This window comes from Rhinolophus ferrumequinum, chromosome 9 (genome assembly GCF_004115265.2).
Source record: "Rhinolophus ferrumequinum isolate MPI-CBG mRhiFer1 chromosome 9, mRhiFer1_v1.p, whole genome shotgun sequence".
In the NCBI taxonomy this organism is placed as follows: Eukaryota; Metazoa; Chordata; class Mammalia; order Chiroptera; family Rhinolophidae; genus Rhinolophus; species Rhinolophus ferrumequinum.
The window spans coordinates 52,429,946-53,583,378 of NC_046292.1; the positions used below are offsets into that span (position 1 = coordinate 52,429,946).

General features: G+C 34.7%; 1 protein-coding gene across 1 annotated transcript; it reads right to left on the bottom strand.

Moving 5' to 3' along the window:
- Positions 1-94,684: 94,684 nt before the first annotated feature.
- On the bottom strand, positions 94,685-926,408 carry NEGR1 (neuronal growth regulator 1). Its single transcript, XM_033115332.1, has 7 exons — positions 926,031-926,408; positions 580,556-580,788; positions 443,190-443,315; positions 371,187-371,318; positions 284,402-284,522; positions 267,004-267,155; positions 94,685-97,676 (listed from the first exon to the last, which is right to left on the bottom strand). The coding sequence occupies exons 1-7, from the start codon at positions 926,204-926,206 to the stop codon at positions 97,552-97,554; spliced, it is 1,065 nt and encodes a 354-aa protein (XP_032971223.1). The 5' UTR covers positions 926,207-926,408; the 3' UTR covers positions 94,685-97,551.
- Positions 926,409-1,153,433: the final 227,025 nt, after the last annotated feature.

Here is a 1,153,433-nt window from a genome sequence, read left to right on the forward strand (position 1 = left end):
TGATTTTCATATGGCTCACGTGTTTTACTTTTTGAAAAGATACTTAGCCAGTGTCAAAAATACTTGGGATGTAGAGTCAGGAATGGTTTGATTTAGTCAGCTCCAAAAGCCCCCAATTCCCAGGAGACAAGATAGATGAATAAATCACCTGAGTACTATACTAAAACATCTAGACAGGCCAAAAGATCTATTACCCAGAAAACCAGCATGTGTTGGATTAGAGGGAATGGTGAGAAAGAGGGGATTATAGATTCTCAGCTAAAATAGTAAATTTTATAAAATTCATATAAGCTTTCATGAGAATGATTGATGTTTCCACTAGTTTTCTTATTGTTGTTTACAAGTAACAAAAATTCCCTCAAGCTAGTGAGACAAAGTAGTTTATTGTGATATTAAGTTTTGGTTGTTCTTCTTTAACTTACTTTTTATTCTCATTTCAAATAGGTAGCCAGGATCTTCATATTTCATATTTTCAGGGTCATTTGCAGGAACTAACTTAGAATCTGTTTGAAGGCAACATCTCTTCCTATCTCTTGTGAAAGCCTGAACTCCTTGAAGAGATCATGAAGAGGAAGAGAGAGAAAGGAATGTCTTTAAGGCAATTTAGAAGGGAGAGGGTTAAGTGTAAGGGCTAGCAAGAGCTGTTTTTCTTTCTCAATATAGTGAGAGCTGTGGGTCCTACCGGATTTGCTCAATGCTGATGACAGCAACATGAGAAGGGGCAAAACAGAGGGGATAGAATTGTGGTCACTCAGGGAGCCTAGGCACAAAGTCCTCCAGCTTCATTGAAGTTTCACACACTGTAAAGTGAGCATGAAAGCAGCTGAGCCTCCAAATCCCAAGAGACCCTAAGGACTGAGATAATATGTGTCTCAGAAGTAACTCCTGATGACAATAACCAATTATGGAAGGAGCTTTCCTGAGCCATTGATGTTGCCCAAGACCCTAGAACCTTTACCTAATACTTTGGGTGGGTGTGACAGTGGGAACAATAATGAATGAGATAGAATTCCAGCTCGTATAGTATGATAAGGGCTGGGAGATGGATTTATGTGGACTTAAAGAAATCAAATGTGATATTTCTCGTAATTTACTAAGATGTAGACTCACTATACTTTTGCAGAAATGGAAACAAAATGATCATAAAAATACAGTGGTAAATGTAGCCCTTGCTCACATCTCCAGATCTACCATATCTATCTATGTAATCCCTCCTTCCTTCCTTGCTGTACTCCAGCCAGGCTGATTAGTCCCCACCCAGCTGTGCCCCTTTCCACCTGAGGATCTTTGTGCTTCAAGTTCCTGATACCTGAAAAATGCTCTCCAAGTATTTGCATGACTGGCTTCTCCCCACTTTCATACCTTATCTTAACTGCCATTTCCTAGAAGAGATTTACCTGATCACTTTAATACAAGGAGCCTTCTCTCACACCCACATCTATGGCAAAGCACTTGCTCTCGATTACCTGCCTTCTGTTCCTTCTTAGGAGTCAGCATAAACCAGGTAGATAGACAGATAATACATTCGTTTCGTAGGGTTGGCATACCAAATACCGCAGACTGAGTAGCTTAAACAGCAGAAATTTATTTTCTCACAGCTCTGGAGGCTAGAAGTCCAAAATCAAGGTGCTAGGAGGTTTAGTTTCTTCTGGGGCTTCTCTTTTTGGCTTGCAGATGGCTGCCTTCTCACTATATCTTCACTTGTTTTTTTTTTTTTGTTGTTGTTGTTGTTTTGTTTCCCATGTGGGTCTGTGTTCTAATTTCCTCACATAAGTCATATTGGGTTAGTCATAGTGGCCCACCCATAGAACCTCATATTACCTTAATTTCTTCTTTAAAGGCCTTCAAATACAGACACATTATAAGGTGTGGCGGTTAGGACTTCAACATATGGTTTTTGAGGGGATACAATTCAGCCGTTAATGAATAGATAGATAGATAGATAGATAGATAGATAGATAGATAGATAGATAGATAGATAGATAGAAGATGGCTGTATGGAACCTCACTAATTTATTCTGCTGGTCTGGCTGTGGGCCTAATGGAAGCAGTCTGGGGTTCTCTTATTTGCCCTAAGCCTTACTCTCCTACCTTCAAAGATATCTAACATTTCTAATTCCTAAACTGTGTGGGGCTAGTGGCGTGAATCAGTTTGCTTCTTTTGATTTCCTATACCCACCTTCACTTTTTGCCTCTAGCAGTCACTTAACAAACAATGGAAAACTCAAATCATATTCAGTTACTAGCCATCTAGCTGTGTCTAATCTTCTGAAATATTGTTGCCATTTCTCATTGGCTATTGTTTTTTTCTCTTATTCATTTTATCACTTTGATTTTATTCTTTTTTTTCAATCATTTTAGTAGGATTTCATGATGGTGTGGAGATAAATGTACAGATTCCATGTTTCACGGTTAACTTAAAGTCTGTTATGTTAATTTAAGCTTTGTTTAATTTGATTTTAAGTTCCTAAACCCTGGAGAATTCCTTATTCTTAATTGTGCAAACGTTCTATTCTTAATGCATTGATATATATATTTTTAGAAATAATTATATAAGAAGGGATATTATTTAGGAAATTATAACTACTGTATCTAACATTGGCTCTAATGACTATGGATCTGGTGAAATATTTATGTATAAACCTGGATCAATACATAATAAAATAATATGACATTACAGAATAATATTTCGATCATTAAAAAAGATATTTAGCACAATGTAACTTTCATTTTCAGTTCTCTTTACTTGCCTAAACTCTACATTTATCCAACCAAATTATCAGCTTGCTGTTCTTCAAGTATGCCCCACACATTTCAGCCTTTGTGCTTTTGTTTTTTGTATTTTCTCCTCTTAGAATGATTTATTCTCACTTGTTATAATCCTTTTCACTTTTCAAAGCCCAGGTCAAAAGCCACCTTTCCCGAGGCCCTTACCTAGATGTTCTGTCTCTCCTTTGAACTTATTATTTGTACTTCTCTTCTGGTCCTTCTGGTCCTTTCTTGACTCTAGTCAAATTGTGAGTGAACTTGGTTTATCTTTCTTACTAGACTATAAGAGTCTAGAAAACAGGAAGTTCTAGTCAGTTTTCCATGAGTGCCTTTACAATTATTAAGATCTCAATAAAATCTGTTGATTTGAATTCAACTCCCAAGCCACAGTAACTTTTAGTTGATAAGTACTGTGAAATATAAACTTATTTAAATACTAATCTCTACAAAATAGAAAGCTATCTGTTGTTAATACTATTATGCATTCCCTTGTCAAATTAAACCCCAAACCAAAACATTGTAAATACAAAATCATACTTAATTTTCATATTACATAGGTAATTTGGGTAGTTTTTCTTTTTTCTTTTCTTTTTCTTTAAATTAGGACAGTGTCTTAAAAACTGATTCCATAGACTCATAAAGAAGGGTTTTAGAACAAATTTAATAAAGGTTTAAAGAATTGTAAGTCTGATAAGTGCACAAGAGCCAAGGAGTATCTTTGGTTATTATTAGAATAACAGAAAATGAAGAAGACATCTGTTTAAAAGATATTCCTGCTCATGCAAAATTCGGAGCAGAAATCAGTAGTTTAAGAGGGGAAGAGAGCAGAACTAAGCAGATGATACATGCAGCAGTTTTTCCCCAAGAGGTTTTTGAGTATAAAGAAGTGGCACTACCAGTGTACTAAAAGCTCTTCAGGGAATCATGACGCTTCCGTGCATTGATCTGTGCCCCAGAATTGAATATTCAGAGGAGTGAGGATAGGGCGGCCTCAATAATTTGAAAAGAGTGACTTCCTTGAAAGCCACACACATTTCAATATAATAAATAGTATAATTTTCCAACATTGTACAGCATTACTGAGTGATAGCTAGTGATTTCTTCATTTTATTTTTTCCATGGCTATGTCATCAGGGATAAAAATACAGCAAATTTTCTTTTTCTGCATACTGTATACTTGACCAAGCAGTAGCATCTCACAAGAAAATGAAAATATAAGAGGACACAGGACTAGGCATTTAAAAAAAGTTAAACAAAAAAGTAGCTAACAGGCCAGTACTTTGTTATAGCTAGTAATAAATATCTGCTAAATAAGTGAGTAATAGGTTAATGGCTCAAATCTCGTCAATGATGACTAAGAAATAATTGATAATTCCGTGTTTCCCCGAAAATAAGACCTAGCTGGACAATCAGCTGTAATGCGTCTTTGGAGCAAAAATTAATATAGGACCAGGTCTTATTTTACTGTAAGACCCAGTTTTATATACTATACTATACTATACTATACTATACTACAATATAATTATAATATAATACCAGGTCTTATATTAATTTTTGCTCCAAAAGATGCATTAGAGCTGATTATCTGGGTAGGTCTTATTTTCGGGGAAACACGGTTATAAGCTGATATGAAAGAAGTAACAAGAACTAATCAAAATATCTTTTTCTATATTGTGATAGTTAGCAAATCATACTCCCCACATAAATCCACAACATGTTAGAACAGGTAATAACATCAAATAACTCATAGTTCCACATTCTGCATAGAGGAGCCTAGTACATAGATTGGTGAAGTCTTTTGTCCAGCACCCAAAGCTAATTAATGGAAAAGCCAGGACTAGAATTTCAACCTCCTCCTTTTTTTTTGGTTTACTTATCATGCTTTTTCTATTCACAATATTGCTCAAAACAAGCTAGGATTATTGAGCAATAGTTGCAACAGCTATCGTGATAATTTATCCAAATAGGGCTTTGAGGCCTTCATTTTTTCTTTTTTAATCAGAACAATTTATATAATTGTTCACTTTGTGTGTAGCGGTGTGTATTTATCTCCAGCTATTAATAGAAGAAATAAGTCATAACCATAAGTATTCATTCATTCACTTGACTAACATTTACTGTGCTATATTATGTGTTCGTTTTGGCAAAATCTCTTGTTTCAGTTCATTGACAATATCCTTAACAATGACGGGTTTTTGATACAAACAGCTGCATCCACATGGTTTAAGGGGAAATAAATAGGCTTTATAAAGCACATGGCCCTGTTTTACTTAAGGTCCTTTTCATTTCGCATCCAACCTGTTTGCTTCTATGGCTATAAACAATTCTTTTCATCTCAGGCAGCCATTTATAAAGCAATGGCCTTAATTCCAGAACTATCGAGAATATGGATGAATCATTGCACATTCAGTCCTTTAACTGCTAAGTATATAGCAGTCATATTATTATGGACAGGGCTACAGGGAAACAGATGAGATTTTCTGTTTTTTAAGGAATATTGTACTAAATACAATGTTATATAAAAGTAAAGAAATCTTAATAGCTATTTAACTTTCTTCCTGGAACTTGGTTGCTGAGTGGTAGTAAAGATCTTTTTGGGGGCATTTGTAGTGGATTTCTTTTTAGAACTTTCATGATTATTAGGCAAAAGCATGTCATGAGAATAGTAAAGCCATGTCTTTGGCTTTCTGAGCAGGTCTCTGTAAGCAATTTAATATGGTTCACTGAGAAAGAATATGGTGGTAGCTATAGCTAGTCCATGTTAAGCCTAAACAAACTGCAGTAGAAATTGAAATGGTTGTTCCTGGCTCAATTCATGCCACTGGATTAAACTGAAATATTACCCAAGTCATGTAGGGATATTGAAGAGAGTTGTAATTCTGTTGGTTTCAACTAGGTACTGCCAGCAGTAACTGCCATATGAAAAACAGTGAAAATATATTTCTTGAAGAATTATTAGTAAAAGGTGAAACTCCAACAAGGAATGCAATTTAAAACAGTAATAAAATAAAGAATAAAAAATTATGTGTTATCTAGAAGAGTAAAGTTATGGAAAGCTGTCATCAGTGAAATTACCCTCCTCATAGAATTACAGAATTGTTTAGATTTCTTTCACTGCTTCTGTTGAATAAGTTACATTGTTTCCAGAGATCCACACACATTGTATTATTTATTTCCATAAGTGGTAAAATTTCAACATCATAAATAACTTTTGCCACAGCTTGTGTGGTTTTATTTAGTGTGTACATATTAATGCCTTACATTACATTCCTATAGCACATTCAATGAGCATACTAATAAAATCGCAGCCACTTCAATGACCTTGAGACTGAACCCCAGTCCTTCACCTACAGAATTTTAAAAATACACACATAGAAAAGGCACAGGGAAGATGCAGAAGTAATTGTGGATTCAAAGCATATGTTTATCTCTGGGAGTATTTGATCCCCAAATGTTGTTAATATTTAAATATACATTTTCTGAAAGCAGCCATTCTCTAATAATGAGAATGCTTGCAACCAACCTAAAATTTTGCAGGTGCCAATCTTTCAGTTAGACCCCTTAACTGTGCTGGTATCTATAACAGTAATTGTCATTTTGACAATCCCTTTAATCACCAAACACTTTGCAAATATTAACCAGCAAATTTCACATAACTCCTTTGAGATGTAGTTATCTTCCTTCTTAGAGAAGGAACAACTAAGCATAAGTGACTTGTCCTATAACTACAAAAGAGAGTGATGGACGGGATTGGGATTAAAATTCTGGGACAAACAACTGCTAGAATCAACAATTTTGTATCAGCAAAGCCATTTTTGGATTTTGATTCCCTAATGAAGAGTAGAGTACAGAGACGTGAAGATATTAAAGACTATTTAGTTAAGTCTGTTTATACTTTGCTTCTGCCATGTAGGTTTATGTTTTCCTAATTCCTAAGAGTGAGATTACAATGAAGAGTAATGAATCTAACTAAAACTCCAAGGTAATGATAAACTTTCCTTTTTATATATTTATATTATTACAATCTGGAGTAATCCCAAAACTCACTACTATTCAACCCTCAGAAAATACTTGAAAAGAATCTCTTTTCTGAGACCATAACTATTGAGGACATTTCCAGGGAAGGGCAATATAGATTTTGTGGTTATCAAATGAAATATGAAAAAATGAAAAACAGAAAATATGTTAATTAGGACAACAATGTAGGAAGAAGACAGAAAAAAAAGAGAGAAAGACATGACTAACATTCTGGGCAATTATTAGTGTGCTCTATTTCCTAGAAAATTCTAAACCATAAGCTCACTGAATATTTTAGAACTACAAGGATAGGGAGAGAGGTTATGTTTTAGAATTTCCTTGACTCTAACATCACATTTTTTCACATTTTAACATCACTAAAATTGAGATATATCTTATAATCAATATATATTATTATTGCTGTTGGCTAATATTTCTAAATTTCCAATAGATATGTCTCTGGGATTCATAAATAAAAAATCAGAATTTCTGGGATTTTTTTTTAGGAATTCCCTTAATTATGTTATTCTGCATTTTTCATAACACATTATATATGTGTTTTAAATAATAGTGCATGACCATAATAATAAACAGTGAATCATTTTTCTGTAACAGAATTATACTGAGAGTTGCAGCGATTTCCTATTTAAAAACAATAGGAAAATTGCATGGTTTATTGACATCATGAATCAATATATTGTAATGACCCATAAATCTTTACCTGATATAAACATTTAATAATAGGACACACTTATGAAACTAAATAAATATCATTTAAAATATAGAAAGATTAAACAAGTGACATTTTAAAACACAAAGCATTAACTGCCCCCATCTAATAATCTTGATCTTTGTTTTGTGACAAATATGCCAGATGCAAAAAAATTTCTTTCATTTTGCATTGATGTTAATTTGCTTGAATTAAGATATGTCCAAAGCAACCTCAGATTTGTCAAGTTTGTTGTTAAGGTACATGTTGCTTCATATAAACTCTTTAAAAACAAAGTGAAAAGTTTTTTTCAGCTGCCCTTGATTCTGATGTTGAAATTAATATTGTTTTTGCTGTTTCTTATTTTAGATCACTTTTTAATTTCATATCATAGTGCTCTGCAACAATGTTCACATCTTCTTTCTGTTGCATTTCTTTTGTTAAAGTATTTACATAAAGTCTACCTATAGCAAATATCCAAACACTACACAATGCCAGTGAATATTAATGGGTAGTATTAGAATAACATAACATTATTCTCCTCACAAGGTGAACAGTACTATACAGATTTACATGTCAAAATCACTGATTTAACAACCAAAATTTTGTTAATTTTCGGAACACCACTCATAGGATTTATCTGAAAATCCTTTGCTTATAAACTTCTTAATAATTACTTTTTTTCACTGTTAGCTGCAGTAAGGGCCACAGACTCACATATAACATGTCAACAACTACAAGGATTTGATTAGTTATGGTTCTCCACTGATTGTTAAACTTTAATTTTCACAGAAGCAATATAATACTTTCCCTATTTTTTTCTATTGATTTTCCACAAAATTTTGGATTAAAGAGACATAAATTTCCTAAGGAATTTCCACAAGGAAATGCTACTGTCAGTCAGACGGCATTGATGACATGGCTGTGGCCAGTATATTTGTAAACATCAAAAGAACCAGCATCAGAACTTACAGAATGAGTGCCATCGGTTTAGGAGAAAATTCCAGAGAAAATAGTAGAACACTCTTTTAATCCTTACTCTAAGCTAAATAGTTGTGAGGAAAGGGTAGAGGAGGAGATGTATAAGAAATGTTTAACAACGTTCCCGAAGTTTCACAAGCAAGGAAGTTCCACATAATTGCAAGGCCTGCTTAGAAGTCCAGCACTAAATAAATAAAAGCTTTAGTTCTCTTAGCATTTTTTTTCTTTGAACTGCTGCACCAACAATAATTTTGATGGAACACAAAATATTATAGTGTAGGAATAAATGGCCATCAAATGACACTGAGTCTGAAGAGTTGGAGTCTAAAAGTGAAAATCTTTTAGAAGGACTTGAACCAATTTTTCGTAGTTTGCTTAAATTTTCCTTTTTTATATAGCTGTGTGATAAATTATAAAAAGTTATGTATACTGAAGTCTAAGAGCTCTTTCCATAACTATTAAATAGAATTTCAAAGTGACAAGAAAGTATTTTTTTCATGGTTTAACTGGTAGTGTTTTTTTATTGGTATATAAAATATTACATCTGATATTCAATGATACCTCAGATTTGATAAAATACCGTAGATGCAGGAACTGGGACTGAGAAATGAGGTGACTCCCCAAACATACTTGATATGTTGATAAACGTGAATACATGATCTAAAACTGTATACGTACATTTTAAAATTAATTCTAGTGTTTTTGAGGTCTACCTATATTTATACACATAGATTAAGTACATTAATTTAACTCTGGAATAGTATTACATCCCATGAACGTCCTACAATTTACCAACTCCTATGCTTAGGAGCTTTTCCGATGTATATCATGAACAATAATAAGCATCTATATTAGTGAAGGAACATTAGCAACTCTGACTACAAATCTCCAAATATATCATGACTCAAACATGATAGAGAACTTTATTCCTATATCACATAAAGGCCAAAATTCATGTTCTTGATTGGTGGAGGCTTTCCTCCATGTAGGATGGCCCAGGTACCATCATGTTAAGACTACTATTTTCATCATATGGCTCTCAAAGTCTCTGCTTGTTTGCTTCAAGCCAGCAGAAGAGGAAAGCACATGGGGATTATGTGTGGCTGCTTTTTTTTTTTTTTTTTTTTTTTTTTTTTTTATGAGGCAGGACTGAATGTGCTGCACATTAGTTTCCCTGACCTGTTATTCACTAGAGTTTAGTTGCAGGGGGACATCTAATGGTAAGGAGGTGAGAACATTTAGTCTAAGCATATGCCCAGGAAAAGGAGGAAATATGTTTAGCGAACTGCCAGTCAGTCTCTGCCACAATATCCTTATACGTGTCTCCTCACGGCCACTTATGAGGGTCTATCTAGGGCACATCCCACCGTGTGGAACGGTGGGGTCTTAGTGAATAGACTTGCAATTTGATTAGACATCAGTCACTGTATAAGTGCTTTGCTATTCTCACATCCCTGCCAGCTCTTGAGAGTATCAGCTTTTTAAATTTTGCCAATTTGATAACTATGAAAGAATATGTAACTATGGCTTTAATTTGAATTTCTCTTGATTTTAATAGGAATGTCAAGGAACTTTTCATGATTATTGGTGACTCAAGCATTCTTCTATAATTCCCTGTTTTGATCTTTCGATCACTCTTTTCCTGTTTTCTTTCACTTTTGAGTATTATTTGTTCTTTATATATTCTAGATAATAATCCATTGATGGTAATTTGCATTGCAAACATATTCTCCCAGTTGCAGCTTATATTTGTATTTTGTTTATGTCTCTTAATATACAGAAATTAATTTTAATGTATTTAAATTTATCTTTTCCTCTATCTTTTGTGCTTGTTTGTGTCTTGTTTAAAAAACTCTCTTCTGATATCAAGAACATATTTGCCTACAAGTTGTTTTAAATGTTGAAAGCTTTGCTTTCTTTATATTTAGCTTTTAAATCAACACAAAATTTATTTTTAGAGAAGTACAAGATAGTTGCCTAACTTTCTTCCATATGTATAGCCAGTTGTCTCAGCACCACTTCTTGAATTACCCTTTCTTTCTCAACTCATTAGCAATTTGTATTTTTATAACATATGAATTCCCATATATACCAGAGTCTGTTTCTAAGTTCTGTTCCATTGAACCTACTATGTAGCCTTTCATATTTTTCACAGAATCATATACTGATGTACATGCATCCTTAAAATGGAGTTTTCGTTACTTTTTAATAAGAATGAGAAAATGATATAGATACTTTACTTTGTCTTCTTTTACCTCCACAATCCTTTTGTGGACATTTCTCCAAGTCACACTAATTAATTCTCTTTGATGGCTACATAATAGTTCCTGGTATTAATAGAGTATATTAAACTATGGACATATTGATGGGAATTCACTTTATTTCAAAATGTTTGATCTCTGAAAATAATGATGAATTAAACATTCTTGTATATATAGACTAAGATCTGCATTCCCTACCACCCAAGTGAAGGAGCATTTCTGCATTATATGGTAGCTGAATGGAAAATTTTAGGAGATTTTTACAGATTGTTCTCCAGAAAAACTGTTACACCTCACATTTCTACCAACTACACATAAGAGTAGCCTTTTCTCCCTTCTCCTTATTATGCCCAGCAATGGGTATCATTGTTCTTTTGAATGTGTGGCAGTCAGGCACATGTAAATTCTTATTATGCTTTGCATTTCCCTGAATAATAATGAATTTGAGTACCTTGTCATGTATTTAACTATTTGTAATTGTGTATTCTTACTAATTGTCAAATTGCCTTTTGTATTTTTGTCATTTCTTGTCATTTTGAAGCAGTTCCTTTTATAGTACAGATATTTTCCTTTTCCCTCATCATCCACATTATGATTTTTCTAAATATAACAATTCTTTTGACTTTGTTTGAAGTATTTTTTCAACAATAATTTTAATTTTAATATAGTGAAATAAGTTTTCCAAAATAATTTAAATTTGAATATAGTCAAATCTTTTTTTCTGACTAAGACAGTTACTTCATTCAAAATTATATGTTACTTCATACCTTCTAGGGTGACTATAATTTAAAAAAAAAGTGTTGGTGAGGATGTGGAGAAATTGGAACACTTATACATTGCTAGTGAAAATATAAAATGGTGCAGCCACTATGGAAAATAGTTTGGTGGATCTTCTAAAGGTTGAACATAACATTACCATATGACCCAGAAATTCTACTCCTAGGCATACACTCAAAAGAATTGAAAACAGTGGCTCAAACAAATCCTTATATGCCAATGTTCATTGCAGCATTATTCCCAATACCAAAAGGTGGAAACAACCCAAGTGTCTATCAACAGATATATGGATAAACAAAATGTGACAGCCTTTAAAAGGAATGAAGTTCTGATATGTGCTACAGCATGGATGAACCTTAAAAACATGATGCTAAATGAAATAAGCCAGAAACAAAATGGACATATATGATATGATTCCACTTATATGAAGTATCAAGAATAGATAAGCAAATTCATAGAGTCAGAAACTAGAGGTTACCAGGGTTGGGGGCAGGGAGTAATGGGAATTTATTGCTTAAGAGGTAAAGAGTTTCGGGTAATAAAAATTTTGCAAAAATGATGATGATTTTACATTATAAATAAGACCAATGCCACTGAATTATGCACTTAAGAAAGGTTAAAATGGCACATTTTATGTTATATATTCTTTTACCATAACAAAAAGACTTAAAAATTATATGTGTTATTTCCAAGATTTCCTTATATTTGTTTCTATGTTTTTAACATTTAAATCTTTAATACATTTTGGCTTTTTTTACTTAAGTTTTATATGTTATATGTGTTGACAGGGGATCAACTGCATTTTTTTCCTCGTATAATACTGGGGGTGCCAAAAAATGTACACAAGTGGACACTTTGGTCAACGTTGCTCAAGCAGTAGTTCCCGGTAATCAGAAGTGTCTGGACGCTGATGGTAACCACTTTGAGCACCTCTTGTTATTGCAGAAGTCAAACGTGACTTGTATTCATCTTTTGTTATTGGTGTATATTGAATATTACAATTTTAATAGTTTTTTCCTTTCTTAAAATGTACATACATATTTTTGGCACCCTCTGTATAAGTGCTGCTCTCATTTACTAAACAATCCTTCATTTTTCTACTGAATAGAACTAGTCCTCCACACCTCCCTTTCTTCCTCCTGTCCTTTCCCTCTTTCTTCTTCTTCTTCTTTTTTTTTTTTTTTTTTTGGTCTTATTATATTCCCTAGAAGTCATAAGGGTAAGTTCTATACACTCTTCCCTAATTTTAATTAAAACAACCTTGATGTTTTGTTATTTAGGGAAAGAGTGTTATTGATTTTTTCGTTTATGTTTCACCAAGCATTTTTTATTAGATATTTTTTCTGAATTTTATCAAATATCTTTCAAACATCTACGGACATATTTGTGGTAAATTGACTGGTCCCCAATTTTAGATTTCTCCCTGAATCCATATCCATGCCACTGTCTCAGCATGAGTGGAGTATTTTTCCTTCCCAATTGACTTTGGGCTTTGCTATGTGACTTGTTTTGCTCAGCGATATATAAGTGAAAGTCTCAGTGTGTCATCTGTAGGCCTAAGAAGTCTTGTGGGTTTTCATCTGCCTTTTTGTGCCCTGTAATCACCATGAGAAGAGCTTCTTTAGTTTCATCTAGAAGGTACACGTGGGGAGCAGAGCTACCATAGACACTGTATTTACTAGCAGAACTTCCCAGCTCTGCCCCGTCAAGATCAGCCGAACCACTCCAGGAGAACTGCTGATCCATGAGAAGAAATGATTGCTCTTTTAAGGCACTGAGTTTTTTAAAAAATGTGCTTTTAATGTGGTGATAGTTAACTGATACTAACAGTATAAAATACTGGTGAAGCACTAGCTAAATCTGTCACTTCCTATAACTTAGAAGATAGATAAAATACCTCATGTAGTTGTAAACCTGGGAAAGATGGTGTCCAAGCAGATTCTTCAGAGTGTAGGATGGTTGTTTTTAACTGCATTTGATAAATTCCATACATGAAAGAAATGAGCTCAGATAAGAAGTAGATAGTTTGCAAGGAGAATTTAGAGGGAATGTAGCTTGCAGAGATGGAGAATTAAAAATGGTTTCTTATGTCTAGTTTCTGGAATCAGTAAAAGACTGAGTTCAAAGGCAAAGATTAAATCAAACGCATGAACATTATGTAGAACCTGATGACAATAGGCCAAACTAAGGAAGCAGAGTCAAAACCTTTGTTAAGACCTCTGAGATGGTTTTGAGACAGCATAAACTTGTAGTGCCATAGAAGCCTGGTGGCCCAAATTAAATAAGAGAGAAGCATGTCTAAAAATGAATTTTAAGGGAGGCTTTTGACAAATGGAGTTGACTTGCATCAAATATATATGTAATCAATAAAGTTTTGAAGAAAGAACCAATTGGAGCTGAAAGAAACTGAGACTGTTGGAGATTTGAAAAGGACTTTGGGCCCTCAAATTTCTACAAGCAGGAATCAGGATGAGAAAACTGCTCAATAGTCAAAAACAGATGGAAGGAGAACTGACTCTGGGTAGTGAACAAATAATGCAACATATAGATGGTGTATTACAGAACTGTACACTTGAAACCTATATAATTTTACTAACCAATGTCACCTCAATAAATTTAATAATAATAAAAATGTCTAATAAGTAACCTCTATGTATGTACTTAAGAAAAGAGAATTAATAAAATTTAGGAGACCCGAGCCAAAATAAAATGGTCACTTGATGTCTTCATATAATGTGCACTATTTGACTTCATAGGTAAATACATATTTAGAATAAAAAAATTTAGAAAACCCATAAAAAGCCAGCATGTTTTCCAAAGCCTTCATCAGAAATGGATAATGAGGTTGACAGACAGAGAAGTAGCTCACAGAAGATGGAACCAAAGTCTGTGGATAATAATGGATTTGGGATGTACTCCCAAGTATTGGAATCAGGACCTGATCAACAAGTATTTCCTATCCCAAAGTAGGCAGCATTTAGTCAGTCGGATTTTCAGAATTGCTCATTGGAACAATGGCTACTCTTATTAGCCTTTCCTTTTTCCAACATTTGTATATTGGGTGCATTTGGTGGGGAGTGGCTGAGGAGGAGAAGGGGTAACCTATGTTTTTAAATCACAGGTTTCTGGATTAAGAGAAACTACATTTGCACCTGATAGAGATCATAAGATCCTCAACTTCAAGCTTGATGCCATGATCGGATTAGACTTTTTGGAGTCCTAGGTTGAGTGCTTATGGGACTTTGAATTATTGGCCTTGATTCTTCATTCCTTGTAGCTTCCACAACCTTGCCATGCTTCATTAAGGGTAGAGTATATTTTCTTACTCTGACTTTAGCCTTGTGGCATTTCCTTTTGATCGTCATCTTGCATCTTTGCTTTTACCATGAGGAGAACTTCCCCAGGTGGCTTCTTCCCCTTCCACTGGGGCCCTAGAATGAATACATGTGCAGGAGAACTACTCTAGACAATCAACAGGTCTTCATGAAGGTGGCAGAGCTGCCCGTCTGTGTCCATCCTAGATCAGCAGAGCTACCTCAGTCAGTCTGCAGATCCACAAGAATAAGCAGTTTTTGTTTTAAGGCAGTGGCTGGAAAATTTTTTCTTTAAAGGGACAGACATAAATATTTTAGACTTTGTGGGCCATGTGATTTAGTTATCTATAGTGCAAAAGCAGCCATAGACAATTCATAAACAAATGAGCATGGCTGTGTTCCAGTAACACTATTTATGGGTACTGAAACGTGAAATTCATATAATTTTCATATGCACAAGGTATTATTCTTATTTTGGTTTTTCCCAACTATTCAAAAATATAAACAACATTCTTAACTCATTGGTGGTTTAAAAAAAAAAATGTGGCAGGTTGGATTTGGCTCCTGGGCCAAAATCAGTTTGCTGACCCCTGCTTTCAGGTACTGAATTTTGGTAGTCTTGCTTGAAATTTTCTTCACTATCACAAAGTGGATAATCTATAGCCCGTCACAGCAAATATTCCTAAAAATCCTTTATTGAGACCTCCCCTTTGAAAAATTGCTACTTTTTATGGTAGCTGTTCAAACTTCATCTTCCCTTTCTACTCTTTTCTCTCTTTCTGCCAGATCCTAGACCTTTTTTATTCCCACCAATGAACCTCCAAGTTATTTGCTATGTAAAACTATTTACTCCTTTATCATTTTTTTCTTCCATTTTTATTTTATCCTTCATCTCTGATAAGCAGAAACCAAATGCTTTCCTTGGATCCAGCCCTCTTAGAAGGTTAGGTACATGGACAATATGCATATTTATCATTTACCCAGGCACACATAATTTACTCATACCAATAATGTTACCACTCGATGCTATAAGCAAATCCTTAAGAGCAATATTGTGGATTAAAACAAAACTTGTCTTAACATGACTATGTCACACAGCTAGGAATAAACAGAAGGTGGACTGAGTCCCTGCTATCATGGAGGCAAAAAGAAATGACCCACTCACTGATGAATCCTAGTTAAATGCAACCAGAAACCCAGACGTTTTTTAAAGTGTGATTCAGCACTGCAAGTATTTTCAACTCCATTTCAGTAGATACTGACATTTAAATTGGGAGTTCGCTGTGACAACTTCAGCCAAGCCCTGTTAGGCTACACACATCTGCACTTGTTCCGACAAATGTACTCACCAGACTCTGTAACTCCCTGACCAGGATGGAACTGGTTGTTGTTGATCAGGGACAGTTTATCACACATCCCTTGATACCTGGAGCTACTTGAGGTGCTTGTGGTATTGCAGACCATGGAATATGCTTCTAGTCTAAAATTTAAATGTGACGAAGAAGGATGAAATCATGGCTTTCCCTTCACTATTTTCTTTTCCTCCTAACTTCCCTTATAATATTTTAACCTGAAATTATTTTTTTTTTTAGAATATTTCCTAGGACAAAGATATGGATCAGGACATCAACCTCACCATGGTCAAGTCTGATGAATTTCGACTAAAACTACAGAGGGAGAGAGAAGAAAGGAAAGAAGGAGAAATCAGAAAGAGAGGGGAGGAAGAGGCAATAAAGCCTGGGAGAGAGCAACATAGATTGGCGGTGGGGGGAGGGGAGGGAAGGGGAAAGAGTAAGGAGGAAAATATGGGGAGCAAGAAACGACAGTGTAGAACTTACATTAAAGAATAAGGGTTAATTCCTCCTGCAATCTCCTGGATATAGAGGAAAGAAAGAGCTGTCTCAGACACTCCTGGCAGAAAAAAGAATTAAAAAATTTAAAACTGCTGTAAGTGCTATTTTATTGGCATCGTAGCTGTTTCAATGTTAATAGCACTTTTGAATTTTAACTACAGATGTTTTGTCCCTAGTTCAAAAACTTTGGAAAAGGGGTACATTTTTAAAAGTTCAAACAGGAAAACACCTGAGATTGGGGTCAAAATTTTGAGGGCGGGATAGCAGAATGATGTCATCGTACCTGCCAGCGCTCATCACTTGATCTGCGCAGATGCTGTTCAGAGAAAACGCCCAATGCCACTTTTGGGTGTTGTATTGGCAAGCTGTGCCACCCAGCTCACTCTTTAAGGAAGGATCTTTTGCCCCAGCTTCTGGAAGAGCAGTCAGCAGACAGCCTCCAGCATTCAGCTGCTTCAGGTCTGCCTCAGCTGCAGAGAATCATTTCAGCCAAGGTCATGCCCTTCCCAAGGCAGCCTCCATCTAGTGATTAAGTGAGGATGTGGAGGTCCAGCCATTTTTGGCCTATAGCAGAAGAACTCTGATGGATGGATGCTCCAGAGCTTATGGGGGCGTTGTCTGAGCCTTTGTCAGGCCTGTATCACTTTCCATTTCTCCCTCTGCCTAATCCTATTTCCTCCCCCTGCCTTCCACAGTGTTAATCTCTAATCAATATCCTGTCCCCACACTCCATCTGTCTCAGTGTCTGCTTCCAAAGAACCCAGACTGCAACAGTTGGTTCTGGGAGTGAATGTTATAATTGATTTGTGAAGCCTGCTGTGGGCCAGGATAAGAACACTTTTTGCCAGACCTTTACTGTTCTTGTTCTTTAAGCCTCAAGCCATCAAGGACAAGATAATCAGTAACTTTCTGAGTCTGTGAGTTAACATCACAGGGAAGATTGGAATCTTATGGGGAAAACACCAGAAAGATTCAGTAAAACGCTTATTGATATTAGCTCCAAACCATGTAGAATCTAGTCATACATACAAACAATTAGCAATTTAATAGCTACTACCTAGAACTCCTTCAAGGGGCTGTGGAAGCCTAGAAAACAAAGAGAAAACTGCCGAGAAAAGTTAGGAAGAAAAAAATGACAGTTTCCTATCATAAAAAGAATGTGGCAGAGCTTCTCAGGTGTCACAGGTGGAATGTACACCGGCAGTGAGTCGGGGGGGAGGGGGCATGACGTGCTTGGTGGTTTAGCATGATGTAGTGTAGGGTGGGGAAGCTGGGTGAGGGGCCCCGGTGGGGAGGCAGATTATGAGACTAGAGCATCTGGTTGTTGCCAAGAGGATTTTTTTTTTTCCTTGCTCAAGAATTTGGACTTTATCCAGCAGCCAGTGGGCACTTTTGGAGGGAAACTGTGATTATGTTATGTGTGTGTTAATGTCTTGAACAGATGTTAGGTTTTTCTTGTGTTGCTCTGGATTCTAATGTTGTTGTCCTTTGGATTAGTTTAAACCTCTGTGGGCCCTTTATCCCCTAAAGAGGGCGAGTGTTTCAGGGATCACCAACTAAAGATGAGTAAAATATGACCTGTGAGTCAGATTTCTGAATTAACTTCCTTTTTGTTATCCCAGAGCCTTAGGGAAATGTGTGTAATAAAGTGTGTCTGGGCTGGACTGGAGGTATCTCCTTGGTGTGCCAGCAAGTGGAATTAGGAAACACCCTGCTGGAAATCCTCCAACTGCTCTGGGCAGGCTGTTTCCTTAACTGGGATAGGATGCTTAGGGACACAAACAGATGGCCAGCCACATTCCCTGATTTGTCTGGGTCTTAGAAGTCCCATGAGAAAGTCCATAAACTCATTCACAATTAGAGTTCATTACAGATACAGCTGATAGACCCAGTGAGGGGGTGGGAGTTCAGGATGGTGGGAAGGAGAGGGGGACGCATAGAGTCTTGGGAAGTGTGAATGCAGGAGAATCACCAGGACCCTTGCCAGAAACAACTCATAAGTGTAAGGTGAGGGGTAGGCTCAGCAACAAGCCTAAAAGTCGCAAACAGCAGTCATTCTGCTACAACAAGTAATTGTACTTGAAACTGTTCTCACATCTGCCTCCCTCCAGAAACATATGCTCCCCGGGAAGGAGGAAGGTAGGTATTAAGATTGATAGGATTATTGCACAAGTACTTCTGCCGTAAAACCTCATTAAAAAAAAAAAAAAAAAAGCTGGATTAGAGAAGGGGTAGATAACACTCCCAGGTAAAGAGGCAAGTATAGTCCAGAGACTGGGAGGCCCGGGTGGAGGCACTCACTGGCATCATCAGAGAGAACATGAGGTTCTAATCTGTGATAGAAACTTGACAGCGAAGAGTGAGGGAAATGTAGGCGGTAACGTTAATCGGACACTGCAGCATTAAATGTGAGGCGGAGGATCTAACAATGTGTCTGTGACGATTTAGGTAGACAACGATATGACAATTTAGTGAGGGATGCAGGTAAAAGGACCAAAATGAGGAAAAATGAGAAAAAGACTGAGTTTGACTTAGGGAAAGTTTTCATATGTTGGAGCATGTGGCTTGATTGTCTGGTATAGGCTTGGGTTACTAATATATCAGGCAGCTGAGTAACTTGGATTAGGAACTCTTAAGAGATGACAGATGAATTAATATTGCAGATGGCTAAGAATAGAAGCCCAGAAAATATCATATTTAAGGAACAATCACAGTCAGTGGGATGAAAAGGATGCAGAGACTGTACAGCAAAAAAAAATAGGGAAAAATGGGAAGCCTCAGGAATGAGTATTTTGTGGAACTTTTGGGGATTATTGCTATCGTGGAGATACACCACATCGGAAAGAAGTTATAGTAAGGGTGAGGTCAGCACTGTGAGATCAGGTGTTTATTCGGTACGACCAAAAGAAGATGTGCCCCGTGAAACTATTGATCTATGCTAAGGGTCTGCTCTCAGGGACACGGACCAAAGTGAAAGTCCAACCCTAAGAAGCAAATGCAATTATTAACAAAGGGACGGGATACAATCAGTGCCACTCAGTCACCTACGCCATTGTTTACCCTTCTCCATTCCCCATACGTGGCTCACAACCATGCCCGAGGGAGCTGCCTCAGAATCTCGAGGGTGTAGACTTGACACTGGGCAGGTTTGTGTAGTTTGACAAAACATTTCCCAGGAGATTTTATCATGTGTTCCCATGGTTGAGAAACTCCTACTTTAGACCTGCAATTCAACCATTTCTACAGTACCAGGTTTAAGAAATGTAACAGTCGGGGAACCCAGGTGGCCGCCTAGTACAGATTGTAGTGTCTAGGCAAGAACTACTTTGAAAGGGTCCTTGGTGCTCTATCCACCCAGTACTATTGAGGAAGGGCTGTACAGCTGTTGGATATACGGCTTTTCTAAGAATTTTCTTTGATTCAAGTGTATTTCCCATTGAAGAGAAGAATCAGCTACCTCTCCTTTGTTACCCTTTCCAAACCCTGTGATGGATGTGCCATGCTTCAGGGGTATACTTGGAAGTTTCAGGTCCGGCTGCGTTCTTTCCACACCCACTATTCTCCTTTTCTGGGTGTGCTCCAGGAACTCTAGTCACTCCACGAGAAATGCCAAAACCAGGTGTAGCACTGAACAATCACATTGTGCCTCTCTCCAAAGAAGGGTAGATTTCATTTTCCTCAGAATTAAGGAAATAAACCAATGTTATATTTTTCCTGTTTTATCACACTCATGATAAGGAGGAAAACAGGATTTACTGAAGAGGAATATGCAAATATTTGTTGTTCTAATGTGGGAAACTAAGTTAAACTAGCAGAAGCCATTTTGGCTCATGTAGCCTCTGAATAATGTTCACTTGTCTTGTAAATGATGTTTAGCTGAGATCTGGTTTTCAAACTTCACAAAAAATTAATATTTTCCGATTTAAAAAAAATATGGCTTTGTTTTCAAACATAAATGAGACATTTAAATCTATTAATAACTAAAAATGTAAATATTATTAGCATAAGTTGAGCAAAACTGAAACTCTCTTATAAAAAATGCTGCTTAACGATGCAAGAAAGCTGCCTGATAAAAATCAATCAAAATAAGTCCAGAAGTGTTTCTTCTTCTTGAGAAAAAATAATGTAATTGGTAATTACAAAGCCGGAATAGAAGAGAATAGCTGCTCTAAATAGTTGATTAAGGTTCAATGAGTGTCTCTATAGTGTTTTGAAAAAAGTGACTATTTCTAGGTGAAGGAGACCTTCTGAAAATAAATGGAATTAGGTAAAGACGTTTTCTTATTTATATCGGTGGGAGGAATCTCATCCTCTCAACCACTCACATAGCAAATTAGTTTTATTAAAAAACTGAACTAAATTCATTATTTGTGAAGGTTTCATATTTCATGTAATTGTTTTCTTTCCCAAAGATCATATTTTTCTAGCTCATTAATTGAAGGGACAATGAAATGAATACTTAGAAATTCTGATATAATATCTTACGATATTTTAAGGCACAACAGTCTGTTTGCTTTCCTGATATTTCTTTTAATTCATTTATTCAAATATTTCTACAAATATTTACTGAGCACTCAGTGTTCTAGGCACTATGTTCAGAAATCTTGGCAAAAAAAAAATACAAAACCCAAATTTAATTTTGCTTTATGCAGAGTTAAGAGTGAAAACATTTTTTCCTCTCATAATCATGCCAGGCAATAACTTCCTTTTATCTCTTTTCATGCTGAATATTTTTTTTTTGGCACAAACATATTTTCACTTTTGACAAAAAAATAAGTTTAATTCTCACCACTGACAACAAATCTAAAGGCAGCTTTTAAAGTTCTTGTCTTAAGTTTGATTATCATTTGCTTTGCCTTGCAGGGTGCTCTGCACTATTCGGGGATTTCTTATCTTCCTTTTTTCTCACTGCCCTTTACACTATTCCTACTGCTCTGCTTCCTAAGACCTTTGCTAAGAATTTATCTGGCAAAATGCAAGCAAACAACCTTACTGGCAAACATATACAGGGTCTAGTTAAATAGGTTAATTTAAATAGTCTATTTTATTTAGAAATTTACAGCAGCTATGGCAGAGTTCATCTTAACCATGGAGGCCACTACGTGTCTATTTCAGTTTTATTTAAACTGAGAGAAAAACTACATTTAGACCAACCACATTTAGAAGGCACATCAAGCAACCAAAACCAAAAAAACCACCCAAACAATTTAAGGGCGTCTGGAGACCCAAATGGAGATGGTGTCATAGCTGATGAGTGGAAAAGAGCCTGAAGAGGGAGTGAGTTGAAGAAGATAGCAAGTCCCTTCTTTTAATCAGAGTTTGCAGATCAGTAGTAAGAAAGTGTTTATAATTCCTGAATATGTAGACAACTGAGTGAGGCTGAAATTTTATATGAATGGAGGTATGTGGGGATGTGCACTTCCTGTGGTCTTTGTAGTGAACTATTGACTTCCACTTCCTTATATCCATGACCTCCCACCCTCCCTTCTTTCCTTCCTTTCTTTTTCTCATTTACTGACAAAACAATATTATTCCTACCTTATGAAGATGAAATCTCTGTAGAGCTCTCTCAATGTCTTAGACGGATGTTAATAACCTTACCTTCAAAAAAGTCAGAATGAGTTTTAATGGTTACGTGCATGAGTTTTGAATCAGATGGACCTAGGTTTAAGATTCTGTTCTATCACTTGCTGTTTGACCTTTAGTAATATACTTACCCTCTCTAAATCTCAGTTCCCTCCTCTGTAACATACAGATAATAATAGTATTTTACTTACAAGTTTGTTCTAAGAATTAAATAATAAAAAACAGCATTGAACAAGTTTTAAGACTTAGATAAATATGTTTTAAACATCTTTGAATGAAGAGCTGTGACACATGGTACATGAGTATTTAAAGAAGTACCTTGGAAATAGAGGCCAGGCCTATGTAGAAGGCTTTCTTTTGCCATTTACTGTTTGTACTGTGTTATGACTTATTCATCACTGTATTCTCACTATCAAGCTCTATTGTCAAAAAAACGGTGGACATTCAGTGTTTGCTCAATAAATGAGTAAATAAATATATGAATGATCTAGAAGACCAAATGAATTTCATCTTCTGTGCCAAGTCTTATCAGTAGGGTTCAGAAAGAATTATTAGGTTACATGTGTGCTTGGCTGCATCAATCAATCAACCATGTATGTCTAGCCAGGTCATGGGCACAAGGAGGCAGCGTGAGTGCTACCGATGCATGGACCCAGGCCTCAGCCCTTAATCTAGTCAAGGGAAGAAATCAGAAGTTGGAATCAAGGTGACAGTATTTTCTTCTGTGTCCCCTTGCTCTTAATTAGAAGAGACAAGGAATCTTACCACGTTCACCTTGGAAGGACTGGAATCAGAGAAAGTTGTGTTGCTCACAAGCTAAAGCCCAATTATGCAAACCACAAGCAGGACTTCTCTCATTATTTCTTTTATCCTCAGAGAAAGAGATCTTCCGTTCATTTAACTCTTCCCATTATTTTTTAGCTTCCATTTCAGATCAGATACTAGAGCATCTTGCATTGAATTTGTTATTTGACAGATTTTACTTGATTAAGCTGGATCAGATTTACCAGTAGAGATTTTTAAAAATAACAATGGAGACTCTATCACAGAATCTTGGACTCACAATTTTCAGTATGGCGCCAGGTATTTGTCTTTTTGGAAAGTCCACAGCTAATTCTAAAGCATAGCTTGAGTTGAGAATTATTAATATACAAAATACTTATTCACTTTATTTGAATTATGGTTTCAGATATTCTTCCTTATTGATCCTTAGTTTCCTTATCTTTTATAATAACACTCTAAAGTGACTGTGATAATCAGTGATAATAACAAATATCAATTATTAATATTTGTGCTCCTAAAGATATTTTGTAAGGAAACTATTCTAAATCTGAAGAGATCTGAAAGATTTGTTGAAAAATATGTTATCATAAGTATTAACAGTCTTCTAAATTTATAAAATGCTACTGGTTTACCCTGAGTGATCATGGAACTATATACTCTAACTTACTGGACTAGCCAGAAAATAAATTTTGATATAATTCTCATTGCTGAAAATATTCCTAAAATCTGGTAGTCTTTTGTCTTTTCTGCCTTAAAGAAAATCTCGTATAGTGCATGTAATTAAATCAATTTTGATAATTCCAGTCCAACAGGGTTATTATTAAGAACCAAAAGTTTTTCACTGTATAGCAATATAAGTGTTGCTTATTGAAGAAGACCAGGATGAAGTATTCAGACACTCAGGATCTCTGGGAGATTCTTTTACTGCGTTTTGTTTGGTTCTTGTTTTCAATCACGGTTAAATCCATTCCTGGTTTCCTCAGTCACCTTGAGGATGTAATACTGTGGAAGAGTCCTGTGCAATAACAGTTGATATCAGCCCTAGAGAACTCCCTCCTCAACTGGGAGCTTTTAAATTCTTTTCTCAGCCAAAAAGTGAAATGTAGCACTTTGAGCTACATTCTAGGGAGAGCAGGAGTAGGGAGACTGAATGTCCTGCTATTCTAAGCTGAGGGCTTTCAACACTACGGGGAGGCCATTATCTATATTTCCAACAGAAAAACAGTGGCCCACTCCCTTTGAATAATACTTGCTTTGCCAACTTCTCATAAAGATAAGTTGACCCCTCACAGGACTCACATCTCTCACAACTTTGTTCCTCCACAGACCATAGCATAGTACCTGATGTAGGAGCTCAATGAATAGATGTTGAACAAATATACGTTGAAAGTAAACCCAGCTACATAGGTGATATATATAGATATACATATATACACACACATATATATGTAAGTATGTATATATGTGTGTATATATGTGTGTGTATATATATACATATATACATACATACATATATATAAAGTGAATGCTCATCATGTTATTTTCATAAATGGTGTAGACTAGTAATGGAAATACTCCATCCCAAATCTTCCAAGTGAATTTAGCAGAAAGAGAATTACTGATAATATCTTATGTTTCAACACTGTTGGATAACACTACTTGGTTTCTAAACTTTTAAGACATATGATGACTATTTCAATGATATTTAAAGTCAAACAAATATGTGAGTCCTATTATAATTTTTTTGAAAAGTGAAAGGTATTCTAAGTAGTGAAGTTCTTTCTTTTCGTAGAATGCTGTCTGTATTAGGCTCAATGGGAAAGAAGGGGAAATTGGGTTGATTCTTTATTTTTAGGCTCTGTCAGATGATTGTAATTCATTATTTACTAGGTTACCTGAGGGTGTACTTCATCAACTTTGACACATTTAGCATGCAGCTGCTTTGTGTCTCCTGAGATCCAGGCTTTCTCAGCCTACCACTCCTCCTGAAATCTCCCCACCTCCTCCCAAAGAAGTAGTATGTCAATATTATGCTTTTATTGATAGCCTCACAATTCGCATTCCACTTCTTTCCCTAAACTTTTTTCATTATGTGATTATATCTGCTGGCTTAGCCCTTCCATGCTAGCCATTTGTTTTGACTCCAAGCATCTGGCCTTTAAAACTATAATGCATCTTACTGGCTTATTGAATAAGAGATATATGGCTGTGTTTGTAATCAGGCATGACTGTGATTACACACTAAGTCTTACTGAACTACTTCAGCTTCTTCAATACTATGTTAATTCTCATAATGGCCTGCCAGATTTCCTAGTTGTTATGTGATTATTAATCTTATACTGCATTAAAAAAATAAGGCTTGATATTAGTCCTAAGACTAAAGACTTTGACACCCCCTCAAAGTACTATATAACATACTATTCAGACCATCAAGTGCATAGACAAAGTATAGTGATGAAGTGATAATCCTTATAAACAAAGAAACAATAGATGTAAAATGTCTAGTTTTCGGGAAGATTTGATTCTGCCTCATATCATATTTTCATCCACAAACTAAAGATTACTGGCTTAGAAAACATTCTTTTAAAATATGACTTCACTATTTACAAGATAATTGTAGATAAAGAGAAGGCAATTATTTTCAGTTAACCTAGAGGACATGCTTTAAATGTGGTCAATGAGTAGGAAATGGACAATATTTGATAATTATTAATGTACATGTTTAAATGTTATTTTATCTAGGTATTAGCGACAATTTTTCAGATGATTAAAAATCTAGGGAAAAGTTCTACTTCAAAGATAGGACTGTAATTTATAACTTCGATATTTTAAAAACATTGACTGTGAAGTGTTCATCAAAAATGGTAGCATATGGAGAGATTAGTACCAGGCTATATACATTTATAATATAGGAGGAAATAGGTAGGCTCAACTTTAAGAAATGTTTTAGAAGTGCTGGAAATCAAAGTGAGAGCACTAAAGGTTAATCAGCTATTAGTAGGGTATGATCCTCCAATTATTACTTTAGTACCTTAAAATAGTACATGGTAGCATTTGTCACAAATGTATAGTAAAGGTTTATGTGCCCATCTTCCCCCAATAAACTGTGAGATCACCCTGTGGATTGGACTACAGTAATCATTGTTGTATCTGCAGCAACTAACTCAGTGCCTGTCTAGCGTAGGGCAAGTTTGCATTGATTTTTTAAAAAATTAATTATTAAGAATTTAATGAATTAAATAACTACCATAACTAAAATCGTAATGATAAAAATAAATTTGTATCTATGTTAAGACAGAACTAAAATTAAGAAGTAAAAAATAATCTGTGTACCATATTTAACATTTGACAGACTCTTTTAAATTATGGATTCAATTTTAGTGTAGAATTTATAAGAATAATATTGAGAAACTTGATAGGTTAGAAAGAAGACAACATACCTGTTTGCGAAGTTGTATTTTGATCAAGTCCTCCAAAAGATTAAGCAAATTCCCATGGAATTTTAGTATAGGGATTTATAAAAGAGCAAGGTTCTTAATCCGAAGGTTTCAAATATTTGTTCAAGTTGTCTTTAAGATTAAATTTTCAGTAGATTTTAAAATAATGATACTACTTTCTATATTAGCTAAGATGAGATTAGGCTGCCAGTAGCAAAAACCTGACCTGCCTGTTACCCTGACCCCAAAAGTGGCTTAACTAAGATAGACATTTTTTTTTTTCATATAAACAAGTGTATGGTTAGTTAGTCCAAAGCTTAGCTACACTTTCAAAAGCAACACAGTTTCTTTCTCTCTTGTTGTTTTACCATCTTTAGCATATGGATTATGATTTAAAGTGGCTGATCAAATCAGTCATTATATTTCCATTCCAGGAAATAGGAAGAAAAAAATCAAGAAAAGCCCATTCTTTTCCTTTCAGGAGACATCTTGGAATTTCCACACAGAAGTTCTGCATGTATTTCATTGTCTGTGTTCTCTTTCTGTTAAAAAGGAAGCTCAGCTACATATTGAAAGGAAGCCAACAGTTCTTGTGACATGATAACAAAAGGAAACGAAACAAAAATATTTTCATGGTAAAAAAACAAACAAAAAAACAAACAAACAAAAGAAACAAAAGACATAGAAAGCAATAGTGTAGAAAGATGTAGGTGCAAAATTGAAAGTTCCCTGGCCCTTGACTTTAATGGAATCTTTGTCATTGTAGTTTGCTTAAACTTTTTTGAACATCTCATCATAAGTGTTCTCACTATTATCCTCATTTTTCAAAAGAAGAGAAGAACAAACCTATATTTTGTAGTTTTTCTTTCAGCCAGGGTACAGGTATGTGACTTAGGCTACCCCTATTGAAAGCCTCTGTGTGAAGCTTCTTTGATTTAGAACTGAGTTCTGTGGAGAAAGAGGTGGGGTTAGAGCACCCATTTGCTGGAGCAGATTGTGGCATGGTTCTGTCTTCATGGCTTTGGAGTCAGTGGCTGTGGGGGCAACTTCCTGATTCAGTGCTCCCTGACTGTGGTACTGCAAAATCCATGTTAGTGTACTTTACGTGTGTTTCTGGCAGTGTGATTCTGGAGCTGGCAGCCTAGGGGGAAACTTCTTGATTCGGCAGATCCATGGTTGTGGCAGAGGCAGCAGCTCCATTAGTTGGTCAGTCCTGTGGTGTGAGTCTGGGAGTCTTTTTCTGGATCCTCAGCTCAGGGGCTCTATCTCTAGCTTCTGCAAAGATTCTTTCAGTTTAAGAAATTAAGCTTTCCTAGAGAGTTGAAGTCCCTGTGCAGCCTTTCCTGATCAGAATCGCCTCTATCTTCTTTACGACCTACTTCCTCCCCGCACCAAGATAATCACTATCCTGAATTTGGTATTTATCATACCATGCATTTACATTTTCTAATTTATGTATATCTTCTTAAATATATAATATAGTACATATATAATATTGGCTTACATGGATTTACTTATATATGAATGACATCATTTTTCAAGTATTCTGTAGTTTTATCCACCTAATATGTTCAGGAGATTCATTCATATTGATTCATGTAACTTTGGTTCATTCATTTGCACTATTGCATAGCATTATATAAATTCAGCACAATACATTATCTACCTACTGTTCATGGAAAATTAGTTTTTGCTATTATAAATAAACCTGCTGAGAACTCACTTTTAAAATATACCTGTCCACTTGTATACACAAGCAAGAGTTTATTTAAGGTGTGTACCTAAATTATTATAAAAATAAATTATAACAAATAAAATATATTTATGTTATATAATATATTACATATACTATATAAATGTAAATAAAAATAAATATTATTCTTATCTTTTTACATATCCTGGGCCTCCAGTATAACATTAAGTAGAAGTTTTGATGTTTATATCACAGTTGGACAAGAACTGGCTTTGTATGTACACCAAACTCACCTGTGGTCATGACTGGAAAATCCTACTTGTAATCTGTTTACACAATTGCTTAATGTATTTTAAAGTGTGATATTTTAAACCAATGCAGCTATATTTTTTGTGTGTAAAAGTTAATTTTTAAAAAATCACAGATATTTATACTTTGAATAGTTGCCATTTTTGCAGTTATATAACTTTACATTTACAAAATATACTTTTCTCATAATAAATGTAATTTTACTATATTTTATATCATATGTCTCTGAGATGAAAAATGTTTTACAATTTGTAATAGAGTCCTCTACTATACCTACTGGAAGTATTACATAGATGAGGAAATCAGTATTATTTCATTAGTTTGCAAATGTTATTTGCTTCTAAAAATACTTTATGTTTTATAATAAACTATATGTTGCTTAAAGTTTGGGCTTGTCAAATTGTTCATGGTTTACACTACTCCCTTTTAAGTTTTAAACATCGCTTTGAAAATATGGCACGCTGACCCTCTTTGTATCTAGAGATGCAATTAAAAATAATGGCCTAAATATTCAAGTAGTAGAGAATGTTGGCAATATGACACGTAGGCTATTCATTTGACCTTTTGTGGCTTGCAGGCGCGCAGTTTGTTTTTAAATGGATGGCACGTTAAAGATGTGTAGTCATGTCATTTTTTTCCCTGACAATTAGTAAGATGTAGAAGGAGAAAACTTCCATGAGGAGAGATTCCACCTAGGCTACTACCCACAGATCAATAACATAATGTAAATATACTCTGACCCTATCTCTAGGGATTGGAGAGAGATCAGCTTTGTATAAATAGGCTTTGTATTTGATGAGTAGACAATAAATGAAGAAAAAAGTGTGCTGTCATCCTTCACGGAGTGTTTCTGGTATTTGGAAATGATGTACAGATAAAATCAATTAAAAGACAGTTATTTTAGTTAAGTATCCCATAATCTGTAACTCTAGAAAAGATTCTGATTTTAAACATCCTTTGGTCTTAACTTAAAAGTCAGGGAAGTCTTCTCTGACCATTCATATTAAGTGCCCTATTTGTTATTCTCATAATATTTTTTTTCTTTTGTAGAGTTTACTAAATTTTTAATTGAAAAGAAGTATGATTTTTTTGTTTTAATTTCTGATGATCTGGATAATTTTTAGTTCTATGAGAGCAGAAACATCCATCTTTTTCACTAATGTAATCTAAGACACTAGCATAGTTGTTACTTAAGAAATATAATGAATTAATGAATATATGATGAAGAAATAACCACTGTTATTTCTTAAGAAATAAATATTACCTAATTGCATTTAATTGCAACACCATTTTTTTTAGGCTAATATAGGCACAAAAGGAATTTCTTGGATAGATATCGGGCACCTCATATAATCAAAGGAAATTCTGAGGCAACCACCAGAGAAGTGTTAGGAGTCTAGGATGTGAAAACCAATGAACAGCCTTCAAAAGGTACTGCTGCCAAAATGAACTGAACATTTTTAGTTTTTATGTCACTTTGAATAAAATTAAAATTCCACAGAGAATAGGAAAAAATTTCTTTCTTTTAGAAATTCAAAGAATCAAAGAGAAATTCAATCTCTCTCTCTCTCTTTCTCTCTCTGTCTCTCTCTCTTTGTCTCTCTTCCTTTTTATCTTTTATATTTACTCACATTCTTATGATTTCCCTGCTTTCTATTTCTTCTTTTAGATTTGAGTTACTGTCTGCTGAAATTTCCTTTCAGCCTGAAGGACTTTCTTAGTTTTGTTTTAGATGAGTTTTGTCAGTAACAATTCTCTCAGTTTTCTTTATATGGGAATATTTTGTTTATATGGAAATATTTAAGGTTCATTTTGTTGTAATAGCTTTGCTAGATCTAGATTCTTGATTGGCTGTTTTTTACCCCCAGTAATTAAAATGTACATTCCACTGCCTTCTAGTCTCCATTGTTTCTGAGGGAGAATGAGCCTTTAATTATGTTGTTTTTCTTTTGTATATGAGCTGTTTTTCTCTTTCTGCTTCCAAGATTTTTTCTTCGTCTTCATTTTTGAGAAGTTTGACTATATGTGTCTACGTGTATATCTCATTGTGTTTATTAAACTTGGGATTCACTTGGAATTCACCGTACTTCTGGAACTACGTGATAATAACAAGATTGAATAATACAATGTTAATACACAAAAGTCATTCACTGTCTTACAGACCAGCAATGAACAAGTGGAATTTGAAATTGAAAACACAATAACACTTACATTACCACCCCCCAAAATAAAACAGGTATAAACTTACCAAAATATGTATAAGATCTATATGCAGAAAACTATAAAACTCTGATAAAATAAACCAAAGAAGAAATAAATAAATGGAGAGAGGTTCCGTCTTTATGGATAGCAAGTCTCAATATTGTCAAGAAATCAGTTCTTCCTGACTTGATCTAGACCTTTAACACAATCTCAATAAAATCCAGCAGGTTATTTTGTGGCTATATATATATATATATATATATATATATATATATATATATATATATATATATATATATTTTAAAGTTTATATGGAGAAGCAAATTGCCCAGAATAGCCAACATAATATTGAAGGAGAAGAAAAAACTTGGAGAATTGACAGTATCCAATTCTAAGACTAAAAAAAAAACTCTATCACCATTCACTACTCATCAACATTTCTGACATCACATGTTTGGGGGTCTGACCAACTAAGCAATTCTTCAATTCTTTGTAGACACCAACTGAGTTTCCTACAATTAAATTCAATTCTGACACTATCAACCTGGAATAAGCGTCCTATCGCATGATTTAAGAGCTCAGACCCATGGTACTGTATCTTCCTTCCAACATCAGTTCCCAACTATAGTGCAGGTTATCACCTATGCTTCTAACTGACCAGCTATAAATCAGAGGTTCCCATGACTCCCTCTTCAGGTTTGATAATTTGCTGGAATGGCTCATGGAACTCAGGAAAATTTGACTTACTAGATTGATGGTTTATTACAAAAGGATACAGCTCAGAACAGCTTGATGGAGAAAATGTACAGGGCAAGGTATGTGGGAAGGGGCACACAGCTTTGATGCCCTCTTCATGCATACTACCCTTACAGCACCTCCACATGTTCCACAACCTGGAAGCTCTCTGAACTCTGTACTTTAGGGATTTTTATGGAGGCTTCATTACATAGGCATGATTGGTTATTTCACTGGCTGTTGGTGCTTGGTTCAACCTCCAGCCCCTATTTCTTTAAAGGAGGTTGGGAGTTGGGGTTGAAAGTTCCAACCCTCTACTCACATGGTTTGCTCCTCTAAGAAAGCAGCCTCCCTTCATCCTTAGTGGCTTTCCCAAAGTCATCTTATTAACATAAACTCAGGTATGATTGAAAGGGACTTCTTATGAACAAGAAAACACTCCTTCCACCTTTATTGCTCTTATCACTTAGGAAATTCCAAGGACTTTAGGAGCTCTGGGATGAAGCTCCAAATATGAACGAGGATGAAGACCAAATAAGCATTTCTTATTATAAATCACAACATCACAAAGATTTACTATAAAACTACAGTTATCATGACAGTGTAGTATTGGTGAAAGAATAGATACATTAATGGAACAGAATAGGGAACCAAGAAATAGACCCACATAAATATAACCAATTGATTTTTTGACAAAGGAACAAAGATAATACATTGGAGAAAAGATATTCTTTTCAACAAACAGTGCTGGAGCAACTGGACATCACATACAAAAAATGAATCTAGACCCATTTCACAGAATTTAACTAAAGATTGAGCATAGACCTAAATTGTAAAACAGAAAACTATAAAACTCCTAGATGATAATATAGGAGAAAATCTAGATGACATTGGCAAGGTGATGACTTTTTAGACATAACACAGAAGGCATAATCCATGAAAGAGATAATTGATAATCTGAACTTCATTATATTAAAAACTTGTGTTTTGCAAAAGACACTGTCAATAAAATGAGAAGGCAAGCCACAGACTAGGAGAAAATATTTGTAAAAACGTATCTGATAAAGGACCCTTATTCAAAATGTGGTGATGGAAAGAGAGCTGACTCTGGGTGGTGAACACACAATGTGATAAATAGATGATGTATTACAGAATGGTACACATGAAAACCTATGTAACTTTACTAACTATTGTCACCCCAACAAATTTTAATTAAAACAAACAATCAAAACACCAAATATACAGAGAATTAAAACTCAACAATAGGAAAATGAACAACCTGATTAAAAATGGGCAGAAAACCTAAACAGACACCTCACCAAAAAGATATACAAATGGCAAAGAAGCGTATAAAAAAATACTCCACATCACATGTCAAAAGGGAAATGCAAATTAAAGCAACAATGAAATACTATTACATGCCTATTAGAATGGCTCTAATCCAGAACACTGATAACGTCAAATGCTAGTGGAGATCTTGTATTTACCAAAGGAGTTGAAAATTTTTGCCCACACAAAACCCTGTATGCAGATGTTTATAGCAGCTTTATTCATAATGGCCCCAAACAGCAGCAACTTCTTCTATTCTATTGTTCTTCCCTGAGAGTGCCCAGGATTTGATCTTTGTTCAGATGCCATTCTCTTAATTTTAGTGCTGTTTGCCATCTGAAGACACTGTAAAATTTCAAAACTACTAAGTTTTGGGTACTTTTTGTTTAACAATTCTTTTTTCTGTCACATTTTACTACAAAAAACTTGAAGAAATCAGGTAGCATCTTCAGCATTCTACCTTGAAATCATTTTTAGCTAGATCACCTGGCAAATCAGATACATTTTTTACTTTCTACGTTAGCACAGGCAACAGCATTGCTAAACTTTCTACCACTGCATACAGGAAATCCTATCCTCTGATTTCCAATCAAAATTTTCTTACTATCCTCTAAGCTCTCCCTACAATCCCCTGAAAGCCATCATACTTCCACAAACAACGTCTTCAAGACACTGCACTTTTACTAAAACTCCCCTTAAAGTCCCCCAGCTTCCACTCCCTTCCCAAGAACCACAATCAGTATTTGTTATTTAGTGCTGCATAACAACTTGTTCCATAGCTTAAAAACAACACAAAACATGCTGACATTGTTGCATTTTTTCAGTCAACATGTACATTGAGATCCACATTGGATTCCTGAGATATTGTTTTCTGTCCTATAGCTGAAAGATAATATTTAAATAGCCTCTGAGGCAGCTGGATTAACTTTAGTCACAGAGATACGTGTACAATGGATTATTTTTAGATCTGTTTTGTCCAGCTGCATTCATGGGAAGCAAGTCGGAGAAATGTGCAAAGTACAATGTGTGAGTTTTTTAAAAAACACAGGAGCTATAGAGAAATGAGACATTATTCATCATTGCAATTCATAACTGCAAATGGACTTTTTTTAAACTGGTGAGTTGTCTATTCTGTTAACATGGGAATTAAGTGATTTGTTGATGGAGCGTTATATTTGCTGGACAGCTGAAAGGAAAGTAAAATTATTTTATAAGAAATATTCTGCTGTTTACTAAAAGAAATCACAGGAGTTCGACACAGCTTTTGAAATTTTCAATTTGGGTGTGATAGATGAGGGTAAAGATGGGACAGGTGGAAGATGGGGTCCCGTAGAAATTGCTTGAGATTTTTAGTAATATAAATGATGTACAACTAATCTAATTTAATTAAATTTAGAGTCATAACAGACCCCTTTGAAGAGCTAGTGAAGTGCTTTTCTTTTATGCATCTCCTTTCTGCTGAAATGCAGTACATTGAAATGAATAAGAACAATAGACAGATAGTTTCAACTAATCTCATCTGCAGCTCCATCTGATCGAATGAGAAGATTTTAATTAAAGCTGGACTTTGTTCAAAAAGAGGAACTATTGTAACAAACCATAATTAAATTGATTTTTTCCATAGTGCATAGGTCATGCATTTTTAAAATTATATTTGGTTCTCCTAGTGCCTTTAATATTTCTGTTTGTATATTCATAACAAATTATGAATTTTCTATAATGGGTATTATTCATTCACCTCAGTGATGATCTGTCTAGTGATATTCCATCTTTAAAAACTTTTGGAGGGCTGGCCTGGTGGCTCAGGCGGTTAGAGCTCCATGCTCCTAACTCCAAAGGCTGCCGGTTCGATTCCCACATGGGCCAGTGGGCTGTCAACCACAAGGTTGCCAATTCGATTCCTCAATTCCCGCAAGGGATGGTGGGCTGTGCCCCCTGCAACTAGCAACGGCAACTGGACCTGGAGCTGAGCTGCACCCTCCACAACTAAGACTGAAAGGACAACAACTTGAAGCTGAATGGCACCCTCCACAACTAAGATTGAAAGGACAACAACTTGACTTGGAAAAAAAAAAAAGTCCTGGAAGTACACACTGTTCCCCAATAAAGTCCTGTTCCCTTCCCCAATAAAATCTTTAAAAAAAAAAAAAAAAAAGAAAAGCTTTTGGAGAGCTTTCCTTCCCTAATTATTCTTAATTTTAGTCATACCAATAAATAAAAAAACATTTCTTGCAAAAATTATCTTATACAATTTCACACATAGATGTAAAACAAATATCAGTGCATTATGTTTCTGTTTTCTTCTATCAAAGTTAAAAATAATTATTAATATAAAGTATTAGCCTAATTTACTTGAGCATGTACAGTACACACACACACACACATACACAATATAATATATGCTGTAATTACAGTGCTTGAGGGTCTGAAGTATAAAGAGGAAGATATCTGATATATATGCATTCATTGCATGTGTTTATGACTAAGATGTCCTAGCAAATTCTTAGAGAATAACAATGCAATTGGTTCAAACAATGATGACTGCTACTTAAAACAGTTTTTTCCAAAGACATATAAACGTGTCTGAGTGTGTGTGTGTGTGTGTGTACTGAGAGTGCCAAAAAATATATATATATGCATTTTAAGAGATGCTAACACTTTGGTCAATGTTGCTCAAGCAGTAGTTCACTGTAATCAGAAGTGTCTGGACACTGATGGTAACCACTTTGAGCACCTTTTGTAATTGCAGACTTGTATTTATCTTTTGTTATCGGTATATATCGAGTATTACAATTTTTAATGCAGTTTTCCTTTCTTAAAATGTGTATACATTTTAAGGGGGCACACTCTCTCTATATATACGACATAATAATAGCTCCTACTGGTGGAAGTGACAGTGTTTTCCATATTTCTTGGCTAGGTAGGGAGTCAGTACTCCATGGTCTCACAACAAAAATTGCCAGTTGCTTCCCCTTTTCTTTTTTCTTTTCCCATGCTCTTTTTAAAAGCCTCGAACCCCAAAACTTTTTATGATACTTTTTATTTCAAGAACTCTGAATTTTTAATTATTTAAATTAAATATTGAGTCGATAAAATAATATTCATAAATTACCTGTATAAAAAACACTATATAAGTACCCATCACATAGTTTTCAGGAAAAAAAAAAGCCATTTATTTGGCAATTTCCTGTATGCCTTTTCAAATCCTAATCTTTGTCCTCCACTATCATTTTGAATTTTGCATTTGCAATTCCATTCCTCTCCTTTAGCTTTACTATATATTTGTATCCTTATACAATATACAATAGTGTTTATTTTGCATGTCTTTTATATTATAACACATTTATATTCTCCAATTATTAGTTTATAAGTTTTTATCATGGAGAAATAATTTATCAATATTGGAGAATACACAATGTTTTTATTCTTGCTTCAAATAATATAAGGGCCAGGAACAGTTTTGGTTTGAATAAATTTAACTTATTTTTTCATTACTTTTTTAATTTTTTAATTTTTTTAAAAATTAGATAACGTTGTAGTCACCTCTTAGTGATGGGACAGGTGCTCCCACTCATCATTTGTTTTAAATACCATCACTGATAACATTGCACACACACCAAGAGGGTGTGGAACAGGTAATTCTTTATTTAATGGGGCTTGTGGAGAGAATCGGGCAGGATCCCAAGCTGGTTCCAAATGTTTTGAGAGAGCAGGAAGGGAAACTGGGTTTGGGTCGGGGTAAGTGTTTCTGTATGCTGGCCCAGGTTTTGTGATTTGAACTGTTTGTCAGTGCCAAAGGAGGGAACAAGTGGGCTTTCTTGTCAGCTTGGTATGGGGAAAAAGGAGAAAGGAGACTGTGGGGCTTGAAAGCTGTCAGCAGTCAACATCAAAAATGGCGTAAGTGGCAGTAGTTTGCAATAGTTTCCAGCAGAATCTGCCTAGTTGACCCTTCTCTTACTTTAATAAATCTTCCTTCTATATTAAAAAAAAAAATGGAGTAAGGCTCTATTACAATTTATCTCTGATATTTGACTGATGATTAAAATGTGCCATGTTTCATTTAATTGAATTTGATCTTATTTAAGTAAAATATTGTGGTGTTTTATGAAGTCTATAGACTGAAACTGGTAAGGATGTTGAAAGTTCTATTGAATATCTGGTTCAAGAGCCCAGAATTGTATATTTTGAGAAGTAAAATGAGTGCCTTGGTCACTACCAATAATATCTGGAACTCTGAAGGGGAGAAAAGTGTCTTAATGAGGCCTCGTACTGTGTCTTTAACATGTTCAGGGACATGTGTGGCCTTCATTTCCATTTTGGGTATCTGTGAGGCAAGAGATAACATAGATTTCTTTATTCCAAAGGGAAAATTTGGGGTAAGGAATTGTTGCTGCCATTAGACTAGACCAGAGCCAAGAGTCAGTAAAAATGGACAATGAGGCTGATCATTGGCCAGGGTATCCTGTATCAAAATGGCTGATACAGGATGATTTTGCTGACTGTTGGGATCTATTTTGATCTGGAACATGCAGTTCAAGGATGAAAAGCAGCAACTCTTCAGTGACCTTCATCTCATGTAATAGTAGCTTTGCCATTCTTATATGAACTCCCTTCGATATTCCCTCAGTTGATATCAAGGGGCTCCTCAGGAAGCTAAGGGGTACAGAAGAGAGTCACCTCCTTTATCATTGCAGCATTTGGCAAATGAATGAGGACAGGACAATACCCATCTCTTCCCAGCCCCATCTCTTATAGGGTGGAGAGCCCAAGTGTGAGTCCAGGTGACCATGCTGAGCTCACAGGGTGCTGCTTTCATCACCCAAGGCATAATGGGCAACTGGGTATGGACGGTCATAAACTCAGGGCCTGTACAGCCTCGGTTTTAAAGAAAGCTCAGTGTACAGCTAGCAATTACCACTCGACTGGTTAATATCATGTGGGGTCAAGGAGGGCGATTTATTGCACCAGAGGCCCATAGGAAACTTATGGCCATTACAGGTGGACCAAGGACTCCGGGAGGAATGACAGGAGGTAGCAAAAGGCCCTAGAGTGAAAAAGTCTTTAGCCTATACTAATGGAAGTGCCTGTTGTATTGCAATTTGGACAGATTCTGGAACCTTTGGTTATAGGAGGTTCCATTCAGAGTGGACTGATTTGTGTGTAACAGCATAAATGGGCTTAAGTAAGATTTGTAAAGGAGGAATACGTTGTCTACAGACCTCAACACCTAAGAGATCTTGGGCTTGTTTTGGCTATTCCAGTCAGAAGCTCTCCCTTCTCTAGTCCCACACCCGTGCCACATGACCTGCTCAGCTCAGGAGGCACACGTCTGCAGCTGTCCACACTCCCTGTATGCTAGTGGGTAACCCGTGAGCCTGGGCTCCCTGTGCAGCAAGGTACTGCTCATAGAGGATGTGGACTTACTCTGAGGAGTAATGGTCTGAGACCATACCCATGTGAATGAGCTGCAGCAGTGTCTGCGCCAGCTGGGGCCTAGACGTGCTTGGCGTCCTGTGCAACCAATTGGAACATCAAGAGAACATCAAAAAGGAAGAGATCCTGAATTTCCAACCAGGGACATCGAGCCCAATATTGTATCCCCGCTGTCCTAAGCTCCCAGCTGTGCTGAGGGAACCCCTCCTACCCCTGGGGCTTCATAGCCCTCTGGGGGTGGGGGATGTTTCTTCTAAATCTGCATGAAGGAATGCCTGATATCCAGGTACATTCCCCGAGCTGTGCATTGGTCCTGTCCATCCCAGCCTCCCCTCTCTCAAGATAAGACTCCTCACTAACATAGTACCTAGTGTCAGCAAAAAGAAAAAAACAAAAAAATCTTAGCCTTTTTTAACATGATGGGTGCTGAGAGGGTCAATAGCTGTTTGTTGATAATGTCAGGGATTGAGGAACTCTCAGCTTATCAATGATTTTCAGGAATTTAACTGAAGTGGTGGGACCTTATACTATGTGTGGGACAGTGGCCCATTTCCTTTTCAGGAACCCTTTTTTTTCGTATTGGTATGTCCTGAAGGAATGTACCAAATGACTTTCATTGGAGAAGGATGTCATCAGTGTGATGTTATACTTGTGCTCCTAGAGAAATTTGGATGCATTCAGTTAAGATTGTGCCTGCAAAGACTGTATGATCTCTGGGATGTTGAGGTAGCCTACGGGTAGCCAGGTAAGCTTGTATTATTGTGTCCCTTGGAAGATGAAGGCAAACTGTATCTGAAAGGCTATTGAAACAGACGTTGGACATATCAGTCAAATCTATGACTACAGAGTATTTACCAGTTGATGGTTGGATGGAGTCAGTAATTTTTATAATATTGGGTAAGGGGGCCTTAATTGATGTGACTATAGCATTAACATGGCAGTAATCCACTAGGAAGCATCATTCATTCTTTTCAGGTTTACAAGGTGGTCAAATTGAGCTGTTAATTAGAGAAGCAGTGGAGGTGATCTCTCCTTCTCTAAACAGGTTTCAATCCTTGAAGGTTCTATTTTAATTTACAGACATGTGTCATTTTATTGCTCTTCACTTTATTGTGCTTCCCAGATATTGTCTTTTTTACATTGAAGGTTAGATACTCTGCCAGCAAAAATATTACGACTTGCTAAAGGCTCAGGTTATAGTTATCATTTTTTAGAAATAAAGTATTTTTTAATTAAGGTATGTACATTGTTTTTTTAGACATAATACTATTGCATACTGCATAGACTCCAGTATAGTGTAAACATAACTTTTATGTGCACTGGGAAACCAAAAAATTTGTGTGACTCACTTTATTGCAATGTTTGCTTTATTTTTGTGGTCTGGAACCAAATCTGCAATATCTTTGTGGTATGCCTATATTTTGGGCTGTACGAACTATTTTATCTGGGGAAAGTCCACAGAGTTTCATTTTATCAAGACAATTATAAATGCCAAAGACTTAATTTAATTTCAATGTATTGCTCATTGGTCAAAACAGCCATGACCACTATGGGATATTTTAGAAAATTGGGCACCATGACTAGGGAATTTAGGCAAGACAATAACAGTTCCAAAGACTAAGGTAAGGCCTACCTGTTTATCCTCTGTTTTTGTTCAGTAACAACCCTGACGTTATAAGGGTACCTTGTTTAAATTCATTGGGATCTCCAGGAATAATTATAATTGCAGCCCCCATAATGATTAAGGTCACGAGGTTTGCCAATTGGCACATTTAGCAGATGTTAAAATTAATTTAGAACCTGTTGTACAGAGGCAAAATGCCAATCAGCACCTTTTATACTTTTGTTGTATAAATAATTTTAGTACATTTTAGGTTTTGAACTGGGTCAAATATTGGACTTCTGTTTCCATTTTTTGTTTGTTTGTTTCCTCCCCCTATGTTCAGGTATTTGTTTTTTGTCTTTTGGTAGTTACTATCAGGTTGACGCAAAAGTGATTGCAGTTTTTGCAACCTGTTAAACCTCACTTACTTTTGCACCAACCTAATAGATATATTTCATCAGGGGAGGGTATCCTCTCTACCCTGCTCAGATGTATAAGTCTCTCCTAGAGTTGTTAGGGTTAGGGGCCTTCTCCAGTGTTAAGTCAGTGACTGTGCCACTGGGATAGCACAGGTGTGTTTCTTATAACCCCGAGGACCAGGATTTTTGTTTTGACAGAAACATAGCTAACAGCAGCAACAATGGCATTTTGTAGGGTCCTAGTGAACCATTTGCTTTTAGTAGTTTGACCTCAGCATGCCACACTGTAATTTCTCTTCCTCCACATGAGCAATCAACCAATGGGCCCACATACCATGTTCTCCCAAAAATAAGACCTAGTCGGACCGTCAGCTCTAATGCATCTTTTGCAGCAAAAATTAATATAAGACCCGGTTTTATTTTACTATAATATAAGACCAGGTCTTTAATATAATATAATATATAATATAATATAAAATACATAACATAATATATAATATATAACATATAATATATAATATAAAACATAATATAATATAAAATATAACATAAAATATAACATAACATAATATAATACCTTGTGTAGGGATGGAGTCTCAGAGAGCAGTTTCCAGGCTCTTGACCTCATGTGGGAAGGTGCTGGCTCAGGTAGATGTGCCCATCAGCTGTAGCCAGTTAGCCATTAGTCACTAATGTAACTGCTATGTATACTAGCAAACGCGGATTGTGACTAGCAAGTGCTGTTAGCAAGCTGATTGTGGATTGCGGATGGTGGTGATTCTATTTCCTCTGTCTTGTCTGGCCGATAGCGAGACTGGGGTGCAGGAAGACCCCTCATTGGGGTACTGGTAGATGTTTCCTTTTGTGTGTTGACCAGCTGCCATAGAGAACAAAGTGGTATGACTCTCCTATCTATGGCTCTGTTGTTATTCCTTTTTGGACTTACCGTATCCTGCGTTCTTGTGTGGGGAGTGGGAGCTGAGACCCTGAATTACACCGGGTTTATATAAGACCAGATCTTATATTAATTTTTGCTCCAAAAATTTTTTGCTCCATCGGCATTAGAGCTGATGGTCTGGCTAGGTCTAATTGCCATGCAGGGTGCCATGCGGGGACTCAGCTCCCACTCCCCGTATAGGAACGCAGGATATGGTGAGGCCAAAAAGGAACACCAACGGAGCCATACATAGGGGAGTCATACCACTATATTCTCGCTGGCGGCTGGGTTGGAGACAGGAAGGAGGAACCACATGATCCGCAATCCGCCCTCCGCTTCTCTGCCAACCCACCTCACTTGCTAACTGCAATCTGCGCTTGCTAGCTTAGCCATGGCAGTTATATCAGTGGCTAATGGCTGACCAGTGACAGCTGATGGCTAACTAGTCATAGCTGATGGCCACCTACTACCCAAGCCAGCACCTTTCCAGGTGAGGCCGAGAGCCTGGAAACTGCTCTCCTAACTCTGTCCCCACACTAATTTTCGGGGAAACAGAGTATTGCACGAAATATTAGTCTTTCCCCTGAAAACACTATAGAATGGGACCAATGCCTTGTTGAGACACAAACTCAGTGGTCAAAGGGAAGTATTGTTCCCATAACCCTAGTGTTAGTCATGGCTTTTGCTGGAATCAAGACACATGTTGACCTTAAAAAGACAAAAAGCCTGTTATTTTACCAGCAAAATGGGTTTATTTAGGAATAGAGGAATTGCAATTCAAGACAAATAAGCTATGGCAAACCATAGGCAAGTCCAAACAACAGAAGAGAGGGATTTGGTTTTATGGGAAAAAAGATTAACTTGGAAGGAGTTGTTTCAAAGAGTTGCAGGTGGTAACGGCCTCTCATTGGCTGAGTGTGGTAGTTTCTCATTGATTGGGCTGTAATTACAAGCCTGAACCTGAAGGCAACCAGCTAAAGAGGTTCATGTGATAACTGACAAAAGTGGAGGTGTTTCGCTGGGCAAGGAGAAATTCGTCCTTCCTCCTTCTGTGATATGTCCTCCTCTCTGGGGACTGGGTGGCAGTGTGTGAGAGCTCCCCCTTCAGGCTTCCCAACTCCATTTTAAATGTGGTTTATTTATTTTACCACATCAATCTGAGACACACAAGCCCTGGTGGAGATATGCTACCCAGGCCATATTTAGGAGGGTCCCAAATCCATAGTCCTGTCCCTAAACACTAATTATCAAAAACTTTCAACTTAGGTTGACGTTATAAACTAAAAGTTGTGTCTCCTCAAAATCCATATTTAAACTCGGGTAGGGGTTCCCATGAGGCTAGAGCTTGCATGGTTTGAACTTTTTGCTGATGCTAAAAGAGAGCAGCTGGGCTTTCTTATCAGCTCATACAGATGCAGGACTAGAGTCTAACCACTATGCTGCACACTTGAAACTAATATAATATTGAATGTCAACTGTAATTGAAAAAACAAAATAACAAAATTGGAGTTAGACTCTTTAAAACAGTCGCTTTGACCATCTAATTATCACTTCTTTAGACTAATCTGTCTTTTTCTCCCTAGCTTTTTTCTCTCCAGGTTTGAGTCTGTTTTTATTTCTCTTGCTTGGAATTCATAGAGCTTCTCGGATCTGTATATTTGATATTGCATCAGTTCATGAACATTCTCAGTCATTATCTCTTCAAAAATTGCCGCTACCTCACTTCCCCTTCTCTTCATTCTGAAACTGAGATTTGTCATGTATTAGACTCTTCATGTCTTCTAACCTCTCTTTCACATTTTTAATTGTGTTACCCATGCATTGCCCGTACTATCTTATGATGTCTATTCAAACTCAATAATCTATTCTTCAGTTATATCTACTTTCCTATAAGCATATTGATTGATTTTTTAAATTGTAATAAATATAGTTTTTATTTGTAGAAGTTTTAATTATTACTTTTAATATAATTAGTCATATTTTAAAGTTTGATTGTCATCTTTACATTTCAATTCCTTTCATTTATTCAGTTTGATAATTATAGTATCAAAACTCTTTCTGCGTGTGACTTTGCCATCTGCCTCTCACTCTTAGTAATTTGTTTTCCTTTCATATTGGACTGTGAAGTTATATTTTTTAGTTTATCTGTAAAAATCCTTTGCATTTTAGGAGGAAGATGGGTTTCTCTAGAGTGTATTTGCTTCTTCCTGGAACCTAGGGCACCAATCTAGGGTTATTACATTTAATTCTTCACATGAAGTTTTTTGGGCCACCCATATCATATTTTATTCCAAAGACACTTCCAGGAATTGTTTTCTGGTTAGGAATTTTTGAGGAAGATATTTTCTCATGTGTCTTCAGCATCAAAATTCAAGATGAGCAATTTTCCTTGTAGTATTCTTGAGGAAGGGTTGGTTTAATTTAATTCACTTTTACAATGAGGTTGTGGACCCATAGGCTTTGTATACTGTCCTCAATGCCCCTTGTGGCCTTAAAAGTTAAAGTTAAAGTTAAATTTTACCTTGTTCATCAAATGACTTCAAGACAAAAGCCAAATAAAGTTCTCAGCAACTTATCTTAGATCCTTCCTTCACTTAATTTTTGATCTGATTATACTTAATGTTATTTTAAATTTATTAATGCATTTAAGCAAATTTATTTTAAAAATGCAGATGTTTGGTTGTTTTCACTAGGATTATCAGTCACTATGCTTAGTTTACTCTTTAATTTTATAGCATCATTATTTACAGTTCTCATAAACAACAAGAAGCTTTTTTGAGTGAGTGAGATTTTTAAGACCCTAGCTATGTAAATTTGGATCTTCTCTTTATTAAAGAACTATTTCTTAGACAAGAAAAGACGTAAGTGTCTGGATAAATGATTCTTACATATTACGCATACAGTAATTCGTTTTGCTATTTTTTAAAAATTCACTTTACCTGTTGATTTTAGACATATTCGCTTGGATTAAAAAGTGACAATTGTTTCTTTAAAAATGAAGTGCTCTTCACTTGCAATATTTCTTAATTACGAAATTGTTTTTGTTTGAGATATAAATGGAATAATTTTTCTTATCACAGAGTGATGCAGAAGTTGAATCTCATAGATTCTATGTGAATGTAAAAAAAATAGTTCATGTGTGGTAAGCTATTTTATTGAGAAAGAGCAATGACTATGCTCTCTCCCCTTTATTTATATCTTTTGTGTTGCACTGGGTCTTATCAAAGTTTTGGTCAATGAAACACTAGGAAAAATGATTCAAGCAGAGTTGACACATACTTCCACACTGAGGCTTATCTTCTCAGAATTCGCCCTCTTGGAACTCAGGAGCCATGTTATAAGTTAGTCCAACTCTCCTGCTGGAGAGAAGCCATGTGGAGAGGATGCAAAATCACATGGAGAGCTAGCCACAGTGAGGACAACTGAGGCCCCCACGCTAGAGTACATTCCAAGGCCCAGATATGTGAGAGAGGCCTTCTTGGACCTTCCAGCTCAGGCTATCTGTTTTTTTTCTTTTCAAGTCAGAGTTAACAATTTTTTAAATTTATGTACAATTGAGATAACTATTATAGCTCAGCCGATCTTGATGAGTAGGTCTCATAGTAATGCCAGTGAACGCTATGTGGAGCAGAAAAAGCCCAGTCAGCTTCATAAACCTGTAAAGAAATATACCCCTATTGTTTTAAGGCACTAAGTTTTGAAATGGTTTATTATACAGCAACAGATAAGAAACATCATGTCAGATTTGGTACATTTTGCTTTCTGACATAAAATTATTACACTAAAAGCCAAAATAAATATGCATCCCCCTCCTTTTACATTATGCTATTTATATGCCAAGTACTTTAAAATCTTTATTAAAGTACACATTTGAGGCCTTTTACACACCATCCCTCTTTCACAGGATCTTGCAGATATCTTATTTGTAATGAAATCATTTGGCAGAACTCAAATAATTCTTTCTATTATTATTTTGATCTATTTTAAGTAAAATGTTATGCAAATATTTGCTTTAACTGCTAAGCGCTGTCACTAAAAGATTTATATTCTATACTGATTAATAATTCCAGGCTGTGTTTCATGCCCTTTAATGAAATTTTGACCTTATTTGTTCTTTAAAAAATCTCTGCTCTCAAAAGCTGTAATTCTGTTGAATGATTTCTCAAATGCTTGAGGAGTCGTACTGTGTAATATTGGCTATTCTTCACAGTGTGCTACATTATATTGCACGTGTGTTACTACTGAGTGATTTTATTTTGTAGACTTGTAGTACCATCGTGTAATTAAATTATAAACTCATGTGGTGGAAAGGTCGGACACTTTAAATATACAAAAGCAAGTGCTAGAAATGCTAGGTGTGTTTAGAATTCTCCTTTTTTGCACACTGAAATCAGCATAAGGGAATGAAAAAAAATCATACATGTTTCAATTGAGATGTCTAGTCTTTGGAACAAGGTTTTGCAGCATCCTGTTACCATAAAGGAATCTTACAGAAAGGAATCTTACAGAAATTCTTTCAAAAATATGCCTCAATTTTCTTATAATACTCATGGAAGAAACACATTCCTGTTAGGCATTTTCAATCTAGTCAGGAACAAGACTGATCATTCTAGCAATTTTCTTCTTAGCAATGTTCCCTGTAAATACAACTTGATTTTTGCTTTGTGGTTATGTTCACAGTAGAAGTATACTATGCCTTTCTGATGACCAGAAATCTGTAGCTGACTTACCCTTTGTATTTTAGTTTTTTTTTTAAGTGGACACAATGATTTCTAACTGTTTCTAAAAGTGTTTCTTTAAAATTCAAGGGATCATGTTTACATATACGAACTATATTTATTCCATCTTACTGTTGTACCATAGAGATTCCAGAAAAATCAAGGCTTAACCAATCTTGGGCAGTACTGTTATTGATGGATGATGGGGATATTAATATAAACGGTTTTGGGAAAAAAATTCCAGTTATGCTTTGAGAGCTTTCTGAATTAAATTTAAATTAGCCAAATGCTAGTATGATAAGACAGTTATATCATTCCTACCACAATACCTTTTAACAATATAGAAGAGTACCTAGATGCTGTTTATCCATTTATTTACAATGTGAGAAGAATTATCTTAGAGTAGGTGTGTATCTTAAGATTCCAATGCTTCCCTTGATAATTGACATCTTCTACCCTAGTTCTTTGTAACTAATGAGTCCATGAAGAGGCTTCCTGATGTTAAATTATATATCTACTCATATATGTATTCATCTGGGAAGAATTTTAAAAACTTTCATTAGATTTTCAAAGATTCATAACTGCAAAAATATTATGAACTTTATTATCCATCTCAGCCTTTCCAACCTGGATGTGAGTACTTTCTCTGATGAAGAATATGCAATTTCTTTAAATTCTAATTGTGAGTTTAAATATATTTCTATATTGTTTTCTTTTACTCACTGTTCCTAGTTCTATTCTTTAGTGTAAATGAGAAAAATCAATTATAGTATTCCAGTCCTTCAAATAATTGAAAATAACTATTTTCTCCTTACTTGTACTTCTTAGAAAATTTTTTCATAATTTATAAATAATGAAAACAGTGGCATTAAGCTGTTCATAACATCCCTTTACGTTTTTAACATCTGTACGATTTTTAGTGATGTCCTTTTTTGTTTTTGCTGTTCTAATGTTGGTTACTTACGTCTTCTCTTTCTCTTAATAATTCTCACCAAGGTTTTATCAATTTTATTAGTCTTTTCAACAAATCAACGTTGATCTTTTTTACTGTGTGTTTATTTTTGTTCTATTAATTTCTGTTGTCTGTATTTTATTTTTCTGTTTTCTTTATGTTTAATTTGCTCTTATTTTTCAAGCTTTTTGAGAGAGAAACTAAAGTCATTGATTTTTTGCCCTTGAAAAATTCATCTTAAGGCTATAAATTTTCCTTTAAGCATAGTTTAGCAGCATACAAGCTTTGATATGTCATATTTTCATTATTATTAATCATCATACTCTATGCCTTCAGTGCATATGAAGTTCAAAAACAGACACAAATAAATATGTTACCACGGTCAGGATGACTGCTTACCTTTAGGAAGGGCGGAATGATAGTGATGCGGAGTGATCTGTGAGGGGTTCCTGGGGTTCTAATGGGCTGTCTGTTCCTTGTCCTGACATAATTTTATACACATTTTGTAACAATTATTTGGATAAAAATGTTCTTAAAGTGTTAAAAATAAAATAATTACCAGGAATACATTTTTTTTGATAGAATTTAAAACACATTTTGAAAAGATTAGCTTTCTTTAGAGAAGCAACTGCTATGTAAACATATAATCTTAAAAGTATTAAATTCAACACAAATAAAAAATTAAAGTTTTCTAATTTTGATAACTATCCCATTCAAAAGATCAAAATATATTTAACTTTAATGCTTATTCAAGTAGTTTATTTTTCCACTCAAAGGATATATCAAGTTTTTCATTTTGAATGGTTTCATTTGATTACTTTTCAGATTAAGAAATACTAGAAAGCCAAGTAATTAAGCTTGACATGTTTAAATAAAACAAAAGTTCATAATTAAGAATTCTTGAAATTGTCGTAATTGTAATTATTCTGGCATTCAGAATATTAATTAAAAAAAGAGATTGTTAGTTGCAGAAATATATGAATACCACATTATCATTGGTTCAGTGCATTTTCTCTCTTTTAGTTAGAGTTAGGGCTTAGAAATATGTGGTTGAACTTGGTCTTCCTAGTTGTCACGTTTCATTGAAAATCTGATTTAAAGGATCATTTTATACTCAAAGAAACTCGAATGAAAGAGGTTTTGCTTGTCTGTTTTGTAAGTGACAAAAGATCATTTTAACTTCAGCTTTGTTTTCTGACAAAATTCTGCTCTAATGTTAATCACAATCTCCAGATTTTATTTATGCTCTCCACACCTTCCCCCAGCAAAGTTCTATTTATACCTCTAGCCTTTTCCTTGAAGTCTCACTTCCTCGTCTAACCCCCACCTCTGGGGTACAGGGCACAATAACCTCCCTGTGTGTGTACATTCCCCTGGCAACCTTCACTTTATAATGTGCTTCTCACTGTACTCCTTTGGTCATTGTGGACTGTCTTCCTAGACTTGAAACTTCACAAGGACCGAGACCATGGCTGTGTTGTTCACCAGTGCATATTTCACACTTAGCAGAGTATGTAGCTCATAGTAAATGTCTATCAATATTTGTGGAATGGCTGGATTAAATGTAGCTGTTCTAAGTAAAATGGGATGGTCATAAATGCTTTGTTTTCTGATTCTTGAAGGCCTGTCAAATTTTCATTCTTCTGGAAAATCTGAGAGAATATGGGATTGATTTTTATTTATTATTTATCTATTTATTTATTTTTAAAATTTTTTTGATATGGAAAAGGCTTGATATAACTGTCATAGATTCAAACCTTTTGGGAGACATGAAGATATACAAGCGTTCTCACTGCATTTCTAATTCCTCTAAGATAGTGAAAACTGGGGCAAAAAACTACCTTTTACAACCTTGATTCATAGAGGGTGAGAGGTTGGGAAAGCAAAAAAGGAAAAGATAACTAAGAGCAAAGATCTTTGCTCACCTGTGTGAAAACTCGGAGAGGAGAATCCTAAACTTTTCCAAGTAGCCCAGTGTGTTTCTCTTATAAGATTAAGGTCATAATTTTATTGGAGGTATTTGCAACCTGGCTCAACACAATCATTCCCTCTACACAATTTACTTTTGAGCTACAATGATAAATCTGATAGCTTGCTTAATATATAAAACAAAGAGGATACAGATGAATGCTAAACATAATTCAGAAAATTCCAGCCTGTATTATTTTAAAACTATGTTAGAAATGTAAAACCAATATATTACGATAGTAGGTATATATACTCATTATTTTTGTAATTCTAAGAAATGTGAAACTACAATTATTCTTGTTTTGATATATCTTCTTGGACACAAGTTTCCCCCCAAATAGAAATGTATTTGTGAACTGCGAAGCAGATGGCTTGAACTAATGTTTTTTTCCCAGTGTATCATTGTTTATGTGAAAATCCAAACCACACCAGTTTTACCATTTAATGATTAAGAATATTTTACAAACTACTTTATTTAAATGATTGTTTAAAATTATATTTCACTTATAAGATTATCTGTGGGTGATTGGTAATACAAGGAGGTATTTTAGATTTAAACCATTAATAATTTAATATCAGCAAAGCCTTGATTTATATGCAATGATGGATGGAAATTTTGGCAGAGATGTTACAGAAAAGAAGTTATAAAAATTATAACATGTTTCTTTTTAGAATAGACATAGTACTTATATTTGAATGTCAATATCTATCTAGTTATGACCTTCCAAAAATAATTAGAATATATCCCAGGAAATACCTGAATAATTACCAATATCTTTACAAAATTTACGGATAATTAATTTTTTAAAAAATTTACTTATAAATGTTGAAATTGTAGAGACGTAATCTGCAGAACACTCGATTGATATGTAATGACATTGTCTGTCCTTTGCTTTTGTTATTAAGTTTTGGTTTATTTTTAATAGATAGTTAAAATGTCTCTTGTATTTGAGCATACAGAGAACACAAGGATGTCTTTTCCTCCCTGGGTCATCATTCTAAATACATGTGAGAAGCAGGAAGGAAAAGGTGAATATATCAACTAAAGAGCATATAGGATGTGTGCAAAGTGTTGACAGAAAATCTTATCAAAATTATGTTTTCTATAAAATTGAAATCAAGATCATTACATGTATAATTCTTTCAAAATTCTTCATACAACATTTTATAATTTAGCACTTAGAAGAATGTTGATTCCAATTTCTGCACTATTGAAATATATTAAGTATTTCTGAGAGACACACAAAATCTTTCCCTTTGTATTATATTTTTATGGAATTTTGTGGGACAGATATTTTCATTCTGTAACTGGCTAAGTGTGAAGAGCTTTGTTTGTATAATGAACACTAATTTTTGTAGAAAGAAAAAAATTACCTTGGTAATTTGCCATGATAACGTAGCATAATTAGACATGCCCAATTTGACTTCAGAAAAGGTTATATTTCGAGAGGTATAAAAATAGTGAGAATGATAAAGTCTGTCTTCCGATAATAATCTTGATTCCAACCATCTAACATCAACAGAATGCTACCCTAGAATATTTCCTATATGAAAAGGAAGTATCATTCACAATTATGGTAGGGTGGCTTTCCATATCCTTAAGCTTAAGGACTTTCAACATCTTTTTTCATTCTTTCTGTGAATCTGGAAGGCTGACAGAAGTTGCTCGAAGGTTGTCTTTAAACAAATTTCTGAATAATGCCAGAAAATATGTTACTTTATGTTCTTGCCAATCTTTTACTCTAAATTTTTATTTACGTATTAAAAATTATATCCAAAACCTGCTTTAGAAGCTATAGCTAAAAATGAAAAAAAAACAGCTAAAATATTATTTTAATGAGCTATTTAGAAAATTATCCTTCACATAGGATTAGTCGCTACATACCCATCACCCAGCTTTGGCAATTTTGCCAATTTTGTTTTTTTTATTCCTCCACTTTCTTTTCTAAACTAAAACATTTTAAAGAAAAATCTCAAAAGACATTATGCTATTTTATCTGTAAACAGTTCAGTGTGCATATTAAGTTAATAAAGACTTTTATTTTTAACATGGCTACCAATTTTCATACTTTACACAATTAAAACATAATTATTTTCTCAATTCTGAAAAACATCAAATCTTCTGAAAAGTTGTAAGAATAGTGCAATGAACACCTGCTTATCCTTCCTTCACTTAGATTTAGCAGTTGTTAAAATTTGGCCATGTTCTCTTTTTTCTGTCTTGCTCAGGTAAGCTTGTTCTCTCAATCTCTCTCTGTCTCTCTCTCTGTCTCTCTCTCTCCCCTTTGTGAGAGCATTTGAAAGTTTGTAGCAGACATCAAGATACTTCATCTCTGAATTCTTCAGCCTGTATCTCCTAAGAGCCAGACATTCTCCCACATAATTACAATACAATGACAACACAGAGCGAATTTAACATTAATACAATTGGCTAATATTCAATGTATATTCAGAATCTTTCAATTGTCCAAAGACTGTGTTTATAGTTGTTTATTTTATTCTCAATCTAGCTACCAATCAAGGATCATCCTTTACTCTTAGCCTGTTTTAATCTAGAACATTCCCCAAGCCTTTTCTTTCTTTTTCGTTTTTTTGTCTTTTATGATTTATGACAAAAGTTTTAAAATAGTCCAGAATAGTTGTTTTGCAAAATGACCTTTAATTTGCATTTGTCTAATTGTTACCTCATGACTAGATTTCAAATAAGATTTTATTTATTTATTTCCTTTTTGGCAGGAATATTATATGGATGCAATAATCAAAAGATACATGATGTAAGTTTATTCCATGATGTAAGTTTATTCCATACAAACTCACACACCAATAGAGGCCAGGCTGGTGGATGACTGTATGAAGCTGACTAGGCTGAGATGGAGAATTCATACCTTACCTGAAGAGCTTAAGCAGCAGCTCCCTGGCTTCAGTTGGTTGTCACAAAGGGGAAAATGGGAGTGTATGCTGCCAGAGAACTAAAAATCTGGTTTGTACAAGAAATCTCCTGATCTGTAAATATTAGTATGTATTCTAAACTTCAAAGCACTCTATAGTTCAGCACTGTTCAAGCCAAATAGAATGTATTTGGATGGCCAGACTACTTGTCAACTGCCAGTTGTGAATTCTATTATAACCCTTCTAATGTCCACAGATATCCAGACTCCTGATCTTCTTCCTTTGGAGGTACTGTAATTTAACCATCACCTTCTGAAATATAATTCATGGAGTAGAAACTAGTCATGTTATGAGGCTAAGATTCATAAAGCTGTCACTCCCATTACTTCAACCTAGATACTACTCTCTTTTTCTATTTTATCATTACCTAATTTCAGTGTGGTCTACTAGAATATCCAGATCTTTTTCACATAACCTGCTATGAAGCCATGTAGTGCTTCTGCACTTGATTTTCCTCGCATTAGTCTAACACTGAATCAGTTTTTAAAATTTACCTATTCTTTCTTATTTCAAAATTGTTGCATGGCAGTTGCATAATTTCCTTTAAGTAAATATATTTACCTTTGAAGAAATAAGAGTTTATAATGGGTAAAATCTAAACGATTTAATTTTTCTGTGTGTAAATTAAAAAGGTTGGGTGATTCACAGAATTATGACAAAGGTGTTTGTTACATAAATGTAGCATTGAGAAGAAGCAATGTTTTTCTTTTTCAGCTCTTTAAGGATGTGAAATAAACATTTCTGTAAGATAGAAACATGTTGTTTAATTTTGTATTTGGCAGGATAGACTGAATCTCAGTCTGATTATCTGATATAAACTATTGCAATATCCATTAAAAAGTCATTCTGCTAATGGCAACAAATGTGCAAATGTTACTTCCTTTATAAACGATGAAATACTACTATAATAGTGGTTATTATCTCATTAGCTAAGATAGCAAGCAGTTTTTGTTTTGTATTTTAAAAAAAATGTTTCTAATTTAAGATCATTCTCCCCTGGATACCAGAGGAAATTCTAAAAATGAGTGGTTTTATTTTTTTATATAGTTACAATTGATCAATTTAAGGTCTTCAATATAAGGTAGAATTAATGAAAAATACCAACATGCATTTAAATATCAAAACACAATTGACACCAAAACCAATTTTTAGATTTCTTTCTGTAGGGATTACTCTTTAGTAACAACTACATTAAAAAAAGAAACGAAAAATAAAAGAAGAAGCTCAAGTCTTACATTCTTATTTCATGTTGCAAAGTTCAAATATATTTCTAATTTCGTATTATTACACATTTGTTCATATCTATTATTGCAAAGGAAAATCATAACATTATTTCACATTCTTTCTCTTCCCATATCTTCTCTTAGAGTTCTCTGATGTTTGATATTAGGATGTTAAAGGATGAAAATTATTATTTGGATTAATGAAATGTGTGGTAATGAAATTGAACAATTGAAACTCTATTTAGGTTCTGAAATTAAAATTTTACTCCCATTTGTAACACAACCAGAAACACAATGAAAAGAAAAAATACTCTGAAAGCAGCATAACCATCAGCTCTAAAAATGTTCACTCGAAGAAGAAAAAGTGGCAAAAATGTTGACTGCTATTTTACTTTTGTCTTAAATGTTCTACATTTTTCATGAAAATAATTGTATGATGATGAAGACATTTTTATGCAAATCTAAATTTTATGTCAATTAGCCGTCAAGTTCATAAAAGAAGATTGTGGGTTTTAAAATTATGTATATAATTTTATAATTGACGTGGTATTTATTCCTATCACCTATTCATTATGTTAGTTTGTTTTGTTGTTAAGTGCTAATAGAAAAGTGCTCACAGAATGGACTTCGTTAGTGTATGACCAGAATGGGGTCTGCGTGTGTGTATTGCCAGGAAGCTTCTTACACAGTATTTATCGTCAGTAATTTTGCCCAAATAGGTTAAAGTATTTTGTTGATGATTAGAAGTGAAAACTGTTAAAGGCATAATGAAGCCAAATGCCAACTCCAAGTAATATCGTGCAGTGCATTTGAAAATCTTGATTTCTAAAGGTTAATTTTAAGACAAAAATCATTCAATGGTTTCATTTAAAATTAAAACCACAGGGAGTAGGTTGTCCACTCCTCAACTCAGTCAAAGAAATTTTTTTCTGAACAACAGTTTAATGACTTCTTGGTGGAGGGAGTATAAAAACCAGAGTATGTTGGTCATTGCAACACATTGGGCTGTGTTATTATTATGAAATGACTAAAAAGTTCAGAATGTTTCCATTTACTTTCAACCAGCAGCATTTGTGCAAACTGGTAAATTTCCACAAGTCTCCAAACATAATGACCCAGAACTTGGGGAGCTCTGAAATTTGGGCACTGGCTGAGTTTGCCTCCAAATAGAGGAGGAAAAAAATGATAAGCCTCCACCAAGTTCACTAGTTGGATGCTACTCAACTGCGTGGGCTACAGACCCGTCCACAGTAAGAGAAGAACAGAAGTTAAGTGTGGGTGTTCAGCACTGTGACATCGCTGCTATTTCTAAGCACGTGATCAGTGGGCTCGTTTGTTAAATCTAATCATAAAGTAGTTGTTTTCTGTATTCCTTGCTTCATACATTCACTTCATTTTTGTAAGTTATTTTGATTGCATTTCACATAGTAGTGATGTGCAATAGATTGGAAATTAAACAAAATGATTCTTCACCACCGTTTGAGAAGGACTGATCTAAATGTCAACCCTTGGGGCCATGATTTGTCTGTTGCCCTCTATTCAGAATCCACCATGGAAGTGTCACGGGTGACACTGCCCGGCTGACTGGATGCCTGGTTTCACAAATACCAACACTCTGTAAAAATGCTAGTTACTAGTTTTTCAATTCACCCTTTCTTCCCATATTAATTAAGGTGGATTGTTGTCATGTAGGGTGTCTGGAGGGGTCTCAGCTCCTGCTCCCCACATAAGAACGCAGGATATGGTGAGGTCAAAAAGGAACATCCACGGAGCCATAGATAGGGGAGTCATACCACTATATTCTCGCTGGCGGCTGGGTTGGAGATACAGGGAGCAAACATCCGCCAGTATCCCAACAAGGGGTCTTCCTGTACCCCAATCTCTCTGGCAGCTGGGCAAGACACACAAAGCTGGAACCACATGATCTGCAGCCTGCCGTCTGTTTCTCTGCCTGCCAACCAACCAACCAACCAACCAACAAACCAGTGCAGCCATGGCAGTTATATCAGTGGCTAAGGGCTAACTGGTTACAGCTGATGGCCATCTGCTACCTGAGCCAGCACCTTTCCACGTGAGGCTGAGAGCCTGGAAACTGCTCTCTGGGACTCTGTCCCCACAATTATTTTAGGGATGATGATGGAAAGTGCCCAGTGGAATCTGGAACAATATTGATCTAGGTTCATTTGTGTCTGCATTCCTCATTGCTAAAGTTCAGCTTTCTTATCTCTGTAATGTCAGTAGTCTCCCTTGCAGGGTTGCGTCAGTATCAAGGGAGGTAAGGCATGCAGAATACCTGGAACGTAGTAGGTGCTCAACAAGAGGAGAAAGGTTGGCCTTTTACCTTCCTTTCCCTTCTGAACACATACAAAGTTTACTAAATGCATGGCTAAAACTGGCTCAGGTAATCCTGATCAACAGTTTTGACAAATGTGTATTGATCTCCTAATAACAATTTTTTGGGGGGAGTCCTATATTTTCTTGCATTTATAAAACCTTTTATGAGCGCAGATTGATATGAATATACAATCAAAGGAAAGATAGAAATCTGTTGACTTTTTTTGTCTACCTGCTGATCCCTACAGGAAAGCTGTGACAATGGACAAGGGGATAATATCGTAAGTCATTATTATTATCTCTATCAATGAAATGATTTATACCGATCATGGGGCAAGCTGTGTGCTAATAATGAAGTCATTCTGTACAATTTGTAAAAGGCACATATGGTGATATACCACTTCCTACTGTTGTACATCTATTTATAACTCAATTATCTGGCATTATTGTTAAAGGGGTTGTTTTGAGACTGAACAGTAACTGAGCTAAGCTGATGGCAAAACGCTATCTGTAAAAATGCTTTTAGCTTATTCTGTTATGTCTCTCATTGCAACTCAGGGCCCAAATCTCTATGATTTGAACAAGTACTTTGTGGTTTGGTTTATAGAGTAAATACAGTATTTACTTTCATTTTCTACTTGCATGTAGAAAAGTTTTTATATCTGATGCTATTAGTAACATGATTGCATTGTTAGCTCCAGTCAAGCAATAAATTAGGCTCATTTGAGAACATTTCTTGTCTGCTGCTAAGATACTGTTCTGAAACTGTCATGATGATGGGTAATGACCACAAAAGTGCTAATGTCTTTGGCAATGAACCTCACTTACTTCCTCAGTGACTCACTGGAAAACTAGGTAGTCATGTTTTCAATTTCTTTTCCTTACATTCCCTTTAGTTTGATCACTATAATAAATACTAGTTTTCGTTTAATCTATTGAGTGTGTGTGTGCTTGTGTGTGTGTGCATGTGTGAAATGTAATTAGGCTGCATACTTTTAAAAAGTAATTTAATAATAGTTACTTTGAGAGTTAGAGAATAGATTTTGATTTTTCCCTAATTTGGCTTTGTTTATAGCTATTTGATGTCCTATCAAATTATTTGGCTTTAAAGCAAAACAATGAACAAGACAGTGTTTGAATGATGTGGGAATGCATTGGATAAATATTTCTTCAAAGACTATTTTGGCAGACTAAAAATGAATCAAACTAATCATTGGGGTGCTACACTCATTGTGCTGTTAGGAAATTACTCCTCCTCATCATGTATTGTGTTGTTTTGGCTTCCACATAAGTTGACTTGAGAGGATGCAACCAATTTTGTTATAAAAGGACACAGCACTAAAGAAACTACCCTTTAAGCAGAAAAGAAGAATGCCTTAGTCGGTACTATGGTAACAAGATGAGCTAAAGAATGACAAAATCACCATTCTTTAAATTAGAATTCATCTAATAACTTTGTGTTGTGGAAGTGTTTAATATATGAAGTAAACGAACTCTAAAATCCTCCAAGTTTATGTAGGATCCCCTAAGAAAGAAGAGTGTTTCATAAGGGACAATGACGATGATCTGTACCCATTATTAAAATGAATAAGCAAATTAGTTAAAATTTGTTAGGCATTTATATATATATATATATATATATATATATATATATATATATATATTAGGCATTTATATATATATAAATATTTATATAAATATAAATATATATATATAATTTATTTAAACTATTTCCTGCCACAAGCAAAGGAATGGTCATCATTTGATCCAAATAAAGGACACTTAAGGTCCCATGCACTTTTTTGGTCTATGTGCAGAGCGATGGTCCAAACCAGTGCTGTGACCTTCAGTGCCTTGGTAATAGTCCAGGTTCCGTTGAGCCATCTTCTTAGCCAATTGGAAGCCGAGTCACATGAAGGTTATGGAATAGAGTCTGGCTATCCTGTTCCCAGGGAAAGGGCTTTGGCCTGATGTGGAAATGGGAGTAGATAATGAACTTGGGTCTCATGTTCTCCTTCCTGACTTCAGGAAGGTGTTTAGCATGCTCATTTCCACCAGGGGGCGCGTGACCAAGTAGGTGAGACCCTTCCACCTGCAAGCTAAAGCCTTCTCACCCTGGGTACCAATCAACACAGGTCGGCCCATCTGTGGCCTGGTTCAAACTAGAAACCCAGAAACCCAGGCCTGCTGCGGCCAGTTTCAACCTGGACAGCCACAGTGTTGCTTAAGGCATTTTTTTTTTTTTTTACTAATACATTTTATTATTTTTTTTTCGATCAGTTATAGATTCACAACAAAATTGAGCTGAACGTGCAGAGTTCCTATAAACCCCATCTCTCCCTGGCCTCCCCACAACCTCTCCCATTATCAATCCTGTACCACAGTGGTACGTTTATTATAATCAATCAACCTACATCGATACATCATTATCACCCAATGTTCAGAGTTTACATTAAGGTGTTGTACAGTCTATAGATTTGGACAAATGTATAATGACATGTATTCACTACTGCAGTCACATATAGAATAGTTTCACTGCCCTAAAGATCTGTGCTCTGCTGTCATGCAGGGCGGCCTGCGGGGTCTCAGCTCCCCCTCCCCACATAAGAATGCAGGATATGGTGAGGCTAAAAAGGAACATCCACGGAACCATAGATAGGGGAGTCATACCACTATATTCTCGGTGGTGGCTGGGTTGGAGACACAGGAAGCTGGAGCCACACTATCCGCAACCTGCCATCCACTTCTTTGCAATCCGCAACCCGCACTCCGCCGTGCTAACTGCAATCCGCGCTTACCAGTCCCCATCTTCTTGCTAGCCCCCATTTTCTGCTAGCGTAGCCACAGCAGTTATATTAGTGGCCAATGGCTCACTGGTTACAGCTGACGGCCAACTAGCCACAGCTGATGGCCATCCAATCACAGTTGATGGCCATTTACTACCCGATTGAGCACCTTTCCATGTGAGGGCGAGAGCCTGGAAACTGCACTCCTGGCTCTGTCCCCACATCTGCCTATTCACTTTTCCTTCCCCCAACCCTTGGCAACCACTGACCCTTATACTGTCTCCATAGTTTTGCCTTTTCCAGAATGTCATATAGTTGTAATGTACGTAGTATGTGGCCTTTTCAGATTGGCTTCTTTCACTTAGTAAGATGCATTTAGGTTTCTATGTCTTTTCATGGCTCAATAGCTTATTTCTTTTTAGTGCTGAATAATATTCTATTGTCTGCATGTAACACAGTTTATTATCCAATCACCTACTGAAGGACATCTTGATTGCTTCCAAGTTTTACCAAAAATGAATATAGCTGCCATAAACATTCGTGTGCAGGTTTTGTATGATCATAAGTTTTCAATTCCTATGAATTAATACGAGGAAGCACAACTGCTAGATTGTATGTTGAAAGTATATTTAATTTTGTGTTGAAACTGCTAAACTGTCTTCCAAAGTGGCCGTACCATTCTGCATTCCCCTATTATTGAATGAGAGTTCCTGTTGCTCCACATTCTTGCTAGCAGTTGCTTTTGTCAATGTTTCAGATCTTATTGTTTTAATACTTAAGGCATTTTTAAAGGTTGATAATCTTCTCATAGGTTAACACTCTCATAGGAGAATGAGCATCTGCCAAAGGATTCCTATGTCTAAAAAAAAAAGCTTTTTATCACAGTAAGTTTTAATTATTTTAAAGGAAATTGCTCTTCCTATAGAGTGGTTGGAAAAACTGCTAGAAGAAAAGGAGACAAAAAATTCTAACGACTTATTATTATCAACCTAATTCCTTTTCAAATATGCTGTCTTAGAAAAAGATGCACTTTTGCCTTTCATTTATCTGGTTGTGCCCATTGGTTGCCTAAATATATTTGCCAAAAAGCACCGTAGACAATGACTATGCAGAGTATAAACCCATAGAAGGTTTAAGGCTAAACTTTATGGTAATACTTCTAGTTTATATTAAGCTATGTGTCATTTTTGTTTGTTTATTTGTTTGTTTTTGGTCTTAAGATGATTACAACTTTTTTGAGATGACAGTTTAGCAATGGAACTTCACAAATGGTAATGAACTAACTAGACTATTTATGAACATGGCATGCATGAAAGTTACTATAACATTTCTACGGGTCTAATTTTAAAAGTACTACACATGAAGACTAAACTATATGAACTGTACTAACCCTATATTGTCATTTTTTTTTTGCCTCAGCGTCTTATTGAACAAACTTGCCATGGGGAATCAAAATATCATTGCTATATTAAGGTACCTGAGGTAAATTGAAATTTAGCACAGGAATGAAAAAAATAAGATAGCTTCTTAATCAAGCAACACAGAATAATTAATTGTCTAGTCCTTTGGCTAGGAACAAAGCAAGGGAACTAGCATTCTGGACTTATTTGTCATTTGAGAAAAAGGTTCATACTGGGTTAACAAAATGCAATTGCATTGTGTAGCTATAAAATTATTTCAACAGGACCATTAATTGCCCTCATGATATCACAAGTAAAGTTTACTGCTAGCAACAGCTTATTTTGTAATTATCACATGGGAACATTTTTCCTAAACTCTAATTTCAATAGATATTGGTTTAATTTATCAGAATTTCCCATTATTGTGTTTCTAAGTAAGGCATTAAGTGATTACTCAAACACAATGGTGTCTGAGTTCTTATGTATTACAAACTGAGTGAGAAGACAGAAACAAAATTATATCTCATTCTAGTAAAAATGACAGCTACATTTTTTTCTCTAATAGCATCCTACAGGAGGCCCAAACTGATTTGCACTCTGCTCTCTATTTGTATAGTTAATTAATCCAAAAGAAGCATTTATTAACGTGAATTTTATAGTCTGCTTAACTTTAATTTTAAAAATTCCCTTCTTAAGATTGCACATTATTTAGCAGACAAAAGCAAAAGAAGTTGATGTAGGAATCTAAAATATACTTAATAAGGACATGTATTCTTAGCTGTGAAAACCCACAGTTTCTCTCTCTCTCTCTCTCTCTCTCTCTCTCTCTCTCTCTCTCTCTGTCTCTCTCTCTCCCTATTTCTCTCCCTTTCTCTATATATAGCTAAATAAGAGACAAGGCAGTAGAAAGGGAATGAAATTTGGTGTTGTATTAGTTTCCTATTGTGGCAGTATCACCACAAGTGTAACAACTTAACACAAATTTATTTTCTTACAGTTCTGTAGTTCAGAAGTCCAAAATGGGTTTCACTGGGCTAAACTCAAGATGGTGGCAAGCCTGCCTTTTTTTCTGGAGGCTGTAGGGAAAAAGCAATTTTACTGACTTTTTTTTAATAGTATTAAAATGAGACCACAAAAAGGAGTGAACTGTTTGAATGATATCTTAATGCAATATCATGCCTTACAATTATACTTCTAAAGGTCATGATTAGATAAGAGTTAATGTGATTCAGAGGTTAGACATTTGTACTATCGTTTCAAATTTAGAATCTTTTTAGATCTGATCCCTTAATAAAGCTTGAAATATAGGTTCTCCCATCTCAAGTTATTGATACTAGATAGAAACTCAATGACCCTACTGAACCATATTCTTCCTGCAACCTGAAATCTTGTAAATGAAAGTTCCTTGTTGCTTGCATTTTCTATAGATATTGACTTGAAAAGTCACATATAATGAGAGCATTGCTGAAGTAGTAACCCTGTCATTTTCATAAAGTTTCGGCCAATAGTTTCCTGATATCAGCAATGGAGTTGACAGACAGAGGAACAAGTGACTCTCCTGAAGTCCTCTGACCTCAATAGAGTGTGAAAGAAATGAATGCATTCTTCAAGAGAGATGGTTGGTTGAAGCAGCTGATGTTTACAATTTGCCTGACATCTCTCAATAATAGGAAATTACATGGATTCAATACCTACATGAAATTAACTGTTGTCTGTTTGTCAAATATAGTAAATATGATGAGTTATGTCTAAGCGACAATTCATACATTGATTTGACACAGATGGTTCATGCTCTGGTATATTTTAGTGAATCTTGTCAGTCACTCTAATGTCCTAGAACTTTTAAGATTTGCAAACATGTCATTTAAAAAATAAATTGCAGAAAGGTAGTATAGAGTGATGGTTAAAAGAATTAACTCTGGAATCAAGATCATCTTGTTAAACTTAATCCCACCCACCACTCATAGATAGGTTATTTCACCTATCTGTGCTTTGGATTCCCTATTTGCAAAATAGGCAAAATAATAGTCTCTATGTTGTAGACTTACTGTGAGGAATATATGAGAATTAAGTGTGAAATATGTAGCAAGTAGCCTACACTTGCTAAATATTCAAAACTATTAACTGCTATTATTCTATATAAGTTGACCTTATTGTAGATGCTTTAAATTAAAATTACATGATATATAAATTCATGCTCAAGAAAAAAATATGTAAAATTTTCTTGCAATTAAAGAAGTCCACAAAAAACGAAGTAGATTTTATTTACTTGTTTTAAACTTTTAGCCTTAAAGCTTCAAGAAGGAAAAAAAAAAAGTCATGATTTTGTTAATTGGAAATCTTACGTAAATACTCAAAAGAGTCAGCAAAGAGACTTAAGATGTTCTAAAATTGTACTAACTAAATATGTGCATTATAGACTTTGAAAATTTCATTTTATTAAACTTGGAGTTTTATGTTGAATTTCATTTTCATTTTTATAGAGTAAAAAATTTGAAAGATATTTGCTCATATAGATTGACTTCAAGTAGTTCCGTGAGTATATTCTTTTCGATGCCAGGCATAAATATTTTTAACCCCTAACACTGCATCCAAGTAAGCTTCACCAAGACTAGTTTCTAGTGTGAACACTTTCCCAAGTGCATGTTCTCTGCCAATTCATCACGTTAGGAAGTTAGTGAAAGGAAACATTTGTTAGTAGGGATTAGACATCAATATCTGGGTACTTCAGCAGAATGTACTAAAAGATTTGAAGTGGAGAAAATGGTCATTGTAGTGTGACTTATTCTCAGCTATGGAATGAGTGGCTTGGATACTATCTTTGTGCCCTGTACATTGTCTCCATGTCTTTCTGATTAGGCTGTAAATCTCACTCTCTCATTTACTACTAATACTGATCTTTCTTTTTGTGTGTGTGAGTTTATGTTTTTTTCTGTCTTCTCATAATATGATAATTCTATAAAGACAAACGTGATTAATTCCATTGTTGTTAAAGAATTTTTCCCTTTAAACCTAGGGTAAATTTGTAGTCAGGAAAAGATAATGTCATAGAGCTAATGGAATATAGTTTGTACAGGGAGCTCTGGTTTTTGGCCCTCTTGGTATATGACGGCCTAATTATGCTGGGTTCCTCACACTCTGCTCCTCGTATGATAAGTAGCAATGGAGCCTGATGTTTAGATGAAGAAAAAAAATAAATGAAATAAAGAAGGTGGGAGAGAAGCTATGACAGAAATTTTTTCTTATTATTGGTAAACCACTTTACAGAGATATACTTGTCTAAACACCAGAGAGAAAGGGTAAATGATGGAGTTATCATGATACCTCATGGGGTTTCCTATGAGTTTTTACTGTAGGTTGCAAGACCGCATAGCATGCTTTTCCTTAAAGCATGGCTATTATTCTTGTCTTCACGGGGTACAAAATGTTGCTTTTATCTGCTGTGGTACATCTTAACCTTTGAACTAGAAGAAGAAAATATGTTCTTCGAATTGTGCATCCTCCTGGTGAAATTGTGGCTGTAAACCTGAAGTTTATGTTGTCATTATTGGTCATTTTTAGTGACAAATGAAACCTGTCTACGGACAATTCAGTAGTGCTCTGGATCTAACCAGCAAATGTGATTGCAGAATACTGAGACTGGAAGAAATATCTTGTACATTATGTTGATTATTGTAAAATCAGAGTTGGATTAATTATGTAGTCTTGGGCTTAATTTATTCTTGATGTGTGAGACTTCCAAAAAGGCTTGCTTTCTGTTATTTATCCCTAATGTATCTAGTAGTCCATTTAACTCATGAAAAAGAAAATTCAGCCCAAATTTCTGTTGTGCTTATCTCACCATGTCAAGTTTCACCTTATCTGCAGTCATGTTTTTAGATATTAATCAGGAATCCTTGACCTGTGTCAGCACATGGTATTTCATGAATAATATTATATCAACATAAAAGTAGAAGGCTTGCTCAATTTATATTTTATTTCTCCTTGTGCTTCTGAATTCTGAATACCCCTCTCAGCTCATCACAGACACACTTAATTATTGTCTGTTGTATGCACTTTCCTCAAACTGTGCGTCCTCTCTTTGCTGAATATTTCTCTTCATTTATTCAATTATGCCTTTAAATGTACACTATATAAGTCAGATAACAAATAGCACTTGCATTTTATAATGCTAATTTATTGACATTTATAAATAAAATGATTTTATTATAATGTACTTCTGATATAAAGCTGGGTACGTTGCATGCTTTTTTGTTGTTTTTTTTTTTGTTTCAATACACTTTCACCATAACTAGGGTGACCATATTTATCGTCCACAACAGAACACTTTGAGATTAGAAGGGGGAGCTATTAATAATTATGCCAGGTCAATAGATGGAAACTGGCCCTGTCCTAGGAAAATTATATTCCAGGGACCAAATCCAGGCCACCACTTGCTTTTGAATGGCCCATAGACTGAGAATGATTTTTACATTTTTTAATGGTTAGAAAAAATCAAGAGAAGAATAATATCTCATGACATGTGAAAAATATATAAAATAATTTGTGTCCATAAATAAAGTTTTATTGGAACACAGTCACGTCAAATCATTTATAAATGGTCTATGGCTACTTTCATACTGCAGTTGCAGCGTTGAATAGTTGCAACTTACCACTCACCATATTACCTAGAATATTTACAGTTTGAATTTACTTAGGAACTGGAGTTCGGTTTTTTCTTTGAGTTATTAAAGCTTGGATTCTATCGTTCATTTAATTTTATCCTCATTGAGAAAAAGGATATTGACTCCTGATGTGGAGTATCCTAACCATAGCCCAATTTAGATCACTCATTTCTATAGGACAGGATCCTTCTTTTCTAACAGTGTCCATGAAATGGCATATCTACAAATAATACTTATATGTATTATTACATATATTATAATGCTGATGTTGATGGTATTGTTTCTGGTGCTGATTTACCCCTTCTGTAGTTTCCTATTGACTAAACTCTTCCAGGTCACTTTTTTGACCCCATCACAAAGTCTGCTCGAAGCTCTTTAGTCCTGCAACAATACACTTCTGCATGTCATTATTCAAATTATTAATTTTGATGTGAATTAAAAATAGGTTTTTCTTCAAGAACCAGACTGCTTCCATTTTCTCTGACACACAAAAAAATTATTAAGTGACCTTGAAAGCAGTTTTGGGTTTTTGTCTGAATTCTTTTAAAAGTGTGGGGTAGAGTAATATTTTAAAGTAACCTCATTCTGTCTCTTTGGTATTGAATCAAAAGGAGTTACAGGAATTCAACCTCATTGTCCAGTAGGCCAGATACATTTCTCCTCTAAAGTGAATCATTTATTTGTTGGCTAATTAACAAGCCATGTGCTCTCATAAAAGTTGGCACAACTGGTGCATTTGCCACATGGTTGTCTATGAAGTTTACTTGAACTGTGTGGTCTTGAGACTCCTCACCACCTTTCAGATTAGATTGGCTGTGTCAGGCACATGTGGACTATTCTAAAGAATCACACATGCACACACACACACACACACACACACACACACACACACACAATCAAGTAGATCTAGAAGTTAAGTTAATTGGAAGTTAAATTACCAGTAGAATAACAACAGACATATTGTCCTTGTACCTTTTGTTTACCGATTAGATGCACAAATGTTGACTTTTGTGAAATGTTCAAATGGCATCTAGTGTGAACTGGAAGCCAGTTAGGAATGAGGTCTGAATTAGTATTCTCCTGGCACCAAAAATGTGCCATTCATCTCTTTTCTTTTGTAACACTAATTACATGTAATAATTCTAGGTTTTAGTTTTAGAAAGAACCCTTCCTGTATAGGGTACTGTAAAACTATTCAGTTCATATGTCAACCCTAATTAAAACCTATCTCAGAATTCATTAAAATCTCGATCAACTATTTAACATCCCTTACAGCAGTGCACCTTTAGATGAAAAACACTGCACCCTCCATTTCTTCTCTTTTCAGTTTTTGTTGTCTAATTAATAGAAACCATTAATTTGGAGGGATGAATTAAAAATGGAATGAATAGTATAGGCTTTGTGTAATTCTCTAAAGGTTTTCTATGCCATAATCAAGGTGAAGAAAAAAATGCTTATTGTAAATGTCCTAAGCTGACGGAACTATATATTTAGAATCATTAAGTCTGTGGTAACTAGTGAAAATAAAATGTATAATGAGGATAAAATTAAATGAATGATAGAATCCAAGCTTTAATGACTCAAAGAAAAAAACCTAACTCCAGTTCCTAAGTCCATGCTAGTCAAAAGGAAATACAACTCTTCACTTTTTATTTCAACATTTTTAACAAGGAAAATCACTGAATTCAGATGCTTTAAGATTTTTACCCAATTTGTACTGTAGTGATGGACATTTGTTGAAGAAATAATTCTAGTAGACATTGTTAATATATATGATAGACAATGTTGAGTCTTTTTTGAGAAAAATCTCAAATGAAAATGTGATTGGCTCAATAACTGAGAAAGAAAATATATGCTTTCCAAGAGGGCACAAGTGTGAGAAGTATGGTGTGTTCACATTAATACCACAGTGGTTTTCCTTGCATTCCAGAAGAAAACGTTAAGAAGATATTCCCAAACAAAAGCCTGATTACTAGGTATGTCTTAGTCCATTCAGGCAAATTACCATAGCCTTGGTGTCTTAAACATACAAACAAAAACACATCTTTCGCAGTTATGGGAGGCTAATATCAAAGTGCTGATAGATTCAGTGTCAGGGGAACAGCTTCTTAATTCATAAACGTCAGGCTTCTTGCTGTGTCCTCATGTGTTGGAAGGGGTGAGAGAGTTCTCTGTGGTCTCTTTTAAGGAACACTAATCTCATTCATGAGCTAATCACCTCCCAAAGGCCTTACCTCCTATACTATCACATTGGGGAATAGGATTTCCACAAATGAATTTGGGGGTGGGCGGGAGGGCAAACTTTCATTCCATAACAATGATAACCCTGAGGGTAATTCACAATGAAACCATTGCTGTAGCTTTGCACAGGACATCTATTAGAGATTAAAACTAATAAAGACTTTAAAATAATAATTACAGGTTAAAACTAGAGGTAATGGTTTAAGTGATCCTTTTAAGAGCTATGGACAAATATTACTACTTGTCAATTTGTCCTGGGAAACCTCCAGCAAATAATTGTAGAGATATTTCGGCTAGTAATATTTTAGTTGCTGCCCTGGTTCTACCTTTAGCCATAAGGAATAAACTATTTGTATGTGGAATCTGTCAGGAAGCTCACATTTTGACCCTTGTCCTGAATCATCCTTTCAGCTGAAGTACTACTAGGAACTTTTTCCCTTTAATGGGAAAAACTATCTTAGAACTTGATGCAGTGGACACCAACACCCTGCAGCCTATGTCCACATCCAAAGATTGCTCCTGGGACTTCTGCATGAAAAAGTTCCACACACGAGTCATTCAGACATGAATTAAAAATTAACTGAATGGTTTTGTACTTTCGCCAAAGAAACACTTATATTGTCTTAGGAAACATGTTTCTTCTAATGCTTAAACACCTCATTAAGGACACATAGTTCATCTCAGTGATATTATGAATTATTAGTTAATTTCTTAGACATTTATAAGAATGTATCCATATCCTCTTCTACTTCTCTAAGTCTTGAACATTTACCAAGATCGGTATCCTGTGTTTCCCTGAAAATAAGACCGGGTCTTATATTAATTTTTGCTCCAAAAGACACCATTAGAGATTATGTTCAGGGGATGTAATCCTGAAAAATCCTGCTAGGGCTTATTTTCCAGTTAGGTCTTATTTTGGGGGATACATGGTAGGTATATAACAGTGAAAACTGCCTTTCATGAACTAAGAGTGTAGTGGAGAATATAGATTAGAACCATGCGCAAAGGACATGATTCTAAACCCAGGCCAAAAAAAACGATAGGCCTGAATGAGTTTTTTATTTTTTTTTTAAATTATACTATTTGTTTCTTATGTTTCACCTTTGGAAATCAAGCTTTAATATTAGAGCAAGAGTTCTCAGAAAATGGAATTCTCATAAGCATTATATATTTCACAGAAATTCTGAAACTTTTTTGTCATTGTCACCTTCTTTATCATGAAACCAGAAAACAGACAAACAAACAAACAAAAAATCCACTCTCCAAATAGTAATAATCCTTCAAACTTAATAGTTTTGGCAGAGATTGGTTGGTGGCTAATCAAACTGTTTTTTCTTTCTGCTAGTCTATAGCTAGATTTCATTTTGAAGCCTTTCTTGAAGTTGGATGGGGCTACATGACTGATGCCTGGCTCACTGGCCCATAGACTGTGAATGGAAGTGATATATCCACTTCTAGGCCTGGCTCAAGAAATCAAAGTGAATGGAGAAACTACAGAAATGTATGAGGTGAAAAGGATGGAAACATGGCTGTTACTACACTTCTAAAAATAGGAAAACTTGAAAAAGCTTTGCAGAATCCTGTGGCCTATGACAAAGATCAGATCAAATGTGTGGCATTCTTACTGAAGCAGGAATCAAGCTTCCAAAGCCTCTACAGCCCCGAAGCAGGGCTTGACCTCCCACACCAACTTGAGGTGTGGTGATAGTGATTATGCCAGGAGTTTCTATAGGGTGAAGGAAGGGGCGAGGGAGAAAAATGGATGAAGGAGTTGTTCCCAGAAATTAAACTCAGAGTCTAATCAAGAAATATCACTCTCCTCATGTATAGGGGCCCTTTAAAATGTCTGCTTTTATAGGATTTCATAAATACTTACCCCAATCACTTTTTAAAATATTTTGAATGGAAGCTTTTATTGTGGTTATTTTATCTTTTGACTTCTTTTGTAAATAGAGTATGTGTATGGTTTTGGAGTATGGAATGGAAATACGCTGATTTGGATTCACAGGGGTTATAATTTCCAAAGGAGCCACATTTGGATTTAATGGAGAGTTTTGCATTACCAGAAGATACTGGACCTATAGCTGGATGCAATGACTGGACAGGACTTTAGGGAAGTGGAAGAATGAGTTCTATATGTGGGAACAAAAGGAAAATGGCTATTTTGTGACTACAAGAGGAGACTGTAGCAGGAACTGAATAAATTTAACAAAATCCATATCCCCTTTCTCTTTAGTACACATTTTCTGCCCTTCTTTGACATGGGTTGGCTGAAAGTCTGAGTGCAGGCTGATGGAATGTAAATATGATATATGCCATGTCTAAGTCTAGCCAATACAAACTTCCCACATGTTCTTCTGCCTTGCAGTTAGATGTTGAATGCCTGAGCTGACTGTAGAAACCGTATTTTGAAGATGACAGAGGCTTCATCAGCCTGGGTCCTTGAATATCTGTATGGAGGAAAGTACACCTCCCCTCACCACACTGGTATTTGGCTATTGCATAAATGAGAAATAAATTTTCATTGAGATAAGCCACTGAGATTTCAGCATTTATCTGTTATATAAGTTAGGGTACTTAAAACCATACTAGTCAAAATATACAACTTTTAAAAGTCCCACTGAAAATAATATTTTTTAAAGATTAAGTAATCTAGCATTGATATTGCTGATTTTAATTGAAATTTTGTTTGAAATGGTAAAATTTTGGATTATGTTATCGTCTCAACAACTAAAGAACCATTCTGTTTTCAATAACATCTCTCCTATTGGCATGGAAAGCCAAGAGAGTTAATTTTTATTTCTAAATGCCAATGAAAACATTTTGTATGAATTTCTGGAAGGAAATAGAACACAAAGATGCAAAAATCACAGTATTACATACAAAGTCGACCATTTGTATATTAGTAAATTCTTCAGTAGTGCGAATAATCCCAATTAGAAATATCAAGACAAATAAAACGAGTCTTTGACCAGGGTTAAAAGTGGGTAAGTGTTTAGGGAAATTAGAAGAGAAATTGGGAAACACATTTCTTCATTGGAAGAATGCTGGTATCCCGTGAAGGTTTAGTTTCAGAACTGCCAGCACCTCAACTTTGCAGCTGGAACTCTAGCCTGGGAAGAAATCAGTGGAGACTTTGGGACAAGGATCTGTGCTTTGATGTATTACTCCCTTCCTCCTCCCAGTTGAAAGGGCCTCTGATTTGGCAAGATATATACATATTCACACTTCTTTTCAGTAAATTCCTTAGGTGAGTAACACTCAGTACTGGTGCTGATTTGTATAATCCTGAATCCCTATGTTGTTGTTATTTATTTATTTAACAAGTATTTATTGAGCATCTATGAGGTCAGACAATTAAGTTCTCAAACTCATCAAGAAAATGTGCTACATACCTCATTGCTAAATATCACTACAGTCACCTTTGAAGTACTCTCCTTGGGAAGCTATGCACCAATGCCAGCGCCTAGTCCACCCTTCAAAGCAATTTTGGAACTCTTTTTCTGGAATGGCCATTAGAACTGTCATCATATTATGCTTGATGTCCAAATGTCTTCCTTTCAATATTTCCTTTGTTTTTGGGTAAAGAAAGAAGTCATTGGGGGCCAGATTAGGTGAGTAAGGAGGGTGTTCCAATACAGTTCTTTGTTTACTGGCTAAAAACTCCCTCACAGATAGTGCCGTGTGAGCTGGTGCATTGTCATGTTGCAAGAGCCATGAATTGTTGGTGAAAAGGTCAGGTTGTTTTTGTCTAACTTTGTCATGCAGCCTTTTCAGCACTTCCAAATAGTCAACTTGGTTAACTGTTTGTCCAGTTGGTACACATGCATAATGAATAATCCCTCTGATATCAAAAAAGGTTAGCAACATTGTTGCAACAAGTTCAAAAACTTAATTGTAAGACCTCGTATATGTGTCAGACACTGCTTCTAAATATTAGAGATACAATAGTGAACAAAATATAAAATAAAATCTCTGCCATCATGCAGCATACTCTGATGGGAAACACAGAAAATATAAAAGATAAATAGCTAAATTACTTAGTGTTACAGTGTTAGTTACAATTGCTAAAGAGAAAAGGAGGAGGAGGAAGAAGAAGAAGAAAAAGAAAAAGAGAGAGAGAAGAAGAAGAAAAAGAAGACGAAATAGAAGAAGAAGGAGAAGAAGGAGGAGGAGAAGAAGAAGAAGGAGAAGAAGAAAAAGAAAGGACATACATATTTGGGATAGAAATTACTATTTTAAAAGGAGTAAGATTTCAATGAAAAGTTGAAATTTGAGGAAAGACCTAAAAGAAGGTATGGACCTATCCACACTAATATGCAGGGAAGTTCATATCAAGAAGAAGGAAGAGAAGTGTGAATACCTGAATTGGAGCACACCTGGCATGTGTGAGAAACAGTAAGGAGCTTCATGAAACTGGAGATAAATGAATGGAGGAAGTGTTGAAGGGGTGATGACATAGAGATAATGAAATATTGGATCACATAGGAATCTGTAATTCATAGAAAATATTTTGGTTTCACTCAGAGTGACATGAAGAAATCTGAAAGGGTTTTTAGAAGATCTGATGGGATCACTATGGCTACAATGTTGAAAATAAAGTGAAGAAGCCTCACCTAAAATCAGGGTGACCAGTTAGAAGGTTATTACACAAATCCAGGCAAGAGATGATATGGCTCAGACCAGGACAGTGAAGGTGATGAGAAGTCATCACATTTTAGCTGTATTTTGAAGCGAGGGTTGACAGGACTTAATGATGGACCAGATGCAGAGTGTGAGAGAAAGAGAAGAATCAAAAGTGACTCCAAATTTAGGGGTCTGAACAATTCAAGAATGGAACTACCATTTCCTGAGATGGGAATAACAGCAGGCGGAGCTATTTTAGAGGACAATATGAGGAGATCAGATTTAACATGTATACATGTGGGATGTGTTCTAGACATTCCAAGTGGAGCTACTGAGTATGTAGTTCAGTATCTCAGTCTTGAGTTGGGCTGGTGATATGAGCATGGAACAGCATGTAGATGGCGCTTAAAGCTGAGGGATTGAATGGTATAATTGAGGGATTGAGTGTAGCAGGAAAAGAGAAGCAATTTGAGGACTGCCCTCTCACATTTAAGTATTTGGAAGAAAAGGAGAAATCATCAAACTAATCTGAAAATGAGGAGCCAGAAAAATAGAAAAATGAGACAAACATAGTTTAATTGAAATCAAATATTGAAAGTGTTTCAAGGAGGAGCAGGTAATCTATTAACCAGGTCGAGAAAATGAGGATTGAGAAATTACACTTAGATTTAGCAATGTGGAGATTATTGATGACATGGAGTTTTACTAAAGTGTGGTGACAGAAGCTTTATTGGAGTGGATTCAATAGGGATGGGAAGAAAGATATAGTTGGAGACAGTGAGTATTAACTTTGCAGTTGATGGCTACAAGTGATAATCTTTTGGCCATACATTAAAATGAATTTCACTATGTTGACAAACATGGCTCCAAAGGAGGATGCAAGCTCATCTTTATTAAATGTTTATTGCAATTTTCAATCAGCATGAAACTGTCATATTGAAAGATCAAGCTGCAATGTTACCTCTCCCATGAAGTCTTTTCTGCCTTCTTCATTCAGTTTACTGTTGTGTTTTCTGTGCATCCCAAACACTTTATAAATACGTTTGCAATATTTGCACTGTAATATTGTGTTGCAACATTTGAGTAATTTGTTTATCATTTATTAGATTTCCAACTCTATCATTACTTTGTGAGTCCTTCATCCTTATATAACAACAGTGTTTTGGTAAACATATGCACTCAATAAATGTGTGGTGAATGAATGGATGGATGAATGAATGAATGAATATCACATTTTAAGTCAGTCTAAATGATATAGGGAAATGAAAAAAAGGAAATTAATTGAGTGGTAAGGATCACAGGTAAATATAGGGTCTTCCTTCACTTTTCCCAAGATTTAAAGCCTGGTAGGTTAAGGAAATTAGTGGCACCTATTTTTTTGAAGGTAGTTATGCATTGTCTTATTTATTATGAAATAAAGGACTTAGAAAATAATTAGTCATGAATGTGCCACCCAGCTAATTATGCTTTTATTTATATATATATACACACATATATATGTATATATATATGTGTATATGTATATATGTATATATATACATATATATATACATATATATATATAATTTTTTTTTTACTGGTCAACAAACTTTATTGAGCACTTACTAGGTATTGGGTGTTTTCATTTATTGATCATATATTAATCCTCACAGCAATCTTTTGAAGAAGGTTTTATATCATTTACACATGAGGAAAAAGACAGAGACTTGTCGAAGGTCACACAGTTACTGAGTACTAAAGCTAAGATTCAAAGCCCACAGAAAGCCACCAGGGAGACCCAAACTGCTCTGGGTCCTATCCTAGACTTCCCACCACCCCTCCACTGGCCCCGCCCTCATTCTCTCTTCATTCATTCCTTCAGTCAGTCAAAGACAATTATTGAGCATCTAATAGGTGCAAAGTTCTTGAAGACAGGGGAGAAAGGATGAATCATGAATGACTTTGTCACCAAAGATTCTTATAGCCTAATAGGAGAGTATAGTACATAAATAACCACAATGCAGGGTAAAAAGTAAGAAATATAGGTAAAGTGCTAGGTCAAGTTTAAGGGAAGAAAAAATTACTTTAATTTAGGAAAATCTTTGTGGAGGAAGGGGCACTGAAATAGGCATGGAGGCTATCACAGCAGAAATGCTTTTATATTTTTTAATTTTTTCAGATTGCCAATTTTTAACTCTTCTTATTATTAATATTATTCAAATTATTGATTTAATATCTCCATAGATGTTCCATAGATGCACGCAACATGGGGACCCTGATTCTGAGGTCTGATTTTGGGACTTACTTGTGGGGCTGGAGAAGGAAGGTCGACTTCGAGTCAGAAAACAAAAAGGTTTCAAAGAGCTTTCATGGCGCAAGGCCCGGGAGAGGTCGCAACAACTACTGGAAGAAAGTAGGGTGACTCCTGGAGAATTTAACCAACGTAAACAGGGAATCTTTCTATGTGCAAGGGTGTGAATGTGTGAGTGTGTGTTTATAGCTCCACGGCCTTGGCTACGGAGCTTGTGTGGGCCCTAATCTGTGGTTCCGTGGTCTAAGTCATAAAGCAAACGGTGACTTAGCGCCTGACAGCATTAACCGGGCCTGGGGTTTATATGGATGCACCTTAAGCCAAGACAGATCTGAAAGTTCCACAAGGGACGTGGCCAGACGGGCATCTGAATCCATTCAGAGTGAAAGTTTTTCTCTCTATCCTTTTCTTTGTATATAATGGGGAATGTTAATAGCCAATATAGGCTTTATAGTTGTTTGTTCAAGCACCTTCTTGAGGCTGGAGGAGCTCGAGTGTCAGATCAGAAATTAGAGGAGCTCCTCCAAGTAATTGAAACTCATTGTCCTTGGTTCCCAAATTTAGGGACGTTAGATTGAAAAACGTGGGGAAAAGTTGGTACAGAACTCCGCAAATTATATCATATAGGAGTTTCTCCCCTAGTAACCATTTGGGATATGTGGAGATTAATCCGGTCAGTTTTAAAACCTTTACAAACTGATGAGAAGGATAAAGGAAAAAAAAGAAAGTATGGAAATCTGAGGAAAAGGAGAAGGGTCTCTGGAAGCTCCCACAGTATATACCCCATTGGAGCCCTTAGCTCCTTCCCCTGATCTGCCGCCGCTGCAGGCTTTTACAGCTGATGAATGGGATTCACCTGCATAGCAGGAATAGAAAAAAGCCCATCCTTTTCTTTCCGCCGGGCGCACACCTCCCCGTCCTTCGGGAGGCTCTCCCACAGTTGTCTCTGCTGTGGAAAAGAGTATAAAACAGATAAGACTGGAAGGGGACATCGAGGCGTTTGCCTTTACTGTTGGACTTCTCCTTGGTCATTCTAGTGTAATATCCAAAGGAGTCACAGTTCATACAGGTATTATTGATTCTGACTGTAAAGGAAAAATTCAAATTATAATGTCCTCATCTGTTCCCTGGACAGCTAAAAAGGGAGAACGGATTGCACAATAACTTTGGCTCCCATGTATTCTCTCAGGAAAGTGGGGAACTCAAGAAAGAAAAACTGGAGGTTTTAAAAACACAGGACAGACAGAAATTTTTCTAGCAGAAAGTGTCTGCATTCTTCCCTGCCTCGGGCCAGAGGGACAAAAAAGATTTTTACAGCCCTATGTTGCAGACATTCCAGTTAATTTGTGGGGTTGAGACCTACTTACACAATGGAAAACAAAAATTTAGATACTGCCTGGACAATACAGTCCTCAGAGTCAACAAATTATGAGTCAAATGGGATATCAACCAAGAGAAGGTTTAGGAAGATTTAATCAGGGAATTACTCAACCTATACAGCCCTCGTCTCAACAAAGACATAAGGGACTAGGATTTAAATCAGAAAATCAGGAGCCTTTTATGTAGGCCACTGTTGAACAGCTACAGACTCCGGTAGCCTTAAAATGGATAAACAATAAGTCTCTATGGATAGAACAGTGTCCCCTCTCTAAAGAAAAATTAGAGGCATTAACAGAATTAATACAAACTCAGAACAAGACCATATAGAATTTTCTACTAGCCCTTGGAATTCTCCTGTATTTGTTATTAAGAAAAAATCAGGAAAATGGCGAATGCTCACAGATCTATGAGCTATCAATGCTATAATTGAGCCCATGGGTGCTTTACAGCCGAGGCTCCCACAACCTTCAATGATTCCAAAGAAGTGGCCTTTGAGAGTTATAGATTTACAGGATTGTTTCTATACAATCCCTCTATATCCTCAACATTGTCCTCGATTTGCATTTTCTATTCCTTCAATTAATAATAAGGAACCTATGAAGAGATTTCAATGGAAAGTCCTCCCACAAGGAATGCTTAACAGCCCTACAATTTGTCAGCTTTTTGTAGCCAAAACATTACAACTTATAAGAACCAATTTCTCAGATTGTTGTATTATTAATTTATTTAGTCTTTTGTGGGGCTCTCCTCAACTGGATAGCCCTTGCACCCTAACTCCTCAGGCCAACAAAGAGTTAGAATTAGTTGAAAAGAAAATTCAGGATGCTCAAGTTCAACATATTGATCCTTCTTTGCCTTTACAAATGCTAATTTTCCCTACTCCACATTCACCTACAGTGGTAATTGTTCAACAAAATGGCCTGGTGGAGTGGCTTTTTCTGCCTAACAACTTTACTAAGTCACTTTCCAGTTATGTAGAGTTAATCTCAGAACTCATATCACAAACTAGCACCAGGTGCTTCATTTGAATTGACAGGAACCAAGTAAAATAGTGGTTCTCTTTAAAAAACAACAGATAACACATTTAGACATTCATTCTGATTCTTGGCAAATTGCTGTTAGTGACTTTTTTCGAGTAATTGACAATAATTATCCAAAAAATAAGTTATTTCAGTTTCTCCTAAAAACTAATTAGATTTTACCTAAAAAACACAGGCTCCTATTCCTCATGGCTTTACAGTTTTTACAGGTAGATTTAATAATGGTAAAGCAGTAATTGTATCAAAACAGACAATGACCCTACATGTACTAGTGCCAAGTTTACAAAATTCTGTGCTGAATGGCACATTACTCATACCACTGGTATTCCTTACAACCCACAGGGTCAAGCCATTATTGAACTTGCTAATGCCACGTTGAAAAAACAATTACCAAAAAAGGGGGAGAAAAAGGGGACCCCCTCACAGATACAATTGGCAAGAGCCATGTTTACTTTAAATTTTTTGAATTCTGGCTCAGATACCAATGCTCACCTTGGATGCACTGCAGCTGAGAGACATTTCAATAGTCTCCAAAGTCCAAAACCTTTGGAAAATGTGCCTATTTGGTGGAAGGACATTCAAACTAATCAATAGCATCTAGGAACTTTATTAACCTGGGGACAAGGCTTTGCTTGTATATCTCCAGGCCCTGAAGAAAAACCTCTGTGGATACCTGGTCAGTGTGTCAAACCATACAATGAGCGACAGCCCACGGAAGAGAAGACACCTATAGATACCTGTCCATGCCCCTAGGGTGTGGGGAGGCTTTCACTCCTCCAAGGAGAGGAGACGTTTCCACAGCTGTGGAAGAACTCTCTCATTTGAATCCACTCACTTGGGTAAAAACCCTAGGTGGAGGATTTGCTGGTGCTATTGCTATTCTTTTTATTGTTTTATGTTTATTTTGTTTAGTCCTAAGGTGTGGACAACAGCCCTCTGATGAGCCATAAGTAAAAGAAAAATCTACAGGGTCTGTGTTTCTCATACTTCAAAAACAAAAAGGGGGAGATGTTGCCACCCAACAGCCTACCTGTCTGTCTCCTCGTACCTGCCCCTAAAGAAAGGAGAGTCTGTGAGACGGATCCTTTCAGGGACTTTGCTTCACCTTTGTGTCTGCACCTTATGTCTCCCCGTTTGGCACCAGAAAGAGGCTGGTCAGCCAATGGTGAGTAAGATTCCCCACGGTGGGGGTGGGCGGCCAGGACAACTGAAGCCAGGTGCAGTCGAGTGAGGACCAACAGGAGAACCCACCGGGTTCACAGAGGTGGGCACAGCCCCCCACCTTCCCCCGGCTAAGGAGAGCCTCTGCCTCTGTGGCTGCATTCCTTCCCACAACTTACAAGGGAAGAGATTCAATGATGTGTGTCCATCTATTCATATGCATAAAGGTTTTGTCCCTTGGGGAAGTACAGACATCCTGAGACTTAGGGTTCAGCTGCCTGCAAGCAAGGGCGATTGGCTTGAATCAGTTTCCTATTATAATGTATAGGATTCACAGATCTTGAGATTGACAAGTTTTATGCTCACCTAATTAATAAAAGCTAATGCATAGGCCCGATTCGGGGCCCAGTCCCTGAGGCTGGGGTCCCTTGGCCCCACTTGCACTCTATTCATGGCTACTGTCTTTTCTTAACCCTGAGCCGCCCTCCTTGCTCCCCACAACCCTCATCGCGCGGGACGCGACACATAGAGAACAGAATTTAGGTAAAATTTTCTTTCTGGGACAGAAATCTGGAATTTGGTTCAAAAAATTTTTGAAAATGTCCATGTCATCAGAGCTTATCAGTGCTCAGACTAACATTATTATAACTTCAATTAAAAGAGAGACGGTTAATCTGATTTGGATTTCGAGGCTGTTCTGTGAAGCTGTTTTCCCAACGTTGATTAGTTTTGATATAAATTTTTAATATGACTCTTTTACAGGTTGCTCACACATGATCCTGTTTGAGGCATTGAATTAGACCACAAGAAAAATGCCTATTAAGGTAAAATATTAAGTGTGTATAGAAAATATTTTATGCTACTCTACATCTTAAACAAATACTGTCCTCAAAGCAAAACTACTCCGAAGAAACCCCTTACTTGAACTATGCACTAAGTGTATAGGTTTAAAATAGTATGCTAATTCTATTATAAATAACATTAGACAAATATTTTGAATGGGGAAACTTTTTCTTTGTTTTGATTGATGTTTTTAAAAAGAAAACTTAGCAAAGAAATTGCTTGCTCATTTTTTTCCCTACTAGGAAATGTCCATCTTGAGGAAGGAAAAGTTATGTTCTAGGTATGAATGTATGTACATCTGTATCTATCTATCTATCTATCTATCTATCTATCTATCATCTATCTATCTAAATCTTTCTCCCCAAATTTTAGTCCTTATAAAATATTAAAACCAGAATTTATATAAATTCCACTATCCTTTTTAAGACTACATCAAATGAAATATAAAATTCTGATGATTTTTTTCAATCTTCATTTTAATGAGCAGCTGAAGAATTTTGGTGTAGAGGACATTAAATATGCAGTAAAATTGAATTTTTTTTTCTCAAATTACAGTTAAATTAGAGAATCTTTAATAAATTAGCATGACAGCAAATGTATAATAGCTTTCTATGTATAGTTTTTTTGCAAACTCACTCGCTTGTCGGTATGTGTAATCAACAATTTTCATATTTTGGCTAACTAGTATATGAACACCCCAACTCTTTGGAGATGTCTCCTATGAATGGATTTTAGTGGAAGAAAGGGCCTCATCTCCTGATTCTAAAACTCAGGTAGGGTAGATATTTCCTGCATCTGGCAGCTTAGTTCTTGCGTATATAAAGTTAGGTTTGGACTACTGTTCAGGACTTTGGATCTTGGGGAAGTGAAGCTGACATGAGAACAGTTAGATTATTATTCAGGGAAGCAGTAGTACAGCTGAGATTCCAGCGGTGACAGGTATTCTTACCTGGGGCACGACCTTAGCTTTGTGTTTGGCTGCATCTTGGCTGTGTTTTTGGTGGCATTTTCTGTCTTGGTGTCATCCTGTTCTCCAGAATTTCCATCATTTTGAGAGCTACCCAAAGTTCTTCCAATGAATTCCTTTTCTGCTCAAGTTAGCCAGTCTGTTTCTGTTGTTTGCAACCAAGACTGAGAGAGTATGACATGTGAATATACTGATATCACAGATTTATGAAACACTGATACCCCTTAAAATAAAGTTTGATTTTTATTTGCTTTTGAAAAACATTTCTCAATTTTTCTGGAAGACTGAAATTAAAAGAGTTAAATTCTCAAGGTTTTGGGAAATTTTTTTACCCAAACATCATCAAAAGCTTATACCTGACAATTACAGATCTGACTCTATTTCACTGTGCATATCTATAAAGTGGTGACCTATTCAAATTCAGATCTTATTTTCTTAAGAATTTGAGCATCTGCTTAGGAGAATTCATTGTTAACTATCAAAGTCACAAAGAATGGAAGTTTTCTCTATTTCATTATGTTGTGTGATGAAATGGAATATTATCATATTTTTTTGAGGAAAGGATATGCTACACTGCTATCAAAATCTAATTTTAGATGAACAATAATTAAACTTTTAAATAAACAAGAGGAATAACAATTCGGAAAATACAGAATAGCAACCTTTATTCACATCACTTTATTTACTAATTATAAATGTGGAAATGGAAGTCACATTGCCAAAAGACATTATTTTTCATGATAGATCCAGGCAGCAGGACACACACACACACACACGAAGTCTTTTTTTGATAATGTTCCCTACTATTTTTCCAGGGGAAAATATGCATACATTTTTAATCTCTCTCTCTCTCCATTTCACCCTCCCTTTCTCCCTCCTTCCCTCTCCTCCTGCCCTTCTCTCCCTTCTTCTCCCTCTCCTCTCTCTTTTTTAGATTTAAGGTGAAGTTGGCTTCCTAGAGAAAGGATTAGAGAAACAGATGCCTTTTTCTCCAGTTCAATGATAGCCTTCTAAACATCCAGATTAACTCTATCAGACAACTCCTTTTAGATGGCTCTTCAAAGATTACCTAATTACTCTTTTCCTGTTTGAGTGAATGCATGAATAAGATGGATGTCATGTGAACATTTTAAGTTAACTGACAAAAGTTAAGTTAAATGTCTGTTCGTTAAACTAAATTTAATTTTTAAATTAAAATGATACCAGCCTGAAATGTACATACTTCAACCTTAAAATTAAGCTCATGATATAAATTCTTGTTTTATTTGATAAAAGACATACACATATGTCATATATTAAACCATAAAACCTTTGTTAATATATTATTAAAACTGGATTATGAGAGAATAGGAATTTCTGAATACACATACTAGTTTATAAATTGGAAATATACATTTCCAGGAAAAATATTATTCCTCTTAGGCATGGCCAGAGAAATGAGTCATGGGAGACCCAAATTGGTCTATTAGAATTTATTTGGCGTGTTTGTGCTGCGGGAGGTCAGGCTAGAAAAGACCATAACCCCCTGAGCAAAAAGGGGTATGGAGTTTTATAGGGGGAGGTTAATGAGGCTGTGCCCCCTTCAACGCTTCAGGGGGTTTTCATTGCATTGTCGCTTGCAACGAAGGGTTTTGGGGCATGACCAAGCCCTCTAGCTCCACATTCAGCCCCCAGACTGCCATCTGGACTGCCCAGTTTTGCTGATCATAAGCCCCTAGGAGACAGACACAAGCCAGCAGGTACAAAGTACCAAGCAAAACAAGATAGCTTTTAGGATAAGATGGTTTCTACATTCCAGGTGACTTCTCAAGGACTAAGGCAAATACAAGCTGGCAGGTACAAGGGACAAAGCAAGACAAGGTGGCTTTTAAGATTAAGAAGGTTTCTGTTCCTGGACTAAAAGTGGCCTAACAAATCGCCCCTCTGGGTTTGGTAACTATTCTTAGGAAAAGAGGCGATGGTCAGTCTTCTGTAACTGCTTCCTGCTGAGCGGGGGCATAGATCAGGGTCCCTAATTAGAGTTTTGGGTGAGGGGACTGTAGCTGTGCTCTTAGAGCATGGTGAGAGCTATTCGCCTGCCGGTAACTTCAGCTATGGTTTTCTGTGTAAAGTTAATGAGCAGGCGGAGCAAGAAGGGGCCAAAAAGTAAGAGGAGAAATAAGATAATTAAGGAGCCTATGAGTGGGAGTAACCAAGAGAGGCTCGGGAGCCAGGAGGTCAAGGAACTAGTCACCCCCTGACTGTTGTATTTGTGCAGCCATTCAGCCCGTTCATTAATCTTTTTGATACTGGTTTCAGCTTGTCCTGAATTATTAATATAGGTACAGCAGGTCTTGTTAATGACCACACAAACACTCCTTTGGTCTGCTAGGAAGTAGTCTAGAGGAAGGCAGTTGTCAAAGACAACATTGGCTAGTGAATCTAACTAACGACCTGGAGAGTCCTGCCAGGGCATCTGCTGTTTCCCGGGAAGTGTCTTCTATGGACTGAGTGAACTCCGTTCCAGTGTGTTCATGATAGGCAAAACCTCCCCAATGGGTGGCTGCAGCGCTGCTACCACGAGTCCTAAACCCGTCTTCTGTCTACGTGGAGGTGGGCTCTGGGTGAGGTTTAGAATGGTAAGACCCTGTGGGACCAAGGTGCCTAGGGTGTAGTGTCCCTCATATAGGGAATTATTAAGATAGGAGTGGGCTATGGCCTCAAGGGGTTCCTGCTGGGTGGTGAGCCAGTTGTTAGGGTCCCGCACAGCCACATCAGGCCCGGTGGGGCGGGGGTGAGAGTGTTATTGGTAGCATTGTATTGGCTAAGGAGGATAAAGGATGAAGGCGAGATACAAGATTTGAAAGGACTTAGGTTGGCAAGCTTGGATGTGTAGGGGGAAGCTGGAGGTGGGTTAAACCTGGGTAAGGTCCCCTGAAGGGATTTGTCCAGTTTCCGTGGTCTGCAGCTGGTCAAGTTGGCTTGGTCCAAGGTTGTCATGGTCTCAGGACAACAATGGGTGTCATTAAAGGTGCAGGGTTGACTGAAGATAGGTTGGCAGAGGAGGTGAGACCAACTGAGAGGCTTTAGGATGTCTCCAGTTAAGTCAGCTGAGCTGCCCTGGGTTAAGGCACCCAAGGCCTGGACAGGGTCGATGTTGAATGTATGGATGTTATTAAAGCAGAGAGTGTAGCCTAAGTTTGCGTTACAGGTGAGAGAGGTTTTGGAGAAGTTGAAAGTCACATATTGTAAGGAAGTTAGACGGAAGCAGAGGGGTGGGTTACCTTCCCAACAAATATTCAAGGAAAAGGGAGGCCTCTTGTCCTGGAGGGAGGAGTTCAGCATTTGGATTAGAGAGTGGTTAGTAATTGGATAAGCCTTAACATGGGTATTGTATATAGAAGGTGTCTCGGGTTGGTATGGCAGACCCAGCATCTAGTTAAATTTTCACGTGCAGCTAAAATGCGAGACGCACTAATTAAAGAATTGTCTTCGCAGTCCCCATGTCCAGGGGAGGGGAGATAGCAGAGAAAGGTGAGATAAAGGAGTAAACCTAGGGAAGATAAGGGAGGGTGATTGATGGTACATTTTGACAGGCCGGAATAAAGGATTTGGGGATTATAGAGAGAGTTCCAAGTAGTCCTGAAGCTCAGTTGGTGTATAGTCCATAAAATCCCCCCGTAACAGTTTGTTGAAGGCCAATTCCCAGATCATTTTTTCTACCTGGATGTCAGTTAAGTCCCTTAAACTATCCTGGGGCATTTAAGTCAGATCCTTTAAGATGATATTGTAAACTTGCCCAGTGCGTACCTGTGAGGTCTTACTACTCATGTGGTCTGTTGCTTACGTACTGCCACCTTCCAGTCCCCTGTCCGAGTGCAGGTATAAATGTCTGCTGGGGTGTTTGGCTGGGGTCCCTCTGGCTGGTCCAGCTTCTGATGTTTTTGTTGGTCTATGTCCGGGGTTCCTGTCTCCGGGGACTTTCTGAGCCTAAATAGGTAAATCCAAGAAGATATCTCTAAGAGTTTGGCTGCTGTGGGCGTTGTTAGGATGACTTGATAGAGTCCTTCCCATTTGGGAAGGAGGGAACAGACTTGGTCTGGGAGCGCCTTCAAGAGGACCCAATATCCCGGTTCTAGAGGAGTTGCTGGAATTTCAATTCCAGCCTGAGGTTTGGGGAGGAAGGTGTCAGCATGGTAGTGGAGGAGATGCCGGGTGAGAGAAAGGGGAGGGAGATAATTACCAAGGAGAAGTGAAGAGGAAGGGGGTATGTTGCCAAAGAGGAAAGGACAAGCATACATGAGTTCAAACTGGCTGAGGAAAGCTGGAGCGCGGTGGGGGCGCAGCGTGCAGGCAGGAAAGGGCAATAGGGAGGAGGGAAATCCAGTCCTGCTGGAGTTCTAAGGACAGCTTGGTGAATTGAGTTTTGAGGGTAAGGTGAGCCTTTCTACCTTTCCAGAAGATTGGGGATGATATGGGATATGCAGTCACCATTGAATACCAGAGAGGTGGCAACTTGTTGGGTGATTTGGGAAATAAAACTAGGACCATTGTCACTCTGAATGGTTGACGGGAGGCCAAACGGGGGATAATGTGGTGGAGAAGGGCATGTGCGACTGGGGAGGATTTTTCAGACGTGGCGGGGAAGGCTTCTAGCCATCCGGAGAAAGCATCCAGGAAGGTGAGGAGATAGCGGTGTCAGCGGATATGTGGCATATGAGTGAAATCAATTTGCCAATCTTGGCCAGGGATGTGGCTGCGGTCCTCATGGGATGGAAAGGATGGGGGTGCTGAATGGCCCCCTCAGGGTTGGAGAGGCAGCAAGTAGAGCAAGCCTGGGTGATGTTGGCTAAAAGAGAGGAAAGACATGGGTGAGTGCTAAAGGGACATAAAGAAAGTGGATAGGAGTCTATGTCCAATGTGAAGAGAGTTGTGGAAAGCCATAAGGATGTCTAAATTGGGCAGGATTAGTTTGCTGGTGGAGGTTGTTGCCTTACAGCTGCCAAACCGTTTGTTCCCCTGTGCTCTTCCCAGGATTTCACAAGGGAGTGCTTCAGCAAACTGAGGCTTGATGGAAAGATATCAATAAAGCTCCCTTGAGGGGATGTCTCAGCAAACTGAGACCTGATGGAATAATATTGGTCCCTCCCCTTTAATGGATCTCCTGGAGTTATGCGTGTGTGTGAAAACACAGTACATGTTGGAGCATAATGAGGCCTTGGCAAAGATAGCCAGCAGGCACATAATTCAGAGATCTTGAGATTAACAAGCGTTACTTCCTCATTTGTTAACCAATAAAAGCTATGCATTGGCCTGAGTCGGGGCTCAGTCCTTGAGGCTTGAGTCCCTTGGCCCTGCTTGCACTCTATTCTTGGCTACAGTCTTTCTTAACCCTGCGCCTCCCTTCTCGATTCTCACAGCTCTTGTCGTGCAGGACACGACAGCGGTAAGCCAGGGGCCCTCCCAAATGGCTCCCTGACTGGTAAGAGAAGTAATTTCATTGGGAATGTAGGTGGGCTGAAGTTCAGGGATGGCAAGGAGTTAAGGAATGGGCTCTCGAGAGCCGAGGAGGGTGGCCCGGTGTGCCTCCCTATCAGCCTTGTTGTTACCAATGGTAACAAGGCCAGAGCCCCTTTGGTGGCTTTGGGGCATGACCTAACAGGGAGTTGGGGAGCCTCAATAAGCTTGAGGATAAAGGGGCCATGAGCTACAGGAGAACCTTGGGAGGTAAGGAAGCCGTGTTCTGCCCAGATTGCAGCATGGGAATGGATAATATAAAAGGCATATTTGGAGTCTGTACAAATGTTGACAGAACATCCTTTGGCGAGGGTTAGGGCGCGGGTAAGGGCAATAAGTTCAGCCTCCTGAGCAGAAGTGTTGGAAGGGAGAGGGGAAGAGTCTCTGAGTTCATAGGCAGAGGTAACAGCATAGCCTGCATAGCGCTCTCCGTTACGAATGTAACTGGACCCGTCAACAAACCAGGTGTAAGTCCAGATGAGGAAGGGGGTTGAAGGAAGGTCAACGCGAAGAAGTTTGGAAGATTCGAGTCCCTCAATACAGGAATGAGACACAGAGGTGGAAGTAGGAAGTGTGGAGGGATTGAGGGCAGGGGACTGAAGAAGAATAATATGGGGAGAGGTCAGAAGAAGTTGATAATGAGTAAGGCGAGAAGAGCTAACAAAGAAAGGGACCTTATTATTAAGAAGATTAAGGACTGAATGGGGTGAGAAAACATTGATAGGTTGAGAGCAAATAATTTTGAAAGCCTCTAAAGTGAGGAAAGCAGAGGCGGCAGGGGCACTGAAGCAGGGGGGGCAGTCCTGGGCAGTGGGGTCTAGTTGTTTGGATAGGTAAGCGACAGCTTTGAGATTGGGGCCTGATTTCTGACCCAAGAGGCCTAGAGCAAGCCCCCGAGATTCACGGGTGTATAGGAAGAAAGGCTTAGTCCTGACAGTTAAAGCAAGGGTGGGGGTGGAAATGAGAGCCACCTGGAGTTGAGAAAAAGCAGAGGTGTTCTCTGCAGTAGGCAGGAGGGGGCCAGTGGTGAGCTGGTAAAACGGTTTGGCAATGAGACCAAAATTGTGGATCCAGATGTGAAAGTATTCAAGCAAGCCAAGGAAAGAGAGAAGATCGTGGTTAGAGGAGGGAAGGGAATAGACTGAATGAGGATTTAGCATTCTGTAGTGATTTCCCGGTGACCTGGGGAAAGGCAAAATCCTAGGTGGGTGAAGGTTGGGGTGGAGAATTGGGCCTTATGGAGGGAGACGGGATAATCTAGGGAAGCCAGATAATTAAAGAGCAAGTGGAAATGGGAAGTGGAGATATTAGGTGTAGGGCTACAAAGGAGGAGATCATCAACTTATTGGAGAATCATAGAACCAGGAAGGGAAAGGGAGGGTAGGTCTTGGGCTACGGTGTCATGCGGGATGTCATGCGGGGTCTCTGGTCCCGCTCCCCCATATAAGAATGCAGGATATGGTGAGGCCAAAAAGGAACACAAATGGAGCCATAGATAGGGGAGTCATACCACTATAGCCTCGCTGGTGTCTGGGTTGGAGACACAGGAAGCAGGAGCCACACTATCTGCAACCTGCTGTCCACCTCTCTGCCAACCAACCTCACTTGCTAGCTGGAATCCACTGTGCTAACTGCAATCTGCTCTTGCTAACTCAGCCACCATCTTCTTGCTAGCCCCCATTTGCTGCTAGCGTAGCCACGGCAGTTATATTAGTGGCCAATAGCTCAGTGGTTACAGCTGACAGCCTACTAGCCACAGCTGATGGCCATCCAATCACAGTTGATGGCCATTTACTATCTAAGCCAGCACCTTTCCACGTGAGGCTGAGAGCCTGGAAACTGCACTCCTGGCTCTGTCCCCACATACGGCCTGGCCCAAAAGATGGGTGTTATCCCTAAGGCTCTGAGGGAGGACTGTCCAGTTAATTGTTGAGAAAGTTGGTATCAGGATCAGTCCAGGTAAAGGCGAACAGGTCCTGGGAATCGGGGTGTAGAGGAATAGAAAAGGAAGCATCCTGAAGATCAAGGACAGTAAAATATTGAGTGTCAGGAGGTATGAGGGATAAAAGGGTCTACGGATTGGGAACTACAGGGTGGAGGGGAATAACTGCCTAGTTGGTAATTCGAAGGTCTTGAATGAAGCCGTATGTCCCATCTAGCTTCTTGACAGGAAGAATGGGAGTATTGTAAGGGGAAGAAGAGAGGTGCAGACTCTTTGCCTGGAGGAACTTAGAAATTAGAGGTTTGAGTCCAGGGAGGACTTATGAGGAATAGGATATTGAGCTTTAATGGAGAAGTGAGTGGGCTCGCTGAGTGAGATGATAAGAGGTGAGTGGTGACTGGCGATAACGGGTCGGGAGGTACCCTGTACTGAGGGGTCAACATCAGGTGGGTTGGAAGGGGAGGAGGGGTGGGTTCCGGGGGTGACTTTGCTAATAAATCGAGAAAAGTGGTCGTGGAAGAAAGATAGAGTAACAGTGCATTGCAATTTGGAGAGGATGTCCCTCCCTAAAATAGGAGTGAGACAACGAGGTAGCACTAGGAAGGAATGAATAAAAGGGTGTCCCTCTAGGGAACATAAAAGGGAGGAGGTAGCCATGGAGTGAGAAGATATCCCATCGACCCCTACAATGGAGATGAGAGGAGAGAGCTTGCCCGAAAAATCGGGGAGTGTCGAGTAAGTGGCCCCCGTGTCCTTCAGAAGGAAAGAAATGGCCTTACCAGCAGCTAGGAGTTACCTGAGGTTCTGTTATATGTATGATGGAGGTGGAGGCCTGTGACAGGACCAGGCCCCTTCAATCTTGACCAGTGCCGAGGATCCCCAGGAGGGAAAAATTATTCCCATATGCTGGTGCCGTGGCGGGGGTGTGGTGTTTGGCCGGCCAGGAAGTGGATGTTCCTGAGCCTTGAGGGGTCAAGGACAATGCGATTTCCAGTGTCCACTACGGCCACATAGGGGGCAAGGCTTAGGAGGAGGACTTGGGTTAGGGCAAGAGCGGCTCCTGTGTCCCAGGAGTTCACATTTAAAGCAGGCAGCTGGTTGATTAGGCTGCACAGAGCATTGGGGTCCCGGTTCTTTCCTTTGTGGCCAGCCCGGCCTAATGGCCAGGGAAAATGCTGCAGCAACCATCTGTAAGGCCTGAGTATGGGCCTGTCTACTCTCCTCATCTTGACTGTTACAGACCTTAAAGGCCAGTTCAAAACGATCTGCTTGTGGGGTATGAGGACCTTTCTCTAGTTTCTAAAGCTTCCTGCGAACATCAGGGGCCGACTGGGAGATGGAATGCATGGCTAAGACAGATCTGCCATGCGGAGAGTCAGGATTAATATTAGTGTAGTTTGTAGGGCCTCTGAAAGGCGGGAGAGAAAAACAGCTGGGTTCTCATGGCGGTCCTGGTAGATTTCCCTAACTTTTTCATAATTGGCAGCTTTCTGAATGGCTGCCTTCGTGTCCTGAAGGAGACAATTACTCATATGGTCTCTCTTTAGGCAGTCGGAATTGGGGTGGGGGTGAGTCTGGTAATTCCAGTTAGGACCCTGGGTAGGAACGGCCACCTACCTCCCCAGAGGGATAGGTGCTATTATTTTGCCGATGCATGGAGTCAGCTATTTTCCTAGCTTTTTGAATGATACGATCCTATTCATCAGAGTTAGTACACATGGAGAGAATAATATAGATGTCCTTCCAAGTAAGGTCATAGCTAAGGGTGAGGTATTTGAACTCTTTAATAAAGCGGGAGGGATCAGAAGAAAAGGAGCCTAGCTTAGATTCAGTCTGACTCAGGTCCATCATCGAGAAAGGGACGTGGACTCTAACGGGGCCTTCAGTGCCTGCCACTTCCCTGAGAGGCATCTCGGTGGCTGGGGGTGCATAAGGCTGTCCAGATCGGGTGTGAGGAGGGGAAGAAAGGTTGGGAGCAAGCGGGGCAGTAGTGGAGGAAGCGGGAATATCGGCTTTGAGGAAGAAGAGGAAGTATGTATCCGGTGGTGACGCACAGGCAGCGGGTGGATATGGTGGGGGGCTTTAAATTAGTGGAGGTCGGGAAGGAAAATAAAAATCAGGGGGGTCAAAAGGATCCAGATCAGGGTTAGGGGGTAAGGACTCTGGAGCAGGGGGAGAAGAAGAGGCTGAAGCTAAACCCAAGAGGCATAATTCACCCTTAGGTAGGAAATGGGACAAGTCCCCATGCAGCTCATAGAAAGCCAGGAGGTAGGGAACCTCACTCCATTTACCCTGCTGGCGGAGGAGGTTGTCTAAATCTTGGAGAACATCAAGGTCAAGAGTTCTGGTAGGTGGCCAGGATTGCCATTATAAAGCTTACATTGTGGCCAGGCCACAGTTGAAAAGGAAATAAGGCTTTTAGCCTTTAAAACGGGGGAAATTCCTCTCAATGCGGCCCAAAGGATCCCCAAAGGGGATCAAAAGGATCAAAAGGATCCCCAAAGGGGAGTCTCTGGAGTAAGAGGAGGAGCCAGAGCCCATAGTAATGAAGGAAGAGAATAGGGGACAAAAGGAGGTAAATGTAGACCTTCTTAAATCACCTGGAGGACAAAGGAAAAGGGCAGGGTGTCCAGCAGTTGGTTTCCTGAGGTCTGGCGGAGGGGAAGAGTGCAGACTGGGGCAGGTGTCCCTGCCAACGGCTGACCCACGGGCCTGGCCTCGGGACACGGTCAGGCCTAGTGCCAGGTCTTGTATTGGATGGCAAATCTGACGGAGTCAGAGGGTGGAAGAGGGAAGACTTACCTAAGTCCTCCGCTGAAGGGTAAACGAAGGTGGCTCCTGTACAGGCCACAAAATTGTTAGGCATGTTTGGAGGAATGAGTCTCGGGAGGCCAAAATTGGTCTATTAGAGTTTATTTGGTGTGTTTGTTTGAGCAGTGGGAGGTCAGGCTAGAAAAGACCATAACCCCTCTGAGCAAAACGGGGTATGGAGTTTTATAGGAGGGGGTAAAGAGGCTGTTCCCCCTTCAATGCTTCAGGGGGTTTTTGTTGCATTGTCTCTGGCAACAAAGGGTTTCGGGGCATGACCAAGCCCTGCAATTCCACATCCTGGCCCCCAGGCTCACTGATCATAAGCCCCTAGGAGACAGACACAAGCCAGCAGGTACAAAGTACAAAGCAACACAGGTGGCTTTTAGGATAAGATGGTTTCTACATTCCAGGCGGCTTCTCCAGGCAAATACAAGCCGGCAGGTACAAGGTACAAAGCAAGACAAGATGGCTTTTAAGGTAAGGTTTCTGCTCCTGGCCTAAATATGGCCTAACAATTCAAAAAAAAAAAAAAAAAAAAAGACAGTCTTTCTCCTTGTCAACATTTAAAGTTATTAGACAGTAAAACTTTCAAAAGCATAAACTAGTTATCTATCAACAGGAAACATATCTTTCCAGAAATAAATTTCCTTCCAAATTAAAAAAGAAAATCTGTTTTTCTCTGTGTCAGCATTTAAAGCAGGTGCCTTCTTCTGATTAATTAAACACAATATGTTACTTATGCTAAAATCTTAGCAAATGAAACAAACAGAAAACTGTGGGCTGCACTGTTGTCATTATTTCTTCTCTTCTTTCTTCTTCTTCTTTTTCTTTTTTCTTTTTAATTATCCAGAACACTGCACGGCTGGCTTTCAAGCTTATTTTCCAGATCACTGATAGCAGTGCGATTTTGTGTTTGCGTGTGTATGTGTTTTGTTTTGAAAGATATCAGCTTGAAGCAGTTTCGCATTTCTAGCAAAAATTTCTTAAGGAGTATGTCAAAAATGAGCAATTGACGACATTTTTGCCAGGTCACTCACTTGTCAAATGCTTGGTAGGAAGATGTCAAATTTCAAGGCAACTATAGACCACGCTTATGAACCTACTTAGAAAACTATGTAAGTATTCTGTGGATCATAATATATGCTTTAGAACCATCAATACACCATTGTTCTTTATTATTCACATATTATTGTCTCCAAAGACTATTTTATAAGTCCTTTTTCTACACAATGGTCCCCAAATTTTCTCAGGAAATTCCATATGCTTGGAATACTTCTTTAAACCCAATTCAAAACTGCAGGAGGTAGAAGTCTGGTGTGGTTTAGTGTAGAGTTAACTTCTTTTAATATAAAAAGGTCAACATTAATGAAGAAACTAGCAAATTCAAAGTTTCACTGAGAACCATCCCAATCCTTTTAGCAATTCACTTGAAATGGAGGAAAACCACCCCCTTTAACATTTTAAAACTTTGAAAGTCTAATGAACCATGTTACCTCCTGTAGTTTCTACCAAACCAAAATCTGTGCAAGAACTGGGCTTATTAGCATTAAGTGGAAGCAGACCATTCAACTCTTGCAATAGTTTCTTGCAATGTTTTCACCATTATCCTTATATCTGGTTGATGAAATATTGCTTTCTGAACTGTTTTTCATATTTCTTGCTGTTGATGTAAAATTCCATAAATGAAATGTCCCTCTTTCCAAATGACAAAAAGACTTGCTTTTAACAAGTGTCCAAAATGTATTCATTTTTTCCCCAGCAAGGTATGCTCTTGAAGCAAGGTGGCTCTTGTTATGTTTTAATTGTTTACTTCATTTTCTATATGCCCCAAACTATTGGATAATAGTTTACGAAATAAGGAAGATAATTAGTAATTAGAATATACAAAATGAAGAATAATTAGATATATAACTTGGTGTGCTTTTTTTTTCTGAGTCATTACAATAGAGGTTACTACGTTATCAAAATATTAACAATCTCAATTACTTTTAAGATTTTTACATCTCATTTTTAGGAAAAAAAAATTCGTTTGCAGTTAAAACCCCATACATTATTTAGACCACACCCTTCCAGGTTACCTGCTTCTAATTCTATGAGGACCTTTCATTGCATTTGAGTTATTTTACAAGTTGTAGGTAAGTGATAAGAAGGTAGACTATATCTTGTGTATAGACATGTAAATAAATTCTATTGGCTAAAGATTCAACTGAATTATTTTCCTTATTCTGGAAGAAGCCAGTTTTGCTTCTATTAACATTAATTTCAATATTCTGAATCTGTAAAAGTGTCTGTTCTTTGTATTGTCCTTTTATCTGGTTGTAACATCTTACTCCGTCCTTCATTAATGAATTAATGTGCTCATTTTATATGTGTTTGAAAGTCATGCTTTTCATTTTTTTCTAACTAAAGAATTATGTCCACAGGATATGCATTATATTTATATTTTGACAACAAAATACAAATGCATTTCTTAGGTTGCATATAGTTTAATTTCCAAAATTAGAATCTCCCTCTTGTTCTACTGCCCCAGCACAAGCAGATGTGCACATAATTAGTATTTTGATATAAATTGTCTCAAACAACATCACTCAAGATTAAAATCAGTATTCTATTGTGACTTTTAAAAAAATATGTGTATATATTCTGATTTCCATTTCCCTAAGAATTCTGTTGATTACAGATGCCCAGGAAATAGTCTTAGCGGATTATCCAAAAGTTGGCAGGTTTTTTGAAAATTGTTATATAAAAAAAGATACATATGCTTATGACAAGATCCTCCAGTTGGTGTGATTGGTCTAATATTACAAGGGCCGTGTGTCTAAAGACAATTTCATTGTATGTTCCATACCCCCCAAATTTTAGATAAGATATATAATGTGATTTGCCTTTAAACCACATACCCTCTGGAGACACTGGAAAACAAAGAGATGACATTAAAGAAAAAAAAAAATATAGGTATAAACAAATTTACTTACATATAAATATACATATTTATACTTGTGAAGCTAGAGATATCATCACATTCTTTCCATTTTCCTAAGAAGGCAAATGGAAATAGACACACATTGGGAGTATTTTACGAGTACATTGCACATTTGGCTCAAATCTGCCACTTAGTATAGTCTTCAGTGAGTGACTTAAAATTTCTGAATCTCGTTTTCATCATCAATATGTGACAACAGTAACGTTTTAAAGTACTTTGAAAGTCAAAGTAGCAATGTCTGCTAAAGTGCTTTGGCATTGTAGCCAAATGCAAGGTTGAGATAGTTGTGACCCTTCAGGACGAATTCTAGCTGCCACATCTGTCTCTGAGGTAAAACATGCTTCTTAGATTGAAGGCCTTGTGAGATATGCGCTAGCCTTAGTATGACTGTGGGCAATACTTGTAGGGAGAAGACTGAAAAGTGTTCCTCCTTTCTTCTTCTCCATGAAGACCGGAAATTATTTATTTGAGCTATTTGTCAATTTGTTCTCTTTCTCTAGAGATGTGAATTCCTGTGTAATTTCAGTAAGTTTGGAATTATTTAAAAAAATGCATACGAATGTGAAAGCATACAAGGTCTGACAATAAAGTTCGCAAACTTGTTGCAACCTTTTTTGATATCAGAGGGATTATTCATTATGAATTTGTACCAACTGGACAGTTAATCAAGTTTACTATTCGGAAGTGCTGAAAAGGCTGCATGAAAAGTTAGACAACCTGAATTTTTTGCCAACAATTCATGGCTCTTGCGTCACGACAATGCACCAGCTCACATGACACTGTATGTGAGGGAGTTTTTAGCCAGTAAACAAATAACTGTATTGGAACACCGTCCCTACTCACCTGATCTGGCCCCCAATGACTTCTTTCTTTACCTGAAGATAAAGGAAATATTGAAAGGAAGACATTTTGATGACATTCAGGACATCAACGGTAATACGATGACAACTCTGATGGCCATTCCAGAAAAAGAGTTCCAGAATTGCTTTGAAGGGTGGACTAGGCGCTGGCATCGGTGCATAGCTTCCCAAGGGGAGTACTTTGACAGTGACTGTAGTGATATTCAGCAAAGAGGTATGCAGGTTTATTAATGTGTTTTCAGTTCTTTTGGGGGGGAGGGGTTTGGTAGATATGGTTTTCCTAGAATAGCAATACACCCATATTTCAAAATAGTTTAGTACACCAAGCATGGATTTTTTTTTTCATGGTTTGCTCTTTTATTTAGATACTACATTTTTTCTTTTTGTTTGGTTGATCATCATAGATGGACATATTTGGAGAAGAGACCCTAAATCATTCATTTGGGATGGATCTTATTTGCATATTATAGCAGTCACCAACCAAGGGTTGTCAGACAAATCATGTTTTGTTTGGAAAGCAAAGTTTTTAAGAATATTGTATCTGAATGCCTTGAGGTGGAATATATGCTCCCTTTTTATACTCAGCTGTCTTATGAAATTATGCTATCTGCCTGACTCCTATAAGCATTTGAGTTTTCAGATGCTTAGCCTGTAAAGCTAACAGGATTTTATCATTAGTCTCTGTTGCTAACTCTGCTGCATTTTAACAGGTGAAAGTTCTAAAATGATACTAAAATCTTTCCAGAAAACTTCTTTAGACTAGATGCAGTTCAGCTTGTCAAACCTGTTGTAAATCAACAGCGGAGAGAAATGCTACAACATGGAGCTCTTTGACTCTATAGCATCCCATATTTTCACCCAGTATTGCTTTGGAGTACCTGCAAGATGTGAGTGTGGTGCAGTGGATGAAGCAGAAAATAAAGAAGGGAATAGCAGAAATATGTTTAAACTATTATTTCTGTCTTTTTTCTCTTAAACTAACGAGTTTTAAAATGAATCAAATACATATTTTAATTGATAAACTGACTTTATATTCACCTATTGGAAACAGTACAACATATTTTACATCAGATTATGAAATATGGATGTTTTACTAAAAGACAGGAAGAGCTTTTTTCCAGTCTTTAAAGTAAATACATATTCAAAGGATCTTAAGGCATACCATTTATTCATATTCATATCTATTGAAATACTGTACATCCACATACTTCAATAAATAGTTAAAAACCTGACCTCTTTTTAAATCATTTCTGAATTTCAAAAACAATTTTTATTGAAAAGATTAAATAGGTACTTTTGGCTGTGTCACAAAGCTAAGTACAATAGATGTATTAACAATTATTCAATAAATTTGATCAATATAGATGATTGGCTTTGATAAATTTCTCAGACTTTTCTGAGTTCACACATTGGGGTATTTATATGTATGTATATATTTTGTCCTGAATTATCTGGGTAATTTCCTCAGTTCTCCAATCTACTTTCTAGATACAGCTTAAATGTTATGATGAAGCATTAATTTTTCAGTTAAGTTTTAAACCCCCCAAATTAGCTTGAAGTTTGACATTCGCACTGTGAAATCTTTTAGAGTCCCCCAAAATACACAATACCATAATTTGGGCTGTGTTTTCCATTATATAATTGCTGCATAATAGGAATTTAATGGTGTAACAGGACTTACATTTTAAATGGGATCATTGTAAAATATAATTACACCACTTGAAGTTAAACCAAGAATGCAAATGAATTAAGTCTATAACCCTAATATTCTGGTTCTTCCTCCCTCTCTCCCATCTTTCCTTCCTTCCTTCCTTCCTTCCTTCCTTCCTTCCTTCCTTCCTTCCTTCCTTCCTTCCTTCCTTCCTTCCTTCCCTACTTCTTTTCTTCCTCCCTCCCTCCCTTCTTTCTTTCCTCCTTTTTTTCCTCTCTCTTTACTTCCTTCACTTTTCTGTCTTTTTTTTTTTCTTTCCTCTCTCCATTCTCAGTTGCTTTTTGTTTTTCTTACTTCTTTCTTTGACAAAATATTCAGGGGAACAAAAGGAATCCCACAAATGTAACTTGTGGAAATATAATGCTGAAATGAATAGCTAGAAAAAATTATTATAGATCAAAAGGTAAATCAATTTCATAAAACTGCTATTCTGAAATTGCAACAATCTTGTACAGTCAGGACTGATAAAATGGAGTAATCAGATGTTTCATATGTCCATAAATGTAAAATCATCTACTTGAACATTATATGCAATACATTCACACAAAAAAGCAAATACTGTAGCCTTATTTGAACAATATTGAACTCATAAATACTCATGATTTCACTCTGTCCAGGGGCCTAAGGACTAGGAATGCTGCTGTGATACAGAAAAACATAGTGAATACCTCCTCTATTTAAAAATGTCACTCAAGAAAGTCTCTTCTAACATAAAGGCAAATACATATAGCTACTGAGCTATGACTGTACTTCTGTCACATTCTATGGTAATAACACCAGACTCCACAAATTCGGAATCATGACAACACTTTGAACTAATTATTTGGTTCATCCATAGTTTATATCTCGATTTACCTCACATTTACCCTACAAACCTTACAAAGAGGAGGTATTTTTAACTCTAGGAAAGCGGTCACTGTATAATATGCATTCTTGATCTGTTTCTTTTTCCCAAACATTGGTACTGATGGTTAACACTTTTGTGGTAGCACCACTATTTCTAGTAAGTAGATTATTATGGAGTGTGCCACTTTAAAGCTGCAATACAAAAAAATGTTCTGTAATTTACTCACCAGTTCCACATAGAGTATTTTTAAGAAGCAAATCAATAATAAAGTTAAAATGCCATATGTATTTTTAAAAAAACATTTTAAATGTCAGTTGAAGTAATGTAATAAATTATTACATGAGGAAATTTAATAGCATTATGCCATATTATTGCCATTTTATGGAAACATTGTATATTTATGCCTCCTCATTTAGGATTCATTTTTCTAATTAGATTTATGGTGTATTTTGGGACTAAATTTTACTTGGAAAAATCATGATTTTCAAGTTATCTCTTTCAGGGCAAAATATTAGTTATCTTAAATATGTACAACTTCTGTGAAATTTCTTGCATCTAACTTTATTAGTGGGTGTTTTTTGTTGTTTTTATGATTTGCAAAAGGTGACTGTCTATTTGCAGAAGTCTCTCTAGGTGTAGTGAAATTGGTAACTTCATCAAGTTTGTAAAATGGCTTTCAAGAGTATGGTCTTTAGTAAAAGTAAAACCATCAAACTATTTTTGTTATGTAATGCTTCTTAAAGTAACAGCATTTTCCTTCAAAAATGTAGTTTTGATTTTTTATAATAGAAATAATTTAATATTCATGATAATTTTATAATTAATATATCTTAAGATATTCTCATCACTTGTCTTCATTTGTCTACATATGTCATGTAAGAAAAAATAAAGCATGGTCATTTTTTTTCTTTTTGGCCTTACTTGTTTGAGCTGACATGGCTATAGAGAAATATTTTACTATAGAATTAGTTATTTCAGAGATTGATCTGCTCCATACCAGCATGGAATATTTGTTATAATATAGTTTGATTTTTTTTTTATATAACATGCTTTCCAAACTATCAACTGGGTGATGTTTCCAGATAAAAAATATGCAAAATGCTCTTCTCCAGAGGAACACCTTATCTTACCAACTTACCTGCCACAGAACCAAATTAATTTTGAGTGCTTACCAACTGATATAGTGTTAGGTGATTGAACTTTGTATATCCTTTCTGAAAAACCATCTTTAAAATTTTGGCTTGGAACAGTGAGAGGAAAAGATGTTGGATTGCTAGGCAATCCCTTTGATCGACTGTCTTTATAAAGGGAATTATTTCCCAAAGTTTTTCTAACGTTTAGCTACAAATAAAGACATATGGTAAATTTACCTGTTGTTTTCCTTCACAAATCTGAGTTATTGTGGGGCAAAATTCTCAAACCTCATTGATAATGAAGGAATAAGTTTTTACAGTCCAACAGCTTATTCCTTCTTTAGAGATAGGATATAGTTTAACTTTATCACTGTGGTTTCTTTTTTGTTGTTGTTGTTTTGCTTTCAATTGTAGGATTTGGTAAAATGTTTTTGGAGACGAAGAGAAAAGTATTATTTTATGAAGGCACACCCATGCTGAACTTACAGGAAACAGAAGCAGAGCTGCACAGCCAGTTATATTACAAGGCTCATTCCTGAAACCTGAATATCATGCGAGCAGAAAAATCTAGATATGTGTTATATTTTGAAGAGATGATCTGAAGGCAATGTTATTTGCTTTTTTATCAAAAAAGAAAAAAATGCATCTTTTAAAATGTGGATTGATTCTTATTGAAACAGGGAAATGAATGCCTGTATTGCAGCCTTAAAGAATCACATATTCACTGCAATATTCGTTTTTGTAAACTACAGCCTGCAACCTAGCAGACCATGACTGAATGCTTTTGAAAAGTTGTAGATTACAAACATGAAATCACAATTAATATCCTCTAAAAGTAATTTCAGAGCCTTCACATCTTAAAAAAAGGACAATGTGTACTGCTTCACAAGGTAATGTAGCTAATCAAAAAAAGAGTAGAATTAAAGTATTTACATAATGAGCAATTCTACAGAAGACGATCATCCCCGTGTAAGCACTGCTGATTATATCCCACGCTGCTTTTAACAAACTGTACCAGATTGGATCCAGCCATCAGCACTTTCAGAGAATCCTTAAAAGCCTTTTATGGGTCTTTAAATTTATTGTAGAATGGCATTCTTCAGGTAGAATATGCTGGTGAAAGAGGACAGTGTCAACACAAGGTACCAGCAGGAGAAAAGAACGTCGGCGCTCCCGGTAATTCCATACTGGGCTGTACTTGGAGCTGGAAAGAAATGGAAAAGACAAAATCAAAATCTAATTTGTCTTCCAGGATCTTCCCACTAATCAAAAGGCAGCTGAGTATATTGGAGCAATGTGTGGCCTATTTGACTAACCTTTCTGAGCTTCCCTTTTTTTTTTCCCCCGGAGGGTAAAATAGAGATATGAATAATATAATCCACTTGGCAGGTTTGTAGTGAGAATTGGAGATGAAGCACATATAGCACACTGCACTGGGCCAGACACATACTAAGCACTGAATATACAGAAGCTAACGTGATTATTCTTCCTATATGCATTATAAAGATTTGTCTTAGTGGACAATATTCATTCAGGAATAATTTTTTTTAATTATGTTTGTTCAGATGTAATTGACATACAACATTGTGTAAGTTTAAGGTGTACAACGGTGTTGATTTGATACATTTATATATTGCAATACTACCTCCATAGCTAACACCTCTATCACATCATATAATTCTCAGTTCTTTCCTGTAGGGGGCACCATTAAGATCCTGTCTCTTTGCCACTTGGAAGGTTATAATACAGTATTGTTTATAATCACCATGCTGTGCTTTAGTTCTCCAGGACTTATTTGTCTACTGGTTCCAAGTTTGTACACTTAAACAACATACCCCAATTCCCCCACTTCTCAGCCTCTGGTAACCATTCTACTCTCCATTTTTACGAGTTCAGCTTTTTTAGATTCCACATATAAGTGACATGCATATATTTGTGAATCGTTTTTATTGGCCAAATACTGTACTACATGCTGGAAAAACAAACAAGAGATTCTCTCTTCCAACTTTTTTGTTTGTTTGTTTGTTTGTTTGTTTGTTTCGGAGGTGAGGCAAGATGTTCAAACAATGTAATACAATCCTAGGAATGGTAGAGTTGCATGTGCACACGGCAATGACACAGAAAATTGTGTATTTAAATCTGCCCAGGCAAAGGAGGAATGGTTTAACACAGAATTTTACCAAAGGGTAAAAAAGTTTTTACCAAAGGGTAAAAAAAGTTTACCAAAAGGTAAAAAGCAAAAAATCATTTGGCTAGAAGAAATAACATATTCATGAGGAAAGGATAGAGCACAGCATATATTCTAGGGTCTAAAAGTAGACTAATCTTGTTGGACCATGAAGTTTGAGGCCTAAAGTGGAGGGAATTGAAACTGGAACTCTAGGCAGATAGAATGATCTCAATAATAGTAGTAGTAATAATAATAATAATAATAATAATAATAATAATAATAATAATAAAAAAAAAGCTTAGCTTTTTATACCGAAGGAGATTTTGAAGAATTTAGAGCTTTGGAATTGTATGATTACATTAACATGGTAGAAAGATCACGGTTTTATACATGAGAAGCTCATGTGGTACTTGACTAACTGTTGTGTTGAATTTTCACTGAGGGATTTCACTTAGAGACTCACAAAGCTTGGGATTTGTGGGGGTATGCTGAATGAATTCCTCTTCATTTCACAAGAGGACAGTTACCTCTTTGAATGTGAATTATATTGCGTTCCAGAAAGTGAATGTCGCAGACATGCTCAGCCTTGCTTGAGATTGATTCTCATTTACCATAATAATTATAATAGTAATAAAAAAAACCCTCCTTCACCATACTTTTAACTACTTTTAATGAAACCTGGATTTCAAGCACTGTTTTCTAATACAAAGTGAATAACGTAATAAAAAATATATACTATTTTACCCCCAAATCCATAACTCAAATCCAGGAGCAGTTTTAATTACTGAATTTGAATTACCAGCAGGTAGTTTTTAATGGAACTTTCACCAATGTCTATATTTCCACATTACAAGAAGAATTAATTGCATTGTTTATACCTCTAAGAAATTAGAAGGGGTGAAAGATGCATTGGCCCCTGCCAGTGGGAAGTTTCCTTGACAGTTCAATTGTTGGTTCCAGGTAAGTGAGATTCAGGGACTGAGACAACTACTGTTTAGTAAACACAGAGCAAGATCAACTATTTCATGCTTTTTTTTGGCATCGCAAATGAGTTCTAAAAAATGAGAAGATTATGAAGAAAATAAGTCTATTGTTGAACAGATAACTTTTCAAGTTTTGATAGCTAAGAAGTCTAATTTAAAACCCTAAAACTCCTTAAATTTGCTCTTGTTCAAGACCTAGAAAGTAGTCTTTTTTAAAATATAAATAAATATTTAATTGGTCTGTTGTCTTCTCAATGACAGCTATTTCAGAGTTATTTTTGCTGTTGTTTTTTAAGGATCTTGAGTGCAATAAAAACAGTATAATAAACAAAGCATATAAAACGATTTCATAAATAAGAAATAAATCTTAAAAGCCAAGCATCCAAAGAAAGATAACATTTTATTATCTTGACTAATTAAATAGTACGTTAAGTGGGTAGAGTATAAAGGACGCTCAAAACTCCATATCCATAAAATGCGTTTTGCAGGCAAACTTTATTGAATCCCCTCTCTTTCAACAAGCTGAGCAGATGATACTGGTGTGTCCTTAGGCCACCATGTATATTCCTTTTATATAACTAGAATACTGAATTGCAAATAGTTGTATAAATATCTATTTATCTCACCAGACTGTAAACTCTCTGAATCCTGTTTTATTTATCTTGATGTTTCCAGACACAAAGTCTGGTACATAGTCAATGCTCAAGAAATGTCTGTTGAATGAACAATTCAATTAAATAAATGAATAAGTTAGAGTTAAAAGAATATTTTTTTCTCTTATAAATTAGAATTTCTTCTGAATCAAGCCACTTGCCTATAGGCTACAGTATTTACAGTATACCACTTATTCAGCAAATAGGTACTGAACTAGGTACCAGGCTCTATACTAAGAACTGGGAATATAATAACTAATAAGATAGTTATGATCCTTTTGTTACTTAATTCCATATATCACCATGTACACTCCTTTATATCATATATTTTCAATGCCATCTTTCCCCCCAATATGTCTTTTTATCTTTTACTCAGTGTCCTATTATCTTAGACATGGCAAAGATATATCAATAATGTACTTAAAAATTAAATACTACTTTGCAATTAAATGAGTATATAGATTTTTCCACAGATGTCTCAAATTAATATACTTGTTAGTTTTGTGACTGCAAAACTTCTATTAGTTCTAAAATAAAGTGGGGGACTGTTGCTGCATTGTTAATTCTGCAATTAGTATAACAATGGTACTGTAGAATAGCCACTGAATTAGCAGCCCACAATACAAACAGTAAAGTTAGTAAAGTGAATATGAGGTCAGATATCTAATGTCAAGTTATATATCACAATTCATACTCCTTAAGTATATATTGAATGTCTTTTATATGCTGGGAATTGAACACAGTAAAGATGAATAAAAATCAATTCTTCTCTCTTTCACTCTTTTTTTTCTTTTAAATCCCTATGGCTAGAGTTTAATTTATTTTTATTTTTATTTATTTATTTGTTTGTTTATTTTAGGAGGATGCAACTCCCAGTGGCCCATGCAGGGATCGAACCGGCAACTGTGGTGTTATCAGCACCACGCTCTAACCAACTGAGATAACCAGGCACCCCTCAATTCTTCTCTTAGGAAAGTGTCATTCTAGATGGAGGTATAAATAAAAAGGCAAATATAGAACATTAGGATATATATGGTGACAAGGAGTCACCCTAGGTAAGTAGTCCAGGCAGCAGGTACAAACACAATTATTTCAAAATGCAATGATATACACACATTAGTATACATATATATATATATATATATATGCATATATATATACATATATACACACATATATATGTGTGTGTGAGTGTATATATATATATATATATATATATATATATCACTTTTTAAAAATGGTTGCATGGTGGTCCATTGTCTTGGGTTAGCCTGTTATTATATAACTTTAGTCCCATCGACATATTTATTATGTGTTGTTTTGTGACTTGTTAATTGAATGATTTAAAGCACAAGGCTAAAGTTAAGAGTCTCAGTACTATTTGGAACAATTATATTTGCATAGCATGTTAAAGCCCAATCAGCTGTTTAAGAAATTACAGAAAATCTTAAGAAATTATAGAATGTAACAGTTAGAAATTATAGAAAATAGCTATTAAAAATCAGCTTCAAAACTCAGATTAAGTTTCATCTCCTTTAAAAGAGAAAACTCTTTATAAAATTCCACAGGCCAAATTAATTTAGCACCATGTTTGATATATTTGCATATTTATCACATCATATTTACATGTCTATCTTTCCCTATTTGACTAAGAATGTCTTCAAGCCAAGTTTTATTATATGTATCTTTATTGTTGGTACAGAACAGAGTGTGGTACTAAATAAATGTTCAATAATATTTATTAAATGAATTGATAAGGTTCATATCCATTTCCCATACAGTCACCATAAACACCTAAGGGGACACAATATCTTGACTTCTTTTTTCAGGAAAATACTGTCTTTCATCATTCACATTTTATCTTCTAAGACCTATACAGAGTCAGAATACCTCCCTTCAGCTTTTGAGCAAAAGGTAGGTCATGAGGCAGATTATATACGGGACAGGCATGAATCAAACTTTGTAGCATCACCCTCTTGCATCAAAAGACAGGGAGTGTAGATGAACACATGGCCTCCAGATTTAGTCCTGAATTTCCCAGGAGACATCCAGCTGTGCCTCTGGGATGGTCAGATCTGTTTTACGTTCTCTGCCATGTTTTAGTTGCCTGTGAATATCATAGTGCTACTCATCCTCAGTAAAATTAAGAGGGCTAGGACATGTGGTCAGAGGTGTAGTTGGGCTACAGTGAGGGTTTCAGCTTCATTTTGAGTGATATGGGAAGCCATTGGAGAGGAAGCTAGCTGACATTTTTATATGATTGCTTGGCTATTCTGCGGACAATAGATTGTACTACTGGAGGCCAGAGTACAAACCCTTGTTAACCTAAAACCTTCAGGGGTCTTCACTGCCTACAGAGGAAACCAAAAATCTGTAGCTCAGCACTCAGGACCTCTGTTATCTGGTTCTTGTCGACTCATCCAGACTCACACACTCAGCTCCAGCCATATGAGCTAATTTCTAAACATATAGGGTATTTTCCTTACTCCTTGTCGTTTGCACATTCTATATCCTTAAGCATAAATGACCTTCCTTTCTATCCCTCTTTTCCATCAATCAAAGTGTTACTCTTCCTTAAAGATCTAGCGTACCACCTCCTCCATGAGGTAGCCCCCGATCTTTCTAATAGGAAGTGTTAGTCTTCTGCTTATTCCTGATTTCAGAAATAAGTCTTTTTTAACTTATAATAAATTGTATATATCTTTCTCCTCCACTGGACTATAAGCATATGGAAGTCATGGAATATTCCTCCTCATAATGTGCATCTGTATCCTATATCAAACGCGTTCCACAGATGTTTGTTGAAGATAGAAAATATTTCCAAATATGTAGTTGTCTAATTCAAGACAACTTTGATAAAATACCCTATTTTAATATTTGCTCCTATGACTTCTTGCTCTTAAGACAAAGAATTAGTTTTGAGGAGAAGAATGAAGAAAGAAGAGGAAGTTTAAATTTAGATGAACAGGAGAATGAAAAGGGTAGTAAAGGAGGAAGAAACAAAAGGGTAAAGATTTAAAACAGAGAGAGAAAGAGAGAGAGGAGAGGAGAGGAGGAGAGGGGAGAGGAGAGGAGAGAGGACCCAACTTTTGAGCAATGTTAGATGATTTCATATTCACCATTTTATGGAAAAGGAATAGAAAGAAGGAATGAAATGGGGTATGTCAGGGACGATATTTTAAAACAAACAACAGAAAAGGCTGCTTGCTATTCTTTCCATTTTCTTAGTAAAGTTAAGGCTTTCTAGTTTTTAAATATAATGTACATAATATATGGACTGTAGATCCAGATAATATTGACTCAAGGTCCAGCTCCACCTCCTTCTAACTGGACTCACCTAGGTGTGTTTCCTAACTGTGCTGAGTTCAGTATCTTCATCTGCAAACAAGGACTGGTAGTATCTTGGGGCGGCTGGATGGCTCATTTGGTTAGAGCACAAGCTCTTAACAACAAGGTTGCTGGTTCAATTCCCACATGAGATGGTGGGCTGCGCACCCGCAACTAAAGATTGAAAACGGCGACCAGACTTGGAGCTGAGCTACGCCCTCCACAACTAGACTAAAGGTCAACAACTTGACTTAGAACTGAAGGGCCCTGGAAAAACATACTGTTCCCCAATATAAAAATAATAATAAAAAAAAAGAATAAAAAAAGAACTGGTGGTATCTCAAAATTTATCATGAAGGTTAAATGTGTTGATACATTAAAGCATCCAGTACAGCAGCTAACACAGGATCAATACTCCCTCAGGTATGATCGAAACACTCCTTATTTACTCATTCATTTAGCAAATTCAGTGGGTGCTATGTGCTAGGCATTCTCTGAGCAAAATAGAAATGGCCCCTGTCCCCATAGAGCGTTCTCTTCTCCATGGAACACACACATTTTATTTCATTCTTAATCTACACTTGGTTAAATCAATGCTTCTCTGGTTGTATGAAGCTATCCTCCATGTTATCTTACAAAAATATTGATTCTCTTTAGTATCTTGGCTTCTTTTATTTAATGCCATTTACTGCTAGATAATTGGCCAGTCCCCTCTGATGTGCAGACTCCTTGAAGGCAGGGGGAATGACTCCTTCCTTTTTTCATTTTCCCTCTCTTTTACCCCAAGGAGAACAGTGTGGTGCATGGCCTCTGGAGAATGGTTTCAGGCTGATCTGGTGTCAAGTTTGGTTCTGGTGGGGCTCTCAGGTGCGGAGCAAAAGGGCTTGGACTAGGTGTGAAGTCCAGGCCTTTGGGATTTCTTCCAGTTGTCAACAGGAAGATCCAATCTGGGCTTCAACACATATCTTACATCTTGTCTAATTATGATTATCCCTCCCAATTACTTACAGCTGCTGCATATTATTTTCAGTCTTGGCAGTTTTCCCTTGTATTGCTCCAGTTTTTATTTTTAGGCAAAAGCAAATGTAACTGTGAAATATTTAGTTTTGGTATAATACCAATTACTTGCCTAGGCAATTTCCTTAAATTACTCAAGTTTTAACTGAACTAGCTTTGATTCATATTTTTAAGCTGCTTGCAGCAATCTTAGGTAGAGTTCTTTTAGCTACATTAACTCTGCTTCCATACAGAAAAGCTGCACTCACATTTTACTGAGGAAGTGTATACCTTAATGGAAAGTGGATGATTTACACCTAAATTGGAATTCATATAAAAGAGAGTGATTAATGTGGATTCAAAATAGAGTGCACATTAGTTTACTGAGAAATTATGCATTGATTCAATCCAAAAGATAGTGGAACTCTGTTTTATTACACACTGCGGTAGGAGTTTGCTCAAAAGATATTGTAGTCGTCTCTTTAGCAATATCTACCCCTTAACACCATGAGTATGTGGACGATATATCCAGAGGCTCAGGACCACCCCCACCCCCCGACTTTTTGTATCACTTAATTCTGCTTAAACACTGGGTGGAGATTAGGGGAGGAAAGAACATTAGCATGGGATATGCTTTGCAACTGGATGCACAACTTTTGATTATGGTGTCTCTGGAAGGATCAGGCAAGTCTCAACACAGATGACATCATCTCATTATCCATTTCTGCACTATTTCTTGATCAATCAAATGGCCCAGGCCCTCAGATGGGAGGCGGTATGTGAAAGATACAGCACAGATATGCCATGTCTTCTCATGTACACCTCACATCTGTGCCATAGAGACTTCCAGGGAAAAGGTCTTTGTTTGTGAGGATGGTACATGCTCTTGTACTTAGACCCTCAAGATCTTCTTTCCCTAGGTTTTGTGGTTGAGGAATTCCTGAGTCGCACAGTTGTCATTTGGTGGGGCTACCAATGAATACATTTTCAGATGATTTTTTACAAAACACACCTTTATTGTGCTATAACACTGTTTTCTCAAATACAGAGAGAAACTTTGAATGGTCCACTTTTCAAACAGCTCTCAGTCTGGTAGAGGAAGGCTTCATTTATGAGCCCCTACCAGGAATTCAAAGTAAGAATTGTATAAATGGCTTTGAATTCCTGTCAGTCATCCTTCTTTTTTATTGTCTTTAGAAGGCATCAGGCTAACAAGTGCACATTGGTGCACTTTTTCAAATTAGTGGCCGAAGGTTATAAAAAAATTTTTTATTTAGATACTTACGCTAACATTTTAGATTTTTACTTTTTCATTTGGTCAAAAACCAAATGCCTGTCTCCAAGAAGTTCCAATACCTTTTACAGACCAAGCATTCACCAGCATAAAAATACACTTTTCACAGAAAGTATCTCCCTTTAGTTTTAGAAACAATGAGGAGAAAGGCTGGAGAAATCATCCCATTCTTTTCTCTTTCTGACTCATGGAATTTGCCTGCTACCTTGTTGTAGCAACTGCTAAGCTATTTCTCTGCAGACCACTGTCCTTGAATCCTTTCCCGCTTGCTGAATAACCATTTTGCCAAAGTTCATGGTACACGATCCTATTTACTCACCATGAACTACATTAGGGATTTTAAACATATGTTTGTCTCTGTTATTACCCATATTCAGAAATCTGCCTATTTATAGATAAATACTTTTATCTGCAAATAGCCAGATGCAATTCTCCAAGACTATTACCTCTAATTTGAGCTAAGGAAAATAAGTGTGCAGTCACCCACATAGAAACAAATTCTGCTACTTTTTTTTCCCCCTTGTCCTTCATAGTCATTGAAAAAGTTTCAAAGCCTGAATTGTTCATCAGTATCTTCTAAGTGTCATGGATTTTTTTGTTGTTGTTGTTTACTCCATTTTTACCAAATCAGAAGTGATGTACATGAATCTATAGCAGCTCTTCAAAAGAAGTGTGTTGCCAATAGATGTAATTTTATATAACTCTCAATGGTTTCTGGAACTTGGGCAACATCCAGTTCTTCATTCCGGGTTGGTTTGCAAATGGGTTTCCATATAGGTGTCATTATGTAATTTGGAGTATGCGTGTGCCTGTGTGTGGGAGTGTGTATGTGTGTTTTAAAAGCTGGCTTTGTTGGATGAAATATATACATAAACGTACAATACAAATTGCTTTGACATAGATTTTAATTTGGGCCTTTAAGGCATCACCTAGCTGAAGAAAAGAGTGTTTCACAGACATAAAAATAGAAACTCAGCTGTGTTCTTAAGGTCACAACAGTCACTGCTGTCAGCGCTATCGTCCATGTGACATTGCTAGTGTGGTAAAAAAAAAAAAAAGTGGGAGAAATTGCAAATCAGTAAACATTTTGCAAGATGAAGGAGTTTTTAAGATTTTATATGTGTGGCTATGTGGGTGTGAACTTATTTAAGTTTTTATGTTAGGGTTTAAATTGGGAGATCTAATGATCAAATTGTCTGTTTATTAAATTTTATTCTTTACCCTTTTTGTGTTAGGAAGGTCATACTACACTAGCTTTTTTTCTGTTATTCTGCAACATTGTTCCTTTAGTGTTAAGAATCAAGAATTTCATAGGGTTTGATTATCTCTTCCACTTTTTTGGACTATTCCATTTACCTTTCAATTTTTTTCCTTAGCTTTTCAAATGCAATAAGGGCTAGTGATTATCTGGCCTGTAATTCTGATTCACTTAAATTGTTTCACTTGTTATACTCCAGATTGATCTTCAGTCATTCTCAATGATTCGCTAATCATTTTCATTATATTTTGGCTATTTAAAAAACCTTAATAAAATCCCAATGACCTTGTATGGAATTCAAGACCCTCTGTAAACTTTCCCAACACTACCTTTCCAGCCTCCTCGCTGACTGCCCTCTGACAGGTTTTGTCATACAGGGTGTCATGCGGGGTTTCTGGTCCCGCTCCCCACAAAAGAACACAATGGTGAGGCCAAAAAGGAACACCCACGGAGCCATAGATAGGAGAGTCATACTACTATATTCTCACTGGCAGCTGGGTTGGAGACACAGGAAGCAGGAGCCACAGGATCCGCAATCCACCCTCCGCTTCTCTGCCAACCCACCTCTCTTGCTAATTGCAATTCGCCTCTCTGCAATCCGTAATCTGCCTCTCTGCAATCCGCAATTCACAATCCACAACCCACGCTTGCCAGCCACCATTCGCTGCTAGCATAGCCATGGCAGTTATATTAGTAGCCAATGGCTCACTGGTTACAGCTGACAGCCAGCTAGCCACAGCTGGTGGCCATCCGATCACAGTTGATGGCCATTTACTACCCGAGCCAGCACCTTTCCATGTGAGGCTGAGAGCCTGGAAACTGCACACCTGGCTCTGTCCCCACAGGGTCTGTACTGTCACAGGACACAGGAAGTCTCTCCATTCTCAGGACATGCTCGGGCATGCGCTGCATTTGTGAACTTGCTCATACTCTGCTTTCTTCCAAGATGGGCTTCTGCATCCCTACATGTTGCAATAGAACCCATCTTTCAATGCTTACTCAATTGCAAACTGCTCACAAAGTTAGAACCTGTTAGAACTCTAACAGGTCACATTCTAATTGGGGCACATTCTAATGCAACCCTTCCGTTTTATAGATGAGGAGATGAGGCTGGTGGAGATTGTATGATGTGCTTAAGTTGGAGGCAAAACTAAGACTAGAACTGGACTCTGCTGACTCTTTGTGCTTCCATTGCTATTGTAGCTTCCCTGACCTGCTACCTAACTCTAGTTGGAATTAATCTGCCATTTCCTCTTCCCTCTATGTTATCACTCTCATGTTCTTCTCCTTCAGTAGAGTCTACATTTTTTGAAAACACGGATCTTATTTAATTTAATTTTGTATCACAGCCTTTGATCAAGTGATTGGCACTGTCAAAATATTTATTATAGAGAACTGTAGATAAATTGTTTTAATTTCTACAGTTTAATTAGGTTTTACTATCAAGCTCAAGAAAAAGAAAGACATACTCTAGGGAGGTAATATCAATCAAAAATTCAGGAGTTGGAAACATTGACTACCATTGTAGAGGAAGATTAGTTGTATTTTACTGAAAAGAAGAGTCTTAAAACATTCTTACCTGTCTGAAGACATTATACCATAAACATACAATTATACACGCACACACATACACATACACACACTCTGTCTGAGAGAACTCTTGAAAAATCACTCTTTTCTGTGACTTCTGTTTGAATGTGTTAGGTACAGAGAGAGACTGTATTTGTGTCAAGCACATTACGTACTAACCTAGCACCTCTAAGCCTCAGTTTTCTCAGCTGGGGATAAAAGGATCTTTCTCACAGTGTTGCTGTGATAAGTACATGAGCTAAGTAAGCTAAGTAAGTAAGCTTAGCACAGTGCTCATTTAAGTGTTCATTAAATGGTAGCTTTCAAGATGTATTAGTATTTATATAAGATGACCAGTTGCTGGGATGCAGTTCTGTGTGCCTCAAAATCCTATCAATTTGAAACAATAACAACCACACCAACAATATGCTCCTTCTAAAGCACAGCTCTAAAAATGCAGATCAGAAAATTCATTCATTAAACAAAGAACGCTTAAGTACCTACAAATACTTACTAAGCACCTTACTATATGCTCTATATACTGTTCCGTGTGCTGGGATACAGTCTCCATATACCATTCCTCTAAGTAGATCACAAACTTTGAACAAACCACACCTGTTAACCCCCTGGGTTGCAATCCATGTCTCTTCTACTTGGAATCACCTCCTGTTTTCTCCCAAATTTCCAGTCTCCGTATGGCATACTTTTACTTCTCCTTAAGGACCTAGTTCAAGGGTTATCTCTGCGATAACTTACCTAACCCCTTAACCATTACTTGTTCCCTCCCTTGAGGTCCCATTGCAATTCAAACTCCTCCCTCATAGCCTTGGTCATTAACTTCCTCCTCCCTTAGACTGTGAGTTCCTAAAGGGCTGAGGCCTTGATTTTTTCATCTTTCTTTCCTTTTTCTCTTCCCCAGTGGCTAGCACAGTGACTGTACATAATAAGGCCTTAATAATTGCTCTGTTTACCTCCACATAAGACACATTTGCCAAATATATTTGTTTCACAGACCTTTTGTGTCTTGCTTTACATCCTCTTATTACCTGACTTTGCTGCTATGACAACCAGCTCTTTGCAGGTCAAACAATTCTGAGATATATTCCACGTGGCTCCCCAGGGGGTCCCCAGGAGGATGGGGCCCAGTGACCCACAGCAGGGATGAGCTCAGTAACATGTTCTTGGACTGGCTTTCCCTCCTTCTCTGTTTGACTTGTTCCAATCTCCTGCCAGAATTCCTTAAAATTCCTTTCCTAAATAATCACCTACAAGCGAGCTGCGCATTTTGAGAGGACCCAGACTGAGGCAATGCTCTTGTATGAAGAAGAAAGCAATAGGTTATAAGTACTGTGTTTAGTGCAACTTCATATTGCCTCACAGTGCATGGTGCTTTGCACATTGTAGAAGTGTAATACCTTAATTTTGGGTAAAGTGACAGTAAACAATTATCCTATCTCTTTGCCTCCCCTCTTCTTGGCTCATGATAATTCACTCACATTGCTTTTAGGAGGTCTGCATTAATTATATTGTTAGCAGGCACATACCCTTAATGTAAAAGGGGTCTTGAAATCTTAATTAAATCTGATTTTTTTTTTCCTCATAGATTTTATCCCAGGAATATTACACACTGTTTTACACTATCATCGTTTTGGTTTCTGCTATACCAGCAACATTGCCTTATGAAAGTTCTGTCTCCTGTTGTATTTCTTAAATATTTAAAAGCATTCCTGGTTCTTATAATTTTATTGTGGTTTCAACTATAAAATACTCTTCTCTCTACAACCTTGAAATGTTCTTTTCTCAAGGCTCCAGCTGGCCTGACATTTTTTTGCCTTGGGGGATCCAACTTGTAAAATGGAAGAATGGGAAGTACAATTACTATTAAAGGAAATTGGGCATATGCACACAAAAATCAGATGTTATGGAATTCTAGTCAAAGACGATCCAGCAAAGGATGAAAAGAAAGAAAAAAAAACGGTCCATAAATTTGCTGAGCGATTCTAGCACTACACACATTATGCAATCTGGATTCATAGTGATTTTTCAAGATGTTTAGTAACTTTCATCCCCCAAAATAGTGATGATATGATGTTCATTTCTCTGGACACTAGTCAAGACATTTAAAAAAGAGGGGTGGGAAGTTTTCAAACTAGTACCTCAGAAAACCTCATCTCTGACTCATTTATATAGATATTGCAAACTTAGTCACTTACATTATTGTTTGAAAGAGTTTTTGTACTCTCACTGAAATACAGCATCCTGGAACTGCATCAATAAGTTTTTCAGTCTATCCGCTGATGAAACGATATCCACAGTTTCTTTTATCAAAAATCATTAGGAGAAGCCTTGCCAGTTCATAAGACGACGTCTTTCATTTATTAAGGGATGCTTCTACTTTATCAGTGTTTTTAATTATCCTTAACCAAAATACAGGTGACCCTTGAACACTATGGGTTTCAACTGTGTGGATCCACATATATGCGGATGTTTTTTCAATAAATACTGTAAATGTATTTCCTCTTCCTTACAATTTTCTTAATGTTTTTTTCTCTAGCTTACTTTATTATAAGAATACTGTATACAAGTCCCTGCCTTAGACCTTTGTCATCTTCCTTCATCTGAACCATTACATAGTCCCCAATGGCCCTGCCCCATGGCTGCTTGATTTTTCTAAACTACAGTAGAAATCATAATAATTCATTTTAGCTTGGCAGTTAACAAATCGCCTTCATATACATTATTGCATTTAAGTATTACAGCAAGAAGACATTGTTATTCTTAACTTACAACAGGCATTTGAGGTCTCAGAAAATTATTTTGATTAGGCATCCTCCAAAAGTCACCGTGCTGGTGTTTGAACTTGGGGACTCTAAAGTGTATGCTGATGACATTAACCACACTACCAAACATGCATCAGTCTTTGGCTTTGAGACCTTCAATGCCTCACCACTACCTACAAGAGAAATTCCAGACCTTTCAGCAGGTTGAAAAAGTCTCACTACAATTGTGCCATAAATTAAGCTGTGATAGTTAACAGTAATAGTTAATTTGGTAGTTAATAGTCCAGCTCTGGAGTTAGAACCCATGTTCCAGTGTAAAACCTTAGATATGTTACATAACCACTCTCAACCTCAGTTTCTTATTGCGCTCTCTCAGGCCAACAAGAGTTTATCCCACAAGGTTTTGGTGGGGCTTAAGTAAGATGGTGTATGTGAAGTGCTTCACATACTGCTTGTCCCATCGAAAGTGCTTGATGCATGTTGGCTGTGGGTACAGGTTTACCAGCCTCATCCTGCACTATTTGCTTTCTATCTTCCATCCTTCACACAGCCCACACTCTCTGTTACCTCCCCTATGAAGCCTCACAAAGCCCAGTTGACGACTCCCCTCACCACTTTGTGTATGTCTCTATAGTTAGATACTTGGTTGGGTAATACAGTCCTTAAGACCAGTGGTAGAATGTCCCCTGGGACTGCTCACTAGGTCTTGGAGAAAGTCCCCACTGTAACACAATGCTCTTTCCACCAGCTCTCCCAGGTCTCCTGCTTTAGGTTTCTCTTTCCCTTGCCCCCACTCTTTCCCAACCTTTGCTGTGTCTGATGTCAAATTTGTCCTTGAGGCTTGTCCTTGCTTCAACTTTCCAGCCCTGCTGCTCAACTGCAAAAGTTTGATGGCTACCTGACCTCAGCTCCATGCCAGCTGAGGTGTAAACAAAATAAAACAAAACAAACAAAAGAAACAAACAAAAAGAATACAGTATATAGTACATATGACATGTAAAATATGTGTTAATCAACTGTTTATATTATCAGTAAGACATCTGGTCAACAATAGACTATTACTAGTTAAGTTTTGGGGGAGTCACAAGTTATACACACATTTTCAACTGTGTGGGGGGAGTGGCACCCTTAACCCCAACATTTGTCAAGGGTCAACTGTATGTACATTTAAACCTCAAACTGGAAAATTAATCTTAGACTTAGATAAGTCAGAAAATGAGTAACTTAGGAATAGCTGACTTTTATAACCGTAATCACATTATTTATTCAACAAATGCTTACTGAGCACCCAGTATGTGTTAGGCATTATGGTCAGTGCTGAATATACAAAGATAAACAAGACCTAATCCTTGGCTTTGAGGAACTTACAGTCAAGTAGAAATAAAACGTGTACTTCAGAAGAAAGGGATGATTTTCACCAAATCATATATTAGAATTCAGGGTTAAAAGAAACTTTGAGACACTCTATTGCCCTTTGTCACAGTATAATCAAATCAGAAATCTAGTGAGAGAAAGACATTTTAAGGTTATGCCATTTTAAAGCCAGAGGGACTGAAGCCTGGAGAAGGAAGAGCTATGCAGAGAATTGATGCAAGTCTCTAGGCTTTGAGTTTTGTGCCTTTCCCGCACATTGCACTGCCCTCATTAATTTATTTAATATATTGTGTCAGGTTTTTACAACTCTCACTGCTAATTAATATTGAATGTGGCAAATACATTCTTAAAGTGTTTCTAAATAAAATATGATAAAAATAATTCCATAATCTAGTAAATTATCCAACAGTTACGCATCACTTTAATTAGTTGTTTCAACCAATAAAATGGCAAATGAGTTCCATATAAATGCTAGAAGTAATAGCTATGTTTGAAATATCAAATGTTTGAAATAATTTCTAAGATCTATAATAATAATCTATAATAATTATTATATATAACTAAGATTATAAATAACTAAGATCTATAGTCAATGTATGCTTTATTTACTCTCTCATAATGCATTCAACTTGGACTTTTTTAATGCATCAAGCACATGAACCTCATAATATTTCTTGATCAAATAGTAGTGATATACAAATAACTGTCATACTAGAAGTCTACTATGAATGGTTAGTTTATTTGTACAAAGGAGAATGAGAATCTTGCCTAGAATCAAACGAATAGTCACCTATAAAATGCTGCATATATGTCTAGACTATGTCTTGATTCATCAGTTTCTCAAAGGTACACATGAAATCAGAAAATTAGCATTCAGAATATCTCTGCATTAAATGTGTTTGTTTTTTTTTTCAAGTCAAGAACGAGCTCCAGTTTATTATTCAACACTTGAAAACCTGAAACATGGCAAAGGTATTAAGGGAACCATAGATCCCTAGAGAACAAAGCCTAGTTTAAAACAAAAAAAAGTGTCAATTTGGCTTGCGTTAACAGTTCTTACCTTTTTGGTACACCAATTTCTAAGTCAATGCTAATGAAATCAGACTTCAGAAGAAAATTTAAATACATTCTAACGTACATTTTCTATTTCACACAAAATTTAATTATAATCACAATTAATAAGAAAATTTAGTATCATTCTAATGGTCAAAAAAGATTTCTAAAATTCCCTGTAATTTATGTGCAAGATATAAGGAAAGCAACCATAATGTCATTTTCTTTCTTGTGTATTCTTAGAGACATTTCTAATTATAAAAAGGTTTGGGTTATATAATTGCACTTGGATGCAAGTTTAAAATCTTAAAATTAGAAAAGACAGATGATTATTTCCTACCTTCACCAAAAAGGGAAAAAATATTAAATTTTAATATCACATTGTTACACTTGTTTCCCCTGAAGAGAAAAAATATAAAAAGGATGCAGTAAGCATTGTGCATATTTCTATTAATCTTACTAGAATCTCATCTGATATTAAACTATTTCTTGTCTATGCTATTTAAAATATTCTTCTGATATTCTTCACATATGAACAAGATGATCCTTTTCTATGTTTAAGCATTATGGCAGGTACCAGATTATAATAACTAATAGAGCAGCTTTATCCACACATCTGAATTTGGATCATGAAACTCACCAATAGTATAAATAGAATTTTTCATTAAGGAGCATTCCTGTTTATTACAGAGCAATAATAATAATTTTTTTTTTTTTTAGATTTCAATTTAACATTGAAAATAAATCCCAATTCCCCCATCTCTTTGATGCAGCTGGCTGCACTATGCATAATGTCTGCTATACAATGGCAGTGTCTATTGTTACAGAACTGGCTTATTTGTGTATTGAAAGCTTCATTCAAATTTGTCTGGTTCAGTATGTTCAATGAAACACACAAATTGACTAGTTCAATATTCCCCAAATTGTCATAATGGTTTTTGTGTGAGTGTTTTTCTTCTTTAAGATAGCTATAATGTCATTTTTATTTCGTTAAGAAACAAGGTGACAATTCCTGTGAAATCTTACAGTCCAGTGCTACCGTTAGGGTCCTAGGTCAAGTTCAAAGTCACTTTTGGGACTATGAAAACCTCCTCAGACTAAATCTGGGCTTAGGAGCCATAGAAAAGTAACCCATGGACAGCCTTATTTTACTGTTTGCTGACAATGAAATGAAATATGATGTGGGCATATTATGAAACAGATTTTGTAAGTGACAGGGAGTGGTTGCAAAGAAGCAAAGTGAGTGTTGACAAAGACATAGAACTTAAACAATGTTGGGGAAGGAGTGGTCTAGGGAGACTCCATGACTGAAAGTATCAGCAGATACACAAGCATGCTCGTTTTGGAGCCTTGCAAATACGTCTCTTCATATTGGACATGTTGAGTCCTTTCCTATTCCTAGGTATGTTTACTGAACTAAATGAGTCTAGTACTTTCAATTATCTTTTTAATATCCATCCCAAAATGCATTTTACACCATTGAATTGCATTTGGGTTTGTTAAGTTACAGAAAAGGAACCTTCAGTTAGTAAATACGGTTTCATCTCCAGATCACCAATTCATGAGAATAGATTCAAAAAGGTATTTTAAAATAAAACCACAAAACCCTGGAAAAAAATTGAATGTCACTATTTCTTAGGTGCCAATTAGAGACAAATTTAATTGCATATTGTTCATTTGAAGAGACCACCTTTTCATCACTCCACTGGTAGGTAGAGATCAGAGGTTGTTTTTAAGCTGGTAAGACATAAAACTGGCAAAACTAGACTCTTCTACTTGACATAGATAACTTACCATTTTAATTCCTGAGGAGACACATTTCCAGTGTTTAATGCAGAGTAAAATAACAATCATATTATATTTATCAAACATCTGGACAAAGATGTAAAGGACTGCCCAGAGTGTTATCATTATTTTTTTTAAATCTTCACTTCATTTAATTCTTTGATTACAACATTATGACTTACCCCCCTTTTATTGCAAAGTTGATTGCTTTTAGAAAATTTTTAGTGTAAAGAATTAAGACCTTGAACACAATATTGAAGTATGAGGCTAGATTTTCTATCTGTAGGATGGGGTTATTTATAAACAAGGGTTATTGTGAGCATTGAAGGAGATAATGTTTGTTACTATGCTTTATAATGTATAAATGTTTATAAAAGCAATTTGGTTCCAGGGCATAATTCTCAGGTGCTGACAATTGGGTCTTTAAAGAAAAAAAAAAGAAAAACACAACCTTTTAAATTTGTTAAACAAAGAATAACATGTCTTCAGGAGATCAATCAACTCACTCATGGCCGTAAGTGTAATGAACAAAAATCAACTTATTCAGGTAAAATCAAACTCTATTCACCTAGAGGCTCAGTTTTATCTATTAGCAATTGGTATGGTGAGGTATCTGACTTCTAAAAGTGTGTCTTTTGTTATTTATTTGTTCATGCATTTGTGGATTCATTTAAGAAGTATTTATTTAGTATCTGAGTGTTACAGGTAACCCCCTATCTCCCAAGATTCCCATTTCCTGGTTGATCAATCACACACTAACTTAGGTACTGCTGTGAAAGCATTTTGCAGATGTAATTAAAGTCCAAAATCAGTTGACCTTAAAATATGGGATGATCTGTGTGAGCCTAATCTAGTCTCCTGAGCCCTTTGAAAGTAGGCATTTTTCCCCATTGGTGGCAGAACAGGAAAGCAGAGACTAAAACCCAGAGGGAGATTCGACTTGCTTGAGGACAGAGAAGCTTTGTGTTAAGGAATGCAAGTGACCTTTAGAAACAGCATCAGTCTGACAGCCAGCAAGGAAATGGGGACCTCAGCCCCACAAACAAAGGAACTAGAGCCTGACAACAACATGAATGAACTTGAAAGTAGATTCGTCCCCAGAGCCTGTAGATGCCTTGATTTTAGCCTTGCGAGATCATACACTGAGAACCCAGTTGATCCATATTTTACTGCAGACCTACAGAACTGTGAGCTAATAATTCATTTGTTTTAAACCACTACATTCACATTCATGGTCCTTGTTTCATAGCAAGAGAAAATGAACGCAATCAATGATCTCTTTTTATACTGGGACACATCCCATAAATGGTTGAAAGCAATGCAAGGGTTAAAGAGACAAAAGTTAGAAATGGAAAACCAAAGGACACCACGAGGTGGAATGACTGAATATCAAAATGAGCAGCACATACAAGAAGTGCTCTCAGTTTCAAGAAGGCTGTTTCACAGCGGGCTGGGACTGTTTTGAGTTTTTCTTGGGTGTGTGGCATAAAGCACCGGAATGTTTGTCAAGATAGAATTTCTCTTATAACTTCAAATAAATCTCCTTTTGAAGCTATTGGTCTATCCTTAATTTAAGTTTTTGTTTGGATGACATTCTATAATCCTATGCGATATCTGTTCTCTGTGTTTTCTACAAACCTCTCCTCAGCTATGCAAACAATAAAAACAATGGTTCCAATCAGACTCCAGAGGGGTCAGTACTATCGTTCCACTGAGTTGAGAGGAAATAATTGTGAGCCACATACAAATCCAAGATTACTCCAATTCCACACTGGACCCTACAGGAGATATTACGTACATCTATGTAATCTCTCTCCAGAGTACTACAAGGGAGCTCTACCAGAAGCAATGTGTGCACTCTCCTCACACTTTTACAATGTAAAATGGCTAAATCTGAACACTTAGCAACGACGAACTCATCTTAGTAAGCACATAACCATGCTCATTTTCTAACTTCTTTGTGGTCAAATCACGAATACAGATATAAAAAATAGGCACCACAGCAAATTTGGACAAATATAATTTAGAGGCAGTGACAGAAATCTTAATCAAGCATAATGCTAACAAAACATAAAGCAAAAATCAGGACAAAAACCATCAGTCCTCAGAGACTCATGATTGCACAAGAGGGTCTGCCTCTGCAGTCCTTCGGTTTAGAGAGATGTCCTCTTTTTCTAGCAATCACACTCCTACAGCTAAAAGATGTTTGGACTATAACACGCATTATTCACAGTAGCTAGTAAAGCTGCAAGAACACATGAGTGAATGAATGAATGAATGAATGAAATGTGTAGAAGATAAACAGTAAACCCCTGCACTCATCTTATTTCCCCAAGGTTGTAATCTAATTGTGTTTCCAATGGGGAAAAAGGCACACACACTCTTCCCTTAAAAATGCCTTTTTTAATATACAAAAAGTAAAACCAAAATACTTTTGACTTGTGCAACTTCTCCATTTAAGCTGCTATTTGCTACTTACCATGCATGAATAGAAGAATGGATGGAATGAACAAACCATAGATTTTTGTTGTTCCTGCCATGTAAAGTTACAGCAAATAAATTGCAGAGAGAGAAGAACAAATGTAGAAACAACCTAAATCTTTTTATGTAGATGAGGTGAAAAAGCAGTCTCCTTTAGAATTGCTTCTTTAGATTGTAATGGCAATTTATGTTGAAAGTCACTATGACAAATCAGCTCATAATTTATTTTAAGAAGTCAGACTAGCAAGATCAAGTGTACTGTAGGTGGTATTTCATCTTATCGTATTAAAACAGTCTTTCCAAATGTAAAAGATAATCTCAGCTGCTGTGTTCTGTAAGCAAGCAGAAAATTATGTAAATCTGATTTCCTTACTATGCGTTTGCTATCTCTTTAAAGCTTACTAAATCGTATCCAGATTTGTAAACACAAAAAAGCACTGGATGCAGGATATATTTGCTTTTCAAACACTCAGAATGAAAAAAAAAAAAAAGGTATTTTGCAGGGTGTAATTGAAATTTTCCTATGTGTTTTCAAAAGCGAACAAATCAATGGTTGTGTGAAATAATAAAAAAAAATACAAAACATCACCTCTTAAGTTATTATGGGCTTAATTGCTTCCTCATAATGGAGTGTGACAATGTGATTGCAATAAGAATAGCACCTGCTTTGAAAATCACACATCAAAGTGAGGAGCAGGAAGCCTACAGGGCAGCCATGTTGAAGTTCTTCATCTATTTCTTAGGTTACACTGCTTCTTAGCCCCTCTCCTTTAGGCGTATTTAGGTTCATTGCCTGAATAACTGGTGTTTGCTTTGTAAGCTCCCCTAAAAATATCTGCACCTGTATGCCCAGTTTTGAGACTTAAAAGGCATGGTGGCACATGCAAGTAGTTGGGTATTTATTTGAGCCCAAACCCAGACACTGTCTTCCTTATGGTCACAAACCCTCCTGCATGGCCCACACTACAATCTGCTTTGCCTGCGTGAGAGAAGAAAAACTCTGTGAGCCAGATCACAAGAGCTCCTCAAGTCAATCGTCATGCTGATAGGATGGGCTGTTCTCATGCTATCTTTGCTCTGAAAAGAAACCCCTTTGATGTTAAGGATAATTAGTTAAGTTCATTCCTATCATGGATTTACATTTATTTATGTTAACATAGCTTAATCGTTTTGTACGTGTCTAATCTTAGAGAGTTCTTTCACCAATAATTTCTTATTTTGTATTTGAGCAAGAGAGGAAATCCTTTACTTTTTCTATAAAGAGTTGACCAAAGGAAATTAATCAATAGGCTAAAAGATATTTAAATTACTAGCTATGGTTTAGTTAACAGAAATGTATAGTATTTCATGTACCTTTTTAAAATGAGAATAACAAAAACAAGTCTATTTCCAGTACCTGGCATATAGTAGGTTTAAGTGTTTGCTGAATAAAAGAGTTGTATTCAATAAATTCAGTAAGCAATAAAATATAAATTTTGGTTCTATGTTAAGGAATTGTGTCAACTGTAAAATAAGTCAATACACCACACTAACATTCTAGAATTTTAAGTGATAGACTGAGACAATGACATAAGGAGAGCAATGCTGCACGTCAGTACGGTATGAACCATACAAAAAGAGTATCTAAAAAAAAGAGTAGGAAAAACAATGAGAGATGTGCTGAGAGGGAATTCTGCAGCCATTTATAAGAACACACAGACTGACAACATACACACACATACACTCGTCATACATACCAATGTTTCAGAGACACCCAAGACACTTACGGAAAGGGCAAAGGGAGAGTGAGAATGATAATTATTGGTGGGCAGGGGTCAGCCCGAGAATATGTGCTTCTAGGATAATGCTCCAAAAGACTGCTAGCGCCCTCTTGTATTTTCACAGCTGAAAATATGAATGGCAATGTCCGCTCTTGGTGCTTGTCCTTCTGGCTTGATGACATTAAGCTGAGGTGCATAATGAGTCTGTGGGCTGAATGTTTTCACACCTGCTGTAAAGGCAGTCTGTGTTAAGTCCCATCCTAAATAGCACTAGTGTAATAATATTGTTCACCCCAAAGCTTCACAAAAATAAAAACGACTTGTCTTTTTTATCTATAAAACAGCTATAGTGTTAAGGCATTAAAGATAAGCCTTAATAATTTCATATGCTGGTGATAGAATGCCAATGTGCTATCAGTGAAATACATAGCTAAAGGAGAAGAAATAATTTGCATGTTTGCTGACTTCTGGGACTTAGAACAAAATAATTAAAATAACTGATTCTTATACAGACCTACTAATTTTAAGTAGTATTCTAAAAACTTTGCATATATGAGTTTATTTACTCCTTACAACAGTCTATATTATTTTCCCCATTTTACAGATGGGGAATACTGATACATGCAAGTGCTGGAGATCTGTTTTAATCCAGTCTATGTATTTATAAGATCTTTGTTCTTAACCACTTTACTATGCTGCTCCTCAGAGATAAGCAAAACATGTAAAGTTTAAAAATATTTTAGAATAAGATCTGCAATTAAAAACAAACAACCAAACAAACAAAACTACTTTTGGAATTTCCCAAATAAAGAAAAAGAAAAGGGTACTTCGAAGAATCTTTATCACCTATAGTTCATTTGACAGATAAAGACTTTTTAATACTTCTCTTTCACAAACAAACCAGTATGAAGTAAGGAGAAACCTTGGCATAATCAACACATACTTTTTTGGTTCTATGATTAGGAGGTAACATCTGGGTAATTTCAGAATTTTTTTCATAAACTATATTGACTAGACCTGCTGATATTGGCAAGCATAGCCATGTTATTTTCAATGAACTTAGATTCAGTGAACAATCCATTTCTAAAGAAGGAATAAACTATGACCCAGTGTTTAAATTAATTATTTTACAAGTCAGGAATATACATTGCTCGGTACCATAGCAATTTTTATTATTTTTAAGGTAAAATTAAAACAAAAAAAGTGTGAAAGATTAAGCAAAGTGTAAATTGCATTTCATTTTTAATTCAAATGCTCAGTGCATTGCACAATAAAATCTTACTGACGAAAAACTGGCTGAGTAAAACTTCCTTTTGTTAATAGCCTGAGCCAAATCACCCGAAGCCAGTGGCCTCTGAGGCAGTCTGAACAGAGAGCCATGCGTCAGAGGCTTTCTCCATCTGTTAGATCCACTGTACGGTGCATACCATTTTGTTGTCACCCTTGGAGCTCTCTAGCCAGTCCTAGACTCATCCATACCTCATTATTCTGCAGCCAGACAAATGGTGGCAATTATAACATCATAGTAGGGAATGGCATAATATATTGTATGGTTGAGAAGGCCCTTCCATTTTAAAAATACTGCTTTGTGGTACTTAAAACTTTCCCTGAATAGTCTTCAAATGGAAACTTTGTATCTGCTTTCTGTTCAAAGTGATTCTGTAAGAGACACCTTTAAAAGAAGTATTTTGTTTTCAAGTGAAGATACATCTTGTGGGTTACCTGTGCTAATTTATGAAGGATTCATTGGTGCGAGGTGGAGATAATTTACTTTTATTATTCAACAAAGGGTGTTGAGTGCCTACTATACGTTCAGGGCTCTTGGCCAGACCTGGTCTCTTCTCTCAGCATGCTAATTACCTGGTAGGGCAGGTAAAACAAACACCCAAGAAAATGTTACACAAATGCCAAGTCCTGCCTACCTACCCTTGCAAAGGCCACTGTTTACGGCCTAGTAATGCAGTATCGAAAGGAGATAATGTCCTTTTAAAACACTTGGGCAACTCATCTCTGAACTTCTGTGTTTTGGCACCTATTGGCCAACGTAGGCCAGGGTAGCTCCTGACTCCTAGTTGGAAGATGTTCTCTCTGCTGTTAGCTCTCTGGTCTGCTATGGACCTCAGCTCCTTTCCTGACCTGTTTCTCCTGGGTTTTGCCTTAATATACCCTTTCTCTGCAGCATTCTGCTCTGTTGTCTTGGAGCTCAACTAGGGACCTAGGAGTTATAACGTGCCTTTTTCCTTGTTTTTATTTAAACTTAAAGTTTGTTTTAGATTTTTAAAGATGCACTTGATTTTTTTTTTGTAGTTAAAGCAGTCATACTGTATTTTCACTCTAAAATTCTTAGATTGTCCAGATGTGCCAAAGTCCTTATAGCATGGAGTTGCTTATAAAGCACTTAAATTTTAGCTCGGTAATACAGAAAGTGCATAATTCATACATATTACTAAATTTTTAGAAGTGGTTTGTCTTATAGCTTTTTTATAGCTGTGGCTCTCCACATAAGAATAAAGATAGGAGCAATTATTTTTTGTGTTCAGGCAATAAATACATATTCCCTGGCATTGTTCAGATGTATTCAAAACCCACAAATACTGATTTGAAAGCAAAAAAGTGTATCTGAAAACGTGATGCAACTATAAATCATGAATTCAGTTTATTTAATATTAAAATACACAAAAAGTACAGTTTGGATGAAGCAAAAAGTGGTTATAAGCTTCCAATTTTGTAGTGAAACATGCAATAATGGAAGAAGAGGAGATGAAAGATGTCTATGCAGGACCCTATTGAAGAATGTTCATGATCCAGTCTCCTCAGTGTTTCTAATATTTCATCCAGTGACTATAAAATGTCAGTTCTAAAACCAGGTTTATAGTTAGCTTGTCTGATTAGAAAACTCCATTATCTTTTAAATCTTCCCAACTCTTCTTCAAGTCAAAATCTAATCAGGCATTGTTTTTCCCTAACTAAATTCTTCTAGTATTCCACTCATGTTATCCGGTATCAGAAATAATTTAGGACAAAGGGTTAATTTGTAGCCCTAAAAGCAGAGTTAATTCTTTTGAATCATACTCAGAAAACAGAAAAACAAAACAAAAAGTCTACAGAAATTCCATCCTTCTATATTGGAGATATTTTATCAGAAGTGATGAGGATCAATATTTCTTTCCTTTCATTCATTTACCCATTTGTCCAATTATTCATCCATCCATTTATCCATTCATTAAACAGACATTTATTAAACACCTACCATTATCCAGGTACTACTTATGCACAAGGGATACAACAGTAAACAAACAAGTTTCTTACTATCAAGGAACTTATATAATATTTGGGCAGGGAAAAGGAGACATATCAAGCAATCAATAAATCCTGAGGTGATGGTGAGTGTTAAGAAGATAAAATAGGATAGAAAGGGAATAAAAGGTGAATAGAAGGGTTGGGAGTTTTTTCATGTATGGTCAGGAATTTGGAGACTTTTGACTAGAGATTTGAAAAAAAGTAACAAACTGTAAAATATTTGAGAGAAAATTGTATGAAGCAGAGGGACTGATTAGCTCTAAGGCTCCAGGGAAAAAGCAGGCTTGGTGTGTTTAAAAACAGAAATAAAACGAGAATAGCTGGAATACAGTGGAAGAGTCTACTGAGCAAGTGCTCATAAGAAAGGAGGTTATATGACTGGGGACAGTATCACACAGGGGACTTTGGATTTTATTTTTAGTGAGACAGGAAACTATTGGATGGTTTGAGCAGAGGAATGACAAATTTTAAATATAACACTCAGGCTATTTGTGGTAGAGAGTAGATTAAGATGAGGCAATGTGGGAAGCTCGGGAGACAAATTAGGTGTCCATAGGAATAGTCCAAGTGAGACATATGTTTTAGCAGTTGCTTTTAAGGAATCTTCAAAGTAGACACCAATCACTGTGTCCCACACTGCCCCAAAACTTCCCTGGGTAATAAAGAAGTATGACTCCTGGAGTCCCATGTGTATGTGAAACAGAGAGATTGCCATTCTCTGCAAGCTTAAAGGTTTGTTGTTGCAGATAATAAACATGGTGGTTCTCTATATTCCAAAACAATTTAAATATAAGCAAACAGAAACAATTGAAAATATATTTGACTAAAAACATATTGACTAAAAAAATATATTTTTAGTCAAATATATTTTTTAAAAAACTGAAGTCGTATTGAGGTTTTTGAATCAGTAGTGAGCCAATGTTAGAAATAAGACCTGTTTGAAAGTGTACCTTTATATATTCTCAACTGTATGTTCACTCTAGAGCTTCAAATGCAAGCCGTAATAGTAGTCCCACAAACATTGTAGATACATGATATTGTAAATATACGGATCAGAAAAATAAAGTAGTTTTTAAAGAATATACAGCATCTTTACTTGCATAAAGATAATCAGTAAAAATCATAAATCCTTATGATTCCATTTATATGAAATGTCCAGAATAGGCAAATGCACATAGACAGAAAGATTAGTGGTTGCTTAGGGCTGAGAAGGATGGGAAGTTTGGGTGGGTGATAGCTAGAGGGTACAGGGTTTCTTTTATAGGTGATAAAAATAAAAGGGTTCTAAAATTGATTGTGGTGATGGCTGCAAACTCTGAATATACTGAAAACCACTGAACTGTATACACTTTCAATGGGTGAATTGTATGGTATGCAGATTATATCTTAATAAAGCTGTTACCCAAGAAATGATGATGAAACTGATGGATAAAGTCTTACCCATATAAAGCAATTGCCACATAAATTCATGATTTTGTTTTTTTTTTAAAGCTAACACATCAGTGAGTCAAGAAATTAAAGTGCTTCTGCACTACATTTCCTATAAGAATGTTTATAAACTTTCTGTCCACTTTGCATTTATGAATGGCTATGTTCATCTATGCATTTTATATTCTCTATTTAGGAAAATTGGGGAAGCAGGGAGGTCAGATTGAGCATGAACTCTTTGGAAAGAAAAAGTATCAATAATCATTAATTACCATTTACCATTAATCAACTGCTCCATAGAAATTAAGTGCCTGAATTTGTGTTTGTCTAAGATATGTCTAGATTTGTTTGAAACATCCTTAATGCTCATGGAAAATCTCAGGCAAAGAGAATTCTCCAATCAGGCATGGAGAAAAGGAAGTATGCTTTTCTTTAAGCCAAAGGAAGGAGAGCTATAGTGAACATGTTCTTCTTAAAGCAACACTATCTTTCAGAGGCTTCTTAAGAATTCTCATTAGCAAAATCGTTTGCCTAGAGACGCTTTTTCACAGGGGCTGCATGCCATGATGGACATGGCTCTTACATTTACTTGTATTAGCAATAACTGCCAACCTGTGGTTCAAACCAGCAACCTACCAAATTACAATGCTCCTTGAGAGTTTCAGTGGTAATAAGATCAATCCATGTAAACTATTTGGATAGGTTTGAGGATGCATAAATATTCTTTATGAGCCCTTAGTCAAAGATTGCTGAGGTTGGTGGTGTACAAATGACAAAATTACAGGTGTTTTGATTTTTGAGTTTATGCTTGAATTTTGCATCGACAATTAATGGATCTTATGCAGAGGTACTTAGAACAGCTTCTTGTAAAACTATTTATCTGTACTTTTACCCAAACTCCTAGACTATTTCTCTATTGTGAAACATTTCTATCAACTCATAAGGATACTTCAAATGTGATGAATCCTAGCACCTTTTTTTTGTGATGTTGAAAAATTACTTTGCATAATAATAAACTCTCTAAACAAACATAATTGCCTTCTCATCTCACAAGGAAGAACCACTTCTACGGCAATAAAGACAAAGGGTTTTTTTCTTTTTGTTTTGTTTTGCCTTAGGTTGAAAAGTACCTAGACACAATAGCATTTTGTACTGGTTTGGAGCACCAGAAAAAAGATGACCCTCTGGATTAGGGTGCTGTGATACATTGGTCTCAATTCAAGCTCATAATTCTGGCTGTCAAAGGAACCTAGATCTCTCACACAGACTACCAAAAGGAAAATGGGGCCAGGTGCTCTTGAGAGAGGTATTTAGAACAGCTTCGCGTAGAGCTATCTATCTGTACTTTTACCCCAACTCCTAGAATATTTGCCTATTGTGAAGCATTTCTATCAGCTTGAGAGAGCACCTGGCTCCATTTGGTGCTGTTATGGTCAGAGCCTGAATATACTAACCTGGGAGATTGACAAGTATCCCTGGACAGTGACAAGTAGTGGAAACCTGTCTGTTCTCGTGGCTCACAGGAAGAACAGGTTGCAGGGGTCAGGAACACACGTGGAGAGGTGCTTACTCATGTGTCTGGCTTGAGGATATTTCTTTTTGTCCTGCCCTGACCAACCACAGATATTCACTGTCTTTAGTCTAAAATTGTCACTAAGATCAAGGTTTCCCTACAGACTTTTCCAAATGAACAAATCCCCAAATCCCATTGTCTTGAATCTTTACTTATGATTCCATTTTCTACCACTGTTGTTATTCTTCTCCAAACTACTCTAATTAATCATGTCTTTCAAGCACTATACAGCAAGTCCCCACTTATCGTCATCAAGGTTCTTGGAACTGCAACTTGAAGCAAAACGATGTATAAGGAAACCAATTTTACCATAGGCTAATTGAGAATTGAGATGAACAAGACGGAAGTTCCTATGGCATAGTTCTGGTCACAAAACATCACCAAACTTCTAAATAACAACCCCAAAACACTTTGAATACTAAACATTGAAATAAATGTGAGCTATATATACATTGAAGAAAGATTAATAAGAACAAGTCAGAGAATTCTTTCCCAGCTCACTTATTGCAATTGAGGGTCATGGTTGGCTGGAACCTGTCCTGGCTGCTCAGGGTAGAAGGTGGGAATCAACCCTGGACAGAACGCCCTTCCCTCTCAGGACACACCCACATCCACACCCAAAACTCACTCGGACCGGGACAATTTAGACCTGTCTATTCACCTACTGTGCACATATTTGGTATGTGGGCGAAAATGGAGTATCTGGAGAAAACACACTCAGACATGGGAAGAACATGCAAACTCCACACAGACAGTGGCCCTGGCTGTGAATTGATTTTGTTTTTCTCATCAGCATTATCAATGATAGTTATTAGAGGAACTGCTGTACAGGGCTGTAATCAATTCTGAGTAGGGTTTTATGTATGAGAAGATCAACTCATTTTACAGAAGCAAAAATGGAGAAAGATGAGTGAGAAGCATAAATGTTCAGATAAGAGCAAAAGTGTAAAGTCTGACTACAATTTATTGGTTGGGTTTCTAGGGTTTGAAAGGAATTTCACCAGATTGTCTTTCCTTCAACGAATTTTAAAATATACGGAGTACTTCCATCTAAGACTGATGTCATATGCATACTTACCATGGCTCATAAAAGGTCCTAAACAGAACTTTGGCTGAGATATTCTTATTTTTCCTTTTGTAGACTTCCTTAGCACTTCTCTTCATTGCTTAAGGAAATTAGCGCTTCCTACAATGTTTTACTGTTATTTGATTAGCCATTTCTGTTCCTTGGTTTGTAAGCCTATCGAGAATAGATGCCATGTGTCATTCATCACTAACATCTACAGTGCGTACCACCATGTCATGTCCTCATAAGTACTAAATATTTTTGAGTGAAAAAAAGTATCTTCATCCAAAATATACTGAACCTCATCCTACAAATAAATCAATAACATATTTGTCAGTTCATGAACATAACAGCTAACGGTTTACTATGAAGTGAGAAATACTGAATTATCAGTAAATTCTCATGAGTATTGATCTAATTTACTTGTCCCAGTGTATTCATTGACAACAACCAAAGCCTGTGAGAGAGCAATAAAGTAGTTGCTATTTAATGAATATGATTTTATTTTGATTACAGATCTGTCTCCAAATTATAATTTCTATTCATTTTCAGCACACAAATGTGTAGTTGATCTCTGATATATGAAAAAAAAAGTCCTACAATAATCCATATGTTGAGTTCACTTCTCATTACTTTAAATGCAGTTGTATAAGACTCATGGATAAGGATTTTATTCAGCAAAGGATACCACTGAATCCTATAGACCCTTGCCATTTCGGTGTGGTTTAAGCACCAATAACATCAATATCAGCTGGAGCTTGTTACAAACATAGACTATCAGGCCTTACCCCAGACTACCGACTCAGGATGTGCATTTTAACAAGATCCCCAAGTGATTCAAATGCACGTTAAAGTTTGAGAAGCACTACATTAGGTCTTTATTTCTGTCAAGGAAATTAGAAATGTCATATTTATAGGACTGAAAGAATAAAGTTTTGTGTCTGTTTTTGATTGGTCCTACGACCTTAATCAGCTTAGTTGATGCAGGTGAGCAGCTTAGTAAGGTATTGAATATTAATGTTTCCGTGTGATCAGAATCATGGAAACATATCAGTCACCTATATTTTGAAACAGGATAAAGCAGTCAGTTAAAAGGCAGCATTTATAAAGCGCTCACTGTGTGCAGAAATTTAGGTGAGGCTTTCCAAGTCACTACAAATGAATATATTTCTTGGAAGACATACTTGTTTCAAGATACCTACAGCTCAATGTAGGAGACGTATGTCCAAAAACATTGTTATACAAATTAGGCCAGAATATACTTCTCCCAGGAAAAATGCATGGCCGCATCTGGGACTGTGGTCAACCGCATGACCGATGTGCTCTCTGATCAACCATCACTCAGAAGAAAAGTGAAGATATCAACTACTTCAAAGTCCATGTGGCTGGGTACAGAAAAGGTCAGGAATCAGAAAAACACAAAACCACATAAATTTGCACATCACCTGGTGTGGTAGGTGGTGTTGTTGACCCAGTCCTTTAGCCCTCCCTGTATCCATGCCCTCTGCCAGGTACTTTTCAAGGCCCCCCCACTGTAAGTTGTGTATGCCTTCCTACCTCATGACTTTGATTGAGCCATGAGACTTGCTTTGGCCAATAACATGAGATAGAAATGACACTGTGCCAGTTCTGGCCCTGGGCATCGAATGAACTTGGTGAACTATAAGGAGCAAGAATGCATGACGTGAAGCTGGGCAGGTGAGCAGAGGTCAGAGCATTCAGAGTCCTCTGGACAACAGTAGCAGAAGCAGATTTTATGTTTAGTAATCACGGGTTTTCAAGCAATCCCATTCTGCTCTGTATCGTAGCTATCTGAATACGTGTTATCACCTGTTCCAGATTTTTATCTCCTCGACAATGAGAATCTATATTATCTATCATTGAATACGTCCGTGTAAGCACATGGTGAGTGCTTTGTAAATATGTCAAGTGGTAATTGAAATGGTTATATGTGTTATATATGTTACCAGGATTACCACGTGGAGAAACATTTATAAAAAAGACAATCCAATCAGATGGGGAAAATCCTGCCCTTGTCTTTTGTACTTTTTGGTCCTTGAAGACAGAAATCTAAATTATCCAACACTGAATACTCTCCAGGTTTAGCACAAGGTTGACACTTGGTAAATATGTCAAGTGGTAACTAAAATAGATACATGTCATTTGTAAGTCAGTATTTTTTTTAAAATTGCTGATGATTACATCCTATAAAAAAACTAAATCACAAAAAGAAGAGGGGTTTATTTACCATATTAGGAAACACATTTCCATGATTTACCTTGAATAAAATATCAGCCCTATATAAATAAATTAGCAAATAGTAACTCCACATGCTACATGAACATTCAAGTAGGGAGCATTTGAAAACATTTTAAAGTTTACTACTTCAAAACTGGATACTGCATGTTTCTTCTTTATCTTCAATAAGCAACACAGAAACAATTTGCTGTTATTAAATAATTAGACCTTTTAATGTCATATGTCACAACCTTTTAAGATGGCAGGGGCAGTAGGTCAGGGTAAAGGGAATTAGTCATAGTTGGAAAAGCTTAAGACAAAAAACTGGGACAGTTTGAGACAACACTAGGAATCATCTCCTGGGCCTTGTTTTGATAGAAGGTCATGGCTGACTCTGACCTTTTGTCACAAACAGTTGAGGGTTATTGTACATAATCATCTTCCTAGATGTTAAAGGGCTTTTAACAGGGACAACCCAATGTTCCTTTACCCCATGTATTCAGCACCCTGCTGTGTTCAGATTAATCTGTTATCTGTACAGTCAAAGGCTCAGACAGCTGGTGGAGAGAGGGCAGCACTGATGACCTGCCGCTGAGAAGATACGTGTTTGCCTGAACCTCCTGGTGGATCGTGGACCAGGGTGCAGAAAGCTGACAGTTTCACCTACTGTGTCCTTCCTCCTCTTCAGCTATGGGAATCTTAGACATTTATTTATGCATTAAATGTTTATTGGGTATTTATTCACCCTGAAAGTCCTTTACAATTCTCTCCTCAACCAGGTAGCCTTAGACCACTCGAGATCTCAATGATCCATTCCTCCCACAACTGTTCCAGCATTTACTTCCTGTATTACTTATTTGGCACCTAAAAAGACATTGCCTTGGAATGCCTTTCATCTTAAATTTATAGTAAAAGCTTTCATTAGGTCCAGTTTTATGAGTGATATGCTATCTCCCCACCTAAAGTGTGCTGAGGGGCAGAGACAGTTTCTTGTACATCTAAGTTCTGTTTCCACAGAACTTAGGGCAGAATAGCATCAATGCATGTTTGTTGGTCAAATGCATGCATGAATGAATCAGTGACTTTTCAGCATCATTCATTAATTTTTCTCATTAAATTATACAATGCCTGTTCTTGTGAAGCTCACATTCTAATTGGAAAAAAGATCACATCCTTGTTTTTTTCTCTTTGTGTGTTTGATTTTTTACCAGTTGGATACATTTCACCCAATGCTAACAGTTTTTTTACAATTTGTGAGAAACATACATTAATTTTTTTCTAAGAGTCTTAAATAATGTTTACTTGATGCTTATAGTTTATGGAAGATGGCCATCTATAGCCAACTCTTGATTAACTGATGTACAGATTTTCTAGATTTTTCGTTAGCACCTTCAAATGTGTGAGAGGATAAAAATTGGAATTTCAGTTTTGTTGTAAAAAAATTGTTGTTGTAAATTGACAGGTTAGAAGCCTCCCCCTATTGATTTATGTGACTCTTAAACATCACCTGTGAACATCATTTATGCATTCGGTTCTTAAATCAATAATTGTCAGTAATGGAGAACTGTGTTCTATATTTACAGAATCTCACCAGCAGGTGTGGAGTAATGTCTTGTTCTTTTTTTCTTGAATCATTATTAAGTTTTAATTATAGGAACCCCAGTTCCCCAAACCTAAAGTTTTAAACTTTTTTTTACATGTCTTGAAGATGTGGAAATTGCTATAATCAGAGAATGTAAGGACAAATGAACTATTATTTCCAGTCCCCCTCCCTTTAAAGGTTATGCTGTATAGTCTATTTAATAAATTTAACTATTCAACTCTGCCATTTGAACACAAATACATTCATGGTCAATACACAATCAATGGACGTGACTAAGTTCCAACAAAAATTTATTTATAAACACTGAAATTTTAATCTTATTTAATTTTCAAGTATCATGGGACTTTTGAGTTTTAAACATCATTTGGAAACCTGCAAAACATTTTTAGCTGAAGGGCCATACAAAAATAGGAGGGGGGTAGCCTGGCCGTCTGTTTTTTCACTTACATGTTGTCTGTAACTACTTTTGTGCTACTACTGCAGAGTTATGACCGTGCAGCAGAGGTGAATACTTATGAGAGAGACCATAGGACCCACAAAAACAAAACTATGTACTATCTGGACCTTCCAAAAATAATTTGCCAATTCTTGGTTTAGATAGTAATAAATATATTTCCATCACAAAGCAGTGAGTATTCAAATGACATGCAGTACAAAGTATAACATAAGACACAATTTTTGCCCCCAAAGCAAGAAAGATCCTAACACAATAATAGTCATGAACTCAAAATAGTGTATTTTGAGCAGCTGCTACATGAAGAGCACAGTTCTAGGCGTCAATTACCACAGTCTAGGCATATAAATGGACATGAGCTCTGCCCTCATGGAGTTTACTTTTTGAATGAGAGCCACATAATAACATAAACATGCACACACACAATGCATAAATCTAATGTACAGTCAAAATGACTCTCACAAGTACTTCTGGCTTCTGAGTAAATTTTGGAAATGACAGCAGCCATACCAGCAATCTCCTTTTCGGGTGGTCCAGGCTTAATGCTACCAGCTGCCCATTTAAACTTTAGTTGGGGTTAATGACGTATCATGAGGAAAAGCTTAAACCTTGACTTCTCAGAAACGGCAATAAATCAAGGAGAAAATACAAGCTCAAGGTTCAGACAGAGCCTCAATGTATTTTTTAAAAGAAGCTTAGGCTATCAAAACTGTCTGAAAGCAAGGACTATAGATAATGGAACAAGGTAATTAGAGAAATTTGGAATTCTCTGTGGAGCCCTAGAAATAAATATCTCTAAATATTGTTACAGTTGAAGTTAGGTGAGGATTTATGGCCATAGAGGCGCAGGTTTATGGACTATAAAAAACGACTTAGAAATAATGACTGGATAGGGTAAGTGATCTCCTTGAATTCTGACACACAGACTCCTGAGTGTTCTGACTGCAGTCAGTTCTCAAAGCAAGAAATTTCAATCTCAACTGTGGACACCTGAGAAGAATTCGATTTATGATACTAGGAAAATAGGACTTAGGAAATAGGCATGGCTTTAAATAAAAATAGAAAGTCTCAATATGCTTGTTCTTATGTTTCAACAAGTAGTTGGCTTCCTGATGAGAATCTGCATCGGAGAAGTCCAATGATCAAGTCCGATGTTGTTGTCATGGTTATATGACCTACTGAATATTCCCAGGGACATTTAGTAAATGCTCTATGCTATATGATTCTCTGGTCCTAAACCTTTGTCACTGAATTTCCTAGCTTTCTGTTAAAAAGAAAAGAAAAAGGAGGGGAAGAGCCCATATCATGTCTTTATTTTCAAGTTTTCCATCAGATTTTTACATTACTTATTAGATTATCCTTTTGTAAGGAATTATCAAAATAGCACTAAAATAAACACTACCATTGGTTTTTCAAAATAGCCCAAACAACTTAGAATATAAAATTTAAATCACATTGCTGTAAAGAGTTATAAGTACGGAGGACTTTATGTGGCCTTTAGAGCATCTACGACCCCATTAGAAAATATTTTCCTTCTTACTAGAAGCCAAGCTGCCTCATTTGAGATGAACTCATTGGAAATCATTTCACAGAAAACCGTGAGGAAGAGGAAATAGGAGACATTTCAAATCAGTTGTATACCAAATAGATTTCTGTTTAGGTTGTTCTGAGACAATCATCTCAAAAAACAAAGCTGGGGAGGTTTCGTGTTGTTTTGAGAAGGGGGAAAAGCTATATTTTCTTAAATGTCATCAAATAGTGAATTGTTTCATAAAATCAGCAGGCAAGCCTCTGCAATGTGCTCATTATTTTGAGACGGTAGGATGAATTATTTTTGACAAGATTGACTTTTAAAGATTGTACACAGTACTATTGAGAAGCAGAAATAATTCAAAACTGACATGTTATACATGGATTATGTCCCTATGACCAATTTAAGGGACTACAGATTTACTAGTTGGCATGTCTGGGTTTTAATTAAAGATGACAGTTTTAGGCTGTTTATTCATCATAGAAGCTTGTTACTCATATTACTTTTATTTTGTTTTTGAATGTAAACTTTTAATTGAAATACAGAAATGTACATAAATTGTAACTGAATAGCCTGATGAATTTTAACAAAGGAAATATATCCATGCAACCAGCATCCAGATCAAAAAGCACCCCTGAAGCCACTGTAACTATCCCAATTCTTAGTAACTATTCCAATCCCTAGTAATTACTAGTGAGGCTGCTAATTGTGACAATGTTTTAACTTTAAATAAACTGAATCAATATATACTCAATATATACTCTTTTATGTTTAGCTTATTTTCACTCAATATGATGTTTGCAAAATTAATTCATGATATTGTGTGTAACTGTAGTTCATTCATTTTCATTTCCATTTCTGTATAAGATTCTACTGTAGAAATATAACATAAAACTTATTTATTCTATGGACGAACATTTGGGTGTTTTTTACATTTGGGCCATTATGAATAAGACTACTCTGCACATTTTTGTGTATAACTTCTGGTGAACATATGCCCTCATTTCTATAGGTATAGCTCGGAGTGGAACTGCTAGGTCATAGAGTAGGAATATGTCAGCTTAAGTTGATATTGTCTAACAGTTTTTCCAAATGGCTGTGCCAATGTACACTCTTATCCAAGTGTTTAAGAGTCCTATACTTTGTCTTTGTTATTTTAGCCATTCTGTGGGTCTGGAAAGGTTTCAAATTGTGGTTTTAATTTTTATTGCCTGATGACTACTGACATCAAGTGCCTTTTGATGCATTTATTGACTATTTGGATATGTTCTCTGTGAAGTACCTATTCACAGTTTTTACCCATTTTCTTACTGCATGGTCAGCTTCAATCTTATTGTTTATAGGAATTTTTTATATATTTGAGAGATGAGTCCTTTGTTGGATATACGAGTATGTATTACAAATATCTTCTCCAAAACTGTGGATTGCCTTTTTACTTTTTATTATGTCTTGTGCCATATTATTGAATAGAGACATTGTTGCTTTTTAACACTATCTTTAGTTATTTATTATTTTTTTACTTACCCATCATAGTAAAACACATTGTGTATCTGAGACTTTTGAAACCCCAAATAAACGGATCTATTTAATCAGCATCTTCAAGCTTGGCTCATATTCGCAAATTTCATTTAGAAATTTTGGCCCAAAGGTATAATTAAAAAATCAGGCTATATGATATGTGTTCTACCTTTTTAATCATCAAATTAATTTGGTCCTAGTGTTTCAATTTGTAATTAATTATTTAAATTCATGTATTTAAAATATGTCTTTTCCAATTTTGAAATAAATGCTCAAAAGACTTGATCATTGAAAATAAAAATAATTATTAATATATTTTACTGACTTTATGCATATATGTGTTTCATACTCAGTATTTCTATGCCACAACCTCTTCATTCACTACATGTGACTCCTTGGAGCCTGTTTTAGTTTGCATTACCCTCTTGACTAATATCCTTGCAGAGTCTGCTCCACCTCCATCTAATCTACCCTCTTCCCTGCTACGTAAGGTATCTTTACAATGTGAGGTATCTTTACATAGACACAGATCAATTCCCAGGTCAAAACATTCCAACTTGGAGTAAAATTCAACTCCTTGGTCCAGCATAAGAGGCCATGAACAATATGTTTGCTGCTTTCCCTCCAATCCCCTGGCATTACTTGCTATTCCTTGAACAGCCAGAAGGTAACACCCTTGGACATTTAGAATGACATTTTTTTTTTTTTTTATGCCAGCTCAATTCTGATTCTTTAAAATCTTGGTTTAATCACCTATGAAAAGGCCTTCTCTGGTCTTCCTAAACACAGTTAATTCCACCATCTGTGCTCCCAAAATGTTTGAGCAAAATCCATACTTATCTCCTTGTTTATTCATTTTTTCTCCCTAGGAGACTGTGAAGCTTCAGGCAGAGATTCATCATATCTTATTCATTTTTGTGTCCACAGGGCCTAGAATGGGCCCAACAAAGTGGTTGGTATAAGTTTATTGAGTGAAGAAATGAACGAACCATTATTTTTTCTGTAAGGTTTTTTCCTTTCCAAAAATACTTCAAAAATATCAGTAAAATTTGATCACAGAAATTATGTCTCCTACCATAAGGGATGATTAAAAATAAAGCATAAAAGCATATATTTGCATGGGGCCTGCATGAGGAAATTCTGCAATAAACTTGCATCTTTTTAATACTTTCAGAGGGCTGAACAAGAACCCTATGGAAAGAAAAATATGACCCACAGAAAGAACAGTATAAACTTTGTTCTGTTGTCCACCTGGCCCTGTTTACTGGTCATTGAAAGGTTATTTAGAAATGTTAGTATTTGGTGCCTTTAGTCATTGTTGAAAGATACAGTGTTGAAAGGATAGAAGTGAGGCTTAACAGCGCTTAGAAGAAAGAGATGGCTTACAGTGCCTGCTGAGAAAAAAAATGTCATTATTCTTTGTACCCTGTCAGATAAGAGAAGTCCTTGGTAAGAAGAGGCTGAGAGAGATTAAAGATGATGATGTAACATTCCAGAAGCAGAAAACTCTGAAAGTAGGTGGTAGGGTAAGATCTCCCAATGGATGGAGGGCAGGCTTACAACAAACACAGCCTGACAAAAACATAAAGAAGGTTAAGGTGCTCCCCAGCTTAGATGTAATTTATACAATTGGCTCCAACTGTACTGTAGTAAGCATTGTAAGTTACATCACGAAGAGCTTTCTGAAATCTTCAATTACAGTGAAAACTGCACAATAAAAGGGCATAGGATAAAAATCTCATTACTTTTGATTTTTTTCCCCTTTCAAGAGGCTAATAATATGTTTTGATGCTATGTCTTTGTCAAATTTATTTGAGTTTTAAATGAGTAATGTGAGACTGTCACAGAGAGAGTCTGAAAGCGTAATGCTGTCGTACCTAGTCCTTGACTACTCACATGGAGGAATCATGCCGTAATCCACACTACCGACGAGATATAGACAGTATAGATACTTCACAGTCAGTGGATCCCTCACCTCTAACCTGATCATAGCAGAATTCATATTGCCTATTGCAATATCAAGGCTGGGAGAGATATAAGAAAGAGTTAATGAAAAAATTCAATCATCCGTATGCAAATTTCATTGTTTTACAGTATAAGCTAGCCTGATTAGAAACTAATAACATCAATTAGTTTGACACTATTTGCATTGGCTAAAACTATATTCAATGGTACCTACATTTAAAGTTTTGCATATTTTCAACAATTACTTTTATGGGAAAAATAAAACAAAAGTGAATTAAAGGCTGTTATTTGAATAGAAGGGTCACCTTACTGATGTTCAAATCTGAGCATTAAAAATCACCTTTGAATTTGTTTAAGCTTGTGGGTATATTAATTCTAAGACAAGTTCTGTGAACCATTATGCAATGACAGATGAAAAGAACTATAATTCAATTTTACTGATTGAATTTAAGAGCTAAATTTTAAGTTCAACTTAATTATGTGCTAGCACCATTTGAGTGGCAACTTCAAAATAACACAATCCATGTATATTACATCACTTAATTCTTAAATGAGGTTTTCGGCAAGCTTTATCCCCCTCCCCCCATTTTGTAGATTGTACAACTGAGGCTCAGGGAGATTCCCTGATGTGCTCAATATTAGACAACCATTAAATGGACTCAGGACTCAGCCCCCTGTCTCAGAATGCCAAATCCTGAACCACATTGTTGAATACAGTCATCTCAGCCTGGACTGTCTTTTTTTCGTCTTTGTATTTTTATTGATTAATATCAGCCTGGAATATGATGTTTTAAAAAATTAAAAATATTTTTATATTTTCTGTGTATTTTCAAAATATTAAGGACTTATTAGAATTTTACATATATTATTTTTAACCAGCAAGACATCTTTCTGTCATTAGTTCAGTGCACAGAAAAATCTGTGGCACATCAAAGTAGGATGTGACGTATCATTTAAATTGTAAATACTGTACATCACTAAAACATGAGAGACATTTTCTGAGGAGGGACTATTAATATATAATGCTAAGGGTGAATGTAGTGTCAGTAGTGGTTAGCTTTGGGTGCTGAAAATATGGGAGACCTTTTTCTTTTACGTTTCCACGCTTTCCAGATAATCTGTAAAGACTATGCAATACTTACAGCACTGAGAAATATGTTTTAAAAGAAAATGTTTGGCCTCCTCATAGTCTTCAATGTTTTTTAAATCTTTGATCCAGTCTAACGTCTAGTGTATTTGAATCAAAAGAACAGTCCAATTCTTACCTCCTCTCTTCCAGACCAGGAATTACTTGTTATTTCTAATCAATGACACCAGTTGGCATTTGGAAGCTGCTCCTTCCAACCTTAGAGTACTTCAGAGTTCCCTCAGGTAGCTCAGAGATGCTTATTCAAGATAGGAACTTTAAATAGCAGAATTTCTTGAACTGTTCTAGAACTGTTGTAACAGAAATCTGAGTTTCTTTTCTTTACCCTGTTCTACGGTGAAGAAAAAAAAACACACACACAAAACTGATCTCAGGAAAGAACCAGTGGAAACAGGAGGCACCCAGTAGGTGCTACTGATTTCATAGTAGGTGGTATCACTACTCATTCTATAGCCTGCCTATTGATCTTTAGGCCAATGCTATGCATACAGAAAAGTCCAGAGCTCTATCTTTGTCCTTGAGGAGACTGCGTGAGAACTATGCCTCTAGGTTGATAAAAGCCAAGTATTTAAAGTTCCTTTGAAAATGATTATTTTGAAATTGACTATGCCCATTAAAAATATTCAACAATCCTATTCTATGTTCTAGTACATAATCCGGGAAAAAAAAATGAGTGCCAAGTGTGATTTTATTTTTGAACACGTAATCTTCAGTACACTGAATTCTTTCAAGACAAGGTCCATATCTTACATATCTTCACACCTATACCCTATCCTTCAGCATCAGGAGGGGCTGAAAATTGTCAGCTGAATTAGATAAATAAATTCCATTGAACATCATGAGGTAGTCTCTCATGTTACACTGAAAATAGTTGTAATTTTACTATGGGGACAACAGTAGTTCCTGATAATTGATAAATTGTGCCAAGTTATAAACTACACCCGATAAACATACACACACTCACACACATAGACTCACAATTAGCTCAACCTCCCTTTATTTTATTTTATTCTTTTAAGTTTCTGTTTGGATGGCTAATTCTCATACAGTTATATTTTCCTAGTACAGAAATGCAAAGATAATCCTCAATGATATCACTGTACATAAAACTCCACAAAATGTCTTATTTTGTTTTGTTTTGTTTTTTACTTTAATAAGCTTTCTTTTGAAAGTACAATGCATATTGCTACAAGGTTGGTAAATCATTTCTGCCTTTTATAACTAAAGTGTTGAAATTTCTCACTTAATATTCCACATACAGCAGGGGTTTCCATGGGGGCAAGATAACAGGATTGTTTCTAGACATGCTCAGAATAGGAGAAAATAGGAGCGGTACTTTGTGAAGACATGATTTATTGGGGGAAATGTGGACTTGAGTAGTCATTAAATCCATGTCCCTCTCACAAAGCCAAATAGGGATGGTTTATACTATTTCTTAGTGATTTTGAAGTCTATCTTGACTGGCACCCCCCCCATGCCTTTTTCTTGGCCATCCATTTACGTGAACACTCCCTACTATCTATCAAATTATGACGTTTCAGAGAAACGAAAGTAGTCATTAGTGAGGAAAAGTTGGAGCCTATTCACTTAAAACAACTAAGAAAAATGAGTAAAAATCAGAAGGAATACACAACAGATAACAGTGCTAGCTCCAACAATGTCACTTGTTCTAACAACCTTTATAAAAATACCGATAGCAGATTTATTTCCGGAGCATAAACACTGGAAGAGTCCTTTGACTTCCAAGTGGAGGAAATAATTCGTCAGTCATGAATATATAAGTTTTATTTTTATAACCGAAAGTATTTCACCACTTCCAGAAGTATTTATGAGGCAAATTACGGGAATAGTACAGAATTAAATTTGGTTTTATGTAGCATCTTTCATACTCCAAGTATCTCAATAGCTTTTTTAAAGTACAGAAATGTAGTGACAATTGGAAACTGAAGAAGCCATTATGCATTGAAGGGCAGAGGATATAGGCTTGGGTTCAGAGATGTCCTTTATGGATTCAGGGAACAGGATATTCTCCCTCTCATCTTTTACAAGTTCTATGTCATCTTTATGTTACCTGCAACTAAGGACATGGAGTAGGGTCTTACCTTAGTGCAACAGCTCCTATAATCATGTAGTAACCTGTCCCTGGGTTGCAGGGATAAGGTTGTAATAGTAGATAAGCTTTGGTTATAGGATTTGAAGTCCTCAAATCTCTGGTTCTGTAATGAGTGAGTCATCATACTTGATATAGAATATTCAGTATAAAAGGCCATTCAATGTCCAGGATATAAATAAACTGGCATTTAATTTCAAGGGAAGACAAAAGGAACTGGACCAAGTTTTATGCCAAGATGGTCAAGAAATGGAAAACCTGGAGCTAAATCAGCTTATCAGATGGACTTACAATTTTTACCAGCCTGGAGAAAGATCTGAGTTTTCAATAAAATGTGGAGAAAGGAAGTACAAACAAGTGCTATCGCCCTTTGTGATATTTTATACGGCAGAACTGTTTGTAACTGGAACGTAATGCTCATGTCAGAGAGACATTCCCAGGGAAATGTAAAGCTAATAAGGATCAGCATGAAATCTGGAATGGTTCTGAGCAGATTGTTCACTGACGGGGAACAGTACTAAACGGAGAAAGCCCCACACTCAGCAGTCGAAAGGTTAGAAATCAGAGTTGTACACAAAAGAAATAACCTCTGCCCTTTACTCTAAACTAAGTTGCAGTTATGCTGCAAATGTTAGTCTCTCATTTCCCCAAGAAAACTGGTGGCTGACAGCCCCAGTTTTCACTTACTTTTATTCTCTTCAGCCCTAATTCATGAGCTTGCTTTCTTATTTTTGAACTGACATCTCATTCTGTAGGCTTGATTTCTCCATTTCTCAAGAATATCCATAGTCTTAATTTATTCTGCACCTCCCTTAGCAGCCACTCTGCACCCATCAGCATCAAGTGACAATTTAAATTACTCATATTTTTCACCAACTTTAAAAGCATTTCCTGTGTATTTTGTGTTTAAGAAATTCTTTCCTTTAGAGCTAGCTTATAATGTCTATTGTCATTAATGCTGGATCCAACTTTCTTTTTTTCTGTTTGATTCGGCTCTTTGTCTCATAATGGATGGGAAGAGTCTTAGATATCTATAATATCTTCCATGTAGATATTTTTCAAACCCATTACCTCCACTCTCTGACATTTTCTTATCTTCTAACACCCAATCACATCACTTCTTTGAAACACTTTTTAATTTATTTGGGGGACATGCATCCTTTATAATTTATCCAAATATCTAGCTTTCATTGGGGAATTTCTTTTATTTACCTTCCACTTCTACAATATGAATTCTGAAACCTTGAGTTGGGTAGAAAATCTCAAGAGGAATATGGGAAACCAGAAAGAGTATAACATTTGTAACCAGAAGACCTAGCTTCAGATTTTGGTTCTGCCACTTACCATGGCACTCCTTTCTATTGTTTTATCTAGAAAATTAAGAACGGATAATATCTGCCCTACCTATGCCACAGAGTGAATTGGGGAATCAACTGTGATAGCAAATGAAAGAGGCTTTGTAAACTCCTGTGGTAGACATAGGATGTTTTATCTTACTCAGTATTCTTTCTTAGGACACCATCCTTTCCCTCTCACAATTTGAGGTTTGGGTGGGAATGGCTCAAGCCTCCTTCAGCCCTACCTTAGGGGTAAGCATACTATCCAAGTTTGGCCAGTCAGATCCCATGTCAATTGCTTTAGGATGCAAGTGAGCCAATGTGACTGTCTGCAGGAACTTACATATCGAATAACAGTTGGGAGTGATTTATTCTGCCCAATGATGGCATTCTGAAGAAGCTATCCATTATGTAAATTCCAAGAGCTGGTTTTTGTCTTTTTGCAAAGATAAGTTTTTCAATACTTCCTACAATTCCAGGATAAACCCAGTATTCAACCCAAAGTATCAACAGTGCTAAGGTTGAGAAATCTTGCTCCAGAAACTAGTATAGTGTTTGGCAAATAATACATTCATTCTGTCATTCCTAACTCTCTTCAATAAGTATTAACTGAATGACTAAATGACTGACAGATTGAATGTAGGTGATCAGATGGAAGTCTTTAGTAGAGGGGAGGACCTGACTACTTGGTCATTTTTGTTCCGGGTCTTATATTAACTTTTGCTCCAAAAGATGCATTAGAGCTGATGGTCTGGTTAGATTTTATTTTTGGGGTAACAGGGTCATAGATAAGTAGAGAGCATTTTGTCAGTGTAATGAGCCATGCACAGGTCTGCTCATGCTATAAGGGCCTTGATTACTTTGGAAGGCAGTAAAGGTGCCTTAATCATTTTTTCATCCTCACAGTGGCTGGTTCATGGCAAGATATCTGTAGTATAGTTCTGATTTGTAGAAAGTTCCTAGGCTGCTATTACAGAAAACTGTAGAAAGTTGAGAGGTAAAGGGAATTCTGAGAATCCTACAGATTTCTTATAAGACACAGGAATAACTACAAAGAGCATCAGTGAAGATGTCATGACAATTTTACCATATACCTCTGACAGATAAATCTCATTCTTTCCTTTTCCTACATCTCTCTTTCTATGCGTACTTTTCCCAAATTTTTGAAATGTTTTATTTTGGCATGTTAGCAATTTGACTGCACCTCGCTGAAATAGAATAGATTATCAACTTGTCCCAATGTACCTAGAAATTTATAAGTTTTATTATTCTTTTTTTTTGTTTTTGTTTATTAGGTCATTTCTTTCTTTCTTTTTATTAGTTTCAGGTATACAAAACAATGTAGTGATTAGACATTTATATACCTCTCAAAGTGATAACCCCAAGAAACCTATACCCATCTGACACTGTACATAGTCGGGACTTTATTAGTTTTAGCCCTGAAGTTGTCTGTCCTGGGAAGCTCCTCAAACCTACGCAAACCAGGATGGTTGGCCAACCCATCTTGCTTCCCTGATTGGTTTCTACTGGAAGCACTATTACATTCTTCTGGTTTCTAAGAGTCATCACATCTCCTCCTTCCTTCTCTCTCTTTACATTCAGTCACTAGGCCCTGGACGTCTTCCTTTACAAGGCCTCACATCTACCTTTTTCTCTCCTTCCACCCTAATGGTCTAAGACCTCCTCAATTCTCCCCTCTATGTGGACACCAGAAGAACATTTGTAATGGACCACCTCATCACATCACTCCTTAGCTTAGGGGCTTTCCGTGATACTTCACAGCCTATAAGATAAAGCTAACATCCAAAGATCAGGCCAGCTTACTTCAATTTCTAGTGTTTTCTTTTAGTTCTTTCTTATGTGAACTCTGCAACACAAACAGATCTGCTCGTGACACCCAAATCCACTTTAAATTTTTTCAGTCATTCGCCACATGTATATAGGCCCTTTATGATGCAGGGAAAATAGGAAACAAGGGAGAAATGGGGAAAATAGGAAACAAGGGAGAGACGGTCTCTGCCCTTATACATATTGTTGTCCACCAAGTTTTTCTTATGGCAGATTTAGGGAGGAAACAAACACTGTATAGATACATACTTAAACCTGACTTCACATGTATTATTTCCTTCAGTTCTCACAACAACTACGTGAGACAAGACCTCTTATTATTTTTCCTATGTTATAAGAAAGGTAACCAAGGCTCCGAGAAGCTACATTACTGCCCCAAATCATACAAATGCACAAATGTTTTATCCTAGATCTATTTAAGTAAAAGCTCACTCATGTCCTTTTCCTTATAACGCATGGCTCCTCTGAGGAACTTATTTATTCATTCCTAGATCATGTGAGACTCTTGGCTAATGCAAATAAGTCCAACGGATCCATCAAGGTGCAGCTTAATACCTGACTGCTCTACAAAGTCGTCCCTTATTGTCATCATAGTCTCTAAACTCTCATTATCTGCAGCAGTCCTTTGTCATTAGATTAAACATTGTCTTCTCTTAGTGGATTGTGTATTTGTGTCTGGTAAACTCAGATAGATTGTGAGCCATTTGATGATAGACTGAGTTGTATATTTTACAATAGTCTCTATAATGCCCACCACAGTACAGTAGTGCTTACACATAGCAGGTGCTTATTCCATATTTCTTTCTTTATTTATTTTTAATTAAAGTTTATTGGGGTGACAAATGTTAGTAAAGTTACATAGGTTTGATGTATTCTGTAATACATCATCTATATATCATGTTATGTGTTCACCACCTAGAGTCAGTTCTCTTTCCATCACCATATATTTGATCCCTTTTACCCTCATCTATCAACCCCCAGGCCCCCTTACCCTCTGGTAACCACTAAACTATTGAATTTTTGTGTCTTCATTTGTTTGTCTTGTTCCTTTGTTGTTTTCAGTTTTATATACCACATCTCAGTGAAATCATGTGGTTCTCGACTTCTTCTGATTTATTTCACTTAGCATAATAATCTCAAGATCCATCCATGTTGTCGCAAATGGCACTAATGTTGATTGTCAAATTGCATTTCTGTGTTCTTCATTTTTTAATGCAGATTGTCTCTTTGCTGCTCAATGCTGACGTGGCCTTCACAGTAGTAGGCCATAAGCATCTTGAACGTTATCTTTATTGACTTTTGTGCACCCAGTTCCTATCATGGGGTCTGGTGCACATGACACACAACAAATATTTCCGAAGTGAATGAATGACTAAATTAGGGGCTCTGACTTCCTCATGGTAACAAGGGATACGTTTTCTAGGTCTGTCTCCAAATGGTAATCAAACACGTCTTTTACATAGAATTATGTTGGATGCAGAACGTGGTCATTTGTTACCTAAACGATTTTAATTTTTTCTTTAACATCTCTCATGCCTCCGTATTTCCCAGTTGCCATCAGTTTCATATGTCTCTGACAAAGTTATCTCCCCTCTGCCTCTTTGATCATGTCACCTCATTCCTCAAAACCCTCCCTGATACACAAAACAAAACAAACTTATAGACTGCAAGCTTCAAGTTCTTTATCATACCTGGCTATTTTTTTTTCCTTGTCTTGTTTATCTCTTTTCATTGCTTTAAACATCTTCTTTCTTTAAGTAAAAATCAAATTCTCCCCCTTCTGTCTTTTAGTCAATATTTTGAAAAATACTGTTTCAACTTGGGGACACCTTTTTTTTTTTTCCAATTACAGCTATTCTTAACTTTAAAAGATCAGCTCTAAGATTTTCTCTTCCATAAAGTCTTCTCTGACCCTCCTCTAAGAAATGAACAAACAAACAAACAAACAAAAAACCTTACAAAGTCTACCTATAGGTACCAAGTTTATCTCTCAAATGGTTCATTAATCTGAGATTAGAGTGCGGAATGCTCAGATCTCAATTTTATTTTTTTCTCTAACATGAGGCTGCACGATTAAATTTTGTACCTCTAAATATGTCACTTCCCCACTCAATACACTTCAAAGACTTTCTGTTGCCCATCAAATTGCGCTTGCACTTAAAGTAGCTGTTGATTGATTTAAAGTTCTAATTTGCTCTGTATTTTACCTATTATCCCAGTATCCTGGCAAACCTTCTTTGTACCACACCTAAGCTTTCTTACCTCCATTGCTTTGCTCTCAATAAATCCTCCTGCCTGGCATGCTCCTTTTACTCCTCCATTGGCCTCTCCAAATTCTGCCAATCTACTTACACACAGGCTATTATGGGGCTTCCTCTGACTGCCTCCAGCCAGAATCCTCACCTGAGCACTCATGATTTCTTTGCACAATTGATCTCGTTCTGCATTGTATATGAATTACTTAGGCGTGTGTCTTTTCCTACCTGCTCCCATGCCTAGAATTTGCTTACTCTCCTCTTCATGTAGTAATTTCTTCAACTTTTGGATATCAGCCCAGTCATCATTCCCTCGGAATCCTTCTAAGAATCACGGGAACAGGTCAAATATCAGTATTATTGTCATTCATAGCACTATGTACTTGTTCATGGCACTTGTCACAGTGGCAATTTACTTTCAGTTGTATCATTATTTCAATAACCTCTGCCTCTCTCTCTAGATTTTTTAGTGACATAAAAGCAAGTCATCACATCTCCTTTGTGCCGTGACTGTGTACATTCCTAACTAGGCACACTATTTGGATTATAGCAGGTACTTAATATTACTTGAATAAGTGAATGAATGACACATATATTTTATTTCAGGCTGGGAATGATGTTTCCTAGAACGGATCACATATTGAAGTGATTTGTCAATTGTTCGATACCAGCAGTACTTCTGAGTTGCAGAGTATCACTGAATGGGCCAATACAGGCTCTGAGGTAGATTGCTTCAGTTCTCCCAAAGACTTGTGGGACCATAGGCAACAGGGCCTAAGCTAGGCTGGGGCAAGCAAGGCCCCAGGGCTGAGGTATAAAATTTAAGTATGTTCTTAGAGCTCAGAGAGTGAATACCACCCTAAACTTTGCATTCTGGGTGTCTCACTTCCTTCACACTGATGGTTTCTAAGCCCTGATGGACATTTTTCTTAACTTCTGTCAGCCCTGGTCTTCTCAATTATAAAATGAGGATTAAAAAAAAAATTGCATCTACCATGTAAGGATTGTTTTTAATATTATATGAGATAATATGATAGTGTACCTGGTGTATAGGAGTTCACAATAGGTATTAGCTTTATTACCCATTGTCACCAAGTCCAGAGTAAAGGCCTTAAAGCAATGGGACCAAGGTAGGTTTGGATGGCATGACAAAGCAGGGAAAATTTTGAAGTTATCTGGAAAAAAGTGAGAAAGCACTCCCAATAGTTTAAAGAAATATATAGACGCCAGTTATAAGAGAAAGAGGGGTAGAATAATGCCAGAAACAAACTCAATGGCTTACTTTGCAATTTGCCTAGGCCTGGACAATTTTATACTAACAGTAAAAACAAGTATTGGGGTTTTTGTTTTGGCTTAATTCCAGTTGTATAATTTTTAAAAACTTATCCCACAATTATTGCCAAATATTTTTTTTTTCTTTTTGGGTTTTTTTTGAGGCTGATTATTGTCTGAACCTGAAGTAAATTTATCTTGTCTTTCTTACAGATGATGAACTTTCTAGTTGGTGCTTACTTGTCTTCTTTATAATTGAAAAACGTCTGCTTATGCAATCAATGGATGTTCATGCAATGTTACCTATTTACAATATCAAGTGTAAGACTCCTTAGTGAATAAAAAACGTAACTGTCCATTGCTGTTCTCAAAAACAAACAAAAAAAACAGCTGTTCTAAGTTTTGGGCTAAATTAACAAAAATAAAATAAAAACATTTTTTTGCTAATGTATCATGTAACAAAGTACTTTCCCACCAAAATCATAAATTATCTTAATGTGTATACTTTTTAAAATAATACAGATTACTTCTAAATGGTTGTCTTTAAGATTTGCATAATTAGCTAAACTACACTAACATCTTGAAATTGGTCATGATTGCCAAATCTGAAGGTCTTACTTCCATTTTTATTGAAGAAGAAGTTTGAATTAATTTCTTTTCTTATAAAGCTTGAATATATAATCAATTTCTAATCTGAATAAGCAAACTGGCCCAGAAAAGTTTGCAAATTACTCGAATAAGTGCTCTTGGAAGTTTCCTCAGAAGGCTGAAGAAATGTTGATAAAGGGACACACACACACTGTTTGCTTATGTCTAATCTTCTCATCTCACTTACATAAATGTCACAAATGAATCTCAGACACATGTCCAATGTCAAATTTCCATAAGATGGTCCCAGGAAGCGGCATTCTCCATTTAAAGACTGATTAGAGAAGATGGCCTTTTCAGCTTGAAAGAAGCTGATTATCTGGGAATGGGGGTCAGGGAAGGCATAAATGTATGGACAGAGCTTTGAAGGAGGGTGTGCATTCAGAAATACACTCAGGGAAGATATTGTTGAGAAAATAGAGTCAATGGCAGTGTGGACGGAAAAGAGGCCACATATTAAACCTGACAAGCTCAGGAGACTGAAAATAACCACATAAGATGGCGTGAGCATAAAAAATGTCATAACTAAGTGAGCTGTGGCGGGAAGTCGCATCTTTAGTTTCCTTCATAAAGTTAATCTATGCCTTTCAGGGGGCCTGTCTATTGTATTTTTACACCTAAGATAACATCCTTGGAATGCCAGTAATCCCTTTTTCTGTACCCCAGCAGGAAAGTACAGAATCCCTCATTATTATTCTTGTCCCTCGATTAACATCTCTATGAAAACTAGTAACTATGTGAAAGAAGCACCTGTCTCTCCAATGTACTTTTATCCAATCCCAGAGACTTCCCCCGCTTTGCTTTCTACCACCTGCTTAATCTATCACCAATGGATTTCATGTAACCTTCTTCCTTTGATTTTATGTATAAAATAAGCTGCAAACCGCCATTTTGCAGAGCATTTTCTCAATCCGTTGAGACTTTGCTTCCCGGCAATTGCTGTCAGTTTGGCTCAAATAAACTCGTATAAGCTTTCTCTTAGGCTGGATGTTTTTCGTCGACAGCAGTTTCTCTCTGAATGCCAGGTGTTAAGCATTGTTATAGAAGCTTAACTACTCTTATTTAATCTTCATAGTTTCTTTAGCTTGTGAGGAAATGGAATCTCAAAGAGGTCAAATAACAGCCCAAGTGGCCACAGTGGCAGAACAGATGGCAGAATGCGATTCAAACCCCGGTCTGTCTCATTCCTGAGTTCATGATTTTAACCACCAAATCATACAAGGGATTGCCTACATTAACCTATTAACCTTTATCCTTTTAAAACCAGGTGTGATAGAACAGTTAGCATTACGGAGTAGTAGATAATTGCATACAAAACCTTTATATAAAAGCCACTTATCGGTAAAATCAATGATGTAATCTAATGCACTATAGGGAAAAACACTCAGTCGCATCAGTCTGAGAGTCATAATTGTACCTTAAGTAGGAATGGCCTCAATTTGTAAGGGATGCCTTTTATCCTTCTTTCAGGATAGGACAAGTCTTTTAAGATCAAGTAAAGATATAACAGCTGGTATTTGGAAAATTCAACAGACCCTTTTATATGAAGAACAGTTTCATGACAGTTAAGAGAGCAGAGGAAATCCAAAGAGGAAAATCAAGCCCTAATAGGTGCTATCAAGGTAGTTACCTTTTGTAGTGCAAAGCAGGCCTTAGAAGTCAGGGCCTGCCCTGCCCGGCTAGTGACTAAGCACCGGGCCAATCACAGAAGACATTTCAAATGACTTTGCTGTGGGAGTGTCATGAGAGAGACTTTTGTATTAAAAGCCAGAGATTACACTAGAAATGCAGTTAGAGGAGATGTTCAGCAGTGATGAAACCAAAAATCACAACAATTCTTTTATAAGAGAATATAAGGAGAATTTATATTTTCTTTTTTTGGGGGGCGGGGGTGATTACAGCTTATTGAAAAACAGTCAATCAATTAATTAACGAGCAAGTTTTGGTACCACATTTCATTTATCATTGTGGTTCTCAAAAGGAATCATTCATTCATGATGGCAAAGTTGAGAAGACTTATAAAAATGTGTGTGTGTGTGTGTGTGTGTGTGTGTACTACATATGTGTGTGCATGCTTATAGTCACATTAGATAATACGTAAGTATAAGAGGAAATCAAGGGGAAAGTGGTGGTAAGAAAAAGGAGATGAAGCTGTGAGCATGCAGTAAGGACTTGTGCAGTTCATTCATTCTTTTACTGGAGCAATCAATTACTTAACAAATATTTACTTAGTGCCCCTTATGTACCTGACACTTCTCTAGACACTGGGGAGTTTGCAAGGAACAAAGATCAAAATGTCTGCCCTCTTTTAAATTACAATGAAGGCTGGATGCGTGTGGGAAGGAAAGGAAAACTTAATACCTCAGTAAATTACGTACATTGTATATAAAAAAAAAGTGACAAATGCTATGGAACAAAATTAAGCAGTGAAAAGGAGACTGGGTAACGTTGGGAAATGGGTATAACATTTCAAAGAGAGTAGTATTTGAGTCATTAGGGAGATTCACTATAATCTTGTTCATCTCCTCCCAGGAACATGATAGGACTATACTTCTTAATCTTGTTGAATTTTGGCATAGTCATGTGACTCACTTAGTCTAATGAAATATGTACAGAAGTTATGTGGGTCACATTTGAACAACAATCTTTAAGAGCAGTTCATCATTCTCCAAGCTTTCTTTCTCCTACTATGGCAATCACTTATTAGATGGTAGAGGTTCGAGTGTGTGGGGTGGGGGTGGGAAGGTGAGACGCAGGAAGCAGTGCCCTCTGCTGACCTTGACGGCCATAAAACGTGAGCAGGAAACGGACTTGATCATGGCTTGTTATTGCACTCTTACCACCCATCCTGAGAAATATAGATGGTCAGAATCAAATTTAAATAGTTGCTAAAACCACGCTGCCAATTTGTTTCTCAGGCTACCAGCAGACAATGTTAAAGAACGGGATCCTTTATAGCAGGGGGTTCACTAAACTACAGGCCAAATCTGACCCACAACCTATTTGGCTGGTCTGTGAATTAAGGATAATTTTTACATTTTTAAGTGATTAAAAAAAGAAAAAGATAAATCCTACTTTGTGAACAATGAAAATTCTATAGAATCCAAGTTTTAGTGGCTATAAATAAAATTTCATTGGAACATAGCCACCCCATTCATAATGTATTGTTTATGGCTGCTTTCCTGCTTCAACAGCAGAGTTGAGTAGTTGAGATGAGATTGCAAAGTCTACAAAAAAAGCAGGCCCTTTAGAGAGAAAAAATGTTGCTAACCCCTATGTTATAGCAATCCCATGAATCATATCATTGCTCAGAAAATGTAGAGTAACTCTTCCTGGGCATGAGACCTGTAGTATATAAAACTTTTCCCAAAGATCCTCTAATGGAGGAACTTGGGAAATAGAGTGAACAAATTCACTAGGAGAGTTTCTTACCTGCATTTTTTATTGTGGCATATTAAAAGTGAATTCATAGTTTATGGAAAGCATTGGCCCAAAACGATGCAACTACATGTTTTTATACAAGGCTCTGAGCTTGAGTCTTACCTTAACCCTCAAGGAATTTATAATCTAATTAGAGAGAAAAGGCCCCAAAGAATACTAAAAATAAATAGAGGGAGCTTATGCTAGATGAATTGTATAGCCAGGAATCCAAAGGAGAATTGATCACTCAGAAGTGGGGCATGTCTTCATGGAGGAGGTCAGAGTTAGACTCATCAGTTTCCTGAGCTGCTGCTGTAACTTTTAAACCCCAGTAGGATTTCAAGGCATCTGCAAGGGCTCCGTGTAGTTAATAAAAGTAGATTAAAGTCAAGTTTTCATTCTCTGTCAACACCTTGCTTATCTAGTTTCTTCATTAGAGAAATAGAGCAAAACAAAATAAAGCAGAATCTCACATCCAAGTTTACCCAGTATTGTATCAAGTCAGGGTTGCAACACTATGACATCAGTAGGCTTCCTATTACTAGTACCACAGATTGCTCTGATTTTGTTTAAGTGTGCCTCACCATGATTAAGGAATATGGCAAATCTGTGGGAATGGGAAAGACTCAATGGCTTTTAGTCATTGCTAGCAATGTGGTTTAGTTTAAAAAGGAAAGCAAAACAAACTAAACATAAAGATAACTAAAGAGCATGCACCAAAAGACAATTTTAAGGAAAAGATAAAGAAAAGGCAATGAATGATATCTAATCAATTTATGGTGGTCCCTCAGTATCTGTGGGGCTTTGGTTCTAGGATACCACCCCCACCCCCATGTGAATACCAAAATCCGTGGATGCTCATTTCCCTTATATAAAATGGCATAGTATTTGCATATAACTTACACACATCTTCCAGTATACTGTAAATCACTTCTAGATTACTTATAAGACCTAATGCAATATAAATGCTACGTAATAGTTGTCACACTGTATTGTTTAGGGAATAATGACAGGAAAGAGAAGTCTACATGTTCAGGACAAACGTAACCATTGTAGACCTAAGTACATAGTACTTAGCAACAATGTAACATTTTCTTCTGAATGTTTTTGAGCTTCAGTTTGTTGAATATGTGGATGCAAACCTGTAGATATGGAGGGCTGACTGTTTGACTATCCTCATTAGTTCCTTTCCCATTTTAATTTAACTTTGCCAAATTAGCTAAAGCAATATTTAAAACAAAAAGTATGTTAAAAATGAAAAAAAAAACCGATTGAGTCTTTATTATAGAGTACCATATCCTCCCAAGGATGCAGCTGTATTGCAGACTTAAGTCCATACAAAACCTAGATGTATATAAATTAAAGAACTTTCTCCACAGAAAAAGAAGCCAATTTGTCTGGAAAAATATGCTTTCCACTATTAAATAAAAACAGTACCTCAATTGTGTGTACCATATTTTGCTGTGTATAATGTGCACCCATGTTTTTGGCCCAAATGTTCAGGGAAAAACTTTTGTTTTAATTTTTTAATTCAAATTTTTATTTATTTGCATTTAGGTACTCATTTTTCTGTATTATAAATGAATTTTAGCATTTATTTCTTAACATATTATGGTACAAAAAATTTTATGTAACATATAATTACAGAACACAAGAACAGATACAAGGTACAAGAAATTTTATGTACCAGTAACAAATTAACGATATTTACATATCATAGAAGGCCAAGAACTCTTCGTTGCTGCAAGTTTGTTGTAAGTTCAACAAAACCAATTACCATATTCCAGGGTATCATTTTGCATACGGATATTGTTATTGATTTCTAGAGTTATACTTTTAACTCAAAAGCATAAATAAAAGAATTAAAAACATTTATATAGATACAGAATTAGTACTACTCAAGTATAATGCGCATCCTTATTTTTCCCTCACAAATTTGGGCCAAAAAGTGCACATTATGCATGGCATATTGGTGGCTAGACAGAGCAATTCACCCTGGGAACTTGTTGAGAGAAGTCTACAAGATGGAGTCTAAGGTAATAACAAACTGGAACTTTGTCTCTAATGGTTAAAACACCAACAAAGGCAGTGGTATACAGTTCTGCAGGACAGAATGGAGCTTAGCTGTATATTCATTCTTAAGAAATTCCAAATCAATTATCTTCAGGAAAGGATTAAGTTTTCAAATCATGGAACAGCACTTTAGATCCTTCCTTCATTGGGAAAAGATCGTTTTGAAGATGCTTTGATGCTGTTTCAGATCTTAGAATTTGTACCACTTATTTCATTAAAAATCTCAAATTCCTGCACCTCCAAAAAAGTGACTGCAATTATAGTATAAATAATGGGGGGGAAATTAGAGTTTTGATGAGAACAATAGCAATAAAAACAGTAAAGTCAAGTATTTAATTGAGTTTTACTTTGTGGCAGCCACTGAAATAGATGCTGAGGATACAATGAACAGGACAGTTTCTGCCCTCATGGAGCTTGCAGTTCTTCCTCAGTAGTTGCCAACAAAATTCCTAAGTTATCTGCTTAATTATTTCCGGAGTGGAGTGGTGCTGCAACCTGCTGATAGCCGGTCCCCTGTCTTTGTGATCACTCTTAAGATGGTTATGATTTGGGTACTGGATCTACCCCTAGTCTGTTGTAAATTATTTTACCAACAGGTACATGTGCTGATATGAAGAAAAAGAGTGAATATCTTTTCTGAAGACAGTGATGAGACTAGGGTTACAACCTATTTAAACTTGTGCATTTATGAACCCACTTATATACAGAACTCCACTTTGTAGACCTTTCTTACCCATTTTATTACTAGTTTCTTCAAGTCTACCTTTCTTACTAAGGTGGGTACCAGGAAGAGAAAGCTGCCTTAGTGGATAAGTGAACTGGAGTCACACAATAAATAGACACTTAATGGGGACACATTGGAGGCCTCTGATCAGATTAATGTCACGATTATAGTTATACTTTAGGAAGATTAAACTAGCTCAGGATATAGAATGGACAGGAATAGAAAAAGAGAAGACTATTAGTTGAGAAATTATCTTAGTTCACATGACAAATAATAGGTCATTGAATTAGAGTACATAGAGAGGGTGCCCAAAATATGTACATACACATTTAACGAAAGGAAAACACTATATTAAAATTGTAACGCTCAATCTATACCGATAACAAAAGATGAATACAAGTCATGTGTATACACTTTTTTGGGGCACCCCCAATATATATACAGGATATTGAGGTAAAATTTTTATTATGACCAACTTTCATTAAATTGATATTAGAGATGAGGATTTTATGTGTTGTCCGATGGTCAACAGCAAAATCTTTGGAGATTGACAGACCCAAGTTATACTCCTAACTCTTCCATTTTCTAGCTGTACGATGACTGAAACTCTGAATCGCAACCTCTGCATCTGTAAAATGGGGATCATAAGATGCACATAACAGGGGCATTGAAAAGACGTATGATCATTTGTGTGAAACAGTTAATGGTGCCTGGTATACAGCATGTAGGCACAGAATGAGAACCCTTAGACGAAGAAGTAATAGCAGCAGTCATAGCAATACTACTACTAAAGTGCTATGTCCCCACATATAATCAATCAATGTTCAGGACTTGAAGTATATGTTCACTATTGTCAATCCATTCATGCAACAGATATTGACTGATCACTTACTTTCTGACAGGCGTTCCCTGCTCTGGGTCCTGGGGTTGCATTTCCTTAACAAAATAACCCCAAATTTCTGCCCTCTTGGAGTTTACATTCTCGTAGGAGCAGACAGATTATAAATGATAAGCATAACTAATAGTTAAATTATAAATAGCATGTGATAGATACTATGAAAAATATAGAGCATGGTCAGGGAGATGGAGTGTCCTGGGAAGTTCAGCCAATACACATGTGTGTGTGGTCAGAGTTGACTACATTGAGAAAGATTTGAAAGGAAAGCGGGGGAGTCATGAGTCATGTGATATGTGGGGAAAGAATGCTGCAAGCAGAAGGAATATAAACGTCCTGAGGGGGGGCATGCCCAGTGTCCAGTGAGGACAGCAGGGAGGCTCACGTACATGGAGAGGAGAGAGCAGGGGAAAGGGCTGGGAGATAACGTGGAGATAACAGCATGGGTGGGAACCCACAGGAGTCCAGGGACCACATTTCCACCATTGCTGATCTAGCTTTCAGACTGGAGGAGAGGAGAGTCTGGACCCAGTTCTGCGGAGTGGTATAAAGATTCAGATGGCCTTTGACACAAGATTTTCCAACTGCAGTACAAATTGTAGGTTGCCCTTGAGCCAGCTATTACATCTGGAAAGCTCTTTTTCACAATTGTCATGAGTTTTGTTTTATCATACATATCATAGCCAGAAGATTTCATCCCTGTCCATGGTCAGTTTATGTAGTAATGCTAAAAACATGTATTCATAAAATATACCATATGAAATTAATAAATGAAAGGAAAATAAGATTAAATTGGCCTATGTCTTCTCAGAAGTCATGTATTTTGGCACAAAGCTTGAGGTTGAATTAGTCAGTAGGTTAAAGTTAGGACTAGAATTATATGAAGGGGTCCTGACGCTGTGTTGGTGTTTAAGGTGTGAGAGAAGCCTGTCTGAGGTCTAGTAGTTTGTTAAAGGGAGTGTCTGTTGTAAACACAGAAAACAAGGTATTAAATGAATGCCCAGAGAATTATAGAATCTGCATTGCACTTGTTATCTGTCATATGTGCTTGTATTTCAGAGTCAAATTTCAATAATGCTTTAGTAACGATATGCAAAGGACTCCGTTTTTCACTGTCATACTTTAGAAAGTAAGAGGTTTTTAATATGAGAGGAAATTTTAACTAGTGAACTAATTACTTTGACTTGATAGAATTTTTCTCATTTGCATTTTTGACAATTATCTATGACTACTATAGATAATTAGGGGTTGTGTATTTTCAGAATACTGTAAACAGCATTACAAACATTAGCTGAACCATTAATTTCAACAGAGATGAAACCGTTTATACTTCTGACCTTTTACAAATATTCTCCTATTTGAAAAAAATTTGCTTGCCAAAATTATAGCTATCTTTCCAATTTATATCTGGCATTGTAAATGAGCTCTCGACTTACATATGACACTTTTAAATCTAAGTATTTTGTGGTTACCATTGATAATTGTCCTCATAAATCAAGCTTCGGTGGCTTTGTATAATTTACATGAAATCATATAGCACATTGTAAATAATAAATTGTTATTATCTTTTAGTGAAAATTCCGTGCTTTTCAGCATGCTTAATTATCATTCCTTTGAGCATATCTAAGGGTAAAAATCTTAAGGTTCTTGTCCCACAGACAAGAAAACAAAATAGATTTCACATGATGACAACTTAAAATGATCTAGCAGTATCATGTGTCTTTTTCTTATAATCAAATTGATGATTTTGGGGGAAAGAAATACAGTGGAGCTATGTCTAAGTCTGACTATTAATGAATTTTCTTATCCATAAATGAATCTTCCACATCTGATGAATCTATCAATGTTAAAACTCTTATTACTAAAACTGAGCAAACACATTTCCTAAGACCTTATCAACCTTGACATGGAACAGATGAGCAAAAACCTGAGTTGAATTGATGAAAAGTATCCCAAGTCATTAACTACTAATGATGGAGCTTGTAAAGTACAGCATCTCTGGAGAAAGGAACTGACTTGCCTTATATGCATCATATTTTTTATCTGCATTTCAATAGGCTTAAATATGTACTTCATTACAGGGCACAACTAAAATAGAAGGGCACCTGCTAAGTCAGAGCCATAAAACAGATCTACAGCCTGCTGGCATGTGAAATTTCTCTAATTTATATATTTTATGAAACTACCCTCACATTATGTGGTTGGCAGCATAAATAATAAAGCATGTTACTTAAGCAATTTTACATTTACTGTACTAGTAAGTAAATGCAATGGCCACCCTTATTCTCAAACAATAAAAACTACCCAGCCTTTTCATGAAAGATGATTGCAATTTCCATTGGCCTGTATATGCAATAAAAAGCCATAACTCATCAAAATTTTAGCTATTTTCTCTTAAGATAGAAGAGCATTTTGCTTGAATATTGAACGTGATATTAAATATTCATGAAATTGAACAGAGTTTAAGTACTAAGTAAAACTCAAATTCTTTTCCACTAGATTGAAATTCTTTTGAACTAGGTAAAAACTGCCACTAACCTGCAGAGGTGTTCAAAAACACCGTAAAGCAATTGGACAATACGTTAAAATTGCTATGGTTATTTGGAATTGATTTTTCTGAAAAGCCTGTTCCTCCTCTGAAATTGATTCATGATAACAGCCTCCATTTGGGTCAAACAGTATTTAACCGCTTGTAAATTTTAATTAAATGATTTGTCACTTTGAACACATAGTTTGTCATCTTGCAACTAAACGATGTGTCTTTATCAGAAAATGACTCAAGGGGAAGGCATTCATCTAATTTGTCACTTGGACACCCATTAAGATAATTTGGCTGCTGCATAGGGATAAAGTTGAAGATTTGTAAAATAGAGTGCACAACTTTTAGTAAGCAGGATCACATTGTAAACTATTTAAAAACGTAATTTGCTCTATGATTAAACTCTGATAAGTACTTTACTTCTGGTCATTGTTCATTAGCAGATGTGTAACTTTCTGAGAAGAGAAAATTCTCCAGTTGAATTTAGTATCTACATGAAAATACGGGGCTACACATGAAAAGCTATGAGCTGAATTCGAATTGTCTGAGGGGTGGGGAAACCCGTTCAGCAGAAGCACTTACATCACTGTAGACCCAGCTGAGGCCTTGTCTACAGCCTGGGTAATATGATCAGAGAGAGCTGGCACAGAGGGAAAGAGACACATGACTAATTGTTGGGGAAATAGCAGAGATCATGAAAACATTCTCTACAGAAGGTTATGTCTGGCCAAAAGGAAAGTATTAAATATATTAATTTTAATGTCCAAGAATTATTAAAAAGTTAGCATATGTATGCTTCAGTGCTCAAGTTGAACAGGCTCAAGACAATAATCACTGCGTATCCAGTGTAGTTGGTTCTTTTCTACATGGGTAGAGTGGTGACATTACCTAACAAGGAACAGATATGTTAGCCAAAATTACAAAATGTGTTCCTACGTAAATTTATCTTGAAACTGAAAGGTAAAGTCCTTTTAGTCATTTTACTTTCAGAAAGTCCTGAAGGGCTTACTGATACCACACGCTTCGGTGAAATAAAGGGAATTGAACCTTACCTGGAATATCTTTTTCCAACTGAAGTCTAAGTCCTTTGAAGTCAGGGACCAAGCATCAGACGTCAATATTCCCCTTCAGGGTCTATACGCTCGTAGTGCATCCACATCATCTGGGAGTTTTTTAAAAATTCTGATGCCCAGACCACTATTTTCATATATGCAGTCTCAATTGTTCTGGAGTAGGGCTCAAGCACTGGTATTTTTACATCTGATCTGCAGCCAGGGTTAAGAAGCGCAGAGCCGAGATAGGCAGTGCTTAAATCATGTGCAACAAGTGGGGCACTCTTCATAAAAGACGTGAGAAAGTCCTGTTTCTGTTAGGATTAGCGATTCCATAGTCATTCAGATTGAAACTTTAGCACTATCTTGAATTTCTATTATTTCCTAACATCGTTTAATCTTCCCTCATCCCACCACTACCAACCTACTCAGTGTTTCTTCTTCTGTGAGTTCCTTTTTTTTTTTTTTCCTGTCTTCTCATTTTGTTTCATATATTCAGGCACATTTACTAATTGCTGTTGCAAAACCATTTCCCAGCGAATGCTATTTTCTGTCTCTGACATATCTTTTCATTCTGTTAATGAATGCTAGAAAAATCTTTGTGAAATACAACTCTCATTAAGTTATTCCTCTGCTCAGAAGCCTCCAATGGCTTTGAGAACTGAAACCCTCTATTCCTACCTAGTTCATTACCAGTTACAATGTGACATTACTATTCCATTGTCTTTATTTTCAAAGGAATTTCTTTCCCAATAAATAAATGAAATTGTTCATTTATAGGAACGGAGAGACCCATCAACTCTTCAATAAAGAACATCAATAGTTTACACTCTTAAGACTTTTTTAACCCCTCACCTCAAAATCCTCTCCTTGCTATGTCCACAAATTCTAAACTGTTGCATTGTGATCCTTATTCAATCATAATCAAGTCCCACTGTTACCGTAGGCAGAAAGAAAAGGGCAGTGGGGAGATAGGGAGAGGAAGGGAAAGAGGAAGTGCAGGAAAACAAAGGGGGGAGGAGATGAGATCATCTTTAAGAAAAAGTACAGCAACTAGACAGACTAGAACTAGATTTTGGTGGCCGAGAGCAGATCCAGGACACCATCTTGTCCCTCAAAGTGAACTTCAGCTAATTATAATGGATTATAATATTATTAGCATTGTGGTTAAGGAAAATCTCCAGCCCCCCCCCCCCCCCCCCCCCCGTGATGCCATAACAGTTCCGACAAGAGCCAAATAATGACAAAAATCCCTCCTCCTGATGGGAAGGAGAAGTCAGCAAAGACCAGCCTAGGAATGCCTATAACACCAACCCTAACTCTCGAATATTTTGCACCCTCATTTTAGAAGTAATAAATTCCAAAGCCTCTTTGTTCTTCAGGGGAGTTGTTCTTCTCCAACCCCGCTCTCCCTTCTTGAGAGTGTGCTGACTTCTCTAATAAATTTACCTCCTGCTTGGCTTACTTGATACATCTTTGAATTCTTTCCTGTGATGGTACCAAGAACCCGTTTTCCGTCAACGCCATGTTGAAAGACCTACCTTAAATTAAACATTTTCAATGAAATCTAACCTTGTCTTCTCCCTCTGGGACACTACCAAATTTCTCAAGGTCATTTTCTCAGTTACCTTCCTTGAATAACAAACTCAGCACTGTCTTATCAACATGTTGTGTTAGTGACGTTTGGGAATCCAGTATTCTACACTTTCTCGATCCCAGCAGAACAATGTCCCAGCATTCCTTTTCAGCCTGGCATTCCAAACCTTCCAGAAGCAGAACCCCAGAAATCTTTCTTACCTTATCCCTTACTAGTCTCCTTTACCTACTCTATGTTCCAGATCACCTGGGAAAACTATTCTCCGCAGACACCATAACCCTTCATATCACACTCTGTTCCATCATATTGAAATCTCCTTTCAGTTTAGTTTTCACTTGAACTAACACTTGTGGGAAATACAACACAATTAAACAATTGGGATTAGATGATCTTTACGGTCCTGTTGAATCTTTTTACTTTAAGACCTATCCTTGATTCTCTGCCAGCAGGGATATAAAGAATGAGAGATAGAGGGATATTGGCTAAAAGAATGGAATAGTGATTAATGATATGGCTATGACAAATTCACCTGACTGGCTATTATTTTTCCTAATTTAGAGATACTTACAAACTTGACTTTCACTTTACCTTCCTCTACAGTTTGTTGATATTAACCAAAATGTAGCCTTAGTGAAGCCTTAGTATATGAAATTTTTGATTCTTCACCCTCCAAGATCATGATTGTGGTGTAAAAAATGAAATTGAACTGGTTTAGTGAGATGCGTGCCTCACAAAATCATATTGAATCTTTCTTGGTATTCTAAGATCTTTTAGGGACTTGAAAATTAGATGCACCTTGATTAATCAGTAGCTCCATTATCTTCCCAGGCAGTAGAACCAAACTGACTGAGCTGTAGAAGTTCTGTTGGTCTCTATTTGTTTAGAAAGAGAATCACATCGGAAACCTTTCCTTAGACTGTATGAGAGTTGGTGGTGGAAAACAGCTATTTTTGTTTTACTCTAAGTCATGAAAAGATATTCTCTAAGTGAGAATCCAGACATTTGGGAAGTGAGTATTAATAGATATGCATTCAGAAAAAAAATTATAAAGCAAAAACAGCTAGTAATAAAATAAAAAGTATAAATATGGAAAATATATTAGATGTTGTATAAAAGACTAAAGATATGGTAAACTCTACTTTGGGACATTGGAACAGAGGAAAAAGTGAACCATAAAAGAAATTTTGGTTCACAGCCAGAATGATAAAATGATTTTCAAATATGTATACATAAATATATGCATAGGTAAGAAAAACAGAAGATGGATTGAAAGACGCCAACAATTGTCTGAAATGAATTTCTGCAGCAGAAAATAGGGAATCAATACTTAATAAAAAAGCAGATGAGACTTTTCCAGAATTAAATAAACATACGAGTACTAAGATTGAAAGTGCTCATTAAATACCAAGAAGATAAATGAAATTAAATGCATACTCAGACACATTACAACATTATAATGAACCCGCAAAGGACAATAATACAGAAAATATCCTAAAAGTTACCAGAAATAGAAGATAGAATATCTATAAAGGAACAACAATTAGACTGACAGAAAATTTCTCATTAGAGTGGATGTCAGATGATGAATGACAGCCTCAAAGTACTATGGGGGAGAAAAAAGTCAAAAGAAAAAACACAAAAAACCAAAAAAAACCCCGAAAACCCTGTCAACCCAGAATTAGACATCCTATAGAACAGCTGGGAGACAAAGTATTAACATTGGGCCTGCAACTCCCTCATTCTCTACTGGGGACCTGGTTGGGGGTTCAGGGGTTAGTGAATGACCTTCAGCTTACTTCCTTATAAAATACCAATGACCTTGAACAGACATCTTTGCAGTATGATAATGGTATTTAATACAGATAGGGAGTCTTTATCTAGAAAATGTTTCGCGTAGGATATACTTGGTGTAACTAGATTGCTTCTTGTAAATGAACCTGGATTTTATGCATTTATGGGACATGGCTTGCTGGAGAATGGGGAGTAATCGTCTAGGTATTCCCCATTCTCTATAATTATCAGAGCATAAAATGAAAGAGTTCCAAATCCTTAATGGCTTCTTTTGTGAAAAATTTAACATATATTGCTCAACACTATTCTGTTTATCTGAAATGAAAACACATCTTAACATAGGGAAAAGAAACTTTTTGGACGCTGCATATGTTGGTTTGGAGTTCTTGCAGGAAATTAACATTTTGCCTGAGACTACTGCTTGCCTGTGTCCTTTGAATCATTAATCAAGTTCGGTGCTGGGAAGATCTGTAATGTGCAGGAATGTTCTTTGACAATGCAATCCTTTGGGTTAATACAGCTATCATTCAAAAATCCTGAACAAATTTTCAAGCATACTTAGAGTAATAAAGCTTGCCACTCACAGACTTGAACTGGAAGAACTAAAAAATTGTACTTTAACAAAAATAAAAGTTAACCTAGAGGGAAAGAGGATACAAAAGAAGCAATGGTGAATACGGAAAGTTTTATATTTTGGTAAAGTTAATCAACTATTGAAGATAGAAAGAAAACAAGAAAACCAGTAACTGTGTACAGTCATGCACTGCTTAATGGTGGGGATATGTTCTGAGAAATGCATTGTTAGGTAATTTTGTCATTGTGTGAACTTCATGGAGTTCACTTACACAAATATAGATGGTATAGCCTACCACACACCTAGGTTATATGGTATACCACCATCGTATATGCAGTTCATCGCTGACTGAAATGTTGTTATGTGGTGCACGCGTGTGTGTGTGTGTGTGAGTGTGAGATTTTATATAATTTTTCCTTAAATCAATCTGATCTGTCTAGAGAAAATATGAGCTACTTGGTTGATATAATTGAATGGAAGAAAAGAAAAGGAAAGGAAAAGAAAGGAAAGGAAAGGGAACAACACACTGGTTTTTAATAGCTTTAATAGATTGTAGAGTCAATTCTTGATTCACATCTCTTTCCTACCATTCAACTCTCATTTTTGACAATACAAATCAAAATAAAATAAAACTAAATAAACAATGTATGGCCACTCATATTTTATCAGGTGTGTAGTAAGGAATTTAACCTAGTCCAAAGAGAGGTCTGTTCTTTGCTCCTGGCTTCTGGGAAGTAACCTCTAAGACCCTGAAATGTTATGCTTGATAGGAAGGTCTTTGTTTGCCTGGGGAACTTGGGCCAGCCAGATAGTAATAATGCAGCCTGGAGACTTTCAGCCATATCAACAATGTGATTTAGGGTGGGAGCTTTGGGTCACATGGTATCAACTCTATCTTCTGAAGGGCTTGAAACTGATATCCATCATGTGGGCAGTCAACTGTAAACATATTTCATATATCAATGCCAGAACAATAAGTCTTGACTCTATGGGGAGAGGACAACGGAAACTTCACGTTTGAAACTTTTCCTGGACTCTTCCCATGTTCTTCCCTTGGTTAATTCTAATGTGTGTCCTTTAGCTGTAATGAACAGTAATTATGAGAACTGTAGCTTTCAGTGAGTATTGTGAATCTTTCTAGTGACTTATATAAAACTGAGGGTGGTTATGGGCATCCACCCAACTAACGCTAGGTTTAATGCAAGCTCATGAGTGCCATTATAAGTTTATTTCCTTCACCATGGCTTGTCAATAATAAGCAAGCATTGTTGAGTATCAACTTGATATGTAAACCAAGAAGAACATTGTCTATGAATCAATTTTAATTCTAAACAAGGCTATTGGTAACATTCCTTATATTAAAAATTGCTTAATGTGTGCAGTTTTAAAGTGTTAAAAACAATAACAACCAGGCAGCTTTGCTTAATGTTGATAATATGAAGTAACTGGCAGACATTTCAAAGACTGCTTTTGTGTATGTTTGAGCAGCAAATTTTGTTGACTTTCACTGGGAACCCATCTTTAGGGTAGAAAATTTGGCAGATGCTTTTGTTCAGCAGGTTTCTTGACAACTGTGTAAGAAGAGCTATTTTTCGCCTTTCTCAGGGACTGGTCAAAGGCTGAGACAGCCTTTGGTGACATTGCGTTAATTGTCTCCCTTGAGGCTGCCAGAGTGCTGAAGGCAAGTTAGCATTCCTGACTTTTGCTTCCTCTCGAGTCCATGCTTCTTGCCTCTAATAGCACTGTTTATGCCTGCAGCATGGCTGGCTGCCACCCTCCCTGCTTTGCTAGGACTTCTTTCACCTTTTACTTATTCTTGCCTACTGAATTTAGGGGGGACAGTGTCTGGTTACGTTAGTCTAGTTAGCAGCTGATGACGGGCACAGGGGTGGTTTTAAGAAGTAGTAGCAAAGTTAGTAGGAGGTGAAGCTCTTCTTTGAAACTCCATGACCCTTCCGCTGGAGGCATTTTGTTCTCTTCATAGATTATGGTGCTTTGTTATATTTATTTTCAGTGTATATTTGGAGTTTTGATCTTAGATGTGTCATAGGGATTGAGGAGATATCCCAAGAGTCAGATAAGGATATTTCTCTCTTTGAAATTATTTTTGTTTGTTTTGATACACGAGGTTGTTCTGATACACTAGGTTAAAAATCAAAACCTTTAGGTAGCCCGAGGGCATGAGGAATAAGAATAATAAAAAAATCATACTAATTGTGTACTTGTCTTGCATCATTTTATCAGTGTTTTCAAATAAGCCAAAGACTATCGCTGTTGAACTGGGGTGTTTTTTCACACGTTGCTCACAAGACAAATGTACGTTCCTTCATTTTCTAGGAACTGACTCTCTCTCATATTATTGATTTCTATTGCTATTAAAAGACACAATCACTGTGGCAAGCTCAAGATGTCCGTGTGTGTGCACATGTGTAAATGGTAAAAAAATACTCTGACCATTCTAAAGAAAGTACAGGCTGAGCATGTGATTTCCCCTGACTAAAACCTTTCAAATTCCCTAATAGCAAGGGAAAAATCTCAAATGACTTGGTATGATATTTGAAGCATTTCATTATCTGGCCCATAGTCCCTTTTCCAGCTTCATGAACAATAGTTCACAGTTACAATAATCATTTGTGAATACAACACTCCTCACTCTCATACAAAACATTTTTAGTAGTAAATAAGCTGAGCCTCTGAAAATAGTGATTTTTATTGACTTCCCAATGTCTATCTGCTTCTCCTTTGCCCACAGTCACTTGATATTTAGTTGGAACCTTCACCATTCTACTAGTCTCAGTTTGAGTGGGATTAATCCTCCACTTAATATATCAGCATATCCTATTCCTCTGGACATAGTAAATAGTTAATGAACCAAATTTGGCCACAGAGTGAAATTAAGTCCCAGACTATATGTAGGAATTACCAGAAGAAATCAATTTTTAACCTCCCCTGCTCCCCCACGGTATGGTATTGTGTGAGAATGAGAGGTCTGGAACTTTTGTATCATTTTTTTTTACTACAGAGAGAGAAATAGAGCTGTTGGGTGCTAGTGGAGGCACCAAAAGATGAAGCTGCTATCATGGATGATGAATAGATGGACAAAGAGGAAAAATAACTTTCAGTGACAGTCTATGAACATCTAGAACAGACCTTACCTGAAGCCTAAATATGTTTTTTTCCCCTAGCTTTGAGATATACTTGACACATAACATTGTGTAAGTTTAAGGTGTACAATATATTGATTTAATATACTTATCTGTTGAAAAATGTTTGCCACCATAGATTAAGCATTACTGTACACCAGTACCTATTATATTTTTAGTTACGTGAACCACTGTATTCCTCTTGTTAAGCCTTTTTTAACTTTTTGTCTGACACTTTAAAATATAGCCAATTCAGTCTTACAAACTACTACTTAAAACATATAAAAATCTAAGTATGCAAGTTTCTTTATTGATAAAATATTTTCCATGTGGCCTAGGCAGAAATGATCATTTTACTTTACTAATATAAAAATAATATAGATCAAGAAATCTGACTGGACTTTATGAGTTACCAAATCTTCACTTTATTTATCCCCGATTCTGATTAGCGGTGCTGGTTGGTTGAATGATTTTTCACTGTGCTTCTTCAGTTGGCCTGGATTTGCTTCCTACTGTCTTATTCTTGCCTGCTCTTCACCTCACCTGCTGCATCTATCTTATGCACGTATGCACTACAACAATACCCTGACATGGGATGGAAAAACCTATCAGAAAGCTGGCATCCCGTTTTAGCTGGTTGGATGTAATCCAAATAAATTTAGTATCCAGTAGAATCAATCAGTTGACAAAAGTCATTATAAAAGTATGTCTCGCTTGTTTTCTGTTCCAGACAGGCTAAATATTTAATAGGAATCCAGGTGTTATTTATTCATTTTTATTAGGTCCTTCTGACACCCAATCTTACATTGTAATGGGCAATTAAGGTAAATATATGCTTATGGATAAACATTGCTTCTGGGAAACTATTTTCACACCAATCCTAGTCCAATTGAGTTATGGCTTAAATATCTCTTGCTTAAAATCTTTATTTATAGGTAATAGATATACTTTAAACTATTTGCATTCTCTTATTCATGAGAAAATCAGAGACTCTGATTGGTGGGTAATCTATTTTCCCTGCCATTATGCAATTAATATTGTCATTGATTTTGTTTTCTACAATGGGTTGTTGCTTATTAAAGATTCTTGGTAGTTCTGTGATTCCCTGTGTGTAGATAAATTAGAACTACACAATTGTTCACTATGCTTTGAATATCTGTACTTCTTTTCCATGGTTTATCTAAGTTTTACTTGGTTATGAAACTTTCTAGGATGGCTCACAATATTTTCAGGCTTTAAAATAGTGAAAATAAGATAATTAGAATGGCCTGAAAACAATAAAATTGATAGACTATATTTCAGTCAACCCATATAATTACAGTGGCCATATTCCCCTAACTCCATTACTACTACTATTACTAGCCAGTATCTACTGAGTGTTTACTATGTACCAGACATTGTTCTAAATTCTTTACAGGGGATAATTCATTTCAGCATCAAAGCAACTCTATTTTTGGCAATATTATTTCCCCCATTTTACAGATGAAGAAACTGGGGCCAGAGAGGTTAAGTAACTTGCTTAAGGTTTTAGGATAATAAGTAACTGATAAGTAAAACTGCAAATCTCTATCCCCCTTACTTAGTTCTACTACTTTCTCTGTCTCTTTTTCTCTCTCTCTTTCTCTCTCTCTCTCTTTCTCTTTCTCCCCCTCGCTCCCTCCCTCTCTCTTTCTTAGATAACATTTATCATCTCCTAATATACTATATAATTTACTTATTAGGTTGGTGCAAAAGTAATTGTGATTTTTGAAATTATTTTTAACCTTTTAAACCACAATTACTTTTTCACCAACCTAATATTTATGATGTTTATTATTTGTTTTTCCTGGTTGGAAGAGGTGCTCCATGAGGGCCTGGATCTTCGTTTATTGCTGTACCCCACGCCTGGATTAGTGATGGCACACAGTGGGTAGGCAGTACATATTTGCTGAATGAATGAATAAATGAATGAAGTTGCAGCACCAGCATTCAACAGGGGATGTCTGGCTTCAGAGTTCTTGCTTTTATCCACATTATCCTGCCTCAGAACCAACTGGCAACAAGTGGAACTATACCCTACGGAAAAATGAGATATTTAAAATAATAACTTATGAATCATGCCCACACCAGGAACTGTACTTAGTACCTTTTTTTAAATAAATAAATTTTATTGGGGAATATTGGGGGACAGTGTGTTTCTCTGGGGGCCATTAGCTCCAAGTAATTGTCCTTCAATCTAATTGTGGAGGACACAGCTCAACTCCAAGTCCAGTTGCCATTTTCAATCTAGTTGCAGGGGGCGCAGCCCACCATCCCATGTAAGAATTGAACTGGCAACCTTGTTCTTACCAATTGAGCCATCTGGCCACCCCTGTACTTAGTATCTTATATCCCTAATCTCTACTTCTCTCCAAGAGCCCTAAAGGTAAGAATACTTATTCCTAGTTTAGAATTCATGAAATAGGGGCTCCGAGAAGTCAAAAAACTTACTTAAAAAATTATATGACTAGTAAAGATTGAAGCCTGAGTCTGGTTTGCTCTTCTTACACCCTGATCTTAGGTTTCTTCTATTAAACTCTATTTCTTTTATTTTATGTAATCACAGTAGCTAATGCTTATTAACAGATAAGCATCATTATAACTGTGTTGCCTGCTCATTTCATGTAATACATTCTATTTCATAACTCCACGAAGCAGGCACTATTATTAAGCCTTTACCCAGGCAAGGAAATGGATGCAGCACTTGCTAGAGGTCAGTGGGAAAGGCACTTCAGAGAACCCAAACCCAGGCCTTCCTGTACCTCCCGTGTTGCCTCCCTCTGCAAGTCCCAGCTACAGCCTAGCACAGTGGGTGCTCAACCCATGCTCACCCCATTGAAGGAAGCGAACAACAACAACAAAACATCAAAAAAACAACAACAAAAAACAAATGTAATTGAAAGTAATTAACAAATAGGTGAAGGAATAAAAAAAAAAGTCAGCTTCTAAAGACAAATACTTTTGAGAACTGAAATTTTTTCCCCCTGTTTACTATCACCATCCTTCGTGCACGACTTTTTGCAATTTCAAACATTTGGATAATTGCAACCCTTTTCTTGGTTTTGTCCACATATATTGAACACACAGGTGAGTCACTTTGCTTCACTTTTCTCTTTCCAAAATGGCAAAATTGGTAAAAATGAACTGTATCTAGTGAATGTCAAGGTAAAACAAAACTTTTGAGTTGATTGGTGTTTCTTGAAGCATTGTTTATATGAATAGTCTAAGATATTTCTACCCATGAAGACTTGAGAAACTATTATTCACTCTAAGTTCTTTTAAAATAAAGTCGCTGTGTAAATTTTATTGGTAAGAGATGATATAGGAATCTTAGGCACTGATTTTTCGATCCTCTTTTTCCTGTTTCCCCCTCCATTAAGTATTTATTTGAGAGCCTGCTTTTTAAGTATGAGCTTTTATTTGAATTGTTTGCCTCTTATTCATTTGTTTGCCTGGTGAAGAAATGCTTTTTAGTCACTTTGTAGGTAAAATTACATTCATGCCTTTGGTTTAAAATTTATTAATTTGTCTTTTCTTTCTTTCTTTTTTTTTTCCCCTCTGAGCTTTGCTTTTCTGATTCTCCCTGTACCTTTGGTTTCTGGACACTAGCCTAATCTTGAAAACCAGAAGCCCAATTTCTGTAGCGAATTACAAATCATTGGGCTTCAGGGCTAATGTACCATCACTAGATCTTCCGATATTGATGAAACACTGAATCAGGAGCAATGAAGATTAAACTCCTGCTTATTTTTTAAAGGGCCATTAACTCTTTTTACTGATACCTCTATACACTAAGTAGCCAAAAGACAAAAACAAAACCCACACTACAAACAGCTGTTCATCTTTGTTGTTGCCAAAGCAGAGACACATTAATATTAAACACCTAGTTTTGGAAACAATAGCATAAAGGTATTTTGGGCTGAGTCAGAGAAACCTCTTGCATATATAGGATGTTTTTTTTTTTTTAACCTGAGAGGAAAAGAACACCTGCCACAGCTCATCTTTCTAAACAAAACAGAATGAACTGTTAGGTGGTGGGAAACAGTAAAGAAATATATTTACCTAATTCACAAAATCTTTTCATATTTAAATATCTTTGTACATATACTTATCAAGAGAGCAATTGGAAAGCAATCACTATTTTAAACAAACTCCAGTATCAAAAGATATGACTAAGACATTTTTGTTCTTCCTTTGCATTTTAAATTCTCATTCCTTAAGTTTTTCATAGGAATTTGTACCAGTAGAGGATTTTTGTGGCTTGTTATCAGGATTATCTCAATACCTACTTCACATCTGTACTTCCCTGAGTCCTTGTGGGCATAACTTATTTATGCATTGAGTCATGTAGACACTAATTCAACAAATGCTTGACAGATAACTATATACCATCTCCAGTAGGTGCTGGAGATAAAGTCGTGAATAAAACACTGCCCTGATGACATTTACTTTCCAGTAGAGGAGGGGAAAGACAATTTAAAAATATAAAAATTGTTTAGTATAAATGAGATAAATGAATGAAGAAAGAGAAATTGAGAATGGTTGGATGGGGTGCTATTAGAAAGAGGGTGGCCACGGTATGCCACACCGAGGTGACATCTGAGCAAAGACTTGAAAAAGTCATTGGAAGGACATATGGATATCCGGAAAAAGTGTATTCCAGGTAGAGGAACAGCCAGTGTAATGACCATGAGACAGAATCCATCTGTCATGGCATGTTTTAAGAACAGCACAGAGGTCAGTTTGATTTCGCCCGATTGACCAAAGGAGAGAGAATTAGGAAATGAAATCAGAATAATGGCATAGTGCCAGACGATGTAGGTTTATGCAGTCTGTTATAAGGTCCTGGGCTGTTACTCCAAGTGAAAGGGGAACCTATGGAGAGTTTTGAGGAAAGAAATGAGATATGACCTAAGTTTTAAAAGTTGGGGATACACTGCAGGGGAGCAAGAGTAGTAGCATGAGATCCATTTAGAAGAATTTGCAATAATTCACGATAGAGATGATGGTATCAGCACTATATCTGAATTTCCAGAGAGGACTGGACTCCAGTGAGGCATTTGTATGTGTACATGCATGCAGAGCTATACATAGATACATACAAATGTATCAAACACTTAAGGTGAGCGTGGCTCAGAGATTTTATCTTCAGTGCCAACTCTCCTCTATTGGTAGTCACTGCCAGGTGGGCTGTGATGAGAAAGCGTCTAAGGACATGTTTGGGCTCAGAGGGGAAGAGTCCCATAATTGTGAGAGGTGACATGGCAGCATGATGTCAATCAAGTATGTTCAATCTCTATTCAAAGGCACTGTCACGGGTGGATTTTAAAGAGCTAAGACTTTCTTTCTTTGGCTTAAAATACATAAAATAAATGAACACGCCTAGCATTTGACAGTAATTTCAATAATCGCAGTATCGAAAGAGGCTTTTAAAATGGCACTTTTATTAAGAATTCCCTTTACCTAGATTTCTATTCCTTAGCACTAATGAGCAACAATGCATAAGTTATTTTCTACACACTTTGGTATAGAAAAACAACTGGTGTGTTCTTGCAGAGTATAAACTTGAAAACTGTCTGGTTTTAGGCAAACTGATCGTCTATTACCATGTTGTCCTTAATATGACCATGGACTTTGAGCCTTGACTGAAAACTAGCTTTTTTGATATCAGCCTTCTAGTCTATTTCAGCTTTTCAAATGGGTTTTACGTATACCAATTTTCATGGCAATTTGAGCATTCTTAAAGTGACTACATTTGGGCACATGGGTACAATACATGCTAGATATGAGAATGTTTAGATGGGGTGCAATTAGAAAGAGGGTGTCCAGGGGACGACTGGGATACCTCTCGTACTATTGGCATACCATTCCCCTTCACCTAATGTTATATTTTTCATCTTCAGGGCCAGCTAATTTCATTTATTGCTACTGCCTGTGACCCTTAAAGAATACTTCTGAATCTCCATACACATGTGTGTAAAATAAAGCCTTGAAATGATTTCTTCAAAATAGCAATCATTTGCATTTAGCAGGCAGTGCAAATTTATCTTTCTGTATAATGTTGCTACTTCTTAAAAAGGCAATATCATAAATGAGATTATCCCTTCAGAAAGCAATCCCAGACAAAAATAAATCAAGATATGGAAACTTTACAAATGGCTTTTAATATATTGAATATTACCAGAAAGGGTACAAGGCTCAAATATTCTAAGACAACTATTTATTGTGGAATTCTCAATGTAGGTTTTCCTTTAAAAATATATTATCAGCCTCTACCAATAGTATTAATAATCTTCCACCTTTTCATAGCTGAGAAAATAGACATAAGCTCATACAAATTGAAGTCTTCTAGCCCAACTTCCCCTTTCTAGGGACGGAGCAACGGAGGTCCAGAGAGCGAGCAACAAAGGCAAGAAACTACTTAACTTAACCCACTAAGAACTCTTTTCATGACACTACACTGACTTGATCCAAACTTTCCTTATATGAAACTCCGGCTCCAACTTCCATGTAATCAAATAGAACACAACAAACTTTTAATATTTTGGAGTTGATAACTCGTCTATAATATTTTTTGGCTCATGGAAATATTTACAGAGTTTTCTCTAATAGCAGACAAAAAATTTACAAATTAAATAACTGTCACCAAGAGGGAGGTTATCCCAATGAGGTGAGGAACAGGATTCTGACCTTGGCAATTTTGGTCTTTGTTTAGGTAGTAGATAATTGTGAGAGTAGATGGAGAAAAGAGAATAGGCAAAGCAGGAGGTGTGGGTGGGAGGAGATGGAGAGAGACAAAAAGGCAAATTCACTCTATCTCTTCTCCTCCCTTCTGGCTATATCCTTTACCACATAATTTTCATGATGAAAGAAAAGAAGACAAAAATCAACGCATCTCTTTAGGCTTGAATAGAATATGAAATGATTGGGAGGGATCTTTATAATTACCCAGTGATGCTTCAACTATCTTGAGCGCACTCCCAAACAAAGTGACATTCAGACTCCAACGCAGTGTAATAATAGACACAAAATAAGTCTCTTGCCCCTTTAGTCTCTGGAACCTTTCTATTGCTCGTTCAGCTTCCACAGTTAGAAGTTGATTTTTAATAAAATGTTTTTCTGAGGCTATGTTGTATGAGTCCCACGCTGATATTTCAGCTTCTTTTTTCCCCTCCTGAATTCAAACCAAGTTAAGAGTTAGAGATAAAACCATGTATGCTAATTTATGTAACGTATTTAGCACCGCTCCTGGCAACAGGAACAAGTCAAAAAATGCCATTAATAATAATAATTAAAAATACTTTAAATGATATTTTAAAATACTAAACAATGCTATTGTTTTTCTTTCTGTTAGCATGCAAAATCATAGAGTCTCTAACATCTTTAGTTATTTTCACCCACAATGTTCTGCACAATAACCTTGAGACATCAGTCAGATGAAGGATGGTGTCTACTTGATTGTCCAAAACAGCAAGGTGATACAGTAGTTGGAAGGTTCTTGACCGCTTCTACTCCTCATAGAGACAGAAAAAACTCAGAGGAAGAGACAGAATACATAGATGATTTTTGTACTTCTAAGTTGTTTAAAAATGAAAGATCTATCCTAAAATCGGCTCATCTTTCCTATATAAGACCACACCACAATTTTAGGAGGTAATCCTGAGTAATCACTGTGAGAGGCCAGCAGAGCAGAATCAGGACTATTCTTGATGGAATAGTCCTACCTCCTAATGCTTTGTCTAATGCCACAATAACATCTGAAGATTCAGTCTGCTCTCCTGCTAATGAGAGACCACTTTCTTTCCTCTTTTCCTCACTGCTGCCTCCCAGGCAGGTGATTTTAGTATAATATCTATAACTACTCAGGAGCGCTTTCCTGAAATGTGCTTTGTTCTCTGAACCTTTTTAGTTGTAGTCCCTCTGATTATGTTGATCCTAGAGTTTCATGCCTTTTACCCATTGTTATTCTAAATTCCACAAGTCACTAATTCGCTCATAAGCCAGGTCTTTCAAATCCCTTTGAGTTTGCACACTTTGTTCCACACTATTTGCCCTCATTTTTGTAACATTAGCCAAATTGACTAATGTGAAAACTGCCAGGATGGTTCAAAATAAAAATGAAGCTAGCTGAGAAGTAAATAACACTGATTTATAAATGACAAAGTTTTGCTCAAAAAACTTTGCTTATCGTGGTTTTTGATGCCATAGCATCTAGTAACACACACACACACACACACACACACACTTTGTTAAAAATGAGCAAAAATTGCCTTTTGTAAACAAATGTATTGCTCCTTGAACTTTAAGAAACATTTATTTGCTCATTAATTTTCTCTACAATGTAATATATTTGCAGCAACTGATTCTATATTCTTTCTATCTGATATACACATTTTCTAAAACATGTTAATGATGTGGTAGTTAGAAGAGATTTGTTTACTTGGCATTTTCCCCAATATACTTCTCTCATGGGTCTTCTTGTATAGCAGACTTTCGAAAGCTAAAAATGACATTCCCTGACTCCCTTGGAGTTAGGTTTCCAGATGCGATTTAACTTTCACAAATCAGATATATATACTCAAGATGCAAATTCAGAACTTAGTTTAACAGACAGGGAGGCAGTGGTATGTGGGTCCCTTTTGCTCCTCTGAAACTTATAGGAATGGTGCGGCTCTTAAGTTCATGTGCTGCCTACTCCTTTCTGATCTCAAGATTCTAAGTAAGGCAGAGTTTTTCCAGAGGCAATAGTTTTTGTGATAGATTCCCTGAATTCTGCATTGGCTAATGTGGTAGTCTCCTTGGTGGGAAGAAATGCGATATTGTTCTGGAGCCAATCATGGGGACTAGCCTACAACCTGTTATTGCAGGCCTCTCAAACAATTTTGTCAGCATAATTGCCTGTGAAAACTCACTGTCTGCTTATGATTATATAGTGACCTTTGCAACTGAACTCTCACTGATTCAAGTCTGAGGTCCTGAAACTAGGGTTTGAGGTGGTGAACGTTTCTGAATCTTCTCCAAAGTCACCATTCCATTTCTCAGCATCCATTCACTCTTCCTCAAAGAGTGCAATAGTTTTCTACCTATGTTGTCATTCAGTAACTCACAGAAGATTCTTTATCCAATTTTTAGCTAAATTCACCAAATACCTTTGCCACTTTTGCCACCATGTACCATGAACTACTTGTATTCTTTTAAATATGAACAGATTTCCCTTGACTTCAGACATAAACCATTCAGATAACCCATCCCAGATTCCTGTCTTTGCATATCTGTTGCCTCCAACTACTAATGCACCAGAAAGATCATTAAAGATGCAATAAAATTGGAGTTTTCTTCCCCTTTCCTTTCACAGAGATGGTGTGGTATAATGAAAAGATTGTAAATTTTGGAAACAAATAAATTTAGACTTGAAAACTGACTCTACCATTTTACTCATTATTGGTATGACTTTGGAATAATTATCTAACCTTTTTTGAGTCTGTTTCCGGAGATTCAAATACCTTACAGAGTTGTAAAGATTAAACGAGAAAATATAATCACATGATTATAGCCTATGTTTTTCCTATTGGAGAAGTACTTCTTCCCCATTGTATGAGGAAGTAGTAAAGATAAACAGATTCTACAATACACGCTGAAGGAAGCAAGTCTTTCCTTTGTCTGTATCAGGCCACATAGAAAACAGAAACAATGACCTCAATTTAGTGAATTGGGAGCTCTTTCCTGAAATGTGAAATCTTCCAGGAGTTTATTCATTAAAGATACTCGGCAGTGGCAGTTGAGTCCTGTCCAGTTTCATGCTGAACATTCAGTTTTCTAATTCTTGTCCCTCGGGCATCCATTGCTGTCTGTCCATTCTCAGCCCTATATTCCCAGTCCCTTGTTGATGTTATTAGCTCCTAACATGTCTTTCCAATAAATTACTTTTTATTTAAATTGTTCATCGTTGATTCCTGTTGTTTCCTATAAAGAACACTGATTGGTAGAGCATTAATTTTTCTACTCCAGAAAAGAGGAAACTAAGCCACAGAAAGGTTGTGTTACTAATCCAAGGTCACATAGCTACTAAGTAGGAAAGCTCTGATTTGATTTAGACTACAAAACCTCACCCAGTAATAGCTGTTTTTCTGCTTAAACAGACCTGTCTCACTAAACCGAAATTTGTTTGACTGGTCTTATTTCCCTGGTGTATACCCCGGAAGCTTCCATTCAAGCCAAAATGAGTTACTTTAAAACAGGAAGGGCAGAAAACAAAAGCCCGTACAGTTACAAAGGAGCAGGATTTGCTACATTGCTTTCAATTCATCACACCTTGGCACTAAGTGGGATAAAACTGAAATGATTGCACTTACTGGAGAGAAAAAAATAGCCCCCAAAATGAAGAAATAACCTTATGTTAATCCACAAAATGAATTGAATCACATTATCACTTAGGTACTAATCAATACAACCCACTTAAAATTTAAATGTATGACTCATAGTTTGAATAGATTCATGCTATGTATTGTTCTTTACATTATAAAATAATCTTAGGACTGTCAATGTGATGTCTATAGCAGACACACATTACTTTTTCTTAAAGAAATGGGTGTTATTTTCTAAACTATTCTTTTGTGGACTGTGTTCTTTTTGTTTACACCAAGATTGTATGAAATCAGCGAAAGGTGACAATAATTATTTTTGTTTCAATTTTGAAATACACATTTAGAACTAATATACAGTTTACCCACCTAACTAATATGAAATTGCATTATTCTTATGCAAATAATGTTTATGACAATAGGATACAATATTCATGGCCAAAGACATTTAAAACAAAACAAAACATGTAAGACATACAGTGTGACCCAAATGAACATTGTTTCTCCAACTTTCCATTGATATGTTTTTTGTTCTAACACAACATATATAGATAGATAATGTAGCAAATATTTTCTTCCTTGCTGGCAGAGTCCAGTGACTCTGGGGTAAATCCCCATTAGCCTAAACCAGTCTAGGTAAGGTCATTTCCCTGGCCTGTGATTGCATTAAGGAGAGACACATGAATCCATCTTGGCAATGACTGAGTCACACATCTTAGCAACAACATGTATGTGAAGGGAACACTACTGTGGGATTCTGGGGGATGTTTTCACACTGATAAAAAGAAACACAGAAGAGGAAATAGCTCCTTTTCTTCCTTAGGACACTGATGTGTCTGCATGGAAAGCCTGGAACTGCAGAAGTCAAGTTGTGATCTTAAGAGCCATTAGCAGAACACAGAACCGAGTGAATGGAAAGAGCAGAGTCCTTGAGTCACTGAATTAACTAACTCTGGAGTTGCTTCCTTGTTATGTGAAATAATAATGTCTCCTTATTGTTTAAGCAGCTTTTACTAGGGATTTTCTATTCTGTGCAGCCCAAAGCATCTTAATTGATACACAAAGCAAGTATTTCACAGAAGATCTTAGCACCATGACTGGCCCACAGTGAGTGTTCAAGTAGTATTTATTAAATTACTAATGAATGTAAGGAGGGTAACATGACCTGGGACTTACAGATGAGGAAACATTAAGAAATCCATATTTATTTCGGCTAAGGATGATAATGGAGGGTGATTACAAGGAAACAATGGACATAATGCAAGAGATATAACGAGGGAAAACAGGAAATGGCATATTTTAGAACCTCTAGTGACCACCTCAGGGCTTGAGCCTTTTTTCTTGAAATGAAATCATAAACTCACAGCAGAGTGTTTTTTTGTGTGTGTGTTTTTTTCTCTCCTTTCATCCTAGTGTGAGTATCATTCAACCCTGTCATGGCCAAGACAGGCCCCTCCACATTTAGAGCCTATAGGCACCACACTAGCAAACATTCTCTCATTCCCAAAGGGATATATTTTCAAAATGGAAAACACAGCAGCCACCAAATGTGTAAAATACAAAACAAAACAGAAGAATGTGCTTATTGACTTTTCCATCTATCAGCAAGCTAGGAGAGAGAAACATGTCTTTTGAAGGCTCGTTTAATTGGGCAAGGAGAAAACTGAAATGCAAGGAGGAGTCAAAGATGAGAGAGAAAGGTAGAGAACGCACTGAGGAGAGTATCACACACAGGGAGAGTGTGAGGTCTACGTCTGTAAGTGTCCCTTAGGCAAGGATACATTTTCCTCCTATTGAGAGGTTCTAAACCATTTACAATAGTGTCAGTACCTCTCGACAATTACCAGTTAAACCTTAATTGAAAAAAACAACAACATAAAGGCTTTTTCACCATCCTCATTACTAAGACCTCACAGTTATCCAGGCCTTTGATCTAGAAGTTCTAGCCTTCAAGTATCCATAACAATGTACTCCTACCACCCTGACACTGGTCTTTCTTCCCTGTCTCCAACTACAAGGCCTGGAGTTCAGCAATTTTTCCCCTTCCTTCTCCAAGCAGTCAGTATCCCCTTTTCTATTGTTTCTCTATGTTGACTTAGAGTTTTTCTGTTTATGGGTTTCTCTCAGAAATGTATCGAAGTAATTTAATACAAAAATACTTACTGGAAATATGCAAGACACACAACTGGTTTGGTAAAAATAAAGGGATGCATAAAACTTGGACTCTGTGCTCAAGAATCTCAGAATCAAGTTTAGGAGACAGATACTTAAATAGCCCTAATATAAAACATACTGTGATAATAAATGTCATCACAAAAGATCTTTAAGCATTGAAAATAGAAGTAACTGGCTTCCTACTGGAGTCTAAACATAAACTGTTTCCTGCGTACTGCCTCTTAAGCCTCTCCCTTCATTTCAAATTCACCATGTTTAAGGAAAAAATTTACCATCTTTCCTCCAGAAATTGTTCTCCATTGTAATGACGTTTCTACTAGCAGTTTCACAGTTAGCCTAGTCACTCATGCTTGAAAGATGGGTATTCTTTGCATTTTCCTTAGATTCATGCTCCCCATCTAGCCATTCACCAAGTTCTGTTCATTTTTCTTTGAAATGTCTCCTTTATCCCATTCTATGGTCATTACCACCTCCCTAGCCCAAAATTGGATCACTTTATACCTATATTCCTACAATTTCCTAGCAGATATCTATGGATCCAGGATTTCCCTCACCTAAATCTTCCTGTGTATTTCAAAGAACCAAAGAATTGTAAAATAGGAAGAGACATTGCCCTCCAGAGTAAAAATCTCTACAAATTAATAAATAAGAGTAGCTATCTACTACCTGAATACTTACTGATGGAAACACAATTCCTCAAAAATGTTCTCAATTTATAGATTATTTTAATTGATAAAAAGTTCCTCATATTGTTCATTCTATACCTTTTTTTGCTCCTTTTTCTCCATTGAATCCTAGTTTTGCTTACCTGACATATGAAATTCCATAAAGCCTTTGGAGAAAGCTATTTTGTCTCCCTAAGCCATATTTTCTTTTTTTTTTTTTTTTAAATTGGCTAAACACACACTACTCCCATAATTGGGCCTGATACAAATTTTAGGCCTCACCATTTTGATTGCCCTCATGTTGGTACTTTACGATTATCAGCGTTATTTGAAATGTGGTGTCCAGAAATAAAGAGAATACTTTGGAATTTCTCTACATAGAATTTTCATCATTCTACTCATCTCACAAAGTCAAGAATCTTAAATATTCCTTATTCTTGTTGCTCCAAAGCACAATTCCTGAATGAACGTCTTCTTATTTACCTCAGCTTCCTAAAGTGTCTCCTACTTTAGCTTGACTGGATGCTTCACTTTGGCATTCCCTTTCATTCATTCACTTATATTTCTAAGTTTTTCTTTATGTTTACCTTTTTGCCTGAAATGACTTGTTTCCTATTGATCATCTGTCTATCTATCTATCTATCTATCTATCTATCTATCTATCTATCTATCATCTATCATCTATCTATCTTCCTATCTTGACTATATAGTAAGGAATCTGGCCTTGCCAAAAGAAAAGTCTGGACTTTGTCCTAGACTTCTGGAGAAGATCTCTAGGCCCTTGGAATGTCTTGCCTGATAGGAATACCTTTGTTTGCCTGGGGGTTTGGCCACTACCGGACAGTCAGTCTATAATGTGATATATAACAAGGACTTGGAGGCCATCCTGTATCAGTTCTGAGCTCTGTAAGAACAGGTAGCCTGACCTTGGTGAGAGACTGGAGACTAAAAGGCAGCCAGACAGGCAGTATGTGATTGAACCCTAATTGAAAACTGGACACCAAAGGCTCCATCCAGTGAGCTGCCCTGGTAGGCAGGGCTGTGTGTATCACCATACATTGCGGCCAGGAGGAGGTAACACGTCCATGACTGTGCAGGGAGAGGACAGCCAGAAGCTGTGCATTTGGGTCCCTCCCAGACCCTGCCCTACGCATTTCTTCCTTTGGCTAAATTCCTTTTTCTGTAATAACCCTAAACACAATGGCTTTCAAGAAGTTCTTGAGTCCTTCCAGTAAATTATCAAACCTGAGGATGATTGTGGAGATCCCTGAATTCGTAATCAGCTGGTTTGAAATGAAGATGGCCCTGGGAAACCCACAAAATTACAGCTTATATCTGAAGTGAAGGCAGCATTGTAGGGACTGCTCCCTCAAACTGTACAGTTGGTTAAATTCATTGCATAGACCCACTTCCTTCTTGAAGCATCCTCTGAGGACTATCTCCCTCACGGATATCATCTTTTAAATATCTGTAGTATTTATATTGAGTATCACAATATCTGTCACAAACACATATCATTGTAGGTAGATTATTCAGCAGACATTATGATTAGGACCAGCAAAGGTTGGGACTTTGGTAACCACAGAAATTTAGTACTCTGGTAACTTCTGAGATCAGGAAGAAGTAATAAAAGGGGAGAAAAGACTGTATAATACCATGAAAAAAATGGAAGAGAGGATGATAGTAATATTGGCAAGAAGACATTAAGTACTGGTATTTTCCTAAGGAACCACTGTATTAAAGAAATAGTTCAACAATTCTATCAACGTTTATTGAGTATATACCAGGCATTGAAAATGTTGCCATCAACTCTCCAGGAATGAATTCTTGATGAAGGTACCTGATAACTGTTACAACTATTTTCTTTTTTTTTTTTTTTTGTACAAAAATGTATTTTAGAGGCTTCAGGCTGTGAGAATCCGTCACTGCTTTTCCGACATCTTAAATTTCAGTTGAGTTAGGCTGTTTACATGCTCACTGCCTATGACTTGTAGTGTACCTCTTAATTACAACTTTTTTCTACTTCCTTTCATATAAAAGTTGCCAATGGTCCGTGTGGGGCTCCTGCCCAGTTTAACAGAAAGGGGTAATTTTAAGTAATGTAAGATACTCTAAAATAGACAGAAGGAGTAGTCATGAGCAGTACACAAGTAGATCTCATAAGTAAATATGCAGATGGAAACAAGGCCTGAGAAACCAGAAGGAACAGAGGAAATGAAGGTCCACAAGCAGGCCCATGTTGGCATCTGCGGTTAGTTTGGTGAAGATACCCATGGAAACTTAGAAAACTCCTGAAATTAGAAACGGTGATGGATTAATATTTGGTTTGAGGACAGCAGCAGTGGTAGAAGAGGGGATGGAAAGAATGAAGGTACCCATTGGCCACGAGTTGGATATCCTTTTCTAGTATAATACATCTTGCTTTCCTGGTCTTATTTTTCCTTCTCTTAGAACTGCAAAGGAACCAGGATTTATGTTTTCCTTGGGCTGGGATTATGATAGACTATTTTTTCCCCCCCAAAGTAATGCGTTTCAGAGAGAAAAATATTTCAAATAGGCATCCTGGAGGGTGCTGAAGGACCTTAAATTGGGACAATTTTCTAAAAACAGACTATTTGATTATCCGTGTTCTGTTCAAATAACACTATAGATTCTGGCTGAGGTAAGGACATGTACAATAGATTGGTAACAAGGCACGAATTCATTATTTACCTACTAGAGTAGTATGAGAATGGAATAAATGTGTAAATCACTACTTTATAAGCAGTGCCCAGATTCCAGTAGGCCCCTTCATAGATAGTTAAATCACCTGTAACTTTGCTGACATCCGTTCTCAATACTGGAGAATTGATCAATCAAAATAATGCATTAGATTCTGATGTGCTTAATCTGGTTGCTGTTTGAAAATTAACTTTTATGAATAAGATAAGCAAAACACAGTGTGTCCAGTTTTCATAATACTATCTGACTCCAATGTACTGGAAACAATTGGGAGAAGAGCTTATTAACATTGAAATTTCCAATAAGAAACGCATGTTTATTTGAAGTGATACTAGCTAATACTTCACATACTGGGCTGGTAAGGGCTGATCAATTGACAGACGATGCTGTTCTAAGTAAAGAGACACTTCTTTCTGATTGAAAGAGATGCATTTATTCAGCAAATAACATATGTCTTTACGATTTTCTGTGTTCAAATAGTCTTCTGAAATAATACCATATGTGTATGTGTATTATAAATATATATGGAAATATCAGGGTTTACACTAAGAATTGTTTGAAATATGTACTTTTCTTTGAACAAATATATGTACTCTTATTCCATAGCTAAAAACAATTCCAAATATGCTTTCCTCAAGACAATTTGAGAACCTTTTTGAAACTGAGGGTTTTCAATCTCTTTTATGAGATCAGATGAATAAATTACTTTCAAGGTAGCTGATTCCCCAGGGAAGAATTGGTTTGTTGTTTCTCAAAATTGCAGTTGTTTAAGAACTTATTTTTTTCAATATATGATTTCTACTTCTTTAAGAAGATAAGTAGGAAGAATGAAGAAAAAACATGTAATTATAAAATATACAGATGTAAATACATGCAGCATAGTGAAAGATGAAGATATATAGACTCATCAAAAAATCTCAGGTAACTAAAACGCAATGCTAATGTTTTCTATGATTAGAACATCTTTTTTCACGTGTTATTGTCTGTTTCATTCAGGATAAGATATTAAATTATATACTTTCTATGTTTCAGTCAGGATAGGATGCTAAATGAGATGAGAAGTCATCTCATACCTTTTTCCACTATAGAAACAAATGTATGTTGAATTAAAACTTATGAGCTAATAACCCACGTGGTCCCTAGTACAGTACTGAAAACTCAACATGAGTTCATTAATAATTATTGAAATAGATTTTGTTTCTGTAAGTCTGGACCTTGGCCTGTAAAAAAAATATACAAACAGAAAAACATAAACCATTCTAACAGCTGAGAGGTAGTGGTCATGTAGTATCCCCTTTTATTGGAATTGTTTAGCAATTCTCTGTATATATTAAGATAAATTTTGTCACATTCAAAATCATAACATCGTAAAACATGTCTTTATCTCTCTCAAGCACTTCCTTCTGGGTTAGGAAGTATCCCGCAGGAAGATAGTGTGATGGACTAGTTGTCTTCCCAAGGTCTATTAATCTAAGAAGTGAAAATTAATACCCTTTCATCAGACAAGACTGGTATCCAATTATCGGTAGAGCAGATGTTGTGCTTTTCTGCTGGGCATAAAGAAAAGGGATGTGCATATCATACTTCAAGAGGTGTACCAATATAAGTAGGACATTCTCACTCTGACTTACTACCACTCTGAAGATAAATTGCTCGATTGTACAGCAACCTCCTGCAATTCCTCCAAAAAGAAGAAATGAAAAGCACAGCTATGAAAGGTCCAGCTTGGCTCTCTTCATCAGTAAATTATGGGAATGTAACTCATACAGCTGCCTAGAGTACCTCCTGTCTGCCAGATCCCCTTGCTTCCATTTCTTCTGCCTACTGGGTATAGCCAGTCATTTTCAAAAGCTAATTTGCAATTGATTATGCAATCTGCCAAACCCAATCAATGTGCATACTCACGACCACTCGTAAGATTATTTGCCTTAATCATAGGAGACCTCTAGGTCATTATTTCACCATAGGAAATATATTCAGTGGAGACAGTCGTGGAGGTGCCCAATACCGAGCTGCCTGCCAGGTCTCTTGGCTTCCATTATTTTTCATCTCTCGGATGCAGTCCATTCTATACAAAGTCACTTCAAAGGCAAATCCATTTCCTATCAGTGAGAAAAACCTCTGCTGACTACTGACTTCTGAAGCAGCAGAAAAATACAAAGACCTTGAGGGCACTTCAGAATTCATGCTTTTTTTGTTTTCTCTTTTAAAAAAATTAGCAATGTTAGGTTTCAGCAAGAGTTTATTCTTTTCCATGTAGCAAAATAAACTTTCAGTGTCTAACAGAATGATCTTCTAAAAATCAGACCTCTTGTTGAGATTTATTGGGCTTGTGATACCTCTCTATATGTATAAATCACTGTTTGAAACTTTTATATTCAAAACATTTCTTTTTAAAAATGGGCTAGATCATCATATTTCAACAATGCACAGGGAACGTGACTTATAGAACTTGCGAGTATACAACCACTTAGAGCAGAGAAGGCAAAGATATGCCATGTGTTTTGTTATCATCTCTCTGATATATATTCTGTTATATATATTATAAACAGAATACATATATTCTGTTTTATGCTGGGCATTATTATGGGCACTCAGGATGCAACAGAAAACAAAAAAGGCAATGTTGCTGTCCTCATGTTGCTTATATTCTAGTGGGGATAGAAACATTAGTAGCTTTATTACAGGATCATTTCTTCCTGAGCCCTGACACAGCCATGACATCCTTCTCAGTCTTCGCTCTGGATAGCCACTATCAGTCAGTAAGAGTAAGCATGTAGAACAAGACCTATTTGTCATCTGATCTAGTGCAGTCTGTCAGTGACAGAGATCTACCTCAGCCAAAACAAAGTCCACACTACATTATGTTGAAATATCTGAATCCAAATATTTTAGCCATAATAATTGCCAGATCAATGTATGACTACCATTAACAATTTAAGCTACACCTCTTCTCAACACTGAGTCTCATTGAACTGCCAAAAAAAAAAAAAAGTGATTTTTGTCTATTGAATGAAACTTCAATTTTAGAAACACATCTTAAAAGGCTTATTTGTTATCCGAGACATTTTTATAAACCAGAAAAATCAAACATACTACCAAAAAAATCAGTTTTTTCATGGTTCGTTTTCTGTAAATATAAATATATTTCAAGAAAATGATCTGCAGTTAAATTTTCTTTAACTCACCACATGTGGCTGAAATTGTGTTGGATATATTATTGTCAATGACATCACAGTTTGAGCAAGTTCTAGCCTCAGTTATCAGGGTCAGGTCAGACCGAGAGTGCCTAAAACCATGTATGGCTAAATTAATGATTTGTAGGATTAATCTCAATGAGGAAATGATACTAAGAATCACTTCCTTAATTTTATCCTACTTTGAACTCTCCACAATGACTCTAGTTTTATTTATTTTTTTAAATCTGATTTCTAAAGTGAAAACTCAGTATTTGACATGGGTAGTGTCTTGCTTTTAGAATTGGTCCATTTCTTCAACATCTGTTCCTGAAAGAGGTCCCACCTTCTTTCTCTGTGTAAATCTTTTTGAACTCCAAAGAGCAGATGAAGTACCACCTTGTCCTCAAAGTTTTCCCTTATCATTTAATACAACGGCAATAGACTCTTCTCTAAGATCTATCAGAATTTAATGTTTGTAGAATAATAGCACATTTAAATGTACTGATTTGAAGTATTATGTTGTAACTTTCTTATGTGGTCTTTTAAAATTGTCATAGATTTTGTTCTCCATAATAGAATAGGCATTAGTATCCAAATGGTGCCAAAGAATGAATACTAAATTTTCTGTGTATTTATTATTAGCCCACATATTTATTTATTATGTTTACTCTATACACATATGTACAAGCATGTACACACAGACACACACACACACACACACACACACACACACTTCTATTTGGGACCTAATAAGTTGACAGCTGATAAAGACATAATTTTTAATCATTTAACATATATACATAACTGATTTATATTCCTAAGAAAACAATGGAATATTTGTTTAAATTCTTTAAATTTAATATAGCATCTGTGACTCATTAATGATGATTCAAAGAATAAAATAAACTTTAACTTTACTATAAAGTAAATATTTTCAACACAATTTAAAAAGTAATTTGGGGTCTAAAGTACCCCATAGACTCTAATACTGCTGAATGTCTCAATCATCAGTTTTCTGTGTTGTAAAATGAATTTGCCCTAAGTTGAGAAATACTAAACATAGGCTGTATCATCTGACTCTGCTTCTAAGAGCTGTGTGACTCTAAGAAGTCAACTAGTCTTTACAAATCTTAGTTTATCTATTTATAAAATGAAGACTAATTGATCTCTATGTGTCCTTTACAAGTAAAAAACCAACATTATGTGTTGATACAAGTATGTGCACTCCTTGGTGACATGACAAAGAATGCCAAAATATACCTGAGAGTAAAAAGACAATGTTTATAAAAAATATAAATAGTAAGAAATTTCACAAAGCATAAGTACAGATGAGAAGGACAAAAATATATGAGTCATTTATAAATCTGTCCTCAAAAGAGTTTATTACAGTTAATGTAAATCACACTAAATTTCTTTTTGTTAAAATAAACAATATTAATTATTCCTTTATGTATTCAAAAGTTAGATATTGATCATCATCTTGCCATGTGTGTAGACTTTTATTGACTTCTTCCACTTTCAGAAGGCAAAATACATTGACACAATCAAGGATGAAATAAAAATGATTCTATTTAAACTTTATGTTTATTGTAAATTTGAATATATAATTAGGTATGCCTTGTAGTTATTCAGTCAGATGGCCAAATCTTTTGGAAAGGAAGATACACTCAGACAGGAAGGTTGGTACACTGAGTGTGCTCATAATTTTTTCAGGCTCTGAAATGTCTCCTAAGGGATAATTTAGTCAGTAAAACTCTCATAGCCTGAAACAATATTAAAATGCTCCCCAAGTCTAAGGCCAAATTCTGGGAGTGGCTTGATGACTTTGCAGATCCAGGTTACAAAGTTTTGGAGTGTGACTGGGGAAGCCCCAGCAAAATGAAAACAGAGCATTTTGTCTGCTTTTCAGGCATCTTAACTACAATTGACACCAAGTTCAGCATAATATGCTCTGCAAAGCTAGATGTTGAATTCCGTGCTTAAGAGAGTTCAAGAAATCCTGAATTAAAGTTTACCAGGTTTCTTTATTTCAGGGTTTCTCAGAATCTCTAGTGTGTTTAATGTATAACTTGAATCTTCAAGACAATGATATAATATGCAGAGTCTCCAAATCTATTTGACCAACAAAACCATTTTGTCTTAAAATATGCCCTAAGACTAGTATTTGTGGTCAAATATATGAATTCCCCTCTGTCTCAAAATCCTTTATTTCACTATTACACATCATATGTATTATATTTAATTTTTCATCAGAGACTCAACTAAACAAAGTGAAAAAAGTTTAGCTTCCAAGAGCCCAGAGACGATCACAAAGTTGAAGCATTATTTTTACTTATTGATTCTGTGTAGATCAATGCCAGGATGTCGTAAAATAAATCATGTGATAGGAAATGCTTTTCTGATTGTGTGGAGATAAGCTGAATCAAAAAAACATATGCTCTTATGTTAATATTCTTACCGCCACACTGTCAGCATCTGTATTTGCATTGAGATGATTGGGTGAAAACACACAGAACCAATATTAAATATAACTGATGTGAATATCTTATAATGCAAACGTATAATAAGGGATATCCAAACTTAAATTGGCCAAATTCTACATTAGGGATTTACAAAAATAAGCCCTCAAATAATGCATCTAATTTAGGGTTCATATTATAACATCTACAGTATAATAATATTCTGCCACATAGGTGGATTTATTGGAAATGTGTTAAAAGTTAGAATTACTGGAATTTCAGATGAAAGTAAATGACAAACCATGATGAATGAGGAACTTCATAACAGTTTGCTTCATTAAAGTACCATTATTGTTTTTTATCCTAAAACCAAAACTGGTATTTTCTTCTCAAAATAAAAATATTTCTTCCTTTTTGTAGAATCTAGTGTTATATTTCTAAAATAACTATCAATTACATTAAAATAAATCTTTTCTAATATGAAATGTTTCCTGTTGGGATTATTACATGTAAAAATAGTTCTCCCCCTCCATTTACTTATAAAGTCTACAATATGCAAGGACTAAATATCAACTGTTCATAAAAACTATGTATGATATTCCTAAACTAAGTAGTACTTAGAAGGAAATAAATAGTAATAAAATTTTAAGATTTTGTAAATAAAATAAGCTATAGGAATAAAGTGCAATAGAAACTGTGATTAGTTTTGTTATATATATAACACGGACAAGAAATATCACATACACAAGTACACTGATAAATATGACATATTAAATAATTTCTCCTGATAGAAGAGCTATAGAGATACAATTATACATATGACTTAGAAAGGCTAAATTCAGACGAATTGTGTTGAAATCAGTTTCATTATTTTATAAGTAGACTTTGTATAATAGCTCAAAAAGTTAAAGTCTGGGGCATGTGTGTGTGTGTGTGTGTGTGTGTGTGTGTGTGTGTGTGTATTAAATGCCCCACACTAGGAATATTTAGTAGACTAGGTTGCTGAATATAATTTACCATCTATTTTCTGTCTGATACAGAAATTTCTCCCCACCCCCATGTCTCAAGAAAGTGAGCTATGAGGAAAAGCACACAGAGTTGAATTCATTTTGGCAAATCTGCCATTATTTAGGGGTCTGGCTCTTAGTTTTGTGAGACCAGAATCCTATTTTTTCTATGTTCTTTAGTTAATAAAATCAAGTGAGTTGCTCTTGCTACGTAAATTCAGAGGAAGCTGAAGAAAATACGTCAATTCCTAAATGTATAATAAAAACTGATTGATCAGCATCTTTTTCCTGAAGGCAAGCCAACATTAGCACTGATACCTTCCTTTATTTAGCACAATAGAGTTTAGAGATATTTCCTTAAAATATTTCAAAGCCCTAATAAGTATATGTTTTTACCTTCATTTTACAGAAGAAACTGAGGGTCAGGGAAATTAAATAGTCTGTTTAAGATCACAGATTACAAAGTCAGATTCAAACTGAAGTCTCAGGCAACTTATTTTGACATAGTGTTTCCAAACTGAGACACGTATGCATTCCTTTTAAAGAAATAATATGTTCTTGTGATCTGAGACTATGTGCATGGACCTGGTCTTTTTAAAACTTATTATTCACTGCATAGTGGAATGTCTTTCTTTCTTTCTTTCTTCTTAATATCTGGCAAAATGATTCTTTAAGGATTATCATAAAAAATGAAATTAAAATTCTTATAGAATTTGTGAGCCCTTATGGGTGAACATCTCAGCTGAGAAACTAGATTAATTTTTAAGATCACAGGATTTAGAGTCAGATAAACCCTGACTGTAAGGGTGCACTCACTTATTAGCTCTCTTGGCTTCAGTTTCTTCTGCAAATTGGGATGAAAATATCTACTCTTAGGGTTGTCATGCAGGTTAACTGAGATAATGTATTTAAAACTATTTAACCCAGTGTCTCCTACAGAGTAATTGCTTGATAAATGGTAATGTCTGTGATTTGGATTTCCATCCCTGAGCTGTCCACTAAGACCTACTGACATCCTTCCCAGTTATTATAATGTTGCTCATTAAGCCCGGAATCAGATTCAGCCCCAAGCATCCACCGTTCCATGCTGGGCAGATACAGTTGCATTTGTCTGCCAGAGAAATCTTTCCTGCACAGGGCTTAGAGGGACAATAAATGGTTTTGTCTCGATGATTCCCTTGGTAGACTACAAATTCATACCCTACATTCTGTTAACATCTGTAAACTGTGCCCAAGCTAGTCAAAGGCCTAGAATCCTTTTTTGTTTGTTTATTTAAGGTAATGTTTAAGCTTTAGCTCTTTCCTCTTGGAAAGCAGACTTATTTTCAAGTTCTTGAAGTAGCATTTCATTTTGGTTCCTATGAACTACCTACTATGAAAAATATCTCGCACGAAAAATATGTAAAATCATCTAATCCATAGCTCTTCTCTAGTGCCATGGGCGTGGCTAGGACAGGGAAAAGCATCAGAGGAGAGAAGATGGGGAAAAAAATGGGTAGGGGATTTCAAATCTGCCTTTAGAAGGTACAAGATACGCTTCTTTTGTCACTAGAAGCTTTCAGTCACTCCATTCAGTGTACAGCTTTGAAGAGTTCATAGATCTGTGGTTAGATGAGCCCACTGGAAATTTTTGCATGTGCACAAGACCCATAGTTTTTGCAACTTGCCAGGGTGAGGGACAAGTTAGCTGTGATTGGCCTTTCTTGAGATTTTTAATTAGAAGCCTAACAATACAGGGAATTTGTAGGGTCATTTTCTCTCACTTGAGGTTAGTCCCAGGGCCTCTGACCTGGGGCAGAGATTTGCCCGAATCGAATCTTTCTCATTCTAAACTCCTGGATTCAGTGCAGACATTTCAGAATAAACTATATTCACAAAAGTGCTATGTACCCATGTTACTGGGAAACAGTCAATTTAACTAAGCTCATAAAGAACACCACAGCAATTTCACAGCTGATTTAGACCCATAGACCTTTTATAGACCCTTTTCATAGGACAGCCATAGAATTTAAGAGTTGTAAGCAAACTTCAAGATCATGTAGCCCAATCACTCCATTTTTATAGTCTATATTCCCAGGACAATGAGAGCTCCTTGGGGACGGGGCCACATCTTATTCATCCGTGTTCATGTATAAATTGAGACATGCCTGAAACCCCAAACTAGTCGTTGACTTGATTTTAGTCATTTTGAATAATATGTCCTAGTCATTGTACCATATTACCTAAGTAGATTATCCTATAACACCCAAACAAATGAAATATTAAAGGCAAATAGATGGTGTGCCATAGCACACATCAACAACCAGGCAATGGGATTGAATTTTTCGTTTTTTAATTGGCAGTGATATCTTACTATTAAGACTATAGGAGAAACCCTTGCTTAGGGGGTTAGTGCAAATCACACTCTGATGAATATTACTGTAAGAGGAAAGAAGATGTTACAAACTTCCAACACAAGTCAGTATATGGAAAGGACACTTGGGAGTATTCAGTAGAGAATACAGCACCGATGCGCCACCTAGTGACTGCATTCTTGCGGCTGTGAAAAATACAGATTTGTTAGCATGGAGAATGAGATTTGTATGTATTTCAGGTAATCTTTAAATACATTATAATACAAAATGTCTATTCATAATTTGCTCTGCTCTGTCAAATTCAGAAGATAAACCGAGTTGTGCTCTGCAAGCCTTTAAAAGCCACAAATGCAATCCAGTGTAAGATGTTTATCAAAGTGCTTTGCTCTTTATGGGTGCATGAAGCCTCCGTTCTAAATAAATCCAATAAAAAGAATTTCTAACATACGATGTAATAAAAAGGACAGAACACATTCCTGTCTCCTCTATTATATTTTATGGCTATCTCCAAAGATTATTTTTTTATTTAGCACAATCTATACCACATAATAGATGCTTGAGAAAGGACGTTCAGTGAGTGAAGGTATTTATGAATGGATAACTACACGAATCCTTGAACTTAAGGAATTCCAAGAGAGGTGACATTACTTTGAAATGTGGGCAGGTCTAATTTGTCCTCATTATCTAGACGCCCAGTAGTTGGACAACCATTTGGGTATTTGGGTACAATATCATTTTGAAATCTGAGACAAATCCTGAAATCAAGGGACTCTGGTGATCCACGTTGAGGAGAGTGATAAAAAAAGAGGTAAAACCAGAAAGGGCCAAAAAAGTGCTATGCATGAAATAAATATGAGAATTGGTAAGATGTGACAGCAGACATCACTTCTAATAGGATATACTTATTCATGGTGTGGACCTAGTCAAGTTGTGATTTTCAATCGTTAAATGTATATATAAGATACCTTCCCCTGCCCCAACCCAGCAATGCTTTTTATACCTAACCTAATTCATATGCTTACATGTGTGGTTTCCTAACAATTATAATGCCCTGCTGAATTGAATAGTGCTACTCTAATACAGTAAAAAGCAATAAATAAATGTGATGGGCAGTTCATGAATTGAAAAGATTTTGATTGCTGGGCTACATGATCAGAAGCTGAAGGTCCACATGCCCATGAATCAATAAATGGCTTTTGAAGACCACTAATATAATCTCTTCAAAATCTCTAAAACACAAGATGTGATATTAAAGGATGGCATTTTGTTTGTATATATATATATGTATATATATATATACATATACATACACACACATATATATTTATACATATATATATATACACACACACACACACACAAATATATATATAGTTACAATGTTTAGATGGGCAAAAGACAGTTGGTGCATGTAAGGAAAAAGACTAGTTGTATATTATTATTAGGAAAAAAATGCCCAGACAGGAATCTCCCAATCTATAATGGCTCAGATTTGTGATCATTATCAAGGAGCTAATCAGCAGATGAATTTGGGCTGTTCGGTTGTTGTAACCATGGGATGAGAATATAAGTAACATGATACAGGAAAACCTCTTACAAAGAAAGTATTTGCTGCGTTTGTGGGTCCTTCCTTGGGTGTTGCCACAGAGCAGCCTACCCGTCTGTCTCCTTGTACCTGCCCCTAAAGAAAGGAGAGTCTGTGAGACGGATCCTTTCAGGGACTTTGCTTCACCTTTGTGCTTGCACCTTATGTCTCCCTGTTTGGCCCCAGAAAGATGGCTGGTCAGCCAATGACGAGTAAGATTCCCCACGGGGGGTAGGGGGGCGGGAGGGGACAACTCAAGCCAGGTGCAGTCCAGTGGGGACCAACAGAATCCAAGGGGTTCATAGAGGTGGGCACAGCCCCCCACCTTCCCCCGGCTAAGGAGAGCCTCTGCCTCTGTGGCTGCATTCCTTCCCACAACCTGCAAGGGAAGAGATTCAATGATGTGCTCTCCATCTATTCATATGCATAAAGGTTTTGTCCCTTGGGAAAGTACAAACATCCTGAGACAGTTCCCCTGCTTGCAGGCAAGGGTGATTGGCTTGAGTCCGTTTCCTATTATAATGTATAGGATTCACAGATCTTGAGATTGACAAACTTTATCCTCACCTAACTAATAAAAGCTAATGCTAGGCCTGATTCAGGGGCCCAGTTCTTGAGGCTGGAGTCCCTTGGCCCCGATTGCACTCTATTCATGGCTACTGTCTTTACTTAACCCTGCGCTGCCCTCTTCACTCCCCACAACCCTTGTAGCACTGGACGCGACACTTGGGTAAGTTATTAAACCTCTCTGAACATCAAATTCCTTACCTGTAAAATGTTGATACAAATAATTCATATATCCCAATATTATTTTGAGAAGTAGATGTTTACTGAAAATAACTTTTAAAACTGTAATTCACTTTGAAATATGAGTTATGTATATCACCATCTTCAAACAAAGCACAAAACAGACTTGTCTACTTGTACTTGGGAAGTCTCTATGTATTCTCTGTAAGGTAAACATGGGAGAAAGATGCAAAGTTGGCTACTACAGCTGACCAGATGATCAGGCAGAGGGCTAGGATCTGTATTTCTGGATTTAGTGATTTATATGGCAACAGAAGGTCTCTTCTGCCTGTTTCATCAGTGTGCATGGTTAACTTTGAAATTTGCACCATTAGAAATAAATTGTTTAGAGCTAAATAGGTAGCTGCTTTTAAAACACAAATACCCCTAACAAGGTGCATAATTGAGGTTATTTGTCATTAAGACTATCACAAGAGCATATACTGGATTAGTGATTGAACTGCTAATAACAACAGGCTAAAATTTGTTCATTTCAGACTGTAGGCATCGTCCTCTATTTCTAGTACAGTGAGAAGTTCTGGCTGGGAAGACTGACTGAGAATATGGATGTTCTACTGGAGGCAAGGGCAGTAAAGGTGTTGGGACGGTTTTTTCCTACGAGCACAGCCTTGGGAGTTTTCCCCGTCTCCCTCCCTCCTCCGATATTTTATCGGAGCAGTTTCCTGCAAGCACAGCAGTTAGAGGCTTTCCCGTCAAAACAGTACTGAGCAATCACAGTTGTTAGGGACGGACCACCCCGGCACCCCGGCCAGATTTAACCAATCCCTAGCGCTGCAATAGCAATGGCGCAAATCCCCCCAAACCCGGAGGCCTAACCCTATAAAACAAAGCGCCCGACCCCAGTAAGTGCTCAGTCTTTGGGAACAATCCTGCTGAGCCTGACAGCGTAATAAAGCTGTGTTCTCCCTGATCTCTGCGTGCCGCTTGAGTCTCTCGGTCCTCGCCACTTTTCCGCAACAAAGGGAAAACTGTTCTCCAAAGGTGGTTGAGAAAAAGCAGAAATTAGAGATCTCCTAAGTGCAAAATCTCCATTAAAACACATCTTTTCCTTTTTAGTTTGCTTTTAGTATTTCAAAATTAAAGCCCACTTAAAATATATACATTGCTACTTAGAAGAACTACAAACAAGTTATTTGCTAGTTGGCTTTTACCGAATCCTGCGTCTAAGAACAAAGGAACTGTTTCCTACATGTATTATTGAAAGACTAATCACTTAATTACACCAAATGTCATTAACTCCAATTGTTTCAAGATTTACTAACATTTCTGATTCTTTCCTGTATAGATTCTTTTTGTAATTGACCAGGAGGCCAGTTGAGATTTATCTCTTACATTAAGATCTTTTAGTTGTGTGTGTGCGTGTGTGTATGTGTGTGTGTGTGTTTGTGTAACATCGGCTGATTTGTTTTATAAACTATTGTAATATTGTTGGTAATAATGTGGCCTGGCCAATATGATCTTTTTAATAGATATTTTTACCTCTTCTATGATTAAATAGGTGATTATAAATATTTAACATAAAATTCAATGCTAAAATAGCCTGTATTTTCAGAAACTCATTACCTGAATATATGAAAAATCCAAGGAGACTTGGATTCTGAGGGGAAATATTAGATGTAGAGAAAAGGAATTATTTGATCACCTGATGTGTAGACAGAATAATGGCCTCCCAAAGATGTCCACCTACTAATTCCTGGAACCTGTGAATTTACTAGCTTAAATAGCAAAAGGGAATTAAGGTAGCAGATGGAATTATATGGTTGCTAATCAATGGATATTAAATTAGGGAAATTATCCACTATTACCTGAGTGGGTCCAATTTAATCACAAGGGTCCTAGATGTGAAAGAGGGAGGCAAAAGAGGCAGTGTCATAGTGATATAATATGAGGAAGACTTGAATGCCCATTGCTGGCTTTGAAGATGGAAGAAGAACACAAAGAAATGTGGGCAACCTCTAGAAACTGAAAAAGTAGAGAAAATAGATGTCCCCCTAGAGCCTTCAGAAAAGAATGCAGTGCTGCTGTTGCCTTGATTTTAGACAGTGAGATTTATTTTGGACTTCCGGTCTTCAGAACTATAAGATAATACATTTGTGTTGTTTTAAGGCCCTATGGTTGTGATAATTTGTAACAGCACAGATAATTTGTAATAAGAAACTCATGTACCTAGGAAATCATTCATTCAACAAATTTTTTGCAAGACTGCCACATTCATCTAATCAGGGTTAAGGCAGTAGAGTTGCCTTTTGTTAACTTCTATTTTCTTTTTTTCCCACTGTTCAACCAGGAATGACTAGATGATTTAGAAACTTTCCATTTCTCATGAAGATTTTGGTAGAAAATTCTATGTTCCACCAGCCTTGAGTTCCCTCTTTTTCAGTAGGTATGTTATGGGAATTCTCCCCAAATGTAAATCTGGGCTCTATGTTGGAATTGGAATAATGTTTGCTTATTATTTCTTTTATAATATAAAATACAAAAGTATGCATATCAAGTCTTCTACTTTTTTATCCCCCTGACATACTCCTCACATTGATTCCCTCATTCATTTATGCATTCATGTAATGAGTTTGGGTATTCCAATCACTCTTTCAGACACTGTAGATAGAAAGATCAAAAAAATCGAAAAGAACAAATAAAAAACTTTGCCTCCTTCCGTGAAGGATCTTGCAATCTAGAGGTTTGACAGACTTATACCTCCAAATATAACATAAGATGCTAAGTACTTTGATGATTGTGAGATAACACCATAATTTCTTATATAGTACAATGTACTGGTAGGTACCTGGTAAATATTATTAGTAACTAACATTCATAACTCCATTTTATTTTATGTATATAGAGTAGTGGTAATCATTAGTAATCTTAATACTTCTGCTATGTAGTAATCATTTTTTATCTTTATTAAATTTATTGGGGTGACATTGGTTAGTAAAATTATATAGGTTTCAAGTGTACATTTCTATAATAATCATCTATAAATTGCATGTGTGTTCTCCACCTAGAGTCAGTTCTCCTTCTATTACCATATACTTACCCCCCTTTACCCTTTTCTACCACCCTGAAATAAGTCAGATAGAGAAAGTCAAGAACCATATGACTTCACTCATGTGGGATATAAAACTGAAAGTAACAAACAAATAAACAAACAAAAACGTATATCAATCATTTGATTTAACATATTAAAAGCTTGTTACTAGTGTGCCTGTATTTGACCTTGAGGTATCAATCCCTATATTTGATGATGCTTTACTCTGAGCTCAGTGTAACTCAAAGGACCAGTAGCCTAAAGTGATATTTTGATACAGAGCTGAAGATATCTCAAAGAAGAAAGGTTGACTAAAGAGTGAAAGCAGAAAATAGAAAGTACCCTACTTATTTAAACTTTTTAAAACAGAGCATCATATTCTAAATTGCATCATAGATTTTCTGCTATATTTTAATCTAGAAATTCACCAACTAATTATGGATAATTATAATTAATATCTGAATTCATTATATTCAGGCATATTATTAGAATTTGAAATATATTCTGAGCTGTCTTAAATGCCGTACACTCTAACAATCAGAGAATAATGGAAGCTTGATTGTTTCAAATTAGAACAAAAACCATACACCTTAAAATAAATTTTTGAACTAATAGTACAAGTTTGATACTTATTTTTCAGGAACTCATCACCACCTTTTAGAGAGATGTTTGTACTCAGGTAATCATTGTCCTAAGAGATGGGAACAAACTTGTAGCTAGGGCGTATGCTTTCATAGACTTTGCTTGGTGCCTCCTCACCTCCATTCTTACGTTTCAACTTTCATAGAGATATATTTGCAAAACACACAGTAATATTATTCCCCTGTTTAAAATAAAACAAAACATCAGTCGATTCCCCAAGAACAGGATGAAGTCTAAACCATTTGGCATGACATTTGAAGTATTTTCCCTATCTTGGTTGGTGTCCGAACCGTCTACAGAGAGGTAGGAATCATCCTTGTTTAACATTTTCCTTGTCCTCCAAATCTAATCAATAACAAAGCTCTAATAAACATTCCTGTTGAATGATTTTTGATTGGTCCCATCTGGGGCTTTCATCATCTCTTCCCTGATATTATGCAATAAGCTATTCTGATGCCAGTCTTGATCATATTAGTTAACCTTCACCCAGACCCTTGGAGTTACACAGGAAGCCTAAAAATCAGCCTATGTCTAAGGTTAAATAGACCAAGTTTCAAAGCAGTGTACACAACAAACCTCATGACCTTGTATTGCTCACTTCTCTAGGGCCACTGCACTCTGCGCTCAATTTATACTCCAGAAAGTCTTTGGAATTTCTCCCAAACACAGTGCTGTTTTATGCCTCTGTTCCTTTGCCCGTGCTGAGCTTTCTGTCTAGAATGGCTTTCCTCCTTTTGCTCTGTGTTTAAACTCAAAATGCAGAAATCAACTCCTCCAGAAAGCCTTCTCTGACATTCCTCAGGTGGGTCCCGAGTTCTCAGAGTGCGTTACAAATAGCTCTATTAGAGCACATACTGCATTATATTAGTTTCTTCTGTTTCCATGTCTCTCGTCCACTGGGATTTGAGAATCTTGAAAGACAAGCTATAGGTCAATCACTTTGCATCTCTAATACATAGTGCAGGGCCTGATACATTCAGATGCTCAATAAGCATCTTGCAGTTCTTGAGAATTGACAAACACTTCACAAGCTGATGTACATTTTAAACTTCTACCAGTTTTCTCACTGTTCTTATGCTTTAGTCCTATGGACCATATATAAATTTGTCATCCATTCATCCACTCATCCACCCAACCATTCATCCATCTATCTATCCATCCGTGGGTAGTCAGGTATATGCCTTTGATCTAGGCATTGAGAGTTTTTATTTTTTTATTTAGTAAACAAATGGGTGAATTACCCAGCCTTATCTTATTATCGTGTAATTACTTGATTTTTGACGGAGTATTTTCACCCCTTTCTATTTGTGAATGAGTTTTACTGAGGTACAGTACTGTTTGTTATTTATGAGTTTCTTCTTATGTTCTAGCTCTGTGGACTATATATGGGTTTCTAAACCTTCCTTCCTTCCCTCCTTCCTTCCTTCCTTCTTCTTTCCTTCCTTCCTTCCTTCTCTCCCTCCCTTCCTCCCTCCCTCCCTCCCTCCCTCCCTCCTTCCTTCCTTCCTTCTTATTTCTTGAGGAAAGACAACCCCTTGACAAGTGGACATTTTAGTTTTATAGCATAGAACTTGATGATGCAATTAAAAGATTGGTTTAATATCATTTTTCAATTACCACAAGAAATGCTAGCATAAAAAGTATTTTCAGTAACCTTTAATATATATAGACTAATGCAAGAGAGTGAGTTTTGGTTCAATTGGTAGTAAATTTGTGTTTTTACTTTATTATCTTCTTTTTAGATGAGTTTTAAAAAATGATGAAAGATATGACCTAATGTAACCCAAAAGGTGTTTTGTAGTTAGTTATCTGGAAGCCTTCTAATTTTTGTATTTAAGCTTTGGTTCAAATGCTTTAAATCAGGGGTGTCCAAACTTTTTTCAACGTTTTTCACCAAGGGCCATATTCAGTAAAATACACAAACAGCCGGGCCACTCACTCGAGGTGAAGTATGTATTGCCTCACCTGATTTATTTAAGTAAACTAAATATATTTTTGGAATTTGCTGCGGGCCAATAAAAAATGGATTGCGGGCCGCATTTGGCCTGCGGGCCGCAGTTTGGACACTCCTGTTTTAAATAGTTCAGTGTTTTTGTTGAAGCCATCTGGCATATGTGGAAGACCTGCTAAGTACCAGACACATAGATAATACAGACACAGAAAGCAAATCAGACTTTACCATCAGTTTTCTGAACTTTCTACCTCTTTGACTTTTTAAGCATTTCATTTGCTTGTTATGGTACCCATATTTTTTGCCAACTATGCCTAATCTATGAAGATCCTGTTTGTATATGTAAAGATTTCCTGCAGGCAAAATTGTCCGCTTCCTTCTCTAGACAGAAATTATAGAATATATTATCTTGAATAATGGTTAGAGACACATATGCCTGTCTCCTTAATAGATTAAAAACCCCTTTAACCTTATGTTTCCAGCACTCAAGTGTCTGATATAGTTGTTACTCAACAAATGTTTGCTAAATGATGAACAATATCCTTCAGAGGAAGATAGGAAATGGGTAAGTTGAATAGTCATTTTCCTTTTAAAAAAGCCCAGGAAGCCAATAAAGTGAAAAATTATTTGCAAAGTAGATGAATCAAGGATTATGCAAGTTAAAGTGGGATTTCTGTATATAATGTGGTGTCTTCTGGTGAGTTTAAATAATCTGGTTTAAACACATTGTATTCTGTTTTTTCAAAAACAATTCTTGTTGTTTAAGTGAGGTACACATAGTTGATGGTCAAGTATGTACTGGGCATTTTAATTTTGGTTTTGCCGTATACTTATTGAATGACCTGGGGTAAAATTGTTTTGTCTCTTAACTCAGCTTTAAAATAAAACTAGCCTTGTTGCATGGACTTAAACACAATCTTAAAACACTGAAAAATACAATGTGCTTAACAAGAGCCATTTTAAAATGACATTTTCCAAGTAAAGCTTAAGGCTCTGAAATGACTTTTTTGTTTGTTTCTAAATATGGAAAAAAAAACATATTTTTCAAGCACTTTTCCTTTTGTCTAAAGATTTATAAATAAGCCATTTTTACTATATATAACAATGCCATGCAGTTAAAATTTAAATTATTTACAAAATAACAATTTTTAATATAGTACTAAAGAATACTTCTGAGAACAAAGTAAGGGAAAATGTTAGGTGAGGCATCTGTAACGAATTAACAAACCCCAATTTTTAATCTTTTGCTTATAGAATAAAAATACATTGGCTAAATTAATGTTAATTAATTTTTTTTGAGTCTACATGAAGTCAAGTGAATGGTGGTTTGACCGGACTTTCACTTTCTTAGTTATCACTTTAATGCTATGTAGATAGTTATAAGGTAGGAATATAAAACCAGAATTAGAGCATCACTGTGAATTGGATTCTACACTAGGAATTTCAGCCTTGACTTGTTCGGCTCAAGGTCATAGCAGAGAGTACTCTTGTAATATGCTAATACAGAAATGCTGCTCTTGCCAAACAATAGATAATTTTTTAAAAAATTAAATTTATTGGGGTGACATTGGTTAATAACATTATATAAATTTCAAGTGTACAATTCTGTAATACATCATCTATATGTCACATTGTGTGTTCACCACCCCAGAGTCAGTTCTCCTTCCATTACCATATATTTGACCCCCTTTACCTTCTTCAATCTCCCCGATCCTTTTACCCCTCTGGTAACCATCATACAAAGTCTGTCTATGAGTTTGTTTGTTTTGTTTATTTGTTTGTTGCTTTCTCTTTTATATCCCACAGATGAGTGAAATCATATGGTCTTTGTCCTTTTCCGTCTGCTTTCTTCACTTAGCATTATACTTTTAAGATACAAGTTTATCCTTTTCAAGGTAGACAGACTTCAGCCTTAACCTCCTGTTCTCCTTTAATGGATAAAAGTCAAATATTAATATTAAAATATACTTCAAAAGTGATTACGAAAACGTAATTAAAAAATTAAATGGAAATGGTTAAGTTGCTTTCATAAGATGCTGTTGTTATTAGCCTAATGGTAGGCATTTTAAGACCGTTACCCAGAATAGCATAGGATCTAGAATGGCGATTGCAATAAAAAGCAGTCTAAATTTTCAAATTCACTGCATATCTCATTCATTCATTGTGAAAAATGCCCCATACTTTTCAAACTTTGAGACTCTGAGAATGATCAAAATAAAGAGTTTTCTTTTGTTCTTATTACTTACTATATTTCATGGCCTTTTCTTGAATAATGATTTTAATAATTCAATTTTCATTCCCTTCAATTGAAACAGATTCTGACTTGTCAAGAATATATAAAAATATAAGTTATGATTTCAGGACCTTCATTTCTTTAGAACTTGTGAACATGAATGATATAAATCCACTTCAATATATTTTCAATGTGTCCAATATTTTCATAACTATATCCACTTTATCTCTGCTTTAACTCTCTGGCAATATTACAAAAATATGATCTGTCTTGAGTTATTTTATATTCTCTTTTTCCACTTATGTAAAAGCAGTAAATGGACTAGTTTAAAAATCTGATATTTCTTATCCCCTGAATACTTCCGTGAGAATTTTCATTTACTATTTTTATTTGGATAACATGTTTTTAAAGCTTTGTTTTAAATGACTGGGGCTTTTAACAGTTTGGCTTTATTCATAGGGTCAATTTTTTCCCCACCTGCCTTTAATGATCTTTTGCTTAGAGTTATACAGAGGATGCCAAAAAATGTATACACATTTTAAGAAAGGAAAAAACTGTCTTAAAATTGTAATATTCAATATATACCGATAACAAAAGATGAATACATGTCATGTATATGCATTTTTTGGGCACCGCTGGTATATTGCCAAATTCTTCTCTTTCGTATCTTGCACAGCAGACTGCACATACTTTTCAAAGCTTTTGTTTGTCATTTATACCACTCTTTAAATCCTGCTATAATCACATGCTCTTCAAATCCCTGATGAACCAAATCGATCTCTGGAGACCTTTAACAAATTCACAATTAATGAAGGATGAGTTTCATTGAAAGCTGTGTTTGTTTTTCCATCCTTCAATTCAACATATATTTATTAACCTTTCTACAATAATCTTTTTAAAAAAACTTACATTGCCTCCTTCAGTAATTTAAGATGGTAGTGCTGGAATTCAATTTTAAACTATTTTTTCATGTGTTCATTGTTTTGAAACATTGAATCCTAGCAATAAATTGACCAATTTAGGGTCAATGGCTGTTCGACCATTTGAATGCCTGTTGCTTTAGGTATTCTATAGGCGGTGGCAATAATTATAAGGTCTCAAAGTACTCGAGAAATTATACAGTCCAATTTATATGTAGTCCAATATATCTATACATATAAATGTTATATATATACATCTACACTTCATATACATATACGCTATATTTGTATATTTTTCTCAAAATTGAACCCACAATTCTATCATGCTTCCTATGTACTAGGCACTTTTATAGGTGCTTTAGCAAAATTGACCTACTCAATTTTCATAATAGCTCTATCTGGTAGGTACTATTATTACCTACCCTTATCCCATTTTACAAGTGAAGAATCTGAAGCAGAGAGAGGTTAAGTAACTTGATTACGTTTAGACAGCTAAATGGTAGCAGAGCTAAGACTCAAACATAGGCAGTTCATTCCAAAGTCCATGTTCTTAAACCTTATGCTATGCCTTGTTTGAAGAAATATGAATCTTTAGAGACAAGAGCAGTTTCTTTGTTTGTGAATTTCTTTTTGTAAGAGTCCCTACCATTGAAAGTACTTTTGATACAGAGAGCTTACTGAAAAAGTCCTTTTATACTTATCTTCGATGAAACTTTCTCCAAAAACACAAAATCAGCAAATACTATGTTACTGATTGCCTCCAAACACCACTCCTTAAAATATTTTGCATTCCAATTTTCTTTATTTGAATAAATAAGGAAGATGATCTATCCTTTTGATTTATGAGGGCTTCCTTCAATAATTAGGGCAATGACGTAAGAAGGAAAGTAAATATCTAATCTTCAATCCACAAAGTGACATAGCAATGTAGAAATACTTAATATCCTCTTTAAAATTGATGGAGAAAAAGAGATCAAAATTTTACTAGCTAGATTAATAACTCAAAGATCTCACATGAACCTGAGGTTACATAGCAATCAAACTTAGTGAGTCTTTTTATAAGTTAAGAGAAAAATCAGATTCAAATAACTAATAGTTCTAAATATATTAACATAGCACTCAAACTTGGGAAGCTATGAACCCTACCTGTAAAACAGAAAAATGTTATTAATTATATAACATAAACCTTGTATGCATCAACTATAAAATTTAAAATAGAGTACTCAAATATACTTCAGTTTGAGAGGTTATGAAAATGTATTCTATAATTTGACCAGAAAGTGTTATATTATGAGATCCTTTAAATACATAATCATAGACTTGCTCAAACTTGTTTCACTTAGGGGGCGGGGGTAATTCAAAATCATCTAAAGTAATTTTAAGCATTTTTGGTTGATTACAATTTGAGATAGAATTTTTTTTTTTCATTTCTAAAACATTTAGTTTCTCAGATCAGCAAATCCTGTTTTAGATTAAAATTTAGAGCCATTTCTGGAATAAGAGGAGAAACAACTATTTAACCAACTTATACCTCTTTATGGGTCGGCAGCATCAACAAATCCTTTAACTCAGCAGTTACAAGAAATCCCTATGAACTTTTCAGAGCTAAATAACTTTAGCAGTTCCACTTTCTTCTTTAAATAGCCAGCAGCCAACATTCAAAATGAACTGCTAAATTCCTATATAACAAGATAAAGGTTGTTTCTAATATCAATAGCTTTTATCTCAATTTCATGTCACCCAGAAATGTTCACAGTTGAAAACGACGCTTAAAAACACACTTATAGCAATGGCTTATCTTTTCAGAGTATTTGTGGTTGAATTAGGAACAATCTGAAAATAAAACACAACAACTGAAATAAGTCCTTGACTTGTCTGTTTCAAGAGACCAAAATCTCCCACTATATTATTCCAAGAGTGGAAGTATAGGTTTTACTCCAGCTATTGTTCCCTTTAGAAACACTAAATGCTGTTCTGTTTTGTAATGATTTTATAGTAATGAAATACCAAACCAAAGTAAATACTTTTTTAATAGCTACTCAGGAATCCTTGTAAACTCTCTACAGATCTGTTTGCCAAGATATTGCAGAAGCTAATCACCTTGCAACTCCTACACAATGTGATACAGATTTACTGCATAAGCCCTAAAGAATGAAATAAAAGATATTAGCCTCAATCAGGGTCAGATCAGAAAATTCAAAGGGAGGGCAAATCACAGATAGACAAGGACAAGTAACAGACATGAGAGCAGTGCCACAAGCCTGTGGCCCATATTCAACTCAGTTTATGTCTATGACAATGAAGAGGTCTTATTTAATGGAGAAAGTACCCAGACATACTTTGTGAATGTATGTGGATACTGACCTGGACGTGTGACAGGACTAGAGGTAGTAGGCTCAATAATTTCTACAAAAAGGGAAAAGGAAAGAAAAGAAAAACATTTTGTGTATTAATCATACATAAAAGACAAACACTCATGAGACAATCAACAATCATGCAACATATACACACAGGTGGTCTTTTATTTGAAGGCTTCCTTGACCTTGGAAACCACTGAACAAAAGCCAACCTCTGAGGTTTACACGATACCCCATCCCTGCCTTTGATATTAAGTCATCTTTCATTCTGAGTCCTTTCCACATTCTAACCTAGAGCATCACGCTGTGCTGTGCTAGGATTAAGGACTGACACAGCGTACTCAAGCAACAGTTTTCAAAGCTTTCTTTTAGAAAGACTAAAACCTATATGGAGAATGCCTTCTCCTGATGCCAGTCCCTGTAAAGTCATTTAATTAGTTATTTCTTAATATATAGTAAAACAAAAAAATGGGTAACGTTCAAATAAAGTCAAAATGTCTTTTTTAAGATAAATCTCATAGTTTATAAGCATATAGACAGAATTTGGCCACTTAAAGGACTAGTTATGTCTGCCTTCATGTCTCTATATTAAAAGTAAATACATACACACACACACACACACACACACACGTACATATTTTGAATTACCTTAAAATTTGTAGGACTACAAGGCACTGCTGTCTGTTGTCTAGGCATAACTAAAGGATAACTACTGTGTTTCCCCGAAAACAAGACCTAGCTAGACCATCAGCTCTAATGAGTCTTTTGAAGCAAAAATTAATATAAGACCCAGTCTTATTTTACTATAACATAAGACCAGGTCTTTTATTTATTTTTGCTACAAAAGACACATTAGAACTGATGGTCCAGCTAGGTCTTATTTACAGGGAAACAGGGTATGTCATTGGTGTATCAATATAATTTTCCACCAAGTATCTAACAAATAGTAAACTCTATGGCATTTTTAATCATGGATGTACTTTTATTTAAGATTTTCATTTTTAACCTATCTTTTAATAGCATTGCTTCTTTTCAAGTGTTAAATAGTGGTGATCATAAAAATAATAGTAATAGAAAGATTAAACACCATCACTGGCAATCCTAAAAGATTCATAAACGATTTTTATTGAAGGAGAACATAAATATCAGGAAAACATGACATCTTTTAGGCAATGTAGTTTCCTGACGGACTTATTTCAGTACTAATTACACACAGTAATTAGTAGTACTAATTGCTACTCTCTTTTAACCTAGTTAATAAGCATGTCCTATAATAGTAAAAACAAAACAAAACAACAACAAAAGAAACCAGTCTAGATTGACTTTTAGAACCAAACATGGTGAGTGTGGCTATTAGAGGTAAAAGCTCAGACCCTCATGAAAAATCTTACCTCTGAGCAAGATTTGCCTCCTTTCTCAGTTATGTTCCCACGACCTACAAGAGATGTTATAGAACCAAGAAAAAAAATTGTTTTGTTTTAAATTTGCTAACTTATTCAGGGCCCTTGCTGCCTTTCACTGATTCTTCCACTGATAGGGCAATGACAATTACCAATTCCATTCAATAGTGTACTCACTCCTTACTTGTAGTCGAGTTCAGCTACAGGTTTGGATAATAAAACCCTAGTTTAACAAGAGTTATAAAATGGAGTTGCAAAAAAATAAAATAAATTAAAAAAACGTTTCTGGAGATCAATTTTTTGAGGGACTAAAGTCTGTATGTGTCCCAGTTTTGGACGGTGATTCCCTGGGTCATTTCTTGACTGTTCTGGGCTAATGGATCATGTAAGAGATTCAAGACAGCTGACTAGGATCATGGCTTAGGTTACAATAGATCTGGGAAGGGGGAATACGACTTTTGAAGGGAGACATTGTCAAATGGTCAAATAATTAGTCAGATAACCAACTACAATTAAAAATTCAAAAGTCTGGTCATCCATCTGGCAGTGTGATTTGATGTCATTGAGAACTGACAATTACTTAGGTAACTCTGCATTAGATTACTTAAAAATGTGGGACGTTTTTCCTATTTTTCTTTCCCAAGGACAGTTATATATAAATTCACAATTAATATTTCAATTTCTTCTATGTGTTAAGTAATATTCTAGGTGGTGGGGTTATAGCAGCTAATAAAACAGTAAAAAAAATGCCTGGTCTCATGGAGCCTATAGATTGTATAATGTAGGGCTTTAACATATTAGAGCATTTAATTCTTATGCTAAAATTCCATGATTTATAAAAAATCATAAACACTGCTCTAATTTAAAAACTGCACTTTTGATAGGGTGGCATAAACCCTCAAATATTTTTATGCTTTATGCTTTTAAATTAAAAAAAATCTTCAAAAATAATAAAAAAGTGTTAAACTTAGTTTAATGCTATATAGCAAATCCCATTAACATACAATAACAGTGTGTAGTCAAATGACAGGATTTTATAATTTAAAAGAGAAATGAAAGCATAAAATGGTTTGAAAGATTGACGCTTAATCAGTATCTTTATTCATGGGAAAACTAAATTCAGTAGGACAATGGACAGAGATTTTTATGTTCAGTAATTTGGACTTTTAAACTTTAATTTCTTCAACTCTGGCTTCCATTGTTTTGAATTTCTAATGCTGATTTGAGCGTTCATTTAAAAGACGGTGTGGCATACAATGGCAACTTCATCTCAATGAGAGGATGGTACAGACAGCTATCCTTTTGAACCAAGCTCTTCATTGTGCTTGCTTACGTAAACCTAAACAGCTTATGTAAAGCCACATTGTTTCATAGAAAAGGCTTTTAAATGAATACAAAAATTTAGGGCATGAAAAATTATGTTGCATGCAGGATCCACTCCATAATTTAGTTTTAATTTCATAGTCAATACATAATTTAGTTTCATCGTCAATCCAAGACACTTCTCATATAAGCCAAGATACAATAGAATCCCTAGGGAGGTAATTTTATGTAAAATACGAACTGGAACCAGAAAAGTTGGTTGAATTTATAATTCAGATTATAAAATCTAGGGATCACATATAGGAATGGATGGGCATGAAACAGAAGAGAAACCAGACGAAGCAAGGTCAAAGGGCCAAGGTTGGGAAAACTGGTGCTGAGGGTTGTGGATAAGAGTCAGCTACGTTTCTAGATGTGAGACAGTTTGGTGAGTTAGAAAGGACCTAGATAAAACAGGGACTAACTCTCAAACCTGACATTATTCAGCGGCACGATGGTGAGCAAGTTGACGAACCTCTCTAACCCCACAGTGTCCTTAGCGGTGGGATGTAGATAGTAGCTCCTTTGTAGGGTTGTTGGTAGGATTAAAGATACTTTATTTAAACAGTCAAATGAGAATGAGTAGCAGTATTAGTTTTTGTGATAGAATTGAAAGGAAAAATTAATATCCAAATCAATGAAGACAGTGTTAGCATTTGGGGAGGTTTAACTTTACTAAGTAGAAGGAAAGATGGAGAACAGCATGAGCAGTTGAAATTTTATAAATAACAAAAATTCAATTAAAAAGGTTAAAAATTATGCTTTTGGGGAATTATTAGGTTGGTGCAAAAGTAATTGCAGTTGAAAAGTTTAAAAATAATTGCAAAAACTGTAATTACTTTTACACCAACCTAATATTTGGGAGTCAGGTTGGCTCTTAGAAGATAACTATAGAATCCAGGGCATTGAACAGTTTTGATTTAGGTAAGAGTTGAAATGTATAGATCAAGATCTTACAATTTTTGTGAAAGAGAAATGCACTTTAATTTTAATATGGGGTTTTGGTGCCAAATTGTAGGCATATATTATTAAGATACACTGGGGTATTTTAAAATAATTTCCCTCTTATATCTCCAAATAAATTATAATGATCCCACTAACTCAACATAGACAAAATCTTTTTATAAAATAATGATATTTTATTACTTAGAAAATACAGTCTGGGTAATGGTTGAAGCTGGCTAGGTCCAATAAATCTGCTATAGATTTCCTTATAGTCTTCAGATATTGATTCAATTTTTCAGGAACTACTTTTTGAACAGCTGTTATAACAACAGTAATTATTATTATTATATTAATAATAATTACTGACATTTATTGAACTTGAACTATGTGCCAGGCACAGTTACATATATTAACTCATTTTCTTCTCCCAACAACTCTGTGAGGTACTATTTTTAATATCCTCTTTACAGGGTAGACAATGAAGCACAGAGAGATTAACTACCTTACTCATGTTCACACAGCTAATAAGGAATAGAAATGGGAGAGATGCTATGCTAGGATGTCTTCGCATTTTTACTTTCTCACCTTCCAGAAGAAATACTGTGCTCACTTTCATTATAATTACTTAAATGGGACATTCTTATACAAGGGATCTTACAATTCTTCACTACTATTAGCTTTCCCAATAATAGGGCTAATTTTTCCATTAGACGTAGCTAATAAGTGAGTGGCTTCTATCACCAACAATGGAAGAGAGGCAAATTCAATGTTAATTGTGAGGCTTCTATAATAGAGGCTGCTGCATAGAGAAAAGGGTTTCTAACACATGATTTTCAAATCTTGTTCTCATATTCCAAGCCAAGGCTAAATATAGTTGTTTGCTTCTGTGTAAGCCTTGATGCCATAGAGGGAGAATTCTCCAAATAGCTCAGAGTACATTATCATAACTAGAATACACAATCAAATAAGAATCTTGAACTTGTAAACTCCCATTCTGTTAACACAGTAGTTTGACCAGATATTGCTTAGCTTTCAAAAACATTGGTTGTTTTTATGTGGATCAGATTGGAGCGGTTGTTTCATCGTCTTAGTAATCAACTTATAAACAGTGAAATATTCTTCAGGAGGTGCCAAGTGGGCTCTCCTGATGAACAACAGTAAATGTTCTCCGTGAGACTTTCTCATGTGTCTCATTATGTGGAGAATCAGAGTGAGCACTCCAGGGCTAACGGCAGAATATATCATTGTGGACAATTGTATTACTGTAGGGAATGGCCTCAGCAAAGAGATGGTTTTAATTGTACATAAAGCGGAGGTGAAGAGAAGTTCACCAAGACAGACATTTTCAACAGTTATTTGGAAAAATGAGGTGTCGTGAAAAACAAGATTTTACTTTGTTAGTAAATGTGATTTTGGCCATAACAGGAGGAAGTGCTATTAAAACAAGGTATTGAGGAAACAGTGTATTATCGGAAGAAGCCATTTGTAATGACCCTTTCTATAGACTTCATTAGCTATTGTTTTAATTTTTTTTTTTTACTCTGTATATACAAAATAGTGTTAGAATTGTCTAGTATCAAACCCCTTCACTTCTATGCATTTTGGAAGTTCCTATTTGGTTTCTAGGTTGTTATTTTATCTTTATGTTATTACACAGCTGTGATGTGTGTGAGTTATGTTTTAGACTGTTGAGAGATAACATGATTGTGTGTTGAGACACAGCAGAAATTAATGCTTTTGGTTGCCATGGTTTCACCTGAAAGCGCTGACTCCTAATCATTGTGGAGTGGAAGTGGTGTCATTTTCACAATAGAATGAAGAGGATGTTGTCCTGAAAAGACTACGGTTAGTGCTGATGGAAGCCACAGAAGACAGATGCTGAGCTAGGTCGGACACAGAAGGCAGAAAAGGCAACCCTTCCTTTTACCTTTATGGGGAGGCTTATAAAGTGTATGTCAGGTCTCTTAGGGCACTGGAATACCAGAGACTTTGTGCAGTGAGGACAATTTAGATATCACACTTTTGCCTCGAGAGAAGACACACAGGATCCGTGAACATTCACGGGGTTGTAGCTGACATCAGTGCCCACACGGTATCACTGTTTAACACAGATAGCTCTGCCCTGGCAATCAGAAGATTTAGGTTCCATCCCATCTGCTAACCTTAGGTGTGTGATTCTAACCCACGCTCACTTTTCTGATATATAATTAAGAAGTTATAGTAGTTGGCGTACATACTTCACTGTATTATTTTTGTTTCCACATGGTTGTTGTTTAAAAGATGATTTCACACAGTGGTTAATCATAGTTGTTCTGCAGGACACCTACCTAAGAGTCAACCCTGGGTCCAATACTTGGAAGCTACTCACCCTCTCTACGTTTATACATTTAATAAAATGAAGATAATGATAATATCTACATTCAACATTATAGCAAGGGCAAAAGCGATAATGCATACAAATTACTTCACACCATGACTGCTTGGAAAATAATTAATCATGGCTCTATAAAAGTTACCTTATTTTTAATTGAAATTACGATAAATGACCTTTACAACCATTTTAGCACTATCAACACTTTGTTATTATAAGTGACTATCTATCACATAATTCACCCTTAAAAGTAAATATTTTTTCCCTCAAGAAAACCATTTATAGTAACAAAAAAAAAGAATTGCAAATATATTTCCAAAAGGTTCTAAAAGAAAGGCTACCTGTCAACATTAGCTGCACTCAACCACCTACAATTCACTGTAACTTTACAAACGCACAAGATTATTCTGCATTTATTTTGAAGAAACAGCTTTTGTGCCTAGTGGAAGAAAGGTGCTACATGTAGCTATTGTTTGCAGATGTTTGAGTGTGTATGTATATGTGATAGGGTAAAGGAGGATTTGCAGAGGCATAAGAATTAGAGTGTTGCATTAAGTATTTCTACATGTGTGTGTGTACCTCCAGGATCCATATGAAGACAAAGCCCTATGTCAAAACCAAATAAAAAGCATGTCTGTTAGCATCCTGGTTAATATCCCGAGGTATCATAAATGTTTCTGTACTTAATCTTTGTCAATACTACTTCTCTGAGTATAAAATATCCTCTCAGTAGACCCCAAATAAGTCCTGAGTGAGGAAAACAGTTTCTGTAGGAACAAAGGAGCATTCATAATACATGGTACATTTCTACAGTTGATAATATTAATAAAATGACTCTCTAAACTGATAGCATTTACAGTTGCTCCAATATATTTCTGTACTGGATGAGATTTTGAGAGAACAATTTTGGAAGAATTTTGGTCCATGCTATGGAATACTGTGGATTGAAATGTTTGTCTGTTGTCCCAGACTTCTAAGTAAACTACCAGCTTTCAGTAAATATAAGCAGCAACTTAAAAAGCCATTGAAGAACTTTAGATTTTAGTGAATATTTCATATGGCATTCTGATGCCGGATTGTGTGACTTTTATCACTATATAGATAATCTCTGGAAAGGATCTGATGAGAGTGTGGTGTTATTTCTGAAACATACCTCCCAATACCACAGAAGAATAAATGTTTCAGCTTTTAGCAAACTCACTTGGTTTGTTCTCTAATGCAAATTAGAATAGAAATCAAAGTTAAGGGGATGTAGTTAAAGATAAAACAAGGATCCAAAAGAGGAGTATTAACCACTGATATATTTATAAACGTCCATTATATTGATATCATGTAAGGAAAAGCAGGGCCCAGGCACCTGGTAATTAAGACTATTTATTGTCTGAAATGTACAAAATCCTAATTACTTCCAATGACTGAATTGCAAGCTGTGAGCCCTTTCCAACTCTTCCCTGCATATGACAGAGGAGTGGCTTTTTGTGACTGCCTCAGGATTTTTTTGGCACAGGGATCCTCAAGGAATTGGCAAATGGCCAGAAGGTTTGCAATACCCATTTCACTGAATTAGCACATTACTTATCTGTTTGATACATTGAATCTAAAAGGTAGTTTGATGAGTTCAGATCCACACTATTACTATGACTTAGTCATGAGAGGTATACCTTTAATATGGTTGGAGTCATACAGAAATGGATTCAAATTTCTGCCATATACTAGCAGATCGTAGGTAAGATGGGTTTTTCAAGATGAATAACCAAGATGAGACACCTAACACAGTGACTGGCATAGAGGAGGAAGATACCAGTTTTTGTATCCTTCCTTTCTGATAAAGATCCAAAATCTCTGGTATCACAGAAAAATGTTCTCAATCTCTAATTATTCCTCAGCCTTATTTGGGCAATATATTTATAAACACGGAGCAATAAAGAAAACTAAAAACTAGTAATAAAAAGGCAGCTTGAGGATGGTGACAAATGTCCCTTGAATATTGCCTTCACTGAAGATATGTTAAATGAGTCCATCTCTTGGCCAAAGTGAAGTGGCCTCCAATGACAAACTCTTTGACAAGGAACGTGCTATGGGATATCTGTGATAGGCACTGAAGTGGGTTGCACTCAGGTGCAGCTTCTGTGAGTCAGGTGAGTACGGACAGGTTCAATACAGAACCAGTAGAAATATATAGGCTTGCAGAATGTGTTTCCACAGTCGTCCCCATGCTCTGTTTGAAGCCATGTGGCAATGATTCAGCTTTCTGGGATACCGGTACTAGAGACTAGAAAACCAGCGACTATTGGTTATACCATTGGTTCCGCTAAGAAAAAAAATATCAAAGAGCAGGGAAAAGCCTTGAGAGATGACTACACAGAGGATTTCCTAGAGAGGTGCTGCCTGATCATTGCCACATGGACAAACCAGATTATTTTGGATTTATTAATTTCTTTTTCAACATACCCTTTGAGTGTTTTCTATTCTCCTGACATTATGGTAGGTGTGTGGATAAGATGGTGAATAGGACAAATTCCCTTCTCTTTAAGATACATTGTATTGGCAATAAATAAAATAACATAATTACAGAATTTATACAGTAGTAAGAACTGTGGAAAACATATACAGGGTTCTTCAGGAGCATGTGGCAGGCGAATCCATCATGTAACTATGACACGTGGTTAGGGAAACCCTCTCTGAGATCTGATACACTAACCTTGAGCTTCCATATTTGAATTGTGTGCTTTCTTCAGGCTGGTGACAGACAACAACAGAAACAGATGTCAGATGGGTTCATTGCTGATGTGAGCCTGCTGACATCAACTTTAGCTACTGCTTAGTCTGCACCGGACAGTGCTCTTGAGAATACGAGATGTTGAGAGGGGATGACATGATGTGCTCTCTGAATAGCAAAGTATTGAGTAAATAATCCCAGTTATAAGCAGAGGATACAGCCTGAAGAAATCTGAGAGGCTATCCTGATCCCACCAGCTCATCTAAAAGATGAGAAAAATGAGTCCCAGACAGATACAGTGATGTGCCCAAATCATACAGCCAGTAAATTACAGAGATGGAATTGGAAGCTCAGTCTTTTCACTCCCAATCCAGGGACAATGAAGAAGAGAAACTTTTGCAATGCTCTATCCAACATTAGTCTAAAAATGGCAAATCAAAGAGAGCCAAGTCGTCCTAGTAATGTGCCAGAATAGATGGTATCATAATTTCACTCCTGTCATAACATTTAGTCCTCATAGCTATATAAGGCAAGGAGAGCAAGCGACTGAAGATCAAGGATTCCACAAGCAATCTTACATGGTATCAAATTCTGACCCAACCAATTCTGAAGAACATTCAACTTTGGAAAATTTTTTTACTTTGTCTACAATTGACTTGAAAAAGTGCAAATGTGTATATGGGTATATAATAGACTATAAGGTGAGTGTAATAGAGTGTAACATGAGAATGCAATGTTACACACACACATACATACATGTATATATAGATATACATATTACATGATATGAACATACATACATACATATCATGATAAAATTTTTGTTTAATTATTTCCTATCTTTATCACTAGAGTAAGAGCATCACAAAGACAAGGACTTTGTTTTGCTACTGTTTTCTCAATGTCTAGAACACTGCCTGGCACATAGTAGATACTCAATAAATATTTACTAGATGAATGCATGAGCATGTGTACAATTGCACGCACACCCACACGGGGTCTGATAAGTTCACGAACTTGTTGAAACAATATTGTTAACCTTTTTTGATATCAGAAGGATTATTCATTATGAATTTCTACCAACTAGACAAACAGTTCACCAAGTTTACTATTTGGAAGTGCTGAAAAGGCTGTGTGAAAAAGTTAGACAACCTGAACTTTTCACCAACAATCCATGGCTCTTGCATCACGACAATACACCAGCTTACATGGCACTGTCTGTGAGGGAGTTTTTAGCCAGTAAACGAAGAACTGTATTGGAACACCCTCCCTACTCACCTGATCTGGCCCCCAGTGACTTCTTTCTTTACCAGAAGATTAAAGGATGTATTGAAAGGATATATATGTATTTGATGAAATTCAGGACATCCAAGGTAATACGATGACAACTCTGATGGCCATTCCAGAAAGAGTTCCAAAATTGCCTTGAAGGGTGGACTAGGTGCTGGTGTTGGTTCATAGCTTCCCAAGAGGAGTACTTTGAAGGTGACTAATGATATTCAGCAATGAGGTATGGAGCACTTTTTCTAGGAGGAGCTCACTAACTTAATTGCCTGACCTTGTATATGGGTGCATCTGCCCATGTGTAAAAATTGTAATGTGGATATGTGTTCATACATATATGTCATGCATATGTGACAATTCCACAAAATCTGCTGAAACAGGAGAATTCATGGAGAGTAGTGACTCACAGACTCCAACCAAATATCTTAAGGTTGCAGTTTAAATAGGTTGCTAAAAAGAGTTCTATTACTGAGTTCAAATGGAAGTTTCAGCTTTGCGTGCATATGAAAGATTTTCATCTTAATTAGGCAGATTGAAGCAGTCACTATTACGTAAACTGAAACAGTACAGTCTGACCAAGAAACTTGCAGCCCTGACCATATAATAATTTTTCGATATTTTGTTTATGTGCTTGCTATTTAATTCCAAATGTTTCATTACCACAAATAAAGAAAAGACAGGTAATGCAGGGGGGCATAATGAATTGGATTTACATGTGTCCTAATAGCACAATCTACTGTACATACATAAAAGAAATACATAGGACTTCAGTCAAGTTTAGTTTTAGAGAACAAACTGTTTGCAAGCTCACTGCATATTGATATCACTTGATCTGTATCTTCCAGCAGACGTGATTAATACCAAGACCTTTAACAGACGCAGAAACAATTTAAGTTTACAAACTTGAGCAGAATATCAATTATGACTGATTTTTACCCCAAATTACATATTTCAGAGAAGCAAGTCATTTTCAGGCACACAGAATTAAACTCTTGGGAAATCAATTCAGGGAATAGGATCAGTTGGTTAAGATGGGTAGACTCCTTAGCCATTAAATTCATATTAGGTTTTAGGCCTTACATGAAGTCAAAGCAGTTTGTTTAGCAATATTTGTTTGTTTGAGTTCTTTCGTTCACCACAGCTGTATTTGAGGAAGATGCACTCATTGAGGCAATTGTCAGAAAACAGCCTTATCTATGAACATAGTCATTCTCCCTTATCCCCAGAGGATATATTCCGAGACCCCCAGTGGATACCTGAAACTGGAAATAGTACCCAACTCTCTCTCTATATTATATTTTTTCCTATACATACACATATACATACCTTTTCACTGAAAGAAAGCACGTTATGGCTTCTCTTTGGCATATCCAAATTGCCGGCATTACCACTCTTGTGCTTTGGGGCCATTATTAAGTAAAATAATGGTTACGTGAACACTACTGGCACTGCGCTACAACAACACTCGATCTGATAATCAAGGTGGCTACTGAGTGACTAAAGGGTGAGCAGGGAGCATATATACAGCATGGAGACACTGGACAAAGGGATGCTTCACATCCTGGGCAGGTGTGAGATTTGATCACACTGTTCAGAATGTTGCATAACTGAAAACATATGAATCATTTCTGGAATTTTCCATTTAATATTTTCAGACCCCAGTTGACTGCAGATCGCTGAAACCACAGAAAGAGAAACCACAGATTAGGGAGGACTGCTGTATATTGCTTTGCAAAATTTGGAAACTTCCCAACCATCCTTTAAAGTTTAGGCCCTCTTTTCTCTTCCTGCTCACTAAATGTTTCTACCATTTGCTGAAATAGCATATTTTAAGTGACTTATTTGTTTAATGTTCACTCATCTCAATCACTTAAATTGTGTATTTTTGACATGTTAACATTAGTTTTGCATCACAAGTGCCTAGAGGTAATGGATAAGAAGACAAAAAAAGTCCATGCTAGGAGCCAGAAAACTTGAGTCCAGGTAGTGTCATTTACTGGTCTAGTAATTTTGGACTAAATCATAAATGCTTTGAGCCCTGCGTCACTTAGAAACATGGGGAAAGTAAAATCTACCTCTTTTTTCACACAGTGGTAACATTGGGTAAATTAAATACTTTTGCTAGTCTTCAGTTTACCCAGATGTAGAATGGGGAAAATAATAACTTGCCTCATAAGGGGATTGTGAAAATTAAATAATTTCTGTAAAGATTTTAGCATAGTGCCTGGGACATAATAGAAACTTAAAAAATTAGTTGATTTATAACATAATATAAATAAACTATATACATATTATACATTAATCGTTACAGTTATTATCTTCTGTCTAATGACAGCCCAGGATAGAATATCGTTGGGAGGTGGATGGGAAGCAGTCTGAGTAGCTCTGGTTGGAATCAATGAGTTAGGTTATTATTCCATTGAGATTCAATTTACTTTATAGGAACACAGCAGGATATAGTGGAAAGAAGGGAGAATTGGGACTTTATCCTGGCTCTGTGATTAACTCTACAGCCCTGGGCAACTTATCTAACCTCTCTAGGGCTGTTTCCTCAGTCAAAAAGTGAAGCAGAAAGCCAAGAGAGAAAATAACATATCAGTTGCCGCCATGCTAGTTGGAATCAGAACAAAGATCAGAGTTCAGGTTTTCTGACTGACAGGTCAGGTCTCCTGCTTTAGCAGCTGATTAGCTGCTGGCTCCATCTGAAGCACTTTGTTCATTAGTTCATGCTACAAACATTATTATTATGTGTCAAGAACTATGTTAGATGCCAGAGATACAACCGTGCAGGAAGAGACAGTATCTCTGCCCAGTGAAGACTGATCTAGTAGGGAGGAGAGTACGTGTAGGGTATAGGCTCCCAGGTTGAATGTAGAGAACCTCAGCTGAGCTCAAAACCACAGATCAGAACCTGTTTCTCTGCCTTTCACCTGTCCAACAGAAGAAACCAGGGGTGCTTTATACTCATCAGGTAGAGGCATACTACACATGCTCCTCATTTCTTAGGAGTTTTGCTTTCAGTTTTGCTGGCTTCCAAGGCAACCACCAAACAAGTTTTATGGGGGAAAGAAAAAAGAAGAAGAAAGAAAATGTCTCCTGAACTATCCTAGCTTGAAGGTGATTACAGTCCTTTGGAAGCCAGTGCCCTGTGTTGATGTCAGTGTTTCATATATCTTTTTTATATCCCAAATTTGTGGATAGTCTACTGTCTTCCATATCTTCTTTCCTCTTTGCTTCTTTCTGTCTCTTTCTCTCTCTTGACATATTCTTGCCTTAACTTTCTTCCTTCATCTTTTAAATGGTATGTGGGCTGTGGCACTTCTATACATGATTCATTTTGCGACAAGTCTCCCAGTATTTCCATTTCCTATGGATTTGATGAGCAACACAGAGCAGGTAGCCCTGGCAGCTCCCTCTACAGGAAGAATCAGACTTCTTGGGGGAAACTCAGGTTGTGTGTGAAGTGGCCCATAAGACACAACTTGAGCAGTGACAAGGATGGACCCTGTCTCTACGAGTTCTCCCCAGTATATATTTCTATATTTTGGATGCTAATTAGCTCTGTGATTTTGGCATCAGTTGCTTCCTTCCTCCCTATAAAATTAGCAATGTGAATATATAATATTCATAATGTAATCCAACTTGAAAATCTTATGATTTTTGTAGATCAAATGGTTATATCTGTGAAGAGAAATCTGGGTCTGATAAGCATACATGAGGTACACTATCAAAAGGAAAAGTAATCTTTTATGTAAGATTAAAAACAAAACAAACAAACAAACAAACAAACACAACAGCTGTTCAGTTACCAGTGTCTCTACCAAATTACTTAACCAGGGTTTGATTATAGTTAGTGTAAAGATGAACTGACCAAACTTTTCTTTAATTCAAATAAGGAATGCCCACGGCAAACACAATTTTGAAAAATGCCCATTCATTAAATCAACGATAAAATGAAAGTTTGACAGTGAAAAATAAAATCGCTTGGTTTACCTGTTTAATTAATTTATTCAGAAGTTGATTGAATGCCTACTGTGTGCCAAGTACTGTACTATGTGCTAAAGGTCCAAAGATAAATAAGACAACACTCATTTTCGGGGCGAGGGGCAAAATAATTAAAACAAATAATTATATCACATAACATAAAACATAAGTTCCTATAAAATAATAAAGAAGGCAAATATGTTTTTAAAGGTGGCATTTTTGTAGCATATATGTATTGAGTACATGCTGGGCAATGTTCTAAAAGTTTTACCTATATTAACCCTTTTAATCATCACAACAATCCAGGGAGTGGGTACTATTATTATCCCCATTATTACAGGGGAGAAAGCTACACATAAATTGAGTCATCTGTCCAAGGTGACACAGATAGTAAGGGGCTTAGCCAGAATTCAAGTCCAGAGTGTCTGGACTCACTGGAGTCTGTGTGTTTAATACTTAAGCCTTAGAAGGTATTATAGTTCTTAGCAGGTATTCCATAAAGAGTGGCCCTCAGTATAACCAGGTGGAAGAAGGGATAGCCTAGGGGTTTAAAGAAGAAGTATGAGTTAAGACCTGTATTAACAATTATTAGTTTTCTATATAAGGGAATGCTCAATTGGTTAATGTCTCTGTAAATCATTTCTAGCTACTGGCTAATCAGGTCACAAAGTTAGATGGAAGAGAATGAAGGGAAAAACTAGTGGGAAGCTGGCAAGTTGGTTTGAAACCCTAATCACTGTTAAAGTTGCTTTTATTTTATTTTTAAAACAAATTTTCTGACTCTTATGGCTAATAACTATATCTACCAAAACTTCCTTGCATTCCGTAATTCTTGGATGTTTTTTACGTTTTCATATAGCTAAAGAGGTGGAAAAATCCTTTATGCATAGCTCTCCTATTCTTCTCTTCTAAGTCTCTTTGAATCCTCATTTCACTGCTAATTCAAAGCAATAGTCCCTTCCCTTGTTGTCTGATACTGTCCATCTAATTTGTTCATTTGTAAAGAGACAGAGACAACAGATTGGAAAGTATTTGTTTGGGGATAATTAATTAAAAATAAGAGCACATGTATTTTGCAATTCAGCAAAGTCACTGGAGTGGAAAGAGGATAGGTTGTGCCTGCCCCTCACAGTCTATTCTTGTGTCTTTCCTATTTGGGAAGAGGTCTTCTAACAACTGGACTCACAGCTCTGCACCTTTAATATCTCTTGGAGAAGACTAAAAACAAGAATGGTCTACCACAGAAAGAAAATATAAAGTGAAAGATACTTAGAGATGTACAAAAATTTACCTGAGAGATTAAAAAACAGGACATTCTTCCATATCAGTGTGGTCCCAAACTTAAGTGATAATTGCATACATATCTTATGAAAATTGCCCCAGCAGAAGAAAAGAGAGGATCACAGAAGAGCACTGCTTTGTCTGTTCTGCAACAGCCATTACATTCATGGTAGCCAGCCTTCAAGATGACTTCCTGTGATCCCGGCTTTCTGGTATTCACATCACTGTAGCAAAGTTGGTATGTTTGACCAATAGCATCTGGCAGAAGTGTTGGTGTGTCACTCTGCCCTAGACTAAAAGAGCCAATGCAGCTTTTGTCTTCAGTACTTCACCCACTGCCCACCCCCTTTGATTAGTACTAACTTGGGAAAAGGCAGGTTATGAGCAGCTCTGTGGAAGAGTCCAGATCGAAGTGACTGAGATCTCCTGCCAGCAACCACTCTGAGTGATCTTGGAAGCACATCCTCTAGACTCATCACACCTCAGATGACTGACTATAGCTTCAGCTGTCGCTTTGACTGTAGCCTCATGAGAGACCCTGAGCTAGAACCACCTAGCTAAAGCACTCTGGGAATCCTGACCTACAGACACTGAGATAATAAATGTTTATTGTGTTAAGCTAATATGTTTGGGATAATTTATTACGTGGCAAAAAAACAAACAAACAAAAAAACAAACAAAAAAACCCAGACCAGTCCCACCACCTCTATTCTTGACAAGGAGCTGATTCTGCAGTCACCATGAACCCTTCCAGAGGAAGCGGCTTTTCTGGGCAGCAACATTTCTGCTGCTTTGGGCATAATACTTCTTTGAGATACCTTCACACTCAGAGAGGTAAACTCCATGCTGCCATTAAATGCAAGGGAATGTAACAATGGATTTCATAGGGCTTCAGACCTCAAGGCTAAAACTGTGCCCTCCAAATTTCTCAACTTTCAAAAAAGAGGAGACAAGATACTTTCAGGCATTGGGCTCCAGTCTGGATTTGACTTCAGCTTCTTGTCGCTCTTTCAAAGACATCTTATATTCTTGGATATTCTTGACGTTTGAATCATGTGTCAAGATGTTGTTGATTCTCGTGATGGCAACATTTCATCTCATATGCATAGCAGATTGTTAAAACATGCCGAGGCTGTGGCACTCCTTTCCATTCTGCTGTTCCCAATTTTATTGTCACTTCAGAAATAAACTACAACATCTAAAGGAGCACTGAGAAGGCGGCTTTAAGAGCCCTGGGGTAGAGCTAAAAGCAGCTCCCTTGATTTTATGTTTGAGCCATCTGGTGCTTACATCAGCTACCACTTGTTTTCAAATATATATTATTTGCGACTTTGTAGAGCTGAATAACATGAGCCCCTTTGGTACAGCAAATATTGTCAACGTACAATGATTTAAATAAAAGAAGGAGCTAGTCATTTCAGATAAGTCTGTGTGGGGAAAGGTTGGTAGCTTCCCTGTACTGAGAATAGGAAAGTTCTCATACTGAAAAAAAAAAAGAAAAAGAAAAATAATAGTCTAAAACTTCAACCTCATGGACACCAAGAAAATAAACATTTTCAAGGAAACCATCTGTGTCTAGAGCAAAGGCTAGCATTTATCGAGTATTTAGTATATCCCAGGATTGTGCTAAGCACGTCAAATGCTTTATCTAATCCAGAATAAATTAGAAAATGCTACAGTAATAAGGAACCTTAAAATCTCAAGGAATCTGCATAACAAATATTTATTTATTGCCTTGTTCCATGCATATGTATATATCCCACAAAGAGTAGGTTAATTGTCTTGTTACTGTGCAATCTGGAAAGAATAAAAGTTCTTGGTCAGCTTGAGAGAGAAAGACACAATGTTACACAAGGGCTCTTGTGCACTTTGGTATAGAAGCCCCACATACCATGGCTTCTCAAAATCTGAATGACTAGAACAAGTCACATGATCTTGCCTAAAATCTCCCTATAGGCCTGGAAGGAGAGAAAAACCCGATCTAGGGTCTCCTACTAGAAGTGTCTAAAATACTTTCTTTAAACAGACATACTTTAATCGTGCAAACTATAACACAGAGAGGTAAAATGATTTTTTTAAGGCTATTGATCTGATTAGTGGTGGAATTGGGTAAATTTAAATGTGGGTCTGTTAAAACCCACAGCTCATGATTTTCAGCAGTACATATGGAGGAGAGGATTCCTGGCCTACAGCAGCCCTGACTAGAGGGAGATGGAGGGTTACTAAATGTCTATTCTACTTGCATAACATTCTTTCCCATGTTTATTCCATATCCCCGAAGTGAGTGAGGGCAGGGACCACGTCAGCATTTGACAACCATTGAAAGTTCAAGTTCTTAGTATAGTGCCAGGCACATAGCAAGTGTTCAGGAAATTTTGGATGAAATCTGTGAGTGTATGCCTAATCTGAAGAGCACACTCAGTGCTGATTTAGGAAGAATAAGAAAGTTTCCACAGATCCATACTTCCTTCCTCATTAATATAGTAAAACAGTAAACTTAAACTATATTATAAATTGCTCACTCCTCTGTGAATGTAGCAGCACTGTGGGACAATCATTTTTACTGTCGAAGGCCAAATGGTGGAGCAGTCAGTTCATCTTTGCATTACGTGGGCTTCTCCTTCCTCTGCCACACAACACGTGCTGTCTGGAGCTCCCAAGTTCAGTACATATTAACTTCTCCATTTATGATCATTTTCATTGTCCCTCTCATTGTCAGATTACTTTCGAAGCCCTTCAAAGATTTTTTTTCACTCACATTAATCAATAAATGGCCTAACATTTTAAAGTTGAAACTATCTGGACCATGCTGTGCTATTCCTTAAGAGCTCCTTCCTCTCCTAGCCATTCCCTAGAAGCACAGTTGCTTTAAGGGACCATTCTAGGCTCTAACTCACACTTGCTCCTGTTAGGATCCTGAAGCTGACTTTTTCCTATCGACATAGTATCTCTATTGCTGTGCTCACGACTTTTCTTGAATTCAGCCCTTCAGGTAGGAACACTTTGACCACAGATATAGGACATCCATACTCTTGTCCAAGCCTGAGACACTTGGCTCACAGATTCTTATTCCTGTCTGTATAATATCCAGTATTCATGGTCAACCACTGCTCTAACTCCTGAGACCACAGCCTAAACTAGTGTCTAAGAGATGCCCCCTACCACCCACTTTCTGCTCCTTATCAAAATCAGTTGGTAGGAGAAATTGGACCATTCTTTTCCATGGTATAGAAAAATCTTCTTGTAGTATTTAGGGCAACTGTCAGCTTGTGGGAAGGGATTTAGGGAATTTTGTTCCCTTTCTAGTACCCTGAAATATACCACCTAGGCAAGCTATGAAATCAGCCCTACCTATGTGCTCACTGTTTTAAGTGTATAATACATCTCTCTGTGTATAACTTAGAACCCCTACATCATGGGCATTATGTTGTCACAGAGAACAGCATTATAAAACGAATTTACTAGACCATAGTGTGGTACTCTACATTTTATGCCCTTAAGAATAATTTTTATAGATATTGTTTATAAATACTTAATTAAATGATACTGCATACTCCATCAGGATTGCCAATGGAATTTCTTCTACTTTAACGTAAAAGTGCAAGCATTGCTCTTTTACAATATGCAAATATTACTCTTTCACAGTGATCTTTACTTCCTCAAAAATATAAGCATTGAAAGTTTCTGAAAATAGATCACAGACAATCGTGAAGGAAAAATCAATCATAATTTAATTTAATTGAGGGGATTTCCATCACACTGTCTCCTGTTTGAAAATAAATGAGAAAGAGAAATTGACAAATACATTGCCTGGACCACTCAGATAGTTGGTCCAAAGGCATATTCAGACAGTCTTATATAGGTATATGGACACACATATAGATGTTTATAGTATATGAATATGTATATTCATTGTAATATACGAAAGAAAGACTAGAAATCAAGACCTGAGGTCTTGCTCTTTCCTGCACTTCTTCATGTTTAAGATCTTAGGCAAATAACTTAACTTAGTTGAGCCAGCTGTAGAATGAAAAATTTACATCAGGGCAAAGAACATGTATGTTAGTTTCCCCTCTCCCACACATCGCCGACAACGCCAACTGATCAGGGCATTCATTCCAGCTGGCCAGGATGGCAGTCTCAAAGCCTTTTTAGTACTAGGCTTCAGGCAGCTCCTCCAATTGATCTGATTTTACACCTGATATATAATGTCCATTGCTCATCCCAGGCAGACGACTTTACATGTTTCTTTTGTAATCCCATTAAAAAACATTTACTTTCTTTCATATTGAAATTCTACATTTTAAGATAACTAAGAAAATGGACAGAGAAATAGAAGTCGCCTTCCAATGTAAGCAATTTAAGAAGGGGAAACAACCCTGTACTGGATGACGTTGATGTTTTATTATTAAAGATATAGTCCTGTGTTTATGTGGACTGATAGCAATAAAGTCAGTTTACAATTAAAAAAAAAAAGAATTTTGAGTCCGGTGATAACTCATTCATAGTCACATGGATAATAGCAAAACAAGTGCTAAAAGTATAAACATTTCTGTATTTTTAATTAGAGATAGTCTTTCCTTCTCCTTCTTCTTCAAATACATTGTGCATAAATAGGCAAAAATACATTTTACTTTGCAGCATATTCTCAGGAGAATTTAGCAACTGAAACTCCCCAATTCCTTGACAACACAAAAAATTGCCATTGTCAGAAAAGGATGTTTCTTTGCATTTGACCTAAATATAGGGACATGCACCAATATTTCCATTCTTAACTTTTTGCAACACAGATTTTATTTATTTATATTCTGTGTCTTTCCATAACAGAATTGAGTCAGCTTATAAAAAATGACATATACTTATGATGTAATTTCCTGCTTCTTTGTTTTCCCCTAATATTAAAAATTCTACTGAGTACATACTTTCTAAAAATAAGATTATATTTTTAACTACATTCCTTCCCATAAGATATGTTTTTTAACAGCTTACACCATGGTATCGTATATTCTATATTACCCTCTTTTTGAGTGACCCGTCTCACATCTAAATTTTCTTCTGTCTTTAAATAATGAGGCTATTTCAAGCATTTCAGAATGAGTAATTAATTGCCTGGCCTGGAATCCGTTCGGTATCAAAGTATTAATGCCTGAATTAATTTTCAACTTATAACTGTTTTCATTTATACCTACTTTCTTCGTAGTTATTTAAGGCAATTTCATCTTCCCCATCTGTAGCTTATATATTAATGTATTTCATTTTAATGAACACTGTTTAAGCCACAGAAGTAGGCCAGACGCTATCAGAATGTGTCACAAGTGGAGAAATCTGACTCAAGAGATTAATCTTTCAGATGAACAGGTTTAAAGGAATGCTACAATGGAGGTATTTTTAAGTCATAGCTGAGACGTAAGTCATCTGAAGTATATTACTATGACAGATTCTATCCATTTCTAGGAACTGAACTTAGACGAGGATTCACATCGATTTGTGCATAGTTTTTTAAAATTTTACCTGAGACTATGACTGTACACACAAAGCAATCTGAAAAAAATAAATAGCTGGTAACTTTCAAAATAATTTGTTATTTGAACTCAAATTTGAGTGTGTCCAAGTGTCTTTATTTTTTTCTTTTTTACACATTATCTCTGGCTTCTTTTTTTTTTTTAATTTATTGGGGTGACAATTGTTAGTAAAATTACTTAGATTTCAGGTGTACAATTCTGTATTACATCATCTATAAATCCCATTGTGTGTTCACCACCCAGAGTCAGTTCTCCTTCATCACCATATATTTGATCCCCTTTCAAGTGTCTTTATACTATTAACATACTCCTAACAATTACATTTAATTAGGTACAAAATTCCTTTCCTTCTTTAACATATTTCCTTTTGTTAGTATCAAATATCTTCATCATAAAACATTTAAAAAGTAAGATATAGTAGTAAATCGGGCTTGGAAAAAAAGAACTTTATATTGTAATAACCAAGTCAGCATTCTAAATGAAAATTCATTGCTTTAATGAATACTTTTGAGAATAAAAATAATTTTGTTGTTTGGCTTTCATCTTTATGCCTTTCAGACATATTAGATGCTAGAGTAGGCAAATAAAAATGATTTATTATTATCTAAATAAGCTTACTTAACTTTTGAGCCCTAAAAATGTTTCTTTTTTAGACTATTGATTTTTTCCCCTATTATTGAAAAACAGAGCATTAATCAAATGTAAATGAGACAGGTGTCAATCAGGTGCTAATTACAGATCATGTTACATTGCTAATTAGACAATAGTGTATTGCTAATTAGAGACAATATTTTTAAAGACTGGAATACTAATATAAAAATCAAACAGTTGCATTGTTTTCTAAGTACTTCAGTTAGTAGAGATATTGAGATTTCTCAGCCTCCTGCATCCTATTATTGCCCTCAAAGTATAACACAGGGTATTAAATCTCTATTCTGGGATAGGGCTTCTTCTTGGACCCCACTCTCCTCCATTTCCTGGTAAAAGGATTTGGACAATCTAGAAGAAAAGCATGAGGCCTACTTTACCATTTCTCTTAATTAGAGAATAGATTTTGAGTATGGAGCTCCTGGATTTTTTTCTTCTCTGAATTTCACCAATAAGGTTGCCAGAATCAAAGGGTTTGTTAGAAGGTTGAAATTAAAGCAGTTCAAACATTTAAAGGGGGCGGTTCAGAGCACCAAAGTCCTAGGAAACCTACAACATGAAACTCACGATCTTTTCCTTATCTCCAGTGAAAGACACCAAGGAGTACCCCAAAGTACTCAGTTTTGTTTTTTCCATCTCTCTTGAAAGTACAGTTTAAAAGGGATCCATTTTTCCTCCAAAAACTGAGGAGCAGCATTTGGAATTCAGTTTGAGACATAATGTTTCTAGCCTTTTGAGTAATGAATTGAGACGCTCTAGATGGATATCTAGATGGATATTACATATATTTTATATCATACCCCGTTTAAACAGCTGGTCATTTTCAAATATCTCTATATTTCTTGCATGATGACTCTGACTGACTGGTGGTAGATGTTTGGGGGCTACAATTGGCTAAGTAGCAAAAAGGACGAAGGCTGATTAACAATGTCTATCAGGGGAGAGGGGAGGGAAGAAGATGCTCAAATGCCTGTCGCCCTCCCAGGCTTAGAGAGAGAGAAGTTCCTTTTGGGATCTTGTTTCATGATATTATTTGCTATATAAAGATGACATTTTTAAGAATGCTTACTATTTGCAAAAGATATATACGTAAAGATGACTTGTATGTGTTTTCTGCTCACAGGAAGGAGAAAATGAACATATAGAGTATAACAGTATACTAGGCAGTGTCCAGGAGTGAGAGTTTGATAAAAGTACGGCTGAGTACGCACAGAACAGAGGACTAACCAGTCTCAATGTTCGAAGTTTAATGTTGTGCCAAATTCTATTCCTTTTGAAGGTAACTTAAGAAAACAAAGTCAACAAACATTTACTCAAAGAAAATAAACATTCTCAAGTAAGACTATATGCACTCTCTCTTTGAATGGATGGAAGTCACTTTCTGATACTCCCATGTTGTTTTCTATAATCCTGAGTTGAGAATATCTTCAAACCTAGTAATATATAGGTTTGAGGGAAAGATCCTTGAGGAATTCTTTCAGATTTTTGTTGGGTTTCTATCTGATAATCTTCTTATCAGCCTATAGACTTAGTAAAATATATTTTCTATGATATTATATAATCCAAGAAAAAATGATTGCAGATCATCTCATACTTGATATGACTAGATCATAAAGGATGGTAGAAAGTTCCGAACTTGACATACCTAATAAGAGAAAACTATTTAATGTACTACAGCATATTACTTACTAGACCTCTTCTCTTTACATGAAAACAAATGTTTTTAGATAAATTCTGATAGGCCAGATTCATCAAACTTCAATGCACAACAGCTGTCTTCTACGTTGCATTGAAACGTAGGGTTTCCCTGTTGGATTTTAGCATTTGAAGCATAGAACTCACATTTCCATGTAAAATGTCTGAAAATCTTTCTGCATAATATGTCTGAGGCAATCTGCTCATTATTTAGTCAAGAGATTGACCAGATAGAAAGTCAGAAGTGTTTGCTAAAGGATAGAGTTACACATGGCTCTATTAGTTAATGGGAAAGAACTTCTTGACTGTCTGAAGAATTAATGCAATGTGGCCATTATGTCAAATTGGATGGTATGGTTTACTTAGCAATTCTAGAAGCATTTACTATGATAATATATAAACCCTGGTGCACACGTTATCTTGGATATACATAAAATTCTAAGAAAAGTCATCAATGTGCAACAATTTATCATTCCATCCTTTCAGTGACAATGTTTTAAAATGAATTTTTTCCATTTCCTAATTACGTACACAAGTGAATACACACAAACACACTCACACAACACTCAGGAAAAATGAAACACAAAGAAAGAGAGTCATATTCCCAAAATGCAAATGTGAAGGGGAGAGGTATATATATTCTGTTTTGAAGGTAGACATAAATGCTCAATTAATCTATTTCTCATGTCTTTTTTATGGCTACATATGGTGACAAATCTTCCTAATAAGAAGGGTCACAGAACAACAGATGTGTAAAATAGTAAAATGAAAACACCTCAACAGATGTATGAGTTTTATTTTGCATGAAATGAATAGGAATGTGGAGAGCACGTTTTGCAAAGCGTGCAAAGTCCTTAAATTTGGAAGGCTATGAATCAGAGTGGTTTTAAAAGCATTCTATGAATTGATTTGAAGAATTCAGGAAAGACATTTTCCACTGCATATACCCAAATACTGTGAAAGCTGATCGCTTGTAGTTAATTAGTTTTTTGAGGTAGATATAGTTTATCTCCCACATTTGTTTTTGGAAAACACAAATACCTCTGAGAGGACACATTGAGAAATATTGTGATGGAAGGAGAATTGACTTTGGGTGGTGAGCACATGATACAATATATAGATGATGTATAATAGAATTGTACACTTGAAACTATATAATTTCACTAACCAATGTCACTCCAACAAATTTAATAAAAAAGAAAACAGAGATAACCACCTTGAGGACTGCACAAAAAAACTGGGAGAGATCATGGAAAGATAGGAAAGAAAAGAGTTTTAAATCCTGAGTCAGTATATGAGAGCTTGGAATTGCTGATCTTTGAGTATGGTGAAGTCTGAAAAATTTGGCAGTATTTCAGACAAGTATCAGCTGGAGGTGGTATGAGAGAGGGAGAATGTCAATTCAAAATGCTTTGACAGTTACATCAAATATTTGCAGGAAATAAACCAAAATGAGGGAGAAAGCAAATATTGATAAACTATTTCCAGTTTTTCTAATTGATTAATTCCATTAGACTAAATGAAGTTGCTCATCATACTACAAATCTTTGACATAATTTTTTCTTTCACTTTTTGTTTTGAAGTAATTTTAGACTCACAGAGAGGACTGTCAATAGATAGAATGGAGAGTAAATAGATAGAACCTTTTTCAAAGGTTAAAAATTTATGTAGCCATGAGATAATTACCAAATATCAGTTATCGATAATCGATATAATTATCAGTACCAAGAAATTTACATTGGTACAATATCATTAACTAAACTATAGATTTTATTCAGATTTCCCCTGGTTTTCCACTAATGTGCTTTTTCTATTCCAGGATCCAATCTAGGAAACCACGATTCACTTAGTTCTTATGTCTCTTTAAGTCTCCTTCTAAAGATAGTCTATGATATTTCTCTGGTGTCTTTCATTACCTTGACACTTTAAAGAATACTGGTTGGTATTCTATACAATGCCCTCCAATTTGGATTTCTGTGATGTTTTCTCAAGATTAGACTAAACATATATTTGGATGAAGAATACCACAGAACTGATGTGCCCTTCTCTTCCTACCATATCAGGGGTACGTTATAGCAATAGGTCTTACTACTGGTGATCGTTTGGTTACAATAGTTTCTGTTAAGTTTTTTCACTGTGAAGTTACAATTTTTCCTTTTTTGTACTGTTTATTAGTAATGAGTCACTAATTCCATGTTATCAGTGAGTCACTAAGTCTAGTTTATAATGAAGGAGAGAGGAATTAACTTCTATGTCTAGAGAGTGGAGTATCAAAGAATTTGTGGATGTAAGTTAAAATCACCACAGTAACTAATACATGTTTTTGAGGATACTTTGAAGATACGCAAATATCTTGTTTCTAGTTAAAATTTTTAATATACATCTTATACATTTAATATACATTTAATATCTTACCTACCTCAATTATTACTATGGTGTCCTGATGGTGCCTTTCTATATCGCTCATTCCTACATTTATGAATTAGAATTTTTCATAAGAAAGGATTTCACTTCCTTCCTTGTATATGTATTAAATCACTTATTTATATCAGTAAGGACTCATGGATATTTATTTTATTCTTTGAGTTATAATCCAATACTATAGATATTTATTTTGTAGCTCGAATTGGTCCAGTTTTGGTCATTTCAAGCTTTTCAGGGTAGTTCCTCTGTCCTTTTGGTATGGCCCGCAACCAATTTTTTTTTTTTTTTTTAACCACTTGCTTACATCTTGGCACCACATGGTATTCCAAGCTCACCTTGTATTTCCCCTGCTCAGTCCAGGCTAAATAGTTAATAAATAGCAAATGTAAGACTTCAACCCAGATCTTAGTTTTCACATTTCTTACTCTTCTCATTATCTATGTTAAATCCCTTCATTGCTATTAGGGAGGTGGGGGAGTAATAAAATCAACATTCATTATATACAGTGTTAACGTATGGCAGCCATTGTATACTTTTTCATCATATAGCTTAACTAATTTACTGTCATTCTTTCAATTCCATAAGTAAAGATTACCAATGAGTACACTAGGACTCTGATAGGCAAAATAAGTTCCCCAAAGTCACCCATCAGTTTTCAATACCAAATTGTTTGAGCGCAAATTCCATCTTCTGGAATTTTGTTAAGGTGATTAGAATTACCCCTAGCTCTAAAACACAAGATTTTGTGTCTCATAAAGGTGAACATTTTGGCTTTCATGAAGGACCAGCCAAGACTCTACTAGCTACTACATGAAAAAGGATTTGATACTATGTAAAAGAGTAAGCTCAATATCCATTCTCTTTTCTGAAGTAGAAAAGATTCTCCTGACTTTTTCCTCCTAGCCTTCTGAAGGCTGGGCCTAACGGAACAATTCTATGGAGATGGAAGGAGGATTGACTCTGGGTGGTGAACACACAGTGTGATGCATAGATGATGTAATACAGAATTGTACACTTGAAACCTATGTAACTTCACTAAACATTGTCATCCCAATAAACTTTAATAAAGAAAATAATAATAATGGAGCTTTTATGAGCTAGATAGAACTGGTTTTGAATCAGGTCCCACTATGCACTAGCTATATGGAGCCGGGCAAGTTATTTAATGTCTTGAGACTCTGTAAAATTGGAAAACTATCTCACAAGGTTGTAATAAGGACTAAATAATATGCTGTATATAAAGGCCTTAGCACACCCTTCCAGTGATCAGGAGATCAGGCCTTAGGTCAGGCAACTCTCAATCTCATTGAGCCATTTAAACAGCCCCACCTTCATTTTAGCCAATAGTGACCGAGGGAATTTAAAGAGTTTACCAGGAACATAATTAAAGGAAGCCTCTAATAAAGATAAATGGTTCTATTAATTTTGATTCAGCATTTATATTCCCAATGTTTTCATAGCCAGTCTAATTATATGTCCTGGTTTGTCTGGGACAATCCTTACATAATTTTTAATAGGGCCCTCTTTTACTCTCAAAAGTTTCTGTTTGTACGTTTGGATGATAAACTATATGATCACACTACTTGAAAGTTTGTTTTTATTCCCCCTGCACTTACTAGTTCTGTTGTCTTTTACTCCTTAGAGAGAAAACAGAAGAGACACTGAACTGGATAACATTATGTGCTCACTTGAATTTATAAAATACCAACTTTAAGCCAAATTTGAATGGGTAATCCTAAATATTTTGTATAATGAAAATAAAACAGCTCGAAAACTAAGAATTATATGAAATAGAAGTGTGTAGGTCCCAAATTTTTAATATTATTGTTTCTCCATACACTTTGGTGTCCAAATAGCTAAAGGCGACTGTGAATCCTGAATGCACAGACACTCAAGGTCCTGTGTGGCCAATCATGTTGAGTTCTAAAATTTTCAGAGTTGAACAGATGGCTTAGGTGTTGTCACTTTGGTATCTGCTCTGCCTACATCAAAAAGAGAAAGAAAGTGACAAAGTATTTTTTTTAGCTCTTTCTTTCATGAATATGCATAACTGCAACATTCATGAATCACTAAGATGTAAAAGACTGTTAAATTGCACTTTTGCTAGAATTAAAAAAAAAACATATGATTAACCATAGTTTTGACTCTGAGTAATTACACGTCCTTATTTACAGGTTTTTTATTTTATTTTATTAATCTGCTCCTCTGCTGCGTTGTGGGCTGAAGTGAAATAGAAGAACAAAGATACACTAATGATGAATTATTAAAGTTCTTTTTATTTCCCTGTGGCTAAAAAGCTTTCTAGTTTCAATGTAGGTACCAAAAAGTTTGATTCAGATTATCATATTGATTATTTGGGTAAACAATGATTTTTAAAAAATCATGATTATGAGAGAATGAAAAGAGTAAAATTTCTCAATACAACTTACTCTGTTTTGTTACTTTTGTTGTTATCTTGACACCCATTTGAAAGCATGTATTTTCCATAGATCCTAGAGAGATCTTATTTTCTTTTGCAATATTTTAAAGAACTCATATAACTCAATAACAAAAAAACAAACAATCCAATTAAAAAATGGTCAGAGGACCTGAACAGACATTTCTCCCAAGAAGACAAACAAATGGCCAACAGATATATGAAAAGATTCTCAACTTCACTAGCTATTAGGGAGATGCAAATCAAAACCAAAATGAGATACCAACTCATACCTGTTAAAATGGCTATTATCAACAAAATAAGTCATAAGTGTTGGAGAGGTATGAAGAAAAACACACCCTCATAAAATGCTGGTGGAAATATAAATTGGTACAACCACTATGGAAAACAGTATGGAGATTCCTCAAAAAATTAAGAATAGAATTACCATACGACCCAGCAATTCCTCTTCTGGGTGTCTACCCAAAAAATCTGAAAACATTTATCTGTAAAGATATATGCACCCCTATGTTCATTCCAGCGTTATTCATGGAGGCCAAAACATGAAAACAACCAAACTGTCCTTCAGTAGATGATTGGATAAAGAAGTTGTGGTATACATACACAATGGAATATTACTTGACCATAAGAAAAGATGAAATATTGCCATTTGTGACAACATGGATGGGTCTTGAGATTATCATGCTAAGCAAAATAAATCAGAAAAAGTCGAGAACTATATAACTTTACTCATCATTCGGATAGAAAACTGAAAGAAACAACTGAACAAGACAAACAAACAAAAACTCACAGACAACAGTTTAGTGGTTATCAGAGAGTAAGGGGGGAGGAAGGTGGTAAAAGAGGGTAAAGGGGGTCAAATATATGGTGATGGAAGGAGAACTGACTCTGGGTGGTGAACACACACAATGCAATATATAGATGATGTGTTACAGAACTGTACACTCAAAACCTATATAATTTTACTAAGAAATGTCATCCCAATTAATTTAATAAAAATTTTTAAAAATGTAAATCAATTATATGTCCATTATGTCTCGATAAACTTGGAAAAAATATTAGATATAAGTCTTCAGGTTTACCTTGGTATCTTTCCTGGTTCTAGAACGAGGTGAGCAAATATATTGATGTGCTTACCCTTGCTCCCATCACACACCTGCAAATATTAATAATCTGTTTTTTCCCCCACATAGCTCAAAGTCATCTTCATCCCAGCATTTAGGCAGGTGCTTCTAAATAAGCAGCACTAGAATCCAGATGAAATCTATGTCACTTCCCTATTATAGATTTATTAAGGCACAAGGCATAATGTGACATTTGAATTCTCACTTACCTCTAAAATCTGCTGTAGAAAATCATAGAATATTTAGCTTATTTTTATTCCACCGTTGAGGGGCTTCATTATCCTTTCCTTATTTGTATAGGTACAACAGCACAAATTATTTGTATAGATATAACAGTACTGACTTGGTCATTTTTTGCTAGGTTATGCTGTGGTACCAGTCTTAAAAATTCAGTGACCTCAACAACAAAATTATTTCTCACCCACATAACTTGTTTACTGTAGGTGAACTGCAATTCCCTTCTCCATGTATCTTCCTTCTAGGGCCAAGTTCAAGGTATATCTCTTACCTGGCTCATGCCCTTATATGGTAGAGGGAAGGTCAGGCAGAACAAGTAATAGTTCTTGAGGCTTCTGTTCAGATGTGGTCTACATCACTTCTGCTATCATTGGCCGAAGCAAGTCACAGAGTCGCTGATGTCCATGGGAGGGAGGCCCTGCACATCATTTAGAAATTGGTAGAGATGTATACTCCTCTCACAGAGGAGGAAGTGAATATTTGTGAAAAATAATAGACTCCCCACAGGCATATCTTTCCTTGTTTGGTTGTTTGTTTTCTAGAGAACTGTTGCTCCATGCAACATATTGGAACAGAAAGAGATAAGACTACTTGCTATTTAAGTGCAGCAAGAGATTTCAGATTTCCTGCTGACTCCGGGAGACACCTAATCTCCTGGAAAGACATATGTATAGCTTTTGCTTAGGAGCTAGCACATGAATGGCCAGTGCATGATCCCAAGATACGGTTGAGTTTTTCCCCTCATTGTTTTTATGCTGCTTTGCACCTGGGCTCTATAAGAGAAAGCCTACAGAACATTTTGGTAGAATAAAGTCCTAAATACTCACATAGTTTTAATTACAGACCACACTTAAATGGATAATTTAAAATATGTTCCAATCATACAGAGGGAGAATAAATTATCTCCTATTATTTATGGAAAGAATTAGAAGGACAAGTAAATTGTTGCTTAGCCTTTTGCTATCACTTTGAGAAGTAAAAAGTGTACCCAAAATGGTAAAACCATAAACCTGGAGGAATGTAGGCAGAAGATTTATTGATTTTTGTGTTACATTTTCTTAACAGAGGTAGGTCTGAAAGAAGCGAAGGAATAGAATTTTACTAGAAACACCGCCTTTCTGGTATAAAGGAGGTTGACAACTTTAATCAATAATTGTTAGCATTTGAGAACTGGCAGTGGTGGCTTAAAGAAAGAAAGAATCGCAATGCTGAGTGAAATTTTGGGGGACTTGTCCCAGCAGGTTGACATAAGATGACTTGAAAATGATACACTGTTGGTGTCCTTTGTCTTCACTATAGGTGACAGATGATTTTGATACAGAACAGGCATACTGATCAGAGAAAAACAAAACAAAGCAAAACCAACTTTCCAATCTATCATTTTAAAGTAAATATGTACTTACACTTGGAGAGGGAAAGATGAAGGGTAAAGGTACGACGTTTATGAAATACCTGTTCTCTTGCTTCTCAAAGCTTTAGTATTACCTAGGAGCTTGTTAGAAATGCAGAGTCTTTGGCCCCAACTCAGACCTACTGAATCAGAATCTTCATTTTAACAAGGTTCTCAGGTGCTGTGCGTGAACTTTAACGTTTGAGAAACACTGCTCTAGGATGAGCAGCTCTTTGTTAAGAAGCATGTGTATCACCTTACACAATCATCACCGCACAGCCATAACTTTGCTCTCCAAAATGTAAGAATTAAGGACCTTGTAGCAGGTTTCATAAATTCAGCAAGATCATATACATAGTAACCAGATAATCCACTAGTTTTTATTTCCCCCATTCTGCCATAGTCTCTTACTTTTATATTTTTTGCCCTGAACACAGAAAAAGAAAATAAATAAAAGTTCTGTTTCTTTAGCACCTCGATTTTCTACAATTCAAAACCAAGAGCCTCCTCTAGTCATATTTTTCTCTCTTATCTCCTTCCCCTCTCTTAGTACTTACAAACACCAAGATTACCATAGGCACAAAAAACAAAACAAAACAAACCCTCAATAATCAAAATTCTCTTCAGTAGTTCAAAGAAATAAGAAAAACATATATCAATAAGTGTGTTTTATCATTTCAGGATACCAATAGTTTTCATAAAATTGCCAAGGCAACAAGTAATATGTCACTATGATAGACTATTTATAACTATATCCCAAAAGGGAAAAAGTGGAACTCACCGATCATATAATTATTGACTCCAAGCTAGAAAGGGATTTAGAGATAATCTTATCCCATGTCTTGAGACTTTAGGTGACTTCCCAAGCTTATCTATTGCAGTGTGTTCCAATTCCCAGTTTAGGGTTCATTTATTTCTATTACATACCACACTATCTCTAAAGGGAAGCTCAGATTACCTGTCAATTAGAAATCATCAGGGAAGCCAAAACATTTTGCATGGTATTCTCAGGTGAAGAATCCGTACTGAGATCCTCTCCTCCCCAGCCAATGACCCATTTATTGAGAGGTAACCAGGTAGCATACAATGGAGTAAAGAAAACACAAGCTTCCACTGCTTCTAGCCTTTCTGTGAATTCTATCCCAGGGTTGGATCAGATTCCCACTGAAATCCTATTTGACTTAATCTTTGGCTTGGGGTTACCAGAGAATTAAGGCACATGTGAAAGAAAAGAAAAGGAAAAAAAAATTAATAAACAGCTGGAGTTTGTGTGCTTATGCATGCTTCTATGAATACATACACAATAGTTTAAGCCTGACTGAGGTTTTTCTGATTCCTGTCATTTCTTGTACACAGACTTCATTCATGTCAGTTCATAGCAGTTTTCAGTAATGTGCTATTTGCTTAGCAGGGAAAATAAGTGCCTCTCCCTATGATTGCCGACATTGTACTGGTCTCTGTGCAGAGTATATTTCTTCATCAAGAACTCGAGCCCTCTCAATAGGATAGAGCAACAAGTATTGGCATGCAGACAGGAGCACGCAGAGAATGCCAGCTGACTGTTCAGTTCTTTCACCAGGAACATAGAGACACAGAAGAAAGAAACAGCACATAAGCTTGAGATAAGGAAAGGGATGTGTGCTCAATATGATGATGTGGAAGTAGGAGATACTAAAAAAGAGAGACAGACAAATAAAGAAACAAAAAATCATAGACATAGACAATAGTTTAGTGGTTACTAGAGGGTAAGGGGGGGATAGTTGAAGAGGGTAAAAGGGGTCAAATATATGGTGATGGAAGGAGAACTGACTCTGGGTGATGAACACACAATATGATATATAGATGATGTGATACAGAATTGTACACTTGAGACCTACGTAACTTTACCAACCATTGTCATCCCAATAAACTTTAATTAAAAAAAAAAAGAAGTGGTCACCCTAATAAGACAAGTGTCCCTCGGATACCCTATAAAATCTTGCCAGCATTATTGATTATATCCCCAAACTGTCTTTCGTGTCCCCGTGGCAGTCTTGTGGTTACCGACTGTGCTTTCTAATCCCCTCAGCTTCTCCCTCATCCCCACCCCCTCCCACCTAGGAACCCTCAGTTTTTCCTCTTCAGTTTTTCCTCTATGTCTCTGAGACTTTTTCTGATTAGTTTGTTCATTTATTCTATTCTTTAGATTCCACATATAAGTGAGATCATATGGTATTTGTCTTTCTCTGTCTGACTTATTTCACTTAACATAATGTTCTCTAGGTCCATCCATGTCGTTGCTAATGGTAAGATTTCATTCTTCTTTATGGCTGCGTAATGCTCCATTGTATAAAAGTACCAGTTTCTTAATCCAGTCGTCTACTGACAGGCATTTCGGTTGTTTCCATGTCCTGGCTATTGTGAATAGCGGTGCCTGACCACTGCAGTGTACACCTGAAGCTGAAGCTGTATGTCAACTATAATTATATATATAAAGTCACAGGATGTGGAGTACAGCATGAGGAATAGAGTCAGTGGACCTGTAACAGCTGTACACAATGTCAGAGGGGTAGTAGATTAGGGGAAGGGGGTTATCACTTTGTGAGGGATAGAAATGTATAACTATTACATTGTTTTGTACACTTGAAAGTAAAAATTAAAAAATAAAAAGAAAGAAAGAAAAAGAGAGACTACTGATGTGGGCAGCGAGGGAGAGGATTAGGCCAGAGAAGATAATGTTCTTAGGAACACTACAGGTAGGAGTGTCCTTTTTAACAGATTTACACAATTTTTTTTAATTTTCTAATTTTTTTATTCTGCATATTTTGATAATAACTCCCTGCTCATCTGTGTCTACATTTAAGTTAAATCATATATATATATATAAATCATATATATAAATCAATATATATGTCATGATTTATGCCATATATATACATAAAAATCATATATATATAGAAATCAATATATATACATAAAAATCATATATATATATAAATATACATAAAAATCATATATATAAATATATATATATATATATATATATATATATGCCATGATTTAACACAAAGTCTGGCACACAGGGAAGACTACTGAAGACAGAGACAGAGATGGGAGTTATGCTGTGCCTCCAGCCAAAGAAAACCAGGGACGGTCGGCAAGCACCAGAAGCTAAGCACCAGAAGCTAAGAGTGAGTTACAGAACACAGTCTTCCCCCAGAGCCTCCAGAAAGAACCAACTCTACCAACATCTTGATTTTGGACTTCTGGCCTCCAGAACTTGAGAGAATAAATTTTTGTTGTTGCCAACCAGTCTTTGGTAATTTGTTATGACAGCCCTATGAAACTAATACAGAGATTTAGGTGAATGGATTTCAAATAACATCTTGAATTTTTCAAAGTGTTTGAATTTTCAATAGGTTATTTTATCTCTAGAAAAATGTGTCAATCAGGTAGGACATAGTATAAACTATTTTATAGTATTTTCTGTATTTTCTAGATAGGACACTGAAATACAGACAAGGCAGCAATTAGTAAAATTCTTAGGCAACTTGTTAAAAAAGCATTCATTTAACATTACTCTCCATCAGGTAATTTGCTATGGTGGTTTTTGTGCATCCTCTCATTTATTCCTAGAAACAGCACTGTCTGTGAGATGGGTTTTATATCCTCCAGATTAAGTAACATGTTAGTAACAGAGTTGGATTTGAATTTAGGTGTCTCTAGTCTAACTACGTAAGTCCATGCTTTGTCAGGGCTCAGCAAACTTTGTCTGTAAAATGCCAGATAGTAAATATTTTTTGGCTAAGCGGGCCAAAGGATCTCCTTAACAATTTCTCAATTCTGGTCGTAAAAGCCACAGACAACACATAAGCAAATGGGCAAGGTTGTGTGCTAACAAAACTTTATTTATTGATATAGAAATGTGAATTTCATATGATTTTCACTATCGTGATTTATTATTCTGTTGACTTCTCAAATCATTTTTAGTTTGCGGGCCATACAAAAATGAGTAGTGACTGGATTTGGAAACAAATATTTGGTTTCAATTGTGTTTTTTTTTTCTTTGCCGCATTTCAAAAATTCAAAAAATTTAAGTAGGGCAGCTCTCAAAAGTGTCCCCTCTTCTCCACACTAATGTTAGAGTCAGGTTTAATTGGCCAGTGAGGTGTTCTGTGAAAGAAAAGTGAGTAAAGTGTTTGCATAGGAGCATAAAGCCAGTGTGGTGGAGGCCAGAATGAGGAAACATCTGATCATATTGAAGAGAAACGAGGGAGAATGTTACAGCTAAGGCCTCTGTTACCCAGGTCCGAACCCAGAGGGAGTTGTCAAATAATAGCCATGGGGGATGGAGAGGAAGTGGCTTAGGAAATGTCAGGTGAGTGGACCCTGAGGAGACAACAGTAAAGGATAATTTTAGAGGGACAAGGAGCCAACTTGGAGCTGCCATTTTACCAGTGGAGAGCCCTTTCTTCAAAATACCTGCCAGCCAGGCATAAGCCAGTTGATCCCCAGTTCTGCACAAAGGAGGGAGCTCCAAAATTGTCTTTGCTAAGACTCATCAATTGACTGCACTGATGATTGATCCTAGATGGAACAAAGGATGTCTATGTCCCTTCTCGACTCCTTTCACCCAGGTAGACACCACATCACCAAACTGACAGGCCATCTGCTAAGATCATAGGAGGCCACAGCCTCAGGCCTGTGGCATAAGAGGCCACAACAACTACTTATGATGTAATGGGAGGCGGAATGTCTCTGAGTTGAGGAAATGTTACGTGATGCCTTTTGGTAATATTCTAAATCTGTGGTTTAGCACTCACCACTCTCTCCTTTTAATCACATTTAAAAATTTAAATGTAAGATAATTAATCTACTATCACTTAAGACCTTTTTAATTGACACTGATGCAGAAGTAGAGAATAAAGTATGGAATCAAAGGATTAAGCATTAAGCATCTAGAAGTGTTCTGATTCCTTGAGGACAATTTGAAACTAAACAGAGCAAAGAAGATGTCTCAATTTTTTATTTAGAGAAATGCGTTATTTTCTTTGCTTTTTGTTGTGTTTTCCCCTTCTCCTCCCCATTTCCATCATATTCCAAAACTATAAACTTGAGATAAAATTTATTAAATGTTACAGAGTTTGGTGCAGTTTCAAAATAGTATTTTTTAATATAGATTCTGCTCTGAATATAGTTGCTGAGTATTAGAAAAATGACTTGAGGGAAGATTGTTCTAAAAATAATATTTTGCATCAAGAGACAGAAATAACAGAATTGATTAGCATTTGCTATTACTGATACTTTAATTTTTTGAATAGTTACTTATGTTTCCTAGTATTAACTGTTTACATGCAGCTGCTTTTCTGCTGTCTTGATACCTAGAATAAAACTCAGGTAATCTGTGAATTGCTCTACTATTGCTTGATGTCCACATAATTGAGACAGGTAGGAATGCACAGTTTCCTGTGTGATTCATTCTAGATTTCATATTATAATTGATTTATTATTGTTCAGCTCACACCAAAGTATATCAGCATATGCAATATATAAGCTCAAAGATTCATAAAATGATAGTATTTCTGTTCCTCCCATTCAGTCACACTGAGTATCAAGAGAGAAAGCACTTTTGTTTGTTATCAGTTGAATTACTGATTTCCACGATTGTTTTATTTTATTAACCTGTTTATGAAGTGGGCAGATTAGAGGTCTTTTCAAGCTTCCTTGACAGGGAATATGTATTCTATACCTGAAAGCCTAGGACCTCAGAGTATGTTGAGCTTTTGTGAAGAATTACTTCTGCCAATTGTTTAGCCCCCATACCACTGATTCTATTCTTTTACTCCTGAGAGATAATCTAGAGACCTAGGAAGAAAACTTGGAAAACCAGGAATAGGGCTAGGCTTCCAGGGGACCCTGAGGAATTTAGAGGTTATATCCCAGATGGGCAAACTCAGAAATAAGAAATTTGTTAATAGCCAGTCAAATGTTTATTGAAGTTGCTGTGTGATAAGTTCTGTTCGGGGAATTGGTTTTCCAGTGATAAATAAAAACATGTAAGTTGGGGATATGACTAAACACTCCAAAATAAAAATATAAGAATGTTTATATATATACTCATATAGATTTATGATACTATGTATACATTGTATGTGCTATATGTCTACATATGTGTATATGACTATATGTATATATTTAGGATATATTATGAAATTATAAGAATTTTATGTATTTCATATGTGTATATACATATACCATGTTTCACTGAAAATAAGAACTAGCCAGACAATCAGCTCTAATGTGTCTTTTGGAGAAAAAATTAATATAAGACCCGGTCTTATTTTAGTAAAATAAGTAGTAAAATAAGTAAAATAAGACCGGGTCTTATATAATAAAATATAAGATCACGTATAATGTAATGTAATGTAATATAATATAATATAATATAATATAATATAATATAATATAATACAATACTGGGTCTTATACTAATTTTTACTCCAAAAGATGCATTAGAGTTGATTGTCTGGCTAGGTCTTATTTTTGAGGAAACACAAAATAAGACCTGGTCTTATATTAAGCTGTGCTCCAAAAGACGCATTAGGGCTTATGTTCAGGGGATGTCATCCTGAAAAATCATGGTAGGGCTTATTTTTCGCTTAGGTCTTATTTTGGGGAAAACACGGTATATGTACATATGTGTGCATGTATATATATATACACAAACATATATAAAGTTTCTTTGGGGCAAGGATCTTTTGTTATCTGTTGGTAGGAATAGTATATGAATTTTAGAATCTTAGATAAATCAATCAATCACTTCACATAAGAAAGGCATTAAGAAAAAAATTAATAATCTGGCAGTGGAAGGAGGAATTGAGAAGAAGGAAAGGAAAAAGAAAGAAAGCGAGTCAGCATAGCTGGAGTTTGGAAGAGAGATGGAAAAAAAACTATATTCAGGCAGTTAAGATGAGGTTTAGTGTTTTTCAGAGAAAAATAAAGGGATATATTATTACTGTTGTTGAAATATTTGGAGACTCATTCGCATTCTTAAGCAAAATTTCAGTATTGGTCTAGATTATTGTTTTAAAATTTTAAAGTCACATTTATGTATTTATTTTTAAAACAAACTAATCCATTTTTATTGGGGTTACAAATGGTTCTTGCCCTTACTAAGTGGAGAGTAGAGATACTCAGTATCTGGTGCTTGGGTTTTATTTGGGTTACTTCAAGGGAGAGCTCCAGTGTGTCTCCTTAGCACAAGGAGACAGAGAGCATCATTATATGTGAAGTCATCGAGGGATTCTCTTCCCCATTGAGCTATAAACTGGTCACTTGAATTTTGTTGTAGGTGACCCTCAAAACAGTTCAGACAATGTGGCTCACCAATTGGGTCATTCCATCTTCCTAGTTCTTATTTAAGCTCTATTTCTTTCCCAGTGGTGATAATTATAGCATGACAAGTACTAAATTTTACAAACAAGGCTCTAACTTCATAATAACCGCTAAATATTTCTGTGACTTTGGACTACTTACTCAATCTTTCGATGACTCAGTTTCCTGAAAAAAATGGACAACACCAAGGTTGTATGCAAAATAAATTGGAGAACCAAATAAAGTGTACTTAAGGACTTAGCATCAATTGGACAATGCTATCTGTTATTTTTCAATCTGTTGACACACTTAGGAATTTTCCAAGGGGAGCTCATGTTTTAAAAGGATTCTGGGAAGGGATAAGTGAGAAATTTTTTATGTCTTTTACAACAAGAAGCTGTTTCTAATTTGTTATTATAGGCTTGGATTAAATTATATATATATATATATATATATATATATATATATATATATATATATATATACTTTTCTTTGACAAGTTACATTTGTACCCCAATGCTACAGAATTTTATACTTACCATTCTTCCCTAAGACTATATAGCTCATTGGGGGTCTGACTACATATATTTTTTTTCCTACTAGCTCTGGTACATTAACCTGAGTAATATACCAGGTCCGTATGGCTTTACAAGTGCTAAAATTACCTACATTTATAAACTGGAAAGTGACACATGACTACTAAGCAATAGTTAAATGTACCTTTTAGGAAAAAGATACAGTATGAAATCTTTGTATTATAAATACTTTCTTACTTGTAAATGCATACCTCCAGTCAAATTATTTTATGTTGCACAGTAAAATTTTTCCTTAATAGTACTTATAAGCTTTGTTTATATGGCTACTTGTATTATTGTTATCATTATTATTATTATTACTTTTAAAAAGAAAATGTTCTGAAATATTATTGAATGAATCTAGCCACCTCTTTCTATTTAATACATGGCAGCATAACAATCAAATTTTATAGAACAAATTATTGTAGTCCCCAGAGACTGGTTTTCAGAAAACCAGCTGAATGGTTTATAAGTTTTAACCAAATTGAAAGGCTGGAGAGTTAATAGAGGATTTTTTTTTTTTTTTTTTTTTTTTGTAGCTGATGGCTTAGTCCAAAACTTTTTCAATTGGTTGTTGTTGTGTTTGTATAGTATTGGTTGGTTGGCTGGTTGGTTGGTTTTACATTCATGGATAAAGGCATTTTGCTGATGTCTATCTTTGATTCTAGGTAATTGAATTTTATGTTAGCTAATTGTGAAATTAAACTGATGATGTGTTAAGAAGTAAAAAGTTTTCAGAAAACTAACAGATACATTAATGAATGAAGAGCTCATATACCATCTGAAAATTCGTATTAGAAAGTGGGACAGATTTTAGCCCAAAATATCATTTTATTATTACTTTTTTCTTAGTCATAACTATATTTTGGAACCGACTTATCAAAAGTTTTCTAAGAGTCAAAACGGAGGAGCCCCACATGTTTAGTTGCCTGCCTCACAAAGCATATTTTGGAAATATATCACATTATTTAATCAATAAAGGACTATTCTCTTAATTCCCTGGAACACAAAAACATCTAATCATAGTCTGAGTCAGCATCATGAATTTACCATTTTAAAAAGTAAACAGTAATTTTCTGTATGATTGACCAAATAAATTTTGCCATCAAACAAAATAATTGGCCCAAATATGCAAAACTAATAATAACAAAACAAGAAAAACATTTTAAAATCTGAAATGTGAGATGATTATATACTAAGCTGATATCCTCAAAATATACTTTTTGGAACATGCATTTTTCAAGAGTCATGGGTATAAAACTGGCACAAACTAATATGCCTTGCCTACATCAAAGATATTTCTCATACAATATCCAGTATAAGCCTGGAGTGGGGCAGGGGCGAGAGGCAATTCCTTGCACTATAAATTTATACTTTGTTTAGGCCATATTTTGAGATTTAATTTTTCAAATTAACTCTGGGAACGAACCTTTCTTTCTTATATTACAACACTGATGATTTCTGGGTTTAAGTAGGCTTTATTTAGCTCTGTTGCAAGTTTGTTCATTAGCGTAAAACTCCAGCCAGCCATCTAAGTATTTGTGACCTCTCTGATCTCCTTCATTCCTTCTTCCTTTTTTTTTTATTAAAGTTTATTGGGGTGACAATGGTTAGTAAAGTTACATAGGTTTCAGGTGTACAGTTCTGTAATACATAATCTATATATCACATTGTATGTTCACCACCCAGAGTTAGTTCTCCTTCCTCCACCATATATTTGATACCTTTTACCTCTGGTAACCATTAAATTATTATCTGTGTCTATGAGTTCTTGTTTCTTTATTCGTTTGTCTTGTTCCTTTGTTGTTTTAAGTTTCATATCCCACATGTCAGTGAAATCATATCGTTCTCAACTTTTTTCTGTCTGACTTATTTCGATAGATGATTGGATAAAGAAGATGTGGTATAATATACACAATGGAATACTATTCTGCCATAAGAAAAGATGAAATAGTGCCATTTGCGACATCATGGATGGAACTTGAGATTATTATGCTAAGCGAAATAAGTCATTCCTTATTCTTAATTGCAACTATTGAAAGTGCCCATTAGGCTTGCAGCATACAGCAAATCTAAACAAAGGGAGAAAGCAGGCTGTTGAGATTCTGGGAAATTCTAATTGCTCCTAGGGAAGAGGACAAATAAACAACTGAAATGCAAGGCTCTGTTCAGACCAAGACCACTTCATCACCGTCGCCGTTTCAAAGGCTTCTTTGAGTTTGAGCATAAGCTCATAAACATACTTATTTTCAGTATTTGAACAGGTGATAATATGCTCAACACCAGTATTCTGCACATTAACATCTTTATCACTATGGAGAAAAGCAAAGCACCTGGGGCTCTTAATTGCCAAGCATTTTATCTCACTACAAACGCTTGCTTAAGTATTGATTTCCAACTATAGAGGCCAGACATGTTTGCTTGAGTTCCAGAGTTTAAATAGCAGAACTTATGAGTATATATGTTCATTTCAATACATCTCGATGTATTCAAGTTTATTTTGCAAATGTATCAGTGTATTAACCTACTTGAGGTTGGAGTCATTACTATGGAAACAACACTAGTTAATAAATGCCTGACCACAAGTATCATTGTGCTAGATACTAACAAACACATCAACACGACACCTTGGCTTTTGGTTTGTTGCACCCTCAGAGGGACCCCCAAAGGAGTAATCCATGAACACTTGAAAAAGGATGGCCATTTAGATAGCTTTGCTAATATCATCGTAAAGGCAATTTTTAGTTCCTGAGATGACTGACAACGGAAACATTCCTGGAGGATGCCAGGGTTCAAGGAAAGCTCCAGAGGCCAAGTTCTTGTAGGGAGTGCATAGGGTTTTGAGGAGAATCCTCATTTGCTGGAGGTCTTCCCCTCCCACATATGAAGTCACATGGTGACACTGTCTCTGGTTTAAGAACACTGTGTGTTTATTTAATATGGGTATGGATTATTGTGTGCTAAGAATATAAATAGTCAGAGATTGAAATTAGGAAGTTTGTTGAACTAGACAGATATATAAGAACTAAAATATGAGTTTATCTTTGTATGCCACCTAAGAGAGCTATAAAGAGAGCTCTATCTAGAAATAAATAATGATCTCTATTAAAGTGAGACCTGAATAGGCCATGATTACATGAGCAGATAGAACCATTATGTGGAGAGAAATGAGTTCAGACATTTGGGGATTTCATGCTGCACATCTTCCTGATAGCAATTTGAAAAGTTAAAAGATTTGGTTGACACCTCTCTAGCTCTCTGCTCACCAGCCAGTGACATTCAGAGCTGTGAGTTGCATTGTGGAAACCAGCAAGCTTGCCAGACCAACTCGTTTTTTATCTGTCTTTTTGCCACTGCCCTAAGCGTCACCACCTCTCCTGGGTAAAGGTTAAGAGCTACAGGAGAGATCAAAATATCCATCTGGGGGCGTGAGCCTACTTTTCACTTTTTGTTTCTTCCTGACCAAGTTCAAGATAAAATGGCCATTTACTATAAAGATCAGAGGAATCAACTTAGTTTATTGGAATTATTTTTATTCATTATTTTTATTAAACAAATATGTTTATTTAATCCTACTCTATTTCATGAGTGAGGGGAAAAATTTCACAGACATGGAGTGAACTGCTCAAAGTCACAGGTCAGGGAAATGGCTAAACTAGGAAAAGAAGCAACTTCTTCTGAGTCTGAGGCCATATTTCTGATTTAAACTTTAAGAGTTGACTTTAAGCAGTGGACCCAACTAAAAACAAAATACATTTTCTAGCCTTATTTACAGATAGAGTAGTTATGTGACCCATTTCAGGCAAAGAAGGGGTCACTGGAAAAGTTCCTTAAGATAGCAGATTCAGCCATCCTATGCCCTTCCCTTCTTCTTACTTGAACATGGTTGTGAAGTTGGAGTACAATCTGTCATCTCGTGCAAGTGAGACAACAAGAACAAGCCAAACGAGGTTGAAAGGATAGACTGGTTCCTGTTAACACTGGTGCCAATAAAATGGCACCAATTTTCCTATCTTTAGACTTTTAGTTGCACAAGGAAAACAAAACCACTGATTTTTTAAAGACACTACTTACCGGACATCTTTTACTTGCAATGGAAATTAACCCCTAACTGATATACATAACGATATGTAAACGTACACGTGTTCATGTAAGAACATACTAATTAAAATCTGAGTCTAACGTATAATAAACATTATGAATGAAGGTTATCTTAAATTAGAACTCTGAATATAATTGTGCAAACTACATCTAACAGAGTTGGCATAGTCCATTGTATAATTAATTCTATCCTTGAGGCTGTGTTTGTAGGGGGTATCTGGTCACATGGCTTCAGATCTGGGCTTTGTCACTAACTCTCAGAGGTATGTTGGACTAGTTACTGGGCCTCAGTTTCCCTGCCCCAAATATTAAGGGTTAGATAAGATGACCTTCGGAGGACTCGTATAGCCTTTAGACCTAAGATTTAACAACTAGATCTTTTCCCTTCCCCTTATCTCAAACAATTTGTGATTCCACTTTTAGTATATCATAGACTACATAGACTGTTGTGAACCTGTCTGGGACACAATCTCTTTTACCTTGGGGGTTTAAACATACCATTTCATCTGCCTGAAGTGCTCTAGCCTCTCCTTTTCGCTTGGTTAACATTCACTCATAGTTCAGGTCTCAGACCAGATATCAATTTCTTCAGAAAGTCACGCCTAACCCTTGAGTATTATATTTGCCTGGTGACGTGTTTATATCTACTACAGACTATACATGTCTTGAGGATTGGGCTATGCCTTCCTTATTGCCATCATGTTCCCAGCAACAGATATGGATCCTGGCATAGAGTTCATATTCAGTAATGAAAAGGTGAATGTGTTCATGAGGGAATACTGTTTCTGTAGAGAAAAGATCTTCCAATTTTCAAATAGTATGCTAATGAACCAGTAATTCCCAATGTTATGTAGTTTATGTGTAGAGGAAGTTTGGCTATAGTTTCTAGGTATGTATGTATGTATGTATATATGCATGTAAAAAATTAAAGCCTTTTCACATTAGGCTTTAGATAAATTTGCTAACTACATATAGGTTCTGACTAAATTAGTCACAGAAATTAATAGGAATATTGCACAATATTTGATGTGGTTTGAACAGTGGTAATATAATTCATAAATGTGGCCTTCAATAGCAACTTTCCTAAAAGTATTTCAAGGAAAATGAAAAGGTCATTTAAAAATTTTTATTTGAAAGTATTTTTTTTAATAGGGCACCCAAATAATCAGTCGAAGAAATAAGCAATGAGAAAACTAGCTGTTGTTTGATTGAATTGCCTTCTGGATGGGCTATGCCCCACCTCACTTGCAGAATTGAAAATGATGGAAATTAGCTTGCCCTCTGAGAGTTAAATTATGAAAGCAACAGATCAGAGTAGATATATGCAAAATTACCCCATAAAGACAAAAAAGATTATACAGCAAACAGAACCTGACAGAAACCTGATTGAATATATTAACACATCTAAACAAAGAATATGTTACTCCTAAGCGGAAGGAAACAGAGATCTAGGATCTGGTTAGCTGCATGCTTAGATAAAGAAAAGTCACAGAGGTAAATCTGGAAGGAGGAGGGATTTAGAGCTAGATGTGATGTATATGTCACTTAGAGAAAAGAGATCTGGAATTATTGAACTTTATGCATATTTTGTCCAACTGGTAAAATTGCCATTTTTTGAGAAGATTGAAGAAATGTTGATGTTACACTGAAGCCATTAAATATTTGATTTATTTATCTCCCCTTGTTCTGATTCTATGCTCACCAAGCAACTTGCTGATTATGATTTAGTGTCCTATGTAGATCAGTCTATGGAGAGCGAATGGCTAATCCGATGGCCATCAAGTATTTTCTGGACTCACACAGTGATTTCTCATGATGAATTAATTAAATGACTTCTGATGATGACGTGGCTTCTCATGTAGCTTCACTTTTGGAACAGAATGAGTTGATCATGCTAATATGGACATTATAATTCAAGTCACTCTCTCATTGTAAGTTAATAGAGCAGTATTCTAGATTATATCAGGTATATGTTGTGGTCCCATTTATTTGTTAGTCAGTTTCAGTCTTTCATAATCCACTAAATCCTAAGCAGTAGACTAGAAAGACTCTTTAGGCCTTGAAAATAGAGGTCCAGAACCTAGAATATGGTGACTTTAATAAGTCATTCTCAGACCTAACCAGATTTTGCTTAGACTCTTATTATTCAGTGAAAATGGTCCTTGGACTCCCAGCATTTGCAATCTTGGGAACTTGAAGAAATTTGGAACCTAACCTGTGTCTGCTCCAGAATCACTAAACCGGTATGCATTTACCAAGATCCTCAGTATATTTGTGAGCATAATACAATTTGGAAGTGCTGCTTTAGAGGATGCATCCACCATGGTTATCTCTCCATCTCTACAGGTTGTTGGGAGATACTTCCTCATGGGTCTTTCACACTGCTATATGTTTTGTTGGGAATGACAAGAATGCAAGGACTCAGTAAGGAATAAAGAGTAAATTCTCTTTATTCAGGCCACTTCCTGTGAAATGAGGTAATATCTCTGAGCAGGCTTGCTCACTGGTTGCTATGAAACACTGGGTTCCCAAAGCTTAGTGTTCTCCTCCTTTAACAGAACCCACAGCATGTACAAGCAATCATCTAGGCCATTCATGTTGCTCCTATAGGAATTTAGGGCTCAAGAAACAGATGCAGCATGGTGACTCTCTGGCCACAGTTTTTGCTGTGACTAATACAATCTTAAATCTCTGACTAAGGAGTCTTGCATCCATGAAACTGTAGCAAGCTAGCATTAGCTGATAAGTAGGGTAAAATCTCAGATACTTTGTAGTTATTGACACAGATTTATTTAGCCTTTTTTAGCACAGTTGCAAAAAGCAAAGAGTTAGGAGAACTGAGTTCTTTAGGCATAGCCATTAACTAGTTATATCAAGGAATAGTTATTACCTCTTCTCTCGCTGGAATGATTTTTTTCATGTATAAAATAAGGAAGGTTTTCTGAAACTAATAAAAATAATAAAAAAGAAACAGTTGGAAAAAAATGAGGAAGAAGAGGAGAGGGATGAAGTAGTTGATGAGAGTGTATGGATAGTTAGTTCCTTAAGGACAGAATATGTCCTTAAGGAATTCTGTCCTTAAGGAACCTTTTAAGAAATATGTCTTAAAAATTATTTGTTATTGTTCTCCTCTCTAAGATTTAGCACATTTTTTGAATGTTGGTAACATGAGTAAATAAATACTCTATTTTAGCCCAACTGACTTTAGAATCTCTCAAAAAATCCTATTATGCTATTTTCCTTATCCATCATAATTGGGAAAGAAAGAGGAAGATGTTGGTCAAAGTTGCAGTAATGTATGATGATTAAGTCTATAGAGCTAATGTACAGCTTGATGACTATAGTTAATAACACTGTATTGAATACTGGAAATTTGCTAAGAGGGTGGATTTTAGGTGCTCTCATTACACACAAAAAATTATAACTATGTGAGAAGATATGTTAATTAGCTTGACTGCAGTAATCATTTACACTATGTGTGTATGTATATATATATGTACATACATATATAAAATCATGTTGTATACCTTAAACATATACAATTTTTACTAAAAATTGTAAAAAAAAACCCCGAAACACGATTTTACCTGCACAAAAGTATAAGTGGTGTACAGATCTTAGAAAGCACTTATAAAAGAAAAGGGTGAGACTTTCTCCTTCCCTTTGTTCTTCTTTCTACAGCCTAAAGTAGAGATATGATGCTTTGAATTGGAGAGGATACCTTGAACTATGAAGGAACTTGGGAACAGATTCTACAAAGTAGAACAAAGTCATTCAAGGAAGCTATGTTCTTGATATTATGATGCCATTCCAGCCCTGGATTCTTTTTATTGTAGGCTTCCACGTGAGAGAAAAATAAAGCTGTGTTTTGTTTGTTGTTATTTTGGAGTTTGTCATGTGCAACTATATCCCTAATCCTAATTAACACAGAAACTTTATAAAAATTATCTACAAATTTATTTAGAGACTTAAAAATTTTGTGTTAGTTCTCTACAATTCTCTCAAGATTTAAACATTAATGAATAAAAATTGATAAATTTGTTTTTGGAATACTTCTGGTAGAGCGTCTCTAAGCATTTTGGTTCAATAGAATTTTAATGGTGAAGTAGAATGTAAATAAAATAACTTGGTTTTATTTCTAGAACTTTTTTTTTTAGAAATTTAGTTTCAAAGTTCATTTTAAACAAGACAAATGCTTTAATTTTGTAGCTTTAAAACATCATCTAAGAAGAAGCCTATGACATGCCTAAAACCACCAACATGCTATCAACAATGTTGGGGGAATAACCAAGCTCCTATGAAGTGGCAAACATAAATATCTAGTTAAATAACCATGTATTAGTTGGTCTTTTGGAGTGGATTATAACAATTATCAATTATACATAATGATGATCATGAAGAACTGAAATCAATATTAGGTGATTTTTACTAATTAGAAAAGATATATGCACCCCTATGTTCACTGCAGCACTATTTATACTCGCCGACATATGGAAGCAACCTAAGTGCCCACTAGTGATGGGACGTGCTAATTGGATAAAAGTGATGTGGGGCATACATACAATGGAGTATTACTCAGCCATAAACAAGTGAAATCTTACCATTTGCAACCACATGGATGGACCTAGAAGGTATTATGCTAAGTGAAAGAAGTCAGAGAAAGAAAGGCAAATACCCTATGATCTCACTTATATGTGGCATCTAAAGAACAAAATAAGAAAAAAAAAATCAAAACAAAAACAGACTCATAGATACAGAGAACAAACTTATGGTTAATAGATGGGAGGGGGTTTGGGGAGCTCGATGAGAAAGGTGAAGGGAGTAAGAAGTACAAATTGGTAGTTCCAAAATTGTTACAGGGATGTAAAGCACAGCATAGGGAATATAGTCAATAAAATTGTAATAAGTATGTACAGTGCCATGTGGGTACCAGATTAATTGGAAGGATCAATTCGTAAATTATATAATTGTCTAACCAGTACATTGTACACATAAAATTAATACAAAATAATATTGGATGTCAACTGTAATTGCAAAAATAAAAACAATAAAAAAGTGTATTTTTAAGACAAAAAATATTAGGTGATTTTAATCTAGCTTTATGTAAACATACACACGTTATTAATCATTTCTGAACATTACAATAGGTTCCAGTTTTTTTTATTTTCCATCTGTGTGATAATCAGCCCCACTTCCATTCTGAAATTGTTCTCTATCTAAACTTCTCACTTTGCTCCACTGTCCTATATAAACAATAACAATAACAACGTAACATTTTTCAAAACTATTAAAAGTTAGGCTTATGTCACATTGAACTCAACTATTATAGATCACAAAGGATAATAATGTTGTTCTTTGTATTTGAAAAGAATGATTCAGAATCACCATCAGCAGAACGTTTACTCTGAGCTATTTTTTTCCAGTACCAATACTCACTCTCTCTGAACTCCTGAAGCCATGATTATCTTACCTAGATAGAGCACTACATTACATTTGCTCCTCCTCATTCCCTAATTGAACGGAGATACTCTCATCTCAGAACCAGCCATAATGAACAGTGGCTGATATGCTTTTCTCCTAATACTTCTCCCCCCGCATTTACCCTCCAGTCATTAGTAAGTTCAATATGCATAGACATTTATATTTACTTGCTGATTAATAGTGGGGGCTGGTTTGTGCTAAACCATCTTAGCTTTCTCACCTGTGGAAAGTACATACTATGCCAGATATTTCTTTAGAAAGGAGAGGCTATAACTAGATTGGTAAAACTATCTTTATGGGTTGTTTTCCAAGACATGGAAATAATTTTTTAATGCTAGTTATCAGCTGTTATTGTGACATTACTAATTAGGCGGTTCTCTAATCAGAAGACAATGTGTTATAAATCTATATAGGGAAATTCTCTATGGGTTCATTCAGGAGCAAGAGTATTTAACTTTATTACAGTATTTAGAGATAAAAGATTTTGCTCCAAAGTGTCTTTGGAGAGCTTCTTGCAACATCCTGTATAATTTGAAGGAAAAAGAGATTTGAGCAAACAATTATAGTGTGCATTAGTGAATAGATTAACAGTGTACTAGAAAAAATGGGGAGGGATATATTTTTAAAAGGTTAAAAATCTCATTAAATAGTTCAGTACTAATTATTTTACTATTTGATCAGCACAATAGATCAACAGAGTGAAGTAATTGCTCTTCCTTTAAGTAAAAATTGGCACAAGCATTTATGATTTTCTAGAAACATATAAAAAGGTAATAAAAAAGTATATATATCTGAGGAGAGCCGAAAGTGGCAGAGGAATTAAGGTTCAGAATATAAATAGTCTTTATCTCAGGAACCAGGGTTGTTTTACATGCATCATGAGACATCTTAAGAACCAAAATATTGCAATATTCCAGTAATAATTATTTGGATCTTTTGTCACGAACATTTTAAAAGCTATCAATAATATATACAAATGCTTTTGGCTGATGATATTTCTATAACATGCTAAAAAAGGGATCATTTGCTTATAAGGCCATTTACGAGTCAGCATCTACCTTTCTTCCCATCCTTATGTCTTTCCACTTTCCCTTTAGCTGTCTTCTGTGCTCTAGCTTCTTTTACTCTCTCAAAATTCATTCTCTCTCTCACTCTAGAAATTGACCACATTTTTCAGTAACTGCTTATGTTCCCAACCTCTTCTTCAAAAACAGCCGTTTCCAAAAGGTTAGGAATCAAGTTTCATTAGCTCACTTTTGTATCCTCAACACAGCACAGGACTAGGCATTGAGATGGTCAATAAATTGAATAAGTGAATAAACACTGAAGTTTTAAAATTATGATATCACTGGGTAATCTTATGTTGCAAGGTATGTAGCCTATCAACCATGGTTTTCCTATTTTAAACAAGTAAGTTGAATGAGAAAACAAAATAGTTTAAAAGTTGGGGGTAGGGGATGATATGAAAGGCAACAGATTCTACCTATTTCAAAACAACATACGATGTGTGTTCCTCCTCCCCTGACTCTGCCCAATTAGAGGAGAGCTAACACTGGATCAGCAATCTATTGTGACGTTAATATGAGACTTTGAACACTTTTTATGACCAGCCAATATATTTCTCTCTCTGGTTTGACGGAATTAAAACATTACAAGGTAGGCATCCTTTGAGGCTTCACGACTTTAGTCTAAAATGTTGCTTAAAAACGAGTGTGGAGTGGGAATGAGGTATAGCGATAGAGTCCATTTGAAGAGGACACTGTCTTGTATTGCAACAAAGGTAAACGAGAAACACTGTGTCCATATGTGGGTACCTAAATACACATGAGTTTATCATAAAGACAGTATAAAATCCCAGTTGTATTAGGAATCATGATATCGGTTTGGAAAAACTGAATCAAATCATCCCTACCTCCCAATAAAGTCAAGAAAGTATAGATATAATGAGGGGGATTGAAGTTACATAAGAGAGAAAGGAACAACAACTAATGAATATCAACCATATGCCAGGTGCTTTATATATATCCTGTTTCGTGAAAGATACTTCCACATCTAGGTGAGCAAAATAAAAACAGATGTAATAATTATTTAAAACTCCCTTACAATTACATAATCTTGTAATCTTATAAGTATGCAAAATAAGTACATAAAGAATGTAAGGTTTGTGTGAAAATAAAAGTTATTTTGTGAGGAGTGTGGATGCTATACAATTAAGATGTAGTACAAGGGGGTAAAGTACTAGACATTCATAACGAAAGCTTGTTATGCCCTAGAAGAGTGTTTGTAATGTTTCTCTGCGCCGATCTTATAAAAATATTTTGGAAAGGAAGGGAAGGATGTGCTGTCATAGAATACTATTTTATGGAGACCTATAGAAGGTTCTTTTGCTTCCATTACAGGTAACATATTTTTTTTATCCTCTGCTTCTAGAACTTTAAAATGCAGTGTGTTTCTGACCTTTGCCCCCCATCTAACAGCACAATAGTATATTGCCTCATTTTTCCCTCATTAATTTTCATTTGCCCTAAATTTGAGTATACATATTGCAGGATTAGAACTCATATTTTCAAAGTCAGAAGAGATTCTTTGAGAGAAGCAAAGTTTTCTCAAATCCAAACAAACATAAAAACAAACAAACACAATATTCTTTGGGTTGCCAATTCTGTGACTAAGAGAATATTTTTATAAACTAAGCCTGATTTTTCCCCAGAAACGTATGAGAAAATCATCCTGCAAATTTCAAGCACAACCAAGTTGCTTCCCAAATTGGCCATTTGCACTCCAAGGCTAAAACTGAAAGTGCACAGAATTGCCTGAGTTATTCAATTGCAGGCAGAATCAATGCAAGTGTGAACGCTGCCCTGGTCAAAGGTTGGACCTGGGGCTGCAAGTTAAATCAATTTTGGGTCAACTAAGTTTGATTACATTTTTAGTGACGAAGCTTTCAAAGACAATTTTGAGCTTGCCTATTCAGAAACTGTTTAGTTCTATCCTGAATCTATATTCCTGGTTAGAGAAGCATCTAACTATCATTTTGGTGATTATTAAGTCATGGAGTTGAGGAAAAATGAGGGGAAAAAAAGGGAAAAAATCCAGAAAGCAAAACATAAATAGCAGATGAGAACCTATCAGGAATAATATGTGAGGTAGTAATGGTTTTTATCTTTCGAAAAAAAAATTATAATGATGACAAGAATAAGAGGGGGAAAAAAAATCAGGGAGTGTGCTAACAACAAAAAAGTAAATAATAAATGGAAGATTATTATGATGATAATATGTGGCAGTCTAAGAATATTTTGGCATTTGAGACCCATTCTTTCAGGTGCTGCTGGCAGGAGGGATGTTAGGGAAATACAGGAGGTTCTGAAATAAGAAGCAAAATGGATGTAAGAAAGGATGTCAAATATGGACTCCAACAGGCAATATGCTAGCTCGAGAGAAATAAACCCCTTCAATTTATGTTTTTCCAGCACAGTCAAGCCTGCAGAGGTGTGCAACTTGCATAGCTTATGCAAGACCTCTTAAAAATGTTTACTCATGTTAAATAGTTTGATTACAGATATTATCTACATTCAGGTAAACATATTATTATATCATAAACTATAGTGCTCCCAAGATGCCATGATGTTTTTTTCTTTTTGAGAAAACATAAATATCCCTGCAGGTTTGACCACTAATTCTTTTTTTTTTTTATTAAAGTTTATTGGGGTGACAATTGTTAGTAAAGTTACATAGATTTCCGGTCTACTATTCTATAATATTATCATCTATATCTCACATTATGTGTCCACTACCCAGAGTCAATTCTCCTTCCATCACCATATATTTGACCCCATTTACTCTCTTCTAGAACTCCCCTCCCCCTTACCTTCTGGTAACCACTGAGCTATTGTCTATGTCTATAAGTTTTTGTTCCTTCATTTGTTCGTCTTGTTCTTTTGTTGTTTTCAGTTTTGTATACCATGTGGATGGATCTTGAGATTATAATACTAAGCGAAATAAGTCAGACAGAAAAAGTAGAGAACCATATGATTTCACTGATATGTGGTATATAAAATTGACCACTAATTCTTAAACCATAAGCTATTATGCCACAAGTTTTAGGAAAATATGTTATGTCTTGTCTAATGAAGTATTTCAGAAAACCTGTGATTCCTTGTAAATGGACTGAGTAAGTACTCTAATGGTTCTTTGAAAAGCAATATGATCTGCCTCACTAATCAGGCTGCCCCACATATGTACTAATTGGATTGATTAAAAAATTAAAGAAAGGAAACTGAAGAACATGTGTCTGTCTAATACCACATTTTACATCTGGGTCACCCAAGTTACCTCTTTGCCCTAAAACTGTTGAAAAAGAAAACTTGTAAAAAAAAAAATGTATACAATTGGAAAAATCCAACCTATTGAAAAATGTCTGGTAATGCCATAGGAGAAATAACATTTCTATGCAAGCAAATCTTGTTTGATTTATTCAAATCTTACTTAAGTATGTATTGGGCAAATCTTACTTAAGTATGTATTGGGCAAGTATCTAATTTGTATCTCTGTAGAGAAATCCCAAATGAATTATATTTATAAGTAAGGAAACCCAGGGAAGTTTGACTGGACACATTCAATGAGAAATGTCATTTTCAGTCTCTTCCCCAGCAGTTTTATGGCCACTAAAATGGAATTTACACTGCTTTAGAGAAAGTATGCCCATTGAAATATCATTGCTTTCACAATTAATGCTTTCTCTTTTTTGTTTTATCTGGAACATCCAAACAGAAAAAAAAGCCAATTTCACTTTACTTTTTTTTTTGGTGGTATTCTCTATTAATTATGCTTCCTACTGCCTGAGGAGAAATGGGAAGCTTTATAAGAATGCCGCTCAGCACTTTATAATCATCATTTTATTCACATATATCCGTGGATTTTATATATTAGGGGCCACATTTCAATTTTTCAGAAAAAGAATCACAGCACAGAAGTGGAGGTAGGAGAGTAGCTCAGACCGAAACCTTATCATGTGCTCAAACCATTAGATCATGCTTCACATCTAGTCGCAGCTACAGGGAAAACAGTGCATGCTGGGTAAATATTCTCTCAGCAATTTCTTAGAAATAATGAGAAGGGAATCTCTTACAGGACCTCTCATATGCTTTGCCAGAGAAAAGACTCGGAAAGGCACTACTGAAGTAGAAACTATGTTTTTTGAAGTAATATGTTTTTTTTAAGGCTGGAAATGTTGGCATGTTTTCATTTTCTCAAAGTCTTAATAGCCACAACTTCGATATATACAGGGTCACATTTTGGCCTAATTTGTTATAGGGTTAGAGCTTTGAGAAATAAAACATCAAGCAAAAGGTCTATTCTAGTGCCTTTTCATAGGTTATTGGCCAACAGAATTGAAACTGTGAACATAAAGGAAATTTCCCTGGAGAGTAAAATCCTTTGTAGAGATGACAACATGATTAGGCCAGCAGCGCTATTGAGCTAAACTTTATGGAAACTCACCACAGAGCAAAACACATTAAAATACAATTTTTTCTGTCAATAAAAAATAATTTCAAGTTCAATGACAAAAATGTACAGAAGGGAAAAATATTGGCAGCATTTCTACTTTGTTAAGGAGTAAGCACAACTGTTTTTAATAACAATCAATACATAAATACTATTTTTAAACATAGATAGATTTCTTAGAAACTTAAAGCATTACAGCTGAAAGAGAGCTTAGAGATTAGTTATTCTGTTCTCATTTTATAGACGAGGAAACTGAGGCCAGAGAGTGAAGTGCTTTACCTAAGGATCTTTACACGTAAATTCCAGAACTTAAATTATCTAACTCTTAAGACAGGGCTCCCAATAAAATTTTATACTTAAATTTGAAACTCCTTTTGCTTTTTTGCTCTATTGTTTTGGTGCCTAATTCCCACAAGCCTGCTACATTTCAAGGCTGATCAATGATAACACCAAATACCAAACCTCCCTTCTCCCTTGGCATTAACTGACCCTTTGTCAGCTCTAGGAACGTATGTGCAGTCTTAGTGCCTGAGGATACAGCTGTCAAATTGCCTCTTAACCTGAGAGAAACCCATTAGTAGAGCAATTAATCTTGTCCAACCCTCTCTATCAACCTGACCACTTTTTTTTTCATCATTGCGAATGAATGCTTATGTGCATAGCTGATTTAATTAATAATTCTAATAAAAAAACAATATCATAGTGACATACTTAAGTGCAGTAATAAGTGAATCAAAGAACCAGTGCTGTTCTTGGATATTCAGTGAGATAAAGTTACAGAGTTATTGAGGTTATATAGGTCTGAGCCTCCTTTGGTTTACCGTTCATTGTTTGGATTATACATAACAGAGAGGAAAGAAAAGAAAACTAACATTTAAAGAGCACTTGCTTTGGATTGGGCACTATATAGTAGCCATTTTGCATATCTCATTTAATTATCACAAAAACCCTATAAAAATAAGTTATTTTCCCTATTTTTATAGGTCAGATGACTGAGGCTTAAAGATTGGGATCGAGAGAACTGTCAATAACCTGCAATGTGGGATTGTGGTTTTAACTTCCATCTGTTTCATTCCAAAGTTTTTGATGGCTGGCCTGTACAGTGGAAAGAGTACTGGAAGTAGAAAAAACTAACTTAAGTTCTAGCCATAGATCTGCTGTGACAATGTACAACTGTGAATTCTAACTCAGCTTCTTCGGGCCTCAGTTTCTTCACCTAAAATGTGAAAACATCAGCCTAGACCATACATTGTAACACCTAATTTTCTGGAACTCTATGACTTTTTGGCAGTCCTCAAGGTCACTGTGTCATTTGATATAGAAGGGGAAAAACAGAGAATTTTCCAGGTTTACCTCCAAGTCAAACTAATTTCAGTTTTGTGTTTGTTATATGTTAAGATATGCATATGGTTTTATTTGGGAAAAGAAAAGAATCCATTGCTTTAAAAAGTTTGGAAAAAATCGACTAGATAATATCTGCATTCTACTCTAGCTCTAAAGTTCTGTCAGTTGACATGGGTAATTAAAGCTCTGTTAGAATTGGTATTCGGTTCTTACTAGTGGCAATTTGTTGAGCTGGAGCACCACACGTTTCAAGTTATTCTGACTGTTTCATCCTGTTGGGTATAGTTACTCATGAATGGCACTGAATGACCATTTTATGTCTAGCTTCTAGAGAATACACATAGGTTCTAGGCTTCAAGTTGGGGAGGACAAATATCCTCTTGCTTTACTCATATTCCATTTCAGCAAATTTATATTCAAACATTATTTGTGTGATGATTATGCTGTTGCCTGTGTATTTCTGTTTAGTAAAGTGACATTCGATAGGCTGATTTAGCTATAGCAAAATCTACCTACAAATGCAAACCTAATTTTTGTCACCTATCTATTAGTAGAACATCCATGAAAGGCTTCTCATTAATGTCTTAAAGCTGTGAGGCTAAAACGAGCATAGCATACCGTCTTCAACAATCACCAAGTCTAAATTTATGACTGCCTCTTTCAACCAAGATGAAAACCCCATCTCTTTTAAGATGCAAGAGGGAAAATCAATTTCAATTGAAAATATGAATCATTCAAATGTGTTGTATCACCTTTCACAAGGAATCAAGGTTCATTATAATAGTCAAAAATAACAGAGAGCCCGTACAGTTGCTTATTGGCATGTGGGGACTATTGAAACAAGCAGAGAGATGAAATACTACTTGCAAGGGCACAGCTGGTTCCAAATTCAACAAATCAGTCAAAAAATAATGTTCGCCTGCAACAGTCAGATCTAAACAGGGAAAAACTGTTATGCTACCCACATTCTTACTTTCTCTAATAGCCTCTTCCATTTTCCTTCTGGATACAAGCTACTGCCATTTTTTTTTCCTTTTTTTAATCTCAAAGAGAAGGTGTCCATCAAATTAAGTAGACTGGGAAGAAATATCCTCTAACATGAGAGGAGATTTTCCAGAAAGTTAAATAGCACTGATTATACAAAGCATTTAAAATTAGAACTTCATTATTGTCTCCACAGGGTTGCTAAGGCAGGGAAACGGCAGTTTTGGTGGGTCCTTGAATATTTTATGTGTTATATTTCTGAGGCAAATGCTTTGTTATCTGAATAAATGCATATATGCATGTGTGTGTTTGTATGTGTGCACACGTGCACACACGCGCACACACATGCACACATACACGTTCAAGAAAAGAAGTCCCTACGACATCATTAGGGCCTATATTCTAGCAAAAGATTTGTCACCACACTTTTGAGAACGCATTAAAGGGGGGATTGGCATCCACACATTGTAGCAATATTATTGTTATGTATTTGGGACTGTAAGCACAGACTCTGTTAATATTAAAGCTTGAATTTTCCCAAATATTGTCATATATAGGTCTCAGGAGAAGGTTGTTACGTTAAAGCATTGTGAATTTTAAGCCCTTGGTTTATGTAGTTAAGATTTCTTCCTTCGTAACTAATTTTCTTTCCTTATTTCCCTTTCCATTATGAGTCTTTTAATACACGTCCTATAATAAATATCTGTTCTACTGAGAAAGTGGGAAATGAAGCATATATGTTTTACTTATAGAAATGACTTTTATTGGTAACTAAATTACTGATCAAATGACGGTGTATATTTGATGAATTGGACCCATAGATGGCAGGATAAGACCATTCAGTTCACACTCCTTCAGGAGAAGTCTTAGAGGAATCATCTCTTTCAGTTGCTCATGCTCATGCAGCAAAAAACACAGTTGAAAATAATAATAAAATCCCAAATAATTATGAATCCCAATTTTTTGTACTTATAAAGGATTTTTTTTATGAATACTTGGCACACTCTCATCCATTATTAATTTTGTTTAAAGCACTTGTTCCCTGAGGCTGATCTACACTGACTACAGAATATTCTCTCTCTCTCTCTCTCTCTCTCTCTCTCTCTCTCTCTCTCTCTCTCTCTCTCTTTCTCTCTCTCACACACACACACACTCATATACACACACATAGACTGTTTAGATGCAGACATATTTCAGAAATTTCCAGACAGATAATCTTGAGGATGAGGGATTCATTTTATACTAGCTTTCCTGTAGTTTTTCCACCATACAGTTTGCTTTCCCCTTACTTGAGAAAGTACATTCTACCTGAAGTAATTATATTGAAACTACGAACTTCCGTATTTAGAACTACAGTTCCTCTTATGATGACAATCAGAGGCCCACAGGCCATGGGAGGCAAAGACATTTACGGTGAGTTCAGATGAAATCAAAGCCCTTTCTTGTTTCTCTGGGACCCAAGAAAGATGTGAGTAAAGAGGAGAATGAGGGAGGCTTGCCAAACAGCAAGAAACATAGCAAGTGTATTTCCCCAAAGACCAGGATTGCTACATCTTTGCAGGTCACGGACGAATAGAAATATAGCCATTGGGTTTATTAATCAGAAATGAAGCCCAAATCAGAGAAGCTGCTGAAGCATCATGGCAGGTCCTCAGTCTGTGTTCTTCCTTTCATATCCTCGCCGGTAGAAAGTTTACTGCCTATGTCTCTGCTTTTTTTACAGAAACTGGTCTGGCAAAGATCATCCATAACTGCCAATTGTCAGAGACAGCAGTTGATTTAAAGACTTTCTCTGACCTGCTGTAGCATCGGACACTGCTGACACCCCCTCTTCTTGACTTGGTCTCCTCCCATGGCTTCCATGGCACTGATCCTCCTCTGGTATCTGCATCAAATCGAGTCCACATGCTTCCACAGGATGTTTCCCTTCTTCTGCTCATGCCTTGATGCTGGTTTTACTTGGATTTTGGTCATCTTTTCTTGCTCATCCTTTCACCCTACATGACCTTTAGGAGAAATATTTATTCTCATGACAGAAAGTACCACCTCCATTGTGATAACTTCCAGATCATATCTCCATTCTGGACTTCGATTCCGGCTACTTCCTGAACATTACATCCAACTGAATATGTCTAAAATTGAAGTTATTTCTCTTCTTTCAATCTCTGTCTCCCCCTCAAATCTAAAAGTGATAAGTTTCCTCTTGTGTTCTGTCCTCCTTAATGTCATCCAGACTAAATGTTGGGAGTTATCTAGATTCCCACAATCCCCTACCTAGTTTCTAGTCATTAACTCCTTTTCCTAATTATTTATCAACTGTCTCATCTCTGTTACTCTTTTTGTGCAATTAACTTCTTTTGCCTTTATTATTATAAGTCTAATAAGCTGGATTTAGCCCTTCACATTGGCTAAGAACATCTGTCAGAAACCAAATCTGTTTATATTCTTCCTTTTGGCTTCCCAAAACCAGAAGGATAAAGTCCAAATTCATTTGTGCCCCTTCCTGTCCTAATTCCACCAACTTGTCCAGCGTCATCTCTCAACACTCTCTCCTCTCATCTTTTACTCTAATTACATTAAAGTACTGTCATGTCTTCAAACATGTTGGATTGTTTCACACTGCCATGTCAGAGCCATTCCATACTGGAGTCTCTCTCTCACCACCTCCCAACTCCCCAATCCCATACCCAGGCTCGCTCAACCCAATCCATCCTTAGTGTAAGTGCATCTCCTCTACAGCTTACCCTGAGTCACTGAGATTGACTTGATCATCCTCTCATTTGTGCCACTGTACACTGTGCTCCTGATTGTTATTGAATTAATTCTGCAAAGGTCTGCCTTTAAAAATGAGACAGTGATGACTACGGTGGCGTTTGAGCTGTATCTTAGTTATAATTCATATAGTGATATTACCTGCTCCAGAGGACAGGCCTATCATGGCATCCGAGACTGAATTAGCAGCCTCTTCTCTGCCCTGCTATGGCACCATTGATTATACTGCATCACAGTTGCTTGTTTTGTTGCTCCCCACGCCTCATTCCTCTGAGAAGTCTTTGAAGATGGGGCTCCAGTTGTACTAACCCTTTTCTTTCCAGCATCTAGCACAGTGCCTTGCCCATTATAGGCAGCCAATATACCTATTTGGAGAATGAATGCTGCCATTGAATGAATTTCCGGAGCTTCAGAATAGAACAATTGTTTTAGTTCTGCCTTTACTCTTTGAATCTCCTGGATGGCTGAACTTCTATGCTGTAAACATCATATGTAATCTGACATTAGTGCCACAAATTCTGGTTCATGCACTGAGCAAGGGGTGAGGTTAAGTTACGAGCTAGAGTTGGGACATTATTTCAAATTTGCACGTTTGCTTTTTGGCTTGCCAGTGAGAGATTACCATCTAATCCTTCAGTAAACTACTAGCAGTCAGTCATCAAATAAGGTCAGTCATATATATATATATATATATATATATGTATATATATATATATACACACACATATATATATACATATATATATATATACACATACACATACACATATATATACATAACATTCAGTAAATGTTAACCATTGTTATATAATATTCCCCAAGAGCACTCGGTTCATTTCAAAAACATAAATATATCTAAACATATATTTATATGTTTTTGAAATGAATTGAACTGAGTGCTCTTGGGGAATATTATATAATAACAATGGTTAACATTTACTGAATGTTTACTTTGATCCAGGCTGAATGATAAGTGCTTTATATGCATCATCCCATTTAATTTTTATTCTGTACGTGGGAGCTATCACTGCCCCCATTTGATAAATGAATTAAATGAGGCTTTGACATTTAGGTAGCTTACTCAAAGTCACACATAACTGATACGTGGTAAAACTGGGGTTCAAATCAAGACTTGTTTGACTCCCTTTATGTGAAACATACACACACATTTACACACCAAAAGGCGCTACATTCCGTTTTGGATGGTCTTAGTTATGGCAAATCCCAAAATTATTGTTTCTTGCCTTTCATCTTCTTGGTGACCTGGAAAATGTAGGTTATTACAAACTAGGGGTACACTGTAATAGCCTCAGGATGTATTCTAAATAGTTATGGATGAGGAGCTGATTCTCAGTGGCTAAAAGCTCTGTTGAAATTCTATTATCAACCAGTTTGAGTGTTTGCTATGTATAAGCACTATGCTAGGTAGCTCACATTTTTGGTTACCCTGTCTTTGAGCATATTAACTGTTCAGGAATACAAATCATGAAAGCATGAAATTTGATTCTTCTTGGCATGTTCCAAATACCACCAGGTATAGAGGGACAGACTCTGGAGTCTACATCTTTTCTCCTAGATGAGAAGATGGGTTAGTTAGCTTTACACACTTGCGAAGAGCTGCTCTTCAGTAACAGATTAAAGAAAACCTTTAGCATGTCACAAGCTAATATTAAATCTGCTTAAACTGGCTTCTAGTCTTGGATCAGTTTAGAGGTTGAAGACTCTCCCATTCATAGACCTTGTGAAGATATGACAGGAGTTCTTACTAAGGGACACACTGCTTTCTCTCTAGCTAGCATTGTATGAACTTAAGAAAAGCTGTCTTTCCCTATATATAGTCTGTAGATTCACAATACCTGTGTTGGATATTGTATTATTCCAAGGAGATTTAAAATTCCATAATAATGTGTATAAATGTTTCTGAGTCTCATTTTTGTATAAATTTTAAGTCAAACATTGATGCCCTTCATCTTTTAGGTACTTAAATTTGATATCTGATACATGCTGTTTATATCTAAACATTTATTTAAAAAGTTTTTCTATATCAAAGAATACCACCCTAAGCTATTAAAGCAAAGGTGATAAAAACTACAAGAAGGACAAACATGCTATAGGTAGAGGTAGAGGTTTTATCTTGCAAAGAGTATTTTGCAAATGATACAATTTATCTCTCCCCACTGATGGTTTTATGTTTATACTGAGAGACGGTGAAATGTAGGAGATAAAAGCTTGGGCTCTGAAGCCAGACTGTGAGGATTCAAGTTTTTGCTTTGTTACTTATTAACGTCTTAACCAGATAACTTTGAACAAGCTTTTAATCTGTCTTTTTCTGTTTCTTCATTGGTAAGAGAAGAATTATAGAATTTATCTTTTTGGATTGTTTGAGAATTAAATGAAGACATTTATATGAAGAGACTAGAATAGGATCTGTTCCATAGTAAGCTAACAATAAACGCTACTTATAGCATTAGTTATATATCTAGAAACTACAAATACACATTCTACAGCTAAAACCCAGTTCATTCATCCATGTATTTATTATCCTTTCAATTACTTATTCAACATTTTGTTAATTCATTTCCTCACTAAAGATTTACTGATTGCCTACTAAGTAGCAGGTACTACATTGGTGATATGGGAGATAACAAAGTTAATCAGATATGACCCTGCTTTCTCAACAAACATAATTTGGTAGAGATGAAAAATATATAAAGATAGTTATTGTACACAATAGAAATGCTTACTGAAATAAGATCTTCAGATGAGGTCATACAAGAGTTCTTCATACATGGGTATTTCCTTCAACTTCCAGGGCTATGTTCATAATTACAGACAATATTTGCATACTATGTCTTTATCAACAAATAAACTACACTAGTATTTTGTAGCACCTATACATACAGGAAGCTGATGGCAAAGAGAGAGACAGATCATTGAAGTCCATTCTGAGGATACCACATTTAGAGAGGCCGTTGGAGCTGTGCTTTATTTCAAGATGATTGTGTTAATGCTGCCAGAGTAACACAAACATTTAAATAAGTGACATTTGTTCCTAATTTGTTGCATTCATTACTGTTTCAGTTTGAACATCAGAATATGACTTTGGAAATTTAAATAGCAAAAGTTTAATGTGTTATTAAGTCTTAAATTTTTCTTTACTTTGCCTTTTTAATTCAGTTATTGCGTCAGGTCCTTGAATATTTAAACCATTTAAAATATTAATAACATACCAAAGAAGTATCAATATTTACATTGCATTGGAATTCACATTGCTCTATAATATTTTCAATGGTTTATATTATTCATAATTACATTAAATAAATCATTCTCATGAAAGAAACTCAAGCAAGTATATTACACTATGCCTATTGCATGGCAACAAATGTTTTTCTTTCGGAGTGGAGATACTAAGATATATTAAGAAGTATTAAGCTGGAATAACAAATGAGGTGATTTTAAAAAGTATATATAGAATAAATCATTTTCAAATGATTATTTTTTATGAACAACAAACTGATATATTTTAAGATCAGAGTTTCTTAAATCATGGTAATTCAAAGTTCACAAATCATGAGACTTACTGTAGTATGTTTTTAAGTAGTAGGAATATTATATATCCCATCCCCATTTCTGTGGAATGGAAATGATCATGTCTGTGATTAAGTACATAATATTTGCATTTTACGATCACAGAATGATAACATATATATATATATATGTGTATATATACACACACATATATATATATACACACACATACATATTAGGTTACTCTAAAATATTAAATATAAGAGATATGGATGATTCAGATAACTTTGTGGAATTGAAAAGATAGTATATTCTCTGTAGTCTTTTTTGAACGTTTTGAGAAACACTCCATTTCAAAATATGTAGTGGCTTAGAAATTAAACAATTTGCTTATTCAGCCTCTAAAAAGCACTAAAATGAATTGCAGGAGAAAACATTGCAATAGGTGGCTCTCCCCTCAACTCACCCTTGTGTGTGTTTGCTCTTCGTTTTTCATTTCTAGTCCTTAGGAACTAAGATACATTAGAAATATAGTACTTATTTTAGTAAAACCTTAAGTTGCATTTTAAAAGAGTTTTGAGTAAAATTGTTCTCTATATGGATAAAATATTTGTACATGATCATTTACTTACTATTTTTCTAAAGAGAACCAACGAAGAGTAAATTCAACACAAATTAATCTGTTTCAAGATAAGATAACATATTTTTAAAAACAAACAAAACCTCACCAAACCAACCAGCTGTAGTCAGAAGACATTTTTCAGTGGGTCCTATTATTTATGTAATATTTTTTTCCTTTTCTCAGCCCTAAGACATTTCTCTAAGCATATGTAGACTTCTGTAGGGATTATAAAATTCTCAAACACACATATTATTTTGGGGCCAAGTTCTTCTGTGTAAGAAATGTGACACTTCAGGCTGAATCCTAAAATGAACATACTCCATTCTTATGTTTTATCTCTACTGATGAATAGGAGCCAAGAGGCCCATGGGAGCATTTTGGGAACACTATTACTTACGGTTGAGAGGCAGGCTCGCATTGGTTGTGCCTAGCTTGTTGGCAGCCACACAAGTATAGTTGCCGAAGTGCTCCTGTGTCACATTGGTAACAGTGAGAATAGATCTTGTGCTGAAATTTTGAATGATAATTCCTTGTTGGCCATTGAAGAGCCTAGAAGACAAAATAAACTCTAGGTAAATATATATTGTGGATATCATTTTTATCTTAGATGGGGTTGCAATGCAACCCATAGACAGTTATGACCACACTTCTATTAGTGTATAGCATGATAATGGTGCAATTATATTTTCCTTAGTAGAGGAAAGGAGAGGTTGTATGACAGCTGTAGACTGTTCCTATGGGATTGTTTGTACTATATGACAAATTGAGCTCAGATATGTACATGTCCCACTCACACATTGTTTTGTATTTTAGAAAATGAAACACACCACAACAATGGCATCTCATCTGTTAAAAGTCAAGAAAGAGTAAAGGAAATTAAATATAAAGATTCCATTAAAAGCACACACTGATGGTTTCTGGGTAAGCTGGCTGGGAAATGTCTAGGCCATTTCAGATGATATTATTGGATAACTCCCATAAAAGTTGAGCCTACGATTGTGATAGGATGGTTCTCAGTGAATCCAGGGTCAATCCAGGCACTTCACGGCTGCCATAGACAAGCCAGACAGATGATTTGCTGTTGGAATGACTAATCTAGAAAAAGACAGCAAGCTAGTTTTAAGGGTAGTATTGAAAGTTGAATCTCACCTCTGCTGCATTTTAGGAATGTGCCTGGGGAAATCTTTTAACTTTTCTGAGCCTTGGTATGGGGTTACATTTTATGGGATTCCAGTTTGACTACCCAACAATCTCTCTCCAGATTTCCCAGCAGAGGCCCTCACTCTCACATAGGCTGGTGTAGCTTTACCATTCTCAGTGCCCTCACACCTGCTTCACTCTTTTCCTGAATCTGTACCCAGCGGTCATCATCTCCTTTGATTTCTGCCATCTAGATCCTTCCCTTCTCATCTGGTGCTGACCTACATCCTATATCTTTTCTCTAATGCTCCTTAAATGACTCTCTTTCTCTCTGCACATTTCTGTCCAAATTCTTGTGGGATTGATAACCAAAACCACGGTTTTCAACTGTTCTTTCTAGCAGTTTCCGTGCACACAAGTGTTTTCAACCCAAATAAACTGAATTGTTTTAAATTCCTCAAAAGACAGGGCCATATGGGCATACCTTATTTTATATTTGCATCCCACGTAGCACTTAATAGTGGTATCCTAGGTACACAGTAAGTATTTCATAGGTCAATGAAATCTGGGTGACATCCCCACGAGACAAGGATTGATAAGCCCTTTTCAGTGGCCCCTTCAAGATATTCTCTCTTTCATTATGAATTCTGCTATAATGGAGATGCCAACCAGAAAATTTCTCCTTAACTGTCCCTTATGTTTATTGTGAATAAGATGTGCCAATCACAGTATGAACTATGTAGGTTGATAGCCCAAATGGTGTCTTAGTTTCACCTCTTTAATGTGTTCAGGTTTTAGTACTAAATAGGTGTTTAATTACAAAGATGCTAATAAATGACATTCCCCTGAGAGTTTAGGTTGACATCCTTTGCATTATGTTATGGGACTTGCATCTGAATCTAGATAAAATATACTGTTGTGTTAAATCAAGCCATGCTTGATTCATCTGGGAGTGACTTACATTTCATATAATAGCTGAATTAGGCTTATCTAAAACTCAAAGTTTAATCAGGTTAATACAACTTGGAGTTGAATAAATATTGAAAAACTTTAACTTGAGCAAGAAACCTAGTGATCTCCAAGTCTGACACAAGAAAATAGGGCATAAAATATCAAGGCTATAGCAGCTTTTACTCTTCTGCCTCACGTTGCAAATCTATCAAAATTTGTGCTAAATTCCCATAGTGATTATCACATATTTTCTACATCACATTAAAAAATTTATTTTAACTCATTAATATATGTTGTATGTTTAAAAAAAAAATCACAGTTTCATTGTCCTGAGAGCATCAGCATTATGGCTGCAATCAGTTTGCCCATATCTATTCAACGGACAAATTCTCCAGAAGACTCAGCAACTTCCTAGACTATTAAAACGTCATTGTGCCCTATCTACCAAACCAAGGTTCATTTTGGTGCTAGAGAATTGAGAAAACACAGTAAATCGTCAGGGTCTTCATTTGGCCAGACTCTGGGGATAAAATCTCAAGGGAGCAGATTTAGTTACTTCCTGGAGCTATTTGCTTATGTTCCTTATGGCTGTCCTCTGAGCCAGCTTCCTATTCTCTGACCTTTCATGTATCTGAAGGCAAAGCCACAGATGTTGCTAAATCATGCGTCTTATCCAAGCTCTGTATGTGTGGGCCCCCTTTTGGCATCTGGTGCATCCTCACCGGTGTGTCACACGAGTGCTCCAACCCCTGCTGCTCCGATCAGCCTAGAGGGTGATTCTGGCCAATAAAAAAGAAAAGTGTCTACCCTGGGGGTATTTTCTTCCCTCTCAGAGGAAGCTACCTCTCTGAGGTTGCTGGAGAATCCAAAGCTTCCTTTCTCATATAGTTGGGAATCTCAGAAGTGCTGACTTCTCAAACACCATTTCAGAATCTCTTGGCCTGGTAGATGGCTGGGGCAGCCTTTGCAAAGCTGACCTTGAGAAAGAGTGATTTCTGAGATGGAGTATCTCTCTTAAGGGTGTACGTCCGTGATTTTCCTACAGGTATCCTGGGGGCAGAGGGGTGGATGAGGGACTTTCTCAGCTATACCAATTCCGAAATTGTAGTCGTTAATTGCTACAGACATGAGTTCTGTGCTATGTGACTAGGGACTAAACTGGGCAGCACATGGTTTTCGAATATTTTTGAAGGCCCTTCAGAGGTCAAACCTGGAGAGAGGAACCAGACATATAAACAAGTGTTTACAACAGAGGGTGTTTTAGTCACAATGGCCCTGTTAATGACACATCTACTTTTAGTTACTGGATATAGAAATTAGAGCCACACATAGAAGTCTTATCAGTATGGCCCTAATATAATTTTACCCCTTGATTAAAAACAAATAGTCAGAGAGCGCATTGATGGTTAATTTTTATGAAACAGATTTATTCCAGTACAGTTGGATATATGAGTAAAGAGAATCATTCCTTTTTATCAATAAAAACATATATTTGACAAAGTGAATTGTCATTCTGTGTTAAAGAAAGTCCTTGATCAGTTTCAAGCATGCATATATGAGTCTGTTCAAGAATGATTCTGGCTCCAAGGTTTTTTCATATCCATTGCAGACTTGTTTGAAACCAGGTTTCCTCGCATCAGTGATGTGAAATCTAAAAGTGACAACTTAAGCAATAGTTTACAATACACCTTTCAATAAAACCAGAGAAGTAAATTCAAATATTGCCTTTTTTGGAGTTCTTTCTCTCTTTTCCCTGAACACTTAACTTTTTCAAGTTTTAAGGGCATCCTTCTTGTATTGACTTAGATTCTAGAATGAGAGATGTTTTCCTCCCAAAGAGAGAGAAACTAATTTTGTTGAGCTAGGGGTTAAAGTATGGCATTCCTTTCCTTAGCATTAGATTGTCAGCATATGGTGCTTTCTTAGAAGTGTGTGGTCATTTTTATTTTTTGGTATTTTTACCATTCAGTAGACCTCATAGCTATACGATTCTTCTGTTACTGTGGTCCGCTCCCCTCTGCCACTAACAGGAGTTTGTTCCATATCACTATGATCCTCCAAAGTTTATATGTTAAAATCCTAGCCTACAAAGGTGACAGTGTTAGTAGGCGGGGTCTTTGAGAGGTACTTAAAAGTCATGAAGGTGGAACCCTCATGAATGGGATAAGTGCCTCATAAAAGAGGCTCCAGAGAGATTCCCTAGCCCCTTCTGCAATGTAACATACAATGAGAAAGTCTGTGATCCAGAAGAGAACCCTCACCAGACCATGTTGACATCTTGATCTCGGACTTCCAGCCTCCGGAACTGTGAGACAAGGAACTGCCATTTCTAAGCTACCTAGTGTGTGGTAATTTGTTGTAGCAGCCTGAATACCGAGGGCCATTGCCCTCAGTCTTCTTCCTTCTGGCTTTTGCTAATGCCTCATATCTGTGAACTGCAGGCTGTTTGCTTTGCCAGCAGATGCTGCCAACTCATGAGTAACACAGCCTGACCAGCTAACTAGTTATGAATTAGAATAGTCTCTTATATTTTCAAGTGTCAGTCGGAAGTAGCACATGGAAAGCACGCTAATCACTAGTAATACTTATATTTCTGACTCATGAAATGCTCACAAACCTTACAATCATAACCTCTCGCAGGCAGTAGCTGAATAGGATGGCCAGGAGAGCTCCCAGCAATATCACAATAGCAAAGCTGACCACAAAGCCATTGGCACTGATTGTTATGACTGCAAAAGTAAATGGAGCCATTACACTAAACCTCATTCATTTTATATGTATAAATCCAGCCTCACTACACGTTTTGGGACTTTTGTTTATTATCTGTCTTTCCAGGTCAGAGGGAACAATAAATATTTCTAGGGAAACAAACTTTTAGGTGCAAATAGTCACACAAAGACTTAATTGCTATTATAGGAAACATACGCGAATATTAGACAACATTTACAATGTTAAAATCACTTGGAATAGAAGAGGGAAAGGTATTCTCAAATGACGATAGACCTTTTATCAGGGTAGAATTACAAGGGAATACAATAATAATGTATCATGTTATATAACTGGATAAAATTAATATAGTCTTATTAATTGATCTTTGGGTGTTAGCATAACAGAGATGAAAGACAGTAGGGGAAGGAAGGTAGTTCTTGAATCATAAGAGTCATTTTTACACAAAAGAAAGAAATGCAACTTCCACCAATGGATTTCAGGCTTATGGGTTTCCAAGAGGTTGAACTAAAGACATTACTTAAAAAAAAAAAAAAAAAGATTTTGAAAAAGTCATGGGTGAATATAGAACTCTGACATGGTCTTAATGGAAATGAAGTTTTATTTGGTCATCAAATGGTGATCAAATGCCTCCTATGCTTGGGCGCTGATTTAGAAACCAAAGAAGAAAAGACAAATGTGACTTAGTGACTATCTAAAGGACCTTAGCTCCACGTGAATATCCAAAGATGACAAAGAGATAATATATCAGTCCCTACAACACAACACATCGCATAATGATGCTCTTAATGATAGAGTTCTAGCTTACATGTATTTTGGCTCTGAATCATGGCTGTATTTCTAATCTTTTCAATGTGAGCAGGAAAATGCTTTTTGCACGTTGAAAAGCTTAGCTGTTCCCAACACATTTATGACTGAAGTAACCTAACATTAAAACATTTCAACATTGTACAAAAAATGTTGGTGTTAAGAATGTGGAAAGCTGCTATTCAGAAAACATTTAAGCATTTTCAAATGTATATCAACTAATCTTCATAGCAACCCTGAGAGGTAAGCATTATTAGTCCCATTTAACAGATGAAAAAAAAGAAATTTAGAAAGATTAAGTTAATTTATCTCCCACAATTAGATAAGGGACAGAACCAAAATTCAAACCCAGGTCTTCTGATTACTGTTATCCTCCCAAAATAACTATTTGTATTCAAATCACCAATTAGAAACTAGAATGTTGTATTTGAGTTTTGAGAGACAAGTCAGAAATCATCAGTTGTGCAAGGAAATAAAGTGAAGCCAGTGAATGAAACAAATAGAGCTAAATAAAGCACTGTGTGGTATCCATGCTAGGAAGAGCCAGGTCTACTCCATGGGGTGAACCTAATGGAGTAGAAAGTAAATAAATAAATAAATAAATAAATAAAAAGGAAAAAAAAATGTAGGGTTGACTTTAGCTGGCCATCTGGACTCTCAATGATCTATCTGGGGCTTTCTATGCCCATCATTGCAGCCTCTTACAGCAGCTGTCTTCAGCATCCAATGGAGTCACCCTTTCAGGCTACGTACAGTCCCCAAATGAGAAGCATGAAATGAGTTCTCATCTCCTTCCTTCCACAAATCACCTCCCCATACCTTCAGCATCAATTATTGTTTGTTCTCTTCCCCTAGGTTCACTAAATATTTGGGTGGTAATAAATCTCTCTCCATATGGTATATGAAGAATGTAACAAGAATGGAAGAAAAGTACAAACTAGACAAGTGGCAAGAATGTAATATTTTTAAGTAAGTCCAAAATCGTCCCTAAAGTTCAAATGCGAATGATGCGATAGCGTTATTGTGTTCTCTCTGACTTGGTCAAATCATTATCATAACATCAAATACTTCTCTTTGTGACATCTTTTCACTTGTAAGTTTTCAGACATTAGTGTGATTTTGATTACTGTCCACATTCCCCATGGGAGTGTAACTCTATTAGGGCAAGGTTCCTGGCTGGTTTTGTTATTCATGGTATTCCAAGCATGTAGCATAGTGTCAGGTACTTCATAGACACACAGTAAATAATGGTTTCATACTTGACTGAATGAATTACATTTTCACATTTTTATAATTTTTAGTTTTTTTCTTCTGTGAAATGGGAAAAATAGAGCCAATCTCAAAGTGTTTCTATAAGAATGTTTTTTTTACATATATAAAATGTAATATCTATGCACATATATGTATCGAATGAAGCAGGCACTAGATATATGATAGGTGTTATTATTGTTCAATGATAAGTCTGTTTCTTAGATAGAACAGATACATTTCCTCTCAGATGGCAGCAAAATATTAAATATTGAGCACACAGGAAATTATTTTTAAAGAAAAGAAGTAGGAGAGTGACTGAAAAGATCATGGCATCATGATTTTAAGATGTGCCAAACTCAGTATCAATTGCATGCACATTATCAGCTTCATCTAGGCCTTTCACAGATGTGCAGGGTGGATAAAAAAAATAAAAGTTAAAAGAAGGAGCAAGAAACTAGAGAGAAATGAAATTTATGTGAACACGCTGCTATAGCAACCGATTGGTTTACTATGTTGCTTGGTACTCAGGGCTCAAAAACAATATGATATCATTTATTCCTAGGAACAGACTGAAGAATATCATGCATCACTGTCTTAGCCTCAAGGGGTATCTATCTTCAGTTGCACATTTGAATAAATTAATGTTATTATAACTTATAAGGACACTTTAATGATTTAGACTTTATTAGGCTATTTAAAATGTTTGTCGTATTTACTTTATCAGTTTTTAATGAAATTAACAATCTTTGATTAGAGTTCTTTGGGCTGCCTTTACTTGTGACAGCTTGATTTGTATGGGGAAGATACTGCATTTTTTTTTTTTTTGCAATAGTGTCTTCTATTTTGATTGGTAGAATATTACAGCTTGTTTGTATACAATTAATTATAAATTATATATACACCTTAACTAATTCCAAGTATATTTTGGTTCCATAGATTTCTTAATTTTAGTAAGAACCTTGTTTTCACCATGATGTTGTGCTGCACCAAAATTTAGATATTGCATTTTAACTCCACACCAAATAAACAAAGGTTACAGTGCGTGTGTCAGTTCTCTCCTGCTGCAGTGAGTCTTGAATCCCTGACAACCTGGGCTATGAGTACATTTCTCTCCTCTGCTTAAACTGCTTCTCTAATATCAATGTGCCCATGATTTTAATGTCAAATTTCATCCCACAATAAACCAACACAACAATTTTGCAGAGGCCACGTTCGCAAAAAAAGAAATCCTGGGAAATCAGAATTGAGCAAAAGAAACTAGTTTTCTTTTTGTATTCATATATTGGGTTTACAGTGTCCCACATGCTAAGGTGGCAGGATGCATTTGTACTAATGATCTCTTATCAATTTGAAAGTGCATTAAAATAACAATGGCTCTAGTTTATCATTATTAAAAGGCTACATGGTTCATTCTTAGAACAAAGTGTGTTCCAAACCACCATGTAAGATGCTGGAAACTCAGTGGTGAACAGGGCAGATTCTTCACTCTTGGGTAGATTATAGATGAGAAGTGATAGACAAGTAAAACAGTTGAGTGTACTTGAATAAGTGCTTTGACAGAGGTGAGTTCCTGGGAGTACATGCGGAGAGCTTCCTCTAATAGTAAAAAAGGCTCACGGTAATTTTCCTGGAAGTGGTGACATCTCAGTTGACACTTAAGAACCAGAGGAAGGCAGCCAGCCAAAGGTAACCAGGTATGGGGGTGTGTGTGTGTGTTTGTGTGTGTGTGTGTTTGTGTGTGTGTGTGTGTGTGTGTGTGTGTAAAGGGCTTATAAGCAAAGGGGTCAATACATGCAGAGGCCTGAATGACAAAGATCATGTCACAGTTTGGGAACTAAAATATTTCAGGATGGTTATAGTCCCTATTGTGATAGGGCAGAATGGCAAGATTCATAGCTGTACAGTAAACAGGAGCCCGGACTTGAAGGTCTAGCATGTTATACTGTGGTGTCAAAGACTTTATCCTAGGGACAGTGAAGAACCACCGGAGGGATTCAAGGATAAAGTGATAAGATCAGATATTTATTTTAAAAATACAACCACATATTTAAGAACACAAACACATTTCAGCTGCACTGGGGGGACTGTGTATGCAGTGTTAACATCTCAGTGTCAGTGTGTCCCAAACCAAAGGTTGCCTGATCCCTCTCAAATCTCTTCTCCTGTGTTCGTTCCCAGCCACAGCCAATGGCTTCACCATTCAGTTGTTACTGAGATAGAAAACTTGGAATTACCTTTAAATTGTCATTTCTTTTTATCTAATCAGCTACTGACATGTACAAATGCCATCTCTCCTCTCTCCTGCTCTTTTTTTTTTTTTTTTTTTTTTTAAAAGATTTTATTGGGGAAGGGGAACAGGACTTTATTGGGGGAACAGTGTGTACTTCCAGGCCTGTTTTTCCAAGTCAAGTTGTTGTCCTTTCAGTCTTAGTTGTGTCGGGCGCAGCTCGGCTCCAGGTCCAGTTGCTGTTTTCTAGTTGCAGGAGGCACAGCCCACCATCCCTTGCGGGCGTTGAACCGGCAAACTTGTGGTTCAGAGCCCGTGCTCCAACCAACTGAGCCATCCAGGAGGCAGCTCAGCTCAAGGTGCTGTGTTCAATCTTAGTTGCAGGGGGCACAGCCCACCATCCCTTGTGGGACTCGAGGAGTTGAACGGGCAACCTTGTGGTTGAGAGCCCACTGGCCCATGTGGGAATCGAACCGGCAGCCTTCAGAGTTAGGAGCATGGAGCTCCAACCGCCTGAGCCACCGGGCTGGCCCTCTCCTGCTCTTTAACTGTGCAGTCGATACTCTAGTTTAAGCCATATTGCATGTCTTTCCCTTCCATTCCTGCCAACTGCTCCATGAAACGCTTTGTGACACAAGGAGTGGACCACTTTACTACTCTTGAAAAGCTCTTCAATGGCTTCTGAATGCCTATGGAATCAAGTCCAAATGTCTTACATGACATTTACGACATTACGATTTTTGCCCTAAGGTGCCTTTCTAACCTTACCTCTTATTACACTTGATTTGCCATCCTGCATCACAAGGCTTTTTCTTTTCTTTCTTTTTTTTTTTTTAAAAAAAACAACCTTTCCACACACTACTTAAATGACATCACCCATGTTTTCTCCTTGCCTATGATTATTTTCGACCCCTTGTAATGGTTGGAAATGGTGTTCATCATTTGGTGTCCAGCACAAAGGCTACCATTCCCGGAAGCAATTATGAATGCTCTGATTTGAGTTGAATGGACTCTGGCTGTGCACTTTTCACCAGACTCTATTTAGGGTTTCCTTACTTAGTATTTAGTTCATTTTGTTGGTTTTTATGACAAGTCATAAACTCTAAGTTGGGGCTTGCAAACTGGAGATGGCCCACTTCCAATGTTGTTCACTTAGCCCCAAGTTTTAAATATAATAATATGTATTTATGTCTTATATGGATACATGCTCTCCAGTTCTCAGTAATTGAAATGCTCCCACTTGTTTCACATACGAACGAGTATTATCCTTTTTACCTTCCTGGCCTTACATGACAAAGTCATCACAGGAGTGGTGGAGTGGGACTGATAAGATTTCAGTTATTAAAATATGTGAAATCTCGTCAGAATGGAATTAATAAAATAACAAATAAATAAAGGAACACAATAAAATAATAAAATGTGAGATCACATTAGAAATTCAAATTCCTTCAATGCAGGAACTTATTTCCTTTTCAAATTTTTAAATTAGCTAACAGATAGTGCCCGATGCATAGTGCTGAATGAAGTAAAATCTGAGGCCAGCAAGGAAGATCATCTTTAAATGGGGTGGTAATGAAGTTATTTGCAGTACCCTTCTAAGCCAAAACATGTAACTGCTCTCCCTACTAAAATGGCCTTGTGAATGAGAGGATGAGAGAGAGAGAGAGAGAGAGAGAGAGAGAGAGAGAGAGAGAGAGAGAGAGAGAGAGAGAGAGAGAGAGAGAGAGAGAGAGAGAGAGAGAGAGAGAGAGAAAGAAGGGACTTGCTTCTAGTCTCTTCTGAGTAATCAAAGTTGTGGTATAAAATTGAGAAGAAGGATATCCTGACACAACATAGGAGTCAGGAAATTTGGGGTTTGTTTTGTTTTTGCTTTTAAAAAAAATCACTTTACTGAAGTATAATTGACATTTAAAAATCATACATATTTATATTGTATATATGACATACACAAAGCTGTATATATAGAGGATAAGTACTATACACCTGTGAAACATCACCACCAAGGCCATAAACATATTCATCACCTCCTACAGTTGCCTCAAAATTAGATTTTACTCCCCATTTTGTACTTCCCTTATACAAGTCATTTCACCTTTATGAGATAGTGTTTTTTTCCCTCAGGGTAATCTAGTTAAAATGATGCAAGGAATGGTTAAGATTGTGCAAAGTGAGTTAGGTAATATGTGTTGTAAGATTGCAAAGTCAGCATGCAGGGTAAATGTTGCATGTCATTAAAATTGGCTTTAAAAATTCCTTAAATGTTGTTACTTTAAACTACCATACTTTTTACAACAGTCTCCAAAATGGAGGGCAAATACCTCAAGGTGTGTACAAAGTGATCTGGTGGAATGTGGGAAGAAAATAACAGAATGCCTATTTAAGAATGTCCATTTACATCTATTTGTATCTCATCTTTTAAATTTTATCTGTTGTACATCATTTAATGTATGCAATATACTAGTTCAGAAATTCATATGCATAATTTATAAATAAGTACGCATATCTTGGTAGTTCTTGCTAATGTTTAAATTTTACTCATAGGCATAGATGTTCCAAAGGTGTTGTGGGCCATTGTTTTAGATCACTGCTCGTGGTGGAGCGCCAGATGAAGTTCTAGGCTTTTGTTTTAAAACCACACGATATTAAGTCATTTTTGTCATGAGAATATCACTTAGAATTGAGAGATACTCACACTTTGTCAGAGGGATATGGGAATCAAGGCCAACTGAAGGAGCAGCAAGGTATGTCTACCATTGTATGTCTTTCTGAAACTTTTATGTTGACTAGTGTAGCAAGCCTACACCATTTGAATAGCTACGATTATGTTTATCGCTATTTTTCTTTTTTTCTATATCTCTCATGTAGCACTCCAAGCTTAAAGAGTTGGTGCTGTGTAAGTGAAATGTAAAAATCTGCACATTTGCAAAACTATCATATTTGAAAATGCTCTGAAAATCACAATGTGTTATATAAATGTAATGTATTCATACTTTTGACATAAATAAATTACATGGAAAAGCATAGAAAGAAGATCACTGGAGATACAGAGAAATATTTTAACTCATTTTTCCAGTTTCCTTGAAAATAAAAGAAGGGAAGGAGACCCTCTCTCTCTTATTCCTTTGTCAAAGTGAATACTCGGATAAAATTTATGGATGGTCTAGGTGATTGTGTAGTAAATATCTAGACTAGGAAAAAGGAGAGGAAAGGTTACTTCACTTCATTATGATTTCTCAAGTTCATCTCACCTCTGTAAAGCCAAGAATGAAAAATCATCATTTCCTAAAGTGAAAACCTAACCTGACTGAGAAAGGTCATCATACCTCTGTGTAAAGTGAACACAGCATACTTACTCTACATGGTTGATTTTAGACATTTTCCTGTCCATTCAATGGTACCTGTATACATTTTGTACATATCTATGCATGCATGTTTTATGCACATAGATAACTAATCGTTTACAATAAAGCAAATAGTAATGCTCATCACACTTCATCTGAAGCAGTGGTATAGACTGAACAATGAACAGGATTCTGAAATGACAGATGAGGTGATACAATATTTGTTGTAAAGAATGACTTAAAATGCATAGATTAAATTTGAAATGTATTGCTTAAAAAGTCAAAATATTATAGGCTATCATCATCAAATACAAAATATTCCAATTTTTAGGTACACACTTGTTTCTTAACTGATATATTGATAATTTTTAATGTTTTACTATATATTTGCTTTTCATTCATAGAGGTCATTTGTATTTACCTCATTTGTAACTTTTGTATCCCTATCTTTAGTTATGATAGAGGATTAAGAAAGAAATACTATTGCAATTAATGAATTCCAAAAAAGACTTGCTACTACGGGCCATTTGCCTGAAAACAAGCAAAGCTAATAAAACACTATTTAAAAGGCCTAGAGCAGTTAAATGCCATGAGGAATCAGTAGGCAAGCTTTCGAGGCCTCAGGCTGGAATTTGAAGAAATCTAAAAAAAGAGGAGGGAATTCACCCTAGCAAACAAATACCAAAAGTCTGATCTAAGACAAGATAGTAATGACATCTTCACAAAGTGATACAAATCCCATGTTTTTGCAGTACCTATTTAAACATTAGTCCATTAAAATTTCATTTCTGTTTTTAGTCTTAATTGTAAGTAATTGTACTGTTTTCAAGCCATAGATTAACTTAATTTCACATCATCAAAGACGTGAGTTGATTAATATTACCTTGCCTTTTGGGAAAGTGTCCTTTCATTGTATACAAAGAGAATATGTCTTCTTATCAATCGTCTCTACTATTAAGAAAAAAGTTTAAATTTGTGGCTCTGTATGTAAATTGAACTCACAACTGCCATTTTACCAATATTTCAATACATAGGAGTAACACTAAATCTAATTGGACTGGTCTGCCAGGTAAGCTTAAAGGGACTATAGCGTTAAAAAAAATGACTATTTTATACCAAGGGATGATATTTTAATAATAAGTATATAATTTTAGTCATTCTCATGATGCTTATCTAAACAATGCAACAAGCTAAAGGTCAAGTGGCTAATATTTCTTTTTTTTTTTCTTCTAATATTTCTATAAAAGATAATTATATCATCCATGAGGGAGACAGTGTGGGAGCCATCTTTGAAGATGGCATCTGATGATTCTCACCTCTTGATATTTGTGTCCCTCTATTGCCTCGCCACACACATTAAATAGGGTCACCCTGTGTAACCAATAAGGTACTGCAAAAAATGACAGAGCATGACATCTGGGACTGGGTCATAAGAGATATGGCAGATTCTACCTTGCTCCTTCTTGGATTACTAGTTCTGGGGAAAGTCAACTGCCATGTCATGAAGACAGCCAAGCAGTCCTATGAAGAGGTCCACATAGTGATTAACTGAAGTCTTCTGTCAATAACTAGAACTAACTCGCAGGGCATGTGAGTGAGCTCCCTTGGAAGCAGATCCTCCAGCCCTGGCCATGCCTTCAGATGACCTCGGGCTTGCTACCTGATGAGAGAATCTGTGCTATAACCATACAGCTAAACTGCAGCTGGATTCTGGACCCAAGAAACTGCCTGAGATAATAAATGCTTACTATTTTAAGCTGCTAAGCTTTGGGTTAATTTGTAACTTTGCAATAGATACTAACTAATAATAGCAATGCATACAGGGGAAAGAATGTAAGCTGAGAGGTTGACAAATCGAAAATGTATCCTGATGGCAACTTAAAGTGGAGTGCTCTTGGACAGGTTATTTTCAGTCTCTTGTGTCTCAGTTTTGTCATCAGTAAATTGAGGGTAATAAATCATCCCTCACAGAGGTTTGGAGAATAAATGAGATCAAAGTACTTAGAGGGCCTGGAAAGTGATTGTCCTCAGTAAGTATTTGCTTTTTTCTTTTCTTTAAATTGTGCTTAATTTTAGAGGATGTCTTTTTAAAGGTTGTCAAGTGAATTATTCGCAGTACAGAGATGAATTTTACAAGATGCATAAGAACTGTATGCGGAGCTAAGACTAGGGACGTTTGGGTACTCTCCCTGTTTTTCATGCTTGTGCTTACTTGTTTATATTTATTTTAATGAAGATCTTGCTTCGAAAATCTTGATTTAAGAGAGGTGGATTTGTATACATTCCTTTAAGTAGAAGTGAAGAAAGTGTGTAAATTATTTCTGAATAGGTTTGTAAGCCCTAAGTATAAAAGATCTCTAGGAAATAAAACGTCTCCAGATTGTGCAGAAATTGTTCCATTCTGACATGGTCCCTGACAGCTTCATGCTCCCCTTAGACACCTTGAGGTCAAGAAAACAACTCAGAAATATGCTGTATCTGTTTCCTCTCCATATGTGTCTATCTTGATTCTATTATTTCTGTGTCTTTGACTAAATACATTGGGAAATTATAAGTGAGTGTTTTTATGTGCAGTCGTTCATTTTGTTAATTCATAATTGACTTGCACTGCCTTTACCCTTGGCATTTAACGTTGACATTTCAAATGATTTTTGATAGACTCTGAGGGGCCATGACCTAAATAAACTAGTGCTATTATAAAGAGGTTAAACCCATGGACTCTACACGAAGATTTGCAAGGCTTCTTGGGTTCAAATCCCAGTTCTGCCACTAACTGTATGACCTTGTGCACATTATTTAAAAACACTCTGTGCTTTGGTTTCTCCCAAGCAAGGTGAGAAAAATAACAGTATCTATTTTATAGGTTCATTATAAAAATAAACTATTTATTAACAATATAGAACACTGTCAAACAGCAGGTGCTTGTCAGTTTTGCATTTTGATGAGGTAAATATTTGAATGGCCTGGGCCCTGACACTAGCCTGGTAGATCCATTTAGTGAGTGTAACAACAACCACTCGGCAACCAGAATCATTCTCTCTCCTATTCCCTGCATATACTCAACTCTGCTTTACTGTAATTTTGAGAGGAATTTATATCTTCCAGTGGTGTTTGAGAGTTGGGATATTTCCTCAAATATAACCCTAACAAATCACACATGTATGCTTTTCTCCTAAATGATAATATGTTTGCCTTTTACAAGTGCATTTGATTTTCATAGCTCCTCGCGTTTCTCTAGGTGTGTGTGTGTTGGGGAGGGCGTTCATTGGGGATAATCAACCTAAGCTTTTTTTAAGAGTGGTTTTAAATTCCTTTGCAAATCTAATGAAAGCTATAGTCCATCTCCCAGCAGGAAAAAAAAAAAAATCACTGAAGTTATGACTCTGAGCACCAACTGGCCTTTGCTATATTTGCTATAGGCCAAGAAAGTGGACTGAGGATTATTGAAGCCTTTTTTTTTTTTTTAAATGTTTACTGTATTTAGGAAAAGGGAAAGAGACAGAGAGAGAAAAAAATTCAGGACATCACAAAATATTGGAAGCCAAAATGGACTTTAGCAAATGAGCTCTCACTTGTACTACAGGGAATAATTGTCAGTTTTTAAGAAAGGAATGACAGACTCAAAAGTGACTGAAAAATATGTAAAATAGTTTAGGTCATTATTTAAACCTTTTTTTTTTTTTTTTTTAATTGGAGAACTAGGGATGGAGGTGGCTGCAAGGGTGTCCTCTATAAGGGTGACTTCTGAACAGCTAGAATTGAGGCTCTATTCACCCCATACCTACTAGAGAAGTGTTGCTTTCATAAATACGATTTTTTAAGCTTCCAAATAAGACTGTATTTGAACAAAGAGTCTTATAACTTAAAAAGGATTGAGAACCACTCTTCTAGATGATTTTCCATGAAGACAATCACAAATTGAAAACATCTCAACCTGCATAAACAGAATCTGAGAAAGTTTGTATTGGTAGATATACAATCTTACAGGGTGTGACAGGAGTGACCCCAGAGAGGTTTATCTTATTCTAAATATATAAAAATATGGGGGCTTCCATGAAGCCATAAAAAGGTAAATTTAGAAATAGTATAAACATTAATTAATTAGCAAAAAGGATTAAAAATTGAATACCCCCAATTGTAGAATAGGTTGCATATGGAAAAGCTGCAAAAAAATTTAGGTAAAACCACAATCAGTTACTTAGAACAAATAAGATAGTTGCAGAGATATCCTTGTTAAGGTTGATGTTAAAGAGGTAAAATGTTTTCCACAAATCCGCTTTTGATTACAGTTTAAGAAACAAAGTACCTACTTATGTCACATCCATTTCACCAGTTCTTATGTAATTTCACCAGTTTTATTTCAGATGTTGAGCTATAATTAGTTATGAGCCATGACACAAGTAAGTAAACCCCATATGGATAGGTTGAGCAGCATGAAATTGCCAATATTTAGCTTTTTTGACTGAAAAATGGCAATTTCATATGGTTCAACCTTGACTACATCCTTCCCTAGTTTCGAAGAAAAAAAATATATATATATATAGATAGATAGATAGATAGATAGATAGATAGATAGATAGACAGATAGATAGATAATATCCTTCCCTCTGCATTATATCTTCCAGTTAATTCACAGGGATCCCGCTCTTCTTTGATGGCTGATAAGACCAGTTACAGAAGTCTGAATGAGCCTTCTGGTTGAAAATAAAGAGAAAGTAGTAGAGTCCTGACTCCCCTTGTTCAACAGCTCTTGCCAAGGCTTTCTGAGGCTTCTCCAGGGGACCATCAGAGCTGAAGTTAGAGTAGCCTTAAAATCATGTTGGTTAGCCCTTTAACCATGTATTTTATCACCTCTACGGCCCCCTTAGCAGCAGAATATCTAAAACACAATGTCCTATAAAACAAAATGTTAGACTGCCTTGCAGGAGAGTAAGGCAGGTGAAAGGGTTGAGGCTTATCAAGGAAGCCAGCCAGGGACAGCAGCTCCAATTGCTTTTGGAGCATTCTCGTGGAAGCTGTGCCCGAGTTGTACGAGCTGGTTGACTTCCTAATTAAACACGGTTGCCAGCAAGAGCAATGGTGTGCTGGTTCAGAAAGGAGGGGAAGAAATAACATACATCAGTGATAAGGGATTTGCAGGTATTTCTGAGATCATATAAACCAAAGTGGACATTCCTGCTGGATGCTATTATCTACTCTTCCTTCCCACGTGGGCCCCTTAAATTTGCCTGCCTGCAAGGAGGCTGTTGAGAATCATTCAAGCCAGTTAAAGAAATTGCTTAAAAATAAGTATCTGAAACACACTTTAGCTCAAAGGGCTTGAAACATAGTAACAATCACAAAGTCCTTACTTCTTTTCTCCTTTGTACCATTCAAAGGCTGGAGGCGGGACACCTGCACCTTCACATCTTATCAATCCACTGCGTCCGGGGGCCACCGTGCCAGATTTAATTTCCTGAATCGTAGGAGCAACTGAAAAAGAAACAAACAAAAAATACTGGTAGGTAAGTAAAAATAATCTTCAGCAGAAATATAACACGCATATATTTCTGTTCCTTTTATATTCAAAGCAGTCTTATGCCTGATAGGCCAATGCATCACATTTTCAGTGTTTTATGCCTCTAATACAAGAATAGTCACTTTCAGCTTCATTTTTCATGTGCGACAATAGATGAATGTTCCCAGGAAGTGTAGAGTAAATGCCATACATTTGGGCCTTGCTTCCTATTGGAAAAAACAAACAAAAAACCCCCGCATTCGTGGGGGAAACACTTCATCTGTACTGCAGTCAAATTATACTCCAACAATTGCTCTAATTTATTGAGTGATCACTGGGAGCCAGTCACTGGGCTAGTGCTTTATGTTCATGACTTCCTCACAGTAATACTCTAAGCTAGATTGTATTATCCCACTTGTACAAATGTGATAACCGAAGCTCAGAGAGGTTAAGTAATTTGTGTAAGGTCACACAGCTGCTTAGTTGTAGAATTTGGAAATGAAGTCAGGCACGTTGACACAAAGCCTGAACTCTTTCAATACTTTGTGTTTTTTTCTGTCTACGCCTATGCTTTAGTGACTGTTATTATTATTATTATTATTATTATTATTATTATTATTATTTTATTTATTTATTTTTTAATGTGGCTTCTTCTACCTGGAATGCTATTCTTCCCTATTTCCACAGATTCTGGAACCAATTCAAGTGTCATCATCCCTAAACACTTCCCGGTTGCTATTTCTCTTCTCTGAGTAGTTTTTCTAAATCTGTCATACCAAACACTTTCTTTTATTGTATTTATTTATGAGGATCCCAGGCTTCCTTGTTAGCTGCCTGAAGGCAGGGTAAATATCTCATTCAATTTGCATATTCAGAGACTAGGGCACAATGCCTGGCACACAAGTATGCTTAAAAAGTTGCTTTGTAGCAGAGCCATTCCTTTATGTATCAGTTATTGAGTCATCAATACAGGTCAGGTATTTCTCAAGGCACAAAGCAGTTAAACTCCCTGGCATGATGAAGTTTGTATTCTAGATGGGGTAGGGGGTGGGGAGACTATGAGCGGTAATATCACGAATAAGTAATTTAAATAAAATGCTAGAAGATGATAAGAAATACGGTTAAAATGCAGAAAGGTAAGAATGGATTTTTATTTTCCATAGGGTAATTTTATTAGGACTCATTGAGAAGGTAAGATTTAAGTGAAACAGATATAAATGAGTGAGTTCCCTATGGCATATCTGGAGAAAGAGTCTTCTGGGAAGAGGGAACAGTTTACAGTAAGGACCGGAGGCTGGAGGGAGCCTGATTTGTTTGAGAAATATCAAGGGTACCAGTGTGGCTGAAACAAAAAGAAAGGGAGACTAGCAGGAGATGAAGTGTGACAGTTAATTTTGTGTTAACTTGACTGGGTCATATAGTGTCCAGATATAAACATCATTTCTTGGTGTGTCCATGAAATATTAGCATTTGAGTCAGTGGACTCAGTAATGCTTATGTTGCCTTCTCCAATGTGTGTGTGCATCATACAGTCCATTGAGGGCCTGGATGGAACAAAAGGCAGAGGAAGGGAGAATTCACCCCTTCTCTGCCTGACTGCGTGAGCTAACTCATCAGTCTTCTCCTGCCCTCAGAATGGGAATTACACCACTGGCTCCCGTGGTTCCCAGGCTTTCAGGCTGGGACTGAACTATACACTGGCTTTCCTGGGTCTCCAGTTTGCAGACGGCAGATTGTGAGACTTCTCAGCCTCCATGACCACATGAGCCAATTCCTCATAATATAATTTCTTTCTAGATCTAGATCTATAGTTTTACATGCATATGTGTTTATACATATACGAGTATACATACATATGTATACGTATGTGTGTGTGCGTATACAGTTGACCCTCGATCAACACAGGTTTGAACTGTGTGGGTCCACTTATATGCCGATTTTTTCCGATAAGTGTATTGAAAATTTTTTGGAGATTTCCTTACTGCTGTGAAACAATCCTATCAATAACACTAGGCTACCATAAAGCTGTCATATTGCTGCTTCTTCATTATCAATGCATGAATCGTTATACCTGTAAATAAATTTGAATTTGTTTTTCACATTTGTCTTTTTACTTTTTAATGTATAGTGTTAGTAATACCTATAACATGTACAGTGTTTTGTATCACGTAAGGATATTGCTGTAGGTGCTGACCGCTGATTCATCGTGTAAGTGGACAATGCTAACTTATGGTATCGATAAATACAGTACAGTATGCAAATGGATTTTCTCGTCCTTATGATTTTCTTAATAAGTTTCTTTTTCTAGCCTACTGTATTGTAAAAATACAGTATATAATGCATCTAACATATAAGTTAATCGACTATTTATATTATCAGTAAGGCTTCTGGTCAACAGTAGAGCATTAGTAGTTAAGATTTTGGGGAGTCAAAAGTTACATTCAGATTTTCAACTGCGTTGGGGTCAGCACCCCTAACCCTGACATTGTTCAAGGGCGAACTGTAGATAGATACGTACACACATATATATTATTGGTTCGATTTCTTGGGAAAACCCTGATTAATACATGGGGCCAAATGATGGAAGATCAGGTAGGACCCTGAGGGGCATTTTAAGGGCTTAACTTTTACTCTGAGTGAAATGGTGAACCACTACAGATGAGGGATCTAATCTGATTTTTGTTTTAAAAGTATCACTGGCTGCTGTGTTGCGAAAACACCTGAGGCCAGGATGAAAGCTGAGGATGAGTAGGAAGCTACTGTGGTCAGCAAGTCAAGTGATAGGCAGCTCTGACTAGGGTGGTAGCACTGGAGGTAGTGGAAAGTGATTGGCTTTCTTGCCTCTTGTAAAGCGGTAGCCAATAGGATTTCTTGACTGATATAAAACAAAGAGGGGACTCCAGTGTGACTTCATTTGGCTTATCTGGCAGGTTAGAATACTGATATGGGGAAGACTGTAAGTAGAAGAGCTTGGAGGGAAACATTTGGAGTTTTAAATGTGTCATTTTTTAAATAGAATTTTTAAGTTCACACAAAATTAAGCAGAAGATACAGAGATTTCCCATATATTCTTTGCCCGGACACATACATAGCCTCTATTATCCACATTCCTTACCAGAGTGGTACATTTGTTACATTGACACATCATTATGATCTGAAGTCCATAGTTTACATTAGGATTCACGCTTGGTGGTGTACATTCGGTGAGTTTGAACAAAAGGATAATGACATATATCCATCATTAAATACCACACAAAGTATTTTCACTGCTCTGCAATTCTCTGCATTGGGCCTATTGATCTCTACCACCCCTCCACCCCTGGCAACCACTGATCTTTTCACTATCATCTCCATAGCTTTAGCTTTTCCAGAATGTTATATACTTGAAATAATATAGTATGTAGCCTTTTCAGATTGACTTCTTTCACTTAGTAATATGCATTTAAGTTTCCTCTATGTCTTTTCATGACTCAACAGCTCATTTCTTTTTAGCACTGAATAATATTCCGTTGTCTTCATGTACCACAGTTTATTTATCCATTCCCCTACTGAATAACTTCTTGGTAGCTTCCAAGTATTGGTAATTATAAATACAGCTGCTATAAACATCTGTGTGAAGTTTTTGTGTAGACATACGTTTTCAGATCCTTTGGGTAAATTCCAAGGAGTGTGATTGCTGGATCACATGCTAAGAGTATGTTTAGTTTTGTAAGAAACTGCCAAACTGTCTTCCTAAGTGGTTGTACAATTATGCATTCGCACCAGCAATGTATGAGAGTTCCCATTGCACCATATTCCTGCCATCATTTGTGCTGTCAGTGTTCCAGATTTTAGTCATTCTAATAGGTGTGTAATAGTATCTCATTGTTTTAATTTGCATTTCACTGACGATCTATGACATGGGGTACCTTTTCATATGCTTATTTGCCATCTGTATACCTTCTTTGGAGAAGTGTCTGTTAAGGTCTTTGGCCCATTTTTTAATTGGGTTGTTTATGTTCTTATTGTTGAGTTTTAAGAGTTCTTTGTATATTTAATAGGATAGCAGTCCTTTATCAGATGTGCCTTTTGCAAATATTCTCTCCTAGCCTGTGGCTTGTCTTTTCATTCTCTTGATACACAGAGAGTCAAAATTTCTAATTTTACACAGAGTCAAACTTCTAATTTTAATGAAGTCCAGCTTATCAATTATTTCTCCCAGGGATTGTATCTTTTGATGTTGTATATAAAATGTCATCACCAATCCAAGCATGTCTCTTTTCATAAATATTTTCTTTTCTACAAATCTTTTTAGCATAGTACATATTTTAAATAACACCATGGGGAAAAGTTTGATACAACAGAAACCTTGAGGATGCAAATACAAATTCATTCAGACAAATGATTTGAGTAAATGCATACTTTGGATCTATTTTAGTATAGCAATAAAAGGTACAGAGTTTAATGATTTTTGAGTACATCGTAAACATGAAAACTGTGAACACTCTTACAACAAAACATTGCCTTTCCTTTTAAAAATGCTCTTGCAAATTCACCATTTTCTGTTAAGGGTGATACTTTATTTTGAAATTATAGCACCTCTATATCTCTGTGGTATATTTATTTGTAATAGTAAAGGTTCAACTTATAGTCCTGGAAAAAAATGTTCAAAGAAATATTTTTATTAGAGTGCTTGCTAATAATGGTGAAAAATAATGAAAAATGTTTACCAAAATATTTGAATAAGAAAACGTCATAATACACAGACACATTTTTATATATGTATATATGTAAATCTATACTACCTACAGGGGATGCCAAAAAAAAAGGTATACACATGACTTGTATTCATCTTTTGTTATCGGTATATGTGGAGCATTTCAATTTTAATGCAACATTTTTTTCCTTTTTTCCCTTTCTTAAAATGTGTACACATTTTTTGGCACCCTCTCTATATATGCACACACAATACAATAACACATACACTGATGTCATATAGGGAGTCATTTAATAAATTTTAACCTTCTGTGTTAAGCAAAGATTCACATCCCCCTACAAAAGGCAATAAAATACACAAAAGACATGTATAAATAAAAATCCACCGATTTGTCAATTATTATGACACTGTTTTGCTTGTGAGAGGTATAGATAAAATCATATTTTCATTCTTGCTCTCACAGGCTTTCATCTCTCTTTCGCCCTGTCACACTAAAAGGCCATAATCTTTTATGATATCCAACTATTATTGAAGATGAAATAACCATATGCAACAGGAGATCCATCACAAGCTTCTATTGATAACCTGGTTAGTTTAATTACCCTCTTGTTTGTCAAGGGGGCCGTGACTCATTGCAAACAAAACCATGAAATCCGGAACATTGCCTGAAAACCCAGGCGTAATGAACTGAAATAAAAATCTAATTTGTCATTAAAAGGCTTTTATGCAGGACAGTGTGCATATGGCGCAGGATTAGGTGCCGTACCACACCAGTTAAAGAGACATTATCCTGTTGTATAGGGGTTCATAGGCTGCTGTGAGGGACACTACAAATGGAAAGATACCTAAAATGTCATATGGAAGCACAGAGAAAAAATGAATCAAGAATTAAAATGGAGCATAATAAAAAGTCCTAAGACTATTTTTCGTGTTACAGAATTAAAGGGTTATGAGCTGTGAGTAATCAATATAGAGAGGAGAGTCTCATCCAGATTTCATTTTGAGGCTAAAATTCTAAACTTGAACTTGAAAGCTTTATTGATTTTTCTTGGGGACATGAATACACCCTTATTCATATTACACTGCCTCTTTTGAATATGATTGTTCAAGAAGAGGAAGATTAATCTGCATATTTATTCTTAATTCCTTCATCAATTCAAGAAATATTTTTATTAAGTACCACATCAATAAAAAATAATATTCCTTGCCTAATATCCTTGGGGTTTGTGTGTGTGTGTTTGTGTGTGTGTGTGTGCATGTGTGTGTGTGCATGTGTGTATACATGCATGAGCAAACAGTAAATTATTTTTGATTTAAGTAAATAGTAAGGGAGTGATATGAACTAGGATGGAAATTGAGCAGGGTAAAAGAAAACAGGGCAAAAGAAAGCCCTTTCATTGACAGGCAATAATTGAGCAAAGAATTTAATGATGTGAGAGACGGAATCATGTAGTTATCTGTAGGAAATTATTAAAATAAGAGGAAACAAAAAAGTCAAAAGCCCTGAGTTGGGAACAAGCTTGAGGTAGAAATATACTTAACAGGATAATGGGGGAACAGATGGTCATCATGGCTTAAGCAGACAAGTGAGAGGAAGAATCCAGAAGAGAAAGTTGGGTGCGCAACTGGGGCTCAGATTCTGTAGGGTCTGATATCCATGGTAAAGCCTTTGAAGTTTACTCTAAGGAGATGAGGGTTTGGAGATTTGTAGTAGAGGAACAACATGGTTTGATTAACATTTACAAAGATTCTTTAGCTGCTGTGGGAACATGGTCTGAAGAGAAGCTGGTGAGGAAACAGGCAGAACAGTTAGGAGGATATTGTAGTAATCTTTAGGATGATGAGAGTCATTGGCAAATCCATAGGAAAGGCAGAAATTGAGAGAAAATTTAATTAAATAGATCATTGGTCACGTTGGACCTGAGTAAACTCATTTTAGTTAACTGGCAGTGACAGGACATTTTTAGTGAAATTTCCAAGTTTACACCATTCTGACTGAACCCTATTACTTTGTATAAATAAAATAGTTCTTTGGCCTCAGAAATGTCTGATTATACCTAGCAAGTTTCTTTTCTAGAACACATCTCAGAGACTGTGATGTCCATGTATGCCTTGCGGATTTCTTATCGTACGTAGCTTTGTCCCAACTTATGAGACCAAAAAATTGCAGAAGTTTTTATATTGAGCTCTTGTGGGCCTATATTTCTTGGGACATATTCTGGGTATGTTGGACAATTGAACTAATAGATATGTAAGGTCTATTCCAAATGCTATGTTATGTGACCCATGAACTTCCAGGTCAACAATTATCACTGGTTCAATAAGCTCACAAGCTATAACGTACTCATGAATTTTATGTGAGGAGAGGCTATGATTACTTGCATTGTAAGGATACGGTCACTTATTTGCCAGAAATATATACCTCACAACAATTAGGACTAATTAATTCTCCAACTGGAGCTCAATTAGTGAATTATAAGCATACTTGGCTAAGTTGTACAAAACATTCATTTTCCACTAAAATGTTTCATGTTTTAAGAAATCAAATTGGGCTTGTCCTAGAAAAAACAATCAAATAGTACAACTTGAGTGACTGCTCCAAGAGCCTATTGCTTGTACCATCCTATTCCACTGCTCTGTGAATTTTGACCCTGGCCCAGCAATGTAAGCTGTTTTTATAGGAAGTGGGAGTATAAATGTATGCATCTACAGAACTGTTTTTCTTTCCATGGAGACAGTATTTTGTTTTGCTCGCATGCAACATCTTTCAATTACACCAAAGTAGCAAAGAAAGTGAGAACTTGGGCTCCTCAAATTCATGAGTACAATGGCATCCTTCGGAATAAACTGATTTATGTCTCCTGCTGAAATTTAGGCATTCTGCCTTCCTGTCAAATTGGATACGGCTGTGAGCTGAAGCAATTGCACAGTGAAAAAAATCAATTTGACAAGAATGTTATTAGACAGATGTGGGGAACAACAAAGAACAGATGTTGGGAAAAGCCAGCAGTGAAAGGGTCAAGAAGGGATATTTAACACCTGAGTGATTAGATGCTCCTGAAAGAAGAGTTTTCCCTTTTCATTTACTCAGTGGGATTATTTCCTTTCATTGTTTAGCCAGTCATTTCAGGATGAAGATAATTAAAGGTTCTTCATCCAAAACTCCAGACTCTGCAGGTGCAAGCAACAGAACCTCAGCACTTGGCACCCAAAAAGCCTAATCAAGATTCAAGTTTTCTTAGTTACATGACAATAGCCACAAAGACCTTCCTCTCATGCCATCCTCAGTGGGAACTTTGGTTTTGTACAAAGCCTTATTATTTAAAAAAATGAGTGAATCCAAGGATTACTTTAATAGCCTTAGGGAGTTGAGCTAGTTGAAATGAAAATTTAGAGTTTCAATGGCAGAAGAATTTGATCACCAGCCTATTGTCTCAAAATGATGGACAATGATGAAAGTGACATGTTAAGTAAATAGAACAATACAGAGTGAGAGATAGTAAAGAGAAATAAGTCAAGAAATTCATCCTACAGAAGCTATCTGGGAAAACACTGTGGTAAATAAGCATTTTGGCCTTAGTCTAGATTCTAGAAGTGTGAGTTACATTAAGGTGCCCTTGATCAAATGGACAGACTTTGAAAAAAATGTAGTTTTCAGTGCCTACTAGAGAACACATCCTATAGGATGTGGTCAATACACTATTATTACAGATGAGACTGATGATAGCTAAACAATTTGACAATCTTTCAAAGGTTGTCACAGATCTCACAGAAATGAATCACAAGGTCAACAAACCCTTACCATGAAGCAAATACCGGGGGTGCCAAAAATATGTATACAAGTGGACACTTTGGTCAATGTTGCTCACGCCAGTAGTTCACCGTAATCCGAAGTGTCTGGACGCTGATGTTACCACTCTGAGCACCTCTTGTAATTGCAGAAGTCAAATGTGACTTGTATTCATCATTTGTTATCAGTATATATTGAGTATTATAATTTTAATAGTTTCTTCCTTTCTTAAAATATGCATACATTTTTTGGCACCTTCTGTATATCCTTGTATTATGGACTAATTTAGTCTTAAAGAAAGCTAAAAACTCCATGTTATTGCTAAGAGAAATTAAAAAATTAATAATTTATCTAGTCAGATCTTTAAAAAAATCAAACTACCAAAATACAATCAAATCGTAATCTTCATGACATAAAAGACATTGAATCACACTCTGGTCTGCTTTCACAGGGGGTGAAAATAATCCAGTTTATAATGTACCATCAGCTTCCCTAAGACCTTAAACATTTACACAGTGGCAAAATAGTGTTGTAAAAAGGCTCTGCTATGCAATCAAACAAAAGTGATTCTAACATTCACTGAGTTTACTTAACCCTTCTAAATTTTAGTTTTCTCACCTGTAAAATAAATAATGCCTACTTCACAAGATTGCTGTATAGACAACATTAAGACAATTCATGGAATGTGCTTGTGCTAGTGCTTTTCACTGAGTTAGAAGTAAATATCAGCTATCATTAAACGGAAATTATTAAAAGTGTTTAGGTATCAAAGCTAATATCCCTTTAAAAACAAGGAATCATGATAAAATATGGATAGAAAAGGGAACTGATTTTTTTTAATCGTCTAGGTACTGCAAGCATATGATTAATTTAATTAAAAGCTGGACCCCTATAACAACTTTCACTCTCCCAGAAATCCATCCATATCCTACTTTCTTAGTGTAGTTATTAACCAAGAAAATTTTCTTTGCAAGGCATTTATGGTAGACCTTGTCTTATTTTATTGACCAAGGAGTAAGAGGCTGGGGTTTAACAACGTGATAGAACAGCAAAAGTATGAAACACAAAAGTGTCCTTTCTAGAAAGATATGCAACTGTAGAGCTACATTAAGTGTTAGGGCACATAGGAGATCAATGTATTGATTCAATTAAGCATGTGATGAGATCATTTTCTCTTTCACAAGAAAGGCAATAAGTGGAATTTCACATGTTAACTTACACGTTTTTATTAAATGTTCAGTATTCAATATAATAGTGCACTAAACAGTGATCTCTGATTTCCTTATGTTTGCACAGGTATGTAAAAAGCAAAATATTTTGTAAAGCATTTCAGGGCTAAGATATATAACTGCATATTAAGTCTGATTTTAGAGGCAGTAGTGAAGGCCCTGGTCCCCTGAATCCCCAAAGAAAAATCTGTGCATTTTTAAAAACTGTAACATAAGGGGTTCTTTTCCTGAATTCATGGTTTAATGCTATTCTAATAATTAACCCTTTCAAGGGGGTTAAAAATCCGTAAGTTTTCATTAGTCAATTCTATTGTGATGTGAATGAATCTGATATTGTGGTGATTATGAGTATGTACCTGCTAGAAGCCACTGAAAGATGGATGGCTATGTTATCTGTGACTCAGGAAGAAGTAAATAAAAGAACAGTAAGGAGAGAAAGCATTATATAATGAGGAGCTTGTTGGTGCTTAGGAAGAATTCATTCACATCCTGCTTTTTACAAGGGTCAGCACTAGTAAAATTATAGCTTGCAGTAGTTGTTCCCTTCTAGTCGGCAAGGTTCACTCCATTGGTGCATCCACTGTAAAATGTCTGAAACTTATTGGGCCGCCAGTTTTATCAATGGGAATTAAATATTTCACTGTTTTCCTAGCTTTTCACCAAACTTTCCTTCTTTAGATTTTACTCATGATTTGATCTCTTCTTTGTTGTCAGTAATGCTGAAATTATAGCTGAATGTGATTTATTTGGATACACTGGACACATTTGCCAGAATTGTATAGTTAGGATTCTCCAAAGGCATCTCTATTCTCAGCATGTACAATCTTATAACAAAAGTTACCCATCAGTACAAACCTCCCAGATGCTTACACATCTGAACGCATTCATTTCATAGTGAAGTTATTACAAATTTCCTGATATAAAAAATACTTTCTAGTGAATCCCTAAAAAATAAAGATTAGAAGAGTCCATATGCTTTCTTTATATTATGTGTAAAACATGAAAATATTATTGGAAAAGTTTTTCTCATGGGAAATATTTTCTAGTTGTATTAATCAGTCAAGATATGTTGTTTATGCTTCTATTCTGTTTTTCGTTATGTTTTAAGTTATGGTATGTTTTCAAAGATTAATATTGATCTCTCAGTGTGTGAATAAATTAGACATATATAAATTCAAGATTTTTGCAGTTAATCAATGTAACAAAGATAGCAATAAAGATGTACTTGGTAATAGATGGGGATAACGTTGGGGGAATCTTTCCTTAGGCTAATTTCTCACCAGATCGTGCTTCTCTCTGGCCTCACGACCAGTTTATCCAACGACCTACTGGGAAATATGAAGGCACCAGGGAGCCTTGAGCTGGTATGACTTGTGCCCTCTGAAGAATAATCACTGGATCAGATTTCTTAGTTGACTGAATGGTTTATTATTTCTTCTTTTCTCTGTGGCATTCAATAATCTTAAAATAGCACATTTAGAAAGTTGATTAACATTCAATTATTAAAATTGCTTAATTCTGAAAAATGAATAATTCATATTGCTAATATATTCTAAAGAATTACTTTCCAAACACAGTGTTGGTGAAAAGAAAGCCTTTATAGCTAGAAAAAAGAAGAAAAATTAAAGAAAAAAGTAAGATTTATATTCTAGAAATACAGTGGTACACTACCTTTTTCTCCTAGTCCACCCCCCGCAACTGCATGAAGGAGAATGTTAGACGTCCAGCAAAACTAGAGGAAACGTGTTAAGTGAATGACATTTCCTAAAACTATAGGCATAGATTCTCTGGTAAGAAAATGAACACTAAACTGAACCACTTCTACCTCTCCATTTAGTTTGAGGAGGCAATCAGTTGTGTCCTTAGACCTGTGTCATGGAAGATGTACTGTTATAGTATTTCTGTATGGTTTAAAGAAGAAAGCAACAGAGCTCATGACTGTGAAGCAGATGTGCTTTACCCATAGACTTGCCATGAACTTATGAACAAGGAGGAAAACAAGGCAGCATAAAGTGATACTAGCTGTAGAATTGAGATGTAATTTTTCTTTGCATTTCACAAACCAGTTTTGGACACTTGTATTTATGAACAAAGCTAAATCAGACCAAGCACGATAAGTAGTAACTAAGAGCAAAAGAACAAGAAGACATAAAGTAGGAGAGACAGTTTACTTACAAATATTGTATCTTAAAGACATCAAAAGATGTGGGAAGAGGGGTGATAGAAAAACTGTAATTTCAGAAACAATAGTATGGGTTTGTTTGGGACTAAGAATTTTTTACAAGGAAAAAAAATGTCATTCTTCCTAAAATGATAAATAAAATGTGGTATGAGAAATCTGTGCCTAACAGGAAAAGTAATTTGACAACTAAAGGGTGTGTCAAGAAAAGAAATGTCTGACTGAAAAATAAGAAATTCCATGTCAGCAACAGTGGGAAATGAATAAATTATTAAAGAAAATGTTTGGGCTCTTTCCTCTTCTGCTCAGAAAAAAAAAAAATCTATCTCTCTATATTTATCTCTGTCTCTACGTGTATGTGTGCCAAAAAACATATACACATTTTAAGAAAGGAAAAAAAAACTGTATTAAAATTGTAATACTCAATATATAGCGATAACAAAAGATGAATACAAGTCACATTTGAGTTCTGCAATTACAAGAGGTGCTCAAAGTGGTTACCATCTGCATAATTTTAATAGTTTTTTTTTTCCTTTCTTAATATGTGTATGCATTTTTTTGGCACCCTCTGTAAAGGCCTAAAATTCAGCTGATACCCTCCTTATAATCTCAGTCTTATTTTATGACCCTTCAGTCAAAATCACGAGATCCCTCTCTATGCACCGGCTCATCCTGCAAAGCTTATCTGTACATTGTATAAGCAGTGGCCATTACCAGTTCATAAATGTCATTACAAAACATTTCCAAGTCTTGAGAGACTCTATAATTTTGTAGGTCCTACCTTTAAAATGCACCTTATCACCCTCACCACCACATAACTATCATGCTGGTGCAAACCAACATTAATAACCTCTTGCTTGGAATATTGCAGGTCTCCTAACTGGTCCCCCCTGGTTCTGCCCTTGCTCCCTCTACAGGCCATTCTCAACATAGTAGCCATAGCATTTCTGTTAAAACAAGTCAAATCCTCCATTCTTGCTACTACAAACAGGCTCTGGCTTCCTCTTTTCGTTAAAAATACAAGTCAAATTCATTACAATGGTCCACAGACCCCTAAATGATCTGATTTCCCTGATCTTTCTATAACCACATTTCTGTCCATTCTCTCTCCTGACCAATCAACACTGGCCACAGTAGACTACTAGATAATCATGGAATATATAACAAGAATGTTCCTACTTCAGGTTCTTTATATTTGGTAATTCCTCAGTCTGGGAGACTCACCCTTCAGACATATTTATGTCTTGGTTGCATCCTCATTTTCTTGCAGTCTAGAGACTGCAATTCCACCTTACTGAACAGGATTTCCCTGACCCCCTTTGTAAAATAATAACCCTATCCCTTTACCTACAACCCCTTCCTTCTTAACCTTCTTTATTGTTCTCCATACCAGTGATCTCCACCTGACACAGTATATATTTATTTCTTTATTTGATGATTGTCTCTTTTCCCTCATTGGAAAACACAATGCATACAGGAATCGTGTGTCTATAAAATGAATAATGCAATGTATGCAAATATATGACATTCATGTTTTTGATGTTTTGCTATATAATAATACCTTATGTTTTTTCATCCCTTTATATAATATTTAGTTAGATGAATATATGCATATATATCCATGTATGTAATACATATATTACCAATATATAATAAATGTTTCTATATGTATTTTATATTATATATAAACATATATTACACCTATTAATTTATATATATGTAATTAAATTTAATATATTCCTTAAAGTATTTACATATTATTTGGAACAAAGGATCTGAAACTAAATGGTTAACTTTAGCTTTTATTTTTATGTATATAATACAATATGTAATGCGACACTATATAACCTGGCATTAAAATACTATATACCTGGGTAGCAGAGGTTTACAAAAAATTCAAGCAGTATTTGCCTATGGTTTCCACTGTTATATTGTGACTGGGAAAGCAATCGTAGATAACCTTTGGGCTTATGCTGTGTTTTAGTCAGCTATGCCAAAGTAATACTGTGTAACTAATAACCACTACATTTTAGTGACATATGACAGTCAACATGCATTTCTATCATGACTATTCTCTGTCATATCTGTAATGCACATTCGTCAAAGCAGTCACATGGCCAAGTCTATCATTAGTGGGGCTGGAGAATATTATTCCACCTACTTTTAGAGTAGAATGGAAGTCCATATTGCCAAGGAATTATTAAAACCATTACTTGTAGGTAGAATTGTCCAAAGTCATTCAGGCTAAAAGTCTCCTCCATACTAAAGCCAAAGAGTTCTATGGGTCTGCCTTGAAAAGGAAAGTTTGTTTTATCTTCTGCTAAGGAAATGAAATATTTCAAATGAATTGTGGATTTAAGAGTAATTGAATGCGAGGAATATCTGACTCAGATATACCCCAGAGAACAGATACCATGGTAACCAAAAGGATAGCAAGTACAATGCAAACCAAGTACTGTGGAAAGCTAGCATGTCAGGACAGTGTTATTAGAGCACCCAGGAAAGGCTGATGAGGGAGGACCCCCTAGGAGGACTCCCCACTTCTTCAGCTACCACAAATGAGAGGCATTTGAAAATCAGGTAGTTTTCCATGTTCATATGTCATCTACTGACTCAGTATTGATTCTGAGTTATTGTTTGTTCTCTTATTCATTTATTTACTCAGTGCTATTGGTCAAGAATAGATTAAAATGGTTCCTGCCATAAAGAAGGTCAGGGCTCTAGTGGAATTAGGAAATGGCCAATAATGTCATCATTTTGTTTCTCTGTGATCTAGCCTAATAAGAAGCACGTAGTAGAGACTTTAAAAATGTTTGTTTAATAAATAAACGTGATGAATGAATCAATGATCATTATAAAATGCTATAATTCTATGATTATACTATAATTTACCCTCTAGCCTTTTTCAATATAATACAGTTAGATCCCAATGAGTTAGACTCAATGTTGATAGGTTTGTTATGCTCATGTGACATATTAGTGCTGCTTTCTAATAAAGTACATTTCTTAAATAATTTTTAAATAAAATTTTAGTGAGTAACGATTTTGAAATAACAGAATTACTAGGCACATTTCACCTAAAATTTAGCCAAAGCTAAAATTTTCTCTGAAAAAGTTATACCTTCTAAACATATAAGTCTGTATTTTGATCAAATCAATGGATATGCTTGGAAATATTTATTTTGACTAAAAAATGTTGTTATTAGTTGAGTCTGAAACATATTTATCAGTCCAAATATTTATTCACTTTGTGTGTAAATTTCAAGATATGGTTATAACTGGAAAGTTGATATGTGTATAGTGGATGTATTAGAAGCAGATTTTGCGTGTGTTTATGAAAGACACAGGATGAACGGTCCTAGAACAATGTTAGAAGTAACATGTCCTGTTTCTGTTATTTTGGCTAAATGCTCAGTTTAAGATTTCTGCCTAAATTTGAGCTCACCATTGTTTAAAATAAAAATTTATAGCAGGAGGTGAGTAAGACCATAGTGTAAAAAAGTATAAAGACTGGTCAAGGTAATGATCCTCATTGGTTCTGTTATCCTCATGCTCATTTCAGTGTGCTCCGCTGTGTACGTCATGAAATAATGGTCCATTATGGTTTTATGTTCTTCTTACTGAAGTAATGTTCTGAGGTGGCCTCGTAATAGCAGCAAAATAAACTCTTTTCAATTGTGTGTGTGTGTGTTCCTGCTTTGTTTTTTTTTTTCCTTCCAAAATGGAAATAAGCCTACATTTGGTAACAAAACCAAATGTTTTCAGGGCATTTTAAATGCATAATTCATAAAAACCAAAAATGGTAAAAGAATGCACAGATTCCATCGTTATTCATTTAGCTATTGAAAATAGCTAAACACTAGGTAGAACAGGTTTTGTCTTTTAACATTTTAATGAGCTTTGGGACTTTCATGCATACTAGTTATGTTGCCCTAATTACTCATTATAATTCTAATATGCATTTTATATTTAATTACAATGCTTATAAAGATTTGGTATGGACAGTAAATTATTATAACTAGCATGTGCATAATGATTATGAACTGAATTTATTAACTTTTATACCAGCATTCAGTTTTGGTAACTTCAGTTTCACCTTGGTGATTAACCACATTGTCTAATTAAACATATATTTGTGTGGAATTGTAAATGTCAAAAAGCAATGTCCTCTTTTTTGTTTGTTGCCAATTTTCATCAAATTTTATTTTGAGTCCTTAGCTTGTTTCATTACTAGACAAGCTTATTTTAAAATATTAAAGTATTATTAATTTTTCTTAATTATTTAAAAGATTGTAGGCTTGTTAAGACATTTCAATAGGGAGCCCAATGTCACATGATTAGAAGCTTTCTGCTAGGGTAGGTAAAGCTGAGTGGTTTGCTGAGATATCAGCTTATTTACATCCCAAACACAGACATATACAATTAAAAAAATATATCTTCTCAAATTTTATAAACAATAAGAATAATTGGCTTCTATCAACGAGAATTTCTTTTCCCATTTGGCTTAATGCATTTCTAAAGTCTTCGTTAGATGTTAATTCTTTGCCAAATTGTTCAAACTAAAAAAATACAAATAGCTCCAGATTCATTCTCCATCCTTGAAATTTAGTTCAGAGCTCTGCATCACGTGGGCAATCAATACATGTTTATTGATTATTAGGGAACGGATAAGATTTCCTTGTAAAAAAAAATCACATTCACTTACAGAGAAATAAAAATAACCAGAACTTGAATGTTACTAAAACCATAACTTTGTCAGGTGAGGTCTGTGTTTTTGGATTCCAGATAATCTTATTCCTGATCTGGGTAATTATCTTCAATGAAAAAGGGAGGGTATGAAAGACAAAGATCATACAAGAATTAGCAAAGAAGTGTTTATCGGAAAAATTCCTAAATATAAACATCTATATAGTGAAGCAGTTAAGAGCTCTGCATTTAGGATTCAATTAGGATCTTAGCTTATAACCAGTTACTAGTTATAGGATGCTAAGCAACTATGGTAACATCTTTAAAACTTTAATTCCTGCCTCTGTAATACAGGTATGATACAATCTACCTCAAAGACTTGTGGCAATTCAGTAAGGTTGTATATAAACAATGAGTACAAGGAAGGCCTGTAATAGAATGAACACTTGAAAACACGAGAAGCTGTCGCACAAATACTACTGCTACTTCGATTCAAAGTAATGTAGATAAACATTCATCTTCCTCAAATCCTCCAGTATCATCTATCCATTGATGAATGTAGTATGTGTATACGCTCATATATAATTACGCTTTGCACATAATAAATCTTTATAATATAAGTGAATGCATTATAGTTATTCTATTTTATAGTCTGTTGACTTCTAGGAAAGGTTTTTCAAGATTATTTTTTATTTAATGGGCTATGTCTAAGGGTGAGGGGAAAATAAAGTGATAGGTAAAATTTCTTATCGACTCAGTAAGTATTTTCATATCAAGATACCCTATTTACTTAATTTCATGCATTGATTAAGAAATAAACATAACTACATACGTTTTTTAAAGTATTTCTAACAAGATTTAATTCTGAAAACTTAAATTACTTTGCAATTGAGTTTGTGCCAAGTTGTATATTGTTTGTGGTAGTTAATACACAACAACATTAGAATAAATAAAACTGTTTCCGGTTTTTCTACCCATTTCTTTGTCATTCGTGTATTTGATTCAATATGCCCAATCTTACTACTTTCATTATCAAACAGTCTGTACCTTTTCTACACATGAAGCTCTTGCAATGAGGAATTCTTTGGCACCTCTTCAGTAATTATATATTACAGGCCCTCAGCAGTCACATTCTAAATGTTTACAATTCTTAGCTTTCCCTAAGTGATTTCTAAGACCCATTACTTATGCTGTTGGTGGTGCAAAGTTGAATCTTGTATAATTAAACTGTGGCTAGGGTAGATCGGAGGAATTTGAGTCTAAAGGTGTGAAAATTGGCTCAGTTCAGTTCAGCATCAAGGGCTGAACTATGGAAGTTTCAACAGGAATGCAAAGTCCTGGGGGAAAGGATTAATGGACTGTGGGAGCTGTGGGAGCTGTGGAGAAACGTTCATTGTCATGGAAAGTCAAGGCTAGAGGAGGGATTTTAATTTAATACCTTTGGCTTCTCTCTACCCACTTGCTCGCTCTCCTCAAAGAAGGAAGAAGGACGGATATTTGCAAGTGGAAAGGAATGGTCATTACAGATTGACCCCACCTCGCTCTTTACTCTTAAGTAATAGGCTCGCCGCAGGACATAAACATTCTACTCAGTGACACCATGGATGAGTTTTACAAAAGCAGGCAGCCCTTGTGGGGAGGCCTGGAGTTTTCTAGTTGTGTCTGTGACTGGAAGGTAGGTTTACTTCTCCCAGTGTTAAAATCTGATGCACAGAGTCAGAAAACTCAAGGAATAGACCGGAGAGGAATTTAAGGAGCAAAATGAGCATTCAGAGACAGAGGTTTTCGGAGGCCAGGTTGTTTTAGACTCGGCGTTACAGGTACTCCTGAGTAATTTTTATAATTAGGTACTCATAGCTATTTTGCACTGCTCTGACCAAGAATGCAGCTTTAGGTCTTCGGTATGAGCTTTACAAGATTTTTCACACTAGCTTGTGGATCTTTGCCACGGGAGAATGACTTTTATGAGACAGGTAAACAGAGATAGGATATAGAAACAATCATTTTTTTAACAGGAGTGGCTTGAACAAGTAGGTGGGCCATGCCTGACCTTAAGCAAAGAGCAGTTGGGCCCAGTAGGTGGCCTCAGCAAAATGCTAGAATAATAGGCCAGGCCAACATGGCAAACAGGCAGCACTAGGGGGCCTTGTCAGACACCAGCAAAGCTAACGTTAATGTGCAGACTGAAGTTTAACTTTAAACTCTACTGTCACAGGTAGCCTGGTAATACAGATGAGGTGGTACTCGTCCGTGCTTCTATTGTGTTTTGCAGCCAGGTCTGGAGGATGGAAGGCCAGATCCTTTTAACTTCAGAGCTCTTGAGTTCCCCAATAGGTAGAAACTGCTATTTTAGCTGCCACAGATTCTGTTTCTCCTTTATGTTTTGAATTTATATATCAGGACTGAAACTCTGAAGGGGCTAGCCTGAGAAACACGAGGCTTGTGCACAGGCTCTTAAGAGTCATTCTTCACTATTGTGGTCTCGAAGTGGGTCTGGGCTTATTAATTCCATAGGTTCAGGAACTGGCTTTTGATTGCTAATATACAAATTATGGCTTTATTCATAGAAGAGTCTTGGATTTTATTATAAAGTAAAAGGGAATGAGGACCCTTATTATAAAAAGAATATTCCATCTTCTTGGATGGAGGTAGAGAAATAATTCAATAATATTGCTGCAGATTCAAACAATACAAAGGTGGTTTTAAAAAGGCCTGAGCAGAAATAAGGAATCAGATTTGTTCAGGAAGTTAAGAAAGAATTGGAGGGATCCAGGCACTTATTTCAGTCATAATTGAGAAACAACAGATGAATGAGAACAGGAAAAAAAGGAATACAGACTAATTAAATGATACAAGAGGGAGTCTCAGCAAAATAGTTGAACTCGTTATAGCCAGTCTAGGTAAATGTTAAAGGGAACATAGCACATTAAAAACATGAAGACAGTGATACATAGGAGAAAAGAACATGCTGTTTCAACTGCTTTTAATTAGGGTATCGGAAAAGAGAGATATGCATTCGTTATTACCAGCTCAAAACAAAACGAACATCCCCTCAAAATAAACAAAACAACGCCATCACTGTGGCTTCTGGGTAGATGTGATATTGGAGGAGACCCAGCGTGGATAAGAGGGGTCAGCAACATATTATAGCCATCAAGATAAAGGTACAGGAGTAGAGTTACAGCGATAGAGATGGGCGATGAGAAAGGATTTGAGAGAATTATTTAAAAGGCAGAATGGACAGGTTTGGTTACAGATTGGATATGAGCAGAGAGGAAGATCCGGATGTTAAAAGTTACTCCTGGGTTTTTGGTTAGCTTAGTTGGACAGATGATCATGTCAGTGGAGAATAATGTAAGCAGTTGATATAGGAAGGTGTTGGGACTCCTAAATTCAATTTGGGAACATACTGAGTTTGAGATGTTCCTGAGACATCCAAGAGCAAATATCAGATGAGGACATGGGTAGAAAGATCTCGGGCCCAGAGGAGAAGGCTGGCCAGGGTTATGCACGTTAGAGTCACCTATGCAAAGGTGTGAATTGATGTCACAGGTAGGCATGTGATTGCAAGATTGAGAGAGAGCTTTTGAAAAAATTGGTGTCTCCTATTTTGTTACTATGCATTTTAGGAATCTTTCATATTGTCTATGTCATGCTACTCATATGGCATCTTGTTACCGACAAATTCTTTAGGTTCTTGTCCCAGGAAAAATAACATTTTATAAAAAGAGAGAATGTTAAAAGCAACACAAACACTCAAAGACAAACTAAATCAAAGACAGAAGTAATCTGTTGTCTTAAAAGTGCTCTTAATCTTATGCACATGTAATGATCCGTATTATACAAATATAGAGGAATTTTTATACCTTTTAAATATTTTCTGAGCAGAAATCCTTAGAATGATAGTGGTATGGTAGATCTAGAAATAACTAAATATTTTGTTTAAAAATATATTACAGTAAGTTCTGAGAAAGAACATTGTTGGCCTTGTCAAAAGAGAAACAATAGAAGGAATAAAAAAAAATATCAAGAGACATGAAGAAAACAATTTCTATTTCTAATTAGCTTCAGAAGAATTAATAATATAGAAGTTCCACGTATATTTCATTCCTTCCTAGTCTTTATTAAATCATTTCATTTTTATGTCTTTTAGATTTTATTTTTATCATAAAAATGGTGGAAATATTTTTCTGAAAGGCAAAAGTAAATAGAGTTCCATGTGATGAGTAAAACTATGAGAGATTAGAATTACTATCAGGGCCAGGTTTATCAGGGAATGATGGACTGACGGGAAACAGCAGGGAATCACTGCCATCAAAAGGCAAGCTCCATTTTGAGAAAAGACTCCATAAGCTTCTATCAGATTTTAATGTTTTCTAAGAGATATCATCAAATAATATTTTCCAGACATTCATGGTACAGTTCTATTTGATTTTATAGACTGCCTATACGATTTTTAGTTGTATTGTTCGTCATTTTCAAAAAATTTTCTAAAACAACTATTTTCATCACTGAATGTTACCTAATGGAAACTTTAGTTACAACCATACAACATACGTGTTCCATTCAGTAACAATCTAGGCAGTATTTGTAAATGTACTTGGAGTTCTTTTGAGGAATCTTTTACCATGTACCCAAGGTCCTGTTTCTATAGTATTAGCCTATCTTTGAAGTCAGGGAAAAGGCTGGAGTAAATGTGAATGCAGATCCCTACAAGTATTTATGTGGGGAACAGGCATAGAGTATGTAAGGAGAAATTTATCATATGAAATGTATGGTATGAACTACTGACAGAGATCTGTTCTATGTCTCCCTTTTCATGACAGAAAGTAAAAAAATCATATTTAACAACATTTCCCGGACTCATGGGGTTCTAGTAATACCAAGCATGTATCTCAACACATACCACTGATTTGAACTGTTTTGATATGCCCTCACTTCATATGCAGTCTAAACAAACCAAATAAGCCAGGACATTATTACATATTGTCAAGCTCCAAGTATTTTAGAAAAAAAAAATTCATTAAGTAACTTATACATCCTAGAACTTTAGGGCATTTACAGATGAATAAAACTAATTCTTCTCATTTCAAAAAGTTAGGCTTTTCCTTTATTATTGTTTAATTATATATTCAGTTATATATTACCTATAAAAGTAAAATCTACTAATACATATTAAGGAAAAAAACAAATAAATACTGCTTAGTTTAACTGAGATGAGCTTTAGAATGATGATTACATTTAGATATATAATTTGGTATTATGCAATCTGAATTCTATCAATAGCAAGGTAGTAATGATAGAAGAAAAGCCTAAATGTTCACTGCTTATAGAAATTACATAAAAATCTATATAAAACTTTTACATGCCATGTAATTATAATCATAATGAAAGTAGCATAGGAAAGCATTCACATTGATGTAACAATGGCTAATCAATATTTATTTACTAAGTACCTCTCTTGGAGAAAAAGAAGAGGAGAAGTAGTAAAGGAAGAAGAGGAAGAGAAGGAAGAGGAAGAGGAAGAGGAAGAAAAGGGAGAATCATCTGCGTAATATCGTTAGTAGACACTTACAGAGGTTATTTAACGTATGTTACTCTCTCCCGGCATCATAAATCTAATCTGTCCTCACTCACAGAGTCCCTAGCCAAATACTAATAATGATAATTAATCTAAATGAGGCATATACTATGTGTCAGAAACAGCAAAGTTCTCTAAAAGCATTATCTTATTTAAGAACCACCTGTGTCTGGTGCTATTTTATTTTTACTTTAAACATGAAAAAAAAAAACCCCACAAAACTAAAATTAGAGAGGTTGAGTAACCTTCCCAGCTTCATTTAGCCGACAAATTAGATTCAAATCCAGATCTTTCTCGCTCAGAAATTCTCATTATACAGATAACCACAGGTTATTCTTCAAGCAGTTTGGACATGGCTATCTCTGCTCAATTAACTTTATCATGAAAAAATATTCTTTTCATCTCAATTAAGACACCACCTATTCCATGAAGCCCAGCTAAATCTTTCCATAAAGACGTCATCCCTTCTTTCGTTGCATTCTCATCGTGTGGATCATTTGGGGCCTGTTAACATGGCCACACAGTACAGCTTTAGAATGGATTTAAATTCTGTGTGAATCTTTGAGCAAGTTCTCTAACCTCCATAATCCTGTTTACTCATTGGTAAAATGGGAATACACACCTTCATTGTAGAGTTGTTGTAAAAATTGGATTATGAACATAAAGCATTTAGCATGTGTCCGGCTCAAGAAAGGAACTCAAAAATGAGTTGTGTTTGATATTTGATTCTACAAGTAAGATGTGAGTTACACAGTGATAAAAACAGAACCATTCTTCGTATCCTCAAAATTAACCAGAGCACATAAGAGAACAGAAAATTAAAATCAGCCAATTATATCCCATCCCAACGAAGGACAAGGTACATGATAAAAGCTATCATAGATTGAGCAATTATTCTAAGTGCTTTTCATATGTCAACTCACTTTACTTTCACAATTTTATGCACACTATTATGATTTCCATTTCATACTTTTAACCACTACTGTCTTATGGATGGTAAACCTTTGCATTTAATAACCCTTCATATTCTCAGAGATTATTATTAATATACTGTGGCATTTCTCATAATGTTTACACATGTGGCCATAAGGATAGCAGTTAGTATTTTCTGGATCCTCTATAAATCCCTTTGTTCCCTATATTCAGAAAATTTTTTTTTAGATATATATTTTTATTTTTCAGTTATAGCTCACATACAATATTACATTAGTTTCAGGTGTACAACATAGTGATTAGACACTTACATAACTTACAAAGTGATCACCTGATAAATTTAGTACCCATCTGACATTATACATACTCATTATAATATTATTGACTGTACTCCCTACACTGTACTTTACATCCTCATGACTACTTTTTAACTACCAGTTTGTATTTCTTAATCCCTTCCCCTTTTAAAAAATCTTTCACTAAATAATATCACAGTGTCTAAATACTGAGGGAAAAATGACTAGTAGCTTTTAACAGCTATACTCATATTCATTTCACCTATTACCTAGGGGAAGGAATAAAGTAAAGATATAATGAGTGAAAATTAGTTTATACCCCTAATTCACACCCTTACATGAGAACCAAAGCCTCTTGTGTGCAAGTACTCCTGTGTCAAATGGAAGGCACAATCATAAACCTGTCACATGAGCCGGTACTGTTTGAATAAACAGAAAAATAGACCATCTTTGCATGGAGTGCTTCTGCATATCTGAGGATAAATATATGTGTAGGGGAATAAAAAGGCACAAAGCAAGTTCTCCATGCCCGGTCACAGGCTTTGTCAACTAGGTGAGTTTATGCTTTATGATTTTCATCAGCAACAACAAAAAAAAGAGTTGCAATTACTGAGCATTTTCACAATTCTTTAATGTGCAGCTACAAAGAAGTGGTTCAACAAAGCCCTTTTTCATCACAAACGTTTATGCTCTTGTTTCTTTTGTTGCTCTTGTTGAAGACATTTTGTCAATATTTTCTCAGTCTCTATGTTTCAGGTGCTATGAAGGTTAGTGTGTATGATGCTCTAGTACTACTGTAAAAGAGTGTGTGTGTGTGTATGTGTAGTTGGAAGGTGGGATATAATCCTTGGATACTAATATATTAAAACTTTTTTCTCAGAGCAAATACTGTGCTGCTGGTGAAGAGGGAAATCAGAGTCACCAACCATTACTCACTTGTGTTTGGACCCCAGGCACTTGTGACCCGCCAAGTAATGTGGTGTGGGCCCAATAAGCATGTGTTGCAAATGCACCTGAGTACCAGAGGCAGCATGAATAGAGATGTACACTTTATCTACAGTGTCTTCATGATATATTAGTAGAGAGGTGGAGGAAGGAGATGGGAGAACACAAAACCAATCAGGACTATCCAAGGAGAAAAATCAGGTCACTCAGCACACATTTCCTCATTCACTCTTAAGGATGATTACTACTCTTTTGGCAAACAAACATCCGTGGAACAAGGCAGGACTGCTCTGCCTCTCTTCTGAAATGCTCAATTCCAGCCTCATGTATTGCCTGTCCTCACAAGTCATATTTTCATTTACACGATTATGGGCCAACTATGTGGCCTCTGTTATTATTCTCTAAGAGCAAGTGATGCTTGTAATGTGTATGAACCGTTGACTAGTCAACAGTTTTCAGTATGGGTTACCTCGTGCAGGAACGGATTATGTGTTAAATGTAATTCAACTTGGGATTCTCTCTTGGTTGATTTGTGGCCACATTCTATCACAATGGGAGAAGAATTCTTGGCTGTGAAGAGGGCTGTGTGTTTGCAAAATTTGGCTCTGCAGAGACTCATGGAGTGCAGGCCTCTAATCTGCCTGCAACATGGAGCTTCCTTGAAACTGAAATGATGCTCTTGGCTTCAAAAGATACATTGCAGAGGAGACGATGTCTCAGAGTGTCAAAGTGAATTATTTCCCTCCACACCCTTCGTTAGTCTCCTCTAGTGATTCAAGCCAGGAAACAACATAAATGGAATACCCGGGCTCCTATTAATGGTAGGAAGTTCCTGTCTTAACAAAAGCGATGGAGCATGAGAAGCAGTTGGTAAATTTTAATTTATTGGAATTGAATATTCCCACCAATCTAAATCTTTCCCAAAAAGACAATCACTTGAAAAATAAAGTTCTTCATTAATAATTCAGTATCAGCTAGGGAAAATTATTTCAAGAGCTGAATATATAAGAGTATAAATATTCAGTTTGGAAAATTAAGAAGTCATTTATTATTTACTAAAAATTGAGAGCTTCTGACTAGAACACAAAGTTTAACCACTCTAACTTGGAGTGACCGGTAGCTGCTTTATCAATAGGTTGAAATGAATGAGTAAAGAAACAGACATGATTGCTACTTCTTTTTGTGTTTCATAAAGCATAAAGCTTAAGAGTCCAATACTTAAGAGTGCTGGACATACAGTAGAAACTCAATAGACATTTATAGGATGGATGATGAATGATTCCTCACCATTGGACAATTAACCAAAACCTTTGAAACAACAATGCTCCTCCAGAATCTTTGTAGAAAAGCAACTGCTAATTCTGCTGGTGTTGATTTGGCAGAACCCACACAACAAAGTATGGAAATCCACTAACTCAGATTGTGTTTCTGAGGACACTGCTCATTATGACTGTATAATAAATGGGAGTGCACAAGTCACCATTAGCACAGAACAGATTGTTTGGGTAGCAAAGACAGCAGCTGTCATAACTTGACAGCTTTCTTGTTAGTGAATCAGCTTTACTGACAGCCTATTTGATTGAAAACCACTGTTCATTGACAGTGTGTTATATAGCTGATATACATATGTATCTTATGAAAAATGAGACAGTTGCTGAATACCCATGAAAGGTTGAGAAGCTACAGCTCTATGAACTACATTAAAAAAGAATAAAGTTCTTATAAAGCAGGTCTATTAGAGTATAAAAACATTTTGCTTACTGGAAAACACAAACTAATGAAAGTGAACAGGAAAGCAATGATGGGTGACCCAGTAGTAGCATTTTTGTGCATTGTTTAAATCAGCCTTTCTGTCATAGGAATTTTGTTTGCAACCCAATGAGGCCAATTTGAAAACAGAACCTTTGGGAGAAGCATACTCATTCCACTTCTTAAATCTTGGGACTGTCACAGGATGAATGTCGGGGGGCAGTGATCCCTTCTCAGATTTGAGCTTGGGATGGAGGTACCATGAGCAGAGTGGGGATGACATCATAAGCAGAACCAGTCACATATAATGCAGGGGAGTGTGGTGTGCGCTACCTCACACAGACTTGACAATGTACTCCAGTACTGAAAAGCTTCTGTTTCAACAGTGCAGGGACCTTGCATGAGTAGAGATGTAGGGATAAGCATATTTCAGATACTCTGGGGTTACTTGAAAAGTTACAAGGATGACATCTCGCTGGAACAGGAAGCACCAGATTCACTCATTTGGACCTCTCTGTGAGGTTCACTAATTTATGTCCCTAAGCTCTTCCTTAGAATGATCCATATGCTTGGGGCCTTAGGAAGTACGGTGAGTTAATGCATTTACCTGATGGCTTTGTCTAGGTTCCCATTTGTCATCATCACATAATTTGGCAGAGTTTCTGGCCTCCATACAAATGAGAGATAGAATCAGAATAACCAATATGCTTACTGGTCAGGAGAGCAGTGCAGCCACACTCAGACGTTGATTGGGGGAGGCTGGCAGGGCTGTGGCTCTCACTCTGGCAAATACAACTGTTCTTGGTGTAGATACTGCTAATAATGAGTGGCAACAGGGCCAGAAAATAAGTGTCTCAACCAATTATGAAATGTTTAAACCATGGGATAAAGATAAATTATAAAGCTGATCATGTTAAAAATAAAAGAGAGAGAGAGAGAGGGACATTGAAGTGTAATATGTTGATTGCGTAGGAAGGAAGGGAGGGAGGGAGGAAGGAAAAGAGAGAGAAAGACAAAGGAAGAAAGAAATCGTGTATGTAAATGAAATGTTTTTAAAATGGTAATAAAATCACAAATCAATTAGGCAGCAGGGTTTTTTGTTTTTTAAATTTGTTCATTTTTTAAATTCATTCACTAGACTCACTAGAATTAACATAGTAGACTTCAGTATTTAGTGTTCAGTGGGAAACCTAAAATGCTTATTAGAGCTTACAGTAGGCAATTTATACCTCTCTGTAAACAACGTCTCCTTTAGTGTGATATGAAACCACATGTAACCCCAGATATTTGTCCCTATCCTTCCCTAACCTGACCTGAAGTTTTTTTATGTCTTCCCATTATGTTAGGCTTGTCAAAAAGTCTATAGAACACCTGAAACTAATATAAAATAATATTGAATGTCAACTCCAATTGAAAAGAAAGAGAAAGAAAGAAAGAAAGAAAGAAAGAAAGAAAGAAAGAAAGAAAGAAAGAAAGAAAGAAAAAAAAAAACAAAGAAAAGAAAAGTCACTAGAAAAAAAAGTCTATAGAATACAATTTCCAAAGTACAGTAATGCAAACTTTTGGGCAGAAGAAACCTTATGTTTCAGGCAACATGTTTTTTGAGTGTTTACGGTAGCGTTGACGATACAATGATTGTAGGAGTATATTAGGCAAGGAAAAAAAAAGGGACCATTGGAAAACTGGTGGTTGAATCTGGGAATATACTGCAAAGTCAAGCACAAAGGTTGCACTGAAAACATATTTCATTGACTTTTCAATTGTACTGGGCGAAACTTACCTGAAAGAAATACATCAGCCTATTACGTCACCTCTGTAAATTTCTAAGACCCACTCTTAGGAAGCAAGATAGATGAGGAGAGAATCAGTGTTTAGGAGAGAGAGGAGGATATTGTTATTCTTAAAACTGCCACTACTCCAATCATGATCCAAACACAAATAAATATGCATGTAGGTTGTTGCTATAATTTGTAAACTCCAAGCTTCTTTAAATTCTGGCTCAGAAATATTATAATTTTCCTAAATCCAACAGGACCTCAGAAACAATCCAGACTCATTTACTGGTAAATAGAATGACTTCAGGACTGGTATTTGATATGATTTGGAATCATAAACAGTCAATAGAAATCATTAATTAGCTTTTCTCGTAAATTTTGTAAAAACCTAATCAGTTAAATGAACTATAAACAATTTATGGTAGTTTTCATTACTTACAGAAAACATGTTTCCTGTGGAAAACCATTACACTGCCACAGGGAAGCGAACACAAAGTAACAGAGCATTCTTTTCTTGCCCAGTTTAGAGCTTCTTCCATACTGGTTGACAATGGCAGAGATCCTAGCAGCTCAAGGGAGCTCCACGTTCCACTGGGAGCAAAAGCCAAAACTACTGCAGTGGCACTCATACTCCCATATTTTGACTTTTATGACTCTGCCTTTTCTATTCTTTGATTTCATTCCTTTCCAACTGCATTAGTTTCACTTTCAGGCCTCAGAACTAGGTTTTCCCTTGGGCTAGAATGCTCTTCCTTACATAGACACCTGGCCACCTTCCTCACTTCCTTCAAGACGCTGCTCACATGTTACCTTAGAGAGAACGCCATTAAACATGGAATTCTCAACTCTCGATCTTTTCCTGCCTTCTCTACTGTTTTTCTCTTTTTCCATAGAGCCATCACATTCTAATACATAATTTACATTTTTTGTTGTTGTGTTCTTTATTTTAATTGTTTATTGTCTGTCTTCTTTTGCTAAAGTGAAATCTCCATGAAGCCAGGTTCTATTTTATTCACTTATATATCCCAAGACTCTAAGACAGTATCTGGCATATACTCAATAAATAGTTGTTGAATGAATATAATATGTGTGAGATCTTGGGAAAGGTACTTTACATACAGATCTCAATTCATACATCTTTTACATAGAACAATATCTATTGTAGCGAGGGTTAAGTAGGAGAGGTATCAAAGTGCTTATCATCTAGCCTGGCACAACACCTATATCATCCTTATTATTAACATTAAAAGGGTCTTCTACATCCTCTTGTATTACTTCCAGGACCAGCATGGTCTTTATCCAGAGGCTCATTCTGATAATTTCCCCAGTCTAGTGTCTGTTCATATATTATTAATGAAGGATTCTGAAGTCTACTAGCAAGAGCTATTTTTCCCCATCAAAAAATGTCCCTCTTTAGTCATTTTCCTACAGGCTCTTCTCATACAATTTATACATTTATACAAGTCGGTATCTTATGCAATTTTGCTACCTTGACAGGCTATATTAAGGCATTCTCTTACGTACTCATTCCTCAAACCCAAATTAGGAAGCAACCCATGTAATACGTCAGGTTTGCATCATGCCCTTTCAGTTTTGCTTTTTTCAATTCCAGCAGAAATCTTAGATCAAGTTGCAGTATGCAGTTATTTTTAGAGCAACCATGCATTTTTCTGACTTTTGAAAAATGCAAGCACATTTAGAGTGCTTTGCACATGGAATACACATTTGTTGAATATTAGGTAAATCAAACTTTGTGATAATATTTTGAGCAAAACAGCTCAATATACTAAATATTCAGGACAGCAGTATCCCCACAAACTATTTAATCCTTGAATGCAGAAAGAAATATGAGCACTCAATAATAATGCTGTTTATCACATACATGTAGTATGTTTTATTTACATAACATAGTTTTAGGAATACAACATATTTCTGAATTAAGTGGGTTTTTTTGTTTGTTTTTTGTTTTCCCATTGCCACAGCAGCAAGCACTAATAGTCTCTCAATTATTTTTATAATAAAATAAGAAATGAGTGAAAAAGTCATTACCTTAGGACTTTTTATGCTTGTTAAATATTCAGTAGAACCATTTTTGAAGCCCATGGTAAGATTTAATTTCTTTTACAGAAAATTACTAAGCCTGAAGTTTCTGGACATTTGAAGAATATACTGGAAGTAAGAGGCTAACATTTATCTCCACATTGCCTGTAGTTTTTGACAGACTAGGTAGAATAGGAAAAATGGGTATTAAATTTCAATCAGGGTTAATCAGTGGACACATATTGGTATGGTGAGAAGTTGAATAATGATTAGGAAATTCCATATTTAATCATTGTTTGGCCGTCTTGCACTGCATAGGTCATGAACTCTGGACAGGTATTTTTGAATTGTAGCATTCTTAGGAAAGAAAAATTACTTCTCGGAATGCTATCTTGTTCTTCTACTGCTCCCATTACCTTCTAGAAGTAGAAATAGTATTGGCACTTTGCCCCCAATGTGAAAATTTATCATTGCAATATTTTGGTCTTTGCAAACGTGGATTATTTGCCATTTCCAGTGTGTGTGTGTGTGTGTGTGTGTGTACGTGTGTGTGTGTGTGTGTGTGTGTGTGTGTGTATACTGCAAACTAATATTTTAAGCAGCATTTCATTGTCTTCTCTGTGGTCTCCCAAAAGATAGTGGATTTGAATCGGTAGGTTGCCCTAAAATAGTATCTCTTCTAGAAAAGGAGCATATCCTAGGAATTTAACTATTATATAACTGACCTGAACCCTCATTACATATGAAATCTGCCAGAAATATCCAGGAATAAACTGATTTTTTTTCCTGAAAACTACAGTACATGGCAGTTAAGAGAAAGACTGATCTTTGGGCAGAGCTAACACATTGGTTCATCCTGGCTCTCATGTGTTAGAATTTGTACCAGAGAGCAAGGCAGTCTGTTCGTGGCATGAAAGAATAATTAATGAGCACTATGCATTTGAAAAAGGACTTCTCTCTTCATGTTTAGAAATACATTTATTATTTCAAAGTAAGTCATAATGGAATCTGTTTATCCTTGACCAGAAATAATATCAAAATCTCAGAAAGAAAACTGATCTGCTGTGCTGCTGAATTACTGAGAGGGATCTTCAGGGATTTTCCAACAGAAATACTGAAAGGTTGTGAATGAGGCCAAAACAGAACAACTTGTATACTATTGAACTAATGTTTTTAACTTAAGATACTGTCCTTCCATATATTAATATTTCTATTAATTATTATTACAAATACAGACTATGAGTGAATATACTCTGTTTCCCCCAAAATAACACTTATTTGGACAATCAGCTCTAATGCGTCTTTTGGAGCAAAAATTAATATAAGACCCGGTCTTATTTTATTATAATATAAGACTGGGTAGAATAGAATAGAATAGAATATAGTATAATACCATGTCTTATATAATATAAGACCGGGTCTTATATGAATTTTTGCTCTAAAACATGCATTAGAGCTGATTGTCTGGCTAGGTCTTATTTTCAGGGAAATATGGTATTAAGAAATTATTTAGCTATGGATATGATACTTCACTTGAAGGGAAAATAATGTTCATGTTTAGAATGTGTTGGAGCTAGACATGCCATATAAGCTTTACTTAAAAGATATGACAAATGAATAACTTCTTTATCCAATATAAGCAACACCAACATAATTGTTTGTATTGTACCAAATGTGTTCAGGACTCTTGACTCACCACCAGTCATTCTTCATATGCTCTATGAAGTGCTAAGTCCAAGCCACGGGAAGTTTCTTTTCCCACTATTTTCCCATATTTGGAAACCAACTGGGAACCCTCATTCATTTGGTAGGGTTTCTAAATGCTTCCATGTAGTAATCACTCTTTTCTAACACAGGTCCATTAACCTAGACTTACAAACAACTTTCAGAAATTTGACCAATCCACATTCCACTGAATCTACATAATTTGCTTTGGCTTCCTCCTTGATATGGAAGGAGAGTCCTATATCTTTCTCACAATCTTATTTATATCATTATTGGTGAAGAAATAGTCACAATAAACATTTGAGGCCACACGTAAATACTTTGGTACCGTGCTAGTAGATGAACTACCTCTAAGCCATTTTTCTTCTCCCTCCCTCTTGACAAGCTCCAATGACTATTCAATGATTCATGTGCGAGCTTTCGTTCATTTGTTATTTTCCCTGTGGTAGTGACAGATTTACACTGAGTCTTCTACACATTTCCCTTTATTCACCTTTATGACTAATGCTACTTCTTGAAGCCAGAGATGGAAGAGAACTGAAGAACAGGAATTGAATATATGATCTCAGTCTTATTAGCACCATAGACTCAATGGCAGCCACTTCATACCAACAAATGTCAAACAACCTGCCTTGTTACAGTGTCTGCCTTAGCACACCATGCATGTGACTGTGACACGGATACATTTCCAGGAAAATCAAACTGTTCTGTCATGGCTGCTTCAAATATTCATAAAAGAATGAGCAGTAAGGAAAGGAGGTAAAAATATATATAAGAGCAAGCAATGGAGGAATCCTTCAATTCCAATGAAAATAATATTTAATATCTTCTACTAATTTTTCTTGAGCCAGAAAAATATGTAGTCAACTGCCACTGTCCCCATTCACAGTTGTTTATAACTTTCTTAAAATAATGCTTTGGGGCTAAACTACCTTATAAATCATGTTGGCCAAGAAACAATTTTGTTCAGAAAATTCAATTTAAAACAAAAACCAGAACTGTTTCTGAATTACCTGACCACAGGGAAGCAGAAAGCAGTTCAACTGTCTAAAACTGTATATGCAAGGAAACACAATTTTTATTTTTTTTAAAGATTAGCATGGCCCAGAAAACAAAGAACTTGAGTGTCAGCAAGAAGCAGGTGACATCCAATAATTCTGATAAAAGCAAATAATGTTCATGTCTTTTTGGTCCTGTCTTCTCATTTTCAAGGTGAGGAAACTGAGTTTCAGAGAAGTTGAACAGTTCATTCAAAGGCTAAACATAACATTACAACTCAGTTTGCTTGAAGATGTTTTAGTCTTGTAAACTTGCACAGAAAGCTTTCACCTGGGAATTACAAGGTCTGAATTCTATTTCTGGCACTTCCGACAAGATGAGACCCTCAGAAAAGCACTTAACTGCTCAGTGTCTACATTTGGACACTACACAGTTGAGCTAGAACATCTCCAGAGGTCCCTTCCAACTCTGAAGAGACACCAGTCAACCACAGAAATTGCTAGATTGTTTATCTTTCCTTTAGCTTGTTTTTCTGTGAGCCTTTAATGATGCCATGACCACAAACCCTTCCTGTCAAATACTCAGAGGATTGGATATTCTCTGAGTATTTTATTGGAAAGTTTTACTTGTCTTTCTATGACTTGTTTATTATATATCTGCAACATGTTTAGTTTTCACTATTACCTTTCCCTAATGACACCGAAGTCTTCTTTCCACTTCTTCAATATACTTTTTTCCATGCAGTTCCACACTTCAAAGCATTTTCCAGTGACGTTTTGTAGACCTTAGTTAGCTAAATGCGTTCACGGATCCTCTAAGCTGAAATTGACTGTTCCTTTCCTTGTCCACAGTTTCGTAATTTTACCATTCTCTAATTATTTAGATATATTTAGAAAGGTCCAAAAAGCATGCAAAAAGTGTACAATTTCTTTTAAACAATGTAAATTGAAATTGGATGTTATTTTACTTATCAAATATGAAATTAGTAGAAAATAATATTCACTGTTAGTTCTGTGTGCAGAAAAGCAAAACTCATATTCTGAGAGTATAATTTTAAACTAGCACAGCCTATTCAGAAGGATGATTTGGCAACACACATAAGAAGGCTTAAAATGTGTATCTTAGGACCCAAGAATTCCAATTCAAAAAAATTTATCCTAAGGACATAAACAAAGATGGACAAAAGAGCAAGTATAGGGATTATCATCATAGTATTATATAACTGAATTGAAAACAACCTATCAAACAACAAAATACTGTTTTTAAATTGTGGTAAATCAATATAAGATACTGTTCAGCTATTGAAAAGCATGTTCATGAAGACTGATGAATTACCTGGGGACAGGATAAAATGTATTAAAACAGGAATGGCATAAAACTGCATGCACAAAATGTACGGAAACATAAAATCCAAAATTTTAACAGTGATTATTTTTGGATGAATAGAAGATTTTACAAATCTTCTCTGATTTGTAAAACCTGTGACGAACTGGTGTTACATAAGAAGAAGAAGCCAAAATATAAATGTGGAGACACATTATGTTTTCCTTGGCAGGATTTCCTAGTCCTGTCAGTTTGAATACTGAGGTGAGTACTAGCTGGGACGTCAGAAATCTGTGGCTTTACTCTTGTGTCTCCTACGTGTGAACTGAAAGCAAGTCCGACTACTTATGTTGACATTCAGTCTCCACGTTTCTAAAATGATGTAACTGGGAAAAGATGAACTCTTTTATAATCCTACTATCTGTTTATTCTATAAGCCCATTAAATACTCAACTTATGAAAGAGAAAATGTAAGATGTAAGAACTGTTATACTCTTGCATATGAAACATGAAACAAAAATGAGTATATATGAAATTATTCTGTGAGGAGTTGTTGATAATAGAGAATATTTCATTCCTGTCTGACACTTCAGATTTTTAAGTACCCCCAAATGAAAATAAATGAATAGATGTACAACAGGAAAAATCTTATTTCTCTCTTATTCATTTATTGGTGGAAAAGTTCTAAATGATTGAGTCAGCCTATATGGAAATGCTGTTATGTTAAACAGAAATTTCAGTGACCTTTGCATAAGAGAAGCCGTGATTGCCAGTTCCTTTCTGGTTTGAACTGGAAGTTATAGCTTACACTATTTATGGTGTAATGACTCCATACAGATGGAGAAATCAGATCAAGTAGAATCAGAACTTTGGGTTCTAATTAGATCCAGCTGTTCCATGAAAGCTGAATCTTTATCTCTAGGCCTTAAAACTAGTAAGCACAAGTTTCTCATTTTAAAGAGTATTTTGAACCTGTGAAGATATAAATGCAGAAATAGCAAATTGTGAAATGTAGACCTGTGTCTGTTTTATCATAAATGAATCCAAAGTTTTTATGATATGTTGTTATTGAGAAAAAAAACCACACACGCTTTCCACCTGCTATTTCCTTATGAGAGTACTTTTTTTTTCTTTTCCTTTTGGCCTTGAATATTTTTCCAGAAAGAAAACCTTCTAGCAATAAAATTTTATTCTTTCAGAGGTATTTTTCTAAATTTTGATTTAAATAAATATGCCATCGCCATTTTAAGAGTTGTGATTTTTAATGTAAAAAGAAAAGAGGACATTTTAAAGTGAATACCAGCTAATATCAACCATATGGAGATCTCATTTTGCTTTCTAATGACACTGAGACATCAGCTTTTAAATACCATTATTTAGGAAAATAGAATGATAATTGGACAATAAATAACTTGTGTTTTTCTCTGAGGGAAATAATAACAGTTTTGATAGTACCTTTTTACCTCAGCCTTAAAAATAATTTCCAAAAAGTAAAATTTCCACAAGCAAACCAACAAAGACCCATAACTATGTGGCAAATATCTTTATCTGTTTTCTTTACTGATGTATGTCATCCCGTAGAATAGCTCCTGGTACATGGTACGCACTCAGAAACATTTTTTTGTATGAAAAAGGAAATGAAATTCAAGGATATAAATATTTTTGATTAATGAACGAAATATGAGATGTAAAAATATTTACAGCATCAAAAAATAACAATTGATCTACAAATGGGGGATTAAGTTTCCACGAAGCTCCACTTGCTTTCAGAGAGTTTGTAAAGCCAAGTGGTAATAACGCTGATGTTGGGAGGGACGCAATACGAGTTCAGTTCCAGGAAGAGCATATTACTTGTTATAACCTTAGGAAAGTCATTAAATCTTTTGAATCCAGATTGCTTTTCTACAAAGTACATATAATAATGTCCAGCACACAGGGTTGCTTTGAGGTCTGAATAAGAAATGTGTAGAGTCTATACACAGTAGCATATTAAGTTACTTCTCATTGAACATGTCTATGAAACCACTGGTCTCTTTTTTGATCCCTCCTTTGTTTTATCTTTAATGTCTTTAAGCTTCGTTAATTGAAATACAATTCATTCTATCTAAACAGTTCAAATGTAATTTCTCTATGAATCCTTTTCTGACTCCCCAATCAGATTTGATTTCTATACTTTTGTCATAGCATTTATCACATTCTGTCCTGCACATTTTGAACTCAGTTTTCAATGTATATATCTTGTACATTACTGTATTTAGTAATGACAATAACAACAGCAACAGCAGCTAATATCGACTGAACACTTACTAGATGCTAAGCACTATGCTAAGTGTTTTTCACACATTATCTTATTTAATTCTCACGATTTTATATAAGATAAGATTTTTTCCCCCATTTTCCATAAAGTTACCCAACAAGTAAATAATTACTGTAAATTTCTTGAGTGCATAAACTGCATTCTAGGAATTATATTAAGTGGTTTAAGCAAGCTATTTTGCTTGTCATATATAATATATATATAACAATTTTATGATGCAGGATTTATCCATATTTTACAAGTAGGGAAACTCAGTGCAAAAAAGTTGTTAAGTAAAATAATCAAAATCGTATAACCCATAAATGACAAGACTGACGATCTCCAAGACTGTGGAGACAGACTGTAGGTAAATACAGGAAATCACAGCTTACAGGAGCAGAGACTCATAAGAAGAAACCACGTAGGGAAGCTGTTCTGGGGCAGGAACACGTGAACTGTATTGGTGAATTGCTGGAGGCTCAGCAGTGACAATTCTGAGTTAAAAACTCTAGGGGGACCCATTTGTAGGGGGATCCACAATATCGTGATTTACCTTCAGGAGTTTGACCAGATTCCTACAGTAAATATATGAGAAGAATCCCCTCAGACTTCGAGAAGGAAAGGGGAAAGGAACCATTTTGAAATATACCAGAGCATTGTCTCTTAGCAAGGCCTGACCTTAGGGGAAAACTAGTGAACCAGAGCCTAACCTAACTGACTTGTGGTATTTTCAGAACCTGACTTGGGAGAAAAGAAATACCCAACTCCAAATTACTGGGGAGAAACGCTTGTGATATTCACAATCCAGAGTCACAGACACACTAAAAGACTGAGACCTAATCATAGGATTATAGAGCATTTTCCCTCGCCACCCCCCACAGCTCACCACCATATTACTAATGACCTATTTATAGCAGTTTCTTTTATTCAGTACATCATGGCCAGCTATCAAGAAAAAAAATATATATGAAGCATACCAAAGGCAAAAAACATGATTTGAACGGAGAGAGCCAGCATCAGCACCAGACATGGCAAGGAGGTTGGAATTATCAGCCCGGATTAAAACAACTATGATTAATAAGCTAATTGATAAAGGAGACAGCATACAACAATAGATGGGCAATGTAATGAAAGAGATGGAAATCCTAAGAACAAACAAAAAAGAAATGTTAAAGACAAAAATGTGTAATAGAAATAGAGAATGCCTGTGGTAGGCTTATTAGTAGACTGAGCAGAGCTGGTGAATATAGCAATAGAATTCTTAAAAACTTAAAAGCAAAGAGAATAAGACTGAAAAAAAACAAAACACCAAAGAATATTCAAGGATGTGAGACAACTACTAAAAGTGTCACATACGAGTATACATAACAGGAATATCAGGAGAAGAAAGATAAAAAGAAACAGAAGAAATATGTGACACAATAATAACTGAGAATCCTCCAAATTAACCTCAGACACCAAACCACAGATCTAGGAAGCTCAGCTCAGAAAACACTAAACATGATAAAGGCACAAACAAATAAACAAACAGGTAAAAAACAAAAAACCTTACTTATTGAGAAACAAAGGTAAGAATTATATCTTACGTCTAATAAACCATGAAAGGAAGAATAAAATATTAAAATGTTAAGAGAAAAAAATGTCAGACATTTTTTCAGAAAAAAATGTCTGAAATTATCCTTAAAAACCGAAGGAGAAATACTTTCTCAGACGAACAAAATTGAGAGGATTTGGTGCCAGTAGACCTGCTTTGCAAGAAATGTTAAAAGAAATTCTTGGGTCTACATAAAAAAGGAAGAATACCAAACAAGGGATAAGTGAAAGTTAAAAAAGAAATAAAAATTATATATATATATATATATATATATATATATATTTCTTCTTTTAATCTAACAGATAAAAGTTTTTCAAAATAATGTCAGAAATGTATTTGATTACTTAAGCTATGTATTATACATGTAGATATACATTTATGCTTATATATAGGTGAAATGAATGGCAGCAATGATACAAGGGATGAGAGGAAAGAATTAGGAATATTTTGTTATTATAAGGTCTTCACTCCACCTATGAAGTGGTATAGTGTTATTTGAAAGTGGACTTGGATTAGCTGAAGATGTATATTGCACACTCTGGGGCTTAAAAAATAACATTTAAAAAATAACAAAGAAAAAAAAGTATAACTATATGCTAACAAAGAAAAGAAAATGGAATCATATGTAATGGTCAATTAAAACCAAAGCTCAATCAAAAGCAGAAAGAGTGAAAGAAAAAAAACAGAAACACAGAAAAACAGCAATAAATAAACAACAATAACAAATGTGAAAAATATTAGTCCAACTACATAAAAAAATACTTTCAATACCAATGGTCTAAATACAGCAATTAAAAAACATAGACTGTCAGAGTGGATCACAAAACACAACTCTCATTCTACTATAAAAAACCCACTTTAAATATACAGACACATAGATATTAAAAGTAAAAAGTAAATAGATGTAGAAAAATATATCATGCTAACATTAATCAAAAGAATACAGGTAGATATAGTAATTTCAGACAGAACGAACTTTAAAGTAAGCAAAGTTATTAGGGAGAAAGGAAAACATTGCATGAGGATAAAGGAATCAGTTCTCCAAGAAGACATATAATCTTAATGTGTATACACCTAACAACAGAGCATCAAACTACCTGAGGCCAACACTGATAGAACTCCAAGGAGAAATACGGGAATTCACTATCAGAGCTGAAGACTTCAACACCTCTCTCATAGAAATGGACAGACCCAGCAGGCAGAAAATCACTCGAGCTCAACACCACCATCAATCAACTTCATATGATTGACATCTATAGACTACTTTATTTAACAACAGCAAAACATACATTTCCTCAAGTTCAGGTTGAACATTCACCAAGGTATACCACCTTCTGGGCTGTAAAATACACCTTAACAAATTTGAAAATATGGAAATCATACAATGTCTGCTCTCAGATCACAAAGGAATTAAACTAGGAATCAATGACAGAAAAATAAATGAAACACATCCAAATACACAGAGATTAAACAACACATTTCTAAATAACACATTTGTGAAAAACAAATCTCAAGAGAAATTTTAAAACATTGTGAATTGAATGAAAATGAAAACACAACTTATTAAAACCTGTGGGAGGCAGCAAAAGCAGTTTTAGAGGGAAATTTATAGCAGTAAATGCATATATCAGAAAAGAAGGAAGATCTAATACCAATAACCTAAATTTTCACCTTAGGAAACTGGAAAATGAAGAGCAAATTGAATCCAGAAGCAGTAGAAGAAAAGAAATAATAAGAATTATAGCAGATATCAATGAAGTTGAAAACAGGAAATCAATAGAGAATATCAATAAAACCAAAGCTGGGCCTTTAAAAAGATCAATAAAATAAATAAGCCTCTAGCCAAACTAACAAGGTAAAAAGAAAGAAGATACAAATTACTAATAACAGAAATGGAAAAGGGGCTGTAACTAAAGATCCCAGGGAAATCAAAATGATGATAAAGGAATAACAAAATGAAATGGATGAGTTCCTTGAAAGACAAAACCTGACAAAATTTACACAAAAAGAAATAAATATTTTGAATAGACCTATATCAATTACAGCAATTGAATCAATAATTACTAGTGAATTCCATCAAATATTTAAGGAAAAATTTATACTAATTCTCTACAAACTCTTTCAGAGGGTAGAAGCAGAGAGAGTACTCTGAAATCATCCTATGTGGCCCTAATACCAAAACCATTCTAAGACATAAGATAAAACATTACAGGCGAATATATTTCATAAACATTGATGCAAAAGTCCTCAACAAAATATTAGCAAATTGAGTCCAAAAATGTATAAAAAGAATTATAAAATGTGACCAAGTGGGATTTATCTCAAGTGTGCAAGGCTGGTTCAACATTAGAAAATCAATCAATAACATCAACAGACTAAAAAAAGAAAAATCACATGAGGATATCAATAGATGCAGAAAAAAACATGTGACAAAAGCTAACACCCATTTATGATGAAAACTCTCAGTAAACTAGGAATAGAGGGGAACTTCCTCAACTTGATCTAGACTTCTCAAAATTTCTGCAGCTAGCATCATATAATACTTAATGGTTTGAAACTCAAAGCTTTCCCAGTAAGATCAGGTACAAGGCAAAGATGTTCTTTCACAGAAGTCCTTTCAACATTGTACTGGAAGTCATTACTAGTGTAATAAGGCAAGAAAAGGAAATGAAAAGTATACAGATTGAGAAGGAACACATAAAACTATCTTTATTCACAGATGACAATTATTTGTGTAGCAAATTCAAAAGAATTGGTTTAAAAAAAACTCCTGGAACTAATACGTGACTATGTAGCAAGGCTATAGGATACAAGGTTAATATAAAAAAGTCAATTGCTTTCCTATAGATCAACAATAAGCAAATGGAATTTAAAACTAAAAACACAATGCTATTACAAAAATGAAATGTTTCTTTATAAATCTAATAAAATATAAATAAGATCTATATGAGGAAAACTATAAAACTGATGAATGGAATCAAATAATTAAATATATGGAGAGATAACCATATTCACGAATGGGAAGACACAATGTTGTCAAGATATGAGTTCTGCACAAATTGATCTATAGATTTAATGCAATCCCAATCAAAGTTCCAGCAAATTATTTTATGGATATCACAAAAAACGAAAAAAAGATTCCAAAGTTTATATGGAAAGACAAAAGACTCTGAACAGTCAACACAATATCGAAGGAGAAGAGTAAAGTTGGAGGAGTGACATTACTTGACTTCAAGACTCACTATAAAATTACAGTAATCAAGACAGTGTGGCATTGGTGAAATAATAAACAAATAGATGAATGGAATAGAGAGCCCAAAAACAGAACCCGTCAATACAATCAACTGATCTTTGACAAAGAAGCAAAGGCAATGCAATGGAGCAAAGACAGTCTTTTCAACACATAGTGCAGGAACAACTGGGCATTCACATGCAAAAAAATGACACAGACCCTACACCCTTCACAAAAATTAACTCAAAATGGATCACAGACCTAAATGTGAAATGCAAACCTATAAAACTCTTAGAAAATAACGCAGGAGAAAATCTAAATGACCATAACTATGTTGATATCTTTTTAGATACAATACCAAGGACACAATCAATGCAAGACAGAATTGGTAAACTGGAGTTAATAAAATTAAAATTTTAAGCTCTGTGAAAAAACATCAAGAGAAGGAAAATAAAAGCAAGCCTGGCGGAAAGTATTTGTAAAAAACACAGCTGATAAAGGACTGTTATCCAAATACAAAGAACTCTTAAAACTCAACAATAAGAAAACAAACAACCTGATTTAAAAAGGGGCCAAACACCTTAACAGACATCTCACCAAAGAACATATATAGACAGTAAAGATGCATATGGAAAGATGCTCCACATCATGTGCCATCAAGGAAATTCAAGGAGATACCACTACATCTCTATTAGAATGGCCTAAATCTAGCACACTGATGTCAAATGCTGGTGAGAATGTAGAGCAACAGGAATTCTCATACATAGGTGATGAGAATGCATAATGGTACAGCCACTTTGGAAGGCAGTTTGGTGGATTCTTACAAAACTAAACTTACTCTTCCCTTAAGACCCAGCAATCACCTTCCTTGATACTTACTTGGTACAACCAGCCTCCCCCTCCCCCCATGGGTGTTCGAATCCACGAATGCGAAACTGGGAGTGTAGAGAGCCGATTGTATACTTATTGAAAAAAAAAAAAAGCAATCTTGTATACATGGACCCACACAGTGCAAACCTGTGTTGTTCAAGGGTCAACTGCGTGTGTCATTCAGGAAAAGGCAAAACTATGGAGACAATAAAAAGATCAGTGGTTTACTGGGGAAGGGACTGGGGATAAAGATGAGTTGGTAGAGCACAGAAGATTTTTAGGGCAGTGAAAATACTTTGTATGATATTATAATGATGGATATATGTCCTTATACTTTTCTCCAAACCCACAGAATGTACAACACCAAAGAAAAGTGAACCCTAAAGTAACCAATGGAGTTGGATTATGGTGTGCCAATGTAAAGTTTATCCTTCGTAAAAAACGTACCATTTGAGTGAGTGATGTTGATAATTGGGGTGATATGTATGTGTGGGGGCAGAAGTTTTATGAGAAATCTCTGTACCTTCCTCTCAATCATATTGCAACCCTAAAACTGTTCTAAGAAATGTTCTTAAAAAATAAAGTCCACTAAAAAATAAAATAAATGAATCATAAATATGGTTGTGGCTTCACTCATAATTAACTCCTTTCCTTTGTCCATAACCTGGTTTTAAAAGTATATATTCTGTACTCTGAACATATTCCAGTGGGGTGTGGAAAGGCAATGCCAGCTATGAGATAGAATTTATTGCAAGATTTATTGTAGGTTAACATCAAACAGGTCAAGTGATAGATAATTTCTGAACTCACTCTGACAGAAATGACAAGTGATAGTTTTAATGCAAGTGGATACATTCTCAGCATAAATAAAGTTTTGACATTGTGGGGTGTGGGTTTTCAATGAATACATAAATTTGGGAGTTTTCTAACACATGGATTCAGTGATGGAATGCTAAGTATCTTCCCACTGACAAAAAATCCCCTAGATAAATGATGATGCGGGGAACAAACACATTTTATATTATGAGGTTTAGTGTTAAAATTGTAGTAAAATCACCCATCGCAGTTAGTGTATATATATACAGAGTGTGTCAAAAAAATGCATACACATTTTAAGAAAGGAAAGCTGTATTAAAATTGTAATACTCAGTATATACCGATAACAAAAGATAAATACAAGTCATGTTTGACTTCTGCAACTATAAGAGGTGCTCAAAGTGGTTACCATCAGTGTCTAGATACTTCTGGTGAATTACTGCTTGAACACCGACCAAAGTGTCCACTTGTATCGCTGTTTCAATTTCTTCACACAGTACCGTGCGTCTCAAACTTACCACAAATGCATGCAATTGTTAGACATATTGGAGGTTCTGTTGCATACTCATGCCTCCATTGTCGTTGTACTTCCACAACGTTCTCAAATTTTAAATACCACTTCAAAATGGTATTGTGCTCCTCGAATGACAACTATGCTTCTGCCATTTTCTTTGACTGTCCTGCCTGTCACATGGTGACGCTAGCATTCATTTGATTAATGCCTCTTTTGAGCGAACATCATACTACACATTGCTACTGTAATTCAACTTCAAAAAGTAACAGATAGATAACAGCTCTTAAAATGTGTATACACGTTTTTGGCACCCCTGGTATATATTTGAATTTGTATGTTTGTCAATTGAATTTTCAGTTGTTTTTGCTACATCCAATTGAAACTCCTCTAATGGAGTCAAAACTACACATTTTAATTCCATTCAGAAGAGAATTTATTACATATGCTTGTACTCATTTATTCAAGAAGCTTTTATTAAGTATCTTAATTTTGGCAGAATCCAGAACTAATTACTGAGGTAGGAAGTTTAAAATAAATTATAGTGATGTTCTGAATCATTAGGGATCTTATAAAAAGTTTAAGAAATAGCTTAAGCAAAGGAAATTATAGCATATACTGAGAAGATGCATTTTAGGGCCCTGTGTATTGACATGTCTTAAAAAGAGAAGTGATCAGACCAAATGTACTAAACAGGTAGGGATAAATGTGGAGGTTACACCATCTATAGCCTAAATCCATAGGATAGACTTAAAACTAACAGATTCCTTAAATGAAAATTGCATAGAAACATTTAAACAAATATATTTGCATCCACATTTAGGGAACTTTTCCTACAGTGAATGATTCTTCAGTATTGGGAATCTCCTAGCATTAATGTATACAGACATAGAATATACATTTTGCAGAGATAGCAAATTGCATAGCTGTATCACAAAGCAGTCTTACAGCCCTAAAGGACAGGAAATCTGGTGAAGTAGGGATTTTGCTTTTCCAAGGGCTTGGGAAGGTCCCACAAAATCTGATTCAAGTTCCTCTTCTCTACATACCTTGCAAATAGGATATAGCTTTGTAGCTGTAATCCAGACCATGGACTTCTGAACACCCACTTCCCTCCATCATCTTTCCCAACTCCACTCTTCCTCTGCTATTTCAGAGTTTGAAAAAAGGACAGCAGTACCAATGTGTATTGTCTATTGACATGCACTGTGCTAGTTACTGGAATAGAGTGGTGAATAAGACAGGCAATCCCTTGACCTTCTATAGGTGTAGAAGGCACTGAGGAAGTTATTACATAAACGATTGATTAATCAGAATTGTAAAAAGGACCATGAAGGAAAAGGAAAAACTGCCGTAATGGTCTATTACAAAGCATTGTGACTTAATTCTTATGCCACGGTCTCCAGAGGTAGGAACCCTAGTAAGTTTCAGTTTAGTAACATTAAGTACTATATTATTACAAATATTAACGTCTTTATTTTTATGAAGTGCATATTCTATGCCGAATTCTAAGCTTGAGGCACTATATATAATACTCACTTAACCCTGCACACAACCCCATGGAATTTTCCACAATTTAAAAGTGAAGAAAATGAATAAAGCTTAACCCAACTTCAGAGTATTTAAGAACCAGAATGAGCTCTCATTGGACCCTGGTTAATTCCAAGGTCGATCACAGTGCCCCCCTCCCCACCTGCCACCCAAATCAAGTGCATTGCCTGGTTTAAACATCCAGTGCACTGACATAAAAATGAAGTCACTATTATTAAACCCTTGTGGTATAGTGAAAAGCATGCCTCTTTGCCCTTTCTGCCATAGGAAAGAATCTTTTAACATCTCTGAGCCTTTGTTTATCTATAAAATGAGATATCTAGATATCTCTGGACTAGATATCTCTTAGGCTTTTTCTATCATTGAAATTATGAAAGCTTTTATTAATTAGCTTCTACTTGAAGTAGAAGGTAGAAGGTAGCTTCTACCCTGAAATAAGGGGCACTCTCCTCATAAAGGAGAGAATTAGGTGATTTATCTCTACTGATAATTTAAATAAAACCTGAATCTTAATTATCTGGGTATATCTGGTTAAGTTCTTGTAGAAGGTTTTGAGCTCGATTTTTCCAAATAGTTGCCACGTGTCTCTAATTCAATTATTAACCCACAAAATGGGTGTCCCCAAATTGGTCCTAAGGTCATAATATTGCAACACAGACATCTAATAATACTGTTCACTTAAAAAAATAATAGCTAAGATTTGTTCCACAGAATATAGAAAGATGCAAGAGTATTGAGCAAGGAACCCCATGGGCCACTGTACTTTGATAAAGAAGATCTGAAACAGCAGTCCACAAAGAATGTCTTGAAATAGCTTTACACTCAGACATTGAATCACAATAGTATAAAGAACTAGTGAATTCTTTAAAAGGCAAACAAAACCTCATGTTTCTTCACAGGAACCATCCCTGGGAATGGGCTCTAACAATGGTTCAAAGGGATTCTATCTGAACCTTTACAAAAACTGTATTAAGTGTTGGGAAAAAAGTCGGACGATCCAGAATAACATAAAATTCTCTGCCAAACATCTGTTCTCGGTGAATTAAATGCTCATTTTACCGTAAATATCACACTAGTAAATATCTTATGTACGTTGATTTATTTATTACTTTATGTTACTCTAAATCCAAATCACAAGTCACCAAAGATGCCCCCAATGTTTTGTTATTATATTTATAAAGAAACATTCAGTTTTGTTCTATGAGAAATATCCAACATGAAGAAACTAATTTAGAAACAAGAAGATCTTTCAAGAGAAAGGATTTTATTAATGGCAAGGATATAAAAGAAAGGCAACATTAGGGTCTGGCAGGAAAGGGAGCAGATGCTAGCAACTAAGAAAACAAGCTTACAAAGAGCAGGCTTGTGACCCTGGGTGTGAACTTTACACATGCCAGCTTTGATGATTTGATGTCCCTGGTGTCTTACCTCCTTTGGTAATAGATAATGAAGAGGAAGTTTGTTACAACAAACTACCCTGTTTCCCCGAAAATAAGACCTAGCCAATCAGCTCTAAGGCATCCTTTGGAGCAAAAATTAATATAAGACCCAGAATGATATTATATTACATTATATTTATTATATATATTATACTATATTATATTACATTATATTATATTATATTATATTATATTATATAGACTGGGTCTCACAGTAAAATAAGACCGGGTCTTATATTAATTTTTGCTCCAAAAGACTCATTAGAACTAATTGTCTGGCTAGGTCTTATTTTCAGGGAAACACGGTATTTGCAATGCTTAACTGCTTTCACGATAGAGAAAAGAAATGTTCTCAAAATATGTAGCTAGATTTAGAACTAAATTAATAACTACAGCAGCATGGCTGAAAACTCTTGTACTCTTATGTGGTAACATTAACCCAAAACGGTTCGGTGACTTGTCCAAAGCCCCATGGCTAGACATTCTTTCTCTAACCAAATGACTAATCTTTTCAGTCACAATTCAAATGTCATTTCCTTCTATGGTCCACGCACAGCCCTACCCAAGTCATCATTAATTGTTCTATGCATCCATAATATCGTATATACACTCCTATTGTATGCAAGTCCTTTAGATGTGTTTGGATATTAGAGAGTCTGTCTTAGAGGCAGGGATTGTTCATTTATCACTAGATCCACAATATTTAGCAAAGTGCTTGATGCATAGAGGTGGGCATGTTAAGGTTTTTGTTTTGTTTTTAGGGATAAATGGATATATAATTAAATTCTTAATTAAATGAATGCATTTCTGTTGCCTACATGCTTTGTAATTTATTCATTAATTTGGCAATAATTACTTTTCTATGTGGGCAGGAATAAGCTACACTTCTTTCATTCCTTTTTTTTCTGCACCAAAGAATTCAGAAACCTGCTTTTTCAAGTCTGTGCCAAATGCCTTGTAAATGTGCCAGACTTCTCAATCACTTAACATGGGCCATGTGTTAAAGAGCTGCTGAATTGTTTATTATGGCAAATGGTGGCTATTGCAGCTCTATCTCATGCATATAATCTCTTTTTCTTCCGGGCAAAGCCATTTTAAGACGAGGCCTCTGATTATATCTGCTCTGCATAATAGATAAAATAATAGTAAACAATTAGAAAAGCGTAAAATAAAATCAACCAGGGTTTCTATAAAAATATGCATTTATTTTAGTCATTTTAAAAGCGTTTTAGAAAGCTACAATCTTTAGAGAACTACATTCTTCTGGATATATTCTACTTTGGTAAGTTTTATACTTGACAGTTTACATGAAAATATTATTGTAGGCCACAAAATTATTACTCACACTAATTGTTCAGCACTATCAAAATGTGAAGAAGACTCACTTAATAAAGACAGAGTTAAAGCTTTAGATGATTGTTTTTGTCTCACAACTATGTAGACTATCAAATCTTCAACTTTCTGCAGCAGGCTCGACCCAATCTTTTTTTTTTTTTTTTTTTTTTTTTTTTTTTTTTTTTTTTGACTTTTAACAAGCTTGATTTTCACTTTATTTTTGACCCAATCTGATGCATTGGAGATAGGGACTTCATGGAACGATCGTTAGACTTGGAGTTGGAGGGCCTTTACTGACATCCAGCTTTCTGACTTACTAGCCATCTCCCCCTATTCAAGTACTTAACTTCTCTGAGTTGAGTTTATAAACAGCCAAAGAAAACGTCTACTCCTCATACTTACTTGAGCGGGCAACCACAAAGAGTTGGGTAGTTTGTATGTTGCACAAAGGCACCCATACAAGAGAAAAGTAGTCTTAAAATCCAGTATGTTCAACAACTAAATTGTGAGTTGCAGAGTTGGGCTGCATCTACTACCGTGGTTCCCTGAAAATAAGACCGAGTGTTACATTAAGGTTTGCTCCAAAAGACGCATTCGGGTTTATGTTCAGGGGCTGTCATCCTGAAAAATCATGCTAGGGCTTATTTTCCTGTTAGGTCTTATTTTCTGGGAAACAAGGTAGGAGGAGAGAGAGTATTTCCATTTCAAAGTTCCTTCTGCTTACGGGAACTTATACCCTCAGAGTTGCATCTGCCCAGAGAACGTGATTTTTTTCCTAGTTCACTCAAAGTTGCCATATAGACTAGCTGAGACCCTGATTGTGAAAAACCATCCAGAAACAATAACTACAGAATTCTGTACATATAGAAAATATTAATTTTAAACATCTCTGGTTTTTTGATGTGGTCTTTTATAATGCATGTTATAGGAGCTGGATTACCAAACTATGGACAAATTAATTATGAATGGCTTAAAGTCATATCACATAATGTAACTTGCTCATGAATGAATAATCTATGACTGGTGCAAACTTTGTATTTCATTCTGTAAATCACTGAATGAATTCTAGTAGAGATATTCATCCAAAGGATGGATCAATGAAAACATAATAGAAATCATTACCATTTCCTGTATTGCTCACCTTCCACATGTCACACATACTACATATGCAGTCTCTAATCCTCATGACAGTTCTGCCATATAACTATTATTCCCATATTGGAAGAAAACTGAACTCAGAGGAAAGAAGTAAATGTTCAGTCAGACAGCCAGTTTGTGAAAAACTGAGAATTGTAACACAAATCTATCTGATGTTGAGTTCTGCATCCTTTTCATTGTGTCATCTTGCCTATTTTAATAAATTTAAAACGATTTCTCTATTCTGCTTCTTATTAGTACTAGGGTTTCAGGCTAATGGCTTAGAAGAAATATAGCATAAAGACGAAAATTTTAGGCTCAGGTATCAAGGGTCTGGGTTTAAAATCCAATTCTGCCACTAACAAACTGTGTGACAGTGGGAAAAGTACTTAACCTTTCTTTGTAGAACAAGGATAATGGTATTATTTACTTCATAGTGTTGTAAAGGTTAAATGAGATAATATATGTAGAGTTGTTAGCACCTTGCCTGACACATAATAAATGATCGATAATCTTTTTTTAGGAAGTAGTATAGTCTAGTGCTTGAGTGAACAGATTTTGGATTCTGAAAGAATCTGAGGTTTAAATCTAAGTTTTACCATTGACTAGGTGTGAGATCCTGAATGAGGTATTTATCCACTCTAAGCCTCTGCTGTCTTCATTAGTAAATGGGAATAATACCAGTACCTAACTCAAAGTGACTGAGAAATAATTAAATAATCAAGTGCAACTAACAGTGTCAGCATCATGTTAGCCTATCAGTAAAGTCAAGATGTTTTTGTTATTATCGTTTTCAAATCCAATAGTATCTAAAGGAATTTGGACATGATGATGTATAGATAATGGAATTGAAAAGCAGCTATCCAGTATAATTCCCTCCTTTTATTGTAAAGCAGCATATGTGGAGAGAGATTCAGGTACTACCAGGCCCTAAAGTTATAGAGTGAATCTTGGTTATTTCACTCACTGACAAGACATTTAAGTTTTTGAGTATCAGTTTTTCCAACTGAAAAATTAGAGTATTAATAATGCATATGTAACATACTGTGTGCATCAGTGATTTGCATATAGTAAATTACAACACAAATGTGGTTATTTTCATAACCTGGAAAACATGCATTAAGAATATATCCCTATTATATTATAAAGTGGCAATGGAAATATAACTCAAAATCATTTCTATAAAATTGTATTCATCTGAAATTCCTTAATATCCATAGATTAAAATACAATTAAAATGATTTCAGTTTTATTAAAATAATATCTTCACATGAAAACATTTTGATCTATATAGAATCATCTGAAAAATATCAATGTTGCTATCTACTAACTCAAAAATTATCTATATTTAGCAATTTTGCTTTTTCAGTATTTATAGTGGTTACTTGTATAACTTAAAATAGTATGTTATTTTCGTTGATCATGTTTAAATTATAGATCTTGACTCCTGGGCATGAAAGATGAATAGATTAGGAATTAATCCTTCTTTCATCGTCTCAGTTTCCTACATTTTAATTCTTGTCATGTTATTTTATACTGTCAATGTTTGCAACATACTTTTCTTTTATTATCTATAATTAAGTCTTCTTTGCTTATATGCTGAGCCTAGTAATTTAAACTCAACAAAATCCAATCTTTGCAATTTATGAATACATAAATATTCTTAATTACAAAAGGTAATTGTATTTTACTTTGTCATTAAACTCTTATTCCTGGAAGAAGAAATTACAAAATGCCAAAGTCTACTGGAATCCCATTTAATTAATTTTTGCATTTTTCTTTGCTTCTGCCAGTTCACTCAGTTGTAACTTTTTAATTTGTCTCATGCCATCTTATTTCTTGTAGCCTTTTAAAATTTCACTAAAGTTCCTCATTGAGAAATCGAGCTAAACTCTAAGTCTTTGCCTATTTGAAAATGTCTTTATTTTGCCTCCCCACATGATTGATAGTTTGCCTTGTATGGAATGTAGGACCAAAAATATTGTTTTTAGTTGTATATGCATATTATTAAAGTACTAGGTTTATCTATTTGGGTTTCATTCATAGGTTTTCTCCAATGGTGTGTAAATCATCTGTTTCCCTATCAGACTTCTGTGTTGAAAAGATAATTTTCAACTTCTCGTGAGAGATAATTATGGTATTCATAAAGTGGACATACTGACTGTATACTGACTGCTCACTTCCATTTCAGAATGTGTGAGGGTGAAGTTGTTATATATGCTGATACTTTTAATTGTTAAAAATGAGAGTACACTTTAGTTCAGCAATGGGGAACTACGCTGCATTTCCCTCTTAAGTATAGTTGACCTCTTTTATCCTTTTTAGCTTGTGATCTCCATGTCTTTGGTTAATATCTAACATTTTCAAAAGCTTTTCTTGTCTTTCTTAGATCCCCACATACATATCTAAGTTCACAATACGCAGATAATTCTCTTCTTTGAATACAATACTTGGATTTTATTTATGTGCTCAAGTGAGAACAATTGGGATGAAAAAAATGGAGTCCTATTATCCTTACTGTTCTAGAAATAATTCTTTCCTTAATTACCTTGATGATTGCCTGTGATCTGTGATGATTTCAGACTCCCTTCTGAAATTGGCACATGAAGTTTCTGAACTTGGAAGAAAGATGGCTCCTATCCTTCTATTTGTTACTTCATTGTTTTCTACATAAATCCCATTCTATCTAGTATTTTATCTTCTAAGATTTCCTCAAAAATTCCAGTTTGTGATTGTCTCAAGGTTTTCTTACACACACACATATTTTTTGTAATTTCAGTATAAATTTGTAAGAAAAGGGAGGTAGATGTATGTGTCAAGTCTGTTATTTTGTACTAAAATAAACATTAAATCTATTAATTTTACTTTTGAACATAATTTAAAATGAAACCTTGTGAGACTTCAACAACTTTTTTTTATTTTCCTCACTGTCAATCAAAACCTTGCCTTATGTTATTTGGCTTCTTAAGGGGGAAAGACGATCACATCTTTCTGTCAAGGTTAAGGTATATTGTACAAAATATCTCTTTGTGTTTCTGACACTCTTTTTCCCTTGATCTGTTTAAGTTGATCCTATTATTGCAGCAGAATAGTAGGCTGCCATTTGGACTTACTTTATCTAAAAAAATGTAAGTTTCTAGGATAGATAACCTTTAATAGGAAGGTATAAACATACATTTTCTATCAAATCTTTCTTTGGAATGACTATCCCAATGTGGAAATGACTTAAATCCAACAAGATCAGGCCAAAGTAAAATAACTGTCAAAAGGTTAGGTCAGCAAAAGAAAATTTAATAACAGCATATCAAATATTTACCAAAGCTATTTGCAAAGTTAAATCATTCATGAAAATATATTAAACCCTTTAAAATAGGCTAACTTTCATGTCACAAATGAGAAATACTTAGAAAGCAAAAGTACAATATTCTTTAATAAATGTAACTAATTTTTTTAAAAACTATAGTTTTTTATACACAAAATTTTCATCTATCTTGGCTGTCTGGGGACAGCGTATGTGTAGGTTAAACAGGGGAACGTATGTGTAGGTTAACGTATGTGTAGGTTAAACAGGGGAAAATGAGCAGGACTACAATATCCCTGCGAGATTTCTATTAAACCTGTGCTATGTTAAATTTTATAAACATGTATTGAATCTTACCATGTGATAGGTACAGTTATAGATGCAAGGGATACAACTTGGTTCCTTTTAGGAACTCACATTCAGCTTTGCTTGAACACTTGCAGAGATGGAGCACCCACTCACATTACGGTTTGTTCCAATGTGGGAGAGCTCCAATGTAAAATACTTGTTTCTCTTAAATTGAGCTCCATTGTTCTTTATTACACTCTCATCTTCTAGTTCTAATTCTTTCCTTTGGAACTACACAGATGTTTACTCCTCTTTACATTGAATAGAACTGCATATATTTGGAGACCGAGTACAGCTTAACAAGTTTTTGTTTTTCAGGATAAAATATTCCCAGTTATTTCAATTGTCTTTTAGGACATGTGGCCCAGACATCTTAACACCCTGGTTACCCTCCTTTACGGTATATATTTTATTTATATTTTGAAACTCTACGGGCTCTCTGGTGCCTACAAGATAGAGTCCAAGTTCTAACACAAGGCTCATTCATTCCTTAAAATATGAAATATGTTTATTTATGTTGATTCTGTACTGAGCATTTGGGATACAATGGTAAACTAGAGATGACCCCTGCCTTCAAGAAGTTAACCATTCAGTCATTGGTCTTATTTCATCTTACTCTCCACTCACATTAAACACTCACGCTGCTCTTCCGGGAATGCGCTAATGAACCTAAATGCTTCAGAGAACCTGACGATCTAAACCTCTTAGTTACTCAACTGCATTATTTACGATCTACTTCCAAACAATGGTGTTATCTTTTACATCATTTTCCTGTTCTGAAAATAGTTTAAAAACTTGAGTATTCTTAAGACCATTCCTGATAATCCTCATTTGCATTAAAAGTATGGGTCTCAAACCATAAATAATTCCTTTATGGAAGCCACATGCTAAGGAAGCCCTTGAGGGAACTTCATTTGTCTACCTTGGATTGCAAATTGTGGAAAAAAGACCCACCATGGAATAGAATACTCAGTTCTTTGAGAAGCCAAAGCAGGGCCACTCAATCAGCATTAAAAGTGACACATATTAACATGCACTCTGGATCTGTTACTGCAGAACTTTATCTCTATTGGGGCATAGAATAGGCAGTGTTTATCTTTGGAAATGCCATTCAAGCCTTTCACAGGAAAAAGTACCACATCCATGGTGAAATATTTCAAGCACAAACTGCAATTATGTTCTGATTTACTACGAATCCTCTATGCAGCAATATACCTACTCAGTAGTAAAAGCTTGCTCTCCTTTTGTTCTGTAAATTTATGCCAAAGTATAGTTCTTGTTATTACTTCAAAGGTTTAACATACCAGAGAAAGTTCTGCAGACAGGGCTGAATAACTTCTGCATTTCATCATTCTTTAAAATGTAATTTTGAACAACTTTTTAACGTTGTATTGCGAACTGCATTCCAAGCCCAGATTTATTTGGCTATCGAAGCCATTCTATTATTTCCTAACTACAACAGTCTACAGAAAAATGTCTCATGACCTCATATTTAACAAACCAATTTCCAGTATTCTGAAAGCATCTGTCGGTAGGCATTAACAAATATTTGGTCAGGTATTAACGTTTCTAATATTATTAGAACGTACCTTCTTATAGAAAAATATTAATTACTATGGCTAGTCATAAATTGAAGTCTATAAGGCAAAAGAAAGCAGAGCAGGCTGTACAGAGAAGGCATTGCTCTTCACAAATGTTAACTGTTCCCTAGCAGATAAGGTGGGAACCATATAGTGAATAAATAGAATCTTACCAAATGCCAAAATAAAATAATTTATTCCTTGGTAGGTTTGAAGCTAGAATTACAAGGTTTAGTTTTCAATGTGACTGCTGTAAGTCAGTTGAAAAGTAAGTTCAGAATGTTTTGAGTAATTCATTGCAAGCTGCCACAGTGATAGTAAAAGCTGGTTTCTAAGACATGGTAATGAATTAAGCTCTTCTGTGTAACTATGCAATAAAACCAAAGTCTGTGAAATACACACAAGTGAGAATGCGAATGATAATTTCAGAAATATGGTGCCAGATGGAAACATTAGTGTTGCAATCTGGTGAAATGGTGGACAGAGGCCTGGATGGGGCCAGGAGATCAGGGTTCTAGCTCCAATTTTATGCCTTACTGTCTGGTGGAGAGAAGTATATCTAAATGGGAAGAAATACAGCACAGAAGAATTATGGGAAGGTTTTAAAGAAAATCTTTTACTTCATAATTTTGTTGAGAACAAAAATAAAGCAAGAATAAGGTGTCTCATCAGTGCACTGTTTGATGAAGTTTCGACTAAAATTCAGCTTTTACCTTTGAATTAAGCATAGCAAAATGATTAAGGGCACAGCCTCATAAACCAGGTGGTTCAAATACCTTATACTCACTAGCTTTGTAACTCTGGACAAGTTATTTCACCTCTCCTAGTGTCAGTTTTGTACCTGTAAAATAGACATCACAGTAGATTGCGAAGAATTGATATTTGTTCAGTGCTTAGAACAATGCACGGCATAGTTTGGGCACTATATAAATTTTAGCTATTATTATCATCATTAGAGATATCATTAATCTATAGGAAAGCAGCAATGGATTGTATCTAATCCATTGGTTTACACTTTTCTTTTTTGCTGAAATACTCAATTTTTTAAAACTTTTTTTCCCTCCTTTTATTTATTTATTTTTAAAATACACATGCTAGGTACTAACAGTTAAAAATAATTATTTCAGTTGGGTTTAGCCAAATATTAATATATCTTCCTGCCAGGAAAATCTATTTTGCATGTCATCTGGACATGTTTGAACAGCTCTCAGTATCACATAGAGAGGGTCATTCATAGAGGTAAATTGTCCATTATTCTTACTCCTCTTTCTCATGGGAGAAGAATACATCCTTATTTGACCAGAGGAATCTAAAATTCCTTTTACTCTCCTATTATTAGAGGAAAACCTGGGTAATTAATGCCTGTGCCATTTCCAGGGCAGCACTGGAAGCAGCCATTCAGAGCTAGCATTGTCATGCTTTTTCTGATTGCCCTTCTGATAGAGGAAGAAAGAGCCCAGTACTTTTTAGCATAATAATGAGGGTACAGGATTATTAAAAGTTAGAGTTGGACTCATTCTTGGATAACTATTCTTTTTTCAACTGATAGAATATTTGTCTTTGAGAGATAAACATTATTAAAGATGTCATTAGTACTAGAAATAGCAGTTCCATGGTTCTTGCTAATGGGAGGATAGAACTTGACTGAGAGTACCTATATTCACTTTTTCTTGGGGCCTAGAATTCATCCTTTACCTAGAGCCTGAAAGCATCAGAGTCACCTGGATGAAGCTTAGTGTTTCCTGGAGACTTAGGAAAGGAACAAAAAGGAGAATGGCTTGTCCAGAAGAGTTGGTGTTCTCTAAAGGAAGTGGGAAAAGTCTTGCAGAGAGGGATGGCTCCTTGCGCTCACAGGTCAGAATGGGAGGATGGGGAACAAGGCCAGGAACGAAATGAATGTTCCTGAGAGCAGACTGCTTTGTGTGAGACAACACTTTGTCACATATATGTTGCCTGTGTTGTTCTCAATACTACATCTTTACTGATTTTGGCTTTACTTCTTCTATCAGTTATATATTGACAAGGCTTTGGTAAAGTCTCCTGTATGATTATGGATTTGCCTATATCTCTCTTTAATTATATTAAGTTTTAAATATATTTTGATGCTGTGTTGAATGCATACAGATTTAGAATTTTGATGTATTCCTAGTAGCTAACCTCTTTATGATTTTGAAATGTCCCTCTTTATCTCTAATAAAGTTTCTGATCTATGACCCAGCAATCCCTCTGCTGTGTATATACCCAAAAAATCTGAAAACATTTATCCATAAAGATATATGTGGTCTGATATTCATTGCAGCTTTATTTACGGTGCCAAGACATGGAAACAACCAAAGTGTCTTTCAATAGATGATTAGATATAGAAAATGTGGTGTATATACACAATGGGATACTACTCTGCCATAAGAAAAATGAAATAGTGCCATTTGTGATAAGCTGGATGGATCTTGAGAGTATTATGCTAAGTGAAATAAGTCACATAGAACCATATGATTTCATTGATATGTGGGTTATAAAACTGAAAGCAACAAAGGAACAAGACAAACAAATAAAAAAACAAAACTCATAGACACAGACAATAGTTTAGTGGTTACCAGAGGGTAAGAGGGGAGGGAGATGGTAGATGAGGGTAAAGGGATCAAATATAGGGTAATAGAAGGAGAACTGACTCTGGGTGGTCAACACAATGTGATACATAGATGATGTGCTACAGAATTGTACACTTGAAACCTATGTAATTTTAGTAACCATTGTCATCCCAATAAGTTTTAACTGAAAAAAAAAAAAAAAGAATTTGTAGCTCAGTGACAAGCAGAAAACAAAAATTCTAACTTGTCTAATACCAGTAAAATTACTCTGATTTTCTTTTGGTTTATGTTTCACTGCATAGGTTTTTCTATCTTTTTGTATTCAATGCTGTATCTTTATATGTGTGTCTGAATAATCTTAGTCTTTTAATCAGAGTATATTCTATTTACTTCTAATGTAATTAATGAAACATTTGAGTAATATCTACCAACTTACTATTTGTTTTCTTTAACCTAGTAATGTTCTATTTTATCTTCTTTTTTACTTCCCTTAAAGTACCTAAATATTTGTATTTATTTTTCCTTTATCACTTTTTTCATTTAGAATATTTTACTATACTTTTGGGTGTTTTTTTCAAAATATTAAAGCATTCAATCTGAGTTACTGCAGTGTAATTGAGAGTATTACTTTTACTATTTTACCTACAATACTAAGATCTTAGAACACTTGAGCTTTATTTTTCCCCTCCCATATTTTGTATTGTTGCCATCAGACATTTTAATTCCAGTTGTGATTTTAATATTCTACGATATTGATGTTTTGCAGAGTCAATATTCATTTTTATGTACTTCATATTTAATCTTTCCATTGTTCTTCATTCCTTCCTGCATTTCGTATTATCAACTGTAATCATTTTTCTTCTGCCTGTAGAACATTTTTTTATATTTTCTTTTAGTGCTTATTTGCCAGTGATGAATTATCTGAGCTTTGGTTGATCAGAAAACATTCATATTTGCCTTCATTTATTAATAACCTGTTTTTTTGGTATACAATTTTAGTTTGGTGTTATTTTCTTTCTTCAATTTAAAGTTAGCTGTCCATGATCATTGTTTTTTATTGAAAAATTAGCTGTCTGTCTTAATGATGCTCTTCTGAAGATGCCTTATTTTTGGCTGCTTTCAAGATATTTCTCACAGTCTTTGGTTTTTAGAAGTTGGCCTATGATGTACTTAGCATAGACTTCTTTTTTATTTTTTTTAAAGATTATACTATTTCTGATGGACCCCTTATTTTGTCTTTTTTTTTTTTTTTTTAAAGATTTTATTGGGGAAAGGGAACAGGACTTTATTGGGGAACAGTGTGAACTTCCAGGCCTGTTTTCCAAGTCAAGTTGTTGTCCTTTCAATCTTAGTTGTGGAGGGTGCTGTTCAGCTTCAAGTTGTTGTCCTTTCAGTCTTAGTTGTGGAGGGTGCAGCTCAGCTCCAGGTCCAGTTGCCATTGCTAGTTGCAGGAGGCACAGCCCACCATCCCTTGCGGGAGTTGAACCGGCAACCTTGTGGTTGAGAGGATGCACTCCAACCAACTGAGCCATCCGGGAGCTCAGCGGCAGCTCAGCTCAAGGTGCCGTGTTCAATCTTAGTTGCAGGGGGCGCTGCCCACCAGCCTTGCGGGACTCGAGGAATTGAACTGGCAACCTTGTGGTTGAGAGCCCACTGGCCCATGAGGGAATCAAACCGGCAGCCTTCGGAGTTATGAGCATGGAGCTCTAACCGCCTGAGCCACCGGGCTGGCCCCAGCATAGACTTCTTTATACTATACTTCTTGTGGCTCATATATTTTTAAAATTTTGACTTCATGTCTTCTATCAATTTTGGAAAAATCTTAGCCATTAGAGCAAAATATTTCTTCAAATATTTCTTCTGGTTAATTATCTTCTTCTCTTGGAATTCCAAAATTATCCATTTACAATTTGTCGAGTGTCTACTATGACTCATATTCTTTTCTGTACTTTCTGTGTTGTTTTACTCTTTGGGTTTTATTTTGAAAATTTGCTATTGACCTGCTTTCGAAATCACTAGTCCTCTTTTCTGCTATGTTTGACATGCTGTTAAACCCATCTGTTCGTTTCTTAATTTCAGTTATTACATTTTTTAGTTTTAGAATTTCCACTTGAGTATTTCCACTTGAGTATAGAGTCCAATATGCTGATATGATTCTGCATCATTTCACCTATTTCTCTGAAACTATTCATCATAATTACCTTATAGTCCTGTCTGTTACTCCAGTTTCTGGGTTATGTGTAGGTGATTTTCTACTATCTCTTTTTAATCTCCTGTGTTTTACCATTTGTTCCTATCTTTGACATGCTATTTTTTTTAAAGAGATGTCCTATATTGTGTATTAAAAATCATACTCTCTAGATCATGCTATCTTCCTCCAGAAAAATCTGCTTTCTTCTAGAAAAATAGGGTAGGAAACTGATTGTTTTAATCAAAAGTAATTGATCTCCATTAGGTCTGCATTGGTATTTTTTTAAAGCTTCCGTATATCTCTGGTAGGCCCCCACTCAAGGACAGAGCCTTCTGTGAGTTCCTGATGAAAGTCCGAGTGCTTATTAGGGTCCTTCCCCTTGGTAATTCTAGAATAACAAATCTTTTCTCAGTATAGAAAGATTGGTAGAAACTCTGCTCTGTTTCTTGAGGTTTTCCATTTAGTTTTTCAAATTCCTGTGTCGTTCATCTTAAGAAATCTTACCGATTTTGAGAAAAAGTGGCTGTGTGCCAGATTTAACTCTTGATCTTTCTTTTCTCACCTGGATCTTGAACCCTTAATCCCCCATTTTGTTTTCACAGTATTGTGAAATCTCAAAAAAATACCCCTCTGCTCAAGAAGAAAACCTAGATTCTCAGCCTCCTGCCCTGACCCTTAAATCAGTAGAATAAATAAGGCTGCAAAATGTTAAGTCACAATCTTCCCTCCTCACAAATAGTTCCTCTCAACAGCTCTCTGATGCCTTTCAGTAATTCTTTGGTATTCTTTCTTTTGTATTTTTTCCTTGTGTTTCATCTTGAGCAAAAAGAATACTTCAAAGTATTTCATCCTAGTAGGAAACAGAACTCCAATAGGCTGAACTTTTATATGCTAAATATCAATCCTCATATTTTATTAGTTTAACTTTGCAGTAAAGAACTTTATAGCTTCATCATTATTAGGTTTGTTGGTCTAGTTGAGGTTGATGGGACAATATGATGGAAGAAAGAGAGAACAATTCCACTTCATTTTGGGGCATGAGAGACTCGTGTCTTGTAAAGTAGTTTATATGCTTGTTCCTGGCAATAGCCAAGAGGTCTATACCCCTGGAGACTTTGGACAAGACCTATGAGGGAAATACAGTAAACAGCAACTTTCAAATTGCCCCATAGTTAGTAAAGGTCATCTTTGAAAGGGAAAACTGGCAGAACATGGCAAAACTTGAGTAACAGTTATAATAATGGAAAGAAAGGGAAATGATAGAAAAAGATTGTAAATGATAGAATTTGAAGATAAAGATTTAAATAAGGAAGATATAAAATTTATTTAAGAGAAAATTATAAGTGAAAACAGATTTTAGGGTATTGTTCTCAAGCAATGATTTCTAGGTTATTGTTTACAAGCCTGCCATCTTGCCAAGTTCATCATAAACTCAACTCCACTTTGCTCTTTCATCCTTTATCCTCCACCTAGCTTCAGTGTCCATTATAATGTGTTATACCTATGGTTTGATTATTACCATGGCCAGCGTCTTTATCATTGTTCGCTATTCCAACCAACTCTTCTTTGACTGCATTCTTAGTTTGCAGATCACAGGTTCCTGATAGTACTCAATTAGCCATACTTACCAAATTCCACTTTATCTTACTACTTTACTGGATTTGTTGTTATTCTTGTTTCACATTTCACATTTGTTGTTATTCTTTGTTTCTGTCCTCTATATACTTGTATCATCAATAAAATTATTTTGTTGAAAGTTATGTTAATGATACGGAGTATGCCAAATATCTGTTATGAATGGCTAAGTATATTCAAAGATTAAAGGCTTACCAGTTCAACACTGGTTCCTAAAGTCAAAATCTTGCTGTTGAGAAAATTGGGAGTAAAAAACTATTGTCATAGCATTATGATTTGCTTGATTAAATTAAGAATGCTTGAGGTAGAGAACAAATGAAATTTGAGAAAATTATTATAGTCATTAAAAATTAACCAAGTGCTGTCTTTGTAACTTTCAGGGAAAGATAAAAGATCCCGTGGAGTAAAATTAAAAAACGAAAAGTATTTCAAAGGATGTCTATTCCTTGTTAGATTATATGCTCCATTAAGGCTGAGACCACGTCAATCTTGTTTACCACTATGTATCCAGATCTTTGCATAGCAATATGTACATAGCGGTGCTTAATAAATATTTGTCAAATCAATAAATACATGGAAAGGAAATATTGATGTCAACAGTGTCAATCAGTGTTCTATTCTTCACAATCTCTCAGAGTCTCCCATTGAGGAACTGATCTGTGATTACCCAATAGAGGGATAGCATGTCCAATGTTTTCCAAATGTAGCTTTCAAAATAGCACACTGTGGTAAGCACTTTAACAGAGGCTTATTATTATTATGTTTTAACACAAGGCCTATTCCTTGAAACAAAGCTAAACTGGTACAAGAAAAAAATGTCAATAAATTATAAAATAATAAAACTAAAGATCATTAATGAGTCAGGATGAGGGCATGCTAAATTTGAATTTTGTAAGAGTTTATCACACCACAATTAACTGCATGGCAGGACATTGCGGAGGTTGAATCCAACAAATGCCATTTAGAACCTGTATCCATATACTATGTCATCAGCCTATTATTATACTAATGAGTATTTTTGTACAAAGTTAACAAAGAATTGAGGTGTATACAAGAGAGCCCAAATACATTATCTTTTGTTCACACTTTAACATTCAACAGGAATGTGTTTAGTGCCTTTATTGTGATAGGTACTGAAGATACAGAGACAAAACAACTTGGTTCCTGCCATTATGGAGCTTATGATCTAATATCAAAGACGGCTATAAAAACAGTTACTATAATAAAGCATTATAAGGTCTAGCATGGTTTGTTCATAAATATCTATCCCTTAAAATTTGAAACAATTTTCCTTAGGAGGTAACATTATTTCCCTTAAATACTGAAGGTAAAGTATGCAAAAAATGTGGAAAAACTCAGTGCATTTTTAGCCCCAAATATGTATGTTTTAGGACACTAATGGGCCTGCTTAATTTGACTTCTGACAATATGTAAAACAACCAAATCAATGCTTATACAAATTATACAGAGCTGATGTCCACATCCAACTATTTCCATTAACAATGCTTTTTCCCCACTCAGTAAATATTTGTCAAGCACCTACCATGCTCTAGATACACTGCTACGGAACTCAGTCTTTATGGAGAACACAGACATGCAAACCAGTAACAGAGACATTACGGGAGGCTACCAAGTATTAGGAACACACTTTCTGTACATTAGTTTTTTTTAAATTTGTACAATAAAATATTAGTACTCATTACTAATATTAGTATTCATATTTTATTAGTCCAAGATGCCATTATGGTTGGTATTTGAAGTGACAAAAAAAATCTCTTAATAGTTTCTTTCTTAACACTAAAAAAAAGAAGTTTTGGAAAATGTATTTATTTCTCCAAAAGCATATGCTTTTAAGGAATAGCATCATTTCTTTGTAATGTTTTAAAGATAAATGAAGGATTTAGATATATTCATCCTTCCCATGTGGTTAATAAAAAATATTTCCAGGAATTAACTAGAAGTCATACTTTTTTCACCTAAATGAAAGCATCCACATAAAATCAACATTTACTACTACCTTAAATAGATCAAAATAATGAAGTAACCACACTGCGTACTTTTTCACCTGCAGAAAGATTTTGTAAACTGCAAAATGAACATTAAATCAACAAATCAAACAGTATAATCACATGGGCATGTCAGCACTTCCTGTGCATTTATTATAGCATTCAGTTGAAGATATCTTTCCACCTGCACTGCTCAACTCTTCTTTACTTATAAAAAAATGGTAAGTATTTTGCTGTCTATACTGTCTATATTTTACAATGCATTACATATCTAATACTTCTTTGCAGTGAATCTTTCCACAATTACATTGGCCCAATTGATCAACAGATCCTGGAGGCTTTTACAAGGAGGGCACACACACACACACACACACACACACACACACAACACACACACACACACACACTCACTCTACTTAGTACTATAATTTTAAATGTACAATGTTTAGGCTAGCCTTATCAATCATTTCAAGAGTATGTATTATAATAATAACCATGTATTGAAAGCTGACATTGTATAGATAAGATCACCTTGAATGAACCATATATATACATGCTTTTTTCCATCACATTCTTCAACAAAATTCAAGTATAACCTTACCAGAAAGTCTTCTCTGGCCATGCTACATAGAATTTCTCTGTCACTTTTCTAAGTTTTACTTTTTTTCCTTCATAGCACTAATTAACACCTGGCATACTATGTATTTGTTCATTGTATGTTTTTACCCAACAGAACGTAAGTACTTTGAAACTTGTCTGTTTTATATCCTTAGTGATACCAGCACTGCTTGTAATTCTAACACTAAGTGTCAGTTGAAAAACTGAATATATGCCAGGTATTTTATATATATTATATAGAATTCTTAAAAATGATCCTCAAAAGTGTTAGTGTGCCCAGTTAACAAATAGGAAATTTGAACTCAGTTAAGTTAACTCTTTAAGTACAGAGTTAGGCATGTTTTAACTCGGGTCTGGTGACACCAGACCTCCTGTATGTTTTCTGGAATGTACAGGTACCCAAGAATCCTTTCACAGAAACAGCCATGGCATGTGGGCCATCCATGGCATCAGAGAAGTACAGAGAGATGAACTTCCCATTTATCACTAGGCCATCAAGGGGAGAAAGGAAGGTATTTTGTTTTAGAGGGTCCAGAAATAACTGTCCTTGGCATCTGGAGTTATGAGTTTGAACTTGGATTGTAGTTTCCAAACAACTAGTGAGAACATAATATTTACTACCAGATATATAGTTCAGATGCAATAAATTAGTTTTTGCAGCCAGCTGGTAACCAAACTTGCAATGCATATGGCACGTAATACAAGGAACACAGGTTCTTGTACAAAATTACATTTCAATCTTGATACTGATACTAAAGAGTGGTTTGACTTTCAGCACATTACTAAACTTTTACAAAAATCGGGTATTCTATCTACAAAATAGAAAAATTTTGGTTGTAACATAGAATAGTTTTGAGAGTTAACACGAGATAATTTATTTGAAAGTGTAATGTAAGGTCTAAATTTTAATTACTTTTATTTTTTATTTGGGAAAAGAGTTTCAGGCTACTGAAGACATTTATTTTGGGGGGACACATTGTAAATTAATGACCATCATTATTGTGGAAGTTATTGCTAAAAATAATTTTCTGCCACTATGCCTTAAAGGTTTTGTGATTTAATAATTACAATACGGGAGGTCAATGTCTTCTAAATTTTATCTCTCAACTAAAGACTATTAGTAGTTGGTAAACAAAGAAAATAAAATTATCTTATAGCCTCACATCTCATTTTCTCCTAGCCCCAAGCTCCAGTGAGCTACAATTAATGCAAATACAGTGACCATACAATGAAATGAAAATTAGAAGACAAGGAAAACAATAATAACAAACTATAAGTGACCGCACATGAAGTAGGATATTTCTTCTCTATCAGCAGTTTCTTCAGTCCTGGGTGCCTTGCTTGGTACACATATCTCAGACAGTGGTCCCCACTGCTCTGCTAACCATTCTCTTTTTAAAAGTAACCCAAAAAGTAACCCAAAGGATGCATCACATGACCTTTCTTATTTATTTATTTTTTTCTTCTAAGTAGAGCTACCTGGTAAAATAGATGAAAAAGAAAAAAACATTTTACTCACTAAATTCCCCTTGTAAATCATGAAGGGAAAAAAAGGGATAATAGAGACTTGAAAGACTTCTGAAGGAAGGAGAACATGCTTAGCACACAGCTGTTACCATGTAAACTGTAAATGTCAAGACTGGTAAATACCAAGCACCTTAAGATTGCAGATAGCTCACTTTGCAGATTTTCACTGTAGCAAGAATAAGTAGCGTTTCGAAGCTTGAGCTTTCCAATCAGATAGCTCACACTCCCCACTGGGCAATGTATGACCACGTGTGCATTCCTTACACTCTCATAACTTCATTTTCTTCATTTGTAAGATGGAGATAACATTATCTACCCCCTTGGATTATTGTAAAGATTAGATGAGATAATGTATGTAGAGTGTTTAGGCTGGTACATGGTTAGCCCTCTATTATGGTGGTCATTATTCTGCCCCAATGTTCACAGGCAGCCCTCTGTTTCAATTTCCATCCTCTATGATTCATTGACGGTGACAGGAGCCATTTGTTCCCACAGTCTGGTCTCTGGATAGTAGAAACTCGTAACTCACCACCACCCAGGAAGCATTATCGCTACTGCATGCTTTTTAATTATTAACAATCAATTACAATACCATCCTTTAAATCCAATCCGTAGCACTGTCAAATAATTATGTACTATAATTAAATTAATGGTATTGAACTTTAATTTTAGTTGCATGGCTGCTTTTATTTGATATTTGCTGTACTCTTATTGGGTGAACATTGGGTTCTGGTGTGAAGTTATCACATTTATTTTACAGCCGCAAAAGAGCAAACCCTTAGTATAATTTAAAAAGATAACCACAAATAGAAATATTTCCACATGAGCCCATTTGGAGGTTCACATTTGCTACTCATTAATTTAGGATTTGAAAATGTAACATAAATTAAAATAAAAGCCTGTTTCATGGAGCATGTGTCTCACTTTTCACTGTCTCAGCATGACCACACTGATTCTGGTGTTTAGTAATGTCCTTAAACATAATTTTCAAATGAGAAAGTCAGTGGGGCTGGAGTAATGTATGTATAACTTGCAGCCTAGCTTCCTAATACATTAAAATCCTGTTAATCTGAGTCTCAAATTGTGAAGGAAGAATCAAGATTAGCAACCATAAATCAGCATTTGCCTTATAAAATATAATGGAAAAATGCTAATAAGATTTACTGGTAGCAGGAAATTGGATTATAACGTATCTATTTTCAGTCAATTTGAATATTGGCCTCAAAACTTGTGTCCTGATAGGGACTGAACCTCAGATTTTATTATATATTTTTTTTCACAGAGCACATGCCCAAACACAGTGATAGATTTGTACAGTAATAAAAGGAAAAGAACACACAGACCTCCAAAACAATTTTTGTAAACAAGTAATGAAAAATGTATGCATTGTATATTTGTACTATGAGGAAAGATAGGGATCTGATTGTTTACGTTTAGTTGGAAGTAACTGAAAGTGGATAAAGGTAACTTAAACCAGATACTTTTCTTATGTGTTTGGAACACTGAACCGTTATGTTACATGGTAAAATGAATATTCATATTAAAAGCTTTTCTCTTTACTATATTACATTGAAGCTTAGCATCTACTTCACCAGTCAATTACATGGCATGGTAAGAATGTCATTTATTCTAGAGCAAGACTGGTATACTGCAGGAACTACTTAACTGTTTATTCAAAATTTATCATAAATGGACGCATTCTGAGTGATTGACCATCAACAAATTTAATAACATCCCCTTACAAACTGCTTGTCAAGTCTGCCAAGAGCAAGTCTAATGTAATGGCCACATCAAAGAATTCAGTTGTACAAGGTGTGATAGAAAAATACAGTGAATGTTTAAATTAAAAAAACAAAAACAAAAACAAAAAAAAAAACAGTAAAAGACACATTGCCATGAATCCTCCTCAAAATACTGTCCTCACTTCAAACACACTTATCCCATCATTCTTGCCACTTTCTGAAGCAGTTCTGCAAGTCCTCTTTTGTGAGTGTCTTTACTTCATCCTCCATTATGACAATGGTCTGTGTCACACATCACTTCTGGTATGGAAATTTCTGTCAAATAAAAACATTACGCCGTGCCCACATCCACCTTATTCTCAGATCTGGCACTGTGCGACTTCTGGCTCTTCCCCAAAGTCAAAATGACATTGAAAGGTAAACATTTTGAATCGATTCAGGACATCCAGGCAGTCACAACAGCGCAATTAAAGACATTGATGAAAGAGGACTTCCAGAACTGCTTCAGAAAGTGGCAAGAACGATGGTATAAGTGTGTTTGAAGCAAGTGGGGTGTTTTGAGAGGGATTAATGGCACTATGTCTTTTATTGTAATAATTTTTTTTTAATTTAAAGGTTCACCATATATTTTTATCACACCTTTTATATGCATATAATACCCATGCGTGGACAATTCCTTCCAGTGTGAACAACTGCCAGGAATGGACCATTTTTTTTTTGTCTTATTTATTGAACATCTCATTCAACAGTTATTTATTGGTGCCAGAAACAGTGTTGAGGGGGCAGAGTAAAATGAACCCTTCAGTATGTAGGAGGGCAGAAAAATAAGTCTTCAGGATGGTGTGTTCAAGCATTCAGAGTTGAGAAACCATGGTGAATTCAGGAAACTGTGAGTATCTCTGAATGGGTGGGACACCAGATTAAGAATTCAAAAGTCTGGAATAGTACTCAGCAAACAGGCAGAGGCCAGATCAAGAAGAAGTTATTATGCCACGTCAAGAGATTGACACCATACTGAAGGAACGGAAAGCCACAGAAGATTTTTAACCTGGATAGTGATAGTATCAGATTTGTATTTTGTAAAGATTACTCTGGAAATTACATGGTGGAGCTTGGAAGTCAAATAAATGATTTGAATTTCAGCTGTAATTTTTGCCCATTACTTTGGTTATGGTCTCTCTATTCTATTTTGTGCTCTATTTACCATTCTTTCCACCAACACCACACTATCTAAATTATAATGATGGAATCCTCCCAATTTCTTCTTTAGAACAATTTTTAGTTGTCTTGACTTCTTTATTTTCCGTGCCAAATTTAGAATCAGTTTATGAATTTAGACAAAAATATCTGTTGGGATCTCAATTGGAATCATATTTAATTTTTAGATCAACTTGGGAACAATTAACATGTTCACTACATTTACAGTATTGAGTTTTCAGATCCAAACACACAGCATACCTCTCTATTCATTTAAGTCTCTTAAATTCCTTCCAATAAAATTTGTAATTTTTCCATAAAAGATTTACATAGTTTCTCTAAGGTATAATTTTATATACATTTACAATTGTAAAAGATTTTGTAAACATAATTGCAGTTTCTGATTGTTGATGAATTATTCAGCATTACTGCTAAAACAATAACTTTAATAATTTTAACACAGATTCTTTTGACTATACATTGCTATCATCCACAAATAAAAGTAATATGTTATCTTTTTTTTCTTTTAAGTTCTTTCCTCTTTTATTTCTTTCTCTTTTTGTACTGCAATGGTAAGAACCTCTACTGAAATATTAAGAATGGGTGTGGATGGTCCTATCTTTTTATCTCATCTGAAGGGGAAAGCATATAATTTTTTAGTATTAATTAAAATGCTTGATGTAGAAATTTTACACATGCCTCTCATCAAGTTAACTAAGTCCCTTCTCTGCATAATTCACTAAGATTTTACATAATTGATTTTTAAATTTTTTCCTTGAATCCATTGAAGTGTCTTTTAAAAATATTTTTCAATAATTCTGAAAAAAAATTAAAAAATATTGCTTATTGCCCATTTCCCCATTCCCTGTAGCATGTTATTACAGAATTATATTATGTAAATTTTAGACATTTGCACTTTGTTCTTCATTCTATCCACTGGTAATTGAATGGTATTCAATAATTTCGCTAGATCTTTCTTCCAATTCACTAATTCTCTCTTTAGCTATATCTACCCAATTTTTCTGGTTGTGGTTTTTCAAATGTAATTATTGTAATTTTCATATCTGGAAGTTCTGTGAGATTCTTATTCAAAATTTCTTATTTCTTACTCGTATTCAAGCTTCACTCTTATTTATTTAAGCTTATATTTCTGAAAGTCAATACCTGAAGCTTTTAAGTTTACAATTCTTGTCTATCATTTTTACTGATTGTCATTTATGTTTTATTGTTTCATTGTATGTTGTGTGATTTTTACCTAGTTTGGACCAGAGGAAATTCAATTAAGCACTTTTAGTTTTTTTGTTTTTTAAATTTTTTTTTAATAAAACTGACATATGTCTGCAAATTTGTGGTTTAGTTGAGGTTATATATTCTCAGAAGAGAATTTTTTTCCATGATATTAGAACCAGGTGGGTGACAGGGAAGAATCCTTGGATCTCTTTTTTGAGACATATAGTATATTTTTCATTCATTCTTATATTGTAGATCTAGCCCTTTAGGTTAGCTTTATGCAGGAGAGGTCTCCTACAGTTTTAATAGGCCTTAACTTAAACTCCTGCTCTGTGAATTTCATAAAGTCATCAAAATGGGCAAAGTCTCAACAGTTCAGTAGATATTGTGAGGGAATGAAAGCTTTATACTTTCTTATTTCCTAGTGGTCCTCAGTTAAATTAATTTTAATTATTATTAATTCAATTATCACACATTAATGACTGGTTTTTATACCACAATATATGTCCCCTCCCTAATTCTACAAGCATAGTCTATGTCCTACTGTTATTTAGTACTGTCGAGGAGAAACCTGAGAATAGTGTGAATTTTTTTAAAAGACTAAATTATTTCATATTTCAGTCATACATATGATTGAAAAAATGAACAGGACATATCTAGGTTTGCAGGCTATATTGATATGTTTCCTTAGAGATTCTCCAGCACTTAAAAGTTTTCTTCAACTATTTCTTTAAACATTGCTTCTTTAAAGTTCTTGTTTCTTCATAGGAACACATATAATTAAGTTAAATATGAATTCAGTGTCCTCCAAATCATGCATGTTTTCTTTTTTTTTTCTTTTTTGCTATTTTTATTTTTTAATTAATTTTACTTGTGTAACATTGGTTAATACCATTATATACATTTCAGGTGTATAACATTATAATTCAACATCTTTACACTCTTTTACATGCTCACCACCCGAAGTCTAATTTCATTCCATTACCATATGTTTGGTCTCCTTTACTCACTTTGCCTTTCTCCCACCTCCTTCCCCTCTGGTAAGACATGCTATTTTTAAATTGAGGTGTAGCATACATACTATAAAGTACACAAGTTATAAATACACAGATCAATAATTTCTTATATTCATAAGTATGCCAAAACAAGCAAAACTAATCAATGGAGATGCATCTCCTCTTTCATAGTTTTCATTTCTTTCACATTTTCATCTACTTTCTGGAAGCATTTCTTCTTAGTTTTACCACCTATGTAGTTATCCCTAAACAGTATACTACTTTGTTTAGATTATTTTTGAACTTTATATAAAGAATCTCATTTTACATAGATTTTTCTTTTTTCTTTTGAGCTTAATATTATATTTTTTATTTTCATCTAGACTGATTCATGTAAGAGGTTATGTATTTACTTGCATTTATGTACAGAACTCTATTTATCATATACTCAACTTAGTGTTGATAAACCTATGGGTTATTTTTAGTTTTGTTGATACTATAAAGACTGTCTCTATAAGCCTTCTTGTACGTGCCCTCTGGTTCATATGTTCCTCAAAGAGAGATTGCCAGGTTGTAGGGTATGCATATGTTCAATTTTCCTAGCTGATATAAAATTGTTTTCCTACATTATTGTTCCAATTTATATTTCTTCAATGGTATGTGAAGGTTCTTTTTGCAGTACATTCTCACAAAAATGTAATATTTTATGATTTCCAGTGTGGTTAAGCTGTTCCTATGAAATTATGTGATTATGATTTTAATTTGTATTTCCACCATAACAAAAAGGAGATTGGACATCTTTAGATATGATCCAGTAGACTTTCTTCTGCTGTGAAATACCTATCACATATCTCTTCATATGTTATAGAATTTCTTGGCTCTTTTTCAATAGATTTTCTTTATATTTTCTGTGTATAAAATCTTTGTTGGCTTTATGTATCTCAATACCCTTTTTAATTTTTTTTTCTTTGTGCTCTCTTTTTATAAAAGAAGCTGTTAATTTTAATGTGGTATAATATGTGCCATTATCTTAATAGTTTTCATTTTCCTGTTTAGTTTAAGGAAACTTTCCCTACCAAGGATTGGAAAGATTGTCTCGTAGATTGTCTTTTAGAGGTTTTTTTAATGATTTGCCTTCTACTATTACATCCTCAATTTATCTGGAATTGATTTTCTTTTGTTGTGAGGTAGAGTTTCATTTCCTTTTGTTTTTTTATTTATGAAAACTAATTGCCTCAAACCATTTGTTTAATGGTTTAGTTTTCCTCTACTGATCTACAATATCTTCTCTTTCATATATCAGAATTCTATACATGAATGGATGTGTTCAGGGGCTCTCTGTTCTGCTCTAGTTGTTTATTGTCCTATCACACTTTTAAATTACAATAAAGTTATAATACATTCTGATATCTGGTAGGGCATCTTGCCCACCTAAATTTATTTTGTTTGATTTTTTATTGGAATTCTAATGAATCTGTATTTTGTTTTGATGGCAATGACTTCTCTAAAACATCTCTGAGTATGTTATACTTCTCCATTTAATTAGATCTTCTTTAATGCATTTAAATAATTTTATATATATTTTGTTAGATTTACCCTCAATACATTTATATGTTGTTGATATTCTAAATACTACTAATTTTCTCAATAGGACTTGCTATTATTTTTGGTTTATAGCAGTAGAATTTAATCTGGTATATTGATTTTATATCTATTAATCATAATAAACTCATTTACTCTATTGATTTATCAGTACGCCCTTCTGGGTTTTGTATATAGAAAAATCACATCATCTTGGAATAACATCAGTTTTAATTCTTGTTTCTTCTCATTTTTTCCTGTTTTTTTTGTCCTGGCCTGGCTTGGGAAAGTAATGAAAGGGGTCATCCTTGTCTTAGCTGATGTTAAAGGAAATGTATTTACATTTCATCCATGTGTATAATTCTTGCTGTAGCTTTTTACTGATGCCCTTTGCCAGCTAACTGTATTTCTAGTTTGCAAAGAGATTTTGTAAAAAATTGTTTGATCAATTTGGATAGAACCATATTCTTTCTTAATACTATAATCCCTTTTTTCTTTAAGTATATTAACATCTTGTTAATATTCTATTAGGGATATTTGTAATAATTATGTTATTTGTATCTTATTTTGCAGTTTGTTTTTCTGCTTGCGGCTTGCTTTCTTTTTTGAGCTCAGGATTTTTGATTGAGAATCCATGTTTCTTGAACACCATTTATGGAAAATTGAGGCTTGTGTTTAAAATGCCTTCCACAGAGAGTATTGCTTCTTCTTCTGTTAAGCATCCAAGTGGCCAGGAACCTTAGCAGCACTTTAAGTTTTCTGCCTGGCATTTGTTAGGCTCTAAGGAGTGTGAATTCAGCCCCAAATCTCCAGGAATGAACCTTGTGACTGGGAATTTTTCAGAGAATAATTTCTTTCTTATAACCCGCTTCTCTTGCCCCATCACCGTGTATCAAGATGTGGATAAGCAGGTTGAGCTTTTTGTTTGTTTGTGTCCTGTTTCACCCCTAGTTTGTTTGTGTCCTGTTTCACCCCTTTACGGTTTTGTGATACCATTTTTTATAGTAGAAATGTCTTCTGGTTTAATATTATATTAAAAATGTTTCCTAACATTTTTCTCCCTTTTTCTATAGCCAATCATTTAAATAATACATTTATCTTCAAGTTTTTAAAAATGTGTTCTTTTTTTTTTCTTGTTCTAGTGTATATTTCCATATTTGTTTAGGGTTTCCCCACCCCATCTTTTGCTATGCAGAATTCTGATTTAAACTGATGCTTCCCAGCCCACAGGTATGCAGTTTGTAAATATACCACTCACTGCCTTCCTGATTTCTTGTTGGATGTGTTTCCCAGGCCAAGTGCAGAGCATGTCTGTTGAAAACTATCCTCCCCTTGATACTAAGGGTCCTTATTACTTTCATTAAATTTACTTTTAAATCTTAGCTCTAGAAATCATATCCCTCCCTGTCTCTCTCTCTTGATATATATCTATATAGATATTTAGATATAGATATAAAGTTATGTAGATATACACTCTATATATGTATTTAAAATATATAATTACATATAATAATCTATATATTACATACAATTACATATAATAATATATACATATAATATATATAATTACATATTATATACAATATGTAATATTATATAATTAATAATATATAATATACTGTTATATATATAGTATATGTATATACATAATATGTAATAGGTAATTATGCATTTTAAATATACCCCTCAGAGACCTAGCCTTTCCCCTGGATAATCAGCAACTCCAAGGCGGCAGAGGACAGTACCCAGACCTGACTAATAGTCACATAGTCCAGACCACTGACTGGCTAAAGAAAACACCTTCAACTAAGTTATTTTCAGTTCCTAAGCCCTAAGGTAGAACAATCCTCTGGTTATTTGCTCATGAGACCAGACACTGGGATGCCAGAAAAAACCTCAAAGCTACCCTCAAAACCTGAAGAAATGATTTATTACCCTTACCTCACCGCCGACCATTCAGCTACTAGCACAACCTTGAACCCTTAAACCAGTGTCTTATCAACATTAATATCAACATTAATATTAGTATGTGGTATTACTGTCAAAATTTCAGAGAAAATTTCACACTTTTTCCCCCCTCAATTGAATTTTGAATCTATGCACACACACATACACACACACTACACTTACTTAGGGTTTTCAATTTAGGGGTATTGACATATGGTTTTATCAAAAATGAGATTATATCACAAAAGTAAGTTACATTAAAAAATTATCTAAGAAATTCTTCTCATATGTAAACTCCCATTAATTAGACAGAACTAAGGATGTCATTTCCAGATGCCTAGTTATTTACTGATTTTTCTATCTCAACTATTATTTGGCACTTATATAGAAAGCAGAAAAGTGTCATGGAAAAAAATCTTAGAGATCTTACAGTAGCAATATCTTTTCCAATGTAATTATTATTATTATCTCCAGATAATCACCATTTGAATGAACACTATTTGCTAAAATTTTCTGTAGAGGGAAAAATGGATTCTGAATGCATATACATCTGGCTTTGCACCCTATTTTTTCTTCTAACTAAACTTACCTTAGATAAATGGCTTTTACCCCATTAAGGCTCAATTGCCTATATGTAAATGAAAATATTTTCTTCTAAACTATCAAAAGTCTAATGAGGGCAATATATGAGTAGATTGCAACATAACCTGTATACAGCATGTTCTCAATAAATACCTTTCATTTAGTGAATACTATAGTAGTTCCAGAAATGTCATGTGAGGATGTCTCATGGACTTTGACATCCTGTAAGATAACTATTTATTTATTTATTTATAAAACTATTTTCATACTAAGTTGCCATTTGAATTTTCACTCTCATATGTGTCCAGAGGAGTTTCTCTGATGCCACATGATGTGTGAAGACCTCATTTCTCTGACTGATAAATGTAATCTGCTTTTGTGTCTATGGGTTTTTGTTTGTTTATTTCAGTTCTAATTTCAAATTTGGGAAATCTGATGTAATCTATCTTGATGTTTGTTTTGTTTTTCATTTTCGTTTTTAATTTTAAATGTAAGAAATAAGAAGACATACAATCAAGAGCTCTTTGGGATCTCAATAATTTTTAGGATTGTAAAGGGTTATGAGATCAACAATCTGAGAGCAGCTCTGCTATCGTCTGAAACACAGGGTCCTGCAGATGTACTGATGCAGCTCCCAATAGTGAACACTGTGAGTATGAGGGGATGTATCATTAGAATGCACTATGACCACATGGCAGTAAGAGCAGAGTAGTGAATCCTAAACATAAAACAAACAGAGTGTTCTAAATAAAACCTTATCATTAGCATTGTACCTATGAAAAGTATAATTGTTTAATGTTCCCAGAACAGCGTTATTTTTTGTTTTGTTTTGTTTTGGTTTTTTTTGGTTCCATTTGTATTTGTTTTTTGCACTGTGGTTAACTTTACTGTGTAGCAGCAAGCAGGCAGGATGTATGATACTGACACTTCATTACGTTCACTATTAAATAAAAACTTTTATTTCAGATAATAGGTGAACAAACCTATTTTGAGTGCAGCATCATTCCCAAAAATTAATTATTGTGATTGTTTTATCTATTTACTCAGAATCCTAATTTTCTTGGTTCTTCACTTTATTTCAGTGTCAGCCATTCTGACAGCTAGCAGCAGCGTATGTTCTGGTTTTTCAAATCTTTCCCTCATTACAAGTAGCGATTCTGTCTCGCTACCCTTCAGACTATACTCTCTTTGGAGATTATACTCTCTGAAAGTCTCTGGAGATTACACAGTTTACTGAAAATAATTAAATTCCATTTTTGATTTACAGGGAGGCAGGCTGGTATAATGAAATAGCCTCAGACCTAGAATCAGGATATCAGGATTCCATTCTCAGTACTTCTGTGAACTCTCTGACCTAATTTCTAAAGCTACCAAAACATCCATAATATAAAGGGATTTGGGTGAGTTTACAATCTTTATTAACTATAGAATTTCATATGTGCTTATTATTTATTTATTTATTTATTTATTTATTTATTTATTTATTTATTTATTTATTCAACCATCAAACATTTATTACCAGGTACTATGCTAGGTATTGGGAGTAATGATTATTTGCAGTAAGCATTTTCATGTAATTAAGTTAGTGATTCCTCATTCTCCCACTTAATAGTTGAAAAAAAACAAAACAAAGAAAAACAAAAACTGACACACACAAAGCTTAATTTGACCCCACTCTCGTAATATCTTTAAGTGGCAGAGCTAGGATTCAAAGCCAGAGTGACCACCTCCAGAGCCTGTCCTTGTCACCACTGTGCATACTGCATGAAGCACAAAAGTAAGAGGAGTCTCCCTCTTTAAAAAGCTCACAGGCCACAAAACAAAACCTGAGGAAGGTAGAAATGTGAACAAATAGGGTGATGTGACCAATGCTACACAATGAGGGTTACATTATAGAAAGTCGTTTGCCTGTACTAGTCATTCTGTTGTTTTACATATATTATGACACTTAAGCATCAGCACAAATTTTCAAGGTGGATATGATTATCTCCGGTTTTTCATGTAAGGAAACTGAGTCCCGGATAAGTTCTCTAATTTTCCCGATATTCCATAATTAATCAGTGATGGAGCTGGGAACAGAAGTCATGTTTCTCTGATTCCAAATCCTGTTTTTGTTTCCCTCTGTCACACTCCATTGCATAAACACCCTTCCTACTTTGAAATTCTCTGAAATTTATTTCTCCATTGTTGTACTTAATTCTTTTCATAAAATTAAAATTCTTTGAAGTAAAAAAGAAAAAGTATGCCCAAATTTGCCAACAGTGCTTGAGTACAAAATTATTATTGTTAATAACATCTCAAAGAATTCACAAAGCCAAAGAATTAGATTACCTAGAATCAATAGACACTGAAGCCAAAATGTCATTTTAAACCTTTGCTTCCTGCCTCCTGGCAGGTGAATTCATGCAATCCCTACAAACTTTCACACTTGGATCAGAGAAACACATCAGAACCTCAGAATTAGGAGATACCATAGAGACGCTTTTCACATTTTACAAATAGGTGAATTAATCCCTGTAAGTTGAAGTTCTTTGGCTAAAGTTATATAAACAGTTAAGTAACTGAATTAAAAATAGAATTCCAATCTTCTGCTTTTGTCTCATACTCATTATCCAGTCATCTCCAAATATAAATGTTTACTATACCTAGTAAAATCTCAAAAAATTTTACCCATTTGTTCATAAGTAAATATAATATAGACTAATTCAGTATGAGGAGTAGTTTTTCAGGACTCTGTATATTTAAAATGTTTCCAAGATGATTAAAAAATTCATCTCTAATCTTACTATATACATATCTTTCAAAAATCGGTTTAGTATTATTATATATGTGGCTAGAAATAAGGGGAAGAAAAGGGAGGAAAAATACAACGAGAAAGAGTACTAATGGGCAAGAAACAGACAATGAATACATAAATGAAATAAGGAATGGCGGGGGGGGGGGGGGGTTGGGGGGGGGGCAGGCCTAGCAAGCTCCGATGTGCAAAGGAAGTTTTTCCACAATTTGTACCCTTTTGTTCCAAATGTATCTACCACAACTCTTCTATATACTACCTTTGCTTATCCCATTTACACCATACTTTTCCCCTAATCACTCTACCAACACTCCCTTCACGCACATATGTACATGCACAAAAAACATACAAATATGGTCATTAGAAGACATACTCATAAGAATACTTGACAATTCCTGTGAAGTTTAATCTTAATGATATGGAAAAGACCCAAAAAGATTAATTCAGCGTTGCTCCCATTCTATGAATAGCTCTTAAGTGTTCAGTTAAAAAGAATTGAATTCCATAAATTATCTTGCTTGATATACATGCTCACTGAAGAAATATGCTGATAAAGTTTGACTTAGATAAATACAGGTTTATAAACTGCATGTTTGTGCAAGATTTGAACTTTCAAGATCAGTTTGAAGAATATATTCATAAGAAGCCACCCTGACGTTTTCAGAGTTTGGCAGTTTGACATCTTACTAGAGCACGGATCTAGATGAATACACCATCAGAGAAGTGCATATATATGTTTATGACTATATATTTGTTTTGTCTTTCCTGACTTCACCCTTTTTCTTTAATCTGGCATAGAAGGATTTTCTACCTAGAGCATTTTACCCTGTTAGAAATTGCTTTCTTACTGCTAGCTGATGGTCAGGCTCTTTTTTACCCATTACTTTATACCTAGAAAAAACTATAAACGAAACAAAATAAATGACTCAACATTTTGCTCATGTGTTAAAACAAGAACATTGTTTCATCTTCAACTTAAAAAAAAGAGGGATAAAAAATGAACATATGGTTACTGCAGATGCATTTTGATATTCCATGAACAAAAGGGTGAAAAATTATTCATAGACTTTTAACATTAAAACATCTCTCAAAACCCAAATAAAAGTATGGGAGGATACATTTAAGTTAAATTGGGTAGCAGACTCATTAAGTAAAAATAACCTCGGCACACTAGTCATTAATTGAAATGTATGTCTAAGATTTAAAACAAAGGACTGATTATGTCTCCCTCAGAAGAAGAAATCATGTATTCCTTAACTGCATGTTTAATAACACAGTTTTACTTCAACTCAGGGATTATATAAACCATACAATTAAGTCTGAACTATTTATACCATGAAAGTCCCAAGGTGAAAAGAAAAGGTTTAATTCTTAGGTTTTTATGCTGTGCTATTGAGGAGAAATGTTTTATTTAAAAATATTTTTTCTGGGCAATTATCCATATGTTTCTAATATTCAGTGTTCAATACCTATACGGATTTTCCTTCAAATTTCTTAACTCCTCATATCTTTTAGCTAGATATCATTTTAATCCTTTCCTTTGTCCTTGCCATAACAAAACAGAAATCTTCCAAGTGCACTCCATGAATGGAGAAAATAAAAATATTTAAATACATTCCTTTAATATTCAGATGCATCCCCGAATAGTTCTATCATCTCAAAGTTATTCTTTGATGGATAGCTTTGTGCTGGATCTATGTCTGCCTATGAAAATTCATGAACTCCCATCTAATCTGGCCTCACCTTCCTCTAAAGTACGCACATTCCTTTCTGTTTAACTTTTTGGTCTCCTCCAGCTCACTGCAGCCTGATAGCTCAAGCAGTGTCTTGTCCCCTAATTTCTGTGGGGCTAAGAAAATGCTGCTGCTTCTATCTTGGAGGCCGCTCTTCCCTTTGGTTTCTCCTTTTTAAAATAAAAATATCTGTGGAGTTCAATTTTGTCCTTCAGACACCAGCAGGGTCAAGGCCTCTTAGAAGCTTTCCATGATACCCCAAGGCTGGGTTTGATGCCTGTCTTATAGCCTTGTGTAGCATAGCACCTTATGGTTGGTTTCTCAAAGCACTTGTCACACTGTAGTATAACTATGTGTTTCTTTAGGCTTTTTCCTTTCCTAGATGGTGAACTTGAAGACCAGTATCCCAGATCCTAACACCTTGATAGTCTCACGGTAAGCAATAAGTAAATAGGTAAATAAATACATATATAAATATAGATTTACTGAAGGGCCTCATTATTACTGTAGAAATGGCATATAAACTCGTACTTTAGAAGACAACAATATGCATTATTTATACCCTGAGTTGTTCCAAAGAAGTGATAATTATCTTGTAAAGAATATAAAGTATAGGAGAGTAGCCTAAATTATAAGCAGATGGGAAAGATGAGGTAAATGGAAAGTAAAGATAGGGGCATAAAATGGAGCCAGAAATAAAAGGTAAGGTTATCATTACGAATTCACATTAACACCATTCTTCTTCTGGTCCCCATTCCAACTCTGAATGTAGAGATTTTCTCTTTATGTAAGGGATAGCTATTTGTAATATGCAATTTCTTCTAGTCTTAATTCTGACTTGCCTACCTAATTTGCCCAAGGTTTTGGAGAAAACTTTATAATAGCCTAAGAAAACTGGTCATTTCCTTAGAAGCCTCCTCCTCTCCTCCTACTTCTCCCCAGTGGCTCCTCATTTCAGGCTTTGATACAATTGCACTAAGTTATACAAATTGGTACATTCTACATATTTGGAGCTAGTTATATTGAAAAAGAAAGTGTACATTTGTATAAATATGTATCAGATGCAAAATAATGCACAAATATGAGCCTGTGATCTATTGTATAAAAACTTAGTTTACAGTGCATCCAAAAAATATCTTTACTGTTTGACCATAGGAAAAAGTACTCAGTTCTTTTTTCACTGGAAATTGAGTGAGCAAAATAATTTCTCATACCAAGTAGAATGATCAAAACATAAATCTGACTGTCTGAGTGAAACTGAAATAATATCTGGACCTCTTTTTATCTTAATCTTCTTGACTTTATATTTGTTATGGCTAATTAATACCTTATGCTATTCATGTCTGTTTTGTCCCTGAAAATCAGGGAAGTTATCAAATGTTTTAATTTCCCTGAACCTCAATTTTCTTATCTATAAAATAATCAGTGCTTCCCTTCTCTGAGTAAAAACACTATCTTTATGTTAGTTACCTTTAGGTGACTTATCTTTAGGTTAATTATCTATAGGTTATCTTTATTGAATATACCTGAAAATTTTGGTAAAAAAATGGTATCAGAAGTAACTTAGTAAACATACCATTTACTTACTGTCCAGGGAGAATGAAAAATGTAATTGTGGAGCAAACCTAGTATCTCCTTCCTGTTCTGTCTAGTAGAATAATTCACATAAAGAATGCTCATCTTTTTAAATAATTAATTCACTCAATGACTGTTTTTTTGCTTGCCTCCTATGGACCAGACGCTGAGCTATGTAACAGGAACACATCACTGTACAAAGGAAAGGAAGACACCTTACTGCATAGAACTTACATTCTAGAGTAAATGCACATGCATGCACTTGTGTGCAGAGAGAGAGAGAGAAAGAGAGGCTGAGACTTTCTTTAATCCCCTACAATGAGCCAAGAACTATGACAAATATATCATCTAATCTTTATGTACATCATCTTATTTTTAATCTTTACCCAAACTCTGAAAATTATGCATTATATGTACAGAATTGGAAATTGAGATTCAGAAAAGGAAAGTGATTACCCAAGCTCTCAAAGCCCCGTAAAGTATAGAACAAGAGTTCAAATAAATTATTTCTGACTATAAGGCCGACATTTCCAAAACAGTTACTCTTAACTGCAAGAATAGATATAAATACTGCGGAGAAAAACAGCCCCTGTCACAGGATCAGAACACCTAACCTCTTTTATTAGCAGCATTCATTTTGAAGGGCCAGGTGCAGGCTTTCCTGATTTCTACTATCTGGGATTCTGCTTTTCTTAGAGAGCTACATCATTTGACGAGTTTGTGACAGTCTAAATTTTCCAGATTCTAGATTCAGCTTCCAATGTGACAACTTTGCTGATTTTCTAGACTCTAATCTCTCCTTTCCTAAAGAGACCTTCATGGGTTCCTGTTTTTCCCGATTTAATTGAACCCATAGGCTTTCTGGAAATCATTAATTTTCTATTTTTTTAATTAACAATAAAAATTATGGAACTAGTATCCTTTAGGCCACTTCTAGAGATGGAACACAAACGTAAATAAAACAGAGAATCTGTCCAACTGTAATCTACTAGCTCCCTCTGGCTTACCTAATCAGCTGGTCCACATTTTTTTCTCTCTTGTGCTGTATGTGTATTAATCTCTCAAAATCTGATTATGATATTCGTCATGATTCCTTGTATTATTTTAGTTTGTTTTTCGAGTTGACAAGAAATATGTATACCTACTTAAATATATATGTGTTAGGTGTGTGTATATACATGTGTGTAAAGAAATATATATATATATATATATATATATATATATATATTTATACTCATAAACGAAAATACAGATAAAGACAAAGAGAATAATCACCTGCAAAATCTGTAAATAACTCAAAATGAACTGATTTATTAAAGTAACCAACAGCCCGATCTATATAAAATAAGTTATTTACACCAATCATTTCACTAAACTGCTGTTTAATTAAATTGAATACAAATTCACACAAAGTGCTATAAGTATGAAGTAAGTGGCAAATATGATATTATTTATTTATTGTATGCATATGTTTCATATATAGTGAATGTGCCAGACGTGTGAGACGAATGGTAAAACATTACACATTTCTAACTTGCAGGAAACCTAACTGTGTCTCTCTTCAATTGATTTACCACATAACTAAATCTACCAGAGCTTATGAAAACTTATTACATCTTGAACCCTATTTGGGAAAAAGGACAGAGTTTCTCTTTAAATTGTAAGTCACAAAGCTATGGCGGTTCTATAAGCACAATCAATATCAATTAATAGCAATGAAAAGGAGCGCTGCCTTGAATGTGTCATGGTCCCCTTCAGGTTCGCAGGGGATGTACATACAGCCTGTGCTGGTAACAGACCCAAGTGCTCAAGTTTTGGCTTTGACGAACTAAAGTTTGTTCAGCCGGCTTTGGCTAATTTCCTCTGGGAAATTAGCTCAGTAAAATCCACAGGTAGTACTCAGTTTTTGACATTCAAAGGGGCAAGTTCACACAAAATTAACACTTTTAAACGTCCTCCTACCCAGGCACATATATACACCTAATAAGACTTAGATACCGCTGGTATACGTGTGACATAAATTTCCAAATAAAGACAAAATTTAGGTCTTGACAAATCTCATCTCTTACATAAAATACTATTCAAGAGAGTTGAATGCAATTGATCAATCAGTATTAAACACAATTCCTTCCGGCACATTTAGAAAAATGTGAGCTATCATAGGTATAATTTGGGAAGGAAGAGAGATAAAATTGATTGTTTAAAATCATTACAAATGCTGCGGTGTCGATTTTTTTCGTGTAAGCTACATTCCTTTCATGTGTGTATCACAATGTCCATATAGGACTGCCCTTTAAAATTCGTTCTTAAACAAGGTTTTCTGTGTTCTGATTTTAAAAGTATCTCCTTAATTTTCTTGTTTTTACTTTTCTCTTTTTCTTTCCTATTTTCCTTCTTAAGTTAAAGTTGGTTAACAAAGTCTTCTTTCCTACCTATCATTAGATGTCTGACACCCTACCAAAGCCACTGAAGCATGCTTTTCCACTGATGAAATGTGTCTGGGCTCTGCTTTAAAGTTTTCTGCTCCCATCCTGTGTTGGAAAACAATTCCCCGTGGGTCTCTTGTGTTTCTGCATGTCTTGTGAGCAGAGGCACTGACAGCTTTTGTTCCTGACTATCTTTTCAAGGATGCTTGTATAGTGAAAAGTCTGAAAGACAGAAGAAGTAGTTCTCCCTATGGAGCAAAGGGCAGGTTTGTTTACAGTCCAGTATAATAAAGATAATTTCTCCCTGTGCGGCAAAGGGCAGCTTTGCTTGCTGCCATTATATAAAATAAATCGAGTTTTCTAAGCTCAGGGAGCCTCAGTGATGGCATAAGCCTACTGTGTGTGTAGGTGTCACCTAAGCCTCATCGTACAACCTTGTAGTAATTGGGGCTTGAGGAACTGATGCAAGGAGATGACAATACTTTGGCTACTGCTATTGCTATAAGTAATAAGCTGCCCTTTGTCTCTGCCTTCTGCCAGCATCCTCGAAACTGTGGCACATTCTTCCCAGTTCTTGACATTGTGCTCTCACAGTTTCTGTTGTTCTGTTTTATGTAATGAATCGGGTTTCCACTCAGACCCTAGAGAAGATGACTCATTGGTTGGTCGTCTAAATCATTTTTCAATTCAGTTTCTATCCAAATTTCTGCCTCTCTCGTTGATCCTTCCCACTCTAAGTTCCCCACTTGTCCAGAACAAAAACAAAACAGACTTAGATTAAATCCTAAGAGCCAATGAACTAAAGTCAGAGGGATAAGAAGGATAAAAACGAAAGTGTGAATACAAAGGGAAGTATGAATTATACACTGGGTATGGGCTCATGAGAATCCTGACAGCACTTGTATTTTTAAGTCTATACCCTGTGGAGACATCATTTCAGAGACCGACTTGATCTGAGGGTTTGAGAGTGGGCTGCCTTGTTGGCCTGGGTGCCTTGCTAATTTGACAGTTTGACTCTACCTTTTCATTTTTTTGGCTCACTGCTAAAAATATTACTTCCTCCTACTTCTGTTTCTCATCTCCCTTCCTGACAGCAAGCAATAAAATCAGTAGACTCATATTCTGATAAATATGGTTTTTAATTACTTATTACCTCTAATTTCAGAGAGTTCCAGAGGGATGAGCAACAGCCCTCTGCAACAAGAGGCCTGAGAATCAATGACAACTTATAAATGTAGATTTCCAAGCCCTATACCCCAAGGATTTTGATTCAGTAGGGTTGATGTGAGACAGAGACATTTTCTAATTTTAATGAGCTTCTTGGGTGAATCTCCTAAAGTTTGTCTGCAGAACATTATATGAGAAACTCTGCACCCAAAACTGCCTCTTGATCTATATTATGTACATTTGCTTAGTCCAACAGAGATAGTTCAACCCCAAATGTATAGATTAGTCACTGATAAACGTTAGTTGATGACAGTGATTTTCCTTGGCCGATGCTCAATTGCCAGGAGTGTTTTGATAGTTGCTTTTGGCCCATGAAACTGAAAGACTCATATTAATATGAAAAAACAATTGTTTTGTTTTAGAATTTTGGGACAGTTTCTTCTGTTCTATGGTATAATACTATGTATGCATTATTAGCAATGGCCATCTATAGGAACATATATAAATGGAATAAAAAAATAGCTAAACACGCTCGGTAAAATTATTATCCCAAAAGTACTTTATTTGGGTAAGTTAAGTAATGTGAACATATTTGAGAGATAAATGGTTACTTTTTAAAAGTAAAGACTATTGCAGTCATTGTTGTTGAGACCTTAAAATACAAAAATAGGATGTTAATGAAAAAATGTCCTACATCAGTGTTTTGGGATGCACTCAGAGAAAGGGAGAAACATGGTAACATTGATAGGCTGCAGGTATCTCTTACTATTCTAACTTCCTAATAATGATGTTTATAGGAACATTCCTCATTTTCTCAATATTTTCCCAAGTAATAAAAGACCCCGGATAGCCTCGGCAATCTTGAGAAACAAGAACAAAGTGAGAGGTATACTGATACCTGAAATCAAATTATACGACAAGGCTACAGTAATCAAAACAGCATGGTACTGGCATAAAAACAGACACATAGATCAATGGAACAGAATAGAGAGCCCAGAAATAAACTCATACTTACATGGTCATTTAATCTACAACAATGGAAGTAAGAATCTATGGTGGGGTAAAGACAGTCTATTTAATAAATGGTGCTGGGAAACCTGGACAGACACACACACAAAAAATAAAGCTGGACCACCTCCTTACACCATATACAAGAATAAATTCAAAATGGCTTAAAGACTTAAATGTAAGATCTGAAACCATAAAATTCTTAGAAGAAAATATAGGAAGAAACTTCACAGACATTACCTGGAGTAAGATTTTTACTGATATATCCCCTCGGGCAAAGGAAGTAAGAGAAAAAATAAACATGTGGGATTACATCAAACTAAAAATTTTTTCACAGCAAAGGAAACCATCAATAAAACAAAAAGGGATCCTACTGAATGGGAGAAGATATTTGCCAATGATATATATCCGATAAGGGGTTAAATCCCAAATTTATAAAAAAACTCACTCAATTCAACTCCAAAAAAACAAACAACCCAATTAAAAAATGGGCAGAGGACATGAAGAAACATTTTTTTAAAAAGGACATACAGATGGCAAACAGACATGAAAAAATGTTCAGCCTCACTAATCATTAGAGAAATGCAAATAAAAACCACAAAGAGATACCGCCTCACCCCGGTTAGAATGGCTATCATCAATAAATCAACAAACAACAAGTGCTGGTGAGGATATGGAGAAAAGGGAACCCTTGTGTACTGTTGGTGGGATTGCAGATTGGTGCAGCCACTATGGAAAACAGTATGGAGGTATCTCAAAAATCTGAAAATGGAACTACCTTATGATCCAGCAGTTCCACTCCTGGGTATCTATCCAGCGAAATCCAAAACTCTAATTCAAAAAAATGTGTGCACCCCTATGTTTATTGCAGCACTATACACAATAGCCAAGACATGGAAACAACCGAAATGCCCATCGGTAGATGACTGGATTAAGAAGCTGTGGCACATTTATACAATGGAGTATTACACAGCCATAAAGAAGAAAGAAATCTTACCATTTGCAACAATATGGATGGACCTAGAGAACATTATGTTAAGTGAAATAAGTCAGACAGAGAAAGACAAATAGCATATGATCTCACTTATATGTGGAATCTAAAGAAAATAATAAATGAAATAACTAATCAGAAAGTCTCAGAGACATAGAGGAAAAACTGAGGGTTGCTAGATGGGAGGGGTGAGGGATAAGGGGGGAGGTGAGGGGATTAGAAAGCACAGTCAGTAACCACAAGGTTGCCACAGGGATGTGAAAGTCAATTCGGGGAATGTAATCAATAATCTTGTAAAGGTTTTATAGGGTATCCGATAAACACTTGTCTCATTAGGGAGACCACCTCAGGGATGATGTAGATGCCTGATCACCGCACTGTATACCTGAAGCTGAAGGTGAACAATAACGAATATCAACTACAATTTTATATATATATATACATATATATATGATATATATCTATATGATATATATATATACGTATATATATGATATATATCATATATATATATCATATATATATGGTTACAAGAAGCGGAGTACAGCATTAGGAATAGAGACAGTGGAAATGTAATGGCTGTGTGCGATGTCAGAGGGATAGTGGGTGGGGGAAGGGGTTGTCACTGTGTGAGGGACATAAATGATAAATGCCTAACTATTTAAAAAAAAATTTCCAAAGTAAATAGAATTAAATAACCTAAGTGATAGGAGCATTACAGTAACAGCATTTCTTTTTGAGTACAGACCAGTATACTTCATTTTCATCAGTTTTGATGAAAAGTTTCACACTTAAATTTAGTCAAAATATACTCCAGATGAAACCTATGAAAATGAAGAAAACATCATGTGCCCACAGTGCTTTAGCGATAAGGACACCACAGTTTAGAATGCCAGGGACTAGGATGATATTGGAAACATTTCCATCTGCACATTAAACTGAATTATTGTGGGATTATTTGGATCAACTGACGTTACAGAAACAATTTGACCAATATTCTAACATATGCACATTTTCACTATCAACAGGTGGTCTTTATCAATAGACAAACCACCTCTTAAAAAAATTGGCAACATAAATTTCAGACAGTATTTTTCAGGTGGTTTATCTTTTCTCTGAGGTAATATTGATAAAAGGTGATGGGACTTACAGTTTACGACAACTTTTACTTTTTTCACATCTGGGAACGACACGTCATTTTCTGCACTGCATTCGTATTCTCCAGCCTGGTCCCTGGTAATTCCATAAATGTCCAAATATTGTCCATTTTCAAATGGTTTTGCTGCAAGAAAAAATGTACAGCACGTTTAACTGTAGCCGCATGAGGCTTCATACAAGTAAAACAACAATCTCATGTCTTCCTATTAGATATTGCTGACAAAACAATTCCAAATGAAACTGGGGAATTATTAAACCCTTTGTTCTCCTATGTTCAGAGGAAAAGTCAGAGAGAAAAGCAGAAACCGAACAAGGGATACTATAACAACTGTTTCCCCGGAAGAGGATATACATGTGTTCTTTAATTTTAATTGATTGTGGTCTCCTAACCTCATCACACATCAAATAGAGCTCTGCACATTTCTGTAACTGAGTTCAACCACCTCCTAACAGTGTAGGTGAAATTCACTAATGTGAGTTGGTATGTGTTGACTTTTACACACTGTAAGCTAGCAACATGACGCTTAACCTAACTAAATGTTACTTTTCTGTTGGGGAAATCTCATATTCATTAGGAAGGTTTCGAGCCAGATGGCTTGATAAATATACAAAGATATATTAAACCATTGCCATGTTTCACTTTCCAAAATTATTAATGTTTCCAAGAGAGGTACACTGCATATACTATATATAACTGACCCAATAAACATCAGAAAAAAAGCTTTATGACTCTCAAACTAAAAGTAAGTAGTTGTAAAAACCAACTAAAGTATCTTTATTTTCTAATATTCAAGGGAAAACATTATTTTTGACTAAAAATAGCAGATTAAAAATACAAAAGCATAATTGCAGATGAAAGAATATCCTGAAATGAGATTTGAAAAAAGACTCTTTCTGAAGTAATGGAATTTTTATTTATTTGAAAGCAGATAATCATTGGGCAGGAAAAGTCCTATTCTCAGAGATACGGCAAAGGACCTATGCGACTTTCCTTAGGGGGCACCTTTTTCCCTCCTGGCACAGGTTTTGAATAATCACATTGCAAGACATACCAAAGAGAACTGGAAAATGAAACAATGATTCCATTAAATAGTTTGTTTTCAAAATCAACCTTTTGTTGTTATCTCATTCTCTCACCTAAACTATTATAACAATGTTGACATTATAAATAGGGAATAGAGTCAGTGGAGTTGTAACAGCTACATATGATATCAGAGGGGTAGTAGACTGGGGGAGGAGGTTATCACGTTGTGAGGAGTATACGTTTCTAACTATTACATTGTTTTGTACACCTGAAACTAATTTTTTAAAAAAAGAAAAAGAAATGTGAACTGTATTACTAAAAAAAGGGAAAGAAAAACAAACTAGTAAGAAAATTGAAGTTTATACTGGGTATCCCTGAAAATAAGACCTACCCGGACAATCAGTTGTAATGCATCTTTTGGAGCAAAAATAAATATAAGACACAGTCTTATATAAGACCGGGTATTATATTATATTATATTATATTATATTATATTATATTATACTATATTACATTATATTATATTATATAATAAGACCTGGTCTTATATTGCATTATATTATATAAGACCCAGTCTTATTTTATAAGACTGGGTCTTATATTAATTTTTGCTCCAAAAGATACATTAGAGCTGATGGTCCGACTAGGTCTTATTTTCGAGGAAACACGGTATGAACAAAACAAATTGAAATGTATTTATGGTACTACAATCTAAAATCCATGTCATTGAAAATTTATTTTTCTTTCCTGCGGGCTCCATTATCTGGGCCTATATCAACTGCCACACTGTCTGTCTTCCAGGCAACTATGACTTTGTTAATTTCAACCTGGAGTGTTTAGGATATATATGATTAAGTCGTTTCTTCGTTTTTTCCGGCTGACCACAAGTTATAGATAGGGAGAGTTATGCTTCTCAGATGGTGGTTGGCTTATAAGATATTTCAGGTATAAGAAGTACGCTTACAAAAGCATCACTTGTCTCCAAAGTCCATATTCTAAAAATCTGATTTTATAATCATTTTTTCAGTTTAACCTAGTGGCCTTATCTGACTCAATATACAAATATAATGGTGATTTTCTGTTGTTCCCTTTTATTTCTCTTATTTTCACCCTTTCAATGAAGATATAATTTAGGCTTAAATGTGTTTGTAAAAACTATTGGAATATAAAGGTGACAAATTCCTTATTAACATCCAGGAATTTTTAAAGTATAACTTAAATCATAAAGGGCAATATGAAATGGAAATTAAAGCATGGGAAGAAATGACATACTATACTAAAATTAAATAACCTAGTTGAGCAGTACAAATGAAGCCAATCACAAGTTAAAGGGCATACTATTGCAAAACTTTGTAAAAACAAATGTATTAGGGTTTAACTTATTATCAATATTAAAATGTTACTTGAATATTCCTATTTTGTGTACTGACATAATTTTGAGAAATTGTATCCCCTAAAATGCATCCTTTGGATAATAGGCGCGCATTATACCTATGTGAATAATCAAGTATTATCTAATTCTTAAATAAAGCACTAAACATGGCATGTATGAGTTTATGTATTTTTTTTGCCATTTAAACATTGCAAACATATGACCAATTGTTCTTAAAGTATTTAAAGATAGGAAGAAGCACATTAGATTTGTATGCCTACCAGAAACAAATAGTATAACAAAAAGAAAGAATCAGTTAAGTTCCAGAACTTAAGGAAGAAGGAAGAATTTTTCTCTCTCTCTTAAATGGTAAATGGCAGGCTCTGAAATATTGAGAGCCACTACAAGATGATGCATAACAAAAATGTCACCAATATCAGGACAACTATATCACTCAACTCCAGAGAGTACCATTTATATCTATTGGACGTTTGTCCATAGAGTTCATTGCCTAATCTACTTAACTAAATTTAGAGATACATCTCGACTCTGCCACAGAACAGTGTCCCTATTATACAACTAACAGAATTACCAGTAAATGTTTATGCATTGGATTACTTAATGGCTATAGAACCAGTCATTGGATGATATTGCCAATTGTATTATCAATGACAAAACACTAATATAAAGACACTTGGGGAAAAAGTATAAATTCATGGTTAACATCTTAATTTTTCCCACCGGATTCCTGGTTTTTAAGCCATCCTGTTATTTCTATTCAGCATGCATCAGCTCTCCCAAAAGTTATGCTCCAATTATTCTCTCTCTCTCTCTCTCTCTCTCTCTCTCTCTCTCTCTCTCTCTCTCTCTCTATCCAAACAGCTGTTTCCATCCTGAATTCATCCTTGCTCTGTTCTCAGTCTGATCTTATCAGGCTTACATTTCAGATTTGAAACTCTGAGTTGCCCAGGATTTAAATTCTGGGGTTTACTATTTGTCTGTAATTTGATTGGCTGCCTCTTTGGTTTTTGTTGTCCTCTGTTTTCCCTAATAGTAATTCTTCACCTTTCCTTGAGTTTTGGACTCAAGGAAAACTATCCTGTCTTTTCCAGTTGGCTGGATTGCCTTTTTTCCCCCTTACTGCGCTCACAAGGGGAGAGGACTTGGGCATCGTACATTAAAAGGCAGCGAAGAACATTGAAGTTCATGTAATATAACTCCACTAATCCCCCAACATGGAGTGGAAAGACCAAGACCGAAGTGATATAGGAAGTTAAAGGCACGAGGACCATCACCAAAGCCAAGACTAAATGTTTGCGAGGATATGTAACACTTTAGGGTACTACTTATAAATCTAGATGAATTATAGAAACATTGTGTAATGTTTCTATTTCTTAGGGTATCAATTATAAATGTTGATGAGATATAAACACTTTGCAACATGTCAGCCCTCTTCTGGTCACAGTTGTACCACTGTGCGTGAGTGCAGTGACAGCTCCTGTTTTGTTCATCTCTGTGTCCCTAGCTCTAGCATAATGCCTGAAACATCATACTCTTGGTAAATATTTATAAATACATTTGTAGATGAATGAACAAAGTCTTGTAAGGACAGAGCACAGAGAATCTAAACTAAACACTTACATTCAAAGAAATTGCCACTTCTCTTCAGAGTTGTGAAGAAGGGAAATAACTTTAAAAAGAATTATCATCTTTGCTGACATCCTGAAGTGATAGGTAAAGGCAGTGGTAAGAGCAGACTGTACAGATCATAGATCCTTTTAAAATTATAAAAACTAACACAAATTCTAAATATAATTTGAAGAGAAAAGATAAAGAAATTGTGGTACATATATACAATGGAATATTACTCTGTCATAAAAAAAGAACAAAATCTTACCATTTGCGAAAACATAGATGAACCTAGAGGGTATTATGCTAAGTGAAATAAGTCAGACTGAGACAGACAAATACCTTATGATCTCACTTATATGCAGAATCTAAAGAACAAAATAAATGAACAAACAAAACAGAAACAGACTCAGATACAGAGAACAAACTGATGATTACTAGATGGAGGGGGCCTGGGAGGCTGGGCGAGAAGGGTAAAGGGATTAAGAAGTACAAATTAATAGTTACAGAATAGCCACAGAGCTGTAAAGTGCAGTATGAGGAATATATTCAATAATTTTGTAACAACTATGCATAGCGTCAAATGGGTACTAGATTTACTGGGGGGATCACTTCATAAAATATATAAAATCTAACCACTATGCTGTACAACTGAAACTAATATAAAATAATATTGAATGCAAACTATAATTAAGAAAGTCACAGGGATATAAAGTACAGCAGAGGGAATACAGTCAATAACATTGTAATAAGTATGTACAGTATCAGACGGGTAATAGATTTGTTGGGGTTATAACTTTGTGAGGTATATAAATGTCTGATCACTATGTTGTTTTGTACACCTGAAAGTAAAAAAAAAAAAAAAGTACTGCCTATAATCTAAACAACAGTTTTCTTTTGTGTGTGTAGTCTCTTCCAGGCACAGACTTTTCTGAAAAAAAATGAAGAACTGAAGAGTCTTTGCAAGCTTTCAATAATGCCACTATTATCACCATCTTCAAAGAGAAAGCTGGAAAATGGGATATAGCTCTGCTTTTCAATATCTCTCTGATACAGACTTCTGATAACAACCTGGCCAGGAGGAGTTCTATATGGGCCACTAAAACAGTATTTAGATTTGGTGTTTTGGTTTGGTAAGGCATATGAACATTCTTTATACTGCATATAAAAATTGTTAGCAATAGCTTCATATTTCTACAAAGTACTAATATGTTTCAGAAAAATTATTTGACAAAATAAATCTTGCTTCCTTTAATTAGTAAAACTTCCTTTACTAATTTTCCTCTCACATCTCTGGCCATTTCTTTTCATTTTTTCAAAACCCTTCACATTTTCATATCTCTCAGATGTTACTTCTGTCCTATGACTTTTTTTCTCTCTCACTGATGACACTACTTGTTCATCCATTTACATTTCATTATTATTTATATATTGATACATCCCCTGTTGGTCTACTTAGTCCATATCTATATTTTGAAACTTAGACACATATATTCAACTGGACATCACTTGGATGACTCACAGGCATCTCCAAGTCAACACAACAAAGCACACTTACCTTCCTGTCATATCTGCAACTCCTCCTGTGAGTGCTTTAATCATCAGTTGCTCAAGCCAGAAACCTCAGTATTAATTTTAACAATACCTTTTATCTCAGTCCATGCAACCATTAGTCACTGCGTCCTGTCAATTTTGCCTCCTAAGTGATTCTCAAACCTCTTCTAGGAGCTCCTGTGTCTCAGTCACTGATCTCTGAATGTATATACGCAGATGACATGCCAGTGATGGCATACTGCTTTGCAGAGTCATTGCAATCATTTTCCAAGACCCTTGCTCAGCAACAGTTATCCACTTTTTAAGGATCCCCTGCAGGAATATATTTTGTTAGGGTCTCATAGCCATTTATTACTATGAGTAATGTATTTATTACATTTATCACTCTGCAACTGAATTTCTAAAATAGCCTTGAATTGTTCATTTGCAATCATGATTGTAATTATTTCCTGTCAGCTTTTTATTCAACAACATATTTGCAATCTTGCGAATATATCTTCTGTGGACTGTACCATACTGGGTGGTTAGGGATGTGGCTCTAGAACTAGTCTGTCTGGCTTCAAATCCCAACTCTGACATTTAATAGCAATGTGACATTATACAGGTATTTAACCTTTAGTTTACTCATTTGTGATGTCTGGGTATAACAGAACCTGCCTCATATGGATGCTGTGAAGATTAAGTGGGTTAATACAAATAAAGTACTTAGAACACCTCATAGGGATTTAAAAAACATATTAGCTGTTATTATGATGCACAGGCTTAGGCATGCCAGGGAGGTTGATTTAGATATTGTTTCCATGGCGAGAGGTTACTATATTCAAGGATTAATGCTTCTGTCTTAACATGATATTCAAATTGAATCAGAAGTGAAAATAAGGATGTCGTTCAAGTGGTGTTAATAGTAATGACTGGTTCATTTCTCGTGTCACTGTAGGAGATCAGTAAACACATCTGCTTTGGAGATCTGTAGACGCCACTGAGAGCTGACCTCGTGTTGGGGTCACTTTCTGCCTGATTCCCAAGGACAATCTAACTTTTTGATTCACTTCTTTCCTTCATACATACATATGAAGGAAATATACAGATATGCATATATATATATATATATATATATATATATATATATATATATATGTATACACACATATATTCATATATAACTATTGTTTATATCATATGCAGTACCTATCTTTTTTTTTTCAGCTTCAGGTGTACAAAACAACATAGTGATTAGACATTTACACACCTCACAAAGTAATAACCCCAATAAGTCTATTTCCTTCATATGTATAGACACTGTATATAATTATTACAATATTATTGACTATATTCCCTATGTTGTGTGTATATATATATATATATATATATATATAGCTGTATTTTATTTATATATGTATATATCTATATGTATGTGTGTGTGTGTGTGTGTGTGTGTGTATAGATATGGTGCCAAAAAGATGTATATGCATTTAAGAAAGAAAAAAAAAACTATTGAAATTGTAATACTCCATATATACCAGTAACAAAAGATGAATATAAGTTATGTTTAACTTCTGCAATTACAAGAGGTGCTCAAAGTGGTTACCTTCAGCGTCCAGACACTTCTGATTAAGGCAAACTACTGTCTGAACAACGTTGACCAAAGTGTCCATTTGTATACATTTTTTTTTGGCACCCTTGGTACATAAGTATGTGTATGTATGTGTGTGTGTCTGTATACACGCACACACACACACATCTTGAATAATCTCTGGTCTAAAATACAGCATTCAATTATGACTTAGCTTTGAGTTTCTGATGGGACTTGTAGGCTGAGACTAGGGTCCTTTTGGCCGGCTTTATCCTTACACAGTTGATTCCTGCCGCTGGGACACTTTATCCTTCAATTCACCCTAATAATTTCTTCACATCCTTTAGGTTTCTTAAAGCAATATCTCCTCTGAGAAATCTTTCTTGATTTATTCACTATTCAGTCTAGTAGTTTCATGTTAGTTACATATTTTAAAAAAACAAACAAACAAGAAAAAATATCTTGCACTAATGTTACGTGGCATATACATGCTTGGTATTGCCTATTCAATAATTACCAACTTTTAAAATATTTATATTTCCTGTTACACTGTAAGTTCTATGACATAAAAGGGTACATCTTATTCTGTGTTTAGTATGGGCTCTATACATATTTGTTGACTATATGATTAAAGAAAGATAACATAATAGGAAGTCCAGAAAATTTGACACTCCATTAGAGAAAGTCGATTAATCTTCTAATTTAAATAATTATTAACCATACCACCATAAATAAAAATACCATAATATTTATCTTTTATTGATTCCTTATTGTCTATAAGGTACCATGCTAATTGCTTTTAATATGAATTCCTCAGTTAACCTTTGACAACCAGATGAGATAGTTCCATTACATATAATAAGACTCTAGTATTTAAAGAGACTACATTTCTTGCCAATGGACCCATGGACAGATATGATGCTCAGAATTAATTACAAATCCTGCATGTACAATCTGCATACCACTGATTAGTACTCTTTTTGGAAATGGTGATAATAAAAATGCTCACTCACTGTAAGAACTACAATCAGTAATGTGTGTAACCCTTGCTCTTAGAACTATAAACTACTATATAGATGTTAATTTAATCTCTGAAAAGGTGTTAATGGTTCTTGTGTTAGTTTTCTATGGTTATTATAACAAATTATCACACACTTACAGGTTTAAAACCATACAAATTTATTATCTTACAGTTCTATAGGTCAGAAGACAAGGTCAGGTCTGTGGTAACTGGAATAATGGGACCCCAAAGATAACCATATCCCAATCACTGGGATCTGCAACTCTATTAGTTTACATGGCCAAAGAGACTTGCAGATGTGATTAATGTTAAATACCTTGAGAAAAGGTACAATTGATTATATTGAAAAGCCCAATCTATCATGAGTCCTTAAGAGTAGAAGAACAAGGAAGAAGAGTGGGTCAGAGAGATGTGACATGAGGAATCACCATTGCTGACTTTGAAGATGAAGGAAGTGAAGAACAAGCCAAGGAAAGCTGTGCCCTCTAGAAACTGCAAATGACCCTCAGTTGACAGCAAGAAATTGATTCTCCTCTAGAGCTTACGAAAAGGAATGCAGCTTGTCAACACTTTGCTTTTAATCTGGTGAGACTAGTGCCAGACTTTTGAACTACAGAAGTGTAAAATAACAAATTTGTACTGTTTTAATCATTGACTTGGTTGTAATTTGTTACAGCAACAACATAAAACTAATACAGGGTTTTACTGAACTAAAACAAAAGTGTCAGCAGTACAGTATTTCTTCCTGAAGGCTTATTTTGCTCATTCAGTTTGTTGCAAGAATTAAGTTGCTTGCTGTTGTAGTACCGAGATAATGATTTCCTTGGTGGAAGGTCATTCCCACCTTCTAGAGCACACCCTTTTCCCTTGGGTTATGGCACTCTTTCTCCATCTTCCAAGTCAGCAAATATTGGGTCAAGTATCTCTCCTACTTTGAATCTCTACTGACTCATCTCCAGTCTAATCTCTCTGAACCCCTCTTCCGCCTTTTACTTCTACTTTTAAGGACTCATGTGATTAAACTGAGCCCACCTGTCTGATCCAAGATAATCTCCTTAATTACATCTTCAAAGTCTCTTTGACCCCAGGGATTGGGGTATGGGCATCTTTGGGGGTCATTATTCTGCCTACAACAGTTCTGCATTAGACTTGGCAGTCCTACTTGCATATACAAATTGTAATTTGTCTATAATTTTCAAAGGCAGCAGGAAAAACGTGGTGAAAATTTTGAAGTTTCTGCATTCATTATTACCTCTGAAATATGTGAGTAAAGTTAAGAAACATAGATTTAAGGAGACTTACAAGACAGTGGAGTAGATAATCAATCTGCATGCTTCTTCCCATGAACAAATTAAAATTACAACTAAATTATGGAACAATTAACCTGGAGAACCACCTGAAGTCTGGCTGAACTTTAGTTCTATAACTAAAGATATAAAGAAGAAGCCACATTGTGACTGGTAAAAGGGGCAGAGATGCGGAGTGGGCTGGTCCCACACCTCCATGTGGCAGTTGAGAATCAGAATGGATAGCTCGACCGTGGAGGTTCCCCTAGAGGAATAAGGGACCCCAGCCTCACACCAGATGCCCCAGCCTGGAGTACTGGTGTCAGGAAGAGTAGCCCCACAATATCTGGCAGTGAAAAACAATGAGGATTTTGAATATCTGGGTGGGACAGAAGGCTATGGGAAACCCAGACATCCTCTTAAATGTCCCCCACACACAGACTCCTTCCCTCGCAGGCACTCACCGTGGGCTCTGGCAGAGGAACAGTGACTAAGGGGGCATTGGAGGCATATAAGGGGCAGACTGAGGTATGTGGCCTCAGGACAAGGCCACTTTCCCTGTGTGGGGTCCTTCTGCTGTGCAGCCAGCAGGCAGGCGCCATCTTTCCTGTGTTGAGCCCTCCCCCACAGGCCAAATATGAATCCGACTGGCTTGGTGAGCTCCACTGGGACCCCGCCCCACTCAACACCCCAATGCCCGAGGCACTTTCTCTTGAGCAGCCAGCCCCACCCACATTGTATTCTTTCTCAAAAAGCTATCAGAGTCCAGCAGGCCCTAGGCAGGTGGCAACTGGCCTTGGTATGTTCTGAGGCTTTTTCTGAGTAGCTCCAGGCTCAGCACTGGCACCAAACCAGAGTCTACATTATCCTGGAAACCATGACTCTTCCCACTCTAGTGACTCCCTGAGACTCTGCTTCACACAACTTGTGTACCTCACAAGGCTTTATCAGTGGCTGAGCCTTAAGGGAGCTGGTAGGTGGCAGCAGGCCTCAGGGTATCCTGGCTTTATGCGGAGCTACCCCAGGCTTAGTACTGGTGGCAGACATCTTCGGTTTGCAGCATTCCCTCTCCCACATGCCTCCAACTTTAGCACAGGCAGTGAACAAATGTGAATCACTTTGTAGCTCCTACCAGGTAGTCACTGGCTGGTCACAGGTAGTGGGTGATCTGGGCATATATTGAAGCCCCTCCCAAGAGACCCCAGAACCAACATACTTGGAGGTTGGACGCAGATCACAGCAGAACACCACCTAATTAGCCTCACTGGCATACAGAAAAGGTGTCTCAACAGGCACCAGAGTCAACTAGGGTGAGTCCCATTCAGTGTGGCAAGCCCCTTGCAAAGCAGCCTGTAAGCTGTGGCTGTGGCCAAACCTCACAGCCAATCAGCCTGAGAGTCAATCCGTCCCACTGATGTGCCAGTAGCTATCAAGGCTCAACTATAACAGGAGGGCATTTACAACCCACACAAGGGACACTCCTGGAGCACCCATTTCAGATGACCAGGGAGATTGTGCCAGGGCCCCATAAGGCACCTACTTCATAAAGCCAACTGGAAATACTGGTAGATATGGCAGACCTATTTAATACATAGAAACAAACACAGAGAGGCAGCCAAAATGAGGAAACAAAGAAATCTATTCCAAATGAAAGAAAAGGAGGAAACTCCAGCAAAAGAGCTATATGAAATGGAGGCAAGCAACCTACCAGAAATATAGTTCAAAACAATGGTCATAAGGATGCTCAAGGAACTTAGTGAGAACTTCAACAAAGAGATACCAAGCATAGAAAAGGACATAGAAATTAAAAAAGAACCAGATAGAAGTGAAGAATACAATAACTGAAATGAAGAATGAACTAGAAGGAATCACCAGCAGACTAGATGAAGTGAAGGATCGAATCAGTGATTTGGAAGACAAGGTATCAGTAAACACCCAATCGGAACAGCAAAAGCAAAAAAGACTCAAAAAAAAAAAAAAAAAAAGAGGATAATTTAAGAGATTTCTGGGACAACATCAACCGTAACAACATTTGCATCATAGGGGTACCAGAAGGAGAAGAGAGAAAGCAAGGGATTGAAAACATAGTTGAAGACATAATGACTGAAAACTTTCCTAACTGGGAGAAGGAAATAGACATACAAGTCTAGGAAGCACAGATAATCCCAAACAAGATGAACCCAAACAGGCCCACACCAAGACACATTATAATTAGAATGGCAAAGGTTAAAGACAAAGAGAAAATCCTAACAGCAGCAAGAGAAAGACAACTGGTAACTTATAAGATAACACTCATAAGATTGTCAGCTGATTTCTCAACAGAAACTTTGTAGGCCACAGGGATTGGCACAATATATTCAATGAAAAGGAAGGACCTACAACCAAGAGTACTCTACCCAGCAAGGCTACCATTTAAAATTGAAGGACAGATAAAGGGCTTCCCACAAAAGAAAAAGCTAAAGGAATTCAACACCACCAAACCAGTATTACAAGGAATGTTCTGTCTTGTTTAAGACAGAAAAATCGAAATTACGAATAATAAAATGGCAATAGCTACATATCTATCAACAATTGCTTTCAATGTAAATGGACTAAATGCTCCAATCAAAAGACATAGGAGGGCTGAATGGATAAGAAAACAATACCCTTACATATGCTGACAGACTCACCTCAGATTGAAAGACACACAGACAGAAAATAAAGACATGGAAAAAGTTAACTCATGAAAAAAAAAAAAAAAAAGTATTGCTATACTTATACCTGACAAAATAGACTTTAAAACATAGGCTGTAACAGGAGACAAAGAAAATTCCAGTAATCCCACTTCAGGGTATTTATCCAAAGAAACACAAAATGCTACTTCGAGGGGACATTTGCATCTGTATGTTCATTGCAACATTGTTTACAATGCCCAAGATGTGGAGGCAGCCTGGTATCGACAGAGAATGGAGGTAGTAAATATATAAAATGGAATATTGCTCGACCATGGAAGTGAATGGGTTCTTGCCATCTGTGGCAGCATGGATGGACCTGGAAGATATTATGTTGAGTGGAGTATGTCAGACAGAGAAAGACAGATGCAATGTGATTTTGCTTATATATGGAATCTAAAGAACAAAGTAAACAAAAACAAAGAGAAACAAACTCATAGATACAGAAAACATTTTGATGGTTGCCAGGTGGGAGAGGGGTTGGGGGTGTGAGTTAAAAAAAAAGGGAAGGAAGTAAGAAGTACAAATTGGTTGTTAAAAATAGTTATGGGAATGTAAGGTCTAGTATAAGAAATATAATCAATAATATGGTAATAATTGTATATAATGTCAGACTGGTACTAGATTTGTTGGGGTGATAGAAGGGAGGGGGTTAGAGGGCAGGGTGAAAAAGGTGAAGGGATTAAGCAGCACAAATTGGTAGTTACAACATAGTCATGGGGATGTAAAGCAAAGCATAGGGAATATAGTCAATAATATGGTAATAACTATGTATAGTGCCAGATGGGTACTAGATTAGTCAGAGGGATCACTTCTTAAATTACATAAATGTCTAACCACTATGCTGTACACCTGAAATTAATAATTCCAACTGTAATTGAAAAATAAAAAAGGGGGGAAATATGAAGAGGAATAAGAAGTCCAAATTTCCAGGTATAAAACGTAAGTTATGGGAATGTAACGTACAGCATAGGGAATATAATCAATAATATTGTGACAGAGTGGTACAGTGTCAGATAGTTTCTGGACTTGTCATGGTGATCACTTCTTTAGTATATAAATGTTGCATAATTATGGTGTACCTTTGAAACTAATATAATATTCTATTTCAGCTGTAATTTTAATAATAAAATTCTTTAAAAACCATATCAATAACAGCCAACACTGATGAGGATGTGAGATTGGTGGGATTGTGCACTTCTTGGTAAAATAAATGACAGTTTATTTAATTGTCAAAAAAATAAATTTAATAAGATATTGCTTTGGTAACAATGATATGTACTAGCAATCTAACAGGTGATATGATCTTGGAAAGTTTTGTTAGAGCATAAATAATGGTGTTTGAAGGAGCAGTAAGAGGAGGATGAATGGTCAGATGAAATCATTGAAGTCGTCTACTGAAATGATTGCCACACAGGTTTCAGAAGCAGACAAAAGCAACCAGTAAATAAGAAGCTCAAGACTCGGATTTTTTTTTTGTTAAATTTATCATAGTACACCAGATAGCACTGAAGAAGAGTTCTTAAATCAGCTCATAATCAATTGTTTCTTTCCTTCCTGCCTGCATTCTTTCCTTCCATTCAACAGAGGTTAATTGTGCCAGAATCCCTGACCAGTGAACAAGATTGTTTCCATTTCAAAAAGCTGACAGTTTACTGAAACGAAAGTATAAGCAGGCAACTTCAATAAAGTTTAATAAGTATCGTATCGGGGCTAAATATAGGATGCTATACAATCATGATTGTGCTGTCATTATTTCAAGAAAAAAATTCTAAAAATTTGGTTAGCAAGAATAGACTGAGGTGGGGCTGGAGTTTTAAGCAGGGCTCAAAGCCTAGAAGGCCTTTATACTTTCTAAGGAATTTGTTTGAATTTTAACTTAAGAAATAATTGCAGTACTATAAGTAAAAGATTATGACAAATTTGAATATTTTAAAATATTATAGTTTTAGAAAGATAACTCTGGAATTCAGCTCAGTTACATTTATGAAGAAAGATCAGACTTACCTTCTTGCCATAAAGCACTGGAGACGTGGCTAAATGGCATGAAACAATTTTTTTCATTTATAACAGGCAGCACATGGCTTTGATTTCTGAAGCAAAGGAGATGAGCCCCACAATTGATCTCCATGACTATCTACCTGAAGGCAATTTTCATACCCTCGGCTCAAATGGAAACCAAATCCCAGTGATACTGCTTAGCTGAGCAAAGAGAGGTTAGAATTTAGGCAGGCCAAGTGGACTGGAAATAGTGATACGGAGTTTTAAGTAGAAGGAGCCCACATAGACAAAGAACTACAGAAATCTACATGTGTTTCCTTGCCTTTATGTGGACTAAAGTATACATGCATAGGGAGAAACCTCCAAAAGGTGGGGAAGAACAACTAGGGAGTTTGTAAGTTGAACGATTTATAGAGCTCAAACAAGGAAAGAAGACATTTAGTCTCTCACCATCAAGAGAGGCTTCTGTACGTGTCAGAACATTCAGTGGAGACTACAGAGGACGTAAGTCTTAGTGGTAGGGCTGGAAAAAAGCTGGAGTAAGTGACTCTTCTAGATCTTATTTTTAAAGTTTAAAAACAAGGTGCAATGGACCAAAGCTATCTATAAGGAATATAGCTTCCTGTAAGGAAAAAATCCAACATTTTAAAAACAAAATCTAGACATTAAACATTGTAATAACACAAAGTCCAGTATACAATAAAAAAATTACTATATATTCAAAGAAGCAGGAAACTGAACGATAACTAGTATAAAAATCAGTCAACAGGATGAGACATAGAAACAATAGAGATGATAGAATCATCAAAGATTTTAAAACAACCAGCTATTATAACTATGTTAAAGTATTTAAGGAAAAACATGAATACAATGAGGAGATAAATGGGAAATAGGAAAAAAAAAATAACCCGATGAAAATTCATGACATAAGAACACAGAATATTTCAAAGGAAATATTAATTGGCTGAAATTAACAACAGATTAGACACTAAAAAAGTTATTAAACTTAAAAGTACATCAAGAGTATTTAGTATGCATCCAATCAGAAGAAGAGGGAAAAAAACATACTAATAATGAAATAAACAGAGACATATAGAACAATATAAAATTTTCTTATATATGGATATTGAGGTCCCACAAAGGAGATAGAAAAATGTATTTAAAGAAATAAAGGCTGAATATTTTCTAAATTTGATGCATACAATAAAATAGCAAATCCAAGAATCTAATAATTTCCAAATGGTATAAACACAAATAGAATCACTCAAAACCACATTATAATCAAGATATTGAAAACCAGAAAGATAAAAATCTAAAAAGGAGTCAGATATAAAATACACACTATGTTCAAAGAAATAGAAATAAGAAATTTTCAGACTTCTTATCTGAAACTAAGCAAGCCAGAATACAATGGGATGACAACAAAAAATAAAGGTCTAAATTCAATACGATAAGCTTCAAATTTAAGAAGCTAGAAAAGAACAAATAAAACCTACAGTAAATGGAATTATGGAAACAATAAAGAGTAGAAGTCAATAAAATTTAAAATGGAAAACAACAGAGAGAATTAATGGATTCAAAAGCTAGTCTTTTAAAAGATCACTGAAATGGGTAAAACTTAGCCAGATTGATAAAGAATGAGAAGAATGATAATGCAAATGACCAATACCAGAGGTTATTGGTTTTGTGTGTGTGTGTGTGTGTGTGTGTGTGTGTGTGTGTATCTTGTAAATAGTATATATAACATATTATATATACTCTACATAGTATATATAATTACTATATATAGTATATATAATTACTATAGTTATAAAAAAAACTGAATGGGTACCAAGAAAATGTTAAGAAAAACTACCTACCATATAACTCAAAAATTTAGATTAAATAGACAAATTCCTTGAAATACACAAGTCTCCAAACTGATTAAGAATAAAAACCCCGAATAATCAACATATATGCAACTACAAGAAATTGAATTTGTAATTGCTCACACAGAAAGCTCCAGGATCATGTTTATTAAGATTTTAGGAAAAAATAATATCAAACCTACCCAAAATCTACAAAAATTCTTTCTGAAAATGGAGGAAGAAGAAAACTCCCAGTTCATTTTATGAGGCTAGCTAGCATTCTTAATATCAAAACTAAAGACATAAAAAAAAATGAACATAGACACAAAAATATTTTTAAAAATTTATAGTAAAAATTTCAGTAATATTTAAAAATGATAGCATACTATAACCAACTGTGGTTTATTCCAGGATTGAAAGGCTGGCTATACAACTGAAAAAAAAAAAAGAACATAATTTACAATATTAAACACAGTAACAACAAAAGTATACAAGTATCTCCAGATGATAAAAAATCATTGAAAAAATTCAATGTTTATTTGACATAATAAAAATATTTCAGAAAACTGAGAATTAAAGGGAATGTTCTCAAACTGACAAAAACTTCTATGAAAACCCTGTATCTGACCTCATATTTAATAAAGTAAGGGTAAATAAATGCTTTCCCCTAAGATGTGGTCAGTGCGCTCTGACCCATATCTCACATCTTCTACATAAATTAACTCTACAGTAGTCAGTGACCTAAATGTGATTCATAAAACTATAAATATTCTAGAATAAAACAAAGGAGAAAATCTTTGTGACCTTGACTTGGGCTAAGAGTTTTTAGATGACACCAAAAACACAAGCCATGTAAGAAGATATTGATAAAGCGGTTTCATCAAAATTGAACAAAACATTTGCTTTACAAAAGACACTATTAACTAAAACGGCAAGCACATAATGGGAGAAAAGTTTGTAAATCACAGACTAGACAAAGGACTTATATTCAGAATATATAAGGAACTCTCAAAACTCAGTAAAAACATACAATCTAATAAAGAGGTGGGCAAAAGATTTAAACAGAAACTTTATTAAAGAAAATACTCAGATGATAAATGGAAAAAATGATGAACCTGATTAGTCATTAAGAAAGTTAGGAAAAGCCAACCCGAAACAAGATTCCACTGCATATGTGTTAGAATGGCAAAAAAGAACAAGAAAATACTGACTAGTGCTGGTAAGAAGCAAAACGCCTGGAGCTCTCCTGTATTGCTGGTAGGCATGTAAAATGGTACAGTCCCTTTGGAAGACAGTTTTTCAGTTTCTCATAAAACTAAATATGCATTTACCGTATTACTTAGTAATCTCACTCCTAGAGAGACAGAAACTTATGTTTATACAAAAATCTGTATATACATGTTTATATTAGCTCCATTGACAGTTACTAAAACTGGAAACATCAAATGTCCTTTAATCAGTGAATGAGCAAACAAATTGCTGTGCATCTATATAAGCAATAACATTTGCCAATAAAATTATTCATATATACATGACATGGATGAATCTTAAATACAGTTTGCTGAATGAAAGAAAGCAGACCCAAAAGCCTCCATGTACAGTTTCATTTATATGACATTTTAGAAATAGCAAAACTATAGCGTTAAAGAATAGCTCGACTTTTGCCAGGTGTTGGGGGGTGGTGGGTAGGCTGGCTGAGTACAGAAGGGCAGCATGAGGAAATGTCTTCGAGTGATAAATAAAACTGTTCTGCATCTTGATTGTAGTGGTAGATATATGAGGATGTATTTGTCAAAACCCACAGAATTTTATAGAGCAATTATTTACTTTTTATAAATTTAAAGACAAAACATGTTGATATACTACACAGCCACTGAAATGGCCAAAATTTAAAAGATTTACAATACCAAATGTAAGTGAGGAGAGAGAGTACCTAGCACAGTTCTCTCTTAAGGACTCCCATCAAAATCTCTCTTTCCTGATACTTTTAGTACTATAAAGAAGGAGTTTTAGGAGTATTCTAACTGGTTCGTGGTTAACCATATTTTAGAAGTTCCATAGAAGTGATGTGAATTACAACTCACTTTGTTATATGTTGCCTTAGGATTTTAGCTGAAGGTTCCATTTAAGTATCCTATTATACTAGTTTTGTGACCCAGGGCTGTCTGTGAATAACATACTCTGTATTCCAGGGTCTGGCCAGAGAATAGAACTTTGACTTCTCTGGTGTTTAATTATTATCCCAACTTCATGTGGAGAAATAACATTTGTACTGGATTACATGAAGAAAAGTCATTCATTTTTTTCAGCTGTTTAAAATTTTCCTTTTTAGAATAAATCAAAAAAGTACCCTTTCACAGTTTTTGTTTGTTTGTTTCTATTACAATTTCCTTTACCAAACTTTGTTTTGGTGTTATCATACATCGAGAGATATATTAAGGAAGGACACATGAAATTTCCTATTACATTTTTATCAGATAAATTATTGAGGTCCTACCATTATAATCAATATATCCATTTACTGAGGCCCCATAAGAGAAATTCTTTGTGCATCTTAGCACTGGGGAAAGCTCTACTTCTGACATCATGATTTGCTTTGATAGTATGATCCATGCTCATAAAGTAGTTGTTTCTCTTTTCCTAGGTCACTAGGAAATTTAAAGCCAAGATAAAGGAAAAGACATTTTTGATATTTCCATACCTAGTAGTGTTTTGAGGATCACTAAGTAATATGTGGATAGATCGGAGCATCATAAATAGGAATAGAAACCAAAGATGTTTGGAAAATAGCTATATTCCATACGATAGTAATGGAGCAGAACTGTGTTAAAATCAAATAGACTGGATGATTTCCTATTGGTTATTACCATAAAGGCTTTGGATCTTACTTTATTTACAAGCAGAAATATTGCTGAGCAAACAGAACACAAAAAAGCATTAGCCTTCGGAAGTCTGTAATAATTACGACACCACCTTGAGATCAGATAACGTTCAAGTAACTAATAAGGGTGAGGTTTCTAGAAGTCATTTAGCACCTTGAGGGAGTAGACAAATACCAACAGTTACCTCAAAATGTGTTCATATGAATGCCTTTACAAAAAGACAAAAAGAAAGAGAGAGATGATTTTTATCACAGTATTATAGAAAGACATAATGAAGAAGGTGGGCTCCAGAGTAGATGCACTGGGTTTCATGTGATCTGGGGTAACATTTTTAATCTCTCTTGGGGTCAGTTTTCTCATATGAAGAAAGAAAATGATACCTACTTCATAGGGCTATTATGGGCATTAAGTGAGAGAATACATATAAAGCTCTGTGTAAAATCCCAATAAAATGAAAACTTGTATTGATAAAAATGTATTAATAAAGATAAAATTGAAATTATGACATGTTGTTCAGTGCCTATACTATTTGTATTTAAGAGGCAAGATCTGGGTTGCCAGAGCCGTAATGTGATTTTAAGTAAAGCCTACAAAATCACAAAAGCAGTTTTAACCTGTCTCAGAATTTTCAGGGGTGCTTGTCAAGCTTTCTGGAACCCAGTTAGATCTATTAATTCAAAATATTTTGGGAATTAAGTCCAGGAATCCTAACTATTCAAAAGCACTTTAGGGGAAGAAGGTGAAGGGATTAGAAACACAAATTGGTAGTCACAAAATAGTCACGGGTGTGTGAAATACAGTATGGGGATATAGTCAATAATGTTGCATTGATTATGTAGTGTGCCAGATGGGTACAGGACTTATCGGGGATCACTTCTTAGATTGCGTAGATGCCTGACCACTGCGCTGTACACCTGAACTAATATAAAGTAATATGGAATGTCTATTATAATTAAATAAAAAGAAAGAAAGACAAGCAGTTTTAATAGTTTAAAGTGGAAGAAACAACACATATGCTTATTCCTATCAGCTAGGGATCATAGTCATTCAATATGGCACTAACCGATCCTTTATAAGTGCCATCACTTGTTTTGGATTTTGTGACCATTTTTCTGGCCTCTCTACATTTGGTGGTCGGAGACTCATTTTCTCTGGAAAATAAGTGATTCAATTCTGCAATGGCAAGTTTAGTCATTGTTTTTTCTTTCATACTTCATGTTGCAAAAAGAGAAAAGTTAGATAACATATTATACATTGCACTGGGGAAGAATTGCCCCCTCCCCCTCTTTCTCTCCTCTGCCCCCAAAACACACATCTTGCTTGAGAGAGATAAATTACGAAAAGAAAGGGTCCACAGAGGAACAGGCTGTTACTGTTTATATGGTTGTTTGCAGCAACGTTCTGTTCAGACCGGGTTGAATCCATTACTAGCAATGTAATATTTACTGTCTCTCTGAACAAACCCATATGTTATTTGTCTGTACTATGTGAAACCTCTATTATATTCCATCTGAAACTACTGTAACTTATCTGAATGCACTAGTTTAAATTTGCTGTAGTCTAATAAAGTTATCTTCTCCAAGTTACAGAAGCTTCAGCTGGGTATCAGAAAATGTTGTTTACACTTGCACTATACCTGTAACTCACTCTATGGCTCCAAATGTCTCAGCATATTTGTTCCTTATTTTTGCATCGGCAAAATAGAAATTGTTTTGTTCCTACTACTACTTTTGGTGAATAAACCCCAGTCGTGGATGCTCCTCTTGTCTGTCATGTGAAGCAATCCGTGACTCTATAGATCTATAGAGCTAATCTTAATTTTGTGCCATATCTTTTCTATGTGTCTGTATATTTTTCATAATTTTCATCAAGATCAAAGACTTTATCTACCAATATTTTTAAAGCTGCACTTAATATCTAATAGTGCTTTGGTTAAAGAAATAAATATGATTCTTCAATAAATGCTTTTTTGACTAACATTGCAGAATGTTATGGGATGAACCGTGCAACTCCTAAAATTCATATGGAAGTCGTAAACCCAGTGCTACAGAATGTGACTATATTTGCCGATAGGGTCTTTAAAGCTGGTCTTTCATTCAGTTAAAATGAGGTCATAAGGGTGGGCCTTAATCCAATATGATTTGTGTCCTTACAAAAAAGAAATTTGGAAATACATATACACAGAGCAAAGACTATGTGAAGACACAAGGAAAATATGGCTATCTGCAAGTCAAGGAGAGAGAATTGGAATGGATCCTTCCCTCTTGGCCTTCAAAAAGAACCAACTTTGTCAATACCTTCATTTGGAGTTTTAGCCTCCAGAACTGTGAAGAAATACGTTTCTGTTGTTGAAGTCATACAGTCTGAGGTACTTTTTTATGGCAGACCTAGTAAACTAATACAGATGCCATATGAAGGCAGGAAAGGCAAATCTTGTCTGTAAGGATACATCATTTTTATTTCCAATGTTGGCAATTTGACATACTGCCTTTTATTATCTGTTGACATTTTATTTATATAATTTTTACAAATTCCAAATATTTGCTTCTATTATTTATCCTTAAAGAGCATGTAAAGTATCACAGAATGCACATACAAAGAATGTACATGTTTTAATGCATTCAGGTTTTCCATGAAAAGCACCTGCAACATATAAAAAACAATCGAAGCAGCAATTCTATGATTATTGCATTTCCATCTCCTATATATTCTCCTCCATCTCTGCTCTTACACTCTTACTGGATACCCAGTAAATTAGGTATCCGTTTCTGTATGCTTACAAGTTTGTCTATTTGTATCAATCCCTTGATCCCTTTTCTTTTCAGCCAAAGGAAAAAAAATCCGTAATATTTCTGTTATGAGCAAAAAAATGTACTGCTTACCTCATATTTCTGGCTGGTGCTGGGAAAACAGATAAACTAAGAGTTTTATATTTTAAGGTGTCAAGGAGGAGTTTAAAGAAATAAAATTGTGCCACTCACTGAGGAAAGAGTTCCAAAATCCTTTGGATTTTTTTGGCCTCAAACACATTAAGGCTTTGGTTTCTGCCAAAGGGTCATTTGGGTTAGTTAGCCATTCTTGAATGTGAACCAACACGATGACACATGAGGTTTAATGAAAGGGTTCTGTTCTTAACTCCCTACTCTCTCTACAGCCAGTAACTTAGAAACTTAGCTCCAAAATTGTGGCTTATTAATACATAGGACATGTTTATTATATTTGTTAAATTGAAGAATGAAAAATAACTAAATGAAAGAACAATAGAATGAAGCAAGGATGAATCTGCAAAGTAATGAACTGCCTGGTCTTTCCAGAATTTCACTATCAATGCACCTGCACCCTCCCCGCAATATAGTCAATACATTGTGCCCTCTTCTTGGTGGATCTGGAATTGATATCTAATATGGAGCCAACAGAATTGTTATCATCTTCTTCTGGTGACTTCATGCTAGCAGTGATGGAATAATCTTTCATCACCATTGCATCCCCAGATCTTTCAAATATTTCTGGACAGATGAGATAGACCCCACTATTTTTGAAATGTCAAGACCAATGTGAGAAAGGCAGAGACTTTATAGTACTTAGAATTAAAAACGTTCTAGTTTTATAAAATATAATTTTATGAACCCATATAAAAGCATGTACTCAACATGATGGCTACACCTAAGAGTGCCCATCCACGAAGAAAAAGAAAGCTAAACTGAAAACACAGCTGTAATCTAAGTATATAACGGGATATAATTATTCTCATTTTGAATATTAGATATTACTTATGATTATCAAGGGAAATAAGAATGAAATAAAACTATATTAAATTTAAAAATGAATGCAGAGATGATAGATATCCAATAACAATTAATTTTTTACAAAAAAAAGTACAGTAACTGTTTCCATTTTACAATACTGTGACAGTGTCTGGAGGAATATACTGTGATATAAAATAGGTGATAGGAATATGCTGGTTGAATAAAAGTAATACAATCTATTGATTCTATCAATGCCGCCTGTATGCAACAGGAGGAAAAAGAAACTCCTCTGAAGCCATAATTGCCTTTGTCCATGTAGTTAAATGAGAAACATCCATACATATGCATGTGACATAAAGGGCATCAAAAACTCTGCCAAGTATCAAATATTTCCAATGCTGGTTTTCCTTGTGCCTAAAATCTCTGTCACTATTAATGATTCTTTTAGCTGAAGAAATTTTCCCCTAGAAACTCTTGCTTAAAATGTCACTACAGTAACTAATAAGTAAAATATATAACCTTACAGGGAGCTATTTCCTTAACAGACCTAAAGTCAAGTCCTAGCTCTACCACTCCGTGAGGCTAAGTAAATTACTTGATCTCATTTCTTTTTTAAAAGACTATTTTTTTCTATTAGTTTCAGGTGCACAAAACAACATAATGATTAGACATTTACACCCCTCACAAAATGATACCTCCCCCAAGTCTATTACCCCTCTGGCATCGTATATAGCTGTGACAGTACCATTGACTATATTCCCTATGCTGTACTTTACATCCCATTACTATATATATACATTTATATATACATACACATTTATATATATACACATTTGTAATATACACACACATTTCAACAGCAATGATTTTTGTCTTTGATAAACTTGTCATACCGAAGTAGTTTTTGAGGAGTGAAGGAAATACTGGACAAAGTAATAGTACCAGGTTTTTTATGAGGGTTATTTATGAGGGTTATTAAAGAGATGCTTTGATGACTTCCAATCTTCCAGTTTCATCACAATCTGCCTAAATGTGAGCACCATTATTCCCCATCCTTGCTTCCTCTGGATTCTTTCCCTGCAGGAAATCAGCAGTTAAAACTATGACTGTTACTTGGAACAAGGAGGTCAATAGTTACTTCTCCAGTTAAAACATCAGCAGGCACTGCAATATCCTTTCAAATATAACAGGTGGAAGCAAGTCAGATTAGATAAAAGCGTTAATTTATTTATAGCAAGGCAGAAGGAAAATCAGAGATGCAACAAGTTTGCACATTTAAACACAAATCACTGACCCTGCCAGAGATTTAGAAAGTCGATATTTCACAAGCTATGAAAATAATTTTACCCTAAAATTATGTGTGCTTGGCAATCTTCCTTCCCTGAAGATTTCTGGCATTTGCATCACTTTTTTTTTTTTTTCCAAACTTTTAGAAAGTTGATTGCCCTGTCCTTTAGTCTCAAATCATACTCTGGGGAAAACATGTCTTCAGCTGATGAGGGAGGTCAGTTGCAGAAATACTCAACAAGTATTCACATAAAAAAATATATAGTGCTTTTAAAAGAAAAACATTCTGTGCAAGTCATTACTTTAGGAGCTGGGAATGATACATCTGATAAGGGGGTAATATCCAACATTTATAAAAAATTCATACAACTCAACACCAAAAACAACCCCAAATAATCCAATCAAAATGGGCTGAGGACCCGAACAGTCATTTCTCCAGAGAGAACATACAGATGGCCAAAAGACATCTGAAAAGATGCTCAACATCACTAATCATCAGAGAAATGCAAATAAGAACCACAACGAGATACCACCTCACTCCTGTCAGAATCGCTGTCATTGATTAATAAACAAACAACAAGTGCTGGCAAGGATGTGGAGAAAAGGGAACCCTTGTGCCCTGTTGGAGTGACTGTCAATTTTTTGGTGTGCCATTGGGAGAGGAAATCTGGTCACTATTATCCCTTTATTGGAAATGGAAGTCGGGATGTTTTCAAAATATATCTGGCCGATAAAAACATCTCAACAATAATAGCTAAAATGTAATATGTGTCACACTTTTACACATGGTCTTCCAGGTATAGAAGAACCTGTACTAGATCCTTTTTGTAAATGGTATATTCTCTCCATAACCCTCTCCGGACCATTCATTTTGTCCATTTATATTTTATGGGAAGTTTTATGGTTCTACACCCCTCACCTTGATACTTCTTTGAGTATGGCCTTGGGGCTTAAATCTCATCCATGCTGATGAACGTTAAGGAAATAGACGAACTACATTATCATCAGTTAATTCTGTGGCCCTTTTCATTTTCTGTGTCATCTTTGGTTAGGAGCATGCAGCTGCATGACCAGTGAAGAGAATGTGCTGAACTTCAAGACTAATCGCTTTTTATTTTAAGTAGCTGTATCAACAAACAAATGAAAAACAGAACAAAAAACAACCCACTGTTCAAAACACAATGTTCTCTTTCTCAGTATCTCTAGAGAATTTATTATCAGCGTCCACTTTCAAGAAATCTCTGCGGGCTGCATTTTTGTTGTTATTGTTATTCTTCTCTTTGAGAATCCTCTGAGGGAATCTAAACTGGTCTTTCGTTGCTCCCTTTTGTTTCTTTGATACATTTCATAATTCATCTTGGATTATGGCACAACTTCTACTATTTGCTTTGAAGCTTGATTCGTATAATATCCTATGTCAAACGAGGTCAGTGTCACTGCTGTGCCTTAGTGATAGAAGAATTGACTTTCTACTTCGTATCTCTATACTTCTACATTAGTGGCATTTGTCCTTGTGTTTGTCACAAGTTGGTTGGAGAAAACAAAAACAAAACATTAACGGATATGCTAGCTTCAAGAAGTGGACCAGTGCTGAAAAACTGACCAAAGATATATTCTTAATACTGATGCTTGTAAAGGATGTTGAATGACAAATTGCTGCTGTTTTGAGTTAATTGGAGTTAGTATTTAGAAAACTTTGAAAGTACTTGCATGATCCTCATTGAAGTACAGCTTTCACTGCCAAGTATTAGCTGGAATATTTTTTGTCTGTGAAGTCCGGAGTCTGAGTGGTTCTTTTATACTTTTTGCAAGCAATAATAAAGTATGACTTTTTATCCCCATCCAGTTTTGGAGTGAGTGGAAGAAAGAGTAATTGTGAGAGATTTTGCTGTTTTTTGCTCTTCAGGATGTCACGTGATAACTGCACTAGCCACGATTCTTTTCTTTCCAAGTGACAGAAATTTCGTTTAAACTAGTTAAACAGAAAAAGGAATTTACTGTCTCAGGTAGTTGACAAGTGCAAAGTTAAGGCTAGTTGCAGGAATTCAGACATTGTCATCCAAATTCACAAGCTCTGCATTTCTTGATAATGCTTTTTTTCCTATTGTTTTGACCCTCATGTAGGTTTCTCGATGTGATAGTCAAAATAGGCACCATATCCCCAGGTTTATATTGTCATTAATGGTCTTAACCTCAGAAGGATTGAGACCCTTTCTTTCCAGTATCCAATTAATTTGTCCCCCAAAGCTCTGACAAGCCCTGATGTGGTCATGTGTCCATCTCTAGAGCAATCGGTGCAGTCATGGGAATGGTGCAATAGGACTGCTGAAGCTTCCATTCCTTGATCAGCCGGCAGGAGATACAGTGAAACCAACATACCGTACCACTTAGAACAGTTCCTCACAAGAGACAATTGACTCCCATTACCAGAGGAAAAAGAAGAAATGCTGGGCACACAAATGTAATGAATATCTATTATTAATACCTCAGATACGGTTCTGTGACATATCTTTACTTTTGCCATCCAAGCTTCTAGTGAATAGCCTGAGTCCTATTTTGTTCAGAAAAGAGGACTTTTGCTAGGGTCAGCACGTGACTGAAGGCTACAACATCAGCATGCTGGACCTTCTGCCACGTGATTTATTTCTGTCCCTTATTCACTATTAATGTTCCAACTAGGCACCATTTGGGAGCCGAAGTTAGATCTTTTCTGTATCACTACGGTGAAACGTTGTCATTCGTTCCTTTTTATTTCTACCCACTTCCTTTCAGTGTCTTATCTAAATGTTTTTCTACTTCTTACAACTTATTTTTGTTTTACTGTTAAAAGTGCAAGGTGATTTCTAAGTGTAGATAAGTTTAATGTGCCAAATAGAGAGGTAAATAAATAATAACCATTTTGAATAAACATCAATAAAATAAATCCAGGATATGCAAAAAGATCCATGAAATTGGGGAGGGGACTGGCTACTCTGATAGAGTATTTTGCTGTTAGTCCCACTTCAGACATTAAGAATTTAGTAGGGTCCTAATACATTCTTAGATGATGAAGAAAAGAAAATTAAGAGAAGTAAATATCATTCATCTAGCACTCAAAAGTTCACAGTCTGATCAGGAAGACGCACAAGCATCAAAATAAGCAGAAATATAAGGAAGAAAACAGTCAGTGCTTTGTGCTGCAGTGTAACCATGAATAGAAATTCATAAAATGGAAAACATTCTCCAGAATGGAGCCCTCAGTGAAGGATGAGGGGAGGGCAAGACTTGCAAAGTCTGCCAGGAACGGGTTGCCTCCGTGGAGGGCATTTCCACGAAGTCAATAGCAAAGGAAAAACGCTCGTAGACAAGAGTGATCTTATTCCATATGTGGTAGGAACAGTTCTAAGCCTGTTAGAGCAGAATGTTGGGTTTATGTTAAAGAACAGTGAGACACGCCCTGAGAACTGCTGGTGGGGTATCAGGGCTTATCAGTATGAAAAGCTTGGAAGCAACTGCACAGGCCAGGTTTAGATGTTAGAAAGAAGCAACAAAGCGTGGCACCGTGAAGGAGGGAGTCATAACCCTGAACCATTTGCTATGAGAAGAGGTGTATGAAGGCCGTGCAGTCATGGCAGCATACAGGCTCGTGGTGTGAATCCCAGAGAGTATACAAAAGTTTCCTAGTTTGAGCAGGAAGACCGTGCCTAGATGTGTCCAGTCAGAAAGGGGGTCACTGACTGAAGTGGGCTGCTTGTATAGGCAAGGATCCAAGGAGCCGGAGGTGGGTGGGATGTTGGTTAATTTCAATTCAATTCAACAAATATGCAACCGGATTCTGGAAGTAAGAGACTTGTGCAAAAATCTGGAGACAAAGAAGGATAAAACAACAGATTGGGGTGCTGGCAGAATCAGTTAGAAAGAGGAAGAAACAAGAAGCAGGACTGATGTTGCTACTGAGAAAAGTACTGGTAAGATTCATGTTTTTTTAATTTACTGCCCTCTTAGATGCAGACTAAACACATCACTATTCGAAAAGTTCTACATTCTCATCTTCTTAACATATCTTTTATTGATAACTTGTAAAAAATTAGTTCACGAGAATTAAAAATTTCTTCCTCCCCTTGATTTTAGAGTAGGCCTGATTGGCTGTGTGATTTTAGACAACTTAACCTGTCTGAACTTCATTTTACTCCTCTGTAAAAATACAAATAATGACTGGCTGTCTCTTAGAGTTTTGAAGATTACGTGATATATAATATATCCTAATAAACAGCATAGAGCTATTCCAAATGCACGCTCTTTAATGCATGTTTTCTTGAGTTCCTCACTACTTCCTTTCTTCCTGCTTTTGTCTCTTTCTTACATCCATGTACTGAAAGATGTGAGAGCTGAGAAAAGCGATGGGCAGCAAAATCAAGTTATTCTTCCCATCGTGACGTTCTACCCTGAGAGAAATCAGATAGGAGAAGGACGAAGGAACTGGGAGCCAGGCATTTTCTGTGGTTTTTATGTGATAGTCGGTGGAGAACCACTACTCAACTCTGCAGGAGAACCTGATAAAAGAAGTGCAAAACCTTCACAATGGCCTAAAAGCTTTTAGCGATCAGACATACTCTGTGATCTCGCAGATTTGATTTCCTGACCTCTCTCTTCTGTTCTCTCTGCTCTAGCCACACTGACCTCCTCACTTACCTTCAAAAATGACTCTCTCGGGTCAGGTACTTTGCAATGGCTGTTGCCTTGCTGGGCAACTTCTCTCCATCAATGGCTGTGAGGATAACTCCCTTTCTGCCTTGACGTCTTTGTCACCTTCACAGTGAGGCTACTCTCTCAACCACATTTAAGTTGCAGTATGTTCTCTGCTCCAGCATTCCCAATCCACTTCACCAGGCTTTACCTTTCCCCTCATTTAATCTAATCACCTTCTAATGTACTATGTGATTCATTCTTTATTATTTTTTGCCCATCTTCCTTACTGAAATGAAAGCTCTCCCAAGAAAGCAGCTTTTATCTGTTTTGTTCACTACTCTCTCCCAAGTTCTGGCACATGGTAGAATCTGAATGAATACTTGTTGAATTTACAAAGTTTTACAAGATAAATCTGAGAGATTTACATTAGTAACAACAAAACTTGTTAAGAGATATGGCTGAATAATTTTAATGATAAAAGAATTAATGAAGGTATTTTTTTCTTTGATCAGGAGAAAATACTTAGGAGACAGAGTCTGAAACTCACTTTGAAATAAAATCAGACGAAAGTCAACCAAAGTAATTTCAAAACAGAAAAATCTCTGTTCCGTCTGGTAATTGGAATGTTGCGTCAGGAAGCTGAATTTGGGGACAGGCAGAAATTCTAACACCAATGGGCATGGGAGGCTTCTTAAAAAATGTGTGTTTTTGTTTGTCTATTTGTTTGTTTGTTTGTTTTACAATAAGAAGATACAGACAACCCAGAGTAATTGGAAAAACACCTAAGGTGTACACGTTTCTAGAAATACATATTTGGTCCAGCAAGGGGATGGTGACAATCAGAGAGTCAGGGGGAGCTGCTGAAGAGCTTGTTTTTCACTCTGATCAAGTAGAGTGTTGATAACAGCAATAGTGAAGAACCAGGAAATGATTTAGAGAAATAGATAAAATCCAGAAAGTCTAGAAATAGGTTTATACAGCTAACCTGCAATTCACGCTGAGATGATAGTAATGATGACCATGATTAAAAACAAAAATGTTTCCATAAAACTTACAGGCCTTGCTTAACCAAGGTCCATGAAAGACTATTTTCTATAAGTCATCTATAATGCACATATCACACTATCATATAATTTCCTTGCATATATATATATGTATATATATATATATAATTTTATCTGAAAAGTTTATATAACTTTCCAAACTCTGAAAACACATCTCAGAAAAGCATTTTAAATTCACTGCCACATTTTCCAAAATATTATCAAATAGATCATTACTATCTATAATTATAAAATTCACAAAATGCAAATAAAAAGTTCTTTCCAATATTCACAAACATTTGTTTTAATTTAGCTTTAGTGGCCAAATTGGCATTTAAATCTAAGAGTCATCTTGATCCATCCCTAAAAACAGATTTCATAGACACACATGCTGCTGGTGTAAAGAAGCACTAATAACTACCTCTGTCTCTGTCTCGGTCTCTGTTTCTGTCTCTGGCTGTTTCTCTCTTTCTTTCCGCGTGTGTGTGTGTGTGTGTGTGTGTGTGTGTGTGTGTGTGTTTGCTCTTATAAAGAAATGACCATGGAAAAGAAAGTGAAAGCCCAATAGCAAGTAAGAAATGATTAAATTTTGTCACGGTTCGGCTTTTTACTTTTTTTCTCCTCATAAGCATTGAGGCTCAGAAAGCAAGAAAAGAAAGTTGTTGGATTTTGTTCTTACACGGATTAGTGATTTCAGCAATTTAATGAAGATAAGACCAAGGAGATCATTCTTATTAACAAGACAATATAAGTCAGAAAGGCAAATTTTTTATGATAAATTTTATACAATATGTATTCCACAACCTCTATCCTCATTTTTTTAAACCAAGATATGACCTATTTTGTAGACTAAAATACATAGAACTCAATGCTTAGCATTGCTTTTTGAGGAGCTCCCTCTACTCTGAATGGCACTATAGCCAAATGACCATCACTGCATGATTACATGATGGTGGGATTCAGCTCTTGTGATTAGCACTTAGAGTGACAAGCACTCTGATACCTCAAATCATACTTTCAAGAAAACATGTGGAATCATTTTTTTTAAAGCAGAGAATGTAGTGTGTGTGTGTGTGTGTGTGTGTGTGTGTGTGTGCATTTAAAGAAGTATTGCTAATTAAATGTAATTCTTTTAGTAAAGGCAATAATACAAGTAGACAAGGACAATTTCTTCCGTATGGACTATAGAGAGAAGAGTGCTGTTTTCCATTGTACAAATTTCTTGAAAGAAGCACGTGGCTTCTTTCTTGGCTCCCCACCAATGGACAAGAGAAATTGGACTTGGCTAAAATGATGGTTACCGTTACATTCCTCTGCAAGATGAGATACAAAACTGACATAATGGTTTCATATAGAGCATCTTCTGAGGATTAGTGGTTTATTAGCACATGCTCAATTTACAAAACTGCTATAAAACCGTTGGCATTAATATTTATTTTTAAGGGGTGGTCTGAAGTTTTTGGATTAGTACTTCTATGAAAACTTGATATCTGTCCCCATTCACAAATGAACAAAGGGAAGAAAATGGGGAGACTCAATAAGCATGATTATTCAGGCTTCTATTTACACTGTTATTGTAAAGATATTAATTGATTTAAAATTGAAGCCTCCAGTTTTTATGAGACATTGATGCTTACCAGCAATGAATGACAAAGTAATTACATTTCACAAATATACATGAATTATAGATATCCTGATTTTATATCAGGGACCCAGACTCAGCCAATGTGTACAATTTTATACTCATCAATTATAACCTGTAATTCATTAGTCACACATTCAACATATTGAATGTTTCTTTATTTTTTGTTTTTGCCACCTTCTATATTTTGCACTGGAGATATGAAACATGGTAAAATTGCTTACTTAATATGCTTGTTTTTCTATATTACAGATATTGTTTTGTCCTTAGCTTAATACTAGGTTATTTTGGAGAGACATCTGGGAGGAAAATTGAATTCAACACTCTTCCATCAAAAAGTAAAAATGTGGGTATCAACTGCCTAAGATTGAATTTCCTAGTTCTTTTAAAGGCATTTTCACTGGCATTCATAAAATGCAGTGTCTCCTGCTACGTAGTTATCTTCAAAGCTCTGTGAAGAAACAGTCCCTTTAGAAGAAATCAAGGTTACTTTTCTAATACTTGCCACAGATTTGTCAATTTTATATTACTAAAAATATGAATTTATATGACTAATACATAAATACTCAAGAATGTTGAATGTTCTCCTTTTCCCTGTTGTCCCAGGGCAAGTCAAAGCCTGCAGCATTGTACAAAATACATGTTTTCTGGGGGTGGGTAGGAGACCACAAAACAATCACCTTCAATAAAATCCCATGTTATAGGCCATTCTCTTGATAGGCTTATGAGGAAAATGTGTTTTCATTTTCAAGTAAGCTTGAGAAATACTGGATGAAATAGAAGAAGCATACTTCCATGGTATCGGACTCCTTCGATCCTTTAATATGCTAACGGGTTCTGCAGCTCTTCAAGACAGGTGTCCTCAGCTTTTCTCAAATCCATTTGGTCAGAGGGCAGTTTTTTTTTTTTTTTTTTTTTGTTTTTTTTGTTTTGTTTTTTTTTTGCTGTTGTTTTGTTTTCCTAGAGATCGTCTACTGGCATTATTGTTTCAAAGAAAACACTGTGAGAAAGCTGCCTAGAGTGCGGATGAGCTTCAGAGATGAGACTGAGATTTAAATGGCAAGTTTATCTACATTTTAATACTAAAACCTCTGATATATCTGTTGTCCTTTGGAAAAAAGCACATTGTCTTTGTAGAAAATGATAAGAGTCAGTGAGGGTTCTGAGGGTGGGAATCCCTCTGATCGTGTTTGTGGGCACATGCGCAGATGTGCATTTTTAGCATCTGAGAGGCAACATTATTCCAGCGAATATGACTTATATATATTAGCCAAATAAAAAGAAAAAAACTTTGTTATAGAAATTTTAGTTTATTTACTAACCTCAGGTTACCCTGTTCCAGACATACTCTTATTCACCACCATGCCTCCTGTTTGTTAAATTGTAAATGTCACTTGTCCAGATTGAATGGAAGTTAGTAAAGTAGATCTGATGCATTATTTATAGTTCAGCTTCATATCACACTTTTGGCTGAAGAGCCCAAGGCTGCAAGAACTTTCCAATAAAGCAAAAATAATAGAAGTTAGCAGGTTTGTAGAGATGCTAGGATAAAGAGAGTGAGAATGAGGGACCTAGGAAAAGTTAGAGTAAATATTGACAAATTATTCAAAACTCATTTATAGCAGAGTATAACTAATACTCATGATATAGCAGAGTATAAAAGGATAGTAACATAATAACAAAATAAAATGGCACAGAATTAGATCTATCATCCAGTTGTATGTCTAGTGTCAATTCCAAAAGGACATCCTCTTACAAACAAGAAACAATGTGTCACATATTCAATTCCACACCTCTACCGCTATGGAGAACTTCAAATTCATTTCCAACCACTGTGCTCCAACATCCTAAATTGGATAGTATTAAATTTTTCCACACTATTAATATCTAGACAATCTGGTTAATTTTCATATTTTTCACACTTTTATGAGATTCTCATAAAAGATCCTAGGCTTTCTCATATTATTTCTCACTTATTACAGTGTGGGAAGGGTGGGACTGACACATTCCAAACATTACTTGGGATCCTAAGGAAGGGACAGAGTTTAGAATAAACAGAGAGGAGCGTTCCTCTTGGGTTCAAAATTTCATTATTTCACAAAAAGAACAGGACTGGCAATTATTAGCTGAAAAATTAAGAGATGCTGAATGGTTTATCTATAGAGCTCGGGCTCTGAGTCCAGATGGCCTCTGTTCAAGGTATATTTCTATCCTTACCTAGCAGGGTGACTTTAGGCAATTGAATTAATCAAACTTCAATGTTCTTATCTGTAAAAATGGGTGCAATATTACCTATACCTCATAGAATTATTGGAGGATATACTGAATTATTTTACATAAAGTGCTTTGCATACTGCCTAGCATTAATGATATCTCAAATAAATATTTTCATCGTTATTTTGTATACTACAAGCAACATTTCTTCATTAATTATTCCCTTTCTTTCCTCTCTGTTAATCTTTCCTCTGCAGTGGCTCCTCCCTTTCAGACTGATTTCCCCAAAGAAAAGTAAATGTTCCTTGAACTATGCTTCTAACTTAATTTACCATTCCATCTTTCTCCTTCCTTTCCTGCCACACTTCATTAAAGTTTCATTCCACCCAAATGCAGTCTGTCCTTAAACCTCTGTCATCTTACCACTAGTTCACCACTGAAACAGCTTTCACTAAATTTACCAATGACCTCTTAGTGTTAGAGGCATTACGCTCAGACAGAGTCTCGCCCTCACTGTCTTTGATAAACTTCAAGGCCTTTTTATCCTCTTTATGGACACCTGCTCCTCTTCATTCATTTAAGTGGTTCTTCCCTCCTCTTGCCATTTAATTATAGTCACTCCTCTAAGCCTCTCCTCTCGGCATCTTTAAGTTTTCAACCTACATGCTTTCTCCCTGGGAATATCTTTTCTTCCGTCAGTTATATTTTGCTAATTTCCAAAATATCTTCACGAGGTGTCTCCTATTTCTGGAGTTTCAGTTACCAGTTACACGGACCTTTTCGTGTAGATGCCGCGTCAGCACGTCTATCTCGGCATGAGTCTTCCCCTTTCTTGATGCTCCGATTCATCCATTGTAATGCAGCCAGATGTCGTATGAGTCTTTCAACGTACACTCCAAAGAGAACCTCCTTTACAAAGCCTTCTCGTTATATTTTATCAGTACTCCGCTCTTTGTCTGAATTTCTTTCTTATTTATGGTTATTTTTTTGCATACATATGTTTATATATATTTACATATATACTTATGCATTCATATATATAAATATATATGTTATAAAATATATAAATATATTATATTTTACATAAACTATATAAACATATAATATATATTATAAAACACATACATATTTATATAAATATAAAACCCGCTAATGACTATAAGCTGCTGAGAGCCCCAAACATCACTATAATCATCACACTACGTCAAAAATGACAGGATGAACAAAAAATCTAATATTTAATGAATGGTTGTTGAATTTGATTGCTGAAGGTAAAGGGAGATATTACCTTTTAAAATGGTAAATGAGATAAAGTGATTACGAGATTTGTACAAAAACATATAGGAGCATAGTCCAGTTAAAGATATTGGAGTAAAAAATTAAACACGATTCTAATGACTATGATAAGAACAGCCAAAGTGAATATTTATATATACATTTTTATATATAATGTGTATACATATAATTAAACATATACAGTATAAATTTAATTATACACATATATACGTGCAATATAGTTTTGCACAGTATTTCAGATATTCTGTTACCTGTGCTATTTTTGTGATGATAGGTACTAGAGGGCAACGATTAAAGATGATTCAGACTAGAATAATATTATATGCTCAAGGGCATTTGAGAAAAATTATTTTTAAATTGGTACATATGAATCAAAGGGCTAGGAAGGACCAGGAAAGGAATCTACATTATACCCCTGCCTCAGGGTTTAAAGTTTCTACATTCTATGGAAATGATCATTTACTATTCAGAGAAAGAGAATATTTATAGAGTTCCTGACAATGTACTTTATGATCTCCCTAGATTGTTAGTGTTTCAATATTTTCATAATTCTCAGTGCAAAAATCTCAAAATTATCTGGTATGTTAACCAAAGCCAGATTGGCTAACAAATGAAATATCTGTCTTATTGTTTTAAAAAAGAAACTACTACCTTCTAACTTTTGGAATTATGTTAATTTTTTATTAGTTATTTCTGTTATTACATATAATATTTTATATTATAGCATTAGATTCTTTCCATTTTTTGTATATCTGTTGAAACTATTTTGATAAATTTTATGTCCAAAACAGGATCTGGGTTTTGACATTTAAAGAACATTTTGTGTGTGTGTGTGTGTGTGTGTGTGTATACATATATATATATATATTGGATATATACATATCCTATATATATATATATATACATATCATATATATATATATATATATATATATCTTTATTAAAGCCATTTTTTCTTCTTTTGTATGTATACATTCAGATATTATCAAAATATAAGCAATACATTTGATTTTAAGTATCTCTTTTACAGTTCACCATTAAATTACCATTCAACATGTATATTTTGTTTTTAAGGTTGGGCAGCAACATTGAACACTGCAGAAAATTATAATGCTTTGAGATAATCAGTAATTGGTAAATGGCTTTGTAATTCAAACAGATTACAGTTTTTAGACAAGGTACATTTATTGTCTAAGCTTCTCAGTCTTTCGAGTCGAGAAGTCATCTGATGGTTGCCTCCAGGACATAGTTTGATTGGAATCAGGAGAGTCCTCCTAGACTGAAGTGTGCAGAAGAGATTACAACTGGGAACTTCCATTCTAATGAGTCTTTTGGGTTAATGCATTCTAGTATCTGTAATAATAGGAGAACTAAATATTTGTTGAAGAGTTGTATGCATTTTTAGACATGCAGAAGGAGAAAAAAAATATGGATAACTATCTGCCTCTTTCACAATTAAGAAAAGCAAAATTCTAGTGAAGGTGAGCATATTTTCATGTATCTGTTGGCTGTTTGTTTATTTTCTTGGGAGAAATGCCTGTTCAGTTCACCTGGATTATTTATTTCTTTGTTTAGTTGCACTCCTACATTTTGCATATCAGCCCCTTATCGGAGGTGTCCTTTGCAAGTATCTTCTACCATTTGGCTGGTTGCCTCTTTGCTTTGTTGATGGCATCTTCTGCTATGCAGAATTTGTTTGATAGAGTTCCATTCATTCATTTTTGTTTTTACTTCCCTTGCCTTTGAGGTCAAATTCATAAAATCCTCTCCAAACCCAAGGTCCATAATTTTACTACCTATGCTTTCTTCTATGCAATTTATTGTTTCAGGTCTTACAAACCAAAACCACAAGGAGATACCACCTCACACCTGTTAGATTGGTTATTACTAACAAGACAAGTAATGAGTGTTGGAGAGGTTGTAGAGAAAAACGAACCCTCATACATGGCTAGTGGGAATGTAAATTGGTACAACTATTGTGGAAAACAGTATGGAGTCTCCTCAAAAAATTAAGAATAGAATTATCATATGACCTCTTCTGGGTATCTACCCAAAAAATCTCTGAAAACATTAATTTAAAATGATATATGTACCCCTATGTTCACTGCAGCATTATTCACAGTGGCCACGACATGGAAAAAATCGAAGGGTCCTTTGATAGATGATTTGATAAAGAAGACATGGTACATATATATAGTGGAATATTACTCGACCAAAGAAAAGATGAAATACTGTCATTTGTGACAAAATGAATGAATCTTGAAATTTCCATGCTAAGAAAATAAGACAGACAGAAAAAAACCCAGAACCATACGACTTCACTCATATGCAGCATATAAAAGCGAATGCAACATATGAATAAGACAAACAAAAACCCATAGCCACAGAAAACAGTTTACTGGTTACCAGAGGGTAAGATGGGAGGGGAGTGGTAGGAGAGGGAAAAGGACGTCCAATATATGGTGATGGAAGGAGAACTGGCTCTGGGTGGTGAACACACAATGTGATATATAGATGACGTATTATAGAATTGTACACTTGAAACCTGTATAATTTTGCTAACCAATGTCACTCCAATAAATTTAATAAAAAGTAAAAGAAGAGAAATTCTGCAATTCTATTCCAACCAAAGTAAAAATGCGAAGTGGTATTTAACATCGTGAAGGCACATTTTGGATGGGCTCTGTAAGAAGAGATAGGAAGGAGCACCTGAGAATGCAGTAGAGTAAAGTTGGGTGCTTCCTAAAATTGTTCTCTAATATCTGGATGAGAAGAAATCAGAAACCATTCATGCACGTTTTAAGAAGAAGAAAAAAAAAAGTGGAGAAAACTAGCCTTTCAGCTATAATAAACTCCAAGCAAATGTAGAAATGTAACCTGAATTTTAAGATAAATCCTTTTGATTTTTCAGCTTGTGAAAAAGGAAATGAAATAGGCTCAATCATATTATATAAAAAAGACTGTTAAAATGTGACCTTTTACTCAACTACTTTTTCAATAGTTCTAGAATTACAAATTCTGGTCTTGATTTTTCTATGTATTTCCTATTCAATCACCTCTGGGATGTAGGTAAGAAAATAAGCTTTTTTCTGCAGAAGAATGTTAATGCTGGCTGAAAGCCCAGGGTGTAGTTTGTTCTATCCCTCTAACTAAAGATACAGGCATTAAATGTTACACAGCAACAAATAAAGATAAGTAGAAAGTAATAAAGTGGGTTAGATAATCTTCTCACTATGCAAGTTGGCCATTTATTTTACAATTAATTCTAAGAAATTTTTAGTACGAACATGACAAACAAGATGGAGAGTAAAACATATTTTTCATTCCTTCTTCAGGTAAAGAAAGGTGCGTGAGTGTGAGAGAAACATACACACACACACACACACACACACACACACCCCAGGTTGTGGCAATTAAGTTCGCGAACTTGTTGAACCGATGTTGCTAACCTTTTTTGATATCAGAGGAATTATTCATTATGAATTTGTACCAACTGGATAAAAAGTTAACCAAGTTTACTATTTGGAAGTGCTGAAAAGGCTGCATGAAAAAGTTAGACGACCTGAATTTTTTGCCAACAATTCATGGTTCTTGCATCAAGACAATGCACAAGCTCACAAGGCACTGTCTGTGAGGGAGCTTATAGCCAGTAAACAAAGAACTGTATCGGAACACCCTCCCTACTCACCTGATCTGGCCCCCAGTGACTTCTTTCTTTACCCGAAGACAAAAGAAATATTGAAAAGAAGACATTTTGATGACATTCAGGATATCAAGGGTAATATAACAACAGATCTGATGGCCATTCCAGAAAAAGAATTGCAAAATTGCTTTGAAGGGTGGACTAGGCAGTGGCATTGGTACATACCTTCCAAGGGGAATACTTGGAAGGTGACCTTAGTGATATTCAGCAATGAGGTATGTAGCACTTTTTCTAGGATGAGTCCATGAACTTAATTGTCTGACCTCGTATGCCTTTCAGAGCTATCTATCTGTCTATCTATCTATCTATTTGCATATCTAGTAGGTAGGTAGATAGATAGATAGATAAGTATAAACAGACACACAGACCAATGGAACACAATTGAGGGCCCAGAAATAAACAAATATATACAGAGGATGCCAAAAACTTATGTATACACATTTTAAGAAAGGAAAAAACTGTATTAAACTTGTAATAATATATACCAATAACAAAAGTTGAATACAAGTCATGTCTATACATTTTTTTTGGCGCCCCCAGTATATTACAGGCAAGTAATTTTCAACAAAGGAGCCAAAAAAACATACAATGAGGAAAAGAAAGCCTCTTCAATAAATGGTGCTAGGAGAATTGGAAAGTCACACACAAAAGAATGAAACCAGACTACTATTTATCACCATACACCAAAATTAACTCAAAATGGATCAAAGACCTGGAAAAATAAACTCCATTGAAGAAAACATAGGTACTAAACTTATGGACCTCAGGCTTAGACAGGATTTAATGAACTTGACCTCAAAAGCAAGAGAAATAAAAGTCAAAATAAATGAATGGGACGATATTAAACTATAAAGCTTCTGCACAGCAAAAGAAACCATCAACAAAACAGAGGTAACCGACCGAATGGCAGTAAATATTTGCAAACAACATCTGCGATAAGGGGTTAATATCTAAAATATATAAAGAACTCATACAACTGAACAACAGAAAACAAACATTCTAGGTTACCATTATTCCATCTATTTCCCCTAAAGTGGAACTCTAAAAAAACCTGCAGACTTCATTTTTACTCTATGAAAAACCTTTTATGAACCTCAGGGTCTTTTTTTTTTTACTAGGAAACATAGCATTGCATGGTAGGAGCTCCCTGCTTTTCGTATTAATTGAATTTAACAAGAAAATTATTACTTCTCTGTTATTCTAAGGGACTAAAGAGAACCCAAGGACAACTTAACAAAAAACAAACAAAGCAAAACAAAAATCAAAAATTAAAACCACAAACCTTCTTAAATAATCCTTACTCTTTTAAAAAAAGAAAAATAAGTATATATTTCCCTCATATTCTATCTTGTGCAATTGTACCTTTGTTTCAAAGATTTCTAGGAGTATCTCAAATAAAAGTTTACTTTTTTTTTAAATGAACTTCAGAAAATCAGTTCATTCATTCAAATAAAAAATTGGTTATCACTTATTAAGATCTAGGTAACAGGAGTACAGTAGTGAACCAAAAGGATAAAAATCACTACATTCATGAAGTGAATAGATTTTTGTTTTCCTGCTTTCATATCCCTATTGATTATATCACCATAAAGCATGATTCAACTTACATTATTTCAAAGCCAAAAATATTTAATGGCTTTCAATTTTTACCGATCAAAAAATAAAGTTTAAGATCTCTTCCATTTGTCCTAATTATCCTCATGTCATTATCCAAACACTCCTTGTATATTACCACTTTATGACACCCTCTTTTCCCATGATCTCTACTATGGGGATATTATTACCAAGTTCAAATACTTCATGATAGAATTAAATATATCTCATCTGTGCCTCGCCTAGAATTTTATTCATTACTTATATTAGAGAATGTGCATCATTCATTTCTATAATGTAACTATTTATATACTTATCTTCCTAATACACTGTAGACTTTTGAAGTAAGTCAACATAATTTGTTTAATTTTTCAACCATTCTATACCATTTGGGCCTCTAAAAAAGCATGATATACAGATAGTTCTCATCAAGTTGTGAATAAATTATTCCATTATTACTATGTAATATTTATATTATTCTTTAGATTTCCTAGTTTGTACCATATATGGATTTTAGATACAGAGATTAATATAAGTGTGATTTAAGAGAGGAACATATATGATGCAACTAAATATCTAGTCCACGTAAAAAATAAGAAGTCTAATTTCTCTCATGAATAACCCAAATTCTAGGAATAAGGTTGAGAACCTAAGGAAATTAGGTTATTCATTCCACAAAGATGCTTCCTGGGGCAAAAATGGAAGAGCTTGTCTGCTGTACACAGGAAAAAACTAAAATAAAATAAATGCTAGACTGACTGAGATTTAGATTTAGTGAAAATTTAATTTATGAAATATATCATTTAACATTATCCCCAATAAATCTCAGGGTACCACATCTTTGGTATCTTTGGAACCAAGAGGCAGACCTATTTTATTATTATCCCTGCATTACCTTAATAATCAAATAATGGGGATGTTTTAAATAATAATTCTATAGTTAAGTTAGGCAATTGGACATTTCAGAGTTGACAAGTGGAAATTTATTTTCAGGAAATATTTTGTAAGGCTACTACCTTACTTCACTGTGACTCAGTGTACAGAAAGAGACACCCTACAAAGGCTTCCTCAAGTGCCCCATTAACCTTCAGTAAATGGAAACTAAATTACTGACAAAAAGTATCTGACCTAATGATTTCTTCCATTTACTGTGTCCCAGTTAGGCTTTCAACCACTTGATTTCATTTTATACTAAATTCCAGCACACTCATTATTGCTCTAAAGAGGAGACACAGGAAACCTTGGGTTAATCTGTTAATTCTCCATGAGGGTCCCTTTGGGGAGGGAAGTTTATAAATGTAGTTGCAGAACATAGTACAAAGTTGCACTAAAACGAGAGTTCAGAAAATATCTCAAAACCTTCCTAACAATATGGTGCTCTGTGTATCTATGAACATTGAAAATACAATAGCAAAGACAGTCAACATTACATTTGTGTCCATCATCTTTTGCTACTACTGATCAATCCATTTTTAAGTCCTGTGATAGTTATTTCCTCAAATAACTCTACCTTTTCCATCCCTTTCTATTTCAGAAGTAGATAATCTAAGCTCTAGTTCTCCTAGACTCACTTTCCTGGGAAAAACTCATTCATCTCTCTAAATACCCCTTCATCCCTCCAAATATCCATTGCTGTTGTGGCATGAAACATACATGCCACGGGGAAATACAGATTATGAGCTATAAACAACTCATATATGATGGGTGCGGCTGTGTTCCAGTGAAACTTGATTTACAAAAAGAGCAGGCTGGATTTGGCCGCCAAGATGAATGCAGTTTGCAGACTGCTATAAACTGATTGTGTCCTCCACAAATTCAAATGTTGAAGCCTAATGCCCAATGTGATGGTATTTGGAAGTAGGTCCTTTGGAAGATGATTAAGTCATCTTCATTTGGAAGATGATTAAGTCACAATTGCATTAGTGCCCTTGTTAAAAGAGACCCCATACAATACCAATAACACAATTCCTGAAACAAATAATTGATAAACCATACTTAATTAAATTAAAAAATCTGCTCTGTGAAAGAGAATGTCAAGAGAATGAGAAGCCGTAGACTAGAAGAAAATATTTGCAGAAGACACATCTGATAAAGGACTGTTATCCAAAATATACAAAGAACTCTTAAAACTCAATAATAAGAAAAACCATCTGATTTAAAAATGGACCAAACACCTGAACACACACCTCACCATAGAAAATATACAGATGGAAAGTAAATATATGAAAAGATGCTCCACATCATATGTCATCGGGGAAATACAGATTAAAACACTAATGAAATACTACTACACACCTATTAAAATAGCCAAAATCTGTAACACTGACACCAAATGCTGGAGAGGATATGGAGCATATCAGGAGTCTCACACATTGTTCATGGGGCTATAAAATGGTATAGCCTTTTGGGAGGCAGTTTGCTGTTTTTTGTTTTGTTTTGTTTTTAAACTAAATATACCTTACCATGTCATCCAACTATCATGCTCCTTGGCATTTACCCAAAGGAGTTGAAAATGTATGCCCACACAAAAACCTGTACCCAAATGTCTATTGTAGCATTATTTATTAATTGACAAAACTGGGAAGCAACCAAGATATTCTTTAATAGGTAAATGGGTGAATTAACTGTGGTACTTCCACATGATGGAATACTATTCAGTGCAAAAAAGAAATGAGTTATCAAGCCATGAAAAATAAATGGAGAAACCTTAAATAACATTACTAAGTGAAAAAAGCAAATATGAAAAGGCTACATACTGTATGATCCCACCTATATGCATTGTAGAAAAGGCAAAAATATGGAGACAGTAAGAAGATAAGTGGTTGCCAGGGGTTAGAGGGTAAACATAGGGATGAACAGGCATGGCACAGAGGATTTTTAGGGCAGTGAAAATACTCTGAATAATATCATAATGATGGATACATGTCATTATACATTTGTCCAGACCTATAAAATAAAAAAAAAAAAAAAACCCAAGATTGGATCTTAAGGTAAACTATGGAATTGGAGTGATTATGTTGTGTCAATATAGGTTCATCCTTGGTAACAAATGTACCACTCTGGTGAGTGATACTGATCATGGGAGATGTTATGCATGTGTGAGAGCAAGGGATACATGGGAAAACTCTGTATCTTGCTCTTCACTTTTCTGAGAAACTAATACTGCATATGTGTGTGTGTGTGTGTATATATATATATATATATATATATAAAATACTGCATATATATATATACTGCATATATATATATACTGCATTATATATATACTGCATTATATATATACTGCATATATATATATATATATATATATGCCTATATATATATACCTTTAAATAAATTTAAAAACAGAAAGACCCCAGAAAGCTCTTTCTCTCAGCTCTTTCTCTCCCGTTCCACCACGTTAGCACATAGTGAGAAGACAGCTATTTACGAACCAGGAAGTTGGCTCTCATCAGACACAGACTCTGCCAGGGCCTTGATCTTGGACTTTGTATCCTCCAAAACTAAGATATAAGTTTGTTGTTTAAGCAACCAAGTCAAAGATGTGTTTGTTATATAGCAGCCTGAGCAGACTAAGTCACTGTCCCTGTTCTGAATCACTCAAAAATTTTCACAATAATCTTTAATGAACACATCACCAAAATAATGTCCCTAAATCCAATTGGTAAAATGGCCAATGCCTGTCCATGATAAAGTTTTAACAGAGAAATTAGGATGTATAATGAATTAAAATAAAATAAAAAACACAAGTAAAGATTAAGTTAAAGCTATTTCCTTTATTCTGACTGTCTTACTTTCTTCTCTTTTATGTTAAAACATTTAATCGAGCAATTGATGGTGACGGATGATGCAAGTTATTTTTTAATGATTTTATTTGAGCACATAAAAGCTGGTTGTATCCACCAATATCACTGCTGTTGGCCAAACAACAGAAATTGCGTGGCCAACACAGACAGTGCAAAGTTATTATTTTAATTTCTGAATGAAAATACTTTGTTACTAGAGCGTAAATTCATATTTCTAAATTGACTAGGAGTTTTAAGGACTTTAGTTATCAGTCTAGCATGCCTCATATATTCCAAACAAGTGAAATGCCCTCTTTGAACACTACTAATCTTACTATCTCAATGAAACCTGTCTTATTTTTATGGCTCTACTGGAGAACATTCTATTCTATATAAAAATAAAAATCTGTCTTTCTGTAACTTTCAGAATATAGATGGTCCTTTCTCTACCCTCCAGGATCACACATAAACAATTGAAAGTCTTATCATGTAACACTTTTTTGATACTTGAAAACATCTCTCATCCACAAAGTAAAATAGAACAAAACAAAAACTTCTCCTCTACTTGACAAGATAAAAACTTCACCAGTTCCTTCAATTTTTCTTTCACTCTCCAATACCTATTTCGTCTCCTCACTCTTAATTGATGGTTTTGCTTTATAATTCCATTGATAAAATATAAGAACTAATATGAGAAATATCAAAGGCTCTGATCATCACATATATATGCTTATTAGCATTTCTATCTCAATAATCATTATATTGAAATTTTTAACATTTCATTAAAGTAGATAAAGGTTGTTATAAAAGAAGAAATACATCATGCTCATAGATAAATGACTTACTGAACACATGCCAGTTCTCCCAATTTGATTCATAAATTCCTGTGGGTTGCTTCTTGTTGTTTCTGTCAAGGAATTTTTCAAAACTTTCATATATATTTACATAGAAGAATAAAAGTCAAAAAGGGGCTAAGTCAACTTGGAAAAAATTGCAGCAGGGGCTTATCACACCATAGTCCTGGTATGCGATAAAGCCTTTTTAATAAAAAGTGTAGGAAAAGTACAGGGACAAACAATTATATTAATGGAAGAGAATTATTCACTTAGATTAAGGTAGCATCCCTTAGTTTAATAGAGAAGGAATAAATTGTTTGTTACGTGATGTTGGGAAAGCTGGTTCACCACATGGAGAAAATTATTGTTGGATTTTTTAACCTAATGCTATATGCAAATATCTCGATGGATTAAATACCCAAATATTATATATATAAAAATATGAAGCTAATAGAGAAAAGTATAGTAGATTATATTTGTGATCTAAATATAAAAAAATAAATAATGTAAAGTAAAAAAAAATTAATGGTTTAGCCACATAACAGTTAAGGACTTTTGTTCAGTAAAAGTAAGATACAGGTGACAGCCTGGGAGAATTATTTAAAATGACTATGACAAACAAAGGTTTTTTAAAAAAAGAAAGTTCAAGCAAAATTAACAGAAACTGGGAAAAATCATTTAAAATCTCTAAAACAGGGAATTAATATTGATAACATACAAAGAGTATCATTAATTCAATGAAAAACACTAAAATTAAAAACAGAAAAATAATCAAATGCATTAAAAGAAAATCCTCATTATATTAAATCTGAATAATTAATAGTATATATGCATAGATGTTCAAATTCACTAGTAACCTCAAATTCAAATTCCAAAGTATGATATCACCTTATATTCATAAGATTGGCAAAAAATCACAAAGTTATATAACCCGAAGTTTTGGCAAGGGAGTTGAAGAACGGAAACATTTTAACACTAGCATTTATATGAATTTAGAACCCCCAAATAGTTCTACATACATTATAAGAATACATTCATTTTCATGAATCTACAATAAACATACAGTGAGTAGGGTAAGGCAGGAGAGAGAAATGGATTGAGAATAAAGGAGGAAAAGTAAAAGTAAAATAAAAGGGGTTATGTGTGGGCCAGTGACAGTGGGCTGGGAACTGAAGAACAGTGTTATCTCGATGTGAACTGAAGTTCTAAAAATTTAATAATAGTAATAGGAATAATAATAATAGCAATAATAGCAATACCAAAAGGAATTGCAACAGATTTTAATTAAACTTTAAATATTCCAAGAATATTTAATTATAAAATAAATGAGAAATTAAGTTTTTAAAAAGAAAGCAGGTGCCAACAATTTGCAGTAACCAGTAAGAAACAGTCTTACTTAGAATTCTAAAAGGACATTTGACAGGACCAATGTACCCCATTAAAAACTTAATATCAAGAGTAGCATGAGAATGAAAACTATTTTCAATATATTTTGGTTTTCTAGTTGACTTAGTCATTTGTGAGCCCAACCTCAGTTATTTGAAAGTAAATATTGCTGAGAGAATACTTGCAAAAGATGTTGTGATACATTCAAACCCAGATGATAGGGGACATGTGGCCCTTGATTTCAAGGAATAAATGGGCTTTGGACACAAGGTTGGCGATGGAGCAGAGAATCAATAAAGAAGCTGGGGATAGGAAGATATGAACAGATTTGAATGGACTAAAAGGGGCAGAAACAATGAACAAGAAGGCTAGCTTCTAGGATTTAAGATACGTAATAATTAACAGAAAATGATGTCTATGAGTCAAGAAAAGAAAAGAGCACACTAAACACAATGTTGCCTTGATTTATAGCGGTTGGAGTTTGAACCAAGGGGGAAAGAAGCACAGTAAGTAAACTGCGGCACATGATTTGCCCTCTGTGATGCTTTTGCCTGCAATTTAGTATAGGACTTTGTGTCGGGCTTTATGTAAATATTTACTTAATGAATACATAAAGTAATTTAATTCATTGCTTTGGGCTACAAGAGTAAAGAGTTAAAGGTTACCTGCAGGAAGTAGTGGGATTTCTGACGGAGGATAACAAACTTGGGACAGGTTATTTCAGTAAATCTGAAATACTCTTTTGTCTAGATTATCTGGTTATACCTGACAGCTATGAAATACCAGAAAATTCATATATACATATATTTTTTTATGCAAGGAAGTGTCAGTTACCTTCAACTTCTTATTATCTAAATCCTTACGTGATTACCATTTAAAAACTTTTTTCCCCATTGACTCTCCCTTCAAGTTAACTTCCATACTCACAGATAAAACAATTTTCCTCAACGTATGTTCTCTTTTCCTGCCACTTCTGTCACAATATTCACACAATATCACCTTACCTGAAATACACACATGCACACACACATACGTTTACGTACTTCTAAATTTTCCAAAATGAAATTCATCAGTGGGTTCTGCAGTTCTATTCCTCTTTTAATTACATAGCAGATTCCCTCTCTAAATGCCTTTCCATCCTTCTGGGTATTAGCCATTAAAAATGGAATACTGGTTGTCTCAATTATGTAAAAAGCTTATCTGATTCTAAGGGTCACTGAAGTTTTCAACCCTCTTCTGAAAATAAAGGATAGAGCTAGTGTAAATGATTCCTTTGCATTACTGGCTTTCAAATGACAATTAAATTGAGTGTAGGAGGGAGGCTATCTTCTTTAAGACGATTTCCTCTAGTGAGTAGTAAAATGCATCAGCTTTTTATCATATAAAGGGGCAATTGACTTAGTGACAAATAGACACACTTGTAGAAAGCTAGTCTGAAGTCAGGCATATAAATCTCATTTAAAGAAAAAAAAAAGAAGAAGAGAGTGAAGTATTTCCTGTAGCGATATTTACCAGAAGGGATCAGATACCTTAGACAGATCAGTCAACCTTCTTCCATTAAATCCAGCTCAGTATAGCGCATAGAATCAATATTACAAGATATAAATATAAATGTTGAAATCACTTAGTGTCACTTCTGAGTGAAAACAGAAGCCTGGGGAAATTTTCTTTCATCATCTTTATACAATAATAGAAACCATTTAATAGAAGAGTTACGATGGGTTGATTTCTCATTTTTACAATATTATTTTTAATTCTATCCCACACATACCACACCTTCACCCTGGATTCTTACATTTAAATTTCATTAGAGAAATCTCGATTGCAAAGTTTTAGGGGGAAAATAGTGGAGAGAGTTGGGAAAATTGAAACTATTTCCTAGCATTCAGATCCTTTCAAATCCAATTTTGTAGAACACAAGAAGTCTGCTAACATTTTACTTATGTTCGTTTAAGATTTGTAATTTTGGAAATGCTTCCATGTTGATCATTTGCTCTGGTCCTTGGACAAATGCAACTTTCCCCATTCTGGTACAATAAGATTGAATTCCAAAGAGGTGAAACATCTTGCTTAAAGGCACAAGGAACAATAGCAGAGCTTTGAGAGAAACCAGTTCTTCTGACTCCCAGTCCAGTGCTCTTTCCATTTTCCTTCCTTCACTGTACACCATACATGACAGTGTATAATTATCATTTTAAGTAGAGTCTTGCTGTCTACTGTCCATGTTACAAGTTTCTTGATAACTGATTATTTTGGTTTACAATGTGGTTCTCTATCAGTAAATGTGAAGCTTATTACTGATGAAAAATACACGCAGGTCTGAATTAACTCATTGAGGAAACAGAAGTATCTTCACACTTGTTCGTTTAATTAAAAGGTAGACTGCTATCTTTTGGTATGTGTTAAACAAATGTCAGTCTCTAGATAAAGGGAGAAATATGATGATATATTGAAATCTTATCAATGACTCATGATATCTGTATTCTAGCCAAAATAGATGAAAAATTTAAAGGCTATGTCCTTTGATGTTCTGTGTTTATGTGTTTGAGTAGGTTTATTAGTTTTTAGTTAACTAATCCCAATGAAATGCATTTTCTGCCTTTAAAATATTTCACCATTTTCAGAAAAACACCCAGGGACCATTTAGTTCTTACATGAGGCGTAATTTAAAACAAATGAAATGAAACAAATACAATTTCACTTTGGTGTGAAAAATGGACACTGTCTGTGAAGCTGTAATAGGTGGAAGGACTGAGTTCTATAAAGGACTATAATAAGCTTCTTATGATTCACATAAGAGAAAAGAAGTCATTTATAGACTGATCAAAGAAAATTATCTGAAGAAAATAGAATCACAAGATTGCACAAGGAGGATGGAGACAAACTAGAAAAATGGCTCACCATAAACATTATAACAAAATCATAATGCTATTGTTTTTCTGGAAACTAGTGAAAGTTTATTAACTTTAAATAAGAAAGATGCTTTCAATATGTGCTACCAAAATATACTTATATGACCCCAAAGTAACAAAAAACTTACTTATAATAAAACATCTGGAATGAAATATTCTGATGTAATATGGAGAGGGATATTTAATTAAGGAAAGAGTTTTCCCTCTTATCACTATTATAGAGATATCACAATTATTCATTGAATCACCATTTGGCAAATTTCATTTTGAACAAAACACTAAATGTAATATTATCAGAGTGTAAAAATACTCATAATTTACGCAGGCAAACCTCATAGCAACAGTGTCTCTTAATTTAGTATTTTCATTTAATTATCTAACCCTCAGTTTCTTTGTGAGTAAAACAGACATGATAGTAACAGCACATCTTCTTTACATTGTTACAAGAATATATAACAGAGCATACTGAAAGCACTCAGCACAGTATCTGCCATGATAGAAATACTAAGGAAAAGATAGCTATTTATACTTTCAAGCTTTTGTCTCTGACACCCTATCTTTGACTGCTACCTGGGGCCTCACATTTGCATTCTTCTTTCCTGTCCCTGAACCAGGTTGGCCTCTCCATCCTGCTGTAGCTAACTCTGTCTCTTGTGAAGAAACTTTCTGCCTCAGCTGCAGCTCCACTTCATAGAATCTAATTAGATCGTTCCAACCTCACGTTTAAAGTTTCTGGAGAGCAGCTGCTGTTCCGAATTTCAAAATGACAAGCAGTTGTGTTGACCAGTATCTCCTCCAGAATTTCAATACTGTATCTGTTTATTAATAGTCAGACCACTATAAAGTCACAAACTTGGACTATATCACTCCTCCCTTCCCAAATAGTTGCTCACCTTAACAGTCTCCAAGGGTTAATATGGAAAAAGTCATTGGAGACCAGCTGACTGTTCGGTGTCCCATAGTTCTAAACACTACATTTACATGTAGTGTTTCAAAGATCACACACAAAAAAATCAAAACAAAACAAAAAAAGCTCACACAAAAAAAAATCAAAACAAAACAAAAAAAGCAAAACAAAAAAAACTCAGTCTCTTCTGATGAAATGTTTTGCTCCCTTATTTTGGACAACAAGCTTTATATAAGTTACTGAATTACTTTCTTTTTCCTGTGTGTTAATAAGCTCAGATGTCAAGTTTTACTGAGCTGCTCACTGTTTTCCCAGAAAGCATGTCTATTACTTAATTTTGTCTTTCCTATTTTGATAAGAACTTTGGTTTTATTGTACCACAAAGTGTTTTTTGTTTGTTTGTATGTTTTTTTGTTTTTCAATAGCCAGGTAATGACTGTGTATGTAGGTGCACATACATACACGTAAATTTCTTGCATCTGTATTTAGGACAATGAGATGAGATAGAATATTGTATATTCCATGCATGGAATTTGGCTTGTAAGTAGATTCACAGAATTAAAGGACTTTGGAGCAAGAAATATCTTAGATATTCTCTTATACTTTCATCTTAGGGGTAAGAAAGTTGTATTCTTAAGAAGTTAAAGAAGGGGCTTGCCCCAAATCCCATATTAAGATGGTAGGGTTTACATATATGACTTTCTCTTTTTCATTAACCTTGCTATCTTGTTCTAGAAAAGATATCCTGACGAATATAGTAAAGTCCTTGGTGTCAATCTGAATATAGTAAAGTCCTTCGTGTCAATCTGTCATTCTAGTTTTGTTGTTTTAATTTTCTCTTTTAGCCTGCATCCTCCAACACAGAGTAATATCCAATGTGATTAAGAAATTGAGTAGTTTCAGGTTTTATCTCTCATCAATAAGAGAGAGATTCTTAGCTGAGGACGTAATAAGCATCCTCAGATCTGTTATTTTAATCTGTAATTTCAAATTTATTCACACAATTTACTTATTTCACCTCTAAAGTGTACAGATAGTACTTATAGTTTAGATTGCAGTATAATTTGAACACATCAAGACAGGTATTTGACTCCTGGATAGTGGATGATCAACATTTAACACGACAAATCCCTATTAAGAGCATAAGAAACTCTGCTGAGTACGTCTCTGAACATCAGTGTTATTACTTCACACATTTTTCCATTGTTTGACTTCCCAAATCTCAGATAGAGGCCTTATTGATTTTACTTGAGAACTTCCCCCACCACCATTAGTTTCTTGTGCTTTCTCTTCCCACTGGATGTTGATCAAACAGTGACTTTTACTTTACTACGTATGTGGGAACTATTCAGCCTAGAGCTGCTTCTATAGCTGTCACTCAGTGAAGGTCCATAGGCCTCCTGGGCAAATGTGCCAGATCCAAGCTTCTTTTCCAAGAAAAAAAATCCTGCCTCACTCAAAAGTGGCCACACAAATTGGCTTCAAAACTACATTCTTCCTGGAGAGAAGTCCAGAGACATATTTTTTCTGTTAATAGAACAATGCAATCAAGGATGTATCCCTTCTAAATGCTGTAATAAAAACGATTCTTGGCATAGATATGGAGGAAATGATGTGAAAGTAATATCTGTAAAAAAACATGAGAAGTTGCTATTTTAAACTTTAAGAATTTGAAGGAAATTTAGTGGTCATCTGGATCACTGGTTGACTGAAACTTGGTAAAATAAAGAAAAAAAAGGATTCATTTAAAGAATTAGTTTTAGTTGAATAAGAAATGGAGAAACAGTCCTCTAGTGGAATTATGTAACACCCAAGAAGTACTAACCACAAAATCAAATACCACCCTCTAAAGATCCAGCAGCAGTCCACAGCCAGTGTAATACCGAGGAGGAAATATGTACTGAAAATAGGAGATGGGATCCTTTTATAATCTACAGCAGGGGTCAGATAGTAGATATTTTCAGATTTGCAGACGAAAGGGTTTCTGTTGCAACAACTCAACTTTGCTGTTACAGCATGAAAGAAGCCATAGACAATACAAAAATTAATAGGTGTGGCTGTGTTCCAGTAAAACTTTACTTACAAAAACAGACAGAAGAAGGAATTTGTCCCACAGGTTGCAGATTGTTGACTCCTGATCTAGAGGAAATACATAATTTTGGTTTTGCTGACTAGACAGATAAAAGAAGTAAGTATTTGATGTAAGATTATCAACTATCCATTATTACATAGCTCTGTGTTTCAACTGTAGGTCCTGTCTTCCATTTTTTTGCATTAACATATAATTTTTTATGAAAAAATGGTGAAACAAATAGGAAAATTTTGTTTAGAATTTTATATATATAAAAGACTTACTATACACTAAACAAATTTTTATAATTGTATGAGTTTATAAATTGAATAAAATTTTGCCACTTGGTGTCATCAGTGTTATTAAAATGTATATACACATTGAATAAGATTTTATAATTTTAATGCATATATGTTATATATACATTAAACACAATTTTGCCATCTGCTTTCACTTTTATTTCATAAAAAAAAGATATGTTAATGCAAAAAGAGAAGACATCTATTTAGGATGAAGACAGTGCTATATAAAAATGAATAGTTGTCATATACACACACACACACACACACACACACACACACACATATAACCTATTGGTTCCCTTTCTCTGGAGAACCCTGACTAATACACTGGTCTATGAATAAAACACTATGGTATCCATCATTAGTGCATCCTTTCACTTTCATAAGTGCCAGAGTTCACTTAGGTAGCATTCCTGATAAGAGATTATGCAGTCTTTATTACTATTCCAGTAATAGGGAGTTTACTATCTAATATGGTTTCACTTCTATTTTACAATAGCTCTCATTATTGGAAATTGTTCCAGAAATCTTGGCCATTTTGAGATTAACATCATTTTATAACAGTAAGCCCATGAACCATCATTTCTAATTCTATTATTGGCACCTCCATGTAGGCAGTACTGCACACCGTGTATGCTTTTAGTGATGGTTAATAGCTTGAGCTTTGGGGTTTATCAAAACTGACTGTGAATTCTGACTTTGAAACATACTACTTGTAGTCCTTGGGAATATTACTAAATGTTGAGTCCCAGTTTCTTTACATTATAAATGCAAATAATACCACCTAAAATATAGGGACATTTTTGCCTTTTAATTATGAAAATGAATATGAGTTACCTGGCAGATAATAAGGGCTGCCAAAAGGATACTGCTGACAACATCACTGTTGCCAGTGGTATTAGAAGAAGAGATCAAATCATTACCCAAAGTCACCAGAAACATATTTCAGGTTTTATCGTTCATTCAACAATATTTTTAGGCACCTACCACATTGCAAGCACAAAGAAGATAAGGACAGAAGCGGATTCAGCTCTTGTGCATCTTGTACCCCAGCAGAGATAAAAGATGGTATTGTGTATACCCCCATGAATCCTCAACAAAAGCGCGTCATGGTCAGTGGGTTTGTTAAATCTTAGGAGTCTTTTGCCCATGTCTGAATACTTCCATAATAATAATATGTACCCCTATAGCAATCACAGAGCTACATACTGCCCTTTTCAACATTCCTGATAGGGAATCACTGATACCAATACTGTCTTCTGACTGTGGACTGTTCACACAATTCCTCTTCTGGTTTTCTACTGAATATATATATACATATATATATACATATATATGTGCATATGTATATAAACATATATATGTTTATATGTATATGTTTACATACATGCATATATATATACCATATATATATATAATATATATATATATATATATATATATATATATATATATATACACCCTCCCTTGTATTCAGAGGATAGGCTGCCACTATATACTATTTAGTAGGTTCGCACCACCTTTCAAGTGTAGATTTCAAATTTTTGGATGTTTTTAGAGACATAAATGGAAGAATAAAATAATGAAATTGAAAGGCAGTATATATGAAAACAGATGCTGAAAGACAATCTGAATTACATATATTAATCCAGGCATGTTTGACGTTTAGTCTAGACACTATGATTAAAGATGATTATGTCAGGGTCTTAACAAGCTCAACGTGTGTCTTTCTTTGCTTTGGTGGGGTTTGGAGAAATCGTATTCTAGTCAACCCCCTTACAGCTGATTACTCCACCATCTGTAGGAAGAAATCCTAGAAAGGAGAAATTTGCATACTGAAGCTTAGTAAAGGTTGAGATCCAATTCCATTACCTAACTACCTAAGTCAGAATTTTAATTCCACCTTAACCCTTTCAGATGATAGTGTTAGACTGTGCATGAACTCCAGGTATCATAAGCAACATTGAAGAGATTCAATACAAATTTAAGAATCCAACAAATTCATCAAGCATGCCATAAAAAACTTTTATCTTTTTAATTTTTTTTTTTTGGTTTATAGGCTCAAATTGTATTGGATTATTTTTCTTATTCAGAATGAGCCAGTATATCTATTACTGTACAAATCAGATTCAACAGATGTGTAGATAGAAAAAAAAAAATTTTTTTTTTCTCTTAATTATGTGGAAACTACACCAAATCACTTTCTTCCTTCTTCCTGATCTGTGGATCCAACATATGGTCTGTAACATTTCAGAATGGTGATAGGAGCAACTGGCAATATGTGATGGCTGCAGAGCAAGAGAACACCTGGGAAGAGAAAGGCTGGCTGTTTTGAAGACTGTACCTCCTGTTACAGAAAGCAAGAAAAGAAAAAGAATAGTGATTCCTTTGAGCAATAAACCTCCAGGTGACATTTCCAGGCTGGTGCCAGTCAGAGCAACAAATGCCTGGGGTGATGAATTGGGCATGAAGCACACACAATTTCAGGGCAAAGCAGTGGAACAGAACTAAGAGACAGAGCACGTGATCAAAAAGAGGAGACTAGAAGCTTTCCTGAAAGAGCTGAACTGAGAAACTTTGTGTTCCTCATAAATGACAGGAATGTTCCAATGACAGAGCTGAGGACAGAGAGCTTGTGAGCAGCACACGACACACTCCTGAGAGTTTCTAGTGCCTTCTGCACTCTGCATTCATTGGTCAGACAGCAGGCTCTACCTTCTGGGTTGGAGAACAAAAGTTAAAGGAGAAGAGGATATCACTTTTACAATTGCTACTATTTCTGTTTTGTTTTATGATCTATTGGAGTTTAAATGCTCTGGAATTACAATTGCTAATGATCCTTTTAACATAAACACTTTTGTGAAATTAAAAAAAAGTAAAGTCATCCTTTAAGTTGGAGGAGGCAGCGCAGATGAACAAAATGAGCCATGTATTGAGAATTGTTGAAGCCCAATGATAGGAACACTGGGTTTGCAATGTTATTCTCTTTCTCTTAAAAAAGAACCCCTGTCTTCAACCTTATATAAAAGTTGAGCAAACATCCGATTTCTCTTCTCTCCGTTACCACGAAATTTCTTCAAACAGACAAGCTTTCTCCACTTGTTCTCTACCCCGCCTCCTATATTCGTTATTTAACCCACAGAGTCGGGCTCCGTGTCCCACAGTGTCACCGCTTTTATCAACATCAAAACATATCTCCATATTGCCAAACACAATATGTTTCTGTAAGTATTTTACCACTCATTACATTTCAATTCATTAGATCTCTTTCTAATTATTACAACTTCCTTTCTGAACTTTCCCCTTCTATGTCTTCGTCTCTCATACTAACTCTCTTCTTAAGTCTCCTTTGCTCTCTTGTTTTCCAAATCCTCAGACATTGATCGTGGACCTTCTTGTGTCTCTCTACTTTGCCTCCATCGCACAGACTTACACTCATGAAAAGTCATTTCTCGTTCTGGCCATTTCCTGGAGATCGAGCCTCATATATCCAATTATTCACCGATGTTTCAATTTGGATGTCTAAAATGCCTTATAACTTCATATGGCCAAAATAGAAATTTTGATTCTCTCCTGGTTTGCCTCATCTCATTTAACAACATGCCCATTCTCCAAGTCGATAACACCAGAAAACGAAAAGGTAGTCCCCATCTTCCCTCTCTCAGAGTCTTTCGGTTTTACCTGTATAACATGAGATTCACCCACTTTTCTTCATCTCCACTGCCATCACCCTTGTTAAAATGAACATTGTCTCTCGCCTTAACTGTTACAGTGGTCTCCTAAATGGTCTCCCTGCTTCTGCTTCAGGCTTCTTGTAACTCATTTTCCCCACAGCACCAAAAACTTCTTCTATATATTAAAATCAAATAATGGTACTCCTGTGCTCAAACTCCCCTTAGCTTCCTTTTCCATTTAGAGGAAAAAAACAAAAAATCTGATCTCCTCACCATGGACTACAATCCCTAGTTGCTCTGACCACCTTCAGCTAATCTCTAACCTCCCCTTAAGTCACTCTCTTCGCCTTTTATCAGCTGTTCCAGCCTCACTAATGTCCATTTTGGGGCACGACGACTTCTTTCCTGCCTTCAAGCATTTACAAATGCTGGGCTCTCCGCTAACAATGTGCAGTCCTGCCTGACACAGCAGCCTACACAGCAGTCTCCTTTTCTTCAACTTCATGGCTCATTTTAGATGATAAGGTGTCAGAAATGCCTTATTGTCATATTCACAGCCTTTAGTTAATGTGTAATTGTTTCCTTCTTCATCTAATTCTCTTCCAACAAGATTGTAAACCCCTTGAAGGTAGTCGCTGTATTTTTTCCTCTTACATCTGTATACCCAATGTTCAGCAAGCTGTCTGACACATATGAGTTCAATTGATGATGTTTGAAGAAAATAAATATTTATAACATAACTATTTATGACATAATGAGTTAGGCATTTATTTTTACTTAAGCAATCTGTGTTTGCAAAACATGTAAACCAGGCCGAACACTTTAAACCCCAGATGTATTTGTACTATGATGAAATTAAGAGTTGTCAAGCTTTTTCAACACATGGGAAATATGCCCCCAAATTTACCCTAGCAATAAGATTTATTAATCACCCCAGACAGCCCAATCTAGTGGAAATAGTCAGGAGGTAGTTAAGAAGAATTGTTGATTTTCTCATTTGTTGCCTGCTGATCACTTTTCAGTCAGCTACTATCTTTACTATGTTTGATAATTTAAGAAGCACCGACTAAGACTTTATTTGAAAGGTAAACATTCATTTATACCTATCACATTTTAATAAACAAATCTATAGCTTCACTGTGCACTTTAAGTTTCTATATTACATAAATAGAAATGCTTATACAACTTTCCCAAAAATCAATTAAATGCTTCCCCCAGATCCAGCAGGCCTCTACTGAGTCAAACACAAGGTTGCGAAGACATTTCATCTTTACAGATGTGTGTTCAAAATCTATAATTATTCCTTGTCATGTCATAAAAGGAAAAAATGGAATATACTTCCATGAAATACCCTGTTCTAATCAACTCCACTGAGAGTCTTGCTCCTAGAGTTCTCGCCTTCTCTTCAGCTGGTTCTTTTGTCCTGTAATTGAATTGAATTTGCTCCTCGCCCCATTCCTTCTAGACAGCTTCTCATTTGAGAGCTCCGAAGATGTATTACACTAATATATCGTCAGAATGACAATGCTATGATGATGCATGGGTATAATACATCTTCAGAGCCCCAGCACTGTCCAGAAACAATACAGCCAGTACTGGATTAAATTCAAACCTAATGCAAAAGGAAACATTTAAAAAAAAAATTGGCTAACAAGGTGGTGACAAAAACAAAAGAAAACAAAAAACCAAAAAAAAAAAACAACAAAAAACAACCACCCTTAATCAAAAAAGTTATTTGAATGTACTTCATAATCCTGTATACTTTAAAGACAAGTTTTCAAGACTGTAGCAGAGCTTATTATGAATTTGTAAATTATTGCAAGACTATTCTCTATAAATTTCTGAAGATTACAACAAAACATAGCCTTAGTTAGAAAAACACACACAATAAATCTAGTTTCTTACACCTCAGTCTCTCTGGCAAAGTGTATATACAAAGTTTATATGCAGTAAATGTTGCGTTTTGACCCTTTTGTCAGTTTGGTAAAATTAGTGTCAACATTTCAGGAGACATTTTCATTATGTATTATGCTAGGAAATATTTCATGAATGTTGAACCTCTTCCCTTAGGACAAAATTCCCTTGGTAACATTTTCATAAAGGGTGAAAACCCTGTCTTCTGATAGAAAATATTCCATAACTTTTTGAAACTTCCAACAGGCTCACATTGGGTTGCATAGTAAACTAGGATTAGAGAATTTATAGATAGTAATAAGAAAAATACTAACAAAAACAACAACAAACAGGATAACAGGGCACTGTTATTCATGGCATGCTGGTCACAGTGTCTCTTATATCCTTCAGCTTAGCTTTGTTTGGGGTAGTACTAACCATACAGAAGTCTAGAGTTACCTGCTCATTTATTATGAGGGCAACCCCGAAGTACTATACAGCTGTTTGAAAGACGCTTTTATTTGTTCTTTATTTTTATAGAATTCTTTCTACCGCACAGAATAAAACAAAACAAAACAAAGCCCAAATGTATCCCTCTTCAGACACATTGCATGTCTTATCCTCCCCTCTCATCACCCACCCTTTATTAGAACCCTAATAAATAATTCAAACTTTTGTTTCTAGAAGTCATTCTGGTAGTCTGCTCTGTAAACAATTCCTTTTCTACTTTCTATGTAGAGAGAACTAAATACAAAATAACAAGTCACTAGTTCAGAACTGCCATCGTTATATTGCATTTGTCTGATTTTAATCACACAAGAACACAGTATTTATCATTGCCATCCTTTATTATCTGTCCTCAAGCAACATCCACGTAAAGATGAACTGGAGAATAAATTTTAATAATAGCTAAGCATTTGGAGCTTTTAACGCTAGCTGAGTAGTCTTTAAAATTCTTTACCTGTACTATCTCCTTTATGTTAACAGCTCTGTGGTATTATCATCTTCATTTAGTGGGTGAAGAAACTGAGGCACAGAGTAAGAAATTTGCCCAGGTTAACACACATAGTGAATGGCAGGGCACGGATTTGAAACCATTTAATCTAAGTATTAACCATGTCCTTTTAAGCACTATGCAATATTTCCTTATTTATAAAGAGTTTGCTAATTATAAAAATGCTACTAGCTTTTTCTGCAACTTCTTTGGTGAATAATCTATTCACAAAGATTATAACTGAAAATAATTATTGGTAATATTATTTTTTAAATGCTAATCAGTAATATAAGTGTATTGATCATGCAAAGAATTTATTGTATTCTAAAATATTGTGTCATTTAACACTTATTTATTGAGTACCTGCTATGTAGCTATGTTTGTCTGAATTATGGATCTTAAAGAGCACACAAAAAGTTAGAGGAATAAGTATTTATCATAGTTTTATTGATTTATAATCCAAGATTACTAAAATCCTTCTAATTTTCCAGTAGTGGTAATTATTCCTAATTTTGGTCAAGTTAATTATAAAAAATATCGTTTTAACACAAGGTGGATTATAATTAAAATTCAATAACAATATGTCCATTTTGAGTGAAGAAAAATGAATACAGTACTCCTTTACACTAGAGATCATAACTCCTCCACTAATAATGCATTGTAAGCCAAACATATGCTTATGTCTATAATTGTCAAGGACATGAGCATATGTTGATCTTTTCAGTGTTGATCTTTTAAAAAAACATAATTAACACATTTTATTTTCCTTACATATATATGTATATATATATATGCACATATGTATATACAGAGGGTGCCAAAAAATGTATACAAGTGGACACTTTGGTCAACGTTGCTCAAGCAGTAGTTTGCCGTAATCAGAAGTATCCTGGACACTGATGGTAACCACTTTGAGCACCCCTTGTAATTGCAGAAGTCAAATGTGACTTGTATTCATCTTTTGTTACTGGTATATATTGAGTATTACAATTTTAACAGTTTTTTTCCTTTCTTAAAAATGTGTATGTATTTTTTTGGCACCCTCTGTATATGTGTGTGTATATATGTATGTTTGTTTGTTTATTTATTAATAATCCAGTAACAGCACTTAAATTCCAGTAGGACTTTTGTACAAATGTAGTGTTGATGGACATGATCTTAAATTTATGGGGAAGTAAAACCAAGTTGTAGCTTCACTTACTGCCCAGGTTTAATAATTGCTGGGTTCAAATGAACATCATGCTCTTTTCCTCATGACTGTGATACATGAAGTTATAACACTTCACCTGTAAACTACTGACTATATTTTAACCTAACATATGTTAGAAAAATATCTGGGACATACTTAGTATTTAATAAATAATACTTAATGTAAATATTATTTAGGCTCATTTTTTACATGCACAGTACCTCCTGGTACTCTTTCTGGATCCTTTCTGGATCCATTTCAATATAATGAATGGAATTTTTATACATGTAGTCTCAGTATAAATAAGCATGAAGTTTACAACCAGAGTAAAAGATGTATTTTCCAACATAACTTGTAAACACGCCTCCAACTTGTTTAGATACAACCATTTATGTAAACCTTTCCCTAATATAGGTAACATGACATTGAAATCACTCAGGGAAAAATCTCTACAAAAATCTAATTCCTAATATATAAATATCCTGATGCCAACTTTTGAACCCTACTTCAGTACACTATGGGGAGAGAAAATCTAGACTGTTATTTTTTTCTAATGCCTTAGCTCTCTCAGAAAATGAAGATCCGAGAAGGGGATGGGCAGTGGGAATCTATTATGAAATGTTTTGACATGCTTGAAGGGTTCCTGTTTCTGTTTTATATGGATAGGCACTTTCCGCTGAGAATAATGGATTATTTCCTATATTGATTCATCATGTCCCCAAGTGCATTGTTTAGCCTTAGATGTATCTTAAAATACTGAAAATTATCTTGCTTCCTACAGTCAAATAGCGGGTATTAACAGTTTTGCATATAAACAATTTCACATAGCCTACCACTAGCTAGATAGATGGAGAGCAGACTTTGGAAACAGACACATGAAAGTTAAAATTACTATAAAGAAAACTCTTAGAACAAAGAGGCACTTTTAACTTCATATATAAATTATTGGTGTGTAATCTTATGGTAAAAGTTTAACTTGCCATCATTATGTAGATTCATTTATTATATAATTATTCATTATATAAAACAATTATGGAAATTCACAAAAGCTCTACATAGAGTGCAACTCTACAAAGGAAGTAGAACCATAGTTTGTAATCTGGAGATCTGGGATTGTCGAAACGTCATCAGCATGAATTGCTGGTTTTACTGATTTTTCACTTCCTAACATTAAAAAGCTAAATGCAGTGTCAGGATTGTAAATCTGAAAACAAAAAACAAAAAACAAAGACTCAAAGAATTAGTGTTAGGGTGACAGGCTGCCAGCTTGCCAGGAGCGCCCACACGGCCTCTTCATCGTGTCACCCTCGGTGTTGGCCCAGCACTCGAGTATTCTGAAGGAAACTTGCTTTCACAAAAGAAGGATGATAATAGAATCAAGTTCACTGATAGAAAGTAATACTTTTCAGTTTGTACCTGGAATGATTTGAACTATTACCAGAATCATTTTAAACTATATCTTTCAGCAGTGTACATGGTTTTTAGATAATAATTTTCATTTTTACAGTCTTCTATTTTTTTCTCTGATGACTGCTAATGAACCTTTTCTGTTTTAAGATTGTATTTAATTCTCCTTAAAGGTTATGGAAGCTTTAATGTGCTAACATTAAACCTGTATGACTTGCAGCTGGAAAACAAAATTTAAAACCCAAACCTCTTTTAAAATATCTAATGCAGGGGTCAATGAACTTCCTCTTCAAGGACCAAATAGTAAACAGTTTAGATTTTGTGGGTCATATGATTTCTATTGTAACTACTCAACTCTACCATTGTAATATGAAAGCAGCCATAGACAGTATGTGAAGGAATTAGTGTGGCTGTGTTCCAACAACAACAATAACAACAACACACCAACAAAAACTCCATTTATGAATATAGACAGTAGGCCAGGTTGGCCCACAGGTCTTAGTTGTGAACCCATAGTCTAATGAATACTTGACATGGGTTACTCTGTTTCTCCTGAAACAGCTCTCATTTAATAATCTCAAAATCCTTAAAAATCTCTTAGTATGGAAAAATTTTTTATTATTTTTGATTGATAATTCATCTTATTTAACTTATAGCTGAGGTAAACCCAGAGCAATACTTATGGTAAGCATGGAAAATACTGCTTTTTATCTTTCAAAGTTTCTATAGTTTAATCCACATGATTTCCAAATATTGTCTTATGGCCATTTTAAGGCTACTTTAATGTTAAACAATGACTGAAATGTTTTATTAAACTCAGTATTTTATCACAGCAAAAATATACTTCAGGAATGACATGCACAGATGAAGACTACTAAAAGAATTTGTCTCCAGTGGACCTGTCACAAAAGAATGGCTAAAGAAAGTTTTCTAAATAAAAATGAAACAATAAAAGATGGAATCTTAGAACATCAGGAAGGAAGAGCAATGGGAAAGGAAAAAGATAGATAAATGCAAAATACTTTCCTTTTTTGAGTTTTCTAATGTATATTTGAGAGTTGAAATAAAAACTATAATACTGTCTAATGTAGTTCTCATGTAGGTAGAGAAAATATTTAAGATAAGTATATCATAAAAGTTGGAAAGTAAATGGAGGTAAGGTTTCTACACTTCAATGGATCTAGTGAAATGTGGCTATCCTTAGACTATTATATATATATATATATATATATATATATATATATATATATATATATATATGTATATAGTAATACATAGACACTACTACCACTATTAAAAATTATGCAAAGAGACACACTCAAAAATACATGTAAAACAATGTGAAATTCTAAAAAAAATGCTCAAGTAACGTGCTGGAAGTCAGGAAAAAGAAAACATAGAAAAAGGGGAAAAAAAAAACAGAGGGAACAAAGAGAAAACAAAAAAATGTCAGACATAAGTCCTCACAAATCAATAGTTAAATTGAATATCAATGGCCTAAATACACCAATTAAAATACAGAGATTGTCAGAATGGATTAAAAAAATGACAACTATATGTTGTTTACATAAGACTCACTTAATATACAGCAATACATATAGGTTAAAAGTAAAAGGATCTAAAAATAAATAAAATTGTTCATGGCAGCTTTATTTGTTATACTCCAAAACTGGAAACAACCAAAATATTGTACAATACATTCATGGTTAAACTACTGAGTACTGAGTGGTACATTCATATCATGAGATACTACTCAGCAATAAAAAGGAACAAACTATTAAAACATGCTACAACTTGGATAAATTTCAAGAGCATTATTCTGAGTGAAAAAGCCAATTTCAAAAGGTCCCACACTGTATGATTCCATCTGCACAACATTCTATAAATGACAAAATTAAAGATATGGAAAAGAGATGAATGGGCATCAGGGGTTAGGAATGGTGTGTAGGGAAGGAGTGGATGTGACTATAAAGGGATAGCATAAGGTAGATCTTTGTGTTGAGAGAATAGTTGTGTATCCTGATCATGGCGGTGCCTGCATGAATCAACTCATGTGGTAAAATGATACGGAACTATGTGCATACATTGCACTAATGTCCATTTCCTACTTTTGGCGTCATACTACAGTCATTAGGTTGGTGCAAAGGTAATTGTGGTTTCAAATGTTAAAAATAATTGTAAAAACCACAATTACTTTTGCACCAACCAAATATATATGATGTAATCAGTGGGAGAAACTGGGTGGTACACGGAAGCTCTCTGTACTAACTTTGCAACTTCCTATGAATCTATAGTTATTTCACAGTAAAAAGTAAAAAAAAAAATCACATTCATCTGGGGCGATATATTTAAACACTCTGAGTGCCATGTTGACCTGCACAATGAGGATAATAATACTGACCACAAAGTTCAGTTTGACGCTTAAATGAGCAAGTATGTGCAAGTACCTCCCATTCTGCCTACAGTATAGAAGATAATGCCTCAATGTTAGTTTAACCACGTTAGCTAAAACTGGTGCAAGCTGCTGCTCTTTATGTTAATGAAGTTAACGTTCTGAACCCGATTCCAAAATGGAGAGGACGGGATCTCACACTACCAAGCAGTTGTCTGACATCAGCTGTAATTCCATTCAATTCCCATACTATCTGGCAGGAGATAGCATCAGATTCCACAGGTTAACAGCTCAGTCCCACAAGAATGCTTCCCTCCCACTTACGATGACAGTCAAGCCCAGGTCATCACCTGTGCTTCCAATTCACTGGCTATAACTGGGAGGTTCAGGGACCTCCTCCTGCTTGGGTTTGATTAATTTGCTAGAGTGGCTCACAGAACTCAGAGAAACATTTCATTTACCAGATTACCAGTTTATTAAAAAAGGCTATAACTCAAGAACAACCACATGGAAGAAATACATAGGGCAAGGTATGGAAAAAAGGCATGGAGCTTCCATGCCCTCTCCAGGCACATCATTCTTCCTAAATCTACATGTTCACCAAACCAGAAGCTCTCCAAACCCTGTCCTTTCGGGTTTTTATGGAGGCTTCATTACAAAGGCATAATTGGGTAAATCATTGGCCATTGGCAACTGATACAACTTCCAAACCCTCTTCTCTCCTCCGAGGTCATGGAAGTGGAACTGAAAATTCCAACCCCCTATTCGTAGGGTTGGTAGTTTTGGCGACCAGCCCTCATTCTTTGGAGCTCATTAGTCATCTCATTACAATAACGAAAGACACTTTTACTGCTCTTATGACTTAGGAATTTCTGAAGGTTTTAGGAGCTCTGTGACAAGTGAAGATCAAATATAGGTTTCTTATTATAAATCACAATATCACAGGGGTGTAGCCATATTGACTAAAAGGAAAACAAAAGGCTGATTCATATTTAGGGGTATGTGTGTGTTTATATTAGCGTGATAGGGGTAACAGAGAAACATCAGAAAGGAATTCTTGTGTCACTACCATGTTTTCTCTTTTCGGATTTGAATTTCTAGTTCACAGAAGTCATGTAGAAAGCAAGGACAGAGAGCAGCATTCATTAGTTTCACAATATTTATGGAGCCCATACTTTGTGCCAGGTCCTGTGCTAAGACAAGTGATATAATAGTGAATAGACACTGCTTCCTGACATTAGAAGTTTCCTGTCCCATAAGGCTGCAGACAAACAAAGCCAAAGACTACAATTCCAAGAATGAGTTCCACTCAGCACAAGGTACTATGCAACTATGGAAGAAAAAGCAACTGACTTTTCCTGGGATGCTTAGAATGGTTTCATAAAACATTGTGGGATGATTGGGAGTTTGTCAATTGGAAGAAGGGACAGGGGATATTTCTAACAACAGATACAATATGTGTGAAAGTTGAGAAATCAAATTTCCACCTAGACTAACTGGATGCAGTTTTGCCTCCACATCTAGTTCTTCACTGCTCATTTGCTTTTAATCCTCCACAATTGAGTTTCTGGCCCATTATGCCACTGAATTTTCATGATGATCACCAAATAACCTAACCCACAGGTAAGTATTGGCTCCTATTTGACCTGATTTACATTGGTCACCATTCACTGCTGCGGGAAACGTTTTCCTTTTTGGTTTCTCAAAATCATGGCTTTCTGTATGTATTCCTACATCTCTGACCACTTGTTTGCATTCTCCTTTATAAGTGCTCAATAATTGTTTACTAAACAAAAGTAATCCGTGAAGGACTCATTTCAGAAAAGAGCAACTTGAGCCTGTTTAAATGTGGACAGTATGGAATCAACAGAAGGTAAGAGGTTAAAGAGGATATCCAGTGGAATAAAGATCTGAAAAATGGGAAGTGATGGAATCCAGAACGTAACAGAAGAAAGGTGGCTTCACTGAACAGGCTTTACCTTGAGTTAGGTAACAGTCTTAAGTGCTTTAGATAATTAGGGAGAGAATATCCATCAAAAGGCGTTAGGCATATGGAAATTAGACAACAAAGAGTTTGAGACATACAGCCATTATTTATGCTCATATTTTAGTTTCAGAACCAAAATAGTATCTTTGTCAGATAATAAACACTAGCAGGATAGAGAGAGAACATCTCTGGGAATTTCAGATAGCAAAGAATAGGTATAAACTAGGAAACAGAGATTAAGATAAACAGCAATGAATAACAAGTAAAACTTAGACAGAGGCCTTTAAAATGCCTAGATATTTGTTACATGTAAACTATTATTTTAAAATTTATCTTTTAACCTTTCCTATTTTTTCTGACTGACTCTAGATTTGTTAATAAAATGTGTAATTAAAATTTTTATTTTGTCTTTATATGCAAAATGAGATGGCTTATGTAAACTTGTCAATGTTCTCCAGAAGCTCAAAGTGATTTTTAACTTCATAATACCCTCATTTGACAACAGCTCTCTGAATTGCATTTAAGAGCTGTAAACAGGCCCCTCCATTTCAGACAGAGGGTTGGAGATTTTATTTGGTCAAAAATTCAAACACATTTCAGTAGCTCATTAATAGTTAATATTATGGAATATTGACTCTAAGTCATAAAATTTGTTCAATATTCTATACTATTCTATTTAGTCCTCATAGCACTTCTGTGAATTGGGTATAATTATTATCACCATTTTATACTTTAAGTGGAAAGAAGTTAATTTTGTCTAAGATCTTACAGTTGGTAAAAGGAAGATGTGGGTTTCAAATCCAATTCTGATTGACATCAAATTTCATGAACTTAATCTCTATGCTATTCTGGTACCATCTGATTTATAAGAAATTACTGGTAGGAATTAAAGGGAATCATAACCCTTATGTTAGGAATTTTCAGAAAACCTAAAAATTTTTCTAAATAGATAGGACCCAGTCAGAGATTAGTCAATATAATAGGTTCTCTGGTAAATAAAAATGTATGAACCTATCTAAATCTCTAGGGATAGAACAATTTCCCCCTTAAAATTTCCTTGATATAAATATTTTTCCTATTAATTCTATATGCACTTTTATATATGTGCTACATGCCTGCCCCTGTTCCACACTTGTTAGATAAAACCAAATAAATTATGGTCTATCCTTTGCAGTGAGGTTACATAAGGTCTTGTGGTTAATAGAAAAATCACAGGAAGTAGCCTAGACCTCTGAGGCTCTGATAAGTTTGCTATAATTTGCCAATCAACAGTTATCTATTTTATACTAATATATAATGATACTAACCCTACGTGTAGGTGTCTAATCATGTGCAGTAAAGTGAAATGGTTGATTCCAGAGCTGGGGAAGGAAAGATGCAAGATGAGCCTGGCGTACTTCGTCATGCAGGAAAGTATGAATGAGTTAAAGAAGAAAAAAAAAGACGGGGGCATATCACAAGGAGACAGGAATCAGAATAAAGTAACCCCCACTGGCCAAATCAGGGACAATTTAAGCATCAAAATAGTTAAAAACAGTAATGAATTATAACAATTTTTACAAGTCAGGAATCTATGAGTCTATGTCATAATAAGCTAATAAATAAATAACCAAATGAATAACAAATAGGGGAAAGTGAGGTTCTTGTTAACAGCAGAATGCCAAGTGCTAATTGGTAAAAGTAGAAGGATTGCCTAAACTAGAAAATTCATCTTTTGTAATCATTAGGGTTAAGATTGGTTCACAAAAGAATCACTGATAATGCTAAATCTAAGGGTAAGGTTGACAAGTAGCAGGTATTTACATGTTAAGCTCTTCAAATCTTCCCCCTGCTGCTTATTGGTAGCATGGGGAAGAAAGAAAAAGTAACTATACAGTGCAGAAATCAGACAACACCTTGATTCGTAATCAAAATTAACATCACAAATGAGGAACAGATGGATATACTGTGCCTCTGGATATCATTCCTTGAGAAGGCTACAACTTCATTTATTTATTTCCAGGTGGGCATAACTAGAATCTAATCATGAGGAAACATGAGTAAAACCAAAAATGAGAAATGTTCTATTTTTAAAAAGAGGTACATGCATTTTTGAAAAATGTCAATGTTCTAGTAGTGACAAACAAAGACTAAGGAAAAAATTTCCAGGCTAAAGAAGACTAATGTGGTATGACAATTAAATGCAATACTTGGATTCTGTACTAGAGGAAAATAAATTCTATAAAGGATGTTATTCGATCCGTTGACACAATTGGAATATGTAGAGTAGAATAAAAGTATGATAACAATGTTAAATGTATGAAAGTTGAAAACTGCAATGTGGTTATGTCAGAGAATATCCTAATTCTTCAGAAATGCACACTGCAATAACTAGGGAGTGTTGCCACGCAGCAGCCTACCTGTCTGTCTCTTCGTACCTGCCCCTAAAGAAAGGAGAGTCTGTGAGAGGGATCCTTTCAGGGACTTTGCTTCACCTTTGTGCTTGCACCTTAAGTCTCCCTGTTTGACCCCAGAAAGATGGCTGGTCAGCCAATGACGAGTAAGATTCCCCATGGGGGGGCAGGGGGGTGGGAGGGGACAACTCAAGCCAGGTGCAGTCCAGTGGGGACCAACAGAATCCAAGGGGTTCATAGAGGTGGGCACAGTCCCCCACCTTCCCCCGGTTAAGGAGAGCCTCTGCCTCTGTGGCTGCATTTCTTCCCACAACCTGCAGGGGAAGAGATTCAATGATGTGCTCTCCATCTATTCATATGCATAAAGGTTGTGTCCCTTGGGGAAGTACAGACATCCTGAGACTTCTGGTTCAGCTGCCTGCAGTCAAGTGTGATTGGCTTGAATCAGTTTCCTATTATGATGTATGGAATTCACAGATCTTGAGATTGACGAGCTTTATCCTCACCTAACTAATAAAAGCTAATGTGTAGGCCCAATTCAGGGCCCAGTCCTGAAGCTGGAGTCCCTTGGCCCCGCTTGCAGTCTATTCATGGCTACTGTCTTTTCTTAACCCTGCACCGCCCTCCTTGCTCCCCACAACCCTCGTCGCAGGACGCAACGAGGGAGAAAAGGGCATGATACATACAGGTAGCTCTCAAATGATTCAATGAAAAAAATATACGTACACGTATTTTTTCTACATACTCTACACATAGCAAACAATGAAGCAAATGGGAGAAATGATTATATAGGAGACCGAGTAAAGGATATAGTACGTTCTTTGTATGATTTCTGAAATAATTTTTAAACATAAATGTGAAATTAATTCCTAAATATAGAATAGAAAAAAAAAACAATAGAAAGGAATCATTGGTATGTAAACTCTAAGGAAGCTCATATATCCAGAAACTTCTTAGGAGAGATATTTTAGGGGAACATACACTGAGTTGTTTGAACTAACAGGTGGAATGGCAACTCCAACTGGCTCAGGTAATGTCTGTGATGTGGTTGAACCCACAACCTAATTGTTTTGTAGATTAGGGAGAAGCTCTGTGGAGCTATCATTCTGTGACCAGACATCCCTATTGACTTTTAAAACTATTAGTTTTGTGCAAACACAATTGCGGTTTAAAAGGTTAAAAATAATTGCAAAAAGTGCAATTACTTTTACACCACCTAATAGAAAAGACCATGAATGAGTTGGCAAGAATTGCCAAAGATACTGATAAAAGGATATAAACAAATCACACATGTACATAAACTAGCCATTGTTTCTAATGCTGACAGGGAATACAGATGACCGTTGAACAACACGAGTTTGAACTACATGGGTCTACTTATACATGATTTTTTTTCAATAAATATCTGTACTAATTTTAATTTGCAGTTAGGAGTCCACAGATGCTAAGGGCCCACTGTACGCATTCATCTTTTCCATTTTATATAGGGGACTTGGATGTCTGTGAACTTTGGCGTCCATGGTGGGTCTTGGAACAAATTCCCAACAGATAACCCAGGGACAATTTACATGTTGAGGGAGTGAAAAGTTATAAGCAGATTTTTGAATGTGCGGAGTCGACACTGCTAAAACCCACATTGTTTAAGGTTAAACTGTATATCTACACCTATTTTTAACACTAAACCCTGTTCATGTGGTGACTACTGTTTTGAACCACATTTCTTATGTGGTATAGCAGAAGAAAAGAGGAGAATATCCAACATATTGTTATTTTTAGGTAAAATATAAACAGATCGGTGAATAATAATTCTGTGAATTATAATTTTGTATTCAAATATAAATACATAAGTTGGAAAAAGCTAATAGAATTATCAGACATGTTACTTAAAGCAGAAATTCCACAGTGTTGTGCATTTGAATATAGATCATTAACAAATTATAATTTGAAACTATTGGAAGCATTAATAAAAATATCAGCCTTGTCTAGCTATTTATTGGATAATAGTTAATATTTATGCTAATTTTACTAATTTGCAGTTTGGCAGGATCAGGAAAACAAATCTATACACAGTTTAACTTATAAACCCAATCTGTCTTCCTTCAGCTTCATGATGTTATCCATCATCATTATTCTAATAACTTCACTAACCAACATTCATGCTATTTAATTAAACTAAAATGTATCCAAGCACTCAAAAAAGAAGAATATGCATAATAACAAGCATTGCAAAGCAGGAGAGTTAAGTCCAAAATATTAATCTTAAATTATATAAAGATGAAGATTATGTGCTTCGTTCTTACAAAAATTATATTACCATATCAGATTTAAATCACTGGAAAGATGATTAAGAATCATACATTTGCATATCATCTTATATTTGTTAAAGCACATTTACGCCTGTTATCTTTTTGGGTCTCACAATAGCCAGGGATTATTATCATTTGATTTTTGGAAAGTAGAAAACTAGCTGAGAATCACTGAGGCTAAGGGATTTGCACTAAGGTTGGCTGAACTGGTGAATAGGGAAGTTGAGATAGGAGCACATGTATCCTAACTGCTATCCCTGGGTTTGTCTCACACCCACATAGATTCCGGTCACTAATTCAGTGCTCACATAACAGTTTTATGGTTCTGTAGCCACTCGAGGAAGTGAAGCGTTAGCAGTCAAGAGCACACTCATGCTTCAGAAATATTGTAAGGGCCATAATGCATATTATATAAGTGTATACTGCTGTTATATTGATTTTTCCCTCACATTAATAGTGATATTAAGCATATGATGTGAGTTAGTTTCATTAGTCTACTGCATAAATGAGGAAACTGAAAGACACTTAAGCATAAGTGATATTAAAGAAAGCATTAGCCGATAAAATAGATGTTCTAAGCGTACTCTTTTTATGCCTACATAAAATGTGCCTTTCTGATTTCTTTAAAAGTAATTTCATCGTACTAGCTTTGTTGGAGCTATTTTCACTAAAAATATATATAAAATAAATTAAATAAAATTTTATTATCTGAAATGTGGTATCCTATTCATTAAAATCATTACCCACACTTCCATGGTACACTCAAAGCTCTGTAGTTCAAATATTTAAATTTTACACAAATTGATGGTTCTGTTGGAGTTGTGGCTGTGAAAACAGAAGGGTTTTGATGATGATTACCCTCGACTTCCTCTGTAGGAGTATTCACACTGCAGCAGAAGCACCACAAACCCATAAATATGTTATATCCCTTAATTTCACCTACTTGTTTGATCTTGTATAAGTTACTTAAACTCTTGAGTTTTTAGACCCCTCTTCAGTTAAAATTTAATTCTAACTACCCGATCCTTAATTCTGAACCACATTTTCAAATTAGACCCAACGACCTCATAATTTGTATTATTTCTTACTCCCCTGATTACCTTAGCAGTTCATGAGGATCTATTAACATGTGAATGCCTATTGAATAAACGCCTTAAACATTTAAACGAAGTTCTTTCTCTTGTGATATTTCCATCATTTGAGTCTTCTGTCTGTTGATTTGTGATCTACAGTATACTAAAATGAAAATAACCTTGACTAAGAATAAAGAGATGTAGGTTCTATCCTGGGCTCGGACATACAATGTTCATTTGACTTTTGTGAGCTACAGTGTGTTTAGTACAAAAAGACACATCCTGCCAACCTCATGAGTAAGATGTAAAAGAGAAGCTGCCTCTTAAGTTCTGAATGTGGAAGGTTACAGGAAAATATTGAAAAGCACAGACAACACTGATATACTTCTCCTTTACCTGACGGGGAGATGTGCCGCCATGAAATGGAAGGCTCTGGCTTCCCAGTGGCCAAGCAAGTGAGGGTGACATTGGTTCCTTCATTGATGGTCATATCATTTGAGATGTCATATATCTTCGGAGGAACTGAAATGGGAAAACATGCAGTGGTCAGAAAACAGATTCTGTACATCCTCACTACTTTCCTAGAGTTTTGTGTGTTTTTTTTCTTTCAGTTGATTGGTTTATTTTTCTCTAATTTTCAGTTATTAAATATTTCAGGATGAGTGGAATATTTAATAACAAAAAAGCTTAAACATTTCTTAAATTGAATTTTTACTGGGGATACTTTCTCTTATGTATACTAAGATATAGCCAATCTGCCTCCTCTGTCTATGTATCTTCACTATAATGATGGTTTCCTTGTTAAAATGATTAAATAAAAATGGAAACCTGGAAGAACATTAAAATAGCAGAACAGTTATGCCCACATAGTGATTTAAGAGCCGAGTAAGGTAAAACATGTACAGGATTGGGAGGTAAGATTTCGGGGTCCAAAGGTATTTTGAGCCTCAATGTTCTATCTGCCAAATAGTGGGCTGGAAACCGCTGATTGAAACAGGTCTCTTCATTTGGGGATTTCTTAGAAACTCTGTTTTGCCCACTAAAAATCTCCAAAAGTGAAGGGGAAAATATTATGTTTCCCCCCTACCCCTGATGTATTAGACTATGGAAGCTTTTATCCCAGAGCAGTTGGTGAAACTAGTGATGATGGAATACACTTTGGGAATTTGGGTAGAAAAATAAATCCCTAAATTAACTTCCAGGATTAAAGTGTCCATATTCTCTCAAATACCAGATGGTCTCATTTAATCTTCAAACAACATGGATATTAACCCCGGGCCCTCTACTAGCTAGTGTGTTATTTAGGACAAGTTACTTGATCTATCTCAGCTTTAGTTCATCATCTGAAAGCTGGAGATCATAATAATACAGACCATATACAGCTGCTGTGAACATTAAATAAGTCAGTATATGTTTAATGATGTCGAAAAGCACCTGGAATCAGTGTTAGCTTTTATTATTGGATGTCTTAAAAGATATAGATGATATTGCACTTAATTTCAGTGTTGCCCTTTTCCCATGCCTTAAAACTGCTCTCAGAACTTCTTCACTTTTATAGTATATATGACTGGCCAGTGCCCTAAGTTTTGGTTTACTATATAAAAATTACAGTATATTGAAGTTCCATATCAAAGCTAAATAAATTGCAATTAGATACCTTGATTATTATTAGAAAAATGTGTTATTTTACTGGTTTTTTTTTTTTAACTGTTACATTCTTAGGGTTTCTTTACGCAAGAGATGTTTCCACCGTTATTTAAAAAAACAGTAACTAAAATCTGTTATAAGTATAAATTAAATTACCCATACTTTGAATATCATCTTTGATTTTTTAACGGAACCATAACTCTGCTACAAGAAAATCTAGGATGATAATTACAAATATACAGCATTCCATTATATGTTACTGTTGCAATGGTTGAGGAAAAGGCTTATTCCTAAGTGACACACCATGGTAAGTGTTTCTAAATGACATATTTTAATTGGCATTTAAAACATATCATCATTAAACTCTTCAGTGAGCTCTTCTCAGGCAAATAATAATAATAATAAAAAAAATTAAAAACCATTTCAAACAGAAGACTCTTTTTAGCTTAACTGAAACAGAACAGAAATACAGACATTGAAATACCATAGAAGCAGGGAAAAATGTGAACGACTTACTACTGGTGAACAGGAAGTTAATAAAAATAAACTTAGAACGTTAAACAAGAATACCATTTGGCTAGGTGGATGTAGGTATATATAGTTTGATATAGTAAACTATGAAATACACATATGCATATGTGTGAATGTATACACACTCAAACATACACAAATACATATCCTGTTTCCCCAAAAATAAGACCTAGTTGGATAATCAGCTCTAATGCACCTTTTGGGGCAAAAATTAATATAAGACCCAGTATTATATTATATTATATTATATTATATTACATTAAAGACCCGGTCTTACTAAAAATTAATTATATTAATTTTTGCTCCAAAAGACTCATTCGACGAGGACTTATTTTCTGGGAAACACGGTGCATACTAATGCCCATTATTAAGGAAATAGAAGAACAAGTTACATAGCAAATTCCTCATTTATATAGAAGATAGTACACAGGTATTAGTTTAGCCTGGCTAGTTTATTTATATATTTCAAACATATAACTGATACAGCTTTATACAGTGGTTGTGTATATTTAAGAGAAATGATTGAGTGTCATAAGATCATGCATTCTATCCTCTCAATTACATTATTTTGTCAATTCTATCTGATCTTAAAGTCGTTTAGTTTCATTAAGACCCGGTTTTTTATTATATTATAATTATATTATATTCTATTAGACCTGGTATTATACTATATTATATTATATTATATTATATTATATTATATTATATTATATTATATTATATTATATTGTTATATTACATAGACCTGGTCTTATTTTACTATAAGAAACAATTTGTGCATAAACTGTCTTACATGGTTCACATTAATATTAATTTTTGCTCCAAAAGATGCATTAGAGCTGATTGTCCAGATAGGTCTTATATTCGGGGAAACACGGTATACTGCAAGTACTAAACATGAGTGGTAAACTAATATTAAGCACAACATTTGACTTCACAGAGAAACAAAAGTTCCTTAGCAATCAACATAGATTTGACATTTAACTATGTGAAATTGTGTAGTGGGAGAAGAGTGTTGAATTCCAGGTGTGACATGTCATCTCAGTGATTGCAATCACCTCCTGAGGCTTCATAATTCAGAATATGCCACAGGGAAGAAACATCTGGAAAGAGGGTGTTAGTTAGGGGATATCCCTTTGGCAAGGCTCTTCCCCCTAGCATGCATCACCTGTCGACTGCAGATACTGTGTGTAAAGAGGACCAATGAAATCCTTCACATGCACTGTAGCTTGTGGAGGCAAAAACAGGTGTTGTGCCACTGAGTACTCAAAGCCATTGCATATTCAGTTGACGACTTCCAACTTTTACTGAGTATTATGAAAGGAATAATTCTGGACTCACAGAAAATGCAAAAATTTCAAAGCATAATCTTTGTCCACAAGGAACTTAAAATTATAAGAAGGAGGCAGATAGGTAAGTAACTAAAAGGAGAGCCAAATATTTCCCATATTTTCCTTTACCATTTTACATGAGTAACACATATCTAATAGGTATGCTTTCTGGGTTCAGATCAACAGAGATTAGTTTCATGTTAGTTTCTTCCTTTTTTTAAAATTAAAGTTTATTGGGGTGACAATGGTTAGTAAAGTAGGTTTCAAGTGTACAATTCTGTAATACATCATCTCACTCTGGGTGGTGGACACACAGTGTTAGTTTCTTTTAATGTGAATCATGTAGGACAGTTTATCCACAAAGCTATTTGGTGTGATGCTGTTTATGATGAAGAAAAACTATTAAAAACCTCAATGTAGGACAACATAAATCGAAGTATTGTCAGCTCTGCTTCCAGAATAAGGTAAAATACTGGGGGAGGGTTTGGGATGATTCCAGGGAGCACCAGGCCAAGGTAAAATGGACGAAAAAAGAGATGCTTCTACTTCAGATCGTAGAAGGAAGGAGCAATGGTAATGTCTCAGGCCTCTTAAGACCATCCAGTTTCGGTAGCTGTTCCTGTGTTACAGCCTGTATATAAATGATGCATGTACACAGGTGGGAAGGACTCTGGAGCTTTCTAAATAACAAAGCAATGTGTCTTATGCTGTGTCCAATATTCTGTGCAGTTGCTTAGAATGAAAGAAAAATGAGGAGAGTTAAAAGAACTTACTACTACTCTAGATATATGTTCCTTTTCTATATACTTTATTTCAAATTTTCTCAAGTTCTTTCCTTTAGAAATTTAACTTAAATGATTTCTTTAAAAATGAGAAAATATGTTTAACCAATTGAATAATTTTAAGTCACTAAATAACTACAGATTTTTTAGTAAGTGTTTTGCATTTTTGTATACATTATTTAAGTATTTATGACCTGGAGCAGAGTAATAAGGAAGTAAATTATTCATCTAAATGTAAACTTGCTTAATTTGCAGGAAATAATGATTATAACATTATCATCACTGTCGTCATCACCATGACACCATAAATAAAAACAGTAAAGAAGTTCCAGATTTCATACCAAGTCACAGACTATCTCTCCTAATGAGACTCTAATTGGGGATATACAAGACTTTACAACTGTATTCATAATTATTTGTTGTGTGTCACCAGTTAAAGAGATCATAAAGCATTGGAAACTTTCTAGACAACAGAGGTTGGAAGTAGATTGAAAGGTTGTGTCAGGGTGCAAAGTTTTTTTTTAAAATTCACATATACATTTAAAGTAATCACTCTTGATCTGTCAAATTAATAACCTGCCTTTAATTATTCACAGGCTTCAGATACAACTGCTACTTAACACCTTATTTTCAACTCCTATTCAGTTGATTTCATGATGGGATGATGGTGCATATTTAAATGTATCTATAGATTTAGATTCACTAAAGGTAATTGAACTCTCTTATTGGTTTCGCTTTCACTAAAAATTTATGCAGCCGGCCCCGCCCCAGCAGCCTTCCCGATTTGAATCATCTGTCATAATGTTATCAGGCAGGGTATGAAGTAGTGTCAGTAAGGAAAATCTCAGAATACATATCCAGACCAAATACTAATGATTTCCACACAGCCAACCATTTGGTGTTCTTCCTTACCATTTGTATTATAATGAGCAGTTGAGTTTGTGAGAGGCTGCGTGATTTTTGTTGTTGCTGCTGTTGTGTATGTATTTTCTGAGCTATACAAATAAATGTTTTGTTTGTTTAACGAACAGCCTTCACAGATTTAACTTGAATTTCTTCCAAGAATTTATCTTGTAGTCTGGAACATAACTGTAAAAATTTGAGAACTCGACACAAGGGTGACTAATCTATACATCACAAGAGTCATATGAGCATGGTGTTTTATTACATTAAAAGTTTGTACAGATGATTTTCAGAAACAATAAAGAAAACAGAGTTTATACCTACGCTAAGTTGCAAGAGATGTGAGGTTGGGTCACATGATATTGAGAACCCTCAGAAGATGTATTTGATGGTTATCTTAACTGCAAATTCAAGACATGGACTATTTGGATCTTTAAATTTACACTGGCTCACTGGAATCAATTAAATGCCCCATCGAGTTCTTAAGTTGTAATAGTCCATGAAACACTACAGATACCAATCCATTTTGGAGGTCTTCTTTAGGCTGCCAGGGCTAAAAGCTGGATGGAGTATTTATTTAATCTAATACATGTAACATTTATTTAGTCACATAGTCACAGATTATGGAAAAACTTCAGTTCTGCATTTATTGTAACTACAATATTGTGGGCACAAAACCCACCTGCTTCCTTAGTCACGGGTGTAAAATTAAACGAGTGTTTTATAGGAAAGGATACTGAATGTCTTCCCACTCACTCTCTGAAGTTACAGGCTCATTAACAAAAGCCTTTAAAAGTTTTAACATATCTATTTGAATCATGGACACAGTCACTAGATCCGTGCTTCAAACATGTTTTCTAGGCCAAATAAGAAATAAAAATAAAAGTGATCCCATCTCTTTGGTATCCTGATTGACCAAACTCTCTCCACAGTGAATTCCTCCACCCCAAAAACTTACCGCTGAATAGAAACACTGAAATGTAAATTTCAGAATAAATGCTGAAAGGTTAAAATTTCATCATGTCATTGATGACACTGATCATCTTAAAACGAGATCAATTTTCCTGGGTATGTATCTTGTTGAAATAACCACTTGTTCCCACAACCATCTGTCCCTACTCACTCCTCATCTTCTTACAGTTTCTTTGTTGTCGTATCCTTCACAATCTGTCAATGTCATTGTTTTTTAAGTCTTTACTTGTTTATTGCCTGTCTTCTCTTCACAGAACGTTAAGTAAAGTCCTTTGGTAGGAAGGTCCGTTTTATTCAACAGCGTATCTATCACCAGCACCTAGAAAAGGGCCTGACACCTATGGGATAGTCAACAAATATTTGTTTTATTTTTCTATCATGTACTAAGCTCGTATTTCTTCGACTTCTTTAAGAAGATTTCCTGTAGAATTTCATACCACGGTGAGGGTGATATAATAAAAATTCTGAGAATATAGTGAAAATGTAATTATAGTATCATGGGTCCTGTGCGACTTTGTCAAAGATTCTCTGAGTTTGGGGATTCAGTATCCCTTTTAACTCACTTAAAATAACAGTATTTTTCTATTTCATTGCCTACTAAAGATGTCGCTGTGCAAACTCACAGAGAAATAATTGGGCAATAATCATATAAATTTATTTTCAACAGAATGGGCTGTCACATCTTAGGCAGTACTGTATGCGTTGGTTATTTACTTATTTATTTTTTACTTGAAAAGTTATGAAAATTTAGGGTCAAAAGGATTTGACTCCAAGACTATGTACATATTATTTCGGCTTTTTCACCTCCCGCTCTCTCTCCAAAGACTTGGAGACCGGTTTAGTTCAAATAAACCATCTCTGCAGATTTTCCAAACTGCTTGAGTCAACAAGCTAGACATAACTATAAATCTTGGGAGAATTGGCTTTTTTTGCACTCCCACATCTGGAAATGGCTGGCAATCTCAAAAGAACAGTTTTCCTTTTCCCTAAGCTGGCATTTTGCTTTTCAGTCTTGGCCAGCCCACAGAAAAGTGAAGGCAGATCCACATTGTATAACAAACCTCTTGGAAAAGGTGCTATTCTCAAACTGAGAGAAGAAATTCTTTCATGAATTTTTTCTTTTTTCTAAATTGGTTTGCTAGTGGGTGCTTGATGGTTTCCTGGCTTGCATCTAACTAGCAACATTGTTTTCTCCAGCTCATAGACTATAACTGACATTTTATGGTTTATGACATTTCAGAAATTTCTATGGCTTCTCCCCCTTTCCATCACTCAGATAGTGAAAGGAGGAAAAAATATCCGAGCGTGACTTGTAAATGCACACTTGCCCAATTTGTGAATTCCTTACTGATGGAATATGCCAGTACTACTTTTGGGGGCAAAAGAACATGTTTGAGAAAACCTATCTTTCTGACTTCAGTTCAAACGTTGAGTCATGTTGCTAAGTGGTTTTCCATTTTTTTATAAAACCTATGCACATGTTTCTCAATCCACTGCATATAAAATGGCAAAACAAGCTATGACCTATTTTAATCCATTCATCATATCCATCCATCCATCCATCCATCCATCCATCCATCCATCCATCCATTTATCCTAATATTTGAGCACCAACTTGATTAGGCATTTTAGTCTTAAGAAGTTCATGTCTAAAGAGAAAGATCCAACACTATTAAATATAATATGGAGTCATAAATCTCACAAAGTGGATTTTGTAACTACAAGGTGTTTGGAGAACACAACGTAGTAAATCTACCTCTGCCAATGGACTCAGAATTGGAGAGGATACTGATATTAGACAAGGCTTTATGAAACAGATGGCATTGGAGTGGAATTCGATGGTTAAAAACAGTAGTTTCCTGCATTCAGACAATCATCACAACAATCTAATGAGTTTTTGTTTTTGTGTTTGTTTTTTTTTTTTAATTCTGGGATTCTGGGGACAGCTAACTCAGAAGATCCTAGACCAACAGGTGTGGAGGGAGCTCCAAAATCTACAGATTTGGAAACTGATTACCAGAAAGACCTCTGCATAAACTTCTCTCTCCTATTTATTTAAAATCTCCCCTCTAATTAGAAAAGCCTTCCTTCACATCCACAGAAAAGTTATTTGCCTTCAAGGGCCTAATATTAAAACGTAACTCTCCGTGGAAGAGATGAGGCTTCAATAGTTTGCATTTATTTTCATACTTCCTGAGAGTAGTATGGTGGGTGTAATGAGGGCGCCCTACTGGAGGCAGAATGGTGTCCTGGGCAGTTTTTGCCCACTGTGTTAATTTTCCACTGGAAATCCAGAATTGGTTTTGTGTAACCGTGAGTAAGACAGTAAGCAATGGAGAGAAGAAAGTAAGCATCAAAGAAGTATAAAACCCCGCAGGACATGGAGTTATGGGGAAAAAAATCAAAGTGGAAATAGCTCCCTTCTCTCTTTTCTTTCTCACCATTTTAGCTTGACTACCTAATACACAGATGATGCCTCACGTGGGATGAAAGAAAATAATTCCTAAATTGTAAAACAGATTTGTAAGGCACAGGTATTTGCTAGGTAGATTTTCAGTGGCAAATACACACACACACACACACACACACACACACATTGAATTTAGTACAACTCCTGGTTTAGAAGGGCTAGATTTTGGTAGCTTAACATTGATTGAATGATTTTAAAACTTTTGATTGAAGGCAATGTTTCACCTTATATAAACATTTCGAAGGCAAAAGTACAACACTGTTGTATAAGAGTTTCCATACTTTAGACTGTAAAGGTTTTCATTTTGGCTACAGGATCAATAGCTGGCCTCTACACATGAGTGTTTATACACCAGAGTTCAAATCCCTATTGGACCTCAGGCTAACTTCAGCTTCACTTACTTGGACGGTTGAAAGAGAGAAAAGACTGCTTAAAATCAGGACCGTAATAGCAGCTACCCCCTTAGGCATCAGCAGAAGCAGCAGCGGCAGGCAGGATAGAACACACTTACAGCCTGTTGTATATCACAGAGAATCTACAATGCCTGCTCAATTCACCCTTCTCCCTAGCAGACAATAGTTACAAAATCCATGGGCAGAATACCACAACTGAAACGCCTTAGAGCATACAAATGCAGCATACCTAGTGAGGCAGCTTTCTTAAGGAACCAACTCTGTATCTTTAAAACCTGCCGTGATGGTAACATTTTGTTAAGAATTAATAAAGAGCTTTCTCCTAGAAATGATTTGGCAGTATACTTGAAGAACTTTAAAAAATTCCAGCCCGGTAAGCTAATGATTTCTCCTTCCAGGAATTTATGTTGAGGAAAGCAGTTACCTTCTTTCAGGAGGACAGTCACTATTGCCCTACACCTGGTGGCCAGCTCCACTGTTCTGTTTAGAAATGTGCCAGAAAAACACCTCTAGAACGGCCTGGGTGAACTGTTCTTGCCTCATCCTTGGCAGTAAACTGTTCCCCACATAAACCAGAGGAAACAGCCCAGCTGTGTCCTACTAGAACCCAGCTGCCTTCTTTGCAAACATTCCCCATTGCTAAAAGCTTGCCTTAGTGTTTTCTGAAACACCAGAGAGCCCAACATCTACCCTTGGACTCATAGAGTTATAATGTAACACCTGTTTCCTGCTTTCAGGAGGTAAGTGTGTTTCGGTTAACTATGAGTTCTCCTTGATAGGATCAAGTTTCTATAAATGTGTTTTAGCACATTTTTATATCTAAAGGCTACTCTGCTGTTTTTTGTACTCTCAGAGATGATGTATCATTGCAGCACATTCAGAAAAATAATGCCTTCTCTGAAGTACTCTGGTTTCTTTGTTCTTTGAACATTATATTTATTTTCCTACTTATGAAAGTAGTATACGCCTATTGAAAAGAATGTGGAAAAATATATAAAGAATGAGGAAGAAAGCCCAAAAGCACCTATTAGGTTGAAATACCTAAAATTGCCTTTTAGCAGGTTACAAACAAATGGCTACTGGTAATTTCATGTAACTTACTTTAATATAATTCCACCATTCAGAGAGAATCACTGTTAATAGTTTCATATACTTCATTTCAATATTTTGATATATGTAGTTTTACATAGATCTTAGTGATTTCCACGTGGCCCAACAAGCCTTGGCTGTAAATAAAGTGTCCCTTTCTCTAAGATATGTGTGAGCTAGTAGGTAGTAGGAGAAAAGTTTCAAAATAGGGCATTGTAGTTCTCTTCCTTTTCTCATTGGAAACACGACTAACAAAAGGATACCTACAGAAAAGGTTAATATTTGTTAGATATTACTACTATGTATAATGTAATGAGAGCTTAATGACTTTTATTTTGTTGGTAGGGGTGGGGTCTATCATGGAGCATTATTCTATATATCCAGTCCTCAATTTCTTCTTCCACCCAGCCACTTGTTTCTTTGTTCGTTGGCTTATATGGCAGTTTCATAACATGGTCTCCAATTCTTTAAGACTTCTTCCATCATGAATGGGATCTTTGTATTCCCTCTGCCCCATCTTCAGATGGATTTGAGTAGGCTCCTGGATGCTTCAAATAATAGAGTTGACAAGTAAAGGTATATGCCTTCCAAGACTGAATCATAAAATGTCATTTGTCAACTGCCTTTTTTCCTGAGAACACTGGCTCCTGGAGATCTGATTTGCTATGTAATGAGCCTATCCATTGTGGAGCAACCCTGCTGGAGAGAACACATGGAGACACCACTTGTGGACCCTACATGGAAAAGTTCTGCGATAACAGGAACAAAAAGGGAGCCCAGGAAGCACCCAAACTCTTCTAGGCCCTAACTGTTCGAGTCATCCCAGTGAGACTCCTAATATTATGTCTATAATGCAGTATTGTGAGTAAAATACATCATTGTAGTTGTTTAAAATCACCAAGTTCGGGCATAGTTTGAAAGATTAATGAAAGTTATAAAACTTATACAGACTTCAAGACATTATTATAAAGGTACAGCAAAAGAGTGTGTGGCACTGGCATCAAGATAGAAAATAGAACAAAATAGAGACTCCAAAATAGATGAGAAAACTTCCCATGAGGAGCAAAGTCCTGATTACTTTGGTTAAAAACTAAGATACCTGAAGTAATGCCTAAGTAACATACCTGAGCAATGTAGGTGGAGGAAAAATGTGCATGTATACACTCTAGGTGATAGGGCGTGGTGGAGAGCACCAGTCTGAAGACGGCAGCTACCACTGATAATTTCCATGTAGGAAATATATGTCCAGTTTTGCTAATCTTGAAGACATGAATTTTTCCTTTTTTCTTTTTTTTTGTACCATATAAACTCATCCAAATATCTGTGCCGTACCCTGGCACCAATCCAAATGGTACCATTAAAGGAATTAGAAAAATTTACCACTCACAGAAGACACTTGATCATCACATACTGGCAAATTGTCATAATAGAGAAATCGACATGGTCTACGAAAGTAAACAGTGCCCATAGATTTATGTGTTTACAAAATCCTCACCATGTGCTGCAAGCCCTGTGTGGTCTGGATTCAGTCATGAAGTCACAATCTTGCCATCTCTGCCTTACATTCTGGCAAGGCCTCAGCCTGTTCATCTGCCTTGGAAGACCCAAGGAATTAATTTTGACATTGCATTGCTTTGTTTTTCATCAATGCTGTACATTTTGGCACTAATGTATACTTGTTCACCTGTCATGGAATAACCATGATTAGATCACGAGAGGGAATAGAGTCCTGCCTTAGGAAATATTCTGAGAATAGGTTTGATTCAGAAATGTAAATGATAAAACCATGATTCACATAACTGTTCTGTTCCTCCCCAAATAATTATCATCCACATTATTTAAACCATCATGTTCCTTTATCTACTTTTGTCAAAGAGAATGCTTTATTTGTGTTTTCTGAATGTAACAACCAAATATTGTTGTGCAACTATATGCCCAATTTTAGTAAAGTCCTATGGCTACATGCACAGATTCTCTCTAAAATCAGGTTAAAAGGTAATTTACCATGTTGCTGGCCCCCAGATCATTAGTCATTGTGGCCTAAGTGCATTCTCTTATAATTCAATATCAAAGAAATTGCCTTTATGGCATTAACTATATTATATTCAAAATTGTATAAATTATTGAAATACTCTGCCTACTGCCAAGATATAAGATGGTTCGCATGGAAAAAGTTGCATTTTAAATTATTCATTGGGAAAAAAAAAAAAAGTCAGTCTCTTGCCAGAAATTGTTTTATATTAGGGCTAGCTTCTGGGACTTAAATATGAATCACAAAACTCTGAAAATTTCAGATACTCATAATTCTCTTGGATTTGAATAAGAGGTTTATCTTTTTAACTCACTGATTTCCATCAAGTGGGTTCAATATTATAAATTGTCCTGTATCTAGGTGCTATTCTAATGAGCATTTTCATTAGTAGGGAAATTATTCATAGGTATATTCCTTGTAAGTCATAATAAAGTGATATAGAGGATTCATATAAATATACTGAAATTTGGTGACTTACAATCATTTAGCATTTTTAAGTGCAATCTAGAAATTATATAACCAATCATATATACATATGCATGTACATAAATTATATATTACATATGTATGAATATACACACACATATACAAGCTTATTTGTTACATAGTTGATATATATCATATTGGACATGTGTGTGTATCCTATAATATCATTGTGCTTCTTTGTTAATGCTGGAATATGATAATAAAGGGACAAATATAATTATAGGAAGGCTAACCTCAAAAGATCTTTCTATACAAATATATATAATGTTTATTTGATCAGAAGATACTTATTTATCCCTTGCTATGCACCAGGGACTATGATAGGTCTAGTGATTTAAAACTAATAAAACAGAATTGCTTCTTTCTAGTAGTTTTTATATTATGGGAGAAAAACATTGAAGCGAATCAAACATAAAATTATATAAAGTTATATAAGAGACACATACATAAAATATTATGTAAATCTAAAGGGAAATCTCCCAACCCAGATGAAGATGAAAGGATGGTGATGAAGATACAAAGATGACTTTTGGAATAAGATGTTGTAACTATCTAGAGAAGTACATTCTGAGTAGAGTGACATGTGCGAAGGCACCGGGTTGAGAAACATCAGGACCATTTGCAGACCATGTATTCATCACTGTGGTTGCAACAGTTGATTGAACTAGTTGTCTGGTCACAGCTAAAATTACTCCCTCTATTCACTTTCGGATTATGAACAAAGTAATGTTTCTACATATTTATGGGTGTCTTATATAAATGCAGAAACTTTTTAGCATTAATCCCCGAGTACTTTACAGGACCATTCTCAGCATGCAGTAAGAGCTCAGAAAGCATTAAATAAGAATGTTTTCATCAGTTCTGAATGTTCCTTATTTGGAGCGTTAGTCTTTAACACATCCGTTAAAAAGTCATTTTTCCTCATATTAATTACTACATTCTGAGTAACAGAAATATTTTACCATTTTGCCTTTTTGAATTAAAAAAATAATAATTGTAAGTAAACTACTCCCCAGGGTACTAAGATACATTGATTTATTATAGCTTTTCAAAGGTACTAGGTGTAGAGCATATTTTCATATCACGGTTGAAAAGCCTCATGTACTTTTATTTTGGCTTTAGGTAATATCATATTATATTTTTAAGAACTTAAAGATGCAGTTAAGACTAAAAAGTACATTCCCTCGGGCACCTGTGTTCTGTATGTATCTCTCCTACCTGCTGAACTTTCTTGTTTTGAAAACTCTGGTCTCATCACTTGGCAAAACCTCCCAAAATAAGCCAAATCATCTCTTCTTTCTGACAGTTGAAGCACTCAAATTATGTACCCAACAAACACTAGCTCTTTGCTGTTCTATATTTTTACCTATACCTAACTATGATAAACATTTATTCTTTTATCACAGCTACTACTATACTGGAAAGGTAGAAAGTATATCTTACTATTTGGTTTGAGGGTTGAGAGATATGAAGGGCAAGGTTTAGCCAAGTCAAACTTACAACAATTACCCTTTGGGTAGGGGAACTAGCTTAGTAGATAAAAGGAATTCTATGAATATATTGAGTGTATAAAAATTTCAGGAGTTGTTAATGACAGTTGTTAATGATAGTTTAAGCAATAAAATAGAGAAGTGTGGACAAGGAACTCACCCAGCCATGAAGAATCCTTTCTGGTTAAGGAACTACAACCAGTGTTGGTGGATGGATTCATGTCAGTGTGAAGAGAGAATGTTAGGGATATGCCATAGGGGTCAGTATTTGGCCTTTCCCTTCCCTCAGTGTTGACCAAACTGGATGGAGCTCTTGGAGATATGTTTATTGGTAAAACCATCGCAGGGGTCATGTGTTCAGTTATAGTATTACAATTTAAGAATGAAAAACTGATTGGTTATTTTACAATTAGAGGTCAGCCAGCATAGTCAAGTGGCTAGACACAATACCACTTAAAGACACAGTGGAAAGAACTAGGGATGCTTACATAAAGATAAGAAAGTTAAATTTTTGGATTGATTTGGGGCTTTAGTCTAGGTTGTTCTAGTGGGCAGAAAAATGGCAGGTTTCAGGTCATTACAATGAAGCATCCTAACAAGAAGCATTCTCACAATGAAGGAGATTATTTTATATGAATGTAAGCTTCCTGTCATCAGAGAAGTCTCAGAGAATATGGAAGACCAGCAGTATTAGAAGATAAATTACTACATTGAGTGGGTGCTTGGATCAAACATGCTCTTAGGACATTTTACCTGTTGTGTTCTTTGACTCTTTACTGTATATGGGTATATGAGGAAGCAAATCTGAACAAAACACCATAAACACATTAAAGGGTCTGGGTAAACGGTTATTCACTACGTTCCCATAATAGGCCCAAATATGTTCTTGTTGCTTCTTGGAATGGAAAAGATATTTGGTTAATATCTTTGTGGGGAATAAAAAAAAGACTATTCTCTGCTATCTGAAAACTCCATTGGCCAATTTTACATTGGCCTTTCCCAACATAGTATGAATATTGCATTAAGTGTTTACACCAAAGCATGTGTGCATGAGTTTGTGTATTACAGCAGTCACAGTGTATGCATCCAGACCAACGTGTTAGTATAAGCAGATGGAAATATGTTTCTCGGTTGATGAGTAACAGACGCGCCATTCACATCCTATTTCACCAAACACCTAAACCCACACACTTTTTGCCCTGGTTTCTCTTTTTTCCCCACATTTATCCCTGAATTGCTTTTAATCTTCAGAGATGGGATGACCACCTGCCTTTCAAACATATTGCAAAAACAGCAGTGACTATGGTTCATTTTTGCAAGCCAGTTATTCTATTGAAGGAAACATGTACCAAATGACAGCAGAGTCATCAGCTGATGAGAAGATTTATTATGTATATAACATTGTGCTTTTGGTAGGGAGTCAGCAGAATCGTGCTATGATCGTAACATCAAACTGTTTCTATCAGGCGAAGAGCCATAACTCTCAAATGGCACCTTAAGGACCAGAGTTGTATGCTTGGTACTGAATGGTACTTTTTCACAAAGGGGGATTAAACAAAATTCATAGGAGAAAAAAAATGTTTGTGGTAGAGATATACAATTTGTTCCTTGTTGGGTGCAGCAAGGCTGCAAATTGATCACCAGATTTATTTCCTCTTCTTGGCACATGGCTAGATTCTATTTCCCAGAATATCTTGTAGTTACTTATGATTGAATTTTAAACAATGGAATCAGAGCAGATATGATGTGTGCAATTTCTAGTTCTGTCCCACAGAAATTTTCGTTTTGTGGTCCTCCATGATATTTCCCCCTTAGAAATTGAAAAATCACATATTGATGACGACAGAAATAGAAAATAGAGAACTGGTCTCTAAAGAATGTAGCCTGCCTATAAGGAATAACTGATTTGGATATTATATTAGCAAAAAGTAAATGATATGCCCAAACCATTTTATAGAAGAGATCTACCAATATTTAAGGAAGTCATCCCTATGCTTTATAACTCACTCAAAAGAAGATAAAATAAGCAAGATGTAAGGAAATCATTGTTATAAGCTATTCCTGAAAATAAAAAGAGGAAAACATCACCAATTCATTTTATGAAACCAATATAATATGATATTAAATAGGAACAAGGACTGTCTAAGAAAAGTCATTTCACTTATGCAAAAAGAAAAATTTTAATTATAAAATTGAACCCATTGAGTGAATCCAGCAATGTAAATTAAAATAAGTCATACCTAGTCCAGGACTGGGGACATTAACAATTTATCAGTATAATACTCCACGGAAACAGACTGAAGGAGAAATATTTCTCCTTCAGTCTGTTTCTGAGGAGTATTACATATCATATATATATATATATATATATATATATATATATATATATATATACACACACACACATATAGTCCTGTCAATAGATTTATAGAAAGAATTACATAACAAAAAACTATAATTTATAACAAAAAAGCTGCAAACTGGGGATAGAAAGTTTCTTTCATAATGTTACTAAAAGGATCTACCAAATATTCCAAATTATCACTATCTTTGATTGTGAAGTGTTAGATATATTTCATTAAAACTGAAACAGATTAGGAAGCCCATTTTCACTGTTTCTATTTTACATTGTACTGTAGTTTCTAAAAAACTTAATAAGATTATGAGTTAGAACTATAAGTACTAGGGGAAAAAAGACACCAAAAAGTCATTGATCGTATATAATTGTCTTTGTAGACTATTCAAGAGAAGTTACATACTTTTGAAATTGATAAAATTGATGAGAATTTAGCTAGGCTACAGAAACAGATGTTAATTTTTTCCCACAATAAATCTACAAATTTTAAAAAATTATATTAAAATACATTTTCATTCACAGAATTCAGCAAGATCAACCAAATATTAATATCGAAGGGTAAAGGACAAAGATAAACCAAGTTAGTCTTGATTAAGAAAAATAAAGAGAAAAATTTATCTTCTTGTATTCTCAAGATAACTCATATAACTCTGGTGGAAAAATATAGACCGGAATGAAACTGATGCACATGAAACACATAACATGCCCAGAATCAACACACACAGAGCTTTTGATGGTGAAATATTACAAAGCAGGTAAGAAGAATGTACAGTTCAATCAATGGTACTAGGGAAATCGGCTACCTTAGGGAAAATACAGAAGTGGATTCTGGCTTCACGTCACGCATAGGAATAAGTAAGACCTATATTAAAAGCGTAAATATTAAAAGCAAAATACTTAAATGTTTAAAAAAATATAAAATAACTTCATTTTATCAAAGTTGGAAAGGAGTAAGACATAAAACATACAACATAATGAAAAACATTAATAAATGTGACTATATTAAATTTAAAAACATATATACATGTACATATGTGAGATACCATAAACAAATTTAAGTGAAGCTTCAGATTTATGGGAGGTAGTTATAATGAATGTAAACAAAAAAAGATTAGTATCCTGAATATATAAAAAAATTACAAGTCAATAGTTAAAAAAAAAAAGAACAGGCTAATAAAAATGGCTAATGGATATAAACAGGAATTTATAAAAGAGGAAACACTGATAACCGATGCTTTCACAAGAAGTGGAACTTCATTGATAATTAGGAAAATTTAAATTAAAACAACACAATTTCAAATGCATAATATTAGTAAAAGTTCAAAAGTTAGATGATACTCAGGTGAAGAGGATGTCAGAAAATGAAATGTCATACAATGATGAAACAGGATAAATTTGCAAACAATTTGAAAACTGCTAATAAAACTGAAGATGCACGATATCTCTACAATTTCATTTCTAAGTGTTTACATACCCCAGAGTCTTGTTACTTGAAAGTGTGTCCTTTGTCACCTGGGAGCTTGTTACAAATGCAGAACTCAGGGGTACCCAGATCTATCTACTAAATCAGAAGCTACAATTTAACGAGCTCTCTAGGTAACTTACATGCATATTAAAGTTTGAGAGGCACTGCCCTAGACAAGAATAATGGTTCTTAAAATTCGATGCATCGTACAAAAACCTGGGATGTTCTTAAAATACTCCAATGCATGAACTCTAGTCCAGACAAACTGAATTGCCAACTATATATTACATTTAATAGTTTCCCAGATGATTTCATTGTATATCCATGGTTGAGAACCTATGTACTAGAAAAAAATCTCACATATGCACAAGAAAGTTTATCAAACATTATATAGTATGGAAAAGCATAAATCCTAAATCCTAAATGGCCATGGATTTATAAATTGTTTGGTTATACAATAGTATCCCAAACTGCAGACAAAATGTTTTAACTGGCTCTATATGTATCAATGTCAACTACTTTAAAAAAATAAAATGTTGAGTGCAAAAAGACAATTGGTGACAAATAGATAAATGGAACAGAATTGAGAGCCCAGAAATAGATCCACATAAAAATACTAAACTGATCTTTGACAACAGAGCAAAAGCAATAGAATGGAGAAAAGATAATCTTTTCAACAAATGATGCTGGAACAACTGGACAACCATAAGCACAAAATGAATCTAGACACAGACGTTACACCCTTCAGAAAAATTAACTCAATATAGATCATAGACCTAAATATAGGATAGAAAAATATAAAACTCCTAAAAGATAAAATAGGAGAAAATCTAGGTGACCTTGGATATAAAGATGACTTTTTAGATAAAACACCAAAGGCAAAATCCATAAAAGAAATAATAGATAAACTGTTCTGCATTAAAATTAAAAACCTCTGCTCTGTGAAAGACACTGCCAAAATGATCAGAACACAAGCCACAGAGTGGGAGAAAATATTTCTAAAAGACACACTTGATAAAGGACTGCTATCCCAAGTATAAAAAGAACTCTTAAAACTCAACAGTAAGAACACAAAGAACCCAATTAAAAAATGGGCCAAACACCTGAACACACATCTCACCAAAGATATACAGACGGCAAATAAATACATGAAAAGATGCTTGAAATCAGGGAAATGAAAATGAAAATAACAGTGAAATACCACTAAACACCCATAAAATTGGCCCAATTCTGGAACACTGACAACACCAAATGATGGAGAGTTTAGGCAGCATATAGGAACCCTCATATATTTCTAGTGGGAGTGCAAAATAGTACATCCACTATGGAAGACAGTTTGGTGGTGTCTTACAAAACTAAATATACTCTTACCATATGATCCAGCAATCATGCTCTTTGGCATTTCCCCATAAAGGTTGAAAATTTATGTACACACACACACACACACACACACACACAACTTGCATCCAAATGTTTATAGTAGCTTTATTCATAACTGCTCAAATTTGGGAGCAACCAAGATATTCTTTAGTAGGTGAATGGGTGAATTAACAGCGGTACTTAAAAATGATGGAATACTATTCAGGGCTAAAAAGGATGTTAGGTATTAAAATAAATGGAAGAAACTTAAATAAATGTTAGTAAGTAAAAGAAGCAAATCTGAAAAAGTCTACATACTGTATGATTTAATGTGTATGACATTCAGGAAAAGGCAAAAATATGAAACTATAAGTGATTACTAGAGGTCACCGGGTGGAAAGAGGGGTGATTACAGAGGGTATTTAGGGCAGTGAAAATACTACGTATGATATTATAATGATTGTCATTATCCATTTTTTCCAAACCCATAGAATGTACAACACTAAGAGTGAACCATAATGTAAACTGTGGATTTTGGGTGATTGTGATGTGTGAATGTTAGGTTCATGTAATTTAATAAGTGTATCATTCTGATGGAAACTTTTTATAATGGAGGAGGCGATGTATCTGTGGGCGCAGAGTATATGGGTAATTTTTGTACCTTGCCTTCAATTTTGCTATAACCCTAAAACTTCTGTAAAAAATAAAGTCTTAATATAAAAATAATAATGAATAATCTTATAAAATTTCAAAAGTAATAAATGTTCAATGGAAAAAGGTACCAATTGGGAAAGAATTATACAATATGAAAGTGTGATACTATTTATGAAAATACGTGAAATATTCTATAAATTATTATGGATACATATATAATAAAAAAGTAAAAACACATAGGAAGGATACACAGTAACTTAGAGTAGATACAGCTAGGGATCATAGGAGGGAAATAGAAAGAGCAAACATTTAGCTTCATGCATTATTTCATTTTTTAAGTAAAGTGAATCAATATCATCAAATGGTTAAATTGTGTATGGGTAAATTCATGTTGATATTATTTTCAGTTATTTATATTTTTCAAATTTCAAAAAAAATTAAAAATTTAAACAAAATGTAGATTAATAGGGTCCTTATTTCATGAGGTTGTTGTGAACCTGGAAATGGGAATTGATGTTTGAATGATGGAACAGCTTTTAAAGTGAATGTTATGTAGGTAATTAGTTGTCAGTATTAATAAAAATTGTTTTAATAGAAACTAAATCAAAATTACAAAGGTTAACTGTTATGACTAATAAAAAAGAAATACATATAAAATGAGCCAAAATCATTCATCATTTTTCAGCCTCTTCCTGTCTTCTTTCTGTTTTCTTTGTAATTACTTGTTTATTGCATTTGCATATGATTTATTAATTCCCTGCTTCCTCTACTCTCTTTTACAGTTTTCCCATTTCTCTCAACCCATTATGAGTGCGACATGCAGCAATTACACAAGTAAATACTCATACAGTTTTAATAATTAATTTCTACATATCAAGTATTAAATGTACTTGACACAACAATTGATGTTATTGATAAAATCAAATTATTTAAAACCAAAACAATCAAAAGAAACATAAGAAAACAATACTACACATCAACAATGAGAAAAACATTTATTTTTTGTTGCCTTCATTTCCAGGAAGGAAATGATATTTGAGGTGTCATCCAGTATCAAGCCAATGGATTGAGGCAAAAGGGACATTAAGAAAATATATTTTCCAAACACTATTTGGAAACTGGAAATTAACATCTTTCAGGAAGGGAGCAGTGTTTTGTTCAATGGTAGACTGTGGAAGAAAGGGCAGCTATAATTTGGACTAGACTAGCTTTTGGGGATCATTTCAAAAGTCTCAGTCAGTCGCAGAGAAATGGTGCATTTCTGTACGCATACGTTGGCCTCAGATAAGCCAATTTTTGGTCATGAAAACCTAGCTTTTGCAGCAATGCTCATGCTAAGCTTGCTCTCCTGACTGCAGATCAATGCCGTTCTAAAAAAATACTGGCTAAACATTAGGTAAGCCTCAATCCCAATCCGACCCCCCACCCCTGGCCTACAGACACCGGTACAATTTTCCTTCCAAGTATATGGATACCTGCTCTGTGTGCTCTCGACCCCATCTCAAGAGGCTCTGCAGAGCCTGGGCCACATTTCAGACAGTGCTGAAAAAGTCCTATTGTTTACACAGCTCCTTGCTTGCAGGTGCTTTTGAGAAGATGTTCTGCCAGTGGATGGTATTATTATCAACTACTTTCCCCCCTTAATTTGGAGGCAATGATGGATAAAGTTATTACTCTTTTTTAACCCATTCAAAAACAGTGTCGATTTTGTGCCCTTTCATCACATTTAAATAATCTGGACAATAAAGTGAGACTAAAAGCAAGCAGAGAGGTTCAAGCCATCTGGATATAGCATAACCTGGTGTGACCAAGTTGCTTGTTTTAATGCAGTGAAGAATGGCACGTGATTATTTGAAAGAAATGTTCAAAAGGAATTCCAGAGTAAAATACTTTGTTGATTTTATCCATCAGAAAGGTGGTAAATACCCATCGTGAACAAGGCTCTGTTCTCTCTTAAACAAGGAGATGTCACATCCCCCAACAATCTCCTAGTGAGCCAGGAACCATGCAAGCAGAGGCATCACAAAGGGAGGGAGTAAATTGCTCAGTACCGAGTAATGGGATACGAATTAAGCTCTGGAAAAGCTGAGGAGCACTTCTGCCTGGAATGCTAGGGAATACTTTTTAAAGGCTGTAAGTCTTACATAGGGGCCTGATATAGATTATTAGGGACTATAGGGTAGGGTAGGGACTGTGGGCTAATAATTTTTACAAAAGGCACTTTATCATCGGAGCTTATTAAATATTCATCGACGTTGAAAGAAATTATTTGTATCACTACGCAGGAGAAGAAGAGACTTCAGACCAGGCATTCTTTTCAGAAAGATGGATGGAAATATTAAAGCAGGAAGGAAACATTTCTTGGATATGTACTTAATATACATGAACGTTTGTGCTAGGTACTGCTTATCCAGTACCTCATTTCTTTCATACAGCCACATGACCAATTAGGAATTACTAACCTAATTATTATTAAGATCTGAGAATATTTATTAATTATAAAAATCACAGAACAGACAGATAGTAAGTGGCCAGACTGGGTCTCACCCAGTGTTGGGTACGCTAAAATATGCTGCTTGCTACATAAGGATCTAAGCCAGTGAGTTATGTTGATAAGATTCAAATTTAAAATGTTCCACATGTAGTTTTGGGCCCATAGACTCTGGAGTCAGGCTGCCTTGAAACTCCCTCGCTTACTATCCACCTGATATTTAAACAACTTAAATTTTATGATCCTTGGTTTCTTCTTGCAAAATTAGGATAATTATAGAACCTATGCAATAGTATTTTTTTTTTTTTTGCTAAGAATATATGTTGTTATATATGTGCAGAACTAGAACATTACCTGGCATAAATGAAGTACTTGATAAATGTTGGCTTTATAGAACTAATGGTGAATACACTTGCATTGAAGAGCTTCAGCAGTCATGTTCTGGTCATTTTATTTGTTCAGAAGTGATTCCGAGTGATGTAGATATTCCTCCTAATTTACTTCGTTGTCTTTATTTCCTCCTAATAACACTCTCTGGGCACTGACTCCTCTCCTACAACGAGGTCCTGCACCATAAATTTTCCATTGTGCTCATCTTTATGGAATATCTTTAGAAAATAATTAGAGCTTTCCTTGTTTAACTTGAAATGCTATAGCATCTAATTATACAACGTGCTCAGGTATAAAATCTCTATGTTTGTTTTCATTAGGTATAATTTTTTGATATCTAGATCTATCTCTGTCTATATCTATACCTACACCTACACCTACACCTACATAAACATCTATATCTAAATATACTGGGGGTGCCAACAAAATGTGTATGCATTTTATGAGATGTTTGCATTTTGATCAACGTTGCTCAAGCAGTAGTTTGCCATAATCAGAAATGTCTGGACGCTGATGGTAACCACTTTGAGTACCCTTGTAATTGCAGAAGTCAAACGTGACTTGTAATCATCTTTCATTATCAGTATATATTAATATAATTTTTTCCTTTGTTAAACTGTGTATATTTTTTTTTGCTATCTATAGCTATACCATCTATATCTATATTTATATCTATATATCTATACATATATCTAAAGCTATACCTATACCTATATCTATACCTATACCTATATCTATATCTATATCATTTATTTTTAACATTAATCAATTGATGGCTAATGTTAAAGAACACAAAAAGGCAAACCAGTCCCCTTTCACACCCAGGTACTCTCTCTTCATGTAAAGCAAACAGAGCACAGCTGGGTGGGAGCAAGAGCTGCAGGGGTGCCAGCCCCCTGAAGCCATGGCTTGGCTGGCTTTTCCACATTGTCACTGACTCCAGCCATTTAGAGGGTAGAATCAGATTTGGTGAAGCAGAGAGTGCCCACAGTTAGTCCAGAGATAAATAGCAACTGAAAGAAATACACAGAAATAGTCTTAAAGAGAACGTTCATGGTGGGGAATTATCTTAAATGAGAAATAAACGACGCAAAGAAAAAATAATTCCTACTAAAGAGTAAGAAAAATAGATTATGAAAATAAAGGTGACAATGCTAAAACACTGGGCGAAACAAACAAAATAGAACAACATGCAATAAAATAGGATATACAGTCATTAATTTGATTGCACATTTACTATGTGTCCCATACTCTTCTAAGCACTTTGATATATTAAAGAATTCCATCTTCACAATAGTTATGGGAGACATCATTATTTCCATTATGCTCATGGGGACACTGAGGCAAGTGCATTAGCTTGTTCACTTTGCAGTTCAGTGGGAATCTAGGATTCAAACTGAGCTGTTCTGGCTCAAGCCTAATGTTTTTTCCATGGCTGCATCACAGAAGAGAGAAGCATTAGAGATTCGTAAAACTAACCCTGAAGAGAACATATTGCTTAGAGAAAACTTACCAGTTCACATAGCTAGGGAAGAGTACTGGTACCTTGCCCTTGTCATCCTTTTCGACCCTCAATTTGGAGTGTGCCCGTGAATACATTCATGACAAGAATGTCGGCACATTTATGGAAGTAGCAGAATCTACTATATGAAGACATTAATTACTCTGCATTATTAAATCTATTTCATTTGTCTGCATTACTGGACTATGGGCCTCTTGAGGGTAGGGGAAATGATCTTGTATTGATTTGTGTCCTTAATCTTTGGAAGATGGTCTGATAGATTGTAGGTGCTCAGAAATCCTAGTTGGCTACCCCTTATCCCTCTGTTCCTTATCCCGTAACGTACCATTCACACTCTCATATTCCACTTTCAAAATCGTTTGCTTTCTTTCCACATGTAATCCTCTTTGCCCTTATGCGTGGCCCTCTTTCTCGTTAAAGAAGATGTTCTTCTGTTCCTATGCAGGCCTAGCCCTTCACTCAGCACACAGCTCATTTCCTTCAACTCTTCAAGGGATTCATTATATCAATTCTCCTGATGTCTCCCTATATTACCCACCATTTCACCTTTATAGGGTCATTCCCATAATGTATGTTGTAATTTCTGCAATCTAAAACAAACAAACTGAAAACTGAAAACAAGACAAAAGCTCATTTTTAGAGTAAAAGTCCTCAAAATGTGCCTGTACTCCCAGTCCCAATTGTCTTAATAGCCTTCTCTCTTGATTTCACTTTAATTAAACTTCCAGTACCACTAGTCCTCTGTATTACCTTCTTTCTTATTATTCCACAATGATACATGCTGTTTCATCCTATGGCCAGTTCTCAGTCCTTATTTTATTAGGCTGGTGCAAAAGTAATTGCGGTTTTTGCAATTACTTTTAACATTTTAAACTGCATTTACTTTTGCACAACCTAATATTTGATCTATTACCCAACATTTGATATAGTTGATCATTACCTTCTCCTTGAAAACCTTCCTTCATTTTGCTTCCAGGATATCACACTCCTGGTTTTCTCCTTCAGCAGCCTTGCCTCTTAGTCAGCTCTACTGGTTCTTCCTATCTCACTTGCCTCCTGATGTTAGAGCATTTCTAGGATGGATCTTTGGTCTTCTCCTTGATCTATATTAGTCCTTTAGTGACCCCATCAAATTTCATGGTTTTAAATACCAAGTCAATAGCAGAAAACTCTCTCCTTAATTATAGACACCGATATTTCTGCTGAATTGTAGACTCAAATATACAACTGCCTGCTCAGCATTCTACTTGAGTGTTTAATATATTCCTCAACCTGAACATGCTTAGTGAGAACTCTTGTTATGCCCACTCAAATGCTCCATGCTGTCAGCCTTCTTTGTCTTGATTAATCATACTTGGTGCTTCCAGTTTGCTCAAACTAAAATCCTTGAAGTCACCCTCAGATTCTTTCTTTTTTTCACACTTCACATCCACTGTCAGCAAATCTTTTTGACTTTTTTCAGGGCATCCTGTTCTTCCTGGTGCCATTTTTGTCTTCTGCAATCACCTCTCAACGTACAAGCTACAGTAATCCTAATAAAATAAATTAGATCACCTTGCGGTCCTGCTCAAAACATTCCAATAGGTTTCCATCTGTTGTGGATGGCACTGTGTTGCTGGTCACAACAGGGATGCTTAAGGTGATTCTGGTGAGAGCTCAGAAAGAACACAAAAGAGCTATACAGGAAGCTTCTATTATCTCAGAGGAATACATATATCATCCTGAACAGATACTAGTAGAGATATGAACCTTAACAGCGCTTCTGGGAGTTCCAGTCAAGATGGTGCAGTAGACAAATGCTGTGTTTACCTTCTCTGATGACCACATCAAAATTACAAGTAAACTACAAAACACCCATCATTGAGAATTGCCTGTAATCTTACTGAACTGAAGCCCTACAACTAACGACATGCAGAGCAAGGCACCTTGAGAATGTTAAGAGGTGCAGAGACACAGAACAGGCTGGTCCCACACCCGCATGTGGAACTTCTGTAGCCAAGATAAAAATCAGGAGGGATGTCTCAGCTGCAGAGGTCCCTCCCAGAGGAGCGAGGGTCCCAGCTTCTTTACAGCCCAGGATTCCAGTGCTGGGGGGAGAAGTCCCCATAATTTCTGGTTGTGTCAACCAACGGAGATTGTGGCAGCCCCAGGTGTTCCTTGTAAAGTGACAGTGCACAGACTTACTCATCAACAGAATCACTGGCTTTGAGCTCCAGTGCTGGGCAGCAGCTCGAGAGGTAGCAGGGCTATGGGGGACGGGGGGAACTGAGTCATCTGGCTTCAGGAGAAGGGCTGGAGGAGGCAGCTTTCTCCCCCAGGTGGAGGCAGAATCCATTGTATTTTTGTTGAGCCCTCCCTCTTCCCAATGTGCAGACACAGGCGGCCACCATAGCTGAGTCTCCATCAAGCTGGCCAAAGTCTTTCACCATGTCCTGGTTATTTGATACCATGCCCTGCCCAACTTTTGGGCACACCCAATCTGCTTCCAGTGGCTTTTTCATAAAAACTGCCTGTCTTGGCTGGTGCTGCAGACTCTCCTAGGGTCTTTCAAATGTTCGTAAAACCCAGACAAGCAGCATCTGGCTTGAGTATGTCCCATACCTCTGGCTGAAGAGCCCTAAGCCTGGCACTAGCGCAGCCGGCCTTGATTCACAGCTTGGTCTCTTGAGGCATTTCCAAGCATGGCATGGTGGTGACCTTCTGCAGATTGCTTTGTGGCTCCTGCTGGGTGGCCCTGGGTGCGGCACAGCCTGAAGCTGAACCTGACCTGCATCAGATCCCCTCCAATGTGGTCCTGGGGCTGGTGCCCCCCATGGCCAGCTTCAAAAAGAGCTGGAACATCACTCAGCTGCCTCCAAGGATTACACACCCAAGGGGCAGATTAGGCAGGTACCAGAGCCCTGCTGAGGCAGATCCTGCTCTTTAGGGTCAGCCCCTGCACAACAACTCCTCCACTGTAGTCATGGCCAGGCCTCACAACTAATGAGCCCCAGGGTCAGTCCCTCTCACTGACATGCAAATAGCAACCAAGGCTCAACTACAAGAGGAGGGCACACACAAGCACACAAGGGGCACACCTGGAGTGCACGGTTCAAGTGACCAGAAAGACTACGCCACTGAGCCCCACAGTATACCTATTACAGAAAGCTACTCTACTCAGACCGGGAGACATGGCAGCCCTACCTAATACATAGAAACAACTACAGGGAGGCAGCCAAAATGGGCAGACAAAGGAACATGTCCCGAATAAAAGACCAGAACAAAGTGCCAGCAAAAGCACGAAACAAAATGGAGACAAGCAATCTACCAGACGCAGAGTGTCAAACACTGGTTATAAGGATGCTCAATGATCTCAGGGAGAACTTCAGCAATGAGATAGGAAACATAAAAATGGAGATAGAAAACATAAAATGAACCAGCCAGAAATAAAGTATATAATAACAGAAATGAAGAGTACATTATAGGGAATCAATAGTAGATTAGATAAAGCAGAGAACTGAATCAGCGATTTAGAAGATAAGGTAGCAAAAACACCCAATCATAACAACAACAACAACAAAAGAATAAAAAAAAACTCTCCATGCTCCATTAAATGCTCCAGTCAAAAAACAGGAGGATTGAATGGATCAGAAAATAAGACCCTTACATATGCTGCCTACAAGAGACTCACTTCTGATCAAAAGACACACACAGACTGAAAGTAAAGGGATGGAAAAAGATATTTCATGAAAATGGAAATGAACAAACAAACAAACAAACAGCTGGGGTAGCACTATGTATACCAGACAAAATAGACTTTAAAAAAAGACTATAACAAGAGATAAAGAAGGACCGGGTAATCCCATTTCTGGTTATTTATCCAAAGAAACCCAAAATGCTACTTGGACGGGATGTGCTCATCCATATGTTCACTGCAGCATTATTTTCAGCATCTAAGATATGAAGGCAACCTGGGTTTCCCTGAATGGGTTAATAGATAAAGAGGAGGTGGTACATATATACAATGGAATATTACTCAGCTGTAAAAAAGAATGAAATCCTGCCATCTGCGACAACATGGATGGACCTAGAGGGTACTGTACTGAGCATAGTAAGCCAGACAGTGAAAGACAAATATGTGATTTCATTTACAAGTGGAATTTAAAGAAGAAAACAAACAAACAGAAACAAACTAATAGATACAGAGAACATTTTGATGATTGCCGGATGGGAGGGGAGTGGAGGGTGGGTGAAAAAGGGGAAGAGATTAAGAAGTACAAATTGGTTGTTAAACAGTAGTCATGGGGATGTAGGGTATCACATAAGGAATATAGTTAATAATATTGTAATAACTAGGTATAGTGTCAGATGGGTAATAGGTCTATGGGGGCGATAGATGGGAGGGGGGTTTGGGACAGAGTGAAAAAGATGAAGGGATTAAGAAATACAAATTGTTAGTTACAAAACAGTCATGGGGATGCAAAGTAAAGTATAGGGAATATAATCAGCAATATGGCAATAGCTATATATAGTGCCAAGTGGGTACTAGTCAGGGGAATCACTTCATAAATTATGTAAATGTCTAACCACTATACTGTACACCTGAAACTAACATAAAATAATATTGAATGTCAACTTTAATTGAAAAATTAAAAAGGAAGTGCAAGATAAAGAAGAATAGGAGGTTCAAAGTCCAGGTATAAAACAAGTAAGTCATGAGGATGTAATACACAGTATAGGAAATACAACCAATAATATTGTGATAACGTGGTACCATGTCAGATAGTTGCTGAACTTACCATGGGTGATCACTTCTTTAGCATAGGGAATATAATCCATAATATGGTAAGAGTTATGCATAGTGCCAGGTGGGTACTGTTGAATATATGTACATCTGACACTAACATGATATTGTATATTTTAATAAAAATCTTAAAAATAATAAAATAACACATATCTGACTAAATTGAAATTAAAAAAAAAATGAGTGCTTCTGGTGAGGTGCTTCTGGTGATGGAACCGAGGGACATGTTATTGGAAACTAGAGAAAAAGCTAGCCTTGTTAGAAAGTGGCAAAGACCATGGCTACATTGTGATTTATTGTTTTGTGGAAGGACGAACTTGTAAGCTATGAAATTGAATATTTAGCAGAAAAGGTTTCTAAGCAAAGTGTTAAAGGTGCACCTAGGTTCTCCTTACTACTTACAATAAAATACAACAGGGAGGAGATGAAATGAAGAAGGAATTGTTAAGGAAAAGGAACCAGAACTTAAAGATTTGGAAAATTCTCAGCCTATCTATATTGCAAAAAATGAGAATGTTTTGGAAAGAACACTCAAGAACAACACAAGAAATGGGTTAGATAATCAATCCATAAAGAGATTGCCCAGAAATTTCATCAGACAGCTCAGCAGAAGTCAGGATGGGACAATAAGAGCTTCTCAGCTACCAATCTGCCTTGTCCTTCAAGAGAAGGGAACGTGAGACTTTCCGAGATCATCATGGCTGCCACTCCCACCACAGGCCCAGAGCATACAAGCACAGAGGGCAAGGCTGTTTCTTCCTGTTTCAGAGTGTAAGGTCACCTCCTGGGTTTCATTGGGCCAGATAACCCTGCAAAGAACCATGGGGTGAAGCCCTCTCAAAGAGCCAAGGGGATGGAACAGATGCCTAGGGCTGTCGAGGTGACCCTGCGATCCCAGTGGGCACAAGGGATAGAATATACAGCCAGAGTGGATAATTCTCAAGCCTTAAGATCTAATAGAATTTGTCTCGTTAGGTTTTGGACTTGCTTGAGATCTGTCATCCTTTTCTTCTTTCCAATCGCTTGCTTTTAGAATGGGAATGCCTGTGCTTGTCTCACCACTGTATTTTGTAAACACATTACTTATTATGTTTCACAGATTTATAGATGGAGAGAAATTTTGCCTCAGGATGAACCATTCCTGGGGTCTCATCCATACCTGATTTAGATATTTAGATGAGACTTTGGACTTGGAACTGATGATGAAATGAGTTAAGACTTTGGGGCTCTTGAGATGGGGGTGAATGTATTTTGCACATTAGAAGGACATGAATTTGGGGAGCGGCAGAGGGTAGAATACTATGGATTGAACTGTGTCCCTACAAAATTCACAGGTTAAAGCCCCAAGCCCAAATGTAACTATATTTGGAAATGGGGCCTTTAAAGAAGTCAGTAAGGCTAAGTTAGGCCATAAGGTCAGGACTCTGATATGAGAGGACTGATGTCCTTATTAGAAGAGGAAAAGACACCAGAGCTCTCTCTTTCTCTGTGCACAGAGGAAAGACCATGTGAGGACATAGCAAGAAGGTGGCTGTCCGCAGTGAGGAAGATAGGATTCTCCAGGATATAACCCACCTTGATAAACACCTTGATCATGGATTTCCGGACTCCAGAACTATAAGAATACAAATGTCGGTTGTTAAATCATCCAATCTGTGGTATTTCATTATGGTAGCACTAGAAGACCATCACACTTTGAGAGAAGAGTTCAAGTTCTGCAGATGGCTAATAGTGGCCTTCCCTTCCTCATCTGACTTTTCCAATATCATATGTTACTCTTTTCCACTCTGCTCCAGACCCACTGGCTCCTTGCTTTCTGTCCTTCCCCTGGCTCAGGGACTATAACTGGCAGTTACATATATCTGGACTCTTCTTTCAGATATATGCATAATTTAGTCTTTGGTCAAATGTTACCTTAACAAAAATCTTTTTCCTGATCATTCTACTTACAAGTTTTACCTTTACTATGTTCCCTGATAAAAATTCCTCCATAGAACTTATACCTTCTAACATGCTGTGAATTACTGAAGCATTTTTTGAATTACTCCCACTAAAACAAAAGTTCCATGTAACAGAGATTTTTTTATCAGTATTTATCTCTGTTAAATCCTCATTACCTACAACAGATTCTGTCACATTTAATAAACATTTATTAAATTAATTGAAATGTAGATTTTCTTTTCTGATAGAGAATAATTATTTTCATCTTTGTATTCCTAATGCCCACAGGATAAACATAAACTATTAAATTTTATGTTAAAATATTTTAGATTTTATTAAATGTGAAAGAAAATTAAAACAAAACAATAAATCAAATATGAGCCTTAAATGAAAGAGTAAATGTTTGATTATATTACGGAGAAGAATCAGGAATCTAACATCACAACACTACCATTTCCACCATTTCTGATATTTGCATGAACATTTCTATGAAGTATGTGAAAATTATTACTACGAATATGACACTTATTTTAGACTATTTGTTATTCATCTGTTATGAACTTGATAATAAACAGCAATCACATGCCTTGCTGCCCATCTTCCCAACCACTGTGAATGTTGCTAGGTGAGTTAATTAGTAAGAACAGATGTCACGCAGTTCTAAAAGATCTGCTGGCCACGGTCCAGCGGCTGGCCTCACAGTACAGGATAAGGAAATACACATATGTAGACACCATCCAATTTATGTTCACATGTGGAATCACAGAGATAGCTGTACACTTTTTTGAATATCACTTTCAATGATAATAACACACTAGCACAATTTTAGAGATAATTGGAATGCTGTGTTTAGCTAGAGTTTTCACTGCAAGCTTATTACAGTTTGCAAACAATATTACAATTTCTCATTTCTTTTGTAAAATGCTTAACTACTTGCCTGCCATAATGTATGATAGGATGAGAATTCAAATCCACGTGCACCTAATGTTTTTAAATGACAAACTTTTATTCATGTTTTCAGTTATAAGCATTGGAAAAGCAAACAGAAATTAACTGGTTAATGAAAAAAATGACTGTAGAAAATTTGTTTTTGCAAACCTCTTAAGCTCTCATTATCAAAATAAAAATATTGAAAACAATTTCAAAACAATTTAAGGATATCAGTTTACTATTTTTTTTTTCGTTTTTGCAGTAACTATGTATAAAATGTTTGCCACCCATTTACCAAGAAATGTCCATGTTACTTTTAAAATAAAGGAAGCACTAATTCAAGAATCTCAATTTTGGTGTGGACAATAATTATAAGATATAAGGTTGGACAAATAAGTTCATGAACTCATCCTAGAAAAAGTGCTACGTACCTCATTGCTGAATATCACTACATTCAAAGTACTCCTCTTGGGAAGCTATGCACTGACGCCAGCACCTAGTCTACCCTTCAAAGTAATTTTGAAACTCTTTTTGTGGAATGGCCATCAGAGCTGTTGTCGTATTACCCAGGATGTCCTGAATGTCATCCAAATGTCTTCCTTTCAATATTTCCTTTATCTTTGGGTAAAGAAAGAAGTCATCAGGAGCCAGACCAGGTGAGTAGGGAGGGTGTTCCAATACAGTTATTTGTTAACTAGCTAAAAACTCCTTCATAGACAGTGCCATGTGAGCTGGTGCATCGTTGTGATGCAAGAGCCATGAATTGTTGGTGAAATGTCCAGGTCATTTTTGTCTAACTTTTCCACACAGACTTTTCAGCACTTCCAAATAGTAAACTTGGTACCGTTTGTCCAGTTGGTACAAATTTATAATGAATAATCCCTCTGATATCAAAAAAGGTTAGCAACATCGCTGCAACAAGTTTAAGAACTTAATTGATAACCTCGTATATTCCACAATACACATCAAGACTCTTTATTATGCTTTCTGTTATAGCTACATGATTTTTCTATAATCCAGAGAACGTACTTCATCTGCTTTGAATCCAAGGTAATACTAGTTCTTAACTTCTAAAAGCATTAAAGTGAAAATGAATAGGATCTTTTGCATAATTACTTTCCCCAACTCCTAGTTACATGATGTGATTTCAGAAAAAGAGAACAATGGGGGGGGGAGTTAATGAGAAATTTTTCACAGAGTGGTAGACACCCATAAAAGATTGTGATTTTTCTTCCCCCAGAGAGTAAATTATCTAAAGCTTTTAAATCAATGCATACCAAATTGGCTCCAAGCAAATAAAAATGACAACAACAATACCCATCTATATGTAGTTTGTTTCGTATATAAGGCAATTTATCACTGGCTAGCAAAACCTAATAAGAGTGTGTGTATGTGGTTTTTGCCATTTATATGATTAGATCCTTAACAGCATTGCGATTGAAAAATATCCCTTTAAAGTTCTCCACCTATTGCTTATTAAACATACATCTCCACGTGTGCAAAAGCAGCAGCAGCAGGGGGACTGACAAGATAAGCGATGGCTACACAGGAAAGAAAAATGGCTATGCCTCCATTCATTGTTTGTTTCCAATTTATTGGTGTTGCAGAAGCTTGTGGGCCCTTGTGGCAAGCAGTGGTTTTCTGAGGTTTTGATTAACCTGTATCCTCACATTTCTCCCATCATTATTACACAAGGCAGTTAAGTAAATAGATATAATAGGCGCTGTCCTGTCTCTAGGAATTTATTGCCATGGATATTCGGCTCGCTATCTGATTTACCTCACTTTTCAAAGAGTGATTTACATGCCACCCACATAGTGCAACAACAGGAAACTAAGTTGCCATATCATTCATTCATTCATTCATTCACAAAATATATCTTGTGCATCATCCATTTCTAAGACTGTCATAGGCACTGGGGTTATGAAGATAAATGAAGTATGATTTCTAAGTCTTTGCAATGTTATGAATCCAGATAATTAAAAACTACTATTTAAACATCCATAAATCAAAAAATTATTCTCTTTACAAAGGTATTCACAGCAATAATTGATAAAATAAGTAATTTTTCTATTAACTATTCTCTGAGTTTATAGTACCATCATTGTTATATATGCCATATAGTTTTCTGCCAATAGGAATTTAATATGTCCAATTTGGTACTGAGAAGTTTTTGTTTTTTGCTTGTGTGTGTGTTTGTGTGTGTGTGTGTGTGTGTGTGTGTGTGTGTGTGTGTGTGTGTAGATGCTCAACACTCTAAAAGGACTACAATGTGACTTGGGTTCTAGATGCATATGTTTATGACTTCTCAAATTTTTTATTCTCTTGTGATTCTAAATAATTTGTAGTTTAGAAAGAATTGCTTTGAGCAAATCAAGGGAAAACATAAAAGAAGAAAATATGGTTTTGTATGAAGGAAAACTAGAACCATCTCAGATAAATGGTAATTGTCTATAAAAAGATTTTCCACAAGGTTTTATTGTCAGTGAACTGTGATGGTTGATCCAAATGAAGTTGATTATGAGCCATAAGCTGCTTTATGTTAGAGGAAATAATACAGTTTCATTTATTCAAGCAATTTGCACTATTAATAGTTATTAAAACTCTGACTTAACTGGCAATGGCAGACAGAGAAGAGGTTTGGGGGGTAGGAAGAATGCTCCTACACTGAGGTTCAGCTTTCCTTCGTATTCTAGGGCCTAATGGAGGCTCTCCTGTTCATTTTAAAATTAAAAAAAAAAAAAAAAAACAATAAAACATTTCCAATGATATTGTAATGACATTTTTAAAACCATAGTCTTTCTTCTACCGAGAGAATGGAGTTAACAGCATGGTGTGCTTCCCCTCCGCAATCTCTGGTATATGTTTGAGCCACTCACCTTATAGTTAATTTCACAATTTTCCAGTCAGGTAATCTAATCACCCCCATGGATAGAACTGGAACAGTATTAAAACTGTAGCAGTAGCAAAAATACAATATTGAAATGCATTAAAGGTTTTTAATGAGTTTACTGAAATCGCAATATTGTACAAGACTTGTAAAATTTGTTAACCCTTGTTTACGAAGGTATGTATTTATCAAATTTGCTTTTCTATAAAAGGGACATTCCCAGGCCTAAATCATGATTTTTTAACAAGAGGTACAATAGCAAATAATTCTGCTGTAGGCTCTTTGAAACACTTTCATAGGAACTCCAGGTATGAACTGAAGGACTCAGCACAAAAGGTAGATCATAATTATGCCTTAAATCTTTCGGGGAACTGTTATCACCTTTGAGAAGAAATACTGAAGGCAAATCCCATTTTAATCATTATATACTATCTCCTACGCTCTCTGCCATATATTATTTATTTTTATAGCAGCCTCAAAGACAATATTATCACCATTTATTACTTAAGAAAAAAAATCTCAGAAAATTCAAGTTCCTCATCTCAGATGACAAAGCTGGCTAATTTCCCCTCTGACTGGAATACTTCTTTTGTTAAGTGGTTCCTTCTTGTTATTCAGCTCTGAGCACCCATGTCACCTCCTTGGATAAGCTTTCCCTGACCAACTTATTAAATAGCAACTGCACACCCTCAGCGCAAGTCAGACTATCTCACTACTTCATTTTTTTTAAATAGTGCTTACAATTAGAAATGACTTCATCTGTTTATCTATCTATCTATTTATCTATCTACCTATCATCTATCTATTTATTAGTGTTTGGTCTTTCTCCCTTCTTTACTCTGCCACTAGAATGCAAGCCTGTGAAAGGAGAACTTTTCAATTTGTTTATTGTTGTTTCTCCGCTTTTGAACCATGCCTGACACGTAGTTGCTAAATTAATATTTGTTAAATAAATGTATGAATGACTCAATGAATACAGATAACAGAGCCAAGAGTCAAAATAGGCATTTTTTTACAGTTTAACATCTTCCTCTCCCGAGTCCTGCTTTCTTCCTCTTTTCTTTCTCAGGTGTTATTCCCTAATAAACATCCTATACTCTAAACTCAGTATCTGCTTCCAGGGAATCTAACTTGTGACAGTACCGGGAGGAATTTGAGAAGACAGGCTTTAAGATGGAGTTTGGTCTTGGGAGCAGGATCACATGCCACCTGATAGGCAATGACAACCCATCACTAGTAAGGGGGAACACAGATGGCACGATGGACAAAGTGGCCATCCAACTAAAAAACTCACCTTTTGTTATTTGGTAGAGAGGGAAGATATACCAGCAACTGATTTCACTGTTGTTGAGATGTATGGAGAAAATACTCGATATAAGAATAACAGGATTAGACGGCTATTGCTAAGCACCACAGGTGCTCTATAGCCATATAGCCTAATACCTTAATCACTAGCATGAGGGCTATTATGTACTTAAAAATCTAGCTAGTCCAAACTGAGGTGTACTTTATGTGTAAAAACCACTCCAGATGATAAAGACTCCCTACAAATAAGGTAAAATATCTCATTATTTTTTTGTACTGACTATATGCTGAAATGACATTTTAGATATATTAAACTATATTATAATTGCACTTGTTTTATTTTGTTTTACTTTTTCAAATGTGACTACTTGAAATATTTTAAAGTATATCTGGCATTGATTATATTGCTAGTGTGCAATACTGCTCTATAGAAAAAAACAAAATGAAACAGTTGAGATTGAGTAACAGGCTGTTACAAGTTAGATGTAGAAGCCAGTGGGCCTCTTTCATTTTATACAAAGAAGCGAGCATCTGTTCTAGTGAGAGGCTGAAGAAAGCTGAGAGCTCAATTCTGGATTTAATAGTCAGATTGTACAAACATGAAAGAAGTCAGCACCAACTAAGGCCAAGGTCAGGATGGAGACATCTGGGTCATGCTCCAAAAAATTATAACTCCCCAGACGCTCTGAGTTTTGTGAGCCAGTGAGAGGGCCTACCCACCCCACTGAGAGCTTCCAGCCCTGTTGGAAGACAGTTCAAAGTCTTCCAACAAAGCATCATGTACCCACCTCAGGACCTGCCCTCCCCTCATCTACTGGCAGTAGGCCTAAAATTACTACAGTCACAGCATAACCCAGGTGGGGTGATGCGATCTGTGCCCCAAAGAAGCTGCCAGAAGTAGCCAACATGTACTAATTGGGGTTTGATAAGTGCATGTGGGACTGGATTCCGAGGGTGGTTATTCAAGGGAGCTGGAAGATAAAATTGGATAAGGAAGGGTTTATGGACTTGCGTGTATCTTCTCAAGGAAGAGGATTTAATGAGCGAGGATTTTCCTCAAAAAGGTTGTGAACACCCTACTAGGATGATTCCTGAAAACATGGGAGAAGTTATAGCACATACTGAGCAAAGCTGAAATGCCAGAATTGCCATAGCAGGCTCTGGCAGAAGGGAGTAGGAGGCTCAGGCAAATGCTGAAATGCACATTCAATGTACAGCTTGAAGACTCGGTAGAGGATTATGCTCCACATGAAGGCCACAGGATGTACCATTTATTAAGGCCACAAGGAATGTGCTGAAGGGATGGCACCAGCATCAGTAATGTTTATGGTGAATCTCTGGACAGGACTAGAAGGAGAAGAGTATTACAGATCTTCACCCACTGATATCGATGCAGATAAAAGGACTCAAAAACATAGAGACTTGGCGGCAATGCTTAATTACCACTGTACAAGGGATTGACATTTTTTTTTTTTTGTAATGAATGAAATATCACAGTGGCAGCCAAGGGAGCCTGACCCACAGATGGTTATGGTGATGTTAACAGAACACAGTATCCTTAGGGGTAAAATAGATAAAACAGCTTATAGAAGTACTACTCAGTTTGTACCAGCAAAATAACTCAAGGTTAGATGACCAGGGTGAGAGCAGCCATACTGATAAAACCTCACAGACTTTAGTTTTGGACTAGAATCAGTTTTCAGACAGAGAACACATTCCCCTCAAGATGTGACAGTGTCTCCAGGAAGAAGATTCTCACACTTGTATGGTTAGTATACGTGCTAAGGATTTCTCCGGTCCTTCCCAAAAAGGACTATGGCCATTCACTTGGCGAAAGCAAATACCCAGATATTTTAACAACTGTTGGATACAGGGTCTGAGTTGACATTCACATCCACAAGATCCATGAGATCGGACTTCCTGTTAGAGTGTGTACACATAAGGGTCAGATAATAAATGAATAAATGCAGTCATGGTCAATGTCTACATATATCTCCTAATGGTATATCCACTAATGGTCATTTCTCTAGTCCTTGACTGCATAAGAATGGCCCTTAGAAGTGTGATTAAAACATTTCTATTGGATCTTTTGGCCACTTGGGTAATATTGAATAAGGCTAAGTGAAAGCCCCAGAACCTGTTCACTCATTCCAGTCCCTAGTCAACAGGAAATTGAAAACGCTGTTGAATCCTGAGAGTGAGGGAAAAGGTTGCCTTTATGGCTCTAAAGGGTGCAGGGATATTTGTTCTCATAATATCACCATTTAATTCACTAGTCTGAACACTAGAGAAACAAGATGGATACTGAAATACAACTACAAATTTAACCTAGTAATAATAGTCTCTTTGCAGCTGCCATGCCATATGTGGTATATTTGCTAGAGCAGATTAATATGGCCTCTGGAACTTGGTATGAAGCCATTATTCTGGAACATGTATTCTTTTCTATCTCAGTCAGAATAGACAATCAGGAAGAGTTCACATTCACCTGGATTAAACAACGATATTAATTTACAGTTTTGCCCCAGTGCTATGTTAATTCTACCCTCTGTCATAATATAATCTGAAGAGATCTGGACCATCTGGACAACTCATAATACTTCACATTAATCCAATACATCAATGATACTATATTGATCATGCCAGATAAGAAAGAGGTACCTGGCATTCTGGAAGCCTTGGTAGAACACATGCATTTCAGAGGGTGAGAGATAAAACCTGTGAAGATGAAGGGTCCTTCCATATCCAAAACAATTTAAAGGGTTCCAAGTAAAGGACAAATTATTGCATCTTGCACCAAATAACACAAAGAAGGAAGCATAAAGTCGAAGTGGGTCTTTTGAGGTTCTATAACAGAACATAGTCATTCCATACCTAGAAATGCACTGGTTGACACACACACACGAAAATGACACAAATTTCAGTAAAGCCCAGAGCAAAAAGGGGCTCTGCAGCAGGTCCAGGCTAAGGTCCAACAGCCCCACCACTTGGGTCATACAATTTGGTGGACCCTGTGGTATGAGAGCTGTCAGTGGTGGGAAAGAATGCCACGTGGAAATTGTGGCAATCTCCAGTGGGAGAATCATAACACATGCCCCTGGAATTCTGAAGGAATGCCACACCATTCACAGATGGAGAACTATATGCATTTTGAAAAACATTTCTTTGTATGCTACTGGGTCCTGGTAGAGACAAAGCACCTGACCATGGGACACCACCTGATGATTGTCAGAAATGACATGATCATGAGGTTGGTCCCTTCAGATCCACCAAATCCTAAGGATCATTGCTGGACACCTCCCTGCAACCTTCAAAAGATGGAAGTGGTACATTTGGGATGGAGCATGAACAGCACAAAAGACAAAAGCAAGATAACATAAGCAGATAATTCAGAAGCCCATGGAACCCCACACTCCTTCCTCAGCCCACTTCTAGAGCCATGGAGATGGGATACTACCAATTTATAGAAGGGGGAATAGTCCCAATTTGGTTTAGAAAAATGTTTATGTATGTGAGTTAAAATTTTAGAGCAGCTGTGTAAGTTGTGTACTCTAGAGACTTAGTGTACTCAGGGTACCCACAAAAGACAGTGATGAGGGAAAATGAACTGAGTGGGGGCCTCAGACAGTACAACTGGTCATGTACTTTGTGGGAAGAGAAGTGTCCCAAAAGGTGGTTAAGAGTTGGCCTATGCAAATGTCCTGGAGGTAAAAGACGGGTACTATAGGCAAAGAGTAATGCGGAAGAGGCATGTAGATGGACCTATAAGAGTGGGCACAAAGTGAGAAGATCTTTGTACCACATGTTAAAATCCACTAGGGATCATCCAGAATGGGCGAGGTACTACACAATCACGTAGATAAAGTGACTCATGTGTCATTGGCCACTTCAGTACTGGCAAAATGGACATATAAGCAATGCGGCCCTGATGGCAAACATGAATATTACACATGGATCCAGTAGCATCAGATCCCACTTATCATGGCTGATCTAGCTACTGTTGCTGCCAAGGATCCAGCTACCCACAACAGACACCAATGCTGAGCCCTGGCTATGGCAACATTTCCTGAGGAGACTAGCCACTTAATGGCAAGTTGACTCTATTGTACTAGTTTGTTCTCATACTAGGAAAAGGCATCCATTCCTCCTATAGTTTGCCATTGTTTCCAGTAGGGCCTAAGTTAGCACCACCATCAAAGACTTACAGTATGTTTGAGCCACTGGCATGGAATCCTACCGACCAGGGTTCTCCTTTTTTAGTAAAGAAGGTGCATGAGTGCACTCACCACCACTGATTCCACTGGCTGTATCACATATTTCATCCAGACTGCTGACCTTATGATGTGTTAGGATAGCCTGCTGAAGGCACAGCTGAAGTGCCAATTTGCAGGCACTATCCTGAGAATAGGGGGTGCCACCCTTCAGGACTCAGGATATGCATTGAATCAAAGATCTCTGCATGTACTGTGACACTCACTAGAAGAATACACAGGTTCAGGAACACACCTGATCCTAATCTAACTCTATGTAGACATGCTAACGCCCCTTGACTACTGGAACAGATGCCTCAGATTCAGGCTCAAATATCCCAGGAATGGAGTTGCTTCCCTCTAAAGTCGCGGTTTCTGCATCTTTCTTGCCCCAGGTTCAACACTTCTTTACAGGATGATGGATAGTGAATATATACATTCTCTTCTGAAGAAAACCAAATTCCCACTCAGTAGGGTGCAATCTTGTCCCCAAATCTCAACAAGATCCTCACAGATTATTCCTAAATTGAGTATGGTTTATTTCACCATGTTATAGCCTGTTTATCTTTCTGGGTAGAAGCAATTGTGTGATAGGAAATAGAAGTTAGGAGGTAAATAAACTTTAAGTGTTTGGGGAATATTTAGTTTTACATGTCAAGAAGATAACAAACTTTGAATTTCCAGGGTGACTCTTGCCGCCAAAACTTATTAAAAAAAAAAAAACACAACAAAAAACTTGAGACTTTTTATAATTTTATCCTCCATTCTCTGCACTTTTTTCCACTTTCCAGTATCTCAGACCTGAGCCAATAATCTAAGGACAGGTTTCCTAAATTTCAATAAACTTACAGACTCACACTCGAGTTTCCAGTCAGTGTTTTGTTTCCTTTTCCATATTTCCAGAATTTTTATTTCCTTAGGAAAAGTCTGTACAGACAAAGTGTTGGGAAAACACTAGCAATGATAGCAGATTTACCACCTGCCCATTTACTGTCTGCAGATTTATGGCCAATGCAGCCTATTTTGCCATCTGGGTCAAAGTCATATTTTCACTGGAAATATTTTGGAAAGTTATTGCTGGCATTTTTTACATGCAGGTGGTGATTATACAGGTTTTATGGCACTTTCATAACTGTGTGTCTGACTGAAGTGCACAGAAGCTGATCTTTTGTGAATGTCTACAGAAGCGATTTGATGAAATGGAATGTACTCTATTCATTACATTTACCAGTGTGGGAGGAAGTCCTTCAACAAAAAAATGTAATCCCGAGAAAGGTGCCAAGTTACAACCATGTTCCCTGGTTGTTGCCAGAGGTATAGATGGTGGTCCTCAAAAAAAAAGAAAAAAAAAAAAAAGACTGTTCTTGGATATCGAGGCTAGTGTTATATGTACAAAGAGTTTCAGAGTTGGTTGTGGGTATCTGTCCAGAAAAGTGCTAAAAATAGTTAATTTTGATGTTTTAGCCTTTGCAATTTTCTCATCTTCACATTTTTATTATTCCAAAAAAACAAAATGTTGCGGTCTGTTTAGTGTATTTTTTTATATCTATATAGGATACATAGGTTCATTGTGAAGGAGAACCTAATGATTATATAAGAACTGCTGAAGAAAGGAAAAAGTATGAGACTTGAAATAAGGAGACCTAAATTCTGATGTAAGTTTTACAACTAGAGAGCCATAATTTCTCCTCTTAACTTTTGCTCTCTGAGCCTCAATTGCCTCATTTGTAAATGGAGGAAGAGGGTGATAATAGAAACCACATAAGTCTTAAAATTGAAGTGTAATTTACATGTACAGATCTTAAGAGTTCAAATAATGAATTCTGACACCTGCACACTTTTGTGTAACCATCATCCAAAACAAGATATAAAATATTTCTGTGACTCCAGAAAATTTTACCTTGCCCTTTTCCAGTCTATCCCCAGCCCTCTCCACACACAATAGAAGCAATCACTTACTGACTTCTGTTATCATAGTTCTGCCTATTCTTGTGCTTCATAAAAATAGAATTATCTAGTTTCTTTAGCTCACTACAATGTCTATACGATCTGTCCATGATGCATGTATCATTCATTTGTTCTTTATGATTGCTTAGTAGTATTCCAATATATAAATACACAGAAGCCTGTTTATCCATTTCCTGTTTATGGATGTTTGGGTTATTTTCACCTTTTGACTTTTATGAGTTAGATTGCTATGGACATTCATGCACAAGTCTTTTGTGGACGTATGTTTTCACTTCTCTTGGGTACATGTCTAGGTGTGGAATTCCTGTAACATAGGGTAGATATGTGTTTAACTTTATAAGAATTACCTCACAGTTCTCCAAAATGATGGTGTCATTTTATACCCTCATTAGAGGTTCTAGTTGTTCCATATCTTTGTCAACATTTGTTATTATCAGTCTTTTTATGTTAGTCATTCTAGTGCATATGAAATAGTAACTCATTATTGTTTTAATTTGCATTTCCTAGATGACTAATGAGGCTGAGCTTCTTTTCCTATGTAAACCACGTAGAACGTAGACATGGTTTAAAAACCCATCAGAAAACCCATCAGTCTAATTTATAGATTCTTTGTTTTCTTTTGGTATTTTATAACTTTTAAATATGATACATTCTTTTTTTAAATTAAAATTTATTGGGGTGACAATGGTAGATACATTCTTTAATCCCACCTATATACATTTTAATTCAGAAGATCTGGCATAAGGCCTATAAATATGATCCCGATTCAAAAATGAACCACTAGATTATGTTCCAGGTATCTAACAGGTTTTTTTAAACATTACTAATCTGTTTATTAGACAATAAAAAGGGGGATATAAAGTGAAAATTAAGAGCACAAACTTTAAAATAAACACTAGATAATGGAGTCTAGTTTCCACTTACTATCTGTGTCATTTTGGGCAAGTTACATAATCTCTCTAAATTTCAGGTTCATCATTTATAAATGGAGGGTGATTATAATACTTAACCTCATAGGGCTGTGAAAAGGATCAAATGTGATAATGCATGTAAAATGATTACCATTATGAGAAACTCATAATAAACATTCAATATACATTAGAAGGAAGGAGAAAAATGTGAAAATATTTTGAAGAAGCTAAACAAATCCGAAAACTTAAGGTCAGTATCTTGATATATATATCAGATAATATTCCAGAAAACTTTTCTTTTACTTTGTTTCATCTTTCTTTCACCTATAGCATTTTTGTGATTGAAATGTCCCAGGTCTTAGCCTTCTCAATTTTCACAAGCTTCTGACAAAGATGAACTGGGACTTTAAAACAACTGATTCAGGAGCTGGGGGCGGTCTATGGGTGGACCTGGGCTTCCTGTTACTCTCTAGTCCTGACTTGCTGTTTATTAAACTCTATGGTTCTAATTTCCTGCCCAATATATACATAGGCCATCTTGTAGGAGAGAGCAGAATACTACCTGTGGGTAACGGGAGCTGCACATTCACACACTACCGCAGTGTTTTTCTTTTATAAATCCTTTGGTAATGGACTACCTAGAATATTATTTGTGACGAGTGATAGACTGTGATAGACAAAAGTCTCATGGATGACCTCTGGTTTCTTCCTGCATCTCCCTGTTTCCATCTGATCTTGCAATCTAAAATCATTTAGTCCTTGTTTTTGTATTCTCTGCTGTTTTTCCTTTCCCTTCATACATTAAATGAAAATCTATAATCAAGCATGCTCTCTTTATTTTTTTCATTTGTGTATCTGTATTCATCCATTCCATTAGCACTTCCATGATCATATTTTTCATTATCAGCGTACAGTTTTCCTTTTCGACCACAACAATCATGATTCTACCTACAAATTACTTCATTCACTAAATCTACTCTCCTTTTTAATGAAAACATCTGTTTTACACATTTGAGATACTGCTTCTGGCTTTTTGTTTGTTTTGTTTTACAAATCAGCTGTGGCTTCCGTGAAAAATGAATGAAAGAAACCTCATTAAAATGGAGTCAGGAAGCCATGAAGGGACAGCTCTCATGCACTATCACTCCTGGCTGCTTACATAACCAGCCAGAAGAAGAAAGATTTCTTCCCTGCTTGCCCCAGCAACAGCAACCACCCTCTGCTCACCATCAAAATCCCAAACTCTCCTTCCTCACCAATAGGCTCCTGTTCAATACAACCCTCCCCAAGCTCCTCCTGGAACCCAATAAGAGCTGAGCTCCCTTTTGTCTCTTCGAATCTGCTTATGGTTTGACATAGTTTGCATGTCCCAAATTGAAATTCTTCTGCTATTCCCAAATAAACTCACTTGCTGCTGGAATAACCTGTTGCTGTTTAATTTTGAAGGTTGACACTCTTTAAATGGGCCTTCCTTCCTTTATCTGAATAATTTGTATTCAATATAAATTTTCTTAAAGGAGGTATAAGTATATTTTCATTTCCTTAATATTTTATGTGAGGCTATGGAAGTAAGGAAAGAAAGATTTTTCCCCCCTTTTCTCTGTGAAAGGGAATGTGCAATGTCTTGGTTTCAACCTTATAAGGGAGTCGTCTGTTACTCATTTGTATTAAAAGTACACAGCCCTCCCCCCAAAATGATTTTTGAGTTGTAAAAGTTCTGCTTATTGATAAGGGCAGGGTTAACTAGTTACCTACATAACTATATTTCTACAATATAAAAATAAAATGGCTCTCTTTATGTAATATTTTTTAATGCATTAGTGAGACCTAGAGATAATGACAAAAGTAAAAAGAACATCCATTAAACTAAATGGAGATTTGCCTATAGATAACATTTTATTAATAGTGACAGTCAACATCCCTTTAGTGAAGAAAGATAAAAACGACTAACTTTTATTACTAGGGCCTTTAGCCTGCTACTGCTTTTAAGCTTACACTTTTGCTCACAGAAATTTTCACTATCAGCTTGTCTCCTTTGACAGTGGTTTCCAAAAACATGAAACTAATGCTGAAATCCAGGATGGGATGACTGTTCAGTAAATAACCAATAATTACGTCACAAAATAAGAAAGTATTTTTGTTTTCCATTTTATTTATTCAAAAAATGGGGCAGAGAGTGAAAGGAAAAGTTTTTCCCTGAGAAATACATATAGAAACACATTTCTATCACTTTTTATTACTAAGTGATAGAAACAATCCCAATTTTACCTTTGAAGGGTAAAGTTTGATAGGCTGCTGAACATTCTCACAAGAATGCCTAGTTTTCCAGTTTCCAAGTAAATTGAAGGGTCTACAACTCTTACCAACAGTAATTTTGCCATGCAACTCCGTGCAATCAAAGGAAAAGGTGAAAGACTGTAGATAATCATTCTTCAGTTTCTTATGCCATGATTTTTTCCTACTGTTTATGACTCAGTGTTTTCACGGTAAATGCCGGGGGTGGGGGGGGCGGGGGGGAGGAAGAGGGAGAGAGAGAGAGAGAGAGAGGGAGAGGGAGAGGGAGAGAGAGAGAGAGAGAGAGACAGAACTAGCACCAGTCCTTGCTGAAGTCATACATACAAAGAGTGCCAAAAAAATGTATACACATTTTAAGAGAGGAAAAGAATTGTATTACAATGGTAATATTCAATGTATACATATAACAAAAGATGAATACAAGTCATGTGTATACATTTCTGGCACCCCCAGTGTATGTGTATATATATACATATATATATATATATATTATTAGTATATATATATTATTAGTAATATATATATATATATATATATATTACTGTTCTTATTATATCGTCCAAAAAACAGAGACATCAACACCAAACAAATGGCAGCACAGAACTCTTCTCTAAAACATTTGTTTCTGGAGCTATCTAAACATAAAATGAGCAACAGAGAATTCTTACCGTTTTGTTTTTTCCAAAACTACATTCCCTTCTTAGATCAGAATTGTTATGTAATACCAAGACATAAACATGCATTAAAAAAAAATACCAGCATAACATCCTCAAGATTTTTCTCTTTCTCTAAAATGACTCAGATAAAAATACAAAGTCCATGTCAACTATAAATAAGTAAACAAACAAACAAAAAAACAACATGTGAAACCAAATGTAAGATCATGTCAAAAGTTCAGCAAATATGTATATCATTTCTGACGATTTCTATAAGAATTCAATAATCCCTTTCTAACACATCTAAAATCTCAGAATCAGATAAAGGGCAGCAATTGCTTTTAAAGCCAGAGAGGTATTCAAATTGTGAATATTATTAATTATATATTATTGTAATAACATGTAATAACTTCTAATACGACTAATAAAGATTTGGACTAAATGTTTTGGGTGAATTGGAATGGAATAAATAATTGGTTGGCACTGCTCTGTATTACAATGCTTTACCCCTCTTGCTCTCCAACTAGACAATTTCAGAGCAAGTTGTGAGTATGTCTCCAATGTTTTTAACTCACTTCTCTGCTTATTGTTAGGAGTCAATAAATGTTTAAACATGTATTTAGTCATGAATTAGTTCTATTTTCACACCTTTCTATGGCAAGCAGGGGTATGGATAAAAAAAACAAAGAAAAGGGACATAATAAAGAGAAAAGGGCAGCTGTATTTTGGGTCCCCAAGGGAACAACTCAGAACAACCCTGTTGTTGTTACATAGGCTTTTGACCTTTTCTTTTTCTCCCACTACAAAGCTGTTTCCTTCCTTTCGTTTCTTTTTTCTTTTCTTTTCTTTTTTTTTTTCAAATATTCAGTTATACAATCCACACAGCTCCCCACAATTCCACGCTGTCTTTTTACTCTTCTAATGAGTATGTTGGTCACGTCTGCGGGATACAAGTCCACGTTGCGTCGAATTTCCCCGTAACCCAGGCCTATTGCCATCAGAGACCAAACTCTTGAGTTTCTAACTTTCTAGCAAAGTCCTCCTGCTGTCCTGTGCTCCACAGGAGCTGCTATTTGTTCTGATTCTGTGTCATTATTTATTGCCTGCAGTGTGAGCTGTGCTTCTTCAAGGAATAAAACAGGTCTGGCTTATGTTTTCTTTCCTATCAATGCACAATAAATACTGCTGACGGCTGAGCAGTGAGAGAAGGCTGAAGCCTCAGAGTCAAGGGCCTGCGTATGTGTGTCAGCGCAGGTTCCATTCGCAGAGAGGGAGAGGGAAACACAATCATATTTGGAAGTTGTATAACGTAAGTATGGTTTAGCTCTCCTCTCTCATCTCAAAATCGATTGTTATAATCTGAAGTCTGATTCCAAATTAAGTTGGAAACAAGCCTTCAATGTACTTTGTGATTTAAAAAAAAAAAAAAAAAAAGGATTCTTGAGTTTGGAAGATACAGGGGTTTGTCTGGATTTGGCTATTATATAAAATCAAACTGAAATCAATTAGAATTAAATTCCCAAAAGCTTTTTTGTCATATCATAAATTCCTTTCAGTTTCTTTTCTATGAAAAAAATAAACTAAAATCATCATTTCTTTTGAGGTGGAGTAGATATTGAATCCAGCATATCTCTGAATCAGCAACCAATAAGTAAGACTCTGTTGCATTTCCAGCAATACTCCAAATCTCAATGCAATAAACTATTATCAACTTGATGAGGCAGACAGCTCATCTTTTTCAGATACCACACTCTGATTATTTCTGGCAGGGGGTTCTGATATATAATCAGAGCTGCTGCTAACAGCTCTGCAATATCTCAGCTCTGGATTCTAAGGTTCCAAACCCCCTTTTGGTCTCTTGTCCAGTGTGTGCAACTCATAATTATGTGCTCATTTCCACCAGAATAGGAAGAAATGAAGTGTTATGGCCCAAATGTTTGTTTTCTCCCCAAATTCCTATGTTCAAGTCCTAACCTCCAAAGTGATGGTATCAGGAAGTGGGGCCTTTGGAAGATAAATAAGTCATAAGTGGAACCCTCATGATGATTTGTGCCTTATAAGAACAGGCAGGAAAGAGTTTACCTTCTCTCTCTCTCTCTCTCTCTCTCTCTCTCTCTCTCTCTCTCTCTCTCTCTCTCTCCATATATAAAAATACAACAAGAAATTGGCCATCTACAAACCAGAAATAGAGCTCACACCAGAATCTGACCATGCTGGCACCTTGACTACCAGCCTCCAGAACTGAGAAATAAATTCTGTTGTTTATAAGTCACTTAGTCTGTGGTATTCTGTTATAGCAGCTTGAACTGACTAAGACACAAAGATTTCCTCCTCTCTGCTGAGCTCTTTTTAACATGCTCTTTTCAAGAAGAGGAATCTTACAGTCTAATTTTGGGGTCCTCATCGAAATGTGTCGTTCTATTCTTGATATTGCACCACAATTGTACCCAATGTGGTGGAGTCACGGAAATGTCACACACAATGTTTTATTACCCAGAATAACTTTCCCCAAGTCTTTCCACTTGTAGGTTACCCAACATTATTAGATTTCTTTACTCAATGGTCATTTTCTTTCAAGAACCTCACTTGTTTTTCTCCCTAGTCTAATCTTTTTTAAAAAATATTAAATGTATTGGGGTGACACTGGCTAGTAAAATATATAGGTTTCAAGTGTACATTTCTATAATACATCACCTATATATTGCATTGTGTGTTCACCACCCGGAGTCAGTTCTCCTTCCATCACCGTATATTTGACCCCCTTTACCCTCTTCTATCCCCCTCCCCCCTTACTCTCCGATAACCATTAAACTGTTGTCTATGTCTATGAGTTTTTGTTTGTTTGTCTTGTTCGTTTGTTGCTTTCAGTTTTATATCCCAATTATGGGTAAAGTCACATGGTTCTCAACTTTTTATGTCTGACTTATTTTGCTTAGCATGATATTCTCAAGATCCATCTGTGTTGTTACAAATGACAGTATTTCATCTTTTCTTATGGCTGAGTAATATTCCATTATATATATATATATATCTATATATATATAGATATAGATATAGATATAGATATAGATATAGATATATCACATCTAATCTTCTTTAAGGACATCAGCCCCATCAAAAAAATGTTTACACAACTCACCCCCAATTGAGAGCTAAATTCAATTTTCTTCCATAGCACTATGAGTCCCCTATGGATCAAGGAATATGACTGGACATCTATTTCAGGGTCTATAAACTCTGAAGACACACAAAGGATCTTTGAACACATGGTGAAGTATTATCTGAGTTTCATCATGTATCTACCATTTAATTAATTCACATACTAGACATTCACTGAATATCTAGTGGGTGTCAGGCATTGCTCTAGATCAAGAGTTAAAAAAACCCTTTTCTGTAAAGGGCCTGATGGTAAGTATTTTGGGGCTTTGCAGGCCATAAAGTCTGTTGCAATGATTCCATTCTGCTTACTACAACATAAAAACAGCCACAGACTATATGTAAACTAATGGGAGTGGCTGTGTTCAATAAAGCACAAAGGGGGATAAGGAATGGTTACATGAGAAGTTTTGAAATACCATTCCGTTAGGATAGTTCTCTACTTTACCCGTATTGATATTCCCTCTCTGAGCCACTACTAAATTTAGCTTTTAGTTGTTATAATCTAGTCATTCACTCAGCAAGTATTCCCTTAGTATTCACTGTGTGCAGAATATCACGTGTTATGGGAAAGATAATTATATAAACCAAATGTTCTGCCTTTAAAAACATATCACCCCCTAGCTGCAGGGGAAATTTATGTACCATTAGCATCCTCTGGATCTAGGAGTTTGGGGAATATTTTGACTTTTAACAGGTTAAATTCAACATTAGGAAGCATTTCCAAAGACTGAATCCACATTTCTCAAAGTAGCCTTAAGACTGAGCTCATTACATGGACTAATGAAAATAAAACATACCATTGCCTTTTTTGATTTGATAAATCCATATATAAAGCTATAAACAGAAAATCAGTATTCTGTCTTTTAGGACAGTGTTTTAGCTCAGCCGTTGTTACTGTGATAGATAGAGAATCCTGTGTTCTAGAAGCCTTAAACTTTCAAATCATCAGGTTCTCAGTTACCAGCCCTGTGCTGGATACTATCAAAGGATCAAAGGACTAATAATATATCGTTTCTGTTCCTACTGGAGCTTTTGGGAGAAAAACAGTTACAAATAAAACAGACTGAGTTCATGAAAGGTCCTTCACCCTGGGACATGTGTATTAGTCATTACATTCTTCATCTTTAGATACCTGCTTTCTTGCTAAACTTCTCTTCTGGTTTAGAGTTAAACATTTAGAGAAAGCAGAGATTTAGTAAATACTTCGACAGGTTTTCAATGAGAACCTACTATGTATCATAAACTTCTGGGCACATAGGTTATATGGTTAAACAAAAAGATTGCTTTCTGTCATCAGATGATCATTATTGAGTGTGAGACACAATCATTGGAGTATACAATTACAGCACACTGCAACAGGTGTTGTTACAGAGTATTATTACTGGGTGCTATGGAAGTACGCAGGACGTGAGTGTGGGCGGAAACTGCTAGAGAAGATATCGGGAGAAATAAAACTTATGTGGGACCCTGCGGACATTAGTAGGATTTCTATGAGAGAGGGGATTCTGGGGAAACTTGGGGTTGGAAGAACAACACACAAAAAGCAATGAGGCAGGACTGAGCCTGCCTAATTGTGCAATGTCCACAAGGTATGGTAGAACAAGTGGGAGCCCTGGTTTGAAGGCAGTAAGATGTTTCAGTTAGGTTGTGTTTATAAAATGGTCACAGGTAACAACTCTAGATTATTGAACAGGGAATGACAGAAGAAGAGCAGGGCTTTTAGAGCATAGGATTGGTATAAATACACACAATGGATTAGACTTGTAGAGACTAGACTGAGAAAAATCAACTGGGCCTCCTTGCAATAATCACAAGCTTAGATTACTGTGGTGGTAATGAGAAAGGAGAGGAAGGCAGCAACTGAAAGATGGTTCCAAGGAGGAAATGACAGGATGCAGTGACAGACTAAATCTTAGGTTTGAATGAGAGAGAAGAGTAAAAGATAGTCTGGAAGAATGGTGATACCAGTGACAAAATCAACATAGCCCTATAAACTGACAACCTGATGATCAAAGTGACATACCACTTGTGCCACATGTCTGAAAGCTCTTAATCAGAAATCAAAGCTAAAAGGAAAGTTGTCTCTAGATTTTTGTACTCAGGACTATATGGATAAATGATGGACTTTACAAAAAAAGTCCTTTCAGGCACTAGGTGATGGAATCTCATGTGTCAAACCAAATTAAAGGTCCACAGAGTAAGTCAGCTCTGGCGTCTATACAATTTAAAACAGCAAATAGACATCACATTCTCTTGTGAAGTTTCATACAGGTCATCTATAAACTATAATAAAACATCAAACACCAACACTTGGTAGGCCTTCAGTAAAGATTTGTTGAACTGGACTGAGGATAAATGGGAGTAGGTCTAAGTTTTTAACAATGTGTACCATGTAAGCAGAACGGAGAAAGAACAGCATTACTAAATCATAAAGCCAACACCCAATTAGAAAAAATGGGATAGCCTCTTCTGAAACTCAGGTTGCAAAGTATATTACAATGACCACATGGAGAATTTCAATCAGGGAAGCCCATCATAACTGGAATTTTTTCTTACTCCAATGGTTGGCTTTGACTGAGTCATGTTGACTAAAAACAACATGTTAAGAACATGTAATGTCATTAAATAACTGGGCATCTATATATTTGTGAACTCAAAATAGAAAGGACTAGTCATTCCTTAGGCTCTGAGGTTTCTGAGGTTGCTCTGATATATGGAGATGAAAGCATGAAAAACAGGTATGTAGTACAGAAGAAATGCATTTTCATTACTTCAACCAGTAAGGAGAAATTATCTGTTTTCCTTGACATAGACTAGTATTTTTGAGATCATCAGAAAACATAATTCTTTTTGTTTATTAAGTATTTATTCACAATAATACATGTCAAATGCAGCAGAAACATTTTTTTTTTAACCTAAGAAAAGTACTCCATGCACCTGGCAGTGACGAGGTATTGGGACTTTTCTTTGTAACAGGGAAATAAAATAGATCTTGTAAAATTCTGAGTCAGACCCTATTGTTTTCTAAGGGCAAATACCATTAACTCCTATCAGTGGTTCTGTCTCAGGAGTTAGATAAAATTATACACTGTGAGAGAAAAGAAAATTTATTTCTCAATGGTTGGTCAAGCCTAGAATTTGTTATAGAGAGAATCTTGCTGGAAGAAACCAGTGTTTTTATGAGCTGGAGGAAATGGAGAAGAAAACAGAGCTGCATACAAAACAAATGGCAAATGTCATTTTGAGTTGGTGGCTCTAGCATGCTGGTACTTGGTGTGATTCCCTATTCTGTCTCCGGTAATATATAAAACTAGTTGATCTTTCAGTTTTTGACTTGGGTTTATGGTTAGAGTAGACCTGCTATTATAAACCAATTGCACCAAATTTATACTTTGTTCTCTACAGAGTGAGTTGAAGAAATTTGGTTCCAAGTCCCATTCTTAATATGCTTAATTATTTTGACAAATTGTTTTAGAGTTTTATGTGTATTTCCCTTTAGATCCACAGCATTCTCACTGCAGTACAAGTATAGTATTTAAACTAGGGCACTTGCGACTAGTCTGCATCTTTATGACTAACTCGCCTTGTTCTTCCTAAATTATTTAGCTTAGAGTTCTTTCTGAAATCATAGATTCTTTTTAAATTAATTGCATAATAATGCCAAGCACAGGGCTTAGCATATGGCAGTCATTTAATAAATGTTCATTGAATAAATAAATGAGTCTTGGATTTTGGCCTATCTTTTTATAATGCTAACCAAACAAACTGGCTTGTGTTAGACTGTGAAGCCAATGCTATGGATACTGGAATTTGCTTCATAAAATATGTCTTGATTGATGGTTTAAAATTTTGGATTGGAAGTAAGGAAAAATTTGTAACTACATCTTCATTAACTGTTAATTACTTAACTTGTTTCCTTCTGAGCAAGACAAGACCTGGGCATAAGGTCATACAACTTAAGAGTAAATACTCCCATCAGTATTATGTTACTATAAAAGAGCTTTCTTATCTCTGAAATGTTAATAATACCTACCAAACAGTGTTGTTTTAAGATTTTAGGAGATAACACATATGTATCTTATCTGCTTATCTACTTATGTACTGATTTACTTTTGCATCAAAAGACACCTGCAACCTAGTGGCTTATTTATTTTTACTCATAAATTTACAGAACAGCTGGATAGTTCTGCTGATTTTGGACAGGCTGATTTCAGCGAGGGTGTCTCATGATTTCTGCCTGGTAGTTGGCTAGCTGCCATCTAGGGCGATGAGGGTAACTGGGCCATGCAGTTTCATCAATATTTTCTCATTGTATGGCCAAGGTTCAAGAGAGAGAACAAATGAATGCTCTCAGTCTTCTTGAAACCCAAACTCAGAACAAGCATAATGCCACCTCTGCCACATTCCATTGGTCCAAGGGAGTCACAAGGGCAGCCAAGATTCAAGGACCGGGAAAAGAGACTCTAACTTTTAATGGGAAGAACTGCAAAGTCACGCTGCAAACGGTCAGGGACAGACCAGACACTAGAAACTGTGACTATTTTTGCAATCAACCACAACATAAAAAATGTTACCATAGTACCTGCATACATGTGTTTAATAAATAGCATTTATTGCTATTATTAACCTACAACCTATGATTCCTTGTTAGCTTTTTACTTTCACTGTCGCATCAATTCTTTTTTGTGTGCAATTCCATGGTTCTAACAAAAGAGGATGGTTGATTAAGGAAACTACTCTGGTTAATCGTCAGTCCCCCAACCTAACCACTTTAAGAAGTAACTACAGGAAAACCTATAGCCATAAGAAAGAGCTTCTTTAATTTCTTTAATCTTCCAGTTTTTAAATCTTCCAATTCATTACTGAAGTCAAGGGAGGCATTAATGGCATAATAGTTAAGCAATAATTTCAGACTTAGACTACTTTGTTTTAAATCATGACTGCCAATTTATACCCATGTGAACTTGTACTAGTTTATCTCTTTATACTTCAGTTTTCTTATCGCTATAATGGAGTTACTGAGAAGTTTAAATAAGAATCTATCTATCTATCTGTCTATCTATCTATCTATCTATCTATCTATCTATCTATCTATCTATATCTATACATATCTCTATCTATCTATCTATCTATCTATCTATCTATCTATCTATCTATCAATCATCTATCTATCTAGAGAGAAAGGAGAGAGAAGGACCAAAACAATGTAAATAAATTTGAAGAAAGGAAAACCGTATTAAAATTGTAATAATATATACCAATTAAAAAAAGATGAATACAAGTCACGTTTGACTTCTGCAATTACAAGAGGTGCTCAAAGTGGTTACCATCAACGTCCAAACACTTCTGGTTATGGCGAACTCCACACTGCTTGAGCAACGTTGACCAAAGTGTCCAATTGTATACATTTTTTTGGCATCCCCGGTATATATATATATATATATATATATATATATATATATATATATATATATTTGTGTGTGGTATATAATGACTCTGGTGTGTGTGCACTACATTTAATTGCATTTAATTGATTAATTAATTTCAGTGAGGTATAATCATAAGAGTTTGGCCTCTCAGATAATTAGCAGACAAGGGAACACTAGCGTCGAGTGGCTGACTAGTCCCACTCATTTTGTCGCACTGCCCCAACTCCTTATCTCTGATTATGTACCACATGTTTTTGACCTTTGAGCTAAACCCAAACAGACAAAACTTCCATGAATGTTAAATCTATATATACTATTTTGAAGGAAATTTTAGGCATGCCATTTCCTAGAATTAGGACATTCTAGGAAATTCCTAATTTCCAAGAATTGTTATTTTGTTTGGTTTTGTTGTTCACAAAGTTTCTATTTTAATACTTTCCATTTTAATTTTCTTATAAAAATCTAATCTATGTAGTCATAGAAAGTATTAACTCTATACAATTATATAGCATATATATATATATATATATATATATATATATATAGAGAGAGAGAGAGAGAGAGAGAGAGAGAGCCAAATAATGTATACACATTTTAAGAAAGGAAAAAAGTGTATTAAAAGTGTAATAATATATACCGATAACAAAAGATGAATACAAGTCACATTTGACATCTGCAATTACAAGAGGTGCTCAAAGTGGTTACCATCAGTGTAATTTTAATACAATTTTTGTTTTTCTTAAAATGTGTATACTTTTCTCTCTCTCTCTCTCTCTCTCTCTCTCTCTCTCTCTCTATATATATATATATATATATATATATATATATACACACACACACACATATACTGATAACATGGGAACTTTGAGAAATTAATTCTCCTCAAAAGTAGTAAAATACAAAAATACAAAATTAACCAAAAAATTTTTTTAAGTTCATACTTTTAGCACAAGTAGAGTTTGGGAAAACAACACAAGTTGATGAAACATCATTTTTTTCCAGTATATAGCAAGACTACCTAACGAAAATTTGGGGTTACAGAGATCCAATTTTAAAAAAAGAAAGAAAAGGAAATCCCTCTTTGAAAAAGCTTACTCTAATCTAAACGATATTACACCTATATTTTTGCCAATATTTTCATATACATTAATACACAACATTTTGTTATATAGCACTGCTTGCTATTTTTAGACAAAGAACAAGAAACAAAATTTAACCAATGTATAATTCCTTCTCTGTCATACATTTCTTACCCCCCACCACACTTCTAAGAAAAATAATATGGCAAAATCAGACCTGATGATTAAATTCCCCACAGAGGCACACAGCTGAATATAGCAACATTTGTAAGAAAAAAAAAAGAAGGAAGAGAGAGGCAGGGAGGGCAAAACACAGAACCAAACTTTGTACCTCATTGTACTCATCAATATTTGAATCATGCCAAACTCATCTGTGTATTATGACGTTAAATAAATACAGAGCGGACTGATTGAGACTCTTCTATGGTCAAGCTGATTTCTAATTTTCTACCCTCCACCAATACTCACATACCGGCAAACTCCATGATTAGCAATTCAAAAGGGCCTCTGTGACACTGCTTTGGGATTGCTTATGGGGAGTATTTGATAAAAAATAATAGAAATAATACCAATGGTCATTTATATAAGGACTTCTATATATGTCTATCACTCATTATTCTAGGCATGTTACATCATCCTTATTCCTAACAATAGTCTAGCAAAGTAGCTATTACGTATTCCAATTGTACATAGAGGAGGGATTCAAAGTTGGTCAGCTAATAAGAGTAGAATCTGGATTCAAATACAGGTTTCTCTTATTCTAGACCTAATGTTCTCATATGTAAAAACACTTGAACAGAGACATTGTATTTTTTTTTTTTTTTTTGAGTAATCTGGGTTTAGGAATTACAATGAAGTTTTGTGTCTATATTGAGTTCTTGCTAGCATGTTTCTTTGTTTTTTAATTTTATTTTTTAAATTTATTGGGGTGACAATTGTTAGTAAAATTACATAGATTTCAGGTGTGCAATTCTGTATCACATCATCCATAAATTACACTGTGTGTTCACCACCCAGAGTCAGTTCCCCTTCCATCACCATATATTTGAACCCCCTTACCCTCATCTCCCACCCCCTAACCCCCTTACCCTCTGGTAACCACTAAATTACGTTCCCCAGATTAATTTTCAAACCCGTGGCCATCCTGTGGTCACCGACTGCCCTCCAATCCCCTCACCCTCCCCCCCACCCCCTACCCCTCCCATTCGTTTTTTTACTTGAAATACAAAACATTCACTCATGTTTGTCCTCTTGTTTACACGCTCCTCAGTCTCTGCATCTCTTTTAATAAGGGAGCCCTGATTGAACACAGCACTCTCCTTGCCCTACAGCAAATAAAAAGTTTATAACCTTATGTTTTCTATATGAAATGTTCTTTTAATATTCCTGAATATACAACATGGCAATCTGCCCTCCGCCATTGGTACAGCCTTAATTAACACCACTTTAAAACAGGACGGCAAGGTTCATGATATAGATATTGAGTTATTGTTAATCACTTACAATTGGGCACTCATCTAATTAGAAAAATACTAAAAGATATAATCTAATTCTCTTATTTTGTTTCTGGATAAATCAACAGGAAGCATATTTTAAAAGAAAGATGAGTTTGGATTCTTCTTGATGTTCTAAATATGTTAACGTCAGAAAAGAGCATTAAATAAGACTGACAGAATTTATTTTTTCCCCAAGTTTTATATTCCCTAGAGGATATCCCCATTGTTCACATTACATGAAGTGCATTTATAAAATAAAAATGACCTTATTTTCCCAGTTTCTACAATCTAGTGTTTCTTTTTTCATCCAAAAGATTATATATTCAAAATATGTACTCTGGAAAAGTTATCCAGAAAATTGTAAGTACATGCTTTTGAGAAAATTGCTCACTTTGAAAGAAAAGGAACATGAATGATACAAATAATCCATAGGTTATACACGAAGGAAGAAATAGTAATGTTCTCTCTACACATAGAGAGATGCACATAGGCAAAGTGCATCACAAATTATTTTTTAAATATAACCATATAAGAAAGCACAAAATTTTATATACTTTGGGAGCTATGTACTCTTTCTACAGAAAAATGCATTTATGCACATATACAAAATCATTAGGGGGAAATCATTATTCACGCCAAGTAAAGAGCTCCTAGTTTTGATGAAGGTAAAATCATTGATATGTTAGGATATTCAGAATCCTATTGGGAAGTATTTAAGTCATAACAGAAGGCAATGTCTAGCTTACTGGTGAGCTAGATGGGAAACACAAAGGCATATTGTGAGTCTTTGACAGGGAGTGTGAAGTGTTTTGTTTCATTCAGAGTAGTCTTGAACTCTAGTCTGTTAAACATCTTCATAATGATCTACAGTTGGTTGTTAATGACATTAATTAAATTCTCCCATGAGAGAGGATATCAAGCAATGAGATATCATATAATAGTACAAAAAGGCTAGAAAAAATGGTCTGGTATTAATCAAATGAGATGTAATCTTGAATTGCAAAAGCCAGTATTTGATTAAAAAAATAGATCCAATAAAAGTTGAAGTAAAATTAAAAACTGGCTTCAATAAAGAGATGTTTTTAACAGTTAATATAAAATTGATTTGATATTCTGTAATGGGCTTTCAGAAAATGCAAGTTGTTTTTATAAAAGAAATCATCACAGTAATCATCACCTAAAAAATTCTGATGGATGGCTGACTACACTGGAGAAGTTGAAATGTTATGGATGATTTGTGCTACGACAGAATCTTTATGACCATCAGACACTTATCCAGCAGAAGAAACCCGTGGTCCCACAAAAGATCTTTGGAGAATAAGACTGAAAGAGAAGTATGCAGCTGGATGAAAAGACATCAAATTTGTTTTGACGATTTCCTACAATCTCTTCAAAGGGAAAAAAAGAAGTAATAAAATGAAAATCATGGAAAACACAATCAAGGTAGACAAAACTACATAGCTTAGTTAGAGAGACACAATTTTGATTGTAATAAAGTAGTCTGCTTCTTTATTAGCAAAACAGGACACATCATTTGCAAATATTCCAGATGATTTAATTTTAACGAGAGCATTGAAACCCTTCGCTATAATAGAACTCCCACCCTTATTTAAGCAAAGATTCAAGTGTGTTTTCAGAGAACACATATTCACCAAAGGTTCTTCAAAGTGCTTCTTTAGCAATAGTCTTAGAGCCTTTGCATTGTTATTCTTTGAAGGAGATGGTGGAGTTCAAGTTACCTATTACAGCTTTACAAAATAAGTCCTCTATTTTGAGGTTCTTAATGGTGATTTCTTTACACTATGATGTAACTCCGTATCATGTGGTGGTTCTGAGTACCTCTCCTAGGGTCACCATGATGGAAGGTTTGGTAAACTCTCAAACCCCCAGGTTTCTCATCTATAGAATAGGAATAGCAATACCTACTCCAGAGGGCCAATATGAGGATAACATATGCAATGCTCTTCACTTAGAATATTGTAGGATCTAATTCTTGCTTTTTGCCTCCTGAAGGAGCAAGAATGGTATCTTATATACGAGGTGTGATCAGGAAATACAATGAATGCTGCTGCCGAGTGCCAGCCAACGGAAAGACAGGGAACTTCAATACAGGAAGCTGCACATCGAAACTTAGTTACAGTGTGTGACAAGTTTCAACTTGTTCCGTGCAGTCAGTCGGGTGTGAGCTACAGTTAAGAGAACGTGAGTTTTAAAGTGTCCCGTAAATCATGGATCACGAACAACACATTAACATGAAATGGGCAGACAGTTTCATCCTCCATCATGACAACGCTCCATGTCACACATCGCTTCAGGTACAGCAATTTCTGTTAAATAAAAACATCACAGTGCGTCCTCATCCACCTTATTAACCAGATCTGACACCGTGCAACATCTGGCTCTTTCCCAAAGTCAAAATGACCATGAAAAGAAAACATTTTGAATCGATTCAGGACATCGAGGCAGCCACGACAGTGCAACTAAAGACACTCACAAAAGAGGACTTTCAGAACTGCTTCAGAAAGTGGCAAGAAAGACGGGATAAGCGTGTTTAAAGCAAGGGAGAGTATTTTGCGGGGGATTAATGGCAATGTGACTCTTACTGTAATAATTTTTTTATTTTTTATTTAAACAGTTACCATATTGTTTGACCACACCTCATACATTCTGACCCACCCCACAGAGCACCTGGTTCAGTGCTTTTTAACTGGTCAACTATTCAATAACTAAAGACAATACCTACCAATTACTGTGTGTTTATGATATAACAGAATTTTTTTTTTTTTTTTTTTTTTTTAGAATTCTAATAAAATTCTTTCAAAGTAGGTGCTATTTTCTCCATTTTGGGATGAGGGAGCCAAGGCTCTAGGAGTAGTAGTTCGGGAGAGCACACACAGCTGCTTAACAGTGGAGTCAGCATTTAATTCAGGTCTAAATCAAAACTGTGCTCACTTCTTTGTAACTCGCTGTCACTGGCTTTTAGATGATTGGTAACAGGCATTTTTGAGTTCCCAGTTCATATGGGAAGTTGTCATTGATCAAAATATTCTGTCCTTTTACTTCCTTTTTATGCTGCTTGATGATCTGGCTCTGTCACACTTTGGGAGCTAGAAGTCTGGCTGTTATGGTTTGTTAGACAGTGGAACAGTGTAAAAAAAGGTTATGAAAGCATCTTCCCTGATGATTCTTTTGAAGGAAAAATACACTATCTATTGAGCTTAATTTTTAGATTCATCATGCTTCGATAAGATACAAACTCATCACGGACAGCATTTATCTTTCAAGACTATTTCCAGGAGGCTAAGATAAATATTGCATATATTCTAAAGATTCCTCCAGAACCCTAAGTCTGTGATCTTAACAAAATAAGAAACTATTAAGAAATTTCTCTGAAATTTTTGAATAAGTTTTTCATTATAGCTAATAAATACTGTACGAATATACACTGGAGAGATGTTCCCATCTGTACTGTTAAACATGTCTTTCAACTTTTCATGGAGCACTTTCCTGCATGCATTTTAGTTAGAGTAGTATTAGAGATTTCAAAAAGAAATCTTTAAAAATATTAGTCTAGTTCTAAATATTAGTTCTAGTAATAGAGTGATTTCCTCCATTATCAAACACCTTTCAAATTCAAGAAAGTAAAGAGATTGCTAAAATGTGCCTAACAATGTATCATTAAATTACCATTGTTATCCTATATCTTAACTCAGGAAACTCTGTTATGGAGTCTATAGAATGATTTTTTGTTACCAATAGATCTTTTATTCTCAAATATAAAATTTTGTTACCAAGTTAAAGATGAAATGACCATATTATCATTTGTGAGACAGACGATTATAGCACTTTCCCAAATCCATGATAATATTGCTATTTTTTAAATTGAATTTCTTTAGGCAATATTTCTGCCTTTTTGATTTTGTAAAATTATTTTACATTTTTAAGGGAAAGTAATCATGGCATTGCCTCAAGTGTCACATCAGGTACATCCAAATGGCAAATGAATGTCATTATAGTACCCATTAGGGAACTCACTTTGATTAAAGAGGACATCCATGCCCAAGGACAGCTGCTGTCATCAGTTTCCAAGGCTGAAGCACAGTCCTGTTTGTAGCACGGGGGTTGGAGGGGGGGGTTCTTTTATTATTGCTTAGAAACACTGGTTCTCTAATCTTTGGAGGGAAATAGGCATAGATATAGACATATTAAGTATGAAAGCAAACCAATATAAACAACAAAAGAATTTGCAGTTTGTTTGGGGAAATTTAATAAATCCATTCCCATTAGGCCAAACTGGGGGTATTGACTCTTGTGAACTGAAATAGAAGCCAACACAGTGATTTTCGTGGTTACATAAGGACAGAGACAAGCCTATGAGGCCAGGGTTTGTCAAGACCAGTTTGTATCCTCTTTCTGTTCCTTCTGTTAAAAAAAACTGAGAGTTGCTAGATGGGAGGGAAGTGGGGATGAGGGAGAAAGTAAAGGGATTAGAAAGCACAAATTGGTAGCCACAATTTTGCCATGGGGATACAAAAGACAGTTTGGGGAACATAATCAATAATTTTGTAAAGATTTTGTAGGGTGTCACATGGGCACTTGTCTTATGAGGGAGACCACTTCATGGATGGTGTAGATGCCTGACCACTGCACTGTACACCTGAAGCTGAAGCTGAATAATACTGAATGTCAACTATAATTTAATATATATATTAAATATATATATATATTTAATATATATATATATATATATATATATATAGTCACTGGATGTGGAGTACAACATAGGAAATAGAGTCAATGGAATTGTAACAGCTATATACAATGTCAGAGCAATAGTGGATTGCAGGCGGAGAGTTATCACTTTGTGAGGGGTGAAATGTCTGTTACATTGGTTGTACACATGAAACTAATTAAAGAAAAAAGGTGTTTTCTCTCAGAACAAAACTAAAGTCACATACTGCTATGATAAGGGACAACTGATAGCAATCAGGACTAGAGAAACAATTGTAATAATTCTAAAGACCAAAAGGGAATAAAGTAGTCTCATTAGTGAGACTGAAAGCCAACTCTAGAGGAACGACTTTCAAATATATATTTTAGTTTAACATTTACAAAATTTGCCTATTTTTACATTTTTGCAAAAAATTGGCCTATTTTTACACCTCATTGTTTTTCTAATTGAAAAGACAAGCAAGGCACATGAGACGCATCATCTATTAGGAACAGAATCACTCCATTAATTCAATATCCTAGTAAAACTTTAAAGTATCTAATTGACAGGAAACGTGAAGTTGAAAATTTGTGAATGTGATAGCCTGCACTTACTGTGCTGGGGATATTTAACAGCTCTCTCCCTATGTTTGATTCAGTTTCTCCAGAAAGCCAAGCTATCATTTTTTTTTTTTTTTAATTGAACTGAGGAGGGAAGGAAAGAAAAGATGTCAGATCTTTCCCACTGATGAGTGTCACATCCAATTGCCACCCTTACCAGAGGGAATGAAACTAGGTTAAGGGGACAGGTTCTGTATTTTTAAAAATTACCTGCCATGTATTTTTTTTCCCAAATGTCAGGTGGCGGCCTCTATTAGAGGTATACCATTAATCAAACTAATGAGAACTATGGATGTAACCATCCCTTAACAAAGACATAATGTCTCGATGGGGAAAGGAGTGTAACGGAAGAGTTTTATGAAGTAGGCCCTTCCTCATGAACACTTGGGTTCGAGTCACAGCAGAGTGTGCAAATCAGGGCCTCCTGATCCCCACAGCAGTTAATGTTCCCTAAAGTAGAGCATTGTACGACTGAATCAAAATTAGTTTCACTTGTGGCTAAGGAAAGAAAAAAAAAGCACAACACTTGTTTTGCAACGATAAGACATTTCAAAATCATTCTTAATGATCTTAGTCTTATTGGTGATCCTTCGGGTTTTGAAGAAGTTGCTAAAGAGAGAGGAGGCATTTTTAGGGAGATATGATCCTGTAATCAGTGGTAACATGGGGGCTGTTCTTGATTCTTTTTACATCTCTAAACTACTCTGAGTTATTCTGCCTACTGTCAAATCTAGACTAGCAGGAATGGCATGCAAATCAGGATTTTATGCCTTCAGGCCTGATATGAAATAAAATGTTCCTCATCAGAAATTTCCAACAGTTCAGCTTAATAGGGGGGAAAAAAAGGAGCGAACAGTTGGGAGATAAAAGCAACGAGGAAAGTCAGAACGTTAACACTTAGGGACTGGCCGTGGCCAAGCCGTGGACAGAGACTGACTTGACCAACCAAATATCTTGATGGCGATGTTTGAACAGGCTGGCTTCAAAGGAGGAAATCCATGATACACCCAAGAAACTGCATTTGTACAAGAGTTCACATCTGCAGAGTTGATTTTTTAGTTTTTCAGGTTTGGGAAATGCTTATTAAAAAGTTTGCTTAAAGTTTTACTAAATTTAAACTCAAGTTGACTCCTCTCAATTAGTTTTTATTAAAGTTAGTAATAATATAAATGACTTTTCTTTTCAAGCCAATCAGTGAAATCACTAAATTTTTGTGGAAATTATTCTTAATGAATAATGATTTACATAATTTTCATTGTACAGTATACAGTTATAACACATTTCCCTTGTTAATGTCTATATTACTGTCTATATAAATGTCTATATTCCTGTGTTAATGTCTATGGTCCAAGAAAGTTGCTTATTTTTGTCTTAATTTTTTCATAATGAATTAGATTTGTATATGTCTATACAAAACAGATTTCATGGTATAGAAATTTATTTGTGCACAAATAAACAGGCAGAAATAACAATCGGTTTAATAAATAGTTAAAATGGAAATTATTATTATATTTAGAAAACCAGAATAAATAGAAGAAAGTATGAGAAAAAGTGAAGTGGTCCCTCCTAATGGATTCCATGAAGACTTTGTTCTCTAACGCAGGGAAAACAAGGCCTCCCACTTTCTTCACAAGTACCACGAAAACTTGTGAAGTAACAAAACAAAGCGATAATGAATAATAATATCTATTGATCCCTTACTCTGTGTTACGCTCTATTCTAAACACTTAACATTCATCTAACTTTCACAACAATACTATACATAGGTGATAGTGTTGTCCCCGCTTTTAAACAAATGAGAAAACTGAAGCTGAAAGAGATTCAACTGACCCGATTCACACAGCAAAAAGACAGCTGAGCTAGTTTCAAACCATGTAGTTTGACCCTGGCCTTGTGCTCTTATTCTCTCTGCCATGAATCTGGGAGCCAGCAATGTTGTTCCCATCTTCTCTGCTCTAAGGTTGTCCTTAGCATTGGGGTGTATGGAAGGCAAGCTTCCCCTCTCAGCTAAACAAAATTCTTCTCATAGTGAAGTGTGTAATTCCAATTGCTTTTCTTACAGCAAGTCCAAAGAAGTATTATTAGTCACACCTACCTAACATAACAAGAGAGCTTAACTACGCGCACATCATTATTTCCACTGGTGTGTGCGTGCACCACACACACACACACACACACACACACACACACACACAGACACTAGTTAGGTTATGGAATTAAAGGATTGCTGAGATGTTTTCTGGGGTATGTCTTCTGGATCAAGAAAAGTGAGCAAAGGGTAAAGTTAAGTTCTTGGCCACTTCCTACCTTCTTTTCTGCCTCCTTGCATCCCACAACCCAGAGGAACTCAGTAGTTCTATACATACTCGTGTTACTGTATAGCTGTCCACTCTTTTCTTTACCATCACATACTTTCAGACATCTCATCCAACATTTTCTTATTAAACTATACCCTACTCTCAAAAATGAATTTTTCTTCCTTCTTTTTTCCATTTTACTACTTCTCTTCACTGGTATTGTCAAGCAAAACCTCTCATCCCTCAGTATAAACTGTTTGACCCAAGTCAGCTGCAGATTCCAAATCAATAACACCAATATTAAGAATATTTTACTACATTGGGAAATATGGCTCATTATGTTGAGATTGACTATTTGGACTGTTACTGGGAATTTCTTAATTGTAGTGCAAAATAAACTCCTACAAAGCCCTGTTAGGAGCAGCCACTGCCCTACGAATTGGAATTCCTGCTAAGTGATTCTATATCTGTCAGTGTCTATTTGTTATTTTTAATCTTATTTATTTTGGGGCAGCATGAGTCGGAATCATTTCTAACCACTTATGCTTTTGATTTTATTATGCTTTTTTCATGTTAACATGGCAAAGAGAACAGTAAAGGGAGGGAAATTGGCATCCTATGTTCTAAACTATAAGGCATCAAGATAATGTAATTTAGTTTACTACCTTGCGGTGCCATAGTTACCTACAAAAATTCTGGCACTGGTCTTAGTAAATTTTCTCAGTAAACTCTACTTAAAAATAAGCTCAATTCTGAAGTACTCCAGAATTAGATATCCCTGAGTGCTAAGGATATAATTTAAAGTAACTGTCGATTCAGAGTTTAGGAGAAGGTAGGCTCAAGGAGTACAGGACATGAGGCTATCTGTGTTTATCCTGACCATTCCTGATGGTTTCAAGATGAGTGTGTTTCCTGTGGGCCTTTGAAAGTGCTGAGTTGGGCTATTTGAGTAGAGGAGGGAGTTTTCCTAACAGATAGCTTTGGCTATCTACATGACAGCAAAGGGATATTTTGGCAGGAAGCTATACAACACAGCAGGACACCCTGGTTTGAACAAAATGTTTTGATGCAATGTGTTACCAGGGGAATTGGTTTACATGTTGACACTACCGCCCACACATAAGCTCCTGTTTATTTTCTGACGAAATGAGTTTTTCCTCCTAATATTTTACAAATATACCCTAGATCTATTTTCAAAATAATTTCATAAACAGTTTTGATGGCTTATACTGAACCAAGATATCTAAACACTGTGAGCAAGAGGTGTTCTGAGAAATGCAGATTAATTTTATTTTAAACAGCATGTTTTCTTTTTAATTATTTTTACTACATTTAGACATAGCACACTCCTTGTATTAGGAAATGGACAAAACTCTGATTTGTATATTTCTAATTAAAATCAACACAATTTTATATAGCTTCTCATCTGAGGAAGAGGCTGTGCATGATTCTAACATGTTGAGCTTATTTTGTAAAAGTGGTAAGATCTATATGTACAATTTAACACGAGGTAGAAGAGAGAAATGCAGGTAAAGTAATATGGGAGTTCAGAGGCGAGATTACTTCTGATGAAGAGAAACTAGGAATTCAGTAAAGGAAAAGTGGCATTGGAGCTGGCTTTTAAAATAAACTTTTTTTACTTGTTTATTTAGTACAAGATAAAGTTTTATGAAACAGGAGCCTCTAGATTTAAACTGTGTGGATTCACACGAGTATTCCTGCTTTACCTATTAACAGTTTTGTGACTTTAGACAAGTCATATAACCCACTTCCCTCTTTTGTAAAATGAGGATAAAATTAGTTCCTTTCTCACAGAGTTCTTGGGAGCACACATATCCTTATTGTGCATCTGGGAAACAGCAAAGTGTAAAGAGCATAGGTTTTGGAATTAGACAACGTTGTATTTGAATCATAAAACTAACATAAAAGTAGTAGCTATGCAGCTACTGCTAAACTTTTCAACTGCTCTGTAACATAACTTTTTCATCTTTTAAATGAGTGTAATAATGCCGACTTCGTTAAGATGTTGTAGGGAGTAAATACCAGACATAGTACCCATAAAACATAGGAATAATGCCAATGTTCGATGATAGTAACAATAAGAGATGACACTGAATGGAAAGAGACAATGGGGCTACTGTTGGCAGCACCTTGCAATCCAGGCATTAACTGGTCCAACTCTATAGAGTTTACAAGCCAGCAGCCTGTCTTCCATATCCAGCAAGAGGTGTATACAAGATCTACATATGGTTTGCTCCACACTGTGTCTTAAAAATCAAGAAATTTTATATTTTTTCTTGAAAAAAAAAAGTTAAAAAATAACCTTGTATTCCATCAGAAAACAATCAACTAGAAGTAAGTTCTTTCTGCCTCCTATTTGGAGCTTATGCATGCCAGAGTCTCTACCACTCCCTATTGTTTTAATTCTACCTACTTCACTAATTTTGTTCCCTACCTGGCCTTTTAAGCACTTGAATTTGTGACTTCTATGGACAATAGGCCACTACTAATTGTATTTTAACAGAGGATGGTTTGTATAGGTATTTTCAGGAGTATTATATCTTTGTAATTTGCAGATCTGATTAGCATAAGGACAAGATTAGAGGTAAATAAACAGAAGGTTTCCAGTAATACAGATGAGAGACAAATAGGTGTCAAGTTAATGCAGGAATAACCAGAGAAAAGTTAGTATGAAAGTTATTCCAAAGTTATAATCAAGAGGACTTTGATAACTGGGGAGAAAAAGAGAAAAAACGATTACTGTTACTAATTGATGGCTGGTGTACTTAATAGAAATGGAATGAAGCGGGGTATGACTAGAGATCACAGAGACTTCAATTGGGGCATAGAACTGAATTTGGATATTTAAATTTAAGGAAATTTCCAATTGCCATAAGTCATGGTAAATATGTATGCTGACCCTCAGAAATATTTGCAGATCCTAATCAGTGACAATAAACTAGTGAACCTTTAGGGTAAAGATGGAATTATATCTATTCATGTAATCTCAGAGTTTGGCAAAGAGTATGCCCTCAGTAAATGTTTATTGAATTAAATTATAGGAAATATATAGAGATTTTTATCAATCTTTAGAACACTGGCATGTTTTCATAGATCCTACTCATAATTTTTCTACAATTAAAAGATATTTTGCCATTTTCAAATCTACAGCATAATGAATTCTCAGATACAACTGTGCCCTTGTCAATTACTCCATGTGACGTGATGACATATAGGAATTTAATGTGACTTTGCTGAACGATAATTATAAGAATTCTAAGCTATGTTCAGAAGTCCATTAAAAGATAAACGTTGTTAAAATTTTCATAGAGACAATTGTGTCTGTCCTATATAATGGAGTAGAATTCCACCAAATTGTGTCTTTGTCTTGAGAATTCCATACGCTATATAGCACACTAGGGATTTAATTCATTCAGAGTAGCTGAATAGAGGCAGAAATGAGAAGTTCCCACTAGAGAAAATTGAAGGCTAACTGGACAGACATATCTTGATTCTCTTTGATTCATTCCTCTGTGCCTCTGAATTTATAGGCTCTCTGTTAACAACAGCCAGATCCAAAAAGGGTCAAGTGACAGAGGAAGAAAGAAGACAGAGGGATAAAGGAGCTTTCTGTTATCATAAACCAACATTTCTTTACAAAAAATACCAAAAATTGTCTGTGCGTCATTGGGAGAGAAGTACCCTTATGAAACAGTTGGTTGTTAGTATTGTTGGGTGTCTGTTTTAATATAAATGTGTTTAGTTCACAGCAAAATGGAGCAGCCATGAAACGTGCAAAATGCATTACTAAAGTTGAGATAAGATTGCTAGTTTTTAAGACCTCAGTACAAAGGGCAGAATAATTTCCAGCTGATGTTGTTGGTTCTGTATTCTGGTCCGTTGAGGATTTGATTTTTACTGAGAATACTTTCTCTTAAAACTTAATCTAATACTATATCTCTTGACCTTTACATATTTTATTCATTCTGCTTTGCCTTATTCCTTATCAACGTGGAAAACTCCTATTCACCCATTATAATCCATCTCAGGCCCTACATCCTCCTTGAAACTTTCCTTAATCCCTTCCTTTAAAATTTATTGGGTAGCTTTCATATACTTCTATTTCTAAACTTAGCATGGTAACTAGAAATTACTTTGCCTGTGAGCTCCATAACTACTTCCTCTGTGAGCTCTCATATTTCAGGCCCAGATATATTTACCTCTATATCCCTAGAATCTAGTATAGTGCCTAGGAGGATACAGTAGGTTCTCAATACATGCATGTTGAGTAAATGGGTGATAAATAAAAATATATTTCTGTACCCCCCAATATCTAATAAAGAAGCTGATATTTAATAAAAGTGGATTCATTGCAATACCATAAATCAATTGGTCAGTCAGGAGGTAATGAGAATTATAATCTTAGGTATCAAAACAATACTTGTAACAGCCAATGTCCCTTGGAACCAAGACCCAAGCAATTATGGGATATGACAACTGCGCAAAGTCAATTATATAAGTCTTTGAGTTTATCCTTTTCTTGACCTATAAGTTTTGACGCTTGAATTTAAGCTCTTCCATACTTCTTATCGTTAAATACTCCCTAGTGAATATCATGTTTAGGCATGTAAAGGTTCTATAAATCACTTTCATTGCCCAAAGTCCCTTTCTAAAAATGTAACTCTGCTGTATATTTCCCCATATGCAGTCTGTCAGGTCAAACTGCAACCCGTTCCATTTTTCTTTCAATAAACTCAAATCCCTGACCTGCCAAGTTCCTTGTAAGGAAACATGGCAATTAGAAGGCAAAACAACTTTTATTCAATCAATACATATTTGCTGACAAATAACATTTGTATAATCTCTGGTTTTCCCTGATGGACCTTGAAGAAACTTCATTGTTTTTTGGTTTTTTTTTGCACTATGGAAGTTGTTTGGAGGACCCTTAATAATAATAATAATTATATATATATATATATATTTTTTTTTTTTTCTTTTACAATATAATAAATTAATCTGGGAGCTCCCTTGATCCTAGGAGAAAAGCAGTTGATTTATGAAGCAGAAATAGCCAACCCAACTCTGGAGGAAGCTGCCATAGCCATTTTATCTCTAGAAGAAATATAAAAAGTCCTTTATAAGTATGTATATTGACATGTAGAAGATATTGAAAAATAACTGGAAAAAAGTTTAATAGTGAGACTTACAATGTATTAAGGAAAATAAGCTTATTATTTTGATTATGCTTAATCATCCTTATGGCATAGTAACTGTACCTTTAAATTATGTATTTTTAACAGTCTTAAAATTACTAATGTTCTCTTAAATTTGCAGTATACTTTTCTTTAAGTTCCTCAAAATATTTTAGAGCACATAGGTAATAGGGCTATCATGAAAAAATCATTGTTTTAATAGATGCTTGAGATGGCATTAAGGTGAAATTAATTCTACCAGAAAATGGCTGAATTTACAAAAATACATTCCAAATGTCTCATGTTGGAAATTACATTCTTAAAGATATAATTATGAACCATGAATCCAGTAAGCAAATATCATTACATTCTAGTCTCCAGCCATACCACACGACCCTTCCATCGGGCTCCAAAGATGTCTTCTTGCAATTCTTTTTTCTTGACATGATGCATTTGCTACACTTGCTATATGTAGTTCTTATGGTCACCTTTACAAGCCCTTCTGGCTGACAGTAAGGAAGAGGTAGAAAAAGTCAGATATTTATAAAGTGTTTATTTTCTCAACACTGAGGTCAAAATAATGAGTGAAAAATAGTGTCTATTTTCAAGGAAGACTTGGTCTACTGAAAAGACAGTTATCTACCCAATCAAGCACCCTGCCAGGCAAAATACACATGAAGAGACACAAGTTCATAAAGAGCCATACATACAGTATTGAGGGATCACAAGGAAAAACTCTGCTTTGGGAGGTGACATCAGGGAAAACTTCATGAAAGACGGAGTTCTTCTATGAGGGAGCACATGATCCCACATAGAACGGCTGTACCATTCATTAACAGACATGCGTTCTCTATAATGTGCCAGATGTAATTATCAGCAAGATTTAGTTCCTTGTTTAAAGGAACTCATAGTTTAATATACCTCACGTTATAGAAGTAGAAAGAGTATGCACTCTACCATTCTTGGCTTAAGCAGGGGAGTGTACATAAAGGTTTCAAGTGGCAAGTGTAGCAATAGTGAGGTAAACAGAATTCCAGACTCTTTACCGATATCCATCCATCCAACCATTTATCCTTTTGTCCATTTTCATATTTATTTTCATCAGCCTGCTTTGGAATAAAAAAAGCTGGATTTCCATTGTTACTCCTATATTGACCTTGGGCAAGTATTTCAGACTGTTTCCTCATCTGAAAGGTGGAAAGAGCAAATGAAATAGAACAGGGCTGGCTTATAAACAGGAAAGTGTAGTGCAGTTGGTGGTGGTTAGTGATTTTTTTCTCTCTAACTTCTGTGTGATTATGAAAGTCCAATATTGTTTTTGAAAACAATACAGAATCCACTGATGTGAATAAGGAACATGGGTATTTAAAAAATGTCTTATGTTAGAAGTGAAAAAACACACACACACAAAAAAAAGCTGGGTTGAAATCCTGGTTACAAAACTCTTTTGTCACCTAATTTTCCTGAGCTGCAGTTTTCTCACCTGTAAAATATTCTGACTCACAAACTTTCCTGGTTTTGTGAGAGGATGTTATGAAAATGCTTTATGAATTATTAAGCTCTGTAAAAACAGATGGTGCTGTTATTTATCTCTTGGCGATGATAAATTAATTCTACCCAGCTTGGTTTCAACAAATATATATATTTTCCCTCTTATCTCAAACATTCTATAAATTCTATGCTGCTCTATAATTTCTAGAGAATCTCTCTAATTAATGGGATGATTTTTTTTTTTTCTTAAAGGCTTTCTGTAGAAAATCTTTCTTCTTTCTTTCCTTGAAAAGCTAAAGAATCTTACAGGAATTCCTTTCCTTCAGAATATTCTCTAGGGCATTGAATTTGGCAGGCTTCACTTTTCCCTTCAACTCTCTAACACCAAGTGTTGTAATTTGGCTTTCACTTTCTTCTACCCTAATTTCCATTTTTCTAAACATATTTTCCCTAGTGTTCTGCTGAAGTGACGATCACCAATGGTCACGCTGCAGCAGCACAAACACATTTTTGACTAGTTGATCCTTCAGGTCAACAGCCTAGAGAGCTGCTATTTAGATGTCCTTCTCCTATACTTATCCAAGGCTCACAATGGAGTATGCTCATATTTTCATTCTTTTTTGTTTTGTTTTGTTTTGTTTTGTTTTAATATTCCTGTCTAAAACTCAAGACTCTATTGCTCAGACTGCAGTTTCCAGCTAGTCTTGCAAGTAAATTTTAAAAGCCATGATGGCTTTTACATTAGATTTAACAGACTGCCTGAAGAGCAAAGCATTTGTGTAACCATCTCTAACTCATGATATAAAATCTGAACTTCATGGAATTTATTGGGAAATTATTATAGTGGAACCTTGCTAATTCATGTTAGTGATGAAGGGTCCTATTTTAAATTGATGAATTTCTCAGTGATAATAGAAGAAAATTAAAGAGAATCTAAAGAAACTTAGCAGATATTTTCTTCCTATTTTAGATGGTCTAAATGTTCACGTGGGACATACAAATCATAGTCTTCATATGGAAAACAAACAAACAACCAAAAACACTTTTAAGTCCTAGTCAGTAAATACCTCATCACTAGCCCAGCAGATGTATATGGAGGAAAAGTTATATAATACACATACACTTGTATGAAAGTTAGAAATAGTATTTAATTTCACTGAAAAATGACATCATTTCATTTCCCGAATCTAAGTAAATGTGACATTTAATTGGAAATTCAGTCTCTGTTATTATCATTGTTACTTTTTTACCACCTCCACTCCTATTTTCTAAGCCACCTTCTTTTCATGCTTGGTTCCTCACAACACTTACTAAAAGTTCTCCCGGCTCTGGCCTTGTTTGCCAGCAGTGTGTTCTCAACTCAGCAGCCAGAGAAAATCCTGTTAAAATCTAGGTCAGCTGTCACTTGGTCAACACCCTCCAAAGGCTTCCCAATTCACTTAGAATACAAGCCAAAGGACTCATGATGGCCTACAAGGCCTTACATGCCCCAATACTTGATGTCCTACCTCTCCTTCCCTTATTCACTCTTCTCCCGCAACATGGCCTTCCTGATGTTTGTAGAGTAGCCCAAGCACCTCTTATCTCAAAGCCTGTGAATGCTGTCATCTCAGCCTAGTATGTTTTTGTTTTGTTTTTTTTTCTTAAAAGCTGCATGACTTCCTCTCTCACCTCCTCAGGGCTTTACATAGATTTTACCTTCTCAGGGTCTTGTTCTCTATTTAAAACACACCCTGTTCCTCTTTGTCTTTCTGGATTTATTCGTATTCATACTACTCACTAGAATCTAATTCAGAGGGCAGTAGAAATTTTCTGTAAAAGGAAAAATACATGTCATAGAGTCTTCATTGCAACTACTCTATGCAGACGTTGTAGCACAAAAACGGCTGTAGACAATAGATAAATGAAAGAACACGACTGTATTCTAATAAAACTTCACTTACAAAAATAGGAGTTAGGGCAGATTTGATCCATAGGCCCTAATTTGCTATCTTTCGATGCAATATCTATCTATTTTTCTTCTTGTATCTATCATCTGTTTCTTGCCACATTTTGGATATAAACTCCATGAGGACAGGGGTTTAGTTCACTTTTCTACCCTAGCTGCCACAATAGTACCTGGGCATAAGTGACACTTAATAAATTAATTAATTACTAGAATTTTTCATTTATCCATCTAAATCTCAAGTAACAGCTCATGTTTTAAATGAGACCAGTAGAAGAGAGGACCTCTCTCTATACCCTGCTCCTACTTCTCCTGGAGAGTAACCCAAGGACCATCTGCCATACTCACAATGATTAATAAAGGAGGAAGAGTTGCCAACAGTCTGTTTCCAGATCCCTACTGCTCTGCAAATTCTTGCAATATGCCTGGGCATTCGCTTCCAAATTCTGTCAATCCAGGTCAAACATGACCCTGTTTTCCTTATGGGTGCACCGAGAAGCCCACAGCCCTAGGATATGTGTGCCCAGGTATGCCTGGGGATGAGTGATAGAAATTCTAGTCACTCATGAACATTCCTGGAAGGGATTTTGTGAGAGATGATATACTTTTGTTTTATTTCCTTTTAACACTCACTTCTGAAAACATGACTTCACAAGTCTCTTAGAAGGTAGATCATTGTACTGCACAACCATTTTTTTTTATTGCCATTTCTTTATAGTGCTTTCTTCAGCAGCTTGTTCACAATCTTTGCCCAGTAGATCTTGTGGGCAAAGATCTTGTTGGGACCATCTGATATTGTCCCAACATGGCAGCAGGTACTTTTAGAACACTTTATGTTTCAGGAAATTATGATTCAAATGTACTGTATGGCTACATTAGAGTAACATTTTAATGTCAAGGTTTAATTAAAATAGTTTTTAAAAAACATATGTTAGAATACAGATCATCACAAACTACAATGAAGGATAGTAAGACTTACTAGAATTTACTGTGTGGAAAACATGGTTTACAGGGATAAGTACCAAAAGCAAAACAATATGCAGCTTCAATCACATTCTTAGGTAACTATGAAAGATAACATTTTAGAGTTATAAGTCTTTAGAGGTTTAAATTGCATCTCTGTCTTTTATGTACGGATGAAGAAAGTGGCGCCCAGAAAGGATAAGCAATCTCCCAAGTCATGAAGAATTTCTGTGGTTGGGAATGGGGACCATATGGGCAAGAAAAATTGGAGATAATTTTTATAGAATTGTATGTCTGCATAATCAAATTAAAGTAAAATTATTGGGCATCCAATGAAATCTAAGTGAGAAGAGGCCATAGACAGGACAATTACTAGTTTGCTAACCACTAAAAGCTAAGAAGTTACTCTTTTAACTATGGCTTATTTTCATCTTACAATAGGGAAATAGATGATTATCTGTCAATTGTAGAATAGTTTGTGGGATCTGTGTATTGAGAAGCTATATAGCATAGTGCTTCAGATCACAGACTCTGGCTTTGAATCATAGTTTCAATACCCAATAGCTGTATGATGATGCAAGTTCCTCAATCTTTTTGAGGCTCAATTTCTCTACCTCTAAGATGAGCATAACTATAGCACCTACTTCCTAGAGTCATTGTAAGAATTAAATGTAAAATACTTAGAAGAGTGCCTGGCATACAATAAGCACTGCAAGATGATTATCACAATCCAGGAGGGTAGACTGTATAACTTCTGTAGCATTTTCAGCATGCTTATGAAATTTTACTCTAGGACAGTTTTGGTCCCCTTCTTTGGAGATGCTAGGAGACACTGAAATGCCTACATGCATTGAAAATCGCTGGGACTGCAATCAGAATTCCTGTTCCCAAATTCAGTTAGGTACTGATAAATTTCCTTCCCATGCTGCTCCTTCAACACCAGCAAGAACAGGAGAAACAGATTTATCTGCATCTGTAGATTTGGCTTAATGTGCACAATCTAGTAAGGAGTGAGAAAGAAATAACTTTACTAAGAAAGATGGCTAACCTTTGTAAATAAACTGATTATTTGCAAGCAGAGAATGAAATTAATTTTGGATTCTTACAGGGGAGATGTGAGTAAACTACAGTTATTATGGCATAATGCAGTCACATTAATTAAAGTTAGTGAGTAATTATCACTGTTTCCATTTTTCTTTTTAACCATTTAAGAGGTCTGACTCAGCAGAGTTGAACTGAATGAAATAGATTTCACTCCACAGAAAGTGAATCCATGTATTTAAATAAAGTAGCCTCTGTCAGGACATCATTTATAAAAATCATACCAGCTTTTCTAGGACATGATGCAGGTTTTACATAGACAGAGGTGATGACTTGAAGAAATAAGTTAGTTACTTAAGACCAAAAAGAGACCATATTTTAATATTTTACAGAATTTTTTTTGCATTTGTATGTTTTTTACCTGAATTATGTGTAATTCATACTACTGACTTAATTTTTTTTCAATATGAATAACCATCTACTTTTCTGAATGCTTATTATATTCAGGTCCTCTGCTAATCATTAAAAAACAAAAAAAAATCACTTTCTTTAATTTTCACAATGCCCTCGCCAAATTTACTAGATAAGGAACAAAAAGAGATTAAGGACATAGCTAGAAAAGGGCAAAAAAGATAATTAAATCTAGATGGGCTGACTTCATACCTCGCACTACTAACTCTTTTTATTATAAAGCTATGTTAAAGTTCCCATTTCATTCTCATTTCTAATATGCCATAATTTACCCATTTTTAAAAAGCTAGCATGAGATAACTTTTTCCCTCGCTCCCTCCCTCTTTCCCTAGATGTCTCCTACCCGAAACTTGTCTGGCACAGTGACTTTACAAAAACATCTCAACCTGCTTCGTGAGGCAAATTTGGCATTGGCCATAGGTTCCTCTGCTCTGCACATCTATTAAAAGATCAGTGACTTTCCATCTACTCTATTCTGTGTACTTTCCCTTACATTGTAGATTATATTGCACTGAAATCGATCCACTGACACATCTGTGTGCTTCTCAGAAGAGGGGCCTGCCTTTATCATCTTTAGGGACTCAGTAGCGAGCATAATACTGAGCACATAATACATCCTCAAAAGAGGTATTTAAATATATAGGTGATTGAACAATAGAATACTGGTATGCTTTATCTATTTGTTTTTCAATTAGAGTTCCTACACACATTTATTAAGTTCCCAGAGTAGAGGGATCCTCCTCAATAAGGAACAGAAAATGTGAGTCTTCCAGAGTTCCCACTGGTTGGTCTGTCACCCAACCAAAGTGATGATTATACATAATGAACAGGAAGACTTGTCCATTATTAATAGAACATTAAAATATCATTTATTAACAATTACTATGTGCTAATCATTCTATAAATGTTGTCTTAGTCAATCCTCCCCATAGCATTTATATATATATATATATATTTTATGCTTTTATAGATGAGAAAACTAAAAGTCGGAAAAGTAAGGAAATCACCAGTCACAGAAGAGCTCAGATACTTCCTCAGATCACCCTGACAAGAAAGTTTTTTCATATGAAACTAAATTATATTCCCTCTCTGGTTTCTCTCTCAGTTATGGCAGGCAGCATTCACTGGTGGATTGCCTGCGTGGTTGTGAGGGAGCTACAGGAGCAAAAGTCCCCTTGGGTTCACAGGTTCCATGCTATCACCTCTTGGCACGACTCATGCACAGTGATTTGCAATTGTTGAGACTGTGCAGCCATCTCATCTCCCTTGGAGGATGCAGGCATGTAGTTCTTGGTCACGGATGCACCTTGGAAGGGAGGTTTTATCCCATTCCCCACTTTATCCCCAGGGCTATTGTGCCGTGGCCTATATGCTCTAGTGGTGGCTACAGTTTACACTGAAGAATAATATGTGTATAATTCACTGGCTTTCACTACAATTTGATTACACCTAAAAATTAGAAGGTCATCAGAGAAAAACAAGAAAATAAATTTCTCTGTGAGGGAATTGTGACTAAAGTAATTTTTCCTGATATATTGATGAATGTTATACAGTAGGTGAAAAAGTGGCAGATGGCATTTTTTATATCCTTAATTTATTGACACAAGTGCCCTCCAGCCTCCAAAGAACCTTCATCTGACAGAAATTAAACAAAATCTCAAAGAAAAGGGCAACACATGACAGGAGCTGTTTCCAGGCTGAAATAGAATAGGAATCACAACAATAAACAGAAAAATCCCTCCTACAAAGCACACAATAAATAAAACATCAAAAGCACAAACAGAAGAACTCAATTAAAGTAGAAAAGTTTCAGCCTTCCCCTGAAGGATATAAATATTATTATTTATTATTTATACAGTGCTCTAGGTGCACATGGCTTTATATCCTAGGTTGAATATCATAGAAGAAAAAAAAAGTGTCCTGTAGGACTTCTGATTGAGGGACACATTGAGAACAGGGGGAATGCACAGGCTATTCCATATTAAGAAAAGCAATATACTGAAACCAGTTCAGTGGGCCCCTTTTTAGACAAGAGTGTTTCTAGCAGGTTTCAGAGAAGAGAAGTTCAAGGTCAGACCTGATTTGGATGTTTGCATTAAACAACCAGCAACGTGGTGAATATAAATAGAAACCGACAGGACAGATAAAATGATCAGAACTTTCCAGTGGCTGCTTCCTGATTCCCCATCTTCCTTATTTTCAGCATTGGTCCCTGGTAGATCAGATCTGAAACATTTTTCTAGCCATGCCTAGAAGCTCGATACAGAGCTTTACCAACAATTTTATAAGCATCTAAATCCCTGTATAAATATCTCCTTGGGTTTACAACATCATGAGTGGTTTCCGTCTTAAAGATGTCTTATGAATAATACTGTTATAGTCTATTGTTCTTCTTTTGTTTCAAAAGTGTTATTTTTAAAATGCCAACACTTAAAATGTAACACAATTTTCCTAACCCAGGTTTGAAATACCTTAATTTTCCATCATATGAGCATACACAAAAAAGGCTGCAAACAGAAGCCTTTCCCCTTACTTAAGAGATGATGAAGAGAGAAAAGAAGCAAGTTAAATGCCAATAGTAGTTTCTCTCTCTCTCTCTCTCTCTCTCTCTCTCTCTCTCTATATATATATATATATATATATGATAATTTAAGAAATCTCTAATTGAATAGTTAAAAAAATAAAAAGAACCATAAAGTATCTCCTAACTAGACCATTAGTGATTACTAGAAAAAGGAATTAGGGCTTCAGAGGCAGTGTTGGAATTGTTTTTGACATGATGTTCCACAACACATCATATTCATCCATTATAATGTCAGTAAGAATAGTCTAATCAAATAATAATGAAGAACAGACACTTTCCCAACCATTTAATTATTTTAATATTTCAATATTCAAAAGAAGATAAAGGGCCATAGTTATTGTGAATAATGTAAGTTGTACTTTAAATAATGACACAAATATCTCACCCTACTGAGTTTTGCATGTTTTAATTAAAATCACTAGGATATTAAATTGTTTCATAAAAATTTTCTTCCAATATTTTGACCTTTTAATATGCTGTACTGTTTAGTAATCCGACTGATGCTACTGGTAGTTTATAGATTCATCTTAAGAGAACAGGGTTACTTTTATGTTTAGCATGTGACTGATTTTATGGTCATTAAATAATATTTATGAGATAAAATTTAGTGTATTTTAACAACTATAGTATATAGGTAACCCCCATATAACACTGCACTTCTATAACACCGTTTCACTCTAACACGGTTTCACTCTAACATGGTTCGAGAATTAGAGAAATCCCCCAACAACATGAAGCGAAATAAGACCAAAAAAAATCTCATTCGAAATTAGGAAAATCCCTGAACAACAGGGAATGTAGTAAGAGCTTTTAAGAGCAAAAGATATCTCATTTGAAATTTGTCTTTCAACCGTGGATGTTGTATCAGATTTGACTGCAGAATTTTAAAATTTATTAGAATGTTAATTCCATTTTGTTCGTGGAGTATTAAGTTCAGAGGATGAAGATATCTTGTGAAGAAGAAAATGCCCTCGGTTAATGGTGTTCAGTGATGACAAAGAAAACATTATTTAATACATATTAACATGTTACACTTTTAGTGAAATTGCTTTAATAAAGATATTTCTCTTAATTCTAAAAATATAATGGTATGTTTTTATTTTTTTAATTTTTGGAACCTAACCTCCTTTTTTGTTCTACTTCTTTGTTTCATATAACATGGTTCGCATAACAGAATTTTTTAGGAACCTAACAACTGTGTTATACGGGGGTTACCTGTATTTTATAAATACATTTGGTGAGGAGAAATGGTATAATGGGATGCTTTCTGGATGTATTCAGAAGATTAGTTAAGATTCTATACCTAGAATTATGAATTTGGTAAATCATTTAACCTTTCTGAACTGCAGTTAGCATCTCTTGAAAAAATTGGAATATACCGTATTTCCCTGAAAATAAGACCTAGCTGGACCATCAGATCTAATGAGTCTTTTGGAGTTAAAATTAATACAAGACCTGGTTTTATATTATGTTAGATAAGAGGCAGCCTTATATTATGCTAAAATAAGACTGGGTCTTATATTAATTTTTGCTCCAAAAGATGCAGTAGAGCTGATGGTCTGGCCAGGTCTTATTTTGGGGGAAAAGGGTACTTAATTCCTTTTTATTGTTATGATTAAATGAGTCTGTGCAATTGAAAGTTATTTGTAAGGCATAAAGATCATACAAATGGTAAGTATAGGCAAACCCCGTATAACACGTTTGCTAGGTTCCTAAAATGCCGTGTTATGCAAATCCATGTTATACGAAACAAAGAACTACTACAAAAAAGGGAGTTAGGTTCCAAAAATTAAAAAAAAAAAAAAACCACAACATACTACTATATTTTTATAATTAAGAGAAATATCTTTATTAAACCAATTTTCACCAAAGGTATAACATACTAATATGTATTAAATAATGTTTTCTTCATCATCACCACTAAGCACCATTAACTGAGGGCGTTTTCCTTTTGACAAGATATCTTCATCCTCTGAACTTAATACTCCATGAACAAAATGGATTTAAAATTCTAATAAATTTTAAAATTCTGCTTGCAGACAAATCTGATACGACATCCACGCTTGAATAGTAAATTTTAAATGAAATATCTTATGCTCTTAAAAGCTTTTATTACATTTCCTGTTGTTTGGGGATTTCTCTAATTTCGAATGAGATATTTTTTGCTCTTAAAAGTTCTTATTACGTTGTTTATTACGTTGTGTTGTTTGGGGAGTTCTCTAATTCTCAAACCCTGTTAGAGTGAAACCGCGTTCTAGGATGCTATGTTGTATGAGGGTTTTCCCCAATTCTCGAACCATGTTAGAGCGAAACCGTGTTATAGAAGTGCCATGTTATACAGAGGTTACCTGTATCTGTTTTATTGTGCTTTGGAAAGGGGAAATACTAAAAAGAGAGGTACACTATCCCTATCCTAAATGAATTTAAATCTACTGAAGTGGATAGAATTAGCCTACATTGATTGACTATTATGTCATATACAGAATAATGAAGACATTGATGTTTTCTTTTAAATTAGAGAAAGATATACTGAAAAGGCACTTAATAGCTTTTGAAAAATATTTGAAAATTGGTGAAATAGAATAAGGGGTGGCGTTTTCCTTTGGTGTTTCAGTGGACTGATATATTAATTAAGACTCTCATGATCAGAATGGCCATATTATGAAACAGATACTATAACTATCTACAGAAACAAACTTGCAGTGAATGAAAAATGGCCATATGTGATAAAACAGATTTATCATATTGGCTACAAACATTAGGTCTCCTTCCAACTTTAAAAGTGTATGATCCCTTCAAATATGTACACCAAGTGATATCAAAACATCATTTGTTCATTTTTTCACAATGAGTCTCCATATTTTCAGGTCAATTACTTATTTCACATACAAGGAGATAAAGGAAAGCACACAGATTAATATGAAGAAACACTATTTTGGAAAGCCATCTTTACAAATGAAAAAAAAATAAAACAAAACAAACCTTTGCCTTTTACTTAGAAGATACAGTTTTAAAAATCAAAATAGATGTTAACTTCAGGTATTAAAATTCTAATCAATTAGGGATGGTCTATTGGATAATGACAAGGAACACAAAGGTTTGAAACAAACAAAAGCCCCTATTAATGAAATAATATCATAAGGTCAAATGAAAGCAAATAATTCAATTATCAGAATTCTGTATAGATATTGAAATGAAATGATGATATTGTTTCCTATAAATTTTCTTATAGAAAGATGATTTCTATTTGAAACTCAGGGTCAAGGATAAAGATACAACTAGATACAACTATAGCAATACCAAAAAAAGATTAATAAGGATCAAATAACCAAAAGTATAGTGCAGGAATGAGAAGAGAATTTGGAAATAATTAAAGTGCTTAGACTTCCTTTGAAGAGAAATGATGGTAAAGACCAATCTGAAATAGAATTTTAAGCAGAGAAATGTTAAATTAAGAAGCAGTGGTGAGGAAAGCAAATTTTTGAGTTATAAAAATAACTTTGCTTGCTTCAGAGAATCCAGAAGTGTGTTTATGAGTTTATCATTGTCAATAAATAATTTACCAAGTACAAAGTACATACAGACCAGTAGTCTTACAATGATAAATTGGTAGAGGTAAGTATCAAAATTAGTGATACCAAAGACAAATGCCATAGAAATTCAGTAAAGAGAGAACATTGAGGCTGAGACACTGAGGAAAGAATGAATGGATTTGCTAAATTAATCTAGTCCTCAAATATTGAATCTATTGCTGTTATAGCACAACTGTTTGCCAGATAGAGGAAGATCCACAATTTTGAGGGTTTTTATACAATTTTGGGGACTCTTTGTAAGAGAAATAATACAAAATTAGAATCATAAAACACAAATATATAAATTACAAATTTTTAAAACCTGACAAATATTAGACACATCCAAAATACAGAAAAAATATAGTATTTTATTAGTTAACTGTCTGACTCACCTCCATAAAACTTTTTCCTATGAAGTGACCAGATAGTTTTTGCCTCATATATGACAATTACTTTGTAATATCATTTTCTGTACAGAGAAGAGAAAGATTATTTCTAATTTTCCCTTAGCAATATTATTCAGGTTTGATTTTATTACCAGTAGTTTAGGAAAATATATTTCAGCATACAAATTCATTAATGGTGTTGTACTAAAATACTTTAAAATTATTATCAAATTTGGAAGCTCTATTGATTTTATATTAGATATGATCTGTTTGATATCAGATCTTTGCTTCTTGAATTGAGGACAATATTAAACTATTGGTTGTCAATGTCCTCTTTTTAATGGTACATATAAGTTTTATATTATCTTTGTCAATGTCATTATTTCATGTCTAATCAATAAGAAATTTAAATCCTTTTCTAATATATATATATATATATATATATATATATATATATATATATATATATATATATATTTATATTTAAACTACTCTTACTCCTACTTCGAAGTATTCTGGAGGTATTCTCATGGGGATAACTAAGAATACGGACTAAACACAGAAGTAATTGTGAATCATATAAAAAATATCCCACTCTACCTTAATCAAAAAAACCCCCAAATCAAAGTTCTTTTAGGTGGCCACTCCAATGTCTCCTGACACAAGGAAAAGTGTAGAAATACGCAGTGTTCTCAGTCAATTGAGGTACAATACCTTATCTTCACAAGTTGTTTATATACATATATACGTGTGTGTGTGTGTGTGTGTGTGTGTGTGTGTGTGTGTGTGTGTGTAGAGTTCCTCCCAGGGCCCCAGAAGCTGCTCATATAAAAGAGGGCCCCTGAAGCTCAACTTTCATTAGCTTCATGGAAAATCCACTTTTGTTGCCAAGTGATATGGTAGGTTTTTTGATCATTATCTTAGTGATATCAAACTATCCCTAGCTCACTGAAAGCTATACTCTATTTCTGAAACACACTTCTATTCTTTCCTCTCACTCCTGCCTTCACTTTTCACTCTTCCATTTCTCTCCCCATACCCTAATATACATACATATTCACTCTTTCTTAAACACACACACGCACACACACACTGGAAGGCAATCTTTTTGTATGGTGTATACCTCCTCAGCCTTCATGTTTTAGCATAAATATCAATTTTTCTCATTATTTTCATATTTTAGCACAAACATCAATTTTTTTCATTTTCTCATTCATCAATTTTTACTTTCTATGAAGGCAGGATCCTTCTATGTCTTGTTTATAGATTAATATTTAATATCAAGTAGAGTTCCTAGGTTAAAATAGTGGTTAAGTAAAAATCTGCTGACTGAATAAATAGATGAGAGGAAAGAATTATAGATGAAATAAGATAAAAAAGTTATTTAAGCAATTGATACAAGTCCTCAAAATCTTGAATTTACATATATAGAGAAACTGATATAATTCTTATAAGAAATGAACAATTGTGAAATAGAGAAAAAAGCCCTAGAATACAGCACCGTGGTTTAAAATAAATCTTACTAGAAAATGTAGCAAGCAAAAGTGAGTACCTTACCAAAATTCTGGAGGACAGATAGTTCATAAGGGAAATGCAATCAGTCTTATATTTATTTAATGTGATGGATACAGATTGTTAGATAATGTTGACAGTGCTATCTATATAAGGTGGCTAAAAGGGTAGCTAAAACAAGTATGGGTCGGGAATTTGCCCAATGTTTGTATAGATAAAGATTAAAACATGACAAAAAAAAAAAAGAATGGGGAATATGTTTTCAAGTCATAAATATATAATAGCTCTAAAAAACATTTTGATTTCCTTTTTCCTCCCTTTCACTTAATAATTCAGGGATTATTCACATTTTTCAACAATTATGATAAGTAACAATAGTCTTAATATATATTAATGGATTCCCCAAACTTTGGATAGTTTTATGAAGTATTTGTCATAAATTAAGTATTCTGTATATATCAGCACTGAAAAACAGAACATTTGCTTTGAACATTTTCAGACATAGGAATGTAATATTGACAAAGACCTACTACAAAATGTCACAATTTAAAAATATGAATTTAAACAAAATGAATTAAAATAGTTAATGCATAGTTATATCAGGGTGTTATGTATTTAATAGTTAAAGGAAGATTCAACAGGTTCGTCCATGGACTTTGGTAAAGAGCATATATTAGTTTGAATAAATCACCAGTAGTCAAAGAAAAACATCTTAAAATTCAGAAACTGGATGAAGATTTACATATATATGATACATATAAGATTTATATATATATACACACACACACACACACACACACACACAGACACACACACACGTATATATATTTTATTTGCACCATGATTAAAGCTTTGTTGGGGTAAGGGAGCAATTAAGTATAGCTGCATGATATTTTTAATACCAGAATTTAGTATTTTACTGTCTTAAAGATTAGGTAATAATTTTACTATTCATTCTATTACACTTGTGAAATTATGTTGGCCTAGAGCTAGGTTGAAAAATCACAGGCCTATGAATGTGACTATTATCTGGCTTTCTAAGTGCCGTTTTATTCATTCAAATCTGTGTGCTCAAATTTGAGTTCATATCACACTCATGCAATGTTTTTTAATGAATGTGCTAACCTGAAGGGGTGAATGTTCAAAACACTGCAGAGGCAACATTCACCCAAAATGCAATAAACTAACAGATTTTGTATGTGCCTCGCCTAAGCAGGGTCTTGAAAATTCACCCTGAAGGCTGGAATATTTTGTTTGTAAGAATCTCAGCTTTCATATGAACACCTGGGGATAAGAGAGCTGTGAGAAGCAAGTCTAATAGAAGTTAAACTCTATGAATTGCATTAAATAGAAGAGCTGTATAGAAGTTCTCCTCTGTCTTAGAGCTTTTTCTCCATCGTGTGTCAAGAATATCAAGTACTCTACTATTTATCAGCAATGTTTCAGTGACTTGGGAGTGCAGAGTATATCTTGTAAAGTGCCACTTACATAGGCTTACGAAAGTAGTGACATATTATGCTGAGACATAAAAAGACATAGCCCTAGGAATAGAATGACCTAATCATTTTAGGAGGTCTTACCAAAATCTTAGATCTCTAACATTCCAACAGTTCTTCAGACTCTAAATTGATAGAACAGTATTTTTGGTAGACTGTATGTTTGGACTACAATGTTTTGAGATGATTTTGTCTTGTCAGGGCACCTCAAATGGCACCATTTTAAATATCATGAGAAAAGTCAAAATAAGAGTGCCTGATTTAAGACCACACACTTTTTCATGCGCTGTGTTGGTTGGTGTGGTTATTTAATGTTCATTCCAAGCCCAAAATGCAAATAAAGAAGCACTGTCAATTGTACATTCCTTACATACCTTGTACATTGGCTGTCAGCCATGAAACAGTGTGTTTTTATATTGGCATGCCCATGCATCACAAATTAAACTGATCTGTACTAGACAAATAAGAACCTAACAGACTTTGAAACCTGTAATGAAAGCTTTAAACCACATTATCTATTTTCCTGGAAATAGAATAGCTTTTAATCAGATTCAGACATATTTTTCTTTCATTTGTTTTAGGAAAAAAAAAAAACAAAAAAAAACCCAAAATGTATTTTCTATACTATCCACAGAGGGTTCTTGTTTTTATTAGGTTTCATTCATGAATGGAGTTTTCCATTAATTTGAGCTCTAATGATCTGTTTATATTTGAGAATAAGAGAGATACCAATTTATCATTTCTGAAAAGAATTGTGTGAAATCACAACAGATTCCCTTAATATTGCTTGCACAGGATTAAACACTTGCCATAGCACTAAACTTGGACTTTTGGTCTATGAAATCTATAAAGTTTAGTACTCTGGCCAACCAAATAATACAGTGGAAATAAAATAAATGTTGGCAATCATAGGGGATGTCACAAAACTGGTGAGAAACTATAGCATATTCAACCATTAAAGAGTTTCTAAATTAATCTTATGATAAGTATATAATTAAACATTGCCTAAAACTTGCTTTGAAAAGGTGTAACATGTAGAAAGACAGTGATGTTTCCTTCTGGGTACACTTAATGTGATTTTCTGAGACATTTTTGATACATTCTGCTTAATTAACTACTTGTGTTTTTAAGTTCTATGGTTCTCCAAGACATGGTTCTATGGATTATTCTAACAACTAAATTAATCGTATTTTTGTGTTATAGACATTAGAGCTGTTCACCAGATATTTCTGTGACAACCTAGTTACAGGGGGCTCAGGAAGTATAATGAGCAGAGAGAAGTGTTATTAGCAGAAGTGATGTGTGTCACTTCCTGGTTGACCGGCGACCACTTAAAGCATTCTCTCTTTTCTGTCCATCATGGTATAACATTCATGATGGTGACTGCTCAGTTTTCTTGGATCTCTCAGTGTCTGTGGTGAGCAAAGCTCCTCTATCTACCATGACAGAACATAGAACATAAGCAAGAAAAAGAGAAAACTTGTTTATTTCTAGCCACTGAAAACTAGAGGTATTAAAATATTGCAGTGCAATTTATCTAGCCCACTCTGACAGGTATAAGCTGTATCCAGTTCAAATTTCAGTACCATACTCCTGGCTACACTGCAGAGAAAATCAGTTTGTGTGGAAACTGGAACAAATGTAGGCAACAATTTATGTTATCTAATATTTTGATGATATAGTAAACCAACACTACCACTACCACTCATTCTTGTTTGTTCCATGTAACCTCTCTTTTTCCATTTCATTTCTTCTTTTTCTTCCTGAAAATGCTTTAGGATGTTAGTAGAAACTGGGTTACCCTTAGGCTTCACCAGTGTTTCACACTCAAAGACAAAATGACTTGCATTTTATGACTCAGACATACTTTTTCTTGCTATGCCTCTCAATTCTTATGCATTACTAAAGATGTAGAAAAGACAAATAGGGTATTTCATGGTTTTGTTTGTTTGGTTTTAATGCAAGAGTTCATTCACATACTTCTACAGAATAACATTTATGTTTGTGAAGTAGTTTGAGCTTCAAATTTGAAAACAGAAACAAATATACAAATATATATATATATATATATATATATATATATATATATATGAAATATATAAAGCACATCGCAAAACATTATTTTTAAGGTTTGTTTGCAGTATAGAGTAACTAAAGAATCTGTTGACAAGAAAAAAATAACTATAAAAATTTTAAAAGAAAAATTTTTTTATTGTAGTATGGGTTAGTGGAAAAGTATGAGAATAAAAACATTAGGTTAATTCCCTGATATATAACTGTCCCACTATGTGACCCTGTATCAGTTAATTAATACATATGAATAATTGTTTCCTCCTCTTTACAAATGGCATCTACACATACCTTACTAATTCAAATGGTAGTTATATACAACTAAGAGAATGTATATAAAGACACTGTGTATATAACAAATTACATATACAAATATGATCATATTTTACTGTTGTTTTGTTAATAACTTTTTCTAGTTTTCCCCTCCATTCTGTCATGCCCCTGCTCCCAATCAATGAAAAAATACATGTAGAATATGGTGGGTAATGCCACCAGTGAGTCAAGCTGTAGTGGGTGTTACTGCAATAGTTCATATTCATCATTGCTATGGTTGAAAATGTGCATTTAGCTGTGGTTGAATAGTTCACATCAAAACAAAATCTCATCTGTATGACAGAAACTCTGTTGTGTTGGGTTTTGAACATAATCCAAGACACTCAAGACAGTAGCAAAATTAGGCAATTGGAAAAATCAGAGTAAAAAGGCATTTCTCATGCTTATTTGCTTCAAAGGATGCTCTGATTTTGTTAATTGCTTCAAAGAGTGCTTCGATTTGCTATTTTCTGCAAACAGTATTCTAATCTAGTTTATCCTCTGAGTTGCAGCTGTGTTCAAGTATCCTAATAGATTTGGTGCATGCTGAACTATTCTGCAATTAATTCACATGGTTCTTCACGTGAAATGATTTCCACCTATTTAGAACTAAATTGGAAGCCATTCCACTATTGCTTACGCAGTCATTAAGATAGCTTTTAGATAACATTAATTTACACTTAGTACCTTTCATCTAAGGATCTCAAAGCACTCTATTAGCATACATTTTTTTAATGGAGAAAAATACAAGAATTTACCACTGTATTCAGGAATGGTGTGCAAGGTAGAAAATAAAAGTTTATCCTTATATTTTAGTATAAAATAATGATGGTGCTTATTAGCATTATATTCTACAATCACTGGTTTCTAATTCTCTCTCTATCTGCTAGGTTTGTGGGGCTCCATTTTCTTTAACCACAAGCCTGCTGGCCAATCTCATACTTACAAGCCAACATTGTATGATTCTTCTGCCTTCTCCATTGTTACTTCCCGGCTTTTAAATATGCCAACTAATGTTATAATTAATCTGCTCTGAAAAATATTGAAAAGATATGAATTGCTTTTACTGAAATGGGTCGAAGCTGCCAGGCCTGCTTCTTATGTGCGTTAGCTTTCTAGAGGTCCAAGTGTCTTCAATTAAAAGATGGTCAACACTAGAAAACTTGGGTTTTCATTCATTATAACATCGCAAGTAAATGTTCTGCAGGTATTGATTGCTGAGGAAACTTTTTGGTCTCCATAGCATTTATTTTCTATATAAAATATGCTTTTGTTAAATCACAAAGAGAAATATGAATAAATAGGTATGCCTTTAAAAATAACAATCTAATAGATACCATTTTATAATGAGTTTTGAGAAACATAAATCCTAGCCCCAATTTGTCATCCTTCTCTCTGCTGTTTATTTGATTTAATTATGCTAGAAAGCAGATCTCTGATTAACAAAAATCTTCTTAAACTAAAACTCATAACTTCGTTACAGAATAACCCTGCTTCTCTGTGAAAGCAGATTTGTGGTTATTATGAATCTGAGGAATTTAACCAATTCATGCTATCAACAATAGCAGTGGCAGTTGAGAACGGCAACTGATTTCAATAGGGCTGCTACAGATCAATAGAAAGTCTTTATATGAATAGAAAAGGTGCAGCCCAGTGCTAGGGATTACAAATCGGTGAGCAGATGTGGGCTGGATTTAAGCCTCTACCTTGCTCTTTCAGCCAGCCAGCCCTGTGCCGTGAATAATCTGAGCAGTTGCATGTTTTAGTCCTGGTTTTAGATCCTTGAGGCTTAGAGACATAAGTATTTCAGAGCATCCAATTTAACTACTGAAAACACTATTCTTTTTATCGAAGTGGGTTGAAGGACCCACCCAAATACCTGGACTAATTAGGATCCTTCCCTGGAAAATAAGTTTCTATTACATTGTCCCTAGATTTCTTCCTATTCCTAGGCACAAAAAAAGATGGAAAGACTCGATGAAATTAAGACCATTCTGTATTTTCCTCATGAACTTATCCTGACCCAGAAGTGTTGCCTACAGAGTAAAGATAGTTATATTGCCAAATCAGATATTTTTCTTATTCAATCTTAATCTCTTCTCAAATTAGCGTCCATACTCTGCCTCTCCCCTGAAATTGGTACTTTCTATGGTTCTCAATTTTTTAAGGTAATGAAAATAACAAAAAAGCTGTGGCTTGGAGCATCGTTAAGCATTTCTTAATATACTGACCCTAAAAAATACTAGCAGTTGTTGCATATAATATAGGCTTTTTTTACTTTGTACAAGTCCAGTACTGTTGTTCTACACTGTTATGATTCTATGGTTCTAAGCTAACAATATGAGAAATATGAATCAGTACACTGTCCACTGCTAAGTTAATGATAAATATTAAAGATATTTTAGAAGATGGAGCATAGGCAACAGTGGTTAAGCAAGACTTGAATTAGAACTTAAAAATAAAATTATAGGGAAATCCTTTTTAATATTTTGTAGAGATAATCATTCATTCATAGCTATCAATCTGACAATCTTAGATGTGTCTGAAATTATGTGGAGAAACAATAGGAATGAGGAGTGTGTTGTGCTTGAAGGGGAAAGTTCACACTAGAATTGAATTGCCTGAGCCTCAGTAGTACGCGGAGGACGGACAAAAATGAAATTGTTATTGGTCATAGTTCTATATTAGAGCATTTGGGGCTTATCACGTCATCAATGGGAAACAAAGGATTGCTTTTACTAAAACAAACTCTAAAATAGGGAGGATGAGGGATTGAATGAAATAAATCAGACCTCTGCTTTAGAATACATATGCTATCTGTATTTTGGAGGCCAGGCTAGAATGAGAAGAGACCGACAGAACGTTTTCCCTATAGGAAGACTCTTGCAATAGACTCTTGCAAAAGAGATAATGAACAATAGTAGTAATGGTGAGGATAGAAATATCCTATAAAACTCTAGCAACAACGATTGTGCAGGTTAAGGGGTAGAGTGTGAGGGTGGTGAATGATAAAAGAATCAAGACACTTTCAAAACAATGCTAGCATGACAGAAAGAGAAAAACAAACAAACGAAGGATTCTGAGAGTAACCAAGGGATGCAACTTTACCTGGAGAAAAATCCAGCAGGGAATCAGAAATAGCCACATACAGCCTTAGCTGAAGGAGTAACCACAATAATCAATGACTATATTACTAGTTTGATCAGGCTACCAAACCAAGTACCAAAAACTGGGTGATTTAAACAACAGAAATTAATTTTCTCACAGTTCCGGAGGGCAGAATTCAGAGATCAAGGTGTCATCAGGGTTGGTTTCTTCTGAGGCCTCTCTTCTTGGCTTGTAGATGGTTGTCTTCTGTTCTTTACATGGGCTTTCCTCTGCGCTTGCACCTGTCTCAATCATCTCCTCTTCTAAAGGCACCAGTCATATGAGATTAGGATCTCCCCTCATGACGTCATTTAACCTTAATTGCCTCTTTAAAGAAGCTATCTCCAAATACAGGCCAACCTCATGTGATTGCACTGTGCCTTATTGCACTTCACAGGTGTTGAATGTTTTACAAATGGAAGGCCAGACCATCCACCAGCAAAAAGATTACAGCTCCCTTTATGACGATACTTACTTTTTTATGGTGTCTGGAACTGAATCTACAATATCTCTGGGCTGTACAGTCACATTCTGAGGTGCTGGTTGTCAGGATTTCAACGTATAATTTTGGGGGGAGGGGCACACAATTCACGATAATGACCACAAAAGTATAATACACAAAAGAGTGGAATTGTCTGTGGTATTACTTTAATAATTACAATAATATACATTTACTTTTATAAGAAGAAAGCAATATCAAAACATTGGGAATTATTTGCTCCTGCAGGTGGTCCCTATATAGTGTGAAGATTCTGTTGAGCTGCCCCAGGTATAAAGACTGACTACTTAGTCCTTTGTTGATGAAGGTGGTCTGGTAAGTTTTATATTATAATTTAAGGATGACAACAACAAAATATACCATGGCCTGTCATGCCCTGAACTTCATTTAGACTTCATGTATTGATGTCAGGGTAATAATTTACTGTTTTGGTCTTCCTGACTCATATTAGAAATGACTCCCAAATCATCTTCTCCTGATCATAATTTCAAACACTAGAAAAAAGTATACTTTTACCATTTTATTTTTGTTTGGTGGGTGGAGAGTAAAGGAATAGTTGAGTGATTTTTAAATTAATAAATAATCTCAAATCTATTATGGCCAATTTCAGTAGTCACTGTATCCTTTAACTTTTTTTAAATTATTAGAACATGTAAATTTATATTTGCTTCCCTCATATAGTTGTTTAGCAAAGATTATCCATCTCTGTATAAAGTGATTTCATTATGCTTCACAGCAGTGGTTCTCACACTTTGGCATAAATTAGAATCACCTGGAGAGCTTGTTAAAACACAGATTGCTGGGACCCACCCTGAGCTTTTTATTGTTAGTCAGGGGTGAAGACTGAGAATTTGCATTTTTAATAAGTTCACAATAATGTTGATATTGCTGGTCCAGGGACCACTCTGTGGAAAGCTCTGCTCTACAGCAATATTTGTAACTATAAAATCAAATTATGCCATTTTACTGTGAATAAGTATTTCCCATTATGAAAATATATAGTTTTAATTAAATACATTTATTTAAATCATCATTTTGAATGATGAGAAATTGATGGAAATGATCATGAAATGCATGATATCTAAGATGATATAAAATTAATTGCTATCATCACCAAGAAGTCTAATAACTCTAAGAAGTCCGTGTATATTTAAATTATTTCTTGCTTGACCATGTGCACCTTGGTTTTAGCCACATTAGTGTGAGGACAATAAAAATATATATATATATATATCATAACTGTCAGTATGTTCCTCTATTAAGAGCTATAACTGGGTCAATAAAATAAATGTCTGTATTACCAGATAGCAACATATGGGATTTAGAACACAATGCTGAAAGCTTAAGAGCAACGGGTATAACATATGCACATCCTATATATTGGCTACCAAATAACTGATAAAATATGTAAAGAATGAGAGGTGAGCAGTATCTCTTGTTTCTTGGTGCCCTGGAATTGAAGCTAAGGACCATCTCGAGGATGAAAGATGCTCCTGCCTGTCCTGTTCATCAACATAAAAAAAGAGGACTGGAAGGAATTAGGTTGGCAGCCTTTAAGGAGTTAGAATCTAAGAAAAGATAATCACTTTAAAAAACTAAGGTTGCCTTTAAGAAGACAACATTGACCAACAAGGTGGCTCAAGCCCAGCTATTCTTAGGGAGGCCAATCAATCACAGGAGACATTTATGAAAATGTGGAGTTTTCTGATGACCCTTATGCTGACACTAGGGGTGGAGAGATAATTAAATGCACCATGATAATTACACAACAGACCCCCTTGCTCAAGAGTTTATCAAGGTCTCTAAACATGCAAAAAGTTCTAGTTTATCAAAAGTTTTGAAGAATTTCTTTTTTCTCTATGAAAAAATATCTCCACATGAGTTTCTTGCTCTTTACTAAAGCACTTCACAAAAATCTTAGAAATGCCAAGTTTTTAACATGGCATTCACAACATTGGTGGGGTCGGGGAGCAATAAAATTCCTCTCCATCTTCTGATGGAGAGGAATTTAGGTTATTAAATAAACTTCTATTTAAGTTATTAAATAAACTTTCATATTTTTTCAATTAAAATATTTTATTGAGAGATAAAATATAAAAAGACTAAACCTGTATTCTTTTATGATGGCCCAATTTAGAAATATTAAACAAACTAATATAAACCTTATTATAAAGTTATTTTGAGCACTTGTTTCAGAATCTGAAGCTTTCATATGAATTCAATAGGAAAATACACCTTTTCATAGCAGCCAAATATGTTCACTTTAGCATGTCTTGTCTTGAAGTATTTCAAGATAACTAAGGTAGTTAATAATATAAAATCCACTTCCTTCCCAGTAATATTTTTAGAAGTATATAATTTTAACTTTAAACTTTAGAATTTCATAATAGAGAGATAGTTAGGTCTTGTATTTCAAAACGCCCCCGGGTATCAAGATGGAAATCTTTGAGGCTATGTATTCATAATAAAAAAAAATAATTTTACGTACAGAAAATCTTATAATCTTTTTTATCAATATCTTTCCTAACAAAATGTACTTATTGTTCATATTTCAAAGAATGGCTGCATTTTTAAGTGCATTTTGTACTATCTTCTTAAGGTTACTAAAGTCATCACTTTAATGCATTTAAAATATATTTCTGAGATAAAAATGATGTTCCCAATTACCCAAATTCTTTAAAAATATATGCAAACTAGTATTGGCAGAACAAAGATATTTTGTTAATTTTTTTAAATTTCATTTGTTTTCTCTGTTCAAATTTAATACACCCTTTAATTTTAGATGATTTTTATTTTTTATTTTTTGTCAACATTTAATTTTTTAACTCCTTTGAAATGAACTCTATGCACTCTGATCCAGATAGAAAAACGTTACAGTTTCAATGAAGCTTTTCAAAGTACTCTTCTACCCTCTGGTAAAATATTATTTTGTAGCTTCCCACCAAGATAACCTATTGCCTTCAATTTTGGCTGTATGCATAAATAGTTTTCTTTCTTCTTACTACCCATAAATGCATCACCTCAAAAAAAGAAAAAAAGTTAAGGAATTGGACAAAGTCTCTATGCTTATAGGCTGTTAGCATTTTCCTTAAGACTTCACATCTCCTTGCAACAATAAATAACAAATAGTGGATGCGGACTGATGTTTAAATATTATTAATAATGAATAGATTAGATTTCCAGTTAAAATTAAACTTCTTTGAGTTCTGTGAGAAGACATAGCCAGTAACTATAACAATGGAAAATGGAATAGCAAAAGATGGGTGGTGTTTTATATATAAGAAATTGATTTCATTGACCAACCATCCCTTGGCATCCCTTGGCATCTCACTCACACTTTTTACTTATGATGGATTCTCAAGAGACTTTTGTTCAATTAGAATTCTTCCTGTATTGCAGCATATTTCAAATTTCAAGGAAATTCCTCCTCTAAAAATTATATAGGTAACAGGATCCGCAAATAATCAGATGTTTTATGAAAGGCTTTTCTTTAAGACAATAAGGATATGATGTAGAAAGGGATCAGAAAAACAAACAAATAAACATACAAACAAAAAGGAGGATGATAACAAGGAGGGGGCTTAGAAGAGGAAATTACAGCAAAGTCAGCTTTTAATAAGAATAATGCTAATAATTTCTTTCTCACGTTCTGGCGACATCACCAAGCCTTCTGGCACTTGCAAGCAAGTTCCCTAAAACGTCTTAAATCTTAGTCTAAAATAAATCATAACTGTTAATTTTTTTGGCAAGGTTCACCTCAATCAGACCTTTGCACAGATTTCTACGTTTACATTTTTCTAACTTGTTATTATGCATGTGTATTTTTAAATATACAGACAATTTAAGTATAAAGCTATAGATAAAACATTTTTAACAAAGATTCTGCGATATGCATTTGTTTTCTCAATTTATTTTCACTTGGTTATTGACTATTAACTTGGAAGGGGTAAGTTTTTACTACAAAAAAAAATGTATGTGGGAAAGAAGATTGGTGCAAATGTTTCTTGACTGCAATGAGTATCATGCAATTTTCCTCTATTGAAAAACGTGGCAGACCACAAGTGAGTTCCCGACTGAATTATTTTAGTACTAATATGTTCTTTTTGAAAGTCCTTCCCCTTCACTCAACTGCTTTTCACTTGTAGTTTTAAAGGTATGCACTTAATCTTGCTATTTCAGCTATATTTGTATACTGTAGAAAGCAGCCAGTGCTTAGAATGGCTGATAAACTAGATGACCCCCTGAAATCTACATTTTAGAGAAATATATTTCAGCTGCAGATGTTTCCAAAGGTAGAAAATCTGTGAGAAAATTAATCTGTAACTGACAGATGTTTTCATATTAATACAGCTTGGGAATATTCTCTTGCAAACACGTTGCCTTCCTGTGGAATTCAAGAGTGCTGTTATCTCACTCTCCTAGGCTCTTGGATCCTAAAGCACAGCACCAAGACGGACTGTCAACTAAATAAACAGATGCAAACCTTGCTGTATAGTTAAAGGGTGCAATTTAAGACTGTTGACTTTCACATTTGCTCGTTTCCATATAATTCAGTTAGGTGTAAAACTGCTGATGAAATTTTCCTAAGTCCTGTGAAAGGCATAGTGAGTTGCTTATATCAAAATTCAGAGTCAGTATAAACCTTGGAAGATTTCATTCTATTTGGGCATCTTATAGCATCTTAGGGAATTATTTTTCCCCTAAGGGTTTCATTATTAATGGGAGCTGCCCACGTGCTTTGAGAGAAGAAAGGACTTCCTCAATTAGAAGACCTTTCAAGAGAGTTAACAGAGAATTTATTTTTTCATTTAGGGAAGAGAATGTTTCCCATAAGAACACTGAATCTTTCCTGGCAGACTTTCTTGCAAACACAATGTGTAAAAATTTTAGTTCCTTAAAAATTAAACAGACACTGTGAAATTTAATAAGGCTAAAAAGGGACCTATGTTTAGTATCCCTGTCTTCTCACCCTCCAGTACTCGTGATGACAGGTTATAAGCTCCACATACTAAAAAAATCTTCTTCTTCAGGAGAAAAAACAAAACAAAACATGTTGAGCACTTCCCAAGGATTCAGTTTCAGCAGTTCCCAGTCTAGATCTAGAGGTGGTTACCGGAATCCTTTTTGCTACCATTTACTAACGATGTGATTATGAATAAGTTCCTTTGCCTTCTGCAGCTCTGTTATTTCATTTGAGAGCCATATTACCTACTTTGCAGGGATGTAAAGATTGGAGAAAATTTGTATAAAACATCTAGTATATAGTAGGCACTTAAATGGATTCTTTGTAACCATTTGTTAAATGCCAAAACATTTACTTCTGTTTAATTCAGTTCAATATATATGAACTCAAAAAATATAATATCAGCTTTGTTGCTGTTTGGCCGTAGAACATCAATCTTTCTAGACCTCAGTTTCTTCTGTGTATAAAGCATTACTTCAACAAATGTAAATCACCCACATTAACTCACCTCATCAAGACCAGCACCATAGGGTTTATCCATCACAAAAACATACTTCCTTCATTCAGAACATAAAACTGCCACTTTAGTTTTATGTCATATATTACATGCAATAATAAGATAACTTTAACAACTTCCTCTAGAATGAAATACCTGATTAACTATATAATCATTACATACATTAAACTTGTGTTGTTTGATACGCTGTCATGTTGCCTAATTTTAGAATTTTTGTAAATAGAAAAATCAAAAGGCTAATCTTTGCATTCAACTAGACGTTATATACAGATAGATATTCAACACAGAAACGTGACCATTTAAATTCCCCAGAAGAGAAACAGTTTTCTAGCATAGTGATGATTACAGGTTATTACAATGAAATACAGTTTTCAATCAAACAAAGGAGATCTTGTTCCTAAAGTTAAAATTTACTCAACTTGATAACCACATGACACAATTTGCTTGCTATTGTTGTTAGAAACAACAAAGATTTAAATGAGGCGAAGTTTCTGAAAAGAGTAAATAGAAGATATAACAACGGCATAATTAAAAGTATTTTCTTTACTCTCTTTAGTATTATGACTCTTTTGTGTTCTTAACTATAATACTATTCTGTCTTTATGCTTTACTCAAATCAATGAAGTCCAATGGTTCAGTGTCTCCATGGGGCCCCTTAAAGTATACTGAAAGTAAGCCCACCCAGTCCCTCCTTACTCTAGATCCTTTTTGTAACATTGTCTTTAATTGACTATTGTTTCCTCCACTTTGGGTGGTGAGCAGCTTATATCCTGCTTTGCATTAGGTTGGTTCTTTCTTGGATTTCAAGAGTGATATTTTGCCTCATTCCTTGAGAGATGGGGATATAAAAATTGTGCAAAGGATTTCCATTGTTCTGCCAGTCTTCTATTATTCATTATAACTGGACCACACCCACACCCACACATACAGACTAACTCACAGTCTAAATTCATACGATAATTGATCACTGTACATGTGAACCATTAAAATATTAGCAAATTTGATCAGTTTATAAAACACTTCTTTTTAAGTTAATCAACCAAACCAAATCAACAAGTAATTAAAATCACAGAATTTGAAAACTAAAAGATGTCTAAAAAAATCATGTAGGTACAACTCAAATGTCATGGCTCTCTCCCCAGTAAGAGGATTAAATTTCTTATTTCACATCTGTGGTGTGCAAAAACGTGTACTTGGCATGTGGTGAAATTGAGAAATAGATGACACATTCACCACTTTCACAAAACAAATAAAACTTACATTTAAAGAAAGTAATGGTTGATCAGAATGAAACTGGAGGATATGTCAGTAGGCAATCGCATACCGTGATTCAAAGCAATTGCCTGGTTGTTGGTTTAAATTCACATGAAGAAAGGCTGGGCTTGCCCTTGATCTTATTTTTACTTGTAAACATTTTTCTCTATGTATCGGAGACAAATCCATAGGAATGTGAAAAAATCTGAAACAATTTACTTCAATTCCCACTTTGACAAGCTAAGACCAGTGTCAAGTGCTTCCATAATCTTGTTCATAAACCTCAGTGGCTCTTGAATCCCTCTGCCTTGGCCAAAATTGAGTTAAACTATAGAAGGGTGAGTTTGTCTTAGCACACATACTGGTAATTTCAGTCCAACATCTCTCTACCTGGGTGATTGTAAGGATGTCACAGAATAATGAGCACAGTAAACAATTAGCATTGTCCAAGAAACAACCCTCAAATAGTCTGTGGCATCTGTTTGGCCTTAGTTCTAAAGTTAGTAAGAGCTAGGACTCTCCAAGGTACCTTCCTTTTCAGCTTCAAGTCTAATTACACTTCCTGCATTTCAAACCAGTGAGGTACTTCTGGCTAGGGAGAACACTCACATTATTGTATAGTAGAACAAATTAAGAAACCCTGCACAAGTGGGCATAATGCCAGCTTGCAATTCTCCCAGAAGACCTGACTCACATAGCAATGTTACTTACAGGATTTCTACTCGTTTAGAAATTTTTTTTTAGATTTTTTTTTTTTTTAATTAGAAGGAAAATAATGTTCACATTAGCTTTTTTTTAAACTTCTGTAATAAAACATAAAATGAGCAATGCAACTATAAGAGGATCTGGAGGAATAAAAAACATGAAGTTTACATATAAAAGCTGAAACATGGAATAAAATCTCCAAGCTTCCTAGAAAATAGTTCACAAGCCATTTGTTAATCACACTGCACATGATTTTTTAATATTCACATAAACAGTGGAGAATAGAGAAGTATTCAATATTGTAGGGAATTATTTTTCCTTGATTATACCCATTAGCATTATTATGATTTATTCAACTATCTGGCAAAATACTATATGTTTATCTTTAAACTTTTACTGTTCTTAGTTCACCTGGATAGTTTTCATAACAAAACAAATGAGTCTTTACATCCAGCATGGAAATTTATATGTTTTTCACAGAAATATCTTCATATCATAAAATGAGTAAGATACAGACGTGATTTTTAATAAGAAAGCAGAAGAGTTAGTTAAAAAGATTTATACTTAAAATGCTAATTAAATCTTGCCATGAAGTTTCTATATCAAAAAATGACAGCTTTTCACTTATGCACTCTGGGAAAAGACTATCAACCATTAATAGTCCTTATGACAAGCTTAAATTCTAATGTTTGCAAGCTTTCAGAGGAGTTGCTAATAATACACAAAGGAACAAGAGGTGTTGAAAATTGTAACAAAAGGACTTAGAGTAGTAGTCCAGGGAAGTTTCCTGAAGGCACAACCTGCCAAAAATGTTCTCCCTTGAGAATTATGATTATTAGCTATGCCCATTTAATAAGAACAGTAAATGAAACTGTTACTGTTTAGCAGTAAGAATCTAAGAACAGTAAGACCTAAAGTTTATATTGCATTTTTCTTCCATGGTAGTAACTCATGTGTATTATGTATTATATTATGCGTCTTTGCGGCCTCAGATTATTCTACAGTGAACTATGTAGACTATGTGATAGTCATGGCATATGGAACACATGAGGGAAAGAAGGGACAGATGGAAGCAGGAATTAGAGTTGGGACAGATAAATCGGTCCTTAGTTTTTCACATCTAATCAGGTAAGTTGTTTGTTTTAGGAGGTAGACTCACCCTCACTTTTTAACATCAGTCAGCTTCCGAAATGATAATATACAAGTAGGTGGTATAAGACATACTAAAGCTTCTATACTATTCATCCATGCCCCAACTTTCCTTACACAGAAAGAAATATTTTCAGTGAATGTAAATCAGATATTATTCTCCCAGTAACCCTTTTAAGTAGATTATTCTTCATTTTTATTGAGACATAATTTAAATACTACAAAAGTCACCTTTTTGTGTGAACAATTTAATAGTTTTTGGTATATTCACAAAGTCGTGCAACCATCACCATATTTTCATCACCCTCCAAAGAAACACCATACTCATTAACGTTCGCTCCTCATTTGTCCCTCCTTCCAACCTCTGGCAACAACGAATTTATTTTTCAACTTTTTAGATTTGCTATTGTAAACATTTCATTACATGGAATCATAAATTACGTGTTCTTTGGTGTCTGGCTTCTTTCACTTAGTATAATGTTTCAATTCAACCATATTGTAGCATATTGGTACATTCATTACTCCTTTTTGTCCAATATTCCACTCTATGCATATCACATTTGTTTATCTCTTTATCAATTAATAGACGTTTGGGTTGTTTTCTCTTTTTAGCTATTTTATTATCAATAATGCCATTAAGAATATTCACGTTCAAGCTTTTTACATGGACATATGTTTTCGGTTTTATTGCACATATACCTTGGAATAGAATTTCTGGGTTATACAGTAACTGTTTAATTTTTTGAGGAATGTCTACCACACTGTTTTTCACAACGGCTATACCATTTTACATTACTATAAGCAATTATGTGTTCCAATTTCTCCACATCCTTGCCAATATTTGTTTTTGTGTATCATTTTTGTTATAATCACCTTCATGTGTGTAAAGTGGTATCTTATTAATAGTTTGGTTTGCATTTCCTTATTAATGAATGATGTTAAGCATATTTCCATGTGCTTATTGGTCATTTGTATATTTTCTTTGGAGAAATATCTATTCAAGTTCTTTGACCATTTTCTAATTGGGTTCTCATTTTATTGTTGATTTGCAAGGTTTCTTTATGTGTTTTAGATACTAGTGCCAAATTTGGTACAACATTTTCAAATATTTTCTCCCATTCTGTGATTGTTTCACTTTCTTGATGGAATTCTTTGAAACAGAAACATTTTAAATTTTGATTAAGTCTAATTTATCTATTTTCTTCCTTTGAAGGTGTGCTTGTGGTGCCATACCTAAGAAACCATCACCCAACTTAAGGTCATGAAGATTTACTCCTATGTTTTCTTGTAATAATTTTATAGCTGTAGCTCTTACCTTAGTTTTTAATCTATTAAGTTAATGTTTTTGTATATAACTTCAAGTAGGGGTCCAAATTCATTTTCTGCTCGTAGATATCCAGTTGTTCCACCACCATTTGTTACAAAGACTATCATTTCACGATTGAATTGTCTTGCCATCCTTGTTAAAAATCAATTGACCATAAATAGAAGGGTTTATTTCTGTATTCTCAATTTAGATTATTATCTCCATTTTAGAAATGAGAAAATTGAAGCATAAAGAGATTAAATAACTAGCCAAAGAAAAATCTAGTCAGGTGGGATACCAGCTTGGTTGAACTGTCTCCAAATGCTGTGTCCTTAAGCCCTGTATTCTGATGACATTACAGGTATAATCTGTACTGAACCATATTGGACTGATTTTCTTTTTAATCTCTCAGTTGATAAAATGATTGCTGAGCATTCTTTTCTGTTCAGATTTAAAGTGTTGACATCACTGTATATAGCCTATAACTCAAAGGATTATTGCCCCTGTTCTTCTCCATTTCAAAAATACGTGTAAATGCAAGAACATCCGATTCCCCTCCACATCCCAACACGAATAGTTAGGAAGGAACAAACTCAATATAACATAAAAGTCAGATACTCCAGGACAAGAAGGCAATGTTCTGCATTGGATTTAACATTAAAGGGTAACTTTAAGATGCCCGCTGTGCAGCTGTTTGTTCCTTGATAAATTCCTCAACTGCTTTGTTGTAACTGTTCTCACTGCAAATGAAGTATGAAATACTAGTATGAAATATATCTAAAATCCTTTCTATATTTGTAACTCTCATTTGAGAGGTATGCTTCAGGGCTGGTAATAAAGCTTGTAAGTTTATATTTGGCATTTATATAAAAGGAAAAGAAAAGCATCTGAGCCTTATAATCTTAAAGGTATTAACTCATACGTTAAAACATTGAGTGGATTTACCACCTAGTGTGAAAACTTGCTAATGGTATAAAAGCCAATGTAATTCTACAATAAAAATTATAAAAAGTACAGAAAACTTTGGGGTTAAAAAAATGTTACCCCAAATTTGGTCAATCTTCCTGGTACTAGAGGCCTGTAAAAATATTGAGGAGATCTAATCTATAATTGTAGGTCTTACTGTATAGTCATCTAATAATTTTGATCAATACTGAATTTTAAAGAAGAATGATATACAGCATATTCATGAACCCAGGGGAAGAAAACCATTTCTAATTTAAAATTTTTAAGATACTAGTTTTGGCTTCTTTAGACAGTAAATAGAAGGTTTTGGCTTAGGGATAGTATTTTTTGAAAGATTTTTATTTAAAAAAATGTAACTAATATACAACATTATATCAGTTTCAGGTGCACACCATAGTTACTCAACATTTGTATACCTAAAGAAGTGATCACCATAAGTCCAGCAACCATCTGCCACTGTACCATGCTATCGCAATATTATTGACTATATTCCCCAAGATATATGTTACATCCCCATGACTTATTTAGTTTTTTTTTTTTTTTTAAAGGAACTGATACTTTTTAAGTCCTCAAATGTCAGTTACTAGTGTGCCATGGCTAACAATGAAAGAATATTCACTAGGAAGGAATGACTTAGAGTCTCTAAACAGAACATGATTTATCTTCCTTTTCAAATTTGGCTAAAGGCACTCAATGACATTTTAAAGTCGGTCTGGTTGGGGATTATATAATATCAGTTATTACGGAAGCTAAAATGTTCTTTTTCAGTGGTATGGCTCTGTCTTTTTATTTTCTCTTTTTAATAAATTTTTATCCTCCCTAAGAAGAATTTATCCTGTACAATGTTTACAGAAGCAAAATCAACAAGTTTTTTTTGTGTGTGTGTTTTATTTTGTTTTTTTAATGAAAAATCTGCTGTGCAGTTTTCTTGCTTGCTTCTTTGAATGTTTAAATAAAATTTGGACATTTAACCCATATCTTGCAATAATTGAGATTCAAAAAGTTCTGCTTCGGTGAAAAAAGCAATCTTTTCAATATATGTCTTAGAGGGCTATGGAAATGATGTCTGCAAATGTAAAATTCCATGGGGAAGAGGTCCATTTTTAAAACCTCTTTCAGAAAACTGAGAAACTAAGCCATTGTCTCCTGCATTGATGCCCCCTAGTCAGATGAATCAAGGTATTTGCTATTAGTTTCTAACCTGCATGCATAGATATATGAGTTCAGAATGTAGACCTTAGCCTGAGATACTGGGAGAGGGGCGGGTTCAGCATTGGGTTTGTGCTGAATTTCAGGGTATGAAGGATGATCCGAGAGAGAGTAAATAGGAAGATAGTACAAGCAAGGCAATATATGGGGTCTGGCCTGAAGATAGAATGCACAAATCGTAGACAGAGATTGTTGGATACTAGACCAGGGCAAGAAGGTTGTGAAAAGAAGATAAGGATTTGAGCCTGGGAGATTCCTTGCCTCCAATTTCGTGAATTGGTTAAATAGTTACACATTGTATTTCACATTGCAGTGTCTGCATTCAGCTTCATATACCCAAATTAAAACCAATATTTAGGATTCTAATTAAATATGATATAATTTCATTTGTAGACCATTTTTGATTAGTGTTGGAATGTCTTTAACGTAAGGTCATGTTTTTCATTGTTGGAACTACTCTATTCTGATCAGAAACTGTTTTATTTCTTCTTACAGCAGCAGGTTTGTCTAAAATTTTCCATATTTTTCCCTTTTAGCTTGCTCTGTATCTCATCAAACATATACTACTATTGTTTTCTTTCACCAAATGTCCAAACATCAGTACCATTGGCCAAGGTTTCTCTCTCACTGGTGCTAATTCTTCTCTGGCCCTGCAGCTCTCCTTATGTCCTTCCAAAAGGGTAGTTATTTGATGTATTTCCAAAGGACTTCAGATAAAACATGTTAGTGAAGGAAAACATTTGAGTTAAATACAACCAAAAAACCCTTCAGAGACTGCTTAGTTTTCCATTTCTCTACTTTCAAACAAATAATATAATATGCTATTGAGTGTGAAGTCTGATTAAGGAAAGCCCTATGCAGTTTCTTTGAACTGATATGTGGGGATTTCCTCATGGTAAACGGGAGGGGATTAAGAACTCTTACAGGAGATGCTACAGTGAGTTAACCCAAATTTAATTACAGTCAAGTGTCATAACTTATGAACTAGAGGTTTAGAAGTATAATAATCTATGCTTTCCCCTATTACTCTCTGTTTAGTATTTGCACAATACATTCTTTATCCCAGGCATACAAATAAGCCATTAATTATTGTTATGAAATAAAATTATTTATTGAAATCACTTTATTATATTTAATTGTCCGATTATTTTTGAGGCAATTTAACAATGTAAAAATCCATAAGTATATTTATTTAGTTTTTTGAAACAGAAATAGTTCATTTTCATTTAATAATATTCAAATCATCTTAATTGCCTTCACTGATACATGTAATGTTTTGAATCTTAATAATTAGAGTTATTTAACTTGCAGGGTAGCCAACTATATACTGGAAAATGAGGGCAGAGCTCCAATTAATGTGAGAAAAGAATGTTTGCATGTTTTAATAACTTTTAAGAGGAAACATAAGTTTTAAGCTGTAACCACAATTATAGAAGCTAAACACAGAAAGCACATTTGTTTATTTAACTTATCTCTCAATATATACAGAATTATTTCACACAAAATGTAGGTGCTTTGTTTAATTAATATTAATTTGTACTGGGAAAGATACATTGAAGAGACTGCATCTGAGAAGCAAGATCTGTTACTAGGCTTTAGTTGTATTTAGGTACAAAACTGAGAACAGTGAAAGAAAATATAAAATCGTCATCATCATCATCATTGCTATTATTAATGTGTTTAAAAATATTTCCTAATTAATCTTCATATAAGGTATAAGAAAATGATTTGAACACAGATCTACCTGATCTTAAAGCTCATTTTTGCTACACTGAAGTCATCTGATGATGACATTAATCTTGGTTTTGTAATCTGTATTTGCTGACGTATCAGTGAAGCAGTCATATTTTGGTTTTGGAATTTGTCCAAAGCATTTTATCAATGCACAGTTGAAGTTTGAAAATCAGGTTTGAATTTGAGACCTATAAGAAGAAACAAAATGATCCAAAAATAAGGAATAACCTTGATATTTATTTTCCTAAGAGTCTATCATTATTGCTACCGGTACTATTACTACTACTACTACTAGAACTACTACTGTTACACCAGTACTGCTGCTACTAATAATGGCAGGTACCATTTATTAACTACTTCTGACATATTGATATTATTACTAACTGATACATTTCTTGTTTATTATGCATCTCTCTTCACTAGAATGTAAACTTCATGAGAGCAGCCTCTTGAGGCTGTCTTGTATACTGCCAAATCCCAGCTTCTACACTACATATTATGGTACAAAGGGCTGAAAACAATATTTTTGAATGAACAATGAATTTTGTTGATTTGTAGTGTAGGAAATTGGCTTACAGAAGATGAAACAACCATCAACATGGGGCCTTGTGGTTAGAGTTGCCTCCGAACCACAAGTGGACATTGTGGTACTGGATGAATGTCTTCTTTTCTTTTCTTTCCTTTTCTTTTTTTAATTAAAATTTATTGGGGTGACAATGGTTAGTACATTTACATAGGTTTCAAATGCAGAATTCTGCAATACATCATCTATACATCACATTGTGTGTCCACCACCCAGAGTCAGTTCTCCTTCCATCACCATATATTTGATCTCTTTTACCTTCTTCTTCTACTATCCCCCTTTCCTCCTTAGCCTCTGGTAACCACTGAACTGTTGTCTGTGTCTATGAGTTTTTGTTTCATTTGTTTGTCTTGCTCATTTGTTGCTTTCAGTTTTTATATCCCACATATCAGTGAAGTCATATGGTTCTCAACTTTTTCTGTCTGATTTATTTTGCTTAGCACAATAACCTCAAGATCCATCCATGTTGTCACAAATGGCAGTATTTCATCTTTTCTCATGGCAGAGTAATATTCCATTGTGCATATATACCACATCTTCGTTATCTAATCATCTATCGAAGGACACTGGTTGTTTCCATGTCTTGGCTATGATAAATAAAGTTGGAGCACACATATCTTTACAAATAAATGTTTCAGGTTTTTTGGGTAGATAGATACCCAGGAGAGGGATTGATGTATCATATGGTAATTATATTCTTAAGTTTTTGAGGAAGCTCCCCACTGCCTTCCATAGCGGCTGCACCAATCTGCATTCCCACCAACAGTGTATGAGGGTTCCTTTTTCTCCCAGCCTGTCCAACATTTGTTATTATTAGCCATGTTGATGACAGTCATTCTAACCAGTGTGAGGAGACATATCATTGTGGTTTTTATTTGCATTTCTCTGATGATTAGCGATGTTGAATAGAATTGAAAACCCAGAAATAAACCCACATGAATATGGACAGATAATTTTTGACAAAGGAGCCAAAAACATACAATGGAGAAAAGAATGCCTCTTCAATAAATGGTGCTGGGAGAGTTGGAAAGCCAAATAATGAAACTGGACTGCTATCTGTCACTGTCTATGAAAATTAACTCAAAATGGATCAAAGACCTAAAGTCATCTGATAATGACATTAATCATTAATTTGATTATGACATTAACAAGACCTAAACAATAAACTGCATAGAAGAAAACATAGGTACTAAACTTATAGACGTTGGGTTCAAAGAGCATTTTATAAATTTGACTCCAAAGGCAAGGGAAGAAAAAGCTAAAATAAATGAATGGGACTATATCAAACGAAAAACTTCTGCACAGCAAAAGAAACCATTGACAAAATGAAGAGGCAACCAACAGAATGGGAGAAGATTTTTGCAAACAACGCCTCCAATAAGGGACTAATATCCAAAACATATAAGGAACTCATACAACTCAACAACAATAAAAAACAAACAATCCAATTAAAAAAATGGGCAGAGGACCTGAATAAACATTTCTCCAAAGAGGACACACAGATGGCCAATAGACATATGAAAAGATGCTCAACATCACTAATCATCAGAGAAATGGATGACTATCTTTTCAAAGACGCTTTTTTAAGAGACGAGATATACACTTTTGATATTTGATCTTAAACCATAACATAACAAAAATTGGTAAGAAAATATAACATGGTATTTATTTTTCTTCAAAAACCATAAATACTTATATTATTAATTGCATACCCAGGGAAATTAAGGGAGTAAAGATCTTCCTACTCCTGTTCCAGACTTAGAAATTGAAAGAGGCAGGCATGAAGGCACACAGAAGTTTAAGTATTCAAGGATAATGACAAGACTGGATATGATAGCCCCAGAGCCCACTGTCCTAGTACTCATTTATTAGATGATAAAATATGGGTGCAGCATTTGATCAGTGTGCTTTTAAAGTTAATAAATTCTGAAGAATCCAAAAAATATGCATTCATTAGGGCTTGTTTAGTACAAGAGCATTTGTCAGTTTATGCATTTTTATTGCCACTCTCTACAAAAAAAAAAAGCTAGAAATTTACAGCACTTGAATTTTCCCATAAGTATTACATCTTAAGTATGTTTTAATTCATTTTAACTCACAAGATATTCAGAATCATTTATTCTTATGAGACACGAAAAATCTTAGTTACTATATTTGTAGCAGTTGTGCTCTATGTGATGATTTACTTGATCAAATACTGTCAATTTTTTCTATTCAGAAATTCAGTGCCATTTAGGATCTACCCAATTTTTCAGTTCACATTTGAGATAAAAACCTTATAACCTGTTCTTTTACCTCAAAAATAAATCTGTGACTTCAGAATTTTAATTTTTACTTTTCGTGCTCTAATGTAATATTTGTAAAAACATCAACACAATTGTGATAATTTTAAAAAATATTCTTTGCTAACTGCTGTACTAGAAAATATACCATTTGTAAATTATTTTAATAAATAAATTTGCTTGCTACTCAATATGGGCAGAATATGTTATTAGTAATTTTAAAATGTACTTGCAAATATATACTAAATTATAAAAAGTTATTACTTTTTGGAGTGAGCTTCATTTGTAAATTACATTTGCATTTGTTCTGGTGATAGTAACTTATTAGCTATATTATTAGAATAGGGAAAAAGATTTGAGGAAGGATATACTGATGAATTATTAAAATGCTATGATTAATCCTCTTTTATTAATTTCCCATTTTTAATTTTTATCTATCTATAAAGTTTACCTCTGTTAAACTTAACATTTTTTAGATTAAATAAAAATGAAGAAACTTGATCCAAAATAAGTAAGCCTCCAGAAACCCTCGTTGAGAGAACAGAAAACTCAGTCTTCACATTACTATTACTTAAGCCCACATTCACTTTTGTATACCAGTACAAGCATTGTTACCTTCTGAAAACACTGTGATGACATATAACTACTTTTCGATGTCAGCTCAAATCTTTAGTATGTTTACTAAATAAGAAATAAATTTTATTTAGCTTAAGATTCTTCTGTTCTCCAGAAAATTAAAGCAGGGATTTTATTTTCAACACTATTTTTATGCACTTCACTCTATAAAATATTAACCAAACTTGACAAAAAATTTTTATACGATGATAGCATTTCAACTAAGATATTTAATATGTCAGATATTATTAGTTTTAAGTCAGTCAAAGAGCAACATTGTGACCTCAATCTTTCATCTAGAGATGTCCTGAAAGTTCCATGACTAAGGTGATATATTTAATCATGTGACAAGAGTAATCATCTATGGATTTTGGTTTGTATCCAAATAAATTTCCACTATATACTTTCTCTCTTTCTTTGAGGGCTTATACTCGTATATACATAACTATATCTATATCTTTATCAATATCGATATTGATATGTATATTGCAAATAATTATAACTATTTTCCTTCCCTGTAACCAGGCAGATATATGATATGCATGCTATTATTTATTGGCTTTAATACTAGTGTGCGGAAATAAATTTCTGGCTTTATAATTTGAATCAGTCTTATTTGTTTATTTAATAACAATTGATTTATTACTTTGCTTCCCTATTTATATGATACAAGAGCTTATAGTGATGACTCCATGTCATCATTCTGTGATGTATTACATTAAAGTCCTTTAGTCTATCTTTTATCTACCCAAAACGAATCTAGTATAAAGTAGTGCCTCGGGGAACAAAAGAAATTGGGATGACATTGCTAAAGACAGCGACTATATTTATTAGCATTACACGAATAGGAAAAGAGGGGGCTTGGGCATGTTTATTAATAATGTGATTTCAAATAGATACTACCTATTAAATTATTTTATATAATTGATGAGGATATTCTATTATAAATTATAAAATAGCATGATTAATAATGATTATGTGCCAATCCTACATAACTGGACAGAATTGTTTGATGATGACTTGTGGTATGATCTCCCCAAAATAATCAACTTTGCTTTGTGGTACTACAGAGCACTGTCATTCTTAAATGAAAGATTCTACAATTGCCATGGTAGAGATGCAGAGTCTGATAAAGTAATATCAACTTAATGTAGTAGCAATGTTCCTTAAACTTTTGAACACTATCGCTCAAGATTTATCTCTCTGTCTCTTCTAATATAGGACTTGGTAAGACCAGCAATCTCTTCTTAAAAAGAGAAGGGATGTCTGTCTCCATAAATGTGGGAGGGAACAAATTTAACTAGAGTTTGTTTAAGCCAATCCTTATACAATTGCCTGTTTTTGCAAGCAAACTCAATGAAGAATGGTCAGATTTATTAGAATTTCTGCTTATTTGGTATTCACGCTCTCATCTGGTATCCAGAAAGAACTCGAAATGCAGACAATGGTGGCATCTGGAAATTTTACTATTGAGATACACATTTGCACAGAAGAACAAGGTTGTGTGATCCCACAATCCGCAGCATGGATTCTAGTACATGTCATACCCAAGATGGCAGCTTGTGTGCAAGCCCTTGCTACATACAGAGCTTCTAATACAAGTACAGTAATTCACTCCATCTCTAATACAGCTTTTGAATGAATGCTACAGCAGCCACCTTAATTCTTTGCATAATTAGAATGCTCTCAAAAGATTGTGAGAGATTTGTTTTTTTATTTAATCAGGGAATTTTTGTATAATCTATTTTTTTTCTCATTTTGTAACTCTTTAAGAATAAAGATATTTGATCCAATATTTTGGTTGAGATATTTGAAAAAGTACAGAGTCAATTATAATATTTTTCTTTGATTCAGTTTTTCAATTCAGTTTTTAATGCTTGCTTGTATGTTAACATAAAAAAGAGGTCATTTTTTTCTTTCTTCCTTTAAAAACTATGTTTAGGTATAGTTTACTTACTTTAAAATCATAATATTTTAAGGAATTAGATGTTTTTTAATGAATTAAAATGTAAAATTCCCCTCTATCTTATATTTTTAGATAAATGATTTTATTTATATATTATTCATACCAAGGAAATTCACTATGTAGTTGGAATTTTCCTCTTATCCAGAATCTAATTCTTAGAACAATGTAAATATAATCAATAAAAATCAAAATCATGAAGATTATTTATTAAACAATTGGGGACCCATTGATCACTAATTAGTCCTTTAGGCTCTTGATGGGGCAAATCAAGTAAAATTTAGCTTCTGGATTTAATAGTTTGAGACAGTTTCTCTGATATATATAATTAGAAAGCTAACAAAAAGAGAGTATGTTTAAAACAGGATCCACTGGTTATTGCTTTCCAAAGATACGAAGCCACATATAATAAGAGGTTTAACGCGTTATCCTCATGGGCAAATAGGACAGAAACATTAAAATACACTTATAATTTACTAAAATGACATTTTGAAGGTTCACTACAAATATATGGACTATTAATTCTTTCACTTTGCCAAAATAAAACCAACAAACTAAATAAACAACAAAATACAGTATAAATTGAGGTGTGTACTTTGCATCCTGATAAGTTAGATTTCAGAAAGTATTTCTAGAGCTAAACCAAGCCTGTATATGTTAGCTATACTGAACTCTTAGGTAGCCCTGAGAAGCAATTAGTAAACACGATCTTTAGGAAGTCAGTTGGAAATCAGGAAGACTCTCCCTTTCTTTTCACTTCTTGGACTTTCTTGCTTTAATCGCTACTGCCACAAGCTTACTGGTTAACTCTGGTTAGCTCTAGGGAAAAACGTTCTAGAACAATCTTTTTTTTTTTTTTTTTTTTTTTTGGCTCTTGATTGTCATGGTCCTTTTTCTGTCTACGCCTGACATTCTGTGGAAAAGTTTAAATTAAAAGTGATGAGCAGTATTACAAAAGAATATACCATTTCCAATTTAATGCAGATTAAACAAATGGTGCAAAGAGAGCACTTATCAGAGGGAGAATTTGAAAAACACACCAGTTAAGTCCATATGAAATAATCACTGGGTCTCTTATATACAACATGCCTTTGGATCATCTCTAGCCAGCTTTCATCCTAATTTAATGCAAACATTTCCAAAATTTAACCACAATTACAATCCTGAATTATGACAAGATTTAATCCAAACATGTACCAATTCTAGCAATGTTCTATAGTTGAAAGAACTCCAGACAAAGAGAGGAGCAGAAAGGGAAAGGAACTAACATGAGTTGGATACTTCATGTGTGACAGGAACCCAGTCAGATACTTAAGTGTCTCAAAGGCTTCAGTACCCATATAACATCCTTCGAAGACTGACAACTCATCTCAGATGGTTGAAGAAAGGAGGCTCGAAGAGGTCCTCTAACTAGGAAAGAAACAGGTTTTAATCTTAGGTCTACCTGACCCGTTGTTACTCTAGGAGCTACCAAAATCATCCAGCTTCAGTGGGTCTTAGTGCTCTTATCTGTAAATTAACACAGTTGATTACTAAAACTTCTTTTTTATATAAAATCTGTTATTTTAAGTCTGTGTAATTAATTGCCACAGTTATTAAACACTCAGAGAAGCATGTAAATCATGACTTTTCTCTATCCCAAACTAATTCAACTAATTCATGTGTTTTTGTGGGTTTTTTTTTTCTTTTTTTCTTTTCTTACTAAACTAGACACTAAAAAATATTTGGACTATTTTTATTTCCTTTTCTCAAATTGAAAAAAAAAAATGAGCCGACTTATCTTCTCTTAGTTCTTAAATACATACATTAAAAAAAAAAAGTGTAAAGTTTAACACTGTTGACAAAGAGCAAACCATTTGGAAGTATTCAGGTTTTTAAACATGGAACTCCTGATAGCATTCCTTGAGGTTTAAGGACTCAGGCTCCTGAGATACTTGGAGAATTCCTTTTGGATTGCACGTGAGGCTTTCAAAACAATTAAGGTACAGTGTCCTGGGGACACAGTCCTAAAGACGACAGATGTAATCAATTTACAGAGAATCGGCTTTAGAGAAGGCAATGCTTCACGCTGCCATGTACAGAACACATCAGTAGGAGTCCATTTGAAATGGCTGGTGGTTTTTCTTTCATAAAGTAATCTACAAATCAGGCAAAATAGGACTGGAAATAAAAAAAAAAGTATGAGAAACTGGGCATGATTCTGAAAATGCAATTTTATATTTCTTCAAAGATATACCCATGGATAAAACACAGCCTTTTAATGTTCCTCATGATTGTTGAATGGCATTTCTTAGCTATTGTTTGGTTAATCTCACCGAACCACTTCTAAATTCAAAATTTTTTTTTTCCTCTAGCTTGCTCTTTTTGTTCTGAGCAAGGACAAGATGATAACAGTGGCTGACACTAGTGAGTTAATTTTATAACCAAAACTGACATTCCACTCAAGTATCCACAATTTAAAAGAGCAATGAATTGTCAGTTTTAACTGGAAATGGGTTTTTATGTGATTTTAGAAGTCTTTTGAATATTTATTCTGTTCCACTTCACACAAATCTGTATAAAATGCATTTTGTTAGTTCCAAATATATGTCTCTCTTGGCCAGATTTGGAAAATAAATTAGCCTTCACAAACATTATGAATATTGAATCAATATATAAATATTGAGGAGGTGTTTGAAAGATTTATTAACCACAAAAGACAGCAAATGTTACCTCAAAATTATTAAACATGTTTAATCAAAGAAATCAATTGTAGTTATGCATAGACTCCATAAATAGTATATAGATTTACTTAAATATGTTACAGATTTAGTCAAGTCTATCTTATGATTAGATGCATACAGAAAAAAAGGGGAAAAAAAGTAAAACCAAAATCGACAGATGGATTGGGACAGTGCATCTTGGTTTTATTTTTAAAGTTTTTTTCCTCATCACTCATTTTTAAAAGTAACTCCACAAAGTCAGACATCATCTTCAGTCAAGTGATATTCAGCAATGATTATCATTCATTCAACAAATATTTAACAATTGTCTATTGGAAACCAGACCACACATTAGATGCTAATGATAAACTTTAAATAAGACATCATCTCAACCTTTAAGACACTGAGAATCCAGTGGAGAAAGAGGCAAACAAACAACTAAAATTGAAGTGTGAACATTTAAACACTGGGATGCTTTAGGAAAGCTCTGAGTCCAAACCAGTTTTCAAGGTGTGTGGGTAGCGAAATGAAAATACCTGGATACCTATTAGGTACGAAGAACCCTCAAAGACAGGCCTGATTATCCTCATTTCACAGATGATTAAACTGACCCTGATTGATTATATAACTTGAAATTGTTTGCTACAGGTAACGATGTTAATCATGGCAGAGTGGGAATTGAAGTCCAGGTAATTTGACTTGAAAATTCATTCAATTTCTGTTTTACAGATCTGCCTACCATTCTAGTCAATTCATAAGTGAAATTATATTCAAAATTACATTCAGTTTATTTGTCAAAATCCTAAGCTTCTGGAGTAGGTTAAGTGACCATGTCTAAGGCTATTCTAAGGCCTTGGCTTTTAGCCAGAATTTCCTGTGGCGCTTTAAAAAATGTATCCAAGTATTACCACCACACGAGTATGAAAAAGAGCATTCTGTTGGTTTTCTTTTATTGAAATCCTTCTCCAGATGTAAATATGTATATGAAACATTTTACAAAGGAAAACTAAGACCACATGTTAGTCAATGACATTCCATCAATGTTTTTGATTAAAGTGGACATTGATTGGCAATATATTAATTTTATCAATTCTTAGATTCATATAAAAATAAACCATTTTGTAAGAATTTTGTATTTTCTCAGTTTATTAAAATATGACTCAAAGTGGTCGGGAGATAGATGACATCTTTTAAAGATCTGGCTTTGTTATTTACTATATCTTTGATCTGCAGAAAGAAACTCAACTTTCCTGCATTTCAATTTTCATATTCATAAAATGGGAATAATGATACCTATTCATTAGTACTCAGGGAATTGTAAATAATGCAAATAAGAAAATGAATGCAAAACGCTTTTACTGTAGGTATGAATAAAGCTAAGGAATAGGCTCTAAACCCCATAAGAACAGGGACTGTTTTGGGGACATAAATACCTGAAGGAACTGAAGGTAAGAAATAGAAGATTACTTAGCCAAGGTGGTATGGGTATTTAGCAAAAAATTTGGAGTTGGGTTCTTTGTCTTTTAAGTATACTCTTTCCATTATACTATTGTTTCCAAAAATAAACATATATTTGGAGAGAAATGAAAATGTTTGGTGCCAAGTAAGTTTTGTAGAAGTTAAATTGAAAAATATAAAAATTAAAGCATACATTTTGTAGTCAGTCTTTAATTTGAGCCCTGGCTGTGATAGTTCCTGCTTGTGTAATTTTGCATAATTTGCTAAACCAACATGAGCTCCCCTCCCCCAATGTCCTTGTTCATAAAATAGGGATAATTATGATATTTACATTTTATTGCTCTTTGGATTAATTAAATATAATATAATAGATACCAAGCACTTAACACAGTTTCTGGTATACAGTAATAACTCAAATAGACACAATTGATATATTAATTGTCTGTAACCACTGCAACAAATTACCAGAAAATTTGTGGCTTAAGATAACAAAAAAAAATATCTTATATTTCTGTAGTTTAGAAGTCCAAAACTGGTCTTTTGGGGCAAAGATCAAGGTGAAGTCAGGTCTGCATTATTTTCTGGAAGCTCTAGGAGTAAATGCATTTCCTTGTCTTTTCCAGCTTCTAGAGGCTGCCCATGTTCATTGGCTCATGGCCCCTTCCCCCATCTTCAAAGCTCAGTCAGTCATTCTCACATCACATCATTTTGACCTCATTTTCTATCTTTGTTTTTTACCTATATGAACTCTTATAATTACACTGAGCCTACCCAGATAATCTAGATGATCACTCTATTCAGCTAATAAGAAATCTTAATTCCATCTGCAAACATAATTCAAAGGCTCCAGCAATTAAGAGATGGACATCTTTGGAGGCCATTATTCTGCCAACCACAAAGGCAAGATTAAAAAAAAATGCTCTTAGAGTATCCTGTATATATTTACCATGTGTATATTGTAGAGTGGATTATAGTATTCAGTTTCTAGGCTTATTTAGGACCCATTTATTGCAGATCATTTTTTGAAACTATTGCTCCAAAGAATCCACTTTAGGAAATGATGTATTCTACCATACTTTTACCATACTACCTCCAATATATTTGAGAATGATGAACTATGATTTTATATACGAGTGTGTGTATACATTTCCTTTACACATATATAAACTTGCTATTAGATTAAATATATTCATATACTTTATAATACTTCCCAATTTCACCTTTTAAAACATCTTTCTCTTTTTTTCTGACATATCTTTAGCAGTAATTATAATTGTTTGATACATGTAATTCAGTGCAATTCTCTGGATAAAATCCTTGTCAGTTTGAATAGGTTTAAAGGTACACTTAGACCCGAATTTCATATATTTCTAACCTCACATATTACTACAATATGGAAGCAATCTGTTTCTACATTACATTTTCCACTCTCGTTCAGAATGGACAAGGAAAGAAAAGAAGCTTGTATGTTATCACTTCTAAACTCATATTTTTTTGTGTGATATGCCCATGTTATTCTTATTTTTAAGATTTCTCAATCTTAGAGATTAGATTTTGAAGGAAGAGACAACATGTTAAAACTGAAAGAAGACCCAGTGCCAAATGACATGCCTTCATCAACTGATTAGAATTTTTTTTTCTATTCATTTTACCCGATTTCATTTCCAATTATTTTCTTTCTAGTTGTTCAGCACTTTTTAATCTTTTATAACAAAGGAATGGACGGCACATACAAACAAAAGGAAAAAAAAGAGCTGCCATTTCTGAATTTCATTATTTTAGTCATTAACACATACTTGTAAACTCTAGTAACACAAAGTGTTTCTTCTGAAGGAAAGGGAAAAAGAAAAAACTGATAACTAAGTATACCCCTTGGTGTATGCAAGACAAAAAATATTTTCCCAGCGTGTCTCTAATCCCTCAGTGGTATAAGCTTCTCTGTGAAGAGTTGATCACAATAACATCCTCTGCCATTAACATAACAAATGCTAAATTTGAAACAAAGACATTCTAATTTCAACAATATGAGAAGATTGTGGGGTATTTCTGGCTCTTGAGACCACAGCTTCTGGTCAACCTAAGATATGACACTGAGAAACCAAACCTGAGTGACAATTAACTCTTTCTGAACCAACCCACAACACTACCTGGATCCTATAAGAAGACACTGGCAGGGCATGAACACAGGACACTGGGACCAGTGTCACCATAGGCAGACTTCATCCATCATTGATTTCAACAATCCAAATTTAGGTAATTATTACATGAATGCATGATCAACCTGATTCTTTTTGTGCTTTTCTTCCACCCATATTTCACAGAAGCAGTAAATGAGGCACAATATCACTGCTGTGAATGGATACACTGAAAATACAACTTGCTCCTGGATTTTCAAAACCATGACAACAAAGTCATAGCATTTCTGTAGGCTATCTCTCAGGAGACATGACAACACAAAAATAATACTCATAAAACAATCTGACAAATTAACAAAAACAAAAAAAGACGCTAAATCAAGCAAACAAAACAAGCACATAGTTTTTCCCAATTAATCAGAACTTTTGGAAACTCATGAAAAATGAATGTGTAGGATCTTTATACATACTGTGCTTTTGTATGTACTTCCCCCCTACTCCCCTAGCAACTTCTCAAGAGTGTGGGACATCTGACGATGATATAGTACAGGTCCAGGCAATAAAAATCAGATGTTTTAAATTATTACCATTCATCTTATCATTCCATCTTTCATATGATTTTAGGTTTGATGCTATCACTTGGAGCTGTCATTCCCATTTACCATTTACCAAATGTAAGCACCTCTGTCTTTTCTACAGAAATGTAGGGGTGTTAATTTATTCTTTCCATAATTTTATGCAAATAGCCAAGTACTACAGCACTATAATATTTATTCCTATAGAAGACATGATTTTTCCTTGAGAATAATTTTTGCATAGCCTCCTGATGAGAGGTAAGAGTTGGAAACTACCACAATCAGTATAGTCTCTTTCTCTCTTTACCTCTCTCTCTTTTTATTTCTTATTTATGTCATAATATCAAAAAAGTAAGGAAACAGGTTTGCTTACCTTTTGAGTAGTTCCACAGAGAGATCCATGCTGACATTATTTTACTGTAAAATCAGTGCCTCTTATTACCTATTTAACTGGGGGATTTATTCGCTATTGTGTTCCTATTTTGGCTATCAGTAATGACAACCATTTTTTAAATAAAATTCGTTTTGGCTGCGATTAAGTATATATTTTCTCTTCTTTTAGTTGACACCCAAAGTTTTTCCAACAATATGGTCTGTAATTAGTGTGTCATTAGAAAAGTTAGAGGCCATACAATGAAATCTATTTTTAATTGTTTTATTTGTCAGGCTGGTAGATGATTGGTCTAAAATAAAAAGGTTGGCAAAAATTTCGTCACTTCTAATACACAAAGTGGTTCTGTGGCATTTGAACACATTTAGGTTTGACAAGAAGCCTTTTTGTCATTACAAAGCTGAAAAAAGTCTTGACATATGTATTTTTCTATGTTGTGCTGTTATGCCTCTTCCAAAAAAAAAAAAAGGAATAGAAAAAAGAAGGTTAGAGAAACAGGCAGCTAATATTTATATAGATGCTGTTGGATACATCTATTAAATAAGATGTTACAGTGACAAAGAAGAGGAGAAACTGAGGAGTTGAAATGAATCACTGATCTTTTCAACTGACTATATACACACATACAAATCTTCTATTACAAATAGTAATAATAGTATCATTTATTGAGTACTGACTGTGTCTAGTACTTAACATCTTTTTAATTCTTAAATTAATTTTATCCCACTGCCCTGACAGGAAGTGCCAGCAGCCCTGAATTCTCTTGCTTGGGCCAGAAGGTGAGATTTGCATGGCTTCTGAGGACCCTGCCCCTAACAGGTTTACCTGCTTACCCCTAAAGCAGCCTGCTCCTGTGATTTTACTACTGCCATAGATTCTCCTGGAAGGCTCACTGGAGGCTGAGATGGCTAGGACCAAGTTTAGGAAGAATTGGGTCATGTCTGAGTGTCTTCTTGCTGTGCAGGATGATGGGGTAGAACAGGGTAGGGGTGGGGCTGGGCGGGGTGGGGGTGGAGGTGTGCATTTGATGGAGGAGGGAGCAAGTGTGGGTGAGGATATGTCAGGCCCTGTGCAAACTTTCCCTGCTCCTGTCCTATTCTAATGTTAAGTCATTTGGCAGAGTATATTTTAATAATTGCTGCCTAACTCTTCTCTGTATTGTTTGAGAGGTTCCTATCTGGAAAAAGTTGTCTTTTGAAATTTAAAAAAGGAAAAATCATCTTTTAATTCTTATAGTAATTCTATGATGTAGATTCATTACCCACAAGGCTCCAAATGGATTAAGTGTCTCAATCCTGAGTTCACACAGGTACTAAGTGGGAAAGACAAGACCCAGGTTGAGATCAGTCTTCGTGGAACACGTTAGCACTTTCCACTGTATAAGCTGGTGTCATGATATCGTAATTACGGAGATGCCATTTTCTCTCCAAAGTGTGGTTCTATTAGCTGACTCATATCAGTTATGCCTGAATAAACTAACTTATAATGAAAACACTTATTAAATATAAATAAAGCATATTGCCTGTCCTTATGTGGTTTATATTTTAGCCTAAACACAGATATATTAACCATTAATGGACTATGATTAATGGACTATGATAGAAGGGTGGAAAGGGTCAAAGAAGACTCAGAGAAGGGGTGATTAACTTCACTTGGAGGGAAGGAAGGGGGTTCAAGAAAAACAAAAAAAACCCCAAAGATACAGAGATGTGAAACACCAGGATTCTTAAAGGGGACAGCAAAATGTTCAGTACACCCATAGGGTAAGGGTGGACAAAGAAAATAAGAGGGGCAGGGCTGTTGAAGTCGGGGAAGCAGGCAGTGAGAAGTTTGCTTGCCATTGATGCTGTACTGATTTTTAGAGAGAGAGAGCTTCAAATGCTAATACTTTATTTAAAAGCCTATTATATACTATTTGCTGTTCCATAAGTCTTTATTACTCTTATAATTAAAAAAAATCAAATAAAGTACAACGTGAAAAGCATAATGAGTCATATTAGAAATAAAGTGCCTTCTAGTCTTCCTTACTAACTAACCACCAGAATGGCAACAGCCAAATTGGTGACAAAGTTCCAGGTGGCAATGGAGATCCTTTAAAAAAATACTCATTCATGATGAAACACTGAAAATGTAAAGAATACATATAGACCCATCAGGTCAAAAATACCAAAACCCAGAGATTGTTCAATCCCAAATACACAGTATTCTTTCCATTAGACAGACTATTCCAAATGACACGTCTAGTGTTTCATTCAGCCGTATGCAAAGTTTTCAGTCTGGGCTCAAACAAAGGGGTTCTATAGGGCTGTACATGGTGGGCAATTTTTGCATATGTGATTGACAGTAGGAGTCTGGGAAAGAGAGAAAGGTAGAGGTTGATGTAACACTTTCTTCCCAGTATTTCATGTGTAAGCATATGCCCTCTACATCTCAAGCTGTGTCAGTGTTCTTGATTTTATGTAGTTATTAGAGAGGACTGAGGCCACACGTGGCAGAGTGCACTGTGCAGCACTGGTGCCTATGGCTACTCATAAATATCACTGTGGTGATGATAAGGAATGTTAACTACTGCAGTGGGACAAAGAGAGAGCTGAAAATTTATGGAACATTTTAAATCAAACTGGTATATTTAGTTATCTTTGAACAGTAATATAACATTTCAATAATAAGTAGAACAAATAACTCCCATTCTTCCAGAAGGTGATGAACCAGATGGCTGACCCCTTCACTTTTCTCAGAGGAACAAACTGGAGATAATTTTGCTTCTGAAATATATGGCTCTTCCTCTTTCATTAGCCCCATATTTTAAGCCTGATGTATGAATTCAAAGCATCTAAGAACTTATACATTCCCTCCCTTTGATCTTGACAAGGCCACACTGATTTTTTTTAACCTATATGCAAATGCAAATAGTAAGTCATATGCCATATTTTGGAATTAGCCAAAAAGGATAACAAACCACACTTCAGAAAGTGCAGATTAAGTTAGGTTGCCTTTAAGGAGACCTCACTGCTGTGTACTGTGAAGTTCAAAGAGGAACATATCATACTGTCAAAGACAAGGGGGCTATGTGAACTGCCAGCTCAAAAGGCTCACATAATCTCAACCACACGCCAAGTCTCAGAAAGTGGGGCAGTGTCTCCTTTGGAGATGGGATTAAACACTTCAAGGTATGTAAAGCCGACAACTCTCCATGAGAGATGGATGAGCCATGAAATGTTTTCTCCCTTGAAGTAATTGTTCAAATGCTCTGCAAGGTGTTTTCATTAGCTAAATAAATACCTTGGAGAACAATTTTTACTTGTCTAGAGTAGACTTAAAGTAACAATTTCCAAGAGTCTTTAGGAGGTCAGGAGTTTCAAGGGTAAATTTATATCACTTTGAAAAATACACATAGATTTTCTGCTAAACACGCTCATTTTAAAGGAGAGGATGGTGTCCTACAACTAAAAAAAAAACAACAAATGAGTATGTAGAACCTAAAAATTTGAGTTTTGTCCTTTGTGTTGCTATTCTGACATTTCATTCTCAGTCACTCAAACCCCAATGCACTCATACACTCAAAATCTGACTCACTTCACTTCATTTCATTGTTTGCTCAGAACAGATTGTATAACAGGCAAAGAATGAAAGTCAAGTTTATCGATTAAAACCCACAGCAATGAAGTATCTATCTATTAAGCAAGGGTAACTGACTCCCATGTGGCTTAATCCACATGGAATTTTTCTGGATGGAGTGATTTTGACAGAAATCAGCAACATGATAAGATTTCAACGAAACAAAAATGTTATTAGATACATTAGAATTTAAAAATTAAAGTGCTCCCATTCACAGGTTCAACATCTCTACCTCCACACTGTTCTTTCGATTTCCATAGTATGTACACTAGTTCTCAGAGCCTCATTCAAGTGTAGACTATCAAGTACTTTTCCAACTAGATTTTCTTTCTCAAGCCCTTACATCATAATTTTGTTTCACCCAAAATATTTTTTTTTAAATATATATTATTCTGTTTCTATTCCCCCATTTTAACTGAGCCTATCCTGGTCCAAAAAGAAGCAAATTGAGTCATTAATGCTCAAAGGTATATTATCTCACACAATATTTCAAGAGGACAGCCTCATAGTAATAGTAGGTAGTGTTCAACATGGTTACTACAGAATTAATCAGTTAAATAACAAGGCCTTTTGTGGATAAGTTGATAGATGTTACCAAGTTCTCTACTGGTTGATCTTCTTTTCTGGCTTCTTAATGAAAATGTTTTAACCTTTCTTAGTGTCAGAACTTTGAGAACAGGATAAAAATGACAGTCATTCTTCCCAGGGGAAAATATCAAAATGTACCAATTTTTACATATACTCTCATGGATTTTATAGGTAACAAATCCCTTCATTTAAAGTCATGCGTGTCACCTTGTTTTGGCTATTGTAACAGCTATTCTTTAGGGTTAAAAAGTTTCTCAATAAACAAACAAACAAACAAAAAACCAAACAAGTCATACCATATCAGTCAAGGAAGACTGTGCCAGAGTTTAAGGAAATCTGTTATTTAAAAATCTCAAACATATTTTGTCACTCATGTCCATTGCTCATCATTTCTTTGTATATAAGACTGGGTTTCCACCATTGCCAACTGCCAAGCTGGTGGAGCTGGATGAATAACTCTAAAGTTTCCACATGATGACACTTATAACTGCGGCTTCCTGTGACAGCTTCTTCATCTGGGGAAGCTCCCAGCCGTGCCTCCCCAGGGCTCCCCGCTTAAACTCGCTGCAGCTGCTCCTCTCAACAATGAATGACTCCAAGTCAGCAGTGGAGCCCAGCCATTACAGCGTCCCACAGCTGCTCCCCAAGAGTCCCATTGCTTCTCACATGCTCAAACAATCTCCAACAGCATCTTGATCTCTCAGGAGCTGCACGTTTGAGCATTTCTCTGTCAGCACCGCTCCTAAAAGACGTCTTATGGCAATGTTCTAATGAAGCCATTCCCCCAATCTGAAGAGCTGGTCCTGTTCCCACACTGCCAATCCCCCAAGCTTCATTTGCCTTTATGGATCAACACAATGTGACATCATACTTGTAACTGCTTACTTGGCACTTTCTGGATCTTGAAGTATCTTCTCAATGCAGCTCGGAATGATTTATTACGCACACTAAGAGTAACTTCCAAGCAGCTTCCTATAGCTAGCCATCAGTTCCTGCCTGTAATCAAACCTCAAGCCCCGCTCTCTACCAAGTACTTCTCTCCAAAAGCTGGTTATGACTCGCCATAAAAAAAGGAACACTTTATATATACCCTGCATATACATTTGTTCTAGCCCGGATCTAACTTCCGTGCCCTGATTTGACTCATGCCAGTACTGCACCCACTGGTGTGTAAGCTTCTTGAAGGGAAAAGCTAATCCTTTTTTCTGGATCTTTCTTTTCCTAACGCCTAGAACAATGCTTAGCCGAAGACAAATGCGTAAAGAATGCATTGAGTTCGTGTCCAAAGTCATGAAACTGGTTTACTGGAGAAGATTCCCAAATTGCTTTTCATTTGTTTCCCCACAAGGCACAGGTGCAGCTGTAAACATTGAGGTCCAGAATATTGCTGGACAGCTGTTAGCTCCCAGGGTATATATACAGCCATACTCTGCAGCCTGTTTGTATGTTATTTTTCTTAAAGTTACAGTCTGTGTGCATAATGAAAGACTGTCATTTCCACTCGTGCCATTGTGTATATGGAACTCTAATATTCATTAAAGATGTGACTGAAATGTTAATGATAATTGCACCCAAAAAGCTAATAAAGAGAAGCCCAAGGCTCACATAAATGCCAGCATTTAATGATTATGCATACTTTTGTCTTTTCTCCCTAATTTATCTTACTTTCTGATAATTAGTTTAGTAAATCTGAGATCCCAATATATGTGTAATTAATTTTAAAATTTGTTTTTGAATTTGCTTTTTATACTCAGGAATGAAATATATATTTTTTCCAGAATGTAATGAGGTAATTATCATTATAAAAAATGGTTACCTATATGGAAAATAGAACTTAAAACATACCTCTTGTGAGACTTTATAGTAGGAAACACTTGAAATTTTAGGAAATAAATCTGTATCAGTAGGGACACAGTCAGGAAAATAGACCAATCGAAGTATTTCCAGTAAACGGATTTAATATAGGGAGTCATTTATAGAGTAATGAAGGGCTAGGAAGCCAAAGCATGTGAAAGTGAGGAAATTCAGAGATTCCTAACAAGTAGCCACTAATACTCCTCCACGCAGGTATTATTACAGATCAGGACTGTTCATCAGGAACTAGAGCCACAGCATGGGACTGCCCAGTGTGAGCCGTGCTGTTGGGGTAAGGGGCTGTCCAGCAGAGCAAAGGAGGAGAGAGGCTTTGCAGGAGAAACTGCCTGTGGCGATGAGGAAGGGGAGAGTAGCCTGACTCTCCCTTCCACCTGTCTCTGATCTCTTGCCAGTGTCTCCCACTGGGGGAATCCTGCCAGAAACCACAACGCGTACCAACCTGGTATGCACATACAACCACAGGGGTCAGCCAGCCCTGTGATATAAAGCATGGCAAAAGAGGTATAAAGAATGGCTCTGAGATCAAATAGGCAAAAATGATTGCCACCATACCTTTTCCTTACTTTTAGGTAGTGATTAATTTTCAAAAAAATGTAGAATTTTTTTTTTCAATTATTGCAGCTCAAAACCTTAACATTGGTATAAAAGTATTATACCTTTTCACATGGAATTTTTCCACAGAAAGGCAGAGCAATTAATTTTATTAATATTTTACAATTAACTGTATTATCAATATTCTTAAATAAAAATCACTTGGAATCAATGAAATAAATCTCAATTATATCCTATTTCAAACACAGAGAGAGAAAGGATCTATCTGTTCATTATTAGCTCACAGGAAAAGAACAATGGTAGCATCTATTGAATCAGACATTAGGAGAAATTTATAACTAACTGTTCTTTTCAAAATTTCACAGCAATCCAGACAGTTGAGTATTATTTTTTACTTCTCAGGGAGTGAAAATGAGTGTTAAAGAGATGGAGACACTTAACCAAGTTCATATACTTTATAAATACCAGAGCTGGATGTCATCTGAGGTCAACCTAATGCCAGTGCTACACTAAACTATTTAGGAGAACACCATTATTACTAGTTTCAAAGAGAGAAAGAGCCCAAACCATTATTAAATGAGAAAAATAAACCAAAAGAATCTTATCTGGTCATTGGCTAGCTTGTACTCTAAGGGACATGACTCACTTATTAAATATTCATTTTGCCTATCACTTATTAAATATGTATACTATCCCCAATTACATGCCAGCCCTTGTTCTAGTCACTAAGAGTAGGGAAATAAGATAAGATCCATCCTTACAAGGAGCCTGTCACAACCTGCCATGCATTGAGGATTAAAGCACGTGTCTATCTTTTCTACTAGTTCAGAGGTTCTCACCCTGGAGTGATTTTTAACCCAGTAGACACTTGGCAATGGCTAGAGATATTTTGGGATGTCACAGGCAGAGAATGCTACTGGTATCTACGGTGTGGAGGGCAGTGTTTTAAATTATTCATTCTGCTACCATAAAATACCATACATGTGTGATTTATAAACAACAAGCATTAATTTCGCAAAGCTCTGGGGCCTGGGAAGAACAAAATCATGGCACCTGCAGATTCTGTGTCTGGTGAGGACCCACTTCTTAGACTGCCGTTTTTCACTGTTACAACCTCACATGGTGGAAAGGGGGCGGGATCTCTGGGGGCCTCTTTTCTAAGGGCACTGATCCCACTGATAAGGACTCCACCCTCATGACTTAAGCACCTCTCAAAGACCCCACTTCCTAATACCATCACATTGGGCATTAGGTTGCAACATATGTATTTTGGTGGAACACAAACATTCAATCTATAGCAGCCAGAGATGCTCCTAAACATTCTACAATACACAGGACATCTCTTCCCATTCTAACACACACACACACACACACACACACACACACACACACACACAAATTCTATGGTTCAAAATGTCAACAGGGCCAAGGTTGAGAAAAACCCTGTCCTAGGTGTGTATGAAGATAACTTTATCTTTGAGTGTATGTGTGTGTGTGTGCATGCGTACGCACGCTACTTTTCTATTTGCTGCCATAAATTACTATAAAATTAGTGGCTTAACACAAGTTTAGTTTACAGTTCTGTAGGCTAGATGTCCAACATAATTTCTCTCAGTGAAAACTGAGGTGTTGCCAGGAATGTTTTCCCTTCGGGAGTTTCTGGCAGAGAATTTATTTCCTTACCATTTCCATCTGCTAGAGGCTACCCACATTCCTTGACTCACGATCCCTTTCCTTTATGTTCAAAGCCAGCAGTGGTGGGTTGAGTCCTTTTGACATTACATCACCCCGATCTACTTCCACAGTCATGTCTCCCTCTGATTATCTTCTGTCTTTCCTTTCCACTATTAATCACACATGTGATTTCATAGGGTCCACCTGGATAATCCAAGATGATACCACCCTGTTAAGATTAGGTGATTTGCAATCTTAATCTCCCTTTGCCATATAACCTAACATATACACATGTGTGGGGACAGAGCCAGGAGTGCAGTGTCCAGGCTCTCGGCCTCACGTGGAAAGGTGCTGGCTCAGGTAGTAAATGGCCATCAACTGTGATTGGATGGCCATCAGCTGTGGCTAGTTGGCCGTCAGCTGTAACCAGTGAGCCATTGGCCACTAATATAACTGCCGTGGCTACGCTAGCAGAAAAATGGGGGCTAGCAAGGAGATGGTGGCTGAGCCTGCAAGAGGCGCAGTGAGGATTGCGGATTCTGTGGCTCCTGCCTCCTATGTCTCCAACCCAGCCGCCAATGAGACTATAGTGATATGACTCCCCTACTTATGGCTATGTGGGTGTTCCTTTTTGGCCTCACCATATCCTACGTTCTTATGTGGGGAGCGGGACCAGAGACCCCGCAGGCCGCCCCGCACAACATGTTCCAGAGATTAGGATGTGGTCATCTTTGGGGACCATTATTCTGCTTACCACAAGGAGGAATGCATGTGCAACTTTTAGCAAAGTTATTTGCACAGAGTAGGAATTGAATTAAAGTGGAACTATGTAAGCATTATTTGACTTAAACTCAATTAATCTTAGATGTCCTTTTAAAATGGACTACCTTTAAATGAAAGGGTTATAAGCAGAGGGAAAAACGATATACATGACTCGCCTAACTCTGCACTGATAAAGAGCTCTGAAATCTGTGCCTTGTTAAGTCTTCAACCTGAAATTTAAAAATGTGTCCACATACCAACTGGCTCAAATCAAAACCTACAAGAATGAGTGAAATACATGAGAGGAATATCTAATTGTGTTATTTTGGGCCTTTTTAAAATATTAACCCCTTACTTGGGTTTGGCATTAGGAACCTTTGGTTTTAATCTTTGTAGCTAACACTGTCCCATATAAAGTCTTTTTTTTTTCCCCTCAAAATGACATTGCTAGGAGAAAAAAAAAAAAACGTAAAATGTTGGTATCCCATTTATTATTTTTTTCACTACAACATGCAATCACTATTCTGCATTTCTGAAAACATGGGGATTAACCGAGGATAAGGATGCTATGACCTGAAATGAAAATCAGCAACCTAAGAAAGCCTAACTAATCCTTTTAATTTAAAAATTTTCTTGTTATGTCAGCATTCCTAGTGTTATGCCCTAAAGATAGCGTCAATACATTAAGTCAAAGCTTAAGCAAAGTGACGGGCATGAAGCCAGGAAAAAGAAATATGTACATATATAGCCAATAAATCTCTCGAGTCCCCAACATTTGTTAAGTACTTTCCTGGATGTGTGGGAGTCAAAAAGGATTAAGACCGAGTCCCTCAAGAAGTTCACTGGAGTTCTTATTTGGAGTCCACATGTAGATTTAAGCAATATGAGCATTCTATTCATATGAAGTTTGTAAAACGTTAAGGGTATGTACATTTTTCTAGAGATCAGGTCCACAGTTTTCATCAAATTTTCAAATGGGTCCATGACCACAGAATGTTTAAGTATCACTGGTCTGATGCAAACCTACTAATTTGGGTTAGAAAGCTATGACAGGTAAGAGCAGGGGCATGTGACACCTTTCTTGTTCTCTCTATGCTCTTCCTAGATAACTAACTAGAAGATGCTGAAGGAATGGGAAGTGAAGTGGTGTGGGGCAGAGAGATGTTGGGACATATGTACAATCACTCTGATTCTGTAAATTGAATTTTGCCACCAATCTTAATTATGCCCATTTTCCTCTTGGCACTATACTTATTCTTATTGTTCTGCTATAAATCATAAAATAAACAATATCGTTAGCAGGTTCAAATTTTCTCCTCTGCTAAATTTTATCTTTGTCCTACATAAAGTTTACAAGGGGCATGCCATTTGGAATTCAGTTAATGAAAACACAACATTTTAATTGCCTTGATAGCAATTTCTTAACTATACACATAATTTGGGGAAGAAAACAGTAAAATAATTTTATAGGTCAAATCTTATTGCAGTGATTTCCAAGGAGAAGACAAATTATTTCACTAGACTTTTATTTTACTTGTAGGCTTTCTGAAAATAAGTAGACCAGCTAAAGCTTGGTAATCTTTTACTTACAGAGAGATTTTCATACTGATAGTGTACATTGCATTGGGATTTGACACGTATTAGTCACACAGTTATTTTCCTTGTTTCTCAAAAAAGTAAAGATACTGTACGATAGGCAACAAATTTAACTATTTGGAAATGCAACAACAAAACAAAACTCAAAATTACTGCCAAGAAAATAAAAAATGTGATCAGTCTAAGCGTTGAGATACTATGTACTTCAAGAGCTACTACAAATATTCATTAATCATTGAAGGGACTTTTAAAGGGCAGAAAATTTTGCTTAAAGGGTTAATGACTTTAAAATATTTTCAAATTTATTTGAAATGTCATGTTACCAAAACCAGAAATGCTGCTTTACTCAGTCTCAAAATGAGTGATTTTGTTCTTCTGATACACTCCATTCTCAGATATCCTTTTATTTAACATTTGCCAACATGATCCAAAATGTGAAACTTGAAGGGAAGGACAGAGTAGGGCAGAATTGCTCCTCAACAACACTGACCACAAACTACACAACTCATTGGTTCCACTGCCCTCCTTGTGCCACCCCTTAAAAGCTCATCCAACTCATGAGTAGATCAGAGGTACTGAGGTAGAACCCTCCTTGCTGGCACAATTCAGTAGTTAGCAAAGATGCTTATTTAAATTCCAACATTATTCCCCTTGCTCTTACCAACTCACAAAGTTCAGCAGTAGTTTTCATGAAAGTTCCCTCTATAGGGTAAAGGGCTGACTCAGATGGAAGCCAATAGCATACGATATCTGTATTATTTTTCTTGCTATTTTCTACGTCTCTTTCATTTGCAAATAACAGCATGTTGAAAGTTTATAAGAAAATATCATCAACTTACTCAATTCTTCTGTGTATAGTAGGCAGTGCATTATGGATTTTTGTAGTTTTGATGTACAGTTCTGTTCTACTATTAGATCTTGTATTAGACTACATATAAAACTTCATGTACAAAGTTTTGGCTAGAAAAATATGATCACCATGCTTAAAGAAAAAAAATGTTTGTCAGTGAAAAAAAGCATTCATTGAAATCTACCTTCTTTTTCTACGACTGCTTTTATCTCAATCACAGAAAAATAATGGGCTATAAATTTTTCTAAACACTATATATTAAAAAAGGCAAGAATATTTAGAGGAAAAAATATTTATTCTGAAAGAACTACCAATATTCAAATGAGAATTTCACTAAAAATTAGTTCAATCAACACTATTTCTCATGGACCCTAGTAGCTAAACCAGTAATCTAATCAATGTCAATATATTCACAGATAAAAGTGAGATAATAGTTTCCTAGAATCTGTCCTGATACACACAGCCATGTAACCACAGCGATTCTAGCTAGATTGGCATGTCTGGGGACAGGGCAGAGGGGGGGTAGTAAGAGAGGAAACAAATAAAAAACCTGTAAAGTAAATACCGACCTAAAAACTGCATTAATTTTTTAAATTATTATGAAATACTTCATGGCCTATAAAGCGTATCCCATGTAAGTCCAGATAAGTGAACCTGAGTTTCTTTGTGAAGGTATCTTCGAAGAAATAAGTTTTCCTGAAGTCTAGATAACAAATGATACCCGAAGGACTTATTTTCCCAGGTTAGGCATAATTGTTCTAACCTGTTTACATACCAGATCATTATCTTTCTGGACTGCAATAATACTACCTCATATATTTCAACATATAAAATGTTTCCTATTGAATAAAGCACATGGAGAACACAATGACAGTCTTATTAATTAATAAGGCATATGTTCCCAAATGCTTATATATGCCTTTCTTCTTAAATTGCAAATCTGGATATTTCAGGCTAAAAGAAATAGAGAACTGGGGTGGGGTGGGGGGTTAGGGTTAGGGTTTCAGTGTTACTGTATCATTGTGGGGAAAATCTCTAAGGACCATACAACGTTATTTACATCCTATAATCTACTCGGTTGGTCTTTGACTCACTGATCAGCATTCAAGTATCAATGACTCTGTGTGAGCTCAGTATATTTTGGCTCCCATTGAATTGGGGTAAGCAAAGAATTATTTATGGCAGAACTGGTAGAAAATCCTTGCAGAGGGAATGACAATGAGTATGTATACATTTACCGTGCAACTTTTATCTCAATTATTTGATATCACTTTTAACCTAATTTTAGAGAGGAAATGATGTTTCCTTATAAGTAGATAATATAAATGTATCATCACACATAAGGTGATCTTAGAAATTGGTCTGTTATCTAGTTAATGCAATAAAGATATGGATCATACAAAAACTAAGTCATTTTTGGCAGATAGTCTCCTTAATTTTTTCCTAAAACAAAAGCTGAGCTCATGCATACAAAGATCAGATTGGTGTTTGCCAGAGAGGAAGAGGGGAAGGATGGGTGAAGGGAATTAAAAGGTACAAACTTGCAGCTGTAAAGTAAAGAAGTCATGGGGATGTAATGCACAGCATGGGGATGGTTGGACGAGGTCATCTAGACAATGTGATGACAGGTTGACCCTCAAGCTGGACCCAGGCATTCTGAACGTCCTTACCCCTCCCATCCTTGGAATGTACGTTCTTTCCACTGTTTCCATACTAGGAGCTGTTACAAGAATGCAGCCTTGAAACTAAGGTGTTGTGGTCACTAGCTGAACGGAATACATTACTAAACCCCATTAAAGCTTCTATATAAACTTTTAAGATTCTGGCAGGTCAGTGTGGAGATCTATTCCTCTTGTAATCATCTAAGACAAGCCTCTGTGACAGTTCTCTTGCTTACTGAAACTGCTGCCTACCAACCTGGAGTGGCCTGTCTCTTTGTTCAGTCTTTCCTTTTCCTCCATGTACTGAGGCCAGTTTCAGATTTCACCAGGGGAACTCCAACAGTTTCAAACCAACGGTGATTATAGTTAATACTGTACTGTATATTTGATAGTTGCAAAGAGAGTAAATCTTAGTTTCTCTTCATAAGAAAAAAAATGTAACTGTATGGTGATAGAGGTTAACTAGACTTATTGTAGTAACCATTTCACAATATATACGCATATCAAATCATTATGTTGTGTACCTGAAACTAATATGTTATATGTCAATTATAGCTCAACAAAATAGTAATTACAAAGATATACTTTATCTTTGTTTTATCTTATAGGTATACTATGAAGTTGCATTCCTGAAAGCTAAATATTATTTGGTTGGGATAATGTAATAGCATTTAGTTAAGGAACCATTTTTATTTCAGGTGGATTATTATTTGTTTCCATGCTAAAAATATTAAGGATACATGTTCTGGGTCTTTATCATTTCTTTGTTTTAAAACATATCTACAATTGGGTTCCTATATATTAGGTTGGTGCAAAAATAATTGCAGTTTAAAAGGTTAAAAATTGCAAAAACAGCAATTACTTTTGCACCAACCTAATATAATCTTAATCTCCCCACAGGTGTAAATAGAGATTGAAAAAACAGTGGGAGCTACTCTGAGGGCCTAGTACTAAGCCCTGATTGCTTTCAGGCAATGACTATTTTGACATCGATGGGCTCTGTAAAACTTCCTGGTGCTGGTAATTTTTCTTTGGTTTCATTTTGTAGCTTTTTGAAAAGTTTGAAATATTTCCTGTTGCAGAACAACGGCTTGGATTTTCTAGTGTGTGTGGTATTGTGACATGATTTTCTGACCATAGCTTTTTTTCCCCTTTAGAAAGGGAGACCTATGTCTTATGATGCTGTGTTACTGCCCTTCAGCTCAATTCGGAGCAGAAGTGTGAGGTCTTCCTCTTCCAGGATATATCTTGTTAAGGTTTTAGCGTTTATCAAAAAGATGTCAACATTAGATTAAGATGTGCTGGTCTTTAAAGAACATGACTCTATATTTGTGACCACATAGAATGACAGCTGTCCAGACACTCGTCGGTACATATAATTTTGAAATATTTGTACCTAAATTCCTATTCAAAGACCTATTGAGAGGAATAATATTTGTGGAGGTTTCACACAGGAAGGATAGGTTCGACAACTTACTCCTAGATTAAGCAATAATCAAAAAGCTATTTCCCAGTTATTGAACTAGCATCTTGTTAAACTTATTTTTAGGTTTTTAATTTAATTTTTTTAACTTCCTTGCAGTTCCTATTATATTGAAAAGTTTTATAAGAAATAATCTTACGGGTACCGTAAGTACTATACACTCACTGTTGAGATGTATCTTACAGCTCGCAGTGATATTCTGAGATGACTCAGTAGAAATACTTCTCCATTCTGAGTAAACAGGATCAGGGTAGTAAGAAATAGAAGTTTTAACCTTATGGATCATGAAATGAATAACTAACCCTGTTTCCCTTTCTGTGTTGGCTGCTAGAAATCTTAGAACTGAATTTTTTACCAAGCTTTAAAAGTATATAGGAATTGTGTCACGGATTTATGTTCTAACTTCACCTCTGACTGCATCCCACTCTTCTTACCTTATAGTGTGTTTGCTTGGGATTTCTCCTATTTATCTTGGTGCACTAAATACTTCCAATATAAAATGGGATGTTAAAATTAAATGGTGTTTGAATGTGTTGTCTTTCCACTTTACAAAGACTTTCTCAAAATAAAGAGTAAGTCAGAGGCAAGGATCTAACATTGTCATAGTTTAGGATCTTTGGGAAGCAGGCACTGAAAGAAGGTACAGAATATTTATTACAGAATATCCTTCTGACAAATCCCTGGAGAAGGAAGAAGAAGAAGAAGATAGCATTTGAACGAGGCAAGACGTTAAGCCTCAGTGCATGCTGGTCAACAGCCTCAGCTGCTCTGGAGCCAAACGGCCCGTCAGAGTTATCCTACTTAGGGCTGAAAGGAAGAGGCTTTTCTACTCCCTGCCTCAATCAGTAATCGCATGTTGGTTGCTCTAGGCCAGGGTGTCCAAACTGCGGCCCGCGGGCCAACTGCAGCCCACAATCCATTTTTAATTGGCCCGCAGCAAATTCCAAAAATATATTTAGTTGACTTAAATAAACCAGGTGAGGCAATACGTACTTCACCTTGAGTGAGTGGCCCGGCTGTTTGTGTATTTTACCGCATGTGGCCCTTGGTAACAAACGTTGAAAAAAGTTTGAACACCCCTGCTCTAGGCAGAGGCTGACTTTGGGCAACATGTCCCTGTAGCGCTAAGGCTATCTTTGACAGAGTTGATCACTAAATGCTGTCTACTGAGGACACTCCATAAGCCCTCTTGAAAAGAGAAGTGTAGCATCCCATCTATCACAAATATTCTAGGTACGTCACAGACCCTGAGAAAATCAGAATAGGGAAGTTAAATACCCTTGAGAAGTTATTTTGCTCATAGAGTTATGTATTTCTCAAATCTCCTTCTACTCTTCCTAGAGGAAACTTAAGAATATATCAGCCTGAAAGCATACAAGTTGAGTGATGAATATTCTATATATTATGTGTGTGTGTGTGTGTGTGTGTGTGTGTGTGTGTGTTAAAACAACATATATTTATTATCTCAGTTTCACTCCAGGCACGTCTCAGCTGGGTCCTCTGTTCATAGCCTCACAAGGCCGCAATCAAGGTGATGACTGAAGCTGTTGTGCCTATATTTAGTTATACAACATCTATCAGTGTCTTTTGTGCTGTATACAACTTAGACTTTAAATATGGACTCAAAGTAGAAACCATCCCCGTCATATATTTGAGTGGACAGCATTTACTTTTCATGTGTCCTATCATTACAGTATTGTAATAGGAATGTCTGGCTTTATAATAAGTACTCTAGCCTTGTACATTTTTTATACTCACGGATGAAAAAGACTGCTCTTAGTAAATGCGGGACCACATGATTTGAAACACTGAACAATTAGATAATTTGATTCATCAGCATTATATTATATATAGGCAAATTTTTCACTGAATCTATTAGCTAATTTCCACCTCCTTGAAGCAAAACTCCAATTTACCACATTCTTCAAACTCCATTACTATATACATTGTTCTGCTCAGTTGGTGAAAGAAAAACATGGAGATTAATAAAGCATACTTACAGAGTATATACTAGGTGCTTCTGCATAAAAGATTAGTTTGCAAGTGTTATAGAAATGTTATGAAATATTTTTCTTTTTTTCTTATCTTAAATTACTTTTTCCCTTTCAAATCAAAAGCAGATAATCACAATGGATTTTTTTTTCTTTATTTTTTCTTTTTTGGGTCATCTGAATTTTTGGTTTTGAATGGCATGGACCTTAAGGTCTTCTGGTCTGAGTCCTCATCTTCCAAATGAGAAAATCGAAAACTAGAATTTAGAGAGGCTTGATAATTACCCATTTCCTGAGGAAAAACATCAGGATTGGAATTCAGGTTTGCCAACTCCCAGTCCAGTGTTTTTTCTCCCTCCTCGCTCCATTCATTAATATTAACAGCTCTAAGAAATCAACGGCACCAACAAATTTCCCACGACCAATGTCTGCAGTGGCAAGATATCCCTTTTATCATCCCCCTTCTAAAATGATTTCATTTTTAAGTAGCTCCCTTGAGTACATAGTTGCAACAATTAAAGATGAGCTTTGTTTTTTCCAGCCAATATTTTTTTGACATCAGTGATTAATAGTCTTCTTTCACTTGCTAAGTTTCTTTATCTTGGTGAATAAAGGCTTAACAAATTGTTGGGCAAAGAACAAAACTCTTCAAATATACCTGAGCATCAAACAACCTAACAAATTTAGAGACTGAAAAGATGAGCACATCAGTTTATTTTCATTCATTGAGAGGAAATCTAGCTTAAGTGGGGTTGACTTTTTATGACATTTATTTAGTTCTTAAATTGACTGACAAGCCTATTAATGTATTCCCTGAACTTTATTAACGTAATTGGAAAACTGCTCACATGTCAATCAACTTCTAGTCAGTAATTATGTTCGTAAATATGCTAAAATTATTAGCTTTTAATTTGACCCAACTACACACTTTCAAAAGAATAAGAGACATTTTCTTTTTCTAGAGGAACAAAATATTATACTGACAAAATATCTAATAAGTGCTTTCCTAAAATGGACTTCCTGAAATGGTGCTCAAAAGTTCACCATCATCAGATGGCCAGCAAAAAAGAGTGCCAGAGTAAGGCATGTAACAGCTTTAAAATGTGCAGTATCAAACAATCTATGTAATTAAAGCTATAAAGAAAGCCTATGGAAATTAAATACGTGCCTGGGCAGGGAGTATATAGCCATAGTCTGGTTTAAAAATATAGGCCTACCATGGAATAAGAGAATGAAAAAAAAGGAAAGAGGCATATATTTAGTGTGCAGAACACATCATTTAAAACTAGAAGAAGCAAAAAGACTGTATGTCAAGTCACTCAAATATACTATTGTCCTAGTGTACCTGCCCTCATATAATAAAAATCTTTGTAGTCTCTAAGCTAGAAACTCAAGTCAAAGGGCATTGGACCAAACAAGAAAATGGAATTAGGCCAGGATAATAGAAGCAATCTGTTGGCGATTTGTAATCTCATGTCAGTGATTTGTAATCTCATGTCAGTTTTTGAAGATGGACAAACTTCTGACCTCTGCAACCTCTGGATAATTTCTGAATAAAGATGGACTTTGGTGAAAACTACTATATTCTCATATGCTTTTAAAGAAGGGACATTATATAGCCTACAATGATCTGTAATAAGAAAAACCATTGAGGAAAGTTACTGATTCATTCTTCAATGTATATATTTTCTCCTTAGATTTAATTGTTTAATTAATAAGTTTAATCTTCATGACGAAGTTAAAATATGTATTTATAATTGAAACTGTGATTGAATTCAGGTTCACATTTATGTAAAGAAATAAAGCTCAGTTAATACAATTATAGATTAACAATCTTTTCTAGATGTAAGCCATATACCTAAATTAATACTTACTGTTAATTACTTGAAGGGTAAACTCAGAGATAATACAAATAACTTGCTTACTCAACATCCCTGTGAGGAATAAAACATGTATTCACTGGCACTACATTATCATATAATTTGTTATTAATTTTACTTAGAAATGCTGCAATGTCATTTTGAGTTCTACAGCATATTTCTATGCAACCAACACATGATTAATCTAAAAAGCATGAGGTAATAATGTAAAAGGGTAAAAATATACATTTTCCATTCTATTAGCATTATAATTGCATTTTTCTTGAAAAGTATTTGTGTTCAGGATAAATATGCCCTTACATTTTAGTGTGCAAGAAAAATAATATAATTTGATGATTCTGTTTGTATTTAGAGACTGTAAGTTAGTTAGCATGATTTATGATCTACTATAAGTACATCGAAGTATAAAGCATTGTGTACCATATTTTTTCAATTACTCTATATTTAAATAAAGTATTTCTAGAAGGCTGCTTCTTTTCATTGTGACTTGAATCAAAGTAAATTGAAGTTGGATTGAAACAGTGTTGGAAAGCTGGAGGATTACTTTTAAAGAGTTACTATCCATATGTCAAAAAGTTCTGATATTTTAATGTATCCATCATAGGTTATCAAATATTTATTTTAATGTATCAATCATGGGTTCGCAAAGATTTATTGAAGGGGTGACTCAAAAGGAAATACAAAGTGAATCACAGACCAAAAAAAAACTTATAATGTGGTGTTAATGGATAATTTTTGATCTTGGTAAGTGGGGATTCGTATGACTATAATAGCCATTACACTTAATGGAATCTAGGAACATAAGTCCCTGCAGACAATGACAACACATCTTTCAACATTGTCAGTTACTTCTGAGTCATTTTGATATCTAAATATTGAACATTTCTAAGCATAGTCCTTTAGTACAGCAGTTTCAATATAGCAGTTATGGAAACGCATACCTTGCACAGTGAGATGCACCTGCATTGTTCTCGGTGTATGTTGAGTCTGAACAGAACACGTGTATGGGCCATCATCTGTTACATCTACATTCTGTATCTGAAGGCTGTAGTCCCTTTTATTCAATGTTGAAATTGAAACTCGAGGATCCACTGACCACTTATCACCTCCCGCAAAAATAATACTTGACCGGTTCAGCCAGGCACCCTTTGAAGCTCCATCTTCCAAATAACACCTACAAATTACCAGAGACAGGACACTATTAATCAAAATGAAAATGAGAGACATTATCTTTGTTCTGACTGTATTTCCATATGCTGAATTATAGCACTTCATCACATGGAAACATCAGACATAAACACAGGAAACATGAACACCATGGTGCATCTTCCATTCCCAATACAAATGTGAAACAATACCTGCATACAGTTTTTTTTTAAGTGTGTGTATGTGTGTGTGTGTGCGCTTTAATTCAAACCCAGTCAAAATCCTTTCCCATTCTGTCAAGACGACAAGTACATTTAAATACGGATATATAAGTTCAAATAATTTTAAACATTAAAACACATTTCTTTCTTTGAAATTAGAAGAAGTAAGAAAGGTTTATGAGTCAGCCTGGTTCAACCTAACCCAATTCTGAATATAACGTACCAGATGCAGAAAGCATAGAATAATATCATATATGTGTTTATTTTTTAAATTGCCTGCATTTCCAGAGTGGTAAGCCGGTACACTGAAACTGTAAATTGCATTTTACTGATAATATTGCTGTTGTAATTAAATGGAGCTATTTTAATATAATACTTCTAGTAGCAAATTCTCACTGCCTTTTCAATACACTGACCAACAGTTTTTCCAGGAAGCATTCATTTATCCAATAAACATTTATGAAGCTTCTATTTATAGATTCAAAAAGTATTGTCCTTGCTCTCCAAAACTTAGTCTAGTAAGGAAGACAACCAAACAATGCAGTTAATACAATACATTAACTATTTGTATCAAATCATGCTAAACGTTCATGAGAGACAAAAGAGGGTTATTTGACTCAGAAAGGGTGTTGAGATATAGAAAAGGCTTTCTGAAAAAGGAAGTGCCTGAGATAAAGAGGTGAGGAGTGGAAAACATAACATTCTAGACAGAGTTGCTATATGTGAGCAACACCAGGGAAAGGTGAGAGAGAGAATCAGGCATTTCAAGGAAGTACAAAAAAGCATAGGGGAGGGATGAGAGATGAAACTGGAAAGGTAAACTGGAGCCAGATGATGATGGCAATCGTGATGACAATTAATAGAATTTAAGGTCAAATTTGAAGCCATTTATTCAAAGTTGTATTCTATAACGAGATTCAAAAAATATATCTTTGGATCTAATAGAAGTCTGGCACATCAAGATTTAAACAGAAGGGCTGTGGTCATATGTCAGTGATTTTGCTGAGGCCTGGAATTCTGTTTCATCTTGGAAAAGTTCTGATACAAATTAAAGACTGGTTCTCTCAAATGAGTACAAAGCACAGCTACAGAATGAAAATACACATAGGTACATTGTACATGGAAATAGTTTGACAGCATTTCCACAGAACACCTTGGGGGATTGAACACAGTGTTTGAGATTGCTACAAAATTGCAAGCTGAATGCAACAGGGTAGGCTGCTGCCAACTGTATGAAACTAATCAGTGGGTGAAAAAATAAGAAACAAGGTACATTGCAGAATCTAATTTGCAGTCAGTTTCACTGTCAACAGAATCTAAACTAGTAGAAGTGATAAAGGTCATTGTTAATTGAAAAGCTTTCCCTGATATATTTAATGAAGAAACTAAAACCCACTTTAATGACAAAATTGAACAATTATAGTGTATTGTTATTCTTAATACTATGAAGAAAGAAGATAGAGGAGGCATACTGCCCATTTCACAAGATCACATTTGTACTGGTATAGGATAGAACACTGAAATACCACTATTAGGAATGATAATTCCAATGTTTGTATTTACTATCTGGATTCATCAAGTGTTTCTGGTGTGATCTCTGCATTCATGACCTTCACACATTATCCTATCTGGTGCTCATAACAACCCTGTGGGGGTATGGACTGCTATGAAATCAGTAGAAAATTAATCACTGGAAAATAGCTGGAATGTTTAGGTTATGTGACTTGTCCAAGCCACACTATTAGTGAGTGGTAAAGTTGAATTTATAATCAAGTCTTATATTTCTACATTCAATATCCTTTCTACCATAATGTAAATCAAAGACTTTGAAAACAGGTTTCAGAAATGGAAAGATGATTAGAATGTTGCAGAAATTACTGCAAGTAATTTCTTATTTACTGAATGTGACCAACTACTTAACCTGTCCTATTTTACAGAAAGCAGAAAATTAATTATTAATGGATATTTTACCATGAAAGTCTGATTTTGAACACTCTGTCTGCCATTTCCCTTTCCCTAGAGACAACAGCAACTTTTCCTTTATTTGGGGGGTATTAGAGGACCATAGAGATTAACTAACCTTAGACACTAGAGCTTTCATAGATCCAATCTGAGTTAGAACTCCTAGTCTTATCATAAGCACTGTTCCTCTGTTCTGGCATGTCAGGGACCATCACAGGAGAATAAAGCTAACTTCTGCACTGTGAAAATGAAAAAAGCCCTTTATGTCTCCTTGGCTCAGATAAGGATATTTCATAATTGTTACTGGTCCCAACCCAAAGTTTTACAAGATATGCATTAAAAAGATCCTTGAATGAGACTCAGAAAAAAAAAAAATCACTGTTTTTTGCTTTTTTGTTTTTTGTTTTTGTATTACTGTCTTGGATTGCTATAGAATTATTCTCAAATTACACTACTGAGTTAGCATTTAAATAACTCAAATTACCACATATGGAATTTTACAAATTGGGAATAGTAAGGCTGAAGCATGGTTTTCTATTTCATAAGAATCATAAGATACTTATATAGAATATAGGTGGTTGTAAGATCAACAATGAGGTGATTACATATTAAAAAAATATATATCAAATTGTCCAAACACACACATGTGATTCCTTGAGAATAAGCACCATGTTTTCCACCTTTCTATCTCTACATTCACCCTATTTTGTCTTCCTTTACAATATAAAGAGATACTGTCTGATATGTGTATCTGTATTAAGAAGGAATCTAAGAAGAAGGAAGGTAATTAGGATATGGGAGCGGGGAGAGAAGAAGGATGGGATGTGGTGATAACTTAGTTTTGAACTCTTTGGGCACCAAAAACTTTCTTCTTGGTTTAAGAATTCTAATGTCTAAAAATATAAATCTCTTGTAATCCTGTCCCATACGGAATTTATAATTTAGCAAGGATGACAAAGTGTATTCATGAATAGCCATCACACAGAACAGGATGTGAATGTAGAATAAATTATTGTTATATTTGGATTATTGTAATTGCCAGAGATTCTCTAACCTCTGCCCTTGACGCCTGTAGACAGGTCCATTCTCCCCATCAAAAACAGAATAAACATTTTAGAGTGTAACTCAGATCATTAGCAACCCCAAGCCTTCCCATTTCACTCATAAGGACTACTCAATTCCCAACAGTGACCAATGGTCCTATGTAATCTGTCCCCTTGATGCTTCTCTGACTGGACTGGCTACCACTCCTTGCTTTGCTGTAGACAGGGGTCGTCTAGGTGCACTTCCAACATGCCATGCATGCTCTTGCCTCAGGAAGTTAGCGTTTTATGTTACTTCCACTTGGAAATCTCTTCCACCAGCATTCTGCATCACTTGTTCTCTATCTTTTGTTGGTCCTTTCAGTGAATTATCTAATGTATTAAATAGCAAAAACTGTTCTCAACACTTCCCTTTGACATATTTTCTATTTACTTGATTGATTATTTTCTTCCTCTCCCTGCTAAAAGTAAGATCCAGAGACTTTGTTTATTTGGTCACTTCTGTATATTCCACAGGTCTACACATAATGGACAATAAATACAAATATTTGTTGAGTAGAGGAATGAAGGCAAACATTAAGATACTTTTAGAAAGGATAATAGGGTAAAGTACATCCAAAGTCCAAACTGCAATCTAGTTGGGAAAGCAACGTCATGTCTGCATTCATTGATGATAAAATATAATTAAATGCGAAAATCTGTGGCCTAAACAAAAATTGCTGTAGGAGACATGGGATGGACTAAGTAAGCAATCTGAGTCAGTAGGTGTGGAAATGAGCTCAGTGAGCAGAGTAAAGTGGTAGGTGTGGGGCACAGGTGGGCTGGGCTCATAACTACTTGAAATAAGAAAGAACTACAACATTTAACTCTATACTTCAGGAACACTTACAACCATTAACGATTCTGCCTAGGATGTGCTAGGTACTTTGTTAGTCACCTTCCACTGACCGTCCTGTAAGGCTACGAGCCAGATCCTATTATCCTCATTTCACTGATGAAGAAATGAAGGCACTCCGAGACTGTATCTTGCATAAAGCCAGTCGGCCTGAACTCTTCGCCATGGTGATAGACTATGCTGTGCATGCTTAGTCAGACAGCAGCAAGGGTGACGGATTCCCCTGTTTAGAATGGAGGAATTCATGTGTGAGGCAGAGGTTGACAAAGTCAGTAAACACCGTGAGGTCATTAACGGGGACAGGAAGAAGCAATGAATCTAGGGTCACAAACCCAGATTCTGTTTTTCCACTCTCCACTTCAAAATGGAACACTTTTATAGCCAGTGAGCTCAAGATCCCTTTGAAGTACAGACAGTAAAATAATCTGAATAAAAATGTTCACTAATGAATATATCTTAATTGAGTATGACATGGATTTTCTTGAAAGTGTTTTCTTTTTCCTTTTTAATCTTCTAGATTACCTACTTTATAGGAAGATGAGTGAAGCAGTACCGAAAGTACACTGCTCAGCAGCGGTGTTCACACCATGACAAATGTCATGACAGACGCTTACGTTGTCAGTCAATCCTCTAAATGTTTTGTATACATAGTTCCAAACATCTGGTTGTTGGAAATGGATAAATAGTCTGAATATTTTATGTGGTTTTACAGTTGTTAATTATATAAACCCAGGCATAAGATAGTTAATGCTTTTCTAATAAGAATTGCATTACTTCTGAACTCTTTTAAGGAGTTCCTTTATAAATTACATTACTACACATTAGTCAGGTCCCTATTTTGGGGGTAATGAGTCCTATTTGGTGAGCTGCTAGTTGATCAAACTGATGTTGGAATAATGCTAACTGACTCTGTCGGTGATACTGTCTCCAATGGTGATTAAATATGAAAGTTGGACATGAAAGAGTTTAGTGGAAATTAGCATATTTAGGTTATTTATTATTTTTTTAAAGTTCTATTAGGGAAAAAAGCGTATGCTTGCTGAGGAATGATTTTTTTTTTTTTTTTACCCTTTCATATCTCTAATTCCCTATAACATTTTCCAAAAACATAAGCGTTAGCACTATTACCAGTATCTCACACAGCAGGATTTATTTAGCTCTATGGAAAGATACCAGCTTTTCTTGATACATGTTAATTAATGAAAGTTCCTATTAAAGATATTGATTGATAAAAGAAGAAAAGTGTAATTTCCCTTGGATTCAAAACCAAAACATGTGAAAATGATATTCCTATGAAGGAATTAGCTAGTTACTTTCACAGCTGTCTTTTCTTTGTATCACAAAAGTTCTAAATTTGACAGGAAAACTTTCAAAAGAATACAGAAAAATTTAAAAAATTCAGAACCCCATACAACCTCCATGCTAATTTTGCATACAAAGAGTTTTGATATCCTGGCTTCCAGGCCAAAATGAAGTAAGGGAAGTAAAGCAGAGATTAAAGGAAACAGAATAAATTCTATCTCCTCTCCACTTGCGTTTGTTTTTAAGGATCTCTCGTCTTAATGTGTTTCATGCCAGTTATTCAGTAGATACTACCATAGGTATAGATGATATAGCTACAGATATATAGATTCATGTACACATGTCTACGTAAATTTTATATATAATATATATGTTATTTGCCAGATAATATTATATAGAATGTGATGGTTGATTTAATATTTTAAGTTATATTTTACCACCATTATGGCAAAAACTACATTGGGGCAGAAACTATTCTTATCATCTCCCTGTTTTGAGAGGTGTAGGACGTACACGACATTGTTAAGGGAAATCCACACAATCAACAATTTGTCCAAAGAGCCTCACTTATTTAGTAGAGTACTCATGCCTTATAGATAATTAAAGTTACATTTTTAAAGAGATACCTATGTAAAAATACACTTCTTCAGGTAACAGTAAAAAGGGTTGTGTAAATAATAAAATACTAACCAATGTTATCTGCCAGATCTTATTGTTAAGTGCATTATATATATACATATTTCTCATTCAATTTTCACAACAACCCTTTGAGATAGATACTGTCAAGTACTATCATAATGCCCATTGCACAAGAGTAAAGTAAGGTACAAAGAGGTTCAGTAACTTACAGGTTTAATTGCATCAGTACCTAGTAATATTAAAGACACAGGTATATTTATTTTTAGAATGGGAATTATGCCATGTTGGGCATATTTTACTTCTCATGTAGTGTCAAAAATAAATTTAAAAATAACACTGATTTCTCCTTTTGTGAAAAAAAGAAAGGCATTTCCTGTATATTCTAGTACTTCTTTACAATAATAAAGATATATTAAAAATATCTTGCATAAGAGACTGAAAGTTATCAGCTACTATCTAATTGTAAGACCACATTCTCCAATACATCAATATAATAATTTTAATAATAGAAACCAGAGAAAAATATCCTGAAAACAATAAGGCTTTTTTAAAGTCTTTCTTGCTTTTCCGCCCCCCTCACTTAAAACTATACTTAATTCCTAAAACATGGGAACTTTAATGCGATCAAGTGATAGCATAAAATCATACCTTCTAACCTTATTTTCATGCACAATTTAAATTCCTTAACTCTTTATTTTTAAGATTTATAATCTAACATTTTCAATGCCCAGAAAAATCATTAAAATTTGTTTTTGGATTAATCACTAAATTTCAAACACAAATCATTTATTTTAACTTGTAATTAAACTTGCGCTTTTCTATAATACCACAAATTGCTTTATCTTACTTTTTCCATTGATTCATTTAAGTCAAGCTTCCATGTAAGCATAACTATCTCTTGTTTACAAAGGACAACACCAAGAAATTTTTACATTTAGGGTGCTTCGATACATTACTTGTAAATCACTCAACATACAAATCAACATTTATTAAGTAAAATAAGCATAGATGGAGTGAAAGAGAGCCTGTACTATATAACTAAAGAATATAGGACAGGGTGAACGGCAAAATAACTTTATTTTTAGACTGTTACTGAAGTCTAATTATCATCATCTTGTCCTGAGAATAATAATAAATTCCATTTGCTTAAGGATGACTATGGGTTAAGAGGTATAGAAAATACTTCTGTCATTTAACACTCAGAGAAGCATTCTGAGAGGTAGGTAGGTCTCATCTTCCCATTAAGAACAGTGCATGCATGAACGCAGGCTTAATGAATGAGGCAGAGAATGTAAAATGGAAGGTGTTACATATTTAAAAAGTTAGTTTAGCACGTGCTTTGTGCAAATGACTTTCATCATGCATCGAATAGGAAATTTCTTTGTCATTTCTACTTCTTAGTTTTTGAATTCAACTAAACCAGCTTGCTTTCTCCCACATGAACTTGAATGTGAGATATTTGGATCTGGAAGGGCTTCAAGATTTCTGTTAACTAGCAGGTGCTCTGAACTGCTGTGGGGAGACTTCTACATGCAGTGCTGTCTCCCCAGCAGATGCTTCCTGAAGAAGTTGGACTTTCACCTCAGGAGCTATAAAGGGAATGAATATTACATTCAAAATGCATGCAGGAGATGTTTAAAATAACCGCATCAAACAGGGAGAATGTAGTCAGGCCCAGAGAAGTGATTGAGATAAAGCTCTGAGATCCAGGCAAACCTCTCTATTCCATTCACTTTGGGATGGAGTCAGGTACAGACATCTCATTCTTAAAACAAGACAAAAAACAACATGGAATGCTGTACTAGAAACAGTTTAGCAACTCCACCTCCTTACATCAACCATCTTTGTGTTTAAGTCATTTAGAAAGTATGCCATTTGCATATAAATACAGATGATAAAATAAGAAACACAACAACCGGATGTACAGAAAAGTTCTAAACTCATTTGTTTTGGCAAACTAATTAAGTATATGCTTCTTTACAACATCAGTGAATACAGACAATTATAAACCAAAAATACTGTAAGAATTATTCTCTCTCTCTCTCTCACGCTCTCTCTTTTCCCTTTTCTCTCTCTCTCTCTCTCTCTCTCTCTCTCTCTCTCTCTCTCTCTCTCTCTCTCTCTCTCTCCTCTCCCTCTCTCCCTTCCGGATGGTGACTGCTGGATTTTTATTCTTTCATTTTTTTCCTAATAAAAAGTATTCTGAGCACAAATTTTATTTTATGAATAAAAACTTGGCTACATAGCACAATTAATTAAAGCCAGACTTGCAATCAATAACTAAATTAGCCATTAATCCATATTTATCTGTCCTCTCATGAGAAAGTTGACTAAATTATATTTCAGTATGAGCTATGCCTTAAAATATAAATTAGGGAATGTACCGCGGTGGGCGGGGGGAGGTGACTGAGGAGGGAGGATGTAGTGTTTTTTGTTGTTTTGTTGTTTGTTTTTTAAAATCTGCTCTCTTCAAAAACTTACACTGATTATATTTTCTCAAAGGATGTTAAAAGCTAAAAATAGTCTCAGGTTTAAGTCTTTCCTAGATCACATGGACAACTTATTTGTCTTTGGAAGGGGGCATAATGTAGTGAGTAATTATAGTTAATATTGGAGTTCAAATGTCAGCTTTGTTGTGTACTAACGCTGGCACCTGGATCAAGTTAATTTACCTTAGTTTTCACCTCTAAAATGAGATTGGTAAACTTATTGATCTGACAAGATTGTTATGAGAATTAAATTCGTTGTTTAACATGTCCAGGATGGGCAGCAGATATCCCGTAAGTGTGTAATTAAAGGTAACTATTATTAACCTACCTTCCTATGGTTAACTTTGTTTAAAAAACAAAACAAAACTAACTACCATCACCGCCAATGACAACAAAAAGGGCTGTGCTATAAAATATAATTGGAAGAAGGAAAAAGAGGCCTCCATAGAGTTTTTGTTTATCTATATTGTCATAGCACAGAACTGTTCACAGAAATAACTGCAGTTAAATGAGTCACTCCTTAAAGTACTTCTCTTATTTTACCCTCCTTGAACTTCCAGAAGGGCTTTTTATTTCTTTGTACCTCTCTATTTTACAAGCAGAACATACAGACAAAGATAGCTTCAGTGTTATATCAAAATATATATATATGCTTAAAATATATATATATATATATATTATATATATATATATATAATTTGTATGTCAACTATAATTAAATAAATAAAAACAAATTTAAAAAAGTATTTCTAACTTAGTCCAACACAAATTATACTGAGATTCAAAAGAATTTTACAAACTAACTCCCTGGTTTACTACCAATTTTTTCCGGCAAGTAACTCAATCTATATTAAGCTTTAGTTACTTACCGGTATTTACAAAAGGAAGATAGCACTACCTGTACTAAGTAATTATTATTTGTGTATAAGATCAAATGACACTGTCATGGGAGATAAATTTATAAAGTTATACAGCAAAATATAAGTGTAAATGTTTCCTAATTACTATAACGTTGTACGAGTTAACTTCCTGACTCGAGCACATGACTATCAGTCTCTATTTGGAGATTCCAGTAGCACAGTTATCTTCCCAAACTCAGTGATAGGAAGTGAAAGGTTTCCAATTGTTGTTTTTTTGCTTTCACGGTCAAAAAATGATTTTCTACACTCTGTAACTCTTTTTCTTTCCTAAATTGCCACGTAACATTTTTGTCATAAACTGTTTGCTTTGTAAAAATTATAATATCTTATTACTATAAATATTGCTATGTAAAAATAAACCTGTTACTTCTAATTTTAAATGTGTCCAAAGAAATCTATATAGCATAGTGATTTAGGTGGATTTATCATCCACCTGAAAACATGAACAAGCTCTACTTTAAATGAAATGCTACATTGTTTACTTTTCTCCCGAAACCCAGGTTTTCATTCTACTTTTACCCTATAATTTGATTCTAATCTATTTTCTTTTTATTTTTTAAAGTCTTTTATTGAAGCTCATCATCTCTGCAATAAAATTAAGTATATAAATTGGCTATAAAACTTTGCGTGATCATAAGAATCTAAGTGGAAACAATAACCTGGATGAAGTTATTTTTACAATTATTAATAGTGTACAATTGATCAAATTATATAAATCATACATTTTGATATTTATTAAACATTCTTTAATTCATGTATTAGGTTGGTGCAAAAGTAATTGCGGTTTTTGCAATTATTTTTGACCTTTTCAACCGCAGTTACTTTTGCACCAACCTCATAGTTAATACTAGATATCTTAATGAGGTGGTTTTCTAGATACATTCCCATGGTTTCCAGATACATTCTTGAAAATGTATCTTGAATGTATCTGGATACACCTCTCTTAATGAGGTGGTTTTCCAGATACATTTCCATGGTTTTCCAGATACATTCTTGTTCAAGTAAGCATGCTATTTGCTTACATGAAACAGGATCCAGAATCAATTCTCCAAAACTTAGTTTACTTCAATCAGACTATGTGAATGGAAGGAGTCCAGTTATAAAGTTGCCACTCAAACCTTTAACTCCATCAAAGTGATGTAAGTATAGCAATCTATCACCAAAAATTATTCCTCATGCTCTATCAGTTCATAATCTCATTGTATCTTCCTGTGGATGTGATGAAAGCAAGTTGGAAACTGCCTACTCATTGTCTCGATATCAAAACCAATATTTTCAATCGTTTTGTTTCTTGAAGGTTTTACATTTTGGGCCATGATGCATGATATGATTCTGCATGTTCCAGAGATTTCGTGAAAGATTATTGTGAAAGCAGGAGGTACAAACTAGAACCAATCCAACCACAGATCTACTCTCAGGCAGGTCACTTTTAGGAAAGAACACATATGAAAATTTAAGACCAAGAAATTTTTTAAAAACTGTTTCTGCACAGGTCTAACAAAGTCATCATATACGCTAAGGTATTTATACTACAGTTTCAAATTTTTCGATACCTGGAATGCTGAATTTTTTTATCTTTTCCTACTATTCAGCTATTGAACTCCTTATTTAAAGCTATTAGCATATATTTCCCCCCATTTTAACCTTCAGCTTCAATCTACTTGATTGAAAGCTGTACGGTAGGAAAAACAGAAAATTGAATTTGTATTGGAATCACTGAAATATTTGCTTACAGATTAATTATAGTGACCCAAAGACATTCTTTATAAAGAACATGTACTTTTTAAATATAGTTGCTTTAAAAAGTATTTTCACTTCTATCTGTGTTAAGTTTATATTTAAAGTTACTTGGAAATCTGTTAAAAACAAAACAAAACTTTGGTGAGACGGGCTGTATTGTAATTGTTCGTGTATCAATAAATTAAAAATATCTTATCTTTTAAAACTGATAATAATGTCTTAATTTTGCTAAATCCCATGAGCTTGATATTCCTTTGTGTTAACTCAATATTTAAACACATTTGAAAAATTTAAGCTAATACCCATGTATTTTAAATGTTTGTTTTTAAACATATGTATTGGTAATCTCTTAAGTTTCTTTTCCTTTTGAGAAATCTAAAATATGCTTTTTTTTCTATGATCAAGTCTTGCTAAATCTTTGCTGCTTCAAGAGATGTGTGGATTTCAAGAGGTATGTGTGTGTCTGTGTGTGTGTGCGTGAGAGAGAGAGAGAGAGAGAGAGAGAGAGAGAGAGAGAGAGAGAGATCATTTGATGCAAAAATGGACAAGAAGTGTTAAATGAATATTTATAATTACAAGAATATAAAGAATAGAAAACTTGAATATATAACCAACATTTAATTTATATTAATTACATCTGAGCTCTTTCCTACAAAAGTACCAGAACCTCCCCAAATATCAATGTGTCTCTTGCTAAAGGATCCATCTAGCAGTAGTCTCTAGTGGACAGCTGGACCTGTCATATCTCAGTGCCTGGCTGGCTGAAGAAAGAGCGTGCCTCCAAGGGATGTAAAATTCCACTGTGATTTATGAAAAGCTGAAATTTCAGCCATGAATTTCTGGCTGGACCTCTGTTTACTAGATTGCTATCTATTTACCTATCTCCATGACTGAATTTTCAAGGTCAGAATTCTGTGATATTAGTCATTACTTCCTTGAATCACTCTAAAGAGTTAACCTGAGGAGTAAAGAAGATAATCATCACTGTAATGCTCTCTAAAAACAGGTGAACTAAAATCTGGGGAAATGTGGATACGGTTTCCCAAAAATAACTGTACCCCGAATTCAGAAAGACATGGGTGAATCACAATTCTTCCTGACACTTACTAGCCTTAGAAATTTGTGGACTATTTATTTTTTCTAAATCTTCACATTTAATTATTTAAAATGGGAATAATCATATGTCCTTGAAAGGGCTATTTTTAGGATTAACTGAAATGCCCCAGGTGACATGACCTAAACACTGAACCTAAGCTATCGTTGCTTTGGAAAGCAATTCTCCCTTTCATCTCTATTCCCTGCCCCTCATTTAATAAAGCTCTCCTAAAGCCTGCACTGCCCCCAGCACATAAGCCCTCTTGCATCTTTATCCCACACTGTAAAATTGGCTATTTAATCACTTAGCAATCATGCTAAAATGTAAAGGACCCTAGTTCATTGTGATGTTTGGTAACAAGTGCAGTGTCTGTCACATAGTGCTTAAAAAAATTATAAGTGTGCGTGTGTGTGCGTGTGTGTGTGCGCACATTTTAAATACTAAGAGAACTACAAATAAAGTACTGTGACAATTATGCATAATATAAGTCACAAACTACTGGAAACAAGAGTCAGGGCGGGGGGATAGGTTCAGGCAGGTTTAGTACAGAGGTAGCGCTGACATTCACTTTACTCCCATTGTACTTTACATCTTGCTCCTGGTCAGCCTTAATTGAAGTACGCACAAATCTCTGGATTTCCTCCATGGTTCAAAAAAATGGAATATATCATTTGGAACAAATGGGTATACCCACTGTCTCCGCACAGTGTACCTGCTTATTCACTTTCCTATAAAAATAATTTAGTGATGTGAAAGCTTTGATGCACTGAAAGTAGAACAAACCACTATTTGTCTCAACAAACAAATAGAAGCCATTCATAGTGGCATTCTCTTTCCTAAATTTCCAAAACATGGGAGGAAAACTCTGAGGCTGCTATAAATAGATAAAGAGTTGGTGAGGAAGAGTCATAAAGAAAATTTACTTGATACATGAAAAAATATATTGTTTAAATGTGATAAAATGTTACTCATTTGGTTTTGATTGGAACAATATGATATTTTTAGCTTTTGAAATTTTTATTTGATGATCTACAAACATTTCATGGTTAAATATTATCAATATGTATGTTGTTTAGTTCAGATTTTCTACTTTGTAACAGTAAGACTTTCATTTCTTAGCAAAAGATAATTTTGTCATTCACTGTCTTTAAATTTACCTGTATTTTCTTGCTGAAAACACTAGCAATTACTTTTGGCATAATTTGTAGTTAACATAATACATATTTGGAGAACACAATTAAACATGATAAATGCATGATAGTAATAAATTAGAGAAGAAAAAGAGGAATAATGGAAATTGAATGTTTTTTTTAAGTGGAAATATAAAATGTAGTGCTCCTAATATTTTAAGCATTACATATAAGTTTTTCTGTTTTTGTTTTTGTTGTTTTTTTTTTTTTACTTGAAATATTTGCCTCCTAAAGACTCTGTTTTATTCTTAAGCTGGCTTCCTACGTAAGGAACTCTGCAATTCTCTTCCTTAGCCATTAATCTCTCACATGAAGCTGTCAAAATCTTTTATGAAAATCAAAGTGTACTATATCCACTTTTCTTATCTTTCACAGTGTATCAGTTTCAAGCAGCCCAGCGTTAGTTAAGCAAAAAATGCCTTGTAAAAATCATGTTAGAAATACAGCCACGCTTTCCTCAGCTTTTATTCTGTTACCAATATTTTACTATTGTCTTTGCAATCAATACCGAACACATGGGGCTATTGTTTCCTGACTTGCTTGTCTCCTGAGCTCCTTAATTCATAACTCACTTCTGATTCAAAAGAACTTCATGGATGTCATACTATATATACAACATGCATCTTTTTTCTCTCTCTCTAATTGGCCTCTCTAATTATGAGCCCTTGAAAGAAGCTATCACATTTGTCTCTTTGCTTTCTCTAAAGCTTTAGTTTATCATATGTATGTTTTCAGGATCTCAAATCAACACTGTACAATTCTTTGACAGTCTACCGTATTTTTCATGTCCATAGTACAAAAGAAGAAAAAGATGAATTATAAAATAAATATAGGACTTTATGAAGAGCTAATAGACTTTAAAGTGGCATTTTATTGAGTTACAAGTAAATGAATGGATTCAATTTCCTTTGAAATACATACTGGTCCAATAATTAAAGGAAATCATTTTTGGCAAAGTATACTTTTCACTTTGCCAAGCCCCAGATTGTCTTACAAGTAATGAGAAACATTTGTCTTTCATCTTTAGCAATGGCTGAAAGTCATCATTATCCTACAGATGCACAGTGACCTTGGTGAAATAAGTTGGTCGTCCCAATCAGATATTAATGGACAGGCAACAATAATAGGCAAATCAGCAATAATACCACTAATTAAACTCCACTTTGTATTTAAACACAGAAAACAAGGTGAAACTGAAATATACGTGTCTTATCTCACTGAGAAATAATAATACTTCAAAGTGAAGTCAAGATTGTTATTTTGAGAGGGAGTCTGAGTCAATTCCCGTTTCAATTTTGTCAACAAATTTTCTTTTGAGTTCTGACTATGCAAACATACTAGAAAATTAAAAGACAAATAAAAAAAGATTTCCTTCTTTCAGTGAGCTTACAATCAAGAATAGAGGATATGTAAAATATTTATACCATGATGGACATGATAGAAGTGCCATAAGAGACACAACTGTTCATAGAACTTCAAGAAGGTATAGAAACATATCTCACTGCATTAGAAGAATCAGGAAAAGTAGCTAGAAAAATAGGGATGTGAGATGGCTTTTTATAGATAGAAATCTTTTAGAGAGTTAGAAAGGGGGTATGAATAAGAGCTGTCAACAGATCAGTTCTCAGCAGGAGAGAACAAGAGAAACACAGGCAAAGAGGTGCAAAATAGATAGTGAGGCTGTAGGGGCATGCAATCTGATATGATTGAGTAGGCACGTATCAGAGAAGAAGGGAACAAGGCTCCGAACTTCAACTGTGGAGGTGAATAATAGATGAGTTCAAATGCCAAATTGTGAATTTTGGAACAACTTCAGTAGGCAATAAAGATGTTTTTGAGTAGATAAGGGACTTTCTTGAAAAAGTTTGGGAGGAGGGCTCTTTTGAGCCTATCCTATGAACTAAATCATAAGTGATTTCACATATACTCTGTGATGTTGATTTCATAATAACCCTCTGAAATATTATATATATTATTATCCCTTTTATATATTGAACAAAAGACAAACAGAAGCTCCAGAGCTATTAATAATTTTTCCAAGATAGCAGAATCAGAAAGCAGCAGTACTTTTAAGTGTTCCCTTCATTTATTCATTAATTCATTCACCAAATTATTATTTTCACCAAGAAATTATTGAGCTCCCTGTTTGTTTTCAGAACTGCCCTATTATATAGGGATGCTGAGCTGGAAATATATGGTCCCATAAATTCCAGGAATTCCAAGAACAGTACCGAGATATATGAGTAAACAGATCATAAAGACATACTGTGATAGGTAGTATAATGTAGGTAGGTAAAAAGCCCAAAGAGAGAATAAAAGAGGGAAAGCATAAGTCCTCCATGTGTAGTCTCAGTTAAAGTGAGTGTTCATAAAACAGGTAGAATATTCAATGAGAAGCTATTATGTTACCCAGACGAGACTGGCTTTTCAAAAGAGAAATTCAAAGGAGAAGATAGATGGGAGAGTCATGGTCAAGACAGAATTGTTAGTCTTGAAAGAAATGAGGGGTCTAGTACCAAATAAGTGTGAACAGATGACATTCTTTCCAATTGTTTGAACTTAGGTATCTGAAAAAATCCAAGTACTACTTAAATCTCGGAAAACTAGAAAGAAGATTTGGTTTGAGGGCAGAAATAATAATTACTTTATTTTTAACATATTGCATTTGAGGCACAAGTAGCATCACCAGGAGGAGATAGTCCACAAGTGACTATGTATGCCTCATTAGTAAACAGGCATATATGGAAATTATTCATGATGCTATCGGACTTTATGAATAAAAAGAAGTTTCAAGAACAGAAACAGAGATCCTACATATTTTGGTATTGAGAATAGTTGGAAAAACATAATTTAACATGAAAACCAACAAAAGTTTTAACAAGACGGAGTATTCTTACACGTCTAACACTATAGAGAACTCAAGAAGGGATTGAAAACATGTCATTAACTAGAAGATTATTTCTCAGTGACATAACTAAAAGCAGTTTCAGTAGAATGATGATGTAAAGATGCAAGGTTTTATTGGAGATAAGGAGGATCAAAAGAAAACTATAATTTTATCAGTGCTCAGTTGTACTCTTTATAAGAACTAAATACATGTAAAATCGAAACTTCTGATACTTGACTAATCTTCCTCCCTTTCAATTTCATTGCATTTTAATGTCTTCAAGTATTTTTCCTTTAGCTTTAATACTTATATACGGCAAACTTTAATTCGAGATAAAACTGATCAATTAGATGATCTTGTGCATCTCTGACTTGTAGCCTTTAAAGCTGTAAATCACAAAATTCCTAGTTTGTCATTGTTGAACTGGCAAGTATCATTTAATTGCCAATAATTTTATTTTAAAAATTTATTCAAAGTCTGACTTTAGCCAACTAACATTTTTCTACTAAAGTTTCTTTTAGAGTCTAATCAACATTTCTGTCCTCAAAATAATATAATTACTGTATATTTTATTTCCATCTCATTTAACTTATTTGGGTAATTAAAAATGCATGGATGGGACATCAACTGACACCATTTATCACTAACTTAAGATCTTAGAAAAGAATAATGCCTAGATTGTTTATTTCCTTTTCATCATTACATGTTCAAGTAGTTGGTGTATGGAGGGGTATTTTTAATCCTTAAACATATTTCTTGTTGATATCAAAATTGACTGTTTTATAACCAGCTATCCTGGGTATATTTGGAAAGCAAAGACAAACTAAGGAAGGGAGAAATTACTTTCTTTAAGAAAAAGGCCTTTCACTTAAATTGATTTACTGTATACTGATTATAACGAATCCACCTTCTTTATCATCCTGAGAGACCATACTGTACATTTTATAAATTCAGTCTTCAAAAAATTGAAAGAGAGTATTTTAAAGTTGGTTGGATATAGGCCTAAATAAAATTAAAGACTCAACAACAACAACAACAAATTTTGTTGACCTAAGCAACTACTGGGAAACTTCACATAGATAGTAATCTCAGAATTAATGAACATTAAATTGAGGGAATTTTAAAATGAAGGAAGAGGAATAATCACCATCTTCAATGATCCATGCTTTTCTGACTTCCAAAAAGGAAATTGGAGGAATCAAGATATTTAAAACAAAAACCCATACAAGTACATTGCTGAAAATAAAAAATCCAAACGTATAATCACTCCTAATAAAAACCATGGCAGTCTTGTGTCTGTCAACCACACACAGTAAATAATCAAATGACAATTATTTCATAATTAATGATATACTAAACACTAATCAACTATGCAAAAGTACTTCATAAAGTACTTTATAAAGGGTGAGACTTGGAAGGGAAGCAATGGAATAGGAAAAACAAACAAACAAACAAACAAACAAAAATCTAAGAGCAAAGATGTATCACTAGAGACCAAGGCAAAGATCATCCACACCCTCATACTCCCAAATACTATGTATGGATGTGAAAGGTGGCCAGTGAAGAAGGCTGCTAGGAAAAGAAAAAGAAAAAATGATTAACCTGAAATATGATGTTGGAGGAGAGCTCTATGGACACCCTCCACGAGACAGACACCCACGAGAAAGACAAGTGGGTCTTGGAGCAAATTAAGCCTGAAATGTCTCTGAAGGCAAAAATGACAAAAGCAAAGATGTCCTACTTCATGTACATTAAAAAGCAGGGTTCTTTGGAAAAAAATAATGCTGGAAAAAATGGCAGGCTTCAAGAAAAGAGGAAGAGCGAGTATGAGATGGATTGACTCCATAAAAGAAGCCATAGGCCTGAGTAGACTCAAAGGCACATAATTCACACACTTTATAAAGTTGATGCTGTTGCTATATTGTACAGAAAAATAATATGAGTCTCAAGGAAATGAATAGTATAAAGCCACAAACTACAAATGGAGCTGGGATTTGAACTCAAGGTCCAACTGAATCCAAATTCCTGGCCCTTTCTAAAATATTTTCCAAAATATTACAAAACTAAATTTTTCTTAGGTATCTTTCCATTCACCCATATGCCTGTGAGCAACACTTTTCGTTGTAGTATTTTGCAGAGAATTATCTGAATGAATCCAGGAAATAAATCTGGTTTGGTAGGCCTTCACCAGATTTTGCGTGGGCCCAATGACACAGTAACAGAACAGAACAGCAAGTAATACTGTGCACAAAGCAATTCTCTTAGGAGGTAATGGGTAAATTCTCGAATGTTAATATTGTTCTTTTCCTAGCGTACATATATAAATAGCATAGAAATCAGGGTTGTGAGACCCTCTGAAAAGATTGATTACAAACTTCCTGAAGGTGGCCTTGAACAGAAAAGGTCAAGCCGGCCAGCCTGCAAAACAACAGGAGAAATAGTGGAATGCCTCTATTCTCTTATATACTTATATTTTTATTAACCTTCAACTCGTTTGTTTGCTTGCTTGTTGGTACTCCAGGGACCATCAATAAAGGCATCCAGCTCTTTACTCTTCCTAGTGTACTAGGATCAGCCATTTGTGATTGTCTCTAGATCAGTCTTCTGCTTGAGTATTAAATGAAGACTTTTATTAGTTTCATTGTTTTCACTTTTGCATTTACTTTTCCCAAAAGAGTTTAGCATTGGGAGTTATTAGAGTGATGTTTGCTAAAATATCCAAACCTCAGTTGTAGGTCAGCCGTGGCACAGATCATGATACACATCTTTCATGTCAGTATCTTCCATGCTTTTGAGGCTGAGACCATGAAATTCAGTTTCCATGTAACTTTCAGCCTGCGCTGGATCAGTTAACTGTGCTGTTGCGGGAAAGAATAGGCTTAAAAGCAAATCATGTGGAGATTTATGTTCACACATTGTCTACACAGAACATTGGTTCTGTTTTAAAAATGAAGATGTGTTGAAGACAGCATTAAAATGGATAAATTCAATTTCTTTTCATTTGACTTTACTAGTAAACCAGGTATATCTCAAGAATATAAGTAAATATTTTAAGAAGGCAGAACAAATATTGAGTAGTTTGGGCGACCAAATAATGCTCCAACAAATTGATATGTTTTTTCCTGATTTATTTCAACACTAAATATAGCTTCAATATGTAAACTTGATTATCAATTGAGTTCAAAGATTCTCTTGTTGCCAAGAGATTCAGAACCTAGTACAGTGTCTTCATCTACCAACTGGTCACAACTTATTGGTTGAATAAATTATTAATTGAATAAATCGTCTTTCAGCATGATTATTAATAACACATTACAAATATATCACATCCATTTTTATTAAAGAGGATTAAAAAAAAAACATCAACCCAAAGAAGTAATGGTGAAGTAGCATCATTTTACAAAACTAAATTCTCACCTTTCAATTTGTTATTTTAAATATACTTATTGCTAAAGCAGTAGGCAGTATGGGGGCAGGAGAACTCTTTCTATACATGATAAAAATAATGAGAAATAAGAAACCCGAGACTGTATTAGTAAAAACTTATTATTAATGTCAAAATGAGAAATGAAAATCAATGTTTTCAACACTGATGCTTTAAAAGCTATACAATGTTTGTGAAATTTTCATTCAACACATACCAGTCAAATGAGCAGGAAATACTCCTATTTTACTTCCTGTAAATTTCAATAGTCATGTAACTACACGTGGCCTAAATTCTAACTGCACAGCCTGTGGGATTCTTGGTAACACAATCTAGTATTAAAGGCTCAACAACAGAATCTGGACTCTGGTTTTTATTCTGCTAACAACTATCTGTTATTCAGGACTTAGTCTCTGTAGATTCAGGCTGCCTAGTTTGTGAAGTGAGACTATTATTTTCCAAAGTGGGTTCCATGGAACTACTTCTTTGCGATATTAACATGCATGTCTTCAAAATGTGGTGTTCATATAAATGAATTAAAATACTCACACTTCCTTATCACAGGAATTCTCAGAGCATTTAGTATGTAAATGTCCATGAGGACTCGCCAGAAAGGAGGGAGAGTACCTAGTTGTTCCAAACTGATGTGTCTCTGAACACTCTGTGCAAGATTAGTCTTGAGAATTATTGTTTCCCAGAGGGAAAAAGGAAAACAAAGTAAATGTCATGCTTATATCTCAGTGCGTATCTCAATAAATTTAGCTGTATCCACTTTGGCTCACTTAGAGACCTAAGTCTATAGAAGAGAAGACGAAATGCCAATACCATAGTGCTAGGATGAAATTCAAGTTTAAACATGGTATCATTAGCTATTTGCTCTCTTTTGGTCATCTGAAACTCTAAAATCCAATTCATAAGCTCCGAAGTTACATCAAACCAATTCTAGACAGAGAATTAGCTCACTCTTTATAAAGCTGAGTTGAACCAAAGAGGTATATAATTGGTATTTTTATAGATAAATACAAATCAGTATAATGATGCATGATCTGAAAACATAAACATTTTGAAGAATTATAGCAAGGGAATGGTTATGTTTCTGCAATTGAGAATAATAAAGCACATAATAATTACACAATTTTGCAAAACATTGTCTTGGTATACAACCAAAATGTTACTCAATAATCACTCTTAAACAATAATCACATTAACGTGTCTAATTAATTTTGGAACCAATTCAACACATCTCTCCATCTCATTGGTATTTTAAAATTCTTTAACCTAGACCAAACGTTCATGTGAATAAAAACTTATTGCTATTAAGTTAATAAACTTAAAAGGAAAAAAAAAATATATATATATATAATTGCCTCTACCAAGCAGAAGAGGAGACTCAGTGAAAAAGACGAAGGTCTCTCCTATCAGACAATTTACAGGATAACATTACCACATTACCATTTTACTCGTTTTTTATTTGACTAACTGTTCTAAAATTCTACTTTGTGCAATTTTCTGCTGAATACCATCCAGTACTTCTTCACTGACCACAGAATCAAGACCAAAGGCATTATCCTAGAAGCAAAGATACTTTATCATATAATCTCCACTTCCCAGCCATTTCTCTTACAACCTTTCAATATGACAAATGTGTTATAGGCGACTTGGTTTCTTTTTTCTTTCACAGATCATTTTATTACGCTGAGCCATTAATGATAAATATGTCGGAAATGTCCTCCACCACATTTTAGAACCTCATCCATCCTTTAATGTCCATTACAAATTTCCTCTAGGAAGTTCTCCTTTCTTATCATCCCACATGAATAGTTTTCACTAACATGTGTGTAATTCGGGTAGGTCATGAATGACCTTTTTTAAAATTTCCTATTTGCCCACATCTCCTGAGTATAGCCATAGTATTATTATGACCAAAAAAAAAAAAAAAAAGTGAGATGGAATTTAATGCCTCTAGCTTTCTCTTTCTACTACATTTGCCACCTTAGGGATGTCCCTTCCCATTGCATCTATATCTTCCAATTTTTCTATCCCTTTTCCCGAAAATAGGAGAGAAAAATTTTCAAAATGTGTATTTATAGACATCAGTATATTAACCAGATATTTGCATGTGTAAGCCTAACTGTGTCTTCATAAAATAAACCAAATAAAGATTATGTAATAAAGGAGATGAACTCAAAGGAGATTTTCTTATAGTACAGGGAATCATACTCCCGAGACTGACTCTAAATATAATACTGATTATTTTCAAAATTTTGACGAGTTCATAGTCTCAAAAATTGCAGGGGTACCAACTCAGGTAATATACCTCTCCTTTTAGTTCTAATCTATAGCTACAAGACCTAATTAATTTTTAAACCAAATACAATTAAAAAATAAATTTAAAAAAATTTAGAAGATCAGGTCTCTTGGTCTTAATGTTGTCATCTATATGAAATCTTCCTTCACTCTTCCCAGACAGTTTATATTAATCCTTTATTGATATTACCTCAGTTTTGTTGTTGTTGTTGTTGTTTATATCATTACATTTTCATTCATTATGTCAATGCAAAGGAAATATGACAATTGATTTCCTCCCTTTTGGTAACCTAACTCACTTTCACTCTTCCGTTATCACTTGTATAACATGATGATTCCCAAATCTATGTACCGAGCCAAGATCTCTCCCTTGAATTCCACACCTGTGGAGTCAAACATCCACATCTCAAACCGAATTTGTTTAAAATTGAACTAGTCACTTTTCAATATCATATAACACTTCCTATTTTCACTATTTTTTAAACTGGTACCACTATCCAACCTGTTAAACAATATTTTCTATTTTTTCCGGGTACACACTGAAATAAATTACAAACTTTATTTTTTCTTAACTTCTTAAATATCTTTGTTTCCTAACATTTCTCCTTCTTCAACAATGTTACTTCCTGGTTGGATGATTATGTTAGGGAAGTTCTTTTACAAACATGCATAGCAAAGTGTTTTATTAACTTTATTTTATTTTTATTTTTATTACACTTATTGGGGTGACATTGGCTAGTTAAATTATATAGGCTTCAAGTGTACAATTCTATAATAGACCACTTATATATTGCATTGTGTGTTCACCACCCAAAGTCAATTCTCCTTCCATCAGCATAAATTTAACCCCCTTTACTCTCTTCTACCACACCCCCAACCCTTCTTACCCTCTGGAAACCACTAGACTGTTGTCTGTCTATGTTTTTGTTTGTTGGTTGGTCTTGTTCATTTGTTGCTTTCAGTTTTATATGAGTGAAGTCATATGGTTCTCAATTTTTTCTGTCTCATTTATTTCTCTTAGCATGATAATCTCAAGATCCATCCACGTTGTAGCAAATGGCAGTATTTCATCTTTTCTTATGGCTGAGTAACATTCCATTGTATATATGTACCACATCTTACTTATCTAATCATCTACTGAAGGACACTTTGGTTAATTACATGTCTTGGCCACTGTGAATAATGTTGCAATGAACATAGAGGGTACATATATCTTTACAGATAAATGTTTTCAGACATTTGTGGTAGATACCCATAAGTGGGATTGTTTGGTTGGATGGTAATTCTATTCTTCATTTTTTGAGCAATCTCCATACTGTTTTCCATAGTGGCTGTACCAATCTTCATTCCCACCAGCAGTCTATGAGGGTTCCTTTTTCTCTCCAACATTTGTTATTACTGTATTGTTGATAATAGCCATTCTGACAGGTGTGAGGTTGTATCTCATTGTGGTTTTGATTTGCATTTCCCTAATACCTAGTGAAGTTTATTATCTTTTTATATATACATTGGACATTTGTATGTCTTCTTGGGGAAAATGTCTGTTCAGGTCCTCTATCCCATTTCTAATAAATTGTTTTTCATTGTTGTTGAGATTTATGAGTTCTTTATATATTTTGAATATTAGCCCCTTATTTGAGGTGTCGTTTGCAAATATCTTCTCCCATTTGGTTAGTTGCCTCTTTGTTTTGTTGATAGTTTCTTTTGCTGTGCAGCTTTTTAGTTTGATATAGTACCATTTATTTATTTTTGCTTTTACTTCCCTTGCCTTTGAGGTCAAATTCATAAAATTCTTGCTAAACCCAATGTGCATAAGCTTGGTACCTATGCTTTCTTCTATGCAATTTATTGTTTCAGGTCTTATATTTAGCTCTTTCACCCATTTTGAGTTAATTTTGGTGTATGGTCACAGATAGCAGTCTAGTTTAATTTTTTCATGTGGCTTTCCAATTTTCCAAGCACCATTTATTGAAGAGGCTTTCTTTTTTTCATTGTATGTTTTGGTTCCTTTGTTGAACATTATATGTGTTTTTTATTTCTGTATTCCCAATTTTGTTCCATTGGTGTGTGTGTCTGTCTTTCTGCCAATACCACACTGTTTAGATCATTGTTGCTTTGTAATATAATTTGAAGTCAGGGAGTATGATACCACAGGCCTTCTTTTTTTTTCAGGATTGACTATTGGGGGTCTTTTAGGATTCCATACAAATCTGATATTTTTTTGTTCTATTTCTTTATAAAATACTACTGAGATATTGACGAGGATTACATTCAATTTGTACATTGCGTTGGGTAACAGGGCCATTTACTTCTGTTGATTCATTCAATACATGGACATGAAATATCTTTCCATATCTTTCTATTTTTTTTAACTTCTTTAAGTAACGTATAGGTCCTTCACATCCTTTGTTAAGTTCATTCCTAAGTATTTCATTCCTAAGTTTATTTGTTGAGTCTTTAGGGTTTTCTATATAAAGGACCATGTCATTTGCAAAAAGTGACAATTTCACTTCTTCATTCCCACTTTGGGTGCCTGTTATTTCTTTCTCTTGACTGATTGCTCTGGCGAGGACTTCCAACACCATGTCAAATAACAGTGGTGATAGGGAGCATCCGTGTCATGTTCCTGACCTTAGAGAAAAAGCTTTTAGTTTTTCTGCATTAAATATGATATTAGCTGACCGTTTGTCATATATGGCCTTTATTATGTTGAGGAACTTTCCTTCTAAACCCATTTTATTGTTTTAATCATAAATACATGTTCTATCTTATCAAATGCCTTTTTCTACATCTATTGATATGATCATATGACTTTTATCATTTATTTTGTTAATGTGGTGTATCACATTGATCGATTTGCGTATGTTGAACCATTCTTATATCCTTGGAATGAACCTCACTTGATTGTGATGTATCTTTTTTATGTATCATTGTCTTCTATTTGGTAATATTTTATTTACAATTTTTGCATCTGTATTCGTCAGAGATATTGGTGTGTAATGTTATTTTCTTGTGTTATCGTTACCAGGTTTTGGTATGAGGATATTTCCCTCATAAAATCAGTTTGGAAGTGTTGCCTCTTCAATTTTTTTGGAAGGCTTTGAGGACAGGTAGTAAATCATTTTTGAATGTTTGGTAAAGTACAACGGTATCTGGTCCTCGACTTGGCTTTTGGGGAGGTTTTGGATAATTGTTTCAATATCCTTACTGTTGATCAGTCTATTTAGATTTTCCAGTTCTTTGTGGTTCAGTCTGTGAAGGTTATGTATTTCTAAGAATTTGTCCATTTCTTCTAGGTCATTGAATTTGGTGGCATATAGTCTTTCATTGTATCCTTGTATGATCTTTTGTATTTCTGTGGTATCCACCATAACTTTTCCTCTTTCATTTTTGATTTTGTTTATTTGTGTCTTTTCTCTTTTTTCCATATTGAGTCTAACCAGGGGGTTGTCAATGTTATTAATATTTTCAAAGAACCAACTCTTTGTTGCGCTAATTTTTCCTACTTTTTTTTTTATTTCATTTACTCCTTCTCTAATTTTTATAATTTTCTTCCTTGTGCTGACTTTGTGCTCCATTTGTTTTTGTTTTTTCCCAATTCTTTAAGATGTAACGTTAGGTAGTTTATGTGTGATTTTACTTCTTTCTCGAGATAGGCCTGTAATGATACAAATTACCTTCTTACTTGTATTTTGTAAAAAGCTTTGTGTGTTGTATTTTCATTCTCATCTGTTTCTATGTATCTTTTGATCTCTCCTCTTATTTCTTTGTTGACCCAGTAATTCTTTAGTGGTATGTTGTTTAATCTCCACATATAAGTGGTTTTTCTCACTTTCTTTTTGCAGTTGATCTCCAATTTCAAAGCAATGTAGTTGGATAATATGCGTGGCATGATTTCATCTTCTTAAAATTGTTAAGGGTAGTTTTGTGTTCCAAAATACAGCTTATTTTGAGAGTGTTTCATGTGCTCTAGATAAGAATGTATCATCTGGTGCTCTAGAATAGACGGATTTGTAAAGGTTGATTATGTCTATTTAGTTTAATGTGACATTTAAGGCTGATATTTTTGTATTATTTTCTGTTTGGATGATCAGTCCATAGTTGTCAATGTGGTATTTAGGTCCCCTACTATAAGTGTGTTGTTGTCAATCTCTCCCTTTAATTCTGTTAGTAGTTGCTATATATATTTTGGTGCTGTTTGATTGGGACCATATATATTGATAAGTGTTATATCTGTTTGATGTACTGTCCCCTTCATCATTATGAAATGTCTGTTTTTGTCTCTTGTTACCTTTTTTATCTTAAAGTCTATTTCATCAGATATAAGTATTGCTACATCCACTTTTTTTCTGGATCCCATTTGAGTATCATTTTACTCCCTTTCACTTTTGAGTCTATGTTTGTCCTTGTAGCTGAGATGTAACTCTTGAAAGCAGCATATGGTTAGGTTTGTTTTTTGATCCAATCAGGTACTCTGCAAATTTTTATTGGTGAGTTCAGACTATTTACATATATGGTGATTATTGATATACGAGGATTTCCTACTGCCATTTTCATCTTTTTTTTTTTCCTGCTAGCTAGGTGTTTCCATTGTGTCTTTGCCCTTGTGTTTCTGTTATTTCAGTTTGGTGGTATTCTATGAACTATTTCCTCTGTTTTCTTTTTTTTTTACATTATGTGTCTCATTTCTGGATTTCTTTGTGTGTGTGGTTACCATTAAGTTTATGTAAAATAAAGTTTCATGTATACAATACTCCTTTTTCTTCAGCCTGCATATTATCTCCATTCCCCTTTGCAATTCAAACCTTCATCCACTCCGTTTTTATATTTTTGTTGTCACAAATTATCCCTATTTAGGCTTTGAGTTCATTTCCTAATTGCAGTAGCATTTTCTTCTCCTCTTTTTTATGTTTTTACCTCCTTTAACCTTTATGTTATGTTTAAGAGTATAGTGCCCTATTTTGACTAGAGGCTGCAATTTACTGCTTCTGTCTGTTAGTCATCTTAGTCATAGTTTTGTGTCTGTTTTTGTTTGTTCATTTTGTTTTGTTTCAGGTAGAAAAAAACCCTTCAGTATTTCCTATAATGTAGGCCTTGTGATGGAAAATTCCCCCAGTTTCTGTATGTCTGGAAATGTCTTTATTACTCCTTCATATCTCAAGGATAGCTTTGCTAGATACATTATTCTTGACAGGTAATTTCTCTCTTTGAATAGTTTGAATATTTGATCTCACTGCTTCCTAGCTTGTAGAGTTTCTGCTGAAAACCTGATGATAATCTAATGGGCTTTACTTTATAAGTTACCATCTTGTTTTCCCTGGCTGTCTTAAGAATTCTTTCTTTGCCATTAATTTTCAACAGTTCCAATATAATTTTCTTTGGAGAAGGCCTTTTTGGATTGAGGTAATAAAGTATTTTTTGACTCTTGGATTTGAGGATCCAGATCTTTCCACAGATTTGTAAAGTTCTCATCAACTATTTGTTTGAATATACTCTCTGTTCCCTTCTCCCTCTCTTCTCCTTCTGGTATATGCATTATTCTTATATTGTTCTTCCTAATAGAGTCAGATAGTTCTTTCATTTCTTTTGACTCTCAAGTCTCTTTCTTCTTCCATCTGTGTCATTTTCAGATTTCTATCTATCTTCTATGTCACTAATTCTTTCCTCCATCTGGTCAGATCTATTTCATTTTCATCTATTTTATTGAGGTCTTCAGCTCCAGAATTTCTATTTGGTTCTTTTTAAAAGTTTCAATCTCTTTGGTAAAGTAATCATTTTGTTTGAATTCATAAACTGCCTGAGTTTTCTTGCATCTCATTGAGTTTTTGAGAACAGCAATTTTGAATTATCTGTCATTTAAGTTACATATTTCCATGTCTTTATTTCTAGAGATTTTTCATTTTCTTTCTGAACTGTCTTATTATCTTGATTTCTCATGGTATTTGATGGAATATTTCACTGTCTTGGCATTTATGGGAGTGACCCCTACAGCAGGCTGATGAGAGATCTTTCTTTTGTCTTCCAGGAAGTGGCGCTGGAGCATTTTATTTTCTCTTACACTGCTCTAGCTGGCTTCTTGGACCTCTGCTGGGCAGTGGAGGGTGCCTTGTATTCCCTGGGGAGGTGGGCATCTCCTCTGTGACTAGGTTGCTTTGGTCTCAGGGCATCAGCCCTGTGGTGGAATGTGGTAGATGATGGGGTTCTGAGCCCCTGAAATCCCACGGCTGCCCCTGCAGCCAGATGCAGTGCTGCACTGCCTTAGCTGTCCCAGGTGCCCTCACTGGAATCAGTCCCAATGGGTGGAGGTGGGGTGGGTTGGGAAGGCCACTGTCGTGTCTGTGGCTTTGTTCTCCTCCCAGTAAGATGATTGCCAAATCTCAGCTGGCTCTCCTGTTTATCTTCACCCTTGTCACTTAGATTAGCCACATTGTGAGTTAGTTGCCCAGGAACTGTCTCTCCAGTTCTCAGGGCTGAAGAAATTCTGCTTTGTAACCCAACACTCACTGCTATAGTTTCTTTTGGGTCTCACTGCTAGCTTTGGGAGGGTGGGAAAGGCAACCAGCCTCCACGGCTTTGTTTTTGCCTGGTAATGGCAGCTGCTATAACACAGCTGTCTCAGTTCTACATTCGTTTTTTGCCCTGATCACTGGGTTCAGCCGTATTATATACTGATCACTCAGGCAGGAGTGCCCCTGTAGCCTGAATCCTCCCCTCTCCGGAGACCCCCAGTGAGCTCCAGGCTGAGTCCCAGACATGCATCTCTGCTCTTCCTTCTTCCCTCCTCCCGTTCACCTCGGTTTGCTCAGCTTCAGATGTTTTGATGTGCAGATCTCTCAGACATGTTTATATGTAGCTCAGGGAATCCTTTATTGAATTATAGCTGTTTAACTTGTTGTAACTTCAAGGGGAAAGATCAAGGGAACCCCACATGTAGCTATGCTTTTGACATCACTCCTAAAGTACTTTAAATACTAATTTACTTTTCAGGTTGCCACCGTACTTCTAAATCTCATACGTATTTCTTCACATCTAATTCTTATTTTAATTATTTTCATGACAAAAGTCCTTTAAGTCTCTAATATTTATTATTTTGGACTGACACTTTGTGAATTGAAAATCTTTACACATATGAAAACATTCTCCCTAATATGTTCCACAGACAATTTTGATAAATAAATAAGAACCCCAAACAAAGCATCATCAAAAGATGAAAATTCAGTCTAGATTATATTACAGTATCTATTTTCTATACCAGTTGTGGCAAAAATTATACATCATAGAAATGATAACAACGTAAATTCACATAGACCTTCCTCTATCCCTTAACTCTCAAATTAATAGTTTTCATAGATAGGCACCAAGGCAAGTATGTATTCACTCTGAAAGGTATCAAAAGACCACATTAGCCTTCGTGTAGTGTACCTTTTAGATTAACAAAATGGGCTTTAAAACATTTTTCAAACATACTCTGTAGAGTATTTTTATGTTTACATAAATGTTGAAGCAATCTCATACACCCCTTTAAAATTAACTCAGTGACAATTATTGACCACCGCCCACGAAGAAGACATTATGCTTGCCCTATGAAACTTCTCTTGAACCTGGTTCTTGAATAAAAATGTTCTTTTAATTTCTTATTATAAACAATGTTACTAGTTCCTTTGTGCTTTGTTTTACATTCTATGGTCAAAGTTACAAAATGGCATTTGTTAATAAAGCAGGTCCTTTAAACAAATGTTTATTTCCACACAAATTTGAATCTGATAAAAAGCAAGCACATAAAATTTTACAAGGGTTTTAGACTGACTAGAAAATTATCATAGCATAAAATCAAAATGTGAGTTTCCTTTCTTTCCTACTAAAGTTGAATTTCTGATGGCCAGAGCAGACTCTCAAATTAATTATTTTACTGTTATTAGGCTTTTATTTCTTGTACCTAACCTAAACTCTGTCCAGCATTCACATGAACATTAGTGGCTCATTAGGAGTCCCAGTGTTAATCCTCAGGGCTAAACATTTGTTCCATCATTAAGGTCTGCTTTTCTCAGACATAGAAATAAGCATAATCTAATTTTGGTTAATTTTACTTCCTAGGTCATAATAGTAAATTCAACTCATTCTGGAAACAACTTTTATAAAATTACCTTTTATTAAAATGAACTATATGTTTTTATCAAAATGCAAAAATGTCTCCATGGAGACAACAATTCCTTAAATGCCAGAATGCAAAATAAAGTTATGCTTGTTTTCCTTAGGTATCATTTTGTATAATATTAAATCCATGGCTTGTATAATTTGATGACTCCTAACTCTTCCATAAACACATTATAATCATGCCCATATATCAGACTTTTGTCAAAGGCACACAGGGGAGGGTTTTATCATATTCTTATTGTGCCTAAGCAATTCCCAAGTAATATTTTAGGCTCACTGAGAAGTATCAGTCACTTATTGTTACAGACTGAATGTTTATGTCTCCCCAAAATTCGTATCTTGAAACTTAATTCCCATGTGATCATATTAGAAGGTGGGGCTTTGGGAGATGGGATTAGTGACCTTATAATAGAGGCTCTGAAGAATTTACTCACTCCTTCTGCCATGTGAGGATACAGCAAAAAGATGGCTACCTATGAACCAGGAAGTGGACCTTCATCAGACAGGAAATCTGCCAAAGCCTTGATCTTGGACTTCCCAACCTCCAGAACTGTGAGAAGTAAATTGTTTTTTGGTTTGTTTGTTTGTTTGTTTCACAAGCAACCCAATCTATGGTATTTTTGTTATAGCATCCCAAAGGAACTAAGACTCTATGTTGTCCACCAATTTGATTCGAACTTTAGTTATGGAGAAGAAGAAGGCTATGTGTAAAGCCAGGAAGTGCCCATTATTTAGTACTTTCATCCCCAAAGTTGGTGTCTGATAGCAAGTCAGGCATTTCCTCTTCCCATCTTTTGAGGTGGAATGCTGGAATCAACTCTAATACATGTTCTATTGAATATTATTTGTCCCTGGATTGAAAGCAGAGCCACAAAGTGAAATTCTACGTTTATAGATGATACTAACTTAGTTCACTATGTAAAATACCAAGTGGATAAGACTAAAAGAAGAGGCATTCTTGTGAGAAGTGACTTTGGCGTCAGTAGATGTTAGATCTAGCCCCTGGCATTGCCACTTAACTATTTCTAGTCAGTTAACCTCCCGGAACATCAGGTTTCTCAGCTGTAAAATCAAGATTTCAAATTCACTGACCATACAAGTGGTAGTGAGTATTAAATTAGATGATATTATAGGTGTAAAATCATTAAGACTTATGATTCACAATGGACAGTCATGGGAATCAAAAGTCCAGAGTTCAAATTCCAGGTTTGTCACATATTAATTCTGTCATCTTGGCCACTACTTCATTTCTCAATCTTCCATTTTATACTTCTGCACAATTTCAAAATTAACATTGAACTTTGGAGCTGTTGTATGACCAAATGAAATGATGTTTATAAAAATACGTGGTAAACTGTAAAGAACTTTGCAAAGATATTATCCTTATAAGTATAATGTGGATAACAGCAGGGATTTAGAGTCAGATCTGGCTTAGAATTCCATTTTGCCACTTACTAGTTATATGAGTTAGGAAAGTATGAGGGTTTTTTTGTTTGTTTGTTTGTGTCTTTTTTGTGTGTTTTTGTTTGTTTGTTTTTCACTTCTAAAATTGGGATAATAATGTTGACATCCATTTTTAAAAGAATTATGAAATTATCTTAAATTTGACATCAATATCTAAATATGTTATTTTGTTAATATAACTCTTAAGAAATTCTTGGGAAAGCGGAAAGATGACAGAAAAACTCAACTGTTGACAAGTATAAAGTTTCATGCACTCATAAAAAAGGAAAAAAAATCCAATGCAGTCTTAAAAAGTGATGAATGCCAAAATGTCAGATAAGACAAAAGGAGAAGGATATATTATTACAACCTATTTCCTGAAGACAACAGTCCAATGCGCTCTTGTCAACACTAAAGGTCAATACATTCTTGAGCATCACTTAAAAGGTTATTGGAAACAAATCAGAAAACATGATTTCGTTTGGTTTTACGGAGATATGTCAGAAATGATGATAAAGGGAAGTGTATAATTATTGTGACAAAATCCCACAGCTTTTGCTTTTACATATTCTCCCTTTAAAAATGATTTCTTCCCTTATTAACTACCATTTTACTTGCTCTCAAGTAAAATGAGCAGGAATGAACATTTACAAAGGAAATTAAACCCTCTTGATCTAGCATGGTCAGTGGTCAGATTGTATAAGTGGGGAATTAGCCTGCAATCATTGGTATAATGATATCACTTTATAATGAAAATCTGTCCTAGTCGGCTCTATTCTATATACTTAAAAATCCTTTAGAAATTAAGATGCCCCTATCTCTTAGATAATAATATGTTAAAGCATATCTCATTATTGCAATTACAAATGCTAATTTAAAAGAATAAAATATGTCTCCCATTGATTTCCCTCAAATGATACAGCACAAAAAATCTTGGGCCTATTTCCTTCTAAATGTCTAAGTATTTTTCTGTAAGTATACATTTTCTTCTTACTCTCATCTAAAAAAAAAAAAAATGAGTTACATTAATGACAGTTGTCCTTAACCCTGGATGGACATAAAACTTACCTTTGTAGCATTTTAAACAAAAATATACTAGGCATTTGTTTTAAAAATAGTGACTGTCCATGATTTTTTTTTAAATTAGATAAAAATAGATACTTCCTATTCTAAAATCCCCAGTATCACTCCCCCAAGGAATTGTTAACTATTTCTTGAATATCCTTACAGAAATTATATAAATGAGAATGTTTTTCTAAGTCTTTATTTAAATATTTTAAAATATTTAAGATTTCCCTATACCTAATATACTATGAATGGCTTACTTACATTTACTGTATATCTAATATATCTTTCTGTAATGCATACATGTGGATACATTTTCCTTCTAGGTGCTTGAAGATTTATCCATGAACTATTCACAAGAGAGGCCCTAGATGATTCATCAATCATAGTGAGGGGTGTACCAAAGAGAAAGCAGTCTACTCGCGCTGAGAGCTCACGAACAATCATTCTGTTTTATATAGAGAATGCAGGGCACTGTCAACTTTCATGTCTTTTAGGTGGAGTTTGGTTAGTTCTCTCCCAGAAGATGCTTTACTAATCAAGTGCTGCAATAAATAGACTTTGAAGGTTAACAATGCAGGCACAGCTAAAGCATAAATTCATAGAATTGGAATTGGTGGGTCATAGGCTATGTGAATCTACAATTTTACAGAATTGTCTTCTCAAATGTTGTGTTAGGTAATACTCCCAACATCCCTGTGTTGCTGGGAATATTTTATATATAATATATTTATATATTTTTGTGAATATTTATACTGAAAAAATATATATGTGCATGTATATATATATATATGACACATTATTATATATATGATACATTATATGTATATATGACATATATACATATAGATGTGTGTGTATATGTATATATGCATATATGTAGAGAGATCTATATACATATACTGGGGGTGCCAAAAAACGCATACAAGTGGATACTTTGATCAACGTTGATCAAGCAGTAGTTTGCCATTATCAAAATATCTGGAAGCTTATGGTAACCACTTTGAGCACCTCTTGTAATTGCAGAAGTCAAACGTGACTTGTATTCATCTTTTGTTATTGGTATATATTGAGTATTACAATTTTAAACAGTTTTCCTTTCTTAAAATGTGTATACATCTTTTAGTACCCATATATATATATATATATATATATATATATATATAAAATATATATATATATATTTTAGTTCTCTCTATATATAATATATATATATATATTTTAGTTCTCTCTATATCTATCTATCTATCTATCTATCTATCTATCTATCTATCTATCTATATATAGAGAGAGAGAGACTATACTGAAAACCAACATAATTAGAACTTCTGTGACTGGGTATGAAGATTTATACAAGTCATCCCTTGGTATTCACAATGGATTGCTTCAGCGATATCAATATCCATGGATGCTCAACTCAAGTCTTTTATATGAAATGGTGTAGTGTTTGCATATAACCTATGTACATTCACCTGTATACTTTAAATCATCTCTACATTATTTATAATACCTAATACAATGTAAATGCTATGTAAATAATTGTTCTACTGTATTGTTTAGGGAATAGTGACAAGAGAAAAAGCCTGTACATGTTCAGTACAGTCACAAACATTGTAGGCCTAACTAATTAGTACATGTCAGCATAACATCTTCTTCCCCCTGAACATTTTTGATCCACGGTTGGTTGAATCTGTGATTTCAAAAATCTTAAGAATTTTTCTTAAAAGCTCCCAAAGATAATACTACTGGTTAATCACATTTAGTAATCACTTCTTCTTTTTTGAACTGTACTAGATTTGTTATGCAAACAATTACCTCTGGAAATTTAGCACCAGAATTTGTGATGCAGTAAATAAGAATTGAGGTCTGCAAAACATTTCATATATCTCTCTGGTGATTTATACAGCCATGTTGTTCAGGAATTACAGTTATACATGACATCAGACTCCACTCTACAGTCACATTCATTGAACATCAACATGATGAGAAGAGGTATCCCAACTTCTTTTCTCTTCAAAATGTACCTTGAATTGAAAGTTCAAGTTGTACAAAGGTTACACCTAAAACGTTTTAAATAAAATCCATCACAGTGCCTTTACCAATTCCATCTAAATTCTCTTCACCTTCCTCATACTATTTATGGCAGACTGTATTTTCCCAAAGATGGCAATGGTAATATCTTGCACCCTACATATCCCTGATTAAATGATGGAGTCTAAGTCCCTTCTCTTAAATCTTGAGTAGCCCTAGTAATTAGCTCCTAACCAACAGAATGTGGTGGAAATGAAGAAATTTAAGGTTAGATCAAAGAAAGCCATATGGATTCTACTCTGGTCTTTTGCAATGCTCATTTTCCAGATTATTTATCTTAGTATATTTTTTTCCTGGAACCCGTTTGTCAGAGAAAGGCCACGCATAGATCACCTGGTGGAAGAGTCCTAGCTGTGCCCAGCTTTTGATTCCTACCAACAGAAGTGCCAGGCATAGGAATGAAGAGGCCTCCACATAATTCAAGCCTCCAGTCATTTAAGTCATCCTCAGCTATTCAGTCCTTCCCAGCTAAGGCCCGACATTTCTGAGCAGACACAAACCAATCCCATGGTGCCCCGCATGAATTCATGAGTCTCAGAATCTTTTGGCAAATTAAAACGGTTGCCACGTTAAGCCACTATGTTTGGGGTGGTTTATTATACAGTGATAGATACCTACATCAACAAAAGACTAGTTTACATTTGTAAATGTTAAGAAAAATATTTACCCATTGTATTTACATATAATCACATGAAAACAAAATAAAATATTCTCCAGAGTATGTTTAGTGGTAGGAATTTTGTGAAAGAGGGTTTTACATTCAATTTGAAGAAATACTGGATGCAGTGGACCCTGTTAGGACACTATTGTCTACCCAATAGGCCTAGACGGTTATAAATAATCGGTCTAAATCAAGCATGGCAATTCTATTCCCTTTGCTAGTAGTTACTACTTCAGCGGTGGGCTTGTATCCACGTTCTGGCCAATGAAATCAGACTCAGACCTAATGGAGAGGTTCTGGGAAACATTTTCCTCCCTGATAAAATAATTCCTGGGGTGCACAGAAAGTTATTTGCTGGTGTTCTGGTCACTGTACCCTGTGGTCAACGTGTGATCACTGCCTTAGTGCTTTTAAAATCTGCCATATGAAGACCTGATACCAGATGCTGGAAGCAGTGGTGGCTATCTTGTGATCAGACAGCTAGGACCAGGAGAATCATAGAAATTCTGAGCCAAAGCATCACTGATGCACAGAAGAAAACCTAGAAGCATGCATCTCTCATTTCAAACAAGACAATGCAAGTATGTATGTTTTAATCAACTTTAGTGAGGTTTTTCTGTTGCCTGCAGCTGAATGCATTGTAAATGCTACCTTGGGTTGAGATGAAATTGCCCTTCACATATGGCGACTTAGGCAATCCTTCATAATCTATGATGGGGATGATATTGATGGATTCGTGTAGCGTAATGGCCCTGTCAATATGCAGTCTAATTCGTCTGTGGGGTACCAAGTATTTCAGGTTTTCCAAACTAATTTAATTGTAGAATTGCCCCAACCCTAACGTTTTTCTTCTGGAGAGACATTGGAGTCTGAAACATATCTTTTAGGAAAGTGCTTTGGAGTCTCTTTCTTAACTTCTAAAGGGGTGTCTGATTTTCCGTAAGCTCATCCCAAATGTAGGACCTCTGCTTTGAACGTAAGTTTGGTGAAGATCAGAGTGATGTACTTTATTTATTTATTTATGGAAAAGGGCTAAAGAAAACCTAGGTAGTCCATCTACCCATTTTGTCTTGTAATTTTGGATTTTACATATCATTTACTATGTTAGAATGTAGTGGTTTATTTTTTATTAAAATATTAATCTTTCTGATAGAAGCTAATATAATAAATCAGAATTTAGAAAGTTAACATTTGGGAAATGAATTTTGAACTCAGATCTAAATCATCTGGAAAATATTTTGGGAGATTAATCTTTCTCTCCCTCTTACACATCAGGTTCATTTAATACTGATAAAAAAAAAAATTTTCATTTAGCACATTTATAGAGTAAGAGGCTATAACTGTGTCAATGTTTCCTGGACTTGTGTAGTATGCCATGTCATTAAAATGGCCAACCTAGGAACCATTACGTTATTGTATCTGTTGATTCATTCATTAATTTAATAACCATGTGCAAAACTGATGTAGAATGCTAATAACTATGTCATCAAAAGTGCAATAATTCCCCTCATTCATTCAACTAATATCTGCTATTAGTAATAATGTTGCAGATGCAAAATTTAAAACTATATCTGTTTTTAGTCAGTTTAAAAATAACTGCACCTCATGGTTCTTAGCACGTCATCCAATATAAATACCTCTCATGTCATTATAGCACAGCCAGCACTTCAAATGACAGCTAGTTAATCTGACGAACTTATTCACATTAAGGCTTTAACTATTAACTAATTAACACATGTCTATTGTTCCAAGCAACAATTTTCTTTAAATATATGCATGGAATAAAAATGTCTTAAATATTAAAATTTCACATACCATGGCAAAAACGTGGAATGAGCCCTAGGGTTACTTCAACCAAAGTGTGGCTGCTTATGCTGCCCATACATGTGAGATATATTCTTATTTTCCTACATGTACTGATGTCTATCCTCAAAAACCGGTTTTAAAATATGTCTTCTCCTTGGTTTTCCAAGGGTTTTTGCAAATGATAAAATACTAATTGTTACTAACTTAGAAAAAAGAAGCAAATGGCCTTTTAAAATGCGTACAATATCTCACGTTCTGAGTTTTCAATGAAACAAAAGCATCGTTTGTAGGATGCTGATAATCAACCATGCCTCAATCACATCAGCAGGCAAGTCAAAAATTCCTGCAGGTGATGACAGCCAATGCAGATGGTAACTTCTCCCCTCTGATTTTCTGCTCTGTGGCAGAGAAACAGATATTAAAGAAGTCAAAAAGCAACATACGGTTTGAGACCATAGAAAATGGTTGATCATGCCTAAAGGACAAGAAAATAATCAGCTTTTAAAATGCTTCATAATATTTAATATGCTCACAACTTGGAAGAAGGGTGCAAGTCAATTTTATTATAATTTTATATTCAGCAGACTAAATCTGGGCTTCACCAGCTGGGTTGTTAATACAGGTCAAGGAATAATTAGCTGCATTTGTTTCAGTTTTAGAAAACCTAAATGAGCTCTGAGTATGTTCAAGGCTAAGGAAGAAACAAAGATTTCTCCACTGATGTAATAGGTTCTGACAAAAACATGAGAGCAGAGAGCAGAGGATTATTACACTAAGATGCACTTATGAAAAAATAATGAATGGAGAACTGATATTATACTTGCAAAATTCAAATACATGCCACAACTCTGTAATAAATGGATTATGATGGTGGGAAAAGTCCATGCTGGGTGTTCCTACTCACAGTAAGCAGGCAGGGATAAAAAATAGAGCAATTGAAGCCAACCATCATCCAAAGGCACTAGTAATTCTTCTTCCGTGGTACTCCAAGAAAATGGTACATTTAAATTTTATATCACCACAGGCCTTTGTAGAGATGGAGAAATTGTAAGCTTGAATTTTAAAGAAATATGATCCTATCCTACTGGACCTCTTTTGACAATATGGATCAGTTGAATAGCTGGAGATCATACATTATTATAATTTTTAAATGTCAAGGTTTATCTCAAAGCAAGTTCATCTGCCATCACAAGTATACATGTAATAAATAAAGAGTGTTTCCATGTAATCAGAACTCTGGCTTGGTAAATTCTAAAAGAGACAGGAAATTAAATTAAATTAAATTAAATTAAATTAAATTAAATAAATGCATCCAAGGGATAGTACTAGCCATTATTTCTTTTCCATTTACATGTTTTACTTCAAAATAATCCATAGGTACCACACTTGTTCATAAAATGGATGAAGCGAATGCCTGATGATACAGTATATTTTCTTAAAAAAGCATACGAGTGGAGCAAATAGTAGCATAGGCTATACCCAATGCTTATATGCAATGCTCTTCATGTTACATAGTAACTGTTTTTTACGCATAGATTCATGTGAAGTGGGAAACCATTTTGTAGTAACGTATGGTGATTAATCACATAGAAGGCTTGAAAAATAGCCAGACTACACCTCGCTGTAACTATTGAGAACTGCATCCAGGAAGCCAAACGAATTTCTCAGATTGTCATGCTTTAAAGGATATCACTTTCACTCTTCAGCCTGCTAACAGATCACTTCAACTATCTGTTCTCTCTAACAACTCTGAAACTTTATCAACTTTCCCTTTAGAAATTCAATTTTTATAATTATAAGAAAATGTACAAGTTGTACTGGAAAGAGGAAACAGGGAAGTGTAACTTAAACCTTCCATTTCAATCCTTCACGGCAGCAAAAACTTCTGAAAGGACTCATTTCTCAATCAGTGTAAGATACTAAATACCCCAGTGATATACATAATGGTGAATTTAAATGGGAAACAATAGATTCTGAATTTGATATGAAAAAATAAGAAGTAATAAAAGGACTTTGGGGTATCAGATTTGTTGTGGTCAGTGAACGAGTTAAAGCCATAATACATTTCTTCGAAATATGTGCATTCATTTAATATTTATTGAGTACCTATTATAGATTGGTTTTAGACACTGGGTATACATTTTGTTTATGTGAACAGAACACATAAAAATCTTACAAAACTGACATTCAGTTCACAAATTTCTGATTTTCATTAGAGGGAGAATAATCACTACTGTCTTTAACAATGCTATTAGGAATAGAGATTTACCAAATTTTGCACAGAAAAACTTTTACAAAGGGAACTGGAAAATGAAGACTGAATGTTCTAAAGGTTTTTTGTTGTTGTTGTTTTTCAGAAAGGCAGGTCACCTCTCTATAAATCTGATCTGTTATTTTCTAATTGGAAACATCTAGGTTGCATTATGCATAAAATTGGATGTTAGATCTATAGACACTCTACATGATAGCAAACTATATTTTTTATGGCAAGAAATAAATTGGTCAGAGGACCTGTTTATGGGTGGTAATGTTTTTCTCATGGAAAACTGCTTTCTGAACTGCATGTATCATGAAGTTTCAACATGATGCACTCTGCCATACGGGAAGTGGCTTCCTGGTAAAATGTTTTGAATTCTACATACAGTTACATGTAGGATAACTGTAGCTTAGATGTCACACATCTAATAGTGCAGGTGGTATATATATATACATCATCATGTTCTAACAGCTGATATTCCTCACGTAAAAGAAAGCCTGTTATATAGCATTTCACTGATTCCGTTATCGGGTGGCTGGTGAACTTTGGAGGAAGCATATGGTTAAGTTTAGGTTTTGTACAACTCCAAGATACAAGTAGGACCATGACCAAGCACCTAACTCAGTCACCTTTTCAGTCATGACTGTACTATCATGAAAATTATTACTTGCTTCCATACTTTTCTCATTATATTTTAACACTTACCATTAAAGTGGGGGCAAATGGAATACGACATATAAATATTCAATCTGCATTCTTAGAGCATGATTATGAAGTTCTAAACTCATTAAGAAAGAGCAGGAATAAATGACACTACAGACACATTGATAGTCAACTGCTTGTTGGAAGCCCAGATGCGTTTCCTTCTTGAGGAGCAGGGCACCAAAAATCAGCATAAGCTTTTTTGGAACAAATGAAGACTCTGAGTCATAAATTGCTAGGCAGTTTTCTGTCTCTTCTTTATCCCATGCATAAAGATACTCTTCCTTCAATTTTTCATACATTGCATTCATTTGTTTTTTTCAAAATACACTTAAGCGTCAGTCAGTATTCAAGTTGCAGCTAAGAATATACAGTTGTAGGGCTTGTTCTCACAGACTCATAGACCATTAAACAAGCAATCATAGCAGGCTTAACAGGTTAAGACGAGTGCTGCTTAGATGGCCATGGGGGCCCACAGCAGATTCACTAAACCTACTTTAGCTTGTCAGAAGGGACCCATCAGTAGTGTCCAAGTGATACTGGAAACATAGGCAGAAGGAACAGGGTGGCAGAAAGTGTTGTAGGTAGAGGGAACGAGATGCCAAAAAACTAGAGGGCCAGGATAGGTAGGGCGTAATGAGTATTGGGAGCGGAGGGGTAACATAAGCTGAAGAAGAAGGCAAAGGCCAGATTCTGGTGGACTCTAAATACTACTTCAAAGAATGTAGTTTTTATTCTAAAATAGGAATGCAAAAACAAATATTTAAGTCAGCTCATGGTATAGTTTGTGTGTGTTATACAAATACCACTCTTAAATTTAAATGATGCTGTTCTGTGAATGTGACCTTAGGCATTCTTACATGGAAAAGAGAGACACCGTCCACCCAGAGGATTAGAATGGTTATTAAATAAAATCTGTACCAAGCACCATCCCTGGCACAACTCTGGAGAACAGACTCTGTGGAGTATATTTGTGTTTAAGTAAAGCCTCTAGCTCCACCATTAGAGTTTCCCACCCAAATTGAATTCCACTCAGAACTTCAGAATGTAACCTTATTTGGAAATAGACTCTGAAAATATAATTACCTAAGAACCTAAAGATAAGATCCTATAGAACTTGGTGTGCTTTGGGGGTGGGGGAGCCCTATCTAGGAAAGAACACAGACACACAGGGGAGCACCTTTGAGGAAGGAGGCAGAAGTTAGAGTGATGCCATCACATGCCCAGGAATGCCTAGAGCCACCAAAAGCTAGAAGAGGCAAGAAAGGGTTCTTTCCTAGAGCCTTCAGAGGGAGCATGGCCCTGTCAGTACTTAGATTTTGGACTTCTAGTCTCTAGAACTCTGCTAGAATAATACATTTCTGTTTTATTTTTTATTTTAAGGAAGCCAGTTTGTGGTACTTTGTTATGTTCGCCCTGGGAGACAACTAGAACCACGCACTACACGACTGTCTCATTTCCTTCTTTGAAAAGCTGAGATATTGTTCCTCATTTACAGGGTTGTTACATGAATTATGAGATTATACTTGTGGAATACTTATGGCATTACTTTGCTTGACGCAGACGGAATAATTAATGTTAGTTCTCATAAGTATTATGAAAATACTAGGTAGATTAAAAAATAAAAATGTTTAAAATATTTACAATATTTTGACTTGTAAAGCACCCCATCAAAATTGATAATTACTTTGTAATTTTGTTCAATTGCCTATGCCAATCTCCATGTATTTAATATTAAAATATTTACTATTACTGTCAAATTACTCTATACATTTTTCAGTCTTTGATCACAACACGGTTGGGCATTTCTAAAGAAAAACTCAAACATTGTCTTCCAAGTTGCGTATTTCATGTTTATCAGCCTATATTCAAATGCATTTAACACTAAGTCTGCTTCCTTCCCTGAATGCAGTTTTTCATTCTTCATATAGGAACTGCATTGACCCAACGTTCTTATTTTAAGACGGTACTCACATTTCACTGTAATTCTCTCAAGATTGTTTTAAGGGAAATAATAGAGTAAATGATAGAAATGAACTACCCATTGCAGTACAATTTATCATGGAGTGTTGCATACCATTATCTGAAAAACATGCAGTGTAGTAATCATTTGGAGTAGTGATAACATATAATTGTATGCTAGTCATAAATTATAGGTGAATGGCAGTTTCAGCTAATGAGTGCCAAATAGCAGTGCAGGCACTGTAGTGATTAGGGAAGATGTGGTTATGAATGCATTTATTACTGGTGTATCACAAAGCTTTTTAAATTAGAAATGGCAGTTATACTCGTATAAATAGACAGTATGCTGGAACACTTACATCTATAACATAAAACATCTAAAGATACAGATATTTACTATCCCTGACTCCCATGTGATGTGTGTGTGTGTGTATGTGTGTGTGTGTGTGTGTGTGTGAGAGAGAGAGAGAGAGAGAGAGAGAGAGAGAGAGAGAGAGAGAGAGAGAGAGAGAGAGAGAGAGAGAGAGAAATGAAAAGCAGAAACTAAGAACAAAATCAATCCCTCTTCTGGGTGGTGAACACATAATGCAATATATAGATGATGTATTTCAGAACTGTGTACTTGAAATCTATGTAATTTTACAGGCCATTGTCATCCCAATGAATTTTAATTAAAATAAAAATAAATCCCTCTGCTTATATGCCCTTTACTCAAAAGTACTTTAGTCAGATTAAATTCATTTTATGTCACTTTAGGAAGAACTTGGGTATACCTAACATCAACTATATATTTTCTCTGCTTTAGCATCTTAAATTTTATTTGTGTTGCTGATCTGATATATGAAAAAGGTCAGTCTCCACTGGCTGGTAGTATTAGTATTTGTCTCCCTAGAGCAGATTTCAAAATCCTACAAAACAGCCACGGTTTTATTCCCTGCCCCATAGATACTATATATTCAACTAGTCCCTACTTATGCTTGAGAGGCTATGAAATTTCTATCTGTTTTGATATAGCAGAACTCAAAGTTAATTTATGAGCTAGAACTGTATAGATGATTCCAGGAATCACATTTCTTCCCCAGTTGAATCTTCATTTTAAAATATATTGTATACTTTATAGTTGCCTTTTGGTTGGAAATAGAAACACAATAAACACATTTTTAAATTATAAGACTAAATAATAATGATTCTCCTGAAGTCTCATCTTAGAAGTATTATAAGATTCACTTGTAGAGGTGAATAAACAGATACATACACATTAAAAAATATAGTAAAGAGAAAGTTTTTAAAATATAAATTATATAATGTCTCAAATTACAAAATGAGAAAAAGCACAAAGTTAACATTTTAATTATCCTTATTATCCTACTTTTGCCCAATAGTCCTTACATTGTTTCTTATAAACTGCCTTTCTATTATATTTGTCTGAATATTAGTTATTATTTGGACAAAAATAAATAGGTATGTGCCAAAATAAAAATGCCTTTTTTTTCCTGAGAAAATCTTCTATTTCTGAAAATTTACTTTAAAATTTCTTTTCAATAAATCAACTGTTGGCATAAAAACTATCACATTTTTAAGATTTTTTTTCCAAAAGTACTCTTTTAAAAATTCTTACTTTTAATTAAATAAAATTTAAGTGTATTCTCCTTTGGCAAATTTAATATTTCCTTCCTCATAAATATAAAAGTTATTATAGTAGAACTTCTTGTCTCCAGTCCTGCATGTAAGGAGCTTAGAAGTCACCACAGTATTATAACAACATATTCATAATGGAAATGTCAAAGGAGAAGATAGAAAGGAACAGAGGAAATATTTGAAACAATAATGATTAAGAAGTTCCCCAAATTAATGGCAGACACCAAACCACAGTTCAGAGAACACCAAGTAGGATAATGCAAAAAGAAAACAAGGAAAAATTTTCAAAAATAAAGGATGGCATTACATAATAATAAAGGGGTTACTTCTCCAGGAAGACATAATAATTCTTAACGTGCATGTGCCTACCAGAGTGACAAACTACATGCAGCAAAAACTGATAGAACTGCAAGGAGAAATAGATGAATCCACTATCATAGCTGGAGACTTCAATACACCTCTTTTAGAAATGGACAGATCCAGCAGGCAGAAAATCATTAAGGACATAGTTAAACTCAATAGCACCATCAATCATCTGGATATAATTGACATCCATAGACTACTTCATCCAACAAAAAGCAGAATACACATTCTTCACAAACTCACATGGAACATTCACGAAGATAGACCCCATTCTGAATTATAAAATACACCTTAACAATTAGAAAGAAATCTTACAATGTCTGCTCTCAGGCCACCATAGTATTAAACTAGAAACCCGTAACAGAAATATAAGTGCAAAATTCCAAAATATACCAGGATTAAACAACACACATCTAAGTAATATATACATCAAAGAAGAAATCAAAATAGAAACTTAAGAATACTTTTAACTAAATGAAAATAAAAACACAACTTATCAAAATCTGTGGTATGCAGCAAAAGTAGTGCTTAGAGAGAAATTTATAACCTTAAGCCATATATTAGAAAAGAAAAAAAAATAAATTAATAAGTTTCCATCTTAGGAAATTAGGAAAAAAATAACAAGTTAAATCCAAAGAAAGCAGAAAAAAACAACAAGAATTAAAGCAGAAATCAATGAAATTGAAAACGGAAAATCAGTAAAACCAAAAGCTGGTTCTTTGAAAAGATCGATAAACTTTATGAGCCAGGTTAACTAAGAAAAAAAGAGAAAGAAAATAAGTTACTAATATTAGAAATGAGAGAGGGTCCATCACTACAGAGCCATGAATATTGAAAGAATAATATTCGTGAAAGACTTCTATGAACAATTCCATGACTACAAATTTGACAACCTAGTTGAAATGGATCAATTACTTGAAAGACACAATCTGTCAAAACTCATGGAGAAATGAACAATATTAATAGGCCTACATCTATTAAAGTAAATGGACAAATAATTAATAGTCTTCCAAAATAGAAAGCATTGGGCCCAGATGGATTCACTGGTGAATTCTAGCAAACATTTAAGAAAGAAATTATAGCAATTCTCTACATTCTCTTTGAGAAGATAGAAATAGATACTAGCCCCATTCAATGAAGCCAGTATTATTCTAACAATAAAAGCAAAGATATCAGAAGAAAATAAAGCTACACAACAGTATCTCTTATGAACATGGATGCATAATTCCTTAACAAAATATCAACTAATTGAATCTTACAATGTATAAAAAAGAATTAATACACTATGACCAAATAGGATTTATTCCAGGTATACAAGACTAGTTCAACATTTTAAAACAAGTTAATGTAATCTATCATATCAACAGGATAAGAAAGAAAAATCACATGATTATATAAAAAAAAGTATTTGACTAAATGCAACACATATTCCTGATAAAAACTTTTAGTAAAATAAGAATAGGGTAGAACTTCCTCAGCTAAATAATAATTACAAAAACCTAAGCCAACATCATACTAAATGGTGAGAAACTCAAAGATTTTCCACTACTATCAGGAACAAGGCAGGGCTGTCCCCTCTCACCACTGCTTTATCATATTTCACTAGAAGTCCTAGCTAATTCAATAAGACAAGAAAAGGAAATTACATATATATATATATATATATATATATATATATATATATATATATATATGGCTGTCTTTGTTCTCAGATGATATGATTTTCTAAAAAGAAATTCCAAAAGAATTGATAAAAGAACTCCTGGAACTAATAAGGGATTATATCAAGGTTGCAAGATACAAGGTTAATATACAAAAGTCAATCACTTTTGCATATACCAGCAGTAAATAAGAGAAATTTGAAATTAAAAACACAATGTTATTGATATTAACACCTCAAAAAAATGAAATACGAAATATCTGTAAACTCTTTATAAGGAAACTACAAAAACTCTGATGAAAGTAATAAAATGAGAATCCAAAAAGGGGAGAGATGCCCCATGTTTATGGATAGGGAGACTCAATATTGACTAAATGTCAGTTCTTCCCAATATGATTTACAGATCAATGCAATCTCAATCAAAATCTTAGCAGGTTATTTTGTGTATATTGACAAATTCATTATAAAGTTTATAGGGAAAAGGAAAAGACCCTGGATAGCCATCACAATATTGAGGAAAAGAACAAAATTGGAGGACTGACACTACCTGACTTCAAGACTAAACTTTAAAGCTGTTATAATCAAGACCATGTGGTACTGGTGACATAGATGCAAAGGCAATACAAAGGAGCAACGGTAATCTCGTCAGCTAAAAAACAAGAGAGAAATGACCTAAACACAGACTTTACACCCTGACAAAAATTAAATATAAATGAATCATAGGACTAAATGTAAAATGCAAAACTATAAAACTCCTAGAAGATAACATAGAAGAAAACCTAGATGACCTTGGGTATGGTGGTTACTTTCTAGATACAACAGCAAAGTCATGATTAATGAAAGGAATAATTGATAACCTGGTTTTCACTAAAATTAAAAACTTCTGCTCTGCAAAAGGCAATGTCAAGCGAATGAGAAGACAAGCCACAGACTGTGAGAAAATATTTGCAAAAGATACATCAGATAAATGATTGTTATGCAAAACTTACAAAGAATTCTTAAAACTCAACAATAAGAAAACAAACACCCCATTTTAAAAAAAGGAGCCAAAGACCTTAACAGATTCCTAGCACAGCAAAGAAGATACACAGATGACAAACAGGTAGAGCCTAGAGGATTTAAGGCAATCAAAATATTTTAAAACCATAACAATGAGTGAACTCTAATGTAAACAATGGACTTTGGGAGATAATAATGTATCAGTATAGGTTCATCCATTGTAACAACTGCATTGTTCTGGTGAGGGGTGTTGATAACAAGGAACTACGTCTGGAGCAAGGAGTATACAGAAATCTCTGTACCCTCCTCTCAGTTTTTCTGGGAATCCACACCTGCTCAAATAAAATAAATTCTTTAAGAAAATAATAAAAAGTAACTTTTAAAAGTCAACAATGCTGTAGTACTTTAATTCATTTCTAAATATTTTCCTTTCTATAAACTGGTTAAAAATAATTTCCTTTATGACTTTATGTGTGTAGTAATTCTGTGGCACTCATCCTACTTTGCTTTACTGTGTCTACATTAATGCATCTTGTCTTTTATAAGTTCCTAGAGAGCAGGATCTATGTCTCATTTATCTTTGTATCATTCACCATTTTAATACAGTATCTTGAATAACAGATGCTCTATAAATATATATAAAACAAATCACTTAATATATATTTAACACCTAACAAAGAGCTTTGGCAAAATCCAACATTTCAAGAGGTAGAAACCTGCATCCTATTTGCACTGGTCAACTGATTGTGTTGATGATCTTAAAGTTTTAAATATCTGATCAATAAACTGATTTCTTTAATTACAAAAATAAGTGTAGGAGAATACAAATATTTAAGTCATGCCAGTGACATATATTCAAAATTAAGACCTAAGCTATTTTGAATGGGTCAAAATAAATGGAAATATTAATAATAACACGTCTTAAGCATTGTAATATTGCTAGATGTATATTTACTCACCACTTTTAGTGTCTAGACATGGTAACACGAACTTTACGTTGGTTTACCATGTTACCTACAATTTCATGAGACAGAAACTGGAAATGCCCAACTGCAGGCCTATTCTCATGTCACTTTTAGGAAAGAATCTACACATACGAAAACTTAAGATCAAGAAATAGCTTGAAACTATGTGCTCCTGCATAGCCCTTAGAACATCATTATGTACCCTAAGAGCATCTGTAACATATTTGAAACCTCAAACTACTGTCATTGTGCCTGGAATACTTTTGAAATTATTTACCTAATGCCACATAGGTGCTAAATCATGGATGCTATAATTCAAACCGAGGTCAATCTGACTCTGAAATTGATCTTTTTCAGTTCTATTGCTTCCTATGGTTATATTGATTACATCCATTGGATTGTATACAAAAGGAAAGATTTTTTAAATTACCAAAACAAAATTGTCCCCACTCCCCCTCCCAAATGTGTTCATATCCTATTCCTGGAATCTGGTAATGTTACTTTATTAAATATATATATATATATATATATATATATATATATATATATATATATATATTTGCAGATATAATTAAGTTAGAGTGACAGGAAGAGATCACCCTGGGTTATCAAGGTGGGTCCCAAATCCAATGGTGAGTGTCAGTGTAAAGGACAAACAAGAGATTTGAAAGAGAGAAGAGGAGGAGACACGTGGTAATAGAGGCAGTAATTGGAGTAATGCTTCCACAAGCGAAAGAACAGTTGAGGTACCAAGGGCTGGGAGAGGCAAGGAACAAAATCTCCCAGAGGGCCTTTGGATGAAGCGTGGCCCCTACTGCATCTTCACTGCAGACTTTTGGCCTCCTGGCTGTGAGCACATACATTTCTGCTGTTTTAAGCCACCAAGTAAAAATTAATACAGATTTTAAGTTTAATCCAAACACCACTGGGATTTTTAATTTCTCTTGCAGAACAGAAAGGACAAAATACATTATTTAAAACATTTATCTTTAAGTAATGTTTGAAAACTACTTGGGTAAAAAAAGAAAAAAAAAGATCATTATCTTGTTTTTTCCCCCCATTACTTAGTGAAATGCATATAACAGGAGATGATAAAATGCCAAATTTGGGCTAAAATATGAATGAAATAATTTTCATCTTTATTTGGAAGGATATGCACAGTATAAGAACAGGGTATTAGAAACTAAAAGAATGCCCTGAAGAGACTGCCTATTGCTTCCTGCGCCTGCACTATTAACAGGATGATTTTTCTCTCCTTTTCCCTTTCCTTTTCTTTTTTCCCTTCTTACTTTTCACCACCCCCCACCCTTTCCTTCCTTCTAATTTGGAGCATCCTGTGAGCCCATCCCTATGTTCATGCTGTATTTCCCATCGGTTCATTGATTGTGCAAAATAAATTTTAACAGAGGAATTTAGTTTTTTTACAGAACGCAGTCAAGGAAGTAGATTACTTAGCAAAACTGCCATCTCCACTCACCTGGAGCTCTTTATCTTCTCCCTGCAGATACACCACTGCCTCAGTAATCCATGAACATGAACCTCATGACCTCAGGATATTCAGGACTATTGATTCCGACATGCTGATTTTCTCTAAAAAATTGTTCACTATCTATTTTGATGTTAATAATGTCAGCCAAATTAGATTAGGTCCTGATTAATAACAGGTATTCTTATCTGAGTAAATGAAATGAATAAAATAATTATCTGCTTCTCTACTTTGAGGATATTAAATGAAGTTCTATAGAGTTTTTAAACTATATTATTACATTTTGGGTTTCTTTCTTTGAACTTTTTATAGGTGATTAAATTAAACTATTTTAACAGAATTATTCAATATAAAATATTCCTCAAATCATGTATAAAGTTATAACTAAACACCACTTATTAGTTTTGAATTGAGCACTAATGAAATAATTATTAAAAATTAATGAAAGTAAAAATCATATCCCCTGATTTGTTAGCAATATTTAAAAATTATTTAAGGGCAAGATGTTTATGAACCTTATATAATTAGTAATTCTTTTCATTTTAAAATCAGTCTGTTTTATATCTGATGATTTTTAATTATTTTTGCAAATGTCTACATCTGAATTCAGTTACTCAACATCAGAGATTAGCATGTCTTGCTTATCCTGTAAATATGACAAAATAACACAGGTGATCTATCAAAAGGTGTATATCGTAACCATGATGTATATCTTAACCACCATCTTTCATTCAAGCCCCTCTGAAATTAATGGGAGCTCTAGTTAGCTCAGCTATAACACCGCTAATAAGGCTGAGAATGAGTATTTTGCCCTGTTATGTCTTCACTAACATACTGAAATGCTCAGTTTGGTGCTCACAGGAAAGACTTCACATAGATAAGGGTCTGTTGTAAAGCCTAACTTTAGGAGACAACATATCAACTCTTTTTGTTTTTTCAGTCATCATTCTCAATTCCAGAAATAATTATTTTCTACTATATACATGTTGAATCTCTTGTTGAACAGGCATACAAATTGCAAAGAGGATTTTATACTTTTCCTAAGAATCACATAAAGAAGGATCTCAAATGTATTCCTGTGGCAAGGCAGAAGATAGTCTACCTAATTTTAGAAGTAGGGAAGCAATGTAAGCATATTTTTTCAGGAGGTGTTGGGGTGTTGATAATGGCTATGTTTTTTCTGGAACATTTTTTCTCATCACTTTTGCCTCTTTATATTTATTTTCCCATTCTTCATAGTCCTCTGAAAGTGTGTCTAATATACTAAGGCTATGGCTTACAACATTAAAAGTAATCTGATTTAAAGAGGTACAGATAATTAAAATAAGAAGGATGTGGACTAGAGAAGTATTAAGGAATCAACCTGAATCTCTGCCACTTCTCTCAACTGCTTTTTTGTTCTGTTTCTCATGCAAAATTTGGAAATCAGAATTTTTAAAGTGAGGTCTGACACTACTTTTACAGGAGCTCCTAAATCTATACAATGGACTCAACACAGTCATGATGTAATATTAGATCAGTATCAGAAATCTTAATTAAAACACATTCTATGCAGAAGAAAATATGCCTGACTCTGAACCTGATTACTGTACTGGGCTGAGTCCTAATTGAAAATCCCTATTAGGCATGTGATGGAAGACAAGTCCCTTCAGTTCTCTGTGACTCAGTTTCTTCTCTATAAAATCAAGACTTTAGTTGAAATAAATAATCTCCAAGATCCTTTCCAGTTCAAAACTTTTAATTATTAGGTTTATTTTACCATACAGCCGAATTCACCTGATATTTGGAAAGAGAAAACTACATATTTCCAGTTTCTCCCAAGTGCTAGTGTGGTCATCATCCTGCACAAAGCTTGGCACACAATAGATATTCAATAAATATGTTCTTAACAAATTGAGTCCCTATTAGTGTTCCAGTCCTGGACTCCATAACACATTTACTCATTATGAAAACTAATGGCTTACATATAATACTCATGCATAAGCACAAAACCTAGGATGAATTAATATGAAACACCCCAAAGAAAAGTTTCCATTTTCATATGTTTTGTTTTTGGTTTTGTCTTCACTTCAAGAACTCACTTTACCACAGCATAACTTTGAAACTCGGCTGTGAGATTGCATCCAAATGTAGATCATCGATGCAATGCAGATCCCATCAGCTTATGTAATATGTGCATGAACCAAAAGATAAAAAAGTAATGAGGCGGATGCCTTTGACAAGCACTCTGAAATTTCAGTGCTATTGTTTTGTTTTATGATTTACTGAAAGGATTCCTATGAATATGCAAACTTGGGATACACTGGATTCAGCCCGAGAGTTTCCATTCTATTTAATTTTAACACCTGATAAGTGAATCTGATTGAGGGAGACTGGCTGGGGACTATTAGACCTGGAAGGAATTTTTTGAGTGATCTCAACTGTAGACAATTATCTCAGTTTTTGGGAGTTAGTACAGTTTTTTAAAAAGTTATTTTTAAAGCAAAATGCTTTCTGAGTTTGTAAGTGAAACAAAAAAAAATGTGTTGTGCACATTTATTTTTTACAATTTGCTGTTTGTCGTGCACTAAGGCTGTCTGAGCAGAAAATTTTCTTTCCAAACACTTTAATCTCACTGTCTTTTAAATCAACAGATGTTTTTAGTAAAATGTCAGCAAGAAAAAAAAAAAGACATACTATTAGTATATTCTTTAATTATATAATTGCAGAGCTCACATAAATCATTTAAAAATAGTGAGTAAACATTTAATTCAGAGAGTGTTATTCCTTATTATCTATTTATTTCACATATTTCGAGTTTTTTTAATTAGGAAAATTAAATCTAGAAAATTTATATAATGGCTATAGAATACTACATACTATGTAGTATAAAAGAAAAAAAACTAGAAAGTGTATGTTTCTTTTTGGATTTGAAATATTGTAAAATATTAAAGATGTTATTTGCTATTGTTGAGATGCATTAGCTGCCTGACAGGAATCTAGGCACCTTCAAAATGGTCAAAGAGTGTATTTCAAAATTAATTTTCTAACCACTTAAAAGACTCCATAAGACCTGAATCTCGACAACCTTTATTTTTTAGCTACCTCTATTTAATACCGAGGGTGCCAAAACAATGTATACACGTTTTAAGAAAGGAAAAAACTGTATTATAATTGTAATACTCAATATCTACCGATAACAAAAGATGAAAACAAGTCACGTGTATACATTTGTTTGGCACCCCCGGTATGTGTGTATGTTTATGCATATGTACACACACACAAACACACACACTCACGCACGCATGCCGGAGGTCTGACAATTAAGTTCGCAAACTTGTTGCAACGATGTTGCTAATCTTTTTTTGATATCAAAGGGATGATTCATTATGAATTTGTACCAATTGGACAAACAGTTAACCAAGTTTACTATTTGGAAGTGCTGAAAAGACTGTGTGAATAAGGTAGAAGACCTGAACTTTTTGCCAACATTTCACGGCTCTTGCATCACGACAATGCACCAGCTCACACAGCACTGTCTATGAGGGACTTTTTAGCCAGTAAACAAATAACTGTATTGGAACACCCTCCCTACTCACCTGATCTGGCCCCCAATGACTTCTTTCTTTACCCGAAGATAAAGGAAATATTGAAAGGAAGACATTTTGATGATATTCAGGACATCAAGGGTAATACGATGACAGCTCTGATGACCATTCCAGAAAAAGTTTCAAAATTGCTTTGAAGGGTAGACTAGGTACTGGTATCAGTGCATAGCTTCCCAAAGGGAGTACTTCGAAGGTAACTGTTGTGATATTCAGCAATGAGCACTTTTTTAGGATGAGTTCGCAGACTTAACTGTCAGACTGCGCATGCACGTGTGTGTGTGTGTGTGTGTGTGAGAGAGAGAGAGACACCTATTAATTGCATACTTTTACAGTCTTGTCATTATTTAAAAATTTATAAGAATATTTTCCATTCTAAAAATCATAATGGACAAAATACTAGGGTAAATAGTGATCTGGTACGAGTTAATAAAAGGAATCTCCAAATAAAAGAATAAAGAGAAAAGGGGAAAAAAAAGGAAAAAGAAAGAAGACAGCAGCATTCTTAAAAGGTAAAATTCAATATTTAATTTCACTATCTACCAGAATAAGTATCTTTGTAAGAAGTGCCTCCTCACTTGCTGATGCTCTTGTTTCAAGATAGAACAGTTTTGAGGAATGAGTTACCGATAGCCTACTCCAGGTAAGCTGCTTCTACTAAGTTTATTTGAGTAGTATTTCTCAAATTGCTATCCCCCCATTTTCAATGGTGTGTTTAAGAGAGAATGAAGTCACTCTTATATGAGCTCTGTCATTTAAGAAAATGAGCCTTTTCTTCCATAATCAAGTGTTTTTTTGTCGTGTTTTTGTTGTTGTTGTTGTTTTGTTTAATAATGGTGGGAGAGATGCAGATTATACAGAACCCTGCCTATGAACTGTTGCTTGAAAAATATATGAGATTCAGCCATAATTATCACTTAGTTTAAATATGAAGAGTGTTTTCTCCTCTTTGAGTAAGTGAGAGTTAAATATAAAAATTAAGTAACATGGACTTCTCTCTTGAAATGTAAAAGAACTTTTCTTGTGCCATCATGCTAAAGTTTATTTCTCCATTCCCTATGTTGATTTCTGAGGTTGCAATAATGTGTCCACATTTCTCCTCTGGACTTTATGACTTACTGCAAGAAGCACTGAGGAAAAAACTGAATTATGGTCCAAAAATGGCTATATAACAGCTACCGAACCCAAACTCAAGAAACTATTTCTACAACTTATAAAACAGAGTTAATACCCACTCTCTCTGTAAAACATTCCAGATGTTATAAGAATACAATCCGATGACAAATACAAAAGCATTTTGAAATTTTCAGTTGTTCCAGATTGAAAGTGCTTACATCTTCAATTGCTCCCAAAGTAATGCTAAAATGTCAATAAAGAATAACCCATAAGGACATTGAGAATAAAAAAGTACACATGACAACAGATGAGAAGAAACTTTTTGGCCGAGGGACAGCTGGTGGATGACCACTTACATACTTAGTAGAGATGCCTTGAAACAAAGTTCTTCTGAGATGATGACCAAAAAGAAGCAAGCCGGGTTTAGCCACAGAACCTTAGAAGCATTAGAAAACCAGAGGGACCAGCTCATTTGCCAAGTGTGAGAGAGGGGTGGAGCTGAATAAATTAATCCTCATAATAATATTCGGCTCATATTTGGTATGACCTAGACACTTCTCCAACATGTGCAGTCAGAGAAATGTACCAGAGACTCCACGTCAGGGACACCATGTTCCTGAGTGGATAAGACAGCATGGCCAAAGCGGGGTTAAAAAACAAGTTTATCTTTGAACAACGAAATGCACAGCTCCTTCCCCTGTACATTTATCTAACAGAAATTGGTAGACAGGTTCTCATTCCACCCCATGAAGAAGGTAGAACATTTCTTGCTTTGAAGAAAACTTTGTGTCACATCCCAACGATAGGACCAAGATTTTGATATTTGGGGTTTCCCCCAAAATGAATGGGTTATCTACACTTAATCCTTCACAGTGGATCCAACTAGAGCTGTACACAGCTCTACCAGTCAGTCAGTTGCCTTACAGGACATTTGGTCCTGTCTAAGATGTCTACAGATACATTTGGTCAATGCCAAAAGATCCTTGAAATTTGGTCCTGCCCAAAACATCCATAGAGATAGTTGGTCCATAGTTAGTATAAATCCTGCTCTTTTGCAAAATTTGAAGCCTGACCCACCTGCCAAATCCCATGTGCCATTACCAGATAGGCTACCAAGTCAGGAAGGGTTATTACTGGTAATACAGCCACAACACAAGTATAGCACCAAGAAAACAGGATTGTATTTTTTACATATTAATCCTTACGTTTTATGTAATAAAACAATAGTAGTAATAAACATTATGGGCTATTGATCTCAGGGATGCCTTCTAAGTAAGCATCCATGTTTTGGACAGTACCAAACATCAAGGACCATTATTCATGGATGAAATATGCTCAGGGATGAAATGCCCACTGGAGGATATAAGGAGATCTTAAGCAATGCCAGCAGAAAACATGTCTCCTTCCAAGGAAGATTAGTTCAGTTTTATGAATGTGCAGGGTGGACGGTTTAGTTCCAGGACTTGGAAGAACTTGAATATCATTCACCGTGCTTGGTACTTGGAGAAGTAGTTAATATGTGTACAGTGGATGGAAATAGGACAGGGGGTGGAAATGAGACTGTGAAAAGAGTATTTATGAAAGTATCAGGACAGACCAGTGGAGAAAAACAAAGAAGGATCACCTGTTAGGTGAATGGCACTACAAGGTTTAGTGGGAAATACAATGTGAGTGACAGGGAGATGTCTATATGAATCTAAAGTTTTGAATCTCAGGGACTAAAGGATATAGCACTTTCACAAGACTATGGTTTATGTCTGATGTTACGAGCATTCCCAGTCAGTAGAAAGTGAGATAAATCATCCGCTGAGATGTGAAAGAATTAAAGAAGACAGAGGCTTCATAGATCACAGTGAACAAAAATGAAACTTGCTCTTACGTTTATGTTCATGATGTGAACTGTTTAAGGATTTTAAATACATACCTAGAGTAGAAGCATTCAGCTCTCACTGGAAATAATGAATCATGCATATTCATTAGCATTGTATACATTGTGGAGGTAACAATAATGTTTAATGACTTTTGGTTTTCTTTCTCTCTAATGAGCAATGTCCCCCCAAAATGTGTTACGTTGTTACTATCTGGTTCTTTCCATTAATAGAAGAAAGGAGAATTTCAAGACACGTGAGTAAAAAAAAAAACAATAGTGAATAAAAACCTAATTTTCAAAAATGGATTCTCTTTCTTTATGCCTTACAAATTCAAACTAAAGCCCACCTAGACATATGGGCTTGTTTTGAACTCTTAAACACCCACTTTCAATATTAAACCCATGTGTACTGATATGACTCTTTTTCTTCTAAGCAACTTTCAGCATATCACACACAAAACAATCTCTCATTAATACTCAACAAGTCCTGGTTTAATAGGGTACAATTCTTTTACCTTGATACTTGGCATAGTACAGAAAACACACCATCTTGGTGGTTTAGTACAGCCAACCTAGAATCCAGGCTTCTTTAAGTTTAGTTCAACTATCTCTTCACAAAAGAAACAAGTGATTTCAAAACGTGTGTCCTGTTTTCTAGTCGCTTTTCCAGTTTCATGAAGTTAACAACTGCATCCACCATTTCCTTCAAACAATTCCACAATGCTTATTTCATGGCAATGTATACAGCAGGGGTTCAATAAATGTTGACTGATTAACTTGGAGCAGGCTGCCCAGTGTTTGGATACATTTAAAATCCCAAGTGGATTCAGATATTCAGGTCGAAGGACAAATAAAGCAAACTTATTGAATTAAACTGAGTTCAATCCGATAATGCTTGCCTCAATTAAAGACGATATCAAGTGCAAATGAAGCCTAATTTACAAAAGTCTATTCCTAAGGAGAAAAATCCTTGAAGGGCGAAACACCCAAGATCAAGAAAATGGTGAGCTTCCTTGTGTAAGTGCAGATGGAAAGAATACGTGCATTTTTCTTCACATATACACAGTTCACTGGAAATATTTACCCTCCAGGAGCTCACTTTGGTTCATATGATTTTGCATCATTGTTGTTCTTGTAATTCCTGGACAGAAAACACAACCTATACATGTGCTAGCTGGATTTGCTAAGTTTAAAATAGTAAGTCTGAACTCTAGCTAATAGTTTAGTCATAGAGAAAACAGCATGAATCATACTCATTTGTTAATCATTAAGATCACTTTGCAATTGAAATTATTTTGCCTATTGTAGGCAATGTCTGAAAAAGGTAAGAAAAAAATATTGATCCAAAGTTAAACTTCGAATTATTCAAATTACTAATCATTATAAAACTAAATACATAAGTTAAATGTAGCCATTTCACTTACATACACTGATGAAGATGTAAGTAATTCTACATAGTGATATCTGGAAAATGAAATAATGGAAAACACATTTCTTTTTTCCCCCAAGAGAAAAATTAGAATAATATGTTATTTTTTATGTGGCAAAAACAAATAAAATGGAATTTTTTTTCAACTGATATAATTTACTCCTTTGGACCATGTAGTGGAGGAGGCACTTCCTGCATTTGCAGAGCGAAGCCTAGTTCACCACCTTACAAAAATTTCTGCACCCTTACGGGGGACTGACGTCCATCAGTTTTTCTTTAAGTAACTAGAATCAAATTAAATACCCTTACACTGAATGTCTCTACAACTGCTCTTCTAAGTCTTTAGAAGTTCGGACAGTTTTGTGGACAACTAGAGACTCAGAAAGAAAAGATCTATAAAGAACAAATGACTGAGTCGCATCAATGGAGGTCAGACAAAGGGATATGTACACGTGCACGCGATGCATACATGTTCACAAACACGGAGCCAATTGATTCCAATAATTAGGATTCATGCAGAGAGTCACAGAGGAGTAAACTCCGTTTTTATCTTTCGACCTATAACTTTAAAATGTACTGAACATATGTTTTCACCCCAAATAACCAGCTGTTCTTTGAATGACTGAGATTTAAAACCTTCATGAAATTCTGAGTCATAGAATCACAATGTCAAAGGAATTCAATGCTTTCATTAATCCAACTATGATAAATGTCTTTGAAACATTTTGTGTCACTACATTCTATGATGTAAATCTAGCCCTGAATAAAAGCTTGGGGAAGTTAAAGTATGCCCTTTCAGGTATCTCCCTGCTACTTTTTCGTTCTCTTCTTCCTCTCCCTTTCTTTCCTTTTTGCTGCCTCTGGCCCACCCACCTGATCCTAACCTGGTTCCATAACTTAGTTATCACCTATTGTGATGACTAAGGGTTCTTCTGCTTAACAGAACATTTATTCTGTTGAAATAACTTTTGGCATCCTTTTTTTTTTTCCCCACTTGTAAAACTAGAATATGTCAATTATGGAAAATTTGGAAACTATAGAGAAAAATAATTACATGAAAATTTGCATAACATTATCAGGCTCTGGAGTTAGACTATTTATGGTGGAATTCCAGTGGCCTTAGGCAAATAATTTAACCTCTCTTATTCTCATAATAAGTCTTACCTCATATAGTTGCGGTGAGAAATAATTTAAAAAATCCATGAAAAGTGCTTATAAAAATGTCTGGCATATGGTAAGAGACCAGTAAACATTCCATTATTATTTTCCAGAGAAATTCCTGATATTCTAATAGCAACATTAATATTTTCAATCACAAGACCACGATTCTATGTCAGTTTTTACTTCTTTTTAGCTGTGTAAACTTAAGCATACTTTTAATAACAATAATGATATAAAGATAATAGGTAATTCATATAGAGTACTTACTATGAGCCAAGCATTTTTTAAAGCCTTTTACATACATTATAACCAAATTAACCCTCATAACAACCATAGGTGATAAGTACTATTATTATCCCTATTTAACAGATGAGAAACCTGAGGCACAGAGAGTTTACTCACCAAAGACCACCCAGCTTATAAGTGGCACCGTATGCCAAAATGTAAACCTGGCAGTTTGCCTCCAGGACCTGAGTTCTGAACCTCTGCATCACATGGCATTAATATCTGGTGAGCTTCAGATTTTTATTTTATAAGAAAAATAATCTCTCTCACAGGTAAAGTCATAAATACAAAGCAACATAAATCACAATTTGTGAAGGATCATATAAAGTGTTTGAAGTACTTTAAAAATATGAAATTAAAGTACTTGCCCAAGGTTATACCACAGATAAATCTCCAAACTGAGATTTTAGGAGAGCCACCTGACACTAGGGTCCACATAACCATATGTTGTATTTTACATGGTTTCTAAAGGAAATGGAAAGAGTGTATTCGTGTCCTAGGTTTTTCATGTAATAGCTTGAAACTGGATGGACAGATATATTAATTTACACATGTGTACAGTTTTATGGTTTCTAGAAATGGTAACCATAGAGTAATGCATAGAAAAGAAGCAAAAGTACTTTATCTATTTGAATCCATTAAGAATTTCATTTATTTTACATCAGTGGCTCCCCAGACTATCTGTAAAATTAGGGTATTTGATAGACTTGTTTATTCCCTCTTTAATTGGTAGACATCTTGCATTGCTTCACCATACTTGAAGTACATTATACTTGATGAAATCATTTTCTTCAACCACCAGGGTTTCTCATGTTTGAAATGAGGATAACTTTGCTCGTGAGAAGAAAATTGGAAAAGAGAGCACTTGAAATACATTAGCGGAAAAAAAATACATAAGAAAATACTGTAAAAGGGAAAGGAAGGCAAAATCTTTAGTACACATGAAACTGAAAATGCTCATATATATTTATATTTATTTGTTCTCCAATCCCATCTGGAAAGACATAGCTAATTAAATTTGATTTCAGTGTGTGAGAATTCTATACATGGTAGAGTAATTGTTTTTCTCATCTCATAAAACAATTCTTAGCTACCAAAATCATTTAAACCTCGGAATCCAAGATATTTATCACTAGCTTGAGATTGGGCTCCAGGCCTTCATCACAGCTGGTCATTCATCTACCAGATATATTCCGCACAACAGTGCATTATGAGATTTTAAAGGAAACATTTGTCTTGGCTGAATGAATGTTTAAGAGTTTTCTTTTCCAGTTTTTTGGACCCTACAAGTCTGTAACACTAAGATGCCCTGACACAACTGGCCTGACCTTATGGTCTGGTTTTCTTCCTATGCCTCTTCCCTGTTTCCTTTTGCAACTTTCCTGCTTTCTCACTCGGTCCTGCTCACACACACCCCCACACCGCTTTTATTCTCTGCTCCAAGAACACATACCATGAAGGAATTTCAAATTCCAGAAATTCAGAGCCTCATGATGCTGATCAATGGAGTAAACAGTAGTCTAGGCGGACAACTGATATTTCAAAGTAATTTCGAAGTGCCTGGTCTCCCTGGGCCACCTATTATATGACAGATCCTTCCTTGACATCATGACCTACCACAGGTGGCTTCATTGGACTGGGTCAGATCTGCAGATTATTAGCGCCCACTCTCACCAGTGTCTTTGAAGTGTTGCTTGCTAATCATTCCCGTCAGAGATTACTCAGTCCCTCTGTCCTTTGACGTTTCCCCAGTGCAAAATTCTTGAGAGCAGAAAGGGAAGGATAATTTTGCAGCAGAGAACTGCAGAAACTAAAGATCGTTATAAGGATCTATGAAAGTCAAAACTTGTATCTTTACCTTGATATTGATATTTTGAGGCAGAAACATTTAACTCAACGGTTCAGTGCTTTAAAAGCAGAATTCTGAGTGTTTTGTCACCAAGAGTCTTCCTGAAAGGGGCATTTCTTGGCTGTCTTTAGCATCAAGCTGCTTAGAAAGCAACTACCTTGCTTTTTCAAGAGGATTGCCTCATCAGCCACACTGTAATTCCTAAAGAGTTAATGTCCAATACTCCCCCAGACCTACTTAATCCTGTATGTCCTGTAACCTTCATTTACTGAATCCAGATAAAAGAAACAAGATGTAGGAATAGCAAGTGCTGAAAGAGCTCCTTGAGTGTTTAAATCAAGGCCTGGTGTCAGCTTCATGTCTGGCACACAGAAAAGAGATAAAGTGACAGGCAGGAGAGAGAGTAGGAAGCAACAGTTACCAGGGAGAAATACAAACCACTCATATGGTAGTGATCTATGGAAAGGGTAGGCGAAGGGGGAGACAGTGCAGAAATAAGGCTAAATAATGTCAACCAAAGAGTACACTGCTGAGTAAAGAAAGAAAGGGGCAGAAACAGAATGCTGGCCATTGACCCTCTCACTCACTACTGCTGGAACACGAGTACCGACTGGTGCTCAATGATCTAATTTATCTGACGGCACAGGATAGAGCACATTGGAGAAGATACCACAGAAGCACATTCTCACCGCATTTCAGCTACCAACAAGCAGTAGGAAAAGAACCACCCCCATCTGTGTCACAAAAAAGAAAATTGCGTCTATTCATGGCCAGGGGAAAATCTCTAGAATAGTATTGTGAAGTGAAGAAATCAGGAGATTTTTTTTTATATATATATAAAATCTGCTTTATCAAAGCCATTTATTTCTCAGTCTGTTTTTTGGTGTTTTTTTTTTTTTTCCTTCACAATTAACTCACTGTAAGGAGCTGGATGTGTGTAAAATAGCATTGCCACATGGAATTTGAAAGAGTAGCCCTTCATAAAGGATGCTTTGGGGGCTATTATAAACAGCATTTGGAAATTCTTCTCCAGCTCTAAGTCTCTAATAAAAAGGATACTGTTTCTTGGTCCCTAGGACCACTCCAGGGCAGCAGATAAGCATGTAGAGAAGGGGCTGTGAGTCCTGTGTCCCGCCCGTGTCACGTTCATACCCAGAGGGGATCGTGATGCTACTGACACACCATGGCAGTCACACCACGCAGTGTCTTTTTGGTCACTAAATTCCCGAAAAGAGAAGAGCCCTAACCTCCAAACAGATTAATAAAAGTCAGAGAAGTGGAACAGGGAAATAAGGTGTGAGGGGGACAATATGAAGAGTCAGAGAAGAGAAAATAAGAGGGAAAAGAGAATTACAAATTCTTCAGGGGAGGCGAATATAAAATGGAAGGAAGTATAAAAATTAAAAAGGTTAAAATGAAAGGGGGAGCAGAGTATTGAGTTAAATATATGTATGGATGTTACAGTGTATAAACACAAATAAAGTCTTTTATAAAGAACAACCGGGCTAGAGAAATCACAAAGAATAAAAATCTGCTACAGTTTTATGGCTTAATAAAAAGTAAAATGGTTATGATAATATAGCTGAACATACATGATTTGGAATGCAAGGAAAATCCACGTATCCATGTCTCACTCGCAGATACTCAACGATACCTGAAATGACACCTGTCATTTCTTTGTGTTAAGCACGGCCTTCTTTGGAGGTTCTCTTGACTATTTCTGAGTCTTGTCACATATATCAAGGAACTAATAGTCCAGTGTGAGTTAATTTGGGAAACAGAAACAGAATATTGGAGTTGGGAATGCAAATGAGATAGAAATGGCTAGCATAGCATTTAAAAAATGCTCTGTAAGGGAGTTGAAGTCTCTAAGATACACAGAACTGTGATTCTTTGCCCTGTGACTCTCACAGAGGTGTGATGGAACATGTGGGGTGGAAATTCATAATATCAAGGCATTGGGCTCAGTCATGCTGGGTGGAAAAAAAAGCTTTATGTGCACTGGGGAAGATTTGGGGAGGCACAAGATGAAGAAGGCAAAAGAATGTTATTACAAAATTTGCTCATCTTAAGCATCCAAATTACTTTGTTTCTCTGGGACTACCAAGTGGCAGGAAGAGCAAACACCAAATGCCTGGGGGTGGGTGCTGGAAGAGAAGGGAGAGGAGAACGAAAAATGTGAAATGCTGAAGACCTGTTTGCATCTAAACAAATTTGCCTAGCTAATCCTGCAGGAGTGTACACAGAGGTGATATGAGTCCCAAAGTACATGTAAACCTAAACACATGTTTACCAGCTGTCCTCTCCCACAGATGTTCAATGAGAGCAAAATAAATTAGAACAACATTTTAAAAATGCTTCCAGTAGCTATTTGCCCAAGGAAAGACGACAAGTGGCTATTTCAAAAGTTGATGTACCAGGTCAGAATACTCAATATATGATAAAAATTAATGAGCCACTAAGTGATCCAGCTGCAAAGATGATCAATCCAGCAACTGCACTTTGTGTCGCCAAAGTAGAACAAATGAATGATGGCGCTTTATGGCATCAGCTTATATAATTGCAAATATTATTAATGATTTTGATCCATCTTTAAAAATGACCCACATCCATTAACCAAAAAAAAAAAAAAAATCCTTCCAGCATGTTTGTTTTGTAAATTTTGGGAAGATAAATCCTATAGCTCTCCATAAATTGCACCAGTAAGCACATTACTGAAATCACGACTAATTATTTCTACCAATTTAAAAACCAAAAGTCTCTACTTTTCTTTTATAAAATATAAAGTGGAATAAAGAAGACACTGGAATAATTTTCCATCATAGTTTTCACATTTGTGACTCTCTCAACCAAAACTTGTCTGGATTTTCTCATTTATATACCATTGCTATTGTTGTTTCCCAATCACTCATCATATGTAAATCTTAATGTACTTCTAACGGTCCTGGCTGTTTTCTCTGAATCTTTTTGATCTCTAATATGTCTTCAAATGAAATAATCTAAGTTGGACCATGTACAATAAGGATGCATCATTTGATATGGAGTCATTATCTCATATTACTATTAAGGTTTTCCTTTTCTTTGTGCACAAAGCACATTTGTTATTAACTATTGAAGAGCAATAGAAAACTATCTTCAGTATCTGCAGTACCACTTTCCTCACAGAATCCAAATGGTTGCCATATAATAGTTTCAATAGTTTTATCTGCAAAGAGCAGGTCAGATTGATAAATGTTGTTAATCTTACATAGAGAAGTTGAATTCCATCTGTCACAGCCACCTGATTCCTCAGAATGTTGCAAGTTTGTGGAAACATCTCAATAGTTGTTTTTTTTTTCAATAACATTATTATTTAATACTGGTATACAAAACCACTGCTCTTTTTATGGTATATATACCTTCTTATTTCAGATTTTTGTAAGGGATAATTAAAACCGAGGGTTATATAGTTTGATCTCATCCTCTCTTTACAATCAGCTTAATATCTGATGTTAATATCAATTATGGTATGCGGGAAAAATTATGGGTCCTAGCCATAAAATGTAGGTCAAGAAATATATATTTTTTATTTGATTTACATAATTTGGAATAATGGTGTGGGTTCCGTCATTTATCACTGGCAAAATGATAATTTAGTGAAATTATAAAACATCTGTCTTTTAGAACACTCTGGCCTATGAAAGACATAGATTATATTAGTAATTTTGAAATATGCATAGTATAAGTTATCTAATATCACCTCTAATATCTCTTAATTTTCAGCAGAATACTTAACTAATGCCTGGACCTCTGTTCTTGTCACTTTGAATTTTGTTTCTGAGACAGCTCAACCCACAAACACATTAATAGAACTATTTCTTAAATAATAACTCTCACAATTTGTATCTCCAGGCCCACATGTATAATTAATGAGTGGAGGTTCACAGACAGCGCGCCTTCAATGTGTTCAAAATTGAACTATTTTTCCCTGTACCAATCCTGCTTGTTCCCTTGTAATCCCTATCTTTGAAATTATATCCTATAATCCAAGACAGAAAACTGAGTGCTATCGTAGATATCTGTATCTTTTTTATTCTCTGTCCTACCTCTTACAGTACATAAATTCTTTGGCTGAGGTGGTCATAAATTTTTGCCTAGCTATTTTCAAAAACCTCCTAGTCGACTTCCTCACCTTCATTCTTCTCCCCCTTTAATCTGCCTTTTGGTCTTCTGACAGAGGTAGCTCACAAGTGTCAAATTTCCCCTCCTTCATAGTCATTATTATGTAATGGATCTCCTCTGTTTAGAATCGCGTATTTTAGCATCATATGTCCCCATCTCAGCTCTTGTCTTGTTCTCTTCCCTTTCAGCCCCTCCCACCAATAACAAACACAGCCTTTGTTTAAGCCATAGAAAATACATTTATTTTCTATATGGGGCACATTTCATTCCTGTGTACCTTGGCTAATGCTATTCCTGGAACGCTTTTACCTCTTCTTCACCTGATGAACATTAATTGGTCTACAGAGCTTCTACACCTTAGCTGCCACTCCACTGAGAACACTTTCCTACCTTCTGCACTTTCATAGAAATTTATGAACACTTTTATCAAAATACATTTCTTTACACTCTCACTGATATTTACCTGTCTATTTATTAGAGTATAAGTTATTTGACAACCAGAACCAAATATTACCAAACTATATCCTAAACCTAACATATTATAGGTGTTCATGAGATGTCAGTGAATGAACAAATGAGTACATGGCATTATTAAATATATAACATTGCAGTCTATTACCAATATAGACGACATGGGCCATTTTTGAGAGATGTTATTAATATCATGGGTATTATTATTAGAGTTTTTGTATATATAGACAAAAGATAAAGATAAAGGAAATGATACCCGAAGATAAAAGAAATGTTGAAAGGAAGACATTTTGATGACATTCAGGACATCAAGGGTAATACAGCAACAGCTCTGATGGCCATTTCAGAAAAAGAGTCCCAAAATTTCTTTGAAGGGTGGACTAGGTGCTGGCGTCGGTGCAAAAGCTTCCCAAGGGGTGTACTTTGAAGGTGACCCTAGTGATATTCAGTAATGAGGTATGTAGCACTTTCTCTAGGATGAGTTCATGAACTTAATTGTCAGACCATATATATACGTATATATATATATATATATATACGTGTATATATATACACGTATATATATATACGTATATATACGTACGTATATATACGTGTATATATATACGTACATATATATACATATATATAGATATACGTATATATATATATACACACATAGTTATAGTAAATATATATGTGTGTATGTGTGTGCATATATATACACACACACACACACACACATATATAACATTGAATTACTAGCAATATTGCAAGAATATATAAAAATCACTATAAAAAGAAAAATAAGACTTTAAAAGGAAATTATTACTCCAAGTCTTGTATCACTAAAAACTTCTTAAATATTTGAAAGAATCATTAATGTATGGTATTCTTTATGGTATCTATAATTTCATGTCTAGAACAACACTGCCCAATAGAAATATAATGAAACACAGAAATGCCAGGCCTTACACTGGTTTTCAGGACTGCCTCATTGACAGATACCAATTTCTAAAATGTACTTTCTGAGTCCCAATTATTTTGAGCTCACAAAGTTATAGGGCTGAAAAGGAAGTGAGAATGCCCACTCCAGGCTTCAGTGAGGCTATCATTACTTAGGAAAATACCTTCTATTTTAAAAGAGCTCAAGTTTGAAGAGGATTTCTTAGCCTGCCCTTTGCACTCAACCCTTTCACATTTAATAATGGCCACTATGCATCCTTACAGATAGTCTTGAGATTATTTTTAAGGTAACTGAAGCATTACTGTTTTGTTTTGTTTTGTTTTGTTTTCTCTCCATTTGCCTCCCTGTCTGGGAAGATGACATAACACCAGAAGATTTGGAGAAAAGTTAAATACTTGTATATCAGAATAAGCAAGGACTATAACAGATGGGTCTTGGCTTCAGACTGAAGATCCTCATCTATGTACAAGTCTCTATTTTTATTTGGGTTTGTTGATTCCGTCTTCTGAAAATTTCTAAGATACACTCTCTCATTCCCAAGATTCTGGTGTATTTGCTTTTTGTCCAAAACAACTCTATTTTTTTCCCCTTGACTCTCTGGGCCTTGGTTTTCCATGCATTCACATTTAATCATTGAAAATACATTCCTATCACTTGTTTATCGACTATTAATGACCCTTTCTGAGCTTTGAAGGCATCGGCCTTAAAACCTAGCCCTTGCTAGATGTAGTATTTTTCTTCCTCTGTCACCAATTAATCTGCTTTCATTTTCTCTTTGTTCTAGTGGTTCTGTTCTCTCTGAAAAGATTGGTATACAAAAGTAGTGATCATAATTGAGCCTCTATTTTGTGCCAGTTACTATATTCTGAGCTAACGTGGTGGGGGAGGTCATCAGCAGACATGAGAGCAGTTAAACCAAGAGCTGGACACGGGCAGCTGGAGGCTCCTCATCCCCTCCCCAGTCCTTAGAATGTGTGCTCCACTTGCCTTTCCCAGAAGCTGCCCAAGGACACAGCCTGAGATAGCAATGTGATGATGAGCCTATCTGGATTGGGGATGTAACTGAACCGTGTTAAGACCTCCACTGTCACGACTGAAACACGTTAAGGATGCTATAGAAACTTCTGAGATTCTGGCGGGCAGATGAGGAAAAGTCTTTGTCTTATGACTACCCAATATAGATCTCCTAAGTAAATTCCCTTGACTATTAAACCTGCCACCTAGCAATCTGGAGTGGCCTGCCTTTTTCGCTGGTCTCTCCTGGCCCTCCTTATAAGGGGTCAGTGTCAGCTTACACCTGTGAAGCTCCCTGCCAGGTATGCAAACCAACATAATACCCTGAGATGGATGCTAAAATCAAGGCTCAAGAAGGCTAAGCCACCTAATGAAGGTGCTAGGTGTATACTCAAATCTGACTTCAAAGATCAAACGATTAAATCTTCAAGTTGCTATGAAAACTGGAATACCATAATGATGATTATTCTAGAAAAGTCATCATGTATGATTTCATTTTATTAGCTTCCCTTAATTTTTTCTTAATTGTGAACTTTGGACAAAAGTAATAAATATGGGTATAATTAAAATGAATACTGTTTATTGAACATTTATTATGTGTTAAGCATATTACTCAAATAATTACTTTTTATTCTCATAATAATACTGTCTCCATTTTACAGATGAGGAAGTAGATTTGGAGGAAAACGTCCAAAAAAAAAATTTACTACAGTTTAATAACTTCAGAAGTATAAATGCTACACTCTACCAAAAAAATATATATATCAAGTTTATTTAAATTTCTTTTAAATGCATTTAATTTTGTGAATTTAATAATGCATTTTTAATTGTTTTTCAGTCACTCTTTACCATCTTATATCAGAAGAAATGAATGCTTTTATTTTCATCATGTGTCATGTTCTTAATAGCAGCATATTAATTTTTTTCAATATTCTCATGTCACAAAATTCTTCTTCTTTTTAAATAGTATGTAATCATGAATCAGTGAGCAATTTGCCAAGCTATCTCAAGGCGACTGTGCATTGTAGCACCCCGTGTTTATTTTATTGTATCATGCATGACATTTATTTTCTATTTTTAGGGTCTAGCTACTCAAAATATGCATCACCTGGGACCTTATTTGAAATGCTGAATCTCAGGCCTTACATTAAAGCCACTGAATCAGAATCTGCATTTGAACAAGCTCAACAGGTGATTTGTATGCACATTGATATTGAGAAGCACTCATTTAGGCATCAGATTTGATCTATAATCACAAGATCATAGCAAGTGAATGCTCTGTATTTGCCACAAAGGAAAAAAAATGCTGAATATTAAAATATAAGCATTAACTTCAGACACTATCCAAGAAAAGCACAAGTTAATAAAATGAATGATGGGCAACTAGGCATTAGTCGAGTCCTTTGAAGTTAAGAAGGACATTATAAATATTGCATGCAATCTTATGGGTAGTAGTTACAATAAACTAGCCCCAGTGGTGGGTCAGAACTTCAGAGGGTTGAAAAGAATGGAAAAGTAATTGCCAATAAAACATACCAGGATTTCATCTCCATAGGGGTTAACCTAAAAGGAACATTTTCTTGATTCACTTACAAGTCTCACTCCAAGGAAACTATCCTCTTGTGCTATGTGGACTATGGACATACGTTTTTTCCTTAGAGCCTGCCCCCAAATTTACTCAATCATTCATTGCTGAGTTTTCCCAGGGGTTGAAATGAATTTGCAGTTTGTTTGTTTGTTTTTAAATCAAAATTTTCTTTTCTTTTTTTTTGAAATTGGGGTATTAATCAAATTCTAGTCTTCTGGTGATTCTTTTTCACATTGCTTTTCAAAGTTTAATGTAAGCAGTTTTTTGATCATATGTGAAAATTCTTAACATCCTTTGGAAAAAATTAATATGGGCTTGGACTTAAATTAATTTCTTTCCTGCCTTTAAATTGTGCGGTGATGCAACAGAGAGAGAAAATAAGTTTGGAGTCTGGTAATAGAGTCACTTTTATTTATTATTATTAGTATTATTTTAGTAAAGTTTCATGTAAGGGTGTGAAAATTTTTCATGAAATCATTAGAATACAAAATAGAAATTTTAAAGTATAGAAATGTGATAACTATTGCTCTTTTCTCAATTGCGTATTTTTCTTTAGTTCCCTCCATTGAATTTCTAATATCCACCACCCCTGCCACTCCCACCCACCACACACACACACACACACACACACACATACTACAGAGAATGAGTGAAGCACAGTTCAACGGAGCTACCTGGGAAAATAAAATTAGATCTTAATGTCAGCCAATTAACAGGAATCCCTGGTCTCTGTTAACAGCAGAGAATCTGCAGCCTCAAAGAGCCTATGGTCCAACGAAGTGATAGATATGATCATTAGAGAGCAATAAAAGAGAGCATGTAATTGTTTGGTAGAATTTTTTTATATAACCTATAAAGTAAACGTTAAATAGGACTTTAAAGAATTGAAAGAAGAGTGTTGGAATAATGAAACCATATGACATAAGGAAATTATATTAAAAAAACACTTAGTATTCATATTGCTAATCAATAGTGTCATATGGATTGTCTACTCTTAAAAGTAAATCAATACTAACTTTCAAAAAATGCAATTCAGCAATTCATTAATTATTCTTTACAAATTGCACCAAAGAGTTGACCACAGATCTTTCATGGTTTCCTTAAATCAATGCAAAGGACACATCAAATATAAAACGCTCCATGTTTCTAAGCTTACTAAAAATAATTGCTGCTAATGGGCTACAATTTAAACAGTGTACGAATAAAAACATTTGGGGAAGTTACACCTGTAAAATGGCTTGAAAGTAGCACTTAAATCTAGACAACGTTAAGACGGACACTTTCAAGAGTAGCAAATTACAACTGAAAAACAGAGATTTAGAGAAAAGCTAGAAAGATACTCAATTCTGTGTTCAAGTCTTTGGTCCCTTGGAAACATTCTTGATTCAGGAATACCTAAAACACTTATTCAAATGCTTAAGGCATCCTTTTAGTCTTGATGCCTTTAAATCCTACCTGAAATGTTGGGCCTGCAGATTAGGCTTTACAATCCAACTACAGTTCTGCTCTGCCTGGTAAAATATTGACTTTTATAGCATGCTTTGTAAATACCACCATTTTTGTACCTAAACTCAAGATGAAGTGGCACAGGAAAAATACAGCCTGCCAGCAAACATGCCACGTCCCTCTAAAGGGATCTTGGCAGAATTTAATTAGAAAGTTAAACAAGCATGGAAGAAATATTGGTGGAAAAGGAAAACAAAAGAAAAAGGAAATGAATGGCATCACTGCAAATGTAAAGACATTAAAAAAAATGAAAAGCTAATATTTGGATGCTTTAAGTAGATAGAAAAGTGGAGAAATTGGAAAATAAAAAGGACATGAAGTTATTGAAAGATAAGGTTAAATTTTATTTTTAGACCATATTAACCGAACTTGATTATACTGGTAGACTTTCCTTATCGTATTGGGCTTATATACATAAGCATGGTACGAAAAAATGATACAAAATCTTACACAGAAACATCAAGTTAAGAGACACTGCATTTTTTTCCCTAGAACCAATACAGGTAAAACCTGAAAAATCAGAATGAACTGAATTAAAACGTTTTACTCCAATTCAGAATCCTTATAAAGCACATAACTATTTTTGTTGCAACACTGTTTAGTCAATCTAGTACCACAGATTTATAGTTTATTTACATGAACCAATTTCATGTAGTAAGGGACAGATTAATGGATAAATGATTGAGAGGTTAATGGGTAGAAAAATAAAGGTACACTTATTGCCATTTCTTTTATTTTGTGTCGTCAGCATGCCTCGTTAGTTGAAGAGGAAAGACATTAAGAGAAAACAGTATCTTTCTTCAATTGCTATAACATATACCATAGATGGGGTGGCTTAATAAACAACAGCAATTTATTTCTCATAGTTCTGGAGGTTGGGAAGTCTGAGATCAGGCTGCCTTCAAAATCAGGTTCTGGGATAGCTCTCTTTCTGGTTTGCAGACAGCCATCGTGCTGTGTTCTCACATGGAGAGAAACAGGAAGCACATATCTCCTGTCTCTTCTTCTAGAATCACTAATACAATCATAAGGCTCCAATTTCGTGAACAAATTATCTCCCAAAGGTCTCCTTTCCAAATACCATCACATTAGAGATTAGGGTTTCAACATATGAATTTGGGTAAAACACAGACATTCAGTCCATAGCGATACGAGTAAATAAACTTCCCATAACCAACATCTTTAAGCCACAATTGTATTTTTCTTTTTCATTTCCCTTTGCCCAATTCATGTGTGTAAAAAATAAACAAAATCAAGAAGTAAATTGCCAATATATATGCATGACCTTAAGCCATAAATATGAATCCTAACTGATAAGATACTCATTTGATATTAGAAGAAATGTTCGTATCGTGTTTCCCCGAAAATAAGACCTAGCCGGACCATCAGTTCTAATGCATCTTTTGGAGCAAAAATTAATATAGGACCTGATATTATATTATATTAATTATATAATACAATATTATATTATACTATGGTATATCATATTATATTATATTATATTAGACCCAGTCTTATATTATATTAAAATAAGATTGGGTCTTACATTAATTTTTGATCCAAAAGACGCATTAGAGCTGATAGTCTGGCTAAGTCTTATTTTCGGGGTAACACCGTATGTATATTTTTCTCCTTATAAAATATAACTATTAAAGTATCAAAACTTATTTTAAAATTAAGCATTCACATTTTATAATTAAACATATCTAGGTGTGTGTTTATTTGAAATTTATAAAAGATTATTTTAAAAACTTGGGTCTGAATTGATTTAGAGTTTTAGTCGGGTTAGGACTCCTGGTCACAATAAATATTTTTTTTTTCTTCCTTTTTTTTTTTTTTAAATAAATCCAGTTTCCATATTTCTTTTATTTAAGTAATAAGTTGATCATCTGTAGAATGTTTCCAGTGACTTCAATATTTCCACATTTTTGGCAGCAGACAATCATGCACAGGTTCAGGAAAGAATATTTAGAAAAAGGAACCACTTAGGAAAAATGGTTATATAATCATCTATATTTTGATTTAATTCATCGTTTAATTCTCCACATGCATTAGTAATACAAATAGTAATTATCAAATATACCTTTCAGTGGTTAACCTTTCCCAATAAAATTTTCTCAGTTTTACAGACCAGATATCCTTTTTACCAAAAAGTAACAAAGGCTTAAATTCCTACGGAAAAAAAAAAATTACGATAGGCTACCAGGTTTGCCATTGCTATGTCTGTCATTTAATCGTGGCATTTATTTAATTGCAAACCTTCTTCAGTGTAACTCACATATATTTGAAGTAAAATATGCAAATAAATTCAGTCTCTGGAGAAGAGTAAATTCAACCATGAAGCAGAATAGATTTTCATTTTCTTAATGCACTTTGGCACTTGTGTGTGTCCACTTACATTAGCCTATGAAAGTATCTCCAGTTCTGTCAGCCCCCAAGAATATGTTAAAATGACATGGTAAATTTAGAGTTCTGAGAGTAAATAAGCCTCGTATAAAAAAAGGCTTTCTGTACCACATAGGTATAGTAGAAACATTTCATGCATTTTAAATGCTTATAATCATAATTCTTCACCACAGAAAGATATATATGTTCTATCAGAATAATTATTTTCCTCTATAAGTGTCAGTGCCCCCAAACCAACTGTCCTACTCACATTCTCTCCTGGTCAGTACCCAGTGTAATGCTGCTGAGAGGGTTAGGAAGAGAGGGCTCCACTCAGGTATATTATGCGTTTTGACATTAAGCACCTAAGAATTAGTGAAGTATCTAATTGCATAATGTGATGAGGGAGAACAGGATAATTCAGAAGGAAAGTGTTTCAAAAAAGTCCCACTAAAAACAGTGATACTAGCAACCCAAGGAATGTGGTGGTGAATCTCCTATTGTCAAGATTTATTGAGATAAAAACTATGTAAAAATAAAGTGGCTTTCAAAGACATGGCTAGACTGCCTTTTACAAGTCCCTTTGACCCAGTGTCAATAGTCTGCACATCAGCCTTACCTCCCTTGCAGAGCACAGTGGGAATAAGTACATTGTTAACTATTTTTTGATTAGAGTGTAAAGGGAGACATGAAGGTCAAGTTAATGGTGTAAATTTAAAAAAAAATAATAATTTTTTAATGTTTTAATATGCCTGCATTTCTCCACACACCTCTTTCCTGCTAGTGAGGTGCAATTCTTTTCCTTTCAAAGGTCAGAAATCTCGATCTAAAAATAAATAATTGCTTCCGATCATGAGAAAGGAGAGTAAACATTAACACTAGGGCAATTAAAAACAAAAGAAAAGAACAACAGGATGTCAATCCTTTGGGTTACATTAGAAGCAACCATACTGATAAGAATTCACTTGCAATCGTAAATGTCTTTGGGCTCATTTATGAGATTGATCACTTCTTTCATAACTGCTCATATATTTGTCTCAATCTAGAGTTTTCTTTTTCTTATTTATTTATGTATGAAATTAGCATCCCAGAGTAAAATCAGGGATTAAATTATTTTAAAACTTTTTTTTTTTTTATCCTTCAAAGTCAAAGGAATAAAAAATATTAAAAAGGACAGAAAAAAAAAAAAAGACTTTTCTCCTTTCCTATGTAAACTGAGCAATTTTCTGGGTCAAGCTCACTGTGAGTTCAGTTGATTGACAGAAGGAAAAGCCCCAGAGAAGATCACTTCTCTCCACTAGTTGAGTATTTTTTCTGCCATTGCTGTACTGTTAGCAATCATCCCACCACCACCAGATGACAAAAATGCATATAAAAAATCAAATGTTGTGGGCCATATAATAAGAGCAGAGAGCCAAAACTATAGCTTTCTACATAAAAGTGAACTAGTTTTAAAAAACCACGTTCACTATCATTTTCTTTTGTTCAAAGCTACAGGTTTTAAGTTTGGAAGCTTAACGTAAACCTAATTTCATTCTACAAAACATACTCTGAGGATACATGGCATTTTATATCATACATTAATAACTTTAGCTATGTCTTCATTAAGTACTTTAATATGTTGTCCATGGTCTGACTCTTACACTTTCTTTGTTTCTCAAAAAAACTATGTCAAGTGAACCATCTTATGGTTGGGTAATAAATAGGCAGATGCTGACAAAGGGACTGGTTCTGGACTATGAAGAAGAGTTAGAAGAGATATGATGAAATTCTGAATTTTTAAACAGTAAGTCTATGGGTCTCAATATTACATTTCACTTGAATAAATATTGGGGATTATTTTCTCTGCAAGTTTACTTTAAAAACACAAATATTACTTTTGGAAAGATGTAGACATAATGATGGTATGAATATATAAGTTCATGGATGGTTTTTAGTGGTGGCAGTGGTTACTATCCACATTTTATAAAATAGAAAATTGAGTTTAGTAGCATAATGTACCCAAGGCCACATAGTTAATAAATAGATTAATTAAAAAGGGTTAGAAATTTCCTTCCAGGAGAGACATCCACTCCTATGGAGCCTCTGTTTTTGTTGCTATTAATACAAATAAATTTTTTTTACTCTAATATAACGCATGCATTTGATCTGTTGTGATCTGTCAGTATGCATCATTCTATTTTTCCTAGTCTATATGTGGAGCTTCCCATACATAAATCTAGGATACGGGACAAGTCGTGTCACTGTACCAAGTTCATGTTCCTCATCTGCAAATGGGAACAGAAATGGTACCTGCCTCATTGGACTGTGTTAGGAATTAAGTCCATGTAAAGCACTTAGTACAGGGCATGGCACACTGTAAGTGCTCATACATTTTAAATATTAATTTCCTGAAACTCCATGACCACATCTGATAGCAAACTCACTGAAAGTTGAGCCTTGGCCTGTATAATTCTCTTTGTACAAGATTTTGTATAGTCCCATGATTGAGGCAGTGCTTAATATACCTTTTCCAGAATGACAGATGATGATAATACAAAAGACAAGTTAAAGCTTGCAAGTACAGTATTTCAATTTTATACCATTGTCATTAGAATTGCCTAGAGTGTCTGTGAAATACACACTACTGAGTTATATCATGGATGTTTCAGAAAACCTTTTCAGAAAGCACTTTAGTGAAAAAAGTCAAACATTTGTATTAAACCCTGGTCCTCACACAAAGCAGCGCTGAGAACTATTAAACCAATCTGAGTCACTTCCCATCAAGTAAATAAATAAATAAATAAATAAATAAATAAATAAATAAATAAATAGATAGATAGATAAAGGGGGGGAGTGTTGATAATATTAATTTCACAGAATTATAATATGGATTAAATGATATTTTTGTCAAAGTATTTTATGTGATGGCCTCATTATGTAGCAGATGGCCACCAAATCGAATACTTCTTTCCTGCATCCTTTTTATCCTTCATAACAGAAATAATCAGCACTCAAATATAAGGGGGTTCCTTTCTTGTTAACTACAGAAACTGGCCTGCAGATTCCCCACATTCTGAAAACCATCTCATGTCCCTCTACATTTCAGGGACAGTTCCTCTTCTGAGTTCTCCCAATCTTTGTGAAGGTAGCATATGGATCCTTATATAATATTCTAATTTTGATTTCATTTAAATCCAAAATTAGCATAGTTTTCCCAACTTATGTTTTTCCTCCTTTTAAACATCATTCTACATTTAAAATGTAGTGCTATTTTTTTTGTTGTTTATAAAAAGCACAATCTTGAGATAAAAATATTATTTGCACAAAGTCATTCTCAAAGACTCTACTACCATTTACTAACATGCAAGTAGCATCCTAACGATTAGGGCAGGCAACATTCTCTGACAGTGTACGTGCAACTTAAAGGTGTTATCCATTCCGGACTTCCAGGTTTGTCTCCCTGAATCTCTACCGTGTTTTCACCTGTTTTGTATATAACTGGCCACTACAAGTAGAGCTGGTCTACAATAGGACCATGTGTTATTCATATCTTTGGCCCCAACACCTGGCACACTGGCATATTATAGACATTATGTTCTCAAAGAATGAATCAAATTCAGGGTAGGTATTTGTAACTCTGGGGACATTGCTCATTACAGAGGTCAGACAGTCATTCCAAGGTAGTTAAATTTGTGAAGTGAAAAAAAAATTCTAGCTATTAAAAGCAGAGACTGGAATGTACGATACAAATAATCCCAGCTGTCAAAAACATATAGGGAAGAAATGACAGGAAGAGAATACACTGGCAAAACAAAAGACACAAATAATTTGACTGAAAACTAAGTCCCCTCTGCCACTGACCAGCCAGCTTGTCAGTTTAATTTGTAATTGGAGAAAAGAAGGGGGATGAGTCAAAGCAGGTGGGTTTTGTTTTTTGTTTTTTTTTTTTAATTTTATTTTTTTCTTCTATTTTTAATAGTGGAAAATCAAGTGAAAGCACATCTCTGCCAGCTGTGAAGAGCTGCTGACACCTTGGTTGCCACATCCCATGCTTGTGAGATAGGTCAGAAGCAGTTAAAGACAGCTGATAAAATGAGGTAAGGTAGGGAAAAGAAGGCAGAAGAAAAACAATGCTGGATAAAAACAGAAGAAAAAAAACGAACAAATGGTTCCTACACAATATCCAATTTCAAAATGTCCATTTTTATCTTTGTTTTTCTAATTAGTACAAAGTCTTACTCTTCCTTTCTCCTCCTTCTGTTCACTAAAGAAAATGTGATGAAAATAGTTAAAAATGAAATTTTTGCCTTATGTGCAGTATATAACTTTACATACCTGCCAAGCTCAACTAAAGCATTGCATTGCAATATTCTCCACTAGATATTTATACTCCTTTTTTTCCCCATTTCCCCAACTTCCCTCTAACACCAGAACAGTGGAAATAAAGCACTTATTCTCTGTAAGCAGACTTGTGTAGAACTCAAAGGAAACTCGACTTCGGCTACAACTCTCAGGGTTCATATTGGCACAAGTATAGGCCTTTATTGGCTGATAGAAACCTGGGTGATAACTTGGTGGATGGGAGTAGTTTCTTTGAACATAGGAGGTCATCACGACCATAGTTGGATTTTTCAAGATAATTTAAAACAGATACACATAGCAACCATGACAGTATGTGCCCGAGTCTTCATGGGTATCTTCATTCTGAGACTTCTTGTCCTAAAAGAGGCCCTAGAACTAGTATTCTGGTGCCATTGACTGTGGAAATTGGAAAGATGACGCCATGAACATGAATAAAGTAATGGAAGAAAAATTAAATGCATATTTATACGTAATACTCCTTTCAAGTTTTTTTTTTAATTTTTTTATTATCTAATATAATACCCTCTGCATGATTTTGGTCATGTCAATGAAGATCAATTTGGGTGCCATGGGGGCTGATGAACACTCTGAAAACTACCCAGAAAGGGGACTGGAGAGAATGTGGAATTCAAAAGATGTTACTAGGCTCAGCATGTCTGAGAAGTTTGTTACTAGCAAGTGCCTGAATAAGACGCAGTTGGTATTAGAATAATTCAGAAAAATCAGTGGGTGAGCTGCTAACTTTGGGGAAGGGAAGTTTAGGGACTGAAAGGACCATCTTTCAACGTTATACAATAAGTAGAATTCACAGAGGAATGCTGACTTAGCAAATCAAACACTCAGACAGTAGATGGGAAGATTAAGTGTTCACAAATTTTATGGTTTTTTGCCTAATGGAAATATTTTCTGATACTTAGTGAGATCAATCACAAATAACAACCAGAGATTGAGCACAAGACTACGGAGATACTAGAAATAAGTAAGCCACAGTATTTATCCTCAAAAAGTGGACTTTTATAGGGACAAAACAGATATTCAAACAGTTTATTAAAGTACAGCATGATCACTGAAAGTGTTAAAGGTAATAAATAGTGTGAAATGGGAATCTAGCAAATTGGCATTAAACACCGTTTTTGATTCAAGGGTTAGAGGAGGCATCCAGATGGCTGACATCTAAGTGGAATCTTAAACAATGAGTTGGCGTTAGCTGCCAATAAGAATAATATACACAAAGGCAGAGAAGCAAATGCACAAAGTATCACAAAGTGTGCAGGCACCTATACAAACCTAAGTAGTGAGAGAGCATAAGGTGACGAAGTGCACAGCAGGAGTTTTGGTGGTGGGGTGGAAGCACGGGGCATGTACAAGGCTAGAGAGTCTTGCACTGGGTCAAAGAGGTAGGTGTTATCTGGAAAGCAAAGTCAGCTTTTTGTTAAACTGTATCCCTCTGATACAATGTGGAAGGTATATTTTCCAAACTATAGACAGGCAGACCAATTACAATAAATATAACACAAGGTGAAGACAGTATTTGAGATTCTAAGGCTTAAATTTTAAGTTTATATAATGACCCTTTTGAACAGCCTGTTTTTTAAATGAACTATATATGCAATCTATGAATTTTTTGGAGGCAAGATAATAGCCATCTCCCTATTTTGTTTTATTAATTTGTTGTTTTTAATAAAATGCAAACTGTTGAAATTTAAATAGAATTGTGACAGTAAATAATCTCAAGCTATAATGTAGTATGCTTGCTAACATAAAGTAACTATAAATCAATCAATCTGCTTTATTAAAAAATAACAATTATTAATGATGGAAGACATTAATTGAATAATATGCTCTGGTGATTATGGGCACTTCTAAAATGGAAAGACTAATTTTGGTGCAGTTGAAAACTTTATTCCTAAAATTCTGGTTATCAGACTGTCATGTTCACGAAAAAAAGGTTTTTTTAAACTTTCATTATTCTGACATTTGACATTTAGTATTTAAATTTTTTAAATTCAAGCAGTTGAAAACCTAAGCAACATGAATTTTACATGAATTATGATTAATAGGTAGGTGTTTACCTAAGATATCATTTAGGAAAGTGTGTGGGAAGAACACTAGTCCCAAGAGATACTCTGTGGGAAAAAGAAAAAAAAATGTGGCTTCATAGTTAATTAAACTTGGGAATTGTAGAATTTTAAGAGATTCACATGCACATTAGCATTTTAAAATCTCTGGGAAATATTGAAGAAAATAAAAGCTGTTCATCTTTGTTGTACGCAGCATTTCCAAAATTTCTTTAACCATATAACTTCTTTTATTTTAAAGTAGCAATTATGAACATTATCATCCCAGTGCTATTATTTATTGAATACTTACTCTTTGCCAAGAGTTTTGTATTACAAATATCACTTAGGGGTATTGTACCTGTTCTAATATGAGGAATCTGAGACTTATATAAGGGGCCAGCTTCAAGTCCCAAGTGTGGTATGGGGCAGGACAGGGATTGAACCTAGGATTACTGGGTTGTAGAAACTATACACTTAGTCATTATGTAATGCCACTTTACTTACAAATAATTTCTTCTTTTAAACTCACTTGAACAATCCTTTTTGGTCAAGGATTACATACTTGATGTAACATTTCCCGGTAACATAATTATTGTCGTTACTACTAACCTCCCTTTAAAATTCAGGCTATTTACTGATTTTTAAGTTACATTAGTCAACATATATTTATGTACATAGCATAATATGTAAAATTTAAATTATTATGAAACGTTTAAAATGGTTAACTTCTGTAAGGTTTATTAGCAAAACTATATATACCAAGACTTAGTTAAATAACATGCTCAAATAATCATTCTAGCTTATAAATGAAACATTAATGTAGTATGTTCTCATTAAACCAGTGTAGCTATTGGGTTTTTAAAAGTCTTCATTTAAATATGATGACCTCATCAAGCCAGATATACTTAGCACTTATTTGTCCATTACAAAAAAAAGACAGTCTTTTTCATAACAGCTATTCACATTTCTTAGTGTGAGCAGAAATGTAACAAGACGTCTCTGAAATATGCCAAAGGAAGGTATTCCTTCATAAAATAATACAGGAAAAGTTCAGATATTTGGTTGTCATTAAAATTATATTACATGGTATTTTTCACAGGATCTATTTTAAGAAAGTCTATTTCAAGTAAATAAGACTGCACTCCATCATTTAATGCTACAGCCACCTTATTTGTTCAGATTATTAACATCCAGGAAACCTATTTTAGAAAGCACACTAATATGAGGTAAACTATAAAACAGAATTAAAAAAAAATACTTTAGGGGGATAAAAAGTCCTTGAATTTGTCATAGAAACATACTTAAAAGAAACATACTATTGTGATGCTTTTATAAGCATAAATGAAAGTGGTTATTCATTTGTGTTTTGTATTTTTTTATTTAAAGTATCTAGTGTGGTATTTTATCTTCTTCTAAAGCAAACACATTGAAGTATTACAATTTTGCAGTCACAAAAATGCACATTTTATTGTCCTATGGGCTTGAGCATTCATCTGCACTATTCTAATAAAGTTGGTATGAAGACAAATTGTTAACCATTTGCAACCTTTTCCTTTAGATTTTTATCATGGATAAAATGAACATTAATATTGTTTAGTTAATTTGCTAGTAACTCTGCTGTCCAAGGCCAAAATAATATGAAACAATATCAGAGTGAAGACAGACTTTCAAAGCTATATCTAGTCAGTTCTGAACATGAATACAATTTAGGCTGACATTTTGTTGCTCCAACGAAATGAGAAGAGCAGGGATAACACGCTGACTTTTATATAAAGCTTAATTTTCTCAATTTAAGAAATTGTCTTTCATTCTGAGATCACGTCACCTTACATTTTTGTATTTCAATGACCTTTATTTATTAAATAAATTTCTTGTTGTATCACTGAGAGGTTTGAATCCAATCTTAGAGGAACAGTAACAGAGACTGGCTCAAGTGAGAATGGGAGATTGAACTCAACGTAACTGATGTAATGTGCCAGAAAAGGAAGTGTAAGAAGAAATTAACATTTGTTACCTACCATCCTTTACAATTTCTAATGTAATCATTGAAAAAAGACTTGTGAGATATAAATTGTGTTCCTATTTTACAGACAGTGAAACTAAGAATTATAGAAGTTAATTCTTCCAAGATGATACAACTGTGAACCAGTTTTGAAATTCAGGCCTGTGTGCCTCTGGAGCCCTCACTGTCTCCTACAGTCATCTGCCTCCCAAAATAAAAAAAGGCCAGAAAACTATCCAAGAGTTGAAAGGGTAGGCCACAAGTGGAAGAACTTTTAAAGCTCCTGGAATTTCCCCCAAATACTTCCATCATAAAGGTAACAGACTTGAACCCATGATGCTTTCCTTTTAAATGTAGAGATGCTGTTTTCATGCACAGGGAAAACACTAACCTGTGAGCCTGGAAGAAGATATACAGCAATTTATAAAGGCCCACATTCCAAGAGCTCAGGTCTCGGTTCACTCTAAGAACAACGCTGCCCTTAGCTCAAGGGAAGGCACATGGTTCACCAAGTTGGGTTCAGTCTGCAGTGATTACAATGCTGTAAACATTTTGATCTTTCTAGAGTCTGGTTTCGCATCTAGTTAATTACAACCACTGGTTCTTTTTGTCTTATACTTGAACCTAGTTATTTATTTAGCTTCTTTGGCACCTTTTGAGCATGATGTATACTTGAACTTATTGGACTTTGTTCTAAATTTTTATGACTATAACTCTTACAGTTATTTTAATTTACTCTATATAACTTGATAAAATATATGTATCGAGTAAATGTGGTATGCAATGTGATGTGACTACATAAGCGTAATATACATATAGTGCACATGTATAAGCCAGAGGGAGTTCAAAGAATGGGTAACCTGAGTAGATAAATAACCAGGATAAAAAGCCGGCTATGTCAGCTGACATAAAACAAGCTGAGTACTATAGAACATTAAAAGAGGAAGATATTTTGTGAGTTTGTTAAAGGCAGGGCCTAAATTCGATTCCATGTGCTTCCTTGCAATGTGTACTACTTGCTTTTTACATAATATTTGCTATTATTTCTTTAAAAATTAGTATGATAGAGAGCTTCTTAAGAGCAAAGGTCATGTATTATAACCTTATGACTCGGCAAAACGCCTAGTAATTTTAGCAAGTCAGCATATTTGTTGAATAAATGAATGAAAAAATGTATGAATGAGTTTGTGCAAAACTCAAACGAAACTTTAAATGGGTCCAACATTTTTGCCATCCGGGACATCCCTACCACGCCAACTGGCTTTATTCTACAAACTCTGAGCTTTTCTTACGACAGATGTTGTGGATCTTGTAAGTCTGTTACATTCCAATTATTTTCTTTTGCAGAAAAGTGGTTTTCTTTTAACAAGTCATAGTTTAAAAAAGAAAGAATCTTCTGAAATTCCTTTGGAAAGTTGTTTTAAACAGCAGCTCAAAAATAACAGTTCTAATTACATTGAATAAAGGAGAGGATTCTTTAAAATAATTTCATGACTAGTCCCAAAGAAGTTAAGTGTTTTTGTTTTTTCAAGGAAGCACACTGAATAATGAAAAATTCTTTCAAAAGAACATATAGATTTTCTTATTTCTAAAGCTATGATTATCTACAGAATGTGCCTCCTGGATCAGAATGTAAACTCCACAAGGGCAGAAATATTTATTTATTTTACTCGTGATATCAGATCCTAGAACATTATTGAGTTCATTAAATGCACTGAATAAATACTTCTTAAATGAATGAACAAACTGATGAAGAAATGAGAGGTATACAGTTTACTGAATTATACAGAGCCAATGGCATATACTTGGTTGTATATTCTGTGCAGAAAGGACTAACTAAGGAATTTTTGAAATCATGAACAAATATTGATTGATAGCTTACTACTGTGCACCAGCTAGTATTCTGAGAGCTAAGAACAGCGCAGTGAAAATAACATAACATCCTTGTCTTTACTGAGCTTATATTGAGAGGAGAAAAAACAAAAGAAATATACAGTGGTTCTCAACTCTAACTGTAGACTTTTTGAAAATTACTAATGCCTAGTATATCTCCTCTCTCCTACCCCACCAAGATATTCACATAAACATGTACATATGTACATGTGCATATATATATATATACATAAATATATATAAAATGTTTTGGGTAATTCTGGTAAGTGTGTAATTTATAATTTTTGATAATTGTTCAGGTAATTCTGATATGCAGCTAGGGTAAGAACATTCACAAGAAATAAATAGACATAAAATACAGTATCAGGTAATGATAAGAGCTATGAAGCAAAATAACGCAGGGTGAACAAAAAGAAACTATAAAGGATTGCTAGAGAGCCATATGTATAAATAGGGGATAACATTTCAAGAACCAAAAGAAGGCCAGTCTGGCTGGAATGAAGCAGAAAGAAGCATGGCAAAGTTTTTTCAAGGGACGAGTCAGGGGCCACTATAAGGATTTTATGTTTTCATTTAAGTGTGATGGGAGAATATTGGGGGAATCAGTGAAAAGTAACACGATGTGGCATAGGTTTCAGAGTCCTTTAGGCTGCTGTGCAGAGAATATGCTGTAGAAAAAGGAGAGTAGAAGAAGCAAAACAAGTCAGGAAATGTAAGAGATGATGGTGGCTTTGAGGTGGATGGTAGGTGGCACAGGGGATCATGAAATATGATTCAATATGTATTTTGATGTTACAAATGAGAATGTCTTCATGGATTGGACATGATGGGAAGGAAAAAGGGAGATGTCAGGAATTTCAGGGTTTTTAGCTCAAGCAAGGAAGTGAATAGCAGGGCCATGCTCATAATTCTTGAAGTTTCATGTTGATATATTTCCACCTAATTAAAAAGAGAAGAAAAAATGGGTCTTGGTGTCTTAAAAACCAAGATGGTGAAATAATCTGAGTTCTCTTTCTCTTCCACAAGTATATATAGTCCTAATCATATGGATGCAGCATACACATATATTTGCATAAGCACATGCACAGCTATAAATGTTAAGTCTAAAGAGCCTTTTCTTGTTCCACACTAGGAAACAGTGACAGGAAAAAAAATGAAAATAGAAGACAATATTTTATTATAGTGCAGCTGTACCATATCTTGGTTTCATCAGTCTGAACCTGAAAATTCTTTAAGAGTAATAAAAGCTAGGAAGAACTAATAAAATGAAAGTGCCATCAAAGACATATGAAGCCTTAATCAGATCAATAAATAAATTTCAAACAAGTAGAAGGTTTGAGACAGTAAAGGCATCTTGAAATTAGTTTTGTCTTAATTTTGAAGTCGCCACTTCTATTTGATAAAAGCTGAGTAATTGTTGCGCTTCATTGCTGTGCCTAATTTGCCACACAACATCACATTGCCTCATTTTGTTTCATGAATCACTGCAAATTTGAAACTATACATTTTAACCTCACATCACTCATGGTGTCATTAGCAGTTTGTGTTTTATCACCTCCAGTTCCTTCTAAAAGGCATTCGTCACTTAAATGTTCTTTTTAACATAAATCTTTATGACTATTAATAATATTAATTACCATTTATTGAGTATGTGGCTATCGATGAGCTGAGGGTTTCACATATTCTAGTTATAATAAAAGAACTAATGTTCCAAAGAAGGTATTAGAATTTCTATTTTTTCAGATGAGGAAATTAAAGGACTAAATAAATTAAAAGTTTTCTAGGTTACTCTTAAAGTTTCCCTTGGAGCCTAAGATTTTAAGTCTACATGAATTAATTTTATTTTTTAAAATTCCCTTTTATTCCTTGCGATAAAACCTAATAGATTTTGAGGAAAAATAGTTTTAATATAGATCATCTGAAAGTATTAAATGTATGGTTTAGATGGCAGGAAATTCAGGGAAAGAAAATCCTCAGGGACTAAAATTATAAGAATGCCTGAACAAAGAGAAGTAAATCATAAGAACTCTCTTGTCTTGAGTGGCCTCGTTTGGATATCTCAAGCTACTGTTGAAGGCAACAGATAAAACCTGGGGCCACAAAACACCTGAACAATCAAAGCAACCTTGAGAAAGAAGAACAAAATGGGAGACATCACGCCCCCTTTTCTCAAACTATACTACAAATCTATAATAATCAAAACAGTATGGCACTGGCAAGAAAAAGACACATAGATCAATGGAACAGAATAGAGAGTCCAGAAATAAACTCTCACCCTTATGGTCAACTAATCTATGACAAGGGAGGTAAAAATATACATTGGAGTATATATTTTTGACAAGTGGTGTTAGAAAAACTAGACAGATACTTACAAAAAACTGAAACTGGACCACTCTCTTACACCATATATAAAAATAAACTCGAAATGGGTTAAAGGCTTAAACATAAGGCCTGAAACCATAGAACTTCTAGAAGAACACATAGGAAGTAAACTATCTGACATTTGTCTGAGTAATATCTTTTTGGACACATTGAGCAAGGGAAACAAAAGAAAAAATAAACAAATATGACTATACATCAAACTAAAAAGCTATACAGTGAAGGAAACCTTCAACAAAACAAAAATGGAACCTACTGAATGGGAGAGTATATTTGCAAATCACATATCTGATAAGGGGTTGATAGCCACAATGTATAAGAAACTCATACAATTTAATAACAAAAACATAAACAATCAGATTGAAAAATGGGCAGAGGACATGAAAAGACATTTCCCCAAAGAAGACATATAGACATATGAAAAGAAGCTCAACACCTTTAATCATCAGGGAATGCAAATCAAAACCATAATGAAATATAATCACACACTAGTCAGAATGGCTATTACCAAAAGTCAACAAACAGCAAGTGTTGGTGAGGATGTGGAGAAAAGCGAATCTTTGCACTGTTGGTGGGATTACAGCCCCTATGGAAAACAGTATGGCGATTTCTTAAAAAACTGAAAATAGATATTCCATACAACCCAGCAAATGTTGAATCACTATATTATACACCTAGAACTAATATAAACAATACCAACTATACTTAAATAGTTAAAAAAAATTGTAAAACAAACAAACAAATAAAACTGAGGCCCAGAAAAGTAGAAGGCTGAAAGAATAAGCTCCCATAATAACAGAGTTCTGAAAAGCAAAACTCTTGGTAAGTAAAACAGGAAAAACACTCCTCCCAGAAGAAGCTATCGTAGGAAAGCTTGCTCATTTGGGTCTCATAAATAGACCAGACCAAAAATGTTAGACTATTAGATAAAAGAAAATACAGCCAAGCTTTTTGCTATTTACAAGCAAAAATGTGTAAACCATAAATACACTGGAAATTAAAAGTCAAAGGACAGAAAAAGATATATCAGGCAAATTGTAAAGAAAAGAAATCTGATATAGTTATGTTAGTATCAAAGTAAATCATAAAATAGTAAAACAAACCAACAAGAAAAAAAACAGTAGAGATAATGAGAGTCACTAAAAATTGATATAAGGTTTAATTCAGCAGAAAGATTTACAAGTTTAATTTTAGATGGACTTATAGGACAGCTACGAAATAGTTAAACCAAAAAATTGACCCAGTTACTAGAAGAAAATGACAAATATATCATTATAGTGGCAGATGTTAGCCGACCTTTTGGTAATTATTAGATCATACAGACTTAAAGAAAAAAAAAATAGGAAGGGATACAGGTGATGTGAACAAGTTAATGACACTGAAATAATGGTCATAAATGAACTGAGCTTCCATGCCAAAAATGTGCTCAATAAAATTAGTGTCTATTTATAAAAAAAGCTTTGAAAACTGAAAAAATGATATGTACAAAACAAAGACCCTTAAATTTATAAAGGACATATACTAAAGATAACACTGAAGATTTTCCATAGTGAAAACTAAATGCATTTCCTTTGGAACTTGACACAATATTTGCTACCATCACTTCTTTTTAAAACACAACAGATATTTTAGCCAGCACAATATGACGAGGAAAAGAAATAAGAGGTATAGCTTGTCGAAGAAATATTCAAAATGGTCATTTTTCACAAATGGTACAATTATCTACAGAGAGGCACCAAAAGAATTTACAAATTCATAATTACATTCAATAAATGTTTGAAAAGGATGCTATGTATAAAATCAACATAAAAATCATTGCATTTTTGTATAATAGTAGTAAATATTTAGAATATTTGATTTTAAAAAGATACCTTATACAACAACAAAAATACAAGGTATCTGAATAATTTGACAAGGCTAACATTTAAAAGTTAACGTTTAAAGATACTTAGGAAAAAACAAAGATAATAAATTAATTGAATTTGAAAAGTTCTTAAGGAGCAATGACAATTTTTAAGATCTTTTTATTTTACTGTATTTTTGAAAGATGCCAAAGACTCATCATATAAAACAACAGAAACACTCACATTGTAAGAATAAAATCTTTAAAATGTTTCTTCTTTCATTAAATGCTATTTTATTTCAACAAATCATATATTTCAGTGAAATGAAATGTCCTGAAGTAATAAAAGCACCTGAAGAAATGAGAAGAAAATCTGTATGCATCCAACTCCTTTCATTAAAGGGTATTTTATTTCTTCAATTCATTGCATTTCAGTGTCATCATCATTGTCATTTTTATGGCAGAAATTTTTGAAAAGAAAGCTGACATAACTCCTAACTCCTTTTCTATGTTTGCCCATGCAAAGGTTAATGGGTTTTTATTGTCGTGCTGATGGCAGTGGTGGTACTGGAACCTGAGCAGAGTCCTTGAAACTTGTCTGATTCAAATTAAGCTCAAACACTTTAAACAAATAAAATTACCTCATTTCAATTGCTTATGTATGTGTAACCACTTAGCTAAGTGTTTACAGTTTCTCCCCACACCTATATTGCTGGATGAATCCTAAAAGCTGATTTATCAGGGGGATATTAAAAAGGCTTAGTGTTTTAAAATGCAGATGCAAATTCCCCCACATGGTGAGGCCAACAGGCCTGTTTTTGTGTAAATGAGAGTTATGCTGCTAAATCCCCCATAATGAGATTAGAAAATATCTTGTAAATTAAAGGAAGAGATTTTTAAAATTAATATAATGCTTCCCTGATAGATTACATTCCATGTTTAAAGCATTTTAATATAATAAAAAAAACTTAACAAATAACACAAGAACAATAATTACTCAAATAGCAAATTAAAGAGCTGAGCTATGTAAAGGCTTTCATATTCACTTGGGATCAATAAACATTAAAGTGAAAGAGAAAACCAGTTAATGAACTAACAAAATAACATAATAGGAGTATTAGGGGCTAGTAAATGTCATTATATTTTATTATATTCTCCTATCAAATTATGCCATCCTCTCCTGACTTGATACATTGTATTGTTTAAACAAAAGAATAATCGCAGTTGTAGACAAAGACAGTGAACTCAAATGGTTTGCTTACAACACTTACTTACCTTCATTATATTAATGAAAACCTTTAAAAGCACTATCACATTACAAAGAAAATCAGCTTTTATAACCTAGCTCTAATATAAAAGTTATTAATTCTCTTTAAGTCATGGAATCACTCTTGCTAAAATTTAGAATAAAATATTTCACTTACACAGGTCATTTCTCATGTATAGTCATCTGGCTACATGAATTATTACTGAAGAACATACTAGAAATTATTTGACAAAAAAATTCTATGTACTAAAGGTTTTAACCACCACATCATATATTTTTCTTTCCATCTAAAATAAAAATTAAAATATCTCTGTATATAATATGTATTTTCTCATGCTTCTGCCTTAGTTGAAACAAGAGATGTAGCATTTACTTTTGTTTACACAAATTAAAAGAATTCTTCCTGTTAAAACTTCTGATGAGCTATAAAATAAATAAAAATTGATGGTAAATGGTGTCACAAAAGCACCACAACATTTTCAACCATAAACTGTATGCCCTAGGAAAAATTATGTATCCACTGGTCCATTTTATTAGGCAATGCAAACAAAATGTTTTTTCTGTCAAGCTCTTAATGAGCAAATTTCCAAATAATTCTCCTCAGGTTGTTATGAACTCCATATAAAGATGCAAAAAGCCTTTTCCAGGATGTTTGCACAGCCATGCTATACTTAATCCAGGTTTCACTGTGTTTAGCTCTGTGTTTACTATTAAAGGAAAGATTCAGTCATTACCATGAAAGGCAAGAATGCTTCAAGCTCCCTGAACTTGACAATTGCTAACCTTTAAAACCTTTACACAAAACTTGAAAACTATAAGCTTACCTCTTTAAAAAAAGGCAACATACATTGATGTATTAGAATGGTAAATTTAGATTTCTGAGCATAATACACTCATTAGCATAATATAATTGCTTCTGCCTTTAGGGTAGCCAATCAGATTGTGCAAATATACCTATTCATAGAGCTCTTGAAATGATTTGCCACTTGGGAGTTATAGTGAAACAAACCAATTTCACTTTTCTAGAAATGAATTATGGTTCAAAAATCAAGAAAGTCTATTAAACTTTTAAGGAACACTTTTCAGCCTAGGCACCAAAACATAACTCATAAAACACGGCTAAGTTTTTATATCTCATATAGTATAACCTTTACATTGACCCCACCAAAAAAAAAAAAAATCCAGAGATGCTCAAATTCTCTGTATTTACAACTTTTTAAAAATAAGAACTTTATAGACACTAAACTTCATACTGAAATAAAAATATCTCATAATTTCTTACCATATTGGAGAATGGGTATTTCCAAAATGCCTATTGGCTATATAAAGCTTAAAGTTAAAATGGCTATTTTAACTAGTTTAATACACTTGTATTTTTAAAAATAGTTTTTAAAGTCTCTATTAATTAATAAAATATATTATTAATTGATTCAATAAATATCTAGAGAACATCATCCAAGTTTCCAGCCATTCTGCTAACCCCTGGGAATCAAAGGAGAATGAGACACCATCCAAACTCTTTGAGTTCATGATCAATCCCAAACCAGTCAGTAGTACCAAGGTAGAAAAAAAGGTAACTGAAGAAGCAAGCCCAAGGTTAAACTGAGAAAATAAGACAAAGTTTTAATATCTGTGATCTACCTGTAATCCAACTATCTCTTAGATCCTTGCTATGCAAAGTATGGTTCATGCCGGTGCATGGGAACCTCCCAGGTGCTTGTCAGAACTGCAGAATTTCAGGCCCCACCACAGACGACTGAATCATAACCTGCGTGTGAAGAGGACTCCCCAGTGATCCGTATGACATTAAACTTTGAGAAGTACTGTACTAGATTCTTCCATCTGGATTTGCCATTAACACTTCACACTCATAAAACTTTTCCCTCCAACATATTTCACATTCCACTCCCTGCCTGTCTTCAATTTACTCTTTCTCCTGAAATTACCATCCTAATAACTGGCTCCACAAAACCAGTCAGCTAATCAAACCAGTTATCTCAGAGACATCCTCACCCTACTCACGAAATCACTAAATCCTATTTAATCTACAGCTTAAATAGCCCTCAAATTCTTTCTTCCTCTTCTTACCACAGCAGAGCAGAAATCCAAACCTTCATCACCTCTTAACTTGGCTATTTCAAACAGTTTTCAAATTGACTCTGTGTCATCCTTGTTCTAATCTGTATTTCACACAATATCAAAATTATTGTTCAAAAGCATGAATCTTATTTATACTCCCCTGGGAAAGGCTTTCACACAAAAATATCTATTTTCACATAGGCATAAATAGAATCCACATGCAAATATATTATTGATCAGGAGATCTGATAAATGAATGTAAATGTGTGTAATTATTCGTCTCTGCCTATAGGATAAAGACAAACTACTCTCTATCTCCTGGTACCTACTTACCTCTGACCATTTTACCCACAGATTGTACTGTCCTGAACACATCACACTGGGTGTGAAGCAGTCATTTCCTGTCACTGTCTTTGTGAACACTGATATCTTTATGTAGAATGCCTTCTCCCCACCCTTTAAATCTGCAATATATCAATCTTCAAGAGTCTGCTCAAATATTTTTGCCTTTTTCAATTTTTCTGATCTTCTCCAGATATACTTTATCACTTTCTGTTTTATATCCCCACTGTATCTATCCTACACATCTGTTTATTATAACTGTTTGAAAATTGCAGGAGTTTCAGTGTTTATTTCCCTTATTAAATCATGAGGTTTTTGAAGGCAAGAACCATGCCTTATATTCCTAACTTAGGGCCTGATGCCCAATAAAATGTTTAATAAGTGAATGCAATAAAATGAAAAGTACAAAATAATTGAGCAATCATAAAAATGAAATTTTAAGAATATTAAATAGCATGAATCTCTCTAAAATGTTCAAGGGCAAAGACAACTGAGTCAAATGACTGGTTAAAGAAGGTAACAGGACAACCTATTATTTACATCCATATGCAAAGATTGATTCTATAAACATATTTTAAAATATAGAAAACAGACTAGTGTGAAAGAGAAAAGGGATGCACTACGGCATTTATTTAGAGAGAGAAGGAAGAAAAGGGAAGAGAACAGAGGCAACTTTAGTATTTCTGTGTGTGCTGACGAAGACTTAAGAAAAAGCAAGTAAGGGGAATCACTAGTTAATAAGTGGAATGGCTGTATGAGCTGGCAGCTCTGGATCAGTAAGGCTGTGGCACTCAGAATGAGTCATTAACAATCTGTCCAGTATAGTGTGCCTATAATACGAGGTCAGACAATTAAGTTCACGAACTTGTTTCAATGATATTGCTAACTTTTTTTTTGATATCAGAGGGACTATTCATTATGAATTTGTACCAACTGGATAAACAGTTAACCAAGTTTACTATGTGAAAGTGCTGAAAAGGCTGCGTGAAAAAGTTAGATGCCCTGTACTTTTCACCAACATTTCACGGCTCTTGCATCATGACAATGCACCAGCTCACACAGCACTGTCTATGAGGGAGTTTTTAACCAGTAAACAAATAACTGTATTGGAACACCCTCCCTACTCACCTGATCTGGCCCCCAGTCATTTCTTTCTTTATCCGAAGATAAAGGAAATATTCAAAGGAAGACATTTTGATGACATTCAAGACAGCAAGGGTAGTACAGCAACAGCTCTGATGGCCATTCCAGAAAAAGAGTTCCAAAATTGCTTTGAAGGGTGGACTAGGCACTGGCATCAGTACATACCTTCCCAAGAGGAGTACTTCGAAGGTGACAGTAGTGATATTCAGCAATGAGGTATGTAGCACTTTTTCTAGGATGAGTTTGCAAACTTAATTGTCTGACCTCATAGAACAGCTATTTTGATGTGTTTATTGACAAGAAATGTCCTCTATGTAAGCATATTTTATTGAAAATATGGTTGTTATTGAAAAATATGGTTGTTAAATAGAAAACAATGTGCCAAGTTAAAAAAAAACACATTCAAACTTTATACTCTGTGCTTCAAAAGTTATATGCTATAAAATAGAAGAGAAAGGTATTTGAATAGTATGGCACAATTTAAAGGATGAAAGCATATTTCAAGAGATCCTCAATAACATGCAGAAAATGATGTTTATGCATGATTAATTAAGAGAATAATATCTAAAAGGCAAATAAGTCAGAAAGTCAAAATATAGTAACCCTATTCAATCATTATGCCCTGTCTAATTTGGAAATTGAAGTAGATTTATGGATTAAAAAATATGTGAATAACATAAAACTATATTTATACTGAAAAAACATAAACCTGCTATAAAAAAATTGCTACTTCTTTCTTTCTCCCTTCCAAGAATTCTAAATGTTAAATATTAAAAAGGAGCTGAAATGTGGAGAAATGCTTAAGTTTTGCAAACAGCAAAAGATATAAAGCCAGTCCTTGTATAGCTGTAAAGTATGTCAAATCCATATTTTCTGGTGTGCAGTTGGCACTAGTGACAATCTAGATTGTAAGATATCAAGTGGGGATACTACTGAGGTTCTAGCATCTGTTTAATGTTTAATATAGACAGTAGTCTATGGGGAGGCAAATTTACCATACATTTAGTATATAAGAGTCTCATTAGAGGAAACATAATTTAATCTTTAACAGGTATGATAGTATATGATGTATAGTTATATTTATTCATGGAGTAATAGAGTAATCCTATCAAATAGATAAGCAAGATAAAGAAACCTGGGCTCTTCTCAAATGTATTCATCACATTGATAAATACAAAACAGATTTTCTTTTCAAAAGAGAAAATGAAAAAAAGTATACCATATATAATGGAAACCACATGGGAACATTAACTGAAGCACATGTTTTTAGAGTCACTGTAATTTCCAAGGGTTTGGGGTTATACCCCATACTCTTGGAAACAATGACAGATACATTTCAATGCTCACAAAATCATACAAAAATACTGTCTAATCATTCTACACACCTTCCTGGAAAGAAGACATTCAACTTAGACAAAGGAAGAAAACCAAATAAAGGAAAGAAACTCTTCATATAGTACCGTTAAAACAATCATGCTTTGTGTACTGTTTCTTAAACTTGAATCTTAAAGTTTTCTATTACGTGTTATGTTTTTTTCTGTTGCTGACATGGAGCAGTTGGACTATCCTAAAAGGCTTTCCTATTAACTATTACAATAACGAGTCCTTTAAGAAGTAGGAGAGAAGAAAAACAGCATCCTGAGGATGCTTGGGAATTAAAACTTTCCTGGGTCTTAAGGCCCAGCAGAACAGGTAGCTTACATCAGTTTGCCAGAATGGTTGAAAGACCCACCATAAGAATCACAATTTGACTTAAAGGAGTGGTTTTAAATTATGTTTCATAAAATCCCTAGTCTCATCTCAGTAGAGCTACTTCAAGAACAACTGGTGAAGGGGAAGAGGTGGTAGGATAAATCTGAGGGCAAGGCGGCAAGGAGGCTAGCAGGCAGGTCTCCTCTGTGTTCAACCCTACTTTACTCAGGAGCTATTCCACTTGCGATTGTATTGGATATCAAAATTCAGCTTACGAATTTCCTTGAAAATGAAATGTATTTCCTGCCTTACGCATTATCATTAGAATTACCTCCTTAAAGTTGATTCCCCAAAATGGCACATTAGGGGGAGGAAAAATATATTCACATTGCCATTAGCTTCATAGTTACTGAGTAGCAATGTGGGAAAGACTTAAATCTGAGAGTATAACAAAATATTGCCAAATTTTATAGATGGGAAGAGGCTGAAACTATCTTATATGAAATCCTTTTGTTTTTCACGTGAGAACACTGAGGCCCAGAGAGATTCTGGGATTACACCACGTAACATGAGTCAGAGGCCCTGCAGGATCCAGAAGTGAACCTGGAAAGGACAGACATAGTCTGAAGGAAGAACTGAAGCCCAATACAAGAACATTCCATGGAATGAAGTGTCTCATAATAGCATATATTCTCCACCACTGGAAATATTCAAGAACAGGAAGAGGAACATCTTTTTTGAGTAACTGGCATATGGTAACAACTTTGTGTGCGTTAAAAAAATCAATTCCCATAGTCTAATGAGGTAGATATTATTTTCTCCAATTTTACAGGTGAGAAAACAGATATGGATTGATGAGGTAACTTACCTGAACTCACAGAGCTAAAAAGTAGTAGAGCGGGAAAACAAACTCAGGTTTGTCTTACTTCCAAACACTTGTTGATCTACATTAACAAGACGCATACTGCATGCAGAATACTACTTATTTCTTGTATGTTTTTATAACTGATTCAAGTAGTTTAAGATAGCTGGGTTTGATCACTCTAAAACCATAACAGCTAGATTCTGTGGTTATGAACTAATTTTGAGCAAGCCATTATAAGTATTCTAAATAATTGAGATGCAACGGGAGAAGACTACGAGATGGAAACAGAGGGAGCAGGCACCAAAAAGAACTTAGTGCACAGAGTAAGTACTGAAGTGGAAAGCTGAGAGGGACATTTGCCAGCTTCCAGTTATACTTGATCTGTTCTTGCTTATTGTTTCTCTAATCGGAGAATGGCAGAGAGAAAGCTAGCAATAAAGGACTTCAAGTAAATTCTTCAGCTTTCCTGTATTCCACTCAACATTAATGAATCGTTTCTACTTTACAAGGTGCGTGTTCTGAAATAGAGCACCGGGACTCACATTTATAGTTCAGTTTCATCAGTTTATTTCACTTTATTCATGTTCAAAATGGAGAGGCTATTTCACACTCATATTTTTTAAAGTGTTATAATTCACACAGTAATAATTCACATTTGTATATCTTATTTTTTAAAAGTATCCTGCTTCATCTTCATTAAATAAATTTTAGCAAATAAGAGCACAGACTGAAATCTGATCACAGCTAGGAAGAATAACTTCCTCGCTGTGTGGCGTTGGGCAGTGTGCTTAAACACTCTCAGACTCAATTTCCTCATTTATAAAATGGGAATAATTTATATAAATAAATACATGAATGAATGAATGAATGAATAAATAAATAAATGCGATATAGGTTTGTTACAAGGATTAAAAAAATTAATAACTTAAAAAATTTAGAACAGAGCCTGGAATGTAATAATTGCTACATAAGTGTTAGTTATTATTATTAAAAATATATTTTTAAAATACATGAGCATTTGCAGAAATATAAATATAGTACAAAGTTTCAACAGTTACTCACAGAATTAAAATTTTAATGTGATGTACTAGATAAGCTCAAATATAATGGGAAGAGCATTTCTGAAGGCAAAATATTAAACTTCAGTCTTTGCCATTATTATAAATTAATATATTTACTTAAGCTACTATGAAATCTGTTAATATATGTGTGGAATATGCCTGGCAAAAGGGACTGAACTATTTCAGTAATCACATATTTTATTGAAGAGCCTTTGGGCTATTTTAATATTCAAATCAGTTGAATATTTAGCAGTAATAATGTAAGAGTAATATTAGTACAGGCACTTGTTCCTTTAACAGCAGACATTACAGTCAAGCTATTAGCCTGCATAATGGAAAGATTTTTTAAAGCACTGTCAAAGGGGAGGCATTTACAGGTTAGAATATAATTCTGATACCATGTATTTCCATAAATGATGCCATTTCTTAAAGTATGAAACATTTATCATCAACTTTCATACTATTTCACTTTTAAGTAAATTCATACACCTAAAATTTTAACCCCATTAACATAGGCAATCATGATCAATTGTCTAGTTTTAATCATTTAATTGATTTTTAAGAAATGCACCAATTTTTGAGACTTGAACAGTATGAGGCATCTAACAGGGTTTATGAACAAAACAGCTTTTTACACCTGCGTTTCTATACTCTGTTAATGTTTTGTCCTCTGTATATTGCCTAGTAAAAACAAAGATCTACATGATTTTCTTTTTATATATAAATCCTATTTTATAATATTAATACAACACTCCAGGCAGTGCTTTTCTGGGGGATTATTACATGTCCCAGAAGAGGACAAAGCCACTTGGATTCACGCTTTAAAATACCCTTAAGGTGTGTTATAATAACCCAGAAACATTGGCTTGCCATGATTTATTGCTTAATTTTCACATTTTTACTTTAACCAAGAAAAGCAACAAAACGTTTTCCTTTTGTAAAAGCATGCAAATCTCAACTATTGTACGTGTTTCAGAATGTGGAACAAACCTGAGCAATGTTATTTTCTTGTATCCTTTCTTAAAATGAAAATAGCACAGCAGCCATGGAACAGAGGTACCCATGAACACAAGCAGAATAAAATGCCTTTTTTTTTTTTTAATTAGCTTCAGAATATTCTTATTTGAAAACATTCGGCTAGTTACAATACACAGTGGTCCTAACCAAAAGCACACCGATGTGCTACTTCCTTGTAGTATTGTTTTATTTCTTTAGTCCTTGGAAAACACCAGAAGCGTTTCTATTGTGCAGGCAGGTGTGTTCACCTACTGTGGAGTATAAATTGTATCTCCTTTTAGATGAGCAGGAAAGGCAAGGAAAGAACATTTTGAGTATTTACTTCCTGGCTTGCCACTAATTAACTCGGTTTGTCCACTTTGAAAAAAATCACAATCTCGGTTTCTCTATTCTGGTAAGTGTATTCCACTTCCTTCTCATCCACAAAACCTTATTTTGTGATGCTTGTGTTGAATATCAAATAGAGCAGGTAAGACATAGTTTTTGTTCATAAGGAATTGGAATATTGGTGCAAAATTGCTGTTCCCTCCCGATTCAAAAAGCCTTTGAATAGGTTGAGATAGGGATTTACCTTACCTAGTCCTTATTTGAATGACAGGAAGAAATCGTCGCTAGTTTTCAAATGATTTTCACATTACTAGGATTGAAATTTACATCTCCCTCACAATCTCGGTGGGTTACGAATCATTTCCCCTTATTTATAAATATAGATACGGGCTCAGGAAGTATGAATGTTTGGCTTAAGTTAAAACAGCTAATCAATCATGATGTTCAGACTCCAAGACCTATTTTTTAGAATTCATGTCTACCGTTACTTCTATACGGATGTGGGTGGGAGTGGCAGGGATGTCAGTGGCACCGCCGGGAAAAGTACTCAGACAGAAACTAAAGGTTTGAAGCATTCTATCAAAATGATAATCATTACCGTGAATTGATAAGGTCTCGGAGCCAGATCCTGTGCTTGGCACTTTATTATTTCATTAAATCTCCACTAAAACTCTACATGGCTTAAGTCCTTTTACAACCTCTGTTTTACATGTAAGGATGCAGAGGCCCGAAAGTTAAAATAATATGAGAAAACTCATATGGCCCTTTAATGGTAGAATTAGGATAGTTTCACATTTCTCCTGTCTCTCAGGAGAGTTCTTCCCACATCTCACTCACTGGCAACAGTTTCCAAATTACATATAGGGACAGATTTAGGAATAGCTTTAAATATAAGGAATTGCATCATAATTGAAATTTTTTAAGGTATATGATTCAAAAGTTGTTCTCTCAGATACTCAGATACTATAAATGCTTAATTCTTTCACATTCCATGTCAACAATTCACAAATTCTAAAAAGGCACTCTGATTTAGTGTAAGTACATTTTAGTGAGTCCTTATGTAATGCTGTTGGAAGAGAACGATTTATTCCAATTAATCTGCCTTGACTGATTACGTAGATATTCTACATAAATTATTTATTTATATATAAAATGAATTTAGTCTTGAAATGGAACACCTCCACACAAAAGTGTGAAGCATCCTCAATAAACATTTAAAATTTCTGAATGTCACAAATGTTTATATGATTCTGTGTCCTCCCAGGCCATGGTAGAAAAAAAAAATGCACATCTACACAGTCACAACTAAAAGCTGTATTAAATCACACAGATGGAAAGTTAAATACTTATATTTATTTCATGTATTCTATTATGCTATTACATTAGGATGTTCAAAAGGAAAATATGTATTTCTCAACTGTTTCTCTCAGCTACACAGCTAGGTATAAGAAGATGAAAATGAAGGATGCTACAAATAGGCCAAATAACTACAAATAACCAAAACAGTTAATTTTTTGTTTATATTTTAAAAGGTGGAGTATAATTAAGTATATATTAATTTAAAGTGTGCAGCAACAAAGTAGAGGAAATCACAATAAAACAAGAGTTTTTAACAATGGATGTAAACCTTGTAGTTTTCCTTATCAGGAAAATCAATACTTTCTCAGACACATATCAGATCTCTTTGATGGAACATGGTGATGGTGGTGCTTACACTTTGTGTTCCTGCCTGTGACAACATTCTGCCTCTTTAACATCTATCGGTGTTGTAAATGAATTTATATCTGGATATTTACATTATATATATATATATATATATATTTTTTTTTAATAGCCTCTGATATGTTAAGCATATAATCCAGGGAACAAACAAATATTGAGACTGATTTGAGAACAACAGATATTCACCAAGATATAGGGATAGATATTTAATAGAAACAAAAACAAAATACAGCTTAAGACCATATTTTGAAGAGATAACTGCTATTTTTCACTGAGCACTTACTATATCCCTGGCACCACTAACAATTTATTTTATGATAATCTCATTGAGTCCTTATAACACGATGTCATCGATATTATTGTTATTCCTACTCCACAATGAGGAAACATGCATTTCTCTAGTCGCTTGTCTAATAACTGACAGAGCCAGGAAACAGACCTAGATAGTTAGATGTCAGAGTCAGTGCTCTTTTTACCCTTTGTTAAGCAACTGTGTTGTAGCAATTCTTTGAAAGGCAGTCTGCTTTTCAAACCTAAACTACCATTGTCTTGGTTCTTCTTCTTTGTCCTTTTAAACAACCTTTATTAACATACAGAGAGGAAACAATGGAATTAAATAGTTTTATATTTAGAATCAAGCCATAAACTATTTCATGATTACCTGTCTGAAAGTCTGACTCAATCTGGACAATTGCAAACACCTGAATGTAATTTTATCACGTGTGACAAAGATATGAATTCATTTTAACATAATGCTATGAAATATGTAAAAAAATGTGACACAACTCTATTAATAATTACTATCAGGATGTAATATTTTCCAGGTCATGTATTTTTATTAGCTCTCTGGACCATCTATAATTAACACAGCACCCTGTTTGGTGTTCATGGGTACTACTCAAAATTGCTGCCACCTGCTGGTGGTATTCCCTTATTATAAAAGAGCTAAAGTTCCTTTTGCTAAGCATATTTTCTAGCATTATCAGTTCTGAGCCATTTTCTAAATACAATGTCCTCGCACATCAGCCTTTAGCAAAGGTGTCACATAACTGGTAAGAAATATAGCAAGATTTAAAAGGTTTAAAGTATGAATCTAACCAAAGCTGTTAACCAAGATATGACGACAGTGGCTTCCTCCACGGAAAAATCTTTAAATAAGTCTGTTACATCCGTACTATTTGCAGTGGTAAGTAAGGATGAACTAGTACTACACACACTGGGAAGGGTAAATATCCATGATGTAGAGTGAAGTAAATAAAAACAGGAGCAAAACATTATATACATAAATAACATGATTAAATTTATTTAAATAAAAAAATCAAAGATTAATAATTTTAAGCTGAGATTGGAGCTGGGTCTGGGCCTATTCCCATGGGATGTTCATATTCCTTCCATTATGCCATGATGGTTCAGTAAAAAATAGTTTTCAAACTCAAAGGGACTATTCAATAATAAGTCAGGAGACTTTGCTGAGATACTGTGGTCTGACACGGAGTACACAGTCTCAGGCATATGACTTTTTTTTTTTTTAGTTTCTCTTATAGAATATCTCCATCTGCAAATGACTTCTGCTAAAAAAGAAATGACGTACAAAGATGAAAGAGATCATCTCTATCTTCAAAAAGCTTGCGATCTTTTAAAATAATCACTTCATTAGTGTGCACTGATAATTGAAGTAAAGCACGCAAAGGTCTTTGTGTCCCAAGAAGCAACATTAGAAAAATATTATGGCTTCTCCATGAGTCAACATATTATAATAAAATAAAGAGAATCCAATGTAACACTGAATACGTGGCACTGCTAGGTTTTTGAGAGATCCAACTTTCAGGTTATCGAGGATTCCACTAATGAGAAAAGGACAAGGAGAACACGCACAACAATCATGAGTCATATTATGACAAATTCTATAATATGAATCAAACAAAATAATGAGTACCTGAAAGGGAAACTTTCTCCAAAACAGAAGGCAGTGGAATCTGACGTAGACTTTGGAAAATTATTAAGACATTACCAGGTAACAATGTAGGGAATGGCCATTCCAGGCAAACAGAACAGAAAGAATCAGGGCATGGAGGTGGAAACCTCCATGCTCAGAAAACATCAAAGAATGCAATGAAATTATAGCTCAGTATTGACAGTAGATAACAGTGATTGTCCGATGTTGACAAAGTGTGACTATTAAGCCTGTAGGATAACTTCTTTCCTGTAAAGTATGAAAAAGCCATTAAGGTTTCTGATCAGGGGAGTGACTTGGGCATTTCTTCATTTCAAAGAGAACACCATATAAGCAAGATAAAGCATGGATTAATGGATGTGGTCGAGCTCATGCAGATGCCTGAACACTAGATCATGCTAGCAACAGTGGGAAAGTAAGCAAGAGAAAATATGAGCTATTTCATAGGTAGGCTCTTGTTAAAACTTTAAAATGAAGAATTTCTTCCTTCCAGCTTCTAATTTTCCAACATTAATCTATTTTGCATTTTACAGTAATAAACCTCTGAATGCTGAAGAGAAAACAATACCAACAACAAAATCCTTTGTGTTCCAGGATACCAGCTTAATATTGTGATCAAGAGGACAAAGAGGGTTTTGGATTTTCTACTATGCAGAGTCCCTGAAAGATATAAAGCATAATAAAGAAACTCTCAGCAACTTGATAAGAGGAATGAATATGATATCAAAGAACAAATACTCAAGGACTATCTTCTCATAATAAGTGCAAACACCAATAGCATGTCAAGGATGTAGAGAGATCTTCAGAGTCAAAGAAATATGGAATAATTTTAAAGACTTATTCCGTTTTTACTTAGAATCATTGGTAATTCTGGTAATATATTTAAGAAGCGTTTCCAATGAGATAAAATGCTGGTGGTAGGCATTTCACTCAGAAATGTATTCCTTATATATCATGAGGTAAAGGAAAAAGAAGTATTCAGTATACACAGCTGTGAAATTTAATTGCTAGATGCATATGTAGCTAAAAAGAAATAAGATATTATGGCATATACAAAAACCTTCAGGAATTTCATTTCCTGAAAAATTAACAACTTATGCCACATATTTTTACACTTAACTATTTGTTACCTGTAGATTCACTTTTACATATTATAATTGTGAAGCCCAAAATATATTTGGAATTCCTTGATGGCAAAGGCTTTTTCAAAGTCTCCCCCTGAATCTCACATAGAAGCTCACAAAGTGCTAGAGGATAATACAAGCCAGATAAACACTTGTCACATTAGAGGGAAAAAAAAAATTTTCCCATGAATCTGCAATAGACAAGAGCATCATAGTAACCTAGAATCACATAGAATGAACCATTCTACAGAATCATTCCCTACGAGGATTGCATTCACAGTGCACAGAAGCCAGCACTTAAGCACCACTTAAATAAAAATACCTTCTTGAATGAATTGGCAACAATAGACCTTGAGTATAAAATGGAAATGGAATAGATGCTGATTGTGATGAACTTGTCAGCCTCCTAACCCTCGGCAGTTAAATTGGCAAGTGCAGTAAGAATGCTGACAAAAAATCAGAGAACAAGTCCATCAACTCTGAACCTTACTGAAAGGAAAAAAAATTGGGAGTGTGTGTGTGTGTGTGTGTGTGTGTGTGTGTGTGTATGCATATGCATGCAAGAAAGAAAGAAGACCTAATGACTATTACAAGATTCTTGTAATGGATGAAATTTGTGACTAAGTACATGCAGATTATGATGAATGTGAAAGAAAACTCCAGTTGAAGTTGTCAAAAACAGCACTTTAAATTTGGTTAAATATTAAATTCAATCCAAATACCATCCTGCAACTATTTCCAAGACAACGTTTTCATAATCTGCGACATTCCTCTCTCCACTAAAGACCATGAGTGAAGGGAGACCCCATCAAAGCAGTCTATCCCCACTCAGGCCAATGACCTAACAATCTGGTTTCTGTTTCGGTTATCCATTTGGCAGTATGTTTCAAGTAGACAATGCCACTGTAGAGCTTTAACTGGAATTTGTTACAAAAGGGGCAATTGTCTGAGAATTTCAATTTCCTTACTGACAAAATAGCACTCATATAAGCTAAAAGTTAAATAAAGAAAGAATTTAAAATACACTCTAGGTATATAAGTTTAGCGTTGGCCATCAACTCATTTTTACACTTTTATGTAATAGATTGAATACCAATCCTACTGACCCTATCATTTGCCCTTTATTTCCTTCCTCTGTCCCTTCAGGTACTCTCTCTGCAGGTTTTGCAAGGATTTAGCTCTACTCTTCATGTGTTTAATGCCCAGGTAATCTACACCTGTAGTACTTTTTTGTCTTGATTACAAATATTCAGGATTTGATATTCTGTATATATTTTTTTACATTATTTCTAACCCATGTCTTCTATTTTTGTCTACAGTTCTCCTTTTCTGTCCCGAAATTGTACATTCCATTAAATGGAATGTTTTCTTCCTGACTTGTTTGAGTATGCAAAGATAGAGGACTAAAAAATGAATAGCAAAGCTCCCCGATATTTCAAGGCAAGATGCTAAGTCACCTCGTTGTTATTGCTTCTAAGAGAGAAGTCAAACACTGGTTCTGTGACCCCAGACCAACTCCCCTGTGAGAGTATAATATGATAGATGTTGAAAAGACTGGGAGAGAAAAAAAATTTTTGAGAAATGCTTGCAGGTTTGTGGGATACATGTCTTCATCTCACATCCCATAAAAGGACTTTCAACACGCACAGTGTACAGAGACTATGAGCCACAGACACAAAGGCAAGATAAGTCTACCTTGTTTTTTAAGCCACAGGGGAAGGTTAGGTGGCCATGTAAGGAATTCCCACACTTCCTGGGGTTGTCAGAGCAAGAGGGGCATCAGTATTTGGACCATTTGTAGACCATAATGGAGAGAAAGTAAGTCTGGGATGACTTAGAGGCATTCCATCTAAGGAAACAGCTTCTTGAGTCATGGTAAACCTACAGAAACTATACAATGAGGTGGGAAGACCAAAGAAGCTGGCCAGAGAATGCATATCCTGCAAGAGAAGTAGTACAGTTAAATATTCCCAGTGTAGATATATCTAAAGAAAACATTCAAGGCGGTATTAATGTTGGACATCTGCCAAGAACAGAGAACAATAGTATCAGATTGCAATGGCACAAGTCAAAAAATAACTTATTTACTTCTTACCTCTCCTCAGTTCATCCTCTCCCTCATCAACTCAGGAAAGTTCAGAAATTTAATAAGCACAAGACAAGGAAATAAAGAAATCAAAGTCACCTGCCAATCCTCACGCTCTCCTTCCCATGATAGATGACAAGTTCAAAACACACCAAACCTTAAGGAATACAATTTGGAATTGTGTCTATTACACTTGTCTAGTAGTAGTAGACACGTCATCTCCTTACATACACATGATTTCTAAGTAAATGTGACCAGGACTCTATTATTATTTTAGACCATCCAGGAAATTCAAAGGATTTATCTTAAGTGTCATGGACACACCTGCTTCCTGCAGCAGCTTCAAACCAGCATGAGGGATAGGGATGGGAATAAAACGGTTTTGTGCTGTACTCCATCAAGTTGCACTTTTCCAAAGCATAACTAATCATATGTACATGAATCTGCACTCAGTTCTCTTTTTGGGGGGTGTCATGCAGGGTGTCATGCAGGGTCTCTGTTCCCGCTCCCCACATAAGAACGCAGGATATGGTGAGGCCAAAAAGAAACACCCACGGAGCCATAGATAGGGGAGTCATACCACTATAGTCTTGCTGGCGACTGGATTGCAGACACGGGAAGCAAGTGCCACACGATCTGCAACCTGCCGTCTGCTTCTCTATCAACCAACCAACCAACCCCACCTGCTAACTATAATCTGCCGTGCTAACTGCAATTCTCGCTTGCTAGCTCAGCCACCATCTTCTTGCTAGCCCCCATTTGCTGCTAGCGTAGCCACGGCAGTTATATTAGTGACCAATGGCTCACTGGTTACAGCTGACGGCCAACTAGCCACAGCTGATGGCCATCCAATTACAGTTGATGGCCATTTACTACCTGAGCCAGCACCTTTCCACGTGAGGCCGAGAGCCTGGAAACTGCACTCCTGGCTCTGTCCCCACAGGGGGTAACCTACCAGGCTGCACATCGAGAACAAATATCAGCTGTTTCATCACCACCTTAGTGTGTACCTAACCTGGCTGAAGCCATGGAGGCTCCTTCCCTGCGGTCTGCAGGTGAGCACAGGTGTCTTGAATAGCTCCTGAGCTTTTCTCACAACTTCTTTCCCCTGGAATTAGTAATCCTTGGGTTATCTCATACTCCCCTTTTTCTCTCCCAACTTTTCCAATACTTTTGTAAATTGTTTCCTGAATAAAATCTTGTCTGTTTGAATAACTAGTAGCATTGCTTGTGATATCCTTATGGGCCATAACTGATACACTTACTCATTCTGCCTTACATATCATACATGAATATATTAATACAAACATAAATGTTGGTGGAATAGTTGAGAGAAGTGTACAAAGTTTCCTTGTCCATTTTTCTCATAATTTTAAATAATTTAACAATGATTATCAAAGATAAGTTAACCTCACGTGAAAACAAGTGAAGGTTAAATTGAACACACAATAGCCTAAAGTGTACTATATATCCCACAGCTAAAAGCTAGCATAATTGTGTTGCCACTGCTAAGAACAATACTTTTATGTATTTGCAATCCCATGCTATTTGAGGGGGGGTTTTTTTTTTGTGTGTGTGTGTTTTACCTTCTCAACATAATTCTGACCTCATTCAACATAACATAACTGCATCGCATTTCTGTACTACTGAAATCGTCTATTCTTTTCATAATTGGTGCAAGAAAGTACTTCAAAATCTCTCTAGCGGTGTGAAGTAAAATATATTAATGACCACTAGAAAGTGCATCCTAATAGCAGAAGGACAAAGTGTTATTGTGAGAAAAACTTTAACATTACATCAAATAATCTATTTAAAACTAAAAACGAACAAGTTTGATAAGTCTGCATCTATCTTCATGTCTTAGGGCACCCAAATATGCCATATTTCATAAGCTTCCCTATTATCAGTCACAGATCAAATTTAATATCCAAAATCAAAGATCCTGAAGAGTGTAAGAAAGATTAGAAGGCAATTTATATATGTTTTTACGGACCTATCTACAAAGGTTTTCAAATAACATCTTAAAATGACGGCATAAGACCTGGTGTATTTTGTGGGACTGTTAGGAAATATGTTTCATTAAATATTGTGAATTCATTTGGTAACCCATGAAACCTGTTCAATTCTGAAATAAGAAACCTCAGTCCCAAGGAATATAAAAGTCCTGTAATTGAACAAAGGGTCAAGTTTGAGGAAAAGTAAATATTGAAAATCTAGGAAAACAAATTTGACACTTAAATGATGAAATAAGGAAAATTAAATATTTTGAAGATTCATCAAGAGCAATAAAGAGAACAAAGAAAATTGAGGAAAGTAAATGTATATAATTTTAACATATTTTTCTTGAGGAAAAATATAAAAGGAACAATAAATTCACTATATAGAGAGAGGATTCTTCAAGTCCGTGACATTGAGTTTAGGCCACTGCAATCCTTCAAAATAATAAATACATTGCAGGTTCTAGGTTATAGCCAGAGAAATGACCTGAAGCAACAAGCATCTATTTTAGAACAGAGTAAAGCAGGTAAATGATTCAATTTAGTCAGCAGTAAACAAGATAATCTTCAGTGGTCTAAAACATTTGACCATTAAAAAAGTCAAAGGAGAATAAGATGTAAAACTTTATCAAAGGGTAAAGTACTTTTATAGAACTTTTTCAGAGTTCTATATGCAATATACTTTATTTTACTAGAATAAAAACAGTTCAAACATGTCAGACCTTAGAGCATGGAAATAATAATTCAAAATAAGGACATTTGCCAGAAGGAAACTCAATGTATAACAAATAAATCATAACAAAATGGTCAGTAGGCCATCAATAAGAAACAAAGAGAAATTTTGCAAGCAAAAACATTGGAATGCTGTATTACAGACTAACTGGGATGCAGTCTGTGACCTATAAATATCCACACCTTTCTAATGTCTCTCATTTTTAAATAGGCAGAATGGTGCATAGATTGTAAGAAAGATTAACCACCCTCCCTCACGTACCATCAAAAAAGCTCAGATTACTTTAAATTGAACATTCTCATATTCCTGGCCTCTGCCCAAGTTCATTTTAAAGATTAGTTTTTTGCTCTTCACTCTCTTTATTTCCCCCATTCCAGCAATCTGTTCTTAGCCTTTTAAATATCTACTCAACAATGTCAGCAAGCATTTCAAATATACAGAGGAAGAATAAGATTTAATATTAATAAAATATCCAAAGTTAAAATCCTAGAACACAATTTCACTATTTATCTCTGAGCACCTCTGAGTGTATCTCTGAGCACCCACTATGTAAGTAAATGAAAAGTGAAGCAGAAAGAGTTAAAATCTAAAGAAAGGTCATTTGAGTCTAGTGAGTAATTATGCTAGATGATTCCATTTTGTAAAATGATTACCCAATGATTTTTAAACATCATTCATTGATAATTAAAGAAATATTCACATTTTAATATAAAACAATTAATATGATAACTTGATATCATGCATCAAATACCAATAAATATGAATTTCAGAAATTAACAGTAATCTAGAACTCTAAAAAAGCTTTCCAGTGTTTCATAATTATATATGACGCTAAAATAGATTTCAGAATTATTTTCGATAGGTTGAGTTTGATCAGTACATCAGTACTTATTTTAAATTCACTGTGAGTATTCCTCTCAAAAGCAGTCATTCAATCCCTATTTATTAAAGACATGGAAGAAACAGAAATCATATTTTTCAACTTGAGAAATTTATTAACAAGGTTTACTATTAATACCCTAATAAGCATTTAATTTATCAATTGACACTCAATACTTTTAACTTTTATTATATACTGTTGAACGTTAAGTCTTTATTTCTCTCCTCAGGCAGATGAAATGTTCTGTATAGAAGAATATAGCACTAAATGTATGAGCACTTTTCATTTACACAAAAAGAAATTAAATCTCTTCAGCCAGGAACTCAAGGCCTCCGGAATCTAGCCTAATATGCAACATATGAGGCAGCCAAAATGGACCAACTACTTATAACTGCTTTGATTCACTTCTGCTTTTCCTAGCTCGTTGCTTCCATCTACCTTCAATGCTCTTCCTTATCTTTCATTTTCTACTTCTTTCTCTAATTTTTCAAAATCTAGCCATCCAATGCATCCTTGAGAACTCCACTCAAACACAAAATTTGTTTCTTAAAGCTTTTTTTTTCTTTGTATACCCTCCCAGAAGTGGTACAGATAGCACTGCATTCCCATAGTTTTTGTTTGTGTGTGTGTGTGTGTGTGTATGTGTGTGTGTGTATTTTGTTATAACTCATAGTATAATACAGTATGTTAAAGTTGAAGCAACTTTAGGAGTCACTTCACTCACAACTCTCTCTCCTTTTTTTTTTTTTTTTTTGCACATCAGAAAACTGAAGTCTCTATTTAATGAATTGCTTAAGAGCACATCATTAGAAGCAATAAAGGACTGTATCCCCTCTATTCACTTGCCTCCCTTTCTACCTTGTGCTTGGAATAGATCTGCATGTAGTTCATCACCCCTTTGAATGTATGAGGTCCTTCAAGTTCATATTTTATTAATACATATTTACACATAAACTTTTCTATAGAGGACGACCATTAAATAATTGATGAATGAGGTGGAATCAGGAGGGCAGAGATGACTCTACTAGGAGTAAAAAATTCTTTAGGAACCTGATAAGTAACAACATTATTTTTAAGATGCTGTTCTAGTCTTTTCTCTGAACTGCAGTGGTTAATCCTGTGACATCTTCCATGCAAAAGTATATTCAGAAGGCTAGTTCCTTTCTGCTATATTCTTTAGCTATTCTGAAAAATTAAACAATTGAACAATCTTACATAAATGAAAAAGAAAAGGGATTCTCCTAGTAAGAGCGCTATACCACCTGCCCCAAATTAAAATCACATACGCTGATTTTCCACCCTAATGATAGAGCCAACAAAGTAATCAGAAATAAGAAAGAGAATTATAGATTGTGTGTCATGCAGGGTGTCATGCGGGGTCTCCTGCTCTGCTCCTCACATAAGAACACAGGATAGGGTGAGGCCAAAAAGGAACACCTACGGAGCCATAGATAGGGGGGTCATACCACTATATTCTTGCTGGCGGCTGGGTTGGAGACACAGGAAGCAGGAGGCACACTATCCACAACCCGCCGTCCTAACTGCAATCCGCGCTTGCCAGCCACCATCTTCTTGCTAGCCCACATTGTGCAATTTTATTAAGGAGAAATATAGGATAATGAAATAGAAAATAATTTGTGAGCCCACTTTAGATAAACTGGTCATTAAGATTTATCTGAGAAAGTGACATTTAAACTGAGAATGGGAGATGAAAGTGATCCAGCTTCAGGGAGAATCTGAGGAAGTTTATTCAAGGTTGAAGAAATAGTAAGAGCAAATATATATTTATATTATCTCGGGTAGTAAGGTGTATTGATCATAAACTGAATTTTTCCTTGGTTTCAAAAAAAACAAAATAACCATGTAGTGTTGTAGAACAGAAAGCTGTTTGCACACATTTTTGACTTGGGTACAGAGCACAGCATAGAGCATTTAGCCTCAAACTCATTCCCCTGTGTTCCCACCATCTCTCTTCACATGGCTAATACACACTACCTAATCAGGAGAAGGCTAAATATGGGCATGTCAGTTTTCCCTACTAACAGGTGAACTCTTTGTCAGTAAAAAGCATCTCTTAGTCATCTTTGTATTCTAATTTTTAGCATATTGCAGGGAATTAATGACACAATTTCATAAATTAGGCTTCAGTGCTGAATGGTTTAACCTTTCTAACAGCAAGTTTGAATGGCTAAGGCAATACACACACACACACACACACACCAGCCTCTGGAGGGAAGCACTTACATATTTTGCTAGTACATCTGGTAGAAAGACTTTCTGTTGATTTATAGATAGTTGAATATTGCTGCATTTTTGTGGAGAAAAATGACTGCTAATATAAAATAAATAATAAAAATAAATAATTTCAATTACATTATAGTATTTGATTCTGCTAAAAATCCACTACTTTTTTTAGATAAAATAGTATTTTTCTACTCTAAAAAGGGAAAGGTTAAAAAACTAAGAAAATCATAAACATTTTAAAATTTATTAATATTGTATATAAAATTAAACTTAATATAATGATCAATGTTAAAATTTTATTTGGAAAATAAGTGTATATATTTAATAAACCAAATGCTTTATGAATAAATTAGTTGATAGACATAATGAACACTGATATTGAAAGGTATCTTTTTTCTATTATAAAAATAATAAGCTTCATTTAAATTGATTTTAAATCTCACATTGGGAACAATTTTCATAAAATTGTGTGATCCATACAATTTCAAATAAAGGGATGAGTAATTATTTTTCATCTAACTGTGCAAATGTCACTGAAAGTTAAATTGCTGGATCTATTAGTTGACTTACTCCAATCCTTTAAAGAACTTGATTATTCTCTAAAATGTTTTGTCCACTTCAATTCTAACTGGCATGGGAAAAGGAATGATATTTTTATTCTTATCTATGACTGACTATTCCACATGTTCCACCTGTGTGATAACAGTGATTGTCCAGTATTGGATGCAGTGGTCAGCCTCCGAAACAGCTCTCAATCATCTGCCTTTTGTATTCATGCCCTCCTGGTATTCATGCCCTGTTCTTTCCTTCACTGAACGGAGCTGACTATGTTTCCAACAGGCCAATAGGAAAAGCACTACATATAACTTCTCAGGCTGGGTTATAAAAGCATCCTGGCTTCTATCTTGTGCTTTCCTGAATTGCTTACTCTGGGGGGAAGCTAGGACACTCTAGCCCCAATATGAAGAGGTTCACACAGAGAAGTACTGAAGTCTCCTGCCAAGAAAGCCAGGACCAATTTGCCATCCATCTGCGTGAGCCATCTTAGAACCACCACCTTCAGTTCCAATCAAGCCTTCAGATCTGACCTTAAATAACAACAACCCGCAATATGCTAAATTTGTTCAGAGGGAAACAATAACTTGTCTTCATTTGACATAAAACGACTTTTCCTGATTAAAACAAATAGAAATAGTATATATATATATACACACACACACACACACACACACACACACACACACACGTATGTATGTATGTATGTGTGTATATATATATATAATTTTAACTTGGTTCATGGATTTTGGGAGCTGGTTCTTTGACCCTCAAGTCTCATATTCTGGCATTCTTCTTTCCCCATTGCCTGAATAAGTTAAGCTTCCACACCATTAAACTACCACTCTCCTTAACATCTCACAGGCACTTTCCACTTTTCACCTTCGCATGTGAATTTCTTGAATATTTTAAGCCCAATCCTTCTCTGAATGGCTAATGCCTCCACATTCATCATTAAGTTTCACAGAACTCATGATTAGTGTTTAATGTACAACAAAATTCTAGTGAAAGGAAGTATGAGGCCAAAAATTCTGATGAAGCATCTTACATTTGTCCATTGTGAAAATACACAGTACCATCAAAATTACTGATACGAGAAGACAACTTGATATGAAAGGGATACTTGTACTTAATGTAGATTTTTTTTTCAATGTGAAAATCTTTGTTTTAAGTATTATATTTCTAAGCAAAATAAGAAACACTTCTTTTAGACGGAACCCTGGAAATAATCTAGCTCATTTGTGGCTTGGAGCAAAATAAAATATTTCACTATATCTACAAAATTGTTGGCATTTCTATTATGATGTACTATTTTTATAGTGTTGGAAAAGATTGACTATTTTCTAGGCCTCCTTTGAAAATTGCAAGGGCCACTGACATCCTAGAATGTGCGAAAAGTTTCTTTGCCAAGGAAAACTTAGCTTGGAAGAAAAGGCTTGGTAACTTGTAGCACAGACGGAACACCTGCGAAGCTTGGCAACATCCATGGGTTTGCTGCCTTAGTTAAGAAAGGAGCTCCACACAAGACCGTGAGTCACTGCTTTCTAAGTTGGCATACATTGGAAATAAAAACACTGCCAGAAATCCTGAGATAATTTTTGTCTACTGTCCTAAAAATTGTCAACGTTATCAGAGCCAGTGTCTTGAATTACTGCCTTTTTAAGAAATATGTCAAGAAGATGGAAAGAGAATCTGAAGTTCATCTCTAGTATATAGAAGTTTGCCAACTTTCCAGAGTACATGTTCCAAAGCCCTTGACTGAACGTTGAGTAAAGTGTTCAAGAGAAAGATACCTCGACCTTAGAACTTCTTTATAGAGCTTCTTGGTAGCTTGACTTACTTGGGGGTATTTATGGCCCTAAGAATAAATCAACATTCTCACATAGGGCCTTGTGACATCATTTTTGATAGTGATGATAAACTGTTAAGTTATTTTGTTTAACTTCTCAATTGGGGAAAAGTCTGAAGTGGGCAACTACATGGAGTTCCAAATGCTATAAAAAGTTGCTTCTTCCAGGTTAAGTTGATAGTGACAAAACGTAGCCAAATTCTTCTAGGAAAATATCTTTATATTTCTGGGATCCCAACAGAACTCTTAATTACTGGTTCTGCTGAAATATCTTTTAAATTGAGCACCAACTCAATAATTCTGATATTGACCTAAAAACAAAAATTAGAAAAGCAGACCTGGTCAAATCTTACCTCAACAACATATTCATATGAATCCAAATGAAGAATCTTGTAGAACTCTAGTGTTACAAACAATAGCTTACCTCTAATGGACAGAGCTAACTATAGGAGTCCTGATTCCTTTTGTATTACTAGCAAGATCTGCAACATTCATTTCCTATTGAAAGGAGAACATCAATTGATGTCAAATATGATGTTTATATAACTGTGTTTCACAAAAATATTTAAAAAATTCACATTCAAATTCTTACTCAAGCAGCTTCCTTATCAAGGAAATTAATTTTGGACAGAGATAAAGTTTAACTTATTTTTAATTTGCACAATTTCTTTTATTTCTCTTTTTTTTTTCTTGTTTTTAGAATTGGGCCATTAACTTTTGTATAAAACTAGTGAGAGATCGTGTGACTAGATTAATTTGAATAGATTTGATATATGAATAAAGAATATGGGAATGAATTACATAAATTTTATAAACAATTTTGCATTTAGGTTATATCTACATTTTTCTAGTGTGGGGCCCCATCGATTTCATCAGATTCTCCATGATTTGGTGATATCAATAATTAAGAGCCATGCATCTCACCTCTTAGGCACAGCTTGCTCTGACTTCCCTAGGATGAGTCAGCATTTCCACTCTCTGTATTCCTACTTTGTGCTGAACAGGTTTCAGTGTAGTTTGTTTTTTTTTTCGTGTCATTAGATCGTGATATCACTCAGGACAGGAAGTATATATTCATTCAGGAAGTTTCATTCAGTACACATATCAATTAGTATGGCCTTACAAATGAGAGGTGCTCATAAAATGCTTCATGAGTGAATACATGCAAATAAACACATCCTTTCCTTTTTTTTCATTTTCCCCCGTGAGCCTGTGTTTTTAGGACAAATTATTTTATGTGGGAAGATATTTCCATCTTCTTTGCTGTTAGTAAAGGAATATGACCTGTTAACTGGGTAAGATCAAACATGTATGAACAAATTATGGGACAGTTTAGTTTCTTTTATCTAATACCAAGTAAACTGTCACCTTTACATACAAAAAATATACTTTACACAATTTAAATTAGAATCAGTAGCCTATTATAAAAAAGTAATTAAACTGTTGCCAATTAAATTAAAAATGTATACAGCATGAAGATTTTAAAAAATCACCTTTTAATTTTTCACATCATATAAGTTGTGCTTAGTTCTAGAAACAATTCACTTGATCCATTCTTTAAAATTAATTGCCAGAAACCACAGTAATTAACATTAAACTCAAAAGCCACATATCTTCAGCCAAATTCTATTTGTAATTAGCTAAATTACTCATTTAACTTAATGAAAAATGAGAAATGGTAAATTACTTAGATACCACACTTGTTTTCAATCCCTTTCTGCCCTTTAGAGAATTACGTAATGTATAATCATATACTAGTTTCATATTTTGTATTTATAACATTTCAATATCAGATTTTAATCTGATACTGATTCTCGAGGTAGAAGATTTTTATCTCTAAAAACAACACAACTATTTTTTTCTATTTTAATTTTATTTAAGATTTTTATACCTTACACATATTAGAACCACAACTAAATGTTTGTTGAACTTAATTTAATACTCCAAATATTCTGAATGAAACCATCTCCTCTGACAGAAAGCATTGTTCAAACAATTAGAAGAGTATAAAGCCATAAGGTAAGATGATAAGATCTAAACCTGTTGAAATTAATTAGCTCTGGAGAATAATTTTAAAATAATAGGTACATTAACTAGAAAAAATTACAGCAAAATATCTCCTGCAAAAAAAAAAAAAAGAGCATATAGCAAAAATACAATTGTAAAGAAAAATGTCTTTTCTAACCTAGAAGAAAGTAAATCATCAGAATTCTTTCATATTAAATTCTTCTGTGTGCAGGGAAATCCCTTAGGAAATTCACCATTACTGAGCAAATGACTGATGCATTTACTGAATATTTACATCCACAGCTATATCATAGCACTTCCCATCTGTTTGTGCTCTTTCTCTCTATTTTGGTGTTTTTGAGACCCTTTCCTGAACCTTGAGTCTTAGAACACAGATTCTTTGGAATAGTTTGCCTGGCCCAAGTCTACAAGCTCAGGTACATGATTTCAAATATATTTTTGAAAATAAGTTTTATTTTTAAAAGGAAATTGTTACATCTAATTTATATCTACAAATATCGTGGTATGTTACTTAGAAATAAATGTCTATTTAACTGTTTTGATGACAGACTTATTTTGTAAAATTAGTGTTCCAATCTTTTTCATGTCAAGCTAGTATTCACTCTAAGTACATGGTATCTGATTATTAATTTGCTGTTGAGATTTCACCCAATATTTGACTTGCCATCTATGCTATGTATGTAGTTAAAATACCACCCTTGAATACACCATTTTTTCCTTATCTGTACTTAAAACTTTCTCCCTAATATTCATATTTTTAAAAAGTTATCTCTGTATATTAGTAGTTGGAATTTTAATACACATTTTGAGAAGTTATGATTTACAAATTTAGAAGAGGGCAAAAACCACTAATTATCCCTAGAGATCAAAGAAATGGTATTTCATTTGCAAATACATTACATTTATGGAAGCTATAGTACTCAAATAATATTAACACATATGGAACTTCTCATCTTCAAAGCCTTTTTCCAAATATTAAGTAATTAGCAAGATTACACATTCAATAGGTGACATATGGACCACATGTTTTACTTTTTTTAAAAATATGACTTGTTTATGGTTAACTGTGTACATTTTTTTTCTTTGCTGACACCAAATACTTACTACTTTTTTAAAAATCTCTACAACTCATTGTAAATATCTGCTTTGATTCACTATTATAAGAATACTGAACAAAAGTAAAAGGCTTACATTAAAGATGAAGTTTACATTATCCTTGCCCTTAATAATATAGACCAGGCCTTTTGAACAAGGCATTTACAGTTTTCGTTTCAATTAATGCAATGGAACAAAATTATTTACCCTGTACTGAGCAAATAATTATCTTCTTTTATTGTTGTCTCTCTCTCTTTTCCACTGTGGTTCTAAGGCTGATTGACTTGGCCCATTCTATAATTCTCGCTGTTTTTATGTGAAATTTCCTTTGATTCTTTGGAGATAAAAAATATTTTTTTTAACTGCACTAACAAAATGGTGGAAAATAAAATATGCCTGAATATGCAGGTACACAGATTATGCCTTGATTTCAACATGTAGAAACACTGAACAGTATTTATTGACACATTTATTTAAAAGGAGGGTGCTATTGTATTCCCAAATATATTAAATGCTTATAGCAAAAATATAACAATTTGGAAAAATAAATATCAATTCAGATGTATTTTGAAAAATATGAAATATAGTTTGGCAAAAATATTTTTGTAAAATAAAATTCGTATTATACATGTTAACTGTACAACTTATTTATTCAACCTTTAGAAAACATAAATCGCAAGAAAACAAAAACAGGAGATTACATACCTAGAAATCTGGCTTCTAATACTAGTTCTGAAAGTAACTAGCTGTGTTACCTTAAGTAAGCTACTCAATCTTTCTGGCTTCCAGTTTCACCATAACTAAAATTCTGAAGATAATTCTATGATTTTATGATTTGGTATAATCATAAAATTTGTCTTCTTAATTTATTTCTTATTTTTTCTTTTCTCAATTTATTTCTTATTTCTTATTTTTATCACACTGGTAAGTAGGTAATCTCTTTGAGATATCTGACTATGTATTATGTGGAATTTGAATACCTCTCAGTTCCAAAAAGAGTAATTATATATAATAAGTCAATAATACTTTTTGATATTCTTATGTTAGCTAATAAGCCACTACTCTTAAGGAGTTAATAAAATCTTTATTTTTCTCTTTGTGTGAGTCTTGTTTGGTTCAGGGGAGAGGCCAAGTGAAGAGAGAAACATTAATTTTGTACATGTCCAAAATAGGATGAATAATTTATTTATTATTCACTTATTAATTTATTTTTCTGGCAGTTCAAGGAAAGTTACTTTGTTAATGATGACATAGAGGATCAAAGGGAGAGTCTTAGCTGGTCCTGGATAAGAAAATATAAGAGAACAGCTTTTTCTTCAAAACCTCTCAGAGTTAGTATTGTTGTCAGTTCCCTTCCAGATTCTATGGTGGAAATTGAAATTAGAATAATCTATCTAGTAAGTAAAGTTCTTGCTGGAATTATAGTGATTTATTTTAGAAGCTCATTAAAGTGATAAGAATGTCATTAGATTCACAATAAGTTACTATTTTAGGAAACAAAAGTCCCCAATGTTATTTTCATGAACTATGTCCTTTGATTACACTCAAAATGTAGAATAGTAGCCAGTAATTCATTTTTATTGAATCAGTTCTTTTTCATTACACATAATAGTGCTTTAAGTAAGAACTAATAGGATGTAAATGTTAACTTTTGTTTTGAAGTCTATTTGAACCACATTTTCTCTATTTGCCCACTAATATGTCCAATTAGTCACCAGTTTCTGTTTACTCTGCCTCTGGACTATTTTGCTGATTCCACACAGATAAATCACACATGGGTCCTTCCATTTCCATTAACCGTTGATCATGCAGTTACATTCTTTGTTAAGCCTCCCTGTACTAAGGCAGAGCCTGTCCTCTCTGCTTTGTGCTCCCACAAGCCCTTGGTAAATAGTTTCTACCTCAGCAGTTTTTACTCTTCATTAAAGCCATTGGCCTCTCCCCCCACTGTACCCTACCAACACCACCTCCACTGCTGAGAGTTTCTGAAAGTGGTGACTGTGCCTTAATAGTTCTCTAAGTCCCTGGTACATAATGTTATTATTTATTGGATGGAAGGACGAATTGATAGATAAAATAATGAACTACAAAAGTTGTATACTACAATCTAAACACTAGGAAGAACAAATTCCTCGCCAAATTCTTGACTACAAAATTGTGACTGTGTATTACAGGGATACAACTAAATTCAACTTAAATTTTTAAAGCATTTATTTAGTTTTCTAAACCTTAGATTGGCATGGATAACACTGCATACTAGTCCAGGTAGCTAGCTTCTACAGAAATATTTAAATGTTCATATCTCTTACATAGTTGCACCGTTTTCTTAGGTCATGGTTTCAAGTAAGAAAATTTTTATAATTTACCTACTTAGGATTTGGCCAAAAGACAAAAAGTAAGACTCTCCATTCTTCACTTCGGAGACACTAGGGATGGCTGAGAGCGTGCTGGACCTAAGGAGTATGACGTGAATGCTCTAGAGGGGGAATCCCCTGCTCCCTAATATACACCGTATTAGTCAGCTTGGTCTGCCATACAGAATACCATGGACTGGGTGGCTAAACATTGGAAGTCCATTTTCTCAAGCTCTGTAGACTGGGAGTCCAACGTCAAGGTGCCATCAGGGTCAGTGTCTAGTGTCTAGTGAGGGCTCTCCCCTCTGGGTCATGGACGGCCGCTGCCTTCCTATCGTGTTCTCACATAGCAGAGACAGAACAATCAGGTATCTCTGCCCCTTCTTTTAAGGGCACCAGCCTTGTCTGATTAAGGTCCCATCCTTATGACCTCATTTAACTTCAATTACCTCCTTAAAGGTCCTATATGCAACTAGAGTCACACTGGGGGTCTATAGTTTGGGGTTTCCATAGATGCATTTGGGGAACACAATTCAGTCCATATCACCTACACATGCTCTGATTTTCTCCATTTCTTTTCTTGGTATTGCTTGATAAATTGGACACATCTGAACACAATGGACCTAACAGGACAAACATCCAAGTTTTACAAACTACATTTGCCTTTGGGGTTCCGGATTTGGACATTCCCTTCACATGCAACTTTACAATGCCCAATATAAGATGGATCTTTGCACGTAGTAAGACTCCTCTGGAAATTTGGAAAGAAATGAAAGAACCATCACGAATGGAGCTCACAAACTTTACATTTGAAAGTGCCCAAAATAGAGAAACTTGGTAAAGAGGACCAAGAAAAAGGATTCCTTTCTAATCTCTAACATTAGCATACACCAATTACGTTCTATATCTAGCATGCTATCTGGTTAGCAGTAAGTTGAAGGGTTTGGGGCTGTTGATTCTTTTAAAGGTTTCTCAGAATTCATCTGGTCTCTAAATATATACATAGCAGTAAATTTTGTAATATAATAGGGAGTTAGAAGGAAAATTTCAACAGTAGTTTTGTCTATGTCTAGTTTGTTTCGTGTGCTCCTTTTAAATAACAACGACTAGGATTCATGTTATTATACCAATTATGTCTTGATGAGTTAGGTATCTGGTATAGCTATCCTTTTAGGTTTGTGTTATTAGTAGACAAATATTTCATTTATGAAATGTAAGCTTTACACTTAGTATCATTGCCTATCTATTTCTTGGGAAAAAATCAGTATGTATTTTAAATTACACATATAATTGTTTTGGGTTTTGGTGCCTAAGTCCTCTCCTTAAAATGCATGGAAAGAATTAAAATGTTCAAATTGTTTCCTTTAATTCCTTTCATACAGTTTTGTGGGGGAGAATTAACCTCAACACTCTAAAATGATTGTAATGTGTAATATTAAAAATGGAACATCTCATTTCCTTTTTATTTCTATTGTGGGGATTGTAAACACCAGAGGTATCTAATGAAGGCCTTACTTTTACAACATCACAAAATGAAAAAGGCACATTGGAAATACAACTGGAAGCTTGTCTTTTAGATTGGTCCCCAGACCTACTGCAATACATCGATTTATTTTTTTTTCTTGTTGCCTTTCTCTTACTTAAAATTTCTAGTGAATTTAATGTGATAAGGCGTCAACAAAGCAGCTGTGTAGAGGCCAACATGTAGTTACAATGTGAGCCTTCTTTATTAGGGTTCTTGATTTTCTAGCTTTAAGCCTGGGGGTAAGGATTATATGCATCTAAAGCCACTACATTCTGTCTACAACACAAGTCTACAATAAATGGTCTAATCATCACTGACATTTCAGACCCTCAATCTTTTTTAGACCTCCCTTTCCTGTAGACTCACAGATCATTCATTCTTTGTGGGAGGCAAGGGAGTAAAAGTTTCTTTTCCTTAACAGGTCAAGTTGTTGCTTATCACATACAGGAGTTCTTTCAAATGAAATGTGATTTACTCATTCTACCTTATAAATAATTATTGTTTAAAGTTTAACATTACTTCTTTTTTAGCATTGTTGACTTTATCCAATATAGAATTATAAGCACATGGACAGTCTTGCCAACATTTTAAAAAATGATACACAGATTTTAATATACTTTGAATGACAATATATACTAGTAACCAAGAAACAGAGTAATTTCCTGCCCTTTGGTTGGTTTTGCTCATATAAAGGCAGAATTTTCAGCTTTAGTCTACTGCAGGTTGAACTACCCATGAATATTCATTCAACAAACATGTTTTAATAATTATGAAATTAAGTACTTCTAATACGTTTATACACCATGCATGTTAAATCTTAAATCATATTTTGACTTATGGATATTTTACAAACATAAAACAAACAGCAAAATAAAACATTTGGAAAACAAAGAAAATGTTCCTCCTTGACTTATAATCTTTGTTTCATGCATAAGACGAGTGTCCCTTCCATGACAGTGTCTGCAGCATTTGAGATTTCAACATGATTTAAATGGAAACTCAGGCTTTAAAGAATTCATCTTGCAGTCCTTTGACAAAGTAATTGGCTGGAAAAATTATAATAAAATTTTCATAAAGTTCATATTCATGAAGTGACAAAAATTGCTTTTAGGAAATTATGATATTAATAATTTATACTCATGTCAATAGCATTTCCAAAATAACTTAAGCTCTCTACCTTGAAAATTATCAACCTACTTTGATTTTTCTCCCACACACAGACAGTTAAATACGCTGAGAAACATTGAGATCTAGATACAGATTATTCATTTAAGAAGATAACTCCTTGTTTAATTAGAGATTTATCACCTTAACTAGCCATACTATTGCTCTGAATTAGTTTTCCTGGGTTTGCAGAATTAAAGATGGTAAAAATTGATGAACCTTAGCTGTATTTCCCCCCGAAGGGTACAAACTTTTATTACATTTCAGACACAAAACACAATTAGCCTCTAACCTAACCATGTTAATCTCCTTGAGTTAAGCTTATATGTTTCTGCTTGTCTAGAAACTTTTAATGAAAGATCTATGTCTTTTACAGCCCATTTTAATAACCTCTTTATTTGCATCTCTGCCCTTGTTTAGAGGAGGAGTTAATACGATAAGCTCCTGGATTACAGAACACGCTTTTAAAATTGAGCATAAATAACATTCAGTGACATTCAATTGAAGCAGCACTTGGCAAGACACGGACATCAACAATAAATATTATTCAAGTTCCAAAAGTTTCCATGTAATTAACTAAGATGGATACATTAGTGGCATCCATTATGTTACATTCTGGAAACTCCACACTCCTGGCCACTACACAGCGCCTTTTTGAGAAGACTGGACTTTTAAAAGAAGTGATTTACTTTATGTATAAATAGTTATTTAAAGGTAGATTTTTTTTTCCATCAGCAATAGAGCTGTTGCAACTTTTCTTGACCATATTTTATATGTTTTCCATAGCACAATAGCAAATGCTCACCTACTCCCAAACTATATTTTCTGCTGAGCAAAGTTTTTGTTGAGGTAAATACGCCCCATTTCAAAAGGGGATCACTTGTGGATTTCCTCACTTTGGGCTAGAATCTATGACATAGCTACTTCCTTAGTCCAAATGAAATGTTTGATAACTATTGTGGGTGTTCTAGTTTTATTTTGTAGGAAGGATTTATGTCAAAACCACCCCCCCGAAAAAAAAACACACAAGAACAACAACAACAACAAAACAAAAACAAAAATAAAAGAAAGAAAAGAAAGAAAGAAAGAAAGAAAGAAAGAAAGAAAGAAAGAAAGAAAGAAAGAAAGACAGAAAGAAAGAAAGAAAGAAAACCAACACTCTCCATTTCCACATTTCTATGCTGAACTACAGAGGTTAAAAAAAAAAAAAAAGGTGTTCTCTGGTTCATAATTGTCTAAAATACAGGAACACAGTAATCTCATTAATCTCTCACTATATTGATAGTTTAGCATAATGTCATTTTACATTATCAGCGGTGTGCAATTATTTCCTCAACATGTAATGGAGAAATCACATCCCAAAATGGACTTCTTTTAGACATTTAATGGGAATTTTTCCAGAAATACCATATTAAAAATAAAATTTCAAAGCACAGAATTATCATAATATCTTCTGACAAATGGTATCATTTCTTTTTAGTCATTTAACAGTGAGATGCCCATAGATAGAGGTTGTGTGTAATTCAACATCCCATACTGAGCATGGTATGTAACATATGAAGACAAGTCATAAATATTTATTGAATGAGGACTAAATACATGATTGAATAAACAGACTTTACTCACTCACCAATACATACCCAGAATAAGAAGGAAGGGGAAGTAACTTTTAAATACATAATTTTCATAAGAAATTTCAACAGATATATCAGCTTCATGCAAGTAACTTAACTAAAATTATTTCTATTATTGATGTAAATTTTCTTGCTTCATGGAAATCCTTAAATTAATGCTCTACAGTCAATTAAATCACATTCTATCAAGCAGGAGCTACACCATTCTGCCAGTAAATTGTGAGCTATGCCTGTCTTACTGTGGTCCTTTCTCAGATTATTTCATGATTCTTATAATGAACTCCTTGCCTGCCATCTCCTCCTAGGACTATTCTCCTCCCAGGCTATTTCCTACATTGCTACTGGAGATAATTTTCTGGGCATGGTTTGATCCTTGCCTTTCTCTAATGACAGTTTTCAAATAGCTAGCATATCATACTTCAAGAATAAAGTCCACGCTACTTACCACATCATTGAAGAACCTCCCAAATCAGTTCCAACTTTATATTCTTGAACTACAACTCTAAACAAAATATATTTACTGTCTGCATATAACAGTGTTCCCAAGAATGATAAGTTTACCTTTCCCTCAGCCTTTGTTTACTTTGTTTACTCTGTCTACAAAATGTTTCCCAGTTTCCAATCCTCTGTATTCAATAGGCAAGCCCAGCTCCAATATTATCCCTTCTCTGAAGCCTTCCAGAATCCTCCAGGCAGAATTAATCACTCCCTATTCTGTGATACCATGATATTCCCTATGTATTTCTATGACACCATTGCACACATTCAATATTAGTACTATTTATTAGGTGCTATATGTTGTACTTTTAATACATGCATTTATGTCTCTCCCTCTTCTGAAAGGAAAAAGACTCTCCTTATTCATCTTTAAATGCCTAGCTTCTAGAATTGTGTGAAGATGCAGAATGAGTCCAATAAAAAAAAAATACAGCATAAAACACAGTGGTTACAAAGGACTTTGGGGGCATACATATTTTGCCTAGTGACTAGACTAATTAACTCCCAAGAGACAGTGTAGCTTCTTGTAGTCTTTCACTCCCAGTGTCAGAGAAGGAAGGCTCTATACATGTATCAGTACCCTTTTGCTGGCAAATAGCTTTCTGATCTAAAGTAAATATAGACTAACTGCTTCTCCAACACCTGGGACAGGAGTTAACTTGTCAACTTAGCTGACCATGGTGGTTTCTAACTATCAAGCCTCAAGTGGGTGTGTTTTCTCAAGATAGTTTGGACTGAAGATAAAACCAGGGCCTATCCACAAAGTCTTATCAACAGATTTAAAAATGGGTAGCCAAAAACATACAATGGAGAAAAGACAGCCTCTTCAATAAACAGTGCTGGGAGAATTGGAAAGCTACGTGCAAAAGAATGAAATTAGACTATCTGTCACCACGTACCAAAATTAATTCAAAATGGATCAAAGACCTGAAACAATAAACTGCATAGAAGCATAGGTACTAAATTTATGGATCTTAGGTTCAAAGAGCATTTTATGAATTTGACTCAAAAGGCAAGGAAAGCAAAAGCTAAAATACATTAATGGGACTATATCAAACTTAAAAACTTCTGCACAGCAAAAGAAACAATTGACAAAATAAAGTGGCAACCAACTGAATGGGAGAAGATTTTTGAAAACAGTGTCTCTGATAAGGGCCAAATATCCAAAATATATAAGGAACTCATACAACTCAGAAACAACAAAAAAAACCCCCAAACAATCCAATTGAAAAATGGGCAGAGGACCTGAAGAGACATTTTTCCAAAGAGGACATACAAATATGGTCAATAGACATATGAAAAAATGCTCAACATCACTAATCATCAGAGAAATGCAAATAAAAACCACAATGAGATATCACCTCACCCCAGTTAGAATGGCTATCACCAACAAGACAAATAGTAACAAGTGTTGGAGAGGCTGTGGAGAAAAAGGAACCCTCATACACTGTTGGTGGGAATGCAGATTCCATCCACTATTTAAGACAGTGTGGAGGTTCCTCAAAAAATTAAGAATAGAATTTCCATATGACCCAGCAATACCTCTCCTAGGAATCTACCCAAAAACTATGAAAACACTTATCCATAAAGACATATGTGCTCCAACGTTCATTGCAGCTTTATTTATGGTGGCCAAGACATGGAAACAACCAAAATGTCCTTCAACAGATGAAGAGATAAAGAAGTTGTGTTATACCGTATATACACAATGGAATACTATTCTGCCATAAGAAAAGATGAAATAGTACCATTTGCAACAACATGGATGGATCTTGAGATTATAATGCTAAGCAAAACAAGTCAGATAGAAAAAGTCGAGAAACATAATGTCACTGATATGTGGGATATAAAATTAAAAACAACAAAAGAACAAGACAAACAAATGAAGAAAGAAAAACTCATAGACACAGACAACAGTTTCATGGTTACCAGAGAGTAAGGGGAATTGGGGGTTATAGAAGAGGGTAAATGGGGTCAAATATATGGTGATGGAAGGAGAACTGATACTGGGTGGTGAACATATAATGTGAGATATAGATGATGTATTACAGAATTGTACACCTGAAATCTATGTAATTTTACTAACAATTTAACCCAAAAAAATTTAATTAAAAAAAAATGGGTAGCCACTTTCCGAGACAATTTATCTCTAACTACATTCTTCTTTGTTCATTCCTAAGTACACACATTAGTATATAAACTGAATAGAACACTATTGATCACTGGTACTAAATAGTGGGAGGAAAGGCAAAGAAGGAAATTCTCTATGTTGTACTTTTTTTCTTATTAGTTTTAGGTGTACAAAGTAACGTGATAGTTACTACAATTTTATATATATATATAGTTACCGGATATAAAGTATATGTTGTACTTTTAAATATGCATTTATTTTGGAAATCTATAATAGATCAGTATACAATATTTATTTTGAAACAAATAAGCTCTGTTTAGTTCCAAATTATTCATGAACCTGGATTAGTAAAAGTCATTTTATGTGATAAATTTATAAATTTTGAAACTAAATATTCTTTCTGGATAATCTATTATCCCAGTGAACTAATAGGCAATGTGTTTTACATATATATTCTCTAATCCTCTAAAATCCCCCATGATGTAAGATAAGGACTCTAGGACTCATCATTTAATTGACTTTTCCTAGGTCATATCCGGTAAATGAGAGAGCCAGAATCTGAACCTGAGTCTCACATATTCCAAAATCACTTTTATTTCCAGTATATTATAAAATGTACAGTGTGGTTTCTACATGTAACTATTTAGATTAAAACACATAGATTAAACATTTTAGCAGGTCATAGAACTATCTCACATGCCATCCTAAAGTAGCACCCGGGGAGTATCCCACTATGTACCTATTGCACAACTTAAATCATGACTGTCAGTCCTCAATGTAGAAACCAGCTGCAAAGCCCAGATTTTAGCATTGATTACACTGGTTATGTGCTCTTCCTAAGACTTACACTACCACAATCTCCTTCTAAGATGCAGTCTGCCATGTGTTGGATTTTATGTAGTTTTTGAAAGCCAACATCCTGTAAAATAATGCCGAATGATGAGATGGCTTTACAGACTTGATTTCAGAGAAGAACAATTCAAGAGTTCATTTTATAAATTTTCCTATATTGGAGCAAAAAGATAAACTAAAATAAAAATGATTAAAAATGAAAGAAGAAATTTCTTCCTTCTTGCATTTGTTTTACTCAAAATTGTGCTGTCCATGAGAACAAGGCTTTAAGTTGGATGCAGAAAAGTGATGGGTAATTAAGTGTGTGTAATTTATTTTGTCGAAAGAAAAAGTCTTTATCAAAAATTGTATTGCCTTTCTACTCTCTCAGAAAGAACATTTTCACTTTGCTTTTTTCTCTTCAGTTATTAAAAATAAGCCCTCCAAATACAGAAACCAGACACAGTTACCTAGAGGAAAGAAACACTCTAATCCTCTCTCCAGGCATGTAGGGGACTGAGGCTCCTTTACCTCCATGGTTTTGTTAGTGCCCCACTAACTGAAGCAAGATAAACTCTGACTGAAAAAGCAATATGTTGATAGTGTCTGTGCAAAAGCTCCCGTGGTTCAGCCAGCTGGGATCAAACCAGAGCACAGTGGCCCTAAACACCACAGCTTCCATTATGCTGGCCCCATTCTTTCACCAGCAGTGTCCAAGCACAGTCATTCTTGTCAATTTATGATGCATTTAGTTTAAATTTCTGCCCCAAATGGGCTTTTAATAGGATCTGTGTATCCAAAGACTACAAAAAAAAAAAAAAAAAGGAAAATGTACACTGTATCCCTTAATTACCTGGGATGAGAATCATCATTATTTTTATGATCACCACTAACCCCAAGACCTGACATTTAAATTGTTCATTCAACATTGCAAAGCATTTTCATATTTTTCATCTTATATTATTCCTGCAGCAACCGTATCCAAATAGAAAAGGTCTGTTCTCTTGTTTCCTTTCAATAAGTGAGGGAACTGAGAAACAGAGAGTACACACCACTTTGGCTAGGCTCAAAACATTTACTTGCAGCATCGGAAGTGCAAATTACCGCTGACTCCAGGTCCTGTTTTGTAATAACATTATTATTAAGATTGCATACATAACTGCATATTGAATAACAAATATCAAACATCCTGAGGAAAATAAATTTCAAACATCTCAAAATAACCACTGTTATTTTGGTATATACAGATATAGATATATACATACATATGTATATTTTTCATGCACATACACAATGAAAGCAAGTGTATAAATAACTGTAATCATACAAAGTTACAAACTACTTTGTCACTGTTTTTACTGGACAACTTCATACGTAGATTTTGCACACTTGTCCTATGACTTCCAAGGATAAATCACAGGATGTGTAACTTCTGGGTCAACGAAGGAGCACAGTTGTAAGGATTCTAATAAGCCTGTCAACCTGCCATTAAATCACCTAGTTCCTCCTTAAAATTGTATATTTTCTTGGAGATCCTTCCTCTATTACACCCTCTAGTGAACGGTCCTCAATGGGGTGACTTGGATTTGTTTTGTCAGAATATGGTAGCTACTTTACCATTTCTTTCCCACAGATTTAGACAGGAAACCTTCTCATTGCTCATTATCTATGCAAACTTCAGACAGACAAACAAAATCAATCTGCAGAGACTACTGTGGAAGCTGAGCACCTTCTCTATTTGCCTCCTCAGAAGTTCCCCAAATAATAGAAGGAAAAATTTGAATTGCAGTCATGGCAGCTGGGAAAAAAGTTGCCTATTGTTCAGGTTTGGCTGAATTACAAAGCAAAACAAAGTATGAAGCACACATTTATTAAACAGTAAAGGAGTGGTCATCTTTATATTAATATTTATATAAGTGAAAAATTATAAGAGTAATAATTCTTATTTTGTGTCAAGCAATGCTCTAAGTGTTTTATCTTCATTACTGCTCACAAAAATCGCATGAAGTGCTATTTTTAATTGCCATTTTACCCATAAAATTAAGCTTAGAGAGGTTAAGTGACTTCTCAATGGACATCAAGCTAGGAAGTGATAGAGCCAGGATACAAACCAGGGTGGCCTGACACCAGTATCCATACATATCACCAACTTGGCATTAAAAATACTCAAAAAAAATATTTTCCTTTACTATAAAAATAATCAAAGTATTCCTTTAAATATCAGGATAGAAAAATATCCTCAATCATAAAAATAGTTAATATTTATAAAGCATTTACTACTTGCCAGAAGTTTTTCTAACACTTTGTGAATCACTTCTAAAGGATTATTTATACCAATTTGACACATAAGAAAACTTAGGCACAGGGAGGTTAGGTAACTTTCCCCAAGGCCTCTCAGCCAGTAAATGGTGGAGCTGGGACTAAAATTCAGGCAGCCTGGCCTCGATCTGCGGGCTTAACCACCAAACTACACTGTTTCTCATTAACGTTCACTTGAATTTAAACATTTTTCATGAGCAAAATGACTATGCAAAATTTGGTCTAAATGTATCAAATTAGTCTACTACCAAAGAATAGAAGCCTGCGACAGAGACCAAACCTTAACTTTCATAGTAACAAGAAAGAGTAAAAAATTATTGACTTTTATGGGTTGAATTGTGTGGCTTCACAATTCATATGTTGAAGTCCTAACACCCAATGTGACCATAAATGGAGACAGAGGCTTTAAGGAGGTGTTTAATGTTAAATGAAGTCTTAGGGATGGGGTCTTAATCCAATAGGACTGATGGCCTTAAAAGAAGAGAGAGGGGGAAAGAGCGAGAGGGAGAGGGAGAGGGAGAGGGAGAGGAAGGGAACAGGGGAGGGGAAGGGAAAGGGGGAAGAAAAAGGGAGGGGGTCGGAGGGGAAGGAGAGGGAGGGGAGACGGGGAGAGACATAGAGATAGAAAGAGAGAAAGAGAGAGAGAGAGAGAGACAGAGAGACATAGAGGGCACACGCAGGCTATGTATGCACCAAAGAAAGGCCATGTGAGAAGGTGTCTTATCTGCAAGCTGAAAAGAGACCTCAGGAGAAACCAACCCTGCTAGCACACTGACGTTGGACTTCAAGCCTTCAGAACTGTTAAAAAATAAGTTTCAATTATTTAGCTACTCTGTGGTATTTTTTTATGGCAGCCCTAACTAAGACATTGACCAATCCTTAGTATAAATTTGGTAACTCAAGAACAGTTTGATGTGGGGAAAAAAAATCTGATAAAAGATTTTAAAAACTAGATAGAATACTAGTGATACATTTCCAGAGAGGAAAAGATACATTTTAGCATCTTCCATCATCCATTCAAATTTTTGCCAGAAATTCCCAATATGATCACACATGCATTCATTTACCTTATATTTGTTTCACACTGGATGTATTGAACCTCGTTAAAGAAGCAAAGAGCTACTTTTCTTGTTATAGTAAAATGTGATGACAAAAAAGTAAGTTCTGCAAATATGGCAAAGATCGATTTGATTTGTAAACCAAATTATATACCTTTTAATTTTAAGATCCCAACTCATGAATCTTTCATGGTTGGTAATATCCTGTACATTAGAGATTTAAATTTTGTTGTGGTGTAACAGTGTCTGTATATGTTCAATTTCCATTACTCTTAATGAGTGCTCTGCTGAAACTGGTTTGTTAAAAAGTTCGCAGTGTGAAATGCATTTTGATTTTATGTAAAGATGAGATTTATCTTGTCATACCTCAAGCACCAAACAGAAGATAAAATGCATATTTTAACACCATAACCATTTCTTACTACAGAAAAAAAATTGACTACATGTCTACTTCAATTTTAGGAAGTACAACTTATTCAATTTATAAAACTTCAAAGATATGTTACTATAATTTACAGACAATTTATTTGCTCCAAATCCTACTTGAACTGTAGTTTTACACTGAGTGATTTTCCTAATCTATGTTCTAGCTTGTCAATTTTGTTGTCCACTTTAACAAGAAACACAGTCAGTGATGCATAATAATATCAGGTTTGTGGATTTGAATAGACATGACAACATGACAATCAGTAAAAAAAAAAAAACAAAAAAAAAACACCCATAACTGTTCTTTAAATATATCATTGGAATTCAAGTGTTTTAAGAAATATATTATCCTACTCAAGACTGGGAAGAAATAGTTGGTAGTTATTTTTAAATTCGGTTGAACTGGGTATAATACCTATTGTTATTAAAGATTGTATTCATTATAAAACATGTCGTGGACATGTGCCAACCGGAATGTACCAAAGCATTGTTCCCTTGTATCTTATATATGGGCTTTGGCATTAAGCTGTGAAATGCTTATTGACAAGTTTTTCTTTAGCACCATTCTGCATAAAAAAAAAATGAACACCAAAAGAGAGGGTCACCTCTTTTAAGTAACAAAATGCAATTAGTGGTTCATTGATGATTGTTTAATACACTATAGTATGAGGATGAATAAATGAATGGATAAGAGAATGAAAAGATGGGTAGTTTATGAATTTTACCATGTACACTTCTACCTCAGTGTTTTGAAAGGTTACATAAGGCAACACAACTTCTAGAAGTAAATACGATTTTAATAAAACTGAAGCTATTTTAATAGAAAATAGTACCAATGTAGGTGGATTGAAAATATTTCATCTGAATTAATCACTATTGATAGTTATTGTTAACAAGTATAAAATAATCTTGTTAAACAACTCTGGTCTCCAAACACTGGCTTGGAATTATTTTTGAAGGATTTTTTATAAATATATATTGTTATCTAAATATTTAATTATTTAAATTTAACAAAGCACATGTTTATTAATATATACACTCAATAGGAAAAAATTAAAAACATTAAACCAGTAATATGTTGTTCAATTAACATTTGGAAAAATATTATTTTCCTTATAAAAATCATGTTTTCTGATTAATATCCTGGCTAGTAGAGAAACCTTCAGAATTTAGTTAATAATTAAATAATTAACCTAAAATAGTTTCCTTACTATTTATATTTTGAGTCTATTTAAATGTCTAAACTGTTTGTTATAAGAAGGAATCTTGATTAAGATAGTTAATATGACATTATGTACACATGTCATAAATCTACTTCTGTTATCCACCAAATAAATATCCTTTCTCCAGCTCCCCCTTATGTACCGCGCGCGCATGCGCACACACACTCTCGCAATCTTTCCGTCTTTTTTGTCTTTATTCAGTATCCTTCCAAGTATTTCCTACTGCAATAACACTCTATAAGGCAAAGTATGGATAGCATCCTATTAAAATGTATTCATTGTGTATCTGTAATCGAGCCCTGTTGTGTGAACACCGCAGCTACTCTAGAAAGGACTTTTGAATGTTCCACTGGTCCTACATACAAGAATTCCTGTGGTACACTAATGAAGTAGTTTCAGAATTACATGATATATAACTTTGCAGTTTGGACAATGAAATTCTTTCTTCTGGGATTTCAAAACCCGGAAGACAATTTCATAGTTTGGTCTTTATTTTTAGTTCTATTAAACTAGGCTACATTAATTTTTCACATAGTTACACAGACCCTTGTTAGTGTTGTGATAATTTATTTGTATAATAATCTATAACCCAGGATAATTAACAGTAGACCTCACATTAGAGGTGTGACTTTAAGATTATTTTAATTTCATGGAAAGGCAAAATTTATTTATCACGTTGGTGCAAAAGTAGTTACGGTTTAAAAGGTTAAAAAAATGCAGAAACCGCAATTACTTTTGCACCAACCTAATAGCTTCAAAAATATGTATCGCAAAATTCTATAAACAGAAAAGTTGATCCTCAGATTACTGATTTTTTTAAATAGTGTACAAAGAAAACTAGATTGATGGTATTAGTTAAATTGGCTTCAAGCTTTCTAGAGGTTTCCATAACTTCTATTTATTATTATAGCTTAATGCTTCTTTCTTGCACTAGCAAACTTGAAATTTGTCTCTTAAGGGCTATGTTTCTTGTATTTTTTCCTATATTTTCCCCAAAAAGAGTCATAGAATTCTCATTTAAAGTTGTGTCAATATTAGATATCAGTGGTGACTTGGTCAAGAAAGTTTTCATGTTTAATACTACAATTTCCTATGTTTCAACTCACATTTTATTACTTTTATTAGTTTCAGATATGATAAAAATAGAGAGCTGTATTTATTAAGTAATAAAAATGTATGAATTCTAAAATTAACATCTGAATATTTAGATGAAAATACTGAAATATGAGGTAGTTTATATTAAACTCTCTAGCAATAGAACATTCAAGTTCACACTGAAGCCATGGATGTGAACACTGCCATTGGTAATGCCTGACTTCCACCATAAAAGCGAGGACAGTACATAATGCATCATACAAACCCATCCAACTAAACTTTGATAGCTTAACTTCATTATTTGCTATCTACTATGGGTATTTTTAAAAAGTCTAGCAATTTTATAGTATAGGGTGGTAGCATACTTAAAATTAAGATCTCTTAAAAAATAAGTCATATTTGTTTATAATAATGGTATTCAATGTAAAAGTTTATGTTGCCTCCACCTTATAAAATGCTTCTTGTCATTTATATAACTTGTCCTTTGCAGCAATTTTTAAGAACCATAACCTCAAAATCCAATCAATCACTGCTTTACATTTCATTCAGGTAGCCTCACAAGAGTAAGTAGAACACAGTTTTTTGTTAAAAACTATTCATAGAAAGCAGAACTCAGACTTGAAAGTTCTTTCAACAAGAGAGAATTGTCTATTGGCCACAAGTATGTCCTGTTAGGAGAAATGTCTGTTTGGGTCCTCTGCCCATTTTTAAATTGTTCTGTTTTTTTTTTTTTTTTAACTGTAGAGTTATATGAGTTCTTTATAAATCCCTTATTAGATGTATCATTGGCAAATATCTTCTACAATTCAGCAGGGCGTTTTTTCGTTTTGTTGGTGGTTTCCTTTGCTGTGAAAAAACTTTTGAGTTTGATATAGTCCTCCTATTTGTTTATTTTTTTTTTCTTTTGTTGCCCTTGCTCAGAGAGAAAGATCAAAAAAATATTACTAAGAGCAAAGTCGGAGTGTTTACTGCCTATGTTTTCTTCTAGGAGTTTTATCGTTTTGGGTCTTACATTTAAGTCTTTACACATTTTGAGTTTATTCTTTTATAACATGGTATAAAAAGGTTGTCCAGTTTCTTTCTTTTTTCTTCTCTCCCCCCCTTTTTTGCATATGAAAAGATGTTCAATGTCACTAAACAGCAGAGAAATGCAAATTAAAACTACAATGAGATATCACCTCATTCTAGTCAGAATGGCTATCATCAATAAATCAACAAACAACAAATGCTGGGGAGGATGTGGATCAAAGGGAACCCTCATGCACTGTTTTTGCGATTGCAAATTGGTGCAGCCACTATGGAAAACAGTTTGGAAGTTTCTTTAAAAAATAAAAATAGAACTACCTTATGATTCAGGTAAATCCAGGTATTTATCCAAAGAAATCCAAAACACTAATTTGAAATATTATATTGAAACATATGCACCCCTATGATCATTGTAGCACTATTTACAATAGCCAAGATATGGAAGCAACCCAATTGCCCATCAATAGATGACTAGATAAAGAAGATGTGGTACATATATACAATGGAATATTACGTGGCCATAAAAAACAATAAAATCTTACCATTTGCAACAACATGGATGGGCCTAGATGGTATTATGCTAAGTGAAATAAGTCAGACAGAGAAAGACAAATACCATATGATCTCATTTATATGTGTATCTAAAAAACAAAACAAACAAACAAAACAGAAACAGATTCACAGATACAGAAAACAAACCGATGGTTGCCTGAGGGGAGGGTGTTAGGGAGGTGGGTGAAAAGGATGAAGGGATTAAGAAATACAAATTGGTTGTTACAAAATATTCCTTGTGCTGTACTTTACATCATGGGGATCTAAAGTACAGCACAGGGAATATAGTCAATAATATTGCAATAACTATGTATCATGCCAGGTGGTGACTAGATTAACTGGGGCGGATCACTGCATAAATTATATATAAATGTCTAACCACTATGCTGTACACTTGAAACTAATATAATATTGAATGCCAACTGTAACTGAAGAAAAATAATTAAAAGACTAAAGTTCTTTGTATAAGAGAGAAATGACACTTTCTTGTGATGCTACAACTTTTCCTCCAGAATTTCTCAGTCAAAACTAAATACACATGTCATTGTATATATGTGTCAGCACCAAAATGTACTAATTTTAATGGCAATATTACCTAAAACAACTAGTCCGAATTAACTCAGCACATACCACACATACACACACACACACACACACACACACACACACACACACACACACACATACTCTTTTGTTTCAATAATCGTCTTTGAGATGTCAATAATGTAACTCATAAAATCAATGTTGTCCAAGGAAGTAACTGCGTTAGCCGTTGTTTCGGCTTATATCTCAGCGTCCCCGTGAGAGTTCACGCATGTGCACATGCTGCCTCTGATGCTCCCTGATAAAAGTATCCTTCATCGTCTCAAGACAAACCTTACTGCCACTCTTGAGTCTCTTCTTTCTCTCATCCCACTTTTGCACTGTGTCTGATTAATCTCCTATTCCTTTTGAGTCTACCATTGAAATAACTTTCAAAAGGGTCTTTTTCTATTGCCACAATCACTTCCCTAGAACCCTAAGACTCTCTCTACAACCAGTATTATAAATGGTCTCCTTGACATTAATGCCTTGACTCGCTAGTCATACTCCCCCAACCTTCCTCTGTATCACAAGCTTTCTGAAACAAATTTAAATACCACGCTCTCTGGCTTACAAATCTTTTGATGGTTTCTGTGGATTTTAGAGTACATTCCTAACTCCTCAGTCTATCTTATTATTGTCGCAAGTCCCTTCCAAAAACCTTTAGAGCAAACCCCTTCATATGAATATATTTTTACTAACCTCCATTACATAGCATTGAAATAGTCTTTTGTTATTAATTTTTCATGTTTCATTATGTCCTTTTTAATGACCCTCTTTTATTGTTATTTTATCTTTTACGGCGAAATTGCCTTGTAGCCAATTAGTGTGTCTCTTTTTTTCCAGTTCTACTGAGATAAAATTGACGGCTCTAGGTATTTTCACCGTAAGCATCTTTGTTATAAGCTTGTTTGCCACAAGCATTTTCACTGCAAACATTTCCTATGCATATAATCCTTCCCTCAAAATAAAACTCAGAAAAAATAATGGGTTTGATCTAGCCTCTGAAGACACTGGATTTGGACTCTCAGGGTAAAACAAAGTCTGAAAGTCTTTACGTGGCATTTCTCACTTCAGAGTCTTTTATCTATCTGGTTCTCAAATGCATGGATCTGAGCTCATTTCTCAGCACTCCCTACTCCCTAGTTTAGAGCAAGAGAATTCCCTTTGAGTCACAAATAGCATGGCCTACCAGGACAGTCTCATTCAAATATTGCAAAATAATAGTCTGAGAAACATGCCTGGATTCTTCCTTCACATGCAGACAATAATAATACAATATGCCCACCTTGTGTTTTGTACCCGTGGATGAAAAGAAATGTTTGTGTACTTTATTTGTAAATTTTAGGTCAGTTTGCTGTCCGGGCTAGGCTTTCCGAGGAGCAGACTCCCTGATGGAGATTTGAAAGCAGGGCAGTTATTAGTAAATACTCCTGGCATTAAACACCTAAGGGTGGGTGTCAGTTTTGAGCAGTGACACAATCTAAAAGAAGACCTCAGCCAACCCCAAAGGGAGCTCTGGAGCTATGATAGGCCTTCATAGCTATTCCCATTTGGGTCAAGGGTACCAGGCCTTTATGTGCCCTTTGATGATCAAGCATTGGTTTCAGACTGCAACAGAAAGATATCTGAACTTGAACACGGCACTTTTCTTCATTGGCCATATTTTAACAGCATTCTCAGGAGTTAGGGAAGTAACCTTTACTCCTAAAAATGATCTGGGTGATACATCAACCATAGTTACTAAATTTTGATTTGCTTTCATGCTGTGCCTGTTTCACCCATTACCTACATATCTATGTTTCTATGTATGTATGTATGTACATATCTATCTCAAAGTATTAACAGGAAATAAGGAGAAATTTATAGCTAAAAATGTTAGCAGTATTATAAAGACTTTGTAAAAGAGGTATACAATGTGATACATCACTAAATGACATTTAAGTCTTCGGCCAAACAGCACGAATATGAACTTGCTTCATATTTAATGTAACACCTATACGTTCTTAAACTATTACAAAATAAACTGGTTCATGGTCAAAGTTTTTTTAAAAATAGTTGATAAAACTCAAGCTCCCCTTTGTTCAAGACACGTCAGGAAAAGATGTCCTTAAGAGTCATTAATAGGCTGCTGTTATAAAATAAAATGAAAATGTTTTTTTCATTTTACAAAATAAAAAGTGACACTAAAATGCAAAATGGAAAATCGTGGCATATCTGTAGAAGTTTATATGATACTGAACCACAAAAGATACAAACTAACATCACAGAATGACAAATAATATTTGATGACGGGATATAGAAGTTTAACAGAGTTGAGAATAAAATATGGAAGAGTAACACAACAGGCAGCGATATTAAGACAATATTATATATTATTAATTCTAAGATGTGCTCTTCACATTTTATCACCTCTGAATTTAGGATTGAATTTAGAATTAATAGAGGGCAATTTATATAGATTTCTTTTGTTCATAGGTATACATAAAATGTCTTAAAATAAAGGATACCTTACATTTGATTAAATATGGTATTAGCTCCAAAAGTGATAAAGTAAAAATATTAAAATGAATGGGTCTGATAAATTTATGAATGACTGCACTTATACATCTAAAGTTTATTTGATGATCAGCTGATTGTAACTTAAGGTAGTTTTCCCTATAACAATTACTATAAAATAATTGTTAGGATTCCATGTACCCCATACAAATTTATGTAGTTTAACTATACTATTATTAATATTATTACTTATCATCACTTTTATATGCAAACCTACCACATATACCGGGGTGCCAAAAAAAATGTATACAAGTGGACACTTTGGTCAATGTTACTCAAGCAGTAGTCCTCTGTAATCAGAAGTGTCTAGATGCTGATGGTAACCACTTTGAGCACCTCTTGTAATTGCAGAAGTCAAACGTGACTTGAATTCAATTTTGTTATTAGTATACATTGAGTGTTACAATTTTAATAGTGTTTTCCTTTCTTAAAATGTATGTACTTTTTTTGACAACCTCTGTATTGTTGGGAACAGAAAAATAAATCATATCTCCATCCACTGCTATTAAGATTCTAGAAGGCATTCTCTATTTTTCTTCCCATTGAGTTTGCTAGTGAAAAGGAATTTCTATGCACCTACCCCTATGACATTAAAAAAACACCAGCTTTTTGATGTAAGGGAAGTTCTAAATTTCACCTTTCTTATTTGAGATTGGTATGGTAAACTCCTGTAATACGTATTCAAAAGTGTGAATAAGCATGGATTTTATTTATCTTTACTTCATTCTATATTTTCAAATAAATATTTGTTATAGTGTAGTATTTATAAAAGACAGGTTATCATTCTCACATTGTAAAATTAAAAAAAAAAGATATTTTCCCCATTTTATGGTCATACTAGATTCTCAATTTATGGTATTATGACTTAAAATAAATCTTTGTTTTTCTTCTTAATGTTTCTAAATTCAGTAGGTGGGAATTCTTCTCAGAGTCAGGTATGTATGGTACATATTTTACGTGACATTTCTAAATTCAACTTTGAGGACATGAACATGAACAATCTCGAGCTTAAAATGTTACAGCTTTAATTAATTTTATCTCCAACAGATATGACACTTGAACCATTGGAGTAAAATGAGTTAAGATTTTTCTCTGTGAATTACTTTTAAAGAATTTTAGAAAACTTTGGAAATGTTACAATACTTTATTTCAAGCTGCCAAATAGGTATAGACAAGCTTAGCATTCTTTTTGTTTTGCAAGTAAGACACCTATCATATAGTAATTTAAGTGGAAAATTAGGTAGAAAATAAGTGGTACAGGTTTGGTGAATTCCTCAGGAAGTCTGCTTTCTCTCTCTTAGGCTGAAAAGTATGCTTACGTATAGTGTTACAGAAAATAGGCAAGTCAGTCTGATGAAGGTAAAGTACTTACAGTTTAATTCTGAGTTATAAAAAATGCTTAAAACAATAGTTCTCTAAACATTACATATACTATTATGAAAATTAAATACTGGAATAAAACAACATACAAATGGTATATTCTCTTTGTGTTTCAAAATAAGAAAAACTCTGAGCTTTCAGGCACATTTTTACAAACATAATTTCAGCAGTGTCAAGCTGTGAAGCATCTACAGCTCATCTGCATATAGTAATTTTCATCCAAATTTTTATGGTGCTGACCATCTGGATGAATGAATGCTACAGATGACTACCCAGGTCCTTTCAGCAGAAGCTAAAGTTATGCCTGCTGCTATGGAAAAATATATTTTGGTTGATCCTTAGGAAGTCCATTTGTCAACATGTTTGTAAGTGAAAATATGCCTGGGTTTTTTATGTACAGAATTTCTCTTGTATATATTAACTTATGTTTCTGTAAACTCTACAAACAAGAGTGTCAGTTCCTGATTACTGGTAAAGAGGTTAAACAACTAAGATTGGTGTCAGAATACTTGGGTTTGAGTTAAGATTTAATACTTTCCTTTTTTTGTTGTTTGTTTATTTGTTTTTTGTGTGGCAAATCTCAAACTCTGAACTCCAGGGTCATCATCTTTTAATAGGATAATGATACATAGTTAACAAAGTTGACAAACTGTTATAAAAATAGACTCAAACAACATAAGTTAAAAAAAAAAGCTGTTTCGTCATAAAGACTAATAACATTGATAAACTTTTGTAAGACAGATCAAGAAAAAAAAATGCCAATCTGACACTGTAAAACTCCTAAGAAAAAAAAGGAAAAAAGTTCCTTGACAATGGTCTTGGCAATGATCATTTTGGATACACCAAAGCACAAGCAACAGAAACAAAAACCAACAAGTGGGATTACATCAAAGAAAAAGCTTCTGCTCATCAAAATAAATAACAAAATGAAATGGCAATCTACAAAATGGGAGAAAATATCTCCAAATCATATATCAGATAAGTGTTTAATATTCAAATATACAAATAACTTATGCAACTCAACAGCAAAAAAATAAATAATCCAATTAAAAAGTGGTCAGAGGGCCTGAATAGACATTTTTTTCCAAAGAAGACATACAGATGGGGAACAAGTACATGAAATCAGTGCTCAGTATCACTAATAATCAGGGAAATGCAAATCAAAACCACGAGATATCATCTCATACCTATTAGAATGACTAATATCAAAAAAGCAAAGATAATAACTACAAGAGTACAAAGGCTATGTGATAAGAAGGCAATACTTGTCCATTCTGATTGTGAGGATAAAGAAATTTCATTGGTGGTCAACAGCCATTGGTACACATTTTCCTACATTTTTTTGATTATGTGTATCTTATTTATTAAAGCTTCGGAAAATGGATGATTTAATCTCTACTGCTTGTCCCTCCATCCATATTCCTGAATAATTTTCCAAGGAAGTAAGGAGTTAGCAAGCATATTTTAAGTCACAATAAACTATGTCTTTAATGTCAGTAATTTTGAACTTCATTTACCTTAGTTTTTTATTTCATTTTTAAATTGGCTAAAAACATATTTATTGGGCCCCCTCATATACTCTATCAGTACGTTTTGGTTAAGCACCATGAATAAAATATGCTCAAGAAAGGCAGCTCTTTATCCATAATCCACCACATCAGTAACAATGACAAAGCAGAGGAATCTTTCAGTTGGGAAAGGCAGCTTGACATCATAGCCCAAATTCTTTCAAAACTACTAAAATTGTTACCCGGGTCACCTCTTTAATATATCAGGGGCAGATTAAAATTTGTGCATTTTAAAAGATTTACTATGTTTGGAAGTAATAAAAAAGGAATATGCAGAGAAAGCAATTGCCACTGGACACTTTAGCTTTAAAATAAACTCATTCAAGCATTCTTGGCCTACTCCACTACCTGCCTTTAGTCAGAGACTATCCCTAAATTTTACTAAAGAGTAAAGTCTAAACTGAATGTCCAGATTCAAAAGAGTGAGTAAAAATGAGAGAAAATAGTGCCCCCTCATGTCCAAGTTCTGCCTTTGAAGATATAGCTTCCTTGTCTGAAGATCAGCCTCTCACCTTCATGAGTGACAACTCTTCCTCCTTCAGAGGACGATCCATACCAATGTACCTCAAAAAAACTGACTGAACCAGTGGCTTTCAGCATCACTGGGCTATACATTGTCACTGTGAAGAGCCTTCCTATTCTAAGTTACTAAATGTAGAAATTAAAGCTACCCTCGTTCTCATTCCAATGACAGTGTTGACTTTTACTCAACTCTTGTGATCCTGGTAAACACAGAAGGTTAAAGAAATCCCGCCACCGTTTTGCGTTCCAGAAAAAAAGGCTTACTACAAGGTAACAGCGTTCCCCATATGACTTAGATAAGACTCAGAGATGCACCCTTTATCTACCAGTGGCAACACCAGACAGACTCTGAATAATTCTCATTCTTTGTCTCATGAATGAATGGTTACCTGAACTATTTTGTCCCCAGTGATCTACAAATAAGAACAAAATGCTTGTAAACCAAACTCTCCCTCAGCCTGTTGGACATTGGCCTGCTCTCAAGCCAAATCACCATAAAACTCCAGAGAACAGGCTGACCTCAGGGTCAAATATCCTGTGATCTCGTGTTCAGCCACATCACTCTCCCTCATCCCTCTTCACTACACCCAGTTCTTTCTAGCTTTGTTGACTCCTCTCTATTAAAGAAAAGCCCTTTTCTGCATAACTTTTGAGATGCTTGCGGATCTCATGGTCAAATCATATTGTAGAATTCCACATTCCTCTGTTGCAATAATCCCTTTCACCTTCTTGCAATAATCCTTTTGAATAAAGTCTCTCCTTACCTAACTCCTGATTTGTTTTTCATTTGACACTACCGATAATACCCTGTGGAAGGAACTGCTGGTTTCCTTCCAGTTTCCATTCTCCCCCTTTTCTATGATAAAAGAACTTCTGATTTTCAACTGTGAAATATAATCCCCATTTCCCAGGATCCCTTGCACCTAAATGCAGTCATATAACAAAGTCTGGAAAATGAGACGTAAACAGAACTGGTATTCAACTTCCAGAACCTATGAATAAAAGGAAGTGTGTGCTTTTTTCATAACATTTACTCCTTTCTGTTTACGGAACATGAATGTGATGTCTCCAATTGAGCAGCCACACTGGACAATGAGATGTCGGACATGTGTTGAGGATGATGAAATCAAATAGAATGAGTCAGTGTTTTGGGGGGAATTGTATCACTTACAGTCAGATCTAATGATAACTGAATCATATCACTTAAAGTCTCCTTTTCTCTACATAAATACCCTACTCAAAAAGTTAAAAAAAAAAAAAACAACAACAAAAACACATTCAAACCCTTGCTACATCAGGGTAAATCTCACTTATTGGGTAATTATTTTTAGAACTGCTGTTTTTCAAATCAAGCACAAAGAACTGAAAGTGAAATTACTAGAAATAAACAGTGGACAGTCCCTAGAAATTAGTATAAATTATCTATTGATTTAAGTCTTTTTCCAGACTTTATTACAGTGTAGTAAATAATTATAAATAATCAGAACACAGTGGAAATGTGGCATAACTAATGACCACCCTGTTGAAAATATGCATATTCCTTGTTTATTAGCTTGGAACTAACAATGTCTTGGTTCAAAAGAGTATAATTCTGACATCCCCGTCCATTAGACAGCCTGCCTTTTCATCCATGATCAGCTATGAGTACTAATTTATTACTCCCTAATTTAACTCAAAGAGTCATCCAAGTCACAGCAAAAATCAGACACAGCAGAGATGTCAATGTAGTTTACTGGTGTAAAAACAATAAAACCAGAAAAAGCAGATGTAGCATTGCAACAAAAATAACTAAAAAGGAATCTAAACACCACGGTTATCTTTCAACCTTTTATCTTTGAGCTAAAAATATCGTTAAAATCCATACATGGTTCTTTGGAAAGCATATTCACTCAAACATACACACACACACATCCAACAACCACAACCTTGAAGACTAGAGATTCTGTGTATCTAGTTTGCCTTTGGGTGTGTGTTCAAAAATTGACTGATCTCAGTAGAAAGAATATGTAATTATTTAAGTGTGAAAATTCAACAACTGTCACTATAAATTAAAATAAAGAGGATATGAATATTTCTATGCATGTATTATTTTATTATCGCATATACTCATATACTTATTTAATGGTATTAATTTTAATTTTACTTCCCTTTCTATCTAGAATTCTTGTTTCTGACTATAACATTAGTCCAAATTATAAATAAGGTTATGGTAATGCATACAAAATTGAAGGAAGTTCATGGTATTAATTATTTAAATAAAAAACATGAGCACATTTAATAATATGCCATATATATTGTTATATCTTTTTAAAAGGATATATATCTCCAAGTTAAATGAGTGTCATACATAATATCCACATGTCTAAGACTAAAATAATGCAAATTCAAGTTAAAATATGACAGTAAATTCAGCATTCCTGATACTCATTTGTTCATTTTAGAATATACCTCTCTAAGTGATTTTTGACATCACTCCCTAAGTGACATATGGGGTGTGATAAAAAAATATGGTGAATCTTTAAATTAAAAAAAAAAAAATATATATATATATATATATATATATATATATATATATATATATATTACAGTAAAAGATACATTGCCATTAATACCCCTCAAAATACTCCTCTCGAACACACTTATCCCACTGTTCTTGCCACTTTCTGAAGCAGTTCTGGAAGTCCTCTTTCCTATCTTCAGTTGCTTTATCATGGATGCCTCGATGTCCTGAATTGATTCAAAATGTTTACCTTTCATGGCCATTTTGACTTTGGGGAAGAGCCAGAAGTCACATGGTGCCAAATCACAGTCATTGCAGCATCACCATAAAGTAATTTTAACATTTCGTGTGTTTCTTAGCACTTTTTTTGCAATTTGAAACAAAATTTCATGCGTTGTTCATGATCCATGATTTGTGGCACTCTTTAAAACACACCTTCTCTTAACCATAGCTCACACCCTACTGACTGCACTGAACAAGTTGAAACTTGCCACACACTGTTACTACTTAAAGTTCGACTCGCCACTTCTCAGATTGAAGATCCCTGCCTTTCCACTGGTTGACACTCGGCAGCAACATTCACTGTATTGTTTGATCATACCTCCTACAGTCGCTTGATAATCAAGTTTTACTTTTTTAACTTTCATAAACAACTCTGCAACATCACATCACTTCTAATTTACAGTAAATTTCACGTAATTAGTACACCAGTGGAACATAAATATACCAATTAAGTCATTGTCTCAGTTATAAAAATCCCATAGGAAAATATTAAACTAGCTGGTAAACATTTTTACTTGAATTTTTAAAATTAAAAGCCATTATCAGATTTAAGAATAAATCAGTCCCATTTAACAATCTTAGTATAAGAGGAAAGAAAGGATTAACTGTAGAGAAATCTATATTTTTCATAAGAACTTGATAACTAAAATAACGCCAGTCGTTATAAAAATGTGTTTATATGTATTTCATATTCAGTAATCAATCAACGCAGGTATATGTCGATGAGCCATGTGTGAATTATTTCAAAAATAATTAAAATTTGGGCCAATCAAGTTACTTTTGAATTCAGAGCAATTAAGGAACAAAATAAAGACTAAATACACCTGAACAATCTTCCATATATAAAAGAGTATCTCAAATCCTATTTTTGAATATGAAAATACATGTACGTGTATTCAAAAGTGATCTTTGACAATTTCAAAATAAAATTGCTTTATTCATTGTAATTATCTATCTGTCTGTCTATCTATCTATCTGTCTGTCTGTCTGTCTGTCTGTCTATCTATCTATCTATCTATCTATCTATCTATTTATCTATCTATCATTATCTATCTATCGAAAATAACTTTCTTTGACCTATTTAAAGAACACTGGACACCACTAAATAAAAACCTTAGATTTTTGAATTCCACTTCATCTCTTAGATGTCATAATAGGATTCAAGATTGTATTTGTCTTTTTGAAGAAATGTTTCCCCAATATGGCTTTTTTCACCTGATGAAGAACTGTTAGCTTCTTCGAGTCAATACCATCCATCTACTTTATTTAGCAGCTTACCAGTAAGAGATCATTTTTTTAAAAAGGTGTAAACTATAATATTCATATGTTGGGGCCATTATTGTTGGTTTTTGCAACTGTTTTGATGTTATAAATACACCTCATTTATATTCTTCTAGGGTCTAACATCAGGTGTTTTTGAAATTTAAATAAAATATTTAACATCATGACACATTGAAGGTAAGCTTGTATCTTTACAAGCTTTAGTATTTTAAATGTATTAACTATTTATGTATTTAGTATTTTAAATGTATTAACTATTTATGTAAAAATATCCAGATAGTTTCTCACTGAGATACTCATTCTAGAATTATGTTTTCAAAACTTATTGCACTATTCAAACATTTTTTTTCCAGATTCTTAGATAATATACAAGATTCATTAATTTAACATTCATAACATACTCTCCTGGGTACTGTGAATAACAAAACCATATAATATGTGGCCTGCTGTAAAGGATTTCATATGTAAATATGAAGGCTAGATATTTAAATTAAAAATATAATGAATTAAGCACTAAGAGCTATAATGAAATAATGAATCGAATGTTATAAAAACAAAGAAAGAGAGCATGATGGTTAAGAGTGGAGATTCTAGAATTATACACCTAGAGTTTTATTCTTCTCTTGCCATGTACCAGCTATAGGCTGCAGTTTCCTCATTTGTGAAATAAGAATCATAATAAGAAGAATCACCTCATAAGGCTGTTGCAAGATTTCAATAAATAAAAGAATGAATACTGCTTATCAAAGAGGCTTGTGCATAATGTACTCAATTATTTCCCTGGTGGAATTAAGGGAGACTTTCTGGAAGTTTGAGTAGATAATCTGGACTCTTGCACTTAGCACTACACCTGAAATGAATTAATAAATGCATGCATGAAAGAATAAATAGATCTCTGATTGGAAGAGGTAGCATTTCAGACTGACTAAGATTCTAGTTAAACCAAACAGGACAGGGACATGAGAGAGCAGGTTCAAAGAAATAATAAGTAGTTTAATGAGGCTGTAATATAGTATAGATGAAAAGATGCTTTGAGGATCAGTTCTAGCTACTCATATAGGTCCAGTTGTACTGGTCAGAAAGCCACACGCAGGGTTTTGACTCAATTTAGAATACACCTGGAAGTCTCTCCTGGAAGTCTTAATAGAAGAACAGTGTGATCATGAGTCCTAAGTTCAGGACATTCTGGAAAAATCAAATAAAACTATAGAATAATTGAGACAACATGGCTTCATCAAATCTCACGATACCTTAACGTAAAAACAAGGATGACTTTAGACTGGAATAAGAGGAGCTAAATGAAGCTTCCCCATCTGCACTCAAATATCTCTCCCATTGAATCCAGGATTCTACAATTATTATTCCATAAAATTTTAATCTGAAAGATACCTCAGAAGTTATATAGTCCCAAACTACACAAAACTTTCAGTTACAGCTCCCTATAATTTCTCCTCTTTGCACTTAATACATTTTAAAGTTATATATCTATATAACCCTGTTTCCCCGAAAATAAGATCTAGCTAGACAATCAGCTCTAATGAATCTTTTGGAGCAAAAGTTAATATAAGACCCAGTCCTTATATTATATTATATTAGAACTGATTTACATTATTATATTATACTATGTTATGTTATATTACATTAGAACTGGTTTATATTATATGTTATGTTATGTTATGTTATATTATATTATAGACCTGTTCTTATGTTATAGTAAAATAAGACCGGGTCTTAATTCTTGCACCAAAAGACGCATTAGAGCTGATTGTCCAGCTAGGTCTTATTTTTGGGGAAACACGAAATTACCTGATTAATCTTCGTCTCTTCCTACTAGACTATAAGCATTATGAGAGTAAGTAATGTGGGTTTTTTTGTTTTTTTTTTTTTGCTCAACATTGTATCGCAGGAAACAAGCACATACATGGCACATGGAAGGTGAATACTAACTGAATGATTGAACAAATGAATGAGTGTAGTACAGATCAGGAAACTGAGGCTAAGGGATTTTCAGTGCTTTATCCTAGTTAACATAGACAGAATTTGTATCTGGAAACAGCTCTCTTAATTCCTATTCTACTGCCTTCTTCTACATTCAATACATTACCACCTGTTAATCATATCCTCTCCCTGACACTTTTTTTAGCAATGACAAATATTTCTTCAAGAGGCTTTATTAAATGTCTCTGAAATCTTAGTATGACTGTGTATCACCCTATTTTTGTCTATCTTAAAACAGACTCAGAAGTTTAGAATTGGAGATTTTAATAAGGGGGATAACAGTGTAAATGGTGAAAGATGGTATTAAACACCAGTTTGGTCCATTTCGTAATTTTGCTAGAACTATATCCAAGCTCTACATCCTGTGATCACGAAAATAAAATATGTGAGCCCATTTTCCAAATAAAACTTAGAGAATGAGACTCCATATGCCTTCTTGATTCTTCCAGGATAGGAATTCTCTAAACAGCAAGGACGAGAATAGAAATGGAGAGAAGGGGAGTGGGAAAGAGGAAGGGAATGTGATCCTTAAGAGTCTTCCTGTTGGAAATTGACGGATATTATCATGCACCCTGTTCAGCAACTATCTGATAATTTTTAAGATGACAATAAAATATGACATTAAAATAAGATGGAATAATAATGTGATTGCAATTAAAATGTCATTTTTATGACTATATTAACTTATGTACAAGAAGTTACTTATTTTTCCTTGTGTGCATATAAGAAACCACATTCCAGCTAATGTGGATTCCAGTTATTTTCTTCAACCACAATTCCATCTTGCAGATAGAAAACATTGTATTATATGAGGACACACAAAAGGAAAAAGTGTCAAAAAAAGAAAACCTTCAATATGTTATGCTGGTGTTTCTATCACAATACAGAGGCAGGTATTTTGTTTTTCAGCAATACCTCTCCCTGGATGTTTCACTGAAAACAATGTACACTGATACCATACATAACAAATTGTTTATGCTTATACAACAACAAAAACTAAAACAAAACAAAAAACTAATGGCTCAGATCAAGGAAGACTTAAATCTTATTTAGTGGCTTGCTGCTACACTGCCATATAACATATTGCTTAATTAAATATTTTCTCAACCAATTTTTGCATCCACTTCAAGCTTACCTTTCTGCATTCAAGGCCAATAGAAATAACATTCAAAATCAAGCTACAATCTGAAGATTTAAATGTATACCTCAATATTGGAATATAGGATTATGGATTATGTTTTACTATTGGTATAAGGGGCTATATGCTTCATTATAAAAATCAGTATGTCAGGGGCGGCCGGTTAGTTCAGTTGGTTAGAACATGGTGCTCTTAACAACAAGGTTGCCGGTTCAATCCCCACATGGGCCACTGTGAGCTGCGCCCTCCACAACTAGATTGCAACAACTACATGACTGGGAGCTGATGGGTCCTGGAAAAACACACTCAAAAAAAAAAAAAAAAAGAATCAATGTATCCAAATACAAAGTATGCTTTGAATTTCTTTATAACAAGTGAATTAAAATCAATTAAATATCCATAGCCCATAATTTAAAAATAATGAATTAATATTTCTGTACTATACAAATTAACAATTTTAATTATCCCGATCATATCTACTTATAAAAAAATATTTAGTATGAATTTATAATCAAGGAAGAAAACTTTGAAAACGACATATAGTCTATGTCTTTAAAAAATAAATTAAAAATTAGATATACAGTGGGGACTATTAGAATCAGGTTGAAAAGAAAATATTCTTCAATTTTATTTTAGTAATTGTATGCATTTGTTGTCTCCAAGTAAGTGTTCCCTCGCTTCTCATTAGCATTATGTTTTTGGGGAAAGGGTTCTTTCTATGATTTAATTTTTTTAAACATGCTTTATTTTTTAGAGCAATTTTAGATTCACAGCAAAGTGAGTGTGAAGTACAGAGTTTCTATAATATATATCCTCTTCCCCACACATTCCTAGCCTCCCCCATTCAATACTCCCCACCAGAATGGTACATTTGTTACAATGGATGAACCTACATTGACATATCATTATCACTCAAAGTTCATAGCTTACACTAGGGTTCACTCTTTGTATTGTACATTCTAAAGGTTTTCACAAATGTGTAATAACTTGTATCTACTATTTTAATATTATATAGTTTCATTGCCCCAAAAATCTGTGTTTGGCCTATTTATCCCTCTCTCTTCCAAACTCTTTATTTTTTTACTATCTCTATGGTTTTGACTTTTTCAGAATGTAATATAGCTGGAATCATACAGTTTGTAGTCTTTTCAACAATATTTTTACTTTCCTTTGAGAAATTCATCCACTCCCATTTTCAGCCATTAGGTATGGCAAGAACTGACTTCTTACTTCTAGATGTAAAGATAGCTCCTGAGGTTTTAAGGCAATTAAGTCCATCACATGCCCTGGGCACAATTTCACACTTCTACATATCAACATGGCTCCCTTCTCGAGGCGGTACATGGTTAAGGTTTAGAAAATCTGAGTTATAATTATTTCACTATATTTCAATACTATGATGAGATGCATGGCTGTTAGTAAGACCTTCCAGATCTTATTCATCTTTAAAATGAATGATCAGGATAGATAAATTCTAAGGGTCTTAAAATTCTATGACTCTACAAATACTTAGAATATTTGGCTTAGCATCAGTATAATAAAAGTCATATGCATGAAGAGTTATATTCAAAACATTTAATAATAGAATGTCACTTATCAATCAAAACCATATTTGCAGAAACAAGTACAACCCTATAAGAACATGTTAGCTTAATCTGGAAGAGATGCCCTCCATGGCAGAAGAAACAAAATGACTGAAGAGAAACAGCAAATATCTATGAAAAAATAGTAGGTATTCCTCAAGTTTTTAGGAAGTTTTCACCAAGTGGGTTATAAATCCACCCAGTTTGGAAGAATCATTTCACTAAATAGTTTCTAGACTCAGAGCTATTTTGTGTAGAGTGAGATTAGGCTAGCCTAGAGACTTCCTTAATGGCTTATAAAATTAATTTTGGAAACACTGTTGGTAATCAATATACATGAAATCAGAGAGGAATAAAGTAACTCGTTAGTGTGGTCCCTAGACTAGTAGTAAGAACATTCTCTGTGAACTTGCCAGAAATTCTCAGATCTCATCACAGACCTACTGAAATAAAAATCTTTGGGGGAGTGAAGTAAAATCTGCATTTCTAGCAAGCTACTAGAGGAAGGCCCTGCTGTTTTTCCATGGATCCTATCTGTACAGTAAGGGTATGGAGGTGGGATCTGAACCAGCAGCTACCACTCATAACCACGTGAATTTGAATGATTTAGTAAATTTTTCTGGCCCCATCTATAAAACAGGGATAGGAATAGTGCTTATCTTTTAATGACAGGAAGGTTAAATGAGTCATATTACAAAGTGCTTAGAACAGTATCTGACAGACAATAAGCACATGATAATTCTTAGCTTTTAATATTTCGATCAATAAGTTACCTATCAGTACAAAATGTATGTCATTCTCAAGCATGATTTCAAGTGATTACTTCATATAAAGTAATATATAAATAATGCCTTTAAAAGAACAAACCCTGCAAAAAAATACAACTAATTTTTAAGTTAGTAGAATAATGTTTTTTACTTATGAAATACTGTTAGACTCCTAGCTTAAATTACATATTCTTATATCGAATTACAGTGCCCACATGTGTCCCCATCAAAGATAATATCAATGACTTCTACCTGAACATTTTTTTTTTCTCCTGATAGTCTTTTTGCTATTCTTGAATTCCATCTCATTTGTTACAGTCTATGTCCACTTGGGGCACTTTAAATAATTTCTTACCCTGAAGACAGAATATTAAATTATGGACTATTAAATATATATATACTAATTAGTCCGGTAATTAATTTCAAATTTAGCTGAGATAAGAAATCCTGAATCACACCTAACTTCAGGGATTTGAGGTTGGAGAATCTCCTAATTTCTTAAATAGAAAAATGATTAATAGTATATTTTATGAGCCTTTTAATCATGTAAATGGCCAAATTGGAAATTAAAGTCGGAAGTTAGGAATTTGCCAGATGACCAACAGTTTACCATTAGATTTTAACCTCTATCAAAAAAAAAAAAAAAGTAAAATCATTCCTGACTGCTCCAAATAAGTAACCTAACTCACATTTTTCATATCGAGAGGATAGTTGTGTATTTCTTTCTTTAAATATACACAGGAAGGAGTCCAAGATATTTAATCACTTGTCTAGGATGCTGCCACTTAGAGTCTTTAGGTATATAATCTTTATAATAATGAAATAACCTAAGGCAAAAAGCTCATCAAAAAGTAATTATATATCTCTGTGTCTGGAACCAGAGAGGGTCAAAAGAGAAAAAGATTTAAAATATTCCAAATTCAGTTCACAGAAGAATTTTTTATCCTTAAAAAATAAGAGCTTCTACCATGGAAATAAAGGATAGTGTAGTGATGGTTTATTTGTAATTAATATGCATGGGATCTACACAGTTAGTTTGCATTCACATTTACAGGAATTACCTCTAACCTACATATTGACAGAAGAGGCTCTTTAATTTTATGAGTCCAAGAAACCTAAGTGCTTATTTTTTTTCTCCATTGCCTTTAATTAAAATAACTCCAGGATCATCTCCCTGATAATTTTATATATATATATATATATATATATATATATACACACACACACATATATATATGTGTGTGTGTATATATATGTGTGTGTGTGTGTTTGTGTGTGTATATAAACATGAAGCAAGTTTGCTCACTGAACACATTTACTAAGCTTGTGTAATGACAACTTTAGATTCATGAAAATTAAAATGAGCACATTCTCAGCGGGCAATAGGCCCACTCACGGGAAGTCAGAATACCTGCCTCCCTGCCTTCTTCCTGGGCAAACCAGAGAGCTATGGGGCTTTGGGTAAGTCATATAACATGCTAGCCCTAGTTTTCACATCTGAAAAACAGGAACTGAGCTAATCTCCAAGATGCTGTCAAGCTGATATTCCAGGAAATGTCATAGTATCCCTGAAAAAGTTTTAGGGATTCATTTAGATATAATTTTAATATCTTCAGCTTTGAAAAAAGACGCAATTCCCAACTATGGAGCATTTTGGAAAAATACATGTAATTACCTGCCTCTGATACATTAAAATATTTCAAATTAATTGGACATAGGTTCCAGTCAAGATGGCGGAGTAGGTAAATGCTGTGCTTACCTTTGCTTATAACCACATCAAAATTACAACTAAACTACAAAACAACCATCACTGAGAATTGTCTCAAATCTTGCTAAACCGGAACCTTACAACTAAGGACACAGAGAAGCCACTTGAGACTGGTAGGAGGGGTCGAGACGCAGAACAGGCTGGTCCCACAAAGGCATGTGACCGGTAAAAATAGGAAGGGATATCTTGGTTGCAGAGGTCCCCACTGAAGGAGCAAGTGGTCCCAGGACCACACCAGGATCTCCATCCCAGTGTTCCAGTGCCAGGGAGAGAAGATCCCATAATTTCTGGTTGTAAAAACCAGCAGAGATTGTGGCTAAGTGAGCAGCAGAAGTCCCAGGCACTCCTCTTAAAAGGTCAGTGCACAGACTCACTCATCAATGAATTCACTGTCTCTGATCTCCAGTGCTAGAACAGCAGCTGGAGAACTGATGGGGACATATGGGGGGAACTGAGTTGTCTGGCTTAAGGGTAATGGCTGGAGGGGGAGCTTTCTCCCAGAGGAACTGGCAGAAGCCATTGCTTCTTGGTTGTGCCTTCCCTTTCCCAGTGTGCAGACACAGACAGCTACCATATAGGAGTCTCCATCAAGCTCGCTAACACCATTTGTTGAACATGCTCTGGTGATTCTGAGAGTCTGCCCCATCCAACGTTCAGGCAAACCCAAACAACATGCAGTGGCTTTTTCCTACAAACTGCCTGCCTTGGCTCATGCTGCAGACTTTCCTAGGGCCTTTCAAAGGTTCATGGAACCTAGACAAGCATCATCTGGCTTGAGCATGTCCCATATCTCTGGCTGAGCAGCCCGAAGTCCAGTACTAGCAACAGCCTGCCTTGGTTCATGACTTGGCCTCTTGAGGCACTTCCAAGCACGGTGTGGGCAGCAGTGAATTGCTTTGTGGCTCCTCCTGGGTGGTCCTGGGTGGGGCACAGGTTTCGAGTGACCTTGGCTTGAAGTAGGTCCCCTCCCAGGTGTATCTGGGGCTGGTGTGCCCAGTGACCAGCTTAGAAACAAACTGGAACATGGCCTAGCCACGTCCAAGAATGACACACCCAAGAGGTGGATTAGGCAGTCACCAGAGCCCTGCTGAGGCAGATCCTCCCCCCTCGGGTCAGCCCCTGTACCATAACTCCTCCACTGTAGTCATGGCCAGTCCTCAGAACCAATGAGCCTGAGGGTCAATCCCTTCCAATGATGTGCAAACACCAACCAAAGCTCAACTACAATAGGAAGGCATACACAAACCACACAAGGGACATACCTGGAGTATGTCGCTCAGATGACCAGTAAGACTGCAGTACTGAGCCCAACAACACACCTAATACCTAAGGCCACTCTGCTAAGAGTGGGAAGCATAGAAGCCCTACATAGAAATAAACACCGGGGGGGCAGCCAATATGGGGAGACAAAGAAACATGTCCCAAGTAAAAGAACTGAACAAAGCTCCAGTTAGAGAAATAAACAAAATGGATACAAGCAATCTACCAGATAAGCAATCCACGCAGAGTTCCAAACACCGGTTATAAGGATGCTCAGGGAGAACTTCAACAAAGAGATAGGAAACATAAAAATGGAGATAGAAAACATAAAAAGAACCAGTCAGAATGAAGACTACAATAATGGAAATGAAGAATATATTACAGGGAATCAACAGGAGATTAGCTGAAGCATATGATCAAATCACTGATTTAGAAGATAAAGTAGCAGGAAACACCCAATCAGAACAGCAAAAAAGAAAAATGAGGACAGTTTAAGGGGCCTCTGGGACAATATCAAGCATACTAACATTTGCATCATAGGGGTACCATAAGGAGACTAGAGAGAACAAAGAATTGGAAACCTATTTGAATAAATAATGAAAACTGAAAACTTTCCTAACCAGCAAACGAAATAGATATACAAGCTCAGGAAACACAGAGAATCCCAAACAAGATGAACCCAAAACAGGCCCACACTTAGACACATCATAATTAAAATGTCAAAGGTTAAAGACAAAGAAAGAATCCTAAAAGCAGTAATAGGAAAGCAGTTAGTTACCTACAAGGGAGCTGCCACAAGACTGTCAGTTGGTTTCTCAACAGACATTTTGCAGACCAGAAGGGATTGGCAGGAAATATTCAAAGTGATGATAAACGAGGACGTACAACCAAGATTACTCATCAATGCTCTCATTTAGAATTAAAAGACAGATAAAGAGCTTCCCAAAGGGAAAAAGAAAAGAAAAAAAAAGCTACAGGAGCTCATTACAACCAAACCAGTACTATAAGGAATCTTAGAGGGACTTATTTAAGGCAATAAACAAACAAACAAACAAATAAATAAAACAAAATGGCAATAACTGCATTCCTATCAACACTTACTTTCAATTTAAATGGATTAAATGTCCCAATCAAAAGATGGGCGGGAGGGGCTGGATGGATAAGAAAACATGACCATTACACATGCTGCATATGAGTCTACTTCAGTTTAAAAGATACATACAGACTAAAAGCAAAGGGACAAAAAAAGATATTTCATGAAAATAGAAGCAAAGAAAGAAAAAGCTGGGGTTGCAATACATATACAAAATAGACTTTAAAACAAAGACTATAACAAGAGACAAAGAAGAACCTAGTAACCCCACTTCTGGGTATTTATCCAAACAAACACAAAACATTACTTTGAGGGGAACTGATCATCCGTATTTTCATTGTAGCATCATTTACAGTAGCAAAGATATGAAGGCAACCTGGGTGTCCCTGAATGGATGAATGGATAAAGAAGAGGTGGTTACATATATACAATGGAATATTACTCAGCTGTAAAAAAGGAAATCTTGCCATAGGAGACAACATGGATGGACCAAGAGGATATTGTGCTGAGTATAGTGAGTCAGGCAATGAAAGACAAATGTCATATGATTTCACTTATAAGTGGAATCTAAAAAAAAAACAAAAAAAAAACAAACAGAATAAACAAATGAAACAGAAACAAACTCATAGATCCAAGAACATTTTGATGTTTGCTAGATGGCAAGGGTTTTGGGGGTGGGTGAAAAAGGGAAAAGGATGAAGAAGTACAAATTGGTTGTAACATTGTAGTCATGGGGGATGTAGGTTAGAGCATAGGAATATAGTCAATAATATTATAATAACTATGTATGGTGTCAAACGGTTACTAGAACTATCCGTGTGAAAGACAGAGGTGTGGTTGCGGGCAGGGTGAAAACGGTGAAGGGATTAAGAAATACAAATTACTAGTTATAAAACAGTCATGGGGATGTAAAGTAAAGCTTTGGAAATATAGTGAATAATATGGTAATAACTATGTATAGTGCCAGGTGGGTACTAGTTAGGGGGATCACTTCATAAATTATATAAATGTCTAACAACTATGGTGTACACCTGAAACTAATAGAAAATATTGAATGTCAAGTGTAATTGAAAAATTAAAGGAGGTGAAAGATAAAGAAGAATAAGGGGTTCAAATTTCCAGGTATAAAACAAATAAGTCATGTGGATGTAATATACAGTATAGGGAATATAGTCAATAATATTGTGATAGATTGCTACAGCGTCAGATGGTTGCAGGCCTTATCATGGTGATCACTTCTTTATCATAACAAATATAACTAATAATATGGTAATAACTATGTAGAGTCCCCCAGGGGGGGTACTGCTGAAGAACTATGAGGTACACCTGAATCTAATATAACATTGTATGTTACCTATATATATATTTTTTTTGTATTTTAAAAGATTTTTATTAAACTATAGCTTTAGCACAGAGAATATAATCAATAATGTGGTAATTACTCCTTTATTTTAAAGAAAATCTTTTAAAAAAATTGGCATTAAAAAAAGTTAATTGGACAATCCTCCCCCCCCCCCAAATTGCAAAAGATGGTTTCAACTGTTTGTTTTCATCCGTCTAGAAATCTAGAGAGGTTTTACTAGAAATAAGCACAAAGCTACAGCCTGCCCCAGTCAGTGAATATGCCACACTTACATGTTTAAAATTATATTCTTTCAGATATACTAAAGCATCCATTGTAATGCCTCTTATATATCTATAATGACAGAATAATGATGATGATGATGATATTACACAGACCACTTTTTTACCACATTCTGCCTCTCCTTTTTCTTCCGTCTCTTATCCACCCTCCTTCCCGCCCTCTCTCCTTTCCTTCCCTCCTTCTGATCTCCCTCCCTTCCTCCCTCCTTCATTTTTGCAGGACTGAACTTGATATATTCAAGAACATCACAACGCTGTAAGAAAGACAGAGATAGAAATAAATAATTGCAATGATAGATAATGCATTTTCATGTTTCAGCTTCACGTAAGTCTCACGAAAGTTCAGAGCATGGAGGAACTCACTTTTCTTAGGTGGAAGGTAGGGAGGACTTCAGACCCGTTACTGGAAGTTTAACTATTTTAGCCCTACAGAATAACTAGACCAATTATACTAGTCTGCTGGGGTTGCCATAGAAAAATACCATAGATTGGGTGGCCTAAACAACAGGAATTTATTTTCTCACAGTTCTAGAGGCTGGCAACTACAAAATTATGGTGCCGGCAAGGTACTAAGGCCTTTTCTCTGGACTTATAGGTACCTACATTTTTGTTGTATGCTCCCACAACCTCTTTTTTATGTGCTAACACACAGAGTGAGCCCTTGATGTCTTTTCTTATAAGAACACCAATCCTACTGGATCAGGGCCCTACTCTCATGACTTCATTTAACCTTAATTAGCTCCTTAGAGACCACATCTCCAAATACAGGCACATTGGGGATTAGGGCTTTGAAATACAAATTTGGGTAAGATACGAACATTCAGTCCATAACAATAATCAAGAAGAAGATGAACTTTGAATCAGTCTAAGTGACTGGAGGAGGGGGAAAGAGTTTCATGTTCTGGGTAATAGAAAAAGTTCAGTACAAGTAGGGTACAGGTAATATGTCTAGACCTATCAGGAAAAAAAAAAAAAGAAGAGGTAGAGACTAGCCTGAAATACCCTCCTCAGCGGCTGGAGGGCATCATCCTCAAATAGTGAGCCACAAAACAGGACTACATTAGGATTTTTGGCAGTCTTCCAACAAATTTCATTCTGATCCATGTTTCCTTTCTACCAACCAGTGTAAAGGCTTTCTGATTCAATGTACTCTACTTCCTGTTAATAACATACTGCGAGAAGGAGACGGACTTGGAATAGAAACCTATTTATTATATATTGAGGTTTTTTTTTTCTTCTCAGAAGGAAACATACTTTAAAAAACTATGGTGCTCTATAATTTTAATTTACCTAGCAAAGTTTTATTTACAGAGCACATAATTTACAAGTGAAATGCAACTGTTTTTTTCCTCAGTTTCAAACCATAATGAACACACTAGAGATGAGCTCTTCTTCTTCGTTGAACTACAATGTACAATTTTCTCAAATTCTTATCATTACTGGTGAGTCTTTAATTTTATTTTGGATATTTTGAAAGCCTTGTCCCTACTATAAAAAATGAGAAACTCAAATGTTAAAGCAAAAATAAAACATTTTAGGGATATGAGTGTAACAATTTCACATTATAGGAGTCTATCTATCGTCTTAGTAAACTTTTTAAATCGACTCTTCCTAGATGTGTAGAAAAATATTTGTAAGTCATGTTAACACTTATCAGTAATTTACAAATGTGTATAGGCCAGATTATCCTGGGCCATTATGTTTTTGTGATGTCAGGAATTTATTATTCTAAATGCAAACTATATTTACACATCAAAACCTAATGCGATGTGAGAACATTCTGATTATATTGTAATGTACTTTTTTACCTAGAAAGAGATGTTTTAAAATAGTGAGGCTTGTGTAGACTATTTCTTCTGTAGACCATAAATCAGCATTTTACTAAAACAGTTTCGTTAGATCAAATTTATAAGTCTTTTTGGTAAATGTTCTCAACTTTTTTTTGAGCTTCTTCAACTTTTTTTTGATTTCTTAATAAGCTTCTTACAATAGAAAAGGTTGGATAATTAGCATGCTGTTGTTCAACCAGCACACATTCTAGAATTTCAGAAGATGATCATCTAGCTTTAAAATAGAAGGGAAATCACAGAAGCAATTAATTCATTAGTTTTAAAGTATTGAAAATGAATAAATTTTGCAGAATTTTGTTGCTTAAAAGTCAGTAACAACAAGGCCTCCAGGTATAAAATTTATGACTTACTTCTTCTCTTTTCCTACTATTTAATAATTAATAGTGTCACTTCTCATTTAAATAAAAGATCAGGCATGACCTCATATAATTTAAAATAGTATGCATCAGTCTGATACTCTGCTATTGCTTAAAAATAGGAAAAACTGATTTAAAATATAAGCTCATAAATTCAATGTTACAAATTATGGAAAGGGTTATGAAAAAAATATCAGAGTTACGTTACAAGAGGAAATAGCAAGTGGGAACTAATTTCTGTTTGGTGAGGGACTGTGAAGAATAAGTCTAAGATTTCAGGAATTAATAAGTATACAGGGAAAGAATGGAAAACAATATGCTAGGCAAAGGGAATAACTTGTGCAAATGTCCTGAGCTCAGTCAGGAATGAGGTTCCTGCTCTTTCTATCTCAATGAAACATTTAACAAGTATAGATGCTTTATATACACTGTGCATTTTCATAATGTAAATTGTCAATAACTGATTATGGAGCTCAATTTTTATTATGAAAGTATGTTGTGACCCTCATCTGTAATGATTGAAAGCCCGAGACAAAGTTTATTAGACTGGCATCATAATTATTTTTTCTGGGTGGTTTGTTGTTTATCAGGGGTACGTATTTTAAGAAAAGAGGGGCTGGTAAAATGCTGCTGCAGTTGTGAGAAGAAAACAAAGGCGATTATACCTGAAAATCTAATCAAAGGCTGGATTTTCTCAATGATAATAAAATTGTCTAGCTCTACATTTTAGCTGCTGAATACCTTTAATTCTAAAATTCTCCAGAAAAAAAATAGCTTGCCATTTAAACTCTAAATGAAATTAATTAGCTATTTTCTAATTCCATTTTCCCCATTAAAACAACTACTTCTGAAAGTGATTTTTAATAACCCAAGGTTTCTTAGAAAAACAATATTTATTTATTTAGTATTTGGACTCAATCTTGGAGCTACTCTGACACAGATAACTCAGCAGTTGAGTATAGGAAACGAGACACCTGGCTAACAAACTCTATGCTTCCTCCTAGCTGGATCCTTATACTTCTTCCAAAATATCTGTGCTATGAGCATTTAATCATCAGGCTTTAGTTAAGTGCCTCGCACATACCCCTTGTATGTAATCATCTGCTTATTTTAGGATCTGTGTCTTGGATGGCTATCCATGCTTCCCTTTCTTATATTTTCCTCTTGTCTTATCAAAACCAAAGAAGGTTCTCCCTCAGCCTTCACACATATATAACACATATTCACTAGCTGAGTTCGAGCTATTGTGCTGAGTAACTCCAGGAACTGTTATTTCCTAATATTCACAAAATCCTGTTCCTCACGCAGGATCGCCACCCCCCCCCCCAACCAACTTTTCACCACAAATCTCTTTCCATAAAGGGCTCAACAATCATTTAAATTCACTTTATTAAAGTTAATGTTCTCAGCACTTTTACATTTTTAAAAACCACAATGGATTTCTTTTAAAAAGGATTTGGAGTTATTTCATTTTTTTCTTTTGATTATGCCTAAACATTTAAAAATTAATGGAACCAAACAAACCATAGAGCCCAATTATTTAACAATAATGTCTCCAAAGGAATCACTATCCCATCAATAGTAACTTCTGTTAAAATCAAAACCAAACAGAGACAAGCCTTGAAAATTCCCTGAGCAGACAAAACCAGTTTAGTCATACAAACAAAGCTTAAGTTAGCTTATTTTGCAAGACTAGCTTGCTCTAGAACATTTCTTGCTTACGCCTCTGAAAATCAAAACAAAACTTGAACTTTTTTCCAAGGTTAACATGAGGTAACCACTAAAAATTCTAATATTATAACCAATCACTGTGAAGAAACAGTCACTGCTTTCTCATTAAATAAGCTGCTTTATAACCATATACCCCTGAGCCTCATTTCATGTTTTGGTTTGATTGCTCCTGATTTGCAAACTGTCTTTTTGGTGTGCGCACAATAAACATTTACTGATTACGATCTCGGTGATTCATTAGTTTTATTTCTGCTTTTTCCTGAGCTTTTAATACTTTGAAAAGTACCAATGTTTAAAGAAAACTAATGTTAGGAAAGGTATCAATGCTAGCAAGAAATATGATTTTTATAATCACACACAGTGGACCAAAAGTAGTATGAATAACATGATAAAACAAGCAAAATCTTGGACTTACATGCTTAAAAATATCATAATTTACAAAGGTAAATAAATAGCTAATGCATCACAACTCCCAAAATGAGTTGAATGAATGAATGGTAATGTATGAATGTCAAGTCAAATAAATCTTCATCTACTGAGTTTCCTTTTTAAATATAGCAAAATTCCAGCACTCTCTTAACTACCATAATATACAAAATAAATTATTTTATCCGTGGAGATGCCTGATATCTAAAGTGTACAATTTTAAAATAATGAAATTATATTATCTAAGCATGAAGATTAAATGCAATAACATCTAATTTTTCAAGTTAGCTTTCTTTTATATTATCTATATAAATCTCCATTAAAATATATATTTTAGGATGCATACATACATTAATGGTGACTTTGGATTAAAATACTATATTTCAAATAGCTCACTAATAATTCACATGTTTATTTTGCATGTAAGTATGAATGTTACTTTGAAAATTTAAAATAAAACCTATTCTTTCCTTGCCTAAGAGAATATAGTCGTATTTTCTATACTTTATCAAGGATTTCTTGTTTGATATTTTTTTCAGGCAAAATTGCACTACTTGTAACTGTAGGACTCAAGTAAAGATTTAGGAACACTTTGCCAACTGATTGATTAGTGTAGTAAATTTCTCTTGAATCCTTTATATTAATGAATCCCCTGTCCCCTTCTTATTCTTTGTAATAAATATTCCTATTTAGATTAATTTATGTTCTTTTATAAATGCCAAGTTCATCATACTGGCTACATTTCTCAAAGTCAGGTATTTCCTTCCTAATGTTGTACATTATGTTTTTTTGTTGTTTTTAATTAGAACTTAAAAGGAAACTTAGATTTTTTTTATCTAATTGTTATTCAAATATTTCTTATAAAACTATTTAATAGATTGTAAAATTTTGGACTCCAGAAACTCCAAAACTGCTGCCATTTTGTTAGCAAGCCTTAACAGAAGCCAATCTCAGGTTATAAATGCCTATTGGGGTTTTATTCTCCTTTCTCTCTCTGTTAGCCATGAAAGTATTTTTAGTTATCCCTCCCACCTCTTATCTCTGCTTCCTCCACTCCCACATTTACTTTTAATAACCAAAATAATGGATTAGGCATTTATTTTCCTTTAAGCTCTGATCCAAAGTATATGATTCTTAAAGTATGACTAAGCATCTTGCTAACACTTTCACAAAGGCTCAAGCCCAGTTTGTAGTACTTTTCTCTATGGATAACATTTCTTTACACTTCAAATACAAGTCTTATATGATCAATTTTCCAATTAAGGTTGAAAAAACACTGAATAATTAGAAATGATGTTTGATGTTTCAAGGTGAACCTAAAAACTTCATTTCATTTTAAATGTTTTTCAAAAGGTATATGCTTCATTTATTCCATTCTTTGGTTTATTGAGACCCCAGACCTTGAATAAACAAATCTTGAGCAGATAATGAAGCAAATAATCATTTTAAATAATATATATACTTAATATAGAATCTAGCTACATGAATAACTAATTGAATCGATTGGAAAATTCAGTGAAATTTGGTTTGACTTATTTAAAAGTCAGCTGTCAAGTTTTGTCCAGCTTTATTTTTTCATATTACATGAAGTCAAAACAAATGTAGCCTTGTATAGAATTCCATACTCAAATATTAAAATATATTTTATATAGATCAGAAACTCACAGTCACTAAATTACCTATTAATTATACTTCCTGACATTTTTATAGTTTCATTCATTTAGAAAAATAATACATTCATGTGTATTATTTTTAAAAATAAAATTCAGATTTTCCTTTAAATATTTCCAAAACGTCCATAATATTAGTTAAACATTTTAAGACTTCTTGTATTAAATTTTTAGGCAAAATAAAATTTTATAAAGTCTTATATAGGTTAAATAGCTTAAATTTGTCCTACTGATTTTTGAGAGGTGTTATTTTATTTTATTTCACTTTATTTTTTAACTTATTGAGGTATCATGGGTAAATAAAATTGTAATAAATTTACAGTATGCAATGGGATGATTTGCTATACGGATACATTGTGAAAGGAGTCCCAAAATTAAGTTAATTAACACATCCTTTACCTCAGAGGCGGTATTTTATAATGGTAAAAAGTAAGGCTTCTTAAGGTTGGATTTGAAACTCACCACCACCATCAGCACCATCTACTAGCTAACAGATATCTGGGAGTTATTTAACCTCACTCTTTCTCAGTAAGGTGGGCATTACTACAGTACCTTTCTGTTAGTATTGTTGTGAGGATTAATTGAGTAATAGCTAAAACACAGCTATATGCCTGACACCCACACTAAGTGTAATATATTGATTATTATCAAACTATCCAGATTATTTGATAATGTAGGTTGTGCGGAGGAAGACAACCCAGGCTTTCTCTGCCCTGCCTTATTATTTTCCTCTATGACACAGGCCTCTGATGCTTCCAGGATCCAGTTTAATCCATTAGTTCCCCCTTTTAGACAAAGAGATCTTAAATGCTTTAATAGAAAAAGGTAAGCTGGGCCTTTATTTGAGTTCAGAAATTTTAACCACTGAGTGGGAATTTTGGACAACTTCTTCTGCCCCTAAACCTTCTCATTTCGTGCTTTACAAAAGGCCTAGTGAGTGCAAAGAATCTTAAAAGCTTTGGTTTAGAGACTAGCAGGAAAATCAGACAATTTCACTAAGACCAGAGACTGTCTTGTCTGAGATACCCATGAAATTGAAAATTTGACTTTACATATAATACTATCCTCATGAGTTTACTTATTCTTAGAGGAGGAATGTCATACTCACATGCTTTAGAGAGAGATGCCTAAGATCATTAGGATGATCTTGAAAATGATCAAAGGAATCCAGAATGTAGATAATTTGGCTCTTTGGGTTGGAAATGTGATCAGCTCTCTTGGTTTAATTTGGGGCACATTTTAGTACCTGGCTTAAAAACTTTGATTATAATCCATCTTTCAGTATTTGTCTGTGTTGCAGGATCAAATGTGACCTCCAGAGTTTTAAGTGCTGTGGCCCAGCAAGTGTCCTGTAAAATGATTGAATAATCAATCTTTTCACATAAAGAACAAGAATGTAGAACATTGACCCTCAGAAAATCTATCTATGACCATGACAAATCAAACAACTAAGCAGACCTGGATTGATCATATCCCTGGACTATAACAGTTTGTCATTGTCCAGTTTAGGCTGAGGAATGACCAAAAAGAGGGCCAAAAAAACTAACAACATAATTCTCTGTGCCTGTGGGAAACAATACTAAAACACTGCATACTCTCCTGGCTCTATGTTAAACAATACAGGGGCCTGGCCTACTTCTCTGGCCCTTTGCTAAATCCTGGGGCTAGTTTAAAACATTGCAGAGGCTGGCTCTTTAACGACTTATTTTTTGGAGCGAAAACAAATAGCTCATCAAGAATTACTTCAAGATCCTTACCATTCTGTGCCCACCAGTCCAAAACTATTAATGCCGTGATTCTGCCCAATCCCAACCAAGTATTCACTTTGCAAAACCTACCTTAAAATCACCCAGCCCAGACACTGAAACTTCTAAATACTCTTTCTGATTTTCCTATTTGGAGTATGTACTAAAAATCTATGAAAGCAATGTTCTCCCTTACTAAACTAAATCTAAGTACCTTTGCTTTGCTTAATCAGCAAGTTTTTTCAAGTAACTTTTGGAAAGTCTACAATATTTATTAAAATAAGGTAAATTGCAAGTAAAGAGACTTGTATCAGAAATTTTATTCTGATTATGGCTCATTATAACAAAAAAATGTCAAATGTCAAGCCACAGGAAAACTCAGTTCTTCTTTCTCTGCCAACCTAACTAACATGGAACATTTTTTGAGCGCTGAAACACTTTCTCCAAATTTTACACTGGTATTAAAGGTCAGCTTATGTGTGTAAAGTGGCCTTTTCCCTTAAGAGTACACAACAAAACAAGATAAAAAATAAAACTAAGAAAAATGAAAAACTCTTAACTGATTAATATTACTAAAGGACCGAGATTAACAATAATCTAAGCTTTGGAATTTCAAATCTTAAAATTATTTTCAATTCTTTCAAGTTCTTATAATTCATTTCAGTAATGGTATCTTTATTACTTTTATTAGAATTTATTCTGAACTAGAAAATTCACAATTATTATAGAGTGTAATTTTATTTTAAATTTTGTGTTTTGAACTATCATAATATTCCAGAATTTAGGGCTATTTTGAATAGTGAACTTTCATAGTATTTTTATTGTCCTTGTTATTCTTACTCTGACATATTTTTAATTTTTAGGTTATGCATAAGAGTGAAAATTATTTTACTTCAAATCACAAGTGTTTTTTCTTACTTAGCACAAATTCATTGTATATTTTAGTGTATTTCATTTCTTAAACGTGGTGAGATGTTGAAAAGAACATATCCTGTTCACTACTTATAAATTGTAAAATGTTTGAGATTACGATTTTTTTCTTTTTAAATGGAAATTGAAAAAAGGAAATGGTTTCAAGAAAATAAACTAATATATCTGTAAACAGATAGGTAATATAAAAACATTATAAAATGAAGAAAACTCTTTACACTCATAAATTTTCTTCTTTAGCAGTACACATTAAATGACTTATCATTCATACGGGGCCTGGTATATAAACTTTGTGAAGATCTTTCTCCTCAAACGTTTAATATTTTGCTTATTTTGCACAATGATTTGGCCGTTTACAAATATTATAACTGATTTCTCACCAAATTAAGTCTCGCTGATGTAGTTAGCATCTAAATTGTTTTGCAGATGAGAACTAAAACTTAGATGTCACTCTTAAATATAATACATGCAGATTAATTTTTGTCTTCCATCAAGATCATTAAATATTTTTAATTGATATAATTTAAGTAAATACAAATCAAACATCTTTCTATAGGCATAGTGCTTTATAGAACTGGAACTTAAGTGGCAAATGTTCTTATATTTAATACTGCATGACCATTGAAACATAAATAAAGCACTAATAGTTATCTTGGCATAGCCAATGTCAAAGACTGAAATTTAAATATTATGATGCCAAAAATAAAATAAGTTGATTTTCTTCTAAGGGCTAAAACATTTTTTTAAAAAAATACACTTATATGTTCTGTATAATTGGTTCTCTATTTTTGAGGAATAAAGAGACAAATGTGGAACTATAGTAATTACCAAGTGCCCGAAAGTGTAACTTAAAATGAAATCAATACTTAATTTTGAAACATCCACAAGGAAAGTTTTAGAAATGTAACAGAAATTTTCGGTACTAGTCTCTGAAAAAACAAAACAAAAACATGGATGTCCTTGTTTTCATTTGAAATTAATTTTATCTGAATTCAGTATTTCTTCCTGTTATATTATTACAATCACCCCAACTATTAACTCATTATAGCTCTACTCATATAAAATGTCAGCATGAGATCTTGTTAACCATGTATTTATTCCTTGTATTGAAGAGTTCAAAGCTTTGGTACTTTTCTAGAACTTAGTTACCTTAGTATATAGTTAAACTTGATATACTATAACCACATCAATTTAAAGTGCATTTTATTGATATGCTCCAGTTGTGGAAGTTGTATGGCCTGTTTTCCATCATATACATATATAAACAGTTCTAAATGATCTGTTTAGTATTTAGAATTACTTGATGTGTGTTTCATATGATATGGAATTTCATGTATTGAAGACAAAATAAGGTAAGACTTAAACACCAAGTTTTTGCAGTTATAATCATATTGTATGGTTTTATTAGGCTGCCTGAACTGCCAAAATAAAATACTACAGACTGGGTGAATCAAACAACAGAATTTATTTTTCTCACAGTCCTAGAGACTACAAATCTACAATCAAGGTATCGGCAAATTCTTTTTCTGGTGAAGACTCTCATCCTGGCTTTCAGATAGCTACCTACTCTCTGTCCCTCACATGGCCTTTCCTCTGTGTGTCTACAGAGAGAGCTCCAGTGCCTCTCCCTTTTTCATAAAGACATTAATAACGTCAGACCACTCTCATGACATAATCCAATCCATTGCCTTCCAAAGGCCCCATCTCCAAATATTATCACAGTGGGAGTCAGGGCTTCAATGTATGTATGAATTTTGGTTGGACACATTTCATTCCATCACAGTGTTTAAACACACCTTAGGCACTTCATTCTGTCTTTCCGTCCTATAAAACATCCTAAAGAATGAAAATCAGTAGAAAGCATCTGTGTAGCTGAGTTTCAACAAAAACAATAATAAACAAAATAAAAACCTAAGAGTCATCAAAATGAAAATTGGCTGCGCAATAAACATACTGAAGAATTCTCCAGCAGGCGAAGAACCATCTAGCAGCAAAAGTTCTCTCATTTACCATACAATACTTAACATGAACAAAGCAAAAAACTCTTAAAATAATCGTTAAATGATAAATTTTGAATACAATAACTGTATCAAACTAAATTTGGTTCTTTTACAATCCAAATTAGTAAATCCTTATTCCCACTTCTGGCTGAAGCTTTGAACTAAATGAAACAAACCTAGGCAGACTGAATTTGCTAGGATTCCAGGACAGTTTTGAGGAATACTTTTCATTTTCAAACACTAATAATAAAAGGAAAATACAGAAAGTATATTAAAAAATCTTAAAGAGACAGAGATATAGTTAATCCAGAATGATGAGCAACATAATTGAAAGCTTCGTTACATATTTTTCTAGGAACAGCAAAATGCTCCCAATAAACACACTGAAGATCTGGCCATCACAAGTAGGTGGCCATAGTAAGTGAGGAGGTAAGCATGGCCACAGTAGGTAAGGAAGTTGATAGCAATCCTAATACAAGAACCCATTAAAGTAAATGGTAACTGGTGGATTAGAAACGGCTAAAATTTTTACAGTCAGTTTTCATTCTGTTTTTGCATGAATTGATTCATGGAGGTTTAACATTATATTGCTATTGCAAATATAGGTTAGATCTATGTTTCAATAGCCATCTATCCACTCATCCACCTAGTCCTCCATCTCTTACCTATTCCTAAGGGTCACACCTAAAATGCCTTGCTGATTCTGCAACTCTAATAAGCAGCATTTGATCACTAGAGGACAAAAGAGTCTACTGAAATGAGTTACTCTAGAAAAAACTACACACTTAAGTTCTTTAAACTCTCAATAAAGTGTGCCTTACAAAGACCCATGTAGCTGATTCATGAAAGAAGAAAACTTACAAAAACTTTTGTTAGTACAATGAAAAAAATTTGGGTAAGTAATATGATGAATTAGATGACAGCCGGTATTTCAGTCTCCCCCTGCCCCACCCCATTCAGACAATTCAATTATGGTCTAAAAAATTGGGAAGCTTTATGGTAAGAAGCCTCCATGGTCTTTATGACTATGACCTTCAAAATTAAAATGTTAAATTGAAAAAAAGTGCCAATTTGCATAAATATTGCATCCTTGTTATTTTATAAGAAATTCAGCGACAGACAATATCTTATGCTAACAACTGTTACCTTACACCTATAAAATGGAAGAAAATAGCAGTTAAGTTTCATGAACTACTCACATTTGGAAGATACTAAAAAGAGCCCAGGTCTGTAAACATGGCAGCTATATAACACTCTGCTAATGAGGCTGTAACTGAAAAGCTTTTAAAGTGAGATTTTTGCTAGCTGAATCATTACCAAAGCAAACTAAAGTGTCACATCTCATTATTCAACAAAGCAATAAAATATTATGTACTAATATATATGCACACACATATATTTTACATCAATATTTTAATATTATGAATATATTTATATTTACTTATAGTAATTTTACCTAATTATTACTCATTTTATTGGTGAAGCAATAATACAGAAAGTCAAATGAATCCACATCTCAATAAATACTAGAAATATTTAAGAAGCAAGGCACTTCAGCAGCGGAGCCACTATATGAAATCATTTTTAAAAGAAAATTTGGCTATGTTTCCTGAAAGGCAATTGCCTGCAATCAAAATAAAGTGGATAGATAGTGGGGAAAGGTACATAAGCAACTACTCTTTAATCCTTTCTTGTTTTCATTGTGCAATGCACACCATTACTTACAACTCTGTTTTTATTTTTATTTTTTGTCTTCCTATTAAAAGTGCTTTACTTTAAATATACAGCATCATACCATGTCTTCTATATTTGCTAAAAAGTAAAATGAAATTGTTTAAACAGCTTCCACTGATCATGGACACTTGGCCATTAGGTGATAAAAGTCCATGAGCTTGTTTCTCATTTTGTACTATGCCCTACTGAGTCTGCTTGCGTAAAGACAGTTAATAAAGAAAATTTAAACTATACAGCCTTCATTTCTCCTTGGAACCAACTCTCCTTTCCTAATATGGTATGCGGACAGAGCATATTTAAGGACTTAATTAAAAAACAATTCACTATGTAATCAAAATACAGCTTTTATGCTCTGTTCCCCCCAAAATCTTTACGCTTTATTAATGGGAAAATCTTCCCCTCCTCATGGATGGAATATCCCGCATGTTTCATGACTTTTCTGCTAACCCGTAGATAATAGACAGTCAAGGGGTCACCTCTCAATTTGCTAAGAATGTCAAGTCCAAAATGTTAATCAAAATTCTGGACTTGATGGTTTTAAGTCACCTGCTCCCTTGACTCAGACCTGCCTCAAGTTGGCTTTCCTGTAGTGGAACATGAGAGAATGGTTAGTTTCTCTCTGCTTTCAGGTTTATATTCTTCCTTTCACTCCCAATCTCCCTGCCACCCCTTAAAAACTTTTGACTCAGCCCTCTGATAGGAAGGCAGGGTGTGGAGAGGAGTGACGATGCAATAGAAAAACTCTTAGAGGACTATTTTTTAAGTTAGTTTATCCTCTCTAGATCTAGCAGATGATTTTAAGTCAACAGAAAATGGTGCTGTAAGAATAAAATTGTGAGTTAATTTTAAAAAGCAGGAATCTTTTTTTTTTCTTTTTTAAGTAATACATTTGATTTTAAATTACAACATATGTGTGTTTTAGTAGAAGACTAAGGACTTTGGAATTTGTTACCATGCTCCAAGAATTGACATTTCGGTCCTCCCTCCCTTCCTCCTTTCCTTCCTTCTTTGCGTCCTTACTTCCTCTCTATAAACCACATCGGTATCCTCTCTTTTTTTGGGGGGTGGGGTGGGGGTGGTTTGGTGTCTTCTAGGGAGAACATATAATTTGGACTGCAGAATACATATATATTTTGTTTTTTATTCCTATGGTAGGTTGAATAACAGCTCCCTCAAAGATGTCCATGCCCTAATCTCAAGATCCTGAGTAGAAAGTGTCATATGGCAAAGATGCTTTTGTGGAGGTGATTAAATTAAATATATTCAGATATGGAGATAACCTTGGTTTATTTGATTGGGCTCAACATAATTACAAGGATCCTTATAAGAGGGAGGCAGGAATTTCAGAATTAGACGAGATAAGATTATGGAAACAGGTCCAAATGATATCATTGCTGCCTTTGAAGATGGAAGAGGGCCATTACACAAGGAATATGGGTAATCTTTAAAAATTGAAAAAGGCAAGTACTAGATTCTGCCCTGAGCCTCCTGAAGGAACATGGCCCTTGCTGACAACTTGATTTTAGCCCACTGAGACTGATTACGAACTTCTGACCTCCAGAACTGTAAAATAGTAAGTTTATGTTGTTTACACCTACTGTTTTTTGGTAATATGATAAAGCAACAGTAGTAAATTAGTACGTCCTCTCCTCCAATCTCTTCTGCAATTATCACATCCATAATTAATTTGACAGAATCTTTTAGGAGCCTTGAATTTCTATTTCTCATGTGATTCCATTTAGTTTTATAAAAACAAAAAACAAACAACAACAACAAAAAACTGAACAGTTTTTCTTTTTGTCCTTGTATCTTACTGCTTAACACAATATTAAATTAAATTGCCTAATAACAAAAATAACTAAAGTGTTATTTGCAAACCAATACAACGACTCTTCATAATCATTACAAGTAAAAAGAAAAAGTTCTGAGCAGCATCATGTTGAAGGCAGCATCACTCAATATACGTTTATAAAGGAATGGAGATGAGACAGCCTCCCATGCAGGCAAGGAAAAGTTTAAATTGAGGTTTGTTACAAGAGTTTTGCTGTAAACCCATAATAATAAGGGACATTCAAAGTGTTTATCATAATTTCCAAAGACAATAAGATCAATCTGTCCCATCTACAATCTATTCTGTATATTACAGCCAGAACCATATTTGACCATATTCATGTAATTCCCATCTTTAAATTCAAACAGTGTCTGTGTTTCAGGATAAAGACTGTATTGCGCGGTATATGCATAAATGAATTGTTAAAACGTGGTCCTTCCTTTACAATGAGCCTATCTCCAGCTCTCTCTCATCCCCATCCCCATCCCGTGCAAACACTGCATGCTTCGGTCTTACTGAACTTCTTGAGCTTCCAAGTATGTCTTGACTTACCTTAAAGCTCTTTTATCCTATACATTTCTATGGCTGTCTTACTCATTAATATTCAAAGTAGGCATCACTTATTCAGGGAACATTTCTGATTACCCCTCTAGAACCATTAGCAAACCTGGATTTTATACTCATCTCTGTCACTGTCTACTACCTTAGCATTCCTGAACTTCCTCTCATGTTCAATGAAACAGGGAGTTCTTGAGGTTGGAAATTGTGTTTTGTTTACATTGTCCCTGAGGGGCTATCCAACTGTCTACCACTCAATACTTTTCAGGAAATATTATGTGAATATTAGCAAGACCCTTGCATATGCTGCCTACAAGAGACTCCATAGGAAATATAATGGAATATGAGCGAGTATGTTTAGATGGATTTAACCTAAATACTTCACAAATTTCATTAAAATGTGCTTACTTAAATATATATACACAAGTTAAGTAGATGTATTGATGAAAATCAACATAACAGTTGTTGATATTTTAAAATTACACAGCTTTTTGGTTTGGGATCAAGATGGTAGGGTAGGCAAATGCTTACCTCCTTTCATGTACATATCAAAATTACAACTGAACAACAGAGCAGCCATAATTGAGAATCACCTGAAGTCTAGCTAAACTGAAGTCCTACAACTAAGAACGTACAAAAGAAGCCACCTCGAGACTGGTACTAGGAGGGGCGGACATGCGAAACCAGCTGGTCCCACACCCGTGTGTGATCATTAAAAGTCGGGAGGGATATAATAGCTGTGGAGGTCCCCCAATGAGGAGCAAGGGGTTCCAGCCCCATATCAGGCTCCCCAACCCAGAGTTTCAGTACTGGGAATAGAAGTTCCCATAACTCCTGGTTGTGAAAACCAGTGGAGACTGGGCTGGGCGACACTAAGGGAGGCTGAAGTCCCAAGAACTCCACTTAAGGGCCTGTGCATGGACTTATTCACTGATGGATTCACTCACTCAGAGCTCCAATGCTGGGGCAGCAGCTGGAGAGCTGACAGGGACATATGGGGGAAACTGAGTTGTCTGGCTACAGGCAGAGGGCTAGAGAGGCAGCTTTCTCCCAGACAGAGGAGCTGGTGAACCAATTGCTTCTTTGTTGAGCCCTCCCCCTTCCCAGCGTGTAGAAACAGGTAGCTGCCATATCTGAGTCTCATTCAAGGTGGCTGATACCATTTGTTGGACATGCACTGGTGATTCTGAGACCCTGCTCCACCTAACTTTTGGACACACTCAAGCTACTTGTAGTGGATAAATGGCCTGCCTTGGCTCATGCCTTTCCTAAAATATCTCAAAGGTTCATAAAGCCCAAACAAGTAGCATCTGACTTCAGCATGTCCTATACTTCTGGTTGAGCAGCCCTAAGTCCAGTAACAGAGACAGTGGTCCTTGGCTTGTAGCTAGGCCTCTCTAGGCACTTCCAAACCCACTGTGGGTGGGGACCATCTGTGGATTGCTCTGTGGTTCATGCCAGGAGGCCTTGGGAAGGACATAGGCTATGGCTGAATTTGGCCTGCAGCGGGTCCCCTCCCAGAGGCCCAGGGCTGGCATGTCTGGTGGCCAGCTTCAGACTAAGCTAAAGCATCACCTGGCCGCCTCCAAGGAGGACACACCAGAAAGGCAGACTGGGCAGTCACCAGAGCTAAAGCAAATCTTGGGTCAGCCCATGCACAACAACTCCTCCACTGTAGTCACAGCCAGTCCTCACAACCAATGAGCTTGAGGATCAATTCCACCCATTGACAAGCAAACTGCTCAACTACAACAAGGGGGCACACACAGTGCACACAAGGGACACGTCTAGAGCACCCAACTCTGGTGATCAGAAAGACTGTGCCACTAAGCCCCACAGCACATCTCCAATATAAGGCCACCCACTGAGTCCAGGAAACATAGCTTCTCTACCTAATGTATAGAAACAAACATAGGGAGGCAGCCAAAAAAAGGAGACAATGAAATATATCCCAAATAAAAGAACTGAACAAAGGTCCAGAAAAATAAACAAAATGGAGACAAGAAATCTATCAGACACAGAGTTCCATCACACTGGTTATAAGGAGGTTCAGTGATCTCAGGAAGATCTTCAACAAAGAGATAGGAAACATAAAAATGAAGATAGAAAACATATTTTAAAAACTGTCAGAAATAAAGCATACAATAATGGAAATGAAGACTACATTAGAGGGAATCAACAGTAGATTAGATGAAGCCAAGGACTGAATCAGTGATTTGAGATATAAGGTAGCAGAAGACACCCAAATCAGAACAGCAAAAGGAAAAAAGAATCCAAAATAATGAGGACAATTTAAAGGGCCTCTGGGACAACATCAAGCCTACTAACATTTGCATCATAGGGGTACCAGAAGGAGAAGAGAGAGAGCAAGGAATCAAAAACCTACTTATAGAAGTAATGATGGAAAACTTCCCTCACCTGGCAAACAAAAGAAATATACAGTCCCTTAAAGCACAAAGTCCCAAACAAGATGAACTCAAAGGGGACCATACCAAGACAATCATAATTAAAATGCCAAAGGTTAAAGACAAAGAAAGAATCTTAAAAGCAGCAAGAGAAAAACAGTTAGTTACCCACAAGGGAGCTCCCTATGACTCTCAGCTGATTTCTCAACACAAACTTTGCAGACCAGAAGGAATTGCCAGGAAATATTCAAAGTGAGGAAAAGTTAAGGACCTACAACCAAGATTACCTTGCCCAGCAAAGTTATCATTTAGAATGGAACGACAGATAAAGAGCTTCGCATACAAGAAAAAGCTAATGGAGTTCATCGCCATCCAACTCGTATTACAAGGAATCTTAGAGGGATGTCTTTAAGAAAAAAAATAAAATATATATAAACAAAACAGCAATAACTACATATCTATCAACAATTACTTTAAGTGTAAGTGGATTAAATGCTACACTCAAAAGATAGGGATATGGATAAGAAAACAAGACCCTTACATATGCTGCCTACAAGAGACTCATTTCAGATCTAAAGACACATACAGACGGAAAGATATTTCATGAAAATGGAAATAAAAAAAACAAAACAAATACAAAAATCAAACAAAATGAGGTAGCAATACTTATACCAGATAAAATATATAAAATAAAGCGACAAAAAAGGAGTCAGTAACCCCTCGTCAGGGTATTTATCTGATAAAACCCAAAATGCTACTTCAAGGGGTCATTTGCATCCATATAGTCATTGCAGCATTGTTTACAATGGCCAAGATGTGGAGGCAGCCTGGGTGTCCATCAGTGGATAAGTGCATAAAGAGTAGGTGTTAGATATATACAATGGAATATTGCTTGGCCATGGAAAGGAATGGGTTCTTGCCATCTGAGGCAGCATGGATGGACTTGGAGAGTGTTATGCTGAGTGGAATATGTCAGAGAAAGACAGACGCAATGTGATTTTGCTTATATGTGGACTCTAAAAAACAAAACAAACAAACACAACAGAAACAAACTCATAGATACAGAGAACATTTTGATGGTTGCCAGACAGGAGGGATTTAGAGGTGGGTGAGAAAGGGGAAGGGATTAAGAAGTACAAATTGATTGTTACAAAATAGTCATGGGGATTTAGGGTATAGCATAGGGAATATAGTCAATAATATGGTAATAACTATGCATAGTGCTAGGTGCTACTCAGGGGGATTACTTCTTAAATTATATAAATATCTAACCACTATGTTGTACACCTGAAATGAATATAAAATAATACTGAATGTTAACTGTAATTGAAAACTTAAAGAAGGGGGGTAAACGGTGAAGGGGAACAAGAGGTCCAAATTTCCAAGTATAAAACAAATGAGTCACAGGGAATATTGTCAATGATATGGTGATAGAGTGGTACAGTGTCAGATGGTCGGTAGACTTATATGGTGACACTTCTTGAGGTGTATAAATGTTGAACAACTATTGTAGCATATACTTAGAGGCATACACCTTGGATGTAGAGAATGAGCAGAATATTTATTTGTCACTTTATAATATAACAACAATCAAATTTAATTTTTTTACAGATAGCTTAAAATGGGACTTTCCAATTCAAAACAAGGCAACATAGTTATACACATAGTTTAGGATGATTGAGCTGTCTCTGTTTTATAGGAAAAAAAGATGTTGGTAGATTTTTAAGCAATGAAAGCAGACTTTGGGTTATTTAGTAGTTCAACAAAGTAGTAATAAGGCCTTGGGTTATTTGTTGGGGGGCAGCAAAAATAAAAAGAATAAAAGGAAGTAAAGGCCCTATTTATTGCAGACAATAAAGAAGCAAGAAGAAAGTGAGATTCAGGTAATTATTTTGTATTTAAATAGTGGTGTCTAAGATAAGAATAGTTCCGTTAATCACAATTTACTGAAGATAGAAAGAGTTGTATATATCTGTCAGGTAAATGATAAAGTTGAAAACAATGTTGGAAAGAGATAAAGTTAGATATAAAGAAATGGACATCTAATCTATAGAAATGATAGTTAAATTATTTAGATTATAAATATAAGTTAAGGGACAACCTTGGAGAAGGCCTACACTTAAGAAGTAATTCAAGGAAGTGTAACCACACAAAAATATTAAGAAGTGCTACTGTGGCAGAAACGGGAACTCACCTAACATTCATTCCTTCTGCCTCTCCATATTTCTCAGTCTCCTTGTAGATAGGCAGGATCCCAGGACAAGTTCTGAATAACGGGCTATAGAAGAAGTGACATGCAATTTCCCTGGTTTGCAGCATTAAAAAGGTAGCAGTCAACTTCCAGTGTCTCTTCCCCTGAACCGACAACGATATCTCTGTGCTCCAGGTGGTGTAGCTATATGATTATGAAGTCTCTGTCACTTGGATAGTTTAGTGACTATGGATAGCAGCATCCTCCCAACCTGAGTATAGAGTGAGTAAAAAATAAACCTTTGTTTTGTTAAACTAACGAGATTTTGTGGCATCTATTTCCATATCGACTTGTCCTGAAGAGCAGTTCATTACAAAAGAGTCACAGAAGTAAATGATGAAGAGTTTTCAGCAGAAGAAAATGACAATCAGTGTTGCATGTTTTGAGTATGACAGTTGGACCTATGTGGTGATTATGAAGCAACCACTGACACTTATGAGACCAATTTCAAAGCAAGGCAGGAATCTACAAGGAGTGAGTGATGAGAAAACTTTGGCAGAAGACATAGATTACTTTATCAAGGATGTTTTGAAGTGAAGGAAAAATTGACAGAAAAATAAAAACTTTAGGGATCAGCAGGTTTTGCTGAAGTCATGCTTAGGATGTTGAAAACTTGAGATTATTTCTAAGCATAGAGAGAGAGAGAGAGAGAGAGAGAGAATTACACAGGTAATAAAAGCTGAAGAGGATTAGGGCATGGATGAAAGTATGGATAGGAAAACGAAGGAAGAAGAATGGAGGTGAAACATAGCCAAGAAAGGGAAAAGTTGAGCAAATTCATATTAAAGGTCTTTACCTTAGTGGAGAAAGTTGCTTTCATAATTGAGAAGAAGGCAGTGTTAACTGACAGCAGAAGATATTTGGAAATGTTTAATGGAAAACAAATGGAAGATTCATAAGAGATGCCAGATGACAGTGAAAACCTGAAATAACTAAGATAAACATGAATTTTCCCTTGAAAAAGTAGGATCTAAATCACTTTTTTGAGCAGGAAAAAAAATAGATAACATTTTTCTAAAACGATGGCATTCAATTGAAGAAATTGTAAAGAAATGGAAAGGTAAGTATTAGCTGATGTATTGAGTTTAAGCTCTGGTATCAGGTTGGTGCAAAAGTAATTGTGGTTTATAAGGTTAAAAATAATTGCAAAAACCGCATTTGCACCAACCTAATATAAGAAACAATAATAGTAAAGTTAAAGAACATTTAAGAAAGTAACAATAGCATAGAGTCAAAAAGACTCATTACATGTAAACAATATCAAAAAGTTACTGGACAAAAAGGAATGGGAGTTTGATCTCAGTGATAGATTCGAAATTTCACATTTATCTTTTCCTGCTACACTATTCTGTAGCATGAAAAGCTGAGATGCTTTGGAGCACTCAAATTCAATTTGAGGAAGCAGTGACCCAGGAACCTGCAATGTGAAAATTTCACTGTTGACTTCCCCAAAGTTCTTTGTTCACAGGCATGCCTCATTATGTAGGAAAAGTTCAGTAGATATTGCTAAATATGTTAGCTTAAGTTACTCATATTAAATTTTAGATATCAGTTCTCAGTCACAATTATGAAAGGGGGAGTCTAAGAGAGAAAAAAAAATGGACTTGAATAATAAGGTTTTGATTTCTAGGATGATTGGATTTAGCCTCTAAAATGACAGGTTATAAATTTCTTCCCATTGACTTGAATAGAAAAGTAAAATAAAAATATGACTAAGGAAGACAGCAGTGCATTTAGAATAAGAAACTCATCAAACTTTTCGACAAAGAAAAATGGAATGACCGAGAGTAATGGTGGTTTAGAGATTCATTTACTACACTGAGATTCTAAAGTTTAGATAAATTTTTAGACAAAATTGTGAATGAAGTATCATTAGGAGTCAGTATTTTCAGGGATCATTCTTTATCAAAATCAAAAGTGACATTAAAATCCATATATAAAAATAGATTTAGATATATGAAATTTTCCTGTTTCCTTTCATCAACTCAGTAAGAGATATTCAGCTGCTTTGTATAAATTCACATTATAAAAGGTTCAAACTTGTTTTATGCAGCTTCTTCAAGAAACCATTTTTTTAGATAAAAAATTTTTCTTTTTAAATTTATATACAATGAGTTGAATTAAATATCATTAATGTGGGAAATAATCACACATCTTAAAAGTAGGTTACGGGGCAGCTAGATGGTTCAGTTGGTTATTAGAGTGCGAGCTCTGAACAACAGGGTTGCTGGTTCAATTCCCACATGGGATGGTGGGCTGTGTCCCCTGCAACTAAATATTGAAAACGGTGATTGGACTTCGAGCTGAGCTGCACCTTCCACAACTAGATTGAAGGACAATGACTTAGAGCTGATGGGCCCTGAAGAAAAACAGTTCTCCAATATCCCCCAATAAAATTTATTTAAAAAAAGAAAGTAGGTTACAATGAATCAACTGATTGAAGAACTGCTTTGCAATGATAAAATAGGAAGGAAATTAACTTATGTTAAGAATATTATAAATTTCATTATGTAAAATTACCACATTAAAGATTTTTGAAACCATACTTACAAATAGAATCATCTATGTCAGAAACTTCGTAAGTCCTAGATATATTTCAGCATATCTAACTGCTGAAGAAAAAGGCCTTACTTTGGAAAAAAATAGTATTAAACAAATATGAAAAAAAATGGCCTGCAAAAAGTATGATAGATGCATAAATGCAATTTTTCAGAACTTTTTACATTAAATTTTAAAATATGCTAAAGGCTTTTACCTACTTAAACCCAAGTTTAATATATTTCCTTTGGCTGAATTTCTAGTCTCATTTTAAAGAAGAACTAAATTTACTATTTTTTTGGCAAAAAGATGTTATATCCATTGTGCTTTGGACTTAAAACATGTTCACTTATGCATAGCATTCTCTGAAACTAGTCTATCTACTCTAACGTTATTTTACTTAGTTTATTTAAACACGTAATTTCATCAGGAGAATTTTCAATCTCACACACACACACACACACACACACACACACACACACAAACATCTAATAAGTCTGTTTCATTCTACACAGGCCATTTTTCTTCCAAGGTAGAGCTGAGCCTTTAGACTATTTCATCCCTTTCCTGAAATCTGTGGTTCAGTCTGCTAAATATGTTTAATATTATAAGTCTCATAATTTTTTTAAGCGCAGCAGGAATTTCTAGAAAAGAGAGAATAATTTTCAGTAAAGACAAAGCTTTTGAAGGAAAAAAATCACATGAATGTTACAGTCAAACAACTGCTAGGACATCTTAATGGGGAAGTAAAATAGCGTAATAGGTAATTACAAATAATATTAAAAAAAAATCACCTTGCATTTCCTTCTTATGCATTCATACAGATAAAAGATCACATATTTTGACCAAGAGGATTCAGAAAGATTTTCTCATTGTTTACAGCGAATCCTTGTGTTCATTCTGTATGTAAGTACTACTTCAATACCATGAATTGTAGACATTCTCTGCTAAGTTCTTTAGAGGTATCCTCAGTGAGATCATCCTTCTAGTTGTAATTTTCCACATTTTGTCTCATAGCCATTAATACTTTCAGAAGTATACCATTACACTGGCAAATAACACATACACATAATGTGATTAACCATTCTAGAAGTAGATAAATAATACACTATTTCTAGTTTATAACTTAAGTCCAGAGTCTGAGGATATATGAAAATAATTCATATGATTCATTTATATGTATAAAATTTTAGACAAAGGAGTACTTCATATCGGTGCAATGAAATAAGGCTTGTTTTTAAGAAGGAATAAATGATAATTTACAGAAAATGCTTTATTCAGTCAAGAATATATGAAGTCATTTGCCAGGGAAAGCATAATTATGAGAAACTAGAGTTAGAATAGACTTTAGAAATTAGATTATCGCTTCTCCTCAGGAATTCACAGATGTCCAAAGCCCCGGAGGTGGATAGTGGCAAAACTATGACCAAAAACCAAGCCTCCTCATTCTCTAGTGAGCTCCTCCTTCTATACCACCTTCTGGCCTGCTAATAATGGGTATTAATTTTAATTCAATGAATGCCATAGTTAAGCAGCCATTTCTAGCTTTTTTTAAGACTATTTTCCCTCCCACTTACGTAACACAACTATAATTAACAGATTTTAATATTAAAGTCCCCTTCTCTTGGTTGCAGTAAATCAATAACTTCCCTAGTAGCAAGTGACGTTATCAGATGAGGTTATCATGGGGTAGAAAACAGGTGGCATTCTATTACTTTAATCTCATTTTCATATAAGCACATTTTCAACTAAACAAAGTACAAAATAATTTAATAACTGGATTGTCTGGACAAATTCCTTAATATCATTGCAGCAAGCCTGAATAACAAACTTATAGAAAAGTAGAAATGATATTAAATATTTAAAATTGTGTTAAATATTAAAACACAATTCCACGAAGATAAAGAAAAAAAATCATAACCTATGCTATTATTTCACTCTGTTTTATCTGAATCTTTTCTTTTATTCCAAGGGAGAGAGAGGTTAATGGTTCAGAAGAAAAGAAGGAAGAGTCATAAATAAAAATACTTCATCTAATTTTCAACATGTGATAAGCACAATGGACTCATACTCTATTCTTTTTCTTTTAACATCCATAGAGATGAGTATTGTTAATGAAAAGTTTTTTTGATAAGTGGATACAGAAACATATTAACCTTCAATTAATTGTATGGAATCATTTTGAGACAAATATCATCACTGCTTCTCTTACAGATCCTTTTAATCTTCAAAAATTATAAATATATATTATGATTTTTTTCATCTCTCTATTTGCTTCAGAAATCTCATTGTTCTTGGTATGAAGATAGAAATTTCAGAATTGTATTAAATTTCTTAAGATCAGAACACACTAAAAGAAAATAAAAACTCACTGACTTAAGTAGTCAGGTCCTAAAGAGCTTAAACAACATACTTAAATTTGCTTTAAAAAATATATTTGTTTTTATGTTTTTAAAACAAGAAAATATGACTGATTTATGCCTGTATGTAAAAGCCTGCATATATTATTAGAAATTCGTAAAATATAATTAGAAAACCCTTCTTCCCATTTTTTCCCCTATTAAGCTTATGTATAATGGAATGAAATCATTGATCGCATTGCTCAGGAATCCACAATATGGTATTTCCTTTAGATCAACTGATAGGAGTGCAAAGGTTTTAAAAAATGAATACTTCCATTCATTTGCTGTCCATTCCCTTGCTGGGGAAATAAGTGAGACAATGCAACTAAGACACTAGGAGATTAATTTTCAGCTTGGAGTGAGGATAAAAAGGGAGTATTTCATACACATAGTTTCCACCAGCACTTTTAAGATCCATGTGTATAAACAGTATATTCAAAGCACACGAACTTGTTTCCTGTGATGAGAAAGGCTTCTCGTGTTTACCTTGTGATACTTGGGAATAATTCTTTTAATTATGGATATGTGTTGCTAAAGTGAATACAATTGATAAATAGATAGGTCTAAGCAAAATAAAAAAGGGATAAAAAATTAAGAAAAAACTGTTTCTCTGATTTAAAATTTTTTTGCAGTAGCCTTGGTAATTAACTGCTCTCTATGGGAAGAGGCCATTTTCCAGCATTAGCCACTTTTTGATGCTGGATTATTTTTTTTTTAATTCAGTTTATACACATTTTAAAAATACTGTAATCCAGAAACAGGTTTTTTTCTCCAATTAAAAGCTATATACTCAACTCTTAATTACTTCAAAGAATATTTCTATGAATTTAGAAATTTAAGAGTACTTTTTAAGCTATGAATAAATTTTAAGCTATGAATAAACGTACTTAAAGATAAGACACTCTTACAAAATGTAAAGAACCTTACAAACTTGTTTTTCACAACTATCTATCCTGTTTTCATTTTACATTGCAAAAATCTCTGATTTTTCAACACATACGTTAATTTCATGAATTTATTATTAGGTTGGTGCAAAAGTAATTGCAGTTTTTGCAATTATTTTCAACCTTTTAAACTGCAATTACTTTTGCACCAAACTAATTATGAATAGAAAGCAGTTATCATAATTAAGACATAGTAAAAATATAGGTATTATCTTTGGGAATCTGAAAATAAATCGAAACAACAGATGAATTAGTTATTCTATCATGTCACATGCATTATTTGGTCTTCTGGATTTAGTTTTAATGCATAGAATAGGAGCCAATGGTAGCTTCACAAATGTAACAATTGTATAGAGCCTCACGTAGATTTTTCAGGCTGCAGTGTATACTGAATAAGAGTTTCATGGTCTTGTTCTGGTTATTTAACTTTTCTAACCCTAGTTTTCTCATCTCTACAATATGGTAACAATAATGCCTCGCTTATTGAGTTGTTGTGAGGATTAAGTCAGGTAACTCAATAAAAAACAGGTGGCACAGTGTCTGGCATGTAACTGGAGCTAAAGAATATTAGCTATTATAATTATTAGATCTATTTTGGCTTCGCATACTAAGTTTTATAGAAATTGCCATTTGGCTCCATTTCTGTTCTTGCTTCTCAGAGCACAGCAGAACATGAACCTAATATTATGAGAAAAAATGATTCATTAATATAATTATACCAACATGCATAAAGCACTGTTATTAAGTCAATTTATTTTAATAAGTATTGGGCACAGCATTAGACATAGTATGGCATGAAAATATGAGTAAGATACAACATGGGTGTGCAAAGACATTACAGTTTAATAGTGACTTACAGGTAAAGAACACTCAAGACAAATGAGTAATTATAAAAAAAAGAATCCTCAGTTTCTTTTCTAATCCAAATTATGGAAGTTCTCATAGTTTGCAGTCAAGAAAACATTTGTTCCATAAAAACCTTTTATTGATACAAATAGGAGAATAACTGATTTTGCAATGAAGCTTTTGAGAGTCATGCAAAGAATTGCAGAGATTGGTAAGAATTATTGCCCAAGTTCCTGGAATGTTTGTGGAAGGAATTTGCACACACAGACATCCCTGTGCTTCCCACAAGACGTAAATCACAAGAAGGTAACTGATTTTTCCTGAGCACCTACTATGTGCTAGGTTGTTTTCTTTGGTGATGGTCATAAAGTCTTCATTGTAATTCTGTGAACAAGGATTATTTGACAGGGAAGGAAATGAAATTCAGAGTTGTAATATGAAGAGAGCCACAATGCCTAAGTAGCAAAGTGAAATTTAAAATTAATTTCTGTTTTATATCACATTCTATGGTCTATCCATCACACGAGGCAGTCTATTTCATTTCTCCATTTTCATTCTGTGACCTGAGCATTAATAAAATAGACCTAATTCTTCACAGTTTTTATTTACATTTAGAATAGTAATGGCTATGAATTTTATTATTTTTTCCTTTTTATCTACCTCTTTGGCTTATTTTTCCTCATATAATTATCTGAAAACACAAAGTGATAATCATATTCTGATCTTTATTATATCTTCAGTATCTTTTCCATCATTCACTTTTTCCATAATATATTTACTGTTTTCATGTTTTATTTTCTATATCCTAGTTTGTTTGTTTGTTTGATCCTAAAGTCCCACCAAGTTTTCTAATCATTAATTGATTCTAAGTTGACATATTACTTTTACAGCTTGGCTAATATTATGATATATTAATAACGATTTGTTTTTTCTCCCCTGGTACTGAAGCAGGGTACCAAGTGTATGCCCACTAATTTAAATGAAGATGAGTCTTGATTACAAACATTAAGGAAGACAATTTTTCCTGACTAGAAAATAATTTTCTCCAAATTTCCAACTATAAAATTAATAAGTTCTGGGGATTTAATGGATAGCATGGTGACTATAAATAATAGTGCCATATTATATACTTGAAAGTTGTCAAGAGAGATCTTAAATGTTATCACCACACACATACACATACACACACACACACACACACACACACTATGTGAGGGATGGAGATATTAACTAAACTTATTGTAGTAATCATTTACAATACACACACATATTAATTAATCACAGACACATTAAACTTACATATGTTATATCATACTATCCCAGTAAAGCTGGAAAAAAAAGACACTACTATAATCTATTTTTTAAGACACTATTACATTAAATAATTTTAAACCTGAACTAGGATGATGGCAAAAGAAATAGAAAAAAAATTGGTATAGATATAAAAGACAGTAACAACAACACATCTATACATGAATATGGAATAATGAGGCTCTGCCATCCCAATTATACTGGTTGGAATCTAATTTGGCCCTTTTTCTTAGCAACGTCTAATTATGTTGTTTAAATGAGCAAAGGGTAGCTGTAGATATTAGCATCCAAAAACACATTGGCTTTTTAAGGTCTGCTTTCTATCTGGACAGAGATAATTATGGTAATAACAATTTTGAGGCTGGTCAAGTTGGTAATTCTGTAGGAATGACCCATACACATGAAGTGACATACATAGATGAAGTGACATGTTGAATGATTAAAACACAGAAAAAAAGGAAAAGAAAATAATTTCCTTAAATTTCCCTAGACTGGACGGTGGTGGGAGGGTGGGAGGAGACAGAGCAGTCTGTAAGTTACTAAAGAGAATGGATCTACTCCATCTTCCCAGGATCAGAAATGGCTGAGTGCAATGTCCCAATTGTGAAAAAATAAAATACATCTAATTCTCAATGTGTTGCTGATTACCTTGTCTGGGACCTCCGCCTTTTCTTCTCCACTTTTCTTCTTCCTCTATCCTCCACCTGAAAAAGCCTTCCAACTAGGAGGGGTTTATTGGAAAAGATGTAAACATTTTGGACCTCAGCTTTTGGGAATACTTCTGTAGGTATGATTTATCTATACTCCTGCTTTCTTTTTTAAGACGTAAGTAATGTCTCCATTGAAAATCAATATCCTTTTCCTACCTCCTCTCACTACCATCCTTGGCAAAGGCATAGTTTGTAATCCTCTAGGCTCCTCTTAAATAGGATTTTGGTCAGTTTTGGAATTTCTTTAAAACTTTTATCTCCTTATTTTTTCTAGGGTTGCTTTTTTACTTTTCCTTCTCCTCAAGTTCCTTCTTTTAGCATGACATCCATGCCATCCACGAACATTTTCCTTAATACTTCCTTCTTTTTAGCAAGAAGCTATTTGAGCAGTGTCTCGGAATGAGTTTCTGATCTACTTCATTTAGTTATTTGAATTTTAATGTGTTCTTCAGCAAACCGGGAAATCGGTATTGCATACTCAACCCAGACTCAGGATGCATTTAGGAAGATTAGACCCCAAGGAGGCAGGGAGGCAAGTGTGGCAACTTGGCACACAGGAGGTACAGCCAGCCACGAGACCCAAGGGTTTCATGAAGACGAAGATGATGGATTTATCATTACTGGCAAACTGAGTGGACCAGTGGCCTAAGTCATTGTGCTACAAGAGACTCTGAAACTTTGACTCAGCTTTGGAGTTGGGGAAAGCCAGAAGAAAACTGGTTTACAGCCAACCCAAGTGAATGGAAATTCAAAATCAGAAATTCAAATACAGTGGAGAAGTAAATAAAACTTATATGCTGCAAACCTGAATAGATGAAGTAAGATTTATAGTTGCTACCCTTAATGAGTGGAGTTGGGAGTGGGAGTAGGCTGTTATAGGAAAGTGTGTGTGTGTGTGTGTGTGTGTGTGTGTGTGTGTGTGTTCAGAAAAGAAAGAATGTGTGAGCAATGTCAGAAAAAAGGAAAAGAGAAAGTAAGTAGAAAAGTAGATAAGGGCAGGTGAAAATGTGGTGAAGGATGAATAAAGCTGAGGAATTATACCTACTTTAGTATGGTATTTCACATTACTTTTTTAAAACAGATTCAGACTGTGACCCTTTCCTTCTCTCCTTAAACCTGGATTTTCTGTAGACTTTGTCCTCCCAAATTAGGGTGGCTTTTGCTTTCCTCAAATACCATCAGACTGTCAGTTGCTCAGTCAGTACGACCTCTCATAGTACTTCAGACTGAATTTCTCTCTTGTATATGACAGCATCACACAGACTGCTTTGTGTGTCTTTGTGTGTCTGTTAACTTATGCTTATACTTTTCCCATATAGCCCACTGATCCACGTCCTATGTACAAACATTTGTATAATGTCATGTTATCATTTACTCATCATTAAGCGACATAAGTTTCAGAACCGATCAACTTATGGATTGCAATGGTTACTTTTATGTGTCAATTTGTCTGAGCCCTGGAACCCAGATATTTGGTTAAACATTTTCTAGACTTTCCTGTGAAGGCATTTTTTTAGATAAGATTAATAACATTTACATCAGTAGACTCTGAAAAAGCAGATTATCTTCCATAACGTGGGTGGGCTCCAGCCAATCCGATGAAGGCCTAAATAGAACAAAGAACAAGAAGGAATTCTGCCAGCAAACTTCCTTTGGACTCAAACTACAACTTTTCCCTGGGCCCACCATGTAGATTTTGGACTTGCCAAGCCAAGCCTTCACAGTCATGTGAGCCAATCTCTCTCTCTCTCTCTCTCTCTCTCTCTCTCTCTCAACAAAATAGGACTTATCTACAACATGGTCCAGTTGCCATCTCTTCAATACAGCGCAGGAGAAGAAAAGATCATTTCGGCCAGAGCAGAGCTCCATACTCCCAAAACAGCAAGCCCTTCTTCCTCAGAGGCCTATGCCCAGAGGCCAACTGAACACAAACAGAACAGGCAAGCCCAGACAGCAGTCCACCCCAGGCCTCGGCGTGCTTTACCCTTCACCGACAACCCTTTAAGATTCCTAAGATTTCTACCGTCTGCATCCCAAGTCAGGCCAGAAGATATGTATATGTATACACACAGAGAGAGAGAGATATGATAAATAGATAGAGCTGCAGATGCACATTTAGACATCTCTTACTGGTTTGGTTTCTCTCAATAGCTCTGACTAATACACTGAACATTAAAACCAGGACTTGGAATGATTATATAAACAAAATTGATTCTTCTTTGGAAGGAAGCTTTTCACTTCATTGTGATATTTCAAATTGTGAGAAAACGTTTTAGAAGACCCTGTGTTTTTGTTTGTAAAGAGATAACAGGAAATGTTTGAAAGTATCCTTTATTCTTATATTTTTTTCCTCCTTTTCAGCATCCTCAGGTACAGAAACACATGTTCTTTGGTGCAAACTGATCACACAGGTGAGTCACACTTTTAGTTCACTGAACCTGCAGTTTATTATTAAAGGAAAGTTAGTGTACTCATGGAAAGTTTGAGTTTTTGACCTAGACTTGTAAGAAGATGGAGCACCATATGTGTCCATATATTGTTAGGACACCATGGAGCACCATATATTGTTTTTGATGCCAAAATGGGATCAGTAGGATCTTGAAAAAGCTGACTTTTTTCAAACCTGGAAGCTGTTTTTTTGTCTTGTTGAAAATAGCTCAACATATGTTCGGTTCAGATTTTTGCTTTGTTAAACTTTAGGAGAGGGCTTTCTAGCTATGTTAGCAAAGGCAAAGAACTTCCTCAGGAATAGAAGTCATTGAGAATCTTTGAACAATGCACTGATTTCGCCGTTTTTATTCTTACGTACTTTTTTTTCCCACTGATCATATAAAAGAGTGTCACACTGCTCTGGGTTGAGATGAATATTTCCCTGAAAAGAACAGGAATTCTCACCATAACTTATAGATCAAAAATTAGGCAGGGAGGATTCCTGAATGGATCTAAGAAAATGTGGCTGGTAAAAAGTTGCATAACGGTATCTAATAGGAGATTCTAAGTTTATTCAAATGAAGTTCTCTTTTATTCCCTCAGTTGTATGGAAAGTTTTGTTCACAGTCTCAGCCTGGCCTCAACAGTGTGGGTCTATAATCTTGTTAAGGCCAGTGGGACATTAGCATTAGTGACTGAAGGTATGTCACTTGTCCCAGAAAATCTGGTACCAGCCATGGCTTCTGGCCGGGGCAGACATGAGCAGATTGCAGCCTGACAAAGCAGACTAAGCACATGGATCTCAAATGAGAGCATCACCTGGAATGTGCGTATGTGGGAAGTGGTGAAGGGTGGTGGTGTTGACTGCCTTAGCTGGCATTTCACGGGTGTGCCAGGAAGAGAAACACTCCTGCCATATGCAGGAAGATCCCCAGATGACAATACACTGACTTATCTAAAATCAAGTACGGAGCACCCACGAAAGGAAAAGAAACTTTAAATTTGTATTATGAGTGTTGAAGGTGTAGGTCTTATCTATTTCCTCTGCTGCCATGACATTGTGATGGTGGGATGGGTGGCAAAGCAATTCTGATAACATAAATGTAAAACCATGAAATCAAGAGAGCAACTAATGTTAAACCAGTACTAGGACTTCACTTAAGGATATCTGAGATCAAGTCTATAGTGACAGAAGGAGATCTGACTCTGGGTGGTGAACGCTCTAGGCAATATATAGATGATGTATTACAGAACTGTACACTTGAAAACTATATAATTGTATTAACCAATGTTACCCTAATAAATTAAATAAAAAAAGAATATCTGGGTTATATTTAAACTTTAGGTCATCTTTTATCTGAAGCCGAAATTTAAAATTAAGCAGAAGGTGATTAGCCTTTTTAAAACATAAGGAATACATTAAGTCAGCAAGAAAACAATCCTGGACTGTATTGTAATATGGTTCTCAATTTGGAGGGTCAGTAGAAGGATAGTAGAGACTTCCATTTTCAAGACACACAGTAAGTAAAAGTCCCTTTCTGGGAGTCCAAAGGAGAGGAGGTGTTGGTGTAAGACTTTTATTTATTATATAATAGCATTCTGTACTTTTGATTTTGTAACTTTGTACCCATTAAAATATATTCAGAGAGAAGATAAAGCCATAAACTTTAAGTTTAAATATATCTATCTATCCATCAAATCTCTTTGAAAAGTAACTATGATCTGTAAAGCAGCAAATGCATTAAAGATGGCATTTTAAAAGAACTGCTTTGCAAAGCATAGATCATTCTGAATTAGGATCTCAGATTTAGGATTTGGATTTTTCTTTAAGTCATACTTGTATGCAGCCTTAACAATTCAGCTAGATAATCACTAGCACATAGTTATACATACAGAAGATAATCAATAAATATTTGTTGAATGAAAATAATCAGAAGTGTTTTTCGATTTGTTTTTGTTTTTTTGAGGAGGGCACAGCTCACAGTGGCCCATGTGGGGATCAAACCGGCAACACTGGTGTTATTAGCACCAGGCTCTAACCAACTGAGCTAATCAGTCACCCCCAGAAGTGGTTTAGTTAACTTAATCCCTATCTCATGAAAACAAAATATCCCAACACACATGGATGGACACACACACACATACACACAAACATTCATTTGGTGATGATGTGTTTTAACAATAAAAAGTATATTTTAATTAGTTTGCTTCAAGTTCAGTATACTGACTTTTGAATAACAGGTTAACACGTAAAACGTTTAAATTTATAAATAAAGATTAACATTTAAATCTTCAAATGATTATTCTATGGATATATTTATATTAGCTATTTATTTCCACTTCTTTCTTTAGAAACTATTTCCTGACACTAAAATGTGCTCCAATATCTACATCCATAGCAATTTTTAATAAAATTTTTTCACTGTTCTCAATAACAAGAACATTAATTAAAATGTTTTAATAAGTGAGATTAATATAGATTCACTCATACCTTAGCTCCATATGCCTCTGAAAAACGCACTTTATCTGAGATTATTATTGTTGATATGAAAGCTCAAGTGAAATCTTATGCAGTTTTCTGAAAACTCTGACTCAAAAAACAATTGATGGTATCGCAAACCATGTTGAGATCAATCTATTTCTTCCATCCATCTTCTTACCTTCATTTCAACTTGATGAGTTTTAAAACAAACATTAAAATACAGTGGAACAATGAAGTTCTATTCACACATATTCCTGGGAAATTTTATGTATGGTCTTTAAGGATGTGTCTAATTAAATTGGATCTAGGATGTTTTGAATGGCTTTTTGTTTTCCCTTAGTGATCGCTAAAAAATACTTAGTGGCTACTTCTGTTACTCTATTATTCATGTTAGCAGGCTCGGAAAACAGCAGTGAATTACAGCTTTAATGAAACCCAGAATTTAGCAACAATAACACTGGTTTCCATGTTTTAATCTGCCAGCATTCTAGGCACAGAGAAAACATCTACCAAATTTCTAACTTTTTTTCCTCTGGAGGTAAAATAAGAAAATCTCATGGCGCCTAGACAGATACGGTCTCTGCAGTAGGACAGTGGACTACGGAACAGCCCGTCCACTTGCACACTCTATATCCTTGATATTGCTAATATTTCAGGAATTTTTCTTCTGTTCCCCTATCCTGCAAAGCCTGAAATATATTCCCCAGTAGAAAAAAAATATCCCTTTCAGGTTTGTGGGCAGAATGCTTTCGGGGGTGGACACCTGCTAGTCTAACATTCTTTCTATAGGCCAGACTGTAAGCAGAGGGATGTTCATTTGCCTCAGGGTATTTTTGATTCTCAAGTGCCACCTGCTCTAGAAACTGCAGCCAAATATTATCTAAGAGAGGTGGCATAAAGTATGGCAAAGGAATCCTGTGACTACTGAGGACTATATAAACACTGCAGCTATTAACTCTGGAAAGGCACCTGCTTCATTTTGCTGGAGATAAGATGCACAGAAGCCATGAGGTACTACTGAGAGTTCTCTTCAGCAACAAACCACTTTCCTCCTCCTACTTCTCAAAGCTGAGCACAATTTTTAAAGGCATGGAATTATTCTAATGTATGCCCTAAGACCTGTATCCTTACAAGACTAAGCTCGATGGCGCGTGCTTAATAGTGTGTAGAATTTATTACGAAGAATATAACACAGTCCTTTAAATCCTTTAATAGACTGAGCTATAAAACTACTTGTGGTTGAATCCCAACTCTGCCACTTAAAATGGGGTGGATCCAGATTGGTGTCCTGTATTTCTTCTAATCTCCTTTTTGCACCGTTTTGTATGGCAGGGGATGTTGAGTTAAAACAGTATTTTCCATACTTCCTTGCAGCTAAGACTCCTGCAGTGACTTGGATTCTGTCAGTTCAGAACTAGGAAGTGGAAAGAGAGGCGGTGGGCCAGACTGTATTCATTTCGGTAGCAAGGACTGAGCAGGTATTTTGTGGCATAGGAGACAATAATTCTGGCAATGGGTAGGGTGGTGTTTTCTTGGAATAGAAAGTCAGAAAAGCTGTATCCTGATTTCCCCATTTTCTAAGTGTGGTAAAGTAGCAGTTCTGCTGTGTTGCTTTAGGAGTCATTAGTGGAGGCGCAACCTAAGCTTGATTCTCCAGTCCTTCCAGCAATTTTAAATACCCAACTTCTTAAAATAAATCCCTCTCTGCTTAAAATGACTATAGCGGCTTCTGATACCTAAGCTGAACCCTGACATTAATATACATTTATTAACATAAATTTAAATCATAATTTGTCTAAATAAATTATATATGTTGTATATGTGTGTGTGTGTATATATGTGTGTGTGTATATATATATATATATACACACACACATATACACACACACACATATACATGCATATACTTCTGTATTTCAATTTCTATGTTGGGAACTATTTCCAAGCAAATTTTAAATAAATGTAGTTATGATGATTAAACATTTTACTTCTTAAGCAAAATTTGTAAAATTGGAGCCTGCATAATAAGCACAAGGATCTTGAATTTTTCTGCATTTTGGGGAAAAGTTTTAGTTCAGAGTTTGTATCCTGGGATCTTACTGATTTTTACTATAGCTAGTCTATTTAGAATTCAACTAGTCCTAAGGTGAAAAAAAGGTTATTTTTTATTTTTGTCTTATTATCTTGTATTTTAGGTTTCATACATCAGCTATGACATTGACATTGACTTTTTTACATAATTAATGTGTAGGGCATTAAGCTAAATATTTGCTGTTTGACAATATTTAATCCTCTGTTGTAAAGTGAACATTAATATAGGAATTAAAATATTATTAAATAAAGAGTTAATAAATTGATTAGGATTGACTTCATTCTAAAATGTTGACTGTTACAGTCACCTAAAAGTAAGCAATAAATTATAATGTGATGTGATAAATGCAATTATAAATATTTGAACCAAGTGCTCTGGGAGCATAAACGAAGAGGACATCTTCATCCCTAAAAAGATTTGTGGAAAGCTTCATCAGAATGAAGAACAATGAATTTTAAAGAATGAATAGGAGTTTGACACATGAAGAAAAAAGGTATGAGTATAAATGTCAATTTAAAGAGAGAGAGTGACATTGCGTACTATAACTTCACAGTGCAATGAATGCAGAATAAATAGAAAAAGGTAAGTATCAAGCAAATTTAATATTCTCAATAAGTACTAGGTACTTTGAAATGAAAATCATACATGTGATAATCATTGCTTGTTTTGGTAATAATAAAACTAGTCTAAATTTGTTAAATAGGTAAAATGACAAAGGCTTATTAGTAAAAGTATTTAGATTGAAATGTATGAATACCTTCCAAGATTGTCCTTTAAGAAGTGATGAAGCCCACCCATTACCCCGAAATGTAAACTATGTGGAAAGATAGTGAGACTTGAATGCCTTAGCATTAAAAAGAAGGGGGTGGGGGTTATGAGGATCAAAAAGTCACCTTAGATAGAAGAGAATCATGTTGTTTGTGTGATACAAAAAACTGCTCACGTTATCATACAGGGATAAATAGGTCCAAAGGCAGAATCTGTATTGTTGTGAATATCAAAATATATCAGTGGTTCTCAATGGAGGATGATTATATCCTCTCCCCGCCACCCTTGGTGGATATTTTTGATTGTCACAACTGGCAGGAATTGGTATTGGTATGACTTGGATACTGCTAAATATACAATGCCCAGGATAGCCCCCCATGACAAAATTGGCATTTTGAACTGAGAAAGCCTGCAATATCTTTAAAAAAGGCTTTTCATAGTGAATATGCAGAAAAATGTCCCAGTTGGTCATTATCTAAAATGGTTGGATATGATAGAGGAGAATAGCTGAGCTGAATTTAAAATAAATCACGTATAAATGATTAATAAGAATGTCTCAAATGAACATGAAATCTTGAGCCATAATCTGACAAAGTGAGAACCTCTAGGGTTATACATTATTTTAATCAAATAGGCCTTTAGGTTATCTCATTGCTAACCTACTTCAAGAGTATCATTGATGATAAACACAGAGTCTAGATTGGTGACCCTTAGAAAAATAAGAAACTAGGTGAGGTAATGGACGTCAAGCTAATCACTTTGCAATGTATACGTGTATTCAATCATTATGTTGTACACCTTAAACTAATACAATGCTATATATCAATTACATCTCAATAAAAATGAGGGAAATGATATCTACAAAACCAATACACTATAGCTGACATATTTAATGGTGCAATATTGAATAGTCTCCCTCTTATGTGACAATGAAAGTAGCTTTTCTTTTTTCCAACATGTCAGTCTAGAACTAATATATATATATATATATATATATATATATATATATATATATATATATATATATATATATATATGGAAAAAAATCCCACAAATTTGACTCCTATCTTACACCATATACAAAAATTAATTAAAGATCATTCATAAATATGTCAAATTAAAATAATCAAACTTTAGAAAAAAATACCTTCATTACCTTGGAGTAGGCAAAGATTTCTTAAACAGAGCCCAAAAGACAATAACCATGAAAGAAGAAAAACATACTTGAGCGTTATTGACGCTAAGAACTTTCATTTATTGATAATATCAGTAGGAGAGTAAAGAGGCAAGTCATAGACTAGAATAATAGTTTCATCTCTCTATCTATGTATCATCTGTCCATCTATCTAACAAAAGTTTATATCCAGAATGTATAAAGAACTCATACAAATCAAATGAGACAAGAAAAAAATAACAATTTAAAAAATAGGCAAACGGATTGAACAAGTACCACACAGAAAAGACTCTCCAAATGGGCAATAAGCATGTGAAAAATGGTTATCATCAATATTCATTAAGGAAATGCAAATTAAAATCACAAGATACTCTTTTATATCCACCAGAACTCTAAAATGTGAAAGACTAGAAGTACCAAGTATCGGTAAGGATGCGGAACAAAGGCAACTCATATAATTTGCTGGTGGAAGTATAATTTGGAAAACTATTAGGCAGTATCTATTGAAGTTAAACATACCACCTACTCTATGACTCAGCAATTAAACTTCAGTTATATCGTCAAGGAAAATGAGTATGCACAATGAAGGACATTTATGAGAATGTTCTAGCAGCTTTATTTGTTATAGTCAAAAACTAGAAACAACTCAAATGTCCATCAACAGGGGAATGGAGTACTAATCTATAAATCTATAGTGTATTCCTATAATGGAATGGAAAATGATAATTTCAAAAGAATGAACTACTGATACATACAAGAGAATGGCTGAATCTCACAGATATTATGTTCAGCAAAGGAAGGCATCTTAAAACGGTTTTATTTCATTTATATTAAATTCAGTAACAGGCAAAATGAATTGATATTGATAGAATCAGAAGAGTGATTACCGTTGGTGGGTGCCTGAAGAGAGAACTTTCTGAGGTTAGACATGTTTGATATTTTGATCTGGATGTTGGTTATTCATATGTAAAAAGTCGCAGAGCTATACACTTCAGATTTGTACACATTCTCAACTCATATTTATTTAGACAAAATTTAAAAGATGCTAAACCTCAGAAAAGATACTATTGTGCACATATTACAAGAAAAAGAATATTAGGAAAGAAGAGTTAAACATGTTTTATTTGTATCCAGAAAGTATTTTGACTGCACTGTAGAAAGGAAAAGGTCAATCTGCACAATATATTTTATGGATAGAAAAAAATGATTTGCTGATGAAGTTTATTCCTTTAGGAAAAATGTGTAAGTATAACTGAAAAGATAGGAAACTGGAAGTACCATGTATCCTGTAAATAAACTCAGCAATTAAGGATGAAATTGGCTAACCAATACAAATATCCTATTAATGTTTTATATATTTGTGCATAATTTAACACTTCTTAAGATGCTCATTTAACAAACCCTGTTTTTTTAAAAGATGAAATTAAGGTCTATTAAAAATTAATTCCATTTTCCCTTATCCTTTGCAATTTACAGCGAACCATGTATCATTCTGAAACTATATGATTTAAAAATTTTATAGTCACTTTAGCATACAATGTTATATAAAACTTTGTTTTAAAAAATGATCAGTAATGGAGGTAACTACACTTGATAAAATATAATTCACTTGGAAGAATTAATAAATTTATATATATACACATATGTGTATATATATACATACATATATATCTATTTATCTATCTATATATGTATATATGTATATGTATATGTATATGTATATATATGCCAAGATTGTAGTTAAACTTTAAATTTTGGAGTGTACAAAGAAGTCATTTTTCTTTTACATCGCAGTTAGTCATTTTCTTACATTTCTGTTATGTGCTTTTTATATAAACAACATTCAATATGCACTGCTATAATTTATGATAAATCAACTCTTTGTCCCATTTAAAACTGCATATGTTTAAGCTTGTGCTGACAGATCCAAAATTTTACTTTTGCATATGTAATACATCTCATACATTGACGTTTGAAATTACAGATGCACGTGTACATACACAGCACACACACACACACACACTGCACTCACCCTCATCATACCCACCCCCACACACCAAAAAGCAAAGGTCGATTTTATAAAATATCAAATATCAAAACTTATCCTGCTATTATTTTTAATTGGTAAAAAATAAAGAAAATAATTGCAAAGAACGCAGAGCCCCAATTTTTAAGAAGGCAACACTATAAGTATGCCATACTATTCAAGGTTCTACCTCAGATAGTTACTAAAACTATAATAAATTCCATATCTAAGAATCTAGATTATCTTTATCTATCTATGAGAAAATGGAGATTAAAGCCATAACTCAAGTTTTCCTTAAAGATGTTAGTAAATATCTAAGTAGTGGAAGTCTAGGTTACGATTGTGAAATAGACAAAAATGTAGAGGTACCGAATGAAAAATATATTGGAAGGCAAATTAGGGTGGACTTTATTTTTAAATTATAGTTGATATACATCCTCCCGTTTTTACAGAAAAAATCATTATTAGCTATTTATTCAAAATTCATTAAGATAGGTAAATAGTAATAAGGAGAATTCATGAGTTGATGTATGATCATTAAAAAAACACTAATATTTTGGCTTCTTTTTGTGGCACAATGCAGACAATTTTTAAGGTTCATATGCAAATAACTTTCTAGTATTCTATGTAAATGTTGTTTACCTAGATACTATACTGAATGCTAATTGTTTTCCTAAAAGGAGGTTTACTCTAAAGCATGCAGGATTACTCTCTTCAGGAAGATTTTGTAATTATCAATAATATCAACACAAGAACATACTTCCTATGCTTGTTAAAAATAAAAACAAAAAAAACTCCCTATACTCAATAAGCTCCTAACTGAATTTTGCTACAAATGTATCAGAACATGTTGTCTTCATCTATTTCCAGAAAACATTAAACCACTGCTCTCAACAAGCTGTTCTCATTTATAATACAATGCATTTGCAGTGTTGGTAAATGGGAAATCCCAAAGCAGGTGAATAAACAGGAAGCTTCATCTAGTGTTAACAATCCCCCAGGACCCTATTTGTAAAGAAATGGCCTTTGTAAGAGAATGTGCAAACGTGCATATTTGGCAGAAAACTTGGGAATTTTATTCTTGATCCATTTAGTAACTTTATGCTTTTTCACATACACAAACATATACAAATTTATGACCTTAGTTATATTTATGACAAAAAATTTATAAGTACACATGCATGTATACATATATATGGTTATATATCATTATGCATAAATGAGTATGTATTTTATATATATATATATGTATATATGTGTGTATGTGTATATATATATATATATATATATATAATTTAGCAGTAATTCTTAGGGCTTGTACAATGCGCTGTTTAAGTACAGCAAATATTAGCATGGCATGAAATGTAGATGAAATGTAGTGAAACTATGCTGGGTAGAGTGGTCCACCGGCATTGAAGCAATATTTAGAGGACATTATAATTTAAATACTGGTATAAATATCAGAAACTATTTAGAATAGCAAATGTCACTAGCCCTTAACATATTGGAATGCAGTTATTCTCTATAATTCCATAACCACCTTAATAGAAAATAGTGAGGTCCAGTGACAGTAGTGAACTATGATTACATTGAAACACATTATTTTCAAAATACAATATAAAACTACCTGGCAACTTGTCGATTATAGATATATTCTGAATATGTCTAAATAATGTGAGACATACTTTGTAAACATATAATACCGCCTAGAATACTCTTTTTAAAGGACTCGATAGTTGTTGTACATGGTATGAAATAAGCTTCATGTCACAAGTTTATGTGGAAGCATTATTTAATCTCACTACAAAGTTCCTTAAACTGATAAAAATATCTTTACGGAGCTATTTAAGAAATCAAAATTTGGGTCAGGAAACTTCTGGAGCAGTTATAAGCTAAAGTGGATTCACCATGAAGCTTACCATCATGATTCCTTACTTTGCAAGGCCCCTTCATAGTTCTTGGGAGTAGTTTTAGCAATGTGTATACATGGTCACATGTTTTTTATACTTGTGAAGTAAAATATTTTGGTATTCTTTTTCTTACAGTGATACTAGAAATCATATAAACTCCATTACCCATAGAAACTGGGTATGTGCTGATTCTAAGATTATTTATGTTGATGTTTTGTTATCTCTGAGCCTCAATAAAGTTCTGTTAAATATTACACATACAAAATAATAATCTCTTTAATTGCAATCACAGAATTTAAGATCTTCTGTTTTAAATGCTTCTATTTTATTTTTTTTTGCCTATTAATTTGCACGCATCTTCAGTTATAGTGAAAGAATGTTTTATTTTACAAGCTGATTTTGGCCATAAACACAAAACATTTATTTATGAATAAAAATCATTCCTATATTTTATATTTATATTATATAATGCCGAGTTTACGTTGCATAATTCATGTGGGTGTATATAACAAGTAGTAAGACCAAACTCCCCTAGAAGCATGTAAGCAGGTACAGAAATACTTTTTGTTTAATATCACATAAAGTGCTTTAAAATTGCCTTATGATCATAACAATAATAAATTTTAATGATAGGTGGACAGTCATGTGGAGATAAAGGTATTAGGCATGGAGGAAGAATTCAGCACTAGACAACATGTTAAGCTTCTCAAAGTTTATGCAAAATGTAAAATTCAGCAATACAAAGGGCTTCTCACATCTTTCAAGCAATAGAAAAAGTTGTGCAGAGGGAAATGATGAAGGCAAATAAACCATATCCCAATTGTATTTTTAGTCTAATAAATTACTCTTAAATATGACCAAATCATTATCTAAAAGAAGGAGGAATACATTGATTGATTTTAAAGATGGAATACAAAAGATTCTTTATTACAATGACTGGATTTAAGGTTGTGAGTACTTGAACACCTATAAAAGCAGAAGTGGGAGATGGATTTTTTTGGTATTATCTGAACATGTAAAATTACAGAAATGAAAGACAAACTTTGGTCCCGGGGAATGATTCACCCTCAATTAACACTGTTACTGCTTCAGCCACTTTAAGAAATAGATGTTCTTTTAAAGTTGTGCATAAATCATCTTTTTTGAAACTAGATATTTATCATTATATAATTCATATAATCTGAAATGCAATGTTTGGGGAATTGGAAAGGGAATGAAAGCATATTTCTTCCTTCAACCGCAGAAGTTGCTGGCTTGCAAATCTCTTGCCTTGAGGTTTATTGATAATTAACAGTAAGAAAGGAAGGAAGGAAGGTAGGAAAAAAGGAAGGAAGGATATTTCTGAGCCATCACCAAGGAGGTTTTAGCTCCACCATAATCTCCCTGACCCTTCCTAATCTTAAATAAGCACTTACTAAGTGACAAGAGTGTGTGTTATATGCTAACGAGTTTCAAGATAAGTTCTCTATATTGCCTCCACTTGCCATTATGACCATCCTAATTATCTACTTGCCCCCAAAGAATTCTGGGGTAACCCCTGGAGTACAGTTAAAAAGAACTGAAAAAAAAAAAAAAGAGTAGCCCAGAGCAAAACCTAAACCTTTAAGATTGAGGTAGAAAAAACATATAAATAAACAAAATAAAACAGCAAACAACAAAACCTTGAGCAAAATGGCAGATAAATTTACCTGGAAACTCAGTCATAAATAGGTACAGTAAGTGGAAAGTAAAGACCAAATAGCTCACAGATTTGAGATTAACTTAACTAAGATGAATCGGGTTGCCTGTACAGATATAAAAGATTACCATAAATTTAACTCTGTTTTCCCTACTATGCTATATTAATAATTGCCTTTGTACTAATAATAGATGTATAATTTCTGTAATAAATGTATACTTTCTACTAGTAATAGAAATTATACATGTCGCCTCATTCTTGGCATTGGCTACTTTTCATTTGTAGATTTAATTGGATTTTACAAAAGAATTACTAATAAATGTATGAGGTTTGATGTGGAATTCATCTCAAACTAGCATTTTCTTTTCTTCTTCTTCTTTTTTCTTTTTCTTTTTTTTTTACTGGGGAAGGGGAACAGGACTTTATTGGGGAACAGTGTGTACTTCCAGGTCTTTTTTCCAAGTCAAGTTGTTGTCCTTTCAATCTTAGTTGTGGAGGACGCAGCTCAGCTCCAGGTCCAGTTGCCGTTTCTAGTTGCAGGGGGCACAGCCCACCATCCCTTGCGGGACTTGAGGAATTGAACCGACAACCTTGTGGTTGAGAGCCCACTGGCCCATGTGGGAATCGAACCGGCAGCCTTCGGAGTTAGGAGCGGAGCTCTAACCGCCTGAAGCCACCGGGCTGGCCCCTCAAACTAGCATTTTCACTGATAAAATATTGGCACTAATAATTTGACTTGAAAATACAAAGTTACCTACATAGTTAGGGAGTTTGATTTCCTTATTAGATAACATATAAGTTTAATATTAGAATGAGTATTAATTTTTTCCTTATCAAAATATTTACTAATTATAATAAAATATTTAAGGTTTATGATACTATCAGAAGTTACTATAACTTAGTTCTTACACGTCACTCAGTAACATATCACTAAGTAACAATCCCTGTAAACTGTTAGGTGGAAAGGACTATATAAAAATGGTATTGCTACAAGAACTCCTGTGATCTCATCTCATTCAAATTTTATTATACCTATCTAGCAAAAACAAAGGAAATATTATTGTGTAAGAAATGTAAAAAGTCTTCATCCTTACAACGAACAACTGGATGTCCCAAATAAAGGGCTACACATGAGCACATAAGCGGGGGCATATGTATTTCAGTAACCTTGACTTTTTAAGATTAAAAATTTTTATTTTAAAATCTATTCATGGCCTCTAAAGCAGCAATAACACTGAGAATAACATAATTTCCATAGCACTACCATTACTATAGTATGCCAAGAGAGGTACTAAGCAATAAATACCAATACAAAGTATAACCAAATAAAAGTTAAATTTAGTCCATAAATTATATATTGAATTACATAAACCTAATATTATAAGTCATTTATAAATCAAATTATGAAATTTCAGAATTAAAATACAATGGCATTTTTATTATATTTTATGAAAATACAAAGGAATTATTATTACTGTTATGGATATACATAGAGCACAGTGTATTTATATTAGTATTCACTAAATATAGCAGTAAATGCTTATTGTATTCAAAATATGCATGAAGTAATGTAATAAAACAATAGACTTATGTTACTGTTGAAAATTATTATATTTTTGACATAGAATCAAGAAACTTTAACTGTTAGAATTGGACAGTCCTTTCAAAATTATTGAAAGTAATCAACATTTTTTTCAACAGCACAACAAAGTAAGAAGCATCAAAGTTAAATGATAGAACAATGGTCATACAGGTAGTGACACGAATGAGAATAGAGCTCAGTCGCTAGACTTTCGATCCAGAATTTTAATTACATTTGGTATTACTCAAGGACAGCTTTCCCAACAATGAAATAATTATAGTTTTTGACAGTAAGATTATTAAATCCTTCACCAAAACTAATAGGACTACTAGGGATAGTCTACTATGTGATGTCATTCCCTCCTGTAAGCCATCAGAAAATGCAATCGTGTGTGTGTGCGTGGCAGCCAGAAAGACAGAAAGCACATTGTGAGAAAAAGGCAGTGGTGAAAATCAGAGTTTTTTTTTTATTACTGTCTCCATAGTCCCAGAGTTTTACAAAGCCCAGGATCATCTTTTTAAAAATCAAACTACAATTTTAAAAACATGTGAAAAAGAAAGAAACTAGATTGCTGTCACCATACACCAAAATTAACTCAAAGTGGATCAAAGACCTAAACATAAAACCTGAAATAATAAATTGCATAGAAGAAAGAACAGATGCTAAATTTATGGATCTTGGGTACAGAGAAGATTTTATGAATTTGACCTCAAAGGCAAGGGCAATAAAAGCTAAAATAAATGAATGGGACTCTATCAAACTAAAAAGCTTCTGTACAGAAAAAGAAACCATCAACACAACAAAGAGGCAACCAACCTAATGGGAGTAGATATTTACCAAAAACACCTCCAATAAGGGGTTAATATCCAAAATATATAAAGAACTCATACAACTCAACAACAACAAAAAACAATCTAATTAAAAATAGGCAGAGGACCTGAATAGACAAGTCTCCCAAGAAGATATACAAAAGGCCAAGAGATAATGAAAAATGCTCAACTTCACTAGCTATCAGGAAAATGCAAATCAAAATCACAATGAGATATCACCTCACACCTGTGAGAATGACTATTAACAACAAGACAAGTAATAACAAGCATTGGAGAGGTTGTGGAGAAAAAGGAACCCTCATACACTGCTGATGGGAATATAAACTGGTATAGCCACTATGGAAAACAGTATGGAGGGTCCTCAAGAAATTAAGAATAGAATTACCATGTGACCCAGCAATCCTTGTTCTGGGTATGTACCCCCAAAATTCTGAAACTATGTATCCGTAAGGATGTATGTACTCCTATGCTCATTGCAGCATTATTCAAAGTGGTCAAGACATGTAAACAAAATGTCCTTCGATAGATGATTACATAAAGAAGATGTGGTACATATGCACAATGGAATATTACTCTGCCATGAGAACAGATGAAATACTGCCATTTGCGACAATGCAAATGGATCTTGAGATTATCATGCTAAGCGAAATAAGTCAGACAGAAAAAGTTGAGAATCATATGACTTCACTCATATGCGGCATATAAAATTAAAAGCAACAAACAAATACACACACAAAAACAAACCAAAAAACAAAAACTCAGAGACACAGGCAACAGTTTAGTGGTTACCAGAGGGTAAGTGGGAAGGAATGGTGGCAGAAAAGGAAAAAGGGGATCAAGTATATGATGGTGATGGAAGAAGATTGACTCTGGATGGTGAACACAAAATGCAATATAGAGATGATGTATTACAGAAATGTACACTTGAAACCTATATTATTTTACTAATCAATGTCACCCCCCAAATTTAATAAAAGTTAAACAAATGAAATAAAATACAACCAAAGCTACAAAAATCTGAAACATAATTGCAATATTTCTTAAAAAATGATCTATGTTAGCTTTTTGAAGATGTCATTGAATCTTAATGACTACATATTACTTTGTTTATGCTTAAGTTTTCACCACTAAAATGAGCTGCAGAAATGAGTCCTGATTGTATTTAGTTTTAGTCACTTCCCAGGAGATTATAAATTTAACATAAAGGGTGGAAAGTCCACTCCCTAGAGCAGTATCATATTCTGATAGAAGCCTAGAACCAGAGTTCAAATTTTACTTGTATCACTAAAGGATTCTAAGGACTTGGGATAGTTATTCCCCTTCTCAAGCCTATTATTTCTTCTGTAAAATAATGGTGGTGTCAACAACTGTCAAGGGTCAAAGGTTGTATCCTACTTGAAAGCTAATAGGTCAGCCTGACACACTTTCACAAAGGCTTTCATAATAGTAAGAATAACATAATTTTCATAGCATTATCATTACTGTAGTATCCTAATAGTGATATTAAGCAATAAGTGCCAATACAAGGTGTAGCCCATTAAAAATTAGTCCATTTTATATATACATATATATATATACATATATATATATATATATAATTATGTCAACCAAGTAAGTTATTTACAAATCAAATTATGAAATTTCAGAATCAAAGCACAATGGCATTTTTAAATATATTTTATAAAACTAGCAAGGCAGTAGACATGGCACTCTGTAGTCAGAGATGAAACTTAACTACTCATTTCATGAACTTCATATTCTCATCAGTTCATCTTCTATACCTAGAACCAATGGGCAATGTTTAATGGCCCAGGAGGATGCTGCAAAGTGGGCTTACATTACAGTGGAGGTTCCATTAATTTAGGAAGCTCCCAATATTATAAGAGGGGTTCCAGCAATTGTGCTCAACGTTTGCCACAGAGGGAGATCTTACCTTGAGTATACTGGACTTAAACAAATCTGCCTTTTGACCTGGAGGGAGCTACCAGGTCTCTCCTCCAAGTGTGTTTGCTTCAGAAAAATCTTTGAAAAGATAGTCAAGGACAAAAGTTGCCACATGATGTGTAGAAACACCATGGAGAAGTGACCCCCAACAGGTAATAACACCGTGTTTGCAACTATGGCAAGTGATAATGTATGAATAATGACACTTAAAAAATTAAAAGTTGCAATTTGTTCTATAATAGTTTTCACCACTAGAAAGTTTCTTTAAAAAAAAATAACGTTTGTGTAGTGAAGTGCTAAAAAATTAAAGCTTCTGAAGGTGGTATAATACTCTAATTTGTTAAGTAATTTTCCATAAATCCTGACACCTCGAACATATATATTTTATGAATGAAATACATAGATCAACAAGCAGCAGCTTACCATCTTTAGTATACCAAAGTCTTTGATAAAACAGCCTCTGGAAGACATAATTCATCACAATGAAGAAATAATTGACATATATATATATATATATATATATATATATATATATATATATATATATATTTTGCTTCCAAAAGGAGAAGAAAATATCTTTATATTCAACTATATAATCCTATATCATCCTTTCCAAAGTCCAAAAGAGAAAGGGGAAGTAAACATTGTTATCTCTAACTGGCTAAAGGACAAAAACAAAACAACAAGAATAATATAGCTAAGAAATACACATTATAGAGGTATTCTAGGATGAAAGTAAGTGGTAGGAGAATATGCATTTCTATCTGTCAAATGAACGTAAATAATTCCCAAGAATTGTGACCTTACACATGCTTAGCAGAATCTTGAAAAACATTTCATATGACCTAAGATGATCTGGATAAAAATCTTATCTTCCTTTGATGATTACACTAGGTAAAGCATGAAATATTCCTCATTTGCTACAGGATATAGGGCTAAAAGCTGAAGGAGTATAAAAATATAAGAAGCTAAAATTTCATTACACAATATAATTACACTAGATCATGATAAAGCGTTACATTAGGGGTTTGCAATGGTGTTAAATCCTTTTAAGAGTAACACATATTCACAAAGAACAGATGTGGAACATTTGGGCAATCAAGACAGAAAGTATTAAAATTCATCAATAAATCATAAAACATGTACGTCTGAAAAAGGAATCACCGATCCTGGAGTAAGAAGTTTAATAAACAGAGGTGCCACAAAGTAGCTATAACTAACAGTAATAATTTAAAATTGAAACAAGAATAGACAATTTTCATAAGATGTTTGAAACAATGGAAGTCATATAAAAGTGACCATTCATGCTAAATCTGAAATAATTTTGGATTCTGTATCTTTTTAAGAAAAATTATTTCACAGAAGGTGATAAAACTTTTCTATTTGCTGTGATTTCAGTATGTTCAATCCTTTTAGATCCTATTGTTAAACTTCTTGAATAAAGCTAAGAGACCCTAAGGTCACATTTATATTGTTTGATTAATATGTAATTTAGTACCTTGACCAATATGTATTTAGTTTTCTATACGTAATCATGCTAATTAGAATATATAACCCAGAGCAAAGTAAACCACATCCAGTTAATATTTAGGTTACAGCATATCCTTATTTATTAATAGGTACATAGCTTTGTTAATTATTTTTTGCATAACACAATCAGTGGAAATCGGGTCACAAATAGGAAATGAGAAAGAAATGTCGAGGAAATACTTTTTGGCCAAACAAGGATAGTAACACATGATTTGGAAATTAAGGGTAAAAAGAGTTTCCTAAAAGATAAAAGTAACAAAATGCTGCAGTGTAGGCAAACTGAAAGGGATTTGGAGGTCCAATGTGTTTTTACTGTTTGGAGTAGAATGAAATTGTAAGGTCTAAGAGAATGAATGAAAAGCGACGGAAGTAAATAGTCCTGACTATTCATTCTCTCAGTTAATGACAGTTCTATTTCACCTAAAGTTGCTCAGAAAAACAGCTTGCAGTCATCCTTCACCCCCTCCCCCACTTTTGCTTTCACACTCCATATCCAATTTATCAGAAAACAATGCTATCTATGCCTTCAAAATATATTCAGATATAACCCATTTTCACTATCTGAACTGCTAATATCATGAACCAATTCACATTGCTTCTTGCCTGGATTACAGCAACTGCTGGAAATGTGGTACCTTGCTTTGATAGTTTCATCCTTAGAGCCTCGTCTCAAACCAGCCACCAGAATAATCCTGTTAAAAAGTAACTCAGATATTGTAAGCTGTCTGCTCAAACTATCCAATACTTCTCATCTCATTTTGAGTTAAAGCCATCTGCTTACAATGGGGGAAGAGAGCCTGTGCTCCCCTATCCTTATCACTATGAGACCTCGTCTTCTATTAACGTTGTTTATTCCAGCCATTCTGACCCCCTTAGTGATGGCTAAATACCATCAAACCATGCCTCAGACCCCTCAAAGCATATAAGCACCATACAAGCAGGCATGTTAATCTCTCTAGAACATAAAATAGTTCCTAACAATGAGTACATGTTTAATAAATATTTGCTTGCTGGATGGCTGGATGGGGAATAGGTGAAAGAAATAAAAGACAAAAAATTGAGAAATCAATGATATGGAAACATCTGTCTACAAGGATCTAATTGTTATAAAACAAATTTTCTATTGCTCCATTCATTAGGTCATGTTTATATCCATCTAACTGACAAACACTTTTACATTATAAATTCTGTTTTGTGAGTCTCACAATGAACTAACTAAAATATTTTCCCTTAACCTTGATCAAGCTCCATGATAAGCTTAACTTGGTGTACTTTAATATCTAGAATTCATCTATTTCATACACTTATTTTAGAACATATCTGATTGTACACATTCAACAAATATGCACTACATGTATTATATGTACACACACACACCCACACCCACGAGGTCTGACAATTTTGTGAACTTGTTGCAGCGATGTTGCTAACCTTTTTTGATATCAGAGTTGTTATTCATTATGAATTTGTACCAACTGGACAAACAGTTAACCAAGTTTACTATTTGGAGGTGCTGAAAAGGCAGCCTGAAAAAGTTAGATGACCTGAACTTTTCGCCAACAATTCGTGGCTCTTGCATCACGACAATGCACCAGCTCACAAGTACTGTCTGTGAGGGAGTTTTTAGCCAGTAAACAAATAACTGTATTGGAACACCCTCCCTACTCACCTGATCTGACCCCAATGACTTCTTTCCTTACCCAAAGATAAAGGAAATATTGAAAGTAAGACATTTTGATGACATTAAGGTCATCAAGTGTAATACAACAACAGCTCTGATGGCCATTCTAGAAAAAGAGTTCCAAAATTGCTTTGAAGGGTGGACTAGGCTCTGGTGTTGGTGCATAGCTTCCCTAGGGAAGTACTTTGAAAGTGACTGTAGTGATATTCAGCAATGAGGTATGTAGCACTTTTTCTAGGATGAGGTCCTGAACTTAATTGTCATTTCATAATTGAAATGAATTGCATACATTTATGAATAAAGACTCATAACCAGTTACTAATCAACCCATACCTTTAAATTATCTGGTTTGACACTCTTGCAGACATGCAGGGTAAAATCCACCATGTATTTGATTAGCTTTAAATACAGAGTTTGTACAGCCTAAATTACTGTTTGGAAGCTAAATCTTTTGATATGCATTGATAAATACAAAATTTCTTTCATATGTGGAAAGTGTTAAAATTAAACTTTTTGATGTTAAGTTTTACATTCAATAGGGAGCATAATAATGCAATGGAAAATGTTCTTTTTCTATAAAATATATTATTTTAGGGAGGTAAGCAAAAGAGAAGAAACAATGTAGTTTTTTGATACTGTATGATACAATAGCATTTTCCAGCTTTATTGAGCTATAATTGACATATAACATTGTGCAAGTTTACAGTGTGCAATGTGTTGATTTGGTACACTTATATATTGCAAACTATTTCCACCATAGTGTTAGCTAAGATCTCTATCTCATCACACAATTACCATTTCTTTTTTGTAGTAAGGATATTTAATATATACTCTCATAGCAAATCTGAAGTTTCTAATACAGTGTTGTTAACTATAATCACCATGTTATACATTAATCCCCCAATCTAATTTATCTTATAGCTGGAAGTTTGTAACATTTGACTAACTTCTCCTCATTTCCCCACGCATTAGTCCCCTGGTAACCACCATTCTACTGTCTGTTTCTGTGAGTTTGATGTTTTTAAATTCTACATATAAGTGACATCATACAGGATCTATCTTTCTCCCTCTGACTTTTTCACTTAGTATAGGCCATCTATGTTGTCACAAATTGTAGGATTTCCTCCTTTTTCAAGAGTGAATAAAGTTCCCATATATCTTTATCTTTATTTCTATCTCTAAACTTATATTTATATTTCAAATCTTCTTTATCCATTCATCTGTTCTCAGATACTTAGGTTGTTTCCACATCTTGACAAACGTGAATAAACCTGCAATGAACAAGGGAGTGCAGATATCTTCTCAAGATCCTATTTTCATTGTATGTGTGTGCGTGCGTGTGTGTGTGTGTGTGTGTGTGTGTGTGTGTGTGTATCCCAGAAGACATACAAACAGCCAACTGGTACATGAAAACATGCTCAGCATCACTAATAATCAGGAAAATGCAAATCAAAACCATAATGAGATATCACCCCACACATGTCAGATTGGCTGTAATTAAAGACGAGATAAGTGGTGGCAAGAATTTGGAGAAAAGGGAACACTTGTGTACTGTTGGTGGGAATGTAAAGTGGCAGCCACAATGGAAAAGAGTATAGAGGTTTCTCAAATAAATCATTTTAGTTTGTGTCAAGAGGTGGAGCTTCTCTTCCACTCAGATCTATGTTCTCAAAGTTGCACCAGATGTATTATATATGCTTTGATACCCTATAGTATTCTGTTCCTAAAAAAAAAAATAAGTGACATATAATTAAAATATCATTATACTTGTAACTAACTCAGTTTTCAAATAAGTAAATATTTTAAAAGGCAAAATGATATGATACAAATAGTATTAAGTAAAAGCTGAATACATTTTAACAGAAATTTACTAGCATATACATAACTAAACAAAGAATGTCTTTTGCGTTGACTTTTGTGGTTAATATTAAACAAGGGCATTACCTATATGTTATACTTTAGTCATAGCATATTTAACCCATTTAAGTAAAATAAGTCATGAGAGTAAATTTCATATCAATATTGCCATAATTCTTAAGTTACAAAAATTATTAAACGATGCTTACATATTTCCAAATTCTGTCAAAAGAATGCTACAATGTTTTGCCTTGATAAAAAGTCCACATATTTGGTAAGACAGATTCTTTGTTACAAGAAAATTATTGAAATGTCATCTAGAAATAAAAAAAAAACTAAGATATTATAGCACTATATTCGCTAAATGATTATTACCATGAAAACTTATGCATTGTCTTTAAATGCTTTTTAATTCATTACTTGTTTTTTCTTCATTGTAGTTAATATATAAGTATTACTGAAAACTATGACAATAATGATTATTTTTGGAGGAACTTGCTTATGAAAAATATTATCAGGATCTATATATGACAACATTAATGTTTTATATGCAAGGAAATTTTAGGACTATGCCAGCATTTATCCTAGTTTTTATAATATTTATGGTACAATATTCGTTTGTTTCACTATTGAAAGCAATAAAGAAGGATTTACTCTTTAGACCAAGCTCTAGTTAAGAGGACTAGTTTTATGCAACAACCAAAAAAAAAAAAAAAAAAAAAAAAGACAGTATATAAGAAATAACTGTCTTCCAGATATGAGATTTAGGCACTGAAGGACAGTGATTCCTGGGAGATGAGAAACAGATGAGTGAACTCTATGATCTCATCAACTTGCTGCTTTGACAGTTTCTATGCTATGCCACAGGGAGAGTAAACTGAGGCATATTCAGCAAACTTCCTGAGTTGAGGAGACTCAGCAGAGAGACTGGGGTTTCTATGGAAATTAGAGTTTGCAAGACAGTATCAGAGAGAAGAGAAATTCACACAGAAAGAAACCTGTGTATATTCAGAAGGGCCTCCTTAAGTATTCAGCAAAATACTCATCAGTAAAGACATTTGAGCAAACTACCCAAAGCAGAAAAAAGCATCATCTAAAAAACTAAAGGTGATACTACTTGGCCTTCACCTGAGTCATACGAAAGACTGACAGCTTTCACTAACCAGAGGTGAAATCTCAAAATTCACAGGGTTTTGGTTGAACACTCAGAAGACTTGTATCTTAGTGGTGGACATTAACTTGCCTGAGACTGAACATCTCTGGTTTGCCTATCAGACTTTAACAGTAAGACCCTAAAGGATAAAATTGTTTCTGAATAATGAAAGTACCCCCAAGAACAAAGCACAAGTATATTTATAGAATTAAAAGTATGAAGCAAATACCAACATAAAATTCCCAATGTCCGGCATTCAATGAAAAGAAAAATACCTGTCATACAAAAAAGGGAAATAAGAACCATCATGATGAAAACAATTACATCAGTCAAAAGCTACTCAGAATAACACATTGGGATTGCTGGACAAGTACATTTAAACAGGTATTATAACTGTATTTCATATGTTCAATAAGTAGAAAATATAAAAATATTATATGATATTATCTGAGGTAAAAAATACACTACATGGGATTAGCAGTACATTAGCCTCTGTAGAAGAAAAGATCAATGCTTTCAAGGCATGGCAATAGAAGTTATCCAAAATGAAACACACAGAGAAGAAAGAATTTAAAATGATGAATAAAGACAAGTAAGCTGGGGAACAAAACACCATCAATAATATAACTCTATACTATTTTAAGAAATAATGGATGAAAAATTTCCAAATATAGAACGATAAACGTATAGATTCCAGAAGATCAATGAAACTGAAGCAAAAGAAACATAAAGAAAATTTCACTAGGGCACATTTTCGTCAAATTGCTTTAAAGCAATGATAAAGAAAAATTTCAAAAGAAGCCAGATAAAAACGGCACATTTATACAGAGAAACAAATGTATAATGCATAACAATGAATTTCTTGCCAAAACAGAAGACAGAAGACAGTGGAGCAAGATCTTTAAAGTACTGGGGGGAAAAAAAAGTCAGTCAAGAATTCTACAATCATTCAAAATATCTTTAAAAACAAAGGAAAAATAAGGAGCTTTTCAGACACAGAACAGCTGAAAGAATTCATCACCAGCAGATCCAAACTCTAAGATATTCTGGGGAAAAGTACTTCAGGCATAAGGAAGGGAAAATGCATTAACAGTATTCACTGAACAAAAATCCACATATAAATAGACACATGCAGGTCAAACCCATGTTGTTCAAGGGTCAACTGTAATTTTTGGACATCATCACTTAGACAAGACATATTATTAATAACAATATGTTTAGATAAGGAAGACATTTTTCACCTATTAATTTTTCACAGTATAACTTTTTAAAGGGGACATATATTCAAGTTTTGAAAGGGAGTTCAAGTTGTTATTTTTTTCAACAAATTTATATTGAATGCCCAACATGTACCTGATAATTTGCCACATGATATGGATATAAAGATCAAGGATGTAGACATTACCATTATCTACACCAACATCATATGGGCACCACATAGTGTTATAGATCCTAACACAGACGAATGCACAAAGAACATATTAAATTAATAATTAGAAAAAAATAAGGAGAGGGGCATTCCAGAGGAGACTCGAGTATGTAATCCATAGGATGGATTCAGAGAGCCACAAAATAGTTCAGTATTTCAGAAACACAGAACATGAATACCAAAGATATTTTCTACCAACTAGAAAGACATGGACCATTCCTTCGGAGATATAAGAACACTTTGTAAAATAAGCAAATTTCTGTACATGTCATTTCCAAGGAATTACGGTAACTTAGATGATATATTTTATCCAGATGTTCTAGTGTTGATATGATATGAATTTATGCCATGGAATTCTATTTAAAAAAATCACACATTCAATAAATAGAATTATCCATTCACCCTTATAGCATGTATTATCTTGAACTTATTTAGAAGTTGGTTACCAAAATTTGAATAAGTCATTCTCTTGTTAAAATATTCTATAATCAATGGGAGCACCACTCGATTTATTGAGACCTTTTATTAAACTTTATTTTAGCAAATCAATGACACTAATATTGGTCAAAGGGTACAGCTTAATTACAGCAAGATATTTCTCTAGGATTTGATTAATGGAACTCTGTTGAAATGATGGTAATTACACCTCTTTGACAAAATCTACTGGCCCTCAATAAACAATTTCTTTATAAACCTGGAAACATACACATTCCCTTAGGCTGAAGGCCACAGAGGCAGAAGGGCTTTTCTTTAAAGTAGTGTGTCCCTTGGTTTATGGTTGTCTAGCACAGTAGGGGTTTAACAAAAGTAAATCTCCACAACTGCTAGTCAAAACAATGACTGTTAATAGAAGTTTCACCCAGTGCTCTCAAGGCAATAATTAACAATTTATAGCAAATAGGAAAAGCATGATAATAATTTAAAAAAAAACACCTCAGAAGCTAATAAAGAAAAGGAATGAAGTAACTACATGAACACTGTAACCATGCAATCGTCATAAATAAACCGGTAGAGTAATTATCCCTTTAACAAAGCAGTTCTACATCAGAGAATCAAACAACAGAAACTGGAGGGGACCCATAGTTCATCATTCATTCTACTTCACCAGACTCCAACTCTATGCCCTCCTGATCAAGATGGTAATTGGTACTTAGATTTTATAATTTAATGCTTCCTTAGGAAGGTTCCACTCTATCAGAGTGTGATTTCTTTTTTAATTTCCTACTGAACAAAAGGTAATCCTGAATGATTATCAGAGAGAGACACATGGAAACAGAAACACATGGATATAAAAAATATAAGATCTTCAACATAACTGACCCGATTTTCATCTATTGAATATAATTTTAGGATACAATGAAGTTCATGTTACCAAAAACTTTGGTCCACAACCTGCTATGATGTTGATAATTCATCATAAAAAACAGTTTTTCCTACTACCAGAGTCACTTTAGTTAGGGAACAAGACGAGTCAATTTCTTCACAATAATCTGATAAAGAAAGAAAGAAAGGAAGGAAAGAAGGAAGGAAGGTAGGAAGGAAGGAAGGAAGGAAGGAAGGAAGGAAGGAAGAAAGGATGGATGCATACAGATAGAGACATAGAGAGATAAAGAGAACACATATCATCAGTTCATCTTTTAAAAATATTTCCACATATTTTGTCTAATTTAAAAAAAAATCAATATGTTGAATATCTATTATCTTCCAAGGAACCTTACATACACAATCTCATTTAATCCTAACATCAGTGACTCAAAATACTCAGTCAGGCTTAAAGCTGGTGTTTTTGGTTCTGGGTCTAATAGTCTTTATGTGAAACCATATTGTTTGTTAAAATGCATGATATCTAGAAAGGAGAGGATCCAAGAACATTTCTCACTAGCACATTCAAATGAACTTGACTGGAACATAGAAAGCATTCTGTTAGTATTTGTTGAATATGCTTTGCAAGACTTTTTATCAATTCTGCCAGCCAATAACAACGAGAATACATATTGTCACATACTCTTATGACAAATGGATAGTGACTTGGTGAGGTGTAAAGCCAGGTGGTTGTATAAAAGTAGTCTTCATTTAACTGTATAAACCCAGTGATGAGCACTCGGTTAGATGGAATATATATACTGGGGTTGCCAAAAACATGGATACACAAGACTTGTATTCATTTATTGGGATTGGTATGTAATACAGGTTTTTTTTTCCTTTCTTAATATGTGTATACAGTTTTTTGGCACACTCTGTCTATATACGCTTATGTGGCAGTAGTTTTCCTTGAAACTGAAAAGAAACTTTTATAAGTTATAAGTATGGTGAAAATGTTAATTTCTGAACAAATTCTTACAAAGTCAATTTTATAAAATTTGTGGGCAATACTGTCCTAATTAAAATATTGAAATAAGAGCCCTCCCTCCCTCCTTCCCTCTCTCCCTCCCTCTCTCTCTCTCTCTCTCTCTCTCTCTCTCTCTCTCTTTTCCTCCCTCCCAACAAAAAAGCTGAGGATGAGATGGTTTCACTGATGAACTGAAACAAACATTTAGGGAAAAATTAATGCTGATCCTCACACCCTTCCAAAAATTTGAAAAGGATGGGACACTTGCTAACTCATTTTAGGAAATTTCATGATTGAATATTCATTTTTCATGATTCACAAACAAATGTCATTTTAAAGCAGCCATTTTTCTACCCAATAGTGAATATATTTTAAGTAATCATGGAAAGCAATAGAAAAATCATGTCCTAGGTACATTTTTTACTCAATATTAACAATATTTTAGTACCTCATTATGTTGTAAATTAAGGTCACTCTGGTTTTACACCAAGAAAACGTACTGACAACAAAAGAAATAGTTTTAAATATACATATTCATCAATTCAATGCTTTTCAGTTGGGTAAGGACTTGTCAAAATGATTTGGGATTTTCTCTATACCTTTCCCTTTTTGCATCAATTCCATTTTGTGTGGAAAACTGTTGTATCCTTTAGGTTTTGGAGTAAAAAATTTTTTTAAAGAAAAACCATTACTTAAGTGAATAGGATTCTGAAAAATAAGCACATAACCAATTCTGAGCCTAATGTTTGAAACATACATGATCTTTCGGCTCACTCTAAACCAGGGATGTCCAAACTGAGGCCTGCGGGCCAAATGCGGCCCGCGATCCGTTTTTAATTGGCCCGCAGCAAATTCCAAAAATATATTTAGTTTACTTAAATAAACCAGGTGAGGCGATACGTACTTCACCTCGAGTGAGTGGCCCGGCTGTTTGTTTATTTTACTGCATATGGCCCTTGGTGAAAAACGTTGAAAAAAGTTTGGACACTCCTGCTCTATACTCTAAACTTATGTGACTTGCATGCATTCTAAATTATATTTCATTCATTCATTTTTTAAAAACATATATTATTGAATAGCTGGGTATGTACTAGGGTATGGGGGCTACAATGGTGAGTGAAAATACATAATCATTTAATTATATCTTGTATTTTCAATACTATTTGCATTTGAGATAATGTCTTACTAATGTAAAGAGAATGTAATCCCAAAACTATAGGAACCACTGCTAAAATAAATAAATAACGAACCATATATATGCATATAAACTATAACTGCTATAGGACATAAACTGGAAATTCAGTACAAAGAGTGTATATGTCCAAGAAGCATACACTTTTATAATCAGATATCCACATATTTCACATGTGAAAGAAGCGAAGTAGTAATATTTTAAAGTACAATTGGTACTCCTTAATAGTACACTATTTATAGCCAAACTGCATAGATTTGAACACTTTTCCCCAGACACCTTCTCACCACTCTGAATATACAAATTTGTAAGAATATACAAATTTCATAGATGAGAGAAGATCATTGAACAGGCACCTGTTAATTTCTTTATAAGGAAGAAATCTGTCTTATTTTGAAATGTATTCTTGCGTCTCTCACTGCTCCGTCTCACCCCCCAGAACCAATGCCTTTTATTTTTTTCTGATTTGTTTACAGTTTCTCTTACCTTAGAAAATTACAAGGGAAAACTTGGATCTTGGTTTTTCATTCAACTCTAGATATGCAGCTAACCCCACCCCTGCCCAGAGCTTGTATTATCCTTCTATAGTCTGTATATATTACCTATGTACCTTCAAAATAAATTCTTGATAAAAGCATGTCAGAGTCATGCAGTTGTCAGTTTTAACAAAGAACTATGTGGAAGACATTAGAATTCACAATAGTGATTCCAGGGTTTTACAGAGAGTGAGTAAAAAAAATGTCTGCATGGTCTTCCAAAGAAGGAAATAAAAATTCCTGAGAACTTATCCTAACAACCTCTTCAAATATCTGGGGTAAGATAATACTAATATATCGCAAGTATTCTGAATAGGTATTAGAAAGACATGCTCAGAAAAAGGCATCCTCAGAATCAACTACTTAAAATTTACATCGAGTGCATTCTTCTGACTTTCATTAAGGTATACCTATGTAGCTTTACTTTTATTCTAGGTACATTCATCACTGAGAGTTCATTTCAAGTGAATTGAGTTGTTTGCACAAAATTTTTCTTGCTGTGAACACTAAATGTGATTGCAAAAAATAGAGTTTGCAAAGTGGTGTGAAACAGCGAGTTTTATACCAGGTACTGAAGCAGCCATGTACAAACTAAGTTGACAGGAGAGCATACATGCATTATGCTTTTCTAAGACATATGTTGTTTTTGCCTGCTCTAAGAAGTGGGATGTTTTGGTGTTAAGTTTTGAAGTGCTAGGGTGACAAAAATTGCATTTTTTGCCTCTCCCCAGGTTAGTGGGCATTTGGTAGTACAAGACACATTTCACAAGACATTGATATCCCAGGGATATTTTATTTTGACTGTGTTTTTCTGTGTGATCCCTTTACAATCTTTATTCTCCACCTTCACTATTTTTTCTTCTCAGAATTATCATAAAAAGCACTGAGAAAATATCACTCTATTTCTTCTTTTAAAGGATTTTTTCCCCTTGGTAATTGTCACTCCAATTAAGGCATATTTTTCACTAACTCCATTCATTTTTTCATACCTAATTTTACTCTCAGCTCAACTACGAAGAACTGCATCTGCTATGACTTATATTATCACCCTGGAATTTAATTATTTTCATCATTCTTTAAAAGTTAAAGAATATTATTGTTCAGAATTCTCAGTTTTCATTTTTGTTGTTGTTTTTTAGATATTGTGTCATTCCCATAATTTATTTTTTTCTGTTGGCTGTGGTGGTTGGGAGCTGGGTAAGATGTCTTCACAAAACTGTATTTTAATTCATGGGAGAGCAAATTCTTTCACTGTGTCAATAGCAACACTGTATCTGTAAAGCTGTTTTAATTTGCCATTTAACACTAGTGGGTAGGTGGCATAAGTGCACACAGTGCATGTCATTTGTGTGCATTCACACAATTTAGAGACTACATTGATAAGTAGAATCTATGGTAGAATTTGGGGTCGGGGGGATGAAATTTCCTACTACGTGATGGTGTGCTAGGGTGTAATTTGTTTCAAATCCACAAGGATTTACTATACTCTCTCCATTGACCTACCTATATTTTTACTTTATGCAATTTGGTTATGGCTGACTTAGTTAGTCTCTCTTACAATTAGAGAGAATACAATGTGGGTGTATGTGTGTGCACACGCATGTGTGTGTTTTGTGTACGTTCGTGCTTGTATGCATAAAGCATAAGTCATTTTTAGGTGATAAAAATGTTCTTTTAAAAGTGCACATTTAGACATATATGATCTCAATAAAATAATCTTCATTGACACGGTATTTCCTAAAGGATGTATGAAAAGTCATAAAGCAAATACAAAAAAGATTTTAACTCTTTAGGAGTTCTGTGCCATATGCTATTTATATACTAAATTTAAAACGGACATTGATAAATAATATATTTTAACATATAACCTTGTTCAGAGAAAGTAAAACACAAATCAAATACCTACAAAATTGGTATTTTAAATCTACCAAGTATTAATATTCTTATAACTGTAAGACCAGTTTACAACTTGAATATCAGACTTACATTCAGAAGCCTATCACATATAATTTTGTGTTGTTCTCTTCACATATCACTACTCTAAATTCTCTCATAATTTGCCTAGTGGCAATTCACTTTTATGGACATTAAAGTCCCAAAGCTGAGTGTTTTAAACAGAGAAGATTTTACGGACTTCTTTTACCATTCATTTATTTTTCTTCAATGTTAATTTGAATCACCACCAGCCCTGACACCTGCCATGAAGCACAAGCCTTTCAAGCTACAAAGGTACAAAGAATATGTAACTGACACGCATTGACTTGAGAAGAAAAGCCATTCATTGTTTCTTTTTTAAAAAAGAATGTATAATAAAAAGGGAACTTGGCTGAGATTTCTTCTTAGGAGTGGGAAGTTTAAGAGACAGTGATAGGAATTTTTGCTTATACAATGAATAAGTATAACCACTGCAAAAATAAGCTGAAATAAATTTGCAGACGATAATATTTCTAATAATTATTTGATGACTGACAAACAAAACAAAATTAAATGAGTTTATCTGGCACCTTAACAATATCAAATTTCAAATTTCACCGTATCTATTTCAAATCTTAAGTTTTGTAATTTTTGGTATTTGGCTAACAGTCACTTGTACAATGAATGGTCCTAATAGCATGGTTGATTACAGTTTGTGGAAAAGACTGGACTTACCTGTGCCCAGAAGACTGTAACAAGTTTAGATTTAATGATGCTTTATATATTTTTAAACTGAGAGTTCACATTAATGTCTATAGTATAAAATGAGATTCTAAAAGTTGTATAAAGCCCAAAATGATGATTTTAATTATTCACATGTTTGCAATGCCACTCTACAACAAAATTATATTAATAAGACAAAGTTTACATAATAACCATCTTCTCACCTGCCTTTTTGTTGCTTGGTTTATTTCTTGGTCCAACAAAAATTCCTCTGACTCCCTAGCAAGTGTTATGTTATTTAAAAAAAATTTAAAAAAGAAAACAACAAAAAACAGCCAACAGATAAATATCTCCTTCATAAAATATTTATTTTAACAAATTCAAGAATTAATTTGTTAAAATAAAAACAACCAAAAAAATATACTCACACACATACATACATACATACTCACATCTGTGTGATATCTTATGGTAAAATATTAAAAAACACTTTGTAGTTAAAGTTATTTACTTTTTTAAAAGAATAGGGACACTTAGTGTCATTACTTACACACAAAGTACACAGAGTGTACTTGAAGTCTCAGTTAATGCAGTAAAACTAAAGAAACAAATGGGAGGTATATCAACTATAAAAGAAAAATAAAAACTATTGCCACAATGTCAGACAATATTGAAAATATGTCTATAACTCAGAAAAAGTTGATTTCTTTAAAGAGACAAAAATCAGCCAAATCATAAAAATGTTAGGACTGTTACTACATCACAAGAGTGTCACTGTATAATGAAAACAGGGTCAATTTATTCAGAAAATATAATAATCTCAAAGATGAATAGACCTAACAGTCAAAATCTTATACATAAAAAGTCATAAAACCAGAAGAAAATGTATTTTCTTCTGTAATTACCAAAGTAGGTTATGTCAATGTGTTTCTCTCAATACTGATAGGTTAAATGTTGAAAAACAATAGTACAGATATACAGAGGGTGCCAAAAAAATGTATACACATTTTAAGAAAGGAAAAAATTGTACTAAAATTACGCTGATGGTAACCACTTTGAACCCCTCTTGTAACTGCAGAAGTCAAACATGACTTGTATTCATATTTTGTTATCAGTATATATTGAGTATTACAATTTTAATATAGTTTTTTTCCTTTCTTAAAATGTGTGATTTGCCAATTTTTTTGGCATTCTCTGTAGAACATTTAAAAAACACAATAACATAGGTTTAATGAACATATATAGAACAAATGGAAAACACTCATGCTTCTCAAGCTTCTGTAAAGCAATTTTTAAAATGCCCATATACTAGAAATTAAGCATAGAACTGATCTAAAGAAATGACAAAGGATTATGTTCTATTACCATAACTTAATTAAATTTTTAAAAAAAAATAACAAAAGAATATTAAAATTATACATTTGGATATTAAAATATATACAAGCAATGTATAAATCAAATAATAAATCATAATAAGATATTTAGAATTGAATGATAAAAATAGTACATATCAAATGTTGAACAATGTAGTGAAAGAAGTACTTGAACGGGGACATTCATGGCTTTAAATAAATATATTAGAAACGAACAAAAGCAGACATAAATAAGTACCCTACTTAAAAAGTGAGAAAGCATTAATAGCATCTACCTGAGGAAATTAGAAGGATTGGAAAAGTGAAGTTATGAAGAAAAAAAATATTAATGAAATCGACAACGGAGACACAACAGAGCAGATCAATGATGTCAACAGATGACCTGGAAAAGTGTAAACACCTTTTCAGATGTTTGGACAAAGGTAATGTAGTAGCTGGGGCAGATCGGGGCTGAAAGAAGATTGGTGGGTGAATTTGCCTGTCTTTATTTGTTGGTGAGAGGTAAGTATGTATGTATATGTTAACAAGTATAAAGCAATAAAAAGGTAGAGGATTGAGGCACAGAAGTGAAAATTTTAAGGGATGAAGTGAAGTCCCTGAGAAGCAAGGAATTTTTTCAGCCAAATTCGCTGGCACTCAAATCAGGGCCCAAATAATGTTTGTCTGATCTCTAGTCCATGATTGGCTCATTGCTGGTGAAGCCAGTTTTCCCAGAGCCTCTTACAAAAATATTTTCTGTCATTAAGGTAGCTCAGAAAGCCCTATTTCCTTCAGGTCACAATGGCTCTATTTACATTTCGAAAGCAGAAACATGACAGATATCCTCCTACTGGAAAAGATTACAGTAATGCCCAACTCAAGTAAAAACTCACCAAACCTGAAATTTTTTTGAGCTGGTTCAAATCTCAACAAAATGTGAGAGATTGTGAACTTCATGAAAAATTTACGCAGAATATGGACTTCACTTAGAATATGAATGTGCATGTATAACTTTATAATGACATCTCAGAGTCATATCCTAAGATCATACATAACTTTAGGGTAGTATTTTTTGCACATGACTCATAGGGCAAATGTGAGCCCTGCTGTTTGGGCAGTTATTAGATGTCCATAGGTCACTGAGTACATTAATACATTAATAAATTATCCTTCAGAATGAATGTCAGCGTGCCATATTTCAACAGAATAATAGATGGACGATGAAACTATTATGAGAGGCATGGCTATGGATAACTTTATTGTTTGAATATAATAATAAATATGAAATGTAACACAGAATGATAAATATTACAGAGTAATTTTGCAATTTTTTCCCCCTAGGGAAAAAGAAATATATATATATATGTGTGTGTATATATATATATGTATACATATATATGTATATATATACATATATATATAGCAGAAAATGAAAAATCCTTAAATGAACTTTGTTCTTTTATTACTTTAATTTCACTTTTTTCTTCAATCATTGAAAACAGTTTCCTACTATATCAGAAATTCACACAATCTCAATTATACCATGAGTACTTTCTAATTGTTCTAACCTTTTCATCATTGCTGAAACAACCACTATGACTCTTATCCCAGTAGTGGTTCCAAGAACATCTCTCTTTAGTAATAAAAATGCTCACTTCAAATGTTAGCAGTGAAAGGACACTGAAAAATTAACTATCAAGCTCAGTAAAAGAAGACTATCCTTCATAATATTTCCAAATCACAATTTAAGAGAAGAAATGTCATGAGCAGCCAACTCACGTAACCTAGAAACCTAGACAATTATCCTAAGAACAGTCAGATTTCCAGTTTGAAGTAATTATCATTTTAGCAAGGATCGTATCTCTTTATAGCAAGTCATTTGATCATTTCTCAAATTCTTCAAAAATGATACATTAACTACATTGTGATTCATAAGAGATTTGGGTGTTTTTACCTACTAAGATTTTTAATTGAAAATAAAATATTTATCTTCATTGTCCTATTATATAAAACATTTTTAATATATTTGCTAAACCAGGAATAATCTATTCCAATGTTTGTAGAGCAATTTAGGCTTTCAAGCTCTTTATAGGCAGAAAGATGCGTTAAATTAATAGCACAGAACTTAGATAAATTATTCATCTAATCTGTGTCTCAGTTTCCTTATCTGAAACATGGGGATAAGAACAAGCATTTCACAGACACTATTGAGAAAATGAAAGTAAGGTAACACTGGTGTCTGATATATAGAAAATGTTCAATAGTGGGTAGCTATTAACATGAAGCATCAAACCTTCTATTACTTTTGATACTTATCCATTTCATATTTTAGGTCTTTGAGCTATTCCTGGCCATTTTGAAGTATCCCTTGGATACTTCACTAAAAAGTTCTCATGCCCCTACCCACCCGAGAATATATAATAGGGACACAAGAACTAATACTCATTTGCAAATATATTTCAAATACCTACTTTGTGCCAAGCCTACAATGCTAATTGTCATCAATACATACATAGTCCTTGCCTCTATGGCTCTTATAACTTTTAGTGATAATTATTTTGTTAGTGCTAAGTGATTTTCACATCCTCCCAAACCAGACCAAGATAACCAAATCAAGCCAAGCCAAACGAAAAAAATCAAAGTAAAGCCAAACAAACAAACAAAAAGCCTTTTCAGGGTGGTTACCAGGTCTAGTCATAAGGGTGGTTCTGTTCATAAAGGAGTTTCACATACAAAAACATAATCTGAACAACAACACTTGGAAAAGATCTGCTACCCCATAGGAAACTGACATCAATCTTCTGGGAGAAAGGTACGATGGTATAGATGCATGTATTGATAGAGGAATAAAAGCTTTTAGAAACTTTCACAGATGTTACGTATTCTGACTCCATCTGTTTCAGTCATCTTTTTTATACTTGATATATTATATTATGAATAATATTTCAGATGCTGTGGTAAATCTCCAATTAATACAAAAATCATTTCTCAGCATTTAGCACTACTTTGGGGTTTGGGAGTCGTACAGCTATGGCTATCTAGCACCTTTTCTCAAGGTTTCAAAGGAATTCCTCAACATAGATCTTTAACAAGAACAAAAATCGTAATTTTGCAAGCACTGGGAAAAAAATCACCTCATTTCTTCTATATAAATTGTTTTTACTTTTCAAATGGACTTGTTGTTAAGCAATATATTCTTTCTTTTCCACTGTGAGAGACTGCTTTTCATGATAGAATTGTGCTGTCTATAGCAGATTCTATATATACAAATTATTTCTTCAATAAATACAAAAATTACATTTTATTTGTTGTTTTTGTCATTGCTGTTATTAAAGTAGTCTTTTTTTTTTTTAAACCAAGGCACTACAGTGTTTCTGAGACGGTTCTGCCTTCATTTCATAAATTCTATCCACTATGAACCAGTTGGTAACACTAATAGACTAGAATAAAAGAGGATAAAATTTTACAAAAATGAATAAACGCAATGACTAATGTTTTCCTTTTTTATTCTGAACATGAAAATTTTGCTTGGTATTGTTGTCTGCTTTTTCAGAAATTGATGATAACAAATAAATGATCTACCCTTTCTTTGATATAAAATCTCCTACCCTTTCAGATTACTTGTTTGACTTCAAATAAAGCAGAGCTCACTTTCTCTAATGTATCGGAGATTAACAGAAATGTGTCACCATTCCAAAGGAGAAAGATATTTTCATTCGTACATAAGTGATAGATGTTATGGAAAAAATATTTAGTTTAAGTATCAATTCAATCCCTAATTCAAGCATTTGGATCACTTTTATGACAGTGATGTCCAGATTCCGCATGTCGTGACTCACACATATACTTCTCACTCATGTGTGTATATGTAAGGTTAACTATGGTGTTATCTACACTTAGAGCTGGTGCATGATTAGAAAAGCACTGGTGTTCGTATGAAGTGGGTATTATTAAATTTGGACAAGGCTAGGTTAAATATTCTGTCTCATGTGAGCATGTCAGCTGTGCTAATGTGGTGAAGACACGGACAAAGGCACTTAGTGGGGACCTAATCACAGCCACTGCTGCAATGACTCCCAGGCAGCACCACCACCTCCTCAAGCGAGACTAACTGCAAGGACAGCCATTCATCAACACTGACACACGTGCTGTCTGAGTCCCTTCGAAGACTTTCCTACTCTCTTGTACAGGCCAAGAACGGAAGCCAACCAGATAGACGAGTTATGACTGCCACGTATCTACTTAAGAACAAAGCTACACTTGATGCCCTATCTACGAGGACAGAAAGTAGCCTTTGTCAGAGCAAATACCTGTCATTATTTGCTTCAGCAAATCTGCCCCATTTTCACCATATGATCCATGGAAGTACTGAAAGGTAGAGGAAAGGCCCCCCAGAGCCAGAGTGTAGGCCTATACGAGAAAACACATGCAATGATCAGGGACAGGAATAGGAATTCGGGAATATTTCTCCAGGAGCACATTTAAAAATCTCTACTAGGGCCAGGCACATCTCTTGCCACCTGAGAGAGTGTCTATGCTGTCACCAGTGAAAAATGGGCACTTAAAGCCTTTGAGGTATGGGCTCCGAATCAAAAGACATCCTGAGGAAACAGTCCAGGAATATAATATTCTGTAATATTGGCGGGATGTAAAATCTCTTCGATGATGTAGTACAGGAAACGGGATGTTTTATGAAAAATGTTCCCTTTAGTGTTTCTCTCAAGTTCCAGTGCAGTTTTTGCCCAGCTGCACTATGGGCAAGCCCAGAAAACAGGACCAACGGGGCCACTGATGTAGCTGAAGGAGCTAGTGCCGGAGGATCGTTTGATACTGTATGTGGCCCAGTAGCCCAGCTAGTCCTACTAGCTTATGGACATCACACTTCATGATCCCTACCTTCTTCTGTCCCCCCTTTCCTTCTTTTCTGTTCCTGCCTGATGCATTTACTTATAACACTTTGGACATTTTAAAATCAGAACTGAAATAGAGCTATCGATACAGAAATGACAGGGAAGCCCTTTTTCTAGGTCACCACATTCCAGATTGGACACCATTTGTGCAATAAACAGAACGGTCATATAAAAATGAATAATAAAAATTGATCACCTACCGCATACATCAATTGATCAAGTTTCCCAACGTCACCACTTTGGTTGAGTTTGGTTGAGAATGGAAATGGAGACATAGCTTTTTCGTTTAATCATAAATATTCTGTGACATGAATTTCCTAAGAATTCGGTTGATAAAGATGAGACCTAAAAGAATCTAATTCAATATGTTAAACTGAACCTGACATTAAATCAAACAGATGTGGAAGGTCCTTATGAGCCTGAGTAATACATCTGCTGAGGCTACAGGTGGTGATTATTTTGCCTTGATAATGTGAAATTAGTATAAAGATCCTAAACACCTGAGCATTTTCTAGACATGAGCATTTTCTTCTGTGCTTATAGATGTCTTTTGCTATCCCGATTTTGATACTTTGGTTTAAAAATCCACTTAAGTTATATTTTCAGCTGTAAACTTTTATTTCCGGCAGAGAATCAGTTTTTTTATTTTTTTATTTTTTTTTTTTTAATTTTTTAAATTTATTGGGGTGACAAAGAGAATCAGTTTTTAAGGTTAGGAAGAATCTTTCCAATAGTCTCTTTACTTTTCCATAACTCCTATCCTTCGTAAGTAAGAAGAAACTCTTATCTCTAAGAAAATGATAGTCAAACCATGGAGGTCTTGGTTGATTAAACACAACACCTTGAATATCACTCAGAAGTAAAACAGGCACCGCAGGGCACAGGTGCAATGTTGGGGTCATATTCGTAAAGTAAATGGGTCACTGAATTCTGCACAACACAAATCCTCCCCATAGTCTTCAAGGACAACATCAAGTATAAAGTATTGCAGGACTTTAGTAAGATGGACAATTATTGGCTAACTTCAAATATTAAATACTGCAAGCAGTGTCACAGACGCATTCTCCACAAATTAAATCATTTGGTCTCAATGAGTTTGAAGAACATAGAAGAACGTAGAACTTTACTTAGGTATGAGTTATTTCAGTTTTCTTTGTGTCTGATGACACATTTTATTTAAATATAATTTAAAACTAGGTGCCATGGTTATTTTCAAAGAAATTTTAAATTTTCTGGGGGGAGCAAGATTATTCATATTTAAATGAGATAGTATAAGAAATACACAGATGGGCAAATGCACTAATCTTATGGATGAAAAGAACATTTTTGGCTTTACATTTTATATGTTTGAATTGATTTAGCTTTTGAATAAAAACAAACTTATAAACTATGCATATTATAAATTAACCTAAAATTAAGATTTGTTATAATTTCCAAAAGTTTCCTGTCTGTTTGACATTAAAATTGTATGTAACCATAATTAAATTAGGTCGATTTTATACAATTCATTTATCAAATATATATTTTTGGAAGCTTGTCTTCATATTTCTCATAGATACTCATTTTTGAATGAATAAAGAAAGTTTCTGAAAGCAATGCCTTACATTGCTACAAAAGATACATTTGATTTTCAAAAGCTGGCTTAGCTCATTATACACTAGTACTGAGTGTGAAACTATCAAGGTTTCATTCCTTTTTCCAACTCAAACAGCTGCTACCATCTCCGAAGAAGCAGGTGTTGATGCGTGAACAATATTAGCACTAAAAAAGAACAGACCGTTTGGTGATGACTTTTCTCACTGGAATATTATATCAAAATACTTTTAAATTCCCTAAAGTGCCCAGGTGGGAAGGCAAATTAAACTTTAAAAAGTCTAAAAATATCGCAATAGTTTCATTAGTTCTCCTTCCCCTTTCAAATCCAATATGCAATTCTAAGAATTATAACTTTCAAAAAGGATATTATATTTCAGGAATTTTACTGTTTATATCACTGTATGTGAAAATAGTTTAAATAAAAAAGTCTATTTCAATAATAGAAATGTCCAGGAAGCAGCAGATATAAGTCAAATAGTCCAAGCATTAAAGTTTAAATTTGGAACTTTAACATAAACCCAATTTCCAATAATACATACATTGGTTCTATCATGACACTGAAAATGCAAAGGATATTTTACTTGTGTTGTCTTTCTGGAAAGGTCATTAGAAAGCCTTTTAAATAAATGGAGTTGTCTCAGAATGTTAAAAAGTGCCATTTTATGTAATAAAACGTTCCTTTTGAGGCTAGAATTTAAGACTATATGAAGATAGAAGAATGCCATATAAAAATGTGCAAGTAGGCTCTGCCTCTGAAGGCTAAAACTTGATTATTTCAGTTGTTTGTCCTTTGGATCTTAGGGAGAAATAAAGAAAAACGCCTAGTTGATACTATTATTTAAGGAACTCCATTGCAGGAATCTATCCATGTTTCATGGCTGATTAAATTTCGTGAAAGAAAGAGAACTACTGTGTTTAGTAATGCCAATTAGGTGATTATTTTTATTACATGTTTACTGAGTTATAAATTGTTACTTTGAGTAGTTGTTTTAGGAACTCAGGATTTTGGATGCAAAGAATTACTGCCAAAGGTACCTGCATCCCTGAGATTTCCTTTACCATATTCTGGGACAGATGTTAAAAAGAGATTGACTTGGAGACAAGCCTCCATGCTTTGCAAAGAGGCCATTCCTGGGACAGCAGAGATGATATCAGGTGGTGGTCCTTAGACTGGTTTGAGTAAGAACCTCTTTAACATCCTCTGTTGAACTTTGGGTCTGGATTCTCAGGTATGTGATGGTTGGGTGTATTTCTATGGTTAGTAATAAGTTGGTCTATATCCTTTAGATTAGTAGATCTCAAAACCAGCGGTTTTGCACCAAGGGGGTATGTGACAATGTCTGGAGGCATTTTTCAATACCATGACCTGGAAGGGTACTACTGGCCTCTAGGCCAGAGATGCTGCTAAATGTCCTACAATGCACAGAGAAGCCACCTATTAAAAAGATATCTAGTCCAAAATAATACTGCAGCTGTTGCGAAACATAGACCTAGATGCAGACCAGGCAGTATGCTACTCTGTTTTGTACTTTCCCTTAAATGTCCATTCAACGAGTATTAAAAATTAGAGTGTAGGCTTAGTTGTGCTGTAAGAAATTTTGGGAAAGGTAATAACCACAACCAGCTTTAGACAAGTTAATTCAGTTAAACTAAACTGTATATTAATTGAGTGCACAAGGAAATGACAGAGAAACAAAGGACAGGCATTGCCCTACTGTCCCAAGTGTTAAGTAACAGTCATCGATGAAAACTCCTGTGCCCAGGAAAGCAATGACATCTTGTGTGACAGCAAACACAGCAGTTTAGACAAGGAAATGGGAGTCCGTAGCAGAACAACATGGAAAAGTTGTTCTTAGAAACACATGAAACAAGCCCCGGGACGCTCCACAAAACACCAAGAGATAATTTGAAGCAGTGAGACGAATGGAGCCTTAAATACTAATAATTTAGGTACTAAGGGCCATCATGATCTCATTACATGACCTCACGCAGACTGGAAAGGCTAGAAGCATTTAGGTGATCCTTCATTCAATAACAAATACTTATCAACTGGTATCTATATTGTGATTAGCAATGCGTAAGCCCTAAGAATACATCTTTAAAACAGAAAAAAGTTCCTGATCTCTTGAAGGTTAAATTGAACATCTCTTGAACATTAAAAATACAATTACGGTAATGTATACCTAAGTACATCATATTTAATTAGAATATAGTTAGTGAAAATTTTGTGTTTGGATATCGTTTTCTGATATTGCTATGTCTTTGACAATTTTCTAGAAACGTTACAGATTGCTGGTGTTTAGGAAATATAGACTTATATAATCTCTCATTTATTTTACATTCATGAAATAATATCACATAAAAAATTTATAAACACCACTTTGTCTTGAGAACAGAATTAGAACAGTATCATGAGATTCACAAAAAATATAGCAATGTACTTACTAAATACTCTCTCATGGTGCCATCCTGAATTTAAGCATGCTATTGAGTTTTCTGGATATTTCCTTTTTTTTTTTTAAATTAAAGTTTACTGGGGTGACAATTGTTAGTAAAGTTACATAGATTTCAGGTGTACAATTCTGCAATATATCATCCATATATCACATTGTGTGTTCACCACCCAGAGTCAGTTCTCTTTCCATCAGCATATATTAGACCCCGTTCACCCTCCCTTCTTATCCTCTGGTAACCACTAAATTTTTGTCTATGTCTATGAGTTTTTTTCATTTGTTTGTCTTGTTCTTTTGTTCTTTTCAATTTTATATACCACATATCAGTGAAATCATATGGTTCTCTACTTTTTCTGTCTGACTTATTTTGCTTAGCATTATAATCTCAAGATACATCCATGTTGTCGCAAATGTTCCTATATCATCTTTTCTTACCGCCGAATAGTATTCCATTGTGTATATATACCACAACTTCTTTATCCATTCATCTATCAAAGGACATTTTGGTTGTTTCCATGTCTTGGCCACCGCAAATAAAGCTACAATGAACACTGGAGCACACATGTCTTTATGGATAAATGTTTTCAGATTTTTTGGGTAGATACCCAGGAGAGGGATTGCTGGGTCATATGGTAATTCTATTTGTAATTTTTTGAGGAACCTCCACACTGCCTTCCATAACGGCTGCACCAGTCTGCATTCCCACCAACAGTGTATGAGGGTTCCTTTTTCTCCACAGCCTCTCCAACACTTGTTAATATTTGTCTTGTTGACGATAGCCATTCTAACTGGGGTGAGATGATATCTCATTGTGGTTTTTATTTGCATTTCTCTGATGATTAGTGATGTTGAGCATTTTTTCATGTCTATTTGCCTTTTGTATGTCCTCTTTGGAGAAATGTCTCTTCAAGTCCTCTGCTCATTTTTCAATTGGGTTGTTCATTTTTTTGTTGTTGAGTTGCATGAGTTCCTTGTATATTTTGGATATTAGCCCCTTATTGAGGCACTGTTTGCAAAAATCTTCTCCCATTCAGTTGGTTGTCTCTTCATTGTGTCAATTGTTTGTTTTGCTTCACAGGAGCTTTTTAGTTTGATATAGTCCCACTCATTTATTTTAGATTTTACTCCCCTTGCCTTTGAAGTCAAATTCATAAAATGCTCTTTGAACCCAAGATCCATAAGTTTAGCACCTATGTTTTCTTCTATGCAGTTTATTGTTTTGAGTCTTATGCTTAGGTCTTTGATCCATTTTGAATTAATTTTGGTACATGGTGACTGATAGCATTCCAGTTTTATACTTTTGCATGTGGCTTTCCAATTCTCCCAGCACCATTTATTGAAGAGGTTGTCTTTTTTCGATTGTATGTTTTTTGCTGCTTTGTCAAAAATTATCGGTCCATATTTATGTGGTTTTATTTCTGGGTTCTCAATTTCATTCCATTGTACTGTGTGTCTGTTTTTCTGCCAATACCATACTGTTTTGATTATTGTTGCCCTGTAGTACAAGCAAGAGTCAGGGAGTGCAATACCACCAGCATTGTTCTTTTTTTCTTAGGATTGCTTTGGCTATTCGGGGTCTTTTGTGGTTTCCTACAAATCTGATGATTTTTTGTTCTATTTCTTTAAAACATGCCATTGGGATTTTGATGGGGATTGCATTAAATCTGTATACTGCTTTGGATAATACAGCCATTTAAACTATTTTGTTTCTTCCAATCCATGAGCACAGAATGTTTTTCCATTCCTTTGTGTCTTCTGCAATTTCTTTTAAAAATATCTTAGAGTTTTCAGCATATAGGTCTTTCACATCCTTGGTTAAGTATATTCCTAGGTATTTTATTCTTTTTGCTGAAATTTCTTTTTCTGAGATTTCATTGTTAGTATAGAGGAATGCAATAGACTTTTGTACGTTGATTTTGTAGCCAACAACTTTACTGTATTCATTTATTGTTTCTAATAGCTTTTTGGTGGAGTCTTTAGGGTTTTGTTTATATATATAGTATCATGTCATCTGCAAAGAGTGACAACTTAACTTCTTCATTCCCAATTTGGATGCCTTTTATTTCTTTCTCTTGCCTGATTGCTCTGGAGAGGACTTCCAACACTATGTTGAAAAGCAGAGGTGATAGGGGACAGCCCTGTCGTGTTCCTTAACGTAGAGCAAAGGGCTTCAGTTTTTCACCATTAATTATATGATTAGCTGAGGGCTTGTCATATATGGCCTTTATCATGTTAAGGTATTTTCCTTCTATACATATTTTATTAAGTATTTTAATCATAAATGGGTGTTGTATCTTGTCAAATGCTTTTTCTTCATCAATTGATGTAATCATATGATTTTTGTCCTTTATTTTGTTTATGTGATGTATCACATTGATGGATTTGCATATGTTGAACCATCCTTGTGCCCATGGATGAATCCCACTTGGTTGTGATGAATAAACTTTTTAATGCATGGTTGCATTCTATTTGCTAGAATTTTGTTTAGGATTTTTGCATCTGTATTCATCAGAGGTATTGGTCTGTAGTTTTCTTTTTTTGTGTTGTCCTTACCAGGTTTTGGTATCAGGGTAATGTTGGCCTCATAGAATGAGTTAGAGAGTATCATCTTTTCTTCAAATTTTTGGAAGAGTTTGAGGGGTTCAGGTATTAGATCCTCTTTAAAGGTTTGGTAGAATTCACTAGTGAAGCCATCTGGTCCTGGACTTTTGCTTTTGGGAAGGTTTCGGATGACTGATTCAATTTCCTTACTGGTGATCAGTCTATTTAGATTTTCTAAGTCTTCGTGATTCAGCCTAGGAAGGCTACATGTTTCTAAGAACTTGTCCATTTCTTCTAGGTTATTGAATTTGGTGGCATATAGTCCTTCATTCTTGGATGATCCTTTGTAATTCTGTGGCATCCGTGGTAACTTCCCGTTTCATTTCTGATTTTGTTTATTAGTGTCTTTTCTCTTTTTATCTTAGTGAGTCTAGCGAAGGGTTTGCCAATTTTATTGATCTTTTCAAAGAACAAGCTCTTTGTCACATTAATTTTTTCTATAGTCTTTTTGTTCTCTATTTCATTTAGTTCTGCTCTGATTTTTATTATTTCCCTTCTTCTGCCGACCTTGGGTTTCATTTGTTCTTCTTTTTCTAGTTCTTTAAGGTGTAACATGAGATTATTTATCTGGGATTTTTCTTGTTTCTTAAGATAGGCCTGTAATGATACAAATTTCCCTTTTAAAAGTGTTTTTGCTGCATCCCAAAAGTTTTGGTGGGATGTATTTTCATTCTCATTTGTTTGTATGTATCTTTTGATCTCTCTCTTATTTCTTTCTTGACCAGGTTGTTCTTTAAAAGTATGTTGTTTAATCACCTCATATTTATGGTTTTTCCTGCTTTCTTTTTGCAGTTGATATCCAATTTCAAAGCCTTGTGATCAGAGAATATGCTTAGTATGATTTCAGTCTTCTTAAACTTGCTGAGGCTAGCTTTATGTCCCAATATATGGTCTATCCTTGAGAATGTTCCATGTACACTAGAAGAGAATATACAGTCTGATGTTTTAGGATGAAGTGCTCTATAAATGTCAATCATGTCCATTTAATCTAATGTGTCATTTAGGGCTGCTATTTCATTATTTACTTTCTGTTTGGATGATCTATCCATAGCTGTCAATGATGTATTTAAGTCCCCTACTATAATTGTGTTTTGGTCAATTTCCCCCTTTAGTTATGTTAGTAGCTGCTTGGTCTATTTCATTGCTCCCTGATTGGGGGCCTGAATACTGATGACTGTTATGTCTTCTTGTCGTATAGTCCCCTTTATCATTATGGAATGTCCATCTTTGTCTTTTGTTACTTTTTTTATCCTGAAGTCTGTTTCATCTATTATTAGTATAGCTACACTTGATTTTTCTCTGGATAACATTTGCATGGAGTATCAATTTCAATTATTTAACTTTGAGTCTATGCTTGTCCTTGTAGCTGAGATGTGTCTCTTGGAGACAGCATATGGTCGGGTTTAGTTTTTTTAATCCAATCTGCTACTCTGTTCCTTTTCATTGGTGAGCTCAGTCCATTTACATTTAGGATGATTATTGATATGTGAGGATTTCCTATCATTCCATCTTTGGTTTGCTGGTAATGCTGTGTCTCCATTGTTTTTTTTTGCATTTTTGTTGTTGTCCATTATTTTTGTGCGATAGTATTCTATGATATTTCCCTCTAATTCTTCTTTCATTATGTTACATATTTCAGTTCTGGATTTTTTTTTTCTTTTCTTTGAGTGGTTACCATTAAGTTTATGTAAAAGAAAGTTTGATATTTAGAGTATTCCATTTTCTTCAGCATACTTAGTTTCTCTATTCCTATATTCCAGTTCAAGCCTTACTCTCCCCTCTCTTACATTTTGTTTGTCACAAATTATTCCTATTTATGCTGGTCGAATAGCCTCCTTCAATTTTTCTTGTAGTACAGGTCGTGTATTAGAAAATTCCCTCACCTTCTGTATGTCTGGAAAGGTCTTTATTCCTCCTTCATATCTAAAGAGTATCTTTACTGGATATATTATTCTTGGCTCATAATTTCTCTCTTTCAATAGTTTGAATATTTGGTTCCACTCTCTCCTGGATTGTAGAGTTTCTGCTGAGAAATCTGATGATAATCTAATGGGCTGTCCTTTGTAGGTTACCTTCTTCTTTTCCCTGGCTGCCATGAAGACTCTTTCTTTGTTGTTAATTTTTGACAGCTTCACTACAATGTGCCATGCAGCAGGCCTGTTGGGGTTGAGATAATTAGGTATTCTATTTGCTTCTTGGATTGAAGGATCGAATTCTTTCCCCAATTTTGGGAAGTTCTCCTTGACTATTTGTTAGAATATACTCTCTGTTCCCTTCTCTCTTTTTTCTCCTTCTGGTATGCCCATTATTTTTACATTGCTCTTTCTGATGGAGTCAGAAATTCTTGTAGAGTTCTTTCATTTCTTTTAAGTCTCAAGTCTCTTTCCTCCATCCGTGTCATTTTCAGATTTCTAGCCTCGATGTCACTGATTCTTTTCTCCATTTGGTCAACTCTACTACCTAAGCTGGCTATTTCATTCTTCATTTCTTTTATTGAGTTCTTAATCTCCAGAAATTCTATTTGGTTCTTTTTTAAAATTGCAATCTCTTTGGTAAAATGGTCATTTTTGCTCTTTGACTGCATTTCGAAGTTCATTAAACTGCCTGTGTCTTCTTGCATCTCATTGAGTTTTTTAAGAACTGCGATCTTGAATTCTCTGTTATTTAAGTCACATATTTCTATGTCTTTAAGTTCATTTTCTGGAGACTTTCATTTTCTTTCTGAGCTGTCTTTTTACCTTGGTTATTCATGGCAATTAATGGTTTATTATTTTTCTTCCTAGACATCTACAGGAGTGGGTTCTGCAACAGTTGATAGAAAGAGGTCTTTCTTGTTTTCCAGTAGGTGTTGGTAGAATGTTTTATTTTCTCTCCAACTGCAGCCTTTTACTCTCTCTCACACTGTCGTATTATATTTTCTCTGCACTATTCCGGCTTCTCACACAACGGGAGGGTAGATTTCCTGGAAGGCGGGCTTGTCCTCTGTGACCAGTTCATAGGGTCATAGAGCACTGCCTCTGTGGGGGTATGTGGAGAGCTTCTGAAGCTCCAAAGCTCTTCCTGCACCAGATTCGGAGCCCGTGTGTTTCAGCAGTTCTATTTATTCCTGCAGGGATCTGCCCAGATAGGTGGGGACAGGGGCGGGGTGGGTTGTGAGAGGTGGCCCAGAGCAAAGGTGGCGACCACCACCACAGCCGGTCCTGCTTCCATGGCTCCCTCCTTTGCCGGAACTAGTTGGGCTGCAAGTCTGTGTCTTCAGAACACAGTTCTCCGAACTGCAAATATTCTGTTCTTTTGATCTGACACTGCTACTGTTCCACTGCTAGCACTGGGCAGGTGGGGGCGGGTCGACCTCTGGGAGGGTAGGCAGGGGACAGCTAGTCTCAGTGCCTAAGGCTTCCATTCTCTGCTCAGCACTGAGGGCTTAAACCACCCTTTTCAGCCTTCTTCCCTCAGTCTTTGCTCCGAGGTCTCTGCCATAAGCGTTGGGTTCAGCTGTGTTATATGCTGTCCCCTCAGCCCTGTGGGCCATAAATGGAGCCCTAGAAGTCCGAGTTCTTCCCTCTCCCACAGCTGCAGTAGTTCCGGGATGCAGTGAGCTCAGAACACTGAGCTAGGTCTGTGCCCTGTGCCCACCGGTTCCTGTCTCTGCACTTCTCCGTTCCCCCCACCCTGGCTCCTGTAATTTGCCCACCTTTAGATGATTTCAGTAGTGCGCCTCTTGGTCTTGTCTGTCTGCTGTGCAGGGAGTCCTTTGTGGATTTATAGTTCTTTGATTTGTTGTAAATTCCAGGGGAGATTTCAAGAGGCTCACCTCATGCCGCCATTTTTATGATGTCTGGATATTTCTTTTACAATGAGTATATGAGGATGATTACCCACACTGAGCAATCATTATACTGTCACTCAATCCTTGCAACAGGTACTATTATTATTCCTGCTTTACATATAAGGAAACTCAACATATATATCTTTCTAAGGTCATCTGTTTGGTAATTTTAGAGGCCCAAATCCTACCCTAGTCTCTAGAACCTATACAACTAATCTGTGACATAAAGCATTAGCAGTAAAGCCTTTTAAAAATAACCACATGCTTTAAAAGCATTCTTGCTATTATTTTATGCGTATTTTTCTTTACTTCCTTTGTTTTTACCATGCCCTACACGATAAACATACAAATATAATTAGAAAGGATTAGCTTCTAAAAATAGTCAAGCTAGAAGTTTGAAGAATACATAAACCAAATGGAGACATGAGGATATCATTTTAGAAAAAAATTAGTTTCTAAACTAGGCTCAGAGTAGTTACACCACCACTTTATCTGATTTATCAATTATCTGAATATGTTGCTTTATAGAAGCCAAGTCAAAACTTCTAAACACAAATTTTTTCTCTTCAACAATGTCAAGGCAAATAATACTTTATACCCTGTGGGCGAAATTTGCACTTTTTTTTTTCCAGTTCTTAACATAAAAAGGAGAACTATAGAATGTTATTTGATTATTGCATCATGGGTCATGTTTTTGACTAGAAAATGAAAAGTAAACAATTACGAAAAGAAAGTAACAGCATGACAGATAGTGAATATTTTCTTATAAGTACAGGTTTATGCTTGACATTCAAAGATATCACAGGAGTAGATACCCAGGACAAGGAGTATAAAGTAATTCTAAGTTATATAAATCTCCAGATGAGCATTTAAAAAACAATTAAATAAAGATAATGCCATTTTAAATCAGAAACCAAAAGGGTAGATGTCAGGGTAAGTTTCCTTTAGGTTCATCGAGTGGGCAGGCACTAAAATAAGTGTCCCTTGAACCTGTTAGGAGGCTGTGATTTCCTTCAAGCTATAGCTTATTTTGTGTCGAACTGCTGCTCTGAGATCGTAAGTGACCATTTAATGGACTTAATGCATTTCTGTAAGAATATAGCTTATGTTCAGAATGTAATTCAAGGACTTGAAAACTGTATTTTTGTGTGTGTGTGATAGAAGCAGGAATATCCTTGAGTGGTTTAAGGCCTGGCATTGCTATCTGTTTATCATCCCTACCTATTGTCTCCATGTGCTGTCTTCATTCTTCAGCCTATCTCAAGAACTGTCTGACAAGCATGTGAGACCACCTCTTGCCCTCCTTCTTTGTTCCTCTTTTCTCTGTCTAAACAAACACACAAGCACACATACAAAAACAATTTTGAAGGGAGGGCAATTAAGATGTTTTCTTTTTTTTGACCTGAATAGTGTGGATGCCAAAAAAAGTTAACACGGATGTAGGTAGAATTATTATCTTTTCAGGTCAAGAAAGGAAGGCACCCTGCTTTACTAGGTAGTAGCCATAAAGTTGACTTCGGTTTATAGACTCTGTGATGTAGGGAAAATAACTATGAATTTGGTGAAGGTAGAAATTTATCAAATTCATAGTAGCTGAAATAATTGAGGTGATACTGAGAATACTGGAAGACGTGAAAGAGGAAAAAAGTGGCATGACAGTGGTTTCAAATTAAACAAAATCTAACATAAGAAAAATATACTAAAGTTATTCCCTACAAAAAAAAATCAAGAACATTCGTAGGAAGTTATAGTCAGATATTCATATATATTTAACACTTATATGAAGAAAATATATTGTGTTGTTGAACAAAATTCTTATGTCTATATTAGGAAAGTGTTAAATGTAAATCAGAACTTTAAAAATCATGTTCATATTTTTGAATCATCTTTAGACAACTTTTTCCCCTGAAAATCAACAAGGTGTTACTTTCAGGACACTCTAATTACTATTGGACCTTGAAAAGCCTTCAAATGTCCTTGATAAACAACTTGTTATTCTATATATTAATTTAATAATGAATAAACTGCTAAATAGCATTTTAATTCTGATTTTTAAGTTAGTTATCTATTCTAAGATAATTTGTCTCAGGCTTGGACTTAGTGTGTACTTATAATTTAGGAATTAAGTATAATGTCTCTCCTGAATTCTTCTTTATGGTTTTTAATATTTATTCTGCTTCTGACCTTTTACAAGATTCAACAGGTTAATGAAGTAGAAACTCTCCAATGCTCATTCTTATGCAAATAATGTTTTCTCTCTCTCACTCTCTCTTTTTTTTTTCTGCAAGGGTTTATATATGATTCAGAATTTATCCTAACTCTCCATTAAATGGATCTATACTAATGAGGCTTTCCTTCTGACCCACTGGTTTTAACACAGAATTATGTCTGACACTTCCTAAATCCTTGAGAATCTTTTCTAAATTTAGTGAACTTTAACAAATGTCAGCAAAAGGTTCACTGACAAATTAGAGGTGAATAGAAAAACAAATGAAAGACTCAACACACGAATGTTCAATAGAAGAGGAGTAAGAGATATCTCTTGAGACCATCATATTGAAAAAATAATAAAAGTGTGGAATCATTAGTACTGGTTTCAGGAGTATAATCAGATAATTCAAATCTACATTTCCTTATACTCTATATATTTTATTTACACACACACAAACCCCTTTATTTGTACCTCTTTTGAAACGTCTACTGAGATATTGTAAGTATATGTCCTTATAGGTTATAAGCCCTCCAGGGGTTAGAAATCTTTCTAATGATAGTTCTAGTTCTGTGCTCCTCCAAAGTACTCAGGGTCTTACACATCCTAGGCACTCTATTATTACTATTATTATTATTATCATCATTATTATTTAAATTAAGGAATTAACATTTCATCTACATCTTTGTCATTTTCTAATTGACATGAATCTATATTCCAGCTCTGTAACATTGTCTTTTCAAATCCTTTCAAAATGATCCTATTTGAAATTGGAAATTCACTCTTATTTTTCTTCCTTGATTTATTTTATAGAACTTAGTGCCATCTAATACGCTACATACATGTTTTACTCAATTACTTATCTATTATCTGTCTCCCAGGCTAGAATGTAAGCTCCATGAGAACAGGGGATCGAACTGTTGTGATCTCTAAGTAATGTCAAGTGTTTAGCCAATGGTAAGCATCCAAAATGAAATGTAGAATGAGCCGACAGATGCAAATTTTATCATTTTTGGAACTCAGAAACTTTTAGGAGATTGCTAAGCCAGGAAAATACTTCCTCTTTTAAATGTGAGTCCTTGCAGCCCAATGTTTATTTTCACTGAACAACTGAAAAAAATTTGTTTACAGTTTTACACTTCAGTAACCCAGTTTGCTAATTTGTGATATTTACTGTTTGCAAGTTATAGTTATGGGAGGCTAACATTTCCTCTGCTGCCCTTGTTTATGTTATTGTCTGCTGTCTTTGGGTTTCCATAGAGAATACTTGGATAACATCTGAGATATGCAGTGCTTCCAGGTCTGTTCAGCTACTATACAGGAGCCCTACTGATGTGGTGGCGAGGTGTGGGAAAGAAAGCAATGCATATTCCTGTGATTAAGTCTAGGTCTTTCAGGGAAACTGTGCTCGAGCTGTGACCATCACAAGTGCTCCTCACGCCTCTGCTCCCCCCACCCACCCTGAGGTGAGGCAGCAAGTCTATGGGGGACTGGAGGTGGGTATTTCCATTTCCTCAGGTCTGTCAGGCTCTGGTAAAACTCCACAGAATTAGGCTCTGGTAAAACAGTTCCCATGAGGAAAGGCCTTGTTCAGAACAGAGTGCTTTGGGTGTTTTCAAAATGGTTACTTTTCCCATGCCCTGCCAAAGCATGAGGGGGTTCTTCTCCAAGCTATTTTTATGTGGAAGAATACAAATTAAAAGAGTAAGCACCAATACTAGAAGCAGACTCTTAACAGTTGCTACAAATATTACTTCAGTGACAAGAATTTCAATATAAAGATATTAAACTGCTCTATCTCTCTAAATCTGACCGTATTAATATATATGGAGCATCAAAAATCTACAGTGGTTCATGGGTATAAAAACACCCAAAAGTACCCTTTGCCCTTTCTGGCATCTAGTGGGGATTTTTCTATCATAGAAATATTGAGTAAGGTCAAGTTCAAAGCTGCTGACAAGTAGAAATAACACTGGTAGTTAAATGTTAGGCTGAGACTCCAGGGGCTTCTGAAGCTTAATGAAGTAATATTTGTTGCCAATTCTTTATCTGCTGTTACTTTAAATGATTTCTCTCCAAGCATTGCATTTTTTTTTTGTTTGTTTCTGGCCATGGATAGAATATTGTTGTAATGTACTCTCCACAAACACTAGCAATATCCTATTTATATAAAGGAAAAAATAAGTTATTTGTGAAAACATCAACACTTGAATGTTGCCAAACTTCTATTTAGAAGAAGAAACAATGTATTTCCAATAACTGTTACAGGGATACTAATATATACCCTCTTACCACCTGGTAACCACTAAACTGTTGTCTGTGTCTATGAGTTTTTGTTACTTTGTTTGCTACTCTTGTTTGTTGCTTTCAGTTTTATATCCCACATACCAGTGAAGTCATATGGTTCTCAACTTCTGTCGAGATACCCCTTCTTCCATCTTCAAAGCCAGCAATCTTGGGTTGAAGCCTTCCATGTTGCCATCTTTTTGTTCCTCTCTCTCCATCTCTGTCTTCCCCTTTTAAGGACCATTATGATTACATTGGGCCCACCTAGATAATCCAGGATAATTTTCCCATTGCAATGTTAACCATTCAGCAATCTTAATTCCATCTGACATTTAAACTCCCTTTTTGCCAATAAACTAACACATGAAAATATTGTGGGGATTAAATTCTTTTCAATGCAATGTACTTTGATGTACGATTACCAGCTTTCATGGGAATATCACACATATGTTCCTCAAAACATGATTTTGAAAGATTAAAAAAAAAAATTTCTACAGTAACTAATTCATCTTCTTTTCTTCTCCTTCATTTGTTTTAGGCTACCTAATTTCTAATGATTTCATCTGCATCTCAAATCTTGGCTACATACTGCATTACACATTTTAAAATTGTTATTCTTGTTCTACTAAATAATAAAATATTGGTGAAAACATATGGATAATGATTCACTCTTGATGTTGTACACTCTGTGAGTTTTGACAAATGTATAATGACATGTATCCACCATTATAGTACCATTCAGAATAGTTTTGCTGCTCTAAATATTCTCTGTACTCTTCCTATTCATTCCTCCTTACCCCTGGCAACTACTGATCTTTTTATTGTCTCCACAGTTTTGCTCCTCTGGGCAATTTTTTATATCTTATATTACAGGTGAATTAACTGAGACCTGAGAGGTTCACCGCCATGCCTCAAGCCACCTCGCCAGTCTCGTGTCTGGAATTAAATTAGAACAAAGATCTTTTGAACCTACTAAGTTAAATGCATTTATTTAACACCGCATTCCTCTTTCCAAATGATGTTGTAAGTTTGTACCATAATGTCGATGGGCCAAAGGCCAGGAAGTTAGTTTACGTAAAACTTAAAAAATAATAGAAAAGACAATGTTTGTATGGCTTTAAACATGTGTTTTGTTTCATACCATGTTGCAGGGGAGGCGGTTTGGGACATTGGGGGAAAAAAGCACAGGATTAGAAAGTAAGAGTTTATTCAGCTTTGGCAAGTTGTTTGACCTTTCTGGGAATTTATCTGTAATGTGTGGATAATGGTTTCCATCACTAAAAACTGTGCAGACTATGTCCAGATTTGGTGCATTTAAATCACTTTGTAAATTACGACATTATTTTAAACATAATGAATCATTGTACTTATTAGATGTGCTTGCCCAATTTCCCATCAACAAAAGATGAAGACAGTCTATGAAGCTGAATCAGGCAATGCTCACAAATTGATCAGAAGCTAGTCATTATCCAAAATTAACTTACATAGAGGAGAAATTGTATCTAGAAGTTACCACTGGCCTCCTGATCCTAATCAATGCTTTGTTCATTCTGTCCTTCCCTCTGTTTATGATCGTGACTAGTCTAATTGGGCTTTCAAACATGGTTTCCAAAAGTCACATCTGACATGCCAAACGTTTACTTTTCCCTTTTTGTAAATGTCTAAAATTGCTACTAATATGATAGGTCATGATTGGTTGGAATCCTTTGGAAATAGTCCCATTATCCAAAAGTGCTGAGATAAAATATAATGGAGAATAAAACTAGGGGTTTGTTTCAAATAAGTATTTCAACTCCGGGTAAACTTGAGCAACATATGTGAATTCAAGGGCTGATATTCTCTATCTATAAGAACGACTATTTAGTATACTTTTCAGAAATATTAATGAACCAAGGTGTAAAGTTTGGGATTTTAGCTACATTCCTACAAGCGGAGTTTTTAGTGCTTCTTTTAATTGAGTGATTACATCCACTTCACGTCTTAGAGCAGCCTTGCATTGAGGCATGGGCATTGTGAATAAAACTAGTATATGTCATTGTATGGTTTGAATGTATCCCTGTAGCCCTTATATACCTATTAGCAGGGAAATAAAGATTTATGAACACTGTAAGATATGCTGAAGGTTTTAGAAGACAGTTAAAAATAAGGAGAGGACTGACTCTTTTTGGAAGATTTCCTAAGAAAATTACATAAATTGCAATAGTACTGAAAAACACGTTAAATATATTTTCTTGGAAATTGGAAAATCAGCATTGAAGATATCCATAAACCAACAATGCCCTTCCCCCCCGCTTTTTTACACAGTTCTAACAATAGTATGTAGAATTCTACATAGAATTTTGCCCCTTGCCTTTTTTTACCTCACAGGATATTACACACATTTCCCTTTAACTATGTAATGTTTCATAACTACCTTTATAGTGTTCACAACAATTACAACAGTTCAATATTAATCTGGTGAAAGCATTTATAGAACAGCTACTAGACTCTAAGCATTGTTCCAGGCACTAAGGACACATATTCCTAAGAATTTGCCATCAATGTACTCAAACACTACTGGGACGCAGAACACCAGAGAATTTAAATACAAGGTAGTAGATATGATAATACAGTTGTACACACAGGATCATGAGAAGCCAGAGAAGGGACATCTTACTAAGCTTAGTTCCAAAAGAATGTCAAACACACTGAGCTAATAGTCAATGGATGAGTAGAAGTTAACCAGTCAACATTAAGTGTGAGTGAGTATTCCCAGGCAAAGAGACAAGGATAAAAGCACTGGCTTAAGAAAAAAATACTGAGAGAGATCCGAGATGGTGGAGTAGATAACATTGTGTCTGAGTCCTTCCATAAACACATTAAAATTATAACTAAATTATAGAACAGTCAACCTGGAGAACCATCTGAAGTCCAGCCAAACAGAAGTCCTACAACTGAAATATAAGGAAGAAACGTCGAGACTGGTAGGAGGGGTGGAGATGTGGAACAGGCCCCAAACCTCCGTGTTTCGCGGTTGAGAATCAGGAGGGATATCTCGGCCGTAAAGGTTACCCCCAGAGGAGCAAGGAACCCCAGGCTCTCCAGCCAGAGTACAGGTGCCAGGAAGAGGAGCCCCCATAACATCAGGCTATGAAAAAAGTGGGGTTTCCGACCATTTGGGTGGGACGGAAGGCTGCAGGAAACCCAGACATCCTCTTAAACAGCCCACGCCCAGTTGTAGGCACTCACCTTGAGCTCCAGCAGAGGGACAATGACTCAGGAAACCTCGGAGACACATGAGGGTCAGACTGAGGTGTGTGGCTGCAGGGGACAGTTGGCTGAAGGACACTTGGCATTATCCCAATTAAAGCTCCTCCACTTGTGCAACTGGCAGGCAGGCACCATCTTTCCTATATTGAGCCCGCCCCCACAGGCTAAATGTGAATCTGATTGGCTTGGCAAGCTCTGCTGCTCCACCCTGCTGACTCAGCTAGGACACTGCTCCACATAACTTGTAAACTGCCAGAGGCACTTTCCCTGGGAGCACCGGACCCTCCTGCACTGCACTTTTTGTTAGAAAACTATCAAAGTTCCCCAGCTCCAGGTGGATAATGACTGGCCTTGATGTGCTCTGAGACTTTTGCTGAGTCGCTGCAGACTCAGCACTGGCAACAAACCACAGTTCACATTAATCTGGTGACCACAGCTCTTCCCATTCTAGTGACTCCCTGAGATCCTGTCTCACCCAACTCACATACCGCACAAACCTTTGTTAGTGGCTAAACCTTAAGGGAGCTGGCAGAAGGCTGCAGGCCTCAGGGTGTACTGGCTTTTTGAGGAGCTACCTCAGGTCTGGTACTGGTGGTAGCCATTCTGGGTTTGCAGCGTGGCCTCTCCCATGCACCTCCAGGTTTAGCACAGCAGCAAAAGACGGTGGATCGCTTTGTGGCTCCTACCACGTAGCCCCCAGCCAGTTACAGGCAGTGGCTGACCAGGGCCTTCACTGGAGCCCCTAACAAGAGGCCCCAGAACGAACATACTTGGAGGTTGGCTTCAGACCATAGCAGAGCACCACACAATTAGCCCCACAAGTTGCACATACAAAGGGTAGTCTCAACAGGCACCAGAGCCCACTGGGGTGAATCCCAATCAGTGGGGTAAGTTCTGAAAAAAGCAGTCCATAAGCTGTGGACATAGCCAAACCCCAGAGCCAGTCATCCTAAGGGCCAATCCTACCCACTGACATACCAAGAGCAATCAAGGCTCAACGTTAACAGGAGGGCACCCACAAACCACACAAGGGACACCTGTGGAGCACCCAGAGCAGGTGACAAGGGAGACTGTGCCACTGGGCCAAAAAAAGGACACTTACTATAAAAGGCCACCTAGCCAAGACTGGGAGACACAGCACACCTACCTAATACACAGAAACAAACACAGGGAGGAAGCCAAAATGAGGAAACAAAGAAATACTTCCCAAATGAAAGAACAGGGGGAAAATCCAGAAAAAGAACTAAAGTAAATGGAGGCAAGTAACCTACCAGAGACAGAGTTCAAAACAATGATCATAAGAATGCTATGTATAGTTCTAGGTGGGTACAAGACTAGTCGGGGGATCACTTCTTAAAATATATAAATGTTTAACCAGTACACTATACACCTGAAATGAATATAAGATAATATTGAACGTCAACTGTATTTGAAAAATTTAAAAGGAGGGGGGGAACAAGAGATCCAAATCTCCAGGCATAAAACAAGTCATGAGGATGTAATGCACAGCATGGGGAATATAGTCAATAATATTGTGATAGCATGGTACAGTGTCTGATGGATGCTGGACTTATCATGGTGATCACTTCTTTAGGTATATAAAAGCTGAGTAACTACGGTGTACCCCTGAAACTAATATAATATTGTATGTTACCTATATTTTTAACAAAAATCCTTAAAAAGAGAAAAAAGGAAGCCTGACATTCTATAATGAAAATAATAAACACTTTATGATGGCTAGAACATGAAATAAGAAGCAGAGCAGTAATAAGTGATTTTGCAGTTGTAATCAAGGACAATCATGGAAGACCTATATGCCTTGACATACATGACAGGGAATACCACTGCCAGGATTTAAGTAGGGAAATGAAGTGGCCAAACTTAGATCATATTAGTGGCTACAGAACAGGAGCTGGATTTCAGTGGGAAAAGAGTCAAAGTTTGGGAATAGTTAAAAGTCAGTTTCAAGGTGGATTCAATGAACATTCTGCATATAAAATGGAATGACTAAAAAAATTATTATACCATTATCTTTACAATAGTGAAAAATAATATTCATCAAAGATCATTATCTGTCAGACACTGATTGAAGTGCTGTAGATATATGATTTTGGTTAAACAAAAGAGTTAGATACTACTTTTTATTTTATTTCACACACACACACACACACACACAAACTGAGATATGGAATTTTATTCATGGTACACAATTAGCAGCTGGCAGAGTCAAGATTCAAACCCAGGCACCTATGATATATGTGATATGATGAGTAAGAAATAGGAGTAATCAAAGAAAATGCCTAGTTTCTAGGTAAATTTACTAGTATGCAGTGCCTCCACATGAGGTTGAGAAGCAATGAGGGAAGCTCATTTCAGTCTTTTAACGTACATCACAGTTCAACCATTTTCCTATTATCAGACATTTATTTCATTTATTTCCAGTATTTTATTGTTATAAATAATACTATACTGAATACCACTGTAAATACATAATTCCAGGTTTTGAATTATTTTCTCTTTATAGAAATTAATACATGCAATTTTAATCTTTATGCCAATATCATGTTTCCCTGAAAATAAGACCTAGCGAGACAATCGCGTCTTTTGGAGCAAAAATTAATATAAGACCCAGTCTTATTTTACTATAAGACCAGACCTTTGCAATATAATATAAAGTATAATATAATATAATATAATACAATATAATATAATACACCAGTAAAATATAATATAATATAATATACTACAATATAATACCAGGTATAATATAATATACTATAATATACTATAATATACTGTAATATAATATAAAACACCGGATCTTATATTAATTTTTGCTCCAAAAGACACATTAGAGCTGATTGTCTCGCTAGGTGTTATTTTCGGAGAAACACGGTAGTATACAAAAATAATAATTTCTTCATAAAGCTCACTAATATTGGTTAGTTTTTTCCTTCCTAAAGCATTAATATTATGGTCTTCTGGATTTAAAAAAAAAAAAATTCCTTGCCCCTCCCAGCAAAGAAAAACCACAAAACTCACTATTTTAATGTAAAAGAATATCCCTTTTTTTTTTTTTTTTTTTTTTGTCCAAGCCTCCTTCTAAAAATGTCAGTACATTCACAGGTTATTTTTACAATTACTATCGAACACCTACAATATATGTAGTGCAAAGAAGGACAATAAAGTCTGTTGAGAAGGGCACGATGACACTAAAATGAAGCAAAATTTGCTGCTTTTCAGGTCTTAACTATGGGCTTTGAGAGAGTCACACCTTTTTAGAAACTCAGGATCTTAAAAATTAAGAAGGACAGTATTAACCTAGTTCTCAGAAGTCTTTTAAAATGAGAGCTGTTTTTTTTTTTCCCAATGGCATCCAAAGAATTTATTTAAGACAGTGAAACCGGCAATCAAGGAAATTGCGCAGATGTTTTCTTTTTTTCTACTTTGGGTTTGTTCATTTTTTCAGGGGAGGTATTTAAAGGGAATAATTTAACAAGTTTAATCAGAAAAACAACCATTTTTTCCTCTATTCTGTTATCCTTACACTTAATTTATTTTTTTAAAAAAATCACAGACATTCAATTTGTAACCAATAGTCAATTGTATGTTGTGATGTTTATGGTGACTCTAGGGTATTGCATTAGCTAGTCCACTTCTCTGAACCTCACACATCCTTTAGCTTGCAGAATCCCAATTAGTTTTCTCAGTGGCACCTTGTCACAGCACTTCCCTGTCCTCTACTGATTCTGCTTGACAGCTCTCATGAACAAGTAGGCTAAATCAAGACACCAATGACTCACAGAGGCTTGGGGCCTCTTACAGGTCTTCTTGCTTAGACTGTGTTTAGCAATGTTGTAACACTTCTATTGTTCCTGGGTGTTAGGAGAATCCCTACCTCTGAAAATCATCTGCTTAGTAGATGACTTTTTTTATTATTATCCTGCTTGATACAAGACATACTGAAACCCTGCATAGGATTTACTCAGCCACCTGATGAAACAGACCACAGAATGGTTTGCTATCACTAAAATAATATGTATTATTTCAAGGTAACTTTTCTTTTACAGAAAGTTATAATGAACAAAATTGGATATTTTTAACACACATAGTGTTGATCCTCCTCTTCACCACAAAAGCAATGTCAAGGAGTTGTAAAAACAGGGCAAAAGCTCCAATACTCCGAAAACTGTTTTCAAAGGTGTATTTATCCGTTTTCTTCCTCTTAGGGCAACTACTGACCCCAATCTACATGGTGGTAACCACTGTACTAGTTTGTTCTCTTTTTTTTAATATTTATTCTTATTTTTTTAATTAAAATTTATTGGGGGTGACTATGGTCAACAAACTGCATAGGTTTCAAGTGTACAATTCGTAATACATCATCTATATATTGCATTGTGTGTTCACCACCCAGAGCCAGTTCTCTTTCCATCACCATATATTTGAACCCCTTTACCTTCTTCTACCACCGCCCCCATTACCCTCTGGTAACCACTAAACTATTGTTTGTGTCTATGAGTTTTTGTTTCTTTATCTGTTTGTCTTGTTCTTTTGCTGCTTTCGGTTTTATATCCCACATGTGAGGGAAGTCATATGGTTCTTGGCTTTTTCTGTCTGACTTCTTTCACTTAGCCTAATAATCTCAAGATCCATCCATGTTGTTGCAAATGGCAGTATTTCATCTTTTCTTACGGCCAAGTAGTATTCCATTGTGTATATATTCCACATTCATTCTAAACTTTTGAATGGTCTATTTTCTTTTTCTTTGTAACCTTTCAGTAACTCATTCTTTTGTATTTTTCAAACAGACATCTTGAATATTATTGGAAACAGTGTCCTTTTCAGTTAAAAGTACCCTCAAAAAGTCAAACACAATAATTTTTCTAAGATGTGTTTGTAGTATTTGAGGCAATTACACATTTAACAATTTTATCTGCTCTTAGTTTCTATTCCCTATACCATCCTGCTTTTGGTGTCCTGATGACCACACTCATGCTCGTTTAGGATCATTCCTTGTCCATCTTTCTCGTACTTCCAAGTGCAGGTTTTTCTCAAGGCTTAGTTCTTGACCCCTCAGAGCTCTTTCCTACGTATCAAACCTCCAAAATTTATCTTCGTAGCTTTAATCTCGACTCATGGTAAAGGATTCCTAATCTTCCACCTTTCTCCTTTATGAACTCCAGCTCTTAATTTCCAATTCTCTGCAGGACAATTTCATATCACCCTATTATTATCCAAAACAAAAGCAGCATCTTTTTCCCCAACAGCCCAGGCTCTCTTCGTCATATTTCCGTTTTGGTTCATCGTTTCATTATGCTCAGGCTCAAAACCTGCGGTTAAATTTATTTCCAGGTGTTTTCCTCGGTCTAGGGATAAGTTAGCAAATCTATTCACTCTTCATTCTCCATGCATCCCTACAACAACTCTTTCATTTATTAATGCCACTTAATTTGGGCTTAATATTATAGTTACGAAAAATAATAACCATAAAGCTGGTTCCCAACATTAGGCACAGCCCATAACAATCAATGCTTTCCAAGAGGTCAGATTAATCACTGATCCTAGTTTCTACCACCAAATATTCTGTCTTTTTTTAAACATCATATTGATTCTAGTGTACTCATTGTCCCACAAAAATATGGACATAATGCCTACCTATACCCCATTCTTTTCTTATCTCAAACAGCATCTTTTATTATATTTGATTATTCAAATTTTAGCCATGCTTCACAGTCTACTTCAACTCTACATCCCAATCCCACAATGTTGACTATTTTTCTATGCTGCAGCAGTAAAGTTTCAATGGCACATTGAAAATCATATTTTTTTCTTAAATCATATACTTATATGCTTTGTTTATGTGAAGTTATGCCTTTGTCATATCTTCAACCAAATGTAAGTTTCCTGAAAGTTGAGGAAGCCTTTAAATTATTTTGTGCCTTAGTTTCCCCATCTAGAAAATGGGAATGGGAAAATTACTTGTCTCTTCTAGCATATGTGTTATATATACATTATTGGTCTTAATAATTATTTTCTCCCTCCAGTCATCCAGTCTGCTGTGTAACTTTGCAGAACCCTCCTGCTGTGGTTGTGGAATACTTCCCTATGTCTTGATTACTTTTGCCCATAAAATGAGATTCACAGGGTGCTAGTTCTGAGCCTACACTCTGTCATGTCTTCAGTGTTTTTATTTACCTACTTTCACTGTTGACATAACAAAGAGAAGAATTTGCCCAGGTCAGTCCACTGATCCCAGAAGTAAGATGAAAGGTACATGAATTGGAGGCATACCCCAGACAACCACTGATCTGTGAATGAGCCAAACTAAAACCAGAACAATGGTTCATCGATCAACTGACTCTGCAGTCACAAAACAAAAACTGTTCTGGAGATCTGTAGTCTAAATATATACTTATTCTTGAGTGCTGCTGAGATTCTGCACTTATTTTTTATACTGTATTTATCCACAACAAGACAGTTAGGAGTAAAATGCTTGTGAAATGCTCAGAACAGGGGAGGGTCACCAACATAGACGAAAACAAATTAAAATCCAACCTAAGATTTTATTAGGTCAAAACTTAAAATGAAACGCAGTATGTGGTGGGAATTATTCTTAAATTACTATTTGGATGTTTCTTAATATATTGCTCAGCTGTACAATAAGTGTAGAAGTGCTGAAAACCCACATTATGATAAGCTCTCCTTCTTCCAAACCAACTGATATTATTCATAAAACTTTGTATCACTGATCAACTTAATCGCTATAAACACACACACTGTATTCATTCAAATAGGGGAAAAATGAACTCTCTACTTTGGCCTTGTATGTTTCATTCTTTAGATCTGAATTAATGTGAAATACTGATCATATGTAATGAGGTTTGTGATTTAAAAATTTAGTAAACGCTAGCTGCAAACTTCAGGATCATCAGAAGTGGTTAGTTATTCATTCTGTAATGTGTCAACCTCAAAATTCGTCTAGTAAAGAGAAAGGTAGGTCTATTCACCTAATAACAAAACATCTGTTTAGTAGAAGCTGTTCTTCTCCACATCTAACTTGGAACATCTCTTCTAACTTAGTTATATCATTCTGCCACCTGTGATTTGCCAGGCTAGCTAAAGTTTAGCACACCATTTTAACAAACTCCCTATATGATTTACGAAAAGTTAACTGTGATCAAATTCTACTATAAGTTCTTCTCTAGTCATAGAAATTTATTTGTTAAATGCTTCTCAATAGAATTCTTGAATACCCATAGTCTGTTTTCCAGTCATTCTGTCTCTTCCCTACGCAATCCAAGTGTGGCTTCACTTGGAAAGTCTGTATCCTTAAGAATGGTTCACCTTACATATTACATTAATTCCTGACTAAGGTTAATGTATATCTTAAGCCATTCAAGAGTGGCAGCAACACAGAGGAGAAGGGACTGGGCCAGATGACACGCTACAATGTCTCAATCTAGCTACTTACTAGATATAGAACTGAGACAAAGCAAGATAATTTTATCATTATAATGGGCCTTAAGATACTACTAGACAATTCCACTTCATTTGTATAAACTCAAGAAACTCAAAAAGCTAATTAGGGGTAAAAATCTAGTTTTAATCTGAAGCTTCCCAACTCTCCATGTTTTACTCTTGGAATGCAACCTGTTTTGCCTTAATAATCTGCTTTTCATCTTTTAAAGTAGGAATGATAAAACCTCACAGGGTTCTTTGAGATTCAATAAGATAAATCATTGAGAAGAACTTTGAAAAACTTTAAAATATTCCGCAAAAGACCGTCATCAGTCTCCTGGTAGTGTCTTCCTTGGTGTGTGCTTTGTGGGATCTTCGCTCACCACTAGAGGGAAGTGATACCCATATCGTTTTCTGCCTTTCTCTTGCAGGTCAAGGGGCCTGCCAACTTTTCTCTTCAATAGGAAAACATAAAATAAATAAATCTGGGTCAATTTATTTCTTTCACTGTTTCAAAGGCAACCACTATTGTGATGTAGTACTAAGACTTAGGACATTATCATTTAACATATTTTCTCCTCTGAAAATATATTTCTCCTTTTACCTTAGAGGTGATGTTCTGGTTTCCAGTGCTTTTTCTCTTAGCTGGAGAAGGACTTTCTTTATTTGGGGTTTATCCTCACCCTTAGTAATTTGCCAATTGAAATCTCTCCCCTCTATACAACTCATCCCTTAATAGTAAAATTTTTTTAGCCTTGAAAGTTTATCAACAAGATCTACAGTTTTTATCTCCAAAGGGACATTGATTTTGGCTTAATATATGGTGTTTCCCTGAAAATAAGACCTAGCCGGACAATCAGCTCTAAAATGTCTTTTGGAGCAAAAATTAATATAAGACCCGGTCTTTTTTATGTATTACATTCATTTTTGCTCCAAAAGATGCATTACAGCTGAATGTCCGGCTAGGTCTTATTTTCAAGGAAACACGGGTATATTAGACATTTTTCTAAAAAATACATATTGAAATAACATAGGGAGAAATCTTAGCACAATATTAAAAACACCTCAAGTATCTAAGGTTTATTTACTGAATTAATTCTCAATTTATTTGATTTGCCCAATTTAAACCAAAGACTTGTCTCAGAACATTCGTGAATATTATACACATAGCTTACACTTGATAATACAAATAGATCTAGGTTTTTACTATGTTTCCCTGGCATCAGGCTAGAAGCTTTTGAGCTTCTTCTACTTTTTATTTGTATTTATTGATTATCCAGGACAAAAAAAAACCCACAAAAAAAAAACAATCATTAAAAAAAAAAAATATGCCATGTAACACACAATCCAAAGCTAGTCTATTTTAAAGTACTGATAATAACAGCAGTTAACATTTACTGACCCTCAAGCCAGGGGGAGTGCTAAGAACTTCCCATGCATGATCTTCCTTAATCTTCTCCACAACCCTATTAGGTTAGGTAGTATTTTTAACCCCTATTTTGAAAAATAGGTAATTTAGGCTCCAAGAAGTTTGAATAGCAGTATAGCCATTACTCAAATTCAGGCATGTCTGGCTGTACTAAAACGTCTAAATTGCTATTACACACCTTCTTTATTTATATATGTGCTTCAAGTAATGTTCCTTCTGACCACTCCACTCTGGTAAACTCAATCAATGCACACAGAAGTGTTTAATACTATCAAATATATTAAAATCATTTTAAACCTTAGTACAGTTTTTGTTCCTTAAGCCAAAGCAATGTTAAATGCTGATATTTTTACTCTGGAATGACTATGGAGGGACTTACACTATTGCCATTCTCTAGCAGTATCTCTATCTGTGCTTGAAAATGACATAAGTTTCACAGCCAAACGATTTTAGAAAGATGAACCTTTCAAAAGGTTCAGTTTATTCAGTAAATTATGAACTTATGGAGATCAAGAAGGTTTGGATTTTTCTCTATAACTGTGGACATAAATTTATCTTTCAACGTCACCACCTTTTAAATTCCCACCCTTTATATTTAATACTTTAACTGCCTGCATGTTACTTCCCTTGGTGGAATTGGCATTGCTGAATTCTTGGCAACAGTTCATTAATTGGAGTAAAATGAATCACATTCTTCCTTTAGCACTTGTACTTTTAAAAATGAGTTCCTTCAGTGACTTTTATTTAAAGACAATTGAATTGATTTCTATTGAATATCTGAGATATTATTTGTAGCCTTCCACTTAAACAAGGGAGAGTCCTATACAATTATTACACTCATCCAAGGAAATGTTTGAAAATTGTACATTATTTGCACATGAGACACAAAAATCTCAAAGAATAACTGCTGGCATATTAAACTTAGCTGGCACTGTTCTGTTTCACAGTGATATTAAGTTGGGGTTTACAAACAGTTTTTAAACTCTATATTCCTACTATTCCAACCAGAATTAAATGATTATTTTGCTTTTATTTAAACAATCGTCAGGCCGTCAAGTCAAGATTGGTACTTCAATTGTGAATGGTTCTGTGCCAGCCGCAGATACCAGTTAAAAACAAAACTAGAAAGGAATTAATTCTTGACAGGTATTCTTTCTTCAGTATCTGCTCTTAGATCCATAAATAATGCTCATTGGACAAAGAGACTTCTCCTCACAATCTAACATGAAAATATGATATTTTATAAATGTAACACATTTGTAAATTCACTTTCAATAGTTTGCCAACAGCAAGCTTGATGCCCACTATGTCATGTTTTCAGCTCCAGAAAACAGTATCACTGTTCAAATAAAAAATGGTACTTTTTGTCTCATTATAAAATTCTATTAGTGTATCTTCCCTTTAAATATCTCTCTCTCTCTCTCTCTCTCTCTCTCTCTCTCTCTCTCTCTCTCTCTCTCTCTCTCTCTCTAATCATGTATTTGAGCTGGGTACTTATGCTTGGATTTTTCTCTCCCAAAAGCAGTACCATGTAGCAATTCTTCCCTTCTCTCTCCCTTACACTTAATTTACTACTATAAGTACAACTGATGTGCTTGAAATATCAGACTATTTCTCATCTCTTTAGGTTTACTCATTCTAATCTCACCCTTTTTCCCCAACATCTGGAAAATTCCAATTTATTTTTTAAAGCTCAGCTCAGGAATCAGATTTTTAAAGTCTTCATGACTTCCATGTGCTGTGGTACGTACCGCTGTTCTGGACTCCTATAATAGTGTCTTCTTATACTTCCCTCACTGTACATATGGTTTTCACTCTTGACAAAGAACTTTTAAATGTTTGGATGCATTTTATTCTTCTCTATCTCTCAGTGTCTAGTATTACGGAGGTCCAGAGCACGGCCTGGAGAAATGGTGTTTGTTCAATGATTAGATTAGTGATCCCATAAATTATAGCTGTCGTATAAGAAGGTAGAGGTTACATTGCTTGAGAGATACTTATTTTCATGATTTTTTCCCCCAAACAAAAGCAGGTAAGTATAATAATGACAAGTATAAAATAAGAACAATTGGCATTATGCTGTTCATGACACAAGAGTTTACTCCTCAAGTCATTTGCTGAAGAGTGTTTTTAAGAGGTAGAGGAAGGATTTTAAGAGGTAGAGGAAGGATTCATCCTCAGGTCTGTCTGATTTAAAGATCTTATTTTGGTATTTACTGTCAGGTGATGATAAAATGTACAATGCGTGTTTTTCTCATTTCTTCTCTCCTTTTATTTCTCAGACCTCATTTATGTATTTCTTTAATTCACAGCATTAAGAAGTCATTACCTTAGAATTTCGGTCTAGTGTAATAAAAAGTTTAAATTTGCTATCACTAAAGAAACATATTGGCACATTAGCCAATATGAATTATGCATGAATGGGACACTTTAATTTCATTGGTCAAATATAGCAATATTAATATAATTTGAGGAAAAGTAGAGTCAGAATACTGGATACATGTTGCAACTATGCCAAATATCATGTACATTTTCTTGGGAAAGTTAATTTAATTCCTCTAAGCTCAGCTGTGTGTATGTGCGTGTGTGTGTGTGTTTACCCATACAGAAAATACTTAATATAGTAACTATACAGGTTTCGTGAGAGTCTTGGATATAATGTACAGGAAATGACTTGATAAATGCTAAACATATGAAAATGCTTGCTCCTAATTACTAATGGATTAATTTTAACTAACAACTTAAATAGAAAAATGGCTTTAGATATCTGATTTCTTGAGATATATTTATTGCATTGAAATTGGAAAAATATTTTTGTTTATTCATAATGAAGATAATCACACATTTTACTTCTTGCCAACAGAAAATTGGTATTCTTAAGCATTTATTTCTACTTGTTTTGTTTTCTATATAACACAACATATCAATCAGCTGTTGTGTCATAAAATTAACATTTTGGTTAAAGATTTTATAGAGGCATGAAAGTATATATCTGTTAATGTAACTGAGTAGCTATACTCTGCTACCTACTTGTGTCATTTTGCTGACTTTGATACTCTCAACTATGTGTAAACAGTAGCTCAATTAATTTTGTAATTTTTTCCCTTGTTTGTAAAAGGTTTACTTAAAGGTTTACATGATAATTCAGTAACTATGGATTCCTACACATATAGATCATTTGATGTGATTCCATAAAACTTCCAAAAAACACATGCAGGGTCTTGTATGCATAATATTCTAATAACAAACTCATAGTAATTAGAGATCATAATGTCCCTCCAATTAAATTAAACACTATTAGTGAAAGTGCCTACATATCATCAGAATGTGGACTGATTCTCCCTCCTTAAAAGTTTAGATTCATTTTGTTCCCATCATCGTTTCTATGTGACGAAAAGTTCCATGGACAGTTCCTAAAGTAAGTTTTTATCATTTGAGGCATCACTTGATAGACTAAATTGAGACCAGAAACACACAAACACAAACACACAAACGCGTGCACGGAACCGAAACCCAAAACACACAAACACAAACACACAAACGCGTGCACGGAACAGAAACTTGTGGTATCAGATGCTTATTTCAATTGGTTTGTGCTATTGTGCTAATAACACATAAAAGTCTAAATGCTTCTTTAGACTTCAGGATGTTTTCTTATAATAAAAAAAATCTGTATGACATGTGTATATATCACAATAAATAACTCCCTGGTAGGGACTATTTTATATGTTCTGAAATCCCTTTTTCTCTTATTCACCTTTACCAAACTCACACACATATTATTATTTTATGAATAAATGTTATCAAAATGCATATCAAAGATCACCTTTAAACTGAATTTGAAAAATGGGCAGCATGCAGCTTAAATAGAACACTGCAGGGAAGGGTAACATTTTGCTAGGCCATTCATGTGAACGTCACCTCTTGTTGCTTTGGCCATTGGGGGTAGGGAGGGAAGCAGGGTAGATGGATCTAGCATTTCCAGTGACTTAGAGCACCAGCTGGCAATACAACTTTCCTCTTTCCCAGATCAATATTCAGAAACAAATGTCTAGTCCCTAAGGTAACTCAGGTACTCCTCCCCGAAGATCTTTCTGCTTACCATTCATGTCATTTGAAATTATAGTGTTTGCATGTTTTAGTTTAAAAAGGTGCATTTATAAAATAGTTTGGGAACATTACAAACATTTTATTTAAATGGATGACTCAAGCATGTTGGTTTAAATTAAACCACATGCTTGAGATATTCATGGAGCTATGTAAGGACTATATTTTATGAAAATGCAGGATGCCGAGCAGCAAAATTTAATCTGGAGGGCACTTGTCCTCAGTCATGCGAGACAAGATGTATTAGCCATAAATGAATTGTAGCAGTGCTACTTGAGTTTCTTTAATTTTCTAAACCAAGACTGTAAAAAGAATCAGTAGTATTGAATCCCACTGGCTGTGGTGAAAAGGCAGTGTTCAGAGATAAAGAACAATTTATCTTCTGCTGTAAAAGAAAGCAGTTTTGGCAGATAGTAAAATACATCACAGTATAATATACTCTAGGAAGAACATTATAAAATATGGATTTGTTTTTCTTAAAATTTTAAAAGTACTGATTCAGTATATGTTCTCAAATAAAAGGCAAATGAGAGTGTTAATTGCAAATTACAAATATTAAAAATGGAAATTACAGTCTAGGAGGGCATATGCATATGTCTTCATGGGATTTTTCTTAGCAATGATTCAGTAAGAATATATTTCACTTATGTAACTAAAATACTAATTAAGCTTCAAATATTCCACATACTACCACTATTAAATTTAGTATTGACAAATTAGAATTATGAATATTTTTGATGTTACTTTGACTTAACAAGTTATAGTTTGTGAATTATAGGGTTTATTGTGTCCAGATTTTTTATAAATGCCTGATGACTCTTGCATTAAAATCACCAGGGTTTCAATCCATCACTTGAAATTACAGAAGGAAGTATTTGAGCACAATAAATGGCATTAATATATGTCCAAATGTTTATCTCTTTCAACTTTTTTATATGTACGAAAACAGGGATCTATTTCTTTACTAGATGAAGATAAATGTTACAGAGGTACAAAGTCTCTCTCTCTCTCTCTCTCTCTCTCTCTCTATATATATATATATATATATATGATAAAGGGAAAGGAGCTAATATTTTTGTCAACTTATTTTGTATAAGTACTAATCAATAGGAACAAATAAATGAGAAGTTTTTATGCTTAGTAATACCATGGTGTTCTAAATAAATGTTTTATGTGCCAACTAACTTCAGGCCTCAAAAGCAGAGAAAATAATTATCAGGAAGTAATCCCTGTTGGAGTTCAAGTCCAGCACAAACATGCTCAGGAAAGTTGCCAAGATTCCCTAGCTGGTTCTCTTGAAAACATGAAAATCACTTACATGACTCAGAACTCAACCACAAGCAGGCTTGTACATTTGGCCTTCCAGGGGGACAATAAACAGGAAACCTGGCCATGAATCTCCCCAATGTCATGGTAAATACTTTTCTTCAGCACACAAAAAGGTGCTGGTGTAATAAAAGCATCTGATAAACATAAAGGTCTGGTCAGGATTTGGGGAAGCTCACTTACCTTTAACCCAGAGGTTTTTAAATTTCTCTTGCTTCTCCCACTTTTTCTAAACATTCTGGTTTCATGACTACATGTCATGTGAATGGAGAACACAACTTCTCAAGGATTCTAGATGGATCTTTATGTTTTATCACATGTTTTCATTGGCTCCAGCTCTTTTCTATGTCCTGGGAGGCCAAGAAGATGCGTCCCAAATGAGCAACAGGCCGGCCGCGTCTTCTACTGTATGAAGTCATCTACTTAGGCATACCACATAGGTGTAGTTGCTTCACAGTTATGTTGTATCTTGAACATTACGAGACATCTCTCTCATGCACATATTTGATGGCATCTCTGTGTTAATTACATCACTGCCCCATCATGAAAATGAGACACACAGATTTATCAAGGACAGTCACATAGCACTGCATTCAATATCCATGTTTAACCACTGTAATAGACTAATGTTCTAACTGAAGAAGCCTCATTATTGTGACATTGTTAAACAACCACCATCAAAGTACATTAGGAAAGTGAGCATATTACTTGGAGTGTGAAGAGTACTGCTCTTAGCGTTGTTTATTCGATATTTCTTAATAATTTAAAGTTTTATCACTTGTGACTATAGCAATGCATTCATAATTTCCAATAGGCAGTTCAGAAAAAAAAAAAAAATTCTTAGGGGACCTAGGCCTAAACTGCTTCTATATTTTTAATTGCCAAGCATAAAATTCTTTATAAATATATGTTAATTTTAGTTAACATTATTCTTCTAAGATATGATAACTCAGATTATTTTCTTATTATGTAATGTAATATGTTAGTTTAAAAACTAGAGCAACTTTAGGAAGAGAACCAATATTTAAATTTTGGAGAAAAAATGATGTGTTTTTATAGAAACATGAACAACGACCCACAAAACATTTCATTGTATATTTCTGAGAAGCCCTACAAGATATAGTAAGAGAATATGTTTTGTTTTGTTTATTTGTTTTGGTAGAAGGAGAAAGGCTTAACACCCACACACTTTTATAACTCTGTATTATAATATCCAGGGACCATATACAAAGTGGAATTCTTAGAAATACAAAAATAATTAGAAATGACTGATATCTTTCATCTAGAAATTGTAAAACAAGGCATATCTTATGAATGCATCAAATTATAAGGTGCTATATACTGTGTCCTAAAAATACCAAGCTGCAATTTTCCTTGTTGTTGTGATGATGCTGATTTAAGTTTGAGAAAAAATGAGAGCAGTTTTGCAGGCATAACCCAAAGGTATTTTCATCATTATATTCAGTAAATTACTGCCTGCACCTCCCCTTCAGGTTCACCCACTGCCTCACTTTTCCTTTCTCCAGTGATTTAAGTTGGGTGGTTACTAGGAGCAATAAATAATCTAAAAAAATTCTGTTATACAATGAAGGAAGTGTTTTTTAGGCGTGGAGTTATGAGCACCACAGGAAATTCTTAATAACGCTATATTTGTTTTAAGTTTGAACTTTAACATTTATTTATTTTTGTCCAAATACATGCTGAATTACTGACTAAAGTATACGCATATGTGAAAATTACAGGGAAAATAAAAGTTTGTACTTACACAAATAAGCACTGAAGGGGAGAAAATGACATATATGTAACTATAATAAAAGGCTTTCTGGCAAATTGAGATAATAAGACATAGTTGCCCAGAAGTCATTTTAATAATTGAGATTAAAATTAAAATTTTAATAACCTTTTTATCATTTCCATATGTTCCACAGAGCAGTGGCAAGTAGATTTGAGATAACTTAAAATATAATTTGGGACAATTAATCATAGACCTTAGCTAGCATCAAATTTCTGTCCCAGTAGAATACTACAAGACACTGCTTAGCCCATGTGGCTAAAATTGTCTGAAAATTTTAGTGATGTTACGTGAATTATAGGAAATTGAAGAAAGTAAGAAGAGCTACTTAATATGGGTCTTTTATATTCCACTAAAAGTCAATGTTATTGTCCTTTCTCTCAAAATGATATGATGGCAAGGTACAACAAGATAAGTGTGCAAATTAATTTTAATCATCATAGTGATAAAAATACTAAGCAAAGATTAGAAAATATTATTCTTCAGTATTTCAAAAACAATGCCAGAAAATTACATATAGCACCTTAATTTATTCAGTCTTATTTTGCAAAGTGGCATGGTTAAAATAAAATGTTAATCAACAGAAGTACTACTTTCACTATGTTGCTTTTAAACTTCAAAATAACATACTTTCCATACTGAACTTTAAAATAATAACTGATTTAATCAATCATTTAACTCAGCATTCTTTTTGAGAATAACAGATTATTACACACTAAAGATTATGCATTTTAAAATGAGTTTTTAAAAAGCAGTCATTCATACACTGATTAACAATATATAGTTATAAACCTGCCACTTCCTTAGGGTCCACAGTACAACACTCAGCAATGTATGTAACTTCCAAATAATGGAACTTTCTATACTTTCATCTATAAAAATACATTGTCCTCTATGTAATATTCCAACACGGAAAAACATTTGGATTCCCAACCTAAACATCTAAAATAAAACACCACAGCAAAGGAGTAAATGAAAACACATTGTTCAGAAGTGGAGCAAGACACTTCTACATTTGGTAAGAGTTTATTATCTAAACACAAAATTAGACGTTTCCGTACCTACAGAGTCAATTTAAATTATTCGTATCAAAAGTGGATTTTGATGAAACCATTAAAATTCAGTTCAGTATTTAGATTTGCATTTTTTTGTTTTAAAGTGCTGAGGTCATTGCATTGCACAATTCCGTAAGGGCCATTTACATTATATTCAATTTGAATGGTAGTTCTGGAACTGTTTTAAAAAGTGATACTTTAAGTATCAAGGACAAAATTCATAACTAATAAATATCTAATAAATGAAACAAACATAAATACATGTAAGGAATACCTAAGTCCTGGTGCTAAATTACTGTTATATTTGTATCAAATAGTGTAAACAAAATAAGACATAAAGTCTTCTCTCTTTGGAAAGAATAACGTGCCATTGCTCTATTGGTTCCCTAAAGATCTCCTATGATTGGTAGGAGGATAAGGCAGAGACTGCTGACATTTCTGCAGACAGTTCTGTCCTTCTTTAGCTGAAAAAGGACCTCCACTTTTTAGATAGCTGCCCAAGATGAAGACCACAATTTTCAGCCTCCTTCATAGCTAGGGGCATACATCTTACTAAGTTCTGACTCAAGGAATGGAGGGAGAGGAAAGGGAAACGGTCATTTTCTGGTAGATGGGGAAAGCATCTGACTTTCTCCTTTCCTGTCCTCTTTCCTATTGGCTAGAATGAGATGTGATATTGGAACTAGAAAGACCTTAAGCCATGAGGTGATTTTGGGGCTAGAGAAGATGCAAACCTTATGAACAAGTAGAAGGAACCTGGTTCTATGATACTCAGGAAAGCACACTAGCCCTGAACTACTTACTTCTGTGGAAATTAATGTACGACAGAAATCAGTTTCTCTTTTGTTTAACAACTGTTATTTAGTGTTTTCTATCAATTGTGGCCCCAAATCTACTCCTGTTATAGAAGGAAATATTCAAACTGATTGTTCTTAAAGATGTTACGTTTTCTAGCTTATCATTTTCTTTTATCTTTTTCTACTTCATGCTGTCTTTGACTAGAAGAACAACTAGAAAAGGTTAAATGGATAACACCAACTGAGAAAATAATTTAACAAATTTGGAGAAATTCTACTCTTCCTTATATACTACCAGTGATAAAAATTCTCCCTGTGTATTATCATAAAATGACTTGGCAATAGTTATAATCGATAAATAGGTGGTTAATACCAGATCAGGGAAGGATCTGCCAGTGTCTATTGCCTTCATTTACATTGTGTGAAAGTGAGAGACAATTATATTACAGATATTTCAGTAACAAACAACACATCTTCAATTAATTATATCTTCCTTCGTTAGTCTTATAGAATCCTTGCTTATAGCTTTGAAAGAAGGCATATTAATTCCCCCAATACTGAATATTGGTCCCACTAATAACAAATTTATATCTTTTGTTCTTTTGCCTGTCTTCTGAGAACCTAACACTTATAATTTCACTTTAAATTACATATTAGTGAAATAGTTGAAGATGTTGTAAATGGAAACTAAACTCCACCTCTGTACTCTTAACAATGCACGTAACTCACACGAAGTGAGAAAACTATGAATAGCTTGGGTGAAGTTTGTCCACGCACATTCCAGGACATCTCTGTCATTACTACTGCCTGACTGACCATAGTGTTAAGATTCCATGGATTTTAAGATGCATCATGATTTCAAGAATGTTGAAATGTGGGGAAGGTGGAGGAAGTATCTTAGAATCAATGAAATGGAGGCTGTGTGTATTTACTAAATAGTTATTTTATGCTCAAACATTGACTAACTCATCTTAATGAAATATCTAATTTTAACAGAAAAATATGGTAAATTAAAATTGGATAGTTAGTCACCAAATCCTCCAAACTCAATATGACTTTGGTCTGATTCAAAAAAAAAAAAACTGATATAGTGAAATGTCAGGATATGAACTAAAGATGTTAAAAGGCTAAAACTGCGTAAAAGAAAGCTACAGAATGATAACTTCATGACAGCTTGAATTAGGTAAATGACTGCATAATGTTTTTCTTGACTATAATCACAAAGATCATTCCATGTAAAGGTCTTTTCATCATCTAAACTTCTCATTTAATGAGAAAAAAATCATTTCCTCCTACATCACCATTTTTCTTTTTTTCCCCAGCCCAGTATGCAAGCTCCAAATATGATCAAAATTGATTTTAAGAATAAATGAATCTTTAGAGAGGTAAGCCATGTGCCAATAAATGCTAACCAATCCAGCCATTTCAGTCAATAGTCATCATATGAATAGAACCTGTGTGTTTTTTGAGTTTCCCAAGCAGTGATGAGTAAAAAGTCGAGAATGCTGAGATTTGGGGGAGGGGAGGAGGAGATGCTTGTCTTTTAGAGCTTGGTGGATCACTCACAGTTCACAGCATGTGTAACAATGCAATCTGTTTTTCATATATCCAGACTAATTACATGCTGTCTTCTTTCCAATATTGCTCCAGTTTGGGTTTCAAGCACAGACACACACACACACACACACACACACACACACACACACACATCTGTATAAAATAATTCAGTCAGTATCAATGAGCCATGTAATTTATACATACGTATATACACTGATTCTCACTTCTACTTCAAATCTGTTATACACAATAATTAAGACTCTTATGTTTAACTTTAAAATGAGAATAAAACGTTAATGTAATTAAAGGTATTAATACGTTATAGCCCCTAAAACTGATTTGTAAGAAACACTAAAAATATTTCCAGTCTCCATTCTACAACTTTTCATGGAAAATATAAATTAAGTTGTCACATCTGTAGTGGCATATGACAATGATAGTCAAAGCAAAGTGCTTGGAGAATGGAGAAACTCTATTATAATGAAAATGTAGGATCTGTTTTTCATAGGGTCATAAATGGGAAGAAAACAATAACATAATTTTGTTTAGAAGGAAAAAAAATCACAAAATTGCATTGCTAATATGTAATTTGAAAGTGATTTTGAGTTAAAATACCAAGGCTCAATGTCCAGCGACCAGGTTCTCTGACTTTTATTACTCCCCCATTCTCACTCAACCCACATAAAGATATCAAAAGGTCTTTTCACTCTAAATCATCACCTACTTGAATTTCCAAGTAGGAAAACCAGGTTGGGTTGACACCCATAGCAATATTCTAAGAGTCAGAAGGACTGCCTATCTGGCCTTCATCTACTTAGAGATTGCTTTGAAGATAACAATAGACAAATAAATGCTAAAACTGAATGTTTAAGCCTACTTATAGTTCTATTAAACTGGAATTAGAACTTTAATCTTATTAATCTTCTAATATTTTATACATTCACAATCCTTTGCTACTTTTTAACAATTTAAGCTTCATACTCAGAAGTGCTATGTAACAGGTGATTTGTGTTAATGAAAAAATATTCTCAACTGGATTCAAGATGGGGGAGTAGAAAAACATTGTGCCTGTGTCCTTCCCTGAACACATTAAAATTACAACTAAATTATAGAACAACTAACCTGGAGAACCATCTGAAGTCTAGCCAAACAGAAGTCCTATAATTAAAAATATAAGAAAAAGCCACATCAAAACTGGTAGGAGGAGCAGAGATATGAAACGGACCCCAAACCTCTGTGGGGCATTTGGAATGTAGAATTCTACATAGAATTTTGCCCCTTGCCTTTTTTCACCTCACAGGATATTATACACATTTCCCTTTAACTATGTAATGTTTCATAACTATCTTTATAGTGTTCACAACAATTACATCAATTCAATATTAATCTGGTGAAAGCATTTATAGAGCAGCTATATGCTCTAATCACACTGCCAGGCACTAGGGACATATACTCCTAAGAATTTGCCAATGATGTGATCAAACACTACTGGAAGTAGAACACCAGAGAATTCAAATACAAGGTAGTAGATATGATAATACAGTTGTACACACAGGATCACGAGAAGCCAGAGAAGGGACATCTTACTAAGCTTAGCTCCATAAAAATGTTATACACACTGAGCTGATAGTTAATGGATGAGAAGTTAACCAGTCAACATTAGGTATGAGTGAGTATTTCCAGGCACAGAGACAAGGATAAAAGCATTGGCTTAAGAAAAAAAAGCCTGGGAGAGATCCAAGATGGTGGAGCAGATAAACACTGTGCTTGTGTCTTTCCATGAACACATTAAAATTACAACTAAATTACAGAACAGTTAACCTGGAGAACCATCTGAACTCTAGCTAGACAGAAATCCTATAACTAAAAATATAAGGAAGCAACGTTGTGACTGGTAGGAGGGGCGGAGAAGTGAAACAGACCCCAAACGTCCTTGGGGAAGTTAAGAACCAGGAGGGATATCTTGGCTGCAGCGGTTTCCCCAAAAGGAGAGAGGGACTCCAGCCCTCACACAAAGCTCTCCAGCCCAAAATATTGGTGCCAGAAAGAGGAGGCTCCACAACATGTGGCTGTAAAAAAAAAAAAAAAAAAAAAAAAGTGGTGATTCCAATCATTTGGGTGGGACAGAAGGCTGTGGGAAACCCAAATGTCCTTTTACACGGCCTGCGCACGGACTCACTAGGTCACAGGCACTCATCTTGAGCTCCAGCAGAGGGACAGTGACTCGGGGGGACCTGGAGACATATGGGGGGGCAGACTGAGGCATGTGGCTTTAGTGGGGGGACTGGAGGACAGTTGGCATTTTCTTGGTGAAGTGCCCTGCTCTTATGCAGACAGCAAGCAGGTGCCATCTTTCTTGTGTTAACCCTCCCCCACAGGCCAAATCTGAATCTGATTGGTCCAGCTCCACTGGAACTCTGCCCCACCCAACTTCCCTAATGCTGTAGGCACTTTCTCCATGAGTAACCAGCCCCTCCCACACTTCTTAGAAAACTATCTGAGTCTACAAGCCTCAGGTGAGCAGCAACTGACTGTGGTGTGGTCTGAGACTTGTGCTGAGTCACTCCAGGCTCAGCACTGGCACCAAACCAGAGTCTACATTAACCTGGTGACCACAACTCTTCTCACTCTGATAATGCTCTGAGACCCTCCCTCACCCAACTTGAGTACCACAAGAGATTATATCAGTGGCTGAACCTTAAGGGAGCTGGCAGGTGGTAGCAGACCTTGGGGTGTTGTCGCTATTGCAGAGATACTCCAGGCCCAGTACTAATGGCAGACATCCTCAGTTCACAGCGAGGCCTTTCCCATGCACCTCCAGGTTTAGCACAGGCAGCAAACAACTGTAGATCACTTTGTAGCTCCTACTAGGTAGGCTCCTGCTAAGAGGCCCCTGTACCAACATTCTTGGAAGTTGGCCACAGAAGAGCACCAGTTAACCTCACAAGTGGCACACCCAAAGGATTGTCTCAACAGGCACGAGAGCCTACTGAGGCAAATCCTACTTAATTGGGTAAGCTCCCTGCACAGCAGCACATCAGCTGTGGATGTGGCCAAATCCCAGAGCCAATCAGTCTGAGGGTCAGTCCCACCCACTGACGTGCCAATAGCCATCAAGGCTCAACTATAACAGGAGGGCACATACAACCCACACAAGGTACATTCCCAGAGCATCCAAAGCAGGTGACAAGACCCAACAGGGTACCTACTACATAAGGTCACCTGGCTAAGACTGGGAGACATAGCAGATCTACCTCATACATAGAAACAAACACAGAGAGGCAGCTAAAATGAGGAAGAAATGTGTCCCAAATGAAAGAACAGGAGAAAAATCTAAAAACAGAACTAAACAAAATGGTGGCAAGCAAACGGCCAGAGACAGAGTTCAAAACAACTGTTATAAGGATGCTCAAGGAACTCAGTGAGAACTTCAACAAAGAGTTAGCAAGCATAAAAAAGGACACAGAAACTATAAAAAATAACCAGTCAGAAGTGATGGATACAATAACTAAAATGAAGAATGCACTAGAAAGTATCACCAGAAAACTAGACGAAGCAGAGGATCGAATCAGCAATTTGGAAGACAAGGTTTCAGAAAACACGCAGTCGGAATACCACAAAGAAAAAAGCACCCCCCAAAATTAGGATAGTTTAAGATACCTCTGGGACAACATCAAGTACAACAACATTTGCTTCATAAGGGTACCAGAAGGAAGAGAAAGAGAGCAAGGGATTGAGATGCTATTTGAAGAAAAACGATGGAAAGCTTTCCTAATCTGGCAAAGGAATTAGACATACAAGTCCAGGAAGCAGAGAGTCTCAAACAGGGTGAACCCAAACAGGCCCACATCTAAATGCATTATAATTAAAATGGCAAAGTTTAAAGACAAAAAGAAATTCCAAAAGAAGCAAGAGAAAAGCAACTAGTAACTCATAAGACTGTCAGCGGATTTCTCAACAGAAGTTTTGCAGGTCAGAAGGATTGGCAGGAAATACTCAAAGTGATGAAAAGCAAGGACCTACAATGAAGACTACTGTACCCAGCAAGGCTATCATTTAAAATTGATGGACAGATAAAGAGCTCCCCAGACAAGAAAAAGCTAAAGGAGTTCATCATCACCAAACCAGTATTACAAGGAATGTTAGAGAGAACTTCTTTAAGACAGAAAAAAATAAAAATTACGAATAACAAAATGGCAATAGCTACATATCTATCAATTACTTTAAATGTAAATGGATTAAAAATTCCAGTCAAAAGACATAGGAGGACTGAATGGATACAAAAACAAAACCTTTACATATGCTGCCTACAAACAACTCACTTCAGATTAAAAGGTACACACAGACAGAAAGTTAAGGGATAAAGATATTTCATTAAAAAAAAGAAACCTTGGGTAGCAATACTTGTAACAGAAAAAACAGACTAAAACAAAGACTATAAGAAGAGACAATAAAGGATGCAGTAATCCCACTTCAGGGTATTTATCCCAAGAAACCCGAAACACTACTTCAAGGGGACATGTGCATACATATGTTGATTGTAGCATTATTTACAATGGCCAAGATGTAGAGGCAGCCTGGGTGTCCATCAATGAAAGAATGAATAAAGAGGACGTGGTACATATATACAATGGAATATTGCTCAGCCATGTAAGGAAATGGGTTCTTGCCACCTGTAGTGGCATAATTGACCTGTGGTCAGTGGAGTGTGAGAGAAAGACAGCTGCAATGTGATTTCACTTATATGTACAATCTAAAGGACAAAATAAACAAAAAAAAAATACAGAAAACATTTTGATAGTTGCCAGATGGGAGGGAGTTTGAGAGTGTGGGTTAAAAGGGGGAAAGCATTAAGAAGTACAAATTGATAGTTATAAAATAGTCAGGGGGATGTGACGTAAAGCACAGGGAACATAGTCAATAATATGGTAATAACTATGTATAGTGTCAAGTGGGTACTAGACTAGTCAGGGGGATCCCTTCATAAATTACATAAATGTCTAACCACTATGCTGTACACAGAAAATTAATATAAAGTAATATTGAATGCTAACTGTATTTGAAAATTTTAAGAAGGGTGGAAAAGGTAAAGGGGGATAAGAGGTCAAAATTTCCAGGTATAAAACAAGTCATGGGATGTAATGTAATGTACAGCACGGGGAATATAGTCAATAATATTGTGATAGCATGGCACGGTGCCAGATGGTTGCTAGACTTATCATGGTTACCACTTCTTTAGGTATATAAATGTTGAATAAATATGGTGTATCTCTGAAACTAATATAATACTGTATGTTAGTTATGTTTTTAATAAAAATCTTAAAAAATACTTCCATTCATTAACTTGACTGCTTTTCAAAACAATTCAGATACTTCCCATTGACTGTCTAATATGTGTCAAACAGAATGCCAGATGCTGGGGATACAGAGATGAATGAGCTATCTCTACCCTCAAGGCACACGGGAGTTTTGTAGAAAAGAGAAAGAGCTATATAACTAACTCTAATATAGTATGATGTGATAAATGCTATATTAGAAGTATGATTAAAAACAATGTGAGCACAGATGGCGTGATTAATTCTGTGGAGGAGGAAGGTCAGGCAATTTTGTGAGTGTGTATGGGAAATGCTATTTTTAAAAGCATTAAATACACATTATTACCAGATGATTATACATGAGTCTTGGCATAAACTATTTCTAAAAAAAACGTGGCATATTAATGAGAAGAAAAAACCAAATAACTTCAACATTATGAAAATAATCTGAACCAATAACGACACTGAATATTCAAATAATACAAGTGTCCTAAAATTCATTGCACACAAGTACCCAGTAATACTAATGTTTTATGGGTTGTTAAAGGCCTCAAAAATTTGATGCTGCTATTTACATGACTTGCTATCTTTCTACATTTACAATCTTATTTAAAGGCTACATCTTCCAATGACTGACCTTGATATTTTACTTTGTTCTCACTCTAAAGTTGATTTTTTTCAGTACTTTGGGAGGAGAAATAAGTTAGAGACCAAGGAAGCTGGGTCCTCACAGTTGAGACAACCACTAAAAGAAGAGGAGGGAAACAAGGCATGTTATATTTTTGTGACATCAAATCTCATTTACAGGGCTGGCCCAGTGGCTCAGGCAGTTAGAGCTCCATGCTCCTGACTCCGAAGGCTGCCGGTTCGATTCCCACATGGGCCAGTGGGCTCTCAACCACAAGGATTGCCAGTTCAATTCCTCGAGTCCCACAACGGTTGGTGGGCAGCGCCCCCTGCAACTAAGATTGGACACGGTTCTTTGAGCTGAGCTGCCGCTGAGCTCCCAGATGGCTCAGTTGGTTGGAGCACGTCCTCTCAACCACAAGGTTGCCGGTTCGACTCCCAGCTTAACGGCACCATCCACAACTAAGATTGAAAAGAACAACAACTTGACTTGGAAAAAAGTCCTGGAAGTACACACTATTCCCCAGTAAAAAAAAATAAATAAATAAATAAATCTCATTTACATTTTCACTCATGAGAGCATAATACTACAGCTAGTGTTTTGAAGTGACTTATCTTTATTTTGTGTCAGTACAAAGAACTTAAAGAATTGTCCCTGAATTTCTGTCTTTTAATTGTAGAAGACCTCAGAATATATCTTATTAGCTGTCTCTTCCGGATTATGTGCAGTATCCTCACCCATTTTAAAGATTTTAGGAAGTATACATTGGATCAGGCGTAAAAATGGACATATAAGTTATAATGTGAAATAAACTTCACACTAGTTGGAACATTAATAGCTAAAAAGTACAATCATAAAGTGCACATTATATTTACATTGTATTTATGTTCATTATTCCAAAAATAGTAACTTAACTACATGGGAAAAATAAAGATTTTAAGGCAAGGAATGTTTTAAAATATATATATATTTTTTATGTATATATTTTTTATATATATGTATATTTATATATATGTATATATATAATATTTCAATAATTAGCAAAAAAACATACAAATAAATAAATTTCTATATTAACCAGAAGTTGTAAAGCCAAGATAAATAATTCACTAAGCATATAGCTATATATTTCTGAATGAATGTGTCTATGAAATCCATTAGGGAAAAATGCTTAAATGTTATGCCAGTGTTAAGGTTATACATATATGTTCTACTGGGATTTATGCAAAATTTGCACTTGCATTCATTTATACATGAGTTAAAAAATGTTTTATATTAGTTTTGATATAAATCATTAGTAAGCAACTAAATACTTTCAGAAATAAGTCAAGACCTCTTTCTGATTAATAGAAAATATTAAACTTATCATTTTTAATCACCCATGGACATCTTACCTGATTGCACTGCCAACATGATTAAAGCCCCAAATATCTTTTCTGTACACATTGTGCTTCTTAGGATTTTATTCATTTCTTTAAATACCTCCTAACCTGTGTATGACCCAAAATGGAAAAACGTGATATATAACATTTAGGAGAAAATAATTTGGGATTGAACAAAGATGTAGTGATGGCTGGTTTGGGTATTTGCATTTAACATGGTAGGATACCCTTTACTTGGAGTTGAGCATTTGTATCCCAGAAAAATTATGGCTAGACGAGGAGATTTGCTAAACTTCTATATACAAGTGAACTTTAAAGTGGCTGAAATTCCTGAAAGGCCAAAAGATGGCTAAGGATGGGAATCTGGGGATGTATCTATTAATAGTTTTATAACAGGGGAGTAACAGAAAAACAATAATCACCAACAATAAAAAAAGAAACAAACAAAAATTAAAGATTGGAGTCAAATGAAAAAATAGAACCAGAAAAATTATTCATAAAGACTAACAAAGGGGATACAGAGATACATTTTTTAAAAACGGTTCATTTCCAAGTTGAAGATATTACAGGTATATATTGGGGTAGGAAAAGTTAATTATTCCTAGTAAGTATCAGGTCAATGAAAATTTAGACACAAATTATAAGAAGGCATTTATGACTAAAAGATGAAGAAGCAAAGACCATGGGTGGAATAATATCTTAATATAACTGGCTATAAAAGCAAAAGAAAGATGTAAGTTTGAGAAAAGGGAAAGACTAAACTAAACTAGGCTAAAAGCCAATGTATTGTCTCCTTGAGTACATTTATAGTAAAGTTGATAAGGAAACTGAAAGGTTTCATGAAACAAATGTTAGCTAGCAAAAGAATATAAGATGACGTGTATGCTCACATAGTATAATATCAGAAAGCAGAAGAAAAGGGCTAAGACAGAGATAGAACATAGAGTAAAAAGGCTGATGCTTCTGTATATGCTCTCACAGGGACGTCTTTGATCTTCTAATTAAAATTGCCATTAAAGTCACTTTCAGAGATAGAAGAAATGAAAAATGTTAGGAAAGCTGAGTAATTAAGATGTAAAAGAGCTTTTATGGATAAAACAATCCGAAATAGTAAACACATTTTCATAAATCCAAAACATTGATCAACTATACGTATTAAGAATTAAATTATATTAAGTCGATATACTATGTATAGTACTTTTACAAATATTTTACAAGCTTTCTACAAATCTTACAAATATGTGGGTTCCAAGTTCAAGAAAACATTAATCTTTCATCAGGAAAGTTGGCAATCAGGAAAATGTTGCGACATAATGGATTTGATATGTCATCCTGCTAATGTCTGGCTATGGTCATTTCTTAAAAAAATATTTATTGAATTATTGCCAATTAGAATCCTTGGGATTAAAAAGCACCCCATTTGCTGTAAAATATAGCTAATTGCTTTCCAACCAATCATTTACAAGTGCATATGTGTTAGACAAATGTTTATTCTACTGGTTTAATGTACTTAATTAAGAGAGCAAACTGAACAGTCCCCTTCGAAAAATACTTTTCAATCATTGTATTGTTTATACTGTTGAATCAAATGTTGAGATCGAATAATACAGTCAAAAGGAAGAAACTCTAAGTAAGTTGTGATAATTCCATTTGATTGTAACAATAATTCTGCATGATCTGGGAAAAAGTTGATATCTGTGTTCCTCATCATCTGTAAAATAGAGATCATAATCGTCACCTGGGCATATATTCCACATAAAACAATGTAGTATCTCACAGTAAAACAATTCATTAAAATACACGTATATATATAATACCATATATTATTCATATATATTTACATAAAGAACTTGGAAAAGTGAAATTCTGATATAAATTTCAAATATTAGTTTATGTAGTTTTAAACGTGAAAGTACAGATAAACCAGAGAAAGTATAGCTTTAGTTTTATGTCAACATAGTTCTGTTACATTGTGATAAGTTTATTATTAATTCTCAGAATAGAAATGGGATTTTGTTTTATTTTACATTAGCTTTATTCACTCAAATAGTGACCTAGAGTTACGTATTTTCCCTTCTCCACAGAAATCTGCAGATTTTTCTTCCCATATGATTTTTATGTGGAAGGACTTGAATATCTAGAATAGCATCTTTAATAAGCCTTCTTTAGAAAGATAAGATTGCTAGTTTTAAAGTGATAGGAATATTACAATAAAGTATATTATAATTAGTTAAAGAGCATCACCTAAAAAAATATGACTGAATTCAGTAATATGAAAACAATTTTTCTTTACACTCTATACCAAAATCCCGAGCCAACCTTATTTGAAATGGAAATGTATCATTATTTTCTTTTGACAATTACATTATTTAATACAATTATTTTATTTTAATACAATTATTTTAATACATTATTTTAATACAATTATTAAATACAATTATTTAAATTTTTTTGTTAGGCTATTTTGTTTATATATTCTAACAAAGTGCTAGCTATTTTATATTCAATGCCACTGGAAAATAATTTTATATGTATGATTACAAGACACAAAATTAAGCAGTGAAGTCTGTCTTACTTTGACAAAGTATGTTGCCAGAATTTTAAAAACAATGGATGATTCACCAGTTAAATATATCCATTAGCAAAACCAAAAATAAACAGTGTAAGTTGCTTGTTTATGTCCTCTTCTCCTCTTCGTAACAAGATTCGTATAGTAATTTCTACATTTTTTTACCTTTGCATTTATCTTGTGAAGATATAAAATTAAATGAAAATAAATGCAGTTATTTTGAAGTAATTGGGCACTTTTATTTATATTTAAAGGCAAGTTTGTGAATATATACCTCTTCAATACCAAGGGAGATTTAGAAATATTTTTCTTCTTAGTACATTTTTTTCTATTAGTTTTCTAAGTAAATATTGATAGCTCTGGAGGTAGAGGCAGATTTCGTAATGTCTCTGCCTGAGTTTACTTATTTATAAAAGAAAAATAATGGTAGTACTAATTTGACAGATTATTGCAAGAAATTAATGTCCTTTATAGCACTTAGATGTATCTGTCAGACACATACTAAGTACTCAGTAAATGGTAGTTCTAATTAAAATAACTATTACTTCATGGCATTTTTTTGTACTAATCAGCCCACAGAAATTTAATATTTACTGAATTCCATTTGACCTTTGAGGTTCATTATTCATTTTTATAATAATAAAGTTTAAGTCATGAAGGAATTAACTAGATTTTGGAAGGCACTTCTAAATTTACAATAGCACGAAAGTTTACTCTTTATTTTTTAGTGTAGCAGTTCTCTAAGTATGATCCACAGGTATCTGAGAGTCCCTGAGTCTCATTTATTCCATAAGTTAAAAACTATTTCCATAAAAATTATAAGACATTTGTTTGGCCTTTTCCCATTATGCTGACATTTGGCAATGATGTTGGCATGGTGAGTAAAACCTGGAACTTTAGCAATATTAAGTCAGTGACATGTGGTGGTGTACACTGTGTTTAATATTCTAGGTGATGAAATGGAATGTACACATAAAGGACTTCAATTTCATTGTGAAATTATCGCGGTTGTCTCAGAAAAAGCACTTGGGTGATTGAGATGCAAACTGAATTAGTCACATTTTTCATGAAAAAACCGTTTTTACTTGAAAGACTAACTGATGAACAAAATCAAAGTTATTCAGAGTCAACTTTTTGATAGATATTTTTTTGGGGGAAAAAAAGCACTGCTCTTCATAATAGTTTTTGTTACAAGTTGCAAACCAGCAAAAATGAAAATTTCTTACATCTTGATTTTGCCACTATGACCATGGGAGTTTTCCAGTTCTCATACTATTTTTTTAAATGACATTGGCAGTGATATTAAGAAACGTGATTATTTTCTGATAGTCTTTCAATGAATTGGGGAATTTGTGTATAAATCAGAAACCAATATTTTCTAACTGACCAATGCTTGACCTTTCAAATTCAAACATGGGTAAAGGTTTATGAAAAATGCAGGATACGATAAAAATGGCGGCGTAAGGAGAGCCTCTGGAAATCTCCCCTGGAATTTACAACAAATCGAACAACTGTAACTCCACAAAGGACTCCCTGCACAGCAGACAGGCAAGACAAAAAGTCTCACTACTGAATTTACCTAAAAGTGGGCAAACTGCGCGAGCAGGGGAGGAGGGAAGGGAGAAATGCAGAGATGGAGCTGCGCAGGTGGGCGCAGGACACAGACCTAGCTAAGTGCGCCGAGCTCGATGCATCCCGGAACTACTGCAGCTGCGGGAGAGGGAAGAACTCAGACTGCTAGGACTCCGTTTATGGCCCACAGGGCTGAGGGGACGGTATATAACACGGCTGAACCCAATGCTCACGGCAGAGACCTCAGAGCAAAGCATGAGAGAAGAAGGCTGAAAATGGTGGTTTAAGCCCTCACTGCCACAGAGAACGGAAGCCTTAGGCACTGAGACTAGCTGCCCCTCCTCACCCTCCCAGAGCTTGCCCTGCCTTCACCTGCCCAGTGCTAGAAGTGGAACAGTAGCAGTGTCCAATCAAAAGAACAGAATATCTGCAATTCTGAGAACTGTGGTCCGAAGACACAGATTCACAGCCCAATTAGTTCCGGCAAAGGGGAGAGAGTGGTGTAAGCAGGAATGGCTGTGGTGGTGATCCCCGCCATTGCTCTGGGCCACCTCTCACAAACCACCCCACCCCTGTCCCCACCTATCTGGGTGGATCCCTGCAGGAGGTAAACAGAACTGCAGAAACACACGGGCTCTGAATCTGGTGCAGGAAAAGCTTGGGAACTTCAAAAGCTCTTGTGATCAGGAAGAACTGTTAACAGAGCAGAAGCCCACCTTCCAAGGAATGCCCCATTGTGTGAGAAGCTGGAATAGTGCAGAGAAAACATAACACTACAGTGTGAGAGAAAAAAAGGTTGTAGACGGAGAGAAAATAAAACATTCTACCAACACGCACTGGAAAACAAAAGAAAGACCTCTTCCTATCAACCTGTTTCAGAAACCACTCCTGTAGATGTCTAGGAAGAGAAATAATAAATTGTTAATTGCCATGAATAACCAAGGCAACAAGACAGTTCAGAAGAAAGTGAAAAGTCTCCAGAAAAGGAACTTAAAGATATGGAAATATGTTACTTAAATGACAGAGAATTCAAGATTGCAATTCTGAAAAAAACTCAACAAGATGTAAGAAAACACAGAAAGGCAGTTTTAATGACTCAGAAACACAATCAAAGAACAACATGAACATTTTACCAAAGAGATTGAAATTTTTAAAAAGAACCAAATAGGAATTTCTGGAGATTAAGAAACTCAATAGAAGAAATTAAGAATGAAATAGCCAGCTTAGGTAGTAGAGTTGACCAGATGGAGGAAAGAATAAATGACATTGAAGATTGAAACTGGAAATGACACAGATGGAAGAAGAAAGAGACTTGAGACTTAAAAGAAAGAACTCTACAAGAACTTTCTGACTCTATCAGAAAGAGCCATATAAGAATAATAGGCACCAGAAGGAAAAGAAAGAGAGAAGGGAACAGAGAGTATATTCAAACAAATAGTTGATGAGCACTTCCCAAACTTGTGGAAAGAACTGGATCCTCAAATCCAAGAAGTAAATAGAACACCTAATTACCTGAATCACAACAGGCCTTCTCCAAGGCACATTGTATTGAAGCTGTCAAAAATCAATGATAAAGAAAGAATCCTCAAGGAAGCCAGGAAAAAGAATCTACAAAGGAAGCCCATTAGATTACTATCAGATTTTTCAGCAGAAACTCTACAAGACAGGATGGAGTGAAACCAAATATTCAAACTATTGAAAGAGAGAAATTATGAGCCAAGGATAATATGCTCAGCAAACATATCCTTTAGATATGAAGGAGGAATAAAGACCTTCCCAGACATATAGAAGCTGCAGCAATTTTCTAAAACACGACCTACACTACAAGAAATACTAAAGGAGCCTATTTGACCACCATCAACAGGGACAATTTTGTGGAAACCACAGCATAGAAAGGGGGAGAGTAAAGGCCTGAACTGGAACATAGTAATGGAGAAAGTAAGCCTGCTGAAGAAAATGGAATACTCTAAATATCAAACTTTCTTTTACATAAACTTAATGGTAACTGCTCAAAAAAACCCAGAACTGAAATATATACTGTAATTAAAGGAGAAACAGAAAGAAAAATCATAGAAGACCACTATACAGAAATAATAAACAACAAAAAGGCAAAGAAACAATGGAGACAACCGTCTTACAAGAAAACTAAAGACAGACTGATAGGAAATCCTCACATATCAATAATCACCCTAAATGTAAATGGACTGAACTCACCAATAAAAAGGCACAGAGTAGAAGATTGGATCAAAAACTAACCCAACCACATGCTGTCTCCAAGAGATACATCTCAGCTACAAGGACAATCATGGACTCAAACTGAAAGGGTGGAAATTGACACTCCAAAGCAAATGGTATCCACAGAAAATCAGGTGTAGCCATAATGATATCAGATGAAACAAACTTAAGGGTGAAAAAGGTAACAAGAGACAAAGATGGACATTTCATAATGGTAAAGGGGATTATACAACAGGAAGATATAACAGTCATCAATATTTATACCCCCAATCAGGGGGCACTGGAATATACCAATCATCTACTAACAGAACTAAAGGGAGAAACTGACCAAACACAATTATAGTAGGGGACCTAAATACATCATTGATAGCTATGGATAGATCATCCAAACAGAAAACAAATATGAAATAGCAGCCCTAAATGACACATTAGATGAAATGGACATAATTGACACTTATAGAGCACTTCATCCTAAAACATCAGACTATGTATTTTTTTTCTAGTGTACATGGAACATTCTCAAGGATAAAACCATATATTGGGACATAAAACTAAACTCAGCAAATTAAAGAAGATTGAAATCATACAAGCATATTCTCTGATCACATGCTTTGAAATTGGATATCAACTGCAAAATGAAAGCAGAAAAAAACACAAACACATGGAGATTAAACAACATACTTTTAAAGAACGACCAGGTCAAAGAAGAAATTAGAGGAGAGATCAAAGGATACTAGAAACAAATGAGAATGAAAATACATCCTACCAAATCTTTGGATGCAGCAAAAGCAGTTTTAAGAGGGAAATTTATATCATTACAGACCTATCTCAAGAAACACGAAAAATTCCAAATAAATAACCTCACGTTACACCTTAAAGAACTAGAAAAAGAAGAACAAATGAAACCCAAGGTCAGCAGAAGAAAGGAAATAATAAAAACCAGAGCAGAACTAAATGAAATAGAGAACAAAAAGACAATAAAAAAAATTAAGATGACAAAGAGCTGGTTCTTTGAAAAGATAACAAAATTGACAAACCCTTGGCTAGGCTCACTAGATGAAAAGAGAGAAGACACTAATAAACAAAATCAGAAACGAAAAGGGGAAGTTATCACGGATGTCACCGAAATACAAAGGATCATCCAAGAATACTATGAAGGACTATATGCCACCAAATTCAGTAACCTAGAAGAAATGGACAAGTTCTTAGAAACATGTAGCCTTCCTAGGCCTGAACCATGAAGAGGAAAATCTAAACAGACCGATCACCAGTAAGGAAATTAAATCAGTCATCCAAAAACATTCCCAAAAGCAAAAGTTCGGGACCAGATGGCTTCACTAGTGAATTCTACCAAACCTTCAAAGAGGATCTAATACCAATCCTGCTCAACTCTTCCAACAAATTGAAGAAGAGACAGTCCTCCCTAACTCATTTTATGAGGCCAACATTACCCTGATTACCAAAACCTGGTAAGGACAACACAAAAAAAGAGAACTACAGACCCATATCTCTGATGAATACAGATGCAAATATCCTAAACAAAATTCTAGCAAATCGAACACAACAATGCATTAAAAAGATTATTCATCACAACCAAGTGGGGTTCATCCCAGGGGCACAAGGATGGTTCAACATACGCAAATCCATCAATGTGATACATCACATAAATGAAATAAAGGACAAAAATCATATGATTATATCCATTGATGCAGAAAAAGCATTTGACAAGATACAACATCCATTTATGATTAAACACTTAATAAAATAGGTATAGAAGGAAAATACCTTAACACAGTAAAGGCCATATATGACAAAGCCTCAGGTAATCTCATAATTAATGGTGAAAAAACTGAAGGTCCTTTGCTCTACGTTCAGGAAGACGACAGGGTTCTCCCCTATCACCTCTGCTTTTCAACATAGTGTTGGAAGTCCTCGCCAGAGCAATCAGGAGAAAGAAATAAAAGGCATCCAAATTGGGAATGAAGAACTTAAATTGTCACTCTTTGCAGATTACATGATGCTATATATAGAAAACTGTAAATACTCCACCAAAAAGCTATTAGAAACAATCAATGAATACAGTAAAGTTGCCAGCTACAAAATCAACATACAGAAGTCCATTGCATTCCTATATACTAACAATGAAATCTCAGAAAAAGAAATAAAAAAAAAATGCCTTTTGCAATTGCAGCAAAAAGAATAAAATACCTAGCAATAAACTTAACCAAGAATGTGAAAGATATATATGCTGAAAACTAAAAGACATTTTCAAAAGAAATTGAAGAAGACAAGAAGAAATCGAAAGCCATTCCGTGCTCACGAATTGGAAGAATCAACATAGTTAAAATGGCCATATTACCCAAAGCAACATATAGATTTAATGCAGTCCCATAAGAATCCCAATGACATTTTTAAAAAAAAATAGAACAAAAAATCGTCAGATTTGTTTGGAACCACAAAAGACCCTGAATAGCCAGAGCAATCTTAAGAAAAAAGAACAATGCTGGAGGTATCACACTCCCTGACTTTAGCTTGTAATACAGGTCAACAATAATCAAAACAGCATGGTATTAGCAGAAAAACAGACATATAGACCAATGGAATAGAATTGAGAACTCAGAAATAAAACCACATATATATGGAAAGATAATTTTTGACAAAGAAGCAAAAAACATACAATGGAGAAAAGACAGCCTCTTCAATAAATGGTGCTGGGAGAATTGGAAAGCCACGTGCAAAAGAATGAAACTGGACTGCTCTCTGTCACCATGTACCAAAATTAATTCAAAATGGATCAATGACCTAAGCATAAGACCCAACACAATAAACTGCATAGAAGAAAACATAGGTGCTAAACTTACGGATTTTGGAATCAAAGAGCATTTTATGAATTTGACTCCAAAGGCAAGGGAGGTAAATGCGAAAATAAATGAATGGGACTATATCAAACTTAAAAGCTTCTGCCAGCAAAAGAAACCATCGACAAAATAAAGAGGCAACCAACTGAATGGGAGAAGAGTTTTGCAAACAGTGCCCCGATAAGGGGCTAATGTCCAAAATATACAAGGAACTCATGCAACTCAACAAGAAAAAAAACAAATAACCCAACTGAAAAATGGGCAGAGGGCCTGAAGAGACATTTCTTCTCCAAAGAGGACATACAAATGGCAAATAGACATATGAAAAAATGCTCAACATCACTAATCATCAGAGAAATGCAAATAAAAACCACAATGAGATATCACCTCACCCCAGTTAGAATGGCTATCATCAACAAGAAAATAGTAACAAGTGTTGGAGAGTCTGTGGAGAAAAAGGAATCCTCATGCACTATTGGTGGGAAGGCTGTGTGGAGGGTCCTCGAAAAATTAAAAATAGAATTACCATATGACCCAGCAATCCTTTTCCTGGGTATCTACCCAAAAAATCTGGAAACATTTATCCATAAAGACATGTTTGCTCCAGTGTTCATTGCAGCTTTATTTACGGTGGCCAAGACATGGAAACAACCAAAATGTCCTTCGATAGATGAATGGATAAAGAAGTTGTGGTATATATACACAATGGAATACTATTTGGCAGTAAGATGAAATAAGACCATTAGTGACAACATGGATGGATCCTGAGAATATAATGCTAAGTGAAATAAAGTCAGACAGAAAAAGCAGAGAACCATATGATTTCACTTATATGTGGTATATAAACCAAAAACAACAAAAGAACAAGACAAACAAATGAGATACAAAAACTCATAGACACAGACAATAGTTTAGTGGTACCAGAGGGTAAAAGGGGAGGCAGGTATTAGATGAGAGTAAAGGCGATCAAATGTATGGTGATGGAAGGAAAACTGACTCTGGATGGTGAACACACAATGGGATTTATAGATGCTGTAATACAGAATTGTACACCTGAAATCTATGTAACTTTATACTAACAATTGTCACCCCAGTAAACTTTAACTTAAAAAGATGCAGAATAAACCAATGGCTTTTAATGTAGCAGAGCACAAAACAGTTCATGATGTGGCTTGAGAATCCACATTCCAATTAATCACTTTGAAAATACCACTTGTTAAGTTTTGTAGTAGTATAAAGAAGAATATCACAATTTTCTGGAAAGGCAATTAATATACTCATCCTCTTTCTTCTCTATGTTTTGGTAAGGCTAATTGTTTTCCTATAATCAATCGACTATTATATTGTCACAAACTGAATGCAGAATAATAATGAGAATCCAGCTGTCCTCTATTAAGACAGACAGTAAAGAGACATGTAAAAAATGTAAGACAATACCATTCATCTCATAAAAATATATATATAGATAGATAATTTTATAACATGTTATTTATATTATTATATAATGGGTTTGGTTGTTATTTATAAATAATTTGATAAATATTTTTAAATTTCTCAATTTTATTTCTAATATGACAAATATTGATAGACATTAACCATATAAACAGAAACTCTTTGGTGTCCTAACTAAATTTTACAAAAGATAATTTTATTTTATTTTAGATTTAATAAATTTATATTATAATAAAACTCCAAGCTAATTTTTAGAATGAACTATTTTCTTAGAAAACAGTAACAACAAAAAATGTATACCACAAACAATAACTGCATGTTTCATATTTGCAGCAGCGCCATAAAGAGTGTCTTCTTTTTATATGATATTTTTAACTTTATTAAATAATCTTTTTTTTTTTTTTTTTTGCCCAAATAATACTGCCAAAGCTAGATTTGCCTTTTTATCAGGTTGTGCTTCGAAATAATTTTTCTCATCATTCTTATATTCAGCATAGCATATGGCTCATAGGTTACATGCCTGAAATGGACAGGACTGAATTAAAACATGAGACTAGAACTTATTTTCTGGAAGCCAAGCTTGATGGTAAAAGATGGACAGCAAATTTATCAAAAACTGAACATTCAAAGCCAAAATTCATCTCTAACGACACAAGTGTTCAATTTCTGAAGAGATTCTTATAATCCAGATAACTACTTAACACTCACCCTTAATTATCACTTACATTCTGAGCATTTAATTGTTTGTAAACTTTTCTCTCTAAGCAGGTGGAACAAAAAATAAGGAGGTGATAATCACATGCAAATTATGTGGAGGGTAATAAAAATGAAATTAGAAAAGATCAATAAGAATTGTAAAATCCTGCATTCATACAAATTTAATGAATGTAAGATACAGAAACAGAAGTGACTATGAGCTAAATATCTGTATCTATATCTATATCTATCTATCTATCTATCATCTATCTATCTATACATACACACACGTGTAGATAGTCAGACAATTAACTTTGCAAACTTGGTTGCAATGATGTTGCTAACCTTTTTGATATCAGAGGGATTATTCATTAATGGTTAACGAAGTTTACTATTTGGAAATGCTGAAAAGGTTGCGTGAAAAGTAAGACGACTTGAACTTTTCCCCAACAATTCATGCCTCTTGCATCACAATGCTGCAGCTCACAGGACACTGTCTATAAGGGAGTTTTGAGCCAGTAAACAAATAATTGTATTGGAACACCGTCCCTTCTCACCAGATCTGGCCCCCTATGACTTCTTTCTTACCCGAAGATAAAGGAAATATTGAAAGGAGTACATTTTGATGACATTCAGGACATCCAAGGTAATAGGACAACAGCTCTGGTGGCCATTCCAGAAAGAGTTCCAAAATTGCTTTTAAGGGTGGATTAGGCACTAACATTAGTGCATAGCTTCCCAAGGGGAGTACTTTGAAGGTGACCATAGTGATATTCAGCAATGAGGAATGGAGCACTTTTTCTAGGATGAGGTCACGAACTTAATTGTCAGACTGTGTGTATCCCAACTACCTGAAACCTACATTTTAATATGAATAACACAAAGTTGCCATAAAAATTACAAAAGAAAGAGTCTTTAAAAGAGAGAACATACTATGAGCTAGGTGTATGGTAGGAACTAAGTACCAACAGGGAACAGTCAGAGAAGACTCTGGAAGACAAAACAACTGAGGTAGGCAATCAGGAAGGCAATGCAGTGGTGGCTAGATGAAAGGGAGCAAAGGCATTAGAGGTGAGTAGGTATGGCCAAAGTTATGGAGATAAGAATAAATCTGATGAAGAGGAATAAATCTTGCATCTTTCTGATCACACTTTTGAAGTCAATGATGCATAAAAATTCTAAAGCTACTAATTTCAAGCAAATATTCATATTTTTCTGATAATGTAATGCAGGAGCAGAAGACAGTGTGGGCATATTGTGGAAGCAAGGTGTAATTCACAAGATTGAATGATGGCAAATTCAGTATTTATGGCGCCAGCTACATTTTTATCCTGTTGATTTTTATAAAAACATTTGCAAAATTTACTGAGACTTCCATATGCTTCTAAGATCATTTTGTTGTTTTTGTTCTTCCCAACAACAAAAAAAATTACACATGGATCTGACATGGTGAGAAATTATGCAGTTTATAAAAATCCTGAACAAAAAAAAGTTTGATGTAGGAATTATAAAGATATTCATGCATGTAATTCACAAAGAAAATACCTCTACTTATAATCACATCTCTCATTAGTACCAACTATTAAATCACCTTCCTACGAGAAAGCATCTAGCTATATTATGTAACGGGGGGAAAGGAAATATTGAAAATCAAATATTCCAAACACCAATAAATGTGGTCAATCCAGAAATTTAAAAATATTACTCACATAATGTCATACTATGTTTAATGAAAATAAAAATATGTTTCCATCTTATATTATGATTGTTTATTTTCAAAGAGACAATTATTTCTTACTAAAACATAATTACAAAGTTATTTGGAGCTCCACAAACTTCCATAAATCTACACACAAAGAAATTGTCCCTATCATCACAGAGGGGGGATCCAATTGTAATGACCCCCTATATTCACAAATGCATGTGAGCACAAATGTCAGGACTGGAGTCAGCAGTCTCTTGAGGAAAGCCTCATTTTCTCCATAGGAGATGTCCTCCTTCCTCATGCTCACATACCATGTTTCCCCGAAAATTAGACCTACCCCCAAAATAAGCCCCAGTTAAGATCTCAGCCAGATGGACACATTTAGTACGTTATGATGATGTTCCAGAAGAAGAAGACATGACTGTAGTTGAATAAATGTAGATTGTTGTACATGAAAAAAATAAGACATTCTCTGAAAATAAGCTGTAATGGAGGAAAAAATAATATAAGACCCGGTCTTATTTTTGGGGAAACATGGTAGCACCTTGGCTTACTTCTATTACAGAACTCATCATAGTGAATTGAAGTTGCACAAGTACATGTTTTCTTCTACTACATGATGTCCTTGAGGGTAGCATTCAGATCTGTGTATGGCAGGAGGTATTCAACAACTTTTTATTGAGTGAATGAAAAGCAACTATTGCCAGAGTTCATATTCCAAAAAAAAAAAAAAAAAAATTATCTCCAAGCAAATAGAATATGTCCAGCTTATGTTTCTTGTCATGGATAATAAACTATGGTCAATTTTAAAATTTTTCTGTTCTTACAGTGTTAATTAAAATTGCTATTTATTATGAATGTCATATTGTACAATGTTTTATATCTAACTCCTTACATATAATAATAATGTTATATATACTGAGTTATTTACTTTATTTATAGTAACAAGGCAATCTTGTTATTTCACAAATTTTTTTTTTTTTTCCCATAAAGTACTCATTCTTTATTCTACCCAAGGTCACTCTACCTGACAGTTTCAGAGTACGGATATAATGGCATAAGGAATTGTTCTAGGAAACTTGCAGTCTTCTTTAGCAGAGTTTTGTTCTCTCTCAGGTTCCTTATGAAGCCTGCCCTCATTTTAAGGTGTTGTCTGTTGTGTTATGGGGCTTCAAAAACATGGCTTGGAGCATACAAAATTCAGTGGTCATTTAGTAGAAGATTCCTCTTCTTTCTAGTGATTTATTCTTTGAGAAGGCAAATCTGCTTCTGTCACAGTGTTTTACAGAGTTTAACTGGGTAACTTCTTTTAGCTTTTGTCTAATGCTTCCTTCTTCTCCCTTCTCATCCACTCTTTATCCATTCATGCACCGAGGGATACCAAGGCTGCCTGCACATCTTGGCCATTGTAAACAATGCTGCAATGAACATATGGATGCACTTGTCCCCTTGAAGCAGAGTTTTGTATTTCTTTGGATAAATATCCAGAAGTGGGATTACTGGGTCCATAGTTGTCTCTTGTTATATAGCCTTTGTTTTACAGTCTCTTTTGTCTGGTATAAGTATTGTTTGTTTCTATTTTCATGAAATACTGTTTCATCCCTTTATTTTTAGTCTGTCTTTCAATCTGAAGTGAGTCTCTTACAGGCAGCATATATAGGGGTCTTGTTTTCTTACCCATCTAGCCACCCTATCTTTTGATTGGAACCTTTAATCCATTTACTTTTAAAGTAATTGTTGATAGGTATGTAGTTATTGCCAATTTATTATTCATATATTTTATTCTTTTTTTCTCTTCCTCTTCTTCTTTAAAAAGTCCCTCTAAGACTCTTTGTAATATTGGTTTGGTGGTGATGAACTCCTTTAGCTTTTTCTTGTCTGGGAAACTCTTTCTCTGTCCTTCGATTTCAAATGATAGCCTTGCTGGGTAGAGTAATTTTGGTTGTAGGTCCTTGCACTTCATCACTTTGACTATTTCCCAACAATCCCTTCTGGCCTACAAAGTTTCTGTTGAGAAATCAGCAGACAGTTATACGGGAGCTCCCTTATGGGTAAATAACGTTTTTCACTTGCTGCTTCCTTCTTCTCCCTTCTCATCCACTCTTTATCCATTCATGCACCGAGGGATACCAAGGCTGCCTGCACATCTTGGCACATCTTTCTTTGTCTTTAACCTTTGGCATTTTCATTATGATGTGTCTTTGCATGGTCCTCTTTGGGTTCAACATGTTTAGGACTCTGCAGTTCTTGTGCTTGTATATATCTATTTCCTTTGCCATGTTAGGCAAGTTGCAAGTTTTTAGTTATTATTTTTCAATAGGTTTTTAATTCCTTGTTCTCTCTTGTCTCCTTCTGGTACCCCTACGATGCGACCATTAGTATGCTTGATGTTGTTCCACAGTCTCCTTAAACTCTCATTTTTTTTTAATTTTTTTTTTTTAGTTCTTTCTTATTATTGTTGTTCTAACTGGGTGTTTTCTGCTACGTTATTTTCTAAATTGCTGATTTGACCATCTGCTTCACCTAATCTACTGTTACTTCCCTCTCATGTATTCTTCAATCAGTTATTGTATTCTTTATTTCTGACTGGTTATTTTTTTATATTTTCCATCGCCATTTTTTCTGTTTCCTATCTCTTGAAGTTCTCACTGAGATCATTGAGCATCCTTATAACCAGCATTTGGAACTCTGTGTCTGGTAGATTGCCTGTCCCCATTTTGTTTAGTTCTTTTATTGGAGCTTTGATCTGTTCTTTTATTTGGGACGAGTTTCTTTGTCCCCACATTTTGGCTGTCTCTCTGTGACTGTTTCTATGTAGGGCTTCTATGACTCCTGGTCTTAGTAGAGTGGCCTTACATAGGATGAATCCTGTGGGACCCAGTGGTGCAGTCTCTCTGGTCACCAGATGTGTCCCTTGTGTGGGCTGTGTGTTCCCTCCTGTTGTAGTGGAGCATTGGTTGCTGTCTGCACATCAATTGGAGGGATTGACCCTCAGGGTAAATGGTTGTAAGGTCTGGCTGTGATTCCAGTGGAGAAGTATTGTGCAGGATCTCACCCTACAGATCACGGTTCATTTTAACAGGGCTCCGGTACCTGCACAGTTTGCTCTTTGGGTGAGTCATCCTTCAAGACAGCCTGTTCGAAGCAGGCCACTGGAAGTGCCACACCCAGGGCCTCCTGGGAGGGGCTCCACCACATGCCAAGTTTAGCCACAGCCTGTGACCTGCCCAGAGCCACTTGGCATAAACATCATCACACTAGGCTTGGGGGTGTCTCAAGGAGCCAATCTGCAAACCAAGGCCTGCTGTCACTAGTGCCAGGCTTCAGGCTGCTCAGTCAGATGTATGGGACATGCTGAAGCCAGATGTTGCTTGTTTATGTTTTGTGAACTTTTGGGAGATTTTTATGACAGCCCACAGCATGAGCTAAGACAGGTTGTTTGTATGGAAAAACCACTGGAAGAGGCATGGGTGTGCCTGAAAGTTGGGTGGGGTGATGTCTCAGGGAATCACTAGGGCCTGGCAAAGGTTATAGTCAGTTCAATGGAGACTCAGACATGGCAAATGCCTGTATCTGCACATGTGGAGGTGGGAGGGTTCAATAAAGAAACAATGGCTTCTGCTAGCTCCTCTGTTTGGGAGAAAGCTGCCCCTCCAGCCCTCGTCCTGAAGTTAGACAATTTAGTTCAGCCCCATAAGCTCTGGTGCCTTTTGAGCTGCTGCCCCAGTGCTGGAGCTCAGAGCTTGTGAGTCCATCATTAAGTAAGTCCACATCTGGGCTCTTTAAGATGAGTACCTGAGGCGGTAGTTGCCCTCCAGTTCACTCAGTCACAATGTCAGCTGGTTTTCACAGAGAGAAGTTATAGGGACTTCTCTCCCTGGCACTAAAACCGTAGCCTGAGGAGCCTGATGTGGGGCTGGGAACCTTGGCTTTTCCGGGGGGGGGGGGGGCTCCACAGCTGAGATATCCCTCCCAATTTTTAACAGTGACACGGGGGTGTGGGACCAGCCCGTTCTATGTCTCTGCCCTTCCTACCAGTCTCAAAGTATCTTCTCCTTCTGTGTCTCCATAGTTGCTGGACTTCAGGTCAGCTGGACATCAGGCAATTTTCAATGATGCTTGTTCTGTAACCTAGTTGTAATTGATGTCATCCTGAGAGAAGGTCAGCACAGCATTTACTGACTCTACCATCTTGACTGGAAATCCTGCAAATACTGTTTAACTTTAAATTAATTTAAGCAATCTTATTCTGGGATATATATATATATATATATATATATATATATATATATATATATATATATATATATGGAGAGAGAGAGAGAGAGAGAGAGAGAGAGAGAGAGAGAGAGAGAGAGAGAAGGAGGGAGGGAAGGAGAGACTGTGTTCATGGGAAGAAAACTCTAGCTGATAATTTATATTTATAATAAGTAAATTAAACTATTTAGAGACACGTAAGTCTTACCTCTGAGCACTGTAGGTGTATAATCAATAGGCATGTTTATAATTACAAAGGATATTACATATGGCTATAATATAGTTAACCTCAAACTTGACTTGTTTTAATTACATTAATGCTTACAAACAGTGCATGAGCATATAGATGATCTTCAGTTTTAAAGTTTAAAAACCAGTTGAATAATCACTTTTGAGGTAGTGAAGAGTTTATTATTAGTCTTTCATGCATATAATTCATAACAAATTATTTCTTTTGGTGGTACAGATAGAAATAGTACTGATGGTAGTTACCTACATTTCCTCAGCTATAAAGACAAACTGCTTTTATGATTTCTTCTTGCAATTTCTATCTACCTATTGCTTTAGGTTCTAAATTCCATTGACCACAGTGTTACTGAAGCCTTTCTGTCTCCATAGCTTTACATTAAATATTATTCTCATGTTAATAATGATAGTTATTTGCACTGTCTGCAGTTTGATTTTACTAATAGACTCCCATTATTTGAAAACATGCAAGAACTCTCTATAGTCACTTGTAATTTCCTATTAAATCTCATAAAAAAATAAATAAATCTTACATTTGGCAAAAATAATTTTCTTAAGAAGAAATTCGCTACTCCACTCAGTTTAACAAAGTATAATTCAAATAATAGAAAAACGTATGTACAGATAGGGTTTTTCAGGTAACAAGAGCAATGAAATAGAACCTCAGTATTTTAAACATTGAAGGGAACTTAGTCCACTATTTTCCAAATTTTTCTTCTTTGGAACTTTAGTGTTATCAGATCTGAATAAGTGTTATTTAATAAAATGTGCCTTGCTAAAATACAGTTGTTAAACACGGCATGCAATGCCACCTTAGAAATTAACCTTGAACATTAGCACACTAAACCTTATAAAATTCCTAAATGGTCAATTTTATTTAAATAAAGTCTTCTTTATTTGATCCCTGAGCCCTTTCGCATCTTGTTTATAAGTATCTAGTTTCCCAAAGCATTATATGTGATATAAAGATTTTATCTCTGGTGATTCTAAATCATGGCCTCAGCATCTCTGACATTCCTCCCATCGGTAGGTAGGGTCTATATACCCACACCTTGAGTTTGGGTGTGCTCATTACTTTTGGGCTTGTTATTTGTCCAGTTCAGTAAGGTGACCTATGTGATTTCTGAATCTAAGTCCTAAGAGTCTATGCAACTTCAGCCTGGTTCAAGTGCATGCACTTCAGAAGCAATCTCAAAACTCAGTTGCCATGCTGTTAAGAACCCCAAATGGAAACATCACATCTACATACTTTAGTGAACAATTTCAGCTACTCCTGACTTTTGAGTCATCCAGTGCCCGGTGTCAGACATATGAGTGAAGATGCCACTAGATTAGTACTGTCCAAGAGAACAATCTGTGATGATGGAAATAGTCTATATATTAGCACTGTAGCCAGTAGCCACATGTGGCTATTGAGCATTTAAAATATGGCTAGTGTAACTACAGAACTTAATAATTAGTCACATTTAATTTTAATTACTGTAAATTTAAATATAAATACTGGCTACTCTATTGGACAGTAGGCACATAATTCCAGCCCCTAGCCATTTGTATCACCCTCTGCTGACTTCTCCAAAATCACAGACCAAAGCTAAATCATCCCGTTTTATCTTGTCCAAATTCATGATCTATATGAGCATTTCTGCATTACTCAACAAAGTTGGGAGTAATTTGTCATGCAGCAATAAATAACTGAAACGAAATGCCCACCTCTTAAGTATTAGAGATAAATAAACTGAGGTCCAAAAATTGTGCTTTGCACATAATTAAATGACAGGTTTGCTGAAAAACATAGAATATAATGCAGGAAATAGTTTTTTGAAGATCCTATCACAAATGGACTATTTTAATAATGTTATTAAACTTGATAACCTGAAACTTATGAGTGACAGATATTTCTCTTTTACATAATGCATAATGCATTCCTGAAATATATTGTATAAGTGGCCATAAAGAGTGACTGTAATTCCATTAGTTAAATAAAGCTCCTTACCTTAAAATGAAAAATATTGAAATAAAATTACTTGCATACAAGTTTTAACACTAAATACTAAGTGATGTGGATATGGTAAACATTGATAAAAAAGATAACATTACAATAATTCTGGTAATCCTCTCACCCTCAATGTTGAGATTAGTTTACTAATTAAATCTTTAATACCGTTTTTTAAGTGAAATATCTCTTTTCATTTCCGATGCAATCAGTAGGTAAGTTAAGAGTATCAGAATAAATTAGCAACACAAATCAGCAACATCCCCATCTCCCAGCAGCTAGACAGCTTTGTTATAGTTCAAATTCCCAAGGACAGTCTCAGGACCAAGATATTGATTTGCACCACTGCACTTTTCTGACTAATTATTACCAATGCAGACCCTTCAGTTAATCAGTTCATTCTTACAGTAACAGTGGCCTTCAGTGTAAATTCATTATGCTGATAAATGAAAACATTACTGCTGTACAACAACTGCTTTAATTAAAAATATTTTTGACAAAGATTAGAAGACTACTGCATGCTTAAGTATACCAAATTCACTACCAAAGTTTCTGTCCTCCAAGAATTCAGGCTTTCCTTGATGTATGCATTCAACATTTTCTAAATTTTGAAAAGGAGTTTCCGCTTTAATAGCATTTATCTTGAGAATTATGTCAGTAGGATGAGCCTGTAAAGAAAACTGGTTAGGAAACCTGTGAAATTCATTGACCCTTTTTCCTAATGTATGGCCAGATTATTTGAGATGCAACGAAGGGAGGTGGGAAAATAGAAGACGCTAATTAAAATGAGGTTAGGGAAATTCTCTGTGTTGAAGTACCTTGACTATCTGCAAGAAGAGTGCGACGCAGGGGATACAGAAATGTAAAATCAATAAATTATGTGTTTGCATGTAAAATTTTGTGTAATCCTCATAACTTCCCAATGAGGTTGGTCCTATTATTCTTATTCTTAATCTGTGTAAGAATAAATTCAAGCTTACACAATTAAGTAACTTGCAGCTTGCCCAAGGTTATATAGGTAGTCTATTGCAATATGAATTAAAAGAAATTTCTTTTTACAAAACTCATGCCGCATTATGATGTTCTCTCTAATACGTCAAAGAGACAGAGAGATACAGAGAAAGATAGAGTGACAACGACTCAAGACTATGTTCTAAATATACTTGATAATTTATTTTCCTCTTGTCTGGTCTAAAAATAGTTTGTCTCTAGGTTTCAGGCAATATATCCAAGATTAATCAAGTAAACAGCATTATGCAAAGACATGAATGATTATTACAATTATTAATTTAATTAACAACATAATTTATGTTCTGTGCTACAATTTTTTCCAATGGCTTTAAAAACTGCATCAGTTTATTTTGGACCTCTCTAATAGTCTTGAGTATGGGAGTGAATGAAGACATCTGAATATCAAGGGAAGACCTGATTACAGAGTTGAATCTTATTGCCCTTTGTTTCTTCACTAGACAGCAGAAATCTAACAGATATACACTGAGTATGTGAATGTCCATGCTTATAAACACATGCTGGTGGTATTACCTGAGAGGCCTTCAGACCAGACTCTATGTCACATATAGCCAAGAAAACCACTGCTTATAATATAAACAATAAAGGCATTGTTCTTTCTTTTTAAGAATTCTCTGTTCTGCTCTTACTTATGAGTAAAAAGAAACAATCAATAATATTCTTGGTAATGATTCTATGTCAAGAAATCTATTTTTTTTCTTTTTCTTTAAAATCTATTGGGGTGACAATTGTTAGTAAAGTTACATAGGTTTCAGGTGTACAATTCTGTTATATATCATTTATATATCACATTGTGTGTTCACCACCCAGAGTCAGTTCTCCTTCCATCACCATATATTTGATCCTTTTTACCCACCCTCCCCACCTACCCTCTGGTGACCACTACTAAACTATTATCTGTGTCTATGAGTTTTTGTTTCTTCGTTTGTCTTGTTCCTTTGTTCTTTTCAGTTTTATATACCACATATCAGTGAAGGCAAATGTTTCTTGACTTTTTCTGTCTGACTTATTTTGCTTAACCTTATAATCTCAAGATCCATCCATGTTGTCACAAATGGCACTATTCCATCTTTTCTTATTGCAGAATAGTATTCCATTGTGTATATATACCACAACTTCTTTATCTAATCATCTATCGAAGGACACTTTGGTTGTTTCCATGTCTTGGCCATTGTAAATAGAGCTGCATTTTTTTTTTAATAATACATTTTGGTTACTAAGCAAATGAATTGTCAATATATTTTTAGAAAGTATTCATTAAAATGATTTAAAAATAAATCATCTGGGCTTATATTAAGATAATGTTAAAATATCTAGAAAAATGACCTGTTAGAATTGATTCAGCATTACTGTACTGACCAGGTTCCATGTGTACGCTTCATAAAATTCTCACAGCAATCCTGTGGAACTGTTTATTATTATGTACATATGGGTGAACTGAATGAAGACCTGAGATGTAACTTACTAAAGATCCCCTCATGAGTAAATGACAGAACTTTATCTCAACCCAGGATTATCTTATTCAAATGACAGTAAATTACAGCATCACACTGTCCCTCATTTCTCATCAGAGCTGGATTAAATGAGATACATTTGTGATATGTCTCTTACAGTAAAGTTAGTTTATGATTGTCACATCTAAATTGTAAAGCAAACTATGTTAAACGAGTTCTGCACTAGTACTATATTTGAAAAGTATCTTGTTAGTTTTTCTATTTTTTAAAAAAAATACAAATAGATTTTTAATACACATATTATGAAATATTGAATTTATAAAATAAATTCTTCACCAGTATTCTCCTACTGTTCATAATCTGTGCAATGTAGATTATGCTTTGAAAAGAAATAGCTAACAAAGGATTAAAAAAAAGGAAAATTATGTAATTAAGAAACTAAGACTATTCTTAATTATTTGCCATTTAGAAATTCATTAATGAGCACCTAAGTTTTTTGTTGTTGTTGTTTGTTTTTTACTAAAAGGCTCCAGTTAAATTTTAATGGATAGTCTATCTCAATTAGTAATTTTTATTTCTTTTTTGGAACTGATCATTTCGAAACAAGCTTCATGTAGTTACCTATTGTAAAACAGGCAGAAGAAAATTAAATTAAAATATCTTGACAGAATAATTACTCTTCACCATCAATGATATCAAATTTAATCCATATTATTTCCAGTTTTGAATGAAAATGATTGATGTTTGTCCCATATGGGAGGTGTTATTTACAAATATCTTTACCCATTTGGTTGGCTGCCTCTTTATTTTGTCGATGTTTTCTTTTGCTGTGCAAAAGCTCTTTAGCTTGATATAGTCCCATTCATTTACTTTTGCTTTTACTTCCCTTGTCTTTGAAGTCAAATTCATAAAATCCTCTTTGAGCCCAAGGTCCATAAGTTTAGTATGTATACTTCCTTCTACAGACTTTATTGTTTCAGATACGGTATGTTTAGGTCTTTGATCCATTTTGCGTTAATTTTGTTATAAGGTGACAGCAGTCTAGTTTCATTCTTTTGCGTGTGGCTTTCCAATTTTCCCAGCACCATTAATTGAGGAGGCTTTCTTTTCTCCATTGTATGTTTTTGGCTCTTTTGTTTAAAAGTATATGCCCATATATTTGTGAGGTCTCAATTCCATTCCATTGGTCTGTGTGTCTGCCAATACCATGTTATTTTGATTATTGTCACTTAGTAGTATAAATTGAAATCAGGAAGTGTGATATGTCCAGCCGTATTCTTTATTCTCAGGATTGCTTTGGTTATTCAGAGTATTTTGTGTTTCCATACAAATCTGATGACTTTTTGTAGTGTTTCTTTAAAAAACACCATTGGGATTTTGATGGGGTTATATTAAATCTGTATCTAATATCCAAAATATATAAAGAACTCATACAATTCAAAAAACAAAAACACAAAGAATCCTATTAAAAAAATAGGAAGAGGACCTGAACAGACACGTCTCCCAAGAAGACATACAAATGGCCTACAGATATATGAAAAATGCTCAACTTCACCAACTTTTAGGGAAATGCAAATCAAAACCACAATGAGATACCACCTTATACCTGTTAAAATGGCTATTATCAACAAAACAAGTAATAACAAGTGCTGGAGAAGCTGTGCAGAAAAAGGAACCCTCACACCCTGCCGGTGGGAATGTAAATTGGTACAGCTGCTATGGAAGGCAGTGTGGAGGTTCCTCAAAAAAATAAGAATAGAATTACCATACCACCCAGCAATCCCTCTTCTGGGTATCTATCCTAAAATTCTGAAAACAATCCATAAAAATATATGTACCCCTATGTTCATTGCAGTATTTTTCACGGTGATCAAGACATGGAAACAACCAAAGTGTCCTTCAATAGATTATTGGATAAAGAAGATATCGTATATATACAATGAAATATTACTTGATTATGAGAAAAGACAAAATACTGCCATGCATGTATTTTAGGATTATCATGCTAATCTAAATAAGTCAGACTGAAAAAGTCAAGAACCATATGACATCACTCATATGTGGGAGATAAAAGTGAAAGCAACAAATGAACAAGACACACAGACAAAAACTCATCACAGACAACAATTTAATGGTTTTCAGGGTGTAAGGGGGAGGAGGGATGGTAGAGAGTCAAATATATAGTGATGGAAGGAGAACTGACTCTGGGTGGTGAACACACAATGCAATATACAAAGGTACATATTATAGAATTGTACACTTGAAACCTATATAATCTTACTAACCAATATCACCCCAATAAATTTAATAAAATTTAAAAAATTACTGATGTTTGATAATTTTGAAAGAGAACATGTTTTTGAAATTTTATAAAGTTATATTAAGATACAAACATATATTTTGAGGAACTGACTTAGCAAAGAAAATTATATTATATATAAAAGACCTATGAAGGTGAAGTTCAGAAAATAATTTATGGATTAAATGTATTGTAATCTAAATAGCCATAAATATTTGTTGAGTGGAAGTGAAATAACAACAACGCTTTAAAATATCTACTGGCTTAATCAGTCTAAACTTTTCTGGAAATGGGCAGGTATGTTAGATATCACTAAAATATAATTACAAATTATAAGATTTAATTCAAAATGAAATGCTATTGTTAAAAACGGAAAGTTATAGACATATTACAAATGTTAGTTTACTATCATAGGTTTTAAAAAAATAAGAATATCAGGAATAAAGGCCTATAAAAATTGAGATCAATCAGAACCTAGACATTAAAAAGTTGCATTTTGCAAATGATACATGTGGTGCTCCTTTGTGTTCAAAGCCCATATATCATAGAAGGCTCATACCTGCTTTCTGAATCATCAGTGTCATAGGTCATAGACTTTACTGAATATCTAGAGAATAATTACCTTCTCGATGGTAAATGTTACGACCTTCAATCCCTAATTATCTAGGGAGAGTTTACATTTGTCTCCATATATAAATTCATACATTCAGAAATTGTCAAGTTACATTAGGAGATTAATTTGGCCTTTGGTCATAACCAATTATATTTATCATTTATATATAGCTAATAAAAATAAATGTTTACCAGTATGTTCACAATATATTCTTTAAATGTCATTTACTTTTTTGATAAAATGATGGTATTTACATTCATAATGCCTTTTGAAATTCAGATAAGAAAGTGATTCAGAAACTAAATTATCTCTTTCATGTATATTTATTTTTATATTTATGAGCTCTATAGAAAGAAAACAAAAGAGATATTTTCTTTCACTCTTCAATTCTGTAACTTTAAAAACGGTACTAAGAGCTATGAGAGCTCAATTATTGTTATATTAGAGTAGGCACAATTGCCTTCTATTCCATTTTAACAGTATAGCTACCAAAGTGATCTCCTTCTGAGGAAAATGGAACCTATACGCATGCAAAGCATTAAATTACAATATACTGTGGTTAAATAATGTATTTAAGAATATTCATGACCCGAATGAGGAGACATCATGGAAACAGTTTGAACCTCGAATACAGAATTGAGATGTACACTGTTGCACTTCATAGTTTTGAAACCTTGGACAAGCAAGTTAATTTTCTTGGAACTTAGTTGCCTCCTCTCTAAGAATAATGAAAGACTACCTCCTGGGAAAGTCAGGAGAATGAGAAGCAATGTTATAAAACAGTGCATCATAAATGTTGAGCACCTAATAAGTGATAAAGGTTTTTTTCTTTTCTTTTAATTATATTATTCTGACGGTTATTACCAGAGTCCTATAAGGATGTGAAGTACTTGCATGATAAAATGCCTTAAAGTTAGAGGGATTGAGGTAAAAAGTGTAATTTCAAGGTAAGGAAACAACAGATGGCATGAAAGAAAAGCTTGAGAAGAAACTGATTTGCATTAAGACAATTATTTTGCTTTCGAGAGAGAAGGACCTAGAAAACCAAGATGATATTACAAAGCTGGAGACTGTCAAAGGGAATAGGTGCTGGACATTGTCTTGTAGTGAAGGAGCTATTAAAGCAAACAAACAAACAAACAAACATATTCTGAGGATGTGAATGTTTCTGTTACATTTGAAGTGGTTGGCTTTAATAAGCTAAGTTTGTAGCCTTCCTTTACCATAACATACTGTTTGTTAGAAACGGGTTTTTCCCTTGCATAAATCAAGGAAGAGACACTGGTTGATGTGGTACGGCTAAGTGATTCCATATTTGTAAATAAGCAGAAGTGAGCATTAAAAAAAAAAGTATTACTGTAAATTCACAAAGTATTGGAGAAAGCTTTAAGATTTATAGCATATGGACCTGTAATTTTAGCCAGTATTATCCAGAGTTCAAAAGAATAAGATTCCAGACAATAGAGCCAGACTGCCTGCACTAGAACACTGGCTTCTCCTACTATTCTGTGTGCATGGGCAAGTTACTTAACGTTTCTATGCCTCACTTTCGTAATGATAGCAATTATAGCAGTGCCTGACTGATTATGTCGTAGGCATTAAATGAGTTAATATGTGTAATGCTCCTAGAACAATGTTCAGCTCATATGAAGATCTTAAATACAGGCTACTGTTATTTTTAAGACAGCCCCAGTTGATTTTCCATCAGTAGCTATTATTATAATGTAAAATATATTAAGTGGAATAAAGATCTTTAAAGTCCCCAAAAGGAAGTGTTGAGACACCTATGGTCAAACGGTGGTCAGAAACTTCTGAGTGGTAATGCTCTCATGTCTTCATTCACCTGTATTTCTTTCAGGAAAGTGAAAATGAAATAGTCTATCTATGGCATTTTAATAATGTTTACCTCCTTAAAATTTAGCTTCTTACGGTGGAGGTCTTACGTAGGGTGACAGAAAATAGAATAAGAGAATTAGCACAAAAATTCACTTAGCTGAGTATACTGTTATTCCTACATTGTTAATATGTCTCCATTACAAGATTTTTAAAAACGTTTCTTCAAAAAGACCTGAGTAGAGTCTTTTTTTTTGGTTTTGTTTTGTTTTTTGTTTTGTTTTTGTTTTTTGTCTTTAGGGTTTTCTGTATAAAGAATTATGTCATCTGCAAAAAGGTGATAATTTGACTTCTTCGTTCCCAATTTGGATGCCTTTTATCCTTTTCTATTGACTGAGTGCTCTGGCTAGGATTTCCAATACTTTATTGAATAACAGTGTTGAGAGGTGGCATCATTGTCTTGTTCCTGATCTTAGAGGAAAACCTTTCAGCTTTTCACCAAAACCTAGCGAGGTTTTGCCCTATATGGCCTTTATTATGTTGAGGTACTTTCATTCCATAGCTGTTTCATTAAGCATATTAATCATAAATGGATATTGCATCTCGTCAAATGGTTTTTCTGCATCTGTTGATTTTATCATGATTTTTGTCCATTATTTTGTTTATGTGGTGTATCACATTGATTGATTTGTTTATGTTGAATCATCCTTGTGCTCCTGGAATGAACCCCACTTGATTGTGATGTATATACATTTTTAATGTATTGTTGTATTCGATTTGCTAGTACTTTGTTTAGGATTTTTGTATCTGTATTCATCAGAGATACTTGTCTGTAGTTTTCTTTTTTGTGTTATCCTATCAGGTTTTGGTATCTGGGTAATGTTAGCCTCATAAAATGAGTTCGAGAGTTTTGCCTCTTCAATTTTTTAGCAAAGTTTGAGAAAAACAGGTATTACATCATCTTTGAATGTTTGATAGAATGCACGAGTGAAGTTATCAGGTCCTGGGTTTTTGGTTTTGGGGAGCTTTCTGATAAAATAATAAACAATTACAGTGAAGTGGAAGGATAAAAAGCAAATGTATAATAATCCATTGTGTTTCTTTATAGTAACAATGAAATTTCAGATAATGAAAAAAACAAAAAAAATTCCTTTGCAATTGCAACAAAAAGAACAAATACATAGGAATAAACTTACCAAAACATGTGAAGGACCTATGCACTGAAAACTATAAGACATTATTAAAAGAAATCAAGAAGACACAAAGCAATGGAAAGATAGTCCATGTTTATGGATTGGAAGATTCCATGGAAACAACTGAAGTGTCCTTTGATAGATGATTGGATAAAGAGGATGTGGTACATATATATACAATGGAATATTATTTGACCATAAGAAAAAAAAAATGACACACTGCCATTTGCGACACCATGGCTGTGTCAAGTTTATCATTACCCAAAGCAATGTACAGATTTAACATAATCCCTATCAAAATCCCAATGGCATATGTTTTAATAAAATGGCATTTTTTAAAGAAATAGAACAAAAATCATCAGATTTGTATGAAATCACAAAAGACCCCAAACAGCCAAAGCAATCCAGAGAAAAAAGAACAAGGCTGGAGATGTCACACTCTCCAACTTCAACTTATACTACAAAGTGACAATAATCAAAATAGCATGGTATTGGTAGAAAAACAGTCACACAGACCAATGGAATAAAATTGAGAACACAGAAATAAACCCACATATACATAGGCTGATAATTTTCAACAAAGGAGTCAAAAAAATACAATGGAGAAAAGAAAGCCTCTTCAATAAATGGTGCTGGGAAAATTGAAAAGCCACATTCAAAAGAATGGAACTAGATTGCATTCTGTCACCACAAACCAAAATTAACTCAAAATGGATCAAAGACCTAAATATAAGACCTGAAACAATAAATTAAATAGAAGAAAACATAGATACTAAACTTATGGACCTTGGTCTCGGAGAGGATTTTTACGAATTTGACCTCAAAGACAAAGAAAGTAAAAGCAAAAATAAATGAACGGGACTACATCATACTGAAAAGCTTTTGCACAGCAAAACAAAGCTTCTCCATCAACAAAACAAAGAAGGAGCCAACCGAATGGGAGAAGAGATTTACAAACAATACTTTCAATAAGGGAATAATATGAAAAATATATAAAGAACTTATAGAACTCAACAACAACAACAACAACAAAACAAATAATCCAATTAAAAATGGGCAGAAGACCTGAACAGACACTTCTTCCAAGAGGACATACAACTGACCAACAAATATATGAAAATAGCTCAAGTTCACTAGCTATTAGGGCAATGCTAATCAAAACCATAATGAGATACCTCCTCATGCCTGCTAGAATGGCTATTATCAACAACACAAGTAATAACACGTGTTGGAGAGGTTGTAGAGAAAAAGGAACCCTCATACACTGTTGGTGGGAATGTAAAATGGTAGAGCCATGGAAAACAGTATGGAAGTTCCTCAAAAAATTAAGGATAGAATCACCGTATGACCTAGCAATCCATCTTCTGGGTATCCACCCTAAATATCTGAAAACATTAATCGATAAAGATATACGTTTGTACTCCTATGTGCATTGCAGCAATATTCACTGTGGCCAACACATGGAAACAACTGAAGTGTTGGATAAAGAGGATGTAGTACATATACATACAATGGCATATTACTTGGCAATAAGACAAAAATGACACACTGCCATTTGCGACAACATGGATGTGTCAAGTTTATCATGCTAAGCTAAAAACGTCAGACAGAAAAAGTTGAGAACCATATGATTTCGTTCATATGCGGAACATAATACTGAAAGCAGCAAAGGAACAAGAGACAGAAACAAACAAAAACTCAAAGACACAGACAACAGTTTAGTGGTTAGTAGAGGAAAATAGGATGGGGGGAGGTAGATGACAGTAAAGGGGGTCAAATAATGGGGGCGCCAAAAGAACATATATACATGACTTGTATTTATCTTTTGTTATCGGTATATATTGGGTATTGTAATTTTACTACAGTTTTTTCCTCTCTTAAAACGTGTATATGGGTTTTTTTTGGCACCCTCTGTACGTATACGGTGATCCAGGAGATTTGATTTTGGGTGGTGAACACACAATGCAATGTATAGATGATGTATTATAGAATTGTACACTTGAAACCTATATAATTTTATTAACCAATACCACTATATTTAGTAACAAAAAAAGGGGGGGGTCTGAGTAGTATTCAGCTTTAATCTATCTCTTCCTCTTCCTAAGTACAATGTAGGCGTTCAGTAAAATTAAATTCCTAAATTCCTAGCTGAATGTCAAATGTTGGTGTTTACATTCCCATATGTGTACGTTATTAAGTCATCAACTTCGTATTTTTTGAAAATCATTACCAAAATTATTTGCCCAGCTCCACTTGTAGAAAACCCAGAGTCTTGACATAAATAATATTACCCCATGCTACTGCAATGCTTAAGCAAGTCAATACTGGAATCTATAGCATTAGTTCTTATCGATAATTTTAGTTTACAGTCAGATAATTGTATATAAACGTGCACATATATAAAACATTATTTTGATTGTAAATTTTAGTTATCAAGAGTTGACTCTATAATTTAATAGTTTTTTAATAGGACAGAATTATATAATGAATTTCATATTTTACCAAAGTAAATGATCTATATTTCCACAAAGATAATATTTATCAATTGACAATGTTTAATACTTATTGCAAAAGCAATGTTCAAGTCTTGGAAAAGTAAAATTGGGATCTAGAAGATATAATTAATTGTTAAATTCTTTAGCGCTATATTCACATTAATCAATATATCCTTTCATTCTTTTTTTAAGTAGATATTTAAAGAAATCTAATGATCCCAGTTTCTAATGTATTCTAAGATGACTGAATTAAAATTCATTTAGAGAATTAGATTCACCCTCTGATTTCAAACATTTTTACCCAAATAAGAAAATCTGTCCCAATGTGCAATGAAAATTACATTTCTAAATTCCACATTCTTCTAAAACATTCTGCTTTTATGAAAAAGCAGATTTTGTACAATGAACAGTGTGCTGTGTAATTTTTCCACTCAATCCCTTTAAGAAGTTAGTAAAATGAACAATCAATCTACATGGTCTTTACACAGTTGCTCAGTACATTAGAATAGATCATACAGATAATCACTAGTTTAGTGGGAGTTTTCTGTTGCAGAGGTTTTAACTGTTTAGCAACTACACTGGGTAAGGTACTTTGCAGATTTCCCTGCTAGAAGTCTCACATGAATCATTTGCCAAACTAATTATAGCAAACAAGCAGTCCAAATTTCATAACACAAGTTAAAATCTATTCTTTAAGAATGGACTTACCTATCTCCCTCACAGATTCTCTTTGGCATAATATGGTAACTGATTTCAAAAATTATTTTTATCTAATACATAACTTAAAATAATGTAGTACAGATTGTTACAAATGGCACGTATGAAGTAGTCTATATACCTTTCTTGCTAGAAACTGACTTGCTTATTATATAAGGTAATCCCGGGTAATTTCAAATGCATTTCACAAGTCATGAAATATATAAATCAAATTATGGTGCTCTTTATTACAAACAAAAATCTAGACTTCTGCTGAATTAATATAAAAAAGGATAATAGTCTTCAGTCAATCCTTGAATCATATGTTTCTTTCTAAAATATTACTCTTAGCTAGTCATTTTCAACCTTCTATTTATCTTATACTGAAAGTAAACTTCGAATTGGTCCTATTCATCTACTACAAAATTGAATATTTCTCTGATTTGTCAAAGTTAATTCAAATTCTAATCTTAGCGTGTCCAAGATTCTATCAACTGTGTTCAACTTCCTGTCACCCAAAACTTAATAAGCATGCTCATGTTTTATCCTTCCAAATAGTAAATTATATGAAATAATACTGATCCTGTAACTATGTCCTGTCATCTAAGATTTAATATAGCCTTTCAGGTCAACACTGAGTCATTCACAAATATACGTTGTTAAGTTATTCTAAAACACATGCACTTTGCTAATAATCATCAGTGTTTCTGAAAGTTTTTGTTGTGATCTATAAAGATCATGGAAGAATTCCAAAAGTATCCAAGAGTGTCCTGATCACTGAGTCATGCCCTGACCAGAATAACATAGCAAATTCACGTTGAATAAATGAATGAAACTTGTTGGGTAGAGAAGTAACCAAGGAAAGTAGGGAGATAAAATAAAGTGATAGATTGTCACTATATTTATACCCATTCCACACCTACTCCTTCAGACTGACTCTGGAAGACTGCCCTGCCAACAACTTCCATAGCTCTTTTCCATATTTACTTTTCTGTCTTACTTTTCTGTAAACACAGAAGTAATCTACTAAACACTGGTTCATGAGTTGACTACATCTAGATCATATGGAGTATGAGCATTTTTAAAACTACAAATAGAACATACAGCTACTGATCAGGATCTCTTAGTCTATATTTTAACAAGCTTTCAAAATAATTCTAATGCATAGCAAAGCACATAAATTACGTCCCTGCTACATTTTAATCCATTCAGGTAAGGACATTCAGCTCCCTTAGAGAGAAGGTGAGACAGAAGAATCTCTTTAGGTAGCTGAATAAGATCTATTACCAACCATTACCATGGCTGTAACTGTATTAATAGCCTGATCTTGAAAAACAATATTGATAAAATGGTGTGCTGTGATAGATTTTTAAGTAATACTTTTTCTATTAAAGTAATAGAAAATAGTTTCAACTGTATCACAGGGACCTTTTTTTTTAACTTTTATCAAGTGTTTTTGTATATCTGGAAGGATAATGAAAATACACTCCATTCTATGGTGCTGGGCAGAGTAGAAACAAGGGTAAAATAGATTACTAAAACAATATATAGGTCCTTACCTATCCTTACATTTCCATGAATTTCATCCTGTTACCAGGCAAATATGAATTTATCTAACCTCCTCCGAGTCTCTTTTTCTGCCCCTTAAAGCAAACTACAGAGGGTATGAGATACCTACAAAACAGGAAGATGAAAGTGAATTAAAAGGTATACACTGTCAAGTCTTGAAAAATAGCCATCTGGCTATGTAGCTAGGTTGTCATTTCTCAATCCAGAAAGTTATGGGGTAAAGATATCTCTGTCAGATGTTGGTTTGCACCAATTTTTAAGAAGGATTTATAATAAAACTATATACAGAAGAATGTAGATGTAATGAAATATAGAGAAATGTAATACAGCTTATATCTTAAGAAACTGAAAATCTGCAGAGATTTTTGACACACACGTAAATATGTATCAAGGTGCAAGTTCCAGTTAAAAGAAAAATACAAAAGCTAAGGCAGCCTTCAGGAGGGAGTAGCAATCTGTTATTGCTGTCCTTATCAGGAAAACTTTTGCATAGGAGGTCATGTTTCTTCCTGGCCTAGAAGACTGTATTGAATAAAAACAGTACGGGTAGAGGATGGAGGAAGAAAGGTATCTTATATGTTTCATCAGAAAAGAATGAGCTAAGGTGCCGAAATGGGAAAACATAGAAAGTACTTGAGCTATGTCAACATATAGTGTGGCTGGAATATTGAGGATCAGTGAAGGTTGGTATGTGAAGAATGAAATGGAGGGAAGCAAGGAGATGTGAAACAAACTCATCTTTATAAAACAATTAGTAAAACGTGAAATACAAAGCATATACTAAACAGTACTATTATTTTCATGAAGAAGGAGCAAAATGTAAGTGAGACCTGGAGGCAGAAAGTATGATATTTTGAATAGTAAAGAGAATTACTTATTGAGACTAGAACGTTCTTCTTAATAAACAATAATGGGCAAGGTGAATAAAATGAATTCTAAGGAGTCTACTACTAATTTAATTGATAATAGGAAGCCACTTCCTGTGCTTGAAGTAACTTGATTATGTGTTCAGACACAACATATAAAACAGTTAGGAACTGGGAATGACCTTAAGCAAAACATATTTATGTTTTGCTTTAATCTTTTAAAGTGAGATTATGAAAATTAAAAAAAACAAATGTGAAGACTGAAATACAATTTTGAAATACCTGTACTAGTATCTAGTCCATCATCAGAAATAATAATCAATAATTGGTTGTCTTTTGTGTGTTCAAACATGTAAATTATGATTTTTATCATTTCATATTAATTATTGATTATGAACTATTTCTCTCGGTCAAGATATTCTCTATCTTGTAAAGGAGAAATAAGAGGAATGAGGTGTACTAACAATTTTATCTTGGGGTTCTCTTCCCACTGAGATCATTAAATGTCTGAACAAGTCACTTTCAGTTTGCCTTTTCTGATATAGTAAGTTTCACTTTCCTAATATTTCAGAGCAATATAAATATATGTGTTACACACACATTATATATATATATATAATATATATATATACATATATGCATATATATTAAATAATCTAGAGAAATTTCTGCTATGCATAAAGAGCTATTCATAGCACTGTGTGCTATGCAGCTGGGAATTCTAACCCAGGATTAAAATATTTTGTTATAATTCCAGTTTTTGTTTGCTCAGGATAGTTAAAACATGTTTCTATGCTAATAAAACATGTTTTTATTAGCTTATTTTGCTAATAAAACATACATTCCTAACTTTAATTAGAAAATAAAAAATTCCAACCTTTATTAGTCATATTTTAACTCTTATTTAATGTATCATCTTTTAACGATTTTTTCCTGTTTTCAAAAATTATGAAGGGTAAAACTAGGAAAAGTCATATCAGCATATAGATTCATCAGAGTCCTATGCCACACTAGGAAACAAAGTATGTTAGAATGTAAGAGGCATATGTGAATGTTTAAAGAAAGTTAAAACATGTATCTTAATTTTTAACAGATAAGACCTGCATATGCAAAACCAATGTAAATTCCAGAATTATAAATCATTTAAAGCAAGTATGATTTTATAGTTTACTATGAGATTCATACTTTCTCTAAATAGTGAACTATTCTATTACATGTGATGGTTTATTTATGTTTATAGATTAGCCATGACCTGATGGAGATTCCAAAGCGAGAATTGTACATTTAAAATCAATACTAATTTAACATCAGTCAGAGTACAGAAATTTGATTTTCATAAGTTCCAAAATATTATAGAATAAGAGACACTGTTACTTAATTTCCAACTATTAAAAGTGTGAAAACAAAATGTTTTTAACTTTTTTATGTTAGCCTCTTTCTTTCCAGAGTATTTTTATTAGGGAGCCTGGGTAGTATAGAGAAATTTGGAAGGCCTAATGACCTGTGTTCTCATTTTGGTTTTAATACACACTAGTATATCAGATAGCCTTAGGCAAGTTACATACAAATTAACATATATGTTCATGAAGTTAGTATTTTCTTATGTGGGGTTTCTGTAAGCACTAAATGAGATAATTCAGTCAAGTTCCAGTACAACATTCATGCACAGATGCTCAATAATTGTTTGCCTTACTACTTCCCTCCCACCTTGAAGACCGTATTTTATACCTTGCCTTACTAATTAAAATTAGTTTGTATTTGGGCCCACGTGGTGGCTCAGGTGGTTTGGAGCTCTGTGCTCCTAACTCTGAAGGCTGCCAGTTCGATTCCCACATGGGCCAGTGGGCTCTAAACCACAAGGTTGCCGGTTCAACTCCTCCAGCAAGTCCCTCAAGGTATGCTGGGCTCCGCCTCCTACAACTAAGATTGGACACGGCTCCTTGAGCTGAACTGCCGCTGAGCTCCCGGATGGCTCAGTCGGTTGGAGTGTGTCCTCTCAACCATAAGGTTGCCTGTTCGACTCCCCCAAGGGATGATGGGCTGCGCCCCCAGCAACTAGCAACGGCAACTGGACCTGGAGCTTGGCTGCACCCTCCACAACTAAGACTGAAGGGACAACAACTTGAAGCTGAACGGCACCCTCCACAACTAAGATTGAAAGGACAACAACTTGACTTGGAAAAAAGTCCTGGAAGTACACACTGTCCCCCAATACAGTCCTGTCCCCCTTCCCCAATAAGATCTTTAAAAAATAAAAATAAAATTAGTTTGTATTTTGATTTAAATGTCTGATAATCTGTAATTGGTTAATTCTCATCAATTGCACTGACAAATGTCAAATCCTTACCTTTACCTTGCAACTCATTCAATAAGGACCCAGTGAAGAATCCCTCCCGTCTCCCTCTTTCCTCCATCAAAGAACAGACATTTCCTGGCATTGTGCTAAGTGATAACGATACTAAAATAATAGCATATTGTCCCTGCCCTTTAGAATCTCAGTCTTTAGTAGTAGAGAAAGGCATTCAAACAAATAATTAAAATATAGTTGCCTAAATAATAATTTAAATACATGCAAAGTTTATTCCCCCCCCCGCCCTTAATGTTATTGTATGTGCCATTCACTGATCCTCAATAGTCCAGCCACACTATATGTTGATATAGCTCAAGTACCCTGAACCATGCTAAATGTCCATATCAAATTGACTTGTTTATTACCTGCTGTGAACTAGGCTGGAATTAAAACACACAAACAAACATAGTGTCTACAGGGACATTAGGTTCAGGGCCCATAATGAAAGTCAAGCAGTTCCCAGCACAGGGCCATCAGTGCAGGGCTCCTGAGGCACCGATTGATACCACCTTCTGTCTGGCACTAGAGATCTAGAAATGCGATTTAGGATGGAGACTCTTGTGTCCTACAGTCCTCATTCCTTTGATGATGCGATCTTATGCCTTTCATCTGGTATAATCACTCATAGGCTTTAATTTTCCCTTCCTTCACTCGTCATAAAGATCCTGATGCTGGTATGGCCCCCGCAAAGTACCTGTCTTCCTAAAACTCACGCAATAGGAGAGCAATTGAAAGTACCACAATTGAATGAAATAAAGCCCATGGGGCAGAAGAAGCATTTAGTGACCCTCATATTGGGGAGTCTGGGGATTAGATTGAGTTACAGAAAGAAGATACTTTGCAGTAAAATACTTTTCCTAAAACGTCTACATTGCCTTCTTCTTACTTACAGTGTTCATGGGCCTCACATATCACACTGCAAAGTTTTCGGAGTGGCTGAGAGAAATCTTACTTCACGTGGACTTTCAAGTCTAGGAAACAGCCTTCCTAAGAACAATTACCCTACTCCTCAACTAAAAATAACAGTAAATAAATTGAAAAATGGCAATATTAGCCAATCACTCATTGGTATGGAAACTTAATTTTGATATGAGGAGAATATACTTCTAATCTCTCTTCCTTTACCATCATGAATGATGTTTTATCCCTCAGTATATCAAATTGCAAATGAAAGCAATCAGCTCTCTGCACTCAAGAAAATGACACAACATACAATAATTAATCATTGAATAATTTATTTTCAGTCAAAATTCTTTCTTAAAATTCATCCTAAAAACAAGTAACTGTTATTCTTATTTTGTTGGTACTTCTACTTGTTTTGTTTAAATTTAGAAAAACTTTAGTGATAAAACCATCTTATCAGTATTTCAACAGTGATTTATCATTGTCTTTTTATGCTACATAATTTTATCGTTCACATAAATTTCTATTGTCTTGAATATCTAAATACTATTCTGAAATTAAAATCTGAAAAGGCAACCTGAAATGAAGCTACATGTTTTCATTTAATAAAAATTGAAAAGTTCCTCAAATACAATGAGAAAAATATATAAAAGGGGAATATATTAAAGTTAGTAATAGTATTTACCTAGAAATTTCCCTACAACCTTCCATCATTTTGGGTTAGCAGAAAACCAAAAAAGGATAAAAACTGACATTTGTATTCAGTAAAACTTAAAAAAAAAATTTCTAATGAGAAAAGTCTTGACTCCCTCCATAATACACAAATAACCAAGTAACCAATATAATAACCAGTATAATAAATCCTGTATATACGTGATAAATATATCTAATGCATGTAATTTAAAAACCTTTGAAATGGGTTTTTACCACATTTTACAATTAGAAAAATGTAATTACATGTCTTACTTCTCCACATTTTATAGGGATTTAAACAAAATAATGAAAAATATTTCAAAGGGGACTTAAATCTAAGCTTGGTGGATGCTAATATCCCTCTCTCGATTATCCAAAATTAATTTCATATTAGAGACAGAATAGCACATAGATAGTAAGACTGCAAATTCTAGAGCTAGATTTGAATTCTATCTCTGCCACCAGATTGTGAACCAGACACACTACTTAGCCTCGTTTTACCTCAATTTCTCTATCTGTTATTGTGTTTACTAACATCTACACAAGAGAGACACTGTCAGGATTAATGACATCGTATGATACCTGGAAACCCCTCAGAATAATACTTGGCATATATTAATCATTCAACAAAAGTTAGTTATTATGTAAAGAAGAAAACATTTTATTCCATGGTGAACTCGTATAGTTAGGGCTTATATAATTTTTGTTATTATTATTTGTATTATTTTTATTTTTATCCAAAAGTTAAAGGAGGATGGGAAGCACAATGATGTGATTTACAATGTAAATTACTGTCAAGGTGATGACATATAAAATAATGATGAATCCATGATGTCATTATCATAGAATACACTTAATGCTATTGAAATTATTGTTGTTGATATACCACACATTTAATATTCAAAGAGAATTTTTAAAAATGAAGGAGGTTAAATGTATGGTGACGGAAGAGGATTTGACTTCGGGTAGTAAACACACAATGCAATATATAGGTGATGTATTATAGAATTACACTTGAAACCTACATAATTTTATTAACCAATTTCACCTGAATAAACATAATAAAAATTTAAAAAAACAAAGTGAATTACAAATTTAATAATTAAACTTTTGAATATTATTCCTATGGAAAGCAATTTCCTTATGGTCCAGTTGCACTATAATGGAGGTACTAAAATTTAATCTCTGATGGAAAAAAAATTAAACTACAAAGCACTTAATAGTCATATACGTACCACAAATTTAATGGATTTTATATATAAATATATGCATATATATGTTTCATTATATTTTCATTATTAGACATTAAGTACAATAAAGGAGGCGATCAGATATGTCCTGTTCTTTGTACTATCTCCAGGGATCACTGACATAGTCACTCAGTAAATAGCTCTTGAGTGAGTATATGTCCACATGATAAGAATTTTCATCCATTCAACAGCTCTTTATTAAACCTCTGATGGATTTACTAATCTGTTACCATGAGCTAATAATTTTCTCATGATATTGTATGTAAAATATACTTATAATAATAATCATTGCTCATATTTATCAGGCACTTATATGCCAGACAGTTTTAATAGATTAAATGTATTCTTGAATTTAATCTCCATCACAAAGCTATGATATACTTTATTTCCATTTGTCTGATAAGAAAGATCAAAGAATAGGTAGGTTAATTGTATGGCCCAAAGTTACTAAATTACTAAATGATAAAAGAGAGTCAACCTCAGTCTCATTCCTTACACTATTGCAAAGAGTTATAACTACAAAGAAAGGGGGCACTAACTCCAGCTGCAGTTATATGTAAAATGTATATGTAAATATTCCTATAGCTTATTGTTATTAAGTACCCAGGGCATCATGCTATGCTTCTATAAAGTAAGAATAAAAAATAATAAAAAGTAAATAAAATTTTATTTTATTTTTCATTACTTACATTAAAATAATGTTCAATAACATGTATATCTCTTTAAGTATGACTATAATTCATTATTTATATTAAAATAATGTTCAATAACATGTTCTATATCTCTTTAAGTATGACTATAATAACATTTAGTATAATAGAAAATGATTTATTTGAATTACTCAAGGTGTCATGCAAATCATATCAAATTATTTGTACACCAAGAATGTACATTTCTAGCTAATAAAAATCACCGAACATATCCTTATGGATGCTTATAATTAAAAGGGTTATTTCAGTTGCTTAAAGGTATAAGTCTCTTAGATAGGAAAAGAATAAGCTCTGATTTAATGGAGGAAAAATGGTATCTATCTCATTTGGTTGTTTGAGGGTTGAATGGCAAATAATCTGGGATTTTAAGAATAGTTAACGTACTTGTTTTCACCATTGGTATTTGAGACAAAGTTGTTCAAAGCAGTTTCTGTGCAACTGCACAAGCACTCTTGATACTAGGTACTTTTCTTAAGCAAATAATCAAAGTTATTTTTTCTATAAGTAATACAAAAACAAATCCACAGACTGACTACAATTATAACAGTGATCCCCCAGATCGATTGTTCCTGGATCCCATAAAGGAGATATGTGAGGTGTGTATATTTACTGGATTATATCCAGTACAATTATTAATTCTCATTACCTACTTATACGCATTAAGAATCTCAAATATTACACTACAGTGTTGCTTTATGCCACTTCATACTATTTCTTAAAAAAGGTATATTAATTTATTTATGACATGAAGTATGTATAAATACCATTGTGCTATTAGATATACTTGATCAAAGTTTTTAATTTAAATTTGAATTGGAAATTAAAATCTCTGTTTTAGGTTAATAGGAGATTTATAGAGAAAGCTAGATTTATCCTTACAGATTTAGCTAAGGATAGCATCTTAATCTGATTTTCTAGTACATCATATTTAGTTCCTGATCCTAAGTTAATGCTATGTCTTATTTACAATTTATTTTATTTAGCGTTCTTGTTTTGTTTTGGTAGCAATATGCGGTAGAGAACTTCTTTCCATATCCTTATTTACTCATATTCAAACTATGTGCTTCAGGATGCAAGAGAGAATCGCTGCATTTAGGCTGCTAAAAATTCCTTAGCTTTTTGGTATTAATTGTAAGATATACACCTTTTCAGAACTTTCTATCTCTGACATAACCTATCGTATTTTAATCATCCAGGAAATTGAGAAATTTTAGATCTGTTAGATTTTGTAAACCTGTTCTATCTACTTTGCATAGCATGGTACATGATTCCGGAATTTTCTACTCAACAATACAAATTCATACACATTTTCAACTTTGATATATATATATATATATATATATATATATATATATATATATATATACAACAAAATACATTGTTTATGCATCTTCTATCTCACACTGCCAAAGTTATCAGGTGGGAATTGCAAATGTAGTCAATTCTCATTATTTGCAGTAGGTACGATCTATTAAGTTGCTGTAACCACTGAATCAGCAAATACTGAACCATTGCTCCTAGGGGAAATACAGGATTAGGTTCCTGGGAGCCTCTGGTGACAACATTTCTGTCACCTGATCAACACATTGTTTTATGTGTGTTTCTGTTTAAAGGTGTCTTAACATTAAAGGCATGGAAATCCATGGCCTCAAAATGAGTTAAGGACTCGTTAACTCATTGAACTCATAGCCAGCAGTACTATAACTCATGACTTAATGAAAGTTACCTAACAAATGCATCTTCTCCCTAAGACACCTCATGGCCTTTGTACTGAGGCACACGAGCCAGAACTTCAGCACTATGTATGGTGGCCACTCGAAACAGTGAAATCACGAATAAAACTTTTTAAAAAGTGAAAAATATGGCCCTATAAACTGCAAAAATGACACTTGTTTACAGTATGTTTACAGTATGAGCTGAAACAAGTGACAGAGCATCATCGCCTTGTTTGACCTTACCTGGGAATGTGTGCGTTGGTTGGCTGAAATTTTTTGCTGCTCTGTGTGTGTGTGTACAAATGACCGTAATGTGCCCCAATATTGATTTGGGGTTTGCAAATAAATAATAGCAAATTTGCAAATGTGGAATCCACAAATAATGAGAGTTAACTGCATTTTGTCAGAACTTCCATGCTGGGTCATTCAACTGAAAAGTGTTTTCTAATTGATTAAGAAGTGATTAGGACAGATTTTAATTAACTTATTCAGTAAATCAAGTAACATTTATTGCAGAAATACATAGGACTAAAAGGTTTACAATGCTATTCTTAATATTGAAGCAATCTGAGCTCCTTCAGGAAAGGAGAGTCTTCCATGTCACAAGTGCTACTCATCTTTTGAGTCAATGGTACAATTAATAATTCTTGAAAGATCACAGGACATTTTAATGTAATATGGCATCAGTGTATATTTTAATAATTCAGACAGATTTTGTAAATAGTCAAATAGGCACCATTTTTAAAGTATACCATTTGAAAATAATATAGAAGATTAATACTACTGGCTCTCAGAAAATAAAATATGTTTTGCTATTCATTTAGAAGATTTAAACATTAATTTTAAATATAGAAGATGCACATTTAGATGACAGAAACAATTTAACTTGGCATAAAGTTCTAGTCATATACAGTGATGAAATAGAGTATGTCATTTAAACAAAATTGCTAAGTCATTGCTAAGAATCATTAATCTAAAAGCAACTCTAAATTCTAGACTTCTGATATATGTTCCAAAAATTAACCCATTTAACCCACTATTTAACCCACTCAACCTAAGTTTCAAATTATTGACATAGAACTCTATGTTACCTAAATCCTAAATAGGGGTAAATTAATAGGTCATGAAAATTAAATATGAGTTTTAAAACAAGAAATCAAATTATTAATTATTTAATACCTTGCTAATATTGTTACCAGTATTAGTTTTAAATTCCTTTCCTGAAATATTTAAATTCCATTTTTACAATTATCATAGAAAGTGTTTTATTCCATTCAATAAAATCTAATTGATTTTATCTGTCCATTGCCTGTTTGCAATAACCTAAACTAATGATCCTACTTCCAGTCTTTTCTTCTCTCTTCTATCGATTACTTTCTAAAATATAATCTGACTAGACCATTCTGATGCTTGAAACAATTCACAGCCAACAAAATAAAACCTAGCCTCTTGTCAGTGTTAAAAACCCCTTTATGATCACATCCTTGTGTAGTTCTTAAGCCTCACCTCTTGCTATGTCTCCTCTACATTTTCTACCCAAACAATAATGCTATAATTTTAATTTAGCCCAAACCACACTGTTTTATAGCTCCATGATTTTCTTTTTTTTTCTTCTTTATTTTTATTTTATTTTTTATCTTAGAATTCCTTTTCCTTTAGGCTGACTAAAGAACTTTTATGTATTTAAAAATCGACTCAAGCATTGCCTTCTCTATGAAGCTTTCTTTGCCTGACTGCCTTGAGAAATATGTTGATCATTTTTCACTTTAGAACTCTTCACATCCATTTCTTGTTGCCTTTATCACATAGGAGTAGGTTCCCAAAAGACTTAAGAGTGTTATTACTTATTAATATTCTTTTTTGTATTATTCATTTTATAAATCACTGACTAGCATAGTGCTCATCACTAAGTAGATGATCAATAAATGTGGGCTGAATGACAAAATGAAATTAAAATTGTCCACTCCACATTCACTGTCAATCTGGATTAATGCAGAATACTACCACAGTGGTATAATGATTCTTCACTCAACAAAGATACATTAGTAATAAGAGAAAGTAGGGAAATATTTTCATTATATACATTAGCAAAACTCACATTAAAAGGATGAAAAGTACTAAGCATTTAATGAGAAGTTCATCCAATGTCACTAAGTGAACTATCTCAAGCTTTATTTTTTATTTTAGGTTTCTATGCCATCTACTTTCAAAAGACTTGAAGTATTGTGTAAGAGTAGAAATTAAATACAATCAAATATAGGGCAGATAACAGATAACAAAGGATGCTTTCTATCAGCTGGGTACTTTTCTAAGTATTTTAGCTGTATTAATTCATTTAATTCTCATGGCATAAAATAACATAGGTGTTATTTTCTCCATCCCCACTACAAACAAATAAAATGAAGACACAGAAGTTAAAAAATAAATAAAGACAACACAACAGTTGTCCAAAATTACCTAGTCAGTGTCTGTAAGAGTCAGAATAGAAACGAGTGATCCCACTCCAGAACTCATGCTCTTAAACACTACTCAACACCCATTCTGCCTCAGGTGAGAGAGAGATGCAGTAGATGTTGTTAGACCTTGCTATGAACTAGCAGCTAGATTTGAACATTAACTCACAGTCTACATTTTCTTTGACTCATTGCAAACGCAAGTAATTTTTGATTATTCAGATCTTATTCTGGACCAAGTACTTTACATGTTATTTTATAAAACAGTTTCTGTAAAAAAACAGCATTTTAATACATGGCCATGTAGTTGTATCTTAATAAATACTATTTGTTGACTAACTAGATGAGAGGAGTATTTTTGTATCATTTTACTTTTTCAGAAAAAAAGCAAATTTAGGTAACTTGTTCATTATCAAACAGAACGTGACCGTCCCAGGTTGGAAATTCAGATGTTTCCAAGACAAATAATAATTCATTATTTTTTTCTGTATTCTATATAGAATTCTATATTCTATAAAATATACTCTATGTATTTTATTCTATGTTTTTGTAGAAAGTTTGCCCTGATTTGCTGCCTCATAATTTTTTAACGTGCAAATTTTATGTGATGAATAGTCTTATGATAGGTCCTGCCATCCTTAGTAGGTAAAAATATAACATGAACTCAGTAACTTTACACAGGTTTACTAGTAGCTAATTAAAAGCTTAATATTAATGAGGCATTGTGAGGTCTGCAAAAGAAATATGAAATCGAGCCCTCACCAAATAAATTTAACTTGTCATCACATGAAGTACAAAGTAGATATGTAAAACAGCTGGAGAACAATTAAACACCAAACTTTTAATTGGATTGAGTATAAATAGGGAGAAAGAGGAGAAATGTAATTACAAGCAAAGGAGAATAGGTTAAAAAAAAAAAAAAAGGAAAAATATATCATATTGCCTAAAAAGAAGTCTGTTTTATTCTGACATGTGATTCTTTTTTTTTTTGTTATAAATGCCCCAAATCTTCTATGCAATATTTGGGAGATCTATATCGATATCAGAGATGACAAAAACTTGCCTTTTACTACCTTTATTGGTTAATTTAACATCAAATTGGCAAAGCTATGGTGCCCAACTGTTTGGTCAAATACCAGTCTAGATTTTCTGTGAAAATACTTTACAGATGTGATTAACATTTAAATCAGTAGACTTTGAAGATAGCAGACGACCCTCCATAAGGTGAGTGGGCCTCATCCAGTCAGTTGAGGGCTTTAAGAGCAAAGACTGAGGTTTTCCAAAGAAGAAAGAATTCTCAAGACTGCAACATAGAAACTCTGCCTGAGTCCCAAGCCTGCCGGCCTACATTACAAATTTCTTACTTGTCCACCCTCACAGTCCCAAAAGACAATTCCTTAAAATGAATCAAGCTTGCTCTTCCCTGCTTTCCCCCTCCTGCAATGGATAAATAGATGGATGGATGTACGGACAGACAGACGGGCAGGCAGATAGATAGATGACAGATAGATAGATAGATAGATAGATAGATAGATAGATAGATAGATAGATAGATAGACAAAATATACACTTATATAGAAGACATACACATATATCCTATTGATTCTACTTCTCTGGAGAACTCTATTACACTACCCTTAAATTGTAACGAATTACTTTTTCTCTAATAAGAAGAAAATGATTTTTAAACCTTTGTGACATTGTATATTGTGACATTCAGACAACAGAGAAATGATAACTTGTTAGAAAAAAAGAAAGGACCATTTGGAAATGTAGAAACGTAGTTATTTGTTTAATTAGGGGCAATGAAATAGAAATCGCCACCTTCAAATAACAAATAATCAAATCTAAAAGAAATATGAAAAACAAGCCAGTGAAGACTATCTCCTTTCTTGTTTGCCACTGTGTCTAAAGATACAGCACACATGGCATAAAATAGTCTTTAATAATTTCAGAATCCTGTAATACCTTTATACGTTAGAGAGCTTTAATAGTAGGATAACATTGTGAAATTCCTTTCTTTTGTCCATTTTTATCAGGACCTTTCCAGTGATTACATGTGCTCTTTTTGACATAATGAATTGAAGTCTCAGACACTGAAATATGTTCAAAGCAATATGGAAACCAGAAGAATGCAGCTGTCCCTGCCAGCAGCACTCTGTGATAGGACCATATCTATACTGCCTAACAGCTCTTCCCCACTGGGAAATAGCAACTTTCCTGTTCTGGAGATGGCATTATTTTTCAAGATGATCTGCTCCATGTACTGCTACTCAGCATGCCATCCATAACTCTTCAGATAAATTGAAGGGACTAAAAGATTTACGAACTCATGAATTATTTTCTTGCAGGGAACCCCAGCTGAATTCACCAGAGGATTTCTTATGTCTATGTGAGGATCCTTTGGAAAAAAAGAAAATATATGGAAAGAGTAATGGGACGTTAAAATCGACTCCGATTTACTATAAATTCTCTGTGAATGTATACAAGAAAGAGTAGCCTAGGACCGACCATATTATATCTTGCTAGGTTTTACTATATCTTAAAAGGGGACATATTAATGACTGATGACCACTGTACCTTTTCTTTATCAGTTTTACATTGATTTTTTTTTGAAGCAAGGGATTATTTTAAACAAAAGAAGCTTTACACATCTTCCTATAAATTGTTTTTGTCATAAAGATTAGATTAGCAATCTATTAATAGATAATAATTGAAAAATACTTTACAAAAATATATACTCAAAAATAACACAAAAATAAAACAATAACAAAAATACACACTGCTTTGTTTGAATGATATGTTTATATCCTCATAATGAAACATTTTTCTTAAAATATTTCTTCAAAACAATTTTCCTGTGTACTAAAGAATATACTCTAGGTAAACTTACTAAATTACTTCCTCAGAAATGGATTGATCAGAGAAGAGAGTTTTATTTAGAAAATTTTCAGCACATTATTTTGTATTTTGTAAATATCATGGTATTTTGGCTACATATACTTGACTAAGTATAGAAGCACCTTTTCTCATTAACCACATTTTATTTGAATCTCCCAGAGCATCCAGTTCTGAATTTTTACATAAAAATATGTGCAATCTAACCTCTTAGGGGTTTGCCTAAGGAAGCCAGTGAATTTATTCAAGAATTCTATTACCACTGTAGTCTTATGTCAAGTTCCTCTCAGGGCTCAAAATCCATTATGAACATTAGTATACCAAACCCTAGAGCCATGACTAGGGTTTGATAAACTCAAGTCCCGCTTAGTAATTCTAGTACATGCCTGGAACACATTTGTTGATTTCTATTCTTCCATAACTAAGTTCTGTTAATTTAAAATTTCTATGTAGAATGGACTCTATAATTTATATAGTATTGATTTACCTTTTAAAAAAATTAGTGAAGAGCATGTGTGTGTTTTGTGTGGGTGTATATTTGAGTGTGTGTGTGTGTGTGTGTGAGAGAGAGAGAGAGAGAGAGAGAGAGAGAGAGAGAGAGAGAGAAGATGGTTTTAATAGTGTTTCCTTGGGCACTCCAAATTAATCAGGATGAGTGCTCACTTGGGTGTCTACAGATATAGCTCCTCAAAAGTAGTACATAATCTATACTATATAGTACCATATATAACCTCACACCATCCAGATTACTCTTATTATAAATGGTCACTTTTAGGGCATAGTGAAATTTTCTTATTTTAGAATTCAATTAAATTGCTAAGGAACAATAAATTAGTAGTGCCTCCTTAAGAGGGACGTACATTTGCAGTTGTTTTGTTGCTGTTGTGTGAGTTTGTTGTTTTAATTAAAGGATTTATTTTTTTTTTAACCTCAAGCAATAGTTTGGCAGGCATAAATACTGGGGAGGGTTCATTGGCTCTTAGAAGCACAAAGATGTAGAGATCTTTCAAATTATCTGCTAATGTAGGTTCAGAATTTATACTGAATCTGTTGGACAGTGTTTTTTGTTTAAGATATTGGGCTATAATTCTCCACTGACTCATTCATCATCTTTTCCTCATTGTCAGCAAAGAATCTCTAATAGTTCCATTTTCATGCTATCTCTTTTGAAAATTCTAGAAGAATTGAAAAGTTCATGTTAGAATGCTTTGGGGACTCTTTAGGAAATCCTTCCATCTCATTAGGCTACATGCCCAGAAGTTTAGGAAGGAAAGTTATATAATGAATTTCAGATCAAGTCATAGAATCAGAATACTTTTATGAAGTGACAATAAAACTGCAGAAGGATTAAATTATAAACCAACACGCATCTTCTCTTCAACGCATTATTTTTTCTGCTATGTCTTGGGACATAGTCAAGTACAGATCTTTTCCACTCAACTAAAGAAGAAAGCATGGAGATACAGAAAAATAACCTAGGAAGAAGTGGTATACAGAATGTGTTCATACAGGAATAAATAAGTGTGTATACTGGAAAAAATGAATACTAGAACATTGTGTTACCAGTATAAATGAAAGTGAGGTCTCTATAACATAAAGTCATCCTAATTGAATAACTATAAGAAATAAGGTACATGAAAAAATTAATCTAACATATTTATGTCTTTAGCTGGAATTAACAAAAATATAATATGATTTGGGTATCAGGATATTGGCGATAGACTCAATACTAAGCATAATGACTGTACTGAATCCATGATATTGAAATGGAAATTTCAGGAAACTGGGATTTGTCTTCAATATGTTGTTGGAAGACAAATTAATTGGCAAAGACACACTAGCTGAAACTGAAATGAAAGATTAATTCAACATGAAAGCCTTGAATGATAATTTGTTTTAAACTGTGTCATTTACAGATAAAAAATTGAAACCTGAAGTGGTTACAAATTAATTTCCCTAGGCCAAACACATGAATTTCCCTAGGAATAATTAGATGGCATTTTTTAACAGAACCAAGTCTAACCTATGTTCCCTTCTAACAAATTCTATACATACCCCAAGGTTCACCTCAAATCTCACTTTACTTCTAGGTTTCTGTATCATGTATACTCCCTCTTATCTGGATTCAAGTACCATGTATTATCTTTATAAAGCATTTGACATGCAGTACACTAATAAGTCCTCCATGGATGTATTACTTACTGCTACAATCAAATATTCTTCTAATGGACAATATCTTTATAACTTTTCCTAAATACTTAGTAGAACTGTATGCGTTTAGAAGGCACTAAAAGAATACTTGCAGCTTGATGAAATGTCTTTCAAGCCATTAAATTAAAGTTCTGAATACTTTTCAAAAGTATTCAGTAAAGTTCTGAATGTTTTCAAAAATGGTATCTTGGCTCTCACTTCATGTATGCATTAAGAAAAAGCATTTTATTCAACATATGGTTTAACATGTTTCAACAGCCAGCAAAATGCTGATACATTTATAAAAAGGGCTTTGTTTTATTTTTTCCATTAAACTTTATTTGTTATTTCTTAAAAAACTTACCTATTTCATTTTATTTGTAGTGAATTTTCCCAGAAACTTTATGGCCATTCTTATTTCTTCAGATATCCCCTTAGGAGACTTGTATATCCAACTCCATAAATGCAATAAAATGCATATATTTCTATCTACATTTTAATATGTTTTTATGTTTTTTTCTCATTATCTACATTGGGTTTTCTATTTTCTCAAATACTCAATCTTTCGTTATGCCTGTCCATTCTACTTATGGTTCATCACAATTAACATGCCCTGAAATGAAGTTTAAGCCTTATAAAACATAAACCTGTGGTCAGGTCCATTTTTGCCTAGAAAATACAGGTAACCTAAATGCTCCCATTGTGTCCTAATGACATACATGTCATTATTAATAGAATTTCATTTACTGTTGGAGTAGTTGATTTCACTTACAAATGATTTGAATAAAATAATAGCACAAATGGTCATTCCATCAAATTAAGAAAACCAATTATTTTATCTGCAGCAAAATGAAAGGATGGTGAAACAGCTTGCACACAGTAGGTGCTAAATGTTTATTAAATGAATAAATAAATGAATGTCCCGAATACAATAAAAATATCAAGACACCATCTTAACTTACTGTTCATATTAATGTACTCTGACTCATGTATGATATTTAAAATGTGCTCATCTAGGAATGTCTACTATGATTTATCAAAAAGAGATATTAATTTTAAAACACTAAACTTCCATGGAAATGTAGTGAATATTTATTATTTTTTCTCAAAATCAAATAATAGCTTAAAATTATATTGAAGAGCAAACTAGAAGTTTATATGTCGGTTTTTACATAGTGATTGGCACACTCATTATTAAACATAATAGAAATTGGAACCCAGTTACTAGTAAACATATTTTATAAGTAATACACAGTATTTGCTTTGTTTATACCTAAACTATCAATGAAACATTAAGTCTAAGCAGCTTACGGTTTAGGTTAATGATTGAGCATGAACTGCATATACTGACTAGAGTTTTACCTTTTTAACTCGAGAGTGTTCACTAGATGATAATTAGTATCTCCTCAGTGCTCTTCAGACTAACAGGACATCATCAAAAAATATCACAAAAGTGTTGACACAAGGCTTATCCAGCTGGACACTGCAAACAAGTCTGTATTCACTGGCATTTACTGTAAATGGTAACTCTGCACCAGCTGGCCGAATCCTTTCCTCTACTCTCAACAGAAGAGAATAAGAATGGGCTTTTTGTTTGTTTATTTATATAGATTATCTAGTTTAATTGATAAGGTGGTATAAAACATTTAAAATTAAAATTGAATTGTGAATTATAATTACTCTAACCATGTAACTTCATTACTTTATGCATATTAAACATAATTTATTTCCTAACATCTATTTCATTATTGCAGTTGACAGAGGGAGAAAAAAAAATTAATGAGCTAAAATTTATGTAAAAAGTAGAATATACTCATATATTCTGTGCTTTAACAAAATGTTTAGATTCATCTACTGGTTTTAATCAAATTTTGTTTACCTGATTACATAAATAATACAAGTTTAACTATGAAATTTGAAGCTATATTTTAAAAAATATATATCAAAAATGGAATACATATAAAATCAATGTATTGGAGCAGTTAACTAAATACATTCTAGAGTAAATAAAACTCTGATTTAAACCCAAATTAAGATCTGTGGTTTAATTCCTTCATCTGTATTTTCTTTAGCCAAACAGATGACAATAGCTCATAACAACATTTCTTAACTTACAAGGTTGGATTAGTATTAAATTAAAAAATAAATATATGTGTAATTTGATTTACACAGTTCTTGGGAAATAGTAAACACTTAACAAAGGGTAACTGTTATAATCAGTTTTTATAGAAATATTGATATAAATATACGTAAACAATACCATATTGATCTAGGTCTCATATGTCCATCCTCCATATATTTTGAGATTTATTTATATTTCCATACTATTTTTTGGAGTAGAAATATTTCTATCAGGAATAAATAGAAGGGTGAAAATGGGAAGGCAAATTAATATCCACCTCCACAAAATATCTACTGAAATATGTTTCCTACTCACTGAAGTATCTCCTACTTACTCACTGGTTTGGGAGAGCACTTCTGCTTGTTGCCTATGTCACGTCTCCAGTCCAGAGATGTTAATCTGAGGCTACACTGATTATGTTGCCTAATAATTCTTCACTTGGAATCAAAGCATATGAAGACTAGATATGCAAATCTCATAAAGAATGAAAATCCAAATGCTACATATTTAAGAATAATTTCCCCAATAAATCACTGCACTATTTTTGCAGAGAAACCACATTTAAAATTCTGTAATTTAGAAAAAGTTTATTTTTGTCATTGTTTTATGGTAAAGATGATTTATAAATCTTGAAGGATCCTGAGTTAAGGATGGTAACAAGCCACAGATAGATATCCCCTAATATTCACAATCCTTCCTAAATCTTCATTCATGCAAGTTTTCTTAACCTGGGGTCCAATAATCAAGGGCTGTTGGATTATGACTCAATGGTTCTCAACCAGGGGTGATTTTTATCTACAGGGGACATTTGCTAAAACGCAACGTTTTGGGATGGATGTTATAACTCAGTGAGTTCGGTGCTACTGGTACCGGTATCAAGTGGATAGAAGTCAAGGATACTGCTAAAAACTCTCAACACAAAGGACCGCCCCCACAATGAAGAATTAACGGGCTGAAACATCAGTGCCAAGATTGAGCAATTCTGGAACTGGCTTTTTTAAGTATCGGAGGGCCATGCATGTGTGTTTGAACATTTGCTGAACTTCCCACAGCCTGGTCCCTTGGTTTCCATTAAGATATCAAGAACAAGTATGACCCCAGAGAAATAATAGATAAATTATACATAAATAGCTATAGGCATTTATTAAATAAAATTGGTGATTCCCCTGAATCCCCTAAGGTATTGTAACTCAATTATTATATGTAATACAAAGTTTGTAACAAACATGGTGCAAGTACATGAAAAATACGTTCTTAATTATTTGGGAACTCTACCTAAAAAAAAAATTTAAAAAGATAATGAGTATTGAGAAAAAAGCTTACAATTGGAAAATTCTAATATATTCTAAAAGCACTAACGTGGTTTTGTTCACTAAAGCCCATCTATTCTTTTTTTTGTTTGTTTGTTGTTTCATGAGAAAAATAGATTAGGGGCCAGGATAACTCATTTTAAATTGTTTACTAAATAGCTACATTACTTTGGCTATTTTATTCCTTTTACTATTCTCCCCAACTTGAGCCTTTCTGAAGATCACGAGGAAGAGTAAATTATGGAAGTTCTTTAAAAAGTGTATCTCAGTATAATATAACAATGTTTTCCTGCTGACTTCCAAAGAGCATTTTATTATTATAGATTTTAAAATTATTTTTATCTTTGGATTTTGCATCATATGATCTGAATATGACTGCCCAAATAATTAACCATTTATGGTTTAAACCATTTAAGGCTTAAACCATTATGTTTAAGCCTTATGACTAGGCTTAAACAAGCTCAAGTTTTCAGTAGAAAGAGAGTTTTATCTTAACTGTAATTAGAGAAGAAATGTTTACTATTTTATTATATTCCACAGCAACACAGTTTTATTTTCCAACATATTAAACCTATTATAGAAAGAGAGCTTATACATGGAGAGAATACGTCTCATTATATCCTGATAAGGGGTATCGTGTCTATTTAATGGTCTCTTACAAGAGCATAGATATGGGCAATCCTAATAAATGTTCTCTGACAATAATGAGGTACAAATAAAACTGTTCTTTTTTGTAGTTCTATCAGGCAAAACTGCAAGGCAGGCAAAGTTTATCTTTTGTTATCACTCATCTCTTTTACTGTTCTCATGTCTCAGCTCCAGTTTTTACCATATGATTTTTGTTTGTAGATTTGTTTCTTCTTTTCATTTGAAATGATTTTCTGAAATAATCAACTATAATATGAAGTTAAAACAATAATAGCAATAATAACAAAAACCTATCAATCACTTACACTGTATCCTGTACCACACTAAGTGCTTTACGTAAATTTACTCTTCTGATCCTCAGAGTAACTCTAAGAAATACAGATTCATCTCCATTTTATAGATAACAAAACCACGTCTTTGAGAGCTTAGGTGAACTGGCTGAACACCCAATAGCTAGAAAGTAAATGAATATACATTGCTCTGACTTTGAAATATATGGGCTTAAAAACTATACTTCCCCCAAAGGATGCATACATAGTATAAGGTCTTCATCCTTGGTTTCACCCCAAACCAAGATTTGATTATCTATTGATAAGTTCAATTGGTATGAAGAATATTTTTGAACAGAAATTTTCTTCTCATCTATTATAGGATCTATATTAGCAAACAGTATGTAATAATTTATTAATATTCACTAAGCAATTACAATGCACCACATACAGCTTTAAGTTATTCACAAGTTTTATATAAGGGCATCCTCATAACAACTCTATAAAATATGCACTATTATTGTCCCTACTTAATAGATCAGGGAATACTGAACAGGGAGTAAGCAAACCGTCCAAAGTCATGCTTAGATGGTAGCAACGTTGTGATTCAAAATTAAGCCATGTGATTCTAGAGATGACACTATGTTCTACTATGATCTGCTGTTACCCTATCAAGTACTCCTCAAACTAACTCACCCCAGTGAAAGTAACTCGTACTGTGGATGAAATACACATTATTTAGATAGTTGCTCAAACTGGAAAATAATATTTTAGATGAATTCCAGTTGGAATTCAATGCAACTTCACACTTGATTTGGTATTTTATCATTTGGTAAGGGATCCAACGTTCTTAAAAGCTGACATTTGTATGCATATTCGGTAATTATATTCCTTTCTGTAAATTGAATTATAAAAACTAATTTAGAAGCAAAGTATAATTAAAATGATTCTTGTAGATTTAAATGATAAATTTGCAGCACAAGCTTAAAAATAAAATGTTTGGCCATGTCAACATAATCTTTCTGAAAGATTCAGAAAGACTACAAGTTATAACAGTATAAGTGATATAACTAGAAGATTACAGCTTTTGTTTGTGTCATAAAGTGAGATGCATTTTAGAAGGATCACAAATAAGTGTGTCATGGAAATATCATTTGAACATGTTTATTCAAGGCAAATTCATGTTTTACATTAGTGTCAAAAGTAAACAAGGAATGCTCGCAAATAATATGAGCCTAAATAGATGAATATGAAAATATAATGCATTTTTCACCACAATTTTACATATTTATAGTTGTTGTCATTTAAGTTCATAATCGGCTTGGAGACCAGTATCATGATTTTGTCACTTAACATGATACGGTGCAAATATTCTCGATTTGACCACTTTTAAAATAAAATTGAATAGGCAAACTTTCTAATGTATACATGTTTCTCAAACCATGTTATGCGGAACACTGATCTGAAGAGATACGTCTCAGAAAAAAGAAAAAAAATGTAAAATAGTTTTGGTAAAACTACATATTTGGTAAAATGAATATTTAATATGACAATGTTACATATTGGGAAGCTCTGTTTTTTTTTTTTAATCTTATTTCTAAAATTTAATTTTTCTGTCAAAACCAACAGACACTTCTCCCAAGAAGACATAGAAATGGCCAATGAATATATGAAAAAAATGTTCAACTTCACTAACTATTAGGAAAATGCAAATGAAAAACACAAAGAGATACCACCTTACACATGTGAGAAGAACTATTATCAACAAGACAAGTGTAACAAGTGTTGCAGAGGTTGTGGAGAAAAAGGAACCCTCAGACACCGCTGGTGGGAATGTAAACTGGTAAAGCCACTATGGAAAAAGAGTACAGAAGTTCCTCAAATAATTAAGAATACAATTACCATATGACCCAGCAATTCCTCTTCTGGATATACACCCCCAAAATCTGAAAACATTAATCCGTAGAGATATATGTAACCCTACATTCATCACAGCATTATTCATCGTGGCCAACACATGGAAACAACCAGTGTCCGTCAATAGATGATTGGATAAAGATGTGGTACATACATACAATGGAGTATTACTCAACCATAATAAAAGATAAAACGCTGCCATTGGAGACAACATGGATGGATCTTGAGATTATCATGCTAAGCAAAATAAGTGAAACAGAAAAAGTCAAGAACTATATGTGACTTTACTCATATGTGGGATATAAAACTGAAAGCAACAAACAAAAACTCAGACATAGACAACAATTTAGTGGTTACTAGATGGTAAGGAGGGAGGGAGTGTGGTACAAGAGGGTAAAAGGGGTCCAATATATTAGGATGGAAGGAGAATTGACTTTGGTGGTGAACACACAAAGCAATATACAAATGATGTATTATAGAATTGTACACTTAAACCTATATAATTTTACTATCCAGTCACTGCAATAAATTTAACAAAAAAAATTTAAAAAGTAAATGTAATGCCTTATTATCCTTTAAAAAATAAAACCTTACTGAGCACCAACTGTGGATCAGGCACCACTCTGGCTCTGGAGCTGAAGCTTGGCAGGAAAAAGGCAAGGACCCCATTCTTATATAAGAGTAGGGGAGAAGGACAGTAGCACGACTCTATGAAAACAACCTATCAGAGGAGGGAAGTAGGAATGTCATGTCCAAATCCAGTCATGTTTGACTGGGTGTCTACTCTAGACTGGGTGGCAGGGTAGGCTCCTGAGGAGGTGCCTTTCAAGCTGAGACCTAAATGACAAGAAAGATGTTACAATATAATTTCACTTACCTATTAGAAAGTTGGGAAAACCAAGGGCAATATTATATGTGAAAATAATGGAGGGGTTTATGACGGGCAAATTGGTGAGGGAGAATAAGAAATGAGTCTATGGAAACCTAAGTCCTGCAAGTTCTCCTGAAGTGAAAGCTCAAATAACACATACTTTTCTGGAGCTTCAGAAAACATCCAGGTGAAACGTTCTGGGAGATTAACGTGTCCATTACCGTTTTCCTTATTATGAACCTTGTTTTCTTCCTTCCTTCCTCCCTCCCTCCCTCCCTCCCTCACTCCCTCCCTCCCTTCCTCACTTCCTCTTTCTCTTTCTCCCCCTCTCTCTTTCTTTCTTTTTTCCAATTAAAGTTTATTGGGGTAACAATAGTTAGTAAAGTTACATAGGTTTCAGGTGTACAATTCTGTAATACATCATCTATACATCACATCATGTGCTCACCACCCAGAGTCATTCTCTTTCTATCACCATATATTGGATCCTCTTTACCCTTATCTATGACCCCCTCCCCCCTTACCCTCTGGTAACCAATAAACTATTGTCTGTGTCTATGAGTTTTTGTTTCTTCATTTGTTTGTCTTATTCTTTTGTTGTTTTCAGTTTTACATCCCACATATCAGAGAAATCATATGGTTCTCGACTTTATCTGTCTGATTATTTCACTTAGCATAATAATCTCAAGATCTATCCATGTTGTCACAAATGGCACTATTTCATCTTTTCTTATGGCAGAATAGTATTGCATTGTGTATATATGTACCACATCGTCTTTATCCAATTATCTATTGAGGGACCCTTTGGTTGTTTTCATGTTCTGGCCGCCATAATTAAAGCTGCAATGAACATCGGAGCACATGTATCTTTAAGGACAAATGTTTCTAGATTTTTTTAGTAGATACCCAGCAGAGGGATTGCTGGGTCACATGAACCCTGTTTTCTTTAAGTGTTTTGTTTTTCTGTCTTGACAAGTTTATCTGTCAGATTATAAACTCCCTGAGGACAGAGATATTTTTATTTTTATTTTTTCCTAATGGATTCCAAGAACCTAGAATAATGCCCTTGTATACTAGGTATTCAAAAAACATTAGTTATGTCAATGCATGAATGAGGATTATCAATTCCCTCAAAGAACTAGAGGTATATATTAGGCTAATACAAAAGTAATTGCGGTTTTTGCAATCATTTTTAACCTTTTAAACCGCAATTACTTTTGCACCAACCTAACAAGTTTCTTCTATCCTTTATAAATATAATTTTTTAAACGTCATTTTAATTCTTCTCCATGAATGTGGAGTAAAAGTGCTCATTAGATACTTAGGGGTGAAGACATTAGTTTTCTAAAAAAATTTCCCCATAGTCTGTTCTTTAGGAAGGTCTAATAAGATAAACACAGACAACAGTTTAAAGGATAAAGGGGGTCAAATATACAGTGGTGAAAGGAGAACTGATTCTGGGTGGTGAACACACACAATGCAATATACGTATGATGTTTTATAGAAATGTATACTTGAAACCTATATAATTTTGCTAACCAATGTCACCCAATAAATTTAATAAAAATTATAAAACAATAAATAAAAAACTAAAAAAAAGAAAAAAGAAAATAAGATAGAAACCGTATTAGTCAAGCAATCAAAAAGTAATTTATAAAGCACATACTCAAAATATTTTTTCACTTAAAAATGTATATTCATACATCAGTCTTAAAATAATGAATCAGTTTCTTTTGTTAGCAAATATGACTACTGACTAAATATCCACTCTGTCTTTCTTATACCACATAATGCTCCATAAAGATTACCAAACTTCTAGTTTCTGGTTCTTCAAAGTAGAATGAGAATTTAAAGACATTTGTGTCCGTGGGATTGCAAACTGGTACAGCCACTATGTAAAACAGTTTGGAGCTCCCTCAAATAAATAAAAATAGAATTTCCTTATGACCCAAAAATTCTACTTCTGTGTGTTTATCCAAAAAATTCAAAACACTAATTCAAAAAGATATATGCACCACTACGTTCACTGCAGCACAATAGCCAAGATATGGAAGCAAGTGCCCATCAATAAAATGATTGTGTAAAGAAGATGTGGTACATTACTCAGCTATTAAAAATGAAATCTTACCATTTGCAACAACCTGGATGGACCTAGAGGGTATTACGCTAAGTGAAGTAAGTCTGAGAAAGACAAATACCATATGATCTAATTTATATGTGGAATCTAAAGAACAGATTAAATAAGTAAACAAAACAGAATTAAACTCATTAAAACAGAGTAAAAATTGATGGTTGCTAAATGGGAAGGGTTTTGGGGGCTGGGTGAGAAGGGGAAGGGATTAAGAAGTACAAATTGGTAGTTACGAAATAGTCAAGGGGGCATAAAGTACAGTGGGGAATATAGTCAATAATATTGTAAAAACTATGTATAGTGTCAGATGGGTACTAGACTTATCAGGAGGATCACTTCATAAATTATATAAATGTCTAATGATTACATTATATACCTGAAACTAATATAAAATAATATAGAACATCAATTATAATTCGAAAATAGTTACGGGATATAAAGTACAGCATAGGAAATACAGTCAATAATACTATAATTACTATGTAGTATGTCAGATGACTAATAGACTTATCCGGGTTATCACTTTGTGAGATATATAAATGTCTAATCACTATGTTGTTTTGTACATCTGACACTAATAATAAAAATATTTCCATTATATTTCATCATCAAGAGTAGCTTAATTTAATGAAATGTTCATGTATAATAAATTTATAAGTAAAATAAATAAATAAATAAATAAATAAATAAATAAATAAATAAAATCTTACCATTTGTGACAACATGGATGGACCTAGAACATACCACAAGTATAAGTGAAATAAGTCAGACAGAGAAAGAAAAATACCATATGATCTTATTTATGTGTGCAATCTAAAGAATAACACCACCAAAAATAAAAACATTTGTGAAGCATTCTGAATGTAGAATGAATCTAGATTTTTTTCCTACAAATTATTTTACAGTTACATCATCTACATCTGAACAGTTATTTTTAATGACTGCCTTTATCAAATATTTTCAAAGCATTCAACATTATTTTTGTAAAAAAATCTCTTTATCACACTCATATTTTAACTGACTCTGATAACCTCAATATTCAACTGACAGGAAAAAATATTCATGTGCCTATTAAAGAGAAATTTACTGCATTCTGTGGGCACTGGTAAGAATGTTTTTAGCGGAAATAAAGAGTACTTTTCAAATATAGGTCAGCTAAAGGAGCTTCTCTTATATTAGCATTATATAGATTAGCTTTCCTTAAAACACCATTTGGGGAAATGCTGATCAAAAGTGATCGAAGTGCTCTATTATTTTACTAGTGGAAATTACCTACATAAATTGAATGTTTTATTTCTCTAAAAGGGTGTTCTGTGTTTTTTACATTTGAATAGTTTTTTAAATGAAAAACGGAAGGAAAATCTGTTTCCAAGGTTAAATAGTATATGCTTTAAAAAAAAAAAAACCTTAAATATTAAAAAACAAAATGAAAACTTGTGATGAATGAGCTAGTCAAAACTAAACAAAATGGATGAAAAACACAACCCGCAGAATTTAAAGGTCTCTTTACTTAAATAGTCTGTTCTACATTCCTTTAACAACTGCTATGTAGGCACTTCTTTCTGCAAAGAATTATCTCCCTCTGACCTCCTATCCCCCAAACTAAGCGAAGTGGTAACATAATTTTTTCAATGTTCAACTGGCTAAAGAACCAGCATTAACAGATTTTCATTCTTGCCTGGTACTTTCTTGTTTTCAGGTAGAGAGTGGAGGGAAGAAGCCTTCAAAGCGACAACAACAACAACAACAAAAGACAGAAGAAATTGGCAACAGTGTAATAGAGGAGAAAGATTAAGACATTTTCACTTCATTATTCTTTCCCTAATGTTCTTTTCTTCGTATGATTTCATTTCTTCTTAGATGTTTCCATTATTTACTCTATGCACATTTATTCAATGGAAATGCATAAAGGGTGATGGGGAATGGAGAACAAAATAGGATATAGTGGCTTCTGGAAATTAGAGGTATCATTAGCTATGAGAGGTATATTTAATATGACCAAAATGACCAAAATGAAACCAAATGTTCTAGGTAGCCTTAAAAATAAAGTAAAATCTGTAAGTATTTCAGGTTTGTACAGACAGTAACAAAAAAGAAGGTGTATTAAACACAAACTCAGACTGAATTCCAATCCACTCTTTGATACTTGTAAGACATAATTATTGTTCATAACCAAGAAGTCTTTAAATATCTAAATCTGTGTTTATTAATTTGTAAAACTGGAATTTTAACACTTGCCCTACTTCTCCCATAAGAATGTTGTGATATTTAAGATAACATATAAACAATATGATATTTCAAGATACATTATTTATCAATTATGAAAAAATGTTTAAATTTTTATTGAAAATTTACTATAATCATATCTTGATTTCTACTTTAATGGGATTATTTACAGTCTATTATTAAATAACTAAAGACTATTTTAAGGCTTTTAAATATAGAAAAAATAATGAAATGTTTAAATATACTTTAAACAATTGCCATTTCTTTTATTTGATTTAAATTTCCCCACAATGTCTTTCATTGTTCATTTTCAAACTAAATTAATATATGAAAACCAATTGTTTTACAGTAATATTTACATTTTTTCCTACTATTTAATTATTTTTATAATATTTACATGGCTGAATTATTTTTTAATGACAGAAAATATTGCCCTTAATGACACACATGAAATGTTTAATAATGTAAAGACTTTTTTGGTGATGAAGCAATTGTCATTTAAATTGCCAATATTTTAGTTCTTATTAGAAAACTCTCTTCTTGAACATAAGGAAAAATTGTAAGAAAATGCACCAAAGTCTAGTATTTCTCTAGATGGAAAATCATTAGCAAGAACTTATTTTATATATTTGTGTGTTTAAGATTTACGTTAATGTAATTAATTTATAATTAATTACATAAACTACTGTGCCAAGTATTTTTTTTCTTTTTTTAATTAAATTTATGGGGGTGACATTCGTTAGTAAAATTATATAGGTTTCAAATGTACATTTCTATAATACATTATCTATCTATTGCATTGTATGTTCACTACCCAGAGTCAGTTCTCCTTCCATCACCGTATACTTGGCCTCCTTTTCCCTCTTCCACCACCATCGGGGGGACCCTTACTCTTTGGTGACCATTAAACTGTTGTCTATGAGTTTTTGTTTCTTTCTTTGTCTTGTTCATTTGCTACTGTCCATTTTATAAGTAAATTTTACGTATTTATTCAAAAGTCATTTCTTCATTAAAAGTTCAATAACTGTACATAACATTTTTTTTTCTGAATCAAAAGTTGTATACTACACCATTACTACCAATTTATATATGTACTATATGTCAGCTATTTTTGCTAAGCTATATTAACTCTAAACTCTTGGATAATCTTTTGTTTTAATTACATGTGGACTGATGATAGTTGTTTGACTGTCTGAACACCAACATACCTGCTAATACCAAATGAAAATATTATACTATAGATAATAAATTGACTCTTTTTTTTATGAAGCTAATTTTTGTTAGCCTTTAAGTTTAGTTTTGTGGTACTAAAGTCACTCAGTTTCTATATTGCCATGTATGTTTAGAGTATATCAAACTTCCTCTTTCGAATTTTCACTATGGAAAATAACTGAGATACAAACACCACAATTTAATTTACCATTAGGAATTAATTTTGATCCTAAAATATGTCTCCAATTTGCTAAGGAATAACAAGTCAATGGTTAAGATTAGTTTACAGAAATGCCAACAATCAGTCAATAAACTATTTATTAAGTGTCCCACTGAATGTCTGGTAATATATACAGCAGGCATTGGAAACCAAAAGATTTTACCTTTAAAACCAAACTAAGGACTCTGTTTTTAAATCCCTAGGGCATGTGATATGAATTATACCCATTAGGGACTTATAAGATGTTTGGAAAACTTCCAATGAGCTTGCTTCCCAATTTTATAAATTTAAAAAATATTTTCTTATTAGGCTATAGAAATCGTAGGCATTATCAGCATTGTCATAACACAATATTCGTCACAATTTTCCCACTATGAAATCCGATTGGTCCTACTAGATTGGCACTGAATTCTTCCTCCCAACTTATGATACATTATTTTATGATCCTCTACCGAAATGAACTTGGGGGAAGAGCACTACAGCACCATTCACTCCGGAATTCAAGTGTTTTTATTTCATCAACCCCCCAATGCCCCCCCCACCAAAACAAATCTCCTTTTCAGATAATGTTACATTTTTTAAAAAAAGAACGCATTGCTTAATTCCTGATATGATCCATGTTATTGTACCATTATAATGTCATTGATATTAAGACTTTCTGGGAATATGGCAGTGATATTTACATGGCAAACATGTCCCCCTGCCTCACAAAATTTCTGGTGAGTGGTTAATATAACATTAAAATAAACACTAAGAAAGGGCGATGTCCATACGTATTTACCTTAACATGTACTCCAACTGGGATTTGTGTAAAAAATATGTTAATTAATAGCAAATTATAATAAAGTAACATATTGCATACATGTGTATCTCATAAGTACATACACTCACAGTAAACATGAAAAGGACTCTATGGAGAAACTACTTTTTTGTAGATTTATTTACTCATTTCCACATATATTTTTCGACTCCTCAAGCCTGCCCAAGGCCCCAAGGATACAAAAGAAATTAAGATAAGAGTTCTGCCTTCAGAAGCCTTGGATGAGGTACTGGTATATTATAAAACATGTATATAAATAACTAAAACATAAGTAAGAAACTGTATTCACCAAACACATTTTGCTACATCCAGCATTAATGCAAGGTAATTGGTTAGCCTTACAGTGTCATGAAGTAAATACATTTAAGAATAAATGCATATATTTGAAGATATACATTTGGGACTATGTATCTCCATGTATTTAACTTTTTGCTTTAAAATTTTCAATTCTAAAAAAAAAAAATGCAATTCTAAACAATTAACAATGGTTTCATGAAAAAAATTACCATTGAGCTAAGTTTAGAAAATGAATAGAAGTTGGAAACTATCGAAAATCTATTTTGGAAAATCAATTGATGAAGAGAAGAAAGCCCCACAAAAGAGAGGACAACAGCAAGAAGGCCTATCAGAAATAAAAAATAATTAATGAAACAAGTCCATGAAACATGGTGGAGAATGTAGAAGTGAGCAACTTACCAGAGAATCTTGATTTTGGCTGTTGTCAGCTAACCTAAAATATCATTGAAGGTCTATTGTTAATAACATTTATAAAAATCATAATAGCTAACATTTATTTGTTGTCTGTTTTGTATCAGACATGATGCTATGGATTTTACAAACTTCATCTCATTAAATTCTCACACCTATAGGTTAGGTACTACGTTCAATAACCCATTCTATAGAGTGGTAACTAATCTTAATCAGTTTCCTGATCCATTTATTTTAATGATTCAAAGAAATATGATATTTTTCAGGGCACAACATAAATACACATGAATCAGTAGCTAAAAGTAGCAAAATGATGAAGACATTAAAGGGCTTAGGAGGAATTTGAAAAAGCACAATATTCTTATATAGATAAGAAAGGTGAATAAGAATTTTAATATAAAGACAATTAACAATAATTTACATTTTAGCGATTTCTCCATAAAACAATATGAAAATTGTAGGCACCTTGAAGCTAGGTGTTATAGAAAAGTCTAGATATTACCTACCAGATACCAAGTGATTATATACGTCGAATATGAAGAGAATTTATAGGATGCCCAGAGAAAGGTGAGAAAATCAGCTCATCAATCATTGAAATTAGGGAGAAGTAGCATCCATTCCATTGGGATTAGGAGGTTTAAAATACATCAGAAATTGAAGTAGAAAAAGTATGTAAGTGTTATTTCAATGAAGAATTATTTGCAGAAGAATTTCAAATATTGTTTGCTTTGTTGGTCAAACAGGGGGCTATTATGAAGCGTTCCTTACATATACTGCCTTTCTAACCAAGAATAATGATAACGCAAATATACTGAAAAAAAGTGTAGGATTTTAGAAGAAACAGCTACTGATGGGACAAAAGGTTTTGAGACCAACGGAAGAAATGTGAGGAAGAAAATATATTCTTCATAGACATTCAGAATATGCCAGAACTGACAAATTTAGGGGGAAATCCATGTACAAAAGTATTAAAGAGAGGACAGTATAAAGGCAAATCATCTCAAATGAAATGAAAATGAGTCCAAAAAGTAGACAAGATGAATGAGATAGTTATCACATGTTCAGATTACCTCTACTTTTCAAAGTATCAGAAAGCTGCCTTGAATTAAAAATAGGTAAGCCTCAGAAGTTATTAGAGAAGAAATGGCATACAGAAAGCACAATATAATATGTGACATTTCATTTACCTAGATAGCTATGTCCATAACTTACAGCTCTATTAAAGAAAGGATGAGGAAGGTGGAAAGAAAATACACTGACATTGAGTGCAAACTGCACACTGAACACTGCTTAGGATACCTTCACATATGTTATTACTAGAATTCACAATAAGTACAGCATCAGAGTAGCTACCAGTATTCCATTTTACAGATAAGAAAACTGAGTCTCAGAAAAAAAGAAGGAAAAAAATAACTTGCTTGTGACCACAGAGCTAATAGTTGGTAAGGTAAAATATCAAATATAAGTTCTTTACACTACATAACACTGTTTAAGAACACAGGTTGAACTACAATGTAAATTCAATAGAACGGACCTTATCTATTATCATCATTGTATCTCAAACTTATAAAAAGTGTCCAGTATATGAGAGGGACTCAATAGATACATGCCGAAAAATGGTGAATGACGTCTCATAGAACATGTTCCCTATGAGAAGGAAAAAACTACAAAATGAGAGGAAAAAAATAAAACAAATTCCTGATAGAAGAAAGGAATATGCAAATCAATTTAAGATGCTGTAATTTAGTAAACATATTTTACACAAATACCAATATGCAAAGTTCTGTGAAGAATTTGCAATAAGTGAAAGACTGTTATATAAGACAATGGCTGGTATATTCCTTTGTAGGCTCAAAATAGGTAACAATATACTATAATGTAAAGTTGATAGAATAAACATTATAAAATGGAAAGGTTTATGAATTCAAAATTCAGAGAATGAGGAGTTAGAATTGGACTAGAGATGGATGACAATGTTCTTGACTGATATAAGACAAAAATAGGACTTTATATTGGGAAAGCTTTGGATGGCCAAGGAGTAAGTCATCTTTAAACATTCTTCTCATAAGGGTACATGTAAAATCTGTAGAAGGTGCATATGTAAACACATTAAAAAAGATTCTTAAATTACACACCAGATAAAAACGAGTTTTCGTTCCATGAGGCTATAAACGATGAGGTATGCCTCATCTACCAGCTAGCAGTAAAAGGCAACCTGATTCCAATGTTTCATTTTACACTGACTGCAATGAAACAAAAGATTCGATAATATATTACTGACATGTTTAATGAAACTGGAATAAAAGTATCTTTTTTAGATCTCTGATTTTTCCTTCCCCCATCTATCTTTGAAAATAATGGTGCTCAATACTCTAGGTAGCCTAGCCCTTTTCAAAGGAGAGTTCTAAATCAGTTTGATTCACTGCTTAGAGTTATACTAGAATTAGCATTCAAATGATTAAGCTGGAGACTTGGAAAACTACAGCAAGCAACCACAGCTTTTCCTTTCTGTTAGGACGACAGTATGCCATTGGAAACATTGTGGTTTAAAAAAAAAAAAAAAATGAACATGGGCTTTGGAGACACACAAGCCTAGGATCAAATCCTGGTTATGTAGTTTACTAGTTGTGTTAAAGTTTAAAAACTGATTCATCTTCTATGAGTTTGTTTCTCTAATAAAGTAGAAAAATTGTAGGTATTGCAAGGATTCAGTGAAGTAACCATTGCATAATGCCTAACCAAAAGCTGTGGTTTTTTTCTTGTGTTATCAATACCTTTATAATCATTAGGGATGAAATCATTTTGGATAAGAGATTTTTAGTTTTAACAATTTTCACTATTTTCCAATTTAGTAAATGCTAATTACTATTTAATATATGCTAAGTACTTAACCTAATTTAAATAATTTAACATATTTCCTCAAATACATAACATGCCTTTTTGATTATTTTTATCATTGTCAATTTAGCAGTAGTTAAAATGAGGATGGTGCTTAATAAATGTTTAATAACTGAATAAGCAATACATTAACCAATTGTTTTGATCTTCTCTTAGTGAGAGACACAATGGAAAAGTCACTAGCCTTGGAATAAAAGGACCTAGATTTGAATTCTGGCTCAGCTATGACCTGTTCACCTGGGGCAGATGACCTTACCTTTCCAAGCCTGAATTTACGTGGCTATAAAACTGGGAAAGCAATAAATTATTATATATTGCTGTTAAGGTATACCATGTATATATACAGTAGGAGCTCAGTGAATGTTAGTTGAATCTGAATCATGATTATGAACTTAAATCATTCTACTGTGCATTTGGCAAATATGCAGAATTAGAGTAAGCATTTGTATTTCCCGAGTGTATTGACTATGAATAAAATCACAATATAGACAGAAAGTTCTGCACATACAGACTGCTTCTGAATTACACTGCCTTCAGAATAACAGATGTCGTAAATATACCATGAAGGTATAGTTAATCCTGAATAAATTACTTGCTACCCCATTTGGAATACACAGTTGGCTATTTAAAAAAAAAAAAAGAAAAGTCTAGCCCTCTTATGGACTATTCCAATATTGTCACCAGTTACCGCCTCTTCCATTCTAACTGTCACAAATATTAATCTTCACCCTCTGACTCCTCTACTGCCATCACATTGTACTTTCTAATCCCTCGTATTTCTTCTCTCTGTCACCTCATTTCTTCTTCTGTCCTCGATGTTGCATGTGGCCACCCAGTTCCACTGATTTCTTACTACTGGTAAGTGAATCAGGTCACCATCAGTCTGCTGAGCGTAAACTGTATGGTTCTGCTGCTAGTGAGTGCTCTAGGTCAGCACCCTAATAAACTAAAACCTCTTTTGGTGTGTTTCTACCTCCAGATTTGGAGTCATTTCATTTGCTTATTATGCTCAATAACAACAAATACAAGTTGTCCATTAAACAAAATCTTTAAAATATAAAACGTCAAGAGTTTAGCTAAATTACTCTCCTCCACTGCTGTTTTGGCATCCATTCTGTGTGTCCAAAAGGCCTGCAGGGCCTTGAACGTCTCACACTAGCACCTTCTTTCAGCCCAAGCTGTAGATAAAAGCCTGAAAGAATCACAAGCAAATTTAAGTTCCTCATATCCCCTCCCCAGCAGTCTTCCTGAGCAACATTCTCTCCTGCCTCCCCCGCTGTGTCTTCCCTTTGTACATCCCTTAGATAAAACCCTACTCTTTTTGGTTTGAATTGACTGATCCAGCGTTGGCCAGGGAATCCTAAAGCACTCCACCCATGGACATTAGTAAAAGCCTATGCCCTAGGTCCTGCACTGTTTCTCCCTGCATCTTGCATTGACCTCCCCATGTGACCCCTGGAGGTGTGCCCAGACCGCCTCCAGGACCTGTGAGTAATAAACTTCTCCATTTAAATTCCTTCTGTGGTCTTTTGTTGAACCAGGGCTCACCATCTGACACCCGAGGGTACTACTTCACAAATGTTATTTTAACAAAATAACAATGAAAATATATGGTCAACAAATACTGTACAATGGGTTCACAAATAATTAGTACAGTGATTTTAAATCGGGGAAAACATACCTTTATCAATAAGCAAACAGTGCTACCAATATCAGATTGAGATTAGGAAAAGAAAAGCTGCATAAAATCATTAGCTAATATAAATTCAGTTCTTACTATATGGTGGATATTACGTTAGCCTTTTCCAAACATTATCTCATATTATCATGTAGTTTTGCTATTAAGGTACTAAATGACGGCATAGCATTTTGTTCAAGTCACATAGCCAGAAAGTAGAGAAGTAGGAACTCACTCTCATCACTGCCATTCTGGATACCACAAAGCATGATTGGTTTTTCAATGCAACTAAACGATTACAATAAAAGATAAAAATCTGCACAAAAGCAAAAATAACTCTTCATATCTATTATTTCATATTAATGATGTAAGAGTAAAAAACTGATCAATGACATGCACGAGAAGACAAGTGAGCGATTACTCAAAGAGTTATATATGATTTCTTTTTTGTGAACATATTCCAAAACACTGGTACTTGACCCCATTTCAGGCCAAGGTACAGAGCTACTGTCTATCTTTAAAAATAAACATAAATGGACTAGTACCTTGGGAGACAGACATATTCCTGAGTGTAAAATACGATCTTTGAAGTTCAATTTGTACCATGTACATCTTTACATCATGGGAAGGATGTAGGTCTAGAATTATTCCAATTATTTAATGAATTTTGTAAACTGACATTTATTCCTTTTTATTATAATTCTTCTGTATAGTACAATTTGTGGGCTTAATTTTATGTCATCTCAGTGATCTAAAATTTTAGGTAACTTTATTATAAGTCACTTATACAGCATAACATATTTTTATCTCTTCCTTCCTCCCTTTCAACTTCAATTCCTACATTCAACATTCAGGTTTTGAGCACTAATAATGTGTAAAGCAATTTGTTACGTGGTAGAGATGCCATTATCTATTCAGCTGATTGATTACCAGGACACCAATTTGTAAATAGGTTACTCGCAAATCAAATATATCTAAGTGTGTTCTCCTGTATGAAACAGTATATCTACAAGATTAGGAAAACTTTATGATCCCTTTGATTTATTCATTTAATATCCCGATACAATAGCATGTGATGTTATTGGAGAGATTATATAAACAATATTCTCTCGCCTTCTGATTATAGTTCTTATGTTCAAAATATCTCCTAAATCCTTTTAACATCTCTAAATTTAATTTAGTTCCATGAGAGAGAAGGGGTTTCTGAAGGCAACAGAACACATATCTCTTATGGCCATTTCAATCATCCAAAACCTTTCCTTTATAGCAGTAGCTATAGCTTTAACGAAACCCTTTTTGGCAGCATGAGCATGAACACTGGACCTGTGTCTAAACTACTTAGTGAAATTCAGTAACAATTTAGTTATGGAATGGAAAGGGTTATAAACGTCTTCCTTAAATTGAACAAATTACCAGCTATCCACAAAGTATAACATATTGGCTTCTGCTCAAAAGAGCAACACTTAATGCTGGCAAACTGCCAAATTCTTCCTTTCTTATATTCCTCTTTTCCTAGAGAAAGTGATTAAAAGACCAATTCTCATGCCAGCTGGATGCTTAAGAGCATCAAAGGTGCTATCTCAGGATCCAGAACTTGATATGGCTTAGAAACCACTATGTTAATAGATAACTTCCTCAACATTGTAAATCAAAGCCATATGACCACATTAAAATTCTATCAGCTAGTATCAGTACCCTGTGGTTTATCAAGTACTGTTGACCTACCTCTGGAAGATGCTTGAAATGATACAAAAGTTCTGCTCTGGTTTGAGGTGTGTAGCTAACTTTCACAATTCAGAGTTATTCATCTATAGCAAATAGTCCATTCTCTCTACCTCTGTACCTTTATTGATTGCATTTAATTGAAACCTTAGGAGAAAGGAAGAGGAGGCTCCATGAGTTAATGTAGAAACAGAAAAAAATGCTAGGTCACAACAGGCATTTTGTTATTTTGAACTGTTCCTGTTATCTGATAATTATAAATGCAAATGGCAAAAGCCTTTCCTATATAATTAAAAATCTTGAATCTTCTTAAAATTATAACTGTATCTCAAAATCTTACAAGTATACCAGTGCATTTCAAACTTTTTCTTCTGAAATCCACAGTAAGAAATACATCTAAAATCTTGACACAGCACGTGCACATACACACACACATACAACACACACAAAAGTTTAATCAAATACTTTGCTTACTGTTACTATGCATAATGCCTTTTACTCTATTTTAATACATTTTATTTTAAAAATACCTTTAATATCCAGCACATTTTCTTCAAGACCCCCCAGGAGGTTGTATCCTACAATTTAAAGACACTGAATGATTCCAATGTATCTTAACCCACTAGGATGTCTGCAGGAATTATGTAAGGCAGAGGTTATTGATATATAAATTCTATTTAAAGTACTTAATCACAATAAGCATGCAGATCTAACACAGTACTAATGATATTACAATTATTAAAACCTGAAACAATTAATAAAGAACAAATGCACATATTCTTCCACATATCTTTCTATGGATTCATTAAGTAAAACAACAGTGGATATTAGCCTGGAATATATGAGTATACTTATATATATGCATATGCATATATGTATGAGACCTGACAATTAAGCTCGCGAATTCATCCTAGAAAAGGTGATACATGCCTCATTGGTGAATATCACGATGGAAGTACTCCCCTTGGGAAGCTATGCACCATCGCCAGTGCCTAGTCCACCCTTCAAAGCAATTTTGGAACTCTTTTTCTGGACTGGCCATCAGAGTTGTCGTCGTATTACACTGGATGTCCTGAAAATCATCAAAATGTCTTCCTTTCAATATTTCCTTTATCTTCAGGTAAAGAAAGAAGTCACTAGGGGCCAGATCAGGTGAGTAGGGAGGGTGTTCCAATACAGTTATTTGTTTACTGGCTAAAAATTCCCTCATGGACAGTGCCGTGTGAGCTGGTGCATTGTCATGATGCAAGAGCCATGAATTGTTGGTGAAAAGTTCAGGTCGTCTAACTTTTTCACACAGCCTTTTCAGCACTTCCAAATAGTAAACTTGGTTAACTGTTTGTCCAGCTGGTACAGATTCATAATGAATAATCCCTCTGATATCAAAACATGTTAGCAACATTGTTGCAACAAGTTCAAGTTCGCAAACTCAATTTTCAGACCTTCCTTTATTGGAGCCAGACACCTACACAAGTTATCTTTCAGGAAGTATTTTGAAGAAGTCAGGGGGAAGGTCACCACATTATCTAATATTCAGTTAAGAGCGAAAATAGATGGAAAAAACAAACCAAAAAACTACAACAAAAAACAACACACCAATGAACACATGAAGATTCCCTTAGCTCTTCTATGTAAACAAGATGTCCATACTGTCTTAATTTATGCTATTTTGAACAGGATATAGTTAGAAAAGTTGTCTGAGTTCTAATAACTATTCAAGTGGCTTGAGAAACTAATTTCAACAGTGGTCAAATTCTTGAATCATGGGCATTGTTATGGTCATACACTTCATAAGAAACCGAAAACTTTGATTAGCTCCTCAAATATTAAGCTACATTTTAAAAAAAAGGTCTTTAATTCCTCCTGATTTAAATAGGTAATACTGTAAGAATTAACTCAGCATTTTGATCACATATGCACATAGTTTAGCCCTAGTTCTCTCATGCTCAGTCTAAAAAATAAAAAGATATACTATTATTGAATCTTACCAATATATATCCACCAACATCCTTATTTTTTAAATTTAATTTAATATCTATAAATTTGTTTTATTATTCTCACATAATCTATGTGTGGAAAAAAATCCAAATATCTATCTTCTTTGTTTGTAATGTGCCACAATATTGCCATGGTATAACTCCAAAGCATGTCTCCTTAAACCACTATTATATTCAGTGCTAGCAATCAACATTTTGGTGGCAGGGACAAATCAGTCATTTAACCAAACATAATTAAAATCACTGAAACTATTCCTTTTCACTTTGTATTAATCAGGGTTCTAGCAGGAGAACTGAAACCATTCTGGATATTTAAAACAGAGGGAACTTAAGGGAGGAAATTGATTACAAAGGGGATGGGAAAACTGAGAAGCCAAATAGGTGACAGTAAGAGATCCCAGCAGTTTTAACAGCAGGAAACCATTACTGCTCCTGGGATGAAAGAACTAGTGGATGAGGTGGTAAACAGAAGCCCAAGGGCCAGTTATCAGGTAGAAGACGCAAGATGGAAGAGTGTGAGGTTCCAGTGAGAGATGGAGACGCTGCTGGACGTTGCCCAAAGCAATGAAGGAGGGAGAAACACTCTGGCCTCTCACTCACTGTGTCCTCCATTCTCCCCTAACTATCTATCACCAGCCAACCACAGCCTGAAGACAGCTTGGTGTGGCTGACTGGGAAATGCGGCTGAGGGATTAACTCCATCATCTATCTCCAGTAGCATAGAGTAGCAGAAGGATGAAAGTTCCATATAGTCAATCAACCCAGAAATGTCACATATAGGTTGTGAACATTTCTCTAAACTCGTCAGAAGTCAGGTATTGCAGAATTAATTTATTTTATGGAGCTGTTTAATTGCAAAGCCAATCTATTTCAAATAAGTACTTCCTTAACATGCTTGTGTTCAAAGATGTATATAACTACATAGACTTATCAATTCTTCCGAATGAAAAACATGGGGCAAAAATACATTTATGTATACATTTTAAAAACATTGTCTTGTTTTTTTAATATAATAAATGATTGCATGTTAATATACCAACCAATATGTCATTCCAATAGAATAGCTCTGAAAATCACTACAGGTAATACTGTAGCATTTTATTCCATATTCTGGAATACATGTTTCCAAATTGACTCAGTATGACAATCTATTACCACTTTTTTTTAAGAAGGAAAAAATTAAGAATTTTAAATATATTTGTTTGATGATATTATTTAATAAGCATACAGATTTTTAAATAATGCCTTTAACATTCGAAATTGAAAATACCTATGTAGTTGAAGAGTGTATTTGGGATATGTGATGCATCAATATGTAGGAATAACTCAACAGACTATGTGAAACTCCAATGATTTTCCAAAAGTACAGCATAATTGATTTCTATTGCTGTGGGTAATTCTGAATTCTCATACATATATCATTTACTTTCTTGTATCCAATAGCATGCATTTCAAACAAAAACTAATTAATGTAATCTAATCAAAAGGCAAATATATTAGACAAACAGGCTGAGAAGCAATAAATACTTGTCATACCTATTTACAAATGCCCTTGCAAAAGTTTTGTTTCTTCTAGTGAACTATGCTCTACTTCCTATGATATAAGCAAAATTTTTCCTCCTTATTGAAAAATCATATTAGAATCTCATATAACTCCTATTCAAATCTACTGCATTAAAATGACAGAGTTCAACTTTGCTAAGCTAAAAGGAGATGTCACATTTAAGAAAAGAATCTCTCTTCCTTTCTTTGATTAAAGCAAGCAAGCAAGCAGAGAATAGACTATTTTGAATGTACATCAGGAAAGTGGCTTGAAATGTACAAAGTTATAGAAAAGAGCTGAAGTAGGAACAGATTGAAAGAGTTAGTTTAAAAATGACATGTGTTTTAAAACATGTGCACATATTAGGAGGATGTAAATGGGGATGTTCCTTGTATTATTTCCAAAGAATATTAAACATTTTGGACATGTTAATATAACTGTGTTTGTTCATAAGGTAATAATAGAACAATGTACTCATATTAAAGTAACTGCAAAACTATATTTAAAAACTTGTCTAAAATGTATGTATTGATCCGGAGCAGAGTTTTGTTCCCCTTCGTTTTCCTGATCTAGAAATACTAGGTCCTGAAGTCTGATCCATGTTATGGTTCCAGCATCTCCTGTTCTTTGCTACGTCACCCCATGGAACACTGACTCAGATCTTCCATGCTACAGAACGCAAAATGAAGACTGGAGAAAAAAATTTCTCCATAATCAGATTAACAAGTTTTGTTAAGCATAAAATACTAATACATATTAAATGTAGTTGCAATCAAATTCCATATTTAATAAATTAATGAACATATTAGTTTGTGTTTGTAGCAAATTACAAGGTACTCTAGACATCCATGCATTTTTTTAAATCCGAAGTTTAAGTAAGGGAGATACCAAATGTTACTTTATTGAATAGATGCATCATTAAATACTTTATCAAGAAGGTCCAAATAGCTCAAGTGAATCCTTCACAGATTTATCAGTGAATAACATTATTAGAAGCAAGGGATATTTTGACATTTAATATATTGCTTCACTAACCTAAAAGGCAAAGTTACAATGATAAGAAGGTTGAAATTATTAAATGAAATTTCATTAGAAGTCCTCTAAGCTGAACAGAGAAGATGATTTACAAAATGATAGATATAGTCAGTAGATCACAGAATGAATTTCCCTTTTGTATTATAACATCACTTAAAGAAAGTTTTGTTTTTCTTGGTTATTTTCTCTAAAACAGACTTTGTGACACTTAGGAGATAAAAATGGATCATTTGACCTTTAAACTTCTGTGTCATTAATGTAACCACAAGCAACAGTCACTGGCTTACATGTTTGCACTTTCAGGCCTTTAGCACTTAAAGTTATTTGATAACTGTTATGTCACTATTTGCTTTTTATTAGACACATTTTGAGGGATGTTACATTAAAAATTGAATACATTGTGTAAAGCTTAATAAATGATATATTGTAACTCAGTAAAGTGTTCTTTTGAGCACTAGATTTCTGTACTTTGATGGGAGTGTGTATGTTTGAGGGTATATTTTGTTTGGTTTTCTAATGAGTTACAGGATAATATCAACTGCAATTCTAAGTATCCAAAGCAAAAACGTAAAATATAATTCTGTGACATTACATTTGATGCAAACCATGCCACCTGACTTACACACACTCAATTATGTCTTTAAGCTCTGTCTCTATTGCTCTATGAACAGAGTAAATACCAGTTGCAGGAGAGGAGCAAAGAGAAATAACAGAATTGTTTGTAAATATATATGTTAAAATAGTTTAAAACCTATAGACAAGTAAGAAAGTAAAAAAATGGGATACTCCCTAGAGAATTCTAGAATTACTACAAGCAAATCACTTTGGGTAAAAAGTATTGCAGATCAGATTTCTGTTGCATATAAAAAAATGATTCTGTTTATTAAAAAATAAACATTGTATTTGGTTAGAAATACCATTTAGAAGCAATAGACGTTACAGTCTCTTTAAAAAGTTTAAAAGTCTAAAGTTCCCTAAAACAAGATATTATAAAACTCAGGATATAGAAAAAAAAAAAAAAGAGAGAGAGAGAGACATAGTGCATACAAGTAAACAAGGAGTGCACCAAACCAACAATACTGGAAAGATATTGTCCCCACTAGTTAAAGAAGCTTCGGTATTGGAAGCAATGAGTCAACTAAACATCGGTTTCCTAGAAACAAAACATGGGTTCAGGTATTTTAATTAGCCATACTGTTTATTAGATTGTCCATTAGAAACAAAATGCCAAGATATGTCATCAAAAGACAAGCAGTCTATCAAACCCTTTAGGTTGACAATATTAATGATCATTACAAATAAGCAATATGCTGTTACAAATTGCAGCTCCCATGACACATGTTTGCAGCCTCTGAAAATAGGGTTTCATCCTTACCACTATTGTTCAAACTTCTAAAACACACTTAACGTAAAGAACACAAATATGGGTTTAATTTATATCCTTTATGTGTCAAAGAGTTCATCACTTTTTACCAACAATGAAAAGAAAGGTATTTTACTAAGTTACAACAATTTGTTACTTTTGTATACACCTAGTGGCATTTGTGTTTACAGCAAAAATAGCAAGATATGTTATAAAAGCATGTTATTAGAGTATATTAGATGCCGTAATAGCATTCCACACAAATTCGGACTCATAAGCATGTTTCAGAAGGTGGAAGTCATATACCACACCCAGATCCCAGATCATTAAATTTAAATTATGTTGCATGATCCAAACAGAAACATATCACTCTCTTTCACCTTAGGCACATCATGCATACTGACTTTGTACAATCCACACTTATTAGCCAACTACCACCCAGTGGAGAGAAAGAAGATCTCTCAGGGAGATTTGAGGTGTACGTCAGGTGGGGGTGTCAGGGGGAGAAGGAAGGGCGATGGGAAATGAAGGAATAAGGGTGTTTAGCCTTGTTTAGGTCTAAGCACTGCCGATCATCAATTTGTATTTTCACAGGACAGACAATGTTTGCAGAAGCTCACTCTACAGTGTTCCTTAGGGCTAACATCAGGCTATGGATGTTCATTAATGACAAAATATTTCTGTGGCCAAGCTTAGGAGAAAGAAGAGAAGAAGGGAGAGTGAGAAACAAGTCAAACTGAAGATGGAAGAAGGGAGGAGGGGGTAGAGAAAACAGAGAGAGGGAAGAAAAGGAGGGAGGGAAGGAGAGGAGGAGGAGAGAGAGAGAGAGAGAGAGAGAGAGAGAGAGAGAGAGAGAGAGAGAGAGAGAGAGAGAGAGAGACCCTGTGTACACACGTGTGAGTGCCTGTGTGGATCAGTGAAGTGTATGCCTTTTAAACAGTAAAAGAGAATCTGGATGTGAAAGTGCTTGTTAGAGCATGGGAGTGCCAGTGTGTGTGAGGACGTGAAATAGGGAGTATGTGAAGGAGTGTGTTGAAGAAAAAGATGTGTGAGGGTGAAAAAAAATGGTACTGAAAGGGGTTAGAGAGAAGAGGCATGAGTGTATGACAGCGATGGGAAAGGAGATAGATGGGAAATGTTGAGTCAAAAAAAAGGATAACAAGATCACAAAATAGAGACAGGAATGAGGAAGAAAGATGGGGAGTAGGTAAGGGTGAAGAGTGGAGGAAAGTGGGGTAAATAAGAGGATCAGAAATTAGAGTGGTGGAGATAAAAGTGAGAAAATAGAAAAGGGGAGAAATAATAAAAAACAGAAAAGGGAAGGAATGGACAAAAAAAGAGTAAGAATGGAATGGGGAAAAAAAGCAGGTAAAGAGGAAGAGCAAGGAGAAAAGGGAGAAAGCAGTTAAGAGGAAAGAAAGAAAGCGGAAGAGGGAGAAATTGAGCCTAAGTGTCCAAGTGAGAGGGAAATAAATGGGAGCAGGGAGCCAGCAGTTTGGAAAAGTCGCTTAGGCGAGAGTCAAACAGAAACAAACCTGACAAACTTGTCAGACTCTGCAAGAGTAACCCATGATAGTAAAACAGAGACCTTGTTGAGTTTCAGAGTGGCACCTGCCCCTCTTAAGCCGCCCACTTCACTCATCCCAGGGCGACTTGGCGTTCAGGCAAAGTGCTTTAGCATCAGGAGTCCAGCCTGCTACCTGCCCCAGCGTAAAGGGACCAGGGCTGGGGCAGAATCAGCACCTGGCTTTCGTGAGATGTGGTCTTTCGGTAGTAATCGGCATCAGCATTGTTACTCGGCTTAAAAAGAAGGCAAAAGGGGTGGAAAGAGAGACAGAAAGATAGACTGACACAAGTACGAAAAGCACGCCGTTCTTCCTACCTAAGCACCGCCGTGTCCCCTTTTCTGACCATCATGTTGTCCACAGCCGCCCAGGGGAAGTCCACACTCTGTCCAGCCGGGAGGCAGGAGGGTAGTAGGCAGCACAGGCTGAGGAGCACCGCCGCCAGCCACTGGTTCGAGCAACAAGCACCCTGCACCAACAGCATCATGTCCATCCCTGCTAGGGCTGCTCACTCTCCAGAAGCTTTCAGCTCGCACTCCCCCACCCCCTGGTGCTGGCGAGTCTTCCCGGGAACCAGGCGGCGCGCCACAGGATTTTTTTTTCTTTTTTTTTTGGTGGGTGGGTGGGTTTCTTTTCTTTCTTTCTCCCCCCTCTAGTTGTTGGGTGTTGTTTCTCTGTCTTTTTTCTTTTTCTTTTCTTTCTTTTTTTTTCCTTTTTTTTTTTTTTTTTCGCCTCCCCTCCTCCTCCTCCTCTTCGCTTTCCCTCCCTCCCTCCCCTCCCACCCCCTGGCACCGCACTACACCTCCTCTCGGTTGCTTTTGGCCGAGTCCGGAGTGTGTCTAATTCTCGGGCGGCTCGCACACCATCTAGCGAGGAGGCGAGCGCGCCGGCGAATGAGGGAGGAGGCGCGGCGGCGGCGGAGGCAGGGCGAGCGGCGGCGGCGGCGGCGGCTTTGCAATCGCAGCAGCAGGAGTAGAAGCAGCGCCCGGCGCAGCGGCGGCCGGCGGCCCCCGGGCTCGCGCGCGTTGCCAAGCGGCCGTTTCCTTAGCAACCCCGCCCGGGGACTGGAGAAGCAGCAAGGCGGGGGGGAAATGAAGGGAGGAAAAAAGAAAGAAAATAAAGAACACGAAAAAAGAATGTATCAGGAGGAGGTATAGCACAATGATGCAAACTGAGGGGACACGAGAGATGCATCGTAGACAGAACGCTTCCCTCCCTGTCACAGGCAGTCGAGTGATGCTTTGCTAGAAAAGTCTCCGTGTCGGGCTAAGGTGCCGAGAGCAGAGGGGCGCTTTGCTGTCCCTCGCCCGTGCGTTTTACCTCTTGAGGCACCGTAACTTTAAAGCCCTCCAAGTTGTGGTCGGCGCCATCATGATGCTGAGGACTGTCCGGTTTTGTTTATTTATTTTATTTTATTATTATTATTAGTTTTCTTTTCCGTTCTCGTCTGGGTGACCACGCTACATTTAACCAGCGGCCAACTAGTTCACTCTTTACCTCTTTTCGGAAATAGGTAGGGACGGAGACCGGGGCTGCGTTTTAAGCGGATTGAGGGGCGTGCATGAAAGGCCTTGCAGGAAACCATCTGGAGTGTCTACTGGGTCGTTCAATATGGTTTGGAGGGTGCCCCCTTTCCCCCGCGCGTGTTGACACTAATTGTGTGTGTGTGTGTGTGTGTGTGTGTGTGTGTGTGTGTGTGTGTGTGTATTACGCGCGTGCACGAGTCGTGCGCGCGGGCTCGTGTGCGCGCTGTACGCAGGCGCGCTGGGAGGCACCAGGAGGGTTGAGCCGGGATGCAGAGTCGGGAACAGACTGCAATCAAGTGTTTTAATTGTACACAGCCAGGCAGTCCTGTTATGTAAGAGGCTAGTTTAACCCGTTGGAGCCTATCAGGCGGAATGATCGGCGCATCCGTATCTAGGCAGGGTCGAGTGACCGGATTTAATGAGTCACGGCTATATATACTACATATGCACAGCCTCCAAACCAGGTTGCAAGGCTGGACCCGACTTCTTAGTCTGCGGCGCAGAACCGCTATCCCGCTTCCCACGCCACAGCCTCTTAGCCGCTTGCCCCGCGTTGCGAGCGGCTGTCCTGGCCCACGCGGAGTAGGGTGCTGGGGCTTGGGCCGCACCCTACATTTTCCGCTTATTCTCTTCTTGAACTCATTTCCAGATTCAAGAACCGTTAGCTATGCCGGGCCATTTGCAGATGAATGCGAGAACCTAGGCTGCAGTCGAGCAGTTACGCCAATCAATCTCGTCCAGTGAGGAGTTTGGGAAGCGGAGCCGGGAAGTGAAGGAGAGAAACAAGTACAGTCATTTAAAAATATGCTCACCGCCCCACTCATTCTTGCCTCCCTCCACCCGATTCTCCCTTAAGCAGTCTTTAAAGGTTTCCTCGCCTTGACCCTTGTCCTTATTCCCTTGGCGGAAATAAATACAGCCAAACCTCGCACATCCCTAACTCCTTTTCCGTAATGCTAGCAGGTTCCTTTGGCAAAGCGCGCAGAAGCAATAATCTCTGCAGGGGTCAGCATCCGGCTGCCTCCCCAGACTGAGCTCTTTACGAGGCAGGCAGGGAGTCGTTTTGCTTGGCGGTCGCGGTGCTCGGAGTGATTTTATCGCTGTGCATGAGGATATGTGGGGAAAGGGAAGGGTTCCCATCACCTGTGACCACCAGATTGACTGATCGAAGAGCCCCTAACCAGCATCACCTCCCTGCTAACCTGACACTCCAAGCTCAGCAATTAACGGATGTTTGCAGAAGGAGTTACTGATGTTATTAGTATTCACGACTAACTCTCAAACCCGGCTCGGAAATTGAGAGTGCAATAGTATTCAACCGCATTTGGAAACATCAATAAAATGTTAGTCATTTGCGGATGAATGAAAACATTTTCTTTACCGTCTGGCGTGCTACGAAAATAATTGTCAAATGACAGACTCCTGCTAATAGTGATGCCAAATACCTAGATAACACTGTCATCTCGTTAACTGCGTTTTTTTTTTCTTTCTTGCGTGGTGCACTGATGGATAAAGCTTAAAATTATCTGGGGCAAGCAGGGGATTAGAAAAATCGACATGCCATGTACATGGGCAAAACTGTGCAGTATCATTTAGAATTTGCTCTAGAAATGATCTAGCTCCCATTGAAGAGAGGCAGAAGGCACAGCTTCTGGCATTGTGACTCGGTTTAGTGCTATTTTATGCAGGATGGGGTGCCAGCGTTTTCTAGTACAAGCTATGAAAAGCATCCTTTTGTAACTGCTGTTTCCCAGAGATCTGGCATCTTCAGGGGGCGGGGAAGGGAGAAGAGGGATTTCTGTGACCAGGGATGGAGCTATGCAGCAGATTTAATATGTACAACAACCTTTCAGGCTTGTAAAAGGAAACTGGAACCGCTTATATTTAAAGGCAAAGAGTTTATTTTCGTTATTTCTAGGTGTGTTTTTTTCTTTTTTTTAATCTCAACTTCCATTCACTGATCACAAAGCACTTAACTCTCACAAAACCCATCCAAAGGAAGCAATAACTAAACCTAGTTTATAGATGCCTTGACTATTGGAGATAATATTTACATATACATGGGCAGCCCCTATTACTATGCGTTTCGTTCTCTTGCTATCCTTCTGACTGGGGAGGAAAATGATTTTAAAGGCTTTTATGACTTTCTTTTCCCCTCAACTTTTCGGAGGCCCTATATCTGAGAGGATTTTACAGGGTTCCCACTATTTCCTTTTTAAGTCCTAGTTTTCTTCCCAGCAGAGGCTTAAGTCATAGCAAGCAATCTTGCTTGGCTCTCTCTGAGGGGAAACCAGAAAACAAACAACAACAAAATGGGGGAAAAAAAAAAGGAAGCCACCCAGCTGAGATAGCATATAGTTCCTTAGTAAAATTTGTTTTGAAGTATCAAGAATAGGTAACAGCATTGTTTGAGCTTTTTTGGTGGTGAGGGTTGCATTGGGTGTAATGGAAAACTCCCTTGGTCAGAGTTTTTTAGAAACTGACACTGGACTGAATTACTACTTTCTTTTGAGCCCTGGACCTTTATTTTTTTTTCAAGCCCGACTTCTAATATTTGAACAAATGTGATAACCAATATGGAGTTAGATTGGAAGGACAAAGCTAGAGCCTGATTGTGATAACTGATTATGCCCTTTATTTAGATGGGTTTACACCCCTGTTTTTCATGCCCTATGACCTCAGGGGTGTTGGAAAGGTAAGGAAGCTTTAGAAGCTTCCTTCTTTTAATAAGCTTGAGTTTTATTCCACAGTGTAAATGAGATTATCAGGGAAACATTAAAACATAAATTAACATTTCTTTTCTGATACTTATATTCTGATACTTTTCTTTTCTGATATTTTCATGCTGTTACTGTCTAGGCATGGGAAATTTTAGGCAAAACAGGACCCAAGACCTAATGGAAAGAGCTAATGAAAATACTGTAATTCCTGAAAGAGTTGGTCTGGGAGCCCTTATAAACAGGCCCTAACGTGGGCAGTAATTGAGTCTCTATTTGAATTCAGCTGGCTTACGCTTATAGCACTTTATCAACTTAAACTGACCTATAGTGGTGACTCACAGACACTGTGAGACTTACAAGTTCAGGAAATTTGTTGGGGGGGTGGGGGATGGGAAAATCTTCCTTTATAGAAAGGATTCTCAACCTAGGCACATGTGACATTTGGGGACAGGTAATTCTTTATTGTGGGGACTGCCTTGTGCATTGGAACATGTTTCGCAGCGCCTCAGGCCACTACTCACCAGATGGCAATAGCACCAGTAGATGCCAATAGTTGTGGTAACCAAAATTTCTCCAGACATTGTTAAATTGTCCTCTGGATTAGGGGAGGGAGGGCAAAAATCACTCCAGTTTGAGAACCACTCCGTTATAAGCTACATTCCTAAAATATATATCATCTTGTGCTTTTTAAATAAAATAGGAAAGCAAATTTGTAGTCAGAAATATTTTATTTAAATTCCATAACTACAAAAGCAGATCTTCCTTCTCATCAATTAAATTTCTACATTTCTCTGCTATGTGATTTTTTTTTTAATGGCTGCCCATAAATGTCTTTCTATGACTTCTCTGTGGGAACTCTTTTATTTAAGCCCTAGTTCAAATGCTAATTCTCATTTTCAATAGAAATTCTCATTTTGTGGTTGTTTAAATAAAACTGTAAGTAGATGGTAAGCTTCTTTCTGGCAAGAACTAACTTAAATCTTTGTATTCTTTATATAGTGAACAGATACAGGGTATGCATTCAGGAAATGGCTATTGAATAAAGCATGAACATATATCTACCACTATAATATACGTACAGAGTATTACCATGTTTCCTTGAAAATAAGACCAGGTCTTATATTAATTTTTGCTCCAAAAGATACATTAGGGCTTACGTTCAGAGGATGTCATCCTGAAAAGTCATGCTAGGGCTTATTTTGCAGTTAGGTCTTATTTTCGGGGAAATACAGTGTCACTCTAAAAATCCTCTGAGCTCTGCCTCTTCATCTCTCCCCTGGTAGCCCCTAATCTTTTATGTGTCTCCATAATTTTTCTTTTCCCAGAATGCCGAATGGTTCAATCATGCAGTATATGGTCATTTCGGATTGACTTCTTTTACTTAGTAACATGCATTTAAGTTTCTGTCATGCCTTTTCATGGCTTGATTGCTCATTTCTTTTCAGCACTGAGTTATATTCCATTGTCTCGCTATACCAGTTTATTCATTTACCTACTAAGAGACATTGTGGTTGTTTCTAAGTGTTGGCAATTATGAATAGAGTTGGTATAAACATCCAAAGTTGGTATAAACTTACGTGGACATAAATTTTCAACTCATTTGGCTAAATACCAAGGCGTGTGATGCTGGATAATATGCTAAGAGTATGTTTTCTTTTGTAAGAAACTGCCAAACTGTCTTCCAAAGCGGCTACCATTTTGCATTTCCATCAGCAATGTATGAGAATTCTTGTTGTTCCACCTCTTCACCAGCATTTGGTGTTTGGTCAGTGTTCTGGATTTTGGCCGTTCTAATAGGTATGTAGTATCCTGTTTTCATCTACATTTCCCTGATGACATATGATGTGGAGCATCTTTTCATATGCATATATTTTCATCTTCATCTATACGTCGTCTCTGATGAGGTATCTGTTAAGATCTGTTAACCAATGTCTGTTGGTGTCAATTCAACACCAACAAAAATCCCCAATTTGGGGTGCTGTGAAGAAAGAAACTTTATTCAGTGCAAACAGTTCAATTGTGATACAGCACAGCTGGAGATCAGCATAGCTGTGGAACAGCTCAATAGTGTTACAGCTCAATTATGAGACAGCATGGCTATGGAACAGCATGGCTGTGAGGCAGCCATGGGCGAGGCAGGCCTGGGGCTAGGCTGCCCTCCGCCAAGTCCTCCCTCTGGCGAGTTGCCTCTCCAGCTAGACAGCTGTGCTCTGCTCCTCCAGTCTGGTCTGGTCTGCTCTGCTCTGCCCTCTTCCAGTTCACTCCTACTGACTGCTCTGATCTGCTCTGCTCCACTCCTATCTAGTCCCCTGAGACATCTTCAGTGTTTCAGCCCTAACCAGGAAGACAGTCTTCAGTCTTTGGTGGAAAGGTGAAGTGCACTCTCTGACTTATATAGAGAGAAGTGAGAAGCCCCTGGCCCTTGATTGGTCCATTTTCATGCAAATGAGGATTCTAAATCCTCACAGTTTGATCAAAAAAAAGCACTGTCCTGATTGGTCAGAATGGAGTCACTCTGATTGGTTAGTGAAGATGCTGATGTGGGATTTAGCTGTATAGCTCCAACTGGATAAAGAAAGTCTCAGTCCTATTGGTTGAAATACAATTCCAGAAACTCCTTTATAAGGTCTGGCTCACCAGGTAGGAACACAGTGCAGGCAGGCAATGAAGTATAGGAGGCAGGCAGCTTAGTGCAGGCTTCTCCCTGAAGTGCAGCTTGTGTGAGAGGCTCAGCAAACATATCTGGGACACTATTAGTCAATAGTTCTTCAAATAAGTTTTCAGTCCCACCCTCTTTATCCTTTGTTTCTGAGACTCCAGTGGCATAAATGTAAGGTCTTTTGTTATAGTGCCGCGAGTCCCTAAGGATCTGTTTTTTGTTTTTTGTTTTCTAGTCTATTTTATTTTCCCTCTGTTTTTCAGACACTGAAATTTTTATTCTATCTTTGACTTTGCTGATTCTCTAGTGTCTTCTCCATTCTGCTGTTGAGTACATTCTTTGAGTTTTTATCTTTGATTATTGTATTTTTCTGTTCTAAAAGTTTGTTACTTCTTTACTCTTCTTCTTTTTTTTTTTTTTTTTTTTTTTTTTATGATACTCTTTGCTGAGACTCTGCTTCTTTGTTTAAACCTTTTTTTCCCATTTGTTTCCTGCATGTTCTTCATTGGTCATTGAAACATTTTTATGACAGCTTCTACAACTAAAACCCTTTTCAGATAATTCTAAAATCTGTGTCATCTTGGTGTTGACATCTGTTGATTTAGTTTTCTTATTCAAATTGGAATTTTACTGGTTTATGGTATGATAAATTAATTTTTATTGAAAATTGATTATTTGGGTATTATCTTGTGAGACTCTGGAAATTATTTAAATCATCTGTTTTAGTAGCCTTCCTCTCACACCTTTCTGCTGGGGAAAAGGGATACCACCTTTTCAGTACTAGATCAGAGTAGAAGTCTGTGTTCCTACCCGCGGGGTGGAGCGCTTCGTGTTATTAGTGGGCTTGTATGGAAATTCAGGTTTCCCACTAGGCGTCCACTGATACTATCCTGACTTCCCAGTCAGGAAGGCGGTACCTTGTTACTACTCCATACATGGCCTCCACTGACACCATAGTGGGAGGAGTGGCCTCCTTAAGAGTGTTAATGAAACTTCTGACTTTCCACTAGGTCTCCTCTTACCAGTGTGTAATTACTGCCTGGTGGGGATGAAAATCTCGGCTCCTCAACTCAACCTTTTTTAATACCACCACACTGCCCCCCACCCTGAACTTGGCAGAGAAGGAGATTTGGGAAGCTTTGTGCAGCCTGGTGGGAGTAGAAGTCTAATCTCTTCATGAGCCTTTGCTGGCAAAGGTGGGATGAGGTGGCAGGATTTTTTGTTTTGTTTTGTTTTTTGGTGATATTTGGCTGGACAAAAGCAATTATTGTCTAAAAGCTTTCTTCTTGCTAGCCTGCTCCTTTTCTGGTACTTTGTCTAGAAAGAGCAGGCTTTTGTTTGGGATATTTTTTTGTCTATGTTTGTTGGCATTTCTGAGTCACCAGCTTCTCTAGCAGGAGGTCTGGCATAATACATGAAGCAAAAGGAAAACCCAGGAAACACACAACCATGTCATTCCTCAGGCCCTCAGGTTCCCAGCCAGTCTACCTTCGTTTCCCCACCTTTCAGATTCATCTCATGTTTGTTTGGTATATAATGTCAGTGTTTTTAGGGAACTTAGTGGAAAGAATAGGGAAAATTAGGTCTAATCCATCTTTCCGAATACATAACACCATTAACTGTTTTTATTATAAATTTAATTTTTCTAGTAAGCTCAACCTAGGTTTCCATCTCTTCTATCTCAGAGTGTTACTTGAACTAGGCTTGTTAATTTAACGAATGTCTGCTAGGGAAATATAAAATTTTAAGAAAGAAAACTTTAGTGTATCACAAACCTTCTTAATCACAGAACTTCACTGACCCAATAACTATTTCAAAACACCCAGGCTGTGTTTATACGATACCACTGAAATGGCTGTGTTTCTATCACTTTGTATTTATGCTTCTGCAACTACTGTTGATTGTCTATGTCAATCAGAAAACTTCAGGGCTATATAAGTAGATATAAGTATGGTTATATATAGTGGGAAGACCTCATGGTTAGAAATGAAGAAAAGGTCAAATTTGTTATTGACATAACTAATTTTAAATCAGAATTTTCAAGTTAAATAATAATTATAACTGGAGTGAAAAATGAAATAGAGGACAGCAGACCTTAATTTTTATTACGTTTTTAGCCATTAGGTGGTGAAGGATCAAAGACAGTTTTCCTTGGACTCCATTCCAGCTCTCGAAAGGCAGAAGGATTGGAATAATACATAATCTGTTATGCTCCTTCCAGAATAGTCTGATGGACTGTGTATGTTTACTGACTGAAAAGTGTGGGTTAATCCTACCCGATCGCATGCCATCTCAGTCCCTCCTGCGCACTCCATCCTTACTTTGCATCTTTCAGTTCCTCTGGATGTGACGACTGGATGTGAGCTGCCCAAGCAATTAGTTGCTGTTTTGTTATTTTAATATTACAGTTTTAAAAATATATCACTCAATATAAGAGACATGTAAGCTCAATTATTTTCTTTTCTTAGAATTTAAGGGAGGAATTTATTTGGACTATGAGATGGGGATTTGTACACATGATTAGAGCATAAATAATGGACACCGAGTCAAAGCCAGATTTACAGAATTTTTCTAGACATGTAATTTTGGTAGGAGAGTAAATGCTTTCCTTTTCTCTTAGTGCATATACTTCCCTAGTGCAAGTGCATGTGCACGAACACACTTTTAAAGATCTAATGCTAGATCTTTAAGAGACTGGCACTGGTTTAAAGAACATTTTAACGGAACTCATGCAAATAATTTTTTAATTGAGGCAAGTCTATAGTCTAAAGAATATTTGCCCACCACCCCACAATTTCTACATGAGGCATGTAAATAATCGTGTCTTAGAACAAATAAAATTATGTTCTGTTTCTGTAATTATAATCTAGGGGCTACACTTACACTTATTTGTCAGTTTTAATTGGATTTATAAGGTAAGATTTATCTGTGATCATTTATGATCTAATTTTCCATTACCAAAAAGCAAGTCCAGATGCTATCAGGAACTTTTAATGACATTTAGTTCTGACTCCTCTGAGAAAGGAGAGAAGGATTGTGGCCAGACAGTAGCAATATTTCTGATAGTCTGATTAGCTCATTTTTTTCCAAATGCTTTTTCTGTTGGTCATATCTCCATTCAGAATCCAATTTTGGCTTTCTCAAATGACTAATTTATCTGGATTATTCATATATAATGAGTGTGTTATTTTTCAGTGCAGGATCACATGGCTTTGGAGACTGAAGCCAACTTTATTTCATTATAACTGATTTTCTAATTTCCACACATTTTTTTCCTTGCAAAATGGAGGCAGCAGTATGGAATGATGATAGGTTAACATTTATCATGTTCTCAAATAATTGCTACTTATGTTTATCATGATTCCACCTCACAAATCCATGTGTTTCAAAACCATTTTTGTTCCAAATGATTAGTAATTTCTCCAAATTATCTTGTGACCTGGGGCATTATTATCACTGTTTAAAGCAAAACAGATATGATGTATGAAAAAAACATAATATAAAACCCACCACAAACATTCACTGAGAACTTATTTGCCAAAAGCAGTATTTTTATTATCTCATTTTTATATTATTTGATGTGTTTGTTTATTATATATATATCTTACTTTAGAAAACAAAGTGAATATTAAAAACAGAAGTGCTTACATTTATTTAAAAATATTTGTTAATCATAGCTGCAATGTAAAGCATGAAGTTATAAATCAATCAACCTAATTTTTTTCAATATCGTTTGAAATGTGTTCTTTTCTCTTTATTTTTTTTAAGTATAATAAATTTGTCAACATTGGAGTTTTTATCATTAAGACCATTACCATATTTCAGAATTATTTGAAATATATTTGAAATCAAAATATTATTCAAGATTATTTTATTGAGCCTATATTTTTTATTTAGAAGAATAAATACTTAATAAAGTTTTGTCATTGTTTGCCATTTATCAGCAAAATGTAATTGAAAATTCTTTATCTTTGCTCACCATAAAATGATGATTCTCTCTTGATTAAATAACTTAAGTGTTCTCCAACATTCCTTTTTGCTCACCTACAACCTAATATTTCAGAGTAATTTTTCTAAAACACTGAAATTATCATATCACCTCTCTTCTTAAACTCTTTTCTGGCTTCACTTATCCTGGGAAAAATAACCAAATCCTTAACACAGTCTGCAGGCTACAGGATCTGGTTCTCTCCTCCTTTATGACCTAGCCTTGGAAGTTATGCACCATAATACTGTCATATGCAAATTGTTGTACAGTCTATCTGTCATTCATTGTGGGAGGACACTCTGAACATCATGAGGCAAGATCTCTCTGAGAGCCATCTTAGAGGTTGACAAGTTCTTATGTCTATTTGAATTTATAATATTGAGATCATACTATAAATGTATTTTTTAATATTTAAAAGTTTTTAATTTAGCCAACTTTTCATGTCATTAATATACTTCTAAACATTATGTTTAATTCCAGGATAATATTTCGTTGTGTAGCTATGTGCAATTGTGTAGCTATAATTTATTAACACATCTCCTATTGGAATATTTAGGTTATTTTATTTCTTGTTATTTTGAAACAATCAATCATCAAATTTAGTTTTAGTTTAAAATTTAGTGCTAAATCTTTACAAAGAAATAAATTAATATGGATCTTTAAAATGCATTACTAGAATTATGCTATCTGGGTCTGATGGCACAAGCCTAAATGGTAAGCTTTGGATATATTGGAAAATTGTTCTCTAAAAAATTGTTTCTCTTTACTTTCCTACTAGCAGATATAAGTTGGTTGTCTATGATTTTCTGATTTGATAAGCAATTAATAGTCTTGCCTTTGTTTTAATTAATATTTCTTTGATTACTAATTCTGCTAAAATTTATTCATAAGCTCATTAATGGATATAGATAGATGCACATATTATACATAAATTTAATTTTTTTTTGTTTTCCTTTTCTAATGAATTATTAAAGGACATTATATGTTAAAACTATAAATTTTGTTTGATAATAAAACTTATTGTTATAACAGTTTGCATTTACAGAAAAAAACGATAAGATTATAGTTTCCCTTATATTAACACCTTACATTAGTACTAGTACATTTGTTATCATTAATGAATCACTGTTGTACTTTTATTAAACTCCATACTTCATTTAGATTTATTTAGTTTCTTCCTAATGTCCTTCTTCTATTCCAGGTTCCCAGCTAGGATCCACATTACGTTTAGTTGTCATATCTAAGGGTCTTCTTGGCTATGACAGTTTCTCAAATTTTCCTTTTTTTTGATGACCTGGTGAGTTGTAAGAAGTACTGATGAAATATACTAGAATGCTCTATAGAATGCTCTCCTGTTGGAATTTATTTGATGTCTTTTTATGGTTAGACTAGGATTATAAATTTTTAAGAAAAAAGACTTTATAGACAAAGTTTCGTTTTCATTACACCATGTCAAGGACATATGCTATCAAGATAATTTATTACTGTTGATGTTGACCTTGAACACCTGGAAAGAGTGTTTTTTTTTTTTTTCAGTATTCTCCACTATAAAGTCTCGCTCTCTCTCTCATTACTTTGTACAGTACACACATAAAGAATGAGGGGTTGTATTCCCTTTTCTTGAAGGTGGAATATCTACATAAAATATTTGTAATTCCTCTGATTTATTTATTTATTCAATCATTTTCTTTTGTTTATATTATTATGGGCACATGGGTAATTATTTTATAGTTTGGATTATAATCCAGTATTACTTTATTTTATTGCTCATATTGTTTGAGCTTTGGACATTGGGAGGTCTTTAAGTGGATCTTCAACATACCCCTATCAATCTCGGTTTTTCGTTTTTGTGTTTTCCGAGAATTTCCTTGAATTTTGGCACTACTCTGGTGAGTAATATTGATAACTGGGCTAGACTGTACCTGCGTGGAGACAGAAGGTATAAGGGAAATCTGTGTACCTTCCTCTCAATTTTGTTTTAATCCTAAAACTTCTCTAAAGTCTTAAGAAAAGTTAAATGCAAGAATGGTGAAATAAATATGATGTTACCTTGTAATATGTAATAAATAACTCTTAAAACAAACTAAAGCTTAAAAATAAGTCTTTTTTTTTTTTAAAGGCATAGTAGTTAAGTAGTGTGGTGATGCTATGGGATAGATAAATAAAACAATAGCACAAAAATGGTCCAGAAAAATATGCAAATATATATGGATGTTTGATATATGGCAGAGACATATACTTGCAAGAAATTAAAGATAGGACTGATTTTTCAACAAATGGTTCTCGCTGTTGTATGACAGCTCTTTATAGATGTCTCATGTTTTTCTGAAGGACTTGATCAAAGGCACTGATTGCGTTTGGTTTAAGCTACATTTTCAAGGGTTTTTATATAGTAAACAGACTTAAAAGAGACACACTCCCCACTACATCCCTACCCCGTGACAAAAGGTAGCTTTCTTTAGTGCACCGTATATTAAACATAATGTGTTCTGGGGCTAAATCTAAGCATAATTGCTACCCATTTTAACAAATGTAAGTTCTTTAAGCTTAGAGCTCCTCTCCTGTAATGTGCTCTACTGCATGTGTGGATGTAATCTGGTCCTCTTCAAATTCCCCTTTGGGAAAGGGAACTTGGGAAAGTTATACACATACAAATTTTCTGACTACTGCTGTTACTGTGATTAGTAAATTACACTTTGTCTGACATAGAAATCATGCTTTTTACCAGCATCCATGAAATTATGGCACTCTAACTTGTTAGCTTGTAAGAAAGGAAAAATTGCGGATCATTCTCCATTTTTCATACTGTTCTTATTTGCATATACATAAGGAAATAAAAACATAAGGAAAGTCAAGGAAGTGGCTAACACAAAACTCAAGATAAGGGTTATCTCTGGGAGACAGAATTAAGAAGGATTTGATGAGGAAGAGATACTTAATAAAGTTTCTGGTAGAAGGACAATATTCTGCTTCTGAGTAGAATCTGAGTAGTAGTTAAATTGATGGTGAATTTATAGATTTTATTTCAACTATACATACATGTTTTATTCACTTTTCTCTATGTTCTCGTAATAAAAATTGTTAAAATAATCGATTAGGTACTCAGTGTATATAATATGTATTTAAGTACTTAGGACTTTGCATATACTAAATACTAAACTTACTAAATTTTAAAAAGAAAGCAGCCTGTACATATTTTATATTTATTATAATACTTAATTGTATAAAATGTAGAGCAATGACTTTAGAAGGAAATAAAACCAAATGTTAATAATATTTATCTCTGAGTGTTATGAATATAGGCTGTTTCTTTTGCCTTCTACCTTTACATATTGTTTTGTAGTTTTTAAATGATCAATATGTAAGTGGGATGGCAAAGTTTCCTTAAGTTAATAAAGACAAAACAAAAAGAATCTTAAAAAAAAAACTTCTCTATCATATGTACTGCTAAACTGTACAGACCATCTCTAAAATGATGCTAATAATAAAACAATTAATTTATGGGAGACTAAGATACTAGGAGTCATACACAATTTTTCATACTAGAAGAATAAAGCAAGATTCAAGAATCAGAAGAGAGAATTCAGTCTAAAAGTTTGAATCAGCTCCACCTCCTCTGAAAGGGCTATATTAGCTAGAGGGTTTTACAAGGGACCCTATTTAAAACAAAGTGTATGCCTTCCACAGAATGCTCAAAGTAGTCGTTAAAATGCTCTTTCCCTTGCTTTAGTAATAATGATGATGGATTAATAAAATAATAATAGTTTTAATATGCAGCAAAATATCAGTAAATGGAATGTATTATTTATTTGGGGAGAAGCACTATGCCAGCAATTCACACACATCTCATTTAATTTTCAGCACATCTCAGTGAAGACAACTCCTAGTCCCATTTTACAAATATGGAACAACTGAGATTAAAGAGTTTTAAAGTAATTAGTTTTAGGTCACATAGCTAGTATGTGAGGAGTCATGGCAGAAGCCCAGCCTGTCTAAATCTAGAGACAGAATTTATCTAAATAGGAAAACAGTTAGGAATACTGATGTATATTTTTAATTCATTTAAATGAGAAATATCCAGAATCTTTGAAATCATACCCTTTTTTGCTTTATCCATTCTTAACTTCTGGGTAATTACTTCACTTTTTCTTTTGTTTTTTAGTTTAGGAAGTCAGAATGAAAATTGAAATTCTCCTTGGGAAACCTTGCATGGTAACATATTGTAATAAAAATATTTCCCAGTTTTTGACTATTGATATATCATGGTTTCTAAATTCAGACAGGCACAATATATATATAGAATCCTATTTCTGCCTTAAAATCCTTGGTCAAGTTATAATAGGTCACTGATACTCAACTTCCTCATTTATAAAAATTTTATAATAAACTCAATAAGGTTATTAGGAATACTTAAATGAAACAATTTATATTAAAAATGCCTAGTTTCATAAATAATTAGTGATACTATTTTTCCTGTTTGGTAGAGAGAAGTGACAAGGTAAGGAGAAAGTGAGGGGGAAAATCCTCAGCTTGTTGGAGCCCCTCGAAACCTCCCCATATTTTCTGCCCACAATATTCTAATAAATTCACATCTTATTCAAAAACTACGTAAAATTATTTTTTTGTGAGGCTGGCTTGTTTTATGTGAAAATCATAAAGTGAAACAATTATTTCTTAGTTACTGAAATTCAACCTAGTATGTGTATTTTTTCCATACCTCCAAGTAATCCCAACCCCAGCTGGGTGTCCTACAATTCAACTCAATTCTGACACTGTCTATGTGGGACACTCACCTGTCCCAAAGGTTAGGGCTTAGTGCCATAAAACTGCCTGCACCTCCACTTCAGATGCCAATGTCAAGTCCTGGTTATCACCTGTGCTTCTGACAATCCTGCTAGAGATTGGAGAGTCCCATTTTCCCTTTCTTGGGCTGGATTAATTAGCTAGAATGACTCACAGAACTCAGAGAAACATTTTACTTACTAGATTGCTGGTTCCTTAGAAAAGGATATAACTGAGAGATAGCCAGATGGGAGAGATGCACAGGGCAAGGAATATTGGAAAGCCTGTGGAGCTTCCATGATCTCTGGGTGTGCCACTCTTTCCATATTTCCATATGCTGACTAAGAATATCTCTGAATGCAGTCCTTTTGGCTTTTTTATGGAGGCTTCATTTCATAGACATGCTTTTTTAAATTATCGTCCATTCCTAGTTGATTGAATGTCAATCCCCCTCTCTTCCCCAAAGTTCAGGGGAGTGGGAATGAAATTTCAACCCTCTAAGCACATTGTTGGTTACCTTGGCAACCAACCTCCATCCTAAAGTGCATTCCAAAAGTCACCTCATTAACATATGCTCAGGTGTGGTTGAAAAGAGCTTGTGAATATCAAACTCCTTTTATAGCTCTTATCACTTAGGAAATTCCAAGAGTTTTAGGAGCTCTGGACAATAAATGCACAAAGACCAAATATATATTTCTTATTATAAGTCACATCAAATATACATATGTAGATGTGTGTGTGTGTGTGTGTGTGTGTGTAATCACTTATGTAAACTCAGATCATTACAGAAGAAAATGTTAGCTCAAAATGTTAAGTTTATGTGGCTAAAAACATGTTTTAAAAAAATTCTACAATACTGAACAAATATAACAAAAATCTGTCATGGCAATGAGTCCAGAGAATGAAGAAAAGTGGTAGAAAGACTCCAAATCTAATGAGGGGATAACAGGATCCTTACTGTGGTTCTCGGTTTGTAAACCTGAGATAGAGAATCTAGGTTTTCAACTATTATATTTTATATCAAAATAAACCCAAATGAGAGTTAAAGACCTTGGCCAATTAACTCCCAGGTGGAGCAGGTTTGTAGACAGTAATCACCTCTGAAATCCTCAAAGTTCTCACTTATTTAGTTTAATATCTACCTATGAGACCTATCAGATTGGTCAGGCCTATGTAATAATATGCAGAGTATTACACATGCTGTCCAAGAAACTAAATTAAATATCATATACTTTCTACTTCCTGAGCCATATTCCATCTCTCTTGCATGTGAATTGTGGTGGTGTATGTTGAGGATGTGTGTGCTGTTTCTGTTTGTGTAAGGTATGAGGAGTAGTGGTGTTCGTGGGGAAATAAACACAATTCTGAAGGCTTTAACTTTTGTTTTCACATTGACCATAACTAATATTGGGGCAATTCCATCTTTAGAAATGAAGTGATTCAGATTCTTAATTTGTTTTTGAATTTCAAATTCAACAAAATAAATACAGTAATAATAACAACTATTATAATTTTATATTTTGTGTATTATTAGCATAATATTAATAAGTAGCTCAAAACTTAACTAGTGAATTTAAAGCACTTGTTTTAATAACAGCTCACAAACCTTAAACATGCTGAGTTATGTTAACTAAATAGTTTAATAAACTGCTGCTCAAACGGTAGGATATGGTAATCTTTATCACGCATATTGCACAGGAAACACCGTAAGAGATAAGCTGATAAATGCTGATGTGAAGCATAAAATACTGATGAGCAAATGACTAAATGACTTGGATTTAAACCATTTTGCAGAATGTTTTGAGATTTTTCTTTTACTAGAAATAAAGGACTGAGTGAAAACAAAAATTACATCAGAGGACATCTTAGAATATAAATATTGCTGACTTTGTTTATGCACCATCATTCATATGGTGACTAGAAACCTGCAACTTTGGCTATATTTTACTTATCAGAAAATTTAAAACACCTGAAGGTAAAGTATTTTGAATGAAGAACCATGTGGTATTAGCGTGACAGATTATAAAGTAGAAAATAAGGCAACTGAGATTATAGTGGAGTGAAAAACATCCAGCAAAGAAAGAAAAACGTTGCACAGAAGACTGTACATTCCTGATTAATTGAAAGTACTTCAACTTGCAGGATTACAAAATTGAACTAAACGTATGGTAATTGATATGTCGCTTGTAGGAAATGGTGAAGCAACACAAACTAGCATGTAGCAGTTTGTTTTCAGGAGCAGTTTATTTGATACCTGGTTCTCCAAACAGGGCTATATTTTAGTGAGAGGCAAAAAGGGTGCAGAAATTCGAAAAATTAAAGGAATGTGTTTATAATAATGGAGGAAAACTATCCAGGTTGCATTTATCTCAGAAATTATTTTCTTGTTCGATGTTAGAAAGTTATATAAAACCTAGAAAAATAATATTAATAATATTGCTGACTATGAAGAGTCTGACATTTCATTTTACGTGTCCTGATAAGGTTTATTGCCATGACATCATGAATGCTACGAGAAGGCATGAGACTCCTGGGTCAGAGACAAAAGAGCGATTCCTGTTCACGGCATTACTATTAGCCAGAGTACAAATATATATTTTTGCACTTATTCTCCAAGCCCCAATTCCCACAAGAAAACAAGAGGGCTAGGCTATATCTGCACACAGCGTGTATTTGCATCACAGATGAGGAATCCAAGCTAAGGGGAACTCAATTTTTGTAATGAACTACCAACAAAAAAACTGCTGACACTTTACCCCAGAGGGAGACATTATCCTTATTTTATAGACAGTAAATAAATCTTCCTTTTTGTAAGGAAGGTTACACTGTCTCTCTAGTTCAAAGCTGTTCACTCTACAAACATGCTTGAAAAAATTGTCTGGAAGAAAACTGTCAGTGCCTCTGCTCTCAAGACTTGCAGAAACATGAGAGTTCTCTGGAGAATTATCTTCCAATACTAACATTTCAATACCTGTCTAGCACTGTTACCAACATTTTGTTTCCATTAACTGATTTTATCCCTAGAACAACTTTATGAGGTAGGAACTCTCATCATCCTCATTTTAGTGAAGAGGAAAATGAGGCACAGAGAGGTAAGTAGTTATCAATGGGTATGTGGCAGTCTGGGTCAAAAAAACATATTCGTAACTCCTATGCTGTTTTGTAGCAGGAATGTTCTTAGGAGAAGCTTTCAGGAAATTCATCTATTTTGCATCAAGTATCAAGAGAATACATAACATCATGGGAGAGTCACTTCTTCCACATTATTTTTTGTGTGACAGATGTGTGCAACAAGAGAAAAACCATCGAGATATCCATGTGCCCTAATATTTGGCCAATTATAAAATACAAGATTGAAAATAATGAGAAAATAATGGGAATTTGAATTAAAACATAGAAAAAGAGACATTCCAATGAATAATATATAACCAGGAAAAGAAAAGAAAATAGTCGGAGACCAATTAAGTCCCCAGTTTGTCTGTTCCTACTAAGGGAATTGTAAGAGTTAATATAGAAAGACAATGTAGTATGAAGAGTGTATTTGTTATGATTTGGTCTACATTTATATTAAAATTAAATGTTTAATCAATTGCACCATTGTATTCATAGAATGGCTTTAATATTGTCAACCAGTCCTTTTGCTATATTTTAATTATTTAACAAAGATTCATTTAGTTGCTAATGATGTTAGCTAGTGTTCTAGGTGCCGTGGTATATCTACAGTGATGAATAAGATAATTCTTGCAAATTTTTAGCTTACATTTTAGTGAGGAAGATAGACAATAAACAGATAACCAGATATGGATTATATTTTCAAACAATTAAAGCACAATAAAGAAAAACACAGAAGGGTAATGGAAAAGACAATGGATAACTGATATTTTAATTAGGGTGTTCATGAGAAGCCCCTATGAGAAAGTGCTTTTTTGGCAGCAATTTGGATAAAATGTCTTTCTAAGGTACTTTGTAAGCAAACAAAGTTGGTTTTGAATGACACTTTTTGGCCGGACCTTGTACAAAAATCATATCTTCTCTAAGCCTCAGATTTCATTGTACGGATATGGATAGCAATAGCACAGTATGGATATGGATAGCAAAACCTAACTCAGAGTGTTGCTACGAATACTAAATATGATAAATCAAATAATGCTTAGGCATTTACTACCTAATTAGTGATCAATAATTGGAAATTATTATTGTTATAGGGAATATTCTAGACAGATACATAATGAAAATTGATTTTAGAATGAAGAAAACGGTTCTTCTTCATTAATAGAACTTAAAGACCCTTGGGGCCTATAGAAATGGGATATTAGGGAACATTAACATGTGAGGACCTCTGTCACCACTGCCTGGCCTTGTTAACTTGATTGTGTATTAACATCATATTCTGAGTTGAGTCTAAGGGTTTTTAAACGTGGGTGCAAGAGACAGGAATTAACATGCTCTGTGTAACATGTTCTTATTATGTATTGTATCATGCAACATTCATGCTACATAACAAGTGCTATCTTATTTAATCAATTTCTCAGACTGACTAATTTGTCCTGTTTTTCACAGGAGAAAAAATATAATTCACAGTGATATTCATACATATAGTTAATGAAGGATTTAGGATTTGAATCTAGAGCGATCTATCTCAAAACTGCATTATCTTCACACTTTGACATGCTGACTTCTTCTATGCTTGGATTGACTGGATTTTCCTCTAATTCTGAAACATCTGTTTCAGGGATGACAAATGAAGTGAAACTGATTGTTTCATGCCCAGAAAGTGGCAACAAACATATGGTGAAATGCAGATGTCCTAATTCCCAAAGTATGTTTTTTACCCAAGTAAATGTATTTATTTGTAATATCTTATTTTAAAAGCATGTATTTATTTTCATAGTGTAGCCTTATCTTATTTCCTCTATAGAGGAACACCAGAGAACCACTGTATTCTGCACAACTGAGGAAGCTGTCTACCAGGCATTGCCTAACTGACTGGAAATAATACAACACTCCAAAGCCAGAGATTTTTCTTTCTAGAGTTTTAAAACTCTATGGACTCGAAACAATGGCCTTTCACAATCACCTTTTTAAAATGATGCACATTTTATGACTGCACATAACGGAAATAATCTGAGGCAGCTTAAGGATATGATGAATTTGTTAAGTATATATTGGGGTATCTCACAAAACTCAAGCACAGGAATGAACCAGACCTCAACCAAAGGGACTCAATTAAAATATGGAACGTACTCAGAAATCTACTTTTGTTTATCTCTACTTCTGTGATATTGCGGAACAGCTTTCTTTATTTCTCTGTTCACTTTGTGAAATATGGCTATATAAAGTACGTAAGGGATCATGTTACATTTTGTAGCAGATAAATTTCTAGCCACTCGCTCACTATCTCTGAATCCTAATTCCAAATTACTGGAAAAGATAATCTGAAAACTCCAGTTTAGATTCAGAATTCAGTAATAATACCATCAACTGTTGCCATGGGTCTGGGGTCATGTAAAAATAAAGCACGTAGAGCTTGTTTTTGTAGGAAGGTGGATGCTCTCTCGGAAGGGGAGATGGCTTCTTCTATGGAAATCAGCTGTATAACTTTTCTATAACACATATGTATATCAAATATTTTATATAATTTTAGACAACTCACTAACCATTAATAGACTCAGATTACATCGTTAAAAAAAAAATCCTGTTCTAGATATCAAAATCTGCTTCCAGTCGTTGTCATTTTTTTTCCAGTGTATATCTGTGTGCATATTAATGGTATGGGAATTATTTTGCCTCATTTTGCAAAAGTGGAATATGTTGCTTTAAACAGCAGCTGGATCGTTTTCTGTATGTAAACGTAGCATCAATTTACAGAAGTAAAGAGAATTTGAACTAGACAAGGGAAAGGAAAGCTAAGAGTATGTCCAGGCAGATAGCTTGTATGTAATCACTTGAGCTTTCCTGACAGATAGGGGCTCCGTAAACAATAATGTTTTCGTAATATTTGCACCCTGTGAAATTCCATGCTGATTCCACCTTGCCTTTTCCTTTGCCGAGGTCAGCACATATCTGCCATTGCAAAGTGAAGTCAGAGGTGCCAGCTGCAGTGAAAGTGAGACTGTGGTGTAGATGCCTCTGTATTAAGAATCACGCAGTGACATCTACACTTTTATGTATGCTTGCTGACAGACACTTATGATAATGACTTGCAAGGTTTGCTGACCCTGGTTGACTCAATCTGTTCCTTTCTGATTTATCCATCCCCATTAGAATACTTGTTTATAGATGTAAATATTATTGTTAAAGAGAACACTAATTTGTATCTTTTTAGGGAAAATAAAGTTCAAGCACATGCTAGATACTTTTTAAGTCCAGAAGCTTGTATTTTCCTATGTAATGCCTCTGTGAGCCTTAAAATCTAGGTAGCAGTTTACCAAAAAGTAAAACATTTTATATTAAAAAACCAAGACATGGTTTTTAATAGTACACCTATTACTATAGCAAAACTAATTTTATGGAGAGTGCTCTCCATTTATTCAGGTGATACACACACACACACGCACACACACACACGCACATAGTTTATAGCTTTTCTAAACAAAAAATTAGAGTTCTTATTTATTTTTCTTAGTTCTAAAGACATATATACATAAATGTATTCAGCAAAAGATTTTAATGAGGATTTATACAATTTATAGTAAGAATTCATAACAATATAATGGTTAAGGCTTAGGTTTTCACTGTTAGCTCTACTTCTTCCTATAAAATGCTTATTTTTTTGCATCATTTTTTCTAGCTGTAAAATGGAAAATAAAGTTTTGTAAGAATTTAAACTGTTTAGCATATACTGACAGAAATTAAGGACTGCATATGTTTTATATTATTAATAAGATTAATAATGATTACAGTGATAATGTAAAATCAAAGATAGTATTAATTAATAATTAGTGATAAGTTAATAAGACAACCAGTAATAAACTAAACAAGAAAGAAATAACGCCTTTTAGAAATAGTGACACTATTTCAGTAAATATATTCATTTCTAAATACATCTATTACTCACATCCCATCCCCAAATTAAACTGATTATTTTACTGATACACTGAATTTGACTAGAATCTGAACTAAGAACATACATCTTTTGTTAATAGTAATGCTTGCAGGTTGAATAAGAAAGCAAACAACAACAAAATCACCTTTAGAATACTGTACATTTAATCTCAAGACTTTCAATAAAATTAAAATAGAGTGAGAATAGAAAGAAATACATTTGGGTTTAGACCAGACTAGATATTCCAGAAAAAAAATTAAACTTAATATTGTAACGTATATATAAGAATATATTATATTAAAATTGACTTTTACACCTAGAAGAAATGTAAGGGTCACCTAAAATATTCTGTTTTATAAAACAGTAGAAACAAGAAAATAAAGAGAGAAGACAATGCCATTTTGTAAAGGATGAAAATGAACTTTCTTTTTTTTTTCCCCCTGAAACGGACATAGGGAACAAAATGACCTAAAAATAACTAAGGCCTTAATGAAATGAAGATTAGTGATTTATCTGATAAAGAGTTAAAATTAATGGTCATAAAGATGCTCACCAGGGTTAGGATAACGATGCATCAACAAAGGGAAAACTTCAACAAATAATAGGAAACATAAGAATAACAAACAGAAATCATAGAGCTGAAGAATACAATAAATGAACTGAAAATTTCAATAGAGGAGTTTAAACAGATTAGATTAAGTGCAAGAAAGGATAAACAAAACTCGAAGACAGGGCAGTGACATTCCTCCAATCCGAAGAGCAAAAAGAAAAAAAAAAAAAAGAAAAATAGTGATGACAGCTTAAGGACAGATGTTAACAGACCTGAAGGGACAAATAGAGAGAAATAAATAATAGCAGGAAAACTCAATACCCCACTTTCAGCAATAGATAAATCATCCAGAAAGAAAATCATTATGAAAACATTGGTAGATAAAATGGACGTAACAGACATATGCAGAACATTCCATCCAACAGCAGCAGAATACACATTCTTCTGAAACTTACATGAAACATTCTCCAATATAGAAATTATATTAGACCACAAACAAATCTTAATAAATTTAGGAACATTAAAATTATATTAAGGATGTTTTCCAATCACAGTGCTGTGAAGCTAGAAATTAATTACAATAAGAAAATGAAATTTCACAAATATGTGGAAATTAAACAACATGCTACTGAACAGCTACTGGGTCAAAGGAGAAATCAAATTAAAAAAATCTTGAGAAAAATAAAAACAGAAATAAAATGTACCAAAATTTATGTGATTCATAAAAAGCAGTTCTCAGAGAAAAGTTCATAGCAATAAATACCTACTTAATAAAAAAGACCTGAAATAAACACCCTAATTTGACACCTCAAGGAACTGGAACAACAAGAATAAATGAATTCCAAATTTATTAGAAGAAAGGATTAGAGTGGAAATAAATAGCATAGAGACTAAAAAGACAATAGAAAAGATCAATGGAACTAAGAACTAACGATAATAAAAAATGACGAATAATTTAACTAAACTCATGAAAAAAAGAGGGAACTCAAATAAAATGAAAAATGAAAGAGGAGACATTATAACTGATTGTACAGAAATACAATGAATTATGAGACTACAGTTAACCCTTGAACAACACAGGTGTGAACAGGCTGGATTCACTTATACACAGATTTTTTTTCATTAAATACCTGTACTGTTTTTGATCCACAGCTAGGAATCCACAGATTCATACAGATGACTACATGCATTGATCTACATCATTTTAAATAGAGGACTTGAGCATCCATATATTTTGGTATCTGCAGGGAGTTCTGGAATCAGTGCCCCGCAGATACTGAGGGACAACTTAAATTTGGGGGAATCAAAGTTATACATGAATTTTGGACTGCACTCCTAACCATGGACAATTATACACCAACAAATTGGACAACCTAGAAGAAATGGAGTAATTCCTAGAAACATACAATTTATCGAGATTGAATCATGAAGAAATAGAATATTTGAACAGACCAATTACTAGTAAGGAGATTGAATCAGTAATCAAAAACTTCCCAACAAACAAAAGTACAGGACCATACAGCATCACTGGTAAATTCTACTAAACATCTGAAGAATAATTATACCAATCCTTCTCTAACTCTTTCAAAAAATAGAAGAGGAAGGAACACTTCCAAACTCATTTTATGAGGCCAGTGTTAGCCTGATACGAAAACCAGACACAGACACTACAAGAAGAGAACATTACAGGTCAACATTCCTCATGAACATAGATGAAAACTTCCTCAACAAATATGAGCAAACTGAATTCAAAATTAAAAGTATCAATTAAAACATTAAAATAATCATAACCGTGGTTAAGTGTGATTTATTTCAAGGATGTAAGGATGGTTTAACATTCATGTATCAATCAATGTGATACATCATAATAATAATATGAAGGATAAAAATCATATAATCATCTTAATAGAGGCAGAAAAACAATTCACCATATTTAACATCCATTCATGATAAAAATTATCAACAAACTAGTCATAAATGAAATTACCTCAACATAATAAAGGCCATATATGACAAGCCCAGAGCTAATATACTCTATGGTGAAAAGCTGAAAGCTTTTGCTCTAAGATCAGGAATAAGACAAAGTGCTCACAATAGCCACTTTTATTCAACAGAATACTCATTTTAGTCAGAGCAATTAGGCAAGAAAAATAAATAAAATACCTCCGGATCACAAGAGAAGAAACAAAAGTCTCTGTTTGCAGGTGACATGATATTCTATATAGGAAATCCTAAAATCTCCATGAAAAAACTGTTAGAACTAATGAATAAATTTAGCCAATTTGTGAAAAATATAAAAATCAGAGTACCAAAATCAGTTGTATTTCTGTACATTAACAACAAAAGGGACAAATAGAGAGTCCCTTTGAAATGAAAGACCTGTACATTAAAAGCTATAAGAAATTGATGAAAGAAATTGGGAAGACACAAATAAATGGAAAGATATTCCATGCTTATGGATTGGAAGAATTAATATTGTTAAAATGATCATCCTACCAGAAGTTATCTACAGATTCAGTGCAATCTCTGTCAAAATTCCAATGGAATTTTTCACAGAAATAGAACAATCCTGAAATTTGTATGGAACCATAAAAGGACTCAAATAGCCAAAGAAATCTCAAAAAAGAACAAAGCAGGAGTCATCACATTTCCTGATTTCAAACTATATTACAAACTATAGTAATCAAAACTGTATGGTATTGACATAGAAACACAGATATCATTGGAACAGAATAGAGAGCCCAGGAATAAACACACACATATATGGTCAATTAATTTACGGCAAAGGAACCAAGAATTTATATGGAGAAAAGATAATCTCTTCAATAAATGGTGTTGGGAAAACTGGGGAGCCACACACCAAAGAATGAAACTGTACTGGCTATCTTACACCATGCAGAAAAATCAACTCAAAATGGATTGAAGACTTTAATGTAAGACTTTACAATAAAACTTCTAGAAGAAAACATAGGAGATACGGTCTTTGACATTAGTCTGGGCACTGATTTTTTTGGATTTGACACCAAAAGTGAACACAGCCAAAGCAGAAATACACAAGTGGGACTACATCAAACTAAAAATAGGTTTTATGGACTCTCTTTCTGTGGTTGTAAAAACTGTGGAAACCTGGAACTCTCAAAGCTGTGTTTGTCCACAGTGGACGATCTTTTGAGCCGGTGCTTAATTTCACATAGAGAACACAGATCAGAGTGATAACACAAACAAATCCTGAGTACATTGCTTCAGTGTCCCTTTAGCCAACCCTACCCTTTTGGTGTGCAAGTTAAGGAGACAATAAATTCACTCTTTTTAGCTTAATGTAGATTGAATCGAGCTTCTGTTACTTGCAACGAAGCATGCTAACTAGTAGAACTGTTTACCAGCCATCTCCTCTGGAGTTTGAATTATGAAGAAACCTCTCTGTTTTCATTTTCTCCAATCCTTTCATCTGCTTTGCTCTGCAGTCATGTGGGACTCTAACGTTAAATATTTCCCCTTGAATTTTTTCGTTTTAGGAATGGATATGATTTAAGAGAAAAAATATATAAACACTACTTAGGGAAACCATCAAAAATATTCAGCATAAACCTTTATATAGTCGTGGCATCAACTTTATTGTCTGAGTGCGTACAATGCACAGGGCATGCTTTTAGACACTTTACACTCACCATTATTTCATTTAAGCATCATGACATACTCTACAAGTTTTGAAATAATGGAATAGTTACCAGCATTCTACAGAGGAAGAATTTGAAACTCACAGAGGTTAAATAACATCGGTACCTTTGCTTTTGTAGTAATTCACAAAGTCAAGATTCAAACTTGGTCAATCTGATGCGAAAGATGACGTTATTCCCGTTAGGCTCTGCTACCAATGGGGTAAGTCATAATAACCTCAGAATATTTAACACTGCACAGATATTAAAAGTATAGTTCTTTAAAACACTGCATGTCTTTGCATACACCTTTGTGAGATCTAGCCATGATAGTGAAAAGGGCAGTTTTCCCCTGCTGCTTTCACTGAGTATTACCTGTAAACTGTGAATGTTGTTAAGAATGGCTTTGAATATGTTCTAAAGAATTTCCATTAAAACAGTTTGTCGTATCTATATCTGCATAGCAATTTTACGTGAACTATATGCCATAGTGGGACTAACCTTACAATACAGAGCAGGATAATTTGATAATTATTGAATAAAATTTTGCCTGTGCTAGGATTTTTTCCAATCAGTGTTGCTAAATTCAACCAAACTAAAAAAATATCCCCATTCTATATTTGTATTATATTGAGTATAATAAATACAAATAAGAAGTAAGATAGGCATTTATATTCCAGCAGTGACTCCTGCAAAAAAATCATATCAATCACATATAATTAAGCTGTCAGTTCCTAATTTAGGAAGAACTATTCCACTCTAAACCAGCAAATGTAAATATCAAAATAAACTAAGTTTTGGAAAACAAAACACAGTGCAAATGCCCTCTACTTCTGTTGTCACTCGGAAATTAGGGTTACAGTTCTCTTGATATTTGTTTTCTATGTGTAACAAGTAGATATTTTATTAGCTATCAGAGCTAACATGTTTCTAGTCAACCATTTTACACTGAATCTGGGCTGCAATTGTGTACTTACCTGAAAAGGTTTATGACTTCTTCCCTGGTGCAAATATAAAATTGATCCTTGAAGGAAAATTTATAGTTAATCTTGTGCATGTCCGTGAGCTGTCTTCTAGTTCGTAGGAGTGAGCTAAGCAAATAAAAGTCACATGTACATGTATAAAATCTGACATGGTATTTGTTGGACTACTCAGGTATATGAGATAACTTTCACTGGCCTAAATATTTTCAGTTTAGAGCTCTGAGATAAAGCATTTACTCCATATAAGGTTAGCAATTATCTGACACACCACTAATTCTGTCACCCCCGCCAAAAACAACTGCAGCAAGAAGCCATATTAAAGATCCTCTCAAGAATACCTGATATAAAGATTGATTTTTCATTATTTATATTTGGGTGAGTTAGTGATAAAGGAAGGCAGGCAAGCCCAATGTTCATTTTTCTACATGTAGGGAATAATACAATCTTGCCTAGTATATTGCAATCTATTACTTAGAAAGAGAGAAGATGGAAGATATGTAGACATCACTAAAATATTATAAAGATTTCTCTATAAATTGAACATGCATTCATGGGCACTTTAAAAATGGAAGTGTATATTATTGAATCTTTGCATTACATTTGGCTGGTTGGAAAAAATAAAAGGATTAAAGTCAGTGTTAGGCAATTTACAGAGGGCTCAAGGGTGGCCATTTGTTGAGAGCAAAATAGCCAAAACCCTGAATGATCTTGATGGAGAAGTGAAGTTTAAGTAGGACTGAAAGGACAAAATGGAGAACTTTGTGAGAGGCATAGGAAATCATTATGACCCATTCCTTCTCACAACTGCCTTTCCCCTTCAAAGAGAAGGAAACATCCTGGAAATCCTATAATAAGGGTGATAATGACGAAGATTAGACGAAGCTGAATCTTATACATGACTTCAATATTGGGGAAATAGAGGCTGACTATGTCTGGGTGCTGAATATAATTTTTTTTGGAATCAATGGCACCAAGAAAAGATAAATCCTGAACTTATCATCCATGTGGTATTAAAATAACTGGCACTACAGGGGAACTTGAAGGGAAAGGGGCCATGAATCCAGTAATTTCCAATTGGTTTCACCCTGTGATTTTTAATTTTTTTCTCTAAATTGTTAAGCGATGGCCACCAAGAAAACGACTTTCCCAATCTTTATAAGTTTCATTTCAACTGGCTAACCATAAATTGGATGGGAAAAGAAAAACAATAACAACAAAAACAACAAAACATAATCTTTCTCCTTTAGTACCTTTAGCTTGATCTATTGATGTGTTAGGAAGAAAAGTATCCCATAGTTACCATATGACACTTTCTAGGACAAAATCTTTATGAGAAAAATTCAACTGGTAGGCATGTAAAAAATAAAAATGAGAGCAATCTGTGCCTGGCATAAAGATGTAAATGTCTTTGTAAATCTTTCAGAAGTGTAAGCATCTTTGAACAGTAATCAAGGAAGCAATGTACTCTCAAAACGTGCATAGAAATAAGGTCTTGTACTCAAATTTCTAAGTCTGAGTTTGATAACCTTAGAATGAAGCTGTTTGTGCCTTGAAATTTTTTATAGTTATATCTTCCTGAGTATAAACACTCATTTTTATATTTTTAAGGAGACACTTGTTGAGCACCAACTATATATAGGGAATGATGAAAAAAGTGTCTTAACCCTGCTATCAGAAAATTTTGGCAGTACTAAAGGAGAAAAAGATATGTACTCAAGTCAAGAAAAAGGCATTGCATCTTAATTGTCATAAGATATTAACGTGCTATAAATTTAGTTCTGTGATTCTTAGAGAACAATGTGTGTTGGAATTTAGGAGGTCATGGGTAAAGCTCAAGCATGTGTATTTAAAATTTGTATTTGTTTATTTATTTATTTGTTTGTTTGTTTGTTTTCTGACTGGCCTTAAAATAGAGGCATTCTTTTGAATTCTTACTTAGACCTCCTTTTCTTCTCACTGTACAAGTAGTGTTAGACATTCAAAAGGTTTGAGTTGTGGAAAAGGAAATATACATGTGTGAAGAGGCAGTATAAACAAAATATGGAGAGACGGGGCTTATGGCAAGCTAGAGAGGTCATTCAAATTCAATTTCAAATGATCACTTTTAGGTTTATAAAAGACATTCTTTGTTCAAACGAAACAAGTCCATTGACCATATTTGGCCCAGAGATTTATATTCTCTTTAGATGTTTCATGGCCTACTCATTGCTCTGATTGACATTTATGTTTTTATAATTCTAATATAATGCTAATTATTCAATACACAGTTATTGGCACACACTTTGCATCAGATTTCATACAAGACATTGAACATAAGAGAGGTCAAGACTGATAGGGTCCCCGTACTGGCAGAGCTTAAGACATAGCAGTGACACAAAATAAATAAGTAAAGCAGTAAATAAGTACATGATTACACGTTGAAATTCATGTTACGAAGAGAATAGATATGAGGAAATAATAGAGGATAGTAAGACAAAACCTAATTAGGAAATGTGGTCAGAAAAAGCTCTTAGACTGAGATAAAATATATTAAAAAGTTGCTATGTAGTGTCTTGGGCTTGAGGTTGAGAGCTAATCCTAGGCATCCAGATGAAGGAAGTGGAAGAGCTTGGTTCTTCTGAGAATTATATGGAAGGCTGAGGGTTTTTTTTGTTTTTTTGTTTTTGTTTGTTTTTTTTTTTGTTTTTTTTTGTGTTTTTTTTTTAATGTAGTGAATGAGGGGGAGAATGAAATGAGAATATCTTGGGAGTGTCAGGAGACATATTGTTTAAGGTGCAATGGAAAACCATTAAATGTACAAACACTACTCTGTGCTTTGTGGGAGTTCTTTCCTTGCCTACTGATAATAATTTAGTTCACTTGAGTTAAAACACAATCTTATTTTCAGATATTAACAATATGAGATTTGACACACACACACACACACACACACACACACACACACACACACCCTTCATTTGTACACCCAGTTGATTCCCCTTTCCACCTCATTGTCAGGAGAGCTTAGGCTGTTTGAGGCTATTTGAGGTTGTGCAGTAAAAGCAGAATGTGGAGGCAAAATTCTAAGATGGCCCCGGAAGATTCCCAACCCTTGGTTGTTCACAAAAGATTCATGTAGATCCTGCTTTGAAGAGATTTTGCAGATGTAATTTAAATCCCGATTCAGTAGACTTTAAGATAGGGAGATTGTGTGGGGTTTGACCTAATCACATGAGCCTTTAAAAACAGTTTTCTTTGGCTGGTCCTAGAAGAGCAGATCAGAAGTTTGAAGCATGAAGGGGCATTCAGTGTGCCACTGGTGGCTTGATGATGAAAGGGGGGATATGAAAAGGACTTCAGAGGACATCTAGGAGTTAGGAGCGACTTCTACTCCAGAGCCAGCAAGGAAATAGGGACCTCAGTCCTACAGCAAGGTAATGAATTCTTGCAACAAGAATGGACTAAGCATGAGGATAGTTTTTCCTAGAGCCTCCAGATGAGAACTCAGTCCAGAGGACACCATTATTTCAGCCTTGGATACCTTAACCAGAGAACAAATTCATTCCATGTTAGACTTTTGACCCAAAACACCTTAAATTAATAAATAGGTGTCATTTTAAGTTGTTAAATTTGTGTCGATTTGTTATTTGGGAGTAGAAAACAGGGACCATGATTTTGCTTCACGTTGGTCTTTCTATCCTTGTCTTCTTCTGAGTAAACTACTTCTGGCTTCTCTAGGTATTAGGCAGGGGATAAAGGTGGGTAGGAGATTAGAGAGGAAAGATGAGGTGTTTTGAAAATAACCCAAGTCCAACTGTCTTCCCAGGCTCATGGGAAAACAAATCATTCTTTTTCTGCCAAATGGTGATACTGCAATTTGAAAGATGACGTATTCTGCCTTCTGACTTCTCCAGATGAAAAGCAGGCGTCATTTTCTGTGATCATGCATGCTATAAACTCCAGAGGACGCATGCCAGTTTTCCCCAGGAATTTTCTCACTGTCCTCTACTCCCAGTGAACTATTGGAAATAAGAAGTTGAAGGCTGTCTTTCCTTCTCAGAGGCTGAATGTGTTCCCTGGTCCAATTTCAACGTGTCTGTGGAGGCTTCCCCACACTAACAAGCCATTCTCAGACGCCGGCAGGGTGTCCCGAGATTTCAGCTCAGTTCTGGCACTACCTCTTCAGAGATAAAATTAGATTGCACAAAGGGCTTGGTCCCCCAAGACTGCCCTCTACTCCAGATGCCATTCATAAGCCCAGGCTATTACCTGTGCTCTGACCAACTGGCTACCAATTAAAGTTCCCCACGATCCCCTCCTCTGTTTTGATTATTGACTACAACTCACAGAACTCAAGAAAATTTGTTTATTCACTAACAGTTTACTACAAATTAACTATTTACCACAAAGGATATTAAAGTATACAAAACAGCCAGATGAAGAGATACCCAGGGCAAGGTCTGTCCTCATGGATCTTCGGGCCCAGCAAGGATATGTGGAAGTGTTCTGGTTCTCCAGTATGGAAGCTCTCCAAAAAGGTCCATTGAGCTGTCCTTTTGGGTTTTTATGGAGGTTTCATTACATAGGCATGACTAAGTTATTGGCTATGGGTGATTGATTCAACTTCAAACCACTCTCTCCTCCCTGGAAATCAAGGGGTGAGACTGAAAGTTCCAATCCTTTAACCACATGGTTGGCTCCTATTGGCAGCCAGCCCCCACATTTGGGTGGGGTCCCAAAGTCACCTCATTAATATAACAAAAAATTCCGTTGTTGTTCTCATCACGCAGGAAATTCCCAGCCATTTGGGAGTTGTGAACCAGAAAAAAAAAGAAAAAAAAATTATATATATATAAATTCTATACATGTATAATTTATATATTATATATATGTGTATATATATATATATATATGCATGTATATATATATATATATACATACATTCATTCACAACATAACATAGCAGAGGCACTTTCAATTTCTATGAGTGATTCTTTTGGACCCTCCTCATTTTACAAGGGAATGCATTCCTCACCCTTTTCCAAGCAGAAGGGAGGAGAAAGCCAGAACTTCTTCTACATTCCTATGAATTCCTGTTAATCTTCAGCTTTCTCTTACATAAACTGGGGTTAGGTAATGAAAGGGGATACTGGAATTCTTTTGTGAGTTCAGACTATGAGGTCTGACAATTAAAGTCGTGAACTTGTTGCAAAGATTTTGCTAAACTTTTTTGATATCAGAGGGATTATCCATTAGAAATTTGTACCAACTGGACAAACAGTTAACCAAGCTTCCTATTTGGAAGTGCTGAAAAAGCTGTGTGAAAAAGTTGGACAAAAAATGACCTGACCTTTTTGCCAACAGTTCATGGCTCTTGCATCATGATAATGCACCAGCTTATGTGGCACAGTCTGCGAGGGAGTTTTTAGCCAGTAAGCAAATAATTGTATTGGAACACCCTCCCTACTCACCTGCTCTGGCCCCTAGTGACGACTTCTTTCTCTACCTGAAGATAAAAGAAATATTGAAAGGAAGACATTTTGATGACATTCAGGACATCAAGGGTAATATGATGACAGCTTTGATGGCCATTCCAGATAAAGAATTCCAAAATTGCTTTGAATGGTGGACTAGGTGCTGGCATCGGTGCATAGCTTCCCAAGGGGAGTACTTAGAAGGTGACCGTAGTGATATGCAGCAGTGAAATATGTAGCACTTTTTCTACGATGTGAACTTAATTGTCTGACCTTGTAAATTTATCATTTAAAATCCTGTTATAATTTTTTTTTCACTGAGAAGTAGCATGATCTGATATTTTCAAAAGATCATCCTACTCGATCGTAAATATATTTCAGGAAGATGAGATTGGACCTGAAACATAAGTTAAGTGGCCTTTTGAGTAATCAAGCCTTTGCTATTTAATGGGTGGTTCATGGAATAGCAGAATGAATTCTTCTGAAGCTTATAAGAAATGAGAAATCTCATGCCTTACACCAACATACTAAAGCAGAATATATATTTTAACAAGATCCCAGGTAATTTGTATGTTCACTAGAATTTGTGAAGGACTTGTCTAGATTAGATATGAAGGTTACTTCAGGTTGGGTAATGAGTGTGAAAATGAGAAGAGAACAGGTACATGATATATTTTTGAGACAGAATTTTCTGATGACTTGAATGTGAAGACTGAGGAAAAGAAACCCACAATGATGACTTCAATTTCTAGCTTGAGAAGCATGATGGTGGCTCATGGCATTTGGGAGAGAAATACGCTTTGTGGAAAGGAAGGACAAAGGTTTCCATTTGGTCACATCAAGTTAAAATTGTCATAAAAAAGTCTTAATTGCTATACCTCAACTCATCCCTGCTTCCTATTGCTATTACACCCTTTATCTTTTTGCTCCATTTTAATTCCCTAGTTGAAATAGTATGACTAATCATCCTGAGTAGACTGTTCCTATGGTTACCTTGTTTTTTTTTAAAAACTAAAAACAAAAAAACAAAGTTCTCTTTTCCTGAAAGTGCCATTTTATTTATTTATTTTTCATTACTTATCAATTCTATCCTGATAGTCATTATTTAGTTAATGGTAACTGTTTCATCGATTGCTTCTTCCATCTTCTATGAGCTAAAATCATTGCTCAAACAAGACAACATTGTTTCAGATCCTCATTTTAAAGAATGTTAGAAATTTAAAATCAAAATAACCAAGTGAGTATTCAGAAAAATAAAAGAAAAACAAAGCAAATATAAAAGAAAATCACTTCTGTGTCTAACATAATCATCATTCTTTGGTACAGCTTTCAAAATCAGTAACAAAAATACAAAATCAGTTCTATTTCTGAAAGGGTTAGTACGCAATTTGTGAATACCCATTGGTAGAAGTAGGCAGTCATCTCTAATTAGAATATATTAGACTGTACATCTTTTTAATTGCTATGTGCTTTCTCGCTTCTTGGTCAACAAAGAGATACTGATCGAACACCTAAGGAACATAAATAATACATCACTATTGCCAGGGCAACGTCATTGGGAATAAATTTCGAGGCAAAACGTTATAAGGATTTTGTGATTTCCATGGTGGCTGAGGGAAAATTAAAAAGTGATTCTCTAAGGTGGGCTATGAGAAAGCTACAAAATACTATCAAATAACCCTTTTGATGTGCACTATTTTATTAATAATACTGTGCATTTAATGAGTTTTCCTCTGTGGGGGTTTCTTTCTTGTTTTGAGCTACATTAAGAATAAGGATGAGAAAACTGGTTCAAACAACTTCGCCATAGTCACTTTTTTTTTTCTAATTTAAAAGCAATCAAAAGTAAAAATACATAATTTAGGTCTAGTGCTAAATATTGCAGTATCTAACATTTATAGGGGCACAATTCATATGTATCTAATTTAAAAAATGAGGAAGCGAAAGTACAGAGGGGCTAAGTAACTGGCTCAAGGTCATTCCACTATGTAGTAACAGTGCTGAAATTTAAACTGTTGCAGTCTGGTTCCTGAACTGTATTCTTAACCTCATGCTAAAACTACCTCAGCTGGATAATACAAGAAACACACACACACACACACACCACAGACACACACACACACACACACACATTCTATACACAAAGCAAGTATAGGATCATTTCATTGATATCACTTTTTTTTTCTTTTTAAAATGTTCAGAGTTATTTGCATGTCACACTAGATAAACTTTCATGATTATGTCAATCAATTTCCCTCCTTAGCAAGAAACATATAAACACATACAGTTTGCATGCTTTGAAATTATAAAATGAGCATTTTTAATCATGATTTAATGATTGTAAATAATACTAATGTAGCCATTTCCTTGGAGTCTTACTTGTTGATTAGATGCAATAAAAATCTTTGCAAATATTTTTGTTGGATAAATTCTACTATGGTAATTTGGTGGGGCTGGGATAACAGTGAGAAAATATGATAATCTCCAATAGAGTTTACTAGAATTTTATTTTTTAATTTATATTTACTATGACTCCCAAGGTACAAAGTAAAGGCTGGCCCACGGTCATATATATTACAGATATTAAGCAAATCTACCTCACAAAATATCTACTAAACTTGAGGCAATGTCGTCCTCCTCCAAACCCCTTCTAAGTATACAGTGCTTCTCAGTGGGATCTCTGTTAGCACAATGGGTGGAAGAATTATTCTGCAAAACTCTCACAAATATGGCAGGGCATTTAACATCTATATCCCCTGGTCACTGAAAGCCAGTAATAACTAAAACTGCCCCATATTTCCAAATGACCCGTTTTTCCAAATGACCCCTGACTAAGGAATTAGGGGAAAACAACAGGTAACATTTCTACTACCTATTTCACTCTCCTCTCCTTCCCCATACACAACAGACCAATTTGAGTCATTTAAAAGAAGTGGGGAGAAGATTTCTCAGGTAAAACTGAGAAAAAAATGAAAAGAAGCAAATGATAACATCTCTTCTCAAGAAATGCACTCACAATCCAGGCCTTCTCCCTTGTGATGGATGCAGCTGGATAGAAAGAGCATATTAATGGCCACTTTTGGACCATAACTTGATGGCTGTAGTGCCCTCTTTTCCAGTAGTTCATTCTTCAAAGTGAATATCAAAGAAAGGGTGTATTGTCATGGAGTATCATCCTAATAAATTGTGCACAACAGCCATCTCCACGTTTTGTCAAGGCTTTAGTCCTCTCATGCCCCCCTTTGCCGATCTCTTTAAATTACTTTGCTTTTGTCCTTACCGCTAGGTCTGGTGGTCACAGATCACTCTGCTAGGGTTTGGGAACTGAATTCTTATTAACTGATTTGCTTCATCATAATTAGAGCGTAGGAGCACTTTGAGATATAAGTATTTTCACTTGTCTTCCAAGAAGTATAAAATTATCCTTACTTCAATGTCTATTTAAAACCCAAACCTTAAAACATAGTTTATATCTCAATTTAATCTAAACTTAAGCATATTCAGTGTGATTCTCAATTTAACTTTACTAATGTGAAATCATCATGTACAGAGAACTCAGTACAACTATTATCTCCATAGCTTATATTAACCATGGGACAATATGTCCTTTTTTGTTATCTTGAACTGTTATTGAATGTTACTTAACTTATCATGGATTATAAGCGCTCAGTAATCAAGAACCATGCTTTATTCTCTTTCTTGTGGTACCCACATTCCCTGGCACAAGGCCAGGAGAGAGAATGCTATTTGAAATATTTGTATTTCCCTTCATCTTTCAGACATGATATGCAAGAATTATCTTCTGTGAAATCTCTTCACTCTTTTGCACTTACCCAAAGCCAATTATTAAGACATCTATGCTTTATGTCAATAAGATATACAACATTATGATTCAACAGCCAACTTCATTATTAGCTTTGGCATTGTCAATTTTCTGTTTTTGTTTTTTTAACAAACTGCTAACAGATAAAGTAATAAGAGTATTAGAAAAAATATTGGCAGTAGGAGCTGTTTTCATTGAGGGCTAAAGGGAAGGGAGTTTATATATTTCCCAGAAATATTAATAATTAAGGACTCCCTTAAGTTATAGATGTCTTGTAGCTGGAGCCCCATTGTAAACTTTTTTTTCTGTTTTAATTGCTGTGGCTTTTTTTGAGGTTTTATTATGCATCTTAGTCAGAGGTGTTATTCCAATTCAAGGTATTTAAAATGCATTTATTGTGATGAGTTGGCACATGGTCATTTTTCAATTATGTTAATTTAGTTAAACTACTGATGATATTATAAGACTTCTTTTGTTTTTTATATATGAATCACAACTAAACCTGGAACTGCTTAAAAACCTGCTTGCTTACAAAAAACAGTATCATTAATTTGCATGAGGAGTTATTTTTTGAAGCATTGCCTTATTATTTTAATTTTTAAAAAAGGAAAGTGATGTTCTAAATATCAAATGAATAAAGAGGAATTAATATTTCTGACTGTTAGGGACTTGCCTTAAGCAAAATGGTAAAAAGCCAAAAGGCATCAGTTGCCCCTATGAAAACATGTGTATTGGTGCTTAGGTACTTGTACTGATAGTTTCTCTGCTTGGGCCTGGCTCTGGTTCATGTGTCACATTCACATCTGATTTGCCATATTACTATCAATGCTACCTGGTTTTGTGTCATATCTGGTCAGAATTCTCTTCTTTTAAGAAACGAACTAATATATTAGCTAATGGCTTCACACAGAAATCCATTACACCATTCCAGACACCATTAGGTACTCTTTTGAGAGAAGTTTGGTAGAAACCTAACCATTTATGCTTCCTTTCCTGGTAAATTTCAGGAACAACTAAGTGCCTGGCATACTCAATTCCATTTTTGAAGAATGTGACCAGAAACAGGGTCCTTTCTACAAGTGGTCAGGTTTTTTTGTCACCTGACTAGGTTAGCATGATATAACATATTGCATGGGACTCTGTACCCTAGCAAAGACAACCATTCCTAAGCTGGCTTGGGACAAGAATCTTGCTCAATGGTGCTATCTCAAACTAGAGAATGACTGTTACAATCAGAATATATCTCTTGGGGAATTTGAGTATGAAGCGGAGAGAGAAAAAGGGAATCACAATAGGAGACAATAGAAGGAAACTGTAGCCACTGAGGCAGAAATGTGGAAAGGAGGGAGAGTGAGTTATTTGGTTGTAGAGTCCCTAGAGTAGGGCTATTAGATGTTGTCTGTTGAGGGAAAGACATGCTGACCAAGTCACTAAGACTGATTTCGGTGCTCCAGAGCTACTGTTGCATCCCAAGTGACAAAATGCACTGATCAAATTTTCCTGCTGAGATACTTTCTTGGGTTTCCTTTCTTTCCATGTAGCTTTATAATAAATCCCTTTATATGAGGTAACCTCTGCAACACTATTCCATTATAATTTGTAAAATCTCAGATAATAAAATTCTTCCTTTTGCTCCTTTCACCATTGCATAGGTTTTATAGCATCATTCCTAGAAACACATGTAATTTCATCCCAGAGCTCAGAGAGCCTAGCTGGATAACTTCGCTTGCCTCTGCTCATTTTACCTATCTCTCAGACAGCCTGTAACTTCTGGTTCCAAAGTTCTGGTGCTTTAGAGTAAGACTTGTGCTTGTTTGTTTTAACTCAATATTGAGTAGTCTAATGCACAATTATAGATTGATAGTTGAGTCTATTACATGCTGCTTTTATCTTTATTCTTATTTCTAACTCTGTATGAATAATATTTAGTATAACTTTGAGGAATGTAGAATGTGACGTTTGGAAGCAGACACTGTCAGTGCCTTACCAATATCTCCTTGGCAAACCTTAGGTGGGTGCCATACATCTCTGACAGCAGGAATATGTTCAGCCCTTCGCATGTAGTATGTGGAAGTATAGGAGACAGAACACACCCAGAAACAGCTCTCAAGCAATAATGAATGAGAGTTGGCAAAGAGATAAACCAACTTCCTGGTCCCTCAAGTAATATCTTGCTTACTAAGATCTTATATTATCTTTCTTATTTTTTTTTCTATCTTCTTTCCTCACTACCCTACTGATACTTTATGGGATTTCTTCAAATATGCGTCTCAGGGTCTGTTTCTGGGGAACCCAAGTTAAGTTATTTTGTTCCCTTTTAATGCAACTTTATAGTTGGAGTTTAGACAATGCTCCCATATACAAAAATGTATGCCATTCTTAAATTTTAAGGGTAATAAGTACATCTTTAGATAGTCTAAAATGAAGAGATATAGTTAGCAAATCATAGATTGTCTCTCACACTTAAAATAGTTCAATCACTAGCTTCACTAAAGTATAAATGCATGTATATATACATCTTAATACATCTATACTTTATAAAAGTTAAACGAGAATATGTAATTTCTAATTTAAATTCGTCTAGAGAAGGAGCATCTTAGCAGGATAACTAACTTTGCTATGCCTACTAAGATAGGTAGATACATACAGAGAGATAGTTATCTTCCTTAGTAGGCAAATTTTGTTCACACTTCACAATATTGTTTATAAAATGTTTCTATTTTAAATATCATTTAATATTATTAAGTTAAATTGTGTGTGTAATGAAGATATTGTTATTAGTTTAAGTCACATGTCATTGTGAACATGTTTCTTTGATAGGTTTATTTATTTATTTACTACTTTCTTTTTTCGGTTCAGGTTTCAGGGGCAAAACCCATAATTAAAGAAATATAGGAAATAAAAGTTTCTGGAATTGTGAATAATTTTTTATTAACACTAGTATAATCTATAATGTAAACAGTATTAACCATATGTTATGTATGTGTTAAAACATTCATTGATTGACAAAATAAAGAAGATAGAAATTCATATTTGTTTTGACAACTCATTTGCATTTAGCCTAAATCTTTGTTAAACTTGGTTTTATAAGAATAAGGACTGTTTTTTTTTTGTTTGTTTGTTTTTGGGTTTGTTTGTTTTTTATTTTTATTTTTTCTGATTATTAACTTTTTAACACATGCAGAGGAAGGGCTTCCTTTTCAACTTCTTGTGCTGGAAATATAATATGAATACTTTATTATTTGTTGATGGATTGGCCTCTGTTTCCTATTTAAAACATTATGTCTTCCAGAAATATAGCTAGAGGCAGTTTGACATGGGCACATATCTTGCTGCCTACAGTAATAAGCAATACCAAATGAAGACAGGTAAAATGTGACATCACAAGAGCAGAATATCAGAATGAGCATTCTAAGGCAAATATTACATTTATAGCTCTCATTTCTAGTAACAAATAATGTCAACAAGAAGCTCAATTATTTTGCTCCAATTGGAAAATACAAAGTGAATAAATACTTTTAAAATAGTCTTATTTGGGGAAACAATATTGCCTATAACTGAAAAACTGAAGGTAAGTGTCAGATTTTGACAGCATATTTTCCAATATACCTTTTCAAACATAAAATCTAATCATGTTCTCTCTTTCCCATGCCATTTAATCCCTCTCCTTGATATATACTGCTTTCCCAAATACTATAATGAAAACCAGAGTTCATGGCAGAACTCAAGCCTCTCTGAGCTCCCTTACCTCTCATTAGTTGAACCCAGCTTTGTCAAATTTTATTCTTTCAGCCCTCTCCTGTGGCTCCAGTAAAATTCAGACATCTATTGATATAAAACATGTAAAGGAAATAGCAGGGTAATTTCATCCCAAAAGAAATATAGTGCAGTTTAATAATATATTGGGAACATGTGGCCAGGTCAGCCACTTATTTATCCTTTTGGCTAGGCTATTTTATTTAGAAGTCGGCAGAAACAAAACAATAGCATTCTACATAGAATAATTCATTTACCATCACTAGTTTCTGTGTTAAAAAATAAAATAATATAACTGAAGAAAATTCTTTTGCATTTCCCCCTTTCGATTTGCATTTGTTTGAAATTCACCTGATAGAGATTAGAAATAAAATGGAAAATATTTTGAAAAGTACTGAAGTCAGTTTCCATATGAAATAATAGAATATAATTTCTAATAATTAAACATCTCTAAAAATAGAATAGGCTGCTTAGTGAGTCAGAAAAAAAAAAAAACTGCCATAAGAAATTTTTAAAGCACTTCTCATATATACTATAGAAAGAAGGACTCTGTTTTTGTAAATCTGCGCCCCCCCCCCCCGCCCCAACATAGAACCTTTTCTTCTGGAACCTATCATCATATTCTTTTTAAAATGTATGGGTATATTTTTTAATTACCAAGACGTACCTAAAGAGTTGGTTATATGCTTTATTTATGTTTTTCATCACAGAGCCTTGCTCATACCAGACTTGCATAAATATATTTAATTTACTTATAGTAATATTAGTGTATATTATTTACACACTAATTTATCAGATAATATCCTGGACCCTTAGTATTGATTATTTCATTGAATATTTATGAAAATCCTGTAAAGGCAAGTACTATTTTTATCTATTTTCATCAAAGAAAATAAGCATTAGGGATTTTAAGTGAATGCATGTATGAATAAGATATAAATTAATTAGTAAATAAACATATGGATAAATGAATGTATAAGTGGGAAGTTGGACTGATGTGCATGAACATAAGAGCTTTATATTCTATATCTATGAATATGAAGCTAAATATTAAAGTTTAATGAACGATTTTATATATATTATCCTCACCACCCCTTTAATTTCTCTTTTTAACATCCTTTGCATTGCTTCTCACAGGTGTTATACATCAATAATTTCATCTTTATTGCTACAAAAATGAAAGAGAGTAGAGAGTGCAGAGATAAATTATGTAGAAATTAATATAACATCTATCTATTCACATTTACTAACAGACTTGGCTTTACTCCCAATTAAATTCCTTTCAGTAAACATTTAATGGGCCTCTGCAAGATACTGAATAACACAATGAAACATTCTTATTACTTAGAGTTGTAGTTTGTAGACTCATTGAAATGGTCTCTCTTGGAGTTGTATGTGACATCAAATAGCCCTGCTGATTTGTTTTTTATTGGATTACTAGTTGCTTCGTATTATTAAACAGCAAGAAAATGATTCTCTGTTGAAGACCAGTGTGATATCCATTGACATAATGGCAAATAATGTAACTGTTAATCTACCCCTAAGGAGGCTTTAGATATTTTTATTTTTCCTGTGTTATTAAGCATGTGATATTATAATTTTATACTTGGAGGAAAAGTTACATATGATTTTTGAAGGTTGTATTTTTTTTGCCAAGTGTTATTGTTATTTTTTTTTTCTAGTCTCAGGAGGAACCATAAAATTATTTGGAGGGGAAGAAAATATTTAGGAACACCAGTTGTAATTCAATAGGAGCATGAGTAGGGAGAAGACTGAAATTTGTCAGAAAATTGACTTTTTATTGAATACCTTAATGTAATAACAATAAGATCAATAAGTGTTGGTTCTGATTATCTTTTGAAACTGTTACAATATAAAATAAAGATACAAATTGAGACCTCTGACACCTTAAATATTTTTATTCACTCCCAGTGGTATTTTGGAAAAATCAGAGCTTTATATTCTGAATTCACAATACTGTTTCTTATTTGACCTGTGAACTTGGTTTTATTTCTTAAGCTCATTGAGTCTCTGGTTTTTCATCTCTCAGTTGAAAGATATTTTGCACTTAATGAGGCTGGCATCAGAATCAGATAATGAATGTAAGATGCTTAGCACAGTGCTAGATATGTAGGTTATGTACATAAATAATATTCATTTTTACTCTTATTTTTCCATTATTTCTACCACTCTCTAATCCAACCTTCCATGAATCTTATTTTTGGTAGACCACTTCGCAATAATGCAACTCTCTTATGAATCTTTTTTATAGTTTAAAAGCGGTGCCACATGTATTTTATTATTATTTAATTATTCGTCTCAATTTTCTTATGAATTATTTATAACTTTTTCATGTGCACTGAACTTTAGGCATAGAAGAGAGTGCATAATTTTGAGGCACAAAAATAATTGGCCAAGATTTATTAAGTGTGTGATCTCTGATAAATTATTTAATCTCAGTTTACTCATCAGTGAAGTAATATTGCTCCATTGGATTTTTGTGGTCAAGTTAGTGAACTCCTCAAGTAAAGGACCCAACCTCCTGGAAGTACTCAATATTCATTAGCGTCTGTCTCTCCCCTCTCCTCCCCCGCCACCCCTTCTTTACTCAACCAGTATTTTGCTCCTTGGAGACAATAACCAGATCTTTTTTGCAATGGTAAAGTTTTACAAATTAATTTGTCTTTGTACAGTGATCTAATTTAACCCTCTCTAAGGCAATGCTTTTAAAACTTCAGTGAGCACATAAATCTCCTGAGAATCTTAAAAAAAAATGCAGAGCAGATTCAACAGGTCTGAAGAGGGGCCTGAGATTCTGCCCTTCCCAGGTGAAGCCAATGCTGCCTCTCCCAGACCACATGTTCTGTAACACCCATTAAACTATGTTGGAGGAGGTAATTAGAGGAACTGACTGCTATTTGACCGCAAGGTTGAACTGGGCAATTGGAGGCTCCTCACTCCTCCCTTTTCCATAGAATGTAAGTTTTGTGCACCATTCCCACAGCAGGAACAATTTTCAAGGACTCAGCCTTGGGAGAGTAATGTGTTGTTGAGACCATCTGAACTGAATATGTGGCTGCACCCTGTTAAGGCCTCTATATAAACTTTTAAATTTCTGGAGGCTGGTGCGGAGGTCTACTTGTCTTATGGCTGCCCAAGACAAGCCTTGTATGTATGTTCCCTTGCTTACGAAACCTCTCACCTACCGATCCGGGATGGTCTGCCTCTTTCTCCATTCACTTACTACCGTCTGGTTCGTCTAGTTTGTGAACCAAAAAACTATTATAAATGTGGCCAGACATCTGTTGTAGTTTAAAAGCCATTCTAATGATAGAATAACTAGAGGGAAATAACAAACAAACAAACAAACAAAAAGAACAAGATAGTGCAGTAGTAAGAACTGCAAAATGATTTGTTTGCACACAGTCATTTTGATGTGATTTCAAAAGTTTTACAGATTCTGTTGTTATTTTTGTTGTTCCAAAGACTGTAACCCACTTTCCCAACAGGTTTCACATTTCTGTATACGATAGATCTTTCCTTGTATAATTTTGGCTTTAAGTACCTGTTAGACCCCTTTTTTTTATTTCTGGGGCCCTTCAACCTCTTTTAGCTTGGGGTCTTTCTCCTGGTTTGTTCTTAGGACCTAGTAACTGTGAACCTATTCTAGCCTGAAGTCCCTGGAACACTCAGTCTGCTGACAGACCAGGTGCAAGTGCCTTATTTGTAAACACACTCCCAGAAACAAAGAATAAGGAAAAAATAAGAATAAGACAGGGAATGAGGGGGAAAAAGAATAAAGAGGAGTATGTTTCTAAGCTGTACACAGCTCTGTAACAAGCAGTTGTTGTGAGTATTCTGAGAGGATGTATAAACTATTGTTTCTTTGAACAGACCATCCAGGGAGAGAAAGGAATTGTTGCTGTGGCTTTGCCCGCCAGATTTCAGAAGTAAGGCAAGTGCAAGAATCAAGGTGGCATGAAATGAGTGAGTACAGTGACCATTCTTGGTCTGACTAATGTGGCTTCTGGTTTCTTCACTAATATGTTGCCTACTCTGATCTCTTAACCACTCCTACTCTACTCCCTAAAGAATAAAATACGACAACATACTTAATATTATAATTGCATTTTCTCCTTAGATAATACATAGCTAAATGCTTGCATGCATGAATTGTCAGGTTCTGAAGCAGAAATTGTTTTTCTTATATTTTATGGGATGGCATAAAATGGCTTTCAACATGCAGAATATTAGAAAAATTTGAGAGTATTTTATGAAACCCTATGGTAAATAGAGGCTGCATTTATCTTCGTGTTTTCAAAGAACTGTAGTCACAGGCATGAGAGCAACATTTTCCTAGGAGATAATAACTATATTCTATTCTTATGCTGTTGATTGCAGAGTTGAATTAATGGAATGTGAAAATTTATTTAATTACGTAATACTGTATTTAGTTAAATTATTTTATTAGTTTTTGATAATGATAATTCTAATGTCTCTCATTAGTGATGACTATTGGTTATAATCAGGGTATAAATGTTTCTAACGGAACTTTATGTTTTTTAGTGACTAAGCCATTTAATTTAGTGACTGAGCAGTGCTTGACATGGAACATACAACTCAAATTATTAGAAAACTGAAAGCTTTATTCCGTGGTTGGTTATTTATTTATGTATTTATTTATTTAGTTATTATTAATATTATTTAGAAACAATCTCTTTTATTCCCGTTAAATCAGTGCATACTTCTGAGCAGCCATCTAATCCCTCAGTTATAAAGGGGGTGTGTAACTTGTCCTACCTAGAATTTAGCAGACACTGTATAGAATCAAGGAGATGACTTTTTTCTCCTTTTAGAATTTTTTTGAGGAGCAACATTTTCATGATAATAATTATACCGTAAAATAAATACATAAGGATTAAAAAAGAGAGTTGGTCTACAAGTAAACTGACAATAATTAATTTCTACTTTTATTTTTAAGTGTTCTGAATATTCTTATGTGCTGATTTATGAAGTTAGTCACAAATGTAATCCAGACTATAATATTTAGGATATTTGTTTTATATTATCTATTTACTCATGACATTTAAAAAATAATAATGGAAAAATAATAAAGTCCTGAAGAGAAAAATCACAGAACTACAAGTGGCCTCTAAACAGACAGAAATTTAATTTTACCAGTAATTGAGTGAGAAATGGGCAAAAAAATATCAGCCACAAATAGACAATAACAACAAAAATTCTAATTTCCATATTGGAAGAGTTTTTGATGGTTGGGTGTGAGGAAATTAAAACTTCAAATGGAGCTAATGGTAGTGTAAATTGTTTTAGCCTTTTTAGCAGGAAATTCACAGTGCACATTAGAAAAATCTTTAAATTGTCTCACTTTTAATCCTCGTAGAAAAGGATTCAACAGTAGAGTTTTAACTACTAGGATGTTAGTTCTTTTATTATTATTATTATTATTATTATTATTATTATTATTATTAACAGTAACATTTTGGAGACTACCAAGATTTGAGTTGCAATAGGAAATTAATAATTGGGGTATTCCATATAATAAAATACAGGTTTCCCCCACTATTTGAAAGCAGAACATCCCTATGAAAGCTTTCATAACTCAAAATGGCACAAAGATAAAAAGCAATTAGCTAAATGCTATTTTCATTTTCCACCTTTTTTCTTTTTCATAAAAGGGAAAATTCTCTTCAGATTTCTTTCAGTTAGTAGAAACAGGTAGTAATTAATGTAGGTCTTTTGTAAAAGCAAAACGGTGTACCACAAACTTTCAAAAAGTGGTGATACCTGTACTATAATATAAAAATGGATTGTGTAGTAGAATATTTAATGAAATGAAAATATATTAAATTTTAGCAAAAAGATATTAAAATTCTATATATTTTCATCCTTGATTTTAAAGTTACTTACAAAAATGCCAATGTTAATTATAGTTTGTCAATTCATTAATTCAACAAATATTTATTAACCACCTATTATGTGTGACTTATCCATACATGATGAAATTATGGGTTCTTTGTTATTTTCAACATTTTCTAAATTGTCTATAGTAAACATACATTTTATATTTCTTTCATAATACAGAAACAATATTTATAAATTCAAAGAATAAATTTAAAATGATTTTAGTTTATGTTTTGAATTATACTAGGCTTTAATTATATGAAATTGAGGGTGTGTTAGCCAGTCTCCAAAAGTGGCCTTCCAATGGGGCACACCTCCCAGTATCCATACCCATGTTCATAAATAGTTTCTTACACTTGAATCTGTTTTTATTTTGTAATTTGCTTTTGACCAGTAGAATGTTGTGTTAGTGATAATGTGGTACTTCAGAGTAAAATTCATAAGAAGCTTGCAGCATCTATCTGAGCCTCTTATAATCCTTGTTCTTGGGTCTTTCCTTCATGAGATGCTCTTTTTTGTAACCCAGCTGCCATGCTGTGAGAAACCCAGACCACATGAATGGCCAAGTGTAGGCCCTCTAGTTGATAGCACCCGTTCAACTTTGAGACCAAAAGCCAGCATCAACCGTCAACCATATAAATGAACTGTTAAATACGCAAGCCAGTTGAGCCTTCAAATAACCGTAGCTCCAGGTAACAGCTGGATAAAATGGCATGTAAGACACCGAAAGAACTACCTAGATGAGATCAGTCAACCCACAAAACCATGAGAGATATTAATACATTTTTGTGTTAAATCATTAAGATTTGGGGTGCTTTGTTATTCACTAACCAGAACAGAAAACCTCTTAAGCTAAAATACTTAATGTTTCCCCGAAAATAAAACCTAGTCGGACAATCAGCTTTAATGCATCTTTTGGAACAAAAATTAATATAAGACCTGGTATTATTTATTATATTATATTATATTATTACATTATATTATGCTATATTACATTACATTGCATTATATTATTATAGACCCGATCTTATAGTAAAATAAGACTGGGTCTTATATTAATTTTTGCTCCAAAAGACACATTAAAGCTGATTGTCCAGCTAGGTCTTATTTTCAAGGAAACACGGTGCCTGTCTTCTAAGTGCCTCTTAAAATAGATCTAATGTTGCCTCTCTCTTGTTTTCTAGCTGTGCAGATTCACATCGAAAAGTACTTTCCGCATGTATGAAATGTTTTTCTCATGTCTCCCTCCTACCTTACACTCAAACTGGGTATCTGTATCTATTACTGAATATTCTGCAGGTCTTAGAAATGTTCAGATTTACTAAAGGACAATTTATGAAGTAGAGAAGGGCAAGTTTTTCGAATCCCTTCTGCTCTGAGTATCCCTTTGGCTTTCTTTTTGAGTACTCTTTGAGAGAAGCCGCTCCTCCCTTCTACTTCCCAGACTCTGACTTATCTAACTTGCAGAAGTGAAAACCAAACCTTATAATTATGCATCTAAAAGGAAAATCTTTATCTCTTACTTTGTCACATTTTATTTATTTATTTACTGTACTTCAGTGTGAGGTGGGGAAACAAATTGACCCTCACCGTAAAAGTAGGAGAGCTAAGGATAAAGAAAGTACACAGACAATACTCAGGTTAATATTTGAGCTATAATTCTGCCACAGTATATATTTTCTTGAAATAAGAGGTAACATCTATAGTGTCCTTGACTCCTTTTTCCCTCTTCTCCTTTACTTTTTAAAATTAAATGTATTAGTGTAACATTGGGTTAATAAAATTATATAGGTTTCAAGTGTGCAATTCTATAATACATTATCTATATATTGTATTTTGTGTGCACCACTCAAAATCAAATTCCTTCTGTCACCATATATTTGACCCTCTTTATTTATTCTAACTCCCAGTGCCCCCTTCCTTCTGGTAACCACTAAACTGTTTTTATCTATGAACTTTTATCTTGTTTGTTGCTTTAAGTTTTTTTATCCCACATAGGAGTGAAATCATATTGTTCTTGACTTTTTCTGTCTGATTTATTTCACTTACCATGATAATCTCAAGATTTATCCATATTGTTGCAAATGACAGTATTTCATCTTTTATTATGGTTGAGAAATATTCCTTTATATGTACCACATCTTCTTTATGAAATCATCGATTGAAGGACACTTCAGTTGTTTCTATGTCTTGGCCACCATGAATAATGCTGCAATGAACATAGGGATACATGTATCTGTAAATTTGGGGGTAGAATAAGGCTGGAGTAATCACACTCCCTGACTTCAAATTATACTACAAAACAACAATAATAAAAACAGCATGATAATGACAGAAAAATAGACACACAGACAAATGGAACAAAATTGAGAACACAGGAATAAACCCACATATGTATGGGCAAATTATTTTTGACTAAGGAACCAGAAACATACAATGAAGAAAAGAAGGCCTCTTCAATAAATGGTGCTAAGAAAATTGAAAAACCACATGGAAAAGAATGAAATTAGATTGCTATCTGTCACCATATAGCGAATTAATTCAAAATGGATCAAAGACTTAAATATAAGACCTGAAATAATAAATTGCATAGAAGAAAACATAGGTCCTAAAATTGTGGGTCTTGGTCTTAGAGAGGATTTTATGAATTTGACCTTAAAGTCAAGGGAACTAAAAACAAAAATAAATGAATGGGACTATGTCATGCTAAAAAGCTTCTGTACAGCAAAAGAAAACATCAACAAAACAGAGGCAACCAACAGAATGAGAGAAGATATTTGAAAACAATGTCCCCTATTAGGATAGGGGGCTAATATCCAAAATATAAAAAGAACTCATATAACTCAACAACTATAAAACAAACAATCCTACTGAAAAATGTGCAGAGGACCTGAACAGACACTTCTCCCAAGAAGAAATACAAACAGCCAACAGATATATGAAAAGATGCTCAACTTCACTAGCTATTATAAAACCACAATGAGATACCACCTCACACCTGTTAGAATGGCTATCATCAACAAGACAAGCAATTAACAAATGTTGGAGAGGTTGTAAAGAAAAAGATACACTCATACACTGCAGGTGGGAATGTAAATTGGTATACCTGCTATGGAAAATAATATGGAGGTTCTTCAAAAAAGTAAGAATAGAATTACCATATGAGTGAGCAATACCTCTTCTGGGTATCTATGTTCTCCTTTACTTTTAACAGACAAAAATGCTTCAAGGCTCAGTTCTCAGACATTTTTCTCTTCTCTTCTTCATTCTCAATGACTTCAAATACCTTATATACATGGCAATGAGGAGTGTGAAAAGGTCCAAATGGGACCTTTCCTCTGAATTTCAGATTCATATTAAACTATTATCCACACTTCTATTTGAATGCATGAAGAAAACACCATCCATATCTTAATTCCAAAATTTCCAATTCCCCACACCCATCAACCACTAGCACAACCAAAGTTTCTCCTCCTGAATAATTAGCACTTTTATTAAACAGCAATTTTGTTCTTCCAGTTGTCAGGCCATTCTGGATTACACTTTTGTTTTGCCTCACATATAGGCATCCTAATTGATTTTCATCATTCCATATTTGCCTCTACACACATAACTCTCTCCATAAAATGCAAGTAACATCAACTAATCTCACTCCTCTGCTTAAAACTCTTTGAGAGTTCCTTTTTCTCTTAATAAATACCATTATCTTTATAATAGGTCTAAGTATCAATTTAATTCTGATTGCCACTACTTCTTTAACACTCCCCCTCTATGCCTATCCCTCATCCATCACTTAAGTTGACCAATGGTTGTACAAAGCCAAGTGTTCCATTAATTTATCTTACACTTAAGGAGAAGTCAGTCAGTCTTTTTAATAAGTGAAACTACACCATATACACATTATTTCAACTTTATATAGGCTTTCTACTTATCACATTATTCCTGATTTTTCTCTATGTTATTTTAGGTTTTATGTGTTATTTAATATGATTTGTAGTTCATGTTTTGGATCTGTGAGGGCTCAGAAATGTTTCCATATAAATTAATGGTAATCGCTTCTTTGCTTTTTGCCATTTTAGCTTATGAAAGATTTCATATGAAAACTCCTCTTTTGGATAGTGGTGGAAACCTGCATGTGTATGTACCTATATGTGTATGTACTTACATGTGTATTTACATACATGTGTGTTACTTATATGTGTGTACACAGTGATAGAGAAATCAATAGCAACCCTGTCAAAATGTATCTTTAAAGTGTTTTACTAATTCTAGAGAGACAGATTGTGACAAGGGAAGTATGAAACATCCATCTAATTGGAATAACAATGCACTGAGTATTTAGAAAGTTTTGGGTTATGTGGAAAGAGACTTAATGGAAGAGAGGTCATGAAATGAAAGATTAATTTTGGGGGTCTTCAAAAGGGCTTTTAATTTAAAATATATTTAGGGCGAACTGCTTTTGAATATAAGTGACTAATTTTAATGTTTGCAGTTGATACATATTTAGAAAATAAAATTTGAAAAATTCGGTTTAATATTTGATTCATGAGCCACTTTAATGTTTGTTCAACAGCTACTTGTGTTCAGTGAACAGCTGTACAGGACTTACAAAAATGCAGAACCTAAGATTACTCCCACTTTGCATGATATCATGGACAGAAACAGTACGAGATAATCCAAATCAGCCAGTTAATGTAAAACAGCAAAACTCACTTAGAGTAAGTGTTTTAACTAAATACTACTTAAATATTATAATCAGACTTGATAATTTCATAGAATAAATCACTGTGAATTCAGTTATTTTTGGTCAATGCATGAAACAATCAAATAACTTTGTAGTAAAAATAAAGATTTGCTTAGAAACTCCCACATGGTAATAATTTCAAAATCATCATCCCTACTTTTTCATATTTTATGTTTTATTTTAAAATCATTTACATACACATATACAAGCCTGATATCAAGTAATATACTTGAATAGAGTATACTGTATAAATTATTTGCTTGTGTTTATTTATTATTGTAAGGTGATACTGCTATATTACAAAGTTTTTTTTCCTAATATACTTTATTTTCTTTATGTAAATCTAAAAAGTGCTTTTATGATTGAGATAGCTTTTTTTTAAAAAAAGAAACCTTAGAAATACTTTGCAAATAAATCCACAAAGCTACTGCAATGTGTTAGACATATCTAAATATCAGTGGGTTTAAAGTAAAGAAAACTTTACTCTATGGGAAAATGCAAGTTTTGTAAATTGTGCACCAACCAATTTAGCACCCTGATTTTTGTCAACTAACTCTCATATTTATGATATTCATGAAAAGGATTGTTAACTGAGACATATAAGGATGCATGATAAATGCTATAAAATCAGAGAAAGAAAGAGCATACCTCCAAAAATGGACTTAGGGAAGGAAGAAAAGGATAAAATTTTGAGTGCAGAATATAATCAGAGTTTTGGAAAATTATGAGAAATTGAAAGTGATCTGCCATATAAATATTTTTTCCTTATAAAATTTAAAGTATCTTGGTTTAAATAATACTAGGACACAAATCTGATTAAAAAAAAGTTCTTAAACCCAGCCAGTGGCCTAATTCAAATAAAGAAGGGAATAGTGGTATTTTGTATAACAACTTTAAAATTTACATTTTCTTTTCATTTCCTTCTACATTCAGGATCTCTTTTCATATACATATTTTGACTTTCTGCTGCTGTGGCCATTATTCATCCAAATGGATCTGTGGAGGGAACAACTTCCTAAATATATAATTAGAGTGGCCATACCTTAGGTGCTGTGCTTGAACTGAAAATGAATTCCTAATAAATCAGGGTGGAAACTGAAGGGATTCTAATGCAAACATTTTTATAATCCTTGTTAACCTTTTCTGCTGCTTCCCTCCATTTCTTTCTTTTTCCCTCTCTCCTTCCCTCTCTTCCCTCTTTTGCTTTCTCCTTCTTTCTACCTCCCTCCTCCCCCCTTTCTTTCCTCCTTTTTCTCTCCCTCCCTCCCTTCCTTCTTTCCTTCCCTTCATCACATCTTTTTTTATACACACTTTCTACTGCCCTTTTCCACTTTTAACGAGTCCTGTCAAATTGAGTTACTCAAATAATCAAGGATAATATCTCCGTTGTAATGTCAACTAAATTCATCTTTGCCATATAAACTAATGCATTCACAGACAGGTTCTAGACAATTTTGGGGTGGGGGGATCCTGCCTACCACAATGAACACTAAATTATACTTATTTTTCATATACTTCTTCACCAGTTGGTATGTGATGTAGAGTTGAAAGAAGGAATTTGTAAAACCGAGAATGTGGAATTTTTGTTCTTTATTTTAAAACACTTATTTATGAATTATTTAAAATGTATTAATACCGGTACAGATACTATTTTCTTGGTTTATAAGATAAAATAAACTATTTGTGAGATATGAATCCTCCACTGCTGTGGCATGTGTCTGGAATATCTAAATCACGCCTAAAAATGATAAGACACCATGTCCGATAGAAGCTAAATCTTTAATCTGAAGCCACACTTTCATGAGTTAACTGGTTTTCATTTTATTCCAAATGGATTATATGCTTTGTTTAGCAAAGACATATATACTCTGGTATGAAATATATTTACTTAATAAATAACTTCTTTTTATTGGAGTTTTATGTTAGGAATATATTTCTAAAAAAAACATTGATTTTTTCTTACAATAATGAATATCACATTATTCTCTACAATATTGTTTCTACTAGGATGCTTGAAGGAAAGGTGCTATATTTTATCTCTTTCTGTATTCTCAATAGTCAGAACAAGGGTAGGTATTTTTAGGACCTCAATATACTTAGATTGACTAGATTAACATCCAAATGATAGGCAGATTTTTACCTCGTGATTTTTACTGTCTTCCCTCCAGGGAAGGTTTCTTGTTGTCACATTTACTAAGAATAGGTCAAAATAGTTTAAATTAAAGATTAATTGAGAGATATGAAACGTTTTAAGAATACTTTTTCAAACAGTACGTAGAGACCATTCTGAATCTGGTCTATCTTAGTATCGGGAAAGCAAAAACTGTGCCTCTTACTCACAAGGACTTCAAAAATGAAATTGCCACATATGGCAGATAAGTAAATTCTAATTAGCCTTGTCCATCAGCCAACTGTTTCCATATACTTAAACCCATCAGATTATCTTGACAACCTCATTGTATTTAAATGTGTCTTCTTAAAATCATAAATTGGTTTAAATATGCCTACATAGTAATATGGAATGTTAAAAAATGCTAAAACATCTCATGGAAATAATGCTAGAAATATGAGAGAAGTGAAAAGAGTTCTGAGTGAATCAAAAGTTAAATTACTTTCTAAGCTCTGCTTGGTAGCCCAAGCTCAATTATTGAGAAACTACTAATTGTTATTCAGCAAAGAACCAAGTATCTGCCTTCTTTTTTGCATTTGTTACAAGCAGATAATGAGCTAAACTTGCTATGGAGCAAAAAGTTTTGCCTAATGTCTCACCCAATGATTTTGAGTCTAAATTTAACCCTTTGTTTCCTGAGATTTGATTATATAAAAAAGTGATTAATATGTAACTATAAAAAATTTGTGACTCCTCTCTGTGCTCATTTCTTAAAAATTCTCAGAAAAAAAAATTCTCATTTTTTTTTTTTTTACAAAGTGAAAAATGTTCTTTTTCTCATTATAAAAGGAATATCAACACTGAAAAGCACTTCAAATCCTAAAAGGAATTAAAAATAGCAAAATATCACTAAAAATTCTGTCACCTAAATCCTTCCAGATATTTCCTTTATGTACATAGGAATTATTAAATGATCATATTTTACATGACATTTGTACCTATTAATTGATTTTAAAAACTGTGGATGCTCTTCCATGGCAATAACTATATCTACATTATCATAAACTGTTGTATGGCAATCGTTCCATTGAGTGGCTCTGACATCACTGCTTTAACCAGCTCCCAAATGATGGACGTTTACCTTATTGCCAATATTTTAATTATGAAGGATCCAGGAGATGCACACACTGTCACAATTGTCCAGTTATACAGTTAACATCAGTGCCTAGAAACAATTAATTAATCAAAAATATGCCCATCTAAAATTTGGGTTTGTATTTGGGCTTCTAATGTTTCATCTGTTTCATTACTCTTGCAAAACAACAACAGCAACAAAAAAAACAACCTTTTTGTACAAAACCTTTTTGTTTTCTTTTCTCATTTATGAATTTCAGATTTGAAAAATCATTATTTCCCTCCTCCCATCTTTTTTGGTTAGACATTTATGTAATTTACAAAGTGATTGCCCCGATTATCTTAGTACCCATCCAACATTATATACAGTTATTACAATATTATTGAGTATATTACCTATGTTGTACTTTATATCCCCATGACTAATTTGTACTACCAATTTGTACATCTTAATCTCTTCACCTTTTTCACCCAATCCCCCAACCCCACTCCCATCTGGCAACCATCAGTTTGTTCTCTATCTATGAGTCTGTTTTTGTTTTATTTTGTTCTTTAGATTACACATATGAGATCATATGGTATTTATCTTTCTCTGTCTGATTTATTTCATGTAGCATTATACCCTCTAGGTCCATCCATATTCAATATATGAAGATTTAGGTCAATCATATTTTATTGAAAATGTAAACTTTTAAACGATCATTATATATTGTGTCTTTTTCTTTTGTAAATACTTCGTTTATAGATTCCACTGTGCTAGAAAAATGCCAGGACTCTTTTCTGTTGTTTATAGTTGTCTAGGAATTGTTTGTTCATCTCTTATTCCAAACTTGTTTTTATCACTTTATTTTATTTTAATTTTTTTTTTTTTTTTTGGTAAACAGCATATGTGTATATTTTGTTTTTACCCATTCTAACAATTATCCATCTCTAATCAAGAAATTCAGCATGTTCACATTTAGTGGTATAAATTATGTAATTGTTTTTATCACTTGCATTTTATTTTATGTTGGCTATTTGTTTTACTGTGCTGTTTTCTTTTTCTTTTTTATTATTTTGCTGGCATTATTATACTTGTATTATTTCCCTTTTTTGCCTTGCAAATTATGTTCTACTATACTTTTCAATATGGTGATGCTTATCTTTCCATTCCTAACAATCAGAATTTAATATATCTTTTTTCTTTACTATATTAATCAAAGGAAATGACAATCCAAGATAAAAACTTTAGGATACATTACATTCAACACTGCTGTTTTTTGCCTCCTGTATTATACTGAATAAATGGAGCTATGCTATGTTGTGGGAGGGTGGGGGGATCCATAAATCTCAGTTGCTTACCATATTAAATTTTTTCACTTTTGCAAAGTCTGTAGGATCTTTGGCAGCTCTGAAAGGAAGCTCCCTCTGAGTGGGGATTCAGTGACCTAAGGTGTTTTCCGTATTTTGACTCAACCATCTCAACATATGGCCCCTAGGTAGTTGTGGCAGAGCGAGAAAAAGCTGAAGCTTCAAAGAATGCATTTACATGCCTCACTAATGCATTTCATCATCCTGAGTTAGTCACAAGGTCCACCCTAACTGCAAGGAAGTCTGAAAAATAGTGTCTTCACTTGTGCTCAAAGGAAATGATGGAAACATACAGCACTGTCTCTGTTTACTCCCCACTCTTCTGAAGTCTTCATTTCTTGAAATAATTTTAAACTTTTAGTTTCAGACTAGATTGTTTCCCATATATCTCATGTCTGTATTGTTGCATAATATTTTTGTAAGGAAATAGGAATTAGATGGGAAAGTTATTTTACTCACCGAGAAAAAAAATGGTTTATATATTAGAAATAAGCATTAGGAAAAATAGACAGTTAATGGAGAGGGTACCACATTGGTTTACAATCTTTCACCCATAAAAGTGGGTGGGTCAAGAACATAGAGTTAAACCAAATGGAACAAGAAGTCAAAGTGCAGGTTCCACTCCCAGGGGCCTGTGTTGCAGGTTCTTCCTTATGTCAATGAAAGTTTGTTAAGAAAAATTGCATCCTGAGAGCCACAACAGGCAGTAGTTGCGGTAAACTAGTGGTCTAACTAACTCCACCTAAGGATAATTCTGATGAGAAGTATGGGAGGGCTTCAGACAAAAAAATGAGGTTTTCAGGAAGTGTTTGGGATTGTAAATGATAGGAGTTTTGTTTGTTTGTTTGTTTGTTTTGTAAGTTTGAGAGCTTGAGAATTTCTTTGTTATTACAGTATTATTGAATCTCACATAGTGTGGTTCAAGTCAACTGCTGGCATATTTATAGGTATAAAAGAAAACCCTGGGACTGAGTGTAGATTTTGTGATTTGACTTAACTTTGCTAGACACACAGCTCCTTGCTACTTTGAATATTTCTCTACTCCTTATTGTCACCAAGGTGATTGAGCCCATGCTAAGGTGATGAGATAGTTTAAAGAGAGTCATTCTACATATGCATGCACGCACACATACACTCATGTAACTTTATGTATATACACACAGGTTTATTGTTTGTGTTTATTGTTATCTTCCTCATTTTTGAGGTATATATTCTTCCCTTCATTTGGATGAGTGAATGGTATCTTGTCTGTCTATAGAATTCTTGAAAGGCAAATCATTTTCTCTCAGTAGACTAGATGTTATTTGATCATCATGTTTTCTGTACCAGACATATCTGGAGATATATATATATATATATATATATATATATATATATATATCACGTCCCGCGCGACGAGAGTTGTGGGGAGAGAGGAGGGCAGCGCAGGATTAAGAAAAGGCAGTAGACATGAATGGAGTTTAAGTGTGAAGGCCAAGGGACCCTCAATCTCAAGGACTGGAAGCCCCTAATGGGGCCTTGCAACAGCTTTTATTAGTTGTGGGGAAGTAGAGGAGATAAAGCTTGTCAATCTCAAGATCTGTGAATTCCATACATCATAATAGGAAACCAATTCAAGTCAATCACCCTTGCCTGCAGGCAGCTGGACTCTAAGTCTCAACTTTCCCAAGGGACAAAAACCTATATGCATATGAATAGATGGAGAGCACCTCACTGAATTACTTCCCTTGCAGGTTTTGGGAAGGAATGCAGCCACAGAGGCTGAGCCTTTCCTTAGCCTGAGGAAAGTGGGGGACTGTGCCCACTTCTATGAACCACGTGGGTTCTCCGGTTGTTAAGTTGTACCTTCTGTGAGGAATCTTACTTGTCATTGACTGTCTAGTCATCTTTCTGGGACCAAACAGGGAGGCATAAGGTGCAAACACAAAGGTTTAGCAAAGTCCCTGAAAGGATCCGTCTTATAGACTCTCCTTTCTTTGGGGGCAGGTACAAGGAAACAAACGGTTAAGCTGCTGCGTGGCAACACACACACACACACACACACACACACACACACACACACAAACACACACACATATGGTGCAGAAAACATATATACATATATATATGTATATATATAAATAAATGATCATTATTCTCTGATAAGCAGCTTGTTCCTTCTTTGTAAAGTTTGTAAGACTCTGTTTCTATTTGTTTTTCAGGAATTTCAAAAGCATGCGTCTAGGTCTTTAAAAAAATGAATTTTGCTTGAAACCTTTCAATATAAATGATCTTTTTCTTATAAAAATAAATAGTCCTTTATTATTTGCTTACTTGTTATTTTTTTCTTCTCCTTTTGCTCATTCTGGAATGTCCGCATTTTGATGTGATATATTCTGAAGCTGTTATCTAGGTTTCTCACCTTTTCCCTTTATTAGTTCTATTCTTCTATCTTTGTCACATGTTTTGGTCTTGCACTTGACATTCTAATCCATTAATTTTCAATACTGATCATCTTTTTTTCAGTTTGTTGGTTGAATATTGAGTTATAAAATTATTTTAAAAACCATCATAAATATATCTCATTCTTTACTTAAATGTTGAGGTCTTTTACTGCCTTTTAATCTCACCTGAGTCCTTACTCAGTTTTATTTTCTTATTCTGTAATAGGTGTTCATCCTGTTCTTCCTTTCTCTAGTTCTCTAAAGTCTTAAGGTGTTATTTTTCTTTACTTGGTCATGGTTTTGTGTGGCCTCACCTGGCATGCCACAGTATTAGTACTTGGTGGCCAGCACACCCATTTCTAAACTTGTTTACTGGTGGTGAACCAGGGAGACTGAACTCAGACCACCAGTGATCTCTCTCCACGTGTTCATGAGTGATCAGGAACAGGATCATGTTCCAGAATCATATGTGAGCATGTTAGGGAGACAGTCAAGAAAGGCTTCCTATACCTTATTGACATTATTCTGTGGTTGCTTGAGCTCTTTTAAAGAATCCGTGTCCCCAGTCATCATATATGGTTTTATGGGAGTGACACTGCATAAGGATGACGACTGAGGGGGTTGACAGGGGCTAAAAACCAGCTCCTGCTCTTCTTAGTAAGTCATGTAGCTAAAACGGAAGGAGTGTAACTGGCTTTTTTCTACTGTGCAACAAGATCCCACATAGATTAATAGTGGCCCTATTTAAAGTTTTGCCCACGAGATAAACCTTCCTCTCTGCTTCAAGACCCTCAGATCCCACCAGGATTAAAGGAGAGCAACATAGCTATTAGTTTCCTTGTCTCCCTGATGTCGTAGAGGACCTGTTTAGTTAACTTTCCGAGTTTCTGCTAGTGTGCCTATCCAGGTGATAATCTCACTCCAGAAAGAAGTAGAAAGGGCAGCTCAGTGGAAGAAGAATTCAGGGACATCTAAAATATATTGTTATCTTGGTAGGATCTACCAATCTTATTGCTTTTAAATAGGACTTTATTAGACATAAATGTTTGTCATATATTCTACAAAGATATTCATCAGTTAGTTTCATTGTTTTCCTGTGTTTATTTATTTGTCTTTTGGAGAGAGACTGTTGTGTATATGAGTATATTTGAGTATATGTATATGTTTATTGCCATATATAATTTAAAATTTTCAATGTACCAATATTTTCCTTAATGACTTCTGAATTTGACAACAGATGACGTTCTCCTATACCAACTGGTTCTTAATAAGTGTTCATACACACATATAGATCCACCTGATTGGTTTTAATTACTATATAGTATTTCAGTATATTTATAATTTAACCGATCCTCTATTGGTTTACATTTTGGTTGTTTTCAATGTTTTATTATTAGTCACGACTGTTGTAATGAGCCTTTTGTAAATTAATCTTTCCACAAACCGCATGAACAATTATTTACTGAATATATATCAAGGATGTGTATTGTTCAAAGATCCAGTGATCAGAGAATGAAGTAGTTCTTTATATAAATTCCTAAAAATAAATTTCTGGATCAAACTGTATATTACTTGAAAATTTCCAAAACATTACCAAAATTTTATATGTTAGCGTCTACTTACATAGTTACCCATAGTATAAAATATTGCTTGTTTCTCCACACATTTGCTCATAGTAGATAATATTGTTCTTTTTAATGTTGCCAACATAAAAGGTGAAACTGATAATGCATTATAGCTTTAACTTGAAAATTTTTATTTGCATGTGATCGATCATTTTCTTGTTTGCTTAATCACTATAAATATATGTTCTTAAGTAAATTGCTTTTTAAAACTGGGACGCATCTCATGCTTATTGATTTATAAAAGTTCTTTATCGAGTAATAACAGTAACTCTCTGTCATGTAAGTTAAATCTTACTTTTTTACCAGTATATAACTCAGACTCAGTGGCAGAGAGAGTCAACACTAACTGGATAAATGAGAAAAGGATTTATGTGGTTTACAGAATCTTTGTCGGGATTGAGGAATATCATGAAGCTTGGGCTGTGTGAATGCCTCCAACATGGACTGCCATGGGTGCTGCTGTTCCTAAATAACATGATTTGATGAGTTAGAAAGCAGCCACTTAACGGTTCAATCCAGGACCTTATAGTCTCTGGTACCCCCGGCCTTCCCACACTCTGTATTTAACTGGGAGCTGAACTCAGTTCTTATCTCTATTTAATTGCACAGTAAAACCCAAATTTCTCCCAGAAGCCTAGTCACCTGGGAGCAACTAGGTAAATCTACAGGCCCTGTGAACAACAAGACACACGAGAAACACGTTGTAATGAATACTGTGATTGCAATTTGCTTAATTTTATATTTAGTCTCATGAGCCACATAGGAATTTAAATATTTAAATCACCAATGTTTTCCTAGTAGAAAAATGTGCCTTTTCCAGAATGTAATCACACATTTCAAGATATATATACATATATATATATATATATATATACACACATATATGTATGTGTGTATATATATATATATATGTTTTCTTTCAGTATTATTTTTAAAATGTTTTGAAATATTTGAAAAAATTTTGAGTTTTGCTACGTCTGCACAAATGTTATAAGGAACATAATGAATTCTTATGCACTATCCTGTTGCTCCATCAACTTACTAATATTTCCTATGGACTAGATTAAAAATGAATCAGCTTTATTGAGGCATAAATCACATAATATAAAATCCACTTGTTCTGAGAATACAATGTAATCTTTTTTAGTAAATTTACAGAATTGTGCAACCATCACTACAATCCAATTTTAGAACATTTACAGTTATTCCCTGTTCCCATCCCAGCCCCAAGCAACCGTTAATCAACTTTCTGTCTCTAGTTTTGCCTTTTCTGGAATTTTATGTAAATGAAATGCAGTATGTGATCTATCGCATCTAGCTTTTTCACTTACCATAATGTTTTTGAAGTTTATCCATGTTTTAGTACCTATCAGTATTTTGTTCTTTTTATCCATTCACCAGTTGACAGACATCAGATAGTTTCCAATATTTGGCTATTATCAATGAATAATGTTGCTATGAACACTTGTGTACAGCGTTTGCTTTTGTCTAAGGTGAATATTAGAAGTAGAGTTGCTGGGTACAATAGACAGAGCAATGGCCAAAAAATGTTTAAGTCCAATCCATGGGAACTGTGCATAGTAATCATTCAAGGCAGAGGATACTTTGCAGATGTGATAAACAACCTTAATATGGGAGAGCATCCTGGATTATCCAGGTGGGCTCAATTTAAACGCAAGGGTCCTTATAATAGTGATGCAGGAGATTTGCAGTCAAAGTAGGAGATATGATGATGAAATTAGAAGATGAAGAAAGAGGGAAAGAGAGATTTAAAGATGCTACATTGCAGATTTTGAAGATGGAAGAAGGGACCATGAGCCCAGTAATGCGGGTGTCTTTTAAAAGCTGGAAAAGGCAAGAAAATGGGTTTTTCCATAGAACCTTCAGAAGGAATGCAGCACTACCGAGTCTTTATTTTAGCGTCATAGGAGACCATTTTGGACTTCTGACTACCATAACTGTATGATAATCAATTTATATTGTTTTAAGCCACTAAATTTGTGGTAATTTGTTACAACAGTAATAGGAAACAAATAAACTGGATTACACAGTATAATAAAATGTTTAGCTATATTGTTAACCTGTTTTGCCAAGTGACTGCACCATTTATATTCTCACCAATAATGTATTAGGGCTCTAGCTTCTTCATATCTTCACCAACAGTTTCTATTCCTTGTATTTTTCGTCATAGCCCTTTTAGTGGGTGTGAAGTAGTATCTAACTATATTTTTTATATTCATTTCCATAATGACTAATGCTTTTGATCATATTTTTATGTGTCTATTGGACATTTGTATACCTTTTGGTGAAATGTTTAATATTTGTCCTTTCTAAAAGGAATACTTATCTTACTGAGTTGTAAGAGTAACATATTCTGAAAATATGATTTGCAAATATTTTTTCCTGGTCTGGACTTGTATTTTCATTTCTTACAGGTCTCTTTTGAAACATGATAAACATCTTACATTTTTTATGTCCAATTTATTATATTTTCTTTTATTGTCATATATAAGAAATCATTGCTTAAGAAACTATCTAAGAAACACAATGTCACAAACATTTACTTCTATGATTTCTTCCAAGAATTTTGATTTTATTCTGATACTTAAGTCTATGATCTATTTTGATGTGTTTTTTGTATATGTATGAGATAAAGCTAAATTCATCTTTTTGCATATGAATTTTTGAGCTTTCAATTTTAATTATTGAACTCTATGATAATCCTTTTCAGTATTTGTCTTAATTATTATCCATCAGTATGTAGTAAGTTTTGATATTGGTACCGGTATGTCCTCCAACTTTATTCTTTTGTTCAAGAATGTTTTGGCATTCTTGGATCCTTTAAATTTTCATACAAATTTTAAGAAAAACTTATCAATTTCTTCAAAGAATTTCCTCAAAATGTCAGCTGGGATTTTGATAGAGTTTGTGTTAAGTCTGTGGATCAATTGGAAAGTGTTACTATCTTAACAATATTGTCTCTCTATTCATGAACATGGGACGTCTTTCTACTAATTTTTCATTTTTTTCCAGGTAATATTTAGTAGCTTTAAAAGTATAATTTTTGACTTCTTTGTTAAATTTGTTTCTAAATATTATATTGGTAATATATAGAAAAACAACTAATGTTGCGTAATGATCTTTTATCCTGTGATTTGCCAAATGTTTTTATTTGAGCTAGAAGTTTCTTTGTGGAATTCTTTGATTAGGTTTTTACAGCATGATGCTGTAAGGCAGTTTTACTTCCTTACTTTCCAGTCTAGATGGCTTTTGTTTCTATTTCTTCTCTGATTGTGCTGAACTCTCAATGTACCGATGAATGTAAGTTGTTAGATATGCTTATATTCTTCCCAATTATGAGGAAAATCACTCAGTCTCTCAACATTAAGTAGACAACTGAGTTTTCACAGATATTCTTTATCAGTTTGAGGACATTCCATTGTATTTTTAGGTTTTCGAGCTTTGTTTCTTTTTTAAGTATGTATAGGTATTGGATATTACCAAGAGCGTTTTCTGCATCTGTTGAAATTATTATATGGTTCTTACTTCTTAATCTGTTAATATGATGATTTACATTAATTAATTTTCAGCTATTAACCCTATCTTACATTCCCATGATAATTCTACTTGAGCATGATTTATAATGTTTTTTAATGTTTGCTAGATTTGGTTTGTTTATAGTTTGTTGAGGATTTTTGCATCTATATTCATGAGGCAAAATGGATTATACTTTACTTTTCTTGTAATATCTTTGATTTGGTGTCATGGTAATATTGATTCATACAATGAATTGGGAAGTATTCACTCCTGCTCAATTTTCTGGAAAAATTTGGGAAGATCTGATATTATTTTTTCCTTAATATTTTAATACAATTTCCCTAAAAAGCTAGATGAGCCTATATTTTTCCTATAGGAAGATTTCCCTTTACTAATTCCATTTCCTTATTGTTTTAGGTATATTCAGATTTGTCTTTCTCTTTTAGCTCTGTCAACTTATGTGATATTATATGTATTGCAACTGTGATAATTTTGTTGCATAATATTTAGAAGTATTATGCCATCCAGTTGCATTGGCCCTTCATTAAGTATCAAATATCCCTCTTTAGCTTTCAGAATATTTTGTCTTGGATTCTACTTTGCCACACCAGCTTTTTAAAGATTTTTGTGGTATATTTCTCACCATTCTTTTGTTATTTAACCTTCTGTGCCTTTACCGTTAAAGTTTGTCTCTTAATATGAAATATGGAGGTTCATGTCAAAGTTGAATTGCAATTTGAACTAATTCCAGAACCCAGACTCTTTGCCTTTGTTATGTACTGATCCAAAATCAACATATATTGGTCCTTAAAAAAATAAAGTTTTTTTCTTATAAACAGTATACAGTTCTTGTTTTTGGTGCTGTTAGCCAGTCTGACAATCTCAATATTTTAACTAGAGCATATATATACTCTATTACTTTTCATATAAGTACAGATATAATTTTGTTTGTTTTCTTTGTTTGGATTAATTAAGCATTTTGGATATTTTATTTTTTGGTTATACAGTAATTTATCAGTTATATTAACCTACAGGATAAATATGCATCTTTGACTTATTGCAATCTATCATAAATCAGTACTCTTACTGCTTCTTAAACAAATGTAATACCATATAAAGTCCAATTTCATTTACCTTCTCTGTCCTTCCCATATTTAAATATATTTTACTTATGAGTAAAGTTATAAATTCCAAAATAAATAGCTATCATATATATTTAAACAGTCAATTATTCTTTTTTCTATTTACCTTTTCAATGTTCTTCACTCTTTTCTGCAGTTCCATACTGCCATTCTTGATTCTCCAGACTGAAGAATTTCCTTAATATCTTGTAAAACAGTTTATTGGACAAAATTTTTCTTGCTTTTTTTTTTTAATCTGAATTTATATTTATTTTACCTTTAAGGGTATTTTTGCTGGTTACAGAATTCCATTTGGAAGTTGTTGTTCCTTTCCATACAACACTTTAAAGATATTGCTCCATTTTTTTCTGGTTTTTATATTCTTCGTGGAAAAATCTTACTGATTTTTTTAGATAAATATGTGATATTTCCTCTGGTTGCTATTAAGACGTTTTCTCTTTGTCTGAGTTTTTTTTTATTATGGCTATGATGTGCATTGTATGATTTTCTTTGTATGCAGTTTGTTGAAGTTCTTGATTGCATAGGCTGATGTCTTGGCTATCTCAAGAAATTTCTCAGACTCTGTATCCTCTGATATATTTTTTTTATGTATTCTTTTTTTCCTGCCATTTCTATTGAATATACTTAGCTCTTTGACTGTGTTCCTCGAATCTGTTATGCTACTACCTTATTTTCCCATAATGTTTTTCTCTTGGTGTTTCAGGTTAAGTATTTTCATTTACTCTCACTTTAGATTCAGTAATTTTTCCACTACAGTGTTCAGCCTGCTCTTAAATCAGTCTAATGAATTTTTAATTTTAGATATATTATTTTAGGCTTCGAATAAACATTTGATTATTTTATAAGTTACAGTTTTCTGTTGACATTCTCCTTTTCTTTACCCATTTTGTCATTTCTTTTAAATTCTTAAACATACAAATTATAATTATTAAATACATTACTGATATCTTCAATGAACGAATTAATTGTTGGGACTTTTGTTCCTTTTATTATTTTTTGCTTGGTTTTAATTTAATATATGCTGTTTTTAGCATGCCTTAAATTTTTATGTAGATGTTAGACATTCTGGATACCCTTATCCTACAAATAGGGTTTATTTTTCTATTAGAAAGCAGATAGAATACTGGTGGATTATTTTGTTGAGGCCTGGTTTTAGGGTTTGTCAGATCTGGTCTTGAGTTTTGCTACTCTGGCAGATATGCTTAGTGCTCTTAGAGAATGGCCCTTACTTCTTGGATGTAGGTTCATTTTCGTCTTTGATAAAAATCCAGGATGTTTCCTCCACCTTGCTGTGATTTGAATCCAACTCTTTCTCCATGTGTCAAGAATCTGCTCTCATCCCACTCAAATTTTTAGCTTCCCCTACAGAGTTTTGTTGGATTTTTTTAGAGCCTGTTCATGTAACTGTTCAGCTTAAGATCTGGATAGTAACATAATTGGAACTGTACTCATATTACTGGACTTCAACTTTGTGTTTTTGCCCTTTTTCCAATAGCTTTAAGACCCTACAAGTTTGGTTACCCCAGACTTGGATTTCTAGACTCTCCAGTTTTGTAAGACTGCTTCTCTCTCCCTGGGCTCTAGTTTGCTGCACTGAAAGTTAAAAAAAAAAAAAAAAAAATGGCATTGTGGAGAAAGGGTGAGAGCAGAACTCACCATACGTGCTTGTCTTTTTTCACAGATTCTTACCCTTCATGTCCTATGTGTGTTGGGTCTTTTCCATGATCTTTAGAGTTGTATTTTTAAGTATGTATTTTACCCTATCCATTGTTTATTGATTAATGGGAAGATTAGTGCTACCTACTCTGTTATGGCTGGAGCTGGAATTTTACTATCCATAGTATTTTTATCTTTTTATTTCTTGTGTATATGTGGTCATTTCTCATTTCCCATTGCTAATGGTAGATATGGTGCATATTGAACATTTTATATTTTCCCTCTAAAAACCTTCATTGAAATAAATTATGTCTATATTATTATTATCATTGTGAAAAACCTACATTAAGTGCTGTTTACCTATGCCTTTATTGTTCTGGGTTTTTTTAAATCAATTTATGGATTTTCATTTATTAGTACCTTAATTCAGTTTTATGTAACTATGATTTGTCATCCTTTTTCTATATTACTTTTTTGAATATCTATATTTTATTTTGAAAATAATTGTAAGTGCAAATGTTTTTATTTTTATAAAATTTCATTTGCCTTTCATAGGTTTAATATTAAATGTGCTCATTGTCACACTTAAAAACTTTCATTTTCATATCTTTGTCCAAAGAATTATTTAAATTCTATTTTAATTAATCATTACTTATGGTCATATTGTTTTTCTCCATTTATTGTTGTTAATTTCTTTATATTGTTCAATGTAGTTAAATGATAAGGCCTAAATCCTTAGTAAATTATTCAGATATTTTAGCACTTGATTAAATCCCAATTTTCAATGGATAAAGAATTGTGATTCAAATCTTCTATAATGTCATTTATTTTATTTTGTCTTCTGAATATTTCAAATTCTTGGTGAGGCACATTAAATTGGTTATTATAAACCATGCATTTTCAGTATTTTTTATTATCAATATTTCTTTGCCTATTAACTCATATATTCATGATGAATTTTAAGCTTTTAAAATGAAGAACATTCAATCTGATGCTACAATTTTCCCCAAATCATTTGTATGAGATCTCCTTGAATGTTCTTCCTAGGTAGCACATGAATTTTCCTTGGACTACTTGATTCAAATTATATTTTATTTAGTAGATCTTTAGGCTGCGTGGCACTATGCTCTAATTACAGTAAAGATTAATTATTATGTTGTTGTGGCTCTTTTATTTGCATTTTTGAAGATGTTCCGGGAGAGAAGATGTATAACTATGGATACTTTGGAATGATCAAGTCTGTTGTTTGGGTTGTGTTTTTATTGACAACCCCAACTGTCCTTGCCCCATGGTAGGCAGTCAATATATATTTTGACTGAGTAACTTGAGTAACATTGTTATCTTGTTTTCTAAAATGCATTCATATGTTTTATTGGTTATCAATTATTTGTAATGAATAGTTTGAAATTACTAAAACAGGAAAGAAATCAAATGAAAACAATAATCACTACTATTTGTCATGTGCCTAATATGTAGTAGGCACTGTACTAACCATTTGACTTAATAATTCTTATTTAATTTTGAAAATGTTTTATGAAGATGTTACTATTATATTAATTTCTATTTTATCAACACAGAAACTTAAAATCAGAGGCTAAATATTTTATCTAATTTCCCCAACTTTCAAATAGTAATTCAAATTCAAGTTTGTTTCATTCCAGAGCCCACACTCTTAGTCACTAATGTTATACAGCTAGCCATAGAGAAGTAGTGTTTTTAGCTATGCTGGCACCATGATGTACATTTTGAAAATATATTTACAAGATAGTTGTGAACTACAGAGTAATGTATTATGAGATTGCAGGATTTAAAAAATTAATAGTGCTAAATTATTTCTATTTGACATCATTCATTCATTTATTATTCAACCAATAATCATACCTTGTGTCTCTTGTTCTGAAACGCAATAGTCTGAGTGCTGAAAAGAATAGAGAAAGGAATTATACTCAGCATTTGCTTTCAGAAACTTAGAGTTTGTTATGGGAATTGCTGTGTAACATAATACAACTATAATATAGTTTATGAAAACGAGGGATGCTATTTTAATTTTGATTACCCAAAACTTTTTCAAATAACCTGTTAAATTTCACTCAAATTTTACTGGATAACAGTTTCCAATATTGGCTGATAATACCTCAACATCAATATAGCAATTTCCCATAATAATTCATATTTTTGTTGTTATTATGTCTGTTTTATTTACTACTTAATAATGTCCTGTATTTCCTTGTTCCTCACATACGTGCCAGCATTAAAATATTGAAAAAAACTTCATTTCTTTTTCAAAAGTATATCATTTACAATATACATATGTATTTCTTTAATAATTAGACTCTACTTTATAAATAATGTGTTTGCTATTGGATATTATAGTTCCCTGTATTCAAAACAGGCAAATACATTTTTTTCATTCACTGATCTTAATCAATTTCCAAAAGTAGAGAATTCATATTGCTGAGATAGGCTATCTGTGCAAGGAGAAAATGGTCTTGTGGGCAAATCATAACAGCCATTAAAGATTCTGTTCTATTCTATTTATTTTTCTAGCTTGTGATGCCACCTTCTCTATGTGAATGTATTCTTCTTTAAATGGCAAATTAATCATGCCATCCTCACTTATTTCAAAGAAATGTCAGAAAGCCTGTGTTATCTCTTGAGGTAACAAAAATACCTGAGTAGGTAAAGATACAAGACATACATATTAAATACAAATTAATATGCCTCCAAGTTTATCATCCCACAAATATAAATACTAGATGCTATGACTCTTATATTTTTTTTCATGGTCAAAATCTGTGCCCGGTGAAAGGAACATGACAAAACAACATAAGAGAGATAAATGCCATTTACCACTTCAAGGACCAAGCACAAATTTTCAAAGAGAATATAATGTAGTTTTACTAACTAATGCCACCCCAATAAATTTAATAAAAAATAAAGTCAAAGATCTAAACATTCTAGTGAAAAGGAGAGATCAAAAGATACATAGAAACAAATGATAATAAAAGCATATTCCATCAAAATTATTGGGATGGGGCAAAAATAGTCTTAGGAGGGAAATTTATATCAATACAAGCCTATCTCAAGAAACAAGAAAAACCCCAAATAAAAATCTTAAATTACATCTTAAAGAACTAGAAAAAGAAGAACAAATGATACCCAAAGTCAGCAGAGGGAAGGAAATAATAGAAATTAGAGCAGAATTAAATGAAATAGAGAACAAAAAGGCAATAGAAAAAAATTAATGCAAGAAAGAGTTGATTTTTTGAAAAGATTAATAAAATTGAGACAACCAAGATGGTGCAGTAGGTAAATGCTGTGCTTACCTTGTTTCACAACCACATCAAAATTACAAGTAATCTGCAAAACAACCATTATTGAGAATCTCTTAAAAATCAAGCTGAATTGAATCGTTTCAACTAAGGACATGTAGAAAAATCCACATCTAGACTGATCAATGCACTATATACCTGAAGAGCTAAAGTAGAATAATACTGAATGTCAACTATAACTAATAAATATATGGGTGTATATAGTCATGGGATGTGGAGTACAACATAGGGAGGATAGTCGATGGTATTGTAACAGTTATGTATGATATCAGAGGGGTGGTATCTTGGGGGGGAGTGGGTTATTACTTTATGAGGGATTTAAATGTTTAACTATTACATTGCTTTGTACACCTGAAACTAATTAAAAAAATAAATTGCTTTGTACACCTGAAACTAAATAAAAAAATAAAACTTAAGGAAAGAAAAAAAAACAAAATTGACAAACCCCTTACTAGAATCACTAAGGAAAAAAGAAAAAAGACACAAATAAACAAAATCACAAATGAAAGAGTAGAAGTTATGATGGATACCACAGAAATACAAAGGATCCCACAAGAATACAATGAAGGGCTATCTGCCACCAAATTCAATAACCTAAAAGAAATGGACAAGTTCTTAGCAATATATAACCTTTCTATACTGAATAATGAAGAACTGGAAAATCTAAATAGATCTATCAACAGTAAGGAAAATGAAACAATCATCCAAATCGCCCCGCCATAAGCAAAAGTCCAGGACCGGATGGCTTCACTTATTGGTAGAATTAGTGAATTCTACCAAACATTCAAAAAGGACTTCATGCTTGTCCTCCTCAAACTCTTCCCAAAAATTGAAAAAGAAGCAATACTTCCTAGCTCATTTTATAAGGCCAACGCCTGGTAAGGATACCAAAACCTGGTAGGATAACACACAAAAAGTAAACTATATAGATCAATATTTCTGATGAATACAGATTTTAAAAAATCGTAAATAAAATACTAGGAAATCGATACAATAATACACTAAAAAGATTATACATCACGATCAAGTGGGGTTCATTCCAGGGACGTAAGAACAGTTCAACATCTGTAAATTGATCAATGTGATATACCACATAAACAAAATGAAGGATAAAAATCATATGATTATATCAATAGATGCAGAAAAAGCATTTGACAAGATACAACATACACTTATGATTAAAACAATTGATAAAATTGTTACAGGAAGAAAGTATCTCAATATAGTAACAGCCATATATGACAAGCCCTCAGCTAATATCACACTTAATACTGAAAAACTGAAAGCTTTTCCTCTAAAATCAGGACACGACAAGGATGCCTCTGTCACCAGTTATTCAACACAGTGTTGGAAGTCTTCTGCAGAGCAATCAGGCAAGAGAAAGAAAAAAAGACATCCAAATTGGGAATGAAGAAGTTATATTGTCACTTTTTAAAGATGACATGATTCTTTATATAGAAAACCCTAAAGACTACACCAAAACATCTATTCAAAACAGTAAACAAATACAGAAAAGCTGAAGGATACAAAATCAATGTACAAAAATCCATAGCGTTCCTATATACTAACAATGAAATTTTAGAAAATGAAATGAGAAAAACAATTCCTTTTGCAATTGCAACATAAAGAATACAATACCTAAGAACAAACTGAACAGAGACTGTTAAGGAGCTATATACACTGAAAACTGTAAGACATTGTTAAAAGAAATTGAAGAAGACACAAAGAAATAGAAAGATATTCCATGTTCGTGGATTGAAAGAATCAACATAATTAAAATGCCCATATTACCCAAAGCAATATACAGATTTCATGCAATTCCTATCATAATCCCAATGGCATTTTTTTAAAGAAACAGAACAAAAAAATCATCAGACTTGTATGGAATCACAAGACCTGAAATAGCCAAAGCAATCCTAAGAAAAAAGAACAAGACTGGAAGGGTCACACGCCCTGATTTCAATTTATACTACAAAGGTGACAATAATCAAAACAGCCTGGTATTGGCAGAAAAACAGACACACAGAACAATGGCATAGAACAGAGAACACAGAAATAAACCCACATATATATATGGATAGATAATTTTCGACAAAAGAGCTAAAAACAGACAATGGAGAAAAGAAAGCCTCTTCAATAAATGACGCTGGGAAAATTGAAAAACCACATGCAAAAGAAAGAGATTGCTATCTGTCACCATTTACCAAAATTAACTCAAAATGGATCAAAGACCTAAATATGAGACCGGAAACAATAAATTGCATAGAAGAAAGCATAGGTACTAAATTTATTGACCTTGGGTTCAGAGAGGGTTTTATGAATTTGATTTCAAAAGCAAAGGAAATGAAAGCAAAAATAAATGAATGGGATTATATCAAACTGAAAAGCTTCTGCATAGCCAAAGAAACTATCAACAAAACAAAGAGGCAACGAACTGAACGGGAGAAGATATTTTCAAAGAAAGCTTCTGATATCTGATAAGGAGCTAATATCCAAAATATATAAAGAACTCATACAACTCAACAACAAAAACACAAACAACCTTATTAAAAAATGTGCAGAGGATCTGAACAGACGCTGTGCCAGGAAGACAGACAAGGTCTGACAATTAAGTTCGCAAACTTGTTGCAACGAGGTTGATAACTTTTTTTTATATCAGAGGGATTATTTGTTATGAATTTGTACAAATGGACAAACAGTTAACCAAGTTTACCTGAAAAGGCTGCGTGAAAAAGTTAGATGACCTGAACTTTTCACCAACGATTCATGGCTCTTGCATCATGACAATGCACCAGCTCACACAGCACTGTCTGTAAGGGAGTTTTTAGTCAGTAAACAAATAACTGTATTGGAACACCCTCCCTATTCATCTGATCGGGTCTCCCAATGACTTCGGGTGTTTCCTTTACCCGAAGATAAAGGAAATGTTGAAAGGAAGACATTTTGATAACATCAGGACATCAAGGGTAATATGACTACAGCTCTGATGGCCATTCCAGAAAAAGAGTTCCAAAATTGCTTTGAAGGGTGGACTAGGTGCTGGCATTGGTGCATAGCTTCCCAAGGGGAGTACTTTGAAGGTGACCTTAGTGATATTCAGCAATGAGGTACGTACTATTTTTTTTAGGATTGAATTTGCGAACTTAATTGTCTGACCTCATACAAACACCCAATGTATATATGAAAAGATGCTCAACTTCACTAGCTGTTAGGGAAATGCAAATCAAAACTATAATGAGATACCTCTTCACACCTGTTGGAAATGCTATTATCAACAAGACAAGTAATAACAAGTGTTGGAGGGACTGTGGAGAAAAAGAAACCCTTACACACTGCTGATGGGAATGTAACCCTTATACACTGCTGATGGGTACAGCCAATGTGGAAAACAATCTGGCGGTTCCTCAAAATTTAAGCATAGATTTACTGTATGACCCAGGAATCCCTCTTCTTGGTATCTACCCCAAAAATCTGAAACATTAATTTATAAAGATATATGTGTCCCTATGTTCATTGCAGCATTATTCAGGTGGCCAAGCCATGGAAACAACAAAAGTGTCCATTGATAGATGATTGGATAAAGAAGATGTTGTACATATATATACAACGGAATATTACTCGGACTTAAAAAAAGATGAAATACTGTCATTTGTGTCAACATGGATGGATGTTGAGATTATCATGCTAAGCAAAAAAATCAGACAGAAAAAGTAGAGAACCATGTGACTTCACTCATATGTGGGATATAAAACTGAAAGCAACAAACAAACAAGACAAACAAACCAAGAAACAAACACTCATAAACACAGACAGCAGTTTTGTGGTTACCAGAGGGTAAGAGGGAAGAGGGTATGGTAGAAGAAGGTAAATGGGGTCAAATATATGGTGACGGAAGGAGAACTTTCTCTGGGTGGTGCACACATAATGCAATATATAGGTGATGTATTATAGAAATGTACTCATGAAACCTACAGAATTTTACTAACCAATGTCACCCCTATCAATTAAAAAAAATCTGATTTCACTGATATGTGGTATATGAACCAAAAACAACAAAAGAACAAGACAAACAAATGAGGAACAAAAACTCATAGACACAGACAATAGTTTAGTGGTTACCAGAGGGTAAGGGGGGTGAGGGGGGTGGTAGATGAGGGTAAAGGGGATCAAATATATGGTGATGGAAGGAGAACTGACTCTGGGTGGTGAACACGCAATGGGATTTATAGATGATGTAATATAGAATTGTACACCTGAAATCTATGTAACTTTACTAACAATTGTCTCCGCAATAAACTTTAATTAAAAAAAAAATCTGACAAAAAGATTTTTTAAAAAGTCTATAATATACAATCAGGAAACAAACAAAATTCTGTTGTCCTTTTAGAAAAGCAACTTAAATCCTGCTTCATTCACACATGTTGATGGATTATTATGTAGCTGAATGACTGTCAGTACAGATGGATCTCTCTATAAATGGGTAAACTTTGGAAGGATGTTAATGATTCACTCTGCATTACTTTTAATTAGCTACATTAATGTGTTTATCTCAACAATTTTTATGAACCCAAAAAATATTGAACTTGAATCTTTATATTGTTCTCTTGTGCTTATGTGTAAAATTACATAATTTATATACCCATGGAGAAAGGATATATTTTATTACCATTTTTTTGTATGAGTATATTGAAATAAATAAAAACATGGTAAATATCATACAAATAAAGTTACTGACTTTATATCCATGGTGCTACTCGTAACACTTCAGGATATTAAAATACTAAAACCATTGCAGTTTAGAAGGCCATGTAATCTACTGGTCTTGGATTTTCTTAATGCGTACTAGATGTTTATATTATTTTGAGATTTACAACCCACAGCTGTATATGAACAATCATTTAAAAATTTATATCATGTTATGATTAACTATATAAACTATATGAATATTTGGGGCATATAAATCTAGAATGCCCAGGTCAATTCATATAAAAATTCCAAATGGTTTATATTTTAACAGTCTGGATTTCTGATCCGGAATTATGCCTTTGGTACGAAATAGCTGCAGTTAATAATTTATTATTTAATCTAATTAATTAATTAATTAATTACTTTTGCTTTCAAGTGTACGGAATAATGTAATAGTTAGCCATTTACACCCCTCACAAAGTGATAACCCCCTACCAACCTACCACCCCTCTGACATCGTATATAGATGTTACAATTCCATTGACTATTCCCCATGCTGTACTCCACATCCCATGACTCTCTATGTATTTAATTATAGTTGACATTCAATATTATTTAACCTGAGCTTCAAGTGTATAGCGCAGTGGTCAGACATCTACACAGTCTATTAAGTGTTCTCCCTAATAAGTCCAGTGGCCATCTGGCACCCTACATAATCTTTACAACATTATTGATTATATTCCCCAAAACTGAGTATATCCCTGTGGCTATACTGTGACTACTAATTTGTACTTTTTAATACCTTTACCTTCTCCTCCCTCCCTGTTCCCCTCCCATCTAGCAACCATTTTTCTCCCTGTATCTCTGAGTCTATTTCTGCTTTGTTTGTTAGTTTATTCTGTTCTTTAGATTCCACATATAAGTGGGATCATATGGTATTTGTCTTTCTCTGTCTGACTTATTTCACTTAGCATAATATTCTCTAGGTCCATCCATGTCATTGCAAATGGTAAGATTTTGTTCTTCTTTATGGCCTAGTAATACTTCATGGTATAAATTTACCAGTTTCTTTATCCAATCATCTGTCGATGGGCATTTCAGTTGTTTCTGTCTTGGCTATTGTGAATAGCACTGCAATAAACATAGGGATGCATATATTATTTTCAAATTAGTGTTTTGGATTTCTTTGGATCAATAACCAGGAGTGAAATTGCTGGGTCATAAGGTAGTTCCATTCTCAATTTTTTCAGGTACCACTATACTGTTTTCCATAATGGCTGTACCAATCTGCAATCCCACCAACAGTGCAGGAGGGTTTCCTTTTCTTCACATCCTCCCAGCATTTGTTGTTTGTTTATTTATTGGTGGTAGCCATTCCGACTGGGGTGAGGTGGTATCTCATTGTGATTTTTATTTGCATTTCTCTAATGATGAGTGATGTTGAACATTTTTTCATATGCTGGCCTCTTTAGAGAAATGTTGCTTCATGTCCTCTGCCCATTTTTTTAATTGGGTTGTTTGTTTTTTTGGTGTTGAGTTGTATGAGTTTTTTTAAATAAATTTTGGATACTAACCTCTTATCAGATGTATCATTGGCAAATATCTTCTCCCATTCAGTATGATGCTTTTTCAATTTTATTGATGGTTTCCTTTGCTGTGAAAAAAATTTTTAGTTTGTTTTAATCCCACATGTTTATTTTTTCTTTTGCTTCCCTTGCCTGAGGTGATATATCAGTAAAAATATCACTGAGGGTCTGCAAATTTACTTCCTATATTTTCTTCTAGGAGTTTTATGGTTCTGGGTCTTACATTTAAGTCTTTAATCCATTTACAATTTATTCTTGTATATGGCGTAAGAAGGTGGTCCAGCATCCTTTATTTTTTTCCATGTGTCTGTTCAGTTTTCCCAGCACCATTTATTAAATAGACTGTCATTAAATTCCTGCTTTCAATGTAAATTCCTGCTTCCATTGTCATAGATTAAATTATCACATAGGTATGGATTTATTTCTGGGCTCTCTATTCTGTTCCATTTATCTACATGTGTTTTTATGCCAGTACCATGCTGTTTTGATTACTATAGCCTGTAGTATGATTTGATGTCAGGGAGCATGATACCTCCCACTTTGTTCTTATTTCTCAAGATTGCCGTGGCTATTCAGGGTCTCTTATGGTTCCATATAAATTTTAGGATTATATATTCTAGTTTTGTGAAAAATGTCATTGGTAATTTGATAAGAATTGTACTGAATCAATATATTGCCTTGATAGTATGGACATTTTAACTATATTAATTCTTCCTATCCATGAGCATGGTATGTTTCCATTTATTCGTATTTTCTTTAATTTCTCTCTTAAATGTCTTATAATTTTCTGAGTACAGGTCTTTTATTCCTTTTTAAAGTTTATTCCTAAATTGTTTATTGTTTTTGAAGCAATTGTAAATGGGATTGTTTTCTTAATTTATCCTTCCAATAGTTTGTTATTGGTGTATACAAATGCAACTGATTTCTAAATATTAATTTTTGAATCCTGCATCTATCAGTTCTAATAGTTTTTCGGTGGAGTCATCTGCATATAATAACTATTTTATTTCCTCCTTTCCAATTTAAATGCCTTTTATTTCTTTTTCTTGTCTGATTGCTGTGGCTAGAACTTCCAGAACTATGTTGAATAAAAGTGGTGAAAGTAGGCAACCTCGTCTTGTTCCTGATCTTAGGGAGAATACTTTTAGCTTTTCCCCATTGAGTACGATGCTAGCTGTGGGATTATCATATATGGCCTTTATTATGTTGAAATATGATCCCTCTATTCCCACTTTGCTCAGAGTTTTTATCATAAATGGTTAGTGGATTTGTCAAATGTTTTTTTTTTTTTTTGCATCTATTGATATGACTATATGATTTTTATTTTTCATTTTGTTAATATGCTGTATCACATTAATTGATTGGCAGATATTGAACCAACCTTGCATACCAGGAATTAATCCCACTTGGTTGTGGTGTATGATCTTTTTAATGTGTTGCTGAATTCGGTTTGCTAATATTTTGTTGAGGATTTTTTCATCTATGTTCATTAGGGATATTGGCCTGTAGTTTCCTTTTTTTGTAATATCTTTGTCTGATTTTGTGATCAGAGTGATAGAGGCCTCGTAAAATTAGTTTGAGAGCCTTCCTACCTTCTGGATTCTTTGGAATAGTTTGAGGAGACTAGGTGATAATTCTTTTTCAATGTTTGGTAAAATTCACCTGTGTAGACATCTGGTCCAGGGCTTTTCTTTGTTGGGAGCTTGTTGATTATGGATTAAATTTCGTTGGTAGTAATTGTTCATTACATATTTACTGTTTCTTCTTGATTCAGCCTTGGAAGATTGCGTGCTTCTAGAAATTTGTCCATTTCTTCCAGTTTGTCTAATTTGTTGGCATATAGTTGCTTCTAGTATTTCCTTAACTTTTTTTGTTTTTTTGTGGTGTCTGTGTCCCTTCTCTTCTTTCATTTCTGATTTTATTAATTTGGATTCTCTCTCTCTTTTTCTTAATGCGTCTGGATAAACGTTTGTCGATTTTGTTTACCTTTTCAAAAAACTAGCTCTTGGTTTTGTTGATCTTTTCCATTTTTTTGGTTTGTCTCTGTTTCATTTATTTTCACTCTAACTTTTATTATTTCCTTCCTTGTACTCCCTTTGGGCTTATTTTGCTCTTCTTTTTACAGTTCCCTTAGGTATAAAGATAGACTGTTGATTTGAGGGTTTTCTTGTTTCTTGAGGTAGGCCTGCATTGCTATTAATTTCCCTCTCGGGACTGCTTTTGCTGCATCCCATAGATTTGGGGTCATTGTGTTTTCATTTTGTTTGTCTCAAGATATCTTTTGATTTCTTCCTTGATATGATTTTTAACTCATTCATTATTTAGTAATATGTTATTCAGCCTTCATGTGTTTGTGTGTTTTCTGGTTTTCTTCTTGTAATGGATTTCTAGTTTCATAGTACTGTGGTCAGAGGAGACACTTTATGTAATTTCAATCTTCTTAAATTTATTGAGACTTTTTTTGTGGCCTAACACATAGTCTATCTTGAAAAATGTTCTACGTGCATTTGAGAAGAATGTGTATTCTGCTGCTTTGGGGTGAAATGCTCTAAAAATATCCATTAAACTCAACTAGTCTAATGTGTCATTTAAAGCCATTGTTTCTGTATTGATTTTTTGTTTGGAGGTTCTGTCCATTGGTGTTAGTGGGATGTTGAATTCCCCTACTATGATAGTGTTACTGTTGATCTCTGTGTTTATGTCAGTCAATATCTGTTTTATATATTTAAGTGCTCCTGTGTTGGGTGCATAGATGTTTACTAGGGATAAGTCCTCTTGTTTGATTAATCCCTGTATTATTATTAGTGTCCTTCTTTCTTTTATTATAGTCTTCATTTTAACATCTATTTTGTCTGATATAAGTATTGCTACCCCAGATTTTTTCTCATTTCCATTTGAGTGAAATATCTTATCCCATCCCCATACTTTCAGTCTGTGTGTATATTTTTATCTAAAGTGGGTCTCTTATAAACAACATATGCATAGGTCTTGTTTTCTTATTCACTGATCCTATGTCTTATGATTGAAGCATTTAACCCATTTACATTTAAAGTGATTATTGATGGGTACATAGTTATTGCCATTTTATTATTCATATTTCTGTTCCACATTAATTACTTTGTTTTTACCTTTCTTCTGCTTAAAGAAGCCCTTTTAATATTTCTTGCAATGTTGGCTTGGTGGTAATTAATTCCTTTAGCTTAATCTTTTCTGGGAAGCTTTTTATTTCTCCTTCAATTTTAAATGATAGCATTGCTAGATAAAGCAATCTAGGTTGTAGGCCTTCATTTTTCATCACTTTGAATATTTCCTGCCACTCCCTTCTGGCCTGTAAAGTTTCTATAGAAAAGTCAGCATATTTTCTTATGGGAGCTCCCTTGTAAATAACTAGTTGTCTTTCTCTTGCTGCTTTTAGGATTCTCCTTTTCTTTGAATTTTTGCCATTTTACCTATATGTGTCTTCTTGTGGGCATGTTTCGGTTCATATTACTTTTTTCATTGTACTCAGGCAAAATTCTAACAGGTCTTATAAACACAATTTATTAGGGAAAACAATAAAACTTAATGAAAATAAATTTTAGGACTACAAAACTCATATGATATTTTCTGTGTCTCAGGGTCATGACTTTGGGTGGTTTTCAATGTCCAATAGGGCCATACAGCTTTACTGGGTATTTTATTTCTGTAGCAATAAGTGAATGTGTGAAGGTTTCAGCAATGCCAAGTAATTTACTATAGATAGCAACTATGGCTATACATAGTGGCTGAAAATTTAAAATGGAAGCCTAACTAATGAGTTTAAAGGAATTTCCTGCCAGAGAGTGAGTGAAAATCAAGCTTACTTCCAGAACCTGTGGGCATGAAAGCATCCCTGTTTGACCCATATCTGTATCATAGTTAGATAATATCAGATGTGTCTTCAGGGAGTATGAAACAAATGGTTTTTATACTTATCCCAACATAGAGGAAAACGGTAGATTATTTTCAACCTTCTCTTAGCACAGACTCTTTTACAGTGGACTAAAGACTGAAAATGTATTTCAAATTACAATTCTATCAAAGAGAGATAAGAAAGGAAAAGGACTAGTGAAAGCATTCAAAGTTCTTAGATGAGGTTTCTGGAAAGTGATATGACAGTGGTAGAAACATATTCTCTGCAGCCCTAATCTGACTGTCACCAATAATAATAGAAAATGTGTTAGCAATACAAAGTGCTTTTAGATCAGACTCTAAACCTCAAGTTATCGCCAGTATCAGATCAGCTTTAAATATACAGCTCTGATTTATTTACATTTTTCTCTGGTGCAGAGGCAGACTTTTTTTTTTTTCTTTTCTCATCCATCCTGTGTGCCTTCATTGCCCAAATCATCAATTTTATCAGTAGCCTCATATGACATACTTTCTACAAATCAAAAATTCATGAACTGAGCAGATTTATCAGTTAAGAAATTATTAAATGACTCAAATTGATGATCCAGTTTAATTTACCAAACATTCTCATCGATCTTACTTGACTATGAATCAGTTTGTTGTCAAATATGGATGTGTGTGTTTCATACATTGGAAGGTAAAACTTGATTTTTTCAAAGAGATTTGGTTTTCAACAAATCATTCTAGTTGACTTGAAGAGACTCTTCCTGAGAAAATGGTACGTTAATACAGGTTTTGGAAATTTGCATGAAGATCTTATTTTAAATAAAGTTTTCAGTTGTCAATTGTGTTGCGAATTTGGAGAAGTATTGTAATGATGAGTATTTTTAACAAATTTGATTATAATATGTTGTAGAAATAACAGAGAGAGCCAATGGCATTAGCTACTTTACACACCTGTCATTATAAAAGGGACATATTCAATTATTAGGATTGCTTTTTTGTGAAAATATTAACATAATCAGTAGCTACTCTGTAGCCTTATAAATTGAGGCTTTTATTAAATTTTGGAATGGATTTTGTAGCGATAAATGTAAGTTCTATAGAGATCGCCAGTTTGCAAGGATATAGTTTTTATATCTATATTGCATTTTTATCTACCTCGAAAGTCTCTAGTTGATTTCTATACAGGATTGATTGGCCCTTTTGTTGACCAGTATAAACATATTTTGTTTCTTCCCTAAAATTTCAATAAAAAACTAAATATTCAGTTTATCTCGCTATGAATTTCTACCTTGTATTACTTTTTTACAATTCCACATGTACACATCTTCTCCCTTCACACCATCTATTCCTGTTGAACATGTATCATGTCATTGGAGAATATATTAGTTTGCTTTTCATGTTGTAACAAATTTCCACAAACTGGTGGCTTAAAAATATGAATTTGTTTACTTCCAGTTCTGGAGACAAAAAGTTACACTGGGATAAAATCAGGATGTCACTGGGGCTATGTTCCTTCTGGAAACTCTAGGTAATTCATTTTTTGCCTTTTCCACCTTCTAGAGGCTGCACACATTCCTCTGCTCTTTGCTAATGGCCCCATTTCAGCTGTTGTATTATTACTCCAACCTCTGCTCCACTGTGACATCACCTTGTCTGAATCTGATTCTTCTGCTTTCCTCTCATAAGAGCCTTTGTAATTACGTTGGCCTCACCTGGATTACACAGGGTAATCTCCTCATCTCAAAATTCTTAAATTAATTATTTCTGGCACATGAGAGTAAAAGGGATTACATATATGGTGATGGAAGGAAAACTGACTCTGGGTGGTGAACACACAATGTGATATATAGATGATGTATTGCAGAATTGTACACCTGAAACATATGTAACTTTACTAACAATTGTCACCCCAATAAACTTTAATTGAAAAAATATATATATATCCGCAAAGTCCCTATTGTCATGTAATATAATATATTTAGACATTCCAGGGCTTAAAATGTGATATATAGATGATGTATTGCAGAATGTAAAATGTGTACGTATTTGGTGGCAGGGGGAGAGGGGGTATTATTTTGCCTAACAAAGGTAGGTATGAACATTGAAAGGGTTTCACATTTTTTAAAAGAACTGAATCAAAGGATTTCAATTGCATTGCAGATATTTATATTTCTTCTTTTATAAAATGGGGTTACAATGTGAGTTTTGAATTTTTAGTATTTCCTGGCTCACTTTATTGTTTCTTTATATTTTAGTTTTCATATATTGATTTATTTTTATGTACATATTGTTTGTTGGTGATGGTAGTTGTTGATCTTCTGTAGAGCATGGCATTTATTTTTTTTGGGAGGAAACAACAAAGTTAGTCAAACTTTTTAATATGAGAATGCAATTATCCATAAGCATTTTAGAAATTAATAGTATTTTACATCATTTGTATAGTTAGTCTTTGGAAAACTTGGGTGAGATATGGGAATTTTATGTAGTTTACATTTTTTTTTGTTAAGAAATTACTCAGAGTTGTATAACTTACGATAATCTTCTCTTTCGTTTACTTTTGAAAGATATGGCTACTTATTAAATAGTTATTTTTTCCTACACTGAAAGCCATGACGTTTTGTGAAAGGTTTTATTGTCCTTGGTGCCATTTTTATGGGGGTCTTGCAAAGGTTGGAGGTAATGAACCAAAGAAATATATTTAACCTGGTGTTTGCTTCATTATTCATATAAGAGAGAAAAGTGAATAAGTCTTCATCAATTTTCTTAAGAGATAGATTTTTATGTTTCTATAGGCTTCTATCATGTTCAATACATAATATAAGCAATGAGCACTATGAATGATCATAAGAAAAACAAGTGAATTTCTCCCTCAAGAAAATATTATCCTTTGTATTTTTATGCCTCTATTTATAAAGATTTTCTACATCTTATCTTTGCATACAAAAATGAGAGGAAGTAAGCAAACTGATATTCAGTTTGTGCCTATTGTAATAACAGGTAATGTTCAATGAGCTCTTTCTATGTGCCAGGCTCTTAGTGCTTTACCATATATATATATATATATATATATATATATATATATATATATATGCTTTACCATATATATATATATATATATATATATGCTTTACCATATATATATATATATTTACCAAATATATATACAATATTTGCTATATATAAATGCATATGTTATATGTATTTATATACATATATATGTATATATGTGTATGTATTTAATTCTTGAGCAATCCTATCAGAGAGTTTTAGTTATCCCACTTTATAATTGTGGAAACTGGGAGGTGCAAATTTCAAACAACTTTTCCAAAGTCATATATACTAGTGGCTAGTAAATATGAAGTCCTGTTTGAACTCAGGCATATCTACCTTTCAATTCCATACTCTTACCTGCTATGTGAGTCTGCCTTGAGATGTCATGTATGGGGCTAAATGTTTCACCTCTATTTTGTCATTTGGGTATTGTAGTAATAAATATTGTTAAGACGTTCCCAATTCCCAACTGAAATCATTATATTGCCAAATAAAAGGGGGAAAAATACTACAGGTTTGGGGACATTTATTCAAATTTATGATCATTCCAAATTAGTCATAGACTAAGTTCTGAGCTAAGTGCTCTGAGTGGTATGGAGGTGAATTAGAGACTGCCATTGCCTCAAAGGAGCCCACATTCTAAAAGTTCTGGTATTACTTGTGGATAATCTCTATAATATTGCACAAAACGATTTTGTTAACAGTGTTTTCCACCCTCCTTTCTCCATAACCACAGTCTCAATCTTACCAGTTCCAATGACAAAATCCTGATCTGAGGCACAATGGCTCTAAGAAATCTGTTCTAAACTGTGCAACTAATCACAAAGTAGTCCTTGCTACTGGAGTAGATTTTACCTCATCCCTATTAAGTTAATTTAATATTTGCCTTAATTATTACCTGTGTGCCTGAGTCCTTTGGTTGATCTGCTTGGCATGTAAAATCCTAGGAGCCAGTTTCAATTTACGCAGCACCCAACCCAGGGATAGTGGTTCTAATATGTAATTACAGCCTCATGACTGGGACCTGACTACTTGCTGACAGAGTCTCGTGATGCTGACTCCCTGCCTACTGTCCTTCCTTTCTGAGTAGCATCCATTCTCGATTTCTTATCGACATACTCTGACTAGCTCAGTTGAATTCAGTTCAACAAAAACATAGTGAGCGTAAAGTGACTTAATATTCAATATCTGTAGTCAAGTCTTGGCTCCATCATTTCTAGCTGTGTAGCTGTGAGGCAATTACTTACCTTTTTCGTTCTAGTTTGCTCATCTAAAAATAATAATAGTAAACATAATAACAACAATAAAAATATTTGGGCCTTTGTATATACCAGGAACATAAAGAAAAAAATCTATACCCTAAAATAAAAAAGTAATGATTGCGTCAAAATCCATGAGATCATACAGGAATGAAAGGGCTACAAATTCATGCGTATAACCTTTCTGTTTCTCTGTATGGGATTTTGGGTTGGAGGTGTCATGTCTGGCATAACATGGGATGCAGTAAGACTGAAATCAGACAAGAGTACCAAGAAGAACTGAGAGAATGTTGGAATTCAGGAGGCATTGATGTGGGGACAAACCATGGACAAGTGTGGTTTGATCAAGGGACTTGTCAAAAAGGAGCTGGGAACAGAAGCCAAGTTAAGTTACCTAGGAAAGCAGGTGAGATGACTGGAAACTGCACCTGGAGGAGCAATCACTGGAGCCATTTAATTATGAAGATTGACATTTCTTGCCTCGAGCTACTTTTAATGAGCCTGGAGTCTGGGGTGTCTGTGACTCTTTTGGCAGCAGTACTGTCAGAAGCTGCCCAGCACCTAACAGAAGTAGCAACATCTCTAAAACCCTGGGTCCCTGATAGTGTCAGAAAGTCATACAATCTCAGAAACTTCTCTCATTTTCTTTTCACACCAGAAATTTTTACCTTGTTGGGGTACATTTCATTTTAAAAGTTCCAAATGTTTCAAAAATTCCAATGTGCAATAGGGATAAAAAGGAAAACAATGGTGCACTGCCCCTGTATTGAGATATTGATATTAATACCCCCGTCAAATCAAGTTTAATCTCCATATTGATCAGCAGAGAGAAGAAAGGGGAATTTCTATTTTTTTCTTGACAAAATTAAGAAATAAATTGCTGAAACATAAATTGAGATCTTGATTTGCGAGATGTCTTGCAATGGCTTTGGTTGCACTTTATGGAAATAGAGTCAGAATCTTAGTTTACCTGAGGAAGATAAAAGGCCCCATTGTTCTTTAAATGAAGAAGATACAATTTTAGACTGAGGAAAGAGGGCTGTCTCTTCTTTTTTTTAAGAAGGAAGATGTAGGAGATGTGAAAGTGTAGGCGTGTGTGTGCGTGCGTGCGTGCGTGCGTGTGTGTGTGTGTGGTATGTGGTGAGGCCAGTGGGGGTATAAGGGAGACTTCTTCTTAAATGTAATCAAGTAGTAAACTCCAAATAAACCAAGTATTTATTCTCACTATTCCTGGAGGCTACTGTGGATTATGCAATTCAGTAATCTTCCTCCAAGACCATAGCTTCATCAAAAATATCAAGGAAAATTTCAATGCAGTGGCTGGATTGCTGTACATATTAAAAGTGATTAGCTGCATTCATGAATCTATAATCACACCTGCAAATGAGGAAGGAATCTATAGAAACAGGAAGCATTTCCAAAGCCATGAATATACATGCAGTGGGTGTTGCCAGGAATATCATAATAAAAATAGTTTGTAAGTATCCAGGATCCAGCAATACTGCTTTTATTTTCCAGATGTCGGAACTCATCCATTGACTAAAACAGATAATAACCATGAAGTTCAATATTTAGAAGTCATTGTTCCTGGTGTTCTATTCAGAAAAAGCTGGTTTTATGTGCATTGGAGGAATATAACTGATTCTGAGAAGTAATTTCAGGGGTACCGGGAAAGTTCAGCGCCCATCTCCCTCCACAAAAGAATGTTTATACGTTGTCTGGTGCCTGGACTTGCTTCAATAAAACTTTACTTTTAGTTTACTAAGGCTTTGTTCAGAAAGATAATTGTAAAAAATGAGAGAAACTATACCTACAAATTTAAAACAAAGAAAGAAACAAATCCATCTTCAGTATTTTAGCTGTTAAAAAAAAAAAATCACAGATTCTCTCTTAAGGTGCACTTTTCCACAGAGAGTATTGGAGAAATCATGAGGTCTTTGAAGTATTGAGGACTTGAGTTAAATATATGTAGGCAATATTGTAATTCATTCCAGTTTAAGGTATTATGAATACCTGAAGACAAAAAGTACTTTCTGATTCTCTAATCTTCCATCCACAAGATTGCTTTTGCATCTTCATTATTTCCTGAATAATGGTAACTGAGAGTTATAGGTGAGTGAAAGTGAGGCTTATTGAGAAACAAACAGGAACACACTTAAGGCTTTAGGGACATTGGAAATTAATTTTCTTTCCTTCTAATCAGATTGTTATTTGTCCTTCCATATATTTAGAGCTTAAATTATCAGCTTCTTTGTAAATCATACATCGATGTCATTGATACTCATTAGTGTTACAAGCCTCTGGGGGAAAAGCAATGGCCCAGTCTTAGTTATGAGCATTTTTTTTTTTTTTGGAACAGTGATTAACCTAATAAATATGTGCTAAAGGGGAGATTCCTTTGGATATGGCTGTTTCATTAAAATCCATACTTTGTATTCTAATAGATCACTTTGCTATCTGGAGAAGACATACTAAGTAAAACAACAAGAACCATTTCTTCCCCTTAACAAGTTAAGTGTCTTTTTTGACAAATAGATTTTTCCTGGAAAAACCTTTACATTACTAATTTAATTAAGAGAGAAATTGATACTGACATGTGATCCTAACAATGCAACTATTGAGATATTAGTTCAGTCTTAGAATCATGAGGTCATTGAATATGAGAATGAGAAACAACTTTATTTAAATAAATATTTTTAAAGACCTGCTTGAGGCCGGTTGCTGCATTAGGCACTAACTGTTCAATCATGAAGATGAGTCTACTAGTATGCCCTTTTAATTTCCAGAATGAAGATGAGGAGTCTATGCCCTTTTAGATCCCAGAATCTAGAAAGGGAAACCAACAAATAACCATGCAGTACACAATGTAATGTGGTGCATGATATTATAAGAAAGGTACTGTGGTAACATATACTGGGGACACTTAAACCAGTTTTATGAGTAGGGGGCGGTAAAGGATGATTTCCTAGGGGAATTTACTTTAAGCTGAGACCTGTGGAATAAATAGAAAATATGGACAAAAGTAGAGATAGGATAGAATATGCCATAGGCAAGTCCTGAATACGTAAGATATCAGAGTTAGGGAAACTCAAATGGATTCTCTAGTGAGTACAGCAGAGTCAGAGTAGAGTCTGAAGGAAAAAGAATGGACCATATAATGCAGATCTTTTAAAGACGTATCAAAGGTTTGGACCTCATTTTTGTTTTTTTTTTCCTGAGCTTGCTGGGAGATCTTAAGATGTCTCTGAAGAATTGTGTAAACTTTGATCTAAAATGTGAGTAGGACTTCAAAAGGTGATGAGGAGATAGGAAAAATATTCCATAGGGAGGGAATATATATGCAAAGGCCCTGGGGTGGGAGGGTACCTGGTGCATTTAAGCAATTGGAAGAAGGCCTGTTTGACAGGAGCATGGAAAATGAAAAAGAGAAGGGTAAGAGATATTGGCAGTAGAGGTGAGAAGCGGTCTGACTGTGCAGGGTTTTAAAAGCCACTTTAAGGATTTTCGTCTTTTGCCTATAAGAAATGGGGAATCATGGAAGGAGTTTTAATCGGGGGTATAACATGATCATATTTGTATTTTGAAGAAATATCTTCGTTGCTGTGGGGAGGACATATTGGAAGGCTCCAGACAACAGCTAGCTTATTCAAAGGCTAATGAAATGATTCAAAGGAGAAAATGGTAGTTTGCACCAAGGTGTCGATAGTGGAGGATGAAGAGAAGTGCATGAATTTGAGATAATGATATTATTTATTGAGATAGGGAAGCTTAGGAAAGGACCATATTTCATATTTGGAAGGAAGACTTTGACGTAAGTCTTGGAGGGGAGTACCTTTGAGACATCTAAGTGGACACGTTGAATGGTCAGGTGGACACATAGATATTAATTCATTATTCCACTCAGATTTATTGGACCTCATCTGTAGATCAATAGAGAGCATTACAGGATTTTATTCCCAAACTAGATATGCTGCCTCAGTTACTTTCTCACCAAAGGTATGACTTCTTTCTATAATTTAGAATTTAGAAGCGAATACTTAGTATCAAAATACAATTATTCTTTCACTCTCTCTCTCTTTCTTTCCTTTCATTCTTTGTTGTCCCTGTCTATCTTTTGGGCTTCATTTATCATTTCTCTCTCACTCTCACAGAATTGTTGACAGTATCCTAATAGGTAATTTAAAACAGTAGGTATATAGTCACTGATCTAGATCATGATACATGTTACTGAAATGACAAATGCAAATCTCTCAATGACTACAATTGAACTAACCTAATTCAGTATTGAGTAAAAAGTAATTAAGGTATTAAATCTTTCTAACATAATTTAATATGCAAAAGTTTGACTTGATATAAATAATGGCACAGAATAAAACACACAGTGGCAGAAGCTATTATAGCTAATTTTGGATAGAGACAGAATTATTGATAAATCAAAACTTAACTTTGATTTACATAGAGAATAATGAATAATGATGAAATATATTTTGGTAAAATAAAAAGAAAAAAATGGAAATCATTCAATACTACTTAATAAGAAATTGATCAAGTAGTTAAATTTTCTCAATGAGTTCACTACTAAAATATTCGATAAAATTCAGCACTCTATAAAATTTCAATTAAAATGTGTGCATTTTCTGCTTCTGGACAAGATGAGACTATATTTATCTTCTTGCCTTAAATAAAAATAGACAAACTATATCAAATAATGTTTTCTTTTTAAGAAATTAGACATTAGGAAATGAATGATAGTGATTACTGAGAGATGAAAAACAAATTAGATGAACGCAGTGATTACTGTTATGAAATAGTTTCCACAATATGGAAAGAACCCATGCAGAGAGTCCAGCAGACTCCTTCAGTCAAGGAGATGGAACTGAGGGTCTGGAGAGAGCAAGGCAGCTGGAGTTTGAAGGACAGAGTACAAGAAGAGAAAGAGCTGCATAGAAAGAGGAGTTGGAAGCTATGAAGATCCCCCTCACGTAGTCCACTGAGTACTGATGTGCACACACGTGTACAGAAACTACCAGAGTCCAGGAAAAGAACCACAGGAAAGGATTACAGGTAATGGTACCTGGTATGAACACAGGTTAGGAATATTGCCTATTCTACCACACAGAAAGAAAAATTTCATGACTCTTAGGACATAAAGTATACAATTGGCTCCTGCCTTAGTAGTAGGGAATAATTAGGTCTAGATTGAATAACACTTTAGTTTCTAACAAGTACTAAAAAAGCAAGCCCCAGAAGAATGAAACTGTTTAAAAGGCTCTTAACCATGTTTCAAAACAAATTTCAAGAATATTTATAAAAAATTTTAGTGTAATTTACGATGTATGTCATACAATGGAATATTACTTAACATTCAAAGATGCAGGAAAACCCCACCCATAATGTAGTTTAGTATGTTCAGAAAGTTAAGTAGATATGTGAAAATATTTAAAAAATAAATCTTTTAGAGATGAAAATTAGAAATTAAGAAAAAAAATATGTCTGAAAAACCCCCGAATACTTGGAAGCAAAACACACTTTTAAATAACCAAAGTCAAGGAAAAAAAATTAAAAGGGAAATCAGAAAATGTTTTGAACATAGTGAAAAATGAAAACATTACATATAATGTGTGATACAGCTAAGTTGTACATAAGGGAAATTTTATACCATTAAATATCTATGTTACAGGAAAATTTCTCAAATTAATGACATTGATTTCACACACACACACACACACACACACACACACACCCCCCTAAAACTAGAAAATATATAGTTTCCCTTTATATAATATATAAAGGGAATCTAAAGTAAATAGAATGAAGCAATTAACAAATATCAAATTGAGGTAAATTAAACAGAAATAAAAAATAAACGTGAAACAAAAGCTAGTTTGTTGAAAATATCAGTGAAGTTGATAAACCTCTAGCCAAACTAATAAGAAAAAATAAAAGGGAGAAGAAACAAATTACTAATATCAGAAATAAGGGAAGCAACATGGATTCTACAGATATTATGTGGGTTCTAGATAAAATAATGAATAACTTTATTCCTATTAATTTGTCAGCATAGATAAAATGAACAAACTTCATGAAAGATAAAAACAACCAAAAGTTACTCAAGAATAGACAACCTAAATATTTTATACCTATTAAAGTGATTGAAACTAGTTAAAGGCATTCTACAAATAAAAATTCAGTTCCAAATTACTTCATTTGTGAATTTAGGGAAGAAATAATATCAATTCTACACCAACCCTGGCAGAAATCTGAAAAAGCGGAGATGCTTCCTTAGCATAAGTAGTCAGCATGACACTGATAAATAATTTTACAAAGTCATTGCAAGAAAATAAAGCTGCAGGTCAATATTCCAGATGGACACAGATGCAAAAATTCTCAAGATAAATTTGGCAAAATGAGTCATATATATAACATTAATTTATATATATATATAATCATATATAATGAATTTTATGTTATATAATATATACAGCATAATATATATATAATATATAATATATTATATCTGTATATGTGTGTATACACACACACACACACACACATACATATATACACATGGGCTAAGACATCCTAACTAGTATATGTTTATTCCAAGAATGGCAGCTTGGCTTAGCTCTGATAAGAAATGTACTTTAGAATGGTGGCATGAGGTGCTCCATGGACCTGATTATCAGTGAAACAATCACACTGGTGAAAATTATAATAAATGATAATTTCATACCATTTACACTAGTATCAAAAAAACAAAATATTTAGTTATAAATCTAACAAAATATGCACAAGATCTACATGGGGAATGCCACAAAACTAGGATGAAAGTAGACTAAGAAGAACTAAACAATTGAAGAGATATTCCATGTTCATGGGCAGGAAGTTCAATATTTTTAATATGTCAGTTCTCCCCATCTTGATCTATAGATTCAACACAATCCCAATCAAAATCCCAGCAAGGTATTTTGTGAATTACAGGCAAACTGATTTTAAAGTTTATATGAGAGGCAAAAGACCCAAAATAGTCAATAGAATTTTGAAGGAGAAGAACAAGGTTGGATGGCTGACACCACCCAACTTCAAGATTGATTATAAAGATACAATAATCAAGACAATGTAGTACTGATGGAATAATTTTAAAAAATGGATCAGAGGAACAGAATAGAGAGCCCACAAATAGACTTCAAACAAATATAGTCAACTGAGATTTGACAGAGGAGCCAAGGTAATTCAGTGGAGAAAAAAGAGTTTACAACAAATAGTACTGGAACAATTGGTCAAATACATGCCCACCCCCTGCAACCAAAAAAGTAATAATCTAGAAACAAACACTATATCCTTTGCAAAAATTAACTCAGAATGGATCCTAGACCTAAACAGAAAAAGCAAAACTATAAAACTCCTGAAGAATAACATTGGAGACCATCTAGATGACCTTGGAGTTGTCAAAGATGTTTTAGATACAAGAATGTGTGACCCACAAACACAACAAAAACAAGGCAATAGAAATTGCTGTGAGAGAGCTCAGACGGTGATTACACTTAGGAAGTATTTCAAAAGAGCCATTATAAATTATTCAAATAACTAAAGGAAACCTTAAAGAAGCAAGGAAGGTGTGATGATATTGTCTCATCAAATAAAGATTATCAATGGATTTTTTTTTTGGAGGGGATAGATACCCAGAAAAAGAATTGCTGGGTTATATGGTAATTCTATTCTTAATTTTTTGAGGAACGCCCATACTGGTTTCCATAGTGGTTGTACCAATCTGCATTCCCACCAGCAGTATATGAGAGTTCCTTTTTACCCACAACCTCTCCAACATTTGTTATTACTTGTCTTGTTGATGATAGCCATTCTAACAGGTGTGAGGTGGTATCTCATTGTGGTTTTGATTTGTCTCTAAGAGTTGGTGAAGTTGAGTATTTTTTTCGTATATCTGTTGGCCATTTGTATGTCTTTTTGGGAGAAGTATCAGTTTAGGTCCTCCGCCCATTTTTAAAATTAGATTTTGTTGTGGCTAGTTGAATGAATTCTTTATATATTTTGGTCAATAAATTTAATTTAAAAATTTTTAAAAAATATGTTGTCTGTGTCTGTCAGTTTTTGGGTTTTTTGTTTAGTGATTACCAGAGGGAAAGGAAGGAGGGGGAAAGTAGAAAAGAGTAAAGGAGGTCAAATATGTGGTGATGGAAGGAGAATTGACTTTGGGTGGTGAGCACACAATGCAACATATAGATGATGTGTTATAGAAATGTATACTTGAAGCATATGTAATTTAATTAAGCAGTGTCACCCCAATAAATTTGATAATAAAAAAAGAAATCTAAGGAAGATAGGTTTTTAAATGTGAGTCTATGAATGTTTGTTATAGGAAAGTACATTTGTTAAAATATTTGTGGTATAAAATTGTGTTTGTTCACCTAAAGTTGCACATATTTTTCATATGTGTTTTATGTTATTTCCTAACCTGATAAAGATTAACCCATTAACTATGGCATACTTCTACAGTTCCAATGAAATCCCACCATTATAAAAGATGTACAAATTTTTTAAGAATTAGGAATATATCTATACACATTCCTTCTTGTGAAAACCTAATATTTTGCATGTAAATAAATAAATGAATCAGTAAAAACAAAACAACAACAACAAACAAACAAAAAAACAAATGAGAGAGAAAAAGAATATCAATAGAGAAAAGTAATTTAAAAGATCCAAATGGGAGTTCTGGAGTTGAAAAGTACATGAACAGTAAATGAAAATTTCACTAGAGGGGATCAGCTATAGATATGCAGTGGCTGAAAATAAAGTAATGAACTTGAAGATAGAAATTGTGCAACCTAAAAAAAACAGAGACACTAAAAGAATGAAAAGATGAACAGAGGCCACTAAAATGTGGTGTACCAGAAAAAGACGATAGAAAGGAGAAGGAAAGAAATGGCTGAAAACTCTCTAAATTTGATGAAAAACATTAGCACCTTGGAGAACTAAAAGTACATGATTTCAAGACTTATTGTACACTAATGAACATATTAAGTGTTGGTGAGGGTGTGGAGGAATTGGAACTCTCATGCACTGCTGGTGAGAATGAAAATGATACTACTACTTTAGAAAAACATTGAACAGATTCTTAAATATATTTTTACCATATAATCCAACAATTTTACTCCTGAATAATTAACCAAGGTAAATGAAAGCATATGCTCATAGCAAGGCTTTTACATTAACATTCACAGCAACTTTATTTGAAATAGCCAAAATCTATAACAATTCTAATGCCCAAGAACTGGGGAATGGACAAACCATAGTAAATTCATACATATTTAGCAATAAAAAGAATAAACTGTTAGTATATGCAATAGCATATATATATATATATATATATATATATATTTGCTATTTAATATATATATATATATATATATATATATATCAAAGTATTATATTCTGTGAAATTAACATGATAGGAGTACAAGTGTATGTTACCACTTAAGTAAAATTTGAGAAAATTCAAAATAATTGAGAATGACTTGAAGGAGATCAGTAGTTGCTATGCCGAAGTGGGGGAGAGTGAGAACAGAAATGTACTGGAGGTTATGATTACAAAGTGGCATGAAGATTTTGAGGGTGATGGATATGTTCAAATGTTTATCATTGAGATGGTTTTACAGATATATACACATGGCAAACGTATCAAATTGTACATGTTAAAATATGTTTAATTATTGTATATCAACTATATCTCATACAGTTGTTTAAAGAGCATTTACACTTAGAACTATCTCAAAGGTAAAAACAATGGACTCACAAAATGACCACTGTCAAATTGACAGGTTCATTTATTTGAGTAATTCTGAAGGAAAGGAGTACCATGATCAAAGTTACACTTAAGAAAGTTTTATTTTTTATTTTTAAGGCAAAACTAGTTATAGAGATCACTTCAAAGGCTCTTGCACTAAAATTCAGGTAAGAAATGATGGTGCATTGAACTAGTGATGTTTTTAGGGGTTTAGAGAGATATGATTGGTATCCAGAGATATTTAGAAGGGAAAAATAGATAAGACTTGATGGCTAATTTGTGGAAAATGGATATGAGGGAATCAAAGAACTCAGAATTCTCCTTTGGGAAATTGAGCAGGTGGTGCTAAACAGTAAAGACATTGTTGCTTTCATGGAACATTTATTTGTTTCATTTTAGTCAAGGAAATGGAGATAATTTAGTAATATATTTGGAAAATCAATTTATATGTGAGAAAATAGGACATATATGTTAGTAAAAGGACTGAGACAGATAAGGATGGATAACCATAAATACTCGTATTCTGGATTATGAACAAGGGGGATATGTAGAGTTTCTTCACTACAAGTTTTCCCCAACAATCATTCCACAAATCTCCAGTAGTAATGGAGTAGGGATTCAGGGAGTTTGTTGCCTAAGCTGTAGGTGCTTTTACATCATCTAATACACATTTTACCAAGTGTAGGCATCTACTCTATAATATTTCCAGTAAATGATTATTATGCATCTGCTTAAAAATATACAATGACAGGAAGAACTCTCTGGGAACAGCAGTTTATCTCAAACAGTTGCTAAAATTATTGAAAGATCCAATTTTTATATTAAATTCCAAATATATCCTCTCATTAATTCAATCAGGATATTTTTGAAGGTCTGTTATATTGAAGTACTACATGAAACGCTATGATTAGATAGAGTAATAAATAGGAAAGAAATTGTAGCTATCCTTGACTGACTCACAGGCTACTGAATCCTTACTGATTCTTTGGCCATCAGAGCATAAAATTTAAGGTATATTTATTCTACATATCAGCTCTTCAAGTATTTAAAAATAATGTTCAAATTCATTCTAGTTCTACTTAGTCTAAATCTTTTCAGTGTTCTAACTTTTCTTGAAACACTATGTCTTGAGTTCAACCTGATATTTATTATATGGATATGCTTTAGTTTATAAATGTGACTCCTCCTAATGTGTGTCACAAAGATCCGATTACCAATTCAAACAGAACTTGCAAATATTAATGCAATCTAACGTGGTTTTAGATCAGATGATGAGAAAAATCATTGTTGTGTCACATTCAGCCCTTAAGTAAAAGAATATGGAGTGATAGAAAATCAGAAGCTGTACTATTTAGTGTTCTTATTGTTAACAGAATCCACTCAAATATAAGCTGAAAGAATGTTATTTAGGAATATATAGATAAGTCAGTGAATCATGGGAGGGCTGAGCTTCTTGGGTTGACTTTTAGTCACACTGCAGCACTAGTCCTCCACAGGTGCTGCTGCCATTACCACAATCAGGAAGCTCTAACTCAGTAGGCTAGCAGAGAACCGGCACTGCTACTAGTGACAGAAGTACACCACTCCTGCCGCAGTTCAGACACTACTAGATTAGGAGCTGACACACCAGCTGCCAACTTGAAAATATGCTTTCACTGACATAATCAGCATTAAAAAAAAAAAAAAAAAGATGACCCTGGGTTGGCTGATGATTTTTAGATACAGTACCAAAGGCACAATTAATGAAATAAAGAATGGATAAGCGACCTTCACTAAAATTAAGAATTTTTGCTACATGAAAGACATCATCAAGAGAGTAAAAAGAGAAGTCACAGACTGGCAGGAAATATTCGCAGAAGACATGTCATAAAGGACTTTTATCCAAAATATACAAAGATCTCTTAAAATTCAACAATAAGAAAACAAACAACCTAATAAATAAAAGGGCCAAAGACTTTAATAGACAGTTCACTAAAGAAGATATAAGGGTGGCAAATAATCATATGAAAAAAATGATCAAATGGCATCAGAAAAATGCAAATTAAATCAACAATGAGATATCACCACACACCTATTAAAATGGCCAAAATTTGGAACCTGGACAACACCATAACCTGGTGAGGATATGGAGCAACAGGAACTCTTAATTCATAGCTGGTAGGAAGGCAAATGGTACAGCTATTTTGAAAGACACTTTGGCATTTTTTTACAAAACTAAACGTTTTTACATATGATCTGGCTAACACACTTCTTGGTTAGTGTGTTAATTGAATATTATTCCACACAAAATTTGCATATGATTGTTTAGAGCGGCTGTATTTATAATTGCCAAAACATGGAAGCAACCAAGATGTCCATCAGAAAGTGAATGAATAAACAAACTGTGGAACCTCCTGACAAGAGAATATTATTCAGCACTGAAAAAAAAAGAGCTATGAAGCCATGGTGAAAATAAGTTCATATTACTAAGTGAAAGAGGCCAATCTGAAAGAGTACATACTGTATGATTCCAACTATATGACATTCTTGAAAAGCAAAACTATGGTGATAGTGAAAAGATCAGGGGTTGGAGTAGGGCTGTTGAATAGGTAGAGCACAGGTGATATTTAGAGCAGCAACATTAGTGTGTATGATACCATAATGTTGTATATATGTTTTTATACACTTACCCAAACCCACAAAATGTACCACACCAAGCATAAACCATAGTGTAAACTATGGACTGTGGGTGATAATCATGTGTCAATGTAGGTCATCAGTTATAATAAATAAATTATTAAAAAAACCACTCTGGTAGGGGATATTAATAATGCGAGAGGCGATGCATGTGTATGAGCTGGAAACTGCTGTACCTTCTGCTTTATTTTTCTGTGAACCTAACACTGTTCCAACAATTGTCTATTTAAAAAAATAGATGGCTCATTGTGTGTCTCTTTCCCCATAAAACTCAGCTCTAAATCAAAGTCTCGGATATTGACGTTTGATTACCAAAACCAAAGTCACTCAAATGCATCCTAGCTGCTAGGGAGCCAGACAATGTAGTTTGATAGATTTCACTTTGGAATGATAAGATTTACTCCTTACAAAAACTATCAGTATGGGAAGAGTGATTAAAAATACTTGAGGTAAATTGATAGTCCATTATAATCCTCATAACTGTTCAACCTGAGATATATACATCTTTACGTATAAAATTCAGTTACAACAGAACACATTCCCACCTATCTTGGCCACACATAAATCCTGGGAATCTTCTCTCCCAGAGAGACCTGTGGTCATTTACTAGTATGACTTCACATTGGGCAATGGATAATACTCATAATTTCTAGAATACAAAATATATTGACTCTAAATTGATGCTAATTTCTAGAGAACTGAAAAACCACTGTGTTCCACTGGTCAGGTTGAGGATTTATAGAGTCAGAAGATCAATGGAGTTGTGATTCAAGTCAGTCTTACAATGGACTCAGTTGGTCCACAGACCAATTTTATGGTTATGTTTCCAGTGCCATCATGCAGTTCAGTAATACCTGGTAGAAAAGCACACGCGTTCCCCAGCTAGTATGATGATTTTTATGGTCGAAAGAGCCTAGTATAAGTCTCTGAAATAAACCTGCCACCTGTACCCCCTCAAAAAATTAAAACCAGAGCTGCCATTTGACCCAGCAATTCCACTTCTGTATATTTACCAGAAGAAAACAAATATGTACACTAACTGGGAAATGCATGGGCACCCCTGTGCTCATTGCAGCATTATTTACAATAGCCAAGATATGGAACCAATCTAGGTGTCCATAGATAGATGAAAAGATAAATCGTGGTACATGTATATAATGGAATATCACTTAGCAATAAAAATAAATTGCCACATGAACCAGCATGGATGGACCTAGAGTGTATTACGCTAAGTGAAATAAGTCAGACAGAGAAAGGCAAATACTGTATGATTTCATTTGTATGTGGAATCTAAAATAAATACAAATGATTAAACAAAACAAAATAGAAAAAGACCCACAGATATAGAGAATAAGCTGATGATTGCCAAATGGGAGGGGTTAGGTGAAAAAGTAGAATAAAATAAAAAGGCAAATGTGGTGATCGCTATCTCATTTCTATATTCTCTCTATATTTAGCCCATGAATAAGTAAAACATGTCATGGAAAATGATCATAGATGATCTCAAATGCAATCAGATAGTGATGCCAATCACAGCTCCAGTTTCAGATATGGGGACAAATAAACATAGTCTGTAGTGTCCATTATCCAGTTTCTCACCCAGCAGCATTGCTTTTTCTTCTTATCCTCAGGAAAATGGAAAAGCACAAGTAATGATAGGGATAGTCTTGTCTTAGTCTATGTCAAAGACCCTGATCTCTGTCATTTTTGTAGTCTGTAGAGATGTTGAGTTCCATGATATTTCACAGAACATTATGCTCATCCATTACACTGAAAACATTATGCTAGTAGGACCTAGTGAACAGGAACTAGCAAGTATTCTAGGTGTCTTAGAAGTTTACCCTATAGCTGAGGTTTCTAGTCTAGTTATCTTGTTTAGTTATTTGGGGTTAAGTAAGACAATCTGCTTGACAGCGTAAAATGTGTTGCTGCACCTTGCACTCCTAACACACAAAAAAATGATGTACAAGCTTGGTGTACCTCATATTTTGAAGATAGCATATACCACATTTAGGCATGCTGCTTTGATTCATTTACCTATTTGCCTACAAGGTTCAGCGCTGAATTGATCTCTAAGCAAGAAAAGACTGTTTCAGTTCTAGCCTATGGTTCAAATGGCCCAGCACTTGGATTTATGACCTAGCAGACTCAATGGTATTGGAAGTATTGTGGTAGATGGAACCATTGTATGGAACTTTTGGAAAGCTGTCATAAAAGCATAACAGCATGGACCTGTTAAATTATGCATTTATCTACCAATAACTATTTTCCATTTGAAATGTAGCTCAGCCTTATTACTGGGAGTGTGTAGAGTGAACACCTGTTCATAGGGTACCACAACTATGCATTTTGTATTGCACATCATGAATTGTGTGATCTGATCCACCGAACCATAAAATTGGATGTGCACAGTACATTCTATTGTAAAATGAAAATGAGACTTGGCCACATAGGTCTTGGGAAGGCACAAATAAACTGTATGAACAGATGGCTTAGACTCCCATGGTATCTGCTCCTACTGCTTCACTGACTCTCCCTCAACTATAGATACGACCTCATGGGGAGTTTCCCATGACCAGTTAATGAAGTAAGAAAAAGTCTGAGTCTGGTTTTCTGTTAGATCTTCAAGATATACTGGTGTTGGCTGGAAGTAAACTGCCACTGCTTACAGCTGCACTCAGTGACAGCCCTTGAAAACAGTAGTGAAGGGACATCTTTATGACATTTCACTTTCTATAGAAGGAGAGATGGCCTGAAATATGCATCTACAATGATTTAGGAGGAGTGGGGAATGAACTGGCTGGAAAAGAATTAAAAAACAAACAACCAAAAAAACAAGATAGGAATATTCTCCAAGGAGATCTGGAAAACAGGAATATACCTGGACTTTTTAGAATGGACATAGTATGGAGATATGCATGTCCTATCTAACTTGCAACAGGGAAAAGGTCTACTTTGGTGTGAAGTGTCAACAATCTGCTGGACAAGATGATCCATCCTGGGACAATAGTGTGCTTTTCCCCCAAATGAGAGCTGTAGCCTAATGAGTCCATGAACATAATGGCCGTGATGGAACCTGTGTATGCACTTGACAATATAGACTTTCCCTCAACAAAGCTGACCTGAGTGCCTAATCTGCTCCAAGAAGAGACACCAGTCATTGAATTATATTCTAGGAGTCCAGGCATCTGTCTAGAAAAGGCTGATTATTTTCAGTCCTCATTGTGGTTGAGCGGGCCCCTTATAAGAATAGGCCAAAGCACTTCTATTAACACCAGCCTTCATAGATTTAGATAGTCCATAATGTGTTACTATTTTATCTCTCAGATACATCATATCTGATTAGAAGATAAAACTTTATAGGAAAGGTAGTAGGTAAAGATACTCATGCCAAGAGCCATTCCCAATGAAAGTAGAATGAACCTGCTGAAGGCTCAGGTATGATACCTGATTAGAAATAACTTCTGGTAATATATACCCTAAATAGATGGCCAAATATGTTATTCTTTTCATAATTTTAATGGAGCAAAGTAAGGCTAATAGAGGTGAAATGGTTATTACACGGATTATGACCATTAAGTGGCATAACTGGAATATTAATCAATATCTACAATTCTAAATTTATATCCTTTTATGTGCCATTTAAAAACTTCTTCAAATTTTATCCAATCTACCTATTGAGCTTTAACTTTCATGAATACTTTCAAAAGACCATGTGTTTTATTCCCTTCAAATAATAATTTATTCTGATATATATATTTTATAAATTATATCATACTATATATATATAAACTATATATATATGAACTTTATATATGAAGTTCATGAAACTTTATATATGAAGTTTATATATATATATATACACATATATATATACATATATATATATATATATATATAGTTTATATATATATGTATATTACACCTTTTTGTTACAACCAGTCTCTAAGATTCCAGGGCTACAGAAATAAAATATGTAGTCCCTGCCTTCAAGGAACACATGGTTTATAAACTGTTGGTCTGCATGAGTATGAACATACTATACATTGTGCTTTGCTCAACTAATATTTACCAAGTATTGACTATGGGAAGATATTGTGGTAGGTTCCAGAGGTAAACACAGATAAAATAATTTAAATTATTTAATTATGTAATATCAAGAGATAGACAAACAGGAAAATTATAACACAAAGTAGAGTATGGTAAATGATCTAGAGCAGGGGTGTCCAAACTTTTTTCAACGTTTTTCGCCAAGGGCCATATGCGGTAAAATACACAAACAGCCGGGCCACTCACTCGAGGTGGAGTACGTATTGCCTCACCCGGTTTATGTAAGTAAACTAAATACATTTTTGGAATTTGCTGCAGGCCAATTAACAATGGATCATGGGCCGCAGTTGGCCCGCGGGCCGCAGTTTGGACACCCCTGATCTAGAGGAACATGATGTGAAAATATGAAGTTTTTATCAAACTGTGTCACAATTCCAATTTCTGATTATTCTGGGTGAGGTTTATCTTTTGTATTAAGAAAGGACATATCATTTAATATGTCATCTCTATCAGTTATAAATGGCAAAACACAACAGTGAAGAAGGCTGACATACCATCCTTAAATTCGTAACCTGTTGGCATATGTCAAATAACTTATAATTTAAACTAGCTTAAATATAGGGTGATAGTTTCCTTTCTCCTTTTTAAATGGGAATGATTGATGTGTAGTTTTATCAAGTGATAGGAAATGGAGAAACTTCAGTACAACTTTCAAACTTTAATACAACATAACAGTTTAAGCCATTAATATAGCTCAGTTGGGTCCTTTTAAGTATTTTGAAAATAAAATTTGATAGAGAAGATGTGGGGGAGAATACAGAATTTCCATAATTAGAGAGAATCATGTTCTAATAGTGGGAAAAATAATGAGCATATTAGGCTGTTGAATCACAGTGGTTGGAATTGTGGAGGAGGAATTGCAATCTTTTTCTTATAAGCTCTGAATTGGAAGGAATATGTGTGAACATTTGTTACTCATAGTTTGACCATTAATACCCTTAAAGTCAGAAAGGAAAACCCAAAATATCAAAGCTCGATAGTTTGGCTACAGAGCTAAGATGTCAATACTAATAATAGTCTAGAGAAATATTTCAAGATAAAGTTTTGATTTGATTTTGATTTGTTTCTCCAAATGTTTTTATTATTACTGAGATGGTAAAACCATAGTAGCTATCTGGTTATTACAAGCCACTAATTGTTCAATTCTGTAAAATAAACCAGTCTATTCTCTTCTACATATTAAACCAGTCTTATGATTCTATCAAAGACTTTTATGCCTTTGCAAATATCCTATAAAACCTCTGAATCTAGAGCAATGCCGCTAACAGTAAGAACAATTTTTGAGTATTTAAGAAATTTGAAATAATCTAATAGATGGTGAAATCTGACTTGACTTCTTCCTTTCCTGAAATTAACCTCTGTAAAAATAACCTAATAATTGTCGAGAGTTTATTTCCTGGACAACATACTTAACAAGTTAGTTGAATACGTAGTTTGAGGTTCAAAACAATTTCTTTATTATCCTCACTTTATTTATTTATTCAGGCTCAGCGTGGTTACACTATTATTATGCACTAGAGCCCATACTTTGCCAAAAGCAATGGTCTTTATTTCTATTCTTATTGTTTGTCTTCTGCATTTCAGTATTTTATGAAAACTTTCATTTTTATCATTTGACTAGTCTAGCTTTCTTCTTACTTTCACATCCCCCATGTTCAAATGTATAGTTCTAGAACCGTTGTCTAATCTGCTAGAAATTTTACGTGGGCATATTATTAATTTTTGAATGTCTAACATTTTGTATGCAAACACTTGTGAATTAAAATCATAAATGTTACACCATTAAAAAATTAAAAAGTTTAATGCAGGAGAATTTAAGTAATCCTTTTCCTAAATAAAACTACCTCCAACTTCTCTGTTTTTACAACTTATAACAACCAATTAACCTAATTTTACTATGTATCTTCACTTGAATTTATACTTATATCTTTAGTTACCAATGTTTATACATGTTATCTATTATATATAATTTATATACACAATATAAATTTTGCTAGCTAGATTCTAATTTGTATTCCCTTATTATTTGCAACATTAATTTTATCATGAATATCCTTATTCATTCCAGATTCTCTTCCATTCACCTTATTTTGTATATTTATTTGTCAGATAAATCTTCACTCAGTATTAAAATGCTGAACACCTACCCAAATTGTTTAAATAATTCTAATCCTTTTCCTGGTCTAGGCCAGTTGGGGGGAAAAAAAACCGACAAGACATTAATAATGAAAAATTAATTTTTATATTTGAATTCAATAACAAATTTCAGAATCTTTGAGAAAACAATCTCTTAAGAATTCCCAGCTGATGACATTTACAAACATTTTTAGTTATTTTAACTCCATCATCTGTTAAAAACAATATTTTCTTCAAAGGTAGAATATGCTATTTGTATTAAAGTCAAGATTTTAAAACTGAATACTCTTAAAAACTTGGTAACATAGTTTTATATGCTAGTTTCATTATTATTGGTGTGAATGTTGTTTTTGTTTAATTATAGAAGGTAAATTTAAGTAGTAATTCATTGATTCACCAGCCAAATCTCACTGTTTGTTTCACTTATAAAGCATATGTTTGACAATAAAAGATACAGATTGAAATAGTCACTATTAACTATTTTAGTTTACCAATGAAATTAACAAAGGAAAGAAGAATATTGTCATGCATGAAAAAGCTTAATCTTAATATTTGATTGAATCTGATACTATTCTTAACTTAGAATATAGGGGATATAAAAATTTTTAAAAATATTTTATTTTAACCAAAGTAACTTCCATGTTGATTTATAGTATAATTTCCATTAGTAATTGATTGGACACATGGTATTTGTGTTCTCAAAACTGATATAAGAAATTTTCCAAAAGATGATGATCCTTTTTACTCTTTTTGTAAGTCTATAATACACAAAATAACTCTTTTCATACTTATATAAGGATTATATTGTAAAAGTTTATCTGTATACTCATTTTTGGAACTAGTCATGCTTTGTGTAAATAAAAGCTATTACATTATCCCAACTATCTTACAAAAAACCAGAGATTTATGTTTACATGTATTGAGAGTCCCAACAGTGGCCTGGGCAAATGGAGTGAAATCTAGTCCAGAAAATGGGACTGGCAAGATCATCTCAATTAAATAATCTAATTCCCAGGTTTAATCTCTGGATTTAGAGTAGTGTTGTTTTTTGTTGTTGTTTGTTTGTTTTTGACAAAATTTGCTTAGTTACCCCCTATAAGAATATTGAAAAACTATATACCTCCTCACACATTTTAAATTGACACATAAAAAATTCAATCAAGATTTTAAGATTTAAATGTTGCACTGAAAATGCTCTTGATATCACAGGGGACAATACTGAGTAGAAATTGCCAATTCAAAACTGTGAACTGAAATGAGACTCAGAAGAGTTGGACTGTAGCTGATTTAGGAATTCCATAGCAAATTGTTTTTGCATATATTTTCATGCACAGAGTGAAGTATGATAAAAGTATATGGCTAAGATTCAAATAATTCAATAAGTGTAAAAAAAATTCTTGGAGATTAGAATATATTTTGTTTTTTAAGTGGCAGCATTTTTTCACTATGTTGATTCTTAATAATAACACTGTTATTTTATAATATATGGCATTTTAGATGTTATGCAATACGCTTTAGTCCCTCTAGTATCTGAACAAGGGATGGATTTGAGGGGTTGACTGAAACTGGAGACAAAAGAAAAGCAGATAAGGAACTCTCGCGATGTTCTTAGTGAGAACTGATGGTGAGCCTAATTGAGGAACAACGGGTGTTGGGAAGAATAGAACAAGGCAAATCTGAGAGCAATGTAGGAAGGAAAATAGAAAAACTTAAGTGATACATTTATGTGTCATTGGTGACAGAAAAAAAGTTAATAATTATTTCCTGGACTATTATTAACTATTGGTATATTTTGGAGATAGTATATTATTTTTAAAATGGTAAATATGTATAAGGACATAGCACAAGAAGAAGTCTATAATTGGAAAATGAAAAAAAAAGTAACATACAAAGTAGTATATGATACTGACTATAGTATGCTTGTACAAGGGTAAGGATAGGAGGGGGTCATAGAAATTAATAAATCAATGTATTTTCACAAGAGATTTCTTTGCATTTTTCTTCATCTTTTACTTTGAAGGCTGTTAATTTCATGCAAAAAAAAACACAAAAAAAACATGTTCACGAAGGGCAGCATTGGAGTGAAGCTTTAGGATACAAAGCTTTTAGACAAAATTTGTCTAAAAATTAATCTAACTTTATTCATGTGTAGAGTATTAATCTAGTCTTTTTATTTGGAAATAGTAAATACTCTTTCAGGGTCTCTTGTTACACAATCTAAGTAATTTCACAATGCCCTACCTATTTATATATTTATAAAATGTTGAAATAAAAATCCATTAATAGAAATGCTACATTCTCTAATCACTTGATTATATTCTTGCATTTCTATGTCATCTTTATAATTTTATTTTTTAATTATTTTATAATATGTAAAAATGTTTTCTAAGTCCTAGTTTAATGCGTAGAGATAGGTTTCATTGATTGGGGAGTTATGCCTGTAGCTAAAAGGAGGTGTATGGTTTGTTTTGTTTGGAAGATGCTTTATTCACACATTGTATTAAGTTTAACTGGCTATTCTTCCAGCTTGGGCATTGGCCATTGCTTCCTAACAAGCAGTATAAACTGCCAAGTTTCTATTTATTGCTAAGGATTTCCCAGTCCTTTGATGAAAATATAATATGGTTTGTTCACTGTGCACATCTGGCTAGGGGTTTGCAGATTTCATTGGAGCTGAAACTCACTCATCATTGTTTCATTGGTTTGGTTAATAAGAAGAACTCATTTATCTCATAGAGTGTATTATATTGTAAAGTAGTATACACTTGCCCAAACAAAAGCTTAATATGCTTTTAAGCTTTAAATGCTAAATAATGGATATTCATTTTTGAATTAAGTATAGTTAATTTTTCTAAGAGAAAACATGTCCAAGATAAAAGAAGATGGGTACTTGGATTGGTACATTTGTGTTTTATAGATGTATGAAAATATGAGGGAGATCTAAATTATCATGAGAATAGAATTATGTAACTTTGAAGAATTGTTTGGTTGTGGTTTTAGTGCAGTTCTTTATTATCAAATCTTTTCTCTGCTCTTGGGCCAACCTTTCATGTTACTAATACTGTTCAGTGTTCACTTTCTACTTTAAATTTCTCTCTTGGGAAAAATAAAGGAATCTTATTACTCCACTTTTGACCCCATGAGAAAAAATGGATAATATGCCAAAGTTGAGAATTTTCAGATTTGTACCATTTTGAGTTCCCATAGTGCTTGATGTACAGCGAATTCAAGGTGAATTTTTACTTTTGCTTTCAAAATAGATTAATGATTTTTAGTAATCTCCAGTGTTTACAGTCACAGATAATAAAGTTCCCTCCATAAAAGCGCCAGAGGGCCTATTGACCAAAAAAAGAAAGAAAGAAAGAAAGAAAGGAAAGACAGAAAGAAAGAAAGGAAAGACAGAAAGAAAGAAAGAAAGAAAGAAAGAAAGAAGGAAGGAAGGAAGGAAGGAAGGAAGGAAGGAAGGAAGGAAGGAAGGAAGGAAGGAAGGAAGGAAGGAAAGAAAGAAAAGAAGAAAGAAAAACAATACAACAGGGAAGAAGAAAAAGTATCAAAAATTTTTGTTTACCTATTGCATACTTGATTTATTTTTTTTAATTTATTCTGATTTTATAAAAGCTATCAATACATAATTTTCTCTAAGCAGGGGTGATTTGAAAACTGAGAATTTTAAATGCAATATGAGAACCAATTACTCTTATGTAAATAAGACAAAAATCCAATAAGTAGTGTTTACAAATTGGTATTTATTAATGCTACGTGTACAAAGGAATTAAGGTGATTTAAGCCAAACGTGGATGATAATCATGCCTGTTTCTTTGACAGCATATTGCGCAGTGTGTTAAAAATATCCTCAAAACAGTGCAGTACAATTGGAAAATTTGTTTTCTGTAAACACATTAAGTATTAAGACTCTGATCATCATGTAATGTTTTAATATATTGAAATGTACTGTGATACTAACTATGATCGATCCATTGTTTAGCAAACTTTGAGAATTGTATGTGAAATGTGTTGATAACATAATCTGAAAGGGTACCAAAAACATTTTCCAAAGTGTAAGAAAATGAGTTTCATTCAATTTTTGTTAAAATTCAGGAATGTCTCTAGTTGGCAGCCTATATGAATATAACTTTGTCTGTTACGGGCTTTGACTTGTTCAAAGTTGTTCACTTCCTTGCAATTTGTACTAAAACTAGCCATTAACATAAGAAAATTATCTTTAAAAAGTATTACTTTTATGTTATATGTTTTCTTTTTTGATAAGAAATTTCTTGAGAACATTTTAGTAAATGGTCATATTTCCCTTAACATATATGCTGTGAATATGCAAGATTGTGGGTATAGGAGTAATGTTGGCCAGGCCTAGGTCAGCATGGGTGTAATAAATTCATTCGTGATATAATGTATAGGAAAATATGATTCAATAAATACAAATGGAAAATAAAATATCACAAGATTGGACAAAAATAAAGAATATGGGCTGTTGAATCGGGTTGGGGAAATACAATCATTTTCAGTGTTGTACCTGGCACATTAGAGAAGAAGATAGCCCATCAAAAACGGAAGCATTCTACCCCATTAAAACATCCACCGAACTGGCATTTAGACTAGAGCTGGAGTGAAGATGCAGAATTAGAGGTTCATTAAAAAAATAAGAGATTCATAAATAAAAGAGAATAGAAATGAACATTTAAGAAATGATAATGATTGATTGTCTTAGGAAGAAAGTGTGACTATTAAGATGAAAGAACATCAAGAATCAAGGTTTGAAAAAACAATGTACAGTTAATTAGTGAAGAAAAACAGTCAGAAACAATGATAAAGACATCCTTGGAAAAGTAGGAACATGACTCAAATAATGTATTGTTAGAAGTGAATGTGATATATAGATGATGTATAGATGTTTCAGGTGTACAGAATTGTACACCTGAAACCTGTGTAACTTTACTAACCATTGTCACCCCAATAAACTTTAATTTAGGTATTTTCTTACTAATATCTCATTTTAATTTTTTTTTTAAATTTTAATTTATTTTTTCTAATTAGGCTGGATTAATGAATAGAGTGTTTGGCTTTTAATTTACTCTCCCCATCTCTTTAGTAGAGTGGGCTCTCTCCTTCCCATTTGTGTCACATTTCTTACAACTTCCTAGTGTAAGCCTGCAACTACTGAACTCAGCTTGCAGATTTGGCCAATCATCTTATTGTCCCTCACAGCACTTTACCACAGACGGATTCCTATTTCCGCATCTTTATTTCTGGCCACGCTTTTATTATTTTTTTTCCCCATCCAAATGCTTTTAATTAATCGGTGGCCATCTACCCCAATACACCCACTGTTTCCAGTGATTCCAGACTCACTGATCTTTTCTTTCTTCATACTTTCATACCACTGTATTTATGTCTAAATTTAGGAATTGAATACAAACTCCCCTTTGTGTTATCTAGTCACTTATTTTATAGTTGAGAACTGTTTTTTGAGGAACAGCTTAGATAGTATCTTTTTCCATCCCTTCAAACAGTACCTTTCAGGATGTTGAATAGAGAGTTGGTCTTTAGTATATCTATGAAGTGATTTTGGAAGTGGCATTTCCATATATACCAAAAGGTATGACTGAAATCAATGGAATGGCATTATTTGTTCTCCTCTTAATTTGCCCTATTGATACACACAAGACTTTTTATTCTTTTTTTCTTTTAAAATTTTATCTTCACCGGTCCCATTAATTCACTGGTAACAATACATTGGTGGGCATTCAGGACTTAAATTTGGCTGCCTGCATACAATTAAAAAGGATAAAAACAGACTCAAATTAAAGCGGAATTAGCGTTCTGATAAGCCTTTTCTATTTTATGTGATATTTTGATGCACTTTAAGAGGGAATAAATCTCAAGCTTTCTCGAATGTGGTTAATTTTAAAGATGGATATCTAAAGCCGGCTCTCAAATAGAATTATGGCAAGGGCATAATAAAGCAATTATATATTGCCTATATGCATATGTCTGCATGTGCTTCACAAAATGTTCCTTCAAAAGAAGGAGGCACTTAATGAAATTCTTAGCTCAGTCCACAATAGCTTCATTGAGAGTGAAGCTGTTAGAAAGACATAAGCATAGCCATTATAAGAAGCTGATGATTAATAATAACTTCTGATGAATACATAGTAGCTGTTTATTGTGGCACTAGCAGATGATTATATACTAAGCCTATGGTACAATGCTTGAGTATAAATTAGTTGAATGGTATTCCTGTTAAGAATTTTAAAGGGCAAATAACATTGACTATATTTATATAGCTAGAGGCCAATAAAACAAATATTTTCTATTATTCAAACCAAAGGCACAAGGGATATTTTAAGTGTACTGAATTTTTTAATGGACCTGTGAATTTTGGATCAAGTCTCTTTTCATTAAGTCGTGAGTCAGGCTTAACTTCTATGGCATGATAAATTTCTGTCACAAACAGCATAACCCACAAAAATCTCTGGATACATATTTAAAAGATTAGGCATATTCCATGCAAATTTACAAAATGCCTTTTTTTTTTTTTTTTTTTTTGATAGCCAATTTTCTCCCTTCAGGGAGAAAGTTGTTTTCATGTAAGCTTGTAATACAAATGGAGAGATGTATGCAGCCCCAAGCACTGACTTTTCCTAATAAGAAAAATAAGAGATGCTTTTCATTGATTTTTGGCAAACTAAGGCAGATACTTAACAGGCATTTTTATAAAAAGAAAAAAAAAAACTTTGGTTTGATTACAGTGCATTTACTCAACCTAATAACAAATTATTGTTAGCATTTATATGTACTCTATATTCTGTATACTATCATTATGAAAGATTCCAATGTACTTTAAAACTCTCCTAAATAAATCTCCCCAAGTAAAAACTCCACAGGAAAAGAACACATAGGCACAGCGTGAGCCCCACGAAAAATTGTGACATACACTGAAACAAAACAAAACAAAACCTCAACCTTTGATGCCTTCTTATCTACGAATTTATCTTCCATGTATTGTCCTACCTTTCACTGAACGGAGGCAATTTTAATATCAATCCCCTGTTGTTAGTTAGGCCTGGAATCCTCACAACTCCATTTGAAGCACTTCTACTGAGGTCCAGCCTGTCTTGAGCTCCAAACCAGTCCCTTCACCTGGGGTCACCACATATGATTCTAGGTTGTATAGGTTGTGCTCTGCACCAGAGCACCTGGTAAGCGGATCAATTACGAGAAGAAATCCATTCAGCCTTCCAGTTGCCAGGCCAATGGTGGCACCACTCCTATCTTTATTTCTGTAGCCTATGTTTGTTTTCTACATTAATAACCCCACAATCTTCTAAAATATATTTCTGAAAAACACCGTTGTGTGGTGATAGCTTCACTTGATGAGTTACATCTCTCGAATGTAGCAGCATTTAACAGGTGACCTCCGGAAACTGACTTTCCTAATCTAAAGAATCAAACCTATAAGAAGTGAAATTTAACTACTGAGGTAGGCCAATGTGGAGATTTTTGTACATGTGGATACTGTAGGGTTACTAGTATCAATTATAGGTTTATGTATTAGAACAAATAGATAAAACTGAATATATATTAGTTCTTCCTTTCATTTTTGGAAATCAATGAACTCTTTATTTTAGCTTTAAGATTAAGTGAATAAAGCCATGAAAAGTCAAAGCGAATCTAAGATGTTAAAAATCTTCCTGGGAAAGAGTATGTCTATGATTATAAAGCACGACCATGCTAACTGCTTTCTTACTAATTATTTTTTGTCTCCTTTAAACTAATAGCCAATACATAGGGAAGAGAATATAATTCCTGAGAGAGAGGTCGAACTCCAATATTACGTAGAAATGATATAAAATTGTATTGTGCATACAAAACAAACAGAAAATTCATCTACTGCTTAATGTTATTTGTACCATATTGTGTGGTACCTAATTGCTATAACAGTAGGTAGGCTATGTACTTCCTTTTATTCTCACTAATGAACAGTATATAAATTGCTGAAATACTGCCCATCATTTTCCTATTTCTTTCTAACCTACTTTTCCTCTCTTATTCCAATTAGAACATGTACTGTTAAATTGAGTCTTTATTTCATTACTTGGTTTACTGTTGCTTTGTGAGTTTCTTAGGAGAGAGCACTCTACATATTTTGAACAGATGCTTCATTATGGGAGGGGAGTAACTCAGTTACATTGCCCTTCCACCTTCCCCCCATATCTGGCAGTTGTTGTGGGCTGTTAAATAGCTTTAATGGTAGAGGAGACCAGTCTCTTGCTCTGAGGGCATGGAAACTTCTTTTTTTTTTTTTTTACTGGTCTCACATGTCCATGGTTCATTAAATACAACGTAGGGTAATTTTACTGCAGCTAGTGGGCCCCAGCAGGACTTGACAGTTAAATGAAAGTTGTCAGTCTTCCTTCTGTTTCTAGCTAGATTGGGTAATAAAAGGGCAGAAACTGGAAGTGAGGAGCAGAACTAGATCAATGTGTCAAACAAATAAAAGAAATGCAATGAGTTCTTGAGAAATGCAACAGAAGAAGTCATGAATATTTAAGTGTCTAGACAAATAGAGGCCAGTGGTAATAAATCTCTAGTGCATGGCGTTAAGAATTGCAACTGTACTTTGCATGATAGGTCAGTGAAAAGCTTGTGGTCTAAAATTTACAAAAAGAAATTCTGATAAGTCGCAATGGAAAAATAGCACTTGGGTATAGAAACTATTAAGAAATTATTAACCATCATAGTTTATTCTATGTAAGGAATTAGAGATTGTTGCTACCATGTTTCCCCGAAAATAGGACCTAACCGGAAAATAAGCCCTAGCATGATTTTTCAAGATGACGTCGCCTGAACATAAACCATAATGCGTCTTTTGGAGCAAAAATTAGTATAAGAGTTGATCTTATTTTTGGGGAAACAAAGTATCTATCCTTACTCAAAAGGAAAGAGGAAATGATGTTCCATTTAATAGACTTTGCACTTTTTAAAATAATAGTCCAATGATTAATCATCATTGTATCTACAAGTAAACAATCCTTCTATTAGAAAATATTTTCCTGTTTAGTACCATGTAGTATTTCTGAATAAAACATCAGAATTTGTTAAAAAATATCACTGTAGAAAAAAAGTAATAAAGAATATTTTAAAGAGTCCAAATAGGATTTTCATTCATGTCTTCCAAAATTTAGGGCAGAATTTATGTTATAGGTAAGAAAGGATTCTGAAACTTTCCTCCCAAAATTACAATGAATTACACAACTTGTCCTTTGTTTGATTTCCTTTGTTCAAATTCTATAATTTACTTTATAAGCCTTGAAACTTGAAGGGGATACTTTATAATATTGGTATCGCTGGATCAAGAAAGAAGGGGAGATGGAATTGACTGTATTTTGCTTCATTAACTACAAGAACTATCGTTATTAAAAGGCAAAGATAATCTTGTTTAAAGAATTCTTTAAAAACTATCAAGTAGTCTTGATAATTTGCATATATCACATAAGTTTAAGTAATGTAATTATCATATTTACATTTGTAATATTTACTCCTTTGATCACTTTTGAAAATTGTGAAAAAATGATATCAATATATGGGCAATTGGTAAGGAACAGCTGAAACAACCAAAAAACAGTTCAATTTAGATTATGCAATTTGCTGGTGGTATGCATTGCTAACATGCTGCCAGGTAATGTCAACATAGGTGGGAAAACCACACTTTAAATACCACGGATTTTGAAAATAGTCTAAAGGAAGAGAAGGAACAGAACATGGTTTATAAAAAATAGTCATTATAGCATTTAGCTTTTCTCAGATATGGGAGAATTAAGAATCTTCACAAAGAAAATTCATTCATTTATTCATTCAACAAATATTTCTTAAGCTTCTAGTATATGACATGTACGTGCTAAGCCCCAGGGAAGCAATGACAATAATAATTACAATTCCTGCCTTTAAAATGACTATAGAGTAGTGTGTGTTGAGGACAGGGGTGTCAAAAGCACACCGACACACACACACACACACACACACACACACACACACACACACACACTCAGTAAGTTGTTGGAAAGGGTTACCCATCAGAACAGGATATTATGGAGGTTCAAAATTGGGGTAATTATTTAAAACTTAGAACACCCCAGAGCTGGTATCTAACTTCAGTTTTGAAGGAAAAGTAGTGATGATATAAGGAATACATTCTAGATAAAGATAGTAGTCTAAGAAAATTAATGGGAATGACCAGGGGTTGGGGGGGTGGGTGGTGGGGGAGTGCAGAGAGGCACGGATAAGAAAATTCTATAGATGGAAATTCTATAGTTTTCCATCTAATGTATCCTATTTTTATTTGTTAAGTGACATGTCTGATAAACTGCTAAGTAAAGATATAAGTGAATTGATGATAGAGGGATTTGAGAAAAGCACAGAAAGTGGAGAAAAGATAAAGGAGACAGGCCATGTCAACAATCCAGTTGAAGTTTAAAGCGTACGGTTATATTGGCATGAACATGTATGGTTGCATGGTTTTTTCCCTCTGTATCCTGGATTTCAGAGAAGAAAGTGCTCAGTTGGATTGATCTTCACCTAAGATTTGACCACAAAAAATGTTATGGGAGAATAAAAGAGCACAAAGTACATGGTTTGTTTTATAAAGGGAAAAAGATGGAACTAGGCTAGTAGGTTGGGTATAATTAAAGGAATCAATGGATAATTAGATGGAAGATGGCAGAAAAATATTTGTAGAATGACTAAGATAGCTGAATGATAGATTATGGCCATAGAAGGAGAAGTCTGAAATTGAAATTTGAGAAGTTGGATAACTTAGAACTGCTGAAAAGCATAAATTCAGCTGCAACTGGATCCCGCTGTGTGTCTAGTACCTGTACTATGAACTAATACACTCTACTCTCCTTCAAATAAAATTCTAATTATTGGATATAGTTGGACAAGGGAGATTTAGTTTTAGAACATGGATGCTTTTTATTAAACTTGTTGAATCCTATTAATTATTCTCCCTTCATGATTTTTTCCCTTGAAATAAACTATACCTGTGTAAGTGAAAAAAACATTTAGTGATCTGCAACCTCACTGGTATAAGAATCTTTGTAACATGCATATTTTTTGTAGTAAAGCTGTTAATATCTACTGCTTAGAGACACAAAATGTGACAAACACTGAAAAAAAAAGGAGATAAAATATCATTTCTTTAAAACACTTCATAATCTGACTTTTACCAAGCTTTATCTACCCAACTTTTGCTGTTTTCCTATATAAAACTTAACTTCAACCTGAGGTAATAATAGCTAGCATTAATCAAGTGGTTATTATCTCATTTAATCTTCTTATTTAATCCATTTACTCCTGGAGAAGTACTACTATTTTGCCTTTTTTTTTTTCTGCTGAGTAAACTAAGGTATGGACAAATTCAAGACCACAGAACCAGTAGAACTAATATTTGATACCACATAATCTGCATCCAGAGACTGAAAGCTACACACTATCTACAATGAATCTTGAGTGTAAATTTCCATTTGGCACTCCTTAAACTTTCTTGTAACCATTATGGTATTAACACCTACTTGGAAAGTTATTCTTAGGCTCTCTGCCATTCTGAACTTCATTCATTTTCAATTTTAGCTAAATTTCCTTTACCTATAAGAAACCTTCCTTGGCTGTACCTGCAATAGTTATTTCTGAATACTTTTGAAGTTCTGTAGTAGTCATCATGGAACCATGGAATTTTTAGGCCACATGTGCCTTTGGCATTTTATTTGGCAAATATGTGATATTTGTGCTACAGCTCTGCTTTCTTCATTCCTGCCACTTCTAATGGCAGCATGCTTTTGCATTTACTTAAGGAAAGGACTTAGATTCCTCAGTACAGTGCTCTAGACAAACTCCAAGGAATCAGAGCTAGAACCCAAAACGAAACATATTTGTCATTTTAAAGATGATAAAAATGAAGGTCCAGAGGTCATACAACAAAGTTAACAGCACAGTTAGGCCCTTAATTATTTTGCCTTTAGTGAGCATGTTTTCTGAACCTTATAACTGGTGACTAGTGTGTTTTTATGAACAGTAAAGTAAAGTAGAATGTTTGGAAACATAATGTTCTAAAAAAATCTGGGATCTAAGATTGCTAGTATAATTCAAATAATCTAGAAGTCTTTTTTTCTCTTGCACTCTCTTATTCTTAAATATTTTTTTAACTATATGCCAGCCCAATTCAGTAGATACTTTGCTTTTTATTGAAATTTTTTCACATGTATGTAGATTATAAATTCATTGAAGGCAGGAAACAAACCAAAGTGCATTATTTATATAATGAGAATTGACAGATCATAAAATTATTTTATATGGCTTTCGTAAACAGAAAACATTAAACATAAATAAATTAGAATCCTTGAGTACTACCAAAAATATGCAATTTTAACTGTTTTCTTATTAGATCAGCTGCCTTCCTTATTTCCAGTCTTCCAGTGTTTTCAGATGCCCATTTTACTTCTAGATATAAATTCCTTTCTCACTAGGAAAACTTATTTTATAGTCATAATATATTTACAGCAGAAATATAAGTAATAAACCCCCTGTTGATTGAAAATAATATTTATGTATGAGACAATTATTCTCACATCATTTAAAGCTTTCTGCTCTGTTATTTTACCTGCATTCCTTATTTTGATCATTATGCCACATTTGGGTGTTGACAGACTTAGCAGAAACATATATCTTTTATACTCGAATAGTTTTAAATGGCCTCTCTCTCTGTTTTTCAAAATGATCATTTGTTTGGGAAGAAGCAAAAGACACCAACACATTTTATTTTTGATTGAGATAATGTGATTTTACCTAACGGTTTCAAGTCAATGATATGGTCAAACATTAAGGATGAGACGGCATATTCTCCTGGTATAAAATGTGTCATCTTTTATAACCAACTTTCATATTTCCAACTTAAATTAACAAAAGAAATGAACAATAAACAGCTCAGCATGAATGGTGCTGTTTAGTTGACAGCTTTTTCTCAAATGCCTTCTTGAAGTTGATCTGAAATGTAATCAGGGTCACAATGTCATTTGTTTGCCAGTCCGTCCTGCTTACTAGAAAACTGAGTCTGTGAAAAGCTAAGGTGTCAGCTAATATTTGGCAGAACCAGAATCTGACCTGGGTTTCCGACTTAAAATCCATTGTTGTTGCTACTACATCGCGTTACCTTCGTCTGTGCAAATGCAATTTACGCCCAGACACCCAGGCATTCTTTTTGTAGTTTCTACAAGCTGTCCCCTCTATCACATTAGTTATATAATGTTCTGATTAATTTTGTTTTGAAGAAGGAGAGCTTCTTTCAAGAGCTGCACGGTTATTTGAGCAGATGCTCTGATGCCTGAAACTTACTGCTTTTGGTTATCTTAATGTTGAGGAGACTAGGGATTTTCTATGTGGATTAGAGGAGGAAAATCATTCTTTACACCAGTCACTAGTTCAAATGTATCTTTTGTGGTCTTCATACTCTCTCTAATAAAATTAAAGAGGTCACCGCTAACTATACAAAGGTGAAATCTGAAGATACACGTGTGAGAGCATCAAACATTTTCCCTGTGAATTAAATATAAATCTAAGATAGAGCTAGAATGTGAAAGAATGAATGATACGTGTATTTTGGTTGATTTTCATGTAAAATAGATTAGCCTGCATTTTAAATTCAGTCAGATGACTTCACAGAAACAAAATTCACTTCATTTTCTAAAGTGAATTTCTCAGAACATTATCTCTGGGGGATGTGGATAGGTTTTCTGTGGGAAGAAAATAAAATAAGTTTTTAGATTTTGGTTACTGATGCATTACAAAATTTAAACAGGTTTAGTTATTTCAGGACATAAGAATGTACAGACAGACTTCAAGAGGAGAAATAGAGTAGACTTTTCTCCACATTATTTGAAGATGTAAAATATTCTCATAGATCATCTCACAGATTACTCATTTACCTTGCATATTTAGCTAGGATATATTTTCCCCTAAAGGCAATTTATATAGTTGAAGTTGACCACGCTCAATCTAAAGTGATGCTCTTGCACTTGATTTTTCCAGAATTCATTCTTTTTTTTTTTCTTCTTTTTTTTCTCAATTTATTGGGGTGACAATTGTTAGTAAAATTACATAGATTTCAGGTGTACAATTCTGTATTACATCATCCATAAATCCCATTGTGTGTTCACCACCCAGAGTCAGTTCTCCTTCCATCACCATGTATTTGATCCCCTTTACCCTCATCTCCCACTCCCCTCCCCCCTTACTCTTTGGTAACCACTAAACTATTGTCTGTGTCTATGAGTGTTTGTTTCTCATATTTTTGTCTTGTTCTCTTGTTGTTTTTGGTTTATATACCACACATCAGTGAAATCATATGGTTCTCTGCTTTTTATGTCTGACTTATTTTGCTTAGCATCATACTCTCAAGATCCATCCATGTTGTCACAAATGTTCCTATATCATCTTTTCTTACTGCCGAATAGTATTCCATTGTGTATATGTACCACAACTTCTTTATCCATCCATCTATCGAAGGACATTTTGGTTGTTTCCATGTCTTGGCCACCGTAAACAAAGCTGCAATGAACATTGGAGCACACGTGTCTTTATGTATAAATGTTTTCAGATTTTTTGGGTAGATACCCAGGAGAGGGATTACTGGGTCATATGGTAATTCTATTCGTAATTTTTTGAGGAACCTCCACACTGCCTTCCAGCATCCTTTTTCTTATATGTTTTCAAAGTGATGTATCTTAACTGAGGAGTACAAAAATAACAAAAAAATGGTTTTGGTATTAAATAGTTAGCATCATTCACATTCTGTTTTATATTCATTCACAAAATAAATTAGAAAAACCTCCACTTCTAAATCATTCTACTTGCTTCCAATAATAACATGGCTTTCAACTAGGAAAGGTCTATAATCTACGATGTACAAATTCCCAGCCCTGATCTAACCTTAAATTATCTGTATATTCTAAATTTTTACACACACACACACACACACACACACACACTCACACAAAACAAAAAGCCACAAAACAAAACAAAACAAAACAAAAACCTAAGCAGGAGTATTCACATATTTATATTTCTATAAATTTATCACAAGGAAATTTTTCCTAATTATTTACCTGCAAAAATAAGTAAGCTATTGAATGTTAATTCACATTTAAGAAGTAACAAAAATAAAACTATGCTCTGAGCCTATATCTCCATCTTTAAAATAAGGAAAATATTCACTCGTAGCTTTTTGCTCTGAGTGGTTGTTGTTAATACATGTAAGGAACTTAGTGTAATGCTAGACACATTATAAGCTTCAAAACATATTATTTTTGTTATTATTTATAATAGTGAAAGATCACAGACACAAAATGATCTTCCAGGCCTCCAACCTTCTGTAAACATTACTGCAATTCATTCATGTATTTATTTATACTATTTAGCCAAAAATATGTATTTGTATATTGAACAAAGCAGAGAAAAATCCCTGTCTTTCTGGGAGGGTACAATGAAATTATAAGTAAATTATATAGTATGTTTAAAAATGATGAGAACTGAAGAACAAAGACACAGGATGTAGATTAGGGGACTGGCAACGTGAGGTAGGAGTGTTTTTTTATTTTCCATGGGGTTGTCAGTGTGAAGGTGACCTTTTACGAGAGTCATAGAGAAAGTGATGTAATGATATTTGTGGAGGAGAAATACCCCAGCCGGGTGAAGAGCCTGTGCCAAGGCTCTAGGGCAGAAGGATGCTGGCTGACTTTGGGGAATATTATGAAGGCCACTGAAATACAGCGAATAAGGGAAAGAAGTAGGAAATACAGTTAAAAAAAAACTAATGGAGAGCTAGACGGTGCAGGGCTCAATAGGTCTTTGACTTTAATTCTGAGTGCAATTCTGAATAGAAGAGATTTCAAGTACAGGCATTATATTTTCTGGCTCCTCTCTGGCATGGACTTTCTAGCTACTTTGTCAAGCTTGAATCAATTGGAGGGAAGCAAGGGTGGTTGCAAGGAGACTCATCTGAAGACTATGACAGTAATTCAGAGAAGAGATGATAAAAATAATAGAAATGGTGATTTTTTTAGTCATTGTTTAGATAAGAAAATACTATTTCATCTTTTCTGTTCTGGTGTCTTATTGAAGTTTCTTTGATTCATCAAGTGTTTACCGACAAGTTTTTTGTTTTATTGTTTTGTACTTTGTCTTGTCAGACAAAATTCTATACTCTAGTTCTCAATAAATAATTGATAAATAAAAAGGAATAGGACAAATTGATCCAATATTTTCACTTCTAGTTATTACCTAATAATATGTGGAAAAATGACTTATGTACAAAGGTGTTTATTATAGTGCTATTGAAACATAAAAAAGAAGGAAACATCCTACATTTTCTACATTTTGGGTTTGTAAAATCACTTGGTATCTTTATATTTTGTAATATTTTGTAGCCTTTAAAGGTTATGCATTTGGAAAAGAAAGAGAACACAGCACAGCATAACACAAATGAACACAATGTAACACAAGTGAAAAAACAACATAATATTAAAATATTTACAGGGTATCTTAGTTTCCTAGGGCTGCTATAATAAATAACCACAAACTTGGTGCTTTTAAACAACAGAAGTTTATTCTCTCCAGGCCAGAAGTCTGAAGTCAAGGTGTCAGCAGGCCAAGCTCCCTCTGGGGGCTCTAAGGAGGAACCTTCCTGCCTCTTCCAGCTTCTAGTGACTCCAGGTAGTCCCTGGCTTGAGTGTGGCTGCATTTCTCCAATCTCTGTCCTGTATTCATTCACATGGACTAACTTCTCTGTGTCCAGTCCTTATGAGGGCACCAGTCCTTGGATTTCAGGCCTACTCTACATCTAGTGTGATTTCATCTCTGGATCTTTAATTACATCGGAAAAACCCTATCTCTAAATAAGGTCACATTCTGAGTTTCCAGGTGGACATGAGTTTTGGGGGATGCTATTTAATCAATGTCCCATGATTATTGCAATAACTGGGTACATTATGTGATGCTTGCGTTATATATTATGTAATATAACTGGAAGATACATATCTAGTGTGATTTTACTATAACAGAAAGAAGTACATTTTTCTTCATAATTTTTAGATGATTTTTTCAATTTTTATAAATAAATGTGGAACATTTATTACAACTCTAGAAAGTTAAAAACATAGAAACACACAAACAATAAGAATTCATTGGGAGTCAGCATAGGTCAACAACCAGCAGTACCAAGAAAACATGATTTTTTTCTGGATCGGAAAACTAAGTAGGATAAAGCATTAACATTTAATAGGAATGAGAAGGTTTTAAACAAGAAGTGACATGATTTAACTCCTATTATAACTGTGTCACTAGGATGTAGGACTGGGAATAGGCTGCAAAGGATCAAGAACAAGGGCAGTCTGGAGGCTTCCCTTGTGGTATTCCAACAAGTATATATTGGTATCAGTACTGAGTGGTTCCTCGAATCTTCATGTCCTGTGTCCTGCCCCTTCAGCATTTTGGAAAAGTCCTGGGTGGAAGCTACCTCTGTTATGTATTATGCTTTAAGACAACACAAATCAGAAGGGGGTGGCCATTTCACGAATAACAATTAAATTTCAACACTCTTTGGTTGCCTTGAGTGATGGACAAAACAGGGTAGAGACTTGAATTTAGGTTAAAACAAATCAATTACATAAGCATTATTTACGAAAATCTGCCTGGACCGCTGTTTAAAAAGAAAGACACATACACACAATGTTTCTTGGCTCACACTTTTAGTATTAGCCAACAGTGTGACACCACTGCCAATAACGACAATTCATTCCAAGACTGAATTTATAGAATATAAGGAAATTCTTAATGTGGTGAAAGTTTTCAAAGAACCAAGAAACCATGAGTTCCATTTTTCAATAGGCAAATTACTTGGGACATTTTACAATTTCTTTCATCCTCCTCAAGAAAACAAATAATGACTGGGATATCCTTGGATTATTGGGTGAAAAATACAATCAATTACATGCTATTTTGAATTTGTAGCTGTTTTTAATTGTTAAACACACAGTAGGAGGTATATGTTCAGATTTAGTAAACTATAGTAATCATAGTACTCCCTTTTTGAGATTTGAGGAAATATAATAAGTCTAGAAAGATAAATTATTGTTTTCTGTGAGCAAACAAACATTTGACATTTCTGACAGATATTTTTGGATTATACACAAATCCTGTGTCTTACCAGTTCAACAAATAAATGAAATCTCTCTCTGATGTGATTTCTAGCCCTGCCTCTTAGATAAGACATCAGATAGTTTGTCAAAAATTATATCACAAGAGGCTAAAGCAGCTGTTATTTATGCCAAACTCATCTGTAAGGCTAGTGTCAGTATAAGAAGTTCAAGTCCAAGGGACGTAGGAGGCCTCCCAGTTGCCTGTCATTGCTAAGGGAAAGAAGATTAGAAAAACAGCTGCTAAAGGCAGAGGAAGAGCTACTTCCAGGGCCTCACTAGGTTTTTAATAGTGATTGTGAATCTGACCTACTTAGTGTGGGTCGCTTAACAAATATAACCTCATAGGGGAGTACATATCCTCTGGCTTTCAGTTTACCATAGGCAATATACCATAGGCAATATGCGAGGAAAAGTAGAAAGTAGATGGTGGAAAGTTAGTGAGAGTTGCAGATATTTCCTTCTGTAGAAAAACCCAAATAAGTAAGTAAGTAAGTAAGTAAGTAAATAAATAAATAAATACATAAATACATAAATTAATACATAAGCAAATACATAAATAGGAGAGATCATTATTTGCCATAATATTAAAGATATTTTTTCAAAATAATGAAATTTTATAGAACCATGTTATACGATTCAATTGAAATAAAATTAATGTATTTTTTCAGGGGCAGGATGATATATTTACTGACTGGTTCCTACATGTAAATTACTATGTCAGGCCTTTGGAAGATATAAAAGTGGTAAGACATTGTTGCCACATAAAGGAGTTGTGAGTGTGTCAACAGATGTTTGTTCATTGGCATGAAAATTGAACATAATTTTGTAAAGGAGAAAAGCATTGGCTTTCAATGGAGAGAGGAGAATGAAAGCTGTAGAGAAATGATGGAACGGGGACTGGAAAGCAAAGCAGTCAGGATGGAGTGTTGCAGCAACTCCAGATTTCTTTTCCAAAGGGAAGAACAGGATTAGGAAGGTATCAATAGAGTGACATGGTATCAAGTGAATTGCTTTCCTCCTTTTAAGATGTCAACATTTGTGTGGGCTGATAAAATTGATACAATGAACAGCAGAAACAAGGTTTCTGAGTTGGTGACAGTAGATGAGATCCAAAGTACACTCATAAATAGAAACTTGTGTGATTTGTGCACTGAACTTGTAAAGATGGCCGACTATATGGATATAAATGGTTTTTGGTAAATTTGGTGGTGAGAAGATAATAGTTTTTTAAAAATTGCTTATATTTCCTTAGTAAAATAAGAAGTGAGACCAATAATTGAGATTTGAAGGGGAAAGACTATTCAAGTTACAGTTTTTAGATAAAATTGAGGCTTACCCAGTCCCCTTGTCGTCTCAATGTATTCTAACATTTTTTCCTGCAATATTTTGAAGTATAAGGCAAGGAACACGGAAAGATTGTCAGGTATATGCAAGTAGGATATTAAGGCAAATGCACATACTCTGTACTTTAATGAGAGTTTGGAATAAAAAAGGTGAGGGGAAATGAAAAACATAATTAAGAAATCATTGCCAATCAAGTCCCTGACATATGTGCAATTATCCATAGAGAGAAAATAAAGAAAAATGAGGAGAAGACTGGATAAAAATTCTTGAACAATGCCTCTGTTTAGAAATTGTTGGGAAAATAAAATAGAACAAAACTTGAACAGAGTGGTCAAAAGGTTAGATGAAGCAAGAGAAAGTAGTAAGTGATAAGTGAAGACCAAATTTCAAATAGACTTGTCAGTGTATCTAGTTTCAAGTGGCCACAATAAAAAAGAGTGTTAAAAAGGACATTTGATTATTAATTGTTTAAGATAAACCCATATCTCATAAGTCATGAAAACTAACAATAGAGGTCATATTATCTTTACATTTTGTTGGAATTAATAAAGCATTCAGTAAAAATACAAGAAATTCAGAAGCTTCTGTTGGCATACAAAGAATAAGTGCCAAGAAAGAGTAATTAATCAATATGTCTAAGGGGATTCTAAGATTTTCAGCAAATTGTCACAAAATGTGCATAGCAAAAGAAAAAAAAATAAGTGAATGAATAAAAATGTAAAAGGTTTAAGGTCACTACATAAATATCACATTCACATTTATTCTGTAGTCAGATAGCTAGGAAGGCAAATTTATGTTATTTTTAAGTAAATAAAGGTTTCCTATAAGTCAAAAATGTATTCTGTGCTCTGTACTCTAGGCTTATTTTTCTAGAAGGAGTGCATATCTCCACTTTTTTCCTTCTGTAGCTGAAATCTCTGCCAACAAAGAAGGCTATAAAGTGTACTGGATGTTGGTAATGTTAAAGGAGGATAAAAAAGTAGATTATATACCTTGTGAAAAAGGAACTCACCGAAATGGGATGGATGTTATTCAGATTTCAAAAGAAAAGGACACATTATATGTTAGGTTAAATCTACTCAGATAGTTCAGGAAAACATAAAATCATGAAAATGTAAAAATTGCTAGTAAATTGATAAAAAGTGCTGATTTGAGCTGGTTCAAACTCATAAATTACTTCATGAAAAACTTCTATGATAAAAGCTGCATCTTAAAATTAAATTATACATAGTCAGATGAAGCAAAAAAGAAGTATGATTTTTCAGATAGATATTACGTGCCTGTTAGAAAGCATGATGACTTAAAATTTTTTTCCCAAAGAAAATTGTCAGTGGAATGTCGTAAGGTTATTTGAGCTATTATCTGCTATAAAGCCCTTAGAGACATGTCTAGCTATTGTACTGACTTTAAATTTCATGTCCTCAACTAACCATAGTACAGACTATATAGGAGAATGTATGATACAAAGCACCTTTTGTTAAAAAAATGATAATAATAATTCAGACTATATTCATGCCTCCCTGGAGCTGTGCCACATATTTTTTTAGGGCACAGATTTGCAACTTATAAACTGTCAGTAATATGAAATCACTATTGGGTTATTTTTGTGTTTGTGTGGGAAAGCAATAAACAGATAGATAAATGTAACTCATGAAATTTCCAATGTGAATAGAAATATTTTTTTTAAAAAAGGATTTCAAGGGAATACAGGTTTTGTGATTAAAGTACAATACTCTAAATAAATTTCAATCTGTTATGAAATTTTTAAATTATCCTTTTATTAATACTTACTCAAGTTTTAAGAAAAATTTTGCCAGGTGTTCTTTCCTTTTCAATCTTTCACTCTCATCTGCAAAACTTGAGTTATTGGTTTTGGGGAGGAGTGTCTGGAGGAAAAGAGAATGGGAAAGATTCTTATCACACCAACTCCAATTATTACTGCCTAGCAGGAAAAAAGCAAGTGTTAGCATTTATTGAATCTATTCACCTTTTCATTTTTCTTTAAAGCTCACCAAATCACTAACCATTAAAATCTGCCTGTAAGATTGCTATGGTTCTAACTATTGCTAAGAGCAAAGGGCACTTCATGCTGTTTATCACAACCAGAATATCAAAATAATGTAATTGTCAATCTCTTCTTTTTATGATGTTTGTGTTTAAGTGTCACTCATCTCTTCTTAAAATGTTCCATTCACTTGTTATCATTCTATCACACATTTCTGTAACCCTTCCTCTCTACTGACTTCATTTTTTTGCAGGTTCTATTCCCCTCTCCCCATCCCTAAAATATACAGAATCTCATTTATATGCTGGGCTAAAATTGGTATATCTAAGAACTAGGTCAGAGTTCCAGTTACTAAACCCATTGACAGTTCCACTTGATACCCCCTGGGACCTGTTTTAAAATAAATCCTTCATCGTCATCCTGCCACTGCATTTACGGTTTGTTTGTCTCCTCTGTGCTTCAGTTCAGCACATCTAATCCAAATATGTGACTCAGAGGGAAACTTGACTCTTCATCTTCTCTTACTCCTCTCTCATCTCTGAAATCCAATCTATCCCCAGTCCTCTAGATTTCATAGCACGGGAGCTATTTCTATGTGCCTCTCTGTTAGCTCACTATCATTTCTTACTTCTCCCAAAATAAGAGGTCTTATAATTCTGATGTAGTAGAGTCCAGACTATTGGTTAACTCCCATTCACTGATGGGCATAATTCCTGTTTCCTGTGCATGATCAGGAATGATACACATTGGTCCTTCTTCTTTTGTGTTAACATGACATTCTATGCTTTGGGTTCCTGTATCATACAGGCAGCTAGAAGGTGGCATCATAACATAATTTGGCTTTGGATGGAAGGGAATTTAGGACATACGTAATGCAAAATTGAGCTCTCAATTTTGTTCTTCAGTTCTGAGCATCTCCAGTTGCTCATGGGAATCTTGACAAAAATCGTTTTTTTTTTTTTTTTTTTTTTAACATATCCTGCTACCTTCCTCTTTTCCTCACATTTAATTCACCTACAGGTCTTACACTCCAGAATATACTCCCTTAATGTATATGAAGTCAGCTAATGTCTTTCCTCCTCTTTTTCCACTTATTCTGAGTGATAATATTCACTAATATTTACTATCGTAATCCCCTTTCAATGGTGTCTTTACTTCTACTCTAGCCCCCTCCAACCTACTTTCCATGTGGCAGTGAGAGTGAGATTCATTAGGAAATGAAATAACAACACCACACTACTGGTAAAAGTGATAAGAAGTAAGAGATAAGGACAATAGATGGAAAAAAAATCAGTATTTCATATATGCACTTTTATTTCTGCTTGAAAATGGGCCATTGTTCTTTTTCCTGAAACTATTCCTTTTTTCCCACCCAAATCTTGGTATACACAGCAAGTAAAAATCAATATCTACTAACATTCTGACTTTTTTTCCTGAAGCTGTGAGGCATTTTGTTAGACTTTGAAATTATTCCAAGCTACAGTCTTACCTATTTTCTTGCAAGAAAATCACAGATACCCAGTTTTCCAGTCTGCGGTAGCTATTGCATCCCTATCTTTGAATGGGCTGTTGAGCCAATGTCACAAATATTATCTTTATATTTAGTTGTGGCAACAATTCAACAAGCAACTTTTTTATTAGTAAGAATAAAACAAATACCTATAACAAATGCCACCAAAATATATGATAACTCAAATAATATAGAAGTTTATTTCCCCATGACCTAAAAGGAATTTGTTACACGTGGAGGAAGATTTCCTCTATCAGGTGGTACAGGGGCCCAGAATTTTTTTTTTCTTTTATCTTTTGAGGGTTTTTCCATCCTCTGAATTTATTATCATCTGCATCTAAATAGCACAAAGAGAAAGAGACAGTGTATCCCATCTTTTACTTAAGAGCCTTGGCTTAGAAAAGATATACATAATTTCTACTCTCATTACATTGGAGGGAACTCAGCCACATGGTTCCATCTCCTTCAAGGGTGTCTAGGCATAGCTCTGCTGCTCTGTGTTCAGGAAAAATAAGTAAAGAAATGAGGTTTTTGCTTGAAAAAGTTGCAATCACTGGATCAAGAAAGCAAAATGCAACTTTTAGAGTAATCTCTAAAAGATAAAAAAATAACATATTGTAATTTACAATCTAATATAGGGAAAACAAGACACCCAGTATGATAACTTAAACAAATAAACAAAAAGGACAAGGAAGGAGGAAAAATAAAACATAAAAAATAAAACAAATATAAAGCACAAAGTAGGATAGATTAAATCTAAATATATCAATAGTTGAATTAAATATAAATGTATGAAATAGTCCAATTAAAAGACAGTTGACAAGATTGAATTTAAACAGACACACACACACACACACACACACACACACACACACACACCCCCCACAGTGAAATTATGAGCAGTTTATAACAGTCACCACTAAAACAAAAGAATGTGGAAAGACTGAAAACAAAACAATGTAAAAATGTATAAAATGGAAATAAAAGATCAGTTAAAGCTACTGTAACATTGAAAATGTATAATAGAAAAAGCATAATTTGAGGTAATGAGGGGATTTATGATATTATGCTATACATTCTACAATTCTCTATTCATTAAATTTATATAATAAGATAAAAAAGTCATAAAATAGAAGAATAAAATATTTGAATACTACAGGGCAATAGTGTACTCAAATTGAAGAACATCCATTTTTTGAGGCCATATAGATTATAAAAAATAAACTGAAACATAAACAAAATCTCCAAAAATTTCTAAAAACTAGAGTATTTTTTGATATTATTACAATTTTTACATATAATTAGAATTGATATAATGAGAAAATTCTCATATGTTTGCAAATTTTTATTTTGTAATGATGTTCTAAATGAGCTATGGAGCAACAAAATAATCATAATGGGAATTAAGAAATATTATGAACTTAATTATAGCAAAGACTTACTGGATACCCTTTTAACCATAACGTAATTTCCAGCCTAGAATGCATTTATTAGAAAATAAGTCTAAAAATGTAGTGAGCTCATTCAGTTCATAAAAGAATAATAATATTTAAAAATTTGCAACACCAACCTCCAAAAACAATGGAAGTAATATAATAAGAGTGTTAAGAGACAAATTAATAAAAATATTTTAAAAAATACAATAAAGAGACTTACGAAGCCAATTTGGAAGATGAATTCGTAATTTTGTAGCAAGATCAATGATAATAAAGAAATAGAATAAATAATCAATATTTAAAATTACAAAAGGAAATATATCCACAGATAATACAAAATAAAACAAGAGAATATCTTCTATAACTTAATCGCAAAAAATTAAAAACTGTTTTCCCAGATTTTATTCATTAAATCTACCAAAACTGACACAAAAGTGGAAAAAACAAATAATCCAATTACTATTATAAAAGTTAAATCAATAATTATAAATATTTCTAAAAACTGAAGGCCTAGATGGCTTTGCTGAGGATACCTCAACTAAATAATTAAGTGAGAATTATTCTCATATTACAAAATTTCCTCCAGAACTACTTACCAATTAATCTTCAGAATAACACAAACTTATACCAAAACCTAAAATAGCAGCAAAATACGTTAAAAAAAATACACATAGGACAATGTTTTGTGTTAAAATGGATGCAAAAATCTTAACATATTAGCTGACTAAACCTAATAGCTTACTCAGCCCAGTGTCATTAAAGTATTATATATCATGACCATGTTGTTCTTATAAGAGAAGTAAAATGATATTTTAATTTAGGAAATTAATCACTAAAATTTTCCACTTTAACGCATTCAAGAAGGAAAGATTACATTATCTCAAATAAAAATACATTTGATAAAATTCAATATTTATGATTTAAAAAACTCTCTTTACTAGCGAGGAATAATGAATAGAATATGTACGATAATAGAAATAGAAAATTTCTTAATCTTATACAAGTTAACTATAGAAAAACAACAAACATCATACTTAAGATGAAAATATGGAATATCTATACATAAAAATGGATTATATTGCTTATCCCATAAAATAAGGCAAGAGAATATTATGAGGATTAAAAAAGAAAGAAAAAAGTTATCATATTTGTAGATAATGTGATTCTGAATATAGAAAATTCTACTTAATGTACAAACTTTTATAATTAATAAGATAGCTTAGCAAGATCCTAGAAACAAACTAATTGCATTTCTTTATACAACAATCAAAATTAATACTTCAAAAATATTTTATAATAGTTTTAAAATAATAGGTACCTGGAGATAAATGTAACAAAATCTGTGCAAGACCTGTCTGTGACATACAAAAACAAAAACAAAAAGCAATTATCACACACTTGCATAAAGTTCTTCAATAGCTTCCTACTGTGGTTCCCCGGGGAAACACGGTATTATACTTATTCAAAATTTAATCATATGCCAATCCTAGGTGGTCCTTCATATCTCACCCCTGCCCTCGTACTTTTTATCCAATTCTTTCTCTTGATCAGTTCACTCCAGCTACATTGGTAATTTTTCATTCTTTGGTTATGCCAAGCATATTCCTTTCTTTGGACATTCATACTTCTGCCATTTACTTTGTCTAAAACTGTGGCCATTCCCAGGCCTGTCTCCTTCTCATCTTAAGTATCAGTTAAAATTCCACTTTTTAAAGATTCTTCCCTTATTCCCCGTTCTGAAAACCGGTAACCTCAATTACATGGTTTTCATGAAAAGAGGTTCAATATTTTATGCACTGCTATATTTCCAATCCTTAAAATTGTGCCTGACGTGTGATAAGCCTTCAATAAATATATGTTGAATGAATATATGTTGAATGTATATGAGACTAAGGAATATTATACCTCAGTATAAAAGTGTTTTGCAAACACTAATAATAATAATACTGTATTTTTTTCTTATCTGGACGTTGTTTCTGCTATGCAGCTTCTTTTGAGATGTAGGATTTGGTAATTCCCATGACATTTCTAGAAAGCTACAACTAAATCCACCACTAATTCTAAACAGATACGTTAAAATTGGTTTTCTTTTCCAGAGTATTCCAAATCATCTAACTTGTCTACGTGAAAAAATTCTCACCTCAATCCACTTTCTAAAACTACACCCAGAAAATCTTTTTAAATGACTAATTTGGCCATCTTACTTGGATGCAAAAAAACTCCTTCATTTGTACCCATTTGCCTTATTTTGGTATAATAAATTTAGTTTCCTGGATCATGGCTCATGAGTCCCTGCATACTCTAGCTACGGCTCAGCAATTTAACCTCACCTTTCTGCAGTCTTCTGCATAAGCTCCCAGCATACTGAACTATTTGAAGTTCTGAAATTTGCTGTGTTCTCTGTGATCATGCCTGTCGCTGGAACATACTTCCCCTCCTTCCCTCTTTACGTGGCCAAATTCCACTTATTTTCCAGATTTCACATAATTGGTCTTTCCCTCCAGAAAGCCTTCCCTGAATCCCTGAGACCCAATTAGGAAACCTATCTATTTTAAACCTATAAATAAAACCTACTATTTTATCATAGCACTTACTACATTTTAACTGGTCTTTTATTTGCCTATATCCACCACTATATTGTAGAAATGTTATTGAAGTATGTTTAAAGCTTAGTTTACAGCTCAGCTCACATAGTACACGATACATTTTTTCCAAAGGAGAGAAGACGTTGGAAGGAAGGAAGGAAGGAAAGAAGGAAGGAAGGAAGGGAGGAAGGAAGGAAGGGAGGAAGGAAGGAAGGAAGGAAGGAAGGAAGGAAGGAAGGAAAAAATGGAAGGATGGGAAGAAGGGAAGGATGCCTAATGCATTAGGCAATGCAATAGGACAGTGGTTGACACACTTTTCCTGTAAAGGGTCAGATAGTATGTATTTTAGGGTCATATGGTCTCTGTCCCAACTATTCAACTCAGTCATCGTAACATAAAAATATACCATGTTCCAATAGAACTACATTTACAAAAGAGGTAGCAGGATGGATCTGGCCCTAGGGCCATAGTTTTCTGGCACTACATTAAGCGGTTTATTTACATTTTTTAATAAATTTAATGACAACATTTTTGTGAACAATGAGCCAAAAAAAAAAGTTATGTCATTTGTCCAAAGCCACAGAAATAATAGTGATGAAGTCTTAGGTCTGCTTAACTCTACAGGGAAGAGAGAGGGTCAGAATACTGTGGACTATCTATGTTTGTATCCCTTTATTATAATGTTATTCAATGTTATTGAATTAAGTTCTCTCTCATTTCTGAATTTTTTTCCTATTTTAGAAAACTGTCAATCTGAAAAAAAAACTTTCATAACAATTCAAAAATCTCATGTTATTCCTTTTGGTCCTCTTTATACACTAGCTAAAGTAATTATTTAACTGTCACAGGAAAGTAGGTAGTCAATAAATATTGCTTAACCTTTATATTTATGAAGAAAAACACATATTATTTAGCATTCGGGAGAATAAACAAGCATGAAGAAAGAGTGTACATTTTATATAGGTTCAGAGATGTTTATTTGTAAGATCAGAATCTTAGAGGAAGGGTTTGAATATTTAAAATTGTATTTATGTATCTATGACAATGAATAAAAATAATGTGGAAATAGACACTGAACAGCTGAACAGTATCAAAATAAAATTGCTGCTAACCATATCCTTCTAAGTTGTACTCAATGCCTGGGGTTTTATTGATAAGACATCCTTCATTGTGAAAGTAAAGAGATGTGCTGGAGTTAACAGCTCAGTAACCCAATGTAAAGAACAATTACTCCAGGAATTTTATAAGGACCAGAAGTACTGGATTTGAGTCCCTAATCATGTAAACGTGTTGGGCCTTATTCTCTGCCCTTGGGGCCTTGGACAATTAACTCCTCTAAATCTTGATTGCCTGATCTGTAAGAGACTGTAGATTGTAAAGTTCAAATGCTGTTATAATAACAATATCAGCTGAATCTACTAATCTATCATTATTTATGGACATTAAAGAAGCTAAATTGTTTTTGTTTTCACTGAGCTTGATTCTGGCTAAAGACCATGGTACATTCATCACCCGGAACTTAAACTGACCAACAGGTATGATAATAAAAATGTATATCCTGTGTCTTTGGAACAAAGCTTCATAAACAGAACTGATAGCCTTATGAGTAAACAATGAGATGTTGCCATATCAGCCTAACACTATTACCTACTTTGAGGTGGGAAGGCAGCGGAGAGGATGAGTTCCCAGGAGTGGGGATAGAGACACTATGTATTCTTTTGTTACCAATGAAAGGCTGAGTTGAGAGTAAAGCCTGTGGTTACAGGTGAATTAATGGTGTACAGTGCCCTAACTATTCACAGAATTTGTATATATATATATATATATATATATATACACACACACACACACATACACACACACACATATACACACACACATATATGTATATATGTATACATATATATCCATATATATCCATATATGTGTGTGTGTGTGTGTGTATAGCTTTATGAGTAAAAGGCTATATGTATATGCTGGGGGTGCCAAAAAATGTATACACATGACTTGTATTCATCTTTTCTTATCGGTATATATTATTACCATTTTAATACAGTTTTTTGTGTATACATTTTTTTGGCACCGTGTGTGTGTGTGTGTGTGTGTGTGTGTGTGTGTGTGTGTATCCTAATAACTATTTAGGTGTAATAAAATTTTGCAATATACCCACATAAGTTAGAGAAGACCTTGATCTCATGTTTGCTGAGTAGTACATTTTAAAATTCAACTTAGTTCTAAGAAATGTGTTTGTAATGCTGATATTGCTATTAATTATATGTTTTTATTTTTATGGTTAATTACAATTAAACACAAGTCCAGTTCCACTGTTAAGAAAGTTGGACTAGATAATATTAATACAATTATGTGTTGAATCCATACTAAATGCCTTGTTAAGCACTTTCATTGTTGCCTTTTCTTAAAACAACTCATATCACATAGGTACTTTAACTATTGCCACTTCATTGTTGAACAAACTGAGGATTATGGAGCTGAATTACTTTGCCTAAGGTCACACTACTGATCTGACTGCTGATCTGGACATCTCTGACTGCCAAGCCCAAACTCTTATTATTTTAAGTGGCTTATTATTTCAGACATGCTGCTACTTTAACTATTTACATATTCTATAAGAATTTTTGTGACTGCTATTATAGTTATGTAGATGAAAGCCAAGAAAAAAAAAGTTCTAATCAAAGTGTTAAAGAAACAAAACCCAACCAAGCGAATTTGAAGATCTAATTGGCTTTATTAAGTAATTCATGAATCGGGCAGCATCCCATCTAACAACTAGAAATTCTCTCTAAGAGGTTGTACAAAATGGAAGGTTTTTATTGGAAGAAGGTTGGGGCAAGAGATCTATTAGCAAAAGAAAATAAATAATTATTTTCAGGCCAGGACATCTTTTTTGAGAAGGGAATGGCATGGGTTTTTCTCATGCAGATTGACTTTTCTTATGGGGGATAGAGAAGGCCCATGATGTTAAACAAAAAATATAAGATTACATTTCTGGTGAAAGTCGGAACTGCAGTTAGGTCAGGCATTAAATCTAGGTTTGGAATCATGAGGTTTAGCTCAAGTGATGCCATATTGGGCCTGTGTTTTTCTCTTTAATATAACAATTGAGCAAACCCCTCTGGCTGATATGAGTAAGTAATGAATGCCAGGTGAGTCTTTATTCACCTAGCTGTCATAAGTGGCTGCAATTGAAATTTGATCCTGCATTTGGCAGAATATAATTTAAATATGTCTGGAAAAAAAATTAAAAGGTGAATTATTTACCAAGACAACATAAATCCTTTTTCCCTTTACTATTCCTCTTTTAGCAAACTGTCACAATAAACCTAGCCATTCTTCTAAAACATGAGACTAAATCCTTTTGAGCAATTTCAAACATTTCCACAAATAAATAGACATAGCAATATGTCATGAAATCTTGCCAATTTACAATGCCTACATTACTTCACATTAAGATTTTTTTTTTAAGATCTATTTTATTGCCTCTTTCCAATTTCAACATGCATTCTTCTTTCCATTTAAAAACCAGTAATGTGAGGAGAAACTTGTCAGCTTAAGCAAGGTTGTAAGGGTTCTAATCTCCAGTGAACATAACAAACCACACTGATCACCACTTTGGGGAAAATCCTCAGCAAAATTACTTTTTTGTATAGGTTTAAATATTATTCACAATGGAAAATCTTTTTTACAGAGACACTTTAAAATACTATGGCTGACGATTACCCTGTGAGCATTTTTTTTTTTAATATAGCCTTTTGTAATCACATATACTCTTTATCCTTTGCATTTCAGCCCAGTCTTGGTGAACATGAACAAAATACAAAATTCAGTATAATTTCGCCATTCGCCTTAGCAAGAGAACAATAGCAAGTGTCTTTGGACTGTTCTTCCATTGGGCATTTCAGTTACTGTTTAGATTCATAGGTACAATAGGAGTTGAAATTTTCTGGGCTCAAGTTTAATGGCACTCAGGACTGCGCCTTTCTGAAAGGACACGTCCACCTGTGGACAAAGCCTTCTGTCTGTGACCATGGCCCTGAATAAAGTGACTGATGAGCTGTGAGTCTGTTTCGAGTTGCAAAAGGGAAGAACTTACAGTTCTGTTAACTACACTGTCTTTTCTTGGTATGAATGACGCCAACTGAGATAATCAATAACGTATCAGGCTGCTGAGAGCGCATTAGCATGTGGCTAACATGCTAGTGTTCACGGCATTATCCTTCAGTGTGGGAAGTGGCCCTTTGGTATAACACACTTCAATAGTTTAAGCTCAGTAATAATAACTCTTGTTTAACACGATATTAGATTGACTCTTATAAATTAGAAGATTGTTTTCATGATCTATGCAATCTACTCTATTAATAAAAATAGAACTGAAGGCTCTTGGCACAATTCATTTCTCACTTCCACTTACAAGTGGGCTCTAAATATAAGGAATCAGGCTTGCCCAATTAATCACAGCTCTGAACAATGTGTCTACCTGAAAAGAATGTAAAACCACTGCCATTAGGAAGTTTAATTTAAACCCTAGGGTGAAATTAAAGCACTTTTCAAATATAGAGATTATTGTCCATTAACAGCAAAACACAATTATGTTGTCTTTTTTTTCCTTTTTTCATTCCATTTTAGAAAATTATTTCCAGGAAAAAAAAAGGAGGGGAATGTAACAATTTGTTAAATCATTGGGAAGGGGTTGAATCTTATTGCAATCACATTTTAGCATGAACAAGAAAATGGCAAGAAGAAATAAACCACTCTAACGGGAAGTGTTTAAGATCCAAAGATTTTCATCTGCATCCTCTGAGTGACAAAAACAAGGTTTTGCATCTGGTGTCTGTGTACTAACTGCATTTTCTACTGTCTACTCCTTTAATGCAATTCTGATTGTGCAGCTTTAAGAAAGAACAGTTAAGTGAATGAGCAGGATGTGATATTTCATGTACTATTTCCACTTTGGGATTGTCGTATTGCATCTGTGGGATTAAATCTTTTAGGAAGTTGTCAAATTTAATTGGCGAGTTTGCACCATTGTGGTTTATTGGATACATTGCACTACTAAGATATATACACACACACACACACACACACACACACACACACACATATAAAGATATATATGTGTATATATATATGTTACTTTATGTTAGCTTTATGATTTAAATATTAAATACATTGCACTACTAAAATATATATAACTTTATGTTACCTTTATGATTTAAATATTTCCATCTGTGAACAAAGTATACAGAATCAAAAAAACAGCTTTAATAAGTTAAAATTTTAACTGATGCTTAATATGACAATTTTAAGATTGTTTATTTGATATTTGGTGTATTTATCTTTCTCTTCTCATGGCAAGTATATGTTCAGTATAGCAGAATGACGTATAAACACTTCAATGGATTTAAAGAATATAAAAAAGACACACGATCCTTTCAAGTATAAGGACAAATACTTGAACTAAATACTTCAAATTAAATCCAACTTTTCTCCCTATGTACGAATTCTGTATTGTCTGAGACCTAATACTCCATCTGTCATTCCACCTCCACTAAATTTTCTTTCACTGCTTCACACATTCAAGCTCTTCTGTTCTTCAGATATGTGGCTTCTCTTAGGTCTAGGCTTAAATTGAAGTTCCACAAACGGTTCAGAGGGCCTTCCCAAACATCCTAAGTTGCCACCCTCCAGTTACTCTCAATTATTCCCCCAAACTGTTTTTTTTCTTCAAACAATTGTCCCAAATCATAATCCTATATTTAAAAATATGTTTCTTTGTATATTATATGTTTACTCACAGAATGTGCATTCCATACATACAAGGGCAATGTTTTTTGGTTTTTGTTGGTTTCTGTCAGTATAATCAAGCATCTAGTAGAGTGCTGATAAGGAGCAGTGGAGATGTTAGTGACAGGAGGAGGAGGATCTGAAGGAGGAATAATAAGATTATCTAATAATAAAAATAATACTTATGAGACCCAGCAATTCCTCTGGTATCTATCCCAAAAATCTGAAAACATTTACCTATAAGGATAATATCTACCCCTATGTTCGTTGCAGCATTATTCATAGTAGCCAAGACGTGGAAACAACCAAAGTGTCCTTCCTTTGATAGATGATTGGATAAAGAAGATGTGGTGTATATATACAATGGAGTATTACTCGGCCATAAGATATGATGAAATACTGCCATTTGTGACAAAATGGATGTATCTCGAGATTATTATGCTAAGTGAAATAAGCCAGACAGTAAAAGTCGAGAACCATATGATTTCATTCATATGTGGAATATAAAACTGAAAGCAATACATGAACAGGACAAACAAAGAAACACAAATTCATAGATACAGACAACAGTTTAGTGGTTACCAGAGGGGAAGGGAAGAGGGGGGATAGTAGAAGAAGGAAAAGGGGGTCAAATATATGGTAATGGAAGGAGAACTGACCCTGGGTGGTGAGCACACAATGTGATATATAGATGATGTGTTACAGACTTGTACACCTGAAACCTATGTAATTTTATTAACCAATGTCGTCTCAATAAATTTAATAAAAATAAATATTAAAAAAGGAAAGACTATGTTGTACACTTGAAAATAATAATAATACTTATAATAGCTAACATTTTCTGAGTTTTTTTATGCCAGACACTGTGCAAGGGGATTTATATTATCTCATTTAGTTGTTAAAACAATCCTTGGAGGTAGATGCTACTTTTATCTAAAGTTGGCAGTGGGAGACTTGAGGCTTAGAGAGGTTAAGTAAGTTATTTAGGGTCACAAAATTAATTAACTTAGTGCTAGGATTTAAACTCTGGCCATTCCACTCCAGAGCCCACATAAAGAAGCTTGTTAAATGAATGTGTGAATGAAGGAGGAAAGGAAGAAAGGAGAGAGAGAGAGAAAGAAGAAGGAAAGGGAGGCATGCTATTTATAGCAATGGATAACTGCTAAAAAAAAAAGTTGTTTTTTTTTTCCATGAATTGTGATCTATCAAATACCTAGCAACTTTAAGACCCTAGCTTTTTAAAGTAAGGGTTATGAGAATGAAGGGTTGAAATACACAACAAATAATACTTTCAGGTGAAAATAATACTCTTAACATGTGTACTATCTTTGTTAACAATGACCATCTTAACACTTTTGAGAATCAATATTGTGAGTGAAACATGTAACAATTGAACAACTATAACTGTTTCCCTAAGCCACATGATAAGTGGAGCATTTCAGCCCAGACACAAGGAACGCAAGGATGAAAATAGCTAACATTGAATTAGGGGTTACATGAGTCAGTTTTGCACTAAACACCTTACTTCTGCATATTTTCCACTGATCCTCATACAGTCCTAGAAGATGAGCACAGAATTACAAGGCCAGCTGACCTTGAACTTGGCATTCAAATCCAGACATTCTTATTCCAGAGCTATACCCCGTAGGAAGTCACTTTCCAGAGGTCTTGGACCATCTCTGTGTAATGTTGGATGCCATGGAAACAGGGAGGATTTTGAGAAATTGTTAAGTTTAGAGATAGGAGTTTTCATTGATTACCTCAATGAATCCTCACAACAACTTGCTTTTTTAAAATTTTTTTCTAATAAGGATGGGGGGAATGAAACTCATAGAACTGAAGTTTCTGAAGTTTCTCCAGCCAGTATATGGCAGAAGTAGAATTTGATCACAGCCCTATGTGTTTATGAAGCCCATGCTCATTTTTTCTAAGCCACAATATTTTGTGGAGCTTATTTTATACCGTAGTCCTTAACATAAAAAAGAAGCAGCCATTGCTTGCTAAGGTATTCTAAGTCCCCACGTGAATCATTTGAATACTATTTCTGGCATAACTCTGAATAGCTGAAACACCTTGATGTACTCTGTTGAGAATGGTTATTTCCTTTAGATACATGATATATGCCTGTGCAGGTATGGCTGTGAAACTGGCGGTGATGCTATGCTAGCTGGCACCAGCCCCAAGAGCAGGCTCTTCTCTAGGATTGGTAAATTGCATCTTAAAGGTAAAGAAGAATAGTTTCACTATGAATATACTGATTCCAAAAACATAGATAAACAGTCATTATTTTCACAATTAAATATAAATACATGGATCATAAATGAAGTACCATCTGAAGCAAGACTTTTCAAAGATAAGATTTATAAGCACTAATCTGTACATGTGGAGATTCAACTACAATATTTTCTATAACAAAGTCTTATAATAGTATGAAATGGATATATTGTGCCGAAGCTCAATAATGAGTGACTGTTTATTGAGCACCTCATGAAACCATGAGATGTTTAAATAATTAGACCTGAGATGTTATTGCTTGAATATATAACATATAACATATATAACATATATATGAATATATAACATAAAAAAGGAAGTGTCATGGGCTGCGCATATGCAGATTACTGTCTAAGGATTGCTTTGAAATTTTTCTCAATATCTTGGACATCAGAATAACAATAGTAGACTAGTCTAATAGAGGAAGCTCTAAAGTCGAATGCCTATGGACCTCAGGAGCCATCATGGATATTAGCAGCTGGTTCAGCACAGTGGGACGATGCATCTTCCTGAGTTTTCTGCTTCAGGTGAGAGAGAGAATTGGAGCTGATATCCAACATTCCAGGGCACTGCCCAAGGCAAAAGGGCAGGTGTTTCTTAGAACAGAGCTTGGCTCTATGGAATTTGGAGAAGGTATGTAATCCTGAGAATTCTCTCCAAGAAGGGAGAGAGAAGAATGGAACATGCACATCCATTAAAAAAAAAAAAAAAAAAAAAAGAGAGATTTGAGAGAATACCAGGATCTCTAGCCAGGCTAATTGGTGAAGGCCTTTTCCTGCCAAAGCCAACCCATAAAGACTGAAAGAAGTGATTGGTTTCTTCAAATGCACAGAAATCAATAGAAAGCTACAAATAACATGAAGAATCAGGGAAATATGATACTACTAAAATAAACCAGTAGTAAACAATTCTAAAGATATTGAGATCCATGAATTGCCTGACAAATAATTCAAAATGTCTTAAAGAAGTTTAGTGAGCTACAAGAGAGCACAGATAGACAAGTAAATAAAATCAGGAAAACGATACATTAACAAAATAAGACTATCAACAAAGAAATGGAAAGTATAAAAAGAACCAAACAGAATTCTGCAGCTAAAAGATATAATAACAAACTGAAAAATTGTATTATAGAGAGCTTCACCAGCAGACTTGATCAGGCAGAAGAATCAGCATACTTAGAGACAGGTCATTTGCAATTATTCAGTCAGAGGAACAAAAAGAGAGAGAGAAAAAAAAGAGCAAAGTAAAATGCCTATGTTAGAGAAATAGAAGATAGCAATATTACACAATCATAACCAGCATATTTAAGACTATATTACTGGAGAACCAATCTTTCCATGAAATATTACTAAGTAAAGACTTATTACCAAAGGGTATTGGGAAATAGGAACCATAGTTCAAAAGAAGATATTCCAGGGAAATTAGACATGCTAATACAATATAGAAAATGACCCAGATTCAAAAATGTTTCTAAGGCCATAATACATCTCCATTATTATGAGTTTCTTAGATAGAAGATGGATACCTCTTTTATAGTTCATTTTATATTACTGTGTAGAAATATATGGGGTATTCATTATCCCATCTGATCTATCCATTGCCAATAAGTTATTGTGTAAATATGACAGATTTCAAATTAAAGAATCACTTAAAATGGTGTTATAATTAGACCTTGATAGGGTTATATTGCATATAAATATTATAACCTACAATAAATATACCTAAAGCTATTTTTATTTTTATGTTTGTAAGGAAAATCTTCAAATGATAGACAAACTTTTAAAATGTCAACTAACAAATGTAGTTAAAAATAGCAGTTACAAGTAGTATACAATGGGATTTGCACTGTGGACTAAATAGTATAATTCAAAACTAGTATTATATTTTAAATAATGAAGGCATCCTTTAAAAAGTCATAGATTTCTTTTACATGACATTTTAGAATTAATAGTAGTTAAAAATTACTCACAACTTGATTCAAAATGTTAATTTTTCATTTTATTTGATCCTGAATCTGCCTGATTATCAGGCTTTGCTTTTTTAAAGAATGTGACTTTCTTTTATATGGATGAAATAATCTGAAAATTATGAAAGGAAGCTTATCTGAAATTTGGAAGACACAACCTAGAAAATAATCCATTTTCAAACACAAGGTTATCCATAAAGCTTTTTAAAATTATTTTGAACCAGAAGCAGTATAATTTGATTTTAGTCCTTAGCTTTGAAGTCAAACATAGTTTCAGATTAGCACAAAATAAAGGGTGGTGGTAGCGGGTAAAATACCGATTACAATATATGGTATCTTCTCTCATGCATAACCTTAAACTATCACATACAGTAAAGATGTTTAAGTTGTGCCCTGATCTGATGTTAGGTTCTACATAAGCCCATTTCAATATGAAACAAATAGTATTCCGATTCCTATAACTTATTAGTATCGTAAAGATGGATGACATATTTTGTGACTGCACTTGAGTTTCCTCATCTATCAAATGAGACTATAATGTATTCCGCAAATACAATTGGCATATAGTAAACACTCAATTAATGGAAGTGATTGTTTAAATTACTATTTTATATTTTCTTCCTTTGGACCCCCATAATACTTTCTGGCATGAGGCCAGAGCCCCTGTTTTATTATTCTCTGTATCTTAAGCACCTTGAGCCTCTCAGTGAGTATTCCATGTAGTTTGGTATATTGCAGTTGTCCTCAAATATTAGCATGCATGAGAATCACCAGGAAAAATTGTTACAAATACAGATTCCCGGGTTGCGCACCTACACTTTCTGATGAGTAGGTCTGTGCTAAGGTTGAAAACTTGTTACAATTTCCTAAGTGATGCTGATGCTGCTGGCCTGGGACTGTAATTTGAGGATTATTTATATATGATAAGAAATTAAACTGCCATTGGCGTCAAATATACTAGCATTAAAATCCTCACTATTTAGTACATGGTAGTATTTTGAAACTTTGTAAATGGCTTTAGTTTCTTTAGAGTGCCACTCTCCTGCAGGTAAAGAAAGTGGCCATTCAGCACTAAAGCCACTTTTCTCAGAGTCAGTGAATTAGCTGTGCCTTCCTTGGTCCTAATACTGGATGGCGTGGGATGCCCCAACCCATCTCCTAAAGGAGTACCTTTTCAGGGTGCCTTTGCTGTTCTGACCTCCTTCTGACTACTGATAACTAAACAGAAGTTTTGCTTTATAATCCCCAGTCAGCCTCAAACTCTGCTCTGCTCTAACCATCTTCCAGTCTCAGGGTGGGACTTTATATCTTATTCATGCTTGTGTTTTTAACTTGGATTTAACTCAGTATGATGCTGGGTCGGAATCTGTATATGACCCCAGCGCTGTGACAGGTACTGAGCTTTGGTGAATAAAACACCTGTGTGAAAGGCAATCAGTCCAGTGACTTCAAGAGAAAGGTTAAAGCTTAAGTAAATAAATGTGCGCGTTATCTATACAATGGTATTTGACATGAGGAGACTCTTTGAAATCCCAGAACAAGTGTAAAGAGAAACAGCACAATGCAGTTAAGGATAGACATTAGAAGGAAACCACATTTCTTCAGAAGGTGGTGGAAGAAGGCGGTGTACCAATTACTGTGCTGTGTACTGCTGCACTTGTTAGTCTCTCCGACAGACCTAAAATCCCTTGTTAAGGTTGGGAAAAGTTAACCTTCACCTATGGCCAAAATTACCTGTAACCATTCTGAGACAATCTGTAGTATACTTAAGACTGGAGTACAGACATCACAATACTGGTCTCTTCCATCACGTGGGAATGGGCTTAGCTCAGTCTGAGCCCCTGTAGTTTTAAATTCACGATTTCACTGTGTACTTACGACAGTGCCAACAAAATGTGGTCTCATAATATGTTATCTTTTTGGTTTGCAAAAATGCTTCACTGAGATATGAAAAGATGAAAGTCTGACTTTTTTAAATTTGTATTTCAAGGACCTCTATATCAGAGCACATTTACATATGAATAATAACAAAATAAATGTCACTGTTTCTGGTTTTCCTTACTACCATTTTCTTATTTTAAAAAGCCCAACTTAATTGCAGCTGTTCACCCAAAAACATTTAAAGATGGTAACATACAATGAAGTGAGGCAGCCAAATCAACGAAAGGGAAGGTCCACATCTTCAAAGAGCTGGCAGGAAACATATTAATGAATTATTTGTTTCTAAGGTTCCAGTGCCGTAAGGCATGTTTAGGATGCAGACCTAAAAGCAATGTACTTTTGAAAAACTGAAAGTGACAAGGCAAAATCTGGATGGTTTTTTCAGTGCGGAAAACAGGTGCATGCCATCTCTTTCATTTCACTGACACACATTCTGCACTATTCATCAATCTGATTCTTTTCTTTTTTAGTCTAACCTTTTGGTGACAGTAAACATGACTTGACAGAGGGTCCAACACAGAAATTACATGATCTTTAACCTTTTTCTGATTTGTGACAGGTTTGGGACACATCTGGACTAATCCATCAGGGAGGAAAAATATCTTTGAAATTATAATACGACAGTGATCTTCAGGAGCAAACAGCCATGTGTCTGTGTAAAGTTCTTTCCAGTTTAAAACTAAATGAACAGAAAATTTTTACATATATATATATATATATATATATATGTAAAGATATATATATATATATATATATATATATATATCTTTTTTTTTTTTACCTGAAGAAGCTCATTTACTTAGAGTGAAAGGAACATTTCCCATTAAATGAAAGGCGATAATAATAATTTAGCATTCATTTTTAAAATGCTTATGTTGCAAAAATGCATCCTGTAAAATAGATTATAAATTAATTCCTTGGCTTTAATATTAAGTGGAGATATGTATGTGACTGAGAAAAAGAAACTATAGCCTCTGTGGAATTTAGGCATTTACAAAGTTGGGACTATCAGTATAAATATGTGCTGTTATAAATATATGAGTATTTGTAGGTCAAAATATCCTTATAAATGAAGAACATCTTAACTATTTACTCCTGCAAAAAATGTGTCTGGTAAAAATATACAACTGAATAGTGATGCAGCTATGCAGTAGTTGTGAAATGAAAGGGAAGAACTATAGTCAGTTGTAAACATTTAAACTGAATGGGGTAGGAAATAGGTGTTTTCTAATCATGCATTTTTTTTTTAAATCAGGCAAATTTGTATAAAAATAGTCATATTCTGGACTAGAAAAAAATCATAGAAATGTAGTCTAGAAATCTCTCAGTAAATATTGGGAAACAAGGCATTTTACCTTTAATTAAACACTTTGCTTGATTCAGTGTTTTTACTCAGGTTGCCTATAACTTTATACATTGAACTACCAAACCACAGTTTCTCACACAGTTAAGCAAAATTTTCCTATCCTTCATCCTTCTTGCTTTCTCAGATGACTATAGAAAAAGCAGATAGTCTCTGCTATCTTACATCCTGGGGTAATTGAAATCCCTTCATTTCCTTTATTAGTATAAAGTTCCTAAATATATGATTTCAATAATAATTTTATTAACACTTTGAATAGTAAAAGGAGATCATACTCGAGCCACTTAGCAATCTGTCACTCAGTGTATGCCAAGAAAACATATTCCTAATGTGTAGAATCCTTGGTGGAGATGCTCTGCCCAACCTAAAACAAATTTTAGCCACAATTATTTCCTACAGCTGAAATATATAAATGTTATTATAATTGGCCATATTAGATTAATATGGATCCTTTTTAATGATACTGACTTAAATGACCATGTTATTTTTCTAAAGATAGAAATAAAGATGACAATTATGTAACTTTCTACTATGCTCATGAGATATTAGCCATCCAACTATAGGTTAATCTCAATATGTTCTTCTGTTCCTTCCCTTAGATGATTCTAAAGTTGTGTTTTATAAGTAAATATTGCACTTCTGATTTCAAATGAAAGCTTTGTTTTGATTCTGGCAATCACTTAACATTAGGCACTTGTGAAATGATAAAGTACATGCAAAGATTGCTAAGTTAAAGTTGGATTCATAAAAGCTATTCCATTTTTATTTAGAATTATGTAATATGCATTTGTAAAATGATGTACTTCTATGCAGTTTATTGTTTCAGGTTTTATGTTCAAGTCTGTGATAAACTACATAGAAGAAAACATAGGTACTAAACTTATGGACCTTGGGTTCAAAGAGATTTTATGAATTTGACTTCAAAGGCAAGAGGAGTAAAAGCTAAAATAAATGAATGGGACTATATAAAACTAAAAGGCTTCCGCACAGCAAAAGAAACCATCCACAAAATAAAGAGTCAACCAACCGAATGGGAGAATATTTTTGCAAAGAACACCTCCAATAAGGGGCTAATATCAAAAATATATAAGGAACTCATACAACTCAATAACAAAAATACAAACAATCCAATTAAAAAATGGGCAGAGGGGGCCGGCCCGGTGGCTCAGGCGGTTGGAGCTCTGTGCTCCTGACTCTGAAGGCTGCCTGTTCGATTCCCACATGGGCCAGTGGGCTGTCAACCACAAGGTTGCCAATTCGATTCCTCAATTCCCGCAAGGGATGGTAGGCTGTGGCCCCTGCGGCTAATAATAGCGACTGGACTTGGAGCTGAGCTGCGCCCTCCACAACTAAGACTGAAAGGACAACAACTTGAAGCTGAACCGCACCCTCCACAACTGGGATTGAAAGGACAACAACTTGACTTGGGGGAAAAAAAAGTCCTGGAAGTACACACTGTTCCCCAATAAAGTCCTGTTCCCTTTCCCCAATAAAATCTTAAATAAATAAATAAATAAATAAATAAATAAATAAAAAATGGGCAGAGGACTTGAAGAGACATTTCTCCAAAGAGGACATACAAATGGCCAATAGACATATGAAAAAAATGCTCAAAATCACTAATCATCAGAGATATGCAAATAGAAACCACAATGAGATATCACCTCACAAAAGTCAGAATGGCTATCATCAGCACAACAAATAATAAGTGTTGGAGAGGCTGTGGAGAAAAAGGAACCCTCATATACTGTTGGTGGAAATGCAGATTGGTGCAGCCGCTATGGAAGGCAATGTGGAGATACCTTAAAAAATTAAAAATTGAATTCCCATATGACCCAGCAATCCCTCTCTTGGGTATCTACCAGAAAAATCTGAAAACATTTATCTGTAAAGATATATGTGCTCCGATGTTCATTGCAGCTTTATTTACTGTGGCCAAGACATAGAAATAACAGAAGAGTCCTTCCATAGATTATTGGCTAAAGAAGTTGTGGTATATATACGCAATGGAATACTATTCTGTCATAAGAAAAGATGAAATAATGCCATCTGCGACAACATGGATGGATCTTGAAATTATTATACTAAGTGAAATAAGTCAGACAGAAAAAGTAGAGAACCATATGATTTCACTGATACGTGGTATATAAAACTGAAAGCAACAAAAGAATAAGAGAAACAAATGATGAAACAAAAGTCATAGACACAGACAGTAGTTTAATGGTTACCAGAGGGTAAGGGGGGTGAGGGGGGTGGTAGAAGAGGGTAAACGGAGATCAAATATATGGTGATGGAAAGAGAACTGACTGGGTGGTGAACACACAATGTGAGATACAGATGATGTTTTACAGAATTGTTCACCTTAAATCTATGTGACTTTGCTAACAGTTGTCACACCAATAAACTTGAATTAAAAATAAAAGATGTACTTACTACATTTTTAAAGTCAAAATGACTTCCTAACTAATTAATGTCCTCTAGTTGTTTTTTAATATACAGTGAGCTATTTAGCTAAAATGTCAATATCAAGGACACAGAACAGTGAAGCATATTCATTTGTAAAAATATCCTCTTGAAATATTCTGAAGAATGCATAGGTTCTGTGCATAGGGAAGGCCCAGTGGGAAAGCGATTGAGGTTGTGTTGGGATTTCCATGGAAAATAGCAAGAGATGAACAAATGTTGGGATTTTACTGGGAACTTATCCTGAGCTTTTAAAAAAATAGAGCTGATACTCAGACTCTCATGATTGGTCATGGTGACTGGCATAAGGCCAAGAAGTTGGCTGGGGATTGTGTACTGGCCAACACTTTGGTGACAATATCAGTTTCAGATTAGGAAAATCCTGCAGTACCCAGGTGTGTCAACACACCTGGGACTTGAAAACATCTCAGTAAACTCCCTTTGGGCCTGGGCCATTTCTCATGGGTTTATGTTTCTAAACCTAGTTCAGAATTGCACATAGTGTTGGTACCGATGAGTGGAATAGGGATACGATTTAATACCTACATAATCTTTTCCATGATTGCCATTATACACTCTCAACCACCCCAAATAAACGTACCTCCTGAGTGAAACTAGTATCTTTGTCAAGTACACACATTATGAAATAGTCCTTTAAACCTGAGTTTCCACAGTAATTCCACTTATGGGTATATATCTGAGGGAAACAAAATCACTATCCTGAAGCAATATTGCACCCCCATGTTCTTTGCAATATTCTTTACAATAGCCAAGAAGGAAACAATCTAAGTGTCCACTGGGTGAATGGACATATATATGTATATAACATATATTAATATATACAACATTTCTGTATATGTATATAACATAGATACGCATATATCACATGTATATGTATGTATGCATATAACATACATATAGATATTATTCACCATAAAGACAGAAATCCTGCCATTTGTGATAACATGGATGGACTTTGAGTGGATGGAAATAAGTCAGACAAAAACAAATACTATATGATCTCACTTATAAGTAGAATCTAAAAAGGAAAAAAAAAAGCAAAGTCATAGAAACAGAGACCAGATTGGTGATTATCAGAAGTGGGGGTAGGCAGGGGAATTGGATAAATGTGGTCTAAAGATATAAGATAAATAAGTTTTGGGGATATAACATGCAGCATGATAACTATAGTTAATAATACTGTTTTGTATATTTTAAATTTTCTAAGACAGGTCATAAAAGTTCTCATCATAAGCAAAAAAATTGTGACTGTGATGTGATAGATGTTAACCTAACTGATAGTGGTAATTATTTTATGATATATACGTATAAAAATCAGGTTGTTTACTATAAATACTGTTATATTTCAATTATATCTCAATAAGTCTGGGGAAAAATAATCTAAATAACCTAAATAACCCCTTCATAGAAATCCTGAAGCTTTCAGCCACGGTACAGAGTATATGCTCAAGAAATAGTTGTTGACTAAATAAAAGTGTTAATGAGTGGGTAAAAGGAGTGTGGAAATAATAGGCCAAAAAACAGGTTCCTAATGTAAAATTTTAGGATTTCTCTTTGGGTTAGCATGAGGGGAGGGCAGTAATGTGCTTATACCTGTTTTAATAAATGGCTGGAAACCTAAGATAGAGTGATCAACTCAACCATTTGAGCTGAATTAAATTCTGTGACTGGCTCCTTATATAATGAAAAATTGATGTGAGTCAACATAGAATGCTTGAGAATATATTCAGATTTTTTTTTTTTTTTGCAGGTACGTAGTATTAACAAACACAATTAAATCAGGGTTTTTCTAAAGAAATTTCCAAAGCTTTGCATAAAACGTACATTCTTGCCTAATAGTACATCAACAATGGGATTCTCTTTCCTCTGGTAAGGGAAAGGGAATTGCGGAGTTTAGGGTTATAACAAAGGACAGTGATATATAAAAACAGAAGGAAATAATAGGAGCTATGTGGTAAATGAAGAAGGGTAAGGTAATAATAGGTAGAGGGCTACAGAGTAGGGTTTGTTAGTGGTGTTATTGTAAAAAATCAACAGATGGCTTCTCTGAAGCGGTGACTTTGAGCAAAGATCTGAGTGAAGGGAAGGCGTGAGCCTTTTGAAGACCTAAGTAAATCAATAGTGTTGCACACAGATTAAAGAGAACAGATTAAAGGCCAGTGTGACAAGAGCAGAGGAAGATGAAAAGTTTTGAGATGAGGTCAGGGAGATAACCACTGTCTAGATCACATGGGGTCCTGTAGAGTGTGATAAAGCGTTCAGATTTCCTCCTCAGTTGTGAGAGATTATGAAAAGTCATGGGAGTTTTTGGGCAGGAGATTGACATAATCTGATTTACTTTTTTATAGATTAGTCTAGTTGTTGTGTGTAAAATTTGTAATAGGGGATATAAATGAAAGCAAGGGATAAAAGTCAGCTGCAACAATGAACATGAGAGATGAGAGCGACTTGACCAGGATGATGACAAAGTTGTCACACAAGCTTGTTGTCAGTGTATAATGTGAAGCTAGAGTCAAAAGGAATTGCCAAAATGGATTAGATGTAGTGATTCTAGAAGATGAATAAAGGATGATCGCTGGATGTTGGGTCAAATAAACTGAGCAAGTAGTGAAGCCATTTCAAAGTGGGAAAACTAGGAGAGAATGGAGAGGTTGCAGAAAGTCAAGAGTTCTGTTTTGGAAGTGCTATGTTTGAAATACTTCTTGGACATCCATGTCAAATAGATTCAGGGCGAGGAAGGAACAAAGGGTATGCTGGGAGTCTTCAGTGTATGGATAGAAATTAAAGCTATGAACAGAGGAGGTGATGTGGAGATTGTTGTAAACAGACATAAAAAGAAGATTGAGTTTTGCCTCTCTCTAAATATAGAATTCAAGACGAGAAAAAAATTCCAGCAAAAGACAAAAAATGGAGCAGATAGTGAGGTACAAGATAATCCAGAGTATATGACTTCCTGAAAGCAAGTGAAGTCAGTGATTCTGATAGAGGTAGTGATTAACTGAGGCTCCAATGTGCTTCTCTGAGCTGTTGTAAAGAAGTTTTCAAAATATTTCTCTCCACATAAGCAAAACAATTCACATTATGTTACTGATTTATTATGTATGTACATGTATGTGCATATAGATATATATATACATATATATATGTATATATACCATGTTTCCCCCAAAATAAGACCTATCCGGACAATAAGCTCTAATGTGTCTTTTGGAGCAAAAATTAATATAAGACCCGGTCTTATTTTACTATGATATAAGACTGGTCTTATGATATGATATGATATGATATATGATATGATATGACATAATATAATATAATACCAGGTCTTATATTAATTTTTGCTCCAAAAGATGCATTAGAGATGATTGTCCAGCGAGGTGTTATTTTCAGGGAAACGTAGTATATAATGCATATATTTTCTAATCAATTTGATTTTAATTTGATGAAAAAAATGAACTATTTTGTGCTTCCATGGCATTAGAGATTTAGGTAGATAAATAGGGCTGGTCAGTTAAATTACGGAATGATGATCAAAACTAGGAAGAGGTCATAAAGTAAAATCGGCTCAAATCTCCTCTTTATCATCCTCCCTAACCCCCTGAAGACTATCTCTAGCATGCCACGTGATCTTATACTATCAATATGAATAACTGAAATCAAAGTATACACACTACTAGCAAGTTTTAAAATGATTATTTATAATTTTCAGAAACGCTTTATTAAAGGAACATTCTTATTTATGTTAATTCCAATCATTTGTTCCCTTAGCTTTTACCTATTAATTCTAAATTTCCCCCTGAAGTAAAACAGAATAGGTTAAATTCTTATTCATATGCCAATTCTTCAAAAATTATGCTCATTTTAAGTCTTCTCTAAGCAATATGTGATGTGCTTTTAACTATTTGCGGTAACTGAATTTTGGACATCATCCAATCTGTAAACATTTTATATGAGGCTACCAGGATGGACAATGGAGGTAATTAGAGGTAACATCCCCCTCACTTTTTTTGGCAATATACTTTTATTAATGTGCCAGTCACATTATTAGTATTAGTATCAGTATTCATATTCGTATTCATATTCGTTTTATTAGCAATGACAACAGTGGCTGCATTTGCAGTAATACTAGTACAGGTCGTTTCTGTTATTCTTTTCTTGTTTAAAATACACCACTCTTTGTAATTTTTTAAAAAAGCTCCCAGATAACTAAAACTTTTAAGTGTATGTTCCACTCCAAGTAGAGATTTCTGAATAGACATATTTGTTCCCATGCTAGACTTTTTTTGCTAATAGCATTTTATGTGTTATCTCTGTAATTTCTATAACTAGAATTCTTTAGCTTCACCTTTCATTGCAATGGGCAGTATAGTACAGTAACTAAGAATATGTTCTTGGAACTAGTTTGAAATCCTGGACCCTATACTTTATAATTTTTGACAAGTCAATTATATTTCTGTACCATACTATTTTTTTATCCATAAAATGAAAAGGAAATAAAGATTTGGTACCTCTTATATCACTGCAACCCTATGTTTGTAAATCAGTTTTGCAACTGTTTGTCTTGTAAACATGACTGCATCTCCAATAACTGGCCTTCTGCTGCATTCTCTCAAACTCAAGTCCCTGCTTTGATAAGGTAAATGGTTCTCCTTTGCACTTGCCAATTCTTAAAGCACTATTTCTGGGTCCTGTAGTTGTCCCAGTAAACTTCTTCATTAATTTACCAACATGGACAACTAACTACCAGGCTATGCCCTGTACGTATCTGTCCTAATACAAACAATTGTATCAATAAAAATGAAGTGTTGACTATTGACATATATCATCCTTATGAGAAAATTTATCATCTTATTTAATTTCCATAACTCAAGAATTATGTATTATTATTATTTTCTCTTTATAGATTAAAAAAATGTGACTTGGGTAAGTTAACTCAATTGTCTAAATTCATTATTAGCAAGTGATAAAACAGAATTTAAACCAATGGCTATGTGGCCCTCCCAAATCTAAAATTTTGACAAGTTTATACTGCTTCCCTAAAGGGGTATTGAAGTTGCATAGGCTTAAACTATAAATTTCTATATTAATAGGTTTCTACCTACCAGGAATCTATAGGAGTCTCATGTAGACACATTTATTGCTTTTGCTGCTTTGAGAACAGTCACCATGTTCTTCAGGCATCTTACACTCATCTTACACTGAAAATGCAACACTCTACGTGTTGCATTATTTCCAGGTCCTGATCATTCATGTCTCACATGCTCCTCCCTTGAATGAGATACCATTTTCTTTCCCTAGTTGAGTAGGTCTGAGTAGCTAAGTAACCGGCTACGTAATCTAGCAGAAGAGATCCCCTTATTTTATCTCAGAAAGTATTGTGATATTGTATACCAGTTACTTATAACACAAAAATAGAACCAGGGACTTGAAACCTAAGGAATTTATGTGGCAAGTAGTTTGTCATTATTAAATGTAGGCTTCTTTCCACCATTCAAATTTTTGGTCTGTATCTATATTATGCATAAGCTGAAAGATGCTTTTTCTAACAAAAATGTTTCCTGTCAAACTCTCCCAGCACCATTTGGAAAGTCATTGAATAAACTAATAGTAGGCTTCAAAACCTAGAGTAATTATGTCACATTGCTCTTTTTTTGGAAGGGGGCTATTTTTTCCTGTAAATGAGACACTTTAACATAAGCATACTTTTACACTATAAAGTGGAGGAGAATTTGATGCAGTTGCCTTTCAGGTGAGATACAAGATCATATTTTCCCCACTTCTAGATTAATGTAATGAAGTGATCAATCAATCAGTCAATTGATCAGTCAACTTACTTTTCCTGATAATCACTGTAGCAGATAGTGATTAGAAATGAAATATTCACCTGCAAAACTTAAGTTTCTTCTTGGTAGCTGAACATTATGCAAAATTTTATATTCAGAATTTACTTTAAAATCATTAATGTTAGTTTTTCCTTTAAGCCAAATTTGAGGAGTGTTATTTCTCTGCCATTTTTGGAGGAACAAATTGGTTCAGGAAGGTTAAATAACTTGCCCAGATATGGTCAGAAACTTTGATGGTAAATGCTAACAACTAAGTTTTTAGCCCATCTATTTTAGGTTAGGTCACTATAACAGGTGTTATCTTCATTTCTCATTTTCCCCAGAAGAGAAACTTGAAGACATCATGAAAATCTATGAAATTGAGTTCACGTGTTGTGAAGGTCAAGAAAATTTTTTTTTAATTTATATAATTTTTATATTAATATGCAAAGGATGCCAATAATGTATACACATTTTAAGAAAGGAAAAAAAAACTATTAAAATTGTAATACTCAGTATATAACAATAACAAAAGATGAATACAAGTTATGTGTATGCATTTTTTTGGCACCCCTGGTGTATATTTACATCTATAAGGGAAAAAATTAAGGGTTTTAAATATATATACTTCAAATATAGAAATCTTTTGAACATAGAGTTTAGTTTGAAGTCCATAAATTATCTTCCAGAAATAGTAATACTAATTATGGCTAACATGTATTAGTAGTTTATAAAGTAGCATTCAGTATGCTGAGCACTTAAATTACCTCATTTGAATCTTATTAAATACTATGAGGCAAGAACTGTTATTCTTATTTTAAAGTGAAGAAAAGAAGATGTATGCAATTTCCTCAAGGTCACAGATAACAAGGGTTGGACATAGGGTATAGAAAAAGTTCTCTCTATTGTTCTAAAGACCAAATGCTTAAGCCCTATATGACATTACTTCAGAACCTGCCATATTCCAGAAAATATGCTATATACTGATTCTAAATATGTTTCTCACACAGTTAGAAAATGTACTTGTGTGTATACACAATAGTATTATGATGGATATAACATATAGTACATCAGAACTAAGGCCAAAGATAGTCAAATGAATGCTTTGCCAGGTCAAAACTTTGGCACACCTTCAAACGGATGATAGCAAAATATTTATTCAATATATAATCATAATCTGCATTGAGACTGAGTGCCAAACAGGATCAGTTTGGGAAGAACTGCTTGGGATAACAACATCTGTTCTCTGTATTGCCCTGAGCAATTCAGTTCTGACCCAAAATTTGCATTCCCCAACAAAACAGAAAAGAATGCAATTAATCAGACTTACCATCCTCACAGGCCATGTTAGGAACTTTTACTGTGTATAGCCTCTGGCCTACCACCCCCACCCAAAGCAGCTCAAACAAATTTTTCCTTCTATTTACATAAGTATCTTTCTGAGAGGAGGTTTTTTTGTTGTTGTTGTTGTTCTGTTTTCTTGTTTTTTAATCCAATTGATATAATTCCAGTATTGCATGGTGCCTTTGTAGATTACCTCTGGTCCAGGGTCTGCTTGATCCACATAGGTGAATCTCCTTTGAGGGAGGGCCTGAGACTTCCTTAAGAGGATACACATATCAGTTGAGGTAGCACTAGCTGCTGTAACAACAACATGAATAAGGACTTTACACAATAAACACTTATTTCTTGAACACACGTAATCTAAATGACATTTTCTGACTGGTGGGTGGCTCACATTCAAATGAGTACCTTTTCTTCTTGTGGCCCTACGATTATCTAAAATCTCACATCCTCTGAATCCAGCTGACAAATAGGGAAGAAAGAGTGTGTAGGGAGGGGCTGGTTCATACCTTACCCACTCACTTTTAATCAAGTTGTCTGAGAAGTGACATATCACTCTGCTCGTAACCCACTGTTGTTGTGAGTCATGCCTCACACAGATTCAAATGGGGCAGGGAAATGTAGAAGTGGGGGTTGCGGGACTTCCCCTTCCTTGTTGCTAGCACGTAAGTCTACACTATGAAAAAGAACAGCACTTAAACATGGTCTTTGCCAAAGGATGCAGAGGTGGCATGAGATGAGCAGGCATTTACCAAGTCAAGAGCAGAGGGCAGGGCATTCCAGGGAGAGGAAACAGCATGCTCAAATATTGTGAAAGCATAATAAACGTAATATTGTTATAGAAGTGGGAGCTCAGAAGAGGCAGTCACTAATGCCCACTGTGACTGGAAACACTGAGCGCTCTACATGTGCTCAGCATTTGGTACTAGGACACAGAGAACAGGGAGTTTAACAAAAGTTAGCCTCTGCTATGAAGACACTTTTGATTCTTGTATGAGAGGCAGACACTTAGTCAACCAACTATTTTTCCCAAGGTCCCTTCTACTTTTGATTTCTAATACATTGTGAGTTACTAGTCAATGTGAATTTCAACATTTTGAATTCTGGAAAATTCTGAGCTAGCTAGTACTTAGTTGATTCATTTATCCCAAACTCACTTGTATTGAACGGTTTCAAATGCTGATTTCTCTTACTGGGGCAAGAGATAAGATGGTAAACAAGATAGACAGTATACCAGTTCTCCTAGAATTCTCATACATGTGGAAATTTTATGAACTGAGCATAATTTCAAAATTGATTGACAGCTGGTTTGAGCTTGAAGTAGGAATATTAATAGTACCAACAGAAATGGCATCTTAGTATATAAGACCTTTCAAGTGTAGTTTTTCATCATTATTTTACTGGTTTCTAGAAGACGATTTCTCGGTGAACAGTGTTATAAAAAATAATACATGAAATCAAGATTCACATAGAAGGTTGTTTTAAAGACGCATAGTTTTCCTTTGTATCCTGGAATCTAAAATAAAGATTAAAAAGTGAGACTAGAATGAAGTTCTAGGTGAATATTTTAAACTCCTTTATTTTGGGGAGTAGGTGTTTGATGACTAAATTAGAGCTGGGCTAGAAATTTCATTGAGAAAATTAATCTGATGCATTCGATTAGATCTAAATGTTCATATATATAATTCAATGTAACTTTAAAGGCAACTTTTTAGGCAACACTTGATTTCTTTTAGTTGATTCCAGTAGCTGAAATCTGAATTAGAATTCATCTTTCCATTTAAATGCAGATTCAGACTTTCCACCTGAGTGGGGAAGAAAAGTCATTTCTTTTGACTAATATACTAACACATAGGGAAGTTTCATTTACATGAATATTCCTTCCCGGCACAGGAGGTCTTTTCTTGTGATATCTAGAATATTTATTGCAATAATTTTATAACCTCCTTGTATTACTTCATCATTATGCTATAATTTCATGTGCTAAATAATGGATATAAATACAAATTAAACTTTCAGGGGGTATTGGAAAGGTGCATGGGGATTTAAACATGGAGGTGGAAAATTGAATAGCACTGAGTGACCAAATCAAAATTGAAACAGAGGATACTGAAAAACTAGGTGCATTAATATACTGACAGAGATATAATATGTAGAGCCATTTTATGTCTTTTCTTTTCTTTTTTTTTATTATTCTTTAAAAATTGAATCCTGGTAAGAGTATTTTAAAATAGAGAGCCTTGGGTTATATATGACAACTCACCTGATGTATACCTGAAAAGCCGCTACACTTATCTCCAATGTGGAGATTTATAACACAGAGGAAATAAAAGAGTAGAGATAAATCATTGTAAAATAGTTATATTAGCATCTTATTAAATGATTTCTTATTGTATTGAGTAATAGCTAAAAACATAGCTCCATTTTTGTGAAAATGCGTGACAATTTTTGCCGGTTGAAATGCTATGAGAATCTAGGTGCAAATATGTATATATGCAATAACCATTTATTCTAAGATAATATTTACATGTGAACAAAAATTAAAGTTAGAAAACAATATTTATCTCAGATATTTAATAGAAAATTCTACAAAGTTATTTTTATAATGTGTCTCCTCCCTCAGAAGAGATTCCATCTGGCATATTATTTATAGCAAATAGTACAGTTTGTCATTATCAAGGCATGAACATTTTCATGCATTCATTAAACAAAACAAATTTTGAATACATCTTATGCGGTAGGCAGTGGAAACTTAAAGGTTAAACAACCAGTCTCCAAAGCATGTTGCATACAACCGAAGAAAAAAGCAAACTTTCAGTACTCTATATTTTATAAGATTTAATTTGAAATATATAAATCTAAAACAATGTAACCTTGGTTTCCCTAACACCATCCTCTTCTGGTTCTTGTGATTTCTCTGGTAGCTCCTTCTAAGTTTCCCTAGGGACTCCATTTCTTTTGGTAGCATTCCAAAATCATTCTGAACAATGTACTCTTGTTACACTATTCTGTTCTGGGGTGATATTATCCAAGTGCACCCCACCATCAATCACCTCTATCAGGGATTATCAAACTTCGCTGTGTGTAAGACTCATCTGGATGCTTGTGATAAAAATTAGATTTGGTAGGTTTAGCAGGGGCCCAGGAGTTTTAACATGAACCCATGTGACTTTGATACAGGTCATCTGGAACCACACTTTGAGGAACATTTGTCTATGAACTAACAATAACCCCCCTCCCCCCCCCCATTCTACTGCTGAAGCCCAGATCTGTCATCTGGGCTTCACTAACATATAATCAACTACCTATTAGAAATTTCCTTGTGGTTGTTGCAAATGCTCATCATACCCTACAAACCTTCCCATATCACAATGCCACCACCCCAGCATATGTTTTATGCTATATTCCCTGTCTTAGAGAATTCAACCTTAATATTCCAATATGATAAATTAAAAATCTAGGTCTTATCTCTACCTCTTCGCTCCACTTTATTCCCTTCATATGATAAATTACAAAACCCTATTGGTAACTCTTAAATAGAACCTGAATTTGCTCCATTCTCTCTTTACTGCTTCCTCTACTTTTACCTTACTGCTACCTCTCCTGTTTACACAATCATCGTTTCTCATGTATATTGTGTGTGTATATATATATATATATATATACATATATATGTGTATATATATATATATATTTTAAGATTTTATTGGGGAAGGGGAACAGGACTTTATTGGGGAACAGTGTGCACTTCCAGGACTTTTTTCAAAGTCAAGTTGTTGTCCTTTCAGTCTTAGTTGTGGAGGGCGCACCTCAGCTCCAGGTTCAGTTGCCATTGCTAGTTACAGGGGGCGCAGCCCACCATCCCTTGCGGGAGTCGAACCGGCAATCTTGTGGTTGAGAGGACACGCTCCAACCAACGGAGCCATCCGGGAGCTCAGAGGCAGCTCAACTCAAGGTGCCATGTTCAATCTTTAGTTGCAGGGGGTGCTGCCCACCATCCCTTGGGGGACTCGAGGAATGGAACTGGCAACCTTGTCGTTGAGAGCCCACTGGCCCATGTGGGAATCGAACCAGCAGCCTTCGGAGTTAGGAGCATGGAGCTCCAACCACCTGAGCCACCGGGCTGGCTCCTATATTGTATATATTGACTCCAAAATTTTCTCCGACTTTCCCAAATTGAACTTATACTACACACAGTAAACCCAGTAAAATCGCAAGAAAATAAATCAGCAAAAAATGTAAAATGTGAATAAATTAAAATGTCCTTACCATAGTTATTAGTCTATGCATACATAGTTATTAGATTATGCATACATAATTATTAGTCTATCCTTCTTAACTCTCCAATCTCCTGTGTCACCCCTCTTTTTGCACGATAGAAAGTTCATTTCTATAGTCCTCCACATGCACTTTACTCTTCTTTACCTTGGTCTTTGTGTATGCTATTTCCTCTACTTACAATTCTCATTCATCACTTAGCTAACTCCTTCTCCACTTAGATGGACTATCCTTGGTGAGAGCTTCCTTATATAGGAAGTTTAGCTTGGATTTATTTTCCACATGTGCTAAGATTGCTTGGTTTCGCCTACTTAGTATTTTCCCCATGCAGTATTTGAGACATACTTATACTAAAAATAATATTCCTTGTTTACCTGAAATTAAAATGTAACTGTGAAGCTTGCATTATGTCTGGCAATCTCAACATGTAACCACATAATTTATCACATCACAATTGCCATTTGCTTTCTTTGCTGTTTGTTTGCATACTTTCATACTGTAAATTCCTCATGGCAGGAACCATGTCTCCATTTTTTTCTACATTATGTCTCTATACTTTTTAGGTAGTACCTGGTAGTTAAAAAAAAATTTGAGAAAAAAAAATGAAGTAATTGTACCCGATTTTTAAACCACACTACTTCTGTTTTTCACTACACCATATTGCTTCAAAATCAAAACAACAGAAAGTTTGTATTCAGTAAATGTGAGTACATTAAATATAGAAAAATATTGTTTAATTCTTAACAGAGACGAGGGTTTCATACCACAGCAAGGCCTGTGAATGATTTTACTTGGGGTTTAATTTACCCCTGGGCAACAGATGTAATTCAGAGAATCATTCTATGAACCCAAAGCGCTACTAGGACAGGTTTCTCAGAGACACACAGAAGAGTGTTAAATAATGATGCGGCCTGTCATTTTTCAGAGCTTATTTCAATGAGAAAGAAGACTTTTTTATGATAAAGCATTAGAAAGGAGCTGAGTAGAGTTTTTCCCATTTGTTCTTAACAAAAGAAAAATCCATAGTTCTCAATTTTCAGATTTTTAAAACCTTAAGAATAGGTTGTTTGAAGAAAGAGCCATTTAAACAATTTTCTGAGACTAGATCCAGATTATTCTATGTATTGTGACTGAGAACAATGATCTGTTATTCTGAGTAAATTCTAAAAATAGAAAATACCAATATCAATTATAGGTCCATTAAAACAAAGCTTTTCATAATTGATTCTACTAGCAATTGATCTCCAAATGTCACTCGATGCCATGGGGCTCCTAGAATTGATGATGGATAGCAATTTTAGCAAAATTAGGCAGAGATATCACAAAGCAGAAACAGCATCTGTTACATGGTAAGGAGTTATTGGTGTATGAAAATAGCTGAAAAACAATATTTTGGGACCAGTTGGGAAAATGTGCATTTTCCCCCTCCTGTGGTATTTAAAAGGAAAGGAATAAATAATCAAGAAATAGCAGAAAGGGTTACATGGTATTTATTTGTTGAACAAGTGCTTATTGAGGCTCGGATATGTGCCTGACGTTAATATTCTCCACTGTGAGTGGGATACAGTTAAGTAGCAAACAAGATCAGAGTAACACTTTTGATTCAGAAATGCCAATTATTCTCCTGTTCATGACTTGTAATTGCTAGATTTGAGGGCACTATAAGTACTGATGGACACTGAGTTTCTGTTTTGCACTCAATGCTTTCGTAAATAAAGTAAATTAGTTTATCTCCACCTGAGAATGTGTGGTGACAGCCCTCATTGAGATCACAGTCCTCATGTTACATACAGCAACCTTAGTGCCATTTCTTCTTGAATATTCTCTTCATCTTTCTCCTTCTTACCATTTCTACTCCTGTCCTTTCTGTGGAGGCTTTTTGTTTTACTTTTTTAAGTCAATGAGACAAGTAATTTGTCCTCCTTGCTCACAATTGCACCTTCCAAATTATTTCACTCCCTTTACAAAGAAAACAGAAAATAAAACTCAAAATAATAACGGCAGGAAAATTCTTATTCTTTTGAAACTCATGCCATTTGCCTTAGTTACCGACAACTGTTCTCCTTTTTGCCTTTTTATCTTGACCTCTTATTCATTCTTCTCATCAATCGAAGAATTTCATTTATAAATCATAGTATTTCTCTGCATCCTTACTCCTGTCTCCATTGTCATGACTTCAATATTTAGGTAAGTGAAACATCTAAGTTCTTATACTCTTCATTCCTTTACTTCTTTACCTTCAATGACCATTTCTTTGCATTCATTTCAGCCATTCACTTCCTTTGATAGAAGCTACTTTCATACCTTAACGTTAGCAGAAACTGCAACTTTTGTGTTCTTTATTTTAAATATTTCCCTTTCCAACCACATTTTTCTATTCCTTTAGCTCACCTGTTTAGTTACTTTTAACAACACAATTCTTTGGTTACATTGACCTTGGCAATACATTAATCACTTTCTACCAGCTCTCTGCCTATATCTTAGTCATAATCATATTTGCAAATCCCATTGCAAATATCACTTGCCTCTCTTTCTCTGTCTAACTCACTTGGTCATTACCCAGTCATGGATGATTCATGCACTTGAAAAACTACATCATCTTGGAGAACAATCACATGATTATTTTAAACTGACTGGTATCACTTTAAATTTAGCAAAATCTTTGTGTGTGGACTAGCATTATTCCATGTTTTGTTCATTTATTCAACAGATATGCATCTGTAACCTTCTATATACCGGGAGCTGTTCTAGGTGTTAGAGTTATGAGTGAAAAATTCTCAGCAGATCTTGCTTTTATGTAGCTTATATGCCACTGGAGCCTAGAAAGAAAGGCAGACAAAAACTGAGTAAATACATAAGCATTCAGGAAATAGAAGACAATACTAAAGACTATTCATTCAACAAACATAATCTGAGCTCCTACTATTTGTCAAGCATAACATTATAAAAATAATAATATAGGGTTATGATATAGAAAACCCTCAGTGGAGCATCTTCACTCACATAAACGCTCTATGATTCTTCCCTGATGAGGAAATATTTCTGCTGAGATCTGAATTGTGGAGGTTGGTAGAAGAGTATTTGGAGGGAGTGGGCTCAAGCTTCCAAAGCCCTGAATTGGGGATATGCATGTCCTGTCCAAAGACAGAAAGAAAACACAGAAAAAAAAAAGAAAAAAAAGCACAGTGTGGCTTGAGCTCTGTGGCCCTGGGAAAGATTGATTTAAGCTGAAGTTGGAGAGGTAAGAAGAGACCAGGGTTTATATTTCAGCTATTGTACATTTTCTTCTTTGGTAGATAGTTATAAAGGCAGGAAAGAAATACCAACTTTCCTTACTCAAACGCCTTCAACCTTCTTCTCTCATTCTAAGCAAATGCCTTCACTTTATACATCATTTAGATAATAGAAACCATCAAATACAAAATATCCCCCTCAACTTTCCACCTATAAGCCTAACATATTTTTTTCTTCTATCCTGTTACAATGAATGTTGTGTCCCATCTTCTCCATTTGTAGTTTTGACTTCACCCTCCTACACTTTGCTTCACAGTCTTCCGTTCTTCAATAATAACCTCTATATCTAATGTCATTTATATCTTCTTCTCCATCATTACAATGAGTATTAAAATGTATAGTAATTAATATCTCCCAATTCAAAAGGCAAATTCTCCTCATCTCCCTCTAAATCAGTCTCTCCACTTGAGCTCACATCCCACCATACCGCCTACTGCAGGGGTGTCCAAACTGCGGCCCGCGATCCACGTTTTATTGGCCCGCAGCAAATTCCAAAAATATATTTAGTTTACTTAAATAAACCAGGTGAGGCAATACGTACTTCACCTCGAGTGAGTGGCCCGGCTGTTTGTATATTTTACTGCATATGGCCCTTGGTGAAAAAGGTTGAAAAAAGTTTGGACACCCCTTGCCTAATGTATTTGCCTCAAAATTATCAATCGTCTCCTCCATGTTTCAGTTTTAAGGGACTTTTAATCATCTCTGTATTACTTAACTTCTCAGTAGCATTCCACAGAACGCTACATAGTAGCAATGCTACATAGAACACTGCATAATAAATAGCAAATAGACAATTTCTCTACCTCAGTGTTCACAAATACAGTCCATCCATATATCTATTTCTGTCTCTGTCTCAATCTGTAACGTAGAGCTCTGAGACTTTCTAGCATTATTTCTCTGGGTAGTCAAGTAAGGCACTGTGTTGAAAAGTAAAATTCCTAATCATAGTATAGAATGATTTTATATTTTAATCAAGAACATTATTGGCATCCCACTTTCTATAGTACAATGAGTGTGTGGATGTGTGTGTGTGTGTGTGTGTGTGAATAAATATTTCTTCTAAGATGTTTTAAGAAAAATATATATTCATATACATAGATATATAAAGACTGTACTGTTCATTAGAGACTTATGATTTGTGTGCCCTTATGATCTTAATCTTGTTATGTATAGAAATGTCTCTTCCACAATTTTCTGATTCAAATCCCCCTCCCTCAATTCCCTTTTGCTGATCAGAAGAGGTCTTCTGCAGCATTCAAATTTGAACTGGGTTTTACAAAACAGTGCAGTGCTCTAGAAGCCAAGAAAATAAACAAAAAGTGGAAAATAATTGAGAAATATTTTAAAGCAAGGATTTCTTATGTTCATGACATTTTAAATGACTGAATTTTTTCAGAAGATCTAAAATGCAAAGGAGATAATTTCAACATTTTGTTTTAAATTAAATACATTTTCAAAGAAATCTCAGTATGTTTGTTTTTTAATGCCTGTTTCTCCATCAACTAATGCTATTTTTTTCTAGCCCAAAGCAGGCTTTTAAAAAGTATAGTGTAGTAATTGCTTTATTCTGACAGGAACATCCATATGCTGAAGATGTGAACATAATTCTTTGATTGGCCTATTCAGATGTAAAAATGCCCAGTGGGTAAATGAGTTCAGATTATTAATCATTTTCTGAATAGTTATACATTTGTGAAATCGTTAATGAGATTTTTACAGTTTTTCTCTTCATACCTGTCAGAGATAACTGGTCAACATGAGGACATGTTTGAAAGGTTGGATAGTGCCCTAAAGATGAGGTGACTTTCTGTTTTCTCTGCTGGCAACTCTGGGCAGCAGCGTTCTTCATCAAGTTTCTGTACTATTTTAGTTCCTCGAGGCCAATGACAGCTCTGTGGTTTTCAGAGTTTCCTTGGCTTTGCATGACAGACTGCTGAGATCCCGAGGCATCAGAATCAAGCTAGTGTTTACATCTAAATGGCTTCCTTCATTAAACGCCAACTTTGGTTTTCAACATATTCAATTTGTATGTTCTTCAAAGGAATAAAATGATCTCAAGCATTTATTTAATTGTCTTTGTTTGTACAATCATTAAATTAAGATTGTCACTGAGTATTACTTCATCTGGAATGATTATTTCAAAGCTGTCATTTTACAAGCAATTTCAAAAGAATAGCCAAATTTTGAAGTCAATATTAGTGAATAAAAATTATTTTCTTACTGGATGATACAGTGAAACTGAACCAAACAATTCAGATTCGATGTAGAGCCAAACTAAATTCACTAAAATGTCTAAACTCTAGAACATTTTTAAGGGATTGAAATTAAAAATAGATTTCAAAGAGTTTATATATTCTCAAGTATATACTGTAACACAAGCCACTGACTAATAAAGTATTGCTAATTTAAGACATTCAAACATCTTTTACTGCATACGTAAAGATCATTTGAACTGAGCACTTTTTCTGTTTATAAGTAAATGATAATTCTAAACCTCTAGAAAGAAGTTTCTTCTTTAAATAGCTTTTACATTCTAAATATCTTTGTATATACTTTAATTTACTATGCAGATATTTTATCAAAGACAATGCAAAGATAAATTTGGTGATTAATTGAAATTTTACAAAAATTAGATGTATATACTTTAATGTATATTGGGATATCTCTATTAATAATGCATTGATCGTAAAAGGGAATGGGTTTCTTTGTAAAGGTGTTACAGCATGGTCATGTTTAAATGCCTATTTAAAAGGAAACTATTTCAGATGAAAGAGAAGGGAACATAGATACATTCACCTTCCATTATCATATGATATGACCTCTAATGTCTTCCCAAACCTGAGAGAAAATGGCATTCTCTGGATATGTAGGGGAAAAAAAAAAACACAAAAAACATGACTTGCATTTACTCTGCCAATTCATCTTCTATAACCTGTCAGAAACGGTCAATTTGGAATTATCAAGGACTCATTTTAATCTTGGTTTCAATTTCTTGTCCCAGCAGCATTTTGCCAGAGCAAACGAAAGTAGCAAAATTTCCTGCTCTGACTTGCAACTTGCATCTCTTCTCCTTCTGTCTAGATTAAGGACAAAATCTTATAGACCTTGGAGTTACTTACAGCCTCTTCACCATTTCATATTTCCAACATCCTCTGGATGTGAAAGAAAGAAAGAAATAGAATCACTAATTCCATCCAGGACATTAATAATGTCCATGGTTTAAAGTACTTCGAAAATGTCAATTTTCTATTTCAAAAGCAGCCCCATATTTGTGCCTTTTGTAAAAACGTATTAAAACTAGCAGATGCCTTTTATATACCTGATTTTTCATGAAAGATCAAATTTATGATTTTTGCTTCAGAAATTTATACAACATGCCACTTGGAAAGGCCAATGTTTTCGTTCACTTGTCAATGATAATCAGTGTTTAATAAAGTAAAGAGTAGCTATGTTGATATTTTTATTGTGACACTTGGTCATTCTTTCATTGGCAGACCCACAGATGGCCTTTTTTAATCCAGAAAATATCTGGCTAAATACATTTTATTTTGGGTTGACTGTTGTTCACATATCCTTTGGAAACCTCTGCTGCCTTTGCTTTTTACCATGGAAGATTTAGAGTGAAATATTTGCATTTACTTCCTAGCTCACTTGAAAACCTTACCCAATCTACATCCCAAAGTACCTTTCCAAACTTTGTTTAATTGTTCCCTTCTGTGTCCTCTTATGTAGATAAACTCAACTGATGATCATTCAATATTAAAATCTGTCACTGTTTCTTCATTCCTGGGCTTCCCTTCATTGGAATTTTTCTCACCTCCAACAACCTACCCTAATCCTGATTTAAAGCAATGTTGCCCCCGATTAAAGCACCACATGTCCAATCCTTCAACTCCGTAAATACTGCACTGACTTCTTTTGCAGATAATTTTTATTTTAATTTTTTGAACTCTGGAAGTATTGCTTTATCCCTAGAGTAATTTTCTGTTTGCATTCTGTAGGCTTCTTGTTACCTTTCTCCTTTCAAAGTACTAAGTACTCTCACTACAACTATTCTGCACTCTCATCACTGCTTCCTTCCTTTTACTGACCCTTTACTTTGTCTCAAACTTTTCAACTCTCCTTTCTCTTATTAGCTTGAAATTCATGGCCCTCTTCATATTATTCATGTCCCCTAGGGGATTTTGTCTTTATTTTAAACCCGACATTGAATGGATCTATAATATATCTTCTTTCTGCCTCATCTTCTACTCTATGGAAAAACTAAATAGAAGCCACCAGATGAAGGCTTTCTGATCATTCCTGAATATACATACATCCCATTCTACTAGTAGAGTTGTTATGCATGCTTCTGTCTGAGGAAAATCTTTCCACTTGTCTGTGGGTCCCATCTACTCTTGAACTCACTAGTACTCTGTCCTTCTCTGACAAGCCTATCCTTGCTTTCTCTTATACATTCAATTTCTCCTTCTTCTTGTCCCAAAGATAGTAAACATAGTCAAAGTGATTTAATTAGTTAAACAAACAAAACCCAAACCCAAAATTCATTCTCCTCTTCATTCCTCTTCAGTTACAGGCTCATCTCCTTTCCTTTAGAGCCAGGTAGTTAGTGGCCTATACCTAAGGTCTCCTACTTACTGTTCAACTCATGCTAATATGGCTTCAATCATCATGATTCCAGGAAATAAGTTTCATCAACGTTACCAGTGACTTCATGTTGATAAAGGTAATGGATGTTTTAAAAATGCTTAGCTATTTCATATCTTTGTAACATTTGATGCGATTAACCACTGTCTTAAAACACTCTCCCTCCCTACATTTCCATAACATGTCTTTCTTCTAACCCTCTGGCTAACCCTTCCTTGTCTTTTCTGTAGTCTCATCTTGCTCTACCAAGCCAATAAATTCAGAGTTCCTCAAGACTCAATGCAAAAATCTTCTCCTTTCTCATTTCATACTCTTTTACTAGGTAATCTTAACCACACCTAGGGGTTTAATCACTACCAATGTTCATCTCTACCTCAGATTCTCATCTGAGCTAGACCTACTACTCTGAGTCTTAGCCAATGTATTTTCTGCATGGTAGCTAGAGACATATTTTCAAAGTAAAATTTAGATATTGTTTTTTGAGTCTCTCTCCTCCAAATTATCCCACTCATGCTTAAAATTCTTCAATAATTGTCCATTGGGATCTTGCCACTCTAAGCTTTCTTCACTTCAATCACCAGTTCCTTTTGGATTTGTAGTGATCATCTATCGTCATGCTTCTTCCTATTACAAGAAAGGTACACATGCTGTTTCCTTTTCCTTAGATGCTCTCCCTTACTTGTTTCGCATAAATCCAACTCAAGGACTTCAATTGTCAGCTTTGGATGTCAACTAAAGTACAACTTCCTCAAGGAAGAGTGCCCTGGCCTTTCTGACTGGAATACCGCCTTATATAGGAATGGCATTATCTTTCCTTCATGTCACTTAGCAGAGTTGTCAATTTATTTTTGTTATTGAGATTATTTAATTAATATTTTCTCCCATCTCAAGTGCAGTTACAAGCTTTTTCGTTTCTTGGATATAAATCCCCATTACCTAGAACCCATCTTAATACAGAATAGTAGCTCAGTAAATATTTGAATGAAGACACCATGAGTTCTTCTTTCAGTCTATGTCACTCATCACAACAGAAGACCTTGACCATAGTAAGAGTTCTATAGTACTTGTTGAATTATATTAAGTAATTCATATGTATATATATATACACACACACACACACACACTCACACACATACATACACATATGTATTACTATGATTGAATTATATTTGAAGGAAAACAAAAATACAGTGGAATCTGTAACTTAGAACACCATATTTATATTCAATTCAACTTTGTTCATGATTATTTTCATATTGTTTTGTGTGGCATTTGAACAAGAGTTATGACAATTGCTTTTCTTTTAGATTAAAAAATATACAGTATTGTTCTTGAACTTATTTATCAGAATATCTGATTAAGGTTCACTATAGCAGGTTCTGTTTAAATTGAAATGTCACTTTGTTGTCCCTTTCAGACTGACCTGGATTGACTAATCATTTACATTTTATATTATATTAAACCCTGAATTCTTGGAATATCAAAGCTAGTACTGTCACACCTTTGGAGTGTGGTTTTGATGAATATATTTTTCCCACTCACTGGAAAACAATATGGTTATAAAAACTCAATATAACATTTTTCATTTTCCCAGCTTACCCCACATCTTTTTTTTTGAGAGCAGCATGCATAAAACAGTAACAAAAAAGTTATTTATTAAGGATGATCTATTTAGCACATTTTAAAGTCATCATTAATAGAGAAGATGCAGAAATCACAAGCAATAATCACTAACCACTAATTAAAGTCACTGGTGGGAGAAATTTGAAAGAACCAGTGCTTACAATTGCTTTGGAAGAAAATTCAGAAGTATGGCAGGGCTCTAGCTAAAGTCACAAATTTTACCTAATTCAGTCTATCCAATACCTAAATTGTACACTCTATATTAATCACTACTTTTAGTTAAAAACTGTAAATATAGCATTGCCCTTTTATTAAACAAAAATGAGTATCAATTCCCACTAATTAAAAAGAAACTCATTATCATAGGATGGGGTTTCAGGAAATAGGAAAAATTTTACCAGGTTGATTTTATAATAAATATTTTAATACAAACATCACTGAAATTATATTAAACAATCAAAAATGAAGGATGAGCAAAAAACACTTTACTCCCGTTATAATTATAAAATAGCTACTCCCCTGACTGGTCTTGGTGCCTCCAATCTGGCTGTATCAAAGCTTCAGTCTTCTCTCCAGCCGGAGTGGTTTTTCTAAATGTTAATCAGACTGTATCTTTTCTTTGTTCAAGTTCTTTGATTCTCCCCTAGCAATTCTGAATTAAGCCCAATATCCTCAATTAAAAACCCTGGCCCTTCATGATCTAAATAGAACCCATCTATCATTCCAATTTTAGTTAAAGCCGTTTACAGAAACACACATGCAAGCTCTCCCTCCAGCCATATGCAACAAACAACTTGATGTGTTTGTTGCATTTCCCAAACGCTTGATGTGTTTTCTTTCTCTGGTCATTCTCATATTCTGTTTGTACTCCATGGTAAAACCTATCCCTTTCTTCACCTAATCCTTGCTTATTTTTCGAAACAGTTTCCAAATTAAAATGAATGTTATTCAGTTCAAATAGCACCTCCTCCAGGATACCAATTCCTGATGTTTCTTTTAGAACCCCGGAGCACTTGGCAGTGAACTTCAGTGACATACTTTATGTGACTGTAAGCATCGATTTCCTTGTCTGCCTTCGGGCAAAACTGTAAATACTTTGAGGACTAAATCTTCATTAAATTAATATCACTGGTCTCTGGCATATTGAATTCATTTACCTATCTGGTGTGATGTCTCAGTTTCCTAGCTTCCAGCTGCAGACACAGAGATTAAGGATACATGGTCCCCATCCCTGAGGAATGGATCATCCATATGTTGATGTAGAATGTCCTCAACCTGTAGAATGTCCAAACCTGTAGAAATGTTTTAATAAAATTTTACGGGAGCCAAACTGATGACAAGATCTCAAATGCTCCAGAGAATGACACTTGTCTGTTTCTTCTATACATTTGAAATTAATGAGGGGACATGAGGAAGATGACATGAAAATGGGAGAAAACAAAGTGGGGATTGGATTAGAGGATAGTTAACAAGAAATATGTTCTATCTTGAGGGTGGTTATGCTTCCCAGTGGTCTGAAAAAGAAATATTTCAAAGTGTTAACCTAGATGAACAAAATTAATGAACAGGGCTTGCTTAAGGCAAAGATAAACCCTTTACTAAAGAAGTTCCTACCGTGACCTGCCCAGTTAGGAATTTATTATCAGATCACCCTGTGAGGTTGCTTTCAATTAGATTTATTATAGCACCCCATTTTTCCCCCACACATAGATAGGCAGTAGAGAATCAAGACTTATTTGCTAATTGGAATAGCAAACAAAGAAATCTCACTTTTGAAAACTGTCTACAAAAAAAAAAAAGAAATCCTAAAAATTCTAATCACAAAATAGTGACAGAATGTCAAATTCTTACAATTTATTTTAATGTGATTAAATGAATGCGCTCTAAATTTGTGACTATGTTATACAACTTTAAGTTAACTTCAAGAACTAAAATTGAAATTCAGCTCCTTTCCTTCTTTATTTTATACTAATTCCTATGACATATGACATATGAAGTATTTTATTTATTTATTGGGGTCTTTGGTTTCAAGGAATAGTCTTTCCCAGCCACCTGTTGATATTTCCTTCCTAATCTTGCAACATAAAGGTTAAAGCCTAAAACAAAAACATTAGTCTAAAAATAACTCGGACCCTTCATGAAGAGTTTTAGCATTGGTGTTGGAGGCTGAGGCTGATGCTAGGTGGGGACAAAAGTGTCTTTATGTTGCCTTGGCTAATGACTGACTCCAGATGCAGATAAAACACTTGCTCTGGGCAACATGCCAAACCTACAAGTAGTAGATACAAGTGACATTTCTTAATAGTTTCAAGAAAAAAGGTTTTGTTCCAGAATGTGCAGGCAGCTGCTCTGCAATGCGACAAATACCACTTAAGCACCAGCTTTCTATCAGACTACGCCAGGTTGAGAACAACAGGGGTGTTACTACCAGACCCCATCCAAAATGATGTGCGACACACAGTGTCAGAGAGGGGTGATTTTGTTACTCAAAGTAAACCTGATAGGGAAAGCTCTGTGGGCATCACTTGTGGGTTCACTATGGTCGGTGTCATATCGGTGACTGGAGAGGGAAAAACATGGGATTCGTTTCAACTCCAAATAATTCTCTAAAAGTTACAGATGTGATTAACATCACTCTGAAGAGAACAGACGTATGTGATTTACTCCCTTTCAAAATTGTATTAATATTATTCCTATTGTGCAACTCCGGTGGCTCTACTGTTAGGTGGTACATAGAGGTTCAAATGGGCTTCTTGATATAATTCAAGATAATAGATTTTGGTAAAACTTGTCCGTAGTAACCCCTTATGGTTGGTAAATTTTATTAAAAAATGCATGTGAATGTTTGCTTAAAATTCAAGTTATAATAGGAAAAAATATTAACTCCTGTTAAAGTATCTTGTAGAAGGTGTTTTAACTGGAACTTTGGGGACTTATTTTTCTTTGCCCATTTTTTGGGTGACAAGGATAGGTTACTGAGCAGAATATTTTTCCAAGTTATCTCATCCATTCAAAGATAGAAAAGAATCAAATCTAAGTGTTTTTATGCTGTGTGTCTAGGGGTGCTACGAAGATACACAGGTAAGTAACTCTACAAATTGGATAGATCTTGAAAGGAGGGTGACTCAATGATACTGAAATGTTATTTATTTATTTATTTATTTTTAAATTCTGGTATTGTTCTTAGAGCTCATGGTTCTGTGCCCCGGAGTGAAACATTCATGATAGATGAACCATTCCCTGTCATGTTTATAAAAGAATGCTTGGCATGATTTTACTAACATGGGCAGCACTGAAACCTCTGTTTGATAAACATTCTAATAAGGATGCCCTCAATGATAGCAAAATTTCAGAGAAATAACAACAACAAAGAGATAAAAGAAGATATCGTTTTGATCATAACATAACAACACGTTACAGGTGCCTGACTTTGATAATCATGCGCTCTGAAACAAGATGCCATATATAGAAATAGTCTCAGAGAAAGAGAAAGTCTGATTTTCAACTTTCCACTGGCAATGGAACCACCACATAATTACCATTAAAAAGCTACATCTTGATTTTTGAGAATTTGTGTTATTTAAATAATAATCCAAATGACGGATTACGATGGTTTATGGTCGTTGAGAGTTCCTTCACTGAATTTGGGAAGCCAAACATAAAACCCACTACCGTTTTTCTCGAAAATAAGACCAGGTTTTATATTAAGGTTTGCTCCAAAAGACGTATTAAGGCTTATTTTCAGGGGATGTCATCCTGAACAATCATGTCAGGGCTTATTTTCTGGTTAGGTTTTATTTTCGGGAAAACACGGTATTAAAAGTTCCACTTGCTCAAAAAGAAACAAACAAGCCAATGCAGAAGTCTGAAGAAATCATTGCAGTCTAGACATGCAAATGGTGGTCTAAACCCCATCAACTTTTTTAGATGAAAACTTTAGACTCGGTTAGCTATTAATAAGAAATACTTTGGAAATGAAAGCGTTGTAGATGTGGAGATCCATACTTGTTTGTATTTGACTTGTCTTTTCATTGCGAAACTGTTAGTGTCCCTTGTTGATACCACTTCTGCCTGCTTTAACACCACCCACCACCTGCTTTTCTCAATCGTGCTAATCCCTTAAAATCTAGTTTAGAAGTCACGCATTCTTGGGAGCCTCTTTTACCTGCCCCCCACAACCATCTCTGCTATCCCCTGCTAACTTCACTTTCTCTGTATTACTTCTCACATTGTATATAAATTCCCTGTTGGCTTGCTTGCCTCAATGAGATTATGCCCTCCTAGAGGACAGAACTGTTGGCCTTTTTGAAATTGTAGCCTACAGTTTATTACCTAGCAATATTTTTGAATGAATACATTAATGAAGGTATACATGAATGTCTGGATCTATTATGCAAACCAGTGATGGTTTATAAAGTCATACTTGCAATGTGTTCTGCAATAGCCCACATATTTTGTGGAATATCATCAACTTGAGGTGGAACATTTATTTAACTATTAAAAATCTGATCCTAAGGCTGGATGTAAATGTGCAAAAGAAATGATTAGTTGAGCTCTCTGGGATACGCAAACACAGATATGTTTGTGTGTTTAGATACATATTTCCATACCTCCCATAGATCCTAACAGATGTATATCGGTAGTTGAGGGGTTTAAAGGAAGCTTCCAAGAATGTCTGACTTCTAAATTAGATTGTAAGGGATTCGCAAGAATGGGAAAAGCAGATGGTATTGAAGTAGGCAGAAGTAGTATTGACAAGAGATAAATAATTTGCAAAATATAATATATTATAAATTTATTTTTGTCATCTCTGCAATGTTATCATTCATTATACTCAAATGATTTATATTTACTCCCTTGGATATAGACATCCAGCAGAAAATTCTATTTAGATCAGCTCTATAAAAGCGAAAATATATTGAACAATATTTCATTGTATCCTAAGATAAAACATAGAAGTCTTAAAAGATACACATTTTAAGAATAAATTATTATTTGATTAAATCCAAGCAACCCTTTAACTTACCTTTAGCCATAATTAGAGGAATTTCTTTTATTGGAAAAGATGGCTGTATGCATATAAAAATAAATACATAACATTCATTCCAGAGTTTACATTAAATTTCACTGAAAGATGAAATTGTTTTTTTAGCAAAAGTTATGAGCTCGAGTATAAAATATCTAATATTTTGAAGAAAGTACAGAGGACGTACAAGTTTATGCTACCATAACAATTTGGTGATACTAAATGATACTAAATGATACTAAATGCATAAATTAGATTTATGTGTTATACCATACATTTGTAAATATATTATTTACAGTGCTGCCATTTACAAGAGAATAACCATTCATCTTTGGCAATCAGTTCATGTTCGTTGGCTTATTTTATTCTTTCAACTATTACTTTGAATTACTCTTAGAAAATATTTACTGTACTTTTAGATAATATATCTTGTTGATGTAGTATATGTATTAAAATATTTTCAGAATATAAAACATAAACCTTAATAAATTAGATATTCAGTTTTGTTACATCATTAAAAATAATACCAATTTCACTATTAATTCCAATTATATATACATAATCGTACTACTCCAATTTATGATTTTAATTACTCATTTTATGAATAAAGCAGGTAATAAGATAAGCTGCTATAAAAATTGCAGCTTTCAAAATATTTGAAATTTGATTCAATATTTTATGAACTTAGATGTGCTCTGTTATTGGGTTTATAGCACAATTATTATTTTAATTGAAGCATTTCTCTGGTGATATCTTTGTTCATCAAATTTCTCTGCTTTTATACAAAGGCTCTGCTTAAAATTTAAGTTAGAGCTAGCAGACACAAAAATACTTAACAAAGTCACTCTTTAAATTTAAAGAGTTCCTGCACTTCACAATGCATCACAGTAATTTGTAATTGACAGTTTTCTTACCTGGAGTGTTTCCTAGTCAAGAGATTGTTCTCCAAAGACAGTCAGCTGGGTAAATGTCAGAAGCTCAAAAAGTAAATTATAGTACAAACAGGGTTGATATTTCTATGAAATGGAAGGAAAGCATATTTATTTTTAAAATATAGAATTTTATTTAAAACAAGTGAAAACCTTCCATTGTGACCTTTACAAGATTCCAAACAGTGACGAATTTGGTCATTACAAATAACCTTTTCCAGAAAGAGCTTTACCATTTGGGACTTTCATTTGGTAATGTCTGTGAATTAATTTCCTTTCTACGAAATAACTCATGATATTAAATTTTTTATGAGATATTTTATCCCTGATATTACAGTTTTAAACAAATTTTAGAAGGGAAAAAAATCAGAGAGCACCTATATGGTAGTCTGTCATTTTAACTTGTTTTTGGGAAATCATTCCGTCATTTTCTCATTTCTTGTACAGAATGATACTGTATCTGTGTGAGCTTTGGGGGTAATTATGTCTTTGAGCATTCTTTATAGATTTTAGAATTATATTGAGGAGAGTCATTCTAAAGCAGTTTCCAACTTAACAAATAGGTTGGATTCTCTGGGTGCATTCTTAAGTCATTTGTTTGGAATCTGGTACTGCTTTTCACTGTGTAAATAATATTGTGTATGATGGTTTAAAGTTATTTCCCAAGTTAGTCTTCACTATTTTTTTTTAACTCTTGGGGAACCAAAGAGAGTATATATATATATATATATATATATATATATATATATATATATTCTCTCTGTCTCCATATATAGATATAAATATAGATATAGATATATATGGAGAGAGAGAGAGAGCCAAAAAAGGGTTCACACATTTTAAGAAAGGAAAAACTGTGTTAAAATTATTCTGATGGTAACCACTTTGAGCACCTCTTGTAATTGCAGAAATCAAATGTCACTTGTATTCATCTTTTGTTATCGGTATATATTGAGCATTAAATTTTAATACAATTGTTTTCCTTTCTTAAAATCTGTATACATTTTTGGCATCCTCTGTGTGTGTGTGTGTGTGTGTGTGTGTGTGTGTGTGTGTGTGTGTTAATAATATTGTAGAATATATAAGATTATATTAAATTAAATATAAAATTATGAAAAAATACAGCAGGCACATATTATTACCACAAGCTCAAAGTGACTTGCATAATAACATCTCTTTGGAATATGGGTTCCAAATTCCAGTCTGGAATTATAGGACCATGTCCTGACTCGATGCACCTGACGAAAATGCTCTTTCTCCTCAATCCCACATCTCTAAGACACTGAAAACCAGGAGGACCACCATAGGTCTGTTTCTCTTACCAAGATTCCTCATAACTGAGTTTCTAAAAGGCAGAGGCCAGGCGGTGAGCACATGGCAAGACACAAGGGATTAAGATACTCCAAAGACCAGGTTCCTTCCTTGGCTTAAAATTCTTGTCAAATTAATTAGTTCTGTCACCTTTCCACCTCTTTTCTCCCAGGTACACTGTCACTACCATCTTCTCTATTGTTAGTCAGCTGCTAAGTTGCAAACTCTTTGGACCACTTGGAAAACAAAAGATAATACTTTATACTAGATCATCTATACAATCAAATGGGGAATGCTGAGAATCCCCAATAAGTTAATAATAGGAAGTGGAGTAACATTAGTAAGTTTAAAAAATTCTTAAAAATCATTAACAAAACCATATCAGTATTCATTGGAAAATAGAGAAGATTAAATTTAGACCTTTCTTCTCAGTTATAAGTTGCATATGAAAGACAATGAATTTCCTTGACCAGTCTATCTAAAATGTTAGCCAAAATTCTACCCTCTTATCCAATGTTATGTTTCCTTGTAACGTTTATTATTACTAACACTATGTTTGTTGACTTTCTGCTTCTTCCACTGGAATAAAAGCTTCCTTGATGTAGGTACATTTGTTTTCTGTAAGATTGTGTGGTATACCCAAGAATTAGAACAGTGACTAGTATATAATAGGCACAAATGAATATTTATTAAATGAATGATTGAATGAATGAATTATTGCAAATTCAAAGACTTGGTTGCTTTGACACATGATTCAACTTGATAAAACATATTTATATACATCTTATCTTACGCACTGCAAACAATAACAAACTATCTTTTAATGGGAATAACTTTTTAGACACCTGCGTAATTCTTGTCTGAACCAGTTTCCTCTAATCGAAGTCTCTTTTGAAAGCAATTGTTTGGTTTGCATCCATTCTCACTGGACCTAATTTCAAAGCCACAACTCAAATAGGCCACCTGTTTTCCCTGCTTCACAAATCAGCCACTAGATGGTTCAAGTCTATTTATAGGAGGATGACCAAGTGGATGAGAGAAAGTTATTCTAAAGCCCTCTATTCAGAAGCAAATATTGAAAAAAGGAAAAAAAAAAAGACTAGAAAGGAAAATTAGAAAATGTCGAAATCTGCATAACACTACATTCCATAAAAGGAGTATTTGCTCATGTTGTCTTGTTTGGATCCTTGAAGAACTGAGAGAAATCTACACACACTTTACTCATGAGTGTATCAAAAAGGACTGTGGGAATCACAGTGATGATACTACAGCACACTATTAATGGTGCTAACTGAACCATTGAAACATATTTCCTGGTTCCTTTGTATCAGAGACAGAATACCCATGCCTACAGGAAATGTGTTGCCTTATGCAAACACAAAACATGCATAAAAACATAAAATATTAATTTTGCAATATTTAATTTTGTTAAATTAAATACTAATTTAACAGAGACAATATGAAAATTAAGCTTTACCTTAATCAATACTGACCTGAACATTTATTTGTTTGGGGTATTAATCTAATTCCCCATATGATTTCAGGTATACTAACAATGAAGGGAATATACTAAAAAACAGTGGTAAAGGGTAGTAATGAATCAGAATCAGGCAAACTGTGAAAAAGAGTATAAAGGTCAGAAGTTAAATGTAAAAGTTAAATGTAAATATCAAATTTCACTCAGTTTAGTCATAATTTCCACAAACGTTTAATAAGCAACAATTAATGCCAGTGGAAAATAAGAAGAGCTAATGAACATGATGGTAACAATGACTTCAATTCCACAAAGTTCTTTTTTTTTTCCTTTGAAGGATCTAGGCTGTTCCAGACCCTATAAGAAGCACTGAGGATTCAAAGACATTGCTGAAAGTTGGCATAGTCCCTCTATGCCAGTTCTAATTCAATTCATTTTCACTTTCTCCTCAGTTAAGTACTTTTATTTTTTACATTTTAAAATCATTTAAAGACATGTAATCACCTAATATATTTAATATTATTGTATTGGTTAAATATCCCAATACAATATCATAATTGTGTTGATTTGACTATGAATATTTACATCTTGAGCATATAAATACAATGTAACCTTAAATCAATATGCTTCTCAAAGGAATCAGGAAATTTTGTGAGGTTTTATGCCTAGAGTCATACTCTGATTTGAAAAATATTTTCAGTAAGGATGAAAGCCTTATATAATCTATAAAAGGAACATTCACAGAGAAGATAATAAGACTATCTGTGGAAATCATACATGTTTTCAAATTGTATGGCTAAAAACCAGTACAATGCAGTTTAGATTGCAGCTTAAAACAATACTCACTACTCAGTGGGAATCTGTTTTGTGGCAAGAAGCATGCTAGAGGCTTTAAATACTATATGTTTAATCTAATCTAAAAAAAATCCTGTGGATTAGATATTATTTTTCTGACTTTGCATAAAGTAAATTCAGGCTTGGAGAGGTTAAAACTTGCTAGAAATCCACTAAGACTAGGGCAGCAGAGGTTTCAATTCTCAAAGTTTCCTCAAGACTTCAAAGTCTCTACTCTTTCCACTAAAGTATGCTGACTTTCAGTCCTTAATTGACTGAACTATTCAAAAATGACACAACTAAATTACTTAGAAGTACCACTTTGAAACCCTTCTTAATAATGCCAACCCCACCATTCAATTATAATCTTACCTGTAACTGCTCTAGAACTTTTTTGCTTTTTTAGCAATAGTTTGTCTTGTAGCATTGCTATTTGCTTATCTGTTTTGTTTCTTTTACTAAATTATATTATGGAATACTGACATCAAGTTTAAAATCTATTAGGCTAAAAAAAATAATAGAAGCTTGTATAAGTCTGTATGTCTCGGCCAACTCAGTATAAAGAGCATTTAAACATTAATTTATCACAGCAAAACTCAATACTGATTATATAACCTTAAAACTCTTCTTTTTTCCAAGCCTACCTGGATCACAAGCATGCCCTACTCACTCCTCTTCTAATGACATTTTATTATCTCCCCAAAGAGGAAGGGACATTTGTACTTGGTCTTACCCGTAGAATCCTGGTTCTGCCCTTTAGAAATGGGGCCCAATGTCTAGTAAGCTTGAATCAGCTATTCTTCTCTCTTGGGGAAGAATGAGTTAAATGGGTGTAGATGGAGAGATAAGATAGGTATAACTTCAACCCTTAGTCATCCCATCATATAGAGAGCTGTGTGGATATTTCCTCAATAAAAAGTGTGTTTTAGAAGAAAAATGTTTCCTGCTAACACTTATCATTAGCTGGTAACAATGTAGCTCATCATATTGGAAGTCATCTAATGTATTAGAGATCCCTTGTTATAAACCTTCTATATAATGCTGTTTTTTAAACGATTTTCTAGTAATGCTTATTTTATTATGACAGCTTTGCTTTAGAGTTCTCCATAATAAGATTGCTGAAAGGCCATTAATTGTGAAATGTTAACATAACATTTTACATAATTCCAGGCAAAATGTGACAGTTTATTGACTGTTACTGTACAGTCATATGCCACATAATGACGTTTCAGTCAATGATGGACAGCATATACGATGGTGGACCCATAAGATTATAATGGAACTTAATTTCCTGTAAGAAATTGAAAGCTATATGATCCAGGAGGAATTTTTTTTTTCCTTTTTTCTCTGATGGGAGCAATATCTGTGGGACTTGGCAGTAGATTTCTTCTTACTCACAGCACCTCAATTTTGAGTGCGCAGATTACATCCCTGCCAGTCAGCCCCTGACCTGTTTCAGCACAAAGAAGCCTCTCCCCCCAGGGCTACATATTCAGGAGTGATACAGCCCGCCCAGATCTAGCTTGATGGTCTTCAGAGTACATTGCTAAAAATTCTTTGTTGAGGACCTAAGATTCTGTAGAAGGACACAGGTCCACAGGAGCTATCTCAACAAGTATTAGGTGCCATGGACACTTTAGTAATAGCTTTCCGTGGTAGTGTGGAGCCAACCTCTCCCTGTACATTGAAAATATTATCAGGTCACAATAATGTAAAATGTAGATAAATTTTATTGCTTCCATCAAGTCAATGCCAGAGAGACTCTTTGTGTCAGATACAGTCAATAGAACTAAAAAAAATTTCCAAAGTCAAAATATTATATCCTCAATTCTATACCTTCAACAAATTAAAACTCCTCTTTTTCTTTTTTTATGAATACCACAAAGTTCCTTAATCTTACCACTGCTCCAACATGCAATAGCCAAAAAGACATCGCCAAGACTATTTTGTATGTTCCTTTATCTCCATCTTGATTTCTTTTTCCTACTGATCCTCAGGCCTTCTTTCACTCCCTCCAGACAATCACTACAATGGTGATCTGTGCCTTCCTTACTTAGCCAGTTCCTTCTTAATATTTCCAATCAATCCAGATCACACCCGTGTTCATGGAGCAGCATTGACAGCTTTGATGTTTTATTTCTGACCCTGTCAGAAAAACACAGTGGGAGGACTTGTGGGAGAGTATATATAAAGTCTGCAGCACTGTACAGTCATGTCCTAGCCTTCACATTCACTCCCCACTCACTCACTGACTCACCCAGAGCAACTTCCAGTCCTGCGAGCTCCATTCATAGTAAGTACCTTATAAAGGTGTACCATTTTTTTCATTTTTATACCACATTTTTACTGTAGCTTTTCTATGTTTAGGTACACAAATGCTCATTGTGTTATAATTGCCTGTGCTATTCCATACAGTAACATGCTGTACAGGTTTGTAGCCTAGGAGCAATAGGATATCCCATATAGACTAGGTGTATAGTAGGCTATACCATCTAGGTTTGTGTAAGTACACTCTGTGATACTTTCACAATGAAGAAACTGCCTATGGATGCATTTCTTCAAACATATCCCAGCCATTCAGCAACACATAACTGTATTAGAGTTATTTTAAAAGCTAATTTTCTATAAATCTGATGAAAATAATCTCAGATGTAAAGGTCATAAACCTGAGAGTAAATCAATACTGGGTCAATTTTTTCTTGGATATTTTTAACTCTCTATTAAAAATAATTAATTACAATAACATTAACCTCCATACTTCTAACAACAAGAACTCAATCCCATAAATGAACTAATCTTTTAACAAAGGTAAGACGACATGGTAATATATAGCACCACTCCCTTGCACACAAACTCCAAACTGTCTATTTTAATGGATACTGATTGTTCTGTATGAATTGCAGAGGAAACCATATTTTTGTTTATTTGTTTTGATCATAGAAAAGATAGAAAAAAGAAGATACTGATGAAAGTATTATAGAAATAACTGGGGAGGTTAATTCTTTATTTTTCCCCCAATGAAAGGTTTGCTTGTTCCTAGTTATTGAAAAAAATCTCTTGTTGATAAAAATTTACAACAAATAGATTAATATAAAAAATTATAAAAATACCACACTAAAAAATAATCATTGCTAATGATTTTATGTATGTTCTTTCAAATGCATTTTCTAGCATATATGGACATTAAGAAAATGTAATAATAATGTATATATTGCTTTGAATATAATTTTTTCCACAGTACAATATATTGTGGTCCAATTTCCATGTCAGTAAATATACATCTATGTCATCTTTATAAATTGCTTTATTTGTATAGCAGACATTCAAAATATAGGAAAATATAGTGGACATAGTCCATGTTTGGACATTGCAAAATAAGGACATTTTTTAACCATATATTTATAAATAAAATTGTGATGAGCAGCCATGAACATACATTTTTGCAGGCTTTTTTTTTTTGAGAGGGGGCAATGTAGATGAAGAAAATCATTACAAGAAAAATGTATTCATATCTTACAGTATTGATACATATTAAATTTTCCTACAGAAAATTTGTATTAATTTCTTTCCACTATTATTGTGGAGAGTGCTTATTATAAGATTGTGCTGTATAAAATTCTTAATTTCTTTTTCATACAAGAAAGAATGACAGATAAATGTTTTCTATAAAATAATTGGAAGTAAAATTAAATATTTTTTAAATAATTAAATATTATTAATATTTTGTTTATAAAAATAATATGATTCCTCATTTTATTTTATAAAATTTTGGTTGTGAATGAGGCTAAATTGCTCCATATTTTTAAACAAATTAAAAATTATCTGCTTGTGTTCTTTACCTATTTTGAAAGGGGGTTTTCATATTTAATTATTTACTAGTACTTTATATATTACGGACATTAGGTCTATGTTATGATTTCTTTTGCAGTTTCTCTATTTTTGTTAAACCATTATTCTGCATCTGAAATACACAAATCTATAATAATTGCTCTTCATTATATCTTCCACTGTTGAGATCACATATTAGTTTGTTTGCCCTATTTTACCATGGATAAATCTCATTAAAAAATTAAAGATTTCAATTGTTATTGTAAGCTATATTTTTATGGAAAAATGATTATTACAATGAGTGCTATAAGTCATGTGTATTTTCTTGGCTTACAAATATTTTCCCTTAAAACTAAATATAAAAAAGAAACAAAAATAGTAATAGCAGTTTCCATTAAATTATTGATCTATTTTGTTTTCATCAATTAATTATCAAACTTCTCCAATAGGGGGGCTACATTCTCTGGAGTCCAATGTTTGTTCCTATCATAGGCTACCAGTGACCTTCTAGGTGAAAAATTTCTAGCCATTTTATCTGTACCACTCAGGCACTCTGCCATGTAAAACTGGATTTTACAGTTATTTCTTCCCCCTTGGCAATATCTCCACCTTCATGATTTGCTCTTGGTTTACCTGTATTCAGTGACTTCTCTTTCTCCAAACTAAATTAAATCATGCCTTCCTCCTCTGTTCATTTCTTTTAACACAATTTTAAATGTTGGCATATGCTTATATGGGTTCGACTACCACCTGTGATCATTTGATTATTGGGTCGGTAGTTTTAACCTGTTCTTGAGAACTCTTGGAGGCCTGTTTAATAAATGTTGCATAAAATTAATGAGTGCATGAATTTAAAAAAGTACATAGTACATAACTTGGAATTAGAACACCTTTGATTTGAGCACACTATAGCATTATTAATTCAAAAACTATTTATTAAGTATTTACTATAACGAGGCAATGTACCAAGGTTAGGGTTACAGTGGTAAATTGTTAATATATGAGTCCTAGGGAAAAATAAAGTGTTACTGCTTAATTTACTCAGTTGTTAAATGGGGTTTAGAATGCTTTCTTACATTCAGGGATTTCTGAGCCTTAAAATATACAAAGCATATTAAGGCAATTTCTTTAATTGTAAATAAATAAATATATATATATATATATATATATATATATATATATATGTACACACACACATATATATGTATATACATACACACACATATATATATATACATATATATGTGTGTGTATATATACATATATATATATATAATTATTGTTAAGAGAAACAAAAGATGAAAAAGTGACAGCTTTTCCAAAATAATTTGAGAAAAAGAATAAGAAAATTTGGAATAAGATATGCAGAGGTGAAAGCTGTCAAGAAACCCATCCATTAAACCAGAGTGAAATTCAAGTCAGAGAGAAGGCTTTATTACCCCATGTAACTGCATTGCCTTAAGACGAAATATCGGAATGTTTGTAATATAAAGATAATGTTATGTGAATTCAGGACCAGCTAAAATAGGATTCTGTTTTCTATTTTGAGAATGCTCTTACATGCAAAGACATTTAGTACTTGGTAAAATCCCCATAATAAAATAAAAGTCACCTGGGAGTCTAAGAATGAAGTTCCCTGTTGGATAAGTTAGATAGCTGACTTTCAGCCACCCAGTTGAGGACCTGTCAGTATGCACACACATCTATACATTTCTTCTGAAAGCAGAGAGAGGAGAAACTGCAGTTCTATGAAGCATATTGTAGGGGTAACCATAAGCCTCTCCTTAAGTTTCACATAGGTTAAAGATGAATCAGGTCAGGAAAACTTTGAGTCTCACACATGTGTTTCATACTCAGATAGACTGGAAGTGACAAACGAGTAGCTCTTGCACAGCACAACTGAGGACTTGCATTATGGCTTTTGGAAAGACTTTTCCCCTTTTCTCCATACATGGGCTAAGAACGCTCATCCTTTGTTCCTGAAATGAGGTAGAGAGAGAAGATCAGAGACCATCAGTGACTGGCAGTATGTGGATACTTTGTTGAATTTTGGCTTTGAATCAGTCCTATCACCATTAAAACACACCCCTTTTTAAAAAATAACGATTTATTTTTCTGATTACAAAAGGAATAAATATTAATAATAAAAATATAGAAAGTTCTAAAAATTTTAAAGAAACAAAATGAACTCACCAATAAACCTAACACAAAGAGAGAGGTCTTCTCAGAAAATGTGGCATTCCCTTTTACATTTTTTTTCTGGCTTAATAGTATGATCTAAACATTTCATCATGGTTTGTAAACATCTAAAAATGTTTTTAATGGTAGCGCATCCTTGAATGTGTCTCAATTTCTTAGATCGAACCATATGAAATTGCTGTTTGCGTGTTACAAAAGTTGAATATCAGCAATTTCATATCATTAAACCTAATACATAGCCAGTTTTTAAAGACTAGTATTGAAGTTGTTTCTAATGTTTTAATATTCATATACTGCTTTTTAAATGTTGTTGGGAAGCCAACAATAGCCTATATAACAATAAGAAGTAACTATGTAAATAAAGTTCACTTAAAGGATGCCTTTAAATATTTTATTCTATTGGCAATTATATTACTCCTGAAATATTCAAAAATATAAATTAATACTATATTTTAACATAGTTAAATATATAGCAATATATAGTCATAAAAATAAATGAAATTACAGTGTATGGAATTTACTTTCATCATTGAGTATGTATGATTCATGCCTCTTCTGCATAATTTGTAGTATTTTCAAATGTTCTACAATGAAGATACATTTTGTTCATATTTGGACAAATTGCTCTGAAAACATATATTTCTGCTTCAAAAGTATCCCTGTTTCCATAGAATTGTAAAATGTACTAATTTTATTTTAAGTTTAAATTTGGTTTTGCAGATGTTATTTATATAGGAAAACTATATAGGAAAAGGAAAGACAATTAACCTTTATTAATTCCTTAAAATGTTCCAGGTAATTTCTTCCTTCTTGTTTATCAAGTGATTTAATATTCTCTCATCATCACATGCTGATCAATAGGGTATAGGGTTGCCATTATTAAGAAAAATAAAAAACAAAACAGAATGTCAAATTTGAATTTCTAATTGAAAGCAAATACTTTAGAAAAGAAATTAAGCATTCCATACGCAATATTGGGCATATACTTTTACTAAGAATATTCTCTGTTTATTGAAATTCAAATTTAAGCAGGCTTCCTGTGTTTTATACAGCAATTTAACAGATTTTTCAATGTGGAAGTGTAAGCCTAGGTCAGTCAGACCTTCTAATTTTTCAACAGAATTAGGGGATTCCAACATGATTTCTCCTAATTCTCATGTGTTCCCATGTAATTACTGTAAGACATTTAAAATGCAGTTTAAAGTCAGCACCACATGTCTGGCCTGTGGAACACCTGTGGGTAGCTGCTGACAGATGATATAACAGGTCAGTGCTTCTCACACTCCAGCACAGGTAGGAGTTACCAGAAGATTTTGTTAAAATGCGGATTCTGAATCATTAAGTCTGAGGAGGAGATTGAAATTCTGCATTCCTAACCAACTTTTAACTGAGGCCAATACTTGCCTTCTGCTGACCACACTTTGAAAAAAGACGAAAGAAACTAGAAGAACTGGAACAGTTGGGGCAAAAGGTCTCATCCATTTATTATTGAACTTTAAATCAAAAAAGTCGATCCTCTAGCATAAAGAATAAAGTCAGTACAAATACAAATGACTGATATCTGACTCATTTATCATATAAAACATTTTAATAAAGTTACCTTAATTCTTTGCAAGAAACTAAATACAAAGAAAAAACTCAGCCACTTAACTTACAATGCAAATAATGTGTTAGCTACATGTGTGAGTGCACACGTACTGGAAAGATATATATGCATATATAGATATATTTTCACACACTCCCATCACTTTGTGATTCAGCTGCCCTTTGGGAAATACATTAAAGGTGGATGTATAGATATAAACATCAAGGTAGAGTTTTAATTTCCTTTGGTGATTGACTGTCCCAATCATGAAAGCACAATAAACCACTACATCTGTCAGAGCCACCTGTTGGTCACTGGGAAAGGCAAAGATGAGAACAAGATAGTGAAAGAAAGCAGGAAAACGGAAAAGGCAGAGAATTGAAGAAATATCTAGTGTGACTCTCTGGTGGAAGGTGGGGATTGCAGCATCTGTTCATCTTCCTTTTTGAGGAAGGAGGTGGAAGGAGATAATAAGAGAAGTTAGGAGAGATGGAGAAAGATGAAAGAGGGAAGAAACTTAAAACACACGACACAACACTGAGATTTTGCATTGTATGGAATTGTATGATTCATGTTATTTTCTATAATTCAGTATTTTCCTCCTTGCTCACTTCTGCTGTGTTGAGAAGTCAACACAGGACCCAGAAACCAAGGTACTTAGCTGTGGGAAACTCTGTCAAACCAATGAAAAATCACAGCCATGCAGTGAAAAATCCTGCTGATGCAAATAGATATTTTGAGATGGATTAGCCCATATGGCCATGCTTACAGTTACATAATTTTTTTCCTGGCTTAAAAAAATCCCACTTAAGAAAGTTAAAATTGATTTTTTTCCTATTAAAATAAACATTTTAATCTCTGTAAACAGTTTGGTAGAAATTTGGTTTTCAAAAATATCAGTTCAAAATAGGGATGAGCTTTATAACAGCAATCCCTACTAAATTTGTAGCAGTATATATTAACATCCATCATCATTTGATCATCCCAGGCAGATCACCCCAGGGAATTGCCAATATTAAGTAAGGAAAAAGATAATTAGGTGAGTATTACCCTTATCCATGAATGTCTAGCCCAGAGTTATCATCTATACCTTTCATTTCTTTGTAGATTATATGAATTATTGATTTCTTTAAATCCATTTTTTTAATTGTACTGTCAGTTTTGAAATGGAGTGAAATTTGCTTTGCTTAAGCCAGTGGTTCTCAAAATGTTGTCCAGCATGGCAGTATAATGTTACTTGGGAAATTGTTAGAAATGGATATTATTGGGATCCATCCCAGACTTACTGAAAACAACTCTTGGGGGTGGGATCAAGGAATGTCTATTTAAAACCCGCCAGGGCATTCTCATGGTCACTAAAGTTTGAGAACCAAAGGCTCAAGCAATGATTGGGTTCCTTTTTAAGATTCTCCTTGTTTCTGCGTGTTTCTAAAAACTTCTAACTTTGATAATACCTTAAGGACAGACGTGATTCTCACCATTAAGGTGAGCTAGATGACTACTGTAGGCAACCTATTTATGATTGCAATGTAATTTTGAATAATGCAACTTCTAGTAACATTCCTCAATACAAATGTCTCTGATTCATGCTCACAAATATGGGTTGTAGAAATCAGTTTGTATTATGCAAATTTGTAGCTTTTTTAAATAAAGTGAAATTGGTTTAGGGTTTACAGGCATTTTGTTTGCAGAATATCTTTACAAATAGTAACTCAAAAAAATGTATGTATACATTACATAAAATATAAACCAGTTGTACTATTACTTCATTAAAACTGTAGTTACTGCAACCTGTGCTATTTAAATCTATGTCCTTGAATTTTATTCAGAACAATCAGACAATAAGGGAATTCAATCAGTCAGAATTCTGCAATGTCTTGATTACCTATAGCTAAGGAATGGAGTAATTTATTTACAATTGCCATCAGGAGAATTAGCTCACAAAACTGGGGTTTGCAGTCAGCATGACTTTTAATAAGCAATTCACATCCACTACAAAAGTCAATCGCCCATATTTAGTAAATAGAATGCCGCTGGTAGATTATCTATGATCATGTCTATATAAGGCAAGAGGAGATCATTTAAATAAGATTTTACAAAAAGGCAAAATGAGTGACTTAAGAAAAATACAACTGGCTTCTTCTCAAGTCTTATAGTTAGAGCCTCTTACAATAGAGAAACATTTAAAGAGGTTTCAGCCTAGGAATACATGCACATATTTTCACCCTTGTTTGACTATACTACTGCAAGGCAACCAAGCAAAGGGTATTAAACTTTGCTTCGAGTTTCTTTAAATACATCTTTCTGACCTAGCTCCAGTGTGTATCAGAGGTGACTGAAATATTCTTAGGGAAGTTCCTATTGCTTGCAATACCTTCAAAAAAGGGCACTATTTTGATAGATACATATTTAATATTCATTCAAAAATCACGTAATCATTTAAATGCAGTACATGCCCTGATTTAGAATTATAGTATTTACTAAATTGATGTAAAACTTATATGAGATTTACAATATTCACATTTGTGGTATTTACTACATTTGCGCTAATGAACTAATTTTTATAAATTGCTGTGTAGACAACAGAAACGTATTCGGTAAGGGAACTTCAAATATACTTTTGTTCATTAGGATACAATTTTTATTAAATTTCTATTATTTTTCAAACAATTTTGTATTGTTTCTAAATTAATTGAATATGACAGTGAGCTTTTGTTCATCAACACCTATGGTTTTGACACTGCTGCATAAGGCCATGTTCTTATTTATTTAGTGCAATTGGGAGACCTGTCACAGACCTGTCACTTAATTAAACTTATAACAGATATATGAAATATCATGCCTGTTAAATTATTGTGAATGATTATTTAATGAATAGAAATAACAAAGCAAGAATTAGATTTTATCTATTGATATAATTAAATATTATAAATTAATCAAAATAAATAATCAATTGCACCAGTCTTCCAGACATGAAGTGTGAAGCATTTCATGAAATTAGCATCTCAAATAATCTAGTAATTGTTAGATGAAAAAACTGTGTTTGAACTTACGGTCAAAAAGTAGAAAGTATTAAAAGCCAAATTTTGTAGTGAATGTCCCATAAATAGTCTTCAGAGCAAACTCCTTAGAATGTAGAGTATCTAGCCCCCAGGAATTATGAAAAACCTTACAATGCCACATTATTTATGACTGGGATTGCCATGACTCTTTATGTAGCAAATTTCTGTATGATGATGGGTATGAGAATAAGATACACCATGAGGATTTCATGATGGAAGTGAAAATGGTGAGGAAATATTAAAGATATTGGTCATAAAGCCCTGGACAGAAGGGATTGGCATGAGATACTCAAAGAGATGAAAAATAAGTATCTACAACCAAGATAACTGTACCAAACAAAGCTATCACTTAGAATCGAAGGACAGATCAAGGGCTTCCTAGACATGAAACAAGTTAAAGGAGTTCATCACCAACAAAAGAGTATCACAAGAAATGTTAAAGGGACTTCTTTAAGAAAAAGAAGGTAAAAAAGATAAAAAATATGAATAATAAAATGGCAAAGACTGCATACGTATCAACGATTACTTTAAATGCTCCAATCAAAAGACATAGTGTGGTTTAATGGATGAAAAAACAAGACTTTACATATGCTGCCTACAAGAGACTTTCTTCAGATCAAACAACACACACACACACACACACACACACACACACACACACAGACGGACAGTAAAGGAAAGGAAAAAGTATTTCATGAACAAAGAACTGAAAAAAGAAAAGCTGGTATAACAATGCTTATACCAGACAAAATAGACTTTAAAACAAAGGCTAAACAACAGACAAAGAAGGACCCAGTAATCCGACTTCTGGGTATTTATCTGAGGAAACTCAACACACTATGTCAAAGGGTCTTGTGCATCCATATGTTTATTGCAGGATTATTTACAATAGCTAAGATATGATGTCAACGTGGGTGTCCATCAATGAATATATGGATAAGAACAGGTGGTACATATATACAATGGAATATTACTTAGCCATAAAAAATAATGACATCTTGCCATCTGCAACAACATAGATGGTCCTAGAGGATATTGTGCTGAGTAGAATAAGTTAGACAGAGAAAGACAAAATACCATATGATTTCACTTTTATATGGAATCTAAATAACAAAATAAATGAACAAACAAAATAGAAACAACTCATAGATGAAGAGAAATTTTGATAGTAGCTACATTGGAGGGATCTTGAGGGGGATGGATGAAAAAGGTGATGGGATTAAGAAGTTACAAAATGGTCATGGGGAAATAAAGTGTAGCATAAGGAACATAGTCAACGATATGGTAATAACTATGTATGGTGTCAGATGGGTACTAAATTTATCCGGGTGAACACTTCCTAAGTTATATATAGACTAATCACTATGTTGTACATCTGAAACTAATAAAATACAGTATGTCAACTATAATTGAAAAAGTACATTTAAAAAAACCACTGACTTGAATTCATCCTGACTTTAAAATCTGCCCCCGATAAATATGTCAATAGACAAGAAACAATACAGCAATCTTTCATCTAGCTACATAATGAGATTAATGTCAAAGATAAAATGAATCCACAGACAATTTCTAAATTTTGTCTTTCTCTAAGATTTTTCTTTCTAGAATGTATGTAACTTTGGAAAATAAAATGTCTTTGGGAAAAAATAAAAATACATATTTTTTCCTTTTGTCAGCACTGCCATTTTCCAGGTCTCTGAATCAGTCTCCCTAGAGCTGAAATCCCTTGGCTTTCACATTCACGTTCAGCCCTGCCCTATTGTATTGCCTGATATTCATTTAAGGAGCTTATGCCAGTACTTATGGAATAATATCAGGGTGCCCTCGTTGTGATTTGATTCTTAACTGGTACCTCATCTTGATAATAGCTTCTGCCTTTTCCCTGCAACTGATTTCTTTTACCCCAATTTGAGTCCTTACTTTTCCAGTCATGATCCCTGTGCCTGTTTATGGGGAATCCCAGAGAATCCCAGAGAGCAGTTTCCAGGCTCTCGACCTCACGCGGAAAGGTGCTGGCTCGGGCAGTAGATGGCCATCCGCTGTGGCTGGGTGGCCATCAGCTGTTACCGGTTAGCCATTAACCACTAATATAACTGCTGTGGCTATGCTAGGAATTTGGTTGGTTGGCAGAGAAGTGGACGGCGGGTTGTACATTCTGTGGAGCCTGCTTCCTGTATCTCCAACCCAGCCGCCCACAAGAATATAGTGGTATGAACCCCTTATTTATGGCTGGTGTTCCTTTTTGGCCTCACCATATCCTGCATTCTTGTGCGGGGAGCAGGACTGGACACCTTGCATGACACTGTGTCATTGTGTGATCTGCCTCAGTGTTTGTTTGTCTTTTTATGTTTGAAATAATATTCTTTTCTTTATGTTCCCCTTCTACCCAACTCTCACCCAGCTTTACTATTCAAAACTTAAACCAGAAGCTAAGTCCCTGTCTCCTGCCAAGAGAAACTCAATGCAGACTGCTTGCCTTCCTCCCCAGACTTCTGGTGCTAATTTACCCAATATTCTCCAAAACTCTGAGTCCCAGTGTAGATGGCTTATTCCCAGTGTAGATGGCTCAGCTGGGTCATACTTTGAAGTATGTGACACTCTGCTATATTCAGGCAAATAAGAAATGACAGTGATTGAAGGCATGCATGTGGGGATAGAGCCCCCAAAAGCAGTTTCCAGGCTCTCGGCCTCACATAGAAAGGTGCTGGCTCAGGTAGTAAATGGCCATCGACTGTGATCAAATGGCCATCAGCTGTGGCTAGTTGGCCGTCAGCTGTAACCAGTGAGCCATTAGCCATGAATATAACTGCCGTAGCTAGGCTAGCAGGAAAAAAGGGGGAGCTAGCAAGAAAATGGTGGCTGAGTCTGCAAGCGGCACAGTGAGGGTTGAGAATTGTGTTGTTCCTGGTTCCTGTGTCTCCAACCCAGCCGCCAGCGAGAGTGTAGAGATGTGACTCCCCTGCTTATGGCTCCGTGGGTGTTCCTTTTTGGCCTAGCCATGTCCTGCGTTCTTATGTGGGGAGCGGGACCAGAGACCCCGCCTGACACCCCGCACGACACTTGGCGTAGTCGGCAGGATCCCCTGCATGACAATGCAAGAAAAAGAAGCCACAGATATACATCAAACAGCAGCTGTGTTCACTATACAGGGCCTCATATGAGGACATATTATGCACCTGCCATGTTAATTCCACCATGTAACTAAACTAGACTAAGGTTGTGGAGAGATACAAAAATGTATAGTTTCTATTTTTGAGGATGTGTTCTAGCTATGGAGTCAGAGCAAAGATGAGAAACAAATTGAGTAAGGGTGCTTAAAGGATAGTTTTAACAATAAGAATCTAATTGCCTTCAGTTTTAAAAGACGCACTAACGTTTTTGGCAATTGATGTAGGATGGCAGTGGGAGTGGTAAGTGGGATAAAATGTTTGAAATGTAATCAAACCTGTAATCATCTTAATTTTTGCAGCTGGTCCTATTCCATGTCCATTGCTTTAGTTGCAAAGTAGAGAGAGAAAGCCTTCTTTGCTCTTTCCATATTTGGCATCTGTATTTCCAGTCTCAGAATTACCCTCATGTAAAAGGTAAAGAAAGAGTGGTATCATCACTGAGTAGATGGCACATACCTGGTATGTAAATAACAAGCAGTCAGAACACCCAAGGCTGACACTGACTCTTCAGTGTGTAAAACCTTCAGCATTTTAAATGTTTGGTAATTCATTCAAACATTATCAATCTAAATTGTAGGAAGCAAACAGTGCGTGCATTTTCTCATTCTGAGACCTTAAAAACTGAAAACTTCTTAAATGGTAATACAGTTTTCTAAATACTGATGATGTATGTGGCTCAGAAGACATAACTAGGTTGAGCTGTATAGCAGCATTTGTAGAAGCAAAGTGAAAACCATCAATATGTGTCAGCAACACTAGCAATACCCCTTCATCACCAGGGGCATCAGTTAATAAGCATTCTGTAAAAGAACCATTACATTTTCAGAAATGGGGGGAGACCCATCCTCAATGTCTGTAACAACGGAAAACAATATCAGGTTATACTACCCCTAAAAGCTTGGTATGATACATTCATCAGGGAAAAGAGTTTAGCCCCTGTTTCAATAAGGGAAGCCTCTGGGATCACATAAATAAAAAGCAGAAGAGGGAAGAGCAAATCACCTGGGAACACCATTAACATAATTGAGCACTTAAATGCATAAGAAACAAATTGAGACCACTTAAGTAAATAAGGAGAAAGCTATGTAAAGACAGAATCAAGATGCTACAATTGATCTTTAACTGCTGCCATCTCTGGAATTAAGTAAGGCTGACACTCTAAGGACTAGTTCCTTAGCATTCAGCTAATTAGTTATGCATAGGAGCTTCTTCAGTGACAGCTTGGGTTTGAACCCAAGTACCAGCACCTGGCAGATGTATCATCCTGGGCAAGGTTCTTATCCTCAAGACTTAGTTTCCTTACCTATAAATAGGACAAAATAATAGCATTGCATTATAGAGTGTTATGGTTTTTAAATGAGATAATTGGATGAAGTGTTTACCATAGTGCTTGGCCCATAATAAATACTCCATAAATGAATTTTATTATTATATTATTATAATTGTTATTTTTATTACCAGGTAAGAAGAGGCACATAAGCTTAAAATACATACCTATATAAATAAGTGCAAAAGAGTAGTTTGGTAGTTTATAGACTTTTTATTTATATTAAAAATAAATCAACTCACAAAATAAATATTGAATCAAGATGATTTTGATCTTCATTAAAATTGCTTTCTTTATGCAAAATTCAAAAGGAATTCATTCATTTAGATTATAAATCTTGTAATATTATGACAAGAAGGGAAAGTTAAGATGAAGTTCTACAAATTGTCTGATTTATGAAACTGTAAATTACCACTTCGAAATACAGCATCAATCTTGGTTAATGTAACTTAATAATTTGGACACTAATTATTGAACTGAAGGTATGCACCAAGCATACTTGCACATGATATTTTTGTATTATGGTATTTATTAAACAATTTTGGTAAACATTTTATTGAAGTGCTATATATATATATATATATATATATATATATATATATATATATATATAAACAAACCTTAAATTTACAGGCTGGTAATTTTTTATAAAGTGCACATACCAGGGTAATCAGTGCGAAGATCACGGTTTATGCAGAGCATTACAAGCACAGTTGGAGCTGTTCGTTCCTGTTCCTCAGGCATTACACACCCCCAAAGGCAACCACTATTCTGACTTCTATCACCATAGATTAGTTTCAACTGATTTTATGCTTTTTACACCTGAAATAATGCAGTGTGTGATATTTTGCGTTTGAGGTTCTTTTGGCTCAGCGTGCGTCAATACTATTTATGTGGATTATGGCTTGAAAACGTTGTCTTTTCTGTTTTATAACACCTATATTTCCTGTTGGACTATTTGCGGTGGTTATATTCAGTTTTTGATTATTGTGTTTTTGCTTAAGGAACATTCTTGAACCTGTCTATGCTGCACATGAATTGCTTGGTCATAAGATATACAAACATTTACTTGAAGAAAATACTGCCAACAGTTTCACAAACTTGTCCCAATTTACAGCACCACCAGAAGTGTATGAGAGCACTGCTGGTCCATTTAAGTGCCCACAATTGGTAATGTGAGTGATTTTTAAGTGATAACCTTTCTGGTGAATATGTAGCAGTATCTCACTGTGATTGTAATTTGCATTTTCTTGGTGATTTATAACATTGAGCCTTTTTTATATGCTTATTGGCCATTTGGATATCCTCTTGTGGAAGAAGGTTGCTCAAGTATTTCACTAATATCTTTATAGAAGTTGTTTTCTCACTAATTTGTAGTGTTCATCGAATAGGAGTTCTTGTGGATATATGTATGGCAAATACTTTCTCCTTTTTTTGGATTTGCCTTTTGAATTTTGTAAAATATTGTTTAATAAACAGAAATGTTCAAGTATTATAAAATCCAATCTGTTTATGAATTTGACTCCTAAGGCAAGGGAAATAAAAGCTGAAATAAATGAATGCGACTATATCAAACTATAAAGCTTCTGCACAGCATAAAAAAGAGCAACCAACTGAATGGGAGAAGATTTTTGCAAACAATGCCTCCAATAAGGGGCTAATAACCAAAACATATGAGGAACGCATACAACTCAACAACAAAAAAACAACCAATGCAATTACAAAATGCGCAGAGGACCTGAAGAGACATTTTTCCAAAGAGGACATACAAATATGGTCAATAGACATATGAAAAAATGCTCAACATCACTAATCATCAGAGAAATGCAAATAAAAACCGCAATGAGATATCACCTCATCCCAGTTAGAATGGCTATCACCAACAAGACAAATAGTAACAAGTGTTGGAGAGGCTGTGGAGAAAAAGGAACCCTCATACACTGTTGGTGGGAATGCAGACTGGTGTAGCCGCTATGGAAGGCAGTGTGGAGGTTCCTCAAAAAATTAAGAATAGAATTATCATATGACCCTGCAATCCGTCTCCTGGGTATCTACCCAAAAAATCTGAAAACAATTTATTCATAAAGACATATGTGCTTCAATGTTCATTGCAGCTTCATTTACGGTGGCCAATACATGGAAACAACCAAAGTGTCCTTTGATAGATGAATTGATAAAGAAGTTGTGGTATATATACACATTGGGATACTATTCTGCCATAATAAAATATGAAATAGTACCATTTGTGACAACATGTATGGATCTTGAGATTATAATACTAAGTGAAATAAGTCAGATAGGAAAAGTAGAGAATTATATGATTTCACTGATATGTGGTATATAACACTGAAAACAACAAAAGAACAAGACAAACAAATCTCATAGACAAAATCTCATAAACAAAATCTCATAGACACAGACAATAGTTGAGTGGTTTCCAGAGGGTAAGGGGTGAGGGGATTGGCAGATGAGGGTAAAGGGGATCAGATATATGGTGATGGAAGGAGAACTGACTCTGGGTGGTGAACACACAATGTGAGATATAGACGATGTATTACAGAATTATACACTTAAAATCTATGTAACTTTACTAACAATTGTTACTCTAATAAATTTTAATTAAAAAGAAAAAAATTTTTCCTTTATCATCAGTGATTCTTTTTGTGTTCTGTTTAAGAAATCTATGCCAATCTCAAAGTCATGAGGATATTGTCCTATAATTATTTCTAGAAGTTTTCTATTACCTTTTGTATGAATGCCAGAATCTATTTCTAATTGATTTTTTACCATATTATTTCTAGTTAGGTTCAAATTCTCTTTTTTTTTTTTCATATGAATACCATTTTTAAAGACTTATTGAAGTCATGTAACATCTCAGAGCAATTACCCTGCTAAACTCCTTTTGAGGATGCTATTGCAAATCGTTTTGATTTCTAACAATTCAACATTTATCTATGACAGCAACTTTTTTTAATGGTCCTAATTACTAGGATTATCAATATAATTTATCCTTGCTTTAATCTGTCTCTTTCAATATAACTTCTTTCTGGTTTTATAGTACCCTTGCAGAGAAAACAAAAATGAAAAAGTAGATGTAGTAATGTTTTAAATTCATTTTTTTTGGTATCCTTTCAATTCTAATAGCATTCAATTGATTGAACATGTGCTTTAATAGGGATGGTCTACCAAACTATTCTTCAGCAGAAGATAAATAGTTGTAGCTCAGAAACCAATACTGGCTTGGATATGCCCCATTCTAACAATTAGAAAATATGCTTATCATTGTAATAATTTATCACTGAATTCACATTTCATAATAAGTGTACACTCGCCTTCGGTATAGACTATTGTGTGTTAGTTAGATTCAACACATTCAGCTATATATTCATTAAACAAATATATGAAAAGTACAGGCTCAGTGTTAGGTTTAATGGATACAGTGATGTGTAATATAGATATGTTTATATGTTACATAATATAGACAATATATTTTTCTTCCCTCAGGAACTTAAAGCCTAGCATTATAGTTCAATATCATTGAGTAATTTTGCATACATAATTTTTAAAATTTATTTTTATTTATTTATTTATTTATTTAATTAAACTTTTAATTAGTGGGGTGACAATTGTTAGTAAAGTTACATAGATTTCAGGTGTACAATTCTGTAATACATCATCTATACATCACATTGTCTGTTAACCACCCAGAGTCAGTTCTCTTTCCATCACCATATATTTGATCCCTTTCACTCTCACCTATCACTCCGCTACCTCCCTACCCTCTGGTAACCACTAAACTATGTCTGTGTCTATGAGTTTTTGTTTCTTCATTTGTTTGTCTTGTCCTTTTGTTGTTTTCACTTTTATATACCACATATCAGTGAAATCTATACACAATTTATATAATACCTTTTTGCTGTTTTTAAACATACAAAGTTTTGTCTTATATTTTCATGTAAGTTTGAAAAATTTTTGAGCCATAAGATACTAAATTAATTATTTTTAAAGTGTGAAAATTGTTATTTCGAACAAATAACCTCTCCCTCACAAAATTCAAGAAATGTTTTTTATAAGCAGGCATAGTTTCTGCTATAATTTTTGTGTATGCTTGAAACCCACATTTCATGAAAATACCGTGTTGTATTAAAGTTCCAACATTCTTTAAGAAAAAAATAATTAAGCAATAAAGAATAAATTCAAGAACCAAGGAATTTGAGATTATTTTTATTTGTGATATTGATATAAGTATGACAAAATATCAAGTTTTAGATTCTCGTGTAAATATGCAATACTATTGTCCAGTGATATCGCATTCTATCAATGGTGGATAAAAGCTGATTTAAAAACAAAAAATAACTTATATAAAGCAGAAAAAGAGAAATTAAATAAATGTTTAGTATTAAAAAGCATGGCAAAACAAAATAATTAAGTAGTTAAGTATGAGATTGATTATAGTCAGTAATGTAGTGTTAGCTTAACCAAATAAAGCAGCCTGGGGGAAGTTCTGGATTTAGATTGTACATTTATTGTTCATGCAGCAAAAAGCATGCTCTTGTTAACATAAACTACATGGCCACCGTCAAATTGGAATATGAGCTGCCCAACCAAATGAAGGTGAAAATAATAAAGTTTGATCAATTTGTCAGAATAATTGTATACCAGCATAGAAAAATGTAATAAATAAAACAAATTCTGAAACTGATCTAGAATGATGTAGCTGAAATCGAAATTCTGCAGAGTATAAAATGAGAAAATAATGGGGAAAATTTACAGATATGTTTAGACAATCAGTGAAATTATTCTTGCATAAAATCAAGCTGTCGAGAATGCTTTGTGTGGAACAGAATAGGGACTGACCTGAACTTTTTAGAAAATTACAAGTTTAGGATAAAAATTATTCTGTGTATTCAACCCACCCTCAACCTCTAATGAATATTCATAAAAAACTTAGCATCTTCCCCCTTTTAATATTTATATCCAATTCATAATCAAGCTCTAGTCAGGTGATCTTTGAGATATCTCTATTTCAACAGTCACAGCTTAAATTTATTCTTGTTTCACTCGTTGAATAAAATGTCAAAAAAAGTTAACAGTGTTCTTGCCTCTAGTCTTTCATCTAAACTAGACAACGTCGTTGGAACAAAACTATTTTTTTATTATTACAATTTATCTTACAAAAATGCCATGATTTCCAATTGTATCAAATATAATCACTCATCTTTCATTTTCTAGTTTCATACTCCAAACATACTTCAGCCATTTTCTGATGTATACTTTTTGCTATTAAAATTGTTTGATAATTCTATTTTTTTTCTTTTTGATAATTCTATCTCTTTCATCATACATGGAAATGATGGATTGAGTTATGAATTAATCTGGTGCTTTTAGGTGATGTTGGAAATGTATTGGCACCTTGTAAAATCATTTCCTTGCGAAAATGTGGTTTGAATTCTAACAAACCTAACTTTGCAATAAACTTATTAAATATAATTTTTCATATACTTGGTACTGTAGATAATTCTAAACATGCAATTTTTGTTTCATGTATTGCATTTTCATAAATGTTAGCTATCAATTTCATATATTATTATACTTATCTAATTAACCTTTCTATTTCATATCCTATTCTCCTCTTAAGATTTTAAACATGTATAGGCTTCAGTTTCCTGTTTATTCATGTAATCCACTAATATGTATTAAATATTCAAAATGAAGCAGGGACTATGTTAGACACTAAAAATTTACTAGTGAACATCATAGGTGTAGCCTTTACAGTTTGTGGAGCAATTACATTCCAAGAGAAACAGTTAAACATGTTGTATTAGTTTTCTCTTGCTTCTTTAAGACATTATTACAAATTTAGTGGCTTAAAAGACTCATATATCATTTCACAGTTTTGTGTATCAGAGGTTCAGGCATAATGTGACTCAACTGAGTCCTCTTTTCAGGACCTCACTAGACCAACACCAAATTATTGGCATGCTGTGGTTGGAACTGGAAGCTGTGATTAAGATTCCATTTTCAAGATCATTCAGATTTTTGACAGAATTCAGTTACTTGAAATGGTATGACTAAGTCCCAGTTTTTTTGCCACTTCATCTTCAAGCCAACACATTGAATTCTCCTTGTGCTTTAAATCTCAAGCCTCTTCTGCTGCCAGCCAGAGAAGGCTCTCTGCTTTGACAGATGCACGTAATTATATTGGGCCCACCCACATAATATAGAATGTATTATAACATAATATAGAATGTTCTTTCTAACTTAAGTTCAGCTGATTAGCAACCTTAGTTACACCTACAAAGCCCTTGTGCCATGTAGCATAACATATTCATGGAAATATTACTAAGGGGCAACGGTCACAGAAGCCAAAATTCTGCCTACCTCACATGTGAAATAGAAAATATATGTAAGCATTTTCATGGTATTTTTGTTGGCAAGAATGAAAAACTGGAAACAAGCTAAACACTTATCTAATGGAAAATGCACAAATGAATTTTGGTATGTTCACACAATAAAATATTATCAAGTATTTAAAATTAATTAACTATAGTTACAAACTATAGTATGGCTACATTTGAACAATATAACATTGAAGAATAAAATAAAGATAGAGTTAAATTAAAACTAAACAAAATTAAATGAAAACTAAAATAAATGTAGAAATTAAAAATAATAGTGATAAATATGATTTTTGGTAATAGTTGTCTACAGGGAAATTTAAGGAAAACTTGGGGTAGAAATTCATAGATAGATTTAAGGTAATATAAAAAGTATTCATTCTGATAATATACGGATTTACTCTAGTTTGGGTAGTGGATTCGTGGATTTGTTTTTGTGCTATAAATATTTCCATACATACTCAAGAAAGAGAGTCGTGTGTGGCCCAAATTTTTAAGTGCGTCGTGAACCAAGAACTATGATTAGTCAACATTTATGTACATGTGTCGTATGTACGGAACTGCTAAAATATTAAAGATTATATAAGAAAAAAATTATAGGGAACTTAAAGAAAGTATGACATGATACTGATTGAGGATAAAGGCACAAAAAACAACCTTTCCTTGGAAGTTGTATTTAAGCTGGTGTATGAAGGTCTACAATTACAGAGAATTGGGTAAGAGTACAAGGAAATGCACTTATGTTTCTCTGAGAATCTGTGTGAAGTCCCGAAGTCTAAAAAATGACTAGATAAGAAGTCTGTGTATGCCTGGAGCATGGAGAAAGGCACGAGATAGCTAGAGGGGCAGGGGCCAGATGTTGCTGCAGAATGCAGACAAGTGGTGTGATTGGACATATTTTTAAAAGATGACTTTGTTGACTAAATAGAAGATAGAAGGTTATATCTTGAGACCGGGGATATTCCTGTGGCGGATACTTACTACTGGAAATGAGAATGTAGATAATAAAAATATAGTAGTTAAGGAAAACCATCAACATGATTCTGTGGTGTTTGACCAGAATAACTGGAAGAATGGAGTTACCATTTACAAAAATAGGAAATACTCAGGGGAGGAGAGTATATTTGAAAGATCATTAAAATTTCAAATTTAAGTTTGAGAAGCTTATTGTACAAAGGGAGATGTCCAGTATGCAATTCTATATATCAATATGGAGTTCAGGGAAGTGTCAGAAACGGAAATAAAAATTTGCAAACTTTTGGAATATATATATATATATATATATATATATATACACACATACATATATAATTTAAAAGCTAAGATACTGGCCGAGAATACATAAGAAGTCAGTGTAAACTGAATGCAAATTGTGTCATAGGACTCTCCGACATGGATAAATCTCAAAAAAACCAATGATTGTGAGATTGCAATCAAGTTGCACAAAGCATGTATAATAATAAACATTATATGAAAAAATTAATAACATATAAAAAAGCCACACGCTTGTGTGTGTGTGTGTGTGTGTGTGTGTGTAGGGTGCGTGTAGTGCAAATATAGAGCATATTGATAGAAAATGATACAAAAAAAATGCTAGGATGATGGATGCCTCTGAGAAGAGTGGGAAAAGAATGAAATTGGGAAAAGTATACAAATGGCTTTCAATTTTGGCTTTAAAATTTATTTATAAGAAAAACTATTTAAAACAGGAAAATTGGTTAAATGGCTGGTAAGAGATTAGACAAAATAACATAGTGTATTTAGAGAATTCTATTTAAATTTGTTTTAAGAATAAATAGAGCATAGAGATGGGGCCATAATTGATGATGTTTGTGGCTCTAGAGGGTTTTTTGTTGTTGTTTCCTTGTTTGTTTTTTGCTATTGTTATGAGTTTGTTGTTTGTTCAGTTTTTTAAGAATAGTGATAAGAAATTTATTTCAGTGCTGATAGGCAGCTTTCGTTAGGAGAGAGATAATTTCATCATTAAAATGGAAGCAAAATATAGAAAAGAAGATAAATGCACTTAAATTGGTGAATATGGTTTTGGCAAGATTAATGTCCCTCCTTTTGGTTTTTAATTTCTCTAAAATAAGAGGCCAAGCCAAAACCTAACAGTTACAGCAATGGACACATTGGAAATTAGAGGGACATGGAGATATGAGACAGTAATTATGGACAATGGGAAAGCAAAATTATATATATATATATATATTATATATATGTAATTATATATATAAAGATATAATTGTATATATATAATTACATATATATGTATTTATATATATAAAGATATAATTGTATATATATAATTACATATATATGTATTTACACACACACACACACACACACACACACACACACACACACATATATAGAGAGAGGCAGATATATAATTTTTCTTTTCAGATTCTTGCCTGTAGTTACATTGTTGGGTTGTTGGGTTCATCTAGATTTGTTATATTTCTGGGAGTGTGACTAAAGCTAAAAGAGGTTATTATCTGAAAGGAGAAAAGGTAGTCCCAGCTGTGTCTTATTTATTTCAGGGTACCATTTGCAGTTAGTTGAGCAATATCATAGGCCTGATTGTTTACAAGATCTGTGTGGGCACAGGATGACAGTACGTGACTTATATTACTTCCAAGGAATGTTCACTCCCAGCTAGGTAAGGCATGAATGTTAGACTAGTCTCTGAAAAGCTGGAAAGTGACTGGAATTTTGAGGGCTTGTCAGCTGATTTTGTTTGGCCAAAACTTTGTACTCTTTCCAAACAACAGTGTTCAAGGTTGCAGGGACAGAGTCCCAGAGAGCATTTTCCAGGCTCTCGGCCTCACGTAGAAAGGTGCAGCTCGGTTATTATATGGCTGTCAGTTGTAACCAGTTGGACATTCACTACTATTGTTTTGTATATAACTGCTGTGGCTACGCTAACAAGCATGGATTGGGGATGGTGAGGATACTGTGGATGCTACTTCCTGTGTCTCTCCCTGTCGCCAGTAAGATTGGTGCAGGAAGACCCCTTGTTGGGTACTGGAGGCTATTTGCTTCTTGTGTCTTGAAGAGCCGCCAGCGAGAATATAGTGGTATGAACCCCCCTACCTGTGGCTCCATTGGTGTTCCTATTCGGCCTCACCATATCCTGCATTCACCTGCTGGGAGAGGGAGCAGAATCCTGGCATTACACAGGTCCCTGACTAGGATTGACGTAGTGAATATTCAGGAATTTGCAATTCAATGTTTGCAATTTCACAATTTAACACTTTGATTCATTAAATTAAAGTTTGTCCTATTCCATAGCAATATATCTATGAGGAGTGCTGTTCTAAATGTTGGATCAAGTTGAAGCAGATTGTCACTCACTGTTTCTGTTTAAATTCAATAATTAAATCTACTACTACTTTGGACTCTTGCAAATAATGGAACATGGTTGTTTGTGATAAATAACTATTGCATTTTTTATCTTCATTTATTGTCCAATAAGCCATATGTTTAGAAGAAAGATTTTTTGAGTCTCATCGTAGTTTGGTCAGTGAGCCATTGTTCAGAAAACATCATTTTTTTTTATTCAAAACTACCCCTTCTTTTTTTTTTAACATTTTTTATTAGTTTCAGGTGCACAAAACAATGTAATAGTTAGACATTTATCATTTATATCCTCACACAGAGACAACCCCCCTCCCCCCACCCACTACCCCTCTGACATCGCACACAGCCATTGCATTTCCACTGTCTCTATTCCTAATGCTGTACTCTGCTTCTTGTAACTATACATATGTATTTATATATGTGTGTGTGTGTGTGTGTGTGTGTGTGTGTGTAATTGTAGTTGACATTCATTATTGTTCAGCTTCAGCTTCAGGTGTACAGTGCAGTGATCAGGCATCTATATCATTCCTGAGGTGGTCTCCCTAATGAGATAAATATCCATCGGATACCCTACAGAATCTTTACATTATTGATTGCATTCCCCAAATTGACTTTCCCTGTGGCCATCTTGTGGTTACTGACTGTGTTTTCTAATCCCCTTACCTTCCCCTTTATCCCCACCACCCCCATCAAGCAACCGTCAGTTTTTCCTCTATGTCTCTGAGACTGTTTCTGATTAGTTCATTCATTTATTCTTTTCTTTAGATTTCACATATAAGCGAGATCATATGGTATTTTTCTTTTTCTGTCTGACTTATTTCACTTAACATAATGTTCTCTAGGTCCATCCATTTTGTTGCAAATGGTAAGATTTAATTCTTCTTTACGGCTGCGTAATACTCTATTGTATAAATGTACCACAGCTTCTTAATCCAGTCATCTACCGATGGGCATTTCAGTTGTTTCCATGTCTAGGCTATTGTGTATAGTGCTGCAATAAACATAGGGGTGCATAAATGTTTTTGAATTAGAGTTTTGGATTTCTCTGGATAAACACCTAGGAGTGGAATTGCTAGATCATAAGGTAGTTCCAATTTCAGATATTTGAGATATCTCCATACTGTTTTCCATAGTGGCTGCACCAATCTGCAATCCCACCAACAGTGCCTGAGGGTTCCCTTTTCTCACATCCGCCCCAGCACTTGTTCTTTGTTGATTTATTGATGATATCCATTTTGACTGGGGTGAGGTGGTATCTCATTGTGGTTTTTATTTGCATTTTTCTAATGATTAGTGAGGTTGAGCATTTTTTCATATGTCTGTTTGCCATCTGTATGTCCTTTTTAGAAAAATGTCTCTTCATGTCCTCTGCCCATTTTTTAATTGGATTATTTGTTTTTTTGGAGTTGAGTAGTTTTTCATAAATTTGGGTTATTAACCCCTTGTCGGATGTATCATTGGCAAATGTCTTCTCTCATTTAGTAGGATCCCTTTTTGTTTTATTATTTCCTTTGCTGTGAAAAAACTTTTTAGTCTGATGTAATCCCACATGTTTATTTTTTCTCTTACTTCCCTTGCCTGAGGGGATATAAGTAAAAGTCTTATTCTGGGTAATGTCTATAAACTTTCTTCCTATATTTTCTTCTAGGAATTTTATGGTTTCAGATCTTACATTTAAGTCTTTAATCCATTTTGAATTTATTTTTGTATATGGTGTAAGGAGGTGGTCCAGCTTCATTTTTTTGCATGTGTCTGTCCAGGTTTCCCAGCACCATTTATTGAATAGACTGTCTTTACCCCACTGTAAGTTATTGCTTCCATTGTCGTAGATTAAATGACCATATAGGCATGGATTTATTTCTGGGCTCTCTATTCTGTTCCATTGATCTATGTGTCTGTTTTTATGCCAGTACCATGCTGTTTTGATTACTGTAGACTTGTAGTATAATTTGATGTCAGGTATCGTTATACCTCCCACTTTGTTCTTATTTCTCAAGATTGCCGAGGCTATCCAGGGTCTTTTATGGTTCCATATAAATTTTAGGATTATATGTTCTATTTCTGTGAAAATTGTCCTTGGTAGTTCGATAGGAATTGCATTGAATCTAAAACTACCCCTTTTTTAAAAAGTGATTCTAATATCCTCAGCTTTAAATTTCATGTATTAGTCTAGACTATTTGCAGAAATCCATTCAAACTTATTTAGGCAAGAAAGGTGTGTATAGTCTCAGATCATGTGGAGAGATCAGTAGAGTCCTGTTTTATGCATGGCTACAGACAGTGGTCTCAAATAATCTTTGTAACAATCTTTCTCTTTACCATTATTTCTTGTCTCTTGTCTTAGCATGGGCTGCTATAAGAAAATATCATAGACCAGGTGGTATAAACAACAGATATTTATTTCTCATGTTCTGGAGGCTGGGAAGTCTAATATCAAGCTGGCAAACAATTTAGTTCCTGGTGAGGGCCCTCTTCCTGGATTGCAGGTGGCTGCTGTTTTGCTGTAACATCACAAGGAGGAGAGAAGAAGCTCAGATGCCCCTTCTTATTCTTGGTTTAGCTATTAGTAAAATTTTTGGAGTGACATTGGTTAATAAAATTATATAGGTTTCAAATGTACAATTCCATAATACTCGTATATTATCTGTATATTGCATTTTGTGTTCACTACTCAAAGTCATATCTCCTTCTATCGACATGTATTTGACTCCCTTTACCCACTTCTACCTCTCTCCCATTGCCCTTTCCCTCTAGTAATCAACATACTGTTTATGTATGAGTTTTTGTTTCTTTTGTTTGTTCGTTTGTTGCTTTCAGTTTTATATTCCACTTCTGAGTGAAATCATATGCTTCTTGAATTTTTCGATCTGATTTATTTCTGTTAGCATGATCTTCTCAAAATCCATCCAAGTTATTGCAAATGGCTGTATTTCATCTTTTCTTATGGCTGAGTAGTATTCCATTGTATATATGTACCACATCTTCTTTATCCATTCATCTATCGAAGGACACTTATTATTTCTATGTCTTGGCCACTGTGCATAATGCTGCAATAACTATAGAAATACATATATATATATATATATATCTTTATGAATAAATGTTCTCAAAATTTTTTAGTAGATACCTAAAAGGAGGATTACTGGGTCATATAGTTACTCTATAATTTTTTGAGGAACCTCCAAACTGTTTTCCATAGTTGCTGTACCAATTTACATTCCCACCAGTCATATACGAGGGTTTATTTTCCTCCACAGTCTTTCCAACAGTTGCTATTTCTCGTCTTGTTGATAATAGCAATTCCAACAAGTGTGAGGTGGTATTTCATTGTGGTTTAGATTTGCATTTCCCTAACAGCTAGTGAGTTGAGAATCATTTCATATATCTTTTGGCCATTTTTATGTCTTCTTGGGAGAAGTGTTTGTCCGGTCCTCTGCCCAATTTTTAATTGGATTGTTTGTTTTGTTGTTTTTGTTGTTGTTGAGTTATATGAGTTCTTTATATATTTTGGATATTATCCCCTTATCAAAAATGTCATTTGCAAATATCTTCTTCCATTCTTAACTAAAACAATAAAATATCTAGGAATAAACTTAACAGAGGATATGAAGGTCAGATACACTGAAAACCTGTAAGACATTATAATAAATTGAAAAGAAATGGAAAGATATTCCATGTCCATGGATTGGAAGAATCAACATAAAATAGCTACATTACCCAAAACAATATACAGATTTAATGTAATCCCCATCAAAATCCCAATGGCATTTTAAAAAATAAATGCAACACAAAATATCAGATTTGTATGAAATCACAAAAGACCCTAAATAGCCAAAGCAATCCTGAGAAAAAAGAACAAAGCCAGAGATATTATGCTCCCTGACTTTAAATTTTACTACAAAGTGGCAATAATCAAAACAGTGTGGCATTGGCAGAAAAACAAACAGATCAATTGAGTAGAATTGCAAGCCCAGAAATAAACCTACATCTATATAGGCAAATACTTTTTGAAAAAACTACTAAAAACATAATGATAAATGAAAGCCTCTTCAATAAATGGTTCTGGGAAAATTGGAAAGCCACATGTAAAAGAATAAAACTAGACTGCTTTTTGTCACCATACAAAAAAGTTAATTCAAAATGGATCAAAGACCTACAGTGTTTCCCTGAAAATAAGACTCAGCCAGGCAATCAGCTCTAATGAGTCTTTTGCAGCAAAAATTAAGACCCAGTTTTATTTACTATAATATAAGACCAGGTCTTTTATAATATAAAACCCGGTCTTATATTAATTTTTGCTCCAAAAGAAACATTAGAGCTTATTGTCTGGCTAGGTCTTATTTTTGGGGAAACAGGGTAAATATAAGACCTGAAACAATAAAATATATAGAAGAAAACTAAACATATGGACTTTGGTGTTAGAGAGGATTTTATAAATTTGACTTTAGAGACAAAGGAAGTAAAACAAAAATAAAGAAATAGTAATATATCAAGCTAAAAACCTTCTGCACAGCAAGAAAACACATCAAAACAAAAAGGCAACCAATCTTTGTAGTATAAGTGCAGTAATCTCATCATGGAGGCTCATCTAAGCCTAGTCACGTCCCAAAGGCCCTACTCATAATGCCATCACGTTTATGATTAGTACTTATAAATATGCATTTGAGGGGAGGGAAATGAACATTCAATCCGTAACACCTGTCTTTGTTTCCTTCCCTCAAATTCCTATCGTAGACAACCTTCCTTAATGTGGCAAGGCTTGACTTACAACTTTTCAACTGTCCTTTAGTAATGACGCTGGCATATACTTTGCTAATGTTATGTAGTGAGAATGTAAACTAGGGTTAATTGGAAAAAATATACAGAGTATACTCCACCCCCTGGTCTCTTATCATCCCAGAGAACTGTACTTAGATCAAGCATGTCTGAAAATAAGACACGCTCCCGTGGGGGGACTCTACTCTCCTGAATCACGGTATGTATTTATAAGGAAAGGAGGCAGGTATCATCTTCTTGAGTATATTAATAATGGGAACTTATTGGTCAAAGATTGGCTCTGGAATTAACAAGCAGAAACGAGCCTACCCCTCCCATGAAATGTCTAATTGAGACTTGCTGAGAAACAGCTTCTTCTTGACAAAAGCTCAGATTAATCTTACATCATAACCAAAAGAAAGACCTATAGATTCATGCCAATTATTATTATTTTTTTTATTGGGGAATATTGGCGAACAGTGTGTTTTTCCAGGGCCCATCAGCTCCAAGTCAAGTTGTTGTTTTCAATCTAGTTGTGGAGGGTGTAGCTCAGCTCCAAGTCCAGTTGCCCTTTTCAATCTTAGTTGTAGGGGGTGCTGCCCTCCGTGCCATGCGGGAATTGAACCGGCAACCTTGTTGTTAAGAGCTCGCACTCTAACCAACTGAGCCATCCGGCCATCCTCCATGCCAATTATTTAGTTCTTGTCTCTCAGCTGTTCCAACCTTACCCTTCTATATTCTGCTTTGTGACTCTGGGCCTGAGATTCTGCAAGCCACATTTTTGCTTTATCAGCTGGCTACCTGTTAAGCTCTGCCACTTGTAGGCACTAAAGAGAGAGACAGTTGGATTTTCAGGAGAAGGGACTTAATCTTTTCTGGACTGCTTTCTGTCCCATAAGCATCACTACAACAACACTTTGTTTTCAATTTATTTTTCAATTACAGTTGACATACCATATTATATTAGTTTCAAGTGTACAAGCATAGTTATTAGACATTTATATACCTTACAAAGTGAACACCTCCTAAGTCTAGTACTCATCTGACACCATACATAACTATACACTATTATTGACTATATTCCCTATGCTGTACTTTACCTGTTATAACTGGCAATTTGTACTTCTTAATCCCTTTCAGCTTTTTCAACCCCACTCATCTGGTGACACTTTCCAGCAGTATCAGGGCTTTCCCATTGTAGCAGCTGAATCCAGTTTGAAGTTTCCCCAGAACTTGCAAACCCAGCTTACCCACCTTCCTCTTAGAGACACCAACACCATCGGTCAGTGTCCCCTCCTCAGAGGCCTCATCTCAGACCCAAAGACCACACCTCCAAACTCAGAGACATCAGCACCACCAGAACGGTGCCTCCATTTCAGTTCAATTTTCAACTCTTGAAGCTCCTCTTCTGAGTTTATCTGTTTTAATAATCCCAGTCTCTTGCTTTTGTTCCTTTGGCTGTAAGGGTGATACTTTCTCTGGTTGCTATCTCCATAATAACTTAGAGCTATCTTTTTACCCTTTAACTTATCTTTTTACTTCGTTAACAATATTGTTATATGAAATGCTCCTAGCTAATAACTGGCATAGCAAAACTGAATCCTGCCTGATATACTCGCCAAACTAAGTTCACAGAAGTACAGGATAGGATTCTAATTGCTCAGGTTCAGGTCATGTTTCTCCCTGTAGGCAATTTGCTGTGCATGCTACAGTGGGACTCAGATTGACCCAACCCAGGTCAAATGGTCAGGGCTGTCGCTGAGATGAGGGGGGCACCACGATTGATAGTCTCAGCAGGACCATATGGAATTACAGAGAAATTCTCCAAAGAAACAAATTGCTGCCACTAGAATAAGGGGACTGGGAAGGCCTGCTGCTGCTGAGTGAGGAACCTCTAGCTACCACAGATAGATAACATCACACTGCTTATACACTTATAAGTGTATTAGTTTATTAAGTGGTCAAAGTAATATGTTAAAACATGTTTTTTTATGTTTTATTGTTCTTTTGTTTGCTTTTTTACTCCGGTCATTGTTTCAACCATATTCTTCAAAACATTTTGATATATTTTAGGGACAACAAAATGTACTGAAGGGAAAAAAAAAATATATATATATATATGTGTGTGTATATATATATATATATATATATATATATATATATATATATATCAGATTACAGAACTTCCTGTTACTTTCAATTTGTACAAATCTTATGTGGTTTTAGTCTTCAACCTCATTGTGGGGACAGAGCCCCAGAGAGCAGTTTCCAGGCTCTCGGCCTCATGTGGAAAGGTGCTGGCTCGGGTAGTAGATGGCCGTCAGCTGTAGCCGGTTAGCCAATTGGCCACTAATATGACTGCCGTGGCTACACTAGCAAAAAATGGGGGCTAGCAAGAAGATGGTGGCTGAGGTAGCAAGCGCGGATTGCAGCTAGCCAGCAGTGGAGTGAGGGTTGCGGATCGTGTGGCTCCTGTTTCCTGTGTTTACAACCCAGCCGCCAGCGAGAATATAGTGGTGTGACTCCCCTATCTATGGCTCCGTGGGTGTTCCTTTTTGGCCTCACCACATCCTGCGTTCTTATGTGGGGAGCAGGACCAGAGACCCCGCCTGACACCCCGCATGAGTCCCTGCATGACACATGGCACAGCGAGCAGGGTCTCCCGCACAACACTTATTTTCAATTCAACCGCTTCTCCCTCCTCAGCCATCTGAAACTATTGTTCCTGTTCCTTCCATATTCAGAAGTGAAAGAGAGACAAGTCTGTCTTTGAGACACATCTGCTCCCTGTCTTTAATTTCTGTGTTCTGCTGTGTGTTGGGGCACCTTGATAGGAGAGGGAAAGTTACATGTGCTTCTTTATTAACAGATTCTGTTGTAGATTTCTTTCTTGGTTGGTTATGACAGCTTTTCTGACAACCGCAGATACCTATATCATCTATCTATTGATAGATATAGATATAGATATCATATATCTATCTGTCTATCTATCACTTGTCTACTATCTATTTATATCCTATTAATTTTTTTCTGGATAACTGTAAGATAAAAAGATTAGTAAACTCAGATTACTCTCCTGCAAGACTACACTATTGGTTAACAGGAAGTGGGGTGGATCTTTAGCCCCGTAGTCCACACCAGTAAATGTATCAGTCCTCCTGTTTCCTCGAGGTTGCTCCCATCCCTCACAGTCATTTTTCTTTTCTTTGTCCCTGCTCAGGGCAGATCAGCATAACTGGGGCACGTTCAAAAGAGGAATGAAACGTCAGCTCTGGTATTTGTTAGGAACCCTTAATCTCTACAGGCTAATATTTTAGATACCTCCTCACTTAGTTTAGAGATAGGTGCACATGGACACTGTAATCCCAAAGAGTATCTACCTCGCACACATACCTAAGGACCACTCCAAGACTAAAAATAGGTATATTGAAGAGGTTCCTGGTGACAACATGGCTGGGCCTGTCCCATTTTAGTAATCCCTAACGAAGTTATTTTTCCCAAACTGTTTGAAGTTTTTATTAGAAAGTGGAGTACTTTGCATAGGGTGATTTGGGCAACTGGAAAGTTCCACCTCACCTTCTATTACCCAAGAATGTTTTTGTCTTCAGGTCTTGTAGAGAGTAGCTTAATTTTAGCATAATGATGAAATTTTTGCTGCCTGTTCTGCATTTTGATACTACAACTCTCACAATGGCTGCTTGAATTTCTGCCAGTGTTCACACACATATTTTCCTCCCTGTGAAATGTGGGTAGCCACCTGGCTAGAGTGCTGGCTTGGACTTTGATACAGGAACAAATGTTAGCAGGATTATTGACTTCTGTGTGTCTCTGGGGGAAACTCAAACTGTATAATTTCTCCTTCGCTATGGGGGCAGCCACTAGGTAACAGGAGGATTGGAATTTACTGATGTAAGCCCCAAGGCAAGCAGAGACCAAGTATAAATTTTAGAAATACAAACTTTTCCACAGATTTTATCAGCAGATTTCTATTTGGACTACTCACATAAATAACTCTTAATTTACAACTATTCGAGATTGAGGAAGCTATTCAATGCATTCCTTAATGTCTTTAACCAATCAAAGACATTGTTTAAGAGAATTATATACCAGAATAGTTTGCTGACCTTCTCTCACCATTTTAACTAAATATACATTAAATAGTGTTGATAAAATACTGAGAAGTGTTTGAAATAGCAAAATTGATCCTATTTTCCCTTCTTTGGCAAATAGGTTGTGGGTCACTCATATGAAAACTTCAAAATTATACCCTGTGAGAAAGTTAGATCAGGGCCTGAAAGTGCTGCATTATAAAACATTCACAAAAATAGGTATAACGGTGAAAAATAAATTAAATTATTCCCAGTATTTTTCTGAAATAGAAATGTGTGTGTGTATATATATATCTTCATTAAAAAGTAGAACTGCATTTGGAACCATAATCCTTGTATGTCAAATGATGCCAAACAAGATATATTAATGGCAGAGTTTGACAGTAATTAAAATTGCCTGCAGCAACTATCAATACCCTTCCTGTTAATGTTGTGAGGGTTGTAAAAATGAACTACCATTCTTGAAACTGTTTCTCTCAAAATAAATATTCTGAAAACAATGTACACAGAAAAATAACTTCAGTGTAAACATCTGGAGTCATAAATTTTGAGGACTGTATTTACTTTAATGCCCAGCTTTTCCTTAACTAGTATACTACATTGAAAAGGACCTATGTCAGAATATTTTAATTGTTATAATCAGATTAGGTAACTGGATAAGGTGTCCATTAGCAAAGTAGGATAGTAAAAAAAGAGCCTTTATCAAAGGGGAAAATCTCTTTAGTGGCTAAATTCTGTGAGCTTTTCAGTGGTACAATTAAATGATGCTGAGTTTTAACAGCCAACCGATGTATATATTCAAATGTAGATGCTGATACCATTGTATATTGCATTATTGTTTGAAAAGTTAAATTTTATGTTAAATTAAATGATTTTGTAGACTAATAAAACAATATAAATTTGATAATATGGGATTTTAAAAATTTAACAAATAAACACAAAAAAATGGTGTATAAATTATGTTATCTTACCAGATGATAAAAACCTGAAAAAAAAATCAACAATACTATGCTTATTAAACATATTAACAAAAATTGTGGTATTACTCTTGATTGTGAATAACTTTTATTAAAATTCTTGGAAAACCTGCATCCCCTTAATTAAACTGAAGAAAACATAGAAGCAAGAGGAGGTATATGTTGGTACCTTACTGTAAATGATGTTTTCTTAATGCCCTGAAAGAGTCAGAATATTTTTGAGAAAATCTTTTAATAAAAAAAGGCAGGATAGAAAGTATACAATTTTAGGAATCAGAATCCAGACTTTACTCTTTGCCTTTTGTCATCTTAAGCAAGTGCCATTTAGTTCCCTGGAGACACAATTTATTACTTTAGAACAAATAAAATAATATAGGTAAAAATGCTTTGTGCATTTTAAAATGCAATATACGATTAAGTTGAACATAGAATTTTAGTTTCTTGCCTGGAGTCCATGTTCAACCAGGGGTATTTATTAGAATATAGAAGGGGACAATGAGGAAGAGGTATGCAAATATTAGGATACGATTTCTATTATAAAAACAAAAACACCATATTTTTATAATTAATCACATTAGAGAGAATGTGTAGTTTATGTTTTCATAAGAATGCATGAGTTTAAAACTATGAGCATCAAAGTTTCGTATATATTGTTAAATTCTAATTTTTGAAAAATGTGTGCTTGTAGAGTACAATTCATTCAATTTGATAACAAGTTAATCAACGTACTCGTATTCTACACAAATGATAGTTTTCTATGAGTAAATATAAAAAATGCTGAATATTCATCTGATAATTCAATGAACTCATTCATTTATTCATCTAATATTAGTAACATTGCTTATAGCGTTATAATATTAGAAATCAGAACAGTGATCTTTGCCTATATTACACTGTAACAAGAAGGAGAAATGTATTTAGCAGAATTCCTGTTGTGGGCTTCTCCTTGTGAGAGGAGCTCTGACAAAGAGATAGGGACCATAATTTCAGAGGGCTGTGTTTTGCAGATACAGTCATTTTACAGAACTTAAGTTTTGGTTCAAGAAAAGAGGTGGTTGAAGAAGCAGTGCTGGCAGGTCAGGTGAATACAAGAGAGAAACATTGTAGTGAGTGACTGCAAGGAAAAAGAAAAATGAAGATTTTAGCACATTCTGTAACAGCCTGTTTTACTGAGAGTGATATCTAAGGAGCAATTTTAGAAAGGTTTACTGGACATTTGCAGTGAGAAATACCTATCATATCTATAAGAAATCTACTATGGAGACATATATATTATAGTTCTTAAAGGATTTTGAATTTAGATTTAGGGGAATGGTTGTTTCAGAAGCTGTAGAGAGTTCAAATTGGCCCCAAAGTGACCCACATTATATTCAAGATCAAAAAGGAAAAAAAAAAAAAAACAGATGTATATTTCATGGCACACTGCTTAACTGTAGGATAACATAAATCTTTCTGTGGTGAACTCTGTTGAAAGGAGTTCCATTTACTGTATGTGTCCACTCCTGCAGGGCACTAAATATAAATGGGCTCAGCATCCAAGTTATATATATGAGGTCTGACAATTCAGTTCACGAACTCATTCTAGAAAAAGTGCTACATACCTCATTGCTGAATATCACTATGGTCACCTTCAAAGTACTCCCCTTGGGAAGCTATGCACCGACTCCAGCCCCTAGTTCAAAGCAATTTAGGAACTCTTTTTCTGGAATGGCCATCAGAGCTGTCGTCATATTACTCTTGATGTCCAGAATGTCATCCAAGTGTCTTCCTTTCAATATTTCCTTTATCTTTGGTTAAAGAAAGAAGTCATTGGTGGCCAGATCAGGTGAGTAGGGAGGGTGTTCCAATACAGTGATTTGTTTACTGACTAAAAACTCCCGCACAGACCGTGCCATGTGAGTTGGTACATTGTCGTGATGCAAGAACCATGAATTGTTGGTGAAAGTTCAGTTTGGCTAACTTTTTCACTTAGGCTTTTCAGCACTTCCAAATAATAAATTGGTTAACTGTCCAGTTGGTAAAAATTCATAATGAATAATCCCTCTGATATCAAAAAACGTTAGCAACATCGTTGCAACAAGTTTGTGAACCTCGTATAGTAGGTCTATTTTTAATTTTTTGAGGAAACTGTACTATTTTCCATAATGGCTATATCAATTTAAAATCCCACCAACAGTGCACAAGGTTCCCTTTTTCTCCACATTCACACTAGCATTTATCTCATCTTCTTGATGATGGCCATTCTAACAGGAGTGAGGTGATATCTCCTTGTGGTTTTAATGTTTCCCTAATGACTAGTGATGTGGAGCACCTTTGTATGTACCTGTTGGACATTTTTGTATCTTCTAAAATAAGCAAACAAACAAAAAATCCACCAAACTTAGAGGAAAAGAGATCTGATTTGTAGTTACCAGAGGTAAGGAAAGGGATGAGGGGGAATTGGAGAAAGGTAGTTAAATAGGTACAATCTTCCAGTTACAAGATAAGTAAGTAGTAGGGATATAATGTATAGCATGATGACTATAGTTAACACTGCTGTATGATATAGATGAATGTTGTTAAAAGCGTAGATCCTAAGAGTTCTCATCACAAGGCGAGTATTTCTTTTCTTTCTGTTGTGTTTATATGAGATGATAAATGTTAACTAAACCTATTGTGGCAATCATTTCACAATACCAGGGGTGCCATAAAAATGTATACAAGTGGACACTTTGATCAACGTTGCTCAAGCAGTGCTTCTGCATAATCAGAAGTTCTGGATGCTGATGGTAACCACTTTGAGGACCTCTTGTAATTGCAGAAGTCAAATGTGACTTGTATCAATCTTTTGTTATCAGTATATATTGAGTAATACAATTTTCCTTTTTTTAAAAAAAATAGTTTTTTTTTTTTTTTTTTAATTGGGGAGTATTGGGGAACAGTGTGTTTTTCCAGGACCCATCAGCTCCAAGTCAAGTCATTGTCCTTCAGTCTAGTTGTGGAGGGTGCAGCTCAGCTCCACGTCTAGTCACCATTTTCAAACTTTAGTTGCAGGGGGCACCATCCCAGTTGTGGGATTTGAACCGGAAACCTTGTTGTTCAGAGCTCAGTCTAACCAACTGAGCCATCCGTCCGCCTCCAGTTTTCCTTTCTTAAAATGTGTATCCATTGTTTTTGGCACCATCTGAATATGTAAATAAACCATCATGCTGTACACCTTAAGCTTATCCAGTGGTGTGTGTCAATTATTTGTCAATAAAACTGGGGGAAAAAGAGATCAGTTGACTATATTAGTATGAGTCCATTTCAGAGATTTCTATTATGTTCCATCGATCTAATTGTCTATTCTTTTGCCACTACCACACTGTCTTGATTATAGTAGCTTTATATAGTCAGTCTTAACATTGGATAATGGCAGTCCTCTAAATTTGTTCTTCAATATTGTAATGGATACTTCTTGATAGTTTGCCTCTCCTTATAAACTTTAGAATCAATTTGTCAATATTCATTAAATAACTTGCTGGGATTTTGAATGGGATCACATGTAATCTATATATCAAGTTGAGAAGAAGTATCATCTTGACAATTTTGAGTCTTCCTATCCACAAACATAGCTTAGCTCTTTATTTTTTTTAATTCTTTTGATTTTGTATATGAGAATTCTGTTGTTTTCTTCATTTAGATTTTGTACATGTTTTATTATATTTGTGCCTAAATATTTCGTTTTGGGGACGGTATTATATTTTAAATTACAAATTTCACTTTTTCATTTCTTGTATATAGGAAAGTGACTTTTATTTATTAATTTTTTTTATCCTGCTACCTTGCTATAATCACTTATTATTTTCAATAATTTTTGTTGATTCTTTCGGATTTTCTATATAAATGATCATGTCTTCTATCTCTTTATCTGCTTTATCTCTTTCTTCTCAATCTTTTATATACTGTTCTCATTTTATTGCATTAGCTAAGACTTGCAGTAAGATGCAACAGTAAGAAAGGACATCTTTGCCTTGTTCCTGATCTTACTAGAACACTTTGACTTTCTCATCATTAAGTATATGTTAACTGTAGGATTTTCTGTAGATATTTTTTATCAAGTTTGGTAAGTTTCCTTTATCCCTAGTTTACTGAGTTTTTACCATGAATGGGAATTAGATTTTTGTCAAATGTTTTATCTGTATATATTAACTGATCATGTATTTTTTCGTCAGTCTGTGGACATGTTGGCTTACATTAATTCCTTTTCAAATGTTGAACCAGCCTTGCATACCTGGGATAAATCTCACTTGATTGTGGTGTATAATTCTTTTTGTACATTGTGGGATTCAATGTGTTAATATTTTACTGAGGAATTTTGCATCTGTGTCCATGAGAGATGTTAACCTACAGTTTTATTTTAATATCATTGTCTGGTTTTGGTAGTAGAGTAATGCTGGCCTCACAGAATTAATTAAAACGTATTCCTTCTTCTTCTATTTTCTGAATTATAGTCATAAGAATTGGTATAATTTCTTTCTTAAATGTTTGGTAAGTTCACCAGCAAACCGTCTGGGCCTGATGGATTTTTATTTTGGAATGTTTCCAATTATTGATTCAGTTTCTTTAGTAGATATAGGCCTATTCAGATTGTCTACTTCTTGTGTGAGTTTTTACAGAGTGTCTTTTAAGGAATTGGTCTATTTCATCTAGGTCATCAAATCTGTGGGCATAACATTATTCGTAATATTCCTTTGTTATCATTTTATTTTAAATGGAATCGGTGGTGATCTCCCGTATTTCATTTTGATATGGTAGTAATTTTTGTCCTCTCTATTTTTTCCTAAGTTAGCTTGGCTAGAGGTTTATCAATTTTATTGATCTTTTCAAAGACCAAGCTTGTGGTTTCATTATTTTTTTCTATTGATTTTCCACTTTTAATTTCATTAGTATATAATGTAATTCTTATTTCTTTTGTTTTACTTACTTTGCATTTCTTTTTTTCTTTTTTTTTCAGGTTTCCTAAGGAGGAAGATTAGATGATTGATTTTAGATCTTTCTTCTTTTCTAATATATTTATTCAATGTCCTAAATTTCCTATAAGCATGTTTTTGCTGCATCTCACAAATTTTGATAAGTTATATTTTCATTTCCATTTAGTAAGAAATATTTTAAAATTTTTCTTGAGATTTCTTTTTTGACCTATGTGTTATTCAGGAGTATGCTGTTTAAACTCTAAGTATTTTTAAATTTTTCAGCTATCTCTCCATTATTGACTTCTAGTTTAATTCTATTGTGGTTTGAGATAGTTTGTGTTTTTGGTGTGTTTCATGGCCCAAAATGTGGTCTATCCTGGTGAATGTTCCATGTGAACTTGACAAGAATGTGTATTCTGCTGTTGGTGAATAAAGGAATTTGCAGATGTTTGTTATATACAGTTGATTGATGGTGTTGTTGAGGTCAACTATGCCCTTACTGATTTTCTGCGTGCTGCATCTGTCCATTTCCTGTAATAGATTTATCTTGTAGTTTTATCAGTTTTGGACTCACGTATTTTGATGATTTGTTGTTAGGTGCATACACATTGAGGATCTTATGTCTTCATGGAGAACTGATCTTCTTACATTATATGCCCCTCTTTATTCTTATAACTGTTTTTGCTCTGAAGTTTGTTCTGTTTGAAATTAATATGCATGTACCTATTCTCACTTTTTTTTGCCTAATGTTAGCCTAGTATATCTTTTTCCATCCATTTATTTTTAATTCATATTATATTTATATTCAAAGTTGGGTTTTCTTTTTTTTAAGATAACATACAACTAGGTCTTGTTTTTTGATCCATCTCTGTCTTTTAATTTTAATTGGTGGATTAATGCAATTGCAGCTATTATTAATATAGTGGATTAATATCTACCATATTTGTTACTGTCCTATTTGTTGCAGTTCTTCTTTGGTTATGCTTCAGTCTTCCACTTTTCCTGACCTTTGTGGTTTGAAATGAACATTTTGTAATATTTCAATTTCCTCCTTCCTTGGCTTGTCAGTTATATGTCTTTAAAAAACTTGTTTTTGGTAGTGACCCTAGAGTCTGCAATATACATTTATAACTAATCCAAGTTCACTTTCAAATGACACAATACCATATCACGGGTAGTGCAAGTACCGTACAATAACACAATATTCCTAATTCTTCCCATCCCATCCATTGTACCATCATTTCTACTCATTTCACTTATTCACTCGTATACAAGCAGGCATAAACATATACATATTATATATAATTAGCTATAATTTGCTGTTATTATTTTGAACATGCTGTTTTCTCTTAGATCAAGTAAGAGAGAAAAATACATTTTTATTTTACCTTCACTTATTTATTATCCGATATAAATTTGAGTTTCTGCTGGCAACAAATTTCTGTAATTTTTGTCTGAGAAAGTTTCATCTCTTCTTCACTGTTAAAGGGTAACTTTCTAGGGCACATAATACTAGTTTTGTTTGTGTGTTTGTTTGTTTTTTCCTTCACAATGCTTTACATATTTCACTCCATCCACTTCTTGTTTACATGGTTTCTGAGGAGAAGTCCAATGTAATTATTATCTTTGCTCATCTGTAGGTAAGGTGTTTTTTAGTCCTCTGGCTTCTTTCAGGAATTTTATCTTTTTCTTTGAGTTTTCTGTAGTCTGAAAATTATATGATTATGTAGTTTTTTGTTTCTTTTCTTTCTTTCTTGTTTTTCTTTTTCTTTTTTGTTTTTGTTTTGTTTTGTTTTGTTTTGCATTTACCAAGCCTGATGTTCTCTGAGCTTACTGTGTCTATCAATGGTATCTGACATTAATCTGTGGAAATTCTCAGTCATTATTTCAAATATTTCTTCCGTCCCTTTCTTTCTCATTCTTCTGGTATTGCCATTATGCATATGTCCTTACCTTGAATAGCTGTCCCACAGTTGTTGGATATTCTGTTCGTTTGGTTTTTGTCAGTCTTCTGTTTGCTTTTCAGATATCCTCAAACTCAGAAATTCTTCCCTTAGCCATGGCCAGTTACTAATAGACCCATCAAAGGCCTTCTTTATTTCTTATAGTGTTTTGATCTCTAGACTTATTTTTTTTTCTTAGAATTTTCACCTGTGCTTACATTGGCCACCTATTCTTGCATTCTGCCCACTTTATCTATTACAGCCCTTATTATAATTGTTTTAAATTATTGGTCTGATAATTAAAACATCTCTGCCATACCTGTATCTAGCTCTGGTGCTCATTATGTCACTTTATTTTTTTTCTTTTTAACTTTTAGTATGTCTTGTAATATTTTGTTGACGGTGGATGTGATGTTGTCAATAAAAGGAACTGCTGAGACTGGGCTTTTAGTAATGTTGTGGTAAGGTGTATGGGGAGGGGAAGTATTCTGTAGTTCTCTTAGTACATCTCATCTTTTAGAGAGGCTGTACGTGTTGACTATTAACTCCACATGTGTGTCTCAGTCCCCACCTCCACCCCTTATTTATGTAGGATAGGATGGCTAGAGTGAGCTGGGAGTTGGATGTTTCCCTCTTCCATATGGAGGTGAGACCTGGCTAGAGGTGGGTATTTTCCTTCAGGTGAGAGGCTCTGGAAAAACCCCAGCAGGTTAGGCTCTGGTTAAATAATTTCACCTGAAGATAGGCCTTGTTAAGAACAGAATGATCTAGTGTATTTCAAAAACAATTCCTTTTCTCTTCCCCCTGCTAAAAGGGCAGGGGCTTTTCCTCTGATATTCATTTTAATGACTTATTAGATCCAAGAAGTAAAACAGAAGTGTGGGGTTCTTCCCTAATGACTGTGTGCCCTAGAGTTTTTCTCTCTCAGATTTGTCCGTACCGAGCCTCCACCAATTCGTTCATTACAATTCAGGATTTTCTGCACAAACACTGGCTTCCATGGATATTTCTGCTCCTGGGTTTTTGTTCTGGTAAGTTGTGATTTTTCTGTGTTTATTTGTTGATCTCAGATTTTGAGGGTAGTGGTTTTCTTTGCAACCTTACATCTCTGATGGATGTAAGAAGAGTTGATTTTTCAGTTTGTTCAGATTTTACTTGTTGTTAGGATGAAATGACAAACTTAAAGCTTTTTATATGCCAGGTGAGAACCAAAATCATTCTTATAAGACAAAATTTCTTGATTCCAGGATAGCTATCCCTTTTTCTGAACCTATAAAACTATGTTGTCAAGCTGACACCGCCCCAGCATAACCACTAATCCTTTTCCTTCCAAATTACCAAGAAATCTCATCAGATTTAATTAATTTTGCAACTATGCTTTGCCATTTTTCTTCCATTTCCATACTATTATACATGGTAGCTTCTCCGGCTGGGTTGTCTAATGTCCAAACTACAACCGTCTGTCACATCTCTTATCGTGGATTAAGGCTCAGCTTAAATGTTACCTCTGATATGAATCATCTTGGTTATTTCAGTCTGTATTGATTGCTACTACCCTCATTATGTTATGTAGTCATTTCAGTTATTTTAACAGTTTACAGTCTTAGTTTCTCTACTTCATTAGGTGTAGGGCTTTGCATGTAAGTATCAGGTTTGTTGGAAAAACAAACCATATGGAAAACCAAAGGTGAAATTCATCTAAAGTATCAGTACCAGGAAAATTTACAATTCTCCTGAGCATTGGGTATATTTTTGAGTTATAAATATTTACCCTTGTGATAGATCCTGTTTTCTTTTGTTAAAATCACAGCACCAAATTTGTGCCTCATATCTTGGAAGTGTCGAGAAACTTATGGTCTTCTTACTACTGTTTTTATACTTTTATTTTTTCTTTACTATTTTAATTTTCCATTTGTTCTGATAGACTTTATTCTTTTTAAATTCTGATGTTCTTGAAATATCTCAATAAACCACTTCAAAATATCTTTATAGCAAAGATAAGTATAAGAAAATAAGCAGAATGAGCTGTGTGGAAATAATTATCTTTATCTGAAGAATTAATTGCCAAGTAGGAAGTTCACCAGAAAATATTTTGAGATGTGGGAACGTATATTTAAACTTCTATATGTATTTATTACATTAAAAATAAATCAAAATTAACTTTAGAAATATTTAATATACAAGTTGAAGAAGTAAATGTAAGCAATTTAGAAACAAGTATAAACACACCAAGTTTCAGCACTGAAGGGCCTATTCTACCAGGTGCTAGATTCATGACCAGGTTTCATCAGAAGACTCTCCCACCACTCGTGGAATTGCCCTTAGCTGAAGAAAGTTTTCCTACCCAAAGCCACACCTCCTCCTTAAGGGTACTCTACATCCAATAATTAGTTGATATCTGGGTTTAAAAAACCTGATTCCCTTGCCCCATCTCAATAAAATTCTGCCGTACTACTCAAGCTTCAAAGATCTCTGTGGACTCAGTTGGTACTTTTGCTATGCTTTCCTCATAATACATCTTCTTCTGCTGCCCAGTCCTATTTCTGCACATCTCCTATGGTTGTAAATCCTGAGAGCACTTCCTAATAAACTTCCTATACACTTATCTTTATCTCAGTCTACTTTTCAGGGAGGTCAGCATGTACATAGATCGATGGAAACATAAATAGGTAAATAATAAATGAATCATAGATAATGATAAATAGATACAGGTGGATAGATAGATAGATGTGACTCATAGATACATAGATAGACAGGCAAGTAGGTAGTCTGTCATACATACATATATGCATACAGTGATTGACAATGAGTCCTGACATCTGCCTACATGAGCAAAATGGAAAAATCTCTATGACACTTGGAAATCACTTAAAAGTCCCCAATTTGAAGCTATTACTTCTTATTCTCACAGGGATATATTTAATCTTTTCATGTTTCATGAGCCAGATTCTTGAGTTTGAATTTCAGCTCTTCCACTTACTAATGTGTGACCTTGGAGCAGTTACTTGTGTTGGGCCTCAGTTTTCTTATTTGAAACATTAGCGTAATAAGAATAGCTATGTGTCATGCAGGGTGGCATGTGGGATCTCAGCTCCCGCTCCCCACAGAAGAACGCAAGACATAGTGAGGCCCAAAAGGAACACCTAGGGAGCCGTAGATAGAGGAATCCTACCACTATACTCTCGCTGGCGGCTGGGATGGAGACACAGGAAGCAGGAGCCACACTGTTCGCAACCCTCACTGCTCCACTTGCTAGCTCAGCCACCATCTTCTTGCTAGCCCCCATTTGCTGCTAGCGTAGCCACGGCAGTTATATTAGTGGCCAATGGCTCACTGGTTACAGCTGACGGCCAACTAGTCACAGCTTCTGGCCATTCAATCACAGTTGATGACCATTTACTACCCTAGTAAGCACCTTTCCACGTGAGGCCGAGAGCCTGGAAACTGCACTCCTGGCTCTGTCCCCACACTATGTCACCATGTTTTTGGGAAAATATAGACTTATTTTAAACTCGGTGAAGAAGAGTATGGCACATATAAATGTTAGCTATAGCCATAATAAAAAAAAAATGAGGTCTGAATTACTCATTCTGTACATTAAGCTTGTGTGGGTGTGTATGTGTGTGTGTGTGTGTGTGTGTGTGTGTGTTGGGGGGGTTTATCTTAACAAGCTGTTACACATGGATGGAAAATAATGTAGAACATGCCGTAACTAATGGCAGTAAGAATATAGACACGTGAATTGTTTATTTGACATTTTAGTATTAAAGCATTTTAAAGCTAAGAAATCTAAAAATTGTAACATTGTGTTTAAGCTTTTAGGTTACAATCATATTTAGATGGATGTTCTGGGTAAATCTGGCCCCACATTGGAGGGGAACTGCTGTATGGTTTTAAAACCTGTCCGTGAAATCAATTTTTTTCTTCCAGATTTATTGTGACATTTCATTGTGGTTTTAATTTGCATTTCTCTCATGATTTGTGATGTTAAGCGCCCTTTCATGAACCTGTTGGCCATTTAAATATGTTCTTTGGGAAAATGTCTATTCACGTCCTTTGTCCATTTTTAATTGGATTATTATTTTGTTGTTGTTTTTGTTTGTATGTTTTTTTTTGAATCAGATGAGCTCTTCATATATTTTGGATATTAATCCTTTATCAGATATGTGGTTTACAAATATTTCTTCGCATTGCAGTTTGCCTTTTACTTTATTGATTGTGTCCCTTGCTGTGCAGCAGCTTAATTTGATGTAGTCCCACTTATTAATTTTTGCTTTTGTTGCTTGTGCTTTGTGTGTTATATTCATAAAATCATTGTGAAGATCAATGTCAAGGAGCTTTCAGCCTATGTATTTCTGTAGGAGTTTTATGATTTCAGGTCTTACATTGAAATCCTTAATCCATTTTGAGTTAATTTTTATGAGGGGTTTAAGATAGGAGTCCAGCTTTATTCTTTTGCATGTGAATATTCAGCCTTCCCAGCAACATTTATTGAAGAGAGTACCATTTTCAGATTTTTGAGATACCTCCATACTGTTTTCCATAGTGGCTGCACCAATCTGCAATCTCACCAACAGTACACAAGGGTTCTGTTTTCTCCACATCCTCGTCAGCACTTGTTTTTTGATTTATTGATGACAGCCATTTTGACTGGGAATCTAAAGAAAAGAATAAATTAATGAACCAATCAGAAACAGTCTCAGAGACATAGAGGAAAAACGAAGGGTTGCTGGATGGAAGGGGAGGTGGGAATAAGGGGGGCGGTGAGGAGATTAGAAAGCACAATTGGTAACCACAAGATTACCACGGGGATAAGAAAGTCAATTTGGGGAATGTAATCAATAATGTTGTAAAGGTTTTGTAGGGTATCCAATGGACACTTATCTCATTAGGGAGACCACCTCAGGGATGATGTAGATGCCTGATCACTGCACTGTACACCTGAAGCTGAAGCTGAACAATAATGAATGTCAACTACAATTTCATCTATATATATATATATATATATATATATATATATATATATATATACATATATACATATATATGTGTATATATATATATACACACACACTCACACACACACAAGAAGCGGAGTACAGCATTAGGAATAGAGACAGTGGAAATGTAATGGCTGTATGCGATGTCAGAGGGGTAGTAGATGGGGGAGGGGCGTTATCACTGTGTGAGGGATATAAAGGATAAATGTTTAACTATTACATTGTTTTGTACACCTGAAACTAATAAAAAATGTTAAAAAAAAAAAAACAAAAACAAAACAAAACAAAAAAATAATACCACTTCTCCCCGCAAAAAAAAAAAGAGACTACCTTTTCTCCATTCTTAGTTCATTTGTATTAGTTGATTGTATATGCATGGATTTATTTCTGGGCTCTTGATTCTGTTCCATCAGTCTATGTATCTGTCTTTACACTAGTATCACACTGTTTTGATCACTCTAGTTTTGAAATATAGTGGTTTGATCAGGAAGTGTAATGCCTCCAACTTTGTTCTTCTTTCTCAGGATTGCTTTGGCGATTTGGGATCTTTTGTGGTTTCAGACAAATTTGAGGATTGTTTTTTCTATTTCTGTAAAAAATTCCATTGGAATTTTGATAGAGACTGAATCAAATTTATAAATAGATTTGGGTAGTATGCATATTTTAACAATAGTAATTATTTTAATTCATGAAGTTGGATATGTTTGCATTTATTAGTGTCTTCTTTAATTTCTTTCATCAATGTGTTACAGTTTTCAGTTTACAGATCTTTCACCTCCTTGGTTAAATTTATTCCAAAGTATATAATTGTTTTTTATTCTATTATAAATTTTTAAATTTATTTTGTTTTTAGATACCTCATTATTAGTGTATAGAAATGCAAATGATTTCTGTATGTTGATTTTGTATCCTGCAACTTTATTGAATTTGTTTATTTGTTCAAAAGCTTTTTGGTGTAGTCTTTAGGATTTTTCTATTTCTAAGATCTTATCTTCTGGAAAGAGAAACAATTTTACTTTTTCCTTTCTGATTCATATGCCTTTTATTTATTTTTCTTGCCTGCTTTCTCTGGCTGAGACTTCCAGTACTATGTTGAATAGGAGTAGTGAGAGGGAGAACCCTTGTCTCATTCCTATCTTAGAGGGAAACTTTCAACCTTTCACCACTGAGTATGTTAGCTGTGGGATTGTTGAATATGGCCTTAATTATGTTGAGCTTTGTTCTTTTATATCCAATTTGTTGAGAGTTTTTATCATGAATGGATGTTGAATTTTGTCAAATGTCTTTTCTGCATGTACTGAGATGATCATGTAATTTCGATCTTTCATCTATTAATATGGTGTATCACATTTATTTGTTTGTGTATGCTGAATTATCCTTACAGTCTAGAGATGAATCCCACTTGATCAGGTGTATGAGCCCTTTAATGTGCTGCTGAATTCAGTTTGCTAACGTTTTGTTAGAATTTTTTTGCATCTATATTCATCAGGGATATTGGCCAGTAGTTTTCTTATTGTGTCCTTGTCTGGCTTTGGAACCAGGGTAATGCTGGCCTCATAAAATGAGTTTGGGAGTATGCCTTCCATTTCAATTTTTTTAGAAGTGTTTAAGAAATATTGGCATTGATTCATATTTACATGTTTGTTAGGGTTCACCAGTGAAACTAGCTGGTCCTGAAATTTTCTTTATTGAGAGGTTTTTGATTATTGATTCAATCTGCTTACTCATTATCGGTCTATGTAAATTTTTAAATTTTTCCTGATTCAGTTTTGGTAGGTTGTATGTTTCTAGAAATTTATTCATTTCTTCTAGGTTGTCCAATTTGTTATTATCGTTGTTCATAGTAGTCTTTTATGATTCTTTGTATTTTTGTGGTATCCCTTTTAAGGTCTCCTCTTTCGTTTATACTTTTATTTATTTGGGTTCTCTCTCTCCTTCTTCTCTCCTGCCCCCCCCACCCCCTGCCCCTGGTTATTCTAGCTAAAGGTTTGTCCATTTTGTTTATGTTTTTAAAGAACCAGCTGACTCTTGGTTTTGTTAATCTCGTCTGTTGTTTTTCTGTCCTCTATTTCATTTATTTCTGCTCTGATTTTTAATATTTTCTTTACTCTGGTATTTTTGTATTTAGTTAGTTCTTTTTGTAGTTCCTCAAGGTGTAAAGTTAGCTTGTTTGAGATCTTTGTATTTTTCTAGATGTATGCATTTGTTGCTATAAACTTCCCTCTTAGAACTACTTTTGCTTCATACCATATGTTTTTGTATGTTGTGTTCCTATTTTCATTTGTCTCAAGATTTTTTTATTATCCTTTTTATTTCTTTGATGCATTTTTTTGTTCAGGTATCAATAAATTCGGATAAACTTTCCCTATACAATGGAGAAGTCAATGTCCCCTTTCCTTGAAAATGGACCTGACTTGAGGATAGCCTAGATGAACAGAATGTGGTAGAAATAATATTGCATGGTTTCTGAGGCTATGTTAGTAAAGGTCATGCAGGTTTACCTGGTGTCTCTTTGAACACTGGCTGTGTATGTTTCTTAGGTCACTATGAAAGAATCCCAATTACCATGATGCTGTCTTTGGAAAGACCATGGGGATGGGGGAAAGAAGAGAAGGAGAAATGTGCCAGGGAAGGTTCACCTGTTCCAGTGCTCCCTGTTGGAATCTTTCTAGACCAGGTGCCAGACACGAAAGCAAAAAAGCTTCAAGATCACGTCATGAGAGAACTCAATCAATAACTACTGAGCCAGTCATTTCCTAATCTTGAGCAAAATCAAAGATGCTTCATGTTTTTAGCCACTCTTCTGCAGCAATTTGTTACATAGCATCAGATAACTACAATGGACACTTACCCTTTCTAGATCCTAAATTATTTATTTATATTTTATGTAAAGTAACAAATGTAAGAATCAGAGCTCAAATGACAGTCAGAAATTTTTTTTTAACTTTTAAAATGTTCCAGATACTGTTATGTATCTTGAAATTCTGCTAAGAAATGATTAAATATAATTCTCCTGTTATCTCAGCTTCTACCAACATGGCAATTTCTTTTATTTAATTCAGAAATCTGAATTAGAATTGAACGCTCATCATCCAACACACAAACACTGCATACCCCTCCCCACTTTCCGGTGGTTAAACAAAAAGATTTTCCATTATTAAGTCTTATGGGCACAGCCTGGCCAATTTTTTGCAGAGGTGAAATGTTCCACTATTTTGGCTTAAAATTGAGCAATTGACACAGGAATGGCATCAAGTCACAACGTTGTTTTTGTTGTTGATCATTCGATGTCTTGAGAAACTCCCCACCTAGCCTCTAATAGAATTATTATGAAGTAGTGAGTGTACATAATATTTCAAGATAGAGATACACGAGTTTTCTAGTAGTCTGCGCTTTCATGTTCTTCATTGCTATAACTTGTAAAAATTATCTTTTTGAAATAAAACAGTCTTGTGATTTCAATGAAACAGAAACCCATGACGATTTATGAAGTCTGTTCTTTTTCTGAGTGAAGGACAGACACATGGCTGACGGCCAAGAATCTTGGTCTGCAAGCTCGGGATTTTCCAAGTGGAGGCTGGCTCAATGAAAGTTCTATTCTGTAATGAAAATGTGTATAGATTTTTAGATGCCAGGATAAGCATTTGAAATTACACATTATATTAATGCTTTCTATAGCAATTTATAAAGCAATTGGATGTGTTTATTCCTAGACAGGAATGGCTGAACTATTGGCACGTTTTCTTCTCAAATATTTCTTTGTGTATACATTCTCAAAGCACTTGAGAAAGAGGCTGCTTTAATGAATGGACCACGCTTGATTGATTACTTCTTTAAACAATAGGAAGTGAAAGGTTAGGGATTTATTAAGGGAATGTTATCTTAGTTGTAAACTATAAAACTTGTTTTTATTGTAGGTGAGCACATCGTTATAGCAAATTCCAAAGTACAATTCTCTGAAGCATTAGGGAACAAATATTAATGCTCTTAAGTCTCTATTGAGACTTAGTTTGTCACTTGTGGAAAACTAATTCTGAATAAGTAGCTCTCCAGATTACGGTATTTCCCCCCAAATAAGTCCTAGCCAGACCATCAGCTCTAATGGGCTTTTTGGAGCAAAAATTAATATAAGACCCATTCTTATTGTACTATAATATGAGAACGGGTCTTGTATAATATAACATAAGACCGGGGTCTATAACATAAGACCGGGTATAATATAATATAATATAATATAATATAATATAATATAATATAACATAACATAACATAACATAATATAATGCCGGGGTCTATAATATAAGATCAGGAATAATATAATATAATAATATAATACCATGTCTTACATTAATTTTAACTCCAAAAGACGCGTTAGAGCTGATGGTCTGGCTAGGTCTTATTTTTGGGGAAACACCGT

Bases quoted from the DNA above. Each gene is read 5' to 3' on its own strand.
- NEGR1 (XM_033115332.1), bottom strand. From the start codon at position 926,206: ATGGACATGATGCTGTTGGTGCAGGGTGCTTGTTGCTCGAACCAGTGG. The intron at 580,789-926,030 runs GTAGGAAGAACG...GGTAATTTGTAG, and splicing joins GGGGACACGGCGGTGCTTAG to GTGTTATTTGGAAGATGGAG. The intron at 97,677-267,003 runs GTAAGTAATAGT...ATTTCTTTCCAG, and splicing joins TGCGAGCCTGCCTCTCAACC to CTCCAAGTACAGCCCAGTAT.